The sequence below is a fragment of the Elgaria multicarinata genome, chromosome 2 (genome assembly GCF_023053635.1).
Source record: "Elgaria multicarinata webbii isolate HBS135686 ecotype San Diego chromosome 2, rElgMul1.1.pri, whole genome shotgun sequence".
Taxonomy (NCBI): domain Eukaryota; kingdom Metazoa; phylum Chordata; class Lepidosauria; order Squamata; family Anguidae; genus Elgaria; species Elgaria multicarinata.
In genome coordinates, this window is record NC_086172.1 from 23008764 (window position 1) to 24162196 (window position 1153433).

Below are 1153433 nucleotides of genomic sequence, written 5' to 3' on the forward strand. Positions count from 1 at the left end.
GCAATGTGGAGAAATGGGCTCTTTTCCTTACAATTGGCTAGGTGTGAAGTAAGTTTGAGATAGGAGGTCAAAGTTCCAGTTGTTGCCAAATGGAAGACAGCAAGCTATATATAAGATTAGCTCCTTGGTGGAAACATGTTATCATTGATCTCACTCTCCTTGGTATTATTTTCCCTTGCTGATCCCCAGCAAACATGAAGCGCTGATGTACTTGTACAGCCCTTCCCACATAAACTCGCAAATATTTATGAAGGAAATGGATAACACTTCCTTATAAACACCATGACTGAAGCTTTCCAGTACCCCTCAACGGTGCAATCCTATACATGCCAACTTATTAGTAAGCTCCATTGAGTTCAGTAGGACTTACTCCCAAGCAAGTGTGTATAGAACTGCAGCCATAAATGTTTCTTTCCAGAGCTTTGGTAAAGGGTGTGGACAGGATGGAATAAAATGGGAAATTTTGTGGCATTCATAGGAATGTGACAGTTTTTTCAGGTTGAGGACATCTTTAAAAAGTGAAATTTGTCAGAACGTGAGGAGTTAAAAAAAAAATTCTCCTTAAAATATTGGATGAAAGAGAAATCCAAAATATAGAAAGATTTGCATTCTGTGGAGTTGTTAAGAAAATGACCCCAGTATCACACAACTCCAGATCAGATTTCAGCCTCTGATTTGTTTACAACATGTTCAATCAGGGTCAGTTCACACTCTATGTGACAAATGTGTCTGCCACATCTAAATCAGGGTCCCTGGATGAATCATGTAAAGTGTGGAAGAAGATGTATATCTCTAAACACAATGGGTGGCCAGGTATCCTAATTCACAGAGGACGGTCCTCTATTTGAGCCACCCTCCGTTTGAAGGGCTGTTTAATCCAAAACCAGTTTGAAGAGAAAGAACCCGAAGAAAGGAGAACTGGGCCTTGGGTTTGCCCATCAACAGCGCCTGGGCGGCAGACTGAGCTGGTCAACTAGTCACAGTCTTCCTTCCTATGGTTAGACATTGTATTTCTTAAATTATAGTAATTATTTCTAAATGCGCAGCTCTCTCTATTAATTAACATTAGGAATTTTTATTCAGTGTGTCCTCTTTTTTTTACTGATGTGTAAGTGGCCACCCTAAAGCACATCGTGAGCTGTGTAGGGAGCTGGAATATCCCATGCAGCCCAGTGGCATTTGTCCTTTATGTATTTACAGCAATGTATCTTTTCTTCACACTTTATGATTTTCACCATGGCAACACACTGCTGTACACTAAATTCTCACAAAGGTGATAAAATTGTATTCAGATGGGGCCTCACATGACAAATGTTCCTAGACATAGAAAACGAGCATGTTAAGATGAAGGTTAGGCTAAAACCCTTCTATCTCAAATCCCATTATTGTTGTTGTTGTTGTTGTTGTTGTTGTTGAGAAGGACTGAACCATGTGAGACCAGCACATATAGTAAAGCCCAGACACAGATTTATTACTTCAGCAAAGGCTAATTTAGACAAGGTGGTGGGAGATACATGAACATAACTCCTTTTTCTAAAAATGTTAAATACAGATGTAGGAGGGGGGTGGGAGGGAAGGGGGTCTCCCCGCACTTGCTGCTATTTTCCCTATAGGGAAAACATACAGATAATATATGATACAAATAGGAAGTCAAGGAATGCTGTCCTAATTGCACTGGGTTCACACGTCACCAACAATCTAAGGTTAAGAAAACATAGGTTGTTGGAAACGCAGTGGGAGTGAGCGTGTGTGTGGTGTGTGACGCCCCATGGGTTCAAATTCTGGGTTGTTTGTCCCCTAAATATTGGATGAAAGAGAAATCCGAAATATAGAAAGATTTGCATTCTGTGGACTTGTTATGAAAATGACCCCAGTATCACACAACTCCAGATCAGATTTCAGCCTCTGATTTGTTTACATGTTCAATCAGGGTCAATTCGCACTCTACGTGACAAATGTGTCTGTCACGTCTAAACCAGGGTCCCTGGATGAATCATGTCAAGTGTGAAAGAAGATGTATATCTCTAAACACAGTGGGTGGCCAGGTATCCTACTTCACAGAGGACAGTCCTCTATTTGAGCCACCCTCCGTTAGGAAGTCATGTAAGCAATCAAGGGACAGGATATCCCTGAGTTTTTTTATCACAGTGGAAGCAGGCAAATGCATGGAACCAGCACACACTCTGCATTTCTAACAGTGGTTGTTTGCCACACCTGAACCAAGTCATAAGTAATGGGAAATAAGCCCCATTGGATACAGTGGGACTTCCTCCCAAGCAAGCACGCATTGGATTGCACAGTAAGTGTCCTATAGTACCCACTCTTGAGCACAAACTATCATTCCCAGTTGTCAACTAAGGTCTAATTCTTAAGGTGCAACTAGATAAGATGGCAGGCAGGAAATCCATGATTGTATCTTTGTGATTGTTTGCAATAATTTCTGAGCAGCCATGGTGGGTCTGAATCAGACTGGGGTCTTTGCACTGGGGGACTCCCCCTGCCATGGCATTTCCTAATGGAAATTACAGGCCCACAAAGTTGTTTGTGACTTCAAGATACTGTTGTTCCCAGATTTAATTTTAAAGCCATTTGGAAAATATTTGGCTGCAGAGATAACTTAGCCAGTCAGAAGACAAATGGCTTGGATCTAGAGATGTCTCGTCTGGGCAGAAAAGCACTTCTGCATATATACACATGGCAGCCCTGCCAAATTCTTCTGATTTCTCCCTGTCCTGTTGCAGCTCCGTGTCCCATTTTGCAGAATTACACTGGAGCTACTCTGGATCCAGCCCGATGTCTGCAGAATATAGGGCTTTAGGATATAGAGCAATTCGCCACTGCTCCACCTGATGTGGCCTCCTCACCCTGCTTCATGGGTGGGCCAGCCCTGGCTTCTCCATGAGGCATAGCAGCCATGTTCCCTTCCTCATCCATCTTTACTGCCTCTCAGCTTCATAAACACCCACATAATGCTGACTCATTGCAAACTTTTTTTCTTGCTAACCAGGAGCCTCCCTGAGGGGGGCTACAGTGTGATGTCCCTCCTCGCCTTCCCAGTATGAATCCCCCCTTCCACTTTCCTTCTCACCCTTACATCTGGTTTAGGGTTACATCCCAATTCCCACTCTAATAATGATTAATAATAATCAAACATGGCTTGCAGCACCACTTCAGACTTTTGCATTCTGGTTAGGGTGTGGATACTGGTAGTTATCAATCCTGGTGCAAATGTCAGACTAAACCATGGTTCGATCCGACAAGGGTAAAGACGGGGAGAATCTACACTAGAGAGGGAAGGAGAGAAGGATGTACATACCCGAGGCTGACCCTTGGTTTGTCAACTGTAGCTTCCAGGAACTATATGTCCTTGCTTAATCTTTTTGAAATCAGGAAAAGCTCAAAATGCTGGATCAGTATCAAGCCATTCAAAGAGATTAATATACACAAAACAAGCCTATTTTATATGCAGTCTGTTGATTTGTGTGTAATTTGTTTAGAGGGCTGGATTGGTTTTCTCTCTCTCTCTCTCTCTCTCTCTCTCTCTCTCTCTCTCTCTCTCTCTCTCTGTGTGTGTGTGTGTGTGTGTGTGTGTGTGTGTGTGTGTGTAACAAGAGCCAGCTCTGTAGTTGTCTGTGCTTCCTGCTTGTGTGCCTTGCAGGGTCACCCTTCAGCGATAGGGCACACACCACAGAGTGCCTTATTGAAACGTGTTAAAATATTTTCCGAGTTGACCAAATCACAGAGGCAGCCGTGTTGAGTCAGTGCTTCTCCATGCTGCTCTCTCCACGCCATGCATTTTATCAGCATTATCTCCGCTTCATCCTGAGTATCTTGGGGAATCATCATAACTTATTCCAGAGTCAGGATACTGAATCTGTTCAATTTCAGCAACGTTGCTGCATTCATAACCTTGTCATTATCCAGGAGACGATAACCTAAGGCAGAGTTGTTCATTTTTTAAGTCGTTGAGCAATGTCCTGTTTACCGTACTCTGCACTTCCATAAATATCAGATGCAGAGAAGTATTTTTGCTCTTTCAGGCTCACCTTTAGAATTCTCTGTTTCTGGAGAAGAAGGCAAAGATGGCCCCCAGTTCTCATCGGCACCATCTCTGAAATCGCTCACAATTCTTTCTTTCTCTCTTTTAAAAACCCTAATCTGTTGTAAAATTCCTGTGTGTGGTTTTTACAAATCACACTCCAGCATATTTATAAGATCGCATCTTTCAGAGATTACAGACAGGCAGTGTTTAATGTTTTATCGCAATGCCCCAAAGTTTGAAACCCCTCGTCTTCATTCTCCACCACCCCGCCAGCCCACTGCACACTCTGTGTATGACATTGGTATGTTTTAATGAAGTCTGTAGATTAGATCAGTGGTGCAGAGTTGGATGTTTGAAAAGTGGTCAGCGAGGCTAATTAATCTGTTCTGTGTACACAGCGCACGGCTGATTCTGACCCCCCCCCCTTCTGCATTACCTTTGATAGCACTCTTGGACTTCGGTCAAGATCAGAAACTGTTAGCACACTCTAGTGCTAGACAAGGCCTAACTTTTGGGAAGAAACATGGGAATGAAGGTAGGATCCTGCTGCTTTGACTTCAACAAAGCAAGTATTATTTGGAATACAAACCCCCTCTGATAGACCCATGCCTTGATTTTACATTTTTTTAGATCTGAGGGCCAAGGTACTACTTTAAATGGGTGTGAAGCAGCTGTGTCTTATATATACACACTCTAGAGTAGGTACAGGGGGGGCTGATCTTGAACTAAAAGGCCTTGTACCCCCAACGCTAGAGTCCTGATCCAGATTGGAGGCCATGCACTTGCTCCATTTATTTATTTATTTATTTATTTATTTATTTATTTATTTTAAGAAGGACATAGCTGCTAGGCACACATTTAAACTAATGTCTGCCTTGGCCCCTGAAAAACAAATTTGCACTTGCCTATCAGAACGGAATACTAAACTTGATGGTCTCCCAATGCTTCCTTAATGTCCTCTCCCTGTCAGGTAAGTCCAACTCAACCCTGGTAAGCAAGAAAAGCTGGCTCTCGCTCTGTGTAAGTACTGCAGCAGACAGGGGGATGGTTGAAGACGGCATAATTAAATTTTGATTCCCTGTTGCTTCTTTGTCACCTGAACATATAACTACACAATGTAATACCATGTAAAATATGTTTGTTTCTCAAATGTATTTTCCCTCAACCATTTTTCCAACTGGGATCCTTGATACATGCTTGTTTTATTTGCTTTCCAAGTGGATTTAGACTTTCCAAGTCTATCTCACTGTTCCTCAAGGTGTTCGGAATGGCTTGCATATCGTTCTCTGGGGTGATCTCCTATCCAGGCAGGTCCAGCTAACACCATCACACGGGTGCCATCTTAAAACAATTCTCAAGCAAGCGTAAAGGAGCACATCATTTCCATCAGCATATTCCCATGGACTGTTGTGGTATTAGGCTGTTATTCAGTACGAAACATAAACTTCTCTTGTCATAGACATATGATGTTCTAAGTTACTTCATTTGGACAAGCATTCACACTTTGGTTCTTAATTGGTAGGGTATCTTTAAATCAGTGTTTTATAGCATGCTCGTGACTGGCCACTCACGGAAGTTTGCGGGTCATTTTGATGACGTCATGAGCCTCCTGCTTGTCTCCCGCTCCTTCACCCACCTTAAAACTAAGCCTTGGAAAACCCAACCCTTCTAAAATATCTCGGGATTCCCTGCCATGTGCCGTTGAAATTGTGCTACAAAACACCCACTAGAGGGCGCTGTCCCGTTCGACTATGTTTGCTGGGAAGTTTTAAATTACAGACCGCGTGGTCACGCCTCTTCTCCCACGTAATGTGGAAGCGAAGCAGGAAGCAAAGTGACGGTCAGCAATCACGATTTCCCTTTAAAGGGCTTCAGAGTCAGCAGTGCAGAATAGACCTGTTCCATCCAGAAACATCCATCAGGGACCTCACCCTTCTATCACTTTTTCTAACCGCCCTGATCATGTTACAGTCTTTGGAAGGTATAATTAAAGGGTAATGAAGGTAAAATTAGTCTGAATTTCTTGAAGGCAGATGTGAGACCACCTGGAGACTCATATGTAATGTCAGCTGCTCTGAGCTCTTTGGAGGAAGAGTAGGGTATTGATGTAACAAATAAATGCTGCTCTCTTGAGTGTGTGCCCTTCATGTCCTGTGAGACATGTTCTGTGCCATCTGACTCAGCATTTATTATTATAGCTAATGCTAGGGATTGTGAAAGGACAGACAGGAATGCAACGTGTGTGTATAAATCCAAGTAGCCAGATGACTCAATTAAGCTGAAAAATTTCCAGGTTTAGTAAAAGAATGTATTTTATTAGATCCAATCAAGGCTCACAAAGCAAGATGCAAGCATTTGAGGTAAACAGAAGTCTTCCTCAGCTTAGATGGTTAAGGATTTTTCTTTGGAAAGGAATAAATTACATGTTTGTGGACATGTAATGCTCTTAGCCTTGCTCTCCAGTTGCTTCAACCTTCAGGTGGCAGCATCTTGCAGACTAAGGCTACAATCCTATATGCAATTAACCCAGAGTAAGGCCGTTGCTAGATGAGGCCTTAGCGTGGTGTGAGGCCCGGTTTCCCTCCTGTGCATCCAGATGACGCACAGGGGAATCCAGGGTCAGGCCACGCTAAAACCTCCCTTAAACCGGCATAAGCGAATTCGCTTATGGCCCGGTTTTTCCGCAGCCCCTGCCTGAGGCCTGGGGCTGCAGAAGGTCTAGCAGGGTCCGTGGCTTTTTGCGGCTGCTCACTTACTCGCGAGTAGCCGGGAGAAGCCACGGACTGGGCAACTGATAGAAGGGTGAGGTCCCTGATGGATGTTTCTGGATGGAACAGGTCTATTCTGCACTGCAAAGCAACTTTGCCCAGGGGGACTTGGAGTAGGCCACCTCAAAATCGTAGGCCCATGCCAGCGCCCCCCGCCCCCACAAGCCCTGTGAGCCCTGGCTCCACTACGCCACTGTTTGCAGAGTCCTGTAAGTCATTGCCCAGGAACAGCTGGGAGAGGTGATACGTAAACCAGACCCAAATAATGATAAGTTGAGACGAATGAGGGGATATAAACATGTGGGGTTTTAGAAAACCAATGGTGAAGCGTGGTTTCGCTCCCTCCCCCTCATCGTGAAGGGATTGAGACGTATAGCTGGACACATTTTTTCTCCTTAATATGTGATCAAGAAATGCTGAGGGGAACACAGAAAAACCGTGTTTTAACACCGCAGTCCACTTTGATCTGGGTCTAGCTCTATAGCATACTTAACATAGCATTTAATCCAGCCCAGATGATGGCAGACCTGACGGGAAGTCATGTTAGTCTCATTAAGAGCCTCTTCTCGTCAGCAGTTTTTGTGTGTGTGTGTCTCGAAAAGGGGACTTACCCTATGGAACTAAGAGCTGATTTTATTTTTTTAAATTATTCATTGTGTATTTCTGCTGCAGGTTTCACTCTGCTGCAGTTTGCTGTTATTATTCCAGTTATCCTTGCAAAGCGGCGGAGGTGCCTGTCGCTCGTGAACCGTGCTAAGAATTCCTAACGACATCCCTTTATCACTGCAGCATCTAACATTTCCCATTGAACCAAGGATTTAATCTTGTCATATTCCTAGGAAGTAGGGAAATATTTATCCTCTTCCCAATGTACCTAAGGGGGGTGGGGAACAGAGGCATTCAGAATGCATCTAATCTGAACACGGATCACATGGAAATTCAGAAGGGATTCGGAACGCTGCATTAAAATAAAATAAAAAGCGCATCAAATTCTATTTTTGTAATTGGAATAAATTATGCAGATTTAAAAGAATTATCACAAAGTTCTTAGTTTGCATGCATGCATTAGCTTCCCCACCCCCTTCTGATTTTTAAGTTTATGGGCTACGTGGTGGGAAGAACAAGGCCTTGGCCATTCTAAGAGCTAGGTTGCTTTTGGGCATCCGGTTCTGGTGCAGGTAGGCTGAGGTCCAAAGGGGCAGAGTGGACGATGTGGTTGAAGGCCGATGAGAGTGGAAGCCTCATCACATCTAGTCAAATGTGCGGCTCCCGTCGCTTCTTCTGTTGCCGCGCCCATGTCGCTTCCTGAAAACAGGAAGTAATTAGCCCCATTCAGTCCGGTAGGAGAGAGCAGCAACCGGACTTGATGAGGGTTTTTTTGCGGTGCAATGGTGGCCAGAAGGGGTGGAAGACAGGTGAGAGGCAGACAATGTCATGTGAGTAATTCGTGAGTGACCAGTAACAAGCAGGTAGTAAAACGCTCGTTGGATGGAGATTTCAGTGGGAGTCTGGTTCCATCAGGGCTGGTGCCAGACTATTTTGCGTCCTAGGCAGGTGAGCGGCTTCCAGCCGGATGTGCCATTCCGAAGCTGCCCCCCAACCCCAGCGTCCTGGTTTCGAAGCCAGCGCCCAGCCAGAAGCCACTCCTGGCTTCGAAGCCAGGACCCTGGGGTTGGGGGCGGGGGTGGCAGCTTCAGAACGGCACACCTGGAAGCCGAGTGGCTTCTGGGCGTGCCGTTCCGAAGATGCCCTCCGCCCACCAACCCCAGGGTCCTGGCTTTGAAGCCAGCGCCCGGCCGGAAGCCAGCGCCCCCCCAGTGGGGGGCGGCTTCGGAAGGGCGCACTTGGAAGCCGATCTCCCAGAGTGGCTCCCAGGTGCGCTGTTCCAAAGCCACCCCCCGACTCCCAACCCCAGCGTCCTGGCTTCGAAGCCAGCGCCAGGCCGGAAGCTGCTCCTGGCTTCGAAGCCAGGACACTGGGGTTGGGGGGCGGGCGGCTTTGGAACGGCGCGCCTGGAAGCCGCCCTCTCAGAGCTGCTGTGGGAGAGCGGCTTCTGGGTGCGCTGTTCGGTGCCCCCATTACTTTGGTGCTCTAGGCCGCCGCCTGAGCTGCCTCTATGGCAGCGCCGGCCCTGGGTTCCAGAAGAGTCAGACAAGAACCCAGAGGGAAGAGATCAGATCAAGCAGGCAAGGCAGAGAGTCCGTGTTGCAACTCAGTGCAACGAGCTGCTCAGCTGGTTGGTCCAGTCTTGGCTCCTCTACGGTGGCCAGGTGTCCTCCATTACTATTTGAAGGTGGCCTCTATTTGATGGGCTGCCCAGGCCAAGCGTGGTCAAAGGATGGAGATCAGGGAGGAGGGGGCTTAAAGTTGCCCATCGGGAGTGAGCCCCTGGACAGCAGGCTGAGCAGGCAGACAGTCCTTTCCATGGTCACAAGATGTACGCTATTTCTCATTAAATTATAGTTACTATTTCTAAGTTTGCACATATGCATATATATTTGCATATGCAAATACTATGCAAATCGGAGCCCTCTTTTTTGGCAGTGCGTAAATGGCCAGCCTCCTCCTCCTCACAGTGGTGCAGTTGGGTAATGGGGAGGGATCGTAGCCGGCAGAGTGTGTGCTTTGCGTGTGGAGGGTCCCAGATTCAGTTTCCGGTATCCCCAGTGAAAAAGAGCAGGTAACCAGTCAGAGCAGTTCACACTGCGCTAGAGGAACACACAGTGGAGGCTGGTGGCTCTGATATCAGTGGGGCAGTGAGTCCAAACCAGAATCAGAACCATCTAGAACTCTAAAGGGACTATTTTGGGGATACGGTTCAGCACCTTTAGAGCATTGGCTGGTTCTGCTTGAAAGAGTAGGTTCACTGCCCCACTGACATCGGAACCACCAGCCTCCACTGGGAACACATTAGTCTGGCCTGGGGGCTGTCTATATGCATGGAAAGCCCTGGAAGAGGTGTGCCGTGGCGCTGAGTCGATTATACAATGCAGCAGCCACCTCGCAGCCATCGCGGTGATTTTCCCATGAAGTGGTGAAGACAAGAAGTTGGGGACTTACTCTGACCTCTTTTCCCAGAGCCAAGCAAGTCCATCATCTATCCTCGCTCCGAAGGCGTGGCCGGGCAGTGGTCGCCTTCTGCCCAGGCAGGGGTGGGCCCAGCTGCCAGAAACCCTGCACTTTTTCTACTGCATTGGGATTCGCCTCCACCGCCACCCCGAAGCAGCAAAAGTGTGGGTTTTTGCTTATCATGGCAGCAACCCGCCACCCCCTGGTATAAGGCAGCTGCTGCCTAGGATGTACTTGAGTGGCAACAAGGGACCACGAGCACGGTGCCGCTGGCCAAACTCTGTGGCTAAGCTGAGGCAGACGACCTTCGCGCCAGCAGCCTCAGCCCTGCGCATCGATATGAGGGCCTGATGCTACCGCTACAAACAAGTCGTGTTTATTGATTTCCTGCCCGCCTGCCACCTTCCTTTAAAAGAATTCCCAGTGTGCATTATCATGCAGAATTATGCCATTTGCAATTTACCGAGAGGGGTTAATAGAACAGGAGACCCTTTCTCCCCCTCTCCCTGGACGTTTAATCATTCCTGCCCCCCGCCCTCCTCCTCCTGCTCTTCAGTTTGTTTATGCTGCTCTGTGCAAAAATTGGACGAGCTGTTGGGAAAGCAGAGGTGTTTGTATATTTGAGGTTCAGAAAATCAGCATTCAGGCCTGTGTAGAGTATTTCCTTCTCCAGTAAGCACGTCCAGTGAGGATTGTTTTCTTCATTTAAAATGTGTGGGCTTAGTCCTGTTATTCGGAGCATCCCGAAGAGTGGATAAAAGACCTCTCCCCACCCCACCCCACCCTACCCAGATCCAAATTGGAAAAGTGGTTTTAACAGGGCCATTTTAATGCATCTTAGCCGTGACTTTCAGTAGTTTGCTTTTGTAGTGTGTGTGTGTGTGTGTGTCGGTAGCCGTATTCCCACATATGTTTTCATAACGTCAAAAGCAGTAATTTTCAAAAGTTGAATTTTGCAATCTGGGTTGCAATCCTCATTCCACCATAAAACAGACATAAGCTATCTGAACTAGGAAGCTCAGTGGCATCACCGAACACAGGGCAGGCAGAAACCTTCTAAAGCCTCTGCTGAGCCCTCCTCACCCCCACCTTCTCACTCTTATCCCTACAACCTCCTCAGACAGGTTTTTTCCCCTCTTGTGGGGATTATTTTCCACTGTCAGAGCTCCAGTGGGGGGGGGAGGGCTGAGAAATGGGGTTTGGGGGGCTATGGTGATGGGGGGATGGATGGGCAAAGGGAAACATTCAGCCTCCTCTTCCTCCCTGCCCCAATGCCCCTTAAGTCACCCCCTCGTCCACTTTGCTGGGACTTCGTAGCAGCCGGATCTGTGCCATGTCAAACTCCTTAGAGCAGGGGTGCTACAACCCGCGTGCCCCTCCCCAATGTTTAACTGCCACCCCCACTCCAGGGCTTGGCCTACTTTCCATCCCCTCCCACAGCGATCCTGGTACAGATCACGCTTTTCCTGCCAGGGCTACCAGTAAGGAAAGAGGAACCTGCATCAGGATTGGTAGAAGGGGGGGCGGGGCGGAGAGAAGCGTGTCTGGAACCCGAGCTGGCATCACATGTGGCCCTCGGAGCAGCTGAAAAGGTTCTGCAGCTATGGAGCTTCATCCCACGTACCTGTTTCCCTCGAATTATCCCCTACAGTGCTAAGCTGTCGCCGTTGTTGTTGTTGCTACCGGGCGGCTAGATCCTTTGCATACCAGGAAATGGGTGTAAGGGGGGAAATGTTAAAAAAATCATTTAAAAAATCAATGGATGACCCAATCCAATTCAAATTTGGTATGCTTAAAGCTCTCCTTAAGATCTATTACTGTGCCAATTTTGATGTCTTTATCTTGAAAGCTTACGCAGATGTACGCATTTGTTTAATTTTTCTTCAAATCCTGCTCCTGTGCCCCAGTGGCCGCTCGGAAAACAACAAATGATACGCTCGAAAACTAGTAGCAAAATATTGCACTTCTTTTGGTTAAGAAGCGCAATTAAGGCAGGATGCATGGGAGTACTGTATTTCTTCGATTATAAGACGCCATAGATTATAAGACGCACACTAAGACAGCACCATGTACATTGATGGTGCTATATAAATAAATAAAATAATAATAATAATAATAATAATAATAATAATAATAATAATAATAATAATAACACTAATTTCAGTACCACCAACAGAAAAAAAGCTTTGATTCTAAGAAATAATAAACGCACCCACGGTTCTAAGATGCACCCTGTTTTTAGAGATGTTTATATGGGAAAAAAGTGCATCTTAGAATCGAAGAAATACAGTATTTCACAATAAAAGCAGATTACAAGCTGGAGAAGTTCAGAGTCCTTTGCACGCAATTCGCAGTGATTGCACGCTGGTGTGATAAAGCTCTTAGAGGAAAGGCAGAATACAAAGGTACTAAATGAAGTGCGGTTCTATCTGGCTTAACTGTGTGTTAAGAGGGGATGTTAGTGGAAAGTATTTTTTTTTCTACACAGGATGGTGGCAGACCCTTTTCAAATGTGGGTTGCTGCCAAGCGCCTGTAAAGTGTATGCGTGGCGGGGGTGGGTGGGGGTCAGAGGGAAAAGGCAGTTGGGGGTGCTGAAACATTCCTCTGTCATTCCCCCTCCCTCAAGCCAGGCCTTCTGACCTTGGAGCCCAACTGGGAGAAAAGCACCTGTGGGGAGGGTTTGGGAAGCAGGGCCACCCCCAGACATTTCGCCGCCTGAGGCGAAGGATAAACTGCCCCTCCCATTCCACATGCAGAAGTGGACCACTTCCAACAGAGGTGACAGGACAGCATCTTCCAGCACACCTGAGCACCGCCAGCTAGCTTAGGAGGAGTAGGACAAGTTTTCCAGCTCTGACATACTGCTGCCCCCCTGCAATGCCGCCTGAGGCAGCCACCTCACTCTGCCTGATGGTAAGGCCGGCCCTGCTGGGAAGTAAATATCAGCAAGGGGAGGAAGGTTTCAGCACCTGCCTCCCATTCTCCGCTTCTCTCTTTTGAAAGGATTCTCCCCCTTTATAACCCCGTTTAGCGACAAGATATGTCTGAAGATCTAGTCCTGTCACCATCCCACCATCCCCCCTTCGGGAGGCTCAGTTCACTTCCCTGTTCTCATGTGTTTCCCGGGCCAAGTTTTGTAGACATTTTGACCAAATATGCACTCGAAACGAATTCAGACATTTGACTCTGTATTGTGGCTTTCTTTGTGCATAGCTCTCTCTTTTATGGTAATCAAATGTACTGCCAACATTTTCCCCAGCTATGTACACCAGCAAAGAGAACCAGATGCTTCGTGTTTTCCTTCAAAATATATATCTCCGTGTTGGTTTTGTTTAGCGTTTCAGAGGATTGGCTAAAAGACAGCCTTTAATAAACCTGGCCCGCATTGCGCTGTGTTTCCCAACGTACTAATAGTTTTGGCTGCAATTTCCCCATCTTGATTTAAAATCTGTCCTCATCTCTCATACAAATGAGCCTCTCAAAAAACAAACACACACACACATGATTGAGTTTAATTCGTCTCACGTGTTTAACTTCAGTTCATTCTGAATAGATGGTTCCATTTTTAAACAGGAAGGCGATGTGGAAAGTAACTAAGTTTCAACTTCTTTCTCACACACATCAGCCAATCAGAGATGGAGAGTGGAAACTTCTTTGGACCCCTTTTATGCTTTGATGTTTGATCCTAACAACAGAAGACTTGGAGAGAAGCTGCAGAACTACCTTGGGATGTGCGATATCCAAATCAATGCTGATTTGCATTAGTGTCAGTCATCTGTGGTGTGCAAATCGCATCTTGCAAATCGCATCTCCATTGTGGAGATGAGTGATATTTATTGAGTTTTAATTATACCCCCCACTCTATTGCACCCCGCAAGGCCTAGGGCGGTGTAACACCATTTCCTGATCTTCTTCCTAAAAGAACCCACACAATTCCCTGAATTGTCCCTTGTTATTCCCATTTTACAGATGAAGAACTGAGGGTGAGGTCTGGCTGGCAAGGTAAATCTAACTGAAAGTGAGCTGGGATTTTAACTCAAGTCAATACAATGGTTATTCTACTACTTTGTATGCAGGAGGTCCCAGGTTCGACCCCTGGCTTCTCCAGGTAGGGTGAGGGAAGAATCCTGCCTGAAACCCTGGACAGCCACTGCCAGCCAGGGTCGACAATACTGAGCTAGATGGACCAATGGTCTGACTCAGTATAAGGCAGCTTCCTAGGTTCCTACTCTACTGGCTCTCTAGTATCCTAGGAAATAGTATTTGTAATATTTCCTGCATCGTATTAGTTATTTTGAGATTTGAGGTGACGTAAGTTCACTAGGGGCTTGAGACATCCTTAGACTCTTTGAATCCTTTTTGTGTTGCAATTCCAAAATACGCAGTTCTAAAGAACACTTGTGCAGTTCAGAATTAAAGTCATGCAAAAATTATGTTATATAAGCTGATGTAAAAAAGTGGCTGATAACAGTGTGAAAAGTGAAGTGAGTCGCCCAGGCTACTCTAGAACCCCAAACCCTGATCAAGCACGCCCATAATCTCCCCCTTTTGCCAAAGACACTCCTTGCAAATGAGTGCCCTCCAGTGTTTCTACGAGGAAGGAAATAATTCTAGAACATGAGGACCCTTTTGCTGACAAGTGAAGTTGTTGATATTATAAAGGGAGGTGATGCCAGAAAACATCCGAGAGGGTATTCTTAACAGAGGCTGTGTTGTATTGTGTTTATGCATGTTTTCCCCTCTCTCTTGTTCTTCGTACTTATATAATTACATTTCTATACTGCCCAATAACTGAAGCAAATTTTTGTTTGGCGTTCCTAATACTTTTTGTGCGAAGCTTGAATATAACACTTTTGCGATAATGCTGTCAAATTCCCAGGATGTTCTGCCGTTCTGTGTAGTGTTTACATGTCATGGAATTTGACTCTAAGCATCAAAGCATGCGCGTGCACACCCACACTCCAGCAAAATGTACAGGTGTGCTGTTGTAGTGTGTGCTTTGCACGCACATTGCAATCACGTGCCATTTTCTAGTTCAAAGCGTTCCTCTAAAAAGGAGTGATGCCTACAGAAGCTTCACCTGTTACATTTCCTGCTAACCGGCTGCTGTTAATGGCATAGATAAATAGGTCCAGCCAAAAAGAAGGTGGTGGTGGGGGGGGGGGGAAGTGGCAACTCAAGTTTGGAAAATAGAGAATTCAGAGGCTTGTCAGTCTTTCTCATCTGTAAAATAAGGATACATTTTCAAGGTGTCTTAATATGGATTAATTGCCCTTTAATATGCTTTCACTAGTCTTTAGTCTGCACAAGCAGGGTAGAGATAGAAGAGCGTGGGATGATGAATGATGGGTGAATAATAAGCTCTCCTACTCCCAGTTTGAGCCCAGAATATGTGTGAACTGCTCCAAGAGAGAGAGAGAGAGATTCCTGCTGGTTTCTCTTTTACTCTCAGAAGGCAAGAATATGTACTACAGACCTGATCTGGTTCAGGTACACTGGCCAAAGAATAGAAAGACATTTTCTTCAACATCAAAAGAGCTATTAGGATCTGGTCCTTTGATCTCTAAACCAAGTCCTTCCATTTCATCGAAATGACGTCAACATTCCATCTGGCCCACCCAGGAGAGCAAAAACAGTTGCACTGGGACGAGGGCGGGAGCCCAAGAACGAAGACAAAGCGGCCTCTTCTTTGCAAACTCTTTCATGGTCATTCCATGGGAAGGTTTTCTTCAAACGTCAGCTCCTCTTGCCTTGGCTTGCAGGCTCAGGGACTGGCGGAGCACGTGGCTCGTCTCGTGGCCTTGTACCGCTGCAGCCATTTTAGGGGCTTGTTGTGACGTTCTAAGGAGGGCCTAAGTCAGGGGTCCTAAACCTCTTTCAGCCTGGGGGGCCAAATTTAATTTCGGAGACGCTCTCAAGGGCCGCATTTGAGTGGTGGCAGGGACCCAAACACCCCAAAGACCAGCCTATTTTAGCTCAGTGCGCTTTACTGCCAGTAGCTGTGCCTTAGGAGAGCCATTTCTATCTTTAAGAATGGGAAGCGCAAAGGCTGGGAAGCCACGAAATGATAGCTGGCAGGGAGGAAAGGGAATGAGGCTGGAGAAGGGAGCAGAACTATGTGGGGAACCCTGGAAGGGCAAATTGGGACCCCAGGAGCAACAGCTATACACCCCTGACCTAACTCCATATCACATAGTCATCAAAACCCAACTTCTGGAGAGGTATTTGGGGAGGTGGGTCAGGCCATGAGTTGGGAAGGCCATGCTTAACCCGTTCTCTGCCTGCCACTTCACTCCAAATTCCCTCACGATCCCTCTATTTCTTTCCCCTGCAGGATTCCAGACATGTGGAAGAACACACACACACACACACACACACACACACACACACACCGACTCTTATGACTTGGCCTTGAGTGGCTGTATTATTTTATTTATGTATTTATTTTATTACATTTATAGACCACCCCATAGCCGAAGCTCTCTGGGCGATTTACAGTAGTTAAAAACAGTGAACGGTGGCTGTATGGTTAAAAACAGAAGTTAAAAACAGTGGCTGTATGGGTTCCCTGGCTTGAGTTGACTAAAGGGGGCTTCACATATTGAAAGCCCGAGAGCGGGGGGCATGCTCCCCCAGCAATGTGCTGCATTTGGCAGCTCTGTGAAGGGCGCTCTACGTGTGTATGCATGTAGAGCCACACAAAGGGGAGGAGCTTTACAGGTGTACCGTAGTATGCACATGGAGGCACATTCTCATGGCCGGCAGGGGACTGGTGAACGCGTGGCTGCCACAGGCTGGCTGGCTGGCTGGCACAATCCCCTCAACACATGAGGAGGGTCAGGTGAACCTTGCTTTGCGCTGTAGGCCAAGGAGAATTCCCCTTTATTTGAGTGAATGGACATCTGGGATCATTCATAATCACAATTGGTCAAGACTGTGGTACATAGTATACGTTGCTTTTTTCACATGGTGATAAAAGTATGTGTATGTGTTATTGTGTAAAAGGTGCTGACCAAAGCCCCAAAAACATTTCCATGATTTGGGTGTCCTCATTACGAGAAGAACATTTGATAACCTTGTTCTTCAGACCAACAACATTGGCCTTTTTTTTTCGTTCTGTGCCTGCACTTTCTTTATAATGTTTCTTCTTTCTCCATCTTTTTTTTTTAAACTACAACTTCTCCCCACTTCTTCCTGAAGAAGGTTTTGATTGGACTTTATTTCTGTTTGAAATTTATATACATTGTCTAGAATTCCAGTTGTTCATCTCTGCTTGATGATAGATGTCTCCCAAATTAGATTCATGGCTGTTCTTGAGGATCTCTTAATATTTTAATGCTCAAAACTATAAATTTTGTTTTCCTTAAGCTCCTCTTCCTCCCCAGACCTTTGAGTTGCTGGAGAAGCTTGCTCACCTCTTTTTCTGTGATTTGTGGCTATTTTTCATAAAGTATTTCGCAGTGGATTTGTTCAGTGTGTATTTGGCAAAGAGCAGGAAAGGAGAGCCTAAAGCACGCACCCCCCCCACACCCCAGTATTACAAATGAATTTAGTTTTCTATAAGCTCAGTCAGTTCTTCATAACTTGACAGGGAATGGTGCCCCCCCCCCCTCAAAGCCATAGATATGCTGTGGTCTTGTTGTGCTTTTTATTAAAATGCTATCACAAGAGTGCTCCAAAAAGCTGGCTTTACAGATGCCAAACTTCTTCCTTTAATAAATGCATTTTAGGCTTACATTTTTCCTCCCTCTGATGTGTCAGCTGAGAGACATGTACACATTCTCTGTGTGTGTGTGTGTGTGTCTCTCTCTCTGTCTTAAATGCATATGGCCTTTGCTTAAATTGTGCTCGTTTTTATCTAGGTTAAGAGATGCATTTGCTTTTAGAAACTTTTCATGCTGTAAGTTCATAAAGCTTCTCCACTGGAGAGGTCTAGGAAGGACATGATGGTCAGGATTTCATGGTACAATGGTGGATTATTGCTCAGCTATAAAGGCCTCCTCGGCCCATTTAAGCACCTTTGCTGTCGTTCTAAAATATGCCTTTGAAGTTTGCTTGGCATCATCGCTGTCCTTGAAGAAAGCTAAAGGGCATCACCACCTCGTCTTCTTTATTCAGCAGTGCCTGGGCATTGCAGAGGGAATACATATTCCTTTTCCTAAGCCTATCTTTTGTAGAGCAGACTGGAACCTGAAATGTCCTGTCACAGCAACGCAAGAGGACCCAGGATGTCAAGATAGGCAAAAACTTGTGCCTGCACATAAAATGCCATCAGAAAGATATTGTCCCAGACACCATCAGCTTCAGTTAGCAAGGCCTGTGAAGCACCTGGGGTTTTCTCTAGTGTCTAGATCATGGGCCAAATCCAGATTTCCTGGGGTCCCAATCCAGTCCTCCAGGGTTCGGTCCCCAGAAGGCCACCCCCTTTTCCCCAACCATCAATCATTTGGTTGCCCCCCACCCCCGTTCTAAAAGGTTTAAATGCCTCTTGAAAGGCTTAGTTACTTGTAGTAAGAGCTTTAAGCTGCAATATGCTTGGGTTTTGTTGTGTTGCATTTTTGGCTCCACCACTTTTACCTTTGGTCCACTCCTTTTTTCCTTCAGCCCTGTGCACCACTGGAATGCGAGCTTCTGCTGAAAGTGGACCCCCGAACCCTGGTCTTGGACGAACCAGACGACGATCCAGTGCGGAGCTGCAGTGCCCGCCTAGCGTTTCTTTCGCTGAGATGGCTTTGGCTGCTCCATCATTTTCAGCGGCGGAGTTGTTGTTGTTGTTATTTAGATTTGGACCCTGGCTTTCTACCAAATAAAATGGCACTCAGGGTGGCGTACACAATTAAAATTAATTAAATAAATAAAATAATACATTGAAATACAATAAAAATATAACAAAAGCAGAATATAAAACAGAAAATAGAAAACAGCACCCAATCCAACAGACACAACAGACCCAGTTCTTGAACAATGCGCTCTTTGCCTGCTGGCGGAAGGGCAGCAGAAAGGGAGCGAACGTAGCTTCCCTTGGGAGGGAGTTCCACTGTCTGGGAGCGGCCACTGAAAAGGCCCTTTCTATTCATTCCACTCAAATGAGATAGAATCTTGGGGTTGGAGGGCCTGTCCTGTAGGCCACTATATTCAACTCCTCGGTCAGTGCAAGAAATGTTAAGCAAGATCATTCAAAACATATGGCTGCTAGCTTCTGCTTGAAGACCCCCAGAGAGGGAGAGCCCCCCCCCGGTAATTAGTTCTTACTGTTAAGAAATTTGTCCTAATGTTCAGCTAGAACGTACCCTCCTACAACTTAACCGTATTCAATTTCATCCTGCCCTCTGGGGCAGCAGAGTTTTGATCTTCAGGTATTTAAAGAGCGTTATTATGTCCCCCTGCCCTCAGTCTTCTCTCCTCTCCTCGGGGGTAAACATACCCAGTTTTTCCAACCTTTACTCATAAGATTTTTCTTATCGCTGACCATCTTTGCTGCTCTTCTCTGAACCCAATTTGCGTATGTCTTTTTAAAAGTGTGGCAACCAGAACGGGACACAGTAATCCAGATGAGATCTGACTAGTGTAGAATAAAGTGGAAATATTACTTCTTGGGACTTGGAGGTTCATCAGATGAGCATTTTATCGCATGCTCGCTGCTGCCCACTTAAGGATGTGCATGCGTCCTTTAGATGACAGAGACTGCCTCCTGTGTGCCTCCCGCTCCCTTTAATGCAACTTAAAACACACACACACAGACACACACACACAACTGAATGTGCTGCGATCTCCTGCTCTGTGCAAGAAAAGCTGCACCATCAAAACAGCCTCTGAATAGGCCACATGGTCTTTGTTTATTTCGTCTTCCCCCTCCGGGCGGAAAGAGAAAGTAATGAAAGACAAAAGCAGGGTGGAGAAGCGATGGTAAGGAAATGTGATTTCCCCCCTGTGTGATGAAGCTTGTGACTTGGCAACTATTAACGCAGCCTAAAATTGCAATAGCCTTTTTTGCAGCCACGTCACAGAACTCTGCATTTGTCTCTGTTGAATTTAAATTTGTTTGTTTAAGCCCAGTTTTCCATTCTATCAAGGTCACTTTGAATTTTATTCCTGTCCATCCCAGTCTTGTGTAATCTGCAAATTTAATAACGATCCCCTCCACTGCCTTCATCTAAGGGGGGGATCTACACTATTGCTTTTAAAGCGCTTTAAAGCACTTTGAAAACGTTTTGAAACCTGTATATGCAGTGTGTCCTGGGCTCCAACAGTTGTCAAAACTGTTATAAAGCGCTTTAAAGTGCTTTAAAGCTGTAGTGTAGATCCCCCCCAAGCCAAGTACCCCACATTTGCCATTTTAGGAATGTAAGGAATATAAGAAGCTGTCTTGTCCGAGGTCAGGTCATTGGTCCCATCTAGCCCATTACTGTCAGCACTGACCGGCAGCAATGGCTCCCTAAGGTTTCTGGCAAGAGTTTTCCCAGCTGTTCCTGGAGATGCCAGGGATCGAACCTGGCACCTTCTGCATGCAAAGCAGCTGCTCTAACACTGAACCAGGGCCACTCCTTCATTCTGGCTGGGGCTGCTGGGAACTGTAGTTCAAAACATGTGAATGGCTAATCCAAATAATTGAAAAAATATGGTTGGGAAAAGCTAATCTAAGTAATCGATGAAATATGTAAAACATATCAGGCAGAGTCCCGTGATACCATATTTGAAACTTCCATCCGATGGCCCTCTGTATGCATCAGGTACAAGCAGCAAAGATATGAAAAGAGGCATTTCTGATAGGTGCTCTTTACTTTTGGAATTTCCTTTAGTGATGGCCCAACAAAGCTTGAACTTGATTATCTTCCACAACCTGAGTCAGATATTTTATTTGCACAAGTATTTAACAACTACAGATAAGCACAGGGGTGTCATATATGTGTGTGTGTAGATGCTCATTATACCAAGTATTGAAAAAGCTGGTACAAGGAAAGAGTGGACTAGTTAAGAAAGACTTAGAATTCCTTGTGTACGGTTAAATTCACACATTTTGTAAGTTTCTGGGAGGGAAGAGCAAGGTTAAATAAGAGAAGAAATACTTTATTTATTTATTTATTACATTTTTATACCGCCCAATAGCCGAAGCTCTCTTTCTTGTTCTTTCTGCAATGGGCTAACACAGTCACAACGCTGGCATTTATTGGGAAAACTGACTGGTTTCTAAGCCATTGAACTTAATCAAATTATAGTTTTAATGGTCTAATCAGATGGTTTAATCAGTGTATACTTTTGAAAATGCTGACATTTTGAAAGGGATGGTTTAAGATCCCATATTATCTTCGTTATTGAATTGACAGAAGGAATTTGTAAGACTGACTCAGTGTTCATTAATCATGGATTTGATTAATCATGTTAATGGAATTTATCTAGCACAGATTTAGTTTTCTTAGTAGTACTGATTTTAATCGTAGGATGCATAAACATGTTTTTATCGGATTCTATTGTAGTTTATGCAGTATTATGTCCATGATATAAGCTTCGGCTATTGGGCGGTATAAAAATGTAATAAATAAATAAATAAAAATATAAATGGGGCAAAATAATTTTAAAAAGATACATTCTCAAATATATGTTTTCAAATACTTTTAACCTGTAAAGCATCATGGACATAGAGGGTGTTATATTTATTTATTTATTAATTAATTTTCAAATGCTGCTAGGAAGGGTTAAAACTTTTAAAGCCTAAATCAATAATATATATATATATCCTGGCATCCGCTCGCTTTTCCACGGTCAGCTGCTTTCCTCACTCACCCTTGCTGTTGATGCATGAAAACTTTAAGCAAGAACAGAAAAGGGGAAAAAAGAAGTCATTAGAGACCAAGGAAAACAAACAGAAACTTGGCAGATCAAGAGATGGCTTGCTGTACCAAAGCAGTCAGGCTATATATATATATATATATATATATATATATATATAAGCCAAAACATTAGTAGGAGCAGAGGATATCAGTTACCGCAACAAGGGGGCTAGGGAAGGGTTGCTTTGGAGCGGGAAGCGTGTTGCTTTGTTCTTCAATGGATGTTCTACAAGGCTTATTTTCCTCTATGTCCTGTTAAGCAAACATCAAGATCAGAGACTTCGGCCGAGCAGCTGCAGCACACAGAGTCCTCAATAGGGGAAGGATTTAACCAGGTGCTAAAACAGGAGCCTGTAGGCACATGAAAGGTCCGTTGACCTAAGGGGTCGGTGACTGATCACCTGCATAAAATGACACCCATCAAGGGGAGGCGTGGTCGGGCACCTTCCGAAGGCTCGCAGCCTAGCAGGGGCCTACTGGCAAGAGCCCCCTGGAGTTGCTCCGCCTCCTGTTCACCTTGGCAACCATCTTGTTCACCTGCCTCTCGCTCTGGCCCGGACAATGGTGGTGGCGAGGAGGAGGAGGAGGAGCTGCCTCCTTGCTTCCTGGATCTCGGCCTGTCAAGCAAAGCAACTGGGAGTGATGCATAGAACTAGGCTTGTATGTCTGTGAAAGGGGACAGGATGTACTTCTGGAGAGACGGACAGGAAGAGCCAACCGAGTTTGGGGCTCAGTAACCTGTAGAAGCCTTTTGGGGTGCTGGCAGCCCCTCTCTGGAGATCTAAAGAGGGGCAGTGGAATACACTGCTGATGTATTCCAAGCCATGTGCCAACACCTATGTTCCACCTGGAGATTTGGAAATCAGTTCAAATACTACAAAATGCCAATAAGCCTCCAGTGCCCTCAATCCAAAGGAAACCAAACCCAGGTAAGCAGTGCTACCCAGCAACCTCTCACCACTCAGAGAAGTGGGGATCGTAACAATGCAATGGATCAAATCTGATCATTGACTCATCTGATCCTAACTGACTGGGGACAGCTAGGTCCTAGGCCAAAACAAAGGGCAATTTTATGAATTCTTTTTTTAAAAGTCACTGGGGCAATTCACACGTAATGGCAGCAAATGATTTGCCGCCATTACGTTTGAACTGCCCACAGTGACTTCTAAAAAACAACTCACGCAATTGCCCTTTGTAGGGGGCTAAACAACCCAGCAGTTAACCCATGGTTTGTTGTTGGCTGAATCTCTGGGTTGTTTAGACCTCAAACAACCCAGTGGTCTGCATTCACACATTATGCTGCACAACCTCCAATCACACTAATTACTAGTTGTTTACAGTATTTATTCCTTTATTTATTGCATTTTTATACCGCCCAATAGCCGAAGCTCTCTGGGCGGTTCACAAAAATTAAAACCATGAAAAGCATAATAAAACAACCAACAGTCTAAAAACACAAATACAAAATGCAATATAAAAAGCACAGTGAGCGGAACTGGCTCATGTGGAGCATGTATTCCCCTGAATTGTGAGTTAAATAACCCATGATTGGCTACTGCGACACGTGAACTGGCTCATTGGATGGAAGGAACTGGGATTGGGGCTACAGTGGGAGTAAAGGTTTAAGTCCCCTTCCCACCTTCATGATATGTTGTAAAAATCAGTCAATTGCATTGCCTGAATAACATCATGTCTAGTTTGGTTTGTATGCAGAGGCCTACTCCTTGTTGTCCTTTTCAACTAGACGTAATGTGTAACTCAACTTGGAATCTTAAATGTGCAAACAATGTATTTTACGGTGCTGATCTCTGGGTCAGTTTCCTAAGCAAGAAAACCCTGATGGATAGATTGCTACAGTTTACCATCACCACCACCACCACCACAGGAAAGCACATCTCGAACTTGGGACTCTGTGGATTCCTCCTGATGTAAACTGCCACAATAACTAAGCCATCAATCCACATAAACAAACAGGTTGGGCCCCTGCTGTAGCGAGATGAGGGTCTAGCATATTTTCTGATGTTAAGACATTGTTAAGGGAAATAAGCTTTGCATTGTACAGCCTTCCCCAGTGCAGTGTCCTCCAGATGTTTTGGACTACAACTCCCACAATCACCATTGCCCACGGTGTCTGGGGCTGATTGGAGTTGTTGCCAAAGGCATCTGGGGAAGGCTGACTTACAACAACAGGATCATCCCACTGAGCATTCCCTCCCCAACATGGTGCCCTCCAGATTTTTGGGACAACAACTCCAATCAGCCCCAGCAGCCATGGGCGATGGTCAGGGATTGTGGGAGTTGTAGTCCAAAACATCTGGAGGCTGGCCAGGTTGGGGAAGGCTGCTCTTTAGAGAAATCGGGTAGGGCTCAGGTGGCGATTGGAAATCATGGTGGCAAAGCCCTCTTTTGCACTCCTCCTATGTTTGATGGTAGCCAAGGCTGGGTAATTTTTAGGCGTAAGAGCCAAGTGCTGACAGTGTTTGTTCGAGTCATTTGAATATTTGATAAGATTCCTTGCCTAGGTGACAAGAAATTAATTAAAATGGGAGTGAGACAAGATCTTAGGAGAGAGGAAGAGAACGAGCAGCGAAGAGTCATAGGCTGGTCTACCTGCACCTGCTACCAATTAATTACTGCTTCATTCATTAAGCGAGACCTTGGGTTTTTTCACCCACATCCTCCTGTTATGTGGTTTCCCAGCATCTTCTAAAAAGTTGTTTCTGTAAGGGAGAAAAAGACTCTCATCTTCATTAGGTAACCTTCTAAACAGTTAAAAAAAAGAAGAATATGTTTGTTAGATTGTAATCAGCTCTTGAGGGTGCTTTGGAAGGAACGGATCCCAGTCTCGGAGCAATCTGAACACAGAGAAATTGCTTTCATTAAAACGTTAAGCCTTTGATTACCGTTATATCACATAAAATCAACTCCTATCATTTGGCAGCTGGTATTGGGAGGCACTGATGGCACATCGATTTATTCCTGCTCTCCCCATGTAAAAGTACTGGCACTTGGGGAGTGGGGGACCGTGTGAGACGGCTTTAATTTTATTTATTTATTTAGCTCCCTTCCTCCTCCTGTCTCACTCCCCCTGCCCAGTGGAAAAGTAGCACAAAGAAAAGGGGGCAATTCTCCCTCCCAAGCGAAACGAAAAAGCTTTTAGGCTCCATAAAGCGTGGCTCTGTCTCCTCGACGCACCGCCTGAGCCGTATCCCAATCTATTAGACTTTAAACAGAGCCAGCGAAGGCAGCTGCTTCGCCTCTTGTTTTTCTATTACCTGCCTTTTAGCTCGCTGGTACAGCGGCGCAGAATCTCGAGCCAAAGTGATGTACAGGCTGTTATAGGAGGACAGGCCTGACACTGATTGAATCGCTTATCTCCCTTTTTGTGGCCGGCCCGATGACAGCCCTTCCCTCAGGTATCAATCAGCGCATCCGTTCTTTCAGCCTAGGTGAGGGGAAGAGCTGTCAGGGTCGCGTTTGGACTGTCATATTCATCTAACCTGCCAGCTGCCCCTCATGGCTTAAAGAGCCTCTCTCTTGGCCACACGCAGGCAAGAGGGGAATGCGAATCCCGCTTGCTTTGGAAGCTGCTGGTTCCAACCAATTGGCTCTCATTTTCCAAGACGTCCCTGAGTTAACACACATACTCCTCTCCGCCACATCAGCCTGTCATCACAATCATAAAATCCTGCATTGGTAATTTGCACAAAATGGATGCAATGTTATTACAGCAGAGAGAGAGAGAGATGTGTGTGCATCTTTATGCAAATATCTTGTCAGAAACCAAATATTAACAAATAACCGGCCCTGGGTTTCTTCTCACTGAGAAAGGCGAAGAGGGTGGAGCGAGGACACTGTGGCGGTACAAACAAGGCCGAAGCCTGGCCATAGACTCGGTCCCTGACTCAATGGCATTTTCCTCATGTCTCTGAAAAATGATAAGGAATGAGAAGCAGGCAAAAAATGGCGGGCAAGATGGATGGCTTTTATGACACACTGCATATTTTAGGGGACTTTAGCAGTGAGACGGCAGTACAAATGGCTTTATTCCTGAAGAGATAATATCTCACAAGAGGCTGGAGAAGGTGTCATGATCGGGCGGGTGTATATTTAACACTGTACTGAACAATGTAACTAAAAAGGATTTGTCGGGAGGATTCAGTTTTAAACCTCAAGGGAGTTGCATATTGGACCTGCATCATTTCAGAAAAGTGGTGCCGGTGGCATTATCACCTTCAGGCCCTTGAACTGGTTTTACACTCACATGATTGAAGTCAATTCCTTGTGTGTGTCTAACAGTGCAATCCTATACATGTCTACTCAGATGTCAGCCCCAATGAGTTCTATGTTACTTGCTCCCAGGTAAATGTGTATAGACAGGTTGCAGCCTAACAGCAATCTTAGCCTTTGAGTTTTATCACACCAGCATTATACTGTGCAATCACTGCGAATTGTGTGCAAAGGACTCAGAAGTTTTCCATCTTATAATCTGTTTTTATTGTGAAGTACTCCCATGCATCCTGCTTTAATTGTGCTTCAAAGGCAAAAGCCTTGCTGTATTTTGCTACTAGTTTTTGAGTGTATCATTTGTTGTTTTCCACGCGGCCACTGGGGTGCACGAGCAGGATTTGAAGAAAAAATAAATAAATGCTTACATATGCGTAAGCTTTCAAGATAAAGACATCAAAATTGGCACAGTAATAGATCTTAAGGAGAGCTTTAAGCATAACAAATTTGAATCAGATTGGGTCATCCATTGATTTTTTTAATGATTTTTTTACATTTCCCCCCTTAAACCCATTTCTTGGTATGCAAAGGATCTAGCCGCCCGGTAGCAACAACAACAACGGCAACAGCTTAGCGCTGTAGGGGATAATTCGAGGGAAACAGGTACGTGGGATGAAGCTCTTTATCTTGGAGAAGTCTGACGTTGGAATCTCCAAGATATCAAAAGAGTTGTCAGGTTCATGCTGGCAGGACAGAAGTTAGGGAACAACAGCAGTTCCGTTCCCCTTTCTCCCCCCCCTTACTGGCTATTGCCACAACCCCCTCCCCAAAACACACACACACACACACACACACACACACACACACGTGTCAATCCACCTTGCCAACATCTAGCAGAATTAGGTGCATGGTTTTGGCTCTTTGCAAGAGCAATTTGTGCATGAACAGTGAAGCTTTGATTGGTTCTTCCAGTGCCAGAAGAGACTCCAAAGCGTTGTATGTGCTTTCTTTGCTGCACATGTTGCCACCCCATAAGAAGATGTTCTCTATGTCATGTCTTGTTGGATATAAGTTGAGTTTTCCGCCATCCGCGCTCCAGTCGTTGATTGCAGCACATCGTAACTCAAGCATGGTAGCATGAATCAAAGGGGAGCTGATGATGTTTAAGGTAATGCCACATCTCTCTAGGTGTAGTTAGGGTGGAGAGAAATGAGTGGGATACGTGGATCTAAGAGCTACCCAGCTTGAGAGTGAGGAGCTTTAAGAGAGGGGTAGATAAGATTTATGGCCACATACTGAATTTGTCCAGACCTCTAACCCATTTCAGTAATCATAGACTCATAGAATAGTAGAGTTGGAAGGGGCCTACAAGGCCATCGAGTCCAACCCCCTGCTCAATGCAGGAATCCACCTTAAAGCATCCCTGACAGATGGTTGTCCAGCTGCCTCTTGAAGGCCTCGAGTGTGGGAGAGCCCACAACCTCCCAATACTGGAAATTAATGCACACTTTGTTTTATCTGTGGTGATTTTAAGTACAGGTTGATTTTTTAAAAGCTGTGTTTTTGCACTGAATCATTTGTAGTCATTTGTAGGGCTGACAGTAATCTGCATTACGTTCTGCTTTGCTCTTGATTGTGCTGGAACTGTACTTGAGATGAAAATCAAGAGCCTGTGGGTTTACTCAGAAAAGTAAATCTTGATCATGTATACTTATTTTGATTTTATAGACAACAGGGCAGGTAGCAATATTTCTTTCATTCATTTCTCTTCCCATCAAGCCCATGATGAACTGCAACTACTATTACAGAGACCAAGAGTGACTTGCAACAGGTCCATTGCTCGGTTGAGTTTTGAACCTAGATTCACAACCAACCAACCAACCCACACCGTATTAAATGGAGATCACAGCTGAGTCCCTATGGAACAGTCTTTTAGTGGGGCTGTGGCTTGACTGTAGCCCTGTCACTACATGTATCAGGAAGCTGTTCATTCATCACAGTGAAGTCTAGGTAATCTCTTTCTCAACCTAACTGCTGAATCCGGATATATGCAAAGTGTTTTGCACACCAAGGGTTGCATCCAACGGCATCATTCCAGTAGTGCAAATGAGGTTGCACTAGTGGAAATCAAGGTCCAAATTATGTGCAAATTATAGCCAACTGAAGTTCCACTTGCGCAACTGTTTGCGGATCTCATATTTACAAGGTGGTCCGCTAATGCTTGTGCAACCACTGGTGCAATGGGAAAAGGCAGCAGAGTTCTACTAGTGCAGCAGTGTTTCCCACTACTCTTGCAGAGGCCAAGCGTGACTTACAGTATGTTGGAAGTGACTGGGGGAGCCCAGACCACCAGCTCTGCGTGAAAAGTTGCAAGCGCTGCCTTGTTTGCTAGAAAAGAAAGTTCACGTTTTGCAGGAAGCCCCAGTTGGAAGAGATTCCCTGTGTGATCCTACGTATATTCAAAGGGACTTGCTCCCCGGTAGGATTGCAGTATTCGTCTGATACACATTCCTATGGCTCAAATCATGCTGGGGTTTATGGGTGAAAAGACAGCTCCATCCTTGACACAGAGAATGTTATAGAGCAGACGTGTGTCTATTTATATCTTTATTTAAACAGGGATTGTACTGCATGCAGGGCAAAAGGGCGGAATTTGACAGAGAGAGCTAAAAAGGACCAGGAGTCATGAGGCTGGCCCTGGCTGGCTCTGCTGAATCTGACAGAACAAAGGGTCGGCTGCTTTCCACGCAGGCTGGTGTTTGATTTTGACACCAGAGCGGGCTGATCAGCCTGTGTACACACAAATGATATTTGGAGAAGCAGGAAAGGGAGAGGGAGAGAGAGAAAGACCTTTTAAGGAATAGCGCTTGATCTCTCCATCTGTCTGTCGCTGGCTGGCTCTCCCTGAACCTGCCACCTGGGGCAATCGATCCTTTGAGAAATAATCTGGAGAAATGCTAACGCAAGGATAAACTGATCTTGCCATCCACACAACGCCGCACTTGACATTAGGACCAAGGCTGAAATCACAAACTCTTCAGGCCTAGCTGAGCTCAAGTGCTGTTTTGAGGACAGTAAGAGCTGATATGGGCAGGGTTGGGATAATGCATGGTTATATTAATTTGGACATTCTCAGAGAGTTCTGTAGGATCACAAGGCATTTACTCACATATGTTTGGGGCCTGTAAATCCTAAAGGGCTCGCTGGTTCCCACATCCCATGATCATTTTCGTGCTTTGGCCCACACACCACCTGCCAGTGCACAAGGAACTCTGGGACTGGTAGTTCTTGAGAGAATAAGTCACATACGGAGAAGCAGAAGTCCCTCTGTCTCTCAAATGACAAGTCTTAGTTTACGTACACAAACACACGCTCTCTGCTGCAGAGGGGCCTGGCCAGCAGCAACCTGCTGTTCAGAATGTTGCTTGTTGTGCCCTAACACCGCTTCCGATTGGCTCCACAAATGTCATTGGATCTGGATAATGGGCACATAGGTACAGGAAAATATGTTAGCATAAATATCCTGTGCAATTTAGCCTATCCCTTTCCTCCTTCATGGTAATAGGGTTGCAGTCTAGGCTGGCCTCCCTTGGGTGTCTGGGGGCCAATAAAGAATGCCCTTCTTCACACACATACTGTGCTTGTAAAGAATGCAGGGCCCTGTAAAGAATGCAGGGCTAAATGCATTTACTTGGATGTTAACACTTTGAAATCTCTCTTCAACATAAGGTGAGAAATCCCCTGTACTTCTTCCATGATCATTTGTTGTCCCAAAGTAGAAAAGCAGAAATACCGAAGTGGAATTTCATCAGCTGAAAATTAATATTACCTTTGTCGCAGTAACACCTTTATGTTACCAGGTGTGTATGTTGTATTTATAACAAGGGTGGGCAACCTCTGGGGCTCTGAGAGCCAATTCCCACCCACCCTTCTGTTGGGACCCAGTAGGAATGCCACAGAAATTTGCCACAGAAATTTGGCGGTGCAGCACCAAAAAAGGGCTGATTTTCCCCTGTTCTGCTGCTGCATTGCCAAATTTTGGCTACAAACTGCGGCTTGCTTTCCCTCAGTACAAGGTAAAATCTTCCCTTTTGGGCTGTGGTGCTGCCGAATTTCTGCAGCAAATTCGGTGACAGTAGTGAGCCACAAAAAAGGCCCGTGGAACGATGATAAGAATTCCAGTTTTTCCTGTAACAAGTCATTCCAGCCATGTTGACACATGCATGCCATATTCTAATTCCTCTATATTTGTTCACCTGGTTCACACAGGACAACATCCAGTGATGTTTTGCATGTGTAAATAGGCTAGGATACAATAAGTCCCTTTTCAGTGTTCTAACAAGGGTGAAATGAACACAGGAGGTGGTGGGTGTAGGCTGCACCCACTACCTTACATGCATTTGTGATAACATTAGAAGAGAACTCCCATGTTTATGTATGTTGGCTTTCTTCCAATGTCCTAATGAACAACCTTGTCATGGGGGTGGAGTCTCCACATTAAGGAAGCCTCTCACATTCATTATCTCCCATTTGGAATGCCTGAAAAGCACTCTATTTATTTATATTTATTTATTTATTTATTTATTACATTTTTATACCGCCCAATAGCCGAAGCTCTCTGGGCGGTTCACAAAAATTAAAACCACAGTAAAACACCCAACAGGTTAAAACACAATTACGAAATACAGTATAAAAAGCGCAACCAGGATAAAACCACACAGCAAAGTTGATATAGGATTAAAATACAGAGTTAAAACAGTAAAATTTAAATTTGTTAAAATTAAGTGTTAAAATACTGAGTGAATAAAAAGGTCTTCAGCTGGCGACGAAAGGAGTACAGTGTAGGCGCCAGGCGGACCTCTCTGGGGAGCTCGTTCCACAACCGGGGTGCCACAGCGGAGAATATTCATAGCGTCCCAAACATTGTGCTTTACACACATTCTGCTGTCACTCATCCAGTATTGAGAGTTTGAGCGATGGACATGCATGTGTGAGCTAGGAAATGCATTTTTGGTTAAGCTTTCTAGGCCTGCACTGGGATACAGGAAACCAGGGTTCAGGTCCATGCACAGCATATGTTTGCACCATATGGGGATAAAAAATAATGTTGTTTGTGTGCCTTGTTAGCAAGATTGTATGATAGGCAGTGAGTAGGCAAAGTCTCTTAGTTTTACTTGGATTTGTGATGATGCCTTGTCTAATGAGGCTCTGGTTACTATTAAATGAGGCTAGTTAATAAGGTGTTTGGATTTTCTTCGTGTGTGTGCGTGTGTGTGTTTTTAAAAACAACAACCGGATGGCTGATAACTCAAGTCCACTTTCTAACCTTTAAACCCAATCAGTTTGTATTTACATCCAGTTTAGGGCAATGAAAGAAAAATAATATTTTGATGCTGAAAGTTGAGCTCCGACGTAGTTTCGCTCCTTGAGTTTGTGCAGCTTGTTAAGGCTCCATCCGCAATCAAGATGCCACTCTGTGCACTGCTCATCAGTTATATTGACTGCCTCCAAATGCAGAAGCCAACTAACAGTACGAGAAAACTATTGCATCCAGGTTCCAAACTACCTCCAACAAGACGTGTTCAGCTGGGGTTTAATTAGCAGTGAGCCAGAGCAAAACTGGAGGAGAGAAATTATGACCCTTAGCTCGAGGAGAGTATTCAGTAAGGTTTCTTTCTCTAGGTGACACAACAAGCTTAATTGTAATATGGCACTTGACACAGAAGTTGTACGTTCAAGGCTCCTGCATGCTGGCCAAAAGAATTCAGAATGCTCACAGCCGGAGGTGATCCGTGTTTACCTAGAAGTAAGTCTCACTGAGTTCAATGGGGCTTATTCCGAGGTAAGTGTTAGGGTTAGGGTTAATCTCAGAGACTGATTGAGATGGGTGGGCTTAAGCGAGCTGAACTCTGCGTGTCATAGTCTTTCATTTCTAAAATGACAGTTGCTGGGGTTCAGAATCTGCCTTGGAGGCAATCGTATATACACCAACCTGGATGCTCTTCTTCTTAATCCTGCATAGGTGTGGTGCGATGCTGGTTACTTGGCAAAGTGGGAAGGGCGCTCTGTAGTTTTTGATGCTCAAAGGCTGCTTTATAAATAAAACCACAAACATTTTAATAAACAGGGCCCTATGTGGCCTCCAAAGATTGAGTGTTGTAAAGGCTTTTCACCCGGAACAGTTTGACTGCTGATGGAGACAGAATGAACATGACTGCGGTCTTGTCAAAAATATCTATAAGGTTTCAAATTTATAATTACTTTAAAAAGTAATTCATTTCGTTGTACAGCTCCTGACGAAGGATCCCCAGATCCGAAACGTTGAGCGTTGTACAAGTTTGGTTTAAAGGTTTTTGAACATTTTTTATATTTCGGATAAGAAAAATAAAGAGACCTCTTTTGACATTTCATAGCACCAGAGCTAGTCGCCTCTTTTTCTCATAGCCTTTTTGTGGTGCTTTTTCCACCATTTTCACCATGGTAACCAGGGGTGAAAAGAGGGGCTTTCACTTACCACAGATAACCATTTCAGAGGCTGTTTATTATAAGTCTGTTCAAAGATACTCTACTTCACATGACCCTTGTTGAATCCTGATGTTTGAAATGGGATCAGGGGCTAAATTATTTAGCCCTGGTGAGACCTCCAGTGTTTGAATTACAGGAGGGCTGGAGCCCCCAACCATTTTAACCTTTGTGATGCACCCCTTAGCTACTGTTTTCAGAAGATATGCACGTGTGTACATGGTTTGGCCAAAATTGAAGTAAGTTTCATAGGTGTTGTACATTTGATTAAATACCAGCACCTCTGCACTTTTCCTGCCATCATGTGAGCCCTGGAAGCCTGGTTCAGGTTAATCCTGCCTGTGGCACGCCCAAACAATTGCTCCTGTTGATTCGAAGCTGACTGAATACAAACCTTGTGATGGGCTGCTGGCACTCTTGATAAGAAGGAGCCCAAGGTTGCGAGAAAAAGGCCGTGCGTGAACAGCTTCAAAGGTTACGTAACAGATTGTACCCTGGCACATTTTGAACAGTGTGAAGTTTCAGGTCCAACAGCTGTGTCAAGCCAGGAATAAACCATGTCATCTACCCCAAGACATTTGCTGCCTGAGGCAAATAACAAGATAGCGCCTCCGCTACCACCACAACTATTCCACCCACATACAGAAGCGGTTGAACCTTACATCAGTACTGAGGACAGGACAGTGTCCTTTCCACTATACCTGAGGACAGCAGCCTATCTTTTAGCGGGTGCAGGGCAGGCTACTTTGGTGGCCTCAGTGGGAATGGCAGCTACCTCTGCCTCATCCCCCAGAACCTGTAGAGGATTGTGGCTGCCTCACTCTGCCTAATGGTAGGGCCGGCCCTGCCTTGCAGTGTGGGTATACTGCGATGGCAGTTCAGCTGGTGCACATGATCATGTTTCTTGCGTTCAAGCCATTCTCATCGAAGCATAAACTGAACAGGTCCTTGGGGACAATAATCTGTCTATTTTTGCTTGTAAAACCTGCCATGTTCCTCAGATGGTGCTGTATAAAGAATAATATGAAGGCACAGTATTATACTGAGATGTGGCAAGGCTAACAACTCCCAAGAAGCTATACTGAATTCAGCCACAGCAGAAAGGCCCTGTCAAATACACATTCCATCACAGGACCGATGACCATTTTGCCCCCCAAACACGAACATTCCACAAGGTTTGATTTGGCTCCAGCTGTCATAAGCCCGGATGAAAGATACGACGAGGGAAAGCCAAGCGTCAGTCTGAAGCACAACAGTGGTTGGAATGGCCCCGGGTTCCAGATGGCCTATGTTTCTTCTCAGCCGCTGCTGCCTGGGCCTCGTCCAGTTTGAGACCTCTGCCATGCCTAAATCTGGCACCATTTTCCTTGGGCCTATGTAAACATTTGTAGTGAAAAGAAAGATAAGAGGGAAACGTTCGCTGCAAATAAGAGATTGCTGGATGCCAGCAGGCATTATTAATCCATTAGAAATGTCAAATATTTTTGCTGCAAGGACATCGTACAAGAAAAAGAAAGAAAGAAAATGTGAGCCTTACAGCTTATTTTAATACCCACACCATGAACAGTGTTGTGTGATCATGTCGGGGGTGGGTGGGGGAATGCAATTAGATTAAAGAGAGGAGTCCAGTCCTCAATTGCTTACTGAGAATAATCGACATTCCAGTAGCTATTGTTGGAGAACAGTAATATGGAAATCTGGGCGAATAGCTTGAAAGCAGCAATCTTATTGGTAACAGGTCTAGTATGGCTGCTACGTTTTGGTGGACTAGCCCCCATGTGAAAGTGGTAGAGTGAGTTATATAGGGTGACCCTATGAAAAGGAGGACAGGGCTCCTGTATCTTTAACAGTAGCATAGAAAAGGGAATTTCAGCAGGTGTTATTTCTATATATGGAGAACCTGGTGAAATTCCCTCTTCATCACAACAGTTAAAAGCTGCAGGAGCTATACTAGAGTGACCAGATTTAAAAGAGGACAGGGCACCTGCAGCTTTAACTGTTGTGATGAAGAGGGAATTTCACCAGGTTCTCCATATATACAAATGACAGCTGCCAAAATTCCCTTTTCAATACAACTGTTAAAGATACAGGACCCCTGTCCTCCTTTTCATAGGGTCACCCTAGAGTTATATGTGGGCTTATTCCTCTCAATTAGGGGTGGGAAGCATGTGGCCCTCCAGATGTGTTGACCAACAACTCCCATGATCCCTCACCATTGGGCTATGTTGGCTAGGACTGAGAGGAGTTGTAGGCCAAAATATATAAAGGGGCACAAGTTATTCTATTTATCTGAATGATATTTTCAGACTTTGTGAGACTTGGGAGTATTCATCCTATCTAAATCCACACCTCATTCATAAACCCATTTGCCATGTTGCATTCTGTCCAGTCATTTGAAGCTCATTCAAATTCCAAAATAATTACATGAAGTATCTAGCACAGGGGCGGAGAACCAGCGGCCCTCCAGATGTTCTTGAACTCCAACTGCCATCAGCCTTAGCCAGCGTGGCCAGTGGCCAGGCATGATAGGGACTGTAGTCCAGCAACATCTTTAGGGCTACTGGTTCCCCATCCTTGATCTAGGATAACCTGGAAATATGTCAGTGTAATTGACATTTCTATGACGTTTAAAATTACAGAGCCTTATTTGGAAGCCTACAAATGTCTACTTCTAAGGTAGATCAGCATGTGGGTCATACAGTTTGCACTCTTCCACCCTAAGCAAGAATGAAGAAAGGCCTGGGGTAAAATGGTGGAAAAGATTACTCCACCTGTAGGATGAGCTCATCTGCTTTTTGGATGGCTTCTCTCATGGCTGCAGCTGCGCCTCTTCAGCAGGCCTCATTCCCATTTAACGTAGGCCGATCAAGCAGAAATTCAACAGGCTGGTTAGAGCTTCCCAGGTTGAATTTCTGCCAGGCATGCCACTTTTTGAGGCACAGCAGCCCTTCCAGAAAAAAGGGGTGACAAACTTAGTATCATCCCGTGCACCATTTAATACCCAACTATATATAGGTGTCAAACTGGACATTTTTGCCAGAGTGTTTTGAGTGCCAGTAGCAGCTTAGCTTCCATCCTAGAGCAAATAGCAGCTTCTAGGAGATCATCGTTGTCCAGACAGTGGTGCAGGTACTTTGTTCCTAATCCAGATTGGGGGCAGAGCAGCTATTTCTCATTCTCTCTCTCTCTCTCTCTCTCTCTCTCTCTCTCTCTCTCTCTCTCTCTCTTTGTCACACACACACACACACACACACACACACACACACACGAGCATGTAGTGTAATGTATTGTTTGTCTTTAGTCTCCCTTCACTGTAAGAAATGTGCAGTACAATCCTATACATGTTTTCTCAGAACTAACTCTCATTCAGTTCAATGGGACTTACTCCCAGGTAAATGTGTTCAGGATTATGTCTTAATTTCTGCAGAATGTAGACAAAAGGGGAATTAACTAATTTGTTCCATCTAACAGAAACCTGTACCAACTGTGAGAGTTAGGTATCAAAGAGTACTGTATAGGAAGGTGGCGTTTGTAAGGCATGCAGATTTTTACTTCAAAGGTGGGCAGGGGTCAGCAGCAGATTCTGAATGGATCAGAAAGCACCCTTGACATCGCAACAGCCAATTTTTAGTTTATCACCAGCCTGCTGCCAAGAAGACGTACTGGGCTACTGATTGATGGCACAGTCCCTAAGCTTTATGAAATGTACATCTAGTCGATGGTATATAGTTTAAACTTTTAAACGTTCTATATTGTTTTAACGTAATTGTATTTTGGAGTTTTGATTTTTGTGAACCGCCCAGAGAGCTTTGGCTATTGGGTGGTGTAGGAATGTTATTAAATGTTATTAACAACGACAATCCCAGTGTAAGAATGCCCTTCTTCCCCTATGCTATGCTGAATAAAAAGATATGATTATCCTTGAATCAGTGTGGCCTTACCTTTCATTGTATCGCCACCTGTTGTCCCTTGGCTGGCTGACTACAAAAAATTGTTGCTGTCAGTATGGCGTTTAGGGCATCCAACCAATGATTGTAGGATTGGACAAAAGTTATCCCTTAAAACAAACTCTCATTCTGCTTAAACAAGCTTTTGTGCGCATGCAGTATCAAAGTGTATCTTGGGAACTGTAGTTTGGAAATGCGTAGTGCACCATGACGTCAGGTGTCCCCATGTTATGTACCCCCTTCCTGATTGGTTATTTTTTATGACCTGTCACAGAAAAACTCCAGCCACCAGCTGCAATTTTACCTTCTGAACAAAATAGAAGACAGTAGTGTACGATACGGCAATACCGTGTTTGAGCAGAGGTTGTTGGAGACACTTTGTATGGGCTTCCTGCGAATGATTGGAACTACACAGTGGGAAGTGACACTTGATTTCATTTATTTCCTTTACTATTTGAAACCTGTAAAGTCAGTCCCAATAACAACAACAAAAACAGCTCTTGGCTCCAACCAGCTTTGAGCTCACAGGCCATTGAGGAAGACCTTGCGTCTGGCCAACGGAAACAACTTTACTGAACATTCTTTGTTGAATTGTCTGATGGATTGATTGTATTTTTGCACATGTGATAGAATGCTTTGTATATATTATTTTTAAACATTGTTATTCAATCTGTAAAATCGTTATTTTTAATCTTCTCCCTTAACTTCTTTGTTGTCTATAGTAGTATACGAGCAACAGTGACCCAAATCCAATCCGACGAGAGTAACAGAGATGTGACCTCATCACAGTTTACCGTAAGTTCCGTAAATCCAACCAACTCAACACATGTGTGCATTGTTGAGCATTGTATAGCATTGTTGAGCTATAGTCTATGCCTGTCCAGAAGCTTGTGGTCAGTTCTAAACTGAACAGCTAATTTGTAAAATGCCGGTCCTGGTTTGGTAAAAAGGTGAGCACACAGTCTGTTAACCCTTTACCTTTTTATGCTAGCTTCCTTAGCTGCTTTTTAGAAGGAGTCAGTGTGCATGACTTGGCCAAAATTGGGGAAGTTAAGAGGGATTTTATATTAACACACACACACACATCGCCAAATATGTATTCCATTACAGAACAGATGACCATTCTGTCCAAAGACAAGGTTTCCGTGTGAAATCCCAAGGCTGACCACCATGACAAGCTTGGAATAAGATGTTGCAACTTCCCCTGCATTGGTTGTGCGTAGTGGTGTCAGCTCCGCCGTGTTCCTTGCATTCGAACTGCTCCCATCCAATATTTATCATCCGTATGTATAGATTATTTCATAAAACAAGACCAAACTAGTTAAAGTTAGTCTTGACTACAATCCTGTGTACACGTATTGATAGTAAACTAATTGAAAACTGTGGGAGTTACTTCCAAGTAAATATACATAGGATTGAGCTACACCCCCCACCCTCGTTGAAAGAAATAGGGACATGGGCCATAACTAATTGGTTTCAATGGGACAGTCACCATTGGTTTAGCTGGAATGCAGCCAAGATTCTATAGAACAAATGGTTCTGAAACTACTTACTGACATAGATGTTCAAGAGATTACAATGATACACACACACACACACACACATTTTATATATATATATATATACACACACACACATACATACACACAAACACACACACACCCCTCCATCTTGCTGTACGTCTGTGCAACTAGTTGTGATGCACAATTGGTATCCCTGGGCGGGGATGCACACCATCTACATCAAAAGATACATCCAACCAATTTAATGGGCAGTAAATGATTACATGTACATCTGCGCCTACATCCACAGCACGCCTGGAAGTCTGCTTTGGCGTGCAGCTCTCCCTCGCTGGATCAAGTTGACAAGCCTAAAGGAAGGAACGACTTCTCAGCTGCAAAAGAAATGAACCAGGGGGGGAAAGTCTCTACTATAATGTTTATTAAATAGTACTTTTAAAAGGCTTTTATACAAATCATAGAAACACAGTTTGAGTTTGTTTTTCTTTAAACACTGAAGAATCACAGTAAAAGCTTTAAAGTCCACATGTTCTGGCTCAGCCAGTAAATGGTCGAACTACCTTGAGCTGGTAAAATGTGAGAAATTCTGTTTCCTGCGTACAATTTTCCAATTGATTTTTTTTTTAGAAATCCCCATGCTTCCTTGTTGATACCTCCCTAGAAAACACGGATCAACTAGACTGCAGCCTTCCTATTGGCCATGACTAAGATGACCTTGAAGGTGTGGGAGTAACATGTATTTTCAACAAAGGCGTTGGTAACACTGGGTTGGCTATTCCCCCCCCTCCCCGTATTTCCAAAGGGGGAATTGGCCAAAGAACATGGATCATCAAAGACAACATATATTTGCAGATGGAGATGTATTGACGTGAATACACGCACCCATATACTTTTTCCCCTCGCCCTGTTTAAAAATACAATCAAACACAGTTTTCTGCATTAGAACAGTAAAGCACCCAGCAGAGAGGTAAGTGAGGTATCAGCTATGCAGCATTATGGCCTGATTCCGCTCACTGAGTGCATACAACCAAGCCCCTGTACCCTCCAACATGGAATACAGAAATATGGGACTCTTCAAGAGGGAGCTGGTTTCACGGTATGCGGCTGGCATGAAGCGCCCCGTTGAATTCACGCCAAGGGCAGCAGCATCCTCTGGCCTCCAAGTCAAGATACAAGTAGTCCCACATCACCACTCACATATATAACACATACAGAGAACTCACAAGCACGCGCAAACACATATGCATTGAAATATATGTATACACGAACTCTCACTCTCTGTATGTCTACTATAGACAGCAATACTACCTTTTAATATATCTATTACTCCTGCCAGGTGACCTTTACAGATACAGCCTGCCCTCCTTTATCCTTCACACAAATAGAAGAGAAATAAAGTTGGGACACAATCCAGCCAGAGGTAAGCACCTGCTTAACTCTCCCATTGAAATCAATGGGACTTAACAGCGGTTGACTTTGGCTGAGCCATGGCCCTTTTCTAATGACAATAGCAGCAATCTTGTCTGCAAAATGACCCTGTAAAATTTGATGATTACTCTCTGTGTTGCTTTAAGATTAGGAAAATAGAAGCGTGTTTGTATGTGCCATACCTCGGATGGATCCAATAACTATTGATAAAAAGGGACACTTTTTGGTGCTGAAAAGCAGGGCTGTTTTTAAGGCAGCGCTTTTCACATTTTCTACCATCAGGGAACCTTTTCTACATCAGCCTCTGCTGAGGACCCCCCTGAGCATCTGCCATGTAATGCCTGCACAGGATTCTGGGGCATATTCTTAATGTGAACAGAGTGAATCCTGTGTGAACAGAGTGTTTGCTCTAGGCTAGAACAAGCCCAAGACTCCCAATGTTGCTCTGCATTTTAGGAATGATTGATGGTGTATGGTCAAGTTGTTTTTCAGGGGTGTATGTTTACTCTTATTACTGATCTCATTGAGGCACTCTTGAAAAGCTTCTGAAGAGCCCCAGGACACAGGGTAAGAACCACTGTCTTAAGGCCATGGTCCATCACAGAGTTAAATGCATTGAAATCAATGAGCTTAAGCACACCTAACGCTATGCTGGATTGTGGCCTCAATACATTACTGGAAATGAGTGTTTTGCTCATGCGCTTGTATATATGGTGGAGAGTCCCACACATGCCAAAAGCTGTGGACAATCAGCGTGGCAAGCATGCATGCAAAGGAGCTTGGAGGACCTTTTCACGCATTACATGGCAGCATGTCATGGTTACTACCCGACAAACCAGCAGCTGCAGCAAATAATCGGTTCCTTGTATGTGCACACTTGTTCCCCAGATATATTTATTATATTCACAGGTTACATTTTAAAAGTACACACCTAAAAAGTGTAACGTGTGAAGTAGCCCCAACTCTACCTGGACTGCTGCATATGTGCCTAGCAGAGAGTGTAGGCCACCACAACATCACAAAACATGATGCTATGCCAGCATTGCAGCAATATCGTGGTGGCATAAATGTTTAGGACCCTCCTCACACTCTCACCGATTTTGAAATTCTGCTGAAAATCCCACCTGGAGATCTTTCCTACGTTTCCATGACTTTGATTTCTCCCAAGAAAGCGGCTTGAAGATTGCGGCCAAGAGCTGAAGCAAAAGGCATTGGAAATGGAAACTTGGCATTTGTAAACTTTTCTTTTACTGGTCTGCAACACACCTCAAAGCATGGCACAGCAGTACACGTAACAGCATTAGAAATATATCTGACCACTTCAAAGGACAAAACTCTACTCAGTAGAGATCCAATGATGATGATGAAGAAGAAAACGATGATGATGATGATTGATGAAAAGAAGAGGAACACAGGAAAGGGTGAGTGTCTCCCTTGTATTTTGATACATCACACATCTCTAAGTAAACGGAAAAAATATTTTTCTAAGGCACTTGATTAAAAAAAAAAATACACACACACCAAACCATTCAAAATGAGCAATTTGTTTTGCAAATCACAAAGAAGCAAGTTGCATCATTCTGAAGAGAGAAAAAGGGGACAACAGATTGGTCCATACCTTTTATTCAACATCCACACTAGAATATCAGCTTAGACTGGATACCCTGCAAGGTGGCCATAACCCAAAGGATTGTAACGGTGGGATTCCACCCAAGGGCCTAAATCTGCAAAGAGGGGATGACTCTGCAAGACAGACAGCAGGAGGGTCATGTCTCTGATGCCAGTGCGTCTGTTCAAAGGGCACATCATGCTCTACGCCTTTGTAGAATTAAGCCCTTATTACCAGCTAATGAAGAGATGAAATCACGCCCGTCAGAGGATGGCAATATCATTACCACTCTGCAGTGGGCTGGGCAGTGACTCTTTTTTCCACCACCCTTTAGCTCTACTTCTTTCTCATCAGAATGGCCACAGCATTAACAAATATATATATATATATATATATATATATATATATATATATGCATGCCTGTCTTCCTCTTGAAGCACATAAAAAGCCATCTCCTGAGTTCTTGGGCACCTAATAATTGTGTCTTTTGTTTGCTGCAATTTTCTTATAATAAAAGAACGGGGTTATTATTTTAAAGGGACATAAAGAAAAGTAAAAGAAAGAGCCCTTGTGATGAAGGCCTCCGCTGTTTCAATCCAAGATCTGGATTTAATAAATGGCTCTTATTCACAAATCACTTTAAGGCTCTTCAGCTTCTCTCGAGGAGGCGCTTCTGTTGACTTTCACACCTCAGGCTGCCTTTCTCTTTTGCTTTGTAATCCGGAAAGAAAGCGCGACTGCTCCCATTGACCTGCAAACCTAATTTCCACCCCCCTCCCCTCCCACTTCCCCTTCCTGATCAGAAAAAGGTAAAAGGCAACAACACACTTTTGTTTTGGGGCCTAGAAGCTACAGCTTCCCAGAGTTGTATTACCTACAGCATGGAACAAATCCTTTAAAATCAAGGAGCATTTTTCAACGGTGATCAAGTGGACGGGGCTTCCGTGTGTGATTGTGCGTAATTTCTAAAGATAGAATGGCTACCAAAAAGGAGGAGCGGGGTAGGTGGGTGGGTGAGAACAACTCTCTAAGAGCTCTGAACCGTCCTGTCAGAGAAAGGAAGTGAAAAATAATGGTCAACATTTTGCTCCTCACTTCCTAAATGCAAACTAAACATTTTGACTCCTGTGGATCGGATTTGCTCACATGAGACTTAACCGTAACAGCATTGCAGCTCTTTTGCTTGCCTCCAACCCAGTTCTTATCATGAAAACAATTAGCCAAAGTTCTTGCAGCTCTTATTAAAAGTCTGTCTGCCATCATCATCATCTTCTTCTTTTTTAAAATAACAGGGCTGTCAGTGACCCCCTCCCCACTTCACTATTCCAGCACCGGCTTGTGTAAGATTATGGCATTCAGTTCCCATATAAAAAGTAATCTTCACCAGCCACTCTTGCTGGAATGAAATGTCAAACGCGATCCTGGTGCAATCAGTCATGCCTCAGAGCAACACTTTTGGTGGTTCATTTTGACCTTGTGCTTGATGCCGTCATAAAGCTCAAAGTTGTAATTCTCCAAGGTGGTGGAGCTCCGAGAGGACAGGCCGGTGTAGGAGCAGGTGCAGTACAGCAGTAACCCAGCACAAATCGCTCCAAGGAGGACGCCCAGGGAACTCATGGCTATGATGGTGACCAGAATGGGGTCCAGAGTATACAGCCAGTTCTTCTCCTTGTCCACCTTTGGGGTTAGCGGAGAGTTGGTTGGGAAGACCGTGTTGTTCTTCTCCAGGCCTAAGTAGTCTGAAACAGAATTGAAGTTGTCTGTTAGAAAAAGAGCCATTCCCCACTTGCGTGCTTATTAAGAGCTTGTCCTCACGTGGTTGCTTTGGAAGGGGATGAGACCAGTGGTGGCCTTACAGGGAGGTGCTGCTGGTGTGAACCGAAGTATACAAGAGAACTGCTCCCCTGGCTACTATGTCGGGAACTGGAGTGGCCACTTGTATGGTTATTTTATTTAAAATCATGCATATTTCGCTCTTCCTCGCTAAGGAGACCAGAACAGTGTACAGTAAAACCGCCGCCACCACCACCAACAAAAAACAGACGATAACAAACAATAAAACTCACAGCCCCCCAAATTTTGGAGGCCTCAAAAGTCTGGTTAAAAAGAAAAGTTTTAACTGCCCTACTCAACGCAAGCAGTGAAGGGTCCATGCAGATCCCCTGAATGGAAATACCAGCTCGCACAAATGATATCTCCGTGTGAGTTTGGCTTGAGGGCATGGCACACGTTTCCATGCTAATCACGGGAGACTTTCTCATGTATGAACCAGCCCTTCAATTGTCAATAATATTTAATGTGGGTAAAATGTATGAAGCCAACAATAAATTCTAATGCTCTTTTTTTGCTTATATAGAACTTCTTATTTGCAAAGGGCTATGCAATATCTTTTTAAACAGAGCTTTCCCTAACAACTAAAGTTGTCAACTTTCTTTTCTGGTAGGGCTCCTGTGCTTTTAACATCTGCAGGAGAAGCAGGCATTCAGCAAGTGATGCATTTTTCAGCATTCAAATACAAAAGCTTCACCACCTGCTGAATTTATGCTTGTCACACAGCTATTACAAGCCTAGGAGCCTTGCCAAAAGAAGAAAGAAAGAAAGTGGCAACGTTTTCAATTATATGGAGCTATTCCATTTAGATGATGATGACGATGATGATTTTTCTTACCCGCCTCTCCATTTTGATCGAGGCGGGGAACAACAGTAAATGCAAAATACATAAAGAAACAGATGGAACAGGACCTGAGGTTGAGAGATAGTGACTTGCCTGAGGCCACACCATAAACCCACAGCAGAGATGAGACTTCTGATTTCATGCATCTCAACCTAACTCTCTTAATGTCTGAACCACAATGGTTCTTAGTCAACATCAGCGTCATCACATCAACTCATGCCTACTTGGGCAATTTGCTTGCAGGAGAGCCCATTCGTGCATTAATCACCGTCAAGCCACACGCCCTGGTGGAAACTTCCAAGAGTCCAGTGTGGCAGTATTACCCAGACCTCCACATCATCCCAATCTAAGATTTTTCCCATGCCATGTTTTCTCTCTGCTTGTTTCAAAGAATTTCTTTGTGGTTCTGGTTTGGTGTAAAAGAATGGAAGATGCCGCCCCCCCCCCCCCCGGCCCCAACTGACAGTAAAGCAAACTGGGTCTATTGCCAAATTGCCGTGCCTAATTTGTCCCTAATTTATGCTTCAGCTAAGACTTTAAATTTGTGTTCCTCTTGGGCCATAGCTAGACCTAAGGTTTATCCCAGGATCATCCCAGGTTCGTCCCTGCTTGAGCACTGGATGCCCTATGTGGCACTTAGATGAACAGGTTTGACCCCAGGACAATCCTGGGATAAACCTGAGGTCTAGCTATGGCCTTGATCTATTTTATTTGAAGGATGTTAATTCTACGCTGACAGAAGTACTGTATTTCTTCGATTCTAAGACGCCATCGATTGTAAGATGCACACTAATTTCAGTACCACCAACAGAAAAAAAGCTTTGATTCTAAGAAATAATAAACGCACCCGCGATTCTAAGACACACCCCGTTTTTAGAGATTTTTATATGGGGGAAAAAGTGCGTCTTAGAATCGAAGAAATACGGTAACAGAAGAAGAAAAAGAAGAAATAAGTTCAGTAACAGCTTTTTAAAGTTGCACAATGCCAGTTAGTTTTCTTACCAGACTACCACGGCATGAATGCCTTGAGGAGAATGTACTCCAGGTTTCAGCTTGCTATAGTCTAAACTGCTCTGGGTAAAATACATCTGTCATTATCCATGGTGGTAGGAATGTTTCTCTGCCTGTGGAAAACATTCCTGCCTCCATTTTACTTTTCTTTCTGATCGTTGGAGTTCAGCACGATTGTCAGCACTATATACTTCCTACCAGTAACAGATAAAGATCCCAATATTTACAGTACGTGTGTTTGGGTTGCACAAATGTTAGTTAGCAACATCCATTACAAAGTCAAAACCTGCCCTAGTCACCTGGGGCAGCTGTTATTGAGATACATATGAATCCCTTGCCTCTAAGGCAATTATTATGAGCATCACATCTCATACTCACCATCTTCACTGTCTTCTCCAAAATCTTCCCCATGAATTGAAATATCATCCTCTAATGGTGGGAAATCCACTGTAATGACAGCAGCAAAATATTTTTTGTTTCTGTAAAAACCTACTTCACAAACCAGCAATACCCAACACTTTTCATAAGGTATGTAGGCTTGAGGAAGCCACTTTTCTAGGGCTAGTCGTACCCAGGACAAACTTCCAATAATATTCTTGCACGTACAAAGGAAAGTATGTGCACCATAGCAACTTTTACTTCATTTCTAACGAACAACCAGCTTTTAGGGGAAATGAGAGTGGAGGGTGGGGGGAATGAAACTGGATAATTCTGATTGCCATTGAGACATTGCCAGCGGTGCCTTCATAATGGCTATAATTCATTAGTACCATGATCACAGGTATTATCTTTGTAACTTTCAACAGTGTCCATCATTAGTCGCCATTAACACGAGATCTATTTAGCACACTCTGCATGTCATCATCTGACATGCATTTCAGTAGATGCAAAGACCAAATGACCCTCTTTCAGCTTGGTCCAAATGAATTGAAGGTGATTTATGGAAGCTGCACATCATCATTACCTCTGTATTAATGTAAAAGCCAGAATAAGCTACTAAGACGTAGAAATTCCACAAATGGGTATCCATATTCAGGTATTCATGCAAATAATCTCTGTGACCCAAACCCTTTCTTTGGGGGAGATCTTTCAGTTCTTTGAAACAGACTGAAACAGAGGTCCAGAGAATATTATGAAAACTGTGCTAAGGTTTCATCACAACATGTATTTCAATGTGCATCTCCATTAGAAGTTGCCTTCGAAGGTAGTTGGTACATTTTCTAAGTTAATAAATAAATGCATAACTAACTACATAAGAGAGATATTTTCAGTATATTTTCAGTGTCTGTTTCTTTAGTAATTAATGCATCACGTAGTCGGGATCTAGCTCTCCCCTCTACCACTTGCACAAAGCCCCTCATTCAAAGGTAGCAGAGGCTTGGTTCATACATGCATGTATGACACTTCTTCACTCAATGGCCAGGAGCTGAGCTGAGCTGACACAGAGGTTCTGGTAAGTGGGACGGCCCAATTTTAAACAGCAAAAAGGGATGCACAGGTGAGAAAGGATTATCCCCTCCCCTCCATACCTGCTGCCTACCTTTCTCTGCCCTCTTTTTCCTCCTCTCAGGGAGAAAAGCTCCAGGAAAATGTGGGCAAGGGAAGGGTTTTGCATTCCTTGCCAAATCTCCTTTTACTGTTATGGACAGATGCCCCTTTTTCTAAATGATTGGTATATGTCGGTTTTAAGCACATTGGACTGTGCCATCATGAGGACCATCATGTGGATCTTCAAGAGTGAACTCAAAGAACAAAACGGCTGGCGGGTTTTGTCCCTAAGTTGTTTAGGTTAGGTGCCAAAAAACGGAGCCACGCAAAAAACATTTCTGTCACTCTAGAAAAATGCATTCTGCTGTTCGGCGTCTTTCACACGAGTTGAAACACAAACAACGAAAAAAGAAACAATCAGCCGACAATTTGTAAGGCCAATGAAGTGAAACATGAATATGTGCCTGACAAGCATTGCACAAACAAATGCCTCACAAGCACTGTGGTGATAGAACATTCAGGAATTACAAGCAATTATTAAAACTACGGATGTACTTGCCACGAGACAAACTAGACATAAATTGCTATGCGGAAAAGTCTGTGAGGTTCTTCTGCTGGAGCATAAACCAGTTAAGCAGTGTTGTAATGGAGCCAGGTCTCACGGGTTCAAAGAGCCAGGACTTTTTGATTAGCAGGAAGGATGATGATATTATTAACTGCCACCCGCCACCCCTTCTCTTCCCTCTGAGCTGAGCTGCCCTCTTCAGGCGGGGGCAGGGATGTCCCGTCCCCCCCCAGCACCAGTATACCGTTTGCAAAGTATTTGGGGGCATCTTAGGCCATAGCTAGACCTAAGGTTTATTCCTGGATCATCCAGGGGTCAAACCTGTTCATCTAGGTGACACACAGGGGATCCAGTGCTCAGGCAGGGGCGGACCCTGGATGATCCCAGGATAAACCTTCGGTCTAGCTGTGGCCATAGTCTTGGATGGGCAATTAACATCCATTAGCGTCACAAAAACACCTGCTGGAACTGGTTTGTTGACTTTGAAATAAGCGGTTTCTCTCTGTGGCTGGGAAAAGGAGCCTGGAAAATCTTATGGGCTTGGGAACACGCTGCGTCCCTCTCTTTCCCTTTCTCGTGCAATCGCAGGCCTCTCCAGCCAAAGTCCCGCATGCTGACCACTGCCCTGCCCTTTGCCAGCTCACTATTCTATGACTGTCAGCTGATCCTGGTACATTGGTTATTATGCTACATATTGCTGCTTTTTGGTATGTCTCTCTGTGTATATACATACACACATACACAACAACACAGCTACTTGCATTTTGGGGCTCTCCTTCGGGACTGTCATGATGAGCACCTGCACTTCAAAAATGTATCACTACAGCTACGTATTTCTTCGATTGTAAGACGCCATCGATTGTAAGACGCACACTAATTTCAGTACCACCAACAGGAAAAAAAACCTAAGACACACCTGCGATTCTAAGACGCACCCCATTTTTAGAGATGTTTATATGGGGGGGAAAGTGCGTCTTAGAATCGAAGAAATAGGGTAAGTACATCTCTGGAAAATGAAATGTCTGATCAGTCTGATCCTCTCTAAAGCGAAGTCCAACAAGGGGGTTGGACTTGATGGCCTTATAGGCCCCTTCCACCTCAATTATTCTATGAAGGGCCAGCACTTTCATTATTGAGACACAGTTCCTGCCTTCACAGGCCACTTTGCCTTGCTGCATAGTCGGCTCTGGTCACATTACATCTTGTCCCCTGTGCCAACGCAAAACCTGACTCCCAACATTGGAGTCGCAGCTGCTTTTGATGCTGCTATGCAGGGGGGAATCCGCACATCGTTCTCAGGGCGCTTCCATCCGCCCTCAGTGCACCCCGAAAACGATCGTGTAACTTGCCTGTAAAAGAGACGAGGAAGAAGTGTCCTTGCCGGTGCCGCCACCCACAGACCTCCTCGCCGGCTGGGACGGAGAGCTCGGGGGAAGAAGGCGGGGTGGAGAGCTTCTTCCGCTCTCCACCCCGCCTTCTTCTGCCAAGCTCTCCGAGCCGGCCGGCGAGGAGGTCTGTGGGTGGCGGCACCGGCAAGGACACTTCTTCCTCGTCTCTTTTACAGGCAAGTTACACGATCATTTTCGGGGTGCACTGGGGGTGGATAGAAGTGCCCTGAGAACGACGTGAGGATTCCCCTCAGGTCAGCTCCTGTGCTCAGTTGTGGCTGGAGGGTGCCAGGGTAAGAGATTGCCACGTATAAAGGGACTTGGGAGTAGCCACAGAGCCCTAGCATCTAGGGCCACTTCAAATGCGACCCCTTCCCCATACTTAAAGCACTTTCATGGGGGGGGGGGAGAAATGTGTGCATCTCACCACTTCACAAGCAATGAAATTCCTACACAGAAAGCATTTATGTCACATCTGACCACCGCCCATCTGTCTGGTACGGTGTATAAACCTGGCTTGCACCCACCAAGCCAAACATGGCTCATCAGCTAAACTTCCATTTCTAGTGGCCTGCCTATCATGAAAAAGCAGGTGGATTATCAAGAACCTGGCAGGCCACAACACATGACAGGCGAGCTGCGTGTTCAGCTTGGTGGGCTACAAGTTGTGCAGGAACGGTGTATATGCTCTGAGAGCCAATGACTGTCTGCAGCATCCCCGCACATGCCTCATCTGTTTATTGCATGTCTTTCATGTACCGGGTGACCATACAAGGAAATAGATATGTGGTCGAACATCAGAGGTGATATTATGCACCTCCTTTGCCCTCCATGTCCCTGTCCCACCTTCATGTGAGAAGAAGCTCTTAATTTTAGGCAATTAAAGGACTTCTCAGAGATGATGGAAGGAGGCGTACCTTTCTTCCCAACCCCTTCCCTAAGGAATGTGCTAATTCAGAGGTCTGTGAGAAGGACAGAAGCAAAGTAAGCCTAGAGTTTGAGCAGTCTGTGCTGAAATGGGTTTGAAAAGAAGGCAGAGCACTGGTTTTGCGCTCTGCGGGAAATGCTAGCTTAATAACAATTTCCAGAGGGGGTAGCCATGCTACATTGTTATGGCACTACAGATTCCCCTGGACACCTGTTGGGGAGCAGGAGTCTGTTGGAGTGTTAATGCTGTGAATCCTCATCTTATGCTCAGCCTGTATGTGTGTGTAAATAACCCTTATATCACAGAAACACCAGTGACGTCCTTCTGCAGTAACAACCCTGGGTAAACTTTGGAAGGCCTGAAATTGCTCACTGCTTGGAAATGGGGTGCACACACGTAACGTTGTATCAATGATGGTTGTAGTCCTAAACATCTGGAGAGCACAATGTTGGGGAAGCTTGGGATAGATTAAATTATTTTCAAGAATATATTTAACATGCCCAAGTTTTTCTTAATTAACTTTAGGGTTGCTTTCAGGAGTCATTGTTCTGCGTTCTGGTTGCATCTTTACTCAGTGCCATTTTGTGACTGGTGGGTCTCAGTTATTTTCATAAGAACCTAAGAAGTGTCATGCTGGATCAGACCGAGGGTCCATCTAGTCCAGCACGCTGTTCACACAGTGGACAACCAGCCACCGGCCAGGGATGAACAAGCAGGACATGGTGCAACAGTACCCTCTCACCCATGTTCCCCAGCAGCTGGTGCACACAGGTTCCCTGCCTCGATTACTGGAGATAGCACACAACCATCAGGGTTAGTAGCCATTGATAGCCTTTGCCTTCAAGAATTTATCCAACCCCCTTTTAAAGCAATCCAAATTGGTGGCCATCACTAAATCTTGTGGTAGTGAGTTCCATAATTTAACTATGTGCTGTTTGAAGAAGTACTTCCTTTTATTTGACCTGGATCTCCCACCAATCAACTTCAGGGGATGACCACGGGATCTAGTACTTTGAGAGAGGGAGAAAAATGTCTCCCTGTCCACATTCTCCATATCATGCATCATTTTGTACACCTCTATCATGTCTCCCCTTAGCCTCCTTTTTTCCAAGCTAAACAATCCCAGTTGATGTAACCTTCTCTTGTAGGGGAGATGCTCCACCCCCTTTAATCATTTTAGTTGCCCTGTTCTGCACTTTTTCCAGCTCCATAATACCATTTTTTAGGTTTGGTGACCAGAACTGTACACAGTATTCGAAGTGTGGTCGCACCATAGATTTGTATAAAGGCCCCACTTAAGTTGGCCCTGGGAGTAGAAAGTTTGAGAACCTTTGAAATAGTGGATGCCTTCAAATAGAGGACCGTCCTCTGTAAAGTAGGACACATGGCCACAACACTGTTCATTCCCCCAAAGGGAAGTAACCAGTTCTGGCTTTAGACACCCCAGCTTTGGACTGGAGTTAATTTTTAAGTTATATACATAAAACAGAGAATGGAAGCAGGAAGACGACCCCATCCCCAAATCTGGAAACCCACAGTTTAGAGCAAATGTTTTAAGTTATTTCATGGTAAAGCCAGCCTCAGAAAGTTCTGTCCAGGACACATTATAGGATGCAAAGAGTCCCTTATGAAAAGTAATTCTGTCCAACTTAATTACGGCTGGAACCAGAACAGAGTGAGGGCTAGGAAATGGGCTGTTGTCCTTGTTTTTTGACCAATAAAACAAAAGCAACAAGCTATATAACATTTGCAGGAAATAATTATTTTAAAAGTGAGTGCAGATTTCTTCGCCCACTTCAGGACCAACAGACCCAGATGGAAACGTCGTGTCTCAAGAATGGAAAAGCTGCCAGGATTCGTCTTGGGAGCAGAATCCAGTGTGTGCCTTGCTTGTTGAGTATTGGGGGGGGGGAGGGGGGCCTCCGAGGGGAGCACGGTGGGCCAGTTACAAATGAAGAAACAAATAGGGATGCTCACCCTTGTGACCCCACTGGCTCCGAGAGGATGAGATCAGCAGAAGGAACGTGAGCGACGGTTCGATTTTAATGGAAGAGGCAAAAAGGGCACGCTTATAATCAAGGGGACTGAAAAGTGCTTAACTTTGGCTAGATTATTTCCAAGGTTTCTTTCACGTGACCTTTCTTGGCCTGGATCAGTGGAAGATATTGAGCCCAGGGGTGTGTGTGTGTGTGTGTGTGTGTGTGTGTGTGTGTGTGTGTGATGCTTGTACCTAATCTCCCAGATGCTTACTGCAATGCCAGCTAAATCAGTACATCACCAGGTCTGTTTCACACCAGACATGTGCTGGAAATGCCCTGAGGTTCAGGCCGACATGGGCACTGCAGCTGACCTCCATAGAAGGTAAGACCTTGGTTGGGAAGCTGGATGATCACCCAGTTTCCCAGGGCTGCTTCCCCCACATGACTGGGGAGCCTGGAGAAGCATTGCACGCTAAGGAAGAATTTAATAGAAATGAATATTCTCTGCAACGTCAGTATTTGCCAAATGCCAAAGGCTCGCACTCTGGGAATGAATGTTTAAGGTGTGTACACAGAGGAAGGAGTAAACAAAAGGGGATTACACCGAGGCCCTGGGGCTAGGAGGCTGGGCCACTGATCTGGGTTCCCTGCTAAGCTGGGACTTGCTGGTTGACTGGGCAGGTTGCCTTCAGCCTCATTGCCCCACTTCAAGAACAGGAACTGCAGCATCCTATATCACAGGGTTATTTTGAGGATGAACATGATTTAAAAACGGGTTGAGTCAAAGGAGAAGTAGAGACAGGTGGGAATACAGGGAAGAAAGTGAGGTACTAGTTGAAGGAAAGGAAAGGAACTGCTCGTGCAAGCACGGAGTCATTACTGACTCTTGGAGGGACGCCAGCTTTCGCTGATGTTTTCTTGGCAGGCCTTATAGCGGGGTGGTTTGCCGTTGCCTTCCCCGGCCGTTATTACCTTTCCCCCAGCTAACTGGGTACTCATTTTACTGACCTCGGGAGGATGGAAGGCTGAGTCGACCCGAGCCGGCTGCCTGAAACACGTAAGTGCAGAGTTGGTGCTTTTTCTTCAAACGTGGTTAGTATTTAGTATTATAGCAGCAGAAACTCCATTTTATTTCATGACGGTTTTTACTTTAAGTGAGTTTTAAATGTGAAACTGCACATAGAGTATTTCTTTATTTATCAGAAGTGGCAAACAGTTTCCCCCCTTGTTTTTTACTCGAACATATCAGTAATGTAGAAGCAGTAGTAAAACATGGAATAGCTGGGAGATTTGGGGAGTGGGTGCTTCACAACATGGCTGTCTGAAGGCATAAGGCCATTAAGTCCAGATTCTAAAATTACCTAGCTGTACCACTGGGCACAACACAGATCTCATACTCCTTGAAGTTACATTCTTAAACTTATGACTTTACTGGAGAATTATGAGTTGCTCCAATTGAGCAAGGGCTAATTTGTGCACGGGGAGTGATTTCTGCACATAGATCACCTGGGCTACATGCCCAGGACCCAAGGTGAAATTCACTCAAGTTGAGCTTCTGATTCACTGTGAGAAGAAAGCAAGGCCCCAGGCCTGCTGTGGCACTTAAGGAGACCCTCACCTCCGCTCCTCTTCCTTTCAAGAGCTGACACTGCAAACCCTTCTCTTTGTTGAAAGTAAAGATTTTTAAAGTGCATATCTGTGAATTGGGGCAATTCACATTGACCGTGGCACTGTGACTTGATTTTATTTTTCTTCTCCACAGTTTTGTTGTGGGAAGTGGCAGGGAATTATAGAAGAGTATTGGATAATCAATGTTTTCTATGGAAAATGTACTCTCCAGGCCTTAAAGGAAGAAATGTTCATTGGGGAACATTTGAATAAAGAGAACATGTATACAAAAAGCTATTTACTCTGCTAGTAATTTTCTGTATTCCCCTGGCTAATAGTGCTGGTACTTGTGTTTGATCAAAAGTTTTATCCTCCACATTCCCATTTCCTTTCCCAGTCCAATCCTGTAGTGAAGCCTTAATCCTATTTAGTGGGGAATTGTTTGGGGATTCAGGCACCAAACACTTGTGGGAGGAGGCCAGGGTGGTTCCATTCCAGATGAGCAAATCTTGTGATTTTACGTTGCCACCTACAGTCGTTGTGATGTGTGAGTTTCCTTCTGAAGAGCGATGGCAACGGCGTCTCCCTTAAATGCACAAGCAATGGCTGTTTGATGAGAAATAAATTCGCTAGCCCATCACCTCCGCTTCCAGTTGCTGCTGCATAGTACAGTGGTCTGGCTGGCATTAGGCAGCACACTTGTTGGCAAACCTGAGCCAAGATGCTAAGAACTGAATACAATGTGAAATCTGATCGCTGGAGAATGGAGGCAGGGAAGGGTCCCGTGAGGTCAGGATACAATTACACTGTGATGCACACATTTCCACTGCTGTCTGGCCGTGCGGTTCCCTTTTTAAATGAAAGTGCGCTTCATTCTTTCTCGGCATGATCCAGAAGCCATTGCAGCCAGAGCACTTGCATATAAAGTCAGTTTAATCCCGCAGGCTTCAGGGTGACTGACAGACCAATTTGTAATACGCCTGCAAGGAGCTACCCTGCTACCACTAGCCCTGTGCAGCTCTCCACGTAAGCACACAGTGATTCACAGTTTGATGTGGGTGTCAAGCCATCTAACAACACACTGGGTAACACAGAAGCATTCGCTGTTTTCTTAAGCTGGAGTCTGCTGGGAATTACAAAAGCTCCAAGCTGTAGTAAACCCTCCAGCAGTAGTAAATTCTTCTTTTTGGTTTCACAGCTGTGAATCAGGCTTTTTATTTACTTACTACACTTTTAAACCATCTAATGACCAAATTTCTCTGGGTGTTGTACAATACAATGCATTTATGGAGTTGCATCCCAAGTATTTCATCTTAATGAATGAGGCTAGAAAAGACCTCTCAGCCAAGCAGCCTCCACAGCTATGCAATACAAAAGCAGATCCAAATCCTCTGACGAATACTCCCATCAAGAGATTTTATTTATTTATTTATTTATTTATTTATTACATTTCTATACCGCCCAATAGCCAGAGCTCTCTGGGCGGTTCACAAAAATTAAAAAACATTCAAAGTATAAAACAACAGTATAAAACCATAATATAAAATACAATTTAATAGGTTTAATAGGTTTCAATATCGACTTTAAAATCACTCCAAGCAATTTGCAAGAATACTGTCTTAAGTAACTAAAAATGAAAATTCCTTCAAAATTTGATTTTGGGAAGTAGCTATGCTAGCTCTTAAAAAATCAGGTCCACAGCAAACATTTCAGATCAAGCCTATAAAATACCACACCCAGGTATTGATCAATTCAGTTACATTCAGCTGATATTTCAAACATAAAATAATATAATAAAAGGCTACAAAACAAAGTTGGAAGGAAATTATGTACTACATAATACGATTTTTGAAAATTTGCTCCAGTGTACAGTGACCGTCCTAAATATGTGCTGGATTACACATTTTCTATGGCAGTTTTGCCCAGCTTGGTGCCCTCTAGATGTGATGGACTACAACTCCTATCACCCCCAGCCAGCAATGCCACTGGGTGGGATCGGAGTTGAAGTCCAACATATCTGAAGGGCACCTGGCTGAGGAAGACCGATCTATGGTGAAAGGCAATAACAATAAAGCCCTTGTGAGCGCTGCCTTGTGAAATGGCTGCCTGCCTGTTTTCCCAGCATTTCTCCCATCATGAGCAGGGTAATTTATAAATCCTGAAAGAGGAAGGCTGGGCTTTAAGCCATGTACATGACACATCTCTAGTGCAATGCACATATGTGCTCAAAATGGCTTTGGAAAGTAGAAAGAAGAGAGTCCGGCCATTGCATTGGGGTAGGGTGACCACATGAAAAGGAGGACAGGGCTTCTGTATCTTTAATAGTTGTATTGAAAAGGGAATTTCAGCAGGGGTCATTTGTATGCCTGCAGCACCTGGTGAAATCCCCTCTTCGTCCCAACAGTTAAAGCTGCAGGAGCTATACTAGAGTGACCAGCTACAAAAGAGGGCAAGACTCCTGCAGCTTTAACTGTTGGGATGAAGAGGGAATTTCACCAGGTGCCCTATGCAAAACAATAACACCTGGGGGGGATCTGCACGTCGCTCCCAGAGCGCTTCTATGTGACCCCAGAGCACCCCGAAAACGATAGTCTGACTTCCCTGTAAAAGAAACGAGGAAGAGCCATTCATGCCGCCGACGCCGATGACGAGGAGAGCTCGGCAAAAGAAGGCGGGGTAGAGAGCTTCTTCCGCTCTTCACCCCGCCTTCTTTTGCTGAGCTCTCCTCGCCGGCGGAGAGCTCTCCTCGTCGTCGTTGTCGTCGGCATGGACGGCTCTTCCTCGTTTCTTTTACAGGGAAGTCAGACTATTGTTTTCGGGGTGCTCTGGGGTCGCATAGAAGCGCTCTGGGAGCGATGTGCGGATCCCCCCCCTGCTGAAATTCCCTTTTCAATACAACTGTTAAAGATACAGGAGCCCTGTCCTCCTTTTCATAGGGTCACCCTACACTGGGGTGTTTTAAAATGTCCAGGTGAGAGGCTAGAAGAGATGTACACAGCCACTGGGCTGTCTTCTCCAGGTGCTTCCCCTTCGTTTAGACTTAAATCATACATGCAAGCAGCATAGGTTACAGCAGGCAAGGCGATTGCCTCTAAGCGCTTTCCATCGCACAGAATAATTTCACTCAGGTGCTCCTGTACTCAATACAAAAAAGATAAGGAGGGAGAAAGAGAATAAAGGCCGTTCGCCCACCCGCCCACCCCCTTTAAAGCAGCGACAGACAGAGGAGTTCTGCTTTTTCACAGAACAGTAGCTCTGGGTTTCCCTAATCTTAATCCACTCCTCCAAAATTGTGATTAGCCTTGCTGGGATTTGGGGTGGGGGGAGAGGCAGGCACATACAGGTAACTGTGCTTTTCCCTAGCAGGGCGAACAGCAGCTTGGGGCTGGGATTTAGGCTGGGGAAATAGCATGGGGAGGGACAATGGGAAGGGGTTCTCCACTCCCTACACAGTGGTAAGAAAAAGTTTGTGAGCCCTAATGATAATCATGGGAATTCCGTAGTTTTAACATAATAGCCCTCATGAGTCAAAACCAGTATATCTAGTAGGATTAATATTAACCAATTCTGCGTCTTTTGAAATAAAATGATGTATAAATTAGGCAAACAATGAGTCAGGGTATGGGCCAAAGTAGGTGACGCCTGATTGCATCGGTTTAATTAAAGGGAAGAACCAGGGTTTAAGTAATGAGGTAGATCTTCAGGGTTGAGTTTGGGAGGCCCCACTCTACAAAAGGACCAGACACTTTGGAAGTTTGGTTTTCACCATACGGTTGTGTGGGGGAAAGGGCCCATCTGCACGGGTGGTTTTGTGCGGAGTGAGAGTACATCAGGCTCGTTCATGGCCTTGTCACCACTCCGCAACCGCTGTGCAGCTTCCCTTTCAAAAAGACACATTTTCACAAAGTCCTTTGAGTGTGTCCTTTTACCTTTAAGTGGGGCTGCCACTGGGTTCTGCTGCAGTGTGCCCCTCCCCGTGAATTAAATCCTATGGAATGGGTGTGCCTAGGTGTGTGCCTGTGACCTGGTCAAGGGGTGTTTCCTATTGCTGTGGACTGTCCCTTCCTCCTCACCTTTTCCCCCATTCAGTGTAGCCTGCTTTGGACATAGGCTTCCTTTCCTGATTTAGCACAATTTTGCAGTAGTGCCGTTCTACTCCTTATCGCTGCACAATGTCACAGTTTGTATGTCACTCTGTACAGCACCATGTACACTGATGGTGCTAAATAAATAAATAAATAAATGATGGAATTGTGCAGCTGTTTCAGGGGCGGCTTAGAACTTTTCTCGTTTACCATCTTGACCTGGCTGCTACTTCACAGTTGCATGCTTCCGATTTAGGGACTTAAGAGGTTTTCTGCCATACCTTTGCAGCTACTTCAGCACTACCTACATTGCTGGTAGCAGAGCCACACAGCAACTAACTTGGGATCCATTTTAGAGTGATGATTTTGCACGTAACCCCGATCTCAGTAGAGTTCTGGGCACCAGGGGGAATTTGGCTCACCCTGGGAGGGTTACTTTACTAAAGTGATTGGAAAGTCACTGGACATTTTCAGTGGGGAAAAAGCAAAGCATGTAGAAAAACAAATCCTACACATTAATACTTGCAAGGAACTGTGGAAAAATATAACTATGCCCTGTATACTCGTAGGATCATGGCTTTGTAATTTGGCAGTATTGCAACTTCGCAGTCCTGTAACTTCACATTAGTGCTATATCATAATTGTCATAATTGACTGTCATTTCGGTGGAGAAAGGAGGCTGACAGGAAGAGATGTCAGCTACACATTTATGAAGGGATTTTTAGGTAATGTATAGTCTGTTTTTTATGCTTCGTGTGCTACTGATAGACCAAAGTGAGTCTACCCAGGAATGGCCATCCAACCAAAAACAAACCAACACATTATCCAGGAAGAAAAAAACAAACCCCAGAATAATATCCAAGGATATCTGCCGGCCACTCTTGCCTTAGCTAATGTGAATGTTCATGATTCAACGATCAGAAAAAGACTAAATGAGAATGGTTGCCAGGAGGACAGCACTGCTGTCTAAAAAGAACAGTGCTGCCCGCCTGAAGTTCACTGAAAACCACGCCGATGATCCCCAAGACTTCTGGAACAATGTTCTCTGGACGAACAAATCAAAGATACAACTTTTTGGCTTCAATGAGAAATGTTACGTTTGGCGAAAAACAAACACAGAGTTTGAACAGAAGAACCTCATCTCAACTGTCAAGCATGGTGGTGGGAATGTGATGGCTTGGGCCTGCTTTACTGCCTCAGGGCCTGGGCGGTTTGCCGTCATTGACACAACCATGAATTCTGCAGTGTAGCAGAAGATTCTAGGGGAGAATGTCAGGCCATCCATCCATGAGCTGAAGCTGAACCAAAAGTGGGTCACGCAACAAAACAATGACCCTAAACACACAAGCCAATGTTTTAGAACTGCCGGGTCAAAGTCCGGATCTAAACCCCATTGAAACGTTGTGGCAGGACCTGAAGCGAGCTGTTCACGCAAGGAAGCCCTCAAATGTCACTGAGTTGAAGCAGTTCTATAAGGAGGAATGAGCCCAAATCCCTCAAAACTGAAGTGAGAGACTAACCGACAGTTACAGGAAATGCTTACTTGAAGTCATTGCTGCTCAAGGAGGTGCCACCAGGTACTGAATCTAAAGGTTCACATACTTTTTCACACATGGATATTGAATGCTGAATCAGTTGTGGATAAATGTTGAAAAAGCATCATGTTAGCAGGGCTGGTGCCAGACTATTTTGTGCCCTAGGCAAGTGAGCTGCTTTCACCCACCCACCCCAGCGTACCTGGGCGCGGGGCACCATCTCACCAGCCCAGCCGAAGCGAAGCCAGGACGCTGGGGTGGGAGGCCGGCCAGCTTCAAAAAGGCGTGCCCGGAAGCTGCTCTCCCAGGCACCGTTCCGAAACCGCCCGCCCACTCCCCCACCCCAGCATCCTGGCTTCGAAGCCAGCACCTGGCCGGAAGCAGCTCCTGGCTTCGAAGCCAGGACACTGGGGTGTTGGGGCGGGCAGGTGGCTTCAGAACGGTGCACCTGGAAGCCGCCCTCTCAGAGCCACTGTGGGAGAGCGGTGCCCCCCCTTACCTTGGCACTCTAGGCCGCCGCCTGAGCTGCCTCTATGGCAGTGCCGACCCTGCATGTTAGTGTGCCATTTGTTTAATCAGGTTATCTATTGTTCTTTAACTAGGATTTAGGGGTCCGATTAAGACCTAATACCATTTTTGGATGGAAATATGGGACAGTCCTAAGGGGTTCACAACCCTTTTCTTGCCACCATACTGCTCTGCTCTGATCAAAACCTGAGCTCCTCCACAGCTGCTTTCATGTGGAGAAGACGTCATCTCAGACCACAGATCTCCCACATCACATCTGCTTTGACCTTCATCATCTTCCCAAAGGGAGAACTGACCTGTCCCCACACCCCACCACTCATTCCCCACTCAGGGTTGCAAATGTGAGGCCCGGCACCTCTTTGTACCTTGCGGGTGCCCCTCCAATTGGGAACTGAAAAGAGTGCATTCTAGTCAAGAAGCAGCTGCTCACATCCCTTTCCCCATCTGGTGCAAAGAGTGGTGGGGCTGGTGGGGCCAAGGAACCCCAGGGCAGGATATGACCTATGACTGCTAGGCGGCCATCCCTTGTCTGGAGCAAAACAGCATTTGAGCCTCCTCCAACTCATAATATTCAGGACCTCCTTTGTGCCAAGGTTCACCAAGGATTTATTTTCAATACCAGGCAGGCTAGAGTTCTGATGGATGTGAAATAATGACAAAGAAATGTGTCTGGCTCTGAGCATAAGAATGTCTCCCCCATCGCTACTACCACTAACAATAAATCAGGAAAAACGCATACAAATCCCAGCTTTCTACAGTGTCAATTACTCGGTGCAACTGTGATATACACATCCCTTTGCCATGGATTAACAGCCCAGTTCTCTCCACGTGGTTTAACTTAGTGGAACCAGAGGGGTAAGAGATCACTTGCCTCATCTAAAGTGTCACAGGACACTTGCCGTAACATGGTACTGATGCATCGTATTGGAGCATTATCCAAAAGCCATCGGTGTGCCTGGGGTCCAGTCCTGACAATAGTGCATCATGGCACTATCAGAACACCCTCATTCAATTTTGTGACCTGTTGTATTGGCCAAGCCCAGCAATTTATTTACCACTATGGGCTGGCTTAATGTGGTTCAGTCTGTCCTGGGTGCTGATTGGATTAATCTAGGCTCCAGCACCGAGGAAAGTGTTACTGTGTTACTCCAAGGAAATGAACCAGACAAATTCAAGGAGTCTCCTAGTCCCACCATTCCAGTTTTGGCTGCTGAACAGCCCTAATCACACTCATGTAATGCCTTTGTCTACTGGAGACAAACATTTGATGTGGCCAAGGTATTGTAGCAGCAGCTGTAAAGGAGGTTGATTCCAATGCTGTCAGTGACTGCAAGAGATGAGCTCTCTCTCTTTCTCTCGGAATGAGCACTATCACATCTTCTAACATTTAAACTCAAAAAATGCCGAGAAGCTAAGGAGTTGCCATACCCTTCTGGGAAGTCTACTACGAGACTCATTTAAATCCATACAATTACTTTAATAAATATGCGAGGGTGTTCTAGAGATTAATGGTCTGAAAAACTATGATTTACAGCAGAGCCTGAAGCGAAGACTATTTTGCATTAGCAGAGGAATGGACTAAGGAAGTGTTTGGCACCAACCTTTCACCAGAAAAGCAAGGGACTCTTGGCATGTCCCAAGCGAACCCTGGGAAAGAAAGAAAAAACTGCAGGAAATAACCTCGCATTAGGAGGCAGAAGAAAAAAGGCTGAGACACCATAACTATCCTTCAAAAGATGCCCATTACAAATTACAGATGTTGTCTTTATTTCCTAGATGTACATTAGAGTTCAGAGAAAGAGAGAAGCAAACTTGGGGGAAAGAATCAAGGCGAACAGCAGGCTTTTAATGGCATCTCTGGACATCCTGGGCAACCATTATTATTATTATTATTTATTTATTATTATTATTTATTTATTTATTTATTATTATTATTTATTTATATAGCACCATCAATGTACATGGTGCTGTACAGATAACACAGTAAATAGCCAGACCCTGCCGCATAGGCTTACAATCTAATAAGTTGTAGTAAACAATAAAGAAGGAAGGAGAATGCAAACACGCAAATATCCACTCCTGCATCACTAGAATCAAGAGCTGCCAACTTTTTATCTGGCCGGACTCCTATGCTTTTAACATCTGCACAGCAAGCAGGCGGACATTCAACAGCTGAAGACTTTCCAGACATGGAAATGCTGCGATGGCGAACAAAGAAACCCTGCCTACTAAAAGGCAAAAGATACCTGCCCGGGGGTGGGGTCAGAGTTAGCCACTCTTATCGGAACAGTCCAGAACGCTCATGTTTGGCCCAGTGCTGGATATTTGCCATCAGCTGGGCTTTAACTTGCATCAGGGCTCAAACCTGTTTTCAGAGGCTGAACTCCATCTGGGAACATCTGTATAGACTAAAGGGGAGCAGGCCACAAGCTGCTCCATTGCCTGAGGCAGGGGATTCATGCGGTCTCATGGGAGGGCTGGCCCTGGAGAGAGGCGTGGCTATCCTGGGGCTGTAGCTCAGGGGAAGAGCACCTGCTTTCCATGGGGAAAGTCCCAGGTTGAACCCCACTATCTCCAGGAAGGCCTAGGAAAGGGTCCTGCCTGAAACCCTGGAGAGCCATTGCTGCCAGCCACAGCAGAGACTACTGAGCTAGATGGGTCGATGGGCAGACTTGGGATCAGGCAGGGTCTTCACGCCTATGGACACAGTGGCAAAGTGGCTCCCCTTGGTCTGTGTCTCACCCTATGCACTACTCCACATCGCCTCTCCAAAGGCCTGGGCTGGCTGGCAACCACACACGGATTGCGTAAGGCGACGGCGGCACAGGCGTAGCGTTTCAGGGCTTAAATATCCCGATCACTGACAAGCCGTTTTCCCAGCCCCCCCCCCCCCCCCGCAAAACAACAAAAACAACTCTGAACTCCTTTTAGTTTACATAAAGACGGAAACTCTCTGCCAAATTGAAACGTTTAAATCAAACCCTGCCAAGTTGAAATGTTTTGGACAGAGCTTCCCAGAGAAAACAAAAGCTTCTGGTGTCAGCCTGACAACCCACGGGCTGGTTACACCATCGCACAACGGCCGTGTTGCATGTTAACGACTTCCACACTGGACGGGTCTTTCCTGATTTTTTAAAACACTTGAGCTTCAGACCACCGGGGGGGGGGGGATTGGGGGGTGTCACAAAGAAGTTCGCTGTGGGCTAAGCAAAAGGACTGCAAATTGCAATTGGGGAAAAAAGAGGCTTTGCTTCATAGGTTGCTTTATTAAGGAATTGAACCCAGAGAGCGTTCGACATGCCAAGAACTGGCCTCTACGACTGAGCTACGGCCCACTCTACCAGCTTCTCTGTCATGAGAAACCTCCTGAACAATTCCAATAAATGGTCATGCTTGAGCCCTGTCCCAGAAGAGAACAACACCCCCGCCCATACCATCTAGACAGTCTCCAAACACACGAGGAATGTTAGGGGGGGAGTTCACAATTGGGGTTTAAAAGTATCTCTTCCTCGAATTAGCTGCTTCAAGTTAATGCACAACTCGCGGTGGCCAAAATGCACACTTGCATTACAAATGCCCTCCCTGTATTTCTTCCGAACAGACCCCAACATCAAGAAGCGTACGACGGGCCGGAAAATGATTTAAAAGTCATGTGTGAAAACGTCCTCAGGCTGCTGTGGGTGAGAATAGGCGCATTTTATTTAGCTGCTTGTTAATGCTTTTTTTGGGGTGTTTTTTTTACGCTGAAAGCAAAACGAAGGGCGTAGCGCTAGAGGTGCTTTGTGCGTTGCAACGCCTTGACAGTCCGCCTGCACCCTCCACGATGGAAGAAAAGAAACATTTGGTGTTTTCAGACATGTGTTTGGCACCACAGGAGACTCCTGATTGGCTGAGGCTCCCTGTCGTGTGCTCGCAGCAACGTGTGCTGTCTTTTCAGCAGCTTCTCCCGCGTCCCGCTCTCCGTCCCCACCTGCTCGAGCAAAGAGTCTCATTTTGCCTTCTAACAGGCAGGAGGGTGGCAGATTTGCCGAGGCGCAGGGCAGGCACTATGGCTGCACCATCTTTTATATCTGTAATGTGATTAAACAGACAGGATCCAACCCTATTTTAGGAAAGCACATTTGCCTCCTAATGTGTGAAGTGGCTGAAGTTGGTTAACGCTGTAGCCCAGCTGTAGGCAACCTGGCGTCCTCCAATGTTTTGGACTGTAATTCCCATAAACTCCAGGCAGTGTGGCCAATGACCAGGGATTATGGGGCTTGTAGTCCCAAACATGTGGAGGACACCAGGTTGCCCACCCCTGTTGTAGCAATTTACAGGTCGTGAGCCTGATCAAGAAGCCATCGAAGCTAGTATCTTGTCTCATAGGTCCTTCAAACCAGATAATTCCAGTTATTCTGCCAGCACATGAGATTAAATAGAGCAGTCCCTCGTCGCTTTATATGGGGGCTGCAGTCGTTACAAGGATTAAGAATACCTGTAGCATTAAAACAGATGTTCTGAGAGAAACCTTGAACTACTTCATCAGGATCAGTTGCTGATATTCTAATGTCCGAAGAATTTTTCTAGCCCAACTTTAAAATCGAGCATCTGACTCCCAGGTTAAGCCTGTGCGGTGTGAAAAACATGGCCTGGTCTTGTTTTAAGTCTGCCATGTATTAAGCGTACATACACTATTCGCACTTTGGAAAGCCGTTCATTAAACGTTAAATGCTGATCATTTGGCCCTCCTTCCCTTAGCTTTCTCTGTTCTAAGATGAAGCCCTTCATCTTTTTATCCTGTCCTCATATGGAAAGTGGTTTCTAGCCAAACGCTTCGCCATTTTAAAATTACAACCACTTGCAGTCTGACCCTAACAACCCACTTGCCATTTTGACTTCTAACACTTTGCCGTCAGATTTCCTCTAACTACCCACATTTGTTCCTCTGGGCTGTCTCGGTCTCCAGAGTAATCCATCAAATTCCTTTGGTGAATCTGTCTAATGTGCCTGAAGACAGAGGAATCATGAAAATGGATAACGACCATATTTGTTCCCCAGAACTGCTTTATCCAGATTAAGACAATACTAAGGCTGAAAGCTAATTGCGCTGATGAATGGACATGGTTCACTGAATGTGGAAGGGGAAAATGTGGATTTTTAAGAAGACTTTAACCTTTGCAAAAGGCTGCTAAATGCTGGAGTATTGTTATGAATTACCATGGTGCTTTCAATTGATTCAGGGAATGTCTTCAAGACAACTTTCTAAACAATTATCATTTGCCAATCGTAGAGTGCATCGCAGCTATGGTAGGGTGACCATATGAAAAGGGGGACAGGGCTCCTGTATCTTTAACAGTTGTATAGAAAAGGGAATTTCAGCAGGTGTCATTTGTATGCATGCAGCACCTGGCAAAACTCCCTCTTCATCGCAACAGTTAAAGCTGCAGGAGCCCTGCCCTCTTTTGTATCTGGTCAAGAAGGCAGGGCTCCTGCAGCTTTAACTATTGTGATGAAGAGGGAGTTTTGCCAGGTGCTGCATGCATATAAATGGCACCTGCTGAAATGCCTCTTTTAATAAAACTGTTAAAGATACAGGAGCCCTATCCTCCTTTTCATAGGGTCACCCTAACTAAAGAACACATCATGTTCTCCAGCTGAGCATGGAGTTAAATGGCTCCCTGAAGATGATCCATTCCAGCCGCCTTCCTTAAAAAATGGAATCCATCATGCATTAACTAGAAATGTTACAATCTCCTCTGAGACATTTCACTACTCTTACTGGGGCCCACTTGGCTTCCCCTGGAATTCCTCAAATTCCTGACAAGGAACCCCCAGGTTCACCTCAAATTTCACTCCAGGAGTAATTTTGGTGGCAAATGTATCATTAAGCCACATTTCTCCCAAGTGCCAGCCCTACCCAATTACCTCACATTAAGAGTGCACTACAAGTGCACAGTGCAAGGAGTAGTTCCCTAACACTGAAATGTTGCCCCATTTCTCTGTTAAATTCATTTAGCTCTATGCAAATTTGAAGTGGCAGAATGCCTAACACGGAGGCTAGGCTATTTTTCTCTCTCAAAAGCCTCTGATGGGCAAGCTGGCCAATACCCATCCTAATTAGCAAAGGTTTTCCAAATGCATTTTTTTTTTTTTTTTTTGGAATGGCTGCGTCTTGCCTTGTTTTGCAGTAGCAGAGCTATCCTGAATCCTTTGGGACATTTCGAAATGATGTGTGTCATCTCCAGAGAAATCTGGAATAATCACAATCAGCAACTGAACACTTAGGAAAATCCCCAGTGAATCATGATTTGGCTCAGCTGATCAAGACATTTGAGTTTCTAACAAGCGACGACAGAAAGGGAAAACCGGGATAAAAGCGATCACGAAGACCGTATCCCAGGCAGGAACGGAGTTTGATTCTCGGCTGAGAACAATCAGCAGAACGCCATTAATACAAATTATTACCAGAGGAAGAGGCCTTCCTCTCCTGCCCTGCCCCAGATGTGTGGATGCTGGATATGAATAATCACTGCTGCGTATGGTCAGAGGAGCGTCTCTTCCCTACTCATGTCAGTCCCCTGACACAGCACTGAGAATCAGGGCCCAGGGCCTGGGCTCTAGCATTCCCAGAGCCAAATGAAGTCCTGCATTAAAAAGAAAAGAAAAGAAAGCTGAGGATCCAGCACCTTTTGTCCATTTGGATTTTTGCCCCTATTAAAGGTTCCTACAATAGTCCCATATTTTCTCTGCGCCAAAATTTATCACAAGAGGGATTTGTGGCTTCCTTACAGCCGTTTCCAGCTTTCACAAAATTCTGGCAGGAGCTGATCGCACGATAAATGTTGATCTTCTCCAAATCTACCAGTCAGAACGTTTTCTCTCTTGCCCTCATTTAATTCACTGTGCTGAACCTCCGATTGCCTGAGAAAAGAACTCTTATGTGGCAGATCTTCAGGTCAGGGCCTAGGGGCATGAGCTGTATAACTTATAAGGAGAGAAGTGGTGAACCGCCCAGGGAGTTCCGGCTATTGGGCGGTATAAAAATACAATAAATCAATAAATAATAAAATATTGCAGTTCAACTTCCATGAGCAGGATGAACAGGTTGCTTACCTGTAACCATGGTTCTTCGAGTGGTCATCTGTGCAGTCACACTATGGGCTCTGCGCTTGCGCCGAGCCTGTGCCTCGGAAAGGTTTGTAGCTGAGAAAAAGCGTTATTTAGGCGGGAACCCCTCCCCCACCATCCACTGCGCATGCGTAGCGTGTTCCCGCCTTACCCTCAGTTCCTTTGCGACATAGTTATGAACCGAGAGAAAGGCAGGCCTCTTCTGCATCAGGGACACCGAAGAGGGGATGGTGGGTGGGTTGTGTGACTGCACAGATGACCACTCGAAGAACCATGGTTACAGGTAAGCAACCTGTTCTTCTTCTTCGTGGTCTCTGTGCATCACACTATGGGCGAGTACAAAGCTAGTGACTTACCGGTGGAGGGTTGGTGTCACTGTAGGACTGCCGAGAGGACTGCTCTGCCGAAGGAGGAATCATTGCGAGACCTGGTATCAACATTGTAGTGTCTGGCAAAAGTCAGTGGTCGTGACCATGTGGCAGCCTTGCAGATGTCGATGAGAGGGATTCCCTTGGCGAATGCTGTGGACGTGGCTAGGCTTCGAGTCGAATGCGCTCTGACTCCGTGTGGGAGTTCGATCTTGGACAATTGGTATGCCAGTTTGATGACATGTGTTATCCAAGCTGAAAAGCGTTGAGTGGAAACATTTTGACCTTTTTCTTTTCCCCCATAACAAATAAAGAGTCTTTGTGACTTTCTAAACTGTTGTGTTCTTTCTTTGTAGAATGCTAAAGAACGACGTACATCCAGGCAGTGAAGTCTTTTCTCCAAGTCGGAAGATGGAGATGGAAAAAAGGTGGGTAGAACTATTGGTTGATTAATGTGGAAATCAGTAACCACTTTGGGAAGGAACGTTAGATCTGGTCGGAGAACTACCTTATCTTTGTGAAAGATAGTGAAGGGAGGGTCGATGCGTAAGGCACAGAGTTCGCTAGCCCTCCTTCCAGATGATATGGCTGTTAGAAAGGCTGTTTTCCATGTTAGGAGGTGTAAGGGAGCTGTAGCGAGAGGCTCGAAAGGTTTTGTGGTGAGTATGTTCAGAACCACGGAGAGACTCCAACTCGGAGTTATTGGTTTTATGGGTGGAATGAGATTTTTCAATCCTTTCATGAACCGTTTGATTATAGATGTGGAAAAAAGAGTCTTGTTGTTAATCTCTCCTCTGAAGGCGGATAGGGCAGCAAGGTACACTCTGATGGAAGTGTATTTGAGACCTTTATCATAGAGGTGATGTAAGAATGTTAGGATGTGGTTGATGGAGCAGGTGTTTGGTAAAAAGGAGTTGCGTTTTGCGAATTGTGTAAAATATTCCCATTTTCTTTGGTATGACTTTCTGGTTGATGGCTTTATGGCTGCAGACAGTACGGTTCTTATCTGTGATGAGAGATGTGTTAATGAAGGATGGTTCTCTGAGGATGGATTCTCCATGCTGTTAGATGGAGAGTTTGGATATCCGGGTGGTGAATGAGGCCTTGGTTGCACGACAGCAGGTCTGGTGTTAGAGGTAGAGGGTAGAATACTCCCTTCGCTGCTTTGAGGAGGGGGGAGAACCAAGTTTGTCTGGGCCATCGAGGAGCGATGAGTATGCAGTCTGTATCGTCCCGGATTATTTTCGTGACTACCTTGTGAAGTAGTGGGAATGGTGGAAATATGTAGAAGAGGGTGCCTTGCCAAGTGTGGAGAAAGGCATCTCCCATAGAATTGTTGCCTATTCCTGCTCTGGAGCAATATGCTGGACATACGTTGTTCTCTTCTGATGCAAAGAGGTCGATGGATGGGTGACCCCAGGTGTGAAAGAGGGTGTCTAGTACTTGCCGTGCGAGGTTCCATTCGTAATGGAGATGGAACTGACGGCTTAATGAGTCTGCCAGGGTGTTGTTTGATCCCGCAATATGGAGAGCGGTGAGGCGAATGCCTCGAGGGATGGTCCATTTGAGTAGGCGGAGAGTAAGATTGACGAGGTCGGGTGAGCGAGTGCCTCCTTCTTTGTTGATGTGCCAAAGTACAGTAGTGTTGTCTGTGAGGATCTGCACATGTTGGTGAGAAAGATAATTCTCGAAGGCTGATAGTGCTCGGTCCCGAGGGAGATATGCCTTGGCTGTAGGTGCATGGAGGTGGGCTCCGATGAATTGTACTGATTGGGTTGGTTGCAAGACCGACTTTTCTTGGTTGACACAGAGACCCAGGTTGTTGAGGAGGGTGAGTGTGTATGATATGTTGTTGTGGAGGTCGTTTTTGGAATCCGATACGATCAACCAATCGTCGAGGTAAGGGTATACCTCGATGCCTTGTAAACGGAGATGTGCGCATACTACTGCCATGCATTTGGTAAAGACTCTCGGGGCTGTCGAGAGGCCGAACGGGAGGACTCTGAATTGGTAGACGTCGTCTCCTATGGCGAAACGTAGAAAATGACGGAAGGATTTGTTGATGGCAATGTGAAAATATGCGTCTTTGAGGTCTATGACTGCAAACCAGGCGTTTCTTCTTAGGAGTGGGAGGATGGATTGGAGAGTGATCATTTTGAATTTCTTGGGACGGATGAATTTGTTGATGCCTCTTAAGTCCAATATGGGTCGAAGGCCCCCATCCCTTTTGGGTACTGTGAAGTACCGAGAGAAGAATCCTTTGTAAAGATGTTGGAGGACTTTTTCGATTGCACCCTTGTGTAGTAGAGTAAGGGTTTCTTGTAATATTGTCTGCGATGGGGTGGTGTGTTTTACGACGCCGAGTGGTGGTATGGTGTCGAATTCGATGCGATATCCTGTAAGGATGATGTTTAAGACCCATGAATCGGAAGTGATGTTTTCCCATGTGTGGAAGTAAGAGGCAAGGCGGTCCTGGAAAATGTGAGGTTGAGGAGGTATGGCGTCAAAGACGGCGTTTGGTAAAAGTATCCGTTTTCTTTTGAGTACGGAATTTCGATGAGGAGTTGGTTGGTTTTCTTTGAAACTGTTGAGAGGGTTGATATTTTGGCGTCCTATCAAAGGTAGGTCTTTGATTGTACTGTTGTTGCGGGCGAAGCCAGCGCCTTGGTCTATGGGGCTGGTGTTGTTGTTGAGAAGGGGTTAAGCCCATTCTTTTTGCCGTATTCCGTGCTTTTTGGACGGTGTCGAGTTGTTCATCTGTTTTAGAATTGAAGAGTCCCTCGGCATCGAACGGAAGGTCTTCGATGCGAGAGCGAGTCTCTGGAGTAAGGGTAGCTGAGCGAAGCCAGGCATGGCGGCGCAAAGCTATTGATCCAGTCATCAGTTTAGAATAGCAGTCTGCTTGGTGGCGGGTAGAATTAGTCTGGAGTTTAGACAGTCGAGAGGCTTGAGCCTGGAACGCGCGGGCAAGTTCTCGCTGGTCCTCGGGTAGATAATCGCAAAGCGACCCGATTTTATCCCACAGAAACAGTTGGTAACGGGACATTAATGCTTGATAATTGGTAACTCTAAGACCAAGAGCTGCGGCTGAGTAGGCGCGGCGTCCCATAAAGTCTAAGCGTCTCCCCTCTTTATCTATTGGGGCAGTATGTGTCTTCTGGGACTTAGAGTGGGAGGATTCCACGATAATTGAGTTTGGCTTTGGATGTGAGAATAAGAATTCTACATCTTTAGTTTGAACTTTGTACATAGATTCTAACTTACGTGAAGTCGGTGCCATCGTTGAGGGTGACGTCCATGTTTGTTTTATTGTTTGAAGTAAGATGGGTGAAAAAGGAATCTCCACTGGGGTTGCCGATTCCGGGTATATCGCATCGAAAAAGGGGTCCTGGATCTGTTCCTGTTGCTGTTGAGCATCGACTCCCAATGCTGTAGCCATGTGGAGAATTTGTTCCGCAAAAGACCCCATTTCCTCCGATGGAGATGGGTGGTCTTTAGTTCCGACTGCGTCGTCTGGGGACGGCATCGACGGGGGAGAAGTGGGTGCGGAAGATGCGTCTGAGTCATAATCTTCAATGGAAGGTTGAAGTATAGGTCTTGGTGTCGTAGCTGCCGGAAGCTGAGGAAGCCGTTGGGAGGAAACCATGAGCGAAGTTGAGCGTGGTGGAACTGGAGGTAGTTGTGTATCTTGTCCAACCTCCTGAACGTAATGTTGCCGGTGATGTGTATCCGGATATGGGTCATGGTATCTTTCTCTCCTATAGTGGGGAGAGTAGTCTTTGTGTGCATAATAGTAGTCAGAATATCTATCCCAATCATGAGGGGATCTAGACCGACTGCGATGTGGTACATGGTAGTACCGGCTGTAATGCTCCCTATAGTGAGGTGGGGAGCGTTGGCGTGAAGTCGATCTAGGAGAGTATCGATCACGATAGTATAAGTCTTGGTCTCGTTGTATGGGTACGAGATTGTCTGAATGTGGTGCTTCTCTGTTCGACAGTTGTCGAGTTGGAGAGCGTTGGTGTCCACGATGTGCCGACGTAAAGGAGGGAGGTATTGCCTGGCCTTGCTTATCGTGTTGAGGGGCGGGAGATGGCGGGAGGGGTTCTGCTGTAGACAGAGGTTCCCTCATCTCGCCGTCGGACGTGGAAGAGAGAAGTTCAATGGTCGGGCGTTTAGCCAGGTTTGAACTCTCTGTTACTGCTGGTAATTGAGGCTTTCTTTTGTTTCTTTGGACGAGGTTCTGGAGGAGATTTGGCTTTCTTCGCCTTTTTGGAAATCTTCTTTGCTGTAGATACAGTAAGAGATCGCGAGGTCGATGCTGACGGTGGAACTGTTGTCGGTATCGACGTGGTGGTCGATGTCGAAGCTTTAGGTATCGAAGTTGTAGGGGACGCCATTTTTACGGGTTGGAGGGTTTGCTTCCAAAGTTGCGCTTTTAAGCGGTCTGAGCGATGGCGTCTGGTTTGTTTGGAGAAAGCCTGACAATGATGGCAGGTTTCTACGATGTGTGTCTCTCCGAGACAAAGGAGACAAAGAGAATGTCCGTCTGCTGCAGGTAGCTTACTGCTACAGCGGACGCATTTACGAAAAGGGGCCTTAAGGGCCATACAAAGTAGGATTTAGTAGAGGGATAGAAAGAGAATGAATAACTAACTAACTTTTTTTTTTTTTTTTTTTTTTTTTTTAGGAGAAAAAAGGCGTGAGAATATAGAAGAAGATTGGAGTAGGAAAAAGGAGTAAGATTGGAAGGAAAAAACTCAGCTACTGCAAAAAATCGAGGAGGAACCTTTCGACGAGGCGCTAGGTAAGGCGGTCGCAAAGGAACTGAGGGTAAGGCGGGAACACGCTACGCATGCGCAGTGGATGGTGGGGGAGGGGTTCCCGCCTAAATAACGCTTTTTCTCAGCTACAAACCTTTCCGAGGCACAGGCTCGGCGCAAGCGCAGAGCCCATAGTGTGATGCACAGAGACCACGAAGAAGAACTGGGCTATAACCAACAATCGCTATGCATAGACATTGATTTGCAATATTCTGGGTGCTCTGTCCTGATTTGATTCATTGCTCACGTGAGTAGACCATTCCTGTGAGTCATTAAAGGCCAGTTTATGTATAAATCAGCCTTTAGGTGGAGGATCTGTAAGGCAACAAAAGTCGAAAACCAACATCTAAGGTCCTCCTCAGGGTGCCTACTCCGAGAGAGGCTCGGAGTGTGGCAACGAGGGACAGGGCCTTTTCGGTGGTGGACCCTAGAGTATGGAACGATCTCTCTGACGAGGCTCGCCTGGCACCAACGCTGCTATCTTTCCGGTGCCAGGTTAAGACTTTCCTCTTTGCCCAGGCATATGGAGGCACATCTTAATCACCCACATGTTTAGTTTTTTAACGGTTTTTAATGCTTTATGTGTGCATGTTCTGTGTTTTAGAATTTTAAATTTTGTATACTCGTTTTTATCTTAATTTTAGAATTTCTGTAAACCGCCCAGAGAGCTCTGGCTATGGGGGCGGTATATAAGTGCAATAAATAAATAAATAAATAAATAAATAATAAAACCAGGACTCCTGGTAACTGGATTACAGTGCCCATCTGCTGAAGGAATTTTGAGTTGGACTGTTTTATTAAGAGGTGTCACCTAAACAGCATAAGAAGGCCCAGCGCTGGCTGATTTTAGCATCTGGTCAGCTCACTCGGAACTGATGGAACTCCATCTTGCCCCCCAAAAACTCCACCCGAAGCTCCGCTCTTCAGGCCGAGCAATTTGACTCCCAATGAGGAGATTCTTCTCGCTGTTGGCCTGCCTGGATTACAATGCTTGCCTCTGGCCTATCAGCCTACTAGTGGCCATTTTGAGGGACTTGACCTTCAACGACACCACTTACCTGACTAATAGCCCTCCTAAACTTGGGACTCTGATCTGGCCACCACTTGGAAACTCTAACTAAACATGATGAGAGACATGGAGCAGTCATATCTGTGTCTCTTTCCACCTCTTCATCATAATATCTAGTTGGACTCTTATGTCTGATAAAACTGAGTTGCGCATTCACACCCCTGATGGCCAGTGATGTGTTAATAGGAGGCAGGGCAACGCTAAACATGAAGACATCATACATTGTGTTCAGAGGTACCAGGGCTCAACTAGAAAGCCCTTCTCACTTTCCACATCCCAGTACATTCTGGGTTTGAGTGCTTGTTGCAGGGTGGGTGGGTAGAAGGAGCAGCAGTGATATATCTTGTGTGGCATCTCATTATCTGGAGAAAGGCTGTACCTCAGTAGTCTTTGTACATCCTTTGGATACAAAAGGTGCCCCTCCAGCCAGCAAAAATGCAATAATTAGTCAAATTAAATACCTTGCAATGTTCTGCTGCTTAGTTAGCTGCCTGAAGAAAGCTACCTCTTTTCTCTAAGGTTCAATCCCCGGCATCCTTAGCTGGGGACCAACATTCCCCCCTCCTTGAAACCCTGGTAAGACATCCCCAGGCCGTTTCTACACTTGCCTTTTCCCCCCAGGATTGTCCCTGGATCATCCCTGTGCATCCAAATGACCCACAAGGGATCCCGGGAGCAGGCAGGGACGATCTCTCCATTTTTCTTGGGATAATCCTTAGGTGTAGAAAGGGCCCCAGTCAGTGTAAACTAGCCTGTTGAACTTCTTTGAGCCTCAGTGCTGAATTCCATTTTGGAGAAGCTCTTGGAAACCTGAAGGCAAAGGCCCTGTGGCCAAACTACCCAAAGTACCAGCATATCTGGTCTTAAAGCTCTCACAGCCAATGGACTAAGCCTTAGCAGAGGCGTTTCAGCTTCTTTATAAGAGAAAAAAGGTACAATAGCTGGGAAACCACCAAATGCTTGGTGGCCGGAGTGGGCCAGATTGGGAAGGCTGGATTCGGTTTCTGAGCCAGGCAATAATAAGCTATATGGCCTGACCTACATCCCCCATGTCCTGCCATAGAGCCTCTGATCTCACAGGTGTGTGAGAGGATCAGCAGAGGTCAGACACAGGAGACACAAGTTGCTCTTAGCTCTGCCCATCAGTGAGGCTGTTGTCCTTAAGTGAAGTCAAGTAGGGTGAGCTTAAGAAACAGCACCTCTTTCTTTTTATTATTAAGACAAGAGCTGCACGTTCAAGATGGATTCATGTGGGTCACCGATCCCTTCATCTACTTGAGTCACTCTCTGTATGCACCATCACAATAGATATGGTATACAATGTATGTTCAACAATCAACAATATATATCCAAAGCATCCAGTCTTTCAAAGTATGGGCTATGGGTGAAGGGGGCGTCACTAGTCTATGGTAGTGAGCATGGAATTAGAAGGTGTTAGGGTTTTTTCTGGGATAAACATTATCTTGAGCCATGCTCGATGATGTTCTGCATATGATGATAAAATCCAACCCATTCTTCCCCCTCACTTCAAATCATTGGCTTTAATGTATTAAGATTTAAGCCTCAAATCTCCAAAGCAGAGGTGATCAAAGTGTTCAATGTCACAGGAGCCTCATAACCCTCCATACCTCCTCTTCTGCATGATAGAAATCCATAGCCACAACATTGTAATGATCTTTAGTAATCTAAACTGGCCTCCTGCCATGTATTACTATGTTGTCACTTCTTGTTCATTCCATAATAACTTCAGCCATGTTTGTGATCATGCAGGAAGTCTGAGAAGCTGCAGTTTCACCCAACCAGTCCCCATATTTTGTGACTGTCTCTTCAGCTCCTGACCCTTTCTCAGTTCCTTCTCCCCTGGGCTCTGATGGGGTGTGACTCTCAAGGAGAGGGGGGGAAGCTCTCCTAGAACAGGGATGGGTTCTCCATCCCCCACCAGCCCAGCCATCATGTAGGCCAGCAACATCTGGAGGGCAATAGGTTCCTCATGCCCACCCCAGACAATTATACACACACACTTCAAAATACAGTTTGTTCAGATACACTGTTCTAATGATCCAAAAGGGAGAAGAAAAAACAGATCTATGTATAAAAATACCATCATTTTATTACATTCCACACAATACATTGTCAAGAATTTCAAAATTCCACAAGATATTTTCACACACAGGCAACTGGGTGATGCTGACGATGTCACAGCTGTAAGGGGAGGGGGGGTGAAAGGTGGCAGTAAAAATCAGGGGTTGGCAGGGCAGTCTTTGGCGATTTTTTTTTTTTAAATGGGCTATCTCCATCAGATTAAACACAGCTAGATTGGGCATATTCGACCCAGTGTGAAATCTGGAATACTGCTGGATTTATTTACACTTGACTACTGTTAGGGGCAAGATCAAGAAAATCAGCGGGATAGAACAGTCAAGTTCACCATTATCTGTCATTGCTTCATTTGGGGGATTTCCTATCACAAGTACCAGTGCTATAGAAATCAACATATTACTTCCACACTGGAAGAAGTTTTACTGGGACCCACAGAGCTGACAAAACACATCTTAAGTGGTGACTTCCGGATTATTTCCTGACCTAAGATGAAGTCACCTTGCTCAGAGGCCCTCTTTGAAGAGGGTTGCCTGCCCCCCTCCCCATTTTCTGATATGAGATGCTCTCACATATCCTTTCTTTCCAGATGTAGTTTATCAGCACACACACTCTTTTTTTAATCATATATACTCTGGACTTTAAAAAACCAGTTTCTCTACTAAACAGCACTGTGTGGCGTTAACCCAGCTAAGCAAGCATCTCGGCAGAGTAAATTTGCTTCATGCACTAGAGCATGCTACCTGAACAACACAGGGTGGAAGGATGTGACCTACATCCCTAGATAAAGTGATCCTTTGGGAAACTGGCAAAGAATATCCAGTCTCTTTCATGACCCATGCCAACCCTGTGTATACATGGGATTCAGTCCACTGGGAATTTGTCCTACACAATTAAATCAATGGGAGTTGCTCAAAGGGGCACCAGTGTTTCAGTAAACTGATTTTAGTAGGGCTTGTATAAAAGATGCCCCCAATGGAATGCACCCATGGCTTTCACCCCAGCACAAAAATTCTATGCTCTAAGGTTGCAATCCTATACATACCTACATGGGAGGAAGTCCCACTGAACTCAATCGAGCTTACTTCCAAGTAGATGTATATAGGCTTGTACTGCAAGTTCCTGTTTCCATGAGGAAAAAGGGGTGGATAGTAATTTTGAGAAGCATATAACAACTAGTCTTTACTGGATTTTTTAAAAGCAAACAATGCTTTTTTAAAGCAAACAATGTGTTCAGTGGAGATGTATTTTTGCCTGAAAATATATCAGACTGAACAATTCCAACCACCTTTGTGTGTTATCACTTGTTAATCTATATAAGGCATTTCCATTGCATTACTTCAGAGCAAATCAATAGATAGAGGCTTATCGCGGACTCCATTATGCCTCCTTCGTTAAAAGATGCAGAGATATCTGGATTTTAGCAGGCCCTATTCTTAGGGTTTTGGTTGATGGATGTCATTACCGACATCTTAAGAAGCAACATGACCGCCAACATTGACTGGGGGCGGTCAGCCATTTATGTGAACTTGGAGAGAGAAAACGGAGGGGAAACCATTCTTTGTCTTTTGTAAATTACTAGTAAAAATACAAGGAAGAAATTTCCTTACTCTCACAAAATAAGAAAAGAAAGCATCGCTAAGAGTGAGGTTTACTAATCAAAATAAATAAACCTCAGATTTATGACCTATAGCATTTTCCAAAACCTCAGATGTACTGATGTCTATGCATGACTCTAAGGCTGGGTTTAACGCATAAACGGAACATTCATTGTGAGCTTCTCTTGTATAAGGCAACTTGAAAAAGATTTGTTTTGTCGAGGGATTAATTCCACTACCAAAACGATGGCTATGTTTTCGTGACGTCTGGGGGGGCGGGGAAACACTATAAGATCTTAGATCTGATCATCTCCAATCCTTTCTGGGTACGTCCCATCGTCCACTGTGGCTCTTTTTTTCTCCCTTTTCTTGTTTTTTTCCTCTCTCTCTCTCTCTCTCTCTCTCTTTTATGCTTGCCATATTTTTTTTTTTTCCTTTGGCTGCAGCCTTTCCTTTCTCCACCAGTCTGAACCTGCTGACTTTCTTAAAGATATCAAACATAAACCCAGCCAGAGCTAGATAAGGCAACAAAAAACATCGTTCACTTCTCCAAGTAAACAAATCAGTGTATTCGTCATTAAAAAGGTATTCCGGGCCTTCCACGAGGCAGGGCAGGAAAAAAGCACTCCCTGTGAAAGCCTTAGCGGTTACAAGCAAGTCCCAAAGGACCTTTCCAAATAGCCATCCAGCCGATATCACGCACACATGCACACTTACATACATCGAGATAGAGATAGAGATATACAAGCACACACACCTATACTCTTGCATACCCCTCCTGACTCGCTACCGAGTTTCCTTGCAAGTTGTCTACTGGGAAAAACCAAAATCAAGTCTTTGAAAAACCAAAATAAAGGAGCATTCACTTTCAAAGAGACAGCGGGGAGGTGAGTCTCTTCTCGCGATCCAAGATGCAGCATTATAGTTAGGAGTTTGTAAAAGAACAAAGGGCTGGGGAAAGAGATGTCTTGAGTTCACATATATGCTGGGCAAGGAGAAAAGTGCAAAATTGAGGCAACGTATCTGAAGTCTTAATTCCTGTTCTGTTTTTATTGTGTTCCTGTGTTCACTCTCAGCAGTGCGAGCTGCGGTCTTGTTCTAGTTTTATTGTTAAGGTTGGCTCCACCGCCAGAGGGGCCCCGTTGGCATAGTGGGAGGTTTTGTAGGTGATGGAGTGATCACTCTTCTTGGCCGCATAGCGGAATCGGTGGTAGTGGAGCACAAGGGCCAGCGCGACGGAGACCAGAACCAGAACAGCACCTCCGGCGGCCATAACGTAATACCAGTAGGCTGGGATGGGCTGCACTGACACCGTGTCCACTGTGGGCTCGCTCCCTGGCAGAAGGGTGCCCCCTGGGGGAGAGACAGAAGAACGTTGCTAGATGGGATGTGCATGCGGGCTAATAAAATAAAGGCACAGACGCGCACACATACATACATGCATCGAAGAGTTCTGAGCAGCTTAAACAAGGTCTACGTGACCGAGTTTTCCCTTTGGGGGGAACGTAATTTGGACTTTTGACAAGCAGGCAAATTAAAGCATTTCATTAATTAGGCAGGGGGGGAGGAGGATGTAAATTTTGTTAATAGCCATTATACTTAGTAGGAACAGCCCCCCTACCCCCACCCCCTCGTGCCAATCAGCCCAGTCTCGTTGCAACGTGGCACTTGTTTGTCAAGCAGTGACAAAACACATCACATTTTTTAAAAAGTGACAAGAGTTTAATTGCAAAGTACGAAGTAGGTTGTGACAGGATCACAGGAAAGATACTCGAGTGGGGGGGAAACATGCTTCATTCCCATAGGAAAAGGAAGAGAAGAAGGATCTGGGGGCAAAACTCTGATCTCCCACAGCCCCCCATGCACCAAGACCTAGAGATTTTAAAACTGCCTCCCCCCGGCCCCTCCCCTGACTCTGACCTTCTGAACGGAACAGGCCGCTGAAGTTCCTCTCCCACGATTCGGGTATCATTTTCCAAATCACAGCTAAACCAAGGATGAACTTACAGTGCAGTCCTACGCGTATTTACTCAGAAGTAAATCCCACTGTGTTCAATGGGGCTTACTCCCGTGTACGTAGGATTGCAATCAAAGTGTATTTCATGGTCATGATAACGTCGTGCCTATTAACTACTGCAAACTACAAATTCAGGCTTTACAACTGTCTTGGAATCTCTATATTTGTCATGTTCCAATTTTTCTGGAATATTTAAACCGCAATACCTGATGGAACGCCTCTCCGGACATGAACCTACCCGTACACTGCGCTCAACATCTAAGGTCCTCCTCCGAGTGCCTACTCCGAGGGAAGCTCGGAGGATGGCAACAAGAGAGAGGGCCTTCTCGGTGGTGGCCCCCCGACTGTGGAATGAACTCCCCGAAGAGGCTCGCCTGGCGCCAACATTGTTATCTTTTCAGCGCCAGGTCAAGACTTTTCTCTTCTCCCAGGCATTTTAAGCAGCATTTAACAACGTTAAGTTTGTTTTTAATGGACCCCAGAACTGTTGTTTTTAAATGGATACTGTTGTTTTTATACTGTTGTTTTTATGTTTCTGATGGTTTTTTGAATTTTGTATACTTTTTAACGTTTACCATTTTTAACTGTTGTAAATCGCCCAGAGAGCTTCGGCTGTGGGGCGGTATATAAATGTAATAAATGAATAAATAAACAACCCCTTTCCACAAATTGCCTTGAGCTGTAGGTCTATACCAGAGCTGATAATCCATTAAAGGACTGGCAGGCTGCAACCTTATACCAACTTACCTGGGAGTAAAACCCACTAAATTCGATGAGACTAACTTCTGAGTAGACATGTATAGGATTACACTGTCGTCATTAATCATCTGCTATTTATCCAATTAAACTTAAATGAATGTGTATATCAACATCTCTATTTCAATGCCTTTTTGAATCACTGAAGAATTTGTAAGGTAAAACCTATACTGTAATAAGGGAAAGCTAGCACTTGTGAAAAGGAAAGGCCGTTTTTAATATTTTCTCTCTTTTTTTATTTCCTATGGCAAAATCACACCAGTCTAAAAATAAATAAATAGGCATGCCTTTAACTTGAGCCCCACCAGCGAACATTTTCATCACTGATTAAACTCCTCTGCTATTAATCAACTAGAGCTTTAATCAACTAAAGCTTTAGTTGATTAATATATTAGTTAAACCAATTACAGCTTAAAGCTCTAATTTATGCCCATCTTTATTGTCTGCAGCAGCACTTTCCAGAAAAACCACCTCAGAGCTCTTCTGTATGCATCCTGTGTGCCCATCTGCAAACCATTCTTCCTGCCAGCCCCCAACACACCCAGATATGGAACACCACGGATGCAGAGATCGTTCTGTTCACGTTTTGCAGGGGGGGGGGGGGGGCTTCCTTCTCTCCAAAAGTAGAGTGGTATTCGTTCTCCTCACACATAGGCCATTCAGTCCTCCCAAACTTGGCACTGGGAAACAAGTCATCATAAATAACTCAGGAGATAATCTAGGAAATTTATTTCCTCTTTGGCTGCCTGGTGGCAGGGTGTCTCTGAGACAATTCCCCAAATGAGATGCTCTGGCCGTGGTTTCTCCCCCTCTTCCTGTTTTGCAGTTCTGTCTTTTATAGGCAGGACTTCACCGTCACAGCAGAAACCTATAGGAGGTTCTCTTAAGTGTGTTGTACAAGCTCTGTGTGACAAGCTGGTTGAAACTCGAGCGTTTGTAATTTTGACACTGCAAGGTGGCTCAAATGTAACAACCACAGTTCAGCATTACATGAACAAGCATTCAGGAGACTTTGGTTTCAGCATTCCCTCCTCTCTTGCCCCTCCAGTCTTGGTTTGAAGCAATTCACGGTTTGCCATTTTGCCCAAACTAGCAAAGTATGGCGTGCACTTGCCTTGCAAGTGAGGATCAAACCCTGGTTTCCAAGGCTAGTGCAAATTATAGTTTATCAGTTTGGACAAAACAGTAAACGATACATTGCTGCAAACCAGGAAAGGAGATAGAATATTAATATTGCCAAGAGATGTGTGGTGTGTGTGTGTACAACATGGAGGGGGCAGAAGTGAGTGAGCTCTGTATTGCTCATTCATGCAACACTGATCCATGGTTTGCCATTATGTCTGAACTATCTCTCCATGTGTGTGATAGATATAAGGGAGTGCAGTTTCTTATCTATGGCAGGAGAAGGCAACTCCCAGGGCTTGGGGGGGGGGCACATTGCCCTCCTGGATCCCATGGGGGGCATCCCTGCCCGCTGCTATGTTTCCAAATTTACTGCTGGAATTTGGCAGTGCACTCACTGTTAGGGTGACCCTATGAAAAGGAGGACAGGGCTCCTGTACCTTTTAACAGTTGTATAGAAAAGGGAATTTCAGCAGGTGTCATTTGTATGCATGCAGCACCTGGTGAAATTCCCTTTTCTATACAACTGTTAAAGATACAGAAGTCCTGTCCTCCTTTTCATAAGGTCACCCTACTCACTGTGGCAGCAAAAATGGAGCAATTTTCCCTGAAAACAAGGGCCGTGGGGAGCCCAGCGGCGGGCAAAAAAGAGCCAGGGGCCTGCCTGCGTTGTCTTCTCCTACCACTGGGTCTATGGCCACGCCTGACCCAAGTTGTGTTTGAGGGCCAAATATGACACAAACAGGGCAACTCCACTGGCTTATTCACCTGTCTGCCCTGTTTGTGTATAGAGCAGCAAAGGGGTGCGTGTCTAATTTTAACAACGAAAGGGCCGCCTGGGTGAGTGGCGCTTGAACCCTCTGCCACCGTGCTCCACTGCTTCAGGCTCTTTTCTCCAAGTCCAGCTTTGATACCAGAAGTCAACCACACTGAGAAGAAAAATGCCTAAAGCAACAGACCACAGCTCCAGAGAAGCAGGATTAATTTCCCCAGCCCTGTGTGCCCTTTTTAATGTAAAAATTAGAGATGTACGCAGAAACATGAAAGCAAACAAACAAACACCAACACGCCAACACGGCTGTTCACATGATTCTGGGTTGCTTCATGTGTTGTTGTTTTACCCAATGTGCACACAGGGAAACATTAACTGGCCGCATTGGTAGGAAACGGCATGCGTTTCATCCCCTCTCCACCCACCGCATTCCCCATCACACTCAGCTAATGGTTATTGCAGCACCATGCCCATGCCATGGTAGGGAACTGAGAAATGGTGTCTCTATTTGTGGACATACTCATTTAAGGAAAAGGTTAAGATACATGAAGCTGAGCTTATCTTGGCAGGGTTCTGCAGGTGGGTGGGTCACTGGGCAGCAGACACCCACCCTTCCACATGGACAAGGGAGGGCGTATGCAAAATGGAGCATTCCCTTACATGGACAGTTCCTGGGTTTCTGCAAGCTGGTGTCCATTTGCTATTCAACTCAGTGGCGGAACGACTACTGCTTGGCAACTACATCTGTGTGTGCTCCACACAGCCTCAGAACAGTCCAAGGAGGAAACAAATCAGAATGGGAGATGCAGGGCTCTAAACCAAGCCAGGAAACTTCCCCATAAACAATCCTATTGAAACTTACTCTTCTTAAGGCTGCAATCCTATGCACACTTATCTGGCAGTGAAGCTCTATTGAACATAGTGGGGCTTACTCCTGAGTAAATGGCTTAAGATTGTATTGTAAGACATCAGCAAGTTGGCTACTATGCATTCATTGCTTCTTCTTTTCTTAATGCCATTGACCTATTCAGCTGGTTAGCTTATATAGTTCAGTTGCCTCATAGGTATAGAAATGCTGGGGCCCAGAATGAGCTTTGAAATGACTTCCAGAGCACACGCTTCTCCAGGAACAGAAAATCAGCAGCTACCCAGGCGTTTGTAAGAGAGAAGCAAGAAAGATTCAATTTGTGGTACAAATGTCCAATCCTTCTTCACGCACACAAGCTCGACGCTACCATCGCAGCCATCAGCAAGTGACCTCTCAGCTCCACAGAGAGGCCGTTATTGGAGAGGGTAATGGAAAGGTGACCTTTCTTCTCACCCTCCACCAGAGACGACCCCTCAGCGGCAGAGTGGAATGACCCAGAGTGAGAACGTGCAGCTAAGCTTGCACGGAGCCTGTTCCAGGCATAACTAGAGAGCCTTGAATGCCAAGACTCTCTCTGCAGCAGGTATCGGCTTGCAGGATCCTCTCCCCCACCACCCCAAAGAAGGTTTGGGAGCATGGGGGCAGCGGTGGGGGTGGGGGGTGGCAGCTCTGTTGCTGCCAGTCTTCATTCTTCATTAGCTTACAACATTAGGAAGCAGAATGCTTGATGCTCTCTGCCCCATTCACTCCACTTATTTCTGTGAAGAAGTTTGACAAACTGTCTGAAATAACTTAAAACTAAGGGGTTTAAGTTATTTCCTAAAGGGGAGTTTTCCCTCTCATCTTTCTTCCCATCCCTCCTCTCACCCAAACACACGCATGCGTATTCACACCTGTATAAATAAGAAATGCAAACTGAATTTCTAGTGGAAATTTTGTGAGCAAACTTAGAGTTGGAAAGGACCGAAGGCCATCTAGGTCCGGTCTCCTTCCCCCACGGTAGAGCCACTGCCTCTGATAAATCAACCCATCCAGGCCATATCAGAGAAAGTGGCAAGCAGAGAGTGGGCGCACTTCAAGGAGAAACTCCTGAGCAAAGAGCTCCAGTCAGCTTGTCCTGCTCTGACATGAGTGAGAACCCACAAACCCACAGGCCAAGAGGGGTTTCAGGAACTGGGGGTGGTGGGGATTGCCTACCCATAGACAGTCAAAGGGATGGCCACGCTGAATCAGACTCGGCCAGCCAGAGGAGGTAGGTTAAGCTGGAGCCACAAGAGCTAGGACAGCTCTGAACATAAGAACGTAAGAAGTGCCATGCTGGATGAGACAGAGGGTCCATCTAGTCCAGCACTCTGTTCACACAGTGGCCAACCAGCCATCAGCCAGAGACCAACAAAGCAGGACATGGTGCAACAGCACCCTCCCACCCATGTTCACCATCAACTGTTGCACACAGGCCTACTGCCTCGAATACTGGAGATAGCACACAACTATCAGGGCTAGTAGCCACTGATAGCCTTCTCCTCCAGGACTTTATCCAACCCCCTTTTAAAGCCATCCAAATTGGTGGCCATCACTACATCCTGTGGTAATGAGTTCCATAATATAAGAGTGAGTTCCATAATATAATATCTGGGCTGACTATTTGCTCTAATGGGGTCTGGAGCCCAAATGAGCCCATACACCCTTCCTGGTTCTGGATCCTTATTCCCCGCTCCACCTTCCTTGGGACACACAGAGGGTTTGGAAAGGACAGTCCAAGGGTCTGGAGCCTTGCAGTGCTCAACTAGGTTTAGCTGTGTTGACTCTGCCAGGCGGAGACTGAGATTGGGAGGTCTTTGGAGCTGAGGGCCGTGAGTCCTCAGGGGATTCTGGCCTGAGAGGGTGATGTCTCAGGTGGCTCCGGCATGAAGGGCTGGGCAATTAGGTCTGTGCCGGTGCCTGTGGAGTCACGCCACTGGAGTCTAGAACTCCTAAGGTATTTTAGGTGCCATCTTTTCTGAATCCATAGCCTGGTCACTGCTTGACCCTAAATATGAGTGGCAATCATACCATGAGTGAGAGCGCAGGGAATACTACTAGTTGTAACTCCAGGTCACCCAACACCCCATCTCTAATCCTGGCATACCGGATGAACCTAAAAATGGAGGGAGGTGGGGGAAGAGCCCAGTTCATAATCAGTTCCATGATGGGACTGTAGGAAAAGGAGGCAGACAATATATATTCAGAGGATTTCTGATTAGTCTGATCCCAACCCACCCTCTCTACCTCCCTTGCTTTCCCCCCAAACGGAATGTTTGTTTTATTTTCTAGTGGAAATTGTACTTTCTTTCAAACACAGAGACGAAAAGTTTACAAAGGAGGCCATAAAACAACAATGAAGCAATAAAGCTGCCCGTCTCCTTTGGGAGGTTGAACAAGTACAAACTGTCCTGCAAAGTGACAAATGATGCAAATATCTCCAGTTGAACTCCCTGCTTTGCCACCCAGGCAGCACAGGCATGAAAAACACAAATGACAGTTTAATCACCAGCTCCTTGTAGCCAAGTCAACTGGCACTTCAAGGCCTGGATTCTCAGACACAGTACAATTCAGCACTGACGTCAAGAGGGGAGTGGGGAGAACGCTGCAGATCCATCCGGACGCAAGGCAAAACCTCTTCTCCTCCCCAAAGGCCATGCTGCTCTCTATTCCAGCCTGCCCCAACACGTTGCCGTCCAGATGTGTCGGACTACAACTTCCATCATCCACAGACAGGAGTTGCATTCCAACACATCTGGAGGGGTGTCGTAAATGGCTATCCCATAGAAAGGTTGGTGTTTCCCCTTCTCTCGCCCCAGGTGTGGTAGAGGTCACAGAAGGAAAAACTTGGTGAATTACATATAAAATCAGAACAACAGGTGTATATCTTGGCCCAGTTAGTGGGAAAAATCAAGTTGAATTGGAAGCCGGGGGGTGGGGGGGAACCTATTGAAAAATATGAACTTCTGAATCTGCCCATGGAGAGGAACACATTAATGTTTTGTGAGGTCTCAAGCCAGAATGGAAGTCAGGAGACCTTACTAATTACGTTCCACATAGGCTGGGCTACCACTGTAAGACAGACCTTTCTTCCAATACCGGAGGGGCAGCGGGGTCCATGTTTGTGCTACATTCCTTTCTCTAGCACAGGGGTGTCCAACTTCAGGCCTGTAAGTCCTATCTGGCCCACCTGAGGGCCCAATCTGGCCCTCCAAAGTTCCCCAGATGCCCCCGCCAGTCTCCTAGCCCAGCACCCTTTGCCCAACAGTTTGGTGGTTTTCTGGCTTTTGTGGGGGGTTTTTCCTGAAATGCCTCTCCTAAGACTTAAGTTTCTGCCAGTAAGGGCTTTAAGCTACAATAAGGTGGTAATTTTGGTCCTGACCACTCCTCTTGCTTTCGACCATGTTCATCACTGGAAAACAGCCTCTGAGAGCTTCTCCAGGACGGAATTCAATCCTTGGCCTGAAAGAGGTTTGATTAATCTAGAACAAAGGGTTTTATCCAACTGTATCTGTCCACCAGAGTAGACACCACTGGTAGAACAGTTTTCCCTCCCATATGTGGCCCCCTGCCCCCCCCCAATATCTCCCAAATCTTCTCCGGAGGGTTGAGAGTCCCTCTGGGAAAGATTTGGAGGACACATGTGGAGTGCAGGGGTGAAGAGAAGAAGGAGGTCCACTTCCATGAGCGGTGATGTTGGGTGGAAACAAAAGTCTAGAAATAAAACTGTACAGGTTACTGTTTTTTTTAAAAAGAATGAGATCTCACAAATCAATCTCATACATGGCAGGTATTTCATCTAATCAAGACTTTCCAAGACTTTCTCAGCTGGCTTGGGTCCTGGTCCTGTGACCCTATAAGACACCACTTCAAAAGGACGTACAATTCTACAACTTCAGTAGAAGTGATCAAACCACAATGAAAGGAGGCGTCTGAGGAATCAGCTGTGGCCACCGATGGTCCCTCACAACTTGGCTTCAGCTGTGCGTGGGTCATGCCTACAGCTATGTGATTTTTACATATGGAGCCAAAGGATCCAAAGGATGCCATAGGTTATACATGTAGATAGAATAAACGAGTGACTGAAGCCACTGTTATTTTTTTCCTAATCATTTTCTATTCTGTAATAAAATACAAGTTCGGCGCAATCGTCTTTGTCATACTATCAGACTTGCAAAAAACAGGTGCCTGTTTACATTCTACTTAACACTGCAGGTATCTTCATATCTAGGCTACATATACAAGGCCAAGGACTCAGCCAACAGTCCACCTCGCCTGGTGCTCTCGCAATCGTCAATGACAGCAACTTGCACGGTCTTCAGTTGTCTTCTGTAGTGCTTCCTTAGCCCTGCTACTTGAGACCGTCATGGAGGAATAAACACAGGGATGGTGCTGAAAACAGCAGACCCATGTCCATTCCTCTTCCTCCTGTTCCGAGCCTGGTCATTTCTCTACGCCCACCAACAATAGCCAAAGATGTGGACCGACAGTGGGGAAATGCTAACTATAAAGGTCTCAAGAGGCAGGACTCGGAAAAATAACAGCTGATGTACTTTGCAAGGTGCTGCTCCTTGCATCTGACCATACTTGGTGAAATGGAATGATGGCTCGGCTTAGTATAGATGTTTCCTTAAGGTGGTGGACCCTTCTCTCCCAGACTGAAAGCAAAACAACAACGAAAAATCTGCAGGGTTAAGCAGAAAGTATACCAGGAACTGTTTCAAGCTGTTGGATCATTTCTTGTAGGTGTACCCACTTTTTTTAAAAAGTGTACACCTAAATATGTAAGAACAAATATTATAAGCAGGTAGTTTAAAACACATGCAGCTTCCTGTTGAGTGCACACGTGCTGGCAAACAAACACCCCTTGAACTGGAAATGCATTGGGAGACTAGGCAGCTAAAGCTATTCGATTTGTTGACACCCCCCTCCGCCCCAGCTAAGCAGCACACCTGAAATCCTGCCACAATTGTCTGGAAAGGACACACAATAGAACAGGGAGAGAGGGAGGGAGAGAAGAGGCGACAGGTATGTGTGAGTGATGGGGCTGCAACCTGGCAATCCTAACTCACTCCGTCAAAATATTTATATGATCTTTTTCTGACACAGAACTGGCCTGCGGAATTCATCCTATGTCCTTCAATTGCAACAGGCGAGGCACTGCATATGAATCGCTCAAAGCGGTGCGGATGTGGTGGAGTACAGCTGCGCCTGGGCTCCTGCCAGGTTAAGGTGCTTCACACAGGAAACACAGCAGAGCGAAAGCACATCCAGCCAGTCTCATAAAATCCGCTCCTCGGGCCATACAATCTCATAGGTTCAACAAAATTACTTTTAAACGGGTGTTTCTAAACTCCAGTTTCAGTAAGCACTGGGCTTCGTTTCTGCTTTCATTTTCAGGATTAACTAGCGGTTTGCATGAGCCTAACTTTCTGTACAAAAAGTAAGGAGTACCGTATTTCTTCGATTCTAAGACGCACTTTTTCCTCTAAAGTAACAGCTCTAAAAATTGGGTGCGCCTTAGATTCGATGGCGCCTTAGAATCGAAGAAATACGGTAATTACATTTGTCGAGTCTGCAGCGGGACAGGCGGGGAAAGAGGGTAGGGGGTGAAGAGCGAGCGAGAGAGAAGGGAGTGGAGAGAGAAGCGGGGGGGGGGGGAGAGGGGCAACGTCTTGGAGCATCTCAAATGTTGCCGCCGGGAGCTGGCTGGGAGGGACCCCAGCGAGCTTCCAAAGAGCTCGGCCTCGCCTCTGTTAAGGAGATGGGAAGTGGAAGAATCACCTGAGCAGCGCTGGTTGGGCTCGCCCGCCCACCCACCCCCTCCCGTCCGTGTGAATGGTGCAGACCAGCTTTTGAATGCATGTGTGGCTGTCCGTTCCCAGGCAGGGGACGATTGGTTCCTGCTTCCCATTCATGTAACCTGCCTCTATGCGTGTGCGTGTGGGTGCGCGCGCGCGTGTCTGTGTCTCGCTCGCTCCCTGCTCCTCTCCCCCTCCGCTGCGTGTATGTACCGTAAAATTGCTTTGCTGGCTGATTGGAGAAATTTATTTTTTCTTCGAATCAAAGCTTTTTCCCCCTGTTGGTGGCACTGAAATTAGTGTGCGCCTTAGATTCGATGGCATCTTACAATCGAAGAAATACGGTATCATTAACATAAGATAGAGAGAAGGCTGGCATTCAGAGTTCCCACTGCAGGGTGGGTGGGGAACCCGGGTCTGGGTTGTGTGTGTGACTACAGAACACAGAAAACTAGCACATCAGGGAGAAGACAAGGTTAGCCTTCTTTCTTTCTTTCTTTCTTTCGGTCCAAAAGAGCATTTTTCTCTCCATATAACCCCCCTGCCAGCAGTTTGAAGGGATACAGCCTTGGAATGGTTTACCATCCCAGGACGGCCTCTGGTACTGGAGGTAGCATATAGCCATCAAGCCTACTAGTCACTGATGGCCTTATCTTCCAGGAATTTTTCCAATACCCCTTTAAAGCCATCCAAATTGGTGGCCATCACCACATCTTGTAGTAGTGAATCCCACAGTTTAACTATGTGCTGTGTGAAGAAGTGCTTCCTTTTATCTGTTCTGAGTCTCATACCAATCAGCTCCATGAGATCGTTGAGTTCTAGTGTTATGAAAGAGGGAGAAAAATGTCTTCCTATCCGCTTTTTCCACACCATGCATAATTTCATACACCTCTATCACGTCTTCCCTTACTCGCCTTTTCTCTACACCAAGCAATCCCAGATGCTGAAACCTTTCCTCACAGGGCATTTTAGTTGCCCTTTTCTGCCCTTTTTCTAACTCTACAATATCCTTAGAAGGTGTGGTGATGAAAACTGTACACAGTACTCCAAGTGTGGTCACACCATAGATTTGTATAGTTGTGTTTTCAATTCCTTTCCTAATCATGCCTAACATGGAATTTGCCTTTTTCACAGCAACTGCACTCTAGTTGACATTTCCATTGACTGGGTCACCACAACCCCAAGATCTCTTTCTAGTCACCACTAGATCAGATCCCATCAGCATATATGTGAAGTGGGGGGGGGGCGTTTTGCCCACCAGGTATCAATTTACATATTTGCCATTTTGATGTCCATTCACCCAGTTTGGAGAGAGATCCTGTTGGAGCTGTTCACAATCCCTTTTTGTTTTAACCACTCTAATTACTTTATTGTTATACACTAAAGAATTTGGAGACCTAGGCTTAGCATAAGTACTGCAAATGTAGAAAAGGCTGATCTGAGGGGGGAATACAGCTTCATGCACGTGTTGACTGCAGTTAGCACATCATAGCTCAGTCTACCATTAATTAATGAAGACTTAAAAGGCTTAAAGGTTTAAAAGGTTAATCACACAATTCCGCGTATTTTTCCTGCAATACCCATGTATCAGCAATATCAGCATAATGTCAACAGATGGTGAGATCTGTACCAATTTGGGATTAAACTATTAGGCTACTTTCCATTAGGAAAATAATAAACGAGGTGGCAAAATGTAAGTTTTAAAATAATCATGGTTCGGGTGCTAAAAAGGTTTTAACATTAACTTCAGTCCAAAGCAGAATTTTATGGATGCCAGCCATGTACCTTTCACCTTTTGCTACAACGGATTCTCTACCACCAGACTCTCAATTTTTAATGCCAATGGACTTTGCAAACTATTTTTTCACAGAGAAGCCAACTTCTCACAACCACTGAAAACGCATCTCTTCCGGAAGTCAAAGGCAGCCGCTTCAACAATACGTCAGCAAGAGCTTGAGAGATTGCTTAAGGAAGAACAGTCCATCCAATGATAAATAAAAAGGGGGTGATTTAATATAAGCAGAAAGCTTTGGGAAGCGGACGCTTCCTGCTTGTTTCCTTTTTCCCTTTTTCCATCCCACAGGTGAAAGGCAGAAAGCATTACACAAGGAAACAAAATGAAAAATCGCTCCAGACAAAAAGTAGCAGCCTCTCTCTTTTCCCCCCACCCTGGAGCATCTCCACTGACTCAGAAACAAGTTTAATGAGGAGGACCGTCTCTCTGGAACCCTCTCCCCCTTTTGTTTCCCTCTACAGGTTTTATCAACTCGAGGCATCCCATTTTCTTGTCTTCAGGCCGGCATTAAGCTATTAAATGCCCCATTTCACCCTGCTTCTCTTTTACTAAATGTCAGCCTTCAAACTCAGGGTGACAGTTGTTCCTGTGTTTCAATTCCCTCCACCCCCCACCCACCCCAGCTGCCTGCCAGGGTCCCTCACTAAGAGTCCCGGTGCAGCCCCTGCCTTGGCATTTGCTGGTTGGAAAGGAAAACATCTCCACGCTAAATATTCATCATTGCCACCTCATTGCACTTCTAATTCAGTGCTGATTTGGGGGTTAAGCCTCTCTGTGGATGCCGCTTATTCCCCCAGACTTACATCGCAAAGCTTCGCTGCTCCTCCCTAGGCGTCGCAAAGGCGGAGGAGTTCATCTGCATCCTTATTTATCTCTATTATTAGTTGGCCTGGATTCCATTAGATCTGGGTGTCGCTGCTGTGGTAGCCCCACAATGCAACTCTAACGTTCTTAGATATCCTTTTAAAATCACTTTTGACTGGGCTATAAGCCCCAGCTAAAGAGAAGGCCCGGATTTATGTCCCACCACTTCTCTCCTTTCCCCTCTCACCTGACGAAGCCACCAAGATTACAGTCCTCAAAGTAACCAGTGCAGGTTGTACCATCTAGAATCATAGAATCGTAGAGTTGGAAGGGGCCTATAAGGCCATCGAGTCCAACCCCCTGCTCAATGAAGGAATCCACCCTAAAGCATCCCTGACAGATGGTTGTCCAGCTGCCTCTTGAAGGCCTCTAGTGTGGGAGAGACCACAACCTCCCTAGGTAACTGGTTCCATTGTCGTACTGCTCTAACAGTCAGGAAGTTTTTCCTGATGTCCAGCCGGGATCTGGCAACCTACATAGGTTGCTACCTTTTACAGAGGGCATCTGCATGACAGGCAGAAATTCAATAGATGACACATTTCCCAGCATGGCAATATAGTGATGGGGGAAATTCACCACTTGAACTTCTGCCTGTCATACAGCTGTTGAAGCCATTTGTCTGTTTGTTTTTTAAAAAAGTAGTAGTCTTAAATGTGCAAGCCTGGTTTCCCATGCTGGGCAGCAGGATGCTAACCAAAGTGAAAGGGCACTTGAGCTTCCCAGGATACTTCCTGCAGCACCCTTAGAGCACTGTAGCACACAGGAACCACTACAGAGAAGCACAGGCTTGCATCCGTAAACACACATGCCTTTTTTTTAATTTTGGGACTAAGCACCTATATGTGACATAGAATTTTGGACAGTTTTAAAAATCGTATGCAAACTTTCAAGCAACTGAAACTGGTGGAAGAAAGGTGACTGTATTTTATTGGGCAAAGGGCTGCACTCTTGGTGTTTTTTTTTTAACCCCTTCACCCACAGACTCTGATTGAGTGCCACCTGCTGATGTTAAGGCATATTGCAAAAGTAAACATCTTGCATAGCAGTAGTCTTGGGTTAGTGGGGGGAGAGGGGTTGTTTTCGTTTCTTACTTTGCACACACATTCGTTTTTAAAAATAAAATGGGGGGAAAAACATAAATTAAGTCATGCAGCAAGAAAAACTGCTAAAAGAAATGTATTTTTACCTGAAATTTCAAAGGTGTGTTCACCAGGGAAAGCTGCGATGGGTTCTGTAAAGAAATAAAAGAGGTGAAATTTAGTATCTCTGAGACAGCATATTATAAATCCTCAAGATAGGCTTAAACACATGTGATCTTTATGCAAAGAAGTCAAGTCCACAACAATCTCTTTGTGTAGCTTTTCCCAAACTGAAATTTAATTTGATTCACCTTGCTGCCCGTTAGGACGTCTACTCAAGGGAAGGCCTCCTTTGTATAATTTAAAATGACAGAGCAAACCTATGCATGTTTACTTGGAAGTAAAGCCTCGAGCTTTATCACACCAGCGTTATACTGTGCAATCACTGCAAATTGCCTGCAAAGGACTCCAAAGTTTTCCTGCTTATAATCTGCTTTTATTGTGAAGTATTCCCATGCAGCCTGCTTTAATTGCGCTTCTTAACCAAAAGAAGTGCAATATTTTGCTACTAGTTTTCGAGCGTATCATTTGTTGTTTTCGTGCAGCCACTGGGACGCAGGAGCAGGATATGAAGAAAAATTAAACAAATGCTAACATCTGCATAAGCTTTAAAGATAAAGACATCAAAATTGGCACAGTAATAGATATTAAGGAGAGCTTTAAGCATACTAAATTTGAATCGGATTGGGTCATCCGTTGATTTTTTATGATTTTTTTTACATTTCCCCCCTTAACCCCATTTCCTGGTATGCAAAGGATCTAGCCGTCCAGTAGCAACAACAACGGGGATAATTCGAGGGAAACAGGTACGTGAGATGAAGCTCCTAGTGCTGGTGTTCTGCAAAAGGACCAAGGAGATCCGGTTTCTTCCATCTAAATTTCCCCAGGCCTCACGCATCTTCCTTTCTGGCCCCATCCCGCCCCTAATAGGTGTCCACAGCCTCAAGGAAGGTCAGGTGTCTCACCTTAAGCAAAGATGGATACTTTTTGAGTTTCTTAGAAGGAATAATCTGTTACAAACAATTGGAACAGAAAAGTAACATTCCGTGTGCCTTATTGATTGCTTTCCTGGAGAAAAAGGGGTGGGGGAACCTCTTCGGATTATTTTTAGATTACTTCTGCATTTTGCCTGAAAATGGAATCTCTTGCCTCAGCTGCAGTTTCAGGGGAGTGCCACAAAATAGTCACCATGCCTCAGAAACCAAGTGACAGGATTGTCAAAAGAAAAGAAAATAGTAATATTGGGAGTTATTAGATCCTTTTCTCAAGTTGAAAAGGAATGTGATTACTTCTCCAGATTACAATTTTAAAACAGAAGCTTGCCACTCCAGTCAGTCCCTTTTTATAGTCCTTAGGGTGGGGGAAGGTGCAGAGAATGGCAATACCCAGATATTATTTCATATAATGAATGATATATCAGAAGAACCAACTTCACAAATCCCTGAGCTTCATTTCTCTCTCTCTCTCTTTCTCTCTCAGTAGAAGCTGCTTCCAAAACCCTACTTTGAGAGGAGCAGCAGTTTAAAATCAAAATGGTGTGAGGGAAAGCGTTACACGACCCCCAATCTAAAGCCTCTCCAGTTGCTTTTACATTTATTTATTTATTTAAAAAGTGGGAGTTCCTGTTCATGGATCTCCCATGACACATCTAGTTTGATCCTCAGACTGCTTCACTCTGGATCCAGCAGACAAAATAATTACTGGGGAGGGGGGGGGATAATAGTTTTCCTGTTAACAAACATGTGTATCTGGGTGACACACCCAAATCTTTAAATGCTTGTTTCATGCATTGGGGCATCTTAAAACAATCAGACCCCCAGGTGCAAGTACATAAGGGTTTAAGGGGCCATGTCAGTTGTTCACTAATGCACAGCAATTAACTGAGTTCACACAACATGCTAATCCACACAGTGGTTAAGTAAGGATTGTTGTTGAACTGGGGGGTTGTGTGTTGTCTGAACCCAGAAGATTTTCTGCAGAGTGGCTTATTAATCATGCAGTGTGGCTTCTTTTTTCTCAAACAAGCTACCTTGAGAACTCATGGTTTGTTGTCGGCTTATTCAGAGTAGTTAACAAGCCATACTACAGAAAATGTTCTGTTTTCAGACAATACGGCAACTCATAGTTCAACACCAACCCACACTCCACCACTGAGTGGTGGGTTATCGTGTTGTGTGAACAGCCCTATTGCGTCTGTAAACTGCGGAACTGCCCTTAAAGCATTTATAACAGCAGTGGAGACTTATTTATTTATTGCATTTTTATACCGCCCAATAGCCGAAGCTCTCTGTAGTACTTAATTTCTAACAGTGAGAACTGTGCATTCCAAACTTGTTTGGAAATCACTTGCTCTCCTGCCCACCCCCAGTCCCAGAGTTAGTGGAGAGGGGAAGGCACTTTGCACATGCTCAAAAACACTTAGAATTATTTCTTAACATGTCCCAACAGGTATGGAAGGAGATTTCATGGTAAAGCCCTGAAGAGCTGTGCCTCATAGGAACGTAGGAGATGCCTTGGTCCATCGAGGCCAGGATTTCCTGCTCTGACTGGCAGCCATGGCTCTCCAGGGTCTCATCCAAGGGTTTTCCTAGCCCTAGATGGGAATGCCAGGGATTGAATCTGGGGCTTTCTGCATGAGACACATGTGCTCTACCACTGAGCTGTTTTGAGGACATTTAGGGCACAATCATAGGCACGTCCTACAATTCACATCATGCCCCAGCCAGCCATGCTGGGACTTGTAGGGCTTTTTTTTTTTTGTCTAAACATGCATAGGATTGCACCCTTAGAGCAGATCTGTGTTTTTTGTTTTATTTTTCATAAACCAACAACTCATTTCTTGACTTTTCTGGTGAATTTGACTCATCAACCACCAACGGTTGTGTTTAAACTTTTAAAGATGATCATTTATACGCTGGAAATGTTTTTACTTTGCACAATTTAGTGGGGGGGGTGTCCCCTACCCCCCTTCAAAATACTGTAAAATTATGGGGAAATGTTATTAGTGTTATTCATCATGGGTGGTGTTGTGTCGTTAAAGCAAAGAGATTAAAACTGTTTGTCAAACGCTGACAGATAATATTTTAACGTATGAAGCATTAAAGAAATTAAAGACTCCTAGGTGGCCAGCAGAGTTCAAAGAATGTTCAGAAACCCAGAAAAACAGCTTGGCAGGCTTCCCCCCGCCCCCCTACAATAGCACAGTGTCTGGCTGGGCTATGGTGATGGGGATTATCTTGCTTCACTTGTGAAACCTGCTAGAGGGAGGAGGACCCTCTTTGCGCAGCTTATAACTAGGGTGACCCTATGAAAAGGAGGACAGGGCTCCCGTAGCTTTAACAGTTGCATAGAAAAGGGAATTTCAGCAGGTGTCATTTGTATATATGGGGAACCTGGTGAAATTCCCTCTTCATGACCACAGTTAAAGCTGCAGGAGCTATACGAGAGTGACCAGATTTAAAAGAGGGCAGCTTTAACTGGTGTGATGAAGAGGGAATTTCACCAGGTGCTGCATGCATACAAATGACACCTGCTGAAATTCCCTTTTCTATGCAACTGTTAAAGATACAGGAGCCCTGTCCTCCTTTTCATAGGGTCACCCTATTATAACTTCAGCTGAAGAGAAACTGCTCTGCAGTGATCCTTGCTATGCTCTGCAGGGTCTTGGGTGTGACCCAGTTCCACCCAGGTCAATGGGAGGAATGCCGTGGCTTGTGATAATTAGACAGGTACAAAGCAGCAGAAGAACTCCCCTTGAGCTGGAGAGGGAGCAAGTGAACTCCCAGCAGCTGTTGAGAGATTAAAAGCCACAATAATGGCCATCGTGGTGCTGGAGACAGACCGCTGGTTTGCAGTAGACAAGCGAGAATTTCTGACTCCCAAACGTTAAACAGCAGCAACGACAGCATTGCATCCCCACCCTACCCCAAAATGAAGGGCATCTGGGGTAGGCCGGAGTGGATTTTTGCGTCAAAGGACTGTGAGCTCTACTCAGTGGTGATGCTCAGAACCAATTCCTGGGCTTGAAACTCCTTAATTTTAAGTCTATGTCTTTTGCACCAGGCTCCAGTCGATGGATCTCGGGCTTCTAGTAAAATACAAAGTACATTCCAGAAGCCTGAAGTCTGCCTACCCCAGATTTAGAGTGCGAAATGGATGGAACATTGGTTGTGGACAGAGCATTGGTCTTTGTTCAAAGAAACTCAGTTTGAAATCTTCACTCAGCCCTGAAAAATCCCTGGGGGAACTTGAGCCTGTCAGTCACCATTTCTCAGGCCAGATCTACACCAAGCAGGATATAGCACTAAGAGGCAGGAGCCACACTAAGCAGGATACAGCACTACGAAAGTGGTATGAAAGCAGTATGTGTCATGGGCCCCAACAGTTGCTAGTGCACTTCAATACTGCTATAAAACAGTAGTGTGGCTCCTGCCTCATAGAATCATAGAAGCATAGAATAGTAGAGTTGGAAGGGGCCTATAAGGCCATCGAGTCCAACCCCCTGCTCAATGCAAGAATCCACCCTAAAGCATCCCTGACAGATGGTTGTCCAGCTGCCTCTTGAAGGCCTCTAGTGTGGGAGAGACCACAACCTCCCTAGGTAACTGGTTCCATTGTCCTACTGCTCTAACAGTCAGGAAGTTTTTCCTGATGTCCAGCTGGAATCTGGCTTCCTGTAACTTGAGCCCGTTATTCCGTGTCCTGCACTCTAGGAGGATTGAGAAGAGATCCTGGCCCCCCTCTGTGTGACAACCTTTTAAGTATTTGAAGAGTGCTATCATGTCTCCCCTCAATCTTCTCTTCTCCAGGCTAAACATGCCCAGTTCTTTCAGTCTCTCCTCATAGGGCTTTGTTTCCAGACCCCTGATCATCCGGGTTGCCCTCCTCTGAACACGCTCCAGCTTGTCTGCGTCTTTCTTGAATTGTGGAGCCCAGAACTGGACGCAATACTCTAGATGAGGCCTAACCAGGGCCGAATAGAGAGGAACCAGTACCTCACGCGATTTGGAAGCTATACTTCTATTAATGCAGCCCAAAATAGCATTTGCCTTTCTTGCAGCTATATCGCACTGTTGGCTCATATTTAGCTTGTGATCTACAACAACTCCAAGATCTTTCTCGTTTGTGTATTGCTGAGCCAAGTACCCCCATCTTGTAACTGTGCATTTGGTTTCTATTTCCTAGATGTAGAACTTGGCATTTATCCCTATTAAATTTCATTCTGTTGTTTTCAGCCCAGCACTCCAGCCTATCAAGATCACTTTGAAGTTTGTTTCTGTCTTCCAGGGTATTAGCTATCCCACCCAATTTTGTGTCGTCTGCAAATTTGATAAGCGTTCCCTGCACCTCCTCACCCAAATCATTAATAAAAATGTTGAAGAGCACTGGGCCCAGGACTGAGCCCTGCAGTAACCCACTCGTTGCCTCCCCCCAGTTTGAGAAAGTACCGTTGATAAGCACTCTTAGAGTCCGATTCTGTAGCCAACTGTGAATCCACCTAATAGTTGGTCCATCTAGCCCACTTTTAGCTAGTTTGTTAATCAGAATATACACTGCTTTCATACCGCTTTCATAGTGCTATATCCTGCTTGGTGTAGATCTGGCCTCAGTCTAACCTTCATCACAGGGTTGTTGTGAGGATAAAATGGAGATAAACCCAGGCCTGAGCTCATTGGAGGAAGGGTGAGATAAAAATGTGATGATTAAAGAAAAATCTACAGCCCTTGATCAGCTTCATATAAACAAGAAACAGCAGATGGACAGGGCAGGCTAGTGGCAAAGGAAATGGAACATTCTTGTGTCAACGTTTTAGTTCTTTGTTTTCTTTCTTTTTAAAAATTTTTCAAATAAAACCACTCTGTGAGGCTTGCAATAAAGTTTCCTATCTGGCTCCTGTCCCAGCTCCTGTAGTGATGAATTCCAGAGCAGGAATCTGTTTTGTTATTATTAATAATGTTCTAAGACTTTCCCACTGATTATTTCTTATTAATAAAAGCCTCGAATTGAGTTAATCAGCGCTTCCAAGCAGGTAATGCTAATTGACAGCTCGTTTTTCCTTGTGTATATTTTTTTCCTTGGTAACCCCCTGCCTGTTGCTTTGGCCATCCCCTGCCATCACAGAGCCAAACATTATTTGTTCAATGAGTTGATAGGCAAACCGTCAGTGCTTGCCTTCCCTAGGCACTCATTCCCACAGAAGGAAAGAGCAGGCTAAGTGAATTCCTGAAACTTGCTACAATGCAGGCCAGGGGTTCTGTCTGCTTAACTACTCTGGCATAAGTCTGCCTACACGGAAGGTTGCTGTGTGACCTGTTGGCCACTGCTACACCGGAGGAACGATTCGCAGCTTGAAATTTGTTATAGGCGAACCTGCACCCATTAATTTTCTCGCGTTGCTACATGGTGTTGCAATGAAAGACAGCAACATGCATCAGGCACAGGGAGCGTTTGCCTGGTTTGTACCCAAGGATGAGAGACAGAATAGATAGGGTGTGCCAACACAGGCCCATTGCAACTACGACCACCTCTGTGCACATTGGTTTTCTTGGTTAGATCTCTGGCTGTTTCTGGCTGGGAAAGGAGGGAATCACATGACTGAATGCCTCTTGATCTATCTATATATCTATAGATATATTTAAAACAATAACAACCTAGCTAGGCATGCAAAATTATAGACTTTCCAGGGAAGACTTGAGCCTAGCCTTGCCCCTAATATGCTAGGCTTATACAGGCAAGATCCCCACACCCACCCCATGGGAAGTGTTCAGCCATGTAATCCCCTCACCTGCAGTCCACAAAAAGTTTTACCACTTCACGTACTGTTTGTGTGAACTATGGGCCTTCCTAGACCTACCTGTTCATCTGGTGGGGAGTAGGGGCGAGGCTGTGCTGCAGCTAGCGCGGGCGGTCGCCCCAGTCTACCCGTGACACGCGACGGGGTAAGGGAAAGCCCCGTCGCATCGGACATTTTTTTAAAAAAACTTAAAGGGGCCATGTGCGCAGGAGCACACCAACGATAAGTCTTTTTTAAAAAAGGGTTCCCCGCTACCCCCTGCCCCCAATTTCCCCCCCAAAATTTCTGATGCCTCCCCGCCCGCTCGCCCGTCTGCCCCCCCCGCTCGCTCGCTCACCCGCCCGGCCCCCCCACTCACCATGTACGATGCCCCCTCCGCCCCCTTGGCAGTGATCTCCGATCCCCCCCCCCCGCCCGCGATCTCCCCACCCTGGCTCTGCTCTTCCCCCCCGGCTCCCATCTCTCCCCACCGCAATTTCCCCTCCCCTGGCCCGATGGGCACAGCGCTCCTATGGCGCACTGTGCCCAGTACGCAGCTTCTCCCGGCTACTCGCGAGTAAGCCACGTAGCTGGGGAAAGCCGCGGAACCAGTTAGACCTTCCGCAGCCCGGGCTCAGCCCGGGGCTGCAGAAATACCGGACCACAAGCGGATCTGGTTATCCCAGGTCAAGAGAGGGTAGGGTTTAGCCCAGGCTAAACCCTTGTCTAGCAACGGCCTAAGTCTGAGCAATTGCTGCACAGGGATGTAGAACGGTGGTGCAGCTGGCTAGAGCCAGACCCAAACTCCTCTGCACCCCACTGCTGCTAAGGCACTCTTGGAACCACTCTCACTTGATGGCTTTGGGATGGAATTGTGCAACAGTGACGTTGGGTGCTCAGAACAGGGAGCATCTATGGGCTGCTTCTTATGAAACAGTTGCAAAGTTCTCGCCATGCTTCCACCAAATGCTCCAGCTGGCAATTGTTGCAATGGAGAAAAACGCATGTCAGCAGCCAACCTACATACATATGAACATCATGTGCAGCCGTCACCGTGGAAATGCAATTTCAAGCAGCCATGGATCAAAGACATAAGGAAGAATGAGCCAAAATGATATGCCCCAACACCGGAAATGCCATGGCCTATAGACGGATGGCTGTGTGCACAGCTATTCATCACTTGGCACCATCGTTACTTGCTACGTGGGACAAGGAGGACCATAGCCAAGCCTCCGGATAGATGGTCCCCTTTTAAACTAGCCTGGCCTGCAGAATGCAAATGTGTGTTTGCTTCCTGCTATTAAACTGCTATAGATGAGATGCATTGTTTACATACCCATACAGTTCTCCAAGGAGGTATCAGTGCCTATCCGGACATCACCGATGGCAATCTCTCCCGAATGTCCTTTGCTTATGATTCCCTCAAACACAATCTAGGAGTGAATATGAACAGAACAGTGAGTGCCATGCTTCCAGTCCCCAAACAGCCCTTGTGCCCTTCAAAGAAAGGACACGAAATGTGCCGAATCCTTCTAGCAAAAGGCAGCATTTTCTCCTCCTCCTGGCAGTAGAAACTGCAGCACAAGAGAACCACTTAAACCACAATCTTTCCCACCAAGTCCAAACAGGAAAATTAGCTTATTTTGTCTTCACCCCCAAATTAGCCATATGGAGGGGAAATTTTGCCCTGGAATCTTAAGATGCACCCCCAATTACTTCCACTTTGACCTGGAAGTGGCTGAAGAGCACACATTTACTAGCCAACAGCAATGGGGCCACTCGCCATCTTTCTTTTCCTTCTGACCCCCAACACATGTGCAGGGCAAAGCACATCATGAATGACAGTTAAATTTCACATCATTCCCCCAATACTTACCCAGCAGCCACTAAATTCAAACTCTGCCTATTGCTTTTTTGTACTAAAGAACCAGCCAAAATAACATAAACCTGGAATCTCAACATTGTGGGAGGAAGCCAGAGAATGCACATTTGTTTTTATCGTGTTTTAACCTTCACTTGCTTTTCCCTCCCCTTCTATCGAGGTATATCTCGCAACGAAGTCACTTGGGAGTCTGTCAGTAATAGTCCTATGGATGTTTTCCATTCGGTGCTGGGCAGTGATAGGGCTTGTTGGTGAAATCAGCCCGGAGAGCAGCTTGCTCCCTCTGGGATGCTCGGCATTCTGGGATACTTGGCCTTGTTACCCTGCCATGGCTGTTCTTTTCCTGAGAGACGGAATAATATGCTGAGGGCCACCTGGCCCTGCACATTCCCCTCTCATGGACTTCATGGAGGGGCCTTGGCAGAAAAGCAAGAACTCCAAGGGCAGGCAGTTGCCAAATAAGACCCAGAATGTCCCGCCTGGGCTCTGGGCCATCTCTAACTATTCCCAATGGCTATTAAGGAGCAGGGCTGTTCGAACTCCATGCTAGACAAATCCAATTTTTGGTACAAGGAGATGCAAATGCTGCACGAAGAAAACAAAAATAAATAAATCCCAAACCAAAGCCTGGGCCCCAGCTAAATTATGCAGCTCACTACAATGTATGCAAATGTGCTTGTCAGGTTTAATTTCCATGCTTTATTCTAAATCCGATGTGGCCATTTTTGTAGGATTTTCTGGCAAGCAGCAACATGGGGAAGAGAAAGAAAATGTGGGTAAGAGAGACTCAGTAGGGGAATGTGGCCAGGAGAACATGCCTGAAGCCATGTGGAGGAGACAGCCAGCCATGCATGGCACAGTGGTTCTCACCCTACTATTATGCAGATACTTCCTATATTGTTTTCTGACCCCGTATCCACACTACAGACTTAAATCTGTTTTAATAGTCACCCCCTCTTCTCAGGAAGAGCCTCATGTGGCACAGAGTGGTAAGCGGCAGTTACTGCAGCCGAAACTCTCCCCACGGCCTGAGTTCGATCCCAGTAGAAGCTGGTTCTCAGGCAGCCGGCTCAGGTTGACTCAGCCTTCCATCCTTCCGAGGTCGGTAAAATGAGTACCCAGCTAGCTGGGGGAAAGGGAACCCCGACTGGGGAAGGCAATGGCAAACCACCCCGCTACAAAGTCTGCCAAGAAAACGTCAGCGAAAGCAGGCGTCCCTCTAGGAATCAGTAATGACTCAAGTGCTTGCACGAGAGGTTCCTTTCCTCCTTTCCTTCTCAGGAAACCCTGGAAACTGCCGTTCTAAGATGGGTCTAGACATCTCTAACGGAAAAGTCACAGCATCTGACCAAACTACAAAATCTAGGAATCTTTGGAAGGGAGGAGCCATGGCATTTAAGCTAGTATAAAGCAGATTTACTTTCTGGGAGGTAGTTAGAGACACATTTCACTCACCCTGAGAACTACACACTTACTTCCTCAAGGAAAGTTAAAATGGTCTCCGGGATTCCATTTCTACCTTGGATTATGAAGATAATTCTGCCTGTACAGAAGCATAAGTGGATATGTCTTCTTTCCTAAAATATCTATTTGTATGCAGCATTCTGCTGTTGTCGAAGGTGTTTGAGAGCAGTGAATCCACATTGGGACTCATTTCACACAGCCCCAAACCAGAGAAAGTGCTAATTGCTTCCTCCTTGCCGCTAGAATAGTTTGGTGTCTTAAAAATAAATACAAAATAAATCCTAGACAAGCTCTTGCACCCTCTGCCTGGTTGCAAGACCTACGTGTGTTTATCCCTTATGGGTTTGCAGCTCCTTGACAGGCTACCTGATAATCATCTAAGAGGAAATGGGAGGAATTTTGTGTGTGCGTGCAAAAGAGAATCTTTAGGAGTATAAAAGGCAACGACATGAACAAAGACCTAAATCTATGTATAAAATAGGCAAACTCTGAATAACAAATACCGTGTCATTTAGTTACTATGGCAACGTGGAAAACACAATGAAGAAGAAGAAAAAAAAGCCCTGCTCAACAATGTTCTCTAATGATGAATGAAAGGGGGGGGGGGGTCTGTTGAAGTATTTGAAAGGAGTACAGCTGAAACCCACTTGAATCTCAAACCCAAAACACCGGTAACAAGCTCACCTGATACTCCATATCAAAGCTAGGCAGGAGAATCCGCCCTTCTCTCCACTCGTCCCCTTGGTCTTCCCTGATGATCCACAGCAGTTTGTTCTCATGCACTGCTTCCCTTCGGACCTGCAGCACCGTCCCGCTCCCACCGGATACCTGGTACCGGAACATCATGCACACGGCACTCCTGGGCAAAAAGACCACGGGGCTCATGATCCGGGCGTGTTGCCTCTCTCTTCTTACGCTGCTCTGCAACCTCAAATAATTCGTGCCATCTGCTGAAGGGGAAGATTAATCTCCAATCAGTATTTGCAAAGCATAAATAGCCTAAAGATAACCGGGCTCATCCACATGAGCACTGTGCAAGGGCAAAGGTTGCTCACACCCTGCCCCATAGATAGGGTCGCTCTGCACTGCTGACATCCTGGACAGATTTTGAATCTGAATTCCTGATGAAGGAACTATATAGGTTATACGGAAAGCACAGAATTCTCAACCTCAGAATTTAAGGCTGCCTGCTGATTCTCCCCTAGTACTCCTCTCCTAGACTTGCTTTTTATATATATAATCATTTCCTTCTCCAGTCAGGCTCCAAGAGAGGGAAATGGGGTAGGGGGTTGGAGATGATCTGGTGAAAAGAGTTGTAGGGAAGGCTATTTATAGTAGGTTGGCAATCTGGGAGACGATGTTTGCCATGATAACATGAACTTATACACTTGGAAGGCTGGTTTATAAATAAAATAGTGGACTCGATATTCCCCTTCCAACTCTACTATTCTATGATTCTATGATTATAATAATAATAAAGCATTTCTAAAGAAAGTTTCCAGTCCTCACGTTTGTGGAGGTACATTAGAGTATGTCTGCACTGCCAACTTTCATGATATTTGCTCTAGCAGGTCATACAGTCTGCAGCAAGTGTGTCCTCCTGCCTTGTTATAGCTCTACTTCTAGCTTTCAGCACTAACTGTTTGGCTCTATGATACTGGGAGGGCAGTCGGCTTCCACATGATGCATCCTCCTTCGAAGAACTCCTAGAGAGGCTCTGTTCTGTGTTCCACCAGCATCTGATGTGTGGCTGGCAGATAACTGGGACAGGGCCTTCCTGGTGAAGGTAGAGACCTGGTTTGGGGTTAAACAAGCCAGGAGTGATTGGGGATGAGTGGTAGGGAGCAAGCCCATTCATAGGTTGTTGAGTGTGACATGTGAACCCAAAGTACCGGATGGTTTAAGGGCTAAGCAACCCAACAGTTAACCCATGGTTTCTTGTAGGCTGTATTATACTAATTGTATTTTAGTGTTGTCTGTATGCCACTTTGGACATTTGTGGCTGAAAAGTAGCCTACAACTTCAATAAATAAATAAATACAATTAGATTTTAGTACATAAAGAAACTATCAAAAGTACCATGTCACCCTCCAAAGATATCAACCCTCTCTTGTTTTCACCACTCCTGCCATCCTGACAATTGTTTCACCTCATTTATCTCATTTTTTTATTTGGATGTTTAAAATAATTTCTTAACAATGCAATCTGGTTGTCCACATCTTGATCCATTCCCAAATGTCCACTTATTCAAGATCTACTTGTAACTTTGCACATGCCTGCATATTTCACGGTCCCTTACAAAGATATCTTGAAAAGTCTGCCATCTATCTTTGTCCGTATTTTGCAAACCACAGCTAAGTCAGTAGTGTTTAAAGGGGAGCACATTGGACTAAAAATAAAAAATAAAAGCAGTAAGCTTGTCCTCAAAAGGCAAAGAACAAACCAACACAAAGGGGGGAGGAGGAGGAGGAAGTGGCATGGATGTGCTGCAAATGAAGAATGGTTCAAAAAGCACACACAAAGCAGGAAAACAAGCAGCAATAGATCACTGAGAAACCAAATATTACAGATTTCATCATTGAGGTGCAGCAATAGGACCACAGCTACAGAAAACAGGAAGGTAGTCTCAGGGCACTTGGCCAAAATATTTAACATGCTACAAAAACGCAGAGAGCCAGGTCAAAATGAAATATGCCACTTGGGCAGGTTGCCAGCCACAGCCTCCTTGGGGCCAGGGACCTGCTGCCTTCTTCTCTGTTCCTGAACCCTACCAAAACGCACTACCTCCAGTTTCCCTTCAGCCTCAATATGTCCCTAAGCTCCTCTCTGTAAAGACTTAGGCCTTAGCTAGACCTATCTGCTATCCTGCGATGGAGGAGGGAAGACCTCGCGTTGTGTTTATCGCGAGATCCCTTCTCTGTCTACACGTGACACGTGGCGACCTCAGCAGGAGAGGCGTCGCGTCCGCCATTTTTTATGTTTTAAAGGACCGACAGAGAACGAACGCTCATGCTCTAAAGCTAAGTCCTTTTTAAAATTTAAATTATTTTCCCCGCTCCCCCCCCCACTCTACCCCCGATGGGCGCAGTGCTCCTGAGGAGCGCTGTGCCCCGTGCACGGTTCCCGGCTCTTCGCGAGTAATCGCTTGGAGCTAGGTCAACCCGCGGCAGCTGGCCACACGTTCCACAGAGACCGCGGGGAAATCGGGGCCAAAGGCAAGAGCTGTATCCCGGGGCAAGGGAGAGATCATCCCTCCCTGATCCCGGGATCCCCTGTGTGTCATGTGGACGCACAGGGACGATCCCGGGGTTTGCCCCAGGATAAAGCCCTGTCTAGCTATAGCCTTAGATGCAAAGCAGAGAACAGTACCCATATCTTTAAAAGTTGTGTAAATGAGGGTTTTTTAATGTGGGAAATGGATCACGCAGGGATTCTCTCTTCTGTGCAATTATGAACAGTACAGAAGGCTTATCTACTTTTGCACCTGGTCCCATTCTCTGTCCAGCCTGGTAACATGCTGCCTCCAGCAGCTGTACTGGATGCTCCACACCAAGATTTAGGGATGGGTTGCCATCTTGCAAATTAGCATGATTGGCTTCTAACCTTCTTGCCTGACAACAGGGCTGCTTCAAGCCTCCCCCAATAGCTTCCTGCAGCCAAGAAGTTGGCAATCTCATTACAACTGTTGTTAAAGAGTTGGCAACCGTATTACAATGTAACCAATTCCTTGTTTAGACAGAGGTGTAGCAAGACTTGAAGGACCTGGCGATTGAAATCCAGATCCTGGAAGGGTGCCTACATCAATGCCTAAAGAAGGGATTACTTACGTTGCCATTGGGTTACCAACTTTTTAATTACAAGGCTCCTGACCCTTTAACAGCTGCACAACAAGCAGAAATGTAGCTTCTGAAGCTTTTCCCATCACTGCGCCTACACACTGGGAAAAGCTTCATTTGGGAAATTTGTACAGCCCAGTTTTGGATTTTAGAAAATTATGATGTTCTGAGAAAATAGGCCACTACGTCAACAGAAGCCAGGTAATAACAGTTGGGAGAAACTGAGACAGATGTCTGTGCTACGTAACACAAGACAATACAGAGAGACTCAAGAAGAGGAATATCCACTGGATGGATAGAAAGACAGCACGTCACCGAGACAGATCAGTAAGGAGGATGTCTATTTCACCAGCAGTCATAAGCATGGAAGTCTGCTGATTAAGACCCTGAAAAGCTTAAGGCACAAGACTGACATAATTAGGACAAGTGAAAGTGCTGTAATCGGCAGAGAAAGATTGACTCTGTAATCATGACATTATTGGGTAGCTGGGTGGGGAGGGCTCATATTTATTCCGTCTCAGATTTGCTCAGCTTGCAAGTCAGAAGCTGTTCCCCACCAACCTGCCACTGGCCAGCATTTCAGACTCATCTTAGAACTGGGAAGGCAAACTGTGTGTGTGTGGGGGGGGGTCCTCTTGTGTGTGTCCATCCACCCCCCACCCCCAGCCCATGGCCCCCATCAGCAGCAGTAAATACTCAGCAATCAGAGCCTAGCTGGCAATTTAGTTGATGATACACGAAGCGAAATGGTGTTCAGCACCTTTTCACGTTCTCTTTTCCTTTCCCCTTCTTCAAATCGCAGATGATTGGCCCTTAAGCACAAACCGTGGGATGAAGTTGGTGCCGTCCGTGAACCCCGCAAAGCTCATTCAAATACCTGAAGCAGGTGTTTAGGGCAAGGGGGGTTATTTTTAGATGAAGGCAAAATTCTATCCCGCATTTTGCTATGGCATTAGGAAAGTGTGGCAGGAGTCGAGTTGCATTTTTTCTCTCTCCTCCTGACAGGCCCTCCCCCACCCTTCCCAAGGCAGAGATACAACAACGGGGAGCGCTTGGCCTGTTGAAATACTGCCTGTTGTGCAGCTATTAAAAAACAAACGAACCCAAAGTTCTGGCAGGTGCTTCCTTTTTTTTTTCTTTCTTTCTCTTTTTTGACAATTCTCTGAGGAGATCGGAACAACCATATTTAAGTGGTGAGATATGGATTGGCTGGATGTGGTTGGAGTTTGCGAAGTCTGCCCACGTTTTAAACATAAACAACGGTGATACGCCCTGCCAAAGCCTCTCGGCCTAGTATGCAGCAAATCTGGGCGGTGGATCTTTTGGATTTTCAAATGTGGGGGGTGGGCCACGTGAGTTGCACCCAAACGTGGCATGGAAAAGCTTCTGAGCTTTTCACAGCACATGCCTACTTCCTTGCCATCCCCATGGAAAAGGGCTCCAGAAAGAAATGGAGTGGATAATAGCGTCATCACAACAGGGTTATACTGTGCAATCACTGCGAATGGCGTGCAAAGGACTCCGAAGTTTTCCAGTTTATAATCTGCTTTTATTGTGAAGTACTCCCAGGCATCCTGCTTTAATTGTGCTTTTTAGCCAAAAGAACCAACCTATTTTACTACCCCTTTAGGAGCAAATCTTTTGTTGTTCCCCGAGCGGCCACTGGGGGTGCAGGAGGAGGATTTGACATGTTTAAAGTACAAATTAAACAAATGCTTACATCTGCAAAAGCTTTAAAGATAAAGACATCAACACTGGCACAGTAATAGATATTAAGGAGGGGTTTAGCCAAATACAGCCAAATAAATACAGGTGGGCGTTTACTAGGGCTCGCTATAATGCTCTCTCTTCCAAGTTCACAGAAGGCAGACATCAAGGAATTCCAGTCCCCCAAAGGTTATGCCCATGTGATTCAGGTGAGAGAGAGAGATCTTCTCATGTGCTTTTACACTGCTTGTTCTACTCAGAGGCCTGGTCAGGCTTAATCCATCCTCTACTACAGGACTTTCCAGGTAACACCGAAGAATTTTATACCAAGTTCCTCCTTGCCTATAGAAACCCCTCAGTTACCTATAAGGTTGCTAAATTCTGCCACTTGGCTATGAGGACACATCAAAACCTATTAACCTCAGAGGACTGTTAAATCTCTGGGAGATGGGAACTAAGGATCTGTACTACTTTGTATGGTTGTTGTTGCTGGATTAATGTTGTGCTGGTCTCGGACTGTAATAAAGTGATTGATTGAAGGAGGGGTTTAAGCATACCAAGTTTGATTCGGATTGGGTCATCCGTTGATTTTTTATGATTTTTTTCCTGGTGTGCAAAGGCTCTTAGGAGCGCTGCCACCCACGGTTTGATTTAGCTAACAACAACGACGACAGCTTTACGCTATGGGGATAATTCGAGGGAAACGGGTACGTGGGATGAAGCTATATGAGACCTGGGCAGCTCATGTTAGTCTGAGTAGAATAGGATGGCTCAAACACAGGGGGGTTGCTTGGGGCTGATTTAATTAGACCCAAAAGATGACAAACAAGTCAGTCTTACTAAAGGAAAAACAGGAACTCAAGTGTCATCCAGTTTATGTATGAATTTTATTTCAAATGTATGTATACTGCCCTTCAGCAGAATTTCCAGAGCAGTTTACAAAAATCAGATAAAGTGCCCAAATAGTTTGAATCCAATAATGTCCTTCTGCCAGAGGAATGGAAGCCACCACTGGAAGGGTTTTCTTCTCCTTGCTGCCCCCCTCCCTCGTTCTACTTGGGAGGATTGAGGGACTGTCCCAAGCAAATTTGGGGGTGTGCCGGGGGGGCGGGGTTTGCAGGAAGGAGTAGAGGATTGGGAAGTCCTGTCCCACAAGCAAAGATCTACTTATGTGGTGTTGAATTTAAGCCATAGTTCAAGATGTTGGGCAAAGGGCAAATTGTCTGGGCGTAATCTATCACTCTCAGTTGTCAGTTGTCACCCCTTTTCAGAGTCTAGTGGTAAACCCATGTCAGGGCAATACTTCATGTGTGAAGACTCACATGAATGAATGCTCCTCTGTCTGAATAAAATTCCCTCCACATGGAAAGGGTCCTAGCCTAGGCTTTACCTTTACATATTTGTTTGCCACATGCAGGGATTTATTTATTTATTTACTAGTAGTAGTAGTACTATATATTATGTATTTGGTATTGAGGAGAATTTAATCTTAAAATGCCATTTTAATCTGAAGTGGTACAAAACAGAAAGCTTATCAACTTGGTGAGAATTCACTCAAAATGGAGTGAGGATTCCACAGTTTTCCTAGGTGGTTGCTTGCATTACCAAAATTGCTAATACAATTATACACTTATTCCCATTATTGACCTTCCTGTACCTTATACAGGCATTGAATGCAATCCAGGTATGCTTAAGCCTGTTGAAATCAATCGGATTAAGTGCACCCAAATCTTTGTTGGATTGCGGCCATTGTGTCTGGAACTATCCTTGGTCCCAAAGCAGGACAATTACGCTCTGGCTTCTTTCAGTGTTGCCAACTGGCCAGTATTAAACCTTGGAAGGTTTGGTCTTCAACTCAATGCCATTGCTAAGGAAGTATTTTTAAAATGTCCTTATATTTAAATGCATAGAACTGTCTATAGAACAGTGGCCAGATTCCAAGACATGGCAACTGTGTCAGGTTTAAAAAAACATATGTAAGTATTGTTGCTGTAACTTTCCATCTTTTCATTTTCTAGGCCGAATATTACTCCTTCAAACCATCTTTCATGTGCACATCTTGCTATGGCGTCTCCATTGACCTGATTTATCTATTTATTCTGCTCATCTCTGGGTGAATTTCAGACAAACAATTTTCTTAACAGCATGGATTTCATTTCCTTCTGCAATTAATGCCTCATATGTTGGAGCAAACAGGGGACATGTAAAAGTGTGCAATACATAGTCTATACAAATTTATCAACCTGTCAGCAAAACAGACCTGAATCCCACCACGTGGGGAGAACAGAAAATAATCACCATGTGGTGAGGCATTTAGGGCTCAATCCTATGCATGTCCGGACAGAAAAACATCCCATAACTCCAGCGTGCCCCAGCCAGCATGGGACTGCACCGTTAGTCATCCACATGCTCTCCCTAAATCTTTCCAAATGTGGCCCCAAACTTACTTTATCTGGGCTGAACTTACATCAAGAATGATGCTTCATAGTTGTACCTACTTCAAAAAGCTGGAGAGCTCATGGTAGCCTTTGACTCGAGTTACTCTTCGTAATTCCCTGCCTTCAAAAGTGAGTGACACGCAGACTGAGAAGAGCTCAGTTTCCAAGTAGGCATTTCAAAGGCAAAATTGTTCTTAGGCACTTATCTTCCATTGAAATTAATAGGTGTCAGGCACTCGAATGTCACACTGGCATCAAAAATTCTGCCACGCATCTAGTATCATAATGTAGCCCTCTTCATTAAAAACATGTAATCAACATGTCACTGGATTTGGAGGAACTGCATCAAGGGAATCAAGTGAAAATTGTCCAGACACTCCATCACTCCACTGACTTCCTTGCCAATATGACCAAAAGGAGAGAAACACTTACATGAGATCAAAGCAGCCATGTAAAATGGACTCCAAGGACATCTTACATTCTCTAGAGAAAGGGTTTTCTTTGTAGAAGCCATGGCTTGGATCCAGACTTTGCTCCAGCCGGTGGGAGAACCTCCTGAAATTTTGCTCAAGGATGCTCCCACCCACAGAAGATGGTGGGAGGAGACGTTTGCCAATTCCCCCCACAGCTCCCTCTGCTTTCTAAAAATGTGCTTTGGAAGGTTGAGGAACCCTATGGAACAATGTGTGTTCAGGGGAGGAGGAATCCTTCCCCTTCTTCCATCAGTGGAATCCTCAATTGAATAAAAAGCCTCCTTAGATGAAAGGAGTCCTTATCATGCAAGGCTAAGTTAGGATTAACAACATTGGGGCCTGCAGGTGTTGGGACTTTATTCAGGTAGGCCCTATGCAAATGTATGTGTATATCCTGCAAGCCCAGACATAATCAAGTGCACACTGTCCTCCTCTCTCACCACGTGTAGCTGGTAGACGTACACAAGTCGTATATAGAGAATATTCAGAAAATATTGTAACTCTAATCTGCCTCCTGCCTTGGTGGGAAATACACAGGTTCCCTAGTTGGCATGGTGCAGAGAAACATGATCTTCTCCAAATGCATTGCTGGGTGTAATCAGAAGGGTGCTAGAATCGAAATTCTCCTTATCACGCAACTGTTAAAAGTACAGTTGCCTTGTACCTAAGGCCTCAGCTAGACGAGGGGGGTTGGAGGGAGGCGAACTCACAATTTTTTGATCACGAGATCGTCGCCCTAGTTCACACGCAGCGTGCAACGTCGCGCACGCCATTTTGGGTTTTTTTTTTTTTTGTTAAAGGGGCCAGAGCGCACGAGTGCTCGTGCAGAAATTGTAAGTATTTTTTTAAAAAAAACTACTTTTCCCCGCTACCCCCACCCCACCCCCGATGGGCACAGAGCTCCTGAGGAACTCTGTGCCCCATGCCCAACTCCCAGCTCCTTGCGGTTACTCGTGAAGAGCTAGGACAAACCACGACACCAGGCCACACGTTCCACGGTCTCAGGATCAGCCAGAGCAGGCTACAACTGCAGGGCAATATCCCAGGCCAAGGGAGGGATCATCCCTCCCTGCTCCTGGGATGCCCTGTGCATCATGTGAATACACAGGGACGATCCTGGGGCGAACACTGGGATATCGCCCCATCCAGCTATGGCCTAAGTTTGAAAGCTCAGTTAGGTGAAACGAGAGGTACGTGGGATCTATCTGAAAATGGGAAGACATCTGTGGCAGAGAGAGGAAAGGATCAAACTATATCAGAGTAGCTGTTTAAGGCACCCAAAGTAATGATGGCCAGACCTAATCAGAAATAGAAACAGATGGAGAGACGACAATACAGTCTCACTAAATGTGAGTGCTTAATTATTTAATTTACAACCCACCTTTCTCCAAGGAAAATGGCACTCAAGGCGGCTGATCACTTTTGATTTCTTTGGGTAGTTCCAAAAACTTTGATGTACACAAGCTTAGCCTTTGGGCCTCATGAACTGCCACCTGCACATCACTGGATCCGTGCCTCTGAGCTTGATGATATATTTTGGAGAGGTGAGTACAGTTGAGGCAGCAGGCATTCCCTGCTCCTGTGCCATTTTAAGCCTGAATTGGTGGGTTGCTGTAATGGCTGGAGGAATCTAATGAAAGCCTAGTGGCCATATAAACAAGACCCGCTGCAGAGCTAACTGCCAACACAGCGTGCCTCAGCCAAGCCGTTCCAGTAATACATATTTTTTGATGCAGTTAATGGAAGGATAACAATTGGCACTAAAGGAAAGGAGGCACCTGAAGTGAGGGGAGAAATAAAAATCTCTCCGACACTAAACCGTTTGAAGTAAAGATTTTCACAGGAAGTTCTGATCAATACTTTCAGAAGTGTCTGTTCTTAGGAAGGAGAAAGCAAACAGAGCTGCTGCTGAACTGGCATCAAATGTTCAGAAAGGTGACCCCCCCCCCAAGGGCTGAGGGCAAATCGGTTCCGGCATTTCTGCCTGCTGCTTCATATGGAGATTTATGAGAGCATCTGGATTCAACAAAGCTAGAGCAGCAGGAACGTGCGACTAAGTGTTGCTCAGCAAGCAACAGCACAATGCCTGCACCTTGGTAAATCATGGGCTGAGCCTTCCAACCTGCCGTCTGGAAAGCCAAACAAATCATCTGGCAAACACGAGAGGCTTTCAGTTACTGCAGGTATCTATTTCTCTGTTTCCTGCTAATGAGGTGTCCTGGGAAATACTGAGCACAGTGGGAATTGGGAAGCCAACAGATCCTGAGGTGAAGTGGAAGCTTATCTTTTAGGGCACACTGTTTAAACCTGGCATCCCTGCCCCCTCAAAATAACAACACGTTCCCAAGGAATACAGCCAAGGAGAATGGTCTCAGCAGTGCAGATAGGACCGTTTCCAGCAGAGCACAGTTTTTAACATAAGGCTAACCCATAGTTTATTTTACCCATGCATTGTTGAATTCTGGGTTCTTGTGTTGTGCGAACCCAGCTGTGCTAACAAACCATGGTTTGTTAATGATGAACAACCCTGAAAGAGAACGCATTGGGTTTAAACTATGGGTTGGATCGTTGGGTTTAAACCATGAGTTGTTCTTACATATGAACCCAGATCAAAGGGTTGTTCATCCAAACTACAGGAGCAGCAGGCAAGTGGTTAAAAAAGAAGACAGTGCGACAAAGGCATTTGGAATACAGGGAGAGAGCAGGCAAAGGCAGAAGGAAGGAAACAACCCAGGGAAAGAGAGAATAAACTGATTTGTTTGATCAACTGCCAGACAAAACCTGGGTAGCACAACAAAGAATGGGTTCAATAAACATGGATTAGCATTATGTGCAAACTAAATAATTGTATAAGGTGCATTTAAATTAATTATCTAATCTCAACAGTGAGCCTTAGGTATTTCTTCTTCACTGGACATTGGTTATGTTGCAGGTAACCCACGAAAGTCAATTCAACAGTAATATTTCTGTTCTTCTACAAGTCAGCACCCTTTAATTAAAAAAACCTCCACATCCAACAGAACCTACCTCGCTTTTCTAAAGAGAACAAATTATCCCTATTCTATAGGTCTTTATCTCCAACTGCTACTTTCAGCGATTTGCCTTGAGTTGTTCGTGCCTGCTTCAACCTATTCAGAAATGACATTAATGAAATCAAAATTTGTCTGCCTTTAACACATTTGCTCTACAAAGCGGATGGATGGAAGCGTTTGATGAGTGGGCCGAGTTTCTGCTCAGGCCAAGGGTTTTGCGTCTGGCCTAAGTGACATCTTCGGGGGGTATATTTTCATACAGGACTATAAAAATGGTTTTGAGCCTCTGATGTTCAGTTTGTACACCTGTGTGAATGCAGGAGTCAGGATGGAAGGAGGAAGAGAGACGTTTTAAGCATACCTTCCAACCAATGTAGGTTTTATGTTCATGTCAGAGAAGAAAGGAGCAAAAGATGTATTTAGCAGCGTCTGAAAAGGACTCCGATCCCTCTGCCCACTCTCCCTTTGATCTTTAAAATAGATCCATAGATCAGCTCCTGAGTTACGAAATCAGGATGAAATCCCTGACTGACTGGAAATACCTTATGTAACAATGAATACACAGCTGGGCCAGCTAAAGCCCATGCATTTAAAATTGTGCCCTTTCTATCCCCATGGCATCCTTCTTACCCGGCAGTAGTCTTGGTTTGGATAAAAATGAATCAATCACCAATAAATGTAATATTTATACCAGGTGGGCATCTTGTCTCACAGGGGAAAAGTCCTCAATTTGATTACCTGTTAATTTACTTGCCAAGTCACCACCATTTTATTTTCTAAATAAAAATCCATCTATCCGCCAAATCAATGAAGACTTACAACATTGCAAGCCTGCACAAAGTCAAGCCCTTAATCTAATCTGGGGGAGCCAGTAAGATGATCAGGCCCATCGCTTCAATCTCTTTTAATTAAGCTTGATTTTTCTGAACAGCACAGCAACTGCAGCTCCCACGAAGTTTAGCTGGAGTCCTGTTATTGCAGCCTACTGAATACCTCCAGCTATCAGGCTAACAACTGTTACTGCGTAATGTTCACACTAAATGCGAGGGGACCCTGCACAGGCTAGGAGCCTTTGTATCCCCTTTCGCGTGTGTCTGGATTATGCAGATGGGTAAGTGCGATTCAGATAATAATAGCGTCACCTCCCCACTCCCCACAGTATAACTATTTCCACTACCTTGATGCATGATAAGCTATGGATCCATTGAACGATGCAGCCAATTGCATTATTTTTTAGCCAGACCAATGTTTGCTATACAGACATGAAGGGCTTCTTCTTCACCCTCCCCTCTTTCCCAGAGCACAGAGGAAGCGCCGAGCCCCCACCCATCCCGGAAAGGGTAAGTGCGAGGAAGCGACATGAGATGTAAAACCAGACAGGAGACGTTAATAATAGCTTGTGAGCTGGAAGAGGCTACATGCCCAAACCCAGAGGGCAGAACGAAGTGGAGGATGGCATGTTACAGGCCCCGTTTAGTTAGGGAAAGCCCTGTGCCTGGTTTCGCTACCATTGTCACCAATGATAAACCACTACATTACCACAAACGAGATCTTCATGTTCAGACTTGCAATGTCGGTAGAGTAGTGGCGAGGAATGGGAGCCAGAAAGTCAATTGACCCAGTTTGCATGGAATGGTGAATCATGGGTGAATTAACCCACAATTTGCTGGGCCTAGGCAGGAGCGAGCGAGTGTGCTCTTCAGAGTCCTCCTCACTTCCACTTTCTGTAAGCAACCTCCAAACACCCCCATTCATAGGTTGTGAGCATGACAGCTGAACCCGGACACTCTGGATTGTGTAACCAAGAAGAAATTGACTTAGCCATGAACTCACCAGGTGGTGTTATGCAGGCCACTCTCTCCCTGCTCCTAACCTCCCACCACACCCCGTGCAATGCAACACAGAGAGAGAACAACAATACCTACCTTACAAGGCTGTTGTAGAGATTATTGGGATAATGAATGTGAAGGCACTTTGCACCCTCTGAAGTGCTCTATAAATTCTAATACTAATAATAGTAATTATGATTTATAAAGTTATTAGTAGTAGTAGTAGTAGTATTTATTACTATTGCTACTAATGCTGCTACTACTACTACTACTGTGACATAATCCTTTAACTAAGTCAGAATATTGGTCCATCTAGCTCAGTATTGTCTATGCTGCCTGATAGCGTCTCCCCGAGGATTCAGATGTGTTTTTCCCAGCCGTACCTGGAGATGCCAGGGATTGAGGGCCCATTGTGGGCAAAGCAGGCGTTCTGCCACTGAAAGCTCCATCCGATGAGCGTTTCATTGCATGCTCATTACTGGGCGCTCACGGAGTTTGCTGAGGTCCCTCACATGACGTCATCTGCCTCCCACACCCTTTCCACCCCCTCTGGCCTTCCTCACGCGACATACACGCACACCCCTCATTAAGTCTGATGTGTTTTTAAACTCGAAATCGCTGCTCTCTCCTGCTGCGTGCAGGAGAAGCAGCGCCATTAGAACAGCGGACTCCATGGGCCTCGTGCTCCTTGTGTACTTCCTCTTTTGAAAAAGGAAGTAACTGAGCAACGAAAACACAGGGCAGAGAAGCAAAGGTAGGGAGCGTGTTAACCCCCGGTGTGATGGAGCGGTGAGTTACAGCTCATCTCCAAATAAAGACAACAGCAACAACAACCACATTTAAATATTGTGGTACGCTTCATCTTCCACAACATTCATAATAAATAAGCTTAATAAGTATTCATGCAATCCTCTTGTGGTGTATTCTTCCTCGGTTGACCACAGAGCGTTCTGCTGGAAGCAAAGTTCAACTCTGAAGGTGAAATCCAACATGAGCCCTACTTAGAGTAAACCCACTAAAATCAATGGGATTTAAATTTGCCATCATTAACTGAAGTCCCAGTCATTTCAATGGGTTTTTAAAGTAGGATTTATTTTGGATTCTCCCCTCAACGCTGTACATGTATACTCAGAAGTAAGCCCACTGACTTCAATGGAACTTACTCCCAGGAAAATGGGTATGGAATTGCAGCCTAAGCCTGATTTTACAGGACACTACAGTAAGCTCTAGCAGAGGAATCCGTTTGCCTATGGAAGGCATGTGAAAATCCATAGGGAAAAAATGTCTGCAATCCCTCCTGGTGGCACGAGGCCTGAAGGATGCATATTCCACTGCCCAGGATAACAGCTGGCGTCTCGATGGTGTGGGTGGGTGGGTGTGGGTATGTCAGGGAATGACCTGCCCGGCTCCGCTATCACCAACAGGGGTCCCTGGCTTTGTAACGGGAGCTTTCAGTGGGATGGCAGGGGGGCCAATCCATGAAGCTAAAGGTGCAAGGAGCGTGGGGCTAAAAAAGGAAACATGATTCCGCCTGAAAGACTATCTTGGAAAAACTGGAATGGAAGCAGCGTGTGTCTCGAGGAGTCATCCCCAATGTCAAAAGAGAGCTCTCAAACCGCAGATGTACACCCACACATGGCGTGGAAAGCAGAGGACATAGGCAGGCGGAGGGCTTCCTTCTGCAGCCTTGACCAGTCAAATACCTTTCAGATGATTATTGCTATGCCAATGTTTCCACCTTGTTTCTTTTAGTTCTGCGCACATGCGGTTGGCCAAGGCCTGCTCTTCCTTCTCATTCTCCCGATAATCAGAGCCTCTAACTTAATGCCTGTCTAGTATTGCGATCCTGAGCACTTTCCACATGCCTCTTAGAGGCACGCCACGCTGCAGAGCACGGTCCATCCCAGTGCTCTATTCTGTAGCCACAGCCTTTTTACGTTCAATATAGAGGAACCTTTAGCGCCTCTCTAAACCACAGCATCTGTCCTGTCCACTGACTGAAAACAGCTGCCTTGCTTTGGGGAAGGAGGGAGTTGCCAAATTTCAAAACCTCTCTGAACAGAAAGAACCTTTCTCGTGCTTTCTTGCCTGGGGCCTGATGCTGATCCTTTAAGCGTAGAAGGGGTGGCCAGAAAAGTGTACAAAAAAGGAAAGTGTGAAGAGGACAATATCACTATTCTTCTCCCAGTTAGCCTATTACAAGAGGGTCTTTTTAAAGGGCATGGGGGCAGGGTGAAAGATAGAAACATTGACTGCTTTTTATTAATCTGATAAAATGAGCAGATAGTTGCAATGTAAAACAAGAGCATTCAGCCCTTCCTTAAAACTAGGGGTCCGGCAGCAACTCAGTACCTCCTGTCCTCCAAACAACATATGAGGTAGATGCTCAACATAATCGATTCAATCCCCCTGTGTTATTTAACATCTATATGAAAGTTCTGTGTGGGATCATTTGGAGTTGTGGGTGCATTGTAATTAGGGCTGTAATTACAATGCACTTCCAAGAGTGGTTCAACGCAGTATCACAGCAATGGTAACACATTAACCTGGCAACAGGGATATCCTCAGAAGCAGGATTCCTGTGGCAAGTTGTCCCTGGCCATATTGTTTACAACTACTGCTTGCCATAATGGATCACCACTACATGCGTCTGCATGCTGCAAGTCAGCAGCACAAAGGTACATCTAACGGAAGATGCCGGCGTTGAGCCTAGAAGCAAAGCAAGCAAAGCAGGCAGTCTACAACTGCCTCCTGCAAGCAAAGTAGGCATTCTACAACTGAGCTCTAGCAGACGCCAAGCATCCCAACAGTGCAATCCTATGTGTGCCTACTCAGGAGTAAGCCCCAGTGATTTATTCCCAAGGCTGCAGTCATATACAGACTTACCTGTAAAGAAGTAACTGAACAACTCAATGGGGCTTACTTCTGAACAGATATGGATAGGATTACAGGACACATCTCCTTCAGCGAGCATCTTTACTCAGTGCCTACAATGTGTGTAGGATCTATTCTAGGGTGACCCTATGAAAAGGAGGACAGGGCTCCTGTATCTTTAACAGTTGTATTGAAAAAGGAATTTCAGCAGGTGTCATTTGTATGCATGCAGCACCTGGTGAAATTCCCTCTTCATTACCACAGTTAAAGCTGCAGGAGCCCTGCCCTCTTTTAAATCTGGTCACTCTAGTATAGCTCCTGCAGCTTTAACTGTTGTGATGAAGAGGAAATTTCACCAGGTTCTCCATATATACAAAGGACACCTGCTGAAATCCCCTTTTCTATGCAACTGTTAAAGATACAGGAGCCCTGTCCTCCTTTTCATAGGGTCGCCCTAATCTATTCCCTCAGCCCTGCCTCCTCAATGGTCATCATGCCCATCTTCCTTTTGAGCCACATACTCTCACGTCTATCTTTTCAGGCAGGAAAGGACTCACAGGCCCACACAAATCTATGCAAACAAACAAACAACCCAAGCAGTTCAAGCAAAAAAGAAACAGTGAGGCTTCTTTTGTGTTAGAGCTCACAACAGATAAACATTGGAGTATGTTTTCCATACAAGGGCTGAGTCCCAAAATATATATGAGGGAAAGTGCCTCTGACCATGTGCAGACTGCATTTCCCTCACTACTAAACAACTACAGCTTAACCACATACGCCCCGGAACAAACTTTAAATTAAAGATGCCAGCCTACAGGTCCTGTGGCATGACTTTCTCACATGTCTAAAGCCCAGCACTTGCCAGAAATTAAGCACTGCCCCTGTTTCCTTTGCCAGCATAATGTACAATGAGAAACCCAGATCTTCTCTGGGAAAGCTCAGTCCTGGTTTTCTTCCTCACTGCTGTTTAGCAGCTCCTAACGAAAGTTCATTGCTCTCACAATCCTTTGCCCTTCTGAGCAAGTTCTCCATCCTATATTGTTCCAGGGCTCAGCACAGGAACCTCTTTTCAGTAACAGGCTGAATGCAGAGAGTCCCATTCCACTAAGTAGTCCTGAACTCCTGGTTTCTCTCTCCCTTTCTTTCCAGCTGTCTGCTTCCCTCACACCTTGATAGATGCACTGTTCCTGACGAAGGCTCGCCACCATAAGCTCGCTGCAATATATGATACGACACAGCGGCCCATATCTCATCTCTTCCAATGAAAAATCTGACTGATGCTTTGGAGAACAATTCACTGGGAAGTGCTCCTGTGCCATACAAGACATCGAAACAGCCTCAAGTATCCCAACCCATAAAGAGTTTGGGAGGATCACACAAAGGCTAAAATGGAGGTGGGGCACACTGATTGAGTGTGCAAACACCAAACTGAGCATCAGCAATCTGGAGCAAATTGCTTCTTCACCAATCACATGCAGACATAAACTCTTAAAGAAAGAGGGGGAAAAAGAACAATTAATTATAAGTAATGTCAAGGGAGAGGAAATGGAATGAAAAATTGAGTCTGGGTTATAAAAATAAGTAATTTTTGTCTACTTGCAGGAGGCTTATTATATTAATTAAACATTATTACAGTGAATGAGTTGGGGAGGGTTATGAAGTCTGGGGCTGGCTGTAAGTGTTCTCTCCTGTTGCCTGAGGCTACAGCCATCCCCTGATATTAATCTTCTAAAGCACTCTAAATGCTGAAGAGATAAACACTTGAAATATGAAAATGTTTCTCCACCCTCACCCCCACCTCCGTAGACACCACGACCCTACGTCAACCCAAGATATTCGCTAGATGCCCAGACAGCCTCTGCTGCTTTCTAAACCAGGCTATTCTGTAAGCTATGTGGCTGTATCAAGACCCACTAGGGGAAATTGTGTGCGGATGCTGGGACCAAACCAGATACGTGCATGTTTGTTAAAATACCTTCTCATGGGTTTGGTTGTGAAGCAGGGGTGGAGGTCTACTTTGATCACTAAATGGCACACGTGGGGAATGGGAGGCCACACACCAAAACCTCCCCACACGCTACTGCTTTGCTGCTACCTCCCCCCAGCCTGGCTCCCATACTGAAAGTAAGTCAGCTGTGTGTAAGGGGGATCTCCAAGCTGCAGACTAAATTAAGGGAGGTAAAATAAGGGGAGAAGGCAAGTTTCATTGCTGTTCCCTGCCCACTCAGTTTAGTGAGAAAAGTAGACACATGTCCCATCCACACTTTAGCCAAACACGGGGATGTCTGGTTTGCCCCTTAATTAAGTGTAAAAGGACCTGTTCCCATGTGGAAGTTTACAGCCCATAGAAATAGTTCATATCCCTAAACATAAAGACATCCTCTGACATGAGGCCATATTGTACTGATCAGCTATTTGTGTAACTTTCCCACAGAAAGTTGCAAGTTTTCGATTGTTCAAAGCCTACCTGTTGTTCACAGTTTTGTTCATCAGCATTTTGCAAGGGTGATCCATTGCATGGACGCGTTTTGGCCCACACGAGGGATAGGAATCACTCACTCATCGAAATGTTACGTCAGAACGGACTGTGAACGGCAGCACTTTTTTCAGGGACTCTGGTAATCCAATCCAGCACATTCCCCACCCTTTCCGTAAGATATATGGAACCTGAAGGCCAATCACCCAGAAATATTAGAGATTTAGTTAGAAAACAAATCCTTGCCACCTGCCTTTTGGGGAAGCTTACTAGGGATGGACAGAACGACCTTAATCCAGGACATGTCTATTTTGCACTTGTGCCCTCTATTCCATCCCATTTCTGTGTTGATTTTTATGGGGGGAAATCCTTAAAAAAATGGATTCAGCAATAAAAAAAAAATCGTTACAAGTACTTCTGAGGTGGTCTTAGGCCTGCCTCTCTCTTTTTTTTTTTTTACAGGTCCATGGCTCCTGTCACACGGGTTGACAATGCAGGTGCAATTCCCCCTGGTAATGACAAAACCTGATGACATGCCTTTATGGGGAAAAAACTATACCTGTCCCCATAGTCCCACCAAAGCACCCCTGCTTTTTTCTGTACAATGTCCCTGAGAGCAACAGCACGTCACCAGGTCCTGTCCCTCCCAGGGGGAATTGCAGCTGTATTTCCAATGAGTGCAGCAGTAGCCCTGTGCACTAGCCACTCTAGGTGGCTGGCATCGGTTTTTAAGAAGTAGGAAAAAAGAAGAGTCAGCCTTCAGACCACATCGTCACTGAGTGAGGTAAGAGACTGGATTCCAAAGTAGACCTATGCCCGAACTGCAATCAGTCTGGGAAGTTCAGATCAGGGGAGCCCACTTTGGAATTTGCACTCACCAAATTCCCTCCCCATTCCTAGGGGTTACTCCGTTGGAAGATGAGTGATGGTAAACAGGCAAGTTTCCATTTATTTATTTATTTATTTTTGCATTTATATCCCACCTTTTTTCCTCCAAGGAACGTAATCCTCCTCCTCTCCACTTTATCATCACAACAACAACCCTGTGAGGTGGGTTGGGCTGAGAGTCTGTGACTGGCCCAAAGTCACCCAGTGAGCTTCCATGGCCGAGTGGGGACTAGAACCCAGATCTCCCGACTCCCAGTCTGACACTCTAGACGCTAGACCACACTGGCTCTTGAAAAACAGCTTGCCACCACAGCTGATTATCCCCTGCAATGTGCAGTAGCAGAGGAGTGTAGGGTGTGTTTTGGTTCACTTGGGGGAATGACGAGGCCCCACAGCCTAGACCAGGGCCCCACATGAATTGGGTGCATGTCCTGTAGCAACGTGCCAGAATCTGCTTCAATATGCTCAGGATCTCTAGCAGGCCCTTGCAGTGGATTTGCAGACCATCAGATTATTTATTTATTTATTTATGGACAGTGTTCTCTGAAGATAGAAAGTCTGAAAGCCACTACTGTATTCAAAACCAATGGTCATCCAGCCAATTGACAAATTAATCAGCAACAATGTTTATATTTCATACACTTTCCCCCCTCTTTCTGGTTCTGCTTAGTATCCTTCCTTTTGAGAGCCTCTTAGATCAGTCAATCTAGTTATCACCCCCAGCTATCAGGGAGAACGAATGGCTACTTTTCAAAACACTGTCCTATTGGTCAAGACCCACTGGAAAGTAGAGGGGAATCAATTGGATTTATTGAATACAGCTCATCACGTACAGATGTTAACGTGATCCGTGCTATTGCGTGCAGGTAGCCTCCAGGATACAATTAAACAGTGTGAAAGATTCCCCTCAAAAAGTAGGCTGATTCCTAGTAATCATTGGACTTGTGGTGTGAAATATTAATGCAGTTTATGAAAAATAAGCAAGTACAGGCAAATATTGCTTCACATCCAGCAAGCCTCTTCTATTTCCCCCCCCCCCAATTTTCTTTGAGGGTGGAGGGTGCGAGAAGCCATAAGCACCAAAGATTGTTGCACCAGATGAAGGAACAGACCTTCGGCTGCCAAGCAAATGTAGTTTCCCCCCCACTGTACAAGAGTTACTTTGTAAAGGCCTAATCATGTTCACACAATCTTAAAAAGGCCCTCGGTTATTTTGTCCTAGCATCAAATGCAAACCTCGGGAGTCCTCTTACACAGGCCCTTGGGAGTTCTGTCCCTTGTTCTTAGGGACAAATGTACAATCACACATGAGAGCATGGATACAAAAGAGAAGACAGAACAAACATGTGGAAAGAAGTAAGGCCCAGGTCAGCAAGTGTGAGTCAAGGTTCAAATTAGCTCTGAAGTCTTCTTGGGAAATTCAGAGTGAGATTTTCTGGTTCAAAGATATCTCCGAGCCAATTCAACAATGCAGAAAAAAGTGTATGTTCAGTTCCCTCAGGGCAGTATCATTCGATATGCCCCTGGTAGGGAAAACTGCATATTATTTTGAATGTACCATGCATGTGGAAAGCTACCAGATTATCCTAATCTTCTCTGTGAAATTCAGCATTCCACTTGCTGCACATTTTTGCCTTAAGTCAGCATTCGTAAATGTGATTTCCTAGGAGGGCTGGACCATGTACTTTTTCTGAACGTATTAATCTGAATTATAGTCTCTTTATGAAAGCAATGTGATATTTCTTCAGACTTATCATTACAGCAGGATCCCTAACAAGGCAGCATATTCATAGAATTTTTAATGTATGTTAACATTTCTTAAGGGATGTGTCAGAAACATGTTACTTTATTCCACAGTTCATGTGCAATACACAGTGCGTTTGTTCCTTTAGAGACTACAGGGGCTGGCTTACCTGGGTAGGCCCCAAAGCCTGGTCCCGAATGGCTAGTCCAGGTGCTTCTAGAATGGGAAGCCCATGTAAACCCTGTAGAGGTATCATGCGTCCAACCACAAAGGCCTCCAGGAAGATCAAAGTTGCAGTTGAATCCTATAGGGATCTGGAAATCTTATAACAAGAACAGAACAACATAAAAACAGGATCAAAGGAAGGCCAGTCACAGAGATGTGCTATTTAATAACTAACATAGCTGGCAAATCATGAATAGTTAAGGAAGTATGAAGTCTCTGGCATGCGTGCGTGCGTGTTCTCTCTTACACGTCTCATGATACTTTTAACATGTCTCAAGTTTCGACGGCACTTGGGGATCAGTCTTAAGTTCCAAATCATCAAAATGTACATACCCACATCCTTCAGCTAAGCAAATAGAAATTAAAGCACCAAATGCTTCTGTTCGCTCTAATCAGCACTTTCTTTTCCAGAATAGTACACCTTTTAAATGTCAAGAACTGTTTGCCATGATCTCCAACTGTACAGCACAATGCTTTGATGATGCCAAAAAATGGAGGAGGAGGAGGAAAACTCCAAGGAACTTCAGCATTTCTGATTACTGTATAACTATCAAAACACTAAGGCTGCAATCCTATATTCACTTACCTAGGAATAAGCCCCACTGAATTCATTGGGCTTGTTCAGACAACACTCTAAGCCAAAATGGTCAATGAGCATGTTTAAACCATAGTTATGTAGGCACCATGGTTAGGAATGGTTTGCACGACAGGCTAAGTCATGGTTCACACATCACTTTAAGCCATAATGTTTAGCTACAAATGCTTAACAACCGTGGCTTCGCGTGTCGTCTGAACAGGGTCAGTGGGACTTACTTGTGAGAAGGCACGTATAGGGTTGCGCTATAAGAGGCTAAAACATGCTTAGAATGGTGCCGTTCTGTCAGGGTCAAGGTGCAATCCAGGTTTTTATCACAGGGCTGATACAGGTTTGCACTGAATATCTCACTCCTCAATGAATGTGACGAGACTCTACAGAAATATGTTGTGTGTCTGAGGTGCTATCAGATTATACAAAAGCTTTGATGGTGGCGTTTGATCTGTGCCAGCTGTTTCACATCTGCTGCATTGTAATCAATGAACGGTGAACATGAATGTGTGAGTTCATTCCTCTACTTTCCCACTGAAATCAATAGGTTATAATACCAATCGTAATGGCTTAAATCCTATTGATTTGAAAGGGATTTTGGTGTGCACAACTTTATCTGGACTGCACCCTTAGTCCAAATGTGTTCTAGAAGATTCACCAAAGGACCACAGGAATTAGAGTTCAGAGGCCTCGTTGTTATTCCATATTCCAGTCTTGGGATTCCCTGCTGCATACAGTTTATCGCAAACTATAAGGAGCTTCATCCGAAAAGTGCAGTATAACCTCCAACTATAAATATAAGTAGCTGTTTCCTCTGTAATACAAGTACAGGCAATGTGAGGAACTGTAAAGGACATGAGGGGCAATCCTCATATTACTTTTCCAAGCAAGGGATGATTCCTGAAGACTGGGTCCTACATACTTGTGCAGATATACCTTACATGAATGGGAAATACACATGACTGAATCCTCCATAGATTTCATGTTGCTTTCAGTGCTGTAGTTCATAGGTCAAATTTGAAAGCCAGTTTTATCTGTATTGCCCATTTATGCAAAGTGTTTGTCCATGCATGTGAGTGAACATACACAGAGTTGCAAAAGTCATTCAATTTCTGAAAGAAAGAACAAGTCCTCAGAACTGGCCTTTCCACAAAAGTACAGAAGTCGGAAAAGGAGCTTTAGATCCAAGAATGCTAGAGGCAACTTTAACGGGAAGGCTGATAAAGAAGCTGTAGCAGAGATGCATTCTAGGGACACTTTCTAGGATCACTCCAAGCACAGAAAGCGAATTCAGAAGAATATGTGGCAATGCCATGTAGTTGCATCTTATTTGTAGTTTTCCTGAATATAGAAAAACTTTTAATTGCCAAGCCCATAAAGATCATTGAGGAAAAGGTCAGTGACCCATTTATAAAGACATGGAAACAACCCATCCCAGTTCCAGAAATTAATAATAAACATAATCGTAATCAATAATAGACATAGCTCCATTGGTATTACAATCTAATCTAATTATTCTCCTGAGAGAAGTATCATTTCTTTTAGACTTCCATAAATCTGACCGTTCAGAGAAATGTGCACTAGTGATTGTAACGCCTGAGAAGGAAAACCATAGTTAAACCAAACGCTTGTAAACCCCATGAATGAAAATCATAGCTAAATCAAAGGAAAATAATCTAAACTACTGACTGCTACCCAGAAATGTGTAATGAGCAAAAGCCACGAGCTCTTCTATGAAACAAGATAGAATAGCAATTCAGTAAATATGGATGGTAAGATTTAGTTCACATGGGGGAAATAAATCTGTGTCTGAGCTGTACCACTCGAGACTGCAGGTGGGGTCCCACAATATTGAACGCTCTTCTGTACAAACAATCAAACAAAATCCCTCCACACAGAAAACCAGCAGGTCAGGGAGGATAGGTTGAAACATGCCAATGTAAATAACCCAAATAATGTGGATGCTCTCACATTATTGGAATAAATGAGGCTGGAAGGAAGACAATCTCTGGATAGTTTAAATGGATGCATGAATAACATACATCAGGGCAATTCGCTTACAAAACGCTTTTAACGATGTAGTAAATCAATGGAGCGTTTTGTGAACTCGCTCACTCCTTGCTATTAAATAAGATCAGACTTCTGACCGAGCCTCTCTAGAGCTTGGACTGTCACTAGTAATATCATTCGGCAATCCTCCGTTCCCTTGGCTGGGAAGCTAGAGGGGGAAACCAGAGCAATCACTTAGCTGCAAACTCATTACTGACAACAAAATAACTGGAATAGCCAAATTGCAGCTCAAGACCTGGGATGGAGCTCCTAAGCAGTTCAAGCCTGGCTCCTGCCCAACTCAAGGAAGTGGCAGTTCAAGAAAGAGGACTCGTCGACTCTCTCCTGGCCAAAGAAAGGGGGTGGGTGGGAGGCAGTGCACACATTATAGGGATCCTGCCCCAAAGTGCCTCCCGGTTCTCCACAGTGGGCTTCTCTAACTTCCACTACCATGGGATTTGGATGCTGGAGTTGCATTGTGATGTGAATCTTTAAGCTGCCACCAGGAAAGTGGAGCAGGAGAGATGAAGACTTGCAATTCGACTGCGATGTCCCACCTGTTAAGTACTAAATGTTATCAAAAGTGTGTGTGTGTGTGTGTGTGGCGGGGAGAGTGAATGTGTTATAGATGCCTTTTTTGGTGGGATCTGCATGGCACATGTAACATGGGCTCTGGCCTTACAGTTGAGCAAGCTCAGAAGGTAAGGCACCTTGGTGATGGCTGTTCTCAGTGGCTTGACCTGCTGAAGGACCCAAGTCTGGGACTCCCTTAAGATTGTGAACCGGGTTAGAGGAGGACGAGAAGCAAGAACGGTCTGGCTAGGGATTCCTAGTTCACTTGTGAAGAAAGCAGAAGGTATAGGGTCTATGAGAAACGGTGAGAGAGAAGGGGGTGGAGAGCAGGTAACTGGCTACCAAGCCAGGAGGCTGTGCACCCTCTGCAGGAAATGGCAGGAAGGAAAGATGGAGGAGGTAGGATCCAGGAGAACATGAGCAGCCTTCTGACTTCATGGTGGGGAGGTGAATTATAAGGACCATTTCTGGACATAGCTGAGAATGAGGAGAAGCTGAGAGCTCTAAGGGGGTCTTGTAAAGTAACCTCTCCTTCCCTCTGCTGCGGTCATTCTTTCTGCTTGCCGCTGGGTGTGACCACCCAGGTCGGAGGCGTTTCAGAAGGGGCAGGTGTGGGTCTTGACCATATAAACATCCATTTGGCTTAGGCCTTTGCACAGCCCGTGCAGTATAGCTGAGTAAATACCTCCATTCTCCACACAGCCATCACCGCACTCTGTTGCCTCTTCATCAGTGGGAAACTGGGTGGTGATCTCCTCTCCCTTCACAGTGGGCTTCAGTGTCTCTGCAGTAGACTTGACATCTGCAATTAAAAGAAGAAAACGAGAACAGATAATGAAAAATCTCATTGGGTTCAGGGAGGAAGTCAGACCGGCTAGCAACCCTGTGTGGATAGGAGGAAGGACTCCCTCCCCCCTGTAGCACGTGACAGAACGCTTCAGGGAATACATCCTAACCCCCCGTCACGAGGGTGACTTTTACAGAACAAAAAATCCCCTGTGTGTTGTGACGGGACTAATTCCACAGCCGTTCACTGGATTGCTGAGCTAAATGATTTCTCAGGAACCTCTGGCATATAGAGCACCAAGTTCACTCTTGCTTTCTGCCTCTGGCATGCTGCAACCCCAGAGGTGGCAGGTTATATGGGAAAGGGATGGATGTGGCTTCATGAGGGAGAATTCCTGCCTTATCCAAGGGGTTGGACTAGACCACTAATTCAGCTGAATTATAGAGCTAACGAGCAGCCAGCTCCTGATTTGCTGTCCTGGAGGGGAAGAGGTTGAGGCTAGACTATTTCTGTGCCCTTGCGCACCTGCTACTCTTGGAGCCTGCCAAGGTCCCTCCCTGGCCATTGCATTCTCCTTATGGCACTGTGCCTGTGAAGCATCCTAAGGCAGCGAGGTGGCCACATGTGGGATACGAGGCAATGGGAAGAGAAGGAGGCAGAGATTCAGAGGACCGGTGGCCGAGAATTGGTGAGCCTGCTGCAGCCTATGATTCTGTGAAGGCACCAATGGAGAGAGGTTTGGGAACGTGTAGGATTGAGCCCAAGCACAGGAAGTATGTGCTGGAAGCAGGCCAGAACCAAAAGGAGGAGAAAGCAATTGCCAGATGAATTTTAAGTTAGCCATCTGAGTAATGAATTCAGACTCACAGCATCCAAGTCATGAAACCAAACAGAAAAGCTTCCTTATGTGCAGGGTAATAAGGTAAGGGAAGAAAAGCCATGAAGTTTCCCACATGCCACAGATGTCAACATGGCTCAAATCACTTGTAAAGCTTGATTTACGGATGTAGAGGAAATAAGGAATTCTTTCATCTTTGGACTCCAGTGGACAACAATCTCCTTTATACTTATGTTCTTACTGGGTTTGAGTTTTAAAAAGGAAGGGGGGGTTACTGTAGCTCCAGGAAAATTGAGATCACAGGCAACACATTCTTTTCTCTTCATAAAAGGAATAAGACACACAAAAAAGACAGAGACATACATACACAACCCAAACATGCCAATGTATAAGTCACTCAACACCACAAATGATGCTATTACAGAAGGGACCGAAATAATCTTTAGTACACTGTGGCTTTTTGTAGACAAGCATCTGGTTTCACACTTTGGCTGCACACTTTATCCCATAGCCCCCCCCCCTTCAGAAAACCACTCCAGGAAACTACCTAAGAGCAGGTGACAAGGTCAATTTAACCCACAAATACTTTAAAGTAAGATCACCAGTAATGTAGATTATAGGCACTTGCTGCTTCATTTAAAGAAAGAATTAGGCTGGAGTAACATTTTGAAGAATTTCATTATACTCCCCACCTTGAAAAAAATTTGTGTGGCATATTATATGCAAGACTGTTCAAATGCACTGCCAAAACAAAGATCAAAGATGATGTGATATCGAAACAGAATTCTGGCTAAGGAAACTCAAATTCTGTGCAAGAAAATAAACTATGAAAATCGGTTTCACTATTTTGCAGAAATCTAATCAATGCTTTATCTTGAGCCAATTAATTCAGTTTTTGTGGAATATGAAAAGTTTTGGTAGTGGCCCCAGAGAGAGAGAGAGAGAGAGAGAGGTATGTTTGGGGGCGGGCATGCATTTTATGAAGAGGACATTTTATGAGACTTTGCACATGCTGATAAGTCAAGCTGAGAGTGTGCTGCAGACAGGTGTTCAGTAAGCACTCATCTCATTGCTGCATGGCTTAGCCAAATAGCTGTTCAGCATATAACTCAGCACATGAACTGAGTACAGACTCCATCTTGTCCAAACATTAGGGTGTGCAAAGGATTGTGTAAATACATCCTATGACTAGAAGCCATCAGGGAGACAAGCAGACATGCAATACCTAGAAATTCTGCTCCTTGAACACTGATATGTTTTGAGGATACTGTGCATATTTCAAAATGTACATCTACAACTATGAAGGCTAGAAATGTATGCTTAATACTAGAAAGAAAGAAATCAGATTATTATTAGAATTCTGCATGAAAACATTTAGCAGATACATTTCATTGCTATGCAACCTCAGCTTATCATTAAATAAAGTTACAGGCTGAAGGAAACAGCATTGAACATCTTTCCTTTTACATAATGACCATTCCCCAACCTGGTGCCTCCAGGTGTGTTGGATCCCAACTCCCATTAGTCCCAGCCAATATGGCCAATTATCAGGGATGCTGGAATTGTAGTCTAAAACATCTGGAGGGTAGCAGGTTGGGGAAGGCTAACCCAAATCTTCCATGCCTCCTGCTACTAAAGTGTATTCCAGAGTAAATGTCAATCTAAACTTCTCTAGCTTTTGGCAGAATATGAGGCAACCTCAAACCTGCCTGATTAGTAAGTTCATAAAGCCATAAAACTCCAAAGACCTGAGAGCAAGTTACATGCAAGGAATTGAACAAAATGACTGTTTAAAACAGCTGTTTGAAAGCAAGAAGTCCAAAGCTCAAACTGTTTTTCCGTGTGCCAAAAGATTTACGGTAGGAACGCAACAGCGTGAGAGATCTTTGAACAGGAAAGGCCCATACTGGGCCTGCATCCTCTGCTGGTGTGATTTAGAGCTTCTCCGGTGTCTTGTATGGTCAATAGAGCTGTACAGGTTTCATGGCAGAATAAAGCAAAATTGCCACAGCAGCAGGGCAGGCAACATGCTCTAAGAATGGAAAGTAAGCAAAAGATGGCCTCACTCCTGCTGGGCCGTGTATGTGCTGCAAGAGGCATCTGTGGATCCTGTTACAAAGCTGTCGAGCAATGGAAACCAGATGTTTATAAGTTCAAAGGAGGGAAGACCAGTCACGAGCTAATGTTCGTCAATCTTCAGAGGGGGAAAAATGTTGGCAGGTCCTTGAAACAAGCCAGCTGTTGACCTACTGCTTCCATTCTTTTCCCCCTACCAACTAGCTATACATGGTAAATTAGATCCTGAACCTAGCTTCTAGCTGTTCCAACTATTACTCTTTGTACTCCAAAACACATCTTTCTGTAGCAGGCGACAAGAGAGGGCCTTCTCTTGAGGGGCCCCCAACTGTGGAACAATCTCCCTGACGAGACCCGCCTGGTGCCGACATTGTCATCTTTTCGGCGCAAAGTCAAGATTTTCTCTTCTCCCAGGCATCTAACAATATGTAATGACTGTGGGTCTGGGGTTTTTTTTGGCTCATTGTTTTTAAAGTTGTTATAGTGGTATTAAATGTATGTGTATTTTGCTTGTTTTGTGGTTTTTAATCTTTGTATATTGTTTTTAAGTGTTTTTATCTTATGTGAACTGCCCAGAGAGCTTCGGCTATGGGGCGGTATACAAATGCAATAAATAATAATAATAATAATAATAATAATAATAATAATAAAAAATACATGAGCACAAGTTACAGCTGGTCATTTACACTGCATGCTTGAATCAATGACTACAAACTCACACGCTCTTCAAACAGGCATTAAAGCTTTTGGATTAGGAACCCAAACTGGTTTTTTTTTAAAGTGTTGGCTGATTCAATTAACAGGCCCCACAGAGTGAGGTGTAATATGGGTCAGGCAAAAGCATGAATGCATGAGTGCCTCACTGATTCTGCCCAGGGTGTAGCTTCATTAGGCCAGAAGGCAGATGATCGGTCTTCCTTTCTCTCAAATGAAACCAAGGCCTAGTTCTAACTGTGAAGCGCCAAACCTGTGTCTGGGCTATACCACTTCAGAATGCAGCTTGGGACTTTCCTGAATGAATGTTTCTCTGTGGGGGTGGGGGGTGGAAATCCTATACATAGAAAACTAACTGCAGGGAGATGACTAAAGTAGAACCATTCCCTTGAACAGTTAGTGTTCCATGTTTAGGGATACTTTTTGGAGGGGGATGGAGGGCCATTCAGTCCTATGAGCCCCAACTTGAAGTGGTAAAGTCCAGAAAGAGGTTCATTGAGAACCTTCAGAGTAGGAAGCCACAGTCCTTGCTTCCTGTATTGTTTGCCACTGCGGGAAGAAAGTGAAGCAACGTCACTCCCGCCCCCCCCGCCCCCCAATCACAAATTCTTTGCTTCACCAGCATTTGTCCATCCAAGAACCTTAAAGCAGGCAATGTATCCACGCCTCTTCTTTTCTTTTCTTTTTAACCCCCCTGGCCCTATGACAAGGACTATCTGTAGATGTTATACCTACAGGGGTGGCCAAAATTGTGGACAGTTTTTGAAATTTTTGTGTTTTGCAACTTTGCATGCTTATAGAAAATGTTCTGTTTCACGAAATTCAAATGTTTATATATCAATTGAAAGACCAGATTCATATAATACAACAATCCTGCTTCTTTTCCTGGGTGTCCAATCAACTCTTTTCTTTGGTGCCATTGCTCTAGTTATGATTTACGTCCGTACACTTTTAATTTGAGAAATACTTCAAATATTCACACAATCTCCAATTGCGCTTCAATTACAGAGCAAACAGCAAAACTGACTTTCCCCAACTTGAAACATGATGTATCACAGCTACTGTCATGTGATTGGTCCACAGAACAAGGACTGTGATTGGCCAGTAGAGTTTGCAGTTCCAATCCGCTGCTTCACTCGATCACACCTGTGTTTGTTTTTAGACTAAAGTAAGCATAACTTTTTTTGTACTGCAGATATTTGCATTCCGTTTTTGGTATTGAATTCAGCATTAAATTCTCTTTCAATTGATATATAAACATTTGAATTTCATGAAACAGAACATTTTCCATAAGCATGCAAAGTTGCAAAACATGAAAATTTCAAAAAGTGTCTACAATTTCGGCCACCACTGAAAGGCCTTATTCATACTTATTTGGGCAACTGCCCCAAAATCTCTTCCCCCAGGGACAGGTTTGACATTGCATCAGTAATGTGTTTAAATGTAGAGATCATGTGGGTAGCACTACACCCCTGTCACAACAGCACAGGAAGTGCCCCCAAGGTCTCCAAAGTGGGAAAGGACATGCTATGATTCATAGGGTGACCCTATGAAAAGGAGGACCGGGCTCCTGTATCTTTAACAGTTGTATTGAAAAGGGAATTTCTGCAGGTGTCATTTGTATATATGGGGAACCTGGTGAAATTCCTTCTTCATCACAGCAGTGAAAGCTGCAGGTGCCCTGCCCTCTTTTAAATCTGGTCACTCTAGTATAGCTCCTGCAGTTTTAACTGTTGTGATGAAGACGGAATTTCACCAGGTTCCCCATATATACAAATGACACCTGCTGAAATTCCCCTTTCTATGCAACGGTTAAAGATACAGGAGCCCTGTCCTCCTTTCCATATGGTCACCCTAGTATGATGCTACACCGTTGTAGGTTTGTGGTATAGACATTCCCTGCCAAATAAATAAAAATCTCTAAGGAGACTTCTATCACTGCTGGGATCATGTGGAATGTACAAAGAGGGAGGCTAACCTTCTGAAATTCCATTCTAGGCAGTTTATCAATTTGTGTTTAAAGCTTTTTAAGTGCCTTGTTATTTTTTGTTGTTGCATAATTTGATGATGAATGCTTGCAATATGCTATCTTGTACAGCTTAATTATCGAAAGGGTAATATCTATCCAGTGAAGGGCCAGGCATGGCGCGTTTCTTTTGAGATTCCTGCAGCAGGAGCCCATACAAAAATGCTTTTTACAGATGTGGTTTCTAAGTGGAAATCAAACCACTTTTACCAGTGACATCTGGAAAGCAGATTGAACATTAGACACATCTTAACAAAATAAAAGAGAAAGATTAACTTTCTGGTTCTAACAGTCAGCATTGTGCTTAGGCTTTTGTCATTTTGGATGATCACTGGAAGACAGAGGGCTAAATTCAGCTGACAGCTCACACAGTTTATAGCTGCGCGACGAAGACAAAGATGAGCAATTTACTTATAAAGTAATGTGGGTAACATTTGGATTCCTTGTACTGACAAATAGAATAGGTAGTGTGATGCTCTCCGGATGTTTTGGACTACAACTCCCATATTCCCTGACCGTTGGCCATACTGCCTGGGGTTTATGGTGCTGTAGTCCAAAACATCTGGTGGGTACCTGGTTGCCTATTCCTGTTGTAGAACAATAGCAACCTTCAACTATCAAGAGGCAGTTGGACAACCATCTGTCAGGGATGCTTTAAGGTGGATTCCTGCATTGAGCAGGGGGTTGGACTCGATGGCCTTACAGGCCCCTTCCAACTCTGCTATTCTATGATTTTATAAGGTTCTGCACCATAGTACACATTCCCATAACTCTTCCATGGGTCCCACTAATAAGTGAATTCAGATGGTGAGTACTGGCAGAAATGAAGCCCTTCTAAGGCCACTGAAAAACAAGGTATCAGCATGTTCAAGGGAAGAGAAGCACAAAAAATAGGATAACACCTATTTGAGGAGAAAGGAGTGGAGCGTCCTGGAAAGAGGGCATGGCTGACTCGCTGGCATCCTGAACAGGAGCACTCCTGCTAGGAGAGAAAATATAAGGCAACATTTCGCTGCAGGTCCCACGATCTCTCTCTTTAAGGTACCATTTGAAAGACTCCTCCTAAAAGTATTATGAAGTTACATAGAAGTCAATTCAGCCCAGCCCAGTCTATCAAATGTTAATTTGTTAACGGAGGACTCATCTACACCAAGCAGGATATTCCACTATGAAAGCGGTACATAAAAGGCAGGAGCCACACTGCTGCTTTATTGTGGTATTGAAATGCACTGCAGGATCTACACTACTGCTTTATAGTGGTACTGAAGTGCACTGACAACTCTTGGGGCCCATGGCACATCTACACCAAGCAGGATACAACACTATGAAAGTGGTATGAAAGCGGTATATGGTATGTGTCAATGGGTCCCAACAGTTGTCAGTGTACTTCAATACCGCTATAAAGCAGAAGTGTGGCTCCTGCCTTTTATATACCGCTTTCATACCCCTTTCATAGTGGAATATCTGCTTGGTCTAGATGAGGGAGTGAAAAACAAGCCGAAGGCAGGGGCAGGACCAAGGATATCTTCTGCAAAGTATTGTTTGTATAAAAAGGTTTAATAAAGGTGCCTACGCGTTTCCGACGCGAATGCGCCCTTCCTCAGGGCTTATTTTTAACAAGGTTTTTTGCAGTTGTATGTTCCTGTGAAGTCAACCAATCCTTGATTCCGCCCCTGCCTTCGGCTTGTTTTTCACTCCCACACGGGGTTTCCTTTTTTTCTGCACCTGGTCTAGATGAGCCCTGAGAAAGACAGAAACATCAGTGGATCCTCAGGATGCGATCCAAAATTCAAGAAGGCCTATACTGGAATGTCAGAACTTTGTGGAAGCACTGCTACTGCTGGATCCAATGTCAAGAACTGCAAGACAGGTTCAGGCACATGGATGAAGCAGAGATAGTCACTGCCAAAAAAAACACCCCGTGTTGATAATTAATTACAAATTTAAAAACAAAATGCTATCGTATTAACAAATAATCCCAATAATATGTTCATAATCATTAACTGTAAATTCTGAGACGAAAAGCAAGTGAAAAGCCTTTCTATATTCTCCAAGACCCCCTGACCTACTCCGACTAATCTCTTTCCCTGACTCTAACGGACTCATCCAACTGCCTTGGAATGCTCCTGACCTTCACACAGAACTCCTCACCAACGCTATAAAAAGCACGGGGCCTTGCAAAGAGAGAGCCCCCAAACCAAACAAGCTTTTTCTCTGGAAATGTCCCCTACGTTTTCACTTTTTTTAAAAAAAAGAAACAAAAACAAGTTTTAAGTTCTATCCATGTTGAAGATACACAAGTACAGTAGCAGTCAGCAAGTTGAGTGGAGGGCCACATTGGTGGGCAGGGACAGTCATGGGAGCATGCACGCACACATGTGCACACACCTGGACTCATGTCCCCCTTTCTCTCTCTCTCTGTCTTACACACACACACTTCCCCACAGACAGACAGACACAGGGCTTGTCTATACGCCTTGTTTACCCTGATCTAAATGCGCATATTCACGTTTTAGGTCACATGATGCAGCCGCCCATTCGCCGCAGCGCCGGGTTTCAACTGCGATAATGCGCATCTTTGCATTTGCGATTTACCACGACTTTTAGCTCACATCCGAGTTTGCACCATGTTGTGGCTATGTCTCTTTGAGGGTGATAAATCGGATTTTGACATGTGGGCGGAGCTTTGAGGGTAGGACAACGAGATTGGCCGATTTCCAGCCAATTAAAACGAAGAGTGGGGAACGGGCAGCCAGAGGGAGGAGACATGTTTAGCTCCCCTCTCGCGTCCCTCTCTGCTGCTTCGTTCCTTTGATGCGTATGTACGGAGGGGGCGGATCTTAGCAGCACAAACTGAATCCTCCATAAAAGAGACAGGGAAGGGACCGGAGAAGGAAAAAGAAACAAGATTCTCTGCTGCAGGCTTGGTGGGTTCTGAGCTGCTAGGCGACTTCCCCAACACACACACACACACCAGCAAATTGCCTCCTGGCTCCTGAGGCCGGCGGAGGGCTCAGCGCGTCGATCGGCTGCACTGGAAAGTGCAGCTCATGAGTTGCATCAGCCTTCAGCTCGCAGGTCGGCCTCGCTTAGTTGCCCGTGGACAGGGCTGGGCAGAGGGGGGGCCAGTTGGCATGGGCCTACGATTTTGAGGGGGCCTACTCCGAGTCCCTCTGGTAGAGGCAAAGGCGGACCCTTTGGTAAAGATTTGTTACAAACTAGCTCTCCTTTGAGTAGGCAGTACTAACTCTGACAAGGCACAATTGCCCAAAGAAAAACACGTAAAGCATTTCTGAATGTGAAGAAGTGATGTCTTATATACATCTTGAATAAAAGCGCTTGCTGTTACCTTTTTTATAATTCGTTCTAGTTCATATGTATTTAGAACTGATTAAAAATACTTAATGAGCAGTTTGAAATGAGGCCTACATTTCCCATCTGGCCCGGGCCTATTACCAGCTTTGCCCGGCCCTGCCCATGGAGGTGGCGACCAGGGCAGAGAGGATCGTCCCGTCAGAGCTGGTGGCGGGGGAACAGACGGACCACAGCAGTCAGGGATTTCGATAAAGGCCGGCGAACTAAATGTAAAATAGTGTACGCCGACAAGGAAGGAGGAGCAGAAGAAAGCATTGGGAGGGGAAAGAGAAGGGAAAGCTCCACAAGCACTCTCGTATGAAATTCAGGGGATAAATCGCTGTTTGCTGCTGCAGTGTGACGCTCTTTTTCTATATTCAAATCTTTGAAAAACCGGATCTATATGAAGTGAGGAGCAATCCCGTTGTCGTATAGCTGGGGGCACAGTTACGATGGCCATTAGACATCAGGACACTGAATGCGGGGATGGATTCCCTGAGCTCCCTACCTAGGGCCTATTGATGCACTCAATCTCCATGAATTTGCTTTTCATATTCAATAGCGCTTGGGCTGCTACAGCCGCACTGACGGACAGAGGGTGAAGGTGGATCATTCATTCAGACATCCTTTGGATCCAATGGCTGAAGTAATCACTTCCTGGGACGCATTCTCAGCTGCCTTACCAGTCCAATCACAGCCGAGCACCTCCAGTCGCATCCCGACCCCTGCTGGGGACCACCTTTCTGGGTGAACCCTGATGTACTGTGCAGGAACAGGATCAAACCGCCGAACTTCAGGGGTATCATAGTGCATGTTTCCTTCAAATATCTTGGAGAGAGAGAAACAGAGGTTAAATATGAGCCTCCTTGGCTACTATCCACCAAAAATAAATAGCTGGTTGAAGAAGGGTTCTGAAAGGGGCCGCAGCATTCTGGGAGCGCCGTTGTTCTTTCTAGCTCATTTGAACTTCGTGTTTTACTGAGCCACCACCACGCCTGCTATAAGAAATCGGAACAACCTAAACAATGCAAGTGGCTACAAAGAAAACACCGGGAAGAGGGAATGCTGAAAACAAACTTTTTTAACAGTTACAACCTGATCTGTCTAAAAAAGCCTTTCTGTCAGCTTTCAAATTGCTTTCAAAAGCTTCTCATCAAGTGCAAGCATGTTTAGACCAAAACCAAACAAAAGTGGAGCCCATGTTATTTGCTTATCCAATGTTATTTGTCATCAGGTTGATTTGAGAAGAGGAGGTGGCATGAAAGCAGTTTTTCAAGCGTCTAAGAGACTGCCATAAAGAAGAAATAGTCTACCTATTTACCATTGCCTCAGAGGGAAGGTCAAAAAGTAGGGGCTACAAGCTGTACCAAGAGTGGCTAGGATTTTCAGAAAAAGTTTCCTAATCTTAAATGCACAAATGTTTGAACAATGGAATCAAGCTGTCTACGGAACCCGAAGAACCTCCTTTCCTGGAGGTTTTAAAGATGACTTTTGCTGCTGCAGGGGACGAGGTGACCAGTAAATAAACCTTTGAACTATATCAATCTGCAAAACTGCTAGTAAGGCTACGTTAATTTGATTTCAGTTCAGTTAATTTGCCCAATGCAGTGATGGCCTGCAGGCTGCCTTACAGAACTACAATTCCCATCACCTGGAGAGCACCTGGCTACTGCTAGGTAGCCCGGCCTATTGCTTGCATGTTATGGCTTTTAGGAACAAAGCTACAGTAAATGTAGCACAATAAGTTAGCAGGGCTGGTGCCAGACATTTTTGCGCCCTAGGCAAGGTGAGCTACTTTCACCCCACCCCCATCCCCCAGCGTACCTCACCCCCACCCTACCGTACCCCCGACCCCAGGTAGGTGGAGACAGGAGTTACCTTTCGGTTGGGCGGGATGCTGCGGTGGGGCAGGCGGGCGGGCAGCTCCACGTTCTGATGTCTGGCGTGCCCGGAAGCCAGAACGTGGAGCTGTCCATTCGCCCCCCCCCCCCCCAGCGTCCCAGCTTGGCTTTGGCTGGGCGGGCCCAGCCGAAGCCAAGCCGGGACGCTGGGGGAGGGGCAGTCAGACGGTTCCATAGTGTTCCATAGTGTTCCATAGTGTTTCCATAGTGGGAAAAATCCCATAGTGTTGTACACAAAGTGAAAAAGCCAAGATGGTTATCTGAAAAACAAATTTGATCTGGAAGGCACATACCTGAGAGGCAGTTTTGACTGTCTGGTCAAAATAGGGCATTTTCACTTTGCTTCAAATGTCAGCCGTGGTGCCTCCCCTCCTCCACCCCCCTCGCCTCACCCCACCAGAGCTTGTGGCCAAACTGAAAGACATTTTATACAAGAGGAAAATATGCTGTTGCCAAGCGGAATGAAGTCCATCTGACAAAACCACACAGCATGCTTTGGCACAAAACGTGCATCCTCTTAGCCAGATCCTGATCCCAGATAGACAGACTCCAATCTGGTATAGCTCTCCTTACATCTTGTGTAAACATGACTGGCTTCTGGCTTTCCGTTTTGAATGGTTTTTTTTGCCCCATATTTCCATAGTATTCCAAAGGGCATCTCTTTTTGAAGCCATATTAGACCCTCAGGCCCTCAAACAGATAAATACACCACCCCAAAGGGGAAGAAACATGGCAGAACCTTCAATATCCTCAAGCATTCCCTCACAAATGGTCCCGAAAACATTTTCAAATGTACAAGGTGCATACATTTGCTGGCCTAGAACCCTAGCAAGAGCACAGCATAACAAATTTTCAATGTCCTAATTTTTTGTGGAGACTTGTCTGTTTACCAAGCGGCTGAGGCCCCTTGGAGAAACATTGGGCCTTGTGCCCTTTATGTGTGTCAGCCACTATCCTAACAGGCCCATTTCTTTGTGCCCTCCTCATCCCTCTCACGAACTCTTGTGTCTAGGAAGCAAATAGCTGAATATCATGGTTTAAATATTTTGCTAATTAATATGTGTAATTTTGAGATAATCTGAATTTTAATTTCCTCACTTGCCTGTAAGATTGGCTAAAGGGGGGGGGAACGTCTGTCTCCTAGTTGCAGCCTGAAGTAGTGCAGTCTGTTTTACCACTTCAAGACTACCATCTTGTCCCCGCCTGTTTCTGCGTTATGTAGAGACTGACGCCTAGATGGTAAAGCTGTGTCTGGGCTGTACACAGAACTAGGAAAGGCTCTTGAAAAAAAAAAAAGGCCCGTGAAGCAAACAGGGTGAGGACCATGCTTCCGGCCTTCCATCTTCCAGAGTCTTTTGGTGGCGGTGGCGGTGGTAGGTGGAAAATGGCACCAAACTGCAATAAGGCACGCAACTGCCGCCACCGTGAGCTTTGTCCCTTACTTTGTCCCTGAGTTCTTGCTTCTACTCCCCAAACCATCAAAACTACCCCGAATTTCACATATGACAACAGGGTGATGGAGTTCTGTGTGAGGTGGTTTTAACATTAGCCCTGCATGATTTAATATCCCCTAGTTAGCATGGAAAACTAGCATGCTGGAAGGAAAAAGAGTAGGCTAGAACCCTTCTCTCTGACATCTGGTTTTCTGTGTATGGGGAGCTGGGAGCTGGTATGAAGGACCATTCAAACATGTGGACCTCCAGCTGCAATCTGAAGTGGAAAAGCCCATGCACGGATTTTCCCTCTCAGCCAGGGAGGGGTGAAGTAGGCCCCAAGCCTCCTCCCAGCTTCTGAATGCTCCTGCTTTTCAAGTACAGAAGGATTATTCTGCTGCTGCATCAGCAAGAACTTTCTAATTTCCTCAGGGAATGGGTAGGACACAAGGAAGGAAGCTCCCCCTCCCTCTCCCACTTGACAAGTACTGTCATATAAAGGGGAACGGGGCGTGGGGGGGGGGAGCGGAGTTGTGGTTTGCACAAGGCCTGTGAGCAAGCGAATTGTTCCTTTCATGTCTCCTAAACCGTACACTTTTACGGGGATGTCCCCAGCCATCGTAAATCTCACCACAAAGAAAGAAACACATCTGCAGGGCAAGACCCAAATAAGAAAAGTTGGTCCAGAGCAGCTTCGTTTCGCCCCCTGCCTTCCGGCTGATGAGAGGTCCTACCTTAGGCTGCATTGTTTTGGGGTCCTGTATAGATTCCCAGTCTTTCCCATTCAGGCTGTAGGCCACTTTAAATTTCTTCACGAAAGCTCGGGCCTCGGCCACACTGATGCTGTCGCCACCTCGGGCCCCTTGGATGATCACGCCTTTCACGTTCTTCGGGACTCCCAGGTCGACCTGCAGCCACTCCTCGCCAGGCTGCGCTTGAGGGATGCGTGGGAACCATCCTGAGCGGCTGCTGACCAGGCGCGCTACGCTGGGGACCCAGTGATACTCCCTGGTAGAGGAAGCAGAGATCTGGGAGTCTGGGATGAGTCCGGAAAGCATACCCAGCATGTTTGAACAGGGCGAATCTGCGTGGAAAAGAGCAGAAACGAAGAGAGAAATTAATATAACACAAAATCGGGTTTACGATGTGGGCACCAGAACAGCACAGGAGGAGTAACATCCCGCTGCGACTAACTGCAAGGCACTGAAATGTCAAAACACTTAAACCAGCTGTGCTTGACTCTATAACAGCCATCACGGGCTGCAGGGCCCCCTCGATGGACGCTCCGAACATCCTCGCTATGGCAGTCTTAATCCAAATGGCTCTCTGCTTACAGCTAACCTGGCCTGCCCTGCCTCCAGTCTCCCAAGTCAGTAGAAAAACATTGCGTCCAGCAACAACGTCCTGGCTGCTCCTGCTCCCGTTCTCATTAAAAGGAAAATACCAGCTACGTCCATTCAAAGGAGAGAGAAACCACAACTGGAGACCCTAATATTAAACCATTTGGAGGAAAGCTCGGCTCGTATGGCCTTTTAATGTGGCAGGAATATACCATTGGAACCACAACTAATGTGGGGGCTGGGGGTAAGGGGAGAAGCAGTCCTGCAAATACTCCAACAAGTCTAAAAAGTGAGTTGTGGCCACGGCTCAGAATTTTCTGGAAACTCTTCAAAACGGGGCTGAGAGCTAAGAAGTGGAGAGCGGCCATCTCCACAAGTCAGAGTACTCAGGCGTCTGACTGCCATGCGAAAAGAAGCAAGTTAGGATGGCTTCGCAACATCACCAGCCCATACCGAAACGGTCCGTGGGGCAGACCTTGTGGGCACATGCATGAACATCATCTGATTCCCCATTTACACATGTGAAAAAACAAAAAATATTTTACTTTCCCCCTGCTATTATGATCACTGACCACTCACTAGAAACTGAAGAGTCAACTGGGTCCTTACGCTGTGAGTTGTCCCTCTCTGTTACAAATCTGCCAACCTCTGAACTGCTGCAAGCATTACCCACCCCATGATTGGAAGGGCACCAGAGATCATCCAGTCCTAGAGAACTTTTACATCACCTCTTTCTTCTCAATGGATTCCATGTATACATTCCGCTGTGAGTCATCAAGGGCAGAGATAGTTATCAGCCCACCTCCCCAACATTTTTATTTTCATTTTTTACAACGTGCATGTTTTAAAACATTTAAGGCACATCTAGTTTGGCTCCCAGACTGATTGTCCTAATAACAATTTTTAACATTGACGTAAGTGCATTGGATTGTTTTAAGTGCTTCTGTAACTATGAGCCCAAACGGCTCCTCCCTCTGCCCTCACTGCCTCGGAGTTCACAGCTGCAGCCCAGCCAGGGCTTTCCAGGTCCCCTGAGTCCCTGCCTCCCTCTTTTTGCACTGCAAGGCCCAGAACTCACCTCCTGACAAGCAGATCCCTCGCTCTATGCACCATGGGCCCAGTGAAGGTCTTATCCTTCAGCCATTCCTTGGTGGACATGGCTTGGGACCACAATACCTGACGGAACACCTCCACCCCCCCATGAACCTACCCGTACACTGCGCTCAACATCTAAGGTCCTCCTCCGAGTGCCTACTCCGAGGGATGCTCAGAGGATGGTAGCAAGGGAGAGGGCCTTTTCAGTGGTGCCTCCCCCCCCCCAATTATGGAATGATCTCCCCAACGAGGCTCACCTGGCGCCAACATTGTTATCTTTTCTCTTTCAAGACTTTTCTCTTCTCCCAGGCAGTTAATGACATATGCGGAGTTTGTTTGTTTTTTAACTGACCCCAGAATAGTTGTTTTAAAAGGATATTGTTGTTTTTAAGCTTTTGGTGGTTTAAAATTTTGTATATTTGTTTTTAACGTTCACCGTTTTTAACTTTTGTAAACCGCCCAGAAAGCTTTGGCTATGGGACGGCATATAAATCTAATAAAATAAATAAATAAATAAATTCCTACCTGGTGTCTCCTTGGGCAGGCAGGCAGGAAAGGCTTGTGTATGACTTCCTGCTCTGCCTGCCAACGTCTCCAGCCCCTAGACCACTATTTCTAGTTGATCTTCTTCCTTGCCTAGAAGAGTGTGTGTGTGTGTGTGTGTGTGTGTGTGTGTGTGTGAGTGAGAGACAGAGAGAGAGAGAGAGAGAGAGAGAGAGAGAGAGAGAGAGAGGCAGGGACCCTGCGTGTCAGCAACCCCCCGTCACTTCCACTCAACTGGGTTTACATCCAAGCTGTGTCAATTGCACAGCACCTGGAAACGGAACAGATTTTTTTGGAAAAAACTTTGTAAGGTGGGTGACTATTATTATCCCTCTATTGCAGACAGCTGGCTGAAATTGAGAGAGAAAAGTAGCTTAAACTACACTATATCAGCTCCCGTCCTGGATGGGGGGGAGGGGGCTTTTCTCCAGAGAAATCTTGGTGGACTGGATGCCGCTTGTGGGCGATGTTCCTGGTCTAAACGGAGGCCTCCCAAACCTATAATTCTACAATCTCTTGACCTAAACTGCCTGGATTTGTCTCAGAACATGGCAGATGTCTCTGGGAAGGACTTTGTCTCCATGTGACAGTGGCTGCCAATGGCTTGAGTCCTACATTCATGAGCAGAGGACATGCTTGGTCGGTGCCTTCTCTTTCTGTCCTAACCTGTTCAACAAAGAACGCACCACTGAAAATGCGCACCTGTGATCCGACAGCCAAAGAGCTCCAGTCGGAGGGCGATTCCACTATGCCAAACTTGGGGCCGGATCCGCACGAACCGAGTCAGCACGGGAGCATGGATTTTGTTCAGAACCACTTCAGAAGCATCAGTGTTAGCCTGGAACACCTGGGAGAGAGGGAGAGGGGGAGAGAGAGAGATTTATCTTTTCCTAATCAAAATCAGAAAGGATGGGAGGAAAGAGGAAAGAGATAAAGACATAAAGGCAACAGTCAAAACGGTGGTGCAGAACAGCAGAGAAGGCAACGGCCTATGGTTGCCAACCTTTCACTTAGGGCCCCAACATCTATGCTTTTCACAACACCCTAATCCACAGACATTTGCAGATGATGATGTTTAACTCCATTTCATGAAGATTCACCAGCTGATTTCATAGAACAGTAGAGTTCTTCGGCTATTGGGCAGTATAGAAATGCAATAAATAAATAAATAAATAAATAGCGTTGGAAGGGGCCTATAAGGCCATCGAGTCCAACCCCCTGCTCAATGCAGGAATCCACCTTAAAGCATCCCTGACAGGTGGTTGTCCAGCTGCCTCTTGAAGGCCTCTAGTGTGGGAGAGACCACAACCTCCCTAGGTAACGGATTCCATTGTCGTACTGCTCTAACAGTCAGGAAGCTTTTCCTGATGTCCAGCTGGAATCTGGCTTCCTGTAACTTGAGCCCATTATTCCGTGTCCTGCGCTCTGGGAGGATCGAGAAGAGATCCTGGCCCTCCTCTGTGTGACAACTTTTCAAGTATTTGAAGAGTGCTCTCATGTCTCTCCTCAATCTCCTCTTCTCCAAGCTAAACATGCCCAGTTCTTTCAGTCTCTCTTCATAGCGCTTTGTTTCCAGACCCCTGATCATCCTCGTTGCCCTCCTCTGAACATGCTCCAGCTTGTTTGCATCCTTCTTGAAGTGTGGTGCCCACACTTCAAGAAGATCTTGAGATCAAGCTGCTGTTAAAGGCAAAGAGTAGTCCACGACATGTGGTTTTGTTTTTTTTCTGGCCATTTGGGACCTTGGCTCTGTCCTACTCTATTAGGACAGCAACTTAAATGCAACCTCAGACAAATCAATGAAATAAAAAGAGCTTCTGTTTTTTGATGGACAAGTCTGAAACACCTTGGCTTAATTCCAAGGAGTGCAAGATGTTCAAAACACTCCTAAAATCTAGATCCCACTTGCCTGAAATAGAGCATGCAAGCAAAAATTAGCAGTATTAGTTGAACTACTGACTTTATGCATTTGTACTTCAGTTTCAATATTTACAAAATGGGCGTAGCAAAGTAGTAATTATTCTCTTTTGTAAATGTTGCCGATGCAGATTCAAATCAGCTCATTATTAAGGGAATATTGCTATCACTGGAATCCATCGGTTTCTGCCACATATGAAGCAATCTTTCCAAAGAGAAGCAGGGCAGTCATTTCATTTCCATGCACAGTCACATGAATACACACACACACAATAAAATAAAAACATTTTTAACAAGACTTCATTTGGCGCAACGTATGTTGCAGTATTATTCAAAGAAACTCCTGTCTTACCAGATGGCCATAATCAATAATTACCATATGGACCAGTTCCCCCCATTCCTTGCACTATTTTAATAGCTTGGGTTAGTGTCAGCATATTTTGTTTCAGGCTTTGTGTTCTATGTAAGGAACAAGAGGGAAGACAAAAAGAAATTCTAGGAAGAAAACTACCACTACCACCCTGGGCCACTCAAGTTTTTGCTTTTGGGACACATTCTCTGCAAGCCAGAATTTGGGGGTGGGGTGGAGGCCCTCGTGATGAAAGCATCGCCTGTTTTTCAATGCCGTTTTCATACGGTTTTCTCTTGCATGGGTTTTGCTAGGTGCAGGAATCTCTGCCAAGTTTACATGTGCTTTTGCATGTATCTCTTCGATGTTGGATTAAATAGAGCTGAGTCTAACTAGCACTGACCATAAAGCAAAAGTTAAACCACTTAATCTTAAGAGTCCTGGGATTCAAGACAAGGCATTGTTTGAAGATCCAACGGCATTTCCCTCATATTCCAGGGGAATCGGCATTAAAGGGATAATACAGATGTTTCCTGGGTTTGAAACAATTAACTTCAGTCATCTTGGGGCAGAAACAGTTTTCCAGGGCCTATGTATCACAAGTGCAGTGTCCTCTCTATGAACTTGCTCTCTGCAAGAATGCATGGGGATAGCCTTTCCTCGGCATGAAGCGTGGGAAGAGAGGTACTGAGGCGCACCACGAGAGATCACAGCATGCAGATACAGGTTTTGTGGGTCTTTGGGAAAAAGGCTATCAGTGGGCCCTCCTAGTCCCATATTTTTCCTAGACATTTAAATGGGAAAACAATGTCCTCAAGAACGTACAAAGCGCCTTCCCTCATCACTGCGTTCCCACATCTCAAAACCATCTGACATTCAGGGAAAAGGTTTCCAGGGCAATGTTTGTTACTCCAAGACAGCTCCTCTCATTTCTCTGTTATAAAAGCCACACCCCACATTCCTGCTGCTAATGTGGGTGGCAAAGCACAGCCACGAGATCATCCTAGCAGAGAGGACAGTGGCAAGGGCCAACAGTGGGCCCCCTTACTGGTGTCTGGGCCCCAGCAAATGTCTGACCCTGACAACTGCTGACACTAGCCAGGCACAGACATGGAACAGAATTATTACAATCGAAGACACCATAGGAGTATAAGAAGATATCACTATTGGACTGGAAAGAGGAGTACAAAATACACCCGCAATTCTTTACCCTGGGTTTGTCAGGGAAGTGGAGCTCTTCTGCACAATATCCTGTTCAAATGAGATTATTATTATTATTATTATTATTATTATTATTATTATTATTATTATTATACTATTATTACATTTTTATTATTATTATTAACAAAACTTAAACGCCTACAGGGAGAATTTATCAGCGCATCTCTCTTGGGAGTCCAGCGCACCCACTCACAGAAACAGTGCTCGTGGGGGCAGAAGAACACGGTGACAACCCACGGCGGCCAATTTTCAGTGCTAACCACCATGCCGCAGCTGGAGCAAGCCCATTTAGTGGTAGGCTCTTGCCTTTAGGACAGTGGAGTCAAGCCACAGCGTCGCGAGGAGGACTTTGCCTGCAAATCTGTGTTGATAATTGGGATTTGGAGTAGATTTAGAGTGGAACAGAAATGCTAATCCAAAGAATATATATCACGCTGGTACCGTTTAGAAACACAGCATGGTTGATGTGTTTTTAATATCCTACTTTATCCCAGCAGATACCACCACAGCCTTTTCCCTTTCCTTTCCTTTGCTCAGCAGACACCAAATACCCTTCTTGTAGCAGGAGGCCTCGAAGCGTCAGTATCTGCTGTGAGTGGCCTTCATGTGTGCCAATATCCAAGCCTGTGTGCGAGTGCGGGGATATCTTTTGACACTGTAGTAAAGCCTGCAGCTTTGTGTCAGCCCACAAAGCTGATCTGCAGCATATCATCTAAGAACCAAAGACAAGAGAGACCCGGCTGGCCTTCGCGCCTGCCCTCCTTCCAATTTCCCTCCTAATCCTACTTTGCTGCTTTCTCAACTTCTGCTTCAATCCCTTCCTTCTCCAAACACACATCTTTTCCTCCTTTCAGCCACCTTCTCCTCTGATTTGTTCCACATGGCGATTGCTCCTTATTTGACTTATTTCCTTAGTTTGCACACTATTTTTTTTTAAAAGCCTCCTTTGCTGCATGAAAGTTATATGGGGTAATTCTTTATCTGAAGTGGTGCAGTGTGCCATTAACTTTGGCAACTCTCATTTCCTCATTTACACCCTTATAAGAGTCGGAGGAAGGGGGCAGTTTTATGAGAGTATCATCTTTTTCAATCCTTTCTGCAAGGCTGATCAACAGCCCTCAGATAAGGGTCTAATTTCAAAGCTGGGGGCGGGGGGAGGGAGTGTTAACAACTTTACTGCTGCATCACAACTTCAGGCTACATTCATTAGATACAGCATGATTCAGCCAGGTGCCTAATTCCAAAAAGATGGGCAAAGACTAAAGGTTTCAGAATTCTTCTTATCCTGGCCTTACCTCCAGAAATTGCAGGATTTAGGTATGTGTAACTTGCAATAAAAATCAAACAGAGAACTCCTAGACACTGTGCCATTTCAAAGGCCAGGGAGCAACCGTTGTTATCCAGGGCTTCACCGTCTCTTGAGCAATAATACTCTCCCTGCTACTCCACAGACAAGAGTGATACAGAGCACAACATCCAAACTGAATTGCTTGCAGTATTTCTTTCAAGGGTTTCAAAAGGCAACAATATGATCTCTTAAATTCTATGCAGCTTCAGTGTCTTTGCTGCTCCTCTTAACAGTGCCTTAGCTAGGAGCGATGGCTACTAAAAAAAAGCCCCTGCAACATTATCTTGATCACGTTCCTTAAGTTCGGTTCCGAAGTGCTCCACATCTCACCCTCCTTGATATTTAGCCTGCCCAACTCAGGATGCGCCCAGGAAGGGAGTTTTCTTCAGGTGTTGGGCATTGTGGATTCAACTCCCCCGAGGGCCTGCCCGGTGCCCATCGCTGCTAGTCCAAATGGCCCACCAGCCAACCTCTGCAGGATAACCCTCACCTTCCAAAATTCCCCCCCCTTTTTTTTTTGCTGAAGGAGCTCTGCCTGCCTTAACTGCTCACCCTATTTGTTGCTGAAGTCCTCCCCAATCACCATCTCCTCACCAAGGGCTTTGCTAGACGGAGGTTTCAGCCCAGGCTGACCCCTGGCTCACCTCTGTGTGTCCAGATGATGCACAGGGGATCCCGGGGTCAGCCCGGGCTGAAACCTCCTTCGGCCCGGGCTAACCGGAACCTCTTTTGGCCCGGTATTACCCGTGGCCTCAGGCTAAACCCAAGACTGCGGCCGTCTGGCTCGTTCCACTGCTTTTCCCGGCTACCGCGCTTACTCACAACTAGCTGGGACAAGCGGTGCAGCCCGGGGGAGGTGTGTAGGGGAAACGAAGCCAGCGGTGGGGGGGGAAGATTGGAGCCCAGGGGAGGTGGGGGGGTTGGAGGCAGGGGGGAAGAGGGCTGGCGGGCGGGCGATGGAGCTGATGGTGGGCGGGGTGACAGAGCTGGCGGGGATGGGGGGGAAACAAAGCCGGCGGGAGAGGGGGGTGCTCATTGCCAGGGTTGGGAGTGGGGAGAAGGGTTGGGTTTTTTTTAAAAAAAAAGGGCCTTACCGAAGCAGGAGCGTTCCTGTATCCGGCCCCTTTAAAAAATAAAAAAATAAAATGGCAGACGCAACGGGGCTTTGCTTTCCCCCGTCGCGTCCACGTCTAGCAAGGCGCAACAGCCAGTGCTACTTGTAGCACGGGGTTGCTGCTTCTCCCGCCCAGATTAGCCGGTAGGTCTAGCAAAGCCCCAATTCTCAAGTCTGCCAACTAGACGTAGGGATGCCAGAGGAATTCAATCTTGTACATATTCCAAAGCAAACTATCCTGATAGGTACCTCCTGGACTAATGTGAAGATTGGAACCCTTCAGATGTCAGACCGCTATGAATTTTTGCAATGCAGTTCTCCAAGACTTGCCTTTAAAAGGAAAAAGCCTCTGTCTTTTTTTCTTTTTTTGCAGATCCAAATAGCTAGAAAGCCTGGCTGCAGCCGCCACCACCTTCAAAATAGGGCTGCAAAAGGCCCTAGGTGTAATATAATGTGGCAAAGCATTGTCCCTCTCATGGGCATTGTACCGAAAAAAACAATGGCTGTCCCAACCAGCCATCATTTGCCCATACAATGTCCCTGAGAGGGATGTCCCATCATTATGTCATGACACTCCCCGGGGCATTTGTGCCCCCCTTTTGAAGCTGCTTGGAACAGCTATTACCCAGGAGCATCGATTACCCAGGCGCATCGATGCGCATCGATGGGCGCATCGATGGGTAATATACCATCGATATTACCCAGGCGCATCGATCTCATGTCTCACTCTATTGGGGAATTTTAAAAAGTATCATAATGCGACCACCGTACCATCTCCAGCCTAACTTATCATTAGGCTGGTATGAAGTGTAACTTGAGTATTATCTGTCTCTGCCTGGTTGGAGTCGGCCTTCCTGAAGGGGAAAATTAATAAATAACAAAAACAAAGCCACCAGCTCCTAATCTAGTGTATTTGGCACCCAAACTTGAGAATCCATAGAGAATCTGATCTTCACAGGCTTACTGCTCAAAGCATTCTGGATATCAGGACTGTTTCAAGTTTCCTCAGACTGGCTCCAAAAATCAAAGCATGTTTGGAAAACTCAAGCTCTGCTTCCTCCTCTTCTGGAACCCTTGCAGTTGATCTATTGCTGAGAGCCCACTACATCCTGCCTCCTAGTTTTTATTGGAACTAAATGCAAACAGGCAGCTTCCCAAGGCACACATCGCATCACCAAGTTACATTACTAAAGGAAAACATGCAGAGTTCAGAATTTCGGTGTTTTCAACATACAGGCATGAAAAGTTTGAACGTCACACAGATGTCCAGATTTGAAATCTTTCATCCCAACCATCCTTTATGCCATGTCAAATACTTAACTGATGGAAAGCTATTTTCCTAAAGTGTTTTGTTGTTTATGCGTTCAGTCGCTTCCGACTCCTCGTGACTTCACAGACCAGCCCACGCCAGAGCTTTCTGTCGGCCGTCGGCCGTTCCTAAAGTGTACACCCATGTAGAGGGAGGCCAGGATGAAACCTTGCCTACCCTTAACTCTGACCATTTGCTGTAGTGGGGCATTCCGGGGTAGACTTCTCTTGAGCCACATGACACTCTCAAGCAGTTAAAGAATGGCTTCTGGAGAACCCAGCCCACGAGCCACGTAATGTGGCCTGACAGGTAGACGACATCTCCATTGTAGCTGCGGTCCCGAGAAGCCAGCAAAACAGGTTTACAGATTTCAGCTGGGTGGGTCACAAGGAGGTAAGAGGAGGTGCGTGGAATAGAGGACTGCCCTCTGCCCTTCCTGATATTCTCAGGGCATCTTGTGATGAAGGGAAGGGAAGGGAAGGGAAGGGAAGGGAAGGGAAGGGAAGGGAAGGGAAGGGAAGGGAAGGGAAGAGAAGAGAAGAGAAGAGAAGAGAAGAGAAGAGAAGAGAAGAGAAGAGAAGAGAAGACCCCCTCAGGGTTGCTGGTTAGGCTTTGGGAGGACGGAAAGCCACATTGCCTGGATGTTGCAAAGAGGGGAAAAAACCTTCTTTCTGGGTGTTAATTCTACATCATGGAAGTGGGAGGGCAAAGTTGAGGGGCAGTGTTTAAGGCTGACATAATATAAAACATGTCAATTTGTTAATAGTTTTTCCATTGATCTGTTTAAACTTCTTCCTTTGCATCGAAAGGAAAGCTGTTTTGACTGAAACTGCCTTGAAGACCCTGTACATACATTTAACATTCTGTTTTTGGCTACCTGACACAGAAATGTCCTGATGATCAATAAAATCTGACCGACATCATTAATTTGCTTTAAAAACACCAAGGGGAGCGTGGAAAATGACGTGGCTGGCTGTTGTGAGTGTATCCTTCCCCCCCCCCCCACACACACACACACGCCAATTCTCCTCAAGTGTAAATCAAACTCATGCTGCTCTTCGTGTTAAAGTGTTCCCTTGTCAGCTCAGCATTTTGGGGGCGGCTGTTTTTTAAGCTGCATTCGTTCCAGCGGCTGTGGGCGCCCTGCCAGCTGCAGCATCAGAAGCGAAGGGAACAGGCGGGGACAGCATTACAGCCCAGAAGCGGTTTATGATCCCCAAGTCCCCTTCAGCCTTATTTGTTTTTTAGCGCTGGTTTTGTCATCAAGAGTTTCTAAGGCCGTTAAAGGGAGAGGGGTGGTATTTGGGGAGAGGGGATGAGAGTTTGGAAGAAATTTCCCGGTATGGATGCGTGCCTCGGCCTGCCTCCCTGGACCCCTTAGACTTAATGCAGGATTATGTTACCCCCATAGAGGCAGAAAACTCTAACAGGATTGGGGCTTCAAGACTTCAGATGGAGAAGCATGAAGGAGAAAAGGAGGGAAGCCCGCAGACATGATCTTTTTGACACAGAGGGCAGAACTTCAAATGGGGAGAAGGGAAATTTCAGGCACACGACGGTTCAGAAGGAAAAACAAAGACGAAATAGGCGTGGACTTAGGACTAATTCCAATATCATATATGGATGGTGATCTGTGCACTTTACACCTCGTGCGAGTGATCTACTTACAGGAGGAGTGAACTCACCCAATACTACAGTGCACTGGCTATGCCCACAACTATCCCTGAGTTGATCTGTAGTATTGCATGGGTCCCCTCCTCTTAGGTGACATGGTCTGTGAGAGCGAGCCACGTGTGTTAAAGGGGTGTCTTGAGTGTAGCATGTGAATCAATCCTTATCCACTAAAATGGACTTTCCCAACCTTGGGTCCCTCCAGATGTTTTGGGCTACGACTCCCATCATGCCCAGCAGCCATGATCAATGGGATAGTGACAGCTGGAGTCCAGCAACATCTGGGGTCCCAAGGTTAGGGAAAGCTGCCCTAGAATTGTGAAAGAGAACTAGTCTCCTACTTTGCAACTAATTTAAGATTATGTTCACATGACCAGTCCCAGATATTTTGGATTACAGCTGTCATCATCCCTGACCATCGGTTGTGTTGGTTGGAGCCGATGGGGGTTGTAATCCAAAATATCGGGAGGGCACGAGGTTGAGGGAGCCTGCTCTACAGGAATAGTTATTTCACTAATCCAATGTGGAGTAGTGACTAGATCAGGCCTGCACCAATGGGGACCCACCAAGTCAAATGCAGTCTACTGGCCATATCGTAGGCTGCCAGGTAGTTAGAAATTCCCAAGTTTTGTAGTCCCAGGCAGACAGCAAAAAGTGGGGAGTTGTTAAGCATGTTGGGGCACCATCCACTTCTACTATGCCCCACTAAATCACAATGTAGAGCAGGGTGTGCATTCCTGGACTAGAGGGCTAGGTTTGGGGAACCTTGGTTCAAATCCCTGCTTGGCTATGAAACTCACAGACGGTCACTATCTCTTGGCCCAACCTACTTTGTAGAATTATTAGGATGACAAAATCCCACTCTGCGCTCTTTGGAGTGACGACAGGATACAAAAGTAATACATTAGCAATTCACAACCACTATTCAGGTGCCTGTCAATATCCCTTCACTGTTCTCCTCTCCAATAGATTTCAAAGCGCACAGAAGACTCATCTTTGCCTCATCTCTTAGAAAGAGCAAAGAAGTGAGGCACAGAGTGAACTAATTTAATCCAAAGCAATTGAAACACCAACATAGCTGCTGGCCTTGGAAATGTCACTTTAGTTCTGTATGCGCCACACAGCCCAATACATTTGCTAAATGCCAAAATGTTAATGCCCACAGAGACGGTTTCAAACCTGCGAAAGAAATATGGTGCACTTCCCATCTCCCCTTGGCCCCCAAATCAAACCCCGACATTTGAGACTGTTTTGGGGTAAACGGGTTTGTTGCATATAAAATGGTAAGTGGCTTACCCACAAGGATGGTTGGGTTGCCCCACTCTCGGACATCCCAGAGATGGAACACTGCATTATGTCAGCCTTCCCCATCCAGGTGCCCTCCAACCTGGTGTTTTTGTTTATTTATTTAAAATGTGTCTTGGCCGCCTTTCAGGGTGGAAGCCCTCCCAAGATGGTTTACAGCAATGTGTTGGACTACAACCAACAAAGTATAGTGGGATTATGGGAATTGTAGTCCAACACATCTGGAGGGAACCAAGTTGGGGAAGGCTGTCTTATGCAATGTCTGTCAGGAAGTTGAACTAGTTCAAGTCTCAACTCTCCGCTGGTTTCCCTCCTGCACCCATGTTCAGCACTTTGGGATGTTCCAGTTCTGGATCTGTGTATCCCTCCCTCCCTCTATGGGTAAAAAGGGTGTCCCATGCATGTCTGTACTAGGTACTAAAACGGGAGATGGGAGAGAGCTGAAGCAGATTGCTTTAGCTCTGGGGGTCCCCTTTCCCAAACTCCAAAGCCAACAGGGACCAAGCATGAGGAGCGCTCAACCAGACGAGAGCTCATGGTTAGACTACAGGGAAACGCGCCCAAGATGGAGCAGAGGAGCAGATCTCCTGAGTGTGGGGAGACTCCTGGCCTTGAACAGAGAGGCTGTCCCCGGATTCATTTCCACAGAGCCAGGAAGCATAGGTGGGCGGGGAGAGATTTCCTCCTCGTTGCCCGCCTCTCTTCTTCCCCCACCCTGTAAAACGTTTTCACCACCTCCCACTTTTTGCAATGTATGCAGGTAAGCCACCCTCCAGGAATGGTGTTTCGAATTTAAATAAGGGTTGCCTATTGCACACATGTGTCTTGGTGAAATAGGCAGCCCTTCGTGCAATAGGCAGCCCTGTAGCCCACTACAGTCCAGGTGTGCAAAGGACTCTCTCCTCTTCCTGTTGCCGTGGAGAAGGAGAAGTTTGGCGAGCTCAACCAGCCCAGGCCAGGTATCTGGTCAGCCATCCCCTTTCCAGCCTCCTCCCCGCGCTTTCTGAAAGACAACACCGCCATCCCCTACTGCTATAAGCTCTTCTTAATCTTGTTTATCCTCCCTCTTCATTCAACGTCTTCCTATTCCCTCGCCTTCGGTGCACTGTATCGACACTGGCGGCAGCCAGGGAATGGGATGTCTGCTCGCCTTTGCAGCCTAAAGAAATGTCCCCTCCCTCAATGCCAGCAACAACTGAGGGTGGGGAGAGGCTTTCTACTTGCAGGATAAAATATTATCTTCCTTCTCCAGCTCTGCTACACGCAGCTTATTCTGCCTCTTTGCCGCTCTCTCTTTCTCTCTCTCTTTCTCTCAATTTCTTTCATGAAGATGTAGATGTTAGCTGACCTGTCACTAGTACCAGTTAAATTTGGCTCAGAGCCCACTTACAGCTTCAGCAGGGAAGGGACTCGCTGCAGGCTCTAGTGGTCACACACACACACACACACACACACACACGTATATGTGCATAAGTGGGATTTGACAGAGTCCTCTTCCATCCTCTTCCCCTTCCCCTGCACTCCATGGCACCAAGTCAAACTGCGGCAGAATTGACAAATCTATTTGGCATGGCATAGTTATTACACTTTGAACTATGCAGAGTGCTGCACTGGTACACCACACACATGCACACCCCAACGCCATCCTGCGTGGAATCTGCGCATGAAATGCTGACGTTTTGGGAGCATCCCCAAGGAAAGCACCCCTGGAGAGAGGAGAAGCTCAGGTATCTTCCTCCAGCGACCATTCAGGCCATTATCACAAGTGGAAATGCTTTTGCATTTTCCTGCATCCGAACTGCAAAGACAAAGTGCCCAGTGGCATAGAATGGGCATTTGGGGTCCCTTCTGCAATCTACCCCACGTTAATAATACATATACGGAATACAATTCTTTGAGTTTATTTATGTATTGATCAGAAAGGTCTATATCCCACTCTCCTACTCTATTTACTGTGCTCAGGACAGCTTACAACAATTTCAAAATCCTGCCTAAGTGAACAAAACAATTAAATATAATCAAAGTAGTCAAAACAGAAACAGGTCAACAGATAAAAGGGATCCAAAACATGAAGGTCCTCAAATGCCTGTTGGATTTTTATTTATGTTTAAAGCCCTGGCGAGGTGGCAGGAAACAAGTAGGGGCAAACCACACCTCCTGTGTTCAGGAATCCCATCAGAGAAGGCCTTCTCCACTGACGTGATATAAAGAAGAGACTCCCCAGGACATTTCAGGGAGCAGTCGGGCTGCTATAGGAGGTCACAGTCCATTCGGTATCCTGGGCCAAGCCATGTAGAGCTTTAAAGACAACCGTCTACACTACGAATTCTACCCGGAAATGAACTGCTGTAAAATGGGTGCAAGAGGCTGCCACAGACAAGCACCCACTAGCCCCCTTGCTGCCACATAATGGACCCTGCAGACCTCATTCCAAGCCAGCACCTTCAGTGTTCAGCCTGCCATGGTCGAGCTACTTTGAGCCTGGCTGCTTAAGCAGGGGATGAAGACAGTGGAGGCTGGTGGCTCCGAGGTGTGTGGGGCAACAGACCCGCTCCGTATTTCAGTCAGAACCAGTCAGAACTCTAAAGGAGCTCTCCAAAACCCGGAGCGGTTCCACTGCCCTACTGACATTGGAGCCACCAGCCTCCAATGGAGCATCTTCCCTATGAGGGAAAGGTTACATCAACTGGGATTGTTTAGCGCAGAAAAAAGGAGGCTCAGGGGAGACATGATAGAGGTGTACAAAATTATGCATGGTGTGGGAGACATTTTTCTCCCTCTCTCAACATACTAGAACCGGGGGACATCCCATGAAGCTGATTGGTGGGAGATTCAGGACAAATAAAAGGAAGAACTTCTTCACACAGTGCATGGAACTCATACCACAAGATGTAGTGATGGCCACCAATTTAGATGGCTTTAAAAGGGGGTTGGATATATTCCTGGAGGAGAAGGCTATCAATGGCTACTAGCCCTGATGGTTGTGTGGTATCTCCAGTATTCAAGGCAGTACGCCTGTGTGCACCAGTTGATGGGGAACATGGGTGGGAGGGTGCTGTTGCACCATGTCCTGCTGTGTTGGTCCCTGGCCTACAGCTGGTTGGCCACTGTGTGAACAGAGTGCTGGACTAGATGTACCCTTGGTCTGATCCATCATCAGGGCACGTCTTAGGTTCTTATGGATGAAGAACAATCAAATCTGCCCAACTGAGGGCAGGTGGCCTTCTGCTTTTCCTCTGCAACCACTCTACAACCCAATCTGGCTCAGAAAACGTGATTCCAGTCAAGCGTCCTCTCTGTGACTGAGAACCCAAATCATACAGGGAAGCCAAGTGCTCAAAGATTCCCGCTTCAGCCTATCTTGTTCAATGCCTGAACGTCAGGGGTGGAGCCAGTAGGGACAGGACACTGGGGGCAGGATCGGAAATGTGCAGCCCTGCACGCCCTCCACATGGACTTTGAACGGGGGGGGGGCATATTCCTGGAGCAATAGTTAACAATGGGTGGCTCCAACTGGGATGGATCAGCTTTAAAAGTCATTGACTTGCTTGCTGCTCCAACCTATTTGCTCCAGATAAGTATTACTAGAACACCATGCCAGATGGGTTAAACAGAAGAAAACCAGATGTGCCGAGAAAGCCTGATCAAAACCCACCTCACATCTCAGTTCGCTGTGAATGGCAAATTTCCTATAAGTGACAATCTCAAGTAATTGATTGCCCTTTCTTCCTGAGCATGTTTTTTAACTGCTCTCCAGATCCGTGAACACTGCAGATATAATCTCACATGAATCACCTCCCTCTGAATCCTGCTGGAAGATGAAACTTGGCTCAGATTCATCGAAAGGGCTGCTGGTGAGAGCTCTGAGTAGCCTTCTGTCTTTCTTAGGTGATCTGGGATGGGAAATGTTGGGGTATGCGAAGATAAAACAAAGGCCGTTAGGCTCAGTGGGTGGGGATTAAAGGAAGCTACAAAGGCCAAAGGCCTATGCAGGTGTTACGGAATTGTAAGCACGGAAAGGATACAGGGATGCATGTGCCAGCCCTCCACCCCACGACCTTCCCGTGTTGATCAGGAAGAGAGACCATAATCGCATCTGGGTGAACGCGGTTACGGTCCTCCATACGACTGGGAACACTGCACAGCCTCATGGAGCACTGTAACCCTGTTGTTTCAGCTGGACGTGGTTACAGCCTCTCTTCAATTAAACCTGCAACGGTCAGGAGGGGAGGAGGAGGCGTGCACATTCCTGCATCCCCTCCACATCTCCTAACACCTGCAGAAGGGGCTCAAACCCAACTCACGGCCACCTGAACATGTTGAGTTATTTTAAACTCCCAAACTGAGGGATCAAAAGGAATCAAAGCAACCAATGAAAAACAGGACTGGTTGCCAGGGTGTTTCCGAGCCCAAATCAAAGTGCTGGTTTTAGCCTTTAACGCCTTTAAACGGTTTGGGTCCAAGTTCCTCGAAGGAACACTGTCTGCCTTACCAGCCGGCCTGCATTCTAGAGGCCATCAGCAGAAGCCCTTCTCACCTGCCTGCCACCAAGGGCAGTTCAGCTGGTGAGCACAAGGGAGAGGAGGCCTTTACAGTGGTGGCTCTGCACGGCTTTGGCAGGCCCCCTTCTTTTCAGCTCAGGAAAGCTCTGATGACCTACCTGTTTTCACCGGCTTTCCCATAATCTGTGGGATGCAGGTTTTATTGGGGTTGTCTGCTTTTATAGTATTTTTTTTAATAAAATTCCCCCCCTGCATTCTATTTGTTTTTGCGTACTTTTGTACTGTTATCATCTTGTAGGGCACCTTGAGAGGATTTAACTATTACGGGTGGCCTAAAAATAATTTATAATAAATAAATAAAAATCATAAGGGTAGGCCAGAAGCCGCTGAAAGGCAGAGGCAAGGCAGTACTGAAAACACGAGCGCAGGCATCAACTGGAACTTGGGGGGCGGGGAAGGGGGTCACCCTTCTTCAAGCAACACCTGGGCCTTCGTAGAGAGGCTGGCCCCTCACCTTGAGAGCTACACTGTGCTTCCTCTTCCTTGCCTGTGCTGCCATTTTATCTAAATCTCCAGCTGCGGCAGGAACAGCACTTCTTGGAGATTCTAACCTATTTCCTCGTGGGGAAGGAATGGAAATGATAGACCTCCTCCCTCTGGTAGTCAGGGAAAAACTTCCCACCCACATCCCTAACTCTTGATACAAACCGGGGTGGGGTTGGAATGTTTTGCTGCTTCCCTTAGCGATGCCAGGCATGGCGGGTGGGAGCAAGAGAAGAGGCACCTCAAAATCCCCAAGCGATTGCCCGTGTCTTCTCCCGGGAGACCTGGCAAGAGAGACAAAGCTTACCCTCCCAACCCACCCCTGATGAACAGCCCTCGCCTTATTCAGGGCTGGCTTCAAAAACTTTCCTCCCCCCTTGACTTCAGGTGGTTCACGGAGACAAGCATTTCTGTTTGACGGTATTCTGCAGCAGAGCACGGAGGGTCAGTTCAGAAGAAAAGCGCCCATGATTGACGGCTCTGAACCTTCCCAGGAGCCGCTACAGCTTTATTATACACAGCTGCGCTCCGTACTGAACGCACACACACCTGCCCAGAGCCCAGAACAAGTGCCTCCCCCCGCCCCCACTGAGCACACACTAGGCATTCAGAGGTGGAGGGATCAGCAAGGGTCAACACAGCCATATTTATAGGCGCAAGCACAGCGCGCTCGATGCATCACTGCCAGCCACTGCTGCGGCTACACATCCCCTATCCCTGACAAACCGAATTGCTCCTCATTATTTATCGCTGGGCTTTATTCTCTAGGACATCCTGATCCCCTCTCAGGATTTGTGCCCTTTCATTTTCCAGGCCTCAATAACTCCTGAACTGCCGTTTCGTGTGGTTTTGTGATTGTTAACCCAGCATGTGGACGAGGCTCAGGCCATAAATGCTCAATGAAATCTTGCATGGCCAAAAACACGGGCTGTGAAAGCATTTTCTCCTTCATTTGCAGTCAAAAGACGTGCCGCAGACTCTCTCCCTCCACTGAGCAAAGCAGAACGGCAGCCAGGTTTTCCAAGGAACGCTGCTTCCTCATCCCTCAAGAAGTAAGAAGGATTACTTGGGGGGGAGGGTTACACGCCGTGTCTTGCATCTTGGCGGTGAACCAAAAAGCACCAAAAAATCTTTATGGACTCCTGTTCATTTTAAAACTTCCATTCCCCCATCAATAGAACCGTTTGCCATCTGGAATTATATGGGGAGGGAGGTGAAAAGCACTTACTTTGTGGTTTTTGCCATGGCGGTACATCATCCAGTCCTCGCCGTTTGTGCTGACCTCCAGTTTGTATGACCGAACGTAGTACCCGTTCTGCGTTTCTTTGGAGATGGCTCCCTGCGTAGCAATGGCCGTCAGCACGGTCAGAAAGCGAAGATCCACCTACCGGAGGGGGCGGGGTGGGGGGGCAGACCAGGATGAAAGAAGAATGGCAAGAGAGTTACAAGATCAGCAATAAAATGGATCTTCCTGTTGCTTGGAACATTTTAGGTACATTCAGATAACAATGTTCTCGAAGCAGCTCCAGCAGCTGTCAAACTGGGCAGGACTGCATACGACGATGGTGAGAGAACTAGAAAGCCATTGACACAGGACTTGCCATGAGTGTGTCGTTCTAACATGGGCCACTTTGGCCTCCCGTCTGAACCGCAGTGGATCTCAGAGAGACACCAGCAGTGTACAATAGTGGTGAGTTGTGCTAAGGGGATTCCGCAGGACTCACCGCGCTGGGCTGCAGCTGCTTCCAGGAGGGTAGGTCTTAAAGCAGACCTGAGGATCGGTTGCTCAGCTGGTATAAATTAGCATGACAGTATTTCATTTTCAGCAGATCGCTGCGACGCAGCTGTAGCTTTTGCCACTGGCCATGTTTAGGGTTGCCTATTCTGTCTAAGCTCTGTTCCAGTATAAGAACTTAATAGGATCAATTTTCAGACCAGCTGAGTTAACATTCCTAGATGTGGCAGCATGTGAGCCATAGAAGGAAATGTTTTCAGCTTGCCTGGTTTAGTTGCAGTTTTCACAATTGAGGGAGAGCCGCACATTTTGGAACTGCCCACCCCATCTCCCTGTCTCTCTTTGCCGCATCGGATTGGACTGTGAACATTTGTGGGATAAAATCCTCCCAATGCTTTTCACAAAATCCTGAGCAAAACTAGGTTCCAGGCTTACTTGGAAGCTGTAATACAATAAATAAATAAATAAATGACTATTTTGCACTGCAATGGAAGTAATTTGAGTTTAAGCAGGCTGTGTGACCCTTTACCAGTAACTAATCATATAGAGTACCGCACACGCACGCACACGCACACACACTGCAATGTTTTGCTAAGTCTATATCAAGCAAATGCTGGCATACTTCAGTAGTGAAAGAAAGCTTTTTCTGAGTCAGGGGAAGGAGAAACCCCAATCCTGAGCTGAGCAGAGGACTTTGAAACTTTGGCCCTGACTTTATTACAGTTGAATAAAACCAAAGCTCAAGCAACAGAATCTTCACCAAAACCAAGATCTTGCCTCATTTGCGGTGGAACTGAGGTCAATCTATGTTGGGGGAGGGAGGGAGGGGGGGGGTCTTTTTCACACATAAGATTAAGTCGTGATGTCCAGTCCACACTTTTCAGAAATTTCTTAGTGATGTAGATTATGAAAGGTCACAGGCCTGCCGGCCTGGTAATTCTGCTATGAAGAATTGGACATCTGCTGCAGGCAATGACCTTTCAGAACTTCCAGTGTCTGCCGTTCAGCACTTGCCTTCCCACAGTGCTCCATCCAATCCATAATTATTTGCTGCCCTGAATTGGTTCTGTGTAGGCCTTGCTGAAGCCTTTCCGTCGTAGATTCCTGCTGGAGTTCCCAGCTGCTGGTATGCATTGCAGTCCCCCAGCAGAATAAATATTATTCTAGCTGTACTTGCCAAACACACGCAAGAGAGTCCCGCTCGTTTAGATCACCCCAGAGTCAACAGGGCTCGTAAGTGGCCACAAGCTCTCCCTCTTAGCCCTCTGGAAAGCCTATCAAGGTTCAGGGGGCAGCAGGTCAAGCCAAGTCTTCTACAGGAATGTTAATGGCCCAGCAGTGTGGCCTTCAGTTCATGAAGACAGAGTCACAGGGCCTTTGCCAAACAGCAGTTCAAGCCTCTCCTGCTGCTTCCCAGCATGCAACAAGAGCAACAGAAGATGCCACAAGCCTCGCATTCTGGGGTCAATTTAACAGCATGATAATCGGTTTGGTTCAAGGGTAAAAAAGTTGTGTGCATTGCGGGTAAGGGGTGTGTGTGTCAGGGAACCTGACGGGCTGAAGGGAAGTAGCTGTTCCCTGCCAAGACAAACTCTCTGTCTAAACAAAGATGCTTGTTCCCCACATATCATCCAGCCAAGGCTGCTTCCATGGACCCCTGGCGTGCCTGCCCATGCCAAGCAACGCTTCTGATAGAGGAGAATGTTAGCCGGCAGGCCACGTCTTGACAAAATTGACTTAAACATCACAGCTGACAACACAACTGTTGCCACGCCTCACATTCATTTATGGCTTCACTCCCAGGGCTTTGCTAGACCTACCTTGGAATCCGTGCAGGAGGAGGAGCAAGTCCGTGCTACAAGTAGTGCGGGCCGTCACCCCTGTCTACACATAAGATGCGACGGGCTGCAGGAAGGATCTGCCGCGTCCACCATTTTTTTTTAGTTTTAAAGGGCCATGTGCGCAGGAGCGCACCAACAATAAAGGTAAGGGTTTTTTTTTTTAAAAAAAAGGGTTCCTCGCTCCCCTCTGGCTCCACTGTCCCCCCGCTCTGGCTCCGTTTCCCCCCATCTCCTCCTGGCTCCGTTCCCCCCCCCGCCCGTGATCTCCGATTCCCTCCATCCCCCCCAGCTCCGTTTTCCCCCCCATCCCCCCCCCGGCTCCGATTCCCCCCCATCTCCCCACCCTGCCCTGATGGCCGCCGCTTTTCCTGGCTACTTGCGAATAAATGCAGTATCGGTCGACATGCCCAAGACCACGAGAAATACCAGGCCACAAGCGGTGCCGGTTATTCCGGGGCCAGGGAGGTTTGACCCCTGCCTGAGGCCGGGATCCCCTGTGCGTCATCTGGACGCACAGGACGAGCCCGGACCTCGCACTGGGCTAACCCCTCGTCTAGCTAAGGCCCCAGTCTTTCAAAATTGTGATGGCATCTGTCCTTGGTTGCTGGGTGCTAACACACTCAAAGCTGAAAATACCTGCAGGAATTCCTTGTTGTTATCCACATTAGGAGTCCATCCATTGTCATCGCTATTGAGTCGGCTCTGCTGGGGGGTCCACCTGCCATCAGAGTAAGTCGAGGAGGCAGAGATCTGCTCGTTGGAGATGCGGCCAGATTCCATCCCCAGCGGGCTGTTGCACTGGAAATCTAGAGCAGGTAGAAGCGAAACGGAAGATGAATCCCTCTATCGAGCCTGCGTGGCCCCGGCCCCACTGTGACTAAAAGCACTGCCACTAATTCCCTCCCAACATCCTATCAAGTAAAAGCATTTGTGGCTGCAAAACGGAGCACCGGATTGTCTCTATGCATCTGTGAAAAGCTAATAAAAAGCTAATGTTCGGAAACAGGCATGAAGGAGCTCCCACGTGGAGCTTTATCGCATGTGTCATGAAGTGTGGCAGCCACTGCAGAGGCAAAACTTTCTTGGTCCGACCATTTCCTGCAAAGAACCAGAAAATCTAGAGTCCTGCATTAGGTTCCTGGCAGGAAGAGCTTTAGGCTGAAATAGGCTGGCATTCTGGCCCCGCCCCTTTTGCCTTTGGCTCCACCCACCACTGGATCCCAAGAGCTTCTCTGAAATTGAAGCCAGCCTTGGGCGGAAAAGAGCTTCAACACCCCTTGCTTAGAGGACGCTGAGCAAATGGCGTGGCACACGCCGGCCTGGTCTCCCAGCCCTCTCTCGCCATCATTCCCACCCCAAAGCATCTGCTGCCTGAGGGGCAGCTGCCTTCTCAGCCCACATCCAGCCCCACTCCTCAACTACTGAAAGCTCCTTGGCTTCCTCTGATTTCTAAGCATGCTATAGAAGCTGTGAAGGAAGAAACAGGTCTCATGGCCCACACACGAGGAAGAGACAACTGGAAACAAAGCCCTATGAAGAGAGATGGAAACAATTGGGCATGTTTAGCCTGGAGAAAAGAAGATTGAGGAGAGACATGAGAGCACTCTTCAAATACTCGAAAGGTTGTCACACAGAGGAGGGCCAGGATCTCCTCTCAATCCTCCCAGAGTGCAGGACACGGAATAACGGGCTCAAGTGACAGGAAGCCAGATTCCAGCTGGACATCAGGAAAAACTTCCTGACTGTTAGAGCAGTATGGCAATGGAACCAGCTACCTAGGGAGGTTGTGGTCTCTCCCACACTAGAGGCATTCAAGAGGCAGCTGGACAACCATCTGTCAGGGTTGCTTTAAGGTGGATTCCTGCATTGAGCAGGGGGTTGGACTCGATGGCCTTATAGGCCCCTTCCAAATCTACTATTCTATGATTCTATGGTTATTTATTTATTTATTTATTTACTTATTACATTTTTATACCGCCCAATAACTGAAGCTCTCTGGGCGGTTCACAAAAATTAAAACCATAACAAAACAACCAACAGGTTAAAAACACAAATACAAAATACAATATAAAAAGCACAACCAGGAGAAAACCAAGTTCCAAGTGTTCAGATTTCTGAATTCTTGACATGGTTTTAAGTGCCTTCCTTCCTTCCTCTTAAACAACACACAGCTCAGACTCATTTCAATTCTAAAAAACCTTGAATTTGAAAGATGGGAGGGGGGAAACTGAATTAAAATGTTTGCAAGATTTTGGAACTCTAATTTCGGTTTAGAGTTTCTAGAGCAATTTCAAAAGGTTGGACGGTCGTGGTGCAATAATGGTGACCAAACCTCAGAATATAAAATTAAACATAACAAATATCTGGACAGGCAAATCTGAGTTCTGTCATGAGATCCAAATGGCAACACTCAATTATCAACATAAAAATAATTTAAATATTGATTTCCCCACTGGGTGCTGCCGTTGCATTCGGAGATGGGGAATTCAGAAGTCACCCAAACACAGCTCCGTGTCTGTTCTGTTTCATTCCTCCAATGCAGAATCTGGAATTGGAGAAGTATTCATGGAGAACACTCGGACTAAACAACACGCCAACTTACTCTCTGGCACCTCCTGATGAACCAAATAATAGCGAGCAGAGAAGCCATCTTTAGCCACCGCCAAATCAGTGTGGAATGTGAGCGATAAGATGCCAGTCGTTGAACGGATCTCTGAAGGGGTTTTCGTGCCACAGTACCTGCCAATCAAGGGGCCAACTACAACAGAAACAAGAAAAACACAGCTTACCTTTCAGTTAGACAAACTCACTGACAACTTGCTTGCTTGGCAAGGAAAGTCCTTAGGGGTAGACTGCCAAGCATAAGACATCCATACACGGAGCCAACCAGATGAAAACGAAACACGAGAGGTGGGAAATCTCTCACATGTATTGTACTACGAATCTGTAAGAGCTCTTCCTTGCAAGGGTGGATCCTCTTAAACAGATGCTTAAGCTCAAAATGTCTGTCTGCAGCTGGCTTTGCACAGAGTACTACAAAGGCTTTTTCTACCCTCAATTGCCTGGCCTTGAATGACTTTAGCTCCAATCCTGTCTAACATACTTGGGAGTAATTCCCATTTAACTCAGTTGGACTTACTTCAGAGTAGAAAGGGTTAGAAAATTGAAAGGGGTACTGTGATTGCACCATAAAGAACCCACTTTTGTAAAGCTCTTCTGCCTGGTCACCGTGGAGATTCACAGTAAGCAATCTGGCATATGTGCTGTCGAAAAGCCTAACTTGCAGCTATTTATAATTCTAATGCATCCATTGTTTCACTGGAATGCAAAATTGCGATAGATGGATTAATGGATAACATTTCTAAATCACTCTTCTACAAAACTTGTACTCAAGCTGACATACAAAGCCTTCCTGTATACAACCAATATAGAATAAATGTTTATTCTGTACTTTCTGGTTAAGGGGCTCTCTGAAATCAGAGTACAGAGATAGCCTGGCGCCAGTTATCCATGCTCTGGTAACGTCCTGGTTGGATTACCGCAATGAGTTGTATGTGGAGCTTCCATTGGAGATGATTCAGAAACTTCAGTTAGATCAAAATACATCTGCTAGATTACTAACAGGGATTGGCCTGATATGATCATGTGATACCAGTGCTTTGTCAGCTCCACTGGCTTCCAGTTAATTTCCAAGCCCAATTCAAAGTGTTAGTGTTGACCATTAAAGCCCTAAGCAGATTGGGACCAGAGTATCTAAATGCACATCTCCTGCATGTATCTGCTCGGACCCTTGGGTCATCTTCAGAGGTCTTCCTCCAGGTGCCCCTGCCAAAGTAAGCTAGGCAGGTGGCTACAAGAGAGAGGACCTTCTCAGTGGTGGCACCTCACTTATGGAATAAACTCTCCAAAGAGATTGGCCTGCCCTGCCACTATTTTGGTATGTTTTGGGCACTAGGCAAAGACCTTCCTTTTCTCTCAGTCATTTTAGAGATCTAGTTCTAGATTATTATAGATGTTCTATTGATTCCTGTGCTGTTTATTGTTTTGCATTATACTATATTTTATTCTTTTAAATATTTGTATTGTATTTTATATTTTAAACTGTTTTATGGCATTTTAGCCTTTTTCCTGTGTGTAATCCACCCAGATTACATTAGTTATTGGGCTGATTAGAGATATAATAAATACATTCAGTGTTTCCAGGGTTCCACTTTCTGATCTCCATGATAAAAATCAGGTTATCTGAAGGACTAACGTGTTTTTACATCACCTAAAGTTACACTGAACTAGGAAGGGTGCAATGCCAGCACAAGAAATAGCGAAGAGAACTCCATCACTGTTCAATTTAACTTCTGGCTTCTGCTAAGGACAAGGCAACAATATATGAGATTGGATAGAGCCGCAGAGTGTTTGCAATTTATGACCTTTATGGAATTCTCCAGACTCAAAATTGATGCTGTTAGCTTGACAATAGCCAGACACGCAAGAAAGCATTGGCGATACATCACTTTAATCCTTACCTTGAGGAATACCATCCCAGATGTCCAGCCAATCATATTTGCAATCTCCCTCCCCAACTTGCAAGGGGTCATGCTCGAGGTCAAAGGTTAAAAACTGAAGGATGATCTCCATCTTTGGCTTGGCCATGATAGTGAAAGCACAGTCCAAATTATGAGGATACTTATCGGGAAATCCCGGGGATTCGATGGTGCCATTCGAACTGGTGAAGTTTCTAGAACAATCTTCAGAGCCTGCAACAAGAGGCAAGGGAACCAAGACAGGACATTAACATAATACATCGTCAGCCACCTCACTAACAGTAGCCAGGCTGAGAGGCATAATTCACAATTGTTTTTTAAAGCACTTAAATCCCTCGTGCGGAAAATTGCTACAGCCTTGCAAAAGTATTAATTATTAATATTACTGTCCCCATTTTATTTTCCATCAGAGTGGCAATTAGCAACGCAGCCTCACTGCAGTGACACCTGAAGTCTGGCCTCTTAAGCACTGAAAAACGGCACGTGAATAGGGCACAACTTCCACAATGGCTGCGTTAAAAATGCTTTGGGTGGGAAGGGGCTGCACGCAGGAGGGATTCTGTTGCAAGGAGAAACAGAGCTGCCTTTCTCATTCATCCATGTTAACCATCGCGCCAGAAATGCAAGTTATTTCTATCCTTAAGGAACGCCTTTCTGACTGCCAGCAGCGCAGACAATATTACCACTTATTTACTGATGACCCCAACACTGGCCTCCATTGTGCCACAGCCGGCTAAGTGCCTTCTATTTCTTGCCGCCCCAAGGTGCCTTGAGGGAGAAGGAGGTTGCATTCTGTTCAGGCTGTGACTGCATTAAAACTATGGCTCTGTAGGGACCAGACAATTAACAATGGAATTCTCTAGGCTACGGGTCACTGGGAGGGTGGGGAGCGGGACAGAGAATGTTACGAGACCCTGTGGTCCCATGGCTGTAGCCGAGGATTAACTTTCCGCCTTTTGTTTTATTATGGAGAAGTCGCTCAGAAGATGCACAATTCTAGTCCTGAGCAATTCCTAACGCTTTGCTAACAACAAACACAACAAAACTTGCATGGATGTTTGTACTCTTCAAAAAGAAAGAAAGAAAGAAAGAAAGAAAGAAAGAAAGAAAGAAAGAAAGATCACCCCCTCCTTTAAGAGAGATGAAACATTAACAATGATGTTATACTAACGGATATGGAAATGTATTTAATCAGATGACTTCCAAAACGAGTGGGACTTAATTGGATCGGCTGGCAACGATGTGGACTCTGATTGACAAGCTCAGATATCGGCATCTGAAAACAAACCACTAAATTTGCTAACACAACAAAGTTGGCTTCTTCCCATCTTCCTTTTATTTGAAGAGAGTTAACAAAGGACACTGGACCGAAAATCCCTGCATGGCCTGCATATACTTTGAATGCGCAATTCAGAGATATCATGAAACACAGAGCATTGTACGCCATATTATATTCGCTATACACCATATTGTATTCTCGTACGTTTTGTCATTTCAGGGTATTGTAATCCAGAGTAATATGGGTGAGGGGAGCTCTGGGAAGGCAACGAATATTCCAAGCAATATCAGAATGATCCACTAATAAATTACCTGATGGCCTTGTGCATTTGCATTTCTCGTATTTCTCCCTAGGAGTCGATACCCTTAATATTCAAAATGGCAGCAGGAAGGCTTCGTTAACAGTTGGAAGTCATGATTGCAAAGAACATGACATCCACCACCTCCAGTCCCACAAAAGGTTACGCCTGACAATCTTAAGTGGGGAGGAAGTGGCAGAAGAGACTCAGCAGAGGCTTCCGTTGCCTCCTGCCGATCAACCAAAGAAACAGGTTAGCAAACAGAATAAAGAAGTCCAGAAGTAGTTTGAGACCAAACGGCCCAGAGGACAGAATGAAGGCACATGACATGTTTCTATTGCTAAGCAGGTCTGGCCCAGTAAAGTGGGACGCTGCAGGGGAACCGTTCACAAGCTGCTCTTAGAGGGGAATAGCGGGACCCAAATGCAATAAATAAATAGCTTAAAATAGCTAAGAATTATGTCTGTTATACCTAAAGAAAGGCGGTTGCTAGCTGTCTGCTTGTCTTCCGAGTCAGTTCACAGTTAGTTTGCCCTATATATAATTAGCCACACACCTCCCCTGCAAACAGCAAGGAGAAATATTGGTGTGAGGGCTGTCACCCAGTTAAAGACATCGTACGGCACAATCCTATGCATCTCTAAACAGAGAAAAAAGTTCTACAACTCTCAGCATCCCCCAGCCAACATGGCTTGCTAGGGAATGCTGGGAGTTGTAGAGGCTTGTTTTCTGTCTAAACAGGCATAGGATGGTGCCCGCAGTTGATTTATCACAGGAGTTTTAATTAGATATTGGTTAAATCTGCACATATGTGCATATCAAAACGCAACACCTCCTTTTTTTTTAGGTGATACACACCTATGTCACCATAGGCACTATCCTGAAGAGCTATTCCCTTATCTGCGTGTCAGGGAAAGTAAAACTCCTCTTACCAGGTAAGGCAGAGTTCCTGCGGGGTGGTGTGTGTGTGTGTGTGTGTGTGCAAAAACTTACATTAAAAAAGATGTCATGGTTTCAAAAAACAGCAGGACCTGGTACTGAAAGTATCAGGGACACCTTTCTTTTTAACTGATCAAATGTTTTTTAAGCAATTAAACTAACCAATTAATAGACTAAACATTGCAATTGTAATTAGCATGAAATAAGGGTGAATGGAGCCTTCAGCAGTTCCACAACCATATAGGACATCGGAAGCTGCCTTATACTGAATCAGACCACTGGTCCATCTAGCCCAGTATTGTTGACACTGACTGGCAGCGGCTCTCCAGGGTTTCATGGCAGTTTTTTTTATTATTATTTATTTATTTATTTATTACATTTCTATACCGCCCAATAGCTGGAGCTCTCTGGGCAGTTTTTCCAGCCCTACCTGGAGATGCCAGGGGCAGGGCTGGTGCCAGACTATTTTGTTCCCTAGGCAAGGTGAGCTACTTTCACCACCATCCCAAAAAATGCCAACTTTGATTTTTAAGAACATATATTTCCTGGAAAAAATAAGAAGCACAAAACTTGAAACTGCTAAATTTATTTTAAAGTGCAAGAAATACATCGTGCCAATTATAGCAAACAAATCGGAAAGGAACACCTATGGGTCTAAAATGCATTATTTAATAGGAATATCACCTCCAAATCATCCCCCCCAACTCACACGCACGCGCGCACACACACACACTCAGCATCACTCACTCCAAACAAACACACGCATGAATACATGCATTCACTCAAAGGCCCCATGCACCCTATTCACCCATACATTCTCTCTTTCTCTCTCTCTCTCTCTCTCTCTCTCTTCTGGGCACGTTCCGGAAGTCCAAACGTGGAGCCGCCCCACCCCCACCCCAGCGTCCCTGGCTTCACTTCGGCTGGGCGGGCGCGGGGCGCCATCTCGCCCGCCCAGGCCCAGCTGAATCCTCGGGCCTGGCCGGCTCACAGCCAACACGCGCGAGTGCTGCACTGTGCCCGGCGCCCCTCTTAGCTTGGCGCTCTAGGCGGCCGCCTGAGTGGCCTCTATGGTAGCACCGGCCCTGGCTGGGCTTGAACCTGGGGCCTTCAGCATGCAAAGCAGATGCTCTACCACTGAGCTACTCTCTCAAGTGAAGTATTGAAGCACTGCCTCTCCTCTCCCCACGATCATGGGAATAGCTTTGGCCTGTTTACAACTCAGTCCATCCCGGCATTTGCCCATCCATGCATTCTGCCACATTTCAAGGAGGTGGATGCAGCTGCTTACATGCACAGGGAAAACTACATATGAACTGGCCCCATAGAACAGGGGTGGACAGAAAGTAGGTCTCTTGATGTTTGGAATTTCAACTCCCAGCATCCCACGCAGGGCCTTCAGACAGCTAAAATCCAAAACCTCTGAAGACCTTACTTTCTGCCCACCTGCTAAAGAACAAAGATGCTTGAAGTCTGGCATGGTAAAGCTTCCCCACGTCACAAGAGATTATTGTTTATGCCTTTTCGAATGTATCTACAAGTCAAATCACTTCTTGTTACTATTGAAATCATTTATTAGTGCCGTTCAAAGTGGGGAACAGCAACAAACAGAAACCAGCAAACAAACAAAAATAACAGCAGCAGCAAGAACAAACAAAAGTAGCCTAATGAACCAAAGTTCAAACAAAAGATATGTGTTTTACGCCCCCTTCCAGAAGGCTAATACATTTTGCTGGGGTGACCATATGAAAAGGAGGACGGGGCTCCTGTATCTTTAACAGTTGCATAGAAAAGGGAATTTCAGCTGGTGTCATTTGTATATATGGAGAACCTGGTGAAATTCTCTCTTCATCACCACAGTTAAAGCTGCACGAGCTATACTAGAGTGACCAGATTTAAAAGAGGGCAGGGCACCTGCAGCTTTAACTGTTGTGATGAAGAGGGAATTTCACCAGGTTCCCCATATATACAAATGACCCCTGCTGAAATTTCCTTTTCAATACAACTGTTAAAGATACAGGAGCCCTGTCCTTTTCATATGGTCACCCTACATTTTGCACCCCCTTCCAGAAGGGTAATAAAGGGGAACTCTTACTCAATTGAAATATTGAAGCCTGAAAGTTATGAATGCACACATTCACGTGGCAAGATTCTATCTGTTCAAAGAAGGGGGTGGAGCCTGCAGAGAAAATGAAGCTGATTGAAAGGTTTTAGCTACTACAGCATCCTGGTTGTCAAAAAATCTCCCAAACTCTAAACACAAAAAATCTCCCAAACTCTAAACACATTTGAAAACATCACATTTTTCAGTCCTTATCTTCCTATCCCATCAGTCCTTGAACTTGGCTCCAGAGGCCATTTCCATACATCAATAGTGTATTGTGTCCATCTTGAGCCAGGGAGAAACACATGATCCCCAAATCAGAAAATATCATATGCAAGCTGACTTTAGGCTGCATTCGGACATAATGATAAACTATGGTTTATTGTTAGGTGAATGAACCTAACATTCGCACTCCCTCTCCCCTTTCTTCATCCTGCTCAGCCAGAAAGAGATGATCAAAAGATTTTGCTTCCATTTTTATCTAACCACAGTTTAGTGTTATGTCTGTACCTAGGTAAACTGTGGTTAGTCTTAACTATATTTTACTGAAACAAGCCAACTTCAAAATTTAGTTTATGAACCTGGGTTTTCAATAAACCATAGTTAAGATTATAGGATTTGGATGAAATGCTAACTACGGTTAATTGAAAATTAAAGCAAAAGCTTCCGATCTTCTCCTTGCAAACCCACTGGAGAGGAGGGAAGGGGGAGTACAGGGGCAGAAGCTTGGCCAGGCTTTTTCATGTAACGAGAAACCATAATTTATCGTTATGTTTATGATGGTTTATTGTTCATTGTTATGTCCAAAGTCAGTTATACTCAGAAAGTGTTGACTGAAAGCAGCTTACTTTTAGCACAGTTTGAGATCTTTGACATATGCATTATGGGTAATAGTCACTCCCATGTTGTTAGAATAAAACAAATGATGGCCCCAGGCCCTAGGCCCCATGCACATTCTTTAAAATTCAGATCTGGAAGTCTCATGTCAATCCCTCTCCTATCCCTGTACATGAGGGGCAGAAAAGATTATTCAAATTTGTGTGAGATCTCCTATGTATTTATGATCAACCAAATATGGATGGGCCATAGATCTATGTCAAAACCTCCCAAACTGTGCATGTGCACCTCTTCATTTACTCTCCTATCCTTCATCAAGGTTTCTGGGACATTGTTTGCCTCCCCAACACCACCACGGTTTTGTGGGGGGGGGGGGCTGCTTTCTCCATGGCATTTGTTTCATGTTCTCATGGTGACGTAATTTTTGTGTGTTTCCATCCAAGATGCCAGCAATGGAATGTGGGCAGGCGGCTGGGTCTTGTGACCAAGAGCCCCCACTATCTTTGGGCAAGACACAGCCAGGCCTCTCCGTGAGCACACAAAAACACTGTCTCACCCACGCCTGCAGGCACAAAACAAGACTATTTTCATTTCTCAAGAATTCTCATCCCCACACACACCAATCTGACAAATATTTAGACAGAGCCAATTTAAAAAGGCCTCTGATTAGCTTTTTACTTTCTCCAATAATAGTTTAGTATCAAAAAGGCATTATGAATAGACCCTCTCATACAGTGCTCAAGAGGCGCCCGTCTTGTTCCCTTGACGGCACTGCCAACAGCAGCCCGTTTAAGCCAGCATTACACCAGTTACAAAACCCTTGGCTTCTTGAAAAGAGAAAACACAAGGCTATTGATCAGTGCTTGAATCGCATATTCACAGGAGGGGGTGACGGGGAGAGACCACTATGCAGATCTAAGAGAGGACCATTTTTGCTTAGCCTTGACTTTAACAAGCTTTTAATGCATGCCACAGAGAAAAGATACACTGTTTGTAGTTCTAGCATGCATGAGATCATTTAATGAAGAAGCCTGCTTTTCATGCCAAGGTAGAAATCAAAACTGTCAATACGCCACTATAATATTTAATCTCCTTGGGAGTGTTGATGAAACAGATTTGGGAAGCAGCGCTGCACAGAGGAGGTGAAGGATCTTCACAATGAATGTAAAGCTTACTAGGATTAGAAGATTCTCATATATAGCTTGGATAAAGACTCTTAAATTTTGTCAACCTGAGTCTGCTAAAGATCAAAGTGACCAATCCTTTCCGTAGGCAACTGAAGTTGCAGAGCCATCCCCATTCCACAGCATTCCCCAAAATAATAAAAGTTGGGGAAAGGTCAAGCAATGGCTAGCCTCCCTTGAGGCTCTGGCTTTCTAAGCAGGAGCTGAACAACTGAGAATTTAAGGCAGTCCAATATCCTATCTGCCTGATGGTCCAGCCAGTAACAGATCTAACTTTTTCCTTCATGTACCAGCTGCGTTAAGTGTAGAGGCAGGGCCGGTGCCAGACTATTTTGCGCCCTAGGCAAGACGAGCTACTTGCACACCACACCCCCAAAATTGCCAACTTCGATCCAGCTCTTCAAGAAGAGTTTCTGAACTATTATATTTTCCTTTTATTATATTTTTTTCTTAAAACAGCTAATTTGTAGAAAACTGTGACCCTTAAAGGGCAGTACTGCGCCCCTCTGAGGTCTGCGCCCTAAGCGGCTGCCCAGTTGGCCTAATGGTAGCGCCGGCCCTGCATAGAGGTAGTATGATGACTGGTAGACAACAGCAGCTGGTCTAACAATTTTTAGCTCTGCTTCTACGTTCAGCCCACTGATTGAGTAAACCACAAAGAATGACTCAGCAAGCAATGCTCACACTATTCAGAACACTGGAAAACAGATTATTATTTTTAAAGAAAACAAATACGCATGTGACATGTTTTAGGGTTTTGCCCAGGAAAACAAAAAATGCCTGGGATAAAAATAAAATAAAAAATACAGTGTTTTACATTAAAATCCCATTTTTCTTTGACCAGGAAACTCAAGGTGGTATAGACAGGATTCCAATGCAGTCCCCATCCAGGCACTAACCAGTTGTAGCATAGCCCTGCTTAGCTTCAGCACAGCCGCTTTATCACATGCCTTTGGTTCAGACCATGCTCTGGAAGATCTTCCATTGGGCGCCAGTACCATCAATCAGGAGAAGGCAAACTGACCCAGTCAAAACACACACGTAAAAACATGGTTAAGGGAAGCCAAGGAAAGACCAGTGTGTCATCCACAGCAGTTAGGCACTGACCTGTCTTGTAGATCTCGTAGCGCAGAGAGAAGCCGGCACCTTGACGGGCATAGTCTGAGGTGAATTTAATATAGAGAGATGGGCCTGATGAGGTGATAGTAGGAGGAGCGATGTTTCCACAGTGCTTGCCCAGAAGGTCAGCTGTTTCACTGTCCCCATCCCGTATCTCAATAAAGTCATACCTGTCAATGGGAAGAAGAAGATAAAACGAGGCACAGTTAAGAAAAAGATATTGAGAAAAAAGAAAACTAAAACAATGTTTTTACAAGCACATTATAGTGTGCATATGGTGATCAATCTTGTCTGGCATATCATTCCCTTCTATATAATTTTTTCCCAGCGGCTTGATCCTTTAAACATCAAGCAGAAACCATTACATTTTACTTAATTAATAAGCTCTTCCAAAGTATTCAATTATCTAATACTCTGCTATCAAATTATCCAGCAGAATTCACTGCATACTCTCCAAACAGCTTGACAACATCGAAACTTGGTGAAATCTGCACTTCTGCTCATTTATTGAAAGCATTTCATTATCTGAACATTTTAGATGTCCTATGAGCCATTGTGATAAATAAAGTTTTATAGCAATCATTATCTCCAAAACACGCAGAGCCATGGACATTCCCCTGGTCTTCCTGCAGTCCATAAATACATCTTTGGCCTTTCTATGCACTGATCTCTATAAAAATCATTTGTTTTCATTTTATATTCCAAGCTGCCTCTCTTTGCTGATTCTTTATGCGCAAAATTCATCATCTGGGAAGTTTCTTGTTGTTTTTAAATAACATGTTCTGGCTATGTAGCATCTTTAGAATATGACATATTTAGAAACATATTTATTTCTTTAATTTACTTCTTACAGTGTCACCCACAAAAAATGCTCTTAAGGTAGCTAAAAAATATTTGGGTAGCATACAAAAGGCATGAGCATGCAGAGCAGAGACTTGTCCCTGTTCATATCTGCTTCTATCACATTTTGTAAAAAAAAAAAAAAAAAGGGGGGGGGGGGGAGAAGAAGGGGTTTCCCCCCCAAAAAAAAAAATCCACAAAGAAATAGGTTAAGATTCAGCCATACTAACAGAAAACGAATTGTATGAATTGGAAACATTTGTATAGTTATTACTAAAATCCATACATTATTTTCATTATAGAATACAAACGTTATTCATTCAGAGCTTTATCACACCAGCGTTATACTGTGCAATCACTGTGAATTGCGTGCAAAGGACTCTGAAGTTTTCCAGCTTATAATCTGCTTTTATTGTGAAGTACTCCCATGCAGCCTGCTTTAACTGTGCTTCAAAGGCAAAAGAACCGCCCTTTTTTGGTACTACTTTTGGAGCGAATCATTTGCTGTTTTCCGAGCGGCCACTGGGGGCGCAAGATCATGTTTAAAGAAAAATTAAACAAATGCTTACATCTGCGTAAGTTTTAAAGATAAAGACATCAAAATTGGCATAGTAATAGATATTAAGGAGAGCTTTAAGCATACCAAATTTGAATTGGATTGGGTCATCCGTTGATTTTTTAATTATTTTTTAGATTTCCTTCCTTAAACCCATTTCCTGGTATGCAAAGGATCTTAGGAGCGCTGCCGCCCGGGGTGTGATTTAGCTAACAACAACAACAATGGTGACAGCTTAGCGCTGTAGGGGATAATTCGAGAGAAACAGGTACGTGGGATGAAGCTATTCATCTAATTTATTTCTTTTCTATATTGCTCTGGGTGAGCCACAAAAAATTATTTGACATCCTCTCCAATGTCTCTTTTTCACAGAAGTAACACAATCAATAATTTCCCAGTCCTCCTGTAAATTGGGGGTTGGGGTTGGGGTTGAACTGGGAGGCTCAAAATGGAAAACAAACTTGATCCAGAACAGTGTACATCTGGATCGATCATTGAAATGGGCAGCAAATTTGGATCCTGTTCCCTCCCCTTTCAAGATTAACCCCCTCAGCAAGATCAACCCCTGAGAGGGAGTAACCACTGATAGGCCTGGTTCAGACAACACGCAAAACCATGCTGCTTAACCACAAAATGGTTAATGGAATGCATTCATTCTGTTAACCATTTTGTGGTTAAGCAGCATGGTTTAGCGTGTTGTCTTATCCAGGCCATAGGAGGGAACCACCTTTACTGCTGGCCAGCCAGCCCAGTCAAGGACAATAGTTGAAATGACACTTAGAAGCATAATTTTATAGGAATTGAGGGATTTTATAGTTTTATCACAAGTTGCATTTTATAGTTTTATCACAGGCTTTGACCTCACTGCTAACACACCCACACACCGCTCCTTTACATCTGTGTTCCAACTCAGGGTGACATTCTATGCATCTAACAAAGTGAATTCTGGTCCACTAAAGATTATGCCACAATACAGGTGTTAGTCTTTCAAGGTACCACAAGAATCTTTGGCCGTTTCTACACCTGCCTTTTCCCCCCCGGGTTCGTCCCGGGATCATCCCTGTGCATCCAAATGACACACAGGGGATCCTGAGCGCTGACAGGGACGATCCCTCCATTTTCCTGGGATAATCCTTAGGTGTAGAAAGGGCCTTTGTTGTTTTTGCTGCAGCATGTTATCCCTCTGGAAACAGATCCCAGCAAGAACTGATGAGGATGCTTAAAAGTATTATTTCATCTTCTGGGACTTGGCCAAGCCAGCCAGCTAGCTAATCCATAGGACTGAGCCAGGGTTCCCTCCTGCTACCACCTCCTTCCCTCACTTGTCAAGGGAGGGCATTCTTTTTTGCTTTCTAGAGAGGGACAAAAACGAAGTAGGTTTTATGACAAGTTTTTGAGTACTCACAGGGAATAGATTGCAAAATCCAAGTCGTTTTGAGGCAAATAGGAAGACGCTTGCACATCTCTAGCTTTAGATCTTAGAGCCCAAGGCTCACTCAATCGTTCAGAGCTATTGTCTGTGCCAACTACCTTGTTCTGCTCATATGCCTTTCACTGAATTGTTAGGGATAAAGTTGGAGACACCCAAGCCATATCCGGCCCCTGGGCTGTACCAACTGGCTCCACAGTTGCCAACCCAGTGTGTGGAGCAAGTGCTGACCATGGCACTGTCTCTTACTGGCAGTCTGCACAGGAAGAGGGGAGATTGGCCTCCATCGTCTCTTCAAAGCAGCTGTCCCATAAAACTAATTACTAACTAGGGCACTAAGTCGTAACTCTGGCTATATTTCTGTTCGTCAGACTGTGTATCTGAGTATCTTAAACCTTTGGTCACCACATTCCATTTGATTCCAGACAGATGTCTCCAGAGTTGAGACTTCAGAGTTAGCCAGATTTTACAATATCAGCTCATAAATTGAAGCACAGGTAAGGAAAAGTTTTCATCAATAAAACCAAGAACGAACCAGGTTGGCAAGCAACTAGTTAATGTATGTTTAATTTTTTCTTCTGGAGATATAAATAATCCCCCTTGTTAACATCAAGTATATTATGAAATGAAGTTTTGCCTCTTCATCTGACTGTATTTGTTCTTTGCTGTGGTTTTGTTTTCTTTATTGCTTGATATAAATGTTTACTGTTTTAATGGATTTGGTTGTTAGCTACTTTGAATTCTTTTGAAAGAGAAAACAGGAGGAAACAGAGAAAACATTTTTCTAAAAGTAAAATAATAAATGTTGAGTCCACCTTTCACAAATAATTCTAAACCGCAGGCTGGTCTTGTATGTTAGAATCTCATTATGTGAAGGTCCTAGTGACGAGTTCAATGAGAATGCAGGACTTCCAAGAAGGTTTCTTCTCTTGTCCTTATTTTCCCCTTTCTCTCTAAGTTGTTCTTACAATATCCCTGTAGAGCAGGGTGGGGAACTTTTATGGAACAGGGGGACGAATAACCCCCCACTCAGCCCTCTGTTTCACTTCATGATGTCAGGGGTGGGGTGGCTACACACCCTGATGTCATTAGGACACTAGTTGAAGTGCCAGTTGGAATTCCTCCACCCAGCACCTCAGCTGGGGACCCATCTTCAGTGTGTGCCAGCTTCCCCCAGCCAGGAAAAGCCTGTACAGCCTAAAGCAGCCCTGACACATGCACTGGATGGAGGAGTGCTCCTCCATCCCGTGCCTCTGTCAAAGCAGCCTCACCTGTTCTGCATCTTCCCCCATTGGGGAGGACACAGGGTGGGTGTGCCCTTAGTATACCGTTCCCCATCCCCACTGAAACACCTTATTATCTCCAAACAGAGAATCCCCGTTAACTCCAATCAGTTATCAGAGATTACAGTGGGGATTCCCTTGTGCACTTCTCGCCCTCCCACTGTTTGGAGTTAACAGTGGGGATTCCTTTTTCCACCTCCTCCCCAAGCCTCCAGTAGCCCCCAGAGGGTTGAGTTTGGGGAGGGGGCCGCAGAGAGAGTCCAAGCCTTTGTGGGCTGGATGGGGAACCTCCAAAGGCTGGATTAGGCCTTTGGGCAAGACATTCCTCTTCCCTGCTGTAAAGGTCAATTACCTGCTGAGTATTCCTGGCTATTATTATCACTGCCATATTACAAAGAGAGGATTGCTGCAATAATAGCTCTTCCTGTAGATCTTTACAAAAGCAATTTCCTTGTCTTGCCCAGCAGCTGTCTGATCTTCCTTAGACTATGCCCATAGTCTCATCACTTTTCAGTTCACTGTGATCTCCCGTAAATTTCTCAAGAAAGCCCAGCGCTAGGGATGGTATGGATTTGGAAGAAGAGTTTGCCGCAAGATTGTGAGCTGGCTCCACTCCTCAAAATAAAGACTGGGCTCTGGATTTTGCATCTGTGGAGGTAAGGCAAGCTTGGCGGTGTATTTTATAGTTTGACTGCTTCATTTGAATATTATAAAGTCCAGTCTCTGACATGAACTCTTTGTCCCCCCAATTTGTCCTAAAAGTGTAGATGTGTGCTGTGAGCACTTTTGTCCTCACAATAACATCATTTGCAGGAAATCGCCCGTCTCCCTTCCTCTATTTATTTGCATTGTGTCAACCTGTTAAAACAGCATGTTACCACTCTCCTCCTCAAAGGGGCTGGGGAGCAAAGGAAAGTGATACACTGCCGGGCTTCTGGCTTTGTCACAAGATCCTCTATTTGCAAACCAAGAGTTGAAAGGAAAAATAGCTTGTTGGACACGAAACGACTCTCATGTGACTCATTCCTTTCCTGCAAGACACACATTGCCAAACAACCACCCTAAACAAAGTTACAGGGGCTTAATGTGCTACCAGCAAGGCGGACCAACGGAGAAGTCCTGATTTCACTCCTTTCTGGGAGTTAATCAGGCTTAGCTCCAGAAAGAAACGCCGGAGGCAAGGGGCGTACAACCTTTTCTGCCCTAAGGGCAGTATCGCACGTCTGCTGGGGTGGCGGGGGGCACACATGTACGCGTGTGAACATACACCTTCACACATATTCACATACAACTCACACACAACTCACTCATTCAGCTCACACTGTGCTTGTGTTCTGTACATTTTAATATTAAATAGTCTTCAGTTTCATAGAATCATAGAATAGCAGAGATGGAAGGGGTCTACAAGGCCATCGAGTCCAACCCCCTGCTCAATGCAGGAATCCACCCTAAAGCTTCCCTGACAGATGCTTGTCCAGCTGCCTCCTGAAGGCTTCTAGTGTGGGAGAGCCCACAACCTCCCTAGGTAACTGATTCCATTGTCGTACTGCTCTAACAGTCAGGAAGTTTTTCCTGATGTCCAGCTGGAATCTGGCTTCCTTTAACTTGAGCCTGTTATTCCGTGTCCTGCACTCTGGGAGGATCAAGAAGAGATCCTGGCCCTCCTCTGTGTGACAACCTTTTAAGTATTTGAAGAGTGAAAAACAGTTTAAAACAGGGGTGGGCTGAGATCCTTCTGTGTTTTCCTCACACGCACAAACTACCCTCTAGGAATGGGCTCTGTGGTCCTTGCCACAGAAGCTTTGTTCCTAGAGCATCCTAGGAAGCAGGCTGGAACCTCTGAGCACCCAGGATGTTGTAAGACTATAGACGCTAATGGTTAAGTCTAATAACTTGGCTAAGAGGCTTGTTGCAGCCCAGTCCGCCTCCTTTGCTACCCTTTCCAATGGCAGGAAATAGACCAGTCAGGACTTGACCCTGGGCCTGTAGAAACAGAAGGCATTCCTTCAGCATTGCAAGGAGACAGGCAGGAGAGATTTTCCAGCATTAAATACCCCTCTCCTTCCCACTCCAACCACCACCAAGGAGAGGAGCCTGAGAGATATGTGCTTGAAGGGTGAAGGAGAAGGCAATCAGAAGATTAAAAAGCTGCCCTTAGATGCTCTCCCTTACAAAGGGAAGCACATGTTCAAGGCAGGGAAAAGAAAGGCCATTGGAGGGCTGGAAAACTAAGAAGACAGGGTTGGCAAGCCCTGGGAGTCTGTTGCCTGGAAGCCAACATAAAATAGGGAATCAGCCAGCCCTGAACACAGTTTCCCTACTTCTACAGCACAAAGAATGTCCTGCTGCTAACCCCCATTCTGAGAGACAACCTTGCTTTTGGGTTGGGATCAGGTAAATTGTAGCATCAGGGGGCTTCTCTAGAATCCTGAAAATCCCATCTTTTGTTTCTTTACAGAAAGCAGTGGAAGTGGTGGTGGGGAGGTTAAAATCTACTGACAAAAACGAGGAAGCAAGAAAAATGAAAGCCAAATTCAGTGGCTCCAGTCCAGAGAAGTGCAGTCCTGCTTAAATCTCTTTACAATCAATGGATCAATGGGACTTAAATTGGTCATAACTAACTTGTCAGTATGTTTTCAATGGCCCTTAAAAGCTATTAAATTACTCTTGACTGGGTCCACTCTGCTTTTCAACCATCCTGAGGAAACAGAAAGAGATTTCTTTCCAAAGACAGATAGACTTTTTAAGAATAGCAATACTATAAAATAAACACAATGTGATCACCTGTATCCCATCAATGATACTATTCAATTATATGCAAATTATGTTAATTAGATCCAACTAAATATATATTAATTTATAGAAAGTTGAACATAAATTGGCTTAGTCTTAGGCCTTAGCTAGACCTAAGGATTATCCCAGGCAAACGGAGGGGTCGTTCTTGCCTGCTCCCAGGATCCCCTGTGTGTCATTTGGTTGCACAGGGATGGTCCCGGGTTGGTCCCGGGATATAGGCCTGGTCTAGCCATGGCCTTAGTTTATAATGCTCATTACCACATTGGTATTTCTGTGCAACTAGGTGTTGCTGCATGTTATTTTTTAATTGTTTTGGAATGTTCCTGAGATTGAGGTTTTCTGGGTGTGTGTGTGTGTGTTAAACTCAAGTTGAATATGTCCGATTTTTTTCAGGCTCAAAATTGTAGCTAAGTAGCAACTGTTGTTCAAGCAGCTCAATGACATTCCCCACCTAGAAGTTTTACTTGCATGACAGTGGAGCAGTTTGCCACTTTATAACAGCCAATTGCCACATCTCACTGCAAGTAAAAAAAAAGGCATTGTGCTGCATGAGACACAGAGTGCCTCACCTGCTAGTACATAAATGCACTTGTAAGTAGGCATGATGATACCACTTGAAATCACAAGTTGCAGAAGCTATAAGTGAGCAAATTATTCCAAAGTAGGGTTAGGTTTTTGGTAGTGCTTGCAAGAGGGAATATAACGTACATCAGTGGCAAATCTGTGAAGAAAACATAGGACTTCTTTGAGAAACTACTATATTTTCTGCAGTATCATTCAGATGTGCCCTTATCTGGACAGAGATAGCCTAGCTACAGTTATCCATGCTCTGATAACCTCTCATTTGGATTACTGCAATGTGTTATACGTGGGGCTGCCTTTGAAAACGGTCCAGAAACTTCAGCTGATACAAAACAGGGCAGCCCGTTCAGAGACTGGCCAGTCCACATCACGCCAGTCCTTTTACAACTTCATTGGCTGCCAGTCCAGGTCCGGGCCCGATTCAAAATGCTGGAACTAACATTCAAAGCCCTAAACGGCTTGGGGCCAGGTTATTTGAAGGAACACCTCCTCCCTTATGTACCTGCCCGGACCTTAAGATCATCCACAGGGGCCCTTCTCCGTGAGCCAAAGGAAGTGAGGCAGGTAGCTACTAGGAGGAGGGCTTTTTCTGCTGTGGCACCCTGGTTGTTTAACAAGCTCCCCAGAGAGGTTCGCCTGGTGCCTACACTGTACTCCTTCCGTCGCCAACTGAAGACCTTTTTATTTTCTCAGTATTTTAATGCCTAATTGAACTTAAATTTAAATTTTGTTGTTTTAATTCCGTATTTTAACCTATATCAATTTCTGCTGTGTGGTTTTATCCTGGTTGTGCTTTTTATATTGTATTTTGTATTTGTGTTTTTAGACTGTTGGTTGTTTTATTATGCTTTTTATGGTTTTAATTTTTGTGAACTGCCCAGAGAGCTTCAGCTATTGGGTGGTATAAAAATGTAATAAATAAATAAATAAATAAATAAATAAATAAATAAGGGACAATCAGACATGGATCTTGGGATAAGGCCCGGAGTGCACCTGCTAGTGCTGAAGTCCAGCAAGTGAAAAACAGCCAATGCAAACATACCCAGGCCACTCTTAAAACTGTTGCCAAGTTGTAAGCGAGGGGGAATGCTGGATAATTTTTTTAATTTAAATGAAATAAAAATAAACTCATAGTACTATCGGGCTGCAGTCCTATACTCACCTGGAAGTTAAGACCCACTGAACCCAATGGGACTTGTGAGTAGTCATGTATAGGACTCATTTATTGTGTTTTTATTCGGTCCATAGAAAATTAGCCTTTGGACACCAGATGCATTTTAGGAATCAAAAGTTGTTATCATTGTTGCTGTCATTAACACTAATAAGATGAGTCACCATCTGCTTGATCTCCTGACTAATTTAATTCTTTGCATGTGCTTCCCAGAGACATGGAAGTTGCACCATATTTGTCAACAAATCCACAAACCGGCAGAAGGCATTATTTGAATTATTAGAATTTACCCCCCAAATCAACTGAAACATTAATTTTTTAACAATCTGCTGATGGACAATTTACATGCAGAACGAAAGCCAAAATTGTAATTGATTTGCTACACAGCTAGATTACACATTGGCTCCATCCACACATTTCAAGGAATTTTCTTCCTCCTACAAGACTATAGCCCATCTTTAGTAACAAATGCTGCAAGAACAACCCCAAATTAATTTGAGGCAAGGTCCCAGAGCCTATTATTAATGCCACAGCTCAGCCCAGTAACACATGAAGTAAATAATAACGAAGGATAATTTTTTGGCAAAAAGAGTCTTCCTCATCAATGAGTAAACAGAAGGCCTCTAAAGGTGACCACCCAGTCCCACGGACATCAAGAAGTCTTAAACCAATCACAACTAACTTGTGCCATGCATTTACATGGAACTGAAGCATCACTAACTTTAGTTATGCAGCCCCCACCCTCATCCCCTCATCTGAGGGTGAGGGTCTTTCAGGACACGAGGCATGATACCCAAAAGGGATAATTCACAATATCTCCCTTTTTACAAAGTAATATATGTGACATGGTAAATCTATCCAGACGGCGAAAGAGATGCAAAAGCAACAGCAATAAAATATGCCAAATGTGACATAAACTGTAGATACAGGTCCATTGGCCCACTTTTGTTTTTGGTGCAGCTCCTGCAGCCTTTATTCATGCAAAATATATTTTTACTGTACTGCTAAAGAGGTCTGCAAAGTGAGAGATAACCTATATCATGATACTGCTGCTGCCAGAGAATACTGTTTAGGGCTTGGCTAGAGATTATGTATTTTCCGTTAGTTTAGGAAATAAATGGGGAGAAGGAGCAGAGAACTATTTTATTCCAAAATTCTGGGAATTGAAACAAAAAATCCAAGTTTGTTTTCACCATGCTGTAACTGCTGTTCTTTCCAAATTTCAACTTACACACTGACACAAACTCCACAATCCTACTAGTGTCACAGCTCTAACCACATTAAATTAGAATTTCCCTAGCGCTCAGACGTTTTTGTTTCATTTTTCAGATTGCAAAGACATGCACACCCTTCAGATTTCTAGTTTTATTTCCAGAAAACTATGACTCAGCGCACCCGTTGCTGGGTGAAGCCTTTTTGTACCACAATGGCATCCAAAGCTGTCTTAGCCAATCATCAGACAACTGTTTTTAAATTCAAATACAGACTAGTGCCGTTGGTTAAAATGTGTCCTTACTTTTCAAAGAAAGAAGTTCAGTGATGATGCCCTGCTGGTGAGCTTCCTGAAGACGTCTGAATGAGCACTGTTAAAATAAGGCTCTGGAAAGATCTAACTCTGGGGTTCATCAGATGAGTGTTTTATCACTCATTACTGCCCACTCACAGTTTTTCATGCATCCTTTAGACGACGACATCCAACTCCCAAGCGTCACCCGCTCCTTCTTGCCTTTTTCTGTCACAAAATGGACCCCTTTTAATCCGACTTTTTTTTGGGGGGGGGGGGGGAAATGGAATGTGCTGTCATTTCCTGCTGTGTGCAGGAAAAGCAGCACTATAAAAATGGCCCCTGAATGGGCCACGTTGTCTTTGTTTACTTCCTCTTTCTTCCCCGGGAAGAAAGAGGTATTAATCTAGGACTGGAGCAGGGGCAGAGAAGCGACAGTAGGGAACTGTGACTCTCCCCCCCGCCCATCTGATGACACTCTTTGGCGGGGCTCCTCTTATGTTCTCATAACTAATGTGAGCTATGTTTTACATGTAAAAACTGAGTAAAATTACATAGTCAATTAATTCAAATTGGACTCAAATAAGACTGACAATTCCTCATAGATAACAAAAATGCAATTGGCCTAATATGAGATCTCCTTAGAGAGAGAAAGGGATCTTCAAAGATACATGATGCCATTACCAACTACTTTTTCTTTTGAGAGAGAGAGAGAGAGATGCATGCCAAATATTGTTGGAGAGGAGGTTCATAAGGCAAGGGCCAATGCAATTTTCCTCATACACCCACATTGCTGTAGACTTTTATGAAGAAGAGAGTCCAACATGCGAAGAGCTTTTAACCAGGGAAGTATTTCCATATCACATTTTATTAAACAGATATTTTCTTCAGAGAAAATCATTCTGATGTACTGTTTTGTTATTATTCAGAATAAGCTACTTCTAATGTCTCTCCTGTCTCTTGTGGCTAACACTTATCCATTTCCCAGAAATTCATTTCTCTGTTTTCTCCATTAGCCCTGAAAACATTATAGGCAAAAATAAAGGAATCAAACAAACAAACAAAGCCATCTATTTGTTGCTCCAGTTTATAGTACTCAGGAGAAAACCTGTCACTTCATTTCTGTCCTACAGCTTGGTTCTGGTGCACCACCCAAGAAAAATGAAAAGAAATACACTATTCTCTTGCAAATGAATGAACTGAAATCTTTCCCAGGCATTTGGGGTTATTGGCAGGATTATTTAGTCAAACACAATGGCTAAAATGTTGTCTTCAGTCTTAGATGGGCTGGCACAGACCAAATGGAAACCAGAACTTGAAGTGGGTTAAATATTGAACTCCAATTAACAATAACTGACCAGCTGAACCATAACATTGACAGTGTACCAAGAAGCTACACAGAGGTGGAGTTCACAACTCACAGCAAGATTTGATAGGGGGATCAATACCTTTAGGTTTTTTGCAAGGACGCCCTTTAGGAAGATGGACAACATGTGATTATTCCACAGGACCACTTTTATTTCCAGCTCTCATTATTATGAGATATTAAAAATAACCACACAAACACATTTAAATTACACGGGGTGGTATTTTTCTGCAATCTAAAGCCTGAGTATACTGAAAAATGGGCCTTTGACTCTTGCTGGGAATTGTCTCTCCATAGACCACACCACCTACAATCTGGAATGACCTCCTAGATTCTCTTCCTGTGTAATCAAAAATGAGAAAAGTCCATTAATTTGGGGTAACAGCTCAGAAAACCACGTAAACCTTACACTGTAAATCAGCTACAACCCCTTGCGTTCCTTACCATTGGCAATGCTGGCTAGGGTTAATGAGAGATGAAGTCCAAAACAACTGGAGGGCACCAGGTTGGTGAATGCTGTTGTAAAGAAACCCAAACTGAAGCCACAACAATGTGCCTTGAACTAACTTGTCAATTCATAAAAATCAATGCCAATTGTCCTGGGGACTTTATTTCCTTAAATATTTAACACTATTTGTATACCATTTTCCAACCACAATGATTCTCAAAGTGCTTCACAGTAATGAAAGCCTATTTATATGCGGGCCATACTGCCTGATCAATGAAAAACCTGGAATACTGGGCACTACTGATGATATCAAATAGTGGAATTATATGAATCCTCTTTCTGCTCCCCTCCAAGGTGATCGCTGTGCCTGGGGACAGGAGCAGTGTCAGAACTTCTTCAGAGTGCTTTCCCCAGTCTAAATGGTGTTACTGCTGCCAGCACTGCTGAACAGCAAATTAACCTCCAGCCAACTTAATTACAAAGAAAGCTCATACAAGGAGTGGACTGACACACTGAACTTTCACTGCCTAGTGCAAAATGAGAAGTCAATCAAACTGCTTTGCACCTACTCTTTCCCTGAGATTCTCACTTTGCCCCTCATTTCTGAAAAAACAGCAGTTACACTAGAAGGCGTTCAAAGCAAAACTGATCTAAGCTGGGCAATTGGACCTTGTTTACATCAGCTTCCCCAAAGTCTAACCAATCTTTCTTTCTCCCTTCCTTCCTTCCCAGAAAAAGTATAAACACACCAACCGCTTCTGAAGATCCCTCATGAAATACAGCTTTTTCTAGCAATTCACAGTTTACTGCTCACATGCAGGAGGGAAAATGAGATAAGATGTGCCCTATTATTTTAGTTAGCCTGTCTCCAGAAATTACACAGCCTTGTTATCTCATAGAAGGGAACAGGCAAAACACAAATCTGGATACAAACTTTTCCAACCGTTTGTTATTATTACTTTTATCAGCAAGAATTTATTTCTGTGACACTCATCGCTGCCTTAACTGAGCCCTTGGCAAACATGAGCAAGTTTATCCTCACAAGACCCCTGTCAAGGGAGGAAAGAAGAGGGGGTCAATATTTTGCCCAAGGTCACACAGGAAGTTTCCAAGAGAGACTAAAATAGAACAGAGTCTTGCTTTGACATATATTGTAGGAGACTAAGCCTATGTCAGATAAGCAATACAAAACAGAAAGATTAAGGCACTAGGTACCAGTTAAAACCTTAATCTTAGAAGCTTTTGATAACTGCTTGCACTGTTTGCAGAGAGCTTCGGCTATTGGGTGGTATAAAAATGTAATAAATAAATAAAAAAAAATTCAGTCCTGTAGTTAGAGTTGGGTCAAAGGACATGAGGGCCTCTATACCAAATCATATAATAGTGACAAACACTATACGCCACACCAACACTGATGTTTTATCCAGCGTTCCATGTATTCTGCCCTTTTGTACTGTACTGAGGAAGCACAGATGTAGACATTGGGCAGCATCATAAAACATCTTAGTGACTGCTTTTTTCAAGTAAGTTTCTAGTCCTCATGGCTGCATTGGTAAGCTTGATAATACTTGGGCAAGAGTTGCTGAGATCTTATAAGACAGAGGAAGGTCTACCAGTGGTTTGGATTGAGGTTTTGTTGGTTTGCATAATTTCTGAACTGTGTCCATAGCTGGATGGAAGAAGCAGAATAAATTATGGCGTATTACGCATAGTAATTCACTCAGTCCTTGGAATTTGACTCATCTTGTCAAAGAATTTGAAGTATGAAGCTTTCCCATGTAGGTGAAGCATCTGTGCACAGAGGGATCTTCCATAGGGCACATGTAGGAGGCAATATGTAGGCACTGCACCAAGCTTTTAAGGGGAATGGGAAGCCTGTGTGTTTGCCATCCATCCCATCCTCTGTGCTCAGACCAGGAGCACAAGTTCTGTGGGGAGAGTGAAGCTGCACACAGCAGAGTACCAAGGCGGAGAAACCAGGGTTATGGTGTGCCCTGTGGGGAGCCCTCCACATGCAGACACACTATCCATGTGGGAAAGGATTACCATCCTGGATCTTCTTAGTGCAGAGAATATATTTATTTTTTGTTTATTTGCTTGTTAGCTTTCTATCCTGCTTTTCCTTTGAGCATCCCAAAGTGGTGTATATGAGCCGCCTTCTCTCCATTTTATCCTCACAACAGCCCCGTGAGGTTAGGCTCAGAGTCAGTGGCCATAGCTAGACCTAAGGTTTATCCCGGGATCGTCCCAGGGTCATCCCTGTTCATGTAAATGACACACAGGGGATCCCAGGAGCAGGCAGGGATGACCCCAGGACGATCCCAGGATAAACGTTAGGTCTAGTTTAGGCCAGAGACTGGCCAAAAGTCACCCAGTGATTTTCAACTTTTAATTTAACATCACCTACATTCCCCCAGCTTACTATGACGTGATCATGAGAGGTTTTCAGATCCTAAAACAGTGGGGGACAAATAGAGACAACTATTCTCAATGCAGTTGAAAGTTAGATAAAATAGCCCTCATTTTTCTTCTCCTTTGCTGCTGATTACTTTCTCTATAATTTACCTACATCTCTTCCTTAGGCTGTGCTCTGGCGTAGTGTTGTCAAAATTCTGCCGTTGGGCACCACAGGAAAAGGCTGTTCTCTTGACTCAGATGGGCCAGATTTGGGAAATGGTTTAACTATGCCGGATAAGGAAGCATGGTACACTAACACATGCCTCCAAAATTTCTGCAATTTATCATCCCTGAGTCATTGGTGACTGTTTAATTCTATTTACGTCTGTAGAACCCACCTCTCTTACTTCCTCAGCCTTCTGTTTTAAGCTACAATGCTCTTTGTTGCAAGCATTCTAGGAGGAGGCCAAAAACCCATAAAGAAATTTGGAATAAAACAAATTTTAAAAAATACTTCACAAAACACTATTATTTCCACATTATTCTACACTCCATCATTGTGTTATAATATAATACATATTAAAGAAAAGCATAGTTCCCATCCTCCAGCCACATAGGAAAATATGACACTCAAGGATACAAGGACCCTTGACAAACTTATTTGCACCTTCCTAGTGTTATTACAATCCGTTTGTGGAGAAAATTGGACTTCGCTTTCTATTTCACTGCACTGTTACTTCTCAGTGGCACTTGATCACTGAAATAATAATAATAATAATAATAATAATAATAATAATAATAGATAATACGAATGTTCACTTCTGAACAGTACCAAGGCAATGGATCTTCAGAGGCCTTCCTCTGGGTGCCCTTCCCAACTGAAGTGACGCAGGTGGCTAGTAAAGAGAGGGGCTTTTCAGTGGTGGCACCCCAGTCATAGCCTTTTTGGAAACAAGTAAAGAAACGTTTATTCTCCCAGGCATTTTAGTCCTTCAGTTTTTACTGTTTTAAAATCTGTTATTGTATTTTGAGATATTTACACTGGCTTTTACTTTGGTTTTTGATTGTACTTTTAAACTTTTATATTATGTTTTATCATGTTGTTGTATTTTATGGTTTTGAGTGTTTTGAACCACCCAGAGACATTTGGCTATTGGGAGGTACAGAAATGTAATTCATTAATTAATAACACTTTGTTTGAATTGGCCCCAAGAGCCAATCCATACATGACACAACATGAGGTGGTTGATGGAGGAGGCAATATTCAGAAGGCAAGGCGAGGGGTACTTCATATATGTGAACGCTGCCCTATGTTAAAAAAAAAGTAGTAAATTCACATAAGAGAGAGAGGGGTTTAACCTGTGCCCATGCCTACTTGATGCAAACAGAATAAATTGTGCAAAAAATAACAAAAGGCTGGAACTTAGTCACACTTAGAACAGATCCTCTGAAATCAAAGGGGCTTAAGTTAGTCATTTCTAACCTAAGGCCACAGCTAGACCTAAGGTTTATCCCTGGATCATCCAGGGGTCAAATCTGTTCATCTAGGTGACACACAGGGGATCCAGTGCTCAGGCAGGGGCAAACCTGGATGATCCCAGGATAAACCTTAGGTCTAGCTGTGGCCTAAATCTCATTGGTTTCAGTGGGTCAATACTTCAGTTTGGCTACAGAATTTGTCATATCTTGGTACAGAACCTGGATTTTAAGATATCGTGCTATATTGATCCACCAAGAAAGTCAAGAATGGACAACATATGATGCACGGGATGCATGCAGCCCCTCCTACCTGTTTTTGCAGCCCCCACTGTGTTTCCCTGCTTCTGCTACCGCAGTTGAAATTGCTGCAGCAGCAGTAGCAAAAATCGCAGCGATTTTGCAGAAAAACAAGAAATGTGGGGAGGACACACCTAGTTTACAAGCAGAATCACACTCCCGGGAGCCTCCCATATTTATTATTTGGATTATTTTCTAGAGAAGGGAACTAGGCAGAGATTATTGTTGTTTAAGGGTTGAAATACTGTTTAGTTAATTTTATTTAGGATATAGATAGAACAGATAATGTAATAATATAGTACAGCAGCTAGAGAGTGTGAGACTAGGGCCGTAGCTAGACCTAAGGTTTATCCCAGGATCATCCCAGGTTCATCCCTGCCTGAGCGCTGGATGCCCTGTGTGGCACTTAGTTGAACAGGTTTGACCCCAGGACAATCCTGGGATAAACCTTAGGTCTAGCTACGGCCTAGGACTGGAGAAACCCATGTTCAATTTCCCACTCAGCTTCGCCTTGGGCCAGTCACTATCGCTTAGCCTAACCTACTTCACACGATTGTTGTGAAGATAAAATGGGATGGGGTATGCCACTTTGAGCTCCTTGGAAGAATGGAGAGAGATAAATGTAATAAACAAATAAATAAATGAAGCCAGAAGGTCATTTTATAATAAGAGAAAATAATAGCAAGTAAACATTGACTATCGATGGAGTAATAAAGTGGGCATTAAAGAAAAGGTTTGTTATGCTTTATTTATATAATCTAAAATAAGCAAAAATAAGATGATAGATAGATAGATAGATAGATAGATAGATAGATAGATAGAATAAATGTACAGACAGACACATGCCGCACCTACTGCTTGCAATGATAAAGTACCAAATTCTACTAAGTCGACCACCTCATTCTGCATGATGTATTGAAAGACGCTCAGTATTTTTATATGACTTAACTCATGTTGTTAAAAATATAACTGAGCAATATCATCCTTTAGAAGGGAACATGAAACTCATCACCACTCATTAATTCTTAGACTGGTTTATTTCTCCCTTTCTTTTTAACAGCAGGGCGTTACGGATGGTTCAAGGTATCTCCCAGTGGCTGTTTTGCTGAGGCAGCTTGTTTCATTCAGCAATTTCTTAACTCTTTTCCAGTTCACACTCTGGCACCTCCCCTGTCAGATGAATTATGAAGACATTGTTCTGGCTGGGTTTAAAAGGCAGCCCTGACACAATGAGGCTGGATTGAAGATTGAATTTTTCCTCTTATGCCCTAGGGAGGGGACCAGTTGTGTTTCCAGTAGTACACAGTGACAAGAGCTAAACAATGGGAGAAATCATTTATTACATTCCGCTTCTGAAAATAAAAGCACATCTTAATAATGTGCATTTAAAATTTTTAAAATGGTAATACTGACCCATCTCAGCCAATTAAGGAATGTTGGATTGCAGAGCTACAAATAAAAATAACTAACACATCTGCTGGAAGCATTTTTCTGGCTATATATTTCCTGAATTCTTTGCCTGACTAGGCATGGGATCTAAATGTCAAACATAGCCCAACACCCAGAAGCACAGGCCAGTAGCCAGACAGTAGAAGAGCATAATGTAGCTCTATATTGTGGTAGGTCTACACTTTCCTGATGACTTAACCAGACTTCCTCAAGAGGCACTAGATGGGTATCCTGCCCCATTAACCCACATTAATCCACAGTTTCTTGAAACAACAAAGAAGCTGCACATAGTAGACAATCATGTGTGAAAACAACCCTTGCAAGGCAGGGAAATGCAAGGACCCGCCCACCCCATTTTCGGGCTGAGAACAGCTGAAACTCATCCAAAACAACTGGATAAGTGGAGGCCAAGGACACCTTGAGCAGGAACTGTACTCGAAGTGGTGGCTGAGTCAGAGTGGATGTTAACCATTTTATCAGAAAAGCGCTTTGCAAATATGTCAAGTGGACTACCAAGTAATCCATCCCCTCATCTTGAGATTTAGAACAAAGCCGGGAAAGGTTCCCCTAGATGGCAGTGTGCTATGCTGGCAGAGGAGTAAGAACATGAATTCAGCACTGCCACTGCCACACAGCTTGGGCCTTAATATGAACTTTTGCCTACTTCTTGGCTCACAGACATAAGCCTCTGTGGCCTTAATAAGTTGTGGCCTTAAGCCTCTGTGGCCTTAATAAGTTAAAAAAAACACTGAAGTTACTGTTTCCTTCTTATAATGCATAGCCTATTCTCAACTCCTCCCTCAATCTCTAACCCTCAAATAAACAGTCCATCCCTATACTCTCTGACACTCACTCTGACACTCCTCTTTTTAAAACTCTCATGCTCTCCACCAATCAGTCACCAGCACACTAACCTTCCATTCACTGTCTCCCCGCTCCCATCTTACCTCACTTGCCATATTCACTCTATAACTGACCTTGACAACATTACCATATGTACTGTATATACATACCAACTTGTAAAATATATGATATCACTTAACCAGGCATCACACCCTGACACTGCTTTGTTTAGAGAAAATTTGCTTTGCTTCAAGATTACTTTTTTCCTCAAGATGTCCCTCTCTCCACAACTACCACCCCCACCCCGACACTCATAAGTTTGGTTCAGTTCCATAATTACCAAATGCAAAAGAATTCTAATTCTCTGTAAGACAGAGAGACAGAGACAGAGAGAATCAATTACTTCCTCTATCATTAGGCAAGACTCTATTACACATCATCATGCTATAAGATTCCAGATGAGGGCCCAAGAAGGAGAAGTGCTTCCTGTTGAGTTGTTCGACATCAAAAGAAATCCCATGGGATCCCATATTTAAACACGCAAAGGACCATCCTTCTTGGAAAACCTGCAACAAATTCATCTCAGAAGTCATGATATGAGCCTCCCCATGACAACATAAACTTGCTAAGCAAGTCATATTCACGTCTTTTCTGGAGTCTGCAAAGGGCCCCTCAGAGACCTCCCGGCATTACTGCCTCTCTTCTTCCTCACAACCCCATTTCAAATTAACTTACCAGAGACTGCAAGAAGGACTCCATTTACAGGCTGAAGGCTGCAGCAGCCTTTGGTACTACCACTGCCTGCATTAACTAATGTGAAACAAGGAGCCTGAAGGCTGTAGACCACAGCCTCTAGGGCAGTGGTTCTAAACCTTCCTAATGCCGCGACCCTTTAATACAGTTCCTCATGTTGTGGTGACCCCCAACCATAAAATTATTTTTGTTCTCTACACGATCCATTGTCATGGGATGGTTTGCTAATGAAAATAATACATAACAATAGCTTTAATAATACAAAAGATGATACATGACATAGTTCAGTCAATACAGTTTCCTAAACCATCGGAAATATGTGTTTTCCAATGGTCTTAGGCGACCCCTGTGAAAGGGTCATTCGACCCCCAAAGGGGTCCCGACCCACAGGTTGAGAACCGCTGCTCTAGGGCCTGGCCCACAACAATGTCATCATTGCATGTTAGGGCCTAGACATCTAATCCACAGTCCAAATTCAGGTTGAATTTATCTTCTGGATGTCTGGAGGATGCCAGGGAAACTAATCCTGTTATTCAAATTATTTCTGAGGGAGGAAGTGTCCACCTATTTCTAATATGTTTAGGTGCTACAACCTGACCTGTTTGTCAGTTGCGCTTTTACTCTCAGGGTACATTTTATTTCTGTCATTCTGAATTTTTTCAAGAAGCACTCAAATCTCTTCTTCTTCAGGTGCTGTTGTTGTTTGGTTGTTTGGTTGCTGCTGCCATATCTTCCTCCTCAATGTGGATAGATCTATATATGCTGATGATATTTTGATATTTCTTTAGTCCTATGTGAGTATCCACTTGCTACCAGTGCCGCAAGATGAACTTGACAACTATCCATATATCTTTTTTGAAATACAGAGGGCTAGAACATTGCTCTCAGAAATTAATGATGAGCTATTAGTGCAGAGAAAAACCCTAAAATAATGTAAAATATAGTTTAATACCATTGTTAAGTAAAACCGCACAAGCTTAAAGCTATGTTAACAGCCATTGGCTTCTCTCTCTCTCTCTCTCTCTCTCTCTCTCTTTTTCACACACACAAACCCCACAAAATTCCACCAAAGCATCTTCCTTCTCCACAACCTTATAGATTCCAGAAACTTGTGGGGTTACAAACTGCAGCCACGAACAGACATCAGAAAGATAATAATCTCTATGCCAATATTTAGAAAGCTTCTTGAGTTAAAGCCACTTAATCCTCAAGTATCTAGAAAAAAGCAACGTGCTAGGATTAGATGAGACAGAATTCTATTACAAGAATGCCAGAAAAGTTCCCTGTTACAAGTAGTAGAGGATAATAGATACCAATAACTGCCCTATATGAACATAGCACATTACTCCAGAGGTATAATATCATCTCAATAATTGGCCATATACCACTACAGAGTTGCGACATCAAAGGCTGTGCACAGTGGCTATTTTTACAATAAAATATGTGGACTTTTGCACCTGCCAATTAAATCCTGTTTGGTTTTGTATACAACTGAAATTTGATTTCTTCCTTTGCAGTTGTCTTCTGGTAAATTATAAAGAGTTGTGTTGCCTGATCACTTCCATACCTTAGGCCAAAACTAGACATTAAATTACAAGCCAACATTAAATTACAAGCAACAAAAACACGCACCAAACAACCTCCCCAGAAATGCTGCATCTCCTTTACCCCACTCCTCACAACATTTAGTAGCACAATATGGGCTGATTCACACAATTTAAGCTATGATCAGCTGCAGCATGTGGAAACTGCTATTTTGAATAATCAATGGCTAGCTGCAGTTTGTCATGGTCTGTTTTTGGGTTATGTGAAGGTTTTTGGTTAGTTCTCATAGGATTGTTAAACCCTTGCATAACTGAAAGGATCAAAAACTGCTGTAAAAACCACAGCATGACAAAAAAAGAGACATTGTGCAACAGTCTCTTTTTTGTCTCATCTAATCCAGGAAATCCACAAGGACATGAATGCAATAACACCCTACCACTCATGTTCTCCAGCAAACTTGTAAACAGAGATGTTTTGCCTCTGGTACTGGGAATTAGTATCAAGATTAGTGGCAATTGATAAGCCTATGAATTTGTCTAATCCCTCTTTAAAACTCTTCAAGTTGATGGCTATTATTATATAATGTGGTAGCAAATTCCATTGTTCAATTATGAGCTGTGTGAAGAAGTACTCCCTTTTATCCATCCTGAATCTCCCACCATTTCACTATAGTTTATTTAATGAGAGTCTATCAGATACACACACACTCCAATCCAGATATAGTTGCATGAAACATAACAAGAGCATGTTTCCATTCACATTGCCATAAGGATGAAAATGCATGCCCTCATCCACACTCTGTTACCCAAGATGGGTTGTGCTGGATGTTTCTAGTTTGTGTGTGTGCTTTTTAATGCTGCAAGGAATCTATGCATGGAAGCCAAATCAAGGTATCAGTGCATATGTGATCAGAAAAAGTCATGGTCATCTATTACTTCACAGAACAGCTCTGCACAGCAGAAACCCCTTTGAGTGGTGTCTACTTTGTAGTAAGCCTCAATTCAATGGGTTTTACTCGCAAGTAAGTTTGTAGAGGATTGTGGCCTTATTTCAATTTCCAATAATAAAAAAATTAGGGAGTTTCAAGGAAATTTGCCAGTGTTTCAAGGAAGTGCTATGTAATAGTGATGGGGGACTTCAATTACCACAATATCTGTTGGGTGACAAATTCAGCCAAAAGTGGCCCTTCCAAGAAATTCTTGACATGTGTGGGTGATGACTTTCTCTTACAGAAGGGGGAAGAAGGAACTAGAGGATCGGGTATCCTTGACTTGATACTGACCAATAAGGATGACTTAGTGGATAAAGTGGCAATTACGGGAACTCTGGGGGAAAGTGACCACGTCATACTTGAATTCTTGATTTTAAAGGAAGCAGAAGTGGAGTGTAGCCATACACGTACTCTGGATTTTAGGAAAGCTGATTTTAATAAACTCAGAACTATAAGTAAGTTCCCATGGCAAGTGGCCCTAATGACAAAAGGAGTCCAAAATGGGTGGGGTTTTGTTTTTTTAAAATGAAATTTTAAAGGCACAATTACAAACAATTCCAACAATGAAAAAAGATAGAAGACAACAGAAGAAACCAGTGTGGCTCCACAAAAAGCTTAGAGATGACCTGAAAACAAAAAAGGACACATATAGGAAGTGGAAGGAAGGCCAGGCTACAAAAGACGAGTACAGGCAAATGGTCGAGGAACACCTAATTTCTTTGAACGAGTTCAAATCTCCAGGGCCCAATGAACTGCATCATAGAGTAATTAAGTAGTTGGCAGAAGAACTCTCAGAACCACTGTGTATTATCTTCGCAAAATCATGGAAGACAAATTATGTTCCGGACAACAGGAAGAGGGTTAATGTTGTCCCTATCTTCAAAAAGGAGGCACCTGGGAACTATAGACCAATTAGTCTGACATCCATCCCTGGGAAAAATTTGGAGCAGATTCTAAAGAAGTCAATCTGTAAGCACCTTGAAAACAATGCAGTGATTACAAGAAGCCAGCATGGATTTGTCAAGAACAAATCCTGCCAGACTAATCTGATCTCATTCTTTGATCGGGCAAACTCCCTTGTGGACTGTGGGAATGCTGTGAACATAATATACCTTGACTTCAGCAAAGCTTTTGACAAAGTACCATATGACATGCTGATCAGCAAACTAGTTAAAAGTAGGCAAGATGGAACAACTATTAGGTGGATCCACAGTTGTCTACAGAATCAGACTCAAAGAGTGCTAATCAATGGTCCCTTCTCAAACTGGGAGAGAGGTAACAAGCGGGGTACTGCAGGGCTCAGTCCTGGGCCCAGAGCTCTTCAACATTTTTATTAATGACTTGCATGAGGAGGTGCAGGGAATGGTTATCAAATTTGCAGATGACACAAAATTGGGTGGGATAGCTAATACCCTAGAAGAACAGATGTAAATTTCATGATAGGCTGAGTGCTGGGCTGAAAACAACAGAATGAAATTTAACAGGGGGAAAAGGCCAAATTCTACACAACCAAATGCACAGTTACAAGATGGAGGACACTTGCCCCAGCAATACTACAAGCGAAAAGGATCTTGGAATTGTTGTAGATCACAAGCTGAATATGAGCCAACAGTGTGATGTGGCTGCAAAAAAGCAAATGCTATTTTGGGATGCATTAACAGAAGTATATTTTCAAAATTGTGCACTCTATTCGGCACTGGTCAGGCCTCATCTTGAGTAATGTGTCCAGTTCCAGGCACCACACTTCAAGAAGGAAGCAGACATGCTAGAAGAGGTTCAGAGGAGGACAACGAGGATGATCAGGGGTCTGGAAACAAAGCCCTATGAGGAGAGACTGAAAGAACTGGGCATGTTTAGCCTGGAGAAGAGAAGGCTGAGGGGAGATATGATAGCACTCTTTTGAAAATACTTGAAAAGTTGTCACCCACAGGAGGGCCAGGATCTCGTCTCGATCCTGCCAGACTGCAGGACACGGAATAACGGGCTCAAGTTACAGGAAGCCAGATTCTGGCTGGACATCAGGAAAAACTTCCTAACTGTAAGAGCAGTATGACAATGGAACCAATTACCTAGGGAGGTAGTGGGCTTTCCCATACTAGAGGCATTCAAGAGGCAGCTGGATAGCCATCTGTCAGGGATGCCTTAAGATGGACTCGATGGCCTTATAAGCCCCTTCCAACTCTAATATTCTATGATTCTATGATTCATTTTAATAATTACAACTCCACCTAACAAATATATGTTCAATATCATCCATTTGTCTAAATCAAGTGGGGACAGAAGGTAGATTGGGATTTTTCAGTACCTCAACAAGAGTTTCCAATTCCTAATGGTTTAACAATGACAATAGCAATAATGCTTCCTCCTGAATCCCAAGTTAGGCTACTAAAATGAATAAAACCAGGATTCAGTTTTTGAGTAAGAGAATTGTGAACTCACTTCTGGCACTAAAAAACAAAAAAGGCACTCTTTCCTAATCCTAAAAGAATGATCTCCCATCCCATTCCCCTTATTTTGCACCTGATTCTGCTTGATAAGTCTCAGGTTCAAGTAAAATAGAAGATCCTGCAAGGTTGAAGTCTGCCCTGCCCAGGTTTAAATAATTCATGAATAATATGGCTGAAAGACATCCATGATGGGTGTTTCCTTGCAGATAGGTGTTTGAGTTTTGTTCATTAACGAATAGTTCTGTCCAAGATTTACATTCAAGGAAATGTCTATCTGTTCCAAAACTCTGCAGTGCGACAAAGATATTGCCACTCTACCTTATTGAAAGCTTTTTCTGCATCAATGAACATCAATACATATCCCTTTGTCTCACTATACTTGTTAATTATGGATAAGTCTCTTCCAGTGTTGCCTGATAATTGCCATCCTGCTGCAAAATCAGGTTGGTCATAATGTATAATATTACCAATTATTTTATTTAACCTATTGGCCCACAAAGACATACATTAAAATCCTAATTTAAAAGTGAAATGAGTCTATATAAGTTTGTTTTGCTAGAGTTTTAAACTGGTTTATATAAAAGCATAATTCTTGTATCGTTTTAGGAGACCAGAATACATCATGTCTCCACACAGTCATTAAAAGATTTGTTAGTAGTTGAATCGGAATAACAGAAAAAGCATTATAATATTCTGCTGGCAAGCTAACAGGACCTGGAGTTACATTTGGTATGAGATTTAGAGTGATCTGATGGACCTAAGCTTCAATTGTTAAATTTAAGTATTTGTTGATATCATTTAATCTAGGATTCTCCAGATCTTCAAAAAAACCTTCTAACATTTCTTCAATCTAGAGCATCAGATCAATGCAGAACTCTATAGAAAAATAAGAGGTCAGTGATTGATTCTTTATTATTCTGAGTTGATCTTATTAGATCTCATGGATACGATCTCTTTTTTAAAACATCCTTTAGCAATACAACAAGCTAGTAATTTGTCTGCTTTGCCTCCTTTTTCAAATTGTTTCACAAAGCTCAGTGTTTTTGTAGCTTTATATGTGTCACTTAAGTCTAAGTGCTTCCTACAGAGATCTAGTTTATTAAAGCTTTTAGAATCAACTGCCTTCTTATGTATAAATACTATCTTTAATATTACATTTTATTTGTTTTCTTTATACTACTTATTTAAACAGTCTGATATATTAATAAAATACCTCAAATATAGGCTTCATTTGCTTCCCAAGTTATGTTATGTTAAAGTTACCCATTCAATACTGACATGTGCAAGATCTTAAAAAAAATGGCAAGCCAATTTCTACCAAAGTTGTAGAACAAGATGTTCTATGTTAAATCAAAACAATTCATTTAAGTTTGGAAAACAAACACATACAAGGTATCCAAACTATAGACCAGATGTTTCTTTATTATCACAGGGGAAAAAGAAATGATGTGCTTACATATATCTTCAGTTGCATGGTTTATATTTCTAGCAGCTTTCTCAATTCCAGAGATAATTTTATATTGTTTTCCAAGCGTTTATGCATGAGCTAATTATTCATCAATTTTCAAAACACTGTCTAATTATCCACCAGTAATTGCTGCCTCAACTGCTCTTTGACCTCGGCTGATGGAAAGAAGACCGCTTGCAACATTGCATTCTTGTGAGGAAGGACACAGCCATGGCTCGATGGTCTAAAATTATAATCATCAGCTGCTGTTTTGTGTGTGTGTGTGTGTGTGTGTGTGTGTGTGTGAGAGAGAGAGAGAGAGAGAGAGAGAGAGAGAGAGAGAGAGAGAGAGAGAAAGTCACAGCCATACTTCATAAACTCACTATTATGCTTCCCTCCATTTAAATGACGTTTGAAAGGGTAGGAAAAACAAAAGCCACATTTACATAATATTCATATTCCACTGTGTTACAAAATTGGCATGCAACAAGTCCTGTTTCTGAAACATTTGGTGTCCCTTAACATAATGTTGCTGTTCACTCATGAAGATTCCCCGTAACACCCACCACCACCCCTCTTTCCATTTATATAATGCTTGGGGTGTTCAAAATGCTGGACATATATTATCCCAATAAGGGAAGTCAGCATTATTATCCCCATAACACAGATGGTGGACTAAGCCCAAGAAATGATGGCTTAGCTGAGGTCATGCTGAAGCGAGATATAGATCAAGGACTTCCCAGTTCATAAGAGACACGGTTACCGTAACAGGAGCTTCAGCACCAAGTCCTATTCCCCAACAATCCCGTGAACTCTGATATTTATTTTCCATGAGCCCTTTCTCTGCTCCAGTTTCTTCAAGGAAGCAGGAAGGTTGAACCACTGACATACTGCAGCCTGTGCCACTCACCATTAGATGACCCTTCACCCCACTGTGTGAACACATCCTAAGTTACTCGGAAACTAAAGACGGGACTCTGTCATGATAGGGGTGTTGTTGTCTTTTCTTTTTCATTTTAGACCTGAAAGACGTGCCTCTCACTGTAGTGATGAAGGGAAGCAGCCTGCTGACTGCAAGCTCCTTGTGGGTATGAAATTGCTCCTTAAACAGCAGAAAATGGCACAAATGGGCTTCCAAGGAGGCCAAAATTTGGCAGCAACTGGAGGAAAACAGTCCATTCGGATTCATATGATCTAGAAAGCAGAGTGACCAAATATTTTGCAGAGGTTCAGAAATTGCCACATCATTAGATAATATGCACGTGTGACATTGTTATGGTGTCTACTTGATTCTCTCAAGCTCTTGTGGTACATTCTCCCAATGACATGAAGGCTAAAACTGAGGACAGGAATGTGCATACTGGCCTTGCTCCTAATGGCCCCGTGTGTGCTGACCCAATTTTTCAGACCCCCAACCATACCATGTAGAGCAGCAAAGTCTGCAGGGTGTTCTACTCATGTCTGCTTGAGTGCAAGTAGAATGCTCAATACAGCTGGAGACCCTGCTTCATCCTGGTTACCAATTGTGCAGAGAGGTCTAGTCATGTTCAAACAGCTATGAGTAGAACTCCCCTCCAGTTCTTACTGCACAAAATGGCAATGTCTGGGATTTCAGGGAGTGGGGCTGGCACACACTGCCCCAGCCCCACATTCAGAAGAACACATGAAGAGGGCTATAGTGATATGGATTCATTTAGCAACTGATGGGAAGTTGGCACTTTCATCTGCATGCCTCCCCCCCACACACACACACCTTCTCATCTGAAGGGAAAAGCCCCACATCCTAGACTTAACAGTAACAACTATCACAAACACAGGTCTGGAAGGATCCTGTGCTAGGAGAAAGCAGCTTGGGAAGAGGAGTTGTAGGAAAGCAGTGGGTGATCAAAAGGGTGGAAATTGGGCCCTCCCAAACTCTTCTCAGTCTTGGAGAAGCTCTAAAGATAAGTTATGGAGGCAGAATGTGCAGCCCCGTCCACAGTGACTGTAAGGTTATGTACCCCCAAAGTTTTCCCAACTCTCCCCAGGGTTTTTTTTTTTTAAATGGAGGATGGAATATAAATAGAGCTAAATAAATAAATATTTTTCCCATCTGGCCAGAAACATTTGCTAGTAAAATCATGTCAAAGAGCATGACTTTTGACAAGGAAAGATTATGTGATATTTGAAATATTGGCACCTAGAAAACTCTTGGCTCAGTCTGTCTTGTCACAAACTTCATCAGTTTTCTGGCACTTGTATACTTCAATGCTAAGCACGTTCAGTTGGAAGTAGGCCTCACTGATTTCAGTGGGACTCACTGAAGTAAAAATATTGTAAATAAGGAAATAAGTAAAAGCACAGAGGATCACAGCCTGCTTCATTTTGATTCAGTTTTTCCATGTATGAAACTGGGGCAGCCATACTGCATAACACAGCAGTGACCTGATGGGAAGACACTTATGTTGAAGACTGAATCAGATGCACAGTCCTAGGAAGAGGCCATTCCTGCTCCTTAGGGAGACATATGGGAGGTCTAATGGATGGGATCTGGATGTAGATGAAAGCCAAAAAGAATCAGGCTCCAACTCCAGAGTTGCCACTAGCTTTCTTTTAGATTAGTTCACTTCACTTAAAAACATAAAAAGAGCCAGGCTTCCCTGATTATGCCTAAAATGGAATTTGCCTTTTTCAAAGCAAATGCACACTGAGTTGACATTTTCACCAAGCTGTCAAGCACAACCCCAAGATCACTTTCTTGGTCAATAACTGCTAGCTCAGATCCCATCAGCATATATGAAGTTGGGATTTCCCCCCAATGTGTATCACTTTACACTTGTTTACAGTGAACCACATTTGCCATTTTGATACCCATTCTCCCAGTTTGGAGAGATCTTTTTGGAGCTTTTCACAATTTCTTTTTGTTTTAAACACGCTAAAAATAGTATCATTCAGCAAACTTGGCCACTTCACTGTTCACTCCTAATTTCAGATCGTTTAAGAATGTTAAAAAGCATTGGTTCCACAGCTCAGTGTTGTAGAGCACTGCTTTGCATGCAGAAGGTCCCAGGTTCGACCCCTGGCTTCTCTACGTAGGACAAGGAAAGGAATCCTGCCTGAAACCTTGGAGAGCCACTGCCAGTCAGTGTTGACAATATTGGGCTAGCTAGATGGACCAATGGTCTGACTCAGTACAAGGCAGCTCCCTATGTTCCTATGTTCCAATACCGATCCCTATGGGACCTCACTGTTTATATCCCTCTAATAGGAGACTTGACCATTTATTTCTACTCTCTGCTTTCTGTTCTTTAATCAGTTAATGATCTAAAGAGGACCTCTCCTGTTATTCCATGACTGCTAAGTTTTCTCAGTAGACTTTTGTAGGGGACTTCGTGAAAAGCCTTTTGGAAGCCCAAGTAAACAATGTCTACTATGTCTACTGGATCACCCCTGTCCACATGTTTACTATCAAAGAACTCTAAAAGGGTAGCGAGACAGAATTTATCTTTGTGGAAGCCATGAAGATTCTTTTTCCGCAGGGCTTGTCCTTCTATACGCTTACTAATTTTATCTCTAATCATGCTTTCAACAAATTTCAACAGATGTTAAGCTACGTGGCCTGTAAGTTCCTGAATCCCCTCTGGATTCTTTTTTTTAAAATGGTATTATGTTGGTCATTCTCTAGTCCTGTGGTACAGATGTTGATCTTAGGAAAATGTTATATATTTTTGTTAGAAGATCAAGAATTTCACATTTGAATTCTTTAAGAACTCTAGGATGGATACCAGTAATTTATTAATTTTTAATTTGTCAAAAATGATAAATTTTTATCACCACTATTTGTCTGTTTTTTAGACTCCCTTCTTGAAAATATCAGTTCTATCCTACATCTTTTATAGTGAAGACAGATTAAAAGAATTCACTCCATTTCTGTGCAATCCTCCTTTACTATTCCTTTCACTCCGTTGTCATACAACAGTCCAACTGCCTCACTAGCTAGTTTCCTTTCTCTGGTATATTTAAAGAATTCTTTATTGTTGACCTTGATGTTTTTCTGCATCTCTTATTGTTTGCTTACATCGCCTTTGTGCAAGTTTGTGTCCCATTTTGTTCTCCTCATTTGGACAAGATTTCCATTTTCTGAAGGAAGCCTTAGTTTCTCTGATAGCTTCCTTGACACTGCTCATGAACCACGCTGGTGACCTCTTGGACTTGGTGCTCTTTCCTAACCTGTGACATTCATTCTAGAAGTGCTTCTATTATTGAAGCTTCCATCCATATCTTCCGCTTGTTTACCTTTAGGACATGGGATGCCTCTTCCTGTTCAGCTTTGAACACCACCTACAATATCTGGGCCCTTAAACAAGATGAGATGGAATAATTAAGAAGCAACTTTGGCAAGAAAGAGATTGGGTTTTAAATCAATGCTGTTAATATACTCTGATCTATTGATCTATTTTCCAGGATCAAGACAGCAGTTTTAAAGTACAATGCATAATATGCCTAATGCAGGCTACATTTAAAGCCTGCTTTCTGAAGCCTCATAGTACCAGCCCTTTTTGTCCCCAATACACTGTCGTGATTTGCATGAATTCCCTGCAGTTCTTCACAATGCATTCTACTTTTGTTTATCTATAAAACATAGACATAGAGAAAGAAAGAGACTTCACTTCAGGGTTACACTTGCATTTGGAATTTCAGAGATAACTTCTTTCTTAAGTTCATAGTATGTCTTTGGCCACAGCCACGAATCTCAGCAGCCATTTCTTCAAAGAACCAAAGTCTTGACAGATCGCATGTCTTCTTTGACATGTGACCACCAGAGGGGGCTGGAAGCTACTATTGCTGAAGCCATAGATGCACACATGGGAGCATGAGAGTGGCAGAGACAGGCTGTCCACTGGATTACTCATGATACAATCGAATGTCATGTTCAGTAAATGATGATGGGGGGAACATGCTGGATTGGTTTTCACGGATCTTTCTTTGAAATGTCGTCATTTGCAGTGGGAGAGAAGCTGCTCCACTCTGATGTGGAGTGAGTGTGTTTACGCGAAACAGACGGGATGAAAAGCACCCAATACGATTCTCCAGCGTGATGATTAGTCTAGTGTGGAACAGTGGGTGGCACATTTCAGCAGCATTAATTCAGAAAGTGGTCGGGTAGGGGGATGGGGAAGAGAATGCATGCATACGAATTCTAAAGTGAAACCTGAATTTGAAAGATGCTGTGGAAGGAGGGGGTGAATGGAAAAGGTGGGCCTTCGGTGCGGTGATTCACATACTGATGAGGTTTCAGAGTTGGATTTTCCAAAGCAGGCAAAAAACTCAGAAGCAGCAATTATGGAAGAACTGGGTAGGACAGCTACGTGACCAAGTGGATCTTGAGCGGGGTGTGTGTGTGTGTGTGTGTGTGTGTGTGTGTGTGCGGAGAAGGGGAGGGGGAAATAAGTCATCATCTTCACTCAGCTCCAGGAAGGCTGGTTCAAGTCTTTCTCTCTTCCAGATCAAAAATAAACCTTGGCATGGGCAGGGCAGCGGGGCTTTACCCAATGTAATGTGACAGAATGGCAACCTTTTAAGAAAGCAGCATGCTCTTTTCAAACTAGATGCCGCTTCCCGGTTCAAATAGCAGATACCCAATCCCACGGCATGGGGGGCTGAGGAGCAGCGGTAGGAAAACGGCAGCTGCACTCGCAGCGCTGAGAGGGAGAAATGGCAAACAGACGGGGGCTATTACAGTTATTTCCGAATAGTTTGGCACGCCTCTAATCAGAGCTGCTGTTCCCCTTTCCCCTTTCGTTCTTGGTTTACTGCTGTGTCATTGCTTCTGAAGGGCAGCAGAGCAAACAATGGCTCAGCTTCCAACCTTCATTTCAGAAAAGTGCCCATCCTGTAAGTATTAAGGGTCCCGGCTGTGCCTATCACAAACACACACAGGGTACAATAATAGAAGGAAGCCAATTTTCTTGGGTTTTGAAGTGCTTTCCAAAACTAAGGAGCTTTCCTGGAGCAGAAACAAAGCCATGGAGGCAAAAGATGCTTTGATTGTGCCAAATGATTCCCATCTTGGTGGGGAAGGCAAAGGCGTAGTCTTTTCCTAGTGGAGATGGATGGACACACGCATACACACCTCCAAATGAACAAATGAATTAACTTCCACAAAACACTCAAAACTAGATACAAATAGAAACATGAATAGTGAACTTCTTGTAGTCCTGTTTATTAATTGGTTTTTAATGTAATTTTTAAAACACATGATGGAAGCCACAACTTTCTCTGATGATAACATACTGTGTAGAGTTGCGTCAAATATTCCTAAGTTTTGATTTTCCATTAGCCATTTGGCTGTGGTAGGGATTTCTTCTGGAGAGCGTTTTTGTGAATATACACCTTTTAAATGTTTTTTTTTAAGCAGTATTCAGCTACTGCTACATCATTGGGAATTTTGCCCCATGGCTGTTATTAATTCCTTTTTTCTTGAATTAGTCAAATGGGTGATTTCACCCAGCCAGGAATCATACAGAGAATGGGCTTGAATCACACAGAGAATGGGCTTACATCACAGTGCTACCAAGTCAATCGGATCTGGCTATGTTAGGACCAGGCCTGCAGAGCAGAACGGAAGCACACTCTGCCCTCTGTCATTGGCCAGGGGACCTGGGGTCACTGATAGGCTGCACCTGGTGCCTTCCAAGAAGAAGACCGAGACATGGAGAGACCAGCCTGGCCTCATCCATCAGCCAAAGGAGAAGGAGCTACAGAAGGAGCTTGCTTCCCCCTCCATGCCAGAAATAACATTCATCTCCAACTGTTAGCTGCTCTGGGATTGCTGAAGGGAAAGGGAACCTAAGAACCTAAGAAGAGACCTGCTGGATCAGACCAAGGGTCCATCTAGTGGCCAACCAGCCATCGGCCAGGGATGAACAAGCAGGACATGATGCAAGAGCACCCTCCTACCCATGTTCCCCATCAACTGGTGCACACAGGCGTACTGCCTTGAATACTGGAGGTACCACACAACCATCAGGGCTAGTAGCCATTGATAGCCTTCTCCTCCAGGAATATATCCAACCCCCTTTTAAAGCTATCCAAATTGGTAGCCATCACTACATCTTGTGGTAGAGAGTTCCATAATTTAACTATGCACTGTGTGAAGAAGTACTTCCTTTTATTTGTCCTGGATCTCCCACCAATCAGCTTCATGGGATGACTAAGTTGTATGGGCTGCTAGGTCGTATCAGTATGGGGTTGTGTCTGTGTTTGTGCATATGTTTCTCTGCATGTGTGTGTGTGCGTGTGTGCGTGCTATTATATAAATTGTAATCTGTTATCTATCAAGATAACAATCTTAATAAATAATCAATTAATAAACATAATCAATGACAGCATCCGGGCACTTGAGAGTAGGGGGAAGGTAAACTAATAAGAAAACATTTTCACACACAAAATGCCCACAAAATCATCAAAGGAGGGGGGCATTTAGGTTGGGGTGGTTTTTTTAAGCTCTGCAAAAATGTGGAGTCATTTTAGGTTCAGCCACAGTGAAAATTATGCTACAAATAACTGTCTTTGAAAGATGAAGGTTTCTATACTACATTATGCAACCATTTTCAAGCCCCAAATGCAGGAAGGCCAATTATGTATGTACAAGTGAGTTTTACAGTATCTTAAGAGTGCAGAACAGCATTAGGCACACAAGTATGTTTTTTAAACCACTTTGCATATGTGGCTCTTGCACATTTCAAGGTCAGATTCTAACTGTGCAAGCCTACTTCTGAGTAGACAAATCCCACTGTGACTTACTCCCATGTAAGTGGAGTAAGCAGCCTTATCCTTTTAAATGTAAACATATCACATTTAACAAAGTTTAAATGCCACAAGTTCAAGCTGACTACATTAACTACAGATAAATTATGCAGACCTGGCGTAGTAAGCCTCGCTTGCTACTGTGATCACAGCCGTACTCACCTGATGGGACTTTCTGAATAGTCATAATCATAATCTCAAGGCCAGCTCCTTCCACACAGCATTGTCCCTTCCACACGCTGACACTTTTTTTGCATCTTGTTTTAAATTTAGTTTGGTGTTTTTTTAAAAAGGCTATAATGCTGTTCACACATCCACAGATGAGACATTCTGAATACATACAATGGACATAGGTGGGCCACCCTGGTACCTTCCAGATATATTGGACTACAACTCCCATAAGACCAAGGCAGCATGGCCAGTGGTCTGAACTGGGAACTGTAGTCTGAACTTCTAGAGGGAACCAGGTTACCTACCCCTGGCCAAGGTGATCATCATGAATAAGCTGTGCAGCTTGTTTTACTTCAGAGAAGTCCATGAAATGTAGGTCAATGAACTGCTGTTGATTGTACCAGTGCTGGACTCACAGAAACCATCTGTCAGATGTGCTTTAGGGTGGATTCCTGCATTGAGCAGGGGGTTGGACTCAATGGCCTTATAGGCCCCTTCCAACTCTACTATTCTATGATTCTATGAAATAGGGAAAGCTTTATGTCAGGTCATGAGATCTCTCACACCAAACTTTAATTACTGTTTGGTGTGCTGTCCAATTTGATTTACCATGGTTTGTGATCACCGAGTAAACCAAGACCAGAACCTATGGTTTGAAATGGATTTTAAATCACAGTTTGCACCAACTATACCTTGGTGTGATGTATGAATTGACACATCATGATCACAACTGTTGCTCAGCGTCCAGAGGCCTTTGCCCCCATTGAAATGGAAGCATTGAGTAGACAGAAGGCCAAAGAGACCAAAATCATGGTTTGGGTAGCACATACTATGTGCTGCCCACATACTATAGGTAGCACAAACTATGAATTGGTGTGGTTCGCCATGAAGAATTATCCCATGCTGTATTCACTTGCGCTGCCATTGATAGTTCTTAGCAGGTTTACAACAGAGGTTAGGACACAACAGATCATCAGAGCTAGGTCTTATCTGACTGATTCGTATTTATTAATTAAAGTGTTTATCAATTGCCTTTCTGCACTAAGGTGATACGCAAATTTTAAAACAATAACAGATCAAAACACATAAAATTAAGAACAGAGCAAAACCATCTTTAAAACATACCAAAGAGCAGAATTAATCCCATTTTAAAACTCATCAAAAGCCAAATGGAATCAAAACCCTTAATCATCCAGCCTAAAGCTAAGTAAAGATAGAGCCAATCTGATCTCCTTAAAGAGGGAATTTCTGTCACAACGTTGCTACAGAAAAGGCTCTGCCCTGTGTTGTCTCTCTTTGTGGTGGGACAAACAACAGTGCCTCAGAGGATTGTAACCTATAGGCAGGTTCATATGGGAGGAAAGAATCTTTCAGATATCCTGGTCAAAAACTATAGATTAGAACCAGCACCTTGAAATGGGCCCTGAAAGAAACTGAAAGCCACTGCAGTTGGAATAAGACTGGTGTAATATGGTATACAAATTACCAGGGCCGGCCCTACCATGAAACAGAGCGAGGCAACTGCCTCAGGCAGCAAATTTTAAAGTTCAGTTTGTTAATGTTGTATTTTCACTGCTATTGATGAGGAAAGCCACTTGTGGGATTTTCTACCTTATGTGCCCAAATAACATGCCTGGCTTTGCGTCCTATGCACCTTGACTTTGATGAGTAAGGGGCACCATTCCCTGCTCTGCCTCAAGCAGCAAAATGTCTTGTGGGCCGGCCCTGCAAAGTGCACACCAGAAAACAATCTGGCTGTCTCATTTTGCATCAGCTACAGTTTCCGAACACTCTTCAAGAGCATCTCCATTTATAACACATTGCTGCAATCTAAACAGGATGTGATTAAGGCATGGATCACTGTGGCCAGATCAGCCTTCTCTAGGAAGGGTGGAGATGCTGCACCAGCCAAAGGCGGGCAAAAGCACTTGTGGCTTCAAAAGCCATCTAGTCCTCCAGGAGCAATATCAGGTCCAAATACACCCCTGAGCTGAGAGCCTGATCCTCCAGAAGGAGGGCAGCCCTATCCAAAACAGGATGTACCCTCAGACCCAGTGTAACTTGTTCACTGAACAAAAGAACTTCCATCTTGTTTAGAATGAGCCTCAACATGTTAGCCTACATCCAATCCATCACTGCATCAGACAATTCAGGACTTCCATAGCTTCCTTGGCATTCGTTGAAAAAGACAGAAAGAGACAGAGATAGAGAGACTCAGGCCATAGCTAGATGGGGCTTTATCCTGGGGCGAACCCTGGGATCGTCTCTGTGCGTCCACATGATGCACAGGGGATCCCGGGATCAGGGAGGGATGATCCATCCCTTGCCCCGGGATCTTGCCCTCCACTTTGGCCCTGTTTTTTCCGCGGCCCAGGGCTGAGCCCGAGACAGTGGAATGTGTGGCTGGTTGCTGCGGGTTGACCCGGCTCCACACGATTCCTCGCACAGAGCAGGGAGCCGCACACGGGGTGCAGCGCTCCTCAGGAGTTCTGCGCCCATCGGGGGTAGAGTGGGGAGAGCAGGGGAAATGATTTAAATTAACAAAATCACCTACTTTTTGCGCGCGAGCGTTCGTGCGCTGCTTCCCCTTTAAAAATAAAAATGGCAGGCGCAACGCCACTCCTTCTGAGGTCGTCGCGCGTCACATATAGACGTAGGAGGGATCTTGCATTAAACACAACGCAAGATCTTCCCTCCTCTGTTGCAGGACAACAGGTAGGTCTAGCTAAGGCCTAAGTTTCATCAATATAGTGATGAAACTCAATCCCAAAACTCTGGTTGAGCTCCCCCAGAGGCTTCACGTACCTGTTAAAAAGCCTAAGGGATGAAGCAGAGCCCTGAGAAACCAGATTGGCCAATGTCTTGAGCAATAGTCCCCAACACCAACTTCTGGGAATATAAAGCTAGATAGGAATAGAATCACTGCAAAATCCTATACAAGCCAAATGCCCAAGAAGCATAGTTGATGCTTTATTACGGTCACCGACCACAGTCTGGTCAGTGACCGTAATAAACTTGATGACGATGGTATCAAAAACTGCCGAGAGGTCCAGGAGAACCAACAGGGGTGCATTTGCCCTGTTGCTGGCAACAGAATCCACCAACCCTACCAAGACTGTAGTCCAAAACTAGACCTAATCCCAGGTTAGAAAAGTTTCATGTAATCAATTTCATCCAAGTACCTTTCTACATCCAATTAGTTCTAGATTTTTATGTCTGTTTCATTGATTCATGTGCTGTTTGTGGTGTTGTATTGTACTATTTTTATGTTTTATGTTTTATATTGCATTTTATAGTTTTAACTGTTTGGATGGCATTTAGTCTTTTAACTGTTTGCAATCCGCCCAGAGAACATTGATTATTGGGTGGACAAAAATGTAACAAATGAATAAATAAATTCTGCAACATTCCATAGGAATGGATAAAACTGTCAATACCGGTTTCTCATTTTTATCTTGAATTTGTTCCATTTAATTTCCACATCAGTTTGGGGGCGGGGTATTAAATGCGTATGAATATTTGTGCACAATTTCACATACAATTTTGTGCAATATGCATGTTTTTGCAAGCAATTTCCCCTAATATATATATATATATATATATATATATATATATATGTTTATGTTCACATTTTTATTGAAAAATTGCATTGCAAAGTTTGCAGAAGTATGAATACCAATCCATAACTGCATTTTGGTTTGCATATTGGTTCAAGAAATGTCAATTAGGGAAGTAAGTATTAAAATGCAAACCAAACAAAAATACAAACTGAGCAAATTTCTCCACCATCCGTACCTTCATAATTAGTGTGAAAGTAGCTACCACAACTATCATCAGCACAGACAGTGAGTCCATTGGCTACTGCATGCCATTCCTCTGAAATAAATGGGATTTAAAACCACATGGAAATACTGCAGGATCAGGCCTAGTTCTAGACACTCAGGAAAAGCTGTATATTTTAGACAGCCTCTAGGCCACAGACATTCAAACGGCTATAAGACCCAAGGGACCACCTCATTAATTCATGCTTTTAATGGTGCTCACTGAAGCTGTTAATTATTCCTTACTAGCTGCTAATTGTTTTTCTTGGACATTCAGCTCCCTGGTCTTGTAATCCACCAAATGCAGTAAAATCTGCCTAATTTGTGAAAGAAAAAAAGCAAACACCTTCTCATCTTATGGGAATGCATAGTACAGCCACAGAATCGAGGGTGACAAGCTATAGAGGAGGACAAAACTCTTGTACTAACAGTTCAGAAGAGGAGTATTTCTCCCCCCTGCATGACAAGCTACACCTGCTGAATTTATAGTACTCATATAGTACTCTGATATAGATCTTCTGTTAATCATTGGGATTTAAGAATACTATCAAAGGTAATAGCAGCAGTGGTCTTCCCTCCACCCCCACTTGCGGTCATATCAATATCCCATTCAGTAATTAATCACTACTTCATACCAATGAAATCTGCTACGCTGGAGTCATGAGAGATAATTAAGACAATGTTATTAAATGTATTAATGCCAGGACTTGTTCATACCATAGTTGCAATATCTAAGCAGCGATCCCAGTGTTCTACATCATTAGGATCCTAGTGTTCTACCTTCATGCTTTGCAATTGCCAAAATGGGTACGCCTCAATTTAAATCAAGAGGGACTGTTTTGGAGAGGGACTGTAACTCAGTGGTAGAGTACCTGCTTTCCACAAAGATGTTCTCAGGTTCAATCCCCAGTGGCATCACAGTTAAAAGGATCAGGTAGCAGGACATGGGAAAGAGACCCTACACAGCTGAGACCCTACATGGCTACTGTGAGTCAGACTAGATAATAGTACAGAGTAGACAATGGGCTAGATGGATAAATAAGAACATAAGAAGAGCCCTGCTGGATCAGACCAAAGGTCTACCTAGTCCAACATTCTATTCCCTCCAACAAATTCTGTGCCTCCTACAAAGAGAAACACAGGGAGCTGCCTTATCCCAGGTCAGAGTATTTTCCCATCAAGCCAACAATGCCCTACTATGACTGGCAGCAGGTCTCCAAGCTCTCCATCAGAGGTTGCTCCATCACCTGCTATCTGATCCACCTCTGAACTGGAGATGCCAAGGATTGAAACTGGGGCCTTCTGCATGTAAAGCAAGTGCTCTACCATTGAGTTATGGTCCTTCCCTTATATTAGGCTGCCCTAGTGTAAGGCAGCTTCCTATGTTCACCACTGTGAACATAATAAGAAAGTTATTTTAAATTTGGCTTTACCCCTGAATAAACTTACTTAGGATTACAATGTCAAAGTATGATGCGGCGTAAGGTTCTCACCCAAATGGGGGGCTCTCCTAAGGATGAGATCCCATACATTGCTTTGTTTTCCTGCAGCTCAGAAGAGGGTGGCTTTTCCCTTTCTGAATCTGATGAACAATGGTCACTTTTCCCAGCCTTGAGGAAATTGAAAATGTTGGTAAGGTCTACCTACATGGGCAATACAGCTTCTTCTGTGCACAAGTAGCAAGAGTAAATACTAATGGGCACAGACCTTCTGGACCCCAAAAGGCAGTTCCATACACATTCCCAGCCTCCTTTAATCTATACCCTGCAGCAAAGTGGTTAAGGCTATCCTGGATTTCAATGTACCAGTGGAATTAACAGATGGACTGTGTGTTCATGAAAAACAGGTAAAATGTCATAAGGGCTTATCAGACATTGTTGTTTATTAACTTGGCTCCAAATGTGATATATTTTATGCAACATTTCAGAATGGCATCATCAACTTCAGTTCCAAAGTGCTAACCTCCCACGCACCCACACTCCCTCTGTTCTTCCAGCCCTCTTATAGATATTCTATACTCATCCCACTGTAAGATTAAAGACAGCACAAGACCAAGAACCAGGAGGAGAAGGCAGATTTTTCAAGCCAGAGCTGAAGGTTGGGGGTGGGGAGGTGCTATTAAAAAATAATAATAATCAAGCTCTTACTTGCAGTCATGTTTCTCAATTTCAAAATGAGGGTTGAAGTTGAGGATAATCTTCTGATTGGGTTCCGGGGCATAAATGATCCACTCACAGTTCTGATGGGAGGGGTAGTCCTGCGGGTAGCCAGGTGAAGTGATGTAGCCAGCATCTTTGGAATTCAAACGGCCCCCACACGATTGAGCTACAAACAAACAAACAAACAAAGCCTGAAATAAAAAGCAACTGACATCGGTTATGAACTTCAAACGTATTACAGTTTATTCCTCTGGGTTTGTACCAGTGGAAGCCTGGGTTTGGGGGTTGTTGTATTTTTAAAAATGTTTTACAGACTTTTTTGCTTTGATTTACAGCCATGTAAGTCTCCAAATACAAAGCAAATCTCTGGACACTTTGAGTGAAGATGGTTACTATACACAATCATCCTTCCCACGCACGGACACATTCCACATCTTAGACAGACCAGAAAAAAGAACAGCTATAAATGGGCCCACCTACGCAATTTCATATGTTTTATTTTCAAACAGCCAACACAGACATCAGATTATTTGGAAATAAATAGACAAGCCTATATTTCCTCCCTCCTCTTAGGTCTTTTACAAGCACTCCTTGGCTTTCTTCCCTAACAGCATATCACAGAAATCATTAGATCCAAACATAACAATGCCATCCTTGCACACTAGGAAAGAGAATCCTTGCTTTCCAAAACAGAATTGCTCAGGTAGAGAAATTCGGCTGACCATGATACGTTTGATGTCCTAGACAAAATTAGGCCCAGGGCGTCCCTGGTCTTGTATTGCCCTCCCACAACCCCAATGCCCACCCACTTCCTTCTCTGAGTCATGTGACTATATATGACTGGGCAATGTTGCAAATTGGCCACCTCCATGCTTCCGTGCTTGACTGCATTTTTGTTTAAGAAACGAACCTCCCTGTAGCTGCCTAGCAGAAAACAGTCCAAATGATCTCTTTCCCTTCTGGATCATAATTTCAGATGGATGTGAGGAAAGGGGAAGGTTCTGAAAAAGGCTGGCGAGTTTCTGCAAGGCCCAAAGATCCACTTTTAAAAACACTCCGGGTTAAACTGTAGAAAAGCACTAAAAAATAATAATACTATCAACAGAGAATAAACAATCATTTTATTTTAAAGCAAGAGGATTTTATTTCAATTATTATTTATTTATTCCACCCTTTCTCCGAGAAGCTAAGGGTGGCATACATACTTCTCCGTTTTATTCTCACAACAACCCATGAGGTAAGATAGGCTAAGAGGTGATGATTGGTCTAAATCACCCCATCAGCGTCCTGATCAGTGGGGGGTGGGGGTTGAACCAGTGTCTCTCCAGTCCTCGTTCAACACTCTAACCACTACACCACACTGGGTCTTGGCACACCTATCAAATCTACCAGCCTATTAAATGTTTTATAAGTCTAGTCATAGCCCTATATAGAACTAGAAATGCAAGTGTTTCTCCTGAAGAACAATCACATGTGGTCTGAAGCAAGCATCTTGCCTAAATGTTTCTCCTGAAACCTTGAAGTGATTGTTCAGGAGTAACCCAAACAATTACTAAGCCACATAGCGGCTCTTTACAAGCTGGCATCCGAGACAAATATCTACCCTGGCCAACATCAGGGTTTGGTCTGTGTGAGAAGACCTATGTGTCCCACGTAAGACCACACAAGAAGCTTCTGGCAGAGCGAGGAATGGCTTCCAGATCATATCTCAGCACCCCTTGTTTCAGTTCCAACCACAAGACTGTGCTTCCACACCCCTCCCCTCCTCCTTTCCAAAAAGTTCTCCCTCTTGGCTTTGCCTTCATCTCCTCCCTGTCTCCTCCAACGTTTCAAGTGAAGCTAAGCAGTTGGAATTAAAGACTGCAGTAATCAGCAGTGGTGGTTTTTGTGGTGCTGGCCCACAAATAGCCTGGTAACAATTACATCTTGAGTGAAGAAAGCACTTTCAGCCCTTGGTTATATAACAACAGACCCAGGAGGGTGATTTCATCTTCAAGAAAACATTTCATCTTACAAATGCCACAAATCTGATTTATTATTTCATTACTGGCTAAGGGGTGGGGGGAATCTGCACCACATACACAACTGATAACATACTAAAGAATCCTAACAATGCCCCCTTTCCCACACACACATCTGTCTATATGGCACAGAGCTTTTATTTTCACTGGGCCCATCAAAAGTGGCAGAGCTGCACAGCAGCACCATTGCCACGAGCAGATGGTCATGCCCTGTAGCAACCTACTCAGGATGGCTTCGGAGGCTGTCCTTGATCTAGCTATCTCAAATGGCAACAGCCCTCAGCGTTGATGGATGACGGTGAAGGGAAAATGGGTGCGGTGGCCCTTTCTGAATGTGACACAAAAGAGTTAAGCCATGTAATCTCTTGCAATCAGATCCTTGGCTGCGAGAGACAGTATTTTCTGCATTAGCAAACCTGGAGGCAGGAAAGTGAACAATAAAGCAAACACTTGGTACAAGTGTAATTGTATGTGTTTCTGTAATGTAGTACATTTAGGACTTCAGTCCTAAGCATACTTGGACGTAAACCCCATCGAAAGCTATGAGATTGATATCTGACAGAACGTAAGAACAATCAAATTAGCAGTGTTGTCAGGTTCCGACCCTGAGATCTGCCATGTACCTCTCTCTCTCTCCCTCTCTCCCCCTCTCTCTCACCCCCCCCAATGGGGAACATGGGGTGCTTCCAGATGAAGTTTTTATTGTGCAATTGCCCTGCCTCATTCATGCCTCATTTACAGTGAATGCAGATGATGATTATCTTCCAGTTGTAATCCTCATGTGTTTTCCACCACTTCCGTCTTTTTTTCTTACCAGAAAAAAAAAATCTGTTAAAGAAGAAAAAGTGGAATAGATGCACATGGCCTTCCGATCAATAGTGCTAGGAGTCCTCTGTCGGGAAGCACCCACAGCCGCCACAGCTTCTCTGGCCTGCTCTGCCTGTAAGCGATCTGTCACCTACCCCCAATTCCTAACCTACCATAATAAGTAGGACTCTAGGTCTGGGATTCAAAGGGCCCTACAATGAACACCAGACAGGCCATGGGGGACACTTTTTAGCCCTCTCCTCCTCCATCTGAACAGCAGCGACTGTTTTGAAAAAGTTCTTCCTCGGCTGCTAATTCAGCTATATGAACCAAGACACGGGCAAGCGGAAAGAACTCTTGTCAAAGCCAATTTTGCTGTTCCCATTGGTAGGCGATGCCCTTGGCAGTGGTGGTGTTTTAAAAGGGCAATTTGTATCTATCTCGGTCATGCAAGGAAAAATAGCAGAGGTGTGTCAAAAGGGGGAGCAGGGCTAGGCAGAGGGGTGGGGCCAGTTGGCATGGGCCTACAATTTTGATGGGGCCTACTCCGAGTCCCCCTGGTAGAGGCAAAGGGAGACCCTTTGGAAAAGATTTGTTACAAAGTGGCTCTCCTGTGAGTGAGCAGTACTGACTCCATTTTGAGACAGCCAAAAAGCCAAGGGATCTTCACCCTCCATCTACACCAGAGATGAGACAAAAGCACATGAATGGGATAGAAATATAAACGAGAAATATAAACTGACAAATGGAGAGAAATATAAACGAGACTGGCTGGGTTGGAGCCAAGTGAAGCAGTCATTGTATTGTGCACCTTGTTTTTTGTTTACCAAGGCGGGTGTCAGATTGAAATGGAGCCTACATTTCCCTTCTGGTCCAGGCCTATTACCAGCTTTGCCCAGCCCTGAGGAGGAGTCTTTTGGGGGCTACCTTGAGGCAGATGGCAAGAGAGCCCCTGGGTCTGGGATACTAGTTGTCTGTCTCTGCCATGAGCTTATGAGCCATGCCCTCTCCCCTGCCACACACACACACACACACACACACATACACACTCACACTTTCCCTTTTGCCTTTTCTCTCTCTCAAGGGACCATTTTAGTTCTACGAAGATGTAACATTCTAGAATAAGGAATACCCTTTGAAATAAGGAAAGCTGAATTGTATGTTCCCCACACCCAACTCTCCCAACGTAACCATGTGAAAATAATACCCTTGCTTATCCAAACCTCTGATTACCCAAATGCACTGAATGACCTCATGATCCTACAGATAAAAATGAGGATGAAGTATATATGGGAAATGCTTCCTGGATTGGACAGACGTATAAGCAAAAGGCTGAAATTAGAGACTTGAAGGAGCACTTTAAAATTATAGAGTGCCTGAAGTTTCCAAGCTTGGGAATTTTTTTTTTAACGCTGAAAGCTTCAACAGACCACAGCGAAGAGAGGAAGGAGAAAAGGTGAAGAAAATAAAGGCTTCAGAGATTTTGCTCCTCTAACGTCAGTCATGCTTGAATATCACCATCTGCGTGAAGCAGCATGGCCTTGTGAATTATATATTACTTCTCAGCAGCCACCTCTCCATAGGAGGACGGGGGCATTCTTCCCTATAGGTGCTGCTTCCCCACCCCCCAACCCCACTGAATTACGGCCTCCCACATTTCTGCCTCGGGCAGGGCCTGCCACAGAGGGCTCAAATGCAGGGCTGGGGGCAACGAAAGAACTCGGTTTCCTGGCCACAAACTCTTCTGCATTCTTGCGGCTGGGCCTTTTCAAGTCACTCAGATGAGGTAAACTAAGCTGCACTAAATCACGGAACAAAATCAGCCCATTGTCTTTAATGGGTGTGCACAATCCTGTATTTAGTGACAACGCACAGGAGGGAGCCTTCTGCTCGCTGGCATATATTAACAATTACACCATTCCTAGCACAATGGCAGAGATAGCAGAGATAATTAGCTCCTCACAAATCATCCCACTTCTGAACACCCAAGCTCTCACCCCCCCCCCTTCCACAGTTGCGAGCAAACCAAATTACATTTTCTCTAGGCACTCCATGTATCCAATGAATACCAGAGGGGTGCCTTTAGCACAAGAGACTGAAAACACGATGGGCTTATAATGCGAGAATGAGAAGGCGGAGGGCCAAGGCACCTCAACTGGCACAGGCTGGCCCAAGGCAGCTCATGAGCCACGTGCTGACTTCACCCAATAAGGACCTGGCCTTGCAGGTGTAATAACACTGGGGTGACAGCTGGCTCCCAAGCTGCAAAGGGTGTAATTTTCCAATTTGTATGCTCCCCTGCTAACTCGGGCAGAAAACCTACGACCCAGGAGTTGACATCCTGCATGCCATAGTGAGACCAATGAGAATAGCACAGCCGGAAGCCAACACCCTCAGGAAAGCAAGCAGGAAGATCCTGAAAAGCTACTTTAACTTTACAAACTGCTTCTCTCCCTTTTCCCTGCGAGCCTAGAAGAAGAATCTCTCTTCTTCCCAAAAGAAAGACGCCCTGCTTTGCACAGAAGCAGTGAAGGGAAACAATGGCAACAGGAAACCCCCTCACACGTGGCTCCCTCTGTCCATCTCACAAGAGAGTCATCACTTCCTATTCCAGAAAAGACTGTTTTTTATCTTTCGCAAATAAACCCCATCTTTGTGTGTGTGTGTGTGTGTGTGTGTGTGCACATGCATGCTTGTTGCTTTGTTCTAAAACATACAGATTGCTGAAATACTTTGTCCTCTTCACATGGCATCCAAAAGATTCTATGTGACTTCCCTTATGGGAAAAAGACTCCTAGAGAAATTATGAGAAAGCATTTAAGAGGTAAGGACTTAGAAAAAACATCTGGTTTTGTTCCATGGAGAAAACTTTCTCAACACAAAAACATTTCTACAAACCCACAGATCTTTCTAAAATCTCTTTCCCTCGCTTGGAACTAACACTCGCATATACGCCTCCGTGTATGTATAGATTTATTTATTATTTATTTATTTCATTTTTTCATTTATATCTCACCTTTTTACCTCCAAGGAACCCAAGGTTCCTCCTCCTCTCCACTTTATCCTCACAACAACAACCCTGTGAGGTAGGTTTAGCTGAGAGTCTGTGACTGGCCCAAAGTCACCCAGTGGGTGTCCATGGCCAAGTGGAGACTAGAACCCAGATCTCCTGACTCCCAATTCAACACCTTAGCCACTACACCACAGTGGATCTCTTGATATAGGCAAGCTATACACCCATCTTTCAGTTAGTTTGACAGATGCAGATATGTATATATGCAATTTACGATTCCCTCCTGTACACACTTTTGAACCCTCCTCATAAAAGCAATAATTTGCCATTTGCACAAGCATAAACCCTTCCAACAAAAACATTCAAGTGACAAGTTATATTTTACTTGGAACGCAGGGCAAAGACTTCAAGTAAAGAAAACATGTTCACAGCTTCTAGATCTCATCATCCCCTCACATGGCATCCAGGATTCCTACATATGCTTAAACTACGGGGCGGTGGCGGGGGGTGGGTGGGGTAAGACTGAAAAGCAACAAAAATGCATTTTCAGTTCCACATTTCCCTACCTGCCCACCATTATGTCTGCCTAAAACGTCAAACCACTTATTCCTAAACAGCTCCTATTGCTTCACTTGATACTGTACTAGAAGAATACATGATCCATATATAGCAGTCTTTCAGCCTAAGCACATGTAAGGTCATTCACACATTATACAAGACAAACTCAGGTTTTCCAAGAGTATATCTTCAACAGGAAGCTGCAGTAAATCCTGGCTCCTTCAGAAGCATAACTGCATGGCAGTCACACTTTCAACCCCCTGATTGTTGCATTCACACTTTACATGTTTAGGTGGACACTTAAAAACTCGTTGTGCTGTGCTTCTATAAATGTATTGTAATTTGTTTACCACTTTGTTCTTCCCACATTAAAATTAGTTAAAGTACATCATATGGGGAGCAAGGGCTACATTCACCAGTTCTATTTAATTCTTGCCTTCTATTTCAAATACATTAACAAAGAGTGTACCAACTACTTAAATTGTAATTGAAAAAGCATTTAACTTATTTTTTACATGAAATATGTCTATGAATTCATAACAAATCTTTGTTTGTTACCCAAATACACCAATCATGGCCATGAGAAAAATAAGTAAGGAAATGGTTCTATGCCCCCTAGACAGCATCTGAGGGGCCCATAGGATCAGTTTCCCAGGTCCAAAGTCGGAGACAGCACTCCAGTCTCCTTCCCACCCACCCCGAGACGCCTTTGCTAGACAGGCAAAAATAAATAAAGCCCATCTAATGAAAATGCAGGGCAGGAGTACTGTGGAGGTGAAGATTCTGCTCTGCATAGGATGAAGATAAGCCTCCGAGGTTGGAGACTTACAATCCTCACAATAAGATTGGGTCCTAAACTGCTTATTGGTGCGAACACCCCTAAGTCATTTTGGATATTGACTACAATGCATTCAAGTCTCTGGTAACCTAGAAAATGCATATTTATAACATTTAGGGCATAAGCCTGGGAATACTCATAAGCCTGTGAAATCAGAGACTTATGAGTATCATACACAGAGCAGCAGGCACATTGATGGGTGATTTCACCTGTATTATTATTATTATTATTATTATTATTATTATTATTATTATTTCTATCCCTCCTTTTGCCCAATACTGGGCCTCAAGGCAGCCTTACAAAATTTAAAACATATACATTTTAAACCTAGGGAAAGAAATGTACAATTTTTTTAAAAAAATTACAATTTTAAAACAACATTTAAAATACATGACAATTTTACAAGTCCTTAACATAGATGGAGGACCAGATTATTCTCCAAAGGCCTGCTGGAACAAACAAGTTTTTGCCTGCTTCCGAAAGCCCATCAAGGAGGGAGCCAGTCTAGCTTCCCCGGGAAGAGAGTTCCAAAGCACTGGAGCAGCCACCGAGAAGGCCCTCTCCCATGTTCCCACCAGGCACGCCTGTCTAGCAGGAATTCCCTTCCTCTCCCGTGGGAATTCCCACTTTTCCCATCTCCGCCTCTTAAAGGCCAATTTAAGAAAAAAATATAGGGTCAATATATACAAGCATGTTTTTTGGAGGCACTAAACCACTCCAAATTCACCCATTACAACATTACTGTAGGGGGTGCAGGGAGGCAACCAGCATTACCCAATTTTAAGCTTCACAATTGGTCATTGTCCATATTAGCCACACCTCATGAACAGTGATCATATCATCTGTCCATGAAGGTGGAGTTGTGCAAATTTCCCACTCATTATACATACTCCCCAACAGGCCTTGAGGAATGTGCAAATCTCAACACCAATTTTGTACATTCTCCAGTTGATATGCCTAATCTCGAACAGGCTTTGGTATCTGAAAGCCATAGCTACATCAAAATGCTTAGATATGAAATAGCTAATCATGCATCAAAATACATCAACAAGGTTTTTTTTTAACGAATAACAATGATAGTTATGATTCTAAAAGATGTGGTTTGCCTTTCTTCCAGGCATATCAACCCTCAGAGATTTAACCTATTGTTATAACATTAAGCATTTATAACAATAGAGAATCTTCTCCACAAAAACAGATGCACTGTATTAGCATCACTCCTAACAGGAGTTATTTTATTTTTCTAGCAGCTTATCAAGCCAGCAAAATCTCAGGGCATTTCTACCTTAAACACACACACCAAGAAAAAAACCTGCACTGAAAATATTACCCATACACACGGAACAAATATTTCTACATACAAACCTACTGAAAATCCTGACAGAACGACTGAACGAATAAACAACAAACTAGATTAATGCTGTATTATTATTTTGGAAGAGGATCGATCGTATGAAGGAAGGACCCGGTGGGATTTAAAGCTCCCTGCGGCTAAGTGGGGAGCATCTGTTTAACAGTAAAGAAGCCCAGGTGTGATGCTGGAGCTGCAAATCCCAGGTGCTGCCCTGTCCACTCCCACAAAATGCACCATCATCCAACCCAAATGGAAAAGTAAAAGCAAGTCTGCAGTTAAGATTTATTGGCACATAAGATCCTTCCAAAATGAAATTTCTACTTCTAGAAATTATGCTGCAGAAGACAGGATGCTCCAAGAGCTATGAGTCCAATTGCAAAGGAGGAAAGAGCACAGAGAGCAGAGCTTCTGAGCTGCCACAGCTCCATCCCCTGAAGCTGAATACCTTATTTACCCTTTTCTAAATGCCGCGCACATTTGGGTCCACGCTCGGCTCCCGCCTGCCTTCCAAGCAAAGAGAAGATTTTCTGCTCATAACAATTCAGTACAGAAGAGGGAAGATTTCCTGAAGGCAGCTTTCCACACCAGCACATGTGTCCATTTATGGCTTGCTAAAGAATTCATCCAGCGAAGGCTGAGCGCCCCTTGCAAAAAGCGCTGGGCATTCTCAACTCTCTAGGAAGACAGTAAGCCATGAAAGGAATCAGCACCACCCTGATCAGGCCCCCTACCACCTCCCTTCTGCAAAGCCTAAACTTCCCCAGCAAAGCCCTGGAAGCATGCGTGCGCAGAAGTGTGCTTAAAGGCTCCGTGGATCAATAGCTTAAAATTTCAGACCTGCAGGGTTCTAAGCACTGTTCTGCATAGCATTTAAGTGCCCATTTGCCCAGGGCCACTTCATGCGTTTTAGCAAAGACATGACTTGACTACAACCATATGCATGACATTTGGAGGGTGTCTGCAGGTAGGAAACCATGTGGCGATAAACATGCCTCTTTGGAGCCGCAATTGGCTACGGCTCCTAGTTAGATTTACTCTATGACATGCAAATAAATGCCTTTCAAAGGCTACTGAAAATACGAAGTCAAGCCACAATGGAAATGTGGACATGCATCCTATGCTGTGAGACAGGAGAAGGCAGACTTCAGTCTTGCAGGGTCTACTTTGTTGTTGTCGTTGCTGTTTTTACTAGAATCTCAAGAGCCACTAATTGGAGCAAGGTGCAAACTGGTGGTTCAGGAGACAGAGCCAACTATCCAAAATAACCAACATACGCAAAGGCAAATCTACATCTGAGTCACTACAGATCCAAGACTAACAGTCTAATATCGACCTAAAAGTTGTTGTTAAGATCAACCAATAGATCCCAATCTACCTTCTGCTGCCCATCCCTGTTGTGAGATGTGACTCCTTACAAGATCAGTAATACAAAGATCTTTCATTTTTTTTTAATGATAACAAAGTGTTCACTGCAGTAGAGGCTGGTGGCTCTGATTTCGGTGGGGCTGTGAATCCATTCTGGGTTTCTGCCAGAACGCTAAAGGAACCATCAAGTTCCAACTATCACCAAGTCAGGTTCAGGACCTTGGAGAGCTCCTTGAGAATTCTGATGGTTTCTGACTGAACCCCAGAATGGATTGACACAACCCTGCCAAAATTAGCCAGCCACCACTCTGATACCTTAAAGACAAAGGGTCTGACTACATGTTATGCCGAATGCATAGTGTGCAGGGTGGGCAGAAGTTTGTTTTCGTTTTTTAGCTATCACTGAGTGCGGGGAACAAGGGAGCTTGATTTTTCATCATGACCTTAGCACACAGGAAGGGGAGATTTCAACCTTTCCTCCCCAGTTGCAATCCCCATGAAAGCGCCCCTGCACCAACTAAATTTCTTTATGTAGCATCTGCCAACTGAAGCGAGCTCTAAGTCCACAAATAAATAATGCCCCAATTAATCTGCTAGTCTTTAGGGAGACACAAAAGACTTTGTTGTTTTTGTTGCAATTGGTAGGGGTTGGTTTGAGTAGGGTGACCATATGGAAAGGAGGGCAAGGCTCTGGCATCTTTAACAGTTGTATAGAAAAGGGTATTTCAGCAGGTATCATTTGTATGCATGCAGCACCTGGAGCAAATCTACACGTAGTACTGAAGGCGCTTGCGTGCGCCTCCAGTGCGCCATCAAAACGATGGTGTAGACGGCGAAAGAAGAGACGGAGGAAGAGGCGGCTGGGGAACCGGCCGCGTCCTTGCCGCTGCCGCCGCCACCTCCCCACCAGCCTCCTGCTGCCAGGCTAAGAGCCACCCAGGTCGGAGAGCTCGGCTTCCGCTTCCGCCGAGCTCTCCGCCCAGGGTGGCTCTTACCCCGGCAGCAGGAGGCTGGCGGGGAGGCGGCGGCAAGGACGCGGTCGGTTCCCCAGCCTCCTCCTCCTCCGTCTCTTCCTCCGTCTCTTCTTTCGCCGTCTACACCATCGTTTTGACGGCGCACTGGAGGCGCACGCAAGCGCCTTCAGTACTACGTGTAGATTCCCTCTAGGTGAAATGCCCTCTAGATTAGATACAAAAGACGGCAGAGCTCCTGCAGCTTTAACTGTCATGATGAAGAGGGAATTTCACCAGGTAGTGCATGAATACAAATGACACCTGCTGAAATACCCTTTTCTATACAACTGTTAAGATACAGGAGCCCTGCCCTCCTTTCCATATGGTCAGCCTAGATCTGAGGGCACGTGATGCAGGCCCCTTGCTAAAGCTAAGCAGGTTTGGTCTCATCGATGACTGGATAGCACACCAACTCCCTGGGAACCCCTATGTACATTGCCTCGAGTTTCACAATATAAATGCACTAACAGACAAATACAGCTACTCCTCTGGAAGTCATTTTTTAAAGATGTTAGTTTCACAGAGGTAGTAAGTCTTTGGGTGATTTTACTACATCTCCTTATTCCAGCTTTCCCTAGCTGGATGTTGTAGTTCAATACATTGGAAGAGTGCCAAGTTTTTTGGATGTGTGTGTGTGCTATTCCACACTACATCAAACATTTCCCTTGTTCTAAGGAGGCTCACACTATGGCAATATTTGGGAATGGGTGATATAGGTTTTCGTGTAGTCACTTAGAAGTATCAGAGGCAAAAATATTCTAAAGATCACAAGACAAAATCCCAACAGAGAGTTTCAGCCTAGAGGCATGAACAGGGATCGAATAATGTAAATTTGACATCCTCTGATTTAAACAACAGCGCTTATGAAAGTAATTTATCAAAGAACGACATCCAAGACAGGAGTCACTAATAAGGCAGAGAAAAGACAGCTTCAGCCCTGATGGCAAAGGTCATTTTTAAGAGATGTGTCAGATATTTAATTTGTGCTGTGGGGTAGGTTATAAGAGACTCCTGAAACAATTTAATATCAATAAAGAAGGGGTGGGGAAAATAAGATACAGAAATACTCCCAATATGTTACACCTGTATAATGCCACAGGCGTTTTCCTACAGAATCACAATACAAGTAAGTGCATACAGTAACACAACCTTCCATTAGCATCTTACAAGCTCGAAACCAAACCCACATTGCCAATAAATCATTCAGTGTTCACCCAGGCAGATTTTTAACTAAATGTCATGCTATGGACACAGCTAGGCTGGTTTTAAGGGTTCCCTACAACGCCACCCTGCCCCGCCACTTTCCCTGTGATATGAACTGGAATTCTGTTTTATTCAAAGTGACTTCAGCCTGTCATGAGACAACCTCATAAATGCCATGTCTGGGCTTAAGTGAAGGAGAGGAGCCAATCCATCAGCCCAAGAATGTGGCCATTTGACCACTTCCTAAGGCAAAGTGGGAAGGGGTATAATATATCCACTTTATAGCACAGGACAGCAGTGAGTAATGAACTCCTGAAATTGCAGCATATGGCTTTATTTTTCTCTGTGAACTTTCATGAGCAGGAACCAGCTTAAATCTTCCTTTATCAAAGAAAGTTAAAACGGAAAGCAGTCTTAAAAGAAAAAAGGCAAAATTTCTGACGTGTTTTAGACATTAGTCTTGCAAAAACATGTTTACTTGAAGAGCTTTTGAAAAATTTGTACATATTATATTTGTATCCCAACCTTCCTCCAAGGAAGTCAGGGTGATACACATGGCTTTGTACCCACCCGGCCCCTTTTATTCACACAACTACGTACATTTGTCGTGGGCTCGACTGAGATACAGTGACTGGCCCAAGATCACCCAGTGAGTTACATGGCTGAATGAAGATTTGAATCTGGGTTTCTCCAGGCCTAGCCTGACATTCTAACCACCAGATCACACTCACTTTCAGCAGTTCTGGTACCTCCCGTCTTCTCTCACACAAACATCTTAAGACATATCTGCCAGAATGTGTAATCCAATACATGCCTGACACACAAGATTCTAGCAGCACAATTTGCCTAATCTGGAAAATAAATGTTCAGTTTATTCAGTTCACTGGGTGTGAACTGTGTGTGTGTGTGTGTGTGTGTGTGTGTGTGTGTGTTGCATTTTGGATTCACAGTGCTGTCTTTAAGGCACAAAGTTATGGATTTCCTACATCCAGCATCCCTAGAGTGTTCATGTGTCCATCTTAATTTACAGGGGACATTTGAAAGACTGTCAGTGGATAGCTCTCTATTTTAAGGGCTGTCCAGCCAAAGCCCAGCTTAAAGAGAAAGCACCATGAGAAAGGCATGAAGAGACCTTAAAGTTGCCCATCAACAATTAGCATCTGGGCACCAGACAGAGCAGTTACAAAGGTTTCCTGATCACACACTTCCTCATCATGGTGAGAGATATTGTATTCCTATGTAAATTACAGTAATTATTTCTAAAATGTGTATCCATACATATAAATTAGTATATGAAAACGTTATGGTGGTCTGTTTCTTCTTTTGTCCTCTATTTCGTTGATGCAGGGTCTCTTTCCCCAAAAAATATATACCAAAAGCCTATCAAGTGGAATAACCTCACATATGCTGCCTCCACAAGTTTCATGGCTGGAGGGTGGAGTACAAATATGGTTAATAAATAATAGCAGCAAAGGAAATCTCTCCTCCTCCAGGATCTGAGAAAGAATTTTGATCTTAGAAAGAGATAATTTCCCAATAATATAGTCAAGGAAGTTCATTTTATCTCTAGTGGTACATCTGTATGGGTATGTCTAACCGCAAGCATCATAGGCTGACACATTAGTACACTTGGAATTCTTTGCTGTTCAAACAAGTGTGAGTATTTATACGTATTGCAAGGATGAGGAAGGTGTGGCCTTCCAGATGTTGTTGGACTGCAACTCCCAGCATCTTTCACTCTTGGCTATGCTGGCTAGAGGTAATGGGAGCTGCAGTCCAACAACATCTGGAGACCACATGCTCCCCATCCCTGAGGTTTTCCAAGGACTTGAAAGTGCTTGCTGCAGAGATTACTTAAGTGCAATCCTCACAGGGTAAAGGGAGAATAGAAATACATCTGCTAGTACATTTACAAAGCAAGATCAACTTAGAGGTAAACTTCATCTATGTGTGAAGTTCCTTGCAAACTTACATAACAAAGAGGTCTCAATGGTCATTGGTTGCTTTGTTTAATGAAAAGCAGTTTGGGAAGGGTGGAATGGATGAGGATGGGAAGCTTGGCCCTTTTGTATTTGCTCTCCAAATCTTCCTCACAAAATGCTCCAAGGTGAGCCTCTAGCCATGGCAAAAATGTTTTTGTAATAACGATGGAACACTTTGAAACTCCTATGTCAGGACTGCTGGAGTGGGGGGGGGGGTGGAAGTGGCAAAGAAATTGTTAAGCATCTCACCCCTTCTCCACTCTAAATCTTCCCTTCCAAAGCTACTGTTCATTAAAAATAATAATTATAAACTGTTCAGATTTTGCTACATGTTACAACACGTGGTTTTGTATAATGCGTAGCTTGCCCCTTAAGCCAAGCCATGATGGAAGTCAATACCGAAAAGCTATTTACAGAAGGCTACAGGGACAACCCACAATTTATCATTTAATACTCACAATTCGCTTTTTCACAAATGTAACTGATGAGATTCTACATCCTGAATTACCCATAATGCCACCGATGCTAACATCATTATCTGTCATCTTATATCATAAACAAATGTAATTCCAATAGAACATGTGATTTAATAGTGTTAATTTATATTTATGCCCATTATTGTCCAAGCATTACTGCAAATGCAATTCTGGGACCATTGCTTATAGTTCTGGAATTATAATTCATAGCAACATCAATCATTGGTGCTACCTAATACACAGCAACTCTGGTGCTTTGTATAATGTCAGCTCTTAGACCCCCTTCACACGCTACCTCAAACTGGTCATAGTAGTGCAGATGCTGCTACCTGCATAGTTGCTCCTATACCAGTCTGGATATGTATATAACAATGACACCATTTTACTAGGCGGTCTATAGATATGAACATAAGAAGAGCCATGCTGGATCACGGATCAATCTAGTCCTGCATTCTGTTCACACAGTGGCCAACCAGCTGCCCACGGGGAACCCACAAGCAGGACCTGTGTGCAACAGCACCCTCCCACCCATGTTCCCCAGCAACTGGCGAACATAGGCATTCTGCCTCTGATACTGGAGGTAGCACATAGCCATCAGAATTAGTAGCCATTGATAGCCTTCTCCTCCAGGAATTTATCCAACTCCCTTTTAAAGCCATCCAAATTGGTGGACATCACCACATCTTGTGGTAGTGAATTCCATAGTTTATGCGCTGTATGAAGAAGCGCTTCCTTTTATCTGCCCTAAATTTTCCACAATCAGCATCATGGGATGACCCTGGGTTCTAGTATTATGAGAGGGAGAAAAATATCTCCTTATCCACTTTCTAGGATGGCCTAGAGATGGAAAATACATTGTTCTCTATATTGTGTTCACCTACAGTTCATTTATTGAAAGGTTTAATCAAATCACCTGGTGATGATGGATTCTTTCTCCTATATTGAGATAAGCTCCTCAGTGCCATTTTTGGCCTGCATTTGGGCTATATATTACCTGTGCTAGCCATGATCTCGGGGCTGCAATCTTAAACTTACTAAGGAGTACATCCCAGTGAGTTACACAGGAGTGCACTGTGAATGCAATTTAGGCCTTAGCTAAACCTAAGATTTATCCCGGGGTCGTCCCTGCCTGCTCCCGGGATATCCTGTGTGTCATTTACATGAACAGGGATGACCCCGGGATAAACCTTAGGTCTAGCTAAGGCCTCTGTTTGCATTTATTATTGTTGTTGTTGTCTTTATTTATTATACAATTTATAAACTGCTTCACACTGAGAGATGCAATACATTAAAACACGAAATACAAAAAGTTACAATAAAAACAAATAGATCACTAAAACAGTGGATGGAATGTACTCATTACCCAGGAAACGCTCGCCTAAAAAGTCTTCAGCAAACAAAATAACGTAGGTGCATGCGTAATCTCAGCTGAAAGGGCATTCCATAGGGAGGGAACCAGCAGACTAATGGCCCTACTCCTGGTATTTCCAAGCGGATCTCTAGCCCTTATAGGCCACCAGGAATACCTCTTCGGAAGGCCTTGGTGTACAGGCTGGATGCTAACGGAAAATGTGTATCTTCAAGTATCCTGATCTCGAGTTTTATAGACTAGTACCTTTAACATGGCCTGGTAGCATACGGGCAACCAGGGCAGAGCCTTCAGCAGAGGTGTTACATTACAGAGTGGTTCCTGAAAACACCCCATTCAGGCTGTACACTTTTGACTTGGGATGCTCAGCAAAACCTCTGAAGCAGTCAGGACAACACAACATTGCTCCAAAAAGAAGATGCATATAACCATTCTCATATCACTTTTGCATGCTTCCTAAAGACGCCAGTGTCCACATCAATATTACACTGAAGGCTCTAGTAAAGAACGTAGCTGGAGAATTCAGCAGAAATGGTATAGGGCAGCCTTCCCCCACCTGCTGCCCTCCAGATGTGTGTAACTCCAATGCACTATCATCCCCAGCCAGCATGGTTGTAATCCAACACATTAGGAGGACACCAGGTTGGGGAAGCTGGTATAGGGCACTTTCCATTCTTTATGGAGCCCAGAGTAAAAGAAAAAGAAAAGTAGTAAGTATGTAGCACTTCCTCTAGTTCCTGTATTAACTCATAGCAAGGACCCGGTTCTTCCTCATGTTCCGTGTCCACAATGTCTGGAATTTCTCATCAAGGAGTACTGTCACATCAAAGTTTGCTCATTCTTCCTGTCCAGAACCGCAACATCTGGACAAGTAATGTCAACAATATGATCAGCAATGTTGAGCCCAATGTATTTTTATGCCAGGAAAAAAAAGTGAATTCTACTAAGAAATTTCCCGTCTTTGTTCGGCTTCTAATATACGATTTTGCCATATGTTTCAGAGTTGTCTGGAGTCAGGGTTTGTAAGCACAAGATAAACTGAGGCTATATCCTGCATCAACTCCAGTTTAGCAGAGACAACAACATATTGATACTGGACCATATAGATTTATTGGTTAAATTTATATCCTGCCTTTTCATCCAAGGAGCCCAAGGTGGAGAACATGATCCTCCTCTTCTCCATTTTATTCTCACAGCAACCCTGTGAGGTAGGTACGTAGGTTAAGCTGAGAGCCAGTGACTGGCCCAAAGTCACCCAGTGAACTTCACTGCTGACTGGGGACTCGAACCCGCCGATAGTATTCAATAGGGGCCGTGCACATGCAGCCACCCCCGCCAAGCCCCAGTCCACATGCGCCCAGCCCCACAGATCCCACTGCAAGTAGAAACACTGGTTTCTGGAAGGGCAGCAATCTACCCCTTCCAAAAACCAGAGTTTTCGTTCACGTCAGGGTTTGTCCCTGGAAGCATTATATTACAACCATGTGTGGATATGGGCTGGTGCAAATAGCCGCACAGGCACAGACCCCTATTGGATACTACCCTGGGTCCAACACTCTAACCACTACACCACACTGGCTCTCGGTATATACATATCTGTATAATTCTTCTGTATAATTCTTTTCAAACAGAATTTCAACTTCCTTGATGGAGAATTCGAATTTCGTTTGCACTTGTGCAAATGAAACTCAAATTCTCCATCAAAGAAGCTGAAATTGTGTTTAAAACTAATGAAACAATGCAATGTAAGCAAATGTAGACGCCTTGCATAAACTTGCTTAATATGGCAGTATTCTGCTGAATCTGAATTCTGAAAACTTAATAGTAGATTGACAGCAGTGAGCAAGAGTCGGGACTCACCTTATATTTGGTACTTGGATATGGATAAAAGAGTAGAAATCACGCGTATTTGCAATACAGCCATTGTGGATGGGGCAGGTGGAATTAACTCTTCTAATTTCCCCACGCTCTCTATGGAAAAGGGCCCTTGATTCTTTGCAGACGCTGAGTACATGCATGCAGCAAGAAAATGCAAGGAAACCCAGTCACTTGGGCTGGAACTTCGCATTGCAGATTATATCTGACCGCTGCCTACAGCAGTGGCTACATTGCCCCCACCTTTCTCCCCTGTACCATTTAGTAACGCAAAAGATGAGACAGGATGTCACCATATTAAGAGTTCCCCTGACTCCCCTGGACTTCATGGGCTATCACTCCTGGAAACAGGGAAGTTCACAACAAAATGTTGTAACATCGCACAGTTTGTTCTACTACATATTACAGGGACGAAAGAAAAGGAGGGTGTGAAGCTTCAGTTTTGACCTGGACTCATGTATCCGCCAGAACTTTTAGTTTGAGATGCACTTACATCATTCGCAATTGACACAGTGCACAAGTCCATACCCAAAGTACAAAAAAACCAGAGTCTGAATCAGTCCCGTACGAGAGGCATCCGATGTACGTGGCTTGTGACACGTAACTACGAACAGTGACTGCAAAAGCTTTGCCCACTGAACATTAGCACCATGAGGGTTAGAAACATGCAGGCAAGAAAGATTGTTGTGAACACGATTTCTTCAGCATTTACCTAATTCCCCCCCACACACACACACACACACACTTGTACAGTTAAATCATGCCAACAGCATTCTAGGTATGCATTCTTTCCTACTTGTGTACAATCCTCAAAGCTTAAACATGTGCGATAGTATTGCTCCAAAGTGAACAGTACCTTACAAGTCCATTTGTATGGTTGCATTCTTGAAAAGCTCAGCTCCTATGTTATTCTCCTCTTAGATTTGACACAAATGCATCCCACCCTTCCTTGAGGAGCTCCATGCGGGGTACAATTTTATGTCAGGCCAACTCTAATCAGCTTCATAGCTGAACGTCAATTCGAACCCAGATCTCTCTGCTCCAACCCAGAACTGGTTTGCCGTAAAACAAGTGTCTAAGCCCCATATCTGTGAATGCGAGTTGTCATAAACAGTGGATCAGCTAAAACTATTGAGTCACTTGCATATTTTCCCTGAGCATAAAGCCAATAGCAAGCTTAAAAGTCTGATATTTGGGAGGGGGAAGGGGGGCAGTTCATTTGGTTGGCAGGCCTTTTAAAGGCAAAATTTTCTAATGTTTTGAATTATTTTTTGGTAAAACATATTAGGCGGGCAAAGTAAACTCAGGGGGGCTGCACCACACCCCCAGCCCTCCCCTGGCCACAGGCCTGCTGGGCATTTGACAGGAGACTGTTCAGGAGCGCTGTGCTCATGGGCACGACCATCCCTGCAGACACCTTTGTCTCTCCATCCCTCACTGGGTTAGTTTGGGGCTTTTCTACAGAGACACAGGAGTAGACGGGATTATTAAGAGCCTTGCTGTGGCAGAGCAATTTTGTCTTTATCGTGACTTTCTCCAATTTAGCTACTGCTTGGAGCCTCAGTGCAGAAAGGGTGTTTGTTTGTTTGTTTTGACACATTCTGCAGAATATCTTTAACACGCTGCTTCCCACTGAGCAAACTCTCAATATCAGGAAGGAAATAAGGCAGGAAGGGCAAGGGGGAAGACCCTGGAAGAGCATATATGTGCATCCACCGGCACATGTCCACATCTCTTTTACTCATTATTTTGGTGGTAACCCCCTGCTTCCCGCTAGAGCATGAAGGTGTCCTACAGCATAATAGTATATGCGTCTACTCAGCTTATTTTCAGCTAAGCCTACGGCTGCAATCCCATACACACTTACCTAGAAGTAAGCCCCAATGAATTCCATGGGGCTTAATTCTAAGTAGACATGCACAGAATTGCACTCTTAATGACCCGGCTGTATGACTCACTATGTGGACAGGGCAGGGCAGTAATACCTGGGGAAAGCTATATCTGTGTACCGCATTCCAATAAGGAGTTGGTTGAGAAATCACTAGGCTGTGCCTTTTGCCTCAGCAATATGACGGGCCACTATTGGCATTAATTACTGCAGCACCTTAAATCAGCCTTCCCTGGTGCAACCCAGCCGTGCTGGAGAACAATCTACAGTATTCCTGACTATTGGCCACGCTGGCTGAGGCATGTGGGAACTGAAATCCAAAATATCTGGACAGCACCAGTTTGGGGAAAGCTGCTGTTCCGTTCCTGCTTGTAATGCAGCTTTTAAAGGCACAGGAGCTCTTCTGGAAATGCAAACAGAAGCAGTGGCAACCCTCATGGACCCTGATGCACCAGACTTGAGTGTCATTATCCTGAGAATAGAAGTAATAAGTGAACTGATCTGAAGAGGCATTTCTTAAATGCTTAATATTCACATGGAACAGTCACACTGATCTTAGTTCAATTATTCAGAGGCCCAACTATTATTATTATTATTATTATTATTATTATCATCATCATCATCATCACCACCACCACCAACACCATCCTCATCAGGAATGATAACAAGAATCCAAAAATACAAAAATAACTACAGTTATTCTAAAGAGAAGGGTGGAGAAGAGGGTGATGTTTGGAAGCCTTCTGGTCTAAGAGGATTGTTAGCCCTTCTTGCCTTGTTTCAAAATATTTGGTCCAATCCTGGCCTGATCACTGCCCTAGCACAGTTGTGTGATATAGAACCTGAACGGCCGGGATGTTCAGGTCCTATAACACAACATAAAAATGTGGCAATCTAGGATCAGAACACCAGCAACAGTTTCAGCAATGGGGTATAATGCAAGGACAATTGCAAATGTGCCAAGGACTAGAAGGTTAAAAGCTAAGGAAAGGGGAGGAGGGGAGTTTGACATAATAATGGGCAGTTCATCGCTCAAAGCTGGGGCACTGGCAAGTCTGTTGCAGTTGCCTAGCAATCACAGAGAGCATCTTTCTGTCCCTCACACTGGCAAAACAAGGCATCCAGCAGATGTAATCCAGGGATGGACCATAGGTAGATCTCAATCTACAGTAGATCTCTGGCTGATTTGCAGTAGATTGCAAATAAAGTAGATTGCAGTAGATTTGCAGTAAACATTTCTGACTTCCAATTATTGAAGAACTAAAGGACACACACATCCCCTCCCTAGACTGTACTCCTGAAATGAAGAAAGCTTTGGATAACCAAGAATGGGTTTTTGCACAGAAGGGCTGTGAACTCCATTCCGTTCTGGTAATCAAAACCAATTCCTGGCTGAGAATTCTCTAAGTCCATGACCGGGTTCAGACGATCAAAGTGAGGGGGGCAACCACCATGGTTCTCTCCCCACCCCCCATCCTCACGCATCCCACACATGCAACCATCATTTGCACTATTCCCTGCGCTGGAGTGCAGGTTGGCATGTCGTCTGAACCTGGCATGCAGCGTGGTGGTGGTGGGTCGTACACAGCCTACAACATACAGTACAAGCTGTAGGATGGATACCACCTCCCCCTACCATGCAGTGCGCCAGGTTCGGACAACACGCCAACCCACACTGCAGCATTGGGAATATTGCAAATGGCAGTCGCGCGCGCACCACACATGGGGGAAGAAACCACAAAGGTTGCATCCCTCGCTGTGATCGTCCAAACTTGCCCTATGTCTTTTGCACTAGGATCTAGTTGTGTGAGTCTAGTAAAAACCCAAGCAGACCCAGCAAGCCTGAAGTCTGCCCCTCCCTGATGAAAGGGACAGCTAGAGCAGGAATGCTTATTGGCTGAGTGCATGGTGCCCCTTTGAAGCCTGGAATGAGGGACAAGAATCTCACTTATCCAATATGTAGCGCCCAGCCTTTTCATATCTGAGCTTTGGGGGAAGGGGAGGAGACAGATACCCCTCTGGAAATTGAAAAATTATAAGTGATGGGGAGGAAAATATGCAATAACATGACCCCAAAGTTCATAATTCAAGGGAAAATGCCATCCACGGTGATATTTTGAAAGAGCAACAAGAGAAAAAGGAATCTTGTATTGGAAAATATACACCAGTGAATGTCAGCAAATTCCAGAAGGCTTTATTAAGGTGAAATTCCTACCACAGTCAGTGAGGTTTTTGGGGCTGTAATTACACAGAGAGAAACACAAGGACATCAGGGCCAGTCCTTTGAGGTTTGGATTTGACTTTGACTTCAAAGGGGGCTTAGCCCTTTATTTTACAACGTAGTGACTAGAAACCACGCGTCTTCTGCTAAGCGCCAGTGTTAAACCATGACAGGAGCAGAAGTGATTTACGATGTAGCGATCACATCTACTAGGAATTCAGGCGGCGGGACGCAGAGAGCGCTTTTTGCAAAGAACCTCCTTCTCCTTTTGCTTGCCTGCGTATTAATTAGACGTGTCAAAGGGCTGTGGTTGGGGTGAGAGTAAAGCTGGGATTGTTAACGCCTCCCTCTCTCCCTTGGGTGTGCCTTTGCTGTCATCTTGCCACACTTTCTGGATTAGACGGCTGTAATCTGGGACCTCAAGGGGAACGCAATGCTTGTATCTGCAACTACACATCGCTAAGTGGGGAGGGAGGCTTTAGCAGGTTTCCAGTTGGTCGGTTGGTTGGTTTTCCAGCACAAAACTGCACCCATTTATTACAGATAAATTCCCGGCTTTGCCTGACGATAGGATTCCCCCCTCCCACCCTCCGCACGGCTCTTCAATATCTGCAATTGTTTTTATAGCACAGCTGGTCCGCCGAAAGGTCACATGGTTTGGCAGCCATCCCAGTGGTTAAAAATTAATTTTTCCTTATTAATACTACTGAGGCTCCCACAGGATAGGATCCCAGCCTTATCTGAACCTGACAGCTTCCTAAAGCCTGTAGAGGATGCTTTCTCCTCTAAGGCTATTGGCGGGACAAGGCCACTGGGCCCTGGAACTCAACCATGCTGGAATCCTGTTAAGAAATCAAACCAAATTCCTCCTCACTTATTTATTTATTTATTCATTTGCACAGTGGTGTTGTTTTTAATTAGAGCGGGAGAGATGGCTTCTTGATAAAAAGCCTTGAGGTTGAAAAAATAGGAATTTGCTACCTAAACACAGCCTCATGACCGTGCACAGGCAGCCCATGGCGGTGTAACATGTGGAATCATTGTCACCTTCTCTTCTCATTCCATGCGCAGGTCCTTATGATGCTGACACCGTCCACCCACAAGTGGGCGGTATCAGTGGGCTTATATACATCTTGAGGGATAAAAAACCCTAAGGGGGAAGGGACCAAAAAGAACAGTCCAATGAGGACTGCACATGCTCAGTGACACTGGAATTCTTACGGACTGTTACAAGAGGAACAGAACATCTGGTGGGAGGGGGAATAGAACAGAGCAGCTGGAATTCTGAACTGCAGCATCCCAAAATCATCATCATCATCATTCTTTCTCGCTCATGGCGGTTTTTCTAGACGAACATGACGGGCTTTGCCAAGTCATGCTGTCTTCTACAGCTTCAGGAATTTCCTGACAATTGAGCATGTTTTAATTATGACTGCTTTCTGGATGTTGGTGTGGATGTATTTTGGTAGGCCCAGTTTCCGAAGGTTTTCTGTATAGTATTTTGATGTGATGCCAATGACTGATGTGTCTAATGGAATAATTGTGACCATTTCCTGTTTCCATAGTTCTTTGACTTCCATGGCCAGTGGTGTATATTTTCCTCTCTTTTCCTCTTCCTTTTCATCAACATTGTTGTCATTTGGTATTGCTATGTCGATGAGGTGTGTTTTTCTTTTTTGTCTATGACCTCTGGTCGGTTGCAAGGTATTGTTTTGTCAGTATGAACTGTTCTGTCCCAGTATATTTTATGATCTGCATTTTCCAAAATTGTATGTATAGTATGGTGTAGGTTGTTTGATAAGATTGACTTTGATGGCCAGTTGTTGGTGAATTATTTTTGCAGCAGTATTGTGTCTGTCCATACAGTCCATTCCAGCCAGAAATTTAAATTCTCCTGTTACATGGTTTATTGTTTCTTGAAATTGGTGGCATTTCCTGCATAGGTCTGTTGTTACTTCTTCTTCTTCTTCTTCTTCTTCTTCTTCTTCTTCTTCTTATTATTATTATTATTATTATTATTATTATTATTCCATCTTTTCCCCAATAGTGGGACTCAAAGCAGCTTTACAAAATTAAAGCATATACAATTAAAACATTTAAATAGTAATATATACAAGTTATAAATATAATTAAACCATCTATACATTTAAAAGATTAAAAGGAAATGGCAGATAAAAAATCCAACATATTAACAAAGGTCTAGACTATTCCCAAAGGTCTGCTGGAACAAAAAAGTTTTTGCTTGCCTCCAGAAGTATAGCAAGTGGGGAGCCAGTCTAGCCTCCCTGGTAAGCGAGTTCCAGAGTCTGGGAGCAGCCACTGAGAACACTGATTCATTGTTCCAAATCAGGTGTACCTCTGATGGTGATAGGACTGAGAGAAGGGCTCCATCACACCAGTGATTTATTGCACACTTGCCATGCCTGGTATGTTGTTTTGCAGCCTGGTACTCACATGACGTTATCCACGTCCTGCACTCATTTCGCCTCTTCCCCTTCATGTTTCATTTCTTTTGGGAATGGGGAAAGTCTGGATTATTTTTCCTCCATGCAAAATAAATGCGCTCCTCCCTCCCATGTATTGGTGTCATTTCGTTCTATCCAACCATCCCATTCTTTGTTGGGGGCGTGTGTGTCTAAGGGCGGTCTCACTAACAAAAGAGGAAGGTGGGTTGGTTCTCCACTCAACAGTGAAGGGGGAGGGAGAGGGGTCCCCTTTAACTCTATGTTCTTACTCCTGAGTAGGTATGACCAGGGTTACATTTTCACCTTAAAAGAAATGTGGAAACGCACCCTCCTTGCCAGTAGCTCCCCCATTTTTAAAGAGAAAGAGAAAATTGGCACAGTTATAGCTCTTAAGTAAACCCTTTTCCTGATAGTCCACCAATGTGAAGGATCGATTTTCCTTTCTGTTGATCATGAGAACCAATCTGATTCAAATTTGGCACGGCTAAAGCCTTTCTTAAGAGCTATCACTGTGGCAAGTTTGATCTCTTTATCTTTAAAACTTACACAGATGTAATCATTTTTGTGGCTTGTTAATCGCCCTGAACAACTCAACTCAACAACCATGAATTCTCAATTCTTGTTCGAGAACAATAAGCCACACTGCATGGTTAACAAGCCATCCTGCAGGAAATATCCTGGGTTTAGACAACCTGCAAACCTATAGTTTGACAAACAACCCACAGTTCAACAACAACCCACACTCAACCAATGAGTGTGGGTTAGTATGTTGTGCAAACTGAGTCAATGGTAGGAGCCGTCTATGAGCTTGTTTACTCCTGACCTGCTCCTGACCAGACGGGCCTGCCATTGACCTGGTTTGCATGATCATGGAGGGGAAATAAGCCATGGTGGATTATTTCCCCTTCCTGTGCATAATTACCCCTGGGAGCACGGCTTGTGTTGTGTGAACCCAACCAGGGTGGCCTGCTGCCATAGGCAACAAGCCACCCAGATTCCACGGCACATCCAGCCACCATAGGGTATTAACCACCCATATGTCTTGTGAACCAGATCTCTCACTGAAACGAACGAGCCTTCCAATTGTTTAACTGGCTGGATTATGTCCTATTGTGGACACACCACCTTTCATAAAGCAGCATTTTCCCAATGATGGCTGAATACTCAAGAGTCAATCAACACTTAGTTAGCCATTCAAGTGTGGCAGGCTTTCTGGGGTAGGAGGAAGGTTGACAGGCCCAAACAAAAGGGCACAATCAGGGGTTTCCAAATCATCATGGTCAAGCCCGTTCCCTCTGGGAAATGGGGGAGGCTAACCATTACAGATACCAGGACGCCAGGCCCCAGAAGCTAGCCATGCAATACCATTGTCTTAATAACGGGAATTAGCATTCTTAATTAAATGCAAGCTAGGATGATTTAATGATGCTTCTGACAGCTGTCCACTTCCTGTTGCAAATCCTCATTTCCAATAAAAACTTCAAACCAGGATTTCAGAAGCTACCGAGCCAAACCAACCAGCGCGTGTGTACAAAATATTTGCTGCAGGCCTGCCTCTCTCCGTTGCAATATGTTCTGCTAGATTTACTGAAGTCATTTCTAAAAATACTAGCTTTTAGCAAAACATTTCAAAGCCTTTGTGAGCACACATTACTCAGAGTTGTATAAACAATACTGCTGAATTGCTCTGTGCCATGGTCACCCAACACTGGATGTTTTTACCCTAGCTTACTTTTCTAACTAGACAAGGATGATGGAAATACCCCACTGTCCAAAGCTCTGATTTATCCTTGGTCTCCCATCCACTGCCCTAAAGTCTTGTCTTGACATTTGCTTCACTACATACAAATTGGCAGCTGCACTGTTTACTTCCTCCAGTTTTAAAAAATTTATATACATTGCAGAAGGCTTTTCTCTCTGTGAGTAGATTACCATATTATTGTCTATTTAAAACTCTTTCCTCTTCTCATCTTTCATTCCTTTGGGGACCTGAGACAGACTTTCATAATGGTGAAAAGCTTTCAAACACACCAGATTTTGACATAAATTTATCTACCTCTAGCATGTTTTCTTACCCTCCTTTGTTAATTACTAAAGCCATCTGTGCTGAAGTCAGGGCTTCCTCCTTGTCACAATTTATCTTTATCTCTTGCTAGATTATGTAGTGAAGACACATTACAGTATCTTGGATATCACACTCATTTCTTTGATGATAGAACCCAGCTGATATAAATAGGATTAGGATTTAATTACCAGATCCAGCATTAGGTCAATACCTTTTTCAAACAACAGGCAATGGGCAGGAGCCTAGAAATGGGATGCTCGCCTGAGGAAGACGAACTATTGTTGGGGCGGGAGACAAAGGAGCAATCCTCACATGCACCAATCCATGGATGTCGCAACACTTGATGTCCCACAGTTGAAGATGTGAACTGCTTGCATTGATAAATACTTTGTGATAACATCAAGTAAACTGAAGCAACTCCACCTCCTATTCTTTACTTAGACCAGATCTACACCAAGCAGGATATGACACCTTGAAAACATTTTGAAAACTGTAAATGGAATGTGTCCTGGACCCCAACAGTTGTCACTATTGTTATAAGCCGTTTTAAAATAGTAGTGTAGGTCCCGCTCCAGAGGAATCCTCTTCCATTCTTTCCCCCAAAGCCAGTCACCTATCACCCATTCCTTTCCCTCTGACTTCATAACAAGCAGGTTAGCCACTGAGAATTTGCAAATAGTGTAAACTTTGATTCTTCCCAATGCACAAGACCAGCTGTAAAATGATAATATAATCTGTACTTCTAGGAATCCTACACAAAAATTTGGCATGAGCCGGTCTTTTGTCATAGTTTGCAAAAGGTTTCTCTTCATTCTGTTCTAGCTATCCATATAAAACTAAACTGACAAACAGGGAAAGACTAGAAGAAAATCCTGTATACTTAGAGCCAAATGGGCAAGCATGGAGCCTAAAGCTCAGCAATGCAATGCAACATTAACATCTCTACAGTAAATATATGATATGTCGGCTACATCAGGCCTCTAGCCCAGGATTGTCGGCACTGACTCATATTGTCCCTCCAGGGTTTCAGGCAGGAGTTTTCCCAGCTCTTCCTGGAGATGCCGGGAATTGAACCTGGGACCTTCTGCATACAAAGCATGTGCTCTACCACTGAGCCAAAGCCCCTCCCCTGAATTTCTACACATTCTATAGCACATCTGAATGTGTATGTGCAGGAACCAAGGGGGGCGGAGTACTACCCATCTGGACCTGTTTCTGACGTATCTGCCTTCCATGTCCTACCATCCCAACCATGACCAGGACTGCCTCCACCCCACAACCACCCTGGGAAGATGGATAGAGATAGTAATTAAACCAAGGCTACACCACAAGTTTATAACAGAAATGGTAGCTGAACCAAGGTATTCCTCCATGCTTAATTCCGCACCCACAGGCAGTCCTGAAATCCTGCTATAAAGATTCAGGATTCTCGGGATCACTTGCACACCTTGAGATCAGTAGAGAAAGTGACTTAACTCATCGTCATGTTGCCTGGGTCTCATCTTTTACTCAAGGTGAGGTGATCATTGTTTAGGGTAGTGAAGCACTCTTCTGAACAGGGGTGCGACTGCTACACCATCTCAACGTTCCATCTGGGCTGACAAAAAAAGTCTCCTCCAAAGGCATCTCCAATTCTGAACACACTAAAGTAAGCCCCATTGACCTTACTGAGACTTACTTCTGAGAAAATATGCTTGGGATCATGTTGTGAATCTACCATGGTAGAACATCAGGGTTCAAAAAGTGCAGGCAGCCCCTCAAGTCTTCTCTAGTGGTGGCCCCCTGACCCCCAGCATCCGCCACTGACAAAAAATGGAGGACACCCCTCTAGGAACAAGCTCTATTGTTCCTGCTATATAAACCTCATTCCTAGAGTATCACTGGAGCATCCTAGGGAGCCATGATTGAAAGTTCCTGCTAGCTTCTTAGGACACTCTGGGGATTCTCTAGGAACAAGGCTTCTATGGCAGGAACCATGCAGTCTGTTCCTATAGTTCTCTCTCTCTCTCTCTTTCTTTGTTGGCGATTAGGTTGGGAGATTCACCATCTTGATGCTGTGACGTGCAACAAATGCGGTTTATGCAAAACCCAGACCTGTTGCTGCTAGGCTGTGTGTAAGTAGCGTGAGGGTGTGCGCACTTGTGTGGATGGCCCCTGCCACCCAAGCAGACAGCCAATGTTGCCTTTGTGGCCAAAAAGGTTGTGCACCCCTGGTATAAATGTTGTAAACCGCCCAGAGAGCTTCGGCTGTGGGGCGGTATATAAATGTAATTAAATAAAATAAATAAATAAATAATGGGACAATCCTAAAAGTATTTACTTGGAAGCAAGTCCCATTGATGTCAATGGCGCTTACTTCCAAATAAGTATGAGAATCACAGCCTCTGCCCCACTACCAAAACGTTCCTACATTTCTCTCTCTTTAGGTTACACAGAATGCTGAGCCAGTGGAGGAAGCAATTTCCTATTTATTTAAACATAACTTCTCCCACTGCCACAGCGAGGCAGCGGCATTTGGCAAAGGAAGCTACTTGAAGTAGATTTGCTGGGAATGTTTACATTTGTTCTCGTAAAATATACTGAGCCTTTCATGCAGCAAAGTGTTGTGCTTATAAATGTTGCTTAACTATAGAGTGTCAGATGGGGAGAGAGAAAGCATTCAAAGGAAACTGCAGAAGGAAGGAGAAAGTTTTCCTCTCTATATATATTCTAAATTCCCCAAATTATAAAGTAATTAGTCTTCCAGGACTGATTTATTAACAATTTCTAAATCTGTACACCCTGTTAAGGTGCAACCCTGTGCACGTTTAGACAGGAAAAAGTACTACAACTCCCAGCATTCCTCAGCAAGCAGTGCTGGTTGGAAAATGCTGGGAGTTGTAGGACTTTTTACTTCTAAAGTTGCATAAGATTGCGCCCTTAGTCAACTTTTTCTTAATTTCTTCTATCATTCTTTGGGAAAAAAATATTTGACATCACTGAGAGTAAAATATTCCCAATATTTGGGAAAAGTTAAAATCATTTCACAGACACATAATCAGCAGTACTGGGCACCATCCTTGTGGACTTTGCTGAAACTTCATTTTAAAAATTTAGCAATTCCCCCAAATCCAGCAGGCATCTCTAAATTTCTGAAAAATCAAGTATCTCACATTCCGATATACAGTTGTTAATTACATAGTTTGGTGAGAATTTGCAGAGGAACAAAAATATACTAAATTGCGGGAAGGGGGGTAACCTCTCAGGATTTATGAGATGTGAGGTTTTGCCTACAGATGAAGTATGAATGTGCCATGTCTTTTGTGGGAGATTAGTTAGAATTTGGATATATCAGCATCATATGCAAAGGTATATACAGTATCTTTTGTGAGGTGTGTGTATACACAATAACAACTCTGCTGAACTGAATGGCCATTGAAGACGGGGTAAAAAGGAAGAAAAAAGAGCTGAATTTCATATATTGATTCCAAATAACAAGCTAGTCTCTCGTTATAAATAATCATCCATATAATATTTTTACTGAGCAAAATGCATTACTCTCATCACCCTCATATATCTTGGCAAAACTAGTTATTGTTATTCCCATATGATAGAAGGGGAACTGAGGCTGAAAGAGTGACTACATAAATCTTTCTAGCAAGTCCATGGAACTGGCTGGTCCCAAGTCTAAACATTCCCTCTATTGCCTCCTGTTTTAACTAAACAAAGCAAGAAAGTCAGGCGGGGACTCTCAAAAGCAGCTAGAACTGCCTCCTCAATTCACCACTTGGAAACTTAAAAACTTGCTCCCTGGAGAATTGGACCACCACAAAACAACAACACTCTGTCCAGTAGAATTGGAATGTACTTTATTGCTTGGGTCCAAGGACCATTGCAAGATAAAAAACAATATCCATCGTTAAAACAGTAAATATAAGAATGAGTGCATAGTGGCCTTTGCATTACTGTGGGATGCAGGATATAAGTCACTGACCTGGGGGAATTTCCAGCTTCAGAGTATGTACGCTTGGCAGCAGACTAGAGAAGGCGAACAAGATTTGCGTAAGGCAAAAGTTGCCTTGTTGCTAAAGGGGCTACCGGCCATTTCACCGGTCCCCAAAAAGAGGGTGCGCCTGTGAAGAGCCTACAAAATGGAAGAGGCAATGAGTTAACTAAAATAGCAGGGTCCTTCATTTCCCATTAAAATTACTTTCCCAACCTACATGACTGCAAAGAAAACTTTAAAGATGTGAAATCAATCAAATGCTACACAGTCATGCAGCGGTCCAGAAACTTCAATTGATCCAAAACATGGCCCCCTGACTGTTAACTGGGACTTGCCAATACAATCATAATTTGACAATACAATCATATTACTGTGCCATTTGCACTGGCGGCCATTCTGTTCCTGGAATCAATTGAAAGTGCCAGTTTTAATCTTTAAAGCCCTATATAGCTTGGGACCAGGTTACCTGAAGGAACACCTCCTCCCATATTTACCTGCCCAGACCTTCAGGTCATCATCTGAGCTCCTTTTCCAGGTGACCTCACCAAATGAGGTGAGGCAGATGGCTACAGGAAAGAGGACCTTTTCAGTGGTGGCACACCGTCTATGGAATGTCCTCTCCAGAGATGCACCTTCATTATGGTTTTTCCCATTTAAAGGGAAGATCTTTTTATTTTCTAAGACATTACAGTACTGTTTCAGCACATTTTGATCTTTGCACTATTTATGTGTTGCTGCTGGGTTTATCTTCATTTTTATCTTGGTTTTTATCTGTCTTGTTTTACTGGTTTTATCTTAGTTTTATCTGATGTGTTTAATTTGTTTTATTGCTACTTTGTATATTGCATCTGGGTGTGTTATAATTTTGATTATTGGAAAGCTTAAAATGCAGTGAATATATAAATAAGCATAATAAATTATTTATCTGATTGATTAATCCAGATACCACTGTAGAATCATTTTGAGAATTTTAACTAAGGGTATCAAGACCTTTTGTCACTCTGGATGAGTAATTGGAGTAAGGAAGGATTTTTTCTAGACTACATCACCTAGCAACTCTGGGTCTTTTAAACTGGGATTTATTTTCGCTTTCTATGTGGCGTGGCTCACTTGCCTGAGTCATGCTTGCTCTACAGGCCCATTTCCTTCTTGACTCTGGCACACTGTAGGATTTGGATTCAGAGGGGCAGATGGCTGGATGATCCTGCTTTGCAACAAGAGAATTGACTTGTCACTAGTGGAAGTTTTTTTTTTTTAATCTCTTCAAATTGCACCAATTAGATAAGCAGTAGAAACAGAACTCAGCTACCGCACTCATTGTTCCTTGCCTCCCCTCTAGACTTAATGTAAGACATTCGCCCTTTTCTAGAGGTTTTTAAAAATGTATTTGTTTTGTTTCGCTTTTAACTGAAAGGCTTTTATGATAAGTGCTGCTTTTGTTGATTAGTTAATTTTTGGATCTGGCTTGTTTTAAATAGTATTTTATTGCAACTGCCTTATGCTTAAAGTTGTTTCAAAGTGATTTATGATTTCGTGAACTGATGTTGATATTGGATTGTACAGTGAAGTGGACAGTCTCCACAAAAGCTTACGCCATCATAAATTTGTTCGTCTTTTAAGGTGCCACAAAACTGTGTTGTTTTCCCTGCAACAGACCAATGCAGCTCCACCTCTGAAAAAAGGTTTTTATGTTTTAAGCCACCTTAGGAAGAGACCGCAATCTTGAAAGGTGGCTAAGAAATGAATTGAATGAATGAATGCAAAATGCAGCGGCCAAATTGATAACTGGAACCAGAAGGTTTGAACATATAACACAGATTCTGGCCCACTTGCATTGGCTGCCTATACGTTTCCGAGCCCAATTCAAGGTGCTGGTCTTAACCTATAAAGCCTTACACGGCTTGGGACAATACCTGACGGAACGCCTCTCCCGTCATGAACCTACCCGTACACTGCGCTCAACATCTAAGGTCCTCCTCCGAGTACCTATTCCGAGGGAAGCTCAGAGGATGGCAACAAGGAAGATGGCCTTTTCAGTGGTGGCCCCCAATTATGGAATGATCTCCCCAATGAGGCTCGCCTGGCGCAACACTGTTATCTTTTCAGCGCCAGGACAAGACTTTTCTCTTCTCCCAGGTATATGCTGAGTTGTTTGTTTTTAACGGCCCCCAGAACTGTTGTTTTAAATGGATATTGTTGTTTTTATGTTTTTGACGGTTTTAAATTTTGTATACTTTTTAATGTTCACTATTTTTAACTTTTGTAAACTGTCCAGAAAGCTTTGGCTATGGAGTGGTATATAAATGTAATAAAGAAAGAAAGGTTGAGTGACAGGACTTTTTGATCTCCAGTAACTGAAGAAAACCAGGTTCAGGTTTGGGAGCTAAAGGATGAATATCCCATCCTGAAGTGCTCCCAGCAATCTTCCCAACTGAGTACAGCATATGCGTTTCTCAGACTGTACCTGACACCTAAACCGGCAGATGTCTTCCCTATTACAGAACTAATTGGAAGAATGAGCTGAAAGGGCAAGGAATAAATGGCCGTGGAGAGAAAACTCCCACACACACACCCTCAGATGCGGTCGGTCTGGGTCAAGACTAGGGCAGCAGAAGAAAGCCACTGACTACTTCTGGAGAGAGCAGGAGTAGGGGGGCGGTTTCCCTTCCTAGGGCTGTCAATCAGGTGCCTTTCAGTCCTGGGCCCAGTGCTCTTCAACGTTTTTATTAATGATTTGGATGAGGAGGTGCAGGGAACGCTTATCAAATTTGCAGATGACACAAAATTGGGTGGTATAGCTAATACCCTGGAAGACAGAAACAAACTTCAAAGTGATCCTGATAGGCTGGAGTGCTGGGCTGAAAACAACAGAATGAAATTTAATAGGGATAAATGCCAAGTTCTACATCTAGGAAATAGAAACAAAATTCACAGTTACAAGATGGGAGATACTTGGCTCAGCAATACTACAAACGAGAAGGATCTTGGAATTGTTGTAGATCACAAGCTGAATATGAGCCAACAGTGCGATATGGCTGCAAGAAAGGCAAATACTGTTTTGGGCTGCATTAATAGAAGTATAACTTCCAAATCACGTGAGGTACTGGTTCCTCTCTATTCAGCCCTGGTTAGGCCTCATCTAGAGTATTGCGTCCAGTTCTGGGCTCCACAATTCAAGAAGGACACAGACAAGCTGGAGCGTGTTCAGAGGAGGGCAACCAGGATGATCAGGGGTCTGGAAACAAAGCCCTGTGAAGAGAGACTGAAAGAACTGGGCATGTTTAGCCTGGAGAAGAGGAGATTGAGGGGAGACATGATAGCACTCTTCAAATACTTAAAAGGTTGTCACACAGAGGAGGGCCAGGATCTCTTCTCGATCCTCCCAGAGTGCAGGACACGGAATAATGGGCTCAAGTTAAAGGAAGCCAGATTCCAGCTGGACATCAGGAAAAACTTCCTGACTGTTAGAGCAGTACGACAATGGAATCAGTTACCTAGGGAGGTTGTGGTCTCTCCCACACTAGAGGCATTCAAGAGGCGGCTGGACAACCATCTGTCAGGGATGCTTTAGGGTGGATTCCTGCATTGAGCAGGGGGTTGGACTCAATGGCCTTGTAGGCCCCTTCCAACTCTGCTATTCTATGATTCTATGAAATGTTAAACTCAAATTACTGCACAAGGTATCTCACTCACCTCAAAGGAACTCCCGATGTGATTGGATCCCTTCTCTCCTCCTGGGTGAAAGTGCTGTGGTTGCATGTGCAAATAGGTCCCCTTTGAAAAGTCGCTACTATACACACTTCTCCAACCTGGTGACCTCCACAGTTTTTGGACTACACTTCCCAGCATTCCTGGCCATTGGTCATGCTAGCTGTGGCTGGTGGGAGTTAAAGTTCAAAACATCTGGAAGGGACCAGGTTGAGGCAGGTTTCCTTAGTACATATACTCTTTACTCACGCCTGTTTATTTATAGTGACTTAATACACAATTACCACCCCCACCCCAAATTATGCATTTACAATAGCTAACTGTATTAGAATCACTGCATTAATTTTTTTATTTTTTTGCATTACAAGTTTTGCATTAAGTATAGTTGGGAATCAACTTTTCAACCACACTTTGACTACCCTCATGCAAGTACAAAAAAGAGTGATTAAGGAGTATTAAAGGATCATTCCCACACACATTAAATTATCTCGGAAGATGTAGCCTTAGGGGGTGACTTCCGCGCCCACCTACACTGGTGTAGCTCTATTGAAGTCTATAGTATTTACACCAGATTGGTCTGCAAGCTGCCCCTTTCTTCCTCCTCTCTTTGCCATTAACAGCTTTGCTCATCCAAAACAACTTTCAGGGCTCTTTGATTATATTTGTAAAGAACAGAGATTCAATCAAACGAAGTCAAGCGGTTGGGGCTATATAGCTTAATCACAGCTCTGCTCTCCTCTATTAACTTTATGCCGGTATTAAGGAGAAATCAATCAGCTGAAATGAAGCATTAGGCACAATTTCCTCCTCACGTGGGAAAAGCAACAACAGGCTGAGGTTCATTTGCAACCAAAATTGCTCCTGAGGGTGGCGAGAGATCAAGAATGGTTCAGCTCCCAAACTGGGGGAGCTTCCTTTGCAATACATCTCTCTCTCTCTCTCTCTCTCCTTGATTTTCTAAGCTTCCTTTACGTTTACACTTCAATCAGGGCCTAGGAACTTGCTCCGCAGCACTGAAGGCCATGGCAGAAATATATCAGAAGCAGGAGAGCTGCAGTGAATTCGCACACCATAGTTACATGTCATTAATGCAATTTGCATATCATTTCATGAACACAGCAGATGCTAAACTACAGTTGGTGGACATGTTGCGCATACTCCTTACGATATTCTTGTTCTGAAACACAGTTGTGAAAAAGCTTGTGCAAAAGTCTTGAAGCATCTTCTGGACATCTTTGGATTTCTAAAGGTGAGAATTTAAGGATGTAATGAAATTGGGCTTCTTTTGACACCCTTAGAAACAAATATGGAACTATGTTTGAATTTTATCTGGAATATCTTGAGGACTAGACACTTAGTTCAAAATAAGTAAAAGATAAGTTTCTCAAGATTCTAAAAAAGCCCATAGGCCATACAAGCAAACTTCTACCAGTAGTATCTATGTTGTCCACCCACATTGTAGTGGAATGCCCCTTACCCAGAACATGAAACTCCCACTGGAAAGAATGAATTTCCCTTGTATAAAGTCAGACCTCACAGTTCAACTGGATCTGCTGAACATTCAGAACGTGCACCTTTTCTACATGTTGATTTGTCTGCCTTTCCTCTTTCAAGCATTTAAACAGCTCCCCGCAGCAAGAGGAAGCCTCAATTCTGGATGGGAAAGCCATTAAAGGCCCCACTTAGGGACTCAGGGCTGATTTGTCTTACCTGTGTACTTGTATTTTGTTTGGGTGGGTAATCTTTGTCTTAATAGAATTTTTATGGATTGCCTGGGTTTTGTTTCTGCTTCAGTGGCCCAAGCAAATCAATGCCAAGTGGTAAAAGAGATTGTTCTTCACTACAAATAAGGACAGCCCTCCTACCCCCCCTTCTCTGCTCCAAGTTGGGAAGAAATGAGAATCAGCAGCCGGGACCAGGCAAAAACAGATCTCTGGAGTCACACTCTGTCTTCAGCTGCTGTGCCCAGAAGCAACGTGGAAAACAAAGTTAGTTGCTGGTTCACCCAGTTCTGTTGGCAAAAATTCAAGCCATCCAATTGATACCTTTCCTAACTGCATTAGCAATGCCATTTGGTTTGCATCAAGCATTAGTTGGAATGTAAAAATACAGAAAAATCCCCACCATGGCCTGAAAAAGTTACATCATTGCTCTGCAGCGGGGATAGGAGTGTTACAGCTGCAGCTCTGCCAGCAACATCTCCTACATGCAACAAGAGAGGACTCTCAGAACACAACAGCTGCAGAGCAGAACCGAGGTGCTTCTTATTCACAGAGTTGCCTAGAGCTGGGAGGGGCCAAAAGGCTCCTCCAGTCAATGGCCAGCTGGGAGGCTTAACACTTTTCATTTAGCCCCAGGTTCCTCACAGTGTGCCATAAGTGGGTGCATTGGGCGAGGGAGGTGCTTGAAGAACAACTCTGCTCCATGGAGCTCAAGCAAACAAGCCCAGAAATTCTCAAGATCCAGAAATGTACTTTTCCTATCTGGTGGCAGACATGTTATTTTTTTAAAAAACACCACCCCATACAAATGGAAGTTCTACCCCACACTCCCGGTACCAACACCTGACTTAACGGAAGCCCCAAGATCAGGCTTCTCCGACCTGGTGCTCTCCAGATGTGTTGGACTACAATTCCCAGAATTCCCCAGCCTGCTATGGGGTACTCTGGGTATTGTAGTCCAGCACATCTGGAAGGCACCAGGTTGTAGGAGGCTTCGGTAGATTAACCAGGTGAGAGATACTGACATGATTTTCAACACTTGAGCTTCTTGTGCGTGCTTAAATAGCTTCCTCCCAGAAACAGGGATGGCGGGGTGGGACTGCCTGGGAGAGTTCCCCAGTCTGCTCAGCAGCTGTTCTGGTCTGCCTAAATGGCTACTCTGGGGCTCCCAGCTGGGCAGGCATTAGAGTGCCACTCCTGCAAATGTATCCTATGTAGCACCGCACAACCGGCAGACCCCAATTTACTTTTGCCTGTGCCTATGAGAAGACGGGCATTTTTTAAAAACCCAGCCTGCTGTCAGCACAAGGCTACCACTGCAGTCTGCGAGAGAGCGGCCCTCTGCAGCAGCACACGAGTGCCAGGAACGGAGGAACAGGCCTGTCCCTATGACAGATCCATTCCCCGCCTCCCTCTGCCTCTTCTGTATTCCCCTCCATTACTCCAAATCACATGTTTCTGATTTCCCTGCCGATTTCACTTAAATCATCGGGCCGGGGAGGAGGAGTGTAGCCTCTGGAGGGATTCCACACCACAGTGGTGATGAGATGGCTAATAATCTATTAGAGAGGAGAGGGTTACATGGGGGGAGGGGGGCCCAGCTTCAGGCAGCCGCCTTGCTCATCCTAGGAATCAAAATCCGCTCTGGAGTAGCTCTTGGTCGAGCAGGGCAGCTTCAGAAGCACCTATTAAACCTAAATGATCACCTGGGAGAGGGAGACAGGATGTGCATGGGATGTCTCCACAACTGTTTTCTTACCTTACCCCAAACCAAAACATAGGAGAACCCAGAGGAAGCTGGTCGTTCTGATGTCATTGGGGTGGAAAATCCACTCTGGGTTTCAGTCAGAACTCTAAATGAGCTCTCTGAGCCCCTTGGGTGGCTCCTTTAGAGTTTTGACTGAAACCAGAGCAGATTCACGGCCCCACTGACAGCAGAGCCACCAGCCTCCACCCAGGGGCCTATTCACCTCTGCTCCTTCCACTGGAAACTCTTGATTTATTCCTGGGTAAATCAGCCACTTAAACAAGTTAAGGGTGCTCTTAATTAATAACTAAGCATTGGGTTGCATCCAGTGTTAATCTAATTTAAGATCCCTTCATTTCAAGGGGTCTGCTCTAGGTAGGACTAACACTCGATCCAACCCTAAGTCTGCAATCCTAAACACCCTTTCCTGGGAGCAAGTCCCATTGAACTGAGTAGACGTGTGTGGGTTGTGCTGTAAAGATGTAATAATCAGGGCTAACAGGGATTCCCTCTCCTGGTGCCCTCTTTCGACCCATCTTCTCCAAGCCTTTCCTTCCTACTTTCCCTCTGGATTTTTGCCCTGGCTGCCTGGTTGGGTGTGGGTGCATTTAAGCCTTTTCTTTCTTCTTTTTTTCCTTTTTGGAAGCGAGTTGATCCCGTCAGTACACTGGACAGGCTTATTACGGGCTCAACAGCCCTTCCCTCTCAGCTCTCCTCCTGCCCTTCGCTTCATGTGGTTTATAAATCTTTAAATTCCGCCCCTTTTCCCCTACCGTAGCGCCGGATCTTTGGTGCCAGGGAAGAGCGAGGCGTGCATCTGGCCAGACACCCAGGGGAGAGGTTAGAGACGACATGGCAGACCGGGCACTTCCACCCCTTAGCGCCCAGATCAGATCCTACACGGCTAAGGAAGGAGCCAATCCCTGCTTTTTAATAAGTTATCCCAAAGACGTTAGCGTGTATCCAAGGTTAGTCCTACTCCGAGTAGACCCATTGAAGTGAACGGGACTGAAGTTAGACGGACGTGGCAAACACCCCATCCTTTGCAAAGGAGGGAATTTTTTAGCTAGGCGTTTTGACATTGGGGTGGTGGTGGTGGTTTGCAAAACGCTCGGGGGATTTGGGAAACCGGGGTGGGGGAGAGAGGCCGGCGGAGGCAGAGGCGTCATCGCGAGCAGCGCCTCCGGACAGGGCTCGATGCCTGCTGTGTTTACGCGCGCACAGGCTAGCAGTAGAGGCGGCCGCTGCCGCAAGGCTCGGCGCTGCCAAGAGGGAGCCTGGCCGTTGGCGGCGTGCAGCACGCGCGGCGCTGGGCCCTGGGCAGGAAGCACCGCCGCTGGGAGACCCGGGAATGTCTCAACGCCGCCGTCGCCTGCACACGCACACACACTCGTAAGCACGCACGCCCTTAGCCATGGGGCTTGCAAAGGCAGCGGGGCTGCTTGGAACGACCGGCGAAGAACAGCAAGAAATGCAAGCCATTTATTTATTCACGTTACGCGGGGGTGGGGTGGGGGGGGTGGAAAAGAGCTTGGATTAAAATCAGGGTGTCGCCCATCCACCAATAAATAATTGCACGATTCTTTTTTACAATCGCCTGCCGCCGCCCTTAAGTAACAGAAACGCTTTCTTGGGCCAGACAGGCAAAGATCCTCGGGGTGCCCAATCTGTTCGGATTAGTTTGGGGGATCTCCCTCCCCGACCCCGTTTGTGCTGTGGGTTCAAATAGCGCTTCTCCTTTGGCTTTCTCAAGGTCTTCATGCCGGGGCTCAACCCCACTTAGAAGCCCCCCCCCCCCCCAGCCTCTGACGCGAAAACTCGGCGCCTTCTGCCCACATGCGTGGCCGTGGTACGGAAAAGGCATTTTGCTTATGCTCGGAACCGCTCTTCGTGACTTTTATCTGCTAGGTGAAAAAAAGTGGAAAAAATGGGCTTCAGAGCTGGGGCCTAGCGAGTCCTGGCTCAAGTGACACCCTGGTTTCCTCATCAGCAAAATGGTTTCTTCGTCTGTAAAAACACGATACATCCTGGCAGGATTATTGCGAGGACAACTGGCTAAGGTTCAGACTGAAATCCTGGACCCATTTCACCTGGGGGTGGGGGGGGGAGCAAGCCTCATTGAGCCCGGTGAGCCTTCCGAGTAACGGTCCACAGGAATGCGCCGCTGCAATCCTAAACACGTGTACTAGCACCTCCCTTTGAATTGAAGGGGACTGACTTCTGAATGAACAAGCTTCGAATCGCGCTGCGGGGAATGGCCGGGACTCGCCTTAAGTTGTGGGAATAGCGCGGGCTGCACCTCGTTGGGATCCCCCCCCCCCCCGCTCCAGCTTTTACTTTAAAACTACCTCGAAGTGCCCCCTCCTCTTAAGGTTCGTGTTCTCTCACCCTCCTCCCTCCGCTCTCTAAATCCTGTTGTTTTGTTTCTGATCTGCCTTATCGGAGTTTTCACTGCCTGCTCGGTGGCTAATTCGGAGGAAATGAGTGTCAGATCTCAGATGAAGTAATTAAGGCGGATGGGTTTAGTGCGCCCTCTTCGCCAGTAAGCGGGGATTAGCTCCCTTTTTCTTTCAGTAACAAGACTGGAGGAGGGTTTTTTGCTCTCTCGCTCGCTCTCTCGCTCTCGCTCTCTCTGTGTGTGTGTGTGTTTCAGTGGTAACAAATCACTGCGGTTTGGAACTGGAATGGGAACGCGGAATTTCCCTTATCTCAGCACAGTTCGTTCGCATCGCCTTGCCCGTAATTCCTCTTGCTCGAATCTCTTTTTTTTGGGGGGGGGGGGAGGGCGAGAGCAAGTTCAGTGCCATCCAGAAAAGTTTCCAACCACTTTCCAAGGCTGTCCGTTTCACGGAGGTGGTCGTACTCGTTGGGTTTTATGCGAATAATGCCGCTTTCTACCAACCTGGCGCCCTTCAGATGTGTCGGACTACATCTCCCATCATCCCCAGCCAGCCATGGGAGTTGTAGTCCAACACTTCTGGAGACACCAGGTTGGGAAAGGCTGTAATAAGTTCTCTTTTTCCCCCAAAGAAGAAAGCCCAGATGTCGGGGTGCCCTTTGCTTATGCCCCTTCAAGCTATTGCATTCGTTAGATGCCCTTAAGCCGAAGAGATGCGATGTTCACTCCCCACCCTGGACACCGACTCTAAGCAAAACCAAGTTTTCTGCTTTCTGCCAGTACGCGACTGTCGTTTCTCCTCTGGTCAGTTTTTATAAGAACCTGTGAATCCGCGAAATTGTATTTCAAATCTATAAATGGTTTATTATGTCTTTCTGCTAAAGGCTGGACAGACTCTGGGGAGTTATACTCCGCATTTAAGGGGGGGGCAACCCCAACAAGAATCTCCCCTCCACCCCCGCAAAAAAAAAGGGGGGGGTAAGACGTCGCGGGACTTGGTAGTATTTTTAAACCTTTGATTTATTCCATATGAGACATCCCAAGGCAACAGTTAGCTCCCCACCACCCACGCCAAAAAAATAACCTCTCAGACGCTCCAGTCTGTTGCAAAGAGTGCCATCCATCCACATTGCAGCCAACTCAAGGGGTGGGGTGAAAGTTGTGTTTTGGGAAAGGAGCAGAGCTATGTTTATAGATGCAAGGAGATCCGCCGGAGAATTTGGCCGGGCGAAGAAGACGGGTCGCTTCCCCCCCCCCGCCTCCTCAAATCCTCTACACGCACGTTGGAGAAGAGTCTTTAAAAAAAATTAATAAATCGGAGAGTTGGTTGGTCTTACCTGGTGCTTGCCCCATGACTCCGGATCCGGCCAAATGGAGAAGTAGGAATCCCCAGAGGAGAGGAACTGTATCCATTTTGGGGAAGGGGGAGGAAATACTCGGCGGCAGAAAGGCGATTCCTCCCAAGCGGTGCTGGAGCGGGGTGGTGGTGGTTCCTTGCAACTGTGGAGTCCTCCCTTTTCTCTCTCGCTATCTCCTTCCCTCTCCGAAGTGACACCGGCTCCGCGGTTGAATTTCCTCCGGCGACCTTTCAAGTCGTCTTCGAGGCTTCCTCCCCCGGGTCTGCGATGTAGATACACACTCCCGGAGAGGCTCGGCAAGCCGAAGGGAACTCCTTCAATTCGGAGGAGGAGCGGCTTAGGAAGACGCGCGCTCCGAACGACACCCGGCCGGGTCGGAAATGCACCCGCGCACGGACGACCGCGCACACCGGCGGAGAGGAGCGCGGGCGCGAGAGCTAGAGAGGCGGCGGCGGCGGCGCTTCAAAGTGCCACTCGCCCTTAGCGCCGCGTCGCTGCCGCGGCTCTTCGCAAAGGCGCCGAAAGGAAGGTGTCGCCTCTCGGCATGGCAAAGCGCCGGGCTCAGCCTGGCGGAGACGCACAGCGCACGCGAGCCCGCCGGCAGCCCAGCCGCAAGGGCGCGACGTCTGCCTCTCGCTCGCCGCGAAGTGTTAAATCTCCCAGCCCGGGAGGGAGTCGGGCTGCGTCTGCCCCGGGCCCGCGTCGCGGCCCGCTTGCACCCAAGGGCGGCTGCTGGTCAGTTCCACGCTAGAGGCGTTTTCCGGATGCAGCGCCGGGAATGAGCCCTAAAGTGCGCCTTGATTGCTGCTGCCGCCGCCGCCTCGTTTGCCTGTAAGCTGCGCGATCTGCGGTTGCTGCTGCTGCTGCTGCTGCGTGAGTTTTGCCCCAAGCCGCCGCCGCCTCCTTCTGCCTGCCTGCCTCCGCCTCACGCTCCTCTCTGAAACTGTGCGGGCGGCGCGGTGCGGTCTCGGTGCCTTCTTCCCTTTCTTTGGCTGCCTCTCGGCTCCCTCGCAGCCTTTTCAGGCAGAGCAGCATGTGGATGTCAGACAGAAAGGCAGAGCTATCCGATTACACGCTCGCCCAGGGCCCGCCCCTTCTATGTTTCTCATTTAAACAAAACACACCGAGCGAGCGAGCGAGAGGGAAGGAAGGGAAGGAGGCGAAGGGGGGACGCGGCAGCCTGCGAAACGCCGAGCACTCCGCGTACAGCAGCATGCGGCTGGGACCCAGCCAAAAGGAGAGGAGCGAGCCAAGGCGGCGGCGGCAGCAGCAGCAGCAGCAGCAAAAGCAAAGCCCTCCTTGATTCCCTGGCAAGATCGGCGTGGAGCCGGCTGAAACTGTCCCCAGACTAACTCCTACTCTCGCTGCTGCAACCCACGCCGCGCCCTTGGCGAAAGCAACAAGTCCAACGCGAACGCTTCCTTTCTCGCGCCTCGCCTCGCCCGCGCCGCTTGCCAGCATCTTGCCCTGGGAATCTCGGCCGCTGTTGCTGGGGAGACTCTCCCCACCGCTTGTTGGGGGGCGCGGGGGGGGAAGGAAGACGTGTATTTCCGAGGGTGTGGGGGTGTACGTGCTACATATTACACACATTATACGTATATAAAAATATCAGTGGAGGCCGGTAACTCCATTTGCAGTGGGGATCTGGAACCATTCTGGGTTTTAGTCAGAGCCAGTGAGAACGCTAATGGAGCTCTTCAAGGTGCTGGAGCCGGTTTGGAGAGCTCCTTTAGCGTTCTGACTGAAACCCGGAGCAGATTTACAGCCCCACTGAAATTGGAGTCACCAGCCTCCCCTGTAAAAAATGTGTAATTTTACACACACACACACACACACGTCCAGAAAATGGGTCTGTCAGGAGAAGGGGGTGGGGGAGGTGATAGATTCAGTGCTTAGCAGCTTTCTCCAAACCTAAAACGAAATCCTGAGCTCCAAACACCACCCACACAAAGAGGGAGACACAATAACACTTAAGAGGCTGGCAGGAGACACACTGTTTGCTATAACGCCGTGGAATGGTTTTTACTTAAAACTTGACAGCAGCGCAATAAATAAATTTACCTCTGGGATCAGGCCACACATGTAAAGTTTCGGCTCTATCGAGAGATCGATATCAACACTCGTTGACCGGATCAGCAAGCAGAATATGTGACAGCTTAATGGACCAGCACTCGTTGGAGCATGAGAATGCAAGCTTTCCAGTTGCACAGAACTCTTCAGCAGGCCAAGTGAAGCCGGGTGAAAACCTCTGTGCAACATGAACGTTTGTGTGTTCTTATGCCAAAGGCTGAATAGAAGAAATGGCTGAACCTGTTCTATATTCATTCCCTACTACTCCAGCCTTAAAAGGATATATGTGCAAGTAATACAAACTGAAATTGGGAGGACTTAGAGCAGAGGAGGGAGGCCCTGAGCCTTAGCCTTCTGTGCACCCCCTCAATGCTCCCCACACCTTCCTGCCATCACCAGAGAAAGGCCAGCACAGCAGTCATGCGCACACACTACCAAACCACACAAGTTGATACTATGACCATGACTAGTATATTCGTCCCCGAGATGTCCCAAATGTGAACATTATTGACACATTGACTATTAGCATGCTTCTTTTGAAGAGCTGGTGTTTTTTGGCGGGTGGGGGGACACACAGCCAGTGTACACAGAGTTTGGCATGTGCCATCACCCATGCACATGAACTGGATGGCACCTGTGGCTGGAATTCAGCTTCCACAGAAGTTACCATGGTGGTGGTGGTGGTGGACAGAGTTGGCCCTTTGAGCTGATTCATACAACACACGGGATTGGATCCAGGCTCTGCTTTCTGCAAGAGAAAAGGCCCTTCCATGAGACAAGGGGCTTCACTCACAGAAGATCCCTCTGCTTGGTTTTGAGGGCTTCCCCTCTACTCCACCCCCACCCACCCACCACTGCTCGCTGCATTAAGCAGGGACCCTCTGTGTAGCATTTTCAGGAGTCTGGAGGGCCTGCTGTGGGAAGGAGGAAGTCCATTTCCGTCTGGGGTGCTGATCCAGGTTAAATCTGGATCCGACCCCGTGGTACGCTTGCATGAGGACTCCATTATAGTGAAAAAGTCATGTGACCATTTAGTGTGAGCTTAGGCTGTGCTTTTGCACACGGGGGGGACTTTCTAAAGTGAACTGAGTCGGTAGTGTGCAAATCACCATGTATGCTTGTGAGTCTGGCTGGTGAGGAAGCAGCAGGCTCCAAAGTGCACAGGCTGCAATTCTGTACTTTACATATTTACTTGGGCATAAGCTCTATTCGATACAATGGATCATGTGGGGCTGTAGCGCACAGGTGTTTAGGAGTGGCATGCCAAGGACAAAAAGTGAAAACTTAGGGCCATAAGGACATCAGAACAAGCGACCTCAGTTACAGCTTGGGGTCACCTGCAATGACTCAAATCAGTTCTTTGCCCTTCTGAGCAAAAGCTAACCAGGCAACATTTAATGCTAATGATCCGCATCATTAAAACAGTGTTCTTGTTTGTTATTGTGATAAGGACAGTCATTGATTTACTGTTGTATGCTGTATATAAACTCTTCTTAAATATATATGAGGGTGGGTGGGCTACCTTTGCCAGAGCAAGGTTTTGGTTGGCTCTCACTGGAATGATATAAAATGAGACCATTAATCTAAAGGGAAACGAAGGAAGAAAAGGGAATGTTCCCAAAGGGGTTGGAACACAGACCAGTTATACCAGGGGTCAGCAACAGAGCACCCACGGGTGCAGCCATCACGAACCCACCATCTTCCCCTTCCTCTTCCCCAACACCACCACTTGCTCACTGCCTCTCCTCTGCAGCCAGGAAATAGGAAGTCAGCAGCCTTCTCTCCCGGTCGTCCAACTTCCTGTCTCCTTGCTCCCTTGTGCCGCAGAAGTGATGGCCGTAGATGGTGGGCCAGCATGCAGGAGAAGTGGCTACTTAAGCAAATGTTGAAGCTTCAACTCGAGATACCGAGTTGGATTCCAGCAACAAACAAACATACAGCAAAGCCGATGGACAGGACCGTCACAAGTGTTGGTAGGGTAGGTAAGGGAGGATCAAAAATATACTGTACATGCACAAGCCTACGCCTACCCTGTCACTACTTCCCAAAGAAAGGAGTGGCAGGTTTATTATATTTTGCGAGTGGAATTATTATTTTTCCTTCCTATCTGATTCTGTTTTCACTGGCAGTTCTTTTACCTGGTAAAGGTAGACAAGAACCAAGGATACCTCACACGTCATCGTGTATCTGTCGGAAAGCATCTCATCTTACTTGCACTTCCACTGTTATCTGATTCTCCCTTGTCCCATCCCAACGGCTCATCAGTGAAAGCTTAGCTTCTCCCATCTGCCTCTTACTATCTAATGTAGACCTAGAAAGAGGCCCAGACAGAGGACTCCTGAGAATAATGTCTGTGAAGTGCTTTGGTCACTTAGGAGAAGCACTGTGGAGATCAGGGGTGGGGGAACTTGTTGCCCTCTCATCAGCCCTGAGCATTGGCCATGCCAGCTGGGGGTGGTAGGAGTGGAAGCCAACACCATCTGAAGGGCCAGAGACTCTTCACCCTGGCATAAATGTTAAGCCTGATATTCCCTTGAGGCAAAGAAGGTAGGGGGCGGGTAAGAGTTTTAGAATAGGTGTGCAGAATCTTCAGGCCCAGGAGCCAAACCCAGGCTCCCTGTGGTCCCGATCTGGCCCTCCAGGGTTCCCCAGATGTCTACGCCCCTTTCCCAAGCCCCACCCCCTTTCCCTGACTACCAAGGGTTCCTGGCTTTTATGCATTCCCCACCCCCATTCTAAATGCCTCTCCAAGGCTTTAGTTCCTGGCAGTAAGAGCTTTAAGGTACAATATGCTGGTGTTTGGGGTATTTTGGCCACACCCCTTTTGCCTTTGGCCCCGCCCCTTTTAATATTCTGCCCACCCCACCACTGGAATGGCACTCCTGAGAGCTTCTTCAAAATGGAAAGGCACTTGACAGCTATGTTTTAGCAGGAGGTGCTAGACTTGGAAAAGCCAGTTATTCTGAATCCCACAATGGTGCCTTTCTCTAGGTGTGTGTGTGTGTGTGTGTGTGTGTGTGTGTGTGTGTGTGTGTACCTATGCTTTAAGCCCATGATACATCCCACCAGGAAAGAGCAGCCTTACAGGATCACTGGAAGGCTCTTATCCACCGCTCCCCTCCCTCCAGCCTACAACAATCTAGATCAGGAGTGGGCAGCTTATAGTGGATGTTTTGGTCTTCAATTCCTATCAACCCTAGCCAGCAGAACCAATGGTGAGGGATGATGGGCGTGGTAGGCCAAAACATCTGGAGGGTCAGAAATTGCTCACCTCTGGTCTAGATATTCATTCAGCTTCTTTACTCTTCCCCCCTTGTGCCGGCTTTATCTCCTTTCCTGCTGCCCTTGTCAAATCCACACAGCCCTTTCTGAATTGTTGTTAAACAGCTTACTGGTTTAAGCCATTTCCTCATTCAAATTTTGCATTAGTAGGGTTTCCATCTGGGGTGCTGGGCATAGGCCTAATGCCCATATCATGAGACAGGCTAACTCTGCCTTTTTGAACAGTTGCACTATGTGGTAGGGTCATAGCTCAATGACAGAGCACACACTTTGCATGCAGAAGGTCCAGTTCGATCTCCAGTAGGGTTGGAAAAGACATACTCTGACCTGAAACCCGGGTGGACCACTGTTAGTCGGTGTTGTCCATCCGAAGCAAGATGAGTCAATGGTGTGACTCCGTATATGGCAGTTTCCTGCATGCTTCTATGTGCGCTGGTTGATAGGTGTACTGTAGTAGCTAAATGTGTGTGCTAAGAAGTCTTACCACAGTCATTTGCTTTAGGCAAGCCACTGTTCTCTCAGCCCCCTACGCTTCTCTCCCTCTTTGCCCTATAGGAAGGAAAGGAACCTCTCGTGCAAGCACTGGGTCATTACTGACCCTTGGAGGGACGCCAGCTTTCGCTGACGTTTTCTTGGCAGGCCTTATAGCGGGGTGGTTTGCCGTTGCCTTCCCCGGCCGTGATTACCTTTCCCCCAGCTAATTGGGTACTAATTTTACTGACCTCAGGAGGATGGAAGGCTGAGTCGACCAGAGCCAGCTACCTAAAACCAGCTTCCGCTGGGATCGAACTCAGGCCGTGGGGAGAGTTTCAGCTGCAGAAACTGCTGCTTTACCGCTCTGCGCCACACAAGGCTTTTTGCCCTATAGAGGAGGGCAATAATACTGGCCCACCTGTAAGAATTACTGAGAAAATGTAACATTTTAAAACTGTAGGACTAAATCAATAATAGTCTGGTAGCAGCAACTAGGTCAACTGCTTTTGGGGTTTAAATTAGTCGTAATGGGCATTGCCTCTTGGACAGAAGAGGCTTTGCAATGATTTGGCCCATTTTTAATAAAGTTATTTGTAATTTCTTTCTGTAAACTACCCGAAAATGTTTATTTTTGTCTTTATGACAAACTGCACCTGCTTACTATTTTGAAAAGATTGAAACGTCTTGTAACTTTCCAAAGTCTGTCACAGATGTTGAAGAAGCATTTTCCATGCCTAATTTTATTCTTGTTCTGGAAACCAGAAATAACTCTCTCTCATATGTTTGTTAGCTACTTTTTTAAAAAAATATATCAATGTGTCTTTAGAAGGTTCACAAGCTACATTTTGGGTGCAACTGACAAGGAGTTTGAGTAGTCTGATAATATAAAGATAGACTTTCTGATTGCTCGGATCATTTTGGTGTTTTATAGCTTGTACACAACCAATTGTAGTGCACCTGGACGTAAGAGTTTTCACCACCACCACCACCCATTTTTCCCTACATGATTAAACATTTCGAAAGACTAAAAGTTATTTTACAAGTAAAATATACATGTTGTGCTAGAGTGAAGTTAGTGGCATATGTTTGGATTGATGAGCAAAGGTTGTAAATTTTGTTGATTGATTCACACTAATAAAATCTGAATATTGCTGTGATCCATCTTATACACAAATACACAGCCTCTTTATGTCTCTCACACCCATGTCTCATTTCCTATTAAAGCCAAGGGATTCCTTGGGCCCATTCTGTGAGATGAATATATATTTGACTGCTTGCTCTTTCTTCTGTGACTTTTATAGGCACTTCAGTTTTGATGTGTCTCATCTGCCATCTATAACAGTTTGTTTAGAGATTCCCATTGATGGAAATGGGAGCATAATTAGCTCCTTTTTGCACTGAATGTTCAGCATGAAAATCCGACTTTTAGAGAGCTAGCTTTTGGCCAGACTACTATTAAACTAGTCAAGCTTGATTAATCTTTTTTAGTACATAAATAGATCTGGGAAACCATAATGTAGTTGCTTGTGGGTTATATATTAATGCACATCCCTCCATATTGCTATTTGGCTATCAAGACATGTTTTTGTGGTGGTGATGGTGGTGGAGAGCACAGGAAAAAGAAAGGGATCAATTTGAAACATGATGGCAGGATCCCCAAGTGTTTTCAGCAAGTTGGCAAAATAAATACCCATAAACTGCAATGGGAGCTTTATTGTCATAATATTATGTGATTTAAAAGCCATATACATGATTCATCTACAGCAATGTGATGAATTTGCAGGCAAAGCAGGCAATAGCCTTATTAGAAACATCGAAACCAGTAACCAGAAAGTTGTCATCTGATGACCAGTATTCTCCCCCAGTATGTACAAGTGGCCACTCTACAAACTCTGGGTAGTTTTAAAACAAGTGGGCAACCTGCAAGTTTAATTTCAAAAGCCCTTGGCAAGCGATCAGTTTAGACCTTTGTAGAGTGGCCACTTACGCATTACCAATAAAGAGGACACACATTTGCATAAAAATGCATATTTATATATAAAGAGAGGATGCAAATTTAGAAATAATTACTATAATTAAAATAGAAATGCAATCCATCTAACTCTAGTAAGGAAGACTGTGACCAGGTTCCTTGTATAGTAGCTCAGTCTGCTGTCCAGGCGCTGTTGATGGTCAATTTCAAGGCCCAGGCTTCTTTACCTTTAAACTGGACAGGGACTGGATGCAGCCCTTCAAACAGAGAACAGTCCTCTAGCAGGCCATCAAATCGAATACAAGACTATAAAGTATGACACATGAGCACCTTAGAGCTCTGGCAAGAGCAGAGAGAGAGAGAGAGAGAGAGAGAGAGAGAGAGAGAGAGAATAAAAGAAAAAAGCAGAAGTATGGCAGAAACTCCTTTTAGATTTGGGTCCCATCCACCACGAGCTTTGGCCCCACACAACACCAACATGTGGTCCCTGACAGATTACCCCTGAGGGAATGCCACCCTCAACAGAAAAAAGGTCCCCCATCCCTGTTTTAAGCAGACACCCTTACCATGCCACTGTAGTCAGACAAAACAAAAACAAATCTCATGTGGAAAGTGACTGTACATCAGCCTTCCTCAGCCTGGTGCTCTCCAGGTGTTGGGCTGCATCTCCCAGGATGCCAATCCTGCATGGCCAATCCAGAGGGCACCAGTTTGGGAATGCTGCTATACATGAGTAGCTCACCATACACAGCAGCCACCAAACATCTGGATGTTAAGGAGCCACAGTACAGCCATTTCTTCCTTTAAATGGGGTGGACAACTTGGCGCCCTCCAGATGTTTTCACCTACAACTTCCATCAGCCCTAGCCAGCATACGGATCATGGGAGCTATAGGGGAAAACAGCTGTAGGGCTATAGGTTGCCCACCCGTGGTTTAAATTGATCTCATATTAATCTGGACCCGGAGGATGTTAACAACTACAGGCCGGTGGCTAATATCCCTTTCCTGGACAAGGTGCTTGAGCGGGTGGTTGCAGGACAACTCCAGGCACTCTTGAATGAAACGGATTATCTAGATCCATTTCAATCGGGTTTCAGGCCTGGTTTTGGAACAGAAACTGCCTTGGTCACTCTGTGGGATGACCTCTGTCGGGAGAGAGACAGGGGGAGTGCGACCCTGTTGATTCTCCTGGACCTCTCAGCAGCCTTTGATACCATCGACCATGGTATCCTTCTGGACAGGTTGTCTGAGCTGGGAGTTGGAGGTACTGCATTGCAGTGGTTCCGCTCCTACTTGGATGGCCGATTCCAGAAGGTGGTGCTGGGGGATTATTGCTCTGTGCCGTGGCTCCTAAGCCATGGGGTTCCACAGGGCTCTATCTTATCCCCTATGCTGTTTAACATATACATGAAGCCGCTGGGGGAGGTTATCCGGAGATGTGGACTGAGGTGTCATCAATATGCGGATGATACCCAGCTCTACCTTTCCTTTTCATCAAACCCAGGTGAGGCAGTGACTGTTCTGAACCAGTGCCTGAGCACGGTAATGGACTGGATGAGGGCTAACAAACTGAGACTCAATCCAGACAAGATGGAGGTACTGTTAGCGAGTGGTTCATCTGTCCGGCGAGGTGTTGTTTGCCCTGTCCTGGACGGGGTTGCACTCTCCCTAAAGGATCGGGTCCGTAGTTTGGGGGTGCTCTTGGATCCAGAACTGTCACTTGAGGCACAGGTGAACTCAGTGGCAAAGAGCACCTTTTATCAGCTTAGGTTGATATACCAACTACGCCCTTATCTGGACAGAGATAGCCTAGCTTCAGTTCTCCATGCTCTGATAACCTCTCGCTTGGATTACTGCAATGCGTTATACGTGGGGCTGCCTTTGAAAACGGTCCAGAAGCTTCAGCTGGTACAAAATAGAGCAGCCCGTTTACTAACAGGGACTGGCCGATGAGATCACATTACGCCAGTCCTTTTCCAGCTTCATTGGCTGCCAGTCCAGGTCCGGGCCTGATTCAAAGTGCTGGTATTGACATTTAAAGCCCTAAACGGTTTGGGGCCAGATTATCTGAAGGAACGCCTCCTCCCATATGTACCTGCCTGGACCTTAAGATCATCTACAGGGGCCCTTCTCCGTGAGCCCCTGCCAAAGGAAGTGAGGCAGGGGGCTACTAGGAGGAGGGCTTTCTCCACTGTGGCACCCTGGTTGGAGAATGAGCTCCCCAGAGAGGTCCGCCTGGCGCCTACACTGTACTGCTTTCGTTGCCAGCTGAAGACATTTTTATTCACTCAGTATTTTAACACTTAATTTTAACTTAAATTTAAATTTTACTGTTTTGACTCTGTATTTTAATCTTATAATCAACTTTGCTGTGTGGTTTTATCCTGGTTGCGCTTTTTATACTGTATTTCGTAATTGTGTTTTTAACCTGTTGGTTGTTTTATTGTGGTTTTAATTTTTGTGAACCGCCCAGAGAGCTTCGGCTATTGGGCGGTATAAAAATGTAACAAATAAATAAATAAATAAATAAATAAAATATTCTTTGCAGGGCTATTTATATGAGGCTGTCTTATGTCAAGTGAGGCTGCTGGTTGACCTAGCCAGATCTACTCTGACTAAGGGGACTCACAAATAGGAGTCTTTCCATTGCCGTATTTTTATTTTATTTTATTTTTGGTTTTTTAATTGGAGATGCCAGGGATTAAGCCTGGGGCTTTCTGGATACAGTGAATGTGTTGAACCGATGAGTTTGGGCTCTTCCAGTTCACATTCTGTTTTGAAATTACAACTTCTGCACCAAAATGTGACCTGAACGTTGGTAATACCATTAGGAAAATTTATCTTATTCAATGAGCACTTTCAGTGTGTGTGTGTGTGTGTATGCTACTTTTGGGAGAGGGGCAGGATTTAGAATCTGCAGAATTTTTGGCAAGTAGCAAGGTGGTGACAGGAGATAAACAGTAGTAACAATTGAGAAACACATAATGGCATGTGGGAAGGAGCAGATTAGTCCATCAAGAGGGAATTGGAGGAGAAAAACAATACAGATGCTCTGTCCCTCCCCCCAGATATCCCTCTCCACGGCTATGGGAATTATGAAGTTGTCTTTATAGAATGAAAACTCAGATTCTAATTTCTGTGCCAGATTCCACATGTGAATCCTTGCAAGAGGAATCGCAGAAGAAGAACAGCTGTGGCTGTAGGACATCATCTACTATAGAATGAAAGCGACATCTGCATTAGACTGGTATGTGTCTGCTTTGACTTCATGGGCTGTTCAGAGCTAGGTCCTTTGCAGTGTCCAGAACATAGCTGCTTTGCCTACTCCTGGGGGCAATCAGGCTGGAACTTCATCCATCCTTTCCACTGACATCAGCAGAAACTCCACTTGCAAAGAGTAGAGAAGGCTGGTCCAGTCATACCGTTTTTCACTGGAATTTAATGGCTCAGCAAATGTTCTCAACACACTACTGGAACTGGTTGTCTCCTCCCACCCCCCCACTCCCCATCTCAGCATATGAGAAACATCCATAAAACCTCACGGAAAATAGGACAATCTGTAATTTAATTGCTCTTTAATAGTTTGTTTACTCCGCCATCTGCATTAAATTTGGTTGGAAGAATTTCACAGATGAAATCCTGGCTGGAGTTTGCCTGGGATGGAATTTCCTCTCACTGGAGAGGGGCCCCAATGATATTCATATATGGAACCTATTTTCTCCCATTATTCTCTATTCCTGTCTTGACAGAAAGGATTTCCTCTACCAATATCTCACCTTTCTTTTCTTCCTGTCTCTTAAGAAGCTGCTGTCATCTTCCTTTAGTATAGTGGTATCAGTGCGAATGCTGTTGTTGCATTGGACAAGCAAGATGGAGGAGACCTTCCTTCCCTCGCTTGGCCCATGAGGCTGTGGCTGTGCTGAGAGGAATACTGCTGTCCTGAAAGGCCTAGGAAACAACGATGGCATGGAAAACCTATCTGGAGGGCACTAATTTAGAGAAGGCTGGCCTAGAACCTCCCTGTCACTGTCCTGCTGCCACCACCTGAGGCAAACTCCCTACAGAAGGACTTTCTTTGCCCCTATTTGTAGCAGCGGAGGCAGCCCAGAGCAGGAGGGCTTGGGCAATGCACTATGGGATATGTTTCTCAGGGTACCCCTCCAAGCAGAGACACTGCCTGCCCAAACAGGAGCAAGGAGGGGCAGGGGGAAGCCGGAGGAAGTAGAAATAATTGAACTGGAAGTATAGGGCAAGGAATTGGAACTTGTGGAGTGGGAAAAGAAGGGGAAGGAGTCCTCTCCACCCATCCAACCAAACTGCTTGCTTGCTTTATTTATTTATTTATTTATTTATCTATTTATTTCATTTATATTCCGCCTTTTTTCCTCCAAGGAACCCAAGGTGGTGCACATAATCCTCCTCCGCTCCATTTTAAACTCACAACCACCCCCCTGTGAGGTAGGTTGGGCTGGGAGTCCGGGACTGGCCCAAAGTCACCCAGTGAGCTTCCATGGCCAAGTGGGGACTAGAACTCAGATCACCCGACTCCCAGTCCAACACTTTAGCTGCTACATCACACTGGCTCTCACATATTTATGTGCCCAGCATTGGGCAAAAGGCGGGATACAAATAATAATAATAATAATAATAATAATAATAATAAGAAGAAGAAGAAGAAGAAGAAGAAGAAGAAGAAGAAGAAGAAGAAGAAGAAGAAGAAGTATCCCAAGATTTCACAATGGGGCTCCAAGCAACATTTCAGCTATACATTAAACATGTAAAATAAATTAAGGCAGAGGTGTTTTTCTATTTTTTAAAAAATCAAGAATACCTTGTGTTTTAAAGGCCACTGAGCTCAGATAAACTGTGCTGTTTTTATTGCTTTTATGTCGCAACATATTGCTTCTATCCCAGGCCCCTGGCATCATTCCAAAGTAGCAAACAAAATGGCAGGCCTGGAATTAGCACTACAGAAAGCCAAACACAGATTCATTTGGCCACAAAAATGCACTGAGCAGAACGTCTCCCTCTGGCAAGCAACCAATAATAATGTCGTGGTGAGAGCACAAGGCAATAAGCCAATGGCAAAATTATGGGTTTCAAGTCATCATCTAACCTTGAGCCCATTATGTGAGCGAAGTATCAGCAGCCTCTGCTTATGAAATAAGATCTAAAATGCTGAGTTCCTCCACTAAACACATATAGATCATAACACAACATGTAAGGTAATACCTTTTGCAGGAGAATCTGGCAACATAGGAGCACTGAAGCAGATACTTATAAACAAAAAAAAGCAGAAAAGGTCAGAACATGTTACCAGCCCACCCATCTGCATGTATTCGTATTCCGGGCAGCCAGAACAGAGACGCTGATCAACAACTCACTCAGAAAAACAACACAAAACAAACATTACTCACTCTGGGCTGGTGGTAAATTGCAAAGTGACTGGAAACTTTCTGATGAAGAGCTCTGTGTAACTTGAAAGATAGCACACTAGGGGGTTTATGAATCAACAAAAAGGACCGAAGAGGAGAGTGATTTGCATAACATTTGCATATACTTTTTATATCTATAGATGCAAATTTAAAAATAATTATAATTTCAATAGACCAGGGGACCTGTATGCCTGCCTGTTCAGCCTTCTGTCTAAGTACTAACCATTGATGTGCAAGAGTTCTTAATGTTTTTTTTTTAATCTTTAAAGGGGAATTAGACTGGGCAGCCCTTCAAACAGACTATGCCTTCAAATAGAGGATGGTTCTGACTATTTCATTTATTACATTTCTATACCACCCCGTAGCTGAAGCTCTCTGGGCAGTTCACAAAAATTAAAAAACATTAAAATACATTATATAAAGTATGAAGCCATTCACAAAATAGATAACGCACACAACAACATATATCTAAAACAATTTAAAAGAGGACACCTTGCCACTGAATTCCATAAATAACTAACCTGGAGGATAGATTGAGGGTTTTGGGTCTTAATGACACCAGAACTGTTGTTTTTAAATGGATACTGTGGTTTTTATACTGTTGTTTTTATGATTTTGATGGTTTTCAATTTTGTATACCTTTTTACTGTTTTTAACTTTTGTAAACCGCCCAGAGAGCTTCGGCTATGGGGCGGTATAGAAATGTAATAAATAAATAAAAATAATAAATAATAATAAGCTAGATAGTTATCTTCAGCCTGTCCCACTCTTGACTAAGATGGGGCCCAGCCTCATGACCACCCTCACTTCAGGGGCACCAGAAAGAACCCACGCAGGCCAAGAACAGCTCAGACTGCATTTAGCCTTGGACACTCTGACATGCCCCTGGCACACGCTACGAGAGGGCCTCAGGGAAGCGTTGAGGGCCCCTTATGCTCCACCCCTGAGAGCACACTGAGGTGTGCTCATTTATAGCTGGCCCATTTTAAAAGCAAATAAATTTTGAGTGTCCAGCAGACAACCTTTTAATTCATCTAATTTCAACAGGTCAATTATGAATCGAATTGGACTCAAAACTCAGAGGAGTTTGCCCAGCTCTAACATCAGCTGACCCTGACCCTATAAAAGCTATAACCTTAGTCATTTTAACACAAACACACACACACACCACATCCTGGTATAGTGTGGTGTAGTGCTAGACAGGACTGGAGAGATCCAGGTTCAAATTGCCGCTCAGCCATGAAGCTCACTGAGTGACCTTAGGCTAGTTGCTCTCTCTTAGAGCAACCTACCTCACAGGGTTCTTATATGGGGAAGAACCCACCACCTGGAGTTGCTTGGAGGAAAAGAAGGATGCAAATGAACCACCCAGAGAGCTCCGGCTATTGGGCGGTTTAGAAATGTAATAAATAATAAATAAATGCAATAAATAACTATTGTATGTCAACACAGCAACCACTTTATATAACAGGGGTCAGCAACAGCCTGCTGCCATATTGGGTGACAGGAGGGAAATTGGCAATTTTAGTGCTACCGAGCACTAAACAGGGTCCAATCTAGCTTATTCTCAAGCTAAATTGGAACTTTTTCATGCCAAGACCTTTCTTGCGCTCCGTTGCTGCTCCAGAGTGCTAAAGCTGTCCAATCTATCTTGAGAAGATGCTACATTGTCCCGAATTTTGGCAGCAAACTGCCAATTTCCCCCCAAACATCCTGGAGAGGGTACGGTGCCCCAAGAGCGTGTTGCATGGGGTGGTGGTGGTGGAGGAGGATAAACCATGGGAGAAAAATGTCTGCCCTTGCTATATAATAACCTGCTTCTCTTGGCCAAACGCAACTATGTCTCAGCATATTCTGTATCAAAGTTGTAATGATAGATCATGCCCAGCAAATTCCTACTTGGACAGGGTCAGATCTCAACACTTGGGAAATGGCAAACCTAAAGATACAGTGGTTGAATAGAGGTTTCCTGAATTACTGTTCCCCGAAACTTGCAAACTGCTGTTAGCTTAATTAGCACCTTGGGTGGGAAGCCATTGTTCCAGTGCGAAATCAATAGCTTTGCATTTGGAAAGAGGGAGAAACTGGGAGGGGAGGAGACTAGAAAGAAGGTGACCTTTTGGCACCCCAGAGGCTTCAGAGTAGCTCAATCTAAGAGCTACTCTTCCTTTCCAGTCTTGCATCCTACACAATTTGTGACACTGTCAGTCCAACATGCCTATAAGGAACCGGGCTGGTTCAGAAACCTGCCAACTCTTTGTGTCAATGCATTTGGACCACTTTTTATTTCACTGCCTTTATTGTTTTTTGCAAAATACATCCAAAAAAGGCCCTTTGATATTATTTTGTCAGTGTGTGGATGCAATATTATGGTTCACATAATATGGTTCATACAAAGTTTCAGTTGGTCATGGTTACTTTATTTTATATTACAACGATCAGAAATGAAACCTCACAGACCCTCTATCTTGATGTTTAACCAGCTTCATTGTGACATAATTCATCATTTCTAGTATCTACATAGCAAACTGTTCAAAGCACTTCACATATATTATCAAGTTGGGACCCATACAACAACCCTGTAAGGTTGGCCAAAACTATTATCTTATTTATTTATTTATTTATTTATTTATTTATTTATTTATTACATTTTTATACTGCCCAATAGCCGAAGCTCTCTGGGCGGTTCACAAAAATTAAAACCATAATAAAACAACCAACAGGTTAAAAGCACAAATACAAAAAAATACAGTATAAAAAGCACAACCAGGATAAAACCACTCAGCAGAAATTGATATAAGATTAAAATACAAAGTTAGAACAGTAAAATTTAAAGTTAAGTTAAAATTAAGTGTTAAAACACTGAGAGAATAAAAAGGTCTTCAGCAGGCGACGAAAGGAGTACAGTGTAGGCACCAGGCGGACTTCTCTGGGGAGCTCGTTCCACAGCCGGGGTGCCACAGTGGAGAAAGCCCTCCTTCTAGTAGCCACCTGCCTCACTTCCTTTGGCAGGGGCTCACGGAAAAGGGCCCCTGTAAATCATATGCATATTGCATATATGCAGTATGCAGATATGCATATTGCAGATATCATAAATGTAGATTATGCATATTGCAGATATCATATTGCACATATTGCAGCCATCTGCAATCATATTGCAGATGGCTTGCCTAAGGTCACCTGATGATGCAGGAATCAACCTGGGGATTTCTAGCCCCATGCTACATTAGCACTAATTCGCTAGACCTAAGGTTTATCCTAGGATCATCCCGGGGTCGTCCCTGCCTGCTCCTGGGATATCCTGTGTGTCATTTACATGAAAGGGATGATCCCGGGATAAACCTTAGGTCTAGCTAAGACCATAGTCTACATTTATGTCTCACACTTCCTCCAAGAAGTTCAGAGTGGGGCCAGATCAACAGTATTGCTTTAAAGCGCTTTATAACAGTTATAAAGCGCTTTATAAAACTGTTATAAAGCGCTTTAAAGCAATAGTGTAGATCTGGCCTGGCATTTGTAGCTGCACAATTTTAATGTTAGGCGGAGAGACAGTGATAAGCTTCATAGATGAAGGAAGAACTTGGACCACCATTACCCACATTAATTCCCAACCTGGTACCCCCACCCCAAGATCTTTCGGATTACAACTCCCAGCATGCCTATGCTGGTTGGGGCTGGTGTGAGTTGAAGTCCAAAATCTCTGGAGGGCACCAGATTGGATTAGCCAGTAGTGACTTCATGGATTCTGGATGCCCTGAGCCTCTTCTTCCAGATGTCACTCCGGGACAAGTGTGTTTTCCTTCTTTATAGCAATGTCTGCAAGGCAAACATTTAAAGCACACCTGAATGCAATGCCTCCCTGCCTCCCATTCGGATCAATCAGAATCATTATAAATCCATGGCAGGCATGGTTTTCCCTCCCCTCCACCCCCACCCAGCTCTGCACAATTACTTTGAAGCTGTAATGCGTCTGGAAACCATCAGGGGGCAGCTGTGACCAGAAAAGCGTAAGAGTGGAAGAATGCAGTGGGGAGAGAAAGAACATAGCGAGATGATGGGTAAAAGGAAGGAACTATCAAAGAAGAGAGAAACAAGGCAAATAGAGGAACAAAGGTAAAAAAAAAAAAAAGGTAGGGGGAAATCTATAGAAAGAGCAGATGAGGAGAGAGAGAGAAAAAGATAAGAAGCGTGAAGTGAAAACAAATGATCAGCTAGAGAAATAAACACACCCGCGCACAAATTAATCATGTTGAAATACACAATCATATTAGAGGAAGGGAATTAAGCAGTGCTGAACTGGGAAGGTTTAAATCTTTCGGAAGCTCCATCAGAGAGGGGGGTGGGGGGGGAGAGAGAGAAGCCTCCCCTTCAGACTTCATAATAAAAAAGGCTTTCAGACCTCAGCAAGCCGACTCAATGAGACTGAATATAAAGGTGCCAATATTATTTCTCTCAATACCTCAGCAGTATAAAAGGAGGCAATGGATCTCCCCCCCCTCTTTTCTTTTCTTTAAAAAGCAGCTTCTGTATAATCTAAGGCTTTCAAGGTGCATTTCATCCAACCGCTCTCTTGGTTCCAGCAGGTTAACTTCATTAAAGGGTTCCTTCAGCCGCTTTCATGTTTGCTAGGATCCCTACTGGGTGGCTACATTAGGCAGAGAAGAAAACCCCTCTGTGGCATGATTGTAAACGGATGTTTTACACCAGTGCATGGGCGGGAATGGGGGCAGCGGGGTGGGGGGGGGTGTGTGAGGAGGCCTTCGGACAGGAGGTGGCTCTTCAGCAACTATTAATTAAACTCCACACACAGGGCCCGGGCCCTTAGCAAGAAATAGCCCTAGGATCTGAAACGTAGCTGAGCGAGAATCTTAGAAAATTGAATTCTAAGGAAGGGGAGACTCAGTACGTAGCCTGCTACTGACCTCTCTGTGATAAGGGATCTAAATGGATGGTGTTTCCCTTCTGGATCTATTTTTTATTATGCAGCAGCTGGTGTCTCAAAGCTTTATCACTAGGTTCCCCCCCCCCCCCGCTCTCCTTTCCCTCCTGGCAGAGACTAGTAGAGTGAGTTTTTCCTCGTGTTCAAAATCCACGACATTCCTTGGAGGAGGAAGGCCTGAAACCTAGGGACTTGACAGGATTAGCAAATTAGTCCTCAGAAACTATTAGCCCACCCAAATACTGGCCAGCTGGTCCACACAGCTATGAGCTTGGCACAGGATATAGGCAGACTATTCCATATTTATTTTATTTATTAATATAAATAATAACACTCCCAATGTCCTGATTTTCAGGAAATGTCTACCTTCCCCCCCATCTTAGATAATAGATGCAATCATACATTTTGTCTCTATTTTTGCCATTTGGCAATGGTGTATAAACATTTTGGTTAGCGCCAGTTACTCCAGCGGTTGTGCTTCAGGATTTTGATTGTTCCCCATGGTCTCTAGTGAAATCTCTTGGTGGGCGAGATGGATGCATCTTAATTCTAGTGTGCATGCGCATAAATGTATGTGCATGAACACTGCAGTGCCACATAGTGCACAGGCCCCTCCTTCTCACACTGCAGTTCCTAAGGCATATTTTGAATTGTGAGAACCTGATCCTATAAAAGCCCATTATCTGTTCCTTTTCTTTTTGATTTTTTAGTTCACTTAATAGGGTACAACAACATTCAGTGCGTTCAGTGCAAATCAAGGAAGCAGCTTTGAAACCTGTACAGTGTTGGCACTTGCCCCGTTAAGCTTTCGAGAATTAATGCTGGGTTGTCCCAGGTATATTGGTAAAAGGAATATGTGGATACATATCTGGCTTCTTTGCCTAGTTTGCTGGAATGTACTTTGTGTGCTTTGTTTAATGATGAGACAAATGAATAATTTTTATGGTTCACTGATTTTGTCTGTTTTCATTAATGAAAACAAAAAAATTGCTTCACAAGGACTTGATGAGACCTCTTTTGGCTGTTCCCAAGTGGAAGTGGCTGCCCAGGGGAAAATGGGTGAAAGCTTCTCGAAACAGAGGTAGGTGGACAGAGTGTGGTCCTTAGAGAAATGAGCGCATACAATTAGGATCACGAGAAAGTTTGAGACTCAGGATGTGTTTATTGCAAGGTAGTTTCCTTTCATTGCATACGTCAATGAGAACTCAGAGAGGCGGGGCCCAATGTAAATTCAGGAGAGATGTTTTCTGAATTGTTTGTGACATGATATTGTATGTATTTCTAACTTTTCTTTACCCCAAAGAACAAATTTATGTATTTATTTATTGCATTTATATACCACCCCATAGCCGAAGCTCTCTGGACAGTTTACAAAATACCATCTTGGCCATTGAATCACTCCCGGATAGGCTCATGTAAATAAAATTAATACAGCAATGCATAATTAAGCAGGAGTTAATTAATTAATAAACTTTATAGTTTGCCTTTCTTTCAAAGAGGCATATATGACGCATGGAATTATACAGTTGCAAGGGGACCTTGCATTTCCTCTAGTCCAACCACTTGCTCAGACCCTGCAACAGCAGCTTCACTGAACGATGGCCACCCAGCCTCTGCTTGTATACCACCAGTGCAGGAGAGCTCATCACCTCCCAAGGCCATCTGCTCCACTGCCGAACAGCTTTTACCATTAAGAAGTACCTCCTGGAGTTTAGCCAAAAAATGTTTCTTTGCTATTTCCATCCATTGGCTCTAGTCCTGCCCTCCAGAGCAACAGAACCCAAGTTTGCTTTACCTTCTACATGACAGTCCCTCAAATATTTGAAGACTGCTATCATGTCTCACATTATTTTTACCCTCCAGGCTAAACATACTCAGCACTTTCCATCATTCCTCATAGGATTTGGTTTCCAGACCTTCCTCTGGACACACTCTAGTTTGTCAATCTCCTTCTTGAAATGGACACATTATTCCACATTTGGCCTGACCAATACAGAACCAAGTGGAACTATTACTATTATTTCTCCATATATGGATACTATGAATCTATTAATGCAGCCTAAGATCACATTAGCTTTTTTCGCAGCTGCATAGCCCTGCTGGCTCATACTAGTTCAACTTGGATAGATAAAGCCTTCTCGCATGTACTATGGTCAAGCCAGGTCTATACATGTGCCTTTCATTTCCCCCTCTAAATAAAGGACTTTACATTTATCTCTGTCAAAATTAAATTTGTTTGTATCAGCCCAATGTTATAGCTTAGAATCATGTGTGGTAGATTAGGCTGAGCTGGAAGCCTAAGGCCACCTCATGAGCTTCATGGCTGAGTGGGGATTAGAACCCAGATCTCCCTCAGTTCCAGCCAGTGGCTCTGATATCAGTGGTGTGTGTGTGTGTGTGTGTGAGAGAGAGAGAGAGAGAGAGAGAGAGAGAATGAATCTGCTCTGGGTTTCAGTCAGATAAAGTCAGAACTCTAAAGGAGCTATACAAGGTACTGAACCTATTTGGGGGATTGGGTTCAGCACCTTGGACAGCTCCCCAGAGCAGCTTCACAAGCCCACTGACATGGGAGCCACCAGCCTCCACTGATTCCAGCCCAACACTCTAACCACAGTGACTACAAGCAGTGATCTATTGTATGCGAACAGGAGCATTAGGAAACTGTCCCTATTTTCATCTGTGAAATGTTGGAGGGTATGCTATTTATTCTTGATGGCTTGAACAAGGAAATTACACTTCATTAATTATATGGCAACAGCTCCTGACATTCAGGGCACCTTTGATGAGATTTTGAGTTTCACATCTTTCCTCGCCTCCCACCACCACTCAGCAGTGTTTACTGAAGCTACAAGGAAGGACAAGTTGAAAAGAAAATCTTCGCCGCCACTCACACTCCTGCCACAAACAGCAGCAACAACGGTCAGCATTTTGTTGGAACTGCAAGCCTTGCCCAGCGTGAAGCCTGCGTTTGTGCCTGACCTTTCCCGCAGATCACCTTGCTGTCAGTATTGCCTGGCATTGACTGGAGCAAGCTGCCCATCTTGCACGGGTTTTACAGCGCAGGACTGGCTTCTAGAAAGGAACACTCCTTGCGATGAATTAAATCTGGGGGGAGGGAAGCGAAATATTGAGCATATAATCAAGAGTTAGTAGTTAACATAATTCTGCTTTACACTAAAACCTTTGAAAACGTTTATTTACTATAATCTCCAACTCTTACACGGGACCCAGCAATTTCCCATCCAGGCTGTAGATCTGGTCCATGTCGCAGATCTGCTGGAGGAATTGGATCTTTGTGAATTCTCCACAAACTGATCTGAACTGCACCTCCCGGGCTAATATGTACATCAGAACCAAGTTATTCACCAGGTTTTGCATTTCCTGACTGTTCTGATCGAGTTTTCCGCTCAAACAATGTATTAAAATACATTTAGAAATCTGTATTTTGAGGGGGAGAGATGCTTAGAAATCAGTGTTTCTAAATACTAAATATGTTTTTATATGTGTATATGCTTTTATATGTGGATTTCCATGTGTGTGTCCATGCAAAACTGATACGGACTGGAAATAGACAGATACTGTATGCCTATCGCTAGTCCTCACCAGCCTGACTTCAGCAACTCTGCATCATCAAATGCTCCCAGACTATTCAATGGGCCCATAGTTTAAAATTATTATTTTTAAAGTATATTTGAGTGTAGGCCCAATGAATGGCCTGAGAACATTTTAAAAAGGGAAATAAAGAAAAAGGAGAAGCAAGGTTGCTGGCTGCTATGAATGAGACTTAGGGCACAATCCTATGCATACTTAGACAGAAAAAAACTCCTACAATTCCCAGCAGTATAAGATTGCACCGTTAAAATGTTTATATACGATGTCCCTCAACATACCATTCTCCTAAAATGATAGTGAGAGCTACGAAGGGACTCAGAACTGAGGGCATAAAAAAGTCACAAGCACCCAAACAATACAGATAGCTAGAGAGATGTCTTATGAACAATATTCACGTATATAAACCATCTTTCATTTTTCTGCTAAGTTTCCTGGAAGGAACAGGGCTACCTTTTATTTAGTGGTGCTCTTCAAAGCATTGCACATTTCACAGTCCTTTTTCAACATTCCATGAGTCAACACCACCCCGTTTCGGAGTCCAGGGACAGACAACTAAGTGCCAGAAGGTCTGCGCAGTATTTTATTTTATATTTATTTTTCTGCCAGCAGTTCTGTTATAAACACTGCCATAAAAACAGATCCCTAAACCAAATTATCACAGGGATATTTCATCTCCCTCCTGCCTGAAACTTAGCAAATAAATTCTCCGTCCAGAAGCGATTTTCCCCTCATCCCATCCTGTTTCTCCCTCTCCTCCCGTTTCTTTTCTAAAAAAAAGTGTGATTTACAGTGTTTTGACTCCCCATTTGATAAGCCCTGGCAAGAAGATCTATGTATGCTTCAGCTACCTTCTCCTCTCCACCTACATTTAGTCATGTTTTAGTTTGCGGCCGCTCATCTCCCCAATATTTACACACATTTTGGAATATATTTTCATCTTCCTACACTCACAGAATGCATGACCGTTACTGTTACTAGACAAGATTATTAAATGCCTACCCCGTTAGCACAATACAAGGCCCAATGTGCACTGCTTGACTGCTGAAACTCATTCCAGTATTGGTTGAAGGCAGACAATATTCTTTAAGAGAGTTTTTAAGGCACAATCCTATGCATGTTTAGACAGGAAAAAGGCCTCAACTCAATCCCAGTGACCAGTAAGAAAACATGAAAATATTATTTAGAATAAAAATTGGGAGGCATAGGGTGCCTTGGTGGGCGCCAAGGAAGGGGCCTGGGAGCATACTGGATGCTGCCTATCCTTGCCCAAGAGTTCTCCAACATTTCAGAGGTCCAGTACCCCAGGACACAAGACCATTAATTACAATTCAAAATTAGCATCTCCCTAAAGCAAACTCTGATTTAGGCAGTCTCTCTGGCCACAACTTCATGCCTTCCAGGGGCAAGACATAGGCAGCTGGACAACCATCTGTCAGGTATGCTTTAGGGTGGATTCCTGCATTGAGCTGGAGGTTGGACTCGGTGGCCTTATAGGCCTCTTCCAACTCTACTATTCTATGATAGGTTGGGAAGGTAAATCATGGTTTCAGTGAACATTTGCAACCTTGTCCAGAATTAAGGCAACAAATCACATTTTGCACTAACTAGTTTAATTAAAATGTTATGTTTGTACTAGGCCACTGGTAAAACAGGCTTTGTATACAAGAGTAATCCCCTCTTTCAATCCAGCTTTAAGTCAACACTTGGGATGGGGGAGGGACGGATGGGGATAAAACATGTCATTTGTGTCTGTTCTTTGTTTTGGTGTGTGTTTTAAAGTTCATTTCAGTTTAAATGCTATAGTTATATACTGTCATGGTAAATCTTTCATTGTGGGCTGTGCATCTGCCCCAGTCCAGAATTTTGCAAATGTTGTAACATACGAATATCAGAGCTAGGCTGACCCTATGAAAAGGAGGACAGGGCTCCTGTATCTTTAACAGTTGCATTGAAAAGGAAATTTCAGCAGGTGTCATTTGTATATATGTCACCCCTGATGAAATTCCCTCTTCATCGCCACAGTTAAAGCTGCAGAAGCTATACTAGAGTGACCAGATACAAAAGAGGGCAGGGCTCTTGCAGCTTTAACTGTGGTGATGAAGAGGAAATTTTGCCAGGGGCGGCATGTATGCAAATAGCACCTGTTGAAATTCCCTTTTCTATGCAACTGTTAAAGTTACAGGAGCCCTGTCCCCCTTTTCATGCGGTCAGCCTTCTTTAGCCCATAAGAGTCCTTGGCTCCTTAGTCCAGGGGTTCTTATGGGCAAAGAGCAAAAGAGGCTATGGTGCCATTAAAGGAGGGCAGAGGTGGCCCTCCGCCCTCCTTAAATGGCAACATGTTAGGCTACATAGGTCTGATTATTTAGGGCCCTGCTTTCCACAGTAACCAACTTCCTATATGCCTTCGGGAAGCCCAAACAGGGAATGAGAAGACCCTCCCCTGCTCTTCTTCTCCAGTGACTGGTATTTTGTTGCCTCTGATTCTGGATGTAGTCTAAAGGCATCATGACCAGGAAACACTGATAGTTATGATAGGGTGACCATATGAAAAGGAGGACAGGGCTCCTGTATCTTTAACAGTTGCATTGAAAAGGGCATTTCAGCAGGTGTCATTTGTATATATGGGGAAATCTGGTGAAATTCCCTCTTCATCACAACAGTTAAAGTTGCAGGTGCCCTGCCCTCTTTTAAATCTGGTCACTCTAGTATAGCTCCTGCACCTTTAATTGCTGTGATGAAGAGGGAATTTCACCAGGTTCTCCATATATACAAATGATACCTGCTGAAATTCCCTTTTCTATGCAACTGTTAAAGATACAGGAGCCCTGTCCTCCTTTTCATAGGGTCACCCTAAGTTATGAATTTGTCTCACCCCCCCTTTAAAGCTAATCTTTTCCTCTACTAATCTTGCTCTTTGCCTCACCAAAATCACCACCTCCCACTCAAACCCTGGCCTGAAATGACACCCAAGAAAAGACGGTTGGTTGTTGGGAAGAGCAATCCTCACTTTCACAGCTACTCAGTTGATAATTTCTTGATCCAGTTTGTTGGGAGGCAATTGCTCAGCATGAAACACAATATCACAGAGAGTGTGAAAAAGGAGTAAGAAAGCCATGAGTCCCAGGAGAGGACTGATCAAATTCCAGGAAAAAAATGGTATAGATGCTGCGTAACACACACACACACACACACAGAGGTTCATCACACACATACCGGAAAACACACTGCAGAGGAAAATTGGTGAGCTTGACTACCAACCGGGCCTGAAGGCTTCCTCCTCTTCCCCGCCCCCCTGCAAGCCAAAGGTATGCTGCCTTAGGACTTGGCTAATTGTCTAATCCTCTTGCAGCGCAATCCTGTGGTGTAATCCAACGAAAGCCAGCGGGACCGATTTTGGGGTAGGCATTTATGAGATTGCCCTGTTAAAAAGCCACCTCTTTTTTAACCTTCCCCAGTCCGGTGCCCTCTAGATGTCTCGGGTTACAACTCCCAGCATTCCTGACCATTGGTCATACTGGCTGAGACTGATGGGAATTGAAGCCAAAAACATTGGGAGGGCACTAGGCTGGGGGTGGCCGAACTACACATGACATGCAAATACGCATACGATGCCCCAAATGGTCTCCTTTCCTTAGGATGTTTAATTGAGAGGGGTCCCCAAGCACTCACTATGCCACCTTTTTTACACTCCGTTTCTCCAGTGTGGTAGCTCCTCCCACTAATTTTTTTTAAAAAAATAAATTGTATTTATTTATTGCATTTTTATACTGCCCAATAGCCAAAGCTCTCTGGGCGGTTCAGAAAAATTAAAAACCATTCAAAGTATAAAACAAACAGTATAAAAACATGATACGATATAAAAGCACAACCAGGATAAAATCAGCAGCGGTGCAGAAATACAAATTTAAAACAGCAAAGTTAAAATTAAATTTATAGACTGTTAAAATGCTAAGAGAATAAAAAGGTCTTCACCTGGCGTCTGAGAGACTATAGCGTAGGTGCCAGGCGAATCTCCTTAGGGAGCTCATTCCACAGCTGGGGTGCCACAGCAGAGAAGACCCTCCTCCTGGTAGCAACCTGCCTTACTCCCTTTGACAGGGGCTCACAGAGAAGGACCCCTGAGGATGACCTTTGGGTCTGGGCAGGTACACATGGGAGGGGGCGTTCCTTCAGATAGCCTGGTCCCAAGCCGGTTAGGGCTTTAAATGTTAATACCAGCACTTTGAATTGGGCCCAGACCTGAACTGGCAGCCAACGAAGTTGTAAAAGGACTGGCGTGATGTGGTCTCGTTGGCCAGTCCCTGTTAGTAAACGTGCTGCCCTGTTTTGTACCAGTTGAAGTTTCCGGACTGTTTTCAAAGGCAGCCCTACATATAACACATTGCAGTAATCCAAACGAGAGGTTATGAGAGCATGGATAACTGTAGCTAGGCTACCTCTGTCCAAAAGGCTGACATCTAGGCAAATTTAAATCCCCAAAAGTGGCATTTCATATCTATCAATATTGAAGTAAATTCAAAAACTCCAGTCCCCCCCCCCCTAATAAATAAAATGCAATTCACACACACACACACGAGATCCACAGCTTTCTTACAGGCTCAGGAGCATCAATATGCCCATATACATCTATTGGGGCCCTATAAAAAGAGCAAAGGCAGAAAAAGTTCGGAGTCAGCTTCGAGCACTGCCTCCCTCCAAGATGGTCTAAGTTGTAGGCTGATGTATAAATGCCTTGGCAGGCAATATGACTGTTTATTCGTGGCACAATACATTTCTTGAATAATTTCAGAGGGATGTTCTCTTCATCGGGAAAGAGGTATACAAGACCCACTCACACGAGCATGCGTGCACACACACACTCAAGGAACAGTGGAGGAACTTTATGGGGATATATCAATACAAGTATAGAACCCATTCTCACATATGCCAAATGTACAGAAGACAGATGTATATGCGGCCATCAAATGCAGTGGAGGAGGAGCTGTGATTTGCATGGAAAGGTCCCAGGGTCCGTGGCATATCCAGGTAGGACCCTTCCTAAAATCCTGAAGAGCAGCTGCCAGGCAGTGCCAACAATACTGGGTTAGATGGACCAGTACATGGCTGCTTCCTATGTCAGTGGGAGGAGCAGGCACGTTGTCCTGCTTTGACTAGAGCAGACTTTGAATGCATGGCTAACACAGAAACAATGCAACAAAGCCAGCAAACATTCAAGCACACAGGTTTCTGTCCCATGGGAATCTGGCTTAAGACAAGAGTGGTACAAATAACAAGCAGAGGTCAAAAGACATCCAGCTAATCAGATACATCTTTTTAACTTTTGTAAACTGCCCAGAGAGCTTCAGCCATGGGGTGGTATATAAATATAACAAATAAAATAAAAATACATTACACAGTTCAGAGATAGAATAGATAGGAAGTCCAAAGGCCAGCAACACAGAGCATCAATCGCAAGGTCCAGAAGACAAGATACACAACACAGGAGCTAGAAGAATGGTGTTGTCCCAACTCTGACTAGGTCTACAGAGAAGCCTTTTAACCCCAAAGCCTGCTGAGCCCCACCCAGAGTTCAGCTGCAGTAATCACAGTTCCCTGTTTAGTGCCCTACTCCAAAGGAGTTGCTTTCTCCTGAGAAGTCCTTCTCTGCAAGCGAGCACTCCTTCTCACAGGAGTCCTATTGGCCTGTCACTTGAGGCGATGACGCTGCAGGCAGCCAAGGGGATGTTTAGCCTCTGCCTCAGAGGCAGAGTCCCCTCCTCCTGACAGGAATGGACCTGCAAGCATCACGCCCAAGGACTCAGGCTCCTGCTGGTCTGGGGGGGAATAACTAATCTGAGGTGCCTTGAGTCTCTTGGGACTCCAGCTCCTCCTCTGAGGACGCCTCCAGTGGGGCCATGACACACATCAAGGGGCCTAGCCTGTGCAGTTACGTGAAATCCCTCACATCCATGAATGTGTATGCTCATGGCAGGTGGGATTGTCAATTGAACTTCCCATAACATATGGGTATACAACCATTACATGTGGTGGGATATGTGGTGAGACTGGGCAAGTGGAGAACATTAAATCCATGAAGTGTGTGTGTGTGTGTGTGTGTGTGAGTGAGTGAGAGAGAGAGAGAGAAAGAGCGTGCTAGAGCACTGCTGGTTGTTCACCACATGCCAGTACAGACCCCCAGAAGTGAGTTGAGCAGTGCCTGCTCTGGAGCTTGGGCAATTGGCCAAGTGACCAGATGTCTATGTAGCCATGGATTGAAAGCTTATCATTATCATTTACCTGGTAACAAGCCACATCTCACCAAAGCAAAATGTTACATGAATCAGCTTGAAAGGAAAACTACCGTGAAACACTTTCATTCTGCCAGCCTAAGGGGAATCAGGAGGCTGTGCTTTCAAATTACATTTAGAGAAAAGAGCTCCATTCAGACCCCAATTTAAACACCTTGGAAGCTTTAATGTGTAGTTGGGCTTCGATATAATGCTCTAACTATCTTATTAACACATATTAAGGAGGGGCCATGGCTCAGTGGTAGCACACCTGCATTGCATACAGAAGGTCCCAGGTTTGCTTCATGGCATTTCCAGTTGAAAAGATCTTCGATAGTGGCATATTGGCCTCTTTTTCTTTCATAATAACCAGAGAGAGAGAGAGAGAGAGAGAGTTTAAATAGACCAGTCCTCCATTATGCAACAGCCAGTTTGGCTATATTGAACCTGCTGCCACCAGCTGTAATACATGCTCAGATAAACTGATTTTATTTTATTAGAAATCTGCATATTAAACCAAAAACACAGGCCTCCATCATAGATCTGCACTTTCCAAGAACTTCCCCAGGTAAAGGGGAGACGTGATAGCACTCTTCAAATACTTGAAAGGTTGTTGTCACACAGAGGAGGGTCAGGATCTCTTCTCGATCATCCCAGAGTGCAGGACGTGGAATAATGGGCTCAAGTTACAGGAAGCCAGATTCCAGCTGGAATCAGGAAAAACTTCCTGACTGTTAGAGCAGTACGACAATTGAACCAACTACCTAGGGAGGTTGTGGTCTCTCCCACACTAGTGGCCTTCAAGAGGCAGCTGGACAACCATCTGTCAGGGATGCTTTAGGATGGATTCCTGCATTGAGTAGGGGTAGGACTCCATGGCCTTATAGGCCCGTTCCAACTCTATGGGCCCACTTCTACTTTTGTTTAGACAGAAAATAGTCCTACAACTCTCAGCATGCCATGCTGGCTGGGGCATGCTGGCAGATGTAGGGCCTTTTTCTGTCTAAACACACATAGGATTGCACCCCTAGCTAAGTACTAAGCACCACCAATTGACTGGAGGTGTTGCATATATAATTATTAGTATCCACTTTCCAGTGTCCTCTGTGTAATATCCATAATGTAATGTCCTGGAGCGGTCTTCTCCAACAGGGTAGGGTGACCCTATGGAAAGGAGGACAGGGCTCCTGTATCTTTAACAGTTGCATAGAAAAGGGAATTTCAGCAGGTGTCATTTGTATATATGGAGAACCTGGTGAAATTCCCTCTTCATCACCACAGTTAAAGCTGCAGGAGCTATACTAGAGTGACCAGATTTAAAAGCGGGCAGGGCACCTGCAGCTTTAACTGTGGTGATGAAGAGGGAATTTCACCAGGTTCCCCATATATACAAATGACACCTGCAGAAATTCCCTTTTCAATACAACTGTTAAAGATACAGGAGGCCTGTCCTCCTTTTCATAGGGTCACCCTACAACTGGACATCCTCCAGTTGTGCTTGCTGGGGACATCAGGCCTGCCCATTTCTGAGCTAAAGGGCCCTCATACCGAACGCCCGCCTTGGAAGAAACCATTTCTATAGGGCCTCTAGGAATGTGTGCCCATTTCTTCTTAGTGCTTTATTTCTTAAATACATCCAGAAGAAAAATGTAACGCATTCAGCTTTCCTGTCAGTCTCTCAAAGCATGGTATTAGTGGGATCTAGTCATCAATAATTCACCAGGCAAAGTTGGTATAAATTCCGAAGGTTTTTGTGTGTGCGCGCGTGTTGGTTGGATTGTAAGCCTGGGGATCATTACCATTAAAGAGACTGTGGAATGGCAGCTTTTAGTAAAACAAATGAAAAGCTGTATTTAGTGTCTTTTGCCACATTGTGAGAGGAATGAATAAAACACTTTATAATATGTTTTACAGCTGCCATTTCTTAGAGTTTTCTGCCTCACAATAGTCAAAGCACTTCTGACTGGGAGTTGCTGCAAAAAACATTTTTTATTTTTTTGGTTTCTTGTTTTAAACTGTTCTATTGAAAGAATGTGTATTAATTGCCTCCTCGTTCCTGAAACTGTTGTTGTGGAGAGTTTGGGGCCAGGAGTTTAGATAGCAGCAGCTGGGAAGGGGTCGGTTGGGTGAGAGGGGGCAAGTTCAAGGTAGTGTCACGGGTGAATCACAGAAGCAAGGAACCATGCAAAACAGTGGCTGGGTATGGCCAGAACAAAGAGGCAAACCGTTTGGAGAATGTCCCTGAGCCGCAAGGGAATGTGTGAGGAAGGCAGCTTGGAAAGGGTGAGGCTTTGGGCAGGTGTGGGGGTAGAACAAAGGGGGAAAGGCATGTGGGGGGAGAGGAGAAAGGGTAGAAGGAAGCTTTTTGGCAGGGGACAGAGAGCAGCTATTCTCCCCCACCTCTCCACCCCTAATACTTCAGGCTAAGTATGATTATTCCATTTCTCTTCCTGTGCGTGTATGTGAAGTATAAATACATTGGAAGACCAAACAGGAGGAGGGCAAAATAGGAGAGGGGGATATTTGTGGTATAGACCCCTCCCTAACCTTGCTAAAAATAGTGGACTATAATGCCCTCTTCCCCCAATTTGGGCACTGGGAGGGACATATACCTTTCCCTCTGCTGTTATAAGTATTTAAATACTAGTGGCAGAGGGCTGTATGAAGCATCTCTATGGTCACAGGATTAATAGAATTGGCTGAGGAACCAGCCACCTCAAGGAGCTGCAACCCCCTCTCCCAACACACACACACCCATTGCATCAGATGGGGCAAATGAGATAGAGACTTCCTTTCCCCCTTTCAACAGATGGGAGGGTGTGTTCAGAGATAACACACTTCCATTTTAATATTCTGCATCTCTCTTTAGGTTTTGTATGTTAATACTTCAGCTATGCCTAAGCTCATGTACTCCAACATTGGGGAATATCTTACTGTAAGATGGTGCCAACTTTAGTATAGATCCTGATCTCTGGGGGGTGGGGAGACAGGGTTTGGGTGGCAAAATACACCTCCAGCCTCTGGATCAATTTAGAAAGCTGCTTCCAAATGGAGGAGAATTAAGCAAGCGCTGGAATGAATCTCTCCCACAGAAATCAGTAAGGACTTGAACGCTTAGACTGTGCTGTGCCTGATTTCAGGGGGGGGATCTACACTACTGCTTTTAAAGCACTTTGAAAACGTTTTGAAAACTGTATATGCAGTGTGTTCTGGGCCCCAACAGTTGTCAAAACTGTTATAAAGCGCTTTAAAGCAGTAGTGTAGACCCCCCCTGAAATCAGGCACAGCACAGCCGAAGCGTTCAAGTCCTTGCCGATTTCTGTGGGAGAGATTCATTCCAGCGCTTGCTTAATTCTCCTCCATTTGGAAGCAGCTTCAGAAAGCTTAACTTCATTTGGATCAAATCTTTAACAGTACGTAAGCACATCCATTTTCTTTCATGCTAATGTGTATATGCATTTTTGTACTTTCCTGCTGAATGCATAATTAATCTCAGGGTATTGCTCAGTAAGAAACACCTTTTCAAATGCACCGGCTCTTGGTTTATGGCACAACTACATCAGTGATCTGTGAAGGGATGGGTAGCCCAGCCTTAGAGAGAGGCTATAGCTCAGTGCGAGAGCACACACTCTTGGATGAAACTGATTACCTGACCCATTTCAGTCTGGGTTCAGGCCCCATTTTAGGACAGAAATGGCCTTGATCGTCCTGATGGATTGCCTTCTTTGGGAGAGGGACAGGGGGAATGTGACCCTGTTACTTCGTGATTTCTCAGTGACTTTTGATACTGTAGGCCATAGTATCCTCCTAAACTCCCTCGAGTTGGGAGTTGGAGGCACCGTTCTGCAGTGGTTTGGTTCTTACTTGCAAGCTTGGATCCCAAGAATGACATTAGATGACTGTGCCTCGGCCCACTGGCAGTTGAACACTGGAGACCATCTCTTCCCAAATGTTATTTAATATCTATATGGAGCTCTTGGTAGCGGTTATTAGGAAATTTGGAGGAAGTTGTCACCCGGCTCTATTTTTCTGACATCTGAATCAGGAGAGGCAGTGCATATTCTGCTGCACCATTACCTGGATTCAATTATGGCTTGGATGAGGGCTAATAAACTGAAGCTAAATCCTGGTAAGACAGAAAGCCCATGTGCTGGTGGTTCCCAAGTCCAGGAATTGGTGTGTTTGCCTGTTCTGGATGGGGTTGCACTCCCCCTGAAAGAGCAAGTGCATAGCTTGGGGGTGGTCCTGGATCCATCTCTGTCACGGGGGGCCCAAGTAACCTCAGTGGCCTAGGGTGCCCATTACCAACTTTAGTTGGTGCACCAACTATGCCCCTTCCTGGATAGAGACAGCCTAGCCACAGTGAGACTACTGAAATACATTTAGAGGTCCATCACAACCAGTGGTTTAATGCACTCTTGCCACATCTGGTATCTGGTTTTGCAGCACAGGACTCACATGATGTCAACCCTTGTCCTGCACCCATCTCATCTCTTTCCTCTGTTTTGCATATTATTTTGGTGCGGGGAAAGTCTGGATTATTTTCCCCAAGGGGATTTAATGCACCTTTAAGCCTCCGTGTATTGCTGTCCCCTTGCTTTTTCCTTTGTTGAGGGCTTGTGCTTTGAATGGAGTCTTGCTGATGAAAGGGGAAGGTGGAGTAGTTTTCCTCCTCCAGCACACCCTGTCAAATGAACAGACTTGTGCTTTGTCAGTTGAATGGACTTTTTACTGCTCCAACCCCACCCTCATTGCCCGCAGAAATGGAGCCCAGCCGACAAAAATTGCTAGACAACAAAGCCAGAGCAAGCGGGGGTAGGAGCGCACACCCATCAGAGTACCACAACCAATGAACTGGAGGCGGAAGGGGCGGGGTGGAGTGGAAGAGCAAACAAGCAAAAGGGAGGTTTCATGGCGCAGTGCAATACCACAAACCCATGTGAGAAAGGGAACATTACCTTGATGCGCTTATGAAACAGAGGTAAAAAACACGGAGGCAAACCAGGGGGGAAATAGGTGTGTGGGGCTGCCCTTGAACCTGGTTCAGAAGCTGCAACTAGTGCAGAATGGTGCTCAGCTATGTTCACATAAGACCTGTGTTAAAAGAACTCCACTGCATGCCTATTCGTTACTGAGCCATGTTGAGGCTTATGTTGTTGACATACAATGCCGTAAATAACTTGGGACCAGGATACCTAGCAGACCATTTCCCCTTATATATACCCAGCCAACCATTAACATCTTCAAGGGAGTCCTTGCTGATTGCTCTATGACCAGCAGAATGTCAGCATGTAATATTTCAAAGGCGGGCTTTCTTGGTGGCAGCATCCACCCATGGAAAACCCTCCCCCTGCAGTTAGGAAGACAGAAAATGTGGTATCTTTCAAATGCACTTGTTCACTGAGGCATGCGGTGTGTGCCATGTGTTGGGTTCCGAAGACATGACAACCCACATTGCAGCATGGGTAGTTATGTAAACGACAGAGTGCACTCGGCATGCACAGAGGCAGGGGGGGAAGAAGCCATAATTAGAACCCGGGGTCATTACATGAAGCTGATTGATGGGACATTCAGGACAAATAAAAGGAAGAACTTCTTCACACAGCGCATAGTTAAATTATGGAACTCACTACTACAAGATGTAGTGATGGCCACCAATTTGGATGGCTTTAAAAGGGGGTTGGATAAATTCCTGGAGGAGAAGGCTATCAATGACTACTAGCCCTGATGGTTGTATGCTAACTCCAGTATTCGAGGAAGTAAGCCTGTGTGCGTCAGTTGCAGGGGAGCATGGGTGGGAGGGTGCTGTTGCACCATGTCCTGCTTTGTTGGTCCATGGCCAACAGCTGGTTGGCCACTGTGCGAACAAGGTGCTGGACTAGATGGACCCTTGGTCTGATCCAGCAGGGCTCTTCTGATGTTCCTATGGCTTCTCTCCTCCCCGCATGATCGTCAGAACCCGGAGTCTGTATAAGGAAGCTTCCTATTTTGAGTGGGACAGGGTAGGAGGACTATCTCACCCTTCCCAATTCATTTTCATGTTCTATGAAGGCACCTAAACATGCATCATTGTGAATTACTGTACTTCTAATAAAAGAGGAAATTTTCTGAGCATTGAATGTATGGTCAGCCATGGTTGCCAGTACAGACGCTGTTGCTGGGTCACTGACCAGCTGAATATTACTGTTTAGCCCATTAGGATTTTCATTTAAAAATATCACTCGGCATAACTCAGCTTCTTCTTAGGGGCAAAAGAAACATGCAATCTGTCTCTGCAATTACAGTTGCTAAGGAATTGGAATGGACGCTGCCGTCATATTACTGTAACTCATTACAGCTACTAATTGGACACTCATCTGACAAGTACCTTATTGCTTTACCAGGGGGGGGAAAGAAGACAATTACGGACAAAACAAAATTAAAATCTTTTTATGGTTATAGGTACAATCATGTTGTATCGGTGGGTTTTTGTGTGCGTGTGTTTGTGTAGAGTTTCATACTTGTACATTGAGAAGCAACAACTCATCAGATCTTGTTTAGCCTTTTTGTCTTGGGAGGCTTGAATTCACACACACACACACACACACACCCCATTGTGTCAGAGCACTAAAGATAATGCAACAATGGCTTTCAAAGCTGCTGATTGCATCAAAGGATCATCGACTCTATCAGGAATTGCTGGTTCCCAACACCTCTGAAAAGCAGGCTTGAAAATCTTTGAAGAGTTTGCAAAACAAATATGTGCCATCTTTTTTCTTGGCTAAGAATACCCGCCTCCTTGCTGGAAAACTAAAATAAAAGGGTGCTGTTTTTCTGAAATTAATCAGCATTACCCGTAATCAATTTTAGTTCTAAGGCACGTGTCCCTGGCTACGTGAGGCACACAAACAGCTGTCATTCCAATGGATATTAATTTATATTGTTTCTCATTCTAGCCCTCAGTGCACCAGCATACAAAAGGAATGGGGTGGCAGTGTGAGCTTTACAGAAAGACATCTGCTTGAAAGGCACAAAGTGGCTCCGATGGAAAAACTGCACCTGGACTTCCGCTTTATTTTTATTTATTTTTAAAATAGCGTCACTGGTTGCTGCTTGGCTCTCTGTTTTGTAACCCACCTCAGCTCAGTCCCACCTCCCCTCTCTTTCTTTTTGATCAGCCAGAAGGAAATGAAATTCCACAATGTGTTCTGTGCCACGTGTAAATGGAAGCCAGGATTTTAGCACCATGTGGATTTGATTCAAAACAAATCTAAAAAGGAAAGACAGAAAGGAGGGGAAGGGAAAAGGAACAAAGGCAGTTGTTTGGAAATCAGCAGTGTTCAACCTAAAAGGGTTGTTAATAAGTAGGTGCTTGAATTTTCTGATGGCAGTGATGACAAGACCCGTAGCCTGGTCAGCTGTTCTGTATTTGTGTGTGTGTGTGTGGGGGGGAATTATCTGTGTCCCATAAAATCACCACCACCCCTTTTCTAGAACTGGGTTTAGGAGTTACAGATTTCAATGGGCTGCAGGAGGTCTAGTTGCCTGTCAACCTAGAGCAGGTGTGGGAGTGGAGTGAGAAACATGGAAGCAGCTCCTGATGAGTTCATGCTCTGAGCCATGATTGAAGAAACATGGAAGCTAAAGAAACGGAAGAGCTGTGCTGTTAGAGACCTTTGACTTTCAGGTATTTGAACTTGGAGGCTAAGGATGAGCACCAGTTTGCTTCAGGAATTATGCCCTAGAAGATCCTTTTGAGACTCGAAAAAGAGAGCCATTAATGTCTCTGTGGCACAGAAAGAACGCTGGGGGAAATCCCTGGGATGGGTTATTACGGTAGATTTTTCCTGGTGCATTTGTAACATGGAATAGTAACTGAAACCTGCCCCACTGAGAAGCACCAGCTAGGGCCCCACCTGCCAATCCAAAACCAAAAGGGTTTGTGGAGCAAGATGAGGTGGGATACTGGCAGTCTGTTTAGGCTGGGAAAGGGGGGGATCATGAACTTACCTCTCCTACTCTGGCCCAGCAACACCGCTAAGGATAGCTGGCCATCGGCTGGGGCTTGCACACTAGCTGAGGGGCTATTGCAGACTAGGGGCCTTGGAAACCGCTCCTCTTCTTCCCGGGTCCATTTTGCATTGGATAGAGCTGAACATGTTACTCCTTTAGCCACAGGGGCCGTTAAGAGCTGGTTCACATTCATGTGCATTGAGAGAAGCAGTGATCTGCCTTTCTGGTTGGTCCCTGCCAGGGTTGTTGCCCATGATGCAGAGCTGGAAGGTGATCTACTTTCTCACAGCCCTGTTGGTGGAGCAGCTCAGCATAACCCACAGGATCATTCCATGCTGCTGCTGCTTCCCCCACAACATGGCCCAGCCTCCTCTAGGAATGGGGCAGCGCCCAGCATTTCTATGCCCATGATCCAGCATAAACAAAGCCTCCTAGGATCACAGCAACAATGCCAGGCGATGTAGCTGCCTTCTCATTTGGTGAGTGGATTTGTTTTGGAGGGACACTGACTACTGGACAGGTAATCAGCCCAAACCTGCTCCACTCCTGCCCCCACAACCCAAAGGCACAAACACCAGGGGAACTGTGTGTGTGTGTGTGGGGGGGCTGTTAGGGGGAAATAAATCACTGCTTAGCTTTTTTAAAAGGCCCTCTTTGCCTTCAAATATTTTTCAGGACAAAACCCCTCTATTAATCCTGGGAGAGACACAAACACACACTGCTAGTTCAGGGGGAAGGGTTCAGTGGGTTTTCTTATGGTGGCCTTGGGAGTTGCATTTTTATACCCCTATCTTATCTTTATGAGTTTACTTTGAAGTAAATCCTTCCTGAGTTCAGTGGGGCTTACTTCCAAGTAATTGTGTGTAGGATTGGAGCCCTAACCTTAGGGTAGAAGGTCAACTTTGAAGGAGGAGGAGGAGGAGGAACAGCAGCTTATGTACCCCATTGTGAGTAGGTGAACAGCTGTGGTGAGGGAACCCTACTTTTTAGGGCTCCCCGTTCTACATCAAAACTTGGTCTCTGAAGCTTTGCCTGCAATTTGGTGACTGATTCTTATACAAGTGTATGGCTGATGGGTTGAAAAAAACTTGCAACAACCAGAGTCGATAACCTAGCCGGTGAGAACGCAGCTGAGATACCTTGGGTAACAAAGGGTCTGGGTCAAAACTCCCAGTCGATGCAGAAATACTTCAGTGCCAGTTCCCTGCTGCAGCCCCACTACCAGTCTCCTTTGCCCACATACCTTTTGCCTTGTTCCTTTTCCGATCAGAAAATAACACCCAGGTTCCTCCCAACAACCCAGAGATGTAAACGCAGAACAAAGCTTGCAAACTTCAGGAAGTCATTTACAAGGCCAATGCGACGTTCCCAACGCATCTTACTTCGTAAGTCAAATATGGGAACACGTTGGGGCATTTGCAGGAGGAAACCAGGGACAGGGAGGGGTCTTACCTGCAAATGCTTCCTTCAAGGCATTTTAAATCAAACCAGAATTAAGTCCAGCTGGACGTGGGAGAGGAATGGCTGTGTGTGTATATGAGAGAGAGAGAGAGAGAGAGTCAGAGAGCGCAGCACTCATTCCTCCCACCTGATGATTCTCCCTAGAGATGCCATGTCTGTCCCTGCACTTGGCAAGAGGAGATCTGAATATGCACCTGCTTCGTTCCACCCCGGTAAATTATTTCAAGCGTGTTTATTTTGTTCTTTTAATTTATTCCAGTGGTAGGATTTGGGATGCTTTCAAATAATTCTTGCCTCAGGCTTGTAAAATGATTCATTGCACCGAACAACCCCGTTGCCTCTCTCTCTCTCTCTCTCTCCCCCCCCCCCCCCGGTTTCCAACCCAGCCCTCACCTCTGCTCTAATTACGGCTCTGATTAATGAAAGGACAGCAGGGGCCTGTGTCGTTGTTGTTATCAAAGCCGATCCCTCCACAGAGCTGTGTGGCGGAAGAGTTCAAAATGGCCGGCTGTCGCCAGGCCAAGATGGAGGGAAGGAGCTAGTGGGGAGATCCCTCCTTTGTGTGTTATAATGGGGGTAAAGCAAACAAAGCCGAAAGGAAACCCCGGACTGTGTCTTTCTGCGGACAGGTGTCTGGAGGCCGAAGAAGACCCCCCCTCCGCCCTTGCATTCCCCGCTCCGGTCTCGCCGCGCCGCCAATCTGGTAGCAAATTAGAATCAAACTTGGCCCGACCCTTTGAAGTCTCCCCGTTTGAGGTTATTACGGTAAAGGGATAATGAGTGGATGAAAGGGGCCTCTTTAGCTGAGCTTGTTTTCAAGGAGACGGAGATGAATAAACTTCAGAAACAGGCAGAAGCACTTTGCAGTGCCCTGTTCACGGGGGCTGAGAACAGAGGGCGCCCGGCTGGTGTTTGCCTGCAGCACTGGATTAGAGGGAAGCGCACTGGGGGCTGCAAGGAAGCCGCTTCACAGGGGAGCTCCGTCGCCAGCTGCTGCAGAGCCAAAACCTTCATCTGTACCGAGGTTTCAAACGGGAGGGAGAGAGGGAGGGAGGGATGGGGGGTCGGCTGGACAGAGAAAGTGTTTTCTTACAGGAAGCCGTATTATTGAATGTGAAGCGGCCTCTGCATGCTATTAATATAATGGCTGACCAAAGTTTTTGGGAAACATTGACACCTCTCGTTCCAGCTCTCTCAAAGCGGCCCCTTCTCCTTCAGGGCCGGTGTTCATCGGCTCCTCCTTCAAAAAAGGCGACATTTCCCTGGTAATTAAATAAGCAAATGTGTTTATTGTCATGGAAATGTTGGGCTCCCCTGAAATGTCTTAGTGGAGCTTTGTCTTGGATTACTACTGAATGGAGCCCGCTACTTCTCAGACTCTCTCTCCCGCCCCCCAAATATGTGGGGCTGTTCAGCAAGTGTATTGACCTATTCAGAGAAGGAAGAGAGCATGGGGCAAAGGACTGTGAGGAGCATACATTCCTTGACAGGAGCTTGGGGTTTTATAAGGTGGCAAATTATTATTTATTATTATTAATTTATATAGCACCATCAGTGTACATGGTGCTGTACAGAGTAAAAACAATAAAATAGCAAAACCCTGCCGCATAGGCTTACATTCTGATAGCAAGTTACCTTAAATAAGTAAATAACTATCCCCCCACCCCATACATGGACGCTTGAACGCACATACAGATGTACCAGGTAGGTGACTTTTCAAAAGATCAGAGATCATCCATGACTGTGCACCAAAGAGTAATGTGTAACTAACAATGTAAACCGCCCAGAGAGCTTCGGCTTTGGGGCGGTATAGAAATGCAATAAAATAAATAACTACCTGGAGAGAAGAGGGGGCAGGCTGCACTGCCTTTCTTCATAGCTGCTTGACATCGGGTCAGGAAGGGACAGCAATGACTTTGCAAAACTGCAGATGCTTGACTTTAATCAAATCGATGGTGTTGACTTGGCATAATCTACAGACATAACCAAAGCAACCTATCCCCCAGGCAACAAAGTAGGGAGTATTTTGTGTCTCCCACCCCAAAAGGTGCCACAGATCCCAGGGTTGGGGCTGGATCACCAACCCCTTCTCACTGATATATGTAACCAAATCTTATATATATATACGCTTAGGTATGTTTCCGTAAAGGCTTCAGCTGATACAGGTTGCTAAGTAACAGTAACAACATGTAATGTCAGCTGATACAGGTTGCTAAGCCCCTCGCCCGACTCCTCCGGGCTTTCCAAGGTAATCCTACCCCCCTTTCTGCTTCTTCGCTCCCCCCCCACACACAGGGGGCAGCATGGTCTGGAGCATGAGTGAGGCACGGACGGGGCCCTTGGTAGCCGGGTAGGAGGCTGCTTGCCTGTTGCGAGCCGAGGCCCCGGCCTAATCTCATGCGAGCTGGGCGGATGGTCCAAGGCTGACAGGAACCCCGGGGAGAGGGGGACACCTGCTCCCCCTCCCCCCGACCTCCCTGCCCCCCAGGTCTGCCAGACGGCGCTGTATCAGCGGCCTCCAAGCAGCCCGTGCCCCCGCGATGATATTTAATTAATAAACTTTAAGATATGCTACAATGGCGTATGTTACACGGGGTAATGCTAGTTAACAGAATATCTGTAATAATTCCTCTCTGACGCTTTGGTTCTGTCTGAGAATGTCAATCGTACCCTTTGGTTTTGGTTTCTGATGTCAGTTTGCTGTATTTGCTTCATACAGCTATGATATATCAAGGTTGGGGAACCTGTGCCTCCCACATGTTGGACTCCATTTCCCATCAGCAAGCATGGCCAGTGGTGAGGGATGCTGGGAGCAATTGTTTATCGACTTCTGGAGGGCCACTGGTTCCTCAGCCCTGTGATAGTTAATGCAAATGCTTCTTGTTAATATTATTTGTTTGTTTAAGGTATTTCCTCCCACTCTTTAGGCCAGGGATGGGCAGGTTCGGGGCAGTCTGAGGGTGAATTTCCAGCCCATGGACTCCCCCAGAGGCTGCACTGCCTGCAGCAGCAAAAAAGTTGGTGGTTTGCCACTGAAATTCATTATGGGGGACTTAAATGGACCAAATTTAGTTTGGAAACAGCTGATTTCTGTTCTTGCTGCACTGCCAAATTTCAATAGTGCAGGAGTGGGGGATGAGGACTGAATTTGAGGCCATGTGGGTGCGGGCAGATGTGGCCCCTGGGACTCATGTTGCCCACCCTCGCTTTGGTCAAAAAGGTTTCCAAAGTGACCCCTACGTCCTAGTTTATAGTCTAAAAAGACACGATACGTAACGGGAAAGAGATGAGGTTGTTGCATGACAGTTACACTGTTGCACATTTTATAATGTACTTTTTGGTGCTGGTTCTTGGGTTCTTTCCAGACGTCGTTTTCGTTGCTTCCTCTTCCATTTTTGTATGTGTCTTGAATCATAGAATCATAGGAGTTGGAAGGGGCCTACAAGGCCATCGAGTCCAACCCCCTTCTCAATGCAGGAATCCACCCTAAAGCATCTCTGACAGATGGTTGTCCAGCTGCCTCTTGAAGGCCTCTAGTGTGGGAGAGCCCACAACCTCCCTAGGTAACTGGTTCCATTGTGTGACTGCTCTAACAGTCAGGAAGTTTTTCCTGATGTCCAGCTGGAATCTGGCTTCCTTTAACTTGAGCCCATTATTCTGTGTCCTGCACTCTGGGATAATCGAGAAGAGATCCTGGCCCCCCTCTGTGTGGCAACCTTTTAAGTATTGGGAGAGTGCTATCATGTCTCTCCTGAATCTTCTGTTCTCCAGGCTAAACATGCCCAGTTCTTTCAGTCTCTCTTCATAGGCCTTTGTTTCCAGACCCCTGATCATCCTGGTTGCCCTCCTCTGAACACGCTCCAGCTTGTCTGCATCCTTCTTGAAGTGTGGTGATAGAACTGGACGCAATACTCTAGATGAGGCCTAACCAGGGCCGAATAGAGAGGAACCAGTACCTCACACGATTTGGAAGCTATACTTCTATTAATGCAGCCCAAAATAGCATTTGCCTTGACTTGAAAGGCAGCACCGATAGCTAGGTAAACACATGCATAGCAATGTGACATTAATTCAATCCTCCTCCCTCCCCTGCCATTTTATTGCCAAAGTGAGGAAGGGGTCTAAGGAGTAAGATTCTTGCTGAATCAGACCAAGGGATCCTCTTGTCCTGGATCCAGCTCCCAGAAGTGGAAAGTCAGGTGCTTCTGGGCACTTGGAAGCACAAACGATAGGCCTGCCCCTGTCCGCTGCATCTCACATTCAGAGGCACGCTGTGTAACGCCGTCCAACCTCGTGGTCATCGTGTAAAGCCAACTGCTTATGTTAATTATATGTATTTTTTAAAAGGAGAGAGGTGAGCTGGCCAAAAATGCTCACTCGTTTCAGTTGATTGTGGAACAGGCAGGATTCACATAGACAAGACTAGCTAGCTAGACTATTTTAGCCTTAAAAAGAGTTCTGGATGGCTTAAAATCTGCACTCCAGCATGTCAACGACTGATGGTGTCAGTCAAAGGTAGATATTGACACATGACTGTGTGTGTATTATCTAGATGGAGGACAGGAAACTGAGTGGGCTGAGTGTTCTGTTTGCATGCAGCTGATGTTACAATCAAAAGGGAACATTCGTGGGAGAGATGCTCAAGCTCGTTCAGCATCTGGTGTGTGCACGTTGCTCCGCACACGTTTATTTTCAGACATTGCATGAACTCTGCAAAAGCAGGAAGCGCAGCTTGCACATGCTTCCTCTTCTCCCTTGCATCCAGATAGCATGCAAAGCCCTCTTTCCTTCTCGTAGTTTTTCCAAAGGTATCTCCCGGGTAGTGAGAAATGGAGAAGCAACTCCGTTTATGAGACCTAGAGCAAGTCAACCCTGCCCCCAACCCCTCAAAACCACATGCTGAAGCTTTCAAGTCCTTTTACACCTTTGAATTGACATTGACTTTGTTCCGAACTGTGAAATTGTTTGCTGAAGTTTCATTCTCCCCCACCCCTGTCCTTTGCAGCAGCTGCCAAAAAAGAAAAGAAAAAGAGTCTCCCGCAGAACGGATTGTGGTCACAAGGCATCCCACTGAGCCCCTAGCATTGATTTAAGATAAGACTTCTGTCCAAACCTTCCTTTTGTTTTCGGTGGTCCTCCCTGCTGGGATTTAGCAAACAAATGTGAGATGAGAATGTATTATTATTATTATTATTATTATTATTATTATTATTATTATTATTATTATTTCATGTTATCCCCCTGCACAAATGGCTAGCTACATTGAAGGCTGCACAAGGAGCATTGCTGAGGGCAGTTTAGTCCGACCCCCTGGCCCAAACAATGGTTAGAAGCCAGTGCCCCTTCCCAGCCAAAAATTGGCCAAAGAGAAGGCAAAGGAGGCGTAACCTAAATTTCCCCAGCCTGATGCCCTCCACCTGTTGGACTACATCTCCCACCATCCCCATGTCACTGGGCATGCTGGCTGGAGGTCATGGGAGTTGTAGTCCAACACACACAGAGGGCACCAGCTTGGAGAAGGCTGCCCCTGCTTACCCTCCCTGCCGGCACATATGCCGTGTGAACTCACAGGCGTCTTCTGTGTGGCTCTCACTGTTTGGAACTGTGTGGAATGAATCGGGGGGAACAGTCCATTTCTAAGTTCTGTTTCTGTTGTTTTCTTCAGAGTAACATTGCAAGCTGCTCTGGCTCCTTCGGGAGGGATGGGTATGTCGATATAAGCAACAACCCCAAAGCCTTGTCTATTGAGTCACATTCTGCCAGGCAGGAAGCAAAATTTCTTATATTCCTCGGTGCCACTTCCCCCCCCCCCCCCCCCCGTAGATAAACTAACAGTAGAAAAGGCCTGCTCCCTAGAAAGGGCAGTGCACTGACATCAGATACATTTTACAAAGAAGATGCAGAGGGCTTACAAAATGGCAGGGCATTAGTGGAGGGACTGGGCAGGAAGCCTCACTAATCTTTATAATTGTTTGCTGGTATGTTAACAGATGAGATGAGTGCGAGTCTCAAGAATATAGTGCAAAAGAAAATTATACTAAACTGCATTTCACAAACTGGTGTGGGCATAGGGGAGGGATTTGTCTCACTGGTCCTCAGTGAGGATGCAGGCTCTATCCCATAGGTTGATGGTGTGTGTGTGGGTGTGTGTGAGAGAGAGAGAGAGAGAGAGAGAGAGAGAGAGTGAGAGAGAGAGAGAGAGAGAGCACATGCTTTACGTGCAGTATCAGGTTTGATCCCCAGCAGCGTCATTGAGCAAACAACTAAAAACCTTTTTGAATAGCCCTGAGGAAGGACGTTTTTTGTCCGAAACGCGTAGGCACCTTCATTAAATCCTTTTCTATACGAATAATATTTTGCAAGACTATCCTTGGTTCCGCCCCTGCCTTCGGCTTGTTAGATGAACCTATGACCTGAGTCATTGGCCTGGTTCAGACAACGTGCAAAACCACGCTGCTTAACCACAAAATGGTTAATGGAACACATTAAGGTCAATGCATTCTGTTAACCATGTTGTGGTTAAGCAGCGTGGTTTTGCGTGTTGTCTGAATGGGGCCACCCATTCAGGCAGCTTCCTGTGTTGCAGTTGGCTGTTGCTTGTAAGCTACCTTGAGAATCTTGAGATTGAAAGGTAGGGTATAAATCTTCACAGTAAATAAATGAATAGGTGGCTGTGATAAGGGTGCAGCAATGTTGCACAGAACTCTTATAATCTTAATGGGGGAGGGGATAATATTCCCAATTGACACATGTCATATTTCCCCAAAATTTCTCTCTAAGCAAATTCTCCCTCCTTCTCGTCTTCCCTGTAATTTTAAAAACATTTCCCTAGCTAAATACACAACCCATTAAGCAACAATAATTCCACATGACCCAGAAGTACAGCACACTTTGAACTCGCAAGCCCAACAAACATTTGAACTCAGATTTGTTTTGCTACCCGTGGATTTAGACCAGCGTTATCTAGTGCTATATGGCCTTGTACCCTGAAGTTTTAAGCTCCCGGAATACAGCCCAGTGACATTTTAAATTCTTTTAAAATGCACGTGCCTAAAATTTATAAGACTATATCCTGTTAGGGAGAGAAATATCCTGGCAAAAACAACACCATCCTGAATTCATTTTCATCTTGAACTTTTCCTGTGTTTATAGTCCCACAATGTAATGTTTATGCACTGGATGATAAGGACAACAGGGAATCACTTAGTTTGAGAACATTGACAGCAGGGCATGTCACTGCTCAGACTCCAAACCCAACTTTGCCTCAAAGCTCTTTCAAGCAAGCACACAAATGTGTTGCCAACAACGATGACAGCTGGATAAAAATCTCAAATAAGAGTTTCCCATTCAAAATGATTTGATTTATTACATTTGTATACCACCCCATAGCCGAAGCTCTCTGGGCGGTTTACAAAAGTTAAAAACAGTGAACATTAAAAAGTATACAAAATTTAAAACCATCAAAAAACATAAACAGTATAAAAACAACGGTATCCATTTAAAAACAACAGTTTTGGGGTCCGTTGTAACTCACCTGTCTAGGCTTTGCGTTCTCCGCTTGCTGACTTAATTGGTTTTTAAACAGTCCACTCTCTTAAAGCCATTTAAAAAACTTTTAGCAATAACTGTTCTTTTCAATACCCAGGATACAACTCCAGTTTACAGTTGAGAAACTGTAGCTCTTAGTATCAGACTGAGAAAGTGATCAACCTATAGCAGCACATGTTTAAGGAGGTACTGATAAATAGCAACACTCAAAAGAAATGCTACACACCAGACATCAGGATTGCGAGCAGAGAGGCGCATGGTATACAGAAACGCGCCGGCTCTTCCGGCTCCAAAAAAATACGAAAAGAGGAATCAAGCTGGGGTGCTTCTTAGCCTCGCTGGCCATGGGTTGGAACATGGCAGTGGGAACTTCAGTCGCGAGGGGGGATCCGCACGTCGCTCCCAGAGCTCTTCTTTTTATATATATATATATATATATATATATATATACATTTTTATTTTTCTACAATACTTAAACATACACATTTACATTTCACATAAAAACAACAACAACAACAACATACTGCATAATGTTGAAATATTGAATACATAATATCTTATCTTAATAACATAATCAAGATTAACATACAAGTGCACCCCCCACCTCGGGATCTCATTCCTGATTCCAGAATCTCATACTTTCTTCTGCTGGTGGTTTCCCACTTCCTTTAGAAAACACAAATATTAGGAACTGTTTCCAAATTCCTTCAAAATCATTTGATTTAGCTATACCTCTTCTCCATTTAATATTACTTGTTAATTTATCATTAATAGCTATATCTCATACTTCTTTATACCATTCTTCAATAGAATATTCCCCTTGAATCTTCCCAGAGCGCTTCTGTGCGACCCCAGAGCACCCCGAAAATGATAGTCTGACTTCCCTGTAAAAGAAACGAGGAAGAGCCGTCCATGCCGCCGACGAGGAGGAGGAGGAGAGCTCTCCGCCGGAGAGGAAAGCTCGGCAAAAGAAGGCGGGTTAGAGAGCGTCTTCCGCTCTTCATCCTGCCTTCTTTTGCCGAGCTCTCCTCTCCGGCGGAGAGCTCTCCTCGTCGTCGTCGGCAGCATGGACGGCTCTAACTCGTTTTTTTTACAGGAAAGTCAGACTATCGTTTTCGGGGTGCTCTGGGGTTGCATAGAAGCGCTCTGGGAGCGACGTGCGGATCCCCCCACTGGCGGGGTTGGTAGTTTGGTTTGGTTGTCGCCAAGGCCTCTCCAGCCGCTCCTTCCTGCTCTCCTTCTGGTTGTCTCTGCAGATTGAGAGCTAGGTTGTACATATCCCTGATCTAACTTCCTCACGAATCTATAAAAGGAATATTTGTCAGTTGCTGGATCTTTGGCTGTTTTGGAACTGTATTCTCCAGCTTTTGGAGACCAGGACAGAGTGCAAAATCTGTTCAGCACCAGCACAGGTGTTAGAACTGAGGATCAGGCTGCAAGGTAGATCTGATGGCTGTGCCAGTTGTTCTAGGAGGTGTGATAATGGGAGAAGGCAAAAGTGAGAGGGACACGTTTGGAAGGGAAGGAAGCCAGAAGGAACGTCTCAAGCAGATCTTCCAAATGGATGAGTGCCCCCACTCCATGGTAAAAAACATATGCCAAAAAGAATAAATCAAAAATTGGAGGGCCTTGTCCTTCCTAATAATAAGGCAGCGCTGGAAATAGAAAAGAGAGCAGCTCCTTTCAGGTAGTCATTCAAATGAACCCATGTAGGGTGTGTGAGAGTGAGAGGGAGGGAGAAAAAGCAGGATCTTGGAAACAAGGTCCACCCTGAACCTCCGTGCATTTATCTGAAGGACTGGAATGCAGTGGCAGCACCAGAAAAAAATAATCTAGGACGGTACAGAAGGGACAAAGCATATTTCTAGGTGGGCGAGCTGTGTCCTGTATTTTAAGAACTCTGAAAGAGTAATAATGGTATATTTTGCACTAGAACTTCCATCCCAAACATACTATTTCTGAAATAAATGGGGAAAGGTTACTTTAGGCCTACTACACCACAGAAGGGGAAATTAATTTTAATTTTGAAAAATATTAATTTGTGGCTAGAATTTCTTTTCTTTTTATTGCTATTAAGCAGCCTCTCTCTATATAATAAATTAATTCTCTCTCGTACATGTCAGGTGCTTCCCCTTTCCCCTCTGGATTGCCACTGGTCTGTTGGCATCTTAAAGAGTATGTCAGTAGCTGCAAAATGTGTAGCCTTTGTTAGCTGAAGAGTTGCATTTGAACTGCAGAAGAGCTACAGAAATGACAATAGCTGAATGCACTTGTGTATGTGAAAAGTGCTGTTCCTTCAAGAAATGACAGGAGTCCAGCCGTAGGGGGCGGTGGTGTGTGGGGTAGTTAGCTCTTGGTTTGGGGAGGTGCTTGCCACCCCTAGCACTACCCCTCCTGGAATGAGTCCCTCCATTCAAAACCCCATCCTTTTCTTCACATATTTTCATTGGGATGTAATGAATGATACCAATTGTGACTTTCCTGCCTTTGGTTTTTCTAAGTTATATTAGGGAGTCTTGGAAGTTCCCTGCATGAGGGAGGCTCACAGTGACAGAAATTTGAGTGTTAGGAGAAAGAGGACTTAGTTGATGTTGTACTTCTTAGCAGGCATTTCCCCAGAAATCTACAACTTTGCTTTCCTTGCAGACAGACCCTCAAATGTCAGCCTTTATGTCTGTGATGCTGTCATCTAACCTCAGCTTGTGGCATAGAGAGAGCCACAACTCTAAATTTGCCCATATATGCCTGGGCTTGAAACTAGGGCTCGCGAATCCAGAGCGGAGCGACCCGATCCGCCTCTGCCAAAGGCGGATCCGAATTGGGTCGGGGGAGCTGCAGATCGAGGCGAAGCGGTTTGCCTCCATCCGGAGCTCCAATGCATGTAAGGGGAGGGGAGGGGGGCTCACCTGGTGCCGGTGCCGCAGTCCATGTGGTGCCGCAGTCCATGTGGTGACAGGTAAGGGGGGAGGGGTCTTACCTGTGTCCGTCACGGTCCTGCGAAGGCTTCAACTGAGGCCCAGGCCTCAAAGTGGAAGTGGGTAAGTGGGGGGGAGGCAGCAGAGTCAGTCTGTGCGGCAGCAGAGTCAGGTAAGGGAGCAGGGGGGCTTATTCAGCCCCCCATTTTGCCCCCCTTCCCCACTTACCTTCCTCCGCGGAGGCAAGTAAGTAGGGAAGGGAGGGCAAAATCTCGATCCGCCCCTCCGGATCTCACTCCACAGAGCGGAGCGGGGGAGGGTCGGATCGGCCAGAAATGGATCGGCCAGATCCGAAAGTTGAGGATCGGGCCACGAAGCGGTTGGGGGGGGGTTCCGTGCACAGCCCTACTTGAAACACTGTTTAACACTCCCCCTAGAGACAACTTCCCAGCCATTGGCCATACTGGGGAAGACCTGCCTACTGCAATCATTGGCTATGCTGGTTGGGGGATGATGGGAGATGCAGTCCAACTCATTGGGAGGGCCTGAGATTGGAAAAGGCTGTCCTAGACCTATTATAAAATCCCAAGCCTTGTGCTGCCTGGTTTATGGGAAATTAACATTATGCACATTTAGGACCTCTTGTGTATCTTTTTATTTGGAACTGGGCAGATGAGACAAATTGCATCCAGGGAGACAGCCAGATGTTTTTCTAATGTTGAAATTGCTAAAATATGCCTTGGAATGACATCTAACCAGATATTTACAAATATTTCAGTTATATAAAATGAAGATAGGGAAGACAGATTTTTTTAAACGGTTATTTCTGTGGCTAACAAAGTAACCTAAGGTCAGAAGTTTGATGGGTCATCAGACAAAGTTCAAATTGTCCAGTATAGCATTTTTCAACTCGTCTTCCTTCTGGGAAGATCTCTCTCCATATTAACTCCTTGGGACATCCTTCAGTTGTCTCAATTCACAGTGTCAGGGTTCAGCCCAGCCCATACCTGGAACCCGGGGTCTCTGTCTTAGGACCAGAGGTCTCCACAGTGGATTCTTGGCCAGCTCTCAGACTTCTTTTTTATCACACCTAGGATCACAAAAGTAGAGGAGTCAGTAAGCTTCAGGGCTGCTGGCGCAATACACAGCTAATTGCACACGAGTCTACTTGTGGGGAGGAGGAGGAAGCAGGAAGGAGAATTTGCCCAGTTGTGCCCAAGGTGGTTTTCCTTCCAATGCAAATATAGCACCTTCAGAGGAGAGTCTTCCTTAGAACTGTAGCAGGGAAGGAAAGAGGTAAATGCCCCCTCCACACCAGCTAAGGTTCTGAAAGTTTCAGCCCCACCCCAGAATATGTTTGCTGTTAATTTTGCTTACAACCCTTCACTTACATGTTAAATGCACATTTAAAGTAACATCTAGGTGAGCCCTCAGTTACGGTGGGCAAGGTATTATTTTGGAAGGTTTGACCTCTATTCTTATTTTTTGCCTTGCGGCACCCATGACAAGCTTGCAGGCAACTTCTGGGTATTCCAGAGTTCTTTGGGTCACAGTGTGAAACCTGTTGGTCTACAGATAGGGTTTTTTTTTTGCCCCCCTGGGCATAAAAATAAATAAAAAATGGGGACATTTGGAATTTGGAGCAAGTGTCATTGGTGCAACAAAATGGCTGCCATTGGCAGTAGTAGTTACAAAATGGCTGCCTTAGGGGCACAGCTGGTCATAGCAGGCCAGGGAAATCCACTGCATGGAAAAGAAATAAGATAAACCTCAGTTCTAGTAAATTAAAAAAGGGATTCTCATGGATTTTGTGCAGGCACCATGGCTCCTTTGTGTGCCAGCGCCACTAAGGCACAGAAGCATGGATTCAAGGCATGGATCTTTATAATTTGTATACAGGATGCCAAGAAAAACTATTATCTAATCACAGGATTCTTCTGTGGACACAAATGTGACCTATAACTTGATGGTTTGTGGGGTGGGGGAGGTTCCTTGCAAAAATCATGAGGCTCCATAAGATCTGTGCCTCCAGTCCATGGCAGGATCTACACTACTGCTTTAAAACAGTTTATGACAGTGTTGACAACTGTTGGGGCCCAGGACACACTCCATAGACAGTTTTCAAACTGTTTTCAAAGTGTTATAACCTGCTTGGTGTAGATCTGGCCCATGTTTCTGTGCCATGGCAGCAAAGTGTATGTGGTGCTTTTTCCCCTGTGTGTGTACGTGTGTGAATCAATGCACTTTACCTGTGGGTGTGCAGGGAAGGGACTGTGTTTTTTGCCCTATATGTGCTGAGTCTGTATGCAGGGAGGTGTATTTGGGTGTCCTCTTTCTCTCTCTTCCCCCCCCCCACCCCCCTGCCGCTACTTGGAGTCTAGGAGCCAATTCCTTCCCAAGCAGTTTTTAATTGCACCCCAGGGCAGAACAGCAAATTTCCTTTCATTGCTGAAACCTTTTCACAGGATAAACCAAAAACTCAAAAGATGAGGATGGAGAGAAATAGCATAAGCCACTGCTTGGGCTATGGAGGGAAAGACAAATTTACAAAATTGCAATCCTCACCAAGCTTGGCCCCAGCCCCTGACTGGTCACTCTGTGGAATCTTTACGCTTTCAATGAATGGATGAAAGTTAAGCCGTATGGAGGGCAAATGAAAGGAAGAAACCATGTGGAAGAGCAGCTCAGATGAAAGAACCCACATGCTGGACGCAGCTTCCATAGATGATGATGGGCATTCAGGGACACCGTGGGCATCTAGAGCCATGGCAATCTTTAACATCAATCATCATCTGTAAGAGTCTCTCCTGCTCTCAGTTCTGCTGTGAGTAATGTTTTAAATTTTGTAAATGGTTTTTAAAGTTTTTTAATCATTTGAAGTTTCAATTGTAAGTTACGTTTGGGGCCCTATTTGGGCTGAAAGGCAACGTACACATTTATAAATACATACAATTAAAACCTATCCCTTTTCCTTATAATCCCATTTTTGGGGAAGTTTGGGGAGTCTTTCCCATCACAGATTCTGCTGAGCCTGCTGCTGTACCAGGCTTACTCGCTAGCAAATGGTAGCAAGACTGCTGTAGATGGCTGGCAGGACTGGATATTTGTTAGGCTCATATTTGCAGAGTAGAGGTATGTTAGGCCACCTATGTCACCACTGGACTAGAATCTGATCTTACCACAGTGAGCTCAGGACAGTGGACATGGGGTTATTCCCAACTCTCACTTTAGCCTAATATTGTCCTAACAAACTGATAGAGTAGGTTAGGCTGAGACATAGTTGGCCTAACATTGGCTCCAGGTTACCCAGTGACCTTCGTGACAAGAGTGGGATTTGTACCAGGACGTCCCAAGTGGCGTTGGACTCGATGGCCTTATAGGCCCCTTCCAACTCTACTGTTCTATGATTCTATGAGGCCTAACTAGTGCTGATTATGGAGCCTAATTAGTGCGGACCAGTACCTCATACGATTTGGAAGATGTACTTCTATTAATGCAGCCCAAAATAGCATTTGCTCTTTTTTGCAGCCACATCATAATGATTTACAACAATTCCAAGATCCTTCTCGCTTGTAGTATTGCTGAGCCAAGTATCCCTCATCTTGTAACTTCTTTTTCCTAAGCATAGAATTTGGCATTTATCTCTATTAAATTTCATTCTGTTGTTTTCAGCCCAGTGCTGCAGCCGATCAAGATCTAGCGGTTTTCAGCCGCTAGCTCCTTCATTACTCTAGGATGCAGTTCATCGGGCCCTGGAGATTTGAACTCATTCAAAGAAATTAGGTGTTCCTTGACCATTTGTTTATCAATCTCAAACTGCAATCCTGCCCCCTCAACTTCTGCTTCACTTTTTCCAGGGGGGTCATAGACCCGCTTTTAGGAGAAGACTGAGCCAAAGTGGGAATTGAGCACTTTGGCCTTTTCTTTGTCATCTGTTATCAATTTGCCACCCTCATTGAGTAGTTGAACCACCATTTCTTTCCTCTGACTTTTATTATGCACATACCTGAAGAAAGCTGTTTTATTGCTTTTAGCATCCCTTGCTAGTCTCAGCTCATTCTGAGCTTTAGCCTTTCTGATGCTATTCTTGCACTTCTGCTGTCTGTACTCTTCCTTTGTAGCCTGGCCTTCCTTCCACTTCCTGTATGTGTCCTTTTTTTTGTTGTTTTAAGGTTATCTCTAAGCTTTTTGTGGAATCACATTGGTTTCTTCTTTTGTCTTCTATCTTTTTTCCTTGTTGGAAACTGTTAAACTGTCATTATGTAGCCTCCATGGTTAGGAATGGTTCACACAACACATAAGTCATGGTTCACATGACACACTAAGCCATAATTTTTATCTCAAAATGCTTAAACCATCATGGTTTAGCATGTTGGCTGAACAGGGCCCATTATTTTTTTATTTATTTTATTTAAGGATTTTTATGCCGCCATTCAGCCAAAAAAGGCTCTCATGGCGGCTTACAAAAGTATTTCTTGACAGTCCCTGCCCACAGGCTTACAATCTAAAAGACATGACACAAAAGGAAAGGGGATTGGGAGGGAGGAGGAGGAGGGGGGAAAGGAAAGCAAATTCAGGCACTACAATCTTAGTTGGAAAGTTCAACAGTTACAGGTGACAGCAGGAGGGAGGGGGCTCTAAGCTGGAGCTGGACCCAGGCACGGTGGAGAGGTGCCTGGCTGCTGCTTCCTCCCTCACTGGTGGCCTCTCCAGAGACAGTTGGTGGCAGGAGGGAGGGGGCTCTCAGCTGGAGCTGGACCCAGGCACGGTGGAGAGGTGCCTGGCTGCTGCTTCCTCCCTAACTGGTGGCCTCTGCAGACAGTTGGTGGCAGGAGGGAGGGGGCTCTCAGCTGGAGCTGGACCCAGGCATGGTGGAGAGGTGCCTGGCTGCTGCTTCCTCCCTCACTGGTGGCCTCTCCAGAGACAGTTGGTGGCAGGAGGGAGGGGGCTCTCAGCTGGAGCTGGACCCAGGCACGGTGGAGAGGTGCCTGGCTGCTGCTTCCTCCCTCACTGGTGGCCTCTCCAGAGACAGTTGGTGGCAGGAGGGAGGGGGCTCTCAGCTGGAGCTGGACCCAGGCACGGTGGAGAAATGCCTGGCTGCTGCTTCCTCCCTCACTGGTGGCCTCTCCAGAGACAGTTGGTGGCAGGAGGGAGGGGGCTCTCAGCTGGAGCTGGACCCAGGCACGGTGGAGAGGTGCCTGGCTGCTGCTTCCTCCCTCACTGGTGGCCTCTCCAGAGACAGTTGGTGGCAGGAGGGAGGGGGCTCTCAGCTGGAGCTGGACCCAGGCACGGTGGAGAGGTGCCTGGCTGCTGCTTCCTCCCTAACTGGTGGCCTCTGCAGACAGTTGGTGGCAGGAGGGAGGGGGCTCTCAGCTGGAGCTGGACCCAGGCATGGTGGAGAGGTGCCTGGCTGCTGCTTCCTCCCTCACTGGTGGCCTCTCCAGAGACAGTTGGTGGCAGGAGGGAGGGGGCTCTCAGCTGGAGCTGGACCCAGGCACGGTGGAGAAATGCCTGGCTGCTGCTTCCTCCCTCACTGGTGGCCTCTCCAGAGACAGTTGGTGGCAGGAGGGAGGGGGCTCTCAGCTGGAGCTGGACCCAGGCACGGTGGAGAGGTGCCTGGCTGCTGCTTCCTCCCTCACTGGTGGCCTCTCCAGAGACAGTTGGTGGCAGGAGGGAGGGGGCTCTCAGCTGGAGCTGGACCCAGGCACGGTGGAGAGGTGCCTGGCTGCTGCTTCCTCCCTCACTGGTGGCCTCTGCAGACAGTTGGTGGCAGGAGGGAGGGGGCTCTCAGCTGGAGCTGGACCCAGGCACGGTGGAGAAATGCCTGGCTGCTGCTTCCTCCCTCACTGGTGGCCTTTGCAGACAGTTGGTGGCAGGAGGGAGGGGGCTCTCAGCTGGAGCTGGACCCAGGCACGGTGGAGAAATGCCTGGCTGCTGCTTCCTCCCTCACTGGTGGCCTCTCCAGAGACAGTTGGTGGCAGGAGGGAGGGGGCTCTCAGCTGGAGCTGGACCCAGGCACGGTGGAGAAATGCCTGGCTGCTGCTTCCTCCCTCACTGGTGGCCTCTGCAGACAGTTGGTGGCAGGAGGGAGGGGGCTCTCAGCTGGAGCTGGACCCAGGCACGGTGGAGAAATGCCTGGCTGCTGCTTCCTCCCTCACTGGTGGCCTCTGCAGACAGTTGGTGGCAGGAGGGAGGGGGCTCTCAGCTGGAGCTGGACCCAGGCACGGTGGAGAGGTGCCTGGCTGCTGCTTCCTCCCTCACTGGTGGCCTCTGCAGACAGTTGGTGGCAGGAGGGGGGGGGGCTCTCAGCTGGAGCTGGACCCAGGCACGGTGGAGAAATGCCTGGCTGCTGCTTCCTCCCTCACTGGTGGCCTCTCCAGAGACAGTTGGTGGCAGGAGGGAGGGGGCTCTCAGCTGGAGCTGGACCCAGGCATGGTGGAGAGGTGCCTGGCTGCTGCTTCCTCCCTCACTGGTGGCCTCTCCAGAGACAGTTGGTGGCAGGAGTGAGGGGGCTCTCAGCTGGAGCTGGACCCAGGCACAGTGGAGAGGTGCCTGGCTGCTGCTTCCTCCCTCACTGGTGGCCTCTGCAGACAGTTGGTGGCAGGAGGGAGGGGGCTCTCAGCTGGAGCTGGACCCAGGCATGGTGGAGAGGTGCCTGGCTGCTGCTTCCTCCCTCACTGGTGGCCTCTGCCATTATACCACACCTTCTGAGCCCTGATAGTCCTTCACTAGTCAAGTCCATTAAAACTAGTTATGGGTAAAAATGTGTTATATGGGATCCATAGTGGGTATGAACTTATAATTTGCTAACAAATTCATCCCCCCATCCCACATAAGTACTTTGAGCGACAATAAAATCAAGAGCTAAAGGGAGAGTTGCTGATGGAAATTGTTTCAGTATTTTAGGTTTTACATCTCTATGGCCATTTTGTGCCAGCTCCGAAAATGAAACCATAATGCTTTATGATATCAGAGTCATTTTTATTGCAGTAGATGGTGGGGGAATTGCTGGAGAAAGGTTAACCATATGCCACTTTTTAATTAGGAATCACCTCTGAGTAACTGATGGCTGTGCTTGGATTCCATCTAAATTTTACTGGTGTGTCCTTTCAGGTCCTCTAGAAGGTTTGGGCAATGGTTGCCACCTGTGCCATAGTGACTCCCATGCAAAGTGGGACCTTAGGCTGAGCTGATAATTCAGGAGTAACACGGTACAAGGTGATTAACAATTCCACTGCTATATAATGATTTTAGAGCAAGCAACGGGATTACGAGGGACCTTTATTATCATAGTTCCCATAATAAGCAGGAAGATCCCTTCTCATTTTTAAGCTTCAGTATCTCTCTGTTTAGGCATGCTAAGAGTGAATTGTTTTATGCTGAAAGTTTTGCTAATTCAATCCTATCATTAAAGAAAAAAAAACCTTGGAGATTTTTGCAAGTGAAATCATTGGAGCCTTATTGTCAGTGTGAGGCTGGTCTCTATTTGGAATGATATCCCATCACAGGATGCAGAATATGCGTTTCTAGACCTCATGGTTATGTAGGAAGTGTTGCATCTACGGTAAATGCTTGGAAATTAAAGGCACTCTTACTGAGAAAGTGATACTTCACAGCATCCCAAGACTGTATTCCCTGCCATAATTCTGACAGTTGTGATAACATTGTAGGCACTGTAACTAAGGATCAGTGTTACTAGTGGCAGAAATCTCAACTACTCATGCATTGGGGCTTTCAATCCCTCCCCCCTGGAATTCCAGTCCCTGTGCCCGCCAAAAGCCCCCCAGCGCTTGGGGAGAGGTTCAAAGCACTGTCAGGTCACAACAAGCAGTTCCCCAGGAGAAATCTTCCTGTGCTTGTACACAGGGTTGTGCTGGCTGGACCCTGTCCAATGTCTTGGTGTTCCCATGATAAGGCACTGCAATGTGTTTCTCGGTTTATTTTTGTTGTGATGCAGAATAGATGACTCTTTCCATGATCAGCAAATGAAATAGTTGTTCGTATTTTCACTCTACAGCAGAGCTGATAACTAAAGTTCTGTTGCTGATGGCATTAACTTCCAAATATACTTACCACCACGAATTAAACAACTTTGGCCAACCTATGTATTTCCCCCCTGTTCTCCACACAAATGTCTGGGAGCTAGGAGCAAGTGCTCTTGTACAAATTATCCTTTTCACAGGTTAGTAAGAAGTAGAGATGTTGTGAGCATTGAGCGGTACTGTCAAGACAAGAAGGGTACTGTTTGCTTGGATGTTGATAGTCCCATAGCCCAGGGCTGGCCCAAGACAATACACTGCCTGAGGCAAAGAACAACATGGCACCCGCTCCCGTTCCACCTGCAGAAGCAAACTGGACTGCGAGATTAATCTGTCTTCAGCAGTGATGCTGGGAGAGCCTCTTCTACTGCATCTGAATGCAGCAGGCTAATGTAGGCGGCACAGAGCAGGCTGCATGGCAGACAGCTCTCTCCTGCAGCACCTTGCTGCCACCTCACAGCATCTGCTGTCTGAGGTGACTGCGTCACTCTGTCTGATGATAGGACCGGCCCTGCCACTGCTGCCTCCTCCTCCTTTGATTTGACGTTTAACTTGGGGAACAGGAAGGAAGCAGGTAGCATCAGTGGCAAAGTTCCAAGAGCCCCTTCGGAACATGCTCCCGCTACGCATAGAATTTGGACCACTTGCCCCAGAATTCCTGGTGGTAAAATGATGCTATTTGTATCTTTTCCTCTGGGGAAAAGGCCCTCTGTGGTAAATGATTAGAAAGGCAGAAAGAAGAAAACGTGGTCACCTGGAGTGGAGGAAGAAAGGGGCGGTGGAGAAGGGAGGAAGAAGAGGTGGAGAGACAGCAGTGGAAGGGTGGGGCATTGGATGGCTGAAAGAACATGGAAGAGAGCGGGCCCTGAAAGAAACTGCAGGCTCAGACAACAGGGGAATTGATCCAGGGCCAGCTTCGGAAGAGGAAACTACGTTAATTAGCCTGAAATGTCGAATTTTAAAAATTTATTTGAAATATTTGTGGGACTCTGAAAAGTTGGAGGCAAAAAAGATGCCCCAAAGGTCCTACCTACTAACACCTGTGGGGATGGAGGAAAACGCTAGAACAAGAAGCCCCTGAGAAATCTTTGTGATTAGATGTTCAGACTGGACATAGGAGGGTTTCCCCTTAGGAAACCACTTGCGGAAAGCTCTATGCCTTTGCACGCTCTACTTTCGAAGGCTTAATGTTGAGTGCAGCCCTGTCTAGGGCCGGATCTACACTATTGCTTTAAAGCTCTTTATAACAGTTTTATAGCACTTTAAAGCAGTTAAAGCGCTTTATAACTGTTATAAAGCGCTTTAAAGCAGTAGTGTAGATCCGGCCTAGAAGTGTTTGCCTCTTGTGTGGTCTGGGCCAGGCATGAAGGGATCGGGATTTGACATGCTGCCTGCTTCTATTGAACCCATTTCTTCAAGAAATGAAAAGACAGGACTTGATTTAAACACAATACAGCCTTTTAAACCAGTGTTTTAAAATCCATCCATTCTTATTGTAAGGATTATTAAGAGAACATTTAAAAGCTTTCACCAGTGAGAAAAAACACAGTCTACAGAGGCTCGGCCCTCCAAATGTTCTAACCTACAACTCCCATCATGCCTCATCATTGGCTATGCTGGGTAGGGCCTGATGGGAGCTGTAGGCCAAAGCATCTGGAGGGCCACAAGTTGCCCACCGCTACACTGTAAGGCATGTATTTTATTATTATTATTATTTATTTATTTATTTATTTATATAGCACCATCAATGTACATGGTGCTGTACAGAGTAAAACAGTAATAATTGTTATAATTATTAAGATTTTCCCCCTTAAATGACAAAAACCTTTTCAGCTCTACTTTTCCTGGCCCGTGGATCCATTCTATGCAGAATGCTGGGCTGCAAAAGGAATTAGTGCATGAAAGATAAATAAATCAAAAACACATGTACCGCCACTAACCCAGCCAGGTCCTACACGAAATGAAAGGTTAAGCCAGGTGAAATGAAAAGGGCCTTATTCTCTTCCTCTAGGTCAGCCTTCCTCAACCTGGGGCGCTCCAGATGTGTTGGGGCTGGCTGGGGCATTCTGGGAGTTGTAGTCCAACACATCTGGAGCGCCCCAGGTTGAGGAAGGCTGATCTAGATCCATCCAGAAAATCCTGTCAGCAGCTTGCGTATCCAGAGCCATTGCTTCTCTGGGGTGTCCGTCCATCCCTCATTCTCGTTCTTCTCTGCCTGGGTTGCCAGGACACCAGTGCTACCAAAATAGATTTTCTCCACTTCACAGCAGGCCATAAACTAGGCAAATTACTCCACTTTCCCACTTATTCATATGGTAGAAATTACATCACTGCTAAATAGGACAGTTCTGATTCAGTGAGAAAAACAGCCCTTGCTCTCACCTGTTCCCCCCTCCTCTGCCACTTGGATAAGCGAACAACTGGGCCTCAAAGTGACAAATATGTAGCGTGAAATTTATTTCTCCTATTATTTTAAAGGCATCTTTTCAAACCACCTCTTTTTATAGAGAAGGGGGAAAATACCCCCCAGCACTGCTAGGATACAGAAGGAACTCCGTTTTCACAGAATTTCTGTTTAGATTATCACTTTGGGCAGGTGAGGCTTAGCAGGAAGGCCAAGTCACTCTCTTCTCACAAACAAGTATAAGAAGTCTGCAAGAGAAGTGAGTTGATTTTAGTGGAAGTTTACTTTTTTTCTCCTCCTAATGAATTTTCATGGCAGCGTTCACCCTAGCCGCTGCGATTCATAAGAGAAAATTAAAAACCTGCCTTGAAACCTGGATGACAATGCAGCTAACATCTTGCAGTTGCTGGCATTATCCTTTGAGAACGTTTCAGCTCTATTTCTATGCCACATTGTTTTCCCCCACAAAAACATATTTTAAATATGAAACATTGAATGTTCATTGCTTCTTTATATCATTTTTATTCATTGTGTGCTGGAGGCAAAGGGCATGGTTTTATATAGAATCTACACTGAATGTCTCATTTTGCCATTTTATTTGCACAGATTCCCAAAGAAATTTATTTTCTTTCAGACGCAGACATCCTTCTGAGAATGTGAGTGGTAAGTTTCTACTAGGATTCCCAACTCCCCAGAGACTCTAAAATAAGGGGGAGGTCTTGGGCAAGTTAAGGGGTGGGGGGTCCAGTTGCAAAACCTCTTTCTTCTATTTGCTATTGCCGCATTCTTACAAGTCCTGTGTCACCAGGTTTGAGAGGGGCCCTTAGCAAACTGCCCTCTGTGGAACCCCTCTGACATCAGTGGGTCCAAAAAGCTATGGGTTTAGTTGTCAGTAGAGGCAAGCGGTTATGAACCACCATTTTAAATTATCCACAATGCCACAAATTGACGCTATTTTGCGTGCTCCGGGGTTTTATGGAAATTTTAAAATGGCAGCTTGTAGCTGCCTGGCATGGCAGGCCTAGGACATGAGTAAGGGCTGGTGAGCCCTGCTGGGTATTGAGGAATGGGCAGTTGCCCAACAGTGCCATGTGTTGACACAAGACCTGGAGCACACCCTCAAAACCACCACCACCACCACCCAGCACAATTGAGAATACATATGTGTCGCAAGTAGAATAAAGTACACAGAGAGTAAATTATTCCTAATGACACCAGCAGCTGCTGAATCAAGCTATGGATGGCAGCGAAAGTCAAATATACAAATATATGACAGGGAAAGTCAAATACACACAAATCTAGGCAGTATGTTGGTGAGGAATTAAGCCAGGTTTGCAAGTCAGTACACAGAGGTTAGAAGGAAACATCTTTTTAAAATAGTCCAAATACCCTTGCCTACCAAAGTAAGCAATTTGTAGCGTATCAAATGCTTAACACAAAAATAAAGAATCCCCTTCTCATCCAGTTTCCATTGACTTCCTTAACTGCTCACCAAAGGCAAGTAAAGTCCAGCACTTACTAGCAAATACCCGCTAAATGGTGGTCATGTGTGTAACTTAACTGTGCTTAGTTTTATCAGTGCATGTCCCAATGCATCCTTAACCTTATGCTTCCTGGCTTTTTAAAGGCTGGCAGCTATTTCCCTTTCCTTCAGGTGTCCATGGCAGAAAATCTATTAAGATGCATAGAGAATCCATAGCTCAGCCTTATTTCATAGGTTACTGGGAGTGTTTGTGTGGTGGAACAGTAGTACACACTCAGTCACACAGATGGCCCAACTTATGAGTCTGATTACCCACATGAATGCCTAATTGTGTGTGATTTATATGATTTCTTCTCTCCTTTTTTGGAAGCAAGACATATTGCTCAAACAGGGTGGTATTCAGATGGCAACCACGTCTTCTGTATAGTCAAGGGGAAAGGATGTGCTGCTCTTCCACATCACCAACATCCCTGGGAATTTGTGAATAATGGGTTAGTCACAAGGCTGCTTTCTCCTGGGTTTGGAACTATATGGGATCAGGCTTCTTAAGTAAAGCCAATACATATATAAACCCACGTATATTCTACTGTATTCAGAAACTGTCATTGGACCACAATATGAGAGTGTGTGCAAATTTTTAACAGTGTTGGTTATTACCTTTAAAGCCCTACATCAGTGGTTCCCAATTGGTGGTCCGTGGACCCCAGGGGGTCCGCATAACCCACCCAGGGGGTCCGTGGCACCATTCACATACTCACCATTCATTTTGGAGTCCACTGACAACGAGTTCCTACCAGAAGTAAAATATAACATCACTGAGCACCTGCGACTAGCTTCAGTGATTACTTCCCTGCACCTAATCCTGAAAACTCATGGATAAGGAATCCTTTTGAATGTGGTGATGTACAACTAACAACTCTATCTGCGGAAGAGCAAGATGCACTTGTTGACGTGACTTATGATGGTTCATTGAAATCATTTTTCAAAGAATATAGACTGGACCAATTCTGGGTGATGGTTTTTCCTGATTATAAGAAGTTAGGTGAAAAGGCTTTGAAACGTCTAGTTCCCTTTTGTTCCACATATCTTTGTAAACAAACATTTTCAACATTTTATTATATGAAGAACAAGCATAGAAATCGGCTCGATGTTGATCCAGATTTGAGATTAAAACTAGGAAATATTGAACCGGATGTGGAAGGGATTGTTTGGGACAAAAAGAGGCATGATTTCTCCCATCACATTTAGGTTTAGTAGCTGCTAGACAAGTCATAAGTTGTTCAATTGTAAACTAGACATTAGTAAAATTAAATTCGTCTTTATATTCTTGACTAAATCATTGTCATTTTTGCATGATAATATCACAAATATCACAAATTTTATGGTCTGTCTTTTAGTATACCTAAAATCCTTTGCTTATTAGGGGCTACCCCTTATTTTCTCCAAAAAATTGCTTCGCACAGGTAACTACCATAGAGATAACAAATTTTTCAAAAGTAGGGGGTCCATGGCTTGGCATTTGAAAAACAAGGCGTCTGCAGTACTTACCTAATTGGGAACCACTGGTTTAGGACAAGGATATCTGAAGGAACACCTTCTCCCATATGAGCTTGTCCACTTCTTGAAATGATCAGTGTCCCTAGAGTGTCCCTAGAGATGAGCTTGACTGGGACCAAGAAGGCAGCCCTTTCTATAGTTTGGCTGTAGATCCTCCTTTCTGAGGGAGGCTCACATCACACTTTCTATAATGGCTTTTTTTTTTTTTTTTGGAAATTAGTAAAAACCTACATTTTTGTTTTGTTTTTAATAATTTTTGTAGCTGTATTGTTTTCTGCCACCATTTTAATGCTTTAGTACTAGATCATAATCAATGTTCTAAACTGTTATGTTTTTAATTTTTGTTGTTAGCCACCTAGTGCTCTTTTGAGGCAAGGCAGGATATAAATGTTTTAAATAAATATACTTTGCATATTTACAATAGATAGTGTTTTTCTTCTCCTGGCTTTGGACTTTCCTGGTGACCGCCCTTTGAAAGACCAGTGTGGTGAGTGTTTTTTGTAATGAAAGCCAAAGTATTCATTCTGTATACCTCAACTAAAGTATAAATAAATACTGTGTTTTTGAATGGTCTCTCTCCCTCTCTCCCTTTCTGTAGTGTATGATTGTATTTTACGGCATGTGCTATTCTTGAATACTTTTTCTCCTGGATTTCAATCTACAAAGGCATGCACCATGCAATTAAATGTTTGAATCAGCTCAGCCAACGGAACACACCATGGAATTAAAGGTAAAAATAAATGTATGTTCGCTAGCTAGAGTCCCCACACATTCTTCCTATTGCAATATTATTACACTTTTATTTTGTATATTTCCTCTTCTGATTTTGTCTCCTTCCTACTTTAGAAATTATTCTCCATTTGGATTTTGATCTGCAAGGGCATACACCATGTGTTGGAGAAAAAAAGACAGTACCTGCCTACAGACATACAGTCTAAACTATGACAACCCACAAGAGCAAAGACAGGGAAAGGCAGAAAAGGGACAGTTGGGTCAAGTCCTTAGGAAAAGCCAGGGTGAAGTGAGGTATCTTAAGGAGGGGTATGAATTTGAAAATAGAGTAGGAAGCCTGAATATCAGGCAGAAGAGTATCCTAGTTCCCCCCAACACACACACCTCCGCACACACCTGACATTCATGATTCAGTTTCCTCGTCTGTGCATAAGAACATAAGAAGTGACATGCTGGATCAGACCAAGGGTCCATCTAGTCCAGCACCCTGTTCACACAGTGGCCAACCAGCCATCAGCCAGGGATGAACAAGCAGGACATGGTGCAACAGCACCCTCCCACCCATGTTCCCCAGCAACTGGTGCATGCAGGCTTACTCCCTCAAATACTGGAGATAGCACACAACCATCAGGGCTAGTAGCCATTGATAGCCTTTGCCTCCAGGAATTTATCCAACCCCCTCTTAAAGCCATCCAGATTGGTGGCCATCACTACATCTTGTGGTAGTGAGTTCCATAAAGTAATTATGCACACTGTGAAGAAGTAGTTCCTTTTATTTGTCCTGGATCTCCCACCAATCAGCTTCATGGGATGAAAAAATGGGCCTTCAAAGGAGTGTCTTTGTGCAAAAAGATAGATTTTGAAAGTTTTGAGAATGCTTTATGTCGGACTATGGGTTACGCCAGAACTGCAAAGTAGCCCATAGTTGTTATACCCATATTATTGTATGACATCGCTGCAGTGTACTCCAGAGTTGTTAGCTAGTTGTTACCTGAGTTGTATTTATTTTATTTATTATTTTTAGGGAAATGTATGAGGGGGGACAACTGTGAAGTATTTAATGAAAAGAAGGACATTTCCCGTCATTTCCTTCATTAAATACTTTCTGCATGTAATTTCCTTTTGATCTCACTGTTTACAGCCCATCCCCCACACCATATGTATTGCATAAAAAACTAAAAAATCCCCATAATACCCAATGCACAGATGGCCATATTGCATGTTATGGAGGCTTAATGTATTATGTTTTGTTTTTCCTCCAAGAACTACAGATCTTTCTATTTTTACCTTCACAAGAAGCCTGTGAGGTTGGTTAGACTGAGAGGTAGTGACTGGCCTAAACCATCCAGAGAAAATGGGGTGCATTTGCTGGTCCCTTTCAGGCAGCAAAATGTCCTGGACCAGCACTGGTTGTGTACGTGTGTGTGTCCTGTTTGGCTGTTACGTCTCAATAAGGCAGCGAGTCAGTCTATATCTCTGCTGTGTGTGTCTCAGAGACTGCTTTAATGTGTGTTTATGTTTTCTGTGTCTGTGTGTAGGATGCTGTAAAAGGTGAAGCATGTGTTTCTATTTAAGTTCTTTACCATGGAAGAGATATAAGTCTTTTGCTTCCAGGAAAGCATAGAAGATGATTTCCACTAGAATAACTAGTGAAAAATGATTTTTTCATTCTTATTGTCCATTGACAAACATTGTGTGCGAATTCAGTGTTACTGAATTCAGTGTTACAAACGGCTAGCCTGGGGCCCATCGTGGCCTTGATGCAGCCCTGACTGTGTGGCTCTGAGGACATCATCATTAATAGTGGTAGCATCATGATTTTGTGTGGTTGTATGACTCCCCCACTTGCACAGGGCACTCTGGAGTGAGAGTTGTTGCTAGAACAAGCGAATGTGGGTCCAAAGGAGTGCTTTTGTTTGGCTGTGTGATTTATCCACCCCCCTGTTTGCACGTAAAAACTTAAAGTCTATGTGCCTCTGATCTTCCTTTCTGTTTAAGGGTTACTGGCTATTGGGGATTCAAAGACTGTTCTGGCTCCAGTGACCCCCTTGAATGGAAAAGGAATGCTGACAGATAATAAAAATGCTAGTCTTAGGCTTACGTAGGAAATTGGTACCAGTAGCGCAGCCTTCCTCAACCTGGGGCGCTCCAGATGTGTTGGACTATAACTCCCAGAATGCCCCAGCCAGCTGCTGGCTGGGCATTCTGGGAGATGCAGTCCAACACATCTGGAGCGCCCCAGGTTGAGGAAGGCTGCAGTAGAGCAAAGGGTCTAGGAACAGGCATATCGAGCAAGAGAAAAAAGATGTAGAAGAGTGCAGACATCTGGAACTATGTACAAGAAACTTAAAAAGAATGAGAAGGAGGAGAAAGAGGAAACTATTTGGAAATAATGGTAGTGTTACACATTCCCCCTTTCCCCAAGCAGTAAGAAATTTCAAAGGAAGCGCTACCTGGATTAGAGAGCACTATTGCTTTATTTACAAATATGCAAGTAGAACAGGTGCAGGGGGTGGGATGCTGCCAGGGCAGAAAGCTGAGTGATTCAGTCCTGCTTACTTCTGAGTAGATATGCAGAGGCTTGCCTTGCTTACTTCTGAGTAAACATGCTGTTTAAGCAGAGGCATCGTGTTTGGGATGTCATTTGAAAGTGCTGCTGAGTGATTCAGTCCTGTTTACTTATGAATAGTCATGCAAAGACCTGTTTTGGTTACTTCTGAGTAGGCGTAAAATGGGTTAGAATCACATTGTGTCCCCACCCATGCCGCCTTTGGCCCTGCCTCCTTTGGCCCCACCCACAGATGGCAATTTGGCCCCTGGATGGTATTATAATAATAATAATAATGATGATGATAATAATAATATTTATTTCTTACCCACCTCTCCACTTGGATCGAGGCGGGGAACAACAACGAATATAAAACACATAAAAACTGATTAAAAACATAGTATATATGATTAAAACATCCTTAAAACATCCTAAAATTCCACTGGATAGGCCTTCCGGAATAGATCAGTCTTTATTGCTTTTTTAAATGCTAAAAGAATGTCAAGTTGACTATTCTCCTCCGGCAGGCCATTCTGCAGTCTGGGAGCAGCAGAAGAGAAGGTCCTCTGAGTAATACCCGTCAGCCTAGTTTTGGCTGACTGAAGTAGATTCTTCCCAGAAGACCTGAGTGTGCGGGGCGGATTGTACGGGAGAAGGTCCCCTGGCCCTGAAGCAGAGCATCAGTGGAGGCAAATGAGCACTCCCTAGAAGGCATCCCAGGGAGCTAGTGCCTAGGCTATGCCCCCAGTTTCAGCTAATGCCAGCAAGAAACTCTCAGCTGTCTCTTGCAAATTGTGCATGTGCAGATGTCCACACACTTAGCTCGGATGGCTCTCTGCTTCAAAACACTTGAGATCTCCAGCTCTCAGGCGATCAGCTTTTGCCATTAGTTCCCATTGATGAAATATCAACTAACCAACCTGGTCTATTAGCCTAACAAAGGAATGGTGAGCCAGCAGCAGTGGCTGTATAAAAAAAGCAAAACAATCTGAATAGGTCCTCCTGAAAACATCACTCATCGGTAGCATTTAAGCTGCAGAGTATATAAGCTACAGAGAGGTGTAAGAGACCAATAAAGAGGCATATTATTTATTACAATGTTCCATTGTAAACTTTGGTACAGAGAGAGAAGTAGAGAGAAGAGTGAATTTTACAGATTTTGATGAGCTGAAAACAACAAGACTTGGCAAGATCATAGACACAGGGGAAAAAAGAAAGGAAGGTAGTTGTGTTGGCCAAAAGAAAATGTCCAAATCTGGGATTGCTATAACTGGAATAATTATGATAATAATAGTGATGATGATGATAGGGGAAGTAGCTGATGTTCAAGCCATGAACATCATTCATCATTCATTAAGTTTAAAACTTAATCATTCATTAGTTTAAAGCCCATTTACCCCACTCGTTAATTTTGGGTGTTTTTTTAAAAGCTCCCAGGGTGGCTTACAAATACTGGTAGAAAGATGGTCCCTGCCCTTAGACTTACAATATAAAAGACATGACATAGAAGGGAAAGGGGGATGGGAAGGCAGCAGACATCCAAATTAAGCTCTACCAGCTACAGAAATAGTTTCAGAGGAAAAGAAGAATAAAAGAGTATACAGAGATTCTGAGGTTGAGGCAGAGAACAAACTACGACGTGACAGAGATGTAAGGACAGGTCACTTTCGCAGCCCCGGACTGGGGTTTCCCCCTTCGCCCTGGGCTATTAGTGAATCCTCCACTAGAACCCGGCTTGTGGACAGGGTGGATTAATGCCACAATTTAAGTTTAGGTGGTAGATAAGAGGTTTGAGAGATGGCTTTTACTCATGCTCACAGCCTGACTGATGGCCAGATTCACAATGTGGCAGAGAGTGGGGGCATGTGTTGCATTTGCTCAAGTCTTTGACAAGACGGAGGATCCTTTTGCTGGCTGGCTCGTGGCAAACATCCGTCTAAAGTCTCCACTGTAGTTGTCCAGGTCCACATATACCATCTCTCTCTGCCACCCCATCGGGCCTCCAACCACCACACCAGATCCAGCACTGCTTTTGAATTGTAGAAGCGGGGGTGAAGGCAGGCGGCAGCTTTTCTGGATTCTCAGCCCCTTTGTTGGGCTGATGCCTGGTGGTGGGATGTATCATGTTCTAGGGGTGCATTCCAAAGTGTCTGTGCATCACTGCAGGTACCTCCTGGGCTTCTCTTTCCATGGTTTGTGCAGAGGTTGTTCCCAGAACCTGCTAACAAATGTGGAGTCAGTTGTGGTGGGCCCCATTGTTTAAGTGTGTCCATGATTAGGTCAGCTGCGTTGCATTGTCTGTTCAACCTGTTATTTGAGAATATACAATAGCATCCTTCCTAAGAAATATGCTAATCCAATGCTTATTACGCCAATCTAGCATCCATTGTAGCTGCACAATATAATAGTAGCTATAGCCTTAAATTGGGGCTATTAGCTTTCCTTACAGGGCTCTTCACACCTCCTTTTTTCCCCTGGTTTGCCTCCGTGATTTCCACCTCCGTTTCATTAGTGCGTCAAGCTAATGGTCCTTTTCACGGGTGTTTGTGGTATTGCCACTGTACTGGTGAAATTTCCTTTCATTTGTTTGCTCTCCCACTCCACCCTGCCTTTTCTCCTTCCCCCTCCAGTTCCTTGGTTCTTGTTGTTGATGGACATTGTGATGGACATGGGTGCCTCCCCCCCCCATTGTGGTTTTGTTGTCCAGCATTTTACTGATTTTAAGTTTCATCAGCTGGGTGCCATTTCTGCAGGCAATGAGAGTGGGATTGGAGCAGCAAAAGTCCGTTCAGCTGAGTCAGCACAAGCCGTTCGTTTGACACAGTGTGCTGGAGGAGGAGAACTGCTCCGCCTCCTCTTCCGTCAGCAGGACCTCCCTTCGAAGCACATGCCCCCAACAAAGGACATAGCGCGAGGACAGCAATACAAGGGGGCGGAAGGGTGCTTTAATTCCGCATGGAGGAAATAAGCCGGACTTTCCCACTCTAGGAAAACACAGAAAATGGAGGGTAAGAGGCAGGGTGACTGCAAGACAGGCATGATGTTGTGTGAGTACCGCGTTGCAAAATGGCAAACCAGGCATAAGGAGAGTGCGAAGAAACGCTGGTGTGATGGAGCCCATAGTTACTACCAAATCTCCTTACTACTACTACTACCACCACCTGTGCTTCCTTCACTCTCCAGCTGCAGTTCTGCTCCACTGGTTGCTACCTTTTCATTTGTTCCATACTATTTCATTTGTTTCATATTGGGGAAACATTTGGAATAAAAACCAATTGGGGTTAGACATTAATCTGGATTGTAGAAACTCCCCTGAACTCCCTACTGACATAACCAGGCCTGGGTCGATATCTTTTAATCTGTGTGGTTTACAGAGTATAAAGAAGTGAGTGCCTTGATATCTTAGAACAGCTGTACAACATTACCATGCCCAGGAGAACAAGTCTAGTCTAGAACTGGCATGACAGATTTCTATACAGAGGAAACGTTTTTCATGGGAGCCCACACCAGCAATCTGAAACGGTACAGCCTAGAAACAGGTTTACTACTTCAGTGAAAAATTGGTTTATGATTTCACCAAGTTACTTATTTTTTAAATGCATGAGTCACCTTTCTGTTAAACACACACACACACACACACACACACACACACACACACACACACACACACACTCTTACAGTTACATACACGTTGATGATTCCCAGTATCAGTAAAAACAGAATACAATGACATAAAAATCATAGTGATTGAAAAACAAAATTCTTTGTATAGTAACAATGAGGTGGCACTGTGATCTTCATGGCTGATGGTGGCTTCACGTGTGACATTTCTACATACAGGGCTATAGCAGAAATTATGGTCTTGTGTGAAAATGGCACAAGTACACATTTTTCAGTGATTACTTAGAGTACTGAATTGCTTTCATTTTTAAAACGTGGATAAAGGTACAGCCTTAGTCTGCTGATAAGAGAGGTTTGCTCAGTTTTGGCTGATCCTCACCCCCTTCACATCCCACATTGTTGAGGAAAGCCCCGTAACCCCCCCCAGGGAGACATTTTGTAGGGCACAGGGGACAGGAAACTTTCTGTGAATGTCTTTAAGTTAGTTTAACTTGGGATTCAAGCCTCTGTGTTTAGAAAACTTGGCAGAGGGTGGGGAACAGAAGCAAGATTTAAAAGCAGCTTTTTTTTTAAAGGTAGTCTTTGTGCTTAAAAGACTTCTTCTGTTTCCAGTTCTCTTGATTCATCTGTTTATATCATTAGCAGGAAATGGGGGAATTAAAGCATTAGAGTTTTATCTACCTATGTAGATTTAGCTAAAAGTGCAACATACTTGACAGAAATCCCCTTCAAAATTGCTGTCTACACAGATTATCGTTTAATATGTGCTAAAACCAACTTAATGTTGTCTGCGCCTTGGGTATAAATGTCAAACCCTGCATATATATATGTCCTGGATTTTCTTGAGTACTGAATATGTTTTAATGAATCCAGTCACAACCCTTGATAGCTTTGAAGACATCCTCATGCTCTAGTGTTGAGGTTTCATCATTATTCAGTTTTTCCATTTAATATCGTAAAAGAAGAAATGCTTTATTCATAGTGAAATATTCTCTTTACTGGCTGCTGCATAGGACTCTATTTTCATTTTCTTTTCTTTTAAAAATAAGGTGGGTTTTTTTGCTAGGCCACATCTCAAATAGTAGCTCTGACCCTGCATTGACATCAGTTTGACTGCTTCACCCAAATGTTTTTAAAAGAATGTGCTTAAGTAGATGCAGGAAAGAGGAAGATGTTACACTTCCAGGCTTGGTTGATGGGTTTACGTAGTTGAACTTGCAGGAGATATACTAGAGTGACCAGCTCCTGCAGCTTTAACTGTTGCGATGAAGAGGGAATTTCACCAGATGCTGCATTCATACCAAGGACATCTACCGAAATTCACTTTTCTATGCAACTATTAAAGGTACAGGAGCCCTGTTCTCCTTTCCATATGGTCACCCTAAAGTTGCCGCTATCTACTGGTGTGTGCAGGAGAAGTAATGGGAACAAAACAGCCCCACATGGAAGTTGTTTACTTCCTCTTTCAAAAGAGGGACAAACGTGTGGGCGGAGAACCAACGGTAAGCAAACGCGATTTTCCCCTGTGTGTTGACACTCTAAAGACGATTAAGTCCAGGGCCTAAAATTACCTAGCTGCACCACTGTTTCTTATTCAAATATACATTGTATTCTGTTTAAAGGGATTTGCTGTCTACTAAGTCAGAATAGAATTGCAGCTTTTCCAACTACTGAGTTAAGCAACAAACAGGCATGGGTGAACTCACAGGAGTATTTGCCTGGCAATACAGTAAGGCTCAGATGCTTCGTAAGTCCTTCTCATATAGATTTGGCCAAAAGAAAAGTGTGGGTGCAGGAAGGACGAGGAGGTGGAAACAGGCACAATGGGAGACTTTGCACAATGTCCTCACTGACCATGGGGGTACGTCTGTTAAGATATCAGCTTCTAATTTCTTGGCTTTGTGGAGCTTGAGCCAACATGAGCTAGCCTTATCTCCGATCTGAAACTGGTGTGTATTACTGATTTTAATAATATATTTATGTTTTAAATAATTTTAAATAATTTCCATTTTATCTTGTTTCTGCAAACTGCCCTGAAACCTCTGCGGAAGGGTCTGTACAGAAATTGTATAAAGCTATAACTTTACAATGTATCTGCCAACGCAGGACATTTTCCCCCATCCGGCAGGGGGGTGGGAGTGGGGAGGGACAAGGGACGAGCAGACCGGCCAGTGTATGTATTCAAACCATTGTGATTGAGAGGAGTCCCCTTTATGACATCACCCTCTATAGAATCCCTGTCGCCAATGGTCTTTTCTTTGTCGTTTCGACAGCGCAAGTGTGCATAAGACGGAGACTAGGTTCTGTGATAAGACAGATATTATCGAGGGAGTGTCTGACTGAGTGAGGAGTACTGAGAAAATGAAAGTATTTATTTAAAACATTTTTATACTGTCTATCATACCAGACTTTTGGGTGGCGTTCATAATAAGACACACACACACACACACACACACACACACACACACGGGATTGCGTTTCACTTTGGCTCCTGCTTCTGTCCCACAGTAGGGATGAGCAGCTTCCTCTTTCTTCACACAGGGGAGGAAGAGGAAGCAAGCAATGACCACGTGGGCCATTCAGTGGCGTTTTTATCGTGCTGCTTTTCCTGCACACAGCAGGAAATGGTGGCAAGTTTCGTTATAGCCCAAACACCCTGGATTTTCTGGGTCTTATTTCCTCACCGAAAAAAGTGCAGAAGGAGCGGGAGACGTATGGGAGGAGGATGTCATCAAAAGGAACCACGAACATCCTTGAGTGGCCAGTAATAAGCGTGCTATAAAACAGTCGTCTGATGATGCTCTGAGGCTCACCAATTAAACAGCAGTAAAAATGTTTTTGATTGCCAACTCAGTGGTAGCAGACTTGGTGCCAGGTGAATGTCTTTAAGGAAGGTATCCTGTAAGTCGGATATCTTAATAGCTGCTACATTCTGGCTGAAGAATTAACCATGATGGTTCACGCCACTCGCAGGGAATTCCACCGCCCTCGTTTTAATATACCAAATCATAAAGAGATCTTTGAGGTAGCTCAAGCGGAGGGCAGGAGGGTTCCACAAGCCCCATTCCTCATCTTCTCCCAACTCTCTTTTAAGAAAGACTGGAAGGCTCGTTTTGTCCGGGGGAAACCCAGGGTCGCCCCTCTCCCTCAGGATCATGGCCATGTTGAGAACAGCAGTTCAGGGGAGAGAAAGAGGAAATGGAAGCTCCCATCGTTCGGGGAAAAGCATAAACCTTACTCACCTTATCAAGACCCTCCTTAGAAGAAACGGAGAAGGTGGAGACGTCGTTGGGAGAGAAATGCGAGAGAGGCCTTGGCAAGCTCAAGGAGCGGAAGAACAGCAATGAAAAGGAAGCCTAAAAGAGAGATGGTGAGGCTTGTTTGGCAGGAAGAGGTCTGGTTGTAAGCCTTAAAACAGCCCTATCAGGTGGGTGAGCCTTATAACAGAGGGCTGGGCTGGGGGCAGGGGAGGTGGGAGAGGCGGGGTCCTTTCCGTGGGCAGAAGGCCCACTTGAGTGTTCCAGGCCAGAGGCAAGATTCAAAAGGAAGAAGTCCTGGTTTGCAGGTCAGTCACACCGCTGCCCCTCACTGGTTTTGTCTGGTGCAGTTCCCTCTACAGTCTTCGTCTACATTGGATGTGTTGGCAACTTAATGGGATCTGAGCTAGTGGCAACTGACCAAGAAAGAGACTTTGGGGTCGTGGTGGACAGCTCGATGAACATGTCAACCCAGTTTGCGGCTGAAGCAAAGAAGGCAAACTCCATGTTAGCCATTATTAGCAAAAGAATTGAGAATAACACTGCCTGTATCATACTGCTTTTATACAAATCTATGGTGAGACCACACTTAAGACCTGGAAAATGTGCAGAAAAGGACAATTAACATGATGAAGGGGTTGGAGCATCTCCCCTGTGAGGGAAGTTTACAACAGCTGGAATTGTTAAACTTGGAAAAACGGAGGGTTGGGGAGACCTGATAGAGGTGTATAAAATTATGCATGGGGTGGAGAATGTGGATACTAATACTAGAACTCTGGGTCCTACCATGAAGCTGATTGGTGGGAGATTTGGGACAGAGAAAAGGACCAATTTTGTCACACAGTGCATAGTTAAAGTATGGAATTCACTACCACAAGATGTAGTGATGGCTACCAATTTGTATATCTTAAAAAAGGAGTTAGATAAACTCCTGGCGGAGAAGGTTATCAGTGGCTACTAGTCCTGATGGCTATGTGGTACCTCCAGTATTCGAGGCAGTAAGCCTGTGTGCACCCAGTTCTTGGGGAACACGGGTGGGAGGGTGCTGCCGCCTCTTTGTCCTGCTTGTGGATTCCTGGTTGACAGCTATTTGGTCACTGTGGGAACAGAGTGCTGGATTGTACGGACCCTCGGTCTGACCCAGCAGGGCTCTTCTTGTGTTCTTATGTCTCTAACATGTCAGCTAAGACCCACTGGCCCTGGAGGTCGCCAAGGTCGCCTTCCTGTGTGCTGGGGCTTGCAAGCGCTCTTGCCACAAGCTGGGTCCTGGGTCAAGAAGGAAGGTTCTTTTCACCCTTCTGCACGCTCACTCCGTCCTTCCCCTCCCGGCGGCTCAAGAGTTCAGCCCAAGATCAGAAATGGCCAGTGACGTCGAAAGGAATGATCTCAACAACACCAAGATGTGTGGAGAAAATACATAGCAGGCCAGTGGATGAAAAAAGAGCTCAAAAGAGCTTCGCCTTGGATGGCAAAGCTGGGAGGAGTGAAACTGGGGCAGCTCTCTGGGAACAGACTTTTATCTATTCAGTTTTCTCTTTGGTCTCTGGTAGGATCCAACTGATGAGCAGGGCACCTCTCATGCAGTTTTGGACCTGATCTACAGAAATTACATCCTATGGTATGTTTTGAGGAGGGGATATATTCTGATAACAGAAATCAGTTATTGCTCAGGGGTGGGTGGGGGATATGTGATAGTGGAGCAGGGCAGGAGATTTGCGGGGAAGCAAAGTGAACAGCCAAACTCACAGAAAAAAGGCTGGGAGGGAGCCAATAACCCATACTGGCCCAACCTCAGGGCACTGGGCATTATGGCTTCTGAGGGGGGCCAGGGAGGACACTGTGGTTCCTGCCTGCAGGCCTTTGGAGATGGCTGTCCTGCTCCCTTTGGGAACAAGGCCAGCCGGGTTGTCCTTCCACCCACCCTGAGGGGATCCTCTGCTCTTTCTGTGAGCACTGTGTCCTCTCTCCCCCCCACCCCTATTCTGCTAGCATAACCTAAGAAATCCAAAGGATCGGTCACAGAGCTTACGGGACTGTGTCTGCAATATTCTGAAGCTGAAGACGGACGAGGGTGGAAACTGCAGCAAGGGAAATCCGTCTGCCTTTCTCCATGCCGTGGTAAACAGCTCTGCTGGGTGGGGGAGACGGCGTGCCCAGAGGCCAGGCAAGAAGAGGCTGAGGGCAACCACCACCGACTGGTTTTCTCTTTCCTTTCAGGCTCAGTATGAGAAAGCGGGATTGGCTATTCACATTCCGCTGAGGGCCTTTCTGAGATCAGCCCCGACTGCGAACCATCTCCTCTAAGGAAGAGGGCGGCCCAGGTAGCTTTCGCATAAGGCAGGGAAGAGCTTAACGCGTGGCCAGTGGGTCCACCCACGGGCACCACTCAGCTCTTCCTCTCGTGGCAAAGCCTCTGGCAAAGGGCCAAGGCTGCTGCCTCTTTTCAGCATGTTGTCAGGTGGGCGCAGGTGGAGGTGATTCCTTAGCCCGGTGCAACGGAATGGAGGGTTGTTGTTCCCCCCCATCCTGCATCACTTTGACATCTGCCTAATGTGTGGCAGCCTCAGGGCGAGAGCTCTGGGGAGAGCGAGCAGCATCACCCTCTTGAGCTGCGGAGCAGCTCAGAAAGTCGTCGAGGTGAGGACCTCCCCTGCTGCCCTGGCTCAGCTTGGAAGGGCCACAGAGGGGGAGGATGAAGTGGGGCCGAACCACTGTGGCTTCTGGCAGACTCTGTCTTGTGGCTCTAAGGGCCCTCCGGCCCTCCAGCAGACCTGCTCCTCCAGTGGGGCGTGTGCTTGCCTTTGCTCGCAAGGTGCAGTCAGCCGAGTGCTTGGCCTGGCTTCCAAACGCACGCCTCCTCGGCCGCTCGGCCCTTCCCCTGCCTCCACCCTCCAACTTCCCCCGCCCCACTGGGGATACAGACAGGGGAACGGATGCTCTGCAGGGGGCGGGGGTGGTTCTGACTATGGGGAAGGGGCTCGGTGAAGCTTGTGTGGGGCCCCCAATCTGCCAAAAAGGCTGTCTTTTCTCCTCCAGACGCATGAAGTGATCGGGGCAATGACCACCCAAATCATCCTTTGGGAAGCTTGTGAGGCCCACTGAGGACTGAGGTAACTTCCATTTCTTAGGAACAGGAAGGGCAGAGGCTTTTGACGGATGTTGTGGGGGAGGCCTTGGCTCTAATCTGATGGAGATGGACTTTCTGAGTGCCCTGGCCTCAAAGAGCCTCTGTTGAAGTCTGACCACATTTGAAAAGGAGCAAAAGATCCAGAAGTTCTTTATTGTGTCTTAGCAAATTGCCATTATACAATTACACAATTTAAAAGATCACAAAAGGGCCCTTGACACTTGTTCTTAAAGCCTTTATTTTAATGCAAAATAAAACTGTTCAACATTTATATGGCAACATATAACAAACAAAAAAAGATCAAACTTTATTGGTACCAAATGATCTCTCGAATTTCTTCCCTCCCCAAATAAATTTTACAAACTTTTAAACAATAAAATGCACACAAATATAGTTTCGTTCTGTTTTTAAAGCTAAACAAGTATAGAAAAGGGTAGCAATGCACAAACCAGAGCAACTCCCGTTATAGTTCAACTGCTGAAGTGGATGGGCCTGTGGAAACAAGGGATTGATATAATTTCTGGTTTCTGCATTGAGAAGCAAGCAGCTCTCGAGTAAGTGCACAGACGGTTGGAATATTCGTGAGAACAGTTATATTCAAAGGCCTGATTTGGGAAGGTAATACATGCCTCTTGTCTCCCACAGAGGCGACAGAGTTCACCCCAAAGCACATAATAGAACATCTAGGAAAGAAAGAAAGAGGTAGGAATTTCACACTATACAAAAATTAGGCAGCACGTGAAGCTGTTTCGGGTTAAGGACGTTGGTAGGAATGTGGCGCTCCTGAACACAGTCTGGTGAGTTGACTCCCCAGGTCTCCTTCCTGGCCTTAGAGAGCGTCACCTTTTCAGTTGCTGTGATCCAGTTGCTTTGCACAAAGTTGCTTTGCACAAAGTGCAAAGTGAAATTCCTGTCTCCACCACAGGCTAATGTCAGTAGGTGGTTTAGGGAACCGCTGGTGTCTATATTAAATCTTTAGTTGCTCAACAGTTAACATGCACAATCCACTTTTTTTTAAAAAAAAAAAAAAAGCTGCAACAAGAGTTTGATCCAAAGTACACTGATGTTTCCAGTAAGTTTAGTGGGCTTTCAGCCAGGCCTCTGTTCCAAATGCAATACTTAAGCCAGCCGAGCACTTGGGGAATTAAGTGTACAAGGCCAGATCTGAGTTCTTGACTGCTCTGGTCTGAATCCAGTGTGATAGTCCTTTCCCTTGTATTCCACCACCACCACCCCACTTCAAACAATCAATCTTTGGAGAAACCACTTCAACACTGCCTAGCAACTGCAGCATGCTCCTTACTCTTTTTTTGGGGGGGGGGGGTTAAGTTGGAAACAAAGTGGTTAGTTACAGATATCCCCTGTACTATGCCTGATGACCGGTAAAATTCTCTCTGCTTCTTGACAGGAAGATACAGACCAGTGTAGTCATCTGTATAGACGTACGGTCCTGTACTTTCTGCTTTACTAGATAACCTTTTACCCAAACGCAGAACAGGGCTGTGGTGGAAGGGATCATTTTGCCTGGCACCTAGCTAGGCATCCAACACTAAACATCTTCAACTAGTGTCACCTGTTGATTCTCATCCTTCTCGTTGCTGTGAAAATGCAACAGAATCTATTCACGGGGGCAGATCAAAATAATCCAGCAGACCCAAATTCGTTTTGGGGGTGGCTCCCAACGGGCTGGCACTTTTTTTTGCAGAAGCTGAGTGCTAAGCATTTCAGAATATAAAAGGACCTTTTCCAGTCCATAATATTCCCAAACATTACGGGTACAGGGGGTAAAAGAGCAACTAATTTCTTAACAGCTCTGGTTGCAAGTGGTATATTTTCATCCATCAGCTATAGCACCTTGTGATATATATTGTGCTGCACATTTGGCTGCAATATGGTGTTGAGATAGTTTATTTTACATTATTGCAGAGAAGCCGGCTATATATATAGAGAGAGAGAGAGACACGCACGCACACACACATCTCTATGAGTCAAAAGCAGTTTACCACTCCCTGCCCCCCCCAACCCAGTTAGGATCATGGCACTTTGGACTGATGAGGAAAGCATGCAATTGACAATAGGTCAAGAGTTTTTGTTCCCTTCACAGCTACCAGTAGGAGCATCTATATATTGAACTACATCTATTTTTTTTCTCTAAAAGGGGAAAAAGTCCCCTACTGATCTAAAAGCAGAAGTATTGTTTAATAAGCCATTGGCTCAGATTAACGGCTGAGAAGGTCTCCTTTGACCTGTCTTGCCCTACCAAATGGTGCCACTACAGTCAATGGGAGTTTTAGAGGGGTGTTTCAAGTTACATGGAAACAATACAGCACGAGCTTCAAAGGCCATAAATAACCCAGACAGACTCTTTCCATCCAATTTGGATTTATCCCTTGCTCCTGAAATGCTGTCAGTTATCTTTGTAAACGGGAATGAAACGGCACAAGAAAGGGCCAGGAAGCAGTGATTTATAAGGCGGGGGCTTATCTCCCAAAGCTCCTCTTAATTGTGATCGGGCTAGATAAAGCCACCGTCATCTACGTGAGTTTCTTCTACTGAAGGATCCCAATGTATAACAGGTTATGTTTATATAAAAGCAAAGTGCATTTTAAAAATTTCATCTCACTTCTAGTGGCCTTTCGGAACCTATTGTTTGGTTGCCAGATGTTTGTTCATCTTCGGGTCCTTCTGCTTATATGGTTTATTTTGCAGGGACTGAAGGTTGTAAGGTCAGAAGCACTTCAACGGGCTTCCCAAAGGATGATTGGGTGGTCATTGCCCTGATCACATCATGTGTCTGGAGGCGAAAAGACTTCATCCAATGACTAAAAGGTCGTTGGGTGAACCACCTTTCACGGGATGCCTGTTCATCCTGTTTCACATCCAAAGTTGAGGTAATCTCAATGAATTCTTTGCCTGCGCACCCCAAAGACAAGTCTCCACATCTGTGCTGTCCCAAAGAGTTCAAGAGGCATAAAGTGAAGGAGGAGAGTTTCACTACAAGGAACTTCCCCACAGGCTAGGTTAGATGCCCAGGATCAGTTCTGGATTGACAAAAAGGCAGCTTGCTTGGGACCATCTTGCAATCTAGCTGGCCTAGAAAAGTCAAGCGTTAGCAACTCAAAGTGGAAAAGAACTGACCTTTCAGTAATTTCCATTATTATGAATAAGTTATAAATACCCTAAACACCTGACATAGTTTGCAACGCTATAGAAGGTGGAAAACAGAAAACACACTTACGTTTCTTCATAAAATGCTGCATATAGCACAAGAAATAGCTTTGTTCCTCTATTAATGAAACTTAAATCAAGCTGGAAAAATGAAAGTGAAGTCCAATATAAAAATGAGGCCTTGCCTGACTGAATCATGTTTTGGTGGAAAGTCACTATATACCAGTAATAACAATATGCCACTATTTTCCTCATTGTAGTAGCTTACCCCTGGATAAAACTGAGGACAGAGGCTTAACAACTCACCATTCATTCATCAATAAGTTTGCGTGATATTAATTGACATGATTATATTAGGGGGGGGGCGCGGTGCGGTGGAAATCTGTTGTCCACTGAAAAGTGGAAAGATTTAAAGTCTTTTATACAAATATAGTTGTCCAAGGAAATGTTGACATACACTCATAGTTGCTTACAATTCATCCCTGGTCACTCATTCACAGCCATTAAATTTAGCCACTGGAAATAAATATTGTCCTTTATATAACAGTATCTCTATTTTACCATATGAGGGTGTACTTTAGGAACAAGTAACCACAGAAAATAAATATATGGAAAAGTCACTCCTTGGTCACATATATCCCTGTTAGAAGTAATGATAGAAACACACTTGGTATTTCTTGTCACTCAGTCATATTTAGAGATGTATATAACATACAGTTCTAGAGAAAGCTATGACATACAACTTTGGGTTCAAAACCCACTAATTACTCAGGGACTTTGAATCAGAGGCTGTGAGTTTTAATAAATTCAATTATTTATCAGAATATTAATGCTCTGGACAACGATGTTGGGTCAGTAGATTCCATACCAACCCGTTGAATCTTTCATGGGCGCTAGAGGAGCTGACACTTAGAAATGCAGCAACACAAATGCATGTGCTGCAATAGATTCACTATACGCCAAGTCTCTTGAGGCTCCCCAGTATAATGAAGCCATTTCAGAAAGGGTAAATGATAAATGGCCGTGCCTGGTAGATGACCCCTCCATGTGATATATAATAATTATGAGATGACCTGTGTAATGAATCCTGTTAATTTGCTGCATACCAAAAGAAAACCAGCAGATCATATTTCTGTGGCTAGGCCCAAGGTCTTTCTCTCAAAAGGAAAAGGTCTAAAGCAGAGGCTTGAAATGCATCCAAAGTCAGGGTCTGAGACACTAAAAAGGCATGCTGAAGCTGCTCAAAATTCCTATCTGAAATAAGTTTCAGAAGCCACATTAGACTGCATGGTAAATAAAATCTACAGAGCTTAAATGACCCCTCCGCCCTTCACAGCAACCTGCAAGGGCTGCCATCTTCTTCCCTCCCAGCTCCACAGCCCTAACCTCTCTTCTAGAGTGCAGGACACGGAATAGCGGGCTCAGTTAGAGGAAGCCAGATTCCGGCTGGACATCAGGAAAAACTTCCTGACTGTTAGAGCAGTGCGACAATGGAATCAGTTACCTAGGGAGGTTGTGGGCTCTCCCACACTAGAGGCCTTCAAGAGGCAGCTGGCCAACCATCTGTCAGGGATGCTTTAGGGTGGATTCCTGCATTGAGCAGGGGGTTGGACTCGATGGCCTTATAGGCCCCTTCCAATTCTATGATTCTACACATGTAGATCACGATCACGGCAGCACCAGGATACCTTCTGAATGGGACCTCCACCTTCTCTCCTCTGCCCTCATTGTTTGCAGATGATTGGAAATGATTAAAGCCTCTCCTCATTCTGTATCCCCTGTCCTCTGGTGTTTTCCCCTCTCATCAGTTAACCATCCTATTATCTCTTCTTCTTCTTCTTTTTTTAAAGTGGATGCCTCCCCTGCTCCCAAGGCTGCTGCGCCATAAAATCCTTCATGCAACAGGGCATTGCTTGGCACTTTAGCATTTGGCCAGTCCGCCCAGAGGCTGACTTTTCCTTTCTGGGATCTGCAGAAGACCTGCGTTCACAGATGACGTTGCAAAAACCTCACAATCACCCCCCCCCTCCCCACTACCTCCCGGATGAATCAAATACCCAAGTGTTGTACAGGCTTACAAACAGCAACTAGTTTTCTGGGAGGGGCAATTTGAGGAGACGGGGGCAGGCTAGGTTCCCATGATCGCTTGCCAAAACTGTGCTGCTGGTGAGTCATTTTCCACAGCCATACAACGTTCTTGTCTCTGTGCTGGTAATTGTGGAGTCCAAATCATGTCCTTCAAGGGCCAGGTTTGGTCTTCCATGAGCCAGTAGTTGCTGACCCTTGAGTAACTGATATGTGGCAGGCACTTTTGACATTATCCACAGGAGCCAGCTCTCTCCAGACACAAACAGGCCCCCAAGTGGACTAATACTTTGCACTGGAAATCAGAGGTAACACTGAGCCCTCTTATATCTCTTCCCAGGAGTCCTCATTTGGTATTTATTGCATTTATATCCCACCTTTTTTCCTCCAAGGAACTCAAGGCACTGTACATAACCCTCCTTCTCTCCATTTTATTGTCACCACCACCACCACCACCCTGTGAGGTAGGTTGGGCTGACAGTCTGTGACGAGCCCGAAGTCACCCAGTGGGTTTCCATGGCTGAGTGGGGCCTAGAAACTGGATCTCCTGACTCCCAGTCCAATACTCTTAACTGCTACACCACACCAGCTCATGGTGTGTGCTCACGAGAGAAAACGAGATCTTGGCACAGGACCAATAAAACGATGAAGGAAATAAAACGGTAAGTTCACTGAGGCAATTAAAAAGATGACTGAGATGATTAAAATGAGGGGAAATTCTCAATACCATGATAATAAAAAGTTGCAGGTCACACCCTAATGGATTGCTTCTCCCAGCTCAGTGAGAGCCTTTGTAGACAGGCCAAGGGACACTGGAAATTACAAGGGTCAGGTGATGAACAGGCATCCTATGAAAGGTTGTTCACCCAACGACCTTTTAGTCATTGGAATAAGAAAGGGAAAGGGGAACCCTACAAATCCTCTTAAGGTTTTGTAAATAGTTTTTAAAAACAATATATCCTTATGTATGATCATTATTGAACATCTAAAGAATATATAAAACTATTTATAAACAGAGAACCTCACCATTATTTTTAAGCCAACTGATATATCCAGCGTTTTTAAATTTATGGTATCCAGAGTTTTGTTGAAGATATGCAAATTTGTATTGTAAATGTTTTAGTTTTTAAATACATGTTATTTCTCAGGTCTTGGACAGTTTTTATAGAACATATGCATAGAGAATTTTAACATCACTTTTAGGACAATTTAGTGAATATTTTAATCAGTTAATTCATGATATTTTGGAAATATGTGTATATTTTATATATAACCACCATGTTTTTAAAAATATATTTCGCATTCTCTAGTTCCCTTGATAGACCCATGTTGAAACGCAATGGGAAAAACCCGTATAGCTGTCTCTCTTGTTTGTTTTTGGACACTGGAAATTACCCCAGGTTCTCCAATCGGAGGAGGTCTGAGAAGGAAAGGCCTGCTATACTGAGCGCGCACACAGTGCCACCGATAGGATACTTTTTTGATGGCAGTGTCCGAGCTGTATATCGAGTAATGCTTGGTGGGCAGCCATACTCTGATCCGAGAGGGGCCCTGGAAATGCATCCGGGGAACACCTGCCTGGTCTGCTTGCCTGCCTCAGTCCGTCCACCTGCAGCTCTCATGAAGAGCCTATTTAGCTGCAGGACTCCAAGGCTGTGGCTGAAGGGCATTGCTCATTTGGTGCTAGTGAGGGCTAGTGCCTATGTATGTTTTAAGGACCGAGGGGTGATCTCTCTACTTGCTGGTTTGTGAGGCTCTCGCTTGCTGAACTGATTTAAGCACCGTAGGATAATTTCCTTGCGAAAGTTTGGATGCTCTCTCTGAGTTTAAGACAGCTGTAAAGACTAGTGTCTTCCAGCAGGCCTACCCAGATGAATTTTAAACCTAAGAATTTTAAGATGCTGTGATTGTTATTTTAATATTGTATTGGTTTTATATGCTCTTTTAACTAATTTTATGTATTATATTTTATTTAGTGTTGTTCCCCGCCTCAATCCAGAGGGAGAGGCAGGAAATAAATATATTATTATTATTTTATTTTAATTGATCCAAGTTTTACCTTTTAGTGCCAGTGGTCCTTTCTAGAGAAGGATACAAACATCTCAGGGGTGGTCCCTGTGACAGAGGACGTTGTGTCCTATGTAAAAGCTCAAATCCCATCAAGAACAATGGATTTCTTCTGTGCTAAATCTGAAAAAAGGACAACAGCAGATGTGAGGGAAACTGTACTTACTGGTGAGTCTCAGGAATGGTCCCTGGGTCTACACTGTCTAATGCAGGTGGTGGACTCAGAGATGGTCAGGGACTCAATGAACTCTCAAGGAGATATGTGTAGTCTTGCCACAGAATTGCCTCTTGCTGTAGATACTCCTGTAATGCTTAGAGGACAGAGTTGTCTGTCTGATCCCTCACGAGGGCAAGGTATAGATTTATCAACATCCTTTAATGATTCAGTGAGCAGGAACTAGGTGCCATCTCCTTTACAGTCCCATATACATTCTCATACTGAATCTCCTCAGTAACCAACATGAGCTGATTTGGAGTCTGTTCATCAACTGGTCAGATGATTGGTCTCAGATAAAGAATTTTGTGTGTGTTTGCAAGGAACTTTTGACTGCCTTAACTGATTTAGGATTAGATATATTGAGAGGGGGTAGAAGAGCAGCTTTAAACAAGCCGACTGTAATTAATCCTGTGCCTGAGGTCAAGACCTGTTCCTGCCTCAAATTTGTTGGTGAGTCTTTCCCTTCAGGAAACCAAAGGGGTAAGAATGACAAGAATAGAAATAAGGAAAAGAGAAGTAAAAAAACTAGTAGATTTGACTAGAAGAAAAGTCAAGAGTACTAATATGATAGCTATAACCCACACCGAAAAGGAAAGCAAAAATATAAAAGCTGCAGCCATTCCCGAATCCTCATATAAAATAAACTTTAGCAGTTTGTTTAAGATTCTAGAAGAAAAGGAGGGGTGTCTGAAGGCCTGCCCTAAGAAGAAAATTATTGTGTAAACAAAAACCTAAAGAGCCAAGAAACCACTAATCAAAAATTAAACATATCTCCACAATTATATATACATCAACAGAGGTTGATGATTGTGTGATACAGGATCCACAGTCAATTTTATAGCTACCAAGCAAGGCTTCCCTTCCCCTAATAGGGCCCCTAAACCAAGAGCCCAAACAGGAACTTAGTGTGATCAACACATCCTGGCAATTACAGTTACTGAAGCAGAATCTGGTTTTTACTAATTATCCCAAACCAAAGGGTGTGCTGACTTTCTTGCATCTGATAAAAGTGCCACCCTCTATCACTTTAACCTGAGATTCTGTTCTACAGATTGAACACCTTTTTAATAATTATCATTCTGCTCGAGCTATTGGAACATTTGCTTTGACTAATATAGCAGCTGGAATCTACAGCACTAGAGATGTTTTTTGAAAGATGGGGATATGGGTTCATAGACACTTTAAGGGTATTTCTCCTGGGATGTCTCTTAGAATAGCAGGTGGTTGGAAGGGCAGCGCTCCCAGCCTAGTTTGCAAGGATCCTCCAGTTGGGAATCTGATTGAGCTTAGCACGACTAATGATAATTCTTTTATCCCCATGTTGCTAAAGCCAGCAGAAATTGACATCAATTTCTACTGGCTTTAGCAACATCTATACTAACAAGAGGGTCTTGGTGGGTGGTGTAAGTGCTCCCCTGAGGGATTTTTTTCCACAAGAGGACTATGAGGTTATTAGAAGCTTTGGTGCCCTTTCAGCAGGATTTTTTTGCTGAGACTTTCTATCCTACAGGAGATGTTACTCAATATGAGTCATCAGGGTGACAATCTTCACTCAAAGGATAATTGCTTGATTGTCCCTGATTCTGAGAGCGGTAAGGAAGCTAGTAGTGGAATGGTGATTGAATTATTTCCAGTGAACCACCAGAAGCCTATCAAACAGTTGGAATGTAACAGTCAGGGGGTACCCAGCCTATATTTGGTCATCATTACCTTACCTTAAGGAGTGATTTAGCTATGATCCCTGAAATTGTGGTGCTGCAGTCCTGCAAACAAGTTCTAGTGACTGTACATGGGAATGAGAAGAAGTTAGGACTACTTCTGTCCCAGATGCACCCTTTGCGCCTGCTAACTCTAAAATTCTAAATAATGGGAAAACTGATTGTCTGGGCTCTCAATACTTGGAAGTATATGAATTAGGCTCTCAAAAATCTGCCAATATTTCTAGCAGTGGCCCTGGAGCCTGCATCCCACAAGCTGTTCAGCTCAACGACAGTGTTTTTAGGAATTCAAGGGGCACTCTGGACAGAATTGTGGAGTTTGACTGACCACACCAAGTGGTCATTCCCACCCTGCTAAAAATTCTCTCCTGGAATATTGTGGATTGGAATAATAAATGTAGGAATCCAGACTTTCTTGAGTACTTAAATGAATTTTATATAGTTTTGCTTCAAGAAACCTGGTGCTGCGATTATATCTACTAGAAGGTTTGTGACCTTCTGTCCACCTGCACTCTATTCAAGGGACAAAGGGTAGGGTTAGTCAAGGATTATGTTTTTAAGTTTCTTCTTCTTTAGATGTTATAGTCACAGAGTTTCCTATGAGCCTTTCTTTTGCAACTAAGGGTTTATCACCTGCCTCTGCTTGTGTTTAATATGTATCTTGCCCCATCTACTTATAGGCAAGATGTTATGTCAATGTGGGTTAAAGTTGTTATTACACTGAAGAACTTGCTAAATTTTTCCCACACTCTACTTATTATGGCAGGTGATTTCAATGCAAAACCAGCAACTTTTCTAGTGGGCTGTACTATTTCCTGTGACTTTCCTCTTGATAGAAAAGAGCAACTTAAGAAGGGGGGTTAGGCACTCCAAAGACTTTTATATTAACTTTGCAGGATTGGGGCAACTAAAATTTGCTTATAAAAACTATTTACGCATCTTAAACAGATCTAGTGATGATGATTGGGGTGAATAATACGTTCATTTCATCTAGAGGGTATAGTGTAGTTGATTATATTTTGGCACAAAAGGCTCTAAAAAATCTGGGCTGCAGCTTCAGAGTCACTGGTTATACAGACAGTGACTATTTGCCACTGGAGATAGCTTTTAATGTATCAGACACTCAAATTAGAGGTGCAACATCTTCCTTTCTTAAATTTAGTTCTTTCCTCCAACAATAGGAAGCTTAAATGGTCCAGGTCAACTGAACAGGCCTTTTCTAGGTTTATCTGTTTAACTCGCACAACAAATGCCATTAATCAAATAACTGTAGAGAACTCCCCCTCAGAGACTCTACCGGCCTTTGAGGCAATTATTCAGGATTTGCAGTCATATATTCAAAAAAATTCTCCCTCCCCACCCAAAGCATTGGGAGGGTGTTGGTAACAGCTTGTTTGATCGGGACTGTGCTAATCTCAGAAGAAACATTTTTTCTACTTAACGCCACTATCGTGTAAATAATGAGCGTCAACTATTTTACTTGTATTATGAGCTGTGAAAAGAACGTAGAAAGGTTCTACTTTGGAAGACGAGGGAATTAGAGATTCATGGCAAATGCTGACTTCAGTTGCAGTCACTCATAACCATAAAACCTTTTGGCAATTAGTATCAGGTGCATTAACCAACAGGTCTGTCTGCCACATTCCAGTCAACAAATGGGAGAACCATTTTTGTTTAGTTTTCAATGATGTACACTCTTCTAATTCTATTGCTCCTCCCTACTTATCCTCCCTGAATGGCAGCCTGTCAATATAAATACAGTTGAAGATTTAATTCTTCAACTTAAATTAGGGATCCTCTCAGAGATACTGATAAATAATGCCTGAAAGCCTTTATAATCCCAATTCATAAAAAAGGTCCTAAGATGCTCCAAATGATTACCGACCAATTCACATGTTATCTATAATTGGGAAGGTGTATGCTAGCTTTTGGGGCCTTAAGTTAAACCTGTGGATTAATGAGAACAACATCCTAGGGGAAGAACAGATAGGATTCAAACCAGGTCTACTTTAGATCACTGTCTGGTTTTGGCTCAGATCATAAATACCGTAAGCCTAAAGGAGGCAAACTTTTTACAGCCTTTATTGATTTAAAATCTGTGTTTGATTCCATCTCTCATGAACATTTGCTCCCCCATATCTCTGGGTTTGTCAGGCTCCATCTCCAAAGTCTTATTTAAACTGGCTATCAATTCCTAAATACAGGAACGCATTCTCTCTGGCTTGGCTTAAAGTTCTTCCCTCTAAACTCTTAGATGGTAGATACTCCAAAACACGAGTAAATGAGAGATGCTGCCCTTGTAATAATGTAGAAGTGTAATTAATCTGTTATACATGCTCTGCTCAGCTGCTGTTATTCCCAGGGGGCCAGAGATGCCCTGATACTCCCAATTACTCAGTCTTTCCCAGGTCGGTCCTTAGAATCTCTTACATGTATCTTATTCGAAGGATCTAACAGATCAGTCACTGAACAAGTTGCCAAATTTTGGAATGTTGTTATTGCAATCAGATCCTCTATGGTATTGTGACTAAATTGTAAATTGTAGAACAATGTATTTTATCTTTTTGTATTTTTGTACCTTGTGGTGATCAGTTGACCGTAAATAAACTACGTATAGATGGATACCCTTTCAGAAACCTTTTCCAACATAAGATTTCTGGAATATGGGTATTTCGTTTGTACCTGTGTAGTTGCAAATAACCCTGAGTGGCACTTTGATGTGTGCTTAGAAATTCTGCCTACCTTCAACTTCTGTGTTCCAGCAAGCTTTTTTTTTTTTTTTTTTAAAAAAAATACTCTCTGATACGTTGATAGCTAAGAGTCATGTGTACCGCCTTGTATGAGCTGGCAATGTGTTTAGGAACGTATCCTGGATGCAGATTGGCTAGACGTCTCCCCTGGGATGTACAGGCTCAGTAGGACCAGCTGTAAGATGATGTCAGTCTTCTTCTAAGATATGAACAAGCGTTGGGCTTCAGGCTATACGGCTGCAGTCATGGGGTCCTTCTGCCTAGGATCTTGATGCCTGTACTGGTATTGATCAGGACTGGTTTGACGATGGCCACCTCTGCCCATTTCATGATAAGGCAGAACTCTGTGGCCTTGAGGGGGTGATGGTGGCACATCTTGGCGGAGGGGTCCTTTGTGCTGGGCTACTGGTTGCTGTGGATAATACTGAGGATACCATAACTCTGTTGCCCTTGGGCTGTCTTGTGGATGAACGTAGCTCCCTTTGGAGGGCTGAACTGCAGGCTGGCCGCCTTGATAGTAAGGAAGGTCTCTCTCTTTGTACATTACCCGTAGGCCTTTTAAATACTCCATTGGTTCGACAGGTCCATGCCTGGGAGGGGAAATAAAAGGGGAAGGGGAGGGAAAGCTGTAAATGGAAAGCCAAGCATCACTTTCACTTAAAATTTCTCCATTTGTTTGGAACAAGAAATGCCACCCTCTCTAGCAACCGGCCCATGTGAAGTCAAAGCAGCGGAATAAAGACTTCCCCCAGCTGCGTGCTGCTAGATTGGTAACACACAGAGGATGTGGGTACAAAGGTCCAGCGCACATCACAGCTCCTTTACAAAAAGGCACCACTGGAACCCTCCAGCATACAATGCCAGCTACTCAGGATCCATTTGCAATAATGGAAAACAAAGACCCTTTCAAGGAGGTGCGCTTGACTGTGTCTTATCTAGCCTGAGGATAAACAGATGATTTCGGTCTCTATTCCAGCAAGCCCCACAAGGCTCGCACACACCAATATTCACACCTCAAAGCTGATTTGCCAATTTTCTTGTCTCAAACATGTCAGACCATAAAACTCTCTAAGCCCCGTAGTTGGAAAGCCTGGAACTCCCGGAAGAAAACATTAAGAGATAAGAGGATATAGTCTCCCACACACACGTATGTGAGCAGGTGAGCCTGACTCTTCGAACCAGCTCTGTAACTTGTCTGCATCAATAAGGATTTGACAAGGTCTAGTGCATGTGAAAAGCAACATGCGTGACCGTGTAATGTCAGGGGGCCCTGATTATGGAGTCATTTCTGTAGTTTTCTCTGTCTTAATTCCAGGATTTACATTAATGAGGGATTCTCCCTAATAAGGGCAAAGCTGGGATAAGTATTTCATGGAATAAATAACTGTTATATGTAGATGTCAACGCGGAAGCCACAAAAGCTCAATGTGATTAGAGGTGGTTCTCTTCAGACTGAAATATTTCTTCTGTTACAGAAAGAACGCTGACTGGCTCTGAAGAGAACTGTTGACTGCAACAGTTTTGAGATGCAAAAATAGATGCCGCAATTTCTAGAGTGTCTTGGTGCAAGGCTTGTTCAGACCAGACATCATATTGAAATGCATCTTTGCATATTTCCCACACATACGTGCTTTCCCTCTTAGACCCCAGTGGGTTTTTTAAAAAAGTTTTATTCTTCTTAATAAATGCTGAATTTGTGCAATTACATTCATTCTCCTCTCCCCCATAAATCTGATCCAGCTTGCAAGCGAAAGGAGTGGAGGCTTGGAAGACAGCCAGCTTTAGTTTCTGGGGGGGGGGGGGAATCTAGGTGCACAGCTGCTTAAATATAATAACACAAATTCACCACAAGCAAGTAGGAGAAACACTCTGATAATGAAGGTGGACAGGTAGGACTTCCGCCAGGAAGATAGTACAGCATTTTCATTCAGACCAATTGTGGAAAAACTTGTGCCTTCTTAAATGTGGTGTAAGATTAGCACACAACCAGGAAGAAGAGCTCAAATAGTGACCAATCCCCAGACAATTCCCATTCCTTCCGTATCAATGGCATAATCTCTCCTCCCCCTGCCACCAAACCCACCACCACTAACGGTTCTGCCCTGAGAAAGTAGCCTTTGCCTTGTCGTCGTCACAATTCTCTGCTGTACACTGGAAGGTCAGAGGGCTGGTAGCTCTGCCACAATTTGGGTCAGCTTGTGAACTTGTGGGGAGCAGTGCTGGCTGCATATATTTAAAGTCTAGGGGAACGAGAAGTGCTGAACCCAACACCAGAGTTATGGGAGTTCTCACATTCATTATTTTATTACTATTTTTTGTTTTGTTTCTATTTGCATTTATAGGCTGTTTTTCTGCCTGAAGGCCCCCGGTGTAGCATACCACTATTTTAAAGCACACTAGCAGCAAGTAAAATCAGCGAAAAAAGAAAAACACAACAACAACGCTTTCTCAACAAAGCAACAACATAAATCACTAAAAGCAAAGTAAACTCCACAAATTTAAAAAGTCTCAGAAAATGGAAAGGTTTCCACCTGGTAAGACCATAAGTCGTAGCCTGCTGGATCACACCAAAGGCCTCTCTGGTCCAGCATGCTGTTTCCCACAGCACCCAATCAGATACCTCCTGGGAAGCCCCCAAACAGAATCAAATTCATTCAACGTAGCTGAAGAAGTTTGTGCAGGGCACTTTAGTTTTGACTTGTTAGAGAAGGTGTAATGTAAAACTAAGAGCTCATATATGTGGAACAAGCACCCTGCAATCGTTTAGATCCCGTGGACATGACCTATCTCATGTCCGTGGTACTTTGCTTCTGTAAATGCTGCAGAGATACTGACTCCTTTGTCCGTCTAGAGAAGTGTTCTTAAACGTTAATGTACAGTTTTCTTCATTAGGGGCCTGACCCAGGGTTCTGGGTCTGGTTGAGCTTTTATATTGTATTTTATATTATGGTTTTATACTGTTGTTTTATACTTTGAATGGTTTTAATTTTTGTGAACTGCCCAGAGAGCTCCGGCTATTGGGCGGTATAGAAATGTAATAAATAAATAAATAAATAAATCGAAGGAGCCCTGGCTTATTTATGAGCAGCATGCTCGTAAATGCTGCTTGATCGCTCCGGCTGCAAGTGGGCGTGATTAAGCAACCGCACACCCATGGTTTGTGGTTGGGTTAGTGCTCGGACTTGTCAGGAGAGAGACAAGCAAGGCCTGGATTTGCACATCACGGTTGTTTAACTGCTCCCCCTTGCAGCGAGAGTGATCGAGCAACGTGTACGTGCAAAACAGGCTTATACCCGGTGGGCTAAATATCACTGAAAGAGAAAGGTTAGCAAGAAATAACAGAACCTGGTAGGGCAAACACAGCCTTGCAATTTTGTAGGACTCCGCTTGTGGGATCTATCCAGCCTCGTAGCCCTGCTGGCGTTAAGCACAATGGGAAAGACTATGCTGCCAGTCCCTGCCACGCTTCCTTCCACGCCTGCAGTAGCATCTTACGTTGGGAAAGAGGCTGAAACTCCCACCTTCCAGCTCAGGTTTAGCCATCATTAAAGCAACAGCTTTTACTTGAGAGGTCTGAGGCTGGTCCCTTGATAGCGCCAGAAGGGCTGCAAATAAACAATGGATGCATGTCACTGCACCTAGGGGAGGACAAAGTCTCAAAATAGCATCAATTGGTTAGAGCAGAGAACCGTCCGTCTGGCATTCTGAATATCAGGGGAAAGCACATCATTCTATTATTTAACACCTCAGTGGTTTTATTCATAAGCTGTCAAGGAGGAATGAGATTGGCTCCTTCGCCAGTGAAGCAAATGTGCTCTTCGATCATGATGAATCCTCCCTGTTGTCTCCTAAGGAAGCCCTTGAGAAGGACTCAGTAAAGAAGCTCCATTACCAAAGCCTAGAGCAAAGATGCAGAACCTCTGGCCTGGGGGTCAATTCCAGCCTGCCTGGGATCTCAACCCACCTCTCTGGGATACCCCAGGGGACCACACCCCCTCCCCCTGGCCACCAATCACTTTTGTGCAGGCCTCGCCCCATTTAAAATGCCTCTCTTAAGGCTTCGTTACTAGCAGGGAGAGCTTTCAGCTAAACTACGCTGGTATTTGATGTCACCTCTTTGCCTTTCCCAGCATTGGAATGTGGCTCCTGGAGCTTTTCCAAAACGGAATTCAGCCCGCAGCCTGAAAGAACTTCAACACCCCTGGCCTAGACGGAGAGAATGGGCAGGCATTTAGAGCTCTTCCAGATGGTTATGATCAATGCCATGCCAGCCACTGACATTTTTTCACAGCCACATAGAATATTGAAGAAGCAAAGCTCATGATGAGATTGAAAAATGTTGAGGAAGGGCAGGGTGGTCTGAAGGATGACCACAAGCTCTACATCTCCTGACAGCAGGCCAGTATATGGGTAGTTCCCACGTAATATCCATGGGACAAAGATCAGGTGGTGATGGAGGCGTATCTTGTAATGCTTCTTCTGAAAAAGGAAAATCTTTCCATCAGGGTCTGAAAACCCCAACTAACACTCATGGCCTTAGTTTGTGTAAGTACCATTCAAGTCACTGGTACAGTACCTGAAGGCCTAGAATCCTGAACACATTTACCTGGGAAAAAAGCCCCAAGAGGGTCTTACATTTTCTGGAGAAACAACCAGAGGATTGCACTGTAAGAAGATTTTGCAAACCATAACAAAAAAAATATTTTATTTTATTGCATTTATATCCCTCCTTTTTTCCTCCAAGGAACCCAAGGCGGTGTACATAATCCTCCTCCACTCCCTGTTATTCTCACAACAACAACCCTGTGAGGTAGGCTGGCTAAATAAAAAGTGTGTTTAATAAAGCGGAAATGTTATCTTTGTTAAATAACCTGAATATTACCTACAGAGGAATACAAAATGTTTAATTTTTATCAATTTATGAACATATTAAGAACTTAAGATCTATAATAGGCTAAAAAAAAAGTCTTTATGACAGTCATATGCGCGTTCTTACAATTTAGGAGATTGAGAATGAGCATTGCGCCTGTTCACTCTTGGCTTGCTTTTGTCTTGTGCCTTAAAATACAACTGGAATTTCTTAAAATACCGTTTCCTGTAACCTCTGATTAAAACAGTGGTTTAATCTTGGCGTACAAACCAGACTATCAAACCGTTTGTTCTCCTGGTTTGTAGTCTGAGATTATATCTCAGAAATGTTGACCTGTGATGTGAGAGAGAAGGGAAGAGGAAGCGTGTGGGCAAAATGCTCTTTCTGATTTGTTACATCTGAACTCGTCTATAACTAGTTGGCGATCTGGGGTATCACATTATAGCATGTCTACATTATTTTATATGTCAGTGTAGATCAGCTTTTAATGTTACTTTTCTTGCCTATAAAACAAACTTCTAATCATAAAAAAAAATCAAAAATATGCAAGGCACCATATGATCAGGGGATGTACTGGTTTTCTCCACCTTTGTGTGTGTGAAAGAGGGAGAACCATGTCTGGTCTGCTGCTGAAATGTCGGTTTTGTGGCCAGCAGCTTTCTCCTCACATGTGACTCTGGAGTCCTCTCTTAGTATCTCTGAGGGTGGCTGCAGGCCCTTCAGCACTTTGTCTGGAGTTTCTCATGTAGAACCGGGCGGGCCTGTCTTTTATAATGTTCTGTTTTTAAAGTGAAACATCTCTGGGGAAGGCAAGGGTCCTGAAAGTCCAAGGCCTGGAATTCTTCCCTTCTCTCTTTCCACTTTAAACAGGAAACATTTGCACTGAGCAATTCCAGGGGGAGAGCGTAGGTTCATTTCAAGGCAGATAATGCCTGTACATTGCCTACGTTGGTGATTTCCCCCATGGGCTTAAACGAGCGCGGCAGGAAAAAGAAATGTGCACGTCGTGTTTCACTCCACGCAAACAAATAATAAAAATAAAAATCTCAATGAGGCTGGAGTTCGGGTTAGATGCCAGCACACTCACTTGAAAGAAAACCCCCCCTATACAGACAAGACTGGGCTCTCAGGCAGCAGAGGGATAAAGTTCGGACTGCATTTTTAAAAGCGATAGATCAATCAACAACTTGGTTTTTCAGATTGAAGTTATTCTTTTGGCATTTAAATTATCTATCTATCTATCTAGCTATCTATCTATCTATCTATCTACAGAGAGAGAGAGAGAAGTGTAAAGTCCATGGGTGCTAGTAGTCTGAGGGTGGAACATACTGTTCCTTGACTTCCGCTATGTCAGCCCTCTAGAAGCTGTATGGAGGTTTTCTTTCAATGCAATAGAGTTTCGGCCCTCGCTTCCTCACACCTGTCGCCGTTGAACAACATTGGCTTCTTCCTCTCAGGCCTCAAGCCCATTTCCTTCCCCTTTCCCCCACATTTTAAAACCAGGCTTTTCCTAAGGCCTCTTTCCCCCCTCTGCCATCACCGCCTCAGAGCGTTTGCCAGCACCATCTCCACCGCCATCCCTGCCACCGATATGGCCACTTCGATCTCAACTTGCAAAGCCCAAGGCCTTCCCTCCATCCCGCTTTTCTGTTTTTCTCTCTGTGCACCTGCGCGGCCTGGAGCAACGTGCCCCAATTGCCTCAGGCTCCCGACCAGGGCACAGAAACACACTGTTTGCTATTAAAGCTCGAGCTTTGAACTTTCAAAATTTTCTGCATGTCTACACTGCTGAAGCTTCAGTTTAAAACAAAAATGACCAAAACCAGTCTAATAGATCTCAAGTAATAAGCCTTACAGTACCATATAAGATATGTTGAACGTCAAGAGCGATTCATTATGAAGGTAACTGGTAATTTTACTGGTTTCTAATGATACATCAGAGGTTACCTAGATTGCTTATTGCATCAAAAACGGGGGATGTGGAAGAGACAGAGCACCCACTAGTCTTATCAGGTGAATGAGAAAAGACCAGGCAGCAGGATTAACCATTCCTGTAGTTGCATATATGAAGCATAAAAATTGACCCTGTTTTTGATGGAATAGAGTAAGGGAGTATTATTTAAGCCTACTGAAGCTAGGAAGACTCCCAGAACGTATGGTTTGATCAAAATCTTGTTGAGGCCCTTGAGACCCAGAATGACCTACTTGTTTTTATTCCTCCTTGAGATTATAAATAAGGTATACTGTGCACTTGAGCTAATTTGAGGAGGAAGTGGATCTTTGCTGCCTGGAAGGTGCTGGATTGTTGCTGTTGTTACGAACGTGTTTTGTATGCGAAGGTGACATAACAGGAAGTTTTAGTTTTGGCTGGATTAGCACAGATAATGAAACATATTTCTTGTGGAATCCTTGAAAAAGAAGAAAACTCACCATCTGGGCAGTGGAAATAAGATTCTGGGGAGCTCATTCCATGACTGAGTTGAATTCCGGTCACACATACTACTGCCTAGGTTGAGGCCATGGTTCGCCCAGAAAAAAAATCAATTTAAAAACAAAACAAATATATATTTGCACGAATTCTGCACCAAGGTTATCCCCAGTCTGTGCTAGGCACATTTTAATCATATAGCCTTCAGTAGATTCTGTGTATTAAAAGAAAGGATATAAGTTAATAAATTAAGAATACGGCTTTGCATATTATTTCTGCTTATCATGGGGAGTGACAAAGAGCTGTGCAGGGCACTGAAATGTCACTCTCCCCTTCCCTGAGTGGGGGACACCCACACCCACACCCAGATTATTCACAGAATGCTAAATTCTGCATAGGAAAAGGTTGTGGAATCACGCCAACGGAATCCATTGTCTGGTTGATGGATGTGGCCAAGTTGCAGGGCTAGATTATGTGAGCAAAAATTCACAGAGGGAGAATTCCATCCCCTCCTCAATTTTTATTTTGAAATCACCTTTTTGTGCAGTGTTGTGAAGCTGGACATTGAGCTATTGCTTCTAGCAATACCTTGAGCAGCCACAGAATTTGAAACCAGGGCTACTCCAGTTGCTGTGGGGGCTGCAGAGCGGAAGGAAGGCACACTCTGCCATTGGCCAGGGGACCTAGAGCCACCCAGGAAAAAACATCAAGGCCTGGGAGAGACTGGCCCGGCCTCATCCATCAGCTCGCTTCTCCCTCTGTGCCAGAAGAGAAACTCCGCTTCAATTGTATGTTACCTTGGGACTGCAGAAGCAAGGAGAAAGAGCGCTCCAGCCCCATCCTTCAGCTACATGAAGGAGAACCACCCATTGCTATTCAAGCTAGAAGACAGCAAAGAAAGATCTGCCCGGCCTGAACTGGATATAAATGCCTGCTTATAGCTCACCAGTCTGGTCTTGAAAATCTGGTCTGGTTATCTGTGTGTTTCTGATCCCAATTCAAAGTGCTGGTTCTGACCTTTTTTAAAGCCCTAAACAGTTTGGGACCAAGTTACTTTAAGGACTACCTTCACCCATATCACCCATATCAGCCTTTAAGATCAGAAAGAGAGGCCCTTCTTGTTTGCCCATCTGTGAGAGAAATTAGGTGGGTGTCCACACGGGAGAGGGCTTTCGCAGCAGTGGCCGCACACCTGTGAAACAAACTCCCATCAGAGGTCCGCCATGCAACTTCCTTGCAGGCTTTTAAGAAGGCCTTAAAAACGTTTTCTTTTACTGTGGCCTTCCCATGAGGAGTACTGTTTTGCTGCTATTGCCGTTGTTGTCCTTGATGATTTTATTGTTATCTTTTATTGTTTTAACTGCTCTTTTATTGCTATTAATGTTTTAAACTGTTTTTATGTATTTTATTGTTGTAGGCTACCTTGTGAGAACGTCTGCCCTGAAAAGTGGCCAAGAAATGTTTTAAATAAATAAATGGTGTCAGGTTGTGGCCTGAATGATGCTCCTAAGGAGAACTTGATGCCGTTTTAAGCTGCTGGCCTAGGCTGGGTGTAACATGTAGTTCCCCCTCTAGTATCAAACTGAAAAATAGAAATCCTGGGCCCCACTGAAACCAGAGTAAGTGTGGGGAGAGATTTACGACCCTTCCCACCCCCCATGGAAGACCGATAAAGGATGAAACTGCAGAAGTGTAAACATAGTGTAATTCTGACCCAGCTCACCTTCACTTGACCTTACACAATGCCTAACTTGTTGCTACTTTCCCTAAAAACCAACTAAGCAAACACACATAGGCACACTGAGTGCATATGTGCCTTGGTGACCCCTTTCCAAACAAGCAAAACAATGCTGCATTTCTCTCTTTGCAGAAATGGCCACTTCTGAGGAGGTCCTAATGAATTTTTTTCCTCCTCTCTTTGTGTTTTTGTTGACTCCTGAACAGCTCAGAGTTCAGAAGCCTCGTTCATGCCTCCCCAGTGACCCATGTCTTGGAGAGTACGTCTGTTAGACCAACAGTGAGAAGCAGAAAAATAATGACCCTTGGGACTCATCCAACCACTCAAGAAAGCATATGGGGAACATTCCTCGTAACAGGAAATGATGAAGATGAGGTTTGCTTGACTCAGGCATGGAAAGAACTGGACACAGCCCAAAGCTAAAGAAGATTTAGCTATCCAGAAGAACAGGTGGAAAACCAACGGGTTCTTCCATATATATTGTTATATCCACCTGTCTGTCAGGATTGGAGAGCCAGACACAAGCTAGCAATTAAGCCAGGCAGGCAAGAAGTATTTTTTTTGTCTGAACAAGTTGCTGAGATTGTGGAACAAGCTACTTCGCTGGTGCAATGACCAAGGTACCTGGAACTGCTGGATTGAGGCTCCTGGTGTTCCACATCGTCCTGCCATAATGAAATATTGTGCCTCACATACTCAACAGAGATGTGCTGGCAGCAATTCCACAGGTGTAGCCCCTTCTTCCAGCACTGTGATGAAATAGGGAACATATGATACGATAGAACCATGAATGCCCATGTATTAAAAAGGGTGGAGACTGACTGAAATCTGGCCTCTAACTTGGAGATTATTCACATATGCACAGAAGTGATCCTCACCAATCCTGAAGCAACTTTTCCCATGGTGGTTGGATTTTATACTGTGCCTTGCAACACAGGAATCCTACAATGACAGAAGCAGAAAATGCTACACAGATAATTGCTAAATTATCGTTCCTCGTATGAAAGATTCTGGTGGGGTGGGCATTAAATAACATGGGGTGAAGCAAGAACAGGGTGAGAACGTCCTTTCTGGAGCGTGAGGCCTTCATCGTTAATGTTTAATGGAAGAGCCACAGGCATGATTCACCCAACATTTATTTTAATTATGTGAAGTCACTATGAAGGTGTGTGTGAATGAATGATCGGTTTTTTGAATGTTCCAGCAAGTTTTGTGATCTTATTTATTTATTTACCTACTTAATTTATATCCTACAGCTTCAACATAAATTTATGTTCCAGAGTAAGTAACAAAATAGTAAGAAACTAAAGTACAATACAGTGATGACGACGACAGCAATGCATATGAACTATCACAATAAACTAAAGCAGCAGCAGTCCAGTCAAACAAGCAGTAAAATCAAAATGACTCCAAATTAAAAATGCTAACTTTAAAAGTTCTTAAAAACCTGGGGACACAGGGATGTTCTTGCCTGACACCTAAATGGCAGTAACAGAGGCTCCAGGCAGGTTTCCCTGGGGTAGGTTTTCTTGACCATTGCTTTCTCAAACAACGTTTTAGAAACCTTAAAGGTACAATCCTACGCATGTTTAGACAAAACATTCTCAGCCAACATGGCTGGCTGGGCAATTCTGGGAATTGCAGGACTTTTTTCTGCCTAAAGCATGCATAGGATTGCATCAGCCAGTTTTTAAAAAAAGAATTTAATTAAACTGGTTAGCTAGGATCTTGATTCATGCTACAGCATTCACAATTAATGGTTGTTGTTTTTTTTAGCATATTCATTACCACGTTAAAATTGTCATTTGAACTGGACCACTTCCCGTGAATTTCAAGATCATCTAGTAAGAGCTTATAAAACTAAATCAAAGCCAAAGTGGCACAGGCACCAAAAACCATTTTCACTAATGTATTCGTACAAAAGGCCGGAAAAGTATGTGAGCCAGGCACAGCATACAGCTAGTTGAGCCCAGCAGAAAGAGCTTTGATCTTGGATCTGGGTGACCTTGGTTCAAGCCCTACCTGGGTCATGGAGTCACCGTGGAGCCTCAGCATCAATCTCTCCCCTCTTCAGTTCCCCATTTGTAAAACAGGAAATCTCAGGGGTTTGTGAGGGCAAACTCCGTGACAATTATAAAGCACTTTGCAAATTAAAAATGTTAAAGAAATGATAAATAGTAGTAGTTCAGTTATGCTCAACTTCCTCATCTTCTCTTTAGTAGAAAAAAAGAAGACAGGGACAGATGCAAGATTCAAAATGTCCTCCTGTGACTTTTCTGTATGTTCCTTTTACTGACAGAAATGTTATGTTTTTAACACACACACACACATTGTCACGCTTAACTCCACAGATACTTTGTTCAGAAAATCATCACGGCCATTATATTTGTGTGAAATGATTAGTCCTTGGTGTAATATAAACAGCCTCAGAACCATAGCAGGGCAATGGAAGTAGTACCTACCCAGGACCCACATAAATTTCAGTTAGGGTTGCTTGGTTAGCGTGCTTTACACTTGAAAGCTAGGGTTGTTAAATAATCCACCTCCATGGCCATTTCGGTGGGAATGATTTTTTACAACAAGCCAGTCTCTCCTCACTTTCTGTTGTACACAGAAGTCCAGCTTAACTCTGTGGCAAGCAGGCAAACTGTGGCAGAATACAGACCATACCGGCAGCCTCACAGAGGGGCGAGATGATGGTTTCTACCACACAGCTCTGAGGGTTGTCAGGGGCATTGTCATCCAATGCAGGTGTAGTGCTACGACTTTGCTGAGGAAGGACTTCCCTCAATTCAAACCACGTGTCTGCCATGTAAATGCTTGAGCACATTTCTCAATTGCTGGCTGATCGGAGGGAGAAGAGGGTAAAATCCCTCCCTGCAATGAGGGGAGATTAATTTGTTCCCTTCTGTTGATTCAGAGCATCCCATTCAGTTCAATGGGGGCTTACTCCCAAGTAAGTCAGGTGAGGGTTGCAGACTTACAGTATGATCTTATATCCATTCAGAAGTAAGTCCCATTGAGGTCAATAGGGCTTACTTCCAAGTGGGTGTGCCTAGGCTTGCAAACCTACACCTCAATGTTATGTCTACTCAGAAGTAAGTTTTAACTTTCCTGGGGGCTATGGGAAACTTAGGGTGACCATATGGAAAGGAGGACAGGGCTCCTGAATCTTTAACAGTTGCATAGAAAAGGGAATTTCAGCAGGTGTCATTTGTATATATGGGGAACCTGGGTGGAATCCGCACGTCGTACCGAGACCGCTTCTAAGTGACCCCAGTGCGACGTGAAAGTGATCGTGTAGCTTGCCTTTGGAAGAGCCAAAGAGCTGGCGTCCTTGCCGCTGCCCCCGCCGCCCCCCACAGACCTCCTCGCCGACCGGCGAGGAGAGCTCAGCTGAAGAAGGCGGGATGGAGAGCAGAAGAAGCTCTCCACCCCGCCTTCTTCCTCTGAGCTCTCCGTCCCAGCCGGCGAGAAGGTCTGTGGGTGGCGGCGGCAAGGACGCAGGCTCTTCGGCTCTTCCAAAGGCAAGTTACACGATCGCTTTCACGTCGCACTGGGGTCGCTTAGAAACGGTCTCGGTACCACGTGCGGATTCCCCCCTGGTGAAATTCCCCCTTCATCACCACAGTTAAAACTGCAGGAGCTATACTAGAGTGACCAGATTTAAAAGAGGGCAGGGCACCTGCAGCTTTAACTGGTGTGACGAAGAGGGAATTTCACCAGGTTCTCCTTATATACAAATGACACCTGCTGAAATTCCCTTTTCAATACAACTGTTAAAGCTACAGGAGCCCTGTCCTCCTTTTCATATGGTCACCCTAGAGAAACAGTACAGCACAAGTTAAGCGATCAAAACAAGACTCCCCACAAGCTCCTTTGCACACATTCCAGGGAAGGAGGGAGGAGCTCCTGTGATTCAAACCACATGTCTGTTATGTAAAGGAGCCCCTCCTAATCCCACAAAGCATCCGAAAGCAGAAAGCCCTGGTAAGGCTGCAGGGTTTTCGCTTAACGGAAAGACACCCTACACCTGGCCATAGTGGGAAAGACTGAGCAGATGACCTTTGTGCCTGCTCATTCATCTGTTGTCCAGGTACTAACTGCTGATGGATGACTTCAAGCCTCCTTTTTATGGTTCTGTGTCTTTAGGCAGGCTTTGGACTGGCCAGTCTGTGAAATGGAGAACACATTCAAACTAGTGAGCCAGGTTACGGAAAGTGTGTACATTCATTGCTGGACTTCTGCTAATCCATGCTAAGGGTTCCCCGCCCCGTCCCAGTGAGAGGCGGTCCTACTGACAGGTTGGTCCTGAACAAAAGGGACGTTAGCATGGGTAAACCTTGTCAGTAAGAAGAGAAGGTACCCCCCAGTGTGCGGCTATTGGCCACAGCTCATTAAAACCAATTTTACAATCCTAGAAGTCTCTAGGACAGACCCTCCCCTCCTCCAAATTTCACTGCTTTAATAATTTCAAAATAACATTTACAGAAGAGGGTCAGGCTTTCTTGCATTTAAAACTGCAGGAAGGTGACTTGAGGTGCTAAAAGAAAACCCAGCACTATTCTTTTTGCTACTGCGGATGTCTAAGGAAGATTGCTGCGCCTCTCGGTATAAAGCAGACATCTAGCAATGCCATCCAACCCTCAAGTACGCCACACACAGATTATTTATGGGCTGCTCTGGTAAAGGTGCTTTCTTCCCCTGTTCTTTATCAACAACGTGTGGCTAAAAATCAGACAATGTAAACGAACACAATCCCAGGCTTTCCGGCAACACATACCATGCAGTAGGAGCCGTTTTTAGTTGGAGGAGGGTGCTTGGAATTCCTACAGTGTCGGGTTTCCCGTTACCAGGCCTCACATCCCAGGTCCAGGCACGACTGCGGCTGAACAGGATTAACAAACCACTCTGCAACGTTATGTATCACACAGCTTTGTCTTCTCTAGGCTTTACAGATCCATAAAAAATAATGATCATTTGATGACCTAAGTTACTGGGTAGAAAACGAATACTGAAAAACAAAAGCCTTCACTTATGCTACTTGTATTTGCACAGAGCAGAAGTTCCTTCACTATTTGCTGGCACTGTAATACAAGCAAGGGCACCTTTTTTATTTTATTTTAACAAAGCTGGTAGATAGATTGGGCCAACCCCTATTCTCCTTGACACAACTGCACTCAGTTACAGTTCCGACCACAATAACCACTGTCATCCCCAATTCACTCTCAGAGTTAAAACGTGGGGTGATGGTGCACAGATTCAAAATATTTTGCATCCTTTTCCTATTCTGATCCACAGAAAGCAAATGAATGATGCTGTCAATACTGAGAAACGTCCATTGGTGCCTGATTAGACCTCCCTGAAGTGGGAAGCTGAACCTTCAGTGACAACTCTTCATATTAAAGGCTGTCAAATAAAATCAATCAGCTTGGCTGTTTTAACTAGTTGGACTGTTTGATTAGAATACTCAGTGCTAACAAACTTCAATATACTCCACTCCAGTAGGGTAACCAGATGCAAAGGAGAGAAGGGCTCCTGTCACTTTAATAGTTGTGTAGAAGAAAGAATTTCCTTCTCCTCCATCATCATCATCATCATCATCATCATCATCATCATCATCAATATTAGTTCAAGAGCCCTCTCCTCTGCTGCACCATTACCCTGTGCTCCAGGAAAGTTGCTCTCCAGTTTTGAAAATATTTTATGGACCTTCTGTTATGTATGTATGTACAAATATGCATTGGGCATAGCACTTTACAACTGGGTTACTGCTGGAACTAATGAGTTCTCCTGCCACTTTAGTGTACTCTGGCAATAGCCTGATGTTAAATCAAATGTTTCTTCGACTGGAAAATCAAGTAGTAGTATCCCAGGGGAACAAGCATTACAGAGGCTGCATAGACAGTCCTTAGATGTAATTGTAACCTACTTCTGTCCTGCCTTGGTGACATAGTTGTCTGAGGTGTCCTGTCTCAAAAAACAGCACGTACCACGCTCCTGGAGGTCCCTACTCACTGAAGGGGGATGTGAGATGGCTATTTCAAATGTGAAATGGAGGGAGAGAATGTAAGCAGAACAACTGGTATTCGCCACATACAGGTGAAGCTCAAAAATCATTGCTAGGTGAGTAGAATCTGATGCAAAGGACTCCCGGGTGGGTAAGAGATGGGTAATGCTGCAATCCGATGTACATTTCTTTGGAAATAAGTCCCAGTGACTTCTGAATAAATGTGCATTGAGGTGGACTGTAAATGCACCAAATAGCTTTCAAAACCCCAACTGTCCCATCCCCAAAGCTTTAAGCAGCACGAGTGACCCTGCCTAGAAAGCTGAAGACAGAGAGATCTTTTATTTAAGACTCACAAATCCTCTCTGGGCTCAAGGTGGGCCACATGGTGTATGGCATTCTGTTATGATCTACAGTGCAATAAAGAAGGGACTAAGATTTACATGAATGACACCAAAGATTTTGGACTAAGCCACAAGAGAAAGCAGCCATTCAAGACAACCTTCCTTAGCCTGCAAGCTCTTTATATTCAGATCATCTCAAGCAATGGCAGCTTCTCCTCCAGGAGAGTGCGTGGAATTAAAGAACCTATTGAGTAACATGCTGCTATTATGTGACCTTTTCAAAACTGAAAGGGGCTAAAGCAGATTGTAATGACTTGCTACTTAAATTAACAACATGTGTCATTCTGTATGTTGTGCATTATTCAACACAGCATAATACCTTGAGAGTCATTAACCTCTTGGCACCAACAGCTCCCGTCTCCATGCTAAGTAGTCACGCCTTTCTGTGTTGCAACCCCTTTGCCCTATTAAGAGAACCCAGGATTAGGATTTGGGGTCTCTCTCTCCCCCTCTCTCTCCGGCCTTTTGTTCCTTGGATCAGCACAGGCTGAGGTCTGTATGTAGACAAAAACACTCAGCCTTGTGGAAAGAGCGCTTGGCATCTCACTGAATTAAACTTTCAGATCAGTCTAGAGAGGGGGTTATTAGAGAAACCGTACACAATCCCTTTTGGCCACAGGGAAGCGATTTTTGCATTGTTGAACAGTGGGGACTCTTAGGCAGCCGACGGGAGCAGCACTTTTGTCACAGTAGCAGACGGAGGGGACTTTTCCATCCCAGTGCTGGCCTGGGGACACTGGTTGCTCACGAAGGATGGAATGAGGACCTGATGTTACGAGAGAGAAGCAACTCAGGATGACTTCTGCTTAGGTGAGAATCCAGCTGGGAATCTGAAGACCCTATGTTGGTGATACACTGGTCATCCCCAGCATCATGAGAGAGGCTTCACCAGGTTTTGTTTAATGGCGGAGGACCAGGAAAGACCCATGGAAGGGGTCCCCAGTACACTTGCAGTGGATGCCTTATCTGCAGAGTCAGAGGGAGATGTTGATGTGCTACCCAGCCACAGAGAGTGGCGATGCCAGAAGGCATTGGGCGAGCTGGCCACCTGATGGTGAAGTGTGTGTCTCAAGGCCCAACGGAACAAGGCTCCTTAGGAGTAAGGGGCTCCTGGGGAGTAAGGAGGCCTTGCAGCTGGGCCTGGGGAGGATTCTGGGGACCAGGCTATATCAACTCTCATTTTAAGTTTTGCTGGTTGCTGGAACTTCAGTTCAGTCCTAGTCAATGGTGTCTCCCACACTGACTTCTCTGGAGCCCTGCTAGACATTGCTTCTGGAATCATACCTATTCTTAGACTGCCCCACTGTGCTTGATCCCAGCTTCTCTCCAAGACCCTGCTTTACTGGATTCCCCTGACAACCATCTGGCATCATTATTTTCCTAGCCTTTGGCCAGCTCACAACTCAGTAGCACAACTTTGCCTTGACCACTGGTTAGGGGCCAGGCTAGGACAGTCACTAGCAGGAAACGGAGGCAAGGCCTGGAGCCCAGCTTTGGGCGTTATATTTATGAATATGAAATTGTAGCAGCAGGTAGCAGACAAGGACAACCAGTTGAGACGTGGATTCCATCGTTCATGGAGGGATCCACTAGGCCAGGGGGAAGACATGGTTGTTGAAAAACAGTTACTACAAAAGCTTCTTATCTGAAAGAAAGAGGAATCAAACACTACTGTACAATTCTCACCTCTGGGATGTTGAAGGGGAGGGAAAGGCAGAGGGAGGGGGGAAGGCAACAACATGAAGAAAACCAAAGTCTATCACATGGGTTCTCAACAAGGGGGGAATTCCCCCTGGGGGGGGATTTTAGGGTTCCAGGGGGGAATTGGGACCACTATTCAGCAAAGTATGATGTCCTGTAGATTATGTCTTCCTATACATGTTATTAAAAACGTCCCAGAAAAGTGTCATGCCGTCTGCAAAAGCCAGGCCTTTGCTCTCTTTTCCCTCCCTCCCTCACAATCCTAGATGTTTCAAACTTCCCATTTAAAGGGGCAATGCAAAGCATGGGAGCTGAGAATGTAAAAGAGGCCATGCTTTGCCTTGCCCCTTTAAATGGGACTAATATAGGAAAAAATAAAAGATTTTTAATGTTATATGAATATTATTTGGAATGCACCTCTTGAGTTAGACTATCTTGGGAAGGGGGGGGAATTATATTTTGAACAATGGTGAAAGGGGGGAATGGAGCAAAAAAGGCTGAGAACCACTGGTCTATCACATCTCTAGAGATCACTTGGCTGTCCTGGAATAACCCCATGGGCGAGGGACACAGGGATCAGGTTTGGATGACACGCTGCAGCCTTTTGTGGGCTATTTAACTCACAAACAAGCTGTGGTGCCCATGGGTGCCATGTTGCATATGTAACCTCTGTTCGGGGCTTGTCGCGTCATGTGACACCAGCAAGCGTGGTCATGTGAGGGTTAAACAACTCTTGCATAACCCTAAAACAGATCACCCTCGCCAGTTTTTATGACACAACAACCCTGGAGTGGGAGTTTCATACTCCGAATGGCAGCTGCATATACCCCGCACCCACTACAGCCTCCCTTATTTTATCCACAGTGGGATAAACACAGTGGGATTATCCACATTCCATATAATGTGAACAGCTCCAGGATCTGATTCTCATACAAGATGATCGCTAGGAAAACCAGTGAGTCCAAATGAAATGGGCTCACTTGCGTTGAAGGCACGGCCCAAGAAAAAGCTCCTAATCTAATAATTAAACATCTAAGTAGAAAAAGATATAGATAGAAGGATACACAGTGCTAGTATGAAGGGTACAGCTTGCGTACGATCAGACTGTCAACGAGACACCTGAATACAGAAAATAAGTCTAACAGGCCAAAATACAACGTGCTGGTAACTGCCAAGATTTAAAATAAATAATTCTGGTGCTCTGACCAAAAATATCCTTCTGTAAAGTGCAAAGCAAAAAAAGCAACACGGGCTTTAAGGAACAGGACTGAAGAAGAGCTCCTGCAATGTATGCAATAATTCTCCCTTCTGTAGGGTGACCATATGGAAAGGAGGACAGGGCTCCTGTATCTTTAACAGTTGCATAGAAAAGGGAATTTCAGCAGGTGTCATTTGTATGCATGTCGCGCCTGGTGAAATTTCCGCCATCACAACAGTTAAAGCTGCAGGAGCTATACTGCAGCTATACTGTGACCAGATTTAAAAGAGGGTAGGGCACCTGCAGCTTTCACTGTTGTGAAGAAGAGGAAATTTCACCAGGTTCTCTATATATACAAATGACACCTGCTGACATTTCCTTTTCAGTACAACTGTTAAAGATACAGGAGCCCTGTCCTCCTTTTCATATGGTCACCCTACCTTCTGCCTATACATTCACTACACCACAAGTATCCAAAGCATTCTGTAACGTACACTGAAAGTCATATAAAAACCCCATTTTAATCAGTTCTCATTTTACACATGAAATGAATTCAAAGCACAATGAACTTTCAGCTCCATTGTAAAAAGGATTTTCAACAAATAATAGAGCCATTAGTGAGAGTCTCCTTAAGTAATACCAACTAGAGCAGAGTTTCTACCTATTGAAATATCAGATTATTATTAATACATAGGCAGATATTTAGAAACTGCATAAAATATTATAAGAGCAGGTTATTAGTGCTATTATAGCACTTTTATTTTTAAAAACGTCCAACTAAATTAAACCATTCTTTGCTGTTTTTCTCTTTGCTGTCAGTGCTCACCCTCCTCAACTATATTCTCTGATTAAAAGAAAATATGCTTCAATAAAATACAGAGCAGAAAGATTGTATTTCCCTCCACTTTAAAAAAGTCATAGATGTAGTAATTCAATCAAACTCACTGAAATGTTCGTTTTTATTTTTTATACCTAAAGCTTCAAAGGAAGTTCACAATTTTTTTAAAGCTTTGTACTGCTTTTATTTAGATGGTATTTTAATTCATGCACTTGCCTAATGTGCCGCTGTGTCTTTACGACAAGAAACAAAAGTAATCCTGTTTCTATTTCTGCTAGTTTTGAGTCATTCCTAGCTGTAGGCACACATATGTGTAGTATATATGAAGATGTTTTGGAAAGACACAGCAGTCTCAGCTTTATTCGGTGGAGAACCATTTCAGTGGGGCTTCCCAAAACATCCTCGTAGTTTTCCAAACAGGTCCGTATCCTTTCACCAGTCTAATAACCAACTTGCCCCATTCTTCAAGAGGAACTCAATGAAAGCCAGACCACTATTGCTGCAAGCGTGTGATGGAAGTGACCACTATTGTTGACACCTTTTGTTTGGCTATCTGAACTGAGATTCTTACCAAGAGCTTCTACTGTCAGACCAGAATGCTTTCATAGCCATAGCAACTGAAGAGCAGATTTCTATTCCCCCCCCCTCTTTCTAATCAGACAAAGTTCAGATGGTAGATTTGAGGGAGGAGGGGGAGCCCATTTACCATTGATAATTCACTGATATTTACAAGGCTTATTTGTTAAGGTAAACTGATTGCATTAATTAGCAATGGTATACCAGTGTAAATAACGACAATCAAGAGGCATTAACAGCACCAACGGTAGGATGCCCAAGAATCCTCTCTTACAGAGCACACTCCTCTCTTTGAAGGGTCCAATTTCAGTTCAAAGATAATGAACCCTAAGAAAGGTTGTCGATTAACAGTTAGCATCTGGACAGCAGGCTGAACAAGCTGGCGCACAGGTGAACGGGTCACAGCCTTCCACACTATGGAGAGATGTACTGTGTTTCTAGGTAAATTATTATTATTCCTAATTTTGAATCTGTATGTATAATTAGCACATGCACATTTGTGTGCACCTTTGTCTCTTTTGCAGTAAGGCATTTCCTATTTTGGGGTAATTTGTAATTGGACACTGTGGCGTCACCAGCTTCTGTGACGTCTATTTTTAAACTTCTCTTTTGCCGCCATCCCCTATTCTTAATCCTCTAAAAGAATGAGGGAATACTAAACCTTTGTGTGTGAGTGCACGTGTGGGTTGTCCACCTGAAGTAACACTTATGACTGAGCAGACGGGGTTGTTAAATAAAATAAGAATAAAGTTTATTCATCTAGGAAAAGATTTTAAAAGACACTTTAAGTTTGTTCAACGTTATCCACATACATCTACCTCCCTCACCTCCCATGAATACTATCTCCTATAACCCCCCTTTCCTAATACTATCCTGAAACAAAGCCTCGACTAAACCCCCCTCCCTAACACTGACTACTTCTCTCTGCCTAACTGTCTCTCAGTCCCCCCTTACTCTCTCTTTCTCTCTCCATTCAAATCAACCAGCCAATTCAAATCAACCACCCTTCACACGGCTCACCATTCTAACTCCCCCCTCCCACTTACTTACCATTTCCTGAAAATAAAAGAATTGGCCACAGCAAATCCAACCCGAACCAAACACTTAAATATACCAATGTAAACAATAACACAAAATATCATCTTGTCACAGCCACCATACATTTATCTTCTCTTTGGTCGTCCATACACAAGTCTGCACTAACCAGAGAGATTTCCTGCTTTCCTAGATCCTGAGAAATCAGAACGCTCCAGCGTTGCGCTCTGGTTTGCAGGGAAATGCAATCTCTTTGGTCTTTACAGATGACGTCACAGGTGGCACAAGCACACCTGGATCCTTGTACGTACGTGAAACCGTGTGGACAGAGCCCTGAACCCATCTTAATTCCTCAGTTAAGTCCCAAATGCTCCTACCATTTATTAAATATTGCATATTTCAAACATGTCCACAATATTAAAACCATGCTAACTTGAATTAAAATTAAAAAATTACCAAATGAAAGCTATAATGTCCATGTCAACTGTAATGTGGTTCCTAAAGCATATTGACTATTTTATGGTGGTATCTGCTATAAATAAAGGCCGGGATCCAGTCCCCCATGCAAGTGGGAAATGCTTCTACACGCACAAGAGGAGGACAGAATATTTCCTTATACCGCCAGGCCTCTCACAACTCATAGGGTGTCACTCTACAGACCCTCCTGACCTTGGGAGGACTTTTAGGGGGTGGGAGGCAGAGGGAATTGCAAGTGGAAACTAATTTGCTCTGTGTACACATACACATGTACAAACAGAGACAGGAATACACACTTGATATATGAGTGTGCAAACAGCATGGCATATTCATAGATGGGAAAATGAGTATGGCTGGCTGATTTGTCAATGTATTTAAAATGTTTGCACTGGTACCATGGAGAGACTTTTTATTCTTCCCGAGGAAGTGTTAATGTATACATAATGTCAAATGCCAAGCCCATTAGATCCCAGTCCACTCAGTTCAGCAAGGTAATATTGCAATTCGAAGTGGTTTTATTCCATGCACAGTGTAGCCACAAAAATTACAAAGTAAAAAAAGAACATAAATAAATATGTTACCCAGAAACAACAACTGCTGCTACAGCTAATTTTTTATTTAACACCAGTGGTGTGGTGTGTATTTGTATTACGAAACATAGATCAGCATTCAGTAGTCCTGGCTAAGACCACAGTTCCACGAATTTTGGGAACAGTTCCAAGTTTTTTCTCATACTTGAATAATGCCAGCAAATGACATAATTACATGTATGATTCCCACATTTCTCATCTTCCTTCTCAACTGGCAGATATAAACAATCTTAACAGTGGAATCCTACATGTGTCTACTCAGAAGTAAAAATTATTGCATTCAATTAATCTTATTCCAAGGTAGGAGGGCATAGGATTGCAGTCTAAAACACTTGTGCTTCATGTCGTTGAACCCTGTTTAATTCTACTTCTGATTAAGAAAATGGATTTTTTTTCATTCTTTATGTAGAAACTTTTGGTGATTATATATATAACACTATATTATATAAATTAACAGTCACACTAATGAAAAAGTTAAAACATGAACCAAATCCACAACACAATCCTCTAGTCCTCATTTTTGTTTTTAATCAGCTTTTCTGTACTGTCTTTTGTCCCTCATTAAAATCTTAATATGCATTGTGTTAATGCTTGATATTACACAGGGTAGGGATGTACAAGAATTTCATTCCTGTTCACAAAGCATGCAAACATATCTTGTTTGCAACCCCAAAGCAAGCACCAACTTCCTGAATTTGTGTTCATGTTTGAAAATGCACACTTGCATTCGAGTTTGGGGGGGGGGGGGAGACGCTCACGTTCAAGAATGGAGATGAGGTGAAATGAGCTTCAAGGAAGAATTTGGAGAATCTCAACAAGCTCAAAAATTGCATATTTGTCCATCCCTAGTGTAGGGTTGGAAACACAGTAGAATATGACATTTAGACCCAAGCTTACTACTGAACTGTGTTTTCTTATTTATTTTTTTATGTCTTGAGAAAACCTTTTATTCCACATTGTAAAATCCTTAATAAAAAAGTTTTTAATAAAATAAAGAGCAAACCGCCTCAATGTATCTGGAGGAGAGATGGCAGATAGCAAATACTGAATCTTCGAATTGCCTCTCACATGGCCAAAGGGGAAAGGTTACTGCTTGATAGATACAAAATTTTCATTTCTATGAGAAACATATTATTTAAAATTGGTTAATGGTTACTAATTGGATGAGGCATGCATGGTGTCCTGTTACCATTTAAACATCTCAAAAAGACTAGCAGGCTTGTACTGATTCTTCTTCCCACTTACAGATGACAAATTCAAAATTAGGCAATATTGGGTGGTATCCAATTAACACCTCCTGCTGAAGGAACAGCTTCCATCAGCAGGACAGGGAGGGGGCGGTTCCCCATTTCCTACCGCACCCACATGCCTTCAAAATGTATTCTGGAGGATTGGGGGACTCTCTGGAGCAGATTTGGAGGCGCACAGGGTAAGAGATGAGGAGAAAGACCCCATCAGCTCATACATCCTGGATTTCACCCATAATTTGCTTAGCAAACAGCATTACTTTCCCAGATGTCCTTATGATATTTTGCTGCTTTGGTTAGGAAAGACAGCTACTGTACTGGTAGTGGCTTTTATAAATAGAGGATTGAACTATAAAATCTTCAAGCTGAAAAAAATACCATTATCTAAAGTTGATTGGTTAACCAGGAGTATAAAAAAATGTGTTGCAGTTTTAGACAATAAATAAACACCCTCACAATGTGTTGGGTGCTAATGATAAAATGGACCTTATCGTGGTATATTGACGGAGCACAGCTTGCTTGCTTACAGGAGAGTAATGGTGTGGGTGCTGAATTGTATGGTTAGCAGCTTGAGTAAAGTGATGCTCACGTAGTTCAAACTGCTTTTAAACAGACCAGGAAAGAACCATCAGTGCTGCAGAATGTGTATTCCCTGGCATGCTTAAAATCAACCCGCCCACATGGGTGGCAGTCCACACAAGCTGCAAAGTGTGCTACTTGCCATTTAGAAGAAGGCTCTTAGCCCAGCAGTACAGCACCATCTTTGCAGTCAAACGGGTCCAGGTTCAATCTCTGTCATTTCCAGGTAGGGCTGGAAAAGAATCCTGTCTAAAAACTGTTGCCAGTCAGTGTCGACTATACTGACCTAAAAAGACCAATGGTTTGACTCAATGTTGGTATGTCTCCCTGACTGCATTGCAACCAGCTGCCAATGTGACTTTGCGGAGGAGGAGCAAAGTGCATTCCCCCGAAACAGAGGTTTGCTGTACTACAGTATATTCTGAGTATATTCTACGTGCTTTGCTTTATATTGATTTTAACGCTGTTGCTGTTGGATTGCGTACCTGCAACTTCCATGTTCTTTTATCCAGTGTACTCTTCTTCCTGCTACCTCCAGATGCGCTAGAGAGCTAAACAATGCCAGGGTGTTCCTGCCTGTCACATTCTGAAAGTGAGTTTTAAAATATCACAATAAATTGTGCCACGCTACAGCAGAAATGGGAATTATAATTGGAATAGCAGAATCGCCTAAAAGATAAACAAGAGGAAAAGAAGTATTCCCAACATTCCTCCTACGAATAGATCTGGGTTTATCTGGAGCCTTTGAAAGTGGATTCTGGCACATGGAAAACTCCTTAATATTTTACAAGGACAGAATGAGCTCTGCTCACAAATAATAGTCGCAGGATTTCTGTCTGTACACAAGGCAGCGTCATAGTTGGCCTTTCTTCAAAATGGTGTAACTTTCACTGCCCTAATACTGATTTCCAGATGTCTTGAGAGCAGACAATACAAGAGAAGTGAGTGCGTATTATAGACACCTCAACTCTCACTGATGCACTTAGCAACCAGTGCAGTCAAGCCGTGATCGGCAATTCCAGGATGCTGACGAAGAAGCCTGTATATAAATGTCAGGTGATCTTATTTGGATACTTGGTGTTTTCAAATATTTTGTTAAGCGACAGGAATAATGAAAAGCTGGAAGTCGCACATCCATGATCAGTGCAGTTCTTTCTTTTCATTAGGTCTTAGATAGTATCCACATCAAAGTACGCAACATACCTTTTTCGTGTTTGTTTCTCTGCTTGAAAAAGAAAATTTAAAAAATGAAAACTGATAACTAAAATGTCAAACGCTGTCATATAATACAGTTGCTGCTGACACCTTGATCCAAGTAAAAGTAATTTGCACGGAGTTTCAACTGTGAAAACCCACCGAGATTGCTTGTGCTTGCCAAATTTTGTTGCTATCTATTGTAAATTGCTCAACGGAACACTTTGTTTCACCAAGAAAGCAAAGGTTCTAAATAAAAAGCAAGGCATTTCAATTTAATAGCTCACAATACACCCCTAATTCTGGGTGCTCCTCCAAGCCCCCTATATCAGAAGCTACTCTGAATTAATGCACACTTGCTTTTGCTTCCTGGGCTTATTCGATGATGCTGTGCCACCAATTTCTAGAATACGGCCTTAAAAATAGCTGAATGTGCTGTCCTCCTTTCTCCATACGAAATTAACTTCCAAGCGGAACAAAACTGGTAGGTAACTCACTTTCCTCCAAAGGTAGCACCCTCCTTCCTCTCACTTCCTACGGCTGTTATGTCGTGATGAGCAAGTTCTGCTGCTTTTTCAGCTGTTGCAAAAGTACCGGATATCAATTACTTTGTGCAAGGAGGATGCTGACCTGGGTAACAGCTCTCCATTCTCACCTCTGTTATCAACGGCTCCACCATTTAAAATTCATGCCTCCTGGACTCCTCTTGAATCAGAGCTTCATGACTTCCCGTTCCCTTTTATTATTACATGGTTCAGAGGGTATTAACTCTTTTAAAACTAACGTTTACCCAAGCGTCTCACAGGATTGCACGTATTTCAGTCTTCGGGGGCAAAATAAGGAGTGAAAAGCTAGTAATGCAAGACCCACGTTACTATGAAGATGAAAGTTAGCAGCAGGAAAGCATTTTGTTAAATGCACGTGCATAACTGGGTAATGTTGCACGTTAATTCTGCTATAGTTTACACTTATATTTTCAATGTAAAATCAAGACCACATTGCTTGTGTCATTAGAAGATTTTTATTAATTTTTATTAATTTGCTTGTGTCATTAGAAGATTTTTATTAATTTTCACTTTTTGTAAGGAAAAGGCTAAAAGGTCAACGTAATATAAAACAGTACACAACACCGCTACATGGATGATCAGAAACGTATCATAACACAGCACTTTGATTCTGGTTTGTCTCACCCATTTCTTTGAATTTGTGAGGAAAACCAGGGTCCTAATAACTTTTGAATCATGGAAGTATTTGCAAAACAGAACACGATCTCTCTCATCAAACTCATTTGGGCGGGGTTTTTTACCATGGGTTTCAACTTTTCAATTTTGGATGTGTCTGATTTTTTTGCTGCCCTTTCTTACTTTGAGCATGGTTTACCCAATGCATTAGGACATTGTCTAAGTACTCACCCACTCCAACTCAAAAACATTACCAATATAAAGTGTTATTTGGCATGAGAATTTCAATTTTCCTTCACATCACACAAATTAAGTGTCTAAGGGGGCAATCCTATGCATATTTAGAAAGGAAAAAGTGCTGCAACTCCCAGCATTCCCCAGGACTTTTTCCTGTCTACATATGCATCAAATTGCAACCTGAATCAGGGGTGACCAACTCCTTAAGTCCTGGGTGGGGTGGAGGCTGCATATTTAATACTCTCATCTCAAGGGTGAGGACATTTGTGTGCTCCATTGTGTCCAGTAGAGCACGAGTGAAGTGCCCATGTCTCACCATCAGTGGTACTCCTAGGTAAGTTTAGACCATGGACTTAATCATCTTGTGTGTGTGTGTGGGGGGGGGTTAGATGGCCATGTGCATTATTTCAGTTGTGAAGTATACAATTGGCATTTTTCTTTTCCCTTAAACCCACCCCCACATCCTGTACTTCACAACTTGTTCTATATTCCCGATACATTAAGAGCAAAAGGAAAGGAAAGGGGGAGAACCTGTTTGCCAAAAAGAAGTATTCTGAGCATGTGCAGTTTTGCCTTTTAAACTCACGTAAATCATAGCACTTTGATAACTACGTCCAAACAATGCAGATGGCTTCTACCCTCATTCTAAACAGTTTAACTTGGTTTGTTGTAGGTAAGGGACAATGTATAGGAAAAGTAAAATTAATAAAACGAGCCACTGTAAATTTGCCCATTTTGGCTGCCCTCTAACTCTAAAATGCTTAAAGCTAAGAACAAAGGATGCCTCAGCAGTCCTGGTGACCCCAGCACGCCCAGGCTGACCCAGGGATTGTAGCTGGACCTGTTTGCCACTGCCCCCATCACTTGCCGCTCTCTGGGTGGTCATTTGGACTTTGGCCCTAAGACCCAGCCCCTAGGTGCACCACAAATAAATATAACCAGACCCTGACACTGACTTCATTTTAAAATTAGAAGTGCCTCTCTCTCACACATGCATATCACCTCTCTCTCTCTCTCTCTCTCTCTCACACCCCCCCTGCTTTCTCCTGCTGTCTACCTGCCCTTTCATTCACACACCTGCCTTGCTTCATACCTCTCTCTATTCTGGCAAGCATTAGGGTTTCACCCTTGAAAGTGGCCTAAAAATAATTTTAAATAAAGTAAAATAAAACACGAAATGGGGGAAGCCCTATGTTTGCAGCTCCTTCTTCATGATCCATGTATAGGCAAAGACTGTCTCTCGCTACCGTCTTGTCCCCAACGACCTCAGCTGATATCCATGGATCTCTCTTACCGCATCATGTTTTCAACAAGAGTGGGAGAGCATCTTCACTCCACCCGTCATACAATCAGCACATCCCACATAGTGGCTTCGGGTGGTGAATGTAGGGCTTATCCTTTTGACAACCCTAGAAATATGGTTAGGCTAAGTGTACATGTGGCCGAAGGTCAGGAAGCCTCATAGTAAGTGGAGATTTGAACACAGGCCTCTCATCACTACACCTCAGTGGCTCTAGACAGCTATTTCTTTCACCCTAGCTCCAACGTTACACTTTCTCTTCCAGACATTCAGCCCACTGAGCTTCTCAATCTGCCAGTCTCCTGGGCGATTTCAGTACCTGAGTTAACAATGCCAGGTTGCATTTTGCGGGACGGCTTGGCATTCTGTGGGTTTTGTGGTTTGTTTGTTTTAATTTGTATCCAATTATCTTTATTTCCAGATATTCTTCATCTTGAGCAAAACCATTGTCTATTCAAATTTTTCTTTCTTGTTTTCTCTGCCATTAATATTTTATTTCCCCAAAATATATAGTATTTCTACTTTGCTCTGAGTGAGAGGGCATTTTGTCAACATATACAAATCCTTCTGCCCAAGAGTTATGTGTGTGTGTACCACTAAAGGAACATTTTTTAAAAAGTATTCCTTTTTCTATTTACTCAGCTGTTTTGTTTCAAAAAAAACTAATTGACTTTTAAACCATTCCATTTATATCAACTGGTCCTTTCTAGTGGGGAGAGCTGAGAGCCTTCAGAGAGCAAACGACAAAATCTAATCCTCTCTGCTCGTTTCTGATCTTAGTCTACATCTTGAGAGTATTCTTCTGGGACAACTGGTTTTTAAAGCTTTCAGGGTGTGTTGTTTTTTTTAATTTGGTTTTAAAGAAACGTCCTCATTGATACAAGGGTGTGCTTTTCCCCCCTCTGCTGAAATTTCTTTAGTTACTCCCTTGGAGATTACAGATCTGGTTGGACAGCTGTGCTTCGTGACTTGATGCTTTGACCTCGTGACCTCCTTGACTTCCTTAAAAAGAATGCCTTTCAGTATAAAAGACCTAATCTGGCCTTCAGAAAAAGCAACCTGTTAATTACAGGCTTTGTTCTACTTTACTTTAGGGAAGCACAAATTATTCCTCTTCGTTATCAAAGTCAATCTTTGTATTTCTATGTTTGGTCAAATTTTCACTTCTCTTTAAAGGAGAAAGTCTTGTGCATTCAGATGCAAATACATCTGGTAACATATATAACAAGCCAGGTTAGTCCGTTGCAGCAAAAACAATAAAGAGACTTGTGGCACCTTAAAGACTAACAAATTTGTTTTTGTGGACAATGCCCACTTCATCAGGTGCATGAAGTGTTAACCTCAAATTGGCAGATTTTTATACACATGCTGTGGGGTGGGGGAAGTAAAACCTGTGGTCAGAGGGAACTGAAATGCAAAAAAACACAGGCAGTGATGATTAGCTTAAATGGTTGCCATTCACAAATTGTTGTGTGATAACACAGACCTCATTGCAATGGTGAGGCGGCAACGACATCCTATTCAAATCACAAGAAGTAAGAGTTGAATCTCTGCTGGTCTATGACCGTAATAAGTTTTGATTGATTGATTGTCTTTGAAATTCCTTTGTTCAAGAATGGCCACCTTAAGGTCATTGGCAGAGTGTACTGAGAGGTTGAAATGTATGTGAAAGTTGCCATTTTTGACCTCAGGTTTATGTTCATTTATTCTTTCGGGTAGAGACTGACCTGTTCATCCTACGTAGAATGCAGTAGGGCATTGCTGGCAAATGATATCACATTGGAAGAGGAGGTATATGTACCCCTGATGCTGAGGATGGTGCAGAGGTAGATATGGTGCAGAGTAGATATGGAGACAGAGACAGAGTTGGATGGGAGCAAGTACAGGCCTGCCACCTATGAAAGGGAAATATCATTGTCCACAATGGGTCTTCCAGGTCTGTCCTATAGTAAATTACTCAGGGATCCAGGGATAATCTACTGCAGGACAAACCCAGAAGAGAAAACGACAGAACACCACTTCTTGCGATCTATAGTTCCCAGCTAAGATCACTCAAACGTGTCACCAGTGATCTAGCACCCAAGCCCTTCTTACAGGCCCTCATGGCTACGATTCAAACTTCTCAAAACTAAGTATTCATTCATGCAATTAACGTTACATCAGGTTTGGCCGGGAAGTGCATAAGATGGTTCATGTGATGATGAGGACTGCGTAGGTGAAGAAGCAGAGGGGGTCTTGGGCTTCCTACCGGGTGTCAGGGCTACTCGTTTTCCTGTCAACCTAGTGGTCAAGCACTTTCTCTAAATGCTTGGCCCGAATTGCACCATTCCAGAGTGCACAGAGTTGCAGGCAGAGCTCAGCGTGGAAAGCCTTCCCTCTTCACTGCAATCAGAGTAAATGGGACAGGGCCATTTCTAGGCAGAGCAATCGTCTGTGCTCAAGTGAATGAGAAATCCCTTGCAAGCATCAGAGCTCCTCTGATCAAAAGCAGTTTTGGGTTTGGAAGTGACTGCATTCCACTCTTTGGAAATGAATTCTGAGGACTAGGATACAAAATAAGGTCAGGGCCTCATTGTCTTAAAACAAAATCACTTGAAATAACTCCTACTTGATTTTTCTCTCCCCTCAGACTTTCCCCATTCTTTACAATTTTAGCAAAATGCAACACATTGATCCTCCACTATATCACGTATTTCTTGAACTCATTGCACCGCACAGCACTTGTTGCAAGCTTTATTCCCCTTCTGCTGGTGGGCTGTTATCTTTTCCATGCCTTTCACAAGGATGCTGGGTGGCTGGGTTTTGTAATTACGATGGCTCTCTTATCGAAGGCATTTCTTCCTACAAGAAGCAACTTCTCTTGAACTGACATGTTACACTCTCCGTTTAAAGGGTTATTCACACTTAATCTGTCATTGCCCTGACTGTATAAGATATCAAAGATAAGGTGGCAATCAGGGGATAAAGAGTTTCCTTAAGAGTAATTCATAAATAAGTACTTTAATTTATATGAAGAATTCAATGTAATTAATCTTAATTGAGAAACTGCGCTTGCATCTGTTTTTGGTGAAACTAGCTTGATCGATAACTGGCAAATAGAGGGAGAAAACGTGGAGGCAGTGACAGACTTTGTATTTCTGGGCGCAAAGATTACTGCAGACGCTGACTGCAGCCAGGAAATCAGAAGACGTTTACTTCTTGGGAGGAGAGCAATGACAAATCTTGATAAAATAGTTAAGAGCAGAGACACCACACTGACAACAAAGGTCCGCATAGTTAAAGCAATGGTATTCCCCGTAGTAACCTATGGCTGCGAGAGCTAGACCATAAGGAAGGCTGAGCGAAGGAAGATAGATGCTTTTGAACTGTGGTGTTGGAGGAAAATTCTGAGAGTGCCTTGGACTGCAAGAAGATCAAACCAGTCCATACTCCAGGAAATAAAGCCAGACTGCTCACTTGAGGGAATGATATTAAAGGCAAAACTGAAGGACTTTGGCCACATAATGAGAAGACAGGACACCCTGGAGAAGAGGCTGATGCTAGGGAAAGTGGAAGGCAAAAGGAAGAGGGGCCAACCAAGGGCAAGATGGATGGATGATATTCTGGAGGTGACAGACTTGACCTTGGGGGAGCTAGGGGTGGCGACGGCCGACAGAAAGCTCTGGCGTGGGCTGGTCCATGAAGTCACGAAGAATCGGAAACGACTGAATGAATAAACAATAACAGGGGGAAAAGGCGAAAGCTGTTTCATTTGGACATTTCTCAAGGCAAAGACTGGAAATCATACATTTCTAGGATGTCCTGGGATGGAAAGCACTTGGTCCAGGTTGGTCATGCTCAACTTTTTGTTCACACTTACATTTTCCTGGGGAAATACAAAACCTGGGATTTGTCTGAGAACTGATAGCAGAAATCACTTACGTAGCGAAGCCACATGATGGTCCCAGCCCCACGTTTTTAGGTTTACCCCTGAGCAGGAAGGCATCTCAGAAGCTGCAAAGTTAAACTGGAAGTTGTGCCCGCCTTTGCCAGCTGCAACCCCACAGTTGCTCCCCCAACGCCCCTTTGCCTCCTCTTAAGCCAGTATGTAGCCAAACTGACCAAGCAGTCTGACATTGTTTGGGTCCTTAAAAGTGACAACTAACTCCAAGAAATCACTCTATTGGAGGATGGAGTCTTTGGGCAGAGATAGGCAGGTTGAGACTATTTCTCCACACCATGCTGGTTGGAATGTACATTAGCTCGGGCCCCATGAGTGAAACTCTGCTTGTGAGATGATTCTGCTGCCTTCACCCATATCAGCCTGCTCGGACTTTAAGATCAGAGAGGTCCTTCTCATTTGCCCACCTGTGAGAGCAATTAGGTGGGTGATCCCACACGAGAGGGCCTTCTCTGTAGTGGCCCCACACCTTTGGAACAAACTCCCATCGGAGGTCTGCCGAGCTCCATCCTTGCAGGCTTGAAAACAGATCATGGCCTTCTTGTGATATGATGACTGTTGATACTGCTATTGCCACTGTTGTCACTACTGGTTTTATTGCTGGCTTTTATTGCTATTTTACTGTGTTTATGTTTTTACTGCTTTTAATATTTTAAACGTGTTTATGCATTTTATTTTTGTAAGCCGCCTGAAAGGCAGCCAAGAAATGTTTAAATAATAATAATAAATGTAATAATAACTATGGCAACAGGAAAAGGTTACAATTATTCCGTTAGTCACATCGGTCACTGGCATCACATCAAAAAACTATACAGAAAACCTTCAGAAACCGGGCCTACCAAAATACATCCACACCAACATCCAGAAAGCAGCCATACTTAAAACATGCTCAATTGTCAGAAAATTCCCAATGCCTGTCATGTCCGTCTAGAAAAACCGCCACGTGTGAGAAAGAGATGATGATGATGATGATGATGATGATAATAATAATGGGAATGATTTTGGATGATTCCTCCTTTTCCCTGGAGCCCCCTGAAAATCTGTTCTGGAGAGTTGGGGGGAACTCCACCCCCCCAGAGCAGCACTGGCGCTGGTGAGGGGCAGCCTGCAGGAGAAATCAGCCAAAATGGGTCTTGCTTCCTTTCCTCCAGTGAGAGCTTCAGGACTGCAGTCCCTTCTGCAAATGAAAGAATCCCTTCCATTTGTGGAGAGGCAACTCAGGATCCAACCCATTTTATTTAAAATTGGGTGTTTTCCAGTTTCTAATCAGTATTAGCTGAATAGATTATACTAAAGATGTGTTCAGGTTATACTAAAGATATTCTCAGAATTGTGTAGAACTACGCCTTGAGGCTGAGGTGGGGATTAAGATGAGCTCACAGCTCCAAATCCAGGATATCTAAGTACTGGATACGTACAAGCGCAGTATATTTAAGACACTTGCTCAAGAAGTACTAAATCTTTTTGTGACCAATTAATACCATGGCTTTTTCCATCTGGGTCCAAAACAGCTCTCGCTTGTTCTCACGCCCCATAGCTTATTTTGTGCCTTAGCAACTCTGGCCTAATTCTGGCACCAGATCCTGAAGCGCCTTTCCCCTTGGTCACTTCCTTTCCATCTTAGGCCTAGCTCTTAAAAGCAGCAGATGAGGGGCTGGAACCTATTTGGAGATTATAGCACTTCAGGTTGCAGCTCACAAAATTAAGGCGAGTCACGTGCCAGCACCAGAAGCCTGTTAGCCACAGGTGACCAAGGGTATGCAGGCCATTGTGTAGGATCCCATGCAAGTGAATGTGAGGTAGCAGAAATGCTATGGGACTGCTGTGGGAGGGGGAGCGTTCTCTGTTTCTCTTATGTCAATCCCCATCAGGCTAGTCATTTGGGGGCGGGCGGCAGACCAGTAACTTTTTAGTTACTAGAGCTCCCTTTCCCAACTTGGTGCCTTCCAGATGTTCTGGACTACAACTCCCAGCATTCCTGACTAGTGGCCAGGCTGGCTGGATCTGTTGGGAGTTGAAGTCCAACACATCTGGAGGGCACCAGGCTGAGAACGGCAGCTCTAAAATAAAGCCCTCTCTCCGAAAGCCAAGTCTGTAGGCAGCCACATTCCTCACGCCAGGTCAGACCTGGCTGTTGCAGAACACGCCTTTGCCATATCTCCGTTGGGTGACTGCATGGACTGTCTTTCAAGAATCCCTGGAAATTTCCAACCAGTCCAGAAAACAGCAGTGAGGGTTCTTGTGGCTACTCATCCCTGGGTGCATGAGACACCCATTAATGCATATCTGCGTTGGCTTCTGGTTGGGCTACACTTTCTCTGCCCCGATTTTTTTTTTAACAAACAAATTATTTTTTTAAAAAAAGTTTACGATTTTGTCCTTAAAAAGCCTGCAAATCAGAGGAATCCCCTATTCCCCTCACCCCGACTTTTAGGCTGGCTACAGGCCTGTTTCCAGGCACAGCTCAAAGTGCTGCTTATCATGTTAACGTCATAAAGAGTTTGGGCTCAAGCTGCCCGAGGACCATCTCCTTCCGTTTGGAGGTGCCGTCTTGCTAGGGACTGCAAGAGAGGCTTTTCCCTATGTGCCACCAGTGGCAAAGAGAAGAAAGGCTGTGGGAGAAAGGCCTTTATGGCCACATCCTTTGGCTCCACTAGTGGAGTCTTTCACCACTTAGCGGTGTCTGTTTCATCTGCTGTGACCTCTCTCTAATTGTGTATGAGAACATTTCTGGTTTTTAAAGGTAGTTTTAACATGTTGTAACATTGTAAGCTTTTTTGAACATGGTTATTGAAATGGAAATAGTAAATGCACTCTTAATAAATAAAGACGTCAAGGGTTTCCCCCAGCCCTACGTAGAAATGCCAGGAATTCAATTTATAACATTTTGTATGCAAAGCATGTGATCATTCAAGAGGCAGCTGGACAACCATCTGTCAGGGATGCTTTAGGGTGGATTCCTGCATTGAGCAGGGGGTTGGACTCGATGGCCTTGTAGGCCCCTTCCAACTCTGCTGTTCTATGATTCTACGACCTATGACTGACCTACAAGACTTCCCCACCTGGTAGGGGACTGTTGCAAGCCATCTTTTGAGTTAGTTACATCTCTAAGCCCAGATATTGGCAAAGAGAGTCTTAGGAATCACTCCAATGGGTTATCTGATTTCAATAAGCAGAGGCACTCAGAAATGGATAGTCAGCATCTAGATCAAATGTGAGCGCTTAATCTTACAATGTCCACAAGCATCACAGTTTTCAAACCAAGGGGGGACAAAAAAGGGGGAGAAACTGAGCAATCAAACTTATTGTGCAGATATTTATCAAGCCCAATAAAAGGATAATAAAAGTCCTATATATTGCTAGAGAATATATAAAATAGATTGGTCTGGGGACGAGAATGAAACACAGAGATCATCCACTGTTATCCTGAGCCTACATCTGCATGTAACCTTGCAAGAAAAAGTAATTGCAAACTCTGCATCTTGTTTCAACCTCAAGGGGAATATTCAAAATGGGAAGGTGACTCCAGAAGACAAATGCCTTCTACTGGGAAGATTAATTTTGCACAATAGCTTGGGAGAGACTAGTTGGGCAGTGTGTGCGTGAGTAAGAGAAAGAACATGAATCTAACAAATCTCAGGGTGATTACGGACATGAATTAATGCATTCGTTCAAGGTTTGGCAAGGATGTTGAATTTATGCAAATACAGCAGTTGGATTGCAGTGTTGACTTGTTCCCCCTTTGTCTCAAGATTATTTAGCCCACCCCACTAAATTACTGTAACAAATGATGTTTCAGGAAAGCCTTCGGTCCCTTGTGTCGTTCATGAAATGTAGTTAGTGGCCAGGAACAAACAGAACTTCTAGGGCCATGTTCACACATAACACTAAAGGAAGATTTGTTTTAACCATGGTTAAAACATGGTTTTATTAAAACCATGGTTTAAACCATGGCTCATTAAAACCATGGTTTAATGAACAAGCTAGACCCAGTTTGCATGTAACAACCCCTCAGAGTATGGATTGAATATGGGCTGTCATTGAATCATGAGTTGTTGTTATGTGTGAACCTTGGTTTAACTATGGGTTGTTAACCACAAACAATCTGGGAAGAGGACCCATGGTTTTTTGTTGGGTTGTTTACTCTGGGTTTTCATGGTTAACAAACCATAGTTAAACCAGAGTGCAGAGTTTGTGCATAATGACAACCCAGAATTCAACCACCATCCATGATTCAACCCATACTCAACCCATACTCTGGGTTGTCATTATTTGAGAACCAGGGAGCCTGGCAGATGAACATAGTAATCACGGCTTGTTTGGCCAATTCCTGGTTTGGTTTTCCTTCTGTGTCTTCAGCCAGTACCAAGAAGGTATCCTAAACTCCATGGCAACAATAAAGGATTGATTTGCCAGAGTGATGATGGATATAGAGCTTTTTTGTTTATTGTAGGGTGTGTTTTGCTTGTGTCTGTGGATTTTGGGTGTTCTGTGTAGGGATTGTGTCTGTGGGCTTTTTATGGTGTGTGTATTTTGCCTGTGTGTTTGTGGTGGTGTTTGGGTTTCCAGGGGGGGGGGGCGTTCTCGGGGTATGTGTGTTCTTTGTGTGTTTTTCCATGCCTTACCAGTTTCCCTCCTGGGAAAGGGGTATTTTGTCGTATTTCATAACAACTATGTGGTTTAGCATTTCTAAGTCATATCCCACCTTTGCCCTCTGTTCAGGGAGGATTTGGGCATGGAAAGAAGATCAGTGCCAGGGAGAATGGGGAGGGATGAGTTCACACACACAAAAAGCACTAGAGCAGTTTCGCCTGGGAAGCAGTTTCTTTCTTAGCTGCTTTTGCCTGACATTGGTGAGAGGCTTGAGGGGGCACAGAAACAAATAGGAAGAAGCCACGATTCAGGGTTCAGACATAGCAACAATCATGGTTAAAGCAAGAATGGATTCATAAACCAACTTCAAATTGGGAGTTGTTGCCAAGAAACAAACCATTGTTTGTTGCCTGGCATGCATTCAGGTGTTCAAACAAGCCACAAGTAGACTAAACAAATCTTGGGTTAGTGTTACATGTGAACCCAGCCTAGATGTTCCTTTTGAGGGACCACTTTACACTTCAGTTGTGAAGATGGGTGTGTCACCCTGCATTGCCCCCCCACCACTTTTCTTCTTTGCTTCAGAAGTGAGTTGTACAATGAAAACTCTCTTTAGTCTTTTCAGTTTTACCTTGATGTCCTTTCTGCTATGAAATGTTGTTCTTGAATCAACACAAGGACTGAGAAGAATCGAAACATTGATTTTTTTAGAATCAGCATTTCTTGCTAGAAAAGTGTCTGAGACTCAGGAGATACATCGTATTAATACTGATCATTAAAGGTCTTAGTAACTGACCTTCACCTTCTGGTTAAGAGTCTACTTCTGGGTCCAAATGGAGACAATTTTCACACCCAAAGACATCAACACTTTTCTGACTTAGGATGCTCCTGGCAAAATTATCCCTTGAATTAAAGGAGTCTGTGATGAAACCAAAGTGCAAAGGAAAAGCAAAAAAGCAGCAGCAGCAGCAGCAGGCTCTAGGCAAACAGGCCTATTTCAGCATCAGCAAAATGTAAATACTTGCAATGGAAATAATTTCAAGTATCTATATGTTATTGATGGAACACGGTAAAACAAGGTGTTTTTATTTTAGAGGGTCAGGGAAAAGATCTCCAAATATCTCTACAGTACCTTGCATTACGGTCAAGTTCCTAGTGCCAAAATAGCACTGCGGAGTTGGCAAGAACTCTGCTATTTTCTTCCTAAGTGAGAAGCTTTAACATTGCTCAATACTATTCAGCAGCGGTTCGCCTTAAGAGCCCTGGGGCAACTACTGAGTGCAAAGAACTCTATCTTTCCTGCAAATCCTTGGCTTTTGCTTTTACTCTTTTCCTTCCCTTCTGGAGATTAAATAACACAATCCGGTATGAGAACACGTATCCATCACTCTTGAGCCCTTGGGAAGATCTGACTTAGCAGAAAGTTTCCCATAAAAGGTTGCCAAATGATGACTGTAAACTTTGATTAATATTAGGTTTTTTTTAAAGGTCACATGACTGATTTGATTGACTCCTGGTTATTTTCCTTCACAGCTTTTCTTAACAACAGGGAACTCACACGGGGTTAGGAGCCTTGCTCCATTAATTCTGATGCTTTGTTGTTATTCAGCAGTAACAGCAAAAGCAACGGAAGACTCCAATGCAACACTGCTGAACTGAATTTATCAGCAAATTTGAGTCTATTTATTTAGGACTCAAGCAAGAAAAAGGTTCTTTTCTCCCCCTACCACCCCCCTATAGTTGTTAAATTAGGACAGCAAAGCCAGAAAGATTGTAATTGCAAATTACTGTAGCACAGGAATCTTGCAGGCTATACCACTTGCACTACATAGATTTTAGCCTCATTATTTACCATTTTTCTCTATAATAGTTTCGGTATCTACACACGTGCACAATATACACCCTCTCTTCCCCATTTTCCAGCTGAGGATAGCACTTCATGCATCTCATGAAGTAGACTCTAGTCCATTAATACTTACATTATTCTTTAAAGTGCCACAAAATTCCTTTTCAACAAATCAATTAGAATAGGGTGGGGAAGGACCTGTCTCTAAAATACACAAACTACTTCTTCTTCTTCTTCTTCTTCTTCTTCTTCTTCTTATTATTATTATTATTATTATTATTATTATTTGCTTATTTATTTATTAAAAACACATACTTTAGAGCTAATCTTACTGATGTTAAGAATGGTTACACCAGCAAATGGGGGACTACTTCACACCTTTATGCACTAATCACTTTTGACATAGGTACACTCATGTTGTACCAGTGATTATCTAAAACATCAATGATGGATGCGCATCATTACAAACAGACATACATCTGTTGAGTTGTGTGTGTGTGGGAGGATACCATAGCCCAAACAGGGCTCCTAGCTGTACGTTAGGACTGTATGTGTGGGAGGACAGGCATCTTTCATTTACACTTTATGCGTTTGTTGCCAGAAACATCATTGTACCTGCGTGATTCCCATGTAAATTGTGAGTGCCTGAGTTTGTTCATGCAGGCTGCTGTATCAGTGAAATGAGAAAAGCCACGGCACGAAGACAAGGAAGTTACTGTGGTGTTGCAGACATTCAGATTTCTTTCTGTTTCTTCAGTAATTAGGAATTTCTGGGATAAGGGATGCATGTATCCTTTACACCTGGCCCACTTTGCACCACACCTCACTTCTCAGCTAGAGCTGGAAAAGTTGAAAATATAGAACAAATACTTTATGTTTTCAGGCAAAACTATGGTCTCAAACCTGGGAATGCCACCTCCTTCTTGTCTACTCTCAACACATGTTCGGCAAAATACAGAGGAACACTTTGATTGCCGCCAGAGATCCCTCCTGCCCATTTCAGAGGGTTGCCAGTGCCTCTCGCCACCCTTTCCAGCCTCTGCAAGCTCCATCACACTGGGGGTTAACACCCTCCCTACCTTCGCTTCTCGAGTTTTCGTTCCTGAGTTACTTCCTCCTCTTTTCAAAAGAGGAAGTACACAAGATCCATGAGGCCCATTGAGTCCGCTGCTCTAATGGCGCTGCTTCTCCGGGACACAGCAGCGGAGAGCAGCAATTCCGAGTTTTAAAAAAATTGGACTTAATGAGGGGTTTTTTGTGGCACGAGGAAGGCCAGAAGGGGTGGAAGGCGCACGGGAGGCAGGCAACGTCATGTGAGGGACCTGAGCAAACTCCATGAGTACCCAGGAACAAGCGTGCAATAAAATGCTCATCGGATGGAGCTTTACAGCTTCCTAGCATGGATCCTAACAGTTGCTGAACATCAGTAACTCAAGGTTATCTAATTATTTGTGCCGATGTGTGAGGTTCCAACCCCCTCCTCTGCCTCCAAGTCACCGGCTCCAGCCTTTAGTCATATACAGTGCTGTAGTAGAGAAACCAGACCAGTGGTCCATCTAGGCTGATGCTGTCCAGTGTGGAGGGGAAGCAGGTCTGGCAGCAAGCTCTCAGGAAAAGGTCCTTCTCAACCTTAGGTTTTATACAGCCAATCAAACAAAGTCTGCTCCAACCATATCTTACCAAGAATGTACTTCTTGCACATGGGACAATGCCCAGACCATAACGTACTAGTGCTGCAGGGCAGTCAGGGGGAATAGTCTTACTGCTATCTGTCCCCTTTAAATCGCGCGTGCACACCCACACCCACACAATCCTTTACTGGGCCATGCAGTCCAGACCAGGAGAGAGTACACAGCTGACCTGTCCAGCACAACCATGGATGGTTCCTGAGCTTGAACCGAAAAGCGGGGATGACTATAGATCAAAGAGTTCCCCTTCTACACCCACACCCAACACATGCACAACAGGTGACAAAATGACATGGTCATGTGTGGCCAGTCATCAGTCACCTACAGGCACTAGCCCATAGGTGCCTATGGCACCAGCAACACCACTTTCTAGATAGTGAATCGTTTTAATACTGAGAGCATATGGGGAGGGGAGGGGGAGGGGAGACTGGAAGAATTGCATTTTCCCAGTGACACACTTCTGAGGAAATTCCAATTTCATGCATCTCTCTTTTTGCTCAGTGTCCTTCCTTAAATCCCTGTTCTGGCTTGCAACCCAGTCCAGTATACGGCCCAAGGTCTTTGTCCAGCCCAAACCACATAACATTTTTGTGTGCCATCTCACCCTCTCTCCGTCCTCAAAACCCACCTTTTCAAAAAACGCTTTAGCTTAGCCTCTCCCAACATCTGGTGCCCTCCAGATGTTTTGGACCAACTCCCATCAGCCCCAAGCCAGGAATGCAGGGAGTTGTATCCCAAAACATCTGGAGAGCACCAGGTTGGGGAAGGCTGCTTTAAATTTGATCTTTAGTCCCCACACCCTACAGCAGGGCTGGGAAAGCTCTTTCAGTCAAGGGCCAAATTCAGTTTTGGGCCACATTTAAGTGTTGGGTGGGGCAGAAGCAAAAGGGTGCGCGCGCACGCACGCACACACACAATATAAAAAAAGCCAGCCGATTTTAGCTTACTGCCAGTAACTAAACCTGAGGAGAAGCATTTCAACTTTTTAGAATAGGGTAAAAAACAGGAAGCCACAGACCGTCAGCAGTTGGTGGAAAGCGGTGGAGAAAAGTACGCAATCATCTGGGGGACCCTGAAAGGATGGACTGTGATCCCAGGAGAGCCCACAGGCCTGAGGTTCCCCAGCCCTGCATGGCTAATTTTAAAAAAGAAGAAAACAGTGTCGGGAGGGGCCTGGCCCAGTTTGGGCCATGGCTTAGGGGAAGGGGGCTTTAACCTGATGTCCCTGCCATGGACCTGATCGTAAATGCTGCCCCTCCTCCCAGCACCCTCTGCAATGGGAAGAAAGCTGAGAAAGGAAGGATGGACCCTATTTCTCCCCTCAAAAAGCGAATTCAGGTATTCAAACCACACCGTGGGTTGTGTGCCATTCTTGGTGTCCCTAACAATTTACCTACCCTTCCCACATTTATTGAGGCATTTTTAGAGCCCATGGCTCTGTGCGCATTCTGAAATATATTCTGGTTACTACACTACTGATAAACAACAAAACAATTTAAAACACACACACACACACACACACACACACACTCTCATATTTGTGAAATTTTACTATTCAGAAATAGAATATGCAAACTTAACAGGCTTATACCAAATAAGTGTGTTTGCATAAGATTGATTTGCATATTTTATTTCAAGGGCAGAGTTTCAGGTATTCTTCAGGCCACTGAAGGGGACACACACACACACATGCACCAGCCTCCGATCTTCCCGCTGACCGACACAGAGCAGAAATTAAACTCCCTTTACCCTCACAGGCTATGGAACACCATGATTGCTTCTTAAATCCTTTCCAAATACCTACAGCAAATACAGATACAACTGAAGTTTGGAGAAGACGGGTGTGAGATTAATGGCCTGACTTAGATATAATCGATCAGGAAAGGACATCTTTGCGTTCATGCGAACGGTTCAGTGCAAGGCTACTAAATGTTCAGCAGAAGCTGCAGTCAAAGTAGTAAACAAGATGTTGAGATGGAGGAGTACTGAATGGAAAATAATATTGGAAAAAGCTCCAGTGTCATATAAATCAATAGTACATGCACAGCTGGGTGCTATATTCAGTTCTGATGATCTATTACAGAGCAGATGTAAAAGAAATAGAGAGCATTTGGAGATGAGATGGAAGACAGCAGTGGTGGCAGCCGGGCCTCGAAAAGACCTGGACTTGAAGGGAGAGAATGAATGGAAGAGATCCTGTTAAGTAGAGAGAGGAAATGAATAAGCAAGGATGCAATAAAAGGACGGAAGGAGAGAGTAGGGCAGAGGAGCACCGTGGGCACTGCGCCTCAGGCTTCTCTTTTATGAAAACGTAAAATGCAGCGAGTTGTTACAATATATAATCAGCCAGGGGAACTCGCTGCTCAAGCGGACAGTGGCAGATAAGTGTGCGTGTGTTTTTTACAATTAAAACAGATCTTGAAAGTATCCCATTACCTGAGGCATAGGGGGAAACTGCAGGGAGCCAAACTATACTTTTAAGAAAGATAAGTCTTCTGATATTAAATTAGCAAATTATGGGTCACATTAGTCACAGAAGTGAATGAAAGGGATTGCTTGAAATGTAAAATCCCCTTTAAACAAGAGAGTGTTATCTCACAGTTTTAATGTATATTTAAAGAATGTGAAAGCCTGGGAAACTGTTCTCATAGGAGAGACCCAATAAATCCATCCAGTTATTCTTAAGATTGTTTAATATAAGCCTTGGGAAAGAAAACCTTGCTCAAACAAGGTGGCATCAATCCAAAGAAGCATAATGCAAAATAAAACAAGAAACTGAAATTCTGATAAAATACATGCACAACTATACCCCAGACTTGGTCGTTGCTTCTCTGTATTTTATAAAATTGCATCACTCCTGAAAGATGTATGATCCCAGAGTGTCCACTATTCAAAGTGGCAGGCAGGGGGTGGCGGCAGAAGCAGAATTAGGCAACCTTCATTGGGACACTGAAACGTTATTCCATATGAATGACAGGCAACATAAACACAGTGCCTTAAGACCTCAATCGTGGTCCTTTTCCTATAAAATATGTCGACAGAATCACTGAGCAAAACATGGGCAGGCTGAAAGGTATGTAGAACTCCGAAGGCAGACTGATGTTTAAACAGACGCCAGGACTGTGAACAATGCTACTTTTATAAGGATGGTCCAGAGGACCGACAGTGTATTTTGCCCCATTTGGAGCAGTGGAGAACAGGATAGTGCCATCCCCCCCCGGCCACGCTAATGGCAGCCGCCATTAACACAGCGGGCCAGAACAGGCGGGCACCAAGCGCTCCCTGGGTTCGCTTACCCACTAGCAAGACTGTAAGGAGTGACCAGCAGGGTTTTTTTTGCTGTTCTTGCCAGGCGGTCCTCTCACCATTTTAAACAACCTATGCTGAAACAACGTTGGTGGGTTTGGACATCACGATCACCCACCCTAAACAACTCTACTACAAGCTGTACATTCTCAGAGTGGCTTGCTTGTAAAAAAATAAATAACCCATGACCAAAAAGCCACTCAGCGTTCGGATGTCACACTAAGCCACCCTGAAATTATCCTTCGTGACAACCTCCAGTGGCTTAATGTGATGCATGAACTTGGTCACTGACTTAAGAAAAGGGGGGGGGGTCCGTCTGTATTCCAAGTTCCATTTGCTTGCTTTAGCAAGTTAGGCAGAGAAATAATTAATATCTCTGTTCTCCCTGTACTTAATTTCCTTTCCAACATTGCTAATTTTTACCCACTGCTATTGTGACTTGCACCAAAGCCTGACAGCCTGGCATAATTCCCTAGGGCCTTTCTGCTTTGTCATGCTTCACTGATTCCTAACTAAAAAAATGCTCTGTCTCAGGGTTTCCTAAAATCTGCCTGCCTGCCTGCCATGATGGGTAAGAGAAGCCGGTTGCTGGGAAACTGAGGGAGGAGAACAGATCATAGAAAACTGTAGATGATTCCACTTCTCTTCACAATAGTTCTTGAATGAGTGAGTCCACCACAGCTTTTCAGAAACTTGGCAGTGGAACAGTAGAGCTGTTATTGCTTAGTTTGCAGGTGTTCATTTGGTGTGTCCCACCATGGCCATTTTATAGACGGTTTTGCAGCTCTTCAAGGGGACCTGAGGAAGTTGAAACAACCTCACGAAAGCGACAGTAGACTTCTGAACATTTTGGATCATGGGGAACAAAAACAACAACACTCCCCCTGGAAGACTGTGTTCGCAGCTTGAGGGTGCTTCTTGATCCGTCGCTCCAAAGGACAGCCCAGATAGATGGGACAGCCAGGAGTGCCTACTATCAGCTTCAGCTGATACGCCAGCTGCGCCCCTTCCTAGAGTCGGAAGACCTAAAGATGGCAGTGCACACGCTGGTAACTTCGAGGCTCAACTTCTGCAATGCGCTCTACATAGGGCTACCTTTAGGCAGCTAGGTTGGTCACTGGTACACCTAGGGGTGACCACATTACACCAGTTTTAAAATCTCTTCAGTGGCTGCCAATTAGTTTCCGAGCAAAGTATAAAGTGTTGGTTATCACCTTTAAAGCCCTACATGGTTTGGGTCCAGGCTACCTGCGGGATCGCCTTCTCCCGTACAATCCGCCCCGCACACTCAGGTCCTCTGGGAAGAATCTACTCCAGCCAACAAAAACTAGATTAACAACTGTTACCCAGAATACCTTCTCTTCTGCTGCTCCCAGACTGTGGAATGGCCTGCCGGAGGAGACTCGTCAACTTAAACGTCTTCTAGCGTTCAAGAAAGCTATAAAGACTGATCTCTTCCAGCAGGCCTATCCAGTGGACTTTTAAAATGTTTTAAAAATGCTTTTAGGATGTTTTTAACAATGTATATTATGTTTTAATTGTATTTTTTTGGTGCGACAATCACTGGTACTATCCAAGAGGTGCCTGCAATGAATAATATCCCCTGTGTCCAGAGTATTTTTGGAACTGATTTTGTTTAATGTTTGTGAAAGGATAGAAGGGTCATGTAACTTTTTAAAAAGAACCAAAATGAAAGGTTCCCTTGAGAATGCAACTGACTATGCCAGAAACTGTTTGGGACCTGGCCTACTCAACGCACACCTCCTTTGAATTCAGTGGAACAAGGTGGGAGTGGCTGAAATTATAAGGACTCAGTAAACAACCCGTGCTCATCTGTGTTGCCTGAAGAGACTGAAAGAACTGGGCATGTTTAGCTTGAAGAAGAGAAGATTGAGGGGAGACATGAGAGCACTCTTCAAATACTTAAAAGGTTGTCACACAGAGGAGGGCCAGGATCTCTTCTCGATCCTCCCAGAGTGCAGGACACGGAATAATGGGCTCAAGTTAAAGGAAGCCAGATTCCAGCTGGACATCAGGAAAAACTTCCTGACTGTTAGAGCGGTACAACAACGGAATCAGTTACCTAGGGAGGTTGTGGGCTCTCCCACACTAGAGGCCTTCAAGAGGCAGCTGGACAACCATCTGTCAGGGATGCTTTAGGGTGGATTCCTGCACTGAGCAGGAGGTTGGACTCGATGGCCTTGTAGGCCCCTTCCAACTCTGCTATTCTATGATTCTATAAGTGGGGGAAGGCAGTGGTAGGGTTCTTCAGTTATCGTGCAGGATCAGGGCCAGGGCCAGGGCCACGGCAGGGGAAAAAAGGAGACGTTGCCCCAGCTGCTGCTCAGCCATGGTCATCACTACAAGGAGATTCCAGGGACTTGTGTCCCCCCACAAGTGGAACAGCTCATTTCCATTCTGCAGGCCAGAAAGGAGGAGCCCACAGCTGACCATGAACCATTAGAGGGTCTTCCCCCAAAATGTTTGAAAATGACAGGAATGAAAAAGATAAGTTCTGGCGATTCTCCTCATTTCCCAGCCGAGCACCCTAACAGCGCAAACCTGTGCTTGCTTCTCCCGAACTAAAGTCCTCCCAAGTTCAGTGGGACTTACTCACAGGCAAGTATGCGCAGCCCTGCAGCCTTAGTGTACTGTAGTGCGGCTGTGAGAATTTTCCTTCAAGCAGCTCTGAAGCCACGAATGTAGCTGTGCCTGCTGCGCTGGGAATTCCTCACAGCCGCCTTCTGTCATTGCTAGCTATGATTTCTCTCTCAGTTAGGCCCGGCTAAGACCCACTATAACTCTTGTGGAATAAGCTTCCTCAATGTCATGTTCTTCTCCTGCAGATCATGACTCTTGCTGACATGTTCACTGAAAGAGACTTTCCTCCCCACCCCCACCCCAAAATTGGCTGTCTAAATTATTAACACTGCTATAAAAATGGCACTAAATCATCAGCAGAAGGGCAGCGTGACAAAATTGCAACATAATCTCTCATTTCATTGCCAGATGTCTGTTCAATGCAGATTTCTCTAAATAGTGCAGGAGCAGGGGGGAGAATCTCCCTGTCTATAGAGGGATTGAGTGTGCACAGGCTTGCCTGTGTAGAATAGAAGTGAGAGTGTGAAAATTTTCAATAACCCTTACCTGGGCAGAGAGGCATACTGTCTTTCTATCCCTTCAAACTGGTGGTGGTGTGCAGTCCCATCTGGAACTTTCCCAGACACCTGTGAAGAACAGCATAATTAGAGATGAAGATCAATTATTCAACCCAGTTACTGACAATGTTTCTCAAAATGATAATCAGAGAACAAATGACGCTCCAGCATGCCAAAATCAACAATGAAGAAATGCCGAGGCCCAAGAGGAATCCACATTCAATCTTATCACAATTAAGAACATTTAAGAGGTAATTTATATCAAAAGGGCGCTGATGTTCCTCCGTGTCATTCCTGTTGCAGGCCGGAAGAGGTGCTGTAAATCTGTATAGAACATGGGGGGAATGGAAAAGTTGTTCTATATCCTTCAACCTGTTTAAAAGAAAAGGAACCAGGAAACACATTGGATGAAGGGGAAACAAGGTTTGGCCACCATTCATTATGGGCCATGTTAATAATTGGACCCAAAATTGCTATGTTCAAATCAAGGTGTAGGCCTTGGACATGATGTACTCCTCTCTCAGCCTCAGTTCACCAATCTATAAAATGGGGATCCTGTCTGGATGGCGATGCAAAAGAATGTTACAAACCTATACTATCACTGTGCCTCCGCTCATTCTGTCATGCTAGCGCAATGCACTGCTAATGCAACAGGAACTAGCGGTTCCCATAAAAAGCACAGAAATGAGTGGCAATGCACCTTCTGGAAGCTCCACTGACCTGCCTCATTCCAGAACTGAGGGTTTCCACTCATTTTCATTTTCCCTCTTGTTGCACTAGCAGTCGTTCTGCTAGTATCAGGGCAGGATACTGCCCTTTGCATCCTACATGTGCAATAGGAATTAACTCAATCACATTTGCTTGCACTAGTGGTTTGTTTTGCTACTTCTGGGATACTGTCCTTTGCATCCCGAAGATGCTATTGGAATGCTACAGGAATATGAATGAATCTCCATCCTGTTTGCTTACTACTGGTTGTTGAGCAGTTCAGTATTATTTCAAAGGTCTGCTTCAAGCAACAGCCCCTTCCCTCTGCTCCAAACAAAATATCCAGGAATTTGCAAAGCTGAAGAATGAACAAGGCCATGCGTACATTTATCATGTGCTGGAGCAGTTCATTCAGTAAAAGTACTAGTTCCCAGCTTGGCCTGTTAGATGGTTGCACTATTCCATCCAGAAAATGCAAAACGAGTTGATTGCTGATTTGAGAACCTCTGACCTCAGGAAGGGTCTTCCCAATTTAATTCACTCAATGGCTCAATTAAATCATGCCAAACCATGGCCCAACAGATGGCATTGGACTACAACTTCCATCACACCGGACTATGCCATGCTGGCTGGAGCTGATGTGAATTGCAGTCCAACATCTAGAGGGCCCCAGGTTCTCCACCCCTGGTTTAGAGAAACAAACCAACTTCAAAATGTGACTTATAATCCTAGCTTGTTTTCCTAAACCAAAGTTAAAATGAGCCATAGTTTCAGTTTCAGGTGTAACAATAAAGCATGGTAGAACTGCTAAAATCAGCTAGTTTATAAAGCAATATACTAAAGAAGCCATTTAAAATCTTTTTTCCACCCCCACAAATTAATGAATGGGGGAGGATTTAATGTATTTTCAAAACATTGTTCACAGTTCATTTAAAATATTGTGCCAGTCTTTCTGTGAACTCATGTTTATATTGTGTTTGTTTCCTTTCTCTCTTTCTGATACATAATACACACATGTTCCTCATGTTCTACAGGCAAGATAACATTTCTTCCAGGATTGCAATTCATGCACAATATGTCAAGTTTTGCTGAAGAGATTTAAAAGCCACTGTGATGGAAAGGCAGAGTAATGAACTCCATGAATGATGATTCCTGCATGTATGTGTTATTTTCATGTACAAACTCTCTTGCACACATTAACGGGACAAAAAAAGGGAGGAGGGAGGAAAGCAAAGCACACAGATGCGTTTAGCCATTAAAGTTGTGCTTCCCAAACTGTGGGGTGGAAAGGAAAGAAGTCCCACAACATTGAGGGATTTCTTGTATTTCCAAGGAGGAGAGAATTCTGCAGCAGGAAGACAGACTTTTCTGCTACCAGCAGAGGTTTAGCATTGCAGCCACCAAAATAACTATGGTAACCATGGAAGCTGTAGAGGCAGTGAACATATGGGAACCTCTGATCACAGAAGATTCTCCCTGATTGGCAGGGTGGTTTTATTCTTCTTTATTTGTTACATTTATATCCCGGCTTTTCCCTCAAGGCGGCTTACATGACCCTCCTCCACTCCTCACCAATTTATCCTTACGCCAGCCCTGTGCAGTAGGTTAAACTGAGAGTCAAGGATCAATGCAAAGTCACCCAGGGACCTTCATGGCCAAGTGAACTAGGGTCTCCTGAGTCCTAGTTCAACACTCTTAACCACTACACCACACTGGCTGTCTTTGAATGCCTTCTTTGAATGCCTCTGTTGGATTAGAGCTTCAATTAGCGAATTTACCAACAAAACTCTGCTTTGGCTTATAAGCCATTCCAGGGCTGATGTCAGCAGCAGCCTCTTTGGGCAACTGCTGGGGTCTCAGTGCTCTGGAATAGCCTACTACTGCCTTGGGCCCTCTTTACAGAAAGGTTCTGGTCTTGTGCTTTGAGAGCACCTGGTGGCTGGGTGTAACTGCCATTTTAATTTCTCACCATTTCCCTGATGTAGCATCCCTGAATGGCCCAAACCACCTGGCACTTGTTGGTGGGCTGCCGCCGCCACCAGACATAAGCTCACTAGGGCCCACCAACAGAGGAGGGCCCCCCTCTGATCTTCAGCTGGCCCTGAACTGTTCCCTGGCATCATCACAGGACCCTCCCATTGCAGTGGGCCAGAATGGCAATGTCCCTAGTACTCAAGACCATGTTAAATGTAGTTCTCCAGGGTGCCCAAGTATGGAACAAGGCATTTTTATAAACTACGTGTCCCAGGGCTCCCTGAGACACAGCATTCAAGGTGTCATGGAGGGGGAAGGCCTTGCAGAGAGGCCTATACCAAAGTATCCCTCTGCTAACGCCACTGCCAAGTAAGACTTGGAGCAAGCTTAGTCATGACGCTAACCTAACCACCCAGATCTTTCTGTACACCATACTGAGTTTCATTCCAAAGACTGGACGAGGAAGGCACTAGCTGTGCCCCTCACTAAACTAGGCACATGAGTAAGGAGGGGCAGTGCCCCTCTCCTTTCAGAGTTTGTTAGGAAATCCTGGCTGTGGCCTGCATCGGGACATTCCCATGTGTGGGGCTGCAAAGAAACCATGAAGTTTAGGAACAAGCTGCATTGGGATATTGTGGGACCTCTTCTCTTAAGAATAGTTTAGAAGGTTCGGTCAAGGAACGCTTTTGTTCGGAAAGTTGAAAGATGTCACACTTGGGTCGGTGCAGGGAGAAAAAGTGTATGCCTCTCTTCCTTACACCTAGCCTGATCTTCCAGGTAGGCATCCAAGTTACCCAAGATTCAAATTAGGGGGGAAAAACGAAGGCTGAAGGTGAAACTAATTTCATCTGAAAGCAAACTGAGGCAGACCAGCAAATTACTTGACAGAGAATATGACTGAAGGGAGAGTTTGGGTCTGAACCCCACAACACACTAAATCACTCCTTTGAACTCACATTTGTCTGGTATAGTATCAACTGAGGCAAGCAACTTCAAGATTATGAATGAAAAAGCAGGGAGGGGGAAATTCACTCAATAGCACGCCGTTGGACCCATATTTTCCTGCTCTACCATCAGATCTCACTGCACAGAAAAGACAAGCTGCAGCTAACTTCACAATCATGAGTTAAAAGCAAGCGCTCGCTCTGTGTGTGTGTGTGTGTGTGTGTGTGTGTGTGTGTGTGTGTGTGTATATCACCCATACAACACTACAAAATCTGCATCTTCCCAAATCCAACACCCCTTCACCACAGCCAGGTACTTAATCCCATTGTGTACATTTGTTAGGGGGAGGTTGAAACTCGTGAAACAAAGAAGGTAGAAACTAGAGACTGAAAGCCCAAAAAAACTGCAACCCACCATGGCTTAAATAATTTTTCTCCTGTTTTCACCTGAAGAGGCAACAATTGTTGATGCACTTCCAATTTAAACAGTGAGATCAGCCTCCCCCAATTTGGTGCCCTCCAGATGTGTTGGCTGGGGCCTTATGGGAGTTGTAGTCCAACACATCTGTAGGGCACCAGGTTGGGGAAAGTTGACTTTGATTGCCTTAATTACTCAGGAACTCTGCTTATGGACACACCTGGAGTACAGTATTCTGTCTCGTTGTATATGAGCTTGTTTTGTGGAAAAATGAAACAAATCCATGCCGAGGGGTTAAGAGAACATGAAAGTCATGGAAATACTGTGCTTGATCAGGAACAGTCAATTAATAATGTGGAGCGGCAGGAGATTTACAGGACAAATGATCTTCAAAGTCACTAATTGGGCATTATAAAACAGAACAGCAGCTTGATGATGATAACTTCTCAAACCTACGAAGAATAAGAAGTCCATTAGTGCACAAAAATACTAAAAAAAGAAAAAAATGTATTGTTGTTTACCAAGACAAGCCAACACAGCTGCCACTTGCATTACACGTGTGTCTTGTAATAGCCCTGCACCATCCAATTTCTGATTATTTCTTTCTGAGGAAGAAGAAGAAAAGAAGGCGGAAAAAAAATCCCCTTGCCAGTTCTGTTTGTGTATGTGCTCTAAGATACAGTTGCCATAGAAACTGATTGTGGATACAGTTTTACAAAATTTGGCTCCACACAGCTGATAGATTCTTTGCTTAGGATAAACCGGCCAATAAGTTCAAAGAGCAGACAAAGGTTCTGTGTCTTTCATTAGAGGCTCAACTCAGCCCTTCTTCCACTCACCATCTGTCCAGACGCAAGTCAAGGCATTAGTTCAGCGAATCACACGAAAGAAAGAATAACTGGCCAGAGAAAATCACGAAGGGATATTAGGTGTGCGCATGTGTGCAAATGGAAGCACCTGTCCAGTTAGGCTTACCATTACGGCTACTTGTGCTACTTAATGTGTTACGTGGGGCATTTTTACCACAACAGGTTAATCTTTGAATTGGAGGTCAAGCACACAATAGATATTAGCATAATGAGTTTAGAACCTCATTTAGTTCAGAGATTGTCCTCCTCCTTCCTCCTCTATGGAACTGATTAGCTGAATCTTTTTTTTATAATGTGTTTCCATTCATTGCACAGACTGCCTATATATAAAAATGAAATGAACTCCAAATGCCAGATGTTCTACATCCAAATGCACATATAGAGAAGGTTGGGGGGGGGGGGGAGATGATGACACAATGTCCATGTTCCACATTTATAGCCTTTTAAGACTTTCCCTTTTTTGACTCATTTTAACCACTAAATCCCCCTTTGTTGCAACTTTCTATACTTTATGGAAGGTCCCATTTCTGGTTGTGATAAGCCCTGAAGAAGACTGTGACTAACCAGAAAACTACTAGGGGCTTGGTTTTTCTCCTTTCTATCAGTGTCTATACGAGACTTAAGTGAAGAGTTGCCATATTTCTTTTGCTTTGTTTTTGCAATACGCATTCTCTGTATGCATTTTAACACATCATCTGCTTGAATTTTATTCCATAAATTATTGCACTGTTATTCCAAACACACACATATACACACCCCAATGCCCTTAAAAAAGAACAACAAACACAAACAGAAAGACATTTTTCTCCCTCTCCCAAAATATTAGAACTCAAAATTCCATGAAGCTGATTGATGGGAAATTCACGACAAATAAAAGGAACTACTTCTTCACATAGCGCATAGTTAATTATGGAATTCACTACCACAAGGTGTAGTGGTGGCCACCAATTTGGATGGCTTTAAGAGGGGGTTGGATAAATTCCTGGAGGTGAAGGCTATCAATGGCTACTAGCCCTGATGTTCGTGTGCTATCTCCAGTAATCGAGGCAGTAAGCCTGTGTGCACCAGTTGCTGGGGAACATGGGTGGGAGGGTGCTGTTGCACCATGTCCTGCCTTGTTCATCCCTGTCCTATAGCTGGTTGGCCACTGTGTGAACAGAGTGCTGGACTAGATGGACCCTCAGTCTGATCCAGCATCAGGGCACGTCTTAGGTTCTAAGATGTAAAGCTACGCTTCCAAAAGAGGCCAAGGGGTGGGTGGGAACCTGGACACGTTATTCACGTTTGTAACAGAAGGCAACAGAGAGAAACATTTTCAAAAGCCTTAAAGCTTAAATTGACACACTTGAGTGGATTCTAAATAAAACAGTTATTTCAGGAAAAACAGGGTTCAGCTCTGTTGGAGAGAGCCCAGGTTTCTATAACATCTTGATTTTTTTGTTCAGCTCTGCAAACAAACAATTTAATTAACAAACAAGTTGTGCTGAAGTATTTGAATTTAAGTGGAACTAAATGGGTTTCAATTTATATACTCTAGCTTAACTGATTTGTGGATCAGGCTAGAAAACACCAGGAGATGGATGAGAATACATCAAAAATTAGGAGAAATGATTTTGGGTGGGTGGGTGGGGGAACGGGGAGAGAATTTTGTGGTTGTTTCTACCACTTCCAAAAAGCACAAAACTAACTTCTGCTCCTAGCATCTCACAGGGGGAAAGGGGGAAACTGATGAAGGCAACTGTTCTCTAAAGTGTATAGTAAGGTTTCCTACAGAGGCATGGTGAGGAACAAGCTGCTCTTGGCCAGTATCCACTGTGCTACCTGTCCACCAGCGGTGCCCACAGCCGCTTCCGTTCCAAGAGTGGTCAGCTCCGTTGATGCCTTTGTGCAAGTGGTGCCCACTGCTCGTGGAACAGAGATTTAGCACTTTGGGGGCAAGCATCTAAACAAGCAATGCTCTTTTCTGAAATGGGGCCGGCCAGCAATGCTCCCTTATGCAAGTTCCGCCAGCCTGCCCTGTACCAGAAACGAGTGTTCCTGCTAATTTCGGAGCTTGCCCAAAGAAGCTAAATCTTTGTTCCATGAGTGGTTGGCACTGCTTACGGAAGAGAATCAGCAGGGTTGGCTGCTCATAGGTGGTCCCTGTTGGATACTACTCCTTGCAATATGCCTTGGTAGGGCTGTAGGCCTATATAGGTTCAGCCAAGAGAGCACCATAATCTGCTCCCTGTCCCTGAATTAAAGGAGATGGTTGGGAGTTAATGAGTGAATGAATTTTATTTACGGTCACAAGACCAGCAAAGGAGTTAATGAGGAAACCCTCACTTTTTGGCAACAAAATACTGTTTCCCCTCCCTTTGACACACTAAAGCTGAAATCCTATGCATGTCTACTGAGAAGCAAGTCTATTGAGTTCAATGGGACTTACTCCCTGGTAAGTGTATTTATGATCACAGCCTGAAACTGAAATTCTATACACAGTTACTAGGGAACAAGCTCTGTGGAACTGGCTGACCAAGTAAGCACGGATAGGATCGAAATGCATAGAAAAGATTCTATTTTGGTCTCATTATCTAGGAAGGCTCAGTATATTAAAGTGTGAGATGATGCGGATTAATGGTATCCTAAAAACAATGCAAAGGACGGGGATAGTTATAGAGAAGAAGTGGGAAAAATTAACTGGAGTACATAGACCGAACGTGTTTTTTTGTTTTTTACAAAGTTGGTAGTGCACACGCTGGTAACTTCGAGGCTCAACTTCTGCAATGCGCTCTACATAGGGCTACCTGTGTGCCTAGTCTGGAAACTTCAACTAGTTCAAAATATGGCAGCCAGGCTGGTCACCAGTACACCTAGGGGTGACCACATCACACCAGTTTTAAAATCTCTTCACTGGCTGCAGATTAGTTTCCGGGCGAAGTATAAAGTGTTGGTTATTATCTTTAAAGCCCTACATGGTTTGGGTCCGGGCTACCTGTAGGATCGCCTTCTCCCACACACTCAGGTCCTCTGGGAAGAATTTCCTTCAGCCAGCCAAAACTAGGCTGACTGGTATTACCCAGAGGACCTTTTCCTGTGCTGCTCCCAGACTGTGGAATAGCCTGCTGGAGGAGATTCGTCAACTTAACAGTCTTTTAGCATTTAAGAAAGCTATAAAGACTGATCTCTTCCGGCAGGCCTATCCAGTGGAATTTTAGGATGCTTTTAGGAAGTTTTAACAATGTATACTGTGTTTTGATTAATATTTTATATATTTTATACTTGTTCTTGTTCCCTGCCTCGATCAGGATGGAGAGGCGGGTTAGAAATAAATTTATTATTATTATTGTTAACATAAAACAGGTAATAGAAATAATAGTAAAATTACAGAATATGGAAAATGAAATCACGATTCTGTGGAACTCATTGACTCTAGTAATAACCCCAAACTAAGAGCTAGATAGAATCTACATAAAGCCACATTGGAAACAACAGCATAAACCTGCAGCAGTGTTTAGGCTTAGATGGCACAACAGCACAAGTTGCTGGGTGTAGAACTGCCGGACAAGGCATCTCTGAACACATACTCAGCCCAGGAATTTGTTTTCAGTACCAGAACTGGAGCTTTCACAAAAATCCTCTCAAGCACAAATCCACTCCTATTTCATCCCAAGTTTTCTTGTTTTCAGCAAACTAATTTAAGAAGAAAAAAGGCTTTTTGTTGTCACAATGGCTAAATCATTTGGAGTGTGGAGTTTGCAAATCACCCAGAGATCTATCCAAAGATTCCAATCTACCTTTGACCTGCCCCTGGCACAAAAGATGGGAGTTTGGCAAGGTGATATACCAACTATGCCCTTATCTGGACAGAGATAGCCTAGCTACAGTTATCCATGCTCTGATAACCTCTCGTTTGGATTACTGCAATGTGTTCGTTATATGTGGGGCTGCGTTTGAAAACGGTCCGGAACTGGCCAGTGAGACCACATCACGCCAGTCCTTGTACAACTTCATTGGCTGCCAGTCCAGGTCTGGGCCCGATTCAAAGTGCTGGTACTAATGTTCAAAACCCTAAACGGCTTGGGGCCAGGTTAATTGAAGGAATGCCTCCTCCCATATGTACCTGCCTGGACCTTAAGATCATCCACAGGGGTCCTTCTCCGTGAGCCCCTGCCAAAGAAAGTGAGGCAGGTGGCTACTAGGAGGAGGGCTTTCTCTGCTGTGGCACACCGGCTGTGTAATGAGACATTCACCTGGCACCTACACTGTATTCCTTCCGCCGCCAGCTGAAGACCTTTTTATTTTCTCAGTATTTTAATGCCTAATTTAAATTAAATTTAAACTTTGCTGTTTTAATTCCGTATTTTAACCTATATCAACTTCTGCTGTGTGGTTTTATCCTGGTTGTATATTGTATTTTGCAATTGTATTTTTAGACTGTTGGTTGTTTTATTATGCTTTTCATGGTTTTAATTTTTGTGAACCGCCCAGAGAGCTTCGGCTATTGGGCGATATAAAAATGAAATAAATAAATAAATAAATGAAAGCCTTTGTTTCAAGTGGAATAAACCCATTTCTAACTGTAACATCTTGGAATCTCTGATTGCAAACTGAATATTCTGCTGCAGTACACAACTACGTTTTTTGCACTAGTTTCTCAAAAACAGTAAAGAGTGACCACAGATGGGAGGCGAATACTGTGGTAGCTGTGAGCCTCTCATGCTAGTGTGGTGTAGTGGCTAAAGTGTTGGACTGGGAGTTGGGAGATCCGGGTTCTAGTCCCCACTCGGCCATGGACACCCACTGGGTGACTTTGGGCCAGTCACAAACTCTCAGGCCAACCCACCTCACAGGGTTGTTGTTGTTGTGAGGATAAAGTGGACAGGAGGAGGATTATGTACACCACCCTGGGTTCCTTGGAGGAAAAAAGGCTGGATATAAATGCAATAATAAATAAATAAATAGTGCCAGGCCAACTTGTCTTCTACATGATTAATACTATTATTGCTATTTTGATTATCTGTTCAGCCCACCCACCATTTTCGTCAGCAGCCTGTTTTCTCACTTTGGCACTGAAATTATTTTCCAGTAAAAATGGCCACTACGAGGGGAAAAGTTGCAGTGATGCCTCATGGCATAACCACCACCACCACAAGAAGAATGCTGCTGCTGTTACAATGGGGAGAAGTGGTGAATGGACAAATCATTCTTGCCATGGCGTTGAGTCTATGAGCATCATCATGAGAGAGAGGCAAGGCAGTGAGGTGTGGGTGTGCACATTACATAATTCAATCCAAGGGAAATGGAGTGCAATAAAGAGAGGGAGAGGGAAAGAGGGAGAACAAGAGAGAGAGATGTGCAGGTGTAAATGTAAGGTATGGCCCTGTCAAATGTGATAACTGTATGGTGCTTTAGCTGAGGCCTGTAATAAGAGCAGGTGATAGTCTAGCTGCAAATAATCTCTCACAGCCTGACAATTCTCTGGATGAGATCTGCCCAGGAAAATACACACACCATACAAATGTATGAGAAAAAGGACCTGAAGGCTAGGCGGGAAATGCTGCATATCAACTGAAGGTGAGTGCGGGAGTACTACTGGCACACCATCCACACAGCAGCAAAGGCAGCGAGATCTGACCACTGCATACAGCATAACCCAGATCATAGAGGTCTACTCTACATTTTGACATGTCAGCTCTATGGCATTTGGCTTCATTTCATTTCAAATCTTTGGCACATTTAACTTTCTCTGGACTAAGCCGACAAGGATCACGCTGCTTGGAAAAAGGAGGTCAACAGTTAAGGCTTGTTGTGCCAAAATTGTGGGAGGATGACCATGCTGCTGAACAATTTGCTGGTGCTGTTTGCTTCGACAGCTCCACACACCGATCAAGGAGGGCGAGTGGATGGTGGTACCTAAATTCAGTTCTCAACACTGACAGCACCAGCCACTTAACTGGCAGACATGTACACAACCCCAACCTAGCAAGGCAGGCCACATATACAACCCCAGGAGCCAATGTAGGATTTGTCATTTTTGCGTGCACACAAGATGCACATCTAAAAAAGGGAAATTGCCCCTAACCTCCAGGGAAATTGTCCTGGCTGGCTGAGATGGAAATAATGTTTATGTAGCATTTACTTGGGGTAATTGCTTCATGTCTTTGTATTATTTCAACTGCATGAGTCAAGCTTACCTATGGTAAAATAGCTCTAGGAAGTCTTCACAAGTTCTCTTGCAGCTAACAAAACCCATAACCCAAAGGTAAAAACCAATGTACATCTCCCTTGCCTCCAGCACTTAAAAGTGCTTTGATTTTCTGAGTGGGCCCAGTCTCTATTTCATCTCCCAACTTTTCTCCCCTCTGGATAACCCCCTGCTTGTGCTGGGTGGTCCCCAAGTTTAAAGGGCTGAAAAATAAAGGGATCTTTCACCCCCATTTAGTGTTGATGCTGAATGAAGCAGTGCCCCATATTAACTCAAGGCTTCTATTTAGCAATACATCTAGGAAGAAGGAGAATATGAAAGCTGCAATTTGTAGGAAAGAAGTAGACTGGAGGGTCTCAGCGACCAGTCCTGACGGCTGCAAAATTTTGCAAAGGCCTTCTGAAGAGCACATCTCCCAAGAGCGAACTGAAATCAAGACTGTCGTAAACGGGAAAGCCATTTCATCTAGATTGGGACCGTATGCAGAGAAAGGCGACGAAAATGCCACCAACGTCAATGGGATTTAAGTATCTCAATTGCGCACAGGACCGCGGTCATAATAGTTTGCTCCCTTTAATGATAAGCATCGCTTACTAGCTCTATGGATGTTACAGGCTTTGTGCTCATCTCAGAAATTACCAGCTGCTCTTTTGTGTGTCACCTTCCCACCAGTGAAAGGTGACATTAGCAACTCTTAGGTGTTACTGTTTGCCTTACTTCCAGTATCTCCCCTACCTTTGTCAGGCACAATAAGGATGCCCTTTCAAGTGAAGTTTCGCTGGGTTCTGCCGCCCATCCTCATTGTGCTAAGGGCTTTGGCCTCAGAAGGCTTCCTGACCTCCCTTCTTTGGTACTCTTTCTCCCCCTCCTCCCCCCTTGCAACCCCCTCCACATTTTTGATCAAGTGCTGAAAAGAAAAGGCATGAAAAGAGCAAGTGGAACCATGTGGAATTTTCTCTTTGACATCCTCTGTGAGTTCCCCCACCCCCATTTGAAACATTTGGGGAAGAGGGATGCAAGCAGGCAAAAACCAAAATCTTCTATTTCTTGCGCTGCCCACCCAAAGCTACATAACCACCCCCCAAGTCCACTTGCATCATATGAATTCCAGCCAATTGCCTAGTAATGAGGCTTACTGCAAAGGCAACAGACTTCTTGATTTAAAATGCTATTTCCTTCTTTGCATCACGGAAGCGGACAGACCGAATTGATGCTTTCCCCCTATCTTTAGATTCCATGACACACTATTTACTAAATCCTTCAAGATTTGTCCATTTGCTTTTTTTATTTAATCAAAAAGGTGCAAATTAAAATTTAAAACATTCTTGTGTTCATAAAAAAAGAGAAGAAAGAAAACAGTGCTGGTGTTTTCTTTACACAGAGGAGGGGGAGTATTTTTGCTTTCCTAGTTCTTATGATCAAAGTTGAAACAGTGATTTTGCATTATTATAACACTCGTCATTTCTGCCTCTAATTTGGATGGTTTTTAATAAAGCTCCATTGATTCCACTGAATGAAATCCCTCTTGGCAAATGCAGAACACACACACTGATTACTAAATATGCAGCAATTATCATATTCAGCAGCACACTTTAATATCTTATTTATAGACGTATCTGTCTATAATTTGCTTTAATTAAGTTGCATTGATTTTAATGACAGGAGCCATCTCTTGAAGATGGAGCTAGGGTTATGTGATCCCATCAATAACGATGTGCCATTGTTTGATGACACACTTTTCATATTCCTCTGTTGCATAGAATAACTTCTCCTTTATTTTTTAAGGTGTGAAAAAGAGACACCTTTTATTGGAATTGTTGTCAGTGAAGGAAGACGCAAGCTTTCAAGTTACACAAAACCAGTCCTGCATGTTTAATCAAGAAATGAATCAACTAATGCTTTAGTTGATTAAGTTGGCATGTGACAAATCTGTCCTTTCCCTGTCCTTCTACAACATATCTATCTCGGAGGCTTCTAGCAATTGCATAGAAACACCTATACATTGTGTCCCTCTCCGGATGCCTCTGGCGTGTGCATCTTTTGCTATGGCACCTTGCTTGGCTATCATGTTTTACCTTGTATTCATGGCCCTTCTACATTTGGACAATCAAACATTTTCATCTTCATCCCCTTTGGAATGATTTATCCCAAACCGGATGCTTCCCAGCTCCTGTCGGCTTTCTGTAGAGTCTATCCTGAGATGACAATATTCTACTGCTTCTCTCCATTCCACCAGTTTCTGTAATGCCCATTATGTCTAGGTTCTTCTTTAAAACCAAGCACTCTAACTTTGGGCTGTTTAACCCATGAATAACCATAGTGTCTGGGTTCACATGTCTCGGAGCATCCTATGATCAGGCTAGTCAGAGGTTGTGTATTCAAAATAACATGACCCGGCAAATGTTTTGAGTAGCAGTGATCCAAACCAATCACATGCTACCTTTGAGGGACACGACCAATGAGGGCACAGGAGCAAAGTAAAGACTTCTGCTTCACTAGTCCTGTATCCTCATTGGCTGGATTGCCCCAAAGGCAGTATCTGATTGGTTCAGATTGCTGCTTCTCTCTCTCTCTCTCTCTCTCTCTCTCTCTCTCTCTCTCTCTCTCTCTCTCTCTCTCTCTCTCTCTCTCCTCCCTGTATTTTTCAAAATAGTGTGCCATGGGGCCTGCCCTTGCACTTTCTTTTGCCAGCATGGGGCTGGCTAGGCGAGGATGAGGAGGATGAGAAACTACTGCCATTGTTGCCACCAGATAAATTTTAAAAAAGTAGGGAGGACTGGTTGGGTGCAAGATAGGGGGAGAGAACTGGCTGCTGGTGGGAAGCAGTGGTGGTGGAAGTGGCACCGGGCAGAGGGGGCAGCCCCCCCCCCCCGGAAAACCAAATGAAACTTCAACTAGTTCAAAATATGGCAGCCAGGTTGGTCACCAGTACACCTAGGGGTGACCATATTACACCAATTTTAAAATCACTTCACTGGCTGCCAATTAGTTTCCTGGTGATGTATAAAGTGTTGGTTATTACCTTTAAAGCCCTACATTAGTGGTTCCCAATTGGTGGTCCGTGGACCCCAGGGGCCCACGGCACCATTCACATATTCACCATTCATTTCTGGAGTCCGCTGATGACAAATTCCTATCAGAAGTAAAATATAACATCACTGAGCACCTGCGACTAGCTTCAGAGATTACTTCCCTGCACCTAATCCTGAAAACTCATGGATAAGGAATCCTTTTGAATGTGGTGATGTACAACTAACAAGTCTATCTGCGGAAGAGCAAGATGCACTTGTTGACTTGACTTGTGATGATGGTTCAATGAAACCATTTTTCAAAGAATATAGACTGGACCAATTCTGGGTGAAGGTTTTTCTTGATTATAAGAAGTTAGGTGAAAAAGCTTTGAAACATCTAGTTCTCTTTTGTTCCACATATCTTTGTGAACAAACAGCGTGGTAATATCACAAATATCACAAATTTTATGTTCTGTTTTTTAGTATACCTAAAACCCGTTGCTTATTAGGGCCTACCCCTTATTTTCTCCAAAAAATTGCTTCGCACAGGTAACTAACATAGAGGTAACAATTTTTTCAAAAGTAGGGGGTCCATGGCTTGGCATTTGAAAAATAAGGTGTCCACAGTACTTAGCTAATTGGGAACCACTGCCCTACATGGTTTGGGTCCAGGTTACCTGTGGGATCGCCTTCTCCTGCACAATCCGCTCCGCACGCTCAGGTCCTCTGGGAAGAATTTACTTCAGTCAGTGAAAACTAGGCTGACAACCATTAATTACCCAGAGGACCTTCTCTTCTGCTGCTCCCACACCGTGGAATGGCCTGCCGGGAGAGATTCGCCAACTTAACAGTCTTTCTGAATTTAAAAAAGCTATAAAGACTGATCTCTTGCAGCAGGCCTACCCAGTTGAATTTTAAAATGTCTGAATGTTATTTTAATAATGTATTAGTTTTATATGTTTTTAATCAGTTTTATATATTTTATAGTATTTTTATATTTGATGTTGTTCCCCGCCTCGATCCAGAGGTAGAGGCGGGAAATAAATAAATAAATAAAATTATTATTATTATTATTATTATTATTATTATTATTATTATTTGTAGTTGATTAAATTCTTTTTCACAGCCTGAGATTAGCCTTACTGACATGCTAGCCTACTTGGCATATACAAGAAAGCTCTGTAAAAAAGCTTATCCTTCTCTGTAAGTGCAAACTGCAAGTCTGAATTGTCTACGTGTTCAGGCTAAGGGTTAGTAATATGGTGGCAGTGAATACCACTAAGTAGCAACAGGGAGTGTCTTACACCTGTCCTTCCTCATAGGGAGTTTGGGAGTGAGAGTCCCATTGTTGCAAGGGGCGGCGTTGCAATTGGCAGGGCTACGAATTCTTGAATATTTTTTGTCTATTTGGATTTCATTGTGATAACTAATAATGAATGAACAGGGCAACATTTTATACGGCCTCTTTCCATCAAAGGGTCCTAGTCTGGGTTTAATAATTTTAAACTGACATTTCCTTCAATATATAAAAAAGGCACTAATACTGAGGTTTTGGTAATATGCAAACATATTTAAATGTAATTTGTCTATTAAAGGGTAGGTGATTAATCAACTAAAAATTATTTAACCATCTGACAACCCTATACAAAACTGTTCACTGGGCACAATGGAAAAGCAGCTAGTTAGCGACAGCTCATAAAAGCAAATATTTTTAGTCGCTTCAAATAGATAAAAGGCCTAATCACAAAAATGTTCTTTACTTCGATCATGCATTAAAATACACTAACAGAAAGTTTCAGAATGCTGTCATGACTCGAGATGTCATGGTACAATCAGCCTTGTTTTGCGCAGTTTGATCCTAACCCTGTTTACTCAAATGTAAGTCCTACAGTTCAGTGGGACTTACTCCCAGGTAACTGTGTAAAACGTTGGAGCATTAAGATCTTAGTTTTTGTAAGCCAAGGCTACACAAGATGTTTTGTGATTGTGAATCGGCAGTGACAACTGGTATCCAGCAGAAACCATGCCTATTTTATCTTCTCATTTACTTCTCATTTTATCTCACCATTACATGCTAGTCAAACATAAAAAATAGTCTTTTAGAATGTAACACCCTTGGAAATATCCCCCACCCCCATACTAAACTCAAACTGTGAAAAATAGCCAAGAGTCTTGTGAAATCTTATAGGTGAAGAGATTTATTGTGGCATCCGCTTTTGTGGATGAGAACCCACTTCCATCAGTGTTATTCTTTGTCACAATGTATAGTCACATGGGTACAGAGAGGGGAAAAAAAACCCTTGTAAATAGTGGGGCAAAACCACAATTAAATATAAGAGGCAGTAGTAGATACATTGGCCTTTTCAGAATCAACTGGCCCCACATTTCATGGCTTTTTGACCCCACTGTTTACAATTCTCTTCTCCCAAAGCTTATGCTACAATAAATCTGTTATTCTTTAAGGGGTCATAACATTTTTTGTTGTTTCTCCCTCTGAAAACCCAAACTACATATATCTCAATGAAAGGTTTACCAGTGAGCAGTGCCTGCACTGTAATAGTGGGAAAACTCAATTACCCCAAACCAGACACCTTGCGGGAGCGGGTGGCAATGTGAACACAAAGCTATGAGCAAAGCGGGGGGAAACCCACCCCACAACTGAATTCAACACACTGGGGAAAATGTCATGTGCGTGTCTCCAATGAGCATGCAACTCTCTGCTTGGCACTAGGGCAGCCCTTAATTGTGCAGAACTCTCTCTCTCTCTCTCTCTCTCTCTCTCTCTCTCTCTCTCTCTCTCTCTCTCTGTGTGTGTGTGTGTGTGTGTGTGTGTGTGTGTGTGTGTGTGCACAGTGAAGCCACTCGATTGGACCTCATTTATGCAAGCCCAAGGAAATCGCAGCAGATCTGCTCCGTTATAGCTGTCAAACAGCCAGTCTCTAAAAGGGAATTGTAAGTACCATATTTCTTCGATTCTAAGACACACTTCCCCTCCCCATATAAACATCTCTAAAAATGGGATGCATCTTAGAATCGCGGGTGCGTTTATTATTTCTTAGAATCAAAGCTTTTTTTCTGTTGGTGGTACTGAAATTAGTGTGCGGCTTACAATCAATAGCATCTTAGAATTGAAGAAATACAGTAGTATCACATTGTGCCTCCCAAGGACCAGATCTCTTTCCCCCCTGCCCCTCCCACCATCAAGGCAGCTAAAGTAAAAACACAAACAACAGCTCAGTTGGCAGTTCTATCCTTCACCCCAAGCTAGGGGTGGGCAAATCAAAGGTAATTGGGGGCAGTTAGCGTATGTTGGTCTGTTAGCTTATTTTACAAATCTCTAACAGAGGATACCGAGAAGAAAATAGCCCAGAAATATAAATTTCTTTGCCCTCTGTTCTTGCATTACAAAACAAAGTGAACTCAACAGAACACCACAACCTACACACTTACCATGGTCATGCTGGCTTGGACAGATTAGAGGTGTTAGGTCCTCATTTTGTCACGGCCCAGACAACACACACACACACACAGGCAGGCAGAAAGAGTCAGATGAGAGCTCAGAAGTCAAACTCTACCGGCCTATACCACTAGTTTTTCAAATGTGTCCATCAGGGATTTTTAATATGACCATGAAGACAGTGGCCAGATCTACACCGAGCAGGATATAGCACTATGAAAGCGGTATGAAAGCGGTATATAAGAGGCAGGAGCCACACCAAGCAGGATATAGCACTATGAAGGCGGCATGAAAGCGGTATATGGCATGTGTCAATGGGCCCCAACAGTTGTCAGTGCACTTCAATGCCACTATAAAGCAGTAGTGTGGCTCCTGCCTCTTATATACTGCTTTCATACCGCTTTCATAGTGCGATATCCTGCTTGGTAAAGATCTGGCCAGTGTCAATGTTTTGCTTTATAGACATCTATGGGACAGCACAGTGCTGTGGCGGTGTGCGTGTTCTCACCAAGTATGCTCAGGGGCTGGAGTGGAAGAATTGCCCATATCAGCAAAAGAAAGGCTTACAAGTAGAGAGGTATGATCAAAGGGCAGAAATACCAAAGAACAAACAAGGGGAGTTCGGCAGAGATGAATCAAGGGGCTAGACTGGCAGGGAATAAGGAAAAGGAAAAGGAAAGAATGTGGGGTTGAGGGGAGAGAGAGAAATTGGAAAAGGAGGGCTTGTTTTATCAAGAAGTTGAGGGGAACGGCAAGAGGATGTAGAGTATATAAGAAAAGGGGGTCATGTCGGAGTTTGCTACCATCCTGAGCTAGTGGTGTTCCAATTGTTTCCCCAACATGAAGAGGAGGAGGAGGAGAATGGTTCTTCTGGGTGTTGGATGTTTTACTACATTGGACTTTTTTTAAAAAAAAAAACTTTCCCTCTTGATGTAAGGGAGAAAAGCCCAATAAAGCCCACACTTGTGCATGATTAGACAGAAAAAAGGCGTACACCAGCCATCATGATCGTAATCCTTTTATGGTTTCCAAAGCATTCTGTAAAGCTTTTTAAAGAGGCGATGGATCTGAACTGTTTTTCTAAATCACTGCATTTTAGAATATATCATCATAACTGTGAAAGCATTATCCATTCTAAAAATGCAAGGGCACGATCTCAAAGAAGGAAAAAACCCACCTCCTCTAAGCTGTTTTTACTGGTGCATTTTCAGTTCCTGGTCATCATTTTTCACTCACTGATTACGGTTATGTGTTGATTAATAGTTATGTTCATGTCACTAGAAAGCACTTCCCATGGGTCAGGAAAACATCCTTGAATCAAGTAACTAGATAGAATAATCACACCATCCTTCCTGTTCTCCATAAAAGACCGATAACAGACTTGAGCATTAAAGTTACTGGTGACCTTGGTGTCTCTAGTTAGCAGTTCCGAACACTTTTACTAAAAAGCAAAGCCAGACAATTAAATATCCCTTTAATCGTCCCATCTCTCACATTTTGAAAAAGAAAGTGAAAGAAATATAAAAAAGTGGTGCTTAGATATATTTAAATTTCAGTTCTTCTTTCTACCAGAAACCAGCAGGAAGCTTCTAAGGCAACAGTATGCCAACTTTATTACCCCAATATTTTAGCATTTCTCGCTAATGCAATAGTTAGGCTTTGGAACAAAACACTGCTTAATAAAGTAAGCAAAATGCAGATGGGAATTTCTGGCAAGGAAACTAAGAGCCAAAGCCTGTGCCTAGAATGGTATCAGTTCTGTTACTTAAAACTAGAAGAGTAAACTCAGAGTTAGGTGTACCACACTTTAGAAAATATAGAGACTAGTGTACAATGCTATACAGACTTACCTGCGAATAAGACCCATTCAATTCAGTGGGGCTTACTTCTGGGTAGACATGTAAAAGATTGCATTGTAACAAATTATACAGCAAACCCTGATGCAAATGCATCCAAAACGACCCTGAAAATGCCTAAAGACCGAGCATATTAGCGACTCTGTTTTCTGAACCTCAAACTCAAAAAAGCCTCTCATTCAAGACCTTAAGGGCTGCCTCTGTGTTTTTTGTCTATTACAAATGAGATCATTGCCTCCTCTGTGCCCTTCTCCCTGGGTGGTTTTCCTTCTCATTAATCCAATAATTTGTTTTTGTTAATTTGACCCCTTAATTGTCCTAAATGCACACCAGATTGGTGAGCCCCTCAGACTTGCAACCCAACCCTGAGATAAACTAGAAAAGCAAACAGCAGACACCTTCAACTTAATGCTAAAAGTACTTCTATTTCAAACAAGGAGACAGGGTCCCTTTTCTATGGATCACATTCGGAATATTTCAGAATCTTAGCTGTGAAACACAGAAAAAACTTGAACCTCTTTCTGGACATCCAGTGAGAAGGAATCACTTGGAATGATCAATTTTCTGTTTATTTCTTTGATCTGGATGGGCATAATTTATTTAATACCACCATGACAATCTGCTCCTTTGGCTCATACGTAATATTAAAACCAACTTTTGGCATTTCCTGTTATTGACAGTAAACCCCTTTTGTACCTCCAATCTTGAACTCTCCTCTCCTCCCTCTTCTGCTATTAGTTTACTACACAGTTTAGCCAGATAACTACTGCTTTCAAATTACAAACTGCTCCTCTTTCAAGTCAGCTCATTGTCTTAACATTTGGAATTCTTATCTGTACCTTCCAAGCTCTTATAAAGCATTTCTTCCCATCACATTCACTTAAAGTATGTTGAGATCCCAACATTCAACACTACTTCTCAAAGGCTAATTTTGCAGTCCAAGCCATGTGAAAGCTCTTTAGAAAAGTCAGCAGTGAAGTCAAAATTGAGGGAACGTATGAGAGGAGGTGGACCAAAATATCCCAGTTCATTAATTGGTAATAGCCAGCTAAAGCCTTTATTCTATTTTTAATAGCTAGCTAGTATGATTCCACTGTACTGAAATACATGACTACACGCTGTTGTGAGAATATGTGCATACACCTATATACACGTGTGTACTTGTCACAGCTGAGCATAGGACAACATCACAGATCAAGTGGCGAAAATAGACAGCGAAAGTATTCTTATAGCCACTTATGCATACAGAGGAGGCAAGAGTCTCTCATTGTCTATAGCAATCCTCCTTCGCTAGAGGCTCTCATTGAGTAGCCTAGAGGCAATCCATTCTTCATGCTTGTATTATTATATTAAAAACATTTAGTTACTCTACAAATCAGAATACAGACGGGCAAAACTAGTGGTTTTTAAAACGGCAACCCCAAACACCCATAGTGAATAAAACAGTCAATATTTTTTGTTCTTAAGTTTTAACCCTGCATACTTTTCTTCTAATCTAATAACACACCAGAATAGTATTAATGGAATTTTAATGGCTGAAGTAGTGAATCCCCCTTAATCTTTTTAAAAATAGATAGGATAGAATAACCAAGAAATGGCCCTCTTCTTCTCTTCTTTCTCTCCGTCCCACTTTAAATAATTATGGCAAAAAAACCTCTCCAAATTTCACCTTCAGTGCATCAACAAAACACACCACCAAAATCCAACAATTCTCCACTAACATTTATCAAAGCCAGCAGCAGCAGAGGATTTTGAGAATAGCTATGTTCCATATGCCACACCAGCCGGCTTTTTTTGGGGGGGGGGGAATCTTATTGGTCCCAGCTTTCCAAATGATACAGATATTGTTTCCTAAAGCCTGCAGTCCCAAACGATTGGGTGGCAGCCTTCCCTTCCTTGCAGATACCAATTTAGCAGTTGGTATAGTGTGATCTGGTACTATCTGTCATTTCTTTGGTACCAGATGGATGCCAGATGGGCAATGTTGGGCAACGCCTTTTTCTGAGCTCCAGTTCTAAAAAAAATCACCACATACAGGGTCAAGTCTTGTCAGCTGGTCGTCTCAAATGGCACTTCAAAGCAAGTCAATTGTTGGGGGGACACACCGCAACATCTGTTCCTTACTCCTATTGACCCTAAAATATAATATGATGGGTAGCCATGCTCTCTCTTAACCAGAAGTTAATATACAGCTGCCATATATGTATGTGTGTGTGTGTGTGTATGTATGTATGTATGTATTCCGGCCCCTACACTTTACCTAATAAACAGGCCCATACGCCACTCTTCAGTCACCACTGTCAATTCAGAATACTTTTTTCTCCCTGTGACAGAACAACAAAAATAGAGATCCGGAGACTGAGATGGGCAGCTTTCAAATTCAATCTTTTCTTTGTGGCAAAATGGAGCTACAACAAAACAAAACAGAACTTTTCGAAAGGTTCTAGGAAAACTTGAGTCTGGACACTCTGCATGAGTGGACCAGGAGGAAGAAAGTAGAAGAAGTGGTTTGCTGTAGATATTTGCTTTTTATTTAGACTTTCAGGAGCTGACCTATCTTTCAAACTGGAGTTGAAATATAGAAACGGTCATTTAATGGTCCTGAATGAAGCTTGAGGCTGCTAATTCAAGCATGATTTTACAAGTTGTTTTCCCCCCTTTTTTATGTATAAAAGAAAAAGTTTAAGGGTGTTGAGTTAAATTGTCCTTAAATTTAGAAGGGTGTCTGCAGGAAAATACAGCTGACATCAAAGCCTGCTCTCCACTCTGTAATTTGCTTCATGGAGAAGTTATGATAAACAGGTTATGTGGTTCCCTAAGGTTACCATGGAAACTCTTTCTTTTCAGGCCAACATTTCCAAAGGTACAATTTGCATTAAAATGACAGAACTTGATTTTTTTTTTTTTTTTTGGTAAGACTCAAGAGGGGTCATGCTACTACATATTATAGCTATTATTTCAAAACTCATGAACATAACATTCAAGAGAAAGATCTATTAATCCACGTAAACGTCTTAGCGACCGAGTTGTTTAATTGCCATCTTGTCAGGTATTTCCCTGACAAATTATCAGAGAAAATTAAACTTCACGCTAATTTGTTAGTTGTATCTAACAACTACTTTTTGTTCTGTTGCTTTGTGCAAGTTTTTCACACCATGTGCAGGTTTATGATTTTGGATGGCAGCAGGACAGGAATGGAAAATACAGCCTCATCTCTCTCTCTCTCTCTCTCTCTCTCTCTCTCAAAGAGCTTCACATTTCTGAATAAAAAAGTTTCAAAAATCCTTTTTAAATTGGATAGAGTAAACAAGAAAAGCTCCTCCACTTCTGTTATTTCTCTCCATCCCTCTTTAAATAGCACAAAAGCATTACGTAATCATTGTAAATATAAACAGGTATGATGCCTACACTGTGTTGTATACATGCATATTTATTGCATATATTTTAAACAGTTTAATAGATTATCGAATGCAATGTGTTCTTAAACACTAACACAGCTTCTCTTGATCTAGCTAATGGGCACAGTAGTTCCAAGTAGTAGTTCCACAGTAGTTCCAAGCAGTAGTTCCACAGTAGTTCCATTAATTTCAGTAGACGAAGATGATCAATGTGCACATTTCTTTGCACATGTAGGCATGCTCCCTTCCAATGAAATGAATGTGGCAGATCGCATGTAAGACTTGTTGGTGTGCACTGCAGCAATTGGTCAGACAGAAAACCAACAGTGAAAAACAATTCATCTATGATCCAGATGACTAAGGACATATTTACATCTCTCTCAACAAGCTAGCAAAATACACCGAAGATACATGTTCAGTTCCATTTTCCCTGCAATAAGCAACACATTTCCATGGGAAATGCATCCGACTATAATTTTTGCTAGTTCCAACATAACTGCATTTTCCTCAGTATCATCAATTATTTGCTTATAGGTCACAGAAAGGCATATGCAGGTATGTCTTTCTTTCAGTGGCATCATAGGTGTTGAAGCTTTATGGATGTATAAATAACCATTCTTGAACATGCATATTATGCTAGCAAGAATAGAGCCTGTTTGGTGTGAAAAGGCTAAAATGGTTTGGCTTTCACACATGCATGTTCTGCTTGTTGTAATATAGACAGTTTGGCACAAAAATGTTACAGTGTTGCATGAATGTAGCATGGTCTTGCTTGCAAAGGCTGAAATATTGCAAAACAAAATGCAGGATATCATATGAAGTTCATTCAAATAAGAATAGGCAGATACACTGAAAGCATGACAGGTTTTGGAATGTTTGCCAGAACTTGAATTAAGACTCAAAAGTCACAGAACTGCAACATTCAAGCTGAATTTCATTTGTAGCAACAGCATCTAGAACAATGTGTGAGCAAACTCCAGGAAGAGGCATCTTAGCCTATGATAAACCCTTTCTAGTAGTGCCAGGGCGAAAAACTGAAAGCACTGCAGGTGCAGAACTAAGCTCGCTGTAGACAGTTACAACTCAAAGAATCATAGAATAGTAGAGTTAGAAGGGGCCTTAAGGCCATCCAGTCCAACTCCCACCATAGCAGTTGGGATCTTTGGAAGGATAACATCTTGAAAGGAATTGGGAGGTAAAGGGTGGATCTGCTGACAGTAGCAGTGCCATAAATGTAGTCATCGGAGTCAGGAGCCTGCACAGTAGGCTCCTGTACTACTCCTACATCAGAGTAGTACAGCCTGCACAGAGCGAGTGGCTGGAAGCTTGGTGTATGAGGTCATTAGACAATACGCATCGGTGTGTCTGAGGGTAATGTGAGTACTCAATGTCTCTGTGGTCATATCAGGGGGAAAAGGTTCATCTCTAGCTGTATACCAAGAAGACAGATTGGTCCTTATAATAATATGGTGGATGGCATACATTGGATTGGTGAGAGCCACCACGTGTATACTAGATCCTTGCCCTTCCTGGCTTATAAAAGCTGCCAGAGGGAGACTGGCTGAGTGGGTAAGCGGAGTGGTCAATGCCTCCCTTCGCCAAGGAAGGGTCCCAGCCTGTTTGAAGGAGGCAGTGGTAAGACCCACACTGAAAAAGCCCTCCTTGGCCCCCACTGTATTGGATAACTACCGGCCAGTCTCCAACATCCCATTTTTGGGCAAGGTATTGGAGCGTGTGGTGGCCTCCCAACTCCAGGGATTCCTGGATGAGACAGATTATCTAGATCCATTTCAATCTGGCTTCAGGCCTGGTTATGGGACAGAAACAGCTTTGGTCGCCTTGGTGGATGATCTTTGCCGGGAACTGGACAGGGGGAGTGTGTCCCTGCTGGTTCTGCTGGACCTCTCAGCGGCGTTCGATACCATCGACCATGGTATCCTTCTGGGCCGCCTTGCTGGGATGGGTCTTGGAGGCACTGATTTACAGTGGCTCCATTCCTTCCTGGATGGATGGACCCAGAAGGTGGTACTGGGGGACTCCTGTTCGACTCCTTGGCCATTGGCCTGTGGAGTCCCTCAGGGCTCTGTTTTGTCTCCCATGCTATTTAACATATACATGAAACCGTTGGGAGAGGTTATCCGGAGTTGTGGGGTGCGGTGCCACCAGTACGCTGATGACACCCAGCTCTACTACTCCTTTCCACCCAATTCCAAGGAAGCGGTTTCTGTGCTAAACCGCTGTTTGTTGGCAGTAATGGATTGGATGAGGGCGACAAATTGAAGCTTAATCCAGATAAGACAGAGGTGCTCCTGGTCAGTCGAAAGGCAGATCAGGGAATAGGGATTCAGCTTGTGTTGGATGGGGTTACATTCCCCCTGAAGACGCAGGTCTGCAGCTTGGGTGTACTTCTGGATTCAGCCCTGAGCCTGGATACCCAGGTTTCGGCGGTGGCCAGGAGTGCGTTTGCACAGTTAAAGCTAGTGCACCAGCTGCGCCCGTTCCTAGAGATGTCTGATCTCACCACGGTGATACGTGCCTTAATTACATCCCATTTGGATGACTGTAACGCGCTCTACGTGGGGCTGCCTTTGAAGAGTGTTCGGAAACTCCAGCTGGTTCAAAGAGCTGCAGCCAGATTGTTGACCGGGGCTGGTTACAGGGAGCATACAATTCCCCTGTTAAAACAGCTCCACTGGCTTCCAGTCTGTTTCCGGGCACAATTCAAAGTGCTGGTTATGACCTATAAAGCTCTATATGGTTCGGGTCCAGGTTATTTGAAAGAACGTATTCTCCCTTATGAGCCTGCCCGTGCTTTGAGATCTTCTGGAGAGGCCCTTCTTTTAGTCCCACCTTCTTCACAGACACACTTGGTGGGAACATGGGAGAGGGCCTTCTCGATGGCTGCTCCGGTGCTCTGGAACTCTCTTCCTGGGAAGCTAGGCTGGCTCCCTCCTTGATGGGCTTAGCAGGCTAAAACTTTTTTGTTCAAGCAGGCCTTTGGAGAATAATCCAGCCCTCCATCTATGTTAATGTTTTATAATTTTGTTGTGTATTTTTTAATTGTTTATGGTTTTGTTTCCCTCCCCCCCATGCATATTTTAAACTTTGTAAGGCCGCCTTGAGGCCCAGCATTGGGCAAAAGGCAGGATACAAATAAATATAATAATAATAATAATAATAATAATAATAATAATAATAATAATGATGTCAATGGTTATTCCAGGAAAGATTCCAAAGATGGTGAAGAAACCCCCCAGGGGAGATAGGAGGGTAGGCTTCCCTGTGCCAAGAGGAATGATCCTGGTGGTGGGAACGATATCTCAGAGCTGAAGAAGAGGGAGAGTGGCATTGATGTGAGGGCTGTTGGCACCACACCTGAGGAGGAGACTTGTCTTGGATTTCACCTTCTGAAACTGATCCCATGCACTTCACTTCATCAGAACTTCGAGAAGCAAGAGGCAATTGAAGCTTCTCCAGAATCAGTTTAGGTGACCTCAGAAGGTGTGGCAGGGAGGTTGACACTGCATCATGAAGTGGGACAGCTGGGCCTGCAATGCACACTGTGAGTCCTCAATGGCTTCAGTTTGGTGGTTCTTCTTCTTCTTCTTCTTCTTCTTCTTCTTCTTCTTCTTCTTCTTCTTCTTCCTCTTCTTCTTCTTCTATTCTGTTCTGGTGATAGTGGCTGAAGAGCACTTGGAGTCTGACTTGGCTGAGCCAGAGTCAGCAGATTGTAGAGCCCCACCTTTGAACCCGAGGCTAACACAACACCAGATATGGATTGGAGCGCTAGTTCCAGGAGTAAACTCTGAGGCACGGCCAACACCCATGCCATTTTAGGATCTCGTTTGCCAAAAGGAGCCTAGTTTGAGGCTGTCTCCATTGGGCAGTCAGGCAGAGACATCAACAATCACACCATTGGCTCTGGTCTGGTGCATATAGCTGAGGAGGCAACATGAAGTGGTTGGTTCTGCGCCACTGAATTCATGGCTTTTAAGGGCTGCTTCCACTGCCAGGCATGAAGATGAGGTGTCCACTTCCTTTGCACCTGTTTGGTTAATATTTGGCATTGACTGCATGAGTCAACCAAATGGCCTCCTCTGAGGCAGAGCAGGCAGAGGGAATTGCTGTCAGAAGTATTTTCCCACCACATTTCTTGAAGAGGGTCTTGGAGACCATAGGCCCTCAGGGTGGCTGACTAGAAGAAACAACGAGACTTCAAACAAATAGAAGAAAAACAACTGAAAAACAAAGAAAGAGAAAACTTTGCCCAGGTAGCCAATGGGCCAAAAGCTGAGAGGGGGAAATTATGAGACATGGAGAATGTTACAAAATGTTGCAAAACATTGCTATTGTTGACAGAAAGGAACTGAGCGGGAAAGTGGGAACATGCCTAGGAGCATGTACGGGGTGGGGGGGACTCCCGCCAAAACTCTGCTGAGCTCTAGAACGTTCCAAACATTACTCTGTCCAAATGTATGAGTTACAGAGACCATGGAGAAGTAGTAACGCTAACAAGGATGCAGAGCTGCCAAACTTTCTCTCTGCGTAGTCAAAACAAATGAAAAATTCAATATGGGTAAAGCCATCTACCTTGCTACCTTGCTAAGATGATACATTAAATATGTCTGTAGAGCCTATGCTAAATATGGCTAATATGCCCTTGACACAATGGCATATAAATATAAGCTTAACACCACAAGCCATCCTTTTTAAATGAGGCTGTATTGTTGAAGTGCATGTACTCATGACTCTAATATAGTCTCTCTCTCTCCAGCTGGAAAAATGCCTAAGCATAGAGAAGTGTTATGCATGGTTTTTTTTTTAATATATATAAATCCAATTTATTCAAGAACAGAGGCACATCGAAAAAGAATTTTAAAATTAGAAATACAAACAAAATGGAATTATCTGAGAACCTGAGCTGTTGCTTTTAACAGAAAGCCTTTGTTGGACGAAACACTTTTTAATTAAAATAACTTTTCCACCATTAAAAAAGGTGTGATACCCCCTATGATCCTTCCTTTATTTCTCTATAAACCAAAGGATTCCGACCAAGGGGGTCTCTCTTTCTCTCTAGTCTAGAGAATGCTGCTCACTGATTCTGTGACTCACCAACACTTTTTGGCCCCACAGCAACCAGCCCGGCACCTTCTCTCCACCGTTATCTTTCACAGCTGCCACCATTTAAGACCAAACCCTACCTCAGGTTCTCCAAGAACCCACTCCAGTTTATAAAACAGAAATAACCTTGAATTAACAATACGAAAGGTTATGCAGTTACGAAGCTTGAGGTTTCAGTTGTTGTAATGCTTGTTTGTTTCATACAGTTTCATTTGCAATCCTGCCTACTCTACGCACCTGACTACACTCTCTCTTCCCCTTCACTGTTTCCCCCCAAATAATAAAACATGTTGTTCTTACAGTCATGCTAGACTCTACACAAACCAAACCCCAAACTCCTCTCTGACAAATCCCAAAGTCTTCTGACTATCTCTTCACACACAACACTTAATTGCTTCCTTCCCTAATTCCTCCCACTAGCTGCCAGCTGCCAATACAAACCTTTGTACCACCAGCCAATCAGCATTCACCTCACACATTCTACTCACGCATTCCCAACAACCGCTTACCATCCAAGGTCCACCACTTGCATTCTAAACAGCAATAAACAGTAAATCGTTGCAAATACTTAAATCATAACATTGGCAACCAACAGTAAAACATCGCACACACGTTTGTAAATTTTCGCTAACTACTAAAGCTGTGGGCAGAAAACTGCAAAAAGAAACGAAGAGGCTCAGTTCAGACAACACGTTAGTCGACACAGTGTGAAAACTCCACTCAACAGTTGAGTTTTTAGGGGGTGCTCCCCACACATGTTCTAACTCCACCATTGTGTGACTGTGGGCTACTGTGGAGTTGAGTAAAATCCATCATGACATTTGATTGACAGTTCTTCCACCCTCTCTCCTCCCCCAGTCCTCCCGATGGTATCCCATCAGCCACTGCTGCAAAAACACAATCCCAGCAGCTCTCCTAGAACAGCACTCTCTCCTTTCGCCACTCTTGCCAGGGAACTCTGCAGCCAGTGGGAAAAGTCAACTCAATGCAATGGAAAACTCCCAACGGTTGTGTACACAACGGTTGTGCAGGAACTCTCCTCTGCACAGCGTGGATATTCTGCGTGGAGTGTTTTCCCAAAAAACCTTCACCATTGCATGGAGTTTTCCCACCAAACACATTTCTCAACGGTGAAATAAAAACTCCACCGTGGAGTTCTAAAACCACCATTGAGAAACGTGTTGTCTAAACTGAGCCAGAAAGAAAGAAAGAAAGAAAGAAAGAAAGAAAGAAAGAAAGAAAGAAAGAAAGATGCTGGGGGTTTTTTCTGGAAGAAGTGGTAACTTTCTGTAATGCCAGGGGTTGATTTAGCAAATGAAGTTTTCTTCTGTCCTATTTTGTTCTGTACTTTAATGCATTCTTATTAGATTAGCATCTGCACTACAGACCTTGAAGTGGGAACTAATAAAGTTATCCACACAATCGCTAGGTGTCTGAGCCACTGACTTTATTTTTCATTTAAAATAATTATAACAGTGCCACTTGTTTGTTAAAAAGCCTTTTTATATTCACAGATAATTGCTTTATACAACACCCAGCAATGCATTCTAATTTTCACATCTTTGCTGAGAAATTGGGGCCGGGGGGGGGGGGGAGGTACGGGGACTTCAAACTCTTTCGGGTTTGCAACAACTTGACAACAATGTAGCCACCACACTTTAAAGCTTTGTAGTTAAGAACAGAAGCAGCTATGATGTAGATTAACAAGGCAATGGCAGAACACCTTTAGAGGTAATATATTTTATCAGCTTTGGGACTATTACCAATGAAAAATTATGGCCTGACCTATTCCAGGGAGTCAGGAAAAGATACATGGTAAACTTTAAAGATGAAAAAGAGAAGAAGAAAAGACTGATCCAGTCCTTGGCACCTACTGTGTTGCTGGTGTTGTTTGTTCTGTAGCCCTTCATCTTAAGTTTAACTTAAAACCATCAGTCTACTGTGGACTTCATACAACACAATCTGTACCATCAGCTCAGACTGAGGATTGTGGCAACCCCAGGACAGAATGCAGCTTGTATCCAGTGCCTACAAAAACAATCAGGACTCTTCTCCCAACTTCTTGCCACTTAGGCCTTCACACAACTCAGCTGGGTTTGGACAGAGAGGAAGTGGCCTCTATTACCTCCTGGTCACCTGCCAGCTTTAACTTGACTACCTATCAAATGGCACTCTGGCCTCCTGTCAATTGCCTGTCATCTACAAAACATCATCCCCCTTAAAAATACATCTATAGTCATTTGCCACCATGAGAAATTTTGGGCCTGTGCCCTCACAAAGCTTTTTTATTTTTAGAGTGAACCTGCAGCCCATTCTAAATGCCCTATTGGCATCGCTTAAAAGTCACTACTTGACTGTCTTCTATCCATCTCCTGATGCTTCTGCATTAGGGAAACCAGTGCAGATGGTTTCAATGCAGGTCCCATTGCAGTGGCCAATTATCTTTATCTATCTTCACCAAAATAGATGGTGAGATCGTCTCTTTTTGTGCTTGCATAACTATGAGACAAAGACTGGGCTGGAAGAAGAGGATCATGGGAAGTTTCCTGGCTTTCATGGCAGACAGGAGAAATGAGGAAAGGAAACTAGGCCCAGTTACTCCTGTAAGAAACATGCCAACAAAATGGAACTAGTAAGCATTAAAGTTAGCATGAGAGAGATTTCACCATGAACTAGTTTTACATTAAAATCTGCACACCAGGGGTAGGGAACCTTTTTCAGACTGAGGGACAAATTCAATTTCAGAGAAGCTCTCAGGGCCTGCATTCCAGTGGTGGGTGGAGTCAAAGTCAAAATGGGTGGGACCAAAAACACCAGCACGTTTTAACCTGAAGCTCTTGCTGTGAGAAAAAACTTGGCAAAAGCAGGAAAACCACCAGACAAACAGCTGTTGGGTAAAAAAGAAAAGCAGTTGTGGCCATATGGAGAACCCTGGAGGGCTGGATTGGGACCACAGGAGGACCAAATCTGATCCACAGGCTTGTAGTTCTCCACTTGTGCTGTAGAGGAATCCTGGCTCTCAATCGTAATTCTACATCTAATGTCTTGGCATTTATTCATGTTACTTTCTTAGCCAGTAGCCTGTGCTGGCTTTCATCTACATCAGCCCACATTAGCAAATCACCATGTACTGAATTTAGCTACACTGTACCCAGATGGTGTTTTTTGTTTTGTTTTTAAGAATGGTATATTTGCCACAGCCTGCCAATCTGGGCTAAACTCAGCAGATCTGTCACTGGTTTAGCACAAGCACACATGGCTGCAAGTCGACATGGACCCTCTTCTCCCTTATAGCTGCCTTAACCTTTGGACGAAGGGGGAAGGATTTAGAAAGAGCATGTTTTTCTTTTCTGACTTCAGAAAAGTGGGAGCTCATTTCTAAAGTTACCAAGAAAGAATCTTACTGCCATTCAGGGGGTGGGGTGGGTGAGGAGGTGTCAGAATTTTGTCAGTCTTTTAAGAAGAATCCCACTTTATCTTGCCAATGTAGTTAGGCGTCAGAAAAAATATATATTTTATCCTTTGGCATGTGCTAGATTTCAGGAGCAGAGCTGTCATTTGGGTGTATATTTCAAATAGGAGAGTGAAGGTTCAAACAGAGAAATATTAGGTCTGGTTAATTCTCAGGAAGGCCTAATGTTAAAAGACCTTTCACTATTGTTGGGATTCATGCTCTCTTCCATATGCCTGGTCAATTTCAAACTTGGAGGATGTAGAAATGTATATTTCAACCACCTTCACATAGGATGAACTTTGGGAATGGCGACAGCAGATATCTAAAGAGCTGTGGAACTTGGTCTGCAAATACAGAGAAACATCTTGGGGACTCATCCAATCATGCCAACATACCAGTCAACGAACAGCCTGAGGCTACGGCCAATGAAGTGGTACCCAAGCACCACGGACAGGCCTTGAAGGCTCTGTAGCCAGACCTGACTCCATCGGAGTGCTTATGCAGCCGTTACCACCACTGTGCGACTGGCCCTTGCTGTAGTAGTGTCAGTATATGAAACTCAATGGGCCTAGTTTGGTCCCTTTTTTGGCCAGTGGCTCCATTCTGAAAAGTGAAAAGGGAGGGGCAGGACACATGATGAAGCTTGCAGTAAGCAGTAAAAGGCTTGATTAATCTGGGGGTACAATTTGCAGAGTGAAGGAAAGAGTGAGGAAGTCATATCTTAATAGTTATTAGTAAATGTTGGATTCCAATTGGCCTACCTGATATTTGTTTTTTAAAAGCGGCTGCTGGGAGGGGGGGGGCTGCTCAGGATCAGGACTGTGGCTTACGGGCAGCCGTAACCCTCTCTGCTGTAATCCCAATGAATCCCCCCCCTTCTCAAAGCTGCAATTTACCATGGGAAGCTGCTATTAACAGAAAGAGCAATTCCCTTCCCATGGCAAATAGCTGTTGTGTTCATTGGATCATGGCACAGGGATAGGCGTTCCTTCCTGGTCCTGATTCAGATTGTCCCACACCCCATAGTTGCTATTAAACGAATCAAACAGATGCACTAAATGTTATCATGTACTTAATGCCATGTCTGCTTTGGTCCTAAGATTACCATTACACATCTATGCCATGTTGGGCTTTCCATTTCCTTAAGCAGAATGTTTCAGGAAGAGTCATCATGTGGCCCCTTGTGTCAAGGGTATTCAGGGCCACTTCCAGAGTTTGGATGGCCATTGGCAACAGATTCTCTTGTGGTCCCTCCCTCTCCCAAAGGGAGTGGGCAAGGGAACAAGCAGCAACAGCAAGTTCATAGAATCATAGAATAGCAGAGTTGGAAGGGGCCTACAAGGCCATCGAGTCCAACCCCCTGCTCGATGCAGGAATCCACCCTAAAGCATCCCTGACAGATGGTTAACTGCGAGGATGGTTATCTGGGAGGATGGTTATCTGGGAGGATGAGTGCAAGAGGGCCCACACCTTCCTGTGGGTCCAGAGAGACTGATCTTCAGTTGGTAGCTGGGGCTGTGGTCACTCCTCAGCAGCTGGTCAGAAGTCAGTGACAGAGGGCTCCCCGAAGGCACAGGAGCCTTGGCAGCTGCCTAGTGATGCCCAACCCCTTAATGCTGGGTGTGTTGTTGGTTTTGGTAGCATCAGTTTGGTTAAAAATATGCAAGCAGAGACCAAGAGAGGTGGGCGGGCGAAGAGTTAGACACTCAGTTCTATTTAAGGCAGCATTTGTTTTCTCAAGACATCCAGCCTGTTTCATGCAAGCAGCTGGAAAAATGCTGCCTTTGTTTCTCTTTCTTTAGCCAGATTCAAGCAGTTTCGTTTATTTCTACCCACTGTCTCCTGCCAAGTCTTCCTTCAGGATGAACACGGATCTCAGATCTCCTCTCCAGGAAAGTAGGTGTGACCTGCACACTCCTGGCTTTAGGAACATCAATTGCCTGTTCAGTGCTCATTAAGCATGTGCTATCCAGATACACGAGGAGAAAAATTCTGGTCTTTCCTTTTCTTCCAGACAAGAATAGCACGTCCCATGGGGTGGTTTTGGTTTTCGGGCAAAGCTGGTCATAAAGTATCTTCATTAAAGGTAAGCTGCTATGGAACATTTCAGAATTTGAGATTTCAGTATTACTTTTCTTTAAAAGGCGTTAAGAGGGGGAGGAATAAGAACAGTACAATTGACTTTACCAGCCAGAGGGCTTTCAGCACTTGAATTCATAGGGCGGTTCTGCACCGGGTTCCCGTATAACATTAAGTTGTCATTTCTCCCATTGCACGAGAAGACAGGAATGCCATTACTCTCTCCGACCTGGAATGTCGCTTTTTAAAAACCATGATCCAATACAAACGCTTGTGGTTTTGGGGAGCCTAACCAACTCTAAACTCAACATCCTGAAGCTGGAATTAATTGCTCATTAAATGCACAAAGAACTCCTTTCTCAGTCCAAAGTAAGCACAGAACCTTTTGACACGTTATGGAAAAATAATGCAGTTCTCAGGCTTCTTATTCTCAGTTTGACTTTTTTGGGGGTCTGGATCCATGCCAGAGGCACAATAAACTCCTTGGCCTTTAACACAAACTAGCATGATTCTTCTCCTTTTCTGTAATGTTAATTGGGAACTGACAAAACTTAGTGTGTTACAAAAGTGTTTGTCAAAACTTGTTGACAGGCTATATATTCAGGCCAAACTACCCAGGTTTGAAACTGGGAATGGCTGAGAGTAGATCAAATAACAAAACATGTGATTATTATTTTTAAAAAAAGATGTTATTTATCAACATTTAAATCTTACTTGCAAAAGAGAAGAAAAAAGGAGTTATGAGATTGGGTATAAACAAGGCATTATAAAAGGAAATTGTCATGCCGTCTGCATCCACCCTACCAGTGAAGAACTACACAATTACTGTGTTTTATGCAGTTCTTGAAGACCAAAAGATAAGCGAAAGGGAGGAAATTAATGCCACACCGAAGGACAGGGCTAAGATTATAAAGTAACCAAATCTCTGTGTGAGATCTGTAAAGCAATCCACACAAATGTGCAAAGAGATTACTAATTTGTAGCTATTTTAGGTTTTGGGGGTGTGTTCATGTATATTCAGTGGTTCCAATCCAACAGAGCTGGCACCAAACAACCAGGGCTATCTAGGAGTATCTCTTTTTTAAAAGCTGAAATTTTGTTGACCAGCTTTTGGTGGGGACATGGGGAGTAGGGAGACTAAATCTACCCCCCCCCCCGCACCAAATTCCACTCCAGACCAGCTGGTCCGTGGGATTTCAGCTTTTAAAAAGGGCTGTATTCAGGCAGCCCCAACTATTTTATCAGACACATCCAGCTTTTAAAAAAAGGAGGAATAGGAAGGGAAGATGGATTTGCCTATCCAGCCTGGGCTATGCATATAGAAGCCTGATTCAGTGGGGTGCACAGCACTTAATTGGATTGTGGCAACAATGTCCTTTTCAGCTTAGAATTATTTTCTGTATTTCACAATAATGCCCTGAGCATGAACAAAGAACTCCTCCCAAACGTACCAAGACCCAAATGTACTCTCAATTTCCTGTAATTTTCTATTTGTTTGTGGTCTAAGTTAATAGAAGGAAGTACAGTGAAATTGATAGGAAATACTGTGTTTGACTTCAAAGGATTTTAGATCAGACCAAAGCCTGCCTTAAATCATTACAAGGCCATCAGAAAACAATACAAAAACTTTTTGATATCAGACATTCTCTTTAAAATACTCTTAAAATATATCTGCATTTATTTGGGAACTTGTCTCTGTGGGGTTTTGTGTGTGTGTGTATCCTTTCCTTCTTTCAGATGGACCAAAAAGATTAACTAAATGTAACTAATAATCCAGAACAATACAAATCAAGAAGAAAAGATGAGTCTGATGTCACAGCCCCTTCCATAATTACATCTCCCTCCATACAGAAACAAGTAGACATGGACAAGAAGGAAAGTGAGGAGGTAAGCAAAGATCTAGGGATATAAATTTTCCCCATCTGGAATTCTGCCTCAATCTGTGGATTTCAAATTACCAGGACCTACGATTGGAGTAGCACTAATAACGTTGGAATCTGGTGTGCGGGTGTGTTGTTAATTTCAGGAACTTGTGCGCTATCAAAAAGGTATGCTAAGAAAAATCCCTCAATGAATAAATCTATGCACAGATAATTTTCCCTTCTAACAAAGTGGAGTCTTCTTAAATAAAAATATGTACTGTGATTTTAAAATACATTTTTATTTTGTGTTGGACTGGTGGAGCGTTCATGCAGAAAGGATAAATACCCCCCTCAAAGAAATAATCATATTTTTTTTCTTCCGGGGAATACTTAATTATTTATAATTTTAACTTCTTCTTTTTTTAATAACTTTCAACTTTTTATCTTTACAGGCTGTGTGCTCTTTTGAGTTTTTTTTTTAAATTAAGTTGCAAAACAAAAGTTATTTTCTTCTGGGGACCTGGGTTTTTATGTGAGTGAGCGAGTTCCTCCAGAAAGGCAACATAAAGCAAAAGAAAGAACAAACTTCAAAGGAGTGGACATTTTTTTGCTTCGGGGAAGTGACGATCTTTTGTTTGGTGCATGTGGATCAATGTTCTGAAATTCTTCTTTCTTGCCAAAAGACACTGAAGTGGAAAGCCAAGACTTAACGGAATGGTAGAATAATGGGGTAGAACTGGGGGAATCCACTCATCCCTTAGAAAAACATGCACACAAACAAAAGGGATGAATTGCAGTGAACTGAAAAAGATCAGGAAGACATAAAGCGTGGTAGGCTGAGTTTTTTTAAAAAATTGACCGTACTTTTAAGTATTTAAAACCTCCCAATTTCCCAATACATAATCTTTTCCTTTTATGAAGGTGGTTTTACAGCTGGCACCTTTTGCTAACTTGATGCATCCTACATGTTCTTTAAAAAGTGATTGTTTGAAATATTGATATGTTTAAAATATTTCTTGGCCACCTTTCAGGGCAGGAGCCCTCTGAATGCAGCGTACAACAATAAAGCACATGATAAAAACTGATCTAGTATTAAAAACAGTAAAAACACAATAAAAACAGCAGCAGCACCAAATATTCTAAAAAAACCAACTAATGCCAGCAAAAAATAAAACTTGGAACAGGTAACTGCAGTTACAACCCATTCCGATAAAATATAGTTAGGTGAAATCCAGAGTAAAGTCATAAGCTTTCAGGCCTTTTTAAAAACCTACAGTGAAGCCTGGCGAATCACCATTGGCAACTTATTCTGGAGGTGGGCGGCCACTGAAGAAAAGGCCCTCTCTCATAGGCTCAGTTCATGTTAGTCACTGCAAGTGTGAAAACTCCACTCAACTGTTGAGTTTTTAGAGTGTACTCCCCACACAACATGTTCTAACTTCACCGTTGTGTGACTGTGGGCTACCATGGAGTTGAGTAAAATCCATTGCAGCATTTGATTGACAGTTCCTCCGCTCTCTCCTCCCCTGGTTCTCCTGATGGTATCCTATCAGCCGCTGCTGCAAAAACACTATCCCAAGGGCTCTCCCTGAGTGGCACTTGCTCCTTTCACCACTCTTGCCAGGGAACTCTGTAGCCAGTAGGAAAAGTCAACTCAACGCAATGGAAAACTCTATGGAGCCCTCCACACAATATGCAACACAACGGTTGTGCAGGAACTCTCCCCTGGACAGTGTGGATATTCAGCGTGGAATACTTTACAAAAAAACCACCTCCACTGTGGGGTGGAATTTACCCGCCAGACAATTCATTTCTCAATGGTGGTGTAAAAACTCTACCAAGGAGTTCTAAAAACACCATTAAGAAACGTGTTGTCTGCATTGAGCCATATTGTCACTTGCCTAATTGTTCTTAGAGATGGACAAATGAGAAGGATCTCTCTTGATAACTTATATGTTTGGGCAGGGTGATATGGATAAAGGCAGTCCTTCAAGTAATTTGGCCCAAACTGTTTAAGGCATTCAAGGTCAATACCAGCACTTTAAATTGGACTCAGAAACACACTGGTAATTGCTGTAGCTGGCACAGAATAGGTGTTATATGATCTAATCACCTTGCTCCCACCAACATTGTGCACCAGCTGAAGTTTCTGGGGTGTCTTCAAATACAGCCCCATGTACAGTGCATTACATTAGTCCAACTTGGAGGTCGCTACTGCATGGATAACTGAGACAAGGTCCGTCATCTTCAGATAGGGCTGCAGTTGGCATACTAGTATAAACTGGGATTACACACTCCTGGACATCATGGCCACCTGGGCTTCCCCAGTTAGCTCAGAGTCCAGGAGTACTCCCAAACTACATACTTGCTCTTTTAGGGGGAGTGCAACCCCATCTAAGACCAGTTGTAAACCTCCATCCAGAGTAGGTGGTTTCCCAACCCACAGTATCTCCATCTTGTCTGGATTAAGTTTCAGCTTGTTTATTCTCATTCACCACAAAACAGCCTCCAGACACTGATTTAAGTGTTCAACAGCCTTCCTGGGATATGTAGATGGAAACATGAAGTAGAGCTGAGTATCACCTACATGCTGATGATTTCCCCTAGCAGTTTCATGTAGATGTTAAAATATCTTTTATATCCAACATTCTATCCTTTACAGTGGCAATAAAAGGTCACTAGTCAACCTCAGCGTTATTTTTAGGCACCTACATTTTATTTCTGTGTCTACAAATATACAAACAATATATTCCAAGACCCAGGATATGGCAATACCAACCCAAATGTCACAAAATAGCAAGGAAGCTTCCAAATTCTTCTAAGTTCTAGTTTCGTCAGGCTAGATGTTAAACAAAGGCCACAGCTAGACCTAAGGTTTTTCCTGGGATCATCCAGGGTTCGCCCCTGCCTGAGCACTGGATCCCCTGTGTGTCACCAAGATGAACAGGTTTGACCCCTGGATGATCCAGGGATAAACCTTAGGTCTAGCTATGGCCAAAGTTTGGGGAAGCAGGGAGGGGGGAAAAGCTGACTGCTGTTGAAGTCATGGGGCCTGAACTTAGTCACAGTCTTAAGATGGAATGTGGGAGGAGGGAGTGGATGATTAGATCAGGCTCTACTAGTGCTGTGCCAGTTTCAGGTTGCACCTAGGACTGCTGGGACCAAAAACAACAACATACAATGTATGACACCCCATTTTTGAAAATGTAAAATCCAGCTGCTACCCAGATCTATCTCCATCCTTGGGGGAAACACACCTACTTTCCTTGGTACTTTTCCTTACAAAGTAAAGGGGAATGAAAATGTCTTTATAACAACAGAGGAGAAGTGAAATTGGGCAGCTTTACCTAGAAAGTGGAGGGGAGGAACTCCCAGAGCATAAAGCCCCACCTTCAGGTGGTTTAACATGCTCTTCCTCCAGGTTAGGATCCTGCTCTTGAATGGCTAGGTTTGGCATTCTTCAAGTCACACAAAATGCAAAGGTTGGTTGGCCTAATAAAGGCATGGGCGTATTATGGGTTGTTGTTGAGGTTTTTAATTATGGGCCAACACAGCCACTGAAACAACACACTGTCTTGGGAAGATCATTTACTTTTCAGCCTGTGGATCAATGGCAGATGCCAACCAATTTAACACTCGGGTTAGATAGTGAATTGTGATTATAGCAGCTGCTATACATTAGCAGGACACCATAAAGGAAAGATGGCTTAGGTAACATGGCTAACTGACAAAAGCATTGGGACAACCTATCTAGTATTGACTATATATATGAGAAGAGGTCACCAGCTGCATTCCCCCTAGTGAATCTCCTATACAGGGAAAGGAAAAACCTTTAACAACAGGATTTCCTCCTGTCTCAGCACTATGTGCTGTCTTTAAAACAAAGACCTGGAAAGATGTAGACCACAATAAGTTTTCAATTTAATCACAATTATGGAATTAGCTTTTCTTTTTTTCTTATACAAAAAAAGGTCAGCTGTTGCTCAAGCCCTGCTCCCAGGGAGCAAAGCTAAAGTTGGAAAGTCCGTCTGCTAGTGATCACAGTGTACAGTAGATATTCTCAAACCAGGTTGCTGACCACAGGGGAAAGTAGATATGTAATATTTATATGAGGAGGTATGAAGCAATGTTTAAATGGGAAGGGTGTTGTTGTTTTGCAGCTGGAAGCAGCATCAGCAACAAAGAACCAATTACAGTGCACCCATCTGGATGTGGTTTCATGACCTACTTGAATCTGATCGCTTCACTTTTAAATGGAGTCCAGAAATAGGGCTTTGTGGCAAAGGTATTGCCATTAGTCCAGGCAGGCAGGAAATGTGTCAAGAGAAATGAATGGTTGGGTACCAACAGAAAGGTCTTGGCTGCTTTCAGACATAGGGCTCCTAGTGCTAACAGCAGATCTGTATTTCATTCCTTAACAGATTTTCCGCAGTAAGAAAAAGGACGGAAGAATTGGTGGGGAAACATGGGAGGGTTACGAGTAGAAGATGCTGTCATAATTCCCCCCCTCCCAAATTCTGACTACGAGGCAGGGCGATTGCACAGTAAAATCCCCATCTGGAAGCACTCCTACATGAGTCACGAGAAAGGGATGGAAGCTCAGTCCTGGAACAACTAGGTTTCTGTTCCAATACTCAAAACAGGGGAAGTAGCTGATTAAAGGTTTCTACATAGGTTATGCAAAACAGAAGACCCCATGTTAAAATTGGTCATGGAGTGCACCATTGCAGACTGCAGCTGGGGAACTGGATGACTGCCTGCTCTCCCAATATCAAACCCACCCACCCCAAACCCTTTCTGAAAATAGAAAGTTAAATGTCAGGGAGAGAAGTACTAGCCACACTCCTGCCCCTGGCAAGCTAGGATTTTTTTTTTAATGTGTAGGGATTTTATGCCCACCTCCCTCCATCAGTCAAACTGCACTTTCAGTCCAGGAATATTTTATTAGAAGGAAATGTGATTAGAAGGAAGGAAGGAAGGAAGGAAGGAAGGAAGGAAGGATTTTCTTTAAAAAGAGGGCCATTTTTCAGAAAACAGAAAGAAGGCAGCAGGTTAGTTTTACCAGTTTCATGGATGCTGTACTGCTTTTCCCTGTATCACAAGCGCCCTATGTAGGTGTTCTGCCTGCTCACAAGAGGGGGCTTTAACTCTGTGTCTGTGTAGGGGGGGCAAGCCCCAGCCACCCCCAACATCACCACTCCCATCCTTCCTGGCTCTAGTGCCATCAAAATGTATTCCAAGTGAAGGCTACTCTCCAGTCCAGACTTCCCCAACCTGGCACCTGCTGGATGTGCTGGACTACAACACCCATCATCCTCAACCAGCTGATTGGGGATGATGGAAGTTGTAGCCTAGCATATCTGGAGAGTGCCAGGCTAGGGGTGGCTGCTCAATTTACAATGCATTTATGTTACATATGTGTATAAGTTGAGATACTTCTCCTGGAAAAGTGAGTAGGTACACTTAGTAGCTGACCTTTAACTGTACAAATCATTTTCATGCCTATTCCAACAACTTTAACAGTAGCCTAGTGGGAAAATCTCTGTACTAGCAAGGAAGTTCCTTATGCAGGTGGAAAGAAATCCCAACAAGAAAATTTATATTGAAGGGAGACGTTTTTCTCCCTCTCTCATAATACTAGAACCATGAAGCTGATTGGTGGGATATTCATAGAATCATAGAATAGCAGAGTTGGAAGGAGCCTACAAGGCCATCGAATCCAACCCCCTGCTCAATGCAGGAATCCACCCTAAAGCATACTTGACAGATGGTTGTCCAGCTGCCTCTTGATTGCCTCTAGTGTGGGAGAGCTCACAACATCCCTAGGTCACTGGTTCCATTGTTGTACTGCTCTAACAGTCAGGAAGTTTTTCCTGATGTCCAGCTGGAATCTGGCTTCCTGTCACTTGAGCCCGTTATTCCGTGTCCTGCACTCTGGGAGGATCAAGAACCTTTTAAGTATTGGAAGAGTGTTATCATGTCTCCCCTCAATCTTCTCTTCTCCAGGCTAAACATGCCCAGTTCTTTCAGTCTCTCCTCATAGGGCTTTGTTTCCAGACCCCTGATCATCCTGGTTGCCCTCCTCTGAACATGCTCCACCTTGTCTGCGTCCTTCTTGAAGTGTGGTGCCCAGAACAGATACTCCCCACCTTAACTTACGTGTTGGAATTTGTGTTTTTTTCACAATTTTTTTTTTTAAAGTGCACATCTTGCTAACAAATGTAATTTGCAAAAACATTCACAATGTTAGAGAATATGTGACCTTTGCCTGAAAAATGCATTCAGATTCGGGAGATGCAAATGGGGGCAAGTTCTGATGTTAAACAAACTCAAACTAAATTCTCATACATCCTTACTACTGAGCACTAAGATCTACTCAGGCTAGTAGTCCTAAGAAGCCTTGGGAAGGAAAGGAACTTAAGACACAAAGCTGGCAAAAATTATAGGAGTGTAGCAAAGAAAGCCCCCCCCCTTCTCTTTCTAGGGGATGTTTGTCTCAGGATGTGTTGTGTTGCTCTTACTGGTGATACGACATGTTCCCAAATCAAGTAGCACCGGGACTTAAGAGAACCTATGCAGTGAAGAACGGTACTCAGGAAGCAACTAAACATCTGAAAGGAGAATTTGCCAATAAAGTTGTGTTTTCTGCCTCCTCCCTTCCTGCGTTGAAGCTGTAGGTAGAGTTAATGTTGGTGCAAATGCATTTGAATGAGAAATGGAAACAATCTTGAGGCTTCTGATATTAATCAGAGAGACGGAGCGCTTTAAAGCTATCTTGGGTGCTTTGATTAACAACTCCTTCTCTCAGAGAAAACATGTAGCCTTGGGAATCGGTAATCTTAGGGTATTACACCTAATAGAAACAGCTTAAAGGGGATTACCCAGAAGGGACCTTTGTGAAGCTTTGGAGACTCTATGGGGCCATACTCAGAAAGGTAATAAAGCCCTTCAAGGTTTGATAAGAAATGAGAATCCTCAGCCAGCTCCCAAAGCTTCACTGACCAGGTCTGGATTATTTTCCAGGATATCAATTGTTCTTTAAACATCGGCCTCGGGAGCACAGGCAGGCTATTCATAAACATGGTTCAGAGAACAGGGTTTCTTCCCCGCCTTCTGCCGCCCAAACTAAACACTAAAAAATGTGTCTATTTGCCAAATCAGGCTGTCTTAATCAAAGAGTTTGTTAAAGTGATTTATTGAAACGGCATCCCCACAACACTCTCTCTACTGGGACCAACAAAAAATTAAGAAAGAAGAGAGCTGGCTTTCAAGAACTGCCCCAGAAAAGAAATCCACAATCCAGGTCTTGAAAGCCCAGAGCCTTTGGGACCCCAGTTGGGGACTTGTGGAGGAGAGGTCTGGTCTGGTGTGGCCTGACCTCCCACTTGATTAATCGTTCAGATTTCTGCATCAGGCAGGAGCTCTGGTCCGGGTCAATAGAAATGAGAGACCCACCAAGCACACAGGTGCAGGTATAGTGTTGTGCAATTAGCAATTTAACACAGCTTCATTGGATACTGCTCTGTTCTACTAGATTGTACTTGTGACGTCCAATAACCATAATGGTGTGATTTATAACAGCAAAGAGATTCCGAAACTGTTCTAATCCAGGAGATGGATATTGCACAGGAATATCAGAAAGACACACCATACTAAATGAGATCGAAAAAAGATTCCAGATCTAAAGACATTACATATTCAGAGAGTACTTGATCTTTAGTTAAAGCCATACAAAAATTACACATTAGTCCAGCTTGTGCTGAAACTGTGTGGATTTGAAGGAGACATCATTTTTTTTTTGCAAAAAAAAAAAAAAAAAAAGGATTTGCTTTAAAAAGTGCTCGGTAAGTGATTTAGCAAAGGGTCTGTAAACAGGATGAAATAATTGGCAGCAGTTCCTCTCTCTCCTATACCCATTCAGAGTGAGGACAATACAATGTCTTCACTCCGAATTGGCTTTGTGATGTTACATAGCCAAATCTCATTGACAATGTGGTATCGTGACAGTATCTGGTGGACAGAATGATCCCTAAATGGCTGGGATCATGTTTCCAGCAAGAAAAAAGAAGTGTTTTATTTAAATGGCACCAAAGGAGCTAATAAGAGCGACAGCAAACAGTTATGAAGAGCCATGACGGTTAAGTAGCTGTTTGTTTCAGGGAACATCCTGACCCTGCAATACCACGGCTCATGTCAAATTATTGTGAGCAGTTGACACCGACTTAATGTTAAATCAATTTCAGTTTGGGCATAAGCTATAGAATAACCTAGGGTATTGCTCTGAGGGCATTTGCAGCCTTTAATTATAAGATGCCTTAAAGTCAGGACAATTTTTTATAACAATTGCAACTATCTCTGCTTCTCTGGGACAAGTTAATGGATGCCAGCACAGAATGCAGAAGCGGTAACATCTTTACCAAGGGATTCTCCTTTATGCCTGCACAATCACAGAGACACCACTCTTATTTAGTATAATGGCAAATTTGGTCCTGAAAGCCTCTGTAGCTATGAACTTTGTTGGGAGACGGTTGATCACAGAGAAAGGAAACAAATCAAATGCCATTATTTATTTTCATGAATACATGTAGCAACCTAGCACATATAAATTTTGGTGTATCTTTTTAATCAAGCAAAAAACGTGCTAAGGCAAGGAGAGAGAGAGGAAAAGGTATCACATGCTCACAGCAGATATCTGGTGAGTTTGCCCATCTTCTACTTTTACCAGAAACTGTGTGGTATCACACAATAACTGAACCAATGTATTAGTGTAACATTTAGCCATCAAACCATGGCTTGGAGACAACAGCTTTTCCATACTTACCATAACCTGCATACACTTATCAGTGAATTACTTGAGAAACACAACTGGTTCCTTAAGCTCCCTCTTAATATGGATGCATACATATTGAGCACCTACCCAGTGCTGATCATAATCAGATGGCCTTCCTCTGCCTTCCTCTTCGTCATAGAAAGGCAAGCCTTCCCGCCTTGCCTGATGGTATTCTTTCCGTAACTTCTGGATGCGGTCTGCAGTTCCAACAGTTGGACGGTCACTGGATAAAGTAGAAAGTGAAGCTTAACTACCTGAGTACATCTCAGCTTCAGATATGTAACTGAATTCGATCAACCTAAGCCTTTTAGCTTAGATTTTAGCTTTGGAAATCCCCCATTACGCTCTTGGTTCTTCCTAAGCCATGGCTACACGTACACTCTCTCACACAAAAACAAGGACACCTCATGCAGGCACATACTAGCTGGGATTTGAAGGAATCACATGTTTAGCAATTTAAATGGAACAGTTGTGTGGGTTGGTCTATATTACAAGTTTATTATGGGTCACTACAGAGCTTAACCTACAATATCTTTGTTCAAGATTTCTGGAAACCAGCACAGGCCTAGTGAGAACCTGTGCTACTCTGGGACCAAGTTATTATTCTCTGAAGAAGGGATGATTTTCCTGCTATAACTTAAACCTGCTACTTAAAACTAATGTTGTTTCAAGAAACAATTCTTCAATGTGTTTGCAATGGTGGCTACAGGTTGGCAGGGTACTTCAGGTGGCTACTGGTGGGCCAGGTACTCCTTGGCTTTCCCTTGCAGTTCTCTTTGACATAATGTTTGTTTCGTCCATTCAGATATCTCTTCTCCTCACCTTCCTTTATTTATCACCTAACAAAAATTGTGCACAATTAAATGCTGCAAGAAGTTTGTTGAACGGGCGGAGACATGGCTGGTAGGATGAAAGGGACAGTGAATCACTAATTTACAGTACTGTTAAGCTTGCATTATAAGCATGAAGCAAAAAGGAGAAAAAAAGGAAAGGAAAAAAGAGAGCACTGTTAGTTGGCAAAGATTTATATTTCCTGCCTTCTGTGGGTTTAAATATAAGGATATTAAACTAATTTGATTCACAGTGACATTTATGGATGCCATATACATTTCCAATGTCTGCCCCAATGTAGGGATTACATGTCAAGGAAAAGGGAATAATTTTTGTGCAGGGTGAAGGAGGCCTTGTTGGGGGAATTACATAGGCAAACGATGGGAACAAAATGCCAGAATTACCACGCAAATGGATTATAACAAAGCACGAATTGATAATAAAAGGATAGCACACCACCAAAGCAAGCAGCAAAGTTCCAGCCTTCCTAACCTTTTCTTACATGCCATGTGTCTAGATGTGCCTTCCGTGCGTCTGTGGACACAGTCAGAACAAAATGTGTGCTGCTGTCACATATCACAAGTTTCATACAGTTTTCTACACGGAAGTACTTGCTGCTTGGAAAATTCCCAGCACTTGAAACGTCTCTGACCATCATTTTGCAGTTCACACAACTTCTATCGGCGCTAGTTCAGCCCACTTCTCTGTTTAAAAATCCTTGACTTAAGTTTTCAGACCCCAGACTGAGGGCTTAAGGTGGCAGGCACCTACGTCTTCATCACATTAATACGAGATGGCTGTCCTTAGTGGAAAGGCTGTCGGTAAAAATATGATGATCTCTCAGCGATGCAGGCAATTTTTGTGGTCCAGGGAACCTCTTCTAAGATATCTTTTGCAGGATAATTGCGAACTTAACCTGGCCCACATCCTTGAATACTAGGGGCTCTATAAAAATCAAGCTGCTGTATGTTTTAGAATGAATGTAGTGACCTTTCATCAGCAAATCACCCACAATTTAGCTGCAGGTCAAGGCTACGAAGTTCCATACTAAAATAGGGGCAAAATTCTTCTGAAAGTGGGTGTGTTTGAGAGGAGGGGATTTGTGTGATAAAGGCAAACCTTTGCAGCATACCCCCATTTTATCCCCTACACATAAAATACCAGACATGGTCTTTGAAGATTCTTTTCCTCACTAACTGTCTATACTGATACAGTTAACTCTTTTAAAAGAGTTAAGTCTAACTAAGGAGAGAAATATGAACCGAGTTTTTTTTAAAAAAAGTAGTTCAAGTTCCAAGCAATGTGAAATGATTGTGATGCCCAATCATTTAACAGTTCTGAATTTCAGCTTGGCTCCTGACAATTACATGAATATATGAACCACATTCAAACTCACCAGATGAATTCAATCAGGACCAGGCAAATATCGCATACATAATCTATTAGTTTACCCCAAAGAAACCGAAGCATTGAATTCAAACTGAATGAAGTCATCAGTAATAATAATAAAGGAGAAACTGATAAGGCAATATTAAAAAAAAAAGACCACAATTTTCTCACATTTGTAAGAGGAAAAATCATACTTTGACTGCAACCTAGTTTCCCATCTGACTATAAATACATATATTTAAAAATATGGTTTTGATCAGATATCCATTCTAAAGCAGGGAACAGAGGAAGAAAACAAATTTCAGGTGCCTATGATGAACAAATGCTTGTCCTGAAAAGAAATCAGCATTCACAAGAGAATTAATAATAATAATGCTAACTTCAAAAATAAATGGATACAATAAGCATTCTCACTAGAATGCATCAGGAGTGTTTAAATTAGGAGACCTATTTAGATGTGGAACAGTATTTTATGGTTTATTGCATTTGATGGTTTTAATTGTGCACTGTCCAGAGAGCCTCAGCTATTGGGCAATATAAAAATGTAATAAATACATTTTAAGACACCTCCCTTTGTTAAAGTTTTGGAATGAAAAGGGGTGGGCTGTAATTGATCCTATCACCCCCCCTATATCTCTGTACTGCCCTTGGCCCTTCCTGGTATCAAAAAGAAGGAAAAAGAATGTGGCCAGCTAAACTCTCATTGCAGATCACAAACCAGCAAAGTCTAAGAGCCCCAAACAGATCCTGAGGCTTCAGATGCAACTCACAGTTCCCAAGAGCCAATGCAAAAGACCCAGTAGGGCCCATTGCAATGTTTTTAGGAAAGGTATCCATAGCTTACTACCAGTAGATGCAGCTGCCACCAGTTGCTCCCCTGTCCCAGGACAACACAGTAACTCTGGCCAATTTAGAGGAGACATGTTAATTCTAGGTAGGTCACGATCTCTTCAAGCAAGTTTAGATTCATTTCAATCCTGCTTCAGGCTTGGGCCTGAAATGGTTTGGTTGCTTCGAGGCATGACTTCTGTTGGGGGAGAGACAGGGAGGGTGTGTGACCCTGTTGATTCTCGTTGACCTCTCGGAGGCTTTTAATACCAGTGACCATGGTATTTTGCTGGATCTGCCCTGTGGGTTGGGTGTGGGAGGCACGGCAATACGGTAGATCCATTCCTACCTGCAGGATCAGTTTAAAAAGTGGCATGAGGGTGGGATTTCTTTTCGACCGCTGGGCAGTTTCAACTGTTCCCACATGCTTCTTAATGTCTCCATGAAGTTGCTGGATGTAAATCACAGGATTTGGAGCCAGGTGTCAGCAGTATGCTGATCTCAGCTCTATTTCTCCATGTCATCCAAGTCAGGTACGGGTGCTAAAGTGACTGGACTCGGCAATGGGCCGGATGAGGGTGAATAAATGGAGGTTGAACCCTGGCAAGAGGGTGGTTCTGTAAGTAGGTTTTTCTCGTGTCCAGGAATGGGATATTTAGCCTTTGTTATCAGCTTCATCAGCTACAACCTTTCCTGCACAGGGATAGTTTGACCACAGCGGTTCATGCTCTAGAAACCTCCTGACTGGATTACTGCAAAGCGTTGTACATGTGGCTGTCCTTGAAGACAACTCTGAAACTTCAGCTAGCACAGAATATGGTGGCCGCCAGGATAGCAACTGGTACAGCCAGGTGGAGTCACATCAACTCTAATTCTAACTGCACCAATATTTATTCGCTTCCAAGCCCAATTCCAAAGCCCTAAAAGGCCAAGAGCCAGCCCTACCATTAAACACAGTGGGGCAGACACCTGAAGTCAGTTAATTTGGAGTGTGATAAAAGGGAGCAAATTATTAGCTATTTAATTTGTCATTGTTGTATATTTACTACCCAGGGACGGGGAGAGAGGTGTTTGTTGGATTTTCTGCCTCAGGTGCCAAAATAACCTGACCAGCTTTAAGTACTAGACACCCTGATTTGGTGGTGCCATTTGCTGCTCTGCCTCAGGCAGCAAAATGCCTTGAGACAGCTGTGTTTGGACCCAAATATCCGAAGGAGTGCCCCTCCCTGTATCAGCCTTATGATCTTAAGGGGAGGCTTTTGCTCCAAGTATCTGTTTGTGGTACCCCAACTGTGGAATGGCCTTCCTATGGATGTTTGACTGGTGGTGACATTATAGGCCCCAGGTCAAAACCTAAGGAAGTGAGGCAGGTGGCTACTAGGAGGAGGGCCTTCTCTGCTGTGGCACCCCGGCTGTGGAATGAGCTCCCCAGAGAGGTCCGCCTGGCGCCCACACTGTACTCCTTTCGTCGCCAGCTGAAGTCCTTTTTATTCTCTCAGTATTTTAACACTTAATTTTAACTTAAATTTAAATTTTACTGTTCTAACTCTGTATTTTAATCTTATATCAATTTTTGCTGCATGGCTTTATCCTGGTTGTGCTTTTTATACTGTATTTTGTATTTGTGCTTTTAGACTGTTGGTTGTTTTATTATGGTTTAAATTTTTGTGAACCGCCCAGAGAGCTTCGGCTATTGGGCGGTATAAAAATGTAATAAATAAAATAAAATAAATATTTCTTTGCCCATTTGTTTTAAATGATTTTATGAAGTTGGATGGAATAGTAGCCTATTTTATGCATCTTTTGCTTCTTTGTTGTTGTAGTTGTTGTTTTATTAGAAAGTTTCAAAACTTTTATTGCATTTTGTAAATTGCCCCGATTCTGAACGTTGAAGGGCAGTAACATGTAAACAAACAAACTGTTTACTCCATTGTCTCTTATCCTCAGTGAGAATGCATGGATGTCCATGGATGTCATATAATTAGTTTAGCCAGGTTCCTTCTACATTTGTATGTAATGCCATCATTTACTAAGTGTGCAAAACAAGATTTAATGCAATGCTTAATATTTCTGGGAAGCAATCAGCAAAGGAGAAAAAATATATTTAACTCTGTTGTGTATATTATTAAATGTCATTTCCTTTTGAAGCATTTTGAACACCTGGAGAAATAATCAGTGCGGCAATAAGGATGCTTCCCCACCCACCCCGTTTTATCCATTCAGTTTAAGAGTATCGCTATGCCTCAGGTATCGCACAAAGGTACATTGGCTGCTTCACCTTGAAGAATCCGATTTGGGTGTCAATCAACAGAGGGCTTTTTTTGGTCATGACTGATGTCTTACTGGGCTCCCTTTAACACAACACAATGTTAAATCATCATGGGCTTAGCCATGTCTTATAAAGACATGCTTGCAATGCAAACCATGCGTACATACATTTGGTTTTTCAAAATGTACATATTTTGCTCCTGGTGGATTCCTAACTAATTTCTTCTTGCTGAAGTCACAGTCTCGGGCTCAAACTACAGGGTTCTGCAACAGAACTCTTGGTTTAAAGGCCCAGTCACATATAAAATGGGGGCTGGAGGGGCAATTTCATACCGAAAGGGAAACCTGGATGGGGAATAACAATACTCCCTCTGCCTGTGGCCTTACCTCTCTGTTACTTACTTGTTAATGGAATTTATTACCCACTTTTCATTATAAAATAATCCCAAAGTGGGAGACAACCAATACAATCTCTCCCAATGTTACCTTTCCCCTAGCTGGACTTCGATACCAGAAGCGAGGCCAGCTGGGAGAAAAGCACCTAAAAGGAGAAGCTATTGATGAGTGATGGGTACAGGGAGAATTCAATTTTTATCCCTAAACAGCAGCTTTTAAACTGAGGCACAGGTCCTTAAGTAAACACAAGACACTCACTGTGGTTTTCTAGTGAGTTAGGAGGTCCTGCAGCAGACTGATCCAGAAGCTAGATTTAGGAGGGAGTCTAAGGTGCCCGGTGATTCTCCTCTTCTGATGTCAATGCTAGATTACCTCCTCAGTCCATACCAGTAGCTTGCATACCATGTGGTTGCATGTTAAAATTCAGTGTATTCATCAGCTGAAGAGATGGTGAACAGTAGATTTAGAGTGCATGGGTGGGGAAGGTAGAGCAAGTTCAGAAGGGGGACCCCAAATTCAAAAGGTTTGAAAAAAACTCATTCTAAAAATTGGGCCTCCCCATCCCTTGTTTTATGCATGATCATTTTTTTCTTCTTATCATTCACTGCTCAGGAATCTTGCTAGTTGTACAGCAGTCTATAAATATTATAAATAAGTACTTTGAAAAGTTAAACAACAGATTAAAACCAGACTGAAAATCAAAGTAAAAGGCAGCAGCAGTGCAAAGATCTTAAGATGCACTAGCGTGTTAAAAACAAAACAAACAAAAAACTTAAGGATGAAAAGGCCTAAAGAATAAAAAGGTCTTCACCTGGTGCTGAAAAGACCACAACATAGGCTCCAGGCCAGCTCTCTTAAGAGGATATTCCAGAATCCAGTAGGGGAGGGGTACCACCACTGAAAAGGCCCTCTTGTTAAAAATAAATAAATGGGGGGAGAGTTAATAAGGGGATAGAGCCAATATTTCCATGTTGTACCCGTCAACATGAGCCTCTGGAGAAGGGATTCAATGATGCCTTTTGCTTGGGAGAAAGTATATAATTGAGAAGGAGGAGGCTGGGACCAGGGGCTATGCTGGAGGCCAGATGGAAGGCTCTGGTCTCCAGTTGCCAATATGCCTAGTTTAAAGAGGCCGCCTCCTGTGTTCTTCTTTTACCATTGGCAAGGCAATCTGTCGGCATGCCAAGTTCATGCCACAGGACACACATAGGTGGTTCTCTTTAGAAACTTTCCAGCTGGGATCACTTTTTCCGCCTTGGAGAGCTGCCAATGTTTGAATAGTGCTGAAAAAGGCATTCTTAGTTGGGTCACGTTTCAATGGCCCAGGGTTAAGCTGATATTGTGTGTGTGTGTGTGTGTGTGTGTAAGGGGGGTAGGCTTGGGGGTACTCAATTCATCTTGTTGGACTTTGTACAGGTTTAAAACCTTGATGCTCTTTATCTTCAGGCTCCCTATACGCACCACAGATTTTTTTTCCTAATCTACATAAAGAAAATTAACCTTTCTTTTAAGCAATTCTAGGGTGAAGGGGAGAAGTCTTCCATTCACAAGCTCATGTAACAATTGCACTCTGATTAAAGGAGTGTGCCGATTCCTCCAGTTACAATGCTGTAAAATTCAAAACAGAACTGGATCTACTGATAGGAATGTGCTTGTCTTGTACGTACATAAAACATGTGGGAAAGCACTACTGAGCGGTATTGTTCATTTATGGTATCACTCACTTAAGAAGTCAAGACCAATGTATTTCAAAGGGTGTGTTACAAAGGCTACCCTTACGATGCCAGCATTTATTTCAGAACAGTGAAACCTTGCATGTTTTACTGAAGTCATTTAGCAGCCTCGATAATAGGAGGGAAGAAAAGAATGGCTGAAAAAAATATGATGAAAATAAAACCCATACTAAGAACATAACTTTACAATATTTCAAGCTTTCATCTTTGTCAGCCACACAGAGAAAAGATAGTTTACAAGGAAATGAGCTTTTGGTGTTTACATCTCTACTTGAGCAAATGAATGAGATTCCAATAGATGCCTCTTTGACAATTCTGCAAGATAACAGAAGTTAAGATTCAAACAGAGAGTGCTCAAAATGTAAAAGCACAGCTTGCACATTTCACCGCCGAAAGCAAACTTCCTCTCTTGTTTCTGAGCCGGGAAAAGGCCACTGCTTAAAAAGAAAAAGAAAAGGGTGAAGGCAGCACATTACCTAAAAGGAGTTTTCCTACCAGATGCTTATAAAGTTAGGCATTTGGGATGATGCGTTCCAGCAAGGTGCCACATGCCTAGGCCTCATCCGACAAACAGCATGGTCTTAGAAGACCGCTGCAGATACGCATGACAGTAGGACTAAGTCACCAAGAAGCTGAATGGCGAACGCACACACCGACTGTGTGTGCGACTGCAACTAATTTGATCGCATGCACGTATGTGGCATACACAAATGAAGCTGCTTTATACCGAACCACACTATAGTTTAATCTAGTCCAGCGTTGCTAAGTCTAACAGACAGTGTCTCTTTAAGGTCTCATGAAGAGGGTTCCGCACTCTGAACTCCTTCTCAATTGACCCCCTCTGCATGAAAAACAAGTGCTCTGTAACTGAGTTACAGACCCTTTGGAACCGATCGGTGGGTGGGGTGACTGACAGAACCGGCCAAGTGATTGCAGCCAGGTTTATGATGGCCGTTTCACTTCTTATGGACTAGCCCCACCCCTCATATCCCAACTAGGATGCCGCCTGAAGGCCTGAGCTACATAGGAGCTGGGAGAAAAGCACCATCATGATCAGGACAAGGAGCTTAGGGGTCTGTGTGGTGGAACTACTGAACTGAACGTTGTAGCAACTGCCTCTGCAGCTTAGTAGCCTCATGGCTTGGATTGGCTGACCCATCTAGGTTGGTCCTGTGTCCTCCTTTACAAAAACAAACAAAACAAGAACACTTGTCTACCTGAAGGGCTGTCAGACAGAAGTACACTATTTGAAAGCGTCCTTTATTTGAAGGGGTTCCCTGGCTCAAGTCTGGTTTAAAGGCAAAGAAACCGAAGAGGAGGAAGTAGAGCCCTTGAAGTTGTACCTGAGCAGAGACATAGGAGACCATGTCGTCACAGTCTTCCCCACTATGGGGACATGTATTGTAAGGCTAGGGGTTGGGAGTGGGAAGAAACAGTGAGGTAAAGGGGTGAGGGAGAGAAAGAGCAAGGCTAGAGACTGGGAAGGGAGAGAGAGAAGGCGGCCAGAGATGGGGAAGGGGGCGAAAATAGCAAGGAAAGGGGAGAGAAATGCAAGGCTAGAAACAGAAAGGGAGAGAGAAAGAGTGGGAGGGAGGGAGGGAGAGAGAGACTGAGACCAAAGGAGAAAACTCTGTGTGGGCCAAAGAAGACTGGGCAGGGCCTGAAAGCAACTCTTTCCTTCCCTGCCTACCCACTAACAACTGATCTGCAGCAGGTGCAGGACCACGAATGAGAACCTAGCATTCTAATGTTTTCCAAAGTTTTAATTAAAAATAAATTTTGAAGGGGGCAGGGAGTGGGGGAACTTCATGGGCACCACTGGATGGCCCAGTGGATGCTAGGCCACCCGTGGGCCCTGTGTTGGGGACCCTTAATTTATCGTATTTTTATTTAAATTACAGCAATTATTTCTAAATTTGCATCTATACATATTCATCATCACTTCCAAATATCATGCAGATCAGTGATCTACTTTGTCCTCTCTGCAATGCGCAAGTGGCCAGCACAATGGCCACCTACTCTATGGCCCCTGAATGCAAAGTACTATAAGAAGCCTTCCTATTTCTTTTAAGCCTCACTTGGGTAACAGGGTCCTCCTACTCTGCAGCCTGAGGCAGGGGTTTCAACCCACCTCATCTGAGGGCCAGCTCTGGAAGGAAAAGATCATAGTTTGAAAGAGCATGTGGAAAGGCCAACTTAGGGCTCATCTACACCTAGATCCCTTTTGAGAGGGGGGAGGGATGATCGTGAGGTTTACAGCTTCCAAGATCGTCCCTCACAGGGCACAAGCAAGGGAATTTCCCCAGGAGTAAAGGAGAGCCATTGCGGGAGGATGTGCACCCCGTTGATGGCACTTTCGAAGATGTAGCAGGAGAAGTAGGCAGGACTGGACAGATAGGTACAGGGCGTGGATTATTATTTTTAACACCTCCTCCGAGAACTGCACCAGTGCAAATTCACAGAAATGCAGGGAGGGGATAGGTACTGTGTCGAAGATGTGCTCCTGTTAACCGATATGTTTGTGTTAAAAAGAAAAGCCATGGTCAGTGCCAAAACACGTCAATAACCAATAAAAAAATGTGCTGAAAATGGTGGCTGCCCACTCCCGCATATGTCCAAAACTGCTAGACCTGCCCCTGACAGTGGGTTGGCTGTTGGCTGAGCTTGGAACTCTCGCTGAACAGCAACAACTTCGGGAAGGGGGGGCATCAGCTGTGGACTCTGGTATCGTAGTAAGGAAGCCGAAAAAAGTGGCAAAACTAGTCTGTGATATTTCTGAATAACTGAAGGGTTGTCCCTAGATCACCGTGGGAGTAGGTGAACATCATGTGGCACAGTACAGAGGACCTCGATGTTATTCCAGAATAAATGGCTGGTGTAGATTAGGCCTTAGACAAAACAGTTTGGGCATTTGGAGAGCAACTGAGAGGGAGAAGGCATTTACAGAGTCAGTTTGTCATTCAGTTGCTCTTCTGTCAAATGCTAAAAGTGCTTTATAAACTCAGGGGAGTACCGTGTGTGTGTGTGTGTGTGTGTGTGTGTGTAGACTGCTGAAAATATCTCCGAAAACTGGTGTGCTCACCTCTATATCACAGTTTTATCAGAAGGATTTGAAGATGCATCTCAGCAACCAGAAGAGCAATGAAATTTTAAAAATGGAAATCTGAGAATTTTAAGAACACAATTGTGGATGAAAGTCCATTCAAGCAGAGCCACAAAGTCAAAAAAACAGCAACAACAGAAACACACCTTTCTCTTTAGTCATATGCATGAACACAAAACAAATGGTGGGAAAACATGAAGAAATTCATTTGTAAATAGAAGTTGGCTCTAACTTGCACCATAAAAACACCAGCTACATCATTATTTAGTTTTAAATACGTATGTTTTTTTAAAGAAGGATTTCTTGAGTCAAATGCCGTGACCTCTGAACCCTGCAAACTTGCATAAAAGCCTTACAACCACTTCAGTCCAAAAGGTCAAAGATTCCTAAAGCAACACATGACCGTCATTTGTCTGGATGAAAACTGAGCCCCAGTGACCTTGTAACATCACTTGTGACTCTTTGACTTCAGAGGCGGCTTAGTGGAAATGCAGCAGCTAATATTATTTTGGCTCCCAGGGATTAATTAAAAAACAATTAGGCTCTTCTTTTACCTGTAGCAAAGCACTGAACAGAATTAATGTTTGCTGCAAGCATCTCAGGGTCTTCCTTTAAAAAAAAAAAAAAAAAAAAGTGTGACTTAATGTGCTTGAATAATTTCCTCAAGGGTTCATAATGTATCTTCTCAAACATACATACAATAGACTTCTTTACTGGAGCTTTTTCCCCACCCTGCCTCCAATCCATGGCCCTTGATTTTGTCACCTGCAGCTGGCCATAGACTATTCTTTCAAGTGACATCATTAAGAGGAGGCTGAGGAAACATATTTTGGGACTGACTGAGGTTGAGTGAATTCTGCTTCTTAATTCTGCTCCACTGGCTTCCAGTCTGTTTCCGGGCACAATTCAAAGTGCAGGTTATGACCTATAAAGCCCTATATGGCTCGGGTCCAGGTTATTTGAAAGACCGTATTCTCCCTTATGAGCCTGCCCATGCTTTGAGATCTTCTGGAGAAGCCCTTCTCTCAGTCCCACCATCTGCACAGGTGCGCTTGGTGGGAACATGGGGGAGGGCCTTCTCGGTGGCTGCTCCAGTGCTTTGGAACTCTTCCCGGGGAAGGTAGGCTGGCTCCCTCCTTGATGGGCTTTCGGAAGCAGGCTAAAACTTGTTTGTTCCAGCAGGCCTTTGGAGAGTAATTTGGTCCTCCATCTATGTTAATGACTTATAATTTTGTTGTGTATTTTAAACTACTACTTTTTTTTTTACATTTCTTTTCCTAGGTTTTACAATGTATGTTTTAAACTTTGTAAGACCACCTTGAGGCCCAGTATTGGGCAAAAGGAGGGATACAAATAAATAAATATAATAATAATGATAATAATAATAATAATAATAATAAGCAAGGCCCAGGTCATCTTTTTTGAGGGGTGGGTTCCTTAACATGTACATGCATGTGGTGTTGACTGCCCCTTGTAAGATAGTGGAATAAACTTTCCCAATGAAAATGTATGTGCAGCAACTTTGGTATTGTAAAATGGCTTGCGTTTTGTTTTTTATAAATTCGTCCTGCAACAAAACATTGCAGTATGCTGCCCCTCCTAACAGAAGTCTTCCTTTTCAGGGTTGCTGCCATCCATTTCCTCCAAACAGGCCATTTCACTCCCCACCCTATGTTTCCAAAGGTACAGAGCATGCTCAGTCCTGACTGGGCTGTTGGGGCAGATTGTCCCTTTAACTGTTAAAAAAAACGAAAGAAAGAAAGAAAAAATCCGTTCCACTTCTGCAAACCTCAGGGTTCCCTCTTGTTTCTAATTGGCATGGTTTTGGCTACAATGCTGTTGGTGCTTATGACAGGTTTACTATTAGTAGGAGTGATAGTAAACTATTTCGGATGAGATATAACTTCACACTTAGGAGTTAATGGAGGTAATGGAAGTGAAAGAAGTTTTAATTGGTGAAATCAATTTATTGATTTATAGATATATTTTTATGGATGTTTCCATATATAATTTAATAAAAAATATCTGTACAGAAGGGAGAATTACAATAGATTAAATTTATCAAGCACTAGGATGGAGAACCACCTTGCATTCCATACACATACACCCACACCCCGGGTTGCTATCAAAAGCACAAGGAAGGCTGTTGCAATGTGAATATGTAGGACTTTAATGTCCTGTGTCATCACACTAGAAAAACAGTCCAGTCCTCCTTGCTTCAGTGAAGGCAGTATTTGGTATAACAAATGTTTAATTTTTAGCCTCGCCAGAACATGAAGCACGGAAGAAGGGGAAAGTATGATTCCTGGGCAAATTGGCTGTCTGTGGTCATATGAATGAAAAAGAGAGTCATTTGGGAAAAGCCATTTCTTGTGCTGAAAGGTTCTTAGCCAAAATGTGCCTGTAAGGTGAAAAACAGTCTCAAGGTTTTCATTAAAAATAATACTAAAAGGCTGAAGTTTGAGCTAGTTAAAGGCAATGTCTGAGCTTCTGGCACATATATTCTCTCCTGTTGTTCCACAATATGAACGAATCTGTAAGGCCTACAAAGAGCAAGGAGATTAGAAGATTCAGCTACTGACAACAACTGAACTTTCCACAATTTATACACAACGGCAAACAACAAAAAAGAGACTCCCAATACTTTTTTTTTTACTCTCCAGGCAATGCTCCGGTCTCTGTTTAATACCCCCGCAAACACACACGAAAAAGAAAGATAGAAAAAGAAAAGAAAATGAGATGACATCAATAACTACTTCCCATCACAATATCTTAATGAGATATAATAGTGGAGGGCAATCTCCACTATGGCAATTTGCTTAGGATACACACAGCAGAATACTTAAAATTGCCTTCTTTTGGCACTCTCTCATCTTACAACCATGCATATATATACTGAGAGAAAGCAGCTGGCATATTTGTAACATATAGGTCACACCAACAGAGTGCAGATTTCAACCCACCCACTCAATTTACAACAGCTGTAACAATTCAACTAAGCTAACGCTGAATGCTAAATTATTGCAAAGTATTGACGTTGTCTTCCTTACACCTTATTGCTAAGAATACTTCTTTAAAAGTCAATGTTATTTACTCGGAAGTAAATGAGCATGATGTTTCAGCCTCAATGCCTATCACACCTGTATACAATAAACATGGCACAGCAACTTTGAGAACCGTTTATTTTCTGTTTTCAACTTCAAGAAACTAGGCTAATATCTACAAGACATACCTGAGTGATCATTCTGCTAAAAGAAGCTGGTAGTACGCAGAAGGGATTTGGTAGAGTGACCATATGAAAAGGAGGACAGTTGCATAGAAAAAGGAATTTCAGCAGGTGTCATTTGTATATATGGAGAACCTGGTGAAATTCCCTCTTCATCACAACATTTAAAGATGCAACAGCTATACTAGAGTGACCAGATTTAAAAGAGGGCAGAGCACCTGCAGATTTAACTGTTGTGATGAAGAGGAAATTTCACTAGGTTCCCCATATATACAAATGACACCTGCAGAAATTCCCTTTTCAATACAACTGTTAAAGATACAGGAGCCCGTCTTCCTTTTCATACGGTCACCCTAGATTTGGAGAGGTAGTGTGTGGTTCAGTAATTTTGTCTTACAAAACATTATGAAAATAACTAGGATTGAGCCAATTCCCCCCCCCTCAAATATTCCCCACTCGATCCTCCCAGAGTGCAGGACACGGAATAACGGGCTCAAGTTAAAGGAAGCCAGATTCCCGCTGGACATCAGGAAAAACTTCCTGACTGTTAGAGCAGTACAACAATGGAACCAGTTACCTAGGGAGGTTGTGGGCTCTCCCACACTAGAGGCCTTCAAGAGGCAGCTGGACAACCATCTGTCAGGTATGCTTTAGGGTGGATTCCTGCACTGAGCAGGGGGTTGGACTCGATGGCCTTGTAGGTGCCTTCCAACTCTGCTATTCTATGATTTTGGAGGTGAGAACTAGGCATTTGATTGGTGCAAAAGGCCTCTCAAATGATTTCACTACCTTAGAGGTCTTCCCCATTCCGCTTATCCCACAGCTTCTCATATCTCTAAAATGCTGCTCCTTTGGTACCATTTTAGGTCTTCTTCCTCACTGTGATCTCAGCCAATTAGGAATAATGTGGTGAATGTGATAGCACCATAGTGCCATGTAGCCAATCAGTGGCTTTACTGAGGGCTAACGAAACTCTTGTACTGTTCTAATTCTGAATGGGGCAAAGGGACTATGTCCCCCATTGCTGAGGCAATTGGACCAACACTCCCTGTTGTCCCATGCTGGTGATAATGTTTGTCTACTAACAGTGTGCAAAAGGAGTTTCAGCCTGATTCAACTCTGGACACACATTGTTATAGTGAACTATGACTGGAACTATATATTTTAGATTCAGATTGCCATTCACATTCAGTCGCAATTAGCCAATTCTATCATTCCTTTCTTGAGGTTGCTTACGGATTCTTTAGATGATGGCCTGACCCTCCAGTTTCGCTTGTGTGTCTACCCAGCACTTTCAGCAATTTTTTAAAGGGAAAATGTGACATTTAATCATGAAAGTGAAAAAAGCGCTATTTCCTCTTGTATATTTACACTATTCTGCTACACCACAGTGCCACCTAGAGGTTATGTAGCAGAAAAGCACTCTTCCTGTAATGCTCGGATCTCAATTCTGCCACGAAAAGAAAAGTAGACAGAGCAGATTAACCGCCTCATGTAGAAAAGCTCTATGCCAGTAGGTCAAGGTGAGGGAGAATCAGTTGCTGGCCTTAGCAGCTGAGACATGTACCCTCTTTCCTTTTTGTGACCACCCCTTTGTGACTCTTTCACATTCTTTTGTAAACAGATATGAGAAATAAAATCACTTTTCCTGAAAGCCACTCCCTCACCCCTCATCTTGGCTCAGCACTAAAAGCAGCTATTGCAGTTAAGGAGCATATTAACACATACTGTTTCATCACCCCAATCCCAGAGCCTTCTCCGCATTAGAATGGCTACGGAAGTTTTGCTTTTAATTGCTGCGTTGCCATGTGAAATTAAGGAACTGCACGATTGAAACATTCCTGGCAACCAGCAAGGGCCTGGTCCATTCAATATCATGCTGCAAAGAAAGAAGGTCTAGAGGAGTATTGGGTCCCACCCTCAGGGAGTGAAACTGAGTAGGCCTGGAGCCGCCTGCCAGGATCTCCATGAGAAGAAGGGTCCCAGCCTTGAAACAACAGTACTTCTCCTTGCACGTATCTACCACAAGGGAGTAGTTCTCCAGCCAGCTTTCTACACATCAGTCTGGATTGCCTACCTCTGAGTGAATCGTGCTGTAAATAAGCCAAACCTACATTGCCTTTTCAAGCAGCACATTTGGTAGGTGCAATGCTTCTTGTAGCATCTGTCTAGTCCTCAGAAGAAACACTGCACGGGGTGGGGGGAAACAGTACTTTGTTAAAGAGACATCCAGCTGCTCAGCAGCAAATCCTAGACCAGCACCCTAATCAGAAACACCATTTAGAATGTGGTGTGGATAACATGAGTGATATCCCAGGCGCTGCTCAACAAAAAACAGCTGGTGTGGACACACCCTCAGAGGTTTGGCCACATAGGAGAAGGCTGAGAATCTTTAATCCATTACTAAAAGAGCAAAAATAGAGCCCACTTTTCACACAGCTTAACAACAGCTAAAACACACACCTCTTCAACTCAAGCCCAGTCAGCATTTCCAAATGATCACACCGCAAAAATGGTTTTCCTTTCCTTGTCAGAAACCATATTCAGGCAAAATATTGGCCTGGTTCAGACAACACGCTTAACCACAAAATGGTGAATGTAATACGTTAAGGTTAATGCATTCCATCTGAACCAGGCCATTGCATCTGTTCAGATGACATGCTAAGCCATGGTGGTTAAGCATGTTGAGCTAAACATTATGGCTTAGTGTGTTGTGTGAACCATTCCTAAATATGGTGGTTACATAATCACGGGTTAAACACTCTACTAACCATTTGCTGCAAAAGAATTAGCAGCCTAACCCTGGCTTAGTGTGTTGTCTGAACAGGCCCATTGTGTGTCCACAATATCTGCGGCTGGCTATCACTTAATAAAAAGGGATATGTAAATAAAGGAATCTTATCACTCTATTTTTTAAAGTCACTGTGCATTCTCAGGAGTTACAGCTATACGTGGAAATGAACATGATGATGTAAGTTAATCCTGCATTTGGGGATGGAAATCCTAAATTATGCTTATTATGAATCCATAAATCAATCTCAGCAGTAGAAGTTCAGTGGGCCATTTTGTGGTCTTCCTTCATTTTAGAATAGTTAACTCTAAGCAGAAATATTGTAAGGATATACTGCCTTAGTACTCTTAAATTTCAAATTCTCTGCGTTGGTAATTCTGAAGAAATAATTTGCTTCTCTCTTCTTTAAAGGTTATTTATAGGCTGCCTAGCATGTCAGAGGAAAGTAGATAGATCATGTGGTCAAAAAGCATCCTTATAATAAAAGTAAGCTTTTAATGGATGGATGGCTACTGGGATAACATTAATCCAGTATTAGGACTTTTACGGGAAAAAATACAAATGTAATTTATCTTTTTAACTGTCAGCTGCATTTCTAAAGCTTTAAAATCTGTAGCTTCCAGGGGCCTTTTGTCTTTCTGGCATGGCAGGAATATCTTGGACAGCTGTAAGAGCTTTGTAAGCTATCTTTCTCAAAATCCATTAGCTAATTCAAGGAACCTAATTAGAGCTGCCATTTTGATGAAGCATACCAAATCCTCAATACAAACTAGTAACACCATCAGTGTTTATTAGACAACCACAAAGAAAAAAACCTTGCATTAAATATAATAAAAAAAGTGATGGACATAAGCACACAGTTGATGAAAACACTCCAAGAAATGTATATAAAAGAAATGGTTGTACATCTCTTGGTGTAATATAATTAAAAATTAAAATGCACCATTTCGTATAAACTATTTAAAAATGCGTAATCTTGTTGAGTTGTAGTTGTCTTCCTGACACTTATCATTTTAAAAGTCTATGTTTTATATTTGAAACACAGAGCAGTCCCATTCAGTTTGTAAAGGAATAAAAAAAAAGTTGAATAAAAGTGTACAAAATGGAATAGGATTGACACGTATCTCCTAGTATGAACCTACCTGTACACTCTGATCATCACCTGAGGCCCTCCTCAAGCTGCCTCTTCAGGGGGAGGTTTGGAGGGGGGGGCAACAAGAAAGAGAGCCTTCTCAGTGGTGCCCCCCACTGCCACCCCCCCCAATTGTGGAATAATTTCCCTCTGAGTTCTCCTTGGCACTAGCATTGCCATCTTTTGGTGCCAGGTTCAGACTTTCCTATACTCCCAGGCATTTGACAGCATATGATAAGGCTTTAAATGGTTGTTTTATTATCGAGTGTTTAAATCTGTTTTGAAAAATGTTTTTAATGTTTTATATGATATTTTTAAGGTTTTAATCTTTTGTAGAAGGAAAGCCCCTATACCTGTACACAATAATTTACGGTCATGAGCCCTTGATTAAGCTACATACTATGCTTCAATGACTATCACATATTGTAGTGTCAATTAAACTGTAAAACAAAAATGTGAAATATCTAACTTCTACAGGTGTAGAGGTGGCCCCATATTAGTTTTAAAGGTGCCACAGGACTCTGTCGGGGGTTTTTTTATGCCACAGGCTCAGAGCCAAACTATATGCGATGCAGGAGATATACATGATTGGATTTTGCAACATCTTTTTTAGCCTTAAAAGCGCTGCAGTGAGGAGGTGATTGGGTTTGAGAGGCAGGGGTATGGCAAAGATGGACCCTGCACTGTGTTGAAGGGAGACCTAGAATTCCATATTGTTCTTTCTTTCTTTCTTTCTTTCTTTCTTTCTATTTTAATCTGCCCAATAATGATTTTTTCTGGGGGGATTACAAACAGCCTAAAATGCCACGGAACAGTTAAAAATATAAAATACACTACGAATATTTAAAAGAATAAAATACAATATGATAGAAAACAACAAGCAGTACAGAAATCAATAAAGCAGCCATACAAATCTAGAATTAAGTTTCTAAAATATCTGAAAGGGAAGAAAGGTGTTCGCCTGGGGCCAAAAAGATAACAACACAGACACTAGGTGAACCTCTTTGGGGAGGTCATTCTATAAGTGGGGTGCCACAACCGAGAAGGCCCTCTCTCTTGTAGCCACCTGTCCAGCTTCCCCCATTGGGGTCACCTGGAGGAGGGCCTCCAAAGCTGACCTAAACGTCCAGGTAGGTATATGCTGGAGGAGGCATTCCGTTAGATACTCTAGTCCCAAGCTATTTAGGGATTTAAACGTAAAAACAAAACCAAAAAACCACCACTCTGAATTGGGCTTGGAAATAGACTGGTAACCAGGGCAGAGCTGCCATTTTGTGATCGTATCAGCCAGTCCTGGTTAGCAACCTAGCAGCTTTATTTTGAACTCACTGAAGTATCTGAACCTTCTTCAAAGGTAGCCCCCATGTATAGTGCATTGCAATAAACCAACCAGACTATCTTCATCCTGGTAGAGTCGCAGCTGGTATAGCAACCTAAGCTGCTAAAAGGTGTTCTCGCTACCAAGACTACCTGGGCCTCAAGTGACAATGACAGATCCAGGAGCACCCCCAAGCTGCGTGCCTGATCTTTCAGAGGAGTGCAATCCCTTCCATGATAGGTTGAACACCACTCAACCGGGCAGCTGAACCACCTGTTAACAGTACCTCCATCTTGTCTGGATTGAGTTTCAGTTAGTTGGCCCTCACTGCCTCTTTTAAAGAGGCTGGTACTGTCCACTCTCTCAGCAAAGTATTTACAACCTCCTGGACCCAACCAGCCATCCTTACTAGACATGCTATTGTTATCAGTCTACCTAGGCAATTCCATGTCCCACAGAGTGACCAGGGTTTGAACAGGAGCACCAATCATATCAACTGGAAAATCCTTCTGAGCCCTTTAGAAGCCACTAGGCTCCATTAGTCTCTGGGGTGGACCATTCCCCCCTTGTGGGGGAGGAAAGATTCTGAACCTCAAAAGGTAGTGATCCAACCATGACAAAGGGGTAGAAGTTAAATCCTCTACTTTCAAACCCAGAGTGTGATGTGCTGCTGCATTGTGTTGGGCGGATGGCAGTTTGGGACAGCCCCTTGGTTGTCATGGCATCCATGAATACTGAGGTCCACAAGGACCATCATTCTGGGAGTCCTCAGCACCAAGTCCCCCTTTAGGCCATTAGCAGCTGTGTGTATTCCCAACAGGCAAAGAGTTTTAAAAAATCATCCTCTAGCATCACAGCACTTATCCTAATCACCCCCCCCATCCCAGCTGCTTTTAAAGTTAAAACAAAAAACAAAACGTCCACTCCCCAAAAACAGGGTGTCATAAGTAGTTTGGCACTTTACACTGCTACTCCTCTAGAAATTTTCACTAAACTTATGACTCACTGTATAATACAGTTCTAATTGGATAAACCTGATGTTTTTTTACACTTCGATGAATAAAGAGGAAAGTGGTTTAGAAATTTCTTACATACATTTTCAAACAGAGACCCCTAACATTGCAAACAATGCAAAGCCTGGCACACCATCTCAGAGTGCTCGTTTCAAAATGCATCTTCCCAGGCACCTAATTACATCTCAATTGTACTTATACGTTCAACCAAACAGATGTAAAAACAAAATCAGCATCTTTTCTACAGCAGATGTTCTAGTTAAGCCACAAGCAAGCAAAAGGTGAAAGGTGCAAGGCTTACAAGGAAGGAATCAAGCATTCTAACGGCAATTTAACGAGGAAAAGCGTAAACGGCAAATGAAATAATTTGTAGAGTATTTCATTAGCTGTCAGCGCAAGATGTGAGACAGGATGAAAGTGTGCTGACTAGGAGCTGCGCATGACAGCATCTTACAGAACACAGAACTCCTCTGAGATGAACACATTTAATCAGTATTATAATTATTATGATATTGCCTCAGGAGCCTCGACCAAAGGGAGCAGAAACGATTGTGGTAGGCATTGCTCAAACACATCGCCAGGACGGTTCTTAAGTAGATGGCACATCATGCTCAAGGAGCCTTTGGACACTTCACATAACAGACAGAAGAGGAGTGACATTTGAATCATGAAGGAAGTTATTCAGGTGGGGTTTAGACATTCATCTAATAAGCATAGTAATAATAATAGAGTTGACATGTAGACCAGACTTGCAAAACTTGTGATGCACCAAGCTGAATGAAACCCAAACTGCCATGTACAGTGGCTGGAGCTGTCTAACCGTGTTCTGGCTTGGCGCTTCACAAGTTGTGCAAGCCTGATGGAGACCATTCAGGGGTCTTACAAGACATATTTTATTAAGAGTGGGAATGCACCCCTAAAACTAACTTATTTATATTTATATCTGCTCTGTACTTGGGGCCTTACAGCAATTTTCATCACAGCTATCACAGTCCACAAAGGGCGGACGATCTAAGTAGTGGCTACAGGTGACTTGAGGAAACCATGAGGCAAACGAAAATGCTAAATAATATCTTTTCACTTGTTAATATTTTTTTCCTTCCCCCCTCCAATAATACAGTTCTTTCAGGCTGGAATGAGATGCTCAGGGATAAGCAGGACATTTTTAAACAACACAGATACAATAACGAGAATATCATCACTTATTCCCCGCGCTGAAATCTTGTTGTTTGCCTGCAACGTGCAAAATTTGTGGGTGGGTGGGGCCCTTGCAGGAACGAAGCTGTGGGCAAGCATGCAATTAATCCTCCCCACACTGACTACTTTCCCTCTGCATCTCCCCCCATGTTGCTTTGGCCTATTTGACTTGGAAACCTGGTTCTGGAGCCAGGCTGTGGGGAAGGGGCTGTAGAAGAAAAGGGAAGGGGTTGTAGAAGAAAAGCATCGAGTGGGGGAAAAATTAAGGGCCACTTCCTCCCTGCCAGCTATTTCTCCCCTCTTCGCATCCCATTCTTGCTTTGCATGTTGTTGGAGGCAAATTCAAAATCCCACCATTTGCTGTCAAATCTCTAGTTTCTTTCTCAAATTCCTCTTTTTTTGTTGGAAGGGGAAGTGTAAGAAAGAATTTATATTTTTGCCTGTTATTTTGAAGACTGTAATTTTATTATTACTATTTTATCTAGTGCTTTGGGGGGTGTGTGTGTGTTTTATGGCTACTGTTTTATGGAGACTTTGCGTATGAACTTTTTAAAACCGCAGAGATACAATAATGAAAATATCATCACTTATCCCGTGCTGAAATGTAGCCAAACTAGATCTTGGAAGGCACACACATCTGAAATCCTGGGAGCAGTAGGATTTCCGAAGTGCTCCCACCATTACTCTTTCTCAGGAGCACGCTAGGACTTTTCAATTGCCGATTAAAATTCATTACAGCATTATCAACCCTCTTTGTTCTGGGTGAGCCAGAGGGCAAAATAACAAAAATGGTTTTGCTCTGACTGACGTGGAACTGACCCAGCTCGGCAACTTCTACAGAAGCTAATGTATTAACAAGACCCAGAGTGATGTGTAAACAGCCATCCCACTGGTCTCCATGTGGCTCCGTGCCTCGTAAAAGAGACAATAAACCCCCAGTCTAGATAAGAAACCCCCCCAACTCTTACTGTTCTCTAGTCTAGCCAAAAAGCTGTGCTTAAAAGCCTTTCCCCCACCCACCCACTGAGCATTATGTGCTTGCAAAGCAAAAGGAGTGGTGAAACATTTCCTTTGTAGAGGAAATGTTTGCTTCTTTTTGCTTGTTCAGAAGTTTGCTCCTTCTGAGAAACAAGTGGTTGAGTTAGTCCTGAACACGCTGGACCACGTGTGATCGCTGGGAAGTCAGTAAATCTATTTATTTTATTTGTACCCCCACCTTTCTACCAATAATGCATCCCGAAATGACACCACAGGCGGCTTACAGAACAAAATAAAATTTGTTAAAACAATAAAACAAGCACAATGACAATGTAACAATTACAGAAAAACATGATTAAAAACAGCACCAAGCCCAACAGAGCCACTTGCAGGCCTGAGGCCTTCTTGAATAAAGCATTTGAATTTTGCATTTTGGCAGCAGAGAAGAAGAAAACCTAGCCTCCCTTCAGAAGGAATTCCACAAGCCTGGGAGTGGCCACTAAGAAGGCCGTCTCTTACGTTGCCATCAAACACGACCAGTTTGCAAGTCACTCTGATAAAGAAGAGAATAAAAACAAACCAGAACCAAAACCCAGGACAGTTAATTTTTCCGGATCTGGACCAGAACCTGAGCAATTAACTGAAAGTCTGTTAAACTAGGGTGACCATATTTGGGAAACCAAAAAAGAGGACACCTAGTGTGTGTGTGGGGAAGCAGCTTTCTGAGTCCTGCAGAAAGTACGTTATTCCCCCGCCACCTTAAAGAACCCGATTGGAGTGGAGGAGGGGAAAGGATTTCATTCTGCACCACCACCACCCACTCCAATTGGGGCCTTTTCTATAATTTCCAAGAATGACCCACTTTCCCCTTCAATTGGAGCTCGGGGTGGGGGAATGATGTGCCTCAAGAAAGCATGTCATTCCCTCCTGCCATGCTAATGGCAGCCTTAAAGGGGAAGGTGTGTCATTCCAGGACATTATTGAAAATTATAGAAAATCCCCCCTGACACCATGGAAAGAACAAAAACCAGGACAAATCTGGGGAAATCCTGACAGTTGGTCACCCTAGTTAAACCTCAACCAGAACACAACTAGTGGGGAAAAATAAGTTAGAGTTTTGAGTTTGAATAGGCTTCTTTCTATCCCATGCCCTCTTCAAGAGCTGGGCCTGAGAAGCATTAGAGGAAATGGAGGCCCGTTTCCCCCTTTTTGACAGGGGTTTGAGTGACAAACAAGTCACAGTGTAGAAGGGATGAACATACAACACATATGTGAAGTGATACAACAATACAAAACCCAGGCGACTTTCCATGTCTATCAAGTGGCCTTTACGCATTCAGTACAATGAGACTATATATGTAAATGGAAAACGAAACAGGAATAGGGATTAATTTGTGAATGCCCAAGTGGAGGAGGAAATAAGAAGACTACAGAAAAACAAGAAAAGTAGAGATAAGGAGCAATCAGGCCCCAGGCTCAAAGGAATAGGTAGGTCTGTGAATACAAGTGAGAAGGATTTGCAGTGCACCTGTTAGAAGAAGAAGGAAAGAGGGGAGGGGACACTATTGCTATGCCCTGCAGAGTACTTTCCCCAGGCGACAGTGCTCAGCCATATTGTATAGGTCGGACCGTACTGATAATGCATCCGTGGTAACTAGGCCTTGACGGTCCCAGGCGAACGAGGCTGTACAGGGCAGCGGTGGCAACCTAATACCCTAGTCCAGACCCTGCGAATCAGAGAGGGCTGCCCAAGGCTCATGCTATGGGGAGGATGGTGTGAGGGAGGAGGCCTTATTGGAGAGGGTGATCCACTTCTGGGCTGCCTTTGCGGATTCCTGATTCCCAGGGGATTAAAAAGGTTTCGAACACCCTTCATGTTAATAACAAGTAGATAATCTATCTACATAGCAGGGGATTACGTCTTAAGGCAATTCTTAGCTGTTCTTATCATTCTTAAAATCGGTTGAAAACTATGTAATAGTGATGTCCACTAGCCACAGTTCTGTAATTATTTCCTCTCCTTTTAAAACGGATGTGGTTGCTTTGCCACCAATTTCACATGGCTCTGGTTGTACAATTAAAATTAAACAATACAAATAAAATAAGCACTTTTAAGTACTTAGTATTTATTGTTGACACTCAATAGTTTTAGACCTTTGCTTGTTCTACGCCCCCGACCCTGTGCAAGTGATCATTGTAAATAATGTGCCTTATATGTAATTTTTCTCATGTGAAACGGAATGGAACTGGCGGAACTAGCTACTAAACCTTTATTGCCTGAACTGGAACCATACCGGAACAACTTCAGTTCCAGTTGAACCTGAACTGAACCAAATAAATTAATGATTTGACTCCCTGTGATAAAGCCGCTCACATCTGTTCTGACTTGGACTCCACATTAAGATCAGGATTTATGGTGGTGCCTTGAGTTCTTTTCTTGTCCTATTTTGTCGGATAGGTTTCGGCTTGCTCAGTCTGACAATGTGGACAAGTTGTTTGGAGGGCTGAGGTCAAACGCTTGTTCATTAGACCCGTGTCCATCCTGGCTGATTAAAACTGCCAGGACGGGCGACAGGGTTGATGGAGACTGCAAATGCCTCTCTAGAGGACGGCTGTGCTCTTGCCTATATTGAAGAAGACCTCTACTTAAAAAGCTATCACTTCATCCTACCTTGGATAATAATTAGCCAGTCTTAAATCTGGTATTTTTTGATGAAGGTGTTAACCAACTCCACTCCAGGATTTCTTGGAGGAAACTGGTTATTTAGAACCTTTCCATTCTGGATTTAGGCTAGGTTTTGCAACTGAAATGGCCTCAGTCTCCTTTGGGGTTGACCTCCATCAGGGGCTAGATGGGGGAGGAATGTGCATGTTTGTTCTGCTGGACCTCTCAGTGACCATGATATCCTTCTGAAGCATCTAGATGGTATGGAATGAAGACACCCCTCCCTCAACCTAGTGCTCTCCAGACATTTTGTGCTTCAACTCCTATCAGCCCCAGCCAGTGTGACCAAGAACCCTGAGAGCTGCAATCCAAAACATCTGGAGGGCTCCAGGTTGGAGAAGGCTAGGTTAAGAGATACTGTGCTGCAGTGACTTCAGTCCTATATGGATTAGCATTCCCAGAACATGATATTGGGGGATTATGGTTCAGCCCCTCAGATCATTGGCTTCTGCAGGATTCTATTCTTTCCTCCATGTTATTTAGTATCTACATGAAATTGTTGGAGAGGTTATCTGTTGCTCTGGGGTTGGGTGACAGCAGTATGGTGATGGCAGCCAACTCTATCTTTTTCAACTTATACCAGGGAAGCTAAGGGAGACCTGATTTGGTATCTGGGTGCAAGGACAGACTGGATGGTGAGCGAACAAGCTGAAACTCAGTACACACAAGACAGAAGTCCTGCTGGACTTAGCCTTGTACCTGGGCGTGAAAGTGGCTGGTGTGGCTAGAGTTCCGCTGCTCAGCTTTGGCTGATGTGCCACTTGCCTGCCTTCTTGGAGAAGCTGGATCTGGCTACAGCTGCACATGCTTTAGTCACACATGCTTTAGTCACAGCCAGATTAGATTACAGTAACACAATTTATATGGCCTTGCTCTTGCAGAGTGCCCGGAAACTACAGCTCGTGCAAGATGCAGTGGCCGACATGCTTTCTGGCACTCTCTATTAGGATCATGTTATGTCAACCCTGTTCCATCTGGGCCCAATTCAAAATGTGTTTCTGTGGCAGCAAACTCTCTGCTGACGGAAGTTAGATGAGCCTGGACTTTCATGTTTTTTAGATGGGCAGCCAAGACATTTTTATTCCACCAAGCTTTTGACAGATTTTAAAAGGTGCATTAATCCTTCCCTTTGATCCTGCTTTAAGTGACTGTCTTCTTCTTCACCCACCACCCACTGGTTTTTTTTTAACAGTCTAGGTCACTCCTGATAGACTCCATGATGGGGTTGGAGAAAGGGGCAGTAAATAGAAAAAAGAACATTGCTTTACTTAATGGTAATGACTGATTATTTGATTAATATGAAGTATTTTCATTAAAAGAGGATGATCTTTGAAACAGGCAGAAACCAAACTATGTGAATTCATCCTTTTATATACAATTTTTTATATACTGCTGTTTGGCCCTCAAAAGGGCCCCAATGGCAGTTTACAACCACAAACGTTGGTACTGAGAAATCTACTCTAAGTCAAGTAAAAGCATCACATATCCTACCCTATAACTGTTGAAGCATGCTAGGAGTAATTAACTCTCACTCTGAAATAGGTTTGATTGTATGGTTCGCCCACATTTGTATGAATATCACCCACCATCTTAGAATATAATTTGCAGCAAAGACAGCATCGCTTCAGGTGATGGCACAGTATCTTGTCTGCACCACAGAAAGAGAAAACAACCATAGTTCTGCAAAGAACCTTTGTGAGTAGATGGCTCTCGTGCCTGCGTTCCAAATGAAGCTGTAGTCAGCTTAATGAGATAGCTAATTGATGAGCACCACTTCCTTCTCTCGTCCATTAAGGTAAGTAGAACACGTGGGCATCTCAGCTCGTCAAAGACAAGAAAAACACATTAATTTGGAGAGTCGTGGCGCTGTTAATAAATCTGACACTTGTCTGGCAGATTTTCTTCATTTCCTCCTATTTGATGGACACCGTGAACACAAGTTACGGAGGAGCTATTTTCCCCTGCAAAATTTCTACTTGAGATGTGTGTGTGTGTGTGTGTGTGTGTAACAGAAAGAGCATGAGCAAGCAGCCAAATACAGCAGCAAGATGTTTTATTTTTCTTTAGGAAGCCTACTCAGTGACTATTTGCTGGTGTGAGCAAACCACTAACTCAAACCTGTGCTGTGCTGTATTTATGAATTCTATTACAAAAATAAACATGCCGTCTGGTTGTGGTTAGTATTCTGTTCAGGGGCACTCCCCATTGTAAATCCCCTTTACTATACTTTTCTCCCACCAACTGAAATTTGTACAGGCTCAACTGAGCTATTTCTAATAATTTTTCATTACTAACAGATTTTCATGTGTGTGGGTGTTATGCTTTGGCTTTGGGATGGGGAAAGGCAAAGGGCAGGGGGAGGGGAAGAAGCTGCTTTAACTGCCCTGAAAATGATCTTCCTGAATCAGGGCCTCATAAATCCCATTAAATGTTATATTTCATCAGCAGACTGGAAAAGCTTTTTTCCCCCTTGCCTTTAAATTTATGGTTTCATTTTAGAAATGGACTATAAAGAAAGCCTGGCTTTGCTGTCTATCAAAGGGATTCCGACATGAGCAAGGAAGGTGTGGTTTTCCAAAACCAGGCCTCCTTAATATATTGTGGGGCCCCTGGGCACAGTGAAAACTGGGGACTCTGACTTAGAGACATACAAATTGAAAATACCTTTCCCCAAAGGACAGTACTCTGTTTGTGTCAGTAAGAAGCGTACAACAGTTCTGTTGTTTACTCAAGGAGCAAATGGAAAAAATCTTTCCGTTAAATGTCTTCGGTCTGTCAATTCTCAATTTGCCTCATTCACACATGACTACGTAGCCTCTTGGACCTCTCTAGAATGCTCCTGTATTTACTGCCCCTTCCAAGCTCAGCCCCTTCCCTTCAGGTACCTCAGGATCACTTCGTCTAAGAGCTGTCTCGTCCTTTGCTACACCAATGTTCCTCGCAATAAACAAACCATGTGTGAAGGTCAGGTGTGCTTTCACACATTCAAGAACACAGAGTGGGTGGAAGCTCTGATTGGTCATGACTCTCTGGCACATGTCCACTGTGTGTTTAGAGATGTACATCTCTCCATCACTCTTTATCGGTCTATTGCGGAAAACATCAGCCTGCGGACAACAGGTTCAGAGGGTTCAGTTGAACACCCTAATCCGCCGCCGCCGCCATGTTGTAGTAGCAGGGCCAGTGCTAGATGTAGGAAAGAGAGACAAATTCAGCTGCTTCCCACCCCGCTCCTCCTCCAGAAGGCTTTTTTCACCAGTGCAGCTGCTGCTCCACCCCCCAGCTCGCTCTTTCACTCACTCACTCACTCACTCAGCCGCTCCCTGCTCCCAGCTGCTCTGCCTGACCTCTCACGACAGTTGCAGAACAAGGTAGGAGCAGCAGCCACTGGGGCCAGGAAGCAGCACGTGGTGGAGTCGAGGAGGGGACTGTTTCTGTAAGGAGTAAGATTGCCCGGAGCTGTGGATTGGGGCCCTCCCCCAGTATGTTTTCGTGCCTTCTCTCCTCATCATTGCTCCACCACCCACCCCAGTCTGGACTCCAGCAAGAGAAAAGAAAGGGGGAAGGGGGGAGAACTGCAATGCCCCCCAGGACCTCCTGGCTAAGGAGGGTTCATTCAGCAGCACCTTTTTCAGAATGCTTGCTAAAACAATTCCTATCTGCCCTTGCTTATTTTAGGGTGTCCAACCCCCTTTTTTCAAGCCGTTCTTTTGGTAAACATGGTAATGTGTGTATCTTGTGTCACTTTAAAACAGAGCTGCAGCACAATCCTATGTACGTCTACTCAGAAGTAAGCCCCACTGAGATCAATCAAACTTACTCTGAGGTAAATGTGCATAGGATGCAGCCTGAAAACGAAGAGAGGATAAAATAAGACAGGAGAAAAAGAATTGTAGAAATAGAATAGCAAGGTAACTGTGGGATATTTAACCATATTTAAAGACAATAAGTACAGTAAAATTAGTGCTCCTCTACTTCAGTCCCAATCAAATAATTACAACAGTGCAGTACAGATTATTTGTTAATTAAAAAAAAACAGTTTACTTCAGTTTTCGTTTATTTTGTTTGTTTGATGAATAAAAAAAAGTCCTTTATTACTGTATATTCAATCAATGTTTACCTTAAAAAAAAAAACCTAGCCTAAGCACCTAATGACATGTGCTGCACACGCCTATGCTCACCCCCGTGCAGCCACAGCAAACAGGACTGCAGTGTAAAGTTACTCTAAAGGCCCCAAAAGATGTTACTTTAAATCCATATCTAGCAGCTACATCTTTTTTCATTTTTACTCCAGAGCAGGTGTGTAGGCCCCTACCCCCCCCCATGGTCCCCAATGTAGATTGGGACCTCTTCAACTATTCTAGAGTAAAAAATGGGGTGGGGGGGAAGATGTAGCAGCTAAGGCACATCAATTATTCGGATTTGGAGCAATCTCTATGTTCCAGAACACCACTACAGTGATTTCTGTTAGCAAATATTGCCCCGATCACACAGTACAGTTACTTTTTCAGAATTCTCTTCACCTTTTTTTTTAACAGAAAGTTGTGAACACAACCCAAACATCCCTTTTTGTGGCATGCTCCCCCTCTCATTCATCTACCATGATCTGATTCTGAAATTCGGGAAAGTTATGCCCACCAACATCTGTCGGCGATGAGTTTGCTAGCTCATGCATTTCTTCAGAAGTCAGCACACTAGACAGAACCATTGTTTGATGGCTAGAACCTGTTAAGTTTTTAGGTCACACAAGCTGGCATCGTTGAAAACACAAACACTCCCTCCCATGAATCAGATAGTATAGCATTACTTTCTCCAGATTTTTGTAAACTTTTCTCTAAATAATGTGGAGCTAATGTTCATAACACTTGACCATCTTCTGAAAGCGTTAGAGTTGCAAGATGCATCTGGCAGCTTTTCTTCATCTTCCTTTGCTACTGACACACAGTCTGTATTAAAAGCTTCATATAGGTTTTGTTTATCAGCTTCTCTAGTTAATGTATTGCCCAAGCCAGACTGCAAAAAAGCCTTGTTTGTTTAAAAAAATGGGATGGTTGTTTGGTGTGGGTTTTTAAAAAACTTCTTTTAATTCCCTTTCTTTAATTCCCTCCTTATGTTTTTGGCTGCCTAGCTTGTATTCATCGGCATGGCAGTATGGTTTGTGTGTGTTCAAGATAGAAATCTAATGATATATATTTTGGAACTGTAAAATCCAACCATCTACGCTGACTTCTACTGTTGCTGGGATCAATGTCCCTGATTATTATGGTGCGTTGTCCCACCTACCAGCTATCCCTTGAAAAAACCTGTCTCATAAAGAAATACACACCCCTGCCTCTCAAATTATAAGTCATACAATCACACTCTCTTTGTTCTAGGGAAGGGATGGGCCAGCAGAAGCTCACTGTTCAGTATATTGTTTGTTCTGCTCTCATGCTGCTTCTGATGGGCTGCAGCCAATCTCAGAAGATCTGTACACTGGGTAAATAAGTTTCCATAAATAGCCTCAAGCATGATGTACAATTTAGCATCTCCCCGCCCCCACTCTCATGGGTAATGGAGTTGCAGCATGGAATGGACCCCTGTGGAGTTCCAGCCCCCCACCCCCATCCTTGGCTCCCCCCTGAGAATCTCAAGGGTGTAAGGTACACTTTGGTCAGCCAGATAAAATGTTCAGTTTCTCAAAGCAATGAGGCATCCAGGTATTTGCACATCTTAATGCCTTAGTTACAAATGCAAATAGATTATTTGTGAAATACAGAGTAAAGAAAAAGACTAAAAGGGGCCAAGAAGCTGTGTTGTTGTTGTCATGGCAAAGTCCAGACTCTTACATACCATTCTTTTTTCTCCCACTGATAAGCACTATTATCCCCCCCCCTCCAAAGCCATGCATTCAAAGTAGCAATACTGCCAGCAAAAAGTCACATTAGCATGATAAAATAATGTTTATGGTCTCAGAGATGAAGGATCTCTATGCTTGGCTTATAAATTTAGGGAGAATTCAGCAATTTACATCCCATTGTTGCTAGGTGAGTGAAGTACCCCACGCGCTGGCACCATAATAATGGAAGTGGAATAAAAATTCATACATGAGCAGAAAAATATCTAGATAGAATTCCCTTTTACCACAGCTATTGTCACACTCTCCACTCAGTCAAAAAGTAAGGGTAGTTGTGCCATTACAAAGCTTGAAGGTCTTATTCTTCATTATAACACAGTTAGAAAGTTAGCCATGGGGAGCGGGGGTGGTATAGGTTGAAGGTGAGCAGTGAATACAAAGAGATGATAGCACTGCTAAAAAATATTTGTTCTTGGGCAATAGTTAGATACTGGGTGTGGGTGTTGTCAGTGAGCATGTCAAAGCTGAAATTAAATACTGAAAACTAGATTGAGTAATGCAGAGGAGTCATATATAGATTAACAATTTTACTAAATTAAATGGGGGATACTGAGCAATGTTGTGCGAGTTTATTCTTAGCATTACAAGGTGCTCACTTTCCTACCATTCCTGAGCAGTCGCAACCCAAATGCTGAAAAGGGTTAGTTGGACCAAATTCTGCTCTAATTTGCAGTTATTGTGACATGTGAAAAAATGTAGGGATGTAGGAAGGGCCAAATTAGACTATTGGTATTGTCTACAGCAGGGTTCCCAACCTTTTTGGAGCCGTGGGCACATTTGGAAATTGGAAAAACCGCTGAGGGCACCACCACAAAATGGCTACCACAGAGGATGTGGCTGCTGTGGGGACCTGGCCAATCAAAAGACAAGTAATTCACCCAAGTAGCTGAGTAGAAGGAGAGGAACTCCAAAGGCATTTCACACATTTGACCCCACAGAAGCACAATAAAATACCCATTTAAGGTTGCAATCCTAGCCATGCTTACATCACGGAACCTAACGATAGTTACTTCTGAGTAGGCTACACAGGGTTGCTCTTCACATCCTACCTACACACATACCTTTCTCCAGCTCCAAAAAAAGTTAGATGTCCACAGCCCCATAAAGGAAAGGAAGGTGGAAGTGCAGGTTTCCTACAAAGAGGGGTTGGCTAAAAGAAGTTTGGGAATGGCTGGATTTAGAAACCGTGTGGTCTAAGAAGTAGTTGAAGGGGAAGCACAACTGAGATGTGTTTCATCTGGCCACATTTGGGTCCAGACATCTTTCCATGGGGTGCAGTCACCTGTGGCGGGTGGGGGAAGAGGCAGGGCTCAGCTTTGGGCATTCTATACAGGACAGCCCACTTTGTTTCTCTCTTCTTTTGTTTAGCACACCCAAAGAACCTCTGAGTAGCCTGATGCCAACACAAACCCCTGGAGTCATCTATAGTTAGATTTTGAAGAACTCGGTGCTAACTTTTAAGGGACAATCAAATTATTTTGATGCTTTTGCTGGTAGACAAATATCTCCAAACTATGGAAGTTTCACATAGGTTTGATAGCAAGTCTCTCTGTGTTATAAACACAGAGAAGACCCAAAGCGCATGCGCACTGGAATAGAAGCCATATCCATTTTAGTCATAGTTGGCTTTCCTTGAAGGCCATTTGAGATTTTGTCACAGTGTGACTTAATTATGGCATCATTCTTGTATGAAAATTTAGTATTAATTAAAAGTACTATTTCTCCCTAATGAAACCGAAGGCAAGGATGTAGACCAAATCAGATGGCTTTTTCCTTGGAGATATAATTTGACATTTTATTGCCATTGAGTGCATTTCCCATGAAGATCCGTTACTATCCATGCGATCCATGTTATTGCAAAAGGTATAACGTAATTCTGATGAGTAAATACCAAGTAATCTATCTGCACGTTACACAACAAAAGGAGTAGAGAATCTGGTTACAATAATATTTAAAGCCTTCTCTCTAAGGAGATGAATGCAACGTAAAACGGATTCTAGCATCTCCAGGTGGCAGAGTATCCATTCCTTCATTTCCGAATAGCTGTGCATTTCAGCATGTTAGTGATGCTTTCGCAAAGAAGGTTTGACAACAATAGAGAGTCCCCCACCCGCTAAACAAGAAGTGACAACTCCATTTGAAAGCTGTCCCTGGATGTGTTTTATGTGCAGAAATTATCTGTGACAGTTCAAATCAAAACAGAGTTTTCATTTCACATGGGAGGTAAACGGACGATAGAATAGGTTGCTTTAAATGCTACGGTCTAGTGCAATTAACGTTGCAGAAAATTTCTTTTGGGTAGGCTGTTCATTGCTAGCTCTAAACTTGAGGAAAAGAATATAAAAAGTTATTCTCTCTGATAGCTGAACTTTGAATGATCAAACCAGAAGGTAATGTAACTATAAAAAAGGGGGGAGGGGCATGGGGGGAAAAACACCTTTGAGCTAGTTTTCCAAAGCAGTGAAGTAGAAAACAACAACTTCGTCATTATTTTAGCAATTATATTCCTTACTCTAATATTTGAGTACACATTTATGTGTACTTCTAAGAATACCAGCTGATTGCCCAAGACTTTGTTCACAGTAAACTAGATTCCATTTTATCCTTCATGCAGAAGGGTAGGATCTATAGCTTCTTTGCATTAACATGTAGGAATGATGCAAAGTATGTTGTGCAAACATTCCAATTATAAATATTTGCATTCTATGCAAGCACTTCGTTCTCTCTTGCTTAATGTGTACCCATATGCACAGATCAGATTTTCTAATAACTGAAAGACTTACCATATATGGGGAGATAGTCTCTCTCCAATTTTCAACTCATGTTTGTAAATATTTCTAACTCATCCTCTTCTTGCTTAATTACTCACCATACCTCACAATGTCGGGTAATATACGGAGTATGACAATGCTGAATGCCACCCCCACAGTTCTCCAAGGGGACTTGTGTGGGAATGTTGCTTTGTAAGTGTAAAAGTGCTGCATAAATATTACATGTTATTAGATAAGTTGTGAAACTACATCTCAGGCCATCTCTAACTGCCAATAGAGCCTCATGGCATTTTTTAAAAAATCATATCTCATTTGAGTAAAAGCATTCTGAAAATGTTCTACTACTTTATCTATGCACAGTAGAACCAAATGTCTTTATTTGGGGCACTTCCAACTAGCACTTTCCTCGCTGTTTGGCACTACCGTCAAAATCATCAGCAACATAATAACTACTTTGCTGGATCTCACCAAAGCCAAGCACCCTGTTTCTGACAGTCATTAGCCTGATGCTTATGAGGAAGCCCCCAAAGGAGAGCATGAAGACAACAGTGGGTTTTCTGTTCTTCTGGGTACCCAGCAATCGGCTTTTGAACACTGACTTGCCAGCTAGTAGTTATTATCACTAATATTCATTGATCCTTGACTCCATTAAGTTGTCCAAGCAACAGCAACATACAAAAAGCAGCGTTGATTCAAAATGCCAAAATCTACAGTATTGCCATAGTTGGGCTGTATCTTTATTAGAGCCAACCAAAATGTCTCAAAATAGTGAGCAAGCTTTGGAGTTCCCAAGAACTCTTGATCAGACTGGATATTAAGAAAAGCAGGGAGGAGCTGTGGAGAGCAAAAAGCTGGCTTTAGATTGACACCACACCGTCTATACTTAATCACCATGATAAAATGGAATTTAGGGGGAGATCGCGGATTCTGCTACGTTCGTACTATGCAGCTTTCAGGCTGCATCTAGGATTGCTGGGGTAAAGAAACACACAATAGGTGATCTCCCACTTCTGATAATAAAAAATCCAGCTGTCACCCAGATCAGTCTTAAGCGAAATACACAGGTTCCTCGTTAAAGAGGGAATAGAAATAAAAGCAAACATGGCAGTTTTTATATTAGCAAAGCTGGAGATTCGTTTTAGGAGGTGTACTAGGCAGAAATGTCACTGGAAGTAAAATTGAATTGAATTGAATTGAATCCCTCCTAAAGGCTGCAGGGAATGTAACCCTCAAAATCTAAAATTCAAGTGGTAGAAAATCGTCTTCCTCCAGTTTTAGTAATGCAGGCAACATCCTTACTTGAGAAGATGGCTGAAGCTCTCCAATGTCACGTCGAACACTGAAACATGGCAAGCCTAACTGAGGGAGTACTTCTGCTGTCACTTCTGGTTTAAAGATCATTCTTTGTTGCTCACCCCGTGACACCCTGTAATGGTGCCTAGTCCAAAGTTTGCAGAAACATGTAGAGCGCTGAACACTTGAGGGCTGCTTGTCACTTTCTGCGTTAAATTCAACGCCTTGCTGGTTACATCTGTGACTCCAAAGAACTGCAAATATCTTGTTTGAATGCACACGCAATTAGCTTCTTAACAGATCTACGTACCGCAAGGCTTCTGAAGTGGCTTTGTGCTTCAAAATGGATTAATGAGATAGGAGACTAAGGCCTTAGCTAGACCTAAGGTTTATCCCGGGATTGTCCCAGGGTCATCCCTGTTCATGTAAATGACACACAGGATATCCCGGGAGCAGGCAGGGACGACCCCGGGATAAACCTTAGGTCTAGCTAAGGCCTAAATGAGAAAATGAAAGAGCATAGATCAAAGAAATGAGACTTAAGGTGGTTTAAACTGGCACGCCAACCTTAAAGCACATTGACCCTGTTCAGATGACACGCTAAGGCACGGTGGTTAAGCATTGTGAGCTAAACGTTGTGGCTTAGTGCAGCGGTTCTCAACCTGTGGGTCGGGACCCCTTTGGGGGTCGAATGACCCTTTCACAGGGGTCGCCTAAGACCATCGGAAAACACATATTTCCGATGGTCTTAGGAAACTGTATTGACTGAACTATGTCATGTATCATCTTTTGTATTATTAAAGCTATTGTTATGTATTATTTTCATTAGCAAACCATCCCATGACAATGGATCGTGTAGAGAAGAACGAAAATAATTTTATGGTTGGGGGTCACCACGACATGAGGAACTGTATTAAAGGGTCGGGCATTAGGAAGGTTGAGAACCACTGGCTTAGTGGGTTGTGTGAACCATTCCTAACCATTGTGGCTACATAACCATGGTTTAAACATGCTCACTAACCCTTTGCTGCAAAAGGGTTAGCAGCCTAACCATGGTTTAGTGTGTTGCCTGAACACGTCCCTTCACATGATGGTAAGTACAGTTCATTCCAATAAAACTTTCTTTACAGTAAAGCACCCCAAGAATAGCCACTAAAGTGGAGCAGGTTTAACCAGAAATAGCTGAATGGATAAAGATATTTCCAAGTTGGCATCAGCATTCAAGATGCGAGAATGAGATTTTCTGAGACAGCCCCCTATTGCTCAAGGTGGAAAAGGCTTCTCAAACTCGGCCGCATGGAGGTCAAAGCACCAACACTAATGCAGACAGTGGCATTTACAAGGAAAAGAAGGAAAAGATCAGTCCCCGTTTTCTGTGCTCTTACCCGCGACCCCCCTCCACTCATTTAGGAGCAGCAGCAACTGCATAAACATTGCTATTTTCTTCAATACAGGCACAAAATAGCTGCCTCTGTATTCTTACAAATCAGGAGGCACAGTTACTGAAAATATCAAAGGAAGGAAACAAGACTTTCTTCAGGTGAGGGACTTGCATGGGCTACTTCCCTGTAATTTGTGCACTTAACAATCAATAACAATTAGAGACAGGCTTGTTGCTGATTTAATGCTGCTCCCCAAAGCCCTCTCCCCCTCTCCCCCACACCCCTCCATCACGTTGCAGAAGTAGCTGCTGATTTGTAAAGCAAGGACATGCGTTGCACCGAGCCTCCTCTATCATTACCTGCAGACGGATCAGAAGCACTTCAGGTCCCCTGGTTAGCAGAACACTTACTGCACAGAAGTGCTCAATTAAAGCAGCCCTTTCAGGCAATTATTGAGCATTACAGCCGTTCAGAAACAGAAAATAGCACTCCCCTTTACTCCGAAAGAGTGAATTTTTACCCCTTCCATCAGTGCTGTATGCGTCCCCCCTTTCCCCCCAACTACATATGTTACAGTCACTTTCAAGATTCTCTTCCAAACTCAAAACTTGAATTTACAACACTTTGGGTTGATATCCTTAAACTGCACATGGAGGTTTCCCACCCCCCACCCCACCCCGTCGCTCCACTCCCAATAAATTAAACGCATCCCCTTTGACACATTTTAATCATTATAGAAGGCTCCTACCTAGTTATGAGGTAAACTCACATCTTGGGCTGAATAGGCTTAAAAGCCCAAAGGCAGAAGTGTTTAGAGCTGATAAATGCAGAAGCTTGCACAGGCTATGTTTTCAGTGATTACTGAGTTGACAGACAACACCCTGAAGTAACTATTACACTGAAAATTATAATGTATCATCATTTAAATTTTAAATGAATGAGGAGAATCAAGCACAACAATGGGCTGTCAGAAGGGCTGATTATTCAGATTATTTGTAAAGACGGCAAAAATATTGGCACCTCGCTGCCCTTTTTCTCCATTGTAACTGTACTCTCATCTAACGCCTTCTTGGCAAGACACTAAAGCTCTTATTCCCTCAGAGATGAATTGAGAGGGGAAGGGCACACACCGTGACAATAATGTGTGACAGCTGTACAATGGAGGATGAAGAGACTTTTGGCCTCTGGGGTGGGGGAAGAGGGATCGTGGCAACAGGAAAAGGATGAGACATGAAAATAAGGAAAAGTGACTGAATGGTGTCCTAGGGCTTCATGACTAAAAGCACATGACGTTGTTTGACTGCTGAAGCTAAGCGAGGCTGGCCCTGGAACTTGATTTTAATGCCTTTAGCAATTTGCTCCTCGCAGAAGGAATTTGAGGAGCAAATTGCTAAAGAAAACTCAGCAAACATTTCTTTAAATCTTTCCGGAGCAGAAAAAACAGTGATAGTGGTAGGACGTTTCCCCACCTTAGTGGCCTTGAGGCATCCAGAGGGAGCTCCATGCAACTAAGGGGCAGTGAGGCTGTACTGCTAGCCCTACTGCATGGCTTCCCTGCCCTGGTGTTCATAAAATCATAGAATCATAGAATAGAAGAGTTGGAAGGGGCCTAAAAGGTCATCGAGTCCAACCCCCTGCTCAGTCCAGGAATCCACCCTAAACCATACCTGACAGATGCTTGTCCAGCTGCCTCTTGAATGCCTTTAGTGTGGGGGAGCCCACAACCTCCCTAGGTAACTGGTTCCATTGTCGTACTGCTCTAACTGTCAGGATTTTTTTCCTGATGTCCAGCAGGAATCTGGCTTCCTGTAACTTGAGCCCATTATTCCGTGTCCTGCACTCTGGGAGGATCGAGAAGAGATCTTGGACCTCCTCTGTGTGACAACCTTTCAAGTATTTGAAGAGTGCTATCATGTCTCCCCTCAATCTTCTCTTCACCAGGCTAAACATGCCCAGTTATTTCAGTCTCTCCTCATAGGGCTTTGTTTCCAGACCCCTGATCATCCTGGTTGCCCTCCTCTACGTGCATAGGCTTCCATGTGAACCGGATTCTCTATATGTTTTCAGTTGCAGCTGATGCTTAACACATGTATATTGGTGTGTAGTTCTGTCTCGCTTTAATCACATGGAGTCCCCTTTATGCAATTGATATGTCAAGGCGCACTGAAATAGGACAGGGAGAATGCAGGGAAGTTAAATGAACAATTCATCTTCATGAGAAAGATTCTGCAGAGATACCAATATCCAAACCATTATTTTCTGGACAGGCATTTGAGGAACTATGCCAAAAAGAGAAGACAAAATTTCTAATACTGAAACGTAAACTCCAAAATAACAAGTTGCAAAAACCAGAAGACATTCACCTGAAGAGTTCTTAAGAAGCTCAAATATGAAACTGGTGCTATACAATTTATTAAGATCAGCCTCCTCTCCAGATCATTGGAGGGTAGCTAATGCAACATCACTTTTTAAAAACGTGATCTGAGGAATTTGGGAAATTACAGACATATTAGCCTGACTCATGTCCCAAAGAAAACAGTAAAATATCATTATTAACTACTATTGATAACCTTATAGAAGAAAAAGCCTTGCTGAAGACTAATAAGCAGGGCTTCTGCAAAGGGAAGCCCTGCCTTATTTATCATTCAGAATTCTTTGAGAGTGCCAACAAGCATGTAGACGGGGAGTTCTGGCAGACATAAAATAAGAGGTCCTCTTATGTATTGGAAACTTCTTATAGAATAAATGGCCAGTTTTCACACTGGAAGGAATAAAGCTTCCCAATAATCTGTATCAGTACCGGGACTGTTTAACATTCACAAATGAACTGGAATCAATAGCGGGCAGTGAGTTAGCTATGTTTACAGATGATGTCCAACTATTCTAGATGGAGACATGCAGCACAGACTGTGATGAACTTCAGAAAGATGTCTCCAAACTGGATGAATAAATAACAAAATAGCATCAGCATTATGTTAGTTAGATGCATATTGGGGGAAGCAATCCTAACATCATAGACATCTGGTGTCGTCTGACTTGATACTGACTGCGTTCAGACGGCATGATAACCAATGGTGAGTTAAACAGTCAATGGTTGGTTATTGTGTCATTTGTCAGGACATTTTCACACCACGGTTGGTTATTCGGCCAAAATAACCAGCGCTGTGCAGAGTTGATTATCTGAACAACCGTTGGTTATCAAGACATGTGGTAGGCACCGTTGACTATTTTGTCACACACAGTTGATTATTTTCGGTGAATACAGACTCCCCTGGCAAGGACGACCAAAGTGGCAGCTCCTGCTCTAGTCTAGTCAGCAGAACTTGCAATGGCTGATGGGATACCAGCAGGAGGACTAAGGGGGGAAGAGACGGTGGCGGATGTGTCAATCAAACACACCGTTGACTAATAGTCAACTCAATGCTGGGCTTAATCCACACCATGGTTGAGTATAATCATGTTGTGTGAGGAGTACCCACTCGATAATCAACCATGAAGTTGGCTATTAACCCATTGACTATTGTGTTGTCCAAACATAGCCTATGACTGTCCAAGAAAGATCTTGGAGATAAGATGAAACCTTGCTGAAGATATGGGGTGAGAGTTTAGTGTCAATGAAAAAGGCCAACTCAACATTGAGAATTATTAGGAAAAGGACTGAAAATAAAATTGTCAGTATGACAATGTCTTTATATAAATTGAAGATGCAGCCATATTTGGAATACTGGGTATAGTTTTGGTTTCCCCAATGCCCCATCTCAAAATAGTTTATCTTCTGGAAAAGGTACTGTATGAGGAAAGGTTAACCTTTTTAGGGATTTTTAGTTTAGAAAAAAAAAGGTAACTCAAGGGGAAACGTAACAGAGGTTTCAAAATTATGAGCAGCATGGGGAACATGGAGAGAGAAATTTTAATCCCTTGCTTACAACATTAGAATTTGGGGTCACCCAATGAAATTGATCACCAGTATGTTCAGAACGCACAGAAGGAAAACAGAGTTGCATTATCTCTTAATGAGGCTCAGCAAGGAGCTGTCTGTGAAGCCACACAACGGATGCTATACATGTGCAGGCCAGCCATAAAAATATTCAAAGCTCTCTCTTGAGTACAAGATGCTCTTCTGTTCCCCTTGGCTAATGGTTTTATCCTCCATTCTCTCCCCCCTCAGTTCTTTCTCAAGCTGCTGTGGAAACTCCTCTCCTGAACACCTTAAAGCTTCTACAGTGGGAAAGGTGAGAGGGATGTGTGACTGCCCAGAGAGTCACTCAGTGAACATCAGTTACAGGAACTACACTGGGTTTTCTTCTTTGCTACCACAATTGCAGTTCCATACTGGGAAATTAGCATACTCACTTACCAGGAGGTGAATGTGAGGCTATGACAATTAATGTTCCTCAAATTGGAGGATACATATTCAATACATCTTTCAAAAACATTTAAGAATATGCAAAGCCTGGTTTTCCCTACACAAAAAGCAGCAATGAAATCTTAAGAGAAAAGACAAGACTCTTTAAGGAAGGAAATAATAAAAATAAAATAAAATTTATGTCACATGACATGGAATCTTTGTCTATTAAACATCCATTCCTAAAAAACAATTTTGCTTGTAAGAATATGATTTATGTTTAGACTGCTTCTTTGCTTGTAGAAATGCATCCTGTACTTTCCTGGAAATTAATTTACTATGTCATTATTTCCCGCACTGATTAAGTGAATGAATATTGGGTTATAATAGGTGACCTCTTCTCCAGTATGATCTGGGATTGGCCTCTCATTAGTCGTGTGAGAGTTGTAAAATCATGCCTGTTGCAGCCAATATGGAGCAGCTGGGAATGGATACTGAGTGCCCTCTTGTTTTATTTAGGAATCAGACTTTGATAAGTGGTAGTGGTAGGCACAAGGCAAACAAGAAAGCTCAATTTTAAACCACCCACAATGACTTTCTTAGGAAGAACACAGCTTGATTTGCCCTTGGGCACAATCATGGACAACTGGAGTTATGTCTGGTCACAAATAAACTCGGATGTGTAAACCCACAGATTCCAAAACCCAGCATAATATATTTGTAGTGCAGAGTGCACATAACTCACTACACCTGCTCTGCTCAGGACATCTGCCCACCCATTTTTTGTGCAATATGAACTGCTTGAACAGTGAGGGGGTAAAGACTGTATAACTCCCAAATACACATAACTTATTTGCACATACTGATTGATTCAGGGCCTCTCTGCTTCTTGACAAAATACTTAGATGTCATGTTATCGACTGCGGCTTGCCCAATCTTGTCCATCACTATAGGTACCAAGAATATCAATGCATTTCTAACAGCTCTCAAGTTTAGCACATTAATGTGCAGTATGCAGAGCTTTTTCCCATTTGGACCGTCTTCAGTTGACCAAGTTTGCTTCACAACAAGCTCCCCCAACCATCCAACAAACAACCTCAGTGGAACTACCTTGTATTGCAGATAGCAGGGACATCCTGTGATGCTGGTATGTTCATATATGAAAATAAATGTCTCTTACATTATAATGGTGAACCATATGAGTTTGCATTAAAAGAATAGGATTTTTCACAATGACGCCATTTTGAATTTTGTCGTTTTGATATACTTGGGTGAGTGCGTTTGAGTCCAATATAACCTTTTTAGTCAATCAGAAAATTTCTCAAACAAAATCCTGTCTCTAATTATTGAGTAGGGATACCACAGTTTCTTTATAAAAGTATTTCCTGCTCTAGTTGTGGGGTGGACTGATTATCTGAAAACATAATTGGCACGTTAGGAAGAATAGGAATGAACTTTCATCACATAGCCGTTACAAATTATAGAATTAACCCACTAGTCTGCACCAAAGTCTCAAAATGCATAGACTGGGAATGTCTGGAGCAACACATGTGAGGTGTCCCTGAACTCCTCAAATTTTGTCCTATTGGAAGAGGAACTGTAAGCCTTAAGGACTGGGCTGAGAACCTATTTTTCATTACCTATACCAGAAAGTCATCTTTCTGGTAAAATAAAAAGTTCTGAATGGGTGATCTTCCATGGTTGCCTTCATTTGAACTGGCAAAGCAGTGGACTGCAGCCAAACGTCCCTTCTCAGAAAAACAAAACAACCACTTGCCACAATATTTCTTGCAGTGTAATCCAGAACATGGCAGGCCATATTTATTTGTGATGTTGACAACAAAATTTCCCCTTCTTACAAAAACTTAGCCCATTGCTTCTTCTCTTCAGGAATAAGATGTAGCTAATGTGACACTCTCCCACAAAAAGCCCAGACCACTCTCCCCATAATTAGCTCTTTTAATTAGCTAATCACTTGGTAAGAAACATATCAAACAGAGAAGAAACGTATTTTTCTCCATATCAAGACCAGACACAAGATTAGACACATCTACTCACCCACCTCCCCACAAACTTTGGGCCATCAAGGCAATGGTCTGGAGGGCCCTTTGACTCTGACATGAGTCACTTTCACCCTCTGCCACCAATTGCAGCTCAACTGGGACCTTTGGATCCAATGCAATGCCTTTCACATGCTGACCCCACCCCACCCCACCCCTTAGGTCTCAACAGCACACGTAGTTCCCAATGTGGAAATGCACAGAGACCATGAATATTATTTCATAACACATAGCTAACTTATGTTCACTGCCACACGATGTGGTGATGGGGGAATAGGTGGGCCAATAAATATTTGCCTTCATGGATAAACAGAAACTCCAGAGGCAGTGTACCTCTGAACACCAGAAACAAACAGTGTGGAAGGACTGTTGGGATTTCTAAATGGAGCATGGCTCTTCTTTTGCTCTTAACATCGGTAACTTCTTAAAATACGACTCAATTTGCGTGCTGCGTATATCAGCAACAATGTATATAGAGATATGTATACACATAAACGATAAATAATGACTGCCGACATTTGTCTACAGACATTAACAATGACTTTCTTTCTTTTAAAAACAACTGAAGTATAGAATCGTATGCAGTGGGAGAACTGTCACACACTCCCCCCCTCCCGCCTCTCCTTAAAATCAGACACAGTAGCCAACCCAGGTGGCCTTCATCTTAGATCCAAGGAGGGTGTTGCAGCTGTTTCCAGCTTACTGTCATCTTAATCATCATTGTACGTGTCCTCCTCTTCCACTTCATGCATTAAGACTCTCCATCACTGTCTAACAAATCTTGTGCAGTAAGCAGCATGTAATAATTGCCAGGGGAGCTCTCTTGGTTGCTCCATACTGACCTCACGCTTATGAGGTCACCTGGTCAACTGAAGTATTTATTTTGATATAGATGGGAGAACTAGGCCTGACATCCCTGCTTAATCATGCTAATCACTGCAGGGAAGAACTTGGGAGTTGCAAATGGGCTTGTGAAGGCTTTATCCTTTGCTTCTCTTCGTCAAACTGGGGGCTATGCTGTTGTCTGTGTCCGAAAACTTTCCATCACCACCACCTGTTGGGAATAGGAATATCTGCTTTTCAATTTTCATGATTATCATTTCTGTGCTGCCTTGCGGACTGACTCAAAAGCAATTTGGGCTGCCAGTTGAATGGATTTTGTTAAGTGATAAGCTCATTGCTCGGTAGGCATGTTCTGCCATTGACAGGCACGTCGTCAATTGGATGAGAAAGCTTCAGTTGCAATGGCAGGTCTTTAATTGCACTTTCATACTATCAAGCTACGAAATTATAGTTACCAGTTTGTGTTGTGGAAAGCCTGCTGAAGAGGACTGGCCCTCGCACAAACAAGAACACAGATATCCATGTTCTTTGGTATGGGCCCAAGTAAACAAGATAGTCAGACTATGTGCACTGCAACAACAAAAGGGCATTCAAAATGCACAGTGTACGTGACTCTGCACCAAATGTATCCAAGGTTTTATCATGTATTTGTGAACTGCCCAGAGAGCTTCGGCTATTGGGCGGTATAAAAATGCAATAAATAAATAAATAAAGCCCTGAATGCTTTTCTCTGTGAAACAACTACCCTTCTGCAACACAACAAGCATTGCTTAAATCTGTGGTGACCTGCATGCTTCGATGTTGTGAAACTGCACATTAATAGTCTTTCCAGACAATCACGTTACTGCAGCTGCCTTGAAATCCAGACGTTTTCCCCCAAGCTGGCATTTTCGGTGAAGGGATAATGCATTCCCCCAGCATTCAAAAGGAGCAACGTTCTGTAGCAGGCAAAATGTGACTCTCCACACCATCCCAGGAACACCGGCTATACTAGTTGAACAATAAATTCAAGGTTTTATCATGTATTTTATGGTATTTATTTAGCAGTAACATATTTTGCATTAAAGCCTTTTTTGCCCTGCAGTTATTAATTAAGAAACATATTATGGAAAGATATATATTTTTGGTTCAAGGGTAAAAATGCTCTAAATCGCTTGCTTGCAAGATGGAAATACCACAGCCATGCTGCGCGTCTACTATACAAGCGGCTGGCCTATAAACAAGATTTTAGCAGGTTCCCTTTTGAACAACTCTGACTATTTAATTAATCTTCAAGCCATTAACCATTCATTTAAAATGCCACTTACGAAATCTTCATTTTGCACATTATCAGCTGGCTTGCAAATAGCTATCCATGAGCAGAGGCGTAATGATCTCTCTCCCCCATTCTTAGAGCTTAGCAACCTCATAGTCAATTTTGGCTTCTTAATTACCCACACACATATTAGCATTTAAAATTAAATGGCAGGTTTAAAAAAAATTAATGTGCACACACACACACACACACACACACACAATAACATTCTTATTACTGTGCTGCTTATTAAAGGAAACCTACTTTTGGTTAAAGGACATTGTGGAATTGTGTACAGAATAAAACTATTATAAAGAGAGAGAAATACTGGGGAGTGGGGTGAGGATGAAAATAAGTTTTAGAAGGTAAAAAAGATCTCCTGGCCAGCAATAGATGTGGAGAACCCCAAGTTCAAATTCCTGCTCAGGCATGAGTTCAATGGTTGAATTCAGACATTATACCAAATCCAGTTTGAGGAAACTAAACTATGTTTGGCATTATGCCCAGATTGACATGATTTATTGATTTACTTAAAAAATTTATAAACCGTGCCTTAATCTCCAAAAGGACTTCAGGGCGGTGCACATGAAATTACTAAAAAAAAATACAAAATAATGCAATAAAAACAAATCTAGAAACTAAGCATCAAAAATTGAGAGGCATAAAATAATTTCAACAGTTCAAAAGATGTTTAAATCAGAAAATATAAAAATACTAAAAAAAAATCAATGTCTGCGCAAATAAAAACATCAGGATGATCCGGGATCTGGAAACAAAACCCTATGAAGAGAGATTGAAACAACTGGGCATGTTTAGCCTGGAGAAGAGGAGATTGAGGGGAGACATGACAGCACGCTTCAAATACTTAAAAGGTTGTCACACAGAGGAGGGCCAGGATCTCTTCTCGATCCTCCCAGAGTGCAGGACACGGAATAACGGGCTCAAGTTAAAGGAAGCCAGATTCCAGCTGGACATCAGGAAAAACTTCCTGACTGTTAGAGCAGTACGACAATAGAACCAGTTACCTAGGGAGGTTGTGGGCTCTCCCACACCAGAGGCATTCAAGAGGCAGCTGGACAGCCATCTGTCAGGTATGCTTTAGGGTGGATTCCTGCATTGAGCAGGGGGGTGGACTCGATGGCCTTTTAGGCCCCTTCCAACTCTACTATTCTATGATTCTGTGATTCTATCTTTACCGGGTGCAGAAAAAAGCACAGAGAGTGCCATACAGATTTTCCATGGGAGGAAGTCATTCTAGAGTTGAGGAGAGCATCCAACACAGGTCAGAAAAAGGAGAAACAGGTTCTCAGGATGCAGAATGTTTATTTTCACATATCTTTGTGAAAATAAACATTTTGAATCCCGAGAACCTGTTTCTCCTTTTTCTGACCGGTTATGGCTGAAGCCAAAATGGATTCAGAGCCCTACTGAAATCGGAGCACCCAGCCTCCACCGGCTGAGGCACCACCACAGTGAAGGCCTTCTCTTTTGTAGATTTTAAATATATGCCTCTTATGGAAGGAGTACAGAGAAGTGCTTCCTCTGACGGCCTTAATGCATGGAATGGTTGATATGAGAGGAAGTACTCCTTCAGCTATTTGAGCCCCAAGATGTTTAGAGCTTTAAATATAAGCATCTGTATCTTTATTTGGGCTCAACAGCAATATGCAGCCAATGTAACTCCTTCAGAACTGTGGAAAATAACCCTACCAGGCAAACCAATCCGAATTCTAGCAGCTGAATTCTGTGCTAGTTGAAGCTTCTGAACCATTTTCAGGGTCAGCCACAGATATAATACATTACAGTAATCCAACCTGGAGGTTACTACAGCATTGAATACTGTGGCTTAACTATCCCTATCCAGCTAACTATCCCTATCTTGTTGATGAACCAGATGCAGTTTGTAAAAGGTTTGAGGCTGATGAACCAGATGAAGCTGCTTTGCAAACAGATCACAAACTACAACAAGAAACCATCATCTGAAGTGGGGTTCCAAACCACAGTTGGGGTTAACGATGCTTTGATGTGATGCCTGAACTGACAAGTCATAGTGATGGGCAATGGGTCATTTCTAGAGGCTCATGCCGACTAGAAGGGAAGCCCGGAAATGAGTGGAAAGACTTGTCCCTGGATTGGGAGAAGTCGGTGATGCTCCCTTATCTGTGCTCTGCTGACCTGCTCTGCTCTGGAAACGAGCATTTCCAGTTGCTCCCAGAAGCGCTAAATCTCCGTTGTGCAAGCTGCGGGTCTTGCTTGAGGAATGGAAGTGGCGGGGGCACAACAGAATTTCTGTGGCAGCAGTGCCCTGTTGGACACCACCCAAAACCAAATATTTACTTTCAAACCATTATTTGCCCATTAAGTTCTGAAACTCAGACTATAGTTAGCTAAAACTATGTCTGAACTGAGCCTTGGTATGACTGTAATTAAGTTGCAATTATGCTCCTGATTTCAGTAAGAACAGTTCTGGTCATATGGGTCCAATGCAGAACCAGAGTGACACATTTCCTAGTCATATGTTGTGCTCTTGCCTACACCAACAACGAAACAGAGACAGTGAGAAGCTATGGTAAGAGGCCTTTTTGTTCTGCCAAGCCCTTCGCAGATCTTCGCCAGTTATTCCTTGCACTTTACTCATTTTCCCTACACAAGTATTGAACTCCATATTAGGAAAAGTGCAGGTGAAGTGGCACTGAGATGAAGACGGTAAAGAACTTGGACAAGTGAAGTATCGAAACAGCATGATCCATCACATGCATTTGAACAGCATCTGTTGCCAAGCCTATCCTATTTAAGTGCTAAAACCACATGTAGCCAAGCATATTTGATACGCGCAGGGAAGTGTCTGAGTGTGTGCCAGAGAGAGAGAGAGAGAGAGAGAATGAGAATGGGTTCATATATAACAGCAAACTGGTTTAGTCACAAAAAAATAAACACCTTTCACTCTCCTCCTCTTGTGCCTGTAGAAGGACGAAAGGGAAGGAGGCATGTGAGAGCCAAAGTTTTGCCATGGTTCATAGTCAATCATCTAAAATGAGGTGCACAACCCATGGGCCATCCACGCCTCGTGGTTGCAGGTTGTGCACCCCCCACCCACTGATCAGCTGGGCTGTGGGAAACAAACAGCAGAAAGCAGGACTTCAGAGAAAGCAAAGCAAAGAAGCGCTGAGTAAGAAGTCCCATTCTTATCTCTGATGGGTGATCAGTGAGTGGAGAGAAGAGCAATTTAAAGATATTTAAACTTTAAATACCCTGCAGGGTGTTTAAAGTTTAAATACAGTCACATGTTAGAATTGAGCTTTCAATGCCATTCCCTTGGCATTGAAAGCTCAACCCTAAATAGGCTGACTAACTGGCATTCATTGGAAGGGTTATCCTCTCTTTTGCAGATGCCTAAATAAAAATGTGGAGGAGTTTAACGCCAAAATCTGCCACCATCTTCTGTTTGGAAACAGGGGCAAATGCATGTGAGTGAGGGCTCAACCCACACCGACCACTCATAGATTTTCATACCATTCAAGAGTGTCAATGATTGTGTGCATTTTTTATTTGCAAATCAGTTCCCAAATACAAAAAGTAAAGCATGGACCGACCTTTAACCGAAATTCAGCATACTGCTGCAAGTGCTTGGACAATATCGAGGCCCAATATTGGGCAAAAGGCGGGATACAAATAAATATAATAATAAGAAGAATAACATGCGTAGCTGCCATACACGGAGTCAGATCATTGACCCATCTAGCCCAGGAGTAGGCAAACCTTTTGGGCTGTGGGCACATTTGGCAATTTGAGAAACTGTCCTGGGCACCACCACAAAATGGCTGCTATGGGAGGCGGGGCAAGGGACAGGTACACCAGCCCAAAAGACTGAGTACAAGGCAAAGGTGGGGGCTGAACCAACAGAAACCTATTTCATGGGAATTCCAACTGTTGGTAAGAAAATGTGTTAATGAAAAGAAAAATGGGAAGAGGTAAAGCATTGGTGCCCGTGGGCATCACATTGCCTACCCCGACCTAGCCTAATACTAACTAGTTTGACAAGTAATAATCCCACCACCGCCCCAGGTCTGTATTCCAGCTCAGCCCTGTTCCTTGAGATCCTTTTCACTGGAGATGTCAAGGGTTAGAACTGAAACCTTTTGTACACAAAGGACACTACCACGGACCTCTGCTCCCTCAGCCTACAACACTACACCGAAGCTTTCAAACAATGTGAAGACAGCGTAGCTTGATAAAATATAACAACTACTCAAAGTATTTAGCCAAGATAATTATGTGAATTTATGACAAACAATGGGATCCCATTGAAAGAAACATGACCAACACTCTAAGAAGGTAGCTCAAGTTGGTATCCATCAAAATTACTATAGGTTCATGCTGTAAGCATTCAACAGAAGGGATTAATACTATACTACTGAAGAAATAGTTTTAGTACTTGTATTGGGGGTTCTTTTTGATCCTTTGAAGTGCAGACAGATTTCTAATTATTGGGATAGAGGCAAACAAGAAGTAGGACATAAAAATAGGGCACTTTGTAGATTCATGGCTAATTGTTTATCAGTATTAGGTACACTGATCAAGCCACAGGGATCTTTTATTATAAGCAGCCTCATAATTTTATAAAATCATTAAAGGGATGATAATACATTCTTCATAAGGGGAAAAAGTGACTGCTTGGTTCAATGCATGAGTTTTAATTCAATTCTCTATAGTAATGGCCCATGACAGGAATTTTAAAACTCAGATGAGATCATCTAGGTTTTGTTTGTTGAAACTAAAACAAAATAAAAATAGAGTAAAATAAAATAAAAAAAAAAAAGTTGGTGGTGAGGAACCCAACTCATTTATGTCATTTCTCAGGTCCTCACATTGTGTGACAAAGATTGTGAGTCAGAGGTGGGAAAAAGATGCATTAGGCTAAAATAAAATTAACTGTGATAAAATAACACGAAGAGCAATTAAGGCTGAGAGCAAAGACTGGAGAAACTACTGCATAATAAACCAGCTGTTAAATGCTGAACCCTTACAAAAATGAAATGACTTTGTTCTGGGTAACAAGACATTTCCATTTTCTTTCTTTATCCCTGTTTGATGGACAAATCAGGTTTCATACTTGACCTTCTGAGGAAACAGCACACACAAAACTGCCGCCATTTGCAGGGCACTTTATGGTGGCTCTCTCCAGTAGAGATGGGCAAGTCTGCCACTTTCACTTTCTCCTACATTCAAAGTTTTAAAAACTCAAATTCTTTTATCTTTCACATGAGAAAAACTTTGTGAATTTTATTAAAAACAAACTGAAATGAAATTCTCGCCCATCTGCTCTAACCAAAATTCCCAATAAGAAGAAGATCATGATGTAACTGCTTGAAATATAGCTGTTAAAGATGAGGAACCTGCTAAAAAGAAGATGGTAACCCTAACTGGGCACTACAAGCATGATTGAAAACCAAATTTCTAAGGAGTAAGAACTCAAAAGCCTGGGGCTGGATGGCCAAATCTATTACTTTCAATGCCTTCCTCAATTGAATTTTAAAAATATCTCAAGGTCTGTTTCCCCAAATATGGAGAACTTGGTGAATATTGGTAAATCCTTATCAAAACCAAACTGAAACAGAATTCTCACCACATTAAATGACCATTCAATAGTGGTTCTCTCCATGCCATTAACTTTTGTAAACCGCCCAGAGAGCTTCAGCTATGGGGTGGTATATAAATGTAATAAATAAATAAATAAATCTGTTTTATTCGGAGGATTGCAATGGTACGAAGGAAATCGTCTGATCTATATGGTGAGGTTGACGTGTAGACAACTATCACAGGGGCAATTTAATATGGCCTATATGTAGCAGCTGTTAAATATGAACCTATATTTACTCCATAATTGGACATTTACCATGTGTAGAGACATGAAAGGCTGGCTGGAAAAACTAAAGGGAATAGGAAAAAGGAAAGGAACCTCTTGTGCAAGCACTGAGTCATTACTGACTCTTGGAGGGACACCAGCTTTCGCTGACATTTTCTTGGCAGGCCTTATAGCGGGGTGGTTTGCCGTTGCCTTCCCCGGCCATTATTACCTTTCCCCCAGCTAACTGGGTACTCATTTTACCGACCTCGGAAGGATGGAAGGCTGAGTTGACCCGAGCTGGCTGCCTGAAACCAGCTTCCGCTGGGATCGAACAGACCGTGGGGAGAGTTTCGGCTGCAAAAATTCAGGAAATTCCAACCCCTGCAGACATTTTTTGGGGAAGTGGGGGCAGTTTTTCTCTGAATGATTCTGGGTATAAAACCATGCAATCAAAAGAAACATAAACTATAACAATAAAACAAAACTCACAGTACCACAAAATTAAACATATAGATGTTAAAGCTGAGAGGCCCAGATTACATGAGCGATTTCAAAGGCCTGGGTGAACAGAAAGGCCTTCATCGTGCGTGAAAAAAGACCTCAGGGATTCTCACCCCTTTCATGGCAATTTACATCCATCAGGTAATTTTTGGTCTAGTTCACTAAAAACCTTAACTCTACAACATGGACTACAGACAGGCAGAACAAAGATAATGCCCACATCTAAAACATCCTGGTGACTGAAATCAACGGAACGTCAAAGGTTGGCTACAGAGAGATTTGGGGAGTTGCCTCTCTCCAAGAACAATCCTCGCTCCAGTGCTCCTGCTTCAAAAATGGAGACAAACCAGGCATGTTTATGCCCAAACCATAAGGTCTTTTTAGAATTCTCGTCCCAACAACAGTGACCCAATTAAATCCCTTTTAAAGCCATTCTATTTACTTCTGTAGTGAAAAGTACATATTAAGTCTATGTATTTGCATAGACATTGTAGAAGTAAATCATAGTGCTGACAACCAAGATATACAAGCCTCAGTAACAAACATTCCTCCTCACTTTTCTGTTATGTTCCACTAACAGTCTTGCTTATACTTTTACGTACATAGGAAGCAGAACCAAGTACTGTATTTCTTTGTATTCTCCAGTGCCAGATTTTAGGATGTCCTGGTTGATGGCTCTATGACTGCGCCTAGAAATGTGCGTGCTACCATTTTTTAAAAAAAACTTATACAGAAAAATATTTCTGTATTTCTTAACGCTACCAACCTGGAAACTTGACAGTAAGGATTAAGAATGGCTCCTTCCTCCCCTACTTGGTTATTGGAAAGACCCTGAAAGGTAATCCGTCTTACGAAGCCACGGTTTACAGTCTGCATAAAAGTGCCATGATTCTCAGTCCTCCCTCCAACTTAATTGAAAGTGCATAATATCACACAACAGGGGAAATGTAAACTGTAAGCATGCACAGTAAATCACTGTACCAGCAACCAGCTTTTGCAGCAAATGGGCAGCAAATGATTGTGGGGGCCAAAAAGCAATTTGAACACACAAGTCTTTTAGGACTGCAGAACAACAGCTTCTTCGGAGCAGAAAAAGAAGAGAGCTACTGATTCCGAAGCACTGCAATTGGATTTGAGGCAGGTCAATTCAGTCAATTTGTGAAATAGGTGCCTTTTTATAATGATTTCGATTTTATCATGACCTTGACTGTTACCGGTGCAAATGTAGAGTATATGTATTGTTTCTTTTTAAGCAAATATAAAACCTTGATCATTAAAAATCACACGGCCCGTCTGAGCAAAATTACGGAAGAGCTTAAGCAAACTTAGTAATAAGGATCTCTCTTCTGGAAAAAAGAAAAATTGATTTAGGAATTAAGGGGCCTGAAGCTTTGCTTCTTAACATCCTGATCATGAACACGGCCACTGGTTTATTTCCCAACCACGCCAAAGTCCTCATCCTGCTTGCATAATATCACTGTTTGCGATAATGTTGCGTAGTGCAACCAACGGTGTGTATTGTCCATTGATATGTTGTGGCAACAAGTCTTAGAGACAGGACACTCAACCCAAAAAATCACTCCTCAAATTGTAGTACAGGTGCTATGCCGTTTTGTTACGTTTAAACACAACTAGTCATGCATTAAACGGTTTCCGTGCTATGTGGATTACCTTTCAACAGGAGCATGCTGATGGGGTGGCTTGTTTATCCGTGCATACAGTCCCTCTAAGTGGTCCCTGTCCACAGGTGCTGGAGGGTTATCGCACCCAAAGGTTTCGGAAACAGGTGGAGAAGATGGCCTATAGCCGCTGACACCTGGATACATTTCTCGGAAGTGATTCACGCGTGCATAATTTGGGTCTGTCTCATCATCGTCAATATCAGGTGGTGGACCCACAGCGCCGGTGGAATACTCAGCAAGCCCCCTGGTCTGCTTCTGCCGTAGCTCCTGATGCTTTGCCCCAATCCTAGGAAACAAAATAACCAATATTAGCATTTGCTTTAACACCCAATACAGTGAAGTGAGCCTGCTTCACAAAATTGCTCATAGTTAGTTTGTATTAAACAATGAACAGTTTACATATACAAGACAAATGCCAGCTAAAACCTTAGGGAACATTTGATGCTTTATAATCATGCTCTGATATATGTATCAAGCAAGCAGGTCAATTTCAAATCCACCACGATTCACAACAGCTAAGCACCCATCCCCCATCCAAGCATTTGCACCTTGGTGGCTCATATGTCCATACATAACCAAAATTGAACAAGCATGCATTACACTGAAAATTATATTAAAAAGCAGGTCATAGATGCCTGTTAAAAACTTCCATCTTTTAAACATCTGAATTACTCAACAGTGTTATCAGTGCCAGTTTCTCCATATCTTTCTTTAACCCCAAGATTCTGCTGAACAAATTCATGTGAGAAATGCAATACTGTGGGGACATAAATGCAGAGGGGGCTTGGTTGTCTGAAAAGTCAAAGACCAGACACAATTTATTGGGGGGGGGGTTCTGCATCCCCGCTCCCCATTTAAGTGGGGAGACATCATACCTCATTATACAGGAGCGAGGGACAGAGCACGACAGTGAAGAAATGAATAGAAGCCTGACAGGGATGAATTGGTACATATAAGTGAATTAAAGACTATTACTGGCAGTACTCCACCGTGATAAAGCTTTAAGTGGTATTACAAAATGCTGCAGCTAATCAGTGCCATTGTATAATCTGTTGGGAATAGGAATGGTAAAAACACATCCAGGTATAATTTCAAACCTAGCCAAATTCAGATGATTCAACATTTGCTTTGCAACTGAAAACTTTGAACAAGGCACTATTAATAATATGAAACTTAAACGTTCAGCTGCCTCACTCCATAATTAAAGCAACAGAAAAGATCACAGCAGCCAGATGAGCCTGGTATATAGAGAGCAGAGAATGAAAAGCAAGAGGGGGATTAAAGCAAAGGAAAGCTGCCAATTAAAAAGTCAGGATTTACCCACCATTATTAAATTCAGAAGCACAGAAGATGTTCCTGGAAGCAAATAGGTAGAGAGGATGTATAAAAAGAATGGCAAGAGAATAATACATGTTGTTACACCATCACCTTTTGCTGCTGGAAAAAATTAAGAACAATAAAGTAGCAGCCGAATGACAAATCAGAACAAAAATGGACTTCAATAGCCGGGAGAGAAAATGACTAAAACAGAAAAAACACCTAAGGAACATGAGCTGAAAAGAGAACAAATGAAGACATCAAGGATTAACTTGCAACCACTAAATGTGCTTACAAAATTATTATATGGAAGGGTCTTTCACTTAGAATGGATGTGAAATCAGAGGGCCTACATTATGGGCTTTAAGTATACATCTAAAAATGAAAGTCTGAACATAAACTAAGAGGTGTTTACAACCCATGTATCACACAGGTACACTATGCTGCAATTCTCTGTGGGGTTCAACTTGGGGTTACTACTGTGAACAAGCTGCAATACGTGACATGCGGTGTTTTTTAGTGGGTGCTAGAAAACAGGAGGTGAGTATTGCTTACGTAGATGCAATGTAAAACCAGTGTCTGTGATGGTCACATGCAGGGGTCCAAAAAGTTTGGCTTGGCTCATTCAGCCAAGTGCTATAAAGCCATACCAGCTCCTTTCTCAAACAGACCAAACCTCCACTTCTACCCTTTTACTGTTCTGCAAACTGCATCATACTTCTGGGGACTGCAATAAGTTTGGGTAAGATGATCATTTCAAAGCATATGGAGACAAATGACTGATGCTGAATAAGACTGGGCTCTCTATGCAGTCAGGAAGGGGCTGACTGCATAAATAAGTAAATAAGTAAGTAGTGATGCCGCAATATTGTCTAATCAGTCTCAGAGGCCACACTTATGCAACCACATTCCACACTATTATGTGGGCATGCTAGCTCTGAAGGAGGGAGGGAATAGGGCATGGAAGATGGATTGAGAATGGGTTGCGAGTTCATGTGGCTCCTTCTTCCAGTCCCCAGTCCTGTTTAAAGCTAGTTTCCAACCCGGTTAAACACGGATTAGCCCTAAATATGGTTTAGGCCAGTTCTGATAGAAAGGCAGATGGGATCTGTTGAGTCGGGGAAGAAGCCCAAGGTCCATTCCACAAGCCTTTAATCATGATTAAAAGACCCTCCCACTAAACTACCCAAATTACAGAATGCTCATTGCTATTAATTGGAGGCAAAAAAACGGCCTCCAGGACAGGGAGGGGGGGACACTCTTCAGACACAAGTAATCCCCAGGCAAACAAACAAAAATAGGATTAAGCAGAAGCTTTGAGGTCACCACAGACAGCAATAAAGCACAAGTATTTCCTTTTATTTCTAGAATGTAACAATCCCTAGCACACAAGTAATTAATGGACAGATTAAAAAAAAGCAAGAAGCTTAATCCTCCTGGGGTTCCTGAAAGAAAGATGAAAGAAAGATCACATAGCAGAGGGAGAGAGAGAGTAGATGCACAGTCTGCCCGTTCAATGTCTTGATGGAACAAACACATGGAAATATATGTGAAAAGTTAAAACCCGATCAATTTTTGTCAACAAAAACAATCCTTCCTGTGAGAGTGCAGTTTATGGATCCCACTGTAAAGGAATGCCTCCTGCATGGCAACAACTGAGATAGATTTCCATTACAAATAAGCTAAAAACATCAATACAGCAAGGGATTTATTTTTATTTTTTAGGGTCAGGAGGATGGGGGGGGGGCAACTGAGCTAAAGCTTTCATTCTTTCTTTTATATGTGGCGTGTTTAATTTCAAGAGAAAAGATCATGCAGAGAGATTAATATTGTACATACCCCAATATTGTACATATCCCAATTAAGAAATAAAAATGAAAGCCCTTAAATTGGTTTTGTTAAGCATTATATTTCTACCGCCAGACTTTACATAGCAACTGAATAGGGTGAAGTGCTTGCCAAGATACCTGGCTGCCTAAGGTATGAATACCACATGCATACTTGGTTGCCATTGTCATAAACCCACTGGTATCCATACAATGATGTATTATAGCTGATATCAAGTGAGAATATTGTTCATTAAATTTATGTAAGACTAGCTGATATGCCCGGTGTTGCTCGGGTCTGTGAACAATGTTTATAACATTTATTTGATATATAATAAATTTTGATGCAACTTATTCATCTTTAGGTTGGTTGGTTTTTTTTTTTTTTTACTTTGGTTGAGTTAGTAAATTGTTTTGTTAGAATAAATGGGAAATTGTGTCAATAAGAACTTTATTTTAAATTAGAGTTTCGTGATATACCATATTTTTTGTTTTACCTGAAAAGCCTACCCCTCTCATCATGCCTTGGCCAGAGCAGCTACCGTATTTCTTCGATTCTAAGACACACTTTTTACCCTAAATAAACAGCTCTAAAAATGGACTACATCTTAGAATCGATGGCGTCTTAGAATCGAAGCAATACGGTAAGAGGAAAAGAGGAAGCTCCTGCAGCAGCCTCGAGCCATGCGAGCGAGGAGGAGCTGGTTGGGTAAGCGCCTGGTTTTTTGTTAGGCAAATTTATTCGTAAGTCCCATCGATTTCCATGGGACTTACTCGTGTGTCGTCGTCCACTGGTGCACAGACAAGTAAAGAGCGGGACTGGAGAGTTAAGTTTACTCTTTGTTTCAACGACTCCCTTTCTTCCCGCGCAAACGGCAGTTTCTTCTCTCACAGAGGGAAAAAAGAAAAGGACACAACCATTAGAAGAAAGCGCGGGGGGGGGGGTGAGGTTGGCTGGGCGGTGAGGGAAGTATTTCTTTGATTCTAAGATGCCCTTTTCCCCCAAATAAACATCTCTAAAAATGGGGTGCGTCTTAGAATCGATGGCGTCTTAGAATCGAAGAAATACGGGTATCAAACTTCAAGATACAATCAGGACACACAACACCCTTTCTACCAGCTAAAAAAGATGCAAACCTAAAAATATGTTTTCAAAATATGCCTGGCTTTGCCCAGATATCTGAATAACATATAGTAGGGAAGTAGCTAGGCCTGCTGTGCTGGTGAAACAGTGAAACAGTAGCTAGGCCTGTGAGTTAACTTTTAAACAAATTAAATTCATTTCCACCACAAATGGGTGCAGCCCATTTATGTGGGTTGTTTCCTTTTATGTGGAATTGGGTTCACTGCTTGAAACTGAGCACAGGAATCACAATGGCTGCCAAAGTCTGGCCTCCCACCCAAGGCATGCTGGGAGTTCCACCCAAGGCATGCTGGGAATTATAGGCATAAACCTAGGTGTTTTTTTTTATTAAATTCTTCAAAAATACTTAAAACCCCCAAATTCAGGTTTTTAGATTTTTTTCTGATCCATGTACACAAAGACCTATCTGGGTGAACAGCATTAAGGCAGCACCATATGTGGAAGTGGGTCAACATTTCCGGACATACGTGACACACACATATTTTCCGCTTTATAGGTAGAGGTTACACTTTTTTCGTGCTAGTGAGGATGGAGTAGAATCAGAAATTTCCCTACTCATACTAAAAGCGTGTATTTTGTGCTGAAAACCACATGTCTGAAAATGTAATGGAGGAACTATATAGTAGGCTAATTTCCAAAATCAAGAGCAAGCTTCTGGATACTTACAAGTGAGACAACGGTCAAACTGACAAATTTGTTAAGAAGCCAACAATATAGATGAATTTGTAAAAATGATCAGAAATGGCTGGCATTATTTTCTTGGAAATACTTTTGCAAGACATCTTAAGGAATGTGCTATCTTCTTAAAAACATTGTGATATATCACTTTTAGTATTCATTTATCTTCCTCCTGATTGGTTAGGAATGCAATTTGATAGGGAATTAATAAAATAAGAACTCGTGTCTGATTATATCATCTACTGACCAGGTCTGAAAGACAATGCATAAAGAGGGGAATTCTCTGTGCTCGCTCTACAGCACATGATTTTGTACTTTGTACCAAGGAAAAGGCCAATTTTACTCTGTCAGGCAGGGACGTTGGGTTTGTTTCTTCTACCACGCTCTGATTGGATCATCCCACTCCAACTTGCATATTACTAAGTAGAAATTGATGCTTCATAGCCTTTGGGAACTGTTCTTTAAGATTTTTTATTTGCCAACACTTTATTCTAGAGTCATGCCATTGACAAAAAAAAGAAGAGACTACTCCAAGAGTAAGCAGCTGGGAAAGAACCCTGCAACCTTAAGAAAAGGAACAGGCAACCCCATGCATTTTCTATGCATCTGTCTGCAGCGTACACAACACACACATCTCAAGAACCTGGATTTGAGAACAATAAGCTGTTTAGGCTGACAGCTTGGTATATAGTGCCTAAAAAAAAACTGACTTGGAAAGGCCATGGGCTGCTTTATCAATATGAGGCATGTCAGCTTAGGATCAACTTCACGTTTCACTGACAGTCACTTTCTAATCAACATTGCATCTTATGTGTATAAATGCATATATGGATTTCAAGGGCTGTGATGAAATCCCACCCACACCTCAGGTACCAAATGAGCTAGTTTTTATTCTCCCTCCTGCTTCTCCAACTGCCTGCTCTTTTGGCCCGTACAACAATAGTCCAATAGCAACAATAGTGGGTATTATATGGCAAATGCATTCATACGTCTAACTGTCTCATTTATACTTTCTGTATTAGCTTTGTTGCCAAGGGAAATTTCTAGCCAAACAGATTAGTTCATTTCCCCAGTTGTTGCTATGGGAAAGTGTGTGTTGGCTTGAACTTCAGGTTTGTTAAGTTGTTTTCCTTAATAGAATAGCCTATTATTTAAGTCATAGAATCACAGAATAGTAGAGTTGGAAGGGGCCTATGAGGCCATTGAGTCCAACGCCCTGCTCGATGCAGGACCCTGTGTGTATGAAATAATTCAAAAGAGCACCAAAAAATTTTACTTACAGAATTCTGAGTAACTCAGATTTCATTGTAAAGGAAAATCAAGTTTCTAGCCCTTATGACTACAAATTAATGCTTCAAAGTCAACAAAGCCTACTGACAATTCGGACATCATTACTTATTGGTGAGATTTCTATGCCCTGAATAACCTGTTGACTAGTAAAATCAGAATTATGTAAAACAACAATAACAAGGGGAAAAGAAAGTTTGAGAAATGATGCAAATTTGCTCAATTTGCATAATTTATAGATGTTGTGAAATAAAGTTTTTCTTGGCACATAATTTAGCTTGTCTAAATTTTTATATTTTAAAATTTTTATATTTATAATTATAAATATTCTAAATAAATAAATAATAAATTATGCAATTTTATTATTACACAATAAAAACACCAGAGAGGTGCTAATGGAGGAAGGAGCAGAATACCTCGTATTCTTATTCATGTTAAAAAAATTAACCCGTCTTTTGACCAAATTGGGTCTTCAGTAGAATTAGCAATTAGATAACCATTAGTTAATACCTGATCTTTTAAGGAACTATGCTGAAGGAAGTCTCAAATATTAGAAGGTAGGATCAGTAACCTCGTTTCCGTTGATAACAAACTTGTAAAAAAAAGATATTATTTTTCACTAGGGTTAAACTGGTCAATATAGTGACTATTTCTTTCAAGAAATGGTATGGCCAAATTGGGAGATGGTAAATAGGTATGGATGCAGGATAAATGGCTGAAGGGCATTAATGAAACCAACAATATTTATTTGTTATTTATTACTATTATTTATACCCACCTTTCACAATACAAATCCTTTTGAGGCAATCCATAAGTTGTATCAACATTCATTAATAAAATCACAATAAACAATAATATAAAAAGTGCAAGGAGCCATCAGGGACCATCACCTGTCTATGTGAGGTAGACACCAGACAGCATTTGCTAGCTCCTGATTGATCAGATTCCTCCTCCTGTTAACTAACACCTCCTTGATGAGACAGGATAAAGATGGGGTGTTTTTATAGTGTTATGTTAACCCATGCTAGCGCTCATCTAAACTAGATCATAGCTTGATAATTAGTCTAATATGTACAGAACTTATTTTTGATTTATTGTATGTTGTACAATGATCTCTCTCTCTCTCACACACACATTTAATAAAACCTTCCTAATTCAGATTCTGAGGTTTGACTGTTCACTGGGGCACCCTAATGAGAAATATCAACTAGCTGTTTGAGTTATGTTACAAAGTTTGGAGTTAAGCAGGAAGATGGTTGAAATCTCTGAGAGGCATCTGGAATTGTACCTGCCAGTACTTCATTCCGATAGATTGTGGAGCTCCCAGGTTGTGGCACCAACCAAGAAAGGAGATTGCAGTGCAGTCAACCTTACAAGGTTTGTGTATGTAGGGGCCCTTTCATGATTATGTGAAGTGTTTTAGATTCCTTTTGTTAGCTGAAGTCAAACGGATGTCACAGGAATAATGTTAGTAGAGTGTTCAGTATTATATACTATGCATGTATGCTCAGAAACTATTTGCATTATAGTCAATAGGAATTCCTCCCAGGCAGTTGTTCTTAGGAGTAAAGGGTACATAAGGGCACAATCCTATGTTTAGTCAGAAAAAAGTCTAAAAGTCATTTCCCCCCTCCTCCCTCCCAATCCCCTTTCCTTTTGTGTCATGTTTTTTAGATTGTAAGCCTGTGGGCAGGGACTGTCTTAAGAAATATTTTTGTAAGCCGCCTTGAGAGCCTTTTTGGCTAAAAGTGCTAAAATAAATAAATAAACCTGCATAGGTAAAGCTGCTTTAAGAGGTGTTCTGGGGTGTGAGTAGGAATACTGTTACCTGCCCCAAACGTTGGAATAAGTGGGCTAAAATATGAAATTTCAGGTGCGATGCAAGAGTTCCCCAAGGGAAGGAAAGAGGAGCCTTATCAAAAGTACTAGGCCCAATTTCTCAGAAACCTAAGAAATTTCTTAAATTGTATCCACAGAGAAGACCTCCACCGCTGTGGCTCAATCCATCTCACACGTCGTGACATTATTTCATGTTTGATAGTGACAATAATTTGTACTGCTGTCAATACTGGTATTTTGCGCACAACAAAAGCCAGAACTGGGTCAGCACAATTTTCTTTTGTTCCTGCAGAAAAATCCAACTTCTACCATTTTCCTCCCTTATAAATGCAGCAACCAATTGCTTCCACAGCTGTAGGCTGTCCCTGCTAAAAAACAATGGCTTCCTTTTTATGTTGTACTTGGCTGGCCAATACCAGGCTCTGTGAATTTCTCCATGATCAATGTTTCATCTCTTCGACAGGGCTATTATAATTGCATTAATATTTCTTGTTTATTTCTCACTCCTCTGTGGAAAATCTATAAAATTCCATCAATGATCTCTCTTTTATCCAGTGTATTTCTCCCCCCCCCACCAACTTGGCATAGTAGAGAAAAAATTCCAATTCTGAACAATCTGTGTACAGTTTTGCCTGTGTTGCTGCATTCCTGATACCTTATTCCTCTTGCCTTTTTTCACTCCTCTATCTTCTAAAATTTAATTTGTTAAAAATATTTTATCAGTTTCTTAGGAAACTGGTACATAGTATATCTGGTAAGTTTACTGTCTTCCTCAAAAGGCCAGAAAACTTTCTTATCTCACCCTGCAAGCTGATCATCATTAACTGAGTATTTCTATAGCATTTCATTCCATCCCTCTGCCTCATTTACCAATGTTTCTATTATTTACTATTATTATTTTCTATTATTACCCAGAATTGGAGGAAAGGATTCCAGCCTTTCATCCTCTCATTACTGTCATGTCTCTTTCTACCACCTCCCAAGGTTTGGTGCTTCTTTTTCTACCACCTCCCATTCATTTTCTTTCAGTCTCCCTCTCCTCTATTCCCACTGCTGGTGCCTCTTCGCTCGCCTGCGAAGCTTAACAATCGTGAAGATGGGGTGGATTAATCACTACAGAGTCTTAAGAACATCAGACGAGCCCTGCTGGATCAGACCCAGGGTCCATCTAGTCCAGCACTCTGTTCACACAGTGGCCAACCAGCTGTCGACCAGGGACCAACAAAGCAGGACATGGGGCAACAGCACCCTCCCGCTCATGTTTCCCAACAACTGGTGTATACAGGCTTACTGCCTCTGATACTGGAGATTGCACTTAGCCATCAGGACTGGTAGCCATTGACAGCCTTCTCCTCCAGGAATTTATCCAACCCCCTTTTAAAGCCATCCAAATTGGTGGCCATCAGCACATCTTGTGGTAGTCAATTTCAGAGTTTAACTATGCACTGTGTGAAAAAGTACTTCCTTTTATCTGTCCTGAAACTCCCGCCAATCAAGCTTCAAGGGATGACCCATTTCGAGAATTTTGGGAGAGGAAGAAAATGTCTCCGTACCCACATTCTCCACCCCATGCAAAAACATGTACACCTCTTATCAGGTCTCCCCTTAGCCCCCTTTTTTTCCAATCACAGCTGTTGTAAAAGTCCCTCCTAGGGGAGATGCTCCAGTACCCTGATCATTTTTCCAGCTCTAGATTATCTTTTTTTTTGTAGGTGTGGTGACCAAAACTATATTCAGTATTCTAAGTGTGGCTGCACCATAGAATTATTTAAAGGCAGTATGATACTGGCAGTTTTATTCTCAATTCCTTTTCTTACAATGCCTAACATGGAGTTTGCCTTCTGTACAGTGACTGAACACTGGGTTAAAACACTTTCATCGAGCTGTCCACCACAACCCCAAGATCTCTTTCTTGGTCGGTCACTGCCAACTCAGATTCCATCAGCTTATACTTGAAGAGCTTTTTTTGTCCCAACATGCATCACTTTACACTTGCTTACATTGAACCGCATGTGCCATTTGGATGCAGGTTGGAGAGATTTTTTTGGAGCGCCTCACAATCCCTTTTTGTTTTAACCAACTTAAATAACTTGGTGTCGTCGGCAAACTTGACCTCTTCTCTGCTCACTCCTAATTATGGCTCGGGTCCAGGTTATCTGAAAGACTATGCCTGCCCATGCTTTGAGGTCTTCTGGAGAAGCCCTTCTTTCAGTCCCACCATCTTCACAGGCGCGCTTGGTGGGAACATGGAAGAGGGCCTTCTCGGTGGCTGCTCCAGTGCTTTGGAACTCTCTTCCTGGGGAAGCTAGACTGGCTCCCTCCTTGATGGGCTTTCGGAAGCAGGCAAAAACTTGTTTGTTCCAGCAGGCCTTTGGAGAGTAATTTGATCCTCCAACTATGTTAAGGACTTGTAAAACTGTCGTGTATTTTAAACGTTTATGTTTTAATATTGTAATTTATTTATTTATTATTATTATTTTTGTACATTTCTGTTCCTAGGTTTAAAATGTATATGTTTAAAATTTTGTAAGGCCGCCTTGAGGCCCAGTATTGGGCAAAAGGCGGGATACAAATAATAATAATAATAATAATAATAATAATAATAATAATAATAATAATAATAATTCCAGATCATTTATGTTAGTTTCTTAGTTTCTTTACATTAGTTTCTTTACAACTCCCTGAATGCTGTTGTCATTTTCAATGTTCTTCATGTTTGAGGGCAAAAAGAAGAATTAAGGAAGTTACATGGAAGGCAAAGGTTCCCCCCCACCCCAACCCTGCTGCTCTGGCTGGCTTTCCTTTCAGCTGTGCTTGGGTCAGAGTGCTCTAACACAGGAGGACCACTAGCAAGGTGAGCAGCAAGATGCAACCTGCAACCTTCCCCCCTGCTCCACACAATGCACTCTGGCCCATCTGTGGTGGTGGAGAGACAACCAGAAGAAAAGTTTCCATTTCCTTTCCCCACATTGCTGCTTACTGTAACCCCCTCCAGGGCACAGACCAGTTCTGGGCTCCACACTTCAAGAAAGACGCAGACAAGCTGGAGCGTGTTCAGAGGAGGGCAACCAGGATGATCAGGGGTCTGGAAACAAAGCCCTATGAGGAGAAACTGAAAGATCTGGGCATGTTTAGCCTGGAGAAGAGGAGATTCAAATACTTGAAAGGTTGTCACACAGAGAAGGGCCAGGATCTCTTCTTGATCATCCCAGAGTTCAGGACATGGAATAATGGACTCAAGTAACAGGAAGCCAGATTCCGGCTGGACATCAGGAAAAAATTCCTGACAGTTACAGCAGTACGACAATGGAACCAATTACCTAGGGAGGTCATGGGCTCTCCCACACTAGAGGCCTTCAAGAGGCAGCTGGACAACCATCTGTCAGGGATGCTTTAAGGTAGATTCCTGCATGGCTCAGTATCTGAAAAGGCTGAAGACTATTGCTTCAGATTTTTTGGAGTACAACTCCCAGGATTCCTGATCATTGGACATGCTGGCTGCAGCTGACGGGAACTGGAGTCCAAAACATTTGGAGAGCACCAGATTGGGGAAGGCTGATGTGGAACATTGGAAACTGGCTATTGCATCTAACCATTAGCACAGACAGACATGTTACTCTCATTACAAAAGTCAGCCACATCAATAACAGCTATTGGGCTGGAGCAGTTATGCTCCCCGGATGAGTTTTTCCAAATGACGGGCATAAACGTTTACCAACAAATAACATGTCATTCATCAGCTACAATTACAACAAAGAAGAAAATGTAAGATCACAACCACTATACCCTAAACAGGTCTCTTTCTGTTAGCCTGGTTATGTCTTGCCATGTGCTTTACTGAAAATAGCCAATTCACTATCCAAATGAGCTTTTTAACTTTCCCCCTCTCCTTTCCTATAATAATCTACATATAGCAGCCTTCAAAAGAGGAACCATCCTGGTCCTCAAAGCCTACTGGTGTTGCATCTCGCAGCCAGTTCCCAGATAAGCTTACTTTTAAAAAATACAGCTAAGACTCTTAAAAGCTGCTTTCTGTCAGCAAAAGCTGACAGCAAAAGCTAGATTTCACTTTGCACTTTTTTACCAGGATGCCAGAAAGAGGACTTGGATTTCTTACCTTCAGGAATAATTTATTATTTCAATGGATCTCCTGTAATCAATTAAGCTGCATTTTTATTTAATTACCTAACAATCTATGTTCTCCTTGTGTGTTTATTAAATAATAAACCTAACCGCATGGCTAAGAGAACCTGCGTGTTCTGATCTGGGGGAATTCTAACAGGCTTGTGTTACTTGCATTAGCTCCTTTATCCGTTTGGTCAAAAGTATTCATGAAATGTACTACAACTCATTGTGATAGGTTTGTATGTGGATGGTGATGATATGTGGTTAAAAACTGGATCATGAAGAGTCAGCAGATGGACGCTTAAACCAACATAACTAAACCAAATCCGTAATCTCAGAACCCTGCTGCTTTAAAGTAAATAAAAAACCCAGCAGATGGTGGCAACCTGCCAATTTATAATGTGTTTTTGGGTGGCCATAATCCCAGCAAGAGAGATGGAGTAACTAAAAACTGTCAACAGCAAGCTATTGTCCTGGTAGGAATGGGACAGGAGTTAGGTTGGAATATGGGAGGCAGATCCCAACGGCCGTCCTAGTTAGAATTTAGGAAGCAGGGTTGAATAATGGTAATTCAGAGGAGTCAACCTGAAGTTCAAGTCAATCACAGGTCAGGGATCCAGCAGAGACTGGAAGGAGGGCAGTCAGTCAAAAAATCTGCAAAGGAAGCAGGCGATCTAATGTGTAGCCTTCCCAAGAAAGAGACAAATCCTGATTCTACCTTTTTACCCAGGCCTGGAAGCCTAACCTGGAAGCATATATAGCCAGGCTGAGTAAGGGGAACAACAGGCTGTATTTTGGGAAGGCGGGGGAACGGGGAGAAATGCTAGGATCTCGGAAGACATTCTTTATCTACCATGGAACCCTCCAAGGAAGTTCACTACACAGACCAGGAGCTGTATGGTTCAAGCCCTGACCTATCCAAACAACCACTGACATAAGACCGCCTTTGACTTGGGTTCAGAGATCTCCATAAACGCTACAGTGTTTCGTAACACATGCAGTCTTTATATACACCTTTTAACCCTGACACAATAATGTAAACTGCACAGGTGATGTCTTTCTTCTGAGTGCTTACCAATACAAAAATACTGACTGCTAGATTGAACAGCAAGCAGCTAAATATTTTCGGGATGGGAAAAAGATGCAGCATTCAATTTTCACAATGTTGTGAATGCATGGTGAAGCAGGTTTTCTTGTAATTTTACTGAGCATGTGTAATTGGGGTTAGAGGGGCTTGTTAGCACAGCATAGGAAAAGAAGCTTTTGGGGGCACAGAAGAGGATATAAAGGGGTATAGAAGTAGTGGGGGTAATGCTTTAAGTTTAAGGGGGCAAGTAGGGATACAAGAAAAACATTGTATCAGGGTTAGATGCTTTGGGGTATAAGTATAGATAAGGCCTGGTGAAGTATAATTTGATATTGCTTAAGACATTAGTCATTAGAAGTTTGTGATTTGAGCCAGCTGTCTTGTTCCTTATAAGGAAACTGTGACTGGTCAAGGGTTATGGAAAGGTAGAATTGTGGTTTGGAAATCCCCATGTCTAGAAGAAAAAAGAAGTTGCCCACATGAAAAGCAGAAGTAATGTCCAGTTTAGGAACAAACAAATATGTCACACAAAGACGAGGTTAGTCTCTACTGATGATGCGGAGCAATGGACTTAGATATTTTAAAATAAATTTAATATGTATTAGGAGGGAGGTCTCTGACTTTGAGAAAGCTTTTTAAGTCTGAACACAGAGGAGGAAAGTATGAGATCCAGGACGTTGCTCTGAGCCTAGCATGCCTAGAGATCTCTGAACCCAGTGACCCCTTGGTTTTGCCTGGGAGAAACGGAAGTCTCTCTGGAGAGGAGGCTTCCCTTTGCAGAGTCAGTATGAGTGGTGCAGAATTTGTGAGTATGCAGGATCTGTGAGCATGCCATTTTGCTTTGCTTGGGAAGAAGGTGTGCGATTGTGTCAAACTTCCTCTTTTCTTTAATAAAATACATTTAATTTTAAAGTCTGAGTAGATATTGTAAGTTTTAAGTGTAATCTGGGTGAATGCAAACATTCTGTCTTGAATCCTCAAGCTCACCTGCACCTATAACACTTGGGCCAAACCATGGCTATTTGAGATAGGAGTGCCTGAGTACCTAATACCAGGGACCGTGGAATTTTAGCCTTTTAGTTTTTGCCCTACAATGGTCAAAAAACAAGTTCGCTGTCTTTTGTTAATGAAAATAGGGAGGGAGAAAAACAACACATTGAGAATTCAGTTGTGGCTACATGGATTGAAGTTATTGTTATGTGAACAACCTGGTGGAATTATGCAGTTCCAAAAATCATCAAGAGAGACATTTCTAGGTATTGCTGTGGCTTGATGAGCAAGCTATGACCCAGAGCTTTTTTTTTGAATATAAAAGAAGAACATGAGGGTAAACACTCCTCTATTTCCACCCCCACTTGAGATGTATGAAAACACTGGTTTGTAGTGAACTGAACTCTGTGAGGCTAGAGAGAGGTTGGAAATAAGAGTACAAAAACAGGAGACTGAAAGTACCATAGCCTCTACCACAACAGTCTAAAATATTTATCACCAGTTAAACACACAGCATGGCATAACTTCCTCCTTTGCAAAGCATTTTTGGCTGCAAAAGGAGTACCAGCAGAGCCAGTGATTCAGAGCTGCCTCTTGCACCGTATGGATTGCCGTGTTCTCTTCCGATCTATAATTACTATAAATCATCATTATTTACTTTCAAAAGATGACCAGTGTGAGTTCTATGAAGGAAGACATCTGACAGGTGAAGGATCAATAGAAAAGCGATCTATTACACATGCCAGCTCCAATTCAATTCAGACGCAAGCACCATTATCTTAACCCTCACACAAGTTCATTCTTGGTTTATGCCTCTGATTAAGTAGCATGAGAAGATGTGGTGGTTCCACAAAAGATGCTTGGAACATCCCCTTTCAGCCTCAAATGAAGCATTTGTGAATGTTCTCAATGCGGGGTGGAAAATGGAAGAGCGCTATCAAAATCCCAGCCTATATAAGTTTTCCATTTGAATAATAGCCAATGCAAAAAAATATAATTTAATTTTTTAATTGTACTTTCCTAGATTTGTCAGGGCCCAACTCCGCTATAGTCAGCTCAGCAGCTATTCCTTTATTCTAAATGTTGTGTCATGACTTATGGAAGGAGAGACAGAACTGTTTACATTGGCCTGCTGGTTTCCTAATTGGTCAATGGGGAAGTGAAGCTGCTGTTACATGTTCTGGTGTTTATAGGAGCAGCAGCAGCAGCCACAACAGATCTGAAATGAGAAGCACCTCAAATCAGTCAGACGGGACTAATCTATCCTTTTGGTCTTGTGATATTGCTGCCTCTTTGGAAACCAGATATCTGATAACTTCATGAAGTCAGCAAAAAATGGAATGATGACCTTGACCTGCACAACATCATCTAGTATTTTTTTTCATAAATTGCACATACCATAACTATGCTGCTATGATCTAATAAGAATCTAAAAGTAATTAACTGGATTTTTTTTTAAAAAAAACCTTCAATGCCTTAATCAAATATGTATTCTTATCAGGTTTCTGAGGCAGCAGTAAATTGGGACATTTAAAAAACTGGGACCTCATCCAATCTGTGATCTGATCAGGGTTCAATGGTTATAATAAATTGGGACTATTAAAACTGGGATCTCATCCAACACTTTATTTTGTCTAAACCACAGAATCTAGCAGTGCTGCTAAGTCAGGAATATTCAATGAACAGAAATGCTGTGTTGAATTAACTCTTACTAAATATGATGCAAAATATACAAGAGTTTCAACACAGATACACTCATTCTGAAGTTGAGTTGCGGTTATAATATTAGCTAGCTTTTATAAGGAATTCAATAATGAAAACAATCTTTCTACCATAATAATCTGCAGTCCTGTATGGTTATATAGGCATAAGTTTCATTCAATGACTTACTTGGGCGATAAGCACAAGCAACTTTGGGCTATAGCCCTGGTTTTCTGCCTATCGTCCCCCAAAGTACAATTAAAGAGATAGTAAAGAAACAGAGCCTCATAGAGTGCATTCATTTCCATTTTAAAGTTTACAATATAATTTCATTTTGGGAGCAAAAAACCAAGTATCTATTTCTACTATCTCTTTCATAACACAATACGAGGGGCAATTTGCCGTAATGCTGATTTCTAGTAACCCATAACTTTGGGGGGGGAAAACAAAAATAAACAGTGATAGAATAGAAATAGATTTCAGGTCACTGCCCTTCTTTCAAATATGGGGTTAAAATATTTTCATTTCTCTGGGATGAATTTAGCATGAGCTGGGTACCCACAGCTGCAATATTAAATTGCAGTTTCCCAAATATCAAAAACATATGTATTGATTTAAAGTATATTAGCATGCAGCAAGGCTTGAGGCTGATAAGACAGGGAGAACTACTCTACATCTTTGGAAGGCTTCCTATAATTCAAGTAAACTACAAACGTGATATCATTTACAAGGTCCTGAGATTCACTCTCCTAAATACTCAGTCCACACCAGCTGCTGGAAACAAGAGCCAGATGTACATTTTACTTCTTACTTTTCTGTTTACAGACCTGTTTTTTCCCAGTGAGAAACTGAAAGGCAAGGGCATTTCCTTTCATATTCTCTGTGTGCTTTTTATTAAAAACATTCAGGTTTTACACGTGTGTGTGTGTGTGTGTGTGTGTGTGTGTGTGTGTGTGTGTGCATCTACATATGAAGAATAAGATGTTAGGCCCTCCTGGAAAGAAGACTTCCGTCTCAGTAGGAATTCTTAAGTAAAACAGAGAAACAACCAGGAAAAATAGCTCTTTTAAGTGATACGAATATTAAATACAGCTGAAAAAAAGGGAAAGTTATGGTAAAGCACAAGCTACCTGATACATCTGGTTTACTTTAGGAAGAACTTCAGAGGCAAGAATATTAAAAAGCAACATGACTTGCCTTCTAGTTAGGGATGGGACCAGGGGAGAGGCACTTTCATTTCAGAAAAGGAAGTATGCATTCCCCCATATTGAATGTTAAATCTGTAGTGGTTTAAGAACGAACCGTCTCCATTAGAACACACACACACACACAAAGAGAAAATAATGTTTCTCCTTTAAAAATAATTTGTTAGGACTTTGAAGCTGATCTAGCCAAATTTTGTAAAGCAGGACCTACATGGTGACTTTGTATACCATGAATCAGGGAGTGAAATTTCATTAACCACTTAAAATTTAAACCACACCCCTCCAAGCTATTTCTGGCAGCCTATCAGACCACTAGAAATCTCTGCTGCTGGGGGTGGGGTGGGGTGGGGAATGCAGTGGCACTGACTGGGGTTTCCTAGGCTAGTGTTAACCGAGGAATCTCTGATGAAATATGTGGGGCCCACAGCTGCTAGCATGCCGAAAGGACCTGGATCTTGAATTCTGCGTCTGAAATCCATCCATACAATCATGCTGACCACTTCCACCAATTGATTAGGACAGAAGCTTCAGCCCTAGGATGGGGACATAGGGAGTTATCCTTCATGAAGATTAGGGTGACCCTATGAAAAGGAGGACAGGGCTCCTGTATCTTTAACAGTTGTATTGAAAAGGGAATTTCTGCAGGTGTCATTTGTATATATGGAGAACCTGGTGAAATTCCCTCTTTGTCACAACAGTTAAAGCTGCAGGTGCCCTGCCCTCTTTTAAATCTGGTCACTCTAGTATAGCTCCTGCAGCTTTAACAGCTGTGATGAAGAGGAAACTTCACCAGGTTCTCCATATATACAAATGACACCTGCAGAAATTCCCTTTTCTATGCAACTGTTAAAGATACAGGAGCCCTGTCCTCCTTTTCATATGGTCGCCCTAATGAAGATGACATGGAGTAAGGCCAGAGAGCTTGGACTTGGGGAAAAAACTTCTCCTTATTCCCCTTGACCAGTACAACAGTAACGTCAGTCATGTTACCCCCAGGCATAGAGAGTTAACAATAGAAGGCTAATACAGTTTACCAATGTCAGGAAAACAATTAAAATTGGATATAACGCTCTTTGTTTGTGTAGCTTCTGCTCACCATTGGATGGTTCTTCTATCGCTAGGTACTGCAATTCTTAGATTTACTATAAATTAATTTCTCTACTAATAAGGAATGAGCAGCTGAATGTGCAGAGCCTACATTCTAGTAAATCTTTTTTGGAAGCTGGGTCCATTCAGAAGGCAAGACAAAGTATGCAGCTAGTGAAGTCATAGTGGCAGCAAGATCTATGGCACAGACTCCCACTGTGTAGTTGCTGCTGCCAATATGTGCATTAAAATCTTAGGCCTGAATTACATTATACATTATGGGATTAGTGAATCTTGGGGCAGAGTTATAAAACTCATCTTTACTGTCTGCGTAAGCCATCATTAGGTGAACAGTCAATAACAACATAAAGCACTAAAGTTCCACTCAACTGGATAACTTGGGAGCTTATCTTAGTCAACGTCTCCTGCATTTTTTCTTGCCTGTAGTAATATGTCACCAGGAAGCCAGTTTTCCTTTTTATTATTGATAAAATCATCTGCTACCTTTTCAAGAGCTGGGCAATAAATTATTTTTTATCTGCCAGCATCGTACACCAAACTGAGTTAATTCGGCTTTGTTCATATACACACGTTTATTGTTTCATGACTGAAGCATCATTTGCTGATTTGTATCTACCAACAAGCTGTAACAGGTAAACTACACTAAAGGCAGAAGTTTTGCATCGACTAAAACACAATGGTCTTTGTTGGAGTTGCTTCAGTCACAGCTGAAAGCCATAAAGTAGCCATGGAGCAAGCAAGCAGAAATCAGGTGGGGTACATGCATTCCTGAGAAGGCTGTAGGCATTTACCATGGCGACTGCTAATTTGAGGCACATGGAAAGCGCATCTGACACCTGCACTATTAAAATCTAGGACTACATGGAGGGGTAGGACTGCCACACTGAAGGTTGTACAGCTTTGTGCATTAAAATCTAAACCATCCTACATTATGAGCGGTATCCAGTGCTGCCGCTGTGCTTCCACTTCTTCTGTTGTGCCAGTGGGACACACCGCCAGCACGGTAGGCAGTTAGCGCTGCCTTAAGCAACCCTGAAATGAGTGGTAACCCTCATTTCCAGGTCAGGACAGGTCAGCAGAGCTTCCTTCTGCAAGTTCCACTGATGTGCCCCATTCTGTAAATGAGCGTTTCCAACTGCTTTAAGTACCGCTAGTTCCTGGTTGCATTAGCGGTGCATCCCGCTGGCATGCCGGCAGCATTGCATACTGCCCTATGGGATTTATAAACCTTGGGGCACAGTTGCAAAATTAGTCTCGGCTGCTTTAACTTCTACCATTACAAAATCTGTATGGAAGGAAATCCCATGAAAGGGTGGGGAGTTGTTTTCTGCTTGTAACCTTCCCTGTCACCGGCTGGTTTGCCCTCTTCCCCCAAAATCAGAATTCATGAGATTCCATCCCCACCTCCCATTCCAGAAGATGATTTGTCCTGTCTTGGAAACACTGCATAGGAGACTAGGGGTTGTGAAGTAGATGATATACCTTACACTGTGTCAAATTGCCCTGAGGAAGGACCTAATTATTATTATTATTATTATTATTTATTTATCACCATCAATGTACATGGTGCTGTACAGAGTAAAACAGTAAATAGCAAGGCCCTGCCGCATAGGCTTACAATCTAATAAAATCATAGTAAAACAATAAGGAGGGGAAGAGAATGCCAACAGGCACAGGGTAGGGTAAGCAGGCACAGGGTAGGGTAAAACTAACAGTATAAAGTCCACACAACATCAAGTTTTAAAAGCTTTAGGAAAAAGAAAACTTTTTAGTTGAGCTTTAAAAGCTGCGATTGAACTTGTAGTTCTCAAATGTTCTGGAAGAGCGTTCCAGGCGTAAGGGGCAGCAGAAGAAAATGGACGAAGCCGAGCAAGGGAAGTAGAGGCCCTTGGGCAGGCCAGAAACATGGCATCAGAGGAGCGAAGAGCACGAGCGGGGCAATAGTGTGAGATGAGAGAGGAGAGATAGGAAGGAGCTAGACAGTGAAAAGCTTTGAAGGTTAACAGGAGAAGTTTATATTGGATTCTGAAGTGAATTGAAAGCCAATGAAGAGATTTCAGAAGCGGAGTAACATGGTCAGAGCGGCGAGCCAAGAAGATGATCTTTGTGGCAGAGTGGTGAACAGAAACCAACGGACTGATGTGAGAAGAAGGAAGGCCAGAGAGAAGAAGGTTGCAGTAGTCCAACCGTGAAATAACCAGTGCATGAACAAGCGTCTTGGCAGAAGAGACAGACAAAAATGATCGAATCCTGGCAATATTATACAGGAAAAAACGACAAGATTTAGCTACTGCCTTAATATGAGGAATAAAGGAGAGCGAGGAGTCAAATATAAAGCCAAGGCTACGAGCTTCCTTGACCGGAGTAAGCGTAACATCATTGACAGTAAGAGAGAATGAGAGATGAGGAGAAGGTTTAGGAGGAAAAACAAGCAATTCAGTCTTTGCCATATTAAGTTTCAAACGACGATGAAGCAGCCAAGCTGAGATATCTGAAAGACATGCCGAGATACGATCGTGAACATCAGGAGAAAGTTCCGGAGATGACAGATATAGTTGTGTATCATCGGCGTACAGATGATATTGGAGGCCATGAGATTGAATAAGCTTGCCCAAGGGCAACATGTATAAGGAAAACAACAACGGGCCAAGCACTGAGCCTTGCGGAACCCCTACTGAAAGGGGAAAGGAGGAAGACGAGTTGCCATTAGCCAACACACTGAAAGAGCGACCCGCTAGATAGGAGGCAAACCGGTTATAGACAGAGCCACAAAATCCAAGGTCATGAAGGGAATCTAAGAGAAGATCATGATCAACCGTGTCAAAGGCTGCAGTTAGATCAGGGAGAATAAGAACGGAATAATGGCCTTTAGACTTGGCAGTAAGGAGATCATTGGTGATCTTAGTAAGGGCTGTTTCGGTGGAATGCAGAGGACGGAATCCAGATTGAAAAGGATCCAAAGCAGAGTTACTAGAAAGAAAGTCAAGACAGCGAGAGTAGACCGCACGCTCCAGGATCTTTGAAACAAACGGCAACAAAGAGACAGGTCGGTAGTTAGACAGAGATAGCCTATCAAGAGTAGGTTTCTTGAGAATAGGAGGGACTGTAGCATGTTTAAAAGCAGAAGGAAATGAACCCGAGGACAGAGAAAAATTTATAATATGAAGCAAGGAAGGGAGGATAGCAGGGATAAGATTAATAAAGACGCGAGAAGGAATCGGATCACGAGAACAAGTGGAAGGCTTCGAGGAGCGCAGTATTGTAGACAGTTCATCCGCTGAGACCGAAGGAAACGCAGAGAAATTTGCAGGAGGAACTGACAGATGAGGAACAGGAACTGGAAGAGGAGCAGAGCTGGCCAGACAGTGACCTAAGGGTCCAAAATGCATTGGAATTGGTTTATCGTATTAAAAAAATATCCTTTGTTCTACCCATTTCTCTTTGCCTTTTTGTGTGTGTGTGGGGGGCGCATCTCTGGAAATTTGCACACAGGTACACACACGTGAGGATGGCCCACACCCAAGCAAAGCAACACTTCTGCAGATCTGCTTCTCACACAAAAGCACCATGTTGGCATCTAGATTAGTTGCTGTAAGCCATGGGTGGCCAACCTATGGTATGGATGCCAACAGGAATTTGATGCACACCTAGATAGAAGTGGGTGACCCACAGCTCTGGCCATGACAGATTAAGGCCTGCATTCCTGCTGCCTCTTCCTGACAGCTGCCCGGCTCATTAAACTACCAGTGAAAAAAGCCTGTGGGGCTGCATGTGTGGTGAAGTCTGCACTAGAATAATGCGCTCTCATCCAATGGAGCTAATTTGAGTCACGCTTGCCAAAACAAAAGACGGGCTACCACTGCTCTAAGCTAGAAGTGCAGTTACCATGTTACACAGATGACAGAGAAAACAGAAATAACCTCCTTGCCTATGTGATATGATTTAAAGACTTCCTTTGGTAAACACTTTTTTTCTTAAAGCAGAATTAAAAGATATGAAATCGGCCAATGGAAAAAGGTGATATTTCTGTTCTCGTTAATTGTGGGATAAGAATCAAATATGTGAGTTAAAAATATCATCTAGGTTCATCAGCTTCTAAGCACACCTGCTGTTCTCCATTTCAATCTCAAACATTTCCAGGTCAAAAAGGTGAATAATTATTAGAGAAGATAAACCAGAATTATAAAGGCATTGAACTGACTGTTTTTAATAGGTTCTTACCAATTAACTGTCACTCCAGGGAATACATTCTATTTCGAAAGAGAATTTATCACTAAAAGAAATGTTAACAACCATTACTCCACGTCCAATTGGAACATTAGCCCTAGAAACAGACGGGATCATTCCTTTAAGTCTGCCAACATTTTAGCAAATGACACTGGCCCTTTAACAGATGGGATACATACTTCTTAGCTTGCCAGGATCCTAATAAAAGACATTGGCTTCTGTAAAATGAAGGACACATACCTCTCAAATTGCCAGCATCCAAAGCGGGAGTCAGAAGTTTAAAATAAAGAAGGGACCCAGGCTAGCAATACCAGACATATGCTACAGCAATTTCAGTGCCACTGGTGCAAACCGTGGCCAAACACTAATTAATTCATTAAAACTACTGCAAATGTATATTCAGAATAGGTATCATCTCTATTAGACAAGCTGTCATTTGTGCCACAAACAATACCGGGGGAGCATGTCTTGCTTTTGGACGAATTTGGAATGATTGCAGTTATTATGATTGTCAGGAACTGCTAGCTGATTTTATCACATATTATTTATTTATTTACAATATTTATATACCACTCCCCATTGATAGTTTTGGAGATAAAATGAAAATTTTATCAACAAGGTAAAATGAAAATAAAATCAAAATAAAACACTTAAACAGATTTTAAAAGAAGCAAATGCAGTGACTCATGGGTGGACATTAAGAAAAGGCTTCCTGGAATAATGGCATTTTCAGGAGGTGCCAAAAGGAGTACAAAGTTGGTGCCTGCCTGCCCTCCAGAGGAAGGGAATTCCATAGGAGGGGGGAGCACCATGCTGAAGGCTCTTCCCCTGGTGGACTCCAATCAGAGGATGGGTCTATGTGGAACCACCAGGAGCATGCAGTCGGATGACCTCAGTGACCGGGCAGGTTGGTAGGGGAGAAGGCGCTCTCTCAGGTATCCTGGTCCCAAGCTGTTTAGGGCTTTGTACACAAGTACGAGAACCTTAAACCTGGCCCAGTAGCGAATAGGCAGCCAGTGCAGTTCCTTCAGCAGAGGAGTTACATGCTGGAAAGGGGGAGCTGCAGCATTCTGCACTAGCTCCAGCTTCAGGTGCAGCTTCAAGGGCAACCCCACATAGAGTGCATTGCAGTAACCCAATCTTGAGGTAATGCTTTGAGCAAATTTAAATATAGAAAGTGTTGTATAAATTATAACAGCAATCTATTGAATTGAACAACCAACAATAGCGATAGGATCATGCATACTTGTGACCCACCAAGCCCAAAGGAGCCCACCTCTTCTCTTTGCTGTCTGAAGAAACAAAAACAGGAAGGCAGGCAAGCATGTGGCAAGCCTTGGAGGCCCGACTGGCGCCAACGCTCATTTTATTCCGGCGCCAAGTGAAAACATGGGCTTTTAACAAAGCTTTTAATGGTTGAATTCACTAGGCACATTGTTTTAACTGTTTTAATAGTTTTACTGCTTTTAAATTATATATCGTTTTAACTTGGTTTATGGTTTAATTTGTTTTTAGCTGTGTATATTTACTGTTTTATACTGGATGCTTTTATCTGTATGCCGCCCTGAGTTCTTATTGATATAGGGTGGGATATAAACGTTTTAAATAAATAAATAAATAAATAAATAAATAAATAAATAATAAGCTGCTATAGACATGGCTGGCTGGCAGCATTTGGCCTGGAGTGTTGAAGAATATGGAAGGAGAATCAGAAGGATGATACTAGGCTGGTGAGCTGAGTGAGGAGGCCGCAGACTTTGTGGCAATGCAATTGCACCCTTACCCAAGCCAACGGAGGACAGTTCGTACACTCAAATTATTGTATGTGGGAAAAGACAAACTGAAGAATGTTCTTCTCTAGAGATCTAACACAACTCTCTTAATTAGGAACCCACCACCCCACATTCCACTTTCCAGGCTCCAGATCCTGCCAACTAAACACTACTTTTTAGCAAAGGCAATAGAGGATAAATATTACTCCAGAATTCGACAGGGCAAATAAAATGCAAGCACATGTTCGGCAATTTGCAAACATTTTCGGCAGACGTGTGCTCGTGCTCACTTTCGGAGTTGCGAACTGGGCACGCTTGCACGTTTTGCGAGCAAAAACGAAATTCTCATCCATCCCAAGAGCTAGCAGTGTGGCAGACGAGAAGTTAGGAGAGGATATGTGATTCACTCCTCTCAGAAATTCATGTCTGATTCGGGCCAGAACGGAGGAAGGTAAAACCCAGCATGGAGCATTTCAGCTGCAGTTGTTGGGGGACCTGGGGAAGAAGGCAGCTTTCCCTTATCCTGAGATGTTTTTTATTTATTTATTTATTTATTACATTTATATACCGCCCCATAGCCGAAGCATTCTGGGCAGTTTACAAAAGTTTAAAACAATGAACATTAAAAACAAATATACAAAATTTAAAACCATAAAAAGCATAAAATACAAACAAAAACAGACAATATCTGTTTAAAACAACTATTCTGGGGTCAGTTAAAAAACTCAGCATATGCTATTAAATGCTGTTAAATGCCTGGGAGAAGAGAAACGTCTTGACCTGGTGCCGAAAAGGTAACAATGTTGGCGCCAGGCGAGCCTCGTTGGGGAGATCATTCCACAATTGAGGGGCCACCACTGAAAAGGCCCTCTCCCTTGTTTGACATCAAAGACTGTTACTAGCGAGTGAAAGGCACTAATAAGGAGAGAAGGTATCAAAAGTAGGGTGTAGGAAGAGCAAAGTGTGGGTGGTTATTATTATTGTACATGTGACGAGTAAAGTGCTTGTCTTGAGAGCAGTGACGGATAAGACTGGTTGCAAGATGTCTGGGATGCAAACAGCTGCCTTGGTCTCCCCCCTTGCCAACTGCCCGTCCTCCCTGTTCACTAAACGCAGGACAAAACACACACGCCACACACACACACACTCCATGCAGCTCACCTTTCCCGTTCCTCCTTCATCTTTTCTAGGTCCTCCTCTCTGAGAGTGCCGGGCTTGGAGTTTCCCTTCTGATCACTTTTTGGACCTTTATCCTCTTTCTTCTTGCCAAACCTGATTAACAAATTAGGAAATGTCACATGAAAAGAAGGCAGAAATAGTAGGAAAAGTCTGCATCAGCCAAAACCCACACAGAGTGATTTAAACCAGTACAGTATAATGTGGTTTCGCTTCAGCTATGACATCTGAAATAGAGCTGATACACTATTCAATAAACTAAAAATTCCTCAGAGTATGAATTAACTAATTTCCCATACACTTGGAGCTTAATTTTTTTTCCAAGACACTATGAGTAATGTATGCTAGAGATTTCTTAAGATGCTAAATGAATGGGGTTTTCAATGCTAAACTATTATTAGCATAAATTTTAACACAGCTGAGGGGTCTTCGTTCCCCCAGGGCAGTTTGTGTGTAAGTAATCCTTGGCAACGTTTAAGTCAATGCAAAGAACCTTACTCTCCTCAATACAAGTTGCTACTCCATCATGCACATTCTTAATTATGCTCAACTTACCTTTAAAATAAAGGTAAATTATACAAATTGAATTATACAAACCTATAGTGCGACCACACTTAGAATACTGTGTACCGTTCTGGTCACCACACCTAAAAAAGGATATTACAGAGCTGGAAAAAGTGCAGAAAAGGGCAACTCAAATGATTAAGGGGCTGGAGCATCCGCTATGAGGGAAGGTTACATCAACTGGGATTGTTTAGCTTGGAAAAAAGGAGGCTAAGGGGAGACATGATAGACGTGTACAAAATGATGCATGGTGTGGAAAATGTGGATAGGGAGATATTTTTCTCCCTCTCTCAAACTCGGGGTCACCCCATGAAGCTGATTGGTGGGAGATCCAGGACAAAAGGAAGTACTTCTTCACACAGCGCATAGTTAAATTATGAAACTCACTACCACAAGATGTAGTGATGGCCACCAATTTGGATGGCTTTAAAAGGGGGGGTGGATAAATTCCTGGAGGCGAAGGCTATCAATGGCTACTAGCCCTGATGGTTGTGTGCTCTCTCCAGTATTCAAGGCAGTAAGCCTGTGTGCACCAGTTACTGGGGAACATGGGTGGGAGGGTGCTGTTGCACCATGTCCTGCCTTGTTGGTTCCTGGCTGATGGCTGGTTGGCCACTGTGTGAACAGAGTGCTGGGCTTTTTTTCTCCCAAGGAACCCAAGGTGGTGTACATAATCCTCCTCCTCTTCTCCATTTTATCCTCACAACAGCAACCCTGTGAGGTAGGCTGGGCTGAGAGTCTGTGACTGGCCCAAAGTCACCCGGTGGGTTTCCATGGCCGAGGCAGGGGGACTAGAACCCGGATCTCCCGACTCCCAGTCTAATACCTTAGCCACTACACCACACTGGCTCTCAATTGCATATGATAACTACGTAAACGTCCTGGAAATTGTGGTTTTCAAGTCTGTTAATATACATCTCCCCACTGCATAAAATACTAAGTAGTATGGAACAGAACTGGATATTTTTATATCAAAGCTAATGGCTTCAGTTGGAATTATATAGAAAAATGTAATGATTTAGATTAATAATTAATATTAATAATTAATCATTGTACTGGCTCAATGTGGAAGTTAGAATGTTCCTTTGAAAATGTCACCAAGTAAATATAATAATACAGTATTGGGCAAGGGTGGTCAACTGCGAGAGATCTGGTGTGATTTCACCCCCGACACCCTTCCAAAATCACCGGTTTATTGCCGATTTTCAGTGGCAATCTGCTGCATTGTGCTACAGGTTATTACAAGCTAAATTTAACCTTTTGGGGGCTCTATAGCCACAATGGACGCCATTTCTTTTTATCATCATCATCATTGGGGACACCAGAGGAATGCCAGTGGGGGAGTTACACTGGGAAGTGCCAAGGGTGCCATGAGGCGTGCAGGAAGCCTGTCTCCCACCACTGGCATAGGGTTTAAAACATGGGTTCTCAACAAGGGGGAAATTCCCCCTCGGGGGGGAATTTTAGGGTTCTGGGGCAGGGGAAATTGGGGCCACTATTCAGCAAAGTATGATGTCCTGTAAATTATGTCTTCCTACTTCACATGTTATTAAAAACGTCCCAGAAAAGTGTCATGTCGTCTGCAAAAGCCAGGCCTTTGCTCTCTTTCCTCTCCCTCCTTCGCAATCCTAGACGTTTCAAGCTTCCCATTTAAAGGGGCAATGCAAAGCATGGGAGCTGAGAATGTAAAAGGGGCCATGCTTTGCGTTGCCCCTTTAAATGGGACTAATATAGAAAAAAAATAAAAGCTTTTCAATATTATATGCATATTATTTGGAATGCACCTTTTGAGTTAGACTATCTTCGGAAGGGGGGAATTATATTCTGAACAATGGTGAAAGGGGGGGAATGGAGCAAAAAAGGTTGAGAACCACTGGTTTAAAATGAAGGAATGCAAGTTACATGCAAAATACAAATGGATCTGGTATTTATTAAAATGTATCAGTGGGTGGGGATTGCAGAATTGTAATTTGATTCCATACTTATTTATTTATTTAAATCTTTGTCGGACGACTTTTAGGGCAAAGCCCTCCGCTCCCAAGACAGCTTCCCTATATTATATAACATATACAATGTAATATGTAGCATATACAGAGTATAACCATAAAATACTATTACAATTTAGGAAAAACCAACCCTGTAAAACCCTGTATAGCCTGCAATGATACAAATAATGATACAAAAATTAGCCACAACCGGAACAATAGGTGGGCATCACACCATTAAACTCAGCAAAAAGACTTTAAAGCAATTTAAGTATCATTTCAGCCAGTGGTTTTGTGATATATTTAAGAGAAAGCAACTTCATACAAAGGTGTGTTTTTTAAATGCATGTGACAGACTGTATAGATGGGTTCATGTGCACCTCAACTGGGAGGGAGTTCCAGTTTTGGGGCTACCACTGGGAAAGCCCCATCTCTTGCACCTGCCAACCTAATTGATCTCACCAGGGGCGCTCTGAGCAGGGTCTCAAAAAACTTACTTAAAAGCACAGGAAAGATAAAGGGAGTCCTTTAAAACAGGGGTCCCCATTTGGTAGGGTGACCATATGAAAAGGAGGACAGGGCTCCTGTATCTTTAACAGTTGTATTGAAAAGGAAAATTCAGCAGGTGTCATTTGTATATATGAAGAACCTGGTGAAATTCCCTCTTCATCACAACAATTAAAGCTGCACGTATCCTGCTCTCAGTTAAATCTGGTCACTCTAGTATAGCTCCTGCAGCTTTAACTGTGGTGATGAAGAGGGAATTTCACCAGGTTCTCCATATATACAAATGACACTTGTTGAAATTCTCTTTTCTATGTGACTGTTAAAGATACAGGAGCCCTGTCCTCCTTTTCATATGGCCACCCTACCATTTGGCATATTTGGGGATTTGAGAAACTGCTCCGGGCACCACCACAAAATGGCTCCTACAGTATTTGGCTAGTCACATAATGTCTGCTGTGGAAGGCCTGGATAGACAAAAGTGAACTAAAGAGGTTGGGGAGAGAATTAGTGAGGCTAGAGGCTGGGCAGGAGGGGGAAATAGCAAGGCAAAGGGATAGAGGGGAGAGACAGAGCAAGGCCAGAGGCTGAGAGTGGGAGAAATAGTGTGGTAAAGGGAGGGGGGACAGACAGAGCAAGGCTAGAGATTGCGAAGGGAGAGAAAGAAGGCGGCTAGGGCTGGGGAAGGGAGAGAAATAGAAACAACAGGAAAGAGAACCTGGCACCCTAATTTTAAAAAAATTTAATATATTTTTTTTAAAAAAATATTAAGAACATTTTTTGAAGGATGCAGGGAGTGGAAAGCTTCATGGGTGCTGTTAGAGGTCCTAGTAGGTGCCACGGTGCCCACAGGTGACACATTAGAGACCTCTGCTTTAAATAACCTGGCCTCAAACCAGGAAACCAAGTATCACAACTTTGGAAATGCATGGAGCAGGCCTTGCTTGGTAAGAACAAAGAATGCCATAAGATGTTTTTAGTATTCAGCATTTGCATAGTTCAACATATGTGGAATATTTCATGATTCATCTACCATTCACCCCTAATGAAATCTCTGTAAGAGAAGGTATTCATCTTTCATAATATTAGAAATTGGAATGGATTTCAACCACTGTCTTTCTTCATCCAAATGCTACTTTCTGTCTTCTTGACCCTTACAGATAACTTTACATAAATCCAGGAGTCCCAAAAATGTACCCAATAAGCACATTTCATATTTATCAGCATAATCTTTAGGTGATTTTTCAATTCCTTTTGTGCCTGTCTAAAAAATGTTCTTTTATTCATTAAGCAGCTTTCTGTGGCCTCCAGCATGTTGGCTGAACTATATTTCTCTGGTATATTGGCATTTCTCCAGTGACCAACACTGAAATCCTGGATTTCATTGCAACCTTATATAACTCAAATTACTAATGAATTCAAGCAGTGAGAATACAGTGCAACACAGCCTCTAAAAGGCAACATACTACCATAGACATGTTTCCAAATGCATGCTGCAGACCAAAAAGCTTTCCCCAGAAAAAGAGAATACACATCTCCACGTGTGTACGCCATGTGTACAAGGAGGATATCCTCAGGAACATATAGAGTTTGTGGGGTGGAAGGAACTCATGAGCGGAGAAGACTTTGAAATGAGTAGGAGCTGAGTAGGAACGAGTAGATTGGAAGCATTTTCAAAATGCTGTGCGTCGGTATGACACTCCTTTAGAACCCAGTTCCTTGCCCTTCCCAAAATGATTGAGGTCTTTGTGGAGATTTCGGTAACTTATCTAAGAGAACAATCAGACAGCCTTTCAGCTTCCGAGGGGCCAGAGGATGCTGCAGGTCTCCTCCTTTGAGGCTGGAGACAGAACTTCAACCTTGGAAGAAAAGATCTTATCGTTGATCTTCCCTGCGCCCCAGTACCCCCTTCCCCTGCTACGGAAGGGAGTCAGACGGGCTCAGAGGCCTCTCTAACCAAAAATGCATTTAAGGAGGACCAAGGGACAAAACGCCTCTGTCTTTCCTCCCACCCTGCAAGGCTCTTGAAGCAGGACGTAAAAGGGATGCAAGTCTAATGGGCATCCAACCTGTACAATTATGTCCCAACTGTGTGCGTGTGTGTGTGAGTGCGAGAACACAGACAACTCTTTGCTTCTTACTATATTCTGTGGTGCTTATACTTTTGAAGATTTTTAAAAGATGCACAACAAGAGCAAGTCCTGGAATATATCGTTTCAGGATTCTGTCACATGTTATAAAGCAACTAAGAAATGCCTCACACCCTACTCCTCTCTTTGCCAGCAGTCATGGGAAAGGATCGACTGCCTGTAAAACCACCTACACACATGCTTTCAGTGGTTCCACTTCTTCCACTCTTGGGTGCAAAGACTTGGCTTTCTTTGAATGGGGAATTCTTGTCTGCCTTTGTTCAGACCTTGTTTTTTCATACTTGTTACCAAGTGCAGGGATTGTTGAGCTCAAGGAATGGAGTTAAAGGAGCAACAGAGAAACAAAACGAGGAAACACAAAGAAAATGGGACCTGCTTACTTAAGAGCATGAACAACAGCTTCATCAGCGGGAAAAGCACTGATTTCCACATTCCCTCTAGTGTCTCAAGATGGAAGGGAGAAGCACTCATCAGTACAAAAGAGGCCCTTTCCCATCAGAAGAGGAAGGCATTTGAAGATGCCCCACATCGACAGACACTCTCCCTATAAAGGATCTGGGAAGCTTACACTGCACTCAGAAAATATCTACAAAACCATTTCGCATATTTCATGAACATCTACACAGGTTGTGGTTCAACAAGTTTACATGCTCAGACTCCCATCATTTGCCAAAACCTAAACACAGAGAAGAAGATTTGAGCATAACTCCATCATACTACTTTGTAAGTATAATTACACACATAGTGCAAAATGGCCCTCAAACCAATTCTGGAAAGCTTTCTTGTCTAATATATACACATTCAATAGGTAATTCATTGCTTCTAGAGAGACCACATTATTCCTTGCATCTGGCCATATTCCACATGTTTGTTCCACCTGCTGCCCTTTGAACACAGTTTCATTTAGGCAGGCCTGGGTCTAGTATTCGGTTTTGCATTTATAGATTTTTTTAAAAAAATACTAAAACATTTAAAAACAGTATTGCCTTGATGTTTTAGGAGATAAGGGAAAGCACGTTACATAATAAAACAAAATGCAACGACGACAAAAATGTTCCTTGTCTCCCGCCTTTTGGGTAGAGGAAAAAAAGAGCCTTTATACAAAATAAAAATGACTTGTTTTAATTGTAAAAACGGTGAATGTAACAACAATGTGGAAGCAGTGCTGGTCTGGTGGCATGGTTCCTGTTACGAGAAGTTCAAATCAATTTATAAGCCAACAAGCAGTTAGTAAATGTAGATGAAAATGTGTTTCTCTGCTATTTTTGGATTCACATTGGAGTTGTGTGAAGTTACACAGCACACCTGCTCTACTAAATACACAATCTGTAGCCTCAGGCTGGAAAACTTTTTCTTACCTTCTTTTCTCTTTCACTCAACCCTTAAAAAAGATATTTCCTCTAGTTTTACAATTAAAACAGAAAGGTGAACAAAAATCTGTAAACGTATAATGGCATCAGCTTAGAAATGCATGTCTGATAAAACTTCAAAATATCAAACCTGCCATCATATTCCAAAATTTATAGCCTTTCCTTACCCTCTCTTTCCCCCTTTCCATGCTTCACGTTGCTGTAACACAGCCCTCCCCATCCTGATGGCCCCTCCCAGATGTATCGGGCTGCAACTCCCATCATTCCCTGCCAGCTGGGTCATCAGTGGGAGTTGCAGTCCAGCACACCTGGGTTTGAGAAGGCTGCTGTAATAGAAGCAAGTGACTCTTTGAAAAATGATGGTACCCCATTGCAGGAAGTATGACTAGGGTGACCATATGAAAAGGAGGACAGGGCTCCTGTATCTTTAACAGTTGTATTGAAAAGGGAATTTCAGCAGGTGTCATTTGTATATATGGAGAACAGTTAAAGCTGCAGGTGCCCTGCCCTCTTTTAAATCTGGTCACTCTAGTATAGCTCCTGCACCTTTAACTGCTGTGATGAAGAGGGAATTTCACCAGGTTCTTCTATGCAACTGTTAAAGATACAGGAGCCCTCTCCTCCTTTTCATATGGTCACTCTACCAAATCCCTTCTGCGTACTACCAGCTTCTTTCAGCAGAATGATCACTCAGGTATGTCTTGTAGATATTAGCCCAGTTTCTTGAAGTTGAAAACAGAAAATAAACGGTTCTCAAAGTTGCTGTGCCATGTTTATTGTATACAGGTGTGATAGGCATTGAGGCTGAAACATCACACTTCCGAGTAAATAACATAGACTTTTAAGGAAATGTTCTTAGGAATAAGGTGCAAGGAAGACAGCGGCAATACTTTGCAATAATTTAGCATTCAGCGTTAGCTAAATTGAAATGACACCTGCTGAAATTCCCTTTTCTATGCTACTGTTAAAGATACAGGAGCCCTGTCCTCCTTTTCATATGGTCACCCTAAGTATGACTTCAGGATCACGAACCCTTTCAAGGGGTAACGGTCAGACGCTTAGGCTGTGTTAGTCTATTGCAGCAAATATGATGTTCGTCCTTAGGGTGCCACAGGACTGTATCACATTATGGGAGGAAGGATATCAATTAGCTATGGAAAGACAGGCCTAGAAAAGGCAAAGGAGAATGACTGTTTTGAACAACAGTACTGCCTTCATCCGGAGACCTTTCTTTCCCATTGGCCAAATTACAGGCATACCATTTGAAGTTAAGAGTAGGAAAGGCAACTGAGAGCAGCAGCACTGGACAAGAGAGCTATACAAATGATGGTGCAACAGTAGATTGTTGTTGCATGAATATGGTTGGAAGTAGCAAGGAATAAGTAGCCAACTATGAATCATGTTGGCTCTTCATTTTGCAAGTATTACCCACTGCTCCTAATTCCTCTCACTGAATCCAGTTGTGTCAGAGAGAACATTTTGTGGTCCATGCAAAGTCACACAGAGCCCATGTCCTCACCCTGTGGGCAGTGGAGGCTGGTGGCTCTGACTTCGGTGGGGCTGTGAATCCATCCTGGTTTTCAGTCCGAACCAGCCGGAACTCTAAAGGAGCTATCCAAAGGTGCTGGACACATTTTGGGGATGGGGTTCAGCACTGTGGAAGGCTCCTTTAGAGGTCTGGTTGGTTGTGACCGAAAGGATTCACAGCCCCACCCACATTGGAGACACCAGCCTCCGCTGCCTGTGGGGGGAATGCATAGATCTTAAAAGGATCAAGCTACTTCCTGGAGGAGAAGGCTACCAATGGCTACTAGTCATGATGGCTATATATTATCTCCAGTATGAGAGGTAGTCTGCTTCTCAATACCAGTTACTTGGGGAACGTGAGCAAGAAGGTGCTGTTGCATTCATGTCCTGCTTGTGGGCTTCCCATAAATAACCGGTTTGCCACTGTGGGTGCAAAATGCTAGACTAGATCGGTCTTTCATCGGATCCAGCGAGGCTCTGCTTGTGCTTTGTTGTGCACAGGGGTAAATCAAGAGTAAGTGGAGAAAGAATTAGACTTCCAAGAGGGCCCAGGAATCGGAGATGCTATGTGTTGTTGACAGAAAGAGGGGTGTTCTGGAAAGGGATAAAAGGGTTGCGAGCTGCAAAGTGGAGGTGTAGAAGAATTGTGCATAGCCAAAAAAAGCCAAATGGGACACAAAGCACAGCAAGATTTAAAAGCCGCCTCTTGAAATTTCAACAAAAGCTTTGTATTTTAAGAGCTTTTGTTGTGAATGCTAGACACACACACACACACACACACACACACACACTCACAATAACCAGAGATACTGATGCTCTTGAAATATTGGGGACGAGGGGAGAAGAGAGGGAAAAGCAGAAGGAATTGCCTGTTGTTCACTCCTGAAATGGTGCCTTGGTAGTCAAATCTTTAACCAGAGAGTGCTAGTTCAGTGAGGAGAGACTTAGAAAAATTGTGTTATATCGAATACATTTTTAACTATATATAAAGAATGGGAAAATAAAGAACATTGTGGCCTCATACCACTCTCTCCAGTGTTTTGGTGACACAGACTAAAGTTTGTAATGCACTATGAAGGCATCTTCAGCTAAAGCCATTAGTATGCTGTCTACAATGGAAGGCCAATATTCCAAGTGCACTGTGCATACCGGATGCGCATACGAAAGCAGGTAGGGATCCTCTTTTCTGTGACTTGCCATTAGAAAAGCAAAAAATGGGTGAGTCATCCTAATGTAAAAGCCAACACACTGTATTTGAGAACAGGTTGTGCAGGTACAATGGATTATCCCCTTTCTGATATCAGCTTTAGCATCACGACCCTGAAAAGAGGAAATGGCCCACGTTCTACAGGCATGCTTTTCGTCACAGGGACACAAATCAGTGGATGATGATGATTTATTATATTTATATACCGTGTCATAGCCGAGGCTCTCTGGGCGGTTTACAAACTTTGGGGGCTTAAGCAGCATCTTACACATACCACCCAACCCCCTCTAAATGTGCTCTCAAAAGAGGGGCATAGGCTGGTTCCGCTAAACAGCATTTTGGGTAGCAGCCTACTTAGGATGCTATATAAGAAACTACTGCCACCTCTGTCCCTCCCCCAACAGGCAATGGATTTCAGGAGTTTGAGGAAGAAGCACAGTCCGGAAACGGTGTGGAAACTTCAGCTGGTACAAAACAGGGCAGCCCATTTACTATCAGGGACTGGCTGGCGAGACCACATGACGCCAGTCCTTTTACAACTTCATTGGTTGCCAGTCCAGGTCTGGGCCCGATTCAAAGTGCTGGTACTAACATTCAAAGCCCTAAACGGTTTGGGGCCAGGTTATTTGAAGGAACACCTCCTCCCTTATGTACCTGCCCGGACCTTAAGATCATCCACAGGAATCCTTCTCCGTGAGCCCCTGCCAAAGGAAGTGAGGCAGGTGGCTACTAGGAGGAGGGCCTTCTCCGCTGTGGCACCCCGGCTGTGGAATGAGCTCCCCAGAGATGTCCGTCGGGCACCTACATTATTATTATTATTATTATTATTATTATTATTATTATTATTTATTTATTTATATAGCACCATCAGTGTACATGGTGCTGTACAGAGTAAAACAGTAAATAGCAAGACCCTGCCGCATAGGCTTACAATCGTACTCCTTTCATGGCCAGCTGAAGACCTTTTTATTTTCTCAGTATTCTAACACTTAATTTTAACTTAAATTTAAATTTTATTGTACCTCCGTATTTTAATCTTATATCAATTTTTGCTGCGTGGTTTTATCCTGGTTGTGCTTTTTATACTGTATTTTGTATTTGTGTTTTTAACCTGTTGGTTGTTTTATTATGGTTTTAATTTTTGTGAACTGCCCAGAGAGCTTCAGCAATTGGGCGGTATAAAACTGTAATAAATAAATAAATAATTAAATAAATAAAAAATAAGCACAGCAGGCTCATAGGATCACGCTTCAGGATATTTTGTTTTTCAGTGCAAAAATCTGGGTCTATCATTTGAATATCAAATGTGCAACTGCGTCGAATAATATTTATTGTTATATGTTCCCATCTCTGATGTCCAGAGGCAATATTTTTTTTCTGTGCCAATCGTCTGGGCGATGCTAAGAGCTGATTACTTACTCACCCCATTGACATCATCTTTTCTTTGTTTCGTTTTTAATTTTGAGGCAGGCTTAAAATGAACTTGCTGTTCTCTGAGCCTACTTTGTTGCTCCCGTGATGAATTTCTTACATGCAGGACCTAAAAGCGGTGGCCATGGTAACATTTCATTTCTGTGCTGAAGAGCCAGTTTCCACATCTCAAATGTGTTGATATTTACTTTGAGGATTAAAGAGCAGGGAGGTCTATAAAATCCCCAGACTTCTAATGCAGGAAAAACATCTGCTGGACAGAGTCCTAAGCAGATTGCTAGCTAAATTCAGCAACTGGGAATTCTTTTGGTTAATTAGGTCTCCCGTATCAGTAGATGTCACTGGAGCTAACTGAGAACACAATGGTATTTCAAGCATTTAGTGGGAAAAGAACATTAATTCAAAAGGTCACGGTAATGGGGGGGGGGAACAAAAACAGAACTCACACTTAGATGGTGTCATCTGTAGAAGTGATCTGCGTTTTGAACAAAGTGATTTGTAAATTTCATAGAACAAAAAATAAAGTGGGTGGTGGAGGAGGCAGAGTAGCAGGCAACTCATCATCAGACTTTCTGCTGTTTCAACTGTGACCGGCCTTTATCAATGTCAGGCTTTTTAAGATCCATAATTCACAAGAGCAGGCAATTTGGTGCCCTCCAGATATTTTGGCCTACAACTCCAATAATCCCTGACCATTGGCTATTCTGTCTGGGTCTTATGGGAGCTGCAGTCCAAAACATTTGGCAGGCAACAGGTTGCCTGTGCCTGTCCAATGCGACACTTTGGAAACAGCCTGCAGTCAATTATCTGAGGCTGGCAACAAAAGGGCTTTCTACTCCTTTCTGTGTCAAGTGCCACAGGGCTTGGACAAGAAAGCCTGTGGGTTATGTGCAGCCTTCAACAAACCTACTTGTCGGCAGGTGAGAGGCGAGAAAATGTTTGACTTGGCAAGCAAAAGCACTGAGGGAGGGAGGGAGGGAGGGAGGGAGGGAGCGCTAAAGCGGTTAAATTAGGTTGCCAGAAAAACCTAGAGTAGACTTTTGGGAGACAGTCTGTTTCCTCTAGTTCTGAATGGCATCTTCAAAGGTCTTTCCCTTTCCCCTCCCTAATCTGTTACAGAATAATTGGTGGGGGGGGGAATATTTTTGGGAGAGGTGTTCATGTGACTCAGCTTCTCCTTAGTATGGTACGGACTGCTGGGGTTTCAAAAGACTGCTCCGCCTCTAATGGCCCGTCCTGCACTCCACCAGCCTCAGTGGACACCAACCACAACTACCAAATGCCTCCTGGTCAACAAGTTCCTGTCACTTCAGTCTCCAGTTGCAGGTAGAATAAGAGGAAGGCCTGCTTTGTAAGTTCATTGACTGACTGGATGGGAGAAGGCTGTGGACAATTTCAAATTCCCCTTTTGCTTTCCTCAGCATCCATACCTCTACAGCCTTCTTCCATTTCTTAGCCCCGCTTGCAACTGGCTTCTTTCTCACACTGTCTTTCCACACTAGAAAGATAACAAAACAAACAGACCGAGTTGTGAAGTAGAGCTGCTGTAAGAAAGGTGCTGGTTTTAACCTATAAAGCCCTACATGGCTTGGGACCGCAATACCTGATGGAACGCCTCTCCTGACATGGGCCTACCTGTACACTGTGCTCAACATCTAAGGTCCTCCTCCAAGGGAAGCTCGGAGGATGGCAACAAGGAAGAGGGCCTTCTCAGTGGTGGCCCCCCGACTGTGGAATGATCTCCCCGTTGAGGCTCGCCTGGTGCCAACATTATTATCTTTTCGGTGCCAGGTCAAGACTTTTCTCTTCTCCCAGGCATTTTAACAACATTTAACAAAGTTAAGTTTGTTTTTAATGGACCCCAGAATTGTTGTTTTTAAATGGATACTGTTGTTTTTATACTGTTGTTTTTATGTTTCTGATGGTTTTTTAAAAAAATTGTATACTTTTTAATGTTTACCATTTTTAACTGTTGTAAACCGCCCAGAGAGCTTCAGCTATGGGGCGGTATATAAATGTAATAAATAAATAGATAAATAAATAAACAAGAAAGGAAGAAAAATCTGGAGTGAATGTCTTTGGAAGAGAGGGAAAGACCGTGTCTCCTCGTTGTTGTTTTTTGAAAACAGATCCTTTCTGTGCTGTGGTGGGACTGGGGGCAATGTTGAATTCTCCAAAAGACCAATAGAGGGGACTCAGGCTTCGGGGGAATCATACCGTACTGCACCATTAGCATTCTTAATTTTGCGGGTTTGCTCAGTTGAAAGGGAAAGGCACTCTGTATGCTTTCAGAGTCTACTAAACCTGGACACAATTTGTAGACCTCTGGTTATGTTCCCATTTGTTATTCCCTGCACCGTCAAGGCAATGGTTAGATGAGTAACAGCAGTCAATTCAACTAGGTTACAAACACCACGTTTCCTGGGTTGGGGGATCATGTTTCCCTAGATTGCCAATCTCATGTATTACTCCAGCAGTGTTTGCTGAGCTTCCTCACTCTAGCCAATTTGTTATGGAAGGAATGCACTAGGCTAATCCCTCTGCAGCTCCAAATTGTTTTCCTAAATTGACTTCCTGCCCGCCAGCCAGACACTGCACCTATTTTGGGCATTGCCAGTTCTCTAGTTGTGGGAGACAGGCATTGCCAACACTTTAGACCTGAGTGTCCGACATCAGGTTATACTTTTTGTTAGATTAATGTATGTAATTACTTTAAAATATAACTGTAAAGTCTACATAAACACAAACACACACACACACACACTTTTACTGGAGACAAAAATGTGGTAAGTCGCTACAATGTATATGCACACACAGAGCCAACCCAAGACGCTTTATTGCCTGAGAGAAGGACAAGATGGCATCCTCGCCTCCAGTCACATACAGAAGACAGACAGGAAGGTAAATTTAACTTCAATGCTAGTGATGGGATGCTGTCTTCCACTGTACCTAAGGGGGGAAAGCTAAATTAGGAGGTGCAAAGTAGGTTGCATGGCACACACAACTCTGCCCTCCAATGTCTTACTGCTGGTCTCAGCCTCCCAATATCTAGCACTGAAGGCAGCCACCTCAGTCTGCCTAGCAGTAGGACTGGTCCTACCCACACCCATGGGTGTGCATATACACACACAGCTGCACATACACACATCCTCTTTGTAGAGTCGAATGGATAGATGGACATGTACAGAGTGTAAGATATTCCAATTAATGGAAGAAGATGAACTAATTTGCATGCAACCCCCCTCCCCAATATGGACTACTGACTTGGACAGAACATCAAAAGAATTATGGTTGGACTTAGTACCTTTATGCCCACTTGCCACGGCCTCAAAGTGATTGCCTGAAGGTGTGGTAGGTTTGCAACCTGATGGGGGATCATGGCGATGTCCCTGACTGTATGAACTGTGACTTCCACTTGGGGCCTATAATCTAGGAGCCACAACTTGCAGGTTGTCATGAAGGAGTCTCAGATACACACTATGTAAAAATGTCTGGTACAAAGATTTCCTTTGGGGATAGAAATGCGCCTACTGTAAGAGTTTCGTGTCTCACCTCGAGTCTTCCAAGTTAAGACTGACTATAGACAAAATAAATAACAGAAGGTGTAATTCCTCAGTGCATTTCAGGGCAAGTAAAATAAAAATACACCAAAAGATCCTCATTTTGGGGGGCAATAGATAGATATAGATATGAGCCTCAATGTTAAATTTAAATGTAAGTAAAAAGAGAGTGAGAAGGATAAAACTACTAATAAGGTCTGATTTTCAGGTCCACACAGGGACTATAAAAAGCTTATTAACTGCCATGACTGCCGTGTGTTTTAAGTTATTTTATCACTCTGCTTTACAGCAGGAGAAATACTCTCTTGGAGCGGCACCGTGCTTTGATTAATTACTTTCATACATAAGCTTTTACAGGGTATTAGTGCTGGAGTGAGTCAGACTGGCTGCCTGTGATTACCAGCCCAGACTCATTTTACATTTATGTTAATAGGAGTGTTAATGAAAGAAATCTTTTACATTTTTAGTGTTTTTCTAACTACCTAAAAGCTTTCTGGTTATATTCTTACTTATTGGGTAGAATTATGGGTGCTGTACACTGCAGTTCTACATGTCTTGTTGAAATTATTGCCGGGGGGGGGGGGGGAAGAGAGAGAGAGAGAGAGAGAGAGAGAGAGAGAGAGAGAGAGAATATGCCCAGTATATCACAGTGAAGCAGGCTCATATTCTGTGAATAGCTGATCAGATACCAACCCTCCACCCTAGGTGAGAAACACAATGCATAGAACAGGAAGACACACACGTCTGTATTCAAATAAAGCAAAGCTTAGAGAATGCTTGAGTTTCTACATCTCTTTAGTTGTGGCAAATATACTCCCATCACCGCCATTTCCCTTTATAATCTGAATATAAATTAGTGTTACTCAAAAGAAGTTAAATGTAAAGATAAGCTTTTTTTCTTTCTTTAGAACAGCACATTTTGGAGATCTGGGTTCAGTCCTAGCTCAGTTGAGGACTAACTGAGATTGGCACAAGATGAGACAATTCATGTGGGTGCTGTTGGAAAGCGGGAGACCCAGGAAACACGTGATGGTACATCAGCACATTGCAAGTTGCCTCATCTGCTGTCCATCTTTCTGTGGGTAGAAAACTTACAATGGCCTGGTTCAGATAACACGCTAAACCATGCTGCTTGACCACAAAATGGTTAAGCAGCATGGTTTAGTGTGTTGTCTGAACCAGGCCAATGTTTTATTGGGAAGGAGAGGAGTGGGAGGAGGAAATATGGGGCTGTGGCTTTGGTTGGCAGGCATGTGTGGGATGAAACTAGACATTATGGCATATACATAATGCATTGAATCCAGACAGGTCTTCTACTGGCAGTAGTCCTACTCAGAATGTCCTGCTGATGGAAAGTGGGGAGATCATTCTCATCAATTTCCCTCTCCCCTGTAGCCTCTGGAGCTATTTCTCCCACTGTTTTGGAGGGTTCCCAATTCTCTGGAAAAGATTTTGTGGGAGGAAAGAGGTGGTGGTGGTGGCTGGAGAAGAGTGCAGGGGGAGGGTGGGATTAGAAAAATCCATCTGCTGGATCAGAAACCTTTCATAGATTCTTCTGCTGGATCAGGAACTTCCTACCAGAGAATCCTGTAGCTCTTCCATGTACAGGAGGCAGATTCTAGATCCATCTCACTGTCTAGTTCTAACTTCTTTAATCTGGGCTTAGTTTCAGTCCTAGAATATGGAACAAAACAATGATCAACACTCCAATGTACAGGAAAGAGAGAGAGAAAGGAAAAAGGCAAGGCATTTTGCACTCTGAATGTTCCGTATAAATGGAGGATGATAAATATACTGAAATAGTGTATCAGCTGGAAAAGATAAGACTGAAAGTGGAAGCACGTAGGAGGGAGATGACCCAATCTCCAATGGTTAAATCCTCATCACTGCTTTAAGTAGATTAGACTGAGGATACAAGATAAATATACATTTGAAGATGCAGCAAAAAGCTCTCTGAGAGCATTTTGAAGTTGGGAATTGGTGTAGCACACCGACTGAACATGTGAGCTATGAATACTGTTTTTTTGGTCAGGGTTACTAAGCCAGTGTTTGTGAAGTGCTTTAAAGACTTAGGAAACATTATGTACATGATAAGAAGAATTCTTCTTTTAAAAACTCAAAACACTAGATAGCTTATGCAACTTCCAATCTTTAGAATGGTAGTTCAAGTAGATGAATGTGCAGCGGCTGTACAGAGCCGGAAGTTTCACTTGGCAGAAAGGTTCACTATAAGTGACTTACATGCTACTAGTACTGCTGCAAAAATAAAAGTATCAACAGAGCATATTTATCAGCAATACACAACTGAAGCAAAAGTTATGGAAGAAACTTAATACTCATCTGTTCAAAGCTATTAAAAACAAAGAAATCAAAGTCATGTCTAACTTGTCTCATTACTTTCCGTAAGACCTATGTTCAGCTAATTTAATCTGGATGCAACCCAGAGTTTTCAAATAAAAATGCACTTAATGACTACCAAAATAATTGGAGTAAAAAGATACTTGTAACTGCTATTACAAAATCATTAATGCAGTATTGGCACAATGTCCAGGAGACACCTTAAACCATGGCTTTAACCATGGTGGTTAAGCTAGAAAGCTGGGCCATGTTCAGAAGACAACTTAAACCACAGCTTTAACCACGGTGTCTTATTCACAGCCATGGTTTAAGGCATCTTCTGAACACAGCCCAGCTTTCTGTCTTAACCACCATGGTTAAAGCCATGGCTTAACATGTCTTCTCAATGGGCCCAATATAACTGGGACAACAAAAAGTGGGATCTGAAACACAACACTGCAGTGTATACCCAACCGCCCAGAGGAGTGCTTCTGTTCAGGTCTCCAGCCAGCGCAGAACAAGAGCCTTGTTGTGCTATTTAGGTTTCTTAAGGGTTAGAGAATTTCAGAAGGGGGTGAAAGGAAAAGGACAACCATTTTCTTTGCCACCACCATGATGCTTCTCCTTGCTGTTATAGAATATATGATCACTGAGGGCAGTGATCTGAGAGAAATAAATCTTCTCTCAAAGGGACCAAAGGCTCTGGACCTTCTTACAAACTTCATCTTTAGTCACCCAAACTCTCCAATACAAGAATTATTTGTACTAATCATTAGCTAACACTCTTGGCAAATATATCAGCAATCCACCATGTTATAAAGCCATTCTTTAACCAGTTCTTGAAAATAAGCTGTGGATCTTTAGAGATAAAGAAGGTGATCATAACAGATTCAGTATTACTCTGATAGACAAAAAATAGTAATAATCCATGGGTATGCAATAATAATAGATATCACTCCTCCACTCTCGTGAAATATAAAGATGACAAAAGATAAAACAAATTAAAATATCAAAGCATAGTAACGTAGATTAAAAGAGCAGTGAGACAAAAATAAGTGAAACAAAAATAAGTATTCTCTCAGCTACTGGCATCATCCCCTTATCACTGAAATGTAATTATGAAAGAATTCAGATTCTACAATACATTATAACAATGAAGAATCAAAAGCTCTCCAAACCTGCCATCAAATGCCATATTCTTAGGGAACAGATGACAATTAGACTCATCACATTTAACTTGCTAGAGAGATGCATCCCTAGACTGTTATATTTACTTTGCTCAGCGATGGAATCACATCTAAGGTATGGCCTCTTCAGATACAACAGTGTTTCCTGCCTAGAGAACGTCTATTCTTGCATGCATGCATTCTACTTATTTTATCATTTTTGGAGAGAGAAATAAGAAACCACACTGCATTGATTATGGCAGTAAAAATTGTCCATTGAACTAGATAATCAAGAATCCTCTAAAGCAAAGCTTTCCAAACTGTGTGTCGTGACATGTTAGTGCGTCAGCTGCAGCGTGTAGGTGTGTCATGCGAACATTACGAGAAACCTCTGAGTCTATGTGAAATAAGCAATACCAACTTGCATGCATTTTTATGCAGCAAAGGTGCTGATTAGTATGGTGCACTATTATATTCCCCGTCCGTTGTATCCGTGTATGAACACCACGGTTGAGGGATCATACAGGTACTGCACATGTGCAGTATGCATAATCGGGTCGAAACAGCTGATTCCGCGTCACTTCCGGTGACATGGCTGAACCTGAAGTGATGCATTCGAGAAATTCCATGGGTCCAGTTTTTTGATAGAACACCGTCTCAACCGCCGCTCGATCGCAGCTTGACAAAATTGGTTCAATGTGAAAAGTCTTGGAAATGTATGTTATTATCTTGTAAATCATATATTTTTAAAAAATATAAATGAAAGGTTTTCATGAGATATGTTGTGTCCCCATACATTTCATTATTACAATTTATGTATGTGTCCGTATCTCCTATAAGGGGTTAGTTTAACCTCCGGTTTGCTAGTAAAACTGAATTACTGTGTCGCGAAATGATGCATGTCTAAAAAGCGTGTCACCAACATGAAAAGTTTGGAAAGCTCTGCTCTAAAGGCACTGTTGAAAAGCTCACAGGATCTCGATACAAACACATACACAAAGCAAAACTCTGGCCTTCAAGATTAGGTATGACGCATAGGATGGCAGGAAAAGCACTACATAATCAACACAACAAAGGAGTAAAGAAACCCTTCCCTATTTTATAAGTGTGATCATATGGAGTGACATAGGGTCGATAAGAACCCGAGCTCTGCTCTCATAGCAGCATATCAAATAGAGCAGTTTAGAAGTTAGGCACGACAGGTTTTTCTTTACTTTTCAATGTGCCTTGCAACACAATCCTATACGTATCTACTCAGATGTAAATCCCATTAAGTTCAATGAGACTTACTCGCAGGTAAATGTGCAGAAGAACTGATTGTTTCTATCCCCATAATAAATCTAAGATTTTTAAAATTAATATGTCTGCCTTCGATATAATAATTTAAATGCATACTCATGATTACCAACAGCCTGATCTAGGCTGCTGATAAGAGAATTTTGGGGTAAAAACAGAAGGGACAGGACTGCCAGTAGCAGAAAAACATTTACCAGGCACATTCACCTACCCAAGCCATACTGAAGATATGCTGATGTAGTGGAAGAAGATACCAACTTGTCCTTTTTTTTAAGCAACAAAATATTTTGGACTGGTAATGTTTTGGATCCAAGCAAATATGCTCAGCTGGTGAGTTTCAGAGACATCTGATTGGCCAACGGCGGTAGACAGAATGCTGGACTTTATGGGCCTTTGGTCTCATCCATCAAGACTATTTGTTAGTTTTATGTCAAACATAGAAAGTAATTATCAGGGCTAGTCCAAGCTGTTTTTTCTGAGTGAAGCAAAGAACAAACTGGCAGTCCCCTATTCCATGTACCAAAGACAACCAGACTTGTAGTTGAATTTTACTTCACCACTCGCTGTCTATACCATACATGAAAGCAGAAGGATAGATTAGGGGCCGGAGGGCAAATTATGTGATACATGCCTTGCTACCACTCCCTCACCCCCAGGATCTGCTGTCTGAGGTTGACCTCACTCTGCCTAATGGTAGCACTGGCCCTGGTAATTACTGCTGTTTAATTTGTAGTATGATTCTGATATTCCTCAGTCCCAGTTCTCGCCACCCTGATTTAGACAGAATCAGTTATAAGTAGGAGACACAAGATCTCAGCACTGTCAACATCTAAGACACAATCGTTCAGCATTCAATGGAAAGAGAAGGAATACAGCAGCGAAGAAGATCTAAACAGATATTACTCAATGATCAATTTTGTTAGAAATGGCAACCTGACTGGAGTTAATTAAGGTCATTAAAAAACATGGTGGAAGTTCAGTATATCTAGGGTGACCATATGAAAAGGAGGACAGGGCTCCTGTATCTTTAACAGTTGTATTGAAAAGGGAATTTCAGCAGGTGTCATTTGTATATATGGAGAACCTGGTGAAATTTCCTCTTCATCACCACAGTTAAAGCTGCAGGTGCCCTGCCCTCTTTCAGATCTGGTCACTCTAGTATAGCTTCTGCAGCTTTAACTGTGGTGATGAAGAGGGAATTTCACCAGGTTCTCCATATATACAAATGGCACCTGCTGAAATTCCCTTTTCAATACAACTGTTAAAGATACAGGAGCCCTGTCCTCCTTTTCATATGATCACTCTAAGTATATCAAATCCACACCTTTTCGAATCCATTTAAAAAAGAAACTGGTAGCTTCAATATCGATAGATAATAGTTACTATTTACCAAGAAAATAGAGAAAATAGAAAACAGTTAAGCAATTCAAAATATGACCAGAAGCCTTATTTATGAAATGAGATGTAGCCTCATTAAAAAAAATAAAACACTCACATCATCAATATCGGCTGATGCTATTGCTTATAACCAGTATATAAAAATGCACTTTCCCAGCTTTTAATTGTGAAGAACAAGTCCAAAATGACTGAGCTCCTAGAGAGTCCAACGGGAGTTAAACTATCTTTTTCAACAACTCTGATTAAACAAAAAGAAACTACTACTTTGATGCTCAAATTAGCATCTTTTCTCCAACAAGCAGAATTAATTAGTAGAGTGACAAAAGAATTAGTCCAGATAGGATCAAAGCAGAAACTATATTTATTTGGAATTTAAATGAAAAACACAAAGCATTAACTCTCTGCATCCCAATCTATCTTTTTTGTTTTAGCATGCAGAATATGCCACATGCAGAATAATCAGGTTGTTCCTAGCGGTCTTCTGGAACGAAAGGAAGGAAGGAAATTGCAGTTGCAGTGGGTGATATTGTAGCAAACTTATCAATTCAGTGAGGAATCCTAGAGTCAGGGTGGGTAGTTGGGATTTTCTTTTCTTTTTTTGTCGTCTTGATTAAGTTCTTTCAAAACCATCAAAATAATTAAGCAGCAGAGATCTCATGGAGATTATTTAATTTGAATGATCACAGAGATCATGATTTTAATTAGATCTTATGCCCAATTTTAGCAACCCCCACTCTCATCTTATAGTTACAATAGTACATTAGTTATAATTGCCCAGTTGCGTGAAACGGCTGTCACAGTTTCTAACCCTACGGCTCAAAATAGAATTGTTTGCACACATTTACCATTTGTATGTTCAAATGTGATTTTATGCATCATCCACCACACACTGGCTTCCTTACTAGATATGAACCTTGTGTTGAGCCATGCATAGGGCTCAATGCATGAAAATGCTTTCAATTGTAGACTTACAGAGCAATGTACATATCCAAGTTCTAAAGGTGGCATCAAACCCTGCTTTGTTACCTTCAAGGTGGGCATATGGGAGATCTACCTGATTGTGGGAAGTCACTTTGATTAAGGAAGGACATACAGATGGGCACATTAGTACAAAGTAATATATTCATATGGGCTTGATATCCCACAAGCAAGTGGTACTGAGAGCTAGGAAGGAATTTTTAAAAAAGCTTCTTTATACTCCTTCATCAGGTTCTGTTAATTCTGTTAATGTCACTCAGGAAAACAGCTGGTACTAGAAATTCTAAGGATTCATTAAATGAACAAAGTACTCATAAACATGTTAAGAACCAGAAAAATCACCCAACTGGAGCAGATATAGCCCACTAGTACAACCTTTTCGTTGGGAGCAAGGTCACCTGGGCTCTTCTGCCGTGATCGATCGAGGGGGTGGTCTGGGCAGATGGCAATTGGTCGCCAGAAGCCAGGAAATGGAGGGGGGCCTCCAGTACCCGGACCTCCACCAGAAACCCCACAGTCCCTCCTTTGAGTGGGGATTACCCAGCGCAACCCCACAGGAGTGAAACCACAGTGTTTAGAGGGAATGTGGTGCCATCAAGGCAACCTCGTGGAAAGCATTACTGGGGCAGGACCTTTGTGTGACACCCCGTTTTCTCTGGAGACACTCTTCAGTATAATACGCTACAGGACACATCACGGGGTAAGTTGCAAGGTCTCTTTGCTGAAGGAAGCACAGGTAAAAAAAATTGAACATCATGGTGTGCTTTCCCTTTGTTCTCTCATATTTTGGGGTTCGCTTCTAATTAAGACAAAGCAGGGAGGTGGAGAGAAGAGAAGAAAGGGAAGACGAAAGTGGAAGAGAGCAATGCTTTTGGCTTCAGGTAGTAAGTTTGAAACTTCTGCATTTGACAGACTATAAATCAATTTCTGATTTCTATGATCAAGTTGTAAATTCCTCTCTCATCTCACACTATTGCCCCGCTCGTGCTCTTCGCTTCTCTAATGCTATGTTTCTCGCTTGCCCAAGGGTCTCTACTTCCCTTGCTCGGCTAAGTCCATTTTCTTCTGCTGCCCCTTACGCCTGGAACGCTCTTCCAGAACATTTGTGAACTACAAATTCAATCACAGTTTTTAAAGCTCAGCTAAAAACTTTTCTTTTTTCTAAAGCTTTTAAAACTTGATTTTGTTCTGACTTTTATACTGTTAGTTTTACTCTACCCTGTGCCTGTTTGGTGCATTCTCTTCCCTGCGCTTTTTATATTGTATTTCGTAATTGTGTTTTAACCTGTTGGGTGTTTTACTGTGGTTTTAATTTTTGTGAACCGCCCAGAGAGCTTCGGCTATTGGGCGGTATAAAAATGTAATAAATAAATAAATAAAATAAATTATTAGAATGTAAGCCTATGCGGCAGGGTCTTGCTATTTTATTGTTTTACTCTGTACAGCACCATGTACACTGATGGTGATATATAAATAAATAAATAATAATAATAATAATAATAATAATAATAATAATAATAGTACTGTAAGGTTTTATATTTACTGACTTGCTCACAGGTAGAACACATACATGTATTTCTTGGAATGAATTCTCCTTCCCCACCACCAAAAGCAAGTGGAAATTTGAATTGCACATTGATGTTCTAATTTAGTTCTAGTTGCACCACACGAAGTTCCATTGGCTTGTCCACTAGACTGTGTAAGTACTAGTTTTCCATATTTTCCTGGTGTTGTCTAATTTCTTTCTTTCTTACAGTTGATCATGTTGAAATAATTTATGCTGAAATAGATGCTAATAGTCCTTTTTGGATACTGGCCTGCATTGGCCATTAGTCAGGAAGAACTAAGAATTAAACCCACAGCTCAGGTTTGCTTTGGAGAAATGGTAAAGAGTATGCATGAGACACTTGTGCTCTGTGTAGCTACACTTCTGAGTCTTGTATAAAGAGTGACCTTGCATTACTACCTTATGGTTTGCTCTATTTCCTCCTTTGTTGAAATAAAGAGAAGCTTCCTTGGAGAGAAACTCTCAGCTATAGATTCATTCTGTGATCATGATGATACAATTGCTCTTTTGCCTGGAAGTTAAATTTGCTTTGATTTCTTGTCAAAGCCCTCAACCTGCGGATGGTACATAATGGTAGTAAATTTCTTGTGGGGGGAGTGGGGGGGGGAATGGGGTGGGGAGCACAAAAATATGAGAAAGAAAGAGAAAGGGACGTGGAGTGCCGGGTGAGAGGTTGAAACTACTTAAAGAGTGGCACGAGAAAAAATAGAAAGCACAGGGAGGAAGAAATGGGCTAGATGATGTTGTTGTTGTTGTTGTTATTATTATTATTAATTCAATTTATACCCCGCCTATATACAGAATACCCTAGGAGGCATATGAAGTCAAAACAATTTAAACAAGATAAAAACAATCAAGAAAATACTATAGGTAGCACAAACATATTAAAATTTAAAAAGATAAAAAACCAACAAGAAAACCATACATCAACAAAACAATATATAAGGGTTTGCAGTAAGATTCTAAAAAGGGAAGGTCTGCTGGAATAATAGAGTCTGCAATGCTTAAAGACATTAGAAGAAGCCAGCAGGCGCATTTCAACCAGCAGGTCATTGCATAGCTGAGGGGCGGTAAAGGAAAAGGTCATCCGGGGTGTGATTGCCAATCTCACGTCGGCTAGGACTGATGGGAGTTGTAGTCCAATAACATTCTGTAAACCGCCCAGAGAGCTCTGGCTATGGGAGTAAGTGTAATAAATAAATAAATAAATATAAATTCTCAGCCCTGTTCTAAAGGAGCAGCAGAAGTAGAAACACAAATGGGGTGTGCTTCCAATGTGACATCTGAGAAGGATTTTTGGGTGCCGGTATATTGCAAACTCCGTCCACCTCTTACGAAGGCCCAAGCTCCTCTCTTGAGTGATGCAAGAACCAACTCTGGGGAAAAGGCCCCACATCAAAATTCCCAGTGGAGCTCTGTAGTTTATACATAAATAATTCCAACCTTGCTCAAGTCCAGACTGTTTGAGCATTTTTATATGCAGTAGTCAAAAATTAAAAATATTTTTTTAAAAAACAAAATAACAAACACATTTTTCGAATGCAAATGACATGTCTCAATATCAAAAATGTCTAATCTTTAAAGTGTCAAAAGCAGGCTGCATGATAAATAATATCTTCCCTCACTGGCTATAACCATAGCACTATCATCCATTTCTAATTAGACATAGTAGAATGTGGTTAACATCATTCCTGTGAGATTTATTATGAGTTTGTAGAATTTTTTTTTCCTGTTGAATTCTGCTAATGCTAAGGACCACTGGAGTCCAATCACTTGAAGCACTGGCAAGAGAAATGGGTCTGCCTGTCAAAAGGGTGGCTATCAATTATAAACTGTAAATGTATTTTTCTCTTACATTTTGTTTTCTTGGTAGCGGAGTTTTTAAGTGATGCACGTGGGATTTGAGAGACCGATTTTGTATTAAGCAAGGGAAAGAAAACGAACTACCCCTACCAAGAAGGGGTGAGGGTGGGGTGAGACAGATGCTATAATGTTTTTTAAAGCTATGTCCAGAATAATGGTTCTGGGAATATTATTCCCTTCGAGAGCTTTATATATGCATCTAAATTATTTTAAAAACTCATTGAATGGGACATCTTAACAAACCTGGGTCAGGCTTGTTCTTCTTAGGTGGCTTAGCAAAAATTTTCAAGGAAGCTGCTAAATAGGACCAGGAAATAATGAAACAGTTGAAAAATACAGAACATAAAAGTTAGCAGAAGGATGCAATTATATTGCTCAGTAGAAGAATCTAATTTGGGTGGGTGGGGGGACTCAGGAGCAAAGGTAGTTGTTTTTTTCTTTGATACAAGCACATAACTCTCATTAGTGTTAATAAGACTTACGTGCACGTATCGAGAGGAGCATGCTTTTGCAGAGATTAACACTACCTTGTTATGGGGACTAAAGGAGACTCTGTCACTCAAAGGTTCTGTCTCTGCTGGTTAATTAAGCAGGAGCCTCTGTTGTCAATCTTGAGAGGATATGCTGCTGCTTCTACCTCCAGCCAGGTTGACACAAAGCCAGTTGTCAAATGTCAAGAACCACAAAATGGATGATAGCAACATTAAAATAAAAGTATTGGAGGCCAGCTGCAACCTCCCCGTGCCCCAGGCTGGACCGAGAGGGGCTTGACACAGTTACTAGAAATCAGATTGATTTTTTGCAGATAAGTTTGGGCTTTGGAAAGTGTGGGTAAAGCGAACTTCTAAAGAAAGGATTTATTAAATATCAGCATTGCATATTCATTTATCTTGTCTTAGGGACAGGTTGAGATGTGTGAATAAGAAGAACCCAGTAAGATAAATAAGATTCGCTCCCTCCGGAATGTCTCGTACAATTAACAATGCCAAGAGAAAGCCTAATCAATAAAAGCAAAAGTCCAGGACGTTATTGCAATTAGCAAGATGTCTTTCTGCTCCGAAGTGCTCAAAACATGGAAGAATTTGTTCAACTGCTACATACATAATAGATTTACCCAAAATGTCAAAAAAATCAGGTAAATAAATACCTGATTTTATTCTAGCAACACACGGTTATATGTATAAAAATGGCTTCTCAAAACAACAAAGAGTTGTAGGGTTAAATAACTGTTTTACATAAGGGCCTGGTGTTTGATACTGTGTTTTTAACGTGTTCCATGAATGAATAAAAATAGCAAGCATGTAATAATCTGGAAATACAATGGAAAATGATCACATTGAGGGGCATTTAGTGAATTGCAAGACAGCTACCTAAAGATCTACAGGATTGTTTTTATTTATTTATTTATTTATTTAGCTTTTAAGGTCACAGAAGCAGAGAGAGACCTTGGGAGCTAATGTACTGTATTGTTTTGCACTAATAGTTGCATAGTCATAAGGTATTTAAAACAATTCACACATTTTAATTCTCCCCCTCCCCTCAATACCAAGACATTAGTGGGTGCCATGGATGGCCAACCTATGGAAACAGATATCACTAGTGACACAAAAAGTATGTGTTCATAGCACAATTAAAAGGGACAAGAGGGTCCGTGGGCCTGGCTCTCAGGCAGAGTCACAACTGTGCTTTAGCCTGGTCCAAACCTCCGTAGACTAGAGGCAAACCATTTCAAAGCAGAAATGGTTTGCATATTTACTGTAGTGTGCACTATTTCATATTTACCTGAATTGTTGTAAACTTCCCAGAGCACTTTGGCTATTGAAATAAATAAATAAATAAATAAGGAAATGAAATAAAATAAAACAACAATAATAATAATTTCCAGACAACATAAAGCTTTTGGGCAGTACCCAACAGCGTCATTCTGCAAACTCAAATTGTGCTAGTGGAGCTCTGCTGAAGCTTTCCATTGCAGAAGCAGTTGCCCATTACTGGTTGCACAATGAGTTGCACAAGAGTTATACATAATGGGTTATACAACAGCTTGCACAAGCATAATGCACAACAACTTGTGAAACCATGCTTGTGCAAACACAACTTTAGTTGGATTCTTCTCAGAACCTATTATTATTATTATTATTATTATTATTATTATTATTATTATTATTGTATTTATTTGTATCCTGCCTTTTGCCCATTAGCACAACATCATTTATGTTAATAGAACGACACAATTGGATACTGCCCTTTATTTCCTTACACATCTTTGTAACAATATGAATTTCTCTCTCTCTCTCGTACCATATCTTCTTCTTCTTGTTATTTATTCGTTTAGTCACTTCCGACTCTTCGTGACTTCATGGACCAGCTCACGCCAGAGCTTTCTGTCAGCCGTTGCCACCCCCAGCTTCCCCAAGGTCGAGTCTGTCACCTCCAGAATATCATCCATCCATCTTGCCCTTGGTCGGCCCCTCTTCCTTTTGCCTTCCACTTTCCCTAGCATCAGCCTCTTCTCCAGGGTATCCTGTCTTCATTATCGTTACCTTGTCGTGGTGCTGGAGCTTGAGCACCTCAAGGGTGCCATGAGCTAAACCATGAAGGGACACCCAAGACGGGAAGGTCATGGTAGAGAGGTCAGACTAAATAAGATCCCTGGGGAAGGTAATGGCAACCCACCCCAGTATTCTTGCCGTGAAAACTAAATGGATCAGTACAACCATATCTTCTTATATACTGATTATCCAAAGTTTGTGCTCATTCTGCTGCCCTACAGTAATAACCAAATGTCGATCAGGCCAACAAACTACACTAAGCACTTGTGCAATTATATCTAGCGAAGAAAAGGACAAAACACCCCTAAGGCCTGGTTCAGAATAATCTCTCCTAGCTTGTCCCTTTACCTTTACATATATCATTTCTGGAACCACCGCTTCTGATGACATCAGAACTAGAAGACTGTGTCTTAATCTTCTGGTCTGTACAGGGGCCCTTAAACCACATTTCCCTATTTGGATATCATGAGAAACAGTGGTTTAAGAAACAAGGAAAGCTTCACTGAAACTGGATACATGAGGTTAGGAGAGAAAGGAACAGGAAGGATCACAGGGGCATCACTCCCAGTCCAATAAAATGGGGCCTGTTTGGCCTGAATGAGGCCTGATAGGGTGAGAAAAAAACCTGTATAACAGAGCACAGCCAAGTACTTAGACTCCCTGGGACAGGACGTGACAGACAAACCCAGGCAGTTATTTTAAACAATTACACAGCATGCTACTGTAACTGACAGAAAAATCAATGATGGAGATGAATGAAAATGTGTTGATAAATGCCTCACATCTGTATCCAATTTGTAAATAATTTAGCCCCTGAACAGAGCCCTTCTCTCTACTCTCAGTCTATATATTAACCACGAATGTTCCGAATCTTTTCATTATTAGCATTTGTACATTCAAATCCATGGTGGGAGGACAATGTTCTACAATGAACTCTAAGAAGCCTTCCCTTCTCCATCCATCCTTCCATGAGCCCAACTTTTGCTATACAAGCAAAGCTGTTTGGATAATGGTATAATGATACAAAATGGTTGAGACCAGGCAGGCAGGCAGGCAGGCAACCAACCAACAACATCATATAGGGTCGCTAGGAAATTGTGTCAGCATAATTCAGGTCAAGATCTGCAATTGCATCAAATCAGAATATTGTTCTGAAATTGCAGGCAGTCTTACTGAAATCTGCAACGCTTTTGTCAAATCTGCTAAACGGTCTTCTGTGAAGCGTTAGAGCAGTCAACGCCATGCAACCAACGTTCCCTGTTCTTAAAATATTTTAACCCATTTATGTCAAACCATCTCGTGTATGTCACATCCAATCCCACATCATCTTTCGGTGCCAAACATCTACTGAGAACTTTGAAAATTTGCTCCCTCCTGTTTCATTACAGATCAGAAGAACAGAAGCTTTAATACAACAAAACCATGATGCAATGCAAATGAAATACGCATGAGCAAAAACGTCTCAGGTCTTGAATTAAAAATGAGTTGAGAGAGCACTGAAGGTTGAAAGCAAACACAGAAATAGGTCATGAAAAGTTTGGCAGCAGTCTGTTACTCAGGGCCATGAAAATGTAATTGGCAACAGAATTTCTCATGTGGGTTTGCACATCCTTAGAATATGCCTAAGAGGAACTGACAAGTAACGGCTACTTGACGGTGCGATCCTAGACCCATTTACCGGGGAATAAACCCCGTTGAACTCAATGGGATTTACCTCTAAGTAGACATGTCTAGGATTGGCTGCAGTGCTCTCTATGCTGCAGTACAGAAAGAAAAAGGTCTTGATCCAGCAAAGACTTCAGTCTCCTTCATCTACTTGTGCTCAACGGTCCACTGTCTATTGTTCGACATCAGTTCAAAATGCTTCCTTTGCTAGCACCTCTTATTAATCTGACTACCCACAATCTTGTTTTATCACTCCCCCAATGTAGACTAATATCGTATGGACTTCATATGACTAATATTTGTTCATCTCTTGACCCCTTCTGTTTCAGTTTTCTTGGTGAAAGCATACTATCGATTTATATAGGACAGCTTAACATTTTCAGCATTATTTTTCAAGCTATGAATCTCAGTCACATTCTCCTCCCCGCTAATAAAGATGGAAATGAAACCGCTTTTTCATTCTTTTCCTTCAGTCACACAATTTCCTGTCACCTTAATACTCCAGTTCTACAATTGTACTGGCGGGAATTGTGAATATACTGGCGTGTGATATTTAGAAGTAAAGAACAACAGGATATAGGAGCATAAAGTGGAAGTGATGATAAAATCCAAGGGCCTATAATGCAGCAGATGGAAGCTTTATGTCCTGAGAAACAGGAAGCAACCAAGGTCAGCCATAATACCTGAGGTCTACTAAATGTGTCTGTTATATCAAGAATTTTCCTTCACTAGTTGTCCATCAAATTATGCAAAGCAAGAACAGTACTATAATGGTTGACACTTTATTGTCATTCAGTGATTCCTAAAGCAGAGTCAATTTTCGGACAAGACTGGAATGTTTACCAAGTCATATCTAAACCTGGGAAGACTATTTTCTAAACACTGTAGCTTGACCTAGTATCAGTAAACTCTGCACAATATTATTGTAGAGAGTTACTATGAAGAGATAATGATAGAGGACAAAACTAGCTAACCCTTGTCATGAATCTATTGCACACATATCTTATCACAGGCAAATTAATTTGCACTTAGATGCCCCATCACATATGAATCAAATATGTGTACCTTACATTTTATACTATAAAAAATAAGTGTTTGTTAATCACTTAGTTCAGTGTTTTTTACTGCTAGGCCCATGTGCCACTGGTGGTTAACACACACACACACACACACTTTTTTTGCAAAAGCTGCTCACACTCTGCAGGGGGTCTCTGGCCTTGCCTTGTTGTTTGCTGTAGTAGAGGGCCAGCTGCTGTGATTTGGGCTACTGAAGCTCTAAGGTGAAGTTTGGTCTCACTGCCAGTTCCTTCCGGCAGAAGTGGAGACATTAAGATGGTTTGCCCTGGAGTCTAATGGAATCCAAGGATTCCTGAATGCTCTGCAGGATTTTTCATCAGCCAGAGCCAGCTATTCTGTCAAGACTCTTGTCCCACAGTGCGACAGACCATCAATACGAACACTCCTAAGCACCCTCTTCAGAATCATGGAGCTCAGAAGGCACCCTGGTTTACTGGGGAGCTTTGGACAATGAAACAGGTCAGAAGACAGCTGGATCATAAGTGCTACAAGACACGTCGTGAAAGTGATCAAACATGTGTAAGAGCATATAATCACGCCTACTGAGTGGCAGTGAAGGTGGCAAAGAAGGCTTGCTTTGCTGCTCCCACTGCATCCTCAAGTAGGCAACCAGCTGAACTTTTCCGAGTGGTTGGGGAGTTGCTTTCATCTACCCCAGTGAACACAATATTAGAGTCCTTGAAGGCCTGCTGTGACGAGTTTGCTAGACACTTTGAGGATAAAATTGCTCACCCGACTTGAATGTCGTAAGTGATGCAGAGTTGGTCAGGGTCTTATTCTATTTTGTGGAATCAATTCCGATTTTTGGATCCTAAGGAAGTGAACAAGATCTGTGCATCTGTGAGACCCACCATATGTTCTTTTGAGCCCTGCTCTTCTAAAATTCTTCAAGCTAGCTGCAGGGGATTGACTGAACAGGGGAACAGCGAATGCATCATTGTATGGTGGTGCGGTTCCTTCTGCCTTGAAGGAAGCAGTGGTGCGACCACGCCTGAAAAAAACTGGACCCAATTATTGTCTAATCACAAATATCCCCTTCCTGGGTAAGGTGCTCGAGAGAGTGGTGGCGTCTAAACTGCAGGCACTCTTGGGTGAAAGTGGTGTCTGGATCCATTCCTGTCTGGATTTAGGCCCAGTTTGAAGATGGAATAGGTCTTGGTCTCCCTGATCAATGACCTTCTTTGGGAAAAAAACAGGGGGAGTGTGACCCTGATATGTCTTCATCTCTCAGTGGCTTTTGATACCATTGGTCACAGTATCCTCCTGGACCGCCTCCATGAGTTGGAGACATAGCTTGGCTCTTACTTGCATGGGCGATTCCAGAGAATAACGTTGGAAGACTGTGCCTTGGCCCCTAACTGTGGGATGCCAGAAGGCACCATCTTGTCTCCAATGTTATTTAATATCTATATGAAGCTGTTGGGAGTGGTCATTAGGAGATTTGGGGCAACATGCCACCAATATACTGATGACACCCAGCTCTCTTCCTCTGTAACATCTGACCTGGCCATGCATGTTCTGAACTGGGGCCTGTATACAGTTATGGCTTGGATAAGGGCTAATAATATGAAGCTGAATCCTGATAAGCTGGAGTCCCTATGGATGTGCAATTCCCATAGCTAGAAATGGTACTGTTTGCCTGTTGGAGTTGCACTCTCTCTTAAAGGAGAAGGTACATAGTTTGGAGGTGCTCCTGGATCCTTCTTTGTCACTAGAGGCCCAGGAGACTTCTGGAGTACCCAGAGTACCAGCATCGGTTGGTGTGCCAACTACACCCCTTCCTAGATAGTGGCAGCCTAGCCATGGTAATCCATGCACTGGTAACTTCACAATTAGACCACTGAACTGTGCTCTATGTAGGGCTGCTCTTGTGCCTGGTTTGGAAGCTGAAATTAGTGCAGAAAGCAACAGATCACTAACAATGTTTACAGGACTTGATTAGTATTTATAGCTGCATAATTTGGTAGGACAAAGCGCCCCCCCCCCCACTGGCTACTGGTATTTTCCATTCAAACATCATGTGAAAGGGCTACACAAGAGAGAGGCACTAGATTGCTTTTGTCAACAGAACAAGGAATCGATTGAGATATGTAATGTTTAGCTGTAGCAATAAATATATTAACCACCACCCACCCACACTAGATTTGAAAGAAAATATTTTCTTCAATTCGCTTCGGAATGTGCAAACTGTTTTCAAAGGATCTGTTTCAAAACATCCGAAAGACCAGTAAGGTGAACATGTACTGTTGAGAAGGAGCTGCAGCCAAAAAAAGCTGACCTCAAGTGCAGCACAACAATAAATACTGCGGAATGTTTCACACAAAGCTCGTACTGAACATGTTTTGAACTTCTTATTGGTGGAATGTCTCCCTTTCTCTAGAAGTTACAAAGAACTTTGTAACTTCTCTAGAAGTTACAAAGCCCAGCTGTATAGAACAGGAGATAGTAACCTGCTGTTTCTGGGCCAAATCTGTTTTCCTGGAAGCTACACGCAGAAGAACAGCTGTGTTAGTCTGGTGCAGCAAAAACCACAGAGCCTTGTGTGGTACCTTAAAGGCTAAGAATTTTTTTTAGGTCTTATTCCATAATAAATGTGTTAATCTAGGTGCCATAAGACTCTGTTCTTCTTCCTCTTCATGGAAGCTGTGGTTCTGGGCTATCTGAAGGTTAAACTAAGACTCAGAGAGGTGACATTTAGATGGGATCATTTCCTCTACTCTAGAAGGCAGCATTTGCTGACATGCTGCCCTTTAAATGAGTTAATTTACCATTCCCAGCCCCCATGGCCCGTGGGACCTTTGCAATTCAGCTTCTTCCCATACAATGGACATAGTGCTACAACCCCTAGGCCCAACAGCTGGAGTCCACAACACGGTTCTTTCTGCTATCTGTGTTGCCACTCCTGGAAATTTAGATTTTAGCTGGGGAAGTGTACTTTAAAAATTCATATGTAAGCAAAAACATCACAAACACTCACAGCACTATTCTGAGAGGAAAAGAAGGGCAATGCTGAGAGAATAGCACTGCAAAATGGCTCGGCAGGTGTGGTTACACATTTATTTGTTTATTATATTTTTATACCACCCAACAGCCGAAGCTCTCTGGGCGGTTCACATCTGCCCACGTTAAAGCACGCTGTCATTACCATGAAGCCTCTTCTTCTCTTTTGAGACTTCTTAAAAGCCCTTTAAAGCAGCTTTCGGTTTCCATTTGGGGAAAGGAGCATTATAAATTGATTGTTACAAATATCTGCAGAAAGCTGTGCCTTGCCGCCAAGAAGTTGCTGCTAAAATCCTGATCAAATACCTTAGGAATATGTGATACACCTATGTTTTAATGTGTGTTAAAATGGTTTCTGCCTGTATTCATCTTTCTTTCTCCTAATTGAGCCTCAGAAGCACTTCAAGAGCAGAATGTGCAAAAATAAGTAGCAGTGTAGCTGGGCACCTTTGCTCCTTAATGGAAATGACTTCTAACCTGGCTCCAAACATTCAAAGAACATTCTTTTTGCTACAAGTAGTTACAAGTGATTTAGTAAATAGCACCTTTCCCTCTGAGTGCTCTCTGGCATTTACGTCTGATGCTCTGAGCTGCAACTATGTCAGAGTGCACAAGCTAAACAGGGTCAGGCCTTGGAGGGAATTTCTCAAAATAATAAGCGGACAGGTTCAGAAAGTAGCCCTGATACACTGGCAGAAACCTATGCAACCTTATTTAAGAAACACTAAATATGCAATTAAGGTAAATGAAGAATAGCTGCTTGTCAGGAGGCACGCACCAATCTAGTTGAGGGCAAAGAATATATATTACAATCACATGGAAAGTAATTGCTGAATAGCCAGGGCAGTCGTTCTGTTAACAGGTCATCCTGCAGTACTCAGAGGCCAGATCAGAAGCCAGCCCTGGGATAATAACAGCAAGAGAAGTGAGGTGGTAGTGCAGCATCTTTTGCTAAAGAGAAATTTAGCAAAAGTTGCAGAATCTGGTGTTTCACATTGATGTAGATCAAAGGTATAGGGCAGATTACTGATGAAAGAAAAGGTGAGAACTGGCATAGTAGCAGAATTACACCAGAAAGCCAAATCCATTGCTGCCCCTTGCCTTGCTATGTGTCAAAATGTGGTCAGTGAAAGGCAGAGATCCATTCACGGAGAGCAAACCCAAGAGATACACAGGCCCACGCACCCTTGGTAATGAGGGCATCAGTTATATCCCCATGTTTTTGTGATGTTCATTCTAGGCTGCTGGGAGGAAGAGGAGGGATTGTTGTGCATTGTGGTAGACTGTATTCGTGTTGTTTTTAGATTATGTCTTTAAGGTGTTTATTTGTATTATTGTGTTGTTTAAGGTTTATATTGATTTTTGGTTTTCTCCCTCTTATATTAATGTGTGTGTGTGTAAGTCACTTCGAGACTTTTTTCGTGGTGGGAAGTGCCTAGACTAAGTAATATGCTGGATTTAGGCCAATAAACTGAAACTGAATGCTGGCAAGATGAAAGTCCTGTGGGTGAGTGGTTCTAGAATCCAGGAGATAGGTTCACTGCCTGTTCTGGATGGGGTTGCTCTCCCTTTGAAAGATCAGCGTCGTAGTTTGGGGGTACTCTTAGATCCATCTCTGTCGCTGGAGGCTCAAGTGGCCGCAGTGGCTTGGAGTGCCTTTTACCAGCTTCGCCTGGTTCGCCAGCTACAGCCTCTCCTCAACAGGGATGGCTTGGCCACGGTGGTACAGGCATTGGTAACCTCAAGATTGGATTACTGCAATGCGCTCTTTATGGGGCTGCCCTTAAAGATGCTCCGGAAGCTGAACTTAGTGCAGAATGCCGCAGCTCGGCTGTTGTCCGGAGCTCCCCTTTCCAGCATGTAACTCCTTTGCTGAGGGAACTGCACTGGCTGCCTATTTGCTACCAGGCCAGGTTTAAGGTCCTTGTACTAGTGGACAAAGCCCTAAACAACTTGGGACCAGGATACCTGAAAGAGCGCCTTCTCCCCTATCACCCTGCCCAGGTACTGAGGTTATCCAAGGACATGCTCCTGGTGGTCCCACATAGACCAATCCTCTGATTGAAGTCCACCTGGGGAAGAGCCTTCAGCATGGTAGCCCCCCCTCCTATGGAATTCCCTGTCTCTGGAGGTCAGGCAGGCGCCAACTTTGTATTCCTTTCGGCACCTCCTGAAAACGTCTTCTGGGAAGTCTTCCCTTGATGCCCAGTCACGGTTCACTTTGCCTTTTGCTTCTTCTAAAAATCTTTTTTGTTGTTGTTAACATCATTTTTATTTTTTCAACAACATCTAAACAAGCATCACACATAATACATACACACACATAGTACCTACCCACAAAACTACATATAACAACTATAGTTACTAAAAAACATTTAAGGGTGAGGTTAGGATATATGTTTCTTCTGTCCCCTTCATGCCAGAAGTGCCCCTTAATTTCTTAGTTACCCTTCCACCTAATTTACAACACTGAATTCACAGAATTATGCTTATTTTAAATTTCTTTTTGGAGCCTCATGTGGCGCAGAGTGCTAAGCGGCAGTTACTGCAGCCGGAACTCTCCCCATGGCCTGAGTTCGATCCCAGCAGAAGCTGGTTCTCAGGCAGCCGGCTCAGGTCAACTCAGCCTTCCATCCTTCCGAGGTTGGTAAAATGAGTACCCCGCTAGCTGGGGGAAAGGTAACTGTGACTGGGGAAGGCAAGGGCAAACCACCCCGCTACAAAGTCTGCCAAGAAAACGTCAGCAAAAGCAAGCATCCCTCTAGGAGTCAGCAACGAGAGGTTCCTTTCCTTCCTTTCCTTAATGTCTTTTTATTCTGTTTTTATTTTATCTTGTACACTGCTCTGAAATTTTGAATGGGGAGTAGTATATAAATATAGTAAATAAATAAATAATTATGATGATAATAATAATGTTTCCGTGGACAAAGGCAACTGGCACATTCTCAGGTCCTCCCCATGACCGACTTCACCTCTTCCCACATGGCAAGGTGGAACTTGCAAGCTTTTGCTTCAACTTTTAGTTAACCACAGTTTGTCATGTTGTCTGTAGTCACAAACTGTGGTTAACATTACTAAGGTTACTTTTAAATAAGCCAACTTTAAACAGTGGTTTCTGAAACTGGCTTGTTTAAGCTAACTATTGTTAGTTCCCTGTTCACACAACACGGTTAACAAAAAGTGAAACAAAACCTTTTGAACTCTTCTTCCCAGCTGCACAGGAGAAAAAAGGCGGCGCACAAATGGTTTTGGCTCACTGCAGCTCATTTCTCCTCATTCACAGTGCATAAAAACATGGTGCCCCTAAATGCAGCCGAAGACAGTTTCATCTTAAAACATACACACACACACCCCGCAAGCACAGTATTTGTAATTTTTAATCAGTAATTTGTAAACTTAAAGTTATTTTTTCCAATGAAATTGCCAAATACAGCTCATGTTAAGAGAGAAAATTACAGAATTTCATCCATTCTCCCCATCCTCCTAAGCTGTTAGCTTCTGTTTGGAGAAATGTTCTAGGGAATAACTTGTTGACTTTCAAGGACTCTCATCCTAGACATCTGAGGGTCCATTTGCAATTGCACAATCCTTATTCTCTCTCTACTAAATCAGACTATTTTATTGCCAACATCATAACTCTTTGATTATCAGTCATATGTCATTGAGTTTAATTGTCACTCTCAAAAGCCACATATTGACACCATACAGAACTAGTATTTTTGTGCAGCGTTCACTTAATGTATAAACCTGACCAGCTTTGATATTCAGATGTTGGCAGATTGAGAAAACATTGCTAAATTAGTTTAATGTTCACTGATAGCCGCTGAGCTTCTTATGGAGCCAGAGAAGACATGAAAGGAGAAACAGGAGACCTCTTTTCCCTTATCATAGAATCATAGAATAGTAGAGTTGGAAGGGGCCTATAAGGCCATTGAGTCCAACCCCCCCGTTTCCCAAAACCTCTGCGCTGCACTTTCTCTTGAAAGCTTAATAGTACACGGTTGGAGTGGGAGTGGGCAACTGGGAATAGGATGTAGCCAGTGGGAACTGAAGGCCAAAGTGATCTGTCTTCTTTTTACAGGGTATCATGACCGCCGGTAGAAGTTCTCTAGGAACTTTTCTACACAAGTCATTTGTTGCGCTGTAATTATTTCCTACTCACAGTTGTTTACGGGTCCTTTAGACGACAATGTGACCCTCCAGTTTCACTTCTATTTTTAAACAGCACATTCTGTGAGCTTTTTATAGCAAAGAAAATGAGGTATTATTTATGAAAGTTAAAGAAAACACTTTTTCTAGTTGTGTAATTGTGTATTCCACAAGGCCACAGTGCCACTTAGAGGTTATGTAGTGGAAAAGTAGGGGGGGGAAACATGCTTTGTGTAGTGCTTGGATCTCAAATCTGTGACAAAACCAAAAGCAGTTACTCTGGATTAACAGCCTTGTGTAGAAAAGCTCTACAGCTCTGGGATATTACACCCCATTCCCTCATACCCAAACCCAGAACCGTGTATATTACTAAGAATCAGAATTTTCTTAGCTTTCATTTCATTTCCAAAAGTGAATTTATACCACTGTGGGGTGTCTGTTTGAAAACGTGTTAAGTGTTCCTGCTGATGGATGATAAATCTTACAGGACTGAAGTGAGACTTCCATGGTCAGCAGGTAAAATGCCCTTACTTCTTATTCCTTGCTCTCATATTACCTCCCCTGACTTTCATACAGGGGAAAAAGTGCACCTTTTCTGTGTAACAAAAAGACGTAGAACGGACCAACATCATGTCAACAGCAAATTAAATATGTAAATCATTCTGCAATACATATTCATAAGTGGATAGTGCTATGCTCATGGTGCCAAAGGAGGATTTATAATCTTCCCATACAGACCTGGCAGGGATACTGGAGCATGTGACTGATTATTGATATAAGGCACATTGTGGAACATTAATTATAGATTTGTTGACATTTTCCTGCTTGTGCGCTCTACTTTAACCTCTGAAGGCTATTGGTCTAGTTGCTTGGGGGAATATAAATATAATATAACATGTTTCTAATTCTTTCTTCTAATACATAAAGCTTGCCATTCAGAAGATGAATCTTCATTTGTGATACGACTGGGCTAGCTTCAAGCCTCTTTTCATGAAAGGCATTTGAAACAAGAATGTTTAGCAACGTCATAACAGCAGTCCTAGATTATGGGACTTATTCAATGGCTGTAAGAATGTTCTTAACAATGTGTTCTGAATTACATAAATTGAGATTGCTAAACTGAGTTGGAAGTGCGGACTTCTGTAGTATTCAGGGCGTAAGAAGTGTAATTTTATTATTGCTTGAAGTCTCTTAGAATTTTAAGAAGTCTTTCAAGGCGTAACGATCAAAACAACAACAACAACAATAACAACAATAATAATAAAGTTTAGGAACAACAGACACAAGGCTACCAATTAAAGCCTTCTATAAGCCATTCGTCTTGCTTTTAGCTGATTAATTTACCAATTAAAATACTGTACTATCTCATCACAGATGTTTTGAGGATATGTAATGGAGACAATAGAGTCAACTAATTTTAAACACATTGCTTGGATCAAAGGAAAGCAAAAAGAGGATTTATGTCATCAGCACTGAAACTCTTTCACAAAAGGAACAGATCCAATTCATATCTGAACGTCTGTTTTTAATGAATTAGTTAACTTGGTTCAAAAATTCATATTTAGCTTTTCCCCCTTCAAGCTTGATTTAGGGGGATTAAAAGCTATTCCACTCGCTCATTTTTAAGCTTGTGAGTCAGCCCTGGGCCTCTGGCAACGTTCCAGAATGGAAGGGGCCTTTTCAAATCACTTAAGCTGCATGAGAGCCACTTTTCTTCTAGCAGCTCCCATGACACTGGGGGACCATTTTAGTTATAGAAGAACCACATGAGTGATGGTAAGAGTCTATTGTATGAGTCCTAATTATGAAATTACCACCTAGCAGGAGGGGGTACCAATTCTTTGGGAAAGACCCATGCCATGAGATTCAACAGAAGTGCTTAAGTCATCTAAACTCCATGATGTGTGTGTGTGTGTGTGTGTGTGTGTGTGTGTGTGTGTGTTCATGTTCATGTAACAGAAGGCTCACCTCCCACACAGTTTGGATAAGGTATAAAGCACCTTTGCAAATAAGGCCATAAATCATACTCGCCTGATTTTTTTACTAGCCTGCTAAGAGTTTAGTAGCTAGCACTTGCATACTAGCCACAGTGGGCCCGTTCAGAAGACACCTTAAATCATGGTTTTAACCACAGTGGTTAAGCCAAAAAGCTAGGCTGCGTTCAGAAGACACCTTAAACGTTTAAGGTGTCTTCTAAACACAGCCTGGCTTTCTGGCTTAACCACTGTGGTTAAAGCCATGGTTTAAGGTGTCTTCTGAACAGGGTCATTGAAAGGGAAATCTTTCTGCATGGCCAGCAAAGAAACAAAGTAGGCTGGCAGAGGAGGGAAAAAGTCTGTTTCTCTGCCAGTCCACCCATGCACCTGCACCTGCACAGAATTCCTTGTTGCCTGTGGTGACCAGGTGATTACTTAAATATAACAGGCACCAAAGAGACAGGATGGGGGATTGATGGGGAGGGAGTTCATAAGAAATCAAGAAAATTATTCATTCTGCATGGTGTTAAAGAGACCAATTCAAACTGTACAGGAAATCAATTCCATAGAACAATTTTCAGGGTCACAAGTAACTATTTGAATGCTATTTACAGGACCCACTTTGATCCAGGACACAAGAAATCAGTGTCAAAGGTGCTCCGTAGCTGTGTAGTGCAACGTGCAGATTTCTCTGGTTTTGCTCTTGTACATATGGTTTAAATAATCAGCCCTATGTGCATGTGAACCTCATATACAAGAGTACTGAGCAATGCTACAAGATACTGTGCAGCAGTTGCCAGCATCTGCAAATCTTCCTACAGCTATTACAATGTAAGAGAATCGTTTTCTGTTAAAGAAATATCATGTTCTCTATCAAACACCTACTAAGGTCTTCTTGAGAAACCATGTTCACATCTGCAAACCAGCAACTGGATACAAAGTATTTGGAAATGTGCTTTGACACCTGTATTTAGAGTACGGGCCATACAAGCATTTTCCTAATTGAATAATATGGGAGAAATGACTTCTGCATGGGAAAATGTTTAACCATTACTGGCAAATCGCTGGGGGAAACAATGTGCCTCTCTGCATTGATGCACATTACCCATGATTTCATTTGAGAGGTATACTGGTTTTAATTGGTTGTTCAATTACCATGCAAATGTACAATAGCCAAATATTACCAACTTTAATGAGATATACTAATGGAAAACTCGTTTTCTGAGCATGGATTCTGACGAAGCCAAAATGGCACCAGACCTGCTTAAGAGAGAAGTAACAGCAGACTTGGAGGAACCCCGACGTTTGCATCAGTACAAAAGATATTTTGGGGGGGGACACCTAAGAATGGCCCAATGAAAATTGAGCTGCTCAGTGGGAATGGAATACTGACTGACTGGGAGGGAAAATGGCGGGGAAGAAAATAAAATGGGAGTTTTGTGGAAGAGTCCATGGCTGTCTGTAACCCTGAACTGGAGCCCTCCCTACTGCAATGTTTTGTTGCAGATGTGATACCCTTTTTTAAAAAAATTGAAGAATAATAAATTTGTGAAAGAGACCAGACAGTCAAATGATTGCCCATGCAAAGATAGGTTAGTTGTAATGGAACATGTGATGTGGACACAAGAAACATAAACATAAACACATTTGATCGTGAGAAGGAGATGATTTGGCAAAGCAACAGTACAAACCAGAATGAATGAAGTGCAGGGACATGTAAGAGTTTGATTGACAAAGTGCAAACGCGTGTAAGAAAAGAGCATCAGCCAATTCCCGATACCAAACTGATGTTATCAGTATGTGGATACATGTAGCATTTAGTAAGCACAAAAGCTTCAGGATTCAGGATGCCTAAAATTCAACCAACGTTTACAGCACCAAAACTCGATACACTTTCAGCAGTAGTAATTCTGGGTTGAGAGCTGGGTATACACTATACCAGTCTTTGCCAACATGGTGTCGTCGTCGTCGTCCCCCCCCCCCCCCCCGATGTTTTAAACTACAGCATTCCTGCCCATTGGCCACACTAGCTTGGGCTGATAAGAGTTGAAGTCCAAAACAACTGGAGGGCACCAGGCTGAACAGAGTTGCACAAAAGCACTCTTACACAAACCTACCTGAACTCTGAGGTTGGCAGCAATGGCCCTGAGATTGGGCCAGTCGTTAGTGAAGTGCTGATTGACAAGTATGAAGGATGGGGCATTTTCATGGTGGCAACATGGCTGTGGACCTCATTCCCCACAGAGATTTGCCAAACCCCTCCCCTAATTTTTAGGTGGGCCTTCAAAGAGTTTTTAAAAAGTATTCCGGAATGCCATATTGCTTTGGTTTTATACCAGACTCTTGGATTTTTTTTATATTGCTGTATTTTTCTTATATAATTGATTTGATTTGGATTTTATTTATATTGTTGTTCTATTTGGTTTTGCAATTTGCTTTGAAAAGATGTTTATCTTGAAAAGTGCTGCAAAAATGCTTGAATTTAAAGAAACAAATCCGACAGCCTCTTCAGCACATCCTTGACTCTGCATAGGCCCACTTCGCTCACATTCACAACGTGTCAGCAGCCTGGTCATGAGGACTGGCCCTACTTAGCGCCAGTTTCCAAGATGAATGGCAGCAAGAAAGAGCAAACAACTAAAGTCCCTTAGCAACATCACAGAATATTTCCACTGGCTGGTACAAGAATCATAAGCCCTCAAGGTCAAAACAGATATTACATTAAAGATGTTCTTTTTCAATTTAGTGTAAGTACATGCATTATGGATCATTTTAAATTGCTGATGTGCCCCCTGATCCGGATCAGGACTGCAACAAGGGTGGAGAAAGGGTTAAAGCACCTTTACCTGCCCCTCTCTGCAATGCTAGGGTCCCGATCTCGATTGAATCTCTTCTACTTACACAAGTCGTGGAAAGAGGAAAACAAAGTATCTGCTGAGTGTATAATAACCAATCTCTAGGGAGAGATATTGGATACTTTACCTATAGCCAGTTATGATTTGAATCTACAGCTTATACAAGAAAAAGTGTATCTAAAAGACTGGACCCATGAAAAATTAAAAGAAAAGGAAGGTTTCATGCAAGATACTGCTAGAGGTGCAGAATAAAAGAGGTAAAAGTATATCAAAAGGATTAGAATCCCTTTGGCATGAAATTATAAACAGGATGAATGTGGTGCTAACCCGTAAAATTCTCATTCAGTTTCAGGACTCTATAAAATTGGTATATAGCCTGATAGTAATCAAGCTATATACCAGTTGTATTGAATTCCAAGAGGTTTCATGGCTATGTAGGACTTCTCTGGTGGCAACATCCTTGGTGCCTAAAAACCTAGTTGATGCAAATTGGGCAAAGAATATGGCAGCATTGGCTATGCATTGAGAGTTTATTTATAAGCAAAAAGTCTAGCAATTTAAAAATGTGTTGGGATGCTTACTATGTGGGATTTGTACACACACACACTGCCCTTTATCTGCTCTCTCTCATTTTTATTCTCTTATTATTTTGTTCTTTGGCTGACCATTACAATTTCTAGCGCATAATAATATATATATGATTTTTAAATCCACTTGCAGGAAATTACACATGTATATGTCTGTTTCTACCTTGCCATGGTGGCCATGGCTGATCAAAAAATGCTCACTTCCCAGAAGGCAAAGAGGCGAGGCTAAAAGAGAAGGACCTAAGAGAACAAGGCAGAGGTGGGTGGGTGGGGGTCTGAGCTCCAAAACTCAAAACCACTCTTTCGAAGGTGGTGCTGGAGGGCAGCACTACACTTCGCAGCAAACAAAAAAAGTATAATAAAAAAACACCTAAGAAATAAAAATAAGAATGAGGAACGGGAGGAAGGCTGGTAGGCATCGAGAAAGGAATCTGTGGGTACACTGCTGCCCACAGGCACGACCTGCGAGACCAGAGTGTTACATGATATAGCTGTTTGGGGAGAGGAGTCACAATTGCACTGTTCTGTTCTAAAGTAAAATAAGTCCTAAAATGAAAAAGAAAAGCTTCTCAGAAAGCTTGATTGAAGCCATTACACTTCCTTTTAGTCAATGTGGCTGATCTTGCCTACGAGGGCTTGGCTCCATTACGTAAGTGTGTATGAAATGGAATGAAAGACAAAAATGTCTAGGAAAGCCAGGTCAGCCAGGAGCTACAAAGACTGACACATTTTCCTCCATGAGAACAAAACGTTTCCCACCGTCTGACTTGAGAGAGGTGTCGAGTTCCGTTTTCAGGAAAAGAAGGCGCTGCAAGAGCACAGGTTAACCTTTGTATTGACACTAAATTCCCATGGTACAAGTGTAGAACTTTTTTCTTGGGGAGGTGGGGGTGGAAACACGGATCTCTCGCTTATTGCTCTGAACCTATTAGAGGTTGTACAAATCATGCCAGGAGCCCTAAAATAGGCAATAAAAACAAGACAAAGAGACCAGGCAAGGATATTCATGTTGGTTCTATTTTGCCTTTCATAGAATAGTAGAGTTGGAAGGGGCCTATAAGGCCACCGAGTCCAACCCCCTGCTCAATGCAGGAATCCACCCTAAAGCACACCTGACAGATGGTTGTCCAGCTGCCTCTTGAAGGCCTCTACTGTGGGAGAGCCCATGACCTCCCTAGGTAACTGGCTCCATTGTCGTACTGCTCTAACAGTCAGGACGTTTTTCCTGATGTCCAGCCGGAATCTGGCTTCCTGTAACTTGAGCCTATCATTCTGTGTCTTGAACTCTGGGATGATCAAGAAGAGATCCTGGCCCTCCTCTGTGTGACAACCTTTTAAGTATTAAGTGCTATCATGTCTCCCCCCAATCTTCTCTTCTCCAGGCTAAATATGCCCAGTTGTTTCATTTTCTCTTCATAGGCCTTTGTTATCATGGTTAGCAAGAGGGCCTGCTCAGATGCTACCTTGCCACCAGGACTCATCTGAGATGATACCAGGACTTGTTTGAGTGCTCATATGTTTCCTTCTTAATCCCCACACCATGGATAGAGGTAATGAGCAAACAAAGAGATTCTGTGCTTATATGTACATGAGATCTCCCTGACAGGAGAGACAGGTCATGCTAAAGAGAATGCACATCTGAGAATGACCGTTCAGCTTTAGGATTACAAGACTCATGATGTAGTGTGACTACAACCAAACACCCACATGCAACGGCCCCCTCTACTCCATTCACACAAATAAATAAAATAGGTAGAGTTTTTAATTGAAGAAATCTATTAATTATATTGAAGGAATGGCAGCAACAAACCAAAGTGGCACTAGTCAAAAAAATAAAATGTTCAGATGGATTTTTTTAAAAAAAGAAATCCACTACTCAGGGATGAGAAAAACAAAATTATCATGAAAGAAAATGGTCAGTCAACAAGCTGGATTGGAATATGCTTAATAACGCTTAAAACGTGTTTAGGATACATTTTTAAAATAAATTGTTTGAAAGCATTGTTCTCTATAGTAAATAAAGGAGGACTAGGTTAAGAAAAAATAGTCAAATTTTGAAAGGGACCCAAATGTAATTATACTTATCCAGCATCCCTCCAATTTTTTAAAAATAGCTGCTTACTTGTTGGATTAGTTATTTCACATAGGTTTGTACATGGAATAGGGTGGCCATGTGTCCTAGTTTACAGAAGGTGCCCAGTCCAAGGCCATGGTTAGACCTACCGGCGGAGGGGGGAGGATCTCATGATTTGGTGATCGTGAGATCCTCCCCCTCAGTCCACACGTGGTGCACAACGTCCTGGGAGGAAGAGGACATCGCGCCCGCCATTTTGATTTATTTTATTATTGAAAATGAGCGCTCAAGTGCTCCATCGAAAAAGTATGCTTTTTAAAAAAAAAAATCAATCCTGTTCCTCCTCCCACCCCCGATGGGCACGGAGCTCGGTGTCCCATGCCCGGTTCCTCACGAGGAGCTGAGAAGAAACAGGGATGGCTGCCCAAACGTCTGCAGTCTTGGGACAATCCCGAGATCGTGGGAAAAGTTGGAATTAAAGCCATCCTACTTATCCCAGGGAAAGGGAGGGATCATCCCTCCCTGCCCCCGGGATCCCCTGTGCATCATGTGGATGTACAGGGATGATCCTGGGGCAATCCCCAGGATAAGCCCTTATCTAGACATGCCCCAAGTCTGGTTGAAAGTCAAAGAATGATAAGGAGGGAGAGGCCTTGAAGATACTCCTCAAGAGTGAGGCCCTGGACAGCAGGTTGAGCAGGCACACACAAGTCACCTAGTCACAATCTTCCACACACTGGTGGAATGAATTGCTTTTCTATTTAAATTTTAGTAATTACGACTAAATTTGCACATACTTATATAAATCGGCACATGTACATTTTAGAAAAATATCTGGCCTCTTTTGTCCTCTTCCTTGGTGCATTTTCACTTTGTTTTGGTGATAAGTGGCCACCCTTGTATGGACTCAAAGGAGTGGTAGAGCTGTACTGTTAGTGATCACTAAATATTAAGTTATTGTGAGGGACCACATACTCCCTCCCTCTTCTGAAGTATGAATTCCCCTTGCCTGTCATGTATATTTAACCACAACTTTGGCAACGGCTCCAAGTGCAGTTAACCATAGCAACTCACAATTTGAAACTGGCTTGGTTTCTTCTAACCAGGATCAGTGTCAATGCCCATGTAACAACTAACCATCATTATGCCAGGAGGGATAGGGAGAAAGCATGTCAACTTACAGCCCTTTCCCCAATTACTTAATCATTGTTACACAATCACCAGCAATATCTGCACTGTCCCAAGGAAGAACTTGTGGTCACAATACAGGACGAAATGTAGTCCGTTTAACTTAAACAAGAGGATACAAATTAGACATATTTTTCTTAAATTATCTACAGATTTGCTTGTTTAGTAAAATGTACTGCGGCAGGTAGACCTTTCATGTTGTAAATAGCATCTTGTTTTGGCCCAGGTTCTGAGTTCACAGGGCAAATATTTATTTATATTTATTTATTTATTAGATTTATATACCGCCCCATAGCCGAAGCTCTCTGGGTGGTTTACTGCAACAGTGGCCTGGTTCAGACAACACGCTAAACCGTGCTGCTTAAACCACAAAATGGTTAATAGAATCCATTAAAGGCAACGCATTCTGTTAACCATTTTGTGGTTAAGCTGCATGGTTTAGCGTGTTGTCTGAGCCAGGCCAGTGGCATCTACCGGCAGGGTTGTGTAACAGCAGACAAGGCATATCCAAACCCAGTAAGATGAGGTTGCAGCACAGGAGGCAAAGTCATGGCATATACAGCTGGATCTCGCTTACCAAGGCAGAACTTATCAGGACCTTGGACAGATCACAGTGAGAAAGCAGGGCCTGCAGAGTGTCCCAACCCTTCTGAGGCCTTTGGCAGGCTACTCAGTCTGATCCCCCTGCTATTGGCCTGGCCTCCTCTAAGGAGTGGTCTGTGCCCTCAAAGGGCTGCTGCTTTGCTCTGCAGCTGTTTGGACCTATGGCACAGCGGGGATGGGGGCTGCCCCGACAGGGAGCCTTCTGAAGCCAAAGAGTCGAATCAAGCCACATCCTCCATCCTCAGAGCAGGAGACAACCTCCCTCCCAGCCTGTATCCTCCTCTGCGCTTGAGGGTGAGTCAAGGCCAAAGAATATGACAAACAGCTTAATTGCATTTGTCAACAAATACAAGCAAGAAGTCCTAAATGAAAATTTAAAAGGGAAGCTTTAATTGCCTTATTGTACTGCATTTCTCCAGTAGAAGGAACTCTATAATGAATACATCAACTAATTAGACTGATATCACTATTAAGCCAAAAAACAAAAAAAACAACAACGTTTCTCCCCAAATTTTGTTTCTTTATATGAACATATTTTAACAATTTTATTATGAATGTTGAAAATGGTATAATAGGAATGTTGAGCAAGTCAGTGTTTACAAATTGTCCTTTTTCTCCTTCACTTTTTCTACTATTTCATTTTATTCTGTCCCTTTATCCAAAGAGCTCATGGCAGTGTTCTTGCAACTGCCTTCTTTTATCCTCACAGCAACCCTGTCATTAGGTTATAGTTTGAAAGTGTGTGACTGGCCAGTGAGCCTCAAGGCTGTGTGGGGAGAAAATTTAGCATTTACTTAATTCTCCCGCTAAAATATATAGACCTTCAAGGTGGATCCTGCCCAATGTGTTTCTTGCTGTTTTACCTGTTACCTTTATCTGCGAATAAAGGGGAAACATTATACTGCTTGTAACTGACACGTTTATGATGACAAATCCCTCCACCTACCCAAACAAAGCAGTGAAATACATTATTTATTATTATTTATTCATTGCATTTATACCTCACCATTTTCCTCCAAGGAACCCAAGGCAGCATACATAATCCTCCTACTCTCCATTTTATCCTCACAACAACCCTGTGAGGTAGGTTGGGCTGAGAGTCTGTGACTGGCCCAATGTCACCCAGTGGGTTTCCATGGCCGAGTGGGGACTAGAACCTGGATCTCCCAACTCCCAGTCCAACACTTTAGCCACTACACCACACTGGTGTGTTAAGTATATGAAAAGAAATACTTGCTTAGTCATTAAAATTGTGTGTGTATGGCTATCTCAGGGTTAAACAGAGAAAGTCTATCTGTGGGCAATTACCTTGAGATAGAGGCTGTTCTGGGAACCTTGCCAAGATTCTAAGTTAGCCTCATCACAGCTGTATGTAATGTAGATAACAATTGTGTAAGATGTGTATATAGTTTCTCACTTGGGTAAAATGGAACTGATCACTGCTCTATGATCACTGCTCTCTGTGTATGCCTCAGTGTGCTGATCTGAACTGATCTGAATTGAACTGCACAGAAGCCTGAAGGAAATAAACCAGCTCTGCTGTGTAAGACCTGTGTGATGTGTGTTTGTTTCTGAGCACAAACAGAGTTCCAGAGAGAGAAAAGTTCTGGCACAATAACCTAACATGGTGTACATTAAGGAGCAACACTCATGCCATGGAACATGAGAAGTGACCTGTGGTTGAACACAAAATGTTGTGCTAATTAACAAAAAACAATTGTTGAAAACGAGATATACTGATTCTAACACACTTAAAAATGTGTTCACACCACCAACTAACATCTTTGGGGACCAAGATAAAAACAACAATGAACAAAACAACAGGAACTAATCAAAATTTACCAGGCTTCTGAGCGTTCGCTTGGAATTGTGAACACATTTGACAATTGTAAAAGTGGTCCAGCAATCTTAGCTACTTAACAGAAAAATAACTATTCAACAGGCATTTGAGATGTTGTTTATACAGATTTCTTAAAAATGATTCATGTTTTGCAATGCACAGGATGGTCGGCACTTGAAGCTTCAGTAAAATTATGAAGAGGAACCTCTCTCTCTCTCTTGTTCTTTAACTAAGGCTCATATTGACAATATTTTTGAAACCCTTTTCTAAATGGCTTGAAATATTCTGACCCAGCATGCTCAGGTTCACTGAGCATTATGAACCAAGGAGGCCAGTAAAACAATGTGCAGAGAGAAAACATAAAAGCATTACCAGTTTCTCCGTTGATATCTTGAAGATAATTTCCAGACTCTCTTTCTGTGCACCAAGCAGAAACGTGCTCATTAACGGTAGATATAATACAAGGATTTTCAACAGAGGCCAGTTGTTCAGGAAATAGCTATCATTTGGCAAATGGCACAGCAGCACACACTTCACATTCCTTGATGCAACTGATAATGACCTAGGTTGCAATCCCAGAGCCAGTATGTGCTGCCATAGGTACATGTGTACAGAGTACTTGGTGGTTGTACTACATATGTAGGCGTTTATCTACATATGCTATATATTTTCATCTTCCTGCTGGAACTTCACTTACTTGTTTTTATGCCTGCATTTAACAAGTAAACTTTTGCATTCAAAAATCACAGTTAATACTATTTCATTTTCCTTCCATGTTCTCCCTAGGTTAACCAATACCTTAATATTTTTTGTATACTTTTTGTTCTACACATATTGAATTCTGAAGCATTATAGATCCAGAAGTAAATGCGGACTCCCAGAAAATCACACAGAGGAAGGCCATTTAAACCCCCAATCTTGTCTCCTTGCTATCATGGGGAATAATGAATTGACATAACATTTCCCATTCATAGCACAGCTGATAGAGTAATGAGTTATAATGATAATTATATTACTCACCATTAAAATATTACTTTAGCATAGGCTGAAACGTTTTGTAGATGCATGGAGAACAGGGAGACAGATCACATATTACAACTCTCCGTTGTAGAGTTTTGGCCACCTGAAATTTTAGAGCCTGAATCAATTCTATTCCACATCACCAATTCCAGACATAATGCATTCTGTTTGCATCACATGTGCTTACTAGAGATAGCTGTTTACACCCCAAAAATGGGGTGGGGTGGGGTGAACACTGACAATCATACATGTATAAAGGCCACTTGCTTGCACACCTGAGTCCAGTGAGCTCATGTTCACTAACAACCTAGGGGTCTATGATGAGACTTTGGGATTCTTTTCTGCCAGGTGATGTTTCTCCACGTATTTCAAGGAAGCCCAACAGATTCAGCCAGATGGGGAAAGAGGGAGGGGAGGGGATACCCCAAACAGCTGTCTCATTCTGATGTGCCACAGCTAGAAGCAAGGAAAACTTGCAAACAGGTATAAAGGATGCCAAACACTCTTTCACCACATTCCAATAACACTGGCAATTCATATTTAGGGAAACTAAGGTCCTCCTGCCACCCCACCCAATCATGCTATTCTCGTCCTTATCCCTACTTGGTCAAATGAGAGTTCTTTACTCAGGTAACAAAGGCCAAATCATCTGGTGTAGGGGTAAGACAAATGGGTGCCCTCCAAATGTTTCTGACTACAACTCCCATGATCCCTTACCATTGGCCATGTTGACTGGGACTGAAAGTATTTGTAATCCAAAACTTCTAGAGGGCACCAGGTTGCCTACCAATGCCCTAGTGAGTATAGCAGTATAGCAATTAAGCCACTTCTAGTTGGCCCCACTGAGGAATTTTGGAAAGTATTTTTCAAGCCTAATAAACTGCACCCACCACCACCAACCCCCTTAATTGGTGTCAGGCAAACCTAGGTTTTAAATGCAACAGGATTTCAGTACTTCAAATTGTAGTTGCTCAATCTAGTGTGAGAATACAAGATTGATACAAATAGGAAGGACAGACGGGCAGCTAAGGGTGGTGAGATTTCGGGAATAGAGGATTGCTTTCGAATTTTTCAGTTTATTAGGTGATTCGGAGATCATGGGAAGGAGAAAAGAAATTGCAGATATATAGTATACTAAACAGTTTTGAGACATATCAGTATGGATGAAATAATGGCAGATTCTGCATTATAAAATTGAAAGTAACTGCATTGTAGTAATTATACGCACACCTTGTATCTTAATGCAAACAATTATAAATAAAGTGAAGATGGTTTTGTGTGTGTGTGACTATTATTAAGCTTCATTATTAAGCAACCCATTTTGTTGAAAGGGCAGGGTGATCTTTACAAAAATCCAGAGTGAGTACTTCCAAGGTTAGTTTTATGATAAATTAAGAATATGTGGGTCTGAAATGCAGTGCTTCGTATGTACCATAGGTAAACAGATATTTCCACAAGAGAGTACTCAATCACTATGCCCAGGAGCACAATAAACTCTAGTATAAAGGGAGTTGCTTATACATACCATCTGCAACCTCTCCATCAACTTCAAAGTACGTACATGAAGTCAATTAAAAATACTCCAAAGTTTGATTCACCTTCTTGTCCCTTTTGCCAAGTACATCTCTGCTCTTTACACAGAATGCAGGTAGAATTGGGGTGGTGGAGATGTGTAAAATAAATACACAATTCCTCTAAACAATTTAAAACATCTCTTCAAACTTGAACAAGCACTCAGGCAGGTTTTATTTTAGCAAGCTTTTGTGTCAAAGTACTACAATACAAAGCATGTACATCCATCAAGTCAAAGTATCAGCGCCTGGATCAAAAACATGATACCTATAAATTTGGGTGTTTTTTTTTGGCTTTTAAGGTTAGGGTACTAAAGAAGATGCTAATTTGCATAAAATCTGCATATGCTGATTTATATGTATAAATGGAAATTTTAGAATAGGTCTTCATACAGACAATTGTCCTCTGTAAAGTAGGACACACAGCTGTCTTAGCTTTCTCCTGCCATCAAATGTGTATCCTAAATCCATTTTTAAAAGAGACAATAATTTGGGGGTGAGTTGACATCTTTTCAAGAACTTAAAAACCCACTGGGCTACTGGAAAATTCTTTCCACTCCTGCACAGTGGTGATAGTGATGACAATTTCCTTCCAATAGTAGCTTCTCATTGCGTAATGCTACAGAGGCTCCTTGATTTTGGAGTTGTCCTTTCAGGGGCATATGAGTCTGCCCCTGGAAGAATGGTTGAAAAACCCCTATGCATGAGGGTTAAACTGTATGTGATTTACAAGAACCAGGAGGCCAAATTGCTTCTGTCATCTGGATCGTGAAGGTTTGGAGGACAGTGATATTTGTTTCTATACTTGCATGAGAAGTTTTTCCCCTCTCATATATATTCTTAGGACGTATCATAGAGGCAATATGCCTGATGCTCTTTATCAAACTAGGTGTCTAGACATTAACCAAAGGTTAATAAAATTGGGCCATTTACTTTGGGTAGGACCACTTATGACCTTATGAGGTATGACATGCCTCATCACTGGCATGTTTTAGGCATTTATTGAAAATGTATCTGTTTACTTTCCCAATTATGGGCTATCTTTGTATCAGCCTTGGGTGCATGTACCTACGCAGTTTTTGTATGTTTGCTTTTATTCTTTTATAAACCGGATTCATTTCACCTGAGAAGTGGTATGTATGCCACCCATGAACTGTTGTAGCCCACATAAACAACAGTCATTTTCATATTTCTATCTTAAATTGGAATAGTTAAATATCCCATGTTTCTCTACATGGCAATACTACTACTACTACTACTACTACTACTAATAATAATAATAATAATAATGGCTGATCTAATGCTAGTATCCATTTTCATGGGCTACTATAGCTATATCTGAAAAATGAAGGAAGTTTCATTTTCAAGTTCACCATTTCCTTTCCTCACGTTGTTATTATCTGTTCACATCAGCCGCATTGGATTTGCACTTAAACAGTTAAGTAAAATGTGTCTAAAGAGGCTGGTGGATTGGTTTTGCCAGTGGATGGAAAACTCTAAGCATGTGGTTGGACCTTGACAATTTTACCCACTTCCCTTATCCTTTCAAGGGAAGAGGCTATTTATGAACCCTGGTGAAGTTCCTCAACTTTAACTTATTTTCTCCAGTTTCAAAGTAGAAGGTAGTAAGCTAAAGCAATGAATTACCAAGAAACACATACACTTGACTGACTACTCCCTTTTCCCCATCCCCATATGAGACAGCGGCTCATTGAAGGCGTATTATTGCACACTATTGTTGGATCATAACCAGAATTCATTTAAAAAACCCTTTGGCTCTGCTCAAGGTTCCAATAACACTATCATAGGTCAGGTTCTTGGTATTAATAGTAATGATTTTATAAATGAGTTTTTTTTAAGTACTTGCAGAATATTTATACTGTTCATTTTGGGGTTTCAAATACCTTATTAGAGAAGCTGTCTATCATTTCTCATATTGGCAATTTTTCATTTTAGTTTGGGGCAGGGGAGAAGAAAGGGAATTTATTTAGTAGGATTTCATTTCTTTGCCCAGTCACTCATTTCTTTACTTTAAAAGTAGCATGTCCCTTTGCAAACATAAACTCTTGTAAAACTTTTCATATTACTAATCTGGCGGGTATCCCACTCTCAATTATTTGCATTGGTAGATTTGCCAACATTACAATGCCAGTGTAACCTCATGCTTCATTAATATTTGCCACTGTTAATTACTAGTTTGCTGGTGCAGCAGTCCATAAATCACACTGTAAGATCCATTTCTGACCTAACAGTCCTATCTACTAATAGCAAATTCATTCTCCACGTGTGGATCCTTGTGAAGCTAAAATGCCAACATTGTTCTGTGCCCATCTTTTGGCCCAAACAAATCCTGGCAAGCTAACACAAAACATCAGAAACAGTGAGAACTTTCATTGGTAGCAAATTAGGTTGCATAGACGAGTGTCTTAGCTCTCAAGGCAAAGGCTTAATGGTTGCAACTCTCCAGAAATCATATACCTGATGGCAATTAGCTATAGGCTCAATATTTAATTCAAAGAACAGTCAAACGCTAATAACTATAATCCTGTCAGAGATCGATACAACATGCTTTCTCACTGTAATCTCTATGGTTCAGAATACAGGGCAAGAGGATTGAATGATTCCTGACATAAAACTTCCCAGGCAATCAAAGATAAGGGTTCTAGAAAAAGGCCTAAGTAAATCCACACATGCAGAGATTTAGTCCAAGCTTGAAATCTTTGCTACATAGGTCAAGGCCTATCAAATCTAAAAAATCAAAACATAGGCTCAAGAGTAAGACCAAGGTAAACCCACACCTGCAGAGGTTTTGATGACCATAGCTTCAGCTCTGGTATCTCCATACTACATGGGTGAAGGCACAGAAAATTCTAAGGGTCAGAATCATTCTAAGCCAGCAGGCACTCTCGGAGACGAAGATACACAATCCATAACAAACAAGAATTCAAGGTCTATTAAAAGTATAGCAATACCGTCCATTGCAGGTTCTTACTGAGTCACAGTTCAAAGGTTTCAAAGGAAGACATTGCAAGTTATACAGGTTACATTCAGGAGAAAAGAGTTTCTCACATTCAGACGGAGGTCAGTCTCAAATGTGAAAGTTACAGGCAGTAAACGAAGGATAGTAACAACGGACAGTAAGAGATGGATCTTAAAGATGGTGTTCCCAGCAAAGGCTCCCAGCCTGAGCACCTGCTTAAAGGCAAGGGTGAACCTGTAATAACACAGCTCCTAACAATCTAATTGACAGGGGATCTTAGCCCATAAACGGGCCCTATGCCACAATGGCATTTCTATTCCAGCCTCTTGAGTTGATGCATCGATTTGTGTGAAACCTCTAAAGGATCACGCTACTCCTGCTAGTTTCTCATGGAAAAGCTGTAAGCTATCTTAACCATTCAAGGTTGAAAACTAACAGCTGGATGGGAGTGACTGATTCCCCCGATTTCCTCTGAGAAAGCTGACAGAGACAACTTCACATTTTTCTGATATTCCACAGGCTGATTAGGCCCAAACCGGCCCCTGCCTTCACAGACCATTCCCCTTGCTGTAACATGAATAACTAGGCATAGCCAAATGCTTAGGCCTTGGCCTTCTTACTACTAAAGGGCTCCAAACCCTTCTGGAACACTTCTGATCAGATTCTGATTGTAAACTATAGAGCCCACTGCAACCCTGGGGCTAGGCCCTGACAAACATCCATGCACAAGAGGGAGTTATGAGCAAGCTTTAGGGAACCTGAAGACTGCAAAAGTACAAAAAACATACCTAAGGGGGTGTGAGTGAGTCTCTCCCCCCCCCCCCGGACAGCCCAATGACAACTAAGCATGTTCAATAGGCACAAAATGCCAGCTAACATTTGCAGGGGTGGGGACCTGGAAAACCAGGGGGTGGAGAGATTAAATGGAGTATTCTGGAAGAGTACATTGCTGTTTGGAATCCTGAGCAGAGTACTCTGCACTGCAACATTTTGTTGTGGCTCCCACTTATAACCATATGGGTTTGATTGTAACTATATGGACAATGTTACATAGGAGTCCTCTGTAGAGTTCATGTCTGAGCAATTTCATGATCCTGGTCAGTATTAATACGTATGTCCCATGGACCTGCATGACAGAGCCAGTAACATGGAAATCCAGTGTGATGTACAGGTTAGAGTGCTGGACTCAGACTATGGAGGCCTGAGTTCTAGTCTACGCTTGCCCATTAAGCTCCCTGGCCAATCACTGATACTCAGCCTAACCTACCTCACAGCGTGAGAAAAAAGTGGAGAGGGGGGGTCGTGTATGCTCTAAATGTACAAAGTAATAGATAAATAAAAGTCCATTTCAGGATTCTGTACCTCATTTATATTAAACTGCACAAGTTGTGAAGGAGACACTCTTGGAAGAAGAACAGGAGAGCAATTTGGCTGTATTTTTGTTCTGGGTAGTGAAAAATTTAACTCTCCAGACAAGTTTAGTTTAAGCCTTTTAAGCATCCAGCCTCGAGAGGTCTTATCTTTAAAGTTCGTAGTGCAGCATTATTCAAAAGCCTCTTCCATGAAAAATATAGTGCAAACTGTCATTCAAAAAGAGAAAAAGGCTCTACTTACTTTGGGGTCTGTCACCACTCACCATTAATAAACAGCTCCTGACAGGTTACCCTGAGGGAATGTGACCCTCACTGGACAAAAAGGTTGCCACGCCTGTTCTGGAGGAAAAATCTTCAAAGGAAACATCTTAAACCTGTACAGAACTCTGACACTTTTCCTCTTGCGGCCTGGGAGTCTCCCACCCATCTTTTAAAAATATGTGAATGGCTCCCCTTCACTACTGAAATCAGCAGGATATCGAGAATTCCCCATCTGACTGCACACAAATTGCAAAACCATTACCCTCCCATCAAATGCACATTGGAACTGGCACTAAGAATCAGAGCATGCCGAACTGTCATCTTGCCTCTGTGTGAACTCTCTACAGAACTGCTAATTCATTTTCATTTCCCCCCATCTTTGTACAACTGCACATAAGAGAACTGGATTGCACAAGTGTAAGGGAGGTCAGAATACAGTCTCCGAAACATTTATATTGTGGTAAGGCATGAGTAGAGAGAAATACACCTTCAATTTCAGACCTTAAAAATAGTTATACAAGGCTAACAGATGGCGGGAGAAGGGGGTGTACAGCCGGGGCTGTACAATAAGGTAAAGAATTGAAAAACACTAAAAATGGAAGTTAATGTAGCAAACTCAGCACATTTCATATACCGCAATGGTAGGGAAACAGTGGCTTCCAAAATGTTGTTGGACTCCAATTCCCATCAGCACCAGCCAGCAGTGCTAATGGCCAGTGGTGATGGGATTTGTAGTCCAAGAACATCTGGAGAGCCAGAGGTTCCCCCCTCTGCTATAGAGTAAGAGAGAGAAATCTCACTACAGCATTTCTATAACATCAGTTATTCAGAGAAATTGGTCTCTTTCTTTGCTTTCTTTTTGGAGGTGGTGGGAGAGAAAGAAGCTGGATGAGGACAGCATGGGATAACCACATTCTTTGAATGTGGATGGGGCAATAGGTTTACTGCAGAAACCTTGAAAAAACTTTGTTCAAGAGCAAGCCTGGTTCTACTGCATCTACCTTTGATCTAAGTTCCCCCATGAAAGACTAGTGGTTTTACACTAATTTAGATTTAGGCACATCTCAGTGGGTGAAAAAATATAGCACCATATTTAAAGCTCTGCTTCAGGCCCAGTCTCCCAGCTTTAATTCTTGAGCAATCCATAATCACTTGCTAATTTCCTCAGTAATGAGATAGCTTATTTCAGTATACTTTCTAGTAAGTTAGGGGTATTATGTAGCCTCTTGTATCACTTTCTGGCCATATTACCCAGCTTCAGTTTGGATGCCAGTGTTGATTTCTCCAAACTATTTACTTATTTTCTTGTCTTCTATATTAGAACAGATTATTAATTTCTTCTAGTTTTCCAGATATTAATATGCACTGACCACTCAAATGGATACATTTAAAAAGGAGAATTATAGTCCTCCAGAGACTCCTTAATTCCTTAATTCTTCTTTTAATTTTTTATTTCACAGCTGAACGATTAAGCTCTCATGGAATATACCGCTTCTTTATGAATTAAATGTGGGTTTCTAAACATATCAGTGCTCAACTGAAACTATCTTATTAATGTCTTGTAATGATCTTTCTGCTAACTGGACAAATAGTTTCTTCTCCAGGATGATTCCATCCAACTTCTCTGCAATATTCAATACAGTTGATTGCAAGATGATTTATAGAACACTGGAAGTCATCTCTGGGCTTTCTCATGGTTCAACTTCGAGTTTGCTTGAAGTCCCTGAGCACTTCATAGTAAAACTAGTTCATATTTTTTTTTATTCTGCCCTTAAAATCCCCAAGGATATTTAATAAATATCTGCTTGGAGCAATACGCTTTATTTTTGAGAACAGCAGCTATTCTGTACTTTTTTAATTAAATCTCATGGCTTTAATTATCTATATGCAGATGTTGTATAAATTTATGTTTATTTTACAGTTCTTCTCTACTTTCACTCCTCTTTCAGAGATGTTTGCAGAATTACTTGGGAGTCTAAAAATATACTTATAAAGGGCATGATCCATTTGCACGGCAGATTTCTATCGAACTCAATAGAGAGCCCTTGTTTTGCCTATCTATATGCAGAGTCAGTGCAACAGCTAGGGACCAGGGTAGTTGGTTTTTTTTTTTAAGATGGGGGAGAGTCAAAAGGCAGCTCAATATTAAATTAAAGGGTAAATTCAAAAGGGATCCCCACTGTACTAAAAGTGCTCAGCGGCTGTATATTTCAGAATTTCAGAAGAAATAGGAAATCACTGTTCAAGAATCCATCTCTTGGTTTTCACTCCAACCCTGTTGCCCTTCCTCTCTACACACACCAGCTCTCAGCTTAGCTTCTCCCTCCACAACCAAGCTCTGCTTCCAAGGCACAGCAAACAACACAGGAAAAAGAGAGAAAGAGATGAAGACTGTGTTCGGACAACACAATAGTCAATGGTGGGTTATTAGTCAACTCCACGGTGTGAATTAAGGGCAGCGTCAAGTTGACTATTAGTCAAAGGTGTGTTTGACACACCCCTGCCCTCTCTCCCCCCTCATTCCTCCCACTGGTATCCCATCAGCCATTGTGAGTTCTGCCAGCTGGACTAGTGCGGCAGCCACCGCTTTGGTGACTCTTCCCAGGGTACTCTGTAGTCGCCAAAAAACTGTGTGCAACAAAGTAGTCAATGGTGTCCGTCCGACACACAACATAATAACCAATGGTTGTTCAAATAATTATCTGCACAGCGTTGGTTATTTGCATTTGTTATTTCAGCTGAATAACCAACCGTGGTGTGAAAAAGTCCCGAGAGAAGACACAATAACCAACCATTGACTACTGAACCCACTGTTGGTTATTGTGTCATCTGAACCCAGTTGAAGGGAGGCGCTAGATGCAGATATGGCATGTGTCCACAGACCTTCCTTCCTCCTAGCTTCCTGCCATATTTCTTATATGCATGCCTGCACACTTGTCTGTTGCGAGAGAAGAGGATGGTGGGAATTCTTCATGCACAAGCACAGCCACACAGTAAAAGAGTATGATGCCCAAAGCATGAACAAAAAACTGTAGACTGAGGGATCTACTGAATTATGGCTGAAGTGCTCCACTGTTGGTTAAAAACCTTACCTTTCCAATAAGCTATTAGCACAACTATTAAAAAATGCCTTTTGATTGCTGGGTCATTATTATCTGCTGCTTCTTTGCTTCTGACTTTTTTACTTTTATTATTATTTGAATATAATATGTGTTTGTGTTTATTGTTAACTGATTTTACAATATACTTAAGCCACTCTGAAACTTTTCTTGCAGAACTGGAAGGGAAATTCTCCAATAAAATAAAATGTTTCGGGATACAATAATATTCATATTTAAACCAAAAGACCTAGAATTTTGGGCTGGCTGGGAATGCTGGGGGTTGAATGACTTTTTTCTATCTAAACATGCACAGAATTGTGCCCTTAGATGTACTTTTATAGCCTGATAATGATATTCAGGACATTTCCCCCCCCTAACAATCCAGATGTTTTACAACCTTAACTATTTCCCCCCCAGAAGTTTGAGATTGCATAATTGGCACTCTGATGTAAATCTTGAATATTTACTCAGTAGTACTATCTGACCTGGTTTGCATGTAAAAACAACCCAGAGTACAAGTGGAGTATGGGTTGTTGTTGAATCATGGGTTGTCATTACATGAGAATCCTGCACTATAGTTTAACTATGGGTTCTTAACTACAAACAACCCAGAGTTCACAAACCAACAATGAATCATGTGTTCTCTTCCTGCATTGTTCATGGTTAATAACCTGTACTTAAAGCATGCAGGGTTCACACATAATGATAACTCATACTCAACCCATACTCTGAGTTGTCATGAGAACCAGCCTATGAGTGTAGGAAATGCTTCTGTGAAAGAATCATACATACGGCAGGGCATTGGAATAGGTAATCTAAGGTAGGACTACCCTACATCTGGGCCTCTGTAGCAGATGGTTCCTCAACCTCTTTCAGAGGTTTAATTAATTGACACACACACATTATACACACACAGGCGCCACCAAAGGTTGGGTTAAATGTTTCCATTTCAGCTCTACCAACTACTTTTATTATGTGTGAAATGTACTGCTTTAATAAAGACTGAAATTAAAAAAAGGTAGAGTTTATTGAGCTTCTTTGCTGAACATTGGACTTTAGGCCTCCAATAGTTATTAAACTGCAGATATAAGTGCTGCATAATGCTAAATTTTGGTGTATTTGTATTGGATAGAAATTAAAATGCATTCCATTAAAATATTAATTTTCCTTGGTCTGTAACAGGAGCACAGGAGGCCTCATTTCACAAAGTGGGAGGCATAGGTCTTCCTTGCCTCTTCCCTAGTTCAGGTTCGGGATGTCTCATCTGAACTAGACCAGAAAGAAGATGGACAATGCTGAGAGCCATACACAGATCTCTCGCCCTCACCAAGATGATTTGTTTCCTTGGGATTTCTTCTGAAAGAATCAATTCTGGGTGTGTGTGTTGGGGGGGAGGGGGAGATAGAGGCCACATTCACACATAAGCTAAGCCAGGATTTGTTTTGCCTAATTGTGGTTTGTTTAAATGTCCAAATCCCAAACTGGGCCATAAACCCCAGATTGGAGCCATGTTTGTTATTGGTTTACGAATCCTAGATTGGTTTAACCATAGTGTGTCATTATGTCTAGGATCCGGATTTATTCCTGGTTTGTTTTGGCCAATGATCAAACTTGAAATTGAAAATGCTGCATAGGTTAAATGATACTCAGTGGCGCATTGCCAGAACTTGGCCTCCCCCCTTCTTTGTTCCACTTGGCAACAATCTTTTTTCCCTGCCTGGCTCCTCCTTGTCAAGCCAGCCCATGCAGGTTTGCTGCTACGTTGTACGGAGAGAAAATTTAAAGGGACCTCTGCCTACTTAACTAACATCTATCCTGGACTGCACATTAAAAGCAAAACTTCACACTTAGATAGTTACCATGATTGTTACATCCTTGATAGGTATTACTGGCCTTTCTTCACAGGTTCATTGCCCCACCCCCAGCTTTGGGGAAATCTTACTTGTGACCACAAGTTAATTAGCACCTCAGACACTTTGATGGTTGCTTAAAGTACCCAGAAAACTTAGAGGTACCAATCTTTAAGATGATGTCACCTGGGGAGGTGTTGGGATGGTTGAATGTCAACAGAGTAAATATTCACATAACTGTTCACCTCTGCTAATCCAGCTGTGTTGGTAGGAATAGATCTCAAGAAAAAAAAGGAGCAGTCTTGAAGAGAAAGCTTTTTCTTGCTTTGTGTGGTGTTAAGGTAAAGTTGAGCAAACTTGGGAATCAAACCCTCATTGAGTGTGTCTACAAGGGGAAGGGAGGTAAGCTGTTTTGGCTCCTGTAGGGTTCAGAGGAGCTAAGAAGCTCTGAGAATAGTTCTGCACTCTGTTTCTGCAGCTTGCTGGTGAGGCTATGCCAATCAATGAGCACTGCAAAGGCATCTGGGATATCAGAGGTCTGGAGAAAAACAAACCAGGATTGGGGAAAGCAAGCTATGGTTTGTTTGCTTGCCTGCAAGACTCCCGCAAGACTGAACCTGGCTTGCGTAACAAACCATAGTTAAATCCTGACTTGGTGTTACATTTGCGCTCTCAGAGAGAGTGAGAGAGAGAGAGAGAGAGAGAGAGAGAGAGAGAGACTGACCCTGTCAGACAACATGCTAAACCATGCTGGTTAACCATTTTGCGTTAACCATTAAGGCTTAGAGTGTCATGTGTAAGGCGTTTCCCCTAACCTGGTTGCTACATAGCCACATTCTAATCATTTTCACTAACCACGTGTTGTAACAGTGTTAGTGGCCCTAATCACACCTTAGCATGTTGTCTGTATGGTCTCCACAGTTAAATCACCACTATCATAGAACTCAGCGGCAAAATCAGCCAAAATTGGCCAAGCTGCTCTGCCTGGCTCGTGGGATCTCCGCAGTCAAGATCTGCCTAGCAGCTCCAAATGTGGCAGCTGCCATTTTGCGTTCTTGCCCTTATTCACCACACGTAGCTCACAATGCCAGGTAAAGGTCATTGCCACCATAATTCAATGAGCTGGAATGCTTGCAGGACGAAAGGCCGGGACAGAGCACATAGCTATCGTGACGGCTGCTGGGAGATGCAGCAGCTCTCGAAACAGTTACCAGCTCTCGGCACGGGCATCGCAGCTCTTGGCATGGGTGCCTGGAGCCACGGGGGCACTCAGCATGGGTGCCTGCAGGCGCCACAGCCCCGACCAGGAAATGGCTGCCTAGTGCCATGCGTGCTGCAAGGAATGCTGGGATGCTGAACGGACCAGTTTGGAGGACTGAAAAGGTCAGCGGAGAGAGATGAAGTTAGGGTGTGGTTGGGCAAACCGAGTAATGGGCCGTGATTCCACGGCCATGTGGAAGCAGCGCTAGGCACGGTTAATGGTAACCACAGTGAGTTGTGGTTAGCATAACTATGTGCCCCAAAGTGTCGTCTGAACAGAGTCTGAGCATGTGAATGTGTTTGCGTGTTGGGAAGGACAGAGATCCAGAATGCACCTGGCCTCTATTACTTTGATTTTCTTAAATTTTATTTTTTTAGTGAAAACTGCTCTCAAAATTGCTGTCCCCAGTCTTGGAGCACCTTAATATTGCATTCTTGTTTTATAAATGTTATAAAAATGTGAGACTCAAAGGTATTTTCACATAGCCAAGTCTGCTTCTGCATCAGTGATTTCCAACAATTTCCTTTTTGGCCATGTTAGCATGTTTTCCACAATATGCCACAGCTACAAGAATGTAAAATAAATTTCCCTTGTTATAGTCATACCATGTCTTGATTTCTTTAGAACTCCTATTCCAAACCCAAAACGATTCCGCCTTTCTCTCCAACCTGCATGAAAGCCCCCGAACAGGAAACCCGTCTTTTCAATGTAGCAACAGAATTACTTTCAAGACAATATAATGGTCGGATCTAATTAACGCCCCTCTGTCAACGGAAGGCATCTATCAACAGAATGGGGAAGGGGTGATTTTTGGCAATCCCCTTCTGCAGCCCCCCCCCAAAATCTATTCCAGAGAGTTGAGGGACCCTCTGAGGCAGATTTAGAGGGGGTGCACGGGGAGGGGGGACTGCCATAAATAACTCTTCCCCCATTCCATCGGCAGGTGCCTTCTGTCAGTCAAAAGGCACTAGTTACCTACCACCCCACATTTTTTGTCTGGACTATAACTGGTAACCCACAGACCAACCAGCTGGATGGGGCGGGAGGGGCACCAATTATAAGTATTCCTATGCTCAGCCTGACCTTACTCCTTGGACGTTTATTTATTTAACTCTTCTCTGCTTCTTGCAGAAGTACAGGTGATATAAAATGTTAAAGGCAGGTTTATGAAGCAAACGCTGGAGGCAAGTAGCATGTGGACTCTTCAGCATTGAAAGAAGAAGCCCGGCTTTGCAGTATGAAGAGGCAACTTTACCGTTGCTGATCTTAAATGTACAGAGAAGATCTCAGTCAAACCGACTGCTAGCAGGAAAAGGAGGGAAACAGGGAGATGGTGGGATGGGTTAGTGAGTCTGCAGGGCAAAGCTGTCTACGGCAGATGGATTTTGTCTCTTTGCTTTGCTGGTCACATTGCTGCATGACCTGCTCATCCCCAGCAGCAAAACCCAGACAACATGCAGAGTCTGACGGATGCAGATTTGGACTTGGTAGGGAGCTGAGGTTGAGCTCAGTGGCAGCTGCTTGGACTTAACCTGGCAGATAAGAGGCCCTGCAAGATGATACTGAAGTAGGAACTGCATGAGGCATCTCTGGCCATGCTCATCTCACTCCCAATGTTTAGGTGAGGGCAGGGCAGCACATCATCACAGCTACAACCTGCAGTAGTCATGTGGGCCCCGGAGAAGAATCAGGTGAGCATGCAGTTGCTGTGGGTGTCCAGGGCTTCAGTCCTGCACTGCACGAGCCTACCAACCTCATAACATACTAGCAGGCCGTGGCACATCATCTGAAAAGCACGCATGCATGTAAAGAAAACACAACAAAAAATGAAGAAACCTGGGCTCTACCCATGAGAGTTATTATCAGTGTGCCTCTGCCTCGTTTCAGAACCTAGCGATGAAAGGAGAATCAGAGTTACCTGACAATATAAAACATTTATCCAGAGAAGATGCATGATTACAAGTCTGGTATAAACATTTTTTTCCCCGTGCAACATTTTCAAAGCATATTTTACACATTTGTAGAATTTGATGTGCTTCTAAACTGAGCAGACATCACAAAATGCCTAGCGGTGCAGTTCCTCCAGCAAAAATTCAGAAATGTACAAATCTCTGTAAAATAAGGAGTATCTCTACAAGACATATTCGTAATAGCAATTTCTGAACGGGATCTGTAATAGAACGAATCCCATGCTATTATGGCAAGTGGGGAGTAAAGCCAGTTATCCACTCAGAACTAGGAAGCTGCGTGCCAAATCAGTTTTCACCACCCAGTGGGTACAACGCACTTCTCATACAAATCAAGAAATTAAACAGCTTACGCAGAGTCATTGCTGTAAAATTGACAAGATACATAATAGGACGATCTCGCAGGGAAAAAAAGTATGTTTACGTTTCAAGAGTTGATGAAACACTAGTGTTGTATGGGATGCTGAAGCTGTCGTTTTCATTTTCAGCTGAAATTAATATAGCAAAGATGGAGTTTATAACAAGGAAAACAAGCCCAAAACTAGTGGAAGAAGGCTATATTCAACCACTCTACTGCAATTATCACTGGATTGAGCCCAACATGATTGAGTCCAACATGATGCCCTCCAGATATTCTGGATTATATGTCCCAACAGTCCAGCCAATTGTCAGGGATGCTGGGAGTTGTAGTCCAAAACTTCAGAGGGTGGTGCGACCAGGTTGGAGAAGGTTACCTGGGAAGAGTCACCACATAATTTATAACAGTATTTCTATCTTTAATCTGCAGCCGTAGTTCTCAACCATCTTTGAGCAGAATCAGCCATTTCATGTGGCTCATCACTGGCGTACAGTGCTTAAATTTACTTGACCGTGTGATTTGTTCAAGGTTCATATATGCAGCTCAAGATAGTATGGCAGCCATACAACAGATCTTGCGAACCCTTTAGGAAAAGTCCGCCTTTATGTGCTTGGCAACAAATTCTGGGATGATTTGGTGGGGCTGAAACTTGTTTCATAGACTTGGTCCATCTTTACTCAGTGGTCTCTCCTGCAGTGTTCAGAAAGCACCTGGATCTAACATATTTTACAGTTATTTATTACAACCAAGTAGCTATCGCATTAACAGGCAATGGGTAAACAAAAGGAAACTGTCTTGGTGCCTTTGCTCTAACGCAGCCTTCCCCAACTTGGTGTCCTCCAGACGTGTTGTTTTGCCACTCCCATCATTTCCAGCCATCAGGGCAAATACACAATAATGAAGTTGCTGTCCAACGCATCTGGGGAGCCCCAGTTTGGGGAAGGCAAGGCATAGAGTTAAGAAGGAACAAACTATGAGCATGGCTAGGGATCGTCCCTGTGCATCCACATGATGCACAGGGCATCCTGGTAGCAAGGAAGGATGATTCCTCCATCTCCCAGGGATATCGTCCTACCCTTCCATCCCGCTTTTCCCCGCGGTTTCAGGATGACCCCGAGAACGCAGGACATGTGGCCCGCTGTTGCGGTTTTGTCCCGACTCCTCACAAGTAACCGTGAGGACCCGGGGCACGGAGCTCCTCAGGAGCTCTGTGCCCATCTGGGGTGGGATTGGGGGAGCGGGAGGGGTTTTCTTTTTTTTAAAAAAAAAACTTACTTTTTGCGTAGGAGCACTCCTGCACTCATTCTCGATTAAAAAATAAATGGCAGGCACAACACCCTTTTCCTCCTGGGACGTTGCGTGTGCGTGTAGACAGGGGGGACGATCTTGCGATCATAAAATCGCGAGATCATACCCCTCCACCCCCCTCGTCTAGACATGCCCTATGATTCCAATTATTTAGATGGGTACCTCTTACTACCAATCACATGGTTGGGGGGCTTTTATTTTCAGGGTAATGTATTATTTAACCCACCCTACAACAGACTGCACCTCCACAATTGGAGCTGAGGCATCGTTTACAACGATGACATTCCTAGGTTTTAAAATAAAAACTGAGACAGGCAGTCACTGAACCATTTTCAGGTAGCTTTGCTAGATCGCTTCCAAATATCAACTGTGTATTGTTTGTGGACCCATCACTATGCACATGTGCAGGATGTGGGCTATTCATTATACCCACAAAGCTAATTTTGCGAGGAAAGACATTTTGAGATGATCAAATTAAGATAAAGCCAGACCTCCTAAGGAACAGTATTTAGACAAATCTTAAAAGAAAAAAAAATGTACATAGGAGAGATGAAAACTAAGGAGAGATGAGAAGGTAAAACATTGAATGACAGATTGCACTAAAGTAAACAGGAGGTCTATGTGGCCTAAATATTAAGGGGATGAAAGACTGAACAGAATATTCATTTACTGTGCTATTCTATGCATATCTACTTGGACAGAAGTCCTATTGTGTTGAATAGTGCTTACTCCCTAAAAGTGTAACCGTAGTGTATAAAAAATGCAGGCCCAACTTGAGTAATTTCTAACCCCCATTTTGAGGATCAGAGAGTGCATGCGTTGGAGTGCACTCTAACATATGAATCTATTCTCTTACTACATGAAGGCTGTATAGAGATTATGGTTGCATAGGCTGGAGTGTAAGGAAACAATGCCCTAAGAACAACATACAAAGATTACAACAAAATGAGTAAATAGGAAGGTTGTGCCAGTTTTCTGTTTAAAATGACTCGTTTCACACACTCAGGGAAGATGGCCCAAGGATGCTTTCATTCATCTCCGTACTCTAAAGTTCTCTTCCCCTTCTTTCTTTCATTCTTTTTTTCCTTTTTGTAATCATGCAACAAAAGGTCAACCTACTGAAATATTTCCTAGATCTTATTTTCATCTTTAAAAACAACAAATGTATTTTTAAATGATTAGATTAATGATTGTATATCTGTAATAATCGTGGCTTAAAATGTCAACTGGATTTGAGATGACTTTTTCATTTAATCAGCGTCAAGATACTATAAAATAAATGTTCCTCTGGTCTGATTCCTTTGCCTAGCATGAGACAATATATCTTTCTCTACAGTAGGTTAGAAATAGCATTACCTCTTGACAATTTGTACTTAATGGAGAACCCATTTGCATTAGCGTTGCACCTCTACCTCTAGTTGTTTGACAGCGTTCAGACAACATGATAGTCAACTGTGGGGTAATGATAAACTAGACAGTTGTTTATCTAAGGGGTAGTCCCCACACAACGTAATAATAATCAACTATGGTGTGGATTAGGATCAGTGTTGAGTTGACTATTCGTCCATGCTGACTTGACTCACTCATCCCCCGCCCTCTCTTCTCGCTCAGCCCCTGCCAGCTGGACTCGGGCAGCAGCCACCACTTTGATCACTCTTGCCTTGTGACTCTGTGGCTGATGAAAAAACCAACGGTGGCTGAGGAAATAACCAACAGTACCCTCCACAGAACACGATAACCAATGGTAGTCAAATAGTCAACTCTGCACAGCGTTGGTAATTTGCAATGGTTATTTCAGCCAAATAATCAACAACTGGTTAAAAATCTCCCTCCGCACGACGTAGCCCATGATAGGTTAAATAACCAACAGTCGACTAGTTAAACCACCATTGGTTATCATGCTGTCTGAACCCAGTCATTCTGAAAGAGACACACCTACGATCTGCACAATGCAAAGGAACCTTCCTATTTAACATGGAATGGACAACCCCTGCTCTCCCACCCATTCCCCAGCTATCAGAGAGGTGTCTTGGATGTAGATAATGACGTTTGCTTCATTCACAGGAATCTATGCTAGGACATGGAGGTGTACAGGAATGAAACATAGAAAGAACTTTGGGCTGAAGCACAATGACTCACCTTGTTTCATCATCATATTCCCCCTCACTCCAATTCCTGAGGTGTTTTGCTTTTTTTAGCCATAAATTGTGAAAGCATTTGCATTGTGTTGTTAAGCATTATTTCTCTGGCCACCATCATTCATAGCCTCATTTTCCCACAATTTGTGCCATTTAACAGGCAAAAATGATTCTGTTGAAAGCTTTAGAATTCTATGTTTGATGACTCATGGACACTCATCAACAAAAGTATGTGGGCTGCCCAAGACAGGCAAATTAAATACCAACATGGGCAAAGAAGGCCACAATGAGGGCAAAGGAGGAGGATGAAAATGGTACTAAAGCTATGGATTCCACTTATATCTTGGTCTGTAATGTGAAGTGGAAAAATATGAATAGATGTGTGAAAGTTTGAGGCCTACAAAGGCAAAGTAAAAAGGTTAGGTGGGTTTTTCTGTTGGGAGGGGATATTCCTCAGAAGAGTAGTTAAGCTTCATTTCCTGATTAAGTTCCATTTTTCCAGTTAAGTTTCATTTCTTCAAGACCGAAACAGTACTTACTGTTTGGGGGGAAGAGGCTATAAAACAGTGAGAGAGCCAGCCAGGAGAGAGGCAGAAATGACCAGAGCATAAGGAAGGAACAGAAAGAAGCAGCTTGAAGACATTCAGGTGCAGCTTAGGGTAAAAGAACTTGTGTTTTTGCAACTTTTATTTCTTTTAATGCCTTTTGTATGACTCAAGCTCTATTGAATAAATACCTTCAATTATAATGAGCTCTTCTTAATATATTAGTAAACTGTTAAGTTAAACCTAAAGTGTGTGCCAATCACAGCTACGGCCTAAACTCCAGGTTACTGGGAAGTTACAAAGAAGAAAGATTGGAGTCTTAAGGGGGTCCAGGACATAGAAGAAACCCTGACAATGTGATAAATATACTACCCTCTGTATAGAATAAGATTTAAACTGAATGTATTTTTATCTATTTACTTCCTTCTTTTCTCTTTTTCTTCTTCTTGTTGGTTTGGTTGATTTTGTTTTGGAAAACTAATTATATATATATATAAAAAAATGATGCCAAGAAGCAGCAGAAGCAGCTACAGGGAACAAAACAATAACAATCAGAATCAAAATAATGTGGATGTTTAGCAATGGGCATGTTTTCTGGTAACTGGTTTAGTTATGTCAGAAGTGCTACTGTCAAACCAAAAGTCAAAAAGAGGAACCTGACACTGAGCTGTAGAGAGTCATAACGTCCCTATAATTATTTTTGCTACTACAAATTCAGGTGCTACACTCCCGATTTTATTCTCCAGGTCCCTTCTGTGTTGTATTCCTGCCTGAAAAACTATGTGCCAGTGTTCTTTAAAATGTCCCAAAAGATTAAAAATGAGGGATGTGCAACCCCAGGGATCTCGGGAACAGTGACCCAGCTGGGAGTAGGAAAAATACTGCTATAGACTGGATCACTGTTGCACGCTTGCACCAATACTGCAGCTTTTGAAAGCTCACACCATACTAAAGATTCTTCTTATTCTTATTCTTATTATTATTATTATTATTATTTATTTATTTATTTATATAGCACCATCAATGTACATGGTGCTGTACAGAGTAAAACAGTAGATAGCAAGACCCTGCCGCATAGGCTTACATTCTAATAAAACCATAATAAAACAATAAGGAGGGGAAGAGAATGCAAACAGGCACAGGGTAGGGTAAACAGGCACTGGGAAGGGTAAAACTAACAGTATAAAGTCAGAACAAAATCAAGTTTTAAAAGCTTTAGGAAAAATAAAAGTTTTTAGCTGAGCTTTAAAAGCTGTGGTTGAATTTGTAGTTCTCAAATGTTCTGGAAGAGCGTTCCAGGCGTAAGGGGCAGCAGAAGAAAATGGACGAAGCCGAGCAAGGGAAGTAGAGACCCTTGGGCAGGCGAGAAACATGGCATCAGAGGAGCGAAGAGCACGAGCGGGGCAATAGTGTGAGATGAGAGAGGAGAGATAGGAAGGAGCTAGACAGTGAAAAGCTTTGTAGGTCAACAGGAGAAGTTTATATTGGATTCTGAAGTGAATTGGAAGCCAATGAAGAGATTTCAGAAGTGGATTTTTTAGATTATGTTGTAATAACCTAGCAAAAGCAGAACAAATCTTTTACTTAAAGAGTTTGTCCAGCCTGGAGAGAATTCACCCTGCAATTCTGGCAAGTTTTCCTAAGGAAAAAAATAAATAATATTCATTTATTTATTGCATTTCTATGCCACCCAATAGCTGAAGCTCTCTGGGCCACTCACAACAATTAAAACAACAATATGCAGCATAGAACATAAAATTTAAAGGCATAAAACTACATTATAAAAGTAAAAACAAAATGAAACCAAGCAGCAATGCAGAGATTTAAAATACAATGGAGGAACAGGAAACTGTGTTGGAAATGTGCAAAAATTGAGAGCTAAGTATCTGTATCCTGAGAAGTTAGTTTTTAAAGATACTGATTCAAGACAATCTCCTAAAGTTTCTAACTTAACCCCCTCCCCATTAATTTAATTAATTTGGTGGCAGTCCTGTCTAGTTGCACACTCTCAAACAAACACACACACACACACACACACACACCATGCTCTGCCTCTTTTGAAGTTCACGTTTTTGGTCTTTAGTTCTTTCCTTTTTATCCAAACAAGTTGGAAGCTGGGCTATGACTTGCTCCCCAAATATAGGTCATCTTATTATTAAAGTATATTAATGAGAAGGCTATACTCCCCTATGATGCACTGGTCTAACTCGTTAACGTTAATGAGATTTATGCATGGATGCTAAGAGAAGAATAGAACCCCAATTAAACAAATAAACCTTTAGCAGTATGTACATGTGCATTTTTAATAAGAAAATATTCCTCTTGTCTTTGCATTTGACAAACGATAAACTCAACTAAGGAGTAATCAAGATTGCAGGGGTAAGAAGAGGAGGATGTCATAAAGCAGCCTTTATTTTTTTTAATGGTATGACAAATGAGTTATGCATATATTCCCAGATTAATTATTGCATCCATTCCCTTTGCCTGCAATCACTAAAACATGGTAGTTTTATTTAACAACTGACAGTTTTGTATAGCAGATATAAATCAGGAAAGAAAAATTAAAAATGAAGGCCTCACAAAACCTTCTAAACAGCTTCTGGTTATAATTTAGTTCTCTCTTTGCAGTGCTGTTTTAGACATTTATTTCCATCACTTTCCTACCTACATTAAACGGTATTAAAAATAGTTAATTATGCAATCGCGGGGCCTGGGAGAGTCAGAGAGTTTGTTTACACACACACACACACACACACACAGAGGCTTTCATGTGGGTATTCTTTTCTGTATTGACAGTTGGTTCATGCAAATATATTGCATGCCTGGTTCCCAGCATTTCAACACCTGGTATTAGGTGCTATGGGCATGTGTGAGTGGTGGTGGTGGGAGGAATGGGGGCTGTAGGCATTTTATCCAGGTTCCCCACTCTTCAAAAAAGGTGATTTGCACTTCCAAAGCTGATAGCACCAATGACCTGTGACAATCTGGTTAAGCGCATGTGGATTTACACACAATGCATTGTATGACCGGCCAATTACTGGTTTGCATCTGTTGATTTAGGATGGTAGAAGCCATGCATTTATGTATGCCACTAGATTCATATTATGCCACCTACTCAGGAATACTATTACAGAGTTAACTCTATTGGTCATAAAAAGTACAGTTGTAAGACTCCTCATTGAATAATGAAACTGTTTCTTCTCTTCTAGCTAAAATGAAACATTAAAATCACTCAGGTGCTTAGCTCAAAGCAATACTGGCAAATTAGGCAGCCAAAAAAAATGGCTCATACTGTGAAAATGAAAGTAAATACTCAAAGATTAATTGTTAGTAGGAAAATATAACATTGCCAAAGAAGAAAATAGCGGTTACCGCTCATATTAGGTACTTTATTAATTCTCCTGCAAACTTAATATAGCAACGCATAAGAGAAAGCCGCTTGCCACTGAAATACAATTCTAGGACTGTCTATCCATGCTCCCCAGCTGCCCCAGTACTACCACCACCAGCTCCACAATAAAGCTAACGGAATCGCAGAAAGAGAGATACCGCTGCACCACCACCAACTGTGTTTTAAAATATCTGCATCCTGACTGAAGATAAAATAAGAGGCTTCTGGGCTCTGCATTCTACACGCATGGCTATTCTATTGGCGGCCTATAGGGAGCTAGCTATTAAAATTTCATTGGTATGGCTGCAGTCCATTAGCTAACTTACCTTCTTGCCCATAAAAAGTGAAGGGTAAACCCAGGAATTTTACAGCCACTATCTGGAAAAGCCAATAACGGGGCTGCAGTCACATTACATTTATTATACACCATGCCTCTAACAACTGCTCTGGGATCAGGCCACAGAGCAACAGTGTGTACCATGACAGATGTCACGTTCTCTTGGTGATTTAAAAGGTTCGGCTTTTATTTAACTTAATTTAAAAATGAAGTCAAAGCTTCAGCTTTGCAGTAAGAAAATGAACTGACTGCGATGATTTCAGATCAGATAACTAAACTAACCAGGCCACAAATTAAGAACTTAATACCCATCATCCATTCCAGCAAACTCAAGAATATGCTTTCATATAAGACCCTTTTGGATGAGCAAGCACTGCGCTAAGCATAGTTAAGCACTCAGAAAGTGACAAACGGATTACTGTCTTCACACTGACCCAAATTGCGTTCGTTGGGGTTGTCATAAGAATATGGAAGATTAAAGTTCCTGCTCTGCTATATATAAAACACACACACACACAACATGCAGTTTGCACAGTTGTCACAGCATGATTTGTATAATGGTTTTTCTGAAGAACCATATTCGCCTTGACAAAATTTAATGCTGAGGTAACCTTTAGCAAGAAAGCAAACATCTTCCAAAGTAATGTCCAGAGCCTGCAGGTAAATAGCAACTCCCTTCATCTCAAAGACTCTGCGCATTTTGGTTACCCGTCCAGCCAAACATTCACCTTTTAAAATTTTGACTGTCCACAGAGAAAAGTAACATTTAGCATTTACTTATATTTAAGCCCCGTCTCATGCCTTGGGTAGGAAGTCTCAAGGAGAAGCGTCTCTCTTCTTGAAGCATGCTGAAGGAAGACTTGAAAGTGCATGGCACAGAACACACTGGGCAGTATCCAATGGTACTCCTACACAGAGTAGACCCATTGAAGTGAATGGGCCTCATCGAAGTACGACTACTACTGGATACTGTCCAGTAACATGAACTCTCCTCTAACCCAAATTGGCACCCTCTGGATGTGTTGGGACTACAACTATTATCACCCCCAGCCAATATGGTCATTGGGCCATGTTGGCTGAGAATTGCACTCCAACAAATCTGGAAGGTGGCAGGTTGGGGAACTTGGAGGAGGGGGGACTTCAGAGCCGGAGGGTGCTACTGCTGGCAGGAGAAAACTGGGAACACCTTATGTGCATATATAAAACACTGCATGCAATGCTGTGGATTATAGCCATTGCACTTAGCAGAGCAATTGTACAGAACGTAGTTGGGAATGCGCCTGCAAGGTGAGTAGCATGCTCATCAATCAATCAATCACTTTATTACGGTCCGAGACCAGCACAACATTAATCCAGCAACAGCAACCATACAAAGTAGTACAGATCCTTAGTTCCCATCTCCCAGAGATTTAACAGTCCTCCAAGGTTAATAGGTTATGACATGTCCTCATAGCCAAGTGGCAGAATTTAGCAACCTTATAAGTCACTGAGGCGTTTCTATCGGCAAGGAGAAACTTGGTATAAAATTCTTCAGTGTTACCTGGAAAGTCCTGCAGTAGAGGATGGATTAAACCTGACCGGGCCAGTAGCATGCTCATAAAGGGGAGATAGACAGTGAGAGACATTCTGTGTATAAAACCAGGCCCTAAGGGGTCCTTCCTGTATTGTCCTTCATACATGGAACAACATCCACCCATATATCTAAGGCAGGAAAGAAATTCACATAGTGTTTCCCTGTTACATCAATTTAGATCAATATTCCTCAATCTTGTACCTTCCAGATGTTTTGGATTGCAGTTCCCAGCATTACTGACCATTGCCCATGCTGGCTGGGACTGATGGGAGTTGAGGTCCAAAACATCTGGAGGGCCACGGATTTGTGAAGGCTGTATCAGGGAATGCATAGTTCCTTCTGAACTTCCCTGTGCCCTTCAACCACCTGGAAGGGCCTTGCCATGATCTCCTTCTCTATGTCTCGATGACAGGGAACACAACATGTTTCGTGATTGTAACACACCCACAGCGCACCATCTCAGGAGAAGTGCACCAAGCTCAAGCCTTACAGACTTCTAGAAAGATAATGAAAACATTTTTGTTCTGCCATGACTGATTTTCTGGTTATTTTTTTAACAACGTTTGCTTTTGATCCAGTTCAATAGTATTTGAATTTATAGTTTATATTAGGGGTGTGCAAAGTGGGTCTTGTCTGCCTTGAAATTCGATCTGGAGCTCTGTAGAGGTGATTCTCCACCTCGATTTCAAAGGGGGTCCTCTCTCTCTCCACCTCGTTGAATTGCCCATCGAAGAACCATTCAGTATTCAAGTAACCGGTATTAACAGAAATGCTTACAGCTCCGTCATTTTTAAAGATAAAGAGATAAATCTTGGCAAAGTGATGGCTCTTAAGGAGGGCTTTAGCCCCACCAAGTTTAAATCAGATCGGTTCATGCTTTGATTTTTTAGGAATTTTTGAATGGAAATTAACAAAAATGTTTACATCTGCGTAATTCTTATAGACAAAGATATGAAACATGGCAACGTGACAGTTTGAACATGCCAAGTTTGAATCAGATCCACTCATGCCTTGATTTTTCTGGAATTTTTTTAAAAAAACTTTCCCTCCAGCCTTCTCCAACCTGGTGCCCTCCAGATCTATTGGATGGAGCCCCTGAAATAAAGAGCCTGCATGTGCCTGACTCAGGTGTAGAAGCTTTCTCACTCATCATGCCAGCCAGCCAACCCAGCAGCACTTTCACACTGTGAAAATGTGGATGATTGACTTCCATGAGTCCGAGTAGAAACACAAGCCCTCTCCCCTCCCCCCCCCAGAATCAGCAGCCAGTTAGTGTTTCTCACTCCCCCAAACACTGTGATTGGAGAACATGATCAGGGACAGCGCTGTGGCTATTCCTAATTGGTTAGCCACAGATGTCAAAATCAAAGCTACCCCTCACCCCACTCAGCATCTTCCAAATACAGAGATATTCAATTTAGATATTCACATACGGACACATAGAGCAGGATAATTCCAGAGACTTTAGAAGCTCCAATTGGGCACGTCTCCGCTCTGATATTAATCTGGCCAATCTCTGCTCTGGAAGATCGAATTCTCTGCAGATGTTCGCAATTACCAGATAATTCTGGGGTGGAGCGCACACCCCTACTTTATATTATTAAGCTCCTCGATGTACTTTAAACTTAATGGGTTGGATCTAGACTGGTCATGCTTGGAGTAGATTTAGGGGACTTTAGTTACTAATGACTAAACGAAGTATCATTGATTTCAAGGAGTTTACCCTGGGCATGACCAAGTCTGGATCCAACACAAAGGCTTTATCTGTTATGACCTGCGTTTAGTTCCTTCTGAAGAAAGGTGGGACGTACATTTCACTGTGTACCCACTGTAGAAATTGATTAGTGCATAAACAAAATTAGCATATGAAGTTGCCCTCAATCAAAAGCTAATGTGGTTCAGTGGATACAATGCTTGGATTGTACTTGGAAAATCATAAATTCATCAATTTTGGCCCCAGGACAAAAAAGATAAATAATTTCAAATAGCATTAATAGGAAAAAGAAATAAAGATGTAACAAGGCCTTTTACCTCAACATGGCACCCAAACCTTTCTTCTTTGTTTTCCTCTCTGGATCTTCACTTTCTTCTTTCTTGTCCTTTTCTTTACTTTTAGATTTGCTCTTTAGATTAGATTTTTTACTCTTTTCTTTTGTTTTCAATTTTTCTTTGGTCTTCTTGTGTTTCTTTGCCTTGCCTTCAGCATCCTCTAACTCAGAGTTCACGTGAAAGGCTGATTCAAAGTTCTGAGCTTCCTGACCAGAGAGAGAGCTCTGATCAGACATACCATCTGCAAAAGAAGAATAGACCAGAGACAGTCATGAAGAAAACATACAAATGGAAACTGCAGGGCTGGTGACCATATATGATGTCTTATAATACCCTGTCATCAAATTGTACATATTAAGGAGACCATCAAATATGTCCAGCCAATCCCACCATGACTCTGTTGTTAATTAAGAATGGTCACATTACGGGTTCTTATTTTCTATATGCAGATATGAAAAAGCACTATCCTTCCTGATACCAGGCTTGTCAAGACTTGTGAGTTTTTAAAATATATTTACTGCCTCTTGGGACATACAGAGGCAGAGGTTATTCAAGTCAAGGGACTAACAGAGCATAAATGGAACTCAAGATTTAGGAGCGCACATTTGGGGATTAGAGCTAGACCAATATTGTTAAATCCATTACAGAAACATTGCAAGGGCACCCCCTAAGTGGCAATTTCCCAAGCCTCCTGACTGGGTGTTGCAATGCATGAGTTTTCAACATGTGGTTTGTGAGCAACAGCTAACTCATGATGCAACCTAAGGCAGAGATAGCACCAACAGCATCACCACCACCACGAATTTTATTTATTTAAAATTAATTTTAGACTGCCTTTAGGGGGGAACTCGGCCAAGGCGATATACAAAATAAAACAATACAAAACAATTACATTTAATAAAAACAATGATTATAAATAAAACCAACAGACAATTTGTTTTAATAAGGCCAGTGAAAACAGATGGGTTTTCAGAGCTTTCCTGAAGGCCTGCAAGAAAGGGCCTGACGAATCCCCAATGGAACCTCATGCCAGAGAGCTGTGGGGCCACTATGGAAAAGACCCTTTCCCTTGCACTCATCAACTTAACCTCCCTTGATGGTGGGAAAGTAAGAAGAGCCTCTGCTGATGGCAACAGAGTACAGACGGACTAGTACAGGTTGAGGGAGTGCATCAAATAACTAGGACCCAAACCATTTAAAGGCTTTAAAAGTTAAAACCAGTACTTTAAATTGGGCTTGTAAACACACTAGCAACCAATGCAGCAGGGGCAGTACCGGTCTCGCATGAGCCAATCAGAATATCAACCCTAATCTCTACCGTATTCAGGCAGGTGTATTCTGCAAGAGCGGACGTTTCCAAACAGTCGTATTTGAACCCCAGCCATGCTTCCAGAGAAGTTGGGATGAGCCCCAACTCTAGAATTGCAATATAGTTCCCGCAACTATCTATAGGGCCTTTCCCATTAGTATGTATAGTGAGCTTAACCAGCACCCAACATACACTGGATTCAGGTCTTCATTGAAAGCACCTGTCAACCTTCCCCAACCTTGTTAGACTACAACTCTTATCATCCGTGACAATTGTCATGCTGACAGGGGATGATGGGATCTAAAATATCTGGCATTGGGGAAGGCTGAAAAAGTATGTTAGAACTAAGTGGGCAGACTGAAATGGAAGAGAGAAGTTTCGAAGTACTTACCATCTGCCATATCTTCGGGTCCATCATAAGACTTGTCAATGGCAGCTCTGAAACTCTCATTACACCCTCTGCCACGGACCATATGAGGCCGGGGTCTGTAGAAAGGAAGCTCATTCTTTTTCACTTCAGCAACAGCTGTCTGGAGACTCTCTAAGGAACTTGACTTCTTTAAGCCCAGGGTGGGACCAATATCCTTGCCAGGAGATTCTGCAGTAAGAGAATGAGAGAGAAATATTTAAACTACACAAAGTAGTAATAAAATTATACACATGTACATGTTTTAAAGAAGAGTTCCACTTGGTACACCTATAAAATGTTAGATCCTGCAGTTGCAAAACTGGAAGTCACCTCTCGCTTTCCAAAACCAACCAGGGCTTTTAAGTCTCATAAATTAGATTTGTAAACCTCATAGGTATAAAAAAAATCTAAAACACACAGTCTGGAAATATATGTAACTCAAAACAGTGCTACTATTCTGTGCCTTCAGGGGATCCAAAATAGCAGAGGCTAAAAGGAGCTATTTCATCAGGCTGCCAGTCTAATTTCATAACTGACACGGGATTTTGTTAGGATGAATGAATTCTGGTTTTGAAGCAGAAGTCGCTTTCCTGCAATGGCCACAGAAATCCCAAATCCATGTGCCAGGTACACTGGGACATATCGGGGGTTGCTTTTTATTGCTCAGCCCTTTTTAAAAGAAGCGAGTTTTTTATTAATTGCTTTCCATTAAGTAATTTTAACTCTCAAGGGTTTTTTTGGGTGGTGGTGTTTGCCACGACACAGGCTCTGAACACCAGGCCGGCCGTGGCTACTCCCTGCTCAAGCCACTTGATATGCCTGAGGCGAGGGACAAACACCGCCTTTCACCAAACTATGTGGAGAAAAGGGTTAAATGGAGAAGGATTTCAATAATAAAATAATATGCTGTGAATTAAATGTGCTGAGGTGAAGTATTGTCAGAGTGGGTGCTAAATGTATAAACTTCAGATGATAAATGCCAAACTGACACGTGGGATTTATTTTTAAAGTTCACAAGCTTTGTTTCAAAATAAAACATTTAAAAAACTTTTTGAAACCTTTCATCCAATCCTTTCACTCATTCACATACGCACTTTCCTTTCTCTCACACAATCACTCTTGAGCTTTCTTTATTATCAGTATTAATATACTTCAACTATGTGCACACCACACTTTTCCAGTGAGGGAGGAAGCAGCAGCCAGGCACCTCTCCACCGTGCCTGGGTCCAGCTCCAGCTGAGAGCCCCCTCCCTCCTGCTACCAACTGTCTCTGCAAAGGCCACCAGTGAGGGAGGAAGCAGCAGCCAGGCACCTCTCCACCGTGCCTGGGTCCAGCTCCAGCTCAGAGCCCCCTCCCTCCTGCTGTCAACTGTAACTGCTGAACTTTGCAACTAAGATTGTAGTGCCTGAATTTGCTTTCCCCTCCTCCTCCTCCCTCCCAATCCCCTTTCCTTTTGTGTCATGTCTTTTAGATTGTAAGCCTGTGGGCAGGGACTGTCAAGAAATACTTTTGTAAGCCACCATGAGAGCCTTTTTTGGCTGAATGGCGGCATAAAAATCCTTAAATAAATAAATAAAAATAAAATAAAGACACCACTCTCTACACTGAACCTCAAATTCTCCAGACCTTAAGTACTCCAAACACAGAGAGCTAACACACAGAGAGCGCTAAAGACTCTAAGAGGACCTAAAAAGTCTCCTCAGTCCCCTCAGTCCCCTTATATATCACTCCTGCTCCTCCCCAGACATTCTAACTCCGCCCACTCAGGCCAACATTCTAAAAACCACAGACTTACAAACTCCAGACATACATTTGGGAACTGTCTTGTGGGGTGTAACTCCACAGGGGGCTCCTCAGAAAGCAAGTCAGTATTTCCCATATATGGAAGCCCCACCATTGACTTGTTTGAGCCAACCAAGGGGACTGTCCTATGAGGGTTCAGGAAGAATAGAGTAGGGCCTTTGGAGGGGATTCAAATGGATTGGAGAGCATCAGAGGACAAAGTGCTTCATGAGAAGAACCAACGCAAGAGAAAGTAAGCCCAGAGAAGAAGAAAAGGAAATCAGAATAGGAACAAAGAGAAGAGGAAATTTAAAAAAAAAGAGAGAGAAGAGAGATGGGAAGGCGTTACAGACACCAATGGCAAGGGAAAGGAGGAAAAGAGGTGTGGTGAAATGGGAGAGCAGAGTTGAGAGAGAGATGCAATCATATAGGAGAGTGGAGAGTATTACAAGATCCAGAGAGAAAGGAGTGATATAGGGTGCAAACTGTACAATGTGGGCATAGAAAGGACTGGAAGAGCTGTGGGGTGGGTGAGGAGAGAGAGAAAAAGGGAGGTAGCAAACCTAGAGTTTTAGAGAGCAATGTAGTGATGCAAACAGAGAGACTGAGCATTAGGGGGTGCAGAGAGACCTGTATGTGAGAAAGCCCCCCAAAAGGAGGGAGCTGCGGGTGTGGAGGAGAGAGAGTGCCTTTGCTATGAGATGTAAGGAAGGAGGCTTAACAGAGAGGAGTTGAGAGACACCAATGATGGTGCAGAGACAGATGCTATGAGGCAGAGGCATAGAAAGAAAAGGGGGATTAATAGAGAATGGGTAAAAGGATCAAAATATGCTAAAATTGGAACAAAAGTCCTTTTCTCTGGTTAATGCTCCCTTGTGGTCCTAGCAATAAAAATGTAAAACTGGTCTCAGATTGATTCAACCTGTTCAGCCATGAGATAGAACAAGATTCTTGTAAGGTGGAGGCATTTTGGATTGGCATTTTATCACTCAGGTATATTGCAAAGTCAAGTATTCCTAATCAGAGGCCGAGGTGCTCCTTCTTCCAGTTAGGACTTAAAACAAACTTTCCCATGTTGGGTCTTGGCTGATAATAGAAAGAATGCTGGCAATTCAGTTTTTTTCTTAAGAGTAATAGTTTGCTTTTAGCATGGACCTGAATTAGTAAACTGGAGAATCCTTGCAAAGTCTTCAATAACTCACCCCAAGCTATGCCTGCCAAACATACTGCTATGCTATCAAAGTATCAGCATGGTCTCCATGAATTAAACATAAATATTTCTAGGAAGACGCTGATTAATACATATTTCATTGCATTTTATGAGACAGCATTAAAAAATTAAATAGGAAAAATAGGTGCTCTCTCCTCCCAGCCAGCCACTTCCTTTCTGTGCATCACCTGCATGGCCCACACCGGAACCTATTTTGTTCAATAGTGTCTGTTTAGGAATAATAATTCACCAGGACTTTTTAACTTGCAAAATGTCAAGGAAGTAAAGAGCTAGATATTGGATGCTTCCACATGAAGGGCTCCTAACAATCCCAATCAGAAGGTATTGTGGAACAATTCCATCTTTTTTTCCCCTTAACTGATTTTTGGTGGTAAAGAAAAGGAGGGAGGGGAAAAATGGGAGGGCTATGATTGGACAATATCATCAACTCCTCACCCTCAAACCTGCTAAAATTCAGTGAATAAGGCAGGGTGGTGGTAGCGTAAGCTTTGTTTGGAAGCCTCCATAGATGATAGGTGAAGCTTAGGTGAAATGAGTGCATAATTAAAACTGCAAAATGGGTTTTATGTAATTTTAAAGGGGAGGGGAACCAACAAAACAATGATATATCCAGGTTCCTCCATAAGCTATAAAAGAAATTAAACATTCAAAACACTGTAGAGAATGTAGATCTTCAAGATGCTAGCCCTAAGAAAGCTAGAGATATTCACTGTTCCATATTAAATGTAAGAAACCATGCAGTAAGGAGAAAATGTAAAATTGAGATTATCTAAAATAAGAGCAAGTGATTAACGGAAGAAGGATAGGAAAATAAATAAGGGTAAGAATTGCCACCAAATGGCGAAAGATCAGCGAAAGGCAAAGCAATTTAACACTGCTGTTCCCCTAGGGATTTTGACATCTAGTGTACAAAAGAGAGAAAGAGAGAAACCAGTTTAAAGGGAAACCTGGTTGCTAGGTCACAAAGTGCAAGCTTCCTTTGTTCATTAATTGCCATTGTGGAGACTACCATTATTGCCAAATTAGCAACTGCTGAAATGGATTTTGAGCACTGCCTTGCTTGCAACATAAAGGTGCTTAAAATTATTCAAGGCATAAGCATCAGTGAGAGGTACAGCAGTGCCCATTTGAGGCTGGGAACGAACAACAGAAAAGAGAAGCATAATCACAGAAGAAGAAACAGATAAAGTAAAAGCTTTTCTGATCAACAGAGAAAAAGCCAGGCTGCTTTTCAGTGAGAAAACAGCTTTGATTGCTAGCTTTCAACAGGAAAATCACAACACAGCTCAAAATATAAGATTCCTCTTGCAGGCTTAATCTGAGCCAGAGCTGAGCCTTGGGACCTACTTCTCACTGTTCAGGCTCATCCTTGGCATATATATTTCAGAGAGAGGTGGATAATAAGGGCAGTGCCTCTGAGCATGTGCCATGTCCTTTCCTTGAACACTACATTCCTCTTTGGATAAAGAGAAACTAGCATATGCGCAAAACATGTAGCCAGACCTGACTAGAAAGAGAGGGTGGGGTAAAAGGAAGTTAGGGTGACCATATGAAAAGAACAGGGTTCCTGTATCATTAACAGTTGCACTGAAAAGGGAATTTCAGCAGGGGTCATTTGTATATATGGGGAACCTGGTGAAATTCCCTCTTCATCACAACAGTTAAAGCTGCAGGTGCCCTGCCCTCTTTTAAATCTGGTCACTCTAGTATAGCTCCTGCACCTTTAACTGTTGTGATGAAGAGGGAATTTCACCAGGTTCTCCATATATACAAATGACACCTGCTGAAATTCCCTTTTCAATTTGTTGTTGCTTATTCGTTCAGTCGCTTCCGACTCTTTGTAACTTCATGGACCAGCCCACGCCAGAGCTTTCTGTCGCCACCCCCAGCTCCCCCAAGGTCAAGTCTGTCACCTCCAGAATATCATCCATCCATCTTGCCCTTGATCGGCCCCTCTTCCTTTTGCCTTCCACTTTTCAATACAACTGTTAAAGATACAGGAGCCCTGTCCTCCTTTTCATATGGTCACCCTAAAGAAAGTGTAGATACAAACTCTCCTCTTTCTAAATCCCACAGTTGGGCAATACAGAATCAAAATTCCACAAAAACAAGCAAGCTTTTGAGATCCCCAGAACTCTTCATCAGGCGAAGTATTTCAAAAAAACAGGAGATGTGGCGGGGGGAGGGGGGAAGAGAGAGAACAGCAGAGTCCAAAAATGTTGGCCAGGTGCTGTGGCCATGAGGTCTGCAGTATAGATAGATCAAGCCTCAACATAGAGATTTGCAGTCTGAATGAATTAGTGGTTTTTAATGGAATTGTCTTATGTGGGTTGAGGGTTTTTAATGGAATTGTTTTACATGGGATTGTAAAGTGCCACAATACCAGAAATGGTGAGGTGGCGCTATAAAAATGCTTTAAATAAATAAATAAATAAATAAATGTTGCAAGTATCAGCTTACACTTAGCCCTGCATTTTGTAAGACAGGAGCAGCAATTTTCAGAATCTCCATTTCTGAAAATATAATGTCTGCCTGTAACTCTGATCTGCCTCTAGCCTTGGGTGAATCACACAGGCTCCCAAATCAGCATAAAGAAGAATTTCAGAGGAACATGGCAGTCCTTAACAAAGCCAAGGATTAATTTTAGATGGTGCACTAGATAAACAAGTCAACTGAGGCCAAGTTGCAAGAATTACCTAGTGGTTGGAGGAGATACAAAGGCCCTCTTTCAGGTGATAAAATATCTTCAGGGCCCACTCCACCCCTAGCACGTAGTCCCTCTCTATACAATGAAATTCTCCCCAAATGGCCCATTAAAATGGTGATATCAGTGGAGGCTGGTGGCTCCAATGTCAGTGGGTGGTACATCCGCTCCAGGTTTCAGTCAGTACCTGTCAGAACTCTGAAGGTGCTAGAACTCTGAAGGTGCTAGGGTAGCTCCTTTAGAGTTCTGACTGAAACCTGGAGCGGATGCACTGCCCCACTGAAATTGGAGCCACCAGCCTCCATGTGTAAACTAACAAGTGAAGCAGGAGCTACTGACTCAGCTTTTTTGGGGATTTGAAAAGGTCTTCCTCCTGATATAGGCATTGGCATTTATTTCGATGCTTTGGCAAGGGCGCTTTGGCTATTGGGCAGTATAAAAATGCAATAAATAAATAAATAAATAAAGGTGGAACAGGTTAAATTAAGACTGAGACCAAACGTGAAACTTGTTCCACATATCAGTCAAGTTAAGTTGATAAACTTGTGAAGACAGAACAAAGACATATGGCATAAAAGATGATATACAAACGGATGCCATATGCGTTCATGTTGACACTTGGGAGGCTTAGCTTCCATTAAAAGTAAATGCCATTTTTGCCTTTGAAAATATATCTCAAGGATAATGTCATTCTTGGTGCACTAATGTGGGCAGATGGCTGTGATCAGGTATCCTGGGTTCTATTATAAATTCTATTTGACACTTCCTTGGGTTTTACAGCTAGCTCAGGCAGGTTACAATAGGACAGAATGGCTGAATATAACAGAAGACCCACGTGACAGATGCAATCACTACTACCAAATGCTCTAATAACATTCACAAAATGCCCCTGATAACTGTCTGTCCATGTGATCCGATACACTGAAACATAAAAACTGATGAATCCTCAGTTTTCATAACTTTCATAAACACGGGCAAAGCTCTGTGAACTTGAAAAGCAATATGGTGATGATAAATCATCATAATAATTTATTTCTTACCCGCCTCTCCACTTGGATCGAGGCAGGGAACAACAGTGAATATAAAACACATAAAAACTGATTAAAACATAGTATACATGATTAAAACATCCTTAAAACATCCTAAAATTTCACAGGATAGGCCTGCCGGAATAGATCAGTCTTTATTGCTTTTTTAAATGCTTAAAGACTGTCAAGTTGACAATGATGACGATATTCATTTGAAGCTTAAATTATGTTGCCTTTCTGAAAAGGCAATCTAATTTCCAACAATGACTTAAGAAAAACATTATTGGCAAAGTATTCTTGTTGTTGTATAAATATTCTGTTTGGCATCAAGAGAAGAATTAATTTAGTAATAACATTATACTGTTTTTTTAGCATTCCATAACACTCTTCCCAGGAACTTTTTTAAAAGAGGGAAAGAGCAGAGGAAAACACCACAGCACTTATTTAACAAGTAAACTCAAACACTTCATTAGATCATTTAAGTCCCTGGTAATGCACCTAAAATTAGAGTACACGTTGAATAGGCTTTATGTTCAGTTTATGGCATAACAGTATTTTATAGGGATCCTGTCAAAATATGGAGCGAAGTGGCAAAGATTAACTACACATTCCACTCACTTGAATGAAAGCGTTCCCCCCGCCCCGTCACCTCCCTGACTTTTGCCATTTAAAAAAAAACAGCTATCCTCAATTATTCAAAAATCTCACTGAGTGAAGACTCTCTGGTAGATTAATAGTTGAACATTCGGTTGCCCTTTTTCTCAGGCTATATAATCATTTAATCTGACTTTTTTAATTGGCAGCATTGGGAATTCTGAAAATTAAAACATGCTAATTACAAGATATTTTGGAATCCAGATGAAAAAGAAAATTTGGGGCTTTCTATCGGGTTTAAACGTATTAATTGGTTATTAATTTGTCCCAAGGCATGGTCTGAAGGAATATGAGGCAGTGACCTTGGTGAAGCTAAGCAGGTCAGTGCTTGGAGGGGGAGACTACCTGGGAACCTCATGTAGCCACCTTGAAAGAAAGGTAGGCTATAAATGTAATAAATAAAATGAATAATTGTGTAAGCAAATCAAAGTAAAAGGTTTTTAAAAACAGGAATACCCTTATCAACCATCCTGTACATTATTTATTTATTTATTTATATAGCACCATCAGTGTACATGGTGCTGTCAGAGTAAAACAATAAAATAGCAAAACCTACTGAAAGGGGAAAACCATGTCTGGTTTGGCTAGAATGGTCAAACGCCATGTCCATCCTTACAGGCAGTCAGGTTCTGGGGCCTGAGGAACTAGCTCCAGTCTGCCCAAGCAAACAAGAAGGAAATTGCTGTTCCAAAACAGGCAGGGGTCAACTTCCAAAGCAGCAGACATGGATCAGTGGGGCCAGAGGGAGGTTCATAGTCAAAATCAAGCAGGTGCCAGGATCCAAGTCAGTCCCAGAGGATCGAAAGTGGCAGAAGCAGTTGGCCAATGGAAGAGCCTCACTGTCTCATTGCTCCCTCTGATGCAGCCAGGCTACTGACAGACACACTTCTAAGCAGAAAGGAGCCATTATAATATAATGCATACTATGAATCCCACTAGATTACCAACATCCAGTAAGAGGAGTTTCTACTTCTGCTTGTACTTTTGTATTGTGCTTTTATATTGTGGTTTTAAGCTTTTATCTTATATTTTATTCTGTACATATGGTTTTAATTTTTGTGAACCGCCCAGAGAGCTTCAGCTATTGGACAATATAGAAATGAAATTAACGAATGAATGAATGAATACATAAAATAATACTTCAGGAAGCAAAGTTCTAGTCTAGCCTTCCCTAACCTTGTACCCTCCAGAAGTTTTGGTTTTCAACTACTAACAGCCCCAGCTGGCATGGTCTGTGGTCAGAAATGATGGAAGTTCTGGTGCAACACAACTAGAGGACACCAGCTTGGGAAAGGCTGTTTTTAGCAAATCTACTGGATTCTCCTGAAATCTGAACCCTGTAAGAATTTTAATGAAAATGTGAAACTGGACAAAAAAATGGACAGAAACATCGTAATGGTCATAGCTAAATTTGGCCACTCTCATAATATAGCTGAAAAACAAATCCCTTTTCTTCAAATCTATCCCAGTCTGGGAAATAGGAGTAAACCATACAATTACAATAGATGAAATAAGATCCTAGTCCTTAACATACCCAGGAGGAGGAGTTTGCAGCAAGCTACACATTCATGTAAATTCAATTTATATTATACCAAAGTGGTTTGGGAGCCACTTCAACATAATTACTTCTCATAATAATCTAGTAATACCATATTTCTTTGATTCTAAGACACACTTTTCCCCCCATATAAACATCTCTAAAAACGGGGTGCGTCTTAGAATCGCGGGTGCGTTTATTATTTCTTAGAATCAAAGCTTTTTTTTCTGTTGGTGGTACTGAAATTAGTGTGCGTCTTACTATTGATGGCATCTTAGAATCGAAGAAATACGATATATGAATGAGTCCTAAAGAGCATGCTGACAATTATGGTTGCCTCTTTTCCTGATTTCTAATAGAAATGCAAATCTACAGTATTGTCACTCTAATGTAGTACACAATTTCATCTACAGTATACCTAACAAGTACACAATCTTTGACAGAAGGAGAACATTATAAGACTCTGAAATAAATAGACAATCAGTATTCTGCCCATAGGGTGATTTCCTGCTCTCTTGCTCTCCTGCACTATCTGAGAATATAGTGATTGGTTTATTCTCTCTAATCTTTATCATATATCTATTTTAACTGGTGGAAAAACTTCCAAAGAGTAATAAACACAGGGTCAAAGATAGAAAGCATAGGGACAGTGGCCCTTTATATCAAATGAACAAAATTAAATTACACTTTTTAATATAACAAGCTACAGGTTCATTAGCTCATATGGCAATGTTCTAGTCTTCATAAATGTTTATGTACACACACACACAAAAAACCCCAGCATCACAGGGCATCTTATAATAATAAACACCTGAAAAGCAGATATAATTTTAATTTTAAAAGAATAATTTATGATACATAACATAAAATTGGCATGTATATGTGGAAGCACTCTTGACGTCATAAATATTAGGCTGGAAAATAAAAATAATCAATAAAAAACAATGTGGGGTTGGGGGGGGGTTGGAAGGACAATGAGAAAAGTTCTTCCTCCTCCACACAGCCCCTCTTGCACCCTCAAACTCTGCTCCAGAGGGTTGGGTGACTCTCCAGAACAGATTTGGGACTGGGGGTGAGGTGCAGGGAGGAGAAGAGCTCCATCGTTCCCACAGAAGTCCACTCATGCAATGTTGGATTTCACCCAAGGTTACAGTGCACTTAAATAATGAAATGGATACACAGAACAGGTATCTAACAAGTTTTACTGATTTTAGAACTGCTGTGTTAGCATTCCTCTCTATATTAGAACCAATGTACAGACTAATGCTCTCTGTACACTCTCACTATAGAAAAGGAGCCAGGTTCTAGAGATACTGGAAAGAAACACCACATTGGGCTATTCATTAATAGCCTGGCTACGGATTCCTTTCCTTCCTCATTCCCAAGCTACCACTTAATGTATCAATTAAGGCCTTGTTTATGACTTCAAATCTTGATCTTGTACTCTTCAACTAAATTTCAAGCGAGCCAGGATTTCAATGCGAAATGGAAACACGCCAGTTTATAGATTGCACAAAAAGTCCATCACAACAAAACACCAGATCTTAAGAAATCATGCTCAATGTTTCAAGATAGATTAGGATAGCTTATTCAAAATGATATTTTGGGCAACTTCATTGATGATGATTTATCAGATAGTATTTTTAGACACAAACTTGTTGGAAAGTTGTCACACGCATATATTCCTTGTAGCTGTATAAAAGGAAAATAAAACATGTAATTTATTTACTGAGTTTAGTTTTCAGTTTATATCAGTATGTAACAAAAAAGCAAAACTGCAGTAAAATGAAATGGCTAATATGGGGATGGGGTAGGTTCATAGGTTTAATTCATTTTCAATTTATGGGGATGTCATAAACAAAATACATTTAAATTCAGCTAAGCATAGGGTTCAGTATAGGCTTGCCGTATGTCTTGATAGGCATACTTGCAATCTACAATATGTACTAAGTTCACATATGGTAGAGTCTCGTGTGGCGCAGAGTGGTAAAGCAGCAGTTACTGCAGCCGAAACTCTCCCCACGGCCTGAGTTCGATCCCAGCGGAAGCTGGTTCTCAGGCAGCTGGCTCAGGTCGACTCAGCCTTCCATCCTTCCGAGGTCAGTAAAATGAGTACCCAGCTAGCTGGGGGAAAGGTAACCACGACTGGGGAAGGCAATGGCAAACCACCCCGCTACAAAGTCTGCCAAGAAAACATCAGCGAAAGCAGGCGTCCCTCTAGGAGTCAGCAGTGACTCAAGTGCTTTGCACGAGAGGTCCCTTTCCTTTCCTCACATATGGTAAGGATAGGTTTTCTGTCCATCGGCAGATCGCTGTACTGTGTTTATTTTCTCAATGTTGCAAAATGATACATTTGGTGACCAACAGTGTGAGACAAATCCATTTGTTCTGTTCTGGGGTAAAATTCAGTTCAATAGGGTGACATTATATTAATGCTATTCTGTCTGTGAATCTTAGATCTGCTTCCAGGACAAATTGAGATGGACAATGACCTCTATCCAGAACAGAGAAACAATGAGACAATACCACATCAGGTGTGTTAAGTTGCATCACCAGTGATTGGAGAATAGCGTAATTTTCTTAAACAACTGAAAAGGGGAGCAACGTGTCCTATGCAACCATTTCTGCTGCATGAGACAATCTCAAATCTTGAGTAGGAATGGGTAAGAAATTTGTTGGGTTCAGCTTTGCTCCTCCCGAGACTAAATACAGAATGAAAAATATGTCACTGATGAAATCTGTACATTTCCAAGGCTTGTGATGAGTTTGAGGGGGGGAATGTCCCCTCTCAAATAATACATTGGAAATGTGCACTCAAAGAATAAGTACATTCCAAAAATGTGCACAAAGCCGCTTTTTTTCCAATAGAAAAATGAATTTAATATGAATTCATTTAAAAATGCATGCAAAGAATGCAAACACTTTGAAAAACGCACACAGAAATACATACAAATTTCTGGAAGGGGGAGGGGCTCACAATCCCATTGTGAATGAGCCTGGCATTGGAAAATGAGAAGTTTGAAGACATCAAAAGATTCCCCCATCCATAATCTAGAGTTTAGATTTTAATTGAAAATAGTACAGTTTTCTTCCTCTTTGTTGGAAGGATTAGATTCTCCAGTTCCATGCTCCACTCTGAACACGGTTATTGTAACAAATTCAGTCTCCGTCATAAGCCAAAGGTAGAAAACTATAATTGGCCTGGGAAGTGTTGGTAAACAAAGTAGTATCTCGAACATGGGGCGGGGGGGGAAGCAGTTCAGAAGCACTGAGAGTAGAAAGATGCAGATGTTGATGGTTTGGAATAAGTGACAAACTTCTAAACTAAGGCAAGCACAATTAAACCAACACAGGCAAACATGTACCATGCAATATTTAGCTGCAGAATTCTTCCTATTTTCCCATCCTTTTCTTTTGCACATCTAAAAATCTTTCCTTTCTAATTAACCAAAGGACATATGTTCCCCAACCCCCAACCCTATACATTTCTGGGCATTTATTTATTAGATATATTGGGTGATTAAATTTTGAGGGGAAACCGACAACCCTGTGTTCTCTCTGCACTGCCATACATCTCGCCAAAATGAAACTAAGCAAGCCTTGAAGTTACTACCTACCGTACATCGCAACTATTTCAAATCGGGGGATTTGAATTGTGAGCTGCTATGTTGCAGATCCAGTTTCGTATTCCGGCAGTGGCAACTGTTTTTTCTTTTCAATCTCCTCCCACCTCTTTTACATTTATATATTTATTTTAAGCATTTTTTTTTTATCCTGCTCTTCAGCCAAGAAAGGATCCCAGCACGGCAGACACAACACAAAGGAAAAGGGATTGAGAGGGAGGAAGGAAAAAGCCAACTCAGGTAGTAATTCTTACTTATAAAGTTCTAGGTATTCGTTCTGGTATTCTTTCTCCCTGAAGCTGGTCCTTCTCTGGCTGATGTAAGGGGCTAGGATGCTCTCCCTATATTATTATTATTATTATTATTATTATTATTATTATTATTATTATTATTATTATTATTATTATTATTATCCCGCCTTTTGCCCAATGCTGGGCCTCAAGGCGGCCTTACAAAGTTTAAAACATACATGGGGGGGACACAAAACCATAAACGTTTAAAATTATAAGACATTAACATAGATGGAGGGCCAGATTATTCTCCAAAGGCCTGCTGGAACAAAAATTTTTTAACCTGCTTCTGAAAGCCCATCAAGGAGGGAGCCAGCCTAGCTTCCCCAGGAAGAGAGTTCCAGAGCACCGGAGCAGCCACCGAGAAGGCCCTCTCCCATGTTTCCACCAAGCGCACCTGTGAAGATGGTGGGACTGAAAGAAGGGCTTCTCCAGAAGATCTTAAAGCACGGGCAGGCTCATAAGGGAGAATACGGTCTTTCAAATAACCTGGACCCCAGCCATATAGGGCTTTATAGGTCATAACCAGCACTTTGAATTGTGCCTGGAAACAGACTGGAAGCCAGTGGACGTTTTTCCTGGAGGGGTGGGCAGAGGAGACAGCCCACCCTCACCCCCAGTCACCCTTGGCCAATGGATAAGGGTGTGCTACCATCCAGCTCCCCATTGCCTCAGTGCAACTAATTCTTGCATGCCCATACTAAATAGACTGGCAAATAAACAGGTGCTAGAATGACTGGAAGAAGAAAAGAGGCAGCCCAGAAGATCAGAGGGACAGAGAAGGCAATCTGAAGAAACACGAACATAAGACCACTGGGCAGCTAGACTTGGAGAGTTAATGACTGAGAAACTAAACAGAGCCAGTAAATTAGCAAGTGTTAGAAATACTGACATTTTAATTTATCTTATATGGTAATTTCTTTGTAAACACTGGCTAAAAGAAGCCAGTTCACAGGAATGAATTTCTGAAAGACAGGTTATTTAACCATTTCAATGTTAAAGGGATATAATGAGATTACCGCTATTTCAGAGGAGACAGAGAAAGTTTCATAATTACATACAATACATTCTCCTCACAAAAAAGCAGTCTCTTCCTCATAAAAAAAAAGAAAGGTAGTCTGTTTGCGAAACGAGACCTGACAGGGACAGCCACACATATTTATGCATGCATCTCTCCTGCTCACGTATACAGCAGATATGTGTTTGGGAGTCTATATATTTATTACATAAAGAGTGTGCAAATGAGGGAAACTAAACTCCCCCACACCATATGCTAGTGCATCTTGTTGCTTAAGCACTATTTCTCTTCAGACCTGTTATGTCTGGTTTGATCATGTGCTGCATGGTTAATCACAAATTTCTCTGAACCTCCAAATCACCTCGACAATATTTTTATCTCTCTGTTCCTTTCTAGCAATCTTCCCTCTAACGTCAAATTTCCTGGGCAGATACCTTCTTTCTATAGCCTCCCAGTCAATTTTGAAATAAATAAATAGAGCCAATGTGGTGTAGTGGCTGGAGTGTCGGACTGGGAGTTGGGAGATCGGGGTTCTAGTCCCTACTCGGCCATGGAAACCCACTGGGTGACTTTGGGCCGGTCACAGACTCTCAGCCCAACCCACCTCACCTCACCGGGTTGCTGTTGTGAGGATAAAGTGGAGAGGAGGAGGATTATGTACGCCGCCTTGGGTTCCTTGCAGGAAAAAAGGTGGGATATAAATGCAATAAGAAATAAAATAATTAAATAAATAGATTGGTAGATAACAAGAGAGGTACACCAGGTTGGAGACCCCAGAGCTAAGGTATAGAATCGTATAGGAAAAGTAGCAAAAATAATACACTATCCATATCAAGGAGAAGTTCCTTTCCTGATCATTTGGTAAGGTTTTCTCCCACTGATAACTGCTGATTGCACAAGGTGCAAAAGGTCTTGTAGTTCTGTTATAGATCTATGTCTGTATTTATTACCCATCTAAAAGCTCTGAACGGCGTATTGTTCTTCTGCTGTATTATTCTTTCTCTGGGGCAGAAAAGGATTGGAATATTCTGCTGTGATGTTCTAGAACCAAGGGGATGAGGCTTCCATGTTCCCCCTCAGTTTCACCCACCTTCCATATTGTAAATACTTCAGACAGGAAAGAAGAGGGACTCCTTTTATAAAAAACAACATGCTACTAACCTGTCAGGTATTAAGGCTGGATGTGAAAAAAGTATTTTTCTGCCTACAGCACCACAAGCTACATGGCTACTTACCACCCAGACATGGCAAGAAAATCCTCACATGCCTACATCACTAGCCCAACAGCTGGTAAAATGGGCCAATACCTTGCCTCTGTTCTCAGCTCAAATTGCTAATACTCTCTCTCTGTGTAGTGATGATTTATTTATTTATTTATTGCATATTTATACTGCCCAACAGCCTAAGATCTCTGGGCTGTTTACATCTAAAACCATAAAATCCACTTTAAAACTTTAAAATCACATAAAACCAGAATAAATTACAGTCCAGGGAAGGCTTGTTTAAAAAGATATGTTTTTAGGAGACGTTTAAAAGTTATTACATTTTCCGCCTCCCGAACCACACAAGGGAGGGTTTTCCAGAAGATAGGTGCCGCTACAGAGAAGGCCCCGCCATCGAGGTTCTTCGTGACGACATTCTCTTTGTCTTGGAATGACGAGCTGGGCCTCCTCTGAAGGTCGTAAATGTCGCCTGGGTGTATATGCCCCAGAGAAAGAATAATGCTAGGTATCCTGGTCCCAAGTTGTTTAGGGCTTTGTACATGGCTTGGTAGCTAACAGGCAGCCAGGGCAGTTCTTTTAACACTGGTTTTATGTGGGCAGAGCTAGGTGTCCCAATGAGCACCGTAGCTGCTGCATTCTGCACAAGCTGCAGCTTCTGAACCAAATACATGAATGACCGCGGCTAGGCTATCCCTGTCCAGGAATGGGAGTAGCTGGCGTACCAACAGAAGTTGATAATGGGCGCTCCGGGCCACCAAGGCCACCTGGGTCTCCAGTGACAAAGATGGGTCCAGGAGCATCCTCAAACTACGGACTTATGGTGATGATGGTGGTGTGGTGGTGGTGGTGGTATTTTGGCTCAGCCTTAGTAAAAAGAATCTGTAAACTCTCAGAAAAGGGTTCCTGGTGTCCCTGCTTCCCCAGTCCTAATAAGAAACTAGTAGAATACACGTGGATTGGAACAGTATTCATTCCATTTATAAGCATAACATTTTATAAAACCATTATGATTTTCTTCCCCGACTCCCAGCCTTTTTTTTTTGTCCCCATCTCGTCATTACTCATATATGTTTTCAGGCATGATCTCTACAGAGATACTAAAAATTATCTGGGACAGAGGGATTTCAATATTCATCACACTGTTTAATTTGCACTCTTCAGCTGAATAGCTATCGGAAGCTCTTCTAACGTTATGGCCTTTTCAACACTAGTTCATTTAGAAAACATGGAGAGAATTATGAAAGGCTTGATAAAAGCAAAGGAATATGCTAAACCTCTTACACTCAAAAATTAGTGATAACGATTATCTTTTAGTTGGTCTTTTGCCTTAAGCAAGGGATCCTAAATTGGAAAGTGAAATAAAAGGTCTGAATAATGTTATGCCTGCCTCCTCAAGAAGAAGTAAAAATCAGGATTCAAAGTCTGGAGAATTTGATAAGTTCTCTGATTAAGAGCTCTCATTACAGATTTGAGCTTTACTAATAGTTAAATTGTTCCTGCTACCTGCATACATATGTCGCGGCACTTCAGCTTCTACCAGAGGCCTAATCTTATTAACGAAGAGTGATTGAACTGGAAGGCCAATAAAAGACTCCTCTCTAGGTAAATAAGAAGGGAATATATGGACTAATTTAGCAAGCAGTCAGATGTTGCATTGAAATCACCTGGGTGGCAATGGCCTGGCTCAGACAACACGCTAAACCATGCGGCTTAACCACAAAATGGTTAATGGAATTTTGTGGTTAAGCAGCATGGTTTAGCGTGTTGTCCGAACCAGGCCAATGTGTCCTCCTTTACAGCCGGCAGGGCTCTATTTGAAGGGCAGTCAGAGGACACCCCTCTACTTGAAAGGTTGTCCACATTGACTTCTTATTTAGTGATGTATTTCGTCTTCTTTTCTTTAGCAATGTATAATTGGCCACCGTAATAGTCACATGAGAACTCAGATGAACTGATGGTAGCCATATTCTATGATTTGCCACTGGCAGATCTTTTTGAACCGGTTTGTCTAACAATTGAAATGCTACAACAATCCAACAATTAAAACTGCTTATCTTCTCATGTGGATTATTCTATGGGTCTCTTGGACAATGATAATGGGATTTATACTGTAACTGAATTAAAAGTGCAAGAAAAAATACTTTGAAACTGGAGAAAAGGTAAAATGTTCCCATGCTTTAGCATTCTGCTAAATGTATAGAGAAGTTAGTCTTCCCAAAAAATTAGCACCAATTTGGGGAAAAAATGCTTTCTTTATCTGATATTTCCTGCTAGTTTACAAGAGGTGAAAGAAAACAAAGGAGTATCTTTAGTGTCTATCAGAATAACTCATTATCTTAATTTCAAAAAGGAATGTTTTCCAAATTAGTTCAAGTGTTTTCCTAATTTACCATGCTCAAAAGAAAAATTCTGATCTAACTGTGTTGCAAGTTATAAGTCCCTAAGAAAGTAAGCAAATAAAAACCTCACTGCCCTGTGCCTCGTCATTCCAAGACAAAGAGAAAGTCGTCACGAAGAACCTCGGTGGGGCACATGCAATAAAGATGTGACGGGTTTCATAATAGCATCTATCTCATGCTACATATTTCACCCAGTTTTCTCATATAGATAAAGAGAACATGCAATAAAAACTCATTAGCTCTTCTCTGCCTTGAACATGGAAGAAGACTCAATAGTTGGCCTAAAGTCTAATCCTGTCAAATCCCATATGTGTGCAATTAACAGCTAAAAGTGACACACCTTTGCTGCATTGACAATAAAATATAGCATAACAGGACATTTGCCAGGGTGCTACAATTTAGACTAGCAAAAAGTATACCTGATAAGTAACACTCACAGCACCTTCCCCAGTATTGAACTATGGCAATGGCACTAAGGCACATGATTAAATCTAACAAGTTTTGTTACCATTGAGTCATGTATCTAGCTGAACTGGGGGCTTATATGAAAAGCTAATCTATGATCTTATCAACTTTCAAAAGAAATCACACCTTAGATATTGCACTGAAACAACCAATTAAAAGTGACATTGTACATTGTTCAGGATTTCCATTATTTTTCTTGAGCGGTTTGCTTGTGTATGAAAAAGTGTTCTCTCTAAAGGAGTTATTCAATATACAACTGATTAAGTTCAAACGTACCCTGCCAACTTTCACAGAAAATTGAACCTGAAAATTTCAATTGCTAATAAATGGCTGAAGGATAAAGACTGTGTCAAGCTTTATTTGGAGGAATTATTAAAGTTATTATTACAGTGTGGTAAATTAATGTAAGTAGAGAGGAAGAGGAAGTCAGAAGAGAATTCAATTTTCTTGTTTGAAGCCACACTTAAAAACAAACAACCCCAAATGCAATTTTGCCACTCGTTCAGAATTGTAATCTTACCAGACAAAAACAGGCCTACGAAAATGGACTAGGGGAAAAAAATGTGCTTTTGTAGACCTACCAGCTCTCAGTCTGATCAGTGAATCCTGCACACTTCAGATGTTTATGTATTTGCCTTATTGCCCTCACCCCATAGCTGCCCAGCAGCTACTTTAATTTAAGAAGCTCTAAATATTGTTGCCACAGGCAACACGGGAACATGGAGCAAGGCAAAGCTCCACTAATAAAAAGGCTTTCACAGCATTTCAGTCCTTGCTCACAAGTAAAGTTACAATTTATGGCTTTTAAAATACAGAATCCTGGAGAGGTCAGGTTATATGGCTGCCGGTAATAAAAGAAATCAATATGGCAGCACATCTGAAGAAGCTGGCAAACTAAATAAACACTTCATCCAAATCCACTTGGACCTGAATTAAGAGAACATAAAGTAGTGTGTTTATTTTGCTTGCCCTTTATCATTCAGATAAATTGCATTGCCCGAGTCCCCGCAGTTTGACACCAGGTGAGACACTAATATTTGCTAGCCATGGGGCAATTAAACGGCATGTGAAATCTGAGCCATTAACCTCATCACAAATCCACTTGTACACAAGCACATTACAAATGTATCCAAGACTGGGAAGTGACCGGCCTCACCAGAGTATATTAAAATGGCTTAACACAGAGATGCTCAATTCATGTAGCAGGGTGCTTTGGGAGTCATCAAAACATCACTTCCTTTAGTTTAGCCGATTGTTACCTTGTATGGAAGTTCAGACCTTGTGAGGTTACCCGAATCACACGAACCCCTACACTTGTGCCAACAATCTATCACAAAGGCAACTCAATATAACCTGTCCTTCTACACATATGGTGATGATATGTAGCAATGAATTGCTTCTGTTTCCAACCAGTTTGGTACAGGTACAAAGCTACCAAAACTTGATTACAACTAGTATTATGGGCATGTGAAACAGAAAGTTGTTTTCATCTATATATATAAAACGCTTACGTATGTTTCTGTAAAGGCTTCAGCTGATACAGGTTGCTAAGCAACAGTAACATGTAACATTAGCTGATACAGGTTGCTAAGCCCCTCGCCTGACTCCTCCGGGCTTTCCAAGGTACTCCTACCCCCCTTTCTGCCTCTTGGCTCCCCCCCACCCACGAAGGGGGCAGCACCACGGTCCGGAGCATGAGCGAGGCACGGCCAGGGCCCTTGGTGGCCGGGTGGGAGGCTGCTCACCTCCTGTGAGCCCCAGCCTAATCTCATGTGAGCTGGGTGGGCGGCCCAAGGCTGACAGGAACCCTGGGGAGAGGGGGACACCTGCTCCCCCTCCCCCCCAGGTCTGCCAGAAGGCACTGTATCGGAAGCCTCCAAGCAGCCCCCGCCCCAGTGATGATATTTAATTAATAACAATGGCGTATGTTACGCCGGGTACAGCTAGTTGCTCGAAAAAGCTGGAGGGAAGGGAGAAACTGACTGCTTTTTAATTTGGCATCCCTAATTTATCTGTTATTAAGGCAAGCTTGGGTATTGGGAGCTTCACCCAAGACATCTTTGCAGAATGAAAATTGGGTTACCCTAATCTTGGAGAAATAGTTAGAAAACCTCATCTGGGGAAGTTGTGTGACAAGCATGCAAGTTCTCTGAGCATAGTCTCTGTGACAAGTCCACTTAACAACCCAGGTTTATGTAAGCATTTTAAGTAGCAGAAATCGCGAGCGTCCTTTGCTCCAAGGAGTGGTTCAACATCTTTTTCTTCTACCAGCTTTAAAGTGTGCATCATATTCAAAAGCAGGAACCTGTGAAGATTTCCTGGATCAGTGTTTGGCCCAGCTCCAGAGCTGCAGTCGGCCTTATAGTTTATAGCCAGAATCTGATCAGAAGTGGTCTGGAAGGGTTTGGACTTATTGAGCCTGTAGAATGTCAAAATCAGTGTGAGCTGATCTCTGTCAGTGTTCTCAGAAGAAAGCAGGCTGCTCCCGTCCAGCTGCTAGGTTCAGCTTTAGCAGGGAAGGAAGTTTTGTAATCTCTCTGTGAGAACAGAAGTGTGGTGGTGGTGGTGGTGGAATTGAGATGCCACACAGCTTGAACTCAGGAGGGCAGAATGGAGATGCCCTGTTTGGGCATGGGCCTCACTGATGGATTAAAAGGCTTGGAGCTTTTGCTAGGAATATTCTCATCTTCATTGCCCCAAATCCTCACTGCTTGGACTTACAATTGTCTGAGAATCCTGAGGCATTCTTCACTTGGACTCTCTACCTAATTTGGACTCTTGTCTCCTTGAACTTTGTATTATGAAGTTGTCTGGATCTTTACACAGTAACAGTTATTAACTTTGGACTGTTTTGGAATTACTTATGGAGCTTATAGCTAATTATCACCACCTATATGATTAAGCCATGGGATTCGTTACAATGAAAGAGTCTCACTGATTTGGAGCACCCTATGTCAGAATACCAGAGGCAGGATCTACACTACTGCTTTAAAGCGCTTTCAAGTGCTTTATAATAGTTTTGACAACTGTTGGGGCCCAGGACACACTGCATATATAGTTTTCAAAACGTTTTCAAAGTGCTTTAAAGCGCTTTAAAAGCAGTAGTGTAGATCCCCCCAGAGTGTGTGATTGAAAGATCAGGCCCATGATTTAATTTAATTTGCATCAAGCTTGCTTTTTCAGGAATTCAAGATAGATCCTGTGGAACTTTTCTTGAAAGCTAGGTTAGGTAGGGTGGGGGAAGAGACAGGCCCACGGTCACCCTGTGAGTTTCACAGCTGAGAAGGGATTTGTATCCAGGTCTCCCTAGTTTAAAACTCTCTCCTCTATACCGGCTCCTCTATTCTACATTATTCAGCCCATGGAGGGCTGAGTGGAGGGTCATCTGCACGCCACCCAATTTTAGTTACCCACCCCTGCTATAAGGGTTACCTGACCAATTTCTTTCTTCCTCTTCCACCCCCACTACCAAGACCAACAGAGCTTGGCCGTGGTAATACTGTCAGGAGCTCCTGTATGTTGCAGTGAATTCTATTTTCCTCCTTCCAGTGGGGTAGTTGTGTTGTTCTGTTCCAGGAAAAATGTTGACTTGTGATACCTTACAGGCTAACAAATTTATTGTTGCGTGCAGTTCTGTGGCCAAAATCCAACTCTAGCAAAAGCTTATCCTACAATAAATCTCTAAGGCTGCTGTCCTATACTGAGTTACCTGGGAGTAAGCTCCATTAAATTTGCTGGCCACATTCAAATGGCTCCCTAGTGAAAAAACCTCCATCCAGCTAGGCTTCTCCATCCAGCTGACCAGCTTTCTCGCCGCAGCCACGCACCCTCCTCTGGCCCCAATCCATCCCTTTTCTTGCCACTGAGAACCAGGCCAAAACTTGGCCCTTGCAATTGGAATACACTCTGCTCTCCAAGAAAGCATTCTGAATGTTCCTTCTTCATTGTACAGTTCTGGAACACGTTTATCTTCTTGGTGTATTTCCAGAGTTGCTCCAGCATATTCATGTCTTCTTTGTGGGGTGGGGTGGGAAAGATTGTGCTTTCCTGGAGCTACACTCCCTTTATCTTCTCTGCTGCCAAGGTTAACATTGATGCATGGGGTATTATTATTATTTATTGTATTTGTATACCGCCCCATAGCCAAAGCTCTTTGGGCAGTACCACTCGGTCAAACATTGGGGAGGGGGAGTTTTGGGCCTGCCTATATGGGGGGGGGGGTAGCTGCAGAGAAGTGAAAGTGAGAGTGTGTTTGTTTGGTCTGCTTGGTCACAACTAAACATGAAACCTGGGCTGAGACTTTTGGGGGAGTTTTGACAGTATTTCTCTGTATCCTACTGGCATTTTGGGGATGAGACTTGGGGCGGGGGGGGGGAAGAAGTGCAATGGATGGATGAAGAGAGGTTATGTGAGTGTGTGGGTGAAAGGGTGAGTGGAGGTATCTTGGTTACCTGCCCACTTTTGGTTTTAGTCATGCCCACCAATGGCACGTGGTCCTGTAAAGTTTCCCACAAAGGAAATGTGGCCCTTGGGGTAAAAAGGTTCCCCACCCCTGTGCTAAACCTTACTTTAGCAAGACACATACAAGCCGGAATGAGGTGTGCTCCCCCTTCACTTCTCTGCTTCCTGCTCAGCTGGGAGGAGATGTTTGGAAACTTCCACGTCTACTTGCTATGTCATCTGAACTGAGAACAGTGGTTAATTCTGACTATGATTAGTTTAAATGAGTCAGCTTTAGTAGCAATGGTTTGAAGATAGCTTGTTTGAACCTAACCATAGTTAACAGAAACTACAGTTTGTCAGGCAACATAAAGGGCCTGTTCCGACAACATGCTAAGCCATGGCTACGCCACTAACCCTTCTGTAGAAAATGGTTAGTGAGCAAGTTTAAACCATGCTTTTGTAGCCACCATGATTAGGAACGGTTCACATGACACGCTAACCCATAATGTTTAGCTCAAAATGCTTAACCACCATGGCTTAGCATGTCGTCTGAACAGGGTCAACGAATGTTTAAGCAAAAGTGGAAGCAAAAGCTCCCAAACTCCTTCACCCAGTGACATGAGGAGATGTCGGAGGAATACACAAAGCACAAGGCTCATTGCAGCTCATTCCTGCGTGGTATAGTGTGACGTATGTGCAAAGGCTTGGGACCACAATACCTGATGGAACGCCTCTCCCGACATGAACCTACCCGTACACTGCGCTCAACATCTAAGGTCCTCCTCCGAGTGCCTACTCCGAGGGAAGCTCAGAGGATGGCAACAAGGGAGAGGGCCTTCTCAGTGGTTGCCCCCTGACTGTGGAATGGTCTTCCTGATGAGGCTCGCCTGGCGCCAACGTTGTTATCTTTTCGGCGCCAGGTCAATACCTTTCTCTTCTCCCAGGCATTTTAACAGCATTTAACAACGTTAAGTTTGTTTTTAACAGACCCCAGAATTGTTGTTTTTAAATGGATACTGTTGTTTTTATACTGTTTTTATGTTTTTTTAATTTTTGTATACTTTTAATGTTTACCATTTTTAATTGTTGTAAACCGCCCAGAGAGCTTCGGCTGTGGGCGGTATATAAATGTAATAAAATAAATAAATAAATAAATAAAGATGGCCAAAAGGACCTACTTTTGAGTAGATATGTATAGGATTGTGCTACTAGTAGGGAGTCAACTCCACTGAACGTATTTTGTTATTTTCCTCTGGTTAATAACACATGTTATCCTGGGTAGTTTCAGGGTCCTGATTGAACTGACATTATTACCAGTATGTTTACTGTTTAAAAGATGTTCATCATTTTGTCATGGCTGTAATTCTTATTTATTTATTTATTTATTAGATTTTTATACCGCCCAATAGCCGACGCTCTCTGGGCGGTTCACAATTCTTGGAACTAAGGGGTAAGTATAATTTCATCAGAAGCAGCCATGATAAAAAAATTCTTCTCACCTAGCAGAGCTATAATTCCTTTTTTTAACTACTATTTCAATATTTTCATTAACCCATTCAAAATGACAAACATTGATGAAGTGAGTTATGTTCTGGCAAATGTATGAAATATCTGCGAATGCTAAGAAAATATTAAATGTTTCTTGTCTTAGATTATATCCATACCTTAAAAATATGAATTTAGTTGTTGGAATATGCTACTCTTTAACTGCATTCCTCAATTTTAGTTAGAAGTTGAACGTTTGGACAATTTCATTGCATTCATACAAATACTGTCCTTACAGCCAGAGCAAGAGGCATGCACATTAGTATTCAAATCAATTGCACGTATACTAAGAGGTCAACTAGATTGTGCTTCAGTCCCCGGATATCTTATTATGTCTTTTGTTGCTTTGACCAATGCTACAGTTTAAAGACACACTACTAGAAGTGGAAGAGTAGCTATTTTCTTTAATTTATTTTGTGAATAGCTTGATTAACCCTTTTCAAAATCTATTCAATTTATATTAACGCATTCTATTCCCACCCCAAAGCACATTGATCTCTTTGAATTCTGAACCGTAGGGCATATTTTGCTCCTACAAACCACCTATATTCAGTTTCTTTGGAATATATGTGTAATAATGAGAGCTTAACATGGAACTGTATCAGGGCCCAGAAAGATCAATGTTTGCTACGGCTGTCGCTGCCTCCCTTTCTGACCACTGCAGCTTCAGGATGGCAGTCACTTTGTGGGAGGTTCCTAGCTGAAGCTAGGTCCAACAAAGGTGGCATAGGGCCATCCAATTACTGATCCCAAATCTATACTGATTAATTACAGAAAGTACATCTACTTCTTCAAATCTTGTAGTGTTTAATATTACTTCATATCTTCTTATCTATTATTCCAATATTTCATACTAATAAATATTCATATTAAGGGAGTTTGCCTCACACCCTGAGAAGCTAAACTAAAATGTTTATATAGGATCAATAAATATTCTTGCTGTCTCACAACATGAAGAATAATTTCCTTTTCCATAAAAGCATGCATGCATTCAGGAGAACTAGAAGGAGAGGCAACATAAAAAAAAATCCAATCCAATTCAAAATAGAGCTGGAGAGGAAAAATCCTTGGACTTAAAGGAACACCTCATACAACCAGAGAGTGTGTTGCAATTCAGATTTTGGCAGGGTATATTTAATGTACTCCATAGCCCTGTTCAAGAATTATTAAGAGACAAACTCATAAGTGGGGCTGGGGCTGCGCTGAGTAGCCCCACTCCTGATGTTGTGTGCACCCCATAGCTCCACCCCCAGGTATCTATACATGCAGCATAACTTTCTGAAACAAGGAGGCCTTCATAGGTACAGCTGTACACAAGGAAGCTTCCACACAATTCAGAACCCTGCCAAATTGTGGGGAAAGCTTTATGCATTCAGCTGTGCACATACAGGTGTATGTATGAAGGCATTCATGTCATGCTCACAGTCACCTGGGGGCAGAGATCCATGGTGTGTCGGGTTTTCCGGTCCCTCGGGCAAGGACATGTTCTGGCAAACTGACACAGGACATCCAAATCAGTGAGACATCTTTACTGCAAGAAATCTCACGGCAAAAGCTTAATATAGCTTAATATAGAAGTCATATAGCTGATGGTCAGTAGCTATAGGCTCCAAGAAATTCCAAAACAGTTAAAAACTAATCATTACTACCATGACGAGATCCCCATCAACATGGTTTCCCCGTTGCCATCTCCACAGTTCTGAACACAAGGGAAGGTCAATCCATACACAGGTTCCAAACCTGGACAAGGGAGGATGATGATTCCTGAGGGATCATGTCAAAGGAATAAAATCTTGAAAGGCCTAACAAACCACCCAAAGAGAGCTAGCCCAACCTCAGATCATATGTTGGTAACTCTAGGCAACATGGTCAAGGCTTAAACAAGATCACGGGGAAAGGTAAACCATTAAATGGAAGGAGTTCCATGCCACAGATTTTGCACAGGCAGCTCCTCGCTGCATGAGTCCAGGCAAAGGAAAGAAAGTCCAACAGTCTGCAAGTACACTGAGCTGATGATAAACAGAGACACACAATCCACAGCAAACAAGAGTTCAAGTCTATGAAAAGCTTCAGTACTTTTCATGGCAAGTTCTTAGTAACCCAAACTTCCATTTAGGAGGGAGCATGTGCAGAGTTCCCCCAGAGTCTCAGACTTGGATTAAGGTCTGCATAGGAATAAAATTAGCAATGGCCTGGTTCAGAAGACACTTTAAACCACGGCTTTAACCATGGTTAAAGCCCTTTTAACCATGGTTAAAGCCCTTTTAACCATGGTTAAATGGCTTTAACCATAGTTAAAGCCATGGTTTAAAGTGTCTTCTCAACCAGGCCATTGTATGGCTAAAGCACAGGCTGTCAGTGGTCAGGTACATATACTAATTCTAGATGTATATCTTACACAGAATCTCTAGTAGCTGCACACTTCTATGTGAATGCAATCGAGAGCTATGTAACATCTGGGTGATGTTCCTTATAATGATGCTCCAATACAGGTAGCCCGGCGACCACATTACCATTTCCACACAGATACCAACAGTGCGATCCTTTACATGTCTACTCAGAAGCTGACGCTTATTTCCAGGTAAGTTGGTTTGGGTTGGGATTGCAGCCTAAACGTCTATTCCAATGAGACTTTTAAGCTTTCACATACTTGATATCAAACTGAAAAAGCTTCAGAGTTTTTGCTTTTTCCAAATTTCTTAGCTTTCTGTAGAGAGAAGGAGAATGTTCATTTAAGGACATGTGGCATAATCCACCTACATCTTGTAAGACTTGAGGAGATATGTGATTACTTTTAGAGGCTAACGATGATGAAATTCTAAGACAATCTTTTGCCCGAAGCCAGTGCTAGATAACCATCATCTCACATTCTTGGCCGCTATTAAGAACTCCTAGGCAGCATTCCAGTGGACAGATGGCTGGCAAGAGGTCCTTCCTCAAAGCTCAAATGGCTTATCTGTAGTCATGATTATTTTGATCAGGCCCGTCAATATAAGAAGAAAATGAAATACAGCTGATGAAAGTTCCAGAACAGTACTCAAGCACCAAATGGACCATTCTCAAGCACCAAATGGACCACTTTATGCTGCCTTTCAATGCAAAGAAGCCACGTAGCAAGTGAACCTTAATTATGGGATGCAACATACTCTGCTGCAGCTTCCCAAAGCAATATTTGGATGGCAAAACGTCTGTGAATGAGATGTCTGAGAGTTGGATGTTGATATTTACTTTTAATTCTTAATATTTAAGGGGGGAGAAATTCCAAAAAACACCAATTTAACACAATCATTTGATCTAATGATGGTCACTAGCCTAGAAGACCTTCAAAAAGGAGTAAATTCATGAAGAATAGGTCTAATCAATGGCTCCATCAATCCAGAGGATAATTCAACGGAACATCCATGATCAGATGCAATGTAGTTCCGAATATAGGTGCTGGAGATGGGGAAGACTATTGGCTTCACATTTGCTTTTATGCTTGTATACCACATTGAAAATCTAATATGATAAAGGACAAAGAATGTTTAAAATCAATCAATGTCCTGGTAATAAATAGACCTGGAAGAAAATGCCAGATCTTTTGTCTGATAAAAACTTGGATGAAGGAGGCTTGGGAGAAAAGGAAGACATGATAGAGGTGCATGAAAATATGCATGGTGTGGAGAATGTGGATAGGGAGACATTTTTCTCCCTCTCTTATAATATTAGAATCTGGGGTCATCTCATGAAGCTGATTGGTGGGAGATGCAGGAGAGATAAAAGGAAGTACTTCTTCCCACAGGGCATAAACTATGAAATTCATTAATACAAGATGTAGCAATGGCCACCAACTTGGATGGCTTTAAAAGGTGGTTAGATAAATTCCTGAAGGAGAAGGCTATCAATGGCTACTTGTCCTGATGGCTATGTCCTACCTCCAGTAGTAGAGGCAGTAAGCCTGTGTACATCAGTTGCTGGGGAACATGGGTTGGAGGGTGCTGTTGTACTTGTGTCCTACTTGTGGGTTCCTGGTCAAAAGCTGGTTGGCCACTATGTGAACAAAATGCTGGACCAGATGGGCCCTTGGTCTGATCCAGTATGGCTCTCCATAAGGTTCTTAAAGTAAGTCAGTTCTTCAGTTCTTTGCAACTATTCCCTTCTTGGATCTTTTCTTCATGAACATGGGTGAGCAAAGAGGCACATAATATTCCAGAAGTTGCTACTCAGCAAGTACCTTGTAGAAGGAAAAGAGTTCTTCTTTATCAGTCCCTCACCTAACAGATTCAATAACTGAATTTGCCTTTTCTTTGCAATTGCACCACACACCGGCATTCATACTCATCATGTGGTCAACCAGTAACACAAGATGGGTGTGCATATTTAAAAGTGCATGGTACTTTTTTCTCTCTTCTTATTAGATGTCCATGACTTTCTGACCAATTAGTATGTTTTTCCAGGTTGAAGTTTTTTTTATTCAAGGTTGGAATAACAACAATTATGATATACAATTTAACAGTGAAACACAATTATATCATCTCTTAGGAATAAACATATCCCAAAATAGTTTGCGTATCCCAGTTAAGCATACTTTCTTATAAAGTTGTAGTACTTACTTAGATCAGTTCATTGTATTCCTTTTTGAGAGGTTCACTCTAGTCTTACCCTTCTATTATAATGGTTTTCTTTACACTTTATTTTCAGTGTGGCAACTGAAGCTTGAGTATTACATGAAGAACATTTTCCCCCATTTTATTTTATGCGTACAATTCCTCAAGTAGGTCTCTGTCCCCTTTTTCCAATCCACTTAGATCTGCCCCCTTTAAAAGTGAAAATAAGCAACTGACCTGATGTAAAATTAAATTCCTATAGGTACGTATTCAATGCAACATGAACTTGAATTGTTGAGATAAGTATAGTAATTCAGATGAATCCTGTACGTGTCAGCTCGTAATTGAGTTCAAGTCAAGTCTTCGCAGTGTCTTCAGCAAGAGAGACTACAAGTACAATCTACTTGGCTCCTAAAAGACTTGGATACAATATTTGTTGTGCAGCTAGGATAAATATATTTTGAATACTATTTGAACCTTGTGTCTGCTTTCTTACATTCGATGAGGAAAACATATAGTTCCAACTGCACATTAAACTATATAATCAATGAGAAGCCATTTGTTATTTGACAAGGTATTAACATGTCGTTGCAACAGAGTTCTTTATCATTGTATATTCGTAGCCCCAATCTTACTGACAGGAGCATGCTGAAGGGCATATGTCTGAATTTTAATCCTGAACCAAGTATTTGATTAATAATGTTTGATGTCAACGAAGAATATATGGCTGCTTGTTATCAATCCCAAGATTGTCTTAATTAATTTTTAAAAATTAGACTGGTTATCTTTAAAAATTCAGGCTTCTGAGTAATGTGAAAATGCTTGAAAATTCTATATAAAACTAAGACAAATTCTCTCTTAAAGATAACACGCATGGTCCTAAAGTCCTTTTTCAAAGTTATTTGCCACACTAGAACTTGTTTTTTGTTCATTCCTGCTGCTCTTCAACCCAATCCTGTTAAACACACACAATACTTTCCCTCTACAGATCCACTTTCCCACTAGTATAATGACATCATGTACCTTAAATATGAATAAAGACCTACTAGACATCTGAATATTTGGGCCTGAATATCTGAAGTTATTGATTTCAATGGAGAAGTTAACAATATCCTTAAAGTCACTGCCGCTGAAATGAACAGGACTAAAATGTGCTTAAGGCTTTGGCTTGATAGCACCCAGATATTTTAAGATATTCTGTCTGCCCCTTTCCCCCTCTATAAACACCCACAATTCAGGAAACTGTTTAAAAAGTAATGGGCTAATCTGAGCTGCCTAAATCATTCTCTGTATACTATTAAAATGCCTGGCACTAATCATGATTTGTTGTAGAATGTTCATGAATCTATTACAATTGCTTTCCAGAGCAATTGACATGGCTGTCCATGTGGGAAAATGTACATATATAATATTTTACATAAGCCCTTACCCTCCTTCCATGTAAATGACACATAAGTAGCTTTATTCCATAAGCGTGATGACCTGTGATCACTCCTCAATGCTGCAGAACCTTTCATATACGTTATGATGGGACAAGGGAGAGGGCTTTCTCTGTGGTGGCACCCCGACTGTGGAATGCCCTCCCCTTGGAGGCCCGACTGGCGCCAACATTGATTGCATTTCGATGCCAAGTAAAAACATGGCTTTTTAACAAAGCCTTTGATGGTTAAACTCACTGGCACATTGTTGTAACTGTTTTAACTGCATCTATTGCTTTTAAACTATATATTGTTTTAACTTGGATCATGGTTTAATTTGTTTTTAACTGTGTATATTTATTGTTTTATACTGTATGTTTTTATCTGTACACCGCCCTGCGATCTTAGTGATATAGGGCAGGATATAAATATTTTAAATAAATAAATAAATCTAGAGAGAATCTCTACATAGTGTGGGAGGCAAGGAGGAAATATAGCTTTTTGGAGGAAACATAATACAAGTAAACCTGGGAAAAGGTGCCTTCCTTTGCATTATTGGGGGAGGGGGAATGCCCCATGTGGTTTTCAAGCACTGATTTACAAAGGGAATAAGGGGGAAAGGCACTAAACGGAAAGTTCAGATTATGAGTGAGAGAACAGCAATGCCTGCATGTAAAAAAAAAAAACCCATGCTGCTCGAGAAAGCTACAGTAAGAACTTTATTCCCAAGGTGTACACTTTCCACACGAAGAGGAAGAGGGAGGGGAGGTAATGGGACCTATAGACAACACCCTTGTTTTGTTTCATGAATACTTGACAGTAGCCAAGTTTGAATCATAACTAGAACAAAAAAGTATGTTGCTAATCCTCCTTCCCATCCTCTGAAGTATAAACTAGGAGGGCAGATGTATTATCTGGGAAGTGTTCCAACTTCATTAAGTCCAAGGCATCAGTGGTTTCAGCATGCCCACTGCCAGAAGTGTGTCATGAGCAGAAAAACCTAGCATCTGGAGGGAAAGGATTAAGGAAAATTAGGAACTCATCAGTGACTGCAGGTTTCTTTAGTAGCATGCAGCAACTCATAGCATTTGCCAGTGACAACAGCCAACTTCTCCACTCTCTATGGAACAGGAGGTTCCCCCTCCCCTGATTCCCTCCTGTACATCTGCTGACCTCTCAAACAGGACAGGAGGCCTGAAAAAGCTTTCAAGACATCCACTGACTGGAGGTATGGGAAGTGCAAGCCAATTGTGAGGAAACCCAGAGCAAGTTCAAAAGCACTCCAGAGTTCTAAGTGGATTAGCTACAGAGTAAGCAGGTTCTGACATAGTATAGAAGTTCAAGCCCTCGAGGCCATTTCTCCTGCTCCCATTGTTTAAAGGATTTCAGAGCTTGTCTTCTGTCCTAAAGTCAGCACGGCCTGGTTCAGACAACACGCTAAACCATGCTGCTTAACCACAAAATGGTTAATGGAATGCATAATGCATTCCATTAACCATTTTGTGGTTAAGCAGCATGGTTTAGCGTGTTGTCTGAACCAGGCCCATGTTTGAATATGCGTCCAGTTCTGGGGTCCACAATTCAAGAAGGATGCAGACAAGCTGGAGCGTGTTCAGAAGAGGGCAACCAGGATGATCAGGGGTCTGGAAACAAAGCCCTACGAAGAGAGACTGAAACAACTGGGCATGTTTAGCCTGGAGAAGAGAAGATTGAGGGGAGACATGATAGCACACTTCAAATACTTAAAGGTTGTCACACAGAGGAGGGCCAGGATCTCTTCTCGATCCTGCCAGAGTGCAGGACACGGAATAACGGGCTCAAGTTACAGAAAGTCCGATTCCAGCTGGACATCAGGAAAAACTTCCTGACTGTTAGAGTAGTACGACAATGGAACCAGTTACCTGGGGGGGGGGCTCTCCCACACTAGAGGCCTTCAAGAGGCAGCTGGCCAACCATCTGTCAGGGATGCTTTAGGGTGGATTCCTGCATTGAGCAGGGGGTTGGACTTGATGGCCTTGTAGGCCCCTTCCAACTCTGCTATTCTATGATTCTATGATATGCCACTGCTGAAGAGTTTCTAGAAGGCAATCTAACAGCACATTAAGATTAAGGTGTTTTGAATCAGAGGCCCTTTTGAATGAAGAAATATGAATTCTATTTGACAAGCTGAGATCATGTGGGAATTCCCCATGTGCTTTACAGCAAGATGCTGTGATAAAGATTTCCATTTAAATGCCTTTCTTTAACACTGGGGTTGACAAACTATGGCCATCCAAAGTTGGCTGGATTGGAACTCCCATCAGACCTAGCCAGCATGGCCAATGATAAGGGATGGTGGGAGTTGCAGTCCAACAACATCCAGAAGGCCACAGGTTGCTCATCGCTTGTTTAACAGAATTATGTCTCATACATAATTTCCAAAAGTTTGGCTTATTTTGTATCGCTGTTTGCTGAAAGTGAGTGAGCTACAGTCGTGTGAAGAAGAAAGTACACCCTCTTGGAATTGTATGATTTTACATATCAGGACATAATAACAATCATCTGTTCCTTAGCAGATCTAAAAATTAGGTAAATATAACCTCAGATGAACAACAACACATGACATATTACACCGTGTCATGATTTATTTAACAGAAATAAATCCAAAATGGAGAAACCATGTGTGAAAAAGTAAGTACACCTTATGAATCAATAGCTTGTAACCCTTTAGCAGCAATAACTTGAAGTAATCGTTTTCTGTATGACTTTATCAGTCTCTCACATCGTTGTAGAGGAATTTTGGCCCACTCTTCTTTACAACGTTGCTTCAGTTCATTGAGGTTTGAAGGCATTTGTTTATGCACAGCTCTCTTAAGGTTCCACCACAGTATTTCAATCGGGTTTTGGTCTGGACTTTGACTGGGCCATTGCAACACCTTGATTCTTTTCTTTTTCAGCCATTCTGTTGTAGATTTGCTGGTGTGCTTGGGATCATTGTCCTGTTGCATGACCCAATTTCGGCCAAAGCTTTAGCTGTCGGACAGATGGCCTCACATTTGACTCTAGAATACTTTGGTATACAGAGGAGTTGATGGTCAACTCAATGACTGCAAGGTTCCCAGGTCCTGTGGCTGCAAAACAAGCCCAAATCATCATCCGTCCATCACCGTGCTTGACAGTTGGTATGAGGTTTGGTTTTCACCAAACGTGGCGCTGTGCATTATGGCCAAACTTCTCCACTTTGGTCTCGTCTGTCCAAAGGACATTGTTCCAGAAGTCTTGTGGTTTGTTCAGATGCAACTTTGCAAACCTAAGCCGTGCTGCCACGTTCTTTTTAGAGAGAAGAGGCTTTCTCCTGGCAACCCTTCCAAACAAACCATACTTGTTCAGTCTTTTTCTAATTGTACTGTCATGAACTTTAACATTTAACATGCTCACTGAGGCCTGTAGAGTCTGAGATGTAACTCTCGGGTTTTTTTGCAATTTCTCTGAGCATTGCACGGTCTGACCTTGGGGTGATTTTGCTGGGACGTCCTCTCCTGGGAAGATTGGCAACTGTCTTGAATGTTTTCCACTTTTGAATAATCTTTCTCACTGTAGAATGATGGACTTTAAATTGTTTGGAAATGGCCTTATAACCCTTCCCAGATTGATGGGCAGCAGCAATTGCTTCTCTAAGATCATTGCTGATGTCTTTCCTCCTTGGCATTGTGTTAACACACACCTGAATGCTCCAGACCAGCAAACTGAAAAAACTTCGACTTTTATAGAGGTGGTCATACTTGCTGATGATCAATTAATCACAGGTATTTGATTAGCAGCACCTGTCTGCTACTTAGCATCTTAATTCCTATGGAAGCAGTAAGGGTGTACTTACTTTTTCACACATGGCTTCTCCATTTTGGCTTTATTTCTATTAAATAAATCATGATACGGTGTAATATGTCATGTGTTGTTGTTCATCTGAGGTTGTATTTACCTAATTTTTAGACCTGCTAAGGAACAGATGATTGTTATTATGTCCTGATATGTAAAATCATACAATTCCAAGAAGGTGTACTTTCTTTTTCACACGACTGTACATAAACTTCAAAATGAGTTGGAACACAAATCCAGCAAAGGATACCAGTAAGAACTAAGCATTCCAGATTTTTAGGATTATGCATAAAAATTCTGGAGTGCTTTGAAAGATTTGATGCTGTATTTTCAGGCCTTCACACTCTATTCACAGATTTCCAACTTTGTTGAACCAATTGGAAACAGTGACACCCAGTACTATCACAGTCAACATATATTTAAGTCAAAGTTGGCACCAACTTTCAAAAGGGAAACATTTCTATCATGCAAGGATTAGTTAGGCGGAAGTTTTAAAGGAGAGTCAAGAGGGTCAAATCTCTCCAAGATGTTATTTAAAGCCACAGTAATAGAAGCTTGGCTAGAATATCTGCCACAGATCAAGAAAGGTATCAAGTACAAGAGGATGCCAGAGTGATTAATGAGCAGAGTCAAAGAAACTATAAAAGGTGAGAGGAAAATGGAAGTTCTGCCCAAACGAGAAGAGAAAGGAGCACAAACACTGCCAAAATTATAAGCTGACAATGAAGTACAGTATGTGGAAGAAGAAGAATTTGAGGAACATATTGTTAAAACATTAAAACCAAGATTTTACTAAAGAATCTTTTAAAAAATCAGGAAATCACTTGGTCAGGATGTCACTTGGACCAATAAATGACAAAAGAATGTTAATGAAGGAAACTTCATTAATGAAGGAAACTTCATGTGAACCGCCCAGAGAGCTTCGGCTATTGGGCGGTATAAAAATGTAATAAATAAATAATAAATAAATAAATAAATAAACTTAGGCCACAGCTAGACCTAAGGTTTATCCTGGGATCATCCAGGGTTCGCCCCTGCCTAAGCACTGAATCCCCTGTGTGTCACCTAGATGAACAGGTTTGACCCCTGGATGATCCAGGGATAAACCTTAGGTCTAGCTATGGCCTTAGACAGTAGAGAAGCAGAATTAATCAGTAGAGAAGCAGAATTAATTCTACAGTGGAAGATGTAGGACGTATATATTTGTGTCCTGACTGATTTTTTTCAAAAAAGGAATATGAAGAACTGAGTCAGAGGTAGCAAGTGATTATGTTCTAGGCCTTACTGACAAAAGTGAACAAGTGTCTGGGTCCAGATAGCATGCACCCAAGAGTAGTTAAAGAAATTACTCATATGTAATATTACTGAACTTTTAACAAAAATATGTAACTTGTTCCTAAAAATCAGTCCCCATATTACGGGCCTGGAGAGTAAAGGACCCTAATGAATAAAGGATCTGGGAGATCTAGTTAGCTATATGTCTCTTCTGGATGAACTTGCAGGAAGCATTAAAGTTAGAATTATTGAGCATAATTAACAGGTCTTGTGAAGAATAAAAATAGCTTAGCTGCCACAAAATATCTTTTACTAATATTTTGGAGTTGTTTGAGTGTATCAACTAAGTGGATGGGATGATCCAGTAGATATTATATACCTGGACTTCTCAAAAGCCAGGTCCCTCACCAAAGGCTCTTGAGGAAACTCAGTATTTATGAGATAAGAGGATGGATCCTCTTCTGGATCGGTAAGTGACTAAACAACAGGAAGCAGGGAGTAGAGTAAACAGGAGCTCTCACAATGGGAGGGGGAACAAACAAACAAAAATAAATTATTTAGGATGATGAAACTGTGACAAACCCCAAAGGGATCTTTCCAAACAGACAAGTAGGCAACAAGATAGGAAAAGATACTCTTTTTAAATGTACAGTGATTACATTATGGATGGGGTAGATTCCAATTTCACATTTGCACCGATTGGGTCTTAACCTGGTGGTGACTAACCCAAAAAGATCTTGAGGTGGTAGTGCTTAGCTCAATGAGAACCTAAACTCAGTGTATTGGAACTATGGCAAAGGCATATTCCATGCCAGAAATGATTAGGCAAAGGATTAAAAAATATTTCCAGTAGTATAATTCCCTTATAAAAATCTGTGGTGCTGCCATAAGTTTGGACTGGTATACAGTTCTGGTCATCCCATCTCATAAAGGATATTTCAGAGCTGGAAAGTCACAGGAAAATGGAAGCCAACATGATCAAGGGATGGGAGCAACTTCACTACAAGGAAAGGCATAAAGCATTGGGGCTTTTTTAGTTTAGAAAAGAAGACAACTATAAGGGGAGACATGATAGAGACATATACAATGCATAACGCAGAAAGAATGGAGAGACAGAAGCTATTTTTCCTTCTTACATAATACAAGAACATGGAGTCATCTGACAAATTTGACTGCCAATAGATATAAGAGAGACAAAAAAAGTATTTATTCCCACAGCTCATAATGAATTTATGAAATTCACTGCCAAAAGATATAGCTCTACAATTAGTTTAGACAGCTTTAAAGGGGGATTAGACGAACTGATGAAGGATAAAACTTTCAATGGCTACTGCTCCTGATGGCTATATAGTACCTCCAGTATTAGAGGCAGTGCGGCTTTGTATACCAGTTGCTGAGGAACACGAGTGCTGTGTTGGCCTCCCACAGGGAGCTGGTTAGCCCCTATGTGAACAGAATCCTGGACTAAATAGGCCTTTGGTCAGATCCAGCAGGGCTCTTCTAATGTTCTTATGTTAAGCTCCTCATGTTTAATCTAATTGAACCTCCCTATAATTTAAACCCATTTCTTTTTGGCTTTCCCTCAGTGAACAATCTTCCTCTTTTGGCATCCTTGCAATATTGCGAACTGTCAACATGTCACTCTGAGCCTTTTCCTTCCAGGCTAAGTATATCCACTATCTCCAGGCTTTCCCTTCTAACAATTTCTTTTCTAGACATCTTATTCTCAGAGATCTGGATTTCTTCATGAACGCAGCAGCCCTACTAGCCCAGGTAGGAAGAGCAGTACCATTATTACTATGAAATGCTGACTAGAAATGCCTTTCTTCCCTAGAATGTCATTAACCATTCATGTTGCAGCACTTTGTGGCTGACATAACATCCAACTCAATTAATCATAATAGCATGTTGATACATGTATGACATTGGATCTGGACACGGGGAAGCTGTGCTTAAATTCCAATTCAGCCACGAAGCTTACTGAAAGGAAAGCATCCCATCCCCAAGACCTCACAGTCCACGTTTCTGCCTTGAGAGTTTGTTCATGTGGAAAGAGTGGCTGTAGCTGGCCAGCCATAAAGTACTCCTAAACCAAAGTAACTGGTGAACACCACCCAAGTACCATCAAAGTGTTTTTTTTTTTTAATGTTTTTACGGACTGAGAACCATAAGCAGGAATTGAAACTCAACAGAAAGTCTTCTGCAACAGTCTATCCTTCTGGTATCTCACAATATCACTGTATATGGTAAAATAACCAAGTACCCAGGATATTTCTTCAAAAAGATAACTAAGGAAAAAACTAACCAGGGGCTGAATACAAGTTTCATAAACTTTGTTTTCAACTGAGTGTCCTGAAAAATGAACCCCTAATAAATGAAGCTTGCAAATATGTAATCCATAATAAACTACCCCTAAGAAAAATTTAAGGGAAAGAATAAATAGCTGTACTTTGTGTATAGAGCACAACTTCCTACTGTAGACATTAGGGAACACAAATTGCTCCTTCAAGTGGAAGATATGAATGAGTTATATCCAAGTTTACAACCTCAAAAATTCAACTTTTACTGGTATTTATTTAACAAATGGTAAGTATAATGTTATAAAGCACTCTATGAGAGGAGTAGATTCTCTTGTTCATGCAAGAAAAAGAGCCCAACATGGCAACCAGTGGGTTAGTAAGAGGTTAAAAAAAAACACCCACTGTGTTAACCTGCTGCAATGTGGGACATTTCTGACACACATTAAACCTTTGGTGGGAGCTACTGCTTAAAAATCTCAATATACATGTGTTTTAGAAAACTGAAATAGAAAATAGGAAAGGCTTCTTTCTTTTAGTCCATTTTGCTAATTAATATGTCAAAGCTCGTAAAGAAGGCCTCATCAGCTTTTCTCCAGTACTGCATCATTTTAAAGAGCTGTGTCAGCAGAGACCTCAGCAGACAGTCAATACATATTAAGAGAGTCCCAAGCATTAAATCAAAAAAAAAAAGAAAGGGGGGGGGGGAAAGGAACCGTATGAAAATGAAAAATAAAGCAAATAGCTGTGAGGCTAATGGAATACCATTTGTGACTTTGCATAAAAGGGGGAGAAAGTGCAGTATTTTTTCCAATACAAACAAGAACTTGTACATAAATCCTTCCAGTCTGTTCCATTATAACTACTGAAACACAACACAGTTAGCTTCACATTTATACCAGGTTAAATTAAGATGGATATTTCATGTGTTTTTGTGGCAAGAGTACTACACCACTAATACCACTTCCTTCCATCAGGTTTGAAACTTTGCCCATGGAAACACAGTTTGCAGGGGTGGGTGGGTAAATACTGCAAGAAGCAAAGCTTGTTTCTGGCCCAGTGGATCTGCTGCTCTTGCCCCTGCTCAATAACTTCACTCTCATCTTAACATTGTGCCGTATTTATTTATTATTTTATTTGTACTCCACCTTTCTACCAGAAAATGTCACTCAGGATGGCTTACAGATTGAATGCTCAGGGGGCGAGTTCACACAACACACTAAGCCACCTGAGAATAAAGCCACCATGGATTGGCTGTTCGCTCACTAACCCGGCAGACAATTTGGTGCTCTGTAGCTTGCCCTGGCTTCTTTCCACACTCACTCTCCCTCACTCCTCCTGCTGGCTCCCAGCATGTATCCCAGGCACCTTTGCAGCAGGACCCCTCATTTCCTCGGTCCCTGCATCACCACCCTCTCTGCAGTTGGTCCACTGGGATTGCCCAATCCCAAGAGAAACTCCCCCTCCCCGCCCACATCAGATTACCAAACAGAATTACTTTTCTGAGCACTTTTGGATGTGGTAATGCTTTCACGACCTTTAAAAAAATGGTGGGTGGGTGTTTTCTCCACTATTTAGCTGCTTACGCACTATTTAGCCCAGCATACGAACAGTCCCCTCTTATCAATGTCCTTGTCAATTTCATCCTCCACATGGTGACTTCTCTTTCTAAAAAAGGCTGTTTCACATAGTCACGCAATTATTACAGCCATCGGAAAAAGAGACCCAACAAAGGGTCTCATTTCAATTATACAGCCAGCGTCTGGAATTGGGGATTCCAAGTACAAAATTCAGTCTCATTTAATAATTAGGCCCAATTCTAGCAACAGCTTAATCAAGTTTATGTAGCATTTCAAATAAAGAGCTTTCTAACTTGATCAGGAATGTGACTTACACCTGGGGGTTGAAGGTCTGGGTGCTGCCCCATGGACTTGGAATACAAGAAATTACAACCTTGTATATCTGGGGTGACACTGAAGCTCAGTGAAGGCCACTTAGGCCAATGCTATTTCAGTTGTGGCATCAAGTTCCCTTATGGCATGTGACATATCCCAACAATGAGGCAGGTGATGGCGATGGTGTGGGTGGGTGTCTTTAACTCATCCTATTTACTGCCACAAATAGTTCAAGGTAAATTTACAGAACTGCCAGATCCTATCAGCAGCCTCAAGCAGGCAAATTGAGAGGATTGCCAAAACAACGTACTACAGAATAGTTAAAAAAGGAAGAAAATATCAGTGTGCTCCTAACCAAGCTGTTTATCATAGCTGAGGCAGACAGAGATCTGTGCAATGACACTTGGATTTCTCCTTTTCTCTAGACTCACTTGGATTTAATGCTTACCTATCTCTTACTGGTTGGAAAAATGTAATCATTAAATTTAACTCTAATTTAAGCATGAATCGTTGCACAAGATTCTAGTTTTGCGTTTAACTGATTTTAATTTTTACTCCATTTACCTAATAATGGATAATTTTAAAAGAGCCGTACTACTGTAGTTCCTGCAAATGAAATGTTTTTCTGTGAAATACTAAGAAACAAAGAAACCTTAGTCTTAAATAATGATGATGATTTAAAAACAACAACATCATTTACTTTAGTTTCTGCAAGCTAGAGCCAGTGTGGTATAGTGGCTAGAGTGTTGGGCTGGGAGTTGGGAGATCCAGGTTCTAGTCCCCACTGGGTCACGGAAGCTCACTAGGTGACTTTGGGCCAGTCGTAGACTCTCAGCCCAACCTACCTCACAGGGTTGTTGTTGTGAGGATAAAATGGAGAGGAGGATTATGTATGCTGCCTTGGGTTCCTTGGAGGAAAAGAGGTGGGGTATAAATGTAATAAATAAATAAATAATAAAAAAGATAGCTGATACTTCAACACTAACTGTTTCATTTCTCAGTATAGTCAAAGCAAGACAAAATTAGAATCTCTTACCTAGTTTGTATCCAGTCAACAAGCTAACTTTGCTTTCATCTGCCACTGGAGAAAAAGGGAGGGAAAGAGAAATACACAAAGATGAGATACTGCCCTAAAATAAGAAATAATTTGCTTCAGTGTAAATACTTTACAGTGAAGCAAACTACTGTTATTTTAGAACATAGGTGTGAACAAACCACATATCATATATCTGTCTTATATCAACATTTTATGAAGCAGCTGTGACTTCTAAATAACCAAATGCGAAAGTAACTTCAGACATATAAGAAAATAAAAGCATCATAACATAGCATTCAAACCAATACACTATCAGGCTTACAGGTTAAACACCAAAAAGACAAGACACAAACCAAGTTTGGTTTACAAGCCATGGCTCTTTGTGGATTATTTAACCCACGACGAGCTGCAGCTCCTACAGGATCCAGGTTGCATATCTAATTGCCACTTGGGCTTTGACGTGCGATCCCAGGGAGAGTGGGTTATGCAAGGGTTAAACTACCCTCGTATCTCCTTTAAGCAGGCATAGTTTAACCCTCACATAACCCACGTTTGCCAGGTTTGCACAACATGGCCCTCAAGTGGGATGGTATATTCAAAATGGTGACCACATGCACCCTGCACATGCTGCAGCCTCAGCCTGGGTTAAATAATCTCAGTGGACTGTCATGTTATGCAAACAGCCCCATTAAAACTTTTGTTTATGTATTACCTACAGCATTTCTTAGGACCAAACTAAACATCATGCTTGTCATGTGGTTTGACTTTGTATGGCCGATTTCATTTTTGTAACACATAGCGAGTGTGAAACGCCCAAGCCAAATCGGGAACATGGCATGGCGAGCAGGGACAACCCTTTGTCCCCACCGTGGTTTCAATTGGAATCGTTTCCTCCATCCGCTGCACTTGCTATTCACAACGCGAGGAAAGCCCCCATTGGCACCAAAGTCTTAACGGCTTTTCTAGGGACAAATGTATTTGATCCAGAGCAACACTATAATCCCATGTGGAACATAAACAACCACAGGCATTTGTTTGACGTCATTAACACTGAGCTGATTAATATTCAGCTAAAACACAGGGAAGAGGCTGGCTGAAATCTGTTTTAACACAATTAGTCAGGCCTCCAAGAATATGCCGTCAACAGACATCCCAGAACAAAAAGCTTTTAACATGATAAATTTGGCAGGTCAAGATTTATTCGTTACATTCAAGATGGCCACAGTATTGCTCCTCTGTACAGACATCTTTTTATATCTCTGTCACAGCTTGTGATTTCGGGGTTTGGGAGAAAGAAGCTACGTTTAGATGAGCTATAATGCAACAGATTTAGACAAGTACAACCCAATGAAAAACATGTACGAAAAATGCAATAAAATCCACAAGTAGTACTCTATCTGTAGAAAGTCTAACCAACAACATCTTCTAAAAAGCAAATTAATCAGCCAGAGTCCTGTTTCCAAACACAAAAAATTCTTGCATGCTTTTAAGGATCTAAATAAATTACTTTCCCTGATCTAAACATATTTGCAAGCCCGGGGGGGGGGGGGGCGGAATCAGTCGCTAGCTCTCCAGATGGATATTATCCTTACACAGCCCTTTCAGCATAATAAAGATATAGCACCATCAATTAATTTTAAGTCAATGATTGTGCCAATAACACGAATACAGCAGCCCTTATTTATCCACTGCAGTTTCCTCATTGAGGGAAGGTTTCATATTACTCACAAAGAACATGTCAAATTTTGGCTTGAAACCATCCTTTTGCAAACATTTTTAGCTTCAATATTTTTAAATGACAGCTCTTTCTATTGTAAGTGGACATTCTTTATTTCTAAAACAATTAACTAATTTTACAGTTATACACTAAAGAAAGTATTCATAAACCTTGGATAATTTCCCCAAAATACTACAGTCTTCATTCATAACACTCAAGACACAGATTTTGAAATTAAAATGAGGAACAAAGAAAAGAGCAACTAAAATGATTAAGGGGCTGGAGCATCTCCCCATACGAGGGAAGGTTACATCAACTGGGATTGTTTAGCTTGGAATAAAGGAGGCTAAGGGGAGACATGATAGAGGTGTACAAAATGATGCACGATATGGAGAATGTGGATAGGGAGACCTTTTTCTCCCTCTCTCAAAATGGTAGAACCTGGGGTCATCCCATGAAACTGATTCGTGGGAGATCCAGGACAAATAAAAAGAAGTACTTCTTCACACAGTGCATAGTTAAATTATGGAACTCACTACCACAAGATATAGTGATGGCCACCAATCTGGATGGCTTTAAAAGGGGGTTGGATAAATTCCTGGAGGCGAAGGCTATCAATGGCTACTAGCCCTGATGGTTGTGTGCTATCTCCAGTATTTGAAGCAGTAAGCCTGTGTGCATCAGTTGCTGGGGAACATGGGCTGGAGGGTGCTGTTGCACCATGTCCTGCTTGTTCAACCTGGCCGATGGCTGGTCGGCCACTGTGTGAACAGAGTGCTGGACTAGATGGACCCTTGGTCTGATCCAGCATCAGGGCTCTTCTTATGTTTTTATAACACAATGTAGATCAGAAGTTTCTTATTCAAATCTGTTTTCTACATGTTCCAAAAAGTTCAGGTGGCCACAGTCATAGGGACATTATAGCATCATGTATGTGCTACTTTGTTAAGAACCTAACAAAAACTGCCAGATTCAGTTCATTCTGCATTTTTTACATAGCAATAGATTAAAAAAAAATAGTATTACTTCTGCTATTAAATGATGTGTGAATACAAGGTGTATGTATACATTCAGAGCTAAGGCACACACTGGTCGTAATTCATGGATTATGTGTATACATAGGGTCATTTTCTGGCATTACAGGAATAAGATTATACCTTCTTCCCTCACCTCTACTCCTTCTCCAGCCATGCAGGAAGATCAAACAGCTGGTCCCCATGATGTCTGAACCTGAGGGATTCTGGTTTGTTCTAACAATGCTTAGTTAAAACAAAGTAAGATCAAACCATGGTTGATATTTATTTATTTCTAAATTTTATCCTGGGTTCTTTTAACTAACAGTAGTTTGAATCACAGTATTGACTACAGATGTCTCAGGAAATTGTAGTCAGTTCAGAAGTAAAAGTAGAAGAATTCAGTCTTCTCCTCACATGAAGAGAAGGGAGAAGTGGGCTTGCCAGATGTGCATTCCCATAATACTAAACTATGCCTAATAATAATAATAATAATAATAATAATAATAATAATAATAATAATAATATGTTACCCTCCTCTCCCTCTGGATCGAGGCAGGGTACAACCCAAATGCAAACACCATAAAATACATATTACTAATTAAAACATTTAAAAGTAATACATTATTAAAAGCAGCACATTATTAAAAAGGCATCTTAAAATTCAACTGGGTAGGCCTGCCGGAAGAAATCAGTCTTTATGGCTTTCTTAAATTCCGGGAGACTGTTAAGTTGACAAATCTCTCCCAGCAAGCCATTCCACAAACTGGAAGTGGCAGAAGAAAAGGTCCTTTGGGTAATAGTTGTCAGCCTTGTTTTTGTCTTCCCACAGGACCTGAGTGTGCGGGGCGGATTGTATGAGAGAAGGTGATCCTGAAGGTAGCCCGGACCCAAACCATGTAGGGCTTTAAAGGTGATAACCAACACTTTAAAGATGATAACCAATGTGTAATGGGGTCACCCCTACGTGTACTGGTGACTAGCCTGGCTTCCATATTTTGAACTAGTTGAAGTTTCCAGACTAGGCACAAAGGTAGCCATATGTAGAGCGCATTGCAGAAGTTGGGCCTCGAAGTTACCACATGCTTGCATGCATTCTATGTGGTTTGGGACTTTTCATGGATAAACAGAAACTACTATATGTTGTATCACAAACCAGTTTCTTTCTCTCTCCATCTCACTCAAGGTACAGCTTGTGCTGTAGCCAGGGAAACTATTTTTTTTTAAAAAGGGCAAAAAGAGGATGTTATATGAATGCTGTGTGCATGTCTGGGCAGGAGCCCTTTTTCTCTTCAACCACTGCATTTAGTTGCAAAATTCTTTCTAAGTGCATCTAGCATAATTTACCAGCACTTAGCAAGAATCTACAAGGAAACAGATGACAAAGAACTTTGGATAAAAACTTTTTATCAAGAGTTTACTGCAAAAATAATATGTGGACAAACCTTCACTACTTTATACTTCACAAATATTTTTTCTCACTTGGGCTGCAAACAATATTGTTGTCAGCGAGAGAATGCAAATTGTTTCTTTTCTCTTCATAGGACCTTTGCCTCTCATGCCTAAGTTATTCACTGTTAATTAAGGCCATCATAGCTTATTTTACACCTTTGTTACTGCACCGCTTTCCCCACACACTAAATGAAGCAGAATAATCCCTTTGCAATGAAATACTGTAAAACATTAATAATCTAAATCCTAACTGAACTTGCCATATGCCATTATCACCTCCACTCAGTTTCTCTAGCGTAAGAACCACCACTTTATTATAAAAACTTTTCACTGAACAGAATTTAGGGAAGAATAATCTTAACATTGGCCTGAATATTCAACATCAAGCCATTCTTGAGTACTATACCAAGGGAATATATATTGTCTCTTTTCCCAATGCTACCCCCAGGGCCTTTTGAGTCTACATTTTCAACTTAGAACTCCTGTTCTATACTGGATAGGGATGTATGAGGAATCTGTTTCAGTTTGTTTTTGATCAGGATTTTTGAAGTTCACAACTAAACACAGACTCAGACCCAATGTGCGGTCAAAGTCCATACATTTCTGAACTTGCAATGTGATTCACAGACCTCCCCACCAAAAAAAAGTTCAATAGTGGCCTTAGCTAGACCTAAGGCTTATCCAGGGATCGTCCCGGGGTTGTCCCTGCCTGCTCCCGGGATCCCCTGTGTGTCATTTACATGAACAGGGATGACCCCGGGACGATCCCGGGATAAACCTTAGGTCTAGCTAAGGCCAATATGTGTACATTTGGAAAAAAAGTGCCAGACAAAATGTGCAACGTAGTGCCACAAAGGTAAAACTGAAGGTGTTAAAGTAAATAATATGCCCTGCCCCCATGTATCCTAGTATAAATCCTCAAATGTACCCCAGAAGGAACAACACATTTGTATATAGGATCGGGCAGATGGGGGACAGGCTCCCCCTTATCTTACTTATTCCTATTTGACAGCAAAATTACATGCCTTGGGATCATGGTATTTGAAATAGATATTGGATCAAACTTAATTCAATTATAAGATTGTCCTAACGAACATAATCTTATCTCATAGCAGCTGAAAGGTCCATGTTAAAAAAAAACACTACACCCACGGAAACATGTAGGAATTCAGATCTCCTTGGAAATTTGGAATAAAATATGGTACAAAGTTGCTCCACTGCCAACATCAGGATGAGACAAATCACAATATGTTTCCTTAATAATGGCAAAGGATATCACAACATTAGCATATGTACTTGCATGGCAAGAACTATGGAAAACAATCATTATTTGAAACCAGAACCTCTATGAAGTACAGAAAGCATAAGCCAACTGCAATATTTTCAGGTACAATCCACTTGACATTTGGCTCATCTGGAATACCTTCATTGTCCTCTCAGTCTATCCCCTTTCCTTTGCAGTGGTTGAACATTAATATTGGGCAGGGTTGTGGCAGTGCTCAACTACTGTGTCTAGGTTTAGACAACATGATTACCCACGATGGGTTAAATAATCCAGGGTGGATTGTTTAACCCACCATGGGTTATTGTGTGGTGTGGTGGGATTTTTTTAACCCATGCAAATAACCAATGATGTGCAGGTTGAGTTATTTAAACCACTGCTGGCTATTTTAATGGTGTTCTACTTTTAATGATGCACTGGTTTTAAACGTTTGAATTAGCTGTATGTGTTTTATGGTGTTTTTATTAGAGTTGTACCCTTGATCCAGAGGGAGAGGCAGGTAACAAATAAATTATTATTATTATTATTATTATTATTATTATTATTATTATTATTATTATTATTGTGTTGGGGGGCACCATTGGTTATTTTTGTTGGCTATGGAGTCGCTTGGCAAGAGTGGTCAAAGTGGCAGCTGCCACTCTACTCAAACTCTATTTTCAGCAGCAAGGGGTGATGGGATACAAGCAGGAGGACTGAGAAGCGGGAGAATGGGGGGGTGAGTTGGTCAATGCACCATGGATTAGTAATCCACTCACAGTTGCTTATAACCAACTCACGGTTAGTTATTTTTCTGATCATGTGGGGAGTACCTGCAAAATAATCAACTGTGAGTTCACTATTAACCCATCATTGACTATTGTGGTGTCCAAATGCAGCCTGTGTTTCTTTCGGTGATCAGAATCACTCTGTTGAGATTTAACACAAAACCAAGACTTGTAAATCTGGACTGCTCCATAGAGATGAACACTTCCTGCTTTTTCCTTATATCGAAGGGCTGTCTTCTACTACCTGGTTTTTGATAGCCATTGTTTGCCATGGGACATGAGTTGCCCTCAAAGATCTAAAAGAAAAGTCCTTAGTCAGCTGTGCCTGGGTAACCTTGGATGTTTGCACTGTTTTTTTAAATCCTCAAAATCAAAATAACCACCACCAAACCTTTCAACTGGTACTCCAATTAAAAACAGCACTATGCTTAGTCACTTACCAGTAGCAACCAAATGCACAACAGCAGTTTTCTACTCATATGGCTTGCTGAAGTACATGATATGCATTAATCCTGGAAAAGTTTATAATCTTATTGAGAAATGTAGCATTTTATTTTTACAGGGCTTGGCTTCCAACTTCTCAAATGAGGATGGGAGGGGGGAATCTTAACTGTGAAAATGAACATAAAGGCAAAAATGATTTTTAAACAGATATTATATCCATGTTGAAAACATGTAAGAATCAATGTAAAAATCAAAATACGACAGAAATTATTTGCATGCACACAGAGACAGTATTTATAAACTGTCATGCTTCGACTTTAATGTTACCAGGTATTTTTTTCCGAGTCTATGTACAACTATATGTTAATATTATTCAGTTCCCTATTTAGCTGCAGGCTAAAGCTAACAGGGCTTTTATGTGTTTGAATGCAATTCCCAGGGCTGCAGTTCTTACAGATCGTTTGTACGAGGCCCAAGTAGGTTTTGTGTATATGTGTTTATGGAAAACAATAAGTTACATTAATATAAATAATAAAATGCTGGGCTTTTAGAGATGGAATTTGTCTTCTGTTGCAACTTGTAAAAACTCATTTTGTCATGCAGCTGGAGAAGAACACTGGGGCGCACGTGACCAGTTAATGCATTTTTAGTGCATAATGTGGCAATTATTGTCTATACAACTATCCTATTGTGCATGAATAGGAAGTGGCATCATCCTTACAATAAATTGTACGGTAATTAGCCATTTCCCCTCATTTCCTTTCTGAACTCCGATAACACTCAGATATATCATCTGTCCTGCTTATTTGCAAAAGTAAGAACAAACCATCTGTACTGCCACTGTTCTAAATTAGATGGACTGTAATTTTCAGGTCGGTAAAGCAAAAGCTACAAGGTCAAACCTTGGAATTGTTTGCTAAGGGTCAGAGTGAATTCAATTCAGGTGCCCGAAGAGACTTCATGCATAAAGGAAAACGTGATAACTAAACCACCATCCAGCTCTGTAGGGGGAGAGGAAATACAGTCAGCATAATCCAGTAATTCGGGGCTTGTTAATAAAACCAAGCAGGCCCACCTCTCAGTTGCACAACCAGGGAAGTTTTAGCCACCTGCCACTTTTGCATCCTTCCTGCAGACACTCTCAGGTCAGTGGCTTCTGACCTCCACCTACATTTACATATCCCAAATACAGATCATACTGTTATTTACATAATTACTTATCCCAAGAAGCAGCAGATGCCAAGAAGAACCCGTAATTACCCAAGGGCAACCTTCCCTCAGTTTCAAGTCGTTCACCTCTAGTTAACTCCTTTTAACAGCCTGGCTAGCTTAGTCATTAGAGCAATCCCTCAACCCCAACCATGCACAGCCAAGTACATTTATCTGAAAACAACACTGAAAAGGTCTGAATCGGGGGGCGAGGGAGAGACTGGGATATTCTTACCAGACAAGTCTGACACACAGTGTTTCTGCCAAGAAGTAACTTATTTGGGTGGATTTCAAGACTATGAAGTTGAACGACCAAGGAAGCTGTGCCAAAACCAGACAGGACCATGTCCTTGCCTGTTATCATAATACATAGTGAACAACAGTGAGAGGGAAAGGAGCCCTTCAGGGAAAGGTGCATTGGAGATAACAGGGACATTAACTGGGTCCCTTCTGCCAAGAACAAACATGGTTGAAATGCAAACATCAAAAAGAATCTTTGCTGTCATGTCCAAAGATCAGGAGCCCTCAGGGACAGAAGCCTCCAGCGACAATTATTTATTACTCCAAGGAGGCGTCAGAACTAGTCCCTAGTGCTTCTGAACTAGGGGCCACTGCCTAAGACCTCATATCCTATCCACACGAATCCCAAGGGGTGCCACTGCCTCCTAACTCTGAGGAGTGGGCATCAAACTCCTCTAGTAAACAGGGAGACGCCGAAGAACAGTCCCAACTGACGTCTCAGTTCTCCAACTTTCACTGCCCAGGAGAAGCCAGCCTCTACAGGAAATGGATGCTGGCCCTTTAATATCCAGATAACGCACCCAAGTAGGTGAAGCTTCCAGAAAGACTCTCCTGGCCTGACTGTAAAATTCTGCCAGTTGCTCCCAGTCAGTGCAGGAGTTAACTGGTCAATATTGTAGCTCCAGGATTGTTAAGGTCCTGAAATCAACCCAAGTCTGAACTGTGATCCAAGTACCTGTCCCACATCATACTACCCACCCACTCCAGAGCATGTAGTCTCTTGGGCAAATACATGTTTGTAAACTGCCCAGAGAGCTTCGGCTATGGGCTGGTATATCAATGTAATAAATAAATAAATAAATCTCCCTCCTCTGCCCCAATGTAAAAAAGTTAGACATGATACTGCGGGTAATGCAAAACACATCTGTGCGCCTATCAACCACCAGGAACTGACAAGCAGGACATGGTGCAACAGCACCCCGCTACCCTTGTTCCCCAGCAACTAGTGTATACAGGTTTACTAACTCTGATACTGGAAGTTGCATTTAGCCATCAGAACAAGTAGCCACAGATAGCCTTCTCCTCCAAGAATTTATCCATCCCCCTTCTAAAGCCATCCAAACTGGTGGCCACCACCACATCCATAATTTAACTATGTGCTGTGTGAAGAAGTCCTTCCTTTTATCTGTCCTGAATCTCCCACCAATCAGCTGTATGGGTCCTAGTATTATGGGAGAGGGAGAAAAATGTCTCCCTATCCATATATTCCAAACCGTGCATAATTTGGTACACCTCTATCCTTTCAACGCTCTGGAGTACCCACCTCCTGCGAAAACAGATTTTAACTAAACATGGTTGAATTCAAGCATTTAATTAGAAACTCATTTTTAGCAGTCAAAGAGGTGACAAGAAAGGAGCAACAGTTCATCCATGGTTTTACTCAATGACGTGCAAAATTTAAAACAAAAACGAACGAGCAAAAAAACCCACCCTAGTTTCAGTTACGAAACAAGTGTTTAGAAGCTCATACTCATGATTAACTCTTCTGAACAAGTGTAGATAGGGATAAAATCCAACAGGCGCCTCCTGTGTCCAGCCAGCCATGGCCGGTTCCAATGCGCTCCCCCAGCTTCAAGAAATTTGGATTTTCGCTAGTTTCAGTGCTTGCCCCTGGAAATGCTAATCACACCTGTGAGCACTATGGGCAAGTATGTGCCACCAGTGGTAGGAACGGCCACACGCGCACCGGGACTGGCTGTGCATAGGAGGGCCCCATGGGACATGACCCATGGATGCTGAACGAAATGGTGGCTATTTTTTTCTTTGCTCCCATTCTAGCACAAACGAATAAAGTGCTGATGATTTTCCAGCCACTAACGAGTGATGCCAGGGCAATAACACTGACCACTGAATCATTGCCAAGGTCTCACAAGCAAACAAACAGTAACAGAATACAATGGCTACTGGAGTATAGAAGGAATAGACTACTGGTAACAAACACTTGACACTATTTACTTTATTTTACTTATTGGAAGCATTTTTACCCTGGTCTCCCTCCAAAAAAGCACCCACAACTAGAGTTTCAGAGAAAACAGTGTTGGAAGGTCTGCTGTGTGCCCCCCAAATCACTGAACTCTGTACCCTGAAGCCAGATACTTGAAGGAGGAGTTTATTTATTTATTTATTGCCCCCCCACTTCAGAGCAGGTGAATTTTATTAAAATTCACTTAATAAAAACCAATGTGGTACCAAAAAACATCCTAAAAAGCAGCCAACACCAGCAGAAGACACAACTTACAACACACAAGTGCAGTTTCATGTTCTGCGTGTGCACATACAAACACAGTAACAAATTTGTTGCAAGTTGCTTCTGACTGAAGGGACAGCGGTATCGCTTCTGAAGCAGTACTGGGGGAACTAACCTATTTCTTCGATTCTAAGATGCACTTTTTCCCCATATAAACATCTCTAAAAATGGGGTGTGTCTTAGAATCGCGGGTGTGTCTTCGGGTTTTTTTTTTCTGCTGGTGGTACTGAAATTAGTGTGCGTCTTACAATCGATGGCGTCTTACAATCTTAGAAATACGTACTGTTGAGGAAGAATGGGCGGGGAGAGCCATGTGCATGTATAAAAAGGACCTAGCCTAATAAAGACTACTGCTATATATTTTCAAATATATCATCAGAAGCATTTATTTATTCCTTTTCTTTAGGATGCATGGCTTGCCTTTGGGATGGGGGTGGGAGATAGAGGGAGGAAAACCCAAAGTGGTTTTAGAAGGGAACAATGTCAAAACAATCAAACTCCAGCCCTTACATAATACAGTCAGGAATTTTCATCTAGTTTTCTGGCAAACTAGAAAAAATACTATGCAGACACGGAAAGGATTTGAAGTCACCTCTTCTGTTAGTTGTAAAGAGTCTTGGCCGCTGATGGCAAAATCACTAGGAGGAGAGTAGCAATACTTTATTTATTTAAAAGTTTTAGGTGGTGCTTTCAAGGGTAAGAACTCTCTCAAGACAGCTTCCAAAGAAAAATGAAAATAATAAGAAGCTTCCAACACATTAAAACATTAATAAGCATCAGTGCTAAAACAAACAAGTTTAAAAACTTCCAACCCCCAGAAATGCTAAAAACCATTAAATAAATACAAGTAAAACCACGTAACAGCAGTCAAATCAAACCTCTTATAAGGAAGCCATAGAAAACAAATGAGTCTTTTCAGCCCTTTTCAAAAGCTTGTAAGGATGGAGCCTGACAGCTGCTGTTTCCAGTAAGCCAACCGGCTGAAGAACACCATATAATACACACCTTTCTTATGATGCCTTCCTCTGCTTTCCAGACATTCGGGGATGACTACAAATGTCACGCCTTCATTTTCTCCTCTTGCACCCGCCCCCACTAATACGCCCTGCATGACCTTCTACGAATATGCCCAACACCTCCCTGCCATGACCTGCCACCCCCAGCTGTCCCAAAGTATCCCTGTTCCCTCAAATGACTCCACACTTTCTCCCTCGCTGCCCCTTATGCCTGGAGAACTGAGTGAAGCTACCATTCTTACTTCCTTCAAATCCTTCCTCAAAATCCATGTTTTCCATGAAGTTTTTGGCACAACTCACAATACTTTACTGGAACTAAGCCTAACTTGGGCCACAGCTAGACGTAAGGTTTATCCTGGGATCATCCAGGGTTCACCCCTGCCTGAGCACTGGATCCCCTGTGTGTCACCTAGATGAACAATCCAGGGATTGTTCATCTAGGTGAACAATCTGGATTGTCCTAAGGTTTATCCCTGGACAATCCAGGGATAAACCTTAAGTCTAGCTATGGCCTTGATGTAACTGAAATAATCAATCGCATATTGGTTTCCTGTTTACCCCTTTTCTCTGTTGTTTCCCCTGTGTCAAACTATAGACTGTAAGTCCTTTGGGAAGGGGCCTCTCCTCTTATACAACACAATGGACATTGACAGTGATATATAAATAATACATATATACATACCCACCCACAACAAAACACAGCTTCTGAGTAGGTGACACAAAACCATGCCAGAGAGATGTCATAGAAAGACAAATATTTAGCCTGCTCTGTACTTATATATTCATTCCTTTGCATTTGCTTAGACAGTCTTATTTTCAATTCATGAAAACAGCATAGAGACACTACATGCAGAAGATGCAAACCAAGAGATACTTAAAATCAAGATAAAACACAGCATTATTCCAGGCATAAATTGGTCAACTCGTTAAATCTTCAGGAGGAATTTTTCAGTTTTATGTTCATGATTCCCAAATTTGGGGAACTGCTGAAATGTAAACATCCCAAGGAATACATTTAATTACATTCCGTATGATAGCATTATCTGCAGTCAAGTAGTAGTATTATGTAAAAATACACATCAGCAGCTGTATTACCATAAGGCAGACCAAGGTTTGCAAACCTCTGGCAAGGTAAATATGAGCTTTCTTACATAAGGTCCTGGTTTAATCACTCGTCTGAAATAAATTTCAGCTCAGATTCTCTCACATTAGCAGAAATCCCACACTATTCCCAATGTGCCTCTGTCCTAAAGACAGTGGACACTCCAACTGAAAGCCCATGCCATCAGATCACAGAGCTGAGTGAAAAACATCAGCTTTAGGTGTTACCTTTAAGAAGGACTAGGGGAGGGCAGCTTTCTATACAAACTCCTTTAACGAAGGTTAAGACTTTATTATCAACAATTAAGGGAGCTGTTATCATTTCCCTCTATCCAGAGAAATGTGTTGTTCTAAATCCAGCTATAATCATGGCTTGATTTCCTCAGCTCTCCCTGGGGAAAGATTAAGGCCGATATGGATGGAATTCTCAGCATGCAAAACCATTGTTTAGGATCAGATCCTGGTATAAGATCCTTATTAGTGAACTAACATTAAACCATAGTTCCCCTAAAATAGGAACTGTACTTTTAGCTAACCAGGTTCAGTGTGTCAATGAAGAGAGGAGGCAAGTGTAGTGTTCAAGGACCCAACGGGTGTTCCCAGTTTCTTAAACTATGCTTTAGAATGTCCAAACTGGATCTTAGTATGATTCTCTCTCCCCTTAGAGGCAACTTCATGGACATTCAAGTTAAATCTAGGCGTGTGTTTGAACCTATACTTCCTTTATGCAAAATAAGAACATATGATTCCTCCTCATAGGATGGAAACGATTATAGCACTCCAGACCAACAAGCACATTCTGCTCCAGATTTTGGCACTACCATTATAATTCTGATAGTGAGTCAAATCACTTTTGCCTAGACTTTTAAGAATTACAATAAATTGTTCGAAGAGGAGAATGAACAGAAGTTGCTTTGTGAGGCAAGTAATACTTTAGTTTTTATTATATTATATGAGCTGGCTTTATGTAAGATAACCTTATCTAATTGTAATTTACTATGTATTCAGTAAAGCATTTGGCATTGATTGATTGAACTAGCTGCAATGTTATAGAATGTTCAGAATTATTTTAACTGATGAATATTAGCAATGTTAACCTTTGCAGCCCTCACACACCTAGTGCACATAGCAAAGTAAAACAAATCCTGAAATGCAAAGTAAGGGAAGGCCCATAGCTCATGTTCAATCCCTGGCTGGGAAATATTCCTGTCTGAAACCCAGAAGACCCTTCACTCAGCAATAGGAACCGATGTTATAGAGCTTCCAGCCTGGGTGCCTGCCATCTTCTGCATTTATCTCTATTTTAAAAACATTCGATAAAGGTCACTAAATGGACATGTGACATCTGTCTTGTAAGATGTTGGGTAAAAGGACAGTATAAAAATTGATTAAAATAATATTATGATGGGCCAATGGAATTTACACAATAATGATATGTATTTAAGACTTTCCCCAAACTACTATATATAGAATGGAGGGAAACAATCAAATCCTGAGAAGCATAACGTTAGAAATGTAAATGTACTATACTAACATTATAAGCTTGTCCAGTGGTGTAATGGTGCCAGAGCAAACAGGGTAGAAGCACCTCCAAGTAGCTGGGGGGAAATGATTTTTTTCAGCACCAATATACTGTTCTGAGCTAGCCCTGTTGTAATGTAAAGTATTTTGGGGTGGCATGGTCTTGAATGGATAATTAAGTTTCATTAACTTTTCAAAAGCCATATACGACGCACACACACACACAGAGAGAGAGAGAGAGAGAGAGAGAGAGAGAGAGAGAGATGGTCCAACACAGCTGCCTGGATTTTTGGACTCTCCTTGGGGATAAGTAGTAGAGGTCTTACTTCTAACTAAACACAACTAGAATTACACTGTAGTTTAGGTCTAAAAAGAGTTAAGTAGACAGGCAATCATAAGTATACAAAATAAATATTCAGTGTTCTGGCCTGAAGTCTATCTCTCTATCCACCCATCCATAGAGATGTAAAATTTCTGGAAACTCTGAAGCCATGGGAAGGGGGATTTTTTTTTGGGGGGGGGAACAGCAATGTTTAGAAAAATGCAATATTAGCACTTTTTATAGATTGAAAGTCACTTTGTTACGTACAAGTTGGTTTGGTATAAAATTATCACATTTGGTATATTGCAGCGTATTCAAGCAATTATTACAAATTGAATTTATTTTATACAATTTTAATATATATTTTTTTGGTAACAAATGGAGGTAGAAGTGCCTGAAATGTTAGGAACACCTTATTATTATTATTATTTATTTATTTATTTATATAGCACCATCAATGTACATGGTGCTGAACACCTGAACTGTAAGGAACCTCTTTGGTTTTGTCAGTTTATGAGCAGGCAAAAAAACAAAAAATAAAAAAATAAACAGAAGAAACCATCAATGTTAGTAACAAAGAAAATTATTTATGTCTTTGCTAGTCCTCCACAGTGTCAAGCAGACATAAAGCAGCCATTCCCATAAAAAGAACTGGGGAAAAGGTGGGGGACCAAGATTCAATGAACATGCGTGAAATTTAATCAGACTCATTTTCTGAGCACTATCAGTTTCAATCTCTGCTTCGATGGCAGTGCCCCCTAGAGGCAGAATTGCATCTTGCTGTTGCATTTGAGAGTTGTAGCCTCAGCTTGCAACCTAGGACTTGCTTGTCCTCGGTGCACAGAAAGTGTAATAATCTGATACTGTATATAGTTTTTAGAAACCATTTGGAGAAGTAAATATATGAACACCTTGTCTTACAATTTTATTTGTCATGCTAAAATAAAACCTTCCATAATCCATTTTTTCTTCATTTAATTCAATTCTTTTGGAAAAAAAACACAAAAAAGGCTTCGGAGGGAAACGGGGAGAATTTTTTTTTTTCTGGGCCTTCACATCTCTACCCATCCATCAGCATCATAGCGCCCAAACCATGAAACCTAGACACTTGAAACTTGGCATGTATACTAAGGGGACTATAGGATGTATACCTCAGATTGATTTTGTTTTTAAAACATATTAATTTTAATGCATCCAGGTAGTAACATCTTCAGCCACTATACGAAGATTTCCTCAAGCAGTATAAAGTCTTGCAGTCCATATAGTCTGAAGTCAGGGTAATGAAGTGGACAGATCTCTCCCTCAGAAGGCTGTAAGAATCCTTCTTACTCGGGACTGTGCCTGGGACCGGCACAATGTGCCCAATTCTGACAGCTGCATGAGTTTGTTTGAAGGCTTCACTGTACAAAGCTGGGTCCGTTTGCTCGTGAGCAGTAAGAAGAGAAATTACAGTTTTGTACATATTTTACATGAAAGAGTAAAAGTTTAATTTATTTATTTTTAGTATCAAGTGCAGGATAAATATGCCATAACTGTAGAGAGTTGGATGGCAAACGAGGAAGGGATTCAATTTGTTTTTATAGAAAGAAGATATAAATCAGTTTATTTTTTCTATAAAAAGTTCTCTTTAATAAAATGATGGATTCAAGTTTATGACAGTTTGACGTGTCAAAATTACAAATGTCAAAATTGCTGGTTATCTAAATAGGTGCGCTGACAAATCACATTAATTATTTTTAGGGATTGGGTAGAGAATAACTTGAATTTGAATTTAACACCAAATGATACCTAATTGTAACAGATACTTCACCAATTTCTTTCTTTTTTTATGCCTCGGGGAAAATAAAGGTGAATTAACTGGTTACTGGCATTCAACAGCCCAGTTTGGATGATCATATCTCAGCTTATTAAGATACGGGACCCTTTGCTCATCCCTTTGTGCAATCCAGGACGTTTCCTGTTCCATACAAACCAGAAAAGGATATTAAACCAAATTCAAACCATGATTTAATATCCCAGCTTGTTCCAAAGTGGGTAGCCATGGGAAGAAATGGGAAACTGTGGTTCATAGAATCATAGAATAGTAGAGTTGGAAGGGACCTAGAAGGCCATGGAGTCCAACCTCCTGCTCAATACAGGTTAATGAGGGAGACGTCCTGGTCTGATTGCTGTGCGTCACAGATGGGATGGATCTACAGGCAAAAGGTTCATACATCTCTCGGCTTGCTAATATTGTCCAAATGTGATCAATGTTTTTTTGCAGCTAAACCCATTAGACATCTAATGCTTCTTTTTATTGGCGCTTATGCTGTTGCCTGAAGAACTCCTTCCAGAATGCCACACTGATATTGCACCCATGAGCCCCTGTCTGCATAAATGATCAAACACTGGAGTATTAACCAGACTATACAACAAGGGCACAAACTCATTATTGCATTTAGGAACCAATATTTATTATGAAAGGAGACCACTGCACATCTTTCTAAGATTTCTGCAAGGTAACTACTTTCACCCCTGTTTTACAGTTGAACTACAAAGACTGAGAAACTGATTCAGGTTAGTTAACCAGTGAACCCGTGGCTAAAATCCATGTTTCTCAGACCAAGATAAGCTCTTAAATTTTGGTAAACTTGTGCTTGGCATACAAATAATTAGCATTCACAAGGGATGGCGAGCACATCTATTTTGCATATTGCTTTGCCTATAAAAATAGTGAATTATCAATATAAATAGATTCAGGTACTTTGTGTGTCACTCCTTCATGTGCGAGATATTTATACCACTAGCTGAACATCCTGACTGAACATTTGAACTGGTTCATGCTGTCAGACATTTTCAAAGCATTAGGAGAGCAGCTATTTTTGTTAGGTAGGAAAATAATTTAACCATACATACCTAACTTATTTTATTCCCCCCCCTCTAAATGCTCAGAAGTCTGCTCTTTTAAAGCTTCTGGGATGAGAACTCCCCTTTGCAAGATAAACATTTGCATACATAAAATTCAGCAGAAAGCAGGTGAAACAAAAATTGTAGTTTGTGCATATGCTTTGTGGATGTTCTTTAACATTTGAATGTCCTAGTTTTGCAAAGATGCTGACTGCTCTGGGTTGTCCATCATTCCTTTGGGGGAAAATATTAAGGTTATAAACTTGGCCATTCAAATTGTACACGTCTGCTGGACAACCAAAGGATTCAGAATCCAGCATAGAAATCTAAGGATCTCAGCTATCTACTAGTTCTTAAGCCCTACATTGTGAAGAAAAACAGCTGAAATTGATAGGCAGGATTTGCCAACGGCTGACAAACCTGGGGAACTGAGTTCGAGACACAAAGCTTTAAACCCTTTCATTGGTCCTTTTTTGTTTGCAATCGAACACCTTCAATCTGCCCGTTAACGCCTAGTACATATTCTCTGAAAACACTGCTTATAGGAAGCAGTAACCTGGGATGAAGAGGGAGCCTTGGTAAGGCATCATTCAAACTATGGCTGGAAATGACAGACCACTGGCTCCCCACATGGGCAGGACAGTTATGTGGGATATCTTAATGCAACTGTTAAATGATAAACCATCATTTGTTTTCTTCCAGATGTTTGGATCTTAGATTGGAGATAGCCATTGTTCTCTTTCAATTAGAAGAGTTTCATACATTATGGGGAAGTTGAGTTTTCACTTCATCTGGGAGGCAGTGTGGTATAGAGGCTAAGGTGTTGGACTAGGAGTTGGGAGATCCGGGTTCTAGTCTCCACTCGGCCATGGAAACCCACTGGGTGACTTTGAGCCAGTCACGGACTCTCAGCCAAACCCACCTCACAGGGTTGTTGCTGTGAGGATAAAATGGAGGAGGAGGAGGATATGTACGCTGCCTTGGGTTCAAAGGAGGGCAAAAAGGCGGGATGGAAATTCAATAATATATTATTATTATTATTATTATTATTATTATTATTAATAATAATAATATAGCACCATCACTGTACATGGTGCTGTACAGAGTAAAACAATACAATAGCAAAACCCTGCCGCATAGGCTTACATTCTAATAGAATCATAATAAAACAATAAGAAGGGGAAGAGAATGCACCAAACAGGCACAGGGTAGAGTAAAACTAACAGTATAAAAGTAAGATCAAAATCAAGTTTTAAAAGCTTTAGAAAAAAGAAAAGTTTTTAGCTGAGCTTTAAAAACTGCGATTGAACTTGTAGTTCTCAAATGTTCTGGAAGAGCGTTCCAGTCGTAAGGGGCAGCGGAAGAAAATGGACGAAGTCGAGCAAGGGAAGTAGCGACCCTTGGGCAGGTGAGAAACATGGCATCAGAGGAGCGAAGAGCACGAGCGGGGCAATAGTGTGAGATGAGAGAGGAAAGATAGGAAGGAGCTAGACTGTGAAAAGCTTTGTAGGTCAACAGGAGAAGTTTATATTGGATTCTGAGGTGAATTGGAAGCCAATCTCTGCAACTAATTATTGCAACATGTGGAAGCAACCTGCAACTAAACACATGAAGTAAACCTGATTCCCTCCCCTTCACATTAACACGTTCTCTGTACAGACATGTGGTAGGTCAACAGGAAATTGCCTGTGCCATAACCTCAGAAGTTGCTCAAGTTGCCCACGAGAGATACCAACATGGGGTGAGGAAAGGGAAGGGAAGGAAGCTTGAGGTACAGGTAGTGGTGGTGTCTTGAGATCATTGATTTTGAATTGAAGCCGTTCTACAAACCATAGCTATATGGTACACCTCTAGAAAGCTATCAGTAACCTAAAGCCATATGTACTGCTAAGAATGACTGTGATTCTGTGGATTTGGGTTCAGTCGTAAAAACTGGGAGACAAGAAACCTTGAACTTATGGACCGGTCTAAAACTCTCAAAGGCTCTGAAGACAGTCAGAATGTCACAAGATTTATTCCGGCTGGTGACAAAATACAAGCCCAGACTGAAATACCCACCTGCAATCCACAATAACTGTTCACAAAAGATCTGCCACCTTTCTTCACAGAAAGCAATTTCAGATGAAATTGTTCTGTGCTGTGCTTACTGGGTGGAAACTATTTTTCTACCATACTCAAATAGATTCTGCACAGTGTTGCCACTAATCTCGTGTCTGTAAAAGTGAACCAAGAAGTTTTCAACTTTATCATATCTTATTGTTGTCAAGGAAGTGTTTCTCTAAGGTAGCCACACATTGCTTATATTTTAAAAGTAATCTTAAACTGCTAGAAGGAAACTTTATCTGATCAAATTAACACTTAAAACAAACATTTCTCAAAGAAACTTGGTTTCCCCTCGAGTCTTTATCATAATTTTCTGGTATGTGACAGACCATTTTTTTTATTGCTTTGACAGACATGTTACCCATATCATGCAGTGTGTATCATTAATAATCTTGTTTCTCCCCCATTTCAAGGGGTAAAACAAAATGTTCCAGGGCATTACAGTGCGTAAGATCTTTGAGGTGCTGCTTTCAGTACTTCACTGAAACAAGCAAACAGTTGCATGGTTGAAATTTGTACTACAAAAGTAAGGTGGTTTAACTATATGGAATCCAACTATCATAATAATATAATCTCTAGAGCGGTCTTCCCCAACCTGTTTTGTTCCAGATGTTTTGGACTCCCATCAGCCTCAGCCAGCATGGTCAATGGCCGGGGACATTGAGAGTTGCAGTCCAATACATTTGAAGGGCACATGTTGACGAAGGCTGCTCTAAAGCCACATGACAAGATTTGTATTAGAAAAGAAAAGGGTCGGGGAACACCAATCCTGCAAGGGCAGTTTTTTCCTAACTTTTTGTGTAGTTTGACCTTAATAACTGTTTCTTTCCAAGTTCTGTGTATTTAAGAAACAAAACCTGGAGATACACGGTGAAGCTACAAAAGATTATTTATTCTCTCCCCACCCCTTCTTACCGAGATCCATGCTCTTGGAGGCTTTCAAATTAATTGATTCCGTCTGCTTGGCCACTGAAAGAGATCTGAAGTTGATGCGCTGATCGGGTAAATATGCTGCTGAATGTGTTGCTGAGCTATGGAAAGAAGCCATACCAGAAAAAGAAAAATAGGCACCAGTTCAAAAACAAATGAAGTAATTGCACCCTATGCATTCCCTCCCACCCTTCCCCCATTATTATAAGGCATTCCAGCCTTTTGCTAGCGCCTCTATTAAACCTTATTTTATTTAAGAAAAATATAATTACACCAAAAAGGATTGGGTTTCACTCTGTTTGTCCATCCTGTGATCCTTACAGGTTCACCCAGTACATTAACTGAAATATCAAAACACAGAAAAACAGTAGTACTACTGTCGAATACTTGTATCATCAATATCATACCATCACCATCGAGAGTGCATAAAGGAGTTGTACAAAATATGCCTCATTACTAAGTTGAAGAATGTGAATAGGCACCCAATGAGTAAAAAGAAACACATTGTCAGGAAAATTAAGACCAAACTCCTGAAATGTTGTAACTTACAACTGAGATGATTACATTTTCATCTGTGGCTTTCAGATTTTCTTAAACTCATCTATTATTATTATTATTATTATTATTATTATTATTATTGACATTTATATACCGCTCCATAGCCAAAGCTCTCTGGGCAGTTTACAAAAGTTAAAAACAGTGAACATTAAAAAGAAATATACAAAATTTAAAAGCATAAAAAGCATAAATACAAACAAAAACAGACAATATCCATTTAAAAACAACTATTCTGGGGTCAGTTAAAAAACTCAGAATATGCTGTTAAATGCCTGAGAGAAGAGAAAAGTCTTGACCTGGCGCCGAAAAGATAATAATGTTGACAACAGGCGAGTCTCACAACACCCTGTGTGCTACAAACTACTGATTTCGAAAACTTTCCATGTAGAATTTCACCCATTTGATCAACAAACCATCCAAACCTCTCTTTCTCTCTCTCTCTCTACGCACACCCACACCCACACCCTCCTCCATCCTGTCACCAAAAAGCAGGTCCACCGGCATTCCAAATGGGTGGAACTATTGGCATATCCAAGTGCAACTACAGCTCTCTACCATGTGCTTAAAAAGGTTATCATGGGAGAAGCATTTGGCTGGATTCACCCCATGGGGTTTGGGGCAAGCTTCGGCCAGTTCAATGAGGCTGTAGCCCAGGAGCCTCCAATGTGGCGCCCACAGCAACCTTGGCACTTGTGAGGGCCTCCAATGGAACCTGGAAAGTTCTCCATTCCCTGCTCACTTCAGAAATTAGTTTTTAATAAATGAAGATTAATACTAGGTGTCAGGATTTCCTTTCTGTTCTTGCATCTGCCACTGATCAGCTTTTAGGCAGACAGGAAGAGACAGAAAGCATTGCTTCCTAGCCTAGCCAATCTTATTTTGCCCACACAGACTTTTCCCCATGTTCTCTCTCTCTCTCTCTCTCTCTCTCTCTCTCTCTCCAGTGTCAGGTGCTAGCATTCTCCAGATTCCTTTCCCTCTCTCTTTCTCTGCCCTCTACCACTTTGCCATGGTATTTCCCCCTCCTTTCTAGCCTCCCCACCTCTCCCCACCACCACCTCTTTACCCTGCTGTTTCTCCCTTTTCTAGCCTCTAGCCTTGCTCTTTCTCTCACTATTTCCCCTTTTCCTCCCACTTCCTAGTCATACTCTTTCTCTTCCTCTCAGTCCTTTATCTCACTATTTATTCCTATTTACACACATACACACACCTTATCATCTGATAGCAGAGGAGGAGGTTGGAGGGCCAGATGGAGAACCAAGTTTATACAGACACATTTGCCTCTGCCTTTCTTTGAGACTACGCTCCTACATAAGCTTTGGAGTCAGTCTCTTGGAATCCAGTGGGTTTTACTTCTGAGCAAACATGTTTGGGATAGCTTTGTGCAATACACTTTCAGAGACACACAGAAAACAAAAAACACTTGGTCATAATAATGGCTACATTCACCTCTGCTGCCTCATAAACCTTCTCTCCAAATCAAAGGCAAGGCTAGCGCTTCTACATGTTTTTAGAGTGCAAGGGACACCACCAAGACACTTTGAGCTACTCAATTCCCAAGGTGGGAACTCACCTTTACTCCAATTTGAGGAAGGGAGGGCCTGGAACCACATGTTTCCCTTTCATAACTATGTTAAAGCCTCATTTTGTTATGTCTGCACACCGCCCAAAAAGTTCTGTGCAATCTAACTGCAAATCTCATGTAACCGCAAGTGAAGTGACCAACAATTTGATGCTCAATGAAATGTAAAATTACAAAGGTCTTCAAAATAAAGCCCGTGTCAACTTCTAATTGGTGGAAACAATTACTACCAAAAGCCATAACAGTTCAGTAGACTGATGTGTTGGATTTTAACTCTGGAGACTTAACAGTTCAGTTTCAACTGGCCTTATGTAAGACTTATGGCAGATCTTATGTAAAGGGGGAGTACAAGTAAAATCTAATAAAAAGTATACCAATAATAATCCTTAGGGGAACGGTAACCTTAAGCCATCCTTAGATGTAATACAACTCCCATAATTTGCAGCCAGCATGGCCAATGGCTAGGGATTATGGGAGCTGCAGTCCAACACATCTGGAGGATGTCTAGTTAGAGAAGCCTGCCCTAAGCAATACATGGATATGTTTTGATGTAAATTCAATCTAAAGCAAAAAGTTTTTCACTTATCATGAAGAAAAAGCATTCCTACAACTAGAAATAAAATCATACATAGTAAACATCTTCAAACCTATGATTATAATCTGTGAGCAGCTCGTCACTAGGATGAGGAGGCAAAGGGGGTGGTAGTTCATTTTCAGCCATGCCACTCTCAGATGTATGAAGCTCTGAAATTTAGAAAAATAAATAAATAAATGATGGCACCAGCAAATATATTACATCTGTTTGCTGATCAAGAACCATCCTGGCATGCCTACATGTTTCCCGAAGCCAGTAACAAATTATACAAATCTCCCAACTAACTAAACTAGAATTAAAATTACACCAAGCAGAAAATATATCCCTTGGGATTTTCAAAAGACCTGATTTTCCCGTTTGCACATGCATAATTAAAGATAAACACATTAAAATTCCCCTTATGATGAAGAAGAGTCAAAGTTCTATATTGGTTTTATTAATTTCAATGGATATTCTCTCTCTCTCTCTCTCTCTCTCTTACACACACACACAATTTATGCTTGATGTAGCATTCAGTAGGCATATAGCTGCAGCATCAACTGTATTGTAACATGCCTAGGCTGTTTACTGGCCTGATTTTTTATCCACAAATTGAGGTCAGTCTGACATTTTTGTGGGCTTTGAAACAGAATGCTGTCAGTGCTATGGCCATTCGTCTCCGCCTCGAGCACCAACATTTGGTGGAAAGACAACCAACAAATAAAAAATAAATCTCTAACCTGACTGGAGCAAGCAAAAAGTGAGAGAATGCCCAGGAGTTTCCTTCAACAACCTCAATCAGGGCTTTGGCAAGAATTTTAGTTTGCTCAATGTGTTCAAAATAACATCCACACATTATCTCAGAAATGCAAACACCCTAAGTTACGTTATCCTTACTCTCCCCTTTGCTGACACTACCGTTCACCACAAGAGAACAGAGAACTCTTTGCAAACTCAAGCAAGTTGGCTTCCTATCCTACTGAGAACTGGGAACCCAATTAACCTACAGCTGCTTTCAATGCAGCTTTCCTGGGATGTCTGAATAATGCAGTCTTATGCACCGATCCTTGCTATGATGCTCTTGAAGCACCAAGAGGCAAAGAAAGGCCTTGCTTAACTAATCTCTGGGACAAAGGATGGGGCTATTCTTCAATTTCAGGCTCGGTTAATTGCACATTGCGCCCTAAAGAACTTGCGTAGACTAACTAAATAAACACAACTGTAAACTGTACAAATACAGCTTAAGGATGACAGTACTCATACACACTTATGTCAGATTAATTCAATTTCTGCGGAGAGTCTTTTGATTCAGATGCTTCTGAGTCAATCCTACTAGTCCACTAATTGGGGGTGCTTCCACACTAGGGATTTATCATTCATTTTTTATGGGGCACTGATATGATGCAGCTTTCCAATCATTAATGCACCTTATTGAGATTTGCTGAGGAAATGTGCCTTTCATTGACTTGGTAGAGTTCTGAGCAGCAGTTCAAAAGTAATTAAAGTTTTTTTCTGCCCAATGAAATGGCAGCAACTGCTGGCAAAGTTACATCAGGCACGCTCAGTTTCAGTTTGAAGCTAGAATGCGGCCAGTTTTTCCCAAAAAACTTTCCCAAGTTTTTCAGAGAAATTCAGAGAAACCTCTAGCGAGGGTACAAATCCCCCAAATAGCCCCATAGGAACTCAATGGCCTGGAACACTGAGCGAGTGAGAGTTTTTTTTTAAAAAATGGCAGCCATGGAGGAGGGAGCATAGAATGGGGTTTTTGGAAAGGGAGAAGCACACACAGAGAAATACAAGGAGTAGAAAGAAACATCTCCTTTCTTAGAAGCTATTTAAAATATCCCCAGGGATGGTACACAGAACTGCCCATAGACATTATCGGAGAACTCAAATAACTGAACACACCTGAGATTGACCACCAGTGTATCCACTACACATATACGTTTCCCTAAACCCCAACCTTAAACGAGGGGGAAATGGAGAAAGAACCCCAGAACAAGTCAATGAGGACTGAGCATGCTCAGAGGGGATGAATTCTGACTGACTAGTGGAAAGAGTGAAAAGAACTTCAAAAGGGGGCAGGGTGGAATGGTGTGGCTATAAACCTGCACAGAAGCTTTCCACACTGCAACATTTTGTTGCAGTGTACACTTGTATTCAATATGGCTTTTCATTCTATAATGGATCGTAGCATTTTTCAAAGTAAATTCTGAGTTTTCTTATACTTGCCTTGGGGTTAAATCCTATGCATATATGACAGAAAAAAAGTTCCTTCAAATAATTCCTTCAAGTAATGCTGGGAGTTGTATGACTTTTTTTCTATCTAAAAATGTATAGGATTGCGCCCTTAACATCTCAAAACAACAATCCTATTATTTATTTATTTATTTATTTCATTTATATACCGCCCTATAGCCAAAGCTCTCTGGGCGGTTTACAAAAGTTAAAAACAGTAAACATTAAAAAAAAGTTTGTTAGCTGATAGCATGATGCTAGGTTTGAAGAATGCAGCCATTTTTATTTGCATGTCTATTCTTTATTAAATATTAACATTTGATAGTCGTATAAAGAAAAAATAGTTTCAGTTGAACCTGTTGGCAAATTGTATAGAAAAGAGTAGTTGGCATATTCAGGTATTTTCCCATGTAGTTCTTTCTTCCTATTAAGCTTTCTAAACTCTTCAGAACAGCCTTAAATGTTGTAGTCCCAACAAAAACTCAAGTGTTCTTCTTCAATTCATCCATGATTTAATGATTGTAAACTACTGAATGGAATCAATTAATGAATCTGTTAAGTTGACGATGATTAATAAACTAAAATTATCCTAAAATGAAGTAACATTTCTAACTATAGGTGCCTGTAGTTATGCTAAGATTCATTTCTTAAGGCAAACATTAGAACAAAACCCTACTACTTAGCCACAGAAATGACAGCAAGTCTCTTGGCAGCCTGATAGTTTTTTGGGAAGTTACAAACTCTCTGATGAGGCAGATTCCAGTAATCTTTCAGCAACAGAAATGTGAAATTGCTGGCACTGAAGTAAGACTTCTTTGAAGAGGTTGTACTAAAAAAAAAAAATGCTGTCTCTGCACAACAGCTTGGCAGAAGAACAAACCGAGGACCTCTGGGTGGCAAGTATTAGATTATTCACATAAAAATAGACTGAATGCTGGCATTTCGATATTGGATTTTAAAGTATTCCTTCAAATAATCATAGGCAAAGCACTTTTTTTTTAAAAAAAAAGTCTCTTAATTCTTTTACTAGATTAGAAGATTTCTTTTTAAAAACCCAAGCCGAGTTGGTACAAGACATATGCATATGTGCTACATGTATAGAGGTACGCCAATGAAAGTTTTCAACTTCAACGGAGAAAGTCACTGTGGTGAGTTCCAAACTGGTACTACTTAGCCCTTAATATCGAAGGCTAAAGTTATGCTCTCTCTACCCCAAATTCAATTTCTTCGTGCAATTTATAAAAACCTGTAATCCTTCTGTCTCCCCCCCCACCCCCGACCAAACAAAAACCTTTATACATTCTTTCATTTATCCTGCCTGTTATAATATTCTACTCTCTGGGATACCTGTCTCTCATCTAAAGTCTCTCTCTTCAATTCTGCACTGCACTATTCTTGTCCTTATTGTCCAGCAATTTAATCATCTACTGCACTTTTTAAAATTTCTTCACTGACTTTCCTCCCTTCCACCCAACTCTTTTGACCAATAAGTGCTATTATTACGGTTGCTCCATCTTATTTCTCCCTTTGTAACAAACTCACTCTTCTGTCTAGGTCTATTATCTTCATTATAGAGGTCTTTCTTTCTTTCTTTCTTTCTTTCTTTCTTTCTTTCTTTCTTTCTTTCTTTCTTTCTTTCCAATTACTACAGGTCACCACACAGAACTCAAAACAAGAATCAGCATATTAAACTAGAGGGAGTGTTATTTTCACACCGTGATCCTAAAACATAACAAGAGTGAAAAATAAGTGATAACATCACGATCTGGGGACCTGTAGGCATTCGGACAGGGCATATCTTTCAAAGAATGTTGATACAGTAGTACTGGCAATTAGGTTGCTGCTTGCATTTCTAGCATCCATCAAATAGTTAAAACAGGAATTAAATTAATGGCATTTTAGCCAGTCTCTGATTCCACTACTGCTTTAAATGCTACAGTCAAAAGAGTGAAATAAACTCTTAACACAAGCTAAATGTGTTGGTGATAATAGGATTAAAAAAAACCACTGGCAGCAACATTTGATATTCTAAGTACCTTACAAAATAAAAAGCAATTCCAATAATATAATGAAAGACTTGTGAGATGTAAGCATTCCAATAAATTCATTCTACAGTCATCTAAACACTTTAATAAACTTCGTATTGTGGTTTGGGCTCATAAAAGCTGAAGAAACATTTAAACTTGTTTACTGATGGTGATTTCCACCCCACAGCTAACTTAGATAACTATGCCAGATGCACAACTTCTCTAAGTTGTGCAGAACAGACTGGACCAGTAGCACATTTCCTGAAATATACCAACTTTCAAAGATAATGTCTGCTTCAACAATAATGTTGTTAAATAAGTCAGGAATTAAGATGTCACATGCCATAAATTTTTCTGTATTTCTACTCCTTCCTTTTCTGATAACTTTTAAGAAGCTCATAAAAAACCTATGGCTTGGATCCAAAGAACTGCGAGTGGAAGGGGAAAAAACATATTCATGCTGTTCTATAACTTCTGCACAAGGGCACAGGGTCGGACTAGATGATATCCGAGGTCATCCTATCTCTTATGATTCTTCTGCAGTGCAGCACTGGGACTTACATTAGTGGTGGGGTTGGTGGACTTCAGCTAGTAAGTTCTACTTTTGTTTTTTTCACAGAATCTAAAGATCTACCAGCTGCAGCCAAGTGCAAAATAATGGCTTAGATAGAGGGGCAGACATATTCTTAGAATTAAGGAAAGGGGGATATCTGAGTGTATCTCAGCCCAGAAATAAGTTCACTATCCTTTCGCACAAAAACTCTTTCCTTGTTTCACCCCAAGCTTTCTCCATATCAATAGCCTAATCTGGAAAAAAAAGTTGCTGCTATCGTTAAACAACTGCAAGTCAGAACGTTTGGTGATCAAATTGCCCACAATAGCTCTTGATCTACTGTCCACTCCTGCATTACATTATGCAATATAATATAGGGTTGGAGAAAGAAGTCCTGTGAGCAGAGCTCACAGAAGTGGATTTTTGCTGATTTCCCTTCCCTGCCCACATACTGCCAAAACATCTGCTCCAGAGGTTTGGAGGATAGTCTGGAAAAACAAGAGAGTTGATGCAAGAGGCTGCAGAGGGAAGGGGGGATTGACCAAAATTGCTTCCTCTTCCATTTCTATGAACAGCAGACTCTGATGGATCACCAGCCCTTTCTGTTGTGGAAGGCCAACTCTGATCCAAGCCCTGGTGAATGAGGAGGATACAAGCTGTTGCATTTAAATTTGTGGGCCATAGAAAGGCCTTGTGCCATCAGAGCTACTTCTCTGGATTTGTTACACGCTGCTCTTCTGCCAGGTCAGATACAGCCCTACTGAGAGCAGAAAAGGATGGCGGCTGGCAAAAGGGCGTTTTTGGAGTTAAGCAAAAGTAATGACAGCATGCCAGAAGCAGCTACTATTTCATTCCTTGAAAGTGGGCCTTCCTCAGATTATGGATTCGTGAGAATCCTTTAAGCAGCTGTAAAACTCTTTAGAAGGTGGAGACTGAGCATTTCACTTGTTTCTTGACACTGCAGGAACCACTAGTTTTCCACTGCCCTAGCGGCAGGAAGACAGCATTGGAGGAGTATTCTTAAAAGACTACTAATGAGGGGAGGAAATTAGGAGCGCTGGCGGGGAGGGCAGTTTGACTGCCCCAAGAAGTATTTATAAGACATTACAATATTACTTTTTTAAAAAAGTGCTATATACCATATATATATATATATATATATATATATATATATAATATGCTGACATTAGTTAGGATCCAAAAACAGACTACACTAGTTTTTTTTCATGCAAGGTGGTCAATTCATCCCTTCAGCAATTCAAATTTACAAAGCTAAGACTCTGGCCCAACTTACTTATGGTATTCCTATTTGGATACTGGGATTTAATGCCCAAATTGAAAGAGTCCAATCTGTATTTCTAAAAAAACTACTGGGCCTCCCTTCCTGGGAGGGGAACACAGATATTTATCTGGAAGTGGGTATTAGATCAGTTGAATGCAAGGCATGGATCGAGGCCTTTAAATGGTGGCTACGGCTCCCCTTCCTTGCAGCTCCTGGTAGCTATCTCTTTTTACTGCTCTCAGATCCCTATGTCACTCGTTGGATGAGAGAGATGGAGAAGAAGTTACTTAGGCTGGGCTTCTCTGTGGAAGCAGTAGGCAACTATGGGCTCCAGAAGGCCCAATCTCTTGTTGTTCAGAGACAAATAGATATAGATCTACAGCATTTAAGAACTGCTGCTAACAAATCTTGCTCTCCACTGCTCTACAATATTTTTAATAACTATGGACTCGCTGCAGCTTCATATCTGTATGCTTTAACCATCTCCAAGTATAGGAGAGCATTTACCCTTGCTCGCTTTAATGTGTTGCCATCAGCATTACTAGAAGGACAATTTAGTAAAATCCCAGTTAATGAACGGATATGTCCCTGTGGTTCTGGAGCAATAGAATCTGTTGAACATCTGTACAGCACCATGTACATTGATGGTGCTATATAAATAAATAATAATAATAATAATTGAACATGTCATTTTGCATTGTAACATGTACGAGGAATGTAGAAAAAAGTTAATCTTTCCTTTATTAACAGCCTTTTCTGGATGTAACCCTATAACATTGGTATTAATCTGTTTAAGGGATGTGTCCTCCCATATTACTAAAAGGGTCTCTAAGTTTCTCATGACCTCAATGCAAATTAGAAAAATAACGTTGCAATCCTTCTGAGAGAAGCAACTCACCAAGCTGTATTTTATTTTTATGACACTTTTTATCTATCCTTTGCATGTTTTGGTGTTGATTTTACTGGTCTGCGACTGTAATAAATAACAATGAAACGATGACTACAATATTTCAGCGGAAATTGTTAATTTTTTCCTTTGAACACCCGACTTCTACACCACTGACAAGGATCATTTAAATATTCAACTGCAGTTTTGGGCTCTGAAACTTGGGTTCCCAATCAACTACAAAGCAGCAGAAGGAAAGCACAGTTTGCATCAAAGAAGCTTAAACCTTCCCCTGTCATTTGAGAAAAGCAGATCAAAATAAATTTTGGGTTCATGGGAAAAAAACTGGATCGTGGTCCTTATTTTATATATAATTTTTTTTTTGCATAAAAATAAAAATAAACAAGTTTTTTTTATATAAAGAATAAACAAGCTACAATATTTCTCAACTTTCCAAAGTCTGTAATTTTGTGAACAAATAAACGCATGTTATCCCCCTGCACTTGAATGGACTTTGCTTCAAATAACTAAGAAATAATTGTATCCTCCATGTTATTTATGTAATTATTCATTCATTCATTCATCCATTCATGAAATAATTTAAATCCTGTCCTATAATTCAGATAATCTTTAAGGTGTTTTCATCTATCAAAAGAAAACATATATGGAAGATATCATTAAAAACAAATAACTAAAACCACATCCATAAAACAATAAAAAATAGGTACCAGATCAGAATCAGATACCTACATTTAGGAACACTGGAATTTTTTAAACCCTGTAAGAAACAAACATTACAGCTACAATTTGCACCTGTAATTTGTTTTATATCCAACCCTACGTGTTTGGGCAGCAAGCTAGAAAACTGTCACTTAAAACTGGAATTTGTGCCAGGAATCTAATTCACAGGTTCTGAGTCAGCTATTCCACCTTCCCTGAAATTTTCATGTCTTACAAAGTCTGCACTTACTCTAATTAATTGCTTTTTGAGTTGATGTGAGTTTCTGAAGACAATACAACACCAAAAAGTTAAAAGCAAAAGTAGGGTGCACAGCACTCACCTTTCAACCTGTCCTGGGGGCAATACGTTACAAAACACTGCACAGCGGCATCGCTACGTCTAGGAATGCTTGCAAAATTAACATTCCCTTCAGTTTCCAGTTTTGGATACACTACAACAGGTTCTGTGCGCTCCTAAGAGGAAATAGAATCACATGTATAGATACAAAATATGGCTTCTGAAAAAAATCACAGTCTCCTCAACACAGCACTCAATTTGTATATTATTTATAAGATACACTACATAAGATATTGAATATCTATTGAATCTAGCTATCAAATAGAACACATAATTTCATATTTTAAACTCTGGAAAATATTGTTTTATATTCTAAAATCTGAAACAGTAAAACAACCATTAAAAATAATTATCAGTATTTTTTTTTTACAAGGAAACAAGAGATCTCCACCTGGAACAATTCAAAATCTCCTATGATTTGACTAATTAGGAAATTGCTAGCAAATTACTGCAGTAGTAATTAATAATAAATTTATTTCTTACCCGCCTCTCCGTTTGGATCGAGGCAGGGAACAACAATAAATATAAAATATATAAAACTCAATTAAAAAACATAATATACATTATTGAAACATCCTAAAATTCCACTGGATAGGCCTGCCGGAACTCCACACATTACAGCTGGGCTTGTGTAGAATAAGTGGTTCTATGATTACACTAGGACTGAATCAAAGCTACGTATAGTTAAGTCTGAGACGTAAGTTCTCAATTCAAATTGGGTGTGGAGTGGGTGGGGGGGACAGAAGGAGGGCAAAACTAGCCTACCTCTTTCACCCTTTTTCTTTGCTACTTCTTGTTTTTTGTTTCGTGACTCCTCCTTACACCCACAAGCCAGCAGTCACCTTTTTATGTTCCAGAATTCTCCCTCAGAATGATGCCATTCTGTAGAATTTTTCCAAGGGGCATTCTGGGATATAGGATCAGCATCCACCTTAAACTGAGGCAGGGGATTTGAGGCCTTCCCTCATGATATACAATACTTCACATCCCTCCCTCCTAATCCCTCTCCTTATATCTCGTGACTTAGATTATAAGCCTGAGGGTGAGAATTGTCTGCTGATTTTTGGAACTCACTTTGGGACCCTTTTTGTCTGATGAATGAGGCAAGAATGCGTTAGATAAATAAATGTTTTCATCAACAGATTACCCCACCCCCTGATGATTTTAGGCATTCCTTGTGAAAATGTTGATCTATTCAATTTGATCTCCTCCTATTGCTCTCACTACCGACTGACTATCAAGCGACATCATCAGATTGGCTACATAATATTGTGGCATCATCCCACTCCTTGTATGATTCCTGATTAGCTATGACAACCTTGATAACTAATCCAGGAAAGAATAAACATTTGAGGAAGGGGGGATGGCACAGAAGCAATTGCTTTCAGGAGAAATTATGGAACAAAATAGTGGACGGAGGGGGGGCGGGATGAATATTCACACAATCCAAATGTTTTTTCTAAAATATTTCTAGCCCAACAAAATTAGCATTTTGGCCTAGAAAGTGGAATCTAGACAATATTCGGCACAGCCCCAGTTTACACCTAGCAAAGGCAGAATGCAGAATACAGCTTCTTCTGACCACAACTGGCTTCCTATTATTACTCCATCTGTGAAGGCAGCTTGTAGCCTTGTCAAGACAAGAAAAGCTGTGCCAACGGTAATTTTTTGACAGCCAGCTGGTTCCCTTCTCTCAGTGTCTGCCACATATGTGCTGTAATGAATGCGTACCAGAATGGCTTTGGAAGTAAATGGCAAACCCTTAACCCGTATCTCAACATATTTGGCTTTTTAAAAGTTTTTCTCTCTTCCATCAACAACCAATCCAAATTTCCTCTGACATTTGCTTTGTAAAAATAAACAATTAACTAAATAAAATTAGTTAAAAAAAACTTATTAACTGTACTACTGTAAAAAAGAGAGAAAGACTTCCTCCTCCCACACCCCATTTCTACTAATATTAAAAGCATACTGTCTTCATTCAAAATCATGCGGAATTGGCCTCTATTTTGTGAATTTAAATTTACAGGGAAAGTATATCTTGCTTTCACTGGATTGTGAGAATTACACTTGCACTGGATTGTGAGAATTATCATTTAAAAATCTCGACCTTTACATATAACGAATGGGGGGAGACTAAAGTTAGTTCAACTTATGCCCCACTGGAATTAATAGGACACCTTAGCCATAACCTAATTCAAGTCCATTGATTGCAATTGGGACCAAGTTCAACTAAGTTATTCTGGATCCAATCCAATGCGTCTGTGTGTATATGCATTTCAACCACATATGGCTCAAGCAGTTTTGTGACCCCCCCTGATTCCGCTTATGGTTATTCTGAAGGTTTGATCTATTCAGGATCCAGTTAAAGTAGTTTCTTTGGATTGCCAAGATGAAACTAGACCATTTGTGAAAAGGAATGACAGTTTATTGATAGAAAATGGATGCAGAAAAACAATACAAAGAAAGCTCACACATCTCTTCACCCTACGGAGCTGGCAACTCCCAAAGAGCTAGCATTTGCTGGGACCCGAAATCAACAGCAAATAGAGATCTTTCCTTTGAACCTCAAGTGCTCCAAGTTGGTGTGCATGTTCCCCTTGGAGCCTCAGCTCCATCATTTATACTCTTTCTGATATTCTAGTACATGCCCCAAAGCATTGCAGGCAGGTAATGAGTTACCTGTCCTATGACCAACAGATCCCAACATTCCAACACAGGGGCAGGATCCTCCTCATTTCCTCAGCAAGACAGAACAGTAAAGAAAACAGGAGATTAGGAAGTGGCTTAATTTGAGGATGACACCCTTATCAGTGTCGGACAACTAGCAATTGCTAAGCATGTGTGGAGCCTGTTTGATCGATACCCATCTCTCTCTTTGAGAAGCCACAGAGTCTCCCAATATATCTAGGGCCTACTCTAAACTGGAGGAAATGGGGAAACTCTGTGTAAACTAGAAAAATCTGGAAGGAAGAAAGTGAGTTACAGAAGATAGCAGGGATGCAGAACCTGTTTCAGCCCAAGGGGCATTTCATATTCTACTGGTGGGACGGAGCAAGAGGCAAAAGAGGTGGGGCCAAATACTCCCAACATATTTTAGTTTAGAGCTTTTATTTGCAGCAACTAAGCCTCAGAAAGAGTCATTTCAATGTTTTAGAATGGGGAAGAAACTGAACAAAAGCCAACGAACACCAAATGATCGGCTGAGGGAAAGGTGTGGGGCCTCATGGGGAGGGCAGGATTAGGGTCACAGGCATGAGGTTCTGCACCCCTGGGATACAATAATTAACCTAGGATAGGGAAGGGGGGGAATAAGCCAAATAGTACATCAAGAGGTAAATTCAAGAGAGAGAAGGTGGGTTTTCATAATTCCTTAACGTGAGGCAAAGAAGCGACCATAGAATATTTAAAGGGAAAGACTTCTGAACAAAAGGGACCACAAGAAAACGAGGCTGCTAATAATAATAATAATAATAATAATAATAATAATAATAAATGTCTTAGGTGAACAGAGGGACTAACAAATAGAAGAGAGAAAGAGCAATGCAGATGGAGAAGAAGCAAGATGAAAAGGATGTATCGGCTAAGAGAAGAAGTTTAAACTTCATATGAAGCAGAGGAAGCCAGTGAAGGGAAACAAAAGGAGTGACATGATAAGACCATGATTAAATCACCCAGAAAGAAAAAAATAAAGAGCAGAACTAATCTCTGGGATTACTGTTCTGAACACAACATAGAATGAGAGTCTGAATAAAAGTTTCAGTAGAGTTAGGTAGATTTTTTTTAAAAAAAAGAAACCTGAAAAAGAAATAAAGGAATCCACGATAACACCCAAACTCTTAAATTGTTGAGAAGACTGAAGTATGATGTTGTCAAGTGAAAGAAAAATAGAAAGTACGTGTGCATTTAGTTTGGGATAATTTAGACAGATATAGCCATAGACAATTGGAAATATTGGTAAGAACAGAAGTAGAGAAAAATCTAAATAGAACTGGACAGCATTCGTGTAACAGTGATATTGTAAGCCAAAAGAAGTAATCAGATTGTCAAAAAGAAGTATATAAAGAGTGGACCCCAACTGTAAGAGGAAACTGAGGTGAAGAAGGAGGAGGAGGAGGAGGAACTGTGAAAGAAACTTTAAAAGAACAATTCGTGAGATGGGAGTGAAGCCAAGAATACAACACTACAAATCCCAAAGAATGAAGAGAACTAATAATTGTATTAAACTGATTAAAGACAGAGAGTAATAATAGAAAACCATGCCTATATCCCGGGATTGTCCCGGGATCATCCCTGTGCATCCAAATGACACACAGGGGATCCCAGGAGCAGGCAGGGAAGATCCCTCCAGCTACTAGGTGGCTACTAGGAGGAGGGCTTTCTCCGCTGTGGCACCCCAGTTGTGGAATGAGCTCCCCAGAGAGGTCTGCCTGGCGCCTACACTGTACTCCTTTCGTCGCCAGCTGAAGTCCTTTTTATTCTCTCAGTATTTTAACACTTAATTTTAACTTAAATTTAAATTTTACTGTTCTAACTCTGTATTGTAATCTTATATCAATTTTGCTGTGTGGTTTTATCCTGGTTGTGCTTTTTATACTGTATTTTGTATTTGTGCTTTTAACATGTTGGTTGTTTTATTATGGTTTTAATTTTTGTGAACCGCCCAGAGAGCTTCGGCTATTGGGTGGTATAAAAATGTTATAAATAAATAAATAAATTCCTGGGATTTCCCTTAGGTGTAGAAAGGGCCTTTGTTTATTTGGCATATATAAGATTAGAAACTTTACACAAAACAGTGTCTGGAATGCTGGAGCTGAATGCTAGTCTGAAAGAAAAAAATAGGCACTGAAAATAGACAAATCTCTGAAGTGGTTTTAAGAAGAAATAAAGAAAAGAAACATGATAGTAGCTGAAAAGGAGGTGATGATACAGATAAGTGCTTTAAAAACCCAGAGAAACAATAGTATATTCAAAGCAAGATGACATGATATCTGATGGAAAGAAAATCAAAAGAAAGAATATCAAAAGGAAGAGAGATTTAAGATATGTGCAAGAGGAAGAACAGATGGAGTAATTGCTACTAAGAAGCAAGAGAGAACTGGATCAGGAAGCAAGTGGTGGGATTAACTGAAAAGAGAAGTGAAGCAATAAAGACTGAAACTATAAAAAATAAGGAAAAAGAGAGCGAGAGGTTCTAGTACAGTGGGAATAGTAATAATATTATACTCAGAAGAAAAGGGGGAAAAGAACGAACAGACATTTTAACCAACAATATAGCAGGAAAGCTATTAGAAATGCAAGGAATGGGCAAAGAATGAAGTTGGAGAAATGAAGTTAGCAAACTGACAGAGGGTAAGAAGAATATCGGATAAGAGGAGAAGAGTAAAATCACAGAACAAATGAATAAGAGAATTCGTAATGAACAAAATCAGGCAGAGCAAGATTTGCACTGGAGATGTTCAGCAGCTCTAATGCAGGAGAGAGACAAAGGAAACAAAATGAAATGAGGGCGCAGGAGTCTACGGTAGGAGGAAGAGCGGAACAAAAAGAGCGGCACATATTACAGAGACTGCAGAAGATTGAAAAGGTTAGTGAGAAGGGAAGCAGAGAACAGAATATAGGATCTAAAGAACGAAGAGCTTGAAATGGCTGGGAAACTCAAGTAGAAGGAGATGTAAAAGGTTAAAGCTAACAAGACAATGATCTGAAACAGGAAAAGGAAGACTGGAGACAAAGCATTGGGGGTGGGGGAATAACCAGGTCTAAAACATGACCACCAGAAAGAAAGGGAGCATGACACGAGAGGAAATCCAAAAGATACAGAAAATGCCGAGTTGGAATGTGAGCCAATATGAATATTAAAAGCACCACAGTAGGAAGAGAAGATGAGACAAAAGGGAAAAGCCAAGACTCAAAGGACTGTATCCAATTGTGTCCATCTTCCACCAGAACAGGCACCACTAGCAGAACGGGCACCTCTCCCCTGCAGTCTCCCTCCCAAATTTGCTCCTGCACTGGGGACCATCGAGGGCAAATTTGGGAGGGTGCAGGCAGGCAGGGAGAGAAAAGAGAAGTCCAGTTCCATGAACAGAACATTAGATGTAGCCCAAAGTCAGGAACAAAATACAAACAAGGATCAGGAGAAGAGAAGGTAACACAAATCTTATAGATTAAAAGGAGAAAATAAACAACCACTTTGAACTGGAGGCAAGGGAAGAGAATTGGCACAGCAGCCAAGAATCCTCTTTGACCAGGGAGTCAGGTGACTCCAGGAGTGAGGATGCTAATCTAGTGTTACTGGCCAATAAAAAAACACCTCCCAATATGCTACCTTTGCTCAGTCTGGGCAATTGTTAATGGAACCCTTCAAGTCCTACCACAGCGCTGCCAAACCTCTGCTGTTTGCCCTTGGACCTGAAAGCCTGACAAATAAGAATATCATTCCATCTAATAGGACGAGTGCCTATCTATGTGGAAGCAAAGTGTAGTGGTCAGAGTGTTGGACTTGGAGTTGGGAGATCCAGGTTCTAGTCCCCACTCAGCCATGGAAGCTCACTGGGTGACTTTGGGCCAGTCACAGACTCTCAGCCCAACCTACCTCACAGGGTTGTTGTTGTGAGGATAAAGTGTAGAGGAGGAGGAGGATTATGTATGCCTCCTTGGTTTCTTTGGAGGAAAAAAGGTGGGATATGAATAAATTAATAAAATTAATAAATAATAAATAAAACACAACCACCCAAAAATAAGAGAGTGGCTTCTACATATTCAGAAGACTCCCTAGGTATGCAGAAGTATATACAGGTATAAATTAAAAGAAAAATAAATGACTATAAATCCAAGTATTGATGCAGCAAAGACCTGCGCTCTTGCAGGGATAAATGCATAGATGTAAGAAAATATGAGAATAACTAATTTCACTGTCTGGAGAGGGAACGTCTGGGCTCATGTTGAACACCAAAGGTAGGAATTTCTGCCTTTGCTTCTACCTTTTATTTATGCAGGAACACACTGTTGCCCAAGAACAGCTATGTGGAAATCCTGGATTTTTCCTTAATTTTCTATGGGCATGTCTTATTTTTGCCCAGGTGGCAAAAAACGAAAACGCAGGGGTTACAAGGCTCAGAGGTTTGGCAGGGTGTATAAGTCTATCAATTTAAACTATAGTTAAGATATGGAATTTTTTAGTGTCTCTTGGGAAATGATCTGGGGTGGGGGAGAATGAGGGGCAGGTGGAGAACAGTTGAAAAAATGTTACAGTGTCAATTGTGGGGGAGGGAGGAAAGGACAATGGATACTGGGAAAGAGAAAAGTAGTCAATCAAGTCTAAGAGCTGTCCATTTCCTGGAGGTGGTGGGGTGGGGGAGAGATAATGGTTAGAGAAGGAAGTGTCAAGTGGCTAAACAACTCCCCTTCCTTTCATGAGGAAGTCGAGGAAAAATTACATATTTTCTCTCTCCCACTCTCCAGACACCACCGCTTGAATGATCAAGGTTCAGGACTGGCAGCCAGCCCCAGACGCCTAGCACTTTACAGCACGGGAAGGTCTTGAGAACCAGGCATCCTTTTTCTCTTCCCTGTTCCTCAACCCCCTGAGATGCGAAGTCTGGGGCCCTTTCGTCCTAGGAGAGTGGGGATACTCTGCAGCATTTATATTAATCTTCCCACTTGGCATGAAGATTAATGATACAGCAACTATATAACCAGTGTACTAATGTTCTTTTTATTAATTAAAAAATTGCATATTTTTAACCAACGTAGCATCGCCCTCCAACACAGATGCCATCCTGTCACAGATTACTATGTATCCTTCGTGCTACAATTTGCAACTCTCTTATATGGTTCTGAATAAATTGCAGGGGCAAGCTATTACGAAGTACAGGTACCTAGTGGGAGAAACAGCTTTAAATTAACAGCAACAGGGGGAAAATCTGCTTTCTAGTTCTTTGATAAACAACAGAATCAATAGCTCAACAACTGATCAGTATGCTGCCTAATTAGAGTATTCAGTTAGTGAAACAAAGCTGTCGTGAAAAGGTTCCATTAGTGTCCCAGCCAATAAAATAATAATGGATTTTTAAACACATCCTGCTAGACCAAGCTGGGATACAGCAGGGAGGGAAGTGGTTCAGGTAAGGGAAAGAATGGGTCATGGCCCTTTTTGCTATAGTCTTCAGCCTCAAATGGAATTACAATTGAACTGCAAGCACACCCTATAAAAAATAATTTCTGTTTAAAATGAGTTTGATTCAATCAAGAGCTCATTGTGTATTCTTCACAGGGCACATGCTGGAGGTGTGTGCACATTTCATACATCTGAGTGATGTACAAAGATGTAAGGCAGGGATGATGACACAGCTTTTGGTACCAGATTACAACAGGCTAGTCAATGCAGGGTGGGTATATGGGAAACCCTCTTTAGAAAAACCTAAGTCAGTGTCTTAGGCCTTAGCTAGACTTAAGGTTTATCCCGAAATCGTCCCAGAGTCATCCCTGTTCATGTAAACGACACACAAGGGATCCCGGGAGCAGGCAGGGATGACCCCAGGATGACCCCAGAATAAACCTTAGGCCTAGCTAAGGCTTCAGTTTCAGCAGACCAATAGGGTGCTAATTTATGGATAAAATTACAGGTGACTATTCACCAAGCAAAGGTATGGTTGTTTTTCTTTTTAATTTGGGTATAGTAAAGCATATGTTCCTGTTTCTACAGTCAGGTAACCCTTGTTATTGCATTATAGCAAAATACGGATTTAAACTAGATGCACAATTTTGTTCTGTTTCTCCTAAATATAAAAGTTAAGGAAAATAAGTTCTCCTGAGTGGGCAATCTAGATTCCTCTCATATCTGCAGTTTGACTCCTAAATCCTGTGGCCCAGAGTAACGCAGCTGAAAATCTCCTGGATGAAGATCCCGGCCATCTTGGACTGGGTGACAAGGAGGGTGCGGTGCTTGTGCCAAGTGCCTGAAGTAGCCAACCTGTGTCCGGCATGGACCATGCCTGTTCAGTTGGAATAATTATCTATAGGTTACCAATGGCCCAGGCCTTTGAGACTGTTCCTGTATACCTTTGCTAAAAGCAACCACCTTAACTGTTCACTTCTGGGTGTTTCTGACACACCCCTGCAAGCCTCTCTTACACCCTAAGTAATAAAAATTATTGCTTTCAAATGTTGTTCTCCTTGATAAACAGTATTTTTTTCCTTAATGATCCAAAATGTGTGTCTTTATTGCATGAATGGGTACTGACGGTGGAGGAAGGGACTGAGAGGATAAGGAGTCAGGGGCTGTTCTTCAGCTAGTAGGGTGCTATCTTCAATTGTGTTCAGGGGTGCTATAATGGCTGGTGTTTATGGGCATAATAAATATCTCCATGGAAATAATTAATTATACAGGGTTTGCAGCTCAGACATCAGGTGCTATTTCACAGGTTAGGGGTTCTCTGCAGAGAATGGGCTAAGAGCTGGGTAATTGGTAAAGACAGAGTTAACCACTAACCAGTCAACTTTTTGGGTTGCTAGAAAATTTCATTAAAAGCCCATGAGACTGCAGGCAGAAACCTTGCAGCGAGAGATTCCTTTGTTCAGGAAGATCTGGAGGAAAGGGTTAAGAAATAATGGCAGAAAGCCTCTATAGGGTTTGTGCAGGAAGGGGGAAAGAAAGGGAAGTTTTTGGACTATGTTTGGTTTGGGGCATGCTGAAAGTGGCTGAAGATTCCAAAGAGGAGAGTATCCATGTCCTCTTCCCTGTTTTTGAAGCCAGCTAATGTTAAGACAAGTGGTGATACAATGAAGATTGCCACAAAGGTGCATGGGATAGCAGCTAGGTAATTGCAGAGCAGATGGAAGGACAATAAGACAGCATTAAATGAAACAAACCACAGTTTATTTGTTCATCTGAGTCAGATCCTGATTTGTTCAATAAACCATGGCTAAACCAAACAAAGACTTAGCATAACATACAAACGCAACCAGTCGGTAGTATCCAAAAGTTTCCCAGCACTAGTTCTAATGACATTGCGCTAGCGTGAACCAATGCTTGTGCGACACAATTAGCACAATGTGGAATTAGCAAAATTAACAATTAGCAAAATTTGGTAGTGTGGCAGCAAAAAAAAGGTGATCTTTCTTCAAAACAAGGTATGTGCAACATCTTTACCACTAGGATTACCCAATGTCAGTACTGCTGACTCATTGTGCTTGTAGTAAGAACATGATATAATGCTACAGGTTTTTTGTGATATTAATATTATAAATAAAAAGTAACAATACCAACTACATGAACTTTGATGGAACGTCATCCCCTCACAATATTTTTTACCTAATGGTGCATACAACTGTCAGAAATAAATAATATAAAATAAAGGTTTTTCATACCACTTCCATTTGCCTATCCAGCCTTCTGAGAACTACTAGCTGGATCATCCCACGAATGTTTCCTTCCATAGACATGGAACGTCTCAAGGTCTCCATGGCTTCATGGTTTGATTTTCCAAGCAGAGATTCCCCGTTCACGGCAATAAGCTGGTCATTTATTCGCAGCCGGCCATCCTACAAAATAAGAGTATTAAATATTTTCAAAGTAAAACATCAGAGAATAAGAAATGGAATGCATTTGGGGGGAGGAAATATAACTAAAGCAGACTGTTGAAGTTTTACATGTAATCTGTGCAGTCCTAAAACAAAAATTGGCAAACATCTTTTAAAAAAATCATCATTGTTATTAACTAATGCAATGCTAATAACTATTACCGTTAACTTATTATTAATATGACATTATGGAGGATTTGAGAAGACAAAGTTCATCTTGGTTGCTGACTTCTTCAAACTATGGGGCCAAATCTTTTCAGAAACAAGCCATTAGAAACAAGTTAGGCAGGTTTTTCCTTTATTACCCGTATTTCTTCGATTGCAAGACGCCATCAATTGTAAGACGCACGCTAATTTCAGTACCACCAACAGAAAAAAAACAACCCTAAGACATACCCGCGATTCTAAGACGCACCCCATTTTTAGAGATGTTTATATGGGGGAAAAGTGTGTCTTCGAATTGAAGAATTAGGGTACTTTTACAACAATAATCAGCGCATTCCAAAATCTGACCTTTACCATGGATACTGAGTCTGCCTCAACTAGTGCAAATTAACAGGCTGCAGTTAACCTTTTGAGCGTTCTGCAATGAGTTCTGAGCTCCAAATCCCATTCTGAAAGAATCCCCTGTAGTGCCCAACAAGTTGCACAGAAAACCTGCCAGAATTTGAGAAGTGACCCGTGACATGACAAGAGAGGCTCCAAAGTGAAGGACGATGGGACAGTCCCAGCATGCATCTAGAAGCTCTACCCACACCTTCAGAAATATCTGGAGTCCGATCCAAATGTGTACTACACTGCACCTCAATTCTATCCTACCAGTGGTGTGATCACAATATTGTGATCTGCAACAGAAGGGGGGGCTTGGAATGGGACTGTTCCCAATTCAAAAGTCCAATTGACCCTGTAATTCTTCTGTCAGTGCAAAGCCTGAAGGAACTGACAATGCATACACTACACAAGACACACTAATCCATATTTCAATTTTTAAAGCACTTACAGAGGCAGTCATGGATGATCGCTGTTATTTAAACAGCTCAGCCAAGAAACTGCCCTCTGGCATTGCTCACATCGGAATCAATCATTGCCCTCATACAAGGGAAAATGGGGTAAGAAAAAGCATGGACACTATTTTTCCCATCTTTGGCAAATCCCTTGAGTAATCTTTGTAAGTAAACCATGCACTCTCCTCTACTTAACATTTCTAAAAGAGTCTGGTATACTGTTCCAATCAATCCATCAAGCAACATTAACCAAATCTGCATATGTAATGTTGACTGGAACGGGTTTTGAGTGGGGTAGCATAAGAACAGAAGTGCCATGCTGGATCAGACCAAGGGTCCATCTAGTCCAGCACTCTGTTCACACGGTGGTCAACCAGCTGTGGGCCAGGGACCAACAAGGCAAGACATGGTGCAACAGGACCCTCCCACCCATGTTTCCCAGCAACTGGTGCACACAGGCTTACTGCCTCGAATACTGGAGATAGCACACAACCATCAGGGCTAGTAGCCATGGAGAGCCTTCACCTCCAGCATGCATTAAGCTAAATGGTCCTATTTGTATGATACTGGGGGAGAGTGTTGAAACTCACAGAACATGGTGGGAAATAACATGTAAAAGGCACAAGCACAACCATCAGGGTGAAAAATTACCTGTCTTGACTATAGAACTACTGGTTCCATATACTGAATATATAGCAGAAATTGCTTCCATTTTCCTAGTATAACCGCCTTCCCGCTCCCCCCCCCCACAGGAGATAATTTGTCTTTTAAAAAAATGAAACCACGGTTGACCCACCAGATTTTGTGCTAGTCACGACAGAGTATGACATACATGGATGGCACAATCATAGCCAAGTGTCAAGCACATTCCCAAATCTCTGCCTATTGCTGCATCCCAAACATACATGTCCTCGAGTCTGTATATCTAAAGCCACTGGAGCCATGTATTATGAAAACAGGATTTCAAACTGCTACTCGTTTTAAAATTTAGCATCTGACACTGATTCATGCATGCCTATAGGATACAATAATTTATCTCTTAAACATATATAACGATACAGTAGTACTTCTTATTAAGGAAGTGATCTCTCTTATCTAAGAGACATCTCAGTTCAAATTATTCATGTTGATGCCATAAACCTGAAGAAACCTAATATGGACTGAAAGGGTCTGCGGTGAAAAAAGACTTGCAGAAGAGGAAGCGGCATTGAAAAACCATTAGCCTGCTTACAGTGAATTTGATTCAATCATAAACTCATTAAGAGTTTTCTATAAGCACTTGTCAGAGTTGCTTACATTTCTCATATGTCTTAGTGGTCCATAATATGTATATTTTCAATTCTGATGCCCCCTTTCCATCATTAAAGCATTCAGTATATTCATGTTACATTGCTGCCAAGTCTAAACCATACCTTTTTCTCCTTCTAAATAGCTATTAAACCTGTTATAAGAATAGTATACAGAACAGTAAGCACTAACCCAGAATCTAAGGGGGAAGGGTACATGAACAGGATCAGAACACAAGCCAAATTTGTGAGTCAAGAGGTGATGGCTTACAGTAAATACAGGGGGCCATACGAATATTAGTCTAACGAAAGTCCCACTCATTTCAATGGATATGCTCTAAGTAGGACTAGCATTCGATATAAGCCAGACATCTAATCTGGGGAGGGGGGGGAGAGAGAGAGAGAGAGAGAAAGCTCAAAACATCCTCATACCAAAGGTATCTCACTCTTACATAGAACTCAAACATTTACAGCCTTTTGGAGCACCTTGCATTTTCACTAATAAGTAACATTCATATTTGAAGATTCAACGCTGCAATATATGTAATTTTTGCTGTATTTTTTACATAGAACCATAGAATCATAGATTAGTAGAGTTGGAGGCCATCGAGTCCAAACCCCTGCTCAATACAGGAATCCACCCTAAAGCATCCCTGACAGATGGTTGTCCAGCTGCCTCTTGAATGCCTCCAGTGTGGGAGAGCCCACAACCTCCCTAGGTAACTGGTTTCATTGTCCTACTGCTCTAACAGTCAGGAAGTTTTTCCTGAGGTCCAGCCAGAATCGGGCTTCCTGTAACTTGAGCCCATTAGTCTGTGTCCTGCACTCTGGGATGATCGAGAAGAGATCCTGGCCCCTTCTGTGTGACAACCTTTCAAATGTTTAGACAGAAAAAGGCCCTACACCTGCCAGCATGCCCCAGCCAGCATGGCATGCTGAGAGTTGTAGGACTGTTTTCTGTCTAAAGAGGAGTAGAAGTGGGGCCTATGTTTCTTGTCTTGTTTTTTCATAGAATCATAGAATAGAGTTGGAAGGGCCGTCGAGTCCAAACCCCCGCTCAATTCAGGAATCCACCGTAAAGCATCCCTGACAGATGGTTGTCCAGCTGCCTCTTGAATGCCTCTAGTGTGGGAGAGCCCACAACCTCCCTAGGTTGTTGTTTTATTGTGGTTTTAATTTTTGTGAACCGCCCAGAGAGCTTTGGCTATTGGGTGGTATAAAAATGTAATAAATAAATAAATAAATAAAAAACTGGTTCCATTCTCGTACTGCTCTAACAGTCAGGAAGTTTTTCCTGAAGTCCAGCCGGAATCTGGCTTCTGTAACTTGAGCCTGTTATTCCATGTCAACAGTATCCTCAGAAATATATTATGATAATGAAACTGTATTAGCTTCTAAAGTGATATGAAGTGTATTGAAAACTGTAGGCAGGCATATCTAGGGATACTATATGACTTTATTTCCACTACGATGGTTTCACAGAAAGATATATGATGCAATTGTTACTTGGATTTTTATTATGTCTTTTTAAACCTGCCATTCTTTCTCCTTTTTAAAACATTTCTGTACTGCATAAAAGAAATGATAAAAAAATTAAATATTAGAATACACAGTAAGAAAACTTCTAGGCCAAAGTCAAAGGAAGTGTGCCCTATGACTACAATGCCATCAGAAATTCACCTAGAGGAAGTGATCTGTAACAGAGGGATCTTTTTCTATTACTAAAGAAGTGAAGAAACGTATTAGTCAATGTATTCATCTTTTTGAATTCTAATAAAATCTTCACCAAAATGAAAAGAATCTTTTCATTGATCAGAGGAAAGAATGATTTTATCATTGAGAGCTTTTATGAAGATTTTGAAAAGCATTTCCACTATTTTGTGCGTGGAAGTTTCTGTTCTTTTGTTAACATTTAGCTGTAGCTGCTTCTTTTCTTAAGGATCTTTTAAAATATGTGCAAATCTATGAAATAATTTTTCAAGTTGAGCTTGGAATGTTCATCCTATAAATTAAGGGTGGCTGTACTGCTCCATACTGTGCAGACCATAACTTGCTATGACAGATGATTTCAAGCTACATCCTGGTTCAGTTGCAACATTGCTTGTCCAACAACCATGATTTACCAGATCATGAAGAATCTATATCCCTGCATGATTCCTTCATACCCCTGATTTCATATTCTGGCTTGTAAGTGGTGCTTAAATCGTGGCTCTCTGGTTCAGACATCATGAGGAACTGATTTAACAAGCCAGGATGGAAACTTTGAAACCAGGCATGCAAAGGCAGAAGTAAAAGGGAGCGATGAGGAGTTTCGTTATATTTTACAGGCCCTTATTCAGCTTGTAGATAAGAGTTTGAATTTCTTTATATGCATGTAGTCTTTTATAATAGTACTATTTAAAATAAGTTCTACCCATTTAAAATATGGTTAATTAAATCTAAAATCGAGTGGTATGGGATTTGTGTAGCAGTTTCGATTGAACTGGATTTGCTGGCTGTCAAAATTCTTCTGCTAGGCCTTGGGAGAGCCCGCTATGTTCTAGTGGTCATAAAGCACATGCGTGGGGCCTGCCAAAGCCTCAGAGCAAGTTGTAGTCCACACATGAAGCTCTGCACCACCTCTTAGGGTTAGACTGGGAAGGCAAGAAGGAAAGGTCCTTCGATACCATGAAGGTTACATGGACAAAAGCCTCAAGTTCAGAGTACTCATCCCCCTAAAACAAGTCCAAGTTTTCACTGAACCTTGTAGATAGTCTAGGCTTATATTCTCAGTGCTGGATAAGCCATTTCCTGCCATTGCTAAGGATCTATACAGTCATTTTACACAGTAGTCAATTCTCCTTTATAACTAAGAACAGTATTTCTAGTCCAATATTACAGTGGAAAAAATTGAATTTGCTTTAGCATTAACCTCTTTCCTAGATGCTTATCCCAAGGCATTTCTGAAACTCATTTATTAGACCAGCTTCATGCTCACATTCTCTCCCCTCGGTTCTCACAAGCTATCTATAAAGAGACTATCCTTATAAAAATAATGATTTTATATGTTGTATTTTCACAGCAGAACTTCAGTCCACTTAAATTTAATGCAGATAGTTGAGCCAACAACATTTGTAGCTCTGGGAAGAAGCAGGATTTACCTAAAAGAATATGTGGATAAGATCAATAGAGCAAGAAAAAAAATGAAAAGAGCATGAAATGTATAAACGAACAACACTAATAGCTCAATCCGATAGCCACTTTCCTGGAAGTAAGCCTCATTGAACTCAATGGCACTTACTGCTGAGCAGACATGCATAGGATTGCCTTCTAAGGGTGCAATCCTATGCATGCATAGGCAGAAAAAAGTCCTACAATCCCCAGCCAGCATGGAACATATATACACACACATGTTGACAAACAGATGTTCATGTGAAGATATACACATTAATACACATCTTATTTAAAGTTATTTGCAGCTAGTTGACGTTTTTACAGTGGGCACTAATGCTAAGCCACATAGTACACACACACACACACACACACACACACACACACACACACACACACACAAAATGCGGAGGGGGAACCAGCTGAACTATTCTAAAGGAACAGAATGCAACCTTGATGCTTGTATGTGGAAGCCTTTTCTTCCCCAGAGAGCAGCTCTCCCATGAATACTTGCTGTGTAGCTCCCAGGTGCTTTCTGGATATACTTTTTCCCTTCAACTCTAGATGGCACCTTGAACGCCATTTTCCTGGTGGAACGTTGGGATGCAAATAAAATAAATAATAATAAATAAATGTACTAAGCCCTCAGCTTACACGTTCCCTCTCTGTCCCTCCCTCACCACATTCGCCATTGTGAAATGGAATATCCACATTGGGAAATCTTTTTATTATTGTTTGATTGAAGGTTAGGGGAGATCAGATCCTATTGTCAGATAAATGTGAGATATTCTAATTCGGACGTTACTAGTAGACTAGTTTGGACTAAGAAATGTGCTTAAAGCCAAGAATTGCACTGTGAGATTAATTGCACTGGGAGAAGTAATGAAAGGAAGAGTCCATCAGTAATCACTTACGCTTTCTTTTTCTTTAAAAAATAACCCTCATTATTTTTAAGTTTGCTAAGGATATGCTGCTGTAGACTTAATAACCTTTCCACAATGTATATAAATGTAAGAAAAGTTCTATGAGCTATAAAAAGTTTTATGCGCTCTATATGAAGATCTAGCTTCATTGTTCTTTCCAAAACCCATTTCCTTAATCACGTTAGAACCTAAGGTGTGTAGAAATGGGGCAGGCAACCTTTTTGGGTCTGTGGGCATATTTGTCATTTTTTTCATGCCAGATTGAACTTGCACGCACTTATTTTTGGGTTTCTTTTTCTTGAATTCCCATTTTTCTTGATCCCCGTCTTATTTCTTATTCCTCCTCCTCCCTCTTTGGGGGTGTCTTTCACCCCAGTACCTTCCTCTCACCCCCATAATTCTACCACACTTACCCCCACAGCCATTTGTACCCACCCCCACCACTTCTACCTTCATCCCAGCAGTGAGGAAACAGGAAGATGGCAGATGTGGAGCGAAGTCTCCCAATCTGCTGACTTCCTGCTTCCTAGCTGCTGAGCAGGGCTGGTGGAGGGGTAACTGGGGGAGAACAATAGCATTGCCCAGGGGAGGACAACAGGGAATGACAACGGGGTCCTGGCAAGCACCACGGTGCCTGTGGGCCAAGCAATGAGAAGGGCTTGGGCTCAGGCCTCTCCGGTACAAATCCAACACGGTATCCTCTCTAGACTGTGCTGTGGTTTCAGGTTCAGAAGACAAAACATATTTACCTACAAAGTGGAACTTACAGTATCAGCTAAAAGGTCCAAATCAAAATTTTAATTTGTGGTTGGATAGAAAATAGTTTAAATGAACAATTAATGTAACAATTAAAAAGGAAAGGAAAGGAACCTCTCGTGCAAGCACTGAGTCATTACTGACTCTTGGGAGGGACGCCAGCTTTCGCTGACGTTTTCTTGGCAGGCCTTATAGTGGGGTGGTTTGCCGTTGCCTTCCCCGGCCGTTATTACCTTTCCCCCAGCTAACTGGGTCCTCATTTAACCGACCTCGGGAGGATGGAAGGCTGAGTCGACCTGAGCCGGCTGCCTGAAACCAGTTTCCGCTGGGATCAAACTCAGGCCGTGGGGAGAGTTTCAGCTGCAGAAACTGCTGCTTTACCACTCTGCGCCACACGAGGCTCAACAATTAAAAACCGGGTCTTAAAGTTCAGTAGTTGTATTTGCATATAAACAACAAGAATAGGGTCATCCCTTTAAGAAAAGGAAATAAAGGCAACTCAGTACTGAATATTCGCCATGTGGGCCAATTGCTTGATTAATATATATGCCATAATGCATAGATCAGCCATATAGCAAATTGTCTTACTCAGATGAAATAATGTTTCTCTATGGGGGAGATCTTTAGGAATTGACAAGTTTAAAAAATCACATTCATTTAGGAAAAAGTGACTATACTATTAAATCAATAATAAAGGATTTACACATTTCCAGATATTTGCATCTACTCAAATCTTCTTATAAATTAAAACAAAGTGCAGCATATTAACTGCATTGCAACATGATGGAAAAACCCAGAAGCTTTTGCTTGCATTGATTTGTTTAGCTCAGAAATAATTAAGTTCTATGCAACTGATATAACTCCTGCCAAGTCACACACTTTTGTCCATAATACTATTTTAATTATTCAATAAAAATATAGCCAAGCTGTTTTTAATTTCTTGTGCAAACTGAATACATTTTCTCACAACTCATGGGCTTTGTGAATGTTTATTTCTTCGTACAATCAAGAAATATGCCTCCTCATTGCTTTTCTGCTGGTTTATGGGTCCAGCTGTGTTGTCCCTGGGGACAACATAAAGCAATGCAGAGAGAATGCTAAATGGCTGTGATGGAGGCGCCCTAGTGGCTTAGCAGTTAAGACTGTGTTGTGTTTGCCACATGAGGCAGAGTGTGACTCCTTTAATTAAAACATAAAAATTCAAGGAAGCCATTCTAAAAATGTGAACTTTTTTTAAAGAACTGTGATTTTCAAAGCTTCTTTTCACACTTTACAAGAGGGGTTCATGAAGATGAAAAAAATTACACCCTCCCTTTAAAAATACTATCTAGCAAAGAGAAAACTCAGTGGTAGAGCACATGATTTGCATGTAGAATTTTCCAGGTTCAACCCCTGCCATCTCCAATTATGGCTTGGAGGGAATCTTGCCTAAAACCTATTGCGGCCGGCCAAGGTGGACAATACTGACCAAGATGGACTAATGGTCTGAGTCAGTATAAGGCAGCTTCCTATGTCCCTAAAGTTACTCAGAATTAGGAATCACAGAGGAACTGTGGTGTAAAGTAACAAACAAAAGTACATTAAAGGGGTACATAAAACAGAGGTGCAATTTTTTCCCTAAAGGTATTTCTAAGTTTTTGCAAAAATGTACTATAAATTAAAAGATGCAAAGAACTTGTAATATCCACCAGCACCCTGTAGATCAGTGGTAGCGCACAGGCCTCACTTTTAAAAGGTTCAATCCCTAAGAAAGGCTGAGAAAGACCAATTCCAGACAGTGTAGACTATACTGAGTTAGATAGGCCAGGCTGAACAAGTCTGAGAAGATTTCACAATATAGACAGAACACTAATGTTTAATTCCTCATTAGGATTTGGAAAGTTCATCTACAAATTAATTGTTTCCACACATCCTCAGTATAAACTCTGGGGTTTCACTTTCTAATTCACTTACAGAATTTATTTTCTCAAGAAGCTAGTATTCTATGATATTAATTTGAGAAAGTGGCAAAAGTTACGTCTCCCTTTCTTTCCACCAGCGGAAACCTTCTACTGGATCTAACGCCTTCCAAGAATGGAAGGAGCGTGTCGACTTGCAGAAAGTGAAGGCAGGATCAACCTGTACTAGACCTGTACTGGTAGCAATGGAGCTGCAATGAGGTTAGGAGAGCCTGGTGTTTTCAACACACAGGGTTCCTGGGATTTGTTGCCAAGCTAGGAAAGCAAAGGGAGAAGCTTAATGTGAACGAACTTGACAATGGCAATGATACTAAATCCATATGCACATTTCTCCTAATGGGTCTCTTGGAGTAATTCCTAGTATGACTGAATTGCATCAGCCAGCAAAACTGTTTGTTCTCGCCCATCCCGCCAAAGCCCAAAAGTCATACTTCACATGTGCAAAACACACTGGAAACTGCTGTGGAAAGAACCCATAATGCATGATTGCCATTCATCTTTGCTTGTGAGTTTCCCTAGGGCATCGCACTGGTCACTGTATCACACAGAGTTGGGACTAAATGGACTTTTTGTCTGACCCACCATGGAGCATGCTAACCTGGGAGTTGGTTTACACATTTACATTCAATAGGCAAAATAATGATTTGATTAAAATGTTATAAATAAAAATCTATTTTTCCATACCTTATAAGCAGCACCTCCATGGATGATCGATTTGATGAAAATCCCAAGGTCGGCCCCAGTCTCTCGAGATTTGTTGCCCTTTAAGCTCACACCCAGTCCTGCTGAACCCGAGTCATTCAGAGGGATCTCGAAGGTCAGCTGCTCTGTAGTCTCAAGTGAAAGAACACTGCAGTAGGGCTCTCCTTTCTGTAAGGCGAACAAATAAAGACGCAGAACATTCACATAAACAAGCGGTAGCTAAATATTTATTTCTCAGTTGCCCTGATCTACTATGAAATCAACACACCAGTCTAAGAAGTGCGGGGACAGCATACAGCGAAGGATCAAATTTATGTCCTTCGTTTTAATCACACCATAGCTGGAAATCAGCTTCAAAGTACTGCCATGAAACATATAGATAATATTTACATTAAAAAAAACAAAATACATATGATTTATTATTATCATTATTATTATTATTATTATTATTATTATTATTATTATTATTATTATTAATTTGTTTCATTTCTATACCGCCCAACAGCCGAAGCTCTCTGGGTGGTTCACAACAATTCACAAGATAAAAATACAGCATAAAATTTAAATATGCACATTTTAAAAACAATTTAAACAACTAAAAATTTAAGAAATTTGATTTAACTTCTCAAATTTTTTTATCAACAAAAGCAATTTGCAGGCAAGAAGGCAACACCAACATATTCTCATTCAGTCCTGAAGGAATCACTGGATATGATCATATATTCTCCAAATCATTCACAAGACCAGCCACACTGATTGTGGGACAGAAGTTTGGTGTCTTATTAAAAAACACAGCAAAGGAAAGCAACAAAGCCACGACCACATCTACTAATTTGTTCTAGTTTTGCTTTCTGCAGTCTTGGCCCATGTTTAGAGCTGTTTGTTGTTGTTTATTCGTTCAGTCGCTTCCAACTCTTCGTGACTTCATGGACCAGCCCACGCCAGAGTTTTCTGTCGGCCGTCACCACCCCTAGCTCCCCCAAGGTCAAGTCCGTCACCTCCAGAATATCATCCATCCATCTTGCCCTTGGTCGGCCCCTCTTCCTTTTGCCTTCCACTTTCCCTAGCATCAGCCTCTTCTCCAGAGTATCCTGTCTTCTCATTATGTGGCCAAAGTACTTCAGTTTTGCCTTTAATATCATTCCCTCAAGTGAGCAGTCTGGCTTTATCTCCTGGAGTATGGACTGGTTTGATCTTCTTGCAGTCCAAGGTACTCTCAGAATTTTCCTCCAACATCACAGTTCAAAAGCATCTATCTTCCTTCGCTCAGCCTTCCTTATGGTCCAGCTCTTGCAGCCATAGGTTACTACGGGGAATACCATTGCTTTAAAGCAACAATATTAGAAAGAAACAATATGAGAAAATCCTATCTGAAGGGTGGCAATTAAAAGGAACAGTGACATCACCGTTGTGAGGTGCTGCTGAACATCTCTGGCATGTTAATTCACTAAGGGTGCAATCCTATGGATTGCGCCCTGCGTATTTGTAACCCCCCCAAACTTGGGGACTTACAACTGTCCAATGCAGGATGGCGGCAGCACAGAGGGAATCCTCTCCTCCATGCTCCCTCCACCCTACTTTTTCAGCTAGATGGCTGATTTTGGCTGCCTATCTGGGGGCTTTGGAGCGAGAGAGGGGAAGCTGTGCAGCACTTAGGCACCTAAGGTTTATCCCAGGGTCAACCCTGTTCATGAAGGTCCTCTGGGTAACAGTTGTTAATCTAGTTTTTTTCTAGCTGAAGTAGATTCTTCCTAGAGGACCTGAGTGTGCGGGGCGGAATGTACGGGAGAAGGCGATTCCGCAGGTAACCTGGATCCAAACCATGTAGGGCTTTAAAGGTGATAACTAACACTTTATACTTCGCCCGGAAACTAATTGGCAGCCAGTGAAGAGATTTTAAAACTGGTGTAATGTGGTCACCCCTGGGTGTACTGGTGACCAGCCTGGCTGCCATATTTTGAACTAATTGAAGTTTCCGGACTAGGAACAAAGGTAGCCCTATGTAGAGTGCATTAGACACACACACATCTTGGAACACTCAAAAAAACCTCTTTCAGAAAAGATGATTGGATTTTTTCTATAAATACTCAAAGCCAAACTCCATATATCAATTTGACAACGACTTCGGCTTTATATACTGTCAAAATCAAGGATTGTTTTCCTTGTATAAAGAAGAACATTAGCAGTGCAGTTGAGATATTCAGTGAACCAATTTTATTCACAAGTACTGCATTTCTATATTTTGAGTGCTGCTCCTTCAGTTTCTTCATGCTCGCTACATGCTCCCAGTCAATAAGGGATCAAGCAATAGCATGACACCATCATAATAGTTTTGTTCTGTTTGCCTCCTCATGCAAGTCCTGGCCCTGCTTATTCAGTAGAAAGTTGTCTACATCTGTATGTTCTTCACTTGAAACCCTATGAGATTTGGGTTTCCCAATCAGGTGGGCAACATTCCACTGAACACATGGACATTGGAAGCAAGCAGGTAGACATTGGGGGTGGGGGCAGATGGCCACAATTCCGTTTCTCTCTCATATGTAGTGTGTGTGTGTGTGTGTGTGTGTGTGTGTGTGTGTAAGAGAGAGAGAGAGAGAGAGAGAGACGCCTTAGATTTGGCTATGTGAGGTTGTTCAGGGGTATACACAATGCTTTCCATCCTCACTCCTAATCGGCAAACACTTTCATCCTTATTGTTGTAGATTGCCCAGAAAGCTTTGGCTATTGGGCAAGATAGAAATGTATAAATTCCTATTTGCAGACACACACACACACACACACCCTTCTAAACTTTTTGCAAGAGGGTTGAGCTTTCATGAAAAATGCCTATGCACACAAGATTCAGTCCTAGATAAACATGCCAGCCTGGATGCATCTCTTAATTGCAACAAAATCTCCCAAATTTCCTGAATAATAAGTTTCATTTTCATAGAATTTCACCTTGGAGAAATTTCTTACGTGGAAATTATTAAAATCAATGAGTTATGGCAAGAACATAGTTCTCCCCTTCCCTACCAAAACAACTGAACCAAAATATCAAATAATGCAATTAAAATTGTTTTTAGTCCAGTGAAAAACAGAAATAAATAATACACTTTTAATTTGGAAGGCAGCACACATTATTTGGGGAAGGGATGAAAAAGAAATACAGGGTCTACTAAACGATAAACCTCAATTCCAATCTGTATCAAAGCAAATATTTAATATATTTAATCACATGACAAAGTTAATAGATTTCATTTAACTGGAAAACATAAAAGTCGCCTGATGTTGACATTAATAATTATTGTCTGATCTAGTAGACCATCTGCCCTGCTTTTCCTATACCCACAAGCTTGTCTTTGTTAACTTTTCTGGGTTATTTAATTTTTTCTTTTCTTTGTCTTTTTCTGAAGATGCATACGTATGTTTACGTTTAAATACTTATTGCAGAACTGGTGCTATTGGAAAACGACTGGTATGTTGAAGTTACTGAAGCATAAAAACTCCCAGCTTCAAATGAATAGCAGTGTCTTAATAAAGGTGCATTACCTATGATTATGTCACAATGCCTATTCTGAAAAAAAAAGTATACCATAAGATATTCTTGTTTTAAACCTCTTGAGATTGTGCTTTTCCATCACAAACTCAGCTCTAGATCACCTCAGCTCCAGGGAGGTCTGTACAATTATTAACCATTACATTCCCCTCAGCTATATGTGTAAAAACACATTGAGTCTACTGTTCTGAGGTTGACAGAATATGCTACATTTTTGTTGGAATGTATAAATAAAAATGTAACAGTGAGCAATATCAAACTGGTACACTATGCTCACACTGATTGTGTTGGGCCAGTAGAAACAACCCTGGAAACAAGTGGAAAAGCTCACTTCCGAATTGGGACAGGTCTCTGGAGGTCCCTTCCGTGAGTTCCATTGACCTGTCCCATTGAAGAAATTAGCATTTCCACTCATTTCAAGTTGTGTTTAGAAACACTGAATTCCCATTGTGCCATTGGACACTCCCAACTTGCATGTGCGCACAATAAAATACTGTGTAGTATTTTCACATGTAGCTAAGTTAGGGTGACCATATGAAAAGGAGGACAGGGCTCCTGTATCTTTAACATTTCTATAGAAAAGAGCATTTCAGCAGGTGTCATTTGTATATATGGAGAACCTGGTGAAATTCTCTCTTCATCACAACAATTAAAGCTGCAGGAGCTATACTAGAGTGACCAGATTTAAAAGAGGGCAGGGCACCTGCAGCTTTAACTGTTGTGATGAAGAGGAAATTTCACCAGGTTCTCCATATATACAAATGACACCTGCTGAAATTCCCTTTTCAAGACAACTGTTAAAGATACAGGAGCCCTGTCCTCCTTTTCATATGGGCACCCTAGCTAAGTATCTGTGATATTCAGTACCTTCTCTCTTGTTTCCCCATAACGAGGTATCCTTCCTTCAGATGTTCTGCTCTCTCTCAGTGCACTAATTTCTCTAGTTCACTCTTCTTTATTCACTCACTTCCCAAATCTTTCAGTTCCTAAAAAATAGCACGGGGCTTCTGCGGTGCAATCAACCTTCCTCTTTCCTTTAGATCATCTGTCTGACTGACAATTTTCCAAGACTAAATCTCCCCCTAAGCAGTCAGAATATTCAAGGTAAAGGCAAGGCATTTGTTATTTCTTTCATTAAAGCATGTCTCAAGACAAGGACAAAGATCCCAATAGCTTCTTTAGACATGCTTAAGGGCTCGGGCATAGGCAGAAAACACACACACCATATTGCAAACTGCTTTTCTGATCCCTTCCATTCAACCATTGTCTGTGATGTAGCATGGGGGTTGCTGTTCAAGTAACACAACCTTAAAGCTCCCCAGGTATCTTTACTTCCTGCCCAGTTATCACACCCTGAAAGTCTGGAAGATCTTTCGTCTGTAGTCCATTAAACAAAACCAAGAAAGTAAAGCAAAAGTGAAAAAGCCATCTTAGTGTTAACATAATCACACCCTATATTCAGCTATATTGCAGGAAAGATGGAAACCCACACCACCTCTCCTATCCATCTTCTCTAAAATGATTTGCTATTCAGGCTTTTAAGTATAATCAGTTTTCCCACATCAGGAACATGATCACCTGACCCTTATACAAAGTAATCTGCCATGTGTTCTGAGGAACTGCAGAGAAAGGTGCAAGCAGATAATTAAAGTAGAGGAGAAACCCAGATAAGGAATTCATAGAATCATAGAATTGTGGAGTTGGAAGGGACTACAAGAATCATCTAGTCCAACCCTCTGCAATGTGCAGGGAAACCAATTAAACCATCCGTGAGAGGTGGCTGTCCAGCCTCTCCTTAAAAACCTCCAGAGATGGAGAAACCACACTCTCCGTAGGTAGACTGTTCCACTATTGTTATAGATCTTACAGTCAGGAAGTTTTTCCTTATAGTTGATCCTGCCCCATAGTGTACTTACCCCACAGTTCATCCCTTCTATTAGCATACAAACAAGAAAACAATGTTGGCTTCTTAAGAAACATTTGGACATGGCCATAGCAGTCTGTCCAAGCACCACACCTACATTCCCATATGGACAAGTGCACCTGTGTGCTTACTTGCTTTTGCCAAGATGTTTTATTATACCAAACTGTAACTTTACTTCCCACTTCCAATGGAGCAACATAATTAATTGGAATACAGCGATTATCTCTATTTATATAATGTGCTTGTGTAACAACAAATATTCTGTGCATCTGTCCATATCTTTCACCAGAATGTTCTCCACATCCACCTGTAACTAACAATTTTATTATGAATATTATTATAAATACTTATTTTGAACATGCAAAAACCGCTGATCACAACAAGCTCAATGTAGCAGAATCTGTTGTGGCTTATTTCCTCCCCAAAACAACAACAACAACAATACAGAAGGGAATTTTTCCTTTTAGAAAATTTAGAGCATTTTGAGAACAAACAGTTCTACGTCTATCTGAACTCCTAAATAAATACATAGCTACGTAATTGGATTGCCAAAATAAACACACCACTAAAAACAACATGGCAAACAATTTCAGATGCTCAAGTGTTTCATGCTTTTCCTAAGATTTATTAGTTTATTAAAAGGGAGTTTACTGCACACATTAGTTCTTTGCACCAATCTGCTGGGGTTATCATCAGTGTGCGTGGGCATGTGATCTGTACCAAAATAGAGTTGTTAAAATGTGTTGAAGCGAGACGACAGATATAAATATACTAAATCATTTTCAAGTATTAGGTTTCCTACAGCTCTCCGCTGATATCCAGTTTGGAATCCATAACATTTCACAGCTATTTAACTCACCGAGGCACTTTGGGAATCAGAAAAAAAAATTCTAGAACACTTTAATTTACCGAAATAAAAAAAAAAAGTTTAGGATAGCTGATGCTGATTTTTAATTATGGTATTTTATTCAAGATAGGTCTTTTTTAGTATTGTTATTGAATATTATACTACTTGATAGTTTATTTCTGTGACATATAGATTTGAAAATTTGCAAAGGCCCTTGGCTGCACATAATAAAGCTATGTCCCATAGAACTAGATTGGAGCAATCCATTCTGATCGTGTTCTCATAGACCAGTTCTTCATATGTAATGGAACATATGACATTTAAACCTGATCTCCCACTTGTTTTTATATCTATATACTGATACCTTTTATATTTACCCTTTACATTTTATTCCCTAAAAATCTAAAGTAAAATAAAAACAAGTTTGATTTATTTATTTATTACATTTTTATACCACCCAATAGCTGAAGCTCTCTGGGCGGTTCACATCTGCTTGAGTTTAAAAGGACTAGAAGGACATTATTAAATTCTTGACAACAAAAACTTTGATTGGGTTATTTAACCCACCGTGGATTATTGTGTCCTGTGGCAGGATTTTTTTTTTAACCCACAATGGGTTATACAGCTGAAATAACCCACGCAAATAACCAACAATGTGAAGAGTTGGCTACTTAAATCATCATTGGTTATCGTTTTTGTGTGGCAGACACAGTGGGCTATTTCGCATTCCTACAGAGTCATGAGGCAAGAGCGGAAGACACCCCCGCCACTCTTGCCCAGTGGGGCACCATTGCCATTTCCCAGCATGCCCAAGCCCTTACTCCCCCACTTCTCATCTCCATTTGCAATTGCGATCGGGTTGGGTTCCCCTTTCTTTAATATATTCCTGGTCCCGATTTTGCACAAATGGGGCTTATAAGAACAATAAAAAAGCAGGAAATCAGGGGGCGGGAGAGGGGAACAGCCCATTGCCAAGGACTGTAGGGGCAATACAGTCTTTGGCAAGGGGTTTGTTCCCCCACCCCCAATTTCCTGCTTTTTTATTGTTCTCAGAAGCCTATTTGCAAAAATGGGCTTCTGTGAGCAATAACAAAAAAAGACAGGGTCCCCTTTGTGTGAGGGTGGGGGGAAACCCGAAGGGGTCTTTCCATTACGGCACCTTTGCCCCACACTTCCCTACCTTCAAGTAAGCCATTTCCGACAGGTCGGTGAAAAAGATTTCTCCCGTGGCTTGACATCGCTTGTTAACCACGAACAACCCATGAAGAGAACTCATGGTTTGTTGTTGGGTTGTAAACAGTGACTTGTTCGTGGTTCATCTGTTAGTTTCCTTCACCAAAAGACACATCCAATTCTGAGCTTGAGCATTTTCTTAAACCATTAAGCCTCCTTTGCTTAGAAACATAGGAAGCTGCCTTATATTAAATCAAACTGTTTGTCCATCTAGCCCTGTGTTGTCTACTCCAACTAGGAGTGGCTCTCCAGAGTGTCAGGCAGGGATCTTTCCCATCCCTTGTACTTTAACTGGAGATGCTGCCAGTGACTGAACCTGGGACCATCTGCATACCAGCCATGTGCTCCACCACTGAGCTATGGCCTCCCTTTCCAAGGCACAGTTGTAGTGGCTGCTCTCATTTTATTATGGTTTTATTTTGTAAGTTATGCAGCATAACCTGAACTCTTGGGACTAGATGGATTACACTACCAAAACATAAACTCTCCCCTCCTCTTGCGATCCTATTCCTTCTCCTTAAACTGTGCTCATATACTAATTGAAGCAACACTTTGTGATCACAGAATCATAGAATAGTAGAGTTGGAAGGTGCCTATAAGGCCATCAAGTCCAACCCCCTGTTCGATGCAGGAATCCACCCTGAAGCATACCTGACAGATGGTTGTCCAGCTGCCTCTTGAATGGCAGCTTACAACTAGCAACTTCACAAAGGAAACATAAAACAAACTAGAGTCAGAAAGAAATCATTGGTGTAATGTACACTATGACGTTTTGGCAAGAATAAAAGAAAATAAAAGGGTTTCAGACATATAGAAACGTATTCTTCTCTTGTTAAAAAAAAAGCAGCAATGTAATATAATCAATAAGTATGTTCACTGCCAGTCCACATGTAAAAACTTAATTACAGGTGCTCTATACTAACCAGATATCTCACTAGAAAATGTCCAAAGGCAGAAAAATTTGCAAGTACATCTCTGATATCTGTTTTCAAGGATAAATAACTTCTCAATCAATTTTATGACAGCTGGCATTACTTGGCAACTCTGGACTCTTACACTACAAATAGTATTTTTACTAAATTTAAGCACTTGTCTGCAGTTAATTTCCACCCACATATTGCAGGCTTCTGCAAATTCATTATATGTAGGACATATCAAACTTAGGAAATGGAAAGGAATGGGTAGCTGAATCAATATCCTTTACGCTTAAAATAGAATTGTATTTGACAGATGTCAGCAAAACAAAGCTCCAATATGAATATGTTTGTTCTTTGTCCTGGTGACTATCAATAATTTATTAAAAGATTCAGGAAATGCCTATGCCACTGTTCCAGAAATGCCTATGCCACTTTTCATTTTACTCATTCCTATTATATATATATATGTAGTATTTCAAGTTTTAAAAACTAGACAACAATGTGAGCACAACAGTGGAAAGCCAATAACTAATAAACCAGTTACCGCTACCATTGGGCTATGATGCTACTCCTTCAAGTAGCATCACTCCTTCAAGTAGCATCATTTGTTTCTTCAAACAAATACCTGCTGTTTTTATATTTCCAGTAAGAGAACTTTCCTTTTTCTTTTCTGTCCTAGTATAACCCTCTTTGTAACCTGTTCTGCCCAAAAGCAGTTCTTCATCCAAAGTACCGAATGAATTGGTTAATCCAAACATCGCCTTTATTGCCATCTTAAAATAACCCATAAAGCAAGCTCAACATCACAGCCTCTCAACCACACACTTTCCTATAGAATTTGAAAGTTCACACATTCCACAGTAAAGATTTGGCTTTTCATAAAGAAGTTTTTATTGTCTCCCCATGAAGAAGGAAACATAAAGAGCAGAATTTTGGCTAAGAATGTCTAATCATGTCTTTTTGACTCATGTTTGATTTTGGCTAAGAAAGCCTAGAAAATTCCACGAAGATTGCCAGAGCGGCTGGCTAAATAATTTGTAACAGCCGTGAACACTTTCCTTCTCTTGGATAGTTTGCTTGGATGCAGGAAGAAGGCTCCATCAGGCTAGAAAAATAATAATAATAAGTAGCTAAATCGAACTGAAGCAACTGACCATTCCCTTCCCTCCCTTCCCCGCTTTTTCCTCACAAGTGCAACTACCACAATCCACTTTCTCTTCTGCTGCCCTATCACCCCTTCTTGTAACCAATCCTTAAAAGTTCAAAACATAATTTTATTTGGGTCATCATCAGTTCGTTTTCCCGAACGTTTCTCATTATATACTGGACATGTAACCTCTTATTTTAACACAAACATCTCTGCAGTTCAGAATGGCATGGCCATAATACTGCCAATTTGTACTGAAATTGAATTATCTATGTGTGTGTACGTGAGTGTGTGTGTGTGTGTGTGTGTGTGTGTGTGTGTGAGAGAGAGAGAGAGAGAGAGAGAGAGAGAGAGAGAGAGAGAGAGAGAGAGAGAAACTTCTTCACATGCCCCAAAGTGCTACCTTAACTTTCCATGGATGCCAGCAAAATGTGCTTTCAGGCTTCTCTACTAAGGTAAAGATGCTTAAATTATTAAAAAAAATTGGATGAAAACATGCTAAGCTTGTCCCTCCCTCACATAAATTCTTCTCTGTCCAGCTGATGATAATGTATGCTCAGTCTTGTCTCAATCCTTTCCCTCTCCCGAGACGCCTTTTCAATTAAACCCTGTTATTTAATCTAAGAATGCCGACACTCATTGACCACTGCACTTTCTATCTGTGGATTTATGATAATCTAATGCACATCTCCCTTGGCAGAAGGGCTGTCTTGGCTATCCCTATTGTTCTATGCCAAAAGAGAATCTCACAAAAACATTAGCGCTTTCTGAAGCCGGGGAGGAAATAGCATTTATTTAACATAGCTAGAGACCTTTCACTCACTGTCAGATGTCCTTGACCAGCACACACCAGCACGGCCTCTCCAGTGTGTGCCGGCTGCCCCCTTGCCTGGCTGTTCAGCTCTGATAAGAGGAACACACTCCCCCGAGTGCCATTCAGATCTGAGAGCAAGAAGCAATGGACTAAGAAAGGATCATTTTCAAAGGCTTATGAATTTGCATTCTCCCAGTGTTCTTTTCAGAAAGAATCACACAAGATTAAAGAGCAATATCTTGGTGCCACATAACTATTATCGGTCAGAAATATTTGAAAATAAGATGCTCTGCAGCTTATATTTATTCATTATTACCTTTCTAGTAAGTTTTTTTAAAAAAAAAAAAAAAGTCTGGCTTCAGACATAGAATTTGGTAATGTCTGTAATGCCCTTCTCCACATCCCACCAGCACAACACATTCACTATGTTGGGACAAGGGAGAGGGCTTTCTCTGTTGTGGCACCCCGACTGTGGAATGCCCTCCCCTTGGAGGCCCGACTGGCGCCAACGCTGATTTTATTCCGGCGCCAAGTAAAAACATGGCTTTTTAACAAAGCTTTTAATGGCTGAATTCATTAGGCATATTGTTTTCACTGTTTTAATAGTTTTATTGCTTTTAAATTATATATCGTTTTAACTTGGTTTATGGTTTACTTTGTTTTTAGCTGTGTATATTTACTGTTTTTATACTGTATGCTTTTATCTGTACACCGCCCTGAGATCTTATTGATATAGGGCGGGATATAATTTTTTAAAATAAATAAATAAAATAAATAAAATGTTGCACTGATACTAACAAGTAAATCTTATTAAAACAATGCTAAGTCTCCTAGAATTGTCCACGTTAAAGGTCAAAGTACATATTACCTGAAGTATGTCGTGTGAAGCATGGCAGTTAAGAGGTAGTAAAAACACCTCCCATTGACCCCAACAGATGTGATTTTTTTTGGGATTTTTTACTATCTCTATAGCTGGGGGGTGGCTGAGCGTGGAGAGGACAAGACTAGGGAGGGAGCGGTAGAGGCTGTTGGTGCCGGTTCAGTGGACTGTGATTCCATTCTGGGTCAGAACCAGCCAGAACTCGAGGGTGCTGAACCTTAGCCCCAAAATAGGTTTGGCACTTTGGCTAGCTCTTTTAGAGTGCTGGCTGTTTCTGACTGAAACCCAGAATGGATTTATAACCACACCGAAATCAGAGCCACCAGCTTCCACCAGGAAGAATGATTAAACTTCTCCCTCCCTGTGCGTCATAGTCCTCGTCTAGATCAGGACAGACACACCCATGGTTATTTTTGAGTGAAGTAAAATAAAATATAAAGGAAACTGTAGACTCTATAGATTGACCCTCAGGTTAGCAATAATGGAGTTACCAAATTGTAGAACCCTCTCCCACGTTTGATGAAAGTTGCGTTTACTTTAGCTTTAGTGAAGGTGATTTTTCTACTCTGGATGTCTTTCCTGCCCAAATTACAAGAATCCCAGGAAGTAGATTATGTTGAAGGATTCTCACTGGCCCAAGACCACCCACCAGGCAAGCTTTACAGCTGTACAAGATGTTTTAACTGCTGCCTCCAACATCCAAGCCTAACACTATGCATTGGCCTCAACAAATCAACTTAAGCCCAAGAATCTCCACTTAATTAGAATGGGCTGTGCCTAGCCAGCTTTAGAAACCTTTATCCCGCATGAAGCAGTCGAATTGCTCTTTGTGTCAAGGACAGAAAATATTTACATAACTGTGAATTGCTTACTTCATACAAAACCAGCATTTTTAACCGAACACATGTTTAAAAGCAAGAAAGCCCATGCGTTCCAGTTGCCTGATTTCTTGGCCTTTCTACAGATGGACACTTGTCCATGAATTGGAATCTCTATGATAATAAAATCTCCCCGACACCACATAATTTATTTATATAGACAAGAGTACAAAGTGCTCAAATATACAAGAGATGTGTTCATTCCTAATGATTTTATTACAATTTACCGCGTTGATTCACAACTTGATCTTTTAAAGCGAAGCCTTACATTAACTTGAGCATTTTGCTGTGCCTATACGTTACAGGTAAACACAATGTTTACAGTTAAAACCTCTAGGGACATCCTCTCCTTTAAGTAGAAATGTGAAGGCCTCGGAAAATTTGGGGGCCAAAAGTTTTTTCCATTTTTTCCCAAGGACCGTTTTCGTCCGTCCCCCCAACCCCAAAATGGAAAAATTAGAACACCCTTAGATTATGAAATATTTTCTTTTAGAATTCTTTAGTACAGAAATGGATTATTTGAATACTATCATAAATATCACCAGGATATTGACATATATGAAAGTGATGATAAACACAGGTACATACAGTGTCATTTCCGAGCAAAGGACAAATCTATCTTTATAGCTCTTTTCTATTTGTGGCATGTTTGGCTGAAGTCCATTCCTCAGCCTTTCCATGTGTATATGTGAGCATGTACATCCATCCCCAAGTCTCCGGACGCTCATAAAATAACAAGAGCATCTTTCACAAGTCATTTTGCTCAGGGAATGCGCTCAGCTGCAGCCCACCACGGGTTAAACAACAACTGTTTCCAATTAAACTGGCTTGCTTACTTTGCCAGCATGAAGAAAAATGATCCTTAAGTTGGTTTAAAAAGTGTGGGCTCACGATCAATCCTTTGGGGGATAGTAGATGAGAGGAGGCAAGACTACTTCCAGAATCAGGTGGAACAGTAGCATGGCTTCATGTATCCCGTTTACTTTTAAAACAGTCGGAAAATACAAACCAGATCACTATCAGACAGTTCACCCCCACTCCTCCTAATCTTTAAACAGTCTTCAGAGAAGTCAACATAGTATTTACTACATAGCTAAAAACCCAAATGTATCTTATAAAATATACTAATCACAAGGCAGCCTGTAGAGTCTGGTAATTAAGCAAATCAAGATAATCCCCCCGAGTTTTGGAACCAGCTCCTTACCCCAGCTGTTACATTGTCAACAGCTGGCATGAATTACTAGTAACATTTGGCTAACTGGATAATAAGGAGGACAGTCTGTGGTTGGTCGCTATTCTACTTTGCTGATCAGCTTCACAAAAGAATCTTCGTCAGATTCTCTTATCCTCTTCTGAAGCAACGGCAATACCTCAAAGAGCTGTCTGGGTTTCACTTCACTTCTAATATGAAAACAACGTTAATTACACAGCTCTTTGATGTTAGCGTTCACAGAATTGCACTTAACTAAGCCCCAATATCCTGTAATCCAATCAGCAGCCATTATATCCTATGCTACACCAGGAGCAGGAAGATTTATAAAACCATATGACAAATGTAGGTTTGCTAGGTTGATTTCAGATGTGCATCTAAATCAACGGATATGCTGGCGTTGCAATGCACATGGTACAGCGCACCAAAAACAAATGACCACTAGTAGCTCATCCAATGTATACTTTTTTATGGCTTTCAAAAAAAAATTAAATCCTGAAATTTAAAATTTTATAGCTTTAATTTTTTTATTTTTAAAAAAAACAAACAGATTTTAAAATGTGTAACATTTCACTATAAAACACTAGCTTCAGTCACAAACAAGAGTATATTTATTGTTTTATACTGTATGCTTTTATCTGTACGCCGCCCTGAGATCTTAATGATATAGGGTGGAATACAAAAGTTTTAAATAAATATGCTACAATACCACTTATAAGCTAAGCCAGAACCAATCAAACCTCAATGAAGGAACATGAATTAACCATCACAATACTTGTATTCAACAGCCATTTAAGCTGCATTAATAAATGCCATGACTTGTTTCATCTCATCCTTTACATTGATATCATGTTTCAGATAATCTGTGAATATTGCCTCCTTCATCTTTTTACTTTGGAGGCTGCGTTCCACTGCTAGCCCAGAGATCTTCACTGACATTGCTCTACCAGGATGTTTCTCCTTCATATGAAGGGACCAAGGTCTAGCATGTGTTTCATTATGCTGAATATCAGCCAAGTGCTCTTTATATCTTTTTAGAAGAGGCTTTTTAGGCCATGTCTACATGGGGCAATATCCCGGGGATAGCCCCAGGATCATCCCTATGCATCCACATGACACACAAGGGATCCCGGGAGCAGGGAGGGATGATCCCTCCCTTTCCCTGGGATATCGCCCTACCCTTTTTCCTGCGGTCTTGGGATGATCCCAAGACCACGGGAGGTGTTGACCGCCGTTACGGTTTCATCCTGGCTCCTCGCAAGTAAACAGGAGGAGCTGGGAGCCGGGCCCGTGCACTGAGCTCTTCAGGAGCTCCACGCCCATCAAGGATGGGGTGGGGGGAGCAGGAATATATATATTATATATATATATTTCATTTGAGTGCTCGAGCGCTTATCTTCATTAAAAAAGGTGGACGCAACGTCCTACGTCCTCCCGGGATGTTGCGTGCCATGTGTAGTCTGTGGGGGACAATCTCGTGGGCATAATACCGTGAGATCCTCCCACCCCCCTCACGGAAAGCCAGGCGGTCTACACATGCCCTCAGTTTTATCAGTGTACAACTGTGCATCTAGAAACGCAGACCAACAGTCTATCTACACAACAGTCTATCTACACAAGATTGTTTGGGGGGCAGTGGGAGATGAATTGCTTCAGGTGTTTGATGGACGTCCAAAAAAATAACCATGTATCAATTTTGTGATAGTGTATGCACCTAAAACAATGGCAATATATATACCTAGGAAGCTGGCACAAGAATGGAACCCTAAATTATTTTACTCTCAATTCTGCAACATTCTCTGAAACCACATTATCTACAAAAAGCAGCTAACACATGAACACTACTGATGAGCTTTCTACAAAGTCCATTTGCAGTGTTCAACTAGTGCCATAAAGAATGTGGCAAAAAACCCAAATCTGAAGGATATCATGCTTTCGAAAGAGATGAATTAGGATTCTGATATAAGAAAAAAGTTCCACATTTTTGATGGTTTTAAATTTTGTATACTTTTAACGTTTACTGTTTTTAACTTTTGTAAACCGCCCAGAGAGCTTCGGCTATGGGGCGGTATATAAATGTAACAAATAAATAAATTAATTAAATTCAACTTGCTTTGATAGTGAAATCTACATTGCAGACTCACTGAAGAATTCAGAGTTCAAAGTTCATGCCATACCTCAAGCACTGAAATTTGGAAACTCAACACTCAACAAAATTCAACAACAACAAAATGGAAGGGGTGTAAAATTTTGTGAGGTGTAATTTTCACTCACAACGTTGAAGCTGTTTTTAAATAATTTCAGCCACAGTACAATCCAAAAAGAGTAAATCTGTCAAACTATGACAATTATCAAACCACTGGACACATTCTACACCAGCCAGCAGTATTTAAATGTAGGCGCCAACATTGAATATTCAACACTTATTTTGATAAGTGTAGAATGAGGCAATTTCCTCAAACTTTGGGCACAATTCTGCCCAGTTTGGGGGCAGAGTGCTCAACTGCCAGGCCCATTGGGCAAATGTGGAGTGTTTGGGAAAGTGTGCCATATCCCCACTAATCCAAAGTGATCATTGTGGCCACAATGATTGTTTGGACTACTGCAGACAGGCCAAGTCACATGCCTCCCTTCTGCCTCACATTCTTCAGTAACTGAACAAAATGCTCTCCAGCTTCCCTCCTTCAACACCAAATGATGGCTGGGCCTAGCAATGCACAAGCACTCTACACATACCGACTACAGTCATTGGGACTGCTTAGGCTGTAGCTAGAAGAGTACACTGTGCACTTCAAGTAGGGCCAGCTCTGCATAAAGGACCAAACTGCTAGTTGACCAAAGTTGAGACAACCTATTGTGCCTCTCCTTACTTTCACATTCCACCTCAGACATGGTTTGAGAAGGCCCAGGAAGATTCTAGGACTTAACTATGTGTTGAGTCCCAGTGACTAAATGGGCCAACCTTGTACAGGTGCTCCTACCCAGATCCCAATATACTACTGTGAACAGAGCATCCATACCTTGTAAACACTGGGCAGGGACATAATCATGCTATTCAATTTTTAGGCCATTATGTCCACCATGCCCATGACCTAGACTAAATAATGCTCAAGTAGCCAGAAGATTACTCATAAAAAAATGATTGGTATTTTTTTGTACTGTAAAGAAGTATGCAAAATTTATACTCTCACTTTTATAGTTCCTTTTGCTATTAAGATTTGTATTAGTCCTGTGATAGCACAGGGAATGGATAATGTTATATTTAAGGAAGAAAATCAAGAGTAGCACTGATGTTCAGAGCAGGGGTGGGGAAGCTAACTTTAGACTGATTAGTTTCAGGTGTCACAAGACGTAAAACATACTCTTATAATCAAAAACTATCTGGCTATTATTTCATCCAGTAGCTACTAAACACAGCATGTTACGTAGCTGTGGAGTGAGCTACCAAACTATATTGAGTACTGTATTAGAATTCACATATCACAGTTGCTATGAGGCTTACCACCTGTGCATCATTTGCTCAGAGAGAAAGAAAGCAATTTAACTGAAGGTCAAATCTAAACTATAAAATGTCTCTACCTTTTGGGATCTCAATCAAGTCAGTCAGGAGCAACGCGCCCTCCTTGAAAAGTAGTTAAACCTTGCTGCAGGGATGTAGAATTTAATAGCGAACACATCTCTAAGGCAGAAATTATAGATATATTTACAATTCTAAATGCCTTGTTTTACCATCTAAAAATGCAATGATTCCCTGGATAGTTTCAAACACAACAGTAAGGCAGAGGAAGCAATATTATCGGGCGATGAAAGCCATGAAGATACGAGCATTATAGAAATGCGTAGCAGGTTTTCAAAATATTTATCAACAATATTTCCTAGAGCACAACTAACCGTTTATGTCAAGTGTACCATGAGAGCAGAGTTCCAAACCAAACAGAAGTCTACTAAGATGAAATCATTATGGAGAGTATACTCATTTAGTTCCATTAAAATTAACTCCACAGTTCAATGTGGAATAGATGCTTCTACTTGGAATGAGAGGATGACCTGGGCTCTTAACAGGATCACTCCCAAATGCTCTCAACCCAGTCGTAGTGCTACATTGTTACCCTGGTATTCTGGGGAGCTGAGGGCAATGAAATGACAGGGCCTTCATTATCCTCAGAGTGCAAATGGCGAAAAACGTGTAGCAAGTATGAGCTAAAACAGTCAAGGAGGAAGAGGCCCACCACTTACTCACCAGACCCTTGCTCATTCTGGTTTGTGAAATCAGCCAGAGCTGCACTGGGTATTCAGACTCTGTAGGGGATTAATGCCTCGTGAGGGAAGGGTTGGTTCCCCACTAGCTTAAAAGAAGCAGTGGTGATACCATTTTTGGAGAAGCCAATCTTAGATCATTGGTTTCTAATAATTACCAGGCAGTGTCAAATTTGCCATTCTTGGGCAAGGTGAGTGTGTGTAAGCTTCTCAACCCTAGGAAGTGTTGTATGAGCATCCTGTATAGAGCAACACATTTTGCCCCAGAAGTGCTGTTCATCCAAGGAAAACTGGTGAGTGGAAAAATTACATGGTGGGGCATTATTCCTGTATTGGCCTAAAATCTAGCATCCCACAAGCAAACAACCAGGTAAAGCTATCACCATGCTTAGTGCATTCTAGCCTTATCAGGACACAGAGTGCAGGAAACTCGGACAGAAGCTGCAAAATGATAAGGCGGCCACTTCACAACAATGAAACATACTCTATGGCATCCTGTAGGTCTACCAAGCAACAATGTACTCTCACTGCCAAAATAGCCAGTCCAACAAGGACTGAGGTGCTAAAAGGAAACAAAAGGTAGAAATGTGAGAAAACACGCACTCAAGCATAGTAATCAATGTATTAGGTGATACTAATAAGAGGGTGTAAGAACAGAACTAAATAAAAGCAAGATCTTGATACGGGGAAAAAGTGAAAGTTCTTTGAGTGAGAAAACAAAGACAGGGTGTTTTTTTTCTTCCCAGAGGAGAGAATGAGAATGAGAAGTGCTGTTCTTCCTTTCTCCTATTAAATTCCAAGCTAAAAAAAAGTGACACATCTATCAAGGTAAGAGGGAGGAGGCCAAAGAAGTTTCTTTCCCTGCTCAGCTTTTAATCTTACTGGCTGACCTTGGAGCAAACTTAGAAGCCAATCTGAGGGTTGTTGTGAGGATTGTGGAGTGGGGACATGTATCCTGTCATGAGTGGGATAAATGTAATATATCTGGGCACTTCTAACTGAGGACGTTTCTTCTATTAAACTACAATTTGGATATTTTTGTCATCACAATGAAGAGCAGTGAATCTTGGCAGTAATGAGAATCATCACATTGGTAAGGAGATCTGGTGTGATAGCATGGGATGCTGCAAACTTGATGAAGCTAAGCAGGTCTAGGCCTGGTCAGTTTCTGGAAGGGTGACTACCAGGGAAACCCATGTACATTGATTCCTGCATTGAGCAGGGGGTTGGACTCGATGGCCTTGTTAGGACCCTTCCAACTCTATGATTCTATGAAATCTATGTAATTAAACAAATCATACAGACATGCCCCCTGATTCTTACATTAAAAGAAAAATATAAGGTGGGTACTACAGTTTTAATCATTCTCTGGCTTCCAGTACAATATATGAATTATGCTATCTGGTTATGCCAAGTATACATTTTCTGAGATGAAGAGAACACTTAGTAAGCTAAATTTGAACATTTTGATCAGGAGCCTGAAAAAAATATCCAGTATTGATCTCAAAAATCATTATTAAATTAAGAACCATCCAAGAAACAACAATAATTCCCCCATTCACTTTTTTACACAAAGAATATATTACCAGCTCTCGGGGCAGGAACGTTTCATCCTGACGAGCGATGATCAGGGAAACAATCTCGCCTTGCTTAGTGCTCCTCAGCGTTGCTACAAGCTCTTCTTGGGTTCGGCCAGTGATATCTCTACCATTCACCTAAGTAGATGCCACAAACACACAGTCAGAAAAATCATTTACTAGCCCATATTAGCCACAGATTGATTGATATTGATATATCAAACTCATGATTAGTTCTCTTTGCCCATTACTGATAAGCAGTGGAGGGTGTCAGAAGTGTAGCATCCTCACCAGCTTTTGTACCCATGGGTCTTTCAATCCAACCCAGAAGGGTTTCCTTTTGTACTACTGCCTCTTGTGTTTGCTTCCACTTCCATTTCTGGGCCACTAATTCAAATACCTGACTTTGAGCTTTTAAAGACTTGGGACCCAGTTACCAGAAGGATTGCCACCCAGACCCTGACATCATCCTCAGAGGCCCTTCTCTGGGTATCTTTGTCAAGAGATGTGTGTCAGCTAGCAACTGAGGAGAAGACGACGGTCCTTTCTGTGATGGCACCCAGTTGTGGAATGCTCTCCCCAGAGTTGCCTAGTCCCTACTTGGTGACCTTTTGTGCAGCTGGAGAATACTGTTTTGTTTTCCTATGGCTTTTAAACTTCACATCTATAACTGGTTTAATTTATTTCTGGGTATTACTGAGCATTTTTGTTTTATATATTTATTTATTTATTGCATTTATATACCGCCCCATAGCTGAAGCTCTCTGGGCGGTTTATATTGATTTTATTCTATTTTATATCTGTTGATTTCTAGTTGTGTTTTATTGTCATTGTAAACAGTGCGGAAAACTTTGTTAGTGGACAGTTTATAAATATAAACTGTGTGGGTGTAAGGGTACAAACTATATGTGTGGGTGTAAGGGTACAAACAGAAACATTTTGCAATGAATCAACTGCCCTTCACTGAATCAAAACAAGTATCCTTAACTTGGTGTGTGTGTGTGTTGTGTGTGTGTGTTTGTGTATGTGTGTGTGTGTGTACTGGGGAGTATAAATGAAATGTCTTAGATCACAACTAGAGCCACTGGTACCTGAATTTTAATCCTGGCTCCTACAATGATGAAAGTTGCAATATTCTGCAGACTTACTTTGGAGTAAATCCATTGAATTTCTGAACAAACACACGTAAGAAAATGCCCTCAAACTAACAAGATTTAACTGTGTTGCGATTTACATGTGTAAGGATTTGTATTGCTTCTGTATCATGGGTGGCAGAGGTGGTGATGATTAATGGCAACACTACATATGTAGTCACTTTTTCCTTCTACACACAGCAGGCTGAAGATAGCTGCGTTCTGAACAAGCAAGGGTAGGCCCAAGTTATCTGGGACAACAGGGAACAGGTCTCTAATATAAGGCAAGGTGATATATAAAACAACTTCCCAGCATTTGACTGGCAGCTCTTGTCCAGCTACCTTTGACTGAATAAGAGTGTGTGCTGAAGTATCTTGACATCTTACCTTGAGCCGCTATGAAAAGGCCAATGTACCCTAGTTGCACAGTCAAGTGGTTGGAGGGCTGCAGCAAGCAATTTGAAGATGAAGTAGGGTGACCATATGAAAAGGAGGACAGGGCTCCTGTGTCTTTAACAGTTGTATTGAAAAGGAAATTTCAGCAGGTGTCATTTGTATGTATGGAGAACCTGGTGACATTCCTTCTTCATCACAACACTTAAAGCTGCAGGTGCCCTGCCCTTTTAAATCGGGCCACTCTAGTATAGCTCCTACAGCTTTAATTGTTGTGATGAAGAGGGAATTTCACCAGGTTCTCCATATATACAAATGACACCTGGTGATATTCCCTTTTCTATGCAACTGTTAAAGATACAAGAGCCCTGTCCTCCTTTTCATATGGTCACCCTAGATGAAGGAATTAAAATTTGGGGTGTGGGCATTTTTTTATTGTAAGGCTTCTTTCAAATTTGGGCGGGGTGGGGAAAGGGACCTCTAGATTTTATGTCCTGCTGTCTGGGAGATTTAAAACAAAAAAAACAAAGCATGTAAAATCAATAAAGAACATTCCTAACACAATCAAGACCATGGTGCACAAAATTAGTGGGTTTTCACCAGGACAAAGAGAACTACACAACTTGTTTCAGACACCCAAGGTGGCTTTATCCTTGAGACTCCTCAAATAGCAGCCCACTTGCTATCCTAAGCCAAAGAGATAATAAAAATCTTACAGGAACAGTTCCCTAATATAAGGCAAGGTGATATGTAAAATAATAGCAGCTAGCCTAAGCCATACAGAAATAAAAATCTTACTGGATACACAAGTCCTCAGGCATGCCTAAAGTAGTTGCTTAGATCATACTCCCTATTCCATGCAGGATTAAAAATTAAGAATCAAAGAGAATGTATTAACAGGTCCCCTTGGGGTGAATTAATACAGAATTCCTTTTATCAGGTGTTCTATGAGACAGGAAGTATACTACATTTCTTATTCCTAGTGCCTTAGCACAGAATTGATCTAGGAACATTTTGGCACGTGGAGTTATTAGATTTTAAAAGGCATACTACAATTTAATAATAACTTTTCTGGTAAGTTGCAAAGGAATGGTTTCCAAACCTCCAGTATTCTGTCCCCGGACTGCAAACGACCATCTTTAACTGCTGCACCTCGTGGTAAAATATTTTTTACAAATATAGGACCAGGACCATGTACTGAAGAGTCTCTTGTAACCACAGTGAAACCAAGTCCTTCAGGCCCTAAAAGCAGATTATTATTATTATTATTATTATTATTATTATTATTATTATTATTATTATTTTATAAAGCACCATCAGTGTACATGGTGCTGTACAGAGTAAAACAATAAAATAGCAAGACCCTGCAGCATAGGCTTACATTCTAATAAAATCACAATAAAACAATAAGAAGGGGAAGAGAATGCACCAAACAGGCACAGGGGAGAAGAATCTGTGAATCTGACATAACTAAAAGGAGCAAAAGAAAGATTATTATTAAAAGCATTTATTTTAGAGATCAAACATTTAGATTCATATGGGTCTGTGTTATATCAAGTGTCGTTGCTGTGTTCAAACCACCTGCTTCATTTTAGTAGTGCATTAAGGTCACAATGTCAACTTCCTTTGCTAAGCCTATTCCCCTGTGGTTTTCTTCCAACTACAAATGTCATGAGCATCTGATTTGCCATATGAGGGTTTTTTCCCTTCTTTGTGTTCTGCACACTTCTCTTAGGTAAGGAATGCAGTAACTCAATTTATGCTCCCAAACCAATGAGATATTATGATACAAAAGATCAAAGGGACAGTAAAGATTTCTGCAGAAGTTCTTCAAATCACACAGGCCTTTGCTAGACCTACCGTGAAATCCGGGCGTGAGGAGGGGTAATCTCGCGTTGTAAATAACACGAGATCCCGCCCTCGTCTTGACGTCAGGCGAAGCAACTCTAGTAGAGAGCCGTCGCGCCCGCCAATTTTATTCTCTTTCCAAGGGGCAGGAGCGCAGGAGCGCTGCTGCGACAAACGGTACGGTTTCTTTAAAGAAAAACTTTCCCAATCCCGCCGGCCCCGATCTCCCCCCCCGCCGGCCCTGATCTCTTTCCTCACCCTGGCCTTGATGGGCACAGTGCTCCTGGGGAGCGCTGTGCTCCGTGCGCGGCTTCTCCCAACTCCTTGCGGGTAATCGCTGAAGCCGGGAGAAACCGCGGAACAGCCCACATGCTGTTCCCGCCCGAGACCGTGGGAAATACTGGGCTACAAGTGGAGCCCATTACCCCGAGGCAAGGGTGGGTTGATCCCTGCCTGATCCCGGGATCCCCTGTACGTCATCTGGATGCACAGGGGTGATCCCGGGTATCAGCCCGGGTATCAGCCCAGGCTAACCCCTCGTCTAGCTAAGGCCACAGTGAACAGTATTTGCTATCTTACTATGATGCTGAAACAAACCTTTAGAAGTTGCCCATTTGAAATTAGTGTTGCTGTTGTTCCCCACCCACCCTTCCTTATGGATGCTTGAAAACTGGTGCACAGGTTGAACTGTTGGTTTGAATGTCAAATGCAAAAGGGTATCCTGTTTTTTCAACATTTCAGTGCTCAGCTCAGGATTTCCTGTTGAAGGATTATAATATAATTGCTTCAAGCACAGGTTCATTACGAAACTGGCTATTTCACCAAAGCACTGTTAACACTCTTAGTAACCAATAATGCTTAGCAGAATAAAGCAAGATTATTTAAGTAAGCCTTGTTAATATTCAATGGGCGATATTCAAGTCACAATTTAACTTAAACCTGATTCGCATGTTAAAGTGGAGGCATGTTTGTTTGCTTGAAAACAGAACTCTATGGGAAGCAGACATCTACAGGGAAAGTCATTTCTATGATTCAACTCCACAAGCAGTTGTCGTTATTTCAAACTTGCTGACACATTTTATTTATTTATTTAAAATGATTTCGAGGTCACCTTTAAGGGCAGAACCCACCACCCCTCATTTTTAAACCTTTGCAATCAGTTGGCCACTTTTTTGTACAAATGACCTCCTATGTGTCAGTGCTTATTTGGTTCCGCCTCCGTCTCCAACACGGAGACGGAGACAAGAAGTGGCAAACACACTACTTCTTCTCTGTATGAATCCAACCTAAGCACCCATATGGCTAGTTATAATATATAAAGCATACCTAAAATTAATCACATTAGAAAAGGATTAACAGTTAGTCATTTAACCTTTACCTTTCTTGAGGTCTATCCTTATCCTCTTTGCATTTTTCTTGTTGCCAAAACCCATCAGTGGCGACAAAGATGGTGATGACGGCTTCCTACTAACTCTTGGAAAGTTGGGACTCTTGGTAGGATGTAGCCCTGTCCACACACCAGACTCCAGATTGTTCATTCCAGACAGGTCTACTTCCTTCGTCATTGGCTTTGGATAGATGGGAGGTAGAACCTTTGTCTTTAAAACGTGTTCAGCGTTATCTGGAGAATATAAAGGTGCGATGAAAGACTTTTCATATTGTTCACGGCTATATGGAGGAACCACTTCCAAGAGGATATTTTGAGATTTCATTGCTTGCCGGAAGAGATCTTGTGCTCTTGAAGAAAGAAAAATAGAAATAGGAAAAATGTATAAAGATCTGACAATTTAAGTAATATTACATGTGAACATGAAAGAGGTTTGAAATCACTTAGTGAAAAGTCTTCTAAAGATCCTTACCAATAATATGTATCTTCTCTTGTAAAGAAAAGTGGAAGCCTGGATATATAAAGTAAATCTTCACTTAGAAAAGTGGGATTACTTTATATATGATGACTTCTACATTATTTCAATATGCACTGCAGTATACCAGTGAGCACCACAGCCAAGCAGGAATTTGATCCCAGGCCTTCCATGACCAAAACCCAATATCCAATGCAGCGCAATGATTCCTAAAGTACTACTGTGAGTATAAGTATTTTAGTGGTAATGGTAGTTGTTGTTTTAAATCTCTGCTTGTAGTAAAATAGAACATGATGTATTATGTATTACAAGATCTAATACTGAATATGGCAGATTCTCTGTGTGTTGATTAGACTGTAGTTGAAACATATGTTATTTCCTCTTGTTTACTTATACATGCAACACCTTATATGAGCTGTATACTAAAACCAGCAGTGTAATATATGAGAGGAAACTGGTGTAATCCTGCTACTGAGCTGTAGAAGCAGGGTGTTTACTGCAGCACTGTTCCTTGTACAGTATGCCACTCGTCCAAACAGACCATACATGAGGGATATTAAAATGCCCAGGCAAGCATTTACAAGCAGCCTTTAACCCTATATGCTTAACTGATCTTCTACTCAAAATCCTTCTTGATACTTCTCAATGGAATAATTAAATTTATATCTACACAGGAGAGCAACACCATCTCACCTGATCCCTGTGGGCAATCACACATTTGAATGATAGGCAAAGCTTATTTGGCCAGTGCATTTGGTTAATTTTCAAGTTAAAGTTCTTCTTCTCTAAACCACCAACTAGAAAATGCAAGGAAATTAGAGCTATAGCTCAACTAACCTTCAAACACTTCTTGCCCTGACATCACTACAACAAACCACTCAACTATTTTGGGGTGCAATCCTATGCATGTTTAGTCAAAGGAAACTCCTACAACTCCCAGCTATGCTGGCTGTGGAATGCTACAAGTTGTGGGACTTTTTTCTGTCTAAAATATGCATAGGATTGCACCTTTTAAAAAACGTTGATAGAAATATTATGATTGGGGCTGTTATCTGATTTTTAAAGATCTAATCCCCAAAGTACAATATCTTCCAAATCTTGTTCTAATGTGCAATAGGGGAGTGAGATTGCACCCACATCCCTCCTACGGCGTATTCCTGTACATCCACATATAAAAGTCATGTTTAAATAGAGTATATCCAAGTTAGACCAAATCACGATGTTGATTCCCATATTGTAAGTGAAATATTAATCACGCTGCTCAGACCGTTGTACACTGAATTTTACATTCATACGCCACATTCAAATGTTACATCCACGCAGATCTCAGAGCCAGGATATCCACACCTAGTTGTGTGGGGATTTATTTATTTAATTAATTTTTATACTGCCCAATAGCCAAAGTGTACTTCTAAAATAGACCACAGTCAATCATACAAGTTTTAATCAATCAAATTTTCATATGAATAAAACCACTGCAGGAGAAAAAACACTGAAGGGACAAAAACATACTTTGTTTTTAGATGATACATATGCATCATCTTAGTAAATGCATTATTTTCTGTGCAAGAGTGAGAAAAGGGAAGAGAGCTACTGCTATTTTCTTTTTATTCACATGGGGAATATCTAACGGTGCCTGTACGCTGTTACAAATGGCATTGTGCTAGTGAAAACTAATACAGTATTCGAGGCAATAAGCCTGTGTTCACCAGTTGCTGGGGAACATGGGTGGGAGGGTGCTGTTGCACCATGACCTGCTTTGTTGTTCCCTGGCCGATGGCTGGTTGGCCACTGTGTGAACAGAGTGCTGGACTAGATGGACCCTTGGTCTGATCCAGCATGGCACTTACGTTCTTATGCTCGCTAGCGCTTCCTGGAAAATCTGACACACTAGAAAGCACTACTGATGTTGCACAACTATTGGTTTATGCTAGTGCAACATCAATTGCGTTAGTGCATGGCCATGATCAGATCCTTGTCATGGCATTTCATTTTAAAACACAAGCCAGATCTACACCAAGCAGGGTATAACACTTTGAAAGCAGTTTGAAAACGGTTTATGGAATGTGTCATGGGCCCCAACAGTTGTCAGTGTACTTCAATACCATTATAAAGCAGTGGTGTACTTCCTGCCACAGTTAAAAATACAGACAACAAAAAGGGAAAACATACGTAACAATACCAGATTGTTTAATGGGAAAAGAAACTCAATTATTATAGTCCTTAGTATATCCTAGATAAGAAAGTATTTTCTAAGATGGTTTGAGCCATCTACACTTTTAGTAGTATTTGTATTAAAAATAATCTCTTTTTTTTAAAAAAAAAATCTAGAGTTTGAGTAATTGGTGATACCTTTACAGCAAAGGATTTTTAAATCTGATTGACTAAATGTTCCATCCCTAATTATCATACCTACATATGAACAATAGAGAGAAATCAGCACTAACCCTTTGAATAATGTTAAAAACAATAATCAGGAATGAAATATCTGTCTATGCTTTAAAAAGAAATACAAGTAATGATATAGCCATTAAGTTGGGAGTCCTAAAAGCGTTTTTAAAAACAAAGATCTAATCTTCAGGGTGATGTGTAATAAACTCAGTTAATAAGGATTTGTTCATAATGTGTTTTGTTGTTTAAAAAGAGTTGGATTAATAGAATTATTTCTGGTTTCTCACTCAGAACAGGCTGTGTAACAGCACTACTCAAAGTAGCTAGTAAAACGTTCAGGTCAAGATTAGGATCTCACCATACAGCAACTAGAGATAAAATATTATACTCCCAAGGGAGTATGGCACACGCACACAAACACAGCAAAGTTAACTTCATAATTTACAGAGACAGGATTGTGGCATTTTAATTATATGCAACACTGTAAAATTGCTTGACTTTTGAAAATATAGCTTGATCTGCACCACATACATTCCTGGCTGTTAATAGAATAAAATTATAAAGCAAAACTCACTGTGCAAAGGTTTTATCTGCAAGTTCTATGTTGTTAATTTTCACAATGCATTCATTTTCATGGAAAAGTCCATCCCGCTTAGATCGGCTATTCTCCTCAATGCCACGGATAAAGAGCCCTAGAATCCTGGAGGAAAATATAAAATAAGTGATGTAAAATAGGAGATTTTGATTCATCTCTATTAGTCAGTGGCTTGAATCCAGACTGGGCTCCCAGCGGTGGGGGGAGGGGGACAACATTTGTCATTTCTCCTTCTCCTTGAAGACCCTTGGGCCCTCTGAAAATCTGCTTTGGATGGGTAGGAGAATCCGCTGGAATAAAAATAATAAATTGATTTCTTACCCCCCTCTCCATTTTGATCGAGGCGGAGAACAACAGTAAACGGTAAAATACATAAAACTGAATTAAAACATACATTGTTAAAACATCCTAAAATACATTCTAAAAACATCCTAAAATTCCACTGGATAGGCCTGCCGGAAGAGATCAGTCTTTATAACTTTCTTGAATGCTAGTAGACTGTTAAGTGGACGAGTCTCCTCCGGCAGGCCATTCCACAGTCTGGGAGCAGCAGAAGAGAAGGTCCTCTGGGTAACAGTTGTTAATCTAGTTTTTTTCTAGCTGAAGTAGATTTTTCCCAGAGGACCTGAGTGTGCGGGGTGGATTGTACGGGAGAAGGCGATCCTGCAGGTAGCCTGGACCCAAACCATGTAGGGCTTTAAAGGTAATAAACAACACTTTATACTTTGCTCGGAAACTAATTGGCAGCCAGTGAAGAGATTTTAAAACTGGTGTTATACGGTCACCCCTAGGTGTACCAGTGACCAGCCTGGCTGCCATATTTTGAACTAGTTGAAGTTTCCGGACTAGCTGAAGTTTCCGGAATAGAGGTGCTGGTGGGGGGAAGGATTGGTGAACATTCCTCTTATTTCTGTCTGCCAGTGGGATTTTCTTCTGCATCAAAAGCCCTTCCATGGGCAAGTTAGTATTGAACCCAAGGAGTTTTACAGCACAATCCTATACATGTTTCTCAGAAATGGGCCCCCTTGATTTCAATTAAGCTTATTCTCAGGTAAGTGTGTGTACTAGGGCTGCTGCAGCCTTCCCAGGAGGCATCTGGTTGGTCACTGTAAGAAACAGAATGGATGAGATAAGCCTTTGGTCTGATCCAACATGACTTTTCTTATGTTATAAGAAACATGTATTTGAAGACAACACAGTAAAGGGGGGGGGAGGAACAGGTGTGTGTGTGTTTGTCACACACACACACTCACACACACTTACTTATCCTATAAGTGAATAAAGCATATTAACAAACACATATTTTCTAAAACTGAGGAAATCAGGGAGTTGTTCCTGTAACTCTTACTCTCCAGGTGGTAGTCTGTGCAGTCAAACATTTGGGATTGTGCCAGTGCATACTACAGGTGGAATGGTTTAAAAAGCCTTTTCCTTTGTTCGTGCACTTCTGTGTCTACGCTACGGTGCACAGGCAGAGCAAGTGCCTTCCTTTTCCCTTTCTTCCCATAGCTGTAGGACCATTTAGCACCTTACATCGTTATTCTTATTAATGTCTTCTTAAGAAGGGCACTAGCCTAGATACTCTCTGGATAAGACCCCAAGCTCCCTGTACTCTATCAGAGGCTTCTTTCATCAGAGGGAAACTTCAAATCCTCTGCTCCCTCCTCCCCACCAAATAAAAAAGGAGGAAAAATATGTTGACAAAATATTTGAAAAGCACTCAGAACAAGAAGATGCGGAGCATTTGCCCCCGTAATCCAATTTGAATAGGGCAAGTGTCAATGTGCGGACCCAAATACCCCACTTTATGTACATCCAAAATGGTTCCGCCTGCACAAAGCATCTCTGCTGATTTACCCTTCCAGCTCTACCCTTTTGTCTTGCTTCAATACTGTCAAACCTTCAGAGGGAGGGGCGCTATAACAGGCCCGAGCAGTAGAATGGGTGACGTAGAAAATGGAATCCAACCTGTGCTGGATGGGGTTGAAAACTCAGGTTCATACTTTGGGAGTGTTCCTGGATCTGGTCTTGAACCTGGATTTCCAGGTGGCAGCTGTGGCTAGGACTATATTTTCCCAACTTGAGTTAGTACGCCACTTGTACTTGTTCCAGAAAGATGCAGACCCAGTAATGGTGACACACCCTAATTACATCATGTTTGGACTACTTACATTGTTTATATCTGCTGCCTCTGCCTCTTTATGTTTTGCTAACAGTTGTCATTGCTGTATTTAATTTTAATGTTGTTTTGTCTGTAGGCCATTTTGAAAATTTAATTGGAAAGATAAAAATACCTTCAATAAAATAATACAATTAAGTAATCTATGTTCATTTTCCTCTCTTACTCTATATATTTAAAATAATTTGTTATGCTTGTTTTAGAACTTTAATTGTTCTGTATTGTTGCAATGATATATGTTTTACTTTTTCAAACTAAGAATTCCTATTATTCTTGTCAACTCTGCAGTTATACTCAGATTCAAAAATTTTTTAACCACATTGTTAAAACAACTCTATTTTTGTGACTATCATAAAAAAAAATCCAATTAAAGTCCAGCTCAAGATATCAACAGTAAACTTAACTGTGGTTTGATGCTTTTTTAAAGGAAATTTTTAAAACTACATTTTATCAGTCAATGATCTTAACCATCCCCACTGTGAAAAATGTAACAATCCTAAAGCTTTCTTTGATAAACCTCTGGCCATAAATTCTCATTTGAAATGTACAATACCAATGTATGGATTGAGTTAGGTTTGTTCTGGAAATGGAAACTTATTACTTCCTTACTTTTATAATGCAGTGTCTCAAAACTAACATTATTTTAATGTGTTTTTAGAAATTTCAATTTCCTCCCTGTTATTGTAAACCCAAATGAAAAACACGTATTTATATAAAACATCTTTTGGTTAACTTATGTTAATGCAGATGTAAGATTCTGGTTGTGTGCCAATACCAAAACCAAAACATTTTAAAATCAGACATTTCTCTATCAGTACTATATAGTGGAGAAAATAAACATTCAGTGCTTATCAGCAGTTTTAGAGTGGGAAGCCTTAAAAAGTAAATTCTGAAGGAAAATGTCTACCTTCTCCAATACCAAATTGATTCATAGTTGAACAATCTCTACAAGCAAACTTGTAAATGTGCTTGGTTTGTTTCAAGAAAAAGGAGACCACGCTGATGTATAAATTCTGCTGAAGGCCATTATAAATCTTTCATTCAAGACAATTATGGAACAGTCTGCTGGTCTGTCAAAAAGGTAACTTTGCTAAGTCAGACCTCATAGCATTTGTCAACAAGAATATTTAAAAGACATGAGATGCCAGGCCAGAGAACATGATAGGTTTTTTGTAAAATTCTTATTATCATGCATCCTAGCTAGGTGAGATGACTGAGCACATACCGGATGTGTAATAGATAAATTACTAACCAAGACTTTTTAGAACGTGGCACCTTTCACTGGAAAATTTCACAATACTTAATAAAACAAACTCAAACCCTCTTCTGCCTTAAAGATAAGGAAATATGGGGAGAGAGTCATCTAAGCCAACCCAGGAAAGCCTTTTATTAAGTGTCCCTTCCCATATGACTAATTAAACACATAGAAGTATTCCCACAATGGCCTACCATCTCTTGACTTGGAAAGATGGATAACAATTAAGTTAGGTACTTGGGGTAAGGTTAACAGTAGTTAAGATGAATGGTTTGCCACAGGTAATCCATGACTGCATAATACCCATTTATATTTCCCCCAGTGTATTTTTAAAACCTTTATGCAGTATTTCAAAAGTTCATTGGGGCGGGTGTCTTCCTCCCTATTTTTCACTGAAAAGGATGCAGTTGCCGATCATAAGGCTTATTTGTTAGTTCATACAAATGACTGGAAAATATATTTCTCTTTTAACACTCCTCCATGAGTTGTTCTGGAGTCAACTTATTTGGCACTTCTTTTTGGCCAGATGATGTGGGATCTAGGCATATTAAAAATAAAAGAATGGCTCCATTTGCAATGTTAGCAGCTGGAGAGACATGGAATACAGTAACTGGATTCCGATGTCACAATAACCCATCAGGTGCCTCCCGCCTAAGTTTGGTCCTAATCCTGCATACGTCCAGCGCTTTAGAGCCAAGCCTATAGTAACGTTTATTTTATTTTTTGGAACGCAATAAAGTAGATATCCAGAATGTTTGAGAGGAATCTAATAGGGAATTAGAATGCTTATACAGCCTAATCAATTGAAAGCTTCCATATGTACTACTATTTCTGTAGATTTAAAGGACTGAGGATGGGATCCAATTTTATTGGACAGCACAGAGGCTTATAAAGAAAAATGGCTAGTTCTGCTAGTTGCTGGTGATGTAATAAGGATAATGCTCATTAAGGCATATGATGCGAGCATGCCGTGTAGTAGCTTCTTTTTGGTTGGAAGTCATTGCTCATATAAATTTTGTCCTTGAAAAATTGGTGATAATTGCAGATGTTCTTGTGCTCTAAAATTATATCCCTGTGTTTTGGGGATTGACAGATGGACAGCAAAACTGGACTTTGAGAGCCCTTACAGTTGCAAAGAGAATTATTATTATTATTATTATTATTATTATTATTATTATTATTATTATTATTATTATTTATATAGCACCATCAATGTACATGGTGCTGTACATAGCAAAAGAATAAAACAGCAACACCCTGCCACATAGCCTTACATTCTAATGAAATCATAATAAAACAATAAGAGAGGTAAGTAAATGCACCAAATAGGCTCAGGGGACAATAAAACTAACAGTGTAAAAGTAAGAACAAAGTTCTAAACTCAACTTTAAGCCTGGAAGGATAAATGCTCACCACCTATAATTCAATGGTTTACTGTTCTTGCTACATTTGAATGAATATCCCACAGTTGTCAATTTCATGTGGATGTTAATTGAGATATATGGACTGTTTATATTAATGTATATATTTACATTATATCCGGAGGAAGAGGCGGGAAACAAATAAATATATTATTATTATTATTATTATTATTATTATTATTATTATTATTATTAACAACTATTCACTACCATAAGATGTAGTGATAGCCACAAATGTGGATGGCTTTAAAAGGGAATTAAACTAATTCATGGACGATAAGACTATTACGTCTATTAGTCTTGATAACTACATGCTACTTCCAGTATCACAGGTAGCATGTCTATATACATCAGTTGCGGGAGAGCATGATCGGAAGGATGCTATTGCACTCATGTCTTACTTTTGGATATCCAACAGGCAGCTAAATGGTCACTGAGTGAACAGAATACTGGACAAGATGGACACTGGGTTTGATCCATCATGGCTCTTCATGTGTTAATCCCCCATACAGGGGTGAAGGGAACCACGGAAATAATTGAAGGTTCAGCTGCAGATGGAAAAACATTGTCTAATCACCAGATCTATCCCTCAGAAAAACAGAGGAGTAAACAAGATATGCAAATTTCCAGGTGTGAGTTCTACCTATCCTCTTACCTTCCATTTAAAGATGAAAAGTATGGTACCACATGTATGCCTAGTGGGCCACCTTCCCCAGAAATCTCCACCATTTTTGTCACACCGCTAAGGAAGAGAAGGAGAAAAACATACAGGATTACTTTCAAAGGAGAGCAAGGCAAAAGCAGAAAGATCTTTTTGAACTCTTATGGATGCACTTTTTGCAGCAACCATTTTATTTTCTTGCAATCCTCAGAATGGTCCCTCCTAACTACTCACATGTCCACAAAGCACCTCCCCAGAGCACTAAACTGCATTCCTTATCCCCTATGAAATTAAGGACTATATAACATTGCTTACACAATAGTGGCAGGCACTAGTGGAAAATTAGACAAGGTTCCAAACCGCTGACAGGATGGCGGGGTGTTCTACCGGTTCTGGATGGGATTGCACTCACCCTGAAGGAGCAGGTTCATAGCTTGGGGGTTCTTTTAGATCCATCATTGTCACTTGAGGCTCAGGTGACCTCGGTGGCACGGAGTGCCTTTTACAAACTCCGGTTGGTGGCTCAGCTACACCCCTATCTGCACAGGGATAACCTGGCTTCAGTTGTCCATGCTCTGGTAACCTCCAAGTTAGATTACTGCAATGCACTCTATGTAGGGCTGCCTTTGAAGACGGTTTGGAAGCTGCAGCCCGTGCAAAATGCAGTGGCCACATTGATTTTGGGAACCAGAAGGTTCGACCATATAACACCTGCTTTGGTCCGCTTGCACTGGCTGCCTGTATGTTTCCGAGCCCAATTCAAGGTGCTGGTTTTGACCTATAAAGCCTTACACGGCTTGGGACCACAATACCTGATGGAACGCCTCTCCCGAAGTGAATATACCCGGTCACTACGTTCAACATCTAAGGTCCTCCTCCGGGTGCCTACTCCGAGAGAGGCTCGGAGTGCGGCAACGAGGGACAGGGCCTTTTCGGTGGTGGCCCCCAGACTATGGAACGATCTCCCTGACGAGGCTCGCCTGACACCAACGCTGCTATCTTTCCGGCGCCAGGTTAAGACTTTCCTCTTTGCCAAGGCATATGGTGGCACATCTTAATCACCCACATGTGTAGGTTTTTTTAATGGTTTTTAATGCTTTATGTGTGTATGTTCTGTGTTTTAAAATTTTAAATTTTGTATACTTGTTTTTATCTCAATTTTAGAATTTCTGTAAACTGCCCAGAGAGCTCTGGCTATGAGGGTGGTATATAAGTGTAATAAATAAATAAATAAATAAATAGAACCTACACATAGTGAAGGAATGGGATCATACTCTCCCATTCCACTGCTTGGCTACCAGATATCCACATACTGAAGTGACAACTGCATGGAGCCTACACATGTGAAGTCCAATTCCAATTTGTTAACTTCGTGTTTTTTTTAAAAAAATCAAGACTTACATGGCTTATTTAAATGCAAGTCAACAGTTAAGAACCCTCTTGCATGAGTTGGATCTATATACTTTGGCTTTCCAGGTGGGTAAACTCTATTTCTATATTACATCATATATTCAGACATTTGGTAGAACTGGAGGCAAGACAGAAACGCTTGTTGGGAAAACTTGACTAATGTGGCACAGTTCAGATGCAACACTAAACCAGAAATCCCTTTTTTTCTCCTCTTCCAGCACAGCAAATTACTCAATTTCTTCTAGCTTTTCATGTATTGTGAAATAGTTCTCTTTGATCCAATTCTCCTATGATAGTTTTGAAGAGACAGTTGTAGAATTAAAATTGGATCCTGAGAACACTGCAAAACACTCAGGTGATTATTTCAACATATCCATATTTAATTCACATTCACAGAGATTGTGACCAAGGAAGATCTGTGAAGAAGCCCTCAGTTGTCCTTGAAAAAAATGCCACAAGGAATTCTGATATCACGATCCTCTTAGTAATAGTAGTAATCAAACAAGGATTCAGAAAGTAAAGGCAAAAGTAATTGCCCATGCCATATGTTCAGGAATTGCCATTAGTTTCTAAAACACTCTCATAGCATGTGCATGTTGATCAATAATAGTGATTTCATGAAGCCGATCAAAACTGCAACTTAAAAAAATACATGCAAAAAATTAGCCATTGTGTATTGTAGAGTACTTATATTTCATACATTTTGAAAAGTCATCAAAACGGAAAGTGAATACCATTTCTTCTCAATTTTTCTGGTGGATAACTGCAAAAATGCCTGGATATTTCTTCCAACCATTGGCAGGCCAATATTTGGCCAAATTTTATATCAACTGTAAAAATGAGAATCCCAGGGACGTCTGATAAAAATGAGAAACTAAACCCAGATGGTATGTTCAAGCATTTGGAGTAATTTCAGAATGCCAAGCTGGGCTCCTTTTGGCACGTCTCCTCACTAACGGAAGAGTAAACATGTGGGCTAGGTTGAGTTGGAGCTGGTTTTGGGTTTTGCCAAATAAAATTACACATAGCTGAGTGTATCTATTTGTTTCTCCCAATATAAAATAAATGGTGTTGTGTGTGTTTTTTAAAAAATTCCGTTATTGCAAAATCTGTGCAGTTCCTATTTAAGGTATTTAATTATACTGGTAGTAGTGTTATGGAACAACTTCCCTTTTCAAACATTTGTTTTTGTTTTAGCAATAGTATGTATTAATATATGTTCCAATTGTCTGTTTTTCAGGACAGTACTGATTTTCTGATTCCTATTCCTGATAAATCAGTGCTCTGGTTCAATTGTTATATATCCACGGTATGTGAAACTGTAAACAATTCTAGCTTAATGTCAATTAATAAACCAGAAAAATATGTCAGTATGTGATCCTGGCTTATTTTACCGTTTTGTTAACTGACATTGAGCCAGAGTTTCCTGGTTTGGGAAACTGGGAACTGTGGGTAATATAAGCCAGTATCCTTACATCAAAGCTGGCACATGACAGGAGGAGGGGCTGAAGAAGCAATGTTTGTTCCATAGTTTATGATTTATGGTTGTTAATAAGGCCTTCAAAAACTGTCCAAAGTGTGTCACTATGGGAAGTATCCTATTCGACACTAGTGCTAATGTAAGCTTCATCTACCATTTGCTAGTGCAATGGGTTTTCTGGGAAAACCCATCACACCAGCAAATGCTATTGGTGTTGTGCTAGAAGTAGTTTATGCTAGCGCAATGTAATTTAAGTTAGCGCTAATGCCGTATAAGATGTTGTCTTATGTCTATTTTATCTTTCAGAGAGTTTGGATGATACTATTTAAAAATGTTGTTGGTGCAAGTTGTTGGGTCTCTAGACATTAATTTGTGCAGGGGGAGGGGCAGAGGAGGTCATCTGTCTCTAGTGCTCCTACAGCTAAATGTATATCCATACACTAAGTCATCATGCATCGCACAGCCTGCAGCTAGAGACAGTCATGCTGAACTTTTGATAACTTATAGTAGAAAAACATAGTTGTCCTTTTGTATTATTTTCCTAAAACAATATTGTTTGCTTTTAAGTCAGCGGAGAATATACTAATGCAGAGTGAACTAGATAGGAAAGAACAATACCCTCCCTCAGGCAGGGGCCCTTAGTATGAGGATATGGGTGCTACGAGTACATAAATGTATTCCTATTGCATTTGTGAAATGTTAGCAGTATACATTTGTAACACCTCAGCTGCTTCTGGGGGAGAAATGCTGGACCATCAAGGGTGAGCTTTTCCACCTGCTCCTCCTCCCCCCCTCCCCGCCTGGAGACTTTAAAAGCAACGCTGGAGCTGAAGGTTGGGAAGTGCTGCTTCTGGGGGAGAAATGCTGTTCTAATGAAGCTTTTTTTAAAAAAATCTTATCTGGTTTGTATTTCTGTACAATTGCATTTAGTATATTTTTGAATATTATTGTGGTGGTGTTGTAGTTTTATATTGTTAAATATTGTATATTGTTAAATATTGTTGTAGTTTTAATTTTTGTAAACCGCCCAGAGAGCTTCAGCTATTGGGCGGTATAAAAATGCAATAAATGAATGAATGAATGAATTTGGAACCTGCCTGGCCAAAATGTAATAAATATAACATTGTATAAACCAAACAAAAACAAAAGGCTTATTCCTTCAGAGCCACACCATGATTCCCATTACTACTTCAATGAAAAAGATAGCAGTTTTCTGTAGGATAAAAGAAATAATAATTAAAAAATCCAGCTGAGATGACTGATGTAGCCTCTACCATCAGGACTGAGCAATAAGGACAACAGGACAAAACGTATCATCAGATTGAAGCCCACCATTAATTTATGCACACTCAACATGACGTGCATATTTGAATGTACTCAGTAGACCGTCGGCTACTGCTCGTGTACAGTTTAGATCACAGATTGTGCACTTTTCAGTATGAAGCTTCTGAATTCACATTTTCAATGCCTACTGTGTAAGTTATATTCACAGCAGTTAAAGAATCAGAGATTTACCTAGTCCAATCTCCTTTCCCAAAGCATAGAATCCTTTATCTAAATCATGCCAAGGCCTTGGTTTTAAATTTTCCAAAGTAAGAGAATCCATAATCTTTCAAGATAGTGTCTCAGGTAGTGAAAAGCTCTTACAGTTCATGGATTTCCCCCAACTATCTGGGGAAAGGTTTTAAGATCCTTCCAGAACTTATAACTCTTGCTTCGTTGATCTTCAATGGATGGAAGATAATAACATGGGTGATGTGGCACAACAACCTACACCAATATCATTCCTACACTGGATGTATATTTGGAGGGGGGGGAATCACCTGTGCAAACACTGCCTCCAGATGAGTGCTGCTGCGATCACGCCAACGGTATTCACAAAGTGCTGGCATGAGAGCACCATGTGAACCAGCTCTAGCAGCAGCTTAAGACTCACCAATTTAGCCAGCACACTCATCGTTAACATATAATAATATAATCAAATCATATTCTTTGGGTTCAGTTATTGGACGGTATAGAAATATAATGAATAATTTTTAAAAATCTACTTTGGATTAAAAGGTGTCCCTCAAAACATTTCAGTTAAATTATTAGCAATGGCTGCCATTTGAGCATGGCATATGACAGCACAGGGGAGGCAATAAAAGGTAATCAGGAAATTGAGTCAATCATCACAAAGCATTATCATCTGACTAAATGCACAATGTTGCAGGAAATTAAACAGGCAACAAAACAGGAAAAAGAGCTGTTCTGGTCAAGTGTGTGGACAAGCACCACATATCACAAAGAGGCTGAAGTAAACTTCCAGATTTGAGAGATATCCCATGTGAACTGAGTGTGTTGTGGGAGAGATGCAAGCACTATGTCTATGCATTTCAGTTCACAAGTAGGCGGTTATTCCAACGTCATTATATTGGGAACATTATCAGATAAACATTGTGCAACACACTACCACATCACTTTACCCAAATGTATAGGGTAAGCAATAAATGTACATTGCCTTCAACTTTGGGCTCTATATAGGCTTACACTGAAACAGGCTGAGTACTCCCTGACATTGATATAAGGTGAAAGATCAACAGCACACCTCCAAAATAAATCAGCATAGATCATAACCGGACTAGAACCAGAACACTGATGATGATGATGATGATGATGATGATGATGTTAAACTGTTTGGAACTAGAACCAGGAAGAATAGCTCAAAATAATGAAAATAAAAATAGTTACTTAGCCAGCTAAATTGAACTCTCTAACACCAGCAGAAGAGCGATCCCATTTTGATTCAGCCTTTGAACTCAGAGGAAACCCATATCTAGAACATCAGACACTAATTGACTATGTTTTAGACTGCACGCAGTGGCCCTATGAGAAATACATATATAATGAAATTGTTATCTTATTAGATCACTGAATACCAACTTATGATTGAAAAGAATTTGGTATCTTTTGTATAGGAGTATTTTGGGCTTATTCACTTTAGAAATGCATTTAGCTGCTTGCTTTTGATTTTTGTGGATATAAAAGTTTTACATGTTATCCATAAAGTGTTTGTTGAATTTATTTATTCATTCGTTTGGTATTTTGTGTCCGAACCAGACTGTTGATTTTTGCTGTTGTTGCCTTTGTTGTTGGGATCAACTTCATTTTGTGATTTCTTTTGGTTTGCAGGATATTGAACAAAATGGGGGTGGGAGAAAAGGCTAGGAGTGGTATAGTTGCTTCCCAGGTCTGTAGTTTATAACATTCTTGAGTTGGATTGCAAGAGACGTCTTAGCAGACATAAGTGGATTAGTCTCTCAAGGTGCAAGACAGATCTTAAGATGCATCAAGGGCTATAGAGCAAAGAAGGCAAAAATGGATTTTCTTCCATTTTTGAGACTGTAACATCTTGTTGTTACTCAGTTTAAACTAGAGCAAGTAGTAGTAGTAGCTTTATATAACTTGAAAATGAAATCTTTTTCAAGTACTAAAAATCTGTACTTCTAGGTCTATTGAACTCAACACAAGATATGCATGCAGGTAGGAAAGTTACTAAAATTGTTTTACCTCTGTTTTCCATATTGCCAACTTTAAGACAGATCGAAAAAGAACATAAACTAGATGTGCTGATAAAGAAAAGGAGTTTGTTTATTATTATAGTTATATTTTACTAATGTAGTAAGTGTATTTAAATCAAATGGTTACAGAATTAGCCTGATACAACTCCGTCTGAAACAATATAGAAGGCAAACGTAATAGTGGCTCTGATAGAATACCTAATGAATAACCCATGCATGAAATATTTTCAGAATTCCAAGTAATCAAGTGTTAATAAACCAAGTATCTACTTTCTAATTTTTCATTAACAGGGCTATTTTTACTATGGAAAAACATGTTGCAAAATGAGGCTTGCAAAAACTACATCTCTGTTTCCACATGTTGTGCTATGGGGTGGAATTTCATGGCTGGTGATACATTCCAGAACTACAACATAATACTGTTTTATTTTCAACCTCTTTTAATTAAGAAGTTCTGAGCAAGAAACTGGAATGTAAGAAAGGGAAAAGTAAAACAGTGCCTTAAGTCATTAGCTATTATTGAGCACATTAAATATTCTATGAAAGCATTATGATTTTATTGAGTTTACTTTTAAAGCAAGCCTCTTATTCTTACATCTGTTGTTACTAAATAAGAAAATACGCCTTTCCCTCTAGATGCACGCTTTCTTTCATTGGTAAGTAATAAACAAAACACCCTTCTCTTCCCCCGCACATCTAGCATCCTTCTAGAAGCAAGTAAATAAATATTCTCACATTTAAGAGGGGAAATTAGGTATTGGCTATCACCTATTTTGAGGTGAAATGGAAAATATATTATTTACTCTGTCTTCTTGCTACACCTAATAATTTTAACAAGATAGGCATAAAGAAAGCTTGAGGAATAAGAAGGCAAGCTTATACTGAAATGACTTAATAAACTTGTCTGGAAACTTGGCAAAAGAACAAAACAAAACCCAACCCAAGAACAGAAGCTTTCGTTTAAGGCTTCAAAGTGCCAAATGTCCCCACGCCTTCATCATGCATCTGAAGCTATCAACACTGTAGCTGAGAATGTCTTAAAATCTTCTAGAAAGTAAAAAATTGTAAACAGTTTTGAGTTTGAGAGAGCAGGCTCCCAGATTTCCTACTTTTTATCTGTCTCGCCATTTCCCTCACAAAGAAGTTTCAATATCAGACGTGAGAACAAGGTACATTCCACCAGAATATTGATACGTGGCAAGCCTTTATCTGATTAGGAAACTCACTTCTTCCGCCCAGTTAGTGATCTGGCCGCAGAGATCCTTGAATTCAAAAACGCCAAAACCAATAATGCTAATGTAGCATAATTGAAGGTGGCAGCTATGCAGAAAGGTTACCACAAACATCACCCTGGTTTTTCTATTGATTCTTAATATCACTTCCCCTGCAGTTCAAAGACATCAATGGGTCAGGGATCAGCTGCACCATCTACTACATCTTTTACCCACCTCCCCCTAAATTGAATATTCTCATTTGGACCATGCTGTTCTTAATTTGGCTTTGCTGAGGCAGAATGATATGATGAGCTTCAGAAGGAACGGAAGAAAGCACAGTAAAGAATAAAAACTAGAATCAGTAAGTGGGAGAAAATTATGACTACATGCTGCTGAAATTTTATTTCATTATTGTCAGGGGCAGTGAGTAAGGACAGAGACATGCTACCCCTTCTCCCATGAGAGAATGCCGATGTAATTTAGGGGATACAATATTGGACTTAGACCAGGGAGACCCAGGCTGAAATCCACACTCATTCATGAAAATTACTGGGTGACTTTGGCCCAGCTATCTCTCAGCCTAACCTGGACTGTTATGGTGATAAAATTGGGGGCAGCATGTATGCCTCCCTAAGCTCCTTGGGAAAAGGGTGAGATGATTATTATTAATAGGGCCCATTTCATGAGACAGGTTTGGCCCTCACCAAACAGTTGTCCTGAGAACAGCCTGTTACTTTCTCCTATTGACAAAATGGTTGCTTTCAGAGACATTGTCACCCCTCTTTTCATGATACTGGTAACCCCAGAACCAGATGGAAGGGGCATATTTTGCCACCATCAGTGCCAGAAAGCTGCACGTTGGGTTCAATAGCCTTTTCTCTCTCAGTGTCATCAACAGAATTCAGAGACAGCTGGCCCCTCTATTGAGAGGAAAAGGCAAGCAGTAGCTTTCCAGAATTACTAGAGGTTCCCCTGAAGCCTGAACAGCAGTAGCAATCCCTTGGTCATGCTAGAGTGTGACCAAGGCATAAGAGATTTTTATATAAATGGCAATCGCTTTCGGAGGTTTACTAAATTGTTACAAGATCTTTACCAAGACTACATTAGCACCTGTCCTGTGCTCTCTTAATTGTGTATTGTGCCATCTCATAACTGATGCTTAGATTAATTGTGTTACAGGAATGCTGGATTTAAAATGTACACGTTGGTACTCATGCCACAGGGAACCACATGAAATGGGCAAATTGTGCACAAGTCCTATACCAGTGTGACATTCCACCCCCACCCCTTCAATAGCATGGGGTGGGGGTTATAACAAAGTACCTGTTTGCTATTTTGAGCTTCAAAAATACCTGTTCGCTATTTTGAGCTCCTTGATATATTAAGGTCCCACAAGAATGTTCATTCCATTTTCACAGCTATTTTACCTCTTAAAGAGCTGCATTTCTGTTATAAAGTTTATAACAGAAGAACTTGCCATCACTTTGCAATCTTGTTATTATTAAACATGGGCATATATAAGATTAACTGGATCAGCAGGCAACGAGCTAGTCTCCAGAATGAGTCTACTTATTTTCTTTTGCTGCCCCTTATACCCAGAACTTTCACCCAGAACACTTAACATAATTCTACCACCTTCCCTCCCTCCCCACCCACTTCTCTCTCACACACACACACACACACCTTAAAGCTCCCTTGAAACGCCACTTTCTTTTGCTGCATTCCTAAAATCAGATTGAAGAAAAAGGAAGAGATTGTATCTCTTTGCCTCAACTCAGAAGACTATTAACCACATTTCCTCTAGCTGCTACAGTCCAGAGGAAACAACTGAGCAGAGTGGGACCGAGTGGCTGACAGAAAACATCTAGCCCTCTAACTGGCAGCAAGAGGGCCTCTCCTGAAAAAACCCTCCCTGGATCCAGAGATCTATGTTAATTATTGTTCAGTCAAAACACCCCCATTCCTGAGTAAGATGCTTGAGAGAATGGTGGCATTTTAGCTGCAGACACTCTTGACTGAAATTAATTATCTGAATCAATTCCAATCTGGATTTGGGCCCAGGGTTTGAGACAGAATAGGTCTCGGTTCACCCTTACGGATGACTTTTTTGGAGGAGAGGGAAAGGGGGACTGCGCCCTTGGTACTTCTTGATTTCTCAGCAACATTTGATACCAATGATCTTGGTATCCTCCTGGACAGTCTCCATGATTTGGAGGCAGCGTTCTACAGTGGTTCAACTCATACTTGCAGGGTCAGTTCCAGAGAACAGCACTGAGTTACTGTACCTCAACCCCATGGCAGTTGAACTATGGGGTGCCAATATTATTTAATATTTATATGACGCCACTGGAAGTGGTCATCAGGAGATTTGGAACAAGGCTTCACAAGTATACAGGCATCACCTGGCTCTATTTCTCTGTGACATCTGAATTGGGAGAGGCCATGAACATGCTGAACCAGAGCCTAGATGCAGTCATGGCTTTGATGAGGGTAATAAACTGAAGCTGAATCCCGGTAAGACAGAGTCCATATGGGTTGGCAGTTTCCAGGTCCTGGACTTGGGCTGTTTGCCTCTCCTAGATGGAGTTCCACTCCCTCTGAAGGAGCAGGTACATAGTTTGGTGGTGCTCCTAGATCCATCTCTGTCACTGGAAGCCCAACTATGCCCATTCCTGGATACAGACAACCTAGCAATAATGATCCGTAATGCACTCTATGTGCCTGGTTCAAAAGCTGCAACTAGTTAAGAATGCAACAGCTAGAGTGCTCACTGGGACACCAACTATGCTCACATACGACCTGTGTTAAAAGAGATGCATTGGGTGCCTATTGGCTACTGAGCCATGTACAGAGTTATGTTGGCATACAAAACCCTAAACAACTTGGGACCAGGATACTTAACAGACAGCTTCCCTCTATATATACCTAGCCATCTGTTAAGCTCTTCAGATGAGGTCATTCTGTGACCAACAGAATGTTGCCATGTAATATTTCAAAGGTGCCCAACCTTTGGAAAACCCTCTTTTGTGTAGTTTGAGAGGCAAAAAATGTGGTAGGTTTCAAATGCCTCTTGAAAATGCACTTGTTCACCCAGGCTTCTACTGGCTTGTAACTAATTGAAATTAATCAGGCTGCTTCATTTCACAGCTCCCTGTATTGTTCTGTACTATTATTATAATTTTATAAAGTATTTTAGATGTCATTTTCATATCTATATGTGAACTGGTCAAGGATGTTATAACATTAAGTGATTTATTTATTTATTTATTTATTTATTTATTTATTTATTACATTTCTATACTGCCCAATAGCCGGAGCTCTCTGGGGGGTTCACAAAAAATAACACAAATTTAACACAAAAAATAGAAATAACACAAAAAATAGAAATAACACAAATAAATAAACACATATTCGGATTTTGGCTATTTGAGCTCATGTCACTTTTTCAATTCTGAATGTCTAACATGCATGACAGTAAAGCCCAAACTAAATATGGTGTAGAAGATCCATGATCAGATCTCATAATGTCCTTTTAGGAAAAAGTAGCCACACACACACACATACTGTATGAACATGAATTGCACTGGGATCACACCAATGAGGGGGTTAACTCTTTCCCCACCCACCATGTTGTTACCTCTGAGAAAAAAATCCTCCATGGCTGCTATTAGCTACAGAGGGAAGTGGGAGAAGATAGTATTATCTTTTCCTGCCCCCCTGGCTGACCGTCCTCCATGGCTAATATCGACTTGGAGAAGAAGAGTGAGGAAATGGCAAGGGGAAAGGTTGAACTGCTCCCCCAATCCATTCCCTCCCCTCCTCCACAGCTGCTTTTAACCAAAGAACAGATGTTCGAAGTTCTGATTATGGTAAGATGGCAATGAAGAGGCTTTCAAACCACCATGGAATCCACCTAGTGCTAGTATTTTCCACTGTGTTATCATTTCTCTTCAATAAATTGTTTGAAGGCAAAACATCTAATCTATAATAGGTATACTGCGACACATGCATATACACACGCATATATAATATCTGCACAGATGTATGGTTTATTTGAAGTCTAGGAGAGATAAGGAACAATACATCTGGAAAGGAAATATAAATGTCTTCATACCTGAAAATGAACTTAGTTTTCTGAGATGTTGGCACTTCATTGTGGGTAGGGAGATCCCAGTCTTCTGAAGGTGAGTGTGCTGAACACTACAGAGATTCAAAGAGAGGCGTTTTAAAGTTCAGTATTATAATGTGGATTTAGAACAGTTGCTATTACCTAGAAGAATCTGCATTGCAAACTAAAAGCAAATGTCCATGAACTCCAGCCACATTGTGGTTGACTGAGTCCTCTACATCTCTGCTACGAGGCGACCATACTTAAAACTGGTGTCCGAGTGCATAACCTGAGGTTATAACATATAACTTAACCTTATAGAATCATAGAATAGCAGAGTTGGAAGGGGCCTATAAGGCCATCGAGTCCAACCCCTGCTCAATGCAGGAATCCACCCTAAAGCATACTTGACAGATAGTTGTCCAGCTGCCTCTTGAATGCCTCTAGTGTGGGAGAGCCCACAACCTCCCTAAGTAACTGATTCCATTGTCGTACTGCTCCAACAGTCAGGACGTTTTTCCTGATGTCTAGCCAGAATCTGGCTTCCTGTAACTTCAGCCTGTTATTCTGTGTCCTGCACTCTGGGAGGATCGAGAAGAGATCCTGGCATTCCTCTGTGTGATAACCTTTTAAGTATTTGAAATACTTTCATCTCTCCCCTCAATCTTCTCTTCTCCAAGCAAAACATGCCCAGTTGTTTCAGTCTCTCTTCACAGGGCTTTGTTTCCAGACCCCTGATCATCGTGGTTGCCCTCCAGTATTGTACAATTTATTGCAAATAGGAACATCAAATAAACAGAAACTGCTTTTACTTGAGCATGGGAGAGGAAAAACATGGTTTTGAAGGGCAGCAAGAGCATGAGGGAGCTTGAAAGCCCCTGTATACAACCAAAGAACAGATGTTCGAAGTTCTGATTATGGTAAGATGGTAAGACTGCTCTAACAGTCAGGAAGTTTTTCCTGAAGCATCCAAACCTTCTCTCACACAGCCCCTCACTTGGTATTTTGATAACTTTATATATTGAACAGCAGCTCCTTCCATTTCTCCCCTCTCCCTCTTGGTCAGCCTTGCTCCTCCCTTACATCCTTCCCATCTGTTGCCTTCTCCACTGTCAAAATTTAAATGGTAAGCTCCTTGGGGCAGGGCCCTGTGTTTATTTTCTAAAGCTTATTGCTGAATATTCTTTGAGTGTTAAAATGGAACACTTATGGATTCCACCTTGTACATTTGCACTTTCCAGCCAGAAAAAACAGTCCCTTTAGTGAAAATCTTTATTATGAATTTTGCTCTGTTTGGGATTTGCATTATTGCTGTGAGGGTCACAGAGGTGTACAGAAAATAGAATCACTGATACTTCATCTGCTGCATAATGAAAGAGAGCTAAATTATTAGTTCTGGAGTGTCTTTAAAATAGTGTAATGTGTCCCTCTGTCTTGGTAATATTACTTGAATAATTGAATAATTTCCTATAATTTTTTTTTGGTGACATATAGCATTCTCCTTAAAATCTTGCCAATGCTTAGATGCATAATGAAAAAAAGAAATGGCAATACAACCTTTATACCATAGACACTGCCTCTTCCCACACAACACAATTGGCTAAAATTGTGATATAAAATAGGTATTTATGGAAGTTATTTGCACCTCACTGGAATGCTTAATCCAGCCATCCCCAACCTGGTGCCTTCTATCAGCGCCAGCCAGCATGACCACTGATCAGGGAATTCTGGGAGTTGTAGTCCAAAACATCTGGAGGGCACCAGGTTGGAGAAGGCTGGCTAAATCAGTCTTCATTAGTACACCTCCAGGTTTATTGGGAAACTGTTTTGCTTTGCAGTAGTAATGATTTATTTATTTAAAGAAGTATGATGATTTGAGAATATCTGGCAGGTCATAAATACAGTTTAACAAAATTTCAGGATTGTTATTTACACAGCACTATCAATGTACAGCTCTTTTCAACTACTCCACCTGGTTACAACAGTACCTCCACATTTGCACTAGCTTCCTATTATCTTCCTGGCAGAATTCAATATGCTGATTTTTTAAAAAAAAAAAACACCCAACAACTAACCTATTAAGCATTAAAAGAATGCACCCTTCACCCCAGAGACCACTTTCTCTCTTACATTTTGTCACAATCTTTAAATTGAATAAAAATGAGCCCTGTTTAAACCTACCTACTAAAAGCCAGGACAAACAAGAGAGTCTTACAACATCTGTTGGATTTTTCAAATTATTTTTTTTTAGGACTTTAACAGGTATCTAAGGGAGGTGTAGGAAATCCCCCCCAAAACACTTCTCAGTGGGCTGTACCATACAAATATCAAGGACTTATATTTTTTAACTTGCATGGCTTATGGCATGTTGGACGAATACTGAGGGTGTTAGTTGGGGAAAAGAAAAAAAAAGAAAATGGGGGGGGGAATTAGCCTACTTGAGCACCTAAAATTTTCTTCCCCCCCATTATATAACTTTTAAATGTTGTTTCCCAATAATACAATTAAAGGCAGTTATACTGCTTCAATTTTAGAGCCTGTAAGAATGCCTTGCATTCTGGAAATTATTATTATTATTATTATTATTATTATTATTATTATTATTATTTATTTATTTATATAGCACCATCAATGTACATGGTGCTGTACAGAGTAAAACAATAAAATAGCAAGACCCTGCCGCATAGGCTTATATTCTAATAAAATCATAATAAAACAATAAGGAGGGGAAGAGAATGCACCAAACTGGCACAGGGTAGAGTAAAACTAACAGTATAAAAGTCAGAACAAAATCAAGTTTTAAAAGCTTTAGGAAAAATTAAAGTTTTTAGTTGAGCTTTAAAAGCTGCGATTGAACTTGTAGTTCTCAAATGTTCTGGAAGAGCGTTCCAGGCGTAAGGGGCAGCGGAAGAAAATGGACGAAGCCGAGCAAGGGAAGTAGAGACCCTTGGACAAGTGAAAAACATGGCATCAGAGGAGCGAAGAGCACGAGCGGGGCAATAGTGTGAGATGAGAGAGGAAAGATAGGAAAGAGCTAGACAGTGAAAAGCTTTGTAGGTCAACAGGAGAAGTTTATATTGGATTCTGAAGTGAATTGGAAGCCAATGAAGAGATTTCAGAAGTGGAGTAACATGGTCAGAGCGGCGAGCCAAGAAGATGATCTTAGCAGCAGAGTGGTGAACAGAAACCAACGAACTGATGTGAGAAGAAGGAAGGCCAGTGAGAAGAAGGTTGCAGTAGTCCAACCGAGAAATAACCAATGCATGAACAAGAGTCTTGGCAGAAGAGGCAGACAAAAAAATTGAAGGGGAAAGAAAAATCAGGGTTTCAGGAAATATGCCGTGATGACACTCTCCTTTGTAAACTATACAAGGAGTCTTCAGGAAGAAAAGGGACATCTTTCCCCCTCTCCAGATTGTCCCCAGCTGAACGCGATGAATCAATAAAGTACCCAGGTTTACAACTGGCATTCAGACCCAAACATGTGCCTTTTAACTATGTACAGGAAAGCAGAAGATTTCAAAGGTGTGGGAAAGAACAGCAGACCTTCTTCCTTCCTTTCCTCTTCCCCCAAAAAACCTTCATTCTCCCCTTGCAAGCCCTGAACCATACTACAAAGCTCCCTATCCCTGGCTGGCAAGAACCTTGCCCAGGAGCACCTCCAGTCCATAGGCCAAATTTGGGGAACCTCCAGTCCATAGGCCAAATTTGGCCTAGCAGGCCAGCCCATCTGGACCACGGGGCTTTGGGTGAAGCCCCTCCTGCTCAGAAGGGAGATGGGAGAGTGACTGTTTCACTCTTCCCTGGTCTTCCCTGGAATGCGACAGAAGAGTGAAGCCAGCACCTTGGAAGACTTTGCTTTGCCCAGGCTTTTCCTAGCTGGAGAAAGCCCAGGCAGAGCAAAGGCAGCACATAGAGGAATCAACTGAAAAAGCACTTCTTTGGGTGGCACCTTGGTCTGGGAACTGTCTGGAAAAAGCCAGGGCAGAGCAAAGCAGTCTTAAGATGGTTCTTTACCTGAGGACCCAAAAATGTACTTGGTCACAGCGCATGGGTCCTCCGGAAGGGGTACATTAAACCCACCTCTTCCATAGTCCGCCAGTAAGGGCAGGCAGCTTTTATTTGTAAGTCTTTGCGTCTGAGGATATAGCATATAAACTTACAAGAAAGCATATAGGCTTACAACTCAGGGTGAGGAATCATGCTTCCCTCCGCCCCTTTCCTGGCTTTAAATTCCAAAGATGTTCAACTCTTTCACAATCTTCTTTCACTGGTGGTTGTCCATTCCTAGGGAAGTAGCTCTTCAGACCTATTCTTCAGGTGCCTCCGAGAAAAACGCTAAGCCTAGGCTTTGACATACGTGAGGTCTTCCTGTAGCTGCCAACTGGAAATTTCCAGGTCTCCTAGCCAAGGAAGCCCTGGGAAAGGGGGGTTGCAGTTGAGGCACTACTCCAGTATCTGCCTGGGCTTAAGGTGTCTGTCTGTCTGCCCTCCTGCGAGCCCCACTGGCCAGCCTGTCTTCCCTTATTCTGCTCTTTCCACCAATCTCCTTTCCCAGCTCCTTCCCAGAGCTTTATAGCATCATCTTGATGAGGTCCAGCTCTTGTGGCTGAGGCTTCACTCCCAAAGTTGTGCTAGGCTTATTAGCCCGAGCCATCCTTAGGCACGGCTCCCTTTCAACTGTATACTCAGTCCCAGCTACCTGTGGCCTTTCTGTCTGGGTGTTTTTAGCTAGAGGAGGATGACTTGGTCTAGTGGTCTGTTACACTCACACCTTCACCTGAATTAGACAGTTAAGGAATAAACTGAGATTACACACTTGAACCCTTCTCCCAAACACACCCATGCCCACATAGCACATTTCCAATTACAGAGAAACTGCTTAAACTAGGATTAAATTGCAGGATGTGCCAAGGGACATTCAATATCAGGACTGGAAAACTCAGGCCATAGCTAGATGGGGCAAAATCCCGGGATGATCACTGGGATCGTCCCTGTGAGTCCACATGACGCACAGGGGATCCCAGGATCAGGGAGGGATGATCGCTCCCTTGCCCTGGGATCTCACCCTACCCTTTAGGCCCAGTATTTCCCGTGGAATGTGTGGCTGGGCGCCACAGTTTGTCCCGGCTCCTCGCAATTCCTCACGAGGAGCCGGGACCCAAGCACGGGGTGCAGCACTCCTCAGGAGCTCTGCACCCATCAGGGGTGAGGGGGAGTGGGGAAAGTAATTTAAAACAAAAACAAAAACCACTCACCTTTTGCGCACAAGCGTTCGTGCGCTGCTGGCCCTTTAATAAAAAAAATGGTGGGGCGATACCTCTCCACCTGAGGTCATTGGACGCCACGTGTGAACTGAGGGGGAGATCTCGCGATGAAAAAATAGCAAGATCTTCACCCCTTCTCCCACTAGACCTCTAGGTCTAGCTAAGGCCTCAGTTGCTTCACACACAAAGAGTACTGGCATAGGACTTCTAAATCTTCCACCACAGCATTGGGCCCAAGACTTTTCCATCCAAATATAAGATTTCTAGACAGTAATCTACTGCAGCACAAAGGCATGATAAAACTATTTTTCACAGCAATGTCAAAAGTACAGATTTTTGACGCTTCAACGGTGTCAAAAGAAACAAACTTGCCACATACAATTTTCTCATCTGTGATCAAGAGACAAAATAATAATAAAAAAGCACTCAAGCTTTGGCTTTGCAAATAATGAGTGTAACATGCTAAATTATCTGAGAAAAGGGAAAGCCATGAAGTCACATATATCTCAGAACAGCAATAATATTTTTACTTTAAGCCTATTTCAGTAATTGAAAGAAAGTGCTGTGAAAAACAGGTCTTTCAATTTAGGGCAAGAGAGGAAAGCAAGAAAGTGTATTTTACAGTAATAAGATGATACTTGAAACACATATATCCGGACAGTCCTCAGCCCCCCCCCCCCCAAGATAAACCAAAGTCTCTGGGAAATTTTATCTCCCACAATGCCTGAAAACCCTCAAAACTGGGCCATTTCAAAGAAAGGAGCTCTATGAAAATTTCGCATAAGAGCGCACAGAACATGTGCAAAAAAAAGGTGGCATACTTAGAGCACAATGCAGGGAACTGAAAATAAATGGGGTTGAAAAAAGAAATTCGGAGTGCAGATTGTAGGTAAGACTGAGGATGAAAGTGCTGTTTTGTACTTTCCTTCCCCAGCGTCATCCATAAGCCCTACGAAAAACTTCTTCCTTCACCTCCACTAAAGCCAAGTAGGAACAGACACGCCTGGGCATATGAATGTAAGTTATGTTTAACAGTCCTCTCGTGTCAAGATCAAGCACCTTTTGACATTGAATATTACAAGTTATGGAAAAATGATGACACTAGCCACGTCAGGAGTTGTTTTATTAACTATATATAGATTTAGAATATTTATCTACCACAAAAGTGGTCTACATAATAAAAGAGGGCAAGTATTTAAACAATTATGAAACATCCTAACTTTAAAGTTTCCACAACAGTTTCAGATGCACCCTTCCTTGAGTCCTGCAGGCCTCAGCCGGTCAAATGCTCACAATGGCTTCTGGCTCTCAAAAGTTCTCAGTGGAGGTGTCTGCTGGAGGTGTTGGGGTAACAGTAAGGTCATCTTCCCAGCCATCATGGTGCTGTTACTGCCTCACCAGGCCCACCGGGGGAATATCCCACTATTACCTTCACCACCAATTTTGGAAGTGTGTTACTGAGCACCAGGGTCAGGTAATACAAGAGACTAGCAACCAAAGAGGGGTCAGGCTTCTCAGCTTAATAGACGTATTATGATGTATATTCCTGTATCAATAATTCATATTAATAAGGTGTTCCTATTTTTTTATTATTTAAAAAGAACACAAGAAACATCACCAGCTGAATGTGTAAGTGACAGAACATCTGGAAGGTAGTTATTTGCTAATAACAAAATTTGATTATTATTTTATGAAGCTCTTGAGCTTCTTATTATTATTACATTTATACCACCCATGTTTTCCTCTTGCAAGGTACCCAAGGTGACTTACATGGTCCTCCTCTTCTCCATTAATGGTTAGGAGACATGCATTTACCTATACAGTTAATTAATCACTCCGCTCTGCTGGCCTCTACCTACCACCATCACAAAGCTGACTTCCAGTACCTCTCCTTTACTTAAACTGTGTTTCCCTATGCCAAGGCAAGGTTTTACATGAAGGTAACGAAGAATGCCTTCAGTGAAGGCTCGCTCTCTTTCTGCCCTTTACATTTCTCTCGATCCCGAAACACAAATGTGTAATCCACAATCACACACACACACACACACACACACACACGATCTGAGTACACACTGGAATTTTTCAGATCAGTTTTGGCATTTAATAACATTTCCTCTCACCCAAATCTCAAACTGCTTTATAAACGCACTCAGCATAAAAAGCAATAAAGAAGCTTGGCGCAAAAGCGAATAAAAATGAAATAGATAGGAAACAGTGACGAGCATATGTTAGCGTATCTTATTATGCATGTGCTGGCATAGAAAGGATTTACATGTTTGCGGTTTTCTATGGGTTATTTTTTTTAAGAGCTTGTATTACAAGTTTCTTCTGAAACTTCCAAAAAGAAGAATGTAAGAATGTTATTAGAATGTAAGCCTATGCGGCAGGGTTTTGCTATTTTATTGTTTTACTCTGTACAGCACCACGTACACTGATGGTGCTATATAAATAAATAAATAAATAATGAAGAAAAAGAGTGAAAAGCAGCCAAGAATGAAGTCACATCTCTTGTACCAAGTAACTATTATTTCTAAAGGATGCATTAGCACATGGAATTGGGGACATCTTATATTCCACCTCAGGTACCAAAATGTCTTAGGTCAGGACAGCTCCAGATCTTCTCCTACTGATGGAGTGCAGAAATGATATTTACAGATTTGAGCAGAAGATGTCTATTGCAGCCCATCAATAGATTTCAACCTCTATAATAAAAATCTCATAATTTCAAATTAAAATTGATTATTCATTTGCTTTACTCAGATTTAATCACCGGGCAAGAGTTCAGAATTATTTGAACTTAAAGTTTACAAGTGGGTCGTAAAACAAAACATTGCAGGATAAACTCCTCCTGGTCAGTGGTCCAGTCAGCCAAGCCACCTTCCCCTTTTGTTTGAAAGTGACTGATACAGTGACTACTTTTTGCCACATTTCTAATTCCCTTTCACCTATTATCTCTAGCACATCAAAAGCCAGCTATGCCTTCTTTGAGGATATTTCATTTATTTATTTATTTAGCATTTTTATTCTACCCTTTAGCCAAAAAGGCTCTCAAGGCGGCTTACAACAATATTCCTTAAGACAGTTCCATTTGCCCTCCTCTCTCCCACTCTGTGTTACCAAGGACCTTCAGCCTCGCTGTCTTTTCAAGTATCGTCCAAGCAGCCTGCCTCTAAATCGCCATTCTTCTTGGGAAGCTGACTAAGGAAGGGCCTAGTTAATAGGAGGGACTCTCATCAGGTATGCCATGCAGCGTGAGACCTCCAGAACATACAGATATCTCTCTGATCACTTAGGCCATAGCTAGACCTAAGATTTATCCCTGTATCGTCCAGGGGTCAAACCTGTTCATCTAGGTGACACACAGGGGATCCAGTGCTCAGGCAGGGGCGAACCCTGGATGATCCCAGGATAAACCTTAGGTCTAGCTGTAGCCTTAGTCAGAGTAGTTAGTGAACTTAATCAAGCTGGACAAGGTACCTCCTGAACTGGCCAATCCAGAGCCCTGGCATGGGGAAACCTGAAGATTGCCACTAAGGTAAACACATTAGCAGTCTTTAACAACCATTGTTAAGATTCTCCATCCAGGGTTTGCACAAAGAACTCCTGTTATGCCCGAGGTAGAGATTTAGCTCAGACTAGATTCAATTTTGCATAAGCCATCTATGGCAAGAAACTATAGAACAGTCCTAGCCTAGAACCCTATCTGCATTAGTCTTGATAAAAATAAAACCTCCCTCAGCTAAACAAATCTATAGAACATATCCCCTTCTGAACTTCAGTATTCAGCCTTCGTTTGTTTTACCTCTGTGTTCCATCCAGATTGTCATAGTGAAGCTGAATCCACTCCCAACTTGGGCCTCATCTACACCAAGCAGAATATTGCGCTATGAAAGCGGTATATAAAAGGCAGGAGCCACACCAAGGAGGATATAGTGGTATGAAAGTGGTATATGGCATGTATCAATGGGCTCCAACAGTTGTCAGTGCACCTCAATACCACTATAAAGCAGTAGTGGGGCTCCTGACTTTTATATACCGCTTTCATAGTGCTATATCCTGCTTGGTGTAGATGAGGCCTTAGCTTCACTTACCCTCCTACCCTCTTCCTTAGTTCTTCTCGCCATCCACATTATTTTGCCCTTGGTGTAGTTAGGACTCTAAGCAAATGCACAGCTGGGCAGAGCTTGCGTTCCCCTTCTACAGTCTTACAATGGCCCTAAAAGGCTTTAGGAATTTGCTGGTCTACAGGTGCCCCATCTCCCCACCACAGATCACCTGAACAACCCCTGATATCCTGATGATTAGGACAACTCTATGAACCCCAGAAAAAATCCAGCATACCCCCCCCCAAAAAAGAAAGCTTTTCTTCCTTTGAACTAGGAGAGGTAACACGTATGATTTCTCTCTCATTCAACTTGCAACTTCATCTATTTGTGTCACTGAAAGCTCCACATAATCTTTATCCCAAGTTTTCCCCATTGCAAGTAGGCCTTCTACATGTCCCTTAGTTTCCCTAATGCTCCTCATCATCCTTATCTGGTGCATACATATGCTTCTTTGCTTCACTTGGCTTTTCTCCTGTACTTTCCACCACTTTTTATAGTGTTCCCTAAATAAGCTGCTGGTCCAAACTGAGAACTGCCTATCAAACTCTTTAATTCTACACCACAGTTGCATCTCAAACCAATCTTTCTAAATTTAGTAATGAAGCCTTGGTTTGCATCTACTGCTCACTCTCCCCTTGGAATAAGTATAGAGTATAACCTCCCCATGGCTCACAGTCATTTGAGACTCAAGATCCGAATACACATGAAAACATCTGTGTATGTGTCCTACTATGATTGAGAACATGTGGTAATACACTGCCATCATAACTCACCACCTGGTAATGCTCTTAGCATATATAGTCCAGCATTTGTTTCATAAAAGACATTTGCTGTCATTTTTTTAAAAAAATGTAAATCTGTTCATCACTGTGAAATCCCAATCTCTAGGACAGGGGAATCGAACCTCTTTCAGTCCAAGGACAGAATTCAATTTTGGAGAAGTTTTTAGGGGCTGCATTGCAGTGATGAGTGCCAGCAAAACTGGCAGGGACAAAATAACCACCACCACCACCTCAAAGCAAATTTTAGCTTAGAGCTCTTTTTGCCATTAACTAAGTTTTAGGGGAGGCATTTCAACCTTTTTAGAAAAAAAAATACAAAAGCCAGGAAATCACCCAACTCTCAGGTTGTTTGGAAAGAGTGGGGCCAAGGGAGTATGCATAGTTATCTGCAAAACCATATCTGGCAGGCAGGATTGGGACCCCAGGTAGGTCAGATTTGGCTCATGAACCTGAAGTTTAACACTCCTGCTCTAGGGGTAGCTAGTTACAAAAAAGCAAGCAGTCGGAAGTTAAGAGTTCTTTATTTGCCTACTTGGCAAACAAACCTTTGACCAAGGGCATTCAGCAGCAGTTCAGACCTTACATCCTACCAAGCAAAAAATAAATTAATGTTGGCATTAGAAGATGCTTTAGTTTACAAAAATGAAAATGCTAATATCGACTACTTATAAAGTCTTAAATAATATGGACACTTTAGGAGACCTACCCCACAATCTAGTTTTTGGGGGCAGGGGTGGAATCTGTTTTTAAAAAATGTTCACAGTTCCTGTTCTTTTTTCCAACAAAATCTGCAAATCATCACTCAACATTGTGCCTTTGTTGTGGAGATATCACATTTTCATTATACTTAGACAAGCTGTTCGAGTTCCAAAATTTATCTTAGTGCAATACCTTTATTGGGTCAACCAAAAGGTCACAAAAATGTGCAAGCTTCTCTAGATCTCTTAATCAGGCAAGAAGTTAGAAAAAAGTAGGGTGTGCGGAGGAGGCTGACTTAATACATGATAACAGTCCTGAGATGGAATGGGGGAGGGATGAAAGAGCTGCAGAGATTCACAGTTCTAGCATGTGATGGTTTCACTTGGAGTAACCCTAGGACTGCTGGGACCAAGAAAGACAAAAAGGTTTGATCATCCATTTTTGAAAATATAAAACCAAGCTGCTACTTAAAATTGTCTTCATCCTGATGGAGATGTTAAAGATCAGACTTTAGCGTACCAATTACTCCGTTACTTCTCACCATAAAATAACACTCCAAAATAAGTGCACATGTCACAAATATTAACTATTCCTACTTTGCTTTCAATATTTTTTACTGAAAATTACTACAGCTTGATTTATTTTCTCTGGTATATTTTACAACACTTAAACATAGTCCTGGAAAACAAATATAGACAACCTATATTGATCCTAACTACTACACTGCAAGTGTACATAGATTATTCTTAGGTGGGTCTTGGATAAAAATACGCAATTGGATAGCCAGTTTACCTAAACCAGGTGATCATGAGACACATTAAACTTTATGGTTGCACTTTAACATCATTGCACCATGAAGGACTAGACGTGAATGTTTTAATTACCTCTCGTTACTGATACTAAAAAACAAACTACCATTTAGAGCAGAGCTTTCCAAACTTTTCATGTTGGTGAAACACTTTTTAGACATGCATCATTTCGCGACACAGTAATTCAGTATTACTAGGAAACCGGAGGTTAAACTAACCCCTTATAGATATGGACACATACATAAATTGTAATAACGAAATATATGGGGACACAACATATCTCATGAAAACCTTTCATTTATATTTTTTAAAATATATGATTTGCAAGATAATAACATACATTTCCAAGACTTTTCACATTGAACCAATTTTGTCGAGCTGCGTTTGAGCAGTGGTTGAGACGGTGTTCTATCAAAAAACTGGACCCATGGAATTTCTCGAATGCGTCACTTCAGGTGCAGCCGCGTCACCAGAAGTGATGTGGAATCAGCTGTTTCAACCCGATTATGCATACTGCGCATGCGCAGTACCTGTATGATCCCTCGACCGTGGCGTGCATACACGGATACGACGAAAGGGGAATATACTAGTGCACCATACTAATCGGCACCTTTGCTGCGTAAAAATGCATGCAAGTTGGGATTGCTTATTTCACATAGACTCAGAGGTTTCTCGTAACGTTCGCGTGACACACCTACACACTGCAGCTGACACACTAACTTGTCACAATACACAGTTTGGAAAGCTCTGATTTAGAGGTTCTGCTTGTACACAAGACATTAGATCTAAACCACAAAAATAAATTCAGGAACACTTGAGGTTTTTGCTGCATTGGACCTTGGGCTGCAATATGTTTTGTAATAGAGTTTCAGAATTAGCAGCATTATGAGGTTGGCCATAATGTCATCAGTAATTCATGATAAATATGACATACTTATTGTATTAAACTCATTCTCATTCATTCCATCCAATATCCAAAATACGACTGCGTGCATGCTTGCTTGTACTTTTTCAAATCTCCTGACTGAAACCGCTGAATGTATTATTAAATATCTTTCTTTAAAAACAACAACATTCAGACTATTTGTAAATAGGGAAGGGGTCCATAAGTGGACTTTTCTTGTGCCAAAACAGTTTAGGGAGGTCAGGAACGGGTCCTTGCTGGTAAGGGAGACCCAGGAATTTTGCAAGAAAATCTTGGTAAAAACTGAATCTCAATGTCACTATCTTGCTAAAACCACTTTAACTAAGGAAATAATTGTGGCTGAAAATGTCAAGATTAATTAGTGAAGTTCTATTTCATCTAGGCTATCAATACTGATACCAAGTGATCTAACTTTCAACTATGAATGATCTAATGGGAACTAATAACACAACAGAATATAACGGTAGTTGAATAGTTGACTTTTGCCCACGAGCGCTTTCAGAATAGCAGGATGCTATTAGATGAGCCAAACACAACTTATTTTAACCTTTAAAAAAACCAAACAAATAAATAACTCAGTTGAAGAAGTAAATAACCAAACAAATCAGATTATCTAAAAGTATCCATGGTGCACCACAGCCATTTGCTTTCAGTGTGAAAAGTTAGAGCGACTTGTCTCAGAATGCTTTTAACCAATAATATATTTTCATATCTAAAGAAAAGCATGTTTCAAGATTGTTTAATATGAAATGAACAAAAAAGAACACATGGAACTGCCTCATACAGAGTCAGGACATTGGTCCCACTAACCTATTACTGTCTACTTGGATTTATTGACCTGGTTCACACATCAAAGACAGCAGCAATTCCTGGTTTGTTTAACTTAAGAATTGTGGGGCTGTATGGAGTGTGCAAGCTGCACGTGAGCTATTTCTGCTTTCAATTAACAACAATTGCCCTGTTCTTGGGTTGTTTTGTGGTATGCGAACCCAGAAATTCTGGGTTTTTTTATGGATTAAACAATCCAGAAATAACCCAACAACAAAACATGGGCAAATGTTGGATTACTCTGGTTTTCTCAAGCTACAAAGAATGCAGAGTTTCAGGTTTGAACATCACAACACAACCCAGGGGAGCATTCCTGGGTTTTTGATTAAAAGCAAAAACAAGTGCCTAGATGATGCGCTTCATTCATTCCCACAATTCCTAGATTGCAAAAGCCATAAAATGTCAACCAGGTCATTGTGATTCTCCATAGACCTATTTTACCTGGAGATGTCAAGGAATGAATCTCGGGCCATAAGCTTGCAAAAGCATGTGTTCTTCCATTGAGTTCTGGATCCTTCATGCTCTTTAATTGTATGAGAAATAATGAATTAGATACCATCCCACTACTTGTCGATTGCAGTCTTTTCAAATACTGAGTTTCCCATTTTTATATATATATTGGTATAACAGGTACAATGTGCAAGAAAAGCATTTATTAAAATCTGTTGATTTGTGCATGTCAAACACAATAGAAAATGAGACTGGAAGGAACTAAACCTGAAAAACAATTTGATGGTGAAACTAGAAGCTTCCGGATAGGAGGTTTAAAAGAAACAAGAGCCATCATACAATACAGTGATTGCAAAAGCAGAATCAGTGGGATTGAGCCCAGTTTCTATATATTTTTATTTGACAGAAGAGCTCACCAATAATTACAAGTGAAATGCTGTATTTGATCGATCAACATTGGACACAATCCATCTAAAGTTAAGCATTTACTTTGCTAAGCGGTGCTAAATATACCATACTGTGACTTGTTAACTAAATATTTAAAAGATTAAAAAAATGATTTAATTGCTATGAACTGCCCAGAGTTTTGGCTATTGGGCAGTATAGAAATATAAGAAATAAATAAATAAAATCCCTTGCATCTTCCTCAGCTTGGATATTACTATACCTGTAGGACACTAGAAACTTTGGGTTCTGTTTTATTGGGCAATTTTTATTTCACTGTGGCCTGAGGATTGTAAACTATTATTCGTGTGATCAACATTTGCCGTTTGTGACAAACATCATATAATAGAAAGTTGTTGACCATCTGGTTCCAGGAAGTGTTGGTGAATGCCTCTTAACAAGAGGGGGATGTCAGAGCCCCCTTAAAAGGGGCAGTTGTGAAATAACTACTGAAAAAATCCTCCTTGGATCCCCAGAGTTGTAACAACTATAAGCCAGTCTCAAACATCTCTTTCTCAGCCAAGGTGCTCGAACGGGTAGTAGCCACTTAATTTCAAGAACTCTTGGATAAGAATGTTCATCTGAAACCCGGTCAATCTGGTTTCAGGACTGGTTTTGATATGGCAACTGCCTTGGTCTCCCTTGATAGACAGGAAAGACACACAAAGAAATCTTGCTGATTCTCCTGGACCATTCATCAAACTTTGATACCATTGTAGATGGTATCCTTCTGGGTAGGCTCTCTGGGCTAGAGACTGAAGGCACTCAGTTGAAGAAGTTCATTCCTTACTAGAGAGTTATTACCAGATGGTGGTTCTAAGAAACCTGCTCAGCCCTGAGGCTTTTATGCTACATGGTCCCACAAGGTTCCATCACGTAGCCACTTGGTGAGATCATCCAGGAATTTGTGATAAGGTGTGATAAGGTGTGAACAGCATGAAGTTGACACCTAATATTACTCCTTTTCATCTGATTCAGGTGAGGCAGTAGATGTGTTGAATCAGTATGCTGAAGCTTAATCCAGACAAAACGGAGGTACTTTGTCTAACCTGGGAGGTGGAGTTCAACCTGTTCTGGATGTGGCTGCCTTCCCCAACCTTAAAGCAGTCTTCCCCAGCCTGATTCCTCCAGATATGTGGCATGTAACCCCCATCATCCCTGATGGCTGGCCCTGCTGGGGCTGATGCCCAAAACATCTGAAAGTACCCAGGTTGAAGAAGCCTGTCCTAAATGATAACATCTGCAAATCTGAAGGTGTTTTAAGATCCAACCTTGTCCCTAGATACCCAGGTGACATAACTACCATGGAACTCCTTCCACTACCTGCATTGGATGAACCAGGTACTGATCCTCCTGACCGCAGTTATCTATGTTCTAGTAATTAAATTACTGCAATGTCATGTATGCAACATTACCTTTATTAACTGCAAGGCTTTTGACTGGAACTAGTCAGTGGAATCCTATCTTGCCAATTCTCAAGTATTTTCACTAGCTACCAAATTATTTCAAGCACAATTACCTTTGAAACCCTATAAATCTTGGGATCAGGATGCCTGAAGCAATGGCTAATTTATTTATTTAATTTATTTTTTTATTATTGCATTTATATCCCACCTTTTTTCCTGCAAGGAACCCAAGGCAGTGTACAATAATCCTCCTCCTCCTCCTCCTCCTCTCCACTTTATCCTCACAACAACCACCCTGTGAGGTGGGTTGGGCTGAGAGTCTGTGACTGGCCCGAAGTCACCCAGTGGGTTTCCATGGCCGAGTGGGGACTAGAACCTGGATCTCCTGACTCCCATCCAACACTGTAGCTGCTGAGATAGTCATCACAGGTTGTCCTCCAGGTGCCCCTGCCATCAGAAGTGGATGGCGATAGGGAAGACACTATTCTCAATCATTGCACCATGCTTATGGAATTATCTCCCCAGAGAGGCTCACTTAGCATCTTCATATTTTTGGCACTACCAGAACAGCTTTTTATTTTATTTATTATTACATTTATATACTGCCCCATAGCCGAAGATTTTTAATTTGATGAACTTTTGCTGCTAGTTCTATTGGCTGTTTTAATTTTATAATACTTATTGCATGTTTTGCTTGTTTTGGTTTAGCAATGTAAGCCACCCTGACATACAAATTTATTAAATAAATTTTAAAACTGCATTGCTTACAGTGGAAGAGTTAAGGATGTGCCTAAATCTCCCCACTGACATAAATGGGACTTCAAAGTGTTTAAATTTGGCTGGATTGTGTTCTATATTTAAATGTATTTCAAACATACACCAAATTGGACTCAGAGCCTAACTTGCTGTTAATAAATCTATTGCATTTTCCATCTTCAAACTTAAGAAAAATATTGGTAGTTTGTCTTTTAAACTCTAAGTTAATTTGGAACCAAAAAGTCTGATTACCAGAGAAAACAAATTGTTATTTCTAAGAATTCCACATGAATCTATAAAGGTATTTTAAATCCCTCTGTGTGTGTAAGAAGACAGCAAAAAATAACCTTTGGCAAAATATGATTTGTGCTAATAATTTAGTATGGAATTCAACGAAATTAGCACTGAAGTAGTGAGGTATACCATGAATACATAAGTGACTGAATGATTTGACAAAATGGTGGCATAACCTGTAATGAAACAAAGCAAAATAATTGTTAAAGATAAAAATTAATGAGAAAAGCAGGATGTATTAACATTCATAAGCAATGAGATCATGATGTAGAAATTCACTGGATGTAAAAACAGAACAGCTATGAGAACCCAATAAAGGTTAATTAAAGAATGTTATATAATACATCCTTTTCAAAATTGTAACATTATTAAGGCAACAAGAAACAGCTAATATGAAAGCTATTGCTAGTATTCCTAAATTGTAATTCATTCAAACAAAACTAATGTTATTTACCCCACAGCAGACTTCATTTCATATTAACAGATATGCTTATTGACAACAATAACTTCTTTGGAGTTATTGTCAATTTAATTGAAGTACAGCTATAAACTAATAGCTGCATCCTTAATTAGAAGAGTAAGGGTCAGCAAGCAAATTGCTGTTGCTTAGGTAAGCGTGGTACAGACATAATAAGATATAACAGGCAAAAGTTATTAGACCGCCTAGACTTATATTACTTTTTTTTAACTAATAACCTACAAATAGTTTAAAATTGGAGCTCCTAGTAGTTTCCTATGTCAGCAATGAAAACGCCCACGCTTCTCTAGCTTCACCATTACAAAGATCAAAGACCATAATGTGTTTCCCCTTCAAACCAGAAATTATGGAGTACAACAGCGTGATGGAGCTGAGTTCAATGTGACTGGTTGGTTGCTGTTTTGAAAAAATATTAAAACTTTATTCCGAGATGTTGCGAAGTCAGTCAAAAGGTAGCTAATAGCCTATGTTTCATTTCCTTTGGCTGGTTCAGCATTCCCACCAATACCATCCCCTCAACTTGTAGCCCGTCATATATTTTTGACCCCAAACCGGGATATCCCCTTTTGTGTGGAGTTGTTGAGTTCCAGCTTAGCCTATGAGATCTACACACGATTGACTTCTTTTTGGGGGGATGAGCAAAATAAGGGAAAGGAAATCCAAGAACACAGTTCCTAACATTTCCAATAAATATTGTCTATGTATTTTAATAGATTATAGGTGGGATCCTAAGAGATGCTTTAGGCACACTGAGGTCTTGGACATTCCTAGTGGTATATCTGACTCTGCTCACACACCCCATCTTTGATCATCAGGTTCATACCTCAACCCCACATACTCCATTAAAATCTGCTTGAAAACAACTCAATTTCAAAAGTGATTGTCACATGGCATATGGGGAGGAGGGGCTGCTGTTCAACAAACATTAGGGCTACTTAGGTGACCAGAACTAATTGACTTGATTATGGCAAGAAAGCACTGCATTTCTTTTACTGAAGGTAAATGCGGGGGGGGGGAGGGGGGGAGAGAAGAAGCTAGGGGATAGAGTTCTATTAGCCATGAAAATTAGCTGTTTTAAGTGCCTAAGGGTGCAATCCTATGCATGTTTAGATGGAAAAAGGTCTTACAACTCCCATCATGTGACAGCCAGCATACTGGGAGTTTTTACTGTCTACACATGCATAGGATTGCACCCTCGGGGGATTAAAAACAGCTAATATCCATGGCTTACTGAACAGCAGTTGATATTTTTAATGGGGCAAAAAGAGGTATTACCAAATTAAGAGTTCTGATCGTCTGTGTAAACTAGCCAGGGTAGAAAGATGCAACTGATTGACGGGTGAATTATGCACACAGGCAATGACGGATATATAATGAAGTCTTTAAACAAAACTAGAACTCAAATATCTCACCAACCATTCCATTCTTGAAAAATCCCACCAAGTAAGGCTTTTTCTTCCTTCAAAGTCTGTTATCTATTATAACCACCTTACAGGGCTGCGCAGCAGGAGTTAAGTTGCATGTGTGACTAATTTTGAGAAATTGGACACATGCGGAACTCGATGTGACAAGTAATTTGAGTGTTTTTGAGTATTTAAGAATATTTTTAAATAAGGCATCTCAACTGAATTTATTCAAATGTTAATATTGCTTTAACATGCAGTTCCTATAATTATTGTACCTGTAAGAAAATCAGATGAAAAGCTTTGTAACTAAAGTTGTAAGCGTGAATTAGTTTGTTCTTAAAATGTCTGATTTATACGACCAAGTATGGTAGATACAGCATTTTTATTTATCACTTAAATATTTCAAAACATTATCTACGCATAGGCCAAAATGTATTTCTCCCCCAAATCTGATTAAAATTAGATGCATTGTACTCTATAGTGAGAAGTTCAGTATAGATGCCAAATGTAAGATATAGGTGCTCAATAGGGGGAAAAAATCTTATTGAAATCTTTTACACAGTAAGGCAACAGTGTGAGATTTCCCCCACCTTGTTATAAACTTCAAATACTGTCTTCTTGTTCTACTTTTGAAAACCACGTATCAAGCTAGCACAAACTGAAATGATTGCAAGCTGCTAAGTGTCATTTGTGACAAATGATTTATCTTGGACCTGTTTTACTAAAAACTTTTTTCTGGCCAACAGTATTTCCTACAAAAATTACTGTGGTTGTGTGAAAATTTGTTGGACATGGAAACTCAAATCTCTGCTCAGCTATGAGTCTCTTAGGAATATGCACTGTTATATCAGGGCCATTTCACAAGTTACGTAGGTCAAACAGAGGTCAACCAAGCCTCCCTGTCAAGAATATATACATTTGCACACAATATTTAAGGGTATACATCTCAAAGTATAGTGAATGAAGCACTTAGTTTCAGTTTCCTATTTATAAAATTGAAATTAGTACCTATAGAGCAGTGGTTCCCAAAGTGGGTGGTACTGCCCCCTTGGGGGCGGTGGGATTGCATAGGGGGGCATTAAGGGGCAAGGGGGCATTAAGGGGCACTCGAGGTGGTCTTTTCCATACCAGGAGTTTTGGTTACAGAAGGAAATTTCTGGTCGCTCTCCTGCACAATGGAGAGCTGTTCAGAAGCTCCTGGTTGCATTTCCAACACCATATTTGGTGGAACGTGGTTTTAGTGTGGTCTGCCTACTTCTCTCCAAGCAAAGAAATCGACTCCAGATTACTAAACGTGGTGATTTAAGACTCATGTTAAGTGACTTTAAACTAGACATTGGGAAACTGGTATCACTTCATCAAGCCCATCCATCACATTAAGAATTTACAGAATAGTGAGGTAGTCTACCCTAGTTACAAAATGTGATATCTAATATTCTTGCTAAATGACTATCAGACTTTGAAAAGATGATACTACTGGATCAAGTTTAATTGAACAAACTAAAAAAATGTAATTGTTTTTGAATAAATATTCAATTAATTGTTACTGTTTTGAATTTTATTGTTATTATCTTCCTTAGTGGGTCGTTGAAAACTGCTACTCTGAATAATTATTTTTATAGGGTAGAGGGCACTGGGCATGAGTTTGTGGAACCAAGGGGGCGGTTACCTGAAAAAGTTTGGGAACCACTGCTCTAGAGCATATTTTTTGAAAGGAGAAACTAGGTTACAAATCTCTTTGCATATTAAAAGAATGACTCAGGGAAAAAGTCAGCTTCCAACATGGAAATCAAATATATAGTAATCAACGTGACAACACCCCAGAAGTACTATAGAAATTATTGTGCGGAGCAAGGGTGACGATGTTTATTTAAATTCAAAAATTAATCTAAACACTGCTTCTCAGATTAGATTTTAAAAGACATGGGTGAATGAAGTCATAATTACTGCCTTGGACCCTAAATGCCCCTTCTGTGTATGGAAGGGCCTTCAATCCAGTGAAGGCTCCCTCCGCAGATGAGGGGAGAAGAGATTGTTGTTGATCCTCCTTCCCTACTAAAGCCCACCTCTACATTGTTTAAGAGCACCTCCCCAACACTCTGGGGCAATTTTTTGTGGACCCATAAGGCTGCCTCATTTCCTCCACCATCAAGAGCATCCTGTGAGTGGAGTCGCACTCAAGGAAACGTAAGATCCATTGCCTGAAGATGTGAGAAAACTAGTGTAACTTGGGCTAGATCTACACCTTGTGTCAAATCATTTCAATCACATCATGGTAACACTATACCCCTCTTGTGCATTTATACCTCGTAGGGCGCACAACGATATTTGGATAATGTGGAATAAAAAGCAGGAAATAACACTATGAAAGCAGTATATGGAATTTGTCATGCGCTCCAATAGTTAGCAGTGCACTTCTATACCGCTAGTAGTGTAGATCTAGCATAAAACAGCAGTGAAGTGGAGTGGAAAATTTTCTGGTGCTTTATTTTTCCACAGAAAATGTTCCATTTGTTAGTAACAATGAATGAATGCCAATTGCAAATACAATATAGACAAATGTGACAGTTTCAAAGTTGTAATTAACATTTTTCAGGTGATTATCCCAAGCAAATATTTGAGAGAATACATAAATGTCTTGAAATATTATACGTGTGTGTGTGTGTGTGAAAAGAGAGAACTCTGATGAACTACGTAAATGGTTGTCAGCATATCATAAACAATTCTTTGCATTGCTAAAATTTAGTAGTGTGTCAACAATTTTCAATACCTTTATATGTACTATTATGTTTAAATTTTACAAGTATTCTAATAAAATGTCTACATAATATAACAGTTAAGGCTGCAATCTTATACAAATTTACCTGGGAGTAAATTCCATTCACTAAATGAGTCTTACTTCTGAATATATTGGGATAGGATTGCACTGTAAATCAACATTAAGCATACTTTAATTTTCCCCATCAAACATTTTGGGTCAAATACAAGGGATGTATTAAGACAAAAATAATAATAACATTGAGTACTTCATTGTTTACTAAATACAAGTAAAATGAACATGCTAAATTTGATCACTAGATCATCCAAAAAAAAAAAAATCCCAATACAAACTATGTTTTTTTCTGATTACTCTATTCAAATTTTCAATTCAAAAATTTCCAGAAAACCCATCACTATAAAATGGTCATGTTATGTGTTACATGTGAAGAAACCTTAAGCGGAACAAAAAGCTAGGACTGGTACAGATTCTGCTCAAGTTGCCAGTTTTTAATGGTAGTGACACTTTTTCTGCTCTGAGACCAGTTTTGTAACTTATGTCTATATGAAATAATTATGTTTTAGGTTGGAGTGTTATTGCTATGTTCACCCACAGAATGACTATGGAATAATAAAATTTCGTTTCAGTGACTAGGGGCAGGTCTCTGGATTCTGTGCTTTTCCAATCACAAGCAGGGAGTCATGTGTTGTCCAGATTTATGTGTGATTCGCCCCAATTCTGCAACCTTACACCTGTGAAAACAATGTGTGTGGTGATACCCATGACTTCCTATGTCCAGTGCCGTGCAAGGCCTGTCCCCGAATTCCTACCATGTGTAGCCCATTAATGGGACTAAAGAGGTAAATAATTTTCCTTAATATAAATATACTTTAACACAAAATATACCATGTTCAATGTTTTAACTTCTGTACCGCTATGAGAGAGATGATAGAGATATATTGTTTTAACTATTTTAATTGTTTTACTGCTTTTAAATTATATATTGTTTTAATTTGGTTCATGGTTTAATTTGTTTTTAGCTGTGTATATTTACTGTTTTATACTGTATGCTTTTATCTGTACGCCGCCCTGAGATCTTATTGATATAGGGCGGGATATAAATGTTTTATATAAATAAATTAATAAATAAATATAGATATTATAATTATAATAATATATTTATTTGTTACCCGCCTCTCCCTCTGGATCGAGGCGGGGTACAACACAAATAAAAACACCATAAAATACATACAACTAATTCAAACGTTTAAAACCAGTGCATCATTAAAAGCAGCACACCATTAAAAAAAGGCATCTTAAAATTCAACTGGGTAGGCCTGCCAGAAGAGATCAGCTTTTATGGCTTTCTTAAGTTCTGGAAGACTGTAGAGTTGATGAATCTCTCCCGGCAAGCCATTCCACAAACTGGGAGCGGCAGAAGAAAAGGTCTTCTGGGTAATAGTTCTCAGCCTTGTTTTTGTTGGCTGGAGTAAATTCTTCCCAGAGGACCTGAGTGTGCGGGGCGGATTGTACGGGAGAAGGTGATCCTGCAGGTAGCACGGACCCAAACCATGTAGAGCTTTAAAGGTGATAACCAACACTTTATACTTTGCCTGGAAACTAATTGGCAGCCAGTGAAGAGATTTTAAAACTGGTGTAATGTGGTCACCCCTAGGTGTACCGAACCTGGCTGCCATATTTTGAACTAGTTGGAGTTTCTGGACTAGGCACACAGGTAGCCCTACGTAGAGCGCATTGCAGAAGTCGAGAAGAAGATATATAGATATTGGTGTGTGTGTGTGTGTTTGTATGTGCATGTCCTTGTGTATGTACAACTGATGTACATGTCTTACTATATATTTATATGGGCGCTCTGCCAGTGCCAATCGTGTTAATCTGCCAGGAACAACTATTATTGCAACAGGAAGCTAGCGCCCCAAACTGCGACCCCGGAAACTAGTTCAAACTAGCACTTCTGGATTGGTCAGCGCAGCTCTGTTCTGTGAGTGCCACTGAACTGTCCCGTTCCAGAAGCGGTAGTTTACGCTAGTTTCTGATTGCGTTATCAAGCGCTAGCTTTCCGTTGTGTTAGCAGCCATTCCCAGTATTACAAGGGCAGCATTGGATACTGCTCTATTTAAATAACAGATAGTAGATTGAGGTTTTTTTGCAAAAAAAAAAATGTGTAAATGCAATGAGAAATACCATATTGCTTTGATTCTAAGACACCATCGATTGTAAGACGCACACTAATTTCAGTACCACGAACAGAAAAAAAGCTTTGATTCTAAGAAATAATAAACGCACCCACGATTCTAAGATGCACCCTGTTTTTAGAGATGTTTATATTGGGGGGGAGTGTGTCTTAGAACTGAAGAAATATGGTAGATTGTAGAAATGCTGATTGATTTGGTTTTAGTTTTATAAATATTTATTTATTTATTGTATTACATTTATATACCGCCCCATAGCCGAAGCTCTCTGGGCGGTTTACAGAAGTTAAAAACATATATTCCCAAGGCTTGTGACTATGATACATCATTGATATGAATGGGAGCTTCAACATTTGAACAAATCTAAAAGACCAAGCACACCATATGAATTGCATTTCTATTAATTAGTCTGTTCAAGCTTTCAAGTTTCCTATAACTTTGCAGAGGGCAGGTGTTTTCAAAATTACCCTGATCCCCATAGATGAGAAGATGAGAAGGATAAAATGGAGAGGAGGAGGAGCATGTAAGCAACCTTAGGTTCCTTGCAAGACAAAAAGAAAAGGTGGGGATATAATTGTTGTTGTTGCTGCTGCTGCTAGCTACAAGTAAAGTACTTAGATTGCTCAGAAAATGAGTATTACTCTAGACATCAAGGAATAGATGCTGTAGTTTCTGTATCTAAGGCCTTAGCTAGACCTAAGGTTTATCCCGGGGTCGTCCCTGCCTGCTCCCGGGATATCCTATGTGTCATTTATGTGAACAGGGATGATCCCAGGACGATCCTGGGATAAACCGTAGATCTAGCTAAGGCCTAAGTTTCCCTAAATATCATTACTATATCAGATATCGTTTTTGTCTCCTCCACTAAGACTTTACTCTGGCTAAAGTCTTAGTGGAGTGCCTTCTACAAACTCCAGTTGGTGGCCCAGCTACGCCCCTATCTAGACAGCTACGCCCCTATCTACAACATGCTGTGGTAACCTCCAAGTTAGATTACTGCAATGCACTCTACGTAGGGCTGCCTTTGAAGACGGTTCGGAAGCTGCAGCTCGTGCAAAATGCAGCGGCCAGATTGATTTCGGGAACCAGAAGGTTTGACCATATAACACCTGCTCTAGTCCACTTGCACTGGCTGCCTGTATGTTTCCAAGCCCAATTCAAGGTGCTGGCTTTGACCTATAAAGCCTTACACGGCTTGGGACCACAATACCTGACGGAACGCCTCTCCCGACGTGAATATACCCGGTCACTACGTTCAACATCTAAGGTCCTCCTCTGGGTGCCTACTCCAAGAGAGGCTCGGAGTGTGGCAACGAGGGATAGGGCCTTTTTGGTGGTGGCCCCCAGACTGTGGAATGATCTCCCTGACGAGGCTCGCCTGGCACCAACGCTGCTATCTTTCCGGCGCCCGGTTAAGACTTTCCTCTTTGCCCAGGCATATTGTGGCACATCCTAATCACCCACATGTTTAGTTTTTAATCGGTTTTTAATGCTTTATGTGTGTATGTTCTGTGTTTTAGAGTTTTAAACTTTGTATACTTGTTTTTATCTCAATTTTTAGAATTTCTGTAAACCGCCCAGAGAGCCCTGGCTATGGGAGCGGTATATAAGTGTAATAAATAAATAAATAAATAAATAAATGGATTTTTTAAGCTACTGCTGGACTGGAACTGCAATTACAAAAACAGTGAAGTTGTCAGGCTTATAATCATGGAACTTAGCAGAATTAAGGATAATTGCACATATTACTATTTGTTATTGTGTCTCTTCAGTATTTAGGTCTTCATGTTTCAGCAATATTGGTGCAACCTTCACATTTGTGTTGTAGTTTATAACATTTCCTACTTTAAAACTAGGATAGCTCTAGCACACATTCTGATACCTCTCATCTGGGAGTGGGGGAAGACAAAAACTAATCAGGTAAAAAAAAACCCAGTTTATGTTCCAATGTTCAAAGCAAACAAAGAGTCTGGCACAGATAAACTAATTTCCACCTGTTTCTGCTTACTGCATATACAGTAACTCAATTTAGATTGATCGGATAATATTTGCAGACTTACTACACTGGCACAAGACTACTATATCCATTCAGATTATTTCAAAAGCACCAAGATGAAATGCTGTTTGTGCTCCTTTTAATTTAGTTTTAGCTCTTTGTTTATCTCCCTACTTCAAAGCACTTTCAGCATCTGACAACTATGTAAAATTAAAACAGAAAAAGGTGCCAGACTCAATCTGCTTTACTTTGCAGGGCAAGATATGGATGTGATGCCTTATGAAGTATCCTCTAAAAATAAGCACAACTGTGGGCCATACACAACTGGGGAATGCATGTTGTTGTTGTTATTGTTGTTGTTTTAAAAAGCTCAACATTTCTAGTAGCGCTTGTTTTATTTAATAGGAATCCTCCATTCTTCCAGATGCACAGTCTGCATGCAAGGCTTTTATGATTCCTACAGAATAGTTTTGCAAATAAGAAAAAGGGCTGGTAAGGTAGTCGTCATGTCACACTGGTTACATTTCACCACCACCACTTCCATGAGCCCCGAGAGACAGGCGGGACAGGCAATGCAATAAGTTTAACATATTGGCTCAGTTGGTATCCCTGTTTATTACCAGTGCTCCTCTTTCCTGGTTCACTTCTTTTTTTTGACAAATCTTTCTTTTTCTGTCTCCTTTTCTGATACTGCTTCAGATCCCTTTCCCCTCACTGTTGGGGTCCCCAAGGGTCTGCCCTTGGACCTCTTCTTTTCTCTCTCTCTCCCCTCCCTCTAGGCCCTCTTATTTCTGAATCTGGCTTCCAGTATCATATCTATGGTTTACCAGTCCTTTGATCGGCTTGGGGGGGTGGGGGAGAGTGAGCATTTGTGGGAAATTGCCTGTGGGTGATTTCCTCCTGGATGTCTGCTCACCACCTCAAGCTGAACATGGATAAAACTGAGATCTTGATATTCCACCCTCTTTTCCCTCCCTACTTTCCCTCTGATTTCAAGGCACCCAGTTGGCCCCAGTTTCTGTCACCAGGGTCCTGGTAGTCCTGGTGGATGAATGCCTTTTGCGGTGTTCCTTTATTGAGAACACAGTAAGGGTCTGTAATTTCTATTTGTTGGACATCCACTGGATTCACAGGTTCCAGTCTCAGGTGACTGCATATCTCTTGGTTCATGCCTTGGTAGTCTCATGCCTGGATTACTGTAAAAGTCTCATAGTGAGTCTTTCTCTTTCCTCTCTCTGTTCTTTGATCCAGGTCCAGAACGGTGCTATTAGGACTGTGCCGGACCTCCCTCGGTCTGCCCATACCTCCTTCCATCGCATTGTAGGGCCTTGCATTGGCTTCCATTCAAGGCAAGGGCCCAACTTAACATCTTGGTCTTGGCCTTTAAGGCCCTACATTTGCACTACCCTGTTATGTCCTGGGGGGCAGGTCCATGGGTCTGGCCCTCCTGACCTGTTCTACCTCACAGATCGTGGTGTCCTGGTATCAGGCATTCCAAGACCTTGCCTATAGCTGTGGAATTCATTCCCCCTGCCACTGCAGTTAACTGAGAGCTTGGAGGTGTTCAAGAAAGGTTTGAAACCCTTTCTTTTTCAACAGAGGGGGTTGGCTGGTTGCTCCTGAGGTAGAGCATGCAGATGGTCCTTGTGTTGGCCTTTATATATTTTGTATGGGTTTTTCATTTTATTGTTATTATTGTTATTGTTATTCAGTTTATTTATTTATTTATTTATTTATTACATTTTTATACCGCCCAATAGCCGAAGCTCTCTGGGCGGTTCACAAAAATTAAAACCATCATAAAACAACCAACAAGTTAAAAATACAAATACAAAATACAATATAAAAAGCACAACCAGGATAAAACCTCGCAGCAAAATTGATATAAGGTTAAAATACAGAGTTAAAACAGTATAATTTAAATTTAAGTTAAAATTAAGTGTTAAAATACTGAGTGAATAAAAAGGTCTTCAGCTGGCGACGAAAGGAGTACAGTGTAGGCGCCAGGCGGACCTCTCTGGGGAGCTCATTCCACAACCGGGGTGCCACAACGGAGAAAGCCCTCCTCCTAGTTAAGGTTTTCTATTAGGATTATTGTATTTATTGTATTTTTGTAAACTGCTGACCTATTTAATTTTAGGTGCAGCTCTTTTAGGTGCAGTGCTATTAATACTACTACAACTAATAATAATAATAATAATAATAATAATAATAATAATAATAATAATAATAATAAACAACACAAATACAACCACCAATTGGTAGAGGTCAATGGGATTCTTCCTAGCACCCTGACTGGGGACAGGGTAGAGAGAAAGAGTGCCTGACCAATCACTGAATTTGTCAGTTTCCATATTTGCATGTGAGGGAGATGAGAAACTGGCAAATGTCGGTATTTTTATGCAGGCCTCTAACGTTTACTACAACAGACATCTGACTTATTTGATATGAATTACAAAATTAAAACCCATTGTTCAAGCACAATATGGGACAAATTGTGATTTATGTTCACCAGGGCACCCAATGGACTTGACCAAGCCAGTGACTCTCATTTACTTGGGACTATACACATTGATTCAGGGCCAGGCTTTGGAGCTGTAATGACATGAATTCTTCTTTAAAATTCAGAGTTGATTACAAAGCACTACCCTTCATGCACTATAGTATACACACTTTTTCTTTAACGAAGACTAATCCCAACTACAGGGAAATTACGAGGTACAGCAGCCAAAATAAGGGCCTAAAAATTAGTTATTCACAATGCGCCTCTCTGAATCAAGAGTCCGTGCTCTTGTTCTTTCTGTTTTCTGCTAAGCGGACAGCCAAAAGGACAAATAGAGCAGGAAAAAACATACAATGAAACAAGTGCTGCACAGATTACAGAATTAAAAACAGTTCGGGGAAAGGACATAAACTATTACAATCCACTTTGATCTCTCCCTGCTTTGACTTTACCCCCAAATCCCCAAGCCAATGAATTCAGCATGTTGAAGTCATAAAACATATTCCATTTAAATCTTGCCTTTTCAGTTGAGACGACAATTTTAGGTGTGTTCATATTCACTACATCTCTGTCATATAACATAACAGAAAATGCACATTACTGTTGGTCAAACAAGAGACTGGGAAGTACAAAAGAATGTTAACTTGGTAGTCCTTTATTTAAGTTGTATATTATGCTGTGTGTGTATTGAGGCGGATGGGGTGGGGACTGTTCTTAAAAAGAACAGAGCAAGACAGCTTTGGCTTCTGCAGTGTATCACAGCAACAGCTCCAAAACTAACTCACTCCAGATGTCCCTGTGATCATCTAATCAGACATCAAAAGCTGTACCCTGACAAGCTCTCACACTGATTATAAGTATTCTATATATATGTTCCCACAGCATAAATACATACAGTAGCAACTTCAGGTCTTTTTTGTATCTTTTTTTTTTAACTGACTCCCCCAAATCAGGGTTTTAGTTAAACATACATGAGCAGTTAAGGAAATAAATGATTTGCCTCCTAAATTACTGAAAATTCTTCAATGCATTCCAAAAAAGTTAAGTTCTTCTGTACAGTGAAGTTTTAGTAAATTGTAAAGTAATAGTAAAGACAAAGAAAGATTGATTCTTAATAAATATTTGCCTCAGAGCTTTTGAACCAAATTTAGGGAGTAACACATCTACTTAGACTATATACCCATTGGACCAGATCTGGTTCCAGTAACTATGGTTCGAAGATTGAAAGCAAACCAGGAGCTTGTAAACTCCCAGCTCAAATGGTCTCTTCACTTTTCAGTACTAACCGTTAGCCCTATGCAAGGGTTTACCTGCTTTTGTGTAGTGCTAATGTAGGAAGGGAATGCCGGTAAATCCTGCTCAGCCACTCAATGCAAGGAAAACAGTGTGGGTTTGCACGATGCATGCAAACCCGGAATCTGACCTGGTTCACCCAACAGGCTAAGCCACGATGGGAAGTTAACATGGTTGGTTACAGTGTGGCTTAGCGTGACCTCCAAACCCAGAGTGTTTCCCCACCCCCATTGTGGGTTGTTTTTCACAAATAAGCCACCCTAAGAATCCATGGCTTGTAGTAGCATTGTTTAGGGTGACTTGTTCTGAGGGTGGCTTGTTCCAATTTTATCGGAAACAGCTACAGATCTGCCTGGCAGGAGCGGCAAAAAGCCCTGTCACTCCTCATAATCATGCTAGTGCCACCACTGCTGCTCTCCCTCATCCTCTTTCAGTGCCCTCTGCCTCGGGATGGATTTTTAACTGTTTTTCATAGAAATCTGAAGAGTGTTGCATACATGTTTGCAATTTTTTAAAAAATGGTCCTGCACAAGTGAATGTCTGCTGCTAGGAATCGGGCATGCTTTTCCTCTCAATTTTACTACCCTGCTGTGAAATTTGTGCCTTTTTACCAATCCACCTCACTTATCTACCTTCAAATGTGCATATCTTAACCCTTGGGATTTGTGTATGTTTAGTGATCCTGCTCACTGCTCTGCAACCCTTATGTACCTCTGAAAGCTAGAAACAGAGACTAGCGGAGGGAAGCAACAAGCACAAAGAGGGGAGGAGAGACACGAAAGCAGCTGGTGGCTGCAGGAGTGAAGGAGCTTTCATTACTTCAGGTTTCATTACTTCAGTAGAACCTGTAGCAACCTTTTAAAAAAGGCTAGCAAGGGCAACACTGAAGTGCACTTGTGCAAGACCCTGGGGAAAAAACATTGTGAACACATTCCCACGTTCATAATGGCTCAGAAAATTAGATCCTTTTTGTAATCTGATGTGGGGCAGGGGGTTTCACTCAGGAATCACTGAAGTGGAGGATGAAATTGACAAGGATGTTGATAAGAGAATGCTATGCTGGGCTATGCTGGGCTCAAGAGCGGACAGACAGTCTTGGGGTCCTGCATACTTGCGCAAGACCCTTAAATAATTGTTTTAATAAACAATTTTGTGAACACATTCCAGTATTCATAAGGACTCAGAAACCTAAATCTCTTTGACACTCTGATGCAGGAGGGTGGAGAGTTTCCCTCATGAGCAGGCAACTCTAGCAGACTAACTGCAGAAAAGTTACTGACAGAGGAAACAAGTATTTCTACTCCAAAGGCTCCTGGGATACATGCCAGCAGCAGGCTGGAGGACTGACAAAGAAACAAGCCATGGTATCCACCAAACAGGTGCTCATCTGTCAGGAGTAAGGGACAAGCCACCTGCCCTCCATGGCTTAGTGTGATGTGTGAACTCACCCACCGAGTGAGCTGAAAGCTTACATCAGCAGTGGGTAAATGACAACTTGCAGAATGCTAGGATGTAAAAGCAGTGAAAGTCCTGGTGGAATACAAAAGCCACAAGGCCAAATAGGATGAGTTAAGAGTGGCTGCCAAGCCCAAGAACTCTAGTAACTGGAACTATTTGCATTGATATTCCATTACTGTTTGTTACAGGATAAATAAAACTTTGAAGTGATGGCTTGTTTTAGTCAAAACCTCAATCAGTGGTAGTAGACCCCACCCATCCCAAAAGCAAGAGTATGGTTCTTGACAAAGGGATACTTAAGGCCTCTCACAGATAGGTTCACAGGTAATGGGTTCAGGATCAGAATAGCCCCTGACAAATTACAACAGAGTAATTTTGCAATAATGATAGTTAAGTGCACACTCGGTAATTGTAAATCACTCAATACATTGAAGCTACTAGTACTTCTAGAGCAACGTAAAATGTGAAAATTCATTTGTTTGTCACCTTTCTTTTTATCATCCTCTCTAAACAAAATGAATTTCCTCATGAGAATTGCACTGACATAAAAACCTGTATAACTGCAATCAGTGCATGCATGCTTTTATATAACAGAGTAAGTGAGCTACGAATCAGTGGAAACTAGATGCATTTGGACAGAGGCATAATTTGGCTAACCAGGAAAAGCAGACCTAAACTTGCTCCCGCAATACAAATGAAAAATGTCAGAGTAAAAATAAAATAAACAAATAAATAAATAAACCCAGTGTGGGAGAGTTTACCATGATAAAACACCCTGTTGAGTGTAGGGGTTGGGTTCCACACATAATTCAGTGAAACCTGCCAGCTCTATGCAACCATTCTGCAGCCTATATGTGGGTAATCAGTTCTGAGTCCAAAGGATGGAATAGGTCCTGAAGGAAGCATAGGAAGTGGCTAACAAAAGGTCTCAAGTTGAACTCTACATTTCTGGATTTAACTGGAAGCTCTTGAAGACCCATTGACAAGGTTTTCCATCTAAATCTGTTTTTAACCAAAATCGTGCTGGTTAATAACAGTATAGACTCCCTTAATCTCCCCATCATCACTGCAAATACCAACATTATCAAAGCCATTTCTCCCAACTGTTTCTTGATAATTTGTTACTTAATAGTGTGCGAAGCTATTGCCCCATTTTTGTAATTTGGAACTGTGCCTACAGAATTTTTAATGTTTTGGAAACAAGCCAGGAAACGAAGTCCATTGGTTCCCCTTCCTCTGAACTCAGGTAATTATAGCCACCCCTACTCTGTTTCCTTCCCTCTCCTAAATCTATCCATTTAGCCACTACAGCCCACCATTTTCACCAGCACTCAAGCTTCTTGGTTGTATAGCCTTCCCTGCTTTGCCTTTTCGTCATGCTGTTTTCCAATCACAGAGGGTAGCCAGCACGGTTCTCACCCTGCCAGCTACAAAGGCGAGGGGGAGGAAAGTGTGGTTTCCTGGCTGCAAGGTCAGAGCTTTGTTTCTGACCTTATAGCCAAGAAATCCAACAATCCTAGGTCCCCCAGGTACTGTCTATAGGGCATAGGATTGCTCTCTAATGAAATTAATTTATTCCAAATTCTTAACATTGGAAGTTGCTTTTTCTTTTTTAAACTAGCAAGCAAACTGCTGCCTTCAAAACTGTATGTAACTCTACTCATCTGAACCACAATTCTGTTGTGCAAGTCCCAATAAAAATATACTATTAATTACACATTACAATTTAAATATTATACATATGAATATTTATAGCCTTCTGAGAAACTTCACTTGAGCTTTAGAATTAGTACATAACTACCTACATTGTTATCATAACGTACTAACATTTAACATACCTTCAATAGCATTTCCAATGAAACTTTTTAGAACTATATGTCAATGAATCCATGGGCATGTTCAAGTTTATTGAAGCAATTCTTAATTCATATCTCAGAACAACACCTGACCTGAAATTTATTACTTTCACGAAAACAATTTGGCTGAATTTAGAAGGCTAGATTGAAAATACTTCTTGCCTGAGCACATGTTATAATATCCTTTTCGTAACATACATTGTAAATTGTTCATTTCCCCTTAGCCTACTTAATGCGTTTACACAGCCTGCATTATGCATTTAGATCATGTGCTATTTAGTGTTCCAATTAATTATTCGTAATTGTGTATGTAAGAGATAAACAACTATGCAATAGAGTAATAATGTTACTCTCTACTGTCAAATCTGCTAAAGTAAAAGGTATCTGTATCCATATTTCCCACCCCACCTGCCTAGTATGGTTCACTGATCTATAACTGGACAGCATGAAACTCTTCTTTAAAATGATTAGCAACTGTTGTAAACACTCCCAGACAACTGTTCACTAAACCATTTACAAAGTATGATACCTTTATTCCATTTCAAGCATTTCTGGTCACTTGCTCAAAATATACAAAAAAGAAGAGCTTAATGGACAGCTGTGATAGAAATATGAAATGCCTGTTCTGTATATAATTCTGAAGCCAGCTGGGCTGGACAGCTTGTAAAAGGTGAAAGGCTCAGTCTCCCACCTAAGTTGGTGTCCTGTCTTTCTCCCCTGAAATGGGAAAATCCTCAGCTTGTAATTTACCTTCCCCTTTGAACCAAATCTAAGCTTTTCCTGTACCACCTTTAAGCCATCTTCCTGGTAGTGCAGCCTAACAGTGCAACATTAATGACTTCCATTTCTAGCCAAACTTAATGTCTAAGATGAATGTTAATGATTTCATTGTGAACTATTACTGTTTTACTCTGTACAGCACCATGTACATTGATGGTGCTATGTAAATAATAATAATAATAATAATAATAATAATAATAATAATAATAATAATTATTTGATTCCTGTCTATATTTGTTTGTAGAAATAGAGCTGTAACAACATTAGGTAATACTTCCATTTCACTGGAAAAGCAGGCCTACTCTTCTTCAGAATCCATAGTTTTGTAAAGATAAGGCACAGTCAAATTAAATTAAATTAAATTAAATTAAATTAAATATGCTACAGAATTTTCCACAAATATCCACCCCAACATTTAATAACTTTGTGCAGAAAAATTCTCACTAACAGTGGTAGTGGGAGAACCTTGACTATCTGGGCCAGCAAAACCCATAGAAGTTGTAAATAGCAGAATGAATTAGTCAGAAACCCTATGCTCTCCTTGCAATCATCTGTCATGTCTCTGCTACTACCAAAGATCAAATGTGACAATAAGGACTGATTGACACCTTGAGAAGGTTACATATAAACAAAACAAAATCATTTGCTGCAAATTTAATGGAATAAGTAAGCATCTCATTTTATAATGTTATTATTATGGTTATACCCCGCTCTCTAAGGAGCTCAGGGTGGCTTAAATATGTTTCTGTGGTTGTTTCCTACTGAGACAAACTACCAGGGCAGACATGCTCAGCTTCAGCAGCAGAACTGCATTGTAGGTCATCAGACCCATGGGTCTAGCTATAAGCATGAAACAAAGAGGAGCACTCCCCAGTTATGTGGCAATTGTGCTTGTTGTGGGTGGAGGAGGTGAAGTCTTCCTGAACAGTGGGAGCTATGTCATGTGGAGATACAGTGGGAGGGGGAAACACCTGAAAATCAGAAGGATCTTGCACCAAGATTCCTCTGCGTGATTTCAGGTGATTTCCCACATCCCACTTCAGCTCAGTACAACATAAGCCCCACTAATGAGGAAGGGCCCCTTCGCTCCTGGGCAAGGTTTCTGGAAGGTAGAGGGGGCTGGAGGCGGAAGAAGAACAAGAGCAAGATTGATTGTCTGAGCAGCCCTTCACTCATGCAACTACTGCATGCAATCCATAATTTCTAAGCAGCCTATTATTGCTGGGGACAGCAATATCAGAGTTCAGAATCATAAGATACTTACAGACACAGAAGTCTTCAGAACATGGTCAGTGGCATGTGAAGCACCTGCAGGGAAGTCATTGGGTGGGCCAACTGCCGGATCACTGCTCCTTCTTACCAAAAGCGGGGTCCCTAAAAACAAAAACAATGAAGGATAGAAATATGGCACTAGGGAATTTGCTTAAATAAATTTTCCATGCACATGTTCTAACAAGTCCAGAATAGCATTAAAAAAAAAGATTGACTAGATAGCATCCTAAGAGCTAAACTCTCTTAGCAGAACAAGAAGTAAGACACTTTTGGAAAATAATAAGCCTTTACCTCATTTTTCCAGTATACAAGAATACCGAAAAGGCAAACTAATCTGTCTGGAATTCTAAAACATCACAGAGTGATGCAGCTTAACTCATGTCAATGAGTTTCAGAAAATCAGCAATTTTTAGGGATCCCCAAACAATTCCTGAATTACTATCAGCAGATAAACAGGTTTGTGCTTGCAGTTGGCCTGGCTACTGATTTATGCCTCCAACAGGTCATCAAATTCATTCATACTTTTATCATTGCCAATGTACTCTACATGTTATTCATATTTATTTATTTATTTATTTATTACATTTATATACTGCCCATAGCCGAAGCTCTCTGGGCGGTTTACAACAGTCATGTAGAGTAACTGTTGTTTTTTAAATGGATAGCATTGTTTTTATATTGTTTATGTTTTTGATGGTTTTAAATTTTGTATACTTTTTAATGTTCACTGTTTTTAACTTTTGTAAACCGTCCAGAGAGCTTCAGCTATGGGGAGGTATATAAATGTAATAAATCAAATCAAATTTTCAAGACCAGTCAAAAACTTCAGATAACCCAGAAAAGCAGCCACCATGCTGTGTCAGCTGAAGTCTTGCAACATTTTAAAACAAGTCTTTCTTCTATCAAATGTGGTAAATGTGAGTTATTTTTTTAAAATGAAATGCAAGAGATGTTTTCCTTCAACTGTTTTCAGACTAATTTATCCTTGGAGCAGGGCCAAGAATGAAGACTAATTGGCCCAAAAGGATTTCCTATTGTTTGCAAACAACTTGAAACAAGATGACATTACAGAGGTGTTCAAATTTTATCTAAATGCCTACAAAATTCATAGTTCAATATATAACTAAAATATATACTTGCATTTGGGAAAGACAGAAAGAATGGCAAAATTCATTCAGATGGAATCTCTGATCAAAATGTGGGATCATTCCTTAATCCAGTCTAAGTTGAAGTTTATTTCACACTCTTATCAATAGTGAATGTCCTCCGTTACGCTCAATTATGGCAAAAGAAATTCGTCCTAACTTTATCCTTTGTCATTTGCAAGCCAGTAACAGGTTAACCAAGTACATATTCCCTTTAATGGTATAATCTGAAAACTTATCTGAGCGGTTTTTTGTGAACCGCCCAGAGAGCTCCGGCTATTGGGCGGTATAGAAATGTAATAAATAAATAAATAAATAAATTATCCTGGCTCAACTGTGGTGACTAAAGTAGACTTCACCACCCTTTTATTCAGCCCCCCTACACAGGTAATCAGGAGACCTTGCTCAATGGGGTGAACTGTGATGCGGGAGAGAAGGAAGATACTCAAAAATCAGGAAGATGGACCTTCCACGAGTATTTTATTTATTTATTTATTTATTTATTTACAAAATTTATATACTGCTCCCCATTCAAGAATTTTGGAGTGGTGGACAAATAGAATAAAAGAATAAAAATAGAATAAAAACACATTAAAAGGACATTTTTAAAAGAAACAAAATGCAAATAAAACCACGGCTAATCATTAAGGACTTCCTGGAACAATGATGTTTTCAGGAGACATTGGAAGGAATACAAAGTTGGCGCTAATGCCTGAACCACCGTGGCCAAGCTATCCCTATCCAGGAGAGGCTGTAGCTGGTGAACCAGGCGAAGCTGGTAAAAGGAACTCTGAGTCGCCATAGCCACTTGAGCCTCCAGTGACAGAGATGGATCAAAGAGTACCCCCAAACTATGAACCTGATCTTCCAGAGGGAGTGCAACTCCATCCAGAACAGGCAATAAGCCTATCCCCCAGACTCGGGAACCACTCACCCACAGGACTCTTGTCTTGCCAGGATTCAGTTTCAGTTTACTGGCCCTAATCCAGCCCATTGCTCAGTCTAGGCACCGGTCCAGGACCTGCACAGCCTCACCTGATTCAGCAGAGCTCTTTCTTCCCTCACGGAAGGCAGATCCTGGATCCAACCCAGGATATTCCATTGGTTGGCTGTATTACCAGAAAAACTGAGGATTTTTGGCGTAAAACTATTATGATTTATTATTTTCTCCTGAATTGAACAGGAATCAGTTTACAGATACACCTCCTGCCCCTTTGAGATCCTTCCACACTAGTTATTCCATTTAAAAAAGTCAGCCAGAGACCCAAACATGCAACACAGAATTTGTACTTCAGCTTTCTTTTTCAAGGGAGGAATTGCTCCTGATGGCAGCTGTACTCATAACATGCCTGGTAGCACAACCTGACAAACTTCTTTTACATTGGAGAATAAAGCCTGTTTTCAATTCATTTTGATTTTTTTTTCTTGGCTTGGGCTTTAATTATTCACAAGCCTTTACATCAACTTGCATTATGCAGCAAATATGCGATCCACTGTGTATGATCAAGCATAAGGGCAACTAGACCAGCTGGAACTACTAGACTTATTCTTGGGAAGGGTTTACCTTCCTGTCTTAGGATCAAGTAGCAATAAGTTTAAAATCTCTCAAATCAAACAAAATGCTCTGAAAACTTATCCACCAATTTAAGCGGCATTATTCTGAAAATAGAAATGTGCCTTGCAAGATATTGAGCCAAACCTAACTGTTAATGTATTTTAATGTGTATTTTAATGGGATTTTAAGAACATAAGGATCATGTTGGATCAGACAAAGTGTCCATCTAGTCCAGCATTTTGTTCACACAGTGGCCAACCAGCTGTCGATGGAAAACCCACAAGCATGACCTGAGTGCAACAGCACCCTCCTACCCATGTTCTACAGCAACTGGTGTATATAGGCATACTGCCTCTGATACTGGAGATAGCACATAGCCATCAGAACCAATATCCTTCTCCTGCAGGAATGTGTCTCACCTTTTAAAGCCATCCAAATTTGTAGTCATAGGTTCATCTTGCAGTGGTGAATTCCATAGTTTAACTACGCACTGTGTGAAGACGTATTTCCTTTTATTTGTCCTGAATCTCCCACCAATAAGCTTCATAGGATGACCCCAGGTTCTAGTATTTTGAGAGAGGGAGAAAAATGTCTCCCTAACCACCTTCTCCACACCATGTATAATTTTGTACACCTCTATCATGGCCTCCTTTTTTCCAAGCTAAACAATCCCAGGTGTTGTAACCTTCCCTCATAAGGGAGATGCTCCAGCCCCTTGATCATTTTAGTCACCCTTTTCTGCACTTTTAAACTATATTGTTCTCAATGGTGTTCACTATTTGAACTTTTCACATAATGGTTTTCAAAAATAAAAGTTCTCCATTTGACATATCTCCCAAGGAAACAAATAAACAAACCTAGTGACATTGACAATTCTTTTCCAACCTCTTCCAAAGCAAACATGTCATCACTGGTGTTAATACCAGACATCTAGTTCATATCTGTCCCACCACCTAGCACTTTTCTCTAGTTTCTGCCATTTCTAGCCTTTGCCTCCCCACTAAAGTGCTCAGTATTGTAGACTTCTTTCATCTCTCTAAATACCTTTGACAGAAATATACTACTCAAATCTGTCTAGTCAGAAAATCACATTTCTGCTCATGGCAGCTACCTGGTTCCCCCACCCCAATTTCCTAAGTTCTGTCTTAGAAGGTGATAATTCTAAACTATTGATTTGATTGTATACTACACTGCTTTTTCTCTTTTGCTTTCAAGCATCCTTATCACATCCTTGTTAGCAATATTAACACATAGTGATGTTTACTAGTCATGCCAACGAAGTTCAACTGATGCCAACAAAGAGATTACTGTTGCATTTAGCTTCCTACAGCAAATTATTGCATTGTTTTGTGTAACTGTGGTTCTAAATAAAAGTTTGTTCAATTTAAACTTTTAGAAGTTTTATTCGAACTATGCCCCATAGGACCACATAGGTATAAGTTATAGCTGCAAAAATGTCCATTAAAAATCCAATCATTTCCTGCTTGTGGGTTACCTATGGGTAGCTGGATGGCCACTGTGTGAACAGAATGCAGAACTAGATGGACGCACTGGTAAGATCATGAAGAAGGCTTTCCTGGCCAGTCTTATAGTATGGGTGGTTCACTGTTTTTAACTTTTGTAAACCACCCAGAGAGCTTCGGCTATGGGGTGGTATGTTGTAATAATAATAATAATAATAATAATAATAATAATAATAATAATAATAATAATAATATATTTCTTACCCGCCTCTCCGATTGGATTGAGGCGGGGAACAACAGCAAGCACAAAACACATAAAATACTGATTAAAAACATAGCATACACTGTTAAAAACATCCTAAAAGCATCCTAAAAGTATCCTAAAATTCTACTGGATGATGATGATGATGATGATGATGATGATGATGATGATGATGATAATAATAATAACAATACTGGGGGAAGCGTTCTTTTAGGAACTTGGGTCCTAAATTGTTTAGGGCTTTATACACAAGTAACAACACTTTGAATTGGGCCCAGTAGTTCACCGACAGCCAGTGCAGTACTTTGAGAATCAGAGTCACATGGTCCCACATAGCTGCCCTGTTTAACAGGACAGCTGCATTTTACCCTATCTGCATCTTTCCTCTCCAAGGGTAGTCTTAAATAGAGTACATTACAGTAAACAAGTTGTGAGGTTATTAGAGCATAGATAACTGAAGCCAGGCTAACCTATTCCAGGAGTGGCCGTAGCTGGCAGAGTAGTCTGAGCTAGACATAACTCACTCCTGACCATCTGTGCCTCTACTGACAGTTTTGAGTCCATGAGGACATAAACTATGGATCAGTTCCTTGAGTTAGCAGTCATGAGTTCAACACCATCCAGTACAAGCGATGTCTCTAAATCCTAGACTCAAGGACGATCTACCCAGAGCACCTCTATCTTGTCATGAATCTATCGGCTAGATTGGACACATTATTTTTCCTGTCATTGATTTTATCAAGCCGTGATTGTGCAAACAATATTATATTGTTACAAGCCGTGATTGTGCAAACAGGCCCATTGTGTCTGTCTTCACTACAGAAGATGGTAAGATACCTGTGCCTCGGCTGATTTTTTCAGGAAAAGTATCAGAAGAACTGAGTCAAATAAAGATGAAAAGAGATAAAGTTCCAGTTGGGCTTTATTAAAATTAAAAATGAACAAGTCACCAGGTCCATATAGCAGCCTCCCAAGAGTTCTTTAAGAAAAGAACTGAAATGTGAAATTGCTGATTTTTTTAACAATAACGTGCAAGTCTAATTGGCCTCTATTATAGAGGATTGGAAAGCAGCTAGTGTAACAATGGTTTTTAAAATGGGATCCAGAGGCGATCCAGGTAATTACAGGCCGGTTAATTATTGGGAAGTATTATTAAAAGATAGAATTATTAAACCTATAACAGCCTTCCCCAACATGGTGCCCTACAAAGGTTTTGGACTTCAACTTTTAAGAATCCCAGCCAGCATAGCCAATGGTTAGGAATGCTGGGAATTGTAGTTCAAAATATTCAGAGGGCTCTAGTTTGGGGAAGGCTGATAACAGAACATAAAGATTTGCTTAAGAAAAATCAGCATGGATTGTGCAAAGGGAAGTCCTGCCTCACCAATCTTTTGCCGTTTCTTTGAGAATGTCAAAAAGCATGTTGATAGGGATGGTCTGATTGAGAGCTTCGGCTATTGGGTGGTATAAAATGTAATAAATAAATAAATACTTGGACTTCCAAAAAAAACTTTTCAAAAAGTCCTTCATCAAAGGCAGTCATGAGATAAGAAGACGAGTTCTTTTATGACCTGGTAGCTGGTTACAGAAGCAACTAATGTTGGCCTAGCAAATAGCATTTTCCTATTCACATTTTTTAAACTGAGTAAGGAAATGAACAAGTGAATTAGCACCGGTTTCGATGCTGATCCTTAGGGGAATCCCACTTTTTACTTACTCCATTGTGAGAATTGCCTATTTACTCCTATTGTCTATTTCCTGTTGTTTAAAGCAGGAGTCCCCAATCCCAGCGTTAGGAACTGGGCATGCAGGTGAGCTGCTTTCATCCACCCACCCCAGTGTACCTGGGCACAGGGCGCCATCTCACCTGCCCAGCTGAAGTGAAGCCAGGATGCTGGGGTGGGGCAGCTGCTTCAGAACGGCGCGCCCGGCCGGAAATCACTCTGGGAGAGCGACTTCCGGGCGTGCCATTCCAAAGCCGCCCACCTGCCCCAGCGTCCTGGACGCTGGAGTGGGTGGGGGCGTGGAAAAACCTACCCACCCCCGTTCTGTGGAAAAATGGTCTTCCACGAAACCGATCCCTGGTGCCAAAAAAGTTGGGAACCGCTGGTTGCTTCTGTTACCAAAGTTTATGGAACTATATAAAAAAAGAAAAGACTATTAGAAACCCAGTAGTTTGTATATACAGCTGGACTCATGACTGCTAACTTAAAGAGTTTTTTCCTGCACACTCAGGAAAATACTTTTGTTTGTTTGGTCCTTTGAAGATGCACTACAAAGCCTATCTTGGATTCTAAAAATCAAACTGCTTGGTTTCTGCCTTCTGTATCACAGTGTTAATAAATATTCTGCTATTGTTTACATCCCTGCAACTCCTTTCTGCCCTCCATAACAACAGTTTAAATCCATAATGCAAATGAAAATGTCCTGTCCTATTTCTGCATGACTGGAATACAATCTGACTTGCTAAATTATGGGTGAGCTGACCCTGCTTAGGAAATTTTTGAAAAACAAAGTGTTGGAAGGCGGTTTTAATTAGAAAAGATATGAGACAAGGTATAGAGGAAAGAAAGCATGTTCAGAATATAAAATCTACATGTTGATCATTGCTGTGTTTCTTCCATGGTAACTTTTAAACACTATGTCTAGAGATTTTGCATCCATGTATTCAAGGTGTTCTTATGTATATTGGGAGCTTTTATCTTAGGACAATTCTGCACTTGACATGGCAAACATGTTTATGAGTTCATCAGTGTTATCGTAATGGATCCCATGCCATGGTTATATTCATGTGAATACGCATCTGGGGATACTGTCCAACTGGGTTTCCCAATTGTGTGCACGCTATTGTCTTGTGTGTCGCAGAGTGGTAAGCGGCAGTTACTGCAGCTGAACTCTCCCCACGGCCTGAGTTCAATCCCAGTGGAAGCTGGTTCTCAGGCAGCTGGCTCAGGTCGACTCAGCCTTCCATCCTTCCGAGGTTGGTAAAATGAGTACCCAGCTAGCTGGGGGAAAGGTAGCCACGACTGGGGAAGGCAATAGCAAACCACCCCGCTACAAAGTCTGCCAAGAAAACGTCAGCGAAAGCAGCCGGCTCGGGTCGACTCAGCCTTCCATCCTCCCGAGGTCGGTAAAATGAGTGCCCAGTTAGCTGGGGGAAAGGTAATAACAGCCAGGGAAGGCAATGGCAAACCACCCCACTATAAGGCCTGCCAAGAAAATGTCAGCGAAAGCTGGTGTCCCTCCAAGAGTCAGTAATGACTCAGTGCTTGCACGAGAGGTTCCGTTCCTTCTTCTTGCTGCCCTGATCCCCCTTTAGGAGGATGGGCGGTATCTAAATAAAACTATTACTATTAATAATATTGACTATTCATAAGTCCCATCGGTGGGACAGCGTTGAGAACATGCTTAATTTCTGCAGGCCTGGCCTCCTAAAATGGCATCCTTTGGCAGTAGCAGGATCCATGGCAAATGCTTGCCCTGTGCTTTGCGAAGTGTTTGGGACCAATAGCTGCCATTTTATTTTCCCACAATGCCTTGGAGTGACACTACATCCGGAGCACTGTGCAAAATTTAAATAGTGGCACCTGAACCCAGCTGTCAGGTGCTGCTGTGAGGTAAAGCTGGAGGAGGTCCACAAGAGAGCACTTTACTCAGTACCTTCTCAGTAGAAGGTACTGAGTAACTGGAGAACGCTTCCACTGAGAGAACTGGGACTGAAAACTGCTTAATATTGGCTAGATCGGTACAACTGTTTTTAAAAGACTTTTTTTTTAAAACATACCACCCTTTTTATTTTTTTAGGGTGTTTCACAAAAATTAAAACAATAAGTAAGTTCAGAACAACAGCAGATAAAAAGTGTAACTGAAAGTCAGAGTCTTTAAACTACTTTAGACAGGTTTTGCCTGAAACCTAAAAGGCAGCAAAGTGGGCACCAGGTGTACCTCCCTGAGGTGGTTATTCCACAGCTGAAGTACTACTGCCAAGAAAAGCCATTCCATTGTTGAAACAAACCTCACCTCTGTTTGGGTTGGGTTTTTGAGAGGAGCATCACCTGATCACCTTAGTATGCAGGCAGGTTATTTAGCAGTATGTCCCTCAAGTTCTTTTCTCATTTTCCTAATGGTCAACTTATATTTGTTTTGGCAGAGTTAGTGCTCCTTTCTCTTCTCATTTGGGCAAGACTTCCATTTTCTCAGAGAAGCCTTCTTGCCTTTTTATAACTTTCTTGATTCTGCTCATTAATCAAGTTGACATCCTCTTGGACTTGATGGCGCATTGATCTGTGATATACATTCTAGCTGGGCGTCTACTATTGTAGTTTTAAATAGGCTTCCAAGCGTCTTGGAGATTGGCCCCTTTCAATTTCCTTCTATTATTATTATTATTATTATTATTATTATTATTATTATTATTAACATTTATTTATAAAGCACCATCAATTTTCATGGCGCTGTACAGAACAAAACAAGACAACCTGCCATATGGCTTACAATCTAAAATCACGGTAACAGACAGGGGAGGGAGGGGAAAAACTAACCGGGGTAGGGGGCATTAAAATTAAAATATAGACTACTATGACCACGCTGTGATTGAAAAGCTTTCGAGAAAAGTAACATTTTCAAGCGAGATTTAAAAACTGAAATTGACGTGGTGGTCCGCAAATACACTAGAAGAGAATTCCAGGCATAGGGGGCAGTGAGTGAGAACGGGCGAAGACGAACGAGAGAAGTGGAAACTCTAGGGCAGGTAAGAGACATGGTGTTATTGGATTCTAAATAATCCCCTCATTTTTGAGCAGTTTCCCTTTTGAAATCAAATATGACTGTATCAAACTTTTTTTGACAATGCTCAACTTCCATATATGTTGAATTTGATATTATTGTGGTTATTATTATTATTATTTATTATTATTTATTTATATAGCACCATCAGTGTACATGGTGCTATACAGAGTAAAACAATAAAATAGCAAAACCCTGCCGCATAGGCTTACATTCTAATAAAATCACAATAAAACAATAAGAAGGGGAAGAGAATGCACCAAACAGGCACAGGGTAGAGTAAAACTAACAGTATAAAAGTCAGATCAAAATCAAGTTTTAAAAGCTTTAGAAAAAAGAAAAGTTTTTAGCTGAGCTTTAAAAACTGCGATTGAACTTGTAGTTCGCAAATGTTCTGGAAGAGCGTTCCAGGCGTAAGGGGCAGCGGAAGAAAATGGACGAAGCCAAGCAAGGGAAGTAGAGACCCTTGGGCAGGTGAGAAACATGGCATTAGAGGAGCGAAGAGCACGAGCGGGGTAATAGTGTGAGATGAGAGAGGAAAGATAGGAAGGAGCTAGACTGTGAAAAGCTTTGTAGGTCAACAGGAGAAGTTTATATTGGATTCTGAGGTGAATTGGAAGCCAATGAAGAGATTTCAGAAGTGGAGTAACATGGTCAGAGCGGCGAGCCAAGAAGATGATGTTAGCAGCAGAATGGTGAACAGAAACCAATGAACTGATGTACAGTTGCTGTACAGACTGTGAGATTAACATGCATTCTTCACTCACCTTCAAAACAGGAATTTAAAAAGAAAATAGTAAAGAGGTGTCTTAAATCAAGCACAGTTTTAGAAATCGTACAGCATAGCTCCTCCTTTAATGTCATGTCAGCTTGCCTCCCTGGCATCTGCACATATAGCATGGACATCTGCAAAGGAGAGGCCCAGACAGGCACAGCAGGACAATGTTTTCTGCATAACTTTGGGGGCAGGGCTATGTGACACAAACCTGTTCCCCAACCATGTCTTTGGGTAAGTAGGTACAAGAATGCTCAGAACAAGGTTATGTTCGGTCTCCAGTTAGCCGCCAGGAGAAAGTGGGCCACAAGAAGGAGGCAGAGGAAACAACTGAATAAAGTCGTTTGATAGTATTATGTAGAATGTGTGTGTATGCAGCATGTTTTAAGGAAATGCTCAGCAATAGTGAAGTGTGGAAAGAGAGAACAGAGCAAAGGCACACATTTTAAAGTTCCACTTTATGATTATGATTTTAATTACATTGGCTATGACTTCCTACCAAATAATAATTCAAGCTTCTTCAATGCCACGTTGATTTCCCCAAGTTCTACAGTTTTCTATTACTAAGCATTTTAAAGATTATTTGTTAAAAATAACCTAAGGATTACTAGGCCAATGAACAAGTGAAACAGTAATGTATATTATTTTATTAATAAGCTTTCCTAATAATTTCTTTCCACTTACCATCTTAACAGCCAATAAACTTCTGTGGCAATTCATAGAGCACCTACATCCTTAAGCTACCACAAATATTTTATGGCTGGAACTATATCCTTGACTCACAGTATTTATGCTGACATACACAAATGCAAAAGTCAAGGACAAAGGAAACAGACTGAAATAAACATAATAGGCAGTGATGAATGGTAAAAAAATGATTAATTTATTGCTCAGCCCCTCCAAGCATAAAGTACAACTGGGGGTCGTGTGGTGAGGTGGGAGGGGTTTATGTGCGTTAAGACCTCTCTCACATTGAACAATGCTACAAATGTCCCTTTTGTCTTCACAATGATTTCACCCCATATTGAAATATACTGAAATATGAGAACAAGTACTAAGTTATCGCTTTCTAAGGTTAAATCTCTTTATTTGTTTTGAGGGCTTTGGGGGTTCTAAAGTTTTAGCAGACATTTCTTGTTCCTTTATCAACTTGACTTTTACTAGCCAGTAAGTGCTCCAGCACTGCATATTATGTTTTCTTCACGCCATTAACATCCAATATAAAAAGTGGTTTCAAAAAACTCATGACTGATTATAAATAGAGAACATGATCAGAGCTCTAGGATGATCAGGGGTCTGGAAAGAAAGCCCTATGAAGAGAGACTGAAAGAACTGGGAATGTTTAGCCTGGAGAAGAGAAGATTGAGGGGAGACATGATAGCACTCTTCAAATACTTAAAAGGTGGTCACACAGAGGAGGGCCAGGATCTCTTCTCGATCCTCCCAGAGTGCAGGACATGGAATAACGGGCTAAAGTTAAAGGAAGCCAGATTCCAGCTGGACATCAGGAAAAACTTCCTGACTGTTAGAGCAGTACGATAATGGAATCAGTGACCTAGGGAGGTTGTGGGCTCTCCCACACTAGAGGCCTTCAAGAGGCAGCTGGACAACCATCTGTCAGGGATGCTTTAGGGTGGATTCCTGCATTGAGCCGGGGGTTGGACTCGATGCCCTTGTAGACCCCTTTCAACTCTGCTATTCTATGATTCTATATGCTGCAATACTGCGGAAGTGCAAAATATCCACAGAATCTGGTAATGAGAGCCAGTGTGGTGTACTGGCTAGAGTGTAAGCCTGGGAGTCGGGACATCCAGGTTCTAGTCCCCACTCAGCCGTGGAAGCTCATTGGGTGACTTTGGGCCAGTCACAGACTCTCAGTCTAACCTACCTCACAGGGTTGTTGTTGTAAGGGTAAAATGAAGAGGAGGAGGATTATGTATGCCGCCTTGGATTTCTTGGAGGAAAAAAGGCGGGATAGAAATGCATTAATTAATAAATAATAAATTTAATGGTCACATAACTCATCTTCTTAATAATGCCAGCTTTCTTTTCTTTTCTTCTTTTTATTAACATTTCTAGATCTTTTGGAAACAGATATGCTTGTGAGTGTTTTCCTGAAATTTGAGAAGCTTTGGTGCCTTGCAAACCCCCTTGACTAACAAAACAGAAAAAGGACAATAAATTGTGCAAAATAAGATAAACTATATTAAAAATGTTAGACTTTTTTGTTACAATAAACATGTGCTTAATTGGCACAATTTATACATGCTAAAGATCTTCAATTATTTATTTAGTTTACTTTAAAATGTATCTATCGTCTTTTATCAATGATTTCAAGGTACTTTACAAAAAAGTAAAACAATAAAACAATAAATCCGTATAGAACAACCAAGAGATAAAAGTGCAATTGAAAGTCAGAAAATGTAAAAACAACAACAACCTTAAGATAGTAAAAATGCTTTAAAATGTCTGGGTACATAAGAAAGTTTTTGCTTGATGCCTAGAAGTCAGCAAAGCTGACACCATTTAGGAAGAGGCAATCCTTCAAGCATATTTTCTCACCAGACACAAGCCCTGAAGATGGGAAACATCTCAAGGAAATTGCAGCAACAGCACATACCTCTCTCACCCAAGGTAATAAATAATTAAAAGATGTAAAACCATGACCACATACCTAGTTTTAGAGCAGAAGGCGTCACTTCAATCTCTCCTCTTATTGGCTGAAATGCAGCCAGCTGGGCAGCTACATCAGTCTCAAAAGCATCTGGGCTGTTTCCACCCGTCAAACTACCATTGGTGTCATCAGACTTGGGGAGTGAATCTTGTTCATCATACACAGCAATCAGCTGTAAAATGAAAGAGTACTTTATCAAATTTTTATAACAAGGATAGGATCCCTTCATGAACACATAAAAACCAAACGATGGCTCAGATCAAATTAACTGTGTGCCGTAGTTGGTGCATGTTGTGTGGATCCAGAAAGCAAAATTTTAAAAAGAGGCAGGAAAATGCCTAAAGCAAAGACGGAAGAATGTCCAAAGCATTCATGTGCACAAAAGGAATAGACCAAAGGAGGCAATGTAAATGAAACTAAATTTAATACAGAAAACAAAATATCAAAGCAAAAAAAAAGCTGAAGAGATCAGCGTTCATCAAGCTGAAGTAAGAAACAACAATCACAACAAAAATGTATAAAACAGCAATGTGAAAGAACTGGACCGAGGAATATGCCTTTTATGTGTTGTAACAAAACAAAACAGTGCGTTTTAAATATCAAACAAATGTATCAATTTTTAAACACGTGTCAATATTTTGAGTTTAAAGAAAATTCATGCAGAAAATCAGGGAAGAAGACAGAGAATATTGGTTTTCCATCAACCTTTTAAAAACAGCAGGTGCTCCAAAACTCTACAAGTAGGAGAGGTAGAAGACAATATTTTTTAAACACATGACAGTACACCAATACATGTGTTGTTCTATATCCATAGAAGGGAAAGCTAATGCCAATGGATCCATTTAGTCAATACAGTGAGCCATTATTGGACTTCCCACACTGTGAGACAGGATGGCATCACAAATATAATTTACAATTCGCCTGAAGTCACAAGTACACTCATGCAACTGCAGTTTGAGTCTTACTCTTGGGCGATAAGAGAAAATAATTTATATAAAATTAACTAACAATTTGCAACAGAGTATTACTGCTGAATAGAAGGGGAAAAACTGGCTTTTAGGTGAAATAACCATGCTGACATTTGTACGGACAATTAAGTTAGTCTGTCTGAGGCACAGCAGCTTAGAGTGCAGGGAGACTTTTAAGAATAGGACGCATGATTATGATAACGCCTACTTACTTGAATAATTCAATAAATATGTTAAAGTTGTGGCACGATGCTATGGCTACATTTTGAAAAATCTGATCTTGTTAGCACTTTTACATTATAATCAAAAATGGCAAGAAGTCATGGAAAGCATTATTGCATGCCAATAATCTGAACAAAAACTCTAGATCGTGTTTTTGATGCAAAACTTAAGGGAAATACTGTTTCTTAAGGACTGTAGAAGTATTTGGAAATTACACAGTAACTTATATGTTAAAAAAAGGAATTTTTAAAAAAGGTTTGCCTCAGGTATTCATTTTTCTCACTTTAGGCAAAAGACTAAAATTATGTGAGGTATATCAAATTAAACCAGTAGAAATCCAACAATCAGAAGACAACCCTCCACTTCACAAATCTCTCTACGGCCTTAGCTAGACCTAAGGTTTATCCCGGGATCGTCCCAGGGTCATCCCTGTTCATGTAAATGACACATAGGATATCCCGGGAGCAGGCAGGGACAACCCCGGGACGATCCCAGGATAAACCTTAGGTCTAGGCTAAGGCCTATGACAATGTAAATAACAAAATGGAGGAGAGGCTATAGCAGAGGGAGGAGGCACAAAATACCGAAACTAACATGTTTTTTAACAAGTACTATTCCCCTTTTTGCACAATTTTTTAGAACATGTACCTTGACTTCAACACTAATATGGGGATTCAATTTTCCAGTTTGGGCATCCATCAACATATATAAGTCTTCTATTATTATCAATAATAATAATAATAATAATAATAATAATAATATCAATAATAATATCCCTCCTTTTCCCAGTACTGGGACTCAAGGCAGTTTACAAGATTAAAACATGTACAAATAAAACATATAAATATAAATTACAGAAGTTAAAATAGAATTAAACCTACAGTAATATTAAAAACATGTTAAAAAATTAAAATCTGTAACAGGTTAAAAGGGGGGGGGGGAATCCAATACATTAACACAGGTCCAGTATAGTTCCAAAATCCAGCTGAAACAAAAAAAAAATTGCCTGCCTCTGAAATTGTAGCACAGAGGGAGCCACCTAGTCTCCCTGGGAAGGGAGTTCCAGAACCTTGGAGAATTAGTATTATTGGGTCTTCCATATACCTGTGTACATTAAGGACACAAGGTTCCATGTGGAATCAACAGATCATTTGCACCAGAATATTCTCGCTGAATAGTCAACAACACTACTGCCACTCCTATTCCAAATTGAAGGCCATCTGATACATTCAAGAGAATTAAGTGTCAGTTCTCTTCTTGGCCTGTACTACTTTAGGCTGCAGGTGACAGAGTGCTTCGTGTTTGAATATTCCTCCATGGACATAAAAATCTAACTCATGACAGATAACATATCTTGGCATGTTATTTTTCCTATATGCAGTGAATATCCTCTTCCCTCCTTTGTGTCAGCAATCATTCCCCTCCCTCGTCCAGGTTTGGAACCCATGAATGGATTGACCTTCCCTTGTTTTCAGAACTGTGGAGATGGCAATGAAGAAACCACGTTGATCGGGATTTCATCACAGTAGTAGTGATTTGCTTTTGACTGTTTTAGAATTTCTTAGCACCTATAGCTACTGACCACCAGCTATATGATGTCTGAAATGTGTAACCATTAAGCTTTTGCCATGAAATTTCCTGAACCACCCAGACAGCTTCGGCTATTGGGCGGTATAAAAATGTAATAAATAAATAAAATAACAGAGAAGTCTCACTGATTTGGGTGTCCTGTGTCAGTTTGCCAGAACATGTGCTTGTCTGAGTCCTGACAATAAGGAATGCAAATGCAACTGTGATGCATCCCAGGAAAAGCTCTGCTCCTTGGGTCTGCTGAATGTATAAACTGGTCCTAGAGCAAAGTATAGCAAGAGAAATAGCTTTAGGTCTAATATGGTGAAAATTATATTTGGGTTATAATGACCACATGACATTCTGATTAACAAACTAGCTAAAAGTGGGCTAGATGGAACAACTATTAGGTGGATCCACAGTTGGCTACAGAATCGGACTCAAAGAGTACTTATCAATGGAACCTTCTCAAACTGGGGAGAGGCAACGAGTGGGGTGCCGCAGGGCTCAGTCCTGGGCCCAGTGCTCTTCAACATTTTTATTAATGATTTGGACGAGGAGGTGCAGGGAACGCTGATCAAATTTGCAGATGACACCAAATTGGGTGGGATAGCTAATACCCTGGAAGACAGAAACAAACTTCAAAGTGATCTTGATAGGCTGGAGTGCTGGGCTGAAAACAACAGAATGAAATTTAATAGGGATAAATGCCAAGTTCTACATTTAGGGAATAGAAACCAAATGCACAGTTACAAGATGGGGGACACTTGGCTCAGCAATACTACAAATGAGAAAGATCTTGGAATTGTTGTAGATCACAAGCTGAATATGAGCCAACAGTGCGATATGGCTGCAAGAAAGGCAAATGCTATTTTGGGCTGCATTAATAGAAGTATAGCTTCCAAATCACGTGAGGTACTGGTTCCTCTCTATTCGGCCCTGGTTAGGCCTCATCTAGAGTATTGCGTCCAGTTCTGGGCTCCACAATTCAAGAAGGACGCAGACAAGCTGGAGCGTGTTCAGAAGAGGGCAACCAGGATGATCAGAGGTCTAGAAACAAAGCCCTATGAAGAGAGACTGAAAGAACTGGGCATGTTTAGCCTGGAGAAGAGAAGATTGAGGGGAGACATGATAGCACTCTTCAAATACTTAAAAGGTTGTCACACAGAGGAGGGCCAGGATCTCTTCTCGATTCTCCCAGAGTGCAGGACACGGAATAACGGGCTCAAGTTAAAGGAAGCCAGATTCCGGCTGGACATCAGGAAAAACTTCCTGACTGTTAGAGCAGTGCGACAGTGGAATCAGCTACCTAGGGAGGTTGTGGGCTCTCCCACACTAGAGGCATTCAAGAGGCAGCTGGACAACCATCTGTCAGGGATGCTTTAGGGTGGATTCCTGCATTGAGCAGGGGGTTGGACTCGATGGCCTTGTAGGCCCCTTCCAACTCTGCTATTCTATGATTCTATGACCACCTTAGATAAATACATGTTGATTCAAATGTGCTATTTTTAGAATGTAAGCCATATGGCAGGGTGTTTTGTATTCTGTTTTTTGTTCTGTACAGCACCATGAATATTGATGACACTATATAAATAATAATAATAATAATAATAATAATAATAATAATAATAATTGCAGTTGTTATCAACATGTATTTCAATGGTGGGAATCCATGCACAAGGAATAATGTTTGAATTCCTCCCTGTCCACCAGATCAGTTCTGTACACCCTCTCCACTCCAAAGTCAGCCTCCCTAAAGGATATACTGTACATGGCTGGCAACCAAACACAGTATGCAGCTGGACCGCTGAACTAGAGAGAGGATTTCAAAAGTGAATTTCAACAGGCCAAGGCCCTTAGGTAATAATCACAGATTGGCAAATACATCTGAACTGGCCTTCAGCTTCAACCTAGACAAACAAAAATGAATTAGGCAGATGAATTAGGATTCCTCTAGCAGTTTCCTTAGGATCATGAAGGTGTTAATGTAATTAAATATCATATGCCAATTTAGCATTATGCTATATATGATTCAGTAGCACTTCTCAGTTAACGTGGAATTGCTAATATAAAAGAATTACAACTCTTATAAGGAAATTAAAATTAATTTCCAGATAATGAAGCTTTTGACCAATTGTATTTATTCAATATGAAGCAGAAGGAGTATATTTAAAAGAATGATTCTGTCAATGCCATTCTTTTAAAAACAGAATGCACCCTCCAAGTATTAAAAACTGTAGCGCTACTTTTGTGCACTACATTTTTAGCAATCTAGTATCTTCGATCTTGGATAAGAATCTCAAATATCTATCTACCACATTATTTTGTTCCCCTGCCACAGTTTGCTCTTTTAAATGTGTTTTTTTGGCCAGACAGTATGTTAAAGATGTACCTGCTAGCTGTTCTTTTTTACTCTAGTGTAAGTGCATGGGCTGATCAAGGTCAGGATCCTAGCCAATAATGTGGTCCCAATCCAAATTGGGACCCCTGCGCTTGCAATTTCTAGGGCTAAATTCTGATCCATCAAAGCAAATTTGTGGCACTATAAATTGCAGGCACACGGTCCCCCCTTATCTGGATAGGGACCATAGCAGGACATAAAGGATGAAAGCCCACCCTAACCACTGCAGTACTGAGCGGAGGAAACAACCAATGCTGTGTTGTATCCTCCACTGTTCATACAGACCTGGTCACTGCCTTCTTCTGCATAAAACTCTTCCCTTCATTCCATTTTCAACTTTAATCACAGTGTGGGGTTAAGTCTGCAATGGTACCAACACTCTAGTTTTAAACTAGAGATTACCAATGGTTTGCAAATCTGGTTAAAGGGAAATGACATCAGTGCTGACATAGCACATGGTTAATGCTAAAAAGTTGAAGGGGGGTGATTTGCATGGAGGAGGACAGAGTACATGATCCAACAGAATGCTTCTATACTTTTCCATTAAGAGAATGGGAAGCGTTCCATAGGCCTAAAAAAAAGTTGCTTTTATTGATATAAACAAGGCTTAAAATTTTATTTAAGATTTTACAGAATGGGATCTAGAAAAGTATGAGAGAAGCTCTGCTCATGCACCATGGCAAGGATTGGTGGATGACTTGCATAACTGAATGTGCCTTCCACTCAAAAGGGAACCTCTGCATCCCAGGCAAAAATGTTTTCAGTTAGATTAAATGGATGCAACATTATAAACTGAAATTTAACTCTCTTCAGATGCCTGCATAAACCTCCCACCCACCCACCCCCAAAAAAGGGTAGGAGGGAGAGTGTTGCTTCCTTACATTAAAAACACTACTGTAATATCTGATACTCTCTGTCACTTCGAAGATTCATGTCAAAATGATACACTCGGGTTAGTAAAATAATGGAACAAAGAGACAAATATTTAAGGGAACCCATTTGCCTAAGGCATGAAAACAATGCAAAAGAAGGAAGTGACTGAAAAAAATAATGGAAGAAACAAGGGAAAAATTTCACTTCTACATAGAAATTGACATTTTTAGGTCTTCTACTCATTTATAATTTGGTTGCAAAAAGCATGTCAGCTCATATTCAGAAATACATGTTTTAGTAGCATGCACATAAATAATAATTAGAACAGTAATGCCGTGCCCCTATTTAAATAAAGCATGCATTCTTCAACCAGGCCCCTTACCATTCAATTCAAATTCAGTTCGCTAGCAGATATACAGAAATACTGCAAAGAGATATATCAACTGCTTTAAGAAAAAGGGCATAGGTGTACCAAAGTTGGCAGGCCAAGGTATCTGCTTTCAGGCATGCCCAGTACCACTTCACTGAGCAGTATTTCAACTTCTCAGCCCTCAGAATTGTAGTAATGGCTGCACTCAGTCTTCCAAAAGGAACTTCTCTCCCTTTTGGTCAGTGAAAGCCGGTTAGGCTATGCTAAGACCTCTGTGAGGTTACTAGCTGTCGAGAAAGAGGCCACTGGGTACTCTCTTGATAAAGTCATACTAAGCACTATTTCCATCTCTAAATGTCCCCCAGAGTGTGTTTCTAGCATACGATCCCTTCTGCAACAAAGCAGACTTCCTCAAATCTGTAATACTTCACATTTTTCCTTGCAGAATATCATTCTATTGTCATCTATCAAGCTCTGCACTTTAGCCTATCCACTGAAATATTTGCAGCATCTCTCATTTTTGTATTACTCCCACCCACTTCTTTAAGGAGCTATTAATGAAGCTGTTGAATAGCATCCAACTCACCATACAGAATGGCGCTAGACATCCATTCAAACATGAGGGTAAACCAATTATTACTAATATCTATGTACATATTTTCCAAGCACTCATGTACACATCTTATCATATTTTCTCCTCAAAACATTTGTCTTCCTGCTGTAATAAAATTACAGCAAGTTTAACCCCTATTAAATGATGCTTGTCTTTGGCCTACACTTTCATAGTCTTAACCACTTCCAACGTTCGCTCTTTTATGCATAAGGCACTTTTAAAAACATGACTTCATGCATAGAAATTGATACACACTTACATTCATTTTTTCTATATTATAGTAGAATCCATAATATCGAATACACTTTTCTGTTACTAGAACAAAAACCTGAGAGGTTTCTCCTGCACAAAGTATTTCAAATGGAAAAAAAAAGTATAAATCTACCATATCAAAGACTGACATAAGTCAAGTCTGTTAGACCGGCTTCAGTTATCAAAACCTCATTTTCAGTATTCATGGTAATAGTTGCCTCGTGGCAATTCAATCAGGTTTAAAGATAACTTATTTATATAATTTGGATGTACCCAAAGCCTCTTGGTTAAATGAGCCTATACTGTATTTACTCACAGATGAAATAAATGTAATATAAGTTTAAAATAATGAACAGAATCCACGTGCACACAACCTTGAGGATCTGTAGATATTTCAATGTACACACACAGAGACAAAGTTTCAAAATAAAGTAGATATGGATTACTGGATAAAATACAACTACTAAAAGCAAGCAAACATTCACAGAAATGTCATTTTTCGTCTTTGAGAAGGTCTTTTTAAGCACCTTCAGAACTACAAGAGAGAATTTCGCAAAACACGGGAATTCCCTTCCTCCGGACACTAACCAAAGTACAGGACCAGATGACTTGTGTAAAACCTTTTGATTCAAAATGACTTTGGGTGGCCAGAATAGGGAGGGATAGGGCAAACTGGGGTTTAAGAGAGGCCCTTCTCATCTGCTCACCTGTGAGACCAATTAGGTGGATGTTCACATGGGAGAGGGGCTTCTCTGCAGTGTCCCAAACCTCTGGAACAAACTCCATCGGAGGTCTGCCATGTACCATCCTTGCAGGCTTTTAAGAAGACCTTAAAATATTTTATTTTACCGTGGTCTTCGCATGGTGAGTACTATTATTGCTGCTGTTGTTGTTCTTGCTGGTTTTATTGTTTTCAATTGCTATTTTATTGTGATTATTTAACATTTAACTGTTTTTCTATATTTTATTGTTGTAAGCTGCCTTGTGAGGACTTCTGCCCTGAAAGGCGGCCAAGAAATGTTTTTTATTAATTAATTAATTAATTAATTGAGGCAGGGCAGGGGTGCAGAACCTCTTTCAGCCAAGGGCCAAATTCCATTTCAGGGAAGCTTTCAGGTGCTACATTCCAGTGGTGGGTGAGCCCAAAGGCAGAAGGGGCTCAAAGGACCAAAGGCAAGAGAGACTGAGCCCTAAATACAAGCATACTGTAGCTTAAAGCTCTCTCTGCTCATAACTAAGTCTTAAGGGAGGCATTCCAACCTTTTAGAATTGGGGGGAATTGCACAAAAGCCAGGAAACTACCAAGTGATTGATGACTGGTGGAAAGGAGGTGGAGCCAGGGAAGAGGGTGTGGTCATTTGATTCAGACCTGAGGTGGGCTGGATTTAGCCCCTAGGCCTGAGGTTCTGCATCCCTGGGTATTACTGGGCAGAATTAAATTAAGGTACCCCCAACCCTTTGGAATGGGACTAACAAATTACAAATCAAATTGAAGAAATGGTCAGTTGAGGCAAGTAAATCCTAGACGTCTAAACTTTCAATGGGCTTCTTCAAGGATCCATTAACACAGGAACTCAACAGATTGAAGGTATACGCGAGCAATACATACGACCCAAATCCCAAAATAGGAAAGACATAAGTGGTAAAAAGAGTATGAAGATGTAACAAATCTTTACAAAACTACTGAACGCAATTAAAATGTTGAGGTTTCAGCGCTTCGACAAGTAGAACTAAACAAATTAGCACCTTTAAGTGAAGAGGGAAACATTGTGGTTTTCTTTTAAAGTATTTATATAACTGTAAATCAAGACAATTTATTTATATTAACTGCATACAATTTTAAACATTTTATAAGGATTTGTTTTTCCTTTTTTTAAAAAAAGGTGGAACCAGATTAGCATTTTCAATTAGATGAGAATCTTATTAACCTCTTCCTGGATATGTTAAAAAGAGAAAACAACAACCGACAACTGCAGTGCTTTCATACTACTTAAGAGATACTTCGGTTTCTTTCCCAATCCCTAAAGAGGGGGAGAGCATGTGAGCGAGCGAGAAAAGATGGCTTCAATGAGAAAAAGGCGATGAACCTGCATGCAATTAAATTCATCAACTTTCAAGTACTGCCAGGTTAAGAAGCATTTAAAGAAATAAATATTTTTACTTCTTTGCAACATATTAAATAATTAAAAGAGAGAGAAATATTTGAGAAGAGGGGGAGGCACAAGACAAATCTTGCTGCAGTTTCAGAGTTGGCTTGTAAAATGATGTTTGACTTCATGGGCCTTGCTAACGAAATCAAACAGTAAGCTAAACTTTATTTTTTATTGTATCCTGAACAAAATAAGCTTTCTTTAGTAAGTGATTAAAAAAATCATGCTTCTAAAAATAATTATTTTGTCATACCTTCTAGATACTGGGTTCTACAGGCTTACCCTCTTTTTGTTTTTGCTTTTTCAAAGTAAGGTATCTAATCAAGAACTGTCACATGTCCTGTTCATAAAATAATATTTATTCCCTCTTAAACCACAACACCCTAAACATGCATAAAACGGTGCATAAAAACAACACATTAAAATAATTAAAATAACTGCAATCCTAAAATGAAACCAGCTAACAGCCTCAGAATAACTTGTACACATAAGCAATCTCAACACATTTTAAGTATCTACACTGCCCACCGAAAGGTAAGCAAAGAGGGAGCCAGACAGAATTCCCTTGGGTCCCTCAATTTGACAATCATTTAGCAAACTACGGCCTAATCTACACCAAGCAGGATATTGCGCTATGAAAGTGGTATGAAAGCAGTATATAAAGGGCAGGAGCCACACTACTGCTTTATAGCGGTGTTGAAGCCCATTGACACATACCATAAAACACATACCACTTTCATCCTGCTTGGTGTTACTCCTGCCTTTTATATACCACTTTCATACCACTTTCATAGTGCAATATCCTGCTTGGTGTCGATTAGGTCTTTATCTACCTATAATGCTAACACACACATTTGCTTGTAGGCATCCAGCGTTCATCTCACCGGGACCACTACAGAGAAGAGCAAGTTCATATCCAAAGATTTAGGTTTATTCTTCCATGCAACTCATGACTGATGGTTCTAGCTCTCATGCCTACCCACTACTGTTTTAACCAACAACTGCTTGTTTGTCTAAACATAAAAGCATTGCACTGCATTTTCTGGTCTCAGTTTGTACCTCATTATATAAACCTCACAATTAATGTGGATGGAAATTATACCTCTCTGAAAAATAACCATAAGTAGAATCAATATAAAAGACGGGAAGAAAACGTGATATAATGAAAACTCTATTCTTCATCTGCTTTAACAAGCTGTGTATATCAACCTGACCATGTGTTAACATCTTCCCCAAAGGCCTTACACCAGGGTGCCATCACCATCAGGAAACAATGATGAAGTACAAGATTCCAGAATAAAGCTCTACCCCTTTAAGATTCTCACGCCTCAAAAAGTTGGAAAAGCCTGGGATAGATGTACTTCTGGATTCAGCCCTGAGCCTGGATGCCCAGGTTTCGGCGGTGGCCAGGAGTTCATTTGCACAGTTAAAGCTAGTGCGCCAGCTGCGTCCGTTCCTAGAGATGTCGGACCTGGCCACAGTGACACATGCCTTAGTTACATCCCGATTGGATTACTGTAACGCGCTCTACGTGGGGCTGCCTTTGAAGAGTGTTCGGAAACTCCAGCTGGTTCAAAGAGCTGCAGCCAGATTGTTGACCGGGGCTGGTTACGGGAAGCATACAACTCCCCTGTTAAAACAGCTCCACTGGCTTCCAGTCTGTTTCCGGGCGCAATTCAAAGTGCTGGTTATGACCTATAAAGCTCTATATAGTTCAGGTCCAGGTTATTTGAAAGAACGTATTCTCCCTTATGAGCCTGCCCGTGCTTTGAGATCTTCTGGAGAAGCCCTTCTTTCAGTCCCACCTTCTTCACAGGCACACTTGGTGGGAACATGGGAGAGGGCCTTCTCGGTGGCTGCTCCGGTGTTCTGGAACTCTCTTCCTGGGGAAGCTAGGCTGGCTCCCTCATTGATGGGCTTTCGGAAGTAGGCTAAAACTTTTTTGTTCAAGCAGGCCTTTGGAGAATAATCCAGCCCTCCATCTATGTTAATGTCTTATAATTTTGTTGTGTATTTTTAATTGTTTATGGTTTTGTTTCCCTCCCCCCACCCCATGTATATTTTAAACTTTGTAAGGCCACCTTGAGGCCCAGCATTGGGCAAAAGGCGGGATACTAATAATAATAATAATAATAATAATAATAGATAGTAAAGTTCAAATTATTATTATTATTATTATTATTATTATTATTATTATTATTATTTCTTACCCGCCTCTCCATCCTGATTGAGACAGGGAACAACAATAAGTATAAAATACATAAAATATTGTTTAAAAACACAGTATACTTTGTTAAAACTTCCTTAAAAACATACTAAAAGCATACAAAAAGCATCCTAAAATTCCACTGGATAGGCCTGCCGGAAGAGATCAGTCTTTACAGTTTTCTTAAATGCTATAAAGCATGCATAAGGGATCAGTGTGGCCCTGGAATGTGTTGGTGCAAGATGTCTGCTACCTGGGAGATGTCCTTATTACTGTGGATTCCTCCTATGATTCTACCTCTATTTTGTTTTTCATGTTGTTGTTTTTACTGCCAATGTTACTGCTAAAGAAAGAAGGGAAGTATCTTGAACCACAAGAGCATTGTAAAGCACTATGTGATACAGCTGCCAAAACAGCAAATGAGATTTGACGTAACATTTTTAGCATAGATGGGATGTCAGATTGCTTATGGGATGTTAGATTGCTACAATGAAGAATGTTGTGCCAAAGGGGAGATACAGGTTGTTCTTGATAATCAAAGTTTTAGAACAACATAATTGGGATTGGATCCAGATTTAGTCATACATAAGAGTAGACCCATTGCAACTAATTGGACTAAAGTTAGGAATGACTAAATTAAGTTGCTTTGATTTCATTGGGTCTACTTTAAGTATGACTCAGTTTGGATCCAACATTTGGAATCTAACACTATTCCCCAGATCATTATGGTGTTTTGTTTAATATATTCCCATCACCCATGAACAATACTTCTGGGGGAAATTGTCAGGTGGAAAGAAGCTGATTTAGCTGAACTAATGCATCACTGCATTCATTCAGACCAGAGTCAAGTAACTTTACAGTACAACCTGAATACACACTGAAGACAAAAAGTAAATTTTACCATAAAAAATTAACTTCAGTAGCAGAGCCAGGTGTGATATGCATGAACTGCTGTTGAACGATCTTGTGTGTTTTTCTGCTCCCTTTTGCCTTAAAGGCATTTGACACATCGGCTGTTACTCTTTTAACACACACACACCATGCTCCCAATTATGAGATCTCACCCACACATCTGAGCATCCCCAATGCAGCACCCAGGTCCCCACCATCAAAGTCCCTTTGCCACATCGTACTGCTTGCCCTCTAAACTCTTGTCATATGCTAACCCATATTGTGCCCATCTAAACTTCCATGATAATCAGAGTCGCTTTACTTCACTAGTGCTGGAAAACTGCAAATCCCACAAACACTGACACTGTAGACCTGTCGTGGCAGGCATTTGTAGGTCAACTCCTTTGCCCTATTAATGGCACTGCTTCTTATTATCCTTGGTGATGGTTCAAAAATTAGAGTCAAGTGTAATACAGTTGCCAAAGTGCTTGAAAAGGCCTTATGTTTAATTCTGTTTTCATTTGTAAAACAAGAGCAACACACACAAACTTAAAACTAAAAAAAAAAAAAAACCTTTGGTGGCAAGTCTGCACGTAGGAAGTCCTTATTCTTCAGCAAAGAATTAGAAGATGTACACCTGGAATTAGAAGATGAACACCTCTGTAACACTTGGGGAATAATCTTGTTAAAAGAAGCTAAGTACCAATAAGTCTAGGAAAATGCAAACTGTGCAGAAACTCTAAAATAAAAAATGCGTAATTGAAAGTAGTTCATATTTTCATAATTTTCTGCTAATTTCCCCAGTATACCCTAAAGCTAACCATGCTTCAAATCTCACTTAAAATCCCAGAGAGATTGCAATTTCTTTTTACAGTGAGAAATATAATGCAAAAGCCAGTTTGAGAATTGTATTAAACAAGCAGTCTCTCCAACTTCTTAGGAAACTTTTTCATAAGACTCCAACAGATAAAGGACAACCACAGTATTTACTATGATAAAACTACTTCAGGGCTCCAATATTTAGAAAGTGTTTAATATTAATGTACAGCAGTCTTCTAAAGATACAGTCGTCGTAAGAAGAAAACTTCAGAGCAATTCGAGAGTGAAAAATAATTAATTTTTATTTAAGTTGTTAAATACACATAGATCTTATTTTAGAGTAAAACTACAATGTCAGCCCACACACAATACGCCTAACAACAAAATAGAAGTAATATGATGTTTTAACAATTGCAAACCTTTCCAAAACTGTGACGAAAAGTTAATTCTTTCATGTTTTGACCACACAGAAAGAATTCTATCATCAACAATGGAAAGCTAATGAACCAGCACTGATTACAGTTTCCATTTTTAAAGGAGGTATTCAGTAAACTGATAAATAAAATGCAGCAGAGCTTAGTAAAGATCACTAGTTGAACCTCACTTATCTATTGCACATCTGCCACACCACATTATCTTACTGTTCAGGCGTCAATTTTGCATTTCAATGCAGCAGCTCCATCAGATTAATGCCCAAGACATTTCAGCTGTGTGGCACATAAGTGAGTGGACGGTAGAGGAATATTATGCATGGTCTGTATCATTGACACTAAGCAAAGGAAATGTGATTAGTACCAAATTGCATGTGACAAGGGAATCGGAAAGCTGTCAAACACAATGACATGGATTCAGTATTTAGAAGGTAGAACGGGGAAAATAAAAGGAGCTGGCCAGTCTGGCAAAGAGACAGCAATAACACAGTGCAGCTATGATAAATTAATTCATTTACTTATGAAAAATTAGAGGCTTCCACACACAGCTCTCATTTATAATCCTGTCAATCAGGCTAAGTAAATAAAAAGCCTGTAAGATTCAACATCCTGCACATGAGCAAACAAGAAAAAATAATTTTTGCATTTAATTTCAGACTAATTTCTTGATTTAAAAAAACCCTCATTAGATTGGACCTTTATGTGAGTCACTAATGCAAAGCCATATCATAATGTTTTCTATTTTGATGAGTAGCATCACCTTTTAAGACAACAAGAAGATTGCGACATTAAGCACTTAGAAGGCACATAAACAGAATTGGTGCACAGAGTTGATGCCACTGAAATGTCTGTCCTAGTCAAAGCAACTACCAGCTGATGGACGTATCTGACATTACATCCTATTTATTTATTTATTTATTACATTTCTATACTGCCCAATAGCCGGAGCTCTCTATCCTAGCACAGGAGAAAACGCTATATCAAGATTCTATGTGGCAGCAATATGGTTGTCCTAAATTCTGTTCCTACCCATTCTAATATGAACATTTTACCCAGAGCTTCATGTTTATCAAACCAAAATATCACACACTTCACTGTGATAGAAGGATGAAGCACATCTATTCATCAGGTGAACATAACTTGGACATGTACAATACACATGTATTTCTTTCGTAAAGATTAGAATACCATTTTAAAACTTGAGCCTCATATTCGCAAAATGCCTTTTACAGGGGGGAATATTTTAGGTTAACTTTCAGGTGTTCCCTATCTTAATTATGACTCCTCCTGGACAGAGATAACCACAGTATCCATGTTACAGTAACAAAGTGGGCCTGTTTTATTTATTTATTTATTACATTTCTATACCGCCCAATAGCCAAAGCTCTCTGGGCGGTTCACAAAACTGTTCAGATGACACTTTAGGCTCTGTGGTTAGTGAAACTGTGGTTCTCCAGGGTTAGCGCTAACCACAAGCTGTGTTGTCACACATAACACTTTAAGCCATGGTTAGAGCCGCTAACCCTGTTGCAGATGGTCCCACTGTGGTTAGTAATGAGCAGGGCTTAGCAAAATGTACCGCACAAGACACCTTAAACCCTGCTGCTTAACCAAAAGCCTTAACCAGCAGGGTTTAAGGTGTCTTGTGAACAGGCCCAGCATTACAAATTAGATTACTGTAATGTGTTGTACATAGGGCTGCCTTAGATGATTAATTGGAAACCGCAGTTAGTCCAAAATGCAGCCACTTAGGCATGTTTAGACAGAAACGTGTCCTGCAACTCCATCCTGGCCGGGATATGCAGGGAATTGGAGAACTTTTTTTCTGTCTAAACATGCATGGGATTGTGCTCTAAACTACTTACTGGGATCAGTGATGGGAACATCTGTCACTGATATTTAAACAACTTCACTAGCATCTGGTCTGTCTCCAAGTTCATCTTATCTTAAAAGTCCTTCACAGCCCAAGACCTGGGTACCTTAAAGATGTTAACTCCAAAAAGAAACCTGCCCATACACTGATGTCATGTTTAGAAGTCCTGCTCCATGTACCCACTCTGCCTGACAGTACGCAAGTGGTGACTCCAGGGGGGCCCTTCTCAGTTGTGGTGCTCCATTTGTGGAATGTTCTCCCCAGGTGGGCTTACCTGACATCTGCAATGTTCTCTTTTCAACAGGGGCAAAGCACTTAATCTTCACAAGACTTTTAATTTTTTCTGAAATTGGTTTAATGCTGCCTTTTACCTGTTTCATTTCACATAATTTCATTGCTGTTATTTGTGGGTTGTTTCCTTCTCCAACAAGCCATGCCACCCAGGTTAGGAATACACAACACACTATGCCCCGGCAGGTAAGTAGGCAAATGATGCCTGGCACTCACCATGGCTTAACCAAGCTACCACGGCTTGTTTAACTCAAGGTGATCTTGTGAACCAGCCCATTCCGACAGCTTTTGATATGGAAGGTGATTTTTGTTAGAGTAAACAGGCAGACATCCCCACCTTAAAACTGAATACTTTTGATTTTGGCAGCTTTTCTGAAATACCAGCATTTGAGGGGTTATAGAGGATGAAAGAGCTACAATTTTTTTCTTGCTAATATGTTTCTAAGGACTGCTGCTGCCACCTCCTTCTATTTTAGTCTTCCAGCAACATGTCTTAATCTCTCACCACCACCCTCTTATCCCTCCACCTTTGTTACCACCCTGTTTTAAACTGCAGGAATTACAAATATTACTGACTTACAAGGGGACTGATTCATAAAAGACACGCAAGGCAAGAACATTTCAATTGCCTAATTTTACTAATCAAGTGATATTTCCAATAATCCACAGATAGGAACTACTTGTTTAAAAATCTATGTGACATGATCCACTTAACCAGTACTTTTCTACAAACCTTTCGCTATAAAGAGAAAATTATTTTCTGACAATGTATTCATGAACAGCACCATTTAACTTATTAGTAAAGCACCCACAATTACTATCAGATGCAACTTCTGCAGACAGGTAAAACACACACACAACAAATCCAGTTTATCTCTCCCCCCCACCTCTCTCTCTCTCACACACACACAATTCTCTAATATTATTTTCATAGCATGGAGGCAGATAATAGACTAATCAAGATTTTTAAAATATCAGGCAAATCAGCCAACACCCTGTTCATGCATACTTACAGCCTCAGAATCAAACAGGTGCTAGATAACATTAGAATTATTTAAACTGCTTGTAACATTTAGCAGCTCCAGGCACTACCACATGAGCTTCAGGATGTCCTGATAGAGTGGGCCTTATTCCAAAAAGGTGCCAAGCTTATAGAATAATCAGAATGTTATTTTCCACCAAAATCACAAGTCTAAGATATCCCTTATGTTTTAATCTTCAACTGGCAATCCTGTTCAATGCAAGCTCCATGCCCTTTCCTTCTCTCTACCAGAATACATCTGCACACAGAATGTTTTTCTCCAGCTTCCATTGTAAATCAATTAACTTACTCCTGCACATAAAGGGCTGAGTTTGCATGTGGGGGCAGGTGGAGGTATCTGACCTATAAAGCCATAAAAAAGAAAACACTGAAAAATTCAGTGAATTATGTAGGTCGGAATATCTGGAAGGCTACAAGTCCTGGTCCATTTGAATGAACTATTGCTGCTGCCTTAGTTTGCTGTGGGCTAAATCTAACATTATGCAAGAGGATATCTGCTCAGACAACAGGAGTTTCCCCTGCACCCTACCACACACTGCAAACTTCCTTCAGAGGGTCCCTCAAACTTCCAGTACAGATTGGGGTGGGGGAGGCTGCAGGGAAAAGGGAGAATTTGATCTGCCCATAGCTCCCATTCTGCCATTGAAAGGACAACCCTGTGTCTGTTATGCTTTATTTCGTTGTTTTCCATTTTTGTTACTTTTATTTAAACTTACTAGTTTGTTAGCTGACGCAGGAACATAAATTTATGTTCACGGTGTGAGATATAAATTGCATGTGTTAAAACAACGGCATATGGTTTCTTACTAGTGATTTTCACTGCCCTGCAAAAACCGTTTTAGTGTCAAAGGTTTATTAGAAATGCAAGTTGGTATGAATTTGTTTTTTGCATTATGGCAAATTGTAACACAACCGTTTTTCAGAGCCTCTTGTAACCATATTTTGTCACATTAACAGCTGCTGAATCACCATTAATACAACAGGATCATATCATTTTAGGTGGAAATAAATGTTACCCTCAGGCTAGAGCTACATATTCTATTCAACATACTGTTTGTGCCAGAAGCTAACCCATACATTTATTACGTATTGGCTTCTACAATAGCTACAGAAGGTTACCCATTTTCTAATGTCATGGCATTGCGATCTCACCCCACATCATTGGTAGACAAAGAGTGACATCAGGTCAGTCGAGGTACTTTTTCCTAGATCTTGGGTGGGAAAATATATGGCTTCCATGTTTCACAGCTTAAGTCATTGCTGAACTATATTCCCAGCCGCTTGGGTAAACACTTGGATTCTTGGAAGTGTCTATATTATAGACCAGTAGAATATATATTTTTAAAAAAAATCTAGAGCAGGGTTGGGCAAAACATGGTCCAGGGACTGTATGAAGCCCCACCCCCACCCCAATTTTTTATTCTCCCCCGCAAAAAAATCTGTACCTCTTATAGAGTGCAAAAGGCCCAAACTGAACTTGTTGCAAACTACATTTAGCCTTTTTGAGCCATAGCCACTACAAAATGGGGAAAGGGTTAAATTTAGCATGGATATTTATTTATTTATTACATTTTTATACCGCCCAATAGCCAAAGCTCTCTGGGCAGTTCACAAAATTAAAACCATAATAAAACGACCAACAGGTTAAAAGCACAAATACAAAATACAGTATAAAAAGCACAACCAGGATAAAACCACACAGCAAACTTGATATAAGATTAAAGCAAAGAGTTAGAACAGCAAGATTTAAATTTAAGTTAAAATTAAGTGTGAACTAAATATGAACTAAATTTAACCCTTGTAGTGCTCTGTGATACCAGATTTAGGCAATAAACCAGTGTTGCTCTCACTTTGTGGGGGGGCACTCCACAGACTCCAGACTTGCAGCACCCACAAAATGTGGCCCACTGGTTGGGGAACCAACATGGCCCCTGGACCTCCCTCAGTTGCCCAGCACTGCTCTACAGAAATATTCAGATGATGTTATTATTATTCATCTCAGAAGCTTAATTCGTTACTATGCTTTTACCACATAGTAACTTACTGCAAGTGTCTTTATCTCTAGCTCCCACATCCCAATTCTATAGTGAATGAGTTGAATCCACTCTACATACAGTACACACACACACACACATTCCTCTCTAATAAATGAAATATATGTTACATGATGGGAAAGTGGATTACCTGGCACTGAAATCACATTCTACATTTTGGTTAACTTGGCTATATAAAAGGAAAATGTTCTCACTTGCCTGTTTCTGTAGATATTTAATATTTATGTAACATGCAAAATGTTTTGGATCAGATAAGAGTTTAGCCTGAACTATTTGTCTTGTATGAAACTGTATTTCAAAAAGTCAACTAGTTTAACATGCCCTGGAGTTGTCTGAAAAACACTGCAAAGAGTACAGCAAAGAGTCACATTTCAATGGGGATATTCTTTTGATTATGTAGACAGAGGATTGCGAAGTCTACTAGATTGCAATTACACCACCATTTATCTGTCTGTACTTTTTTGTGATGCTGTAAATCTCAGTGATCATTTAAAATGTGCCTCATCTCCATGACTGCCAAGTAAATTTTAGAAACCAGGATGCAAATAAAATTCCAGGGCCAGAAGAAGTCTCTGGAGTGGGTTGTTTTTTTAAAAAAAGGAATAAAAATTCGTCACACTTTTCTCTCTAACCCCACCTCTTCCTTAATCTTCAATCTACAACTGGAAACAAAAGCTAAGGACATGTTCATCCCTGATTACCCTCGCCTCTCCCTCCCTTTTGCCTTCCCTCAACCTGGTGTTTTGATCTACAACTCCAATTAGACCAAGCCAATGATCAGAAATGCTGTGACACCACCAGGTTTCAGATGGCTACTCTAGTGCCTATGTTGTAGACTCGCTGGGGACTCGGAGAAGTGTTGAAACGGTGAAGAACACTGAGAGGTGTCAATTCCACACTCAAAAGCGAGAGGATTACATTGCCAAGAGGGAGATATTCCTCACCCCTTTTTGGTGCATTGCCCCGGTCCTTCACAATTGTGCACTTTTGTCAGTTGCCTACTTCTCTTCAGTGCTCCCTTTGACAGCAGAAACATACAAGAAAATTGTAGAGGCAAGGCGGACAGCTCATGGTGGGTTGTCATATCATGTGAACCCAGTCTGGATCTGGTTATAATTACTTAAAAAATAGTTGCAGTTCAACACATTCAACAACATTTACTGTGCGCGATAGCCAATTATGGGAAGGACAAAAAAAAAGTTAGCATACTCAAGTGCAACATATGAACAGTGGACGGGGAAAATAAATGGGGGGAATTAAACGCTACAAACAGCAAATTAAGGGCTGATTTACCAGGGATAGCTTCTAAAATTAAGGACTGCTCTAATAGAGTCCTTGGGCTCATCTACACCAAGCAGGATATTCCACTATGAAAGCGGTATATAAAAGGTAGGAGCCACACTCCTGCTTTATAGTGGTATTGAAGTACACTGAAAACTGTTGGGGCTCATTGACCCATACCGTATGCCACTTTTACACCACTATGTCCTGCTTGGTGTGTCTCCTGTCTTTTATATGCCACTTTCATAGTGGAATATCCTGCTTGGTGTAGATGAGCCCCCTGTGTTTCAATTTTACGTTATATAATGCCATTTCCACTAAAGCACTGTATCCAGGCTGCACAACCAGCAACACCCCCTCAGACGCAAAATTGCAGCCCCCAGGTGCCCTGACACCCCACTGCCACCAAATTTGCCCCTTCCCCCATCTATTATTAAGTTGCTGCCACCATAGAGATTGTTCCAAGAATAACTTGTAAGGAGATTTCTGTGGGGAGAGAGTGGACAGCCTTATATAGCAGCTCCACCTTGTCTATCAGGATCACTTAGGGAAGGGGGTGGAGAGACTTCTGTACCAGGATAATGGGGGGGCCTTCTCTTCATCCCTCCCCCAGTGATCCTCATACAGATTGCTCTTTACCCACTGCTATTAGCAGCAAGGAAAGGGCTGATTGTATCAGGCTCGCTGGGATGTGTGCATGCACATTCCGTTGCCCCCACCCACCCCCAGAGCCACCATCACAAGTACCAGTAATAATAAAGGCAGATGGAAGAATGTTAGAATTATTACTGTCATGACCCCCCAACACACATACACACACACAGCCCGACCCACACACATACACACAAGAATTGTTCAAGTGAACCGCTAAGCACCAAATAAATTCTAGCATAAAACACTGCAAGAACTGGAAATCTTTGCTCTTTCGTTCCTCTCACTATTGATACAAATGAGGTGGTTTAAGGAGGTTTTTAAAACTTCACAGAAAATTGGGGAAGTGTTAGATGCACAGAGGCCTCTCTTCATAGAATCATAGAATACCAGAGTAGGAAGGGGCCTACAAGGCCATCGAGCCCAACCCCCTGCTCAATGCAGGAACCCACCCCTAAAGCATCCCTAAGAGTTGGTTGTCCAGCTGCCTTTTGAATGCCTCTAGTGTGGGAGAGCCCACAGCCTCCCTAGGTAACTGGTTCCATTGTCATACTGCTCTAACAGTCAGGAGGTTTTTCCTGATGTCCAGCTGGAATCTGGCTTCCGTGTCCTGCACTCTGGGAGGATCGAGAAGAGATCCTGGCCATCCTCTGTGTGACAGCCTTTTAAGTATTTGAAGAGTGCTATCATGTCTCCCCTCAATCTTCTCTTCTCCAGGCTAAATATTCCCATTTGTTTCAGTCTCTCTTCATAGGGCTTTGTTTCGAGACCCTTGATCATCCTGGTTGCCCTCCTCTGAACACGCTCCAGCTTGTCTGTGCCCTTCTTGAATTGTGGAGCCCAGAACTGAACGCAATACTCTAGATGAGGCCTAAGCTGCTACTGATTAATATAGACACATTTGCAAGAAGTTTCTATTCCATTTGCACAAATCAAAAGCCGCCATGAATGTACAGCCAAATGTGTTTCAATAAGTCAATATGGGTAAAGAAGGGCCTCTAAGCAACTGGGCATATACAAAGAATAAATTATAGTAGCATTACTAGCACCATTGGATTGAATCCACTGTAAATATGCCCATCTGCTACATATTTTTTTAAAATTGATTAATATGTTATATTTTAAAGTTGTAAACCATCCTAATGTGTATTGCGATGAAGGGCAGTACCAAATTTTTAAAAAATAAATAATTTTACTGTATCTTAATTATATAATTGATGGAAATATTCCAGAGCACAATTATTTGGCTTCCAAGCTTTTTTTTTAATTGAGTTTTAATTGATTTTGTTTTATGTTATATTTTAATTAAGATTTTGTTTTTAATCTGTATTTTATTATTGCTGGCTACCTTGAGCATCTTTTTTGGCGGAAGGGCAGGATAATAAATAAAATAAAACCCTGATCAGGCACAGTGGCAATGCCACTACTGCTTGGAAAGAGGTGTTCCCCATCACCCAAGCACACACGTGCTACACAAGGCAGTAATTTTGGGTTACTGAACATTTTGCTCATGAAAGTTATGAAAGATTAGAAACCATTAATTCAAGAATTCAGAAGAACAATATCACTGTGGCACTTCAACACATCTGCTGTAATGTAACTGCCTGATGGTAGCTGTGCTCCAAAGTAATTAGTACATTAGTTATCTTCCTGTTCCCTATGGGTTTATGCAAAAACAACAACAACAACAACAACAACCATCAGGAAAACATATCCTGTCTATGGCAAAGTAACTTGAGCACAAATCAGTCAACAGCTGTACATTTCAGTGAATAACAAGGCTTTTTACACACTTCCTAGAACATTTCATGTAATTCTCAGGCATCTAGCCAAAGGATGATAGAAATGTGGAGGGCAGCAAAGGGGGGGGGCAGTTAAATATGTCTTATGCTCTTCTCCTGTCCCAGTATGATACCATCCACCTTTGTTTACATATTTTCCATTTTAAAAAAACTTGGTTCTTTTTAAGAGGAAATTATATTAAAAATAGGGGACTTTGAATGATGTAATTAATACTTGGTACAAATGGGTTAGCACCCCTGCTTCCTACAAAGAAGATAATTTATGATTTTATGAATCAAAGTTGTATCGAAACTGCCTGTTATAGTATTTCCTGCTTCTACTAACTATTCTGGTTCTCTGGTTACAACACATCCCTATGTGTGGTCAGCAGGACACACAGACAGAACAGGCATAGCCTCTGAAAAATTATGGGCATACAAACTGCATACGGGCTCAACTCTGTATGACCAACTGGGGAACTCAAATAAATGGTGTGCAAACACATAAGTTCTTATACAGGCTTGGCTGCACACATGTAACAGGCAGGGAATGTGATCCCATTCATTGATTTATATTCTCTCTCTCTCTCTCTCACACACACACACACACACACACACACACACACACACACTCACACACGTTCACTCAATGTAATGTGTGACTTCGTTGGGGATGGGGAGAGCTGATACTTTGCATTTAGAAGGTTCCATGTTCAACGCCTACGTTCTCCAGACTGTTTCCTGCCTGCAACCCTGGAAAGCTGCTACCAGTCAGTGTTGACAGTACTGGGCTAGATGGACCAAGGTTCTGATGCAATATAAAGCAGTTTCCTGTATTATATTTTTGCAATCTAAAACAATTGGTAACCATATTGAAATAATAAATATTGTAACTGTGGCAGTTTGACCAAGCTTGATTCATGTGTTCAAGGTAGTATCTCCCCCAATCCATAAATACCATCTGAAACTAGGTGTTCATATTCAATGTGAATACACAGCCAACTAAATTTTACAGGTAGATAGTCATGGATTCTACAAACCGCAAGTGGAAGAAACTTTTTTTATTTTAACTTTTAATCTGTAAATTTTCAACAATATAAAACTAAACTAAACTTTAAAAAGAGGAATAGAAAAAAAATTGTAGCTACATACAGTTAGAGGCATTCAACCATCTGTCAGGTATGCTTTAGGGTGGATTCCTGCATTGAGCGGGGGGTTTGACTCGATGGCCTTGTAGGCCCCTTCTAGCTCTACTACTGTATTTCTTCAATTGTAAGAAGCCATCGATTGTAAGACACACACTAATTTCAGTACCACCAACAGAAAAAAAAAACCTAAGACACACCTGCGATTCTAAGACGCACCCCATTTTTAGAGATGTTTACATGGGGGAAAAAGTGTGTCTTAGAATCGAAGAAATAGGGTATTCTATGTTTCTATGATTCTATGAAATTTTAAGTGGAAGAGGACTTTCCAGCAGCCCCATGTGCACCCCCAAAAGCGTCTCCTGATATTTAGGGACCCCCACCCCACCCCAGAATGGTGTGGAATGGTATGTGGGGAAGCTGCTGGGGGAGGGACAAATTGCCCAATAACAGGCCGATGCACCTCGCGAGGGTAGAGTTACAATTTTTGACTGAACAATCTATCTTCCAAGGGGGATACATGGGGTGTGGGGAGGAGGAGAAGTCCCCTTTCATGAGTTTCCTTCTGCTTGAGATTCTCAGGATCAACTCCATTCTCTTCATCCTGAAAGTACATATATATTCCTTAACACTAGGAGCCCTCTCCCTGTGAATCGGGGAGAAATCTAGAACTTCTGTAACTCAATGTTTCATCCCACCTATACCTTATTTCATAGAATCATAGAATAGCAGAGTTGGAAGGGGCCTACAAGACCATCGAGTCCAACCCCCTGCTCAATGCAGGAATCCACCCTAAAGCATCCCTGACAGATGGTTTATTAGTTACTAATTTATTACTTATTACAGCTTATTACAGGGCAATAATGTACGGGGGGGGGCCCACACACACCCAGCCACACATTTTATCCTCACACCCCTGTGATGTAGATTAGGCTGAGAGATTGTGACTGACCCAAGGTCACTTAGTGAGCTTCATGACTAAGAGGTATTTGAAGCAGGGTCTTCTTAATCCTAGGCCAACACCTTAAGTATTGCACCATACTCACCACACTGACCTAGGCTTTTTGTCCTTGGACATCATATATTCTTGATTTTGAGGGAGAGAGGTATAAATAACCCATTTTCAAACTTCATGTGTACAACTCGCAAGTACATGTGAACAAAGACTGCTCTATGTTGGGCAATTATTCCACCTGTTATAGTTTTAATGGTAGGAAAGACTGCACCCCTTCCATTTTAAGAAATGTTACTCTTGTATCCCAATAACATTTGCTTTCCAAAACTAGTAATCATGTAAGTCATTAGAGTTCAAATAAATGCAAGTAGTGCTTTCTTACCCAACACCTAGAATTAGAATGCTGCTACATCACATTACATTATGCCACCCATCAAGCAACTGAATGCACAATGTAAACACATTGTGTATAATTCTAGGTAAATTATGGTCTAAGGTCAATATTTTCAAATATGCACTATGTGTATATATATATAGACTGCGGACACACTTTCACAAATCTGTATTTACATGCCTCTTTCTATACAATTACAATAGTGCCAATATATGTTCGGATTTCAGAGAGTCTGGAGACTTTGGGTGGTCACTGCTTTTATAGATTTTTTAAAATATATATATATATCAAGCAAGTCATTTATTTTTGGTATATACATAGGCATTTTGACTGCCTAACAGCAGGAACAATGCAACTAAGGTAACTCACGGTCCTAAAACAAACACCTTCCGAAAATAAATTCATGTTCCAAGATATCATTTCTTTCAATTGTTCATATACAATGACAACAAATCACAAATCATGGAAGACAATCCACAAATGTATTCACAAGTAAGGTAAAATACCAGATTAGTATTTTTCTTTTAAGAAAGCAAGGAGCCCTGACTCAAATTTTATTTTTGCATGCTGATGAAAGCTAGATCTGGTATTTATTTATTTATCATATTTACACCCCACTCCTCAGCCAAAAAAGGGTCTCAGAGCGGCTGATACACTGGCAAGGTTCAAGTACCCAGGAAACATTTCTTCAAGCTCAAGTAACTTTCAGAATTGTTCATACGTATGTGGAAAAAAATTATTGTCTATGTTAAATAGTTACAAATATTCAACTACATGTCCTAGGCTAATTTGCTTTTAAAGCTCAGCTAAAAACTTTTCTTTTTCCTAAAGCTTTTACAACTTGATGCTGTTTGGACTTTATACTGTTATACTGTTAGTTTTACCCTACTCTGCGCCTGTTTACCCTCCCCAGTGCCTGTTTGCATTCTCTTCCCCTCCTTATCACTCTACTATGATTTTAACAGAATGTAAGCCTATGCGGCAGGGTCTTGCTATTTACTGTTTTACGCTGTACAGCACCATGTACATAGATGGTGCTATATAAATAAATAAATAATAATAATAATAATAATAATATTTGAACTTATACTGCATTTAACTTCGTATTTATTTATTTATTTATTTATTTATTACATTTCTGTATCACCCCCATAGCCAAAGCTCTCTGGACAGTTCACAAAAATTAAAACTTTAAGGTACAGCATAAAACAATATAAAATACAAAAGCTTAAAACTGCTATATAAAAGTTCAACCAGAATAAAGTCTAGCAGCAATACAGTGATTTAAAATACAGATTTAAAACAGCAGAGCTAAAAGACTAGAACCCTAAAATGCTGAGAAAATTAAAAAAAAAAGGTCTTCATCTGGCACCGAAAGGAGTATAATGTAGGTGCCACGCAACCCTCTCTAGAAAGCTCATTCCACAACCAGGGTGGCAACAGCAGAAAAGGCCCTCTTCCTGGTAGCCACCTGCCTCACTTCCTTTGGCAGGGGGTCCCGGAGAAAGACCCCTGAAGATGATCTTACGGTCCAGGCAGGTACATATGGGAGGAGACAATCCTTCAGATAACCTGGGCCCAAGCAGTTTAGGGCTTTGAATGTTAATACCAGCACTTTGAATCGGGCCCGGACATGGACTGGAAGCCAGACATTGCCCCAAAAGCCTAGATGCTCAGCCTGCTTGCTTATAAGACAAACATTATCACAGCAGTGGCTAAACATTTTGCCAAGTATATTGATCGTTATGGCCAAATTATGAGAAGTGCTAAGTGTGTATTGCAATATATATGTACAGCCCCTTTTCTTTGGTAAGATTTTGCTTTAGTAGCCACAGCAGAGGGCAGCAGGACTGAAAGATTAAATCTGCCACAATCAGAACTGTCCGGGACTTCCATCCATGAGTGCCCAAAGTAACTGCTGTCTAAGATTGGCTATCCATGCTTAAGAACTTCCATTTGTCATAGACTGGCCTGCACACTGTTCAATTGAGAGATTTGACAGACAATGCAAATCGTCCACTGCCTCTGCTCAGTGGACGATAGTAAAGGTCTGCCTTTCTATTTGTCATCTATTCACAGCAAAACAAACAAACCCTGAACTTTTGGGGGGACAGTTGGAAGAAGGAGGATGGAACTTGGATAAATTTACAGCATTTGTAAAAATAAAAAGGGTACATGTATCAGTAAGAGCATGCATTTTTTTCAGTATTAAAAATCCTGCCTGTTTAATACCAGAGTTAATTTTATTTATTTCATTTCATTCCTATACCGCCCAATAGCCGAAGCTTTCTGGGCGGTTCACAAAAGAAGTTAGTTAAGGCTCAAGCTCCACAAAGCCAGAAAACTGGAAGTTAGGGCTGATGCCTTAACCAATATGCCCCATGATAATTGTGCTTACTTACAACTTGCCCTCCATGCACAAACACTTTTCCTTGGTATTTCAGGCCTAAATCCAGATGGGTAGGATGGAGTGCCTGCTGCGATCAGCAAAAATACCCCCAAGTTGTTCTCACCCTATATTGCCTTATGAAACAACTGAGTCTTGCTGTATTGCTAGAGGAATATACATCAAGTAGGATCATGGATGCCACGTTTCAGTTTATTAGATCAACAGGTGTCATTTCTATGATGGTAGATTATTTACGGTTTTTACAATTCGCTTTGCCTAAAGGGGCACTGCTATGCTCCTTTAATAGTACATATGTATGTTTGTATGTACATATTTTTCTCCATTAAACAATGTGTAGACTTTATGAGATAATACAAATAATTATCTTTATTTTAAGACGTATTATATAAAACCGTGCCTACCATAGTAGCAAATTACACTTCCAAGTATGCCTATTACATCACGATACTGCTGCTTTCCAACCCTGTTTTTAGAACTGTAGTGGAATCAGAGTAGGAATTTTGGTAGATGCCACAAGTGTATTTGAAATTGGTCTTAACCATTTATGATAGATCTTACAGCTCCATCTAGCTCTGTATAATGGAACTCTATGTTAATGATAAAAACCGAAAGTGCATTACAGAACATGCAATGTTAGCGGCTTTTAAAATTAACACAGTATAGCTACTGGCTAGAAGACTAATGATTTCATATTTATTTCCATTAATAAATAAAAAGTTGAGTAACCATTTCCCCCTGCTTTCATCCACATCCCACGACACTAGCCTCATCCTCATTTAAAGGAAGGTCCTTGACTAAAATGAATCCTCTTTTATGTACAACAATGAAGAAAAGGGGAATTACTGCTTTCCCAGCTACACTGACCCTTTTCTGCCACGTGCGTTAAATGTATCATAGCATTCAATTTCTAAACCAAGGAGATGAACAGTGCAACGCTATGCATTTCTCCTCTGAGTTCAATGGCTTACTCCCAGGAAAAGGAGCACAGCATTACAGACTGAATCAACTATCAAAAGTTTTCCTTATGGGAGGGTCAAAATATATCCATCACTGCCCCCACCAAATGATGCTGCCATGATGGCGGTCGAAAGAGAACTAAGGGGAATGGGCGGGAACCCATTCAGGCATGCGCAATACGCAGCAAGGGAGGGGTTCCCACTCCAAATGCCTCATCTATGGAAGTTTCCTGAACAAGAACACATTGCAGTAATCCAGTCTTGAGGTTACTAATGCCTGTACCACTGTGGCCAAGCTATCCCTATCCAGGACACGCTGAAGCTGGCAAACCAGACAAAGCTGTTAAAAGGCACTCCGAACCGCTGTAGCCACTTGAGCCTCCTGCCACAGAGATGGATCTAAGAGTACCCCAAACTACGAACCTGATCTTTCAGAGGGAGTGCAGCCCCATCCAGAACAGGCAATGAGCCTATCTCCCGGACTCGGGAACCACTCACCCACAGGTCTTCCACCTTCAGTTTCAGTTTATTGGCCCTCATCCAGCCCATTACTGAGTCTAGGCACTGGTCCAGGACCTGCACAGCCTCACCTGATTTAGCTGTCACAGGGAGATAGAGCTGCGTGTCATCAGCATATTGATGGTATTTAGCTCCAAATGCCCTAATGACCACTCCCAACAGCTTCAAATATTTATTTAGTTAGTTAGTTATTACTTATTAAGACATTTGTATCCTGTCCTGTATCACATGGATCTCAGGGCGGCATACAGATAAAATCATACAAACAATATCAAACAATAAATATACACACCTAAAAACAAATTAAACCATTAATAAGCTAAAACCAGTACAGAATTTAAAACAGTAAAAACAATAAAAACTATGTACAGGCTTGGTGAATTTGCCTTCAAAGGCTTTGTTAAGAAGCCATGTCTTAACTTGGCGCCGAAATGAAGCCAGCGCCGGCGCCAGTCAGGTCTCCAAGGGGAAGGCATTCCACAGCCGGGGTGCCACAACAGAGAAAGCCCTCTCCCACGTCCCACCACTGCATACGTCTCATGTTGGTGGGATGTGGAGGAGTGGTCCTCCAATAGATCTCAAATCTCAGGCAGGCATATATAGGGAGAGGTGCGGTCCCAAGCCATTTAGGACTTTAAATGTCATTACCAACACCTTGAATTTTGACTGGAAGCGTATTGGCAGCCTGTGCAATTCCTTTAAGATTAATGTTATATGGTCTCTGTAAGATGTACCAGTCAGCAGTCTAGCTGCTGCATTTTGCACTGGCTGCAACTTCCGAGTTGTCTTCAAGGGCAGCCCCACATAGAATGCATTGCAGTAATCCAATCGGGAAGTTACCAGGGCATGCAGTACTGTGGCTAGGTTATCCCTGTCCAGGAAAGGCCGTAGCTGGCAGTCAGCAGAAGCTGACCCCAAGTATTCCGGGCCACGGAGTCCACCTGGGCGTCCAAGTGACAAGGATGTAACTAGGAGTACTCCCAAGCTACGCACCTGCTCCTTCAGAGGGAGTGCAACCCCATCTAGAACAGGTTGCTTACCCAATCCCCGGACTCGGGAACCACCAATCGACAGAGCTTCCGTCCAGCACCTTCACCGCCCCAGCTGACTTCGATGACAAGGAAAAGTAGAGCTGAGTATCATCAGCATACTAATGACACCCAAGCCCCAAACCCCTAATGACCTCACCCAGCAGTGTCACATAGATGTTGAACAGCAAGGGGGATAGAATAGAACGCAGTGGCATCCCACAGCTTAATAGCCATGGGGTGGAACAGGAAACCCCCAATACCACTCTCTGGTATCAGCCCTGCAAGTAGGAGCAGAACCACTGTAACACAGTGCCTCCTACTCCCATCTCGCAGAGCTGATCCAGTAAGGTACTATGATCAATGGTATCAAAATCCCCTGAGAGGTCCAGGAAGATCAACAGGGTAACTCTCCCCCTGTCTTTCACCCAGAATAGATCGTTAGTCAGAGCAGCCAAGGCAGTTTCAGTGCCGTGCCCTGGCCTGAAACCAGACTGAAATGGGTCCAGATAATCAGTTTCCTCAAAGAACATCTGAAGCCACCACAATGATGTTAAACAACATTGGGGACAAGATGGTGCCCTGAGGAATGCCATATCTTTATCACCAAGGGGCCAAGAAATAGCCACCCAATGTTGCTCTCTGAAAATGGCCCCATAGGTAGAACTAGAACCACTGTAGCACAGTGCCTCCAATGCCCATCCCACTAAATCAATCCAGAAGGATACCATGGTCGATGGTATCAACAGCCGATGAGAGATCAAGCAAAATTAACAGGGTTGTACTTCCCCATCCCTCTCTCGATAAAGGTGACCAAGGCTGATTCAGTTCTGTAACCAAGTTGAAATCCAGACTGAAATGGGTCTAGTGCCTGCAGTTGCTCTGCCACAACCCTCTCAAGTACCTTCCCTAAAAATGTGGGAGCTTCTATCACACTTACCATGTGATAGAAGCTCCCACATTCTAACTCTTTAGGATTCTGAAGAAACCTCCCCTGACTGGCAGAGAAGAGCTGGAAGGAATCACAACCATACTCCCAGAGAGAGAGAGAGGTGCCACTGGCCGGTCTGTAGTTTACCGTATTTCTTCGATTCTAAAACACCATCGATTCTAAGATACACCCCATTTTTAGAGAGATTTATATGGGGAAAGACGTATTCTGCCATGCCCGGCAAAGCCTGGGCATGGGGAGGGGATTGCGGGCAGGTAAGGAAAGAGATGTGGCCAATTCTTATTGGGCCAATGGCTTTGGAGCCACAGGGCTGGGACAGGTTACAAGTAAGCCAAAAATGAGGCACTTACCCCTAACATTGCAGGCCCACATTGCCTGGTGGGGTGGGCCCTGCGGGGCGGAGGGTACCTGCCGGGAGCAGGGGCCAACCGGGGAGCACATGCAAGGGCCCAGAGGCTTCACCAGCTGCCACCACTTCTTGTGGGGAGTGGGAGGGGGTCGTTCGCGAGGCGCCCACCTTTGGGCCAGCTCCAGCTGCCAGTGCTGAGGGGCCTCTTCCAGGCATGGCTAGATGGGCCGTGGAAACTCCCCGAGGTGCAAAGGAGCCGGCCACATGTGCACTCCTGCCAGCAAGTACAGCAAGTACGTTACTTTAATTTGCTCACAGTACACGACACCGCTACAATGCTAATATTATCTGACCCTACAGGGAATAGGAAGTCCACCTTTACAGGGATAAAGAAAAATATCAAGCAGTAAATAGAAAAATATTTACAGTAAGTAGTAAACCTGCAACTACCTTCCATTTTCCAGGCCAATGATTGCAAAAAAAATGAAGCAATGCACCTCATTGGGAATTCTAGTCCTGCCTTTTGTTTTGTTTCACTATACAGAATCCATTAACAAATGTTACAGAAGAAAAGCCTTTCATGCTGACCCCCTCCCCAAAGGTCAATGATAGCAGCCGAGTGGCCATGATGGCCTGACTTTCCTGTCAGCATTCATTCTCCAGACTGGCAAGAAAGGAAAGGTATACTGGTTTTCCTGGCTACACAACGAACTGGAGGGTACAACTGACATTGATTGGCCCAGTTGTAATACTGCCATAATCCAGGATACCAGGTTCACGCGCCATGGTTTATTGTAGGCTTATGACTTCGGCTTCTTTGGGGAGAGACAAGCCAGCATTCCTGGTTTGCATATTACAAACTTTACAAATTTATAAATAAATAAATAAAAAATGAACTTGCAGGAGGGGACAAGACAGGGTTTCCCCAGAATCCTGGTTTATCATTATATCAAAAGTGGCCCATTATACTGTTTTATTCAAATAATATTTTATTATTAATACCTACATTAAATAACTATTTTAAGATGTTAAGTCTACCTTTATTGGATTTTTCTCTGTTGTGTTGTTTCCAATGCCTCCTTCAAAAACTATGGGTTATCCATTTGATGCAAAATATGGGCCCAGTGTGGCGTAGTGGTTAGAGTGTTGGACTGGGACGCAGGAGATCCAGGTTCTAGTCCCCACGCAGCCAAGAAGCTCACTTGGTGACTTTGGGCCAGTCACTGACTCTCAGCCTAACTCAGCTCACAGAGTTCTTCTAAGGATAACGTAGAGAGGAGGACTGTGAAAGCGGCCTTGGGTTCCTCGCAAGAGGAAAACTGGTGGGATAGAAATGTAATAACAAATAAAAATAAATAGTGACAAAAACAGATTGCCACAAGGGGTATAATGGACTGTAAACGTTCGTGGTTGAAGTAAAAACTGGTAAAGGATTAAAATATACAGAGCAGCTTAGCAGTGAGAAATAAAACTTGTATGTCTTAATGGTTAAGTTTTGTACAAGTAAACCCAGATATGGCTTTTATTTATTTATTTATAACACTTATATACCGCTCCCATAGCCAGGGCTCTCTGGGCGGTTTACAGAAATTGAGAGTCTCTAGATGGCTACATGGTCACTTCTACAGTTCTTGGTACAAAAATACATAAATTTGAAAGAGGTTAAACTGGAGAATCTACTTATCACAGAAGTGAAAGTTTTCAGCACAGAAGAATGATATAATCTTTCTTCTCAATGGCTTCAAGATTATGGTTTTTAAATTACTATACAGCTGTAGTAGAAACTCAGGGGGATTACCTTAACCCACATCTGCTTTAATGCATGTAATAGTTGATTTGTAATAAAAAAAAATCCAGAAAGAGCAACATAACTCTCAACTTAAGAGTGTATTTACATTCAGTTGAAAAGTATCCCCATATATATCATGCAGTTTTATGCCTTCCTTGATACGGACAGAGACTGGTAATATAGTTTTCCTCCAGATTCAACTATATTACTTCTTCATTTCATGAGTGGTTTAAGTTCCACAGCTGGGAATAGTAGCATACCTGGACAGGAGGAGAAATAACACAGGTCTGGCTGAAGCACGATGGCAGACCTAAATGCCTGTCTGCATTTCTAGTGCCATCTGCTTCCTGGCTTAAGATACTAATACTAAAGAGAAAACCAAAGAACGAATGCTTATAAAGTCCAAAGACACTATATCACACTTTTAACTGCATTTGTGGCACACTTTCCGAATGCTGGTCTCCACTGCTCCACGGAAAAGGGGAAGATGTTCTGAAGATTTAAGCCTGCATTCTTACTGCAGTGGTAAATGTTTATCTGCTCTATACTACTTCAGACTGCAGATGGGAGAATGAATGTTCCTTCATACCAAAAATAACAATAAAAAAACCTTCCACTTTGGGTTCTAGCTTAGCTTTTTCCCTGGCATGCTATTTATACACAGAATGGTATCATTTGTTTTATTTTTATTTTTTCACGGAAGAGCACTAAATCACGTGATTGGCCAGGTGCTGTCTGAAGCGGTACAGTCCGGATACAGGTTTACCACCTCAGAGAAAGCAAAACGTTAGAAAGAAGGCAAGCCTACAATGACGTTCTCGTCCTGTCAAATTTTTCTCCCTCTCTCAAAATACTAGAACCCAGGGTCATCCCATGAAACTGATTGGTGGGAGATCCAGGACAAAAAAAAAGGAAGTACTTCCTCACACAGGGCATAGTTAAATTATGGAACTCACTACCACAAGATGTCGTGATGGCCACCAATCTGGATGCTTTAAAAGGGGGTTGGATAAATTCCTGGAGGCAAAGGCTATCAATGGCTACTAACCCTGATGGTTGTGTGCTATCTCCAGTATTCGAAGCAGGAAGCCTGTGTGCACCAGTTGCTGGGGAACATGGGTGGGAGGGTGCTGTTGCACAATGTCCTGCTTGTTCATCCCTGGCCGATGGCTGGTTGGCCACTGTGCGAACAGGGTGCTGGTCTAGATGGACCCTAGGTCTGATCAAGCATGGCACTTCTTATATTCTTATGTTCTTAATTGGACATGGGTCAGCAACCATACATACAAGTGGTTCTGTCTAAAGTGAACCATGTACTTTGCGTGGAGCTCCTTGGAGGAAAGGCAGGATATAAGTTAAATCAATTTCAAATAGTTGAGCGAGGAAGAAACTGATGGGTTTACTGACTGATTATGTCACATAGGAATGGAATAGCCTTAATGACATGATGGGAAACTTTGTTGTGGTGTTCCCAAGGCGCATGGACATTTGGGGGATGGGGGGTCCTCTCCCAACTAAAGACATCCTAGTTATTCCTAAATCAGTCCATGTATGCTCCAAAGCCCACTTTTCAAGTATTTCTCCTCCACCTACATTAACCAAGTAGCTTAGGAGGCAATGGTGACACACACAGGCACAGATTTATCACTGTGGATAATTACGTAGATATATTAATAGTTGTAGACTTTTTGAACCATGATGCTGCCTTTGGTAAGTTTATATTTCTGCTTTTATAGTATGATAAATAATGATTGCACAGACATTTGTTCATGAGATCAAGAATAATTGACTCCACTGAAAGTTTCCCTACAGCTAACAGGAACTCCCAAGAAGTCAGAGGTACGCCTTTGCTGCCATAGTTTATAGTCCTAGTTTTTTGTTGTGGGTGTTGTTGCCACTGCTACTACAGTAAATTATCTAAAGTCTTTATCATACTGTCATTTTAGGGACCTTCTAAGATTATTGTTCTCCTAATCTTAAAGAGTGCTAAATCCAGAAAAGCTTTTATTTCCATTACAATGTATTATTATCTAAACAGTTTAGGGCATTAGAGTTCATTTTTTAAAAGATGTATTTCATTTTTCTCCAAGTCCGCATATTTATAAGGATTTTTATATCTGAAAATCTGTGGTTTATTATTAAGGAACCATATTGGTATCTTCACAGTTGTCATGGATCAGCTTCCTAATTTTCATGATCTCCTGATCCCCCTTTCTTATAAATCTTGACTTAAAATAATAAACTTGGAAAATGTCCTTTTAAAACTAATTCTCTAAAAATAAATATATAAAGCTAAACACACACATCTTTCTGATAATAAATAGCACATAGCCCTTCTTTCATAAGACCAAGTTTTAGTTTTAATGCTGCATTTTTAACAGCTCGAGTATACAATGATGAATACTTGCTCTGACGTTCATTGATGAACTTTGAAATAATGTAGTTAGTTCACGCATGGTTTGACACTAAAGTATTAGTGTCAAGTATTAGGTTACTGCCTCAATTAACAAAACTGTCAATTCTTTTAGAAGTTTTAGATATTCGTAATGCAATACTGAAATAAATACTAATAACTGCTTATGATTTTAATGATGTGTACATCTCTTTTCCTTTCTCATCTATCACTTCCAAGCAAAGCGTTAAGATTTGGGGTGCCATTCTCTGCCTGTAAGCTGACAACCTTGAAATAATGGAAGTCTTACTTTGGAACCCAAGTCATTGGCAATTTCTCCAGCTAAAGACAACTCAAGTATCTTTTATGCATCTGTTGCCTGGACAATTTGGCTCTTTAATCAGCAACCCAAAATTGGTCTAACATTATTTTCCCATGTTTATGAAGCTTTATGTAGGTGATCAATATGTTGTGCCAATGCATTTATTTTGTATTTTAAATTATATACATGCAACTGAGTCCTTATTTAAAAGTAAATATTCAAGAATTGTATTAAACGTTTTGCGTGGCTTTTAAATATGTGGACATAGGGATATGGTGAAGGTCTTTAATCATATTTTTTCTTCCATTAGAGATGGCTTCCATTATATGAGACATTAACATCTTTTCAAGTGCATATCTTGACCATTTCCAACAAATAAGGATTTTGCTGAACATATATATATATATATTTCATTTGGGGTGTGTGATTGGTATATATAAAGTTATTTCATTGGGGGGGGGTGCTATTTAATTTAATTTATTTATTTTAAATATTTCTTGGCTACCTTTTAGGGCAGAAGCTCTCCCAAGGCAAATCCCTTGTTAAACAACAATGGTATAGATAGAGGCAGCCTATTCTTCACCATAAACTTTTTTGTCAAACTGCGAAGCAAAAGTTATTTCAGCACACAGCCGATCCCATGATGGAAAACAGTAAAATGTATTTGGTCCTGCCCAAGAGTAGTCAATGCATTCCATATAAGTCAAAATATAAAACAGAAGAGTTCTTATAAATGACTATTTATAATATGTTCACACAAGTGCTGACCTACCTCCCAAAAATCTCATTTTCGGGGGGAGGGGGAGTACACCTATCGCAAAATGGTGGCCAACGCTAAAGAAACCTCACAAGCATCAAAAAGAGGCAAGAAGAAGCCCACAGGACCCACACCAGGAAGATCATATAAATCAGAGGTGGGAAACTTCTTTCAGCTTGAGGGTGAAGGTCTTGGGGGCTGCCTTCCAGTGGTCAGTGGAGCTAAAAGCAAATGGGGATGGAGCCAAAAATACCAGTAGATTTTAGCTTACAGCTCTTACTGCCAATAACTGAGCCTTAGGAGAGGCATTTCAACCTTTTAGAATTGGGTGGGTGGGTGAGAAATACACAGTCAGTGGCCGGAGGGAAGGGGGTGAGGCATGGGGAAGGAAGAGTGATCATTTGGGGAAGCCCAGAAGACCATATTGGGACCTCAGTTGGGCCAGATTTGCCCCCCAGGCCTGAAGTTCCACATCCCTGATATAAACCACACATCTGCTGAAAGCTAAAACTAGGCTTTACTAAACTAAAAAACAAGAAATCCTAGGACAACAGATCAATGGCACATTCAAGACCAGAAGAATACCTCATTGATACTAAGCACTCAGGCAACTCGTTAAAACGTTTTTAAAGTTGTCCCTGGTGTTCTTTCAACTCAGGTCCATTCTTTATGTATAAGTAAAACCTTTATTTGAAGTCTAACCTAAAATGTACTGTCCTGACTTGGAAGGAACGTGTTGAAAGGACACAGAGACACCCCTTCATAGGACAAGCATTTCTGAATACAACAAAACTCAAAATCAACATAGAAAAACATCCAAAATAAACCATGCAAAATACGCCTTTTGTGGCTGCAGTGTATCCAGATAAGGCCTTTCCTTACAACTATATTGGGGAAATAATTTTCAACATGTGTACTAAAACCTTTAATGTCTCCAAGAAGCCATAGGTAAAAATACCACTTTTGCTTTTAGGAGCCTAGATCTCAACTTTGTATTAGGGTTTCCAGTAGCTAGCAGCCCCCACTGTGCCAAAAATAAAAAAAGAAGAACAGGTCAGAAGGCCTGAGGGGCTGCCTCAACAAGGAAATATTCCCCCTCCTCCTGCACACAAGCAGAAGAGCTTTCTACTTACACATTGTCCTAACGTGACCAAACCGCCCAATGAAGAAACAATTGATTTGCTGGCAAGGAGACACAAGGAATTCCGTCTCATAGCCAGGATCAGACTGAAGGTGGCAGCTGTAGACAAGAACGATTCAGCAGAAGCAAGACTGCAAGGCTGTCTTATCTTCCTCCCCCACCCTGCCCGACCCCACGCATACACTTGTGTCCCACCTTTCTGGATTCTCTTTTCTCCCCATTCTAATCTTCCCCCTGTATGTTTCCATAGGTCCATTTGTTTTGTTGTTTATTCGTTCAGTCGCTTCCGACTCTTCGTGACTTCATGGACCAGCCCACGCCAGAGCTTTCTGTCGGCTGTCGCCACCCCTAGCTCCCCCAAGGTGGAGTCTGTCACCTCCAGAATATCATCCATCCATCTTGCCCTTGGTCGGCCCCTCTTCCTTTTTGTTTTATTTACTTTTCAGCAAAGCTGTCAACGCAGCTTATAGTTTACAATAAAATAATGAAGTAATGAAAACAACTAATGAGATAGCCTTAACTCTGGTCCTAAACCAGCAGGGTTTTTTTAAAAAATCATTGAGTACACATCATAGTAAAACAAGAAGCAGTAGACCAATAAAATAAGAAAACTTCAGAAATGTAAGAGATCTGGACCAAGAAAAGTGATTCCATCCAGCACTAAAAGGAAACAAGGATGGTACCAGTCACACCTCTTGGAGGAATAAATTCCACAGGTGGGGTGTGTGTGCCACAACAGAGGTAATTATCCACCTCTCCTCAAAAATGACAGGATCAAGACTAGGGCCTCAGAGGCTGATTTTAACACCCAGGCAAGTTCAAGCGGAAACAGACAATCATTCAAATAATTTGGTCCCAAACCTTTTCAGATTTTGTGGGTTAAAACCAGCACTTTGAATTATGCAGAGGAGTGGAATTGAAGCCACATGTAACTGTTTAAATGCTGCAAGAAGCGTTCCATGTATTGAGTTTCAGGTTTTATTTTTTTTATTAAAGGGAGGTTTTATTAAAGAATTCAAAAGCTGGATTCAAATCTTAGAAGTAAATAAAAAGAGAGGCTGATCAGTGGTGAGTCTTACTGCGTGGCTCCAGATCACAGCAGGAGGTCCAGATCTGGGATGGTAATCACCGGATCTGGAAATGAAGAAGGTGGAAAAGGAAGGATAGTAGCTAGAACTGTTTTGTGGAACAGGATCCAGGTAGAAGTTACTAGGTAGAAACTATGATTTGGGGGTCATCATTTGCAAGTGCAACAGAAATACATTGTATCTACCTTAATAGATTCACTGACTTCTTCCAATCCATCTTTTTCTTTTTAATATATAATTGTAATCTGCCCATGTCCTTTAGTGAGGGTATAAATTTGTGCAAACTAATTTCAAAACAAAGCCTGACACTGAAATATTAAAACTGGGATTCTTCATGCCAATCCAGGCCTGGGCCTATATATTTTAAATTCATGTATGAAAGTCTCTAAAGCTCTCTCCTTAAACCCAACTTGTAATCATAAAGAATGTTCATATTCCAATTAAACTATATGAGGAATTTAAATAAGTCAGCACTTAAAAATAGAATAATTAGAACTCTAAGACACTCTAGGGCAGTGTATTTCAGTAAAATTATTACTTGTCTCTGGAACATTAAAGCATAAACCAAAGACAAATTGACCTAGCCTCCTGGGAAATGCAGCATCCCGAGAAATTCTCTATTTAAGACTCATCTCTTACTGGTATTGTGTGTGTGACCTCTTATGCTTAAAGGTCACAGTAGATGAACTCAGTGTAATTTAAAAAAAACTTGGTTTATCTCATTAAATGCTTTCTTTATTAAAAAAGATAACTGCTAAATTTAGATGAGGTGCTATAGCCAATTTCAGCGCATCAGCATTTTTATTTTTTTAGGAGCCTTCTAGGACCTAACAGCTAGGTGATATTTGCTATCAACTATCTACTTTCAATGGTGAACAATTTTTTTTCAATCCATAAAAAAAATGCACTCTAAATTTAATCACCTTATTTTAGTGCAACATAAAAGCAGAACTGTGAACACAGCTCAATTTGAAGCTAATAGCTGACTTTTCACAAACCAAAAGAAGCATATAAGCCCTAAAAGAGGTTTTAGCAGTAACTGAATTTTCTTTTTGCAATTTTATATGCTATGGCCTCATTTAGTATTATAGATCTATTAATCTCATAACCAGAATGAATTCTACAGTTGATAACTTAAACCATACTTAAGGAAACAAAAATAATTCTGTATTCTCTCACCGCTTGGAGATTTGTGGTAAAGGATGGTGGGTATGCAAATGTGTCTGTTAAAGAGCTCTCCAGCCAATACTTAAAAGCAGAAAATAAAACCACTCGGTTTTTACTGAATATTTCAAATATAGCTCTCAATCATCAAAAGTAGAAAATGATCATAAATATAAAGGAACATTATCAACGAAAACTCAAGTATTACTTATATGATAAATATTTAGATTTCAGGAATGCAACTGATAGTTAAGAGATTAATATCACACCTATCCATGCTTTTTGCAGTTAAATTCTTAAGTTACCCTGTCTTCATAAACTGAGTTCAAACAAGGCCTCCATACATATATCCAATGTGTAGAGGGAGAATGGGGCCACATCCATGAGCCCCCTGCCCCTTAACCCCCACACATTCACTATATTTAAAAAAGGCAGCCCCCACCCACCCCCATTGCCCCCACCCAATGAACCCCTCAAAAATGGCTTCCATAGCATCTGTGGAGCTTTGCAACCCACATTTGGCCTATTGGGCACTCAGTAGCTGCTATGGCGTGCCCAAAGTGTTAAATTTAGTTTGGAAACAAGGTTATTTTAACCATTGTAGTGCTTTGTAGCACTATGCTGCTGAATTTCCGTATCAAACAGATGATTTTATTTATTTATTTATTTATTTATTTATTGCATTTATATCCCGCCTTTTTTCCAGCAAGGAACCCAAGGCGGCATACATAATCCTCCTCTCTACTTTATCCTCACAACAACAACCCTGTGAGGTGGGTTGGGCTGAGAGTCTGTGACTGGCCCCAAGTCACCCAGTGGGTTTCCATGGCCGAGTGGGGACTAGAACCCAGATCTCCCGACTCCCAGTCTGACACTCTAGCCACTACACCACACTGGCTGTCCGTTTCATTGTTTTTTCAGGCGCTCTGCAGCACCACAGAGATTGCGACCTGTGTCCTGGATTGAAAATAGTTAGCAGATCTCCTTGCTGTACACATACAGCTATGTCCACATAAGCTCTACATATAATTAGGAACCCCGTAGCGCCAACATTGTCTGATAAGTAAGTAGTGTAACGTTACTCTAGTAATTAAATACAATTATAATTAGTAACTGCAGTAAACTACATGAAAACAGAACTGTGGTGAGTGAAGAGTTATTATCTGAAATAGGGAGCATACCTCTCAGGGGCAGCATGGAGAAAAGAACCTTTTTGGTGGTGGTGGTGGTGGTGGTGGTATTATCTTTGCTGTTAAGATGGCTGGCTATGGTAAGAGGTTCTGGGCTTCTGTAGTGTTTTTACCCAAAAATGAAACAGTTTAAAGTTCTTTCATAAGAAACTGTCTCTGTTCTTGTTGAAGGTCAGAGAATACCTCTAAACCTCTATTTCATATTTAAAGGTCTGCTGCATTAAAACTATGCTATGTGTCCATCCTTTGTTGGGTTGATTAGATGGTGCTTATTGAATGAGACCCCAAAACTGGAAATGTTTTCCTGAATGGGCAATTTGCCAGGATAAATATGGTGTGATAGTAATGCTCTGTCAATGTTGGCAAAAAGTTTAAGTCCATGGCAAAGATTAAGGAAGTCGAGAGTTTTTACCTGGAACTAGGCAAAAACTAAGGGCATCCTTGGAATGCAGCTGATCTCTTGAGAAATCCTGATAATGCAGGATTGGCAGCTGTGCTGCCTATGCTTGCTTCCTATAGGCTCTTCTTATATATTTGTAAATAAAACAAATATTATTTCACTTCACAATGCTCTCTCATCTAATAGTAAAAGGTGACTATTACTGATTGTTAGCCCTTGGCTTGCAGCTCAGGAACATTATATTGCTTTGATATATTTTTTTCTTTTTCTTTTTTTTTAAGCAGTCCAATTACATTAATTCTGTAGGACAAGAATAGTGAATAGATACTGTTGGGCACACAGAAGCCTATCCATCTCTGTATAAAGATATTGTCTTCTGCCTTAAAAGAAAAGCAAGAACACACACTGTTAGCCAGAGATAACATATCTGGGCTTTGGGGTTTCAGGAGGAGGAGTTTATATTGTTTCAACAACTAGCATTTACCATGGAAATACAAAATTCAAGATTAGGAGACAAAAGAAAAACAAAAATTACTGATTACGTGCTTTTGTTCCATTGGCAGTGTTAAACTTGCTATTTTCTCAGCAACGGGCAACCTCATCCTATCCAGAGATTTAGTTGCTGTGGTGCAAGCAGATGAAACCACTTCCAAAGGATGCCACATAGAACAGAACTATATAAAAGCAACTGACTACAGCTATAAAGTACCCCTCGCCTCCATTATACCATCCCATCACCTAAATTGGTTGGCACAAATATGCACTACCATTAATGGATGGCGTTCCTCCCCACACCCTTTTGGCAAAGCTCTAGGATGTATATACAAGTGAACGGACCTGGCTTTACGTGGGTTGGAATAGCCCTTCATTTGATATCATAGAATAGCAGAGTTGGAAGGGGCCTACAAGGCCATCGAGTCCAACCCCCTGCTCAATGCAAGAATCCACCCTAAAGCATCCCTGACAGATGGTTGTCCAGCTGCCTCTTGAAGGCCTCTAGTGTGGGGGAGCCCACAACCTCCTTAGGTAACTGATTCCATTGTGAAGCCTCCCAGCAAACTTACACAACTGTAAGAATTGGACGTGTTGAACCTGTCCTGTTTGAGTTAAGACAGCATGCATGCCAAGTTTCAGGTATTTATTAATTTGTTTGTTTTATTTAAAGCATTTTTATAGCGCCACCTCACCATTTCTGGTATTGTGGCGCTTTACAATCACACATAAAACAATTCCATTAAAAATCTTCAACCCACATTAAGACAATTCCTTTAAAAACCCTCATCCTCAATCCATTAAAAGGTATCTAGGTTTCACAGTTTTGGCACTGATGGATGGACGGACAGATGCATATAACATCCTTTCCCCCCTCCTTTTTATTGTGAATATCAACAAAACAGAACAGAAAATACATTGTGTAAAGAAAAATAATTACATACACATCCTTTTCTATTATTACAGACAAACTACTGCTCACCCCTTTCCTCCACCACAACCTCACTCCTTAAAGGTCCTCGGCTTGTCTTTTCTCCCCTACTACTGGCAAACCATGCTGTGAAGCATGAACTCAGACAGGAACAGGGCAAAGAAAGGCTTTGAGACAATTTCAAAGACAGAAAGATAAGACTATTTGAGTAACCTTGACCTTGGGAAAAAGAGTAGCTTGAAAACGTAGTTAAATTTTATAGAGGTAGTTTATTCAAAAGCTAACTAGTAGTGCTCTTTAGAAATTTATGAAAAGTCATTTGACATCATCATAGCAACCTTTAGCTTTCTGCTCCACAAATCTTATTACTGGAAATAGAAGGGACATTGGTATTTTTTAAAAAAATACCAAGTTTGAGTGGTACTTTGCTGGAGATTTGCATTACACTTCCATCAAAAGAACAAAGGAAGCTGTTATAAGTGATAAAAGTATGCATTTTGCAAGCAAAAATAGGTAGGTAGTAATCTTTAGTACTAGTTACAACATATAATTAATATTCAACATTTTATTATTATTATTATTATTATTATTTATTTATTTATATAGCACCATCAATGTACATGGTGCTGTACAGAGTAAAACAGTAAATAGCAAGACCCTGCCGCATAGGCTTACATTCTAATAAAATCGTAATAAAACAATAACAAGGCAAGTGTCCTTCAGGTAGTAAAACCATGCCTTGCATCATTTTAAGAGAAAATGTGTTACATTAAATTGGCTTAGGTCTCTAGAGCAGAATACAAGGGTGAAGAGATCCCACGTTCACCATCAGGGCTTCGATATTTCCCGACCTGCCTTGCCATACATGCCTGCACTAGGAACTTTCATCAAGGGAGCTGCTACAGGAAAGAATTGTGAAGTGACTTTCTGGCCTTTGGGACCTAGTTATAAAAGCTGGTGGGGGGCCTCTGGGGACTATTATTATTATATTTATTTATTTATTTATTTAGCACCAGCAGTGTACATGGTGCTGTACAGAGTAAAACAATAAAATAGCAAAACCTTGCCGCATAGGCTTACATTCTAATAAAATCGTAATAAAACAATAAGAAGGGGAAGAGAATGCACCAAACAGGCACAGGGTAGAGTAAAACTAACAGTATGAAAGTCAGATCAAAATCAAGTTTTAAAAGCTTTAGAAAAAAGAAAAGTTTTTAGCTGAGCTTCAAAAGCTGCGATTGAACTTGTAGTTCACAAATGTTCTGGAAGAGCGTTCCAGGCGTAAGGGGCAGCGGAAGAAAATGGACGAAGCCGAGCAAGGGAAGTAGAGACCCATGGGCAGGTGAGAAACATGGCATTAGAGGAGCGAAGAGCACGAGCGGGGCAATAGTGTGAGATGAGAGAGGAAAGATAGGAAGGAGCTAGACAGTGAAAAGCTTTGTAGGTTAACAGGAGAAGTTTATATTGGATTCTGAAGTGAATTGAAAGCCAATGAAGAGATTTCAGAAGTGGAGTAACATGGTCAGAGCGGCGAGCCAAGAAGATAATCTTAGCAGCAGAGTGGTGAACAGAAACCAACGAACAGATGTAGGGTTCGGCAACTTGTGGCCCTCCAGACGTTTTGGCCTACAACTTCCATGATCCCTCAATCATTGGCTATGCTTGCTAGAGCTCATGGGAGTTGTAGGCCAAAACAACTGCAGGACTACAAGCTGCCCATTCTGAACTAATGCCACCACTCTTCTTTTTGGGTGGTAGAGGTGGAACCTCACTGAAAGGGGGGTGAGATTCACCTGAGACAACCTGGGCTTATGTACATCTTGGTGAGTTCATGTATGGGGATATAGCATGCCTGCCTTGGTGGAAGTGTGATGCCAAGGCTAATTCAGGTTTGTTACTTGCATTCCCCCCCCCCCCCCATTTGCTGCCAGTTTTAATTTGGACTATGTATAATATTGTTAAGTCTCTTAATAGAAACTGCTGAATGGAATTACTTAACATGGCTACAATGTTGATATTGTATTTTATAATGTTAATTGACCTACTGATACATTTCACGCTTAAACTTTTAACATGCTTTAAAAAGAAATGTTAATGAATTGTTGGACTACTAACGTTTGATGTATTTTTTAATTATATGTTACAGCCATTGTGGTTAGTGAAACATGCTGTAATTGTATTTAGATTGTTGTCACTTTATTTTCTCTCAACTACTTGTGGAAAATGCGAGATATAAATAAACTATTAGAAATCATCAATGGCTGCTATGCTAGAGTCTTAGGATGCAATGCTATGTATGCTTACTTCACTTTGAACTAAACCCCAGTGTTGTTTTATACTTTGAACGGTTTTAATTTTTGTGAACCGCCCAGAGAGCTTCAGCTATTGGGCAGTATAGAAACGCAATAAATAAATAAATAATGTGTGACTTTTTTTAAAGCAGTGGTATTTATTATTTAAATATTAGTATTAGACTTCACAGCTGGCTACTAGATAATAATGCCTGGCTATTAAATGTCTTATGATGGGGCATTTATCCCGGCTGTCTGAACATGTCTAGTATACTGTTGTAATTGTTTTTAGCTTTTTAAATTGTTTTAAAACACACACATACACACACATTTATGCTGTCTTTATCTATATATTGTTGTGAGTTGCCCAGACAGCTTCAGGTATTGGGTAGTACAGAAAATAAATAAATAAATAAAATTAAGTCCATCCAGAATTTGTAGACCTTGGTTCATAAATGAAAGAATTGTGAACCCCTACATGCTACAAATGTTATTTCCTGATCTATAACATTCCATTAAAAACAGTAGTCACCCCAAACAGAACAGCTAGTGCTCAATATTATTTTGAAATCTCTAGTATTTGAGGCTTCTACAATTATCTCCTAATTGTCTGCTTGAAATAACTGCATTATCAAGGTATGCCTTTGCAATGCTTTTCTCGCCATGGGAAGATTAAACGGGGCTAGATTGAAGGGTGCCTGAAAAATCAACAGCTACTTTTGAAATTGAGCCTACTATCTGTTATTGTACAGCTTAAAACCTATTCACATTCAGCACAGTGAAGGAATGAGCAAGGTGAGAGTCTGGATGGAGATAACATACAAAAGAAAATATTTTCAAAGCGGGTGATACAAACAAAAGAGGGCCTTTTTTTTTAATGGCATGACATATTAATTCTTCCACGAACAGTAGGCTTCCTTCATCCACAAAAGACAAGCTATCTCTAGGATCAATCTTAATAGCAGTGTGTTGTAATAAGGAATCCAGGATAGTGAAAAGCCAAGGTACCATAGACTTAAATATAGATTGGCAGAAGCCTTTAAAGTTCCCCTCTCAAGACAAATCCAAGTCTAATTTAACACACAAAAAAATCCCTAAGGAGAGAGAGAGAGTTTCTAATGTAACTCTTCTCAACAACTGCTAGTAACTTGAATTTCAGTGGTTTCCACACAGGTTAGTTTATAATGATGTATGGTTTAGGATCATGCTGCAAATATTAAACAAAGAGAGTGTGTGGGAAGGTATTATATAATAATAAATGCAATGGCCAGGATCCAAACAATCACAAAACTAGTTCTACATAGCCAAGAGGCTTTGCACTTCTATTTCTTGAATAGAAACCCCTAATGACACAGCACATTAAAAAGAAACACTGAGAGGATTTTAAACAGCAGTTTGTGATATTGTATGTGGCTCTGCTGTTCAAAGAAAACCTTGCACTGAGTTTTATCCCAAAAGTAATAATACACACTTCTGCTTTACATTGTCTAATACCTTCTGCTTTACATTGTCTATGGCTATAAGATCTGAAATGATTTAATCCAAGGGCCACTCTGTTCTTTAGAATTCTGCTGCCACCACCACTCTTCCCCATGGACTTCTGGCTGAATAGACTGCCACTCCCTGCAGGACTAGGCCCCCAGGTACTAAGCCAGGTGCTGTGGACAATTTCCATCATCCCGCTCCCTTCCTGGGAGGGATATATAAGCTGGCTGGCTGAGGGGGCCTGGAAAGCCATTGCCAGGGGTCAGCTGCTGCTGCTGCCTACCTGATTTTTTCAGGCTGAGCTATGTGCCTGAGAGGGAGGACACAGGGCCAAGTGGAGGGTTCTGAGGGGCCCCCAATCAGCACAGTGACAGGTAGAGGGAGATATGTTGTGAGGAGGACTTGCCAGGTAAAGGGAATGTGGCCCAGACAGTTAACAGCTATGCCTTGTTCCGGTCCCCCCTGACACCCACAGGTTTGTTGGTTGCCTTATAAGCCAGCCCTTAGGCCTCCGGATGCTGCTTTTAAATGCCAGATCAGTGCATAATAAGACCTCCCTCATTCATAACTTAATTGTGGATGAGGCAGCGGATCTGGCATATATAACTGAGATCCGGGTGAGCAGGGAGGTCTTATGCCCACCAGGGTACTTGGTTCAGCATCAGGGTAGACTTGAGGGCCAGGGAAGAGTGGGTTGCTGTTGTCTATAGGAACTCCATCCCCCTCTGTAGGATCCCTGTCCATGTGACTACTGGTCTGGAGTGTTTGCACCTTGTGTTGGGCCAACGGGACAGATTAGGGATTCTGTTGGTGTACTGTGCTAAGCTGACAGAGGTGGTCTCGGGGGTGTTGAGATACCCCAGATTCTTGGGAGCCAGTCTGGTGTAATGGCTAAAGTGTCGGACTGGGAGTCAGGAGATCTGGGTTCTAATCCTCACTTGGCCACGGAAACCCACTGGGTGACTTTGGGCCAGTCACAGACTCTCAGCCCAACCCATCTCACGGGGTTGTTGTTGTGAGGATAAGGTGGAAAGGAGGAGGATTATGTACGCTGCCTTGGGTTCCTTGCAGGAAAAGAGGTGGGATATAATTGAATAATAAAATAAATAAATAAACATTCACGCTGAAAGCACTTTATCTGGGTCAGCTCAGGATTTCATTGTTTCCATGATAACCATGGGACTGTCCCAACATGCCATCAGCCCAACACATGTAGCATAGTGGGGCATACTCTAGACTTGTTTTTTCAACTGGACATGGAGATGGTGATCTGAAAGTGGGAGACTTTACATTAACCCCTTTATCATGGTCAGATCACCACCTGCTGAGGTTTAGACTTACAGCCGCTTCTCCCCTCTTCAAGGGTGGTGGACCCATTAAGATGGTCCGTTCCTGGAGTCTAATGGATCCGGATGGTTTCTAGAGGGCTTTGGGGAGTTTTCCGGCTGATAGAGCTGGCTCTCCTGTCAAAACCCTGGTTGAACTATGGAATGCAGAAATGACCCGGGCGGTTCACACGATTGCTCCTGAGCGCCCTCTCCTGAATAGAGCTCATACGGCTCCATGGTATACCCCAGAGCTGAGAGTGATGAAACAAAATAGGAGGCTGCTTGAGTACATATGGAGACGAACTCCTAGCGGATGCAATCAGACACTGGTAAGTGCCTATGCTAAGTTGTTTGGGGGCTATTGCGCACCGGCCCCAAGGACACTGTAGAACATTCTGAGGCCCACTGTAATCTATTTGTTGGGCACTTCCAGAATAAAATCTGCATCTGCCAGGACATGGACTCCAGAGTTGACAAGGTGTTTGGACCGGTTCACGCAACCATCTCCATATTGGATCCTTGCCCCTTTTTGGCTAATAAAAGCTAGCAGGGGTGGAACAGCAGGGTAGGACCAGAGAAGTGATTAATGCCTCTTTGCGAGAGGGAGTGGTCCCAGGCGGTAGGGAGACCACTCCTAAAGAAATCTTCCCTGGACCAAGAAAATTTTAATAACTACAGGCCAGTAGCAAATGTTCCATTCCTGGGCGAGGTCCTTGAGCGGGTGGTTGCAAGCCAGTTCCAGGCACTCTTGGATGAGACTGATTATCTGGATCTATTTCAGTCAGGTTTCAGGCCTGGTTTTGGTATGGAAACAGCCTTGGTCGCCCTGTATGATGACCTATGTCGGGAGAAAGACAGGGGGAGTGTGACTCTGTTGATTCTCCTTGATCTCTCAGCAGATTTCGATACCATTAATCATGGTATCCTTCTGGAACAACTGGTTGAGTTAGGAGAGGGAGGTACTGCATTCCAGTGGTTCCGCTCCTACTTGGCTGGTCAGCTCCAGAAGGTGGTGCTTGGGGAACGTCGCTCGGTTCTGTGGATTCTCCAGCAGGGGACAGTCTTGTCCCCCCCACACTGTTTAATATTTACATGAAAGCATTGGGTGCAGTCATCCGGAGTTTTGGTGTGCGTTGTCATCAGTATGCTGATGACACACAGCTCTACTTCTCCTTCTCATCTTCATCAGGTGAGGCTGTGGATGTGCTGAACTGATGCCTGGCTGCGACAATGGACTGGATGAGAAGCTAATAAACTGAAACTCAATCCAGACAAGACTGAGATGCTATTAGTGGGTGGTTCTTCTGACCAGATGGAAGGTGCTCAACCTGTTCTGGATGAGGTTGCACTCCCCCTGAAGGAACAGGTTCATAGCTTGGGGGATTCTCCACTGTTCCTTGAGGCTCAGGTGGCCTTGGTGGCACGAAGTGCCTTCTACCAACTTCGGTTGGTGGCTCAGCTACGCCCCTATCTGGACAGGGATAACCTGGTTTCAGTTGTCTACGCTCTGCTAACCTCTAAGTTAGATTACTGCAATGCAGTCTACATGTGGCTGCCTTTGAAGACAGTTCAGAAGCTGCAGCTTGTGCAATATGCAGCAGCCAGATTGATGACAGGGACCAGAAGGTTCAAACATGTAAGACCAATTCTGGCCCGCTTGCACTGGCTGCCTATACGTTTCCGAGCCCAATTCAAGGTGCTGGTTTTAACTTTTAAAGCCTTATACAACTTGGGACCACAATACCTGATGGAACGTGTCTTCCGACATGAACCTTCCCGTACACTACGTTCAACTTCTAAGGCCCTCCTCCGAGTGAAGCTCAGAGGGCACCAACAAGAGGGCCTTCTCTGTGGTGGCCCCCCAACTGTGGAACAATCTCTCTGATGAGGCCTGCCTGGCGCCGACATTGTCATTTTTTTGGTGCCAGGTCAAGACTTCTCTCTTCTCCCAAGCATTTAGCAATATGTAATGAGCCTGGGTCTGTTTTTTGGCTCTTCATTTTTAAAGTTGTTATAGTGATTTTAAATGTATGTGCATATTGCATGTTTTTGTGGTTTTTAATTTTTGCATATATTTTTAAGTGTTTATACCTTATGTGAACCGCCCAGGGAGCTGCGGCTATGGGGCGATATACAAATGAAATAAATAAATAAATAAAAATAAATAAATAAATTCAGGATTTATATGTTCAAGCTTCTTTACAGGCAACCAGGTTTTTTTTTTAAAAAAAATAAAAAATAATCCTGGTATTCAGAACAGGTTGGGAGGAGAGACCCCCTCCTTGATTGAGTCCCTACAAACAGGTCCTGCTAACCCTCAGTTAACTCTGTAGCATCTTTTCCAGCAGTATGAAAGCACATCAATAGCGGCAGAAATCCAGCTGTCCACAGACCGTTTGCTTCTCTTTGGGCTTCACTTCTCTAGAATGCTTCTGATTGCTTCCAAACACTATAATTAAAAGACTGGCAACTGCAGCAGACTTATCCAGCTCATCATCTTCATCTGGCCACTTTAGAAAACCCAATCAATTCTGCCACCCAGCCCAGTGCCCCCTCCTGCATGGGTTGAGGCATTTCTATTATACGTACCAGTATTCTGCTCAGAGGAGGAGGGGGGCAATTGTTTGGACTAAATGCTCAGATTCTTCCAAGCATAAGATACTATTAGAATATTGGCCATGCATGATTTTATTTTATTTTTAAAAAAATACTCTCCAGGCAGTATTATGCCCCAATTAAAAAAATCGTAAAGTATGCTGGTACAACTCTTATTAAAATCAGAACTTGCATGTAATCTTCCACTGTAATCTTCCAAGTACAAACACCTCTTTGAGGTTCTTCCTTGAATTATGTAAAATGCGGGCCATTAGCTAAGATTTGCAGTATTTTTTTACTACTATGTGTTAATAATAAATAGAACTATTTTTTAAAATGTACCAGTCCTGAAAAAACTGGATGAAAACGTAATTCCACATGGCTACTGTGGATTTTGAGAAGAGCTAAAAAACCACAGACATATTAACAGAATAAGCTTTGTACAAACACTATTTTTTTAATTCTACATCTATACTTACATCCTCTGAATTCTTTTTGGCATGGCAGAGTGTTATGACCACTATTTGTTATTCTTTCCACTTTGTTTGGATATTAAGTGGATAGATTTACAAACATTTTAGAGCTGCTCTTTCTCGAAAGGTTAAACTATCAGGCCTTTATCCTGCTTACTGGATTCAATCCCAATTTTACCATGACCCAACTTTACCATGACATTTTACCAATATCACACACTTAGCACCAGCTTATTTGTAATATGGGAATAAAAGTGGCCTACCTCACAGGGTGATTGTTGCAGTGATAGCTGTCATAAGGCAGTGTTGTTGCCCACACTGTGGCTTCAAGGAAAGGGGATGTAATATAAACAAAAGGCAGTGAAAAATAAGTACGTAAGAACTGGAAAAGTGTTGGGAATTATGCATAGTTTTGACAAGAAGATCCAAACAGCTAACTCTTGATGCAACCAAATCCTGCTTAGAGCCACCATGTTAATATCTGCCATATTAATAAAGCAGTTCCGTTCTTAGCAAGTTCACTGATGTTAGTCAAACAATCTTTGAGGAAAGAGAGAATTTACCTGACAAAAGATGGAATGGGATTATGTATTATGATAAAAACCTTAATTATTCTGACTCTACAGTAAAGATTTACTTTTTAATTCCTGTGAGCACACATTACTGATACCTATTACTATGCTGTACCTGTGAAAACATTATTCATAAAAGCAGCAAGAACCTATAAAACTGACTTCTTCTTTGCATTATTTAGGAGAACCTTAGGCATGAGGGCCAAATCCAGCCCTCCTAGGCTTTCCAGAAGGCCATGCCTCCTTCCCCCCGACCACCGATTGGTGGTTTCCCAGCTTTTGTCAGCTTTGTCCCCATTCTAAAAGGTTGAAACGCCCCTCCAAAGTCTTAGTTATTGGCTTTTTGACTGCATCATTTTTGCCTTGACACCGTCCACCACTAGAATGTTGCCCTCGTGAGCTTTTCTAAAGGTGACCTGGCTCTCAGGCTAAAAGAGGCTCAACCCTACTGATTTACAACATTGTACTTTTCTATTAGCTAAAAACCATCTTATTATATAATATAAAAAACAACAACAACACCTGAGTTTTTCCAAGAGCCATCACAAACTCTCACATAACTTTTTATTATTATCAGCTATAGTTTTATCCTGCCTCTCAACTGGAAAAGTCAACAAAGAGGTTCACAACATGTAATAGAATAAAAATCACAAACACCCATTGAAATCACAATAAATACAGCAATAAGCAGCATGAGTCGAATAAAAATCATGTAAAAAACAGGCAAAACAGCAGCACCAAATGGTGTTAAAAGCAGCAGAGGAAAAAGCAGTGAAGTGCTTTTTGAAAGACATCAAGAAGGCAGCCTGACAAAGAAAGAGAGGGAGGATGTTGAATTGACCAGCTAAATAGGAACCCTATCATGGTGTCACCTATTCCCATCTCACACCAGCAGTCTATGGCTGATCTTCTCAAAGCTGCTGAAAGATCCAAGAGTGTATCTCCCTGTCACTTTCGCAGGTTATCCATGAGATCAACCAATTAGTCTAGATAATCAACGTTATCTAGGAATTCCTGGAGCTGGCTTGTCATCATCCATTCAAATACCTTGTCCAAAACCAGAAAATAAGCCACTAGACTAGACAGTATTAAAATTGTCTAGGTTCAATGAAGGGGTTTTCAGAAATTGCCTCATAACTGCCTTCAAGGTGGCTGGGATTTACTTCAGCACCCCAAGGCGACGTTGACCTCTGAGGTACAGAAGGCCATCCCCTCTTGGGAAAAAACATAATTAGTTATGAAGGGCAAGAAATGAGATGCTGGTTATGAGCCAAAGCACTCTAGGCACCCTATCCACATCCCCAGGCCATAACAACCGAAAGTCATCCAAGCAACAGTGGTCAGTCATAAGGCCTTTGACAACCTTTATCCTCCATGAATTTGTATAATCCCCCTTTAAAGCCACTGAAGCTAGTGGCAATCACCACATCTTGTGGCAGCGAATTCCACTGTTTAAAAGTAGAAGAGCATTTATGTCAACTGCCTGGTTCATCTCCAAATTCCAGGGATCCAATACAGCTTTGACAAGAGCACCAGCCATGCCAAGAAGAGGTTCCCATAGGCCATCAAGAAACCATCTGGATCAGCCTCCCTCCAACAGGTCCCTACCCCCTGCAGAGACCATTTATTTTTATCTAGTATATTTATATCCCATCTTTCTCGGAATTCAGGGCAGTATCCAGAGGGGGAGGGGATACCATCCAAGCACTGACCACATCCAGACGTGCTTAGCTTCAGCAAAATTCTTGTGGTCTCAGGCCACACCCTTGTCATATTACAAATCCCTGTAACTCTAAAACTCGCCAGTTATATTCTACCTGATTGTTCCATGCCACAGATGCCAAGAAGGATGTGGGAGAATTTGTTAATGTTGAACTCCTTACATTTGTCCTAGAAATACTGTTTCTGAAATACACAACACAATCATATGCTTTTTCAAGTTGTGCTTATTTTTATTTCAATGGAAATGTTGAATTCTTGTCAGTTACCTGCAAAGTTTGTGATGTACAACAACCAAATGAAAAAGAAGTCTTTGAGTTATGACACCTCTAATGTGCCTGAGGAACAATATTATTCCAAGGATTGCCATTAAAGAAATACACAACAGTCTCCACGATCTTAAAATGGGAGTAAGGATGGGGACAAGAGATTTGGTTTTACATTTATATAATTAGTAAAGTTTATATATTCATATGCAATGTCCAGCCGTGTTACAGTTTTGGAACATTTTGTCAGAAACAGCAAATATTACACATCAAACAATATATCTTAGATCAGCATTTGCTCTATTAATAGTATGGGAAGAATAAAATGCAAAAGTGACATATATGGAATTAACCACGTTCATGCCGATGGCAGTTCGCAGAGTTATAGCTAAATGTAGGAAAACTACATAACTTCTATGGAGTTGTGGCGAACAGCCCCAGCAGAAAAATTGATGTACTGACTGAAATTAGCTAAAGCCAAAGTAAAAGTATGTGGCATAATTTTATTGTACATACAAATCAGGGACATATGAAGCAATATGTGTCAAATGAAGAACCATAGAGAAATGTCAAAGCAGCCAATGGATTCCACCTGTACTTTTGTCTGCAATGTAAAGGGGAGGGGGGGACATTAAATGTACTACCCTCCATCAAGAAAAGAAAAGCAATTGCAGATCTGCACTTCACTGCTATAAGCTACAACACCTGTTCGAAAGACATACAATCCTGTGTCGAGAAAACTAATATACTATCCCCCGTATGAATCATACAAAGTTACAAAATGCATGCAAATACACTTAAGTTTGTATAATTTTAATTTTGTTTTGGCTTCTTCCTGACATGGAGAAAGAGGCATGATGACTACCACAGGGCATTCAAGACCTACGGATCACTTGAAACCTTACTCTTCCTCCCAAATGGCAAAGTAACGCACCCATAAGTTGGCAATATGTTTTAGGCAGTGAGAGGTATAGCACCTATGAGAATGTAGCACCTATGAAAGGAGCTAAAATTCCAGATGTACCAGAAAGGTTGTGACACCTATAACACTTTGGGGGGTTGCAGGATCGGAACCAAAACTTAAGAGCACAATAGGGCTATAGCAAATTTATCACAATGCATCTGGAAACTAATCAACTGTGACAGGTAAATATAGTAAAGGTTCTCTCTTGTTTAGCATGCAGTCATCATCATTTAGAAAGCAGAAACAATGCCTGCTCATATCTGAATTGTACTGTGTGGCTGGATTGGGCCAAAGGTCTCTTACACGACTCTACCCACTCTCCCTTTCTGCCCTGTATTCATGGAACTCTAAACCTGAACAAGTACGTGATGCCACTTCCCATGCTCTACACTTTCAAATTCCTCTTCAAAACCTACTTTTTACATATTGCCTTTGGTTTGTCACCTTAATTCACATTCCTAATCATAATCATCTCTTAAATCGGGAGAACTGCATTTGCTGACAAACATGTCCTGCTTCCCATCTTCCTATGTCATGTCCCTCTGTTGTTTTTTCCATTGTCTATTTTAGATTTTAAACTTCATTGGCAAAGGGGTCACTTCTTTTTGCCTGTGAAACCCTACAACACCATGTATATATGGATGGCATTGTAACAATATAATGCATTTGGAACAGTGACAGCTAAATATAATAAAGGGTCTCTTTTGTTTAGCGTGCAATCATCATCATTTAGAAAGCAGAAACAATGACTGCTCGTGGCTGAATTTTACTGTGTGGGTGGGACCAAATTCTAGACCGATAATCCCACTGCAGTAGTTGATACGTCATGGATAATTGGCTGTTCAGAACTACTGGCACACAACGCTCCATTAATTCAAGCAGCTAACACAATGGCATGGTTGAAGTTTGATCAATCATGCCCACAAACAAACTCACTCATCTACTACATGAAGCAGTCCCCATGCAGATACAAGAATATCAGCTGTCTGTCCTGGCTTTCAGTCTGGTTATGGGACAGAGATCGCATTTCTAGTCCTGGTGGATTATCTTTCCCTAGACATCAACAAGGAGGAAATTGGTCTAACAACAACAGCAGGAAACTCTCAGCAGCTTCTGACACAGGATCATTCTATTCTTTTGGAGCACCTCAAACATCTACCAAGTGCATTCCAGTCATCAGACTGTTTTTGTCTAAACAAACTCAAATGTTTATCACTGGGGATCTTAGCTCAGCCTCCTAGACTATTTATGTGGGGTGCCACAAGGCTGGGTGTTTGCATTGGGGTCACTTCTGATATGACTTTAAACCCTTGCTTTATCTTAAGAACTGTGTTTCCTCATACAAGTCTATCCACCAGTTGGGGTCTAGCCAACAGGAACTGTTTGCCACACCATCTTTGCACATGGTCAAAAGATCAATGGCTATATTTATTTATTTATTAATTTAAAACATTTCTTGACAGAAGCCCTCACCAGGCAGCTTACAGCAATAAAATACATAAAAACAGTTAAAAGATTAAAAGCAATAAAACATGATCACAATAAAATATCTATTAAAGCAATACAAGCAGCAATAAAACCAGTAGGTAATCATGGGAAGGCTACAGTAAAATAAAATGTTTTTAAGGCCTTCTTAAAAGCCTGCAAGGATGGTGCATGGTGAACCCTCGATGGGAGTTTGTTCCAGAGGTTTGGGGCCACTGCAGAGAAGCCCTCTCCCGTGTGGATACCCTAGAAGCAATGCCATGGTTTTAAAGGCTTCTTCTCGAATAAGTTAGGATATCTTCCTCTTTAATAGCTTCCTGGAACAGTTTGCAAAACCTTTCTTTTTCAGCACAGATTTGCATGATTGCTGCTGCCAATGCTCTGCCTTCCTCCCCCAACCCACCACTAGCCAATCCTGCTAGCCAATCCAAATTTGTAGTTTGTTTTTATCTTTTATGGATTTCATTATTTATTTATTATTTATTTATTTATTTATTTATTACATTTTTATACCGCCCAATAGCCGAAGCTCTCTGGGCGGTTCATTACTTGTTTTTATGACTGTTTTACAATTCTCTGGTCCCAATCAAAAGCATGATGGTTATATGAATAGAAAATTTAGAACACACAAGAAGTTATTAAAACATTTTGTGCAAGTCAGGTATTCTTTTGCTCATGTTAAATCAATACAATTTGGACGTCAAAAAGTTAGCTACAAGCCCTTTCAGCGGAAGAACCACATTAGAGCAACCACAAGCTTCTAAAAATCAATTTGCAATACCAATTGCAGAAAAGAAATCTTTTTACATGCCACAACTTCTATCCACTCAATGTGACTTTGAACAAGCAGGAGAACTAAGCCACGGCTATAATATTCAACCTTCACTTGAAATTTATCTCCAGGGCAGAAAATAATTGGATGTCGCACCTATTAACTCAGCTTCATTCTGCTAATTATCCTTTAGTAATAATCTTGGGGGTTTTTTTCTCACCACAGTATTTTGAGCAGGATTAATATATGCACTGGTGAAATTATTTTGAAGGCTATCAAATAATACAGTAAATCAAACTTCTCTGGACATATCTATTTCAGTTAGCACCAAGGACAACTTCTATATGGAACGCTTTATACTGAATTTAGAAATAACTTAAGAGCTGCATCTCTTCCTCAATTTCTTGCAAGCCTCAAATTAGATTTTTCCAATCTTCCCTCCATTGATGCATTCTGGTTTTATTTTGATAGACCATGATTATTAGTTGAAGGATTGTGAGCATGCATCACTTACTGAACACATTAAAAAAAAATCAATTTACAACAGAGTTGTTATGAAAGGTTTCCTTAAATGTTCTAGATCAACTACCCTTCTGCTTCAATAATGAAACCCTGCAAAAGTATGTGTCTGCACAAAAAAAGTATTATATGATGATGATGTAATATATAACTTTTATAAAGTCAATTAAGATTTATGCGGTACCAGGGGAAAAAAACAATGTAAGTCGACTGAACGCCTTATCCTACACAATAAACGTAAGAATTTATTTATAAAAATTAGGAACAAAAATATGTCTAGAAATAAGGCACAAGATCCACTTCTTCTGATTCGGAATTAATAAGTTCTCCAACTAACGAGCACCAATGAAAGAGGCAGACATGTCCCCATCCGACATGCCCGCTAACGGACTGATATAGAGAGAAAGTGATCAGGAGACTGATAATGCAATCTAAGTGACTGTGTGGTAGACTTTAAAAACAAACAACTTCCACGCAATCTTAATCATGAAAATGTTACGATCTCTCATTAGTGTACACTATCTATATGGTATTGTTGCCAGTTGAGATCAACCGGCTGCACTGGTGTGATGGCTCAAAATGTTCACAAACATTTCAGCTGCTCAGGGAACAAATATTTGCAGACAAACATCTGAAAGAGAGGGGAAAGTCATCAGTTTCACTGTGATAAAAACCCTCACATATGGAAGCAGCACCAAAAGGGAGGGAAGTTAAGGGGAAGGCAGCCCTGAAAGACTTAGAAACCGTATCAATAGAAAGGGTCAATGAACAGCAAGTTGCACAGAAAGTAATTCTGCAAGTTCTGGCTTCCACTGTCACTTCTGCACAGAGATGTAAAATTTCCAGAAATGTTGAGGCCATTGGGAAGGAGGGAATGTTCTCCCCACCCCTGTTTTTTTCCAGAAAAAAATGGAAATTTGGGGGGAATTGAAAATAAGCAATATTATTTTAGTGCTCTTTACAGATCTAAAGTAACGTCGTTGCTCTAAGACAGCCTTTCTGAAAATGGTGCCCTCCAGACATTTTGTACTTCATTTCCCATTGGCTTCAGGCAGCATGGTCAATGGTCAGGAATGCTGGGCATTGTAGTCCAAAACACCTCGAGGGCACCACTTTCGGAAGATAAAGCAGCCTTTCTGTGCCTAGAGTTATTTTATGTATAATTTAGTTTGCACATACAATTATCATTACATTTAAAAATGTTTAAAAGTAAACTCAGTTAGTAAATTTGTAATTATTGTCTGAATAGATTAGAGCTACGTTAAATGACTGCTACAGCATCAGTAATAACGAGCTCCATTGAACAAAACGCAAAGTGTCAAGAACGCACAATGGCAACTCTACTCACATGTTGGGAAACTGAGCATAAATGTCTATCAGTAAAATATACTTTAGATCAATAATTTCAATAAGGAATGAAAGAAACAACAATGCTGGGAATCTTACAGAGATAGGGTGACCATATCCTGGAAACCAAAAATAGGACACCCCAACATAAGACAAACCTGTTCTACATAATATCTTAGTGTTAAAATCACTGAAATAAAGAACAAGTGAGACATTCAATGTATCTCAAATTAACTTCACACGCTCCTACTTTTGTAGCTTTGAAGCTTTTGCTATACAATGTGTGGCAAGTCTCTCCTTCGTTCAAATATTTTTTTCTGACTGCAAATCCTTCACTGGATGGCCATAGTCTCACCTTTCTTAACATTTAACACTCTTTTGCCATCACCTTTCTCATATCCATTTTAAGTCAGGATCCATACTCACAGATTCAGCACACTACTACCACTGAACAAATGAAGTAGTTGAAAAGTGCAGAAAAATCTAGTACAACAAACTAGCAACCCAGTATTCAGAAAGTATATAAAATACTATTACCCTGCAAAAAGTAGTCATGGAACAAAAGTTGACTAACAGCTTGTTGCAATCACATCTCTCTATCTCCTGTTAGCTTTTCAACTTCTGTTTTATCAATGAGAAACTAATCTAAAAAATTATTATACCTCTGGTTCATTAGCCATGTAAACAACACCATGGTCAGTAGTAACACAAAGGAAGGTCAGAACAGATGTCCACTCTCACAATGCTAGACAAGAACCTTTTATCCAAATATCTCCTGAATTTATACTGCCTCAGTGTGCAGAGAACAGAAATCCCAATTAGAGATCATACTGCCCAAAGAAAACTCAGAAATAAGCCCCATTGATTTCAATAAAGCTTATTCCCGGATAAATGAATATAAGATTGCAGCCATAAGCTCTTAAGATCAGCTGGAAACACCTCCTGACTATTTCTGTTTGTATACCGAAGGTAGCTAGAGAGGTATTCTTGGTGGTTGCTGCACAATTCAGAAAACTGATAGAATCAGAGCTTGAGCATCTTTCCAGAAGTTGAAAGACATTTAAAAAATATTTGCTAAGACTTTCAGCCTGCAAATAGCTTTTAGCTGGGATTTTAATTGTTCAAGGTGCATTGGGCACTGTTCTTCAAACTTTTTTCCCTACAACCCAGTGCAATAATATCAAATCCCTCAAGACACTATTCCTGTGCTTAGTCTGAAAATGTGTGACATGTAATATGCTTTTGACTCATTAGTCAAGACACACTGTATTAGTTTAAGGTGATTCTTTATAATTAATCAAATATAACGAATAAAATAAATCAATTTACTTGTTCAGTGTAATAATAATGTTGATTTTCTTAGACATATTTAAAAGGAAACACTCCCACCACACACACCAAATTAAATGTAAGGCATAACCCAACCGAAGTTAAGCACTTTTAAAGCTGCAACCCCATGAATGCTTACCTGGGAGTAAGACTCATTGAACACAGTGGGACCAAACATGCATGGGTTAGGCGACCTTATTGATTTCAACAGGAGGTTGTTAAATGCCTGCTTCTCTCTGCACATTTACCTGGAAGCAAGCCCTACTGCAGACCATGGGACTTACTCCCTAGTAAACATGGATAGTTTCTAGCTGTGCAGCCCAATCTTCGACATGTCTACTCAGGAATAAGTCCCAGTGAGCTCTGTGGAAATTACTTCTAAGTAAAAAGAATAAGTTTAGGTAGCTAAAAGTGTTTAATAATAGCTGGATGCGTATTTTTTTAAATCCAGATGGAAAAGTGTTAACATAAACATAATTACCAACACAAAACAGGATCAGTGAGTGAGGAGGGGAGAGATGTTGGGAGGGGGATATTTCTGCAACTGTGGAGGCACTGGTTCCCCCTTCCAATTTCTGTCTGCACAGCAAAAATGACTGTTCTCAAAAGCAAGGCAAAGAGAGAGATCCCTACAGGGAGCTGGGGCAGCGTCCGGTTTCTTCTGTGAAAGTGAGGGTGCCTTTGTGCCGGGATGTGGGGGCACCCACAAGGATGCACCCACTGGATCACCCCTCTCCTCCCCAGCCCCACACCTCCATACCTCCAAGTAAGCCTCTTCCCCACATTGGGGGAGAAAATGCTTACCTGGAGGTAGGGAGGTGTGGCGCGGGGGAGGAAAGGGATGCCTCATTGGGGGGACCCTTTTGGATGTCCCCCGCATTTCCCTCCTTTTTTTGTTCTTATGAGCCCATTTGCGCTAGCAAAAACAAAAAGTGGGAAATATGGGGTGGGGTGGGGAGAAATGATCCCCTTGCCCCACAGTGCTTTGCAAGGGGGTCATTCCCTCCCCCAGATTTTCCTGAGGGGAAGATTCATCGGGTGATCTTCATAGAGATTCCTCGGCATTCAATGAAGCTTTCCTAATAGGAGTAGGGGGGAGAGAGAGAAAATGACCCCCTTGCCAAGCACTGTGGGGGCAACACAATACTAGGCAAGGAGGTCATTTTTGTCCCCCCCATGCCCAATTTCCACTTTGTTGTTGTGTTGCTGCTGCGAGTGGGCAGCCGCTTAAAGGCCCTGATTGGAGCGGAGGAGGAGAATGTGTTATTCCTGCCCTGCCCTCAGCCCCCACTGCTCCAATTGGGGTGTTTTCTATAATGTCTGGGAATGACACGCTTTCGCTTTTAAGGCTCTGATTGGAGCAGTGGCGGGTGGGGGTGGGAAACCACATTTTCCCGGACATTATAGAAAATTAGAGAAATTCCCCCAACATGCAGGATTTAACCATTTCCCAGAGATATCCAGGGAATTCCTGGCAGTTGGTCACCCTAACAGAGAGGATTATAAAAACATTTTCACCCATAGCTTTATTATTCCCAGGCATTTTACATTTCTAGTCTTTCTATAAAAGTGTTCTTATAATATAAATTGTCCTCGGGGGGGGGGGGGAACTGGGGGGAAGGGGTTTCTAATTTTTCAAAAAATTCTGAGGCCTTTGTATCTACTTCTCCACAGTGAGCTGGGAGCCCTAAACGGTCAATAATCAATTGCTTATTGGAGGGAAAGTGGAGATTGGAGTGAACAAGTAATCTTTAATTGAACTAGGCAATTTTTTGGCTTCTATAGTGGTTTTCTGAATGTAATGCACCATATATTTACAAGTGGTACAATACCATTCTAAACAAAGAAATGGCTTTTTAACACACACACAAATGCACTTAACCCGGTCAGTTTAATCATTTTTTCTAAATTGCATCACATCTTTAACTTACAGAATAATGTATTTATTGACAATCAGAATCACATTCATGTTCTCCACTGACAGAAATTTAACACCTGTTTAATAGTCATGTTGCTAGGGTAGCCAAGGAGTGTACAGGCTGAGCAGCAACCTAGCAGTCCATATCTCTCAATCATTGCCACAAAGATCCAGTTGCAGGAGCAACTTCACATGCTACATCCACCGTAACACATGAATCTCAGAAGTAAAAACAGACCAAAATGCTAATAAACATTTATGGAGCATTTAAATTAATCACTAGGGAGATTACTGGGAGTGGGGAAAACACAGACACTATGATTTGCTATTAGATTCAGTTTCCCTATTTCTCCCTCACACACACACCCCCAAATGGAACTAATCTGGAACCCTCATCAATCAGGAATGAAGGTCAGCATCTTGCATGAAAGTGATATCACAATGGAAAGGAATACCATTCAGCAATCAAGAAGGGAAGCATTTGGAACTACAGGCTTGCAATAATTGCAGAATCGGGGACGATTAGGAGTCATGTAATACTGACATAGAAGGACCAAGACCTGGAGTCATCCACAGATTTTACAAATTCAAGTGAATGTCCATTATGAGGAAAGACCTCCCAAAAGTAGAATAGCTTTGCACCTATCTGTCTTCCACCCTATCACGCCTAGCTGACCACCCCACCTCCTCCCAACATACCATTTTACAGATGAGGAATATCTGAGGCTGAAGAGAAGCCTAAAAAACAGTCAACCAACCAGTGGCAACAAATCCTTAAGAATCCACAGTCCCCCCACTGCAATTATGATCACTTCCCTAATCTAGATTAAGGGGTCTTGAATATCACAGAACAGTCTACAACACCTTGATGAAGATTACCCTTGTAATTAATCCCAAACAGCTATGTTCACCAATGCATCCTGAAATCTACAGGTTTAACCTCACAGTAAACTACCGAACAGCTAATAGTGGTGCAGAACTCTCTCAGCTTGATCTGCTTCAAGAGATGCCCATCTCTTGCCCAAATGACAAGACAATACAGGAAAGCTATCTGTCAAGTGAAGTGTCTGTCAGCCTTGCTGTATGCAGTTCAATATTTTGTTCTGGTCAGAGGTGAGAGCTTACAATGTTGATGGGGCAAGAGCCGCGTTTTCCCCCATCCCATGTTTTACTCCAGCATTGTTCTATGAATGTTTCATTGGCTGGGTTTACACATGACAACCCATACTGAAAGTTGAATAAGGCTTGAGTGAGGATTTATTTATTTAGTTATAAAAACATTTATATCCCGCCCTATATCACAAGGATCTCAGGGCGGTATACAGATAAAATCATACATATAAAATAGAATAAATATACAACACTAAAACAAATTAAACCATTAATAAGTTAAAACCAATATGAAATTTTAAAACAGTAAAATCCAATTAAAACAAGACAGTGGGCAGGCTGGTGGGTTTAGCCATCAAAGGCTCTGTTAAAAAGCCATGTCTTAACCTGGCGTCAGAATGAAGCCAGTGCCGGCACCAGTTGGGCCTCCAGGGGGAGGGCATTACACAGCCGGGGTGCCACAACAGAGAAAACCCTCTCCCATGTCCCACCTTAGCATATATCTCGTGTTGGTGGGGCATGGAGAAGGGGTCCTCCAACAGATCTCAGGACTCGGGCAGGCAGATATAGGGAGAGGCACTTCCTCAAGTATCGAGGTCCCAAGCCATTTAGGGCTTTAAACATCATTACGAACACCTTGAATTCCAATCGGAAACATAGTGGCAGCCAGTGCAATTCCTTTAAGACCGGTGTTACATGGTCTCTATGAGATGTTCCAGTCATTGCCACTGAACCATGACTTGTTGTGTTGTGTGAATTGAGCCTCACTAAAAACAAACATGGGTTGTTAACTAGGAACGAGTAACTACAAATAGTTCACAAACCAACAACAAACCATGTATCATCTTTGTGGATTGTTCATGGTTAACAAACCATGGTTTGTTAGCATGGCTGGGTTCATACAAGACAACCAACTGTTGTTCCTTCATCAGGACGTCTTATCTAGTGGGTACATTATAAGGATGGCATGTTTCCCACTGGCATGCTTAAGGCCGTTTCACAGTCATCTTGACCACTGTTCCCGCTATTGTTATGGTTAAAGCTCTGAGGAGAAGGGCTCCTGGGGAGCCCTTGTAAAGTAGGGGTCCACCAGGAAGTAACTTATTCCCCCTCCCAGTCCATATTGTTATTGGTTTTCATGCAACCAGAGCTGAGAATTAGTATTCAAGACAGGTTTGAGAATTGAATTTTGGTTAGGTCAGACTTATTAGTAAAGCTCTGACTTCACCAGTGTAAGGGTTAATAAATCACCCCAGAATGTCTGACAAGAGGTCTCACAAGACATGTCTTACAAAAAGGGTAGGCTTTTAGAACTGAAGCTATACTGAACAGAACAATCCCAATTTAGCACCTTAAAGTACAAAAACTAAATGAGCCAGAAATTAAATTTTTATAACAGCTTTTCATTATTTTAGACTGCTTCAAATTACTAGAGACTGAATCTCTCAGCCTGAATTTATTAAAATATAAGTTACATAGTATTAAGCAAGGATGTTTATTAGCTTACGTTCCTATAGTTATTCATGAAAGGCTAATTACAGTTTGAAATGTATACAGCCAGTGTCATAATTAACCACATTGTGATAGTCTAATTAATCATTATAGTCGGAGACCTCATTTTTAATGCAGGAAATTAAGTAAAGAATTCTACAGCATAGAGAACACTTTTTAAAGCACAAGGGATATGAAGACTTTTCAACTTTTGAAACATAGTCTTCAAGCTAGCCAAACACAATTCAAAATACCATTATTGTTATCTGTAGCCATGTTGATCCTGAAAACTCCTGCAATGTTTAATAAACACAAGTTGGCCGCCATGAACTTTAGAGTGTTGCCACTGGTAAGCCAACAGAATCCCAAGTATACGACCTTTACAATATAGGGTTACATGGTTCTATTCAATAAGGCAGCTTCATATTTCAGTCTTGATTGCCTGTCATTAGGGCTTAATGAGAGAGAAAAGATTCAGAGCATTCATAGGAGAAGAAATGGGTGAGAAGTGCTCCTGCCTACTAATGCAATCTGAAGACTGGGGTGCAATAATGAATCCAGAACACCCATTTGTTGTGGATGCACATTGTCAAGGAAGCATCATAGTTGCATCCTTTTCCATTGAGAATGGAGCCAAGGCACCAAATGATGTAACTGGTTCATATCTTCTCTTCGTCTCTATCCCATCCAATCCCCATACACAGACATAATTTATGCAGATTTTATTTCAAAATAAAAGCATTCTGTTTATTAGGATGTATCTAGTGCCCTGTATATTCCTCAAAGCCTCTCCTGAAGGTCAGAGAGATTGCAGGAAAGGCCTGGAATACAGTTTTAGGGGTCTGCAGTGGGACGGAGAAATTGTGCAAGCTGCCTTTGTCCAGCTTTGAGCAACTTCTACTCAAGGACATTCCCAGGCCTTTCCCATTGTTTCCCTAACCCTCAGGAGAGGCTTTTTGGAATGGTGCAGGGGAGAAAGCCACTTTGTGCAAGTAGACTTCCATTCATGCAGCATTGGATACAACCCATAAGCCTGGTTCAGATGCAACATTAAACTATGGCATTGCATGAATGATCCTGCTCAAGCCTTGGGCTTGAACACCCTCCCCTGCTGTATGCTGGAAGAGGAGATCAGAAGCATACTATAAATACTACTAATAAATTAATATGGCAGACACTTCAAAGTTTAAACTAACCAGACTTTATGTCCAACAAGTACAAACTGTGGTTAGTATATATTAAGTTTGTGATCATGGCTTGTTTCAATAAACTAACTGCAGTTCCTGGTTCAGACATAACAAACCAGATGTTTCCAATCTCATCCTCTGGTGTGCACCAAAGGAGAGGCACTCAAGCCTGAAGGTCAAATAGGCAGGTTCTCATAACATAAAACTATGCTTTAACATTGCATTCAAACTAGCCATTACCTCCTAAGTCATGATTTTAAAAACGTGCTCCTGCTTACTGTGCCTCCGGTCCCAAATTATATTTGAAATTAAGGTCTAAGAAGAACTTAAAACCTAAAAAACTGAGAATTATATTAATATAAAAACTAGTATTCTCTACATTAACACTGCATACTCATTTAAACCCATAATTATCTACATACCAACACACTGTTATTCAAAATCCAAGTCTATTTTGCTTAAGTCCTGATGCCATGTGCTACATAACAGATGCAGTAAGCCTATGTATACCAGTTGCTGAGGAACATGGATGGGAGGGTGCTGTTGCACCATTTCCTGCTTGTGGGTTCCTGGTCAACAGTTGGTTGGCCACTATGTGAACAGAATACTAGACTAGATGGATCATTGTCTGATCCAACATGGCTTTTCTTGTGTTCTAAGTACCCTATTTCTTCAATTCTAAGACACACTTTTTCCCCATATAAACATCTCTAAAAATGGGGTGCGACTTAGAATCGCGGGTGTGTCTTAGGTTTTTTTCTGTTGGTGGTACTGAAATTAGTGTGCGTCTTACAATCGATGGCATCTTACAATCGAAGAAATACGGTAGTACTCTAGCCATCCTTTGCATTAGTCCACTGGGGCTGAAAGAAAAATGCTTTAATGGTAACTATTTTAAAGTCTTTGACTCAAGCACTGGTAAGTTAATTTACTATAGTACAAGTCATTATTCCACCGAAAATGTTAGGTGATACCAGTACCTCTTGCTTTCAGATCCAAAATGCTAGAGAAATTGATAGATTTTAAGGAAAACAAAAACACACAAGAGAAAGTTAATCATAGCCACAAGAAAAATCGACCAACCTGCAATTTGATTAACTGATATGCACAGCCATAAACAGTTCTAATTTCTCTGCTGTGGTTTAAGTTTTTAATGTACTTGAAATATAGTTGATGCCAAAAAAATAAGCTAAGCTTATTTATTATTATAACTAGTATATTAAGTGTTTCCTCTGTGTTGATAAAATTTATTAACGGACTAATACTACTAAGAACATGCATTCAGAAGTTCCCAAACAATGTTTTGGCTGCAAAAGCATGAACAGCACTTCATCATCATTAATGTTTAAAAAGCAAAAAAGAATTAAAATAAAATTCCATAGATGCAAAGAGATGGTTCTAAAAAAGTGTCACCATCATGACATCACTTTTAACCATCAAGTCATAGTACATAAAAACAAGAATTAGTGAAGACAGGTTAAAGAGTGGGATATGGGGGTCACAGAAAACACACACCACCCTTCCCCTCTCAAATGACCACACTCACCCCACTCCACTGTGAACATTAACTATGGTTAGCACTACTGAGGATTCACTCTTAAGCAAAGTTTGAAGATGGTTAAAGGGTGTGTGACTTGGTTTACATGTAACGACAAACCATCAGTTTAAAAACTAATAGGTTGTTTTCCACGAGTGGCTGCACTGCCTGTAGTATGCCTGCCACTTCTACTTTTTACTGTACAACCCAAGATCAGCTCCTTTGTAAGTTGTGTCCGAATCCAGACCAATGGTTGTTGAGGTGCAAAACAACCCAGGGGTTAACCTATAAAGGAACTGATCATGGATTTTGCAGTAAAAGTGGAAGTGGCAGGCACGCTGCAGGCTGTATGCCTGCTTGTTCCCACCCATTGGTTTAAAACAATTCTGTGCAAACAGACCCTGTATGTGTGTGAGAAAGAAACATATAGAATGTACTCGAAATACCATAGTCTGCTGCAACTACTTAACCATGGTAGTGTTACATCTGTGCTAGCCCAAAATTGGCCAACAGAAAACATTTAGCACAGCACATCTACCATTCAACTGCAGCATTAAGCAGTATTTTGTAAAAATGTTCATGAGACAACACAAATTTTATAGCTACACAGAGTTTGCTATAAACATACACATACGCAGCAGGTCTACAAGTAGCGAGAAATCAAAATGTAGACGTTCATGTTTGACCGATCCAAACATTCAACTTCTAAATACTCTGTCCACACTTTTAAAAAAAACAGACAAAGAAATTGTAAAGGCAGCTCAGAGGGGGGGGGGGGAATCTTGACAAAGAATGAAACAAACACACTTTACATTTATTGTCATTGATTTAATAGCAACCTGAGAGAGGACAGTAAATCTATTTTTTAAAACATTCATACTTTATTTATCTTTGGAAGAATCATGGCAATTGTCTACACTTCATATCTTACACTGGCAATTTACTGAAACAGGGTAATTAAGTTATTACATTTCTTCACTTCTTACAACCCCAACCCCACCTGAAATATGCTATCATAAAAATGTGCCAGGCAATTTAAGAGAATGGTAATCTACATGCACTTTTTAAAATGAAGTGCTTAAAATTCGGAAGATAGTATTTATTCATTTTCTACACCAGCTTCAAACATATTGCCTCAAGATGACAGCACAACAAAAATCAATAGGATGTAAGATTTTTTTCAACAGCTAGGGAGGAGGAAAGTTTCCAACAGATAGCATCATTAATGGCTCCAGCAAACACAATAAAGAAGGGGGGGGCTAAGAAAATAGAGCAGATTCCAGTGTCTCTGTGTTTTAAGTGGCATGGCATTTATGGGTGATATTATTTTGGAGGGCGGACTCCAGTCCTACCTCCTCCTGATAATCCTTCTCCTAATTCCACCTCCATTGTTTCAGCATTTAACCTGCTCAGCCACCCCAGTTCATTCACCTGTATGGCCTTTCCATGCTAGCAAAAAAAATATTTTTGGGATTGACAGGACAGTGAAGAAATCGAAAGAGTTTTCCAAACTGTCTGCCCCATGTCCTCTCCGCCCCCTGGTGCTACTCCATTCCCCAAACCACTACCTGGAAGAGGAATGAACTGTTAGAAATGTCCTGGCACTGTTTCTGAAAGGAGGTAAAGCAATGGCCACAGATTACTCCCTTTCCCCTTCCAAAGCTAGACCTTGGCTAACAGTGTTGTTGAGATAAAATATATTCCTATATTCAGAATTTTAATCTATCCTGGATATAGTAGCAAAATAAATAAATATACATGGATAATTTATTTATTTATTTATTTATTTAATTACATTTATATACCGCCCCACAGCCGAAGCTCTCTGGGCGGTTTACAACATTTTAAAATAGTAAACATTAAAAGTATACAATTTAAAAACACACACACACACACATAAAAACAGTATAAAAACAACAGTATCCATTTAAAAACAACAATTGTGGGGTCCATTAAAAACAAACTTAACGTTGTTAAATGCTGTTAAAATGCTGTTAAAAATGCCTGGGAGAAGAGAAAAGTCTTGACCTGGCGCCGAAAAGATAACAATGTTGGCGCCAGGCGAGCCTCATCGGGGAGATCATTCCACAGTCGGAATTCCAAATCCTTACTGTCTGTAAAAAAACAACACCCTCCATATCATTCAAAATTATGCTTCCCCCCCCCACCTTACTATATATAACACGCACACACCCCAAAAGAACAAAAGCAAACAAACCACAAAATCATTTGAATTTCTTCATAGGGCATTTGCGCCAAAGCAGCGACAGAAACTGAATCCAGTTCAACGATGACATAAACCAATTCTGAAGGCATACATTTTAAAGACATTAGCCAATTCATTACTATTGCCATGGATGACGGGATTAGTCTACCTTTTAATCTTTCCAAAAGTGTTTTTTTCCAGCCATATCTTTTTCCATGGGAGTACTCTTAGAATGGATTCCCATGGAGAAATCTACATGGACGAACATTGAACTGAACTAAGGTCAACACTGAACATGGAAGAACACTGAACCTACATGGAACATTCACATGTGTATTCAATGAAAATCAAATAAGGAGATACAGTCCACAAGGATTTTCAGTTCTGATTCTGCCATAGACCTCAGCCGTTCTTCTAATTCTCCACCGGATTCTTGCCTCACATTTCCCAAGCTACTTGGGGTAAAATCCAACTAAGTCCTACTTAAAGTAGATCTACTGAAATAAATGGGATTTAAGTTAGTCACGCCTAACTGGTCCCATTCATTTCAATGAGTCTACTCTACGTAGGACTTAGTTTGTATTTTACTCTCAGTGTTTATGTGTTCTGAAGATAATGAGCAAGTTCCCAGGCTTAAACCCACTTGTAGGAGATCAATGTGCTGGCAGCATCAAGCCCCCCTATTTAATTCTATCCCCCATATTTCATTGTGCCCTATTGATTTTTTTATAGACTCTTGCCTGTTGCTGACCCTGATCCTGCAAATAAACACAAATATCCTGCCAGCCCTAGACATTTCATATGGTCTTAAAACATTAAACTTCTTCAGAGGATTTAGGTTTCATCATAAAATCTGGCTAGCTTAGCCTTGCTTCTGAGTAAGCACTTTAGAAGTCAACGAGGGCTGATTCCAACATTAACAAACTTGTCACCCATAGTACCCTTTGGAAATTGGTAAGGTCCTAGAATTTGCAATATTATTTTTTCTTATTTTATTTACAAGCCAAATAGGGGATAAAGAAACAAGAAGGTTCAGATGGCAGCTTTTATTGTCCAATTATAACAATATATAAAAATCTCAATGGCAGCCTATTTCTCATGTTGCATTATTCCTTTTTGTAGATAAGCCCACAAACACGATGTCTGGAGAAATAAATAAAATCCTGGATAGTTAAAATGTCACACAATATCATTTCTGCACCACAAGTGTCTACAGATACTACCCAAAGTGTTGTGGAAATGAATTATAAAACTCTCTCAATAACAGCCTCTTCATCTTTACCTCTCTATCATTTCAACATGATCTATTAAAAATTAATTGACAATGCTTCTGCCCAGAGCCTTTGACATATCTACACATCCAAAATTCTAGAGTTAATTACCCAATGCTATGTTCCAAATACGTAACAACAAACGAAACAGAGCACTGCACCCCTGTGCTGCACACAGATAGTCTTGTATTCACCTTTTATAGCCCAAATAGTTGCAGTGCAGTAGCACTGTTCTAAATTCTTAAATCATATCTTCTCAAGTCACAGGTCTTGCACACTAAGTACCACTCAGGTCTTTCTCCAGCATGCTTTTTTTTTTTTTAAAAAAAAAAAGGTAGTCCAACCAAAATGCCTCTTGTATGGCTCCCAGAGATGTGTTTATCATAGCAGTTGACAAGGCAACCCAAGTGTTTTATAGGCACTAAGCTGTTTCTCCTATTATTAGTTTGCTGCCTGAGGACAAGTGCCAATGATGTTCCTCCCACCTCCCACTGCCTCTTAGAAGAAGTGAACACTGCAGTTGTGTGTGTGTTTTTCTGTAGGGTTGTTCTTTTTACCTTTCCAAAATTACCACCCTTTTGCAGCCCAGTGTCTCAAGGGGCAAAAAACAAATAAAGATTACATGAACCTTGGCCTCCTAACCTCTCACTTTTATAAATAAATAAATAAATAAATAAATATATAAATATATATATATATATATATATATATATATATATATATATTATAGAGCACAGGACCAAGTATGAAATCTATCCATTTTCCCCTCCATTGAGGTCATACTTTCAAACTCAGCAAACTCTGTTATGGGAGTAGATGTTGGCAGGCAATTACAAGCCAAAATGATTTGAAAAGCTAGACTGGGGTGGGGTGGGGTGTGGGGTTCTTGCCATATTTTACCCTAAGGGTATATAAATAAGTCTACTCTTCACAACCCTCAGTGAATTCTCTTTAGAAGTGGTAACAAATAGTATGAACTCCAATAGCGAAATCTTCACCAGTAAAGGTGTTGACACAACCAAACATTAAAAACGCCCAGACAACATCCAGGGCTCATATGCACCCATTTCAAATAGACAGCTAGTATGTATCAATCCCTCTGGAAAATGCTCGGCTTTTAACCTGATCTACGGCGATCAAACAATTCACAGGAATAAATAGCCTACATAGATCGTTACTTTTATTATATACTGCATACCAGTTGTTAGTATATCTCGAGTTTCTACCTATTCATCAAACATATACTTAACAATACTGTCTGCCTACAGGGTTTTCAGCTTTGCAACTCTGTACAGCCATAGAAATTTTGGAACATTTAGTTCAACAGAGGTACACGTTACCAAAAAATAGTTTGTAGCAATATGTATATATATCAGAAATTATTTCAAAGGCCATTTCTCTCCAAAGTGGCTTCCTCTACCAGTGTTGCATGGAAATGGCTCAAAGATTACATTTTAATGATTTATATTCCACCTTTCCAACAGCAAAAATGACAAAAGAGAGACTTCCTTTCTCAGGGCAGCATTAAAAAACCAATATACATTAAACACAGAATCTAAGATGCCATGCCAAATGTCAGAACAGCATAAAAACCCATATTAGAGAGGAAATTCGTACTTAAAATGCCTAGGAAAGTAAAAGGAGCCTTTGCTTGATTCAAGTGGGGCGGAGGGAGGTTGCTGCTTTTGACCTAAGATCAGAGCAAGTAATTTGTAGAGAAACAGAGGGTTGTGTCCAATGGTCCCTCTCCCTTGCAGACTCCAAAACCTGCTCTGGATGGTTGGAGAACCCTCTACAGCAGATTTGGAGGGTGTGTTGGAGGAGAGCAAGTGTAAATCTGCTCACGTAATGCTGTATCTAAAAGACTTACTATAACCCACTGTTGTTACTGGTCTTCCCCCTCCATATTTCCCATACTGACCTTCGACCATGCGTGGCTATAGGAACCAATCCGTTCTAGCTAAACTTTCAGTGCACACTCTTTCCACCTTTTCCATCCCCAAGTGCTGGGTCAAAAGAAATAATGGGGGTGGGACACTTCCTCTGGACAGATTTCACTACCCAATGTTTGAATACATTACATCTTAACTACCAGCACAGGGGGGGGGGGGGGGGGGGAAACAGACTGAAACAAATAAACTGGAGAATAATCCATGAGACTTCTATTCCTTGTGCATCAAAATATTCAAATCAACATAAAAGCATCAGTTAAGTGACAGGATGTAACGTTCTAAAAATAACCAAAAGAAAATTAAGTGCAAGGGTCCCACATTTTATAAAACAACAAGTCTCCCTCTCATTCATAAAAGCAGTAATCTACTTTCATTCCCACGTACTTACTCAGTATCAATTTGTAACCAATATGCAAATACATTATTTAACCCATAGGAAGGATATCAGTATAAAAGCTACTGCTCCTTGTTAATGCAAGAAGCTTTCTTCTCATCCCTCTCCTCTGCAGCAAAACATACCTACCGTATTTCTTCGATTCTAAGACGCCATCGATTCTAAGGCGCACCCCATTTTAGAGATGTTTATATGGGGGGAAAATATTCTGCCATGCATGGGGAGCGGATTGCAGGCAGGTAAGGGAAGAGATGTGGGTGGGGGCCAACCGGGGAGCACGTGCAAGGGCCCGGAGGCTTTACCAGCTGCCACCACTTCTTGCAGGGAGCGGGAGGGGGTCGTTCATGAGGCACAGCTGCATGTCCCGCCCACACCCCGGTCCAGCAACTCACCTCCCGGGCGTCGCCTCCGTCTTCCCAGCCGGCGCTGCTGCTCCTCCTCTGCTGCACAGAACCAGCAGCTGCAAGAAGCCGGTGGCGCTCACCCGCCTCGCAAACCCTCCGCGAACCCTGCAGCGCCCGCCCGTCCGGCCTGGCCCCATGCGCAAGGCGAGGCGCGCGCCAGGCCCGACCCGAAAGGAGCCGCATAGCCATGCCCACTAGGCCCAATCGGGCCGGCTGTGCTCATGGTGCGGTGGGCGGGGCCCGCTTAGGGCTCGGAGCTCAGTTGGTGTGTGTGTGAGCCCGGTTATTTCTGGGGAGCACATTCCCCAGCCTACATGGTGAGTGCATAGCTGCTTAGGTGCTCAACAAGCCCTTGAGCCGCCTGGGCATTGAGAGCAGGGTGGAGGGATAACAGCGTACTTTGCAGGTGATTCTAAGACGCCATCGATTCTAAGACGTAGCCCGTTTTTAGAGATGTTTATATTGGGGGAAAAGTGCATCTTAGAATCGAAGAAATACGGTAGTAGTAACTCATGAATGTTGTCTGCACCTAAGCTTTCTTTTGAAAAATTGTTCTCTATCTAAGCTCTTTCCCTTTCACACATTTCAACCCAATTAGAGACAAGGCAGATTAGTGTGAAAAAGGCAGATAATTTAAAAAAAGGTATGCATAAAAGTCAAATGTGTTTAATTATTTCAATATTTCTGGTATATGACAGATTTATTTTTAAAAGGCAATGAAATAATGCTTTGAAAAATGAAATAACAGCAGATTACCTACTATAGGTCTGTCTACTAGATTTTAACTGCATAACCTGCACCCCGCCCTGAGATCCTAGTGATGTAGTGCAGGATACAAATGTTTTAATACGTAATAAATAAATACTGACTTCATTTGTCCATTCATTCAAGTTCTGGATTTTGCCAATAACACATCAGCGGAACTACTAATTTTCAATAACTCAGTTTTTCCATGAATATTTTCAGGAATTTACACAGGGATAGGTATCAAACCATTTGTTTTGGAATATACAGGTTGAAGGTTGTTGGTTTTTTGTTTTGTTTTTTAAAAAGACCTCTTAAAATTCACTGTTTCATAGAAAACTTTTCAAAGGGATGTAAGTGCACTGCTACTTTAGCAACACACATCATGTTAACTATACTATCCTCACATGACAAACTGAACAAGGAGCTACTCACATCTAAACAGCAGCATGGGGGTGAAAAACAGTATGCAAAGTTACAAACTGAGGGCCTACAAACTAACTGGAAAAGATAAAACACACTGATAAAAATGTTTACTTTTAAGGATTTCTTAAAACTGAATCTTTTAAAACTACACGTACACTGAAGAATCACAGTTAATATAACAACAGTATTATTATACAGGATTAAGAGATACTTTTGAACATTTTATAAAGTACTTCACATATATTAGCACAATAACGCTTTCAGCAACCCTGTGAGGGAGGTTCAGTATTATTATCCTCATGCTAACGATGACGAGTTGAGGCTAACCATGAGTGCTTTGCCTAAGGCACCTATGTTCATAATGTAGGTGAATCTGAACTAGGAAATTCCCAGCTTATGCCTTAACACAGGGGTGGGTAACATCGGGGATCCAAGGACCATTTTTGCACCCCTGTGGGCCACACCCTGCTGCCACTCCATCACCAATTTTGGGCAGCAAACTAATACACTGGTTAAATTTGCCCATTTCGACCTTCTGTAGCTGTAGTGTGCAGTAGTGTGGTGGCAGTAGTGTGGTGGCAGCATACAAGGGCCTTCAGGGCGGATGTGTGTGGAAATGGTCCCCATACAATTTCTTTTTGTCGCTGCAAATGTTAGTGGGGTGGTGGCAGCTGCCGCCCTGGTAGCCCAAGAGCTGCATGTTGTCCAGCCCTGCCTTAACAACTATAATACTGCACACCAACAGGAGAGTTGGGAAGTCCCTTGTGGAAATCTCACCTCAACCTCATGTACTGAATTCACTACACGACCTCATGAAAAGTGTTATTTCCACCCTCCCATCTGTAACATGAGTATAACAATACCAGCCACTCTTACAGCAGGGGTGGACAGAAATTATATCTTTGCATGTTTGGACTTCAACTCCAAGCATTTATCACCATTGGCCATGCTAAGAGAGGCTTCTGGAAGTTGAAGTCCCAAACATCTGGAATTCTATCTTCTGCCCACCTACTTTACAGGGATGTTGAAAAGGTTACTGAGATAGTGTATACTGATTACTTCAAGTACTTGGCCTTTATACCATGCAGTCTTCTTAATATTATGATTACAGCACTAAGGGGTATAAATTAGGGAGGAGCATGGAATCAGGCAACTTGAAAGATGGAAGCAGGAGCATGGAAGCAGGAGCATGGGGAGGAGCATTTAACAGTGTGCTAAATGCTGAGATACATTCCTTGCCCAGTGGACCAGACAATCTAGTCAATGTGGACAGAAGAAAGATGTAAGGAGAAAAGAGCTGAGAAAGAAGCAAAAAGGACACAAAAGATAAGGCACGTTTAACTAGCAGAAGATAAAGAAGAGCAGGTGGTCTAGAGTAGGCTTTGTCAACTATGTGTAGCAGTTGCAGATTTGGGGACCTTCCAGACAGTGAACTTCTTTAATTATACACAAAGAAATGGTAAGCCAGGCAGCAAGGGGAAAAAGCTAGAAAAGTAGAATGGAAAGGCAGCTTGTGACACATTTTGGTTGGAGAAATATTTGGTTATAACATAGCCTTAAAAAGGGCATTACCTCCAGAGGAAGCAATGAGATTTTGGAAACATGAATAAGATCCCGTGGTTGGGGGGTAGCACTTTTATGTTAAGCATGATTATGTTAAGAGAATTTAGAATATATGTTTATCAAATGTTTACTTTATATCATTGTGTATTATGTAGTATTGTTTTATATCGTATTGATGTATTGTTTGGATGTATTAAATAAAAAAAATTAAAAAGGGGGGCATACAAGGGGCAGGAGATAGAGGAAATTTAAAAGGTATGCGCTTAATTTCCTCTCTGATCAAATATCTTTATAGTTCTCCGAAAAGACGAAGTGTACATGAATAGCTGGTTCCTCAAAAGGATAGGAAACTTAAGAGCTCCATTATACCAGAATACTTTGTTTTGCTCATCATCTCCAAAGCCCACCCCATTCCTATTACCTCTAACAGCTGTTAGCCAGCTCTTCTCTAAAATCCCAACAGTTAATTAGCAACAAGACACAGTAAACATGTACAGCATGCCACATTTAATTATACTGTAATTTTCTTAACTTAGAAACAGCACATTATTTAAATTTGTGTCTTTTTTTAAGGAAGACAAAACAATTTTTAGCTTAACGTCTAAAAATGTCTCCCCAAGTTTCTTTGACTACTCTAAGATTGTCAAATTGCTTGAAGTACCCAACATGGCAGGGTCTTGCTATTTACTGTTTTACTCTGTACAGCACCATGTACATTGATGGTGCTATATAAATAAATAAATAAATAAATAATAATAATGTAAGAAGATAATAGACATATTTTTTTTAAAAAAAATCCCTATATTTTAATTGGCAAGGTGTTAAATAGAAGTGGGCGATGCCTAATTCTTTTCTTTTCTCCCAGCCCTGAAAAACTGTAGGAAGATATAGTACTTTAAGATAAAGTATTTCAAGAATCGTTTTTTTGTCTTATCCAATCACTTTAATTCTTTCTGCAGATACTTCCTAACTACTGGCCTACTAGAAGATGCTAGCTTTTTTAAAAAAATATTACTCTTTCACCTCTTGTACTTCAGTTCACAGTTGACTAGGACAAGGTAGCCTATGGAGGGTGCCTGATTGCTTTGCACATTAATTTTAAAGGTTCAGTACTACAAAACACAGATCAGCCACTTGAAAGAAATAAAATGCTCTGATAACCTCTCGTTTGGATTACTGTGGGGCTGCCTTTGAAAACGGTCTGGAAACTTCAGCTGGTACAAAACAGGACAGCCCGAATACTAACAGGGACTGGCCAATGAGACCACATCACGCCAGTCCTTTTACAACATTCTTGGCTGCCAGTCCAGGTCCGGGACCGATTCAAAGTGCTGGTACTAACATTCAAAGCCTTAAATGGCTTGGGGCCAAGTTATTTGAAGGAACGCCTCCTCCCATATGTACCTGCCCAGACCTTAAGATCATCCACAGGGGTCCTTTTCTGTGAGGCAGGTGGCTACTAGGAGGAGGGCTTTCTCTGCTGGGGCACCCCGGCTGTGGAACGAGCTCCCCAGAGAGGTTCGCCTGACAACTACACTGTACTCCTTCCGTCGCCAGCTGAAGACCTTTTTATTGTCTCAGTATTTTAACGCCTAATTTAACGTAAATTTAAATTTTGCTGTTTTAATTCCGTATTTTAACCTATATCAATTTCTGCTGTGTGGTTTTATCCTGGTTGTGCTTTTTATATTGTATTTTGTATTTGTGTTTTTAGACTGTTGGTTGTTTTATTATGCTTGTTATGGTTTAAATTTTTGTAAACCGCCCAGAGAGCTTCAGCTATTGGGCGGTATAAAAATGTAATAAATAAATAAAATAAATAAATAATGTCAAAGTCAAGCAGACAAAACAAAAAGGCAATGCAAAGATTAGTCTGAAAGTTCACTCTATTGAACCGAATGAGTTCTTCTTATCATCATCATCATAAGCAGTCCAGACATTTTTTTTCCTGATGAGAATGAAGACACGCACACACAGAATAATTCCTTCTGCATACAGAACTCTCTTAACTCCCATTAAGAATGGAAAACTTAGGATACAAGTCTATATAAATAAATTAAAAAAAAATGAGAATATGCAACATAATTAACCAAGAGTTTTAAAACACCAACGGCTGCTTCATAATGTTACATTTTTCCTCCACGGGAGATAGTTGCCATCTATGAAATGGACCAATGTCACAGTATAATAATCTGAGCATGCAGCTAAGCATAAATTCCAAGGCATGTGTGCATCTGTAGTAGAGATAAGTAAGGCAATGCAGAGAATTTAAATGAAAAATACACTGGTAAAATCAGAGGGACAGGGGCATAAAACTCAGTGGTTTCAAACTGTCAATCAATTAAAAGTTATGTGTGCATGTGATTTTCTTTGTTAAAAGGTATTTTACATACATACAACGAAGCTCAGCTGACTTTCTGAAAACAAATTAACAGGTATCAAGTCAATATACTTTGAAAATCAATACTCATCATCAGCTCTTTTTTCAGCACTGTAAAAGCAGCTAAAGAATAGTGTTTTTTTTCATTAAAGTCTGAATATGAAGGTTCAATGCTTCAGCTGTACAGTAGCACTGTACTTCAACAAATGCCAGCCAATATTTGGGGTATTCAACCCAATATCACACTGCCATATAACTATGAAATACATTAAGCTATTTGAGGTTACAAATTCAAGTCAGACCTTAATTCAATCTGACAATTTCTAGTTAAAAATAATGTATTATTCTCCATCAACCTTATCTTTGTCTTCCACAACATCTGCCAGGATGTCATCTGGGTCCAGGATTCCCCCATCTGTGTACTCCAGATGGTGAATATTCACCCAATAAGAAGGATCCTGCAAATGAAACAAGTAAATGTTCTCATTAATCATCATTTTAGCACACATCAGTCAGCAGAAGAATATGAAGAGATTTAGTTAATAACTTTATTTTAATAACGATTCCATATGCATATTAAAAAAAATCTTAACTCAATAAAGAATATTGTGAATTTTTATATTTAATAGTTGTAGATTAAACTGCAAATTGTGATTTTTAAATTCATATTGTGTTGGATCCAGAAATGCATTAGCAGAAGAAATTCTGGCAGTGTTGATGTTCCATGAACTGTTGTGCAAGAGCTAACAGGAGACACTGTGCAACACCTCGTACTAGCATGTATCTTGACAAATTGACTGAGTACGCATGACACGATAAACCACTGTGGATTAATTAATGCTTAGGGCTGCCACAGTGTATTCTGGCTGCCATTTTAAATATACAAACCCCAGCCAGTAGTTCCTGTGGCTTTTCATGTCAAGGCCCCCTGTGAGAGTTAAACAACACTTGTATGATGATCTGTTCGAGGGTTAATCTGTTCGAGGGTTAACCCATGATCTGTTTGAGGGTTAATTAACCCACAGTGGCTTGTCATGACATAAAAACTGGCCCGTTATATAAAACCTTGTGCAAGTGATTGCACAATCTCTTGACAAATAGAAGCACATCCATGTATCTTTTCTCACTCAAGAATCTTTCACTAGGGCAGAAGGACACCTCTGGATCGAAAGCATTAAGTTTTATATTTAAATAATTATCACATTTTCCTCAACACACTATATAATATCCCAACACTAAGGCTCAGACTAAACCACGCACTCTTGCATAGAAACTTATCATACTCCCAGAACTGTTCCAATATGTAGGCCCTCTCTCCAGCCTTCTTCTCTCACCCATGACAAACATTTTTCTAGCATAAAATAGGGGTCCCCAAGCTTTTTGGACACGTGGGCACATTTGAGAATTTGAGAAACTGCTGTGGGCACTACCACAAATGCCTTATCTGTGGATCACAACTATGGCATCCACCTGTCACAATTATGGATTTTAGGCTACATCTTGTCCGACAAAACTTTTTGTTCATGTCTATTGGGCACTACAATGCAATAAGGGACTGTCTAATTTAGCTAATTTCTGGTGGTGCAATAAAACTAATGTTTCTTTTTAACATATGCTTTGGCAATGTCCAGTAGTTGCTTTTTTTAGAGGGAGAGTATTATACAGATAAATTTTGTATTTGAACACTGACGTACATGCTCTTTTAAATTATTTACCTATTTCACAGAAATTAACAAATGACCAATGTAAATTGATTCTCTTTGCTCTTTTGACAGCTACAAGACTGATATTACAACAGTGAAAGGATCAACACCCACTTCCTTTAATGCAATGGATTGAGAACCATACAACTCTTTCAATATTTGAACAAGTGGCATATAGACACCACCCTCAAATGGATGCTTATTTGGATATTTTGTCAGCTTTTGTTGAATCTTATGTGTAATTGCTAGAAAGTTGTATGGATTTCATACAAATCCGTGTGTGTGTGTGTGTGTGTGTGTGTATGTATATATATATATATATATATATATATATATATATATATATATGGGAGGGGGAATTATTGGGACCCTTCGTGGCCTCCATTGAAGGTGCCTGTGGGCGCTGCATTGGGAAAACTTGGCATAAAGACATATAAGAGAAAGCATTAGCTGGGACCTCCAATACTTGCCAAATAAAACCAGTGTTTCCTTACAATAATTCAATACCATAGCAAAGCTGTATTTTAAACTAAAGTTAAGAACATAACAAGAGCTGTGCTGGATCAGACCAAAGTCTATCTAATCCAGCATTCTGTTCACACAGTGGCTAACCAGCTGTTGACCAGGAACCTACAAGCAGGAAACAGTGCAACAGCATCCTCCCACCCATGTCATCAGCAACTGGTGGCATAGTGCCTCTGATGCTGCAGGTAGCATATAGCCATCAGGACTAGTAGCCATTCATAGCCTTCTCCTCCAGGAACTGGTCCAACACCCTTTTAAAGACATCCAAATTGCCACATCTTGTGGGAGCGAATTCCATAATTTAACTATGTGTATAAAGAAGTACTTCCTATCTATCCTGAATCTCCCACCAATATGCTTAAAGGGATGACCCTGGGTTCTAGTATTAAGAGAAAGGAAGAAAAATGTCTCCCTATCCACATTCTCCACACCAAGCATAATTGTGTAGACGTCTATCATGTCTCCCCTTACTAACTTCTTTTATAAACTAGACAGTCCCAGATGTTGTAACTTTAACCCATGGGGGAGTCGCTCCATCCCCTTGATCATTTTAGTTGCTTTTTCTGCACTTTTTATAAGCCTTTTTTAGGTGCAGAGATCCAAACTATACACAGTATTCCAAGCGTTGTTGCATCATATAATTGTGTAAGGGCAGTATGATACTGGCATTTTATTTTCAATTCCTTTTCTTATTATACCTGACATGGAATTTCCCTTTTTTCACTGCAGTCACACACATTTAAGTTACCTTAAAAGCCCTGCTACTCAAGTAACAGCAGCAGTTAGTTAAATTCACAATAAACTATCTGAATATGGACACAAGACAATAGTTAAACATAAAATATTTCCAACTATTAACATTAACACCAAAAGCTTCAATGTGCCCACTTCACATCTACTGAGCACAAATAACTTGACACTACAAGTGATTTACATACTGGTTGTGCAACTAATTTGCTTTCATTTCTGCCATGCAGTCCAGAAAATGCGTCAGGCAAAGTCCAAGTTTATTTATGGGACAAACACCTTTCAGTTTCAAACTTTCTCACAGTGCAACATTCCAGTTTTCCCTGCACATTACTGTATAATCTGGTAACTACTTCCTTTTCAAAGTTTCTGTAGAGAACTGGGTGTTACACCTATCTTATAAGACATGCAAGCACTCATTAAGAAACCAGCCAATTCTGCTGTTTTACCCTTTTTCTACGAGTTGTAAACTAGACTAATTTTAACCAATCCAGTTTACAAACACAGGAGAATATGCTTTGTTAAAAGCAAACTGAGAAGCCATGCTTACTTTCTCCTACAACAGATCAAACATTTACTATACCCCATTGCAAATTATTTCAGCTTTTTGCAACACCTGGGGTAATTGATGGGGGTATCAGTTCACATTTAACTCAGATTTATATGTCAACATGAAGCTAAACACCTGCTCTGCTGTTGAGTTAATACAAGCAACTGTATTTTCAGAGACACAGGCGCAATCTTGTTGTCCTTTTGTTGTACACTATACACACACTTCATGTGGTATAAATTCCAAAACCTTATGTGCAGAAAAAGGTCCATTACCAAGCATTACTGTGCCTGGGCACGGTAATGGAATGGATGAGGGCTAACAAACTGAGACTCAATCCAGACAAGACGGAGGTACTGTTAGCGGGTGGTTCACCTGTCCGGCGGGGTGATGTTTGCCCTGTCCTGGACGGGGTTGCACTCTTCCTAAAGGATTGGGTAAGTAGTTTGGGGGATGCTCTTGGATCCAGAACTGTCACTTGAGGCACAAGTGAACTCAGTGGCAAAGAGCACCTTTTATCAGGTTAGGGTGATATACCAACTACGCCCTTATCTGGACAGAGATAGCCTAGCTACAGTTATCCATGCTCTGATAACCTCTCGTTTTGATTACTGCAATGCGTTATACGTGGGGCTGCCTTTGAAAACGGTCCAGAAACTTCAGCTGGTACAAAACAGGGCAGCCCTTACTAACAGGGACTGGCCAGCAAGATTACATCATGCCAGTCCTTTTACAACTTCATTGACGTCAGTCCAGGTCCGGACCAGATTCAAAGTGCTGGTACTAACATACAAAACCCTAAACAGCTTGGGGCCAGGTTATTTGAAGGAACGCCTCCTCCCATAAGTACCTGCCCGGACATTAAGATCATCCACAGGGGCCCTTCTCCGTGAGCCCCTGCCAAAGGAAGTGAGGCAGGTGCTTACTAGAAGGAGGGCTTTCTCCACTGTGGCACCCTGGCTGTGGAACGAGCTCCCCAGAGAGGTCCGCCTGGCGCCTACACTGTATTCTTTTCGTCGCCAGCTGAAGACCTTTTTATTTTCTCAGTAGTTTAACACCTAAATTTAAACTTTGCTGTTTTAATTCTGTATTTTAATCCTATATCAATTTCTGCTGTGTGGTTTTATCCTGGTTGTGCTTTTTATATTGTATTTTGTATTTGGGTTTTTAGATTGTTGGATGTTTTATTATGTTCTTAATGCTTTTAATTTTTGTGAACCGCCCAGAGAGCTTCGGCTATTGGGTGGTATAAAAATGTAATAAATAAATAAATAAATCAGAATTTGATCTAACCTTCACGTTTATATCCTTCCCTTTTCCCAATCAGCTCAGGCATACATGGATGTGGGTTAGTTCACCTTATTCCAACAACTCTGCCTGTGTTCTTAGGGCAGTTGTTACAGGTCACATGGCTGAAACCTCATACTGAAGAATTTGAAGTTTTTGCTCTGGGGAGCATCTTATTGATGGCCTTAGCCATATGGACAAAAGCTGTGCACACACCTATAAGACGCCTGCACTGGGATACAACTCTGAGGTTCATAGTTGGAAGAAACAAATCCACTTCTTTCAACCAATGCATTTCTTTAAAAAAACAGCTGGAGATAAAACTGGCCTAGATTTTCCCCTCATATGAGCTTATTCTTTAGGCCACAAACAAACCTATTTGCTCTGGAGTAAAATCACCATACTTTAATTCAACGGGTAATATAGAGACAGACATGGAGAAGTGTGACAAAATATGAAACTTGTATTGTGCAGATTGGAATATCCATTTTTTCCACACAAGGTGATAGATTAAAGAGATGATGTGCCAACATGAAGCTGTATTATCCAGTTTAAGTGCACAAAATCCACATTTTCCAATTATTTCAGTATTTGCTAGAATTACCTCAGGCAGTGAATTAAAGGGAAATAAACTGGAGGAAGAACTTTTCAACAACAGAGAAGTTCTGTCTATTGGGAAACAGTAAATAGCATTACCTCCCACATTGAAAAGATTCAAAATTATACTGTACTGTAATATTGATTCTTTATGTGTTAATCATAAATCTTGAAATCTTGATGGTATTCTAAAATCTAAACTGAAGAGATTCACAACAGAACTGAAGGGGGGAATTTCTTGTCTTGTCTTTCTCTTTTTTATTTGTTTAAGAAGAATAAGAAAATCAAATAGAAAAGCTCGGATAGAAGTCTGCAAAGAAATGTATAGGCTCAAAGAAACAAATAGAAATAAACAAGGTGTGTGCTTTAACTCATAATTTTAAGGCAATTTCAGAGATGTTTGAACATTTGGGAACTAATCAAATGATTGTCAATCAGTGCAGCTAAGAACAAAGCTCAGTGGTTCAGGATCAGAACTAGGGATGCCAAAACTGAAGGCCATTTCCTTTCAACACCAAAGCTGGTTATTCAGCATCTTTAATGGCCTAATTTAGCTACTTTTCAGCACTGAGGTTTTGACATGCAGGAGCCCTTGGAATCCAGCTCTTGAGAGGAATTACACAAGGCATTCACTTAAAACATTTTAAAACATTTTAAATAAAAGTATTTGATGATATACATATGCTTAAAGCTAAGAGATGACTGAATTGCAGAGTAACCTTTCAATAGCCCATGAGAAGATGAGAAGTTTACTACTATCTAAAGTTTAAGATTCTTATCCATTTATGCGGCATACATTAAACAGGCAAATGCTAATTTGGGGATTTTAGCGTTAACTGAATCAATTAAAATTTACTGCATATTGTGCCATATAATTTAGTATATATTCCAGTTAACAGATTTAAACATACAGAGCGCTTTGGCAGTATAGAAATAAATAAATAAATAGTTCCTATATGAAAATTTAAAATAAGCCATGCATTTTTCTTCATCTTTATAATATGCATTGCAAACATATAAAAACAGAAATATTTGTAAGCTTTTGTTTATTTTTTTTAATATGGGAAGGGTGTTTGTTTTCCCAATGCAACAGTACACCAAGGGCATAATTTAAAACCTTTAAAAATCCAATTAAAAATCATAATTTAAAACCTTTAAAAATCAAATTAAATATCATAAGAGTAAGCATAATGTTTTTGTTAAATGTTTTATGAGGGTATTTTCAAATGATTGATGCAATTCAAAGAGCTAATATCATGGGCATGACCCAGATAAAATTAAGCATTTGATAATACTTCATATATATACTCCATATATTTGAATGGAGTAGTTAAGCACATAGTTTAAAATTGGTTAACTTTGTTTGGATCATGTGAGGTCCGCCATACATCCATAGCCAGAACACGGGGGGGGGGGGGGGGCACCCACAATGAGGTGCTGAAAGAATGGTTCCACTGTGATACAGTAGCTGGAGCTGCACACATTGAGCCCTTTTGTTAGAAATTAAAACCCCAACAGCTAAGCTGTTCAAAAGAGGAGTAGGAGGCTGCATTCACTAACATCCTCCCCACCAAACCACTGATGTGGGATTTTAGCTTTTTAAAATGTACTCTACATCTATACACCTAGCTTCCCTATGCACAAATAATTAGATTGGAGTGACTACCTTCACCCAAGACAGCACACACAAAGCACAAACTCAAAGCAGAATCCATGTGTTTATAGGATCTAATAAATCATTTGTGCGGAAGACCTAGGAAGAAAAGCTATGTGCTGTTAAGGAATGCAACCTGATGCCAGAAGACAAGACCACCCTTCTTGCAAACTCATGCCACACACATGCACACACAGTGTAATGCTTGCATGGATGAGACATAATTCAACAACGTTCTACTCAAAACAGTGACCTATGATCATCTGTCTTTAGGCAGTTAGGGTAAAGATAAACCTAAATTCTTTATGAAGCCTGATTAAATGCAAAAAAAAAGCACCTAAAAAAACCTGTATCCATTTTTTTTTTATATTCAGTATTTACAAGAAGACACTAAACATTAACTAACATATTTTGCTTTGTGATCTCCAAACTTCTTCTAAGAACAGTATCTCTTAGTAACTACTTTTTAAAAAATAATTCTTAAATTTATCTGGCAGAACATCTAGTTTCTTCCTCTTTACTGGAATCCGCCCATTACAAATTAAAAACAATTCCAAACAATAGGACAACTGAAGACAAAAAATATTGCTACAAGTGTCTTCTTAAAATTGTGAGACTGAGTCCTTTTCCCATGTTATTTTGTAGTAGCTACTATAAAGAGCAAAGGAATACCTATTGTTAAGCTCTTTTCCAGGATGACCTAATGAATTCATTCTTTTATTTATTTATTTATTTATTAATTACATTTTTATACCGCCCAATAGCCGAAGCTCTCTGGGCGGTTCACAAAAACATTCTTGCCTCTTTCTTGAGTGGATCTATGCTTAGTGTAAAATTAAGAGTTTATTTAATTTATATTCTGCCTTTCTGCTAAAGAATGGTGCTCGAGCTGTGAACAATGGAGTTGCAAAGTTTTTAAATACTGTTATTAATACTCAAGCTCTAATGGCATGAATCAAATACACATGTATTTTTATTGGGGCTATTTTACTTTTATTTTGTGTTTTATGGTCAGATGACTACTAAACAGATGATGGGTGACAGAAGCTATCAAAAGTCTTAAGTCTTTTTTTATTTATGAATTTTTCTAATGTCCACCTGCTGAAAACAGAGTAGATGGGTAAGTTCTGAATTTTTTGTAAAGATACTTAAAATAATACAGTAAGCAACTTTTCTAAGGGTGCAATCCTAGGCACACTTGCCGGCACGTGTCACTGAACAGAGTGGAACTTCTCAGTAGAAATGCGTAAGATTATGTTGTAAGTCAAAAATACTATTAAGCTCCTAAGGTCATAAAAGTTTATTTTAAACATTACAGTTATTACCACAAAATAAATTTAAAATTACTTTTTTACATTTTGAAAAGTACAACACATCTAGAAAAAAATGCTTACTTTTTTTAACTAATTGTAATTGGGTCTAGTTGCCATTGTATGCTGCTGTTGCAGATGTTCCATGCAAACTGGTTCTAGACTGTTCCTTCTTAACCTACACTTTTCTTTTTAAAATGGCAACAGAAACACATCAGCCTCCCCAAAGAAAGTCACCCTTACACAGAGGTTCTTGGGCAAGTTTGAAAAACATTTGCCGTCAGCATTCCTGAGTTAATGGGATCATTTAGTTAAAGAATTGTATAGACCACTGTTTTGAATAAACTTGTAAACTCCTAATAAGGTGTGGGACATGACATATGTTAAAATATATGCAAAGCTGCAGTTCTATCTATAGATTCAATCAAGATATCATACTACATTTTTAAAAGCCGGGAATTTTTCAGGGGGGAAACAATTTAGTTTAATTCACTTCAGCGCTTCTCAAATGAATATTGAATAGCAACATTAATGTGCATGTGCTATTTGCCTCAGGGCTGCAACCCACGTTTATGCTCAACATCAAACCATTCCAAGGTTGTTTATGATCAAATGCAAAGAGCAGTGCTTTGGGGATTATTATGCAAATATTTTCCCAATCATATATTTAAAAAAAAAGTCACTTGAATGAAAGAAAATGCTAAGTGGGCACCATGGTTGCTTATATAGACAAATCTAAGTCACACCCTGCAATGAAGACTATTCTACACAATCAAATTACCACCAATAATTTTACCTCACCTCCAAGCACTAAATGCCAAGCTCATTACCAAATCGACAACACAGCAAAGGAATGTGAGAGTAAGGAGAGATTTACAAAACAGTTTTTCAGCACTAAGCATGAGTCACAGTGCTTGGTAGAAGATGAAAATATGGCTACCAGAACATAAGTCTACACTAGGGATGCCCAACTTGAGGTCCATCACAGTGGTACAATAAACCTCATATTGTTGCCTATGAATGCAAATTGGGGGGTTGCTGAGTACCCACCAAGACATTCAGCTTGGAAGGTCACAAAGTGTAACACATGGATCCCCAGCACAAAACCCATTAAGCTCTCCACTCTCTGCCCCCTTCAGGCAGGAAGAGAAGTAAAGAGTTGCTTCCTGGCCTTCCTTCTGCCCACACAGACCTTTCCCCTTTAATCTCTTTCCACTCCCAGCCTCTCTCTGTGCTATTTCTATCCCAACGTCCCGTTCCTCGCTATTTCTCTTCCTTCCCCAGCCTTCTTCGTTCTCTACCTTCCTAGTCTCTAGCTTTGCTCTTCCTCTCCCACTCACACCTTTACCTCAGTCTTTCTTTCCCCTTCTAGCCTTGCTGTCTTCTGCTACTTTCCCTTCTCCCCAGTCTCTAGCCTCGTTCTTTCTCTCCCTCTTACCCCTTTCTCTCACTATGGACATGTCTAGACCTGGGGATATCCCAGGGATTGCCCCGGGATCATCTCTGTGCATCCACATGAAGCACAGGGGATCCCGGGGGCAGGGAGGGTTGATCTGTCCCTGCCCCCAAGATAATCACCCTACCGTTTAATTGTGTTTTTTCCGGTGGTCTCGGGGTCTTCAGGAGCTCTGCGCCCATTGGGAGGAACGGGATCTTTTTTTAAAAAAAACTTACCTTTTTGATGGAGCGCTTGTGCGCCCGTCTTCAATAAAAAAGAAAAACCAAAATGGCGGGCGTTCTCTTCCTCCCGAGACATTGTGCGCCGTGTGTGGACTGAGGGGGAGGATCTTGTAATCTCCATATCGTGAGAACCTCCCCCTCCCCTCCCTAGGTCTAGACATGCCCACTGTTTCTCTCCCCCCCACCTATTTACCCTGCTCTTTCTCCCGCCTCTGGCCTTGCTCTCACTACTTCCCACTCCCTCCCATCCCCTAGCTCTTGCTCCTTCTCTCCCTCTCACTATTTTTCTTCCTCCCAGCTGCTAACTTTGCTCCTTTTCTCTCCCTTCCCATGCTCTTCTTTCATCACACACACACACACACACACACACACACACACTCCAGCCAGAGGCTCTGATAGCAGAAGAGGAGGCAGGAGTACCAGAGGCGGAATGGAGTGACTGAGCCTGAGGCTCCTTTCCTTTTGAGGCTGGGGCATCCCCCTTTCCTTTGGGGCTGGAGAAAGGTTGTGTGAATAGGATGAGCAGAGCAATCCCATGTAGATCTATTCAGAAGTAATTCCCACTGAGATCCATGTAAGCACGCACAGTATTGCAACTATAAATGGGTAATTTATTATGCTTCTGTGGGTTCAAATATGGGGACTGGCTTTGGAGTTGAGCCCCCTCCTCTGTACTTATTTTCTTGGGTGAATTGCTTGTCTTTTGACTAGCAAGCCCTTACAGCAGCCATTATGTGACTACGCACATCCTCCGTGGTAGCCATTTCGTGGTGGCACCAACAGCAGTTTCTCAAATTCCCAAATGTGCCCATGCGTCCAAAAGGGATGTTTTACCCACTTCTGCAGGCTATTAGAGCATAAGGGAGCTGACACAGCTGGAGTAAAGTAGAATAAATATAGAATCAAGACTAGGTACTACTACTGACAGACTTTCAGGCACAACAACAACTTACTGGCAGAATACTGCTTCCTTGCAATTAGTAGACAAAGGCCCACCAACATAGCTTCCTCATGTATCACCATCCCCCTCAGTCCACCATCTATTGCTCCTGATCCCTTGGCCAAACCTGAATTCTTTCCTCAGCCAGAAAATGCACCACTGAGCTATGCTAGCAACGTCTGAGGCCTTTTCAAGCAACAAGAGGCAACTGGAGTAGCAGGGAAGTTGTTTTTCCAGCCCAGGGAAAGATTGGAAGGAGACTGCAGAGCTATCTCTTTTAAAGCTACTTTCAAGTGCCTGGAGCAGGATTTGAGACAGGACACAAAAGGGTCCTTCCAAGCCCAGGCAAATGGGCCTGGTGTAGAATAGAGTGGCTGGACCACCCCAGACACATCTCCTATGTTTAACTTTAATGGAGGGCTTTCTCCGCTGTGGCACCCCGGCTGTGGAATGAGCTTCCCAGAGAGGTCCGCCTGGCGCCTATACTGTACTCCTTTCGTCGCCAGCTGAAGACCTTTTTATTCTCTCAGTATTTTAACACTCAATTTTCTTAAATTTAAATTTTACTGTTTTAACTCTATATTTTAATTTTATATCAATTTTGCTGTGTGGTTTTTATTCTGGTTGTGCTTTTTATATTGTATTGTGTATTTGTGCTTTTAACCTGTTGGTTGTCTTACTATGGTTTTAATTTTTGTGAACCGCCCAGAGAGCTTCGGCTATTGGGAGGTATAGAAATGTAATAAATAAATAATGTAACAAAAATTGTGCTGTTCTATTCCCAGAACCCCCTTTCAGACTCTGGAAATTTCATTTTAGCAGTCAGAAAAAGTGTTGCCATGTCACTACATGCCAGGAATCAGGTGGGGATGACCTCCATTCACTGGTGAGGTGTGTCAAGTCAAGTGAAAAAAAACTTCTGCTCTAAAATACTGGTCAATTTTCACCCGAGGGAAACACAGTTAAAAGACCTCATAAATTGTGACGCAAAGACCATTTACACAAGGAGGTGCTTGTACTTTTACTATCCAGTGCTATTGGTTATTAAATGTGCATGCCAAATAATTTTAGCTTTGGTTTACTCAAGAGTTTTGAGTGGGTGAAATCTTCATAAGCCACACAGAACCTGAAAATTATTTCAGGGGTGAGAAACATGCAGCCTGAGGGTCACATTTAACCCTGATGCTGTGCCACATAATAATAATAATAATAATAATAATAATAATAATAATAATAATAATAATAATAATATATTTGTTACCCGCCTCTCTCTCTGGATCTTACCACAGAGGGGTAAGAATCAGCTTGCCATTGAAATTAGGCAGCAAGTGACTCATTTTGTTTTTTTATCTTTTCATTTTTTACTGGAAGGAGTCTTTTTATTTTATATTGAAATGAGAAAGTTCAGGACTTAATGCAACCTTATTTACTATTAGGGGCCATGTGACTGGTATGAGTTTATGTTTCTTTGCAAATATGTTTATTTACAAATGGATGTAATACAGAAGTTAATTGGTAAATTTGTTTGGAATAATGTAATGAAAAAATATCCTGAACTCAGAATGTTTTAAAAAAATAGAGAAAAAAGAACTTACCTCAGCTTCCCATGACCTGCTGACTCTGGTTACTGTAGTTTGTTTTAACTATTGTTAATTAACAAACCACAGTTTGATCCATCTTTGGTTTTAATCAGGTTTCCCCCAAAAAATCTATACCAATTGGGCCGATATCTGATTGTTTCTAAAGCTGCAATCCTATATACTGGGACCATGTCCAACTGAATTCATTTGGACACACTTCTGAGTAGACATGCACAAGACTGTGCTGGACAATGCAGTTTGTTTATGATACTATTTCTCATTTTCCATTGTATGCCCAGGAGAAAATTCACAAGATTCAATAGTCTTCATTTCTGAAGAACAGTACAACATGTCTTAAGGGTGGGAGGCTGTTCTTATTTATTTATTTACTTACTTACTTACAATATTTATATACCACTCCATATCTAAAATAGATTCCTAAGCAGTGAACATATTAATAAAACAATAGATTTTGGGGGGGAGGGGGGGAAGGATTAAAAACAGCAAATTCAAATTTATCAATTTAAAAGAAAATACCAATAAAAATGGTGGTCAGTTGAGGACTGCTTCCTTGAAAAGAGTTGTTTTCTGGAGGCACCAGAAACAGCACAGTGTTGGCGCCTTCCAGTCCTCTGGGCAGGGAGTTCCAAAGAGAAGGGGCCACCACACTAAAGGCTCTTTTCCTGGTGGACTCCAGTCAGGCCATAGGTCCATGCAGAACCACCAGGAGCATGCCCTCTAATGAACTCAGTGACTGAGCAGATTGGTAAGGGAGAAGGAGGTCTCTCAGGTATCCTTGTCCCAAGTTGTTTAAGGCTTCGTACAATACTACCCAAATCTTAAAGTTGTCCCCATAACCATAGGCAGCCAGTGAAACAGCCAGCTCCTTCAGCAAAGGAGTTACATGCTGAAAAAGGGGAGCGCCAACAACAGCCAAGCTGCTGTGTTTCCAGTTTCTGGAGCAGCCTTAAGGGCAGCCCCACATAGAACACATTACAGTCTTGAGGTTACTAACGCCTGTATCACTGCGGCCAAGCTAGCCCTGTCCAGAAGAGGCCGTTGCTGGCAAGCCAGCCAAAGCTTGTAAAAGGCACTCCAGTCTCCACGGCCACTTAAGCCTCCAGCAACAATGATGGATCAAGCAGTACCCCCAAACTACAAACTTGAACTTTCAAAGGGAGTGCAACCCTATTCAGAACAGACAATGGGCCTATATCCCGGACTCGGGAACTACTCACACACATGTTTTTAATTTCCAACTTTTCTATGAAACCATTTCTGCATGTTGAACAGTTCTGTAGTGGTTACAACAAATGTTAAGTTTTACATCTTTCCTGTTCCCCACAGAATGAAAAGTGATGCAAAAATCTGGCAGAACAAATAATGCCAACTTGAAATGTATGATTGTGTCTCAAATTTTACTGCTCTGCCTTGCTGTCCAAGAGAGATGGTTTATTATAAAAAAGAGCACACAGAATATACTGAAAATCTGAATTTATCCATGGCCGCAGTTTGCCTTGTCAACGAAGTCGTGATCTCTTAGAGACAAAAATTGTCCTTATCCAAGCATAAGACAACAAAAAACTCTTGAGACCATGGAATAGGGCAAATTATGCATCGAAATAATGGATTAGATCCAGCTAAAGATCCAGTGGAGCTGTACTGCTGGCTGAACAAGGGTGGGGGGAATCTTCGCCAATTCCCCGCTCATCTGCAGTCCCGTGTTCCCCTACTCAAAATCTCCTCCTTAGGGTTCAGGGACCCTCTGCAACAGTGGAAGAGGTGGTGCTAGGGATCTGCAGATGGAGAGGGGGTCAGAAAATATTGCCTCTTCCCCCTTTCCTTTCTGCCAGCAGGAGCATGCTGAGTTGGACTCCGCTCAGGGACACTCCCACTGCTGGAATAAAAAGTCTGAATTCAACCCCATATATAATAGTATAACTTGGAACAGACTGCTGTTGCCATGTCAGCCCCAAACAGAGATAAAAATAAGCAAGGCAGTATGTTTTATTGGCTTAACAAATACAGGTAAAAAATGTGTACACATGTTAAATAGTTACCAACACAAGATAAGGCTATCTGTACATTTTTGTGGCTCGAATGGAGCAAGTATATTTAGAATCTGCTCCCTCACGGATCTGTTTATAAGTACTGATAAAGCCACCTCTTATGACAGAGGCTATATGGCTAGGATCACTGTAACACGTGATCTACACATGCCTTTTAAAGATAAACAAAACCTCAACTCAAAACCAGGAAATATGCCAAAGCCATGAAAAATAAAATCACTCTGGATAATGTTGTCTGTGATTCTTGACTTCCAGCCAAGGGAGAGTCTTCAATTCCCCACAACATTATTAAGTAGTTTCGTTATTGCAAAAGGGATGATATAATCAGGAAAAGTGGAATACCGCACAACTCCCAAGTAAAATGATCTAAAACTGATTTTAGCAGAAAACCAATAATGCATTTCTAAATAGGCGTCCAGAAACAACTTGATAGTGCCAAACATCTGTTAGGATGGGTATGTCATGGAAATCTCTTTTATGCTAACTAATCAATGCCAAGACCATCTTTACAGCATTTTTCAAATTACCTCAATATGAAAACTAGACAAAATATCTAAGTATACCAAAGTGGGGTGGTAGTAGGGGGGATAATGTGGATGGAAATACCTTCTGAAAATTGTTGAGGAGCCTTGAGAGAACTCTTGCTTGAATGCTTACAAAATAACACACATATAGTATGGCAGTCTCACGGGAATATTTTCACGAACTGAGAAAGCCATATGTTGTTGATGATAAAGATATGTAAAGACCAGAAAGGAAAATGGACCAATGACTGGCAAAGCCCAGGATTCTATTCGCTATCGCATACTCGAATGCACTAGGGGCCAGGCTGAGGCGCCCACTAAATTATTCCCCACCCCCATCTGCTTGTGAATACAGCAATTCTTCCTTTCAATTACATGGAAGGGAATAAAGCTCCTTGCCAAGAAACAGGTTGAGGGGGGATGAAGTCCAGCCCCCACCAAGGACCTTTAGGGCAATAGGATCCTTAGCGGGGTGGGGATAGTTGACCCTCACCCCACTTCCAACCAATTTTGGGCAAGGGAGTCCCCTTCCTATTAAAACCAACAGAATAACACCCTATTGGCTTTAAAGGGAAGTAAACACCCTTCTGCTGAAAAACAACTGGAGGGAGGTGAAGGCCAAACCTGCGAAGGACCCTGTCGAAAGAGTAGCTCTCTCCTCTTCATGCATTGATTTTAACCTTTCTTTGAACACCTGAATAGGGCTACACTCTTCCATAAATGTGTATATATAAGTGAATGATGGAGCAGAGATAGATTTCACTGCTCTTTAGTTCAACATTTGACTTTCCACCTTCCTCAGTAACATCAGACCTGATAAGGTTTTTTTTTTTTTTTGGTTCTCCAGAACTCTATTTTGTGATATTTTGGTTGGTCCTAATATAGGTAGTGCCCAACTGTGGATTTTGGAGATCTTCTAGGAAGTGACCCTCAAACTACTAAAAAATTTCCAGCCTGTAGCATGATTCTTTGAAATTTCCTTCCAAGTCATCTAGCCATCTTCCCCGTAGTCACACATTTTACACAGCCTGTCTTGTCTTGTCTTAAGTAACAAGTATAGCTCCAAAGCACACCATATCTCTTATCAACACTACAATACAGTAAATATGAAATTGTGCAACAACAGAACTCATTTCAAGTTACAACTTAAACGTATCGAAGGCGAGATCTGAGTGGTGTTATCTTTGCTTTGCCCTGGGTCTCAATGTTAAATGCAACTGAATAAGAGAGGAGGCTGGATAAGAGAAAACTCTACCCATTTCCTATATACCTAGAGCCTCTGGTAAAAGAGGTAATGCTTTATGCCTTCGTTAAATAAACTGAACTTGGATCCAATTATTTGGAGCAATTATTAGCCAGTGTCTAATCTTGCATTGTCGGGCAAGATATTAGGAACAGAGGATGCTGCCTTACCCCTAGTCAGACCATTGGTCCATCCAGCTCAGTATTATCTACACTGACTTCCAACATTCACCAGGGTTTCAGACACAAGTCTTTTCAAGCCCTGTTTTGAGATGCCAAAGGATTGAACCTGGGACCTTTCATAAGTGAAGCATACTCTCTGACCTCTCAACTCCAATTTCTCTCAGCCTTCTTTCTCTATGTATGGCATGCCACACTTGCAGATGGGATAGGCATAATTCGTCTGAACAGAAGTTTTTTTTCTTTTTAAAAAGTCCCAATGCTTCTCGTCCACTGCATTGGATTTTGTATTTCTAAAGTAGAAAACTACACTAAATTTTTTTTGGAAATTATTGCCACTGGGGTAAATTAAATATGCTTGATTACCAAATTATTATCTATCCACAAGGTAGATTTCCAAATATTTTTTAATAGAGCTTCGGCTATTGGGCGGTATAAAAATGTAATAAATAAATAAAATAAAATAAATATTAAAAGCATTATAAAAAGCATTACCATTAACAGACTTTTGTCATGACTACAAGTGAACATAATTTGACTATCAGGTACATCATAAAACTTTTAAGAAAAGCAGTAAGCTTTGCTTAACAGAAAAACTCACAATCAATCTTTTCTAATGAATAATACAAATACATTAGATTTCAAAACCTTTCAAATATGTTGCTTTATTGCATTTGATTGACTTGGATAGTTGTCAAAAACTCAAAAGAATTTAAATTCTGACCAGAATAACCAATCTAATTCTTTCAAAAGCATTCCAAAGCTTTATTCCATACCTCTGCACTTTTCATCAAGAAGGGTCCCCAAATCAGCTTATACTGTGAACGGCCATGTTCAGACATCATGAAAGTCCTTGATGGGTTAATAAGCAATGCACAGTAGCTTATTTTTGAAATAGTCCATGATCCCCCACCACACAAACAGGCTAATAAGCTACTGAAAGTAGCTTATAAAGTGACTGTGTATAATTTGATTCGCTCCCTGTTTTGCTACAGTTCTCCTGCTCAAGCAGTGCCGAGCGCTGGACATTTGCAATTGGGAGACACCCGATCCAACATCAAAACCCCATGTGACTACTCACCAAGGAGCAAAATTCCCAAGGGTATGAATTCGCACAAAATGGAAATTCACACAGTTGCGTATCTGCACAATTCCCATTTGTGCAAATTCATAACTGTGCAATTTTGTATACTCTAGGTTATGGGTCAAATGCACATTTTGGCTGTTTTCTATATTTTTGCTTATTTTCCAGTTTTATTTGTGCCACCCCCTACTCAGTGCACCCTGAATATTCCTTCCCCTGGATGAAATTGCACAGGATTTTGAACATGGATTGGGTGCTCCTGACTAGGACAGTCTGCCTAGGAAGTGTGGTCCCAATCCTGCAAACCTTCAAGGGTTTATACAGCAGTGGCAGCTATAGGATCCCAGCTTGTGACTCTATAAGCAAGCAAATTAACCCACGGCACCCGACAGATGACACCATAACCCCCAGTGGGTTAAATAACCACTCCTATTAAACTGAAGCTAGAGAGATAAGCCAAAAATGACTCAACTGTTGATCTGTAAACCATACAAAATAAGGAATCAGTTGGGCAATACCATCATTAGAACCCATAAAAATGCCACAAAAGATTGTGCAAGCTTTCCAGTTCTCCAGAATGCTTCATCAGGCTGGGTGATGGAAAATGGAAGATGAGGGAAGAACAGCAAAGTCAAAAAATTAGGCCAGATGAGGTCCAGTGATGAGGGTGAGAAAATTTCACAGGGAAAATTTTCCAGAATGGATAACGTTATGAAATTTTTTCCAGTGCTTTATAATTCTGCAAGAAAAAAATCCCATTTCATAAGTTCATTAGTAAAAATGAGTGTATGCCAACACTGGACAAGTAGGCAGTTTCAAAGTTCTAATTGTTTTGCAGGTCATTTATCTGAACAAGTATGTGAGAGAATACATATATGTCACTGAAATACATATATGTCTCAGAGTAAAATAGAACTAATAAACAGTGATAAAGAAAATGAAGGTGTACCAACAACCTTAGCAGAAGCAAGCTGAACTGTGTTGAAAAAGTTGAATGGTTGTCAGCATAACTAGTGTGTCAACCATTTTCAATACCTTTTTTTTCTTAAATTTTAATGTAATGGAAGTACATGGTATTGACTTTAAATTTTTACAAGTATTCCAATAAAAAAATCTACATAGCATAATATTTAAATCATATTAACTGTGCTTTATTTCCCCCCTCAAATGTTTCAGATCAAATACTTGTGGTGTACGAGGGCAAAAAATTAATAAGGTGTACTTTTTTTTTACCTCTGTTTACTAAATATAAGTAAAATTAACATACTAAATTAGATCTCTCTAGGGTATCAGAACATTTTCCAAGGCAAACTGAAAATTTTCCTATGCAAATTACCCTGTGAAATTAACTTAATTTGGATTGGAAAATATTAAGATATAAACAGAAAAATTTGCTATGTAAATGAATTATGCAAATTAATCTAATTTGCATTGGATTTTTTTCTGGAAAGTTGTCCAGAAAAACTTTCAAATTCAAGATTTTCCAGAATACCCACATAACTGATAAAATCTGCAACTTATCCCCAGTTTCAAAATGGAGACTGGAGGCAATGGAACATTTCATAAAGCTTGAAAACCTGAAACCTTGCACAATGTTTTGTAGCATTTTGATCTGTCCTAATCAATATTATTGAACAACTGTGGATTTTGGATATTTTTCTCATGGACCAGCACTGCTATCTTTGTTTTTTATGTGCCTTGAAAATACTGTATAAGGCATTCAGGGTGGAATCTACTATCAGAGGAAGGTGACTTTCTACCACCTGAAGAGGGACTTTGCATTTGTGCTAGATTTCCCTCCAGCTACTAAGTAATACTACACAATTTGGCTTCAATTACTTTTACCTAGTACACTATCTAAAATTAATCTTCAACATGACATATTTCTCTTTATTTTTGCTTTCAGCCTACCCAGGAATCTCTGTTTCACCCAGAGCAAGACACAGATCTGAGTTACTGTTGGCGTTTATGTGATTCGGAATGTGGCTCAGTCCTTGGGGAATACTAGGTGTAATCTGAGACCTGTAACACCTACCAGTAACTAATTCATTTAGTCTGCAATGTCCATTCTGAGACTGAGGCCCATTCTACACCTAATGATTATCCCAGGAAAATGGAGGGATTGTCCCTGCCTGCTCCCGGGATCCCCTGTGCATCATTTGGATGCACAGGAACAATCCAGGGACAATCCTGGGGGAAAATGCAGGTGGAGAAATGGCCTGAGTCTTAGCTGTAAACCTCGTGGTCACAACATTTGGCCTTTTTTGGTCTTTTCTGTTCTTCCCCCATCCTCTGCGTGTTTTTTACCATGGAGTCTGATGAAGAGCTCTGGAGAGCTGGAAAACTTGCACAATCTTTTGTGGCATTTTTGTTAATCTTAAAAAGGGTATTGCCAAACTGATTCCTTATTTTGTATGGATTGTAGATCAGTAGTTGACTCATTTTTTATTTATCTCTCTAGCTTTACCTCAATACGAGTTGCACAGTAAAAGGATAAATATTGGAAAAATTAAACCATGTGGTAATCTAGAATACAGCCTGATGTAGAGTTCTAGAGAACTGGAAAGTTTGCACAAACTTATGTGGCATCTTGGTTGGTGCTAATAATGGAACTATGGATTTTGGATTTTTCCTCCTCATGGTCCAGCATGGCTATCTTTGCTTCTTATGATAAGAAATTTTGCTTAAAACTATGCCCTGGTTAGGGAAGTCTGCTACCTAGTGACTGAAGATGTTATTGCAGGCTTCAACCTCACAGACAAAATTAAAATTAATCCATTTTAAAAACAAAATGACCCCAAGGTGTACATCTCTATGGTTCCCCTAGTACGCATGCCAGGTTTTAGGCATCTAGATTCCACAATCTTGATGTCTGACAGACAGACAGATGGCCAGACAGTCAGACACATGCACACATACTCTTATTATTGTAGATGGGGGTGTTATTAATAAAATTATTTTTTAAGAACAATTGGAGTGTATATTTATTCTTCATATTTGAAATAATAAGAATCAATTAACATGGTAATGTTTTCAGTATGCCAGTTGTCCAGATTCAGGATTTTCCTCCTGCTATTCTTCAGAAACAATAATAAATAATTGTTATTTATTATTGCATTTATATCTCGCCTTTTTTCCTCTAAGGAACCCAAGGCGGCGTACATATTCCTCCTCCTCTCCATTTTATCCTCACAACAACAACCCTGTAAGGTGAATTGGACTAAGAGTCTGTGACTGGCCCAAAGTCACCCAGTAGGTTTCCATGGCTGGGGAGGACTAGAATACGGGTGTCTCAACTCCCAGTCCAACACTTTAGCCACTACACCACACTGACACAAATCTATCATTACTATATTAAAGACACCCATCCAACTGCTTATTTTAATTTGTTCATGAACCTTAAAATAACTAATTTGCAGAATAGTTTTCACTAAATTATCAAATAACACCCATTGTTCCTGACTCTCTAGTTCAGGGGTGCGCAACCTATGGCCTTCCAGGTGCTGTTGGACTGCAACTCCCATAATTCCTCACCATTGGCTATGCTGGCAAGGGCTGATGGGAGTTGCAGTCCAATAATATCCAGAGGGGCACAAATTGTCCACTTAGCTCTGTTTGATCTGAACAGTCAAGTCAATCTAAAATCAGTATACAATAGGTTTTGTCACAACTCACACAAAGGAATGGAAAGGACAAAAACATGGCAGTGCTTATATCTGAGTGTTAGCTAAATATAAAAGCACATCAAATGCAACCATTTGGAGACAAGGGGATGTTCTTTCATATTATCTATTCCCAAACTTTTAAAAAGATAAAACATTGGAGGTTGGTCTATGACTCCGTTTAGTAAAATGCTAATTTTAAATGCTAACTTCTAAGCCATAGACATTCACAAAATATTCTGTCAAGAGCCAGTGTGGTGCAGTGGCTAAGGTGTTGGACTGGGAGTCGGGAGATCAAGTTTCTAGTCCCCACTCGGCCATGGAAACCCACTGGGTGACTTTGGGCCAGTCACAGACTCTCAGTACAACCTACCACACAGGGTTGTTGTTGTGAGAATTAAATGGAGAGGAGGATTATGTATGCTACCTTGGGTTCCTTCAAGGAAAAAAGGTGGGATAGAAATGAAATAAAATAAAAAAGATAATTCATCAGATGTGGGATGTGCACAGAGAGTACAGTGGTATTTCCACCAATTTTCTTCCCTCCCGCTCCCAGTGCACCCCCTGTGCCACATTCAGGGCCTTTCCAGAATGTGCCCCAACCTTCAGGAAAGTCCTTGGAGGTGGGGTAGCTGCAGTAGGAGAAAGGGCCAGAAATGCAACCAGACTCCTACAACTCTGTATTCAACCCATAATCTGCCATTCTTCACACAGAAATACAAACTTTAACTCCACTGAAATTGTGAGCATGCAGCAGGAGTCAACCAAATTTTTACTATGTCAATTGCTTTAATTTTTATAACTTTTAAATTACTAATAAGGCCAAATGTAAAGGACTAGGAGTATTTTACCAGCAGCCAAAAGACTTACGTACATATGCGTCAGCAAAAATTAGAGAAAACCACAGCAGTTATTACTGCGGGAACAATATATGACACAAATGTAAACACAGGAAATAATTGTGGTTTAACAAATAACCTTATGAGAAATTCCAAGTTTGAAATTCATGAGATCATCTTGTGGTATAGTGCTATAAAGAAATATATACACTTTGCAGTATAAACACAGAGTCGTTTTCTCCCTTCATTCAATACCTTGGGAGAACTCTCTCCACTACAGATATGGGATTGTGCCTGATTCATATCATGAAAGGGGTTCTCTGCTAAACTTGGCAAGCAATAATCTATAACTCCCACTATAACATGAGGAACTGATGTATAAAGTGTTACTTGAGCTTATTAATATGCTTGTCGTGATGAGCAAGCTGGAGTGCTGTACAGCTTAATTAAGATTTTCTATTCAAGAAAATATATTGATGCACTAGAGGAAAATTAGAGGATTGTTAATGAACTCTGATTTATAAGAGGATAAATTAATATTTAGATTGATATGAGAGTGTATAGTTTTGGATATGTCTGAATAAGTGCATATAAAAGCTCAGCTTATAGTTATTGCTGCTATAAACACACAGATAATCCTTTTCACCGGGAAAATTAAACGTATCTGTCTTAGGCCAAGCAGGGTATTACAACCCATGCTCAATTAAAGAAAATCCGTAAGTATCAAAACTCAGCCTTACAAGCAGTAATTTTATTTCCTTTCTTCCCTGTAAATATATCATACTGCTTTAGCAATGTAGATCTATTCCTGGGAACACATACCTTTAAAATCAATGGCCAAGACCAGAGATCACCAAAGGAACTCAAAGGCCAATCCAGGACACAGCTAAGTATTCTATTTGACCTGAGAGTGGGACATTGCAAGAAATATGTCTGTCATAGAATATACACCTCTTTCCTGCAGCCAGCTATTAAACTGAATTTGGCCAGGGCTTCCCGTGATGAAAGAGAAAAAGATTACAGGTCTGCCAGCTGCCAACAAGTAGCTTGCAGCTTGATCCTATTTTACTCAGAAGTAAGTTCCACGAAGTTCAAAGGAACATGTTCTCAAGTAAGTGTATACCCTGTTTTGGAAGTCTGAGCAAAAAGTAAATTTTAAAATCTCTTTTGAACATGCTGTGCAATACAGCAGACGTTAATGAAGTTTTGTTAGGAACAGAAGGTTGAAAACTGATTCACTTGCACATGGCCGACAACCCGCAGTTGAGGAAAATGCAGCAGGAACAAGTATGAGCACTGGTTCCTGCACACCTACCAATTTCACCTGTTGTAAGCAACCTAGGGACGGTCAGTCTGTGGGTTATTTACATGGTGGTATGCCGATGTAGGGGGGAAAACGCACCAACAAGCGTAGATGCTAAAAAGAGAAATCAACTCTGGTGCTTGATAAACGTATTACAAACTATTTTATTCTTAAAATTCAAAAATGCTCTGCTCAACATTTCAGACGTATTGTCCTTCGTCAGGAGCTGGAAACAGTTGCTGTGCTAGCAGGAGCTACTGTGTCTCACTGGTTTTCTCACCCGCAGTTACGGCGTTCAATCTATGAACCTGGAAAACTTGGTTGTTTGGGAAGAGCAATCCAGAGTTTGAACCTTGTCCATGTGCTCTTTATCAAAACAGAAATGGGCGGGTGGGCAGGCAGGAACCTGCATGTACACTCACTCCTGCTACATTTCCAACAACCCAGAGTACAAAGCAGGTCAGTAAATCTTTACCCTTGTGTTTATAGCCAATAAGGTTTCTAAATGAAACAACACATACTTAGGCAATACCAAGTCACATGTGTAGCCAGTGAAGTATAGTTTAAGAAAGAATGCACAGACTGGCCATTATCACATCTGCTTTGTACTCTCAGCTCCATACCCTCTTACTTTAAAGATTTTTAAAATTATGTTTATATTAATTTTCTCCAACTTTGTGCCCTCCTGATATTTAGAACTACAACTCCCAGCATTCCTGACCACTGGCCAAGCTGGATGGGGCTAATGGAAGTTCAAGTGCAAAGTATCTGGAGGGCAGCAGGTTGGGATCCATTCTCTTACTTTAAAGGCCACTATCCCTTTAAGGAAAAATATTCAAAGCCCAAGAACCATGTATGCAGCTCACATGGCAGGGGGCTCAGTCTCTCTACGGCTGTTTCCTTTGCCCCATCAGGTCCAAGGGGAAGACCATTGGGAAGTCAGTCCCTAGGCATCTTCCTGCTATGAAAGGAGGGCAAACATAGGATCTCTCTCCACCACTGGCTCCCCTGGCTTCAGCCGTGTGGAATTGGCTGTAGCATTTGCCCTCCAGCCACATCTAACATATACAATTTATTTTCAGAAATATTTTCACTGGTTTTAGTTTAGTTCTATTTTTTAAATGTTATTTTCAGCACAATATTCTAATTATCCATGTCATTTCTCTAATGTTCAGTTCATCACGTGCACACCTCCATCCAAGTCATAACTTAACTTTTTCAATAGCACTGCACATCATGGAGTCAGGACACTACTTCCTACCTGCTGCTGGACACAAATAAATGATCTGCATTCCCACTGAAAGACTAGCTACGCTGCCAAAAAAAGAAAAATACCAACACTAGGTTGTCTTGGCATTGCGTTTTTGAAAATCCATGTTAACTACAGCTAATCACCTTAGTTTTCTTTAAAAAGCTTACAAAATCTGTTATAAACTACATCCATGCAGCATTAACTCTGCTGGGTGCGTGAAGCCTCACTAATTGGATTACAGGTTGTAGAGCAATCCTCATTCCTTAAAAAACACAAAACTAAATGTCTATTTTAAGATGGGAATATCAGAGATAAGGACTTTAAAAAGAAGAAAATTTTAGTCACAGGAAAGATGTAGCTACATTACAGTTAAATTGTTTACATGAGGGGCTACACTGGTTTAAATCCAAGGGTCGTGGTTTAACTTGTTTGTGCATTATCAGTAGACTTTGACCAAATGTTACAGTTCTCTCCTAACCAGGTTTATTGGAAGCAAAGTCCCATTATTTTAAGAGGGCTTAACTTCTAGGTTCAGAATTACAGTTATGCAGTTCAATCCTATGTAAGCCTCACTGTTCAATGCACATAACTGTGCATAGAATTGCAACCTTAAGAGGGCATAAAATATGCCTTCTGACAAGATTTAAAGAAGAACTGAATTCTTTGGCGTGGATTGCAAATAATGCTAACCCATGGTATAGGTTCTTGAATTCTGGGTGATTGTGGTGTGCAAACACAGCTGCACTAACAAAGTACAGTTTGTTAGCCATGAACAACCCAGATAGGTAAAACATGGTTTGTTCTTGGGTTGTGAACTCTTGGGTTATTTAAACCATGGGTTGTCCTTATGTGCAAACCCAGAACTGTGAGTTGCTCATGGGTTGTATCAACAGGCTACACAGGCAGAGGGTAAGAGCGGTAAAAGAAAACTCAGCCACTTTACAAGCCAGTATTACAGCGCCACAAAGGCATTTTGGATATGGGGAGGGAGTGGGTGAAGGAGGAGGGAAATAAACTAACCAGGGATTGGGAAAACAAACCATAGCATGTTGAATATGCATGTTGTCAACCCTGGGCTGGACAAAAAAAAGGCTGGATTAAATAAACTGTGGGATAGCGTTGTGCAGGAATCAGGCCATACTGTTTTTATCACAATGACTGATAATGTGAAACAACAGCTGCATATACATTACAAGATTTACTTACAGTATTTACATCCTGCTCCCAGAAGAACATGAATAAAAATACTAAAAAGCATCACTAGCCACAAATTAAAACTGTAATAAATAAAGCAACAATACAACCCCAAAACCCATTTCAACTTAGCAGTCAACAGATCTTCTGAAAGTAGACTAGAGCAATTTAAAGATTCATCAGGAAGGCTGCTCTCCTAAGGCCCAGCTCCTTGCATAACTCTGTATTTTAATCTTATATCAATTTTGCTGCATGGTTTTATCCTGGTTGTGCTTTTTATACTGTATTTTGTATTTGTGCTTTTAACCTGTTGGTTGTTTTATTATGGTTTTAATTTTTGTGAACCGCCCAGAGAGCTTCGGCTATTGGGTGGTATAAAAATGTAAAAAATAAATAAATAAATACATGAGATGTATATTTTTATGGCATATTTTTAATATTATAATTTTTATCTAGCCCATTTCCCCAATTTATTATTATTATTTATTTATATAGCGCCATCAATGTAGATGGTGCTGTACAGAGTAAAGCAATAAAATAGCAAGACCCTGCCACATAGGCTTACATTCTAATAAAATTTGGATCAGGATCACGGTGCTCCGGGAGGAAGGATTTAAGCTTTCCCTCCCCCAGCACTGTTTCATCCAGATATTCCATCCCACTCCACAAAGGGGTTAAAAAAGAAAAAGAAAAGTCTCCAGAGCTCTGCATGATTTGAAGAACATGTAGTTTGGCCTTAAAATTTATCAAAGCTATGGCCATATTTGTCAGCTCTTTACCAAATAGAGCTTTCAAGTAACACCACTGCCACTTCTAAACAGGTAACACTTGATTCCCTTCTAGCGTACTCAGAGACATTTTATATGTACTTTTGGACCAGAGGCTCCACCATCCTTCCCACACCGAGTCTGTAAGCTTCCATTTCAAACCAAATGCAAAAATATTACTTTTATATCACACACAACTAGAGATAGTCACACTTGTACATCTATGAATGTATGCATTACTCTCTCTGCAGGAATAACTTTATAAAGTCCCAGCATCACTGATGCTCTAGAGAGACTTATAGAACATTGATAGAAACACCAATTTTAAGTAACATTTTAAAAAGCCTATTAGAAACAGGGCTATCAGTCTTACAGAGGTACTTGCATTGGGCTTGATGCTTGAAAAGTCTAACTCAATTTACCAGCCTCACTAAAGTTTCACCACATCATGTCCCAAAAATGTGGATATTAACTTAAGCATCATCATTAAGCAGCAGCAGACCCCGGGGTAACCCCATGGTTGCAGAAGCACCAAAAAATCTTTAGGAGGAAAAGCCTAACATGGGACCTGAAAAACAGCTTGACAAGGACTCAACGGCACGGAATATTTATTTACTGACTGAGAAGGGCACGGGGTGATTGTAAACCATGAAAATAGGATGGAGTGGTTGGAAATAGATGAAGGAAGAGACACAGATGCTAACAAGCTCAGCTTAATGACTGTTCCTCTGCTAAAAGGTGGAATCACTGGCTGCTTGCTTTCCTTATCATGAAACTTTATTTTATTTCAAAATAATGTTAACAAAATAAAAGCAAACAAAAGGACGTATGAAGATCACTTGATTGAGCAAAAGGAGTTCTCCCCACAAAAAAAAATACCCATGAGAAAAATGACAGGGAAGTGACGGCAAGGTTTCCAGTCCCCTTTTTGTGTGTGCAAAAACAGGAATGCGAATATATATATATATATATATGGACCCTACCCTATCAGATCGAAGCTAGGAAGTGGGATATGGGCAGCGGCTTGGGCATGCTTGCAAATGGCAATCACGCCCTGCTGTGCAAGAGTGGCAGAAAGTCCTGCTGTTTTCGCTGAGCAACTATATAGACAAGTAAATTCAATTAACCCATGGTAACCACCAGATGACATAATAACCCATGATGGTGGGTTATCAGATTGGGCTATTTTGGCCGAATAAGTCATTGTGGGTTAAAAAAACTCCTTCCACAAAACATGATAACCCGTGATTGGTTAAATAAGCCATTGTGGCTTGTTTAGCCTATCATGGGTTATCATGACTTCCGAACCCAGTAAGAGTTGCCCAATTTCATCAATCCACTGCTCTTTAGTTGGCTGCTTTCTTAACATCCCCAGCCCAACTATGTTCAGTTGAAGAGTTAAGCAGTGCGGTGATGTTCTGTTATATGAGCTAACTGTTAAATTCTAAGACATCATGAAGTTGGTAATGAGGATCCCATAGTAATTCAAAGTTTAGCCTAATAGCAATGAAAATATGGCCTGCCATTCAAAGATACTTTTCAGTGGGTAAATTTCCCAGAGGACAACAGAATTATAAATACTGTTTTTATCTATCAAAGACCACTTGGGATTACTTTAGGTAAGGGATAGCTAGCTTCTCTTTTCTTAGAGGAGACACCCTGGAGGGTGGCCCTGGGCCTTCTGTTTCTTACATGTTGGGAGTGTTTTAATCACATTTTGATTAAAATTTGGCAGAGCTACCAGAGGCTAGATAAAATTACTTTAGAGGGCAGATCTGACCTACCAATCAAGAACCCCTGGTTCAGATTAGGGTTCCCCAACTTTTAAGACTAGCTACACACTCATGTCTTCTTTACATGACATAAACTTTCCTTTATTAAAAAAAAGTTTATTTTGTTTTAAAGTTCCTGTTCACATACAAAGGTTACAAAGGTCAGCCCATCCATATTATTCTGAACAATCTGTTTGTAAAGAATCTCTCACTCTAGACATTTGACCTGAATTTTTAAGGTCTCTGGAATGTTTGCTTTAGATTCCATAACGTCTTGCCTTATGAAACAAACTGAAGTTGACTGTTTGATTTTCCATAGTAATTACTAGTGTCAATTCAGGGTGAGATAAATAACCAGGCGCTTTAGATGCTACATACTAATAACACAAAACATTTATCAAAAACAGAAAAAGCTGAATCCACATCTTTCCTCCCTTGAAAATACTGTTCAGGAGTAAAGTTTAATTATCCACACAAAACTTCCCACACACATAACTCAAACATCATCTTAGATTCTTGTTACAAGCATTAATTTGCAGCCAATATGAAGCATAGTGAACCGGACAATATCCAATACTGTCTAGAAGAAGAATAAACCAAATTCATAGAATCATAGAATAGCAGAGTTGGAAGGGGCCTACAAGGCCATCGAGTCCAACCCCCTGCTCAATGCAGGAATCCACCCTAAAGCATCCCTGACAGATGGTTGTCCAGCTGCCTCTTGAATGCCTCTAGTATGGGAGAGCCCACAACCTCCCTAGGTCACTGATTCCATTGTCATACTGCTCTAACTGTCAGGAAGTTTTTCCTGATGTCCAGCTGGAATCTGGCTTCCTTTAACTTGAGCCCGTTATTCTGTGTCCTGCACTATGGGAGGATCGAGAAGAGATCCTGGCCCTCCCCTGTGTGACAACCTTTTAAGTATTTGAAGAATGCTATCATGTCTCTCCTCAATCTTCTCTTCTCCAGGCTAAACATTCCTGGACTTTATCACAGAGCTACAGAAATATACAAGCCCTATTTCTTTCATAGGCTGTTCATTCAAATCCTTAGGCACATCAGTACTACTAGAACTGTAAGGTAAGTTCAAAAGGAACAGACATTACAATATGTTACCCTACGTACAAGTAATTCATAGTTTGTGCAACAATCTTAATGCATGTTCATTAGTATAAATTGTCAACAGAAAAACTTAGTGTTTCCTAAGGCTCTTTTTCAAACTCCTCCTTTGAAAGGAAATCTTGTGGATGAAAGAATACTCGTCAGCTTGTGAAGCAGCATTATCAAGAAAGAAAATGTGTCTGCAATCAGCTGCTATCTTCTAAATCAACCATATGACATACAGGTGCCTTGGTTTTATGGTGTTAACAGAGCAATAAAAATAACATTCCACTTGTAGAATACCTGATTTACATTACGTGTGTGTGTTTAAAAAAATCAAGTGCTACTAGCAGCTTGTTAAAGCCAAATTAGCACAAATATACTCATCTGAAAACTAATGCCTTTGAGAATCATTTGGGTAGACACTCCTCACATGGTTACAGGGGAACCATCCCTCAGCCAAGGACCATTGGGGCAAAAGGGCCTTTGAAAAAGGGGAGGGCTTCCACCACATCAGCCATTTTTTGGGCATTGCAGCTTTTTTATTATTATTACAGAAGAGAACTGAGTGTTTTTTCCATTCCCAGGTGGGCGGACAGGGGCTGTATAGCAAAACAAATTGGCTGAGGAAGGGGGAAGCCCATCTATGGCCTTTCAGGAAACAAGGTTCTTGGTTGGGGGGGGGTGTCTTTCATCCCTCCCACTTCTTCCTCCCTCCCACAATGCAAATAAATGGAGAAATCATTTCATTTGCTTGCATATGGAAGTGTGTGTGCTTTTGTGTGTATGTATTTTTTTCTCTGAGTGCTAGAATCCCCACAGCAGTCATTTTGTGGTCACAGCCACAACACATCTTTAAAATGCTAAATGTGCCTCTGGGCCCAAAAATTGGGAACCCCTACTCTACCACTTCCATTTTCCTCCATAAGATTAGCACCTCAACAAATGTTCCAAATTAGTGATCACCTGTCATGGGGATGGAGAAGAAAGCTGAGAGAAAGAAACTTGTGTTTACACATAATAAGGGGGGAAATCAAACCAATGTGTTAAATAGTAAAATCAGTCGAACCCAAAAGCCTCACAACCTTCTGGATTTTTCATGTGCATGTTCTTATTTTTCCCATTCAAGGCATGCTTGCAAACTACTGTGGCTGCTTCGACTACGAGGGTCTGGCCCATCTAGCCCAATACTCTGACTGACAGTGACTTCCCATGTTTTGAGCAGAGATCTTTCCCAGGCCTTGAGCAGAGATGATCAGACCTAATACAGGTGATTCTTTAAGTGGCATTGCCAACCACTGAACCTGGGACGCTCTTTGAAAACCCTGGAGGTCGTGCATGACAGGTAGTTATGTCTGTCACTATAAACAGGAGTCTTCGTTGAACTATACTAGTAACCATGGTTGTATGGTGTAAAGGATGCCATAAATAACATACATGCTTTACCAACAGTAGAAGGAGCCACATGGCACTTTCAACTATTCCCTGCATAAGGAAGAGAAGTTCCTAAAGGATATGTGTACTAATGATGCAATGGGGCTTGCTGACGCTCTTTCCACATCTACACCACCCAATATACAAGGACCACAGGAAATAAAGTTGACTGGCAGTAGTTATGCCAATGTGAAATCTCAATGTAAAGAATTTAAAAAATGGCAGGAGAAAACAGCATGGGGCTAGAATATGTTACTATTGCCACAAGAATGGCTACTGATAATAGCACACACACTCCATGATAAGTGTTCCCTACCCCACCCACAACATTTAAAGGTATGTGGCGCTCAGCCGTAATGTTTAGCCTCCTCTCCATGCCTCCTTCAGGACCTGTACAGCACAGAAACTCAAAATGGAATGGCTGACTCAATTGCTTTTAAATATTAAAAGCTAAACAAAGATAACTCATCGCAAAGAGGTTGGTTTGATGGCATAACCCTGGAAACTGGAATGGATGCTCTGGCCCTTGAAATGCTGGGAAATGACACTGACATGAGTTATAAAATGCAGATCCTATATCTTTCATAGGACTCTTCAGTTTAGTTACCTTCGGTCACTTTTGGTATGTAGGTTAGAAATGAAGAAAATAACTCAGTTAAGAATGAATTTTGTGGCACAATGAGCCCTAGAAGTACAACATTTAAATTAGTTTAAGATTAAGTCGTAAACAAAATAGTGTTGTAAATCTTCCAATTTTAACAATTCATACAGAAGTGTTTGGCAGTGCTGTTCAGCGTATTTCTCCAACCTCTTGACTTTATTACATCGAATAACCAATATTGGTTGAGCAACACTTCACACACATCTGGATCACATCAGTCTATGAGTTCCAAGTATGACATTGCTGTTTGTAATGAACATTGCATCTTTAAAAGTACATCAGCCGCACATAGCCACTAGAGTTTTCTTTAAAGGAAACTATATAAGGTGCTCATAAGCAACATTTTTGCAGGGAAATTGACATGAAACAGCACAATCCCATCACTCAGTTTACTCTGCAGTGTCGTTTTTGACAGTCTACCATCTCTAATCTACATAAAAAGGCCATTCTGCTACTGACAATATGTTCCTCCTTCAAAACATGTATGCATCCAGTAGAAAGGCAGAAGTACCAATCACCTTGAACACAGGAGTTGCACCAGGTGACTTTGACTAGGGTGTTGCAGCTGAAGTCATCCCTTACCTTTTCTTTGGTTCTCAGGTATCTCTGAAGAGCTTGCTGGGTTAAGTCTCTAACCCGGATCTGTCCATCCTTACAAGGAACCACAATCCCGGTCTTGCCAAAACAAACGGTCACTTTCATCTCAACCAGATTAAAAACTAGTTTAGATGAGGACTGGGTTTGTTATTGTTTTAAATGAGGGGAGAGCTGTAAGCAGCCTCGCTGGCAATGAGGACACGAGAAGCTTAATCCCTAAAAGGGCGGCGGGAGGGACGGGGGAATAAAACAAAAACAAACCCAAACGGTACGGGGGGGGGGGGAGGAAAACTTAAAATTACTCCCAGCAGCAGGTGTTTGTTTGACGGGGGGGGGGGGGAGAGGAGACACGAGGTGGGAGGGAAGGGGGAAAGAGGGCCAGAGCTTAGAAAGAGAAAGAAACAGGCCTTGGAGATGAAGGCTGGCATTAAACCAATCAGCCCTTGTCTTTGTAGCAAGCAAAACGGTAACAAAGGTCACACACAAGTTTGCAAGGCAGAAGGGGAGGAAGGAAGGAGGGATTACGTCTGGTTGGATCTACTCTACGTAAAGTAGCACTCTTAAAGCCAGCAGAAAAGAGGTGGGGAAAAACTGGACAGGGAGGAGGGGGCGGCCTTTTTCTCCCTCCCCCCCTCCTCTCTCTTTTATACATACATACATACACACACACACACACACACACACCTAAACAGGAACCAAGAGCCAGATATGCAGGAGTTTGGAACAAGAAAGCGGGCAGGCAAGCACGACCCCGGGGCTAGTCAAGAGGGAGGGGCTTTTGCCGCCGGCCGACCCCCGCCTTAACCCTCCTCCGCAGGCTGAAACCCTGAGGCGGCGGGAAAAGCCGGAAGAGAGAGGAGGAAGAGGAGGAAGCGCCCGCTCTCCAAGGAAAAGCGCAGGCCGAGCCCGGGGATACGGCAAGAGCTGCCGTTGCACTAATCGCCGCCGTCCCGCCTCATGCCGGGGATGGGCTCGGGCGCTGCAGCCGGGCGGTCTCCCCCCCCCCCCTCCGCCTTATATCTGGGGCTGTTGCTGAGGGGGCGCCCTCCTCCTCCTCCTCCGTCTTCTGCCTTCGCTGCCGCCGCTTCAACTCCCGCCCCTTCTCCCGCGCGCGCACCCGCTGCCCGGGTCTTTCCTGCCGGCGCGCGGCGAAGGCAGCAGCAGCAGCAGCAGCAGCAGCTCAGCGCTCTGGAATCCCGAGTGGGAAGGCGCCGCTCCAAAGGGCTCAGAAGTTGGCTGCGTTCTCTACATGCATCCCCTCAGCCGCTTCCTTGCTGCTGCTGCTGCTACCAGCCCTGCCCGGCTCTTAAAGGGGCCTTGGCCAGCCAGACCGCGTCCTAGGAGGGCACCGCCGCGCCGCTGAGCGCAAGCCCCGGATGCGCAACAAGTCCTCCGGCCTTCGCCGGAGAGGGAAGGGGAACCACGCCAGGTTCCCTTGGAGTAGTTAGAAGTCTGTGCAGCAGTTTCCGGGCTCTCCGTTTAAAGCGCCGTCGCGGGACTAGCAGTGAGACCCATCCCGTGCGTGTTTGTTTAGACAGGAGTTAAACTGCACCGGGTGAACCAACCAGGATGATCAGGGGTCTGGAAACAAAGCCCTATGAAGAGAAAATGAAACAACTGGGCATCTTTAGCCTGGAGAAGAGAAGATTGAGGGGAGACATGAGAGCACACTTCAAATACTTAAAAGGTTGTCACACAGAGGAGGGCCAGGATCTCTTCTCGATCCTCCCAGAGTGCAGGACACGGAATAACGGGCTCAAGTTACAAGGAGCCAGATTCCAGCAGGACATCAGGAAAAACTTCCTGACTGTTAGAGCAGTACAATGGAATCAGTTACCTAGAGAGGTTGTGGGCTCTCCCACACTAGAGGCATTCAAGAGGCAGCTGGACAACCATCTGTCAGGGATGCTTTAGAGTGGATTCCTGCATTGGGCAGGGGGTTGGACTCGATGGCCTCATAGACCCCTTCCAACTCTACTATTCTATGATTCTATACTCGGGATAGGCTGCAATCCTATAAACATTTAATCTGCTCCTGGGAGGAAGTCTCATCATTGATAACAACTTTTGAGTAGACATGGGGTAAAATCCAGCGTAAGTCCTACTTACAGTAGAGCCATTGGAATTAGTCATGACTAACTTAAGTTTCCTTCATGTTTATGGGTCTATGCTACGGTGACCATATAGAAAGGAGGACAGGGCTCCTGTATCCTTAACAGCTGCATAGAAAAGGGAATTTCAGCAGGTGTCATTTGTATATATGGGGAACCTGGTGAAAATCCCTCTTCATCACCACAGTTAAAGCTGCAAGTTCTCTGCCCTATTTTAAATCTGGTCACAGTATAGCTCCTGCAGCTTTAACTGTGGTGATGAAGAGGGAATTACACCAGGTTCTCCATATATACAAATGACACCTGCTGGAATTCCCTTTTTCTATGCAACTGTTAAAGATACAGGAGCCCATTCCTCCTTTTCATAAGGTCACCCTACGCTAAGTAGGATTTATGTTTGCTTTTAGCCGTGTATCGGATTGCATTGTTTGTTCTGCTGCAGTACAAAGGTTTCTTTCTAAAACATGCATAGGATCGGGGCCATAAAGACCGTTTGGCCAAAAAACTCTCCGACCTTTTTGGATTGATGAGTGCCTCGAATCACTTGATCTTTCTGGGAAGATTGTCACCCCTCCTGTGTACACAGTCACTTATGCAAAACCAAGACATAGTTTGCAAAGCAACCATTGCTCTTCAAGCTGTTGTGAACGTGCAGGAAAGTGGTGAGAAGGGGGGGGCATCCTCCTGAAATTCTTCAAATACCCTACATAGGTGAACAAAGTCAATTGAAAGGATGATGTGCGATGCAATGTATGTTTACGTGGAAGCTTTGACTATTGGGTGGTATAAAAATGCAATAAATAAATAATAAATAAATAAATCCTGCTGTTCAGTGAGGTTTACTCCTAGGAAATAGGAGTTAAAGCTGCAGGAGCTATACTAGAGTGACCATATTTGAAAGAGGGCAGGGCACCTGCACCTTTAACTGTTGTGATGAAGAGGAAATTTCACCAGGTTCTCCATATATACAAATGACGCCTGCTGAAATTTCCTTTTCAATACAACTGTTAAACATACAGGAGCCCTGTCCCCCTTTTCATACGGTCACCCTACCGCTAATCCTTTTGCAACAAATGAGTGTGTTTAAACTGTGCTTACATAGCCACCATGGCTAGGAATGGTTTACATGACATGCTAAGCCATAATGTTGAGCTCAAAATGCTTAACCACTGTGGCTTAGCGTGTCATCTGAACACGGTCAGTAATTCCAAATCTCAGTATTCCTATACACCAGGGGGTGAGAGTGGGGATTACATTTCCCCAGAACAATTGCCATTTGAGTGCTGGGAAAACATCCTTGAGAGAAGCCAGCACTAGTATTCCTCACAAGTAATGAATAATTTCTGGTTGTGGAAACTGATCTCCTAGAAAGGCCTCCAAATCTCTCTCTACTACATTTACCCTGAAAAGTAAATGTCAATATATGCTAATTGATGTAAATATGAACTTGTCTATCTTTAGGCTCTCATATGTATTCTTCTCAGGCTCCTGACACTGACCAAGACTGCAAGACCTACCCTTTAAGGCTATCTTATACTGGTCATTTTAGACTTCTGTGGTTTTATTTCTTTCTTTTTTTACACTTTTGGTGCATTATATATTGTTATATTGTGTGTAAAAGTTATACTTTTATGTAATTTATTCTAACATATAAAAGTTTCCCACGGCTATTAAATAACTGTTCACAGCCACTGATTCCTCACTGTTTTGAGCCTTCGCAGCCATTTTTTCTCTCTGCTTCATGCTTTGTCAGCTGATCCCAGTCAATCAGAGATCATATTCTGTTAAAGATTTTAGTAAAACTGTCCCTGCTTTTTTCTCAGTACTAGCAGCTTGAGGTGCAGCCACAGCATTGTTAAGTCATATTCTTCATACGTCAATTGAGAAAACCTTGTGACTTGGTAGCCACGTTTGAGAAAGCACATGCCAGACATTAAGAGGGACTAGAGAACTCGAATGTTGCAGCTCGGCTGTTGTCCGGAGCTGCCCCTTTCCAGCATGTAACTCCTCTGCTGAGGGAACTGAACTGGCTGCCTATTTGCTACTGCACCAGGTTTAAGATTCTTGTACTTGTGTACAAAGCTCTAAACAACTTGGGACCAGGACACCTGAGAGAGTGCCTTCTCCCCTACCAACCTGCCTGGTCACTGAGGTCATCTGGGGGCATGCTCCTGGTGGTTCCACATAGACCCATCCTCCAATTGGAGTCCACCAGTGGAAGAGCCTTCAGCGTGGTGCCCCCCTCCTATGGAGCTTCCTGCCTCTGGAGGTCAGGCAGACGCCAACTTTGTATTCCTTTCAGTGCCTCCTGAAAACATCATTATTCCAGGAAACCTTTCCTTAATGACCAGCCACGGTTCACTGTACATTTTGCTTCTTTTAAAGGCTATTTTAAAGTGTTTTATTCTGTTTTTATTTTATCTTGTACACCGCTCTGAAATTTTGAATGGGGAACAGTATATAAATATTGTAAATAAATAAATAAATAAATAAATAAAAATAAAATATTGTTAGCCTGTCTGTCTTGTTTTACACATCCCATGAAGCAATCCTTGTCATATTGAGTTTCTTTAAATATAAATTAAGACAAAACATGGACACATGGCATTGGCTGGTAGTTGCAGACATGCTGAGGCTTGGAGTAGGCAGAGCAAAGAAAAAGAAAAGGAGCCAGGGCTGGTGAGTCTATGATAACCCTTAAGGATCCCCATTTATAGGTCCATTAGGAAACAATCAGAGCTCCTTTGCAAGGTATATTCTGTATTTTGAGAACCACTGATGTAGACACCAAATAAGTTCATTCTCTCTCTCTCTCTCTTTTTAAAGGGGGCGGGATGGGGCGAGGGTGGGGGGATAATCATGCAGAAGACCCCTGTTTGTTTATTGTAACTTTCCTTTCTGATTAAGTCTTCACCAAAACTTCATCGTACAAGTGCATCACACCACTGTTTTAAGAGCCAAAAAGATCCTATTCTATAAACAGGTTTCTTGACAATGGGAACTAGTTTTGAAACAAGCAAACAAGATGGAGCAAAGGACAAGGTTAAATACATAACTAATAGGGAATGACAATTTATAACCATCAAGCAAACTCTGCAGAAATACAGAAAGTGGGAAAGGACTGGTAGCTAATTGGCACCGAATTTGATGTAACTGGAAAGGACCTCCAAACCCTCCATTTTCCTTAGCCTAGTTATACACAGCCATCTGGAATGGCTTTGCTGAATTCCCTACCTCTCCATTTTTATTTTTGCTTTAACCGGGGACACTCCCTCACATTATCCATTATCCAGATGGTATTTGTTTCTTGCACATATCTAAAATATGTGCCAAGCTCCCTCTCTTTTTAACTTCTGCTACTATTTACGTATGAACAACAAAACATGTAATATCCATAACGTTAACAGCGTGTTCTCTGTTTCCAGCTCCAGGACTTTTTTTCAGCATCTGTACTAACAGCACAACATTCTGAAACCATTATTTTGCTATTTCTACTATGATTGGTTTGCTCACCTTGATATTTCTGAAGGGGATTGTGCAACCTGTTTGACTTTTGTAGTCAGTGATGGCTTCTTTCTGGTCCTGTTCAGAACACACCTTAAACCACAGCTTTAACCACGGTGAATAAGGCAAAAAAAACCATGGTGTTTTTTCTGAACAGGGCCTCTCTAATGTTTTTACACCCAACAAACTTGTATTGCTGAAAGCAATAGCATAAATTGTATATTGAGAACATAAAGAGAAGGTTGTATAATACACTCGGAAGAATGACAATGAGTTACATAAAGTATGATCATATTAGAATTTACTTCTAGATTAGTCTTCCAGCCTTATCCGTGTTTACTCAGAAGCAAGTGCCACTGATTTAAAAGTATGTCTGCAGAGAATTGCAGCAAGGAAAAAAGTCGGTGAAGTATGTGCACAAAAAGCTCCATCCGACGAGCGTTTTATTGCACGCTCATTACTGGGCACTCACGGAGTTTGCTCAGGTCCCTCACATGATGTCATCTGCCTCCGGCGCCCCTTCCACCCCTTCTGGCCTTCCTTGCGGGAAGAAAAAAAAACCTCATTAAGTCCAATGTTTTTTTAAACTTGGAATTGCTGCTCTCTCCTGCTGTGTGCAGGAGAAGCAGCGCCATTAGAACGGCGGACTCACTGGGCCTCGTGCTCCTTGTGTACTTCCTCTTTCGAAAGAGGAAGTAACTGAGGAACAAAAACATGGGCGGAGAAGCGAAGGTAGGGAGCGTGTTAACCCCCGGTGTGATGGAGCTTGGAGTCTTTCGATGTTTGTTTTAAATTGAAAAGCAACATCTCCCTTTCTGTTCCTGCCTGCATTTTCTCTACCTAAAATCACTCTCTCTCCACCCCATCTCCTTTCCCATCTGAGTGGGAACAGATACAAAAGCCCAATGGCAGCCTCCAGTAGTCCCTCTCCCCAGTTTTGTTTTGTTTATTTTTAAAGACCAAGCAAGTATTCATGTGTCATCCATGTGTTATATAGTTAGGCCGTTAGGCTGCAATCCTATGTACAGGGGCACTTCTTCCAAGCCTGAGTAGCAGAAACGGAGGTGCTGGATTTACAAATGGGAGCTGCAGATCCGGGCCGGCTCTGTCATTAGGCAAAGTCACGCAGTTGACTCAGGCAGCAGATGCTGGCAAGTAGCAGCAAGATGTTTGGGCTGCAGATTGCCCCCTCTTCAGAAATTAGGACTGGGCTTGTTACAATGGATCTACTTGCCCCCGATTGTAATCTAACAGAAAAGAGGGAGGAAAAGGAAAGCAACTTCAGGTGGCCAATTTAATCTCCTACTATGGAGATCCTCTCCAGTAGATGATATATTGTGCTCTTATCTTTAAAGCTAAATACCTGCTGGTAAGATATTTTACATATTGTTGAGGATTTCATCAGTGACTGACTGAATTGATATAATTAAAATATTAGGGTTCTGACTGGGTGTTTAGCTTAAAACACGAGTATTGGACTGATAACAAAGCTTGTTTTTAAAATGTTTTTAGGCTGTTTTTAACAATGTATATTATGTTTTAATTTATTATATATTTTATTGTTTATTGTTGTTCCCCGCCTCAATCAAAATGGAGAGGCGGGCAAGAATTATTATTATTATTATTATTATTATTATTATTCCTATGCAGAGTTGGTCAAGCCTGAGCCCATTGGTTTAAATTAATTTAGGCATGCCTAAATGAAATCTGGCTGGAAACTGCAGAAGCAGGTTATTGGACAGAGTGCAATATTAAGAGTGCAATACATGAAAACAAATAAATGAATACATAAGCAAGATGATTTTAAAATAGTAATAGTAGTTATGTGCCTTCAAATCAACTTTGACTTATGGCAACCCTAGTTGCATCTGTTGCAAACCATGCTATTCAGATCTTGTAACTTCATGTCCATATCTTCCGTTATGGAATCAATCAATCTCTTGTTTGGTCTTCCTCTTTTCCTTCTACCTTCTGCTTTTCCTAGCATTATTGTCTTTTCTTATGAGTCATTTCTTCTCATTATATGTCCAAAGTATGATAGTCTCAGTTCCAGCATTTTTGCTTCTAGTGAGAGTTCTGGCTTAATTTGTTCTAGAACCCATTTATTTAACGGTGCCTGCAAATGTCTTCTCCAACACCACATTTCAAATTAGTAATTTTAAAAATTCATGTGAAACACACACTGGCATGCTGTTTTTTTCTTCATTAGCTCTGGAAAGCAATAAAACACATTATATAAGAAAATATTTTTGATTTGGTTTGTTAGTTTGATTCATGTTTTTGATTGTTGACATGGGGATATTTGATCTTGTCATGCTAATTTGGTACATATTTGGATTCATCATCGAGTAACTTCGAAAACTGACCAATTATTTTTACAATGTTATGAAATCATTTCATGGTATCTTAAGATGTGTTTAAATTTATTTGACAAAGTGTGAAATCTGCCCCCTTTTTGTTGAAGACTCACCCCTCTCTCCATGATATCCAGAGTATGCATTTTCCATTATATACTTATTATTTAGCTTTATCATCTGTTGCTAGACATATTGTAGTGGTTAAGGACTACAGCGGCTAGATTTCATAGACTGATTAGGGTTCTGATCGTTGAAGGATATGGTTTTATATGATACTGGGCATTTTCTGTAAAATGGTGGGCAGCGTTTGAGGGGAAGGCACTTCTACTTTCACAAGGAGCGTTACCTCCAATTTCCAACCACATCCCTCACTATGGATGCAGCCCTCTGTACCATGTCTCATGCCATTCTGTAGGGTCCTTTGACCCATGTGGGGTGCAAGGGACAGCAGTGGGAAAGACAAGGCAGAAATGCCTTTGTTTCATTCATTTATTAGACATTCCCCCCATCGACCTTTCCATAGCAGGAGTAAGCAAGCTTTTCAGCCCTGAAGGCCATATTGAGGGCCTGCTGGCATGCCAGGTCCTGCACATGAGCATGTATGGGCCATGTGCATGCAGACATTCACACACCCAGATATATACATATATTCACACTCATACACTCACATACACACAAATTCTTCCTCCTACCACGTATACATACAGGTGCCCTCCCCCCAGACACACTGGGTGAGTTTGCACAACACAACAACCCACCCTGCGAAATAGCTACAGAGTGGGAGTTGTGGGAACAAGCCACAGAGAGCCCGACAGATTTTATTTATTTATTTATTTATTACATTTCTATACCACCCAATAGCTGGAGCTCTCTGGGCGGTTCACAGATGCTAGGGATCAAGTGGCTAAGGGTGCGATCTGATCCCCTTTCCTCAATTTGACAGCTGTCAGTGTGCACAAATCACCCACTAACAGGTTGAGGAAGTGGGACCAGATCTCGCCCTAAGCACAATTACCCTCAAGTTCTGAAGTGTGGAACTTACCTTCGGGGGTCCTCTTCCATTCCACCCTTCCTCGAGTCTCCCACAAGTTGGTTTAAGGGTGATCTGGGTCCACTCCATTTTCAGAGCTCCCCTATGCAATAAAAGGGGAGCTCTGAAAAATTATGGATAATTTTGCTAAGGAGCCAATCTGGTTACCTTTCCCCTCCACCCTGTCAGCTGTCAAAGACAGTCAAACGCGCTTATATGCAGCCCCATCTTCTCAAGTACCTCGTATGTTTCCTAATACACATTATTATTATTATTATTATTATTATTATTATTATTATTATTATTATTATTATTATTTTATTTGTATTCCGCCTTTTGCCCAATACTGGGGCTCAAGGCGGTATTACAAAGTTTAAAACATACATTTTAAAACATAAGAAAAGATATGTAAAAAAAAAAAGTTTAAAATACACAACACCCCCAAAGGAGCCTGCCTCTTAAGATCCCAGGCCCAAAAAGATGTTGCTGCTGGGGGGTGAGATGGTTCTGTGCTGGGAGCCTGAGTCTGCTAGGAGGCAGTTGGAGATTCAGCAGACTAGACAAACCCCCAAGGCAGGACAACAGCAGCCCCTGATTGGCCCCTTGCTTAGTAGGCTTCCTCTCCTGAACGCCGTTCCCTTTGACAAGACAAAACAAGGCAATAGACAAGGCGAGGCAACGTATATAGTTTGAGAGCCACAACTGCGCACCTCCTCACTTGTGGAAAACTGACCCCAAAAATTAATCTTAAAAATTACAGATATATTTGTGCACATTCCAGGGGCTGAAAAAATACATTAAACAATATTTTCGGCCCTGTTTTGCGGGTGCAAAATTTGTTTTAAAAAGGGTTGCCGAACGGGTAACACACTTCAAAGTGCTGTTTGGGCACCCATGGAGGGGCTGCCACTGTGGCACTGGTGAGATTGCTTGGCAAGAGCGGCTCACTCACCTACAGAATGAATGAATGAAGCTTTATTGAATAAGTCTTCCGACCATTTCAAAAATCAAAAATCACATCATCATTAAAAGCAGACAGGCATTAATTAAAATCGCCTGTTGCTGATGCCTAGTATCCATCCATTCCTTTACTCCTACTGCTATCTCCGATCAAGCAGTTATCGCAGGATTTGGAAGCCCTCCCTGCTAAGACGCTGTTTATGGGAAGCCATAATGGGAAGAGGGGGACATACCATGAGCAGCAATGGCTCTCTAATACTACCTCCAACTCTTGGAAGCAACTATTTGCTGTCTACAACCATCCATGTTACAGGTAAGCCTACCTGACTGACAGGTCCAAGGTCAGTTACACTTGATGTGGTTCACTAAAGGTCATGGATGTGTCAGTTTAGAAGTGTTTTGCGCAACAGCGCATAGTTATCACAATTAGCAAGAAAACTGATGGAAACAGCCAGCAGGTTCACTTGCAATGATTTACGTCAGTGGCTATTGTTGTAATATATAATAATAATAATAATAATAATAATAATAATAATAATAATAATATAATAATAGAGATACACCGGTTCTATTTTTAAAACCAAAAAACCCAAAACCATTTTATGCGTTAAACCACAACATTTCAATTGAAATGCATGGCAGTAAAATTCATTTTGTGTACAGGACCCCCAGGTTGTACATTATGAGGATTTTCTTGCCATCCATCACAGTAGGGAGTATACTTCACAGACTGATGGCACTATTTTAATTATGCTGATGTTTCACAGTGCTCCCTGTATTACCTGAACGGAGTATTAATACCCTGCCGAGGTAGTTATGCACAAGAAAACTGCAGAACATAGAAAGAGGATCAATTGAAAACAGATATATTTAGCAAGATTCTAAAGAAAAGAGTGTTGATTAGTAGTGATTAACCAGACAAGTAGGGAAAAATGCAGTGATTAGAGTTCAGAGAATTGATATACAAGAAGATGTGTTTTACATTTTGGGGAGCTGGAATCTGCTTGATATGCGAGTTTATCTATGCTATTTATTTCCATTTTGAGTGCTTGCTTCAGTAAATGAAAAATCTGAAGGCAATGATTTTTATGCCATACTTGTTTATATGAAATGTGATCGCTAAGTGAAAAAAATAGATTTTTCTCTCTTTTGGCCATTAATGTTCTGGAGTCATTAAAGTTTCTAAAAATAATCTCCAAGGGGTGATGGCTTTTGCTTACTCATTACTCAATCTTCAGCTGAAAGAATTCTAATTTTAATGTTATACTTTTTGAGACATACTGCCAAATGTAAAACAACAAAGTAAGCATTATTTAGTTCTACTGTTAGCACCAAGTAATCACACTAGTTTAAGGTGCAATCCTATGCATGTTTAGAGAGAGAGAAAGTCCTATACTCCCAGCATGGCTGCCTGGGGGATGTTGGGAATTGGGAATTTTCTGCATAGGATTGAACACTTATAAGCTCAGTTCAAAGTTGATGCTTAACCATAGTTTGAACTAAGCAATTCATAGCTTGTTATAAGAAAGCTTCTGGGTACTGCAGCTTCTGGCATTGGAAAGATGGCCATAACTATTGCCTGTCAGTTTACTTATGGTTCATCCTGCTTAAAACATTGTTTCCCATCACCATATATCTAGGCTTCATAATTCCAGTAACTGGAAATACCTGTCTGGTCATGGCGACAGTTTAGGCCAAAAATACTGATACGTTTTTCTTACTTTCCCATTCTTTACATTTTCAGAACGTTAAACTGCCTGTGTAAGGGGCTGTGTAAGGTAAGGGGCTGGTGGTTCCTTCTCCTGACTGTTGCCGTGAGAGAAGCACAATGCATCACAATATAAATCTCAATGTGCAAATCTCCTTCCTGTGGGACTGAAAGTAAAACCGACTGATCTAAGATGCCCACCCAATGCAATAAGTTCAGGGGACCCTTTCATATATTAGACAGCATCCAACGATGGCATGCCACAAACTCAAATAGCACTAGCAGAGCTCTGCTGAATCTTTCTGTTGTCCCGGTGGTCACCCAGTACGCTGGCACAAGCAGTTGCGCATTATGCATGTGCAAATTGTTGTGCAACCCATTGTGCATATCTCTTGTGCAACTCATTGAACAATGGATTGCATGGAAGTTATGTGCAACAGTTTGCACAATGGGTTGCACAAGTATAATGTGCAACCCATTGCACATTATGAACCTACCCATGCACTGCGCTCAACATCTACGGTCCTCCTCCGAGTGCCTACTCCAAGGGAAGCTGGGAGGATGGCAATAAGAGAGAGGGCCTTTTCAGTGGTGGCCCCCCAATTATGGAATGATCTCCCCGACAAGGCTCGCATAGTTCAGAACCTAGTTTCTGCTAGCACAACATCATTTGCACTAATGGAATGACACAGATGGATGCTGCCTAAAATTTCCCCAACAAATGCATGTGATTCTGTGATTGGGTATGATTGCTGTCATATGCTCCAATTATTTATTTATTTATTTATTTATTTATTTATTTATTTTATTACATTTATATACTGCCCCCCCAGCCGAAGCTCTCTGGGCGGTTTACAACAATTAAAAATAGTAGACATTAAAAGTATACAAAAAAAATTAAAAAACATAAAAAGTATAAAAAACAACAACAGTATTCATTTAAAACAACAATTCTGGGGTCCATTAAAACAAACTTAACGTTATTAAATGCTGTTAAAATGCCTGGGAGAAGAGAAAGGTCTTGACCTGGCGCCGAAAAGATAACAACATTGGCGCCAGGCGAGCCTCATCGGGAAGATCATTCCACAGTCGGGGGGCAACCACTGAGAAGGCCCTCTCCCTTGTTGCCATCCTCCGAGCTTCCCTCGGAGTAGGCACTCGGAGGAGGACCTTAGATGTTGAGCGCAGTGTACGGGTAGGTTCATGTCAGGAGAGGCGTTCCATCAGGTATTGCGGTCCCAAGCCATGTAGGGCTTTATAGGTTAAAACCAGCACCTTGAATTGGGCTCGGAAACATATAGGCAGCCAATGCAAGCGGGCCAGAATCGGTGTTATATGCTCAAATCTTCCTGTTCCAGCTATCAATCTGGCCGCCGCATTTTGCACAAGCTGCAGTTTCCGGACCGTCTTCAAAGGCTGCCCCATGTAGAGGGCGTTGCAGTAATCTAATTTGGAAGTTACCAAAGTATGGACAACTGAAGCTAGGTTATCCCTGTCCAGATAGGGGCGTAGCTGGGCCACCAACCAAAGTTGGTAGAAGGCACTCCGTGCCACCGAGGCCACCTGTGCCTCAAGTGACAAAGATGGTTCTAGGAGAACCCCCAAGCTACGAACCTGTTCCTTCAGGGGGAGTGCAACCCCATCCAGAACCGGTTGAACACCCCTCATCCGATCAGAGGAACCACCCACCAGCAGCATCTCAGTCTTGTCTGGATTGAGCTTCAGTTTATTAGCCCTCATCCAGTCCATTGTTGCAGCCAAGCACTGGTTCAGCACAGCCACAGCCACACCTGATGAAGTTGAAAAGGAGCAGTAGAGCTGCGTGTCGTCAGCGTACTGATGACAGCGCACTCCAAAACTCCGGATGACCGCACCCAACGGTTTTATGTACATGTTAAACAGCATGGGGGACAAGACCGACCCCTGTGGAACCCCATACCGAAGAGTCCACGGGGCCGAGCAATGTCCCCCAAGCACCACCTTCTGGAGCCGTCCTGCTAAGTAGGAGCGGAACCACTGCAATACAGTGCCCCCCACTCCCAGCTCAGCCAGACGTTCCAGAAGGATACCATGGTCGATGGTATCGAAAGCCGCTGAGAGATCAAGGAGAATCAACAGAGTTACGCTCCCCCTGTCTTTCTCCCGACATAGGTCATCATACAGGGCGACCAAGGCTGTTTCCGTGCCAAAACGAGGCCTGAAGCCCGACTGAAATGGATCCAGATAATCAGTCTCATCCAAAAGTGTCTGGAGCTGGCCCGCCACCACCCGCTCAAGGACCTTGCCCAGGAATGGAACATTTGCTACCGGCCTGTAATTACTAAGATTTTCCGGGTCCAATGAAGTTTTCTTCAGGAGTGGTCTCACTACCGCCTCTTTCAGACGGTCTGGGACCACTCCCTCTCGTAGAGAGGCATTAATCACTTCCTTGGCCCAGCCGGCTGTTCCATCCCTACTAGCTTTTTTTGGCCAAGAGGGGCAAGGATCCAGTACAGAGGTGGTTGCGCGGACCTGTCCAAGCACCTTGTCCACATCCTCGAGCTGTACCAACTGAAACTCATCCAAGATTACAGGACAAGACTGTACTCTGGACACCTCACTAGATTCACCTGCTATAACACTAGAGTGTAAGTCCTGGCGGATGCAAAAGATTTTATTCTGGAAGTGCCTAGCAAATTCATTACAGCAGGCCTCAGATGATTCTACTGTGTCCTTGGGGCCAGCAAGTAATAGCCCCCGGACAACTCTAAAAAGCTCCGCTGGGCGGCAAATTGAAGATTTAATAGTGGCAGCAAAGTATTGTTTTTTTGCTGCCCTCAGTGCCCTTGAATATGCCTTACTATAGGCACTTACCAATATTTGATTGCATCCACCAGGAGTTCGTCTCCACCTGCCCTCAAGCCTTCTCCTATTTTGTGCCTTTGAGGGAAGGTTCCTGATTGTTTTGTAGAGACTTGGATTGGAAATATCTGTTCCTCCAGAAGTTGTCGGACCCAACTCCCATCAGCCCCAACCAGGAGCACCACCAATGGTTAGGGATGATGGGAAATGTAGTCCAACAACACCTGCATGGCTAAAGGTTTCCAATCTATGTTCTAGTTAAATATCTGAAGTGGTGTATGGGGGATTTATTTTGATTCTAACACACATGTGCATAATTCATAAAATGTAGAAGGATAAGTGCTGCTAACTCAAATAGGGCACATACCAGAAGATTCCCTGAAGTGGGAATATTTTGACTTCACATTAAACTAGACAGAGCAGCAGCTGTAGTGTTCTTAGTAAGAGCAAAGAGAAAGGGGAGACCTTTCTCCCTGTCATTCTGCAATTAATCCTACATTCACCAAAATCGCAATCTAGTGTTTTTTAAAAAAATCATTTTGTCCATTTATTTATTTATTTATTTATTACATTTCTATACCGCCCAATAGCCGGAGCTCTCTGGGCGGTTCACAAAAATTAAAACCATTCATAATATAAAACAACAGTATAAAACCATAATATAAAATACAATAAAAAAGCTCAACCAGATAAAAACAGCAGCAATGCAAAATTACAAATTTAAAACACCATGTTAAAATGTATTTATAGACTGTTAAAATGCTGGGAGAATAAAAAGGTCTTCACTTGGCGTTTAAAAACATATAATGTAGGTGCCAAGCGAACCTCCTTAGGGAGCTCATTCCACAGCTGGGGTGCCACAGCAGAGAAGGCCCTCCTCCTGGTAGCCACCTGCCTCACTTCCTTTGGCAGGGGCTCACGGAGAAGGACCCCTGAGGATGACCTTAGGGTCCGGGCAGGTACATACGGGAGGAGGCATTCCTTCAGATAACCTGGCCCCAAGCCGTTTAGGGCTTTAAATGTTAATACCAGCACTTTGAATTGGGCCTGGACCTGGACTGGCAGCCAATGAAGCTGGAAAAGGACTGGCGTAATGTGGTTTCGTCGGCCAGTCCCTGTTAGCAAATGTGCTGCCCTGTTTTGTACCAGTTGAAGTTTCCGGACCGTTTTCAAAGGCAACCCCACGTATAACGCATTGCAGTAATCCCAACGAGAGGTTATCAGAGCATGGATAACTGTAGCTAGGCTACTCCCCCACTTTTCTTTTCTTCTTATTTGGGTCCACAGCCAGGCTGTGGCTAAAAGGGCAGAAAAGAAAGACAGGAGCAATGGGGTTTTGGGCTTGGTTTATAGTACAGGGAGATAAGGAAATGGATGATGAGTAGAACTTGGTCTTCCAGTTGGTTTGGAGTGGTCCTGACCCTATCTGGATATAACACAAAATGGAGAAACTGTAGGGAAGAAAATCACTGAAGAGTCGGGTATCAATCTGGCACTCATCCCGGCGTTCAGGACACTGAATCAGTTCGCTGGAGATTTCATAAGGTATATGTAAAATGGATTTCACGTGAGATATGCTCTGTGGTATCCCTAACGTTTTATGAAGATAATCATCCCCCATTTGGGTAAAATCAGAATGTCCACTTCAGTGACTTAAATTGCAGTGATTTTCATTTTTGTTTAAAAATAAATTAATTAAAACAACAACAACTGTGACCTTTTCTGAAGCAGATGCATCTTCACATATTTATCAGTGTGGTGCGGCGTTGTTCCGTTAATGGATAGCTTGCAAAATCATCTCTTGTGCCATTTTATCTAATGCATAATTTTATAATCATGTACTTAGAGATATTGTAATTCCATCACACGGTGTGTGATGTACGTTAAAGCCGTGCATTGTTACTCTGATTAATGCTTGATCATTTGGTATTCTACTAAAAAAAAACCCTACCAAACTCTCAAAACATAACATTGGAAGCATTTTGATGACTGGATAATCTGGGACCGTTTGGAAAGTCTGTATTTTTTTTTTCTACAGACACATTGTCATACCTGTGGATACTTATCAGGTTTACTGTCTCTCTGCTTATCTAAGGATGGCTTGCCCATAACTGGCTCATGCTAAAGCCTGCCTCTCACAATCTGCATACAAGTGTATATGTGCAAAACATGTAGGTTATTTTTAATTGTGTGTGTGTGTGTGTGTGTGTGTGTGTGTGTGTTTTACAAAAGTATCCGTTGTCTATTGTTTTCTTATTTTAGAAGTGCTTTCAGTTATGTAATCTTAATACTACTTTTAAAATAACTCAAGATGTCCAACTGTAGGCAAATACCTCAGGGATGGTCCACAGGACAATGCGAGGGACAAAGACCTGTTGGATTTTTGTTAATGTAGTGATGGGGGGAAATCTGAAAGTGTGTGATCCCAAATTTGTTTGTGCTTTTGACTTTTTATATTAGGGACAACTGGAACGAAGTTCAAAATATTTGAGTGGATTGTGCTGGTCAAATGATAAAGACTCACTTCTGAAGGGGGTGGGCGTTATTTCTGATATATGTATACACACACATCTATTTGAAAATATTTTAATTTCAGTTTGTATTCACTTTATCCCAATTAGGGTTGTTGTTGTTGTTGTTGTTGTTGTTGTTTTACCAGTATGAACCTCTTCATGTTGCTCTTGTATTACTACTATGTAGAATGTAAGCCTATGCGGCAGGGTCTTGCTATTTACTGTTTTACTCTGTACAGCACCATGTACATTGATGGTGCTATATAAATAAATAAATAAATAAATAATAATAATAATAATAATATAATATATAATAATAATAATACTAATAATAATAATAATATATTGTAGTCTAAGAGTGTGATCCTGTTACCCTTGATGAACGTAAAATTCCAAACTCAGAGGTTACGACGATCCGGTGCAGGAGGTGCCCCCTGTCCTCACGCGCTACATTTTTCTAGGCAGGGTTTCTTCCATGTCTAACTAGGATATTTCGGAAGGGGAGGGAAGGAGGCAGGAGGGGCCTCAGGATTGCTTGTATCCTGGCCTCTCCAGCCTCCTCCTCTTCCCGCCCACCAGAACGCCCCCTACACTCTCTGTCTCTGAGGTCACATTCCTAACCTTGGAGATACAGTTGGTGCTGTTCTTTCTGCAATGGCTGCAATGGGGAGAAGGGTTGGAGCCAACAGTGCGATATGGCTGCAAGAAAGGCAAATGCTATTTTGGGCTGCATTAATAGAAGTATAGCTTCCAAATAACGTGAGGTACTGGTTCCTCTCTATTTGGCCCTGGTTAGGCCTCACCTTGAGTATTGCGCCCAGTTCTGGGCTCCACAATTCAAGGAGGACGCAGACAAGCTGGAGCATATTCAGAGGAGGGCGACCAGGATGATCAAGGGTCTGGAAACAAAGCCTTATGAAGGGCGTTGCTAGACCTACCGGGTGTTCCGTCGTTGAGGAGCGGTGAAAGCGGCTTTTCCCGTTCAGCCGTGACGCCTCATGCTCCACACCTGCCTTCAATTTGTGGCGGAAGTTTGCGCCGGTTGTGCTGCTGCCGCCGCGAGAACGGTTGCGCAGCCACACCGGCCTGATTGCCGCGGCTTTTTTTTTCGCTCGCTGCACGGTTTGCGCACGTCCGAAAGACCGCAAACTTGCGCAGCCGTCAGCGATGCCGCCGCCGGCCCTGGCGGCGGCAGCGGCGGCAGTGCCAGTGCCAGCTGAAGTGCTGCTGGTGCTGTTGAGGGTCAACATTGATGCGCTCACTTCCTGATGGGGGTCGTGGCGGGTGTCATATGACCCGAGGTCAATCGTCTGCATGGCCACTCTGTGCCTACATCTCCCATCATGCCTCTGAGGTGTCGGCGGCGATGACCGCCTCTGTGCCCTGTGCCCCATCCCAAGGAGCCAACCCACATCTGGCCGTAGCCATGGCAGCAGCCCACAAACAGCTCTGCCCTCTGCCAGCCTGGTACCCACACTAACAGGCAGCGTACAGCACCGCCATTATGCGGCCACGGTAGCTGCCCACCGCAAGGAGTCACCAGCCACTTTTCCGGTCCTCCGGTCCTGCGCAAACTGTCACTGGGGAAATAAAAAAAAAAAGCCGCTCCGCCGCGCTGCCCCAGCTGGCGGACTGCGCGCAAATGGCGGAGGCGGCTTGACCGAAGCCGCTGACCACTCCCCCTTAGCACGCCTTTTCCTGACCAGTGCCGACCGCAGTGACCTCACATCCTCCCACACGTACTCCGAATTACCGCGGGACAGCAGGAAAAGGCGCCCTAAAACTCACTTTTTTAAAGTCGGGAGAAAGAGGCTTCACCGCGGGATAACGGCGGATCCTCGTGAACGTCATCTGGAAGCCTCGACGTGACTGCGGAAGGTAACGCGCGCTAGAGCCTCGTCTAGTAACGCCCGAAGAGAGACTGAAACAACTGGGTATGTTTAGCCTGGAGAAGAGAAGATTGAGGGGAGACATGAGAGCACTCTTCAAATACTTAAAAGGTTGTCTCACAGAGGAGGGCCAGGATCTCTTCTTGATCCTCCCAGAGTGCAGGACACAGAATAACGGGCTCAAGTTACAGGAAGCCAGATTCTAGCTGGACATCAGGAAAAACTTCCTGAGTGTTAGAGCAGTACGGCAATAGAACCAGTTACCTAGGGAGGTTGTGGGCTCTCCCACACTAGAGACATTCAAGGGGCAGTTGGCAACCATCTGTCAAGTATGCTTTAGGGTGGATTCCTGCATTGAGCAGGGGGTTGGACTCGATGGCCTTATAGGCCCCTTCCAACTCTACTATTCTATGATTCTATGATTCTATGAATACAGATGCCCCCTCCAGCGGGAGAGAACTGTCTCCGACTTCAGTTCTGGAGATATCCTATGGCCCTTATATACTGCCGAGAGACAATAGGATTACTCCCTAAAGCTGTTATTGGCAGTGATTAAGCCTTAAGAGAGGCATTTCAACAATTTAGAATGGGGGGGGGACTGCAGAAGCCATAAAACCACCAAATAATCAGTGTTCAGGGGAAAAGGGGGTGGGGTCCCCTGGAAAACCCCAAAGGGATGGATAGTTACCCCAGGTGGGCCAGATTTGCCTTGCAGGCCTTAGGTCCAAGTCCACCCACCCCGATCTAGGCTCTAGCCCAGCATTCTCTGCTCTGATTGGAGGGGTTATCCAGGGTCTCAGGCAGAGATTTCCTCCACCATCTGCTACCTGCTCCTTTTTTAATTGGAGACGCTGCCAGGGACCTTCTGCACGCAATGGATGCATTGTACTGCTGAGCTATGGTCCCAGCTAAGGGATTCGATCCGAAATGCTGGCATCCAAAAATCCACACACAACCACAAACACCAACAGTGATGCATAAACAAGTATAAACTTACTCAGCAAGTGCAGCGAGCAAGGAATCCTAACTCAAAGAATGATATTATGGCATCATTGTTTCCGTTTATTTTCTATGTCGAAGCTCTTCAAACGTCTGATAAAATTCAAACCAAGTAAAGTTGCTTATATTTTCTCCGATTAATACACGCATAGACACAAAATGATGTACATTTGCACACATTCCTTTTATATGCTGCATAACCTGTATTTTTACTTTCATGAGGAACTGAGCTCCCATTTAGGCTGCTTTATTGTAGATGTTCCGTAAGCATATTAGTTATAAACTAAGATTTATAATTAGTGAATTTGTTTGTTTGTTTGTTTTTAATGATTTTGATTCATTGTTATGTACGTCCTTCTTTTTGTTGCATCTTCTTTTGTTAACTTTATTTCAAAATCAAATAAAATTTCGTGGTAAAAAAAATCTCCATGTGCAAAGCCTCAATAAATCTGTGGGGAATCTGCAGCTGGTTATTTTCCTAGAATTGGATAAAATATGCTCTAATTATTGGGGGCGCTTTAAAATCTTTGTGCCGTGGTTAGGTGACCGTGGCAGTCTTGTTCCACTCTGTATAAAGCCAATAAAACTCAACATTTTGAAAAGCAAACAAAACCTCTAGTTCACTTCTTATTAGTTTGTGTTAGGTCTTACGGACTGCTGCAGGGTTGTTTGTATAAGGATCATCCCTGTTCTACATGACGAAGGTCTCCCTTCAGCTCATCCTAGGTTACTGCATAATTGCCTATTATGATGTGAAGTGCTCATTCTCATCCCTTTAATCTCCCCCCAAGTCATCCAGATATTCTTCGCCACTACTCCTTAAAAACAGAGTGGATTTAAATCCAGTCAGGTGCGTGGTGTTTTCAAAGGGCCTATCTAGAAAGATCTGACTTAATAAAATGGATGCCTGTTACAGGCAAATGTGGCTTTTTAAAAAACGTTCTCAATCGCCCAAAATCAGGTTCATGCTTCCTGGCATACCTTCCCGTTAAGGGGGGCACCGATTGGTTACTGGTCCTGCTCTTCTGCTTTTTAACAGTGTGCTGATAGGAATCTAGCCGCTGTAAGCTTCTCCTGATGAAGGGCACAATCCCATGCATAACCTCAAACTCTATTTCTTTTAACTGCAACTGCCCACTGCCTGCACATTCATTTCACTCCTCCTCCCAACAGCTCCCTCATCTCTTCTGATATAAATGGAAACCTGGGCGGGATGCTTGACTGAGTATTGTTGATCAATTCCAGGCTGTCTTGGATGAAATGGATTTTCTAGATCCATTCAATCCAGTTTCAGGCCTGAATTTGGGATGAAACTACCTTGGTCATCCTGTGGGATGGCCTGTGCTGGGAGAAGGACAGAGGGACCTCTCACTGTTTTTTGGTACCATCTACTGTAATATCCTTCTGGTGTGGATATCTGTCTGAGTTGGGATGTGGTGGTGGTGGGTACTGCATTGTAGTGCTTCTTCTCCTACTTGGATGGCTGATTCCAGGAGGTGGTGCTGGGGGGTTATTGCTCTGCTCCATGGCAATTATGCAGTGGGGTTCCTCAGAGTGTTTTCCAGGTTTTATATGAAACCACTGGGAGGGCTTATCCAGGGATGTGGCTGAGGTGACACCAATATGTGGATGATATCCAGCAGTACCTCTCCTTTTCATCTAATACAGGGGAGGCAGTAGATGTTCTGAACCAGTGCTTGGGCAAGCTAATGGTCTGGATGAGAGTCAATAAAATGAGACTCAATCCAGACAAGATGGAGATACTTGCTCTGTGGGGTTCATTATTTAGTTAAGGGGTTCTGATGGGGTGACCATATGAAAAGGTGGACAGGGCTCTTGTATCTTTAACAGTTACATAGAAAAGGGAATTTCAGCAGGTGTCATTTGTATGCAGGCAGCACCTGGTGAAATCCCCTCTTCATCGCCACAGTTAAAGCTACAGGAGCCCTGTCCTCTTTTGTATCTGGTCAATAGGGCAGGGTTCCTGCAGCTTTAACTGTGGTGATGAAGAGAGAATTTCACTAGGTGCTTCATGCATACAAATGACACCTGCTGAAATTCCCTTTTCTACGCAACTGTTCGAGATACAGGAGCCCTGTCCTCTTTTTCATATGGTCGCCCTAGTTCTGGAGAGGGTTGCACTCTCCTTAATGGGGCAGGTTTTATTTATACTATGGTGGTGGGGGGAGTTCAGGATGGTTGTACTAGCAGAATAATGACAATAAAATAATAAGGGAACAGGTTCATAGTTTGGGGGTGCTTTTAGATCCAATATTGTCACTAGAGGCACAAGTGGCCTCAGTGGCTTAGCGTGCCTTTTATCAGCTTAGGTTGATATACCAAATGTGACCCTACCTGGACAGGGAGAGCCTTGAGACAGTTATTCATGTTCTGGTGTCCTCCCATTTGTATGATTGTAACACACAATACATGGGGCTGTCTTTCAAAACAGTCTGGAAACTTCAGTTAGTCCAAAATAGGATAGCTAGAGAGCTATCTGGGACTGGCTGATGTGATCATATAATGCCAATACTTCTCTATCTGCACTGGATGCCGGGCTGTTTCCAAGCTCAGTTCGAAGTGGTTTTCACCTTACCCCTAAAAGAATGTCTTCCCATTTTTAGCTATCTGAACATGAAGATCATTACCTGAGGCTCTTGTCCAGGTGCCCCGACCATAGAATCATAGAATCATAGAATAGCAGAGTTGGAAGGGGCCTACAAGGCCATCGAGTCCAACCCCCTGCTCAATGCAGGAATCCACTCTAAAGCATCCCTGATAGATGGTTGTCCAGCTGCCTCTTGAAGGCCTCTAGTGTGGAAGAGCCCACAACCTCCCTAGTTAACTGGTTCCATTGTCATACTGCTCTAACAGTCAGGAAGTTTTTCCTGATGTCCAGCTGGAATCTGGCTTCCTTTAACTTGAGTCCGTTATTCTGTGTCCTGCACTCTGGGAGGATCAAGAAGAGATCCTGGCCCTCCTCTGTGTGACAACCTTTTAAGTATTTGAAGAGTGCTCTCATCTCTCCCCTCAATCTTCTCTTCTCCAGGCTAAACATGCCCAGTTCTTTCAGTCTCTCTTCGTAGGGCTTTGTTTCCAGAGCCCTGATCATCCTGGTTGCCCTCCTCTGAATATGCTCCAGCTTGTCTGCGACCAAATGAGATAAAGTGGATGGCTACAGAAGAGAAGGCTTTTTCAGTGGTGGCACCATGGTTTTGGAATGCTATCCCCAGAGAGGCACTTTCATTATGCTATTTCCAGCACCAGGTGAAACCCTTTTTATTCTCCCAGGCATTTTAGAAGCTGCTTTTAGTACTGCATTCTGCGGCTGGTTTTAATCTGGTTTTATGCGGTTGCAATGGTTTCATTCTTGATTTTTATCTTGGCTTTATCTTGATTTTATTCTACGCTGTTTTTATTGTTTGGTTTTAATGGGTGTACTGTATATTTTTAATGATAATACACTGCCTAGAGAACTTCAGTTGTTGGGTGGCTTAAAAGTACAATACAGTACAGTACATACATACATAAAAAGGATTACCTGAATATTGGAACTTGGACTAATAAAGAATGGGATCTCATGAATACAAATAATAACAATTATAATAAACCTCTGATCCGTTTCATAAAAGGATGTCACTGCACACAATAATAACGGAGACACTGAATCATGTAGATTGTCATGTCTACATAGAACTACTGGCTTGTAATTGTGAGGCAATGGTAATAATCTCCACATGTATCAGCTCCAGACAGGAGCTTCAATTACATACTTCCAATTTAGGCAATCTTCAGCTCTGTTGTCCAGATGGTGTACAGTAGTTGCTTTGACATTCTTCTTGGGGATTTTCTATTCTCTGTCACAGTTTGGTTAGAGCCATGGTGTCACAAACAGGGGCACAGGTCACCAGGGGTACTTTATGGCTCCTGTTAGTGAAAAGTGTCAGGAATAGGAATAAACCCATATTACTTCATGGAGTTGTTGTAGCGATCAACCTGATGGTCTGAACCTGATAGACCAATGGACTGACTTGGAATACGGTAGGTTCCTACGTTCCCAAAGCTGTTGGAAAAGGGCAGGGAATACAAAATAAAAGGGTGGAGGAGGCTTATGATGTGCCTGGTGGAAATGACAGGCAACACCCCATGGCTGAGTGTTGCCAGGTCTCAGGATCTGACTCAGGGTCTCTAGGGGAAGGATTAAAAACTGAGGGTGAGGATCCAGAGTCAAGGGGTGGTCTATTTACTACTTGGTTTATATATATGCTATTAGCTCCATGTCCAAGTCCTCGTAAGCCACCAGTCACAGTGAAGCTTTGCCCCCTCCCCAACCAATGAGTGCCATCCCCACTCCATCTATACACTACCAGGCTTTACCCCTGATCTGTCAGGGTCTGGGTGTAAAGCCTCTACCTCCTAGGTTCCACCTCAGGGCCAGAGTCTTAGAAGATCTGCTAATCTTAGCATGGCCCTTCTGCAATGGCAATCTCCACCAGAAAACACCCCCACTGTTGTGCTTGCTCAAGACAAAAATAACTCCAGCTCACGCTGCTTTCAGCACTTTGGGTGCTGGTAAATAATGGTTATTCCACAATGGCTGGGTTCACATAACATGATAAGCCAAGTAGAGGTCGATTGTGGGTTGTCAGTGAAATGTGGGTTGTAGTGTTGTGTGAACCCAGCTGCACTAGCATACTATTGATTGTTAACCACAAATAACCCACAAAGAGAACCCATAGTTTGTTGTTGGCTTGTGAAGTGTAGGTTTTATGTGGCTAACAAACCATGGTTTGTTGGCACAGCTGGGTTCACATAACGCAACAACCCACAATTCAACCACCACCCATGGTTCAACAACAACCCATACACAACCCATACTCTGGTTTGTTGTGTTGTATGAGCTAGGTCAATAGCAGTGGTTGGTGGGACAATGCAGTGGTTTGATAATAGTGTTGCATGGTCCCCATCAGAAACCTTAGCATGTAGAAAGTAGGGTGGCCACATAGAAGACAGTCATCTGTTTGAAGGTGTCTTCTGTTTCAATGGCTGTCCAGTCCAAGTTCAGTTTAAACATAAAGAACCATCCGAAGGGAGAACAGGGGCCTTAAAGTTGTCCACCAACAGTTAGCACCTGGACAGCAGAATGCAGGCCCAAAGCTCACAGTCTTCCTGGTGGGATGTATCGTATTTCTAATTGAATTATAGTAATGATTTCTGCGTTTGCATCTACATCCATAAATTAATGCATGTCACATTTTATACAGATTTGTGTCCTCTTTTGTCTCCCCGGCCCCCAAACAATGCATTTCCTCCTTTTTGACAACGCGGAAGCGGTCTTCCCACTAAAACGGCTTTTGACGATGAGCTAGTGAATCATTAACTTTTCAGAGAAAATGTGACAGTAGGAAGGTAGATTGATGGGAAAGAAAGCATGTCAGCCAAGAAGAGTACATAAGTAAAGAATGGCAGCCACCTGTGGAGACTTTAGCTGTCCTTCCTTACATGGAGAGAACACGACTGGAGGAGGTTTTATTTTCCGCTTCCAATATTTATCTGTTTCAGTGCTTTTGGAGACAAGTGCCCCAGCAGGCATTCTCCAGTGCCATCAGTTACAAAGAAAATTGTAGTGCATTTCTGCCCTTGCATTTTGACATGGTGTGTCTGCCCGGGACACCTGGCATTGTCAAGGCAGGGTGAAGTGAAGTCCTTGGAGTAACTATCAATTTGAACACATTTTTGTCTTCATTTGTAATGTATCCACCCCAGAATAGTTAGAACTTACAGAGCATTTGCCTCGTAGAGCATTTTTTTGACACTGGAATAATAATAATAATAATAATAATAATAATAATAATAATAATAATAATAATAATATCCCTGTTTCCTCCCCACACATGCTGCCTCTCTAATTTAAGGAAGAAATGTCTGTGCAAACATTCTCCATGAAGCTTCAAAAATAGTAATAGAATGGAAATGAACAAAGAGAGTCAAGGCCAACTCCAGTTCCCAAAGTCTGGATCTCCCCTCCCCATAATTGACTCCCATATCTGTAATGAAGTTGTGAGACAAGTGCATTGGGGTACGAGGACCACATCTTTCTTAATACAAACCCAAAGAGGAGACTGAAGGGAGATCCTTCTTCTGTCTCTTCAGTGGGCCACACAACCCTGGCTCCAAGCAATTGCTGGACATATCTGCTCTTCATGATCTGTTCACCAATAAGGCAAGCCGCAAGGGTCTGCTCCTTTCATGCTGGCTAGGGATGGGATGTGAGGGGAAATCCATGCTAAGCACCATCATCCAGTTGATTTTGATATGCATTCCTTTGGCATTCCTGAATCGGAATAACGACTTTATAGAGTTTATAATATAAACAAACTCATCCGTGATGGTAGTGGAACAGAAATAGGAATGCACCTTTCATTCCTATTAAAGTTAGCTGGTATTTATGAACATAAAGCAGGGCTGAGGAATATGTTGCCCTCCAGATGTCATTTGACAAACATTTCCCATCATTTATTTATTTATTATTTATTTAGAAAATTTATATACCGCTCCCCACTGAAAAATTTCGGAGCGGTGTACAATGTAAAATGAAAATAAAAACAGAATAAAAACAGTTAAAACCATCATCCCTGACCATTGGTCATGCTAGCTGGGGCTGATGGTAGTTGGAGTCCAACAAGATTTAGAGGCAGAGAGATTTGTTTGGACTAGAGTTCATAGTTAGTTTTGAATGAAAGTGATACCACAATAACCCTTCTCCTCATTTCCCCTCTTCGTACTCAGTACAGGTATTTGTACATGCGATTCTTGTCAGTAAGTTCTGGGTTCGTTTGTTTCCTTCCCTTGATGGTCTACCATTTCAAGCATTCTCCTCATACAGCTGATGCTTTCTCAGAACGAAAATGCTCAGTGCATTCTTTAACATGTTCAGTCACATAACCAGAGGAAGGTATTCCGTTACCACTCCCATTTGGCAATCTAGAGTAACAGCATCCCCTCCCTGACCCTGACCCCTAAAACCCCACTTTCACAGGTCACGTGAGTCTCTCATTCTTGGAGAAGTAGAACTGAACGTCATCAAACCTGCTCAGCGAATGAGGCTGGTTTCCCACCCACACCTCCATCCTCCTCCTGCTGCTGCTGCACTGTGGAATAAAGCTACATACTGTGTGAATTCCCGAAGCAAGTACTGCAATTTTATGAGTGAGAAAGGCAGGCTATATTCTCCCCCTGGTGAAAAGAACGAGTGCACAATTCTAGATGGTGATACATAGCGCTTCAGGCTTCCATCAATGGGAATCGCAGGTTAGACAGTCTCTCTAGCTGAAGCAACTACTGTGGGGTTGGGGTGGGGAGAGGGAATGGAGTGGGGGTGGGGAAGGATGTGGCCCCACCCTTGATCAGGTCACTGCCAGGTCACAGAAAAAGAGGGAGGTCACTTAGCCAGAACAAAAGGATCAAAAGACACAAGTGACACATGAAAAAACTGTTGTGGTAATGACAACTATATATTTTATTTATTTATTATTGCATTTATATCCTGCTTTTTTCCCTCTAAGGAACCCAAGGTGGTGTACATAATCCTCCTCCATTTTATCCTCACAACAACAACCCTGTGAGGTAGGTTGGGATGAATGTCTGTGACTGGCCCAAAGTCACCCTGTGAACTTCCATGACCGAGTGGGGACTAGAACCCGAATCTCCTGACTCCCAGTCCAACACTTTAGCCACTACACCACACTGGCTCTCACAATGAACATATGACACAATGAACAATTACTGTGAACATATTGATACAATAATAAATGCCAAACAGCCCAAGTGATGTACACAACAGCGTAAGATAACATTCATTCCGGATATTTATAGCTGTTTTGTTTCTCCATCAGGGCAGGATCTACACTATTCATTACACCGTTGTTTAAGTGCATTGTTGCGTCCTCCCTTGCTACGTTACAAAATGCAACTTGAGCCCAGTCAATCGAAATACCTTTTCTTCTATCGTTTTACCCGGGCACACTCTTCTTTAGAACGTTCTTCATTATGCTCATACCGGCTCTGAAGTAAACCTCCTTCTTCCGGTGACTCTGAGCTAGACCTGCCGGGATAAGCCGGCAGGGAGGCGGGGCGACGCGTAGGGACGAGGGAAGCCCTGCAGCGTCTTAAAGGGGCCACGTGCGCCGCGAAAGATAAGCGGTTTTTTTAAAAAATTAAGCCTCTGTCCCCTCTTTCACCGCCCTCCCCCCTCCCCCTCGTCGCGTTGTGCCAGCTCTCCCTCCCCTAGAAAAGCCCTCACGTCCTAATCAGGAAGCAAAGACCATGGTCACGAGACATGACTTTGAAAGACGGCATTGAATACAACGAAAGGTTGGGGCACACTGTTAGTTTTAAAACGATTTTAACAGAAAGTGGAACGGTTTTAAAAGTCAGAAGAAACGTAACAACAACTGCTGACTGCTGACGTCATCAAGTGTAGACGGGCTCCAGATCACTCTTAACTCTTTAACTGCAGGCAGCCGGTCTTGAACACCCACTGGGTGATAAACTTCCTTAAAATGGGAAGAGCTCAGTGATTTAGTATCAATGTGTTAAACAAATGTTTTTATGTCATTTTATAGAACTAAAAATTTAAATACCTTCAGTCATAGCCACATTACGGAGATCTAATGCAGAGGGAGGGGGCACACAGCAGCGGATGGGCCCAGGATTCTCTTTAAGGAAGAAGAAGAAGAAGAAGAAGAAGAAGAAGAAGAAGAAGAAGAAGAAGAAGAAGAAGAAGAAGTAGTAAAAGGACTTTAAGGAAATGTGGCTTCTCAAGAAGAGAGAGAGAAGCTGGGTGGTTGTGGATTGGTGACAATGTCGTGTTTTGGAAAGGACCGCCCCAAATTTCAGGCCAGAGAATACCCACTCTACACACCCCTATTGTTTACTCTAAGGATTCCTGTTTTTTTTTCCCCCCTCATCCTGAATTTTTCAGTGAAATGAGTTGATTCACATTTCCTGGATAAATCTGTGGAATGCAATTATCTTTTGGATTATGCACTTCTCTGAATTTTACGGTGCAGTTCTTGGCTTAAAATAAGTACCAAAATTCATTCGTTCATTGTGTGCAAAATTCATACTTTAGGATGAAATACATACAGAAATATGTATTTTATGATACATGCATGTAAATTTTTTTGAAGTATTTATATGTGATCTCAATCCCTGCTATCCAAAATTCTGTATGCTACATTGTTCCTTCATGAAACCACCAACCAGGTCACTGCAAGGGCCCATCGTAAATAACTTGGCCCTTGTTCCTTGCTTCACCCCAAAGCAATGACCCAAAGGGACCACCTGTTTCATTGAAGATAGCAGGGACAGAACTTGTGACATTGTGTGTGCAAACGTATGCGGTACTACTGAGCTTTGGTCCTTCTACATATCTGCATTAGCTACCGTATTTCTTCGATTGTAAGACGCTCACTAATTTCAGTACCACCAACAGAAAAAAAGCTTTGATTCTAAGAAATAATAAACGCACCCGCGATTCTAAGACGCACCCTGTTTTTAGAGATGTTTATATGGAGAAAAAAGTGTGTCTTAGAATCAAAGAAATACAGTAGTTTCTGTGTGTCGGGCACCTGTGATGTGCATTGCACGAAGTGTCACACCTTGAAGCTAACAAGCACCCACCTTCCCTTGGCCCCGTGTTGAGCACACTGACAGCATTGGAGATTTGTGTGGATTCTCTATTTATTACACCAGCTTAACTTTAGCTCGATTGTGACTATATGTTTCCTTCCCCAGTGACTCCTCCCGCAGCATTCCAGCTTAATTTGTTTGAAAGAAGCCTATCCAAGAATTAACTCTGTTAAGTGTGTGACTTTAAAACAGTGATTCTTGAACAAATGAACTTCAGAAGGAGACTCCAACATAAAACTGCTGAATTACAATTTATCAGGAAATTCCATTCTCTCACCTATAGCTCTGAATAAAGAGACATTTTTTTCTTTAATCCCATTGCATGGGTTACTTAGCTCACTAATAGCAGGATGTTTATGTTATTATCAATTTGCTAATGGTCACGCTAATACTTTTGCATGTACAGTCTGTACTTTTTTGCATTTATTTCCTTCCGATGTTACTTTATCATTATTACCCCCTGATTCAACTGTATGAATAATACTTTGAATAATACTTCATGCATCTAATGAAGTGGACTCTAGTCCATAAAAATTTACACCATGATATATTTATAGCCTTTAAGATGTCGCAGGACTCTTCACGGTTTTTGCTGCAACAGACTAACAGCACAATCCTACAACTGTTTACACAGAAGTAAGTCCCTCTTTGTTCAATGGGACTTACCCCCAGGTATGTGTGTATAGGATTGCAACCCGATGTGAGAACTCCTCTAGAAAGAGCATGTATATTAGACATGTTTCCTGTGTCTTCGTCTAATCACGGACTTATTTAGAAATCCCGCTGATTTGAACAGGACTTACTTCCAAGTACATATGCTTAAGGTAGTGGCCTTCGGCTAAAGCAAATCACTGCACGACAAATCAAACAGTCATGGAATGATCTATTTAGCCACTAGACCAGAGAGCAAGGTTGATTTGTTATGCATAAATTTCCCCATATCTCCAGAACCAGAGGATGGTAGCACTCAACTGAATTATGCTGCAACAGTAATTTTCCAGTTTTTATACGTATAAAAGAGATAAAGAATGACATTTTTTTTAAAAAAAATTCTCTGTCTAAGACCAACATGGAGATGAGCTATATATTAGGGGAAAAGACGCAATAATAACATGTGAAGAAAGAAATCTTGGTCCATATATATATATATATATATATATATATATATGATCTACAGTTAGACGATACCTTTTTTAATACCAACTAAAACATCACAAAATAGCAAGCCAACTCCACCTACTAGGTGATACTACCCAATTTGTTCCTTTCTCCCAGCAATTCTAGGTGCAGCTTGAAATTTGCATAGCTCCCAGTAGAACCTAATCTATCGGTTTATCTATTTATTAAATGTATTTATTTAGTAAATTTATATCCTGCCTTCCCCTAAAATTAGTGATGAAGATGGGTGACAATAAATGACAAAGTTATAATTGAAACATTAAAATGAATCCAATAAAAACACATCCAATAAAAACACATCAATAAGGAACAGTTACACCCACCAGCAGGGCCAGCGCTCTTATGAGGCAGGATGAAACCCCTGCCTCAGGCGGTAGAGCAGGAGCAATGGCCAACTGTGTGCGCCCCCCTCCACCAAGAGGACCCTCAGTTGCTACATCACTCCAGTGTGTGCTCCAGAGAGCCCCTCTGGCCACTTTCCCACTGCAATATATTTTCCACTGCAATAAATAAATAAATAAATAAATAAGAAAGCAGGGCTGGCCGGGATCTCTGGAACTGTTGCCTGCCAAGTAGATGCTCTTGTGCGCAACCGGGGGAGCACAACCAGTTGGGCTCTCTGGAGCAGCCATCTACCTTCTGACTTGCTCTGAGGACCCTCTCATGGCAACCCAGAAGGTAGGCTCTCTGAAGAGCCACATCAGCTGAAAAAAGTGGCTGGCACAGCTCTTCAGCAGGCCCCAATGACTGGCTCTAACTGAGGCGGTCTTTCTTCAGAGTTGGGCATTGTGGGAAGAGTGTCCAAGAAGATCACCTCGCACCACTGGGAACAAGAAGGCAAAATCAGCCCCCTGCCAAACATGTGACAAGGAATCACCTTAATGATAAGGAAATCAGGTTTTAACTCAGTTTGGGCCAGTACAGATGTAACACTGGCTCCACCTGAACTATGGATAAGAAATCAAAAGCTAGCCTCAGGAATGCATGTCCCCTCCCTCCCCTCGCTGATCTGGAACAAATTACCCCATCTGCTTTAAATGCAGTTAAGGGGAAGTTGTGGGTTTTTGCTAATCAGTGGCCTTAGCTAGACCTAAGGTTTATCCCGGGGTCATCCCGGGATCCCCTGTGTGTCATTTACACGAACAGGGATGACCCCGGGATGATCCCAGGATAGTCTAGCTAAGGCCAGTATTTCCATTTAACCGAGATCTTCAACTATAGTTTAAAGTTAGTTTCAGATCTTGTGTTCAGAAGATTCTGTTAGAATCAGCCATGCTTAAAGTTAATGCTTATATTTCCATGAATCATAGTTAAGGAGGGGCAAGGGAAATTCATTTCAGGGGTAAGGGGTGGGGGAAGGGAAATGTTTTCAAATATGACTCCCGATTTCTCATTTCTTCTTCTTTATTGCATTTCTACCGCCCAATAACTGAAGCTCCCTTTCTAAAGCATGGTTAAGGGAAAATCTGCTTTATATCTAGACTGGCTATTTGAGTTTTGGTTGACCACTAATCAGCACCTTTTTGTTTTATTGTTTTGTTATGTACACAGGCTATCAATAAACATGTCGTTATAGATTGTTAGACGAAGAAGAAGAAGAAGAAGAAGAAGAAGAAGAAGAAGAAGAAGAAGAAGAAGAGAGAAGGTTTTTTTTTCCTGACCCGTGATGTTGACAATTTCAATTTTGATGAAACAAAGAACATGAACGGTAGAGAGTAGTGAGAGACCCAAAGGTAAAAACAAATGGCTGTAGATATTGGTGAAGCTAACTTTTATTATTATTATTTCCGCTTTGTTAAAATCTGGAAATATGTTCAAACTGGGTTGGACTTGATGGCCTTATCAGCCCCTTCCAATTCTACTATTCTAAGATGGCAGTTTTCTATTAGTCTCATCAAACAAATAAAGGAATAAGTATAACTTGTACAGGCAAACCAATGTTTTTCTTAGGATCTGAAAACAAAAAAACCCCAACCTTTAGTAAGTGACAACTCCTATCCCACAGCAAAGCCATAATTTTAGACTAAATTTACATTGTAATTAGCTTCTCAGAAATGTGAAGAACTTCAATATAGTTGTCCATTAATAATCTCTCTGCTGCTGGAAAGCCTGTTCCTTCCACCCACATGTGCTACTTAATTAAACTCAGTGTTCCTCATTCTTATAAGACAGTTATGAAGAACAGGTGGTACCTAATTTGAAGATAATGGATGTATGGATCTCAGTTTAATTTCATCATACTAAATGAAATTATCTGACACCTTGCTTGAACCTATAATTTCCCACCCTTAAAAAAACAACTTTTTTTCTTTCAAAGATTGGAAAAATGTTGAGGTTGCTATAAATGTACACGGTACAAGGCTCCCGTCATGAAAAGGTAATTTCTCACAATAACAGTATGTTGTATGGCTGAAGAGACTCTGGTACAAAAGCTTAATTCCAATTCATGAATAATCACTTTTCTACAATTGTATTTTGTCAAATGTTCAGAGCCTGGAGCTTCATTCTGCTTGGAAGCCCTCCTCTCACCTAATCTCAGGTAAACTGCTCATCCTTACTTGGGACTGTTAAAAATGTACTCTACACATGCTCAGAAATACTCCTTTAAAGTATTTTCCCCCCAGGTAGTTCCAGTTTCCCTCCATGTCTTGGCTGTTTGTCAGTATCTTTGTCAGAAAAGCTGGAATTTTGAAGAAAGATCTAGAGTGGGCAGTGGAATCTCCAGTGATGGGCCAAATCGGACACTTCTGGGGTCCCAATCCAGCCCCTTGGGGTCCCCAGAAGGCCACGCCCCTTTCCCCTGACTGCCGATAGTGCGGGTGGTTTTCTGGCATTTGTGCAGGTTTTTCCCCATTCTAAAAGGTTGAAATGCTTCTCCTAATGCATTTATTTCTTGAATTAAATCTATTAAATACCTCATAAAATAAAATTCACTAGGTGTTTACAACAACAACAACAACAACAACAACAACAGATGAATAAATGTTCCACACAGCATAAAATACAACGTCAGGTATAGGAAGTAAATAACCATATTGTAGGGATTAAATAAAAAGAAAAACACAAAAATCTGAAAATATTTTTTAAAATTTTTTCAGAAGGCATTAAGGGCTCAGTCCTATGCATGTTTAGGCAGGAAAAAGTCCCACAACATTTTTCTTTCTTAAAATGCAGAGCGTTGTGCCCTTTAACAAAATCCTGGTATTTGGAGTAGTTTGGGAATTTTGCCCCCATCTCTTTTGCCTTTGATCACCCCCTTTTTCCTTCAGCCCCACCCACCCACCAATGGAATTTTTACAGCTTGTTCATAGTCTACTAAGGACAGCATGTAACATCACTGTACAAATAGGTCTTAATGTTAGTTGTGAATGATACCCTTCCATAGTTATCAGTCTGGCTTAGAGAGCAGTCCTATGCTCCCTGGGCGAGCATCCCAGGGGCCATAGGATTGTTCAGATTCCCCCTTCCAAGGTTGGAAATAGGAGGTCTGAACCCCTCTGCCTGCCCCTCGCAGGTGTTGAAAGAACTGAGCAGGCTACCCTCTGATATCAGAAAAGTGACGTAAGAGGAGGAAGAAAGGGGGCATTCTAGTTGGCGGGGAGGGGAGAAGACCAGAGAGATCAGGATATGAGGTATCCTAAGCCTCCTTCCCTCTCCCTCCAAAATCTGTAGGGTGGGAGGAAAGGGAGGCAAAGATCACCTCTGCCACTCCTCCTATCCCGCATTAGATGATCGGATACATCCGGGAGCTTCCGATCATCAAGGATGCAATCAATAGGATTGCACCCTTAGGGCATGTCTACACTGTGCAATATCCTGGGGATCATCTCGGGATTGTCCCTGTGTGTCCACATGATGCACAGGGGATCCCGGGAGCTGGGAGGGATGATTCCTTCATTTCCCTAGGATATCACCATTTCTTTGCGGCTTTTCCTGTGGTCCCGGGATGACATCTGAGGGAAGGAGCCTGGACAGGAAGAGTCCAGGGCCATTGGGGGTGGGGTGGGGAGTTGGGTCGGGGATTTTGGGGGGGGGGATTTTTTCGCTGGAGCGCAGGTGTGCTCCACGTCCAGTATTCTTTTAAAAAAATTGGTGAGCGCGACATCCTTCCTCCCTGAGCGTCACGTGCCACGTATGAACCCAGGGGGAGGATCTCGCGATAAGCATATCCCGAGATCCTCCCCGCTCCCTCCCGGATCACCAGGTGTAGACATGCCCTTAATCCCGCCCAGTAATAGTCTGACCTGTTGAATGGTTTTAAGTAGTTTATGGTGATTTTGACATATTTGGGTATCTAGACATTGAAGAAGCATCATCAGTTATTTATAAAGACACCATAGATATTTAGAATACTGGAATGTTCAGTGACTGACCAAAACGACAAAGAATCGTATAGATACTGTGTTAGATTTTGACTCACAAGCTACAGTGACTCATTCAAACAATGAAGCATTTTAAAGTCTGGAAGATTATTTATACAAGAAACAAATGGCTCTTTTAAAACCTGATTCTAACGGCCATTTAAAAGAGAAAATATAATCACAGTATAATCAATGAAGTGAGTTATATTTACTGCTTGAATGATGAATGGCGCTCTCGGGGAGAAGGGATATTTTTATGTATGAGTTCTGACAGCTAAGGTAGCCTTAAGCAGCAGCAGGTTGCAATAAATATTTTATTTTGAGCAAGCTGGAGCCTTCAAATAGGGCAAGCAAATCTACTGATGCTGACGTAGGCTCACTTTCTGGATTTCTCTTCTGCAGGTTCACAAACTCAGGACACGATCCTATGCATGTTTAGACAGGAAAAAAATGCTGCCTTAGGAATGCTAGGAGTTGTAGGACATTTTTCTATCTAAACATGCATAGAATTGCGCCTTAAAGTGGTGATCTGGTTTTCTAACACAGCTGGTTGAAATTATTTATTTATTTATTGCATTTTTATACCGCCCAATAGCCGAAGCTCTCTGGGCAGTTCACAAAAATTAAAACCAAAGTATAAAACAAACAGTATAAAAACATGATATAAAATACATTACAATATAAAAGCACAACCAGGATAAAATCAGCAGCGGTGCAGAAATACAAATTTAAAACAGCAAAGTCAAAATTAAATTTATAGACCGTTAAAATGCTGAGAGAATAAAAAGGTCTTCACTTGACATCTGAAAGAATATAGTATAGGTGCCAGGCTAACCTCCTTAGGGAGCTCATTCCACAGCCAGGGTGCCACAGCAGTGAAGGCCCTCCTCCTGGTAGCCACCTGCCTCACATCCTTTGGCAGGGGCTATGGGAGAAGGACCCCTGAGGATGACCTTAGAGTCCAGGCAGGTACATATGGGAGGAGGCGTTCCTTCAGATAGCCTGGCCCCAAGTTGTTTAGGGCTTTAAATGTTTATACCAGCACTTTGAATCGGGCCTGGACCTGGACTGGCAGCCAATGAAGCTGGGAAAGGACTGGCGTGATGTGGTCTCATTTTAGGAGAAATATTTTTGACAACTTACCTCCAGTTGCCAGTTTTGGTGCAAGGTTTAGATGCTAACATTCTGGGTGCAGAAAGGCTGTCCTCAATTGCATTCTATACTGAACGAGTGAAATTGTTTCATTTGTGAAATAAGAGAAAATGTCACTTTCTTTGTGAAACAGGCAAGGCCTTTGCTGAATTCATAAAATTCATAACGCCTCTTCCTAATTTTGTCTTTTCCTTTGCTCAATGCCAGAATTCTAGTCTCAGGTTTTCTTCAGGTATGGGGTAATCTCCAGCAGGGCTGAACAGAGAGTGGGGCCAGTTGGCATGGGCCTACGATTTTGAGGGGGCCTACTCCGAGTCCCCCTGGTAGAGGCAAAGATGTCTTATATACATCTTGAATAAAAGTGCTTGCCATTACCTTTTTTTATAAATCGTTCTAGTTCATATGCATTTAGAACTCACTAAAAAATACTTAATGAGGAGTTTGAAATGGGGCCTACATTTCCCATCTGGCCCGGGCCTATTACCAGCTTGGCCCAGCCCTGATCTCCAGTGCTGCCTGTGTTCCAGCAGGATCCACCCCTAGCACAATGGGGAGTTACTGGTTCTTAAAGCAACTGGAAATGAGCAGAAATCCTCTTTTTCGGAACAGGGCAGGTCTGTGGAGGTTGCAGAAGGGAACTCTGCTGATTTATCCAGATCCAGAAATGAACATTTCTGTTTGATTTCAGAGTTGCTTGAAGAAGGCTCGGGAAACGTACTACTTTACTCTCACCACCCCTTGGCTATGTTTTATTGGAGTGTTCTGCTTTGTAACTGCAATTAGGATGTAGGTTTTTAGTAATGTTTCATTGTTGGTGTTTGTTGTTTTATAAATGTTTGCTGGATTATTAAAAAACTATTGCATTGTTTTTTATGATATGAATGTTAATGTTAGCAACCCTCTTGGCAGGGCTCCTGCCCCGAAAGGCGATGTAGAAATACAGTTTCTGGAGGAGGCAAAGGGAAAAGGGAGTGTGCTCCAAAGTGGACTCTGCCCCATCTTCCTCACTGCAAATTGTGCAAGCCGCAGATGAAAAGGGAGTTCGTGTGTCTTACTGTGGTGGAGATTACCTTAGGGTGACCATATTTTGGAAACCAAATAGGAGGACAACATGGTCGCCCCCAAGGGGGCGTGTCCAGTACCAAGGGGGCATGCCCACCCGAACATAGCCTTGGTTACATGTCTGATTTTACAGCACACATTTAAGACAAATCTGTTCTACATAACATCTTAACGTTAAAAGCACTGAAATAAAGAACAAGTGAGAGATTCAATGTATCTTCACTCACTCCTACTTTTGTAGGTTTTGCTGTACTTTGAAGCTTTTGCTATACTCTGTATACCCTCAAATATCTTTTCTGACTGTATCTTCACTCATTGCAAGCTGCTGTTGTTGTTAACAGAGTTTGCTACTGCCCCCAGATCTGTTTCAAATTTGGTATGGCTAAAGCTCTACCTAAAAGCTATCATGGTGCCAACTTTCAGCTCTTTATCTTTAAAAATGACAGTTTAAAAAATAATAATTTTAAAACCTGAATTTTAAAAAAAATCCTTAAAAATCAATGGATGAACGGATCTGTTTCAAATTTGGTGTGGCTAAAGCTCTACCTAAATCCTATCATGGTACAAAGTTTCATCTCTTTATCTTTAAAAATGACGATTTAAAAAATAATAATTTTAAAACCTCAATTTTTACAAAATTCCTAAAAAATCAATGGATGAACGGATATGTTTCAAATTTGGTATGACTAAAGCCCTTCCTAAGAGCTGCCATTATGCCAAGTTTCATGTCTTTATCTTAAAAAAATGACAGCGTTATAAGCATTTTTGTTAATTCCCATTAGAGCTGCTCTTTGAAAAATCCGGATTTCTCCTCCCGGATTTGCCATCAAAAATCCGGACAAATTTGGGCAAATCCGGTCATATGGTCACCCTGGATTACCTTCTTCCCGCTTCAGATGTTACCCAGGAAATGTGAGGAGAAGCCTTCATGCTCCCTTTCCCGCTCTCCCAATGCATTAGGCAATGCCTGAAGGCATTGCTGTTGTCCGTATCCCCATCAACACACATCTGGACAAAATATAACATGGCAAAATATAACATGGTATCTTCTAGCAAAATCAACATTTCAGGGCACACCATCTGATCTCGGGACTTTTCTTCAGTGCAGTGGAAAGTGTTGGGCTTTGATATTGTATTGTAACCTTCTCCAACCTGGTGCCCCCTAGATATGTTGGATATTACAACACCCAATGGCCATGCTGGTTAAGGATGATTGGAGTTGTAATTTGATACATCTGCAGGGCACCACATAGGGAAGGCTGCTGTGGTGTTTATGATGAGACCCATCTCCTGGTGCTAGATCTTATTATAGATTAGCCAAAATATTAATAGATTGGTACATCTCAGGTTGTGGAATTGACTAAAAGGTTTCCTGGAGTTCCCTGCTGCACGATGTGCTGATAGCTAGTATCTTAGGAAAAGAAGTAAAGGGACCTCTCGTGCAAGCACTTGAGTCATTGCTGACTCCTAGAGGGACGCCTGCTTTCGCTGGCATTTTCTTGGCAAACTTTGTAGCGGGGCGGTTTGCCCTTGCCTTCCCCAGTTGCGGTTCCCTTTCCCCCAGCTAGCTGGGTACTCATTTTATCGACCTCGGAAGGATGGAAGGCTGAGTCGACCTGAGCCGGCTGCCTGAGAACCAGCTTCCGCTGGGATCGAACTCAGGCCGTGGGGAGAGTTTCGGCTGCAGTAACTGCCGCTTACCATTCTGCGCCACACGAGGTTCTCTAGTTGGCTTTTAAAAAAAGATCCAACTCATTTATAGGTGGCCGCTTTCCCAGGAGGTATGTGTCATGATGGCTAAATGTCGAAAGACAATGTATCTCTGGATACAGGTGCTTCTGTCTTCCAACTTGCTCTGTTGGACAAACGGGGCCGGGGGACCCCCTGTTGCATCCATGCCTTGTCTGTGGACTTGTTCTGGAACATCTCTTGGGCCACGGGATGCTGGGCGAGATCAATGATTGGGGCTAAATCAATGTTACGTGAACAGACTTCAACTTGTGCAATGGGGTTTTCTTTTCCCCATTGTAGTCCCTGCAGGGCCACCCCCAATCTTCTCTAGATGATGATGATGATGATGATGATGATAATTTATATCTCACCTTTTTCCCAGTAAGGGACTCAAGGTGGTTTACAAGACTAAAACATATAAAATTAAAACATGTAAATATAAATTACAAAAGTTAAAATAGAATTAAATTGACAGTAAAATTAAAAACTTGTTAAATTCTTTTAAAAACTGTAACAGGTTAAAAGGTGTGTGTGTGGGATCCAATACATTAACACAGGTCCAGTATAGTTCCAAAAGCCTGCTGAAACAAAAAAGTTTTTGCCTGCCTCCGAAGCTGTAGCACAGAGGGAGCCAGCCTAGCCTCCCTGGGAAGGGAGTTCCAGAGCCTTGGAGCAGCCACCGAGAAGGCCCTCTCCATGCACCCATCAGGCGTGCCTGGGATGTTGGTGGGACTGAGAGAAAGGCCTCCCCAGAAGATCTCAGAGCACAGGCAGGCTCATATAGAAGAATACGGTCTTTCAGATAACTTGGATCCGAGCCATAGAGGGCTTTATAGGTGATAACCAGCACTTTGAATTGTGCCCAGAAACAGACCAGAAGCCAGTAGAGCTGTTTTAACAGGGGAGTTGTCTGCTCCCTGTAACCAGCGCCGGTCAACAATCTGGCTGCAGCTCTTTGAACCAGCTGAAGTTTCTGAACAGTCTTCAAAGGCAGCCCCACATAGATGGTACCGTAATACTCCAGAGCAAATTTGGTACATGCACACAGGGGCTGCAAGGGTGAGGGGGAATTTGATCCACGCTGGTGGAGGGACCACCGTTCGGTACAGCCTTGGGTCTGACCCAGGAAGTCTCTTCTTATGTTTCCACAAGGGGTATTCTGAGAAGAATGAATATGGACAGCTATGGCTGTAGAAAGGCAGTAGACCCCACCACATAAAACTCCCCAGTCTCTATTGGACTTCTAAAGCATCAAACTTGAGTCCCTAGTTTGCAGGCACACAACTGATGTGCTACTGTCACACTTTCAGGGATCATGTGGAAAAGCCTTAAGTTATCGCTCCATTTCCCTCCCTCCCACCGAACGTACTAATTAGCCTAATGAGGAGTCCAGAGCTAAATCCAATACAATTCCACGAAGCCATCAAACCTTCAAAAAGACAACAAAAAGAGAAAACATTACAGGATAAAATAATAAGAAGAATAGTAATAATAAGAAAAACCTTTGGAGAGGACGTTAAGGAAAAGATAAATATGACTTTGCCAATCCCCAGAAGAGAGTACTGATATAGGGATGCGGCAGACCCGATGCCAGCAATCAGTGAGTGGTACGTGTGCTTGCTGCCGAATATGGCTTCTGGTGGTCTGACTTCCACACACGTAGAGATGGGCATAAGTAGGGGTGTGGAACCTCGTTCAGCCCAAGGGCTGCGTTCTATTTTTGAGAAGATCTTGGGGGCCACGTTCCAGTGGCAGGTGTGGCCAAAGGCCAAAGGCAGGGCGGTGGGGAGGCCAAAAGACCAGCATGTTTTCGCTTATGGCTCTTACTGCGAATAGCTAAGCCTTCAGAGCATTTTAACCCTTTTGAATGGGGGGGGGGGTGAACTGCACAAAAGTCAGGAAACTGCTAAACAATTAGTGTTTGGGGAAAAGAGGGGGGCCTTCTGGGGATTATTATTATTATTATTATTATTATTATTATTATTATTATTATTATTTATAGCACCATCAATGTACATGGTGTTGTACATAGTAAAAGAATAAAAGAGCAACACCCTGCCACATAGGCTTACATTCTAATAAAATCATAATAAAACAATAAGAAAGGGAAGAGAATGCACCAAATAGGCACAGGAGACATCATCATCATTATTATTATTATTATTATTATTATTATTATTATTATTATTATTATTATTGCATTTATATCCCGCCTTTTTTCCTGCAAGCTGCAATGCTTTGTTCCAGAGAGCTTCGGCTATTGGGCGGTATAAAAATGTAATAAATAAATAAATAAATTCCTAGGTTGCCATCTTTTGCTTTCCAAATACAGCGGATCCTACAGTTGAGTGCCTCTGAGCATGTACAGTATTTTTTTCCCAAGGGGGAAAAATGTCTGACACAAAAAGTAGCTATTGGTAATGTGCTCCTGAACATGTGTAGAATGACTTTCCTCTGTGGAGAGATGCCTCACCTTGTCTCTAACAGGGCTGGTGCCTGACTATTTTGCGCCCTAGGCGAGGCAAGCTACTTCCACTCCCCCCTCCCCAAATTGCCAACTTCGATTCAGTTGTTCAAGAAGAGTTTCTGAACTATTATATTTTTCTTTTATTACATTTTTTCTTAAAACAGCGAATTGGTATAAAACTGTGACCCTTAAAGGGCAGTCCTGTGCCTTTCTGAGGTCTACGCCCTAGGCAGCTGCCTAGTTGGCCTAATGGTAGTGCCGGCCCTGGTCTCTAAAGAATGAATATATGGAGGAATCTGGGGCCTTGTGTCTCACATGCCATCCGATTGCCTAGAATTGCAGTGGGCCCACAGATGTGGCCTTCCCTAAGAGATTGGCCAAGATGGGCTAAGGAGCAGTGAACAGACTCGTGCACGACATTAGAAATGGGACGATCACTCCCATGTGACACATGAATGCACAGGTGTGCGTTGTGACAGCAAACACATGTGCAGAACAGGAAGAACGGCCCGTTGTGGGCATTGTTGCTGTTTATATTCTCAAATTCTGGCAACTGGTGGAAGAGGTAAAATAGGATTCAGTCTGGATGGCTGCCTACATGAAGCCATCTGGATCACAGCCCTGGCTCCTGTTCTAAATAGACGCATCAGTCCCTTCCTTCTTATGAAATACATTTCTCACATTCCCAGTTTGAGAGAGCAGCGCGACATCAGTTTCGCCCTTCCATACTTATTTTCTTTCTTGGGGGAAAGAGAGATATCAAGCGTCTGGTCAGAATTAATGACAGGCTGACATCATCTATATTGGTTTGCTCAGAGAACCTCTTTGTAACGGCTGCCACATGATGGGAGCGCACACTGTCAGTTCCTCGGAAAGCGTGAAGAATGCTGCCAATACATTCTCCTCTGCCAGATGTTTCATTTATTACAGAACCTCTACACAGACAAATATCCCTCTCCGGTGCCAGCTCACTGCCGCGATATCTCCTTGCAGTACTTTGTTTCCTAACTAGCTTTTCACCATTCTTGTTCTAACAAGAAGGACAGGCACTTAGTGAATGAGTGTAATTAACTTGATGATGTGTCAGCAGGCTGGCACGGTGGCAGCGCACTAAATTGCTAGGCAGGCTTTGCAATAAAAGGGCTCCTACACCTTGGTTGGTGATAAATAAGCCAAAGACAGAAGAATTGCTGGTTCCTTGCAACACCTCTCTCTCTCTCTCTCTCTCTCTCTCTCTGTGAGATTCATGGTTGGGAATGGTGGCAATGCTGTTTCCAGGAAGGTTGTTTTGGAAACCAGCTAGCTCCAGAAAGTGACAACGTTTATGATGTGATGTACTGGAAATGCTATCGAGGTGTGTCAAGTGAACAGGCAGCTTATCTTCTATTTAGCTTGCTAATGAGCACTTTCCAAAGCTTGCTGAAGGCGACTTTTGATGGGCAGAAAAGGTTTGCTTTGATTGTGGAGAATACTTGTATACCCCGCTTTATAGTCCCGAGAGGCCCTCAAAGGGCTTACAAAAGATTTGCACAATACAGTCTCATTGAAGAGTAGCATGAGGAACAGAAATAGCGTTGTATCCATATAGTGCCAGGATTCTTTTCTGCTCTGCTGTTGGTTTGGCCCTCCTAGGCCCAACAGGCTACTGGATTCTGCAGGTGATAGAGCAGCCATGATGGATTAAGATAGGTGCCCACTGTATAAACCGCTTAGAGTTTTGCTCCATCTTAAGTGTCAGCTGAAGTTAGATCTTGGCACTGTGGTCCAGAGTGAATGTCCTAATAATTCACTTCAACTAGTAATAGGCAAATCACAATAGGTTAACGAAGAATGCAAGAGCATAAATATTGCTGGGATATTTGGAAGAATGTGCATATTTATGCTGCCATGTCATAGCACTGACCTGTGCAAAAATCTGCAGGAAAGCAGGGTCCTAGTTACACTTCCCCAGATATGACTTGCCTAGGTTCACACAAGGGAGGAAATTGATGTACAAGATTTGGTGTGTGTGTGTGTGTGTGTGTGTGTGTGTGTGTGTGTGTGTGTGTGCGAAATTGTTCCTGACTCAGATCAATATAAAAAGATGTTCTGGGAACTTATAATGGCTACGTCTTCTGTTCTTGCTTCTCCCTTTTTCCCGGGATACTTTTTGGGATATTTCCCATTTCCTCTCCCCCAGATATGGCTTGACTAGAGACCATTCACTTCACTGGCTGGCTCTGATAGAGATGGAAGGGTCCGTGACCCACTGATTTGGACTGATGGATTTGAGTTTCACTTTTCGTAATGGAATAGCCATAAATTCCTAGGAAATTTGGAAATGCTTTCTAATAACCCAGATGGGCAGGAGGGAGTTAGGAGAAAGAAGCTAGATCCTCAGCTAGAATTAAAAGGTTAGAGTGGCTTTAATTGATTACTTTGTCATATACTGATTGCTTTGTTCATTACATTTTTATGCTTTCTTAAACCATTTATATTGTTTTGTTGTTGCATTAATTGCTTCTTTATGCCCTTTTCTAATTATTTCCAGTCATTAACAATGATACAAATATATAATACCATCTTTTATATGAAGAGCACGTTATTTTAAGTCATTATGTATCAATAAACTAATTGATTTGTTTCAATTAAAATCTTGGGTCTTAGTTCTTTCACATAGGTCATGTGACTGAGGCCGTAGCTAGACCTAAGGTTTATCCCAGGATCATCCTGGGTTCGTCCCTGCCTGAGTGCTGGATGCCCTGTGTGGCACTTAGATGAACAGGTTTGACCCCAGGACAATCATGGGATAAACCTTAGGTCTAGCTACGGCCTGAGACTAGACAACCGAATTAACACCTTTGCCCCTGGTCTTCCACAGTGTCACCCTTGGCCTACCACCTACTACCCAGCAGGCCCACCCAGGGTTTCTGAGGCAGGCCCTTTTAACGAGCTCTGACGCCTGATGACTACAGTGCTACGGCACATCTAATGGAGTAGGCAAGCTGGTGCCCTTGATATGTTTTGGACTACAGCTCTTCAATGCCTCACCATTGGCTGTGATAGATAGGCGTGATGGGAGTTGTAGTCCAAACCATTGGAGGGTATCAGGTTGTCTTCTTCTGTCCCAAAGGAGCTGGAGAAGGGTTTGTGATATGGCCAGGGAAGGAGAGAGAACAGAACTCTTAAGTTTCACCAGTGGCTTGCTGGGGCTGGGGAGAGAATGCTGGTTTGCTTTCGAGTGAAGTGATGCTGGTTGGCAGACTAGCGCTGTCTCTGTGCTCGCTTGCTCTCCCTGGCAACCATGCTCAAAATGTCTGTACCTAGATGCCATAGCTCTTCAGAACTTGGTCTTCACAAGACAATGAAACCTGGAATGGCTGCTCCTGTCGCTTTCTGTCACTTGGGGAAATTGGGGTCCACGTCCACAAAACAATCCCTAAAAGGAATTACTTGGTGTGTGTATGTAAATGTATAAAATAAAGACTATATGCTAGGCTGGTTCCTGGTTTGCAAAAGCTGGTACAAAAATAATTCACTACTGCCTTGTACCAACATTTCACTAAAGGACCCAAGGGCTCAATTCTAGGGCCTCACCCAGCCTTCTTCCATTTTTGTGCTTCACAATGTCCCTGTGTGTGTATCCATAGAAGGTACTGATTCATAAAGCATAACTCTAGAGCATTATGTCAGATCTTCATGTCTATAGCAACTTCCATGCCTACTTCTAACAATTCCCTCTTATTTTCCAAAGTCTCTGAAATGTGAAGTAGCAGACAAGCATTCAGAGCTGGCCCTACTCCATTAAGAAGAGTGAAGCAGCTGCCTCAGGCAGGAGATGCCTGGGGGTGGCAAGTAGCAGCGAGGTGTTGGAGCAGCATAGGAACATAGGAAGCTGCCTCATACGGATTCAGACCACTGGTCCATCTAGTACAGTACTGTCAACACTGACTGGCAGCTGCTCACTGTGGTTTCAGGCAAGATACTTTCCTTGCCCTAACTGGAGACACTGGGAATCGAACCTGGGACCTTCTGTATGCAAAGCACGTGCTCTGTCACACTGAGCTACGGCCCCTCTGTATGTAACACATGGACTGCCCTCTTTCCCTTAAGCTGGCCTGCTGTGTTCAGGTGTGATGGATGACACCATTCCTTTGGCAGTGTTGAAGAAGTCTTTGTAAACTGCTCTGATTGGCTTCAGAAAAGTGGTACAGAAATTCAATCAATCAATTTCAGCTGCTGGTCCATTTGGCTTCTGTATGTGGAATGGGAGGGGTGCCACCCAGTGGAGGCTGGTGGCTCTAATTTCAGTAGGGCTGTGAATCTCAGCACCTTGGATAGGTCCTTTAGACTTTTGGCTGGTCCTGACTGATACCCACAATGGATTCACAGCTCCATCAAAATTGGATGACCAGCCTCCACTGGTGCCATCTTGTCCTCTGCTTCAGGCAGCAAAATGTCTTAGTCCTACAATCCTGGTAGGCTGCGAACAGTGCCTCATGCTCGCTAAAGATTGGATCAGTGGAGAATGGTGGCTCCGATTTCAGTGGGGCTGTGAATCAATCCTGGTTTCAGACAGAACTCTAAAAGAGCTATTTGGGGGTTGGATTAGAGTTTTGGCTGGTTCTGACAGAAACCCAGAATGGATGCACGGCTCCATCAAAATTGGAGCCACCAGCCTCCACTAGATCAGATATGTTAAGAGGTGTTCTTCCAAGCTTGGTGTGTTTGTGTGTGTGTGTGTATGCGCATGCCTTGATGATGACACTTTGACACTCGTTCCCTCAAAACTCTGCAGCATCGCCACTGTGGGGTGGGAATGGCAAATCTCCATGGCAGAAGGAACCACGGGCTTTCCGGCTGAAAAAGCCACAGGGCCAGCAGCCATTCAGATCGTTGAGTCCACCCCTGCCCTCTGCCTGGCCTTCCTGCACTTCCCGTGACTTACCCTGGGCCTCAATCTGCCCCCAGAATGCCTCCAGCCTCAAACCAAAGCAAGGTCATCACCGACAGGCGGATCAAAAAAGGTGGCATCCTTGGAGCAAAGGAAAAAGCCAAGGTAAGTCAGCAACTTTTAAAAAGCTCAGTTTCGGGCGGAAAGCCTGTGGTGGCTGCAAGTTGGCAGCTGCATCATATGAACAACGCAGCACCGACTCGCAGCTACCATGGGATAAAGAGGGTGCATAGACAAACCCCTGCTCATTCCTCTGATCTCCAACCAAGAGCCACATTCAAAGGAACTACTCCAGGCCTTGGCACAATATGGTCTCTAGCAGCTGCTGCTGCTGACATAAAATCCCCCCTCAGCCTCGCTCACAACACCGTGTGCTTAGTCATTCTGCTCATCAGTCTCAGGAAGTCAGTGCATTAACACTCCCCGCGGCTGGGAACATTGGTCACTGTTCCTTTTTGATTATCTTCTGAGCAGTGGGAAATCTTCAAAGGAGCTCAGTGGGCACAGTGAACAGGGTAGTCCTCCTGGCCATACATTGCTCCGTTTAATGGGGAAATGCATTGCACCCTTTGGATAAATAAATACTAAGTCGTTGCCAGATAATTACCCACCAGCAGGGACCCTCTTCTATACTAAGCATAGCTTAATGGTAATTCCCATCCCACATTACAGTCTCACACCAGCCTTTAAAGGGGCGAGACACATTAACTGTGGAAAGATGGCAGAAGAGCAACTGTGTAAAATTGATCTGGAAAAACCTGCCCTGCTGTGCAGCAAGCTGCAGGTTCAAGTCAGCCTCTGTGGATGGTTGTCTGTCTGTCTGTCTGTTGCTGTTGTGGCGGCGGTGGTGCCATTTTGAAACCCTGTGCAAGATAACAGGATGCATGTTAGATTTGGTTCAGGGAGGTGTGGGTTCAGATCCTTGCTAAACCATGACAGGGCTTGATGAGAAATAATAATAATAATAATAATAATAATAATAATAATAATAATAATAATTTATTTATTTGTTACCTGCCTCTCCCTCTGGATTGAGGCAGGGTACAACACAAATGCAAACACCATAAAATACATATAATTAATTAAAACATTTAAAACCAATACATTATAAAAAGCAGCACATTATTAAAAAGACATCTTAAAATTCAGTTGGGTAGGCCTGCCGGAAGAGATCAGTCTTTATGGCTTTCTTAAATTCTGGAAGGCTGTTAAGTTGACGAATCTCTCCCGGCAAGCCATTCCACAAACTGGGAGTGGCAGAAGAAAAAGGTCCTCTGGGTAATACTTGTCAGCCTTGTTTTTGTTGGCTGGAGTAAATTCTTCCCAGAGTGTGCGGGGCGGATTGTACGGGAGAAGGCGATCCCGCAGGTAGCCTGGACCCAAACTATGTAGGGCTTTAAAGGTGATAACCAACACTTTATACTTTGCCCGGAAACTAATTGTCATCCAGTGAAGAGATTTTAAAACTGGTGTAATGTGGTCACCCCTAGATGTACCGGTGACCAGCCTGGCTGCTATATTTTGAATTACTTGAAGTTTCCGGACTAGGCACAAAGTTAGCCCTTTGTAGAGCACATTGCAGAAGTCAAGCCTCGAAGTTACCAGCGCGTGCACTACCGTCTTTAGGTCTTCAGACTCTAGGAAGGGGCGCAGCTGGTGTATCAGCTGAAGCTGATAGTAGGCACTCCTGGCTGTCGCATCTTTCTGGGCTGACCTACAACACCCGCCCCCTCCATCTGGGATTATCCCATGCACATTCTGCAGTGTATGGGATAGCACCAGGAGAAAGTGGCTACCACACACAGTTATGGGCTCATGTGACTGAGGCCACCTACAAAGTTCATCAAATCAGCAGTCCCACCCGTTACCCTATCCTTTGGCAAATGGAGACAAAATTCCCCCTTTCCGTCATGCTTTAGTCATTCTGATGCCGTGAACAAAAAGGTGGTTAAAGTTTGTTAAGGAATAATTAATATCCATTAAGCGATCTGGCAAAAACCACCCACAAAAGACTTGCATAGGCAGGCGCCTGCTCTAAACATTTTTGCCAGCCCTATTGAAATGAGTGAATCACAGCCTAAAACCTGCCCGTCTTTTCCAGATTCATAGTCCGTTGGATTTAGAAAATTGGAAGCACATGTCTCAATTAAGAACCAATTAGTGTGACATCCCAGTAGGAAAGAGGTGTTCTGAAAAGGCAACCTGCTGCAAATTAGGCAATTTAAAATTCCACAGACTTTTTAAACCACTGTGTCATAAGACGACTAAATGTTTTGCTACTAAACCACATGGGCCTAAACGTGAAACATAGCCTCTCTAAGGATGCAATCATAGATACACTTAGTGGAGGCTGATAGCTCTGGTTTTGGTGGAGCTGCGAATCCATTTTGGGGTTCAGTCAGAATCAGCCAGGACTCTAAAGTTCTGACCCCATTTTGTAAATAGGGTTCAGCGCCTTGGGTTAGCTCCTTTAGAGTTCTCACTGATTCTGACTGAAACCCAGAATGGATTCATAGCCCCAGTGAAATTAGAGCCACCAGCCTCCACTGGATACGTTTAACTTGGAGTAAGCCCCCTTGAACGTATTCCTAGTAAACATACAGAGGCCTGAACTACACATCAAGCAGGGTCTATCACTTCCACAGACAATACGCCTCCAAGACCCCAACCAGGTAATGGATTCACGTGTTTTGGCCAGGCTGATCGTAAAGACATGATCTATCACGGATTAATAATTATAAATTGTTATTAGCTGTACTGTAAAACTTATTTAATCATACAATGAATTATACCCCATGGGTGCAATCCCATCTGGTTAATGGCTGGCTGGGAAATGCTGGGAGTTTTGGGACTTAATTCTGTCTAAACATGCATAGGACTGGGCCTTAGAGCAGGGATGGGGAACATGTAGCCCTCCAAATGTCACCTTCCATCAACTCTCACCACTGGCTATGTTGGTTAGCGCTTGTTATGTACCAACTACCGAGTTCTGCAGTGTGATCACAAATGATATCTCTCTCTCTCTCTCTCTCTCTCTCTCTCTCTCTCTCTCTCTCTCTCTCTCTCTTTCTCTCTCACACACACACACACACACACACACACACACAGAGTTTGCATGTATATAGTTTGGAACTTGCATGTATCTAATTTGTTTTAGTCAAATCCAGGAAGATTCACCCACCCCACCCCACAGGTGTTGGATTATTTCTGTTGATCTCAGCTGATCACAATGTAGTGCTAATTTGACATTCTATCTAATATAATAATGTTATATCACTCGCACTGGGATCCTCCCAGTGCAATTGTATATGATGAAACCAGAATGTCAAGGGGAAAGTGTTTCATTATACATACAGAGTGATTGTGCTACTAAATCCTGTTTCAGCTCTAATACAGAATTATTGGATCTGTATTGCTTAATGCATAAAGCTCATATGCTGTGCGGGGACCTTAGAACCCCCTTGTTTGACTCAATGGCTCTTTTTGGAAAGAATGATTGTGACTCGAATCCAAGATATTCGTGTCTCAGAGATAAATCACTCTCTTGACAAGCCTTCCCTAACTTGGTGCTCTCATAACACTCATCACCCCTGACCATCGCCTATGCCAGCTGGGGCTAGTCCAAAATATACGGAAGGTACCAGATTGGAGAAAGATGGTCCTGATAACGTGGGTGGTTTCCTCTACTGCCTCTATTGCAGGGATGAGAAATATGTAGCTCTCCAAATGTTGTTGAACTGCAGCTTCCATCATCCCCCACTATTGGCTATAATGGCTAAGGCTGATGTGAATTGCAGTCTGAGCACATCTGGGGAGCCACAAGTTGCCACCCTTGCTATGCAGACTCGAGAGTGCACAGACATATGAGATACTTTAAGAACTCATTTCTTTCTAAACTTTTAGCCCACCTTCTGGCCTAAACCAGGCTCTTGAGTTAGCTTACAGTAATAATTTCCCCCTAAAGGGCAACTTGATATACCTTCTTTTGAAGGGCATGCGATATTGCCAGATGCTCAGTAATAGCTGGTATACATCCCCATTGTAAGGACGACAATGCTCCGATTCGGAATGACATTCTATGGCATTCTGATATTTTTGAAATGAGGCACCTGAAGACCCTACTCTGTATCCTTTTGTTGTCTTTTCTCTCCATCACTTGTAGAGTTTGGGACTATCACTATGAGGTTTGGTCAGACTGAATAACATTTGTGACAAACTGAAGTTTCGGGCTTTTCCTCGGAGAGGAGGAAAATCCATTCTTTTAATATGTCAGTCTCCCTATTGCAGGAGAAGGCACCCAAGATTACATTCTTAAAAACTGTAAAAAGAACATTTGATGTGCGTATACGTCCATTTTGATTGTTGTGTTGTCAGAAAGATGAATGAACGTGGTGCCATTTTCGATTCTCATTATCGTCTTTGTCATAAGATGAAATATTGGACTTCTAATGGCTAAATGAATTACAACAGTATGCTGTGCCATGTTGACCTTTTCAATATTCTGTGTTTTCACTGGCTGGCATTTCTCCTCCTCCTCTCTCTATAATGATGGCACTAAACTTTCTGGAACTACTTGAATATAAAGAGCCAATGGAAACCAAGAATGCTGAAAAGGTCAGTGTTACACAGTCACTCCCATATTTCACTCAAAGGCATTTAGGTACCCATGACGCAGCACAAGACAGCCCTAAAAATGGCATGATTCAAACTCTTCTCTCGTTAGTCTCTGTTACAAGTGTCTAGTGTGGTTTTGTAGCACAAAAGTATATGGGGGGGTGGGGATAAGAAGGCTGCTTTTTAACAGTTCTAAATAATAAACAGAGTAAGAATTTATACATTTTCTTCATATTTTTCTTTTTTAAATCCCTGAAAGTTGAAGAAGCAGATCTTTGTGTCAGCTGGCATTAAAGCCACCTAATGGGTTGGCTGTGAAATTATGCCATGTCATATAATTAGAATCATTGAGATAATGTTAAATTTATGTAATGGTTTCTTTTCATTTTGGAATAATTAGGTATGTTCTGAAGGTGCTGCCTGAAAAGGCTGACATCTGCTTTCTTGAGAAGTGTAGTGAAGGCAACAAACTTAGCAGAGTGTCCATCCGGGCTGCTCCTCATTGGCTCTGTAAGCCTAATCTACACCAACAGCCCTTCCACAATGGAGGTGGGATACTTGTGAGGTTTCCCGCTTCTGTAATCGGCACTCATGGGGCGCACGCAAGGGAGGTTTCCCGCAAGTAAAGGATAGCCGTTGCGGGAGGATGTGTGCCCTGTGACGGCGGTTCTGAATGTGTGTCTGGAGAAGTGGGCGGGACTGGACAGATGGGTACGGGGCAGGGAATTTTTTTTAATAACTCCTCCGAGACGCACACCAGCGCAGACACGCAGCAACGTGGGGGGGATAGGTACTGTTTCGAAGATGCGCTCCTGCGCATCGATATGTTTGTGTAAAAAGAAAAAAAGAAACATTAGGCGATGAAAGACGCCAATGCCTATGCACACTCCCCTGACAATGGATTGACTATTTGCAGCACCCCGAATAGCAACAGCTTCACAAAGTTGTGAGGGGGCACATTAGCCATGGACTTCGGGATCGCAGCGAGAGAGCCAGAAAAGCCATGACAAATCCAGTCAGCAATATTCTGGAAAAACTGAGCAGTGGAACCGAGATCACTGTGGGACTGGTGAACGTCATGTGGCCCAGTAGGGACGACTGCGATATTATTCAGAAATAAACGGCTAGTGTAGACACGGCCGTAGTAAAGACTAGTGTGAATACTGCTGGTAGTGGAGGAGACCACTGGAACTGTGTAACTCTGGATGAATACTGCTGATTGGACAGCAGCAGCAACCAGCAAGTTTGGGAGCACTCATGATTCCTCACTCACGGTCGATTCCTGGTGCTTTCCATGATGTCGCCATTCTCCAGGGCCTCTCCAGTGCTTTGTAACAATTATAGGAAAGTCTGGTATTTCCATACATGGCGGCATAAAAACCTGTGTATTTGTGCAATTCTACTATAGCAACTGTGCCACCTGGTGGTTGTGTAATGGAACACATGGAAAGGCAGAGGAAGAAAAAAAAACCTGGGGAAAAAACTGTTTAAAAGAGCCTATCTTTATTCAACAAAAAATCTGGAAGCAAAAGCCTTGGTAAAGTGAAAGCCACGTGTAGAAAAGCCCTTTGTGCCACACGTTCTGAGCTGAAGGCCAAAGTACACATGGCATTAAATGTGTCCTTGCATCTTCCATGAGGGGTTAGGCGGACTTGTTTTTGCTGGTCTTTTCGTAATAGGTGGGCTCCAGATTGTATCTTTTTTATAGTGTGTGTGTTTTTAGTATTGTATTAAATGTTTATTTATTGCCTTCCTATTTGTACTTGCATATGTTTGTATTTTTAATTATTATTCTTGTACACCACCTTGAGAGGGTTTTACCCTTATAGGTGGCCTAAAAACCATTTTAAATAAATAAATAATAGCTAACATGCAAGTCCCTCCCCCCGAAAAAAACAAAACCCCAAGTAGCATTACCTGATAATATTAATTATCTGATAACTGATGTGATACAGGTGAGCACAAGGGGCAAAATCAACACTTTCCTCCCCTACTGCGGTTCTGAGGGGGGAAAAATATCTTCTGAAGTGATTTGCTTTGGGGGATGGCGGGGAAACCCCCCATTGCCCCCAATGTGGAGCCATTTGTGTAGAGCAGTTAGTTGGACAGAGTTGGGCTGGCTGCCTCTATACACCTTCATGGAAGCAGTTGGAAGAAAAGGGGTGAAGATAGCATGAGGTCTCCAAATCAATTCAGTGTAGCAGCCGCTCCCATGGCTTAATTCCGTACTGACGAGGAAGGTAGAAACTAACCCGCGGCCTTTGTGGGAAGTGCTGCCTTATCCGCCCGTGCTGCCTGTCAGAAGCGTAACAGGCTTCCCTCTGGCTGCCTTGCATCTTAAGCCTCCTGGAGGTTCTTTGTTAAAACTCACGTTATCACCAGTCAGAGCCATACAATTCAGCGCACACATCAATCTCAGCGACAATGATTGTCAAGGGGGAGCTTAGAAACACCCTCCAAACCCTTATTAATGAAATTACAGCAGGTGCAGCAGCAGAAACTGCAGCTGTTAACTCCTTCAGCCCCCATTTTGGTCTTCTTATTCCGATATGTGTGATATTTCTTCGCCACACCATTGTCTGTTGTCGAAAGGGCCTTTATAGCTCATAACCAGCCTTTTGACTTCTGCCCCAAAACAGTCTGATAGCCTTCCCCTGCTTGGTGGCCTCCAAGTGTGCTGGAGTACAAACCCCATCATCCACAGCCACCATGCCATAATGGGAGTTGTAGTCCAACCTGAAGGACTGGGCTGGGTTGGGGAAGGCAGGCGTAGCCCATTTTACCTTGCGAAGCCCTTTCGGGTTGGTGCAGAACGCTGCTCTGTGTTCCTTCAAAGTCTACCATCCCTCTGACCTTTTGTGTTAATAAAGTGCTGTGTTCAGTGATGGGGCGCTGCAATTATTTCTAATAATATCATAGCATGAGAGAGTGTCAGATGATGTGGGGGGACTAATGCACATTTAGATGCTCCGAGCCTGCCAAGTAATTAAAAGACAATTTAAGAGAGAATGAAATAATGAATAGTTTAGCTGAAGATGAGCATAGCTAGGCTATAATAAAAGCGAAGGAACAGCAAGTAAAGATGGAATCTTTTGCCGAGGGCAAAAAGCAGTTGCCAAACAAAAGCTGTCGAGAGCTTCCTGCCTTTGTTCAGCAGTGTTTATGGGAAGGAGGCACGTAAAGGCCATTCCGTACCTTTGGATTGTTTGCCTGTGGGCAGGATTTGTGCGGCTCCGTCTACTCAGAGAAATTCTTGCTTGCTGGCGCTGGCCATTCCAGTTCAGATGGAAGTGGGGAGAAATATTTTATCAGCGTCAGTCATTCCAGATTCAGGAGTGGCCCATTTTGTATCTCACAGGAAGCTGCCTTAGGGTGACCATATGCAAAGGAGGACAGAGCTCCTGTATCTTTAACAGTTATATTGAAAAAGGGAATTTCAGCAGGTGTGATGTGTATGTAAGCAGCATTTGGTGAAATTCCCACCTCATCCCCACAATTAAATCTGCAGAAGCCCTTTTGTATCTGGTCACTATAGTATAGTTCCTGCAGCTTTAACTGTGGTGATGCAGAGGGAATTTCACCAGGTGCTGCACGCATACAAATAACACCTGATGAAATTCCCCTTTCAACACAACTGTTAAAGATACAAGAGTCCTGTCCTCCTTTTCATATGGTCACCCCACTTAACGCGAGCTGTGCAGACTTTACAAGGTGTGCTACTAAACATGTGTGGAGGGAGGGGCTGGAGGTAAGAGGGCTCAGGCCTGGTGGCCCCACCATTCCCTGGGCATGTTCAGTATATCTTCTGAAAGAGTTTGTGTGTGTACAAACAGTGTGCATGTATATCCCACTGGGATCGCTGCCTTTCTGGAGGAATCTTCAGAGCTGTTGCTATGGTCACTGTGTTGTGTCACCATTAAGATTTGCAATTGCTTTGGGGCCTACACAGTTGCCATGGTCACTGCAATGCATGAGTTGCTGTCTGGTGCTGTTAGCCCTTGTTATGGGCCTGCAATGCCCTGTTCCATGACTGGAAGGGAAAGCCACCAAATAGTGTGACCACTCTCCCTTTTGCCCTTCCCTCTCTGTGGTCTTTTCCCACTGCCAACAGGGCTGGATCTACACTACTGCTTTAAAGTGCTTTATAACAGTTTTATAGCGCTTTAAAGCAGTTAAAGTGCTTTATAACTGTTATAAAGCGCTTTAAAGCAGTAAAGTAGATCCGGCCCAGGTGGCGTTTTTATTTCTCTGGCTGCCTCCACCAAACCAACCTTAACACTCTCAGGTAGTGAAGGGTAATGTAGGGTGACCCTATGAAAAGGAGGACACGGCTCCTGTATCTTTAACAGTTGCATAGAAAAGGGAATTCCAGCAGGTGACATTTGTATATATGGGGAACCTGGTGAAATTCCCTCTTCATCACAACAGTTAAAGCTGTAAGAACTATACTGGAGTGACCAGATTTAAAAGAGGGCAGGGCATCTGCAGCTTTAACTGTTGTGATGAAGAGGAAATTTCACCAGGTTCCCCATATATACAAATGACACCTACTGAAATTTCCTTTTCAATACAACTGTTAAAGATACAGGAGCCCTGTCCTCCTTTTCATATGGTCACCCTGGTAATGTGGGGCTTGATGGGGTTGGCTATTAGACTTGGGGATGGGTACCCCCTTCACAAAAAGATATCACAGTGTTTCAAATAACATTTAACTTTTACTGAGGAAAAATGTCAATAGGAAAAAGATTTAAAATTTAATGGACACACCCACCCGCACCAAAAGACAAAACAAAAATGAAAAATGAAATGAGCAACAGGGTAATAAAACAACCATCTAACCTCACTAAACTGTATCCCTATTTCATCCAAGTTGTTAATCAAAGACATAACTTATTACCATTAGTTAAGCTCTCTCAACCAATTCCCCAGTTCCAGCAACTCTGACTCTTCCTTTCCTCTTAAGACTTTTTCCTTCCTTCCTGCCTGCCTGCCTGCCTGCCTTCTCTCTCTCTCCTTTCTGCTTCTCTATTTGCCTTTCTGCCTTAGGCATTTATCTCTTAAAATTAGTTTTTGTTCTCTCTCCCCAGCTCCAACTAGTCAGGAAAATAGTTTCTTGTTCATTCTTGCAAACTATATTTCTATTTCTCAAGTTTAAAGCTCTCCCCCATGACTTGACTTTGTTCGGATTACACGATAGGCAACAGGGTGGGTGGGTAAAGAGTCAACCATCCGTTGCGTTGCTTATTGTGTTGTCTGGAGAACAACATGCAATGGACAGCTGACTAATTTGCCAGAATAGTCAATGGAGAAAACAAAGGGCTGCTCCGTTGACTATCCCGGCAACTGTTAATGAATGTGTCATCCGGTGGGCTCTGTTGATTATTATCCCCTTTCCACAGAGTCGCGAAGCGAGAGCAGTAGAAACCTGGCTGCTCTAGACCTGTGTGGCTCCATGGGCAAGGGAAAATAATCCTGTCCGGGTGAGCGCTTCCTGAGCCCTGATTGTCCCATCCCAAAGAGGAAGGAATAGGGCTACAAAGGAGCAGCAAGAAAAGCCAGGAAGCTTCATGAGAAAGATTTATTTATTTATTACACTTATATACTGGCCCCATAGCCAGAGCTCTCTGGGCGGTTTACAGAAATTCTAAAATTGAGATAAAAACGAGTATACAAAATTTAAATTTCTAAAACACAGAACATACGCACATAAAGCATTAAAAACTGTTAAAAAAAACTAAACATGTGGGTGATTAAGATGTGCCGCCATATGCCTGGGCAAAAAGGAAAGTCTTAACCTGGCGCCGGAAAGATAGCAGCATTGGTGCCAGGCAAGCCTCGTCAGGGAGATCATTCCACAGTCTGGGGGCCACCACCAAAAAGGCCCTATCCCTCGTTGCCACACTCCGAGCCTCTCTTGGAGTAGGCACCCGGAGGAGGACCTTAGATGTTGAACGTAGTGACCGGGTATATTCACGTCGGGAGAGGCGTTCCGTCAGGTATTGTGGTCCCAAGCCGTGTAAGGCTTTATAGGTCAAAACCATTGGGCTCGGAAACATACAAGCAACCAGTGCAAGTGGACCAGTGCAGGTGTTATGTGGTCGAACCTTTTGGTTCCCGAAATCAATCTGGCCGCTGCATTTTGCACGAGCTGCAGCTTCCAAACCGTCTTCAAAGGCAGCCCTACGTAGAGAGTTCTACAAAGTCCTTGGGGCCTGCATCTAATAGCCCCCAAAGAACTCTGAAAAGTTCTGCTGGGCGGCAAATTGATGATGTAATAGTGGCCGCAAGATATTGTTTTTTTGCTGCCCTTGCTGCCTTTGAATATGCTGTATTGTATGCAAAGATGGAAGATGGAGGGGGAGGTGCCAGGGCCAGTGCAACCATTAGGCCAACTAGGCAGCCGCCTAGGGTGCAGACCACAGAGGGGCGCAGTACTGACCTTTAAGGGTCACAGTTTTATACAAATTAGCTGTTTTAAGAAAAAAACATAATAAGTTCCAAGTTTTGTGCTTTTTATTTTTTCTACAAAACTTCTGTTCTTAAAAACTGAAGTTGGCCATTTTTTGGTGGGGTGCAAGTAGCTCGCTTTGCCTAGGGCGCAAGATAGTCTGGCACCGGCCCTGGGAGGCGCATGCATGGGTAGAGAGCCAGGCATGAGGTACTGTTAGCGGAACAAAGAATATGGGCTAGCTTGTGGTGGTGCAAGCAGAGTGCAGTCGCGTGTGGCGACCCTCTTAGCCAGACCATAGGACTGGTCTGTGAAGGAAAGGCTGTGAATTTTGTTTGGAATTCTTGTTTCGTAGAAGGTGCAGCTAAATAATAAAACACATTGGATTTGGTAGCTGCAAGTGTTACTTTATTCTTACATGTTTTATTCATGGAGATCCTCTATAGTTTTCTTTATGGTGAGAGAAAATAAATTTGTTGAGTTTAAGTTTTATTGGTGTTTTTTTTAAGCTCACCCAAGTGTTGCTGTTAAATGATCTGGAAAATACACTCCATCCCCTGCCACAAGTCACAACAATGTCAGGCAACATGGCCCTTCACAAATATTATTAGGACAAACAGGTGTCAAGGCTGTGTGGGCTGAGTGCGTGAGGTGAGCACCATTCCGTTTTGTGCACTGGAACACCCCTGGGATTTAAGCAAAAATCGCCAGTCAGGTGGATATCATTTTCAAGAGGAATATTTCAAAAGATAGAGGCCTAGGTTTTTCCACTTTGATGCCTTTGATAAAGATTTCATCCTAAAACAAAAGGGTTTGGGTGGTGTTTTGGTTTGGTTTTTTTGCAACTGACAGGCTTTCATTCTCCCCTTTTCTTACACCCTCCATTCTCCCCCACTTCCCTATAATCTGGACAGTGTTGCCAGAGAGTCAGTATTGCCTGTTTTATATGAGTTATACAAATTGTATTTTCTTGGTTTAAGGATGCTCATTATGACAGAAGAATTTGTTTATCTATTAAAAATATTTGAATCCTGCCTTTCCACTGCATTTCTAGGGTAACCATATGACAGGAAAAACCTGGATTTGTCAGAATTTTTGGTAACAAATCTGGGAAGGGGGGGGATTATGAAATTTGAAGGAAAATCCAGATCTTTCCCATCCTCCCCACCCAAAGGGCAGCTCTCTTTTAATGGGAATTAACAAAAATGCTTACAGCTTCTTCATTTTTAAAGATATATAGATGAAACTTGGCACCATGATATCTCTTATTTATTTATTTATTTATTTAAAATATTTATATCCCGCCCTATATCACTAAGATCTCAGGGCGGCGTACAGATAAAAACATACAGTATAAAACAATAAATATACATAGTTAAAAATAAATTAAACCATAATCCAAGTTAAAACAATATATAATTTAAAAGCAATAGATGCAGTTAAAACAGTTAAAACAAAGTGCCAGTGAGTTTAACCATCAAAGACTTTGTTAAAAAGCCATGTTTTTACTTGGTGTCGAAATGTAATCAATGTTGGCGCCAATCAGGCCTCCAAGGGGAGGGCATTCCACAGTCAGGGTGCTACCACAGAGAAAGCTCTCTCCCTTGTCCCATCATAACATATATGTTGCATTGGTGGGATGTGGAGAAGGGCTCCTCCAACAGATCTAAGGTCTCAGGCAGGCATATATATCTTATGTAGGGCTTTAGCCATGCCAAATTTGAATCAGATCCATTCATCCGTTGATTTTTAGGAATCTTATAAAGTTGGAAGTTTAAAAATATATATATTTAAAAAACACACGTCATATTTAAAGGTAAAGAGATGAAACTTGGCACCATGATAGCTATTAAGTAGGGCTTTAGCCATGCCAAGTTTAAAGTACATCAATTCATCTATTGATTTTTTTAAAGATTTTTTTTTTAAAGTTTGAGGTTTTAAAATTATTATTTTTAAAAACTGCTAGAGCCATATCTTTTAAGCTCAGGTTGTCAAACCACCCTTTGGGGTCTTGCACTTTGAACAGTTTCAGCCCTTGGCATCAAGGGGATCTCCAGTTTTTAGCTAAGAAGTGCTGGGCGAGCAGGGCACCTTTCCTGTTTCAGATTTGGTGGGCAGTCGGGCACCTGGAGATCAGCAGAGGCGAGGCATTCATGCATCAAAATGTGGGAAAGGAGAGGCCAGTCAAAGCAGCCCACAAGGCAAAACAGAATGGGCCAGAGGCCTTTTTCTCAGAGTTCCATATCATGGGTGATGAAGGGTTATCCTTAGAGAAAAACTCTCATGACCATCAGTGAGGTGCCAGTCGAGAGAGAGGCTCTCATTTTTGCAGATGTCCTGTTGCTGCAGATGTTGGAACCTGGCATGACATTGCTTTGGTACCCCTTCCCTTCCACTTCACTTTGTTCACTTGTGAGCTAGGCTCTGTCTGCACTGCTGGCATGCAATGCAGAACATTTGAAGTATGTGTCAGAGAAAAATAGATAGATTTGTATCTTTGGCTGGCTGGCATATCTCTTGGAGATGGAGTTAGACTGAAGACACAACTCAGAGCTGGCTGTGGCTGAGCCCTGAGAGGCTGGTGTGCCACACAGAGCCTTTCAAGGGTTTCTCAGAGTCCAGTGTTGGTGCAGCCAGAGGTGGCTGGCGGCAGATTTTTTAAAAAACAAGTCACTGGATGCGACCAAACTATAAGCTGGCACCTTAACCCTGGCTCCAATATCAGAAGAGGGAGTTGAGATCCAACACATTCACCCCAACCCTGACCCCTCTTAGCCAGCGCAGAGAGAACTACGCTGCCTGTCTCCCGAGGTTGGAAAATCAAACATGGAGAGGAGGAAAATGGGATGATTTGGTGGCAGGGAGAGGAGGAGACCAGAGAGGCCAGAGGAGCCGCGAAAAGCCGCGGAAGTCGCTAGATGTTCCTCAGCTCCGGCCTGAGGCCGGAGCTGGGGAAAAAGCGCACCATAAGCGCGTTTGTTTATGGCGCGTTGAAGGAGGCCTCAGCGCTGCTTGCCTCCGGATTCCCCTGTGCGTCATCTGGACGCACAGCAGGGAAACCGGGTGAGAAGGCACGCTAAGGCCTCGTCTAGTAAGGCCCTATGTGTCAAAGGGCCCCAACAGTTGCCAGTGCACTTCAATACCACTATAAAGCAGTAGGGTGGCTCCTGCCTCTTATATACCACTTTCATAGTGGAATATCCTGCTTGGTGTAGATGAGCCCTGAGCCAAAAATGGATAGATAGCAAAAACAGGATGGTTAGAAAGCCTGCTATAATATTATTATTGTAGAGCCGTTCATTTGTGGAGAGCTGTTTAGTTTTCCAAGCTCTCTCTTTCCCCCAAATCGCTAGATTTAAATCCAAGTTCGCATTCTTCTTCCATCCTTCCTTCAGCCCCAGGACTGCACCATTGCTAACAATGGACTCATGAAACCTGGCAAAGCCCCCCTCTGACTCCTCTGTTGTAGGTTTTTATTTAAAATCTAGCACACAAATCTTTGCACACCGCGAGCTGCAAAACAAATCTTTTCCCCTAAAGGAAACTCCTTCGATGTGTTGCAGCAACAGATCCTGAGCTATATCAACAACTTCACTCAAGCCAGCTCCATTTGAATCAGTGCCTGTCAGTGAGAACTCCCCATGGAAGAGCTGCAACAGAAAGCGATGCGTCTTGCTTAAAACCAAAACCCAAAACCCCCAGAAACACTTGCTGGAGATATTGACAATATTAATCAATTCATACAAATCCACAACTCAAATCATATAATCAACATCCTTACCACGCTTTATGGGTCCCCATCATCACCACAACCAAGTAGGGTGCAGAAGAGGATGGCTTGTTTGAGACGTTCACTCTGTGGAATTAATTGCCCCAAGAGATATGCTGGGATTTTATTCATTTTGCTATTGATAAAAAGGCACCTTTTCTCCCAGGCTCTCCCTGGGCTGTAAGTAAACTAAAGAAGCTGCTCCATTTTGCAGCCCCTTAAATAGTTTTTACTATAGTTGTTTTAATGTTGCGCTTTTAGTGTTGTGTTTCTAATGTTTTTGATATTGTATCTAAATGTATCTTACTGTATTGTGAACTGCAGGGGAAATTTACTATATTCAATGGTATACAACAGCACGAATAAATAAATAATAGAAATAAAAACTGGATAAACAACTTTTTTTTTGTAGAAAGGGCCTTTAAAAGCACTTGCTTAAAGTAAACATATACCCAACTGCCAGCTTCTTGCCTTTTGCATTTGTTGTGGCATTAATGGCATTTAAGCTTATTGTTATTTATGGATCTATTCCAGCGAACTGAGAAATCTTGGACATAGGTTCACCACTCTGCCACTGACAGCAAGCCACCTCCAAGGTAAGAACATAAGAACCTAAGCAGAGCCCCGCTGGATCAGACCAAGGGCCCATCTAGTCCAGCACTCTGTTCACACAGTGGCCAACCAACCGTCAGCCAGGGAACCACAAGCAGGCCATGGTGCAAGCAGACACATCTGCTAAGGGTTTGGCCCTGAAACAGCTGTAATTTCCCATCAGTTTGGAGCTTGAGTGGACATGGAAAGTCCTAAACGCAACGTGTTAAATGAAAGGTATTTTGTTAATTGCATATGTTTTATGGACTGAATGTCATTTCAGGGCTGTGTGTGCGTGTGTGTGTCTATCTATCTATCAGCAGTTCACAAATTCTAAAAGTAAATGAATAAAGTAAAATTGCAGAGGGGGCTGTTTTAGGGCTTGGCCCAAACATGAGATTACTGCTGTGGGAATCAAGAGATTAACAGATCAAATGGATGGAGGAATGTTAGGCGAATTGCTGTTCTCTGTTGCAGTCCTAACTCTCAGATCCTCTGGCTGGAGGGGGTTAGGATGCCACAGAGGCCGCCTTGCACTGGCAGAAAGGAGCTGGGTGTCCATCTATCCCCACGCCCCCAATTACACTTGTGGGAATCTCTGTGGATGTAAGGGGACAGGAGCAGGCCGAGGAAACATCAGGGCCTGCTCCATTGGACTCCCGTCCTTTGGGAGCAGGACAAGCCCATCAGCCCTGTTCCCAGCCCACTTAATCTCTCTCGCTGTCTCTGTCTCTGTCTCTCTCTCTCTCTGTCTGTCTGTCTCTGGGCTTGCTAGATGAGGCGTTAGCGCGCTGTGAGGCCCGGTTTCCCTGCTGTGCGTCCACATGATGCACAGGGGAATCCGGGTCCAGGCCGCACTGAAGCTTGTTTAAAGCCACCATAAGCAAAATCGCTTATGGCGCGTCTAGCCAAAATCGTGCCAAAATCGCTTATGGCACGTCTAGCGACTTCCTTGGCTTTTTGCGGCTACTCACTTACGAGTAGCCGGGAAAAGCCACGGACTGGGCACGGCAGCGCTGTGCCCATCGGGGCGGGGGGGGGGGGAAGGCCGGAGCAGACAGGAGGGGGGGAAAGCAGGCATCGGGGATGGCAAGGGGGGAGGGCGGGTGAGAGAGAGAGTGGCGGGCGCCGCTGCCCGAGCAATGCCCGGCATGGGGGTGTGTGCCACCACCCGGGGAAGCAGCGAGTGCCGCCGCCCGGACAAGCGCCGCCGCCAGGGCAAGGCCTGGCATGGGGGGGGCCCCTTAGTTTTTTTAAAAAAACAGACTTACCTGGTCCGGAGTCTTCAGGCCGCACGTGGCCCCTTTAAACTTTTTTTAAAAATGGCAGACACTGCAGGGATCCCGACGTCCCTGCGCGTCCGGCGTCTGGAAGCTGGGGCGGCGCGCGCTAACGTCAGCGCATGGTCGCCCCGCCTCCGGCCTGGTCTAGCAAGGCCCTCTCTCTCTCTCTTCCCCTCTTCCCTCCTGAACTCCTTTTCCTTGTGTGTCATGTCTTTCTTAGACTGTAAGCCTGAGGGCAGGGACTGTCTTTTTTGCTAACTAATTGTAAGCTGCTCCAAGATCCTTTTTTTGGCTGAGGAGTGGGGTATAAATATGATAAATAAATAAATAATAAATAAATATAAATATTGCTGACGGTGTTCTTGCCAGTGGCAGCTAGCGAAAGGCACTGAAATAGGTTCTGGAAGCAGGGAGTTCTGTTTCCCCGGGCTGGTGTAGGTGTTTTCTCTCTCATTGTAATTGGACTTCCACTGCCCTCATGTTCAGCCAGGGGGTCTGGGATGTGGCGGTGGCTCTGTGGCTGATCTCCCTGTTGAGCCGTCTCACGATTGTTCTGTTTCTAGTTATACTTCAGATGAGATGATGAAGTCTAAAGGGGCCAAATCACCTCTTTGTTCCCACCCACCCACCAGGGGTTGAGGTTACACAGAATTCTGCTGCTATTAACGCTTTTTGATCTGTGTTTGTGGGAATGATGTTGGCCTGCACATCGTCAACCTCCTCTGAATTCCCGGGAATAACATATTGTGTCTATATATAGATTGCTGAGAGGCTATCCAGTGTAAAATGAAATTAGATTTGAACAAACAGCCGCCAGGAATGTATTTGAACACCCATGCCAAAAAGGCAAAAGGGAGTAGCTTGTTCCAGGTGCTCACTTAATGAAAATGAGTTACATTCCAGGTAGTTAAAGAGTGGTCAAATGTTTCTTTTTCTAATTTCATATATGGACAGGATGTGCATGTGTAGCTTCGTTTTTGAGACCGTGCTTGATTTAATAGGTTGCTTGGTGAAGTTGAATTCATTTCTAAATGAGCATCTATCTAGGGTGACCATATGAAAAGGAGGACAGGGCTCCTTTAACAGTTGTATTGAAAAGGGAATTTCAGCAGGTGTCATCTGTATATATGGGGAACCTGGTGAAATTTCCTCTTCATCACAACAGTGAAAGCTGCAGGTGCCCTGCCCTCTTTTAAATCTGGTCACTCTAGTATAGCTCCTGCAGCTTTAACTGTTGTGATGAAGAGGGAATTTCACCAGGTTCTCCATATATACAAATGACACCTGCTGAAATTCCCTTTTCTATACAACTGTTAAAGATACAGGAGCCCTATCCTCCTTTTCATATGGTCACCCTAATCCATACATACGCAGCAGCGTAGGCCCATTTTAAGCAAATCTGTGCCTTCTTTTTGTCCTCTTCTTTTGGCGATGTGCAAATGGCTGCCATGATTTGTACGGATGCTTTGCAACGAGCACTAATGGTTGAGAACAGAATGGGTGGTGAGGGGATGTTCAAGATTGTTAACTTGTATGTGCTACAGGGGTCTTTTTTTCTATGCAAGTTCAAAGAGTGTCAGTCCTAGTAAAATGATTTCATTTTGCCCTGCTGCATATATGCCTGTCTTTAAGTGAGGGCAATAAGAGGGGAAGGAGACATAGAAGAAACATAAATGGAGAAAAGGGGAAGGAAAAAAAAACAAGGGAAAGAGCATTGTTTTAGAGTTTTTCTATATGCAGCTGTTAATGGGCTGTTAATCTGCCCTGTCTACTTTCTGTTTTGTCACAGAATTGTAATCTAGGCACTACATGAGGAGTGTTTTCTTTCCTGCTTTTCTGCTACACAACCTCTAGGTGACATTGTGGCATAGCAGAATAGTGCAAATACACAAGAGGAAATCATCCTTTCTTTCGCGTTTATGATTAAATGATTTCCGTGCTCTACAAAAACTTGCCAAAAGTGCTGGTTAGACACAGAAGAAAAACTGGAGGGTCACAATGTCACTTAAAGAACCCATAAACAACCATGAATAGGGAAGAATGAATGCATGATAAATGCTTCATGTAGAAAAGCCCACATTTTTATTCCACCCTTCTTCAGAAGATCTTGGAGGACCATAACATGGTTCTCTGGCCACCTTTTATCCTCACAGCAACCCTGTGAATCACGTTAGGCTGAGACAGAGAGGGTCAAGGACACCCAGTATGCATTGTGGTTGAGTGAGGAATTGAACCCAGGTCTTCCTGGTCAGACACGCTGGACTTTTGCTTGAGCTAACCAGTTGTTACAAATAGCTTCCAAGCCCCTAAGAGCCATTTTTTCTTCTTGAACTTAAGAAATTACAAATATGCCATTTGCCTGGGAAGGCAAGCGTGAGATAAAACCAAGGAGAGCCAGTCACCTCACAAACTCTCCCTGAGCCTATGGATTGAGAAAATAGTTGAATTTATATTATGAAAACAGCATACAGGATGAAGTACACTCACACTTGAAAGAGCTGTCATATTCTATATGTGATAATGCGTATGTGGTCCTCGTATGCTCCATTTATGTCACTCCTATACACACATAGCTTGGGAGATTTATTTTTTTTTACAATTGCACCATCTTAGAGCATTTGCATCATTACTAAATTCCCATTTTTCTTCTTTTCCAGCAAGTTAAAATATTAATATCTAGCATAGAATACACACATATGGAACAGGTTAACAGAACCCTTCTACAAAACTCATCATTTTGGCTGCAATCCTATACACTCTTACTTGGGAGTAAGTCTAATTGAACTTAATGGGACTGTGTTCTGAGTAGATGTGCATAGGACTGTGGTATATAAGGATTATATGGTAATTTATTTCGGGAATCATATCATTCCAAGGAATAGTTACAGGGGAGTTTTTGAAAGAATGATTCTTTTGATTGTGGTAAAATGGATGTTTGTAAATTACCCTTGGATAAGGAGTATTGTTTGTTTCAAAACACATTTATTAATCCATCGAGGCTCACACCTTAGGAACCTAGGAAGCTGCCTTATACTGAGTCAGACCATTAGTCCATCTAGCCCAGGATTGTTGACACTAAGGCCTTAGCTAGACCTAAGGTTTATCCTGGGATCGTCCCGAGGTTATCCCTGTTCATGTAAATGACACACAGGGGATCCTGGGAGCAGGCAGGAATGACCCCGGGACGACCCCAGGATAAACCTTAGGTCTAGCTAAGGCCTGACTGGCAGCAATACCTGTCCAGGGTCTGAGCCAGAACTCCTTCCCAGCCTTACCTGGAGAAGCTGGGGGTTGAACCTGGGAGTCGAACCTGGGACCTTCTGCATGCCAAGCAGATGCTCTATCGCACTGAGCTATTGAATTTATTATAGTCACATGTTATAAATGGAATCAACAAACTCTCTGGTTATTTTGTGCCTTTGCTACCATTTCCAAGATCAGGTGACCATATGAAAAAGAGGACAGGGCTCCGTATCTTTAACAATTATATAGAAAAGGGAATTTCAGCAGTTTGATTCATACAACCTTTGGAGCCAGCATATGCCCTAACCTCAACCCACATTAGGAAAACCCCATAGCCTTCATCCATGATCATGTGGTTTGGCCCCAACTCTGCCCATATTTTTGACAATTGACTGGAGCTTGGTGGAGCTTTTACTTTGCTTGTGAACAGTGAAGGCTGCTGGCTCCAAAGTCAGTGGACCAGTGAATCCACTCCAGGTTTCAGTCTGAACTCTAAAGGAGCCACCCAAAGTGACTGAAACCTGGAGTGGATTCACTGTTTCACTGACATCAAAGCCACCAGCCTCCACTGCTTGCAAAAGGTTCAGTTCAGTTCCCACCATCTCTAGATAGGGCTGGCAAAACTCCATGCCTGAAACCTTGAAGAGCTTTTGCCAGGCACTGTAGACAATACTGAGCTCCATGGGCCCAGTGATCTGACTGGTATAATGGGGGCTTCCCATTATATGACTGGTTTGTACGACTTCCCATTATCATGACTAGTGAACACACTAGTCGTGCTGACCGTTGCTCATGCGGGCCAAAATATCCCCTAAATTGCCACACAGGGAAAATAGTTCAAGCGGCCTTTTCATCTACCTCTCCTATTGGATGAAGTGTAGCTACATCATCATCATCATTATTATTATTATTATTTATTGCATTTTTATACCGCCCAACAGCTGAAGTTCCTGGATGGTTCACAAAAACTAAAACCATTCAAAGTATAAAACAAACAGTATAAAAACATGATATAAAATACACATTAAAAATTGATTAAAAACATACCATACATGATTAAAACATCTTTAAAACATTAAAACATCTTTAAAACATGCTAATAGATCTTAATAAAGATGTATGAGCAGCGCATATTTTTTTTAAAAAAATATTGATGCTTTCCTTACATTTATGTGCCGTCTATCCAAGCAACATGTACCAAATACTTGTTATATTGAAAGATTTCCTTCCCTTCCACAATTATCTTTAATAGGGCCAATGTACTTCTTTCCCCGTAACCCACAAATTATCAATATTCCGAGCTTTAAAATTACAGTGTTTAAAGTGGTCTCCCTCTATCAACCACACCAGATCTCTCTCTCTCTCTCTCTTTCTGTTCAGGGGATTAAGCTTTTTGCTGTCATGCAACATTAAAATAAGAAGGCATGTACCCAAGTCTGACATGGATTTGACAAAAAATTAATGATTTGTATATCACTTTAATGCTTTGAATCTGCATTTCATGTATGCTAATTAGGTCGTAATGGGGCTGTTTGAGAACAGAACTGTCATCGTGCTGCTGTGCAGGTTTCTGGAAGTGGAGATAGAGCTGTTTCCCCCCCGGTTGGCTGTTTGCGTGTGCGCTGTAACCTGGCAGATCATGGCGTCCCCGACTTCCACCATCCCCTCCACTTTACACACAATTGTTCTGAGGATGTGGGGCTTTCATCTATCAGGGTTATAATGGCATATCTCAAACAGCTAGTGCCTGGACTCTGCAATACATCCTAGCAGGAAGAGAGTATAGTAGCTATATCTAAATGATTGATTCGCAGACTTTTTAAGCTGTCATAGTATATCTCGTAGGGCAGCTGTCAGCTTCTCAGATACATGAAGTTGCATTTATGCAGCACATTATGGGGAGGGGGGAAATCTAAGTCTCTTATTTATGGACAGAGAAGGCAGTAAAACTTAGAAAACAACAGCAACAAAGAAGTCAAAAACCGGGCTATATTTTATTCTCTTACTGAAAAGCCTTGCCTATCTGGCTGCTGCAGGAAAAAAGCATCTCTGCCTCTACACACTGGTCTCTTCTCTCCAAGACAGGCACTGTGCCAGGGTTTTTGTGGTGTTTTTTTTAAAAAAAAACAAAGCAAAGCAAAGGTGGGCACAACAGAGAGAGCTGGAGGGAGAGGCATTTATCCATCTAGCAACAGGAAGCCGTGCACCTAATGATAACATTATAGTGCACCTTTCTCCGGCCGTTTTGACAATTGATTTTTTTCAGGGCTTGATCAAAACCCACAGTGAAACCACGGCAACGTCGTGCAATTAGCGTTTGCAAAAGCAGTAGGGAGCTGCTGAGGAAGTGAGGCTTTCCCAGGGCTTCTTGAGGAGGCTCGTTGAATGGAGATCTTACAGCAAGGCCCACGATGACAGCTATCAAAGTCTGCTTTGGCCCAAGTCAAGAGGGTACGTAGCTCTAGGACGGCCTCAAAACACTTTCCTGCTTGGGGCAAAGGAGAAGATGGTGTGCCCATTTCATGTACAGAAGCCAACCAGACCAGCAGTTGAATCTTACTTTGATACCGGCGACGGAATAGCCTCCTCCACCTGATCTGAGGGCAAAATGCTGCTTAGGGGGTGTAGGTCAGGCCTGTGAAACACACACAGCTCTGTCCTCCAATGCCTCACTACTGGCTGCTAACAAATCCGGCTGGTTCCTGCTCTCTGCCTGATCAAACAAATGCTGCGCAGAAGCAGTGGCAGCACCAGAGAGCATCAGGTGAGCAGAGCAATGGATCTGTATAGCATGGCTGCCTCTCTGCCAGTTCACTCAGCCAGGGGACTCTCCCAGTGGTGCTGTCTGTGCTGCGCTGGGAGAAGGTGAGACAGCCAGGAGGCCCAGGACAACAACAAGCAAGCAGCCCCGCTTCTGGGGTGCTGGTTCAGGAGGATGGGGATGTCTGGGGAGCCCGCTGTTCCCCTCCCACATCCAACATCCACCGTCCGAGATGGCAGTCTCACTCTGCCTTACGGCAGGGCCGGCCCAGCAGAACTCAAAGGCGGAGCTTGTGCTTTGCATGAGGATGCTCTAGGGTGGCCACTTAACCTTGCCAAAAAAGAGGAAACGCATCACCAAAAAGAGGACAAAAGAAGGCACCTGTTTGCATGACACTTGCCTGTGCAAATATATGGGTGCGACTTCAGAAATAATAGTCCCTATATTTGAAACAGAAATACAATAGACCTCGCTAGAGTAGAGAAGACTGACTGGGGGAACCTGTGTGGCTTCTCAGTCTTCTCTCCAGGTGCTACCTGTGGATGGGCAACTTCGAGTCAGACTTGGGCCAGCTCTGCACCTTGTGTCAAATCATTACGACCGTGGAATGAAAAGCAGGAAACAACACTAGGAAAGTGCAATATGGAATGCGGATTGTGCCCCAACAGTTGTCAATACCGGTATAAAGCAGTAGTGTGGATCCAGCCTTGGGCTGGATACCACTTCAAATACACAGGATGCTTCAATTAGAGGACTGCCCTCCATGAAATAGGGCACCGGGTACCCTAAGAAGGCCCCATGTTTAATTGCTGTCATCTCTAGAAAGGGTTCTCAGACGTCAGGGCTGCGAAGTAACTCCGCCTGCCCAAGGTCATTCTGATGAAGCACGGCCTGCTTCCTGAAAGCTTATGCCCCAGTCAATCTATTAGTCCCTCAAGGTAGGTACTACAAGCATCTTGGTTGCTTTGGCTGTTTGGAATATAAGGAACACGATAGATGGACCAACAGTCTGACTAAGCACAAGGCTAAGTGCTCTCAAAGTGTCTTAGCTATTGTAGGGATGTATACCCTACCCATGAGTGAATTTCCAGGATGGCTTATAAGGAATGAAAAGAAATACAAAACAACATAAAAGTGATCAGCAGAAAAACACATAAATGTTTTTGTTTTTATTTACTGATGTATTTGTAAAATATCTTGGCCTGGCATTGAAATGGCATTAAAATAGGCACTATGCAAGCCTCCTTGGGGAGCATTCCAGAGTAAGGGAGCCACCACTGAGAAGGCCTGTCCCCAGCAGCCAACCACTGCACCTTTGATCGAAGAAAGGCCTCTCTTGGAGATCTTAGTGCAAGAGGGGCTCCAAGCCGTGAGGGGCTTTAAAAGTCAAAACCAGTACTTTGAATCAGTCCACAAACGACTGAAGTAGTAAACTCTCCATCCAGTTCTGAAGGTCCAGCTTGAGTAGGAAAGACCTTCTCCCAGAAGAGAAGACATGGCTTTGGCTAGCTGGCTGAATATTTCCCCCTTTTTCTTGTGAAGAATGAACTTCAGGTTCCTGCAGCGTATGTTATAGAGTTTCGGTCTATTGCAATGCATCCCTTCTGCTTTGTAAGTTAAGAGCAACTGACATTTGGAGAGGCAATGAAATATTTATTTGTACTACGGATGTGGTCTACCGGAAAGCCTTTTCATAGAAGACTAACATTGGAAACTCCAATTCTATATTTTGGTCAGTGCATGTCTGTGACAAAAGAAAGAAAGAACAGTTTGATAAACTAATTGTATAATTATTAACTTCTGGTACCGCATCTGTAATACAAATATACAATAGGTCTGTTTAACATCAGACCTCCCCAATATGGTGCCCTCCAGAGAATTGGGACTATAACTCCTATCAGCCCCAGCCAGTATGGGGTGGGATCATGGGAGTTGTGGTCAAAAACATCTGGAGGGCACCAGATTGGAGAAGGCTGATTTACATGGGCAAAAAATACCAGTATTCCTTTCAAATCAGATTTTTTTGGGTCATGTATATTTGGCCCAAGTTGGGATAGTGCGGACATTTTTTTATATAACAATAAATACAAACATCAAAAACAGTATGATGTAATGATTAGAGCATGGCTGAGCAACTTATGGCCTTCCATATGTTTTAGGGTGGCTATGTGAAAAGGAGGACAGGGTTCCTGTATCTTTAACCGTTGCATAGAAAAGGGGATTTCAGCAGGTGTTATTGCTATGCATGCAGTACCTGGTGAAATTCCCTCTGCTGTGACATTCTCTTCTGACTTAGTAGACAGCAAGTCCCTTTAAACAGAATACAATGTACATTTGAATAAGAAACAGTGGTGCAGCTAGGTAATTCTAGGCCCTGGACTTAATCGTCTTTAGAGCGTCAACACACAGGGGAAGATCGTGTTTGCTTACCGTTGGTTCTCTGCCCTTTTTGGTTTTCCCTCATTACCTCCTCTTTTGAAAGAGGAAGTAAACAACTTGCACGTGGCCCATTCAGTGGGCCGTTTTGTTCCCAGTGCTTCTCCTGCACACAGCAGGAGATGGCGGCAACTTTAGGGTAGCCATATGGAAAAGAGAACAGGGCTCCTGTATCTTTAACAGTTGTATTGAAAGGGGAATTTCAGCTGGTGTCATTTGTATGCATGCAGCACCTGGTGAAATTCCCTCTTCATCACCACAGTTAAAGCTGCAGGAGCCCTGGCCTCTTTTAAATCTGGTCACACTAGTATAGCTCCTGCAGCTTTAACTGTGGAGATGAAGAGGGAATTTCACCAGGTGCTGCAGGCATACAAATGACACCTGTTGAAATTCCCTTTTCTGTGGAACTGTTAAAGATACAGGAGCCCTGTCCTTTTTCCATATGGTCACCCTAAGATGTTTTGGCCTACAACTTCCATGATCTTTCACCATTAGCTGTGCTGGCTAGAGCTGATGAGAGCTATAGGCCCAAGCATCTGGAAGGCCACAAGTTGCGCACCTCTGGCTTAGTGCGTTGGACCTGGCCTGTGGACATCAGTTTAACATCTCCTCAGCCATGAAACTCAGTAGGTAGCCTTGGGTGACTCTCAGCTTAACCTGGTTTGCCCAGTTGTTGTGAAGCTAAAATGTCTTTCAGTTATCCACAGCGCAAGGGCAGGAATACAAATATAACTAATAATAGTAATAAAAAAAGAAATATAAGACATTGCTAGGTTGTCTTCAAGTATTTTCAGTACCTGAACTTTAGGCATGTTTTCTCTTCTCTTTTGGATGCCTTCAGAGTATAATATTAATACTTGCCTGAAGCAAGCACACAGTTCTTTTTTCCCCTCCTACATATAAATGTGTTCAGATCCACCTTGAGCAATTACCTTCAGCAAGCCTGCTTTGACACAGAATGCCTGTGGGCTATACTTTTCTTGGTTTGTATCTGGTGTCCCGAAAGGTTGTCATGGGATTTGAAGGTATATTTTGAAATATCATTTGTGTGAGTGGCAGCGACAAATGCCTTTGAGTGCCACCTCTTTGTCCTATCAAAGTTACAAAAGAGGTAAAGTAATGCTTTTTGCTGACTACTGTTGACAATGTAACTGATGATCTAGGCCTGGCATCTGACCAGACCAAAACAACTCCCATGATCAATACAAAAGATTCGATCAATTGACCTGTCAAATAACAGTCAATTATTTAAAGCATTAATTTCTTATAACACTAACAACAGTATGGAAGAATTGTGCTGCCAAAGGATGGCTATCCTTTAGAAGCTTCCAGAAACTTCACAAAGCACCATGCCAGATCATATGGAAGGCCCATTTTCCAAAAGGAAATACACTGGTAGACCTCACTCCTGGACACTAATGACCTGTGCCACTGTGAGGATGGCTTGTGTGTGTTTGCTTAGTGCTTCTTTCTTAACGCTTTAAAGCATTAAATCTATTGGCCATGGCTAGACCAGGTGATATCCCGGTGATCGCCCCGGGATCATCCCTATGCATCCACATGATGCACAGGGCATCCGGGGAGCAGGGAGGGATGATCCCTCTCATGGCCTGGGATATCGCCCTACCCTTTTAGCCCGCTTTCCTTGTGGTCTCGGGATGATCCTGAGCCCATGGAACATGTGGCTGGGCGTTGCGGGTTGTCCTGGCTCCTCGAGAGTAACCACGAGGAGCTGGGAGCTGGACATGGGGCACAGAGCTCCTCAGGAACATGTGGCTGGGTGTTGCGGGTTGTCCTGGCTCCTTGTGAGTAACCACAAAGAGCTGGGAGCTGGACATGGGGCACAGAGCTCCTCAGGAACATGTGGCTGGGTGTTGCAGGTTGCCTGGCTCCTCGTGAGTAACCACGAAGAGCTGGGAGCCGGACATGGGGCACAGAGCTCCTCAGGAACATGTGGCTGGGTGTTGTGGGTTGTCCTGGCTCCTTGTGAGTAACCACAAAGAGCTGGGAGCTGGACATGGGGCACAGAGCTCCTCAGGAACATGTGGCTGGGTGTTGCAGGTTGCCTGGCTCCTCGTGAGTAACCACGAAGAGCTGGGAGCCGGACATGGGGCACAGAGCTCCTCAGGAACATGTGGCTGGGCGTTGCGGGTTGCCTGGCTCCTTGTGAGTAACCATGAGGAGCTGGGAGCCGGACATGGGGCACAGAGCTCCTCAGGAGCTCTGTGCCCATTGGGGGTGGGGTGGAGTGAGTGGGGATAGGAAGAAGGTTGCAGGCCTCCTCCACAGCACTGGGAAGCAAGGTGGGCTCAGTTCCACCACTGCTCTCACTTGATGCCATGATGCTGCACTATAATGTTCCCCCCTCCCCCCTAAAAGTAGGATGCCACTTTTAAAAAGTTGTTTTTGACTGCAAGTTTATTGGAAATGGAATTTGGATCTTAGGTTGAAAGAAGTACTGCGCTCTTGTGTTACCTGAATAAAGTTACTCAGTCTACCTTAAGATGCCACAAAGTACCATCTCCGAATGCTTGATTTCACTACCCCTACCTTATAAATACATCCCATGTGCCATCACATACATGTATGCCTATAAGAAACACACCGCTTTTCATACTCCATAACAATCCCTTTCCTATCAGAGAGATGGTGTAATCTGCCACACACGAAGCCCCCTATCATCCATACTATCATCCAGAAGAAGGTGGTCCTAAATAGGGAATTACATGGAATTAACCACATTGGCTCTCCAGTTACTGCATGGGATTAAAGGGGTAACAGTTAACTTAGGGTAAGTTAGTGAAGAGTATTCCTGCAGTTTCTAGGATGCCTGGAAGTTGGTAAGTAATTGCCACCCCTGAGGGTGTTTCCATTTGGGGTTAGGCATAGTTCCTTTCCCAAGGGGTTTCATATATGCTCTTCAGACCCATCATGGGGACCCTCTCACTCCTGTGGTCTCCCTCTTCCTTGGTGACATTGCCAGGAAGATGTGGAAGTTGGCTGGTCTATTCTGCCTTGTATTGCTTGGAATATGACTGAGTCCTCAACTAGAAGGTCTTGCGATGTGGACATGTTGATGGATCAAGCTCTGTTTCCAGCTGCCCTCTCCATTTTGGCTGCCTGTCCCAAACCTCTTGTGCTTTATTTATTTATTTATTGATAACCTTCCTTCAGGTTCTTGGGGACTCCTAGCAACCTGTCCTGCACTCTCTAGGAAGGTAACATAGTCAATCTCCAGCCCTGCTTAAGCCACCCACTTACCTCTTTAGTTGCCCTTCTCCAGGCTCCGTCTCCCCCCACTCTGACTTTCTGCTGTTGCTTCTTCCTCCACCTCCACCTCATTCTCTCCGCACACCCCATTGCTTATTCTGTGGGCTATTTAAATGGCCCACATTGCTGCCTAGCCCTGCCCCCTCATCCCTGACCTGCTTCTTTAATTGGGGGTCAGTGCAACCAGCAAGCACAGGGCCCCTCATGTGACAGCATTTGCAGCCAACCCATTGCAGCCAGGAGTGGCAATGGGTGAACATCCAAGAGTTTCCTAGAGCTTCACCCGATGTGTGGTTCAGTTGCACACCTGGAGGGGATCTACACTACTGCTTTAAAGCACTTTAAAGCGCTTTATAACAGTTTTGATAACTGTTGGGGCCCAGGACACACTGCATATAGTTTTCAAAACGTTTTCAAAGTGCTTTAAAGCGCTTTAAAAGCAGTAGTGTAGATCCCCCCCGGTCATTCTTTCACTTCAAGGATAGGCATATTAGATTCTCTTCAGGATGTTGTTGGTGATGATGATAATGATGATGATGGATTGAATGAAAATAATTCTCCCCTAACTCATCCTCTTCAGAATGTTGCAAGTTTATGATGGACAAACACTTTGCTCATAGCACTTTTCTCCTACACTCCACAATACTTGCTAACTCAGAAGCTGGGCCAGCTGTGAACCAAGTCCACAGCTGAGTTTCCACTTCAACTCTAAGCTGTCTACATTTCTGGAACAATGGGCAAAAAGGTAATTGGAAGGGGTGTTAGATGAGCTATGGGGCTCTCGGTGGATTGTTGCACAAATTCCCCATGTTATGCTAATTTCCCATGGGTGGAAAGCACCTTCTTTGTACTATCGAAATATCCTCGCCTCTTTCCAATTTTATGGCCATCGGGTATTATCTGTGACAGACCCCTGGCGAATATAAAGCTGCATCCTCTGCCAAGCGGGGCTTCCTTCATCAACGCTGCTCAGTTGCAAGGGAATCTGTTGGACAGATGGATGACTTCTCCTCTAATTCGGAAGAATGACTTCTCAGCAGCACATAATGGGTGCTGCAGCAAATCTGTTCTGACAGCCAACAAGCGGGGAGGCTGGGCTTCGCTCTGCCCTCTTTAATAGGACGTGGGGAAATGAAAAAGCCGGGGGATAGAGAAGCGTTTTCCATTCCGGAGGGACAGCACATTTTAGTGGTTTGTGTCACTGGATCGGCCCCTGGCATATGCCAAATGAACCTCGACATCGTAGGCTGAGGCCAGTCCCACTTGCCATCTACCGAACGTTGGTGACATGCTGTGTTGAGATCCTGTGAAACAGCCTGTAACTTAAAACTGAGTTGCTCTCAGAAGCCTCTGGGATGGGATGAAAAAGAAACAGGCATAAACGGAACCTTAGGCAGGTTTGGTAGTTAGGTCCTGATTTCCTGTTGAAGAAAATGCATAGCAATTAGAAGTGGTTCCACCCCCCCTCTCCCTCTCCTCCCCTCCCTCATTAATGTTCCTGGTGTTTTCTGTTATGGGTATTGTTTATCCCTTTCTCGTCAACAAACTGGAATTTGTTGGATATGTTGACTTCTTCCTAGGTCATGCTCAGCAGCGGTCCATCACTTGTCCACACCAATGAGGTCGCTGCAAATCCAAGAGACGTGTTTCCACTGCCAAAAGCTGGTCATCGCTTCTGCTTCTTGATTCTGAAGCTTTGGGACATTTGTGCTTGACCAGGAAGCTAACAATTTCCCACCTTTTCAAGCGCAGTCTGATTGATATGGAATTGCTTCAATGTACTTGTAAACATGCAGTGATGAGAACAACAGAAAATGGTGAAATATAGTTCTTAATTAGGTAGGTCCTTGTGCTTACTAATGGAGGGGTTGTCTTTGCTGCCAACAGGCCTTAGTTAGAGACTCTAACAACAAAGCCCAGGGACTGTCATGTCCTCTAGTTCTGAGATTCCACATCACACCAAGGAGGATTCAGAGTCAGATGGGTCATTGTCACTAGGTCTATTGACTGGCCTGAGCTTTGCTGCTCCACAGTGCCCCCCTGACAGCGGCCAGAAGAGAAACTGCAGCCACTCAACTCAAGAGGAAATGGGTCCCCTGGGCAAATAATAGGCCCCAAGTGTGCCCTATATAAGAACTCTCCTAGGCTTGACCCCTTAGTCTGAGGAACTCATCCACGAGGGACACTATCTTACTTTGCCTCTTCTAATTTGGTGGCTGACCATCCATCCTTGACATTACCTGATTCACATGTAATGACAATACAGAGTAGAGGTTGAGTAGAGGTTATCATTGAACCATGGCTTGCCGTTAAGTGGGAATCCTGCATTATGGCTTAACTATGGGTTGTTAACCATGAACAACTCAGAGTCCACAACCCAACAACAAACCATGGGTTCTCTCCCTGGGTTGTTCATGGTTAACAACCCATAGTAATGTGCATGATCCGCACATAACAACAACCCAAGATTCAACCACGACCCAAGTTGCAACAGCAACCCATACTCAACACATATTCTGGGTTGTTGTTACATGCAAACCAGGCCTATGTCTTCTGATTATGATGTCTGATTTTGTCTTCTACCTCTGGCCCTGTTGATCCTTGTTTGTCTGACAGCTTGGGCCACACTTTTGCCTTGGATCTTGCTGGGACCAGACACTTTCTTAGCATCCCAAAAGCAAGAAAGTTGATATTTAGTGCTAGGTTTCTTGTTTTGTTCATTATTGTATATTAGATCTTTATCTTCTCCCCACCCCACTACTTAAGAAGCATAAGGAATATATATATATATATATAATAAAATACGGTTGTTGTCTTAAGTGGGCAGAGGATAGATCAAGATCTAAAGGTAGATGGTGTCTTGTGATTTCCAGTAGACTGGCAAGGTTTTTTGGGTTGTGTTTAACAACAGCAATGATTAAAAAGCCACCCACCCAAAAAAAAAAAATTAGGTTGGGAGAAAACCAGGAGTTGTTTTTATGTGTGAAAGTCATTGTGAACTTGAGTCTGGTGTCGATTAGATATTTGAGGGCCGAGCATATGCCCAGGGACCTCTGGTTACTTAATTCTTATGCCTGATTGCCTGAGACACTATTTTGCAGCTGGCTCCAGTTGGTGAACTTCAGGGTGCTTATAAAAACACACACAAAATGAGGATCCTACAAGCCCAAAGCCTGCACACTTCTGTTCTATGATATGTTGATCACTTTCTTACAACTACTTGCAAACCTCTTGCATTTACTACAAACTGAATAAAGAAAATATGGTAACCCAACTTCATGGATCCAGACTTCTCTCCTGGGTCTAGAATCTCATGGAGCCACCGAAGGGAGATCAGAACAAAGGGCTCACTAATTAAGGGCGGCCGGCGGGGGGGGAGGGGGCGGAAGTCCAGGAGTAAGCCAACTGGCCTTGGGGACTTGTTTAATTTCATTACTTTGAGAGGAGCTGCATCATCTCGAGCGGTAATTGGTGTGCTGAGCATGTCCCTGTGCTCTTGCATGAGAGAGAATGATAATGATGTTATCCCAGAGTTCATACTTCTCGGCCCTTTGTTGCTTTTTCAAGATGACTAATAAAGTGCATTATTTATGAAGTGGCATTCTGGGAGAATGTTCAGGCAACGCCCACAACACGCACGCGGACCCCATACTGCGCAGTTTAAGTAGGTTGTGGATGATGTGTAACTAGAATGCTAGTAAAAACATCACATTATCTTTAGTAATAATCAACCCCATATATCTGATACTACATGAGTAGAAATAATTAAAAATGCACTGTTTTCATACACAGATAAAGTGGAAAATGCTATCCTCCCCACTCCCAATGTTACTACCACTAAAGCAACACCCAACTACATACAGTATTAGAATGTCTAATGGTGTCTTGTTTAATAACAGAATTCCTTCCCCTGTTTTAGGCCTCAGCTAGTCAAGGGGGGTCGGAGGGAGGCAATCTCGTGATTTCATGATCGGGAGATCGTTGCCCTGGTCCACATGCGGAGCACGACATCTACCTACCGTCTTGTTTTTTTTTGTTAAAGGGGACGGAATGCACGAGCGCGTGTGCGCAAATAGTAAGTATTTTTTTAAAACAAATAATTTTCCCCGCTCCCCCTACTCCACCTCCGTGCCCGCCTCCCAGCTCCTCGCGGTTACTCACGAGGAGCTGGGACAAACCGTGATGTTGGGCCACACGTTCCACGGTCTCGGGATCAACTACAAGCAGGCTACAACTGTAGGATGATATCCTGGGCCAAGCAAGGGACCATCCCTCCCTGCTCCTGGATGCACAGGGATGAACCCAGGGCGATCACCAGGATATCGCCCCGTCTAGCTATGGCCTCAGTGGTATCATCCCTGTACATTTTGGATGGACTAAAACGCCAAATTAATTTTCCAAATATTAGAACTTCAATAAAGATATTTTTTCTTGAAATTCACCTGCCAAATATTAAAGCATTTCAGATCTGGAAAATATTTGTAAGATGAAGGCAAGTTGGGCAAATGAGCTTGACATCCGAGTTAGCTGGGAAGCGGTCACAGTGGTAAGACAGTGAACAGGGAGAGATAGACAAAGAGTTAAGTGCAATCTATTGGCAGTTTCATCTTTACTTAAAGGATGATTTGTTCAGTTTGAGGAGCCAGGGCAGAGGCAGAAGGGTTATAAGGCTAGGTGGAACCCCATTGGACCCTCGTGTCAGCTGACCTAGTAGCTGCATTACCGCTTTTTCTGGCACCTGCAGCAATTGGCTCCAAGTATATCAGCCAGCAATTTCCCCCTCTGGCAATCTACCTCGGTCACTGTGTCTCGCCACCAGAGCGCCCTTTAAATCTGAAATACATTAGTGCCAATAAATAAACTTTCCAAATAGGAATAAATATGAAATGCATTCATCATAATAAAAATAGCCACCCCACTTTAAAGCAATTGCTTTCTGAGTAGCAAAGTTTAATTTGGAATTACGTTTTAATGTCCTCCGTTAAATTTAATTAGAATTTGGAGTTTCATAGCACTGTTGGCAATTGTCAGATTTTAAAATTATAAGCTATCGTCAATATTGCTTTTTCTCTCTCCTTCTGTGTTAAGATACGTTGCTTCAAATTAAAATAAAGTTTAGCAAAAGGGGGGGGAAACAGGTTTTAATTGAAAGGTATACAAAACTCCTAGGGAGGAATCCAGTACACCCCTAATTTCACATATGTGAGACAGACTTCCTTACAGAGGTGTAAATGGCATAGGTGCATGCAGCACATTTCATTAGGGTGTGCAGCCAGGGATTTTTTTTAAAAAAGGGAAACATTTACTGAATGCTCAATCATGAAGGACATTGTTTTTATTCATTTATTTATTAAATACTGTGGACACTGACCACGGGAGGGCCATTGCAGGTGTGTGTGTGTGGGGGGGGGAAATGAGGGGACTCTCCTCAAGCCTCAGCATTGGTGGAGCTTTGTGGTGACACTGGCTGGAGGAGGGGCTTACAAGGCAATATTAGCCTTCGGGGGTCCTCCTCCTGGCCTCTTTGAAGTGTGGCTCCCAACAGAGAGGCTCCCAGTAGAGTAATTCCTTTTTGTTCCTGCCACTGGGAGCAACAGTGTGCTGTCGGGGTGTGTGTGGCAGCAGCAGAGCAGCCGGAGAACCATCCCCACTGCATCTGGATCTCCCTCTGGATCAACGACCCCTCAATTTGGCACTTATTGCTTGAGACATTAGGGTGTGCCTGGGGACACCCAGCATACCCCTTGTGCACACTTATTTTATTTTATTTATTTATTTATTTATTACATTTTTATACCTCCCAATAGCCGAAGCTCTCTGGGCGGTTCACAAAAATTAAAACCATAATAAAACAACCAACAATCTAAAAACCCAAATACAAAATACAGTATAAAAAGCACAACCAGGATAAAACCACACAGCAGAAGTGGATATAAGATTAAAATACAGAATTAAAACAGTAAAATTTAAGTGTAAGTTAAAATTAGTTGTTCAAATACTGAGAGAATAAAAAGGTCTTCAGCTGGCGATGAAAGGAGTACAGTGTGGGCGCCAGGCGGACCTCTCTGGGGAGCTCATTCCACAGCCGGGGTGCCACAGTGGAGAAAGACTTATGGTCTGTAGAAATGCCCTCTCTTCTATTGCTCCACCCACTGCCTGCCTTTACATATGCATCCTTGAAGAGGCCAAAAGCACAAGGGCTGTGAAATTTGCTATGGCAATCTCTGTGTGGGATCAAGAATAGGAACAAACCAAGAATGGTAGTTTGTCTGTCTAGCTCAAATGTTTTAATTATCCTTTCAGTTGTATATACTGGATATACCTTTATAATAAAAACATTTTACTTTCGTGAGCCACCCAGATAACTATATAATTGGTTTGTCAGGATAAATATTGTAAGTAAGTAAGCAGATAATATTCTTACCTAGCACCTTGTTTACTTGGTTTCTCGACTACTGTACCTTAACTAAAGTACATCTGTGAAGTACATCTGGTTGACTTTACACATATGGTAAAGTAAGCCATTGGCTAGGCCTCATTAAACCAAATCATTTATTAAAGTGCCACAGCTGGCTTCGTGAAATCTACTGTACTGAGATAACTTTTTTTTCTTTTTCTTTTTTAAAGGAGTAATGGTCGCTATAGGACATAGAATATAATTTCATTAAAACTTTAAGATTCAGTTTGTGCCAGTTTGATTAACCGGACTTTCCTCCAAAGAAACCCAGCAATTGTAATGTGATGAAGTTGCTTAGAATTCTCTTATCAGAGAGCCCTAATTCACCTTACAGGCTAGGAAATGGCAGTTTAACCAGAATTCATGCATTGGATCCATCTTCTTTTCCACCAGTGGGAGCATTCCCTGAATGGAGTTCTGATCAGAACATGCCTTTCTACAGAAAAGGCAGGGGGGAGATATTTGCCAATTCTCCCCTCCCACTGCAGCACTTTCATGGGGAATGTCGTGGGTGGGGAAAGGGTTAAACACCCTTCCCCTGTTTTCTGCTTCTCAATTGCCAATTGAACCCTCCGCCTACTGATTTGACGAACCAGGAGTTAAGACATATGTGCGTACATCCCACCTTTTCCACTCCAAAACAGAAGTCGCTCAAAGCGGCTTACAAAATATAAAACCCACAAGCAATTGTTAAATTGCCAGTGCCATTTTTCTTGGTAGAAAGGGCTTCTTTAAACAAGTGATTGATAGCATGCTCGTGGCTGACCACTCATGGAAGTTTGCGGGTCAATTCCATGACATAGTCAACAGAAAGGACGTTTCCTGCAGTTTTCCCCAGTAATCCTGTGTTTTTATAACACAGAGACAATCCAGTATCTATTTATGAAAGAATTTATTCCTCCACTAGATGGTGCTGTTTCATTGAAGCCCATTCTTCGGTCACTGTCTGAAGGAGCCCGTTTTGAATGTGAAAAGATGTGAGACCTGGTAAGGGTGAGAGGTTCCCCCCCCCCCTAATGTTGAGAACTTCAAAGGCAGGGTACAAGTCAAATAAATAAATAAATAATCAATCAAACAAACAAACTGGAAGCAGCAAGAAAAACATAAACACAAAGAACCAAAATTAACAACCAAGAAACAAAATCAAGCAATAGCAGGGATCAAATGCTTGTTTAAAAGAAAACATTTTCACTTGCCAATGAAACACCAATAAAGAGGAAGATAACCTCTTGGGGCAGGGAGTTCCACATATGAGGCACCACCACCAAGGAAGCCCTTTTGCATACTGCCACCATCTCAGCACTTTGCCCATCCAAATTCTAGCAGCAGCATTCTGTAGTGGTTGAAGTTTTTGAGTGGTTATCAAGGGCAGCCCCATGTAGAGTGTATTACAGTAGTCCAGTCAACATGTACTTAATGCATATAGGGCCATGGCCAAATCTGACTATACCATGAACGGATGCAACTGGCGCATGAGCTGAAGCTGACCAGAAGCACTCTTTTGCCTGAGCATGTAAATGATAATTCTGGTTCTAGGAGAACTCCCATTTTGTCTCTTGGGATAATTCTGTATCCTGTACAACTTTGTGCAATGTGCCGTTGAAAAGGGAGTCTGCCACGACCTTAGTATACAATTTCCTTTGGCTTTCAAAAGGCTTTGCATATCTGTATTTCTAAGGTGCACGTTTTGAAGAAATGTATGATTGCAGCAGCAGCAGCAGCAACAAAAATCTTTTCCCTTATTATTATTATTATTATTATTATTATTATTATTATTTATTTATATAGCACCATCAATGTACATGGTGCTGTACAGAGAAGCCTTTTGAAAGTACAAACCCCATTCTGAGGGTTGTGTCCCCCCCCCCCCCACATTTTGAATAGTTCACAAAGCTGCTTGTAGCTGTAATGCCAGAAAATTCCAAATGGTGCCTCTGAACTTAAAATGTTTTCTTCCTGCCATGAAATATCCACTTTGTTGGACATAGGGTGTGAAGGAAAGAGATATTGTGTGTGTGGTGGTTTTTTTGTGTTTTGTTTTAAAGAGGGTAACGCAACCTTGAGTAGCCTGGTCCTTACAGCACTCTGCTGGTGCAAGGGTCACAGAAATGAGTGTGATTTGTGTCTGCAGAGGAGTTTGAGGCAGGCATTTCAAATATTTCTCTTACAAATATTTTCATTAATGGCTGGAATTATGCACCCGCTTTCAAATAGGATCAGGTTCACTCATAGTGCAGCTGACAGATACATAGAAGGTTTGATGAAAATATATTCATTTGAAAATATAATTTCTCTGTTGGTTGCTGTGTTCTTGAGCCTGGACCACTGGGGAGGTTACAGAGCAATGAACGCTGCTTCTCTCTCTCTCTCTTTCTCTCTCTCTCTCTCTCTCCCCTACTCTCAAATTACTTGTGAAGTAGCAGGGCAGCTAATATGTTATATATTCAAAGGAAAGGTTTTAAAAAACAGAGTTCAGCTGAACTGCAAATTCAAATCACGAGGGTGGTGGGCTTAGAATTGACCTTTATCTTGTCTGTCTGTCAGGAATTTCTAATAAGAATAATAAAAAAATGTAAAATAGACTCACTCGCCCCAAAGCCAATATGTAAACCCAAATGGAAGTTGCCTTTCAGGTAAGGATGGGAAGGAGGAGATATTTGGATATGGAATGGAAATTTGTGTTTTTTAAAAATTCAAGAAGGGAAACAGCTGGTCTCAGTCATTTGACTCTGTTACATTGCTTGTAGGGTTGCAAGTTTTGGATCGATTTAACTAGTGCAATGAATCAACTATAGCTTTAACTGTGCAGATTAAAATTTACCCCTTGATTAATTAGTGTAGCTGCTAACAATCAGAAGCCATCTTTTAGGATGCAGGCAAGTTTAGAATGCTTAAGTGTCTTGTATTTATGAATTGCATTACTAAAAAGATTTTGGACAGAAATGCATCACAAAACCTATTCCTAATTTATGCGATGTATGGCCTGGGTTATTGGTATTCTGTCACTCCTCCGCCCCGCCCGCCACAAACAACAACAACAACAACAACAGGAAGGGCATTTTAGGGTTGCCTTGCTCTGTTATACGGTACAGAGCGTTTGAGAGCATTACATAATAGGAATTGCTATATGCAGAATAACTCTTGAATATAGGTTTTCATGAATAGAGATTGTTATATGCAGAATAACTCTTGAATATAGGTTTTCATGAATGATAAAACTAGACAGAGCCACCTTCTTTTGATACAATTTCTATCTGTATAGTTATTGCATAGCATATTATTCAAAACTTATTTTTAACAGCACTTCATGACAAACTCTATGTGTGTATCAGCGTGCACCATGTCTAATTGCTGCCACTTGAAATGATAAAACACTACCGGTTGATCTTCATAAAATAATAACTGTTGCAGATAAAGTGACTTCTGTTTGAAGTCTAAGGACACTTTTCAGAAACTCCAGGGAGATTCTGCTTCTGTGTTTATAAATGGAACGCAGGAAGTCACCTCATACCATGTCAGACCACAGGTCCATCTAGTTTAGTAGCATCAGCACGGATTGGCAGGCCTGGAGATGCCAGAGAGTTATTTATTATATTTCGATACCATTCAATAGCCAAATCTCTCTGGGCAGTTCACAAAACAAGACTTAAAACCATCAAAAGACCACAATGAAGGCACTAGGCAAACCTATCTGGGGAGGGCATTCCACAACTGAAAAGGGCTCCTTTGGGGCTACCTGCCTCACATCCTTGGTCAAGGAGATCCAGCAAAGTGTCCCTAAAGATTTCCTTATGGTCCGGGCAAGTATCTAGGATCTGGTCTGTGGGACTTAGCTCTTGTCCTGGGTTACTCAGAATGCACCCAAGAGTGTGCCCAACATCCTATGGCATCCCTGCATTTAAGGCAGGAGCAGGGAACCTGGGCCTTCCACATGTGGTTGGACCATTGGCCATGCTGACTGGGATGGAGAGGAGTTGAAGGCTCCCTCCTCTCTGTGTGAGAGTGGGAGGAGCTGGAGAAATGTAGGTATGTATAGTCTGGGCTGACAGTGTATGTGTGGGAGTTATGAGTCTGTGAAGGGTAGGGTAGAGAGAAGTGGATGATTATATTATAGAAGTGGGTGATTTTAGTATAGTGGAACCTTATAAGGAAGAACTGACAGAAACCAATGCTCTTAGAACCTTGTAACCATACGCATTTGAACTGAGGAAACCAATAAGCTTATGTACATGGACTTATGTTAATAAATTCTAATTACTTTTAAACGATGTGGTCTGTGGAGGAGTGACGGAGGAGAGAACAGTTAATGGTGGCAGCGGAATGGGAAACTGAGAGCTAGGTTGCTGAGCTGTGGGGCCTAAAAGAATAAAGGTGAGAGAGGAGCAGCAGCAGTAGGCCAAAACACTCACACATGTCATCATTACAGGGGGGATTGAGTGGTCCTAAGTGCTAGTGGAGTGGATAGTCCTGTCAGGTAGCTTGTGGGCGTCTCAGGTGAAGCCAAGACGACATAGGTGGGCAGGACGTCACAAGCCCCATTAAACTCAGTGGGGCTTACTTCTGAGTATGCATATCTAAGATTGGACGGTTAAGGGTTTTTCTGTTATCTTCAAGTTGAATGATTCCGGTGAGGTGATGATTAATCCCTGTGCAGTTTCAGTCTTTGGGGATGGCAGGTAGGGAAGGCTGAATTTGGAGTGTGGCAGTCTCACGAGGGAAGTGCCAGATGTATTACTTGGGGAACAACATGTGCCACTAATTCACTGTATACTCTTGGTGTCAGCCAGCCTCCAGCAAGAGTGATCGCCTAGCCAGCAGAGTTAAGACAAATGATGCTGCTCAGAGGAGCGCACGCATGTTTATGTAGGGAGTTAGGGAATAAGAACTATGAGTAGGAAATGGATTATAAAAAATTGGCGAAAGGCAATATTACTTACTTGGCAGGTTCATTTCCACCATCAAATAAATACACAGCCAGCCGGTATGTTTATCACAGGGCCTCGCTCACACCATCTGTATGGATCTGTGTTAATATTCCTGATCAGTAAATGGCATCAGGGAGGAACACAGGACAGGGAGGAAGAATTAGGAACAAAGAGTTCCTTTCTTTTGCAGTCTCCTGCTCTTGCTCACAAATCTCTAGGTAATCTTTCTTCTATGTCTCAATTCATTGTCCCTAATCATAATCATAATCATGATTTTATATTTGCTAAGTTCGTGTGGCATGCATTTCAAGTGATGAGCAACAGAGCTACCATGTGGTCAAAGGGTTAGAATAAAAATGTTGTTGGAACAGTAATTAATTGGCTGACTCTCTTTAGAATATTTGCTTTGGGAGGACGGCAGACAATTAAGACGCTCGTCGCCGAATGACAAGAGCACAAGGAGTGGCAGGGGAAAAGGAAGGATAAGAGGGAAGAGTGGGAAAATGATCCATGAAAGAGCCAGGTTGTGTTCACCCTTGGAATGTTTGTTGGACTTTTCTCCGCCAATGGTTTTGGTCTCAGCCAGGATTTTCGCTGGTAAACAACTTCAAGCTGTTGCTGCTGGTGACTAAATAACAAACCTTTCCATACAGAGCAAGTGCTGTTTCCTGTAGGCAAAATGAATGGACAGGACTGGATTGCCACTCCGGGCCTTTCCTTTGCTTACTCAGTGTAATCAAGCTGCTTATCCTTCCAAACTGCTACTACACCTTGCATGTGACACTTCTTTGATACCAACTGAATAAACGCATGAAGTCTTGGACTTCTTTGCCGGAAGAGATAAGAAGCAACTTTGAACTGAATGTTGTCTCATTCATGATAGGGCAGGGAAAGGCTGTGCGTCTCTCTCTGCCCCCTCTCCCCCCATGACAGCACATTTTCTGAGGGGCCACGGGATGTGGCACATTCTTCCCCTCCCCAGCTGTAGACAGAGCTATGATCTTGAGGTGGGGTGGGGAATTGTGACTTGGACCTCTCAGTTGCCATGGAAAGCTCTGCACTGAACAGGCACGTAGGTAGGTCCTTTGTGCCGGCTCCTTAAAACGGGTAGATTATTGTATTTCGATTTAAATTAGAGTAACGATTTCTACTTGTACACCTCTCTCTATAAATCAGTGTATGCACATTTTATGCACCTGTGTGTCCTCTTTGTATGCACATGTATGCACCTGTGTGCCCTCTTTTTATGCACATGTATGCACACGTGGGTTCTCTTTTTATGCACATGTATGCTCACGTGTCTCCTCATTTTATGCACATGTGTGCACATGGGCGTCCTCTTTTTGTGCACATGGGCGTCCTCTTTTTAGGCACACGTGTGCATATGTGCACATTTATGCTCACGTGTGTCCTTTTTGTGCACATGTTATACACATCGGTGTCCTCTTTTCCCCTCTTTTTTGATGTTGCATAACTGGCTGCCCTTGTGTTCAGCTGCCTAAGGCTCAGCACTGTCAACCTGTATTTGGGATGAGGCACTGAGTCACATGGCGCTGAGTTGGAATGTAGTGCCTCAAAGCTTGATGGTTGGCAGGAGTCCAAGGGAAACGATAGGGTTTCTTCTGGTGGAGAATTTTGAAGACTGAATCCTCAGCGGCGTTTCCCAAGACTCCTGATGGAAAAATAATAGGTTTTCTAAGGCATCACCCGCGTACGTTCTTGACAGGTGTCGGTAGTAAATATTCTGCTCCAGTGTGTGCGTTTCGCACGCGAACACATCCGTTTGGGTGTGAGAATGAGAGCCATAGCAGCAGAACTCTGGGGACGCAGCTCTAATAGATTCACAAGGCTGGCTTGTTTAAATGGGATTTCATTGTATTACACAGAGGATTTTTTTTCTCTCCTAAGGATGTGATTATTCCCGGCCTTATCCTCTTGCTGTGATATGACCACTTTTGGCACCGTGCTGCATGGCGTGGGATTAGTCTGCCGGCATTGTACAAAGTGACTTAGACATGTTGTCTTTCTTATTAGCATGTGGTATTGTAGATCATTTTACAGAGGCAACAGCTGCAGCCATTATTCCTACAGTTATGTCATAATTTGGTATGTTGGATGCTGTTGGCAGCGCACATTATTCAACTTGCTTATCGATACGTTGAATTCATGGTTCATGGTCTTCAGCTACCCTCCCCTGCCACAGCAATGAAAACAGATCAGCGGCTGCTCCCAAGCGTTAGCTATGAGAAATGTGGTAATTGTGAATTATACATACTCTATACAGCGGCATTCTTCCTCTCTTGTTATTGCTAAGAATTGTTCTGGCTGCCACCCTAAATCCCTTCTTGCATCTGCTTAGTCCTCCTGAAAGTTAATCACCTTTCTCCAGTGCTTCCTCAGGACTTTGGTGTACACATGGAACCGGTGCAAACAGGGCAACATAATGTGACAATATAAAGTGGTGGATTATCGAGGTGCATTATACCTGGGGCTACCTTTGGAAATGGTCCAGAAATCTCAGTTAGTTCAGAATAAGGCAGCAAGATTCTTAACTGGGACTGGGCGAATTGTTCGTATTACACCAGTGCTTCATCATCGGCGCTGGCTTCTGGCTTGTTTCTGGTCCCAATTCAAGGTATGGATTTTGACCCATAAAATCTGTAAAGCTAGACAATGGAAGGATTGCTTCCATCCACAGACACCTACCGGAACCATGAGATCTGAGGATGAGATCTGTTCCTCGAGTACCTCTGGACAGTGAAGTGCGGTGGGTGGCTATTGAGGAAAGAGTCTTTTTGGTGGTGACACCCTGGCTTTGGAATGTTCTTCCCAGAGAGGCTCACCTGGCCTTTACTTTGTGGTCAGGGACAGTATGCCAGCAGTAGGCGAGGCCATGCATGTCAGGGGCTGCATGGCAGTAGTAGGTGAGGCCACATCCCAATGTGAGGCCACCCCACTGCTGGTAATGTGTATCTCCCCAGATATGATTGCTCAGACCCATACCCATACATACACACTCACACTCATACACACAGCTCCCTGTACACTCACACATACTTTATAATTATATGTTATAAGCCCTGTTCAGAAGACACCTTAAACCATGGCTTTCTCCTGACAGGGATGGCCCTGATGCTGCATCCACCTCCCCCGAGGGCTCAGGCTCCTGTGGGTCTGGTGGCAGTCCCTGGTCCTGGGTGCTTCTGGGGCCTCTAGCTTTTCCTTTGAGGAGGACTCCTCAAGAAGGGACATGACATAACACATTTTCTTCTTTCATTAACCCTTAAGGTTCTAACAGAATAATCCTAGCCTCAGTTTCGGGGCCAGAGATATGTGGAATGCGCCCATTTTAGGATAGGTGGGGAAGAAGTCATATGTAGAAAATACAAAAACAATAGGAAAATGGTAGACATCGTCCCCAGCGCCCCTGGAAACTCCATCACTGGCAATGAGTCAGGGACTGTGCCAGTCATGGTACTCACAAAAATGAAAGCACTTAAAATTTGTCCATCCCTTGAAAGTCACCAAATATTCTCCCCCTTTCGCATAAGATGAATGGCCCTGCAAAAGTGGGTTTCTTGGGGGATGAATGGTCCCATAGAAATGTGTGATGAAGGGAAAGATTCAGCCAGCTGTCGTTTTCTATCACCTGAGCTCTTTACATGACACGGGGACAGAGAGATAGAGATCTGTGCTCCATGCACTATCATCTGAGTTGTGGTCTCTCTCCCTTTGTAGTCAGAGCTGTATTTATTTAATACCCTGCCTTTCTTCCAGGAAATGACACTAAAGTCATTACCGTGCCCATAATGCTGTCAGAAAAAAAGTTTTTTGTTATCCCAAAACAGCGACAAGAGTGAGGTGATAGCATGTTGCATAGGCCATGGCAAGACCAGGCCTTTATCTCAGGATTGTCCTGGGATCATCCCTGTACATCCAAATGACACACAGGGGATCCCGGGAGCAGGCAGGGACGACCCCTCCATTTGCCTGGGATGATCCTTAGGTCTAGCTAAGGCCATAGTGAACAGTATCACATGATCATAAAATGTTGCATTTTTTTATTTTTCACAATATGGCAGGATGTTTAGTGACTTTGTTTTGCCATGGGGTCACTCTGTCCTGCGTCCCACTCTGCCAGGAGAATTTTGAAAATTAATTCCATAACAGCAGCATGCACAAACAGCTGCTGCTTTTAGTTCCTTCAGTTCATGTGCATAAATTTCACTTTCGGGGCTACGGATGCACATGTGTGTATTAACAAAACACTGCCACAAAGCAATCTTGATGCAATATTACATATGTTTGTATCAAGGTCTGTTTGTGCACTTTTTTTTTAATGGATGTGCACATTTATACATGTGCTGTAAAACATCATAAAAAGGGATCTTGTTAGAACCAATTGTACAATCAAATCAACTTTACTTTTTGTGTGGTGTTTTATGAATATGAGTAATACACCACCCAAAATGAATTTATGCAGTTGTACATCCAGTCATAAGATTGCTCCCCGCCACCACCACAGCATATTCTCAATGAGCATATTGGTTATATAGGGAGTGGGAGAATTGACATGAAGTGTGGAGGCGAAAATCTGTACATGCTCAAAGGCACCCTGTCCTGATATTGCTGTTTTCTCAGAATCTGGGGGAAGTGCATGTGCAGCCTTTACCCTTAAGATGGAGGGAGGGAGGGAGGGAGGAAAGGCACTCTGCGCATGCCTAGAGACAGGCCCAATGAAGGGGGGGGCAAGTGTCTGGCCCAGCCCAGGCCTTTCAGTACAGGCTCCTGATGGAGCACTTGGTGGGCGAGAAGCGAGGGCTGAGGCAGTCCCAGCAGGACTTGGCCAAAAGCTGGGCACATCCACTGACAGCCACTTACCTCTTTTCTTCGGCAATGCTCATCCTCAATGCTTTATCAAGGAGCAACATCAGCAACAAGAGGAGGGGAGCGCCTCTAAGAGGACACAGGCACCTGCGGGCAGCCAAAGGCATGTGAGAGGTGTAGTACTAGCATGTAGAGCGGCTGATTTGAAATAAGGCATGGGTTAGCAAACCAAGGTACTATGTGCAAACCAGTCCTAACTTAGGCCGTAGCTAGACCTAAGGTTTAACCCAGGATCATCCCAGGTTTGTCCCTGCCTGAGCGCTGGATGCCCTGTGTAGCACTTAGATGAACAGGTTTGACCCCAGGACAATCCTGGGCTAAACCTTAGGTCTAGCTACAGCCTCAGATCCCACTTCTCTGACCTCTCACTAACTGCCTTTGTTCTCCTTCTACCCGATAGCACTTTTCAAATACTTAAAAGGTTGTCACACAGAGGAGGGCCAGGATCTCTTCTCTATCACCCCAGAGTGCAGGACACGGAATAACGGGCTGAAGTTACATGCAGCCAGATTCTAGCTGGACGTCAGGAAAAACTTCCTGACTGTTTAGGCTGCCCAGACCCTCTGGAAAATTCCGGAAACCTCCTGGGAGAGCTGGGGGTCCGGAGGAACCGGACTTGGGGCCCAAAATACCGGGGTTGTGGTTACTGGGCACGCAGCAACCCCAACCCCAACTTACCAGGCCTAAATTTCCCCAGCGAGTGGCGGTGGCCATCTTGAATCTCGCCCAAACTCACGCGAGATCTCGGCAGCTGGCTGGGAACTCTGTGAGACCCAGCCAACAGCCGAGATCTCGCGTGAGTTCGGGCGAGATTCAAGATGGCCGCCGCAAGGGGTGGGCGGTGAGAGCGAGGTGAGTGGTTGGGGGCTGTGTGCAGGAATTTCCAGCAAAGCAGCCTCCAGCACCCCACCCCACCCCACCCCACCCCAGCGCAGAAGAAGCAGCAGAAGCAGCAAGAAGAAGCAAGAAGGAAGAGGAGAAGATAGAGTAGGAGGTAAGACTGAGGTTTGTTTGTGTGTGAGAGAGAATGTGGGGGTGCATGGGATGCATGGGGTCTTTGAGTGAATGCACGTGTGCATGCGTGTGTGCATGAGTGTTTTTGGAGTGAGTGATGCTGACTGTGTGTGTGCGTGCAAACACGTGTGCTGGCAGTGTGAGTGTATTGATGTCTGAATGGGATGCGTTGTTGTTTGACTGAATGAATGCATGTGCATGTTTGTAGTGGGGGTGGCTGTAGTTTTCTGTGAGTTGAGGGGTGATTTGGAGGTGATGTTCCTATTAAAAAATGCATTTTAGACCCATAGACCTTCCTTTCCAATTTGTTTACGATAATTGACATGACATATATTTGTAACAGTGGCTGACAATTGTTCATCCTTCTTAAAGAAACTTTTAAAAAATTAACAGGGTTGCTATCATCATCATCATCATCATCATCATCATCATCAATCTCTCTTTTCTTGCTTTTGTGGTGGTTTTTCTAGATGAACATGATGGGCTTTGCCAAGTCATGTTGTCTTTTACTGATTCAGAAATGTCCTGACTATTGAACATGTTTTAAGTATGACTGCTTTCTGGATGTTGGCGTGCATGTATTTTGGTAGGCCTAATTTTTGAAGGTTTTCTGTAAAAACAACCACGATGTCATGTTGGTGACTGATGTGACTAACAAATAATTGTAAGTTTTTCCTGTTGCCATAGTTCTTTAACTTCCATATCCAGTCGTGTATATTTTTCTTTTCTGCAACAGTTTTGTCATTAGGTATTGCAATTTCAATGTAGGTGTGTTTTTCTCGGTTGTTTTTGACTGTTATGTCTGGTTGAAGTTGAAACAAGCTAAGACACGCTTTAATCCATTTTGTTCCATGGCTCACATTTGCAGGCTAATAGTAGTTTATACTCTTTCTGAATGCTTGGTTGTTTGGTTGTTGTATACTTGTCAACTGCTTCATTTGTTCAGTGGTAGAAGTATGCAGTAAGGTGATGGGGAAACAGTGTTAAATGTTAGGAAAGGTTAGATTATGGTCATCCAGTGAAGGATTTGCAGTCAGAAAAGATATTTGAAGGAAGGGAAGACTGTATCACACACAGGGCTCATCTACATATTTCACTTTGAAAGCGGTATAGCTAGGAGCCACACTACTGCTTTATAGCAGTATTGAAGTATACTGACAACTGTTGGGGCCCATGACACATACCATATACCACTTTCATACCACTTTCATAGTGTTATATCCTGCTTGGTGTAGATGTGTCATGGGCCCCAACAGTTGTCAGTGCACTTCAGTACCACTATAAAGCAGTAGTGTAGCTCCTGCAGTGCAGTTCAATACCTCTATAAAGTAATAGTGTGGCTCCTGCCTTTTATATACCGCTTTCATAGTGGGATACTCTGCTTGGTGTAGCTGAGCACACAGTATAGCAAAAGCTTCAACGTACAGCAAAAGCTACAGAAGTAGGAATGAGTGAAGTTAATTTCAGATACATTGAATGTCTCACTTATACTTTATTCCAGTGATTTTAAAATTAAGATGTAATGTAGAACAGGTTTGTCTTAATTGTGTGCTGTGAAATCAGACCTGTGACCAAGGCCATGTTTGGGTGGGCACGCCCCCTTGGGGGCTGGACATGTTGGTGGGCACACTCCCATGAGGCGGCCATGTTGTCCTCCTTTTTGATTTCCAAAATATGGTCACCTTATCAGAGCAGTACGACAATGGAACCAGTTACCTAGGGAGGTTGTGGGCTCTCCCATACTAGAAGCCTTCAAGTGGCAGCTGGACAACCATCTGTCAGGTATGCTTTAGGGTGGATTCCTGCATTGGACTTGATGGCCTTATAAGCCCCTTCCAACTCTACTGTTTTATGATTCTAGGATTCTATGACTTTCTCCAACTGCCACTCACCCAACCCACCATTCCATTCTAGCCTCAGCTATCCATCATTCCTCCATTCACTCTTCTGTTTCAATGATACATAAAAATCATAAACTTTATTCAGTAATTCCTGCATCTGTCTTGGAATGATGTGGTTTAGTTACAACAACAACAACAACAACAACAACAACAAACGCAGCATAAAAAGTCGCATCAAATTAAAAGGCCTTGGGAAAAATGTATTCCTTGGCACTGGAAAGCCATTAATGCCGTCACTAGGCAAGCCTGCCCGGGAAAAAGGAATTCACAAGCAGGGTGCCACAACTAAGAAGGCCCACTCTCCAGTTGTCTCCCACCTCACCTCAGATGGTGTTCAGAGATGAACACGTTATTCAGGGACCTAGGCTTACACCTACAACTCCCAGCATGCCTTGGGTGGGAGGGAAGACTTTTCGGGCTTTTCGCCCATCATCTGGAAGTGGCTCCCCATCCTAGGCCTGAAGAGAGAGCACCTGAGACCGGCTGCCTCAGTCACTAGGCACCCTTGAGAGCTGGAGGGAAGGAGGGTGCAGCTCCGGGCCCTTTGCCAACAGCAATGGCCGAGCTCAAGCAGCCAGCTCCTTCACTGCCTATTTATGGGTACCATCAGCACAGTGCAATGTGGACTGGCTCGGCCAGACTTCACTTCCGGTGAGTCTCAACGGCAGGATTCCCACTTGTAGGGTGACCATATGAAAAGGAGGACAGGGCTCCTGTATCTTTAACAGTTGTATTGAAAAAGGAATTTCAGCAGGTGTCATTTGTATGTATGAAGAACCTGGTGAAACTTCCTCTTTCTCACAACAGTTAAAGCTGCAGGGGCCCTGCCCTCATTTAAATCTGGTCACTCTAGTATAGCTCCTGCAGCTTTAACTGTTGTGATGAAGATGGAATTTTGCCAGGTTCCCCTTATATACAAATGACACCTGCTGAAATTCCCTTTTCAATACAACTGTAAAAGATTCAGGAGCCCTGTCCTCCTTTTCATATGGTCACCCTACCATTTGGCAAGTTGGGCACCACAGCGAAAGGCATGTTGGGAGTTGTAGTTTTTGTTTTCTGTGGGAATATGAAAAATGGTGGTGGCTTCAAGGCGGCCCTGGCTGTGTGTCGGGGAGAAAGAGAGAGAGAAACAAATGCAATTCATTTTAAGGATACCTCACAGGCCTTGCATCGGCCTACCTTGCAGGGTTGTCATGAGGAGTGAGAGAGGAAAAAAAGAAATGAATATAATTCGATTAAAAGTTAACTCACAGGCCTAGCTCTGGCCTACTACTGTAAGATGATTACCTTGCAACCATATATCTTGGGGAGGGCAAGCAATGCCAGGTATGTATGTGTATGTGTGTGTGTGTCTGTGTTTATAATCCATCCTGGGCTGCAGCATGTCTACAGCTGGGAGGAGGGGCATAAATCAATTCAATAAATAAATAGGTTTGCTACAAAATGTGGACTGAACAAAACCCTTGAGTATTGCTGAGACAAAAACTTTGAGCATTCCTAAGTGAGTGTCTCTTATCTACACTACAGCTCAATCTGTGGTGCAGATAAGCCCCAAAATAGATGTTCCCCAACCACAAATAAAAGGAACACTCAGCATAATCCTATATGTCTTCACTCAGACTTCAATGGGTCTTATTCCCTGGAAGTCTGTATAGAAACTCCCTTCATCCCTGCCTATTGGCCATGCTGGTTGGGGCTGATGAGAGTTGTAGTTGTGATCTTATTCTTTGCCTCTGGCAGCAAAACAGCCTGGACCAGCCCTGGTTCACCCTGAGATGCTTCATTTTGTCTTCAAGTACCTGAGCTTTCATTTGACTTCTTACAGCCTTCTCAGGAGTGGGCAGAAGATAGATCAGTAGATCCCGATTTATCTCTGGGTGACTGGCGGTACATTGGCTGGACTTTCCGACTCCCAATAGCAAACTCACTTTTCCACCTAAATTAGGCTGCTGAAATGAAGAACACTTGGGATAAACAGGAGGAGAGTTTTGTGTGAAAGGCCTGTGACCAGGGTGACCATATGGAAAGGAGGACAGGGCTTCTGTATCTTTAACAGTTGTATTGAAAGAGGAATTTCAGCAGGTGTCATTTGCATGCATGCAGAAGCTGGTGAAATTCCCTCTTCGTCCCAACAGTTAAAGCTGCAGGAGCCCTGGTCTCTTAACTAGATACAAAAGGGGGAGGTCTCCTGCAGCTTTAACTGCTGGGATGAAGAGAGAATTTCACCAGGTGCCACATGCATACCAATGACACCTGGTGAAATTCCCTTTGGAATACAGCTGTTAAAGATACAGGAGCCCTGTCCTCCTTTTCATATGGTCACCCTACCTGTGACCTCAGCTCAGTTTTCCTTTTGAAAACATATTCCTAACTTCAGAATGCGCTGAAAAGTAGGCTTCTAGTTTTTTTTTAAGTACATCTGTCTTTGAAGTCTGCCCTCCCCTCTAAAAGAAGACCTTACGTGGGCCACGATCCTATGCATGTTTAGACAGAAATACATCCTACAAGTGGCAGGAATTATTTCTGTCTAAACATGCATAGGATTGCACCCTTGATCAATCTTTATTCAATACTTCTTGATGTTCTTGTAGGGCATTAACAAATTTAATGCTTTAGGCCAATTTTTTTCTTTAGTCTCTTCAAAGTCCAATGGGGTCTTTAAATATTGTTTGTTTTTCAAATCCTTCTTAGTTTCATCACATTTATTGCCGCTCTTTTGATCAAAGCTCATAAACTGAGATTCTAAAAATTGCTTACTTGTCTTTCAATACTGCTACAAATTTCTATTTGTCCTTTGAATTTTTTTTCTTTGTTTTGATATTCATGATTTTCTTACAAACTTCTACTGATCCACATTATCACCCCACCTTGAGAATTCTTGTGCTGCCCATGAGTTACTTTGATGGAAATAACCTCTTGCATACTAAATCCGTTCCCTGTTCTGATAAATTGCAGAGTTCCCACATTTGTTAGTCCACAAACTTATTGATCACACACAGAGTTTTTGTTTAAAAAACCATAAATGCTGTTTATTCTGGAGCTGTACAATCTTATGAGGTAATTCCTGCAGTGGTATCTTTTCTGTAAATACTCCATTTTGGCCAATAATTGTAGTACTTATCAGATTGTGTGCAAGTTCAGGACAGAAAACTAACCCACCCACTCCACCCCAATAATGATGATCTCCCCTATCTCTGGAAACTGAAACACTTGGCAAGCAACAGACTGGTTCAGCTTCATCAGTAAACTTGGGGGAGTGGGGAGACACCCATTGAGAGCCCTGAAAAAGTTTCAGAGAAGGACAACAAAGGATTAACACATAAAAGGCTAAGTAAATGGAGCCTCCTCACAGCAACAGACTTTTGAGGACCTGTGCTCAGACCACTGACTGCTAGAGAGTGTTTTAAACCATGGCCCGACTCAAACATCTGGAGGAGTCACCATTGGTGAATCCCTCCTGGGGCTTCTTGTCATGGCGGCAGCTGCCATTTTGAATGTTAACTCAGCCGGGGTGGGTTATTGGGGTGGTTAACATGTGCAACCCTAAAAAAGCCCAGAGGTTATGAGTGACTTGTCAACCACTCCCAACATACCACCTTTGCTGAGTTTGCACATAACAGGCTGAAATATTCAAGAATGGTGGCAACTACCACAACAAGCATCCCCACTGGGAAATTCCCCCATGGTGGCTGCTTGTGATGTGCAAATCAGGTCACTGTAGGGTGATAGTAACAACAACCCAGAGAATGGGTTGTCATTGAATTGTGGGTTGTTCTTGAAATATGGATTTTCATTATGTGTTAACCCGGCACTATGTTTTAACTATGGGTTGTTAACCACAAACAACCCAGGAAGCAAACCTATGGTTTATTGTTGGATTGTGGACTTTCGATTGCTCATGGTTAAGAACCTCTAGTTAAACCATAATGGAGAGTTTGCACGCAACAACAACCCATGATGCAACAACTGATATTCAACTTGTATTTTGGGTTGTCATTACATATGAACTGTGCTGGATTGTGGTACCAGCCAAGCCAGCCATAGCTTAGGGCATCATGTTATGAGAGGCATCTAAATATGTTGTAGTTAATGAGAAGACATATTATAATTGAAATAGCTTTGTCTTAAGTATGTTGGAAAGTCTAGTATGACTTACAGCAGAATGGCCTTATATAGAGAAAGCACGGCAACACATCATTCAGTATTGGAGGCAATAAATGTAGGGTAGAGCCAGTTTAAAAGAAGTTCCAATCAACTTTATTAATGCTTTTACATACATTTTCAGAGAAAGCTATCTAAGACTGTTAAATCACAAGCACCCTCTAACGTGTGAGTGCAAGTAAGCAAAGGCATGAGATATTGGATCTTTGCTTCCTCTCTGGAGAGACCACATGATGCTTGTTGCAGGAAGAGGAAGAGGAGGGAGCAGGAAATGAGAATTGACCAAGCTACATGACATTCTCTGTAACACCCTAGTATCTGGAAGAATGCAGAGTTATTCCTATTATCCCACAAAATAATTTTTTATATAAAAACCACCATTAAAATTCTGAAATGTGAGCAATGGGGACCAAAGGGAGGAGCCTTGGCCAAAGAACACTGTGGTCAGGAAAGACCAAATGATTGACATAATGATGGGAGCCGTCAACAACATCCAGGACTCCAGGCCAAAGCTGCAGATTGGGGCTCCGGTTCAGCAAGAGGTGCCTGTCCGGGACAGCAAGTCCTGCCTGCCGGGATATTACACACCAGCAGAACTGAAGCCCTTCATGGAATGTCCACCTCAAGACCCCAATAGCCCAGGAGCTGATGGCAAACCTTTCAAGAAGGACCAGTGGACACCAGAGGAGACGAAAGCGAAAGAACGTGGCTACGACAAGCACTGTTTCAATGCCTATGCCACTGACCGGATCTCTCTCCAAAGGGCCTTAAGACCAGACAGCCGGCCTCCAGAGTGTATCGACCAAAAATTCAAACGATGCCCTCCCCTCCCGACCACCAGCGTCGTCATCGTTTTCCATAACGAGGCCTGGTCAACTTTGCTTCGCACTGTGTGCAGTGTTCTGTATGCCTCCCCAGCTATATTGCTAAAAGAAATCATTCTTGTGGACGATGCCAGTACAGATGATTACTTGAAAGACGAGTTAGACAACTATGTGAAGCAATTGCAGATAGTGAAGGTCGTCTGGCAGCTGGAAAGGAAGGGTTTAATAACAGCCCGATTGCTCGGTGCCAGCGTTGCTACAGGAGATGTACTCACATTCCTGGATGCTCACTGTGAATGTTTCCATGGGGGGTTAGAGCCTCTCTTATCGCAAATTACTGAAGAGCCCACAGCTGTGGTCAGTCCAGATATCTTCACAATTGAACACCTTTGAGTTCTCCAAGCCAACTCAATATGGGAAGGTGCACAGTCGAGGGGACTTTGACTGGAGTCTGACTTTGGGATGGGAGTCCATCCCTCAACATGAGAGCAGAGGAGGAAAGATGAGACTTATCCTATCAAGACCCCCACATTTGCTGGTGGCCTCTTTGCCATCTCCATGTCCTATTTTGAACACATCGGCTCATACGACAACCAGATGGAGATCTGGGGAGGGGGAAATGTGGAGATGTCCTTTCAGGTTTGGCAGTGGGGGTCAGCTGGAGATCATTCCTTGCTCAGTCGTTGGCCACGTGTTCCGTTCCAAAAGCCTCCCCACCTTCCTGAAAGGGACTCAAGTGATCTCCAGGAACCAGGTGTACTTTGCAGAAGTCTGGATGGACGACTACAAGGAAATCTTCTACAGGAGGAACCAGCGGGCCTCGCAGATGGCTAGAGAGAAAACACACGGAGACCTTACTGAGTGTCTTGAGCTGAAAGAGCGGTTACATTGCAAAAACTTCACCTGGTATGTACAAAGTGTTTATCCGGAGATCTTCATCCCAGACCTTACGCCAGCTTTCTTTGGAGCTATTAGAAATGAAGGTTCTAAATGAACTGAGCAGTTTCTCTTGCTGAGCAGTTTCTCTTCCTGTATTTTAGGCCACCAAAAGACCCTAGTAACTAAATGGAGGGTCTTGAAAAGGCCGGAATGTCTTGCTGGTCAGCTGCATTGGCAAAGCTGATATACTTCTGCCTGGAGGCACCCTGATGGGGTATAAAGATGTTCCCGGTTGTAGAAGAGTCTGTTTTGGACTGAAAAAAGAGAATTTTCTGGGGTACCTGGATCTTGACATTCACGGAGTGGGCCTGTGCATATTTGTCTTGCTGCTGCTGAACCCGGACCCGCTCTGCCATAGATAGCAGGATCTGGGTGGCTGCAAAATTGTCTGGGCATCTAAACGGTGTTCATGGAGCCGATGGAGCACTGTATTTAGCAGGAAGATCCTTGAGGTCAGGCAGTGGCATCTCCTCCAATGTGGAGCTCCCTCTTTCAGGTAAGCAGTGCTCCTGACAATATAGGGAGGAAAAGGTCAGGTCACTCTGGGACCAGGATATCTGTGGGTCATGGAGGGCCAGCCAAGTCATTCCCAATACCAGGGGAAAGTGTGGTGTCGCTGCCAGATAGAAATGAAGTTCCTATTTATGTTCCTGGATCTCCAGGGTGAGGGACACATTTTGATGCTATCAATGACAGGTCCTGAAGTCACAGGCCTGCCATCAATTGTCTCTACCACCACTGGGTGGCTTGTGGGCGGAGTTAGGATCTGGTGAGCAGCAGCAAAGGCAATGTCCATAAAATTGCTTAAGGCTCCCAAATCCATCGCAATGCTATGCATCAGGGCGTGCCCTGGGCACTGAAGAGTCACTTGTACGAGGAAGTGTTTTTGCGAAACTGTACAGAGGGACAAGGCTCTGGAGCCATATCCACTTTTCGAGTTTTTGCAGCGTCTCTCAGAACTGCAGGCCATGGAGGTTTGGCAGGGCAGGTGACTGCAAGGTGCCCCATGGTCCCACAGCAAAAGCAGAGACCATCTTGTCTCTGACGGTCCTTCTCCTCATGAGTCAATTTCAGCCAGGTTTCTCCTGAAAGCCTGGATTCCCAGGTGTGGGTCTAATGATGCACAAGCTGCCAGCTTTCTAGCCATCCATCTACTCTTTGGCATAAGTGAATCAAGGCCTGGAGGGCTGATGGTCTTCCTACTCATGCCAGTTCATCACGGATGTCATCAGACAGGCCTTCCTGAAATTGGTTTGTTAAGGCCGCTTCATTCTTTTCCAAGTCTCAGGACACCAGGCGGAAATCATTTGTATGTTCAGTAACTGATTTTCCCTTCCTTGAAGTCACCTGATGTTACACGTAATGGTTTTGACCTTCTGTGGGTCCTTGCAGACCTGGCACATCTGGGTTAGAAAGCCTTTGAAATCAGAGAGGAGCACACTGGCCTGTAGCAGGTACGGGGTTGCCCATTTGGCAGCAGACCCGATCAGCAGACTGATAAGGAACGCAACCCTGGTCTTGTCCTTTCAGAAGTCCTCAGGGCGCAATTCCATACACAGCACACACTGTGCCAGGAAAGCAGGGAACTGCTCAGGTGAGCCATCAAGCTTTCCAGGAGCTGCTGCAGGGCACTTCTGCCTGGGAGGTGCAGCTACAGGCAGTTGCACAGGCATCTGAGCCTGGAGCCTGCTGATACCAGCTGTCAGCTGGGCCATCTGCTTCTTTAACGGGATGGTTTCCTGGGCTAAAGCCCCCACCTCCACAAAGGCTCGGAGCAGTCTTAGATGTAGGGCTGACCACAAGGCCAAGCATTAACCCAAGCCGATGTTCCTGACAGGGAAGTCGTCTCCTCTGATGGCCCAGGGTCCTCCTGGTCTGGTGCCAGGGAATGGGGTGGTGTCCCCCTGGTTTCTGGAGGCTCTGTTTCATCCTCTGAGGAGGATTCCTCTGGTGAGGGCATGGCAAAAGGCGGTTTAGTGCTCTGCGACATCAAGATCCTCCACCAGCACATCACCTGGGTGGGAGAGAAGAGAAAGGGGATGTAATTCTATGAGATTCAGGACATGGTAAGGAAGGAAAGGTCAGCAGAGCAATCGTGATAGCAGCAACAGATGATATCCTTTTTATCCCTCCCTTCCTCCAAGAAGCTCAGAGTGGTGTACATGGTTCTGTCCACACCCATTTTATCTTCCCAACCATCCTGTTAGGTTAGGCTGAGAAAGAGTAACTGGTCCAAGGCTAACCAGTGAGCTTTGTGACTGAGTGGGAATTTGAACCTGGGCCTTTGGGAGTTGAACCTCTTAACCGTCCACCTCTCTGACCAGTACACTAGATAGGATGTATTAAAAAGTGGCAACATGGTTTATGGCTTGGTGCTAGCATTAAAGCTCCTAAAGTAGGTGGGAACTACTGCTTCCAAACCTGGGGCTTGGGTGTAGGGACTTTCTCGGCAAGAATGGTGTTTGCCAGCTGGCATGGCCCGTGGTTCATCTAGTGTAGCCTTGGGAGAGTAATGAGCTACAGAACACAAAAAGTGCAGCTAGAGGAGAGTACCTGGGCCAGAAGCTCATCAGGGATGGGTATCCACCCAAACTTTTCTGGATGCATTTTCCAGATAGACACCCAGAAAGTTCATTCAAACTGGATTGTCCAGCTTGGATGTCTAGGCCCTTGAAGGAGGAGGAGGAGGAGGAGGAGGACAGGGCTGGGATGGATACAGCAGGGTCCGAGGCCCCTGGATACTGGCACATGTCCATGGCACACCTGCTATGGCTCATAACCATGGGAGCTGATCTGCCATGGTTCGCAGTGTTCTTGATGTGGTGCACTTGCGCATGTTGTCAAGAAAGGACTGATCTGAGGCATAAACATGTTTCTGACCAATCTAGACATGACCACTAGGATATTTGGGTGCACACACACTACAGCAGGGATGGGCAGAAGGTAGGTTTGTATCTATTAGTAGATTGGCAAGGACATCTTGCGACAACAAAATATCTCCCCTTGACCCTAAATTCATCCTTCTGAAATGAAGAAGGGTTGGGGTAACCTGGAAAAGACTCTGAGCTCTGTTCAGTTGATTCCTGGCCTCAAAATGCTTTAATTCTAAGGATGTGTCTTCTGTAACAGTGTGTAACTGGTGGATTTCAAGGTTAACAGTTTAAAAAAAGTAGATACCTTTGCACGCAGAGAGGCTCTGGATGGCAACGGGCAGCTCTTTAAACACCCGGATTTTCTGGAGCTGGTGGCGGATTTTGTTTTTCACTTCCCATGCCTGGAGAGGTGGAAGAAAAATCCCCCAATGTTAGAAACCATTTTTAATCCAAGAAAAGGGCTGGCACTTTAAAGATGGTATCTCCAACATGGAGCCCACGGGCACTGATTTGTTCACGGACATCTCTCTTTGGGCCCTCCAGGCTCCCTCCTGATTTTTGTTTTATTTCTTAAGATTTTTTTTTTAAATTCACCCAAGTGGGATGCTGGCAAACTGCAAAGCCAGGTGGTTCCCTCCAACACCTCCTTTATTTGGTTTCAAAGTGTTTGGGTGTTTTAGACCTCAGACCCCACCTCTGATCTGTACTGAGGTTCTGGGGCACTTTTCTTTGAGTCTCACCACTTTGCCTTCTGGGAAATAAGTATTTTGTAACCATCCCCACCCACCATTTTAACCATTTGATGATCAGTAAACAACACCAGGGTGGCCATGTTGTGAGAGCACCCACAACACTTTCAAACTCCCAGCTGTGCCCAGTGACCCCAAGGGGTTGGGGAGCCCTGCGTTGAGGCCTGCCCCCTCCCTGCCCAAGCAAGCCAGACCCTGCAGCTCACCTCATTCCCCAGCAGCTGTTCTCCACTGCCCAGGAGGGAGTAGACCAGGAGGAGCCCAGCTTCACACACCCTTAGCAGGGGGTGGTAGATGGCGAGCAGAGCCACATTGAGAAAAGACCTTCGCTGCTCTTCAGTAAAGATCTTTCCAAACACCTAAAAATAGACAATGAACATCTCTTTGGCCCTGTTCAGAAGGCACCTTAAACCACAGCTTTAACCATGGTGAATAAGGCTTTTTGCCTTATTCATCGTGGTTAAAGCTATGATTTAAGATGTCTTCTGAACAGGGCCACAGTCTTCTTTTCCCACCAAAACGAAGTCAAAAGATGTCTGTTGGACTTGCATATATATTCCCCTTTCTTCCTTTCCCTTCTCTCTTTCAATATTTTCTTACACACTCACAATTTAAATTGTACGTCCCAACCTGTCTCTTCTGCTCAGGTTACTCTGTAAAGGGCCGTGTACTTTGGTTGTACTAGGTAAAAAAATAACAAGTAATATCCTCATCACAGGGGCGGGGGAGCCTTCTCAGAGGGACATTCTTACCTCTCCAACTCGCATGATGTTAATGTAAGAGAGCAGCTTTGGTTCGAACTCATATTTTCTGCTCCAGAGCTCCTCTGTGTTGTCCATGGTCATCCCTGACAGAGAGACACCAAGAGATAAAGCTTTATTGGTCTGAACATGATGATCTATGGCAGGAAAGGAGAATGTGGGACCCTCCAGATGTTTTGGGACTGCAGCTTCCATCATCCCCAGCTAGCCTAGCCAATGGTGAGGGATGATGGGAGTTGCAATCCAGCATCCTCTGGAGGGCCCCAGGTTGCCCACTCATGATGATTCTGGGTCTTTCTCACATAGCGGCTCTTGGGTTTGTGAGGGCTGCCTCCAGACTTATCTCTTAATTAATTAATTAATTAATTACATTTCTATATCGCCCAATAGCCGGAGCTCTCTGGAGAAATCTTAAGAGGATTTCTCTGACGCTTCTCCTAACTAATTGTCACAGTGGTCTAAGGCAAGACTGAGGTAAAGAAGGTTCAAGTCTGCCTCACCAGAAGGAATCTCACATGCTCTTGAATGCCAAGGAACAGGGGACAAGGCGGGGGCCTATGGTAGTGCGGGCCTTCCCATCAGGCAGAGTAAAGGTGGCTTCCTCAGGCAGCAGACTTTGAGGGCAGCAAATCTTTAGTTATTCAGGTTGTTACCACTGTATTTTTTTTCTACTGGGGGCGGGTGGGGTGTGTGTAAGGTTTTCTGCCTCAACTGCCTAAATAAATTGGCTGGCTTTGGGTGGCGGCTTTGGATGGCGGAGTGGGGTGTGGTGGGATGGGATAGGGTGGGGAGGGCACGCCTGGTTGTGCCTCAGACAGCCAAATGTCTTGGTCCGGCCCTCAGGAAGGGAGAACGGTATCAGGAAATTACAACCGAATAAGATGGTAGTCTCTTGTGTGAAGAACTGAGACAAGAACTGAGACAGTATGCTTTGGATACTGTATTTTGTATTTGTGTTTTTAACCTGTTGGTAGTTTTATGATGGTTTTAATTTTTGTGACCCGCCCAGAGAGCTTCGGCTATTGGGCGGTATAAAAATCTAATAAATAAATAAATAAATAAATAGTTGCTCTTCAGTTTCTCTTGGTATAGGAAACCAAGGCATTTGGTAGAATGCATTATGTTCCAGCAAGTAGCTGCTGTCGCTAACTTACCTTTCTGGTGGACCGCTAGTTCATACAGGCGGAACACGCCCTCCCTGGCCTGGCGACCGATGATGTTTTGGGAGTCATTGATGCAAATGGAGAGCTCGGCTACATAGCGGCCCAGCTGTGGGAGCTCACAGGTGTTCTAGGGGGAAGGAGAGAAAGTGGGATTTTAAGCTCCATCGGTCTGTATACTGCCAGAAGAGCAACTCCCTCACAAAGCAAGCTGAACGAGGAAGCTCAGAACGATGGCACTTTGCTATAAGGAACCCCAATGTGGTCCGCACAGCAAAGGGAAAGAGCAATGGGAATTTTGGCCCACTTCTCTAGGTTTCGTGCTTTCCAGCCCAGAACTCTGCAGCCCTTTTGAGCCAAAGCACCTGTCTGCACCTGTGGGCTACTTACGTCAAAGCCTGCCATCCTAGTAGCGAAGCGAAGGACGGAGGCGCTGTTCCTGATGGCCCTGGCTCTCTCCTTCACATCCTTCGAGTCGAACCAGAAGTGGATGTGCTGTAAGGGGAAGCAACACCTCAGAAACGTTGTGCTGGGCGAACATCTTCCCCAGTCTTGATGACATGCTACTGGCAGTTGTGCACCCCCAAATAATTTGCTCCTCAGTGATATTCATCTTATTAATCCATCTTGTCCTTCACCTCCAGCGCTAGGGTGACCATATGAAAAGGAAGACGGGCTCCTGTATCTTTAACAGTTGTATTGAAAAGGGAATTTCAGCAGGGGTCATTTGTATATATGGAGAACCTGGTGAAATTTCCTCTTTGTCACAACCGTTAAAGCTGCAGGTGCCCTGCCCTCTTTTAAATCTGGTCACTCTAGTATAGCTCCTGCAGCTTTAACTAGTGTGATGAAGAGGGAATTTCACCAGGTTCTCCGTATATACAAATGACACCTGCTGAAATTCCCTTTTCTATGCAACTGTTAAAGATACAGGAGCCCTGTCCTCCTTTTCATAGGGTCACCCTATCCAGCACATAAAAATGTCTTTTCCACCCTTGCTTCAATGTACTTACATCTAAGATTCGGAGGAGGTGTGCTGTCGTGGGGTCCTCCTCTAGTAAGGACTCCAGCATTGCTTCCAGGGCTGCAAAAGATCGCCTGTATGCTGCCTGAAAGTAAAGAGAAAGCCACACTGTGCTTGCTGGAGTCTCTCCTTAACAAGGCCTTCCTGCATGCAGGCGACACAAAGCTGTGTCGTTCTGCCTGTCGAACAGAGACTTTTGTACTAGAAGTGGTCCTGTGGATTCTGGACTATAAGATGGAGCTTATGAACAATAACTCTCTCCCCCTCCCTGCCTTTTCTGGGCACAGAGTTTTGCCCGCTGCGCCCCAAATGCAGAAACTGTCTCAGAGATTCAGGTAAGGAATCAAGTACCACAGGCTCTGAAGTAGGAGCATTTGCCACAGTGCTGATGAGCTCAACATGAACTTACCTGGTCGCTGGCATCACTGCTGGCCACATCCACGTTGATGACAGCTTGCAGAGCCAAGCGAAGGAGGCTGGACTCCAGCTCCGGCGCAAGGGGAGGCCTGAATTTGCTGGCAGGGCAGAGGGGAAAGTATTAGAGGGAGGGGCGGCCATCCAGATTGACTCCATCAGAAAGTAACTGATGCCCGAACCGATAGTTTGCCTGGCACTTGCCCATTCCAAATCATGTTTCTTATGCCAATTACAAATTGTGATCAATAAGGAAATTTACCACCAAACAAATCAAACATATACAATACCTAGATCATACACAAGAGGTGAAGTCCTTCGACAAAAGCATTAGCCTTATAGGCTTGCCTAAGTTGGGAAGTTTCCCTGGCAAATTTGCCTGTGTTAAACATAATAGGCTTAGCTGTGCTAGAGAGCTGATATTTGATTTTATCCCTCTCAGGATGATTGGCTACCAGCTCTAAACTTCCCTTTGCAAATCTCCTACATGGAGGCTCCACTTGGGCCTGGAGAAGCACAGACCTTCAGACTCTGAACACCAAGAGGTGCAGAGACGAGGACCGAGGGAGTCCCCACCAGGGGTGGAAGGGGAAGGAGGACGAGATCCTTGGGCACTGAGGCCAGGTCCCCCAAGGTAACACGAGGCAAACACCTGTACTTGGGCATACCGTGAGTGTACTGCCCCCCCCCCCCCGCTGCCCAGTGGATTCCCTGGCTGAGGTGGTCTAAGATGTGATGTTGGAAATCTTTAGGATTCTGCTTCCAGGAGATGTCAACATCTATGCCTTAATAGGACCAAATTGGGACATCATGTCTTTCATGACAACCATCAAGCTGTTCCAGGTTGTCACTGGCCCAACACAGGACTGGGGGACCTATTAAAATGGCCCACCAGTGAAGACTTATGGAATCCCAGCAATTCCTGAATGCAATGGGGCATTTTTCAGTAACTAGAGCTGGCCATTCTGTTGAGTCCCTTGTCGCGCTGTGGAATGGGGAAGTGCTACAGGCCACGGATCCAATCGCTCCTGAGTGCCCTTTTCTGCACTGTGGAGCTCAGAGGGCTCTCTGGTGTTTTGAGAGCATTGAGGGCTGCTGAGACAGACTGTGTTTTTTTAATGGGTTGGTTGCTTTCTGGCTTCCTCTTGTGCCTCTACTATTTTGTTTGCTTTTCTGAAAATGTTCTGTTCCCTGCCTTTATCTGTCCCTTATAGATCTCCCCCTCCCTGACCCTTCTCCCCCCAAAAGACATACCTCAAATGATCGATTGCGGCCATGGCACTAGGGAGCACTGGTGACAGTGCAGACGGCATCGGGAGATTTTCCATAACCACCTAGGAGAAAACCAAGTGGGCAGAACAGAGCAAGTGAGGGCCAGGTCCCCATATGGACTCCAGTAGGGCTGCTCCAGCCCCAGTCCTACACTTCCATCTCAACCTGACCCTCTGACTGGTTTTGTCTGAGCCCTCGGGCACCTTGGAGCCCTCCGCATAACCCTCAGAACAGGAGTACCAATTCTATACTATCACGGGCAGAAGTAGTGATCCTATTCTAAATGGTTGCATAGTCTTTCTTTCTAAGGCCTCCCCAAAACCTCCCACAAATTCGAACCCTGGGCTCTCCACCCACCGCCTCGCTGACACTTCCCCACTAGATTTCTGGTGCTGCCTCTCACTCACCACTATGGCCCGTGCCAATTCCCCCTTGGAGCATGGAAGCTCCAGTTGCTCCTGGTGGTTCTGATTAATAGCAGAACATAAAGCGGAGACGCTGTCGAGGAAGCGGATGTCCTCTTTGTCATCCCGATTGATCTGGAGGTAGGAAGAGAGTCAGGCTGTTAATCAGGGGCGTGGTTCATTCATATTCTTTTCTTCTCATCATAATTGCTCAATTGTGATTATTCAAGATTTTAATTTAAAGAGGAATTCTTTGGGCTGCACATAAAAAACTATTCATTAAAGCCCGCTTTTCTACAGGGAACAGGACCTGAGTCATTCTGGGCTGATTCATGGTCGCACGAGTGAATAAGAAGCAACCACCCAAAGGGGCAGAAGCCAGGAAGCAGAAGCTACTTTAAAAGAAAGGAGGAGGAGAAGACTAAATGAAGACACAGCTGCTGAATGGGCGTTACTTCTGAGTAAGCGTCCAGTAGTGGAGGCCCTTGTCCATGGGGATTTTTATGGGGAACATAGCGGTGGATTTAGTACCACTGGCTGAATTGCACAGTTTTAATGCAGCTTCCGCCTGACTGCTGAAAGGCAATGGCTGGGCAGCCCTAAAGGTCTCTTACATGTGAGGGGAATATCTCTGCGGAAGTGTTTGCTTGCTTGTTTTTGTTTTTACCTCCTCTCCATCGCGCATATGCTCCAGGATGATGATGCACAGATCCTCAGCTTTGCATGAAGAGGAGATGCCACTTTTTGTCTGTGATGCGGATTCTGGGGTGGGGGGGAGAGGGAACACACAGATCATGTAGACATAAAGCCCCATCACACCGAGGGTTAACACTCTCCCTACCGTCACTTCTCCGCCCGTGTTTTTTTTCCTCAGTTACTTCCTCTTTTCAAAAGAGGAAGTACAGAACGAGCACGAGGCCCATGGAGTCTGCTGCTCTAATGGCGCTGCTTCTCCTGCACGCTGCAGGAGAGACAGCAGCAATTCCGAGTTTTAAAAAACATCACAGTAAGTGAGGGTTTTTTTTTGTCACGCAAGGAAGGCCAGAAGGGGCAGACGACGTCATGTGAGGGACCTGAGCAAACTCCATGAGTGCCCAGTAACGAGCTTGTCGGATGGAGCTCATAGTCATATCCCCTTCCTTCACCAAAGGCAGAGCCAGATCCTTCTCAAGGAAGCCCACCTTACCTTACTAACCTATAGTGCCTTTGTTTGAGGCCCTTGGGGGGTGGTTTCAGGAGTGGGGCAGCGATATGAGTGGACACCTTCATTCCTGCCCTCCCTGGCTTGCCCTTCCTATTCTTTTTATCTCTAGTGGAGTTGGAGGGGAGCAGTTCTATTTCCTTTCCTCTCTTACTCATAGATCCCTGGAGGAATCCTCTCCGTTTCCCTCCGCCCAACCTGTCTCTCCAAAATCCCATGTTACCCAAACTTCCCATGCCCCAACCTTTCTCAGTTATAGGTGCAATGGATCAAAGACTATTCAGAAACGGCAACTAGCGTGGAATTAGGGTGGCCATATGGAAAGGAGGACAGGGCTCCTGTCTCTTTAACAATTGTATAGAAAAGGGCATTTCATCAGGTGTCCTTTGTATGTATGCAGCACCTGGTGAAATTCCCTCTTCATCACTACAGTTAAAGCTGCAGGAGCCCTGCCCTCTTTTGTATCTGGTCACTCTAGCTATACTAGAGATCACTATATGATTGCTTTCTGGTAAGTCCTTTGTCGACCATATTACACTAGTCCTGTATCAGCTGCAGTGGTTGCCCCTCTGTTTCCAGGCACAACTGAAGGCGCTGGTGCGAACTGTCATGTACTAAATGGCGTGGGATTGGGATAGCTGAAGGACCACCTCCTCCCATATGAATCTGCTAGGTGGGTGGGCACAGAGTTCTCTCTGCGTGGAGAGAAGCAAAATGGTCCAGATGATGCCAGGGGTGGGGCTTAGGGGTGGGGTGGGGCGGGGCTTCAGCTGTTCCACCCCCCCCCCCGATATCATCCAGCTGTCCAGATTGACACTGGTGGACAAGCTGATCACCAGGACCGATCCTGCACCCCTCCACTGCTTCAGACATGATCTCCCACCCCTCTCTTCCAGCCCCACTGCCATCAGCATTCTTTAAGCTCATAGGCTTTTGACACGCACTTTCCCAGGATGTGGAGTGCTTCCGTTTCATGATGGCAGCCTATCTATTCCCTTCCAGCTCCCCCGGTTTTCCATTTAAACCCAACAGTTATGTGTGTGTGTGTGTGTCCGTGTGTGTGTGTGTGTGTGTCCATGTCCGTGTCCCCTCCCGCTTTTCAGGTTTTCCGTCAATACTTTTTACTTCTTCAACCCTTGCAATTTCCCCCAAGCCCATGTCATGTCATTTTACTTATTATTTATTGCATTTTTATTCCGCTGAATAGCCGAAGTTGACTATCTTGGCTGGATACACAGCGGTGCTGCACTTTCCTGATGAGCTTCCCCCTCCCCTCCCAAGTCCCGGGCTTCTCCTCACCTGCACTCAGGCATCTCTGTGACTTGTGGCCTTTTTCTTGTGCAGATGCATCTCCCTCTGCCACGATATTGGGGGCTCCAGGGCATTGTCCCCCATTGTCCAGCAAGATGGATTTTTGCCACGGACAAATGGGGAACCATCTGGCCTTTGGGCTCAGCCCACCATCCTTCAGCAGGGGCCTGATCTTCTTCTTCCTCAGGAAAGAGGGGAACTGCCAGCCCCTGCGATTTCCAGAGGACGTGGCTGCAGCGGCTCCCGGTTCTTCGCCACTTCCTTTTTTTGGGTCCACCTTAGATTGGTGGGAGTGAAATAAGCGCTGCAGCTTGGACAGCCTGGAAGAGAGTGAGGAGAACATGAGGAACGGGGCTTGCAGAGGCCTCCTGATCTGCAGGACTAAACTGAGTTTGGGGCTTACTGTGGCTGATGCTATATTGGGTTGTGGGATTTTACTGTGGCTTAATTCTCATTAAAGCAGAGCTGCCCTTTGGGTGGGGAGGATGGGAAAAATACAGATTTTTCTTTAGATTTCATAACACCCCCCCCCCCACTTCCCAGAATTGTTACCAAAAATCCAAACAAATCTGGGTTTTTCCTGTCATATGGTCACCCTAGAATGGGACAGCACCCTCTAGTGGTTCTTTTGCAGCGCAGCTTCACCTGCACATGGCAGGAAATGCTGACAAATCCCAACATATTTTAGAAGAGTCGGGTTATTTGAGGCTTATTTTTTAATGTAAAGACTGGGAAAAGGAGACTTACAGGTGGCTCATGGCAGCGTCAACATGAGCCACGAACATCCGTGAGCAGCCAGTCATGAGGGTGCTATAAATCACTCAAATACAGGAGCCCAGTGACTTGATGTCAAATTATTTTGATTGACTTGTACCCTACCCTGAGATGTTTTACATAGGGAGGAGGGTGGTCAGAAACATTCAAAGAATAATTTGCTGATCTTCCCCATCCCTTCTCAATGATATGGGCGGGGTAGGGGGGAGGTATGTAAGTTTTTCTCTGAATATCTGGATCTTTTATAGAAAATCCCACCAGAAGAAGGAACCCACTAGGGAGCATGATGAACAATGATCAGACAAGAATGCAGAAGCTGCTAAGAAATTCCACTTACATGTCTCACTCTCTCTCTCTCTCTCTCTCTCTCTCTCTGTGTTAAGATATCGGAAACCGATGATCTAACCAACTGTGGTCTGAAAGCATTCAGCCTCTTCCCACACTGAGCAACTCTGCCCTCCTGGCTCATGAAGAAGTGGAGGACATGTCACAATTACCTTAGCAACGTCGTAACCATGGGCATTATTGTTGTTCAGTGGCACTAGTCTTGGCTTGGCCTTTCATCCATGTTGAGCCTTTCACTCTTACACATGTGTTTGCTTCTCATTCAAGCTAGATTTGCACATGTGCTTCCTTGGAATAGTCTACTTCAGAAATCAACATTCTAATTTAACCCAAAGACCCCTATCATTTAATTTTCATAACGCTAATGTATAACGTGAATATGGGTGTTGGAATTTTTCTTAAGGCCAACACAAGGGCTACAGCTGTGTGTGTTTCGTGATATAGAATTGGAAAGTGTACTTTTGGACCTATGGGGTGCAGGCCAGGCAGAGTTGTTTTGACAGTGGAACTGCAGCGCAACCCAAGGCATGCTGGTTTTTACTGGTCAAAAGAAAAAAGAGTTGTTTTGGGTTGTTTTAGACGCCTCAGAAAAGAACAGTTGTGTGAAGGTGAAGGTGTAAACCTTTTGATAAAAGACTATTTGAATAATTTCATGTGAAGCTGTGCCCTCCCAGCCCCCTTCAAAACTATTATTTTTAAGGAAAATCTTGAAAAATGTTAGGACCGTCTTCTTTATCTGCCTTTCTGGCCTCTAGCCTTGCTCTTCCGCATCCCTCTTTAGCTCTCTTTTGACTAGCTAGGCCTCCATGGCAGCCATTTTGTGACTAGCCACATCTAGTTTTGTGGTGGTGCCCAGAGCAGTTTCTCACATTCCCAAATGTGCCCACAGGTCCAAAACATTTTGGGTCCATGTTCTAATCAGTGTGATGTTGTTGTGGTCCTTTACATTAAAAGTCCTCAATTTCATATATGCTAAGTAAGAAATCATGAGGCATTTTCATGTAAACACATATAGGATTACCCCAACTCTGTATACATTTTGTGTAGAATATCAGAATTAATGTTTCATTGCAAACTACATTGCTACTTCCATTAAGTTCCAATCTCTGTAATTGCTCTTGTGTTTCTATAAATTAAGTCTGCTTCATATATGTTAATTAAGAAATTATAAGGTTTTTTGATAATACAAATACAAACAAATGTTGTGGTTTTAAAACGAGACCCACATGCACACCTGACCTTTCACAATCCCTGGCTGTGGGTTTATTTTGTACATAGGGATGCACAATCAGTCTGCCTAGGGTACTCACTTACACCTTGCCAAAAAAATGCATCACAAAGAAAAGCAAATGAAACAGGATGCAGGTTTGCATGCCATTTGCGTATGCTAATTTGCATCTATAGATGCCAATGCATACATCATTACGATAATTTAAATAGAAATACAAATTATATTTCACCATAGTTGTTAAGAGAGTGTGAACAAGGGCACTGTGTGAACATAGGACCATAGGAAGCTCCCTTATGCTGAGTCAGACCCTTGGTCCACCTAGCCCAGTATTGTCGACACTGACTGGCAGCAACGGCTCTCCAGGGTTTCAGGCAGAATCCTTTCCTAGCCCTACCTGGAGATGCCGGGGATTGAACTTGGGACCTTCTCATGCAAAAGCAGATGCTCTACCCCTGAGCTATGGACCTTCCCTGTGCCTCCTCAAGTCTGATTCCCAGGTGTTGACTATGGATGGGTAACTTCAAGGCCCCGACTCTCCCATTTTAGAGTTCTTTATCTCTCAGACTTGGACTGGGCAGTCTTTCCAAAAGAGGACACCTTCAAATCGAAGACAGTCTTCTGACATCCTTTCTTCTGGAGGACATGTTAAATTTGTAAGTTAACTTAGTTATAAGAAGAACCTTATTTGTAAGGTGATTTTTCTCTTTTACAGGAAAGAAAATTGGCCAACGATGACCCACCTCCTCTTATTGCAACTTCACCCTTTTGTTAGCAGCATTTCCAGGCCCACTGGCAAATCTTTTCTTCATATTTACAGGCTCGGGTCTATTGCAAATTGCTTTTAGTTACCCAACCCATTAACTATGGCAAAACATACAGTGGTGTGGCTTATTATGTCTGAATGGGATGCCTGGTTGTTTGACGGAACGAATGCATGTGCATGTTTGTAGTGGGGGTGGCTGTAGTTTTCTGTGAGTTTGGGGGATGATTTGGAGGTGATGTTCCTATTAAATAATGCATTTTAGACTCATAGACCTTTCTTTCCAATTTGTTTGCTATAATTGGCATGACGTATATTTTGTAACAGTGGCTGGCAATTGTTCATCCTTCTTAAAGAAACTTAAAAAAATTAACAGGGTTTGCTATCATCATCATCATCATCATCATCATCTCTCTCTCTTGCTTGTGGTGGTTTTTCTAGATGAACATGATGGGCTTTGCCAAGTCATGCTGACTTTTACTGATTCAGAAATGTCCTGACTATTGAACATTTAAGTATGACTGCTTTCTAGATGTTGGCGTGCATGTATTTTGGTAGGCCTAACTTCTGAAGGTTTTCTGTAAAAAAAACAATGTCATGCTGGTGACTGATGTGACTAACAAATAATTGTAAGTTTTTCCTGTTGCCATAGTTCTTTAACTTCCATAGCCAGTGGTGTATATTTCTCTCTCTTTTCCTCTTCCTTTTCTGCAACATTTTTGTCATTAGGTATTGCAATTTCAATGAAGTAGGTGTGTTTTTCTCGGTTGTTTTTGACTGTTATGTCTGGTTGAAGTTGAAACAAGCTAAGAGGTGGTAGCCTTTAGTCCATTTTGTTCCATGGCTAACATTTGCAGGCTAATAGTAGTTTATACTGTTTCTGAATGCTTGTTTGTTTGTTTGTTGTATACTTGTCAACTGCTTCATTTGTTCAGTGGTAGCAGTATGCAGTAAGGTGATGGGGAAACAGTGTTAAATGTTAGGAAAGGTTAGACTATAGTAGAGAAAAGCCAGGAGCCACACTACTGCTTTATAGCAGTATTGAAGTGCACTGGCAACTGTTGGGGCCCATGACACATACCATATACTGCTTTCATACCACTTTCATAGTGTTATATCCTGCTTGGTGTAGATGTGTCATGGGTCCCAAGAGTTGTCAGTGCACTTCAGTACCACAATAAAGCAGTAGTGTAGCTCCTGCAGTGCAGTTCAATCAATCTATAAAGTAATAGTGTGGTTCCTGTCTTTTATATACCGCTTTCATAGTGGAATACGCTGCTTGGTGTAGCTGAGCACACAGTATAGCAAAAGCTTCAACGTACAGCAAAAGCTACAAAAGTAGGAATGAGTGAAGTTAATTTCAGACACATTGAATGTCTCACTTATACTTTATTCCAGTGATTTTAAAATTAAGATGTTACGTAGAACAGGTTTGTCTTAATTGTGTACTGTGAAATCAGACCTGTGACAAAGGCCATGTTTGGGTGGGCACGCCCCTTGAGGGCTGGACATGTTGGTGAGCATGCCCCCTTGGGGGCTGGACATGTTGGTGGGCACCCCCTCATAGGGTGGCCATGTTGTCCTCCTTTTTGGTTTCCAAAATATGGTCACCCTACCTAAAGCATCCCTGACAGATGGTTGTCCAGCTGCCTTTTGAAGGCCTCTAGTGTGGGAGAGCCCACAACCTCCCTAGGTAATGGGTTCCATTGTTGTACTACTCTAACAGGAAGATATGGATCTACATCTTGATGCAGATCTAAATAAAACATCAGTGGATGGATTAGCATTACATAAAGATCTGCATGTACTGCATAGAGTACAGGGAAAGGAATTGGAAAAGCTGAAGCCCCTTACACTCACACCAGAATTTGCTTACAACTTCACTGCTGAATTTAAGGGCTTGGCCCACATAAGGGAATTCTAGTCATTTATCAAACACAGCAGCAAGGACTTTACATCAATCTAATGAAGTGGCGAGATTATATACAATGTGTGTCCTAGAAGGGGACAACTTTTTTTCCTCTGGTGAAAAAGAAAGTACTAATTATAAAATCATAGCCAAAGCATCCTTGACTGGAACTAGAGAATTTATTTATTTATTTATTTATTTATTACATTTTTATACTGCCCAATAGCCAAAGCTCTCTGGGCGGTTCACAAAAATTAAAACCATAATAAAACAACCAACAGGTTAAAAACACAAATACAAAATACAGTATAAAGAGCACAACCAGGATAAAACCACGCAGCAAAATTGATATAAGATTACAATACAGAGTTAGAACAGTAAAATTTAAATTTAAGTTAAAATTAAGTGTTAAAATACTGAGAGAATAAAAAGGTCTTCAGCTGGCGACGAAAGGAGTACAGTGTAGGCGCCAGGCGGACCTCTGGGGAGCTCGTTCCACAACCAGGGTGCCACAGCAGAGAAAGCCCTCCTCCTAGTAGCCACCTGCCTCACTTCCTTTGGCAGGGGCTCATGGAGAAGGGCTCCTGTAGATGATCTTAAAGTCCGGCAGGTACATATGGGAGGAGGCATTCCTTCAAATAACCTGGCCCCAAACCGTTTAGGGCTTTGAATGTCAATACCAGCACTTTGAATCGGGCCCGGACCTGGACTGGCAGCCAATGAAGCTGGAAAAGGACTGGCGTAATGTGATCTCGCTGGCCAGTCCGTGTTAGTAAACGGGCTGCCCTGTTTTGTACCAGCTGAAGCTTCCGGACCGTTTTCAAAGGCAGCCCCACGTATAACGCATTGCAGTAATCCAAACGAGAGGTTATCAGAGCATGGATAACTGTAGCTAGGCTATCTCTGTCCAGATAAGGGCGTAGTTGGTATATCAACCTAAGCTGATAAAAGAGACGTCCTGATTATTTGCGAAGGACCTCCTGCCTTAATAAAATAAAATAAATAAAATAGTGACATTCTCTGCATCAGGAATAACCGTTGTTATTATTATTCTTTTTTCCTGGAGCAGTTGGAGATTTTGGCTTTTGAGATCTAATGGGAAGAAGCAAAGATGGATGAGCAGAAGCTGGCATTTTACTGCAGCTTTCGTTTGTTTGCTGTCATAAAAGGGCAAAAGCAGGGACAAGGGGAATCCAGTTTGTTAACCTGCAGCAGCTGACATTTTTATTGTTTTTTAATTAAATCCCTCCCTTCCTCACACAGCCAGCCAGCCAGCCGTATCAGCAAGCTCAGATCGCCTCCCACCCAACCCATTGTGACACCTCTTCTTCAAACCTCATTAAGACAGAGGACCACAATTACTTTTGGAATCCAGGGTCACCTCTCTAAGTTCCACTCTGTGGCTTGATCTGCTTTGCATGGGCCAAGGGCAATGTACAGTCATGCAGTATGAATCCCGTTCTCTTCTGAGTCTTTGGACAAAGGGCAAATAAGTGAGCAGCTTTGCATGGATCTTTCTCGTGGCATCCGTTCACTCTGGATAAATGGACAGATGCATCTCTCATGGAGAATTAAGATGCTGAGCATGTTACTGGAGTTGCGACAGCAGCTTTAGATTGCAGCGATAATTAAGATTTAATGGCAAAACTGAGGACCATGACAAAGGTGAATGGGAACATGTTATGAGTGGCTACATTCTTTCCTGTTAGAAGTCCCAGTGGGCTGCACGGGGAAATAAATTAGCCATCCTGCCAAGTGCCTTTTCATGTTGTAAAGCAAATCGCAGGACGTCTCCTGTTTTTAGACCCATTGGCTAGGTGAAGTAGTGCAACTGTCTGAAATCCATTGATACTACAGATAGAATGTGTAGCCAGGGACCTGTGATGATTTCGGCACCAAAATGACGCAGAAAGAAAATGCACATCCTGCCAGTTGAACATATGATGTATGGTGCGGATTGATGGATTGGGAACATTAATTTATGTTACACTGAGTGCACACATTTCATTGCTTTGTAAATTACTTAGCAGTTTTGGAGATGGACTAGTGGGAGGTTAGGGGGTAGTGAAAGAAACGATGTGTTAGAGGTGTTATGGGGAAATGGAAGGAGACCATGAGGGCTCATGGAGTTGAGGGGAGATGTTGTTTGGGGGAAGAAGGAGGAGGGGGGGAAACCCATACATTCCCAACCATTCTTTGAAGCATGGAAACAAGCTGAATTTCCAAAAAGTCCAACAATATTCTGGTGCCATCTGGATTTTCTCCTAGTGCTTCTTTGCTGTTGAACCCAGCCCAGACCTTAATATTTTGTGACTAGTTGGTGGGCTACAGATAAACATTTAACACATGTTCACTGTACACTTGCCACAGTACGCCTGCTGTCATATGGGTTATCTGTGATCTTCAACCATGTGCGGAAGTGGTATTTACTACTCAGTTGGTACCAAACACAGATGCAGGAAATCAAGGACGTAGTTAAACCCTGTGCCCAAATACTACAGATGGTCAGCTTCCCATCTGGTTATATTGTAAACCATGGCAGGTGTTTTCTAGTATGGTAATGTGTACACTCCTTCCTCCGATAACTTTGGATCTGTTCTGACAATGTTTTTTTTCCCTTAACATGAGGCTGTTAATCCGCTGTATCGACTTTTGGTTTCATTGTGGAATTGAGATCCAAGCACTACACAAGGGGCATTTCCTTTCCTGCTTTTCTGCTACATAACCTCTAGGAGGCAGTGTGGTATAGTGTGTTACACAAGTGAAAAAGTGTTTTCTTTGACTTTCACAATTAAATGCTGCATTTTCCCTTCTCTAAAAAAAAACTTGCCGTAAGTTCTAGTTAGGCACAGGCGTGAAACTGGAAGGTTGCGATGTTGTCTAAAGAGCCTATGAACAACCATGAGTAGAATGACAAGCACATGATAAATGCCTCACATAGAAAAGCAATACCTTTATGATTTGGGAGCCATTATACCATAGCTTCTCCCTGTGCTGGGTAGGTGACATCAGAAGCTCTCTACTGTCTCACAAGAGTCCATGCCAGCATCAACTTTTCCAAACTCATGGGAGGATTCTTTCTACTATTAGGCAGTGAAAGGAAAAGATGCATAAGAAAGAGATGCACTATTTATTACAGGGAGGTGTCTTCCTCATTTCCTGATGTTCATTTACACGATTCACAAATGATGCATTTGTTTACTGTTTTACGCTGTACAGCACCATGTACATTGATGGTGCTATATAAATAAATAAATAAATAAATAATAATAATAATAATAATAATAATAAATGCATTCTGGACTAGACGGTGCCAGCCTTTCTCAGCCCAGTGCTCTCCAGAAGTTTTGCACCACATCTCCTATAATCCCTCACCATTGATTTTGCTGGCTGAGTTGTAGTCCAAAACAAAAAGGCACCAGGTTGCCTACCCCAATAAACAATGTAAAGTAATAAAAAGGAAACTGGCCCAGAGCAAAGGAAATTGTCATTTGTGTTATTCTTATGCTGTTTTGACAACCCATCATGCCGCTGGTGTCCATTATGCCCACTTTTTCCTTGATTGATAAATATTCATCTTAAAATTTACTTGAGCAATGCAGAGACATCTTGAGCTTGTCACATAAAAGAAGATCCATCAGTTTCTTTTCCCCACAGTGAGTTTTCTTTTTTAAATGCAGCTTTATGTGACCATTTGTGGCATTCAATTCCTGGCATCTCACTTATCATATTTTGATTGTCTCTAAAGGAACAACAACACATTTTAACTCTTTGTTATATTGGGGGTGGGGGGGAAGGAGCTAGCTTCCAGTTGTTATGGCAACTAAAGTTCTAAAAATTATGTAAAGAAAAGACCACCTTTAATATTGGAAGTTGTTATGGTAACTTGAATTTTTAAAGTAACTAGGTTAAACTACACTTTTTATTCACAGCTTTGCATAAACAAATTCTGATTAAAATATCAGGTTTAATTTAATCAGTTAATTAATGTCACTAAATGTCATTTATCTTATAACTCATTCATATTCAGTGCAACATTACTCAACTTACTCAGTTCTAGTTATTCTGTCATCAGCCTGGTATTTTGGAAAAGATATTTGTTTTGACTCCCCCAGCCCCCAACTGTGGAAATAGAATTTTTGCTGTTTTGATGTTACAAGTGCCCTAGTTCTTGGTGTGGATCTACACTTCTGCTTTATTCAATTTTTTGAGCCTTTGTAACGTTGTAACTTGTATTGCTACCTTGTATACCGTTGCTCAGTACCTTTTCTTGTAACTTACCTTTTCTTGTAACGTGGTTGTGGAGCACACTGTTCATTGCCCCGTTGTCTGTGTTGTTTCTTCTTCTCGTTTCTGTGATCCTTGCTATTCCCAGACTGTCCTTTCTCTGTGCCTCCCACTTCCTTGTTTTTGTATTTTCCGCGCCTCTCTAGCTGACATACCTTTATGCGCATGCTCTTAATTTCATATCTTTGTGGCGGGAGTTCTTCCGAGAGAGTGGTTTGTGGATTGTCGGAATTGTCTGTCTCTTGAGGAAAGTGCAGGGATGCCTGCTGAACAGAATGTGTTAAATCTTTTTCATTTTTTAAACATTATTTCCGTGGCATTACATGCAACCTACCTCGGGTAAAAACCTTTTTTTTTAAAAAAAAATCGTTAAAGGATGCGCATATGTGTGTAGCCAATTTCTAATTTAATTAATTTTTTTAAAAAATTAAAATAAGGATGCACATATCCGCATATGCGCATAGTATAGTTCTAACAAAGAAACTGTTACTGAAGGCGCGTAGAGGAAGTCAGGAAGCCCGGTGAGGGATCATGTGACATTAGTTTCGCAGTGCGACACAGAAGACATCATAACAGCAGAGCACATTGAAAAAAGTCTAACGACACAGAAGTGCTACAACGAAAGGTAAAATGGTACAAAACCTTTCTGCATAACATTATAAGGAACACGTCACGTGATCACTGACGTCATCCAGAGCTGTCTATAACGTTACAGCTACAGTAATGTAGATTCACTCTTGGTGTAAATGTAAAAAAAACAACCGAAGTTTTTTTGCTTCTTTAATGTAGCTTTAATGCTTCTTTAATGTAGTGCTAGGAACACTAAACCAAGGATGACCCTGTTCAGACGACTCACAAAGCCACAGTGGTTAAGCATTTTGAGCTAAACATGATGACTTAGTGTGTCATGTGAACATGACTTAGCATGTCGTTTGAACCATTCCTAACCAAAACCATGGTTTCAACAGGCGCACTAACCATTTACTGCAAAAGGGTTCGTGGCCTAACCATGGCTTGGCACGTTGTCTGGACAGGCTGGATTTTGAACTTCTTTCGGCCCAAGGGCTGAATTCAATTTTGGAGAAGCCCTTGGAGGCTGCATTCCAGTGATGAGAGGCAAAAGCGGAGGTAACATTACTGAAAATGCCGAAAATGCCACCATATTTGAGAAGCAGTGCTGCTACGATCCTAGTTGACCAGCCGGCCAGTTAGGGCTGGATTTAAACTTGTTGTGGCCCTAAGCTATAACTTTAACAAATAATTAAAATTTTAAATGCAAAATACGGGCTGTACAATTAAACGGAATTTGATTGTCGTGTAACTTCAAGAGTAACAGAGTTGGGGGAAATCCTCAATCTCTTTGCGATCAGAGTCCCTGAGTAAGGGACCCGTGGAGATAATGTAGACTGACCTCAACCACATAACACCATTCCCCCTTCTGAAGAGGTCTTCGTTCTGTATGATGTTTATGGTTTCCCGGTGGCAATGTTGTAAATGTTCTCTTTCTTTCGAACGTAAGGCCCCTCGTAATGTGAGGCCTTAAGCTGTAGCTTGTTTAGCTCGTACGTAAATCCTGCCTGTTCACTCACTCAGCTGGTCAGCCTGGCTGGCCCGCTCACTCCTATCCACACTGCTGCTCCTGCCTTGTATCTCGTGGGAGCCCCGCAGCTTGGGTACAAGGCAAGAGTGGCTGCCTGTGGTAAGAATAAGTGGCGGCCAGACGCACCCCCAGCAAATGCCACAGTGGGAGAGTGGCTGGCAGGGTTCTCCAGAACACCTGTGGAAGGTGGTGAAGAGGCCATGGCAGGCCCTCCTGATGGTGGGAGGGAGAGTGGCACAGTTGGCCGCTCTCCCTTCTCTACTGCCTGATGCAGGTGGATCAGCCTGTGCAATGGTAGGCCCAGCCCTGATATTTTGAAGCTCTTACTGCTTAATAACTAAGCACTAGGAGAGTCATTTCAACTTTTAGAATGGGGGAAAAAGCCCCAGCACAAAATTCTCGAAACCACCAAATGATCAGTGATTGGGGAGAAGGGATAGGGTCAAGGGAAGGGGCCTTCTGGGGAACTCCAGAGCAGATTGGGACCCCAAGTGAACCAGATTTGGTCCATAGAGCTGAGACTGGAGAGATAGTCGCTCCAGCATAGCCAATTGCATTGGATGCAGACCTGCAGTTCCATGAACAGAAGGACTCCTTCCGTTTGTAGAAGTGAGGCAGAACCAGTGGCATTTTCTGCTCCATGAAATAAATACTCCCATGGGAAGAAGGGGGGTGAGAGGCATTTCCATCCATTCCTCTTCATCCTGTAGCCCCCCAAAACACCTCCCAGGTGGTCTTTCTATAGGATCTCTTCAACCTTCAGAGCAGGTTTTCAGAAGTGTAGGGGTCTGCAAGGTGAGGGCGGGGGATGTTGCCAAAATGGCCTCGCCCCCTTTGACCCGCGGGAGTGTCCAGTTTGTGCCCACTCTGCCTCCAACTTGTCGTGACTGTTGCCAGTTGTTTCCACAGGCAAAAGGCTTTAACTCTTTGCATTCTTATGTCCTCATAAGATGTCGTGTTTCCTATTTGGGCAGATTTCAGCTAAAGCCAACAGAAGTTCACTTCACATAAGCAGAATGCAGAGTCGGCGAGGTCAGCTGCATGTCTTGAAGCAGAATTTTTAGCTTTAGCCCTGGGTCTTTGTTTACCTTCTTCTTTACTGGGTTTGTGGCATTTACGCAATAAAACTCTCCCCTGCTGCTCAATAATATTACTGCAGAAATCTTTAAACACAGATTTGATGGCTCTATATTTGTTAACTTCCCAACAAAAAAATTGAGAAAGTGAGTCAAAGCATGCTCTTAACTAGTTGCCAGGCCAGAATGGTGTTAAATGAATCTTTGCATTTGACCTGCAGGTTTAAAAAGAGATGTAAATGGCAGTGTGTGTGTGTGTGTGTGTGTGTGTGTGTGTGTACAATGGTAGCTGATAATTAATGGGATCAGGGCAGGTGTGGAAGAGGAATTTAATCACTATTCTCCCTCACTGCAGCGCTGAGGAAAAGCCTTCTTATAAAGCTGATGCTTCCTTGGGGCTGAGAGGGGAATCCCCCCATCGGGGCCAGTGGGGGACGTCCTACCAATCCAAAGAGCAGGCATCTGGGTCTCCCCATTTTCTGAGAACAGAAGGATGTCTTTCTTCTTACATTAAAAACATGTTTGCAGCTCAGTAACAATTATACATACAGTAAATAATTAATTAAAAATAAATAATAAATTATGCCTGTCAATTAATACTAAAATAAATAGCTACAACTTTGTTGCAGCGTATATTGATTTTAGCATGAATATCTATATTACTTGCAAAGGGGAATATGTTTTATCACTTTCAGGACTGTGTTGAAAAATAAAAACCTATAGCTTTATGGTTTGCCCATTAGATAAGTAGATGGGGGAAAAATGCATCTGAAAGGTAGAAACATAAATCATGCCCTAGCCACCTTCAGCCCTGCACCTTAAAAACATAATTGGGGTCCCAGTTTCTTCCAGGGGGCTGCCTAATTGTCTTCTTTGCCCTGTGGTGGCTGCACAGTGGTGCTGCGTCGGTTATACGACACAGGTGTCGATTCACAGCCATTGAGGGGGTTTTCCCAGAAGCTGAGCTGTAAAAATGTCGAGGACTTACCATGACTTTTCCCATGGAAGTGAGGTCACCACGGCCCTTCCGCTGTGTGATCTCACTCCGGCATCAATCCAGGGGTGTTCTGGTGTGGATGGCGAGTGGTGATTGGTCGCCAGAAGCTGGGAAGAGGACCGGGGCCGGGCTCCAGTACCCAGATGACTGCTGGAAAAACTCACGTTCCCTCCTGGCCTGGGGATTTCCTGCCCCCACTCTGCAGGGGCGATACCGTGGGGTTTCAGGGGGAAGGAGTGGCAAAACGGTGCTTTGAAGGCTGGCTTCAGGGTATTATAATGCAATAATTACTAAAATGCTATCATCATCAGTCAGGTGGACATGAGATGCGTCATATTTTCTTTGGCTGTAAACCTAGGCAAACCTACTTTTGAGTAGCTCCCACTGAACTCAGTGAGGCCTACTTCCAAGTAAATATGTATAAGACTGGGTTGCTTCTCTCTGTGACATATTACAATATGAGCATGGGGGATTCCACACGTCGTACTGAGGCCGCTTCCATGCGGCCCCAGTGCGACCCCAAAGCGATCGTGTAACTTGCCTGGCGAAGAGACGAGGAAGAGGCGTCCTTGCCGCTGCCGCCGCCGCCACCCACCTACCTCCTCGCCGGCTGGCTCAGAGAGCTCGACAGAAGAAGGCGGGGTGGAGAGCCCACCCCGCCTTCTTCCGCCGAGCTCTCCGTCCTGGCTGGCGAGGAGGTAGGTGGGTGGTGGCGGCGGCAAGGACGCCTCTTCCTCGTCTCTTCGCCAGGCAAGTTACACGATCGCTTTGGGGTCGCACTGGGGCCGCATGGAAGCGGCCTCAGTACGACGTGTGGAATCCCCCCAAGTTGGCCAATATCAGTCAAACCAGGGCCAGATCTACACCTAGCGGGATATAACACCATGAAAGCGGGTTGAAAATAGTATATGGGCCACAGCTAGACCTAAGGTTTATCCTGGGATCATCCAGGGTTCGCCCCTGCCTGAGCACTGGATCCCCTGTGTGTCACCCAGATGAACAGGTTTGACTCCTGGGCGATCCAGGGATAAACCTTAGGTCTAGCTATGGCCATGGAGTGTATTCTGGGCCCCAAAAGTTGTCAGTGCACTTCAATACTGTTATAAAACCATAGTGTAGATCCGGCTACGCACAACCCCAAATGCTTCAAATGGAAGTCCATGGTACTTTAAGTAATTTCTTCTATGGAGACCGCCTGAAATCCTCTACCCACTTACTTGGGAATAAATCCCATTGAACTCAGTGGGGTTTACTTTTGAGTAGACATGGATAGGATTGCTCTATTAATATTGCTTAGGGCTTGACTTATTGCTGGTCTGGCTGTTTCAGACAGCCTGTCTTTTTTTGGTCTTTTTTTTTAAAAAAATAACTTAAAACCTCTGCAGGGTTGTTTCCCCTTGGTGATATCATGGGGGTTTAATCAAACAGCACCATCTGCAGCCCGTTCCTGCTTCAAACTTGTAGAACTGTCACTGGAGAGAAATATGTAGTTTGGCCTGGGTGCAGCGAGGGCGCTTCCAGAAAGTTCTATGTGTTCTACAAATGCGAGATGTGTCTCCTTCATCTGTTGGGTACATTAACTTTCAAGGAGACTCCTCGTGGAAAGAGGAACAGATTATTATCACCTTGTCGTTGGCTTCAGCGCTGTGATTAGGAATGTGAATGGCTAGGATAGCCAGCGATTATTACATCAGACAAGTGTTTAGGAGTATTGATCAAACTTGACTGTAGCAGCTAAGCAGGCCTAGTGCACAGCTGCCAGAGTTGTTGGGAGAAGCAACAGCTGGAGACAGGCAGGGGAAGCCAGGAAGTGCTCAGCTGTAGCTTCTCTAAACTGTTTTGGACATGCCATTTATCTTCTTCAGAAAGGACACGCAAGGGCTGCAAGGCCCATACGAAAAGGAACTTTTTGGAGAAAGGCTTCCATAAAAATACTCCTTCCATCCCTGTACCCTGAGTGACTACCTGGGGTCAGAACTTGGTAGACAAGGTTCAGTTCACAGGTTATGAGGCTCTCTGAGCTGGACTACCTTTATAACTTTGTCATAATTGGTATTTGAATGTTGTAAACCACCTGGTTGTGTGTGTGAGAGTCTTTTGAGGGCTGAAAAACAATGTATAAATAAATATTTCCCTCAGTGTCAGGAGCAGACTTGAGACCAGTAAGGTATAGGAGTTCTTGCCATGACTGGGTAAATTTATGGACCTCTTTCCCTTCTTGAACATAAAATGATTAGAGAAAGGGAGGACACTTTTTCTAGCAGAACTCTGTATTTACTAGGGGTGTGCAAAGTAGGTCTTCTCCACCTCGAAATTTGATCCGGAGCTCCATAGAGGTGTTTTTTCACTTCGATTTCCAGAGCGGGTCTCTCTCTCTCTGCCTCATCGAATTACCTGTCAAAGAACCCTTCTGCTTTCAGGTAACAGAAATTAACAGAAATGCTTACAGCTCCCCTCAGTTTTAAAGATACACACATGAAAATTGGCACTGTGACAGCTTTTAAAGTGGGCTTTAGGCATGCCACGTTTGAAGCAGATCCCTGTATTCAGAGATTTGTAGGGAATTTTTTAACGTCTGAATTCAAATGTCCTCTCTCAGGCACCTCTTGTAGGGGAGACGGAAATGAAGCAGCAGGAAAGTGCTTAGCACAATAATAAATAAGTAAATACATTAATAAATGCCACAAGAGCAGCACACAGCTTGCCCAACCTCAGAGAGGACAGGCTGCCCTCACCACCGTCTGTCAGGCACATTGGAGTGAGTTGAGTCAAGGCAACAACAACAGATTTCCCATAGAAGGGTGCATGGGGCGGGGGGAGGAGGACAACAACGGAACCCCCCCCCCCCACTGCACTGGAAGCCCAGCCACTGCTGCCAGCCAGCCAATAGGAGTAATAGTTTAACTGAGAAAAAAACAGCCTGCCTGACTCAGGTGTAGAAGCTTACTCACTGACGATGCCAGCCCAGCAGCACTTCCACACTGTGGCTGACTTCTATGAGTCCAAGCAGAAAGGCACAACCAACCAGCGCTGCCCTCCCTCTCCCCACATGGCCAGAACCAGCAGAACGGCAGCAGTCAGTGTTCCCCACGCCTCATGATGGAATGTTATCAAAGTGTGCTTTATTAATTGTGTACTGCTTGTGTGCACTGCACAACCCTAAAACACACAAACATACAAGTGCAAGAAGAAGACACTTGTAACTTTGAAGCCAAGTGCTGCTGGGAAGGCTCAACTTTGAGGAAGGAGAGTTACAGCATGTCAAACCTTTAAGGGGAAACAACAACAACAACAACAACAACAACAACAAATCGTGCAACCCAGCCCTGCAAGGCGGGACAGGCAGGCACATTGGAGGAAAAAGCTTTAACAGAAGAGGCAGGCACACACACACACACTGGGGGTGGAACAGGTCTCTCTCTCTCTCCTTCACTTTCTGCAAAAAAAGAGTCGTCTTGAGATCTTTTAGATCTCTCTCGCTCTCTCTGCCTCTAAATCTCACTTTGCAAATAAACGCCCCCATCTCACTCTGCACTGTGTGTGCAAAGATAAAAGAATCCATTTCTCTCTCTCCCCCACCCCCCTAATGAACACCACAAGACCAAGAACAGCAATGAGTGCGTGGAATCAAGGACCGTGAGAAAATTCCCTCCCCCAAACATGCGATCAGGGGAGAACTGAACATGGTCACAGTCAGCGCTGTGGCAATTCCTAATTGGTTAGCCACAGATATCAATAATATACCAATTATTAAATTTGCCCCACCCATCACCCCATCTTCCTTATTGGGAGGTTTTCAATTAGACACACAACACACACAAAACGGTTGAATTGGTATGGAGACTTTAAAAGCACCAGTTGGGCGCGTCTCTGCTCTGAAATTATTCCATGGGTTTGGAAGTGGCCAATCTCCGCTCTGGAAGATTGAATGTTCCACGGATGTTTGTGGTTACCAGATAATTCCGGGATGGAGTGCTCACCCCTAGTATTTACTGCATCTTGAGGAACAACACAGCACTGCGTGTTCCCACTTGGCCAGATTGAGAGATCCTGTGTCTCATTTTGGTTTATGGATGATATTCCTATTGATTGTCCCATTGCTGAGTTCATGCTCTCTTTCTTGTTCCTTTAGTGATAATATGTGATTGTTCTTCTAATGACGAGGGTTTAGCTTTTGGAACAACAGGTATGGTGTTAACAACGTTATGTGGGCTCTTTATTTGCTCAAGCAGTGAGGTCCAGGTAGGGTACAGCTGTAAAAGAGGACATGGCTCCCACACCTTCAGTATCAGTTATGTAGAAGAGGGACTTTCAGAGAGGTGTAACACTAGTTGGTTGTGTACTCTGAACACTTGAGTGACTAGTCACCATTTAAATTTTCTACAACGCCCCTGAGGAAGCATCATTCCAGGTCCTTTTAAGCAATTAAAATGGCAGCTAGATTTGGCCACCCAACACTACTGCCTGTCAGCACAGCTCAGTAAGCCAACCAGGGCCCACCAATGGATGAGGACCCCAAAAGCTCTTACTTTGACGAGAGTTTCTTCAGAAAGGCTGCTAGTCAGAGAAACTAGTGGCAGTTGCAACGGGGTGGGTGGGTGGGTGTATTATTCATCCCATAAGCTTCCTGGCCTGGGAATCTCACACCAAAGGACCACTCTTGTCTCACTACCTCTTATAAAGCTCTAAGAACTGTTGCCTTTCCTCAGCCTGGACAACTTATTTCCAAGGAGATTTTTCCCTTCCCTCTCTCCTCCCCTCAGCCTGTTTGCTGCTTGCCACCTGCTTTAAGGCACTCGCCTGCCCTTGGGCTTCAGCACCAGACAGGACTTGTGGCATTATGAGCCAGAACTCTTTGACTGGATGCAGTTCCGCAGCAGAACGCTCAGAGGAGAAAAGGGCCCCAGGGAATATCTAACATACAGGAACAGTTTTTTTAGTAGCCTGTCTCCAGCGTCAGCTCCTGAGGAAGGATTACAACTAATCCGAAACGTCGAGCATTTTGCATACGGACCAGAATTATTAAAGATTTTAACTATTTTCAACAGCACCAGAGCTAGTCTCTTATTCATCATCTGTTCAGTGGTGCCTCTTTTCCTTGCCAACTACACATTTGCTGGAAAGACATCTACCATGGTGTAGTGCAGGGGTAAGCAACATCTTCGGGCATGTCTAGACCTCCCGGCATTCTGGGAGGGAGGGGGAGGATCTCACGGTATTCTGCTTGCGAGATCCTCCCCCTCAGCCCGCACGTGACGCGCAATGTCCCAGGAGGAAGGAGGACATCGCGCTCGCCATTTTTTTTTATTGAAAATGAGCGCACGAGTGCTCCATCACTAAGGTAAGTTTGTTTTTTTTTAAAAAAGATCCCACTCCCCCCTTCCACCCCGATGGGCACGGAGCTCCTGAAGAGCTCCATGCCCCATGCCTGGTTCCCGGCTCCTCACATTTACTTGTGAGGAGCCGGGACAAAACCAGGACAGTTGCTCACACATCCTGAAGTCTTGGGACGATCCCGAGACCATGGGAAAAGTCGGGATTAAAGCTGTCCCAGTTATCCCGGGGAAAGGGAAGGATCATCCCTCCCTGCCCCTGGGATCCCCTGTGCAACATGTGGATGCACAGGGATGATCCTGGGACGATCCCCAGGATAAGGACTCATCTAGACATGCCCTTCATGTCTGGGGGCATATATGTAATTTTTGCCATTTGGGGGGTTTGAGTTTCCTCTTCTCTGGCCCCCTCCCTTCCTGTATTTCCTCTTCTCTTGCCCCCTTCCTTAGATTTCCTTCCTCCTCGGCCTCTTCCTCCCATTTTCTTCTTCTCCCTGCTGCCCCGTGTCAACATCCTCTGTCCTTGCTGCTGAGCATGGCATTAGGAAGATGCTGTAGTGGGGATGAGAGGGGTGGTGGTGGATGGAATTCCTTGAGGGTGTATGTGGTTATCCTGGGAAGAGTGCTGGGTTGCTGATCCCTGGGGTAGCAGCTATTGTGCTAGACTGAGACCAGAGACATCCAGGTTCAGGTCCTTGGTCTGTCACGAATTTCACTGGGTAACCTTGGGTCATGCTTATCTACCTCACAGGGGTGTGTGAAGATAAAAACAGGAGAAATTGCATATGCCACCATGACAGGAAAGGGCACGATAATAAATAAATGACACTTTCCCTTCACAGCCTGAAGATAGTGCAAGGGTTCAATATTTTATTTTATTTTGGGGGCTATGTTTGCTCCTTGTTCTAGAACAGAAAAATGCCATCTAAGAAGTGACTTAAAGCAGAGACAGGAAGTCGACAAGGTCGTGGGATTATTTGTTACCATTCTGAATGTCTGACTCAAAAAAAGGAGAAAGGGATTTGTAGGGCGAAAGAGACACAGAGAGTATAGAACGCTGTTGAAAGGGTGGGATTTTCAATCTATGGCGCTCAAAGGGCTGATCCCGTTTGCATTTATGAGGTGTATTGAGCTGGCATGAGCAAGAGAATGTAGACGTTAATTAAACTGTTTACAGTCCTTACAATGGCAAGTCATGAACGAGAAAGGCAAACTGCCCTTTACAAAGGGGTGCCCTTGATACAGTACATTAATTTGTTATAAAGCATGAAATAAGACAATTTGAGGGAAATTAGAATTAATATGAAACATTTGTCTCCGGTCTTGCTTAAACGGTAACACGAAATGGCCTAACCTGATAGTCAAGGAAGAGAGTGTTGTGAGATAAGCTGGAAATTAAACTGTGCCGTGCCGTGTAATCTCCCTTTTGAAGAGCGCAGTTTGATGCCAACTATCTTTACATATTTTCGTACTGGAAAAGAGATAAGGGAAGTGATAGGAAGGTTGCTAGAAACAGAACGTCACAGCACCAAAGCGCATTGTTTGTTAAACATCCTCCCTGCCTTTCTCTATGTTCTCCTTTTATGTTTTGTTACTTTCCTATCTGTGATTACATTTTCGACATCCTTAGGCCTGTTACACATGCAGAGAATGGCATTAGCAAGTAGCCATTTAGATACTGGCATGCATTGTTGCGCTATATATATAATTTCAAATTTGCTCCGGTGTTTTATCCCCCGCTGGTAAAGTTCCCACCAACACCAGTGGGTTAGTGTTTCCTCTCTCTTACAGCCATGTGAAAAACTTTCAACTCTTTGGTCCCAATTGTTCATTCGTCCCCTATCCTAAGTTCAAGTCAGAGTCGGAGGGTTCATGGTCAAAGAGCTGATGTGAGCGCAGGACCTCAGCAAATGCTCATGTCAGTGACACAGCAGGTAAGGTGATAGCTCCTGCACTGGCTTGTGCTGGTGAGATTATATTTAGGGGCTTCCAGACAGAGGTGCTACCAATCAGAAGGCATTATGCTGCCATTTCATCTTTTTTGTTTCCTTAATGGATGTTCTGCAGTAAGAAAAATGGCAGAAGAAGTGTTGGAAAAACATGGGAGGGCAATGATCAGAAAATGTCATCATTTGGACTGCCTGTAAAATTTTGTGATTGAGGCAAGATCATGGTAGCCAGGCCATGGCTAGACCAGGCCTATATCCCAGGATTGTCTCGGGATCATCCCTGTGCATCCAAATGACACACAGGGGATCCTGGGAGCAGGCAGGGACGACCCCTCCATTGCCTGGGATGATCCTTAGGTCTAGCTAAGGCCCCAGTTACTGACTCTTAGCCTAACCTACTTCACAGAGTTGTAAGGATAAAATGGAGAGGAAAATGACCATGTACACAGCCTTGGGTTCCTTGGAGGATATAAATGTTACAAACAAATAAATAAATGAGTTTAAACCTTACCTAAATTGTATACTTCAGCTTCTGAGCCCATGTTTCAAGAATTCCTTCCAAGAGACACAGATTAACACTGTTAATGTATGAACCCAGACATAGGAATTAAAACAGTTTAGTAAACAGCTGTTTAGTAAACAGTTGTTTTTCTCTTGCCTGTTTGGGATCTTCAAGGTTTGTGCCTGATGCGTGACCCACACTTGAGGATGAGGAAGTACTTCTTCACACAACACATAGTTAAATTATGAAATTGGGCACCTATTTGGATGGCTTTAAAATGGGGGTTGGATACATTTCTGGAGGAGAAGGCTATCAAAGGCTACTAGTCCTGACGGCTATGTGCTACCTCCAGTATAAAGTGATGTGAAATAGTTGCTTCTTAAGAAAGGGGGTGATAGACATTGTGTTATTTTCCTGCTTTCAGCAACCAGAGCCATGTGCCGTTAAAGGGCTGAGCAGGGATGGTGTAATCGTATGTTGACTTTTTGCCAAAGATGCCCAAAATATCTTAGGCTGGTGTAGCTGAGGTAGTTGCTAGGCCCACTCTGAGGGCCTCATTTCCAGACAGACTGTGATCCACTGTGTCTGACAGAACAGATGTGAATCTGTGCAGTCTATCAAGAAGCAGACAGGCAGAGAAGGAGCACAGTTTGACTTCCAGTGCCCAGCTGGAAACCACTATGTTCATCAGTCTCTCAATTTCAATGTTCACCAGGTGTAGGAAAGGAATATCATCACTTTGTGTCGATTTCTGCAGTTGTGAGATGACGCACTAAAAAAAGGAAGCCCCATTAGCCAGACTGGCGGCTCCTCAGCCCATGGGAGATGTGTGAAAGTACCTTTAGGACAAAGCCTGCTGACCCAGGAGGATTGTGCTATTGACCAGTCTGCCCTGCTGCACCATTAAAGCTACTTAAGTGAGTTACTCGACTACATTTGCTGAGTCAGAGGGGACTGGATTTTTTCATTGCAGAAAAATAGCCTTTTTGAAACACCTGCAGACACATAACTTCGTTTGGTCTTACAGCCACTTGGCAAAAATTGAAAATTGCAAAAACTGCATGAATCGTCGGATCTCTTTATATCGCTGTCAAGAAAAAGTCTTTTAATGATGGCTTCTGTTTTCCAGTTAGCACCTGTTTGTCTGAAATCTTAATGTTAAACACACAAACAAATAAGGTATGTCTACTCAGAAGTAAGTCCCTCTGAGCTGCAAACCTATGTAGACTTACCTGGTAGTAAGCCCCACTGAAGATAATGTGATGTACTTTGATAAAAAAAATATGCATGGGAAGGATTGCACTTTTATTCTCAAGCAGGTATTTTTACACTGCAATCCTATACACAGTTTCCTGTGGGTAAGCCTTGAGGCCCAGTATGGCCGCCTTGAGGCCCAGTATTGGGCAAATGGCGGGATACAAATCATCATCAACATCATCAAACTCAGCAGGACTTACTTCTGATCTTCCTAACTCAATTTTACTTCTGGTCTTCCTAACTCTTACAACTTTTGTATATGTGAGATTTAAAAATTATTCAGATGTTTAAATAGCAGTTTCTAAATCACTAGCAGGAATGCAAATACAGATAACCCAGAAAGAAAGAAAGAAAGAAAATTATGGATGTTTTGGCCATCTCATGCCTTTGAGCAGTATTTTGATTTGGAGACTTGTGGCTAGCAATGCCTTGTTAACATGTGCGTGCAAACTTGTATATGTACATATATAGCTGACGAATCCAGAAATGTTGGGGAGTTTTGCAGAGTCATGGCATGGAAATGGTATATCATTGCCATGCTGGCTGGGAATGATGGGAGTTGCAGTTCAACAGATATGGAGGGTATCACGTTAGGGAAGGCTGTGTAGATTATACACAATGCTAAACAGCAGTGGGGCAATTACATCACTGGCTAAGATCAAGGGCTTCTCCACATGTAACAAAACCTCTGCAGCCTTACTGGGGCTTTGTCTTCCTGCGTATTTGCGAGTTTAACATACAGCACAATACACATGTTCCTCCTGTTTTTGCGAGTTCCTTCCCATATACATTTCAATTATACCACCAGCAGATGACACTGTTTTATTTCGCAATTTTAATTTGTTACAGCATTTTCAGGGGTTTATAAAATGACGGATTCCCACCTGAAAACAGCAGGAGAGGCATCAGATGTTGACAACGTCATGAAAAAGTCCCAAACTTCCGTGAGTGACCAATCACGAGCATGCAATAAATCACTCATGTGGAGAAGCTCTAACAGTGAACAATACAAGTTTTATTTTATCACAAATGTTTACAGTAGGGATGATTGATTAGTACAGAGGTGGGCAGAAGAGTGAGTTGGCTCAACCTATTCATTGATCTCTGGGTGAACTCAGTAGATTGGCAAAAGTTTCTGATTCCCAATTGTCTAACAATGGTAACAATTAACACCTCCCCTCCGGCCAATTATGTTGCTTGAATAGAATGCTGGGAACTGAGGAAAGAGTAATGGATGGATGTGTAGAAGGATTTTTGTGCTTGGTTCTGGTAGTGAGCAGATCACAAATTCCTGGGCTGAGCATGCACTCAGAGCATACGTCCACCTGCCTGAGCTACTATTTTGCACCTGTTTTGACTTTGTTGATCTCAGGGTTCTAGTAAAAAAACAAAAGAGATCCCACAAGCCTGAAGTCCCACCAACCCATAACCCTGGACCGGCAGACTGTTCTTGTAAGGGCTAGGTTGAACAGATTTAGAGCAATATCAGGAGAAAAGAGGAGAAATAAAGTCAGAGGGAGTTGCCACGACACAGTCTGAACACCAGGCCTGGCCGCGGCTACTCCCTGCTCAAGCCAAGCACCACCACTTGATTTGCCTGAGGCGAGGGACAAAAACCACCTTCCTCCAAACTATGTGGAGAAAAGTGGGTTAAATGGAGAAAGATTTCAATAATATAAAATAATACACTGTGAGTTTTATGTGCTGAGGTGAATTATTGTCAGAGTGGGTGCTAAATGTATAAACTTCAGATAATATATGCCAAACAGACACGTGGGATTTTTGTGGTAGTTAAAACAAAATAATTAAAATTTATTTTAAAAGTTCACAAGCTTTGTTTCAAATAAAACATTTAAAAACTTTTTTGAAACCTTTCATCCAATCCTTTCACCCATTCATATGCGCGCTTTCCTTTCTTTCACACAATCACTCTTGAGCTTTCTTTATTATCAGTATTGTTTAATATACATCAACTATGTGCACACCACACTCCAAAGACACCACTCTCTACACTGAACCTCAAATTCTCTAGAACTTAAGTACTCTAAACACAGAGAGCTAACACACAGAGAGCGCTAAAGACTCTAAAGAGTACCTAAAAAGTCTCTCTCAATCCCCTCAGTGATTCCCTTATATATCACTCCTCCCCTTCCCCAGACATTCTAACTCCACCCACTCAGGCCAACATTCTAAAAACCACAGACTTACAAACTTCAGACATATTTTTGGGAACTGACTTGTGGGGTGTAACGCCACATGAGTATATTTACCTTGTTTCAGAGTAAAGGAAATACAAAGGACTTCACTTCCAGATGGGTCACCATTACTTGGAAATTCACATGGGCACTGGCATTAACCAGCCTTTGGATCGCACGATAGGGTTATCACCTCAGACCAAAACATAGGAACATAAAGCATGTTGTAATCTTCATTCAGACCAGACTGATATAGATGATGATCGGGAGACTGAGGGCTTGCAAAGGGACTCTGGAGCCCCACACAATGCAGGATGCAGTTCAAAAATAGAAATTGGAATGGAGAGTGCCAAGCCAAAGTGTCTCCTTGGATTCACTCCGAGAAAATAACAAACATGGAGAGAGAGACTTAGAGATCAAGACAAGGAAGGAAAGCTAATTATGTGTCAGAGGGAGCTGGCTTGAGACTCCATAAAACCTTGTCCAAATGCATTTTTCTCTTAGCTTGGCTACAGGATGGGGGGGAAAAAACACTGGCGCTTAGAGCTCACAACCTTAAGAACACTATAGCCTCACTGCAAGACAGAGTTGATCTTTAGGTCCAAGAGGGTAGGCCACCAAGATCTGCAGCCCCATAAATGCAACTACATGCACATGGTAGAGGTCTGCTCATGCACCCCTTTTGACAAGCAACCAGGCTCCCAGTGAGTGACTCCACGAATATGGATGTGGCCAGCATGCAGCAATGGGTGCTTCATGGAGAGTGATATACAAGGCAATTGATCTATCTGGCCATACAAGGCAGCAAGCAATAGAGGAAAGCTCTGGTCGTGGTAACTTAAGTGGAGGGAAAGGCTAATGGGGAAAAGGATGGCAAGGATTGGGTTGCGATATGGCTGCAAGAAAGGCAAATGCTATTTTGGGCTGCATTAATAGAAGTATAGCTTCCAAATCGCGTGGGGTACTGGTTCCTCTCTATTTGGCCCTGGTTTGGCCTCATCTAGAGTATTGCGTCCAGTTCTGGGCTCCACAATTCAAGAAGGATGCAGACAAGCTGGAGTGGGTTCAGAGGAGAGCAACCAGGATGATCAGGGGACTGGAAACAAAGCCCTATGAAGAGAGACTGAAAGAACTGGGCATGTTTAGCCTGGAGAAGAGAAGATTGAGGGGAGACATGATAGCACTCTCCAAATACATAAAAGGTTGTCACACAGAGGAGGGCCAGGATCTCTTCTCGATCCTCCCAGAGTGCAGGACACGGAATAACGGGCTCAAGTTAAAAGAAGCCAGATTCCATCTGGACATCAGGAAAAACTTCCTGACTGTTAGAGCAGTAGGACAATGGAACCAGTTACCTAGGGAGGTTGTGGGCTCTCCCACACTAGAGGCATTCAAGAGACAGCTGGACAACTATCTGTCAGGGATGCTTTAGGGTGGATTCCTGCATTGAGCAGGGGTTGGACTCGATGGCCTTGTAGGCCCCTTCCAACTCTGCTATTCTATGATTCTATGACATACACAGGGAGATTCTTAGTGTGGGTTGTCTTGCCTGAAGGAGGTTCTCAAGAATCTCCAGAATGTTCCAAGGTTGGGCAACAGTGCTCAAAGAATACTTCATTTCAAGGGTAGTTATAAGGCACAGATGGAAAGCACAAAGGGGCCACCTACAGTAGGTATACTCAGGATGGTGCTGAACAAAGGGTAGAACAGTGCAGCTTTGGTGCTTGAATATGAGCCTTTCAGAGTGCATTGGCCATAGGACTGAATTTGGACTGGCATTACAAAAGCCAAGCTTCTGAGAGAAAACTCACTAGGGGGTACTAAGGACCACAAGGGACACCCAAGTGATGCTTCACCTACTGATCTACCTTGAGGTGAGGATGCTTCAGGTTTGGACCGTATTTCCCACCAAGGCTTTTGACTGGCCAGTTTGAGTTACCCTCATGGGTCGCTTGATTATGGCGGTGGCTTAGAGGTCAGGAAGGTATTAGCATTAATCTGAAGTTCCCATCCTTTGCATACTGCAGAAGAGCAACTCCTGTTAACTCAACCAAGGTAGAGGGCATTCAGGTCAGGAAGTTCCATGACAATGAAGGCGGGTAGCCAAGTATACCACCATCAAAATTCTTTCACTCCTCAGAGGAGGATCATCACTCAGTGGGTAGCATTATCTGCATATATGAGGTTCAAAACCCGGTATCTCCATTGCCATGATCCCCAGTAACAAGGATGGGGTCCACCTCCCCTGAGCACATTGAGAGCCACTGCCAATCAAAGATGGATCAGCAGTCTGAGATTCAGTAGCTTCCTATGTTTAATCATGTGATTTGGCTGATTAACCCGATCAGTTTCTATATGCGTTACTGGTGTAATTTGGAGCCTGGCTGGGGGGAAATGTGCATTGTTACATGCCATGTATCACTGACACATTAATTGGATCTGGTTCACGTCAGGAGAGTTGGAGGAAGTCATTATGATGATGCGTGTTGGGGTGGGAACATTTCCTGTGGTCCCATGGTGTCGTTGGCCGGGCTAGTATATCAGCCATTATCTTTTCACTTTGCTTGTTGGTCACTCCCCCTTATCTATTGCAAATAGTGACTTGCTGCCTCCCTTACTACAGGAGCCATTCATTCTTAGTGAGCCTTTCATACTTCAGGGCAAAATAATAAAGCTCTACTTCTAACAGCTTTCTAGTGCCCTTTAATTTCCCTTTCCTGTTGCTTATAATTGGTCTGTGAATAATGCACAGCCAACACAGGAGTGGTAACTGTGGGCTGAGTCTAATCAGTGCCCCTGTGTGTTACTGTATCTAGCCAGCCACGGTCTAATTTTAATTTGGATATTTTCTTTTCTTGCTTCCACCATTTTTTGTTGTTGCTTTGCCATCTAATTACAGGCATTTATTCAAAAGGCTGAAGTTTGAAGCCAGAATGATGGAGAGTGGGGTGGGGGTGGAGGAAATCAAGTATAATGGATTGGCGTTGCTCCCTGCCAAACTAAGCGTGCCGTGGACCCTTTTAAAAGGCGATTTCATCCAGGCACTCTTTATTAGCGGAAATGTTCTGCAAATTTGAATCAGGGCCCACGTAAAGGGGCACTGCTGGGTTTGCTCCCCCTGATGGATCGATGGCCTGGCGGGGTTCCGCTGCCTACTTAGAGCATCCTTGGGCCCCACAGCAGGTAACACGCTCAATTCCTAATTGGAAGGCCAAAATGAAGCCACTGCAAGGAGAGAGAAAGGGTAGTGCGTCTTAGAGACGACCCCCTTGGAACAGGAGGCTAATTCAGAATGTTAATGAAGAAGAAGAAAAAACAGATGATGTCAGCATCTTTCTCTTAATTTCTCCCTCCACTCCGTGTTTAATAGTTGAAAATGAGATTTTGCAGACGATTCTCTGTGCTGTATATCTATATCTGTATCTATATCTATAATCTTTAAAGAGAAAAAAAAATTGTGCAGAGAGAATGCTAATCGGACCAGAGACGTACGTTGACACTCCATTTATCCAGGTTTTGTTAAGTAATATGCCAAAGCCCTGGGTGATCAATCTCTTCCTTTCAATTAACAGCCATAAATTCCTCATCAAATATTCTAAACAATGCTGGACTTTTCTTCTGGCTCTACATTATTTATATCGTGCATTTATTATCCTTATCCTGAAAGCAACTTTGGAAACTGTGCATCGTGGCTCAGCCAGGAAGACGAAGTTGATGTCGTGGAGTCATGGGAACAGTTCTGCTGACAGGGCTGCCTGCTGACGCCAGCGCCGCTGCCTTTGTGTCCTGCACACGCAGAGCGCCCTTTAGGGGTGGAATCCGGTCATGACCGTTGGTGTGTGCGTGTGTGTGTGTGTGTGGGCAGAAGAAGACGAAATCCTGGCCTGCAAAGATGCTGTATAATAGGTTTCCCATTTTAAAGTATATGGTAAGAGTTGGGGGTGCTGACCGTAAAACGAGGAGGGTGTATACTGTTAGTTTTACCCTACCCAGTGCCTGTTTACCCTACCCTGTGCCTGTTTGCATTCTCTTCCCCTCCTTATTGTTTTATTATGATTTTATTAGAATGTAAGCCTATGCGGCAGGGTCTTGCTATTTACTGTTTTACTCTGTACAGCACCATGTACATTGATGGTGCTATATAAATAATAATAATAATAATAATAATAATAATAATAATAATAATAATAATAGTATTCTTTGCCATTTATTTATCGGTTCATGATTCTCTACTTCTGACACTAGATCCCTCTCTGTGGGATGTTGGCATTGGATCATGTCATAGCCTACTTTGTGCAATAATGTCAAAGCAACCTGGTTCAGAGCATTTATTTCATTAAAAATTACACCCTGCCTCGTCTCTACAGCTTGCAGCAGGTTCCAGTTTTTGTTTCTGTTGTTTCAAAAACACATCCTGATGAAATCAGGCATAAACCAAGGATGCCCCTTTGGAAGAACACGGATAGTAGCTTGCCTTCCCTTGTTTCAGTTACATGTGATTATTCTTCTATTTCTTCTATTTATTTTTTTGACCTGCCTTTCCTCTAGTCCAGGGCACTGCACATGGTTCTGTTCCCTTTGCCTCCACAACAACTTTGTGAGGTAGGTTAGGCTGAATGAGATGGACTAGCCCAAGGCCACCCAGGGAACGTCAGGGCTGAGCAGGGATTTGAACCTGGCTTGCCTCAGTCTAAAGCTCGGTGCTCAAACCATTATACAACACTGCCTTTCTGGAACACATAAACTCTGGCACAGCTCACTGGTTCAATCCACTGAGTGACTAAGGGCTCATCTACACCAGCAGGATATTCCACTATGAAAGTGGTATGAAAGTGGCATACAAAAGGCAGGAGCCACACTACTGCTTTATAGCGATATTAAAGTGCACTTCAGGATCTACGCTACTGCTTTATAGTGGTACTGAAGTGCACTGACAACTGTTGCGGCCCAAGACACATCTACACCAAGCAAGATATAACACTATGAAAGCGGTATGAAAGTGGTATATGGTCTGTGTCAATGGGCCCCAACAGTTGTCAGTGCGCTTCAATACTGCTATAAAGCAATAGTGTGGCTCCTGCCTTTTATATACTGTTTTCATAGTGCAATATCCTGCTTGGTGTAGATGAGCCCTAAATGAGTGTTTTTATATTTATGCCTCATCATGCCAAAGCTGTGGCTATTATTCTAGGGGTTTTCAAACGTTCTACCTCATGGGAACATTTTTCCCATCATGTGTGCTTGTGAGATTTGTGTGTGGGCATATTGTAGAGGATTCTACGGCCCGGCTGCACACACAGCTGACATGTAGCACTATTGGCCCTTTCTGCAAAACACTAAAGGTGTTTCCTAGAACACACCCAACATTATTCTGTGGCTGTGTATTGCAGAGGAAGATCTGTAGTGGGCAAGATGTCAAGATGATCTCCGGGCCTTGCTAGACCTACCTGATAATCCAGTGGGGAGTCGGGGCGGGGCCGTGCTGCAGCTAGCATGGGTTGTCGCCCCTAGCTAGACGTAACACGTGATGGGGTAAGGGAAAGCCCCGTCGCGTTGGCCATTTTTTTAAATTAAAGGGGCCATGTGCGCAGGAGCGCACCAACGGAAAGGTAAGGCTTTTTTTTTTAAAAAAAATAAAGGGTTCCCCGCTCCCCCTGCCCCGAATTCCCCCCACAATGTCTGATGCCCCCCTGCCCACTCGTTCGCCCATCCTCCCCCCGCTCACCATGTCCGCCCCCCGCTTGCTCACCCATCCCCAATCTCCTTGCCCTGGCCCCCACTCACTCGCCCCCACTCACTTGCCTGTCCCCTATCTCCTTGCCCTGGCCCCCGCTCACTCGCCCGTCCCCGATCTCCTTGCCCTGGCCCCCACTCACTCACCCGTCCCCAATCTCCTTGCCCTGGCCCCCGCTCACTCGCCCTGGCCCCCGCTCACACGCCCATCCCCAATCTCTTTGCCCTGGCCCCCGCTCACTCGCCCTGGCCCCCGCTCACTCGCTCGTCCCCAATCTCCTTGCCCTGGCCCCCACTCACTCGCCCGTCCCCAATCTCCTTGCCCTGGCCCCCACTCACTCGCCCGTCCCCAATCTCCTTACCCTGGCCCCCGCTCACTCGCCCATCCCCAATCTCCTTGCCCTGGCCCCGTTCTTCTTCCCCTCCATCCGCCATGTCTGATGCCCCCCACCCGCCCGCTCGCCATGCCCGCCCGATCACCCGCCTGCCATGTCCGATGCCCCCTCCACACGCCCCCCGTCCATGATCTCCCCACCCTGGCTCTGCTCTTCCCCCCATCTCTCCTGCTGGGTCCGCTCTTTCCCCCTGGCCCCCATCTCTCCCCCCGGTGATTTTACACACACCCCGGCCTAATGGGCACAGTGCTCGGCTTCTCCCAGCTACTCGCGAGTAAGCGAGCAGCCGGGAAAAGCCATGGAAGTAGCTAGACCTTCCGCAGCCCCGGGCTCAGCCTGGGGAAAAACAAGGCCACAAGCGGATCCGGTTATCCTAGCTCAAGGGAGGGCTTAGCCGAGCCTGACCCCGGGATCCCCTGTGCGTCGTCTGCACGAACAGCAGGGAGCCCGGGCCTCGTACCGGGCTAAGTCCTTATCTAGCAATGGCCTCCTTCTCATTGGGAACCATGGTTTCTTATAGAACAGTGCAGGAACGTCATATTTGATGGTTGGCATCCAACAATAATCAATATCCGATAGTATTTGACAACTGTAATGGTAGTTTTATGTGATAGATAACATGCAATGTTAATTAGTATTTAACAGCAACTCGCTTATGAGATGGGTGGGAGTTTCTAAAAAAGGAAATTATAAAGGCACAATTACAGACAATTCCAACAAGGAAAAAAAGTAGAAGACACACAGAAGAAGCCAATGTGGCTCCACAAAAAGCTTAGAGATGACCTGAAAACAAAAAGGGACACATATAGGAAGTGGAAGGAAGGCCAGGCTACAAAGGAAGTGCAGGAATGGTGTCAGAAGGCTAAAGCTGAGAATGAGCTGAGGCTAGTGAGAGATGCTAAAAGCAACAAAAAGGCTTTCTTCAGGTATGTGCATAGTAAAAGACAGAGGAAAGAAATGGTGGTTCAACTACTCACTGAGGATGGCAAAATGATAACAGATGACAAAGAAAAGGCCGAAGTGCTCAATTCCTACTTTGGCTCAGTCTTCTCCCAAAAGAGGGTCTATGACCCCTCTGCCAAATGTGAAGTACCAGCTGAAGGGACAGGACTGCAACTTGAGATTGATAAACAAATAGTCAAGGAACACCTAATTTCTTTGAACAAGGTCAAATCTCCAGGACGTTGATGAACCACATCCTAGAGTAATAAAGGAGCTGGCAGAAGAACTCTCAGAGACTATTATCTATGCAAAATCAAGGAAGATGGATGAAGTGCTGGACAACAGGAGGAGGCTTAATGTTGTCCCTGTCTTCAAAAAGGGCAAAAAGGAGGAACCTGGGAACTACAAACCAATCAGTCTGACATCCATCCCTGGGAAATTTTTTGGAGCAGATTATAAAGAAGTCAATCTGTAAGCACCTTGAAAACAATGCAGTGAATAATAATAATAATTAATAATAATAATAATTATTAATAATAATATATTTAATTATTTTTTACCTGCCTTTCCCTTTGGATCGAGGCAGGGAACAACATTAAATACAAAAATAATATAAAATACAGTAAAATACATAAAAATGATTAAAAACATATAAAAACTAATACATTACTAGAAGCCAGCATGGATTTGTTAAGAACAAATCCTACCAGCTTAATCTGAACTCATTTTTCGATTGAGTAACCTCCCTTGTGGACCGTGGGAATGCTGTGGACATAATATATCTTGACTTCAGCAAAGCTTTTGACAAAGTGTCCCATGATATTCTTATGAGCAAACTAGCTAAAAGTGGGCTAGATGGAACAACTATTAGGTGGAGTCACAGCTGGCTATAGAATCGGACTCAAAGAGTGCTTGTCAGTGGTACCGTCTCAAACTGTAGGGAGGTAACGAGCAGGGTACCACAGGGCTCAGTCCTGGTCCCAGTGCTCTTCGGCATTTTTATTAATGACTTGGATGGGAGGTGCAGGGAATGTGAGAAGGATCTTAGAATTGTTGTAGATCACAAGCTGAGTATGAGCCAACAATATGATGCGGCTGCAAAAACAGCAAATGCTATTTTGGGCTGCATTAATACAAGTATAGCTTCCAAATTGCACTAGGTACTGATTCCCCTCTATTAGGCAGTGGTTAGGCCTCATCTTGAGTACTGCATCCAGTTCTGGGCACCACAACTGGATGCAGACAGGATGCAGACAGGCTGGAATGGGCTTCAGAGGAGGGCAACGAGGATGTTCAGGGTTCTGGAAACAAAGCCCTATGATGAGAGATAGAAAGAACTGGGCGTGTTTAACCTTGAGAAGAGAAGACTGAGGGGAGACATGATAGCACTCTTCAAATACTTGAAAGATTGCCACACAGAGGAGGGCCAGGATCTTTTCTCGATCATCCAGCTCAAGTTACAGGAAGCCAGATTTTGGCTGGATATCAGGAAAAAACTTCCTGACTGTTAGAGCAGTATGACGTTGGAATTAAGTACCTAGGGAGGTTGTGGGCTCTCCCACACTAGAGGCCTTCAAGATGCAGCTGTGCAGCCATCTGTCAGGTATGCTTTAAGTTAGGGTGACCATATGAAAAGGAGGACAGGGCATCTGTATCTTTAACAGTTGTTGTGAAAAGGAAATTTCAGCAGGTGACATTTTGTATATATGGAGAACCTGGGGAAATTTCCTCTTCGTAACAGTTAAAGCTGCAGGTGCCCTGCCTCTTTTAAATCTAGTCACTCTAGTACAGCTCCTGCACCTTTAACTGATGTGATGAAGAGGGAATTTCACCAGGTTCTCCATATATACAAATGACACCTGCTGAAATTCCCTTTTCTATGCAACTATTAAAGATACAGGAGCCATGTCCTCCTTTTCATATGGTCATCTTACTTTAAGGTGGATTCCTGCATTGAGCAGGGCATTGGACTCGATGGCCTTATAGGCCCCTTCTATGATTCTAAGCCTGCCAAAATCAGATCGAGAGACGCAAACACAAGTCTAAAGCATTAACATTTTAGCATTGTTCTTTTGCCTATTGGGGAATAATGTAAATGCATCTCCCTCATAGAACATGTGTCTATGACGACAGCCAAGCAAGTCCTCAGCCACCTCAAGGGAAGCTTTCTCATAGGAAGACTTTTCCTGTTCTCCTCCCTATTGGAATTTTTCAAAAACCCACTGTCTTACTTAGTTAATCAGCCAGCCGCCTCACAGCCCAAAGAGCTTTGAGCAGTAGAGTCATGTAATATGCAGAGGAAAGGAGAAGGAGGACGAATGTGTAATTCAGGGCCAGAGAACTGTTTCTCATCTTCACTTCTTTGGTTCAACCATTTTTCTTGTTAAGAATGTTTACATTAAATAGGGTGACCATATGAAAAGGAGGACAGGGCTCCTGTATCTTTAACTGTTGCATAGAAAAGGGAATTTCAGCAGGTGTCATTTGTATGTATGGAGAACCTGGTGAAATTTCCTCTTCATCAGAACAGTTAAAGCTGCAGGAGCTATACTAGAGTGATCAGATTTAAAAGAGGGCAGGGCACCTGCAGCTTTAATTGGTGTTATGAAGAGGAAATTTCACCAGGTTCTCCATATATACAAATGACACCTGCTGAAATTCCCTTTTCAATACAACTGTTAAAGATACAGGAGCCCTGTCCTCCTTTTCATATGGTCACCCTACATTAAATGAGGCAGTGTGGGGGTGTGATGTAAGAGCAGTAAGCTATACAAGACTCAGTGTTGTAATAACACATAGTCCGACTCGGAGTGGAATCATTTTGAGAGAGAGAAGAAGAACGAGAAACACCGAGTCTTGCTTTAGTGTGAAAGGCAAGCTGACTCTTAAAGTGAGTTCAACATGGTCAAATTATTTGGGGAAAGATGTCTGCTTCTCAGTCGGTGGTCTTCCAGGCAAAACCACCTACCCAAAAAGAACTGCAGAGAGGTCCACGCTCCTTGCCGAAGGAACCAGGTTCATTTCGGCAGTCCGATCTTTGTACGTTGCCATTGTCACTCTCACCACAGTAGGATAACTTCTGATGTCCTTGCCAATAGGGCTGAGTCTTGTTGCTACTGCTGTCACTATCTATTTAAGTTCCAACCCTTGAGCAAGGACTCTGAGGGTGCCAAGGGGGCTGAGAACCGAGGCAGAAAGACTCGCCCATCCCAGCCAAGTGCGTTCTCTACGTGACTGTCACTCTGAATAGACTTGATCGGTGATGCTCATATCTATTTCAGCACCCTGGGCCACTGAGGAGTCTCGTAGCCACCATGTATTTTATTGTATGCTTTTTAACATTTACATGAATCTGAAGAATCATCAGTAAGGTGACGTAGATTGTTGTTGTTTATTCGTCCAGTTGCTTCCGACTCTTTGTGACTTCATGGACTAGCCCACGCCAGAGCTTTCTGTTGGCTGTCACCACCCCTAGCTCCCCCAAGGTCGAGTCCATCACCTCCAGAATATCATCCATCTCTCATTTACATCTGACCCTGGGAAGGCAGGGGAAAGCTACGGACCCTGTTCAGACAACACACTAAGCCATGGTGGTTGAGCATTTTGAGCTAAACATTATGGCTTAGCATGTTGTGTGAATCATGACTTAGCGTGTCATGTGAATCATTCCTCAACATGATGGCTACATGCTCACGGTTTAAACATGCTCACTAACCATTTGCTGCAAAAGGGTTAGTGGCCTAACCATGGCTTAGTCTAAACATTATCAGGTTCGTAGCTTGAAGGAGTGCCTTTTACCACCTTTGGCAGGTGTGTCAACAAGGGATGGGTGAGAATTACGTTTCAGTTAGTTTTTGATAATATTTTATCAATATTGGCAAATTCCTTCATTTTGGGGACAGAAAGAATTTGAGATTTTAAAAAAATGAGAATGTAGGAGGAAGTGAAACTGACATATTCATCCATCCCTGGTGCCATCTATTCCATCTCCGGGGAAAGTCAAGCCAGACATGACCATAGTTCATTGTTCTTTCCTTAATCGTCTCCAGGATTGGCTACTCTAATCCTTGCTACATGGGACCACCCTTAAAAAGTGTCCTGAAACCTTGATATAGAATTCCACTACCAGGTTGCTGGTACAATCAGAGTACCTGACACCAATCTTATTTGATTATACCGGTTGCTGCAGTGCCATCTCCAGGTTGGGGGGGGGCCTTTGGGCAAAACACCAACAATGGACCCCCTCCTTCTGTGAGCCGACCTTCTCACTGCCATTCTCACTGGCTGCTCTTGCTCATAATTGCTACTTGACAGGCAGAGACCCAGTGAGCAAATACTCCCCCTCCATTGTCTGGACCTTGAACCCCGGGGGATGCTGATGATCAGAGTCCTTGCCCCAGGTGACTCCGCTGAATGAAGTCAAGGAGACGTCTGACCCAAACGTCTCCTTGACTTTTGAGATATTGGTGCCAACTCTATGGAATGCCTTGTCCCAGAGAGCCCACCGGGTTCATGCACTGCAGTGTTTCAGGCATCAGAACAAACATTGGCTCTATTGAGAATAAACGGGGTTTTTATAGCTGGTTTGACTTTTGTTTTGTTTTGGCTGACCACTATGGATTTTTTTTTTAACTGTTGCCATTAATATGCTGGATTTACTCTTGTGTTTTGTATTTTATTTTGATTGATGGTTATTTTAATTTTAATTGATATATTGCTAGCTGCCATGGGTTTTCTTTGCAAGATGAAGTGTGTGTGATTTTCAGAATGAATGAGCTAATTAATGTAATTTATATGAAATTTGCATAAACATGATATATACCATCCCCCCCACCATACACCTTCCAGAGAGCTTATTGTTAATAGGCAGTATAAAAAAATGCAGCAGCTGCTGCTGGCAACAACCACAACTCCTCACTCCTGATGGATATCTTGCACGTCTTTTCATTTTCTAGCATGGTCATAGGGGCAAACTACCTCTTCTGTGGGAGATCCACGAAAACGAAAACCCAATTTGGGCTGAAACCGTGGTGCTAAAGGAAAGGTGTGTGAGAGTGTGAGAATCCTCTCGTACCATGACTTTCCCCCAAGTATATTAGCACCTGCACCCCAAAGCTGCTAGGTGCTTCATGGGAGAAAATGTACAGGTCCCATATATTTGGTCCTCAGCAAAAGAGCATATTCGCCAGTTTTGCATGAATGCACCACAGGTAACCATACACCCAATATCTCAAAGTGGTGAATTGCAGAAAGCAGATGTTTAACCATATACACAATACCATTTTGCTTCTTTTTAAAAATCTATTTTAAAGTGTTTTTATTCTGTTTTTATTTTATTTTATCTTGTGCACCGCTCCGAAATTTTCAATGGGGAGCAGTATATAATTATTGTAAATAAATAAAAATAAATCTCAGAGTGGTGAATTGCAGAAAGCAGATATTTTAAAAAACACGTTTGTAAATCTATGCAATACCAGGCCAATCTTCTCTACTATTACAATCTCTCTCTTCAAGCTCTGATCTATTCTCTGGGCCTGTTCAGACAATACACTAAGCCATGGTTACGCCTAAGCCATGGTTACGCCGCTAACCTTTTTGTGCCAAATGGTTAGTGAGCATGTTTAAACCGTGGCTATGTAGCCATCATGGTTAGCAATGGTTCACATGACATGCTAAGCCATAATGTTTAGCCTAAGGTGCTTAACCACATGGCTCAGCATGTCATCTAAACAGGGTCTCTGTTTTTCTTTGTGTGATTGGCTGATCTGCTCTGATGTCATGATGGAACTTTTAAGATGGAGGTTGTACGTGCCCTATGCTACCATTGGCTTAGCTTCGGCTAGTGGGCAATATAGTAATATATAAGACAGGGAGTCCTTTCCAGATAGTGTCATGGCAGGCAGAAAGACCGTAGAAGTGGGCAACTTTAATTAAACTAAAACAACTAAAATATTGCTTTTTAATTGCTCATTAGTTGAGCATTCTAACAGACGCTGTTGTCCACAGAAGACAATTGCTGCTTCAGGTATACAGCGACCATCTATTTACCACTTTCACTGGCTCTGTTTTGTGAGGCATTTGATTTTCCTGTGGCAGCCCCGGGAGTACAAAGATCTGTATAGTGAACCACAAATGCTTAAAGTAATTGGGGAAACACCTCTACAAGTACAGAGAGCGAACCTTAAAAATCACAACATTGGAGGGCAGCTGTATTTTTCTTCCCACCGTAAGAATAAAAATAAATAGCGAATTTCTAAAGCTCCAAAGAAACAAAGATGCAATTCCCTAAAACGAAAGGGTTGGGCGGGGGGTGGGGAGAAAGCAAGTTGTAAAACAATATCCAAGGACACTGAATGCATCCATAGCACATGCTAGAGACATGGGATTATGGAATAGGGGGATTATGGGGCAGGGGGAGGTCATATTGGCATGTACAAGTCCTCCAACCACACTTAGAATACTGTGTACAGTTCTGGTCACCACACCTAAAAAAGGATATTATAGAGCTGGAAAAAGTGCAGAAAAGGGCAACTCAAATGATTAAGGGGCTGGAGCATCTCCCCTATCAGGGAAGGTTACATCAACTGGGATTGTTTAGCTTGGAAAAAAGGAAGCTAAGGGGAGACATGATAGAGGTGTACAAAATGATGCATGATATGGAGAATGTGGATAGGGAGACATTTTTCTCCCTCTCTCAAAATCCTAGAACCAGGGGACATCCCATAAAGCTGATTGGTGGGAGATCCAGGACAAATAAAAGGAAGTGCTTCTTCGCACAGCGCGTAGTTAAATTATGGAACTCTCTACCACAAGATGTAGTGATGGCCACCAATCTGGATGGCTTTAGAAAGGGGGTTGGATAAATTCCTGGAAGCAAAGGCTATCAATGGCTACTAGCCCTGATGGCTGTGTGCTATCTCCAGTATTCGAGGCAATATGCCTGTGTGCACCAGTTGCTGGGGAACATGGGCAGGATGGTGCTGTTGCACCATGTCCTGCTTGTTCATCCTTGGCTGATGGCTGGTTGGCTACTGTGTAAACAGAGTGTTGGACTAGATGGACCCTTGGTCTGATCCAGCAGGGCACTTATGTTCTTATGAGTGCCATTTGTTTGGCTGTAAAGCGAAATGCAAAATAAACACACACACACACACACACACACACACACACACGGCAGAGTGGCCTCAGCACTGACAGCCAAAACTGCTTCAAGGAAATTAAAGAGTGGTCAGCGTAAATGGATTCTGCACGCCCTTTTGACAGCTGAACAGCTGATATTACAACATGGGAAGGAGAAATGCTCACTTCCTATAATGCAATGGATTGAGGACCTTACAACACTGTCAATTTCTGAACGGGTGGAATATAGATGTCACCTTCAAATGGATATTTATTTGGATATCTGGTCAGCGTTTGTTGAAACATACGTGTAATTACTAGAAAGTTGTATTTTCATATATGCATTTCATGTGTATTCATTGCTATTGATATATACAAATTCGTACATGTATGTTTTAAAAACTCAAGGAAAAATGGCACTGGTAGCCATAAGGTAGGTGTGTGTGTGTGTGTGTGTGTGTGTGTGTGTGTGTGTGTGTCTGCATGTGCTCATGTGCTTTGGAGCTATTTGCCATAATTCTGCCAGAAGGTCTCATGCTGTATTGTATCTTGCACACATCTTCTAGATCTCCTGGGTGACGTGGCCACAACGATTCCTCAGGCACTTTAAACCTGACGAATCAAACTGTCTTAAATTGGAATCTACCGGATCAGAAATCACCTCTAATGATTTGCAAAAAAGGTCCTCTGACAAGGCAGCACCCACATGATGGAGCCCATTCAAAAACGGGCACCATCTACCCAGAATTGAGTGTGTTTAGGCGTCCCTCCTTTCAGCAGGAAAGACTGAAAGTCATGTTTGGACTCTCCCTTTGAAACCAGCACAGCACTCTACTTTGGTTGGATCGTACCCAAGGTCTGATGTATTGTAAATAATTTCCGCTTGGCCAGTACAATCTTTTGCCTACTGGCAGAGATCCCTGTACTCTGGGAATATAGGCCGTGTTGTAAATGAGCGGCCCGGGAGCAGGAAAGTGAATGTGTGGGTGTGCATTGAAAAGAAAAAGCTGGTGATTTTGCTATTAGCCTTCTGGGAGGAACTTATTAGATGACTTTAATTAGTAATTATGTTCTGGGCAATTGTAGCACTTTTGGAAATTAACCTTCAGCAGGGCTCCAAGGAAAGGTCAGCAAAGAGATGATCTCGGCAGGTTCCTTCCCCCAGTGAGGGAAGGACTCTGTGTCATGCGATGCTGATTGCCTTCCACTTGGCTTGGGGATTTTCCTGGAATTAAAGGTTTCTCACTGACAGTTTCTAAATGTTTTAGTAAAATCACCTGCCACCTTACTTTCTCCCCTCCCCCTCCCCTTCCACCCCACCCCCTCTCTTCCTGTGATAGGATGGATGGGATTGATTCTGTCCCCAAATATCCTCCATAAAATACAGGATTTGTAGGGATGTGAAAATATATCTCACCTGTTTCCATATGTCGAATCAGGGGAATTCCCATTTTATGAACTGAGCAAAAGCCTCAAAAAGGTTTTTTTTTGGGGGGGGACTGTTTTTCGGATAAAGATGCCTTAGAACAGGAAAGATGGGCGGATGTGTCACCGACGACTCGTCTCAGGAAGCAGAGCCCATCTCTGCCTTTGTACATCCATTTGCAGACACTGGTTTTAGCCTGCTAATAGGGGGAGTAAGAGGTCACCTAACAGGATTGTTTACTACTAAAAAGATAAATGGCTGCAGGGCCCTTTCCCAGTGGTGGTGATATGAAATATTACCAATGCTCAACTTCCTAACTTGTAGTTCTAGTCCAGTCGGATGGTCCTTCCTTCCCCCGGCTGTTGCTATGCTGTAAGGAAGTGATTTCATTCAAAGCCATTTTATAAACATTACTGCTAGTAGTTTGTTGGCAACTTCCTTGGAGTGGGAAACGGCAGATATGCTGATCCTGTCGAAATGGTGAGATGTGCGGAAATCAATCTCTAGGCTGTTTCCAGGCGAGTCTATTATTTTCCAAATGCCCTGCCTGATTCACAGAATTTTACGGGTGTCTATAAAAACCTGCCTTTGTAACCTTCCCATGTTTTCCTACAGCCCACCTCCATCTTTTTTGGGTTTAAGGAGGGAAAAATAGAATAGCTGCACAATAACTTTTGATTGGTAGCACTAGGAGCCATCCGCCTGGAATCACCCTGAGGGCTCAACTACATGCTACGTTGAATATCTAGCAAGAAACTGATCCTCATTTTCTTATTTACTTTGAAGTAACTGCACAGGACTCTAATATGGATCAGGACCAGTGTGTGTGTGTGTGGATAGGGGAGGTTTAAACCTGCCCACACAGTCACTTCCCCCCTTAAATCCCTCCTCCCCGCTAAAAGGAGGGAAAACTCCATTGGTGCAAATGAAGTTTTATTTCCTCTTTTAGCCCTTGCATGTGCAGGAAAGGAGATTTAAAATCATGAAGAGCATAAACACAACCAACTATCTAAAAACACAAATACAAAATGCAATATAAAAAGCACAACCAGCAGGATAAAAACCACACAGCAAAAATTGATATAGGTTAAAATATGGAATTAAAACAGCAAAGTTCAAAATTTAAGTTAATAGGTGTAAAAATAAATAAATAAATAAATAAATACAAATTAAAAATAAATAAAAGGGGCATGTCGGACTCAGATGATGTCATGAATAGGATCTGAGAAAATCGGTGAGAGCCCAGCAATGAGTGTGCAATAAAGCACTCATCTAATGATGCCCTAAGACAACTTCTGGTCCTCACCTATGCCAACTGGGGCCTTAGCTAGACCTAAGGTTTATCCCGGGATCATCCTGGGGTCATCCCTGTTCATGTAAATGACACACAGGATATCCCGGGAGCAGGCAGGTCTGACCCCGGGATAAACCTTAGGTCTAGCTAAGACCTGGGTCCTTGACAAGCTGCCTATCCAGTAGGGTGACCATATGAAAAGGAGGACAAGGCTCCTGTATCTTTAACAGTTGTATTGAAAAGGAAATTTCAGCAGGTGTCATTTGCATATATGGGGAACCTGGTGAAATGTCCTCTTCATCACAACACTTAAAGCTGCAGTGCCGTGCCCTCTTTTAAATCTGGTCACTCTAGTATAGCTCCTGCAGCTTTAACTGTGGTGATGAAGAGGGAATTTCACCAGGTTCTCCATATATACAAATGACACCTGCTGGAATTCCCTTTTCTATGCAACTATTAAAGATACAGGAGCCCTGTCCTCCTTTCCATATGGCCACCCTATATCCAGCCTTTTCTCAGTTTCTCTATGTACAAATTTGGCCAGGTAAAAAAGAAAAAAAATTCTGCACCTTGATGTGGGGCTGGAGCACTGTTCTGACAACCTTGTAGGAAGGGCAGAAGGCAAATAAATACGAGTGATTCCAACATAAAAGTCAGACATCCCTACCTAATTTTCACTCATATAAGTTGAGCATATAGAGCAGACGTACAGACGGAATATAATACAAATAATGAATCACTGATTACTAATAAGAAAAGTTCCTTCTCCCTTTTGATCTGATATTGCGTGCCATTTTTAAAATGTAATGCCTTGTATAAGGAGCATTTCCATACATAATGTGTGTGGCATCTTCAATTTCATTCGGTCCACATGGGCATTTTCCACTTTGAAGTAGTATTCCATTTCATTGGCTCAAAATTGCAGCAGTTTTTCAACGGGCAAAAACATAAATGAACTATTGTTTTGCATAGCTTAAAATGCAAAATGCTTGTTAAGTAATATTCCACAGTAAAAGGTACATTTAAAGTGGAGCAGGCTATGAGGGATTTTCGATTTACAATGACTACCACATTGTTCTGCAGGCTGATATCAGTAAACTTCGTCTTTATCTTCTGTCTCTAGGAGTTCTTCCCCAAAGAAGAATGATTCCTTCTAGCCTCCATACGCAGCCATTTCCATGGCTGAACTGCTGCTAAGGAGGTTTTAATATATAATATAATCTATCTGTGATGCAAACCCATTCCCGCCTTGTTTTGTCCTCAGTAGATGTAATAGCTTTGGGCTATAGCATTATTCTGTCTGAGATCGATGGATTAATGTACCCAAAGAGTTTGAGGCTCAAAGGTTTAGGTCATGCTCTGAACACTGGCCTCTTCATTCACATCCTGCAGTTATCCGTATCTGTGCAGCTGCACAGATACAGATAATAACATTAAAAAGGGAGAGGACCGGGCCCTGTTTCTCTCCTCCCCCTTCCCCGTTTTTAATTTTTAAAGAGACACGGGTCCCATTCTTCTCCTCCCCGTTTTCTTTAATTATTATTTTCCATGGGGCACAGGGCAATCCTGAGCTCCACCCCTTCCATGTCCAGCCCATAGCGACCAATCAGGGGGCGCCATGGGCTGTGACAAGCCTCAGCTGCCAAAAAAGTTGGGTTAAGTGCCCCCGGATGGCCTTGCAATGGCGGCTGCATCACATAGATGACCTGCTGCTACTGTGAAGCCACTCCAGGGCAAACCCTTTGTGTAGACGTGCCCCTGGAGGTCCTAGTATAAGATGACCCCTTCTTCACCGACTGACATTCTTAAGGGCTCAATCCCATGCATGTTTAGACAGAAAAAAGCCCTACAACTCGCTGCACCCCCCCGTCAGCATGGTTGGCTGGGGAATGAAGGTGTGTGTGTGTTTCTGGAACTAATTTCTGTCTAAACCGTGCATAAGGTTCTTCCCCAAGCCTACTGCAGGTTTTTTTATTATTATTATTAAAGGTTTGTGATTTATTTATTCCAAACTGGTGGAAACTGAATAAGTTCTTTGGCTGTTTGCAGGAGACCGGGAAGGATCAGCAACCGAATGGCACATGGTGGACAGCTTGTGTTGGTTCTCATTTGAAAGCTCCGTTTGCCTAGGAGGTCTTTTTAATCTTCCCAGTTCTCGGCATTTTATCATGTACTGTGAGAGACAGCGGAACAAATCTCATTCTCTTCCAGAGACAAAAGTGAAAATAAAGTGCGAGGCATCAAAAGGAAGTTGCAGAATGAGCGGCAGATGTTGTTACATTTTTCTAACAAAACTCCATGTGTCAGGCACATGATAGATGACATCCACAAGACAGGCTAATGGGCATATATGCCACCAGCTGTAATTTTTTTTAAATGAAAAAAATGCAAACGGGTGTCAAACAAATGTTGCCAGTGGACCAATAACATAATTATTCCAAAGCATGTTTGCTAACCATTTAAATTTACTTTTGGGGGGAAATAAAAGGTATTTATTATATTAATTTATTTGAAAAAGTGAAATCTTTTTAGTAACCATGGGGCTGTCTTCATGGGGGATTTCAATGACATCATGGCCAGGATGCTCCCAACCAGCTGTCTCAAAAAACTATAGTATTGTTATGGAAATATAACCGATTTTCCATGATTCCCTTTGTCCATTTCTCCCCTTCTCTTCTTCTCTCCAAAACCCTCCTTCTCCACCCCCAAATTTCCATCTTTTGGTTTTAGATGAGTAGAGTAGACCCTCTACTCCCAGGTAGGGAAGAAAGCCCCCATTTATCTATTTGGGTAAGGTCGCTTACTCATGTGTAAAGGACAAACCCTAGCTGCAGGTTAAATCGCCAGGCGCTTGCTTGCGCAGCTGGCATACACACACATACCTCTTTTTCCTTTCCCCACAGCTCGGCAGGAAACCAGGGAGAGAAATAAGAGGTGGGAAGCGCGCCCATCGAAAGGAATGTCAGGCGCCATTTTTGAGGGCTGGGAGCTTCTTCTTCACCTTCCTTTTCACACGCTCCGGCGGGAATTTGGGAAGGGACAGTGAATACTGATTGGATGGAGGGAAGGTGAAGCGGGAAAGGTTCTGCCACATAGGCAAGGTGGGACAGGAATGTCCCAGGGGACAGGAATGTCCCAGGGGACATTGCGAAGGGAGTTGGGCAGGAAGGGAGGTTGTGCAGAATTAACCCTTTCCCTTCCCAGCTGAGCGTGTCGGGCGACGTAAAAGGTGATGATTTGGGCTAGTAGCCAATTGTAAGTGTAGGATGTTTTTCCCTCCGTATAAAACGAAAAGTTAATCTCTGCTCGTGGTTTCTCTCGCTCCTTTTGATCTGCGGAGAGAACCCCGTTGCGCAAGGCAGTTTTGGTACCTGATTGTGAAAATAAAGCCATTTCCTGAAAACCTGCATCCGGATTTTTTTTTATTTGAATCAATTAGTTCGTATTCCACAATATTTCTAACAGTATCTGAGAGTTGTTTTACTCCATTCTTTTTAGTAAGAGCTGCTCCCTGACACTTCCTCTATGATGTGCCCCTGTCCCTTCACATTTAATCCTGGGCCTGCCTCCGTGACCTGTGACCTGTGCAAAGGGTGGGGCTGCTCCTCCCCGCTCCATCATTCCTTTTTCTAGCCCACTCCATTGTAGAGCTTTAATTATGCACTTCCTTATTGCTGCGCTACGCTGCTTCTCCGACGTCGTGTTATTTAGCTCCTCTGGTGCTGTGCTGTTTTGGTGCTCTGATACTGTATTGTTTAGCTTCTCTGGTGTTTGGAGTAAAAATGGGTACGAAGCTATAACTTAGTGACAGTTTGCTGGAATGGGGCGAAATTGGGATGGTGGGGTGCTCTCATAGGGAACCTTCAGATTCTGCCCGGGATAATTTGGGATTTTCCCTTCTTTGTGGAAAAGTGATACTTTTGGGAGAGGGGATTTTTTGTGCTGGTGGGATGCTCTCATGGGGAAGCCAGTATTGTGTATTACTTACTTCCCAGTCCCATTTATAAACCTACTAGCAAAAAAGCCCATCATACGACAGGTGTAGAGGAGCAGTCTGGTGAGGAGGTGAGTGGCTTTTGGCCCCTCTGCTAGGCCGGAAGCTCCTGGCAGTTCTCTTTCTTCGGAACTTGGAACTTCCATGGAAGGCCGCAGTTCTGAGAAACGTCACTAGATGGCGCCAGAGGGAAAAACCTAGAAGTGGCTTGGAGGCGCCCTCTAGCCTTCTATCTTGGAACTTCCCTAGATAGCAGTTATTTTTCTTGGTAGATGGCAGTTAGTTTTCTTAGAACTTCCATAGAAGGCCCTGTGAGCTCAGAATTTTTAAACATGCAAATAGGAGAGAATGCAGAGGCAGTGGATTGGCCTATAAGTGCAAATAGGAGAGAACATGCAAATAGGAGAGAAGGCAGAGGCAGTGGATTGGTCATCGCCAACCAGTAGGCCAATCCACTGCCTCTGCCTTTTCTCCTATTTGCATAAGTGGCTTGGAGGAGGCCTCTGGGCTTTTATATATATAGATAGTGGCAAGGGGATCCTGGAGAGGGGCGGGGAACAACACTCTCTCATTGATGATGTCGGTTCTATCCCCCACCCCACCCCCGGAAGTATGTTTTTTACAGCACTGAAAAGTCGGGTCTTAAGGACAGCTGGCCCCACCGTGTAACACTGATGGAGTTGAGTCGATTTCCTCATACTGCTCAGAATAACAACAATGTGTGCTCCTCCCGCACTTGTGAAGATGGGGCCCTGGTCTGCTTACCCTCTTTTAGCTCTTTGCCTTGTGGAATTAATTCCTGATTGTTGTAGCTGCTCCCTCTTTCCCTATGTCGCGGAGTTATTCTTCCTGTCTACTTTCTTAACTCTCTCTCTTTTAGTTCCACCCACATTGATGCAAACACTGCATGCCAAACAGAAAATAAATGAGGTGGGGATTTGGGAGCCAAATGGCAGACCAAGTAATTGGTCCAAGTAATGTGTCAACACATGCTGCACTTGGCTTAGGGACAGCCCTCTCCAGTTTTCTAGGGATCCCCAAAATACCCTGAAATTTTGGGCTGGTCTACCTAGCCTGGCAATCTCTTCTTGTGATGGTGGAGCACCCTGCTCACTAGAGACATGATGCCATGTGTGATGTGGGCCCTCTCCATGGCACACTGATTTGCCCAAATCTTCTCTTTCACACACAGTGAGAAAAGGGCTGGTGGCCACGTTATGCGCATTTGGTCTCCATGTGGCTGGGCTGTTGCATGGATCACCTGTGCCGCTTATTATGTTAACTTATTATGGGGCACTGGAAGCTGGTGGCTCTGATTTTGGAGGCGCCAGCCCACACTGGCACGGGGGTACCACCCCACCTGTTTCTCAGCCTTGGGATGAGGACAATCATTGAGATGGAAGGTGATGTATGGTGTCATCACCCTCACTGAGGAGTTTGCTTAGCCTGTTTCCAGCTTTTTGGGGGCTTGGGGATGCCTGATCTCAACCTGTGCATGAAGACTTTAAACATATAGAGGAGAAGGGTTTGGGTGGGGGACAAGGTGCTTCTGAATGAGAATCCTAGTCCAAGCCTCACTTTAACCATTTGATCTCAGAAGAGGCAATCTGTACCTCTTCAAATACTTAAAAGAGGAGGGCCAGGATCTCTTCTCGATCCTCCCAGAGTGCAGGACACGGAATAACGGGCTCAAGTTAAGGGAAGCCAGATTCCAGCTGGACATCAGGAAAAACTTCCTGACTGTTAGAGCAGTACAACAATGGAACCAGTGACCTGGGGAGGTTGTGGGCTCTCCCACACTAGAGGCCTTCAAGAGGCAGCTGGACAACCCTCTGTCAGGGATGCTTTAGGGTGGATTCCTGCACTGAGCAGGGGGTTGGACTCAATGGCCTTGTAGGCCCCTTCCAACTCTGCTATTCTATGATTCTATGATTCTATGACTTACTCCAGAGCCAGTGTGGTGGAGTGGTTACAGTATCACCCTGGGACCAGGGGGAACCGGTTCAAATTCCCACTAAGCTACAAAGGCTACTTGGTGACTTTAGATCAGTCACTCTCTCTCTCTCTCTCTCTGCATAATCTACTTTACTAGATTGTTGTGAGGATAAAATGTGTGTGTGGGGTAGGCTGAGGGATGGGGTGGGAATAATCACGTGCACTGCCCTAAACTCCTTGGAGGAAGGGTGGGGTCATAATCTCCATCACCACCATCTTCTGCTCAACTGTGGGGAGTAATATCAGTTTTGTAACTGTAGGGGCAAAATGCGACAGCTAGACCACTAATGTGTACTTTGGGACCAGGCCCTCATCTATACGACGTTGATAATGCTGCGCCCGGTGGTGCGAGCTGTGGCGCAGCTGCATTGATGCTCCTTCTGAACGTCTACATGGGAAGGAGCGCAGTTGAGGGCTTTCCAGGTGCTGGCACTGCCACCCCCGCCCACCTGAGCATTCACGAGGCCAGTGCGGGGGTGTCTGGGAGCATCCGCGCCCCCTCTTCTACGGTTAGTGGGGGTTTTAAGGAGAAAATGGGGCTGACGCATAGAAGCCTCCCTGCAGACCTCCCCAGTCAACATGGCGAGGTTGGGGAGGCATCAGGAGAAGGCTTGGTGTGTACACTTGTTACTGTACCTTATTAAGACACAATAATACCTGAATCAGGCTTCCCTGTTCGGTATATGTTGCATTCTCAATTCCTAGAGGACAACGGGGCAGCGGCTGGATGTGTGAGCCTCACAGACACTCCCTACTCCATGCATCCCGGTGTCACTAAAGTATGGCACTGGTTCTACCACTCCCCCAATCTGTTCCATCTGCAAATATAATTTCAGTCCTTGCTACAACTGCAGAGCAAAACTGCCATTTGCGGTGGTGGAGTCGTAAGCACAGGCTTTCTGAGTCAATCCGTCCCCCTTCCTCCCAAATGTTGTTTGTGTCTGTAAGCGCAGAGTGACACACAAGTGCACCGTAATGGGTTTTGCAGGGAGGATGTAGTCACCCCAGTTTGAAATATAAATTCGTCGAGCTTAATCTGTAAAGTGAATTATGACTGAGCACAGCGGCACTACTTGCATACTGAAGATGATTTATGTGATTTTCATGTAGCTGTTGGACTTTAATTATTCACTTGATTATCAATAAAAAATAAGCACAGAGCAGCACAGAATGTTAAGTGGGCTGAAGGGGGCACACCACCCCTCGCAGGAAGGAAATCCAGATTGCAAGAAGTGCATCCTCATTGTCTCAACACTGGGTAGGAGAGCAAATTCAGAGACACAGTCTACATTTTCCCCTTGAATTTTAATTTTTTAAAATCTCTCTCTCTCTCTCTCTCTCTCTCTCTTTCTCTCTCTCTCTCTCACACACACACACAAAGCTGCCAACCTGTTAATCAGCTCCCTGATGACAGTCAAACGTTCCAAGGGGCGAAATGCCAAGTATCAATTGATATTGGCTGAAATTCAATTGGACCCAGTGAATTGAGACTGGCATCCCATTTGGCACGATGCGATTGCTGATCAATAGCAAGTAATTGGGCATCACTTTGTGTAGAAGAGAATGCTGAGGCTGTTACATCGCCCGGCGTTGCGGATGAGATTTATCACCGCCTAAGTGTTTCATCAATGTAACTTGTTTCCATCAACGTGCCCACGGTATTTAAAATGCCGGCCAGAAAGCTCTCTGTGCTACTCATCAGTTATTATAACTTCAAATTAAAAGCTGAGATGCCCAGTGAAATGTAACAGTGTTGCCACATACAAAGTTGCTACATAATCATGCAGACTTATACAATGCACACTTGTAACAAGAAGAAAATCACACACGTACACACACACACACACATATCAAATTGTATGCACCCATCTGGTATTAAGGAACATTAACTGAAATGAACCTTTCCTCCAGTTCTTCCTAATTGCAATCACTGAAAGACCAGCAGGGGGAAAAGATACATATTTTCCTGCAACTTGAGCTAGTTTGCAGGTGTTAACAACTTTGGAAGGTTGTGAATATATGTATTAGGAAGTCAGATTAGGGGCACCATTTGTGATTCAGTCACTTGGAAGGCCTGTGCCTCTTGTGCTCCAGGATCAGTATTAAATATGGAATCTTTACTACAGGCAATGTCTGTACTACTAGTTCAGAGACAGTGACTCATTCCAGCTATTTCATGGTGTGGTTTTTCATGTTAGCATCTAATAAGTGGGACCTGCAATAAAATGTTGGCGTGTAGAGTTAGGGTGACCCTATGAAAAGGAGGACAGGGCTCCTGTATCTTTAACAGTTGCATAGAAAAGGGAATTTCAGCAGGTGTCATTTGTATATATGGAGAACCTGGTGAAATCCCCTCTTCATCACCACAGTTAAACCTGCAGGTGCCCTGCCCTCTTTTGTATCTGGTCACTCTAGTACAGCTCCTGCAGCTTTAACTGTGGTGCTGAAGAGGGAATTTCACCAGGTTCTCCTTATATACAAATGACACCTGCTGAAATTCCCTTTTCTATGCAACGGTTAAAGATACAGGAGCCCTGTCCTCTTTTTCATATGGTCACCTTAGTAGAGTGCTCTTGTTCATTGCTTCAGCCAGCGAGCCATGCCCTTGTCTAGGATACTCCATTCCATTCCCCCTCCTGCCCAGTTTCCCCCTTTAATAGTCAGCCAGCAATCTGGGGCCACTGAGCATGCTATTTTGGACGTTCCCTTCACCCTCTAGACAACACTTTTTCCCCCTAAAGATTTTTTTTTTGTAGTTCAAGTAGACATTGTGGCTGTAGAGTGGTTCAGCTTTAGCATGGAGCAAAAGTGGGGCCGGCATCAAGGGAGGTCTGGCTGGGCACCTGCTGAGGGTCCACACCCACCGGAGTTCCCCAGACAGGAGGCTCCTGGAACTGCTGCTCCTCTTCACCATTGCACCCTACTTGTTCATGACCTTCTCACTGTAGCCCAGGCAATGGTGGTGAAGAGAAGCAGGTGCCGTTGCCGGCTTCCTCACTGGCTCTCTGCCTGTGAAGCAAACATTAGCAATTATACAGCCTTCCTCAACCTGGGGCGCTCCAGATGTGTTGGACTACAACTCCCAGAATGCCCCAGCCAGCTCTGCTGGCTGGGGCATTCTGAGAGATGCAGTCCAACACATCTGGAGCGCCCCAGGTTGAGGAAGGCTGAATTATGAGGAAGTGGAGAAGGAGCAATAGCAGTTGATGGCAGTGCTGGTGACAAAGTAGACTCACTGAGGGACGGAGCCCATTGAGGGTGTTTTCCCCAAGTGCTTTCAAAAACCTGGAATGGCACTGAGCAACAGCTTTGGCCTCTGACATGAATACATCTGGAGGGCCTCAGGTTGCCTGCCCCTGACCTGGAGAGAAGGCACACATTTTGGTATTGTGGTGTAGTCAGGCACAGGGAATAAACTGTGCACTGTGAATTACCCCTGTGACAAAATGATACGTAATTTATTTTATACGCGTATATTTAAGTGTTTGGTTCAGGTTTGGATTTGCCGTGGCCAGTTCTTTTATTTTCAGGAAATGGTAAGTAAGTGGGAGGGGGGAGTTAGAATGGTGAGCCTCGTGAATGGTGTCGTCTGATTGGTTGGTTGATTTGAGAGAGAGAAAGGGAGGAGGGAGAGACAGTCGTGGCCAGATCTACGCTAAGCAGGATATGATACTTTGAAAACGTTTTGAAGACTGTATAGGGAGTGTGTCCTGGGCCTCAATAGTTGTCACTACTGTTATAAACTGTTTTAAAGCATTAGTATAGATCCTGCCACAGTTAGAGAGCTTGGCCCTTGCTAGACCTACCTGCTAATCCGGTGGTGAGGAGGGGCCAGCCCGTGCTAGAAGTAGCGCGGTCTGTCACTCCAATCCACATGTCAGACGTGATGGGCTGCAGGAAAGCCTCGTTGCGTCCGCCATTTTGTCTGCAGTGTTAAAGAGCCAGGTGCGCAGGAGTGCATCAGCGGCAAAGGTAAGTCTCTTTTTTTAAAAAAATTGTTCTCCCTGACCTCCCCCCCTGCCCCGACCTCCCACCTGTCTCCGATCTCCCTGCCCCCCCGTCTCCGATCTCCCTGCCCTGCCCTGATGGCCGCAGAGCTCCTGTGGAGTGCTGCGCACCATCCACCACTTTTCCCGGTTACTTGGTAGCTGGGAAAAGCGATGGACCAGTCTACACGCACTCGGTCTTGGGCTCAGCCCAAGGCTGCAGGAAATACCGGGCTACAACTGTAGCCAAATACCCCGGGGCAAGGGAGGGTTACCCCTGCCTGACCCCGGGATCCCCTGTACGTCATCTGGATGCACAGGGGCAAGGCCGGGGTTCACCCCGGGCTAAACCCTGGTCTAGCAACGGCCCTAATCAGGGTTAGACTAAGTTAGTGAGGGTAGGAGTGAGTGGGGTTTAGTACAGGCTTGTTTCAGGATAGTATTAGGAAAGTGGGGTTATAGGATTTGGAGGTGGTTAGTATTCCCTGGGAGGTTGAGGGAGGTAGATGTATGTGGATAACGTAGAACAAACTTAAAGTGTCTTTTAAAATCTTTTCCTATATGAATAAACTTTATTCTTATTTTGTTTAACAACCCCGTCTGCTCAGCCATAAGTGTTACTTCAGGTGGACAACCCACACGCGCACTCACACACAAAGGTGTATCATTCCCTCATTCTTTTAGAGGATTAAGAATAAGGTGGTGGCAGTGAAGGAGAGGTTTAATACTAGACGTCACAGAAGCTGGTGACACGACAACCCCCTTCATCAAATCTGTTCTTAAAAGGCGTTGCCAGGGAGCTGTACAAACACCTTGCTTGATAGACAAATTATGCTACCAGCAAGTTTATAGAATCCGAGTCAAGGTTCAGCAGACAAAACATGCACGTAGAGCACAAGCTGTTTATGGCAACACCCACCTTGACAGCCTCAGGACTGTAGTTGTTAGTTTCCTTCCTAAATTATGACATCCAGACTGCCTTCGGAGTGAGTGAGAAAAGAGCTTCCTCACGCCTAACACCTCTATGAAGTGAGAGCTACACTCCCATCATAAGCCAAACTTTGTCCTCAGTGACAGCTCCATAAAATGCATTCTTTTTATATCATTGGGTTTCTTTTTTTCTTCTTTTTCTTTTAGTTTTGTTCCTGGCATTTATGTTAAGCACTTATTTTAGCAACTAATTATTCTAACAGCCATACAGAGAGGGCCAAAAATGTAAAACAGCTTACATAAGGGAACCAAGACAAAAGGCCGCTATCTATGAGCGGGTGCATCCAAAACTCAAATGTGCTGATGACAAGTTACAGGTGTGATGTGCTGGAAAAAGGTCAAAAGGTAATTATGAAAGGTGTGCTGATTGTTCGCGCTCCTTAATGCATTCATTCTAAGCTTGCCCGTGCATTTGCTCTGCCTAGTTTTTTTTTGTTTTTTTTTTAGCAATAGCAGCTGAGGCAATTTAAAACAGATGGATGCCAACATACTCAATAGCGTATTTTTAAAGAGAATATTCATGATGTATGAACAATGCTCATTTATTGAGAGGCAATTGTACGGTGCAGTGTTTAGAACAGGGGTGGGGAACCTTTTTCAACTCAAGGGCCAAATTCCGAGCTGGCCAAAGGCAGAGTAGGTGGGCCAAAATGTGGATTTTGCATTTCAACACACAGAAACATTTAAAATGGAGGGCTTAAGTTTAAATTGATTGGGACACCAGTCCCCGCATGTCAGCCAGCAACCTTATCTGTGGTCCTGGTCAGACATCCTTGCAGCATTCCAGCAGCAGTCAATTCAGCCAAAGTTAAAGGCCTATTTACTGAGGCCACAAGTTTTAGTATCAGCTCATTAGCCCCTGCTGAAGTTGTTAGGGTTATTTGAAATCCAAACCTGACCATTTAATGACTTGGGGATTGCAGTGTGGGTTGCCAGGTCCAGACAATAAGAATATTTTCTCTCACACACATTTAAAGACTGCAGAGAAAGGGAAATTTTGTGTGTGCCAGGAGTGATTGTCTCATCATTTCAGCCTGTTGGTAGGAAAAACTGGATGTGGTAGTTTAAAAAGGGGGGGGGGGAAGTGTACAGCTCTTAAAGTACAAGAGTTCTGTCAAGGCCTGTCTGTGGCCAGTTTAATTGTGGCCTTGGGTGGGGAGGATGGGGAAAATCTTTCCCTACCACACTTCTGATTTCACTTAATTCTATTATATATAAATAAAAGGGAGTGTTTGTATGTCCTCGATGGACTCAAGAAGCATATATTCGATTGTTATGAAACAGTTAGGATTTATTCTACCTCTGTCTGGGATGGTTTTAGTCATAATGAAGTTTTTCACTGCCAAGGTGGCAAAACAATTTTTAAAAAAGATTTTCTGCTCCAATACCATTTCATTAATTTCAACCAAAGTTCGCATCGTGATTCAGCACTGAAGAAAGCATATTTTAACCACACAACATTCAAGATTCCATGTTTCCCAGAAGTTTTTAAAAAGAAGAAGCCCCAAATATTTGGCAAGGAGGGGGGAGTTAAAGGATGAAACAACCAACAAGCATAGTTTGAAGCTTAGTATGCTGAGTTATAGGCCTGCCTCTCCCCTCTACTGTGGGGCAGCTCCATCTAAGGGGCATGGAGTGGACAGATCCCTCACTCAGGGGGGTATGGGGTGGACCATGGCAGGGACCATCCCTAGGGGTGCCAGCAGGGGTGTCTTCACCCAACTGGAGCCAGCACAATGCGTTCAACTCTGACAGCGGTGTAAATTTGCTTGAAGGCTTCTCTCTATCAACCGAAAGGCAATTCTACCCATGTGAAGCTGGGTCCTTCTGCTAGGGCCTTCCTAGACGAGGCCTTAGCGTGCCTTCAGTCCCGGTTTCCCTGCTGTGGGTCCAGATGACGCACAGGGGAATCCGGGCCCAGGCCGCAGTGAGGCCTCCTCTAACGTGCCATAAGCTAAGTCGCTTATGGAGCGCCTTTTCCCCAGCTCCGGCCTCAGGCCGGGGCTGGGGGAAGTCTAGTGACTTCCGTGGCCTTTTGCGGCTACTCGCTTACTCGCGAGTAGCCGCAAAAAGCCGCGGACCTGGCACAGCACTCATACGAGCGCTGTGCCCATCGGCCCGGGGGGGGGAAAGAGAGGGGAGGGGGAAGGATGGGAAGGGGGGGTGGCAAGGGGGGAGGGCAGGTGAGATCACATTAGCGCGCTTCACCCAGGGTTCCAGACGTCGGACGCGCAGGGACGTCGGATCCCTGCAGCGTCCGCCATTATTTTGTTGTTGTTAAAGGGGCCGCGTGCGCCCCGAAGCCTCCGGAGACGGTAAGTTGTTTTTTTTACCGGGGGGGAAGGATGGCAGGGGGGGTGGCAAGGGGGGAGGGCGGGTGAGATCGCGCCGCGCGCCGCCGCCGCTCAAGCAAGCAAGCGAGCGGCGCTTGCCCGGGCAATGCCGCCCCATGCCAGGCATTGCCTGGGCAAGTGCCACTCGCCTGCTTGCCTGGGCGGCGGCGGCGCGCGGCATGATCTCACCCGCCCTCCCCCCTTGCCACCCCCCCTGCCATCCTTCCCCCCCGGTAAAAAAAAAACTTACCGTCTCCGGAGGCTTCGGGGCGCACGCGGCCCCTTTAACAACAACAAAATAATGGCGGACGCTGCAGGGATCCGACGTCCCTGCGCGTCCGACGTCTGGAACCCTGGGTGAAGCGCGCTAATGTTAGCGTGCCTTGGCCCCACCTCCCTGCCGGCATAAGCCGGCACGTCTAGCAAAGTCCCTAGTCTTTATATATTTATCCCTTTTAAACAAAAAGGTAATAAAATATTAATTCTTAACTTGCAGGACTTCTTGTCTGTTTTTTTTTTAGGAGTGGTGGGGACCTTTGCTACTTCTACCATATCTTTTGAGCAGAGAAAGAATGAGCAATTTTGAAGCCATACCGCTTACTTATATCCATGCCACTAACCGACAAGCAAGAAGGGTGGTTCTATTTTTCTTTTCTTTCTCCCCCTTTCTTCACAGTGGGAGCTGACAATTTGATGATACTTCATCAGCTTGGATCCCCTGCTGTGGAGTAGATTGAGACAAAGGGGATGCCTCTTGCTGAAGGAATGAATGGGAAATCAGATTTTCGAAAGTCATGGTTATCGTGTTATAAAGGGGACTTTGGGTCAATTCGATAGCAGAAAGCAGCTTTTATTTTTGTCCAGATTCTTTCCTGGTTTTGGACAGTTCTGTCTCAGGCTACACTACAGACATCTGTCAGTAAAGGAGAGAGTTTTGCTTGGTAGTGGAATCTTCTGATTTTTGCTTCAGAAGCACTGAATACAAGTTGAGACCTTTGGTAAGTCCCAGGTGGCTTCGTTCTGGCCTCAGCAAAAGATGCAAGGCCTTATTTGTGAAACATATACGCCCAACATCAACATTTACTCTAACTTCTAACTCCTAGAACTCTAACTTCTAGAACCTTCCAAACCATGCTCCAAACCATGGTCCAATGATCGGGCATCCTGCTATTGCAGAGTTGAGGAAGCTGTACCCCTTCTCATGATACTGGACTTCAGTTCCCGTCTTCCTTGACCATGGGCCATGCTGGCTGGGGCTGATGAGAGTTGGAGTCCATCAACATCTGGAAGGCCATGGGTTCCCCACTTCTGCTGTACTGCATTGTCAGGGTCCAGCCATGCCTAGACCCTGAACCTGAGATCCCTTTGGGGGACAGGGAAAGCAGGGTGAATAACTACCCCACTGCCAGCAAACCTAAGGAACCATCATTCTTGCGGAGCCTTCGGACAGAGACCTGAAGCCCACCATGGCTTATTTAAGTCATGATGAGTTGTGGTGCCCATGGGCCATCGACTTGCCTATTCAGGCTTTAGCTGCAGTTTGCCGTGTCATCTGAACCTGGGCAGCATGTCTTGTTAGATAGGCTGCCCAGACCCTCCGGAAAATTCCGGAAACCTCCTGGGAGAGCTGGGGGTCCGGAGGAACCGGACTTGGGGCCCAAAATACCGGGGTTGTGGTTACTGGGCCCGCAGCAACCCCAACCCCAACTTACCAGGCCTAAATTTCCCCAGCGAGTGGCGGTGGCCATCTTGAATCTCGCCCGAACTCACGCGAGATCTCGGCAGCTGCCTGGGAACTCTGTGAGACCCAGCCAACAGCCGAGATCTCGCGTGAGTTCGGGTGAGATTCAAGATGGCCACCGCAAGGGGTGGGCGGTGAGAGCGAGGTGAGTGGTTGGGGGCTGCGTGCAGGAATTTCCAGCAAGGCAGCCTCCAGCACCCCACCCACCCCCCAGCGCAGAAGAAGCAGCAGAAGCAGCAAGCAGGAAGAGGAGGAGGAGAAGATTGAGTAGGAGGTAAGACTGAGGTTTGTTTGTGTGTGAAAGAGAATGTGGGGGTGCATGGGATGCATGGGGTCTTTGAGTGAATGCACGTGTGCATGCGTGTGTGCATAAGTGTTTTTGGAGTGAGTGATGCTGACTGTGTGTGTGCGTGTGCGTGCAAACACGTGTGCTGGCAGTGTGAGTGTATTGATGTCTGAATGGGATGCCTTGTTGTTTGACTGAATGAATGCATGTGCATGTTTGTAGTGGGGGTGGCTGTAGTTTTCTGTGAGTTGGGGGGATGATTTGGAGGTGATGTTCCTATTAAATAATGCATTTTAGACCCATAGACCTTCCTTTCCAATTTGTTTACTATAATTGACATGACGTATATTTGTAACAGTGGCTGATAATTGTTCATCCTTCTTAAAGAAACTTTTAAAAAAATAACAGGGTTGCTATCATCATCATCATCATCATCATCATCATCAATCTCTCTTTTCTTGCTTGTGGTGGTTTTTCTAGAAGAACATGATGGGCTTTGCCAAGTCATGTTGTCTTTTACTGATTCAGAAATGTTCTGACTATTGAACATGTTTTAAGTATGACTGCTTTCTGGATGTTGGCGTGCATGTATTTTGGTAGGCCTAATTTTTGAAGGTTTTCTGTAAAAGAAACAATGATGTCATGCTGGTGACTGATGTGACTAACAAATAACTGTAAGTTTTTCCTGTTGCCATAGTTCTTTAACTTCCATAGCCAGTCGTGTATATTTTTCTTTTCTGCAACATTTTTGTCATTAGGTATTGCAATTTCAATGTAGGTGTGTTTTTCTCGGTTGTTTTTGACTGTTATGTCTGGTTGAAGTTGAAACAAGCTAAGTCACGCTTTAATCCATTTTGTTCCATGGCTCACGTTTGCAGGCTAATCGTAGTTTATACTCTCTCTGAATGCTTGGTTGTTTGGTTGTTGTATACTTGTCAACTGCTTCATTTGTTCAGTGGTAGAAGTATGCAGTAAGGTGATGGGGAAACAGTGTTAAATGTTAGGAAAGGTTAGACTGTGGTCATCCAGTGAAGGATTTGCAGTCAGAAAAGATATTTGAAGGAAGGGAAGACTGTATCACACACAGGGCTCATCTACATATTTCACTTTGAAAGCGGTATAGCTAGGAGCCACACTACTGCTTTATAGCAGTATTGAAGTGTACTGACAACTGTTGGGGCCCATGACACATACCATATACCACTTTCATACCACTTTCATAGTGTTATATCCTGCTCGGTGTAGATGTGTCACGGGCCCCAACAGTTGTCAGTGCACTTCAGTACCACTATAAAGCAGTAGTGTAGCTCCTGCAGTGCAGTTCAATACCTCTATAAAGTAATAGCGTGGCTCCTGCCTTTTATATACCGCTTTCATAGTGGAATACCCTGCTTGGTGTAGCTGAGCACACAGTATAGCAAAAGCTTCAACGTACAGCAAAAGCTACAGAAGTAGGAATGAGTGAAGTTAATTTCAGATACATTGAATGTCTCACTTATACTTTATTCCAGTGATTTTAACATTAAGATGTTATGTAGAACAGGTTTGTCTTAATTGTGTGCTGTGAAATCAGACCTGTGACCAAGGCCATGTTTGGGTGGGCACACCCCCTTGGTCTCTTAACTAGATACAAAAGGGGGAGGTCTCCTGCAGCTTTAACTGCTGGGATGAAGAGAGAATTTCACCAGGTGCCACATGCATACCAATGACACCTGGTGAAATTCCCTTTGGAATACAACTGTTAAAGATACAGGAGCCCTGTCCTCCTTTTCATATGGTCACCCTACCTGTGACCTCAGCTCAGTTTTCCTTTTGAAAACATATTCCTAGCCTCAGAATGCGCTGAAAAGTAGGCTTCTAGTTTTTTTTTAAGTACATCTGTCTTTGAAGTCTGCCCTCCCCTCTAAAAGAAGACCTTACGTGGGCCACAATCCTATGCATGTTTAGACAGAAATACATCCTACAAGTGGCAGGAATTATTTCTGTTTAAACATGCATAGGATTGCAGCCTTGATCAATCTTTATTCAATACTTCTTGATGTTCTTGTAGGGCATTAACAAGTTTAATGCTTTAGGCCAGTTTTTTTCTTTAGTCTCTTCAAAGTCCAATGGGGTCTTTAAATATTGTTTGTTTTTCAAATCCTTCTCAGTTTCATCACATTTATTGCCGCTCTTTTGATCAAAGCTCATAAACTGAGATTCTAAAAATTGCTTACTTGTCTTTCAATACTGCTACAAATTTCTATTTGTCCTTTGAAATTTTTTTCTTTGTTTTGATATTCATGATTTTCTTACAAACTTCCACTGATCCACATTATCACCCCACCTTGAGAATTCTTGTGCTGCCCATGAGTTACTTTGATGGAAATATCCTCTTGTATACTAAATCCGTTCCGTTCTGATAAATTGCACAGTTCCCACATTTGTTAGTCCACAAACTGATGGATCACACACAGAGTTTTTGTTTAAAAAACCATAAATGATGTTTATTCTGGAGCGGTGTAATCTTATGAGATAATTCCCGCAGTGGTATCTTTTCTGTAAATACTCCATTTTGGCCAATAATTGTAGTACTTATCAGATTGTGTGCAAGTTCAGGACAGAAAACTGACCCACCCACTCCACCCCAATAATGATGATCTCCCCTATCTCTGGAAACTGAAACACTTGGCAAGCAACAGACTGGTTCGGCTCCATCAGTAAACTTGGGGGAGTGGGGAGACACCCATTGAGAGCCCTGAAAAAGTTTCAGAGAAGGACAACAAAGGATTAACACATAAAAGGCTAAGTCGATGGCACCTCCTCACAGCAACAGACTTTTGAGGACCTGTGCTCAGACCACTGACTGCTAGAGAGTGTTTTAAACAATGGCCCGACTCAAACATCTGGAGGAGCCACCATTGGTGAATCCCTCCTGGGGCTTCTTGTCATGGTGGCAGCTGCCATTTTGAATGTTAACTCAGCCGGGGTGGGTTATTGGGGTGGTTAATATGTGCAACCCTAAAAAAGCCCAGAGGTTATGAGTGACTTGTCAACCACTCCCAACATACCACCTTTGCTGAGTTTGCAAATAACAGGCTGAAATATTCAAGAATGGTGGCAACTACCACAACAAGCATCCCCACTGGGAAATTCCCCCATGGTGGCTGCTTGTGATGTGCAAATCAGGTCACTGTAGGGTGATAGTAACAACAACCCAGAGAATGGGTTGTCATTGAATTGTGGGTTGTTCTTGAAATATGGATTTTCGTTATGTGTTAACCCGGCACTATGTTTTAACTATGGGTTGTTAACCACAAACAACCCAGGAAGCAAACCTATGGTTTATTGTTGGATTGTGGACTTTCGATTGTTCATGGTTAAGAACCTCTAGTTAAACCATAGTGGAGAGTTTGCACGCAACAACAACCCATGATTCAACAACTGATATTCAACTTGTATTTTGGGTTGTCATTATATAAGAACTGTGCCGGATAGTGGCACAAGCCAAGCCAGCCATAGTTCAGGGCATCATATTATGAGAGGCATCTAAATATGTTGTAGTTAATGAGAAGACGTATTATAATTGAAATAGCTTTGTCTTAAGTATGTTGGAAAGTCTAGTATGACTTACAGCAGAATGGCCTTATATAGAGAAAGCACGGCAACACATCATTCAGTATTGGAGGCAATAAATGTAGGGTAGAGCCAGTTTAAAAGAAGTTCCAATCAACTTTATTAATGCTTTTACATACATGTTCAGAGAAAGCTATCTAAGACTGTTAAATCACAAGCACCCTCTAACGCTAGGTGTGTGAGTGCAAGTAAGCAAAGGCATGAGATATTGGATCTTTGCTTCCTCTCTGGAGAGACCACATGATACTTGTTGCAGAGAAAGGAAGAGGAAGAGGAAGAGGAGGGAGCAGGAAATGAGAATTGACCAAGCTACATGACATTCTCTGTAACACCCTAGTGTCTGGAAGAATGCAGAGTTATTCCTATTATCCCACAAAATATTTTTTTATATAAAAACCACCATTAAAATTCTGAATTGTGACTTCTCCTATCCAAATACACACTGAATCCAATCATTTAATAAAGCAATGCAATTTTTATATAGTAGAGCGGCTTAATATCAATTTCTGACCAAACCATGCACATTGTGATACAAGTGTGAAGTTTGGTATGGTGGAATTTATTACCATGTAGATTAAAATTAGATATAGGGGCAGCTCAGGAAATCATCGTAACAGCTGTCATCTTGGAAAATGGCACCCAAAATTCAGTTTTGTCACAATAACGCTGTTATTTTTTATCTCACAGAAATGCCCCCTCCCACGCTCGGCTTGCCTGGACGGGGGTGGCCAGTTGTGGGTGGGGGTGAGAGAGATCAGACATGGAGGCTCACCACTGGTGGCCTCCATATGGTGCCACTGAGGAGGGAGGAGACTATGAGGCGTTTTAAGCCTTGCTCACTCCTTCCCGGTTCCTCTTTCACTTCGCGGCTCCCTCCCTCCCCTCCTTGTAGACAGTATGGGCTTGCTGGTTGCCCTTTTGGGGGGGGCAAGTAGGAATTTTTTGCTCATAACCTAACTTGATTAGATTTTTTTTCGCCTACTTTATTCTGTAAGGCAGCAGTGTGCATGGTTTTAATGCTAAGCTGCTCTACTAATAAGGAGAAAACTATATATACACACTCAAACAGAGACGAATAAAGAAGGAAAATACCCTCAAAATTGAGCCCAGAAAGCTGAAAAAGGCTACTCTCTTGGCACAACTTAAAAGCCAAACTGACCAAACAAAATAACTCACTCAGTTCTGGGTTGTCAATGAAGGGTTAGATGCTTCAGGCAATATCCCCAAAATGGTGCAGCACTAGTGGCACATTGTCACAAGTGCTCCTATGGTTTATTTACATCTGGTTTGAAAAAGATCTGGGAGTTATGGAGTTTCTAAAAAAACCTTGTCGGATAGAGATAGACTAGCGCATCCACAGCTGGAGGGGGGAAATGACTGTGTCCCATTTTCTCCAGCTGTGCCCAGCAGAGGAGAAAGGGAAAAAAGGCAGGAAGGGGGGAAGAGAAGGAGGGAAAAAGACAGAAGAGAAACATGGAAAGGGAAGGGAAGAAAAGAGAAAGAAAGTGATGACAGGGGTCTTCTGTTGGCTGTCACAGTCTTAGTTATAGGGCTGACCACAAGGCTCAGTAATAACGAAGGCAAATGTTCCAACAGACAGGCTTCTGTTTGAGGGAGTTCAAGCAAAGCAGGACCAGGCAAACAGGCAAAGCGTCCTAGCACAGGCAGTCAGTCCAGTATGCAGCTTCTGGTGTGCGGGGAGATGCAGGGATGATAGCCATACCTGATCTCCCACCGCCAATGTTGGGTCAGGTTGATATTGTTTAACTGCGTTTATATGCTTCTTTGGCCCAATCCAGTCGCTCCCATAAGACCTGATGTAGAGTTTCTGAATTACTTGATCTGTGTTTAGAACTAACGATGGTGGAGAGATCGAAGGGAAGTATCATGGGTGGTACCCATAATGTACAAAGATGGTGTTTGGTGGGTAGAGGAATGCTGGGACTTGTATGCAAACTCCGCTAAAGGCAGCAATTCTGCCCCATTGTCCTGTGAAAGTTGACATGGCACCGGAGGTACTGTTCAAGGGTAGTGTTGGTACTCTCCGTTTGCTCATCTGTTTGGAGATGATGGGCCAAAGAGAGGTGGGGTTGTAGGTCCAATGATTATAACAGGGTTTGCCAGAAATGAGCCAGAAGCTGGGTGCTGTGGTCTGAGACTATGGATTCTGGTAAACCATGTAGGCAGAAAAGGTTCTAAATGGGCTCCTTTCAACCCAAACTTTTCCAGCTGCCCATTTTCAGTTTGGAGAAAGATGGTGAGATTCCACAGAATAAGCAGAGGTTTGAAGAGGCTGCGTCTTTGATGTAGGAGTAGTCGCCGAAGCCACGCTCACGATGAGGCTGCTCCGAAGACATTACGGCCCACTGAAGCTGGCTTTGGGGGCATTGCCTTTGTGGACTTCCTCTTCATCATGCAAAGGGATGTGAGCAATGGGGACCAAAGGGAGGAGCCTTGGCCAAAGAACGCTGTGGTCAGGAAAGACCAAATGATTGACATAATGATGGGAGCCGTCAACAACATCCAGGACTCCAGGCCAAAGCTGCAGATTGGGGCTCCGGTTCAGCAAGAGGTGCCTGTCCGGGACAGCAAGTCCTGCCTGCCGGGATATTACACACCAGCAGAACTGAAGCCCTTCATGGAATGTCCACCTCAAGACCCCAATAGCCCAGGAGCTGATGGCAAACCTTTCAAGAAGGACCAGTGGACACCAGAGGAGACGAAAGCGAAAGAACGTGGCTACGACAAGCACTGTTTCAATGCCTATGCCACTGACCGGATCTCTCTCCAAAGGGCCTTAGGACCAGACAGCCGGCCTCCAGAGTGTATCGACCAAAAATTCAAACGATGCCCTCCCCTCCCGACCACCAGCGTCGTCATCGTTTTCCATAACGAGGCCTGGTCAACTTTGCTTCGCACTGTGTGCAGTGTTCTGTATGCCTCCCCAGCTATATTGCTAAAAGAAATCATTCTTGTGGACGATGCCAGTACAGATGATTACTTGAAAGACGAGTTAGACAACTATGTGAAGCAATTGCAGATAGTGAAGGTTGTCCAGCAGCTGGGAAGGAAGGGTTTAATAACAGCCCGATTGCTTGGTGCCAGCATTGCTACAGGAGATGTACTCACATTCCTGGATGCTCACTGTGAATGTTTCCATGGGTGGTTAGAGCCTCTCTTATCGCGAATTACTGAAGAGCCCACAGCTGTGGTCAGTCCAGATATCTTCACAATTGAACACCTTTGAGTTCTCCAAGCCAACCCAATATGGGAAGGTGCACAGTCGAGGGAACTTTGACTGGAGTCTGACTTTGGGATGGGAGTCCATCCCTCAACATGAGAGGCAGAGGAGGAAAGATGAGACTTATCCTATCAAGACCCCCACATTTGCTGGTGGCCTCTTTGCCATCTCCATGTCCTATTTTGAACACATCGGCTCATACGACAACCAGATGGAGATCTGGGGAGGGGGAAATGTGGAGATGTCCTTTCAGGTTTGGCAGTGGGGGTCAGCTGGAGATCATTCCTTGCTCCGTCGTTGGCCACGTGTTCCGTTCCAAAAGCCTCCCCACCTTCCTGAAAGGGACTCAAGTGATCTCCAGGAACCAGGTGTACTTTGCAGAAGTCTGGATGGACGACTACAAGGAAATCTTCTACAGGAGGAACCAGCGGGCCTCGCAGATGGCTAGAGAGAAAACACACAGAGACCTTACTGAGCGTCTTGAGCTGAACGAGCGGTTACATTGCAAAAACTTCACCTGGTATGTACAAAGTGTTTATCCGGAAATCTTCATCCCAGACCTTACGCCAGCTTTCTTTGGAGCTATTAGAAATGAAGGTTCTAAACGAACTGAGCAGTTTCTCTTGCTGAGCAGTTTCTCTTCCTGTATTTTAGGCCACCAAAAGACCCTAGTAACTAAGTGGAGGGTCTTGAAAAGGCCGGAATGTCTTGCTGGTCAGCTGCATTGGCAAAGCTGATATACTTCTGCCTGGAGGCACCCTGATGGGGTATAAAGATGTTCCCGGTTGTAGAAGAGTCTGTTTTGGACTGAAAAAAGGGAATTTTCTGGGGTACCTGGATCTTGACATTCACGGAGTGGGCCTGTGCATATTTGTCTTGCTGCTGCTGAACACGGACCCGCTCTGCCATAGACAGCAGGATCTGGGTGGCTACAAAATTGTCTGGGCATCATGGAGCCGATGGAGCACTGTATTTAGCAGGAAGATCCTTGAGGTCAGGCAGTGGCATCTCCTCCAATGTGGAGCTCCCTCTTTCAGGTAAGCAGTGCTCCTGACAATATAGGGAGGAAAAGGTCAGGTCACTCTGGGACCAGGATATCTGCGGGTCATGGAGGGCCAGCCAAGTCATTCCCAATACCAGGGGAAAGTGTGGTGTCGCTGCCAGATAGAAATGAAGTTCCTATTTATGTTCCTGGATCTCCTGGGTGAGGGACACATTTTGATGCTATCAATGACAGGTCCTGAAGTCACAGGACTGCCATCAATTGTCTCTACCACCACTGGGTGGCTTGTGGGCGGAGTTAGGATCTGGTGAGCAGCAGCAAAGGCAATGTCCATAAAATTGCTTAAGGCTCCCAAATCCATCACAGCAATGCTATGCATCAGGGCGTGCCCTGGGCACTGACGAGTCACTTGTACGAGGAAGTGTTTTTGCGAAACTGTACAGAGGGACAAGGCTCTGGAGCCATATCCACTTTTTGAGTTTTTGCAGCGTCTCTCAGAACTGCAGGCCATGGAGGTTTGGCAGGGCAGGTGACTGCAAGGTGCCCCATGGTCCCACAGCAAAAGCAGAGACCATCTTGTCTCTGACGGTCCTTCTCCTCATGAGTCAATTTCAGCTGGGTTTCTCCTGAAAGCCTGGATTCCCAGGTGTGGGTCTAATGATGCACAAGCTGCCGGCTTTCTAGCCATCCATCTACTCTTTGGCATAAGTGAATCAAGGCCTGGAGGGCTGATGGTCTTCCTACTCATGCCAGTTCATCACGGATGTCATCAGACAGGCCTTCCTGAAATTGGTTTGTTAAGGCCACTTTATTCTTTTCCAAGTCTCAGGACAGCAGACGGAAATCATTTGTATGTTCAGTAACTGATTTTCCCTTCCTTGAAGTCACCTGATGTTACACGTAATGGTTTTGACCTTCTGTGGGTCCTTGCAGACCTGGCACATCTGGGTTAGAAAGCCTTTGAAATCAGAGAGGAGCAGACTGGCCTGTAGCAGGTACGGGGTTGCCCATTTGGCAGCAGACCCGATCAGCAGACTGATAAGGAACGCAACCCTGGTCTTGTCCTTTCAGAAGTCCTCAGGGCGCAATTCCATACACAGCACACACTGTGCCAGGAAAGCAGGGAACTGCTCAGGTGAGCCATCAAGCTTTCCAGGAGCTGCTGCAGGGCACTTCCGCCTGGGAGGTGCAGCTACAGGCCGTTGCACAGGCATCTGAGCCTGGAGCCTGCTGATATCAGCTGTCAGCTGGGCCATCTGCTTCTTTAACGGGATGGTTTCCTGGGCTAAAGCCCCCACCTCCACAAAGGCTCGGAGCAGTCTTAGATGTAGGGCTGACCACAAGGCCAAGCATTAACCCAAGCCGATGTTCCTGACAGGGAAGTCGTCTCCTCGGATGGCCCAGGGTCCTCCTGGTCTGGTGCCAGGGAATGGGGTGGTGTCCCCCTGGTTTCTGGAGGCTCTGTTTCATCCTCTGAGGAGGATTCCTCTGGTGAGGGCATGGCAAAAGGTGGTTTAGTGCTCTGCGATGTCAAGATCCTCCACCAGCACATCACCTGGGTGGGAGAGAAGAGAAAGGGGATGTAATTCTATGAGATTCAGGACATGGTAAGGAAGGAAAGGTCAGCAGAGCAATAGTGATAGCAGCAACAGATGATATCCTTTTTATCCCTCCCTTCCTCCAAGAAGCTCAGAGTGGTGTACATGGTTCTGTCCACACCCATTTTATCTTCCCAACCATCCTGTTAGGTTAGGCTGAGAAAGAGTAACTGGTCCAAGGCTAACCAGTGAGCTTTGTGACTGAGTGGGAATTTGAACCTGGGCCTTTGGGAGTTGAACCTCTTAACCGTCCACCTCTCTGACCAGTACACTAGATAGGATGTATTAAAAAGTGGCAACATGGTTCATGGCTTGGTGCTAGCATTAAAGCTCCTAAAGTAGGTGGGAACTACTGCTTCCAAACCTGGGGCTTGGGTGTAGGGACTTTCTCGGCAAGAATGGTGTTTGCCAGCTGGCATGGCCCGTGGTTCATCTAGTGTAGCCTTGGGAGAGTAATGAGCTACAGAATACAAAAAGTGCGGCTAGAGGAGAGTACCTGGTCCAGAAGCTCATCAGGGATGGGTATCCGCCCAAACTTTTCTGGATGCATTTTCCAGATAGACACCCAGAAAGTTCATTCAAACTGGATTGTCCAGCTTGGATGTCTAGGCCCTTGAAGGAGGAGGAGGAGGAGGAGGAGGACAGGGCTGGGATGGATACAGCAGGGTCCGAGGCCCCTGGATACTGGCACATGTCCATGGCACACCTGCTATGGCTCATAACCATGGGAGCTGATCTGCCATGGTTCACAGTGTTCTTGATGTGGTGCACTTGCGCATGTTGTCAAGAAAGGACTGATCTGAGGCATAAACATGTTTCTGACCAATCTAGACATGACCACTAGGATATTTGGGTGCACACACACTACAGCAGGGATGGGCAGAAGGTAGGATTGTATCTATTAGTAGATTGGCAAGGACATCTTGCGACAACAAAATATCTCCCCTTGACCCTAAATTCATCCTTCTGAAATGAAGAAGGGTTTGGGTAACCTGGAAAAGACTCTGAGCTCTGTTCAGTTGATTCCTGGCCTCAGAATGCTTTAATTCTAAGGATGTGTCTTCTGTAACAGTGTGTAACTGGTGGATTTCAAGGTTAACAGTTTAAAAAAAGTAGATACCTTTGCACGCAGAGAGGCTCTGGATGGCAACAGGCAGCTCTTTAAACACCCGGATTTTCTGGAGCTGGTGGCGGATCTTGTTTTTCACTTCCCATGCCTGGAGAGGTGGAAGAAAAATCCCCCAATGTTAGAAACCATTTTTAATCCAAGAAAAGGGCTGGCACTTTAAAGATGGTATCTCCAACATGGAACCCACGGGCACTGATTTGTTCACGGACATCTCTCTTTGGGCCCTCCAGGCTCCCTCCTGATTTTTGTTTTATTTCTTAAGATTTTTTTTTTAAAATTCACCCAACTGGGATGCTGGCAAACTGCAAAGCCAGGTGGTTCCCTCCAACACCTCCTTTATTTAGTTTCAAAGTGTTTGGATGTTTTAGACCTCAGACCCCACCTCTGATCTGTACTGAGGTTCTGGGGCACTTTTCTTTGAGTCTCACCACTTTGCCTTCTGGGAAATAAGTATTTCGTAACCATCCCCACCCACCATTTTAACCATTTGATGATCAGTAAACAACACCAGGGTGGCCATGTTGTGAGAGCACCCACAACACTTTCAAACTCCCAGCTGTGCCCAGTGACCCCAAGGGGTTGGGGAGCCCTGCGTTGAGGCCTGCCCCCTCCCTGCCCAAGCAAGCCAGACCCTGCAGCTCACCTCATTCCCCAGCAGCTGTTCTCCACTGCCCAGGAGGGAGTAGACCAGGAGGAGCCCAGCTTCACACACCCTTAGCAGGGGGTGGTAGATGGCGAGCAGAGCCACATTGAGAAAAGACCTTCTCTGCTCTTCGGTAAAGATCTTTCCAAACACCTAAAAATAGACAATGAACATCTCTTTGGCCCTGTTCAGAAGGCACCTTAAACCACAGCTTTAACCATGGTGAATAAGGCTTTTTGCCTTATTCATCGTGGTTAAAGCTATGATTTAAGATGTCTTCTGAACAGGGCCACAGTCTTCTTTTCCCACCAAAACGAAGTCAAAAGATGTCTATTGGACTTGCATATATATTCACCTTTCTTCCTTTCCCTTCTCTCTTTCAATATTTTCTTACACACTCACAATTTAAATTGTACGTCCCAACCTGTCTCTTCTGCTCAGGTTACTCTGTAAAGGGCCGTGTACTTTGGTTGTACTAGGTAAAAAAATAACAAGTAATATCCTCATCACGGGGGCGGGGGAGCCTTCTCAGAGGGACATTCTTACCTCTCCAACTCGCATGATGTTAATGTAAGAGAGCAGCTTTGGTTCGAACTCATATTTTCTGCTCCAGAGCTCCTCTGTGTTGTCCATGGTCATCCCTGACAGAGAGACACCAAGAGATAAAGCTTTATTGGTCTGAACATGATGATCTATGGCAGGAAAGGAGAATGTGGGACCCTCCAGATGTTTTGGGACTGCAGCTTCCATCATCCCCAGCTAGCCTAGCCAATGGTGAGGGATGATGGGAGTTGAAATCCAGCATCCTCTGGAGGGCCCCAGGTTGCCCACTCATGATGATTCTGGGTCTTTCTCACATAGCGGCTCTTGGGTTTGTGAGGGCTGCCTCCAGACTTATCTCTTAATTAATTAATTAATTAATTAATTTATTACATTTCTATACCGCCCAATAGCTGGAGCTCTCTGGAGAAATCTTAAGAGGATTTCTCTGACGCTTCTCCTAACTAATTGTCACAGTGGTCTAAGGCAAGACTGAGGTAAAGAAGGTTCAAGTCTGCCTCACCAGAAGGAATCTCACATGCTCTTGAATGCCAAGAAACAGGGGACAAGGCGGGGGCCTATGGTAGTGCGGGCCTTCCCATCAGGCAGAGTAAAGGTGGCTTCCTCAGGCAGCAGACTTTGAGGGCAGCAAATCTTTAGTTATTCAGGTTGTTACCACTGTATTTTTTTTCTACTGGGGGCGGGTGGGGTGTGTGTAAGGTTTTCTGCCTCAACTGCCTAAATAAATTGGCTGGCTTTGGGTGGCGGCTTTGGATGGCGGAGTGGGGTGTGGTGGGATGGGATAGGGTGGGGAGGGCATGCCTGGTTGTGCCTCAGACAGCCAAATGTCTTGGTCCGGCCCTCAGGAAGGGAGAACGGTATCAGGAAATTACAACTGAATAAGATGGTAGTCTCTTGTGTGAAGAACCGAGACAAGAACTGAGACAGTATGCTTTTGATACTGTATTTTGTATTTGTGTTTTTAACCTGTTGGTAGTTTTATGATGGTTTTAATTTTTGTGACCCGCCCAGAGAGCTTCGGCTATTGGGCGGTATGAAAATCTAATAAATAAACAAATAAATAAATAAGAAGTTGCTCTTCAGTTTCTCTTGGTATAGGAAACCAGGGCATTTGGTAGAATGCATTATGTTCCAGCAAGTAGCTGCTGTCGCTAACTTACCTTTCTGGTGGACCGCTAGTTCATACAGGCGGAACACGCCCTCCCTGGCCTGGCGACCGATGATGTTTTGGGAGTCATTGATGCAAATGGAGAGCTCGGCTACATAGCGGCCCAGCTGTGGGAGCTCACAGGTGTTCTAGGGGGAAGGAGAGAAAGTGGGATTTTAAGCTCCATCGGTCTGTATACTGCCAGAAGAGCAACTCCCTCACAAAGCAAGCTGAACGAGGAAGCTCAGAACGATGGCACTTTGCTATAAGGAACCCCAATGTGGTCCGCACAGCAAAGGGAAAGAGCAATGGGAATTTTGGCCCACTTCTCTAGGTTTCGTGCTTTCCAGCCCAGAACTCTGCAGCCCTTTTGAGCCAAAGCACCTGTCTGCACCTGTGGGCTACTTACGTCAAAGCCTGCCATCCTAGTAGCGTAGCGAAGGACGGAGGCGCTGTTCCTGATGGCCCTGGCTCTCTCCTTCACATCCTTCGACTCCAACCAGAAGTGGATGTGCTGTAAGGGGAAGCAACACCTCAGAAACGTTGTGCTGGGCGAACATCTTCCACAGTCTTGATGACATACTACTGGCAGTTGTGCACCCCCAAATAATTTGCTCCTCAGTGATATTCATCTTATTAATCCATCTTGTCCTTCACCTCCAGCGCTAGGGTGACCATATGAAAAGGAGGACAGGGCTCCTGTATCTTTAACAGTTGCATAGAAAAGGGAATTTCAGCAGGGGTCATTTGTATATATGGAGAACCTGGTGAAATTTCCTCTTTGTCACAACCGTTAAAGCTGCAGGTGCCCTGCCCTCTTTTAAATCTGGTCACTCTAGTATAGCTCCTGCAGCTTTAACTGTTGTGATGAAGAGGGAATTTCACCAGGTTCTCCATATATACAAATGACACCTGCTGAAATTCCCTTTTCTATGCAACTGTTAAAGATACAGGAGCCCTGTCCTCCTTTTCATAGGGTCACCCTATCCAGCACATAAAAATGTCTTTTCCACCCTTGCTTCAATGTACTTACATCTAAGATTCGGAGGAGGTGTGCTGTCGTGGGGTCCTCCTCTAGTAAGGACTCCAGCATTGCTTCCAGGGCTGCAAAAGATCGCCTGTATGCTGCCTGAAAGTAAAGAGAAAGCCACACTGTGCTTGCTGGAGTCTCTCCTTAACAAGGCCTTCCTGCATGCAGGCGACACAAAGCTGTGTCGTTCTGCCTGTCGAACAGAGACTTTTGTACTAGAAGTGGTCCTGTGGATTCTGGACTATAAGATGGAGCTTATAAACAATAACTCTCCCCCCCCCTCCTGCCCCTTCCTGCCTTTTCTGGGCACAGAGTTTTGCCTGCTGCGCCCCAAGTGCAGAAACTGACTCAGAGATTCAGGTAAGGAATCAAGTACCACAGGCTCTGAAGTAGGAGCATTTGCCACAGTGCTGATGAGCTCAACATGAACTTACCTGGTCGCTGGCATCACTGCTGGCCACATCCACGTTGATGACAGCTTGCAGAGCCAAGCGAAGGAGGCTGGACTCCAGCTCCGGCGCAAGGGGAGGCCTGAATTTGCTGGCAGGGCGGAGGGGAAAGTATTAGAGGGAGGGGCGGCCATCCAGATTGACTCCATCAGAAAGTAACTGATGCCCGAACCGATAGCTTGCCTGGCACTTGCCCATTCCAAATCATGTTTCTCATGCCAATTACAAATTGTGATCAATAAGGAAATTTACCACCAAACAAATCAAACATATACAATACCTAGATCATGCACAAGAGGTGAAGTCCTTCGACAAAAGCATTAGCCTTATAGGCTTGCCTAAGTTGGGAAGTTTCCCTGGCAAATTTGCCTGTGTTAAACATAATAGGCTTAGCTGTGCTAGAGAGCTGATATTTGATTTTATCCCTCTCAGGATGATTGGCTACCAGCTCTAAACTTCCCTTTGCAAATCTCCTACATGGAGGCTCCACTTGGGCCTGGAGAAGCACAGACCTTCAGACTCTGAACACCAAGAGGTGCAGAGACGAGGACCGAGGGAGTCCCCACCAGGGGTGGAAGGGGAAGGAGGACGAGATCCTTGGGCACTGAGGTCAGGTCCCCCAAGGTAACACGAGGCAAACACCTGTACTTGGGCATACCGTGAGTGTACTGCCCCCCCCCCCCCTGCTGCCCAGTGGATTCCCTGGCTGAGGTGGTCTAAGATGTGATGTTGGAAATCTTTAGGATTCTGCTTCCAGGAGATTTCAACCTCTATGCCTTAATAGGACCAAATTGGGACATCATGTCTTTCATGACAACCATCAAGCTGTCCCAGGTTGTCACTGGCCCAACACAGGACTGGGGGACCTATTAAAATGGCCCACCAGTGAAGACTTATGGAATCCCAGCAATTCCTGAATGCATTGGGGCATTTTTCAGGAACTAGAGCTGGCGATTCTGTTGAGTCCCTTGTCGCGCTGTGGAATGGGGAAGTGCTGCAGGCCACGGATACAATCGCTCCTGAGTGCCCTTTTCTGCACTGTGGAGCTCAGAGGGCTCTCTGGTGTTTTGATAGCATTGAGGGCTGCTGAGACAGACTGTGGTTTTTTAATGGGTTGGTTGCTTTCTGGCTTCCTCTTGTGCCTCTACTATTTTGTTTGCTTTTCTGAAAATGTTCTGTTCCCTGCCTTTATCTGTCCCTTATAGATCTCCCCCTCCCTGACCCTTCTCCCCCAAAAAGACATACCTCAAATGATGGATTGTGGCCATGGCGCTCGGGAGCACTGGCGACAGTGCAGAAGGCATTGGGAGCTTTTCCATAACCACCTAGGAGAAACCAAGTGGGCAGAACAGAGCAAGTGAGGGCCAGGTCCCCGTATGGACTCCAGTAGGGCTGCTCCAGCCCCAGTCCTACACTTCCATCCCAACCTCACCCTTCGACTGGTTTTGTCTGAGCCCTCGGGCACCTTGGAGCTCTCCGCATAACCCTCAGAACAGGAGTACCAATTCTATACTATCACGGGCAGAAGTAGTGATCCTATTCTAAATGGTTGCATAGTCTTTCTTTCTACGACCTCCCCAAAACCTCCCCCAAATTCAAACCCTGGGCTCTCCACCCACCGCCTCGCTGACACTTCCCCACTAGATTTCTGGTGCTGCCTCTCACTCACCACTATGGCCCGTGCCAATTCCCCCTTGGAGCATGGAAGCTCCAGTTGCTCCTGGTGGTTCTGATTAATAGCAGAACATAAAGTTGAGACGCTGTCGAGGAAGCGGATGTCCTCTTTGTCATCCCGATTGATCTGGAGGTAGGAAGAGAGTCAGGCTGTTAATCAGGGGCGTGGTTCATTCATATTCTTTTCTTCTCATCATAATTGCTCAATTGTGATTATTCAAGATTTTAATTTAAAGAGGAATTCTTTGGGCTGCACATAAAAAACTATTCATTAAAGCCCGCTTTTCTACAGGGAACAGGACCTGAGTCATTCTGGGCTGATTCATGGTCGCACGAGTGAATAAGAAGCAACCACCCAAAGGGGCAGAAGCCAGGAAGCGGAAGCTACTTTAAAAGAAAGGAGGAGGAGAAGACTAAATGAAGACACAGCTGCTGAATGGGCGTTACTTCTGAGTAAGCGTCCAGTAGTGGAGGCCCTTGTCCATGGGGATTTTTATGGGGAACATAGCGGTGGATTTAGTACCACTGGCTGAATTGCACAGTTTTAATGCAGCTTCCGCCTGACTGCTGAAAGGCAATGGCTGGGCAGCCCTAAAGGTCTCTTACATGTGAGGGGAATATCTCAGCGGAAGTGTTTGCTTGTTTTTGTTTTTACCTCCTCTCCATCGCGCATACGCTCCAGGATGATGATGCACAGATCCTCAGCTTTGCATGAAGAGGAGATGCCACTTTTTGTCTGTGATGCGGATTCTGGGGTGGGGGGGAGAGGGAACACACAGATCATGTAGACATAAAGCTCCATCCCACTGGGGGTTAACACGCTCCCTACCGTCGCTTCTCCGCCCGTGTTTTTGTTCCTCAGTTACTTCCTCTTTTCAAAAGAGGAAGTACAGAACGAGCACGAGGCCCATTGAGTCTGCTGCTCTAATGGCGCTGCTTCTCCTGCACGCAGCAGGAGAGACAGCAGCAATTCCGAGTTTTAAAAAACATCAGAGTTAGTGAGGGGTTTTTTTGTCACGCAAGGAAGGCCAGAAGGGGCAGACGACGTCATGTGAGGGACCTGAGCAAACTCCATGAGTGCCCAGTAACGAGCTTGTCGGATGGAGCTCATAGTCATATCCCCTTCCTTCACCAAAGGCAGAGCCAGATCCTTCTCAAGGAAGCCCACCTTACCTTACTAACCTATAGTGCCTTTGTTTGAGGCCCTTGGAGGGTGGTTTCAGGAGTGGGGCAGCGATATGAGTGGACACCTTCATTCCTGCCCTCCCTGGCTTGCCCTTCCTATTCTTTTTATCTCTAGTGGAGTTGGGGGGGAGCAGTTCTATTTCCTTTCCTCTCTTACTCATAGATCCCTGGAGGAATCCTCTCCATTTCCCTCCGCCCAACCTGTCTCTCCAAAATCCCATGTTACCCAAACTTCCCATGCCCCAACCTTTCTCAGTTATAGGTGCAATGGATCAAAGACTATTCAGAAACGGCAACTAGCGTGGAATTAGGGTGACCATATGGAAAGGAGGACAGGGCTCCTGTCTCTTTAACAATTGTATAGAAAAGGGCATTTCATCAGGTGTCCTTTGTATGTATGCAGCACCTGGTGAAATTCCCTCTTCATCACTACAGTTAAAGCTGCAGGAGCCCTGCCCTCTTTTGTATCTGGTCACTCTAGCTATACTAGAGATCACTATACGATTGCTTTCTGGTAAGTCCTTTGTCGACCATATTACACTAGTCCTGTATCAGCTGCAGTGGTTGCCCCTCTGTTTCCAGGTACAACTGAAGGCGCTGGTGCGAACTGTCATGTACTAGATGGCGTGGGATTGGGATAGCTGAAGGACCACCTCCTCCCATATGAATCTGCTAGGTTGGTGGGCACAGAGTTCTCTCTGCGTGGAGAGAAGCAAAATGGCCCAGACGATGCCAGGGGTGGGGCTTAGGGGTGGGGTGGGGCTTCAGCTGTTCCACCCCCCCCCCGATATCATCCAGCTGTCCAGATTGACACTGGTGGACAAGCTGATCACCAGGACCGATCCTGCACCCCTCCACTGCTTCAGACATGATCTCCCACCCCTCTCTTCCAGCCCCACTGCCATCAGCATTCTTTAAGCTCATAGGCTTTTGACACGCACTTTCCCAGGATGTGGAGTGCTTCCGTTTCATGATGGCAGCCTATCTATTCCCTTCCAGCTCCCCCGGTTTTCCATTTAAACCCAACAGGTGTGTGTGTGTGTGTGTGTGTGTGTCCGTGTCCGTGTCCGTGTCCCCTCCCACTTTTCAGGTTTTCCGTCAATACTTTTTACTTCTTCAACCCTTGCAATTTCCCCCAAGCCCATGTCATGTCATTTTACTTATTATTTATTGCATTTTTATTCCGCTGAATAGCCGAAGTTGACTATCTTGGCTGGATACGCAGCGGTGCTGCACTTTCCTGATGAGCTTCCCCCTCCCCTCCCCTCCCAAGTCCCGGGCTTCTCCTCACCTGCACTCAGGCATCTCTGTGAGTTGTGGCCTTTGTCTTGTGCAGATGCATCTCCCTCTGCCACGATGTTGGGGGCTCCAGGGCATTGTCCCCCATTGTCCAGCAAGATGGATTTTTGCCACGGACAAATGGGGAACCATCTGGCCTTTGGGCTCAGCCCACCATCCTTCTGCAGGGGCCTGATCTTCTTCTTCCTCAGGAAAGAGGGGAACTGCCAGCCCCTGCGATTTCCAGAGGACGTGGCTGCAGCGGCTCCCGGTTCTTCGCCGCTTCCTTTTTTTGGGTCCACCTTAGATTGGTGGGAGTGAAATAAGCGCTGCAGCTTGGACAGCCTGGAAGAGAGTGAGGAGAACATGAGGAACGGGGCTTGCAGAGGCCTCCTGATCTGCAGGACTAAACTGAGTTTGGGGCTTACTGTGGCTGATGCTATATTGGATTGTGGGATTTTGCTGTGGCTTAATTCTCATTAAAGCAGAGCTGCCCTTTGGGTTGGGAGGATGGGAAAAATACAGATTTTTCTTTAGATTTCATAACACCCCCCCCTACTTCCCAGAATTGTTACCAAAAATCCAAACAAATCTGGGTTTTTCCTGTCATATGGTCACCCTAGAATGGGACAGCACCCTCTAGTGGTTCGTTTGCAGCGCAGCTTCACCTGCACATGGCAGGAAATGCTGACAAATCCCAACATATTTTAGAAGAGTCGGGTTATTTGAGGCTTATTTTTTAATGTAAAGACTGGGAAAAGGAGACTTACAGGTGGCTCATGGCAGCGTCAACATGAGCCACGAACATCCGTGAGCAGCCAGTCATGAGGGTGCTATAAATCACTCAAATACAGGAGCCCAGTGACTTGATGTCAAATTACTTTGATTGACTTGTACCCTACCCTGAGATGTTTTACATAGGGAGGAGGGTGGTCAGAAACATTCAAAGAATAATTTGCTGATCTTCCCCATCCCTTCTCAATGATATGGGCGGGGTAGGGGGGAGGTATGTGAGTTTTTCTCTGAATATCTGGATCTTTTATAGAAAATCCCACCAGAAGAAGGAACCCACTAGGGAGCATGGTGAACAATGATCAGACAAGAATGCAGAAGCTGCTAAGAAATTCCACTTACATGTCTCACACTCTCTCTCTCTCTGTTAAGATATCGGAAACCGATGATCTAACCAACTGTGGTCTGAAAGCATTCAGCCTCTTCCCACACTGAGCAACTCTGCCCTCCTGGCTCATGAAGAAGTGGAGGACATGTCACAATTACCTTAGCAACGTCGTAACCATGGGCATTATTGCTGTTCAGTGGCACTAGTCTTGGCTTGGCCTTCATCCATGTTGAGCCTTTCACTCTTACACATGTGTTTGCTTCTCATTCAAGCTAGATTTGCACATGTGCTTCCTTGGAATAGTCTACTTCAGAAATCAACATTCTAATTTAACCCAAAGACCCCTATCATTTAATTTTCATAACGCTAATGTATAACGTGAATATGGGTGTTGGAATTTTTCTTAAGGCCAACACAAGGGCTACAGCTGTGTGTGTTTCGTGATATAGAATTGGAAAGTGTACTTTTGGACCTATGGGGTGCAGGCCAGGCAGAGTTGTTTTGACAGTGGAACTGCAGCGCAACCCAAGGCATGCTGGTTTTTACTGGTCAAAAGAAAAAAGAGTTGTTTTTGGTTGTTTTAGACGCCTCAGAAAAGAACAGTTGTGTGAAGGTGAAGGTGTAAACCTTTTGATAAAAGACTATTTGAATAATTTTATGTGAAGCTGTGCCCTCCTAGGCCCCTTCAAAACTATTATTTTTAAGGAAAATCTTGAAAAATGTTAGGACCGTCTTCTTTATCTGCCTTTCTGGCCTCTAGCCTTGCTCTTCCGCCTCCCTCTTTAGCTCTCTTTTGACTAGCTAGGCCTCCATGGCAGCCATTTTGTGACTAGCCACATCTAGTTTTGTGGTGGTGCCCAGAGCAGTTTCTCACATTCCCAAATGTGCCCACAGGTCCAAAACATTTTGGGTCCATGTTCTAATGTTCTAATCAGTGTGATGTTATTGTGGCTGTAGTTTTCTGTGAGTTTGGGGGATGATTTGGAGGTGATGTTCCTATTAAATAATGCATTTTAGACTCATAGACCTTTCTTTCCAATTTGTTTGCTATAATTGGCACGACGTATATTTTGTAACAGTGGCTGACAATTGTTCATCCTTCTTAAAGAAACTTAAAAAAATTAACAGGGTTTGCTATTATCATCATCATCATCATCATCTCTCTCTCTTGCTTGTGGTAGTTTTTCTAGATGAACATGATGGGCTTTGCCAAGTCATGCTGACTTTTACTGATTCAGAAATGTCCTGACTATTGAACATTTAAGTATGACTGCTTTCTAGATGTTGGCGTGCATGTATTTTGGCAGGCCTAACTTCTGGAGGTTTCTCTCTCTTTTCCTCTTCCTTTTCTGCAATATTTTTGTCATTAGGTATTGCAATTTCAATGAAGTAGGTGTGTTTTTCTCGGTTGTTTTTGACTGTTATGTCTGGTTGAAGTTGAAATAAGCTAAGAGGTGGTAGCCTTTAGTCCATTTTGTTCCATGGCTAACATTTGCAGGCTAATAGTAGTTTATACTGTTTCTGAATGCTTGTTTGTTTGTTTGTTGTATACTTGTCAACTGCTTCATTTGTTCAGTGGTAGCAGTATGCAGTAAGGTGATGGGGAAACAGTGTTAAATGTTAGGAAAGGTTAGACTATGGTAGAGAAAAGCCAGGAGCCACACTACTGCTTTATAGCAGTATTGAAGTGCACTGGCAACTGTTGGGGCCCATGACACATACCATATACTGCTCATACCACTTTCATAGTGTTATATCCTGCTTGGTGTAGATGTGTCATGGGTCCCAACAGTTGTCAGTGCACTTCAGTACCACAATAAAGCAGTAGTGTAGATCCTGCAGTGCAGTTCAATCAATCTATAAAGTAATAGTGTGGCTCCTGTCTTTTATATACCGCTTTCATAGTGGAATACCCTGCTTGGTGTAGCTGAGCACACAGTATAGCAAAAGCTTCAACGTACAGCAAAAGCTACAAAAGTAGGAATGAGTGAAGTTAATTTCAGATACATTGAATGTCTCACTTATACTTTATTCCAGTGATTTTAAAATTAAGATGTTACGTAGAACAGGTTTGTCTTAATTGTGTACTGTGAAATCAGACCTGTGACCAAGGCCATGTTTGGGTGGGCACGCCCCCTTGGGGGCTGGACATGTTGGTGGGCACGCCCCCTTGGGGGCTGGACATGTTGGTGGGCACCCCCTCATAGGGTGGCCATGTTGTCCTCCTTTTTGGTTTCCAAAATATGGTCACCCTATTGTTAGAGGGGGATACAACCCTCCAATAACCCACGGGCTGTTGTAGGGTTATTGGAGCATTGTTTCCCCCTCCAACAGGCCATACTGCCCAGGTTCAGATGACATGAGAAACCACGGCAACTCTCCGCTGGGGGTTGAATATTCAAAATGGCTGCAGGCAGGCACCATAACCCACTATGGCTGTGCGGTGATCATGTGAACCAGTCCAGAGTCTGTCTACAGCACCAGAGGACTCAATGTTGGGTGCATAGGCTCCTATATGAATCCCAGTTGCCCGTCCCCAGGGCCATGGAATAGAAGAGATAATGAAACAGGCCAGGATTATAGGAGTGCTAGTGAAGTTCCTGGCAAGACACACAGATGTGCACATCTTATGTAACTACATGGGAGCAGGGAAGTCTGTGTCACTCAGGGCCCAGTTCAGAGCTCAGAATTGAGAGGGGCCTTCAATTCCAACATAGGCTTTCAGTCTGAGCTAGGCCTTTAGGTTCTCTGGCAAGCTCCCAGCTGGTTAACAGGTTTGGACCAGCTACATGTCCAGACCTGGGGGCAATGGTGCTGCTACAGCTGGATTTGGGGGCCCAAAGTCCAGGGCTCTATAGGCCAGCCTCCCCCCCCCCCTCAAATGGCCACTGTTAAGGGCATCATGGCAACAACAGCAAACTCCATTTTACTGTTGTCATCATGATGGTGCTATAAATCAGCTCAAAATACAAAACTGTACACAGTATTTTGTTTTAACCAGCCTTGGTAAACGGTTTTGATCGTTGCTCTTGTTCTAAAATATCAGGAATGTAGAAGAAGTTGTAAAGCATGAAATTGCAGGGCGTTAGGAGACAGAAAGGGAGCCCCATAATATCATTAAGGCCAGGGCCTAAATTTACCTAGCGGTAGCACTGTTTGGAGAAATGGACCTGCATGTCAGAATCTATAGATTGAGATGAAAGGATATGAAAGGCTATTTTAATGGGAGTGCTATCCTCACTCCTCTTGCTTGAGCTCTTGTGATGTGAAGGACAGGACAGTCAAGATACTGGTCTAAAGGACAGGTCTAATGGCTATATCTTCGTCCACCTGCTGCTTGCCGAGTTCCTGCTCAGAAAGGTGAACATACTTGATCACTCCCAGAGTCCCAGGACTTGCAAGAGCCATGCGATCTTCTCCAGGGGTCCTGGCCCATAATTTCAGAGCCTAGGATGTAAATAAATGCTTGGGGTGACGGGACATGGGCCACAGCTAGACCTAAGGTTTATCCTGGGATCATCCAGGGTTCGCCCCTGCCTGAGCACTGGATCCCCTGTGTGTCACCTAGATGAACAGGTTTGACCCCTATGGCCTTAAAAGACAACCTAGGCACCTGCACCTTTCCGTACCGAGGCAGAAGCGAAGGATTTTTTTTTTTGACAAATGCAGCTTGTCTGCTAAGCTATAAAAAATGTCTACAGCTACATAGACATGGTTGGATTTAAACACAGTGTCAAATGCTAAGCACCTCTTTGGTGAGGCTGCTGAAAGCACAAGAGGCAGCAATGACTGCACTGCTTCGGTGAGGGTGTTACGGAAAAACTGGAGCCCACACGGAGAAACCGGAGTCCACACCAAAGTTCTTGTCCAAACAGATAGCTTTATTCGCTAGCGAAACAGCAGCCCGGGATGAGTCCACGGGCAGCTGCCCTGGGGACTGGGGGGAGGGGCTTTTTATACACGCCCCTCATGCAGAGGAAACGCCCACACTTTTACACAAAGGAATTGCGTGCGCATCTTGGCAGCATAGCACAACCGGTTCAAACCTGTTCGGTAGGAATGTCTGCCTCGGACTTCAGGCATGCGCAAAGAACACGGCCTTCATTAAGGTCATAACCGGAAATGACAGCCAGTTCCCTCACATTCCCCCCTTTGATACACTCTTAGCGAAGGCACAGAGTGCTATCATTATCCTAGATTGTCATCATTGACAGGGACTGGCCTGTAATCCTGCAAGGCCATTAGATGCACTGCAGTACGTTTATCTGCAATTTGCTCTATCATGTCCTTCAAACTTTGTATAATCATTGGCATAAGACAGGGTAACAGCAAGCATAACATAATTCTTATAACAACAATACTGATCATCTCTTTTAGCCCACCAAACTAATTGAACCATGAGCCTAAGCCCTGGCCTGAAGTGAGCTTGGCCATGGGCGATTAGGAGGTATGACGGTTTGATTTGGTCAATAGGACAAGATAGTTTGGTTCAGCGTGGTAATGGTCTGACACGGGGTTTCTCCGATCTTGGGACCCCCGGAAGATATTCTTTGGATGCACCGCCTTCCAATTAGGGTGTTTGTCAGCATCCACTGACTATGGGGATTGGGGTCAGTGGTCTTATTATACGGCTGGCTGACATTGTATTCTTGGGCTTCCTAAGGCCATTGGTCTCCTAGGTTGGTTCCTCCACATACATAACAATTAGATACATTCAGAGTCGCAGCGACAGTTTCTGCAAAAGTGACAAAAAGGTTGCGCGCTATCTCTGGCACTTCAAAAGGCTGTTCGACTTCTTTCTAAAAGTCTTGGAAGAAGTGCTCTTGTATGGTGTGGCCTGTTTCTACAAACTGGGTGAGCTTCAGATAAATCCGCCCCAGGGGATCTGCTCCCCGTCCATGAATGCGGAGCCCGAATTGGTTCCCAAAAGTGGTCACGAACTGTTGTGGGTTAAAAACGGTAAAATTCACTAAGTTGCACTGTTGTGCTTTGCAGTTACTGAGGACTGGCACTTTGGTTAAAGAGGCGTGGATTTTACTAAGGGGGGGTGTTGTTGGATAAGTGGCCCACCATACACAGTTCTAATAAGGACAGCTGTTATCGCAATTGGCTTGTTTGGGGATGGTAGTCTGCATCGGGTCTGTGGAGGGGCATAAATCTCCCTGGCAGGCTGTCCAGTACTCCGTGAGGTTTCCTTGTTGAAGGAAGCGGCCCCACGTTGGGCGCCAGGAATGTTACGGAAAAACTGGAGCCCACACGGAGAAACCGGAGTCCACACCAAAGTTCTTGTCCAAACAGATAGCTTTATTCGCTAGCGAAACAGCAGCCCGGGATGAGTCCACGGGCAGCTGCCCTGGGGACTGGGGGGAGGGGCTTTTTATACACGCCCCTCATGCAGAGGAAACGCCCACACTTTTACACAAAGGAATTGCGTGCGCATCTTGGCAGCATAGCACAACCGGTTCAAACCTGTTCGGTAGGAATGTCTGCCTCGGACTTCAGGCATGCGCAAAGAACACGGCCTTCATTAAGGTCATAACCGGAAATGACAGCCAGTTCCCTCACAAGGGCATCAGAGACGTGTCCTGAGGTCAGGTGGCTTTTTTTGCAGAGTGAGGCAGGAGGGGATCGTGCATTGTCTCTACACCGATTTGAGTGGAAAACCCATCCACAGAGTGGGAGAGAAGAAGGCATTTGGAAACCAAGGGCTAGCAATGGCTGGTGCGGCCTCAAAAAGGCAGATTCGTGCTGTCACAATTTGTCACTGCTGGAAACAGATATCGAGTTGCATTTAGTGAAATCAATGTCTTTCTCCAGCTGTCTGAAAGCAAATCTTTCATTTAGGCTCTGGCCTGTAGAAAGACAGTGAGGTCTCCTATATGACAAAAACTTGGTTCATTTTAATATGTCTATTTTTGTATAAAATCAACAAACCAGCCTTTCTTTCTTTCTTTTCTTCCTTCTTAAAAAAAAATGCCCCTCATTGCAATTCACTGGCTTTAACTACTTGGCATGTTGGCTCCCAAACAATTTCTTTCCCGAATGGTGCTCCCAGTAGTGCTCTAACAGCAATATGTGTGCACTGTAGAGCTTGAAATGGGGATGTGGAAGGAGCCATACATCATCAGCAGTACCTAGTAACACTGAACATAATAATATATTGATAAAGGACCCTGTCAAGTCCACTATGGTTCCTGGCCATAAAGCCACATGACACTACATTTTCATTATTGAAAATGAAATAACGCAATGGCCAGCTTGTTCTGCTACGAGCCCGGAGCTGCTCCCTGAGAAATACTGACTCAATCCCAAGGTTTTACAACACCTTTCCACAGTGTAATGAAGTTGGCCTTCAACTGGCCTAATACATGGGCTTACCGAGGCTGATTTTTGTGATGTGTGTAAGCACAAAACATGGAACAAAATGCCAATTGGATGGGGTAGTGGTGGTGATGGGGGGCCGTGCCGTGGGGGGGGGAATGCTTGGTTGCTTGCCCTAGAAACCTCACAAACCACTTGTCATCTCAGCCAGCTTCTTTTTGCTGCTTTCACAGATCAAGAGTTTGGTTCCTGAAACTCTTGTTGCTTTAAGCCAACCTAGGTCTTCTTTCACGGTGTGAAAATATCCTTTGCTAACAGATGCTGGAAGAGAGTAGAAAGTAATTTGCAAAGCAGAACTTGGTTGCCAGGTTTTCTTTTTAAAATGTGATGTGGAAACTGAATGGGTGGATATTAAAGTCTTAAGTCCTTGCAGGATTTGTGCCCATGCTGCCGTGACGTGTCCATATACCATCACTTAGGGTGACCATACGAAAAGGAGGACTGGGCTCCTGTATCTTTAGCAGTTGCATAGAAAAGGGAATTTCAGCAGGTGTCATTTGTGTGCATGCAGCACCTGGTGAAATTCCCTCTTCATCACAACAGTTAAAGCTGCAGGAGCTACACTAGAGTGACCAGATTTAAAAGAGGGTGGGGCAGCTTTAACTGGTGTAATGAAGAGGAAATTTCACCAGGTTCTCCATATATACAAATGACACTTGCTGAAATCCCCTTTTCAATACGACTGTTAAAGATGCAGGAGCCCTGTCCTCCTTCCCATATGGTCACCCTACCAGCACTGGCACCAAAATGTGAGCCTTCATGACAAAAATGTACCAGAAAGTACCAGAGCTTGATGGTAGAGCACATGTTTTCCATGCAGATCTCAAATTGGCATATCTAGCAGAAAGAAGCAGATAGCCCATGGCTGGGGAACCCAAAACTTTATGGGGTGTGAGAAGCACTGTATAGTATTTTGGCTTTGCTTCAGGACCTGCCAATGGCAATTCCTAAGAGATGGGGTTAAAAGCCCCCTTTGCCTCCTCTATTGTGTTTTCCTGACACTGGCAGCCTGGTGACATGTACTTAGGCCATCCCATCCTCAACTAGAGATAGGTGAGAATTTTGTTTGGTCTGCATTTCAAAGTAGAACTTATGAAATTTGCAGTTTCCAAATCTAAATATGAACCAGAACACAGTTTGCCACCAAGTTTATGATGCAGTTCGCAAAACAAAAAGTGTGTACATTTCAAAAAATGCATGTAAAAATGTGTATATTTGTAAGAACATGCACAAAATGCTTAATTCAAGGAGGGAAAAGCATATATTTTCAAAAGTACATTTTCAAATGTACACATAAATGTACAGTATGTACATTTGGAGAATGTGCACCAAAATGTAGGTTTTAAAAAAGTTCTCACATGTTCATGCAGACTTACAAAACACACACAATCCAACATGGAACTGGGACATAACCAACCTAGCATTGGAAAGATGAGAAAATTTAACAGCTTTGCCTATTACTACTCATAACACAATAGTTGCTGTAAGGTCCATCACACCGGGGGGTTAACACGTTCCCTACCTTCGCTTCTCTGCCTGTGTTTTCAGCCATTTCTACAACTGCCTTTTTTCCACGGATCGTCCCGGGATCATCCCTGTGCCTGCAAATGACACACAGGGGATCCCAGGAGCAGGCAGGGACAACCCCTCCATTTTCCTGGGATAATTCTTAGGTGTAGAAAGGGCCTAAGTTGCTCAGTTACTTCCTCTTTCAAAAGAGGAAGTACACAAGGAGCACAAGGCCCATTGAGTCCACTGCTCTAATGGCGCTGCTTCTCCTGCACATAGCAGGAGAGAGCAGCGATTCCGAGTTTAAAAAAACATCGAACTTAATGAGGGTGGTTTTTTGTCACGCAAGGAAGGCCAGAAGGGGCGGAAGGTGCACGGGAGGCAGGTGATGTTATGTGAGAGACCTGAGCAAACTCCATGAATGCCCAGTAACGTGCATACAATAAAATGCTCATCGGGTGGAATTTTCTATTGCTTAACTGAATTTAAAGGCAGTGGCCCAAATCACTCCATTGTTTTCTGTGCCACATATTTTTTGTTTCCGTTATTGTTTTCAACAATGAAGAGCATCCTGCTCTTCTTTGTTACCAAAAATCACAGATCAGTATCTGCAGGGCAAAACTGCAAATACTGAAGAAGATTAAACAGGAATGAAAGAAAAAGAAAAAGAAAATTGCTGTGAGCAAGCGACATCTGCTGCAAAGCTAGAGATGTTTTAGGAAAGAGTAAACAGGCAGAAGCCAAACAGAAAAATAATAAAATGGTTTTTAAGTAAAATCAGCAACAACTTGGATTTATATAGTACTCCATATGTTCTACATGAATAAAATACCCCACGGCATTTTAGAGTGAAATAAGGTAAGGAGCTGGCTCAAAGAGTAAAAGAAAAGAAAGAAAAGTTCCAGGAAAATAATCAGAAAGCACTTTTATTTAAGATAATGGCTGGGTTATGGCATCTTTCATATATAGCTGCTGAAGAGAAATTTGTGTGTCTTAAACCGCCGGTTCCAGTTTCAAACACCCAACCTTCCCCTGCTGTTTCCCATTTTAAAAAGAAAGAAAAACAAGGAAAAAGGGGATCCGTGCGTGCGTCATGTCTAGATTGACTATCTGAAGCCAAGTCCTTGAAGCGTGGGCAAGATTTTGTTCTTTTGAACTTAAGGCTTGAGGCACACGTTTGATGTCAATGGGGAAATTGGGGTCCACCCTTTGGGAGCACTGCTAAATTTGGGTCTGTGAGGAAGAGAGGGGCAATGAAACTTGTCCTTGGAGGGCTGACAGTTATCCCCAATGAAGATTACTCTGTTTGTTTTCATCTTAGGTCAGAGACCTCCAAGAGTGCAGCTCTCGGTAAAAGGGCATTCATAAGTGGATTTACTCAGATGTCACTTGAGCGAAATGAAAAAGAGTAACCGGGAGAAATACGATATCAAAGGCTTGTGCAAAACAAATAACTTTGACACAGATACCCCCCCCCCACCTCCAAGCTGAGGGGGCAGGATTGCAGTTTGAGATTGATAAACAAATGGTAAAGGAACACCTAATTTCTTTGAATGAGTTCAAATCTCCAGGGCGTTGATGAACTGCATCCTAGAGTAATAAAGGAGCTGGCAGAAGAAATCTCAGAACCACTGTCTATTATCTTTGCGAAATCATGGAAGATGGGTGAGGTGCCGGACGACTGGAGGAGGGCTAACGTTGTCCCTATCTTCAAAAAGGGCAAAAAGGAGGAACCTGGGAACAACAGACCAGTTAGTCTGACATCCATCCCTGGGAAATTTTTGGAGTCTTTAAGCACCTTGAAAACAATGCAGTGATTACTAGAAGCCAACATGGATTTGTCAAGAACAAATCCTGTCAGACTAATCTGATCTCATTTTTTGATCGGGTAACCTCCCTTGTGGATGGTGGGAATACTGTGGACATAATATATCTTGACTTCAGCAAAGCTTTTGACAAAGTGCCCCATGATATTCTGATTAACAAACTAGCTAAAAGTGGGCTAGATGGAACAACTATTAGGTGGATTCACAGTTGGCTACAGAATCGGACTCAAAGAGTGCTTATCAATGGTACTGCCCTCTTGGGGGTGGGTGGGATTGCATAGGGGGGCATTAAGAGGCAAGGGGGGCGATTGAGATGGTCTTTTCCGAGAAGCGCCTCTCCAGAAGGTCTTAAAATCCAGGGACATTTTTATGGGAGAAGGTAGTTTGGCCCCAAGCCATATAGGGGAAGAATCCACACATGTATTAATAACCATTTAAGAAGAGTCCTTTTAACGGTGAATTAAAATGTTTCAAAAGCACCAAAACGCTAATGAAGAGACATACGCTGCTTGGTGTGCCCTGCTATCCTGCACTATGGAGAGTGGTTCAGAAGCTCCTGGTTGCATTTCCAACATCATATTTGGTGGAATGTGGTCTTAGTGTGGTCTGCCTACTTCTCTTCAAGCAAAGAAATCGACTCCAGATTACTAAATGTGGTGATTTAAGACTCATGTTAAATGACATTGGGAAACTGGTATCACTTCATCACATTAAGAATTTACAGAATAGTGAGGTACTCTACCCTAGTTACTAATGCGATATCTAATATTCTTGCTAAATGACTATCAGGCTTTGGAAAGATATTATCACTGGATCAAGTTTAATTGAATAAACTAAAAAAAATTAATTGGATTTTGAATAAATATTCAATTGTTACTGTTTTGAATTTTATTGTTTTTATCTTCCTCAGTGGGTCGTTGAAAACCGCTATTCTGAATAATGATTTTTAGAGTGTAGGGGACACTGGGCATGAGTTTGTGGAACCAAGGGGGTGGCTACCTGAAAATGTTTGGGAACCACTGGTCTAAACCATATAGTTATTCAGAAGATGTTGCTTGCAATTTGAGACTGCCTTAGTGTAGGCAGGGCAAATGAGTTAGTGCAGCTTGTGTCTTTTTGGAGGTTTTTTTATTGCAATCAATCACTCAATAGAGTAGGCAACCTGGTTTTCCAAAATTGACACGCCTGTTGCTCAGCCAGGTAATGGGCTGCAGTAAACACTTTTAAAATAACTCCAACTGTACGCATTTCCTGATTCTTATGCTGTGGATGCCTAAAGCTCAGCCATGGACAGTACTTACTTGGAAGTAATTCCTACTGAATTCAGTGGCTCTTACATCCCAGTAAACATGCATTAGGATTGGGCATAACAAAATACTTAAAAGAACACATTTGCATAAGAATAGAAACTGCACAATGGAAAAACACACACACAAATACGTTCAGAATTTTTATGTCCCCTTATGGCTTGGCATTTTACTAGGACTTAAAGGTTATATCTGTCATGCGTGGATGTGGGGAATAGGCTTTCACCCTTTCCCAAGTAATTGGGCTTCATGCTGATAGGAAGAATGGAATGTGCTATGAACGGGCTTTAATGATAGACAGTTTCAGGACGAGGCCTAATGCTATGCACAAACTCGTCACACTGGAATAAATATACAACTCTTCACTTCCCTGCAGAAAATAGATATCTTGTAATATTCCCGGTCACATACTAACAATGGAAATCAATCAAGGGGCTATCAAATTTAATTCATTTGACACTTTGATTTTAAAGTGTGTGACAGGAGCTCATTCACTTACAAATACAGGCCAAAGTGAGGTGGATCATAAAATCTGCAAGCCAAACCTCCAATGCTTCCTGTCCTCCTGGTTCACTGCTAGCCAAGCATGTCTGCTTCAATATTAGGGAGGAATCTTTGAGCAGGGAAGGCCCTGGTTGATATTGTGGGTGCCTGGCTAATACAGGGCTGGCTCAAGGTATGAGAGAGCCCCCAGGAAAAGGGATTCTTTTTTGTTGTTCCAATACCCACCAGCTTACCTGGTGGCAGTGGAAAGGGCAACCACAAGCGGCCATCTTAAATGTTCATAGTGCCCAGAAGCAATGCTACATCAGGTACTCTGAAGCATTGTGGGAAATGTAAATTCGCAGTTCATCGCCATCTGGAGGGGATCTACACTAGTCAAGTTAGAACATGTCTTACTGTTTTTAAGTGTCCGTTTCTTGGTATTACGCCACATGACGTTCAGTTTGTGACTTTTTATTGTTGTCTTTTCTCTGGTTTTTATTTTGAACTTATCTGAAATAAATCATTCTATTTGGTATGATGTGGCCGATTTCATCATATTAAATGGGTTTCCTGTAGTTCTTAATTACTGGGGGGGCATGTTTATGTAATTTCTGCGCCCAAAGTTGGAGCCGTTTTTTTTCTTTTCTTTCAAGCCTCTTTTTTGCAGCCACTTCCAGTTTCACTTTTGGGGGGCTGCTAGCTGGATTGTTTGTAGGTGGAGGATTGTCTCAGAGAGAAGAGGAAGTGGGAGAGGAAATTGGCAGACGGGGAAATAGAACAAACGGATTTATTTTCTTAGTGTGGCCAAACGGAATGCATCCCCACGGAAAGAGAAAACATAAGTAAACGTTTTAAAACCTGCTACATTTTAAATCATTCAAAAACAAAACGTTCAATGACTGTAAAAACAATGTTTCACATACTAGTGTAGATCCCCTCCTGGCCTATGGATGGCCAGCACATTTTTCAGGTGGCCATTTTATCATTGGTTTGCTTGTTAACTGAGCAGTTAGCAGAACATATCTACCGTTGACTTAAGCTTAAATCAATGTTCTTGAATGATGACTATGAACGTCTGACACCAGAAAATTCAGGATTCTCTTAGAGTGTGCACATTGTTTATTTAACAGTGTTGCATGCACTGCTCATTCATTTCCTTACTAATATTATAGCATCGTTTTAAGTTCCCATTTGCACTCATTCTCATTCCTTCTTCCCTTTGCAATTAGCAAACTGTTTTGTGGCATCTGCCATTAGGCTTTCCTCTCTCCTCCACACTACACACCCCAGCTCAAAACCAAGTTGTAAACACAAAAGATTATCTTAAAAGCAGGGGAAAGGAATCATGTTGACAATTACCTGCTTATTGACTTAATGGGAAAAAAGCTGAACTGATTACACAGAATATATTCCATGCAAACAAACCCTCCCTGGAAAACAGAAGACAATTCACAATACAGGAAAGGCACTCGGCAACTCTATAAATGTACCAGTTTGACAAAGAAGCAAATAGGGCTTATCTTTCTACTGTCTTGAAATGGATTAGAAACAAGAACGCAAGGCACTAGAAATGCTGCTCATTCTGGACACAGTCCCAGAACAGTAATCTCATTGTTCTTCATGGTGAGTTATACAGCAGTGCCAAAGATGAGAATATGATTTTAGCTATGTTTTATATTTTAATTACTTTTTCCTTGCTGCTTAGACAAATAATTCTTGGAGAAATGCAGACAGATGAGACATATTAGATTTGGAAATCGAAAATAAATAGCCAGAGCAAGAGTGAAGACCTCTGGGTTACAGTGAAATGCAAAGTATTATCGATGCGTGTTACTGATTCTTTGGCTAAATTTAGCATTAAAGGAAAGTCTTGCTCAGTTGCAAGGGCTACTATGAAAGCCAAAGTCTAGGAATGGTTGTATATAACCTGCCCTTTCCATCATTGGCAGCCATGTACCCTCTTTTACAGAGGACAGTTCTCTATTTCATGGGCTGCCACAGGACTGTCCTCTAGAGAGGGTGGTCGCTCTGTCGCTGGAGGTATTTAAGCAAAGACTGGACAACTGTCTGTCAGGGATGCTTTAAACAGGGCCCCTGCACTGAGCAGGGGGTTGGAGTTGATGCCCTAAATGGCCCCTTCCAGCACTGTGATTCTGTGAAGGCCTGTCCAGTCTAAGTCCATAAAGATACAGAGCTATCAAGAGGAAGAGCTGAGCCTTGAACCTGCCCATCCACAGCACCTGGACAGCAGATTGAGCAAGGCACACAGATCACCTAATCATAGTCTTCTGCACTATGGTGAGACATCTTATATTTCTATTTAAATTACAATAGTAATTTCTAGATTTGCATCTATGCATATAAATTCCACTATGGAAATCAGTATCTTCTTTTTTTGGTGATGCATCTCCTCTTTTTGGGTGATTCCTAAGTGGCCACCCTAAGCTGGGCTGCCTTTTTCAACACCAGCTGCGCCCTTATCTGGACAAAGATAGCCTAGCTACAGTTACCCATGCTCTGATAACCTCTCGTTGGGATTACTGCAATGCGTTATACGTGGGGCTGCCTTTGAAAACGGTCCGGAAACTTCAACTGGTACAAAACAGGGCAGCACGGTTACTAACAGGGACTGGCTGACGAGACCATATCACGCCAGTCCTTTTCCAGCTTCATTGGCTGCCAGTCCAGGTCCGGGCCCAATTCAAAGTGCTGGTATTAACATTTAAAGCCCTAAACGGCTTGGGGCCAGGTTATCTGAAGGAATTCCTCCTCCCATATGTACCTGCCCGGACCCTAAGGTCATCCTCAGGGGTCCTTCTCCGCGAGCCCCTGCCAAAGGAAGTGAGGCAGGTGGCTACCAGGAGGGGAAGGGCCTTCTCAGCTGTGGCACCCCGGCTGTGGAATGAGCTCCCTAAGGAGGATCGCTTGGCACCTACATTATATGCTTTTAGACGCCAGGTGAAGACCTTTTTATTCTCCCAGCATTTTAACAGTCTATAAATAAATTTTAACTTGGTGTTTTAAATTTGTAATTTTGCATTGCTGCTGTTTTTATCTGGTTGAGCTTTTATATTGTATTTTATATTATGGTTTTATACTGTTGTTTTATACTTTGAATGATTTTAATTTTTGTGAACCACCCAGAGAGCTCCGGCTATTGGGCGGTATAGAAATGTAATAATAAATAAATAAATAAATAAATAAATAAACAAACACCTGCAGCCTTTTTTAAGCAGCCATTGCAAGCCTTGAGCTGCCACTACGTTTCTCCTAAAGCAAAATTTAGAGTGAGGAACTTGGAAACACTGTGCAGCCAGATGGTCCTATGAAACTGCCCCAGCTGTTCTTGTACTGTGCATGTGTGTTTAGGCCTTTCCAAGTGCCACTAAAATCAGTTCCAGGATCAGACATATCACTACAGTATCATGACTAGCAAACCTGGAGGAAGATGGTAATAGATGGAAACTTTATATAAGCTAAGTTAGCTTGAATCAGTCTCTTGTGCAGTCGTTCTTAACCCTTTTTGAGTCACAGACCCCTTTGAAAATCTGGTGAAAGCTATGGACCCCCTCCCTAGAAAAATGCACATAAGCACATAAACACAACTTTGCATGCAATGAATATCCTTTATTTTATTGAAAATTGATTGCCGCATACAGTGTATGATATACACAAAGTATGAATAAATTTATTTGACTTTCACGGACCCCCTGAAGTCCATCCATGGACCCCTTGGGAGTCCATGGACCCCAGGTTAAGAACCCCTGCTCTAGTGTGTTTAACCCCAAGCCCAGTTGTCAGAGTGCAAATATGTGTACCAAGAAATTCCTATTATGATCTCCTGTATCTTTAGAGGGGGGGGGAAGCAGCTGTGTGGGATAGGGTGGGATGAATTAAAGTGAGATGGTATTGCTGAAGAAATGTTAACCATTTCTTTCTATGCCTTAATTTTCCAGATTAAAAATGCCCCACTGAGGCCTTAGCTAGACCTAAGGTTTATCCCGGGATCGTCCCAGGGTCATCCCTGTGCATCTAAATGACACACGGGGGATCCCGGGAGCAGGCAGGGATGACTCCGGGATGATCCCAGGATAAACCTTTGGTCTAGCTAAGGCCTGAGATTCCTATTTGCCTTGTGGGCAAAAATCTACAGCCACTGATGGCGACAGCTGAGGGAGGAGGAACCTTCATGGAGCTGGTCTTTCAGCAAGTCTGGTGGGATGGCCATGCTTCCCCTCTCATCTCTCTCCATCTTGCATCTCCAGGATGCAAGGGGAAGTTTGCTCATGTTCCAAAGCGGAGAGTTTGCCTGGGGGAATCTACACTATTGCACCTATAACAGTACATAGGGCTTTGATTGCGTCACCGGTCACATGACTCGTTAGTTATAACGTTTTATAGGTGAATTATGTTCCGATTTACCTTACTGTTATAACCCTTCTGTACCGTTGTTAGCTTTCAATGTGCAGTCTTCTATCACTGTATTCCCTGTTGCATTGTATTATTATTATTATTATTATTATTATTATTATTATTATTATTATTATTTATTTATTTATTTATATAGCACCATCAATGTACATGGTGCTGTACAGATAACACAGTAAATAGCAAGACCCTGCCGCATAGGCTTACAATCTAATAAGTTGTAGTAAACAATAAAGAGGGAAGGAGAATGCAAACAGGCACAGGGAAGTGTAAACAGGCACCGGGTAGGGTGAAGCTAACAGTATAGAGTCAGAACAAACTCAATATTTGAAGGCTATAGGGAAAAGAAAAGTTTTTAGCTGAGTTTTAAAAGCAGTGATTGAGTTTGTAGTTCTCAAGTGTTCTGGAAGAGCGTTCCAGGCGTAAGGGGCAGCAGAAGAAAAAGGACGAAGCCGAGTAAGGGAAGTGGAGGTCCTTGGGCAGGCGAGAAGCATGGCATCAGAGGAGCGGAGGGCCCGAGCGGGGCGATAGTGTGAGATGAGAGAGGAGAGATAGGCAGGAGCTAGACCGTGAAGAGCTTTGAAGGTCAGCAGGAGAAGTTTATATTGGATTCTGGAATGAATTGGAAGCCAATGAAGAGATTTCAGAAGTGGAGTGACATGGTCAGAGCGGCGGGCCAGGAAGATGATCTTAGCGGCAGAGTGGTGGACAGAGACCAGTGGACTGATGTGAGACAAAGGAAGGCCAGAGAGAAGAAGGTTGCAGTAGTCCAGCCGAGAGATAACCAGTGCATGAACGAGAGTCTTGGCAGAAGAGACAGACAAAAATGGTCGAATCCTGGCAATATTATATAGGCAGAAACGACAGGATTTAGCTACTGCCTCGATGTGAGGAGTAAAGGAGAGCGAGGAGTCAAATATAAAGCCAAGACTACGAGCTTCCTTGACCGGAGTAAGCGTGACATCGTTGACAGTAAGAGAGAATGAGAGGTGAGGAGAAGGTTTAGGAGGAAAAACAAGCAATTCAGTCTTTGCCATGTTAAGTTTCAAACGACGATGAAGCAGCCAGGCTGAGATATCTGAAAGACATGCCGAGATATGATCGTGAACATCTGGAGAAAGTTCCGGAGATGAAAGATATAATTGTGTATCATCGGCATACAGGTGATATTGGAGGCCGTGAGATTGAATAAACTTGCCCAAGGGCAGCATGTATAGAAAGAACAACAACGGGCCAAGCACCGAGCCTTGCGGAACCCCAACTGAAAGGGGAAAAGAGGAGGATGAGCTGCCGTTAGCCGACACGCTGAAAGAGCGACCCTCTAGATAGGAGGCGAACCAGTTATAGACAGAGCCACAGAGTCCAAGGTCATGGAGGGAATCTAAGAGAAGATCGTGATCAACCGTGTCAAAGGCTGCGGTTAGATCAAGGAGAATAAGAACGGAATAATGGCCTTTAGACTTGGCAGTAAGAAGATCATTGGTGATCTTGGTAAGGGCTGTTTCAGTGGAATGCAAAGGACGGAAGCCAGATTGAAAGGGATCCAGAGCAGAGTTATTAGAGAGAAAGTCAAGACAACGAGAGTAGACCAGACGTTCCAGGATCTTTGAGACAAAGGGCAAGAGGGAGACAGGTCGGTAGTTAGACAGGGATAGTCGATCAAGAGTGGGTTTTTTGAGAATGGGAGAGACTGTAGCATGTTTAAAAGCAGAAGGAAATGAACCAGAGGACAGAGAAGAATTAATGATGTGAAGCAAGGACGGGAGGATAGCGGGGATAAGATTAATAAAGGCGCGAGAGGGAATCGGATCACGGGAACAAGTGGATTCCTGTTTGGGACAACTTCCTGGTTGGGACAGCTTCCTCTCCGCGCCATCATCCAACCAAAATCACCAAAAATGGAAGTGGGAGGATCATAGAAGAGACAGTCTGGGCCTTGGGACGATCATAGGAAGGACGGAATCAAGGATCAGGTGACGGGGCAACCAAACAGTGTGCTCCGGAATAACGTTACAGGAAAAGGTAAGTAACGTTAGTGAGCTCAGTTAAAAATAGAAACATTAGAATTAATAATGGAACAATGGCTAACAATAACGTTTTAACCTATAGTGTAGATTCCCCCCTGGAGAAAACCTCTGAGAAACTGCCTCGTACAGTTTTTAGGCAAAAGTTTTGCATGTCCGTTTTTTGAAATTTTGGAAATGAGCACTTGGCACCTTCCAAAGATCAAAGAAGTAGTGAACTAAAGGCAAACTTTGACGAATAGTTCACTCAGACAGGCAATTAGCTAGGATTTTCCACCTGGGCACATGTGGGGATCATGAAACATTTGGTATTTGCTGAAGACATAAGGTGTGAATGGAGCAGCAGGTATCAACAGGACAAAACTGCTCTTCTTAGAGTGAAAGACGCCTAGAACAGGGTTGTTTCCTCCACAAGAGTAATCACAAGGCTCTTGTGCCATGTCTAATTTGGCCTTCACTGTGGCAGAATCTGGGCTGCACCATTTAAGAGACTGCTGTTGGGGACTCCCAGAATGTAAGGATCCTCCATGCAAAAATAATCCCCATGGCACCCAGAAAAGTAAGATGGGATGGAACTAGACCACCTCGTAGACCACGTGGTGAGCGGGGCGTCACTCTGATATCTGGCATTGTTGTGGGGAAAAGAAAGAATATATTCTTGTAAGACTGAGTTTTATTTCTAAATAACACTCAGGTATGACAAATGCCCCAATCCTCCAGTGATTTCCCCTTCCAAAGGAAGCTAAATCTACTGCACCCCTGCAACTTCTCACCACTTGGAAAAGCAGGGCCGGCATCATAATACAATATTTTGATCCTGTCCTTACATTTTGAAAATGTTTATGCCTATGGATATGCTAGAGAGAAAGTCACTGGGCTTCTTACTGTGAAAAAAGAAGCCTCCTTTCTCAATGCCTTTCATCTTACCTTCAGGCATTCTAGCCCTCATGAGATGAGAGTGAGCACATGCCCACTGCTTGGCCCGCTGCCCTCTATGTGTTGCAGGACAAAGATTTGCAGTGAGGAGCCTACTCTATGCAGTATCTATAACCCTGATCATGCAGGGTTCTACATTGAGTGGAGAGACTACTGGCTTTGCTAGATGAGGGGTTAGCCCGGGCTGATACCCGGGATCACCTCTGTGCATCCAGATGATGCACAGGGGATCCCGGGTTTAGGCAGGGGTCAACCTCCCTTGCCCCAGGGTAACGGGCTCCGCTTGTAGGCCGGTATGTCCGCAGTCCCGGGCTGAGCCTGGGACCGCGAAAGGTCTAACATGTTCTGCGGCTTTCCCTGGCTACGTGGCTTACTCGCACATAGCCGGGAGAAGCCACTCACGGTGCAGGGGGAGAGATCGCGGCCAGGGGGGTAGATCACAGCCGGAGGGGGGTGGGGGGGGAGATCAGGGCCAGGGGGAAGCGGGGAAACCTTTTTTCTTTTAAAAAAGTACCTTTGTCGATCGTGTGCTGCTGTGCACCTGACCCTTTAAAAATGAAAAAAAAAAAATGGCGGACACGATGGGGTTTTCCTTTAGCCCATTGCGTCTCATGTATAGACTGGGGCGACAGCCCGCACTAGCTGCAGCGCGGGCTCGCCCGTCCTCCGACCAGACTTTTAGGCAGGTCTAGCAAAGGCCTACATGTATAGAACTGTTGACTTTCACCGTCCAACATGTGGAGGGCAGCAAAGCCAAGTGACAGCAACATAATGGAGGGGTTGGGACCAGCTAATGGATACGCACTCTCCTCTCCCATGATTCTCATCAGTTGTGGGCTAGAAAGCCTGGCCAGGACTTATCTGTCACTTCAAAGCCTTTTCTGAGCTGATTTCATGATCCCGGACAGCACAGCTACTTACTGTCCTCCATACAACGCTGTTAGTAGCCCTAGGGATAAAAAGTGAGTATGTGATGGTTGGTGTGTATGAAGTAGTTGTGGGAGAATCTGTAGATGTCTTTTGAAACTATTCCCTTAATTGGAGAAACATTTGCAATACGCCTATTAGGGTTTTTTTTTAAGGCAATTAACTACCTTGTTTTTAACTGATTAATTGCCTAATTAGCTGATTACAAAAAAAATGCTATAATATCTCAACACAGATGATATTTTGAGGACATTTGAAAGAAAATGAGGTTTGTCTTGGTTGATTAATACCAGCAAATCACTTACCATTTGGAAAACCTTCAGCACCTTGCTTGAATCCAAAGGAGCACGTATGTACTCAACCTTTCATAACGGACACCTGCAATTAAAATCAGATTTAAAAATCTACATTGTAAATCTGAGTTTAATATTGGATGAACAGATGCAAACAAAGACAAGAATGCTGCCTTTTTAATGGTTAGGCAAAAGAATGAATTTTTGCAGGTGTAAATTGTAATGCAATGATAAAAAAAAGTTGCCTCCTGGTGAAATTCTTTCTATATAGCTGTTATAGGGACAGGATCTCTGTCTGCCTGCCTTTGCATGTGGCCATCTTTAGTTCAGATGCTAAGAGCTTTATCACACCAGCGTTATACTGTGCAATCACTGCAAATTGCATGCAAAGGACTCAGAAGTTTTCCACCTTATAATCTGCTTTTATTGTGAAGTGCTTCCATGCATCCTGCCTTAATTGTGCAATAAAGCAAAAAGATTCGCCATATTTAGCCCCTACATTTTGAGCGTATCTTCCAAGCCGCTGCTGGGGCGCAGGAGCAGGATTTTAAATAAATGCTTACATAGTGTGACCATATGAAAAGGAGGACAGGGCTCCTGTAGCTTTAACAGTTGCATAGAAAAGGGAATTTCAGCAGGTGTTATTTGTATATAAGGAGAACCTGGTGAAATTCCCTCTTCATCACAGCAGTTAAAGCTGCAGGAGCTATACTAGAGTGACCAGATTTAAAAGAGGGCAGGGCCCCTGCAGCTTTAACTGTTGTGATGAAGAGGAAATTTCCCCAGGTTTCCCATATATACAAATGACACCTGCTGAAATTCCCTTTTCAATACAACTGTTAAAGATACAGGAGCCCTGTCCTCCTTTTCATATGGTCACCCTAGCTTACATCTGCGCAAGCTTTAAAGATAAAGACACCAAAATTGGTACAGTAATAGATATTAGGGAAAGCTTTAAGCATACCAAGTTTGAATTGATTTGGGTCATCCGTTGGGTTTTTATGATTTTTTACATTTCCCCCTTAAACTCACTTCCTGGTGTGCAGAGGATCGCTGTCGCCCGGTAGCAAAAACAACAACCGCGAAAGCTTAGCTAATCCGAGGGAAGCAGGTATGTGGGATGAAACTTTAAGTCTCTAAGATGCCATAAGGCCATAGTTGTAGCTCTATGTTAAGGATGAGTTCAGGGCCGGCGCCAGACTATGTTGCGCCCTAGCATTCTGAACCACTCGCTCGCTCACCCGCCGCTCCGGCTCCCCCCTCGCTCGCCTGCTCGCTCACTCACTGCTCTGGCTCCGGCTTTCTCCTAGCTCACCTGCTCACCGCCTGTTCCCTCCCGCTCCTGGCTTTGAAGCCAGGATGCTGGGGTTGGGGGGCAGGGCGGAGGCTTTGAAGCGGCGCGCCTGGAAGTGGCTTCCTGGTGCACCGTACTGAAGCCTCCGCCTCCAACCCCAGAGTCCTGGCTTTGAAGGAGCCAGGACGCTGGGGTTGGTCGGAAGCCGGGGCGGCGGCTTTGGAACAGCGCACCCGGAAGCCACTCTAGGACAGCGGCTTCCGGGTACGCTGTTCGGCGCCCTTGTTTGCTTGGTGCTCTAGGCTGCCACCTGAGTTGCCTCTATGGCAGCACCGGGCCTGGATGAGTTAGCTGAATTGCTTTCCACCACTATAACCAGAAATTGGAGTCGGGGTGAGGGCAGTAGGTTCTACAGCTTATATTCAGAAAAGAGGTGAATGGATTGCTCTGAAACTTGGCATTGTAGGAGAAGTTGGTGTAAGGATGCTATGTGATGATTACGAGGTAGAAACAGTTAGAGATGAGTTATTTTTAGGAGTTTGACAGCTTTTGTCAGTTTTTCTCCCCATAGCTCTTGCTGAGTTAAATTTATCAGACAATTTCTCCATTTGTAATGTGTTTGTTGTGACACGTTATTGGAAGATCTAGTGCTATGTTCTAATAGCAGTATTAGGTGTTCGTAGTTTTTATGAAAAATGCACACACACCCAGACCATTTCATCCTATGGGAACTGCTAAGTTCTATTTTGCACATGCCCAGTTAGCCAGAAAGAAGGGGGCATAGAATAGGAGTGATTCTGGCTGGTTACCAGGGAGATGGGAGAGAATGTTGTGTAGAGTTGGTAGGCTCAATCTATCTACTCTATTACAGAAGATTTAAGAAGAAATCTAAAATCACCCCCATCCCCCAGGGAAGGATAAATAATTTGAAAATAAAAGCCAAATATATTGTCTTCCTGCTCTTTAGAAAAGTCCACAAGTGCACTGTTTTTCAGACAGAACCAACAGGGCTTGAACACACACCACACACACAGAGTTTTCAGACAGGGTTTGAACACGGTCACCCCGGAAATACTGTCACGATACCTCTAGAGATAATGTCCGTAAACTTCAGAAAAGCTGAATTATGGAACTCCCTGCTGTGCTGTTGTTGTTTTATTAGACTGCAGAGTGTTAATGCATTCTGAAATCTGGATTTCCCAGAGTTTTCACTGATGTAGTCTATCTCTAGGACTAAATATGGAACAATATTTCTTTATTGAAATGATAGGTTTCTCGTTTGTGAGATGCAGTAATATGCCTTTCTATGAGATCAAATCTCATGAGAATTACACATCCCTGAGTTCCTGAGTTCACTTGCACATGCAAGAAACCATTTCTGCTGCCTAATTTACAGGCCTCAGAATGCAGCCTCCTCCCCCTTCCCCAATGTACATACCTGAAAAGAAGACCAATCTTCTTTTTGGCCCAGAAGATATGTCAGTAAATAAGCTATCCCCGATTTGCAAGTTTTATAGCCCTGTCAGAGAGTTGTCGCTTTGATTTTGTGATAAAAATTCTTTCAGAATTCTGAACATTTTTAGAGTAGTGCTAAATTTCCTGAAATAAGCAGCAGTTCAGTACTTGCATCATGATATTTCTTTGTTGATGTAAATGTATGTGTTTGGTTTTTTTTAAAAGTGTGTTAAAGTGCCTCTGTGAATGCTTTCTCTTCAAAGTGGTGTGTGAAGGCCCAAACCGACATTGCTTTGAGTTGTATCTGACAGCTACAGTTTCCCCCCTTTTTGTTTTAACTCTGAAGGTCTAACTTGTGGGGTGGTGGGGTCTTTAAATGCTTTCCCTTTGCCATGGAGCCGATCTAGATCTCTCCTACATCCATGGTGCTGCACCTTCGATTTATATTCCAAAATATTGATTCATAAAGTAAATAGATCACTATTCTGCAGTAGAAATTGCATGTGTGCCCTGATTCAGACTGGGCAGGAGCAGAAGGTCTCCTGCTCTGCACTTGTTCAAAGTTATTTTTTGGTTTATCACAGGCATACCGCAGAGCTGGGCCCTGGCACAAAAAAATGATTGCTACAGTGCTGCTCCGAATCTGGCGTGCCCAACATAGCGATACCACTATGCACATCGTCCTATTCTCTCACTTAATTTTGCTAAAAGGAAAGATGCTTTAAAATGATTTAGTTGTGGCAGGGGGTTGGACCAGATGACCATCAAGGTTCCTTCCAACTCCATCATTCTATGTGGATGGTTGTGAGGTGGAACTACTAAGTTGCATGGTAGCTTCAGTTGCATGATAGCTTCAGTTGCATATTTATTTATTTATTTATTTATTTATTTATTACATTTCTATACCGCCCAATAGCCGGAGATCTCTGGGCGGTTCACAAAAATTAAAACCGTTCAAAGTATAAAAGAACAGTATAAAACCATAATATAAAATACAATATCAAAGCTCAACCAGATAAAAATAGCAGCAATGCAAAATTACAAATTTAAAACACCAAGGCCATAGCTAGACCTAAGGTTTATCCCTGGATCATCCAGGAGTCAAACCTGTTCATCTAAGTGACACACAGAGGATCCAGTGCTCAGGCGGGGGCGAACCCTGGATGATCCCAGGATAAACCTTAGGTCTAGCTGTGGCGCAAGTTAAAATTTATGTATAGACTGTTAAAATGCTGGGAGAATAAAATGGTCTTCACTTGGCGTCTAAAAGCATATAATGTAGGTGCCAAGCGAACCTCCTTAAGGGAGCTCATTCCACAGCCGGGGTGCCACAGCAGAGAAGGCCCTCCTCCTGGTAGCCACCTGCCTCATTTCCTTTGGCAGGGGCTCACGGAGAAAGACCCCTGAGGATGACCTTCGGGTCTGGGCAGGTACACATGGGAGGACACTTTCTTTCAGATAGCCTGGCCCCAAGCCGTTTAGGGCTTTAAATGTTTATACCAGCACTTTGAAATGGGCCTGGACCTGAACTGGCAGCCAATGAAGCTGGAAAAGGACTGGCGTGATGTGGTCTCGTCGGCCAGTCCTTGTTAGTAACCGTGCTGCCCTGTTAGACTCCATGTGTCTATTCCAGTGAACATATTTATTTATTTGTATCATTTTTATACCACTAAATATAATAGAATCTCTCAGCATATCTGGGGCTTAGGTCCACCACTCTGCCACTGATAACCATCCAACTGAAGAGTAATGCTGAAGCTGGAACTAGCCACAGCATAGGATATCATACAATATCCATATTTCTTAAATAAAACAAATTTAAGTGCATGGCCCTAAACAGTCATAACTTCCCAACATTTTTGAGTTTGGATGAACTTGAGAAATTCTTAACACAACATGAAAGGTATTTTTGTTGTTGTTGTTAACCAATAGTCATGTAGGCCGTAATCCTACATGACAAGGGTAGAATTGCGTGTGTTTAACACAAGCAGAATACTAGCCACCTACAAATTCACACACCAGCTTGCCAGTGGGGAATGCCCCAAGCCCTTTAGCTTGGGAATGCCACCATACAGATCTCTACCTCAGAGGACTCATTTCTATTTTATGTTTCCAAACAGATAGCAGCAGCCCCTTCCAAACAATGGAAAGACGCCTTCTGTTTCCTTTCTTCTTCATCCCCTGCCGAAATGAGAGAAAGCCCTACCTATCTCCCAAGCCCTCTGTGCAAACCAACGGGGATTGGTGGCGACCATAAATAATGGTTGGCTAGTAAACCAAGCCAACATTTGTAGACCCCTATGTTTTCCTCTTCTGCTTTTCACAACCCGGTGGGATCGTGGACAGTATATTTATACCAATATCTGATATATTTAACATATTAGTGCAGTAAATGGGCTTTATTATGGACTCGGCCTGTGCTTATCATTGTGACAGGTGGGGAGGCAAAAAGGAGCTCTGTATTCTTCAGGTCCCTGTGGGAGGCTGCAGAGCATCTCCTTGCCTTTATTTTTTTATTGAAGTTTTCAGCTGAACAATCACAACTAGGACAAATAGGAACAATAAATGCAAACTGAAATCCAGCCGCTCAGTAATCAGTCTGCATCACCAGGTAGAACTGCTTCACAAAATATTCAACTCAGTAGAGACCCCAGAAGGTGAAGATTTGACAGATACACAGATAAAGAAATTGGGGAAATATTACCTGCATTTTCAATTGCGCTCAGCTGAGGGAAGGAGTATGGTGTGCGTGTGTGTGGTAGTTAAAAAAACAGTTTTAGGCCTTAGCTAGACCAAAGGTTTATCCCAGGATCGTCCCTGTTCATGTAAATGACACACAGGATATCCCGGGAGCAGGCAGGGACGACCCCGGGACGATCCCGGGATAAACCTTAGGTCTATCTAAGGCCTAAGAGAGGCAAAGAGAGTGGGCTGCAGCCATCTTATGGGTGCAGAATCTCTCTCTGGGGATCTGATGAAGGGTAGGGATCTGTTGCTTTACAAGAACCTGCTTGCTGGCAGCCTGCTTGTATCTTTGTAAATAAAGCTCATACTACCGCCAAATGCCACAGGAGTCCAGTCCAACAGAAACCAAACCGGGCTAGTGCCCCCCTCAACATTTTTAGTTGTTCTCTTATTTCCTTTGCAGATCACACAAAACTTGAAGGATGTTGGCAGCGTTCCTGTCCTCAAGTTCTTTCTGAGAGAATCAAGAAACTGGGAAATATTTAGCGATTACAGTGTAGTCCATTAAAACCTGAGTGAAGTGGTTCCCATCCCTGGTAAAAACCCAGAGCATGTGTCTTATATTGAGCCAATGCAGGAACAGATTGTGTCCTTAATGGCAGCATGTAAGGATGCGTTGTGCCTCTCCCCTTGGCTGTGCAGCTGGAAAGGCTCAAGTCATTTCTGAGAAGAAAGCCCTCAGAGGCAGAAGCGTGACATTTTTTAAATGCAGAATCTCAATGCAAAGTCTCCAGCACTCCTACGTGGCTGCCATGCAGAGCAACTGAGCGCTGACAATAACATCCATCATACCAAAGCCAGGTATCTCCTAGACATCCTGGCAGCAGGCCTTGGGCTCTCCTCTTGGCTCTCTTCCAGAACAGTGGGAGTTTGAATCAGCGGCACAACTCAAATGACATCCCTGACGTGGGGGACTTTTAAGAGGAATAAATCTCATTCGAAGCAGAAGATGTGAGGGACAAAAAGTTCCAGAAAGGAGATACTAATATGCTTGAAGAACCTTACCTACCTGCATTCTTTCACAGACAGGGTTAGAGGTGTATTGCTAAGGTTTATCTCTCCTCTCGCCCCCAATAAGGGGGGGGGACTCCAGCTGATGACCATCTTAGCCCTAGTGTCAAAGTGTCATGGTCCTTGCCTATACGACAACAGAATTGCTTCTCATTAAATTTTAACCCAATTTTTAGTTGATTCGAATTAGTCAATGAGCGTCACACTGCAGCAGCAACAGCGATTTATATATATATATATATATATATATATATATATATATATAGTGTACTTGATGCTGTGCACATTCGCACATCCACAACGAAGGAGGGGCAATCAAAACAATGAATTGTATATGTGGAGATCCACATATTTATATCGGTGAAAGGAGATGCCAGTGTGGTGTTGCAGCCTAGCACCTGAACTACCGCCCCCCAAGGGTCTCTCCGCCCTGCCCCCTCCTCCCACCGGCTGCAGGTCAAGTCTTGATGTTATCAATGGGAACAGCAGAGCCACCCTGCTTATGTAAAATGTACCTAAACCTTTTAATAATTGTCACTGAGACCTGAGAAGATGAGACGAGGAACCAAATGGAGGACTGCTCGCTTGCTGCCCGTTCACCATCTTTGTTGTAAAATTGAAAGTGAAAACGGCGGGAAGGAACGAGGCAGCCAATAGGTGGGAAGGCGGGAAATTGGCCAATCACATCAAAGCTACGCCCACATGTCAAAATGCGATTTAACTCCCCCAAGGACACATAACCATAATGCATAATGCGATGCAAAGCCAGACGTTAACCTAAACGTCGTGGTAAATCGGAAATGCGAATATGTGTATTATTGAGGGTAAATGCTGCCGCTGCGGCAAATGGGCGGCTGCGTCGTGTGACCTAAAACACGAATCTGCTCATTTACTTAGGTGTAAAGTGGCCGTGTAGATGTGCCCACGGTAATAAGAAATGAAGAAGACGGGCGAGTTAAGTGCTCATGTGAAGAGATAAGTGCTATTTGATGTATTTAATCATTACTTCATTTATTAATCATCAGCCAATGCTGAAACAAAAGCATAGCAAAGAGCATTCTCAGCCACAAGTTAAATTTTAGGAAGGTAAGCCTTTAAAAAACATATTGAATCCTGCAGAAACTTAATTCTTGCAGTTCTTCTCTAGCAGAGGAGTGACTGCAGTAAATCTCAACAAGAGACGTAGAGCACAGATGAGGCAAATTGTTGGTTCTGGAGAATAAGTAAAAACTTTCCTTAGGTTCCTTTCTTCTTCATTGATTTGGACTGGCTGAGTCAGCATGACTTCTATAGGACAAACAGGTAGAGGTACTCAGAACAGAAGTCCCTGGGGTGGGGGGTCCACTCAGGTAGTGCTTTAACCTTCTGATCTATCTGGAGGTGAAGACACTTCAGGATTGGATCATATCTCTCACCAGGCTATGGATTGGCCAATTTGTAAGTTAACTCATGGGTTGGTTAACTGGAAGTCAGGACGGCATTTGCCTTCATCCAAAGTCTCCAACGTTTGCCCACACACGTGAGGGCAACTCCTAGGAATTCAATTAGGATGGAAGACACACACTCTTGTTACTGAGAAGCTTAGCCATTATGTCTTCCATGTGTGTATTTTGTTGGGCTCATTCCAGCGCCTTGTACAATATATCTGTCTTTATTCTAGGAAAGACTCATGGCAGCTAGGAGAAAAACAATCCTCATGGTAGCATGCTAGCTACTGCCTTTCTTGTAATTGAATGTCGTGTTAGTGATTTTGGAGGAATCTAGTTTGGGACTCATGGACCTGCAACCTTTCCTGACTCGTGTCATGCCAAGTCGGGCAAGTTCGCGGTTCTCTGCTTGTCCGTGAGCTGCCATTTTATGCAAAATCACAGGTAAACCTCTTATGGAAAACACCATTTTGTGCAAAATGGCAGTTGTAAATAGCATGATTATTATACAATATTGCAGTCGTAAATGGATTAATTCATCTTTACACCAGCGATTTTGCATAAATCATGCTAATTGCAGCCACCATTTTGCACAAAATGACGATTTCCATAAAAGGATTACTTCTTTAAAAAAAACACAGGAGGGTGGTGAACAGGATGTAGAAGCAGTTGTAAAGCATAGAATGACAAGCTGGGATAGGGAGAAGAGAAATATTACTTGTGTGCTGCTTCACAACTGAAGTAATCCAGAATGGCTGTCTAAGAGTTCCATCAGACGAGCGTTTTACTGCATGCTCATTACTGGGCACTCACAGATTTTCGCGGGTCCCTCCCATGACATCGTCTGCCTCCCGCCCCTTCTAGCTTTCTTCGCGCAACAAAAGAAAAAAACACCACAGTACATCCAATGTATTGTTGCTGCTGCTCTCTCCTGCTGTGTGCAGGAGAAGCAATGGGATCAAAACGGCCCACTGAATGGGCCACGTGCAAGTTGTTTACTTCCTCTTTCAAAAGAGGAAGTAATGGGGGACAAATGCGTGGGCGGAGAACCAACGGTAAGCAAATATGATTTTCCCCTGTGTGATGACGCATAAGACCAGGACCTAAAATTATCTAGCTGCACTACTGTTTCTTGTTCAAATGTACATGGTATTCTGTTTAAAGGGATTTGCTGTCTACTAAGTCAGAATAGAATTGCAGCCTTCCCAACTACTGAGGTAAGCAACAAACAGGCATGGGTGAACTCACAGGAATATTTGCCTTGAAATACAGTACAGCTCAGATGCTTCATAAGGCGCTCCGTCCTCCCCATTTGGATTTGGCCAAAGGAAAAGTGTGGGTGCAGGGAGGAGGCCGAGGAGGTGTAAACAGGCACAATGGGAGACTTTGCACAATGTCCTCACTGACCACGGGGTGCGTCTGTTAAGATATCAGCTTCCAATTACTTGGCTTTGTGGGGCTTGAGCCAACATGAGAAAGCCTTACCTCTGATCTGAAATTGGCATAGTGGGGTTTTTTTTAATCACTGAATATATTTCAATCAATGTATTACTGATTTTAATAATATATTTATGTTTTAAATCATTTCCATTTTATCTTGTTTCTGCAAACTGCCCTGGAACCTCTGTGGAAGGGTCTGTACAGAAATCGTATAAAGCTATAACTTTACAATGTACCGTATTTCTTCGATTGTAAGACGCCATCGATTGTTAGACACACACTAATTTCAGTACCACCAACACACACAAAAAGCTTTGATTCTAAGATATAATAAACGCACCTGCGATTCTAAGACGCACCCTGTTTTTAGAGATGTTTATATGGGGAAAAAAGTGTGTCTTAGAATCAAAGAAATACGGTATCTGCCAACGCAGGACATTTTTCCCCATCCTGCAGTGGGGTGGGAGTGGGGAGAGACGAGCAGACCGGCCAGTGTATGTATTCAAACCGTTGTGACTGAGAGGAGTCCCCTTTGTGACATCACCTATAGAATCCCTGTCACCAACGGTCTTTTCTTTGCCGTTTCAACAGCGCAAGTGTGCATAAGACGGAGACTGAGTCTGTGACGAGAGAGATTATCGAGGGAGTGTCTGACTGAGTGAGAAGTACTGAGAAAATAAAAGTATTTATTTAAAACATTTTTATACTGCCCATCATACCAGATTTCTGGGTGGCGTGCAGAATAAGACAAACACACACACACACAGAGAGAGAGAGAGAGAGAGCAGATAAAACCTGAAAATAGACCATGAACTTCATTAGATGGGGCGGGGGGGGGGGGAGGATTGCGTTTCCCTGCCGTCACTTTGGCTCCTGCTTCTGTCCCCCAATAGGGATGTGAACAAAAGGAACCCAAAAGGCGACCACCGTAGAAACAAAATAAACCCAATGAATTAAATTGTCATTCAAAAATTATACACACTTGTTTTTACTAAAATAACTATTTACAATCCAATGCTAATACAAGTCTACAACAATTAACTACCACATCAGTGTAGCATTTCATTACATATCAATAGCATTCAATTGTACTTAACAATCATTTCAAACCAAATTTTAAACAATCATTGCAGAAAATCCGACCCATAGACATCAAACACTTCAATCTAATCACAACAGTATATTAAGACCAAATTTAGTCAACAAGGTTCATGTTATTCCTTGTTTCGAAGGATCTTCTTCAAAAACGTTGGTCTTTGTACTCTGTAAAAAATAATAACAATTCCAAGTAATACCGTGTAGATATAATTCCGGAAGATGGTCTCACCTTGAAAAACTTAATAAAGAGAGATTGTGTGAGCTTTCCACTGCCTGTTTGTGGTAAGTTATCTGAATAAAGCAATTCGCGGTGTTCTTATCTTGTGAACCAGCCAAAAGAATAAGAAGTAAATGAGAGTTGTTACTGTGGTGTAACTCTAATCAAATGTGTTTACTTGAATGACAATTTAATTCATTGGGTTTATTTTGTTTCTACGGTGGTCGCCTTTTGGGTTCCTTTTGTTCACATTTTCACCACCACTGCCTCCCTTACTATCGTTCCACAATAGGGATGAGCAGCTGCCACTTTCTTCACACAGGGGAGGAAGAGGAAGGAAGCAATGACCATGTGGGCCTTTCAGTGGGCGTTTTTATCGTGCTGCTTTTCCTGCACACAGCAGGAAATGGTGGCAAGTTTCGTTATAGCCAAAACACCCTGGAATTTCTGAGTCTTATTTTATGATGGAAAAAAAGGATGGAAGGAGCGGGGGACGCTTGGGAGGCGGACAGTGTCATCAAAAGGACCACGAACATCCGTGAGTAGCCAGTAACAAGCATGCTATAAAATGCTTGTCTGATGATGCTCTAAGGCTCACCAATTAAACACCAGTAAAAATGTTTTTGATTGGCGACTTAGATGTAGCAGACTTGGCGCCAGGTCTTTAAGGAAGGTGTCCTGTAAGTCAGATATCTTAGTAGCTGCTACATTCTGGCTGTAGAAATAACCACGATGGTTCACGCCACTCCCAGGGAATTCCACCGCCCTCTTTCTAATATACCAAATCATAAAGCTCAAGCTGAGGGCAGGAGGGTTCTGCAACCCCCCCCCCCCTTTTCACCTTCTCCCACTCTCCCTTAGGCAAGACTGGAAGACTCTTTTTTTCCGGGGGAAACCCAGGTTCACCCGTCTCCCTCAGGATCATGGCCACATGGAGAGCAGTATTTCAGGGGAGAGAAAGAGGAAATGGAAGCTCCCATCGTTTGTGGGAAAGTGCAAAGCCCCTTTTCTCACCTCATCAAGACCCTCCTTAGAAGAAATGGAGAAGGCAGAGACATCATTGGGAGAGAAATCCGAGAGAGGCCTTGGCAAGTTCAAGGAGCAGAAGAACAGCAACGAAAAGGAAGCCTAAAAGAGAGATGGTGAGGAGATGCTCACCATGGGGCTTGTGGGGAATTGTTTGGTGGGAAGAGGTCTGGTTATAAGCCTTAAAACAGCCCTATCAGGTGGGCAAGACTTGTTATCCCTCTCTGTAGCAGAGGGTGGGCTGGGGCAGGAGAGGCGTGGTCCTTTCCATGGGCAGAAGCCCTACTTGAGTGTTCCAGGCCGGAGGCAAGATTCAAAAGGAGGACATCCTGGTTTGCAGGTCAGTCACACCGCTGCCCTTCACGGATTTTGTTTGGTGCAGTTCCCACTACAGTCTTCATAGGGACGTCTGATGGGATTGCAACTTGATGGGATCTGATCAAGAAAGAGATCTTGGGGTTGTGGTGGACAGCTTGATGCAAATGTCATCCCAGTTTATGGCTGATGCAAAGAGGGCAAACTCCATGTTGGCCATTTCCTTTCCAAAGGGAAATCAAAATGGCAGGATTAAATCTTCTTTCTCTTCTAATTCTTACAGATGACAAAATTTGTGAACAATCGTGACTGTGCTGCTGCGATTGCCTGGCTGCCCAGGTGCTTCAGGATGTGCACATCCCTAGATGGAAATCTGAATCCCTGTGGCCATTTTATGTCAGTACCGCTGTTTTATGACTGGACCACCATTTTACATGCACAGCCCAAGGGACCCAGTACATTGGAAAGATCCTACAACTCCCAGGATGCACTGCCTGGGATGGAGGGACTTACCGGGGGACCGGGAACAGCACGCAGTCATGACTTCACCACTGCAATCGCTGCCGCCGCCACTGTGATCACCCAGCTGCTGCTGTGATCACCCGGCTGCCTACATGCTTCAGGACATGCAGGTCCCTGGATGTAACTCTGAATCCCAGTGGCTGTTTTATGATGGGACCGCCATTTTATGATGGGACCGCCATTTTACGTGAATGGTCCAAGGGACCTGGTATGTTGGGAAGATCCTACAACTTCCAGGACGCCCTGTCTGGGAGGAAGGGACTTACTGTAAAGAAGGAACAAAGTTTCCAATAACTGATGTGTACATTTATTTCTCTGTACGTGTATAATGAATCCAATAGCATATAAATAATAGGGCTGTGCAAATCTGGGCCTTGGATTCGAATAATTTCATGACGGCTCCACCATTTTAATTCACAGCCCTAGGGCTCCGCAAAGAAAGAACAGCCTACAACTCCCAGCATGCACTGCCTGGGAGGGCTGAACCTAATGGAGGCCAGGGGCATTGGGCAGTTGTGTCCTCTCCACCGCTGCTGGTGTGATCGCACACTTGCAAGCGTGCTTGATTGCTCACCACCACAATCAGCTGCCCACTGCCATCATCGCCCACTCCCTGACGCAATCCAGGATACACCAGTGTTTGGAGGGGTAGCCGTGCGTTCCACAGGCACCCTTCAGCATCCTACTTCCCCTGAGAGCTGAAGCAGGCACCTGCGGGGGGCCTGTGGAACACACGAGGATCCCTCCAGGAACTGGTGTATCCTGGATCACGTCAGGAAGTGGGTAATGATGGCAGTGGGCAGCTGATTGTGGTGGTGAGCAATCAAGCATGCTTGCAAGTGTGCGATCACACCGGCGGCGGTGGAGAGGACTTGAGTGCCCATTGTCCTTGGCCTCCGGCAGGTTCAGCCCTCCCAGGCAGTGCATGCTGGGAGTTGTAGGCTGCTCTTTCTTTGCGGAGCCCTAGGGCTGTGAATTAAAATGGTGGATCTGTCATGAAATTATTCGAATCCAAGGCCCAGATTTGCACAGCCCTATTTTTTATATGCTACTGGATTCATTATACACGTACAGAGAAATAAATGTACACATCAGTTATTGGAAACTTTGTTGTAATTCTGGAAGTGAATGGATTTGTTCAATGAACTGAATATTGTGTTAATATTTCAGAATATTTAATATTATATTCTTTCTTTCTTTCTGCATTTCTTTCCAAAATTTATATCCGCCATTATTTTTATGTTCAGAAATAAATTTAGTTTAAAAATAAATGTTTCCTTTTAGAAACGCATTTGACTCTAATGCTGTCATTTTGTTGAATTGTAGGGCGCCCATAGGTAACGAATCAGGAACACTGCTAACCCCAGCTGGCTCCAAAAGGTTGCCAACTAACCCAAATGACAGTGGTGAACAGGAGGTCCAAGACAAGAACAACATCAATAGAACCCCAACTCTACACTTTAATTAAAAGCAGATTTAAACACAGAGGGGCTGATTTAAAGAAAGAAAGGAATCGAGTAAATGTATATCTCCCGAGGGAAGGAATACCACATCCTGGGAGCTTGTGCTCAACATCCTTATGACTCCTACTGGCGGGCATATGAGCAGTGCTTCCACAGGTAATCTGAATGCTCAGGGAGGTTCGCAACGGTTTATGTCAGTGGATTGTTACAAAGTAGCTCTCTTGTGAATGAGCAGTACTGACTCCATCTTGAGGCAGCCAAACAGCCAAGGCATTTTCATCCCCCACCTCCAGCAGAGATGGGACAAAAGCACAGGAATGGGACTGAGAGCAATCACACAAGGCTCCATTTTATTTTATTTATATATTTATTACATTTATATACTGCCCCATAGCCGAAGCTCTCTGGGCAGTTTACAAAAGTTAAAAGTTTTCCAATAGACTTCCTCAAGCGCGTTCCTCAAAGACAAAGGTGGGGTAAAATTGAGCAGAATATGGCCTTTGCTAGACCTACCTGCAAATCGGTGTGGGAGGAGGGGTGATCTCGCGTTGTAACTAATGCGAGATCCCACCCTCGTGTTGACGTCAGGTGAGGCGACTGTAGTAGAGAGCTGTCACGCCCACCATTTTGTTTTGGTGTTTTAAAAAAAACCTTTACCGATCCCCCCCCCGGCCCCAATCTCTCCCCCCGATCTCCCCACCCTGGTTCCGATCTCCCCCCCCCCAATCTCCCCCCCTGGCTCTGATCTCTCCCCCACCCTGGCTCTGATCTCTCCTGCCCAATCTCTCCCCCTGCCCCGATGGGCCCAGTGCTCCTGTGGAGCGCTGGGCCCTGTCTGCAGCTTCTCCCAGCTACTCGCGAATAATTGTGGTAGCCAGGAAAAGCGGCGGAACGAACTGCACGCTCGTGGTCTCAGCCCGAGACCGCGGGAAATACCAAGCCAAAAGTGGTGTCCGTTATCCCGGGCCAAGAGAGGGTTACCCCTGCCAGAGCCCAGGATCCCCTGTGCTTCATCTGGACGCACAGGGGCGAGCCCGGTGTTCACTCCAGGCTAAACCATGATCTAGCAAAGGCCTATGAATGCTGGATGGAAAGAGTGATGTTAAGGAGGACGAGGGACAGAATGGAAGCATGTGGCAGCCCATAGGCCCAAAGCCAGGAGAGGTCTCCCTGCACCGCTAACCGTGTACCTCCTGCCAGAAAAGACAGAAGCCAGCACAAAACTGTCTCCTCAGCCCACCCTGGCAAGACAACTCAGAAGGATACTCTAGCTAATTGTCCTGTAACCAGGCCAGAAACCACACCGGAACAGATCTAAATGATCATTTTCATCCAAGATTGCTTGGAGTTGATTCAACACCAGCCTCTCCATCACCTTGTACAAAAATGGTATGGTAGAAACTTTGCAATCATAATTCAGGACCATTGGGTCAAAAGTTCTGTTCTTTTCTGTAAAAGTCTCACGTCTGCCTTTGTGTTTAGGCAGGAGAAATTATCCCTGGCCTCAAGGAAGCATTGCTCACTTCCAAGGTCAATATACTGTAGCAAGCCCAGACCTGGCAGTTTTCAAAATCCAGGGAGGGCAAGGATCGGTGGAGTTGGTGGCTTTGCTTCGCTCTTCCAGGTAGCCTGTCCTCTTCCTCCAGTTGCCACAGAATGAGCAAGGGTCCCTGCGACGTCACAGACCCTTACACTAGGCCCGTCGCACAAACCCTCCTCAGGCCAAGCACCCCCAGTTGAAAACATGAGCTTGCTCTGCCCACTGGGCACCCTGGTCGGGCACTGAGGGAATAGAATATGCTGAAAAATATGCCATATTTTTTCAAGGGCAAGATAATTTAATAACTGTCATTTTAAATGTTTACATGTTTTAATATTGGAACTTATTTAATTTATTCTTAATTTCTGTATATCTGTATTTATAGGTCTTAAATGTATATGTTTTAAATCTTGTAATGCCGCCTTGAGGCCCAGCATTGGGCAAAATGCGGGATATAAATAAATATAGGGTGACCATATGAAAAGGAGGACAGGGCTCCTGTATCTTTAACAGTGGCATAGAAAAGGGAATTCCAGTAGGTGTCATTTGTATATATGGAAAACCTGGTGAAATTCCCTCTTCATCGCCACAATTAAAGCTGCAGGAGCTATACTAGAGTGACCAGATTTAAAGGAGGGCAGGGCACCTGCAGCTTTAACTGGTGTGACGAAGAGGGAATTTCACCAGGTTCCCCATATATACAAATGACACCTGCTGAAATTCCCTTTTCAATACAACAGTTAAAGATACAGGAGCCCTGTCCTCCTTTTCATATGGTCACCCTAAATAAATACAATGAATGAATAATGAATATGCTGGACGAGGAAGGCCTTTTGGTCAAATCCAGCAGGGCTTCTCTGATGTTTTAATCCTGTGCATGCTTACTTGAGACTAAGCCCCATTGAACTTAGGGGGACTTGCTTAGGGTGACCATATGAAAAGGAGGATAGGGCTCCTGCAGCTTTAACTGTTGTGATGAAGAGGGAATTTCACCAGGTGTTGCATGCATACAAATGACACCTGCTGAATTTCCCTTATCAATAGATACCGGAGCCCTGTCCTCCTTTTCATACAGTCACCCTAGCACTTGCTTATAAGTAACTACATGTAGGCTTGTGCTGCAAATCTATTTCCTAGGTAACCAGAAGTACTGTAAACTTTGTAACTTTATTATCTATTGAGCCCAGTGGACAGAAGGAGCTACATAGGGACATCTCTCAATAGAAAATCCAGTTCTTTTGGGGCCCAATGGATCCCTGCTGTTCACCCAGTTTGCTTTGCATTCACATGCTGAGCCATGCAATTTCCCCCAGAATCTGGGAACTTTTCTCAGTTTTATCTTTTCCGTGAAAAGCCATTCGAGCACATTGTAGGTGCAAGTTGTGTAATTTGCAGTCATAATTTCCTGAAATTACTGCTGCAATTTGCGCACATTTGGGCAAATTATGACTAGAATTTGCACAATTTTTGCAATTTGCGCTCACAATGTGCAGAAATGGGGAGGTATGGAAAATCTCCTTCATCCGTTGTCCTCCTGTGGGAAGCAGAAACCCTGTTCTTTGCTTCATAATGCTTGAAGGGTCCTGCCACATCTCCAGATTGTAACCTGGCAATTCAGCGTTGGGTGAGCCCTGTAAGCTGAGAAAATAATGTCCGTGAGATTTCCGGATACGATGGAGAAAGACTGCATCTGGCAGAAGGAACAACAACTTGAAATATATACCACTGATCTATTCAAAAATAAAATCAGAAATAACTTGGATTTATATAGCATCCCATATTATGCATGCATAATATCCTAGGCATTTTAGAGTGAAATAAAATAGGGAGCCTGCTCAAAGACACTTCTCTCATCACCGCACATGAATTGCAAAAAAATAAATAAGCTGAGAGTATTTTCAGCTTTTACTAAGTACTGTTCCTTTTTTAAAAAAAAGGAGGAGATGATAGCAGTTGGACAATGGCTAGGAGGTATTGCAGCTTTATTTAAAATTGCCTGCAGTGAAGAGCGTAGTCTTCTGAAAGGAATGAGGAAGAAAGCACTTCCTGTGTAGCCTGAAAGCCGTTCTGTGATCTGGAATGTAGGGCAACCAGATGCAAAGCAAAATGGAGCTCCTGTGCCAGGGCCAGCCCTGCCATTAGGCAAAGTGAAGCAGTTGCTTCAGGCAGCAGATGCTGAGAGGCGGCAGCTCTGAGCCCCCTAAGTTAGTCTGCTGCCTTCCGGTGCAGGGAGGATGGTGTCCCATCATAATTTCAATTGCCAGTGCAGTCAGCTTTTATACATGGAATGGAAGAAGGTACCATCTTTGTCTTGCGTCAGACAGCAAAATGTCTACAATTGTGCAGAAGAAGGAATTTCAGCAGGTTCAGTTTGTCCTACAGAAAATATCTGCTTGCTGCAATTCCCTCTTCTGAATGATGATTAAAGGCACAGAAGTTCTATCATCCTTTGCATCTGGTCATTCATTGAGTGACTTTTTTTAAAAAACTACCAGGAAATGTAAACATACAAAGAACTGAAAGAACTGGGCATGTTTAGCCTGGAGAAGAGAAGATTGAGGGGAGACATGATAGCACTCTTCAAATACTTAAAAGGTTGTCACACAGAGGAGGGCCAGGATCTCTTCTCGATCCTCCCAGAGTGCAGGACACGGAATAACGGGCTCAAGTTAAAGGAAACCAGATTCCAGCTGGACATCAGGAAAAACTTCCTGACTGTTAGAGCAGTACGACAATGGAATCAGTTACCTAGGGAGGTTGTGGGCTCTCCCACACTAGAGGCCTGCAAGAGGCAGCTGGACAAGCATCTGTCAGGGATGCTTTAGGGTGGATTCCTGCATTGAGCAGGGGGTTGGACTCGATGGCCTTGTAGGCCCCTTCCAACTCTGCTATTCTATGATTCTATGATTCTATGAACCCAACTGGATTAGACCAATGACCTATCTAGTCCAGCTAGAGATGGCTGAGGAATTCAGTCGTTGCACATTCCCATATGAAATGACCCGACCCACGCCGCCAAGCTTAATGTTAAGATTAGAACATATACCTACCAACAGGATTTTGCACTCCAGCATGTCAGAATGCACATGTCCACAATCACATATCTAAATGTATGTCATTGCAGAAACAGGACAGAATGGATTTTATGGGTGGCATCCAACTGTATCTATCCACCAGCAGAACCTACATTGCTGGTGTAAGAGCTTCCCTGTCCACCCACAGGCCCCTACAGCCCCCTCAGTTTGCTCTGAAGGGTTGGGGGGACCTTCTGGGACTGATTTTGATGGGCACGAAGAGCTGCAGAGAGGAAGTCCCATTGCACAAATGGAAGTCCACTCATGCAACGTTGGATGTAACCCTATGAGAGGACACACACAAAAAGGATGTGGACTGCAAAGATGCTTTTGGGTACCAATGAACATGGCAACAAAGGGATGGCTCAGACAGTCCGGATTTTGTTCAGGTCCCATTCCTCTTGGGAGGAGCTCATACACTCTTACAGACGGTGCATTCGGTTTTAGTCCCGTTACTGTGGCACTTTGGACTACATGCTCAGTCCTGGGATTTTAGATACTCTTTTGGGGAGGCAATGATGTGGTCCTTATGTTCTTGTCGTTGAAGCAGATGAGATTTCAGATCTACTGAACAGAACTTGGGCCAAGATTTCTCTCCTCCTTCCCCCCGTTGTTTATCAGCATGTCGGCCTCTGTGTCTGTGCCCAGCGCTGCTGAATACAGAATTTTGCATGGTTGGCAGCACTGTATATTAACAGTAAAATGGTTTGTCTGCCCCCTTGAGAAAAATGGCCTCAAAGCGTGTGACAAATAGCCCATGTGTTCTCCTTTTCCCATGGGTGTCCAGCAAGCAGCTTGTGAGTTGTCAAGAGCCTTCTATCCAAAAATCAACGCAGGATGGCTATTTTACCGAGTGAAGAATACAGGCACAGGGAGAAAGAAAATTAGGTTTTAGCCTCCCATCCTAGGGCCAGAGTGGGAGGGTGAATGAGTTTTGCAATCTTGATCAGGAAAGATTGATTCCGCACCCTTAAGCATGGCATTTGCTATTCCAAACAAGAAATGTGAGGATTGGGCAGAGCAGGGGTGGGGGTGGGGGAAACCCTTTGCTTTTCCTACGTTGCTTTCACTGCAAACCTGGTTTTGGTCACTGTCATCCATTTGCCCATGGCTGATTGCTTGGATTAATTTCTGGAATGAATACTTTCCCTTGCATTACCAACATATGTGACAAATAACTAATTTGGCTCATCAAAATGCATTAGGAGGCAGTGTTGCAGCTAGTGGAGGCCATGCTGAATGCCGCCACTTGATATACGTAGGGCTGCTCTTAAAGAACCATCCACGTCTGGCTAAACAGACCTCTAAAATAAATGAAAGGGAGGGGGGACACCAAAACGTGTTAACATCTCAGCTTCTTTCCTCTCTGTGGGGAGAGACGTAGAGATTTGTTCACAATGCTGAAACGTTGTAAAAAACCCAGTAAATGTTGGAGCTCTGCCCTGATGCTAAATATATAATACCTTACCTTATATGATAAACCTTCTGTACAAATAGATTGCATGAGAGGAGACCAATAAAATACATGGCAGCTTGTAAATATTTGTCCTGACGGGAGAGGAAAAAGGGGCACATTTAGAGCTTTTCTGGGCAAAGTATAAAGTGTTGGTTATCACCTTTAAAGCCCTACATGGTTTGGGTCCAGGCTACCTGCGGGATCACCTTCTCCCGTACAATCCGCCCCGCACACTCAGGTCCTCTGGGAAGAATTTACTCCAGTCATCAAAAGCAAGGCTGACAATTATTACCCAGAGGACCTTTTCTTCTGCCACTCCCAGTTTGTGGAATGGCTTGCCAGGAGAGATTCATCAACTTACCAGACTTCCAGAATTTAAGAAAGCCATAAAGACTTATCTCTTCCAGCAGGCCTACCCAGTGGAATTTTAGGATGTTTTTAGGATGTTTTTAATAATGTGTACTATGTTTTTAATCAATTTTATGTATTTATACTTATTGTTGTTCCCCGTCTCAATCCAAACGGAGAGGCAGGTAAGAATTAAATTATTATTATTATTATTATTATTATTATTATTATTATTATTATTATTTCTGCATGAGCTTTTCCCATCCTGCTGCCCTCCAGTCATTTTGGACTTTAGTTTCCAGTAGCCCAAGCCAGTTGTGGTCCAGAACACCTGGAAGGCACCAGGCTGAGGAAGGCTGTAAATTGGCTGCTAATCCGCTGCATCTATTTTCAGTTTTGTCGCAGAATTGAGGTTGGAGCACTACATGATGAATGTTTCCTTTCCTGCTTTTCTGCTGCATAACCTGTAGGTGGCACTGTGGTATAGTGGAATAGCACAACTATACAAGAGGAAATCATGCTTACTTTTGCTTTCACAATGAAACGTTGCATACTCCCTACTCTAAAAAGTGCTGGTTAGACACAGAAGCAAAACTGAAAGATCACAATGTCATTTAAAGAACTTATGAGTAGGAAGTGATGAGCACATGATAAATGCCTCATGTAGAAAAGCCCATGAGCTCATACTTTGGCCCTTTAGGGCAAAGATAAATCGTGGGCTAGATCTGGCAGCCAAAGTACCTTTATTGGCCCCACCAAATCAAAGCGTGGTGTAAAAACTTTTGCTCACAAATTATAGTAAGATAAAGAAGCAGTGACTCACCATGTTATTTCATAGAGGATTTGTTCCAGTGTCAGTCTGCACTGGATGGTAAGGCTATCAATGGCTACTAGACGTGATGGCAATATCCTACTTCCAGGTTGCTGGAGAGCAACAGTGGAAGATGTCTATGGCCCCCTTGTCCTGTTCATGGGCTTCTCAGAGGCATATCTGGTTAGCTATATGGGAAGGACTAGAGAGGCCCTTGGGATAGGGTGGCCACTTAGACTTTACCCCAATAAAGAGGAAACACCACACGAAGAAGAAGAAGAAGAAGAAGAAGAAGAAGAAGAAGAAGAAGAAGAAGAAGAAGAAGAAGAAGACACGTGCAAATTTATAAGTATATATCCAAAATTAGGGATCATTACTATAATTTGAATAGAATTACGATACATCTTGCCATAATGGGGCAGACTATGACCAGTGACCTCCTCTGTGCCTGCTCAGTCTGCTGTCTAGGTGGTCGTCATTGATAGTCCACTTCAAAGCCCCGTTAAGCTCTCCTTTTTTTTAATGTCTCTTTGTCTTTTAAGCTGGACTTGGACTGGATACCTTCAAATAGAGGGTTGTCCCATGTAAACCAGGGCATGTAGCGCCCCCTAAGCTGAGTGCTTCTTATATTCTTATGCGTTGGCAACTTTCAGGAAGTGCATTTAGTCCTCAGCCTTATTCCCACGCAATGACCTTGTCCCTTTTGGGCGCGTGTCTGCCGACACTGACAGGCCCCTTCCGCGAGCTCCTGCCAGCTTTATGATCGAGGTGGATCTACCTGCATGATGGTTCGATTGTTCCAGCTATCCCTACCACCCCCAACTAGTGCCTGGAGAATAGAGTGACTCCCAAGAACATAGAAGTTGGTCCTTTATGCTTGAGAAGACCCAAGCATTGAAGCAGAGCTTGAGATACTATTGGAAGGCGAGTTGAAGCGTGCCAACTTTTCAGTGGCCATTTCTGCCTTTAAGTGCAGCTGGGTGTGCAAACGCCAGCAGGTGATAATGTTTATCTCCCGGCTGTGAGAAGTTCCGCTTGCTGGTTTCTGCCATGAAAAGCACAAGAGCAGGCCAGGTCAGTTTCGAGCAATTGGCAACCCTATTCCACACTGGCTTTTCATGGGCGTGACCTTCTTGGACTCAAGCTTTAAAAAGGAGAGTGCTCTTTATTTGCTCACAGCTGCTACTTTGAGGCTATGGAGGTTCCGCTGGCTGGCATTCTCTTCCGGGGCATCATTTCCTTGTTTCAATGGTGCCAACTGAAGATTGAAAACCTGAGTGAAATCTTGGAGCAGGGTGAATTTAACACCTCAAACCTGATTCGCATCCTGACATTTTGTCAAGTTTACCCCAATGCTAAGCTGCTAGGGTGGCAAGCTTGCCACTTGTAATGAGGCCCAGAATACCAGTTTGACATGTGCCTACATGTCAACCTGAATTGGACTTAGAATAGCCAGCAGGAGAACCCCCTACTAATGAATGCTGCCAAGCTAAACCACACACTGTCTTGTAGGGATCGGGGCCCCTCCATGCTCTTTAAAGTCAAGGGAGCAGGATTCACAGAGGGGAGGGGTGTGGGTTCGTGCGTGTGCTTCTTATAACATGGAAAACCTCAGACACTGTATTTATTTACTTGAGGGATTCCTATTCAGCTCTTCGTTTTATTTGTATTTTACTAATTGTTCTATATTGTATATTATTCAATATACTTCATTTGATTTTTGTATTTTTATTATTGCTTATTGTGAGCTGTCTCGTGGTGGTTTCTTAACCCTGACAGGTGCCCCCAAATACTTTATATAATATAGTCTCAATTTGGGTTTACAGCAGCAGCTGCCTTTGGGGGAGTCCAAGGCAGGCCCAGCACATCTGAGGTTTCAAGCAGTGCCTTAAATCAATCACTCTGTTCCAGGTGCTGATGCCAGGCTCAGAAAAGAGTAGGAGGAACACATTTACTTCATCCTCCATAGGGGAGGGAAGAAAGGTCGAGAGGGAAAGCAGAGGACAGATTATTGAAATTTCTAAAATTGCATGTATCTCAATGGGTAAAATGTTTTAATATTGAAACGTACTTAATTATATTTTTAACTTTTGTATATTTTCACTTATAGCTTTTACCTTATATGTTTTAATTTTCTAAAGCTATCTTGAGGCCCGGCATTGGGCAAAAGGTGGGATACAAATAAAGATGATGATGATGATGATAATAAGTACAGAATGAGATTGTAATTTCTCTCACTTTATTCCGACAGATTTATTATTATTATTATTATTTTATTTATTACATTTATATCCCACCTTTTTTTCCTCCAAGGAACCCAAGGAGGCATACACAATCCCCCTCCTCTCCATTTTATCTTCACAACAACAACCCTGTGAGGTAGGTTGGGCTCAGAGTGTGTGTCTGGCCCTAAATCACCCAGTGGGCTTCCATGGCCAAGTGGGGACTAGAACTTGGATCTCCCGACTCCCAGTCCTAGGGTGACCATATGGAAAGGAGGACAGGGCTCATGTATCTTTAACAGTTGTATTGAAAAGGGAATTTCAGCGGGTGTCATTTGTATATATGGAGAACCTGGTGAAACGTCCTCTTCATCACAACAGTTAAAGCTGCAGGAGCCCTGCCCTCTTTTAAATCTGGTCACAGTATAGCTGCAGTATAGCTCCTGCAGCTTTAACTGTTGTGATGAAGAGGAAATTTCACCAGGTGTGACATGCATACAAATGACACCTGCTGAAATTCCCTTTTCTATGCAACTGTTAAAGCTACAGGAGCCCTGTCCTCCTTTTCATATGGTCACCTTACCCAGTCCAACACCTTAGTCACTATACCATACTGGCTAAAGATGACTTCTCTCTGTGTTCATATATATGAGGACTGAGCCACTTGAGAACTTCCAGTTGTTTTGGCCTGTACCTCCCATGACCCTTTACCACTGGCTATGCTGGCTAGGGCTGATGCAAATGTTAGGCCAAAGCATTTTTAGGGTGCAATCCTATGCATGCTAAGGCAGAAACACCCTCAACTCCCATCATTCTGCAACCAGAAGCAGAAAAGTCCTAAAGCTCCCAGTATTACCCAGCTAGTATGGCTGGGGACTGGTGGGAACTGTAGGGCTTCTCCCTACATAGGATTGCTCCCTTAATTCAGGGAAGCCATTGGCATATATGCTGGTCTATTGCTGATGGAGTTTTAAATTGGCTAGTGTGGTTTATTTCTTCACTGAGTTTTAATTGCATTTTTAATTTATTTTTATGCTGTGTTTTAGTTAAGATTTTGTTTTAACTCAGTTTTTACTGTTGGCCTTCTTGTGTGCCATTCTTTGCCAGAAAGGTGGGATATCAAATAAATAAATAACCTCTGGAGGGCCACAAGTTGCCCACCCTTGACATATATAGCATAGGCGTGTGCAGCACATTTCATTAGGTGGTTCGGCCAGGTTTTTTTTTTTTTAAAGGTAAACATTGATTGAATATACAGTAATAAAGGACTTTTTTTCATTCATCAAACAAACGAAATAAACGAAAACTGAAGTAAACTATTTTTTAATGAACAAATAATCTATACTGCACTGTTGTGATTATTTGATTGGGACTGAAGTAGAGGACCACTAATTTTACTGTACTTATTGTCTTTAAATATGGTTAAATATCCCACAGTTACCTTGCTATTCTATTTCTACAATTCTTTTTCTCCTGTCTTTTTTTCATCCTCTCTTTGTTTTCAGGCTGCATCCTATGTACATTTACCTCAGAGTAAGTTTGATTGATCTCAGTAGGGCTTACTTCTGAGTAGATGTACATAGGATTGTGCTGCAGCTCTATTTTAAAGTGACACAAGATACACACATACCATGTTTACTAGGGATGTGCACGGATCCCCTGATCCTCTTCGTGCCCGATCCACAAATTGCGGATCGGGCCCTCTCTGCCCTGCCTCGATCTGGCTAGGGTCCACTTCACTCCGCTGTGGAGCTCCGGCTCTGAATTGGAGCTCCGCAGTGGCGGGGAGTGGCGCCAGGTAAGGCCCCCTCCCTCCTCCCCCTTACCTGTGTCCGTCCCAGCCCATCCCAGCTTCACTAGAGCCCGCGGCTCAACCAGGAACTGTAGGCCCCGATTGCGACCTACACTTCCTGGTTGAGCCGCGGGCTCTAGTGAAGGTGGCGACAGGCCGCGACGGATGCAGGTAAGACCCCCCTCCCCCTTACCTGGCTCTGCCACTGTCGCCGCACGGGCGGCTGTAGTTGCAGGGCCAGGTAAACCCCCCTCCCTCCTCCCCCTTACCTGCGTCCGTCTGTGGACCCACAGCTGCTTCAACTGAGCCTGAGGACTCAAACAGGAAGACCAGGCCGCAGTTGCGGCCTACTCTTCCTGTTTGAGTCCTCGGGCTCAGTTGAAGCAGCCGCAGGACTGCGGACAGATGCAGGTAAGACCCCCCCCTCCCCCTTACCTGGCTCTGCTGCCGTTGCCGCATGGGCGGCAGCGACAGTGGCAAGGCCAAGTAAAAAACCCTTACCTTTTTTACGGAGCTCCGGATTGAGGCGAAGGATCCGCCTTCACTTCAATCCGCTCTGCAACACTCCGCTGCTCCCTTGATCCTCTTCGCCTCCGCCTTAAGGGGAGGCGAAGCCCCCCGATCCACTTCTGCTTCTCCGGTCTGAGGAGAAGCGGAGCACATCCCTAATGTTTACCAAAAGAACGGCTTGAAAAAAGGGGGTTGGACATACTAAAATAAGCAAGGGCAGATGGGAATTGTTTTAGCAAGCATTCTGAAAAAGGTGCTGCTGAATGAACCCTCCTTAGCCAGGAGGTCCTGGGGGGCATTGCAGTTCTCCCCCCTTCCCCCTTTCTTTTCTCTTGCTGGAGTCCAGACTGGGGTAGGCGGTGGGGCAGCCATGAGGAGAGAAGGCACGAAAACATACTGGGGGAGGGCCCCAATCCACAGCTCCGGGCAATCTTACTCCTTACAGAAACAGCCCCCTCCTCGACTCCACCACGTGCTGCTTCCTGGCCCCAGCATGGCTGCTGCTCCCACCTTGTTCAGCAACTGTCTTGAGAGGTCAGGCAGAGCAGCTGGGAGCAGGGAGCGGCGGAGTGAGTGAGTGAGTGAGCGAGCGAGCGAGCTGAGGGGGGGGGGCAGCTGAATTTGTCCCTGTCTTCCTACAGCTAGCACCGGCCCTGCTACTGCAACATGGCGGCGGATTAGGGTGTTCAACTGAACCCTTTGAACCTGTTGTCCGCATGCCAGTGATATATAGACAGAGGGCCAGAGATTTGGTTGAAGGAGCTAATTTCTTTTTTCTCTTATGAAGATGCAGTGATAGAAAAAACGGCTGTTAATCTCCTCACCATGTGTCTTTTAACAGTACAGGAACCTATATTAGGAAAGGTGGTGGCAGCACATTTACATAGTGTGTGTGTTTGTGTGTGTCTTATAGAATTGCACCAGATTCCTCTTCTTCTGGCACTGGAGTGAAAGATGGAAGTGACCCATCTGGTGAAATACTGCTTTCTGTGCGACTCAAACCTTTCCAGAGCCTGGAGCTGCCAACTCCTGCTTTTATCTATGCTAAAACTAGGTCATATATTCTAATATTTGAATTTATTCAGATCATTTTCCTAGGGTTATAATTAAAGTAAAAAATGTCAAGCCATTTAATGCTGCCACATTTAAAAGCTAAAGGGATTTAGGCTTCTTGAGTTTTGCTTTGTTTGCAAATGTTAATTGTGCTTTTAAAACACACACGCACACACATCACCCCATTTCTTCCATAGAACACAGGGCAGTATAACGAAGGTTGTGGGCTGGTTTCCCATTCGGGCAGTGCATTGACTAGAACCAGACCTGCATGGTCTCGGAAGGTGGGTTCCTGCAGCATGGGCTTTCAGGCCACACCATGGGATCTCCGCTCTTTTGAGGAGCTCTGCTGTGTTTGACAACTCAGCACTTCCTTATTTTGCATTTAAGCAATGAATTACTAAACACTTTCAGACTGTGCAGATCTTATGATGAACGTGTGTGTGTGTGTGTGTGTGTGTGTGTGTGTGTGTGTGTGTACAGAATGTCATTGCATATGTCAGGATCAGGCCTAGTCTTCCTGGTGTGTATCTTGACTTGGAGCCAGAAGAAGAAGAAGACGACAAGACAAGACAAGACAGGAAGCAGGGGAGGAGATTCTTCAAAACTCTCCAGGAGTTGAGGAGGAATCGTCCCAGGAGTTTATCAAACAGGGGGCCTGGGCTCAGAGATTTTCATCATCCCCGCTCCCAGGGAACTCAGTCTTTGTTAAAGGGGAAGAGAGCATCAAAATTGACAGATCCCAGGTTCTGCCATAGGGTCAAGCAGGTGGCGTTGAGAGGTGGTGGGAGGTGGTCCACTAGGCTAGCCGCTTGCTAGAAGTTATAGTTTGAAGACTCTCTCTGAAGGAGAGGTTTGGTAAAAGCCTGTTGGGCATGGCAGGAAACTATACATTGAGTTGATAGGCAACTGTCTTGCTTTGTTAGGCTAATTAAGCTTAGAAGATAGCTCCTAGCAATCACACCTCGCTTCAGGTGTGAAGAGGTGTCTATTTACTGAGTAAAGCTTTGTGCATTGTACAACAGACCTCTTTATTGTCTCACATCTCAGAGGGAGGGCTTGGAATCACTCAGCATAAACTGCTTCCTTTCCTGACCTCCAGCATTCAGCTAAATGACCCTGCAGAGAGCATAGGCAACTGTACAACTCTACACAGATATTCAGTTGCACATGTGGAGGTTGGGAACAGGATAGTGTTGTGTGCGATCCTTCCCACAGGTGCTTCTGTATAGTCTTTTCGTAATAGTTGAAACTACCACCACTTTTCCTGACAGAGGATATTTGCCTTAAACACCTCTTTCACAGAAATTCAACAGATTCTCTCTCTCTCTCTCTCTCTCTCTCTCTCTCTCTCTTCATATCTATGAAGATTACTAGTCAGGGCTGTTCTCTAATCTCCAACCAGTAGTCTTGGATCACATATGTGTCAATCCAAGCACTGCATCGATCTACACTACTGCTTTAAAGCGCTTTATAACAGTTTTGGCAACTGTATATGGAGTGTGTCCTGGGCCCCAACAGTTGTCAAAACTGTTATAAAGCGCTTTAAAGCAGTAGTGTAGATCCTGCCCTATTTTATATCTTAGAGAGACAGCAGTTGCCTTCAAGAGCCCTGTGACTGGCAGAACTTACTACATCTAACAAAACATTTCCTGTAGGGCATGCAATATAATTGATATCATTGAATGCAAATGCCCAGGATGACATATTCAGTATGAAACAACAACTGACCTACGCATGCATTTCAGAATCCACAAATCTGCAATCTTATCAAAAACACACAAAAAGAAAAAAAATGGGGGAAAAAATGGAACAACCAGTTGCTAAAAACATAGCCTATCAGATTTATCAATTGCATATAAAGGTGCCATCTGATCCAAGAACATTGGAAACAAGAACAAAAACTTCTGGATATGTAAGCTTAACAACTCAATGCCACATGGCCTTAACTTGGAAAATAACACACCTGACATCACTCAGGCCTTAGCTAGACCAGGCTATATCCTGGGGTGATACCCGGGATTGTCCCTGTGCGTCCAGATGACACACAGGGGATCCTGGGATCAGGCAGGGCTCAATCCTCCCTGGCCCCAGGATATGCCGTAACCCTTCAAGCCCGCTTTTTCCTGCTGTTTTGGGCTGAGCCAGAGACCGTGAGCATGTGGCCTGTTTTCGTGGCTTTTCCTGGCTCCGTGTGATTACTTGCGCAGAGCCAGGAGCTGCGCACAGGGCACAGCGCTCCTCAGGAGCACTGTGCCCATCGGGGCTAGGGTGGGGGGAGTGAGGATTTTTTTTTTAAAAAAAACAACCCCTACCTTTAGTTGCTCGTGCGCCGAGTGCAGCTGGCCCTTTAAAACTACAGAAAAAAAAAATGGCGGGCGCGACAGCTCTCTTCTTGAGCTCGTCGCGCCTTGCATGTAAACAAGGGCAACATCCCACGATACTTGCATCACAGGATCTCCCCTCCTCTATCGCGCATTTACCGGTAGGTCTAGCAAAGGCCTCAGTCACAGCAAATGACATACCTTGGAATATTCTATTCTCCATTCTACAGCTGCTACCTTGGCTACAAGAACCTTTGGTTCATATCAGAGCAAATGAAGGGGGTGGAAGCCAAAACATTTTGCCTAGGATTTTAATAGTTTGGTTTTGTTAGTGACTCTAACACACGTGTATATTATTTCCTGAGATGTAGGGCACAAAAACTGTACCAGCAAGGAAGATGGCAACCATAGAAGTCTATCCACTTTTGACAGAAGTCAAAAGTGGATAGAATAAGGCAGATGAGTTCTAGAGAAGGACAAGCAGCTATTTAAAAAGGTGATGTTCTTAAGTTTTTCTGAGTCTGGTCTGTACAAGACCTGAATCATTCATATTGAAGTTTTGTCAATCGGAATTTGTGGGCCAATCATCGCTTGACACCTCAAGTCATGGCTTCAATGTGTGACCGAGCCATTGCAGATCCAGCACCACAGATAACATTCATATTACCTTTGACTCAAGGTTTTGATCGGATTGAGTTCAGCCATTCTGCTTTGAGCCATTAAGGATGCAATCCTGTTTAGACAGAAACTGTCCTACAACCCACAGCATGCTCAATACTGGGAGTTGTAGGCCTTCTTCTGTCTAAACAGGCATGGGATTGTACCATAAGTGATGAAAAATCAAGTAGTGCCATTGTGTCACTTGGGCTTGTATTTTAGTAAGATGTCTAAGGCCATAGCTAGACCTAAGGTTTATCCCTGGATCATCCAGGGGTCAAACCTGTTCATCTAGGGCCGGATCTACACTAGTCTTATAACGTTGCTAGTGTCCCTTTCTAATGTGGTTCTCTGTATCAGTTCTCTGTAGCTATAACGTTACTGCAGGGCACATTGTTAAATCCTTTCGTTGCTGGGTTTGCTCCGCCCACTGCCTGCCTCATTCCTAGCCAGCAGTGCAGAGCAAGTCATAAGCACACACAAACTCCCTCCCTCCCAAAACATCTTACTGCAAGTCCCAGGTAATTGCCTGAATGCACAGGAGCTAGCTGCTTTGCTGAAGCTAAGCTGGGTTGGGTCTGGTCAGGGTTGGGATGGGAGAGCGAATTGAAAAGTTTTAGCAGCAGCCGCATTTAAGTCCAGCTGGTCATGAGTTTTGGACTTTGGACCTTGCTAATTTTCCTGCAGGGAGCTACAGCTCCTTTGCAAAGAGGGGGGAAATGTTTTTTAAAAAATCATAAAAAATCAACCGATGACCCAATTTGATTCAAATTTTAAGGCAGGATGCATGGGAGTACTTCACAATAAAAGAAGATTCTAAGGTGGAAAACTTCTGAGTCCTTTGTATACAATTGTCAGTGATTGCACAGTATAAGGCTGGTGTGATTTATCTGCTGTAGCAGATAAGATAGCAAACGGGGCGAAGGAAGGAGAACAGGAAGTGGGCGGAGCAAATTCAGCAGCTCTGGGTAGCGAGAGGAGAGTTACCGGTAGGACAAGGCACATTAATCTGCAGCCACGCTGGAACTAAGAAACAGAACCTGTAAGTACGACTCATTTACAACGTGTGAGACCCAGGGTCACGTGACACTATGCGTCACAATAACCCATTCAAAGCGTTAGAATAACACCAGTGTAGATTCCCACTAGGTGACACACAGGGGATCCAGTGCTCAGGCAGGGGCGAACCCTGGATGATCCCAGGATAAACCTTAGGTCTAGCTGTGGCCTAAGTAATGGATTAAGTGAAGTTATAGGGCAGGTTCAAATCTGGGATGCTGATGTCTTCATGCATGCTGACCTGTTCAGAAATGCAGCCACAGCTAACTGCTAGTAATTCCCAAAATTGGATGGGGCTGAAAAATATGCTGCCGTAGTTGTTGGAAACTGGATCCATATACCCATGGCCACCTGTTGCCATCCTCCCCCTAAATGCATCCCCAGAGACACACTGGCTTCAGAATTTCATAGATAAATGTCTTCAGCTAGGCTAAAAACATTTATGTGATGATGCTTTTGGAGGCATTAATAATAAACACCTTTCCCCGCTTAAGTAAAGAAAATGTAGGTGGAGCTGGATCTCTCTCTCTCTCTCTCTCTCTCTCTCTCTCTGTGTGTGTGTGTGTGTGTGTGTGTGTGGTTCAGGGCGGAGAGATTAAGGTATAAAATGTTTCAGAGTAAATGAGACAGTTTAATGTTCTGGATTCCACAGAGGCCAGAACAGCTGAGGTTGCTCTGAGAGATGAGACTCCCAGACAATCTGGATGGAACGATGTAAGTTCTGAAATGACAAGAACTAGGTTATTCCAAAGTCTGTACTATAACTGGCAAAAAACAAAACCCCAAACCCTCATCTTTTCCAGCAAAGTTAAATTCAGTGGCATTACCAAACGAACCCACCCACCCTATTTAAATCTGGCACTGAAAAGGGTTTAATCATTTTGCTAACAAAAGACTGACGGGGTTATTTCAAACTATAAATGGCTAATTTGATATGGAACGGTTGAATGGTCTGAATGAGAGTTTTCGGGAGACCTACAGGAAGACCACCTAAAAGAACCCAGGCTCATATTTAAGAAGACTCCAGGCTTATATTCCAGACCTATGGGCATGAAGATCTTGAAATTGTGATTTGATGCTAATTAATGTTATGGCATTTAGACCTCTAAGGCTTTAAAAGACTGCTTTTGAAAAGAAAAAAATTAGCAACGTTACAGCAAGCTCTTCTGCTGCTATGAGCAAAGGAATGGGAGATACTAAGTAACACATGCTCAGATACTAAGACGGGGGAAAGCTGTGTTAAGAACATAGTAAGAGTTATTCTGGATCAGACCAAGGGTCCAAGTAATCCAGCACTCCGTTCGACAGTGGCCAACCAGCTGTTGACCAGGAACACACAAGCAGGACAAAGGGGGAAACAGCACCCTCCCACCCATGTTCCCCAGCAACTGGTGTATATAGAATTACTGCCTCTAATACTGGAGGTAGCACACAATTATCAGGGCTAGTAGCCATTGATAGCCTTCTCCTGCAGGAGTTTATCTAATCCCCTTTTAAACCCATCCAAATTAGTGACCATGACTACACCTTGTGGTAGTGAGTTCCATAGTTTAACTATGCGCTGTGTGAAGAAATAGGACCTGAATCTCCCACCAATCAGCTTCATGGGATGACCCCAGGTTCTAATATTATGGGAGAGAGAGAAATGTCTCCCTCTCCACATTCTCCACGCCATGCATAATTTTGAACAAGTCTATCAGGTCTCTCCTTAGCCTCCTTTTTTCCAAGCGAAGCATCTCCAGCTATTTTTAGGTGTAGTGACCAAAACTACACACCGCATTCTAAGTGGGGTCGCACCATAGATTTGTATAAAGGCAGTATGATACCGGCAGTTTTATTCTCAATTCCTTTTCTAATAATGCCTAACATGGAGTTTGCCAGCATCTCATGTTGTGCACCTGTGCTGCTAAGAGATGTTGAAGGAGGAGCTGTAACGATGAGCCTGAACAATGACTGGGTAGAGCTGTTAAGGTGACTGAAGATGACCATAAGTTCAAGGGAAATGTACTGGGGGAAACACATCAGTCAAGATAACATGCCCAGAACCTTTAGCAACATTTTAGGAAGTCTTCACATGCTTAGAGGAGCTTAATAATGTGTTAGCTTAGCCTTTTACATTCACGTAATGTAGGGTGATCCTATGAAAAGGAGGACAGGGCTCCTGTATCTTTAACAGTTGTATTGAAAAGGAAATTTCAGCAGGTGTCAATTGTATTTATTGAGAACCTGGTGAAATTTCCTCTTCATCACAACAGTTAAAGCTGCCCTCTTTTAAATCTGGTCACTCTAGTATAGCTCCTGCACCTTTAACTTGTGATGAAGAGGGAATTTCACCAGGTTCTCCATATATACAAATGAGACCTGCTGAAATTCCCTTTTCTCCTGCAGGAGAAGGCTATCAATGGCTTTCTCCGCTGTGGCACCCCGGTTGTGGAACGAGCTCCCCAGAGAGGTCTGCCTGGCGCCTACACTGTACTGCTTTCGTCGCCAGCTGAAGACCTTTTTATTCACTCAGTATTTTAACACTTAATTTTAACTTAAATTTAAATTTTACTGTTTTAACTCTGTATTTTAATCTTACATCAACTCTGCTGTGTGGTTTTATCCTGGTTGCGCTTTTTATACTGTATTTCGTAATTGTGTTTTAATCTGTTGGGTGTTTTACTGTGGTTTTAATTTTTGTGAACCGCCCAGAGAGCTTCGGCTATTGGGCGGTATAAAAATGTAATAAATAAATAAATAAATAAATTCTATGCAACTGTTAAAGATCCAGGAGCCCTGTCCTCCTTTCCATATGGCTACCCTACGTAATGTGCAGGAGGAAGTCCAGGGGAAGTTAGAAATTTTAGCATGCTTTAGTTTAGCTTTACAATGCAAGCAGAGTGTAGGAGGGTAAGAAGGGGAAGTCAAAGTATGCAAAGAACAATGCTAGAAGCTCAATTTGCTATCTTGCTCGTTCCATTAGTGGTGCCACCTTTGCTAACTGCAGTCCCTTTAGTTAATCTTAAATACATGTTACTTTCTCTTTCACCGCTAATAATGTAATCACAAAGAAGCTTCTACATTATGCTCCTGTAACAATTTTTGGGATAATTTTCTTAAGTGAAGAGTTGAATAGATTTCTGTTCATTTTATAGTCTGTGGTAACGTTTACCTTTTTGGACTTGGCTTGGTTACCCACTCGAGTGTATGGGTACTGGTATAGGTTCTAAAGCTAAGCAGGACCAAATTAACACCCAACAAAAACAGCCTTTATTGAAATGGTGAATCCAGATTTGTACAAAATGGACCAATTAGAGCTGGAGATAGAGGCCACAGCTAGACGTAAGGTTTATCCTGGGATCATCCAGGGTTCGCCCCTGCCTGAGCACTGGATCCCCTGTGTGTCACCTAGATGAACAGGTTTGGCCCCTGGATGATCCAGGGATAAACCTTAGGTCTAGCTACGGCCAGAGTCCCCCCTCTGCTGTTGCCTAGGGTTGCCCAATTAGCAAAAAACGAAACCCGAAACAAACTGTTTGGCCTGAGCTTGTGCCACGACAGTAGCTTAATGTGCAGGCATCAACGGGGAGTGGTTTATCTCCATGCCACTAAAAAGCTTCACCTGCTGATGACTGCACATTGTGTTGCTGTTAAAGGCTCAGCTGCGGTGGCTGGTTGAAAGTTTGGCAGCCTTACTACCACCAATCAATGCCTTCTGTAGGGAAACCCACAACTGTGCATCGTCCTTTTTGGGTCCTTTTGAAACTCTACATTCCAGCTGAGTTGACAGCTGTTATGCTGGCAATAGAATGGGTTACGGTTGTCAGATTGGAGTGGGCAATTTTTCTATCTGATTGTTTGTGAGTGTTGTTGGCAACCCAGCAAGGAGGTATAGGCAGCCATTCTCTGTTGGTGAGCAAGATACGGTTTTGAAAATTTGAACTGAATCTTATGGGACTTAGTGTTGGGTTTATTATTTATTATTTATTTATTATATTTATATCCCACCTTTTTTCCTCCAAGGAACCCAAGGCGGTGTACATATACCTCCTCCTCTCTATGTTATCCTCACAACAACAACCCTGTGAGGTAGGTTGGGCTGAGTGTGACTGGCCCAAAGTCACCCAGTGGGTTTCCATGGCCGAGTGGGGAATAGAACCCGGATCTCCCGACTCTCAGTCCAACACCTTAGCCACTACACCACTCTTGGTCATGTGGGTTTTAGTGGTAATAAATTAGTTGAACAGGTGTGAAGTAATTGATATCTGACTTCCTTTGTCCCCATCAGAGGTTAAAAGCTGGGTTGGGCATGAAACCAAACTGGATTAGCAGAAGCGGTGGGAGAATGGGCTTGTTGGGAGCAGGTATTTTTTCTTTCTGTCTGTCTTTGCATGATTTTTAGGATTTTGACCAACCTGGTCAGATTCATCAGCTTGTCATGTTCCACAGTGGACACTGTGCTTTACGTACCAATCAGTTTTTTTGTGTGGGGAGCTCTGGTTCCAAGCTCTGGGGGGGCGGGGTGGTTGTGGAATGGATGAAACCATAGATGTTCTTCTCTAGGATTGTTTGCTGTCCAGAACGTGGGGGTTGATGGCTTTCTTAGGGGTCTGTTTCTGAATCTTAGCAAGATCATAGAAGTCCATTCAGAGGTTTGTTAGAATTTCAGGCATCTATGCCTGCTTGTAAGAATTAGTTGTGGGTTTCACTTCCTCACCCTATTTCCCCCACAGTATGTGCTAGTCATAGAATCTTTTTGGCCTTAAAGGAAAGGAACCTCTCGTGCAAGTACTGAGTCATTACTGACTCTTGGAGGGACGCCAGCTTTCGCTGACATTTTCTTGGCAGGCCTTATAGCTGGGTGGTTTGCCGTTGCCTTCCCCGGCCGTGATTACCTTTTCCCCAGCTAACTGGGTTCTCATTTTACAGACCTCGGGAGGATGGAAGGCTGAGTCGACCCGAGCCGGCTGCCTGCCGCTGGGATCGAACTCAGGCCATGGGGAGAGTTTCAGCTGCAGTAACTTCTGCTTTACCGCTCTGCGCCACATGAGGCTCCTGGCCTTGATCCTGGCCTTGATCCGCCATTAAATCCCAATAGAAGATGATGATGAAGATGATGAAAGTGATGAAGAAGATTATAATAACAAAGGTGACAAAGACAATGACGAAGCAGCAGCAGCGTGTCATTCTGAGCTTTGTGTTACCTTACCCTGAAGTTCCTTTTCCATTTCCTTCTAAGGATTTTTTTTTCAGAGGCTGGATTTGCTCCTGTTTTGTATCTAAGGGCTGCTGGAAGCCACAGCGACCCATGAAAACCAGTCCATCAGTCACCTTGTGTCTTGCTGCTGTACTCATTGCTCAAGCAGAACACAGCCAAACAAGGGAGAGACTTTCAACTATTCCTGCAGTATCGCTTTGTGTGCTTTAATATTGATCACCAGAAGCCGCTTCCTAGATATAGGTGCCAAGTCATTGTTAGCTGCATATTGACAATGCTTTTCGGTGATCTGACAACTCTGAAATAATTGTAGACTCCTGTGATTATATTGTCTCTGCTTGGAAGGCTCTAAATAATCCTGACATGTTCCCCCCACTCCAACTGATTGATTGCTAGCAATGATGTAATTTGTTCTCGCTGCAGTTAGATTATTAAGAAACTGTCTCATCTGTTATATGTTTAATAGAATATTGGGGGAAGGGGTTGTAAATAACTGCTCTGCTAAGCCTGAGCTGAGTGGGTACAAACACAGTTATGTTGTAATTTAAGGGAATATCCCAGAAAGGCTAAGATGGCCAAGAGGTAACAAACCCCTCCATCATTTCCTTTTATTTAGGGATTCTGTTGTATTTAAAAGTTATTTTTTTTTAAAAAAGTTCTTGCTACCTCCAGTATCAGAGGCAGCAAGCCTGTATACACCAGTTGCTGGGGAACATGGGCAGTAGGGTCCTGTTGCACCTGTGTCCTGCTTGTGGGTCCCTGGTCAACAGCTGATTGGCCACTGTCTGAACAGAGTGCTGGACTAGATGGACCCTTGGTCTGATCCAGCAGGGCTCTTCTTAAGTTAATACCCTAACCCGTTCCTAACTTTCAGCAAAACTCAATTGGCAACAGTGCACTACACCCTGAATATTCAAAATGGTGGCCCCACCATGACGAAAAGCTCTACAGGACAATTCAGCCACAGTGAGTTCTTATTACGTGTGAATCAGGTCACTGTCTTACTATCCCAAACCTGCCTCTATTGTTTTCTTAGGACACAGACATTACTTATATCAGCCTTAGTTGTGAGCTGGGGTTGTGTGTGTGTGTGTGTGAGTGAGTGAGTGAGAGAGAGAGAGAGAGAGATGGTGGGGAGTAAGCCACCTACCCCCCAAGCTCTGATAGGTTTCTTCTATTCAGAACCCTCAAGTAAGATTCAGCTATTTCCCGGCTGTGGAATGAGCTCCCTAAGGAGGTTCGCTTGGCACCTACATTATATGCTTTTAGACGCCAGGTGAAGACCTTTTTATTCTCCCAGCATTTTAACAGTCTATAAAAATTTTTAACTTTGTGTTTTAAATTTGTAATTTTGCATTGCTGCTGTTTTTATCTGGTTGAGCTTTTATATTGTATTTTATATTATAGTTTTATACTGTTGTTTTATACTTTGAATGTTTTTAATTTTTGTGAACCGCCCAGCTATTGGGCGGTATAGAAATGTAATAAATAAAATAAATAAATATTGAGAAAACATCCACTGGCCATTCTAGTCCATTAGTCAGTAATCAGCTTAACAAAGCTTTGGCCAGGCCAGCATACATAAAGCTATTAAGAATCCTGACTTCTAGGCTTAGATCATGCTCCTGCCATGAAGAGACATATGGTCCCAGTGAAACACCATCAGGATGACAGGTGGACATGGTAAATCTTCCTCTGCCCTACAGGGCATCATACAGGAGTCATTTCTACATGGCTTTTATCCCATGCCTTTACTGAGGCTTCTGCTTCCAGATTTTTTGCACGATTAAGATTGGCTGTTTTACACAAGTATCACTGGGGGGTTTCTTTCTCTGCTTTCCTGTATGTATCATTATACCACCACTAGATGTCACCATGGTTTAGCGGAATGCGCAATTATGCAAGGGCTTTATAACATGATTCAGAGAAAATACCAGACTTCCCTTGTTAAGGGGGGGGACACACACGATAATGGGCGCAAAGCATAGGAGAGGCCTTGGAGGATGACCATGTCATATAAAGGACCCACAATGAGTGAGCAATCATGAGAGCACAATAAAAGCCTCATTGTAGGAAGGATGATCCAAGGCATGGTGGTGGAGACATGTCTTGGAGAAGGACTCTAGCCTAGCCTTCTCCATGTGATGTTAGCTTCCTATGTGCAGGGAATGTTTTACATGGAGGATCATTGAACCTTGCGAACCCGAGCTGCCCACTGAAATGGTGAACTTCCTATAGGGCTTTACTACATGGTAGAGGTGAGCTACACCGTCAGAAATAAGGCACCACTTATTTCACTGGAGTGTTCATGTTGTGTGTTCCAAATCAGCACCACTCTGATTTAAGTATTTCACACACTTTTCAAAATCCATGCTGGCTGACACAGGGTTGTGCATGTTGTATGATTGGGTCACCCCCAAGAAAATAATTTTCCTGGGACCTTTCTTTTCTTTTTTGTTTTGTTTTTTTGTTGATGTTTTTTTATTTTCTACATTAATTAAACATACAACATTACAATAATTAAAAAAAAGAAAACATCAAACAACTGCTACATACATATTGAATAAACGTTGAATACATATATGTTGAATAGATATTACCTATATATTATCATACTACAACGTAATCATTCTTAACACAAAAGTGCTCCCCCCACCTCGGGATCTATTCCTGATTCCAAAATCTTATTGTTTCTTCTACTGGTGGTTTCCCACTTCCCTTAGTAAACACAAATATTAGGAACTGTTTCCAGATTCCTTCAAACTCATTTATTTTAGTTATACCTTTTCTCCACTTAATATTACAAGTCAGTTTATCATTCCTGGGACCTTTCTAACACATCAGGATTTGTGCTAAAGCAGGGAACTGCTTTGTGGATGCCCTAAGCCCCAAAGGGAAAAAAACCCTGGTGCTCCCATATTGTCTGACCTTTGGCCATGCTGGCTAGGGCTTATGCCAGGGGTAGTCCAAACACCAGGTTTCATGCCCACACTTTAAAAGACCAGGTTTCCTGGCTCCTTCCCTTTGCTCTGCCTAAGTCCAGGGCAAGAGAGAGTTGGTACCCAAGAGGTCCTGCGTGAGGTTAATTTTCTTGGATCATGGCAGCCATTAATAGTGTAGTTGGCAATCCTTTGCCTTGGAGTGTCAAGGACAATACAAAGCATTATATAACTGCCCTACTGCAAACATAAACTGGAATGTCTCCAAGCCCCAAGTATTGGAGAACAGCAGAAGGCAAAGCTGAGAACAGTTGGGAGCAGGTGCCTGGCGGTGCCACTCGCTCTTGGAGCCTGTTCGCTGACATTTAGGGAACATCACGGCTGTGCATTTCCATGCCAAGAACTGGGACTGATATAGCCTGCGCCCGCCCACTTCCTTCATCTGGACATGTGTTTGCACACCCACCCAGTGAAGAGAATGTGAATGGAGCAAATTAAGGGGGTGGGTTTGTTATTTTGTTGTGGCTGCTAGACGAAAAGTTTGTTTTGCAGCAGAATGTGGATTCGTGGAGGGAATGTGGATTGTCTCCCAAAAAAGGCTCAAGGACGGCATCACACTTGGAAGTGTTACCGAACAAACAGGTGGGATGAAAGATGCCCAGGCAGCTGAAGGAGAAACATCAACGATACCAGTTAACGATGTGCAGATGATCTTCATGGTGGACAGTGCTGGTGTGAACCCATCACCTTAGCTGGTACCCTGTGGGTGCCTTCACGAGGGACTCTAAGAGCATCTGGGTTAATGTAGCTTTTGAAACAGAAAATGATTCTTTTTATTTTAAATTGTTTAAACGAGTCTTTAAGAAAATATGGCTTTTAAAAATGGTTTAATTATCTGAGGGATAATTTCTGGGGGATTTTTTCTCTGCTTCTGAAATTGTGAGGTCTTAAATAGGAACATTATCTGTTACAAACGGTCATTTTTGCCCTAGAGAAAAATGGTATTTGGGCTCCCTTTCTACGAACGAAAATAACTGCCTTATCAAGGAGTCAAGCCCTGTGTTGTAAACATCCCAGAGAGCTTCAGCTATTGGGTGGTATGGATACTAAATAAATAAATAAATAAATAAATGGCCCACCTGGCTCAGCATTATGTACTCACCTGTCAGTGGCTTAAAAGGATTTCAGAAAGAAGCTTTCCTGGCTGTGCCAGGAAGTACAAAGGACCGGATCTGGAACCAGTGGAAGCTGGTGGTTCCGATATCATGGTGCGGTGAATCCGCTCTGGGTTTCTGGCAGAACTTTAAAGGAGCTATCCAGGGTGCGGAACTCTACCTCCAAACTTAGGTTCAGCACTTTGAATTGCTCTGTTAGAGTTCTGACTGAAACTCGGAGCGGATTCAACACCCCACTGAGATCAAAAGCACCAGCCTCCAGTGCCTGGGTCATAGAATGTGCTAAGGTCCTTCTTGGTGGAGGTGGGGAAAGCCCTCTCCTACACTAATTTGTTTGTTTTAGACATTTCTATACCATCCTTCCATCGAAATCCACAGGGCAGTTTACAAAGAAGGATTTAGACACACACACTCACCAGGTTAAAATACAGGTCAATTCCAATCAGAGAGAGCATTAAACCTAAACTCTAACAAAATCTTAAGCACCAGTTAAAAACAAGCAGCAGGTCTTAGTTGAAAAGGCTTGGGTAAAGGCCTTGTGTCAAAAGGATGACAAGGTGGCACATCATGTAGGCACCAGAGAATGGCGGGGTGTTATTTTGCAGAAAAAGTGTAGGAATAAAATGCCTGCCTCTTAAGAATCCAGCATACTTGGCACAATGGCCTCGCTTCCCCATCACAACGCTACTTACTTGGCACATTTCACGCATCCTTCATGTGCCCAGGTTAGAATTTCCCCTTGAATTTCCTGTCCACCAAGAATCAATGGGAAATCTCTCCTGGTCCACCTCTTTTACGTCCACCTTCCCGCAGGTGCCAATGGCTAGGCTAAGCTCGATTTGGGGGCCAAGACCACAGGACACGAATCTGCATGGGCTAATTTTTAATATGCAAATTTAGAACGAATGATGAGGGTTTATTTAAAATTCACTGGAGCCGAAGCCAGCAAATTAATTTCTCATCCAAATAATCTCAAATGAAATAGATTCTTCTGTTAATTTGCACCCTGCAGTTCATCCCAAACCAATTGGTTTTCACCACCCTAAGCTTAACTGAAATACAGAAGAAGGGGTTTTTTTTGGGGGGGGGATGTTGCAGCATGTGAGGAGGGATGAGTTAATCCTCCCCTGCATGGCAATGAAGGGGGGAGGGGAAGCTTCTGTTGGCACTGATGGATACTCAGGGCTCTGGGGAAGAGATCTGGGCTCATGTGAAATAGATTTGGGGCTGGGGGACCTTGGGCCCCAGCCTAGCAACACTCCCATCAGTGGCCCATTTCCCCCAGTGCTCCTTGCCTCTGTGGTGGATTTGAAACGGCCCAAGTGTCCTAACTCTGTTTGTAGAGGTGTTCGTAGCCCAGATGGCCACACCTGATTGGAAGACCTTCTTTCCCTCATTAACTCACCCCTTTCCATTCAACAGGTTTATTCTATGGAGGATTTCCTGTGGAAGTTGGTCATCTGTTGGTCATCTGCTGGATGATCCTTTCTTTTTGCAGTAACTGGGAAATGGGTCTTTTAAGTTTGCCTAGTATAGGTTATTTAGAGCACTGTCCTGTGGATCACACTTCGATAAACAGAGAACTTTGAATCTGGAGTGTTCCTTTCATCCAAAGCTCAGCTGTTCCTCCTTTAGAAAAGCACTTTTGAAGCCTGTCTAGCTGGCTAGCTGGCAATGGGCAGGGGTGGCCATTTGGGAAAAGTGAAGAAAAGAGCAACTAAAATGATGAAGACTCTGGAGAAACCCCCTTATGAGGGAAGGTCAAAACAGCTGGGATCGTTTAGTTTGGTGAAAAGGAGGCCAATGGGAGAAATGATAGATGTGTACAAAATTATGCGTGGTGTAGAGAATGTGGATAGGGAGGCATTTTTCTCCCTCTCTCATAATACTAAAACCCGGGGTCATCCCATGAAGCTGATTTCTAGGAGATCCAGGACAGATAAAATGGAAGAACTTCTTCACACAGCACATAGTTAAACTATGGAATTCACTACCACAGGATGTAGTGATGGCCACCAATTTGGATGGCTTTAAAAGGGGGTTGGATAAATTCCTGGAGGAGAAGGCTATCAATGGCTACTAGTCCTAACGACTATGTGCTACCTCCAGTATCACAGGCAGTAAGTAGGAGTTTTGTTCTGTATCCAGTAAGCCTGTATACAGCAATAGCTGGGGAACATGGGTGGGAGGGTGCTGTCGCACTCATGTCCTGCTTGTGGGTTCCTGGTCAACAGCTGGTCAGCCACTATGTGAACTGATTGCTGGACTGGACAGAGCCTTGGCCTGAAACCAGCATGGCTCTTCTTATATGCTCATGGTTATGGAGAGGCTGTAGGATCCTGTGGAGTCATGCCTCTGCTCTCCCTAAAACATGAGAAATCATAAATATTATATAAATATTGTTGTGAACCGCCCAGAGAGCTTCGGCTGTTGGGCGGTATATAAAATGTAATAAAATAAATAAATAAACAAATAAACAAAAGACTTACATACAATTGGAAATTATACTACCCTATTTCTTCGATTCTAAGACACACTTCCCCCCCCCATATAAACATCTCTAAAAATGGGGTGCATCTTAGAATCGCGGGCGTGTCTTAGGTTTTTTTTCTGATGGTGGTAGTGAAATTAGTGTGTGTCTTACAATCGATGGCGTCTTACAATCGAAGAAATACGGTATGTTCAACATTTGTGTCAATGGGAAACTGCCAAGATAGTCCAGTACAATCATATTAGGGTTCACGCCTCCCCACAAGGATGGGTGGGGTGGAGCGTGGAGAGGGTATTTGAAAAATAAATGAAAGGATTAATTAAAAGGAAGTTGAAAGTATTAAATCCTCCCGGATGCTTTGCATAAAACCACTTCAATGGAGAATAAATAAAATTGTACCCTTTTCTAATGTATGGTATATAAGCAGCCCAAAAAGAATGCCAATGTGGTTGAACAGCAGAGCAAAGGAGGCTTTGGATGGCAAGAGGGGCTTCTGTTTGAGAAGGCTGGCTGGCTGGAGGGGACTTCTCCAAAGGAAGAAAATACAAAACAGAAGAGCCAACATCCAATGTTAATTGATAACATGAGAAACCAAGACGGAGCTGGAAGAGCATAGTACTAAAGTTATGACAATTGCATTATTAAGAACAAACATACAATATCTTTTAATACACCAGAATCAGGAAGCCAGACAGTGGAGGCAACAGGAGAATTTCAAATAACAAATAATATTAACAAAGGTGTGAAAAAGGCACAGAGCCCACACACACAGCCTGGATTTCCTAGGTAGCACAATTCCCTCTAATTGGTTTGTTCCAGGCAGTAATTCCCACACCCACCCTGTTCCCCTGCCAAAATGCACAACTTGTTTAATGTCTTCTTCTTTTTTTAACGCCTTAGTGAAATTTGTAGCTTTCGCGTTAGGCAGATCATTAATAAATTGGACTGTAGCAGACTCCAGCTGCAAACGTGCTGAATAAGCTGGACGCGACGTCCAGGTAATTGGCAAACCAGCTACCTGTTGGCTTTCTTCACGGCACCAGAAGCCTGAATTGCGTCTACCTGGGGTGCGATTCCACTCAAGGAGAAAATGGGGGTTCTTTTAATTAAATTAACCGGAGCAGGAGAATTTTATTCCATTTCATCCACAACTTGAGTGTAAGTTATCATTCTTTTTTTCCTTTTCTTTAAAGGGAAGATGGAATTATTAGTTGGGATTTACGGACACAATGCAACTTGTCACGCTACAATACACAGTGATTAATACACGCGTGTTGCTTGGAAAAGATTGATTTGCAGCAAGAGTTTAGTACTGCTTTGGCTAAATGCTTTTCTGTCTTGATGTGCGTATTCATTGTACCCACAAGATATTCTAGGCATAGACTTCTCCTGCATTGTGAAGGAAAAGGGGGAATGCCACTGCTTACCTAACCCTTTCCCTTGAGGGGCATCAGGGTTTACAAGTTTTAAAGGTAGCGTTCATTTTTGAGCCGTGAGGAAAAGAATTGCTGGACAGAGAGACTGGACAGCGCTTTGCTGCTCAGCGATACCTCAAATCTCACGTGGATTAGTGGAGATTCATATGTATGTGCATTCTTTAAAATAATAATAATAATAATAATAATAATAATAATAATAATAATAATAATAATAAAAAATACCTGCCGATCCCTCTGGATCGAGGCAGGGAACAACACCAAACACAATGTAATACATAAAATTAGATAAAAGATGCATAAATACTCCTGAAACGATCCAGCCACAAAAATCTCTTGATTTTGATTCTGGGTCAGATGTTGTTGGACTATAAATCCCATCAGCCCCAGCCAGCATGGCGATGGTCAGGTTTGATGAGAGCTGTAGTCCAAGCTCAGGAACCATTGTGAAAACACTGAAAAATGTTACCTGTTGTCGTTTTATTAGAGGTGGAACAGCTTTGCCTATTGGGCAGTATAGGAATGTGGTCAAGAAAAGTATATAAGTAAATAAAAATGAATAGGCCAAACTAGACGTTTTGTCAAAAACGCACGGATGTGTCTCCTGACCTCTCCCCCCTGACCGCCTGCTAAGTAGCCATGGAAGGGATAATTTGAATGAGGGGTGCAGCAGGGCGTTGTGAACCCTTTTCCCTGCACAACAATAATTCTTAGATGTCGTATGTACTCTTCCCCATCTCCAAAGCTGCTATGAGTTGTGGAGGGGGAAACTGAGAATCCCACCAAGTCCTGCTGCTGATCGAAACTGTTCCTGTTGGAGGAACGAGGAGGGGGAAATTGCCCCTCCCCCCTGCGCCCCTTCCGCTCCCTCCAAATCTGCTCCAGAAGGTTGGGGGATCCTCTAGAACAGATTTGGGGAGTGCGGGTGGACTGCAGAGAGCTGGAGAAATTTCTACACTTCCACTTGGATTCCGCCCGTAAACACCCCTGTCTATTCCCCCCCCCCACACACACACCACATGGCAAATAGGATTGTGATTCTTGAAGCTTTATCACACCAGCGTTATACTGTGCAATCACTGCGAATTACGTGCAAAGGACTCCGAAGTTTTCCAGCTTACAATCTGCTTTTATTGTGAAGTACTCTGAAGTTTTCCAGTTTATAATCTGCTTTGACTATGAAGTACGCCCATGCATCCTGCTTTCATTGTGCTTCACAGGCAAAAGACCCAACCTATTTTGGTACTACTTTTGGAGCGAATCATTTGTTGTTTTCCGAGCGGCCACTGGGGGCGCAGGAGCAGGATTTGATACTCTTAAGCTTCAAATTAAACAAATGCTTACATCTGCGTAAGTTTTAAAGATAAAGACATCAAAATTGGCACAGTAATAGATATTAAGGAGAGCTTTAAGCATACCAAATTTGAATCAGATTGGGTCATCCGTTGATTTTTTATGATTTTTTTTAACATTTCCCCCCCTTAAACCCAATTCCTGGTATGCAAAGGATCTTAGGAGCGCTGCCGCCTGGGGTGTGATTTAGCTAGCAACAACAATGCCGACAGCTTAGTGCTGTAGGGGATAATTCGAGGGAAACAGGTCCTTGGGATGAAGCTCTTGATAAGTGTGAGAGAGATTTATGTCAAGGAAGCTCCCACAGTCCCAATCCAAACTGTGCCCTCCCAGGGATGTTGAAGAAATCCGCAACGGAATCGAATGAGATTGGATTTCTGTAAATCCAGCCTGTGGATTCTACAGTGGACCGGTTCTTTCCAACTTGTGTGGATTCTGTGGACTTGCCGAACATCTTTTTACATTCTAGAATTGTTTGGGGTGGGCGGGTGAGATTATCCGAAAATGTGGATTTCCCCCCATTGGTTAAAGCATGAAAATATGCATTTAGGGGGATTTGCTCATTTAGGGGGGGGGGATTCCTGCATTTTCAGAAGTTCACAAATGCACACGTGTGCACTTTCTAACGTGAACGCAAGTTCAGGGAACTGAAAAAAATCCAATTGCATCAACCGGTGGATGAGGGAACGGAAGCCGTCTGACAATACGCAAAACAGAGGGAATGGATGTAACACAATCCGTACATCCTGAACGGCTGTCCCTGCTCCCTCCCGTGGCTCCTGTTAGGCTCCCCGAAGGGCCTCAGGAGATGCAGAGCTCCATCCGACAAGCGTTTTATTGCACAATCATTCCTGGGCACTCACAGAGTTTGCTCAGGTCCCTCACATGACGTTGTCTGCCTCCCACGCCCCTTCCGCCCCTTCTGGTCTTCCTTACGTGACAACCCCCCCCCCCATTAAGTCCGATGTTTTTTTAAACTCAAAATTGCTGCTCTCTCCTGCTGTGTGCAGGAGAAGCAGCGCCATTAAAGCAGCGGACTCCATGGGCCTCGTGCTCCTTGCGTACTTCCTCTTTTGAAAGAGGAAGTAAACTGAGCAACGAAAACATGGTCGGAGAAGCGAAGGTAGGGAGCGTGTTAACGGCTGTCACACGTCTGGCTTGGCCCTGTGTCTACACATGGGCGGCTTTATGCTGTTGTAAATGGCACTGTGGTTGGCAAGCGTAGCCGAGTCCTCCTGAGGGTGTTTGGCGAGCACACTGGAACCCCTCAAGGGGAAACCCACCAGGAAGTCCCTCGTGAACTACCCTGCCCTGAGATGCTGCCGGTGGGGAGAACTGTAGGTAGCTCAGGAGCTTCCAGCCTTGGCTCCAGGGTGACGTCTTCAAGGCGCTGCTTTGGTCCTGCCTTCCCTTAAAACCCCACGGCATGGCAGCTGCGGGTGGGGACCATTAATCCCCATGGGCAGAAGTGAGCACAGCTTTTTGGTGGCCATTCAGCTCGTTGGGCCTGCCCTCTGCCCATACTTCCTGCTCTTCCAGCTCGAAGCCGAAGCAAGGTTGCCACCGACAGATGGTGGGATGACATTGGTGACCTTGCCACAAAGCAAAAAGTCACAGGAAGTCCCCGATTATTTTAATCCGCAGCTTCGGGAGAAAAGCCCCGTGGTGTCTGCAAGTTGGCGGCCGCATCATATAACTCACGCGGCACCACTGCGCAGTCACCACAGGGTAAACAGAGCGTATAGACAGCTCCTGGGCTGGTACTGATGGCAGATAGACCAGCAAATAGGGCAGCATCTAATTTTTCAGCTTTTAATTAACTAAGTTACTAACCTTTCTTAATACCTTGGTAAGGCAAAGCTAAAGAGGTATTAGAGGAATCATGCAAAAAGGTGTTAGGGGAATCATACAAAGCTCCTGCTAAGGCTTGGGCGAGAGGTAGCTGCGGCCGGAGGAAATGGCTTCGGTAGCTCACCCATCATCGCCCAGAGCTGCGGCCCAGAACTCCAAGGTCATGTGGTCCAGACAAAATCATCTCAGGGACTCCGATGTGGCTGAGGCCTGTAGAGGCTGGCGACCCCTATGTAAGTGGGGCAGTGAATCCGCTCTGGGTCCCCGCCAGAACCTTAATGGAGCTATCCCAGGTGCTGAACCCATTTGAGGTTGGGGTTCAGCACCTTGGGTAGCGGCAGCACGGATTCTCTGCCCCACTGACATCGAGGCCACCCGCCTCCACTGCTGAAATCCTTTCTGCTCTCTTCTTGTTGCTGAAACAAACTGCCTTGCGCCGTCGTGCTGTTTGTTTCAGGCAAGAAGCCCGAATAAACAGGAGAAGAAATTATGTCTCTCCGCGAGGAGCAAATAAAAAAAGAAAATGGGAAGTGTGGAAAATGGAAATGAAGAAGGAAAGAGCACAATAAAATGGAGAAAGGAAATAAAGAACTAAGCACAGAGCAAGAGGCACACACATTTGTTCTCGATTAGAACAAATCTAATCCTCCCTTTTGCTTCCCACTATAACTTTGTAGAAATCTCTCTACACTTTCCCCGGAGTCTTCACTGACAGCTGGCGGATGCAGAAATAAGAATAGCCCTCCGCCCCCCCTCCCCCGGTGCTTGATGGAAGAGCTGGAATATATACAAAGGTATCCAGAGGAACTACCCTTTGCTGCCACCTGGTGCCAGAGAGGTGAATGTACACATGCTTTCCAGAAAGATGCCACACGAGCGTTTTATTGTACGCTTGTTCCTGGGCACTCATGGAGTTTGCTCAGGTCCCTCACAGGGCTTCATCCCACGTAGCTGTTTCCCTCGAATTATCCTCTACAGCGCTAAGCTGTCGGTGTTGTTGTTGTTATTGCTAAATCACGCCCTGGGCCACAGTGCTCCTAAAATCCTTTGCAAAGGTTTTAAGGGAGAAAATGTAAAAAAAATCCATAAAAAATCAATGGATGACCCAATCTGATTCAAATTTGGTATGCTTAAAGCTCTCCTTAATATCTATTACTGTGCCAATTTTGATGTATTTATATTCAAAGCTTACACAGGTGTAAACATTTGTTTAATTTTTCTTTAAACATATCAAATCCTGCTCCTGCGCCCCCAGTGGCCGCTTGGAAAACAACAAATGATTCGCTCGAAAACTAGTAGCAAAATAGGGCGGGTCTTTTGCCTTTATAGCACAATTAAAGTAGGATGCATGGGAGTACTTCACAGTCTAAACAGATTATAAACTGGAAAACTTCAGAGTACTTCACAATAAAAGCAGATTATAAGCTGGAAAACTTCAGAGTCCTTTGCACACAATTTGCCGTGATTGCACAGTATAACGCTGGTGTGATAAAGCTCACATGCATCATCTGCCTCCCGCGTGCCTTCCGCCCCTTCTGGCCTTACTCACATGACAAAAAAATCCTTCATTAAGTCCGATGTATTTTTAAACTCGGAATCACTACTCTCTCCTTCTGTGTGCAGGAGAAGCAGCGCTATTAAAACAGCGGACTCAATGGGCCTCATGCTCCTTGTGTACTTCCTCTTCTTGAAAGAGGAAGTAACTGAGGAACGAAAACACGGGCAGAGAAGTGAAGGTAGGGAGCATGTTAAACCCCGGTGTGATGGAGCTTTAAGAGAAGCCACAGTTTACTGCAACAGGGATTTTTATTTTTAAGTGTGCTAATTTAAAGCCAAGAAAATAGGGCTAAAATGATTAAGTAGTTAATTAATTTGATTATTGATCAAAATATTTGGACTGGTGGTGTTTTTTTTAACAACCTCCTTTTAAAAAAATGGTTAATTATGTTTCCGATACTTCTAGGGCTTCTTTAAACAGGAGATTTATAGCACGCTCATGACTGGCTACTCATAGAATCATAGAATAGCAGAGTTGGAAGGGGCCTACAAGGCCATCGAGTCCAACCCCCTGCTCAATGCAGTAATCCACCCTAAATCATGGATGTTTGTGGGCCATTTTGATGATGCAGTGAGCTCCTGTGTGTCTCCTGCTCTTTTTCCCGTTTTCCCTGTAAAAAATAAACCTCAAAACCCCTGATTCTTTGGTATTTATGCAGATATCTGGCTGTATACAGTCAAAATTGTGCTATTAAAAAGTCCATTAAATTGTATGGGCTGGGAGGTTTGACATTACAGGCCATGTGGTCACTGCTGTCTTCTCTGTGTAATTGAGCTCATTTTAAATGCGGAAGTGAAGCAGGAAGCAGAGCCACAGTACGGAAACGTGCTTTCCCCCTTGTCTAAAAGAGCCCATACATTCATGGCTCTCTGTTTCCTACTTCGAAGAGGCATCCATCCTCCCCTTTTACAAAGGGCAGAATGCCTCTTCTGAAATTATGTCATCCCCACCCCCTGCCAAAAAACACACTCAACCCCGATTCCGTTCTTGAGCTGTCATTTGCATAAGCAAATATAGGCAGATTTAATTTGCTGGTTAGATTTGGTAAAGTGACAGCACGTTACTAGAAAAGAGGAGTGCAAAGATCTGATGAGAATTCGTTTATCATCGCCTGTTTTCCTTAGCTCATGTAAAAGCTTGACATGCTACTGTTTTACCAAGAAACTTCTGAAGAAGGTGCTTAAAATGGCTCTGTTCTAAGGTATCCCTAGCAGGTGATGAATAGTGGCTCTTTCTGCACTGGCTACTATTAGCAAACTCTTGTTCTAAAGTGAATTGCACAGTAAATAATACTTGATAAACTAGAAAAAGCAAAAGAGTGGGATCACCAATTAAAATAGAGCTACTTTAAATTGTCTGTTGCGGTGTCGTCATCGTCGTCATCATCATTACTACTGCGTGAATTGTAAATTTTAATGCTTTGGGACATGGTATAGCAACACCTCGGGGAAAAACATATGACGATTTAAAAACCCATCATATTGCAAGTTTACATAAAATGTGAAGGACACCAAATAAAAGACAATTAAAAAAGCAACGGACGTCTGTGACAGATATGAAACCAGGCCTCCTAGGGAAAAGCCCACATTCTGATTCATTCATATCAATTATGAGTGAATGCGCACCAACTATTTAGGCTGCCATTTGCGGTTCCTTGTCTTTGAGTAGCTTAATCGGGAGTTCTGTAGCAATGTAGTAGCCACAGATGTGAGGCATAAGTCAGGAAATTTCCAGTTCAAAATGTGTCAACACCTTGCCTTCGCCACACACTCCCTGGGGTAGAAGGATAAAAGCAAGATGGATTTTACTACAAAACCCTGTTTTTATTGTATTGACTAGGGATGTGCTCCGCTCCGATTAGGAGCGTAGAAGCAGTAGCGGATTGGCCTGCTCCGCCTTACCCAGAGGCGGAGTAGGAGCGGACCGCGGACCCCCTAGAAGCAAGGCGAAGAGAAGCGACCATTTTTCGGAGCTCCGAGTTCAGTCGGAGCGCTCCGGTCGCCATCTTGAAAACATTTCGCCATAGGATTGCATTGCGGCAAATAATCGCGCATAACTACGTTGTTTTTGAAGCTATCGTTCTGGAAATTCTTGTGCACAGAGAGTCGTGGATGGGGGTCATTTTGAGACCACTCTCACCTCTCTGCGTGCTGTGGTTCACGTGCAATATTTTTTTAAAAATCGGGTCAACCGCGGGGCTCAAACTGCGTTTCGGCTTTTCGCCCATAGGATTGCATTGAGGGAAAGAATCGGGGATAACTGGGGGGGGGTTTAAGCTATCGTTCTGAAAATTCTTGTGCACAGAGAGTCGTGGATGGGGGTCATTTTGAGACCACTCTCAACTTTCTGCATCGTACGGGTCGCGGGCTAGAAGTTTTTTAAAAATAGGGTCAACCGCGGGGCTCCGTTTCGGCTTTTCGCCCATAGGATTGCATTGAGGGAAAGAATCGGGGATAACTGGGGGGGGGTTTAAGCTATCGTTCTGAAAATTCTTGTGCACAGAGAGTCGTGGATGGGGGTCATTTTGAGACCACTCTCAACTTTCTGCGTGCTGTGGTTCACGTGCAATATTTTTTTAAAAATCGGGGTTTGGGTTTTTTTTTATTATTATTATTATTATTTTGGAAGCGATGACAGGCACATTCAACTCCCAATCCTGATGAGAATTCATCTCCTCAGAAAGCATCCTCCTCCAATCCCAGCGTTGGAGGGGGGACTAAGGCAGACCCACCCTGAGAACTTTCTGTTTTGTGTCTCTTTGTGGGTTGGCGTTCGTGGAGGGAACACTTACTTAGCTAGTGCTCCTGCTTTGGAGATAGATTAATTTAATATAGGTTTAGTTTGGCGCGTGTGTGTGTTTGTTTGCTTCTTTCTGACTTGTAGCTTAGTTTGCCCTGTGTTTTCCCCTTACTTTGATTTAATATAAACTTTATTTTTGAATTTTGGAGTGTGTGGTTGGGTTGGTTGCCCCCCCCCTTCCCTGTATTAAAGCCTGACTGTTCTGCTTTTGTGAAAGCTTTCTTTTGAAAGCATACACACACTTTTTGTCCCATTTCCCTACATTTATATTCTTAAACATATTTTATTATATTCTTTCACATAGTCCATTAGTATATATTCTCATACATATTATATTAGTATTCATATTTTGTTCTTCTTATAGTAGTGGTTGGTTCTTTTTCCCCCTCCCCTCTCTTAAATCCTGATTGTGTTTCCTTCTATCTTCTATATACCAAATATACCAAAAAAATTGGATTCTCTTTTTCTTCTCTGTGTAACTTCGACGGAGTGGGCTGCTTTTGTCAAGTTCAACAGGCAGCCACAGATTGAGCATTTTGGGGAAAGCATACGCACACCATTTCCCTATTCTTAAACATATTATTATTATATTCTTTGACATAGTCTTAGTAGTCTATTAGTATACATTCTCATACATATTAGTAGTAGTATTCATATTTTGTTCTTCTTATAGTAGTGGTTGTCCCATTTCTTGTCCCATTTCCCTACATTTATTAGTAATATTCTAAAACATATTATTATATTCTTGTAGATATTCTTAGTAGTATATTCTCATACATATTAGTAGTAGTATATTTTATTGTTCTTGTCCCATTTCCCTACATTTAAACATATTATATTCTTCTTATACATATTCTTAGTAGTACCTTATACATAGTATTAGTAGTATTAATATTTTGTTAGTCATCATGAAAAGAGAAAGCAGGCGTGCTGAAAGCAGCAAGGCTCAGTCTGCCAGCAGGGCTTCCTCTCCTCCTGTGAAACTCAAACGGGCAACTCCTTGGCTGACTGCTCCAAAACAGAAGCAGGACAAGCAGCAGGCAGAGCCACTCTCTTCTGCAACTTGTGCCCGGCGTTCTCTTTTTGAGGGTGGGAATGGGAAAAGTGCCCGTTTGCAAGAGGCACGTGGCAGCAGTGCCATTAGAGGAGGAGGAGTATCCCCAACTCCTTCATTCTCCTTTCAGCCCACGAGCCCGCTGATGGACCTAGACGAGGTCCTCAGCACAGTGGAGGGGGGGGAGGAGGAGGAGGCGGTGGGCCTCCAGGATGTGGGGGCTGAGGAGGAGCAGCAGCAGGCCGAGGCTCTCTCCCCAGTCTCATCCCACACCCCTGTTTCTGTGGCAACACCAGAGAGCTCAGGCGGGCAATTGGTGGTGTCACCACAGAAACGAAAGACAAGCATCGTGTGGGACCACTTTGAGTTGGGAGCGGATCCCCGCTTTGCTGTCTGTCGCCACTGCAAACTCAGCCTAAGCAGGGGTTCATCGACAGGGCATTATGGAACCAGCAGCATGAAGATGCATCTTCATAGGCAGCACCAGGCGATCTTGCTGGGGAAAGAGGCGGGCAAGGCGACTGGTTCCAGGGGAAAGCCGAAGGCTGCTGCTGGCACTGCCACTCTAAGCTCTCCATCTCCCATCCCCACAAGGGTTAGGCAGGCAACCCTGCAGGACATGGGGTGGGGGAAGTATTGACCCACAAGATGGCGTTTTCCAATGCCCACCCAGGGTGCTACTGTGTTGGGGCATCTGCCGGGACTGACTCCTCCCCAATACTAGATCTATGACATGTCACTCTGCCTGCCCCTCTGCTAGCCTGTCCTCCTCGGTGACCGACTCGCTGGGATGGTTTGCGTTTGCAATGCGTGACTAACTGCAATGCTGGCTTAGAAACCAGCCATCACTTCCTTGTGCCCCCAGAAATGCCCGCAGCCTGCCTGCCTGCCTGCCCGCCTCCCCCGGGGTGCTGCTGTGGTGGGGCATCTGCCAGGACTGACTCCTCGCCTACTCTGCCTGCCTCTCTGCCCGCCTGGTGCCTGGTTTGCTCCCAATCGTCCTCCTCTGTGCCCCTCAAGGCGTAACTGCTGGCTTAGAAAGAAACAACCAGCCATCTTTGCCTCACTTTGCGCCCACTTATGGGTTGGTTTGCTATGCGTTAGTGCTCAAGCCATCCTTGCGGCACTACAATGCATGCTGCCTGCCTGCTTTCCATTGATGGTGCTATATAAATAAATAATAATAATAATAATAATTCTCCCCTTCCCGCCTTGCAGCGATGGTGTATGTGTCTTGCTTTGACTAAGGGGAGAAGTCCTTCCTGCGCTCACTTAGACTTTATCAAATTCAATAATCCCTTTTTCAAATGTGCCAGAAGATTTAGGGTTATCTCGTGGCATGTTGGGATTGCCTTGGAACTGGCCCCATTGAGCTGTCTGCAATTGCAACTTTAAATCCCTGACATACTGGAGTGTTCAAATTTCAAAAGTTCCCCTAACATCAGGGGATGATGGGATTGCCTTGAAACTTGGTGTCCATGGGGACACATGGGTAAGCTGTCATGGGACCAAAGGATAGGTTTCTAACGTGCAAATTGACGTAGTTGTAGAATGGGACTTGATTTGGGGTGAGTTAAAAAGTTTAAGCCGCGCCAAAAATCAGGGGATGATGGGATTTGCTTGCAACTTGGCGTGCATGTGGACACATGGATAAGCTCTCCTGGTGCCGAGTTTGAGGTTTCTAACATGCAAATTGACGGAGCTATCCCAAGGGGTGTGAATGGGGTGCCCGATTTTCATAAATTCCCCAAAAATCAGGGGATGATGGGATTGCCTTGAAACTTGGCGTGCATGTGGACACGTGGATAAGCTATCATGGTGCTGAGTTTGAGGTTTCTAACGTGCAAATTGACGTAGTTGTAGAATGGGACAATTTGGGGTGAGTTAAGCCATGCCAAAAATCAGGGGATGATGGGATTTGCTTGCAACTTGGCGTGCATGTGGACACATGGATAAGCTCTCCTGGTGCCGAGTTTGAGGTTTCTAACATGCAAATTGACGGAGCTATCCCAAGGGGTGTGAATGGGGTGCCCGATTTTCATAAATTCCCCAAAAATCAGGGGATGATGGGATTGCCTTGAAACTTGGCGTGCATGTGGACACGTGGATAAGCTATCATGGTGCTGAGTTTGAGGTTTCTAACGTGCAAATTGACGGAGCTATCTAAAGGGGTGTGAATTAGGGTTATGGGAGGTGCGTTAGAGGGTAGAGCCGCGCCAAAAATCAGGGGATGATGGGATTTGCTTGCAACTTGGCGTGCATGTGGACACATGGATAAGCTCTCCTGGTGCCGAGTTTGAGGTTTCTAACATGCAAATTGACGGAGCTATCCCAAGGGGTGTGAATGGGGTGCCCGATTTTCATAAATTCCCCAAAAATCAGGGGATGATGGGATTGCCTTGAAACTTGGCGTGCATGTGGACACGTGGATAAGCTATCATGGTGCTGAGTTTGAGGTTTCTAACGTGCAAATTGACGGAGCTATCTAAAGGGGTGTGAATTAGGGTTATGGGAGGTGCGTTAGAGGGTAGAGCCGCGCCAAAAATCAGGGGATGATGGGATTTGCTTGCAACTTGGCGTGCATGTGGACACATGGATAAGCTGCCCTGGTGCCGAGTTTGAGGTTTGTAACATGCAAATTGACGGAGCTATCCCAAGGGGTGTGAATGGGGTGCCCGATTTTCAAAAATTCGCCAAAAATCAGGGGATGATGGGATTGCCTTGAAACTTGGCGTGTGTGTGTATACGCCCATGAGGTGTCATGGTGCCAAACGTGAGGTTTCTAACTTCAACGGAAAAAAAGTTGTTTACTTTTTTAGCTTTCAATGCAAGCCTATGGGGGGGCAAAAACGGAGCTCCGGATCCGATCCGGAGCTCCGGGCGGAGCGGAGCGGAAGTGGGCGGAGCGGGGGCGGGGCGGAGCGACCCGCTCCGAAAAATGGCGGATCTGCAAGTGAAGCGGAGCGGGGGGTCCGTGCACACCCCTAGTATTGACACACACACACACACACACACACACGTTATTTTTTAGTTTGTGTAACTTGTTCTTTTAGTTGTTTTTATTTGTACATCGCTTCAAACATTTGAGCATAGAGGTGGTCCAAAAATAAACTAAACAAGGGTGCAATCCTAGGTATGTAGACAGAAAAAAAGTCCTAAAACTCCCAGCACGTCCCTGCTGATTGGACTTCTTTCTGTCTAAGCATGTCTAGGATTGTGCCTTAAATATACTAAATGACTGATCCTATGGCCCCTAGACAGAGTCCATAGGGATTGAGTATTTCCCCCCTCTGAGTCTGTTAGTCGAGCTATGGCCTGGGTGGGAGATATCTGGGCGGAGATTCTCCCCCATCCTTCCCCCCCACTGCAGCAGCTCCCTTTCTTGTTGTCTGAGCTCTGACCTGGGGAAGGGGAAGGAGGGATGGGGTCCTGGCAGTGGGCACGGAGAGGGGCGGGCTTGATTCAAAGGCCTCTCGACCACCGTCCTTGCCCCCAGCAAGGTGAGTGAGCTAGACAGGTTCAGAGGCCTGTCTAGCGAAAACAACTAAACCGGAGGACAGATAGGTAAGGAAGTCTCTGCCATTCCTCTCACCTTGCCAGGCTCTTGCCGGCAGGGTCTTGGATACTTGGAGCACTCTGAATCAGAACACTCCGTCTCCTGAGGATCTACCCAGTCAGATTGCACCTTAAATAAATATGGCATTTTCCTGCCTGAGATGAAGGACAGAAGCTGACAGCCTGAGAAGCCAAATCTTACTTGAGCACTGGTGACAGGACAGCAGCATAACCTCAGGATGCAGGGCAGGTTGTGTGAAACACAGCTCTGTCCTCCAACACATGGAGGTACTGTAGATATTAGGGCTGTGCACCGACACCCCGATTCGCCTTGAAGGCCGGTTTTGGAGCCCCCGAAGCAGCCCCGATTCGCCTCGGGGTGCTTCGGGGGTTGCCTGACTCGCCTCAGTGCCGAAGCGAGATTCAGACCCTCTGAGGTGACTCGGACGTTTCTAGGTGCAGCCGGCACCCAGAAAAGCCTCCCTATTCCCACTCTCCCCACTTACCTACTGCCATCGCCACTGCCTCCTCCTCGTCGCTCCTGCCGGCTTCCAGCGCCAGATGTCAGTAGAAACAGGCCACGTGCAATTTTAAGATATCGCGGGGGCTCTGGAGATTAGTACCTCTATAGAGTTACTAATCTCCAGAGCCCCTGCGATATCTTAAAATCGAGTGTGGCCTGGTTCTACTGACATCCAGGACTGGAAGCCGGCAGGAGCGACGAGGAGGTGGCGACAATGACAGCAGGTAAGGAATGGCTCCGAAGCGCCCCGAAGCTTTGGAGCCGTTCAGCTTCAGGGCGCCTCGGGCTGAGCTGGAACCGCCTCAGAACTGAGGTGAGGTGGGCCGCATCAGCCCCAAATTGCCTTGGATTTGGGGCCTCGGCCCAAGGCGGTGCACAGCCCTAGTAGATATGAACCTGTACATCGGACACTGTGCTGGGCATCGATTTTCTGATTTCCATTCCCATCTTGTGCCACTGCCTTCTTTTAAGCTCTGGCCATGGTGATGAATGTTGTTAGAAGCTACAATGACTGGGTTCGGATAACACACGTCGTAGGGTATTTAACCCACGACAAGCCATCGTGCTCCCAGGCAACAGGTTTCATATCCAATCCCTGCTCAGCGGTTGTCATGTTGTGCAAACTCGGTGAGTGTGGGTTATACGAGGGTTCAATAAGCCTTGCATAAGCTGAAAAGAGATTGCCATTCAAGATGGCGGCCACACACACCATGGCCTCATTGTGGTTAACCCAGGGTGGGCCATCGTGTTGTACGAACAGCCTCGGGGTCCTTGTTCAAAGGATGCTTACCAGATTTCCAGATCATTCAGCCACTAAAGTTACTTAGAAGAGAAGGTTTTAATCTGTAAGACACCTATCAAAAGAAATAGAGGACGGACAAATTCCTTTCTAAGATATTTCTCTGGATGTTGCTTCCTCATTAGCAGACAACATCTGCTTCTGACTATAATTAGCTTACAGTTCAGTAGGTAGCTTCAGTTTCTTACACCTGTACTTACAATCAACACAGAAATCTCAGAAGCGGATGTTCGGTCTCCGCCCCCCCCCCCCCGCCCGAGCTGCAATGAAACCACCTTCATTTGTGCACCCTGTTAAACTGTCAATGGAAAGTTCCTCTGCCTATTCCCACACCGTTGTGTGTGGGGTGACGGGTGGATGGGTTTCTGTGCGTCCTTAGGATTAAAAAACAAATAAGTCCTGGAGGCTGAAATCCGAACTGGAGCACGCTGCAAGTTCACAAGGAGAAGCAAAGCATGGCCCAGTTGCTGAAAGATCCTCGAAGAGGAATTCTGAATACTTTTCCACCCAAGCCATCCAGAGCTAGGCTATAAAATTTTTATTTCTTGCCACCTGCACAATGGTGCTGAGAGAAATGGGGGAAGCCGTGGGGGTGGAGGAGAAGGAAAGGGAAGAGCAGCTGGTCCTGCTGGTGAGGCATTATAACTGGGGGTGGGTTTTTTTTGGAGTGGAAGGGTGTGAGGTCTGGGGTCATTTCCTGCCAGGTTTGTTCTGAGCGGGAGGGGAGACATAATTACACCGTCTCGCTCAGCCATTAGTGTCAAGACTCATTAGGAACCCTATCCACTCAGCGGCAGCAGCAGCAGGCCTCTGCACACACTCGCTGGAAAAAAGAAAAAAAAAACGCCAGCCAAAGTCTTACAGCCTGCCGAGCAGTTTTTAGAAGGGAGTTGGTGGAAGGAGCAATTGTGAGATTCCCGTCTGGATAATTAGAGCCAGCGGGGAATCGGATTGGCTAAGGCAGGCCTTTCATTTCTCTCCCGGTTGTTTTAACGGGATTGGCAGGTGCTGCCGTCCTCCAAGGGTGAGGTGAGGCGCCGGTGTCATCATTCACAATGAGAAACGAGCGTCAATTTGCCGCGGTGCTCCCGGGGTGAGCGGAGCAGGCCGGCTCTGATTATGGCGGTTATTAGGGCCTTGTTAGCGCGGAAAAGCGCGCTTGCTGGAGGCAGTTGGGCCCGGAGGAGAAGGGTGGGGTCTTCCGCGGGCGCAGATTGCGAGCCAGAACCTTGGACGGAGGAAGTGTATTAATGAAAGAAGTGTGGAACGTGACACGCTCCCTAGGTAGGGATCCATCTATTACTTTGGGAACGGAGCAAATGGACTAGAGGGATGAGCCAGTATGTAAAAAACGACAGCTTATTAGTTTCCCCTAAAGAAAAATTGCAGCAGTTTGTTTTAGCGGAACCTAATATTCAGTAAACAAACGCAAGGCGTTTTAGTTTTGACACACTCCTTATTGCTTATTATGTTAGTTTAGAAGATGCCTTAGTAGTTAGTAGAGGATTTACTCCATCCATTATAGGATGCTGAAGATTTAGAGCTAGATTCAAAAGCTATTGTAGTCAGTGGCAGTGCTCAACTTGGTTGTTACCTTTCCTTTTAGAATGCAAGATGGGTGAGGGATGAAATCCACCCCCAAGACTGAGATTTTCTTCTTCTGGGCATGCGGAATTTGTTGCAGAATTCTTCGAACCGTAGCTGCCTTACTTGCTGTCTTGATTTTTCCCTCCCAAGTTTCTAGACTTTATTGTTCCGGAAAAAAGTTTGAGAGCAAACAAGGATTCTTTGCGATGGAATATTGTTGTTGTTGTTTTTAGGGGGAAAGATTCAGATTGTGCCTTGCCTGGATACTTGTCCCCTTGTTATGGCTTCCTGTTCTACCATTCTCTTAGGCTCTGCCTTCATGGTGCCACGTTACTGCCACATTGCAACTAAAATCCGCGGTTTCACAGCTGCGGGGTGGCGACGGGCAATTTAAATGGCAGGAGGCAGCGCGGGCTTTTTGGTGGAAGCCGCCCTCTGCCTGGCTTCCGGTGACCAATCAACAGTGGCCATCTGACTTTTCTAATGCACAGCTTTGGGGAAAACACCTTAGTGGCTGCAAGTCCGCAGCTGCATCATATAACCAACACAGCACCGAATTGCAGCCACTGTGGCTTTGAAGACATATAGACAGCCTCCTGGTTTCCCCTTATACTATTCCCTATCACTTTTGAATGTCTATGTTCTATCTCTTATGCCTGCCAAGACATTCATATTCTATAAAACCTGAATCATTGCATGCAAGATTGATTCATATTTCATATTCATGTCCCCAGGAGCCATCGTTAGTTGACTAATTGATTGGATTAATTGGTGGGGAAACCCCCCCTACTTTGATTGACCAAAGATGTGCCCCAAATTAATGGACTGGCAGATTTTAATTCAGTTGAGAAATTATTTGTAATTCAAGGAATTATAAAAACTGTGTTGGCAAATTCCATCTTAAAAGAGGTGTTCCCACCTGGGCAAGAGAGAGGGTGTGGGAGGGAAAGCCTCTTTTCAGATAATCCCTGCTGTGACACAGATGTATGTAAAACAGATTCCCCCAACTTGGTGCCTCCCAGAAGTCTTGGACTGTAGTTCCCAGAATCCCCCATCCATCACAGCTGGTTGGGAGATTTTGGGAGTTGTGGTGCAGCATGTCTAGAGGGCACGAGGTTGGGGAAGGTGGATCTAAAAGCAATGTATGCTTTTTTCTTTACAGCAGGGGTGGTGGCCGTGTGGCTCTCTATATGTTGTTGTACTGGAACTGGGGCTGATAGGAGTCAGAGTCCAGTAACACACATAGAGCTTTATCACACCAGCGTTATACTGTGTAATCACTGCGAATTGCGTGCAAAGGACTCCAAAGTTTTCCACCTTATAATCTGCTTTTATTGTGAAGTACTCCCATGCATCCTGCTTTAATTGTGCTATAAAGCCAAAAGAAGTGCAATGTTTTGCTACTAGTTTTGGAGCATATAATTTGTTGTTTCCCGAGCAGCCACTGGGGCACAGGAGCAGGATTTGAAGAAAAATTAAACAAATGCTTACATTTGCGTAAGCTTTGAAGCTAAAGACATCAAAATTGGCACAGTAACTGATATTAAGGAGAGCTTTCAGCATACCAAAGTTGAATCGGATTGGGTCATCCGTTGAGCTTTAATGATTTTTTTTTTTTACATTTCCCCCTTAAACCCATTTCCTGGTATGCAATGGATCTAGCCGCCCAGGAGCAACAACAACAACAATGGCGACAGTTTAGCGCTGTAGGGGATAATTAGAGGGAAACAGGTATGTGGGATGAAGCTCACATTCCCCACCTCTGTGTCTACAACTATCCCCCCATATTCAACTTTATACAGATGGAATTGATTAACTAATTGATGAATGGACTAAAACTCAACATGAATCCACTCAGATTTCTTTAAGCAGGTGACAGCCTTAGCTCTCCAGTGCAAGAAAGAAGGGGGGGTTGGATGAGAAATGCAAACAAAGCATCGATCATAGACAAAAAGCCAAGAGCTGATATGAAACATATGCTCTCTCTATAGTCTGGAAGGAGTCTAAAGCTGCATTATTTGTTATTCCATTTGAGTTCCCTGTTGCTGATTTCCATAGCAAATCAGCTCAGAGGATACGGGCTCCAAATCAGCCTCTCATAGAAGCACTGGTTTGCTCAATCTAGTGCCTGAAATCGACCCCAGTGTGCTTTCTGCGCCATCCACCAATCGCAAAACGAAAGATTTGGGAATTAAAACTTAGCTGACTGTCAAATTTGTTGACAACTCGTGAGCTAGAATGAAATACAGACCCCCTCTTCTGTTCTGTTGAATGAATCCCAAGTACTGATAATGGAGGCAGATCTTCAGGGTTAACCTGAGAAAGAAACAGGCCGTCAAGGCAAGCGCGGCGTTCTTTTCTCTCTAATAAGGGCTGCAGGCCAGGGCCCACCACGGTTGCAGACGGGTTTGCTAATCTGTGGGGAAGCATCAGGTGTGTGTGTGGGGTGGGGGAGGGAGTCTAGTGCCTTGTAGGGATGTATGAGAAATTCATTTCAGTTGTTTTTTGTTCAGAATTTACCTAGTTCACACCTTCCGGACGAAACATGGATTCGGACGCAATTTGTGGTTGAAATATGTACATTTCTGAGCTTTCAATGATTCATGGACTCGGACAGCACACATCCACTTGAAAAATGCGCATGAAAAATGTGTACTTTTGGAAAATGTGCACAAATGGGTGGGTGGGAAATACTTATGCTTCAAAGACGCACACAGCGGAGGTGTAGGTTTGGGGAAATATGCATGAAAATAAAGACAGATTTCATGCGAAAAGAAAAAATAAAGTTCACAACCTGATACAGACTCAAGTTGGAACAAGCTTCAAGATGGGATTTAGAGGACTTCAGGGAGCTCAGGTTTTGTTGATTTACACATCTCTAGTGCAAGACTTCCAGATCCCAGCCAAGGGTTAGTTCACACAAACATCAGGGCATTCATTGGGTTAGAGTTGCTTGTCCTGCCCAGTGTTTGAATTACAGGGTGGAGGCCAGAGAGGTCCACCCCTCCTTATCTTTTGTGGTGGCCACCTTAGACAGGAGCATAGACTTCTCAATTTTGGGGGCGGGCGGGCATGGGGTAAACCTGGGAAAGGGGGCTGGGGTTATTCATTTACATTTATGTATATATTTCTATTTTCTGGAAATCAACAAGCAAACAAGTCCTGTTGTATGCCTCCTAAGAACCTGCTGAATATACAGACAACTGACTGATGAATCTGCCAGCCAGGCTGTGAGTTTACTGACGTTGATGTTGAGGGGGCTTCAGCCACCACCCCATAGCTTACACTCCTGACCTTAGATACTGTATTTGGAAGGCAATGTGGGACATGATTTGGTAAAACTGGAGAGAGTCCGTGGTTGGTGTTTGTGGATTTCATTAAATGCCCCACCCCCTATCCCTACCAACCCCATAATTCAAGCTCTGGTCCTGCACTAATGGAAATAATGTTTGCACATGATCCACACCAGCCTTTCCTACCCTGGTGCCCTCCAGCCATTTTGGACTTCAGTTTTGACTAGCCCCACAGCCTCGTGTGGCGCAGAGCGGTAAAGCAGCAGTTACTGCAGCCGGAACTCTCCCCACGGCCTGAGTTTGATCCCAGCGGAAGCTGGTTTCAGGCAGCTGGCTCAGGTCGACTCAGCCTTCCATCCTCCCGAGGTCAGTAAAATGAGTACCCAGTTAGCTGGAGGAAAGGTAATAACGGCCAGGGAAGGCAACGGCAAACCACCCCGCTATAAGGCCTGCCAAGAAAACGTCAGCGAAAGCTGGCGTCCCTCCAAAAGTCAGTAATGACTCAGTGCTTGCACGAGAGGTTACTTTCCTTTCCTTTGACTAGCCCCAGCCAACATGGCCATTCATCTGGAATGCTGGGAGTTCTAGGCTGAGGAAGGCTGACCTACACACACAAAGAGTTTTCTACATGAGGCTGTTATCTGTCTGTTAATCTGCAATGTCTGCTGTCAGTTTCATCCCAGAATTTAAATCCAAGCTCTACGCGAGGAGTGTTTCCTTTCTTTTCTGTTACATATCCTCTAGGTGGCACTGTGGTATAGCGAAATAGCTCAATTGCACAAGAGGAGTGGCAAACAGAGCTGGTCTTTCAGGATCAATGTAATATTGTCCCTATACCATGCTGCTTAGCAAAATAGCCGCCCATTTCCCATCAATCGAAGCACCCAGATGCTCTTCAAGGGGTGGCCCCACGTAGAGCACATTGCAGTAGTCGAACTGTGATGTATCCAAGGCCTGATTAACTGTTGCCAAGTTAGACTGACTCAGGAGTGGCTGCAGCCGATACACTAGGTGTAGCTGCCACCTGAAGATTCAGGGGCAAAACAATATGTAGGGCCATGCATAAACTTGAAAGCTCAGGAACGCTCCCTAACATTGATTTGAACAGGCTTCACATTTGTTGATATCTATATATCAGATTATATGTATAAAAAGCAAAAGCAAATCCACGGATTTTTTCTTTTTATTGCTAATGCAGGACTAACCCAAATCCAGTGTCAGTCAGCTCAGATTCATTCTTCCTAACCCCCCCCCCCAAAAAAAAACTTCCTTCCTTTTTAAAGAACACTGTACAAGGTGGTTGGGGGGGGGGTCAGATGCTAACTCATAATTGTTTTGGGGGTAAGGGGTAGTTGTTAATCAGCATAACTCCCCCCCCCCAATTCAAACAGTCTAGGTAAGCACTGGAGTGATACAGAGAAAATGGCTTCGCTTCTTAAAACTCAGAGAAATAACCAAGAGCACATTCTTATGCATGTTTAGGTAGAAGAAGTCCCACAACTCTCAGCAAGGGAGCTGTAAGCTTTTTCCCCTGTCTAAACATTCATAGAGCTGTACCCTAACAGTATTAAACAAAACAAATCTCCACGTTGCTGTGGTTGTCTGTCCATTTTCAAATAGGTGCCTATGACAGGCGCAGCCATCCAAGCTCTTGCTAAGAATAAAAAAAGAAAAAGAAGAAGAAAAAAAAAAGATTGCGTTTCCCCAGCACCAAAATACTGTGGTTGATTGCTGCAATTTTCCCACCACAGCTGTGCTGCTTGGGCGAAAGACATTTGCATTTGTAATAAGCGCGTGCGTTTATTGT

The 1153433-nt window shown here is 43.0% G+C and overlaps 2 protein-coding genes and 2 pseudogenes across 5 annotated transcripts; 2 read left to right on the top strand and 2 right to left on the bottom strand.

The window, feature by feature from the left end:
• Positions 1–41489: 41489 nt before the first annotated feature.
• NRP2 (neuropilin 2) lies at positions 41490–254319 on the bottom strand. 4 transcript variants are annotated; one of them, XM_063116131.1, is made up of 17 exons: positions 254050–254319; positions 212629–212806; positions 173067–173248; positions 165301–165531; positions 163383–163538; positions 161417–161586; positions 158433–158588; positions 142628–142772; positions 139682–140031; positions 136297–136441; positions 126504–126620; positions 122555–122707; positions 101773–102038; positions 99079–99175; positions 91018–91062; positions 45025–45093; positions 41490–42700 (listed from the first exon to the last, which is right to left on the bottom strand). In XM_063116131.1, exons 1-17 carry the CDS (start codon positions 254123–254125, stop codon positions 42396–42398), a joined length of 2841 nt encoding a protein of 946 aa, XP_062972201.1. In that variant the 5' UTR covers positions 254126–254319; the 3' UTR covers positions 41490–42395. The 4 variants fall into 4 exon arrangements, with proteins under 4 accessions (XP_062972201.1, XP_062972202.1, XP_062972204.1 ...); XM_063116132.1 differs by having other exon boundaries at positions 101773–102035; positions 254050–254318; XM_063116134.1 differs by lacking the exons at positions 41490–42700; positions 45025–45093 and adding an exon at positions 74231–77168 and having other exon boundaries at positions 101773–102035; positions 254050–254318.
• An 85474-nt stretch (positions 254320–339793) lies between these two features.
• On the bottom strand, positions 339794–881835 carry PARD3B (par-3 family cell polarity regulator beta). Its single transcript, XM_063116135.1, has 23 exons — positions 881716–881835; positions 849833–849934; positions 770637–770808; positions 757970–758079; positions 723205–723290; positions 711421–711507; positions 705890–706015; positions 702441–702799; positions 700317–700456; positions 697698–697826; positions 678449–678634; positions 668475–668648; positions 658084–658216; positions 650110–650206; positions 647308–647423; positions 627012–627056; positions 586689–586895; positions 584971–585229; positions 509422–509532; positions 483945–484241; positions 431200–431335; positions 386934–387013; positions 339794–341400 (listed from the first exon to the last, which is right to left on the bottom strand). The coding sequence occupies exons 1-23, from the start codon at positions 881833–881835 to the stop codon at positions 341040–341042; spliced, it is 3633 nt and encodes a 1210-aa protein (XP_062972205.1). The 3' UTR covers positions 339794–341039.
• Positions 881836–976375: 94540 nt separating this feature from the next.
• On the top strand, positions 976376–981801 carry LOC134391957 (polypeptide N-acetylgalactosaminyltransferase 6-like; annotated as a pseudogene).
• A 73514-nt stretch (positions 981802–1055315) lies between these two features.
• Positions 1055316–1056957, top strand: LOC134391958 (polypeptide N-acetylgalactosaminyltransferase 6-like; annotated as a pseudogene).
• The last annotated feature ends 96476 nt before the right edge of the window (positions 1056958–1153433 follow it).

What these genes read in the sequence shown, in the direction of transcription:
- PARD3B (XM_063116135.1), bottom strand. Translation starts at nt 881,835, where the DNA reads ATGAAAGTGACCGTTTGTTTTGGCAAGACCGGGATTGTGGTTCCTTGT. An exon ending in CCCCCAGGACAGGTTGAAAG is followed by an intron (nt 650,207 to 658,083) that starts GTGAGTGCTGTG and finishes TCTAAATTTCAG; the next exon opens with AGCTTCATACATCTGAGAGT. An exon ending in CTCACAGATTATAATCATAG is followed by an intron (nt 647,424 to 650,109) that starts GTTTGAAGATGT and finishes TTCTTTCCATAG; the next exon opens with CTCAGCAACACATTCAGCAG.
- NRP2 (XM_063116131.1), bottom strand. Translation starts at nt 254,125, where the DNA reads ATGGATACAGTTCCTCTCCTCTGGGGATTCCTACTTCTCCATTTGGCC. An exon ending in AGTCATGGGGCAAGCACCAG is followed by an intron (nt 212,807 to 254,049) that starts GTAAGACCAACC and finishes GTTTGTTTGTAG; the next exon opens with CTCAATCGTGTGGGGGCCGT. An exon ending in CTACGAGATCTACAAGACAG is followed by an intron (nt 165,532 to 173,066) that starts GTCAGTGCCTAA and finishes CTCTTGTTGCAG; the next exon opens with GCTCTGAAGATTGTTCTAGA.